We start from the raw sequence: 1,078,160 nt of genomic DNA on the forward strand, positions 1-1,078,160 counted from the left end.
CCCCAAATGAGCGCAGACACGTGCAAATTTTTTTTTTCCTTAAAGAAAAGTTTCTTTTTTGGTTGCTTCCATTGCATTGCCCTGCTACCTCTGCAACTGTTCTAGGACCTGAAGATGTTTTGTATTCAACCTTTGCTCCTAGCACATTATGCTGCTCCACAGAAACCAGTGGCCAGCAGGGTGTGCTGGGGCTGGGTGGCAAAACATGTTTCAGTTCTTTAAGTCACAGAATCCTAGAATTCTGCAGTAGAGAAACCGCTCATGTGGCCCATCAAGCCTGTGCTGGTGTTTTTCTCCACATGGGCCACCTAGTCTACAGCTGATTGCTCCACATATCCTATAATATTTATCTTTTTTGCAAGCAATTGTCTAATTTCCTTTTTTAAAATCTACTTCAACAACTGTTTGTGCCAGAGAATTCCACATTGTAACTACCCTTGATGTGTAAAAGTTTTCTAACTTCGCCTTTAATTCTTTTAGTTGGTGTCTTAACCTTGTTACCATCTTGCTGACCAGTGGAAACAAATCAATCAGTGTTTACCCTAACCTAATCCTTTGCAATCTTAGACCCATAAATGTTTACAGCACAGAAGGAGATCATGTATGTTCCACTGCTCCTCCCCATATCCCTAAATTTTCCTCTGCTTGAAACTTTTATCCTGTTTTCCTTCAAAAGTTGTGGTGATCTTTGCCTCAACCACTTTCTATGCCAAAGCATTTCATGCTCCAACGACTGTCTACATATAGATTTTTTTTTTAATGACTTTGCCTACCTGCACATGTACTGTCGAAGATTATTTATTTGAAACCCGAGGTCTGTGTTTATTTATACCCTTCAACATGTTAACAGTATCTCCCTCTCGTCTCAAACCTAGATTTTCCCCAGCCCCTGCCATATTAATACAAGTCTTCCCTCATGCCCTGCAGCTAAACGTTGACTTTAATCATTCTTTCTCTCCTTAACCTGTGCAGTGTGAAACAGGAACTATTCCAGAGATTGCCATCCCTGTGGTCTTGTTAATTAATCGAGTGCTTAACTCTTTAACCTTCCTCTGACTTCTATCTGTCATTGGTCCCAACTAGGACCACGACTTTGGCTGGTCTCCCTCCCTTCCTAGAAGTTTTTCTATTCATCACCCTGGCGCTAGGAAGGCAACACACCATTCCAGACTCGGTCACGACTACGAAAAGGGCCTTCAATATGCCTGACTCTGGAATCTCCCACAACCCTCTGTCAATGTCCACCTCATACATATATCTCTATATATCCTCATGTATCTATAATAAATCTCTATATAATACAATCCCACTCTCTCCACACTATTCATCTCTAATCCTGTAGAGTGCTACCAATTGCTGCTTTGCTGCTTAAGTACAGATATCTTCTGTTGCAAAATCTCAATTTTCTGTGACTTTACTGCAAATGTGCTGTTCCAACATGACCCAACTATCTCATTCCACTCGACGCTAAGACGGGTTAACTTAAAATGTATGCAGCATGAGCCTTACCCCCCACTAGCACCAAACTCTCACAAGAGACAGACTAATTATAGGAAAAATATGCTCCTGTCCAACTCGACCTCAATGCTGAACTGCCTCTGACCCTGAACGCCTGCTGAGGTTAAACTCTTCTAACCTTTCACACTCCGCTGGCCTCTCGCAGCCGAAGACTTGAAGACCTCTATTAAGCCACCCTTGGGGTGACGAGCCCCAACTTCTCCAGCCTTTTTTCATAACTGTAACCTCTCAAGCCTGGTAACACTCAAATTAATCTATGCTGCACCTTTTTCATTGCCCTTGTATCCCTCTTCTAATGGGATACCTACAACTGATATTTGGGTTAAGACTAGGCCACAGTGTTTTGTTAAAGTCTGGCAGGCAAAAATGGAATCACCAGCAGTTGATAGCAAATTCCTGCACAAACAACTGCTTTCTTCTCTAGCACTTCTGTCCAAAGGACTGTCAAAGTGCTTCATTCCAACCTAGACTTGAAATAAAGGGTGTGTCTGCCACTATCCAAAATGTAATACTGTTGAAAGGGATTACAGGCATGGATAATTACAACCTTGATCATTACCTGCCCCATCAAAAATGTTCTCATACCACATTCTTGAAAATGCTATTTTAAAGTCAATTAAAAAAAAAAAAAAAAACTAGTGTGCAAAGATTGACCATGTCCATTCTAGTTCCCGCACTTCTGTTCTCACCCCTTCCCCTCCCTCCCAGAACCATGATAAAGTTCCCCTTGTCCTCACCTTTCACCCCACCGGCCTCCACATTCAACGGATCATTTTCCGCCACCTCCAGCGTGATCCCACCACCAAATACATCTTCCCCTCCACTCCCCTTTCAGCATTCTGAAGGGACCGCTCCCTCCGCAACACCCTGGTCCACATCTCTATCACCCCCAACACCTCTTTCCCCCTTCCCACAGCACCTGCCCTTTTACCTCCCCCCTTCCCACTGTCCAGGGCCCCAAATACTCCTTCCAGGTGAAACCGCGATTTACTTGTACTTCTTGCAATTTAGTATACGATGCTCACGATGCAGTCTTCTCTACATTGGGGAAGTCAAACGCAGATTGGGTGACCACTTTGCGGAACACCTCTGTTCAGTCCGTAAGCGTGACCCCGAGCTGCTGGTCGCCTGTCACTTTAATTCTCCGCTTCACTCCCACTCTGATCTCTCCGTTCTCTTACACTGTTCCAACGATGCTAATGTAAGCTTGAGGAACAGCACCTTATCTTTCAATTAGGCATGTTACAGCCTTCTGGACTCAACATTGAGTTCAACAATTTCAGACTGTAACCTCGGCCCCTATTTAAAAAAAAAAAATCTTTTTTCTTCTCGCACATGGCAGCTGTTGATGATTCTGCCATTCCCATCTAGAGCCATCTTTTGTTTCTTAACTTGTCCCATTACCAGCTCCTTTTGCCTTGCGCCATCATCCCGTTTGTCTTTTAATCTCTCCTGCCTTCCATTCTATCACAGACATTCCCTTTTGTTCTTTCCTCCCTTTTCCTGGCCCTACACTTGCTTAAAAATCTGTTACATCTCTGACTTTTTCCAGTTCTGACGAAGGGTCATCGACCTGCTCTCTCTCTCTCTCTCTCTCTCTCTCTCTCTCTCTCCACAGATGCTGCCTGACCTGCTGAGTATTTCCAGCATTTTCTGTTTTTATGTCAGATTTCCAGCATCTGCAATATTTTGCTTTTCTATTTGTTGGTCGAGGCACAATGGCAAGAAGGTCACACATCTGTATGTAATGTAAATATACAAAATATGCAAAAATTGTACAGTTGCCCTGAGGGAACCTTTTAGAATACTATTACCTAAATTATGCTGCTTACAAAAGTGAAGATCCCAACTAAACCATTCAGTGAACCTCTGGTTTTGTATTAATGTATTGATGATGTATGCTGAGGTGTCGAGCATCTTTCTTTTCAATGTGCATTTGTAATTTTCAGAATGTGATATTTAATTGGATAGTAAGTTTTAAGAGCACAAATGTGGTGTATTGATGCTTTAATTTTCTATGTGGCAGAGTGGTTAGAATATTTCAGCTATCAGAGTTGCTAGTTTCAACCATACCATCAAGGGGAGGTAATAAATAGAGGCCAGAAGCTTGCCCACAGGGAGAAAAGGAAGAAAAAAATGCATGGAGTAGTTATTCGCATGCTCCTTTTAGTGGCTGATTATACAAAAAAAAAACTCATCCAAAACTGCTGCCAGTATCCTAGCTCGCACCAAGTCCCGTTTACCCATCACCCCTGTGCTCACTGACCTACATTGGCTCCCAGTCTGGCAAAGATGTCTCGAATTTTAAAATCTCATCCTGGTGTTCAAATCCCTTCCTGTGGCTGAAACGGTTGGGCTGGCTGACAGATCCTGATAGACTATTTTACCACCAAAGGCATCACCTAATATCCACACATACACTTTCCAGCAAGGATCATTGGATAATAGCTGACTTTCCACTCAATGTCCCTCAAAGCCCCAACATCAGCTAACTCAGCACAGAATGGAAAATGTTCCTAGAACCTTTTCGTCTGAATGGTTTAGTGTTTGCAGTGGAAATTACTCACTGGCACACCAGGGGAGCAGTTATACTTTCTGTATTTTGATGTGAGGGTGTTTTCATGAACAATAAATTCACTCTTCCATTCAAGGTTTGATTCAGGTGACTTTGATGCATTTAGTAATTGAAACTGATGGTTTTCTGATTTGTTAGTTTAATGTTAGAATGACGCAAGTGAAATAATCAAAATGAAGTATTGCAGTACGATAGAATGACGCTCTTCATTTTCCTCCTGCCCTTCCATGCATTTTATACCCGCTGGCGACATCAAGCTAATTTCAGATATGCAATATTGGATGTAATAAACCTTTCCTGAGAAAAGCACCAATCTATATGGCATTTTGGTAGAGGGATATTCTCAATCTCTGGCCAGAATTTTCTGGGGTGTCAGCAGGCGAGATCGGTGGCGGGTCGGGTGCGAAAGTGCTTTTTTTTTTGACAGCAGGTCGGGAACCCGCCGCAACGCGCCTTTCCCAATGTCGGGTCTGTCAGCGCTGAGCAGACCCGACAGGCAGCGGCAGGCGATCCAGTTAAACTTCTTATAATAACAACAGAAAATGCTGGAAAAACTCAGCAGGCCAGGCAACATCCGTGGAGAGAAATTAGAGTCGATGTTTCGGGTCTAACCCTTTTTCAAAACTGGAAAGGAAATTAAATAGAACGAAAGGCAGGGCTGGGACAGAACAAAAGAAGTGAAGGGACATTAATAGGTATTCAAAACGAGACGAGATGGTGATAGGACTAGTGGAGACAAAAGACGGCTCAGATTAGGTGTGAAATGTTCTGGCAGAATGAGAGACAGCTGCCATGTGGGAGAGAGAAAAAAAAGGAAAGGGGGGGAAGGGAAAAACCAAAACAAAGGGGTGGATAAAAAATATAAGTAAAAATGTAATAGGGGCTGAGGTTATGATCTGAAATTGTTGAGCTCAATATTGAGTCTGGAAGGCTGCAAAGTACCTAATCGGAAGACGAGGTGCTGTTCCTCGAATTTACGTTGAGCTTCCGTGGAACAATGCAAGAGGCCAAGGACAGTGAGGTCCGAGTGGGAATGGAGCGGTGAATTAAAATGACAGGCAACCGGAAGTTCGGGGTCACCCTTACGGACTGAACGGAGGTGTTCCGCAAAGCGGTCACCCAATCTGCGTTTGGTCTCCCCAATGTAGAGGAGACCGCATCGTGAGCAGCAAATACAGTATATGTGATTGCAAGAAGTACAAGTAAATCGCTGTTTCACTTGGAAGAGGTGTTTGGGGCCCTGGACAGTGGGAAGGGGGGAGGTGTTACATCTCCTGCGCTTGCACGGGAAGGTGCCAGCCGAAGGGGAAGGGATGCTGGGGGTGATAGAGGCGTGGACTAGGGTGTCTCGGAGGGAGCGGCCCCTACAGGATGCTGAAAGGGGAGGGGAAGATGCGTTTGGTGGTGGGATCACTTTGGAGGTAGCGGAAATGGCGGAGGATGATCCGTTGAATGTGGAGGCTGGTGGGGTGAAACGTGAGGACAAGGGGAACCCTATCGTGGTTCCAGGAGGGAGAGGCAGGGGTGAGGGCAGAAGTGCGGGAGATAGAACGGACAGGGTCGAGGGCCGTGTCAACCACGGTAGAGGGGAATCCTCGGTTGAGGAAAAAGGAAGATATGTCGGAAGCACTGGTGTGAAAGGTGGCATCGTCGGAGCAGATGCAGTGGAGACGGAGAAACTGGGAGAATGGAATAGAGTCCTTACAAGTGTTGTCCAGGTAGCTGTGGGAGTTAGTGGGCTTGTAGTGAATATTGGTCAATAACCTATCCCCAGAGATGGAGACGGAGAAGTCGAGGAAGGGAAGAGTCGGAGATGGACCATGTGAAGGTGAGGGAAGGGTGGAAATTGGAGGCAAAGTGAATGAAATTGTCAAGTTCAGGGTGAGAGCAGGAAACGGCACCGATACAGTCATCAATGTATCGGAAAAAGAGGTTTATCCACCCCTTTGTTTTGGTTTATCCCTCCCCCCCCCCCCCCCTCTTTTTTTCTCTCTCCCACATGGCAGCTGTCTCATTCTGCCTGAACATCTCACACCTAATCTGAGCCGTCTTTTGTCTCCACTAGTCCTATCACCATCTCGTCTCGTTTTGCATACCTCTTAATGTCCCTTCACTTCTTTTGTTCTGTCCCAGCCCTGCCTTTCGATCTATTTCATTTCCTTTCCAGTTTTGAAAAAGGGTTAGACCCGAAACGTCGACTCTAATTTCTCTCCACGGATGTTGCCTGGTCGTCTGAGTTTTTCCAGCATTTTCTGTTGTTATTTTGGATTTCCAGCATCTGCAGTATTTTGCTATTAAACTTATTATAATGTACTTACCAGACCCTTAGCAGGCTTTTTTTTACCTTTTTAACTGTAGCTTCATGGCCATGGGAACCACACTGTTCGGTAACCATATCTGTTAACCTGAGGTGGGAGTTCAGTGGCCATTGCTCCAGCTGATTCCTTGACAGCTTCAAATGTACAGTAAAAGCTCTCACTTGACAGAGATCACTTTCCTCAGCCACAGGCTATTCCTCACTGCATTTCCACAACATGCATTTCCACAACAGACTTAGCATGCTGCAAGTCTTTCCACAAGTCTCCATCTAGTCTCACCTCATTACCTCTCTCACCATTGACAGATCGCCTCTGTCATCTGTACTTCACCTGTCATCTATTCCATCAACGTGGGTGCCGTGTATACTGTTTCACCTTGGTCCTCGGAATTGGACCACGACGAGCCCCAACACCAGCAGCACCGACAACAACACCAATCTTCTCTGCAATCACCTGATGCTGCACAGAACAGAGGGCATCAGCACCCGAGCACATTGCTGCCAGGGATGGCCTCATCATGGCCAGATTTACTTAACTTAATGCTGTACACCTTGGCTGCCACATGATGCGCTAGGTTGGCACCACACCAACACCATAAAGTATCCCTGCAATGCCCAAGCCATTCCTTTCACACTCCTCACCATTGCAGGGATATTGTTATATCTCACCATTCACTGCAACTCACTAAGCCACTTCCAAAGGGCACACAAACCTGTCCAAGAACGCAAAGTGTTGAAAATAAAGATTTCAATGTTTAACAGCACGTAATAGAAACTTTACATAAACATTGGAAAAAACACCCAAGTGGCTACCCGTTGTGTGTTGTTAGTTAGTATGATTGCACTAGGATGAGGGCGAGTGTGAGGGGTGGCTAGTGAGATGGGGGTGTGATAATGTAGATAGGTGCAAAGTAAATTGGTGTGAGTAAGGATGTGCAGGAGTAGGGTATGGAAGGCAGAGTGATGGGGATGTGATGAGAGGCACAGCAGGATGAGGTTGAGTTTGGCTTTGTACTAACGTTTCGTGATCTAATTAGATCATTGAAACGTTTTTGCCACTGCACCCAGGTCCTCCTGACCACATCCCTGCTTGTGACCTCCTGTGCAATGTGCAACCAGGCTGTTTTGGTCTCCTGGCAAGGTTTCTTCTGCCCCTCGGAAGGGAAGAGGACCTCCCTGCATGCTCTGACCCTTCCATAAGCATATGGAGGGAGCCATGGTCCCTTTAAGGAAACCGGCTGATGACACGTCATGAATGATGTCACCAGACCCGCTTCCTCTAATTGAGCCGGGAAACGCGCTGGGCGGGCTTAACGAGCCATATCAACATAAATTCATTTTAGACAGCGGGGCTGCGACCCACCACCGATATCGCCCGCACCGGACCCGCTGAGGTAAGGAAAATCCTGGCCCCTCTATTTTGGCTTCTTAGGTTAGTGAATGAGAGCCTAGCTTGAAGATCGTTTCCACCATGTACTTCTAAGAGTGTAAAAAATAATTCTACTGGGGACTGTAGTTTTGTTTGGCTGAAATTGATCCATGACCATGAATGAAAGGACAATGTTCAAATGCTTTGTACGATCTGGCATCTCCAAAGTCAATGATTTTTTTTAATTGACCACAGAATTTCTCACCAGAGTGGAAAAAAACTACTTTGACCAGGTGTTACTGTTGGCTATGCAGCCACAGCAAAATTCTAAATATTTTTGTACTTTTTTACAGGAGCATGCTTGCAGTATGGAAGTCCTATCTAGAAGGAACCTTGCATTTGGCCCAATCTCGAATCATAGCATCTGAAAACTATAGGAATCAGATCTTGGAACCTGCTAAAATTGTAAAAAGTATTAAAGAGCAGCAGTTGAAAAAGGTATTTGGACATCAATCTACTCGAGAAATGCCATTCTCATTCAGGAACAATTAAAGCTGTAGATTGCTTTCCAGGATAGTATTTACAAATATATCTTTCAAAATTCCATTTTTCCACAGTGTAACTTTTCACTCAACAGTTATTCCAGACAAATTATTTAAGTTGCTTTCCTTTCATTCAAGTTATTGCAACAATCCCATACATGTGTAATTTCCTATTATAAAGGAGCCTTGATCTGTACAAGAAGTAAGTCCAATTTCTATAGTTATTTGGATTTTTAAAAGACTGCCAACCTGCATAGTTTTAGTGACCAATTTGATAGTGTGCATACTGCACTTTATCTTGGGGATGGACTAGCACAGACTGCATCCTAGTCAGAGGGAAATAAAATAGCATGAAACAGAAATTAGCAAAGTCAAATGGAAGCAAGAAAAAATAACAATCACAAATGGCAATGGAAAGAAAAAACACAAAGGATAGAAATTACAACAAAACAATCGGAATTAGCCAGGAAAAGAGAAAACAAAAGTCAAGAGAAGCAAGAACGGCAGCAAACAGAACACTTTCTTGTTGTTTCTCTTTTAGTTTGCTGCAATTCTTGCTACCATTGACCATTTTCTTAATATTTCTCTTGTAATGGTAGCACATTTGCCTGAGTCAGAAGGTCTTGGTTTCAGGCTCCATTGAGCACACAATTTAGACGAACGCTTTAGTGCAGAACTGGGAGATTGAATAGGGTAGATACAGAAAAACTATTTTCTCTGGTGGGAGAATCTTAAAATTAGAGCTAGGACATTCAGGAGTGAAATGAGGAAGCAATTTTTCATGTAATGGGTTGCAGCAATCTAGAACTCCCTTCCCCAAGAGACTGGACCAGCAGGGTAAATAGAAATTTTCAAGATTGCTAGATTTTTTTTTGTAAGATGAGCGCATCAAGAGATATGGAACAAAGATGGATAAATGAAGTTGAGGTATTGATCAGCCATGATCTAATTGAATGGTGGAACATGCTCAAGGGGCTGAATGGCCTATTCCTGTTCCTACGTTCTATAATCATGTGTTGCATTGTCGGAGGTGCCATTTTTTGGATGAGACGTTAAACCATAGCCATATCTGACTAGTCAGATGGGTGTAGAAGACCCCACGGCGCTGTTTGAAGAACAGCAGGGTAGTTATCCTGACGACCTGGTCAGCATTTATTTCTCAACCAACTCCACTAAATGGATTAACTCTTCATTCATCTCACATTTGCCTATAATAATAGTGACTACTTTTCAAAAGTAATTCAGTGACTGAAGTGCTTTGTGATGTCCTGAAGGTATAAAAGGCGCTAAATAAATAAATATATATTTTTTCTTCTTTCTTGTATGTGATCATTTCCCTAAACGTAGTAAGGGCTAAAGCAATACTTGCATTACTTGTTGAAAAAAATTGTAAAATAAGTTTCTGTGTAATTAGTCTTCCAACAGATTTTTTAAAAAAGCATTTGAATAGTAGCTGTGCATGTACAGGAAACTTCGCGATATCCGGCACCGACGGGACCGAGCTGGTGCCGTTAGATCAAAACTTCCGGATAGACCAGCGCTAATGTTGAAGGATACGGAGGTTTTCATCTCCGTATCTGACAACAAACACTGTTGCTTAGCAACAGCTTGTAAACACTCGGCCCATACCTTGGAAGCGTCTCTGAAGCTGTTGCTAAGCTACAGAGATGCTTTCCACAGCCTGACTTTTTATTAAAAAAAAATTTTTTTTAAATGCTAGGGGAAGAAAAAAATGCTAGGGGAAGAAAAAAAAACTAACGAAACGGCTGCTGATTTCTGCTGTTAGATCAAGGTTTCCGGACGTACAACCTCCGGATAAACCAAAGTTTCCTGTATTTGGATTTTACAGTGGTTGCCATCACTGCGTATGCATTGTCTGAGTGATTAGACTCAATGAACTTGTGTTCATTCAAGAAAGGATTGAGGAAGTTGTAATCTAGGTTTACAAAATGCTGAGAAGTGTACATGATGTAGTTGCAAGCAGCCTGCTTGGTTGGAGACCATGAGCACAGAACAAAAAAGAAATTTAAAATTAATTAGTGAGGGAACTTGGCTGACTATCTTATAAAAAATATTTTGAAAATGTATTTCTAAACAAGCAGCTTGTAGTCATCCTAAAGCTGCCCTTACTCAGTTTATAGTTAGGATATGATTAAATTTGGAACCTATCTGCATTTTTGTTGGCCTTTGGCTAGCTTTCATACACTTTGAAGCAATAACACCAGAAACATTTAGCTTCACTCAGTTTTGTGACCTACTAATGAACCACTGTTGCTGCAGTTAAGTCCATGTCACCTGTGTTTTCTAAAAAAAAATAGGCTGTGGATTATAAAGGTTAAAAAAAACTTCTTAAAAATTTGTTTGTGATTTTATTTCTGTCTTTTCATGGCTGCTTTTTAAAACTCTTTCCGAATTCAACTCGTCAAAACATTCTGCTGATTTTTTTGTTTTGTTTTTGTTTTGCTCAGTAATGCAGTTTTCTGTCATGAGACACCATTCAAAAGGGATTGAACAATGTGGAGTAAAATCCAGCATATGTGATTCATCCGAGTACAAAAAAAGATGTTTTTGTGAAAATTTTGTTAGCCACAGCAACTCTTTTTAATCCCAGTTTCTCACCCTTTTGCCATTACTTTCCAAGTAATTATCTATCTCCCTTTTAAGCACCTCAGTTAGTTCTACATTATTGTCCCTGGGTCAGTGCATTCCATATTCTCTCGGTCCTTTGTGTTAAGAAACCTTTCCAGGATTTGCTTTTAAATGAATCGGCCTTAATTTCAATATTGTGTCTCCATTGTGTTAGGCTACATTTGGAGTATTTTTTTGCCACTGCATTATAGGAAAGATATAAAAGCAATAGAAGAGGTGCTGTGCAGATTCACTGTGACATTACCAGGGATTACAGTTATGAAAACATACTTGAGAAGTTAGGGCTTTTCCACTAGAGCTAAGCAAGTTCAGCGGTGATTTCATATAAATTGATGGACATCAGCAACAAGATTGCATTGAGGAAACAACTCACTTCAAATGTAGAATCTGTTAAAGTCTTTGTGTACCAGCATCTGAGTTCAGATATAGATTTATTTGACGATTGATTATCAGACAACAAGTGAAAAAATGTATGTAAAATAGCACCTGGAAGACCAACATGCCAGACTTGCATTGGAGTGATTGCTGCTTAAAGCATTAGAATCCGCAGTATGCAGCATTGAGGGGAAGGAGTAAAGGTCAGACAGCATGGGTACTACAGGATTGATCAGCATTTTAGTTGTCATTAACTCGGACTCCTATTCAACAGAAACAGATAATTAGATCTTGAAAGGATTTTTAGTGTGCTTGATCTTACTCTTATGGTCGCCCTGTCTGGCTATGGTAGATGAAGACTCGTGCTTGAAGTGTGCTCCAAGATATGCTTTTATTGCTTGTGGATTTGCTTTAATACTCGTAACTATTCAGATTGCTATTCCTTAATTATATTAGGTTTGCAGTGTGTGGTTTCTTTTCCTGAGGAGAGGGGGAAGCAGACATATTTCCTGGTGGCCTAGTAGTAAAATACTCTGACCCCTTGATGTATTGGAGGAGAAATGGGACGCATTCATGTTGTATGGTTCTACAACGATAAATATGCCATCTAACTTCTGGAATTGCTTTGTGAAGAACTGCTTTTTTTCCTGCTAAAGTTAGAACACTTGCCTGTACATGGTATACTATGCTTTTATTTCTACTTAGTCCATCGGTACCAGTCTCCTCATAGTACCTCACTCAGGTGGCTTTTTTTTAAGCTGTGAGGCAGAGTCTGTATCTGAGTTTTGGCGGACTGTTCAACAGTGAAGCATCACTGCTGAGCTTAGTCCTGTCCTCAAACAGCATTTATGTGCATGTACTTTCTTGCAGATGTCACTAAATAACATTTAGGAGTGAGAACGCTGGTTAATTTACCCCACCTTCCCGCAAAGGACAGGGTGCTGAGGTCAATTATAGCGACCCTTTCACCATTCCAACTCACCACAATGCCAACCAGGGATCAAACCTGGAAAGTTGCTGGTTTGTATAGCTGACTAACATACCTGGTGGTGCATTGACCCACTGAACCATTGGAGTGCGACAGTTTTTAAGCTTGTGATCTTGTGGAATATGTCTCTTTTTTTCTTAAAACATAAAACCATTCTAATTTATGGTTGCTAAGCAAGGAAGAAAAAGTTAGGGTATCATTGGTTTACTTGTTCAATGGGAACTGAACAAAATTTATATTTTATGCTTAAACTTTTTACAGCTAATGACGATTATAGATCTGTTTGCTTCATAAGCAGGAAGATACGCTACCTACTTGCATACTTTTACGGGATTCCTGTTCTTTATGTTGTCATTTTCTGCACAATATATTTTCAAGTCCGCATCTCTGCTTGTATTAAATTTACTGCAAATGGTTGCACCGGAACATTTCTCTGATGTATGATATTGAAGTGGAACTCTCGTTCATGCTCATCACTTTTATCTGTGACACAGAGTGTAGATACTAGGAATCTGCTATCCTTCAAAAAACATTGTGCCAGAAGATGATTATCAAAATCTTTACAGAATGTATTCCTCCTCTTCTATCCTGTTATTTCAATGTATCTACCTTTAAACTGACCAGTGACAGGTGGACTCTGTATTGTCAATATAGCAATAATTATCATGGTGAGAGACATATATTAAAATAAATCATAGGTTTTATTCATCAAACTCAAGTTCAGAATTTTAAATCTGCACGTTTGAAATGCTTTTTGAACTTGGAACTTTTATTATTTTTTAAATTGACTAATCCTCCAGTATGTAGTTTTCCCCTAGATCCCAATATGAATTCATTGTTATCATTAATCACTTCTGTAATAAAAATAAGTTTCAACTGGAATGTTTTTACTTAACAGAAGCCATTTACTGCTTTGAAGACATTATTATTAATCTTTTTGTCACCAGATGCTCCGTTGATCGTAACTGTTGGCTAAAATGTTAGATAACTTCTTTAAGTATCAATGGTAGTTATAGGGCTGTTAGTGTCCATATAGTTTGCACAGCAGCCAATATTGATGGAATCTGGTGACAAGTATCTTTATATTAATAAGTAGTTGCTCTTCATAATTGACCACGTCCCTTATGTTTTTGTTGATAACATTGGAGATTATTCTATGATCAGACACCAGTTAATTGTAGCCTGGAAATTCATTTTAAATGTTGTTGCGTCCTTCTTTCCTATGAAGTGTCGCATTGAATAATGGATGGATTAAATGGATAATGCAAAGAGCATTTTTGAGAGTTGTCTTCAGGCACCAATGGAACAAAAATTCCAAGAACATTTGAATGGACCTATTGCAATTTTTAACAAGGGATCCATTGCTTCAGGTTTGCAGTTTTCCCTCGGGTTGGGGTTTAAAGTCATTTTTTTCCCCCTTGAGGTGGCAGACCCAGATTGGCAACTTCCAGTTGAGTATTGGCTGCAACATATTTGAATCTCCATATGTAGAAGTGGTGGAATATTTTAACTGCTTTTTGACCACATTTTAAGGAGGATATAATTAAGGATATACAAGTTATATTGAGCTGCATAATAAAAGTAACCGTTTCTCTTCTCTGTTGCCGCAACTAACTCTCCATTTTGTGGCATCCAAAACTGTGGTCATAATTATCAGTTATTAATGTTAACAAGAAAGCTCTTCTCTTCATATTGTGTTGCACCTAACATTCAGTGTTATCTTGTTTCTGTAGTGCATTGATCAGCTGACGAGGATTCAGGCTGAATTCCAGGAGACTGTGAAGGATCTGGCAAAGTCTAAAAAGAAGTATTTTGAGCTGGAACAGATGGCTCACGCAGCGCGGGAAAAAGCAGATATAGAGGCCAAGTGTGTTTTGTACTTTTTTTTTATATTAATGGGGATACTTTACCATCTGCTATTTCAAGGCAAAATGTTTGCAACATTTAGTTTGTCCTTCACATACTTATACTTTAATTACACAAGTAAACTCACTGAGATGCATTTCTTATGCAGCACACATATATAAAACATGCTACCCAGTCTGGAAATCTATCCTAGTTCATAGTCATGACTATACTACTCCTGGAAAATTGATGGTCTGAAAATCATTCTGTTTGAAGTTTGCTGAAATTTAAACATATTTGTGAAATTAGCAAAATGCTCCATACAGCAGCACTATGTTCGTAACACTGGCAGGATCTCTTTCAATATTTTACCTAAATATAGAATTGTAATCATAACAGCAACCATGAAAAGCCATCTTGCTTTGTTTTCGATTGGTTTCTGTTAGGAGAAGCAATACTGCAACAGATGTTGAGATGAATTGAAAAATATTGAGAAAAGCAAATGCAGACTGTAATGGAATTTTTATCTCCTACATTTCAACTAATTCTGACTTTATATTAAAACAAAATTGTCAATAAACTGCTTCTCTGAAGCGGTTTGCTGAAAACTGTATGTACACCTTGTGTCTGTGTTCAGTTGCCAATCAAATATATAATTAAATGTGAATAAAGTAAATGTGGCAAAAAGCACCAATGAGGAAGCAGCAGAAAACGGAATGATCAAGGCCTAGAAATTGGGTTGGGGCGCAAAAGTCGCCTGAGCGCAGTGATCGGAGTAATACCGATCGCCAGAAATTCAGTTTCAGTGCCGCTCGAGGGACACGGGGCGAGGCTCGAGGCGCTCCGCGTCCCTCTTAGGGTGCTGAAACTGATTATCCTCCCACTTAAGGGGGAGGTGCCTGCAACAGCGCGATCCCCGCTCGCGAGTGCCGGCAAATGAGCCCGGCACCAAGGAGAAGTGCCGGGCTGTCAGGAAACAGCAAGCAATGCCGCGGGGGGGGGGGGTGGGGGGGCGGAGGTGCTGGCAGGCGGCCGCCGAGAAAACGGCCGCCCCGCACCTCCACCTTAACTTGCACCGCTGCCGGCACAGTAAGGCCCCGTGAACCGGGCGCGGGTAGCGAACAGCGCAACTGCGGCGTTCGCTACCAAATATCGCGAACGGGGCGCTGCGCACACCGATGACGTCATCGGTGGCGGCACAGCGCAAATGCCTAACGCCACCATTAGCGCCCCTACTGAATATCGCGGGAGACGCAGCCAGTGGCGCTACAGCCACTGACTGCCTCTTTAGGCGCTAACAGGTGGCGCTACTCACCCAATTTCTCCCCCCAAATCCCTTACAATCAAATGCCACTCAGGTCAATGTATACAATTAGAAATAACATTAATAAGAGAAACACAAAAATATTACACAATTCTGGAAAAAAAACCAAAAAACTCACAGACACAGTTTAGGATCTTTGGCCCATTTTTCCATAGAAAGGATTTAGAAAAAAATAAGTTACTTTAAATGTGTTTTAAAAACATAGGCCTAGAAATTCGGTTGGTAGCGCCAGCGATTAGCGCCTAAAGAACCCGAGAATTGGGGCGTTACCCAATTTTCGGGTGGGCGCTGTGAATATAGCGCCACCTCCCATATTGAGTATGACTTTAACGCCGGCGCTAACTCTTTGCGCGAGCCCGCGGGCGCAGGCAGATCATGACGTCATTTCAGTGTGCAACGCCATTTTTGCGCCCCGGACTGGATATCCGGTGGCACCCGCAACCTTTCCGCCTGGCGCTATTAGTGACAGTTGGATGGAGCGTTCCCAGGCCCTTCTCTGACTCGGGGGGCGCTATTTAAAGGGGACAGCACTAGTATAAAAGCTGCAGCCATTTGGGCTGGCCATCCTGATCGTTGCTGACCACCTGTTGGACAGTAATTTTCTCATTGAGCCTTCGGAGGCACTGGCAGCTTGAGGGCCCGGCTCCCGAGCTGGTGATGCAGCATCTGAAAGCAGGGAGGTGGAAGAGTGACTTTAGCAAAAGGACAAGTTCGCAGCAAGGGATGCCAGATTGCGGCAAGGCTATGACATGGGTCCACAGTGAGAAAGCATGCTGGTGGGGGGAACAAGTAGAAGGAGACAGTTGTAAGAGGTGAGAACCTTACCATCGCTGTCGACAATGGGGTCGGTAGCTGCAGTGGTTACAGGACCACTCAGACGTCCTCCAAGAATCTGGTGGACTCTCTCCTCGAGATCCGTGAGAGTGACCACTTGTGGAGGTCCTCCACCGATGCGAAGCTGGTCTTTGCCAATCCTCGCCAGCATGGACTGCAGGGGAAAGGAGGGGAAGTTATGTTACCTGATGCCCTGAGTGATCATCTCATGCCCCCCATGGTGCAAGAGCCCTTACATGACGCCCTGAGTCAAATGTGCATGTGTGTGCCCAGAAAGGGCCATGGGTGCTTGCTGGCAGATGGCCAATGGGGCACAGGCCAACCTGCAGCCATAAAGTCAGGTGCAAATGAAGGGATGCAGAAGTTTGCAGGAACAACACCCACCCTCACGACCCGAGTGAGGTCGTTGAATTTCTTTCTGCATTGGACAGGGCTCCTGGTCACCATGCTGCTGGAGTTGACCCTCTGGCATACATCCCTCCAAGCTCGTCGGTAGTCCTTATGATTTGGCCTCCTGCCATTGTCTGGGTAGAGAACATCTCGCCGGCGCTCCACTGCGGCCACCAATTGCTCCAGAGCCTCATTGATGAAGTGCTCTGCTCTCTGTCTCACCTTCTCCATCTGGTCCAAGTTTTTATCGCCAGAGAAGGGCCTGCGCCGATTCGGAGGCCTGCAAGGCGCAGAGTGTGGATGCTGAAGCTGACTGACCCACCCCTTTAAGAGCTAGCCGGCGCCTGGAAGTCTCGTGGTCATCGGTAATTGAGAGCACCTGCGCTGAGCCCGTCCGCTCCGATATTGGGTTGCGCCGGAAGTTTAGCGCCTTAGGAGTCCCGTGTAACGCCTGAATTCGCGCCTCAATCACCTTTAGGGACGATGCAACCCAATATCGCGCCAGGCGGCGATAAGTTTCGTCTGGCTATAAACTTTGCGCAGCACCAGTTCTAACGCCTCAAGCCGGGCTATACCCAATTTCTAGGCCATAGTGTATTCCTGCAAGTAAAATGAGGTCGGAGACCATAGACAGTTAAAGTACTAATGTGCTAGCTTTGATGATGTTTCCTTATATAATATGCAGTTTGGTAGTTTTTCTCTGTAGTTGAAAAAACATCTGACGCTCAGTGTTGGAATGAGATGAGGAGAAATTTCTTCACTCAGAGGGTGGTGAACCTGTGGAATTCTCCAGCACAGAAGGCTGGGGAGGCCAAGTCACTGAATATATTTAAGAAGATGATCGATCGATTTCTAGATGCAAAAGATGTCGAGGGGTATGGGGAGAGAGCGGGAATATGGTATTAAGATAGAGGATCAGCCATGATCATATTGAATGGCAGAGTAGGCTCGAAGGGCCGAATGGCCTACTCTTGCTCCTATTTTTCTATACTTCTATGGAAGGTTTTTTAAATCTCTGATTATGAACAGTCAGGAATAAAACAGAATTAAGACACCTAAAGGGCTGTCTAGCTTTTGTAACAAAAGCTACTGAGGCAGAAAAGACTCTGAATAGATAACATCAAAAAACAATGCAGAGGAGTTACTCTGTTTAACTCGATCAATACAAGCCAATGAAGTAAGGTAGCATCACATTCATTATTTTTGTTATTACATGGAGATTAATTGTAGCAGTTGAACTAAATGAATCTGGTTATATCTATTGCTCTGTAAGTTCACACTGTAGAATAAAGCCATTGAACAATTCAAAACAAGCCTCGCCTCATCTACTGTTAACTCGGTTAATCTTCAAAGAAATTGAAGAAAGACGAGGATCCGGTCCAGATTACAAGGGGCTGCTATTGCTATATTCCTGGATATTGTACAAATAGACAGCAGGTAGTATAAGTCAACTCCAATAAACATAAGCTCAGATTACCTAAGGGAGCGTCTGACGCCACTGTATCCCGAGAAGGGATCTGCGGCAGAACCAAATTGGTCAGACTTGCCCTTGATTAATTAGTATTGGGAATGTCTGCAAGAATTTTCCATCTACATAGGTTTGCCCCTTTCAGTCTGGAGCATGTGACTTGTTTTGAGAATTTCACCAGGGCTTTAGGTGCTGGGGATTTGCAGGTGTGATGTATTCTAAGAGAGATGTATCATGGGTGTTGTTTTCAACCTGCTCATGTGCAACTACAAAGCCAAGAGTGCATCACAGCAACCCACGTCACAAAACAGCCAGACCAAAAATGTATGAACAAGTATGAGATGCGAGCTGTGATTTTAAAAAGGTCTTTTTCAGTATTTTCAGTGTAAGTAACCAAATAAAATTTGTGGTAACTATAAGAATAGTTTTTTTTTGTGTCGCTGAGGGTTCTGATGTTTGGTACTAGGGATGGAGGAGGATGTATGACCAGCTTTAATACTGACCTGACATAGCTGATATACGGATTCTGGTTGCAAAGTACTGACCACTTTTCTGGTGCTGATCATTATAGTCTCAACGGTGAAAAAACCTTCTAGGCAATGCTACAGCAATCGCTTTAATAATAACTAAAACCCCATAATGAAGTTAAAAAAAAATCATGTAAATGTGGACACAGTTTGGGCAAGTAGGCTGCATATAACACATATGCAGACTGCATTCTTGAAGTTCACCTATAGCCTGAATGATCACAACATTATACAGGCTACCTAAGATCGCATTTGCTTTCTCAGATGAATTATAATTTTTTTGGAAGTGGGTGTGTATCCCACGTAATGAAGATTGACTAACTGGCAAGTCAAAGTGCATATGTGCCTGAGATTTTTAAAACATTATTGGGAGCATTTTTTTCCTATATGGAATTAAGAAAAAAGTTGTTGTTTTTTTAAAGTAAGGAAAAAAATATCAGCTTCTACCACTATAGGACAAAAATGTATGTTAAATTTTCCCATACAGTGTACATTCAGAAGCATGTAGGAGTAAGAAAGGATCATTCAAACCACCCACCTCCATTAGATCTGACCCCTTTTCCAACTGCAATCTCACTACCCTCTGCTCTTTGCGAAACCGGGAATTGATCCAACTCTGAAATATTTCAAACAAGCCAACACTAAGTGACCATCTATTTCACAAGTCAACAATTTAAGCATGAAGTTGCACACTAAATTTAGCCCTTGATAACTTAGGTTTATGTTGTCAGGTTTAATGTGTCTTGATTTTGAGGCAAATACCATTCTGTATCCACATTGTTGATTCCCTTCATTATTTGAATAACTTTTATCGTATTCCTCCCCCTTCCCAACACACACACACGCTGTTTTCTTAGCATCTCTTTATGCTTAACAGTTTGAAATCTGCAGTTAACTTTGTTCTTTGAATCGTTTTCACTGCATCTGTTTCTTTTTGTAAGTGGGTGCCGCATTGCATGCGTAATTTCACTACTGTTTTACAGAAGACCCATATCAATTAATTTGATTTTTCTTAATTGTATGAATCTACTTCGAAACTCATTATTTACTTTAGTAACTTCTCTCCACATTATGGTGATACAGTACTTTTAACATTGGGTCAACTGTTGCACTTAGATATTTTTCCAGATTCTGCTTTAACAGTGTGTTAATTTTGGAATTAATTATATATAAGCTTAGAATCATTGTTTCACAGCACAGAATGAGGCCATTCGGCCCATTGTGCCTATGCTGGTTCTTTGTTAAAGCAATGCAAACTTAATCCCATTGCCCCGCTTTCTCCTTGGATCAGTGTGCCCTTCACTGTTTCAAATATTTATCCAGTTTTCCATTAACGGATGCAGTTTTGCTCGACCCCAACTCCGCCTTGGCTCACTGGTACTGCTCTCGTCTTGGAGCCAGAAGGTTATGGGTTCAAGTCCCACTCCAGAGACTTGAGCACATAATCTAAGCCTCCATGATGTCGCCTGGCAATTTTAACTCCTGGGCCGCAATTCCATTTGACGGACTGGCTGCCTTCCTGATCGTCTTTGGAATCGGGCAGCCGGCCCACCTGCCAAGTGCAATTTCCAGCGTAATTCCTGAGGTCACTTTAAAGCAAGGTTGTATCCCCTGCTTGCATTTTTCAGTTTTGCACTCTAGAAGATATCTTGGCTACTTCAATGCGGAGAAGGTCCCCCCCACCGCCACTTTTCTAATGCCTCCCTGGAGGTCCTCGTGGACGAAAGTCAGGATAAGGAGGTAGCAACTGTTTCCCCAGAAGCCGCATGAGTATTCCCAAGGCAGATGTCAAACAAGCCGGAACACACAGGTGGTTGAAAGGGTCAGTGCCACCAACATCACCCCCAGGACCTGGCTTTCAATGACCTCACGAGCAGCAAGAGTGAGTACAGCTCTTCATCTCTCTTAACAGCACCTGTCAATACTCCTTTCACTCCCTTCCCCAGCACTCAACAATTCCCTCCCCTTCATCACATCATTCAGCACACAATCGTAAAGGCACACTGCAGCACCTTTCTTTCTCATTCCAAAATCACTCATCTCTTCCTTCACTCTCTTCACGCCACACTCTAACAGCATTCTCTTCTCACATACAATTATTTGCACAACCACCAACTTTTCCCGACACTCCTTCATTTCATGTTATAGACACTTCCCTTTGCATTCATCACCTCCCCATCATCATTCCACCTAGCTTCTTCTCCACATCTCAACACATGCACTATATGCATAAGCCTTGTGTATCTCCACTGACCTTTTCAACAGACACACTAACTCTCAACAGACACGCACTCTCTTTCAGCGCAAAATGTGATGGAAAGGAACAAGACATTAGGCGGAGTTGCCAACATCATCGCTCTCAACCAAGCAGAGTAGAACACTGGAGTGGCCCAGGCAAAGCCATCAGCATCAGGGAAGGTGAGGCTGCTGGCTTCGCTCAGCAAGCTGTCTGCATATTACTTGTAACCCTTCATTCACCAAAGCAAATATGCAGCAAACTGTACAAATTCAAGCTGTATTCTCAAGGCTATTACCTGCAAATGCCTAGTTTCTAACTGCCATCCTAACTCGTTCCTTTTGTCTTTCTTCTAGTTCCTTCTCTGCAGCAAGAGGCTTCTGTACAAGAGGAGGACAATCCTCCTGCAGATGTACTGTCACGCACTCAATCCCTCCCAGGCACCAACTTAGACATTGGCACTCCATGTGAGTTAGATTTTGAACCAAAGAGATCTGCATGTAGTGAAACACCCAGCATAAGTGAGCAGCAGCAGGCACTGGTGACTGGAACAACACGAGACGGCTCGGGGAGGACGAGGTCCTCTCCCAGCTCTGCTGAAGACGACAAATATGAGGACTCCAGGAGCCCAGCCATGAAAGGAAAACTTATGTCATCTCACAAGCAGCTTTACGAGTTATTGGAAGGTGTGCCATGAGTTTCACCCCTACGGCTGAAAATGTGGAGGAGTCTGCTTCCAGCCTGTGTAGTGTCATCTCGCATGGCATCAGCGCTCTGCAGTCTACCCTGGAGAGTGTAGTTACGTGCAGGGACGCTGCAGCCGGGCTCTCTCAACAGGAGTCCATGTTTGCCTGCTTTGCAGCTTTGATGGAATTGTAAACCGCTGCCTTATAGGCTCTGGGCTCCAACTTGGAGAGAGAGGTGCCCACCTTGGACAGATTAGTTGACTACATGGATAAGAGCTTTCAAGGAGTCACTTCTGCAGTTTGTTCTCCCACAGATCAGTGGAAATGATGAGCCAAGGCAGTGGCGCGATGGGAGTGGTACGTGTTACCCTCTCCTAGGATGTCAGCCGCCAGCTCCTTTGCCACATATTCAACCATTGTCTGCCATGTTGCCAGCAAGTCAGCTGGGCCAGACTGCCCTGGCTACAGTCGAGGTGCAGCAGTCTGCAGCCGAGCCTTCACTGGCTCAACCTAGAAGTCACCGGCCACGAGCATCTCAAGGGTCCCAACATGAGGAACAACAGCCTTCCCACCAGCTTTGCTGAGGCCACTAGGGGAGCATGTCATAGGAGTAGTAGAGTTATTAAACCTTCTTTTCTGAAAAGCACTACTAGTTGATCACTTGGAATTGAACTGAATGGAAGACAGTTATTATGTTTGCCCTTAAATTAATCATCATTTTCACATTTTGCATCTTGGTCTGCAGCTTCTGAGTCTTCATTGTGAGTATGTCCTTCTAGGTGGTAGAGGTTGCGAGTTTGCTGTCGAAGAAGCTTGGTGAGTTGCTGCAGTGCATCTTGTACATGGTACACACTGCAGCCACGGTACACCAGTGGTGGAAGGGGTGTCAATCAAGCGGTCTGCTCTGTCTTGGATGGTGTCGAGCTTCTTGAGTTGGAGCCGTACTCATCCAGGCAAGTGGAGAGTATTCCATCACACTCCTGACTTGTGCCTTGTAGATGGTGGAAAGGCTTTGGGGAATTGGGAGATTAGTCACTTGCCACGGAATACCCAGCCTCTGACCTGCTCTTGTAGCCACAGTATTTGTGGCTGGTCCAGTTAAGTTTCTGGTCAATGGTGACCCCCCCCCCCCCCAAGGATGTTGGGGGATTCAATGATGGTAATGCCGTTGAAAGTCATGGGGCGGTGGCTAGACCTCTTGTTGGAGATGGTCATTGGCTGGGTGATACTTGCCACTTATCAGCCCAAGCCTGAATGTTGTCCAGGTCTTGCTGCATGCTGGCAGGAACTGCTTCATTATTTGAGGAGTTGCGAATGGAACTTAACACTGCAATCATCAGTGAACATCCCTACTTCTGACCTTATGATGGCGGGAAAGTCATTGATGAAACAGCTGAAGATGGTTGGGCCTAGGACACTGCCCTGATGAACTCCTGCAGCAATGTCCTGGAGCTAAGATGATTGGCCTCCAACAACCACAACCATCTTCCTCTGTGCTAGGTATGTCTCCAGCCAGTGGAGAGTTTTCCCCCAGATTCCCATTGACTTCAATATGTTCCTCTAAATCTGATGAGCACAAAGCTTTCTGAGGATGATAAGACAACAAAAAGTATGAAAGAAGCGATCTGGAAGCTGGAAACTCTCAAAAATCCTATGTTCTACTGAGCTGCAGCTGAATGCCCCTCCGTATTCAGCTTCAGTAGCTCTCGCACACCAATCCCACCAGATTTTACTGGCGGGTTGGGCACTGGTTGAGACTTAAGTGATTCTGAGTTAAAATCGCATTGGGGTCCAGAAGTACAGCTTTTACATTTCAGTGAAGCTCTCGCCTGCTTGTGATGGTTGCCTCTCTTGCGACCAAAATCAGCAAAGTTAAAATGGCAGTGGCGAGGAAATGCAGCTTGACGCACCCGACTACCATTTTAACCACCCACCCCATTCCCATCTGGCAGGCGTGGTTAAAATCGGGCCTTTGTGTGGCCAGTTCCGATTTATATATAAATCATATATATAATAAATATATAATAAATAATGACTATCAATTGTCTAGACAAAAAAATACTTACTGTTAGTCATAAAGCTAATGATTTCTACTTTGATGCTTACCTAAACTGGGAATGTGCCAATTTTATAAAATCAAATCTTATGAATCAAGTGCACTGTTAAACCCAAGTTTTTCTTTATTTTTCAGGTCCAAACTTAGTCTATTTCAGTCAAGAATAAGTTTACAGAAAGCAAGTGTAAAGGTGAGTTATGCAAGAATTTGAAACTGTTTCCTTTTTGATCTCTGCCTTGAGCTAGTGATTTTCATACAAGGTTTCTGCAATTTGTCCCAGGTCTGCTTCGTTTAGCCAAGTTAATCATGTCTGAAATTTTAATCAATGTATGTCAAGGCCATTCCTTAACCAGATGAGATGCACTTGTAACAAGATGAGAACAGTTTATTTTCCTGCACTGAGGTAGAAGGATTAATTGTGCACTATAGTAATGCCCTACCAAGAAGCTCTGAAGCACCAACAAAATTGAAGTTGGAGAATTAATACATAAGTCCACCTAAATACTTGAACCTGTGATCTCTGGATGGTGAATTAAACACATTACTTAGGTACACTAAGCCTCAGAACATGTTATATGGCAAAAGTTCTTTATCTATTCACGATGTCTTCTTGCAAGATGAAATTTAATTACTCTGATTTGTATATGAACAATTTTCATATTGTCAGAGCTAAATTAAGGGCTGGATTTTCATTAAGCTGTTGGGAAGGAGGCGGGACTACAACTTTCGGGTTTTAGTCCCGCCTCCATCGACGTCCGGCCAATCGACGCGATTTGACCTTGTTGAGCCCACCCAGCGGGCTCAGCAGGCCAATTAAGGACCACCCGGCAACAGGTGACGTCACAGACTGAAATTCCATCTGTCAAGAGTTTTTGACAGATGAAATATCAGTGTTTCACAGCTGTTTGAAGCTGTCAAACACTGACAGTCTGACTTCTAACCTGAGTCCTTCTACGCAGACTCAGTTAGAACTGTCACTGGCTAGAACTGTCACTGGCACTGAAAGCTGAAGGCTGTCACTTTTGACAGATCGCAGCCGTTCAGCTTTCAGTTCCGGCTGAGTGATGGACTCCCGACGCCTAGAGGAAGAAAGGCTGTTAAGGTAAGTACAGGTAAGTAAACCACCTTTACACACTTTAGACACACCAAACACACTTACCTTTGCACTCATGCACCCATCACTCACCTGAACACCGACATCGCGACCCCTCCAAGTCCTTCAACCCGACGGCCCGCCTGCTCTAACCTGGCGTGGTTTGGAGCTGCCGAAGCCCATACGACACCCCTCAAAATAAGGATTAGGCTAAAAACTGCCTGTTAACTACCTGTTAACAGGCAGTTAATTGGCACTAATCCCTTCCCACCCTGGGTCGGCGGGTCCCAGTGCGGGGCGGGTACCCGCCTCCCTTGAAACTTAGGTGGAGGCGGGTTTTGGGTGGGATGGTGTCGGGACCCCCGAATTCGGTTTTTGCCCCCCTGCACGCCTGAAAGCCCACCTCACGGCACACTGAAAATCTGGCCCTAAGTCTTTGAGATGATTCACAGAAAATACTGTCATTTTCAGGTTTGTAGACTCTCATTTCTTGGGCCTACAATTTTTTTTTAAATCCCTATTTGATTATTTTTATGTTCTCTCAAGTTTAATTGTGCTGAGGCCTCAGCATCCATGGGCTAGGGAAGAGAAATTCAGCCAGTTCCCGGTCCTGATCGCTATCCAGTGACTACTGCTGGGAAGTACATGTGTGTGTGGAAAGCAGGTGAGGAGAAGATCGCGCTCAACTGTGCTTCCCCCACCAACCATGTGCTAATTCAAGTATGATCCTAGACCGTGCGCTCTGCCAACTCTCAAGTCTAGGCTCGTGTGAAGAAGACATGGGTGAAGTACCAGAGGTCTGGCAATGTCCATGAACTACATGTCACTGCTTTCAGGAACGGGGGGGAAAAAAATGAAAACAAAATTGTAACTTTGTTGAAATATCATAGTAGTATAATACATGATTGGAAAAATACATTCTTCCAAAGTAGTTGAAAGGTTCATCTTTGCAGTTACCAAATAATGAGCTCCTAGTTTCAGATCAAGAATGAAGGAAAAAAGCTTTCACTGATTGAAAGGAACATTGTGGGTGAAGGGAAGTCAAATGTTTCTTATGTCAGTCACTTCAGCAGTGGCAGGGATCTGGAACCTGGGTGCCCCCCGCCCAGCCTTGCTGGGTAGTGGCTCTTTATAAGCAAAATTTCTGTAAAAGGAATCCAAAGAAAACCAAATGTTATTTTTCATGGTCAGGCAGTAATTTGAGACTCGATGCTGAAATTGTTAAAACTACATTTTTCTATACTTTTTTCTAAAATAATTGTTGCAATTTTTTTTTCAATGTACTTATTATCCTCAAAGGGTTAAAGATAGCACCAAGTAGAGTATTCTAGAGTGATGGGACACAGGTTTGAACTGCTAATTCTTTTTGTTGTGCTGTTTCAACCTCCATCTCAATTCATCATGCTCTCTCTCTGAGTTTACTACCCTCCTATCCTCCCTTAATCTCTCCCTTCATGTTTAAGCCCCAACCATATTCATGGCCACCCCCTCAACTTTGCCATCTCTCGTGGCCTCGCTACTCCCATCGTGTCAATCGCTGATAAGGCCATCTCTGATCACTTCCTCATATCACTGTCCGCCCCTGGAAAAAAAACTCTCTTCCCAACTCTCTTACAACTGCACTTATGAAATCCCAACTGTCCAGCCTTTGGCCCTCCATTCACCACGACATTTCTGCAGCTACCGACCTGCTCAACCACACCCTCACCACCACCTTTGATGCCCTAGTCCCTATTAAAACAATTACCCTCTCTCACCCTGGCCATTCCCCTTGGTACACCTCCCATCTTCGCTCCCTTATGTCCAAGGGACTCCGACTTGAACGGATATGGCGGACAACTGGTTCAGCAATTCACCGCCAGATCTGGCTGGACCACATAAAGCATTATCGGGTCCTGCTCTCGTTTGCCAAAACTGCTCACTATTCCAGAATCATTCTGGAATGCAATGATAAACCTCGGCTTCTATTCTCTACTGCTAGCCGTCTTCTTAAACCCCTCTCCCCTGTCTCCTCCACCCTCACCTCTGACAACAAATATGAGGAGCTCATGGACTACTTTGTCTCTAAGATTGAGACCATCTGTTCAGCTGCCTTTGCCACGTCCCTTCTTTCCCCTAGCCCACCGGGCCAAACTTCCTCTAATGTTCCCCCTTGCCCTAGCCCTGAACTTGCATCTTTCTCCAGTTTCTGTCCAATCTCCCTTCATGACCTCTCTGCATTCATCTTGTCCGTGAGACCCACTTCCTGCTCCCTCGACCCTATTCCCACCAAACTACTGACCACTAAACTTCCTTTTCTGGCTCCCTGTTAGCGGACATTGTTAACGGTTCTCTTTCCTCAGGTACTGTCCCTCTCTCCCTCAAATCTACCTTCATCACCCCTCTCCCCAAAAAAATCAACCCTTGACCCCCTCCGTCTTTGCAAACTACCACCCCATCTCCAACCTCCCTTTCCTCTCAAGTCCTTGAACATGTTGTCGCCTCCCAAATCCGTGCCCATCTTTCCTGGAATGCCACTTCACCTGAAGAAGGAGCAGCGCTCCGAAAGCTTGTGATTTCAAATAAAGCTGTTGGACCATAACCTGGTGTTGTGTGACTTCTTACATTTGTCCACCCCAGTCCAACTCCGGCATCTCCACACCATGAATCCTTTCAATCAAGTTTCCACCCCTGCCACAGTATCGAAACGGTTCTCATTAAAGTCATAAATTACATCCTTTGTGACTGTGACAAAGGTAAACTATCCTCCTCATCCTTCTCGACTTGCCTGCAGCCTTTGACACAGTTGACCACTCCATCCTCCTCCAACGCCTCTCCACCGTCGTCCAGCTGGGTGGGACTGCACTCGCCTGGTTCCATTCTTATCAATCTAATCGTAACCAGAGAATCACCTGCAATGGCTTCTCTTCCCGCTCCCACATCGTTACCTCTGGTGTCCCCCAAGGATCTATCCTTGGCCCCTCCTATTTCTCATCTACATGCTGCCCCTTGGCGACAGCATCCAAAAACACAGCGTCAGTTTCCACATGTACGCTGGTGACACCCAGCTCTACCTCATTACCACTTCTCTCGACCGCGCCACGGTCTCTAAATTGTCAGACTGCTTGTCCGACATCCAGTACTGGATGAGCAGGAATTTTCTCCCATTAAGTATTGGGAAGACCGAAGCCATTGGTTTTGGTCCCTGCCACAAACTCCGTTCCCTAGCCACTGACTCCAACCCTCTCCCAGCACCTGTCTGAAGCTGAACCACACTGTTCACAACCTTGGTGTCATATTTGACCCTGAAATAAACTTCCGACCACATATCCGCGACATAACTGAGACCACCTATTTCCACCTCCGTAACATCATCCGTCACCGCCTCTGCCTCAGCTCATCCGCTGCTGAAACCCTCATCCATACCTTTGTTACCTCTAGACTTGACTATTCTAACACACTCCTGGCTGGCTTCCCACATTCTACCCTATGTAAACTTGAGGTCATCCAAAACTCTGCTGCCTTGTGTCCTAATTCACACCAAGTCCTGTTCACCCATCACCCCTCTGCTTGCTGACCTACATTGGTTCCTGGTTAAACAATGCCTTGATTTCAAAATTCCCATCCTTGTTTTCAAGGGCCTCGCCCCTCTGTCTCTGCAATCTCCCCCAGCCCCACAACCTCCCCCCCCCCCCCCCCCCCCCTGGAGATATCTGCGCTAATCTAATTCTGCCCTCATGATCATCGCTGATTATAATCGCTCAACTATTGGTGGCCGTGTCTTTTGTTGCCTACGTCCTAAGCTCTGGAATTACCTCCCTAAAACACTCTATTTCTCTTTCCTCATTTAAGACACTCCTTAAATTCTACTTCTTTGACCAAGCTTTTGGTCATCTGCCCTAATTTCTCCTTATGTAGCTCGGTGTCAAATTTTTGTCTTGTAATACTCCTGTGAAGCGCCTTGGGACATTTACTATGTTAAAGGCACTATATAAATACAAGTTGTTGTTGTTGCTGTCAGGATATAAACCGAAACAGGCACTTCACTTGTGCAAGAGGGGACATTTTGAGAAAAAGGCAACACGTAACCATTTATGTACCTCTTCATAGACATCTTATGAGTTCCATTGGGAAAGGCATCAGAAGAAGGTTACCTACCTGTTTATATGGCAAGGGAAATAATGTGCGATGCTGGGAAACCTAAATAAGAGTATATTTTTTAAATGGTGGAGAAAGGCGTGTATAAGCCCATAATGTAGCCATTTTACTGATATATCCTTGTACTATATAACTACAAGGAGAAACCCAATGAAAGCCTTTAAGAAGCAAATTGGGAACATTTTGTAAGCCAATTTGACATCCAGTATCACATGTTTTGTTTGAATTCCAGTTAAAAGCACGACGCAGTGAGTGCAACACAAAAGCTAACCATGCTAGAAATGACTATCTTCTTACACTGGCAGCTGCAAATGCACATCAAGACCGCTATTATCAAATAGACCTGGTAAACATGATGACGGTAAGCAAACTTATCTATGCTTGTGTGTTTTTGTGATTCTGAACTCTACTGAGCAAAATTAAGTAGACCAGTGATATACAATCTCGCATCTCTGCTTTACATGACAGTGATTTTTGTTCCTGGAGCCTGACTCACAAGTCCTGTTGGATGTAGTATGTCACGTATGATATGCATTACAAATATTACATTGCCTGGAATTGATGCATTAAGGGAGTCAGGCACTGAAACTTTAGTAAAATGTGTCCACAGCTACAACATGATTTACTTCTAGGACAATCAGAACAGCAAAGAGAAGAAGCACCTTTTTAAATCCTGATCTTGTTGCTGTTAAATCAAACCCTTTAAAATTCTTTAGTGAGTAATGCCAGTAGTGAAATACTTGGGTACCTGCTAATGTACTGATTTGAGCAACAAATGTAAGATGTAGTTTAGATTTAGTTTTTTTGTTTTTCAAATATTTTCAAAAAGGCACTTCATTTTGCATCTTCCCCAAACCAATCACCATAGCACTGAATCTTTCTTGTAGAGAGGCAGAGGTCAGAGTGGGCAAGATATCTGGGGTGGGAAGATGAATGGGAAGGAACTATAATGGCAGCTGAAAAAAGGATTGGCTTTTTCTAAAATCTGATCTGTTCAAGTTTTAACATAGTAAACATGAACCAAATCACCAAAATTTGATACTTACTACAATAATACAGAAGATACTGAGTAGGAGACTTGTACAAAGGGAGTGAACTGGAGAATCGTAGGCCGAGATAGAGACAGCATAAAGTTTGAGACAGAGAGAAATAAAACAAAGACAGAGTGAGACAAAAGAATTAGAGTGGAAGACAAGCAAAATTATAGCGAGAGTGAGTAACCTTTTAACTGTCCATGAACAATACCACAAACTCCACTGTCTTACTGATAAGTTTAGTCTTGATTTTCTGATTGCTCTGCGCTAAACATATGGTAGTTTTCATCACCTGCTTAGCATGGACCAGCTGATACCAGAACCACAAGGAACCAGCCTCCTCTTCACAAATAATACCACAGAAAATCTATTAGTAGCTGATAATGACGTACAGCTAAAAGTAAGAGACCCTGCTTTTATGAGGTCACCAATGGAGAAACTGCTGGAATAGTAGTAACACATAGTCAGTAAAATGACTGCTGAAGTGTATCACATTTTAAAGCATTGCTGAGCTGGCACTTGTCCCATAATATGCATATGATAAATTGATATTCTAGGTATTTAAAGAGATGTAGATGCTACATGAATTGGAAAATATATTCTGCTATTATAAATGATGGTCGTCCTGAGATTGGTAGTGTGATACAATTGCTCTAGTTTTGGGTAAAGTCTCCAAGCTAGGTCCTTTGTCTCAGAGCAGCTGTTTACTTGCATGGTTTTAGGATTTAGAGCAGATATTTTGAATTGTTTTAAATGAATAATAATGGCACATTGCATTAAAGAAAAACCAGATGAATGCTTTCACCAATGTAGAATCTATAGCTAATTAATATTTATAGATTTGTGAAGGATAAGCCTAAAGACTACATTAAAATAGACAAACTTTAGTTTTGTTTTATCGTTCTGTAATTTATCTTTGCTGTCTTTCCTGTCTCACTGACTACTCTCCTTAAGTACTTTATTCTGAGCCCTGGTGTTGAATACATTTTATGAATAAAATGGAGAAAGACTGCATGTGGGAGTTTGTGGAGAGCATTGTGATCCAGGACAACCATGTTTGCAGTAAGTGCCTGCATCTTGAGGAACTTCAGATCAGAGTTTTCGAGCTGGAGTCTGAGGTGCAGACTTTGCGGGGCATCGTGGAGGGGGAGAGTTACCTGGACACTTTGATCCAGGAGGCAGTCACACCCCTTCGGTTAGGTGGTGGTACAGGTCTGGTTAGTGGTCAGGGATAGGAGGGTGTGACTGCAACCCAGGCAGGTAAAGGGACCCCAGGTGCAGTGCTGGAGGAACCTCTGCATTTGTCCTTAGCCAACAGGTATGAGGTTCTTGCTGTTTGTGTGGATGGGGGAAAGGCCTGCAGGATGGATGAGCAAGCTGACCATGGCACCATGGTGCAGGAAGCCACTCAAGTGGGGGGAGTGAAAGGGGATGTAGTTGTGGTAGGGGACAGTATAGTCAGAGGGGCAGATACTGTTCTCTGCAGCCGTGACCAGGAGTTCTCGCGGCTGGGGAAGAACTTGCAGTGGGGAGGGGAGGATCCAGTGTCGTGGTCCACGTAGGAACCAACGACATAAGGAGAACTAGGATTGAGGTTCTGTTGAGAGTTTGAGGAGTTGGGGTCTGGATTGTTAACTGAGCCTCGCGCCAATTGGCATAGGGATAAGCATATTAGAAGGTTAAATGCGTGGCTCAGAGTGGTGTGGGAGGCAGGGGTTTTGCTTCATGGGGCACTGGAACCATTACTGGGGAAAGAAGGAGCTGTTCCGTTGGGGCGGGCTCCACTTAAACCGGGCTGGAACCAGTGTCCTGGCGAATCGAATAACTAGGGCAGTAGACAGGGCTTTAATCTAATGAAGGGGGGGGGTGGCGGGAAGATTCAGGAAAGAGTAAATTTAAAAGCAGCAAGAGAAATGTCAAAGCTCTAGAGCAGAGCAGGGTTTTGGGTAAAAATAAGCAGAGTGGGTCAGGAAGGGACAGAGAGTAACAAAGGTAATAGGGCATCAGTGACTAAGGTGACATCAGGGAAAAAGAGAAATAAGTCAAAGCTAAAGGCACTATATCTGAATGCGTGAAGCATTCACAACAAAATAGATGAATTAATAGCTCGGATAGAAACAAATAGGTTTGATCTAATAGCCATTACGGAGACGTGGTTGCAAAGTGAACAAGGTTGGGAACTAAATATTCCAGGATACTTTAATTTTTAGAAGAGATAGGCAAAATGGAAAAGGAGGATGGGATAAAGACAGTAGAGAGAGGATCTTGGCTCTGAAGATCAAGAAGTAGAATCAGTTTGGGTGAAGCTAAGAAACGGCAAGGGGCAGAAAACATTGGTGGGAGTTGTTTATAGGCCCCCAAACAGTAGTTGTAATGTAGAGCAGAGTATAAATCAGGAAATTAGAGGCGCATGTAACAAGGGTAATACAGTAATCATGGGGGACTTTAATCTACATATAGACTGGGAAAACCAAATTTGCAGTAATTGTGTGGAGGACAAATTCATGGAATGCATACAAGATAGTTTTATAGATCAATATGTTGAGGAACCAACTGGGGAACAGGCTATTTTAGATCTAGTATTGTGCAATGAGAAAGGGTTAATTAACCTTGCAGTAAAGAGGCCTTTAGGGAAGAGTGACCATAATATGAGAGAATTTTAATATTAAGTTCAAAAGTGATTTAGTTAAATCCAAAACTAGGGTCTTGCAAGGGTCAACACGGATTTGTAAAAGGCAGATCGTGTTTGACTAATCTAATTGAATTTTTTAATGAAGTAACAGAGAGGATTGATGATGGGAATGCAATGGATGTTGTCTACATGGATTTTCGGAAGGCGTTTGACAAAGTACCACATAGAAGGCTGGTTAACGAAATTGAGGCTTATGGAGTAGGTGGGTCAGTGGCAGCTTGGATGAGGAATTGGCTTATGGACAGAAAACAGCGAGTTGCGGCAAATGGCTGTTTTTCAGACTGGAGGATGGTAGGCAGCGGTTTTCCCCAAGGGTCAGTGCTGGGCCACTGCTTTTTTTGATATATATAAATGACCTGTATATTGGAATACAGAGTAGAATTTCTAAATGTGCAGATGACACCAAACTTGGGGGGGTGGCAAACAGTGAGGATGATACCAATCGACTGCAACAGGGCATAGAAAGGCTAGCAGAATGGGCAGACAAGTGGCAGATGGAATTTAATAGAGAAGTGTGAGGTGATGCATTTTGGCAGAAGGAAGAGGGAGAGGCGCAATATACACTTAATGGCACAGTTTTAAAGCATGTGCAGGGACAGAGGGACCTGGGAGTTAATGTGCATCGGTCCCTGAAGGTGGCAGGACATGTTGAGAGAGTGGTTAACAAAACATATGGGCCTAGAAATTCAGTAGGCTGCGCCACCCGTTAGCGCCTTAAGAGGGCGCTAAGTGGGTCGGAAGCAACTGGCCATGCCTCCCGCTAAATTCAGCGGGATGCTAATGGCGGCGCTAGCCGCTAGCGCTGCGCCGCTACCGATGACGTCATCGGTGTGCGCAGCGCCCCGCTGACGCCCTGATCGCGATATTTAGATGCGCCCCCTGCTTTAACGCTAGACGCTATGTGCGACCGGTTCAGGGGGGCCTACCTGCGGCGGTAGAGGCGCTAATTAAAGGGGCGGCCATTTTTGTTGCTGGCCGCCTGCCAGCACCTCTCCACGCTGCCGTCCCCGGCCTCCGAAGCCCCCCCCCCCCCCCCCCCGCGGAGTTCCGATTGCGTTCCAAGAGCCCGGCACTTCTCCTCAGTGCCGGGCTCTTTTGCTGGCACTCGCGATCCTTGGGGGCCCAGTTGGGCCCCAGATTGCGCTGCACAAGGCCCCTCTCCTTTAAGAAGGGGAGGAAGGCCTGCAGTACCGCAGCGCGACGTGCAAGCGATATTCAGTTGCAGCGCCCCAAGAGGAATGCGGGGCGCCTCCAGTAGCGCCGCGCTTCCCTCTGGGGCGCTCCAAATGAATTTCCAGCGGGCGGCCGCGACTGCTTCCGGGGCGCTACTTTTAGTGCCCTGGCGAGGCTGGCGCCCCAAACGGGGCTATAGTGAACTTCTAGGCCATGGGATCTTGGGCTTCATAAATAGAGATATTGAGTATGAAAGTAGAGAAGTTATGCTGAACCTTTATAAAGCGCTGGTTAGGCTTCAACTGGAGTATTGCATCCAGTTCTGATCACCACACTTTAGGAACGATGTGAAGGCCCTTGAGAGGGTGCAGAGGAGTTTTACCAGAATGGTTCTGGGAATGGGGGATCTTAGCTACAAGGACAGGTTGGAGAAGCTGGATTTGTTTTCATTAGAGCAAAGCAGGTTGAGGGGGTGATTTGATAGAAGTGTACAAGATTATGACGGGTTTGGATAGGCTAGACGGGGAAAGGCTGTTTCCACTAGTTGCTGGTACAAGGACTAGGGGACACAGATTTAAGGTTTTGGACAAGAGATATAGGGAGGATGAGAGGAAAAACTTCTTTACGCAGCGAGTGGTGATGACCTGGAATTTGCTGCCGACGGAAGTGATGGAAGCGGAGACACTCAATGCTTTCAAGGGGAGACTGGATAGGCACTTGAGGGAAATAAACTTGCAGGGCTATGGGGATAGAGCGGGGGAATGGGACTGACTGAATTGCTCCTAAAGAAAGCTGGCACATAGTCGATGGGCCGAATGGCCTCGTGCCATTATGACTCTAAATCTAAACAAAGCAAACTACGTATGAGGGGCGAGTTGGCTAAGGTAGATTGGGAAACTACATTAAAAGGTATGACAGTAGACAAGCAATGGTGAGCATTGAAAGAATTAATACATAATTTACAACAAATATACATTCCTTTAAGGCACAAAAACCCCACCGGAAAAGTGGTCCAACCGTAGCTAACAAGAGAAGTTAAAGATAGTATTAGATCAAAGGAAGAGGCTTATAATGTTGCCAAAAAGAGTAGTAATCCTGAGGATTGGGAGAATTTTAGAATTCGGCAAAGGAGGACCAATAAATTGATAAAGAAAGGGAAAACAGAATATGAGAGTAAACTAGCGAGAGACATAAAAACAGACTGTAAAAGCTTCTATAGGTATGTAAAAAGGAAAATATTAGCGAGAGTAAATGTGAGTCCCTTACAGGCTGAGACAGGAGAAATTATAATGGGGAATAACGAAATGGCAGGGAAATTAAATAAATACTTTGTGTCTGTCTTCACAGAAGAAAACGCAAAAAATCTCCTGGAAATAGAGGAGAACCAAAGGTTCTAGCGAGAATGAGGAACTGAAAGAAATTAGTTTTAGTAAAAAAATATAGTACTGGAGAAATTAATGGGTCTGAAAGCCGATAAATCCCCTGGACCTGATGGCCTACATCCTAGGGTTTTGAAAGAGGTGGCTATAGAGGTAGTGGATGCGTTGGTTGTCATCTTCCAAAATTCCATAGATTCTAGAATGGTTCCCGCAGATTGGAAGGTAGTAAATGTAACCCCACTATTTAAGAAAGGAGGGAGAGAGAAAATGGGGAACTACAGACCAGTTAGCCTGACATCAGTAGTAGGGAAAATGCTAGAATCTATTAAGAAGGACATGGTAACAGGGCACTTAGAAAATAATAATAGGATTGGGCAGAGTCAACATGGATTTATGAAAGGGAAATCATGTTTGATGAATCTGTTAGAGTTTTTTGAGGTTGTAACTAACAGAATAGATAAGGGGGAACCAGTGGATGTGGTGTATTTGGATTTTCAGAAGGCATTCGATAAGGTGCCACACGAGGTTATTAAACAAAATTAGGGCTCATGGGATTGGGGGTAATATATTAGCATTGATTGAGGATTGGTTGAAGGACAGAAAACATTGTATAGGGCCCTGGTGAGACCACCTGGAGTACTGTGTACAGTTTTGGTCTCCTTACCTAAGGAAGGATATACTTGCCGTAGAGGGAGTGCAACGAAGGTTCACCAGGCTGGTTCCTGGGATGGGGGGATTGTCCTATGAGGAGAAATTGAGTAGACTAGGCCTATAGTCTCTTGAGTTTAGAAGAATGAGATCTCATTGAAACATACAAAATTCTTACAGGGTTTAACAGGGTAGCTGCAGGGAGGATGCTTCACCTGGTTGGGGAGTCTAGAGCCAGGGTCACAGTCTCAGAATAAGGGGTGGGGGATGTAGGACTATGAGAAGAAATTTCTTCGCTCAGAGGAATTCTTTGGAATTCTCTGCCCCAGAGGGCTATGGAGGCTCAGTCGTTGAGTATATTTAAGACAGAGATCGATAGATTTTTGGATATTAAGGGAATCGAGGGATATGAGGATCGGGCAGGAAGGTGGCGTTGAGGTAGCAGATCAGCCATGATCTTATTGAATGGAGGATCAAGCTCGAGGAGCCGAATGGCCTACTCCTGCTCCTATTTTTTGTGTCCTTATGCGTGTAGTCTAAATGATGTGATTGTGTGAACTGTTATGTATTCACACTCTTAACAGTGACTTATTGGGAAGTAAGCTAGTGTGTCATTAATAAATGTTGTTTCCATATCTGTAATTTTTCACTGTTTTTGTATTCTCATTCCACACATTTTGCTAATGCAATACTATTTTTTAAATTGAGAAATCCAACTTTACACATCATGTGGTGTAAGTAAAACCAGTTTCGGCTTTGGTTTAGTAAACTGTTGAGTGGCATCAGACATGCATAGTTTATCTTGCAATAAGCCACCCTTTGTTCTGTGTATGTGTAAACATAGTTAATAATGACAGTTGTGTGCAACATTTTACACAGTGGGGTCTGTAAACAGAAGGCAGGGTGAAATCTCAGGTGAGGTATCGGGTGAATACTTTCCTCTTGAACGGTTTATATACTTCAGCTACTTTTTCTAAAAGGAACAAATTGAATTCCCATTAATGAAATTGCAAACAAACTTGCGTAATTGTGATGTCTAAGCCAACCATTCTTTCATCGTTGAAAGGGAACATTACTATTTGGGGGTGGAGAGGAAAGTTCCATGTGAAATACTCCTTTCACCAAAGCTAGTAAAACAGTGGGAGGAAAAATGTTACAGCTTCAGAGAGAGATCTTATTCAGTTGGTAAGGCGCAATGAGAAAATCTGAGAACAAGTCCTCATAGACTGAGCTCTTGTGATGGCTAGATGCAGTTGAATTGGTAGAGGCCAGGGACCAAGTTGCCAGCTAACCCCTTCTCTCCCACCCCCTTCAATCTCAGCTATGAAGTAGTTCATGGCACAGGTGGAGGAACTTCTAATTAAATAGATTTAAAAGCAAAATGTATATTATTGATGGTACCCAGCCTTGCTCTGCATATGAAATAACTCCAAAGTCTAGCCTTAAAGACACAGGCCTAGAAATTCGGTGGGCTGCGCCACCAGTTAGCGCCCAAAGAGGGCACTTAGTGGGTTTAGCGCCACTGGCCATGCCTCCCGTGAAATTTAGCGGGGCGCTAATGGCAGCATTAGCCTGTAGCGCTGCGCCACCACCGATGACGTCATCGGTGTGCGCAGCGCCCCGCTACCGCCCCGATCGCGATATTTGGTCACGCCCCCCGCTGTAACGCCGGTCGCAATTTGCGACTGGTTCAGGGGGGCCTACCTGCGGCGGTAGTGGCGCTAATTAAAGGGGAGGTGCGGGGCGGCCATTTTTTTCGCTGGCCGCCTGCCAGCACCTCCTCGCGCCGCCGTCCCCGGCCTCCTGCGCCCGCCCCCCCCCCCCCCCCCCCGGGCAGTGCCGGCTGTGTCCCAAGAGCCCGGCACTTCTCCTCGGTGCCGGGCTCTTTTGCCGGCATTCGCGATCTCCGATTGCGTTGGTGCAGGCCCCTCCCCTTTAAGAAGGGGAGGAAGGCCTGCAGTACCACAGCGTACCGTGCCGCAGCATGTGGCGCTGCGGCATGGTGCGCTGCGATATTCAGTTGCAGCGCTCCAAGAGGGAAGCGGGGTGCCTCGAGCAGCGCCCCGCTTCCATTTGGGGCGCTGAAACTGAATTTCCGGCTGGCGCAAGTGGCTCCATCCGGAGCGGTAATTCCGGCGCCCAGGCGAGCTTGGGGCGCCACCGAATTTCTAGGCCACAATATATAACAGTTGGAGCAGGAACAATGTAATACTTAGTTCTAAGATGAAGAAGAGGTGTCTTAGCAGAGATGGCAAAGCATTTGAATGTAATTATTGATAATTCACTGAAAGTTTCTCATCAATGTGAAGCTGTTGGCAACAAAACTAAATAAATGGTTGGTTACATCTTGAGGCTAATTGACTAATAAGTTGAAACAAGTTATTCTAACCTTGTAACCCTAACCTTGGTGAGGCCATAATTGGATTACAATATGCAATTTTTTGGCATCCTGCTTTGTAAAGAACATTGTATTGGATTACATTGATTTTGTTTGAAGATCAGAGAGTATGTATGCATAACTTTTCTTCAGAAGATTAATTAGGTGAGGTAGAATCCTCAAAAGATATATTGTACATGCTGTGGAAGGAAAGGCATGATGAGCTGAATGGCTTTTTCTTGTTCTGTGCTTTATTATGTTTATAGGTGAACTGAATCAATGGCACAAAATTGAACTAAACTTGGGTAAATTATAAGTATATAAAATTGTTGTCATCTTTGAGGCAGAGTACAACAGTTCAGGTAACATTTATCTCATTAAGTGTGACATCACTTCAAGTGAGACAGCAAATTGAATTGTACTGTTGACATTATTTGTGATTTGGTTAGTGAGAAAGAAGGAAAGAAAGAACTTGCATTCAAATAGTAGCTTTCATGATCTCCGGATGTCCCAAAGCACTACATAGCCAATTTAAGTGTAGTCATTGTTCATAGAATTATACCGCACAGAAGGCGGCCATTCGGCCCATCATGCAGCTATCCAATTTATCCCACTCCCCTTTCTCCATATCTCTACAAATTTTTCCACTTCAAGTATTTCTCCAATTCCCTTTTGAAAGTTATTATTGAATCTGCTTCCGCCACCCTTTCCGGCAGTGCATTCCAGATCATCATAACTCACTGCGTAATATTTCTTCCTCATCTCTGTTCTTTTGCCAATTATCATAAAAATCTGTTTTCCCCTGGTTACCGTTTCTCCTTATTTACTCTTGTCAAAACCCTTCATGATTTTGAACACCCCTATCAAATCTCCTCTTAACCTTCTCTGCTCTTAGGAGAACAACCCCAGTTTCTCTAGTTTCTCCACGTAACTGAAGTATGTTGTCCCTGGTACCATTCTAGTAAATCTCCTCTGCAGCCTAGTGATGGGGAATGAAACAGAGCAGATAAGAGAGGTAAAAGTAGGGGAACATCTAGTTAATAGTGACCATAATATATAATACGCTTTAAGATAATAATTGCGAAGGACCATAAGTATGACTAAGACCAGGGTAATAGATTGGAGAAAAGCTGATTTTGAGGGGCTGAGAATAGAACTTTGGAAAATAAAATGAACAACAATATTGGCAAACAGTGACGTAGAACAGCAATGGGAACCATTTAAAAAAAAAAAAAAGTGTTCATCAGAGTCCAAGAAAAATATATTCTGCTGGGAAAAAAGGACAAACACTAATGGGACACCATGGGTGAATAAAGCCATAAGGGGAAAATTGAGAGTAAGGAAAGAGGCATACATTAAGTACATGGACAGCAGGAGAGAGCATGATGAGGGAGAATACGAAGAGATTAGGAGAGAAGTCAAAAAAACAATTGGGAAGGCAAAGAGAAACTAAATTAAATTATCAAGGAATATTTTTTTTAAATAGTAAAATATTTTACAGACATCAATAAAAAAAGGAAGGTCAGGATGGGAATAGGGCCATTAAGGGATGGACAGGATAATACCACAGGCAGCGATAGAGAGATGGTAGAAATATTAAATGATTACTTTGCTTCAGTATTTACCAGGGAGATAGAACAGGTGGACACGACACTGGAAGGTGAGATTAGAAATGAAATAAATGCGTTTAAAATAAAAACAGGGGATATATTAAATAAATTAATCAAACTCAGAGGAAACAAAACCCTGGTCCGGACGGATTACATCCACGCATTTTAAAAGAATCTAGGGACGAAATAGCAAAGGCATTACTACACACATTTAAAAATTCGTGTAAGAAAAGATGTAGTGCCAGAGGACTGGCGGATAGCTAACATAATACCTATATTTAAGAAGAGAGATAGAACATGTCCAGGGAACATAGACCAGTCAGCTTAACATCGGTGGTAGGAAAAATAATGGAATCCCTACTAAAGGAGAAAATAGAAGAACATCTAGAAGCCAAAAATATAATAATGAATAGTCAACATGGATTTCAAAAGGGAAAGTCCTGCTTAACCAACCTCATTGAATTTTTTGAAGAGGTAACCGAGAGATTAGACGAGAGTAATGCAGTAGATGTAATTTATCTGGATTTTCAAAAGGCCTTCAATAAAGTACCACATAATAGACTAATTAAAAGGTCAGAGAATGCAGAGTCCGGGGACAAGTAGCAGATTGGATAGCTAGCTGGCTTCAAGACAGAAAGCAGAGAATAGGGTAAAGGGTAGATATTCCCAGTGGCAGAAGGTGGGCAGTGGTGTTCCACAAGGATCAGTGCTGGGACCACTGTTGTTCACAATTTATATTAACGATTTAGACTTGGGAATCAAAAACACAATTTCTAATTTGCAGATGACACCAAATTGCGGGGGGGTGGGGGGGGGGGGTTAATCAATACTGAGGGGGACTGCAACAAATTACAGGAGGACATTCATAAACTTGCAGAATGGGGCATATAATTGGCAAATTAATTTCAATACAGATAAATGTGAGGTATTACATTTTGGTAGGAAGAGTGCGAGTCTGGGTGGGGTAGAGGAGCAAAGGGATCTCGGAGTACAAATACACAAATCGCTAAAAATAGCAACACAGGTTAACAAGGCCATAAAAAAAAATCCAAGCACTAGGGTTTATTTCTAAAGGGATAGAATTGGAAAAATAATGAAGTTATGCTAAACTTGTATGGAGCCTTGGTTAGACCACACTTGGAGTACTGTGTACAATTCTGGTTGCCATATTATAAAAAGGATATAGAGGCACTGGAGAGGGTGCAGAGAAGATTACAAGGATGATACCAGAAATGCGAGGGTATACCTATCAGGAAAGGATGAACAGGCTGGGTCTCTTTTCTCTTGAAAAGAGAAGGCTGAGGGGTGACCCAATAGAGGTCTTTAAAATTATGAAAGGTTTTGATTGAGTAGATACAAAGAGAGTGTTTCCACTTGTGGGGAAGAGCATAACAAGAGGCCATCAAGAAATCCAATAGGGAATGGATTTAGATGCAGAAAGATGGGAGGAGGCTTGAGTGGAGCATAAACACCGACTTGGACTGGTTGGGTCGAATGGCCTGTTTCTGTGCCGTATATCCTATGTAAAAAGCCTCTGAGGCCCTGACATTCTTCCTAAAGTGTGGTGCCCAGAATTGGGACACAAGACTTCAGCTGGGGCCTAATCAATGTTTTATAAAGGTTTAGCATAACTTCCTTGCTTTTGTACTCTATGGGGGTGGTTTTCTCGCTGGAGGCAGGTTTCGGCTTTGGCGTGTCTGAAACTCGCCTCCACTGATAGTTTTCAAAAAATTGAGATTTTCCCAAGTTTTAGAGGTGTGGGATGCCCTTGCTCAATTAGTGTTTTGGGACTGAAGCTCGCCTCTGTTGACGGCACTTTTCCAGTCTGATTTTATGGCTTCTTGCTCCCTTGGCTCATTCCACAGCATTTTTGCTTCTCCTGTACCACCTCCAACATATTTTTGAGATACCTATGTCCAATTCCAAGGCAAGGGCCTACCCGAGGCTCTCAAATGAGGTGCTGCAAATGTTGTTTGAGGGGGTGAGAACTAGCATGGAGGTGCTCTTCCACTCATCTCGGAGGAAGCGGCCTGCAAAGAAACCAAGGCTGTGTGGGTACAGCTGGCAAGGGATATAAGTTCCAGATCTCTGTGTAGATTGGGAGACTCTTTCTGTGTATTGATGAATTGCCATCCCTGTTGGAAAGCATTAACATGATTTGATGCCAAAATGTTGGCGTTATGCCATCTGTTACTTAGCGCCACACTTGAGTTGTCAGGTTGGTGGCCTGACTGAAAGGAGGTCAGAGAGTCATGTCCATTGTCAGTGAAGTCCTAGCATGGAGCCAAGGACATGTGCCAACCTATACAAATCTGGCCATGATAAGTTCATCCCTGGCAGCCATGTGCTCGCCTGCTGCCACTGCTGCTGGTCGAAACACCGGCGCTCTGACCTCCTCCTGCTTCTCCTCCTCAGCTGCTTCCTCCTCCTCCTCATCCTCATCTGAGGTTCAAGGTGAAAGGAAATGAATGTTTCCCATTCTGCTTGCAGATGCCTCCTCTGGGGAAGCGCTCATTGTAAGCGGGGCGAGGGTCTTCACAGGAGGTCCCACAGTTGGAGTCAAGCTATAGCACCTCCGACTTCAGAAGGCCTTCTAAAAGTGCTCAGAGACCTTTTAAAGCCAAGGTCTGGCACCTGCAAGTAATCCTTGCTCCAGTGAACGAGGTCTTGTTAAACCTGCAGCAGTGAGGAGGCTACCCACGAGTCAACCCGCCAGGTTTACCTGGCCTGGTTCAGAAGTTGCGTGAAGCACGCTGAAATGATGGGAAATTCACGAGGGCCTCTCAAAATAGGCTTAGAGAGGCCCTTAACAAGTATTTGCAGACGTTAATTAACACAATGGCCAGCTGGAGGCGGGAGCGTTTCCCGACCTCCAAAACCGGCACCGGCAAAATCCCACGGAGGCGGGTTGGAGGCGGGTTTCTAACCCGACCTCATTGATTCTAATTTTCCCGCCTTTCCCGACTCCAAACCCGCCTCCTCCGGTGTTAGAAAATCACCCCCTTTGCCTCTATTAATAAAGCCAAGGATCCCATATGCGTTTTTAACAGCCGTCTCAACTTGTCCTTCCACCTTCAAAGTCTTGTATCGGTACACCCCCACGTCTCTCTGTTCCTGCACCCACTTTAAAATTGTACCTTTAGTTTATATTGCCTTTCCTCATTCTTTGACCAAAATGAATGACTTAATACATCTGTGTTAAATTTAATCCACCATGTGCCTGCCCAATGCACCAATCTGTTTATGTCCTCCTCACTGTTCACTACTTTTCTGAGTTTCGTGCCATCTGCAAACTTTGAAATTATGCCCTGTATACTCAAGTCTACGTCATTAATATATATCAAAAAGAGCAGTGGTCCCAACACTGACCCCGGGGGACACCACTACACACTTCTCTCCAGTCTGAAAAACCATTCACCACTACTCACTGCTTTCTGTCCCTTAGCCAATTTCATATCCACTCAGCCACTGCCCCTTTAAACCCATGGGCTTCAATTTTGCTAACTGGTCTATTATGTGGTACTTTATCAAACGCCTTTTGAAAGTCCATATACACAACATCAACCGCACTACCCTCATCAACCCTGTCCATTACTTCATCAAAGAACTGAATCAAAATAGTCAAACATGATTTGCCTTTAACAAATCGGTGCTGACTTTCACTTATTAACCCATATTTTTCGAGGCGCCAATTCATTTTGTCCCGGACTTTGTCTCTCAAAGTTTCCCCGCCAACGACGTTAGGCTGACTGGCCTGTAGTTGCTGGGTGTATCCCTCCTTTTTTGAACAGGGGTGTAACATTTGCAATCCTCCAGTCCTCTGGCACCACCCCCATATCTAAGGGGGGTTGGAAGATTGTGGTCAGAGTCTTCGCAATTTCCACCCTTACTTCCTTCAGCAACCTTGGATGCATCCCATCCGGCCTAGGTGACTTTTCTACTTTGAGTGCGGCCTACCTTTTTAGTACCTCCTCATGATCTATTTTTATCCTGTCCAATTCCTCTACTAGCTGCTCCTTTACTGTGACATTGGCAGCATCCTCTTCTTTAGTGAAAACGATGCACTGTTATAATGTAGAGAAACACACTAGCCAATTTGCACACAGCAAGGACCCCAAACAGCAATGAGGTAAATGACCAGATAATTTGTTTTAGTGGTGTTGGTTGCAGGATAAATGTTGGTCAGGACACCGGAGAACTCCCCTGCTCTTCTCGAGGTAGGTTTGGCTAGTTGGGTGAGAGGAAGAGGAAAACCATCAGAGACAGCTGATTGAATGGTCTCAGTCTTGGTGAAAAAGAACTCCATGAGCTCCTTGACATCTGAGAGACTGGCTATTGCTGTTAACTTAATATTTGTGAAAATATTGTGAAGTAATTTTATTCCATTTGCAACATACATCTGTTTTATTATCCTTTTAATGCTGCAATACATTTTAAAGTTACATCAGTACGGAATGATAGCCAAGATTTCCATGATTCCCTACAGTGACTAATAAGCATGAGTCAGCTTATTTGAAGCTAGGCTGCCTCATATATTCATTGACGATGCCTCAATAAAAAGTGCTGGCCAGTAGTTTTCCCTGTCATATCTAAACTGACAGATTGGAGGCAACGAATAGTTTCCTATTTCACCCTGAGCTGAGCTACCGACCCCATATCCTCTGCATCACCAAGACCGCCTACTTCCACCCCTGCCTTAGCCCATCTGCTGCTGAAACCCTCATCCTTGTGTTTGTTCCCTCCAGACTCAACTATTCCAATGCACTCCTGGCCTGCCTCCCACCTACCACCCTCCATAAACTTGAGCTCATCCAAAACTCTGCTGCCCACATCTTCACTCTCCCCAAGTCCCGCTCGCCCACCACCCCTGTGCTCGCTGACCTACACTGGCTCCCGGTTCGACAATACCTGAATTTTAAAATTCTCATCCTTGTTTTCAAATCCCTCCATGGCCTCGCCCCTCCCCATCTCTGTGACCTCCTCCAGCCCCACAACCCTCCCAAGTTCTCAGCGCTCCTGCGCATCCCAAATTTTCATCGCTCCACCATTGGCGGCCATACCTTCAGCTGGTTAGGCCCTAAGCTCTCAAATTCCTTCCCTAAACCTGCTCCAACACTCTCTCCTAATTCGCTCCTTAAAACCTACCCCTTTGACTAAGCTTTTCATCACCTGTCCTAATATCTCTATGTGGCTCAGTGTCAAACTTAATGCAATAACGCTCCTGTGAAGCACCTTGGGATGTTTTACTCCATTAAAGGTGCTATATAAATGCAAGTTGTTTATTGTTCTGAGCAAGTGCAATGTTTAGGCAAGCACTGCATTAGAACAGCAGACCTGCATATGCGAACAGCAGATGATGCATTGACTTTGAAGCAGGAATCAGTCTTGTCAATATGGAGGATGTGATATTAAAAATGAATGGGATGGTGAGGGGAAAGTGACTGTAGGCAACAGATTAAGGTCTTCATTTTTTGACCATCAGTACTGTCATGTAAGATTCTGATCACGGGGTTCTGAAAACATTACCCATTAAAAAATGTCTTAAGGAGCAGCTTTTGATGGCGAGGATAATGCTGAGTAAGAATGAATTTTAAAATAAGAGGTCAAGGTGAAACCTACCAAGCACTGGGATGTTGAAGGCTATGCTAGGTTTCGCAGTGAATTTTGTTAACCAGATCAAGCCTTGTGTTGCTGAACATAATGGGCTATTGGTCTTGTGTAGTTTTATTTTAAAATATTGAGAATTACCAAATAGATGTGGTGTAACATAGATGAAACTTTAAATGATTTTTACATGACCAGAGCTTGTATATATCTAGTCAAACTGTTGAAGGATTTTTTTCTTTTTATTAGCCATGGATAAGGTGAGACATGCAACTCTGATGTTTGGTGGGACACTGGGGGGCAGGGGGGATTCCTGTTCGCCAGCAATATTGTCGGTGTTACTGGCAACTGCAGTTAGCGGCCACTGGAAATGGCTGCAATGCTAACCGAGTCAAATTAGTCTGGGGAGCGTGGAGATAGGTGGCGCAGTGCTTACCTTCCGTGCAACACTGTCTTGGTGGTGTTGCTGGAGGGATCCGGGACGAAGTTTCTATCCAGGTGCGGTGTTGCAGTTTCCCACAGCTTCTGTGAGTGAAGCTGTGGAGCTCGCAAGGAATTGTGGGCAATGAAGAGGCCTGAGAATTAAAGGGGCCATGTACACTGAAGCAATACAAAATAAAATGCAGTGAATCAATACGTTTTTTCAGCCCTTTAAAAAAATATTCAACATTTAAAAGAAGTTCCAAATGTGAATGTTCAGCTGTTAAAGCGCCTTGATTTCAAAATTTTCATCCTTGTTTTCAAATCTCTCCACGGCCTCGCCCCTCCCTATCTCTGTAATCTCCTCTAGCCCCACAAACCCCCTAGAAATCTGCGCTCTAATCTTGCCCTCTTGAGCCTCCCTGATTATAATCGCTCCACCATTGGTGGCCGTGCCTTCAGTTGCCTAGGCCCTAAGCTCTGGAATTCCCTCCCTAAACCTCTCCGCCTCACTACCTCTCTCCTCCTTTAAGAAGCTCCTTAAAAGCTACCTCTTTGACCAAGTTTTTGGTCATCTGCCCTAATTTCTCCTTATGTGGCTCGGTGTAAAATATTTTGTCTTATAATACTCCTGTGCAACACCTTGGGACGTTTTACTACATTGAAGGTTGTTGTTGTTGAATTACCTTCACAGCACGTTTTGTCTTCTCAGAGGCCTTCATTTACCATCCAAGCCCTTGCAAGTGTCCAGCAGCACTCCCTACACACTTAAAAAGCTTCTCACATCTATTGCAGCAAGCTACCACTTCAATAAAATCAAAAAGATCCCAGTCCAAACCCTTAAATTCAAACTTATCAGAATGATGTGTGTGTCCCTTTAAGAGTTGCAGACATTGCCACTGTCAGCCTGCTTGCATGCCAAATTAATCTGGCGTGCTTAGGACCCAGCGCTGAATTCAGCGCTAGGGTCAAAGTTTGCATTGGTGACGTTAAGTTGGCGTTGCACGCCGATTGACTTCACCACGCCGCCATTTTTTTTCCCAGGGTGCTGCCCCAGTTACCGGCAGCACAAAGGGGGAGAGCAATATGGTGGCCACCGCGGGACCTGCCACCAGCTGGCGAAAGAACGGCAGCCGCCATTTTAACGTAATTTCATGGCACTACAGTGTGTCGGTAAGGAGATGAATTTCTAGCCCTCAGTCTTTAGACAAGAACCACATAACCTTTCTTACCATGCCTACTTTATAAGGGTTTCGTATAACTTCCTTGCTTTTGTACTCTTATGCTTCCCGTAATTACTTTGGCTGAGATCAGCTAACTTGGGAGCAAGTGTGCCTGAGATTTTTAGACTGACTTGAAACCGCCTCATCTCCAACCACCCTTTCCTCTCCAAAGTCTTTGAGCATGTGTTCTCCCAAATCCGTGCCCATCTTTTCCACAACTTCAGGTTTGAATCTCTCCAATGAGGTTTCCACCCTGCCATGGCACTGAAACTGCCCTAATCAAAGTCACATATGACATCCTCTATGACTGTGACCTCCTCGTCCTTTTGGAACTCTTTGCCGCTATTGACATGGTCAACCACATCATCCTCCTCCAACACCTTTCCTCAGTTATCCAGCTGAGTGGGACTGCCCTCGCTTGGTTTCACTCTTACCTATCTAATCGTAACCATAGCTTCTTTTTCCATGCTGCACCGTTACGCCTGGAGTCTCCTAAGAATCTATTTTTGGCACCCTCCTCTTCCTTAATTATAACCTGCCCCTGGCTACATCATCCGATGAAATGGCATCAAGTTCCACATGTACGCTGACAACACCCAGCTCTACCTTTCCACCACCTCCCTCATCCCCTCTGCTGTATGTGTTGTCAGCCTGCTTGTCTAACATCTAGTCCTAGGTGAGCCATAATTTTCTCCAGTTAAATATTGGGAAGTCTGAAGCAATCACCTTAAGCTTCCACCGCAAACCATTGTCACTGATTTCACCCCCCTCCCTAGCCACTGTCTCCGGTCAGGGTCAACTCTTTGTAACCTCAGTGACCTGTTTGAGCCTGAGCTAAGCTTTTGGCCCAATATCCTCTCCATCACAATGACGGCCTACTTCCACCTCCGTAACATTGCCTGCCTCACCGCACATTCAGACTCGACCAGTCGATTGCTCTTCTGACCAGCCTCCCATCCTCCCCTCCACAAACCTCACCTCATCCAAAACTGTGCTTCCCATATCCTAACCCGCACCAAGTCCCATAACCCCTGGCTTCCGGTCCCCCAACACCTCCAATTTAACATTCTCATCCTTACGTTAAAATCCCTTCATGGCCCAGCCCTAGAACCCTCTGAGTTCTCTGTATTCCTCCAACAATGGCCTCGGGCATCCCCCATTCCCTTTGCTTCACCATTGGCGACTGTGCCTTTAGCTGTCTAGGCATTATGCTCTGGAGTTCCCTCTCAAAACCTCCACTCCTTCACCTCCTTTAAGACCCTTCTTAAAACCTGCCTCTTTGACCAAGCTTTTAGTCACCCCATCAAATATTGCTTTCTTTGGCTTGGTGTCAATTATTGTCTGGTTATGTTTCTGTGAAGTGCCTTGGAACGTTTTCTATATAAATGCAAGTTGTCCGATTAATCTTGACATACAAGATTGCCCTCTTCTGTGCCTTTATAATTGCACTTATTTCAGTGGTTTACCTACAATGTCAGATGAAGAAGCAAGTTATAGATATATCTGACCTCCTACAGAGAAAAGTGAGGGTGGACATGATCTTAATGAGGACATCTGTGGGTGTGGTGGACCCCTGGGAATGGTGCATCGAGATTTTTTTTGGGTGGGTGGGGTGATATTTGGTACTGGGACTGGGGAATGTTAGCTCGTATAAAAATAGCAGTAGTCTGGTATCTGGGGATTTTATAACTGGTGGTTTTGCAGCAACATTTAAAATTGCCACCTGCATATGTTACTGTTTGCGTTACTAACATAAAGGCTTAAAGCATTTATATTCCATTCTTCAACTATTATAATGATGGCATTAACCCATTTGAATTAGCAGCTCTGTTAAAACAGTAAATGGATGAATGTCATACAAATGAGTTAAGCATTTGTACATTAATATTACACGCAGTCATTTTAGGATAAGATCTTCATACATTGAGCTTCAGAAAGTTCACCGCCATCAGGTTTTTGATCTTCATGTTTGTTTTGAAATCAGGAAACAGGAATATTTAGACTGATCCTGTCCTTGCACTGTGATTACAATGCATTGATGCAAGTTAAAACAAATGCACTTGCACTTAATTCTTTGAGGTGTGGTCTTATGTTCCCTTTGGTTCAGTTCATCCTTGTAAACACTGACCTTTGCCTGGACCTAGCTTGAGTCGCAAATCAATACCTCAACGAGAAGGGCAAATGGCAAGATAACAGAAATGAAACTGTGACAAATCATTTCAGTAAGCTGAAAGACGATTAAGACAGGGGCTGTCGCTATGCCTCAAAGATGTTGCATGGTTATTTGCTTCTTTGTACATCTGGAGTACCATAGGCAGATCCTCTTTTTCTATGAGATGTGGATCCCTCCAACAGTTGCTTAAAGGTGCTTTCCTCTTGAACAGTTGATGCCTTGTTGCCATGATCTTTACCATGGGCAGGGCTGTGGTCTGCCTTAAACTATCTCCGCATGCAAGATGAAATTGTGGAATTATGCATGTTTCTAATAGTGCTTTCTGCATACTTTTACCATGCAGTTTTAGAAAGTGAAAAATCAGAACTTCAATAGCATAACTATTGAAGAAAGACTGTATTTATATGACCTATATCTTTGTGGAACATAGTTATGTTTATACCAGTTCCTGACTCCTCAGGTCTTTATCCAATCAAATCATTTAGTTCTGGAAAAGTGCCTTATTCTCTAGAGAGTCAACGGAATATTCTTGATTCTCCTTTAATGCCCAAGGTTATACACTTTTTCCTTGTTTAGCACTACACACTGCTTCAGGCAAGAGCATCCGTGCCTTTTTTAACATTGAAAGCATAAATGGCTCGCATTTAGTAGGTTTAAGCATCTCAATGTATCATCTATACAGCAATAATCAAGATTATCTTGCAGTAACCAGAAACATGTCTCCAACAGGAGCTGTGTTTATGTCTGTCCTTATATATCACTCTTATACCATACTGAAGGATAATGCTCAAAGAAAATTGCCATTGTCCAAAAAATATATTTCAGGTGAATTTATTGTTTTCTTCAATTAAAAAATGGCAGGGGGCAGGGTAGCCTCTACTGCCTCTCTTAACCAACCACCTTGTGATTGCAGCTTGGTGGAGGCAAGCTCACAGCAGTTTTTCTTCCCTTACTTTGGGGCCTCCATTTGGCAACTCCCCACAGAAAATGTAACTGGAATTGGAAACTCCACAGTGAGAAAGAACTTCCAACACCTGTTTGGTGCTCTAGTAAGTTTGCCACTACCATGCCATGTTTATTTGTTGTCCAATAACAGATTTTGAGATTGCTGTGGCTTGTTCATGCATTGAGCTGCTATTGTATTGTTGAGATGTTATCTTCAGAGATCCCCTGATTTTATGATGGAGTGGAGGGGGAGTTTTAAATTTCTGTACGAAGAGTTTTAAAACTCAATCAAAGTACCAAATTTATTCAAAAAACTCCATTCAGTTGCCACCTTTTTCTTACTTTGTAAAAAAACCGTTGCTATCTGCCCCTCCATGTACTTGGTCTCTGGTTCCAATAACCCATATCAGTTTCCACACTCTGATTCTATGGGGGCTAAATTCAGTTGATTTGCATCTCCTATTAGCGCCAACGGGGCGTAAATCAACTAACGCCTGGGTGGGGCACTGCTAACGCCTCCCACGAAATTCAGCAGGAGGTTAGCGGCGGCGCTAACCGTTAGCGCAGCGCTGCGCTGCCAGCACAGCGTCCCGCTCACGCCCCGGCTGTAACATTGGGTGGCGCCCCCCAACGTACCGCCGGGCGCTATGTCCGCCGAGGCCAGGGGGGCCTACCTGCGGCCGGGGCAGTGCTAGTTAAAGGGAAGGTGGCGGGCGGCCATTTTTGTTGCTAGCCACCTGCCAGCACCTGGCCTCGTTGCTGTCCCCGGCCCCCGTGAAGTCCTCCCGTGGGATGCCAGCGGCTCGTTTGCCAGCACTCCCAATCCCTGGTGGCCCAGCTGGGCGCCGGGGCGTGCTGCGCCAGGCCCCGCCCCTTTAATAAGGGGAGGAAGGCCTGCAGTACCACAGCGCAACGTGCCACAGCACGTGGCGCTGCGGCACGTATAGCCGCGATATTGGCTCGCAGCGCCCCAAGAGCGACACGGGGCGCTTCCAGTAGCACCCCTCCTCCCTCCCTCGGGTTGCTACCTGGGAAAATCGGCCGTGGCGGGGTGGCACTAAAATTAGTGCCCCAGCGAAGGTAGCACCCCAATTTTTACCCCTTACTGTCTTAAGTTATAATTTTTTAGATTTTACGATCTTGTACTGAAGCTTTGCACATTTCCAGCTAACTTTGCCTCAGGACTCCCAAAGAATTCTAGAAATCTCAGCACTGCAGGGAGCCATTTAGCCAATTGTGCCTGTGCCAATGCTTGCTGCTCATCAAATCTAGCTAGTCTAATTCCATTCTATGCACTTTTTATGTATCCTTGAATATATTTTTCTTTTCTTTGGTCAGCATACATAACATCTGTAAAATAGATGTATTGTAGATGGATAAATAGCAGGGCTTGGTTGTAAATGGCAAAGGCTTGTTATACATCCAGATGTGGGTTAGGAAGAAAAATGCCTAAAGAACACTCTTCCTGAAAAATTGTTTTAAGTCATGAACCACCTTTGTCACCATGATGTCACGTGCAAGTGACGCAATGATGTGTTTTAGCCTGACTTGTCATCACATCATGTATTTGTGCAAAATAAAAAAAATACTGCCTGCTTGATGACATCACTGTTGCTGGATACTGCGCAAATTGATTTTGACAGTTGTGCTGTCAGTGTTCTACAGCATTGAGGTGCTGCAAACACTGACGAGCACTAAACAGAGGTGTGTGGCTGCACCCAGGCTCTCCCATGACCCTCCATATGCTTATGGAGGGAGTCACAGTGCACAGGGAGGTTCTCTTCCCTTCCCATGGCAGAAGAGACCTCCCCAGGAGATCAACGCAGCCTGGTTGCACATTGCACAGGACGGCACGAGCAGAGATGTCGTAAGGAAGACCAGGCTGCAGTGGCGCAAACGTTTGAATGATCTCAGTAGATCACGAAAAGTTACTGCAAAGCCACACACAACCTCCTCCTACTGTGCCACTTACCACATTCCCATCACTCTGCCTTCCCTACCCTACTCCTGCACATCCTTACTCACACCAACTTACCTTGCACCTCCAACCATCCCTCTCTATCTACATTATCACTTTCCCATCTCACTAGCCACCCCTCACGCTCACCCTCATCCTAATCCAATCATACCAAGTAACAACACACAAGGGTAGGCACTTGTGTGTTTTAGCCAATGTTCATGTAAAGTTTCTATTAGTGTGCTGTCAAGCATTGAAATCTTTATTTTCAACACTTTGCATTCTTGGACAGATCTGTGTGCAGCTTTGGAAGTGGCTTAGTGAGTTGCAGTGAATGGTGAGACATAACGGTACCCCCCTGCACTGGTGATGAGTGTGAAAGGAATGGCTTGGGCATTGTAGGGATACTTTATGGTGCTGGTGTGGGGTGGTGCCAACCTGGCACTTTATGTGGCAGCCAGGGCGTACAGCGTCAAGTGAAGTAAATGTGGCTATGGTGAGGCCATCCCTGGCGTCCCGGGCAGCAGTGTGCTTGGGTGCTGATGCCCTCTGTCCTGTGCAGCATCAGTTGATTGCGGAGAAGGTTGGTGCTGTTGTTGTGCCTGGTGCTGCTGGTGTTGGGGCTGATCGTGGTGGGATTCAGAGGACCAAGGTGAGATAGTTTCAAGGGTGCTGATGTAATAGATGGCAGATGAAGTCGAGATGACAGAAGCGATCTGTCAATGGAGAGAGAGGTTGTTCCAATGAGGTGACGCTGGATACAGAGTTTACTCCAAGCACTTGCAAGCTGCATAAAGCTCAATCTGTCTTCCAAATGCAGTAAGCAACAACTTCTGACCTTGGAAAGTGAACAGCTATGAAATGTAAGAAGTCACACAACACCAGGTTATAGTCCAACAGCTTTATTTGAAATCACAAGCTTTCGGAACACTGCTCCTTCGTCAGGTGAAGTGGAGAAATGCATAAAGACACAGCTTATATAGTCAGAGAATAATGTCAGATGTTTACAGGTAATCTTTCCAACTGCCATTTATCACACCTCGGCAGAGAGATAATCACAGCAATCAAAGGTGTGAATGGTGTCCAAACAGGTCAGTCAGGAAAACATTACATCAAAGAACAATGAGGTGGGGTCACAAGGGGTCAAATATTGCAGATGCTGGGGTCTGTATGAAAAACAAAAAAACAGACAAAAAACATTTTTTTTGCTGGAAATCACAGCAGGTTCGGCCGCATCTGTGTAGAGAGAACAAGCCAATGTCGACTCGAGTCTGGATGACCCTGCATCGGGTGTGGTTACATGTAGCATGACATGAACCCAAGATCTCGGTTGAGGCTATGAAATGGGAGCTTTTATAGAATATTTGCAGCTGTCAAGTTACGAAATGATTTCGTGCTGACACAACTCTCGACCTGGTTACATGACTTGATCCCTGAGCAGCGGGGAAGGCATGGGCGAACTCTTAAAATCTAAAGGTGAGCTCAAAATAGTTTTTAAGTGCCTGTTAACAAGCTCTCTTTAATCATCTAAATTGCCTCCCCCGCCACTTGGTGTCGGTTCTGTTCAGCGATGACAAACCCGGCATCTGGGAAACTGGCATGGCGGCGGGTTGACCGATTCCCTACCCCCGTCAAAAAACAAATTTCCCACCTGACCCGCCACCAAACGTGCCCACTGACCCCACCCCCCAGAAAATTCCCCTCATAGTAACTGAATGCCCATACCTTCAACTCCTGCATTGTAATGATCATTACCCTTTCACTTAAGTTCAATCAGTTTTATCATGATTTACATGCTCCCTACACATTCTTTTGAATATCACCTTCAGGACATGAGGGGTGAAAATTGGAGGGAAAAGCTTGACTATATTGTAAATAGCAATAATTGTATGGTAGATCAGGTTCTACAGAGATGTTCATGCACTGCATCAGAACTGTTGAATTGAATTAACACCATGTAACTACATACGAGGCATGTATCATGTTTAGGGGTTTCGGTGTCCTTTTTCTTCTGGTTTTGGTGTTTATTTTTAGAGGGTTTTTTTCTGTTAATTTTTATTCCAAAATTTACATTAAAAAGTTTTAAAAATTTTAATTTGTAAATACATTATTAAATTTATTTAATTTTATTAGTAAGAGTGGAGAGCTACCTATATTTCAAAATGAGTCGTTGTTAATAAATCAAACTCCTTGTAATAAATCAAAGTGTGCAGTTTGTTTTTCCTCGGATATTCTTGCACTCTTTTCCCACTTTATCTTTGAGAATAACCTTTCAACATTGGCATGATAAACAAAGCCAGTATGACAAAGATAGAGTCTTCACAAATCAGGCCACTGATAATGCTTTTCCTATCAGAATTGATGAACTTGAAGATCCTTGTTTGCAGAAATGGGCCCAGCAAGATTTTTGGCAAATAGTAAAACAATAAAAAATAAACGTGCAGTGTATGGAATTTGCTCTACCTATATGGATCACTGACACGCTGAATACCAAAGTGATGCTTCATCCATTTCTGCAGACATTGTAGATGGCAAAAATTCTGACACCGATGCTTACCATTTGGCAACCATGGTGACCAAATTACAGGAAACTTTCTGGTATCCGGCACTGACGGGACCGAGCTGGTGCCGTCCCATCAAAACTGCCGTAGAAACTAGCGCTAATGTTAAAACATACGGAGCTTCTGAGCTCCATGTGAAGCAACAAACCCTGTTGCTTAGCAACAGCTTCAAAACAGTCGGTGTAGCTTGCAAGCGTCTCTGTAGCTAAGCAACAGCTTCAGCTAGACCTTGCAGAGCCACGACTGCAGAAGAAAAGAAAAAAAACTTATCTGAACCGACTCCTGAATTTTGCCGGTGGATAGAGCTTTCTGGACATTTAACCTCCGGATAAACGAAAGTTTCCTGTACTTCTACGGTTGACCTTCAGTTTGTGCTGCTTATCAAAAGGTAACAAGCCAAAAATTCAGAAAATACTTCTTTAGCTTACTCTCAAATAGAATCCTGGCATCAGTGTCCACTGTATTGAATACCTCATGGATATAGATCTTCAGATTTCAGTTTATTCACCATTTCCACAATAGGAATCCCATTCTAATTTAGAAATCCCAGTACACAAATCTTCTTCCTCTTCACCTCACTTGTCAATATGATTACGTAGAGCTTCATATTTCTATCTGTTCCTTTACTGAGCAAAGATTTTATGAAGGGATGACACAATGTGAGCATCATGCCAACTACTTCAATGAACAAATACCATCGGCTTGATATCAGAATTGGGATTCCACTTGAATTCATTCCCATTCAATGAAAAACTACAATATATTTTCAATATAATCATAAGATAGTTATGGATGAGGGAGGCTATTCTTCCATCCAGAAATAGCCTAAAGATCCCCCACTGCAGTATCCACTTCTCGTTCTAGCCTCTCCCTGCCTCCACCTCCAACGCAGTATTTGTTGCTTCCCATTTGTCTGTGCACCCTAGAGCTTAAACAAGTAAGATTTTGAGTATATCGGTGAAGGAACGTATGAGAGACATTGGAAACATAGAGCAGGGAGGAGAGATTTAACATAGTGAGGGAAACAATAAGAAAAAGAGTACAAGTGATAGACACTACAGTGAGAAAGATGTGTGACAGCCACACTGAAGAATGATGCAAAAAGAATTGCAGATTGGGAAAGAAGCAGATAGTTCCAAGAAGATAATTTTTTTGTTTGTTCATGAATCATGAGCAATGCAACAAGAGATGAATTCTATTATGAAACACTGTTGCATGGTAAAGTGCTCTTATCATTATGAAATAGCATATCGTGCGACTAACCATGAGCCATGGCATGGGACATCTGGTATACGTGAAAACTATTTTTTAATTGTTGCATCTTGTATATTTTACCAAATAACTAGATTATTCAAATCTTAATAGTTTGTTTTGAAACATGAAAACCACACTGTTTAGACTGATGCTTGTATGCACAGTGATTACAGGTTTCTGATTCAGGAAGCTGAAAGATATGTTTGCACCAAATGAAAATTTTAAATATGGAACTTCTTACTTGAACGCTTGTGCAAATATAGTTTGAACGAGAAAAGGTTTCTAAGCCCATCCAGCTCATTCATTCCACCAATTTAGTCCGTTCTGTCAAGTACTTTTATCATTTAGTTAATTATCCGAAGAAAGGTTCTGCACAAATTCTCCCTGCCACCTCTTCTCCCCATGCCCCCCACCCCCATCAAATGAGGTTCCCCAGCGGCTCAGCGAGTTTATCCAGTGAGTAGCTGAGAAATACAGACTAGGAAGGTTCCATGTTCAGTCTTTGATCTATGCTGAGTTGATTTCTTACAGCCAGGCCACCGGCAGCAGTGCTACAATTGGCCTCTGTGTCCCTGCGATAGGGAGGGAAAAACTGGCCAGCATCCCTACTCCTGATAGTTATCCAGCGACTCTTACTGGGAGGTGGGTGTGCGGACGTCGGGTGGGGACAGGATTGCTCTGAGCTGCAATGCCCACTACAATAAAGTAACTTGCCAGCACTCACTTTTTAGACACTTGTTTAATGGCTACTTGGGCAGGGTGTATGAGGGTGCTCTTCTCTTTGAACAAGGAGTCAATGTGTGCACATGGGGAGGAGTGAAAACTGGCAAGAAAAAATGGCAAATCAAGCAGAATTGCATCGTACTTGTTTAACCTTGCATCCTCCAATGTACATCCCAGATTCATTGCCTTCCTTTGCATGACATTTCCATGGTTTCCTTCCTTTTCCAACTCTCACCCCAAAGCTGAGGAATCTTCATTCTTCTCACCGCATTTGGTTTCTTATAGGTCTGCTTGCACTTTTTAACCTCCAGTTCCGAGCTGGAATTCATCAACACAGATGTAGAAAGTTCCAATTTTGATCCCTTGATATGATGAGCTAGCTGATCTCATATTCAAAACAATTCATAAGCAACCCACAGTAGGGCAGCAATGGGACTCTACAATTATCTTTTATGCCCACAGTCTAGGGAGAGGAAGATACAGCCAGGGTCGCTTGTCCTAATGGCTGCCCAGTGACTGCTGCTGTGCATGTCTGGTTTGTTGCCAACAAAAGGGAAGTGTGATTGAGAAGTACTTATTTTGTTAGGCTGGTATGGGGTTCATGTTTGCCCTTGAGATCGATCGTAATATTGGGATACGAAAGTAAAAACTGAACTTCACATCTCCTGTTTAGGAAAAGAATCAAAAAAGCTGCTCATGACCATTATTGTCTTTATTGTGGCGTTCCTACTTGGTGCATATCTACTATTATGATATGCCATTTAAAATACATCCATACTTACTTAAAGAAATGTATTTCCTCCTTTTTAACAAAAGTAGAAAATCAATACCAGCTCACGCATTCAGCCACAAAAAAACGAATCAGAGTAGGTGATTTGGGCGTAGCACTGTATTGTGCACACACATGATCAGTTTTGTACAGAGGACCACTGAGGTGGTGATAACAAAACAAATACTAAAATGTATTTTTAGTTTCTAGCCATTAGCTGGGCATTTAACATACCAGCTCAAAAGCCTAATCACAATTAGTGGAGATGTGTACTTTTAACATTTTGACCTTGTTACTGTTGTGACTAGGGTTTTCCACTTGCACTTGGTAGCCTGCAATTTTCCTGTTCATTAAAATAAATGTTGGGAAAAAGATGGCTGGTGAGTGCACAAGTGGAAAACCCTGGCCTGTAAGTCAATTATAATTACTGTTCTAATGTGTAAAAATAATACCGACAAATAGTCAATAAGCTGCAAACCACTTAGTCTGGTGCCAGTCATAATGTTAATGAATGGTTATGATTGTCTGATTCCATATTTTGTAATTATATATTCATTTTCCTTTTAATTTTATTCTGGTGTGAAAGCCTCTAAACCTTCATTAACTCTCGGATTGCTTGTTAATACATGATGAAAATTAAGTAGTTACAGTCCCCATTCAGAAATCTAAACTAAAAAATATGAGCTTCAAACTGGTAAAATAAGCCTTTTGAAAGGGAAAAATACAGGTTATGAATTATTGATAAATGATTTTCCAATACGGCTTCTAAAGATAGTATATGATGCAAGACTGCGGATTTGTCCAGTGGCTTAAAAACAAAGAATTGTTTTTCATCTGTGGGGGATTAGCAGAAATCTCTCGGTTATGGCTGCAGAATAATTGACGCTTCGCCAGTTAATGTAAGCCATTCAAAACAATTCATACTCGACCCACAGTAGTGCAGTGTTCAACAGTGCCCTCTGTTGCCTTGAATAGCAATAGCATCAATATACTCTGCCTGTGTAATATGTGGAGATCAGCAGTTTTTTCTTAAGTTGCTCGAATCATGTATAAAATGTGGACATTCAAATTTTTTTAAATGGCAGTATATCTTTTACTCATTTTGAGACTGCATTAGGTACTAAAATACGTTATACTTTCTCACTAACCTTGCTGCAAAGTTCCTTCTATTGTATTTGTACTGGGTCAAATATAGTCATCCAAAATAATGTGGTATTAAAGTTGCAATTAGTCCTTTACTTCATATTTAATTTAATTTCAGAGACTGGCATATAAATGGACTGTCTCTAGCAAACACCACAACTTGCATTTATAGTGTACCTTTAACTAATAAAAGTGTCTCTAGGCGTTTCACAGAAGCATAATCGGACAAAAATGGATACCAAGCCAAAGGAGTAGATTTTAGAAAGGGTGACCAGAAGCTTGGTCAAAGAGGTAGTGTCTTAAAGGAGTAAAGAGATTTAGGGAGACAACTCCACAGTCTAGGGCGTAGACTTTTGAAGGCTCGGCTGCCAATGGTGGGGTGAAGGGAATGGAGATGCACAGGAGGTTACAGAGATAGGGAGGGGCAAGTCCATGAAGGGAATTAAACACAAGATAGGAATTTTAAATTTGAGGTGTTGGGGGACTAGGAGCCAATGTAGACCACGAGCACAAGAATGATGGGTAAGCAGAAGTTGGTGTGGGCTAGGACACAGACAGCATGGATGAGCTGAACTTTGTAGAGGGTGGAGGATGCAAGGCCTGCCAGGAGAGCATTGGAACAGTTGAGTCTGGAGGTAACAACAGCACAGATGGGGGTTTCAGTAGCAACTGGACTGAGCAGTGGCCGAGATGGGCAATGTTCGAGTGGAAGGAGGCAGTTTCTGTAATGGAGAAGATATGGGGATGGAAATTTAGCCCAGGGTCAAATAGGACACCAAGGTTCAAATTGTCTGATTTAACCTGAGACGGTGGCTGGGGAGGGGGATGAAATCACTGAGAGGGTCAAGAGGTTGTGGAAGGATGCTGAAGACAATGGCTTTGATCTTCTCGGTGTTAAGTGGAAGAAACTGTGGCTCATCCAAGACTGGGTGATGGGCAAGCAGTCTGACAACACATAGGTAATGGAGGGGGTGAGAGGTGGTAGAGAGGTAGAACTAGGTGTCGTTGGCATACAGGTGGAACCTGACCCCATGTCTTTGGATGATGTCGCCAAGGAGCAGCATGTAGATGAGGAAGAAGAGAGGGCTACAGATAGCCCCTTGGGTGATGTTCAGAGATAATTGTGTCAATTATTTGTCAGCTTCGTCTGCATTTAGGCTGAAGTCAGTGCATCCCAACTATTAAGAAAACTTGGTCAATGTCACCAGTTTCCCCATCATTGTTGTATTAGCCACATTAGGATATTGGTAGATGATCAAGTGTTATCAGCCATAACTGTATGGTCAAGCAATTTGATTGGAGAGTTGGACGCCTATTGATTATGAACTTCCTTGTTTCCCACTCTCTTTTGATTCCAACAAAGAGAATGATTGCAGGACTTGGGTTTCTCTGTTCTGAGGAGAGACTATCAGACTTGTTATATTAGAAAAAAGGCTGGGGCAGCTTATGATCTATATCTCTCAAACGTTGAAAAGCATAAATTATATAATGTAGACATGAGATATGTCTCCTTGTTCTGTATCTCCATCTATATTACAAGTATTGCACAGGGCACACATTTCTTGTCTGCATAAGCTTACTTTTGAGTCTGATTTTTTTTTGCCAAGATGTTAATGTTTGTAATGGGAAAAGTCCATTGCAATGTATTAACATTTTATAATGGCAAAAAGATATGTCAACTTTTTTTTACAATGGGTGAAACCTAGCTGCCAGTCAGTGTAGTAGCAGGCCTCCTGCACTGTGGCATAAGTCACCCAGGCCTGTGTCCATTTTCTTTTTTCTGTACTACCATCTACAACAGTTTTTAGATTTTCAAATTCTGCTGTCACTACAATGCACCATGAGTGTATAATAGTGTGCTGTTTGGATAGGGCAAATAGTATTTCATTTTTTTTTTATGTTTAAGGACTAGCATTTTCATATCTTAATTGAACTCTTCCACAGTCTCTCAACAGTGGTTTAACAGCAGAAGCTGCTTTGGTTCATGTTTATGTTTCAGGTTTAATGTGTCTCCCTTTGATTTTTATCTGGTGGAATTGCTCCTTTTCTCCACCACTAAGTGTGAAGAAAATGAAAGTTCTGTTCAGGGAACAATTTGTATCAACTAGTAGGCCTTTGTGTGGGTGGGGCGAATATAGGGCTTTCAGAAGTATATAGATATTTGTTAACTAATTGGCAGAACCTTTAACCTATAGCTTGCAAAGGCATGATATGAAGATAAGAAACCTCTCCAAATATTTGGGGAGCAGAGCCTAATTCATGAATGGAAATAATGATGGCGCTGGAATGGTTCCCATACTTGGCTACAATGCAACCAGATGAAATGAGCACCAAACATAGTTCAAGCTACCAGTCAGACTTTTAAACCTCGAATTAATGGAAATGTACATGAAATAATTCAAAACTAGTTGAAAGGAACATATAGGAACAAATTATCATTCTACATATTTATAGATGTCTAAATATATAGTCTATGAGCTTTTCTTTATTTCTCTCTTTCTCTTTCTCTCTATTCTTAATTATTAACTTGAGCAATAACTGCTGCACTTCATCTGCCAGCCTCACGAGCTGAGCATACTGAATAGATGTTGCTGCTGCTGTTGTTAATTGAAAGACTTGAGCCATTTCAGTTTCACTCACTTCTTAGTGCTTCGATAACTGCTCAACTCCTCCAGGAGCAGTTCCACCAAGGAATCATTGGGTTGAACATAGATAATGCTGCTGGGGCAGTCTCAGTAGTGATGCTATCTAACTCCTCTGTTGTTGAGATGTCTGCTGCATTGATGTCAGCACTCTGAGGAGCCTCTAGCAAACAATTCATCATCCCATCAGCAGTCAACAACCTGTCTAACTCATTGGGTAAGACGTCCACCACCTAATTCATCTCCTTCCCCCATAGTCATCTGCCCATATTCAGCCATCATTTGGAGGTGGACTGCAAACTGTTTGGATAGTGCAGACAGTTGCTCCCAAGGGTCTCCAAATGATTGGTCCCTTTTTCTAATGTCAGGCTGCTCCTCCTCATGTTGTTCATGCTTTCAGGCAAAGTGTAGTGATTCAATAGCAATATACTGCGGATGCTGGAAATCTGAAATAACAACAGAAAAAGCTGGAGAGAGAAACAGAGTTAACGTTTCCGGTCAAAGACCTTTCGTCAGAACTGGAAACAAGCAGGAAAAGGAACAGATTTTAAAGCAAGTTTAGGGGCTGGGAAATGGGGGAGGGGATGAAAGAACAAAAGGGAAAGTCTGTGATGGGATGGAAGGCAGGAGAAGTAAAGAGGCATTAAGAGATATTCAAGGCAAGAGGAGATGGTAATGGGACAGGTTAAGAAACAAAGCCCTTGCCGACACTCGGCTAGTCCCACTCCCCTGCCCTTTTCCTGTAGTCCTGCAAATTTTTTTCCTTCAGGTACTTATCCAACTCCCTTTTGAAAGGTAAGATTGAGCCTGCCTCAACTATGGTCATTTATTTCATTGCTGTTTGTCGGACCTTGTGCACAATTTGGCTGCTGCATTTCCCGATATTACAGCAGTAACTATACTTCAAAAGTACTTCAGTGGCTGTACAGCACTTTGGAACATCCTGAGGTCATGAAAGTCGCTATATAAATGAAAGCCCTTTCTTTCTCTCACTACTTTTAGATTTGTGCATGTTTTCATGACTTTGGAAGTGTATGCATGAATCTCATGCATGGACGTGTGAATGCCATACACCCACAATGTATACAGGACAACAAAGCAAAACAGCTCTCTGACAAAAAGGATACTAGCCATAAGATTTAAATTAAGTAATATTACCATGGTATTATTGAATCAGAGACGTTGCTTCTTTTTAAGAACTTTAAAGATGTCTGTACATTAAAATTTCTAGATTAATTATTATATAGCAAAAAGTGGTAGTACTGGTATTAAAATAGATGACACATGACTGTACTGCTCCTGGACCATCTACACCAACATGTGTTAGGGCAAATAATCAGTTTCATTTCAAATTTGCCTTCCATTTTGTATGGGAAGCACCCTCTGTCTACTCTGTGCCTGCCTGAACAGTGTCTATTTGAGGGAGCACTTGAAGAACCACAGATGCATGTTTAATATGAATAACGTGTTCCCTGTTGTCATCTTTTATCGTAACTAAGCAAGCTATTCAGCCAGCAGAAACATCACAGTATTGAAACATTTAAAATTGGTTAATCTAACTGGCATAGGCCCTTGAAATTGTTTGATTTTTGAACTGGTGGATGCTCAAGTTTCAACTACAGGTAGACTATCCTTTATCCGAACTTCTGAAAACCTCTGAAAACCGAAAGTTTTTTCGTTCAGCGTAAGTCATGCGCAAAACATGACAGGAGTGGTCCTCCGGGGCCCAGAACAAGAATTCCTGCAGATTGTCGACACGCCGGTCTTCGCTCTCGATGTTAAGTGTGACTGAGGGAGCTCTGCCTTTCCCTGTGAGCAGGGCAGAGGGTCACAGTTCCCTCCTGGGTAGGAGATTGCAGGCCGAGCCGGGCAGTGTGAAGGAGGTACCGGGAGAGTGAACCCAACAATACAGCGGCCCGTCCGATAGCTGCAGCGGCCCGTCCGATATTCTTTTCTCCCCACCCCCACCCCCCCCCCCCCCCCCGACCTGATTTGCGGGCCAGCTTAGCGTAGGAGTCAGCCGATATTGTGGCTTTCCCACAACTGGCGGCGGCAGTCGAGCCCCAGACCCCCGCTAAGTCAAGGAATTCGGAGAAGCAGGAAGGGGAATGAGACACTGAGCAGGGGGAGCTGTAAACAGACTGGGAGTGGCAGCAGAGGAGCAGGAAGGGGAATGAGACACGGAACAGTCGCAAGAGGTAGCCTGAACTTTTAAAATTTATATTAAATACAAATACTAATTACCAAATTAATTTAATGTTCAGAGTTTCCCAGTCTGAAATAATACCTTCTGAAATCCGAAAATTTCCAAAAACCGAAACACAGCTGGTCCCAAGGTTTTCGGATAAGGGATAGTCAACCTGTATTGAAATCGGGGAACAAAGCACAAATAAATATAAAATACTAAATCTTCTGACTGTTTAAATTAGATGTCTTGATGGTTTACATTTGATCCTCTGTAGCAGGACACCTGTTGATATTCTCTATGATCTTGCAACGTTGTGCAACAGGGCTGAAGGATTGGCCAGTCCCTTAACTGTTTCCATAGGAAACATCAGAGCAGAATGAATCAATGAAAAGAGGAAAGTGGGTGGTTCACATTGCAAAGTTTTTTGGCAATATTGAAAGATTGCGGATACGTATCAACTGCCTTTGTGATGAGAATTAAAAATGTGTAGAAGTTCAGTAAGATTGGAACTCAGTTTTTGCGGTTTTTAAGAGGAACTGCCTTCATATAGTGAGTTGACATATGATTACAATTTTTAAGTGCTCATCTCATGGCTCAGTGACTGTCTGCACCACCTGATGTACTGACCCATTAGGATGGTCCAAGCTTCCATCACTGTCGAATTAACTGGTCTCAACAGAATTGTGGTTAGGTTGCCAAGATGGTCATGCATTGGCATGGGAGGGAAAATCAGTTGATTCAAATAGCTGATGATTGTTCTGTGACCCTGCTGGAAAGAGCGCCTATGTGGATGTTGGATCAGAACAAGATTGAACTCCGCTGCAATGTCTTCCGTGGTCAAGTAGCCCATCAGCACTTACTGTCCTAACTCTCAAGTCATCAGCACCTTAATATTAACAAAATAGAAATAGCTGTTTGTTTTCAATGTCTTAATGGAAATGTCAAAAACCTAATGTACAGCCTCAAAGCTGCTTTTTTTTCACTAACTAACTAACTTAGCATGCTTTGAAACCATTAGCATACCATTACAAGCCATGTCAGTAGTTAGGAAGGACAGCTGTACTCTTTTATAATGGCAAGTAAAGGACAAAAAGGGAAGCTGCTCTGTGCACATCTATATAGCTATATAGGGATGTCCCAACCAGACCCACATAATTGAAAATGGGCAAATATTTCACATAGTTACCGTTGAATCCACTCCACAAAAAAAGCAAAGCACTGGTGTTCATTTCTAGAGGGATAGAACTGAAAAGCAGAGAAGTTATGTTAAACCTGTATAGAACCTTGGTTAGACCACACTTGGAGTACTGTGAACTGTTCTGGTCGCCATATTATAAAAAGGATATTGAGGCACTGGAGAAGGTGCAAAAAAGATCTATTAGAATGATACCAGAACTGAGAGGTTACACTTATCAGAAAAGATTGAACAGGCTGAGGCTGCACTTTTCTCAAGAAAAGAGAAGACAGAGGATGACCTGATAAAGGTCTTTAAGATTATGAAAGGGTTTGATAGGGTAGACGTAGAGAAGATGTTTCCACTTGTGGGGGGAGACCAGAACTAGGGGCCATAAATATAAGATTGTCACTTATATATCCAATAGGGAATTCAGGAGAAACTTCTTTACCCAGAGAGTGGTTAGAATGTGAAACACGCTAGCACAAGGAGTAGTTGAGGTGACTAGTATAGATGCATTTAAGGGCAAGCTAGGTAAGTACATGAGGGAGAAAGGAATAGAAGGATATGTTGATGGGGTTAGATGAAGAAGGTGGGAGGTGGCTCGTGTGGAGCATAAATAAGTATGGACCTGTTGGGCTAAATGGCCTGTTTCTGTGCTGTAAATAAATACTACGTAATACTGTAAAGAGCAGATTCAGTAACAAGTGTTTTAATTCTGAGTATGGACTTGGTTCTGTCATATAAGTGGAGAATTACAAGTTCTGTGTCAACTAAGGCTTTTCAGTTATTAAAAACAAATTGCCAGTGACGGGCGTAAAAGGAGGCAGATTCTTCTGACTTGTAGTATCGGTCTTTATATAACCTGCTTCACACAGATTTCAGTTGCTGTTTCTACAGCCATCAGTTGACTTCCCCTCCCAAAAATAACAATTAGTTCTGAAATGTCCTTTAGATCTACCATTAACATCTTAACTTGTAAGAAACAAAGCAGCTTTTGTGTAACAGATGTTAGTCAGAGGCTGTTGAATTCATGGTCGTGTACATTTACTTGACTCTGCTGTGAAACCCCCAAATCATGACAGTGCTGTAAGAAAAGTAAAATATTTTAATGCCTCCAGAGATGCTGGGATCCACGTAAAGAAGTGTTTTTTGCTGGTAGCTACATTCATCAAATAGAAACATGGCTCCAAAGCTGCAGGCAGCCCTCTTTCCAGCTATTTCTACAGACCAGGGATGTGTTTATCTGATTGCTAGTCCAAGTGGAACTTCCCCAGGAAGTTCCAGACTGTACATGCGCAGTTGTTTAGTCTGTTACTTCAGTGCTGTGAAACCCACCCTGCCACACAAACTGTGTGGCTTCCACAGTGTCGGCAGCCTTGGGATATGTTACTGAACCACTTTGTTTCTGGAGTATAAACGCAGTTGAAGTTTCTCTCCATTTTATTTGAAATGAGGCAAAGCAACATTACCAATATGGGTTTTTTAAGTAGTTGTCTGCTGATGGCTCCCAACTGACTTCCCACAAAAGCATTTCTGTATTATCAAGTGTTCTTGAGACGTGTTCTTGAGACTTTGTACTATCTGGAAGAATTTACTATTCGATCTAAATTGGGTTGATGGTGAGTGCGGATTACCATCAGGCAAAACAAAAGCAGGAAATGTCAGTTGTTACACCACAAAACCAGGAAAGGGAAGCTCATCGAGTCATGATCTGTTTTCAAACAGTGTTGAGTCAGATTGAGAATAGCTAAAAGCTATATTCATCACTACAATCACCGAATAATAGCGTTGATTTAAGTTGCCATCGTTTGAATTTTTTTGTTGTATCTGCACAATTGAAAAATCCATATGCCTCTATAGTATTTTCTGTTGAGCTTTCTATTTTCTGCTGAATAGAGCAAAATGATTATTTGTACTATGCATGGGGGAAGGGAACAAGCACATACTGCAGACGGAATTCAGAAATTATTGTGGATGTCTTGAATTCTTCTGCATAATTCAAGCTTAACTTCATACAAAAACACCTTGTTCTAACAGCTCTTTGCAGATGTGATTATCACAGTTATTTAATTGTTTAATTATCATGGTGGGGAGGAAATATGATAGCATGGTCATAGATGATACCTACTGTGTCTGCAGTAAATCCACAATGTGCTGGAATTTTTAGAAAGATAATTTTTCATAGCACCAAATGAAAACAGGCAATAAAGAAGCCACACCCATGAATGCTCACCCTATTCTTTGGATGGTGCAACTTTGTACGCTACCCTCCTCAATCACAAATCATGCTAACTCCTGAGGGAGGCAACAAAAAAAGACTGAAAACCTGTGGCCAATTTCATGTAATATCTGGGAAATCCCTTCCCAATGCCCTGCAGTTTTGGAGCAAACTCCAGGAGAGCATGGTTATCCATGATGCATCAAAAATGTAGGTAACTAAACAAGAAACATAGGAACTGGAGAAAAGCATTTAGCATCCATCAGCCCAGTCCCAAAGGTCACAGACTTCCTTCATCTTTCATATCTTAAATAGCTCTGTCTGACAACTTATCCATCACCCGCTTAACAGTTATAACATCCTCCACTTTTACTGCCTTCCTGGCTAGCAGTTCCACATATTTGCCATAATCTAGGTGAAGAAGTTGTATCTTAGTTGTCTATTTGCCTTTTCTTGTCTAAGCTTAACTCTTTCTCCTAGACCTTGTTAATAAAGAGAAAATAAATACTTTATTTATATAGCGCCTCAGCATGTCCCAAAGTACTTTTGAAGTGTAGTCATTGTTGTAAGGTAGGAAACTCGACAGCCACTTTGCGCACAACAATGTCCCACAAACCTCGCTCGCGCTCTCTCTCTCTCTCTCTCTCTCTCTCTCTCTCTCTCTCTCGCTCTCTCTCTCTCTCTCTCTCTCCCCCCCCCCCCTCTCTCGTGCGTTCTCTCTCCCCCTCTCTCGTGCGTTCTCTCTCTCCCCCTCTCTCGTGCGTTCTCTCTCCCCCCCCTCTCTCGTGCGTTCTCTCCCCCCCTCTGTCGTGCGTTCTCTCTCCCCCTCTGTCGTGCGTTCTCTCTCCCCCTCTCGTGCGTTCTCTCTCCCCCTCTCTCGTGCGTTCTCTCTCCCCCTCTCTCGTGCGTTCTCTCTCCCCCTCTCTCGTGCGTTCTCTCTCCCCCTCTCTCGTGCGTTCTCTCTCCCCCTCTCTCGTGCGTTCTCTCTCCCCCTCTCTCGTGCGTTCTCTCTCCCCCTCTCTCGTGCGTTCTCTCTCCCCCTCTCTCGTGCGTTCTCTCTCCCCCTCTCTCGTGCGTTCTCTCTCCCCCTCTCTCGTGCGTTCTCTCTCCCCCTCTCTCGTGCGTTCGCTCTCCCCCTCTCTCGTGCGTTCGCTCTCCCCCTCTCTCGTGCGTTCGCTCTCCCCCTCTCTCGTGCGTTCGCTCTCCCCCTCTCTCGTGCGTTCGCTCTCCCCCTCTCTCGTGCGTTCGCTCTCCCCCTCTCTCGTGCGTTCGCTCTCCCCCTCTCTCGTGCGTTCGCTCTCCCCCTCTTTCTTTCCCCCCCCCCCCCCCCACAGTCGCGCTCTCTCTCTCTCTCTCTCTCTCTCTCTCTCTCTCTCTCTCTCTCTCTCTCTCTCCAACAACAACATGCCCTCGAAAAGGCCTCGGCACCGCCGGGCACCCCCAGCTAGTTATTAATAAACTGGTGGTTTGAAATGATTAAATTGTCAATGAAGATGTCTTGGCAGGAATGGTCACACTTTGTACAAGCTTTTTCACTTATTTAATAGCAGGCGGTTTGAGTTCTTTAATTTTTTTTCTGTCCTTTGAAATGTCACAATTTTTTATTAATAGGATAATATTTTTTAAAAATGCAGATTTTCAGCAGAATGTGTACACCTACACTTGACATTGTACTTCATTGGCCCGTTAGCTGATTCACATTGACTGGACCTCAAATTGTTTTTCTTTTCCTTTTCCAACTTTGTCAACGTACGCCCATTCATTGTGTGCACGTGCTTTCTTTGCCATTCAAGTGCTTATAATCTTGCCCTTCTAGACATGAAAATTCATGTGGCATTTGTAGGAAACAGGCTTCAAAGAAGGAAGGTGCACAAACATTTAGATCTAATTACTTGATGCAGAAGGATAGTGAATTTGAGGAATGGGATGTTCAGGCAAGCAAGAAGAATTGCTCTTGGCACTAGCCAGGTGGATTGGGGTTGTCCAGAAGAACTACAGAGCTTGCTCTAGCCCTGTACACACTCTCCTATGTTTCTCCCAATAACATTCTTGTCTACTTCTTGCATTGCCTAAAAATGTATTTGAATCTCTCTCAGCTATTTATAATCCACCTCTATTGTTACTTAGTCTATAGTGTTTTGGGATTTGATTTAAACTAATGGGAAAAAATACTGAATTTACTAGTTGGAGCAAAGTTGGGTGGTTATGTCACCATGCTATCAAAGGCAGGCATAGCAGCCAAATGGGAGTAGATCTCGAAGTGGAGTCTGAATTTGTGCACATTGGTTAAATCAAAACAATGGCCTGGATTTTGTGGTAGTAATGACGACGAAACTGTCAGCATTTGCCTTCATTACCCCTCTGAAACTGATCGCAACTTCAGGATTTAGCACATGCGCAGATAAATGCGCAAATCCTGAAGTTGTGGTCAGTCACTCCCTACTCTTCCACAGGCTGTGCTGTGGAACTCTCCATAGCCGGCAATCGGTGAAATCACTTGAACTGATGAAAATGTCCCCACTTACACTCTAATATCGCTGTTAAGCACCCCATAAAAAGTTAAACCTTTTGAAATGTGTCTAACTGGGATTTGAACGGCGTATTGACTTCTGAACAACCATTCTGACCCTGAAAACTGAATTTTATATTTGTGGAATGTCAAATTTGTCCATTACTAGATTTTTAAAAATAAAATATATATAATTTTGATCTTTTTTTAAGTTTGTTTATGATATTTCAGCTTCTACCTTAACCTCATGTGTATGTCCCAATCTTTATTTCGCTCTCTGTAAAAAATTTAAAAAGTGAATGATAATAGTGTTTTTAATTTCCTGGTTTTCTGTCTGTGAGAAATCTTCAATGTGATTGGTTGGTTGCTTTGACAGCTTGATGGCATCACTGCTAATGTACGCTGGGGATTCCCCTTTTGACAGTGCTACAATCAAATTCAGGTCAAGAAAGCTAAAGTTTTCCCCACAGAGATCGCGAGATCTTTGTGGGCAGCTTTCGTTGAGGTCAGCGGTGATCGCCCTTGTTTTGCCGCTGACTGCAAATTCGAGGCCATTAATTTAAAATGTGTTGGTATTAAGTAAACAAATTTAACTTTGAGTCGTAGCTGCCACGACTTAGCAACTTTTATCAAATCAGTAATCAGTTTCTTCCACCATCCCCCCTCCACTGAAATACATTAATATGGCATTTAAACCAGGTAGGAAATGCAGCCCAAAGGTTTGAAGCAGCTTTTGGATCCATGTGGAAATACAGTAAATGGTTCATTAAAGTTTCTGTATAGTCTTCCTCATGTAGTACATTTTTGTATCTTTATAATCGTATTTAGATAGTTGCTTTTTTATACTTTCACAGGCTCTGGATGGGAATTTCTATGACCATCTTAAAGAATACTTGATGGTGTTCAACAGAACAGAGCTTGAGGCCTGTCAGTCTGTACAGAATACATTCCAGTTATTAGTAGAGGCTTCCAGCAAGGTAAGTCTGACATTGCGAGGTTGGGTTTATATATCGACCAGTGTTCATTGGAAATGTGCCCCATTAATTACATGACATGATGTTCTAAACAATGCTGGGGTTCAGGAACTTCATCAATGACTAAATCCTTGAGCTAAATGTATTGAATGATCTATACCTACCAGCAGTTTTATTTTGTAAAATTTAGGTGGTTGTATTTTCTATAAACACAAAACTGGATTAAGATTGCTTTCGTTTTGTACCAAAGTTTCTGTCAATGGCAATATTGGAAAGGAAGCACTAAACAAAGACGTGCTTATAAGGACATTTCAAAGCCATTAGTCCTTGAAAAAGACAGGTGGGTGTGGTTGTACCCTATGTTGTAGGAACAAACATTTGTGCCTTGGAGTCAGGGAAGGAGAATGGATGATGGTTATCTCCATCCAGGGAATTCACAAACTTAGCTTTGGTATTACACATCGGGAAGGTGGGGTCATCCTGGGCAATTGTGCACTTCCTGTTGGTTGTTTGTGGAGCAGCATAGGCTTGGGAACAGATAACTAAGCAGCCTCCTTTTTTTACTCACAGGGTGTGAGCAATGCTGGCAAGGCTGCATTTATGCCAAACCACTAGATTATTAATCCTAATCAAAGTGATGGTGGGCCACCTTCCTTAGTGATTAGTTCTACAACTGATTGGCATATTAGGCTAATTCAGAGGACATTGAGTCACCCACTTAGTGTGAGACTGGAATCACGTGTTGGCCAGATCGTGTAAGGGTGGCAGGTTCTCTTCCCTGAAGGATATCAATGAACCAGTTGGATTTTTATGACAATCTGGTAGCTTTAATATTAATTTTTTTCTGCTGCTAACCTGCAAATGAAATTGAATTTGTTTCAACAACTCCCCATGGTGGGAGTTGAACTTGTGTCCAGTACCATAACCACTGCACAACATCTAAACTTGATAGTAATGCTTGGTGCGAGAGACTGAAGAGAACGGATGGGAACAAAAATAAAGCATCTTACTGAACCAAAAAAAATGAGTGCAAGAGTCTTGCTTGCTTGTGGCTGTTTTTAACATGAATCGCTTATAAAAGGATATGAGAGATATTGGGAAGCATAATGTTTAACTTGTGTGGTACTTGTCGGTGTTCAATAGTGATAAAGTCAATTTAGTTTTTTTTTGTTTTTCATAGTAAGTGGAAATTCCTGATACAGTTTCAAATGTGGAACTAACTTGTGACAAAAGGTGATCTTATGGCTTTGAAGGTTTATTTTCTCCAAATTCATTGCTATAAAGTTCCTCTGTTTGATGTTAAAACTGTTGCTCACCACAGGATGCGACTTAGCAGATGGTTTCAATAACAACTTGAAGGCAAAAGCCTCAATGTTCAACTGCTGTCATTCTCATTCTTTTGATTATGCTGCAATATAACCATTTCGCAGACTGCTAGTTTCCCTAACACTTCAAATCTAAAATTCTTCAACTCAATCCTACCTGCCAACCAATAATGGTCTGGAAGCAATTTGTCCAAACTTGTATTTGCTTTGCCTTAGTGTGTGACCTAGCTGTTTTAATTCTTTATTGAATGAAAAATGTCTTCATGCAGCACTAAATCTTGGTTAATGTGTGTTGGGTTGATTTGGGGTGGGGGGCGGAAATAAAGCTGCAAGTATGCTCACAAGCATGGACGTGCAGTCTGTGGCTGCACAAAATTATGATATGCCGTACATTTGTGTAATATGCCCTCAGCGTACAAATAATTTTATTTAAAGAGTTATTGATTCATATAATGTAATTAGACAAGTATTGCAGTGCAGAAGGGGCTGTTCATATGTTCTTTAAAAGCTGAGGTAAACTCTCTTGATCAGTTGATACTACTTTGTGACCTTAATTTTTTTTAGGGATTGCGAGATTACAATCTGCAGCTTTTTCTCCAAGAAAATCCAGTATTCCAAAAGCCTCAGTCATTCCAGTTCCAGCCTAGCGACAATGATATGGTAAGGGGAAAGTTTATTCACAAGTATGTATTTGTAACAGCAGAAAGATAATCTGGTGGAAATGTGCCCTTCATCTTCCCTAATTCAAAGTGTGAAACAAAAAGATTACATTTTACAGTTCCATGTTATTTCCCCAAACAGAGGGGCACATGTATTTCAGAAAAGACTATTGGGGAGGAATTCAGTTTTGGAGCTTTTGATATAATGAATGAGAGTGAAGCTGGGAGTCATCAGAACCCTGATGCTGACTTAGTACCTTAAATTATTGATAAGTTTGTTCTTTGTATAATGTACAGAGCAATGCTAAAAACCTCTCAACTGGCCATCAAACTACTCAGGAGCGTCTCTGAAGCCAGTAAGATTTTACCACAAATGACCAGAATCCATTTCATGAAACCAGTAAAATTATATTTATGAAATTGACACTTGACACCTGGAAAAGTTGGAGATAGGTGTTAAAATTGATACTTTTTTAAAATGAACGGGCCGTATTTTGCAACCCCTATGGGTGCGTACGAGGTGCCGTGCAAGTTCCGGGTTTAGGCATGCGAAGCACATGCTCGAAACTTGCAATCTGTCAAGAATTCTCTTGACCGATCATCCGCATCCCCAGGAAAAGGGCCTCCGCGGGCGGAGAGTTGCGCTATTTGCCTGCGTCCCTGGGATACGTGGGCCTCTACCCATGGGTACCTGGAGACACCCAGGAGCACAAATCTCCATACCTGCTGGACCACCAGGTAAATTCATTGTTTTTTTTTACAGGTCGGAGGCATCCACCCGCGTGTAGCTTCCGACCGCAAATTTTGGGCCGTAGATTTTTTACAGGTCGGCGGCATCTGCCTGCGGGAAGCCTCCAACCGCAGATTTTGGGCCAATGAATTGGAAAGCAGCTTAAATTAAATTGTTATTTTACCAACAAGATTGCGAAGGTGTATGCTTTGAGGAAAAGGTCAGAGTTGCTCATGATGATGATATCAGGTCATGTGACTGCAGATAATCACTTTATTTTACTTGGCAGATTACAATTTTGCATTCTTGTAATGTGTAACTGTATAATCCTTCACAGCCAATACAGAGGTAATAATTAGATATTAGCAATTTTCCATTTTGTTTTCATAGAATCTTACAGCACAGAAGGAGGCCATTCGGCCCAGCGTGCTTAGTCTCACACCCCTGCTTTTTGTCCATAACCCAGCAAGTTCCTCATCCTCAAGTATCTGTCCAATTCCCTTTTAAAAAAATTATTTATGGAATCAGCTTCCAGCAACTTTTCAGAGTGTTTTCCAGGTCCCGACAACTCTAAGTAAAAAAAATAAAATAAATAATTTAAAAAAAAATTCTCATCTCCCCACTCGATCTTTTGCCAATGATTTTTAATCTGACCTCTGGTTACTGACCCACTCACCACAGGGAAAACATTTTTCTCTCTACTCTTATCAAAACCTCTCCGGTCATCTCTTAACCTTCTCTATTCCAAGGAGAACAGTCCTAACTTACCCAACCTCTTCTCATAACTGAAGACCCTCATTCCTGATAACATCCTGGTAAACCTCCTCTGTACCCTTTCTAAAGCCTTTGCATCTTTCCTGAAGTGTGGGGCCCAGAATTGTCCACAATACTTCAGCTGAGGCCTAACCAGTGATTTATAAAGTTCTAGGATGATCTCTTTGCTTTTATATTCTATGCCTCTATTTATAAACCCAAGTAACCCATAAGCTTTTTTAACCACCTTATCAACTTGCTCTGCCACCTTTAAGGATGTGTGTATATGAGCATCAAGGCCTCTCTGCTTATCTACATTTTTCAAAATCGTGCCATTTATAGTATACTGTCTTTCCATATTAGTCCTCCCAAAGTTCATCACTTCACACTTCTCCGCATTGAACTCCATCTGCTGTACTTCTGTCCATTTAACCATCCTGTCTGTCATCCTGAAGTCTACAACTATCCTCATCTCTACTACGTTGCCAAGTTTCATATCATCTGCTCCCTACACCCGAGTCTTGGTGGCTTATAAAAATTGAAAAGAGTAATGGACCCAAAACTGACCCTTGGGGAACACCATTGCAAACCACCTCCCAGTCTGAAAAGCATTCATCCACCACCACCACCCTATGCTTCCTGTCATTGAGGCAATTTCGTATCCATACTGTCACATTCCCTTTAATTCCATGGGCTTCCATCTTCTTTAACAAGCCTCCTGTATGGCACTTTGTCAAATGCCTTACGAAAGTCCATGCATACAACATCTACTGCACTACCTTGATCAACCATCTGTTACCTCATTAAAGAATTCAATCAAGTTAGTCAAACACGATTTGCCTTTAACAAATCCATGCTGGTGCGCCTTCATTAACGCATGCCTTTCCAAATGTTTGTTTTGTCCCTAATAATGGTTTCCAATAACTTCCCCACCACCGATGTTAGGCTGACTGGTCTGTAATTTCCTGGTTTATCCCTCTCCCCTTGAATAGTGGTACAACATTAGCAACCCTCCAGTCCTTTGGCACCATTCCTGTATCCAATGAGGATTGAACGATTGTGACCAATGCCTCTGCTATTTCTACCTTTTGCTTCTTTCAGCAACCTAGGATGCATTGCATCTGGACCAGGTGACTTACCAACTTTCAGTAATGTTGATCTTTTTAGTACGTCTTCTCTATCCATTACTATCCTGTCCATAACTTCCCTCTCTTTTAGTGTAACCTTCACATCATCTGCTTCCTTTGTGAAGATAGATGCAAAGTACTCATGTAATACTTTAGCCATGTCCTCTGCCTCTACATGAAGATGTCCCTTTTGGGTCCTTAATCGGCCCAACTTTTTCCCTAGCTAACCTCTTATACGTTATAATTTTATAAAAAGTTTTAGAGTTCAATTTAATGTTGCCTGCTAATCTTTTCTCCTAACCTCTTTTTGCTTCCTGTATTAAATTTTTAAATTCCCTCCTGTACTTTCCATAATATTCCTGGTTATTAACTGAATATTGCTCCTGACATTTGTCATAAGCCTCCTTTTTCTGTTTTATTTTAACTGTTATGTCCTTTGTCCTCCAGGGGGCATTAGCTTTGGATGGTCTACCTTTTCCCTTCAAAGGCATATGCCTAGTTTGTACCTGAACTGTCTCTTCCCTGAATGCCTTCCATTGCTCCGTTACTGCTTTACTCTGCAATCGCCTTTTCCAATCTACCTGTGCCAGGTCCCTTTTTTAAATCACTGAAATTAGCTCTTCCCCAGTTGAGCATTTTTACCTTTGATATTTTCTGATCTAGTTCCATAATTACTCTAATCAAATTATATTGTGGTCACTGTTAGCTAGATGATCTCCTACTGTAACATACTCCACTTGCCCTACTTCATTTCCCAGAATCAAATTCAACACTACTTCCTTCCTGGTTGGACTGGAGACATATTGGTCGAGAAAGTTCTTCTGTACACATCAGAAATTCCTCTACCTCCCTACCCTTAGCACTGTGTTTTCCCAGTCTATATTAGGATAATTAAAGTCTCATAATATTCTATTTTTGTTACACCCCTTTGAAATTTGCCAACAAATTTGCTCATCTGTCACCTTCGCATTGTTTGGAGCTCTATTTTAAAAAGAAAACTCTCAGCAGTGTAACAGCTCCCCCTCTGTTCCTTAACTCAAGCCAAATGGATTCAGTCCCAGAACCATCTAATATATCCTTTCTATTTAGAGCTGTAACTTCATCCTTAATCAATACTGCCGCATTCCCTCCTCTTTTTCCTTCTCTACCATTCCTGAATACATGAAACTTTGCTATCCAGAGGTGAGCTATCCGGCAATCTGGAGCCACCGGCAAAAATCAGCAGCCGTTTTTTATTCTTTGGTTTTTTTTGCTTTGTTTGAACAGTCAAGCTGTGCAAGGTCTGTAGCTATAGCAACAGCTTCAGCTACAGAGCTTTAGGGCCACACCCGAGTGTTTAGAAGCTGTTGCTAAGCAACAGTGTTTGTTGTCAAATACGGAGATAAGAATCTCCGTATCTCTCAACATTAACTCTGGAGAGTACGGAAGTTTTGAGGCAACGGCAGCAGCTCGGTCCCATGGGTGCCGGATAGCACAAAGTTTCCTGTACTTGGTAACCAGGCCTTGTTTGAGCCATGTCTCTGCTAATGCAACCATGTCATAATCCCATGTGGCAACTTGTGCCTGCTACTCACCAACCTTATTAGTTGCACTAAGGACATTGACGTACATACAATTTAATACCTCCTCTGTCACATTTGCTATTTTCTTCAATCTGGTCCCTGCACTTTTTGGAATATTTCTAATTTACTGTTTTTTATATCTCCTCTGTCCTCTGATATCATTGCTGCTCCTTTCTGGTTCCCCTCCACTGCCAAATTAGTTTAAACCCTCCCCAACAGTACGAGTTAGCCTCTCGGCGAGAACATTCGTCCCGGCTCTGTTCAGGTGCAACCCATCCATTTTGCCCAGATATCCTTTCCCCCAGAACCAGTCCCAATGCCCCAAGAATTTGAAACCCTTCCTCCTGCACCACTTCTCCAGCCACGCATTTACCTGCAGTATCTTTCTGTTTCTATGCTCACTACCATGTGGCACTGGGAGTTATCCTGAGATTACTACTTTTGAGGTCCTGTTTTTTAATCTTTTTCCTAACTCCTGAAACTCTGCCTGAAGGGCCTCCACACTTTTTCTACCTATGTCATTGGTTCCAACGTGAACTACGACTTCTGGCTGTTCCCCTTCCCCTCACAGAACGTGCTGCACCCTTTCGGCGATATTTTTTACCCTGGCACCAGGGAGGCAACATACCATTCGGGAATTAAGTTTGTGGTTACTGAAACATCTGTCTATGCCCCTAAGTTTGTGGTTACTGAAACATCTGTCTATGCCCCTAACTATCGAATCCCCTATGACTACTGCATTTCTACTCTTTCTTTTTCCTCTGTGTGCAGTCAAATCTCCCGCAGTGCCAGGGGTTTGATTCTTACTGCATTCCTTCAAGGGGTTGTGACCCTTCCCCAGTATTCAAAATTGAAACCCAGTTAGCGAGTGCCACTGGCTTGGAGGATTACTGCACTACCTGGGCTGAATTTTGCCAGGCTCAGAGGGCGGGTTCCGAGACGGGTCAGCTGTCAAAATCTAAATGATTGACAGCGGGGCGGTATCCCACTCTAAACCCGCCTCCTTGTGAGTTCCCCTTGTGCCGGTTCTGCCTGCGCTTTGCAGACACGGCACTAAGTGGCGGGTCAATCAGTTGTGCTAGTTGAGAGGGTGTTTTCCACGAGTTTCCTGTTGCTCAGGGATCATGCCAGGTAAGTATGTTGGGTTCTGAACAACTCTCCATTTCTTTTTGTCCATAAACTTGTAAGTTCCTCATCCTCCAGTACCTGTGCAACTCCCTTTTAAAATTATTTATGGAATCAGCTTCCACCACCTTTTCAGGTAGAGTGTTCCAGATCCTGACAACTCTGAGTGAAAACATTTCTGCTCATCTCCCCTCTAGATCGTTTTCCAATAATATTGAATCTATGACCTCTAGTTATTGACCCACTCACCAGAGGGAATACTTTTTTCTCCATCTACTCTATCAAAACCTCTCTTCCTCTTGTAAACCTCTATTCGGTCACTTCTTAACCTTCTCTGTTTCAAGAAGAACAGTCCTAACTTTTCCAGTCTCTCCTCATAACTGAAGTCCCTCATCCCTGGTAACATCCTGGTTAACCTCCTCTCTACCTTTTCTAAGGCCTTTACATCTTTCCTGAAGCGTGGTGCCCAGAATTGTCCACAATACTCCATTTGAGGCCTAACCAGTGATTTATAAAGTTCTAGGATGATCTATTTGCTTTTATATTCTGTGCCTCTATTTATAAACCCAAGTAACCCATAAGCTTTTTTAACCACCTGATCAACTTGCTCTGCCACCTTTAAGGATTTGTGTATATGGACACCAAGGTCTCTGCTCATCTACACTTTTCAAAATTGTGCCATTTATAGTAAACTGTCTTTCCATATTAGTCCTCCCAAAGTGCATCACTTCATACATCTCCGCATTGAACTCCATCTGCTGTGCTTCTGCTCACTTAACCATTCATACTTGACACTGAACTCTCAACATCTAAGACACTGAGATACTGAGGCTGACCTCGAATAAACTTACCTCTCAAAGTCTGAGATACTAAAATAATTTTTAAAAAGTTAACTTAAAGCTCTAAAATTGATATCTATCAATCTAAACAATGGAAACTATCCAAGTGAATTTAATGAAATAAACTGAACTGTTACCCACCAATCCGCGCTCTGCGGCAGTGACGTCACTTTGAGTTTCTTTCTCTGTGTTCTGCGTTCAGCTCATGCTCTGACTCTGTCTTGCCACTCTCTCTGACTCTTCTGCCGCCGGTTCTCCCGCTATGGCCTCTCGCACTGTTTCCCCTCAGGCTCGCTCTCTCCACTCTCGGTTTTCCCTTCTCTTTTATGTAATGTAATACAGGTAGACTATCCTTTATCCGAACTTCCGAAAACCTCTAAAAACCGAAAGTTTTTTCGTTCAGCGTAAGTCGTGCGCACGACATGACCAGAGTGGCGCACGACTTACGCTGAGCAGGGCAGAGGGTCACAGAGTTCCCTCCTGGGTAGGAGATTGCAGGCCGAGCCGGGCAGTGTGAAGGAGGTACCGGGAGAGTGAACCCAACAATACAGCGGCCCGTCCGATAGCTGCAGCGGCCCGTCCGATATTCTTTTCTCACCCGACCCGACCCGCGGCCCGTCTGATATTCTTTTCTCCCCGACCCGACCCGCGGCCCGTCCGATATTCTTTTCTCCACCCCCCACCCGACCCGACCCCCGACCCGTCCGATATTCTTTTCTCCCCCCTCCCACCCAGTCCCAAGGCTTTCGGATAAGGGATAGTGTACCTGTACATTCATCTACTTTCTCACTTCTGAATTTCAATTACTGGAAAGAACAAACAAATACTTCCACTAAGTGGTCAACCCATACCGAATGAAGCAATGCAGTTTATTTTTTTCTGTTGATCCTAAATGAACAGCCTTCTCTGGTTGTCTATTCCGCATGCCCTCTGTCCTGTGGGGGCAAATGTTTTTCTAATCTCTAACATTACTTTAGATGTGAATGTTGCACTTGTGTCCTCTAGTTCTATGCTCATTGTCCAAATTAAATATTATCTAAATAGTTTTGCCTTATTGAAAAACTGTGATGCTGACCAAATTCTTTTAAGGTATGGTCATGAGTAATCCCAAATGATTTTCCCTTTTATACTTTCTGTTTTTGGTACTCGCTGTCTACATCAACAGTTCAGGCTTAGCATCAGCTAGGTGAAGTGTGAAACTCCCTCTACTCAGCCCCATCTTCAACAGATCATCTACTACACATGTGAATTTTTCCTACACTAGCCACTTTCTGACTGAGATTGCCAATTTAATGGCAATTTATGCTGAATTGTGGCTTATTTTACTCTGGCACTATTAGGAACTGCATTGAGACTGTCCAAATTAATTTAATGTTGTTTGCCTTGTGGCTGTTGGAGGAAAGTTTCATCCCATCAGTCTCCTTTCTATATCAACAATTAAAACTAATTGCTAGCCAATAAATCAACAATCAGCTATTTCTGTAGAATATATTAACACACACGTTATTTTGTATGTTATATTCCTCTATCACATGCTTCAGTTCTACTTCTAAACACTGATCTTTCTTTCCTATACCATGCACATACATCAGAGGTGCTTTAAATGATTACTCACAAATATGCTGATCTTCTTTAAACCAAACTTAGCTTTCTGAATGTGGGGATGTACAGGATAATAATGTATTCCCTTAATTTATGATCGCCTTGGAAAAAAAACGCAATGTTGTTGTCCAGGTTGCCCAATTGTTGTTTTTATTGTAGATTCATCCCTGAATACGTTTTAGAAGCTTATTTTTTCCTCTTAACTTTTGAGTTAATGTGATTTATGCTGTATTGTTTTGGGGATTGTCGGATGGTTTGCATGTGTGCTGATGAATGTTAAAAGTTACTTGTAGATAAGCTGTTTTATTTCTAACCACTATATGTCAAAGCTAACATGTCCATTTTGTCCTATTAACGTTTTTGTTGCTCAAGAGTTTTAATACAGTGCAGCTTGTGGACATTGACCTCTCACCCGTCAGCACTTTGCGAATGACTTTAGCGGAGGTACACACAGTCTTTGTGTACTCGGTGTCCTGTGGTGGTAGTTTGGTGTGCATGTGTAGAAAAATGACATCTATTGGGCAACAATGACAGCTCCTGGCGGCTGCGCTACCTAATCACCATTGCACAAATGGTGGCAGTTTGTGAATTGGCATTTAAAATCAAATGTGAAACATTTGTACTTTGGCAACTTGTATTGCGCAATTGCTTCAGTAAATTTGGCACTGCCCCAGATGTGCTATAAATATGTCATAAGATTGTTCCATGTTAAATCCAATCATTAGTATTATGCATAATTTATTTATATTGGGATCGATCTTATTGTATCACAATCCTGTGGCATATGACAGTCGTGTTGCAACCTTGTTACTTCCATTGATGCATAATCTAGCACAATGCTAAATGGAACTGGACTTTTTGCCAACTGGTCAAGTATTTTGTTTTCTACTTTTTTTGATGACCCAGTTGTAAATTAAAGTGATTTAAATGTTTCTTGATTGGCTAAGTAAAAATTTCTATTGGTTTCCCAATTAGAAAGCTTAGAAAACTTAAGGCATTAAGTGCAACGCCATTACCAATTTATTTCTAGTTACAATAATACCTGTGTAATGACCATCTTTGGTGGATTACTTAATTTTTGCTGGTTTCCTTCTATGACTCACAATTAGAAGCCACGTTTTCATATTTTGAGCTCTAACCAGTTTTGTGTGTAAAGTTCAGTGTTTGAAGTCTGGTTCACACACAGCATCCTGTTAGATTGTCAGACCATTTGATGCATGGAAAATAAGTGGGTACTGACAGTTGTGATCAGCATAATCTGCAGCTCCAATAATTTCATACCAGCTTTTGGGACAGCAATCAAAAATTCTATGAAGGTATCATTAGAAATTCTTTATATCAATGATAATATGGAAATTATAATTGGAAATCATGATGCAAAATTTCCACTATATCCTTAAAGTTTTGCAGTTCGTTGGTCAATATCGGTAACTATTTATATTGACTGGTGCCAAAGAACACAGGTGTAATTGACATAAATTGCGCACTGCAGTATAACTTTACTGATTTATTACTTGATAATATATTCCTGACCTATTGCCAGGTAACATATCAGAAAATTGTAGCCACTCCTTTGGTGTGAACTAGTTTAAATGGAAAATAAAATTAGAACCAGTCTATTGAACAAAACTTCTATGTTGAATTACTGAAAGAAGGATTACGCAACAATCCGATTCTTAACTTGCATAAAGCCACAAAATAAATCGGACCTGTAACAAGAAAAATAAAAATGTCAAGTGTAACTTAAGCAGGAAACAGAATGATGGTCATAAAGTTTCCCCCCTCCTCTCTCTCTCATTCTATGACTGGAAGCCTTTAGCAATCTGTTTGAATTGCCTTAGGAAAAAGTTGAAGTTGTCCCCTTGTTAATTTGATCTTAACCTCTGCTTGAGGTCTGTGAAATAATGGCCTTGAATTTGTGCTTGTAACGACAGCGAAACTGTCAGCGTTCGCCATCATTACTGTGTAAAACTGACAGTTAAACGCGGAAATCTGGAAGTTGCTGTCAGTGATGCCCTGCTCCTCCTCCACAGGGTGCGCTGTTGCAGTCTTTGCAGATGCAATCATTGGAAATCACTGATTTGACATGAACTTCAACTTTTTACACACTATTTTCACTGTAAAAACCATTGAAAAAGTTGAGCCTTGTTGAATGAGGTGTAACTGAGTTTTTAACAGCATACTAAGCAATGTTACCTGTAAGCTGCGCTTTGTTCTGTGCGGCCAGTTTCTTTTAATGCACGGTCCCTTTAAGTTTCTGCGCCTGCGCGGTATTTACAATGTAAAAGCCGGTGAGCGGCCTGCGCGGGGACCTTACAGATGACTGCGCAGCCGCATGCACGCAGCTCAGCAGAAACATTGGTACCAAGTCATAATTACTGCTGAACAACCCCTCTAGCCCTGAAAAACTAATTTTAAAAGTCTGGAGTGTCATTCCCGCCATTCCATGATAAAAATTCCATTGTTTAAAAAAAAAAAATATGTATTTTTATTTTATGTTCATGATATTTCAGCTTCTACCTTAATCCCATGTGTATGTCCCAATCTTTATTTCGCTCTCTGTAAAATGATTAAAAATGAATGATAGTGCTTTTTACTGTCCTGGTTTGCTGTCTTTAAGAATTCTTCGATCTGATTGGCTGCTCAGCTTGCTTGTTGACTTCACTGTTCCTAGACGCCAAAAATCCCCTATAGATGGTACCAGAATGAAATTGATGTCATAATAGACGCCACAAAGCCTGCTAAATCTTTATGGGCAGCTTTCTTCGAGGTCAGCGGCGAACACCGTCCCTTCGCCGCTGACCGCAAAATCCGGGCCAATGTTTGACATTTCTTTCAGCAGTTCATACTGCTTGTAACTCTTTAAGCACTAAATTGGATGGTTTGTCATCCATTATTAGAAACTGGTTCTTCGTATTAAAACCTGTATTGGAAGAACAAAACGTAAATTTAACAATTGTAGAAATGAAAGAAAACCTGTAATGTTGTTTACACTCTGCTTTACTACGGTAATTTTTATAACCGTTTTTTCAAAGTGAGGAAGACATGAATGCTTCCTTGGTGCTCAGTGGGTTAATTGTGACAAAAATGTTCTTCAGGAATTACTGAATAATAGTTTCTTCATTTTTAAATTTTGATTTGGAAGCTGAATGTAGTTTAATACACAAATAACATCCGAATTACTTTGACTATAATATTTAGTTATTGGTATGAGTTATACAGGAAGTCAGACCCAGAAAAATCTGCCTTTTGAGTCCTGGAAATTTTAGTGCTTTCACATCAGCTAATTCATTCTGAAAAGTCAACTGTTAGCTTGTGTTTAGTCCAGCCAAGCAAGATACTTTATTTCACTTTTCCCTTCACTCTTCCCTTTAATTTTATTGGCTTTACACTGCAGCATTGCTCAGTCATGAAGAACAGAGTATCACAGGCTGGTATCACAAGCTGCAATGCAATCACCTCCTTTTGCCACTTTGACTTCTGACACTACATGAATGCATACATTAAACTCAGCAGTCTGTCTGAAGTTTCCATTTATTGATATTGGCGCCAGACTAATATGAGAGTGTTGTTTCCAGTTCGTGCGCATTTTTACGCTTGACTGGGGTAATTGTAACATTCATGTGGCAGATTTCTGTTCTATTGCCTTTCTGGGGTATAACTTGACATTCAGATGTCACTTTTCTTGGAAGCTGATCTCACCAATAACATGCTGCATATAAATCCTTTAATTTCTTATAAGCGCTATAAAAAATGCCAACGATATGTCATGAAGTCCAGAAACTGCTTTGTCGGTTTTATTACATGTCCAAACCTTGAATCCAGTAACTTCTCCCTGGGAGGCTAAAAAGCTGGACAAAATGTAATCACTGAAAAAAGGGGTTAACAATATTAAAGATCCATATTAAACCTGTAATGTTATGATAGTACTCAAAGGGTTAAAGATGATTCCCGATTTAATTTAATTTAGCGACTGGCTGTTAACTGCAACTTTTGGCCCACTTTACAGTTGCAAACTTATCTCAACATTTAGGTCTGTAACTCCCCAAAGCCAGGAGGAAACCGAGTGATGTTACTTAACTCTAATAAAAGTTCTCGCTAGTTTTTTTGGGGGGGTGAGGGGCAGGTGGGGAGAGTAGTGATTTATTAGGAGCTGAACAACATTGTTATTTGTTCATTTCACTTTATTTTAAAACGTTTTGTTGCCTCCAGACTCAGCTATTCCCATATTCTTCTGGCTGGCCTCCAATCAGTCCATAAACTTGGCTTCAGCCAAAATTCTGCTGCCCATATCCTAACTCTCCATGTTCTGTTCACCCATCACTCCTGTGCTCACTGCCTTACACAGGCTCCTGGTCCACCAGTGCCTTAATTTTAAAATTCTCATCCTCGTGTTCAAATCCCTCCATGGCCTTGCCCCTCCCTATTTCTATAACCTCCTCTAGCCCTACAATCCGCCAAGAACTCTGCATTCCTCTAACTCTGGCCTCATAGAAATTTACGGCACAGTAGGAGGCCATTCGGCCCATCGTGTCTGCCGGCCGAAAAAGAGCTATCCAGCCTAATCCCACTTTCCAACTCTTGGTCCGTAGCCTTGTAGGTTACAGCACTTCAAGTGCATATCCAAGTACTTTTTAAATGTGATGAGGATTTCTGCCTCTTTCAGGCAGTGAGTTCCAGACCCCCACCACCCTCTGGGTGACAAAAGTTCTTCTCAACTCCCCTCTAATCCTTCTACCAATTACTTTAAATCTAAGCCCCCTGGTTATTGACCACTCTGCTAAGGGAAATAGGTTCTTCCTATCCACTCTATGAAGGCCGCTCATAATTTTATACACCTCAATCAAGTCTCTCCTCAGCCTCCTCTGTTCTAAAGAAAACAACCCCAGCCTATCCCATCTTTCCTCATAGCTACAGTTCTCAAATCCTGGCAACATCCTCTGTACCCTCTCTAGTACAATCACATCATTCCTGCAATGTGGTGACCAGAACTGTATGCAGTATTCTAGCTGTGGCCTAACTAGTGTTTTATACAGTTCAAGCATAACCTCCCTGCTCTTAGATTTGTGGACATGCACTCCTAGGTCTCTCTGTTCCTCTACACTTCTCAGTATCCTAACATTTATTGTGTATTCCCTTGCCTTGTTAGCCCTCCCCAAATGCATTACCTCACACTTCTCTGGATTGAATTCCATTTGCCACTCTTCTGCCCACCTGACCAGTCCATTGATATCTTCCTACAGTCTACAGCTTTCTTCCTCACTATCAGCCATCTGGTCAATTTTTGTATCATCTGCAAACTTCTTAATCATGCCCCCTACATTGAAGTCTAAATCATTGATATATACCACAAAAAGCAAGGGACCTAGTACTGAGTCCTGTGGGACCCCAGCCTTCCAGTCACAAAAACACCCATCGACCATTACCCTTTGCTTCCTGCCACTGAACCAATTTTGGATCCAACTTGCCACTTGCCCTGCAATCCCATGGTCAAAAGCAAGGTCCCACATGGCAGCTTGGTCAGAAAAGTAAAAGCTCATGAGTATCCCCCACTTCCTTCACCCCACCATTGGCAGTCATGCCTACAGCCGTCTAGGCCCTAATCTCTGGAATTCCCTCCCCAAACCTCTTCACGTCTCTCTTTTCCGTTAAGACACTGCTTAAAACCTATCTCTATGATCAACCTGTCCTTATGCCTCCTTTGGCCCAGTGACAATTTTGGTCTGATTACGCTTCAGTGAAGCACCTTGGGATGTTTCATTGCATTAAAGGTCCTATATAAATGCAAGTTGTTGTTGTAGAATCCTACCATATCAGTAGATGACCTCTTGATTCAATTAAAGTAAGCATTATTGAAAACTGTTTATATTAAAGAACAGGATGAATATTTTGATCGTAGGGACATAGGAACAGTAGTAGGACATTTAGCCCCTCAAGCCTGTTCCGCCATTCAATGAAATCTGTGACCTAACCATATACCCACCTTTGCTCCATATCCTTTAACACCTTTGGTTAACAAAAATCTTATCAATCGCAGATTTAAAATTAACAATTGACCTAGCATCAATTGCCGTTTGCGGAAGTTATTCAGCTTAGCTAAAGGTAATTGGTCTTGGCATATCCTCTGATCAATTAGAAGTCAGACTATCTTTTAAAAAAATATTCTCCCATCACACATCACTCCTGCTCTTCTGCATATTCTCTTTACAAATTTCACAAAATAAATTCTAATATTCCTTGGTATGTAAGATAGAGATTAAAATAGCACACTGTTGGCCAATTTTTAAAAATATAAAGTGCGACTCACAAAGTCAATTAAAAGGAATTTGTGCCTTCCTCGGGTCAGTTAAAGGTGATTTAGAAGTCAGACTTGCCTCTTTTTAAAAATTGTGACAAATTTGCGTGTTTGGAGTGTGACAGACACGCACTGGATGCAGGACTAATATTGAATAAAACAGTTTTTCCAAAAGCTTGCCCTCAAAGGTACTGCTTGCAGGCGCCTCTACAGTTAACCAGGATATCATTAAGGGAATATGCACTGGAATATTATTCTTTGACCAAAGGACCAGAATATTAGCAAGCCCAAAGAACAGAAATAGATTTGAGGGTGAATTTTGTTTAACCCTGCTTGTTATCCACGTAAGAATGTGACCCTGTAGCAATGGATTCTGAAGATAAATGGTGACAGAGCCTGGTGTGATGGTGCTTTGCATGCTGCTGGTGTACGGTAATGCTTGCTACTTTCCCATTTGCCTTCGTCCGTGAGCTTGGTACTGAAATTCAGGAGAGTAAGCAGAAGAGCGGCTTTAATTTTTTGTTGACATACTCTCGCTTCATATTATGTTGTCATTTCTAACCAGAATCAAATCTACAACACACACATGAAATAACTTCTTGCATGGCTAGGGTTGCACTCTTTACATCAATCACATAACAATAGGAGGCGGGAGATTGTATTTCATAATTTATAAAATGTCCCCACCCCCTGCCATCTTGCCGTCCCCCATCCCCCAGTGCTTTCCACTGCAATAAATAGAGGATACATGATGCTTGGTGTTTTACCTAAAAAATAAATCACCAAATTCTGTCTATCGCACAAGCACCATAGGCACAAGAAAGATATAAATGGTTTATATTTTAACTATAAAGCCCATGTTGTATTTTATACTATAGATGCCTCCATTATAGAAGTTTTTTTCAACATTGATACAAAACATAAACTTTTACATATGCAGATTATCCATTATATTCAAGTATGTAATCACAGTATAATTTTCCTCATATTATTTTGCTGTTTCATAATGCAATACTTATGAATCAATTCCCCCATCACAATTCCAGAAATCACTCCTGCTCTTCTGCATATTCTCTTTACAAATTTAACAAAATAAATTCTAATATTCCTTGGTATGTAAGACAGAGATAAAAATAGCACACTGTTAGCCAATTGGCATTAAAAGGTTTATTGGATGCAAACAAATTTCTCAAAAGAAACCAACAAAGGTGTGTCCGTGGTCGTCATCCTTTCTGGCACCCTGTTAATAAGTAGCACTAAATATTACAGAGTCGGCAATTGGAGCATGAATCTGGGACCACTGAGGAGCACAGCCTTAACAAGGAAGCTCGTAAATGGGCAACACGTGTTGCACGAGAACATAAAACTATCATCCATAGTCAGAGGGTAAGTGAAAATGCAAATATTCTATCGTATTTGAATTACGTGAGCTTGGCTGTTCTTGACTGAACATACCAGTCTAGTTTAGAGCGACAGTCTGAAAATTAAACTTGCTCTAGTTGACATTATTATGTCTGTTTGGCAAAATTGACTTCATAGCAGGTACCAGAACAGATTTAGGTTAACTTAAGAAATGAATCTATACCACTAACCCCTATGTACATCACGCATTGACCTCCACAAAAAGACGAGTTTATTCACATTCCGGCACCAAAACTCTCGTTACCTGTCAGTCTATTCCAACATGAAATGTCTAAGTCGCATCATTGACTTGGTGATATACTGCAACACATCTTGTTTTGTGATGTACTTGTTTTTCCTTCAATCTTTGACAAAGCAGAATCACAGATTTGGTCTAATTTGCTTTGATTTGTATATTGGCCATTTGATTTATTTTTTAAATTTACAGACCCTGGAAGATCTAAAGGCTACTGGAACTGTGGTCTCCGAACAAGGGCGAATTGAATTGGAACAAAAAGTAGAAGAAGCTAGAGAGACTATCCGGAAGGCTGAGGTAAGGGAAATCTGAGGGCAGGATATGAGCTTTCCAAAAAAAGTACAGATTAATTAACACATCTGGTAATTTTATTTGCTTGTGTCTTTCTTTGCCAAATGTAGTAAACACAATGAATGGAAAATATAAGCCAACGTATTTTGGGATGTGTGTTTGTGTATGTGTGCATATGTTTATATTCCTTACTTGCAGTTGCCATCAAAATTATTTTAGTTATCAAGATAGAAAAGTATGCTTTATGTTAGATTTGTTTAATTCTTTTTTCTGTTTGTTCCCATAATGTACAACAGCATAATGTGTCAAACTCCACTGAAAAAGTTTTTTTTAATTCTGGGTTTGTGAACAGGGGCAATAAAAGTACAAGTTTATAGCAGTAATAAATCACTGCAACTTAGCAAGATAAATCTATCTCTTGCCTTTTAACAGGTAAGCTCTTTTTTGGCTTGTGGAAACGTACCATTTTGTGTGCATTCTGGAGTTGCTCCATTGGTTTCGGTGAGAACCAGTGCTTTCGATAGGCCCAAGGAACTTAGTAGCTGCTAAGCCAATGGAAATCAAAGTACCAATTCCTCTTAAAATTGATGGAGCACACTTCTTGCAATTAAATCGCATGAAAATGATTAACTTGCACAGGAAATATCTGAAATAGATACAGCCTCCTTCAAAGGAACATTAATGGCATTTGAAAATGGTGTCGGGGGTGATTCTTGGATTTGTGGATCCAAGTTATGAAAGGAGATCCAGAAAAATGATGCCCTTTTTTTCCAAGAGAAAAGAATATTGAAACTTGAGATTACCTTGTTGTTTAAAATGTACGAATCTTATAGATGGAAGCAAGGTTTTCAACTTAAGCTATAATTGCGGAAATAGGGATGATTATGGTACAAAATTAGTTAGCTTCAAGAAAGGCAAGTCTCCCTTCCCTTAACCCACATAACAATCAATGGAAGAGATTGCAAAAAAAATTCTGTCTTGACTAACTCCTTAAAAAAACAACAGAATAAATATTTGTTTAAAAACCTGGACAATGGAGGTGGGGGAAGTATTGTAGACGAGTCCAATCTTGTCATCACCAGATGCCCCCACCCCACCCCACACACACACATTCAAGTAGTGATCACTGATGATGTCTGGAGCTCAGTCTAATTTTTCTCTCCCTGAGCCCATGAATGCTTAAGCCGATTGGAAAATCCTCAGAACAGCTAACTCAGCAAAGGCTAGGCATTGAACCTGGCATCTTCTGGTCCATATGGCTCATGTTACTGACTAACTTTATCACTGAACCACAAGGAAGCACATTAAATTTATTTTTACTTACAAATATTTGGTTTAAGCTAAATAAGTATTTACTCCAGCAACCTTGTAGGAAATACTTAAGGAATTAGATAAAATTAATGCTGAAGCATTTTTTCCAACAAATAATGACCCAAAATATCCAATTGCACCATAAAGAATAAAGGCTAATCCTTAGGAATGGATTTGCTGGGTGTAGCTAGAAAATGACCAAACAGGGGAAAAAAGTAAGGGGGGAAATTTTCCAGGGGGTCAGCTGGTGGGTCGGGTGGGAAAGTTTTTTTTTTGACAGCGGGTCAGGACCCCGCTGTCAACCTGCCACCACGCGCCTTTACCAAATGTCGGGTCTGTCAGCGCTGAGCAGACCCGACAGGCAGCGAAGGGGGAGGCAATTCAGGTCATTATGACCTTGTTAACAGAGGATTAACAACAATTTTGAGCTCACCTTTAGAATTTACCAGCTTGCCAATGGGGTCCACGCTGCTCGGCGATGACGTCTGTTAAGCTGGGCGGGAGTTGAATGACCATGGAATCATCTCATTACTTGACAGCTTGAAATGTGCTGTAGAAGCTCCCATCTCTCAGCTGTTCACTTTCCAAGCTCAGAAGCTGTTGCTTACTGCATTTGGAAGACAGATTGAGCTTTATGCAGGTTGCAAGTGTTTGGAGCAAACTCCCCAGTGTCACCTCATTGGAACAACCTCTCTCACCATTGACAGATTGCTTCCATCATCTCAAGTTCACCTGCCATCTTTTCCATCAGCATGGCTACAGTTTATACTCTCTCACCTTGGTTCTCAGAATCTGACCACGTTCAGCTGCAGCACCAACAACAACAACACCAACCTTCTCTGTAATCACCTGATGCTGCACAGGACAGAGGGCATCAGCACCCAACCACATTGCTGCCCGGGACACCAAGGATGGCCTCACCATGGTCATATTTACTTCACTTGACGCTGCACACCCTGGCTGCCACATGATGTGCCAGGTTGGCACCACCCCACAACAACAACATAAACCATCCCTACAATGCCCAAGCCATTCCTTTCACACTCATGACCATTGTGGGGGGTACTGTTATGTCTCACCATTCACTGCAACTCACTAAGCCACTTCCAAAGGTACACACCAATCTGTCCAAGAACGCAAAGTGCTGCAAATAAAGATTTCAATGTTTGACAGCACATTAACAGAAACTTCACATGAACATTGGCTAAACCACCCAAGTGTCTACCCTTGTGTGTTGTTAGTTGGTATGATTGCACTAGGATGAGGGTGAGTGTGAGGGGTGGCTACTGAGATGGGGAAGCGATAATGTAGATAGAGAGGGATGGGTGGAGGTGCAAGGTAAGTTGGTGTGAGTAAGGATGTGCAGGAGTAGGGTAGGGAAGGCAGAGTGATGTGAATGTGATGAGTGGCACAGCAGGATGAGGTTGAGTGTGGCTTTGCAGTAACGTTTCGAGATCATTGAAAGGTTTGCGCCACTGCAGCCTGGTCCTCCTGACGATATCTCTGCTTGTGCCCTCCTGTGCAGTGTGCAACCAGGCTGCATTGGTCTCCTGGGGAGGTCTCTTCCGCCCATTGGAAGGGAAGAGAACCTCCCTGCGTGCTGCGACTCCCTCCATAAACATATGGAGAGAGTCATGGGAGAGCCTGGGTTGCAGCCGTGCACCTCTGTGCAGTGCTTGTCAGTGTTTGCAGCACCTCACTGCTGTAGAACACTGACAGCACAAATGTCAAAGTAAATTTGCGCATGGTCCCTTTAAAGAAACTAGCTGATGATGCATCATCAAATGTCATCATCAGACCCGCTTCCTTCAATTGGCCGGGAAATGCGCTGGGCGGGCTTAACGAGCCCAATCAGGGGAAAGTCATGTCTGAGGCTGGGATTGAGCCAGCAGTGCGACTGGGACCCGCCACTGACCTCACCTGCCCAGGTGTGGGAAACCGCAGCCTAATGTCTGTAAAGTACATCCAAGGACAATAGTTCAACTCCAATAAGATTATTGCTTTCTTCTATTTGATAATGCAGTTTATTCAAATGTTTAAAAGAATTTTATAGTTTAATTTTAAAACCTATAAATATTTCTCTATTTCATTATAAAATCATACTTACAAGTTTGCTGAAGGGAAAGAAAAGTGTTTTTAATATGAAGTACTCTTCCCATCTAAGGAATTAAAGCTAAATATGAGAGATCTACAGAGTTAGGAGATGCTTGATTTACCTGTTGGGCTGGTACTGAATGTTCCAGGTTCATGACATTCCTGATCGACATTCAGAGCAGGAAAGGATGTCATTCAGTACAGTTTCCAATGATGTTATTTGGGGATGTCCCCCAGATGATATCAGCTAAGAAGATACTTGAAGACAATGAGTCATGATCTTAGGCCACTGAGGAGGGGAATTGCTTCCTACTAGCAGGTGAAGAAATCAGCTAAGAAGGTTGCTGTCGAGGAGTCATGAACTCCGGCCATTGAGGCGGGGAATTGTTTCTCGCTGAAAGATGAAGAAAATAACAGATTATCGTTCTCCAATCTTGCATACACCGTAGTGGTTGACTACTGAGAAACATTAGTAGCATCCTGTGAGCAGTTTAGTGACAATCTAAAGAATGCCTGATCGGTATTGTAAGAGGTGAGGAGTTATTTCAAACAAAGGCACTGTATAAGCATTTGCTGTTTTAAAGATTTATTGTCTGCCTGATCGAAGAGCTTTTCCAAATTTTAAAACCATGTCATTTTTAGCAGTATGATTCAATTCATGTGTCAACAAAAGAAATCCTTATGATTTTTTCTGTTCATATTTAATGAAAATAAGGTGTTTTAAATTTCCTTTTGTTAAAGTAAGTAGGTTGGTATCCTTATTCAGGTTAAATTTAAATTTTCAAATTTGTGGGGGTGGAAGCGGATAGAAAATTGTGAACCGAGAAGAAAAGTTCCAGTGAATGCTCTGGTATTTGACATGTCATTAAGGTACCTGGTACTCATTTCCGGAGAGTTTAAAGCATTTGTCTTTAATCCTACTTTAGTTTAAAACATTCCACAATCTACAGCACGGCATAAAGGGCAGAACTTGTATCAGGTGGCTTTTGGTGATATCTTGTAGAAGGCCATTATTTGAGCAGATCAATAAACAGCTTGAATACTGCAGCTACACCACGCAAATTAACTGACGAGTGGAATAATGCATGGAAATGTATTTATCACCTCCATTACTTTGCTTGCTGGCAGCAATTATATTAATCACAAAAGAACTGGACAGTTAAATTGCTTTCAACTGTACTGAAGCTACATTCACCAGTTAATAAGTTGTTTAAATGTTTTACACCTTTCTTATCTCTGCCATCTATACATATGACCTTGGTTCAAACAGCTGATGTTTTATCACAAGCTATAAGGCTGCTTTCTAATTTGCATCAGCCCAATTTAGAAAGCTGTAATGAATGGTGATTGTTATAGATAACCACTGTAATTGGCATCAGCGTTTGGCCACGTACATCAAGAACACACTGTGCATATTGTGAACACAAAAGGTGTATCTAGTAGGTTAGGTCTTTTGCAAGCTGTTGTAAATTTCTGATCATTACCATGAAAATCCTGTCTTTCTAGTTGCACTGGGTTCAGAGTTACATCTGTGGGGCTTTCTTTTGAATTGTACACCAAAGGACTGAGATAAGATGCGATAAATCAGTTAGTCGTGATTGTGACATCAAGCTTGGAATTTATAAGCCTGATCATTGTAACAGGAAGGGAGAAAAAGGGAGATAAGGCAAAAGTTTAAAAACTGGAGATGCTGGGAATCTGAAACAAAAACAGGAAATACTATAAACACTTAGCCGGTCAGTCAGAACTTACCTGGTGTCTCCGGAGCTTCGGACTCTTCGGGTCCTGGGCCTGCAGGCATATGTAACTTATAAAATTCTGACAGGACTGGACAGACTAGATGCAGGAATTATGTTCCCGATGGTCGGGGAGTCCAGAACCAAGGGTCACAGTCTAAGGATAAGGGGTAGGCCATTTTGGACAGAAATGAGGAGGAATTTCTTCACCCAGAGAGTGGTGAACCTGTGGAATTCTCTACCACAGAAGGCAGTAGAAGCCAATTCAATAAATATATTCAAGAAGGAGTTGGATATATTTCTTAAGGCTAAAGGGATCCAGGGGTATGGGGAGAAAGCATGGACCGGGTACTGAAATTGGATGATCAGCCATGATCGCATTGAATGGCCTACTCCTGCTCCTATCTTCTATGTTTCTATGTAAGCCTGCGTAAAGGCCCACGGATCCCATGGGGCGCACGCAGTTCGTAAGTGTCCCTGGGATCACGTGGGCCTTGTCAACCAATCAAAAATAGGGATTCCTATGATTCTTACCAGGATTCCATTTATGTACGGAACCCCCATAAGCATATTAGAAATCCCCAAATAAATAAGAATTCACATAACTGAAATAAAAATAAATGTTCCCATGGTCAAAATTAATCAAAAGACCCTAATTAAGCATTTGAAATAAAAATTAAATTTTTTGAAAAATAAATTTAAACATTTTAAAACTGGCCAAAATTTACCTAAACTAATTTTAAATTGTGTATTTTTTTTTATTCGTTCATGGGATGTGTACGTCGCTGGCAAGGCCAGCATTTATTGCCCATCCTTAGTTGCCCTTGAGAAGGTGGTGGTGAGCCGCCGCCTTGAACCGCTGCAGTCCGTGTGATGAAGGTACTCCCACAGGGCTGTTAGGGAGGGAGTTCCAGCATTTTGACCCAACGGCGATATGCTTCCAAGTCAAGATGGTGTGTGACTTGGAGGGCAACTTTGAGGTGATGGTGTTCCCATGCACCTGCTGCCCTTGTCCTTCTAGGTGGTAGAGGTCGCGTGTTTGGGAGGTGCTGCTGAAGAAGCCTTGGCGAGTTGCTGCAGTGCATCTTGTAGATGGTACACACTGCAGACACGGTACGCTGATGGTGGAGGGAGTGGATGTTTAAGGTAGTGGATGGGGTGCCAATCAAGCGGGCTGCTTTGTCTTGGATGGTGTCGAACTTCTTGAGTGTTGTTGAAGCTGCACTCATCCAGGCAAGTGGAGAGTATTCCATCACACTCCTGACTTGTGCCTTGTCGATGGTGGAAAGGCTTTGGGGAGTTAGGTGGTGAAGACACTCGCTGCAGAATACCCAGCCGCTGACCTGCTTTTGTTGCCACAGTATTTATGTAACTGGTCCAGTTAAGTTTCTGGTCAATGGTGACCCCCCACCTCCCAGGATGTTTATAGTGGGGGATTCGGCGATGGTAATGCCGTTGAATGCCAAGGGGAGGTGGATAGACGTTCGCTTGTTAGAGATGGTCATTGCCTGGCACTTCTGTGGCGCGAATGTTACCTGCCACTTATCAGCCCACGCCTGAATGTCGTCCAGGTCTTGTTGCATGCAGGCATGGACTGCTTCATTATATGAGGAGTTGTGAATGGCGCTGAACACTGTACAGTCATCAGCGAACATCCCCACTTCTGACCTTCTGATGGAGGGAAGGTCATTGATGTAGCAGCTGAAGATGGTTGCGCCTAGGACACTTCCCTGAGGAACTCTTGCAGCGATGTCCTGGAGCTATGATGATTGACCTTCAATCACCACAACCATCTTCCTTTGTGCTAGGTATAACTCCAGCCAGTGGAGAGTTTTCCCCCCGATTCCTATTGATTTCAGTTTTACTAGGACTCCTTGATGCCACCCTCGGTCAAATGCTGCCTTGATGTCAAGGGCAGTCACTCTCACCTCACCTCTGGAATTCAGCTCCTTTGTCCATGTTTGGACCAAGGCTGTAATGAGGTCGGGAGCCGAGTGGTCCTGGCGGAACCCAAGCTGAACATCAGTGAGCAGGTTATTGGTGAGTAAGTGCTGCTTGATAGCACTGTCGATGACACCTTCCATCGCTTTGCTGATGATTGAGAGTAGACTGATGGAGCAGCAATTGGCCGGATTGGATTTGTCCTGCTTTTTGTGGACAGGACATACCTGGGCAGTTTTCCACATTGTCGGATAGATGTCAGTGCTTTAGCACAGTGGTAGTGCCACACAACACGATGGAGGGTGTCCTCAGTATGAAGACGGGACTTCGTCTCCACAAGGACTGTGCGGTGGTCACTGCTACCAATACTGTCATGGACAGATGCATCTGCGACAGGTAGATTGGTGAGGACGAGGTCAAGTAGGTTTTTCCCTCGTGTTGGTTCTCTCACCACCTGTAGCAGGTCCAGACTGGCAGCTATGTCCTTTTATGTGTATGTTTAAATCATTAAAAAAATTATTTTAACATTTATTTTAATCCTTACGCTGGTAGAAGGTCTTAGAGGTCCGAGTGGCATGGGGAATTCAAAGAGCAAGTGACTGGGAGCTTGGGGTTGCAGTTCCGAACAGCACAAAGGTATTTAGCAAAGTGGTCACCTAATCTGCGTTTGATCTGCCCAGTGTAGAGGAGACCACGCCGTTAGCAGCAAATACAATATACTACTTTGGAGGGAGTACTGTCTCACCCAGGAATGTTTGGGACCCTGGACAGTGGTGTGACAGGAGGTGAATGGGTAGGTATTGCAACTCCTGCGCTTGCACAGGAAATTTCTGGAGAAAGAGAGACAATAGCAGGGATGATCGAAGAGGGAACCAGGTTGTTACAGAGGAAGTAGTCCATTTGGAAAGCGTGGAGGGAAGGGAATATGTCTTTGATGATGGTATCACACTGGAGATGGCAGAAGGTTGAGGGTCCTGTCTGCCATGGTGGAAGGGAATCCTTGGCTGAGGACATTTCAGAAGCTGTTGTGGAAGGTGGCATCATTAGAGCAGATGTGTTGGAGATGGTGAAACTGGGAGAAAGGATTGGAGTCCTTACAGGAAGTGGGGTAGGAAGAAGTATAATCCAGATAGCTGTAGGTTTATAATAGATGTCAGTGATAAGCCCATCCCCAGAGAGGGAACTGCAGGAAGGGAAGTGTTTGAGATGGACCACATAAAAGTAAGGAATGGCTGGAATTTTGAAGCATAATTAATGAAATTTTCTATATCAGGGCGAAAGCAGGAAACAGCACCAGCACAGTCATCAATGTAATGAAAATAGAGGTTATGGAGAGAATCTGCTTAGGAGTGGAACATGGCATGTTCAACATAAAATATATTTACCTGCCTTTCTCCCCATCTTCTCAGTTATTCACACATACTTTGTGCCTTACATATGTAACAGTCATTAAAGGTAAGAGGTGGTTGGGTTAAACTTATGAGGCATGAAAATGTCCTTGATTTTAATCTGCCCTCCCTGCGCGCCCCACCCCCCGCAAACAACGGTCAGGCAATGGGTTAAAATGTTGGAAAGGGCGATCCCGACGCATTTCCAGCCACCCCAATGTTAACAGCGGCGACTATCTGGGCCAATGAGTCTCCCGCTCTGGAGAGGCTCATGAGTGCTATGGTGCAATTAGGGCCCTATGTTATTTTAATTGGTGCCGCACAGGCTTCACGTGTGGACAAGGTCGCCAGGGAAACCCTGGCGGAATTGTTTGTAACTTGATCATTGTGGTGAAAATAAAGGAGGCCCAATCTGAATATAGCTGCTGCACTCACAGGTGCTCTCTCAGATCATTGTGCGTTGTGATTTTGTGATAACTGTTTGCTTCGTATTGTGGTTTTGATGCTTTGTTTGAAAAAGGAGAATTTGATTATGGGTGCTGCTCTAGCTGCACTCTGTTAGAGTGACGAAGAGGAGGACCATCAGCAAGGGTGTGCTGAGGAAGGAGTTGTAGGTGGGCAGCAGAGGAGGCATACTCGCAGAAGGCCTTACCCACCCCAGATGTTGCACAGACAGAAGCTCAGCTTCCTTGACCTGTCCAAGGATCAATGCTTTTGGAGGCTCCGATTGTCAAGGCGGGTGGTCGCCGAACTCTGCAGCCTCCTCAAGGAAGACCTCCTGCCTGCTGGATCTGGAGGCCATGCCAGTGGCAGTGAAAGTGACGACCACCCTCATCTTTTAAACCTCTGCATCCTTCCAGGCTGTCTCAGGGCACATATCGAGGCTGTCACAGTCAGCCACCCACAAATGCATCAGGCAAGACTGATGTATTATTTGCCATGGTGAAGCGATATATCCTTCACAACTGATGACAACAGTCACACTGAGAGAGCATTGGGGTTTGCAGCTCTGGTTGACTTTCCACACATGCAGGGTGCCATCGATTGCACACACAGAACCTACAGGACTCCCCCCAACTCCCCGACCAGCCAGGAATCTTTGATGGAGTGGAATCCCTTGCAGTTAACCATGTTCAGCCCTTCTGGAACCACGAGAAGAGGTTTTTGCAGGTATGTGCCCCATACCAAGGGAGCTGACACGAAGGCCTAGAAATTCAGTATCGCCATGTTTGGGGCGCTACAGCCGGGCGTTCGCTAAATTTTGCGCCCAGCGCCACCTTCGCCGATATTCAGTTGCATCGCCCCAAGAGGTTGCTGCTGCGCTAAAGCAGGCGATGCACGACTATCATTAGGTGCTAAGCCGGCGATCCGGGGCCCTAACACAGAGGGCGGGCGCAGCACAGGTGCGGCGAGTTGCTCAATGAAGGCAGACACGCTGGCGCCGGTCAGCTCTTAAAGGGGAAGGGTCGACTTGTTTGGCTGCCATGCCCTGCACACTGCAGCCCTGAAGCAAGGCCTGACCATTGCTGGTTCATCAGTTCTACGCCCTCAACCATGGGGAAGCCCGCTATTCTTCCAAATCCCATTGCACGCTCTTGCTGCTTGTCCAGGGTCATGGGGAAGGAGATGTACTGACGTCTCCTTCTGAAAAGGGCATTGTTCACCTGGCGGATGCAGCAATGTACCGCGAACTGGGAGATGTTGGCAATGTTCCCAGTAGCGGATTGGAAGGAGCCAGTGGCATAGAAGTTGAGAGTCACCTTCACTGCCACTGACAGAGATGTCCTGCTCCTCAGCTGTGGCTGCAGATCTGTGCGAAGCAGGTGGCAGATCTCAGTGACCACCTCCCTTCTGAATTGCAGCCTCCGAACACACTGCTCCTCAGACAGGTTCAGATATGAGAACTGCTGGCGGTATACCCTGGGTGGGTAAGGCCTCCTGTGCCGACGCCTGTTGGCCCTTCTCCGTCTGGCCATGACTGGCACTCTCTCACGGCGTCTCTGATCCCTTTGAATGCAATGCAGAAAGCCAACGTTTCCACCCATTGCAGCCCCCATTATATGTGGCGACTCAAGGCTATGGCACTGAAAGTGAAATCCAAGTGCAAAGCTCTGGCCTGAAGCCAGAAGTACCTGTGCGAGCGCTGAGTCAAAGCAGAAAGCTCTCTGCCTTTGTCTCTCTCCAAATATCCATCTCTCACACAGAAGGATTGGCACAAAATGGCTGCCACTTATCATGCAGGAGGAGTCCCCTTTAAATAGCGCCCCGCAGCGACTGGGAACCGTTCCCCTCTACCAGTCACTGGGGGCGCCAGGCGCAAAGAAGGGCGGCGCCACTGAATTTCCGGTTCGGGGCACATAAAGGGCGTTGCACCATGAAATGACTTCTGGATCTGCGCACACAGATGAGCGTGCGCAAAGGTTTTGCGCCGCTGCTAAATCTTAACTGAATTTCGCGAGAGGCGCAGATCGCGCTGCGCCCGGGCGCTAGCCGCTTAGCGTCCCACTTTTCCTCCTCCTAAGACGCTAGCGGCTGACGCAAACAACTGAATTTCTAGGCCAAAGCCTTCACATCATGACAGTCAAATATCCCACCATGTTTCACCCTGGGACCAATCTTAAAGGATAGCTGCTTGGGGACAAGGGATACTGTGCTTTTTTTGAAAAGTTGAAGGAACTAAGGGGGAAAAATTCGGTTGCGCCCCCTTTGGGACGCTAACTTCGCCGTAGCGCCCTGAAAAAGTTAGCGCCCTGCGCCGTAAATTAAGTGGTAGCGCCCCAAGCAGGAAGCGGGGTGCTACTGGAAGCGCTCCGCCTCCTTCTTAGGATGCTATAAGTGAATATCGCGGTGCTACGAGCAACAGCGCCATGCGCGCCGGCACGTAGTGTCGTGGTATTACAGGCTTCCTTCTCCTGATTAAAGGGGAGGGGCCTAGCGCAGTACACACTGGGGCCCTGCTGGATCACCGGGGAGCGGGGTGCTGGGAAAACAGCCCGTCACTCAAGGAGTGCCGGGCAGAGCGATCGCAGCCAGCACCGCGCAGGAGGAGGCGAGAGGGGGCAGGTGCTGGCAGGCAGCCCAAAAAAAATGGCCACCCGGCACGTGCCCTTTAATTTGCATGCTGCGGCCCCTAAACGCCACCCTGACCCTGTCTGACATAGCATCCGGCAGTAGGTCATGGGGCGCAACTGAAGTTTGTGGCGGGGGTGCTGCGTATGGTGATGACATCATCGCCGCGGGGCGCTACCGCTGCCACTAACCTCCTGCTGAATTTCGCGGGAGGCGTTAGCAGCGCCGCTCCCAGACGCTAGGGGCTTTGCACTGGGGTGGGGACGCTAACGGGAGGCGCAAAGCAACCCAATTTTTCCTCCTAAGACTTTAGTTGTCCTGTTAAAGGGTATGAGGTGATGAAGGCATAGGTCTGGATTTTGATACTGGAGGCGTGTAGGAGGCGGGACTACAACTTTTGGGGTTGTAATCCCGCCTCCATCAAGTTGTGGCCAACCCACTCGATTTTCCCTTGATTGACCTTGTTGAGCCCGCCCAGCAGGCCAATTAAGGGCCACCCGGCAACAGGGGACGTCACAGATCGACATTTCATCTGTCAAGAGCTTTTGATAGATGCAATATCAGCGTTTGACAGCTCTGTGAAGCTGTCAAACACTGACAGTCTGTACTCCCAGTTAATTCCTTTCTCTCAAGCTGATTTAGAGATCTCTCCAGAACAGAAAGCTGAATGCTGCAGATTTTGACAACTCGTGGCCATTCTGCTTTCTGTGCCGGTGAGAAGAGGGTCTCCCGAGACCTGAAGGAAGGAAGGCTGTAAAGGTAAGTAAAATTTATTTAAACACTTTACACACACCAAACACACTTACTCTGCACTCGTGCACCCATCACTCACCTGAACACTGGACATTTCAAACCCTCCAAGCCTGACGGTCCGCCTCGCTAACTTGGCGTGGTTTGGAGCCGTTGGGAATCCCACACTTCAGGGATAAAAATAGGGATTAGGCTAAAAACTGCCTGTTAACAGACAGTTAATTGGCTCTAATCCCCTTCCTGCCTTGGGGCCGCGGCTCCCAGCACAGGTCGGGTATCCGCCTCCTTTGAAACTGGCATGAAGGCGGCGGGATGGGTTCAGTGCCCCCCCCGATTTCGCTATTTTAAACCCCCACACGCCTCCATGACCCAATGAAAATCCTGCCCATAGTGTTTCAGCTGTAGCACTGCGAACGGGCTGGGCATTGTGAGCTCTTGAGAATATGTAAATTAATTTGATGAAGTCGAGTGCAGTCATCAGCAAAAGATTGCAACTATATACTTACAACTTAAATAGTGAAGGACTGGAGCTTTCTTATAAATACTAAAACCTAAAGACCATAAACAGAACAGGGTGGTAATTTTTGTATCATTGCTTTTTATACTAATGAACTGAATTTTATAAAATGGCTGAAATTTAATGATGTGTTGCATTGAACTTAAATAAGCTTTAAAGGTTGCCAGGTAGACAAAGGGACTGAAACATATTTGGTTAGGCAACATTTACATTGTTCAAATTACAGGCTTTTTTAATAATTGTAAAATATTTTGTTTTGCAGACAGTTAAGCTAAAGGCAGAAGCACGATTGGAGTTACTGAGACAGATTGGGGTTGCTGTGGATACATGGTTGAAAAGTGCCATGAATCAAGTAATGGAGGAATTAGAAAATGAGCGCTGGGCAAGTCTCCCTCCACTCCCCAACAGTGATTCTGTGCATTTGGTAAGACATTCACATGTACGCTGATGACACCCAGCTCTACCTCACCACCACCTCTCTCGACCCCTCCACTGTCTCTAAATTGTCTGACTGCTTGTCTGACATCCAGTACTGCATGAGCAGAAATTTCCACCAACTAAATATTGGGAAGACCAAAGCCATTGTCTATGGTCCCCGCCACAAACTCCGTTACTTAGCCACCAAATCCATCCCTTCTCTGGCAACTGTCTGCGGCTGAGCCGGACCATTCGCAACCTTGGTGTCGTATTTGACCCCAAGATGAGCTTCCAACCACATATCCCACCATGACCAAGACCGTCTACTTCCACCTCTAACTCCGCCCCTGCCTCAGCTCATCTGCTGCTGAAACCCTCATTCATACCTTTGTTACCTCTAGACTGGACTATTGCAACTCTCTCCTGGCCGGCCTCCCATCTTCCACCCTACAAAAACTTGAGCTCATCCAAAACTCTACTGCCCGTATCCTAACTTGCGCCAAGTCCCGTTCACCCATCACCCCTGTGCTCACTGACCTACATTGGCTCCCGGTCCAGCAACCCCTCGATTTTAAAATTCTCAAATCCCTCCATGGCCTCGCCGCTCCCTATCTCTGTAACCTCCTCCAGTCCTACAACCCTCCGAGATCTCTGCATTCCTCCAATTCTGGCCTCTTGCGCATCCCCTATTTTAATAGCGCCACCATTGGCGGCCGTGCTTTCAGCTACCTAGGCCCTAATCTCTGGAATTCCCTCCCTAAACCCCTCTGCCTCTCTACCTCTCACTCCTCCTTTATGACGCTCCTTAAAATGTACCTCTTTGACCAAGCTTTTGGTCATCTGTCCTAATATCTCCTTATGTGGCTCAGTGTCAAATTTTGTTTTATAATGCTTCTGTGAAGCGCCTTGGGACGTTTTACTACGTTAAAGGCGCTATATAAATGTAAGTTGTTTCGCACAAGATTAGATTTTATTCAATATTTAAATTAATATTACACCTGTTCATGACTACACTGCTATACATGATGGCCAATAATGCTGTGTAACAAGAACTTACACTTTTTTTGAAGAAAAAAATTTCTATTGGTAATTAACTGAATTTTAGATGCATATCTGGTAAGTTAATTGCGAGGAAGAAAAATCTGAGAAAATTCATCAGCATGATACCAGGGCTTAAGTGGTTAAATTATGAGGACAGGTTACATAAACTTGGCTTTTAATTCCTTGAATTTAGAAGGTTTAGGGGTGATCTAATTGCGGAGTTTAAAATGATAAAAAGATTCGATAGGGTAGTTACAGAGAAGTTAGTTCCTCTGGTATGGGGCATCCTGAACAAGGGGGCACAATATTCAAATTAGTGCTAGGTCATTCAAGAATTAAACCAGGAAGCACTTTTTCACACAAAGGGGAAAGGAAATCTGAAATTTTCTTCCCTGAAAGGCTGTGGAAGCTGGATCAATTGGAAATTTTCAAAACTGAGAGTGACAAATTCTTGTTAGGTAAGGGTATCCAGGGATAGGGATCAAAGGCAGGTAAATGCAGTTGAGGTACAGATTAGCCATGATGTGTTTGAAAGGCAGAACAGGCTCAAGGATCTGAATGGCCTTCTCCTGTTCCTATGCACGGCATGTGCTCTACTCATTAGGCAGCTATCCTACTTCTAAGAGTACATGACTTTTAAATCACAATTTTAGGCTTAATTTATGTTTGTGAATTCTGTATTTCATATGCAGTCGTGATCATATGTAGCCCCATATATTTTAAGTTAAGTTGTTGAAAGAAATGTAGTTACATACAATCTGCTATTTTAGTTGATATAGTTCAGAAACTAGCTCTTCCTGTCAGGAGATGCATTTTGAATGTTACAAAAACAAATTGAAGTCAAAGAAGTACTTATTTTCCAGAGAAGTCCTTTCAGATTAGATAGTACAAGTAGTAAGCATGATAATAGTAACATGTATTGATACTATAGTTATCTCTCATGGTATAGCTCACAGTGAGTCTGGAGCACAGTTTTATTTTTAGCTGCCCAGGTGGAGCTTGTTTATCTAGCCTGTCCCTTTAAGGCCACAGCTCAGCTACTCGTGGAAGTGGTCTAAACAGGAACATCCTCAGGTTAATGTTGAGGGAAGTTTCTCTAGATTCATACCTGCTTATAACTCTCGTGAGGAAAGACTAGATTATCAAGGTCAGAAAAGCTAGCAAGAAATTATGGAGTTTTTGCTAACAATTTTGATAATTTGAAGTCTACTGGAATTTTTTGAGGATGTAACTGGTAGAATAGATAAGGGAGAACCAGTGGATGTTGTGTATTTGGACTTTCAGAAGGCTTTCGATAAGGTCCCACATAAGAGATTAGCGTGCAAAATTAAGGCACAAGGGATTGGGGGCAAGGTATTGACTTGGATAGAGAACTGGTTGGCGGACAGAAAGCAAAGAGTTGGAATAAACGGGTCGTTTTCCGAGTGGCAGGCAATGACTAGTGGGGTACCGCAAGGATCGGTCCTAGGACCCCAGCTGTTCACAATATATATTAATGATCTGGACAAGGGAATTGGATGTAATATCTCCAAATTTGCAGACGACACAAAGCTGGGTGGGAGGGCAAGCTGTGAGGAGGATGTCATGAAACTCCAGTACGATTTGGACAGGTTGGGTGATTGGGCAGAAACATGGCAAATGCACTATAATGTGGATAAATGTGAGGTTATCCACTTTGGTGGCAAAAACAGGAAGGCAGATTATTATTTGAATGGCAATAGATTGGGAGAAGGGGAAGTGCAACGAGACCTGGGTGTTCTTGTGCACCAGTCGCTGAAGGTAAGCATGCAGGTGCAGCAGGCGGTTAAGAAGGCAAATGGTATGTTGGCCTTCGTAGCAAGAGGGTTCGAGTACAAGAACAAGGATGTCTTGCTGCAGTTGTACAGGGCCTTGGTGAGACCACACCTTGAGTATTGTGTGCAGTTTTGGTCCCCTTACCTGAGGAAGGACGTTCTTGCCATGGAGGGAGTGCAGCGAAGATTCACCAGGCTGATACCTGGGATGGCAGGAATGACGTACGAGGAGAGATTGTGTCGATTGGGCTTATACTCACTGGAGTTTAGAAGATTGAGAAGGGATCTCATCGAAACCTATAAAATTCTGTCAGGTCTGGACAGACTAGATGCAGAAAGGATGTTTCTGATGGCCGGGGAGTCCAGAACCAGGGGTCATAGTCTAAGGATAAGGGGTAAGCCATTTAGGACAGAAATGAGGAGGAATTTCTTCACCCAGAGAGTGGTGAACCTGTGGAATTCTCTGCCACAGAGGGCGGTGGAGGCCAGTTCATTAAATATATTCAAGAAAGAGTTGGATATGTTTCTTGAGGCTAAAGGGATATGGGGAGAAGGCAGGGACAGGGTACTGAATTTGGATGATCAGCCATGATCTCATTGAATGGCGGAGCAGGCTCGAAGGGCCGAATGGCCTACTCCTGCTCCTATCTTCTATGTTTCTATCCTCTGCATTTCTTATGTGAGTCAGAGGATATGCTTTTTTGCTGTCTGCATCACCATGCGAATAGTCCCCCCAGTGGCAGATCTCTTTGCAGCACCTGCGCTTGTGGTCGGCAAGTTAAAGAAACCTAGAGCCTTTATACTTAAATGTATTGTCCCCCGTGGTGGTTTTTGTTGTCACCCACACTTGCGTGAAAGGCAAGTTTTTAAAAAAACTAAAAATCCCTAGTATTAGAACTAGGAAAGAGGCTCTTAGTTTGCTACTGCACTTGTAGTTAATACTGCAGTCTAAACCTCTTAATTCAAAGTTGCTTAATTTCTGTTATCCATTAATCCATTCTGTTATCCACTGCGCTTCAAAAAGCGGCATGCAATCAAGTACAGGTCTGCACATGAGGAGGGAAGTGATAGTCCCAGGAAAAGCATCAAAACTAGGTTCGCAATAAAATTCCTTTTTTTCACAAGCTGCACCGAACCAGAATGTTGGCTTTCACCAATGATAAATGGTCAAGTGGAGATAAAGCTAAGCAGCAAATTATCATCATGGTTTATGGTATTGTGACTGGAGGAAAGAAGAAAGCTAGTGCTGATTGGGAATTCCAAACCACCCCCCTCCCCCCATCCTTGTGTTGATGTTACAATGTCTGAAACCTACAGAAAGAACAAAATAGCATGGATGACTCTTTTTGAGGACTGACTGTATCACTTTGACTGAAGCATGGCATTAAGGCAGAAAAATCACCTTGCTGAGAGTTGAGAATAGTGAGGCTCATGTGAAGTGCCTGCATCTAAAACCAGAATCCATTGCCAACTGCTTTTAGTACTGTAAATTCATTCCACCAGCAGAGGAAGCAGCTGCATCCGATACAGTCGAGGATCCCACATAGCCACTACCTCCGACTCTAAAGCAATGAACCTCTTGAGCACGAGTTCTCTTGACAACCTGCAGACATGAGGTTTGAATGCATTGTCGGTGCTGATAAGGAAGCCTCTTGAATATTTAAGCTAAAGAAAGGGCATTTGTTAAGACATTTGAACAATTACTGTAATACTATATCTTTGTACATTTATTGCCTGTAAACAATTCTTGTTGGTTAACCGTTCAGTCGTAGCTTAGCCACCATGAAAAGAAGCTGCTGGGAGGAAAGCTTCCCAGGGAGAAGTGAAAAACCCAAACTTTGGTTTTAAGCACCCAATAAGCAGGCAAAAAACACCTGAAAATAGAGTGGACAAATAAATTGGCTGGAAGACATGCTCAACTTGCACCACAGCACCATCTAGTGCCAGTGGAAATACAACTACAGCGTGACCGGCAGATAGGCTTTTTCCATTATAAAAATGTTTTGCCATTATAAAAATGTTATGTGGGGATAAGGGAGTTGCCATTATAAAACGTTGGCATAAAATCATGACACACACATTGTGATACCGGAGATAAGCTTATGTGAACAGGAAGTGCACCTCTTATGGAAAACTTTAAATATATAAATAGATATGCAATTAATAAATACAGCAGTATTTCTTTGATAGGATATGCATCTTTTATTTCCTCTCTGTAGAGCCATCTTCCCCTATTTGATATTTCTTGATTCATTTTCAATATATCTCTTGATGCAACTAAAAATGTTTTTGACAGAATCAGAACTCTTCAGTGAGGACTAAAAAATGTTTGCTAGGTAATCTAGATGACTTGGATTCAAAAGCTCAATGTAAAGGGGTTAGATTTGCAGATGATGCCAAACTAGGTATCTGAAGAGGCAGCTCACAGAATAAGTTGGGCGAAACGTGAGTGGGCATAACAATGATATAATTTAATGCAGACAAGTCTAACGTACTACACACAGGAAGAAATAAGCAACATATAAAGTACATGACTGCTGTTGAAATATCCATACACTGTCCCTGTGGCACATCACACAATATCCCAACTACTTTTTGTGTGCAGTGATAATCTGTGTTAGCCAGGTTGTGGGTACACAGTCAAGCTAGTGAAAGGTAAATTTAAGAAGAATGTCAGGAAATTTTTCTTCATACACCAAAATGATCAACAAATGGTATAAACTTCCAGAAAGGTAGTGGATGTGCAAACCTTTGGTTTGAATCAGCAGAGTGATGGTAGGAAGCAGCAATAGTGCCATCAGGCAACAACCTGCACACTGCTGAGCTGTTCACCGATGCCAAGTTTAAGATCAGCCAGGATGACTTGGCTGCAGAGCTCAACACAGCCTTGACAATTTGGACTCTGGAATTGGAAGTACAATTTCTAAATTTGCAGACGACACCAAATTGGTGGGCGGGGGGGAGGTTGTAGTTACTACAAAGGAAGATTGTGACAAAATACAAGAAGACATGAATAAACTTGCAGAATGGGTGTTTAGTTGCCAGTTGAATTTCAATATAGACAAGTGTGAGGTGGAGCATTTTGGTAGGAAGAATGGGACCACATAGTGCTTGGATAATTAGAGTCTAAATGTGGTGGTGGAGAAAAGGGGGTACAGATACACCGATCACTAAAAGTAGCGATGCAGGTCAATAAGGCCATTTTTATTTTTAGAAACAGCAAATCAAGCACTGGAGTTAATTGCTAGAGGGGTAGAATTGAAAAGCAGGGAAGTCATGTTAAACATGCATGTTAGACCACACTGCTGTACTGTGTCTGCACTGTTCTGGTCTCCATATTATGAAAAAGATGTAAATCTTTTTTGCACCTTACCCAATGCTTCTATAAGAGTAACACCAGAGCTCAGAGGTTCTAACTATCCAGAAAGACTGAATAGGCTGGTGCTCTTTTCTCTAGAAAAGAGAAGGCTGAGAGATGACCTGAAAAAGGGGTTTGATAGGGTAGACATAGAGAGGTTTCCACTTGCAGGGCAGTCAAAAACTCGGGCCATAAATATAAGGTAGTCACTAATAAAGCCAATAGGGAATTCAGGAGAAACTTCTTTACCAAAGAGGGGTAAGAATGTGGAATATGCTACTACAAGGAGTAGCTTAGGCAAATAGCATAGATACATTTAAGGAGAAGCTAGATAAGCACATGAGGCAGGAAGGAATAGAAAGCTGTGCTAATAGGGTTAGATGAAGAGGGGTGAGAGGAGGCTTGTTGCTGGCATAGACCGATTGGCCTGTTTCTGTGCTGTAGATTCGATGTAATTGAATGCTGAAAGGGGGGAACTTCGGGATCTCTCTGGATGGATGGATGAATTAACATCAGCTGAATGGCCGCCCTCGTCCATTCTTACCTTGTGACTTTGTAAACCTTGCTGTCAGTGCCTTCACACATCAGATTCTAAAGCGTAAATATGCTTTTGAATCTATAGTGTTATTAGGGTCATTGTGCGACTCAGTTGGTAGCACTCTCGCCTGAGTCAGAAGATTGTGGGTTCAAGTCCCACTCCAGAGCACAAAATCTAGGCTGACACTCCAGTGTAGTACTGAGGGCATGCTGTACTATTGGGGGTGATGTCTTTCAGATGAGGCGTTAAACCGAGGCACCACCTTCCGTCTTGGATTGACGTAAAAGATCCCATGGCACTATTTGAAAGAAGAGCAGGGAAGTTCTCTCCAGTTTCCTGGGCAGTATCCCTTCATCAACACTACTAAAATAAATTATCACAATGTGCAAATTGGCTGTCGCGTTTCCTACATTACAACACTTCAAAACACTTCAAAAATGCTTCCTGATGTCGTGAAAGTTGCTCTATCAGTACTAGTTCTTTCTTTTGTTGTCTTTTGTGCCAACAATAAACAGCAGTTTTCCAGATGGCAAACGTGTTCCAACACCATACAGTAATGAGAGCAGAAATGAGCTGAGCAGGCACACACAGATATTGTAAGCTGAATAATTGTGCAGTGTTACTAAATGAGTTTGCCCTTGTATTATACCTAATGTGACCCTTATGCTTGTTTTGTTGAAACATACATGTATATTTAATGAGGAGCTAAAAGACATATGCCTACAAAAACAATCCAGTGACGACGACTGTCTTGTTCTATCTACATCTCTCGGAAATCTTTCATGTTTACTCTGGCAAAATTGTGTTGTTTACTAGCTTTCCAGTTCTCAAATTGAGCAAGTATTCTTAATTAATTTCTGTTAATAAAAATTGTTACCACTTTGCCTTCAGTAAACTAAAAATGAACATCGCAGGGAAATAGAACAAGTTGGCTGGAGCACAAGTCGGTGATAATATCAGACACTTGGATTTGTTTAGCAACGCAGCACAGATCTAATTGTAAGTGGTTCTGCACCAACAAAAAATACTTACTTAATTGTAGAGAACTAGTTTTATTTTAGTAGACGAAAACTTGCCGGCCTAGAGAATGATCAAGCCATTGCCTGCAGTGCAAAACCTTGTTCTTTTAGCAGAAACTGCTATCCCACAACTCAAAATTAATGCCAGGCTGCTGGACGAAGACCTGTAAATTCATCAACGGTACCTGCTCCCTGTGCAATAATTGCTACCAGCTGCAGGCTTTATGGTAAATTATAAATCGCCATCAACAAGCTGAACACGTGTGTGTGCATGGTGATAATACATTTTATTTTAGTTTCGGTATATACCTAACCAGAGGTTTTCCCTGTAAGACAATAACTGAGCTGTTCAGGTGAGGTGTTGCCTCAAGCACATTGCCATTTAAGATGAATCCACTTTTATGCTTCTTGTACCTAATCTTTTAAGTTTATACATTTGTATGTATACTTCTCTGTGTTGAGCTTCATCTACCATTTTTCTGCTCATTTACCAAGCCTGTCCAGATCCTTTGGATTTTCACACTTAGCACCATTCACCTAACAATTTCATCATTGTCCCCCAGCACACTAAATTTGAAGTCCTCATCTTCACCTTTAAATCCCTCTATGGCTTCGCTCCACCCTACCTGTGCAACTTCCTCTAAAATGTACTTTTTCTCATATACCTTTTGGATCTTCTGGTTCTGCTTGATTCCCTTAATATTCAAAAATCTATCGAGCTCTGTCTTGAATATACTCAACGACTCAGCCTCCACAGCCCTCTGTGGTAGAGAATTCCAAAGATTCATCACCGTCTGAGTGAAGAAATTTCTCCTCATCTCAGTCCTAAATGGCCGACCCCTTATTCTGAGACTGTGACCCCTGGTTCTAAACTCCCCAGCCAGGGGAAACCTCCTCCCTGCATCTACCCTGTCGAGCCCTGTAAGAATTTTGTATTCTGACAGAGAATAGTGGTGAACGGTTGTTTTTCAAACTGGAGGATGGTATACAGTGGTGTTCCCCAGGGGTTGGTTCTCGGACCACTGCTTTTCTTGATATATATTAATGACTTGGACGTGGGTGTACAGGGCACAATTTCAAAATTTGCAGATGACACAAAACTTGGAAGTATAGTGAACAGTGAGGAGGAGTGTGATAGACTTCAGGAAGACATAGGCTGGTGAAATGGGCGGACACGTGGCAGATGAAATTTAACACAGGTAAGTGTGAAGTGATACATTTTGGTAGAAAGAATGGGGAGAGGACATCTAAACTAAATGGTACAATCCTAAAGGTGGTGCACGAACAGCGACCTGGGGGTATGTGTGCACAAATTGTTGAAGGTGGCAGGGCAGGTTGAGAAAGCAGTTGAAAAGGCTTGCGGGATACTGGGCTTCATAAATAGAGTTATAGAGTACAAAAGTGTGGAAATTATGATTAACCTGTATAAAACACTGGTTCGGCCCCAACTGGAGTAGTGTGTCCAATTCTGGGCACCGCACTTTAGGAAGGATGTGAAGGCCTTCGACAAGGTGCAGAAAAGATTTACGAGAATAATTCCAGGAATGAGGGACTTCAGTTACGTTGATAGACTGGAGAAGCTGGGGTTGTTCTCCTTGGAGCAGAGAAGATTGAGAGGAGATTTGATAGAGGTGTTCAAAATCATGAGGGGCCTGGACAGAGTAGATAGAGAGAAACTTCCTATTGGCAGAAGGGTCGAGAACCAGAGGACACAGATTTAAGGTGATTGGCAAAAGAACCAAAGGCGATGTAAGAAAAAACGTTTTTACGCAGCGAGTGGTTAAGATCTGGAATGCACTTCCTGATAGGGTGGTCGAGGCAGACTCAATCTTATTTTTCAAAAGAGAGTTGGATAAGTATCTGAAGGAAAATAATTTGCAGGGTTACGGGGAAAGGGCAGGGGAGTGGGACTAGCTGAGGTGCTCTTGCAGAGAGCTGGCATGGGCTGATTGGTCGTCTTCCGTGCTGTAACCATTCTATGATTCCTCCTTAAAGCCTAGCTCTTTGACCAAACTTTTGGTTACCTGTCCTAATCTCTCCTTATGTGGCTCACTGTCTAATTCTGTTTGATAACGCTTCTGTGAAGCACCATGGGACGTCTTGCTACATTAAAGATGCTATATAAATGCAAGTTATTGTTGTATATAAAAGCAAGCTGTTGGTGGCTGTCTGTCATATATGCTATCTGTTTTCTAAAGGGGTTTGCCTCAGTGCCCTTAATCTATCAAGGACCTGCTCACAACTGATTTAATGAAACTCTAGGATATTTGTACAACAATTAGATAATGAGTCAAGGGCCTAGAAATTCAGTGGCCTGCGCCACCAGTTTGCGCCCAAAGAGGGCTTTAGCGCCTCTGGCCACAACCACCGCGATATTTAGCGGGGCGCTAATGGCGGCGTTGGCCTGTAGCGCTGCGCCGCCACCGATGACGTCATCGATGTGCGCAGCGCCCCGCTATCGCCCCGCTGGCCATATTTCGTCGCGCCGGCCGCAAATAGCGGTAGTGGCGGTAGTGGGGCGAGTTAAGGTGGAGGTGCGGCCGGCCACTTTTTCGGCGGCCGCCTGCCCGCACCTCCGTCCCCGGCCTCCTACACACACACACCCCGCCCCACCCCCCGTGGCATTGCCGGCTGTTTCCCGAGAGCCCGGCACTTCTCCTTGGTGCCGGGCTCATTTGCCGGCACTCGCGAGCGGGGATCGTGCTGTTGCAGGCACCTCCCCCTTAACAGTGGGAGGAAGTCCTGCAGTACCGCAGCCTGCCGTGCCGCAGCGGGTGGCGCTGCGGCACTTTGCACGCCGATATTCAGTTTCAGCGCCCCAAGTGGGGCGCCGAAACCCTTGTTTAGCAGCCGGCTTCCACTTGGGGCGCTGAAACTGAATATTCTGATGGCGCAAGTGGCTCCGCGCGCAGCGGTAATTCCGGCGCCCAGGCGAGCTGGGCGCCCCAAACTGAATTTTTAGCCCAATATGTCTTGCTTTATGAATATTTCTAGAAAATAATCATTCGTAATTGTACTATTTCCCCTTCAGTTAGTTCACCACTTTTATCATAGAACCATAAAAGTTTACAGTACATAAGGAGGCCATTCTGTACATTGTGTCTGTGACAGCTCTTTGCTAGAGCAATTCAAAACTAATCACATTGCTCCGGGCTCTCCCCATAGCCTTGCATCTTTCTCTGCTTCCAATATTTAGCCAGTTTTTCCTTGAACAGTACTATGGTCTCTGCCTCAACCACTCCCTGTCATTAAGTTGGCCAAAGCTGTACCATGCCTAAGATGTATTTAACGTGTATTCCTGTTTCTAAAGTTTACTACTAATAGTGATGGACTTTTCCAGTTGAAGAATTGATGGGAGTTATTTCACCAATGTACCTCCAGCCAGATCTTGAATCAGTCAACTCACAGCTCTGTTTTGAAATTAGAGCTGTGAAAGTCAATAGTTTTGCTTGTTCACTTCCCCTCTTCGTGTCACGTGTGACTTCTCTCTACAATTGTTTCATTAAAACTGGGCTCCGTAACATTTGCTTAACAAATAGCACTTATCGCCCTTGTGTTTATATGTGAATAAAAGCTTGCTTTATAATTATTTCATTACATTTTGTATATTTAGCCCCCAGCAAACCAGCTGCACATTCACACTGAAATTGATGTGCATCATAAAATTGTTAAATATTTAATATCGAATGGGACATAGAAACATAGAAGATAGGAGCAGGAGTAGGCCATTCGGTCCCTCGAGCCTGTTCCGCCATTCAATGAGATCATGGCTGATCATCCAAATTCAGTACCCTGTTCCTGCCTTCTCCCCATATCCCTTGATCCCATTAGCCTTAAGAAATATATCCAACTCCTTCTTGAATATATTTAATGAACTGGCCTCTACTGCCTTCTGTGGTAGAGAATTCCACAGGTTCACCACTCTCTGGGTGAAGAAATTCCTCCTCACCTCAGTCCTAAATGGCTTACCCCTTATCCTTAGACTGTGACCCCTGGTTCCGGACTCCCCAGCCATCGGAAACATCTTTCCTGCATCTAGTCTGTCCAGGCCTGACAGAATTTTATAGGTTTCGATGAGATCCCCTCTCAATCTTCTAAACTCCAGTGAGTATAAGCCCAATCGACACAATCTCTCCTCATACATCATTCCTGTCATCCCAGGTATCAGCCTGGTGAATCTTCGCTGCACTCCTTCCATGGCAAGAACGTCCTTCCTCAGATAAGGCGACCAAAACTGCACACTAAAGAAAGATGTGTACAATAAATGTCATTATTTACACATTGAAGCTAACACATGAATGGTCGGGAATTTAGCATTTTCTTGAAAATAAACAAATTTTTTTTTTATTATTGCTGACTTTAGATAGGGTTTAGTAAGGAATGCTTGCCAAAACGTGTCCCAAGAGTCACAGAGGCTACACAGATAAAACCTAGTTCCTAGGGTGGAGGGGTAACTGATTAGTCATATTTAATGGTAAAGCTCAGACACATCGGGCAGGATTTTCATTGAGCCTTGGAGGCGTGTGGGAGGTTAAAATCTTGAAATCGGGGGGCACGAACCCAGCCCGCCTCCATGCCAGTTTCAAAGGAGGCGGGTACCCGACCTGCGCTGGGACCCGCCTCCCCGAGGCGGGAAGGGGATTAGTGCCAATTAACTGCCTGTTAACAGGCAGTTTTTAGCCTAATCCCTATTTTCATTGAAGTGTGGGATTCCGGACGGCTCCAAACCACGGCAAGTTAGTGAAGCGGGCCGTCGGGGTGAAGGGCTTGGAGGGGTCGAGATGTCCGCTGTTCAGGTGAGTGATGAGTGCAGAGGTAAGTGTGTTTGGTGTGTGTAAAGTGTTTAAAGAAGTTTTATTTTCATGTATTTACCTTTTACAGCCTTCCTTCAGGTCTCGGGAGTCCCTCATCTCACCGGCACAGAAAGCAGAATGGCCGCGAGCTGTCAAAAGTTGCAGCATTCAGCTTTCTGTTCTGGAGAGATCTCTAAATCATCCTGAGAGGAAGGAATTAACTTGGAGTACAGCTTGTCAGTGTTTGACAGCTGTCGAACGCTGATATTTCATCTGTCAAAAGCTCTTGACAGATGAAATGTCAATCTGTGACGTCACCTGTTGACGGGTGGTCCTTAATTGGCCTGCTGGGTGGGCTCAACAAGGTCACTCAAGTGAAAATCGTGTGGGTTGGCCACAACTCAATGGAGGCGGGACTACAACCCCGACAGTTGTAGTCCCGCCTCCTCAATGAAAATCCAGCCCATTATCTTTTGCACTCAATAGCAGTACAAATATATGTTGATTCTGAGTATATAGGTCCATCCAGAGCTAAATGTACTGTTGAAGCACATGAATAATAGACAGCTGAGCTTCCTAGCAAGGCAGCTCTCTGGATTATGGAGTTCACTTTAGTTTACAGACACCGACTGTGCCTATGCGATGATATGTACTACGAATGCACTTTCTTAATTGAGCAGTCCAAAAGTTAAAACTTTGACTAACAGTTAACAGGACTTTGATCTGAGCTATGTCAGTATAAAAATGAAGTAGGTGAATGTTTTGCCTTGTAATAGGTGGATCTTAATTTTACTACAGTTTGATGCAAAATAAATTCACAACAGAAGTTGTGCGTTTTAATGCAACAGAAATCATTTTGAATGGATTTCAGTTTACCTCATATTATTTTCCTGGGACTCCAGTTTGAAAATCTATCAGGTTATCTGCAAGGTCATCGGATTTTTCTCTTTGTTGCCTTATTGGGATATACTCTTGAGTTTTTCGGTGCTATTAACTATATAATATCTGCAGACCTGACCTACAAATTTCTAATAGTGATCATTATAAAGAATATGCAGAATAATTCTTATTCACAGTAATCATGAAAGCAAAGCAATTGCACATGTACTGTATTTTTCTTGAGCTTTCTTGTATGTTTTATTGAGTGCACTGTTAGAAGCTCTGTTTATGGAAGAACTAGCCTAAACTGACGCACTTGATAAAAAATAGCTTTCACAAAGAGCTTCGACGTAAGCATCTTTTCAGTAATACTGTTGTCATTCTGTCATTAAAGGTCATCTTTCAGCCCATATGTTTAATTATAATAAGTTTTATTTCATGTACAATACAGATGATTTAAAAATACATTTTAATCTCCCCAGGTATTGTGTAACGTGCCATTGAAAATGATTATAAGCATGTAGTCTTTTGTGAATAGTGAAGTCCCTGAATATTCATTATGATTTCCAATGCAAGCTATGAAGATGGAACATAGTAGAATGGAAAGTCCATGGCATGACAACTCAAAACAATTAAGCATTCTTTGTCATAGAAAATAAACTAATTTCCATTCATATAACACCTTTCACAATCTCAGGACATCTCCATGTACTTCCAAACTAATCAATTACTTTTGAAGTGTAGTCACTGATTTTTGTAGACACGTGGCAGCCAATTTGCACACAGCAAGGTCCCAAATGCTGCAACGAGCTGAATGTACCAGTTAATCTGTTTTTGCTGGTGGTTGAGGTATTGATGTTGGCTAGGACATCCTGTTCTGCTTTGTATCATGCCATGGGGACATTTGCATCCACCTCAACTGGCAGACAATGCCTCAGATTAATGTCTCATCTGAAAATCATTGAGGCATACCTTCTTGAACTTGAAGTTCAGGTCAACCCTTCTCTCCAATTTCCATCTGAAACACTTCAATACCCTCTTTTGCTGCCCGTATCTGCTTCAGTCCTTTGCAACTGCTCAATGACCATTCTTTTCTCCCCACCCCCATTTGACTGTGTTGCCTTGTTCAAAAAAAGTGGTAGAAGAGCTATGAGGGGATCAGACTATCGAGTGCTCTTGTACCCCTGTGAAAGAATGCATTACTTTTACCACTACTGAGAATGCAAGCCCTAATAGTTTGGAACTCACTGTCTTGCTGCAAGACAGAGGAAGGAAGAAATTGTTACGGGGGGGAAGAGAAGTGGGGTTTTTTAAGGTGTAGTTGTGCTGAGAGATCGAGCGGGGGAGAAACAAAAAGGGATGGGAAGGATTGGAGCTTAAAGAAGCAAGAGTACCTGAGGGGCTCTTGCAGATGTAGAGGGTGTTGAAGTCTGAAATAAATAGGATAAGCTCTCCTTGCCTAATTTTTAGTTTATCTTTTTGGGCTTTGATTATTCAAAATTTAAACAGTTAAATTCAAAATTTCTGCAGCATCCTATTTTTCCTTGAATTGTCTTGCCCTAAAAACTTGTCGCATTTTAAATCACTTCAGTTAATTTACAACAACTTGCATTTATATAGCATGTTTAATTTAGAAAAACATCTCGAGGCGCTTCACAGAAGTGTAATCAGCCAAAAATTGACACCTTTACTTAAAAATTGACAAGATGGATGAGGGTTCTTTATTTTCATTTGCTTTAAGGCTGTTTTAATGTATTTTGTTTTTGTCATATAAAAGTAGAACAAAACTATCTGCATCCCAGAATGTCTATAGACTAATACTGACTAGATAGTCACCAGTTGTCACAGGAATGATGGTGCGTTCCCTAATGTGGAACTGAGTCATGCAGACCAGGAAGATCCCAGTGTGTTCTGAGTTATCTGATCATGATCTCCGTTCCCTTCTCCAGATGCGCAAGGGTTTCTGCTCCTGATCACTATCCGCCGAACCCTACTGGATAGTGTGCATGTGTGGATGACGGGTGAAGGGCAGGGTTAGACTCTACAGCAGTGGACCTCATTGTCGAGGCCCACACATGCAGAATGGCCACTGGGGCAAAGTAACCATATTGCAATGTGTGATAATGGGAGATTGAGACCAGCACAAGTTGCATTAGGCATTCATACTATTAAACAAAAGAGGTAGCTTAAGGGTAAAGAGTAGTCGCACGACTGACGACTGGGAAGATTATATATGAAGCAACAAAAGGAGACCAAGAAATTATTGAGGGGAAAATGCTTGGACGTGTTATCCAGGATAATACAGCAAGAAAAAGAGAATGGTAAAAGAAACGGGAGTGGGTGTAATTTTGACTTTTGCCGATTGTGTAAAATGGGCAACATTGGCTCGGTCACCCTTTAAACCCCTCTCCTGATTTTAGATTACATTAATCAGGAGTGTTTATCAGGTGGCCAAGTCGATGTTGAGCGTTTTACACTATCGTTCAAAGTCAAAATTACCCCCAGGGTGTGCTCATTAAAAAGATTCAGGTGTAACAGTAGTGGAGGATAATGACATGACAGAATTGCTAAATTAATGTTTTCCTCTCTTTTTCAAGTGAAGAAGATTTAATGCCAGAGATTGAAGTTGAGAAATCAGTGAAAGGGCGCATCCTACAGGCATTAATATAACCAAAAAAATTGTAATGGATAAAATAATTAGATTGACACCAAAAAAAATCTCCAAGCCGAGATGATTTCCTCCGGAGACAGTTTCGGTTTGAGGATATTGAAAGAAAATTGAGGATGGATTAGTTGCATTCAGGCAAATTCGTACTCCGAGCAGGAAGTCACACTCTGAGCACGTCAGAGATTGGGCACTACACTGTTGTAGCGCTGCCTCCAACCTGCACTTACTTCAAGCCAAGCTTTCCGCTGAGAGCACAAGATCAGTGATATTACCTTAATCTTCCAAATCTTGCTGGTTTGGACAAAGTACTGGAGGATTTGACGGTAGCACCTTTATTCATAAAAGGAGAAAGGAACAAACCGAGTCATGAGTTTAATGTCTTTATTGAAAAACTGCTGAAACCCATCCGGAATAGAAAAATGGAACACTTGGAAAAGAGAGCAGAAATTTGCAAAAGAACCTAGATAGATAGATAAAACCGGTGAATAGAATAATGGCAGCTGCTGTTAATGTAACAAAAGGAAAAGACAGAAAGAACTCGCATTTCTATAGCGCCTTTCACAACCTCAGGACGTCCCAAAGTACTTTAGAGACAATTGAGTACTTTTGACATGTAGTCACTGTTGTAATGTAGGTCAATAGGTAGCAAGGCTCCATCAAACAGCAGTTAGATAAAAGAACATATCTCTTTTTTAAAAAGTGATGTTTGTCGAGGGATAGATATTGACCAGGATGTTGAAATATTGGTCAGCACGCCCCTGCTCCTCTTCGAATAGTGCCATGGGATTTTGTACGTTTACCTGAAAAGGCAGATTGGGGTCTCCATAATTGTGAGCACACTTTTGATGCAAGGAGTACAAACTAAATGGAGAAGGAGAAGCACTGGGAGGGGGAGAAGCAGGTAAGTAATGGGATTTTGTGATCCAGGTATATTAGTAATTAAATGTTGGCTCAAAGGTGCAAAACTATCAAAGTCTAATGGATTGCTGGGCTTTATCATAAAAGGTGTAGGCTGCGAAATTCAGTAGGTTAGTGCCTGGCGGGGGCGCTAAGTGGTTAACGCCCGTCTGCGGTGAATCCAACGCTGCACGCGACCTTCAGTGGCGAATTAGCGCTGGCGCTAACTGTTAGCGCCTATGCCTCTAGCGCCTTTCGCATAGTGTCGTCAATTCATGTGCAACGCCCTGTTAACAGCTCCAATAATTCCATTAAGAGGAGGCGTTGTGCACTTGGAAGTGCGCTGCAGGAGCGGTAATTAAAGGGAATGCTTCCGTGCCGCTTGAACATCGCGAAAAAGACGCTTTCAGTGATCGCAGCATTTATTACTTGCACCAGTCTGCTGACTGCGCAAAATGTTTTACACCTTTTCCTCAAACATCTCCAAATGCTGCACTTTCTGAAAGTGAAGGGGGCTGCAATGGCAGTCACCCAGGTTATTCTGCCCTTACAGCGTGTTCCTATGCAGAGCTAGACAGGTAGCTAACAACTTGATATCTTCCCATAAAAATCACAAGGCTTGACTTTTCTTGTAAACTTTACTGAAAGATTCTTATTGTGAAACTGAAATACAATACAGAAATGGAAGCACACATTAGTATACAAGCACATAACTGATATGCATACACAAATTTATGTACGCCTGAGCAACACAGTACATTTGGCATGTAACTTACCAAAACACGTGGAAACACAGCTTACTGTGAATATACATTTAGCAAACTGAAAGGCATTCTCTTTAAATTAGCCCTGTACATAGTGCATCAAAATACAGCTACAAGTTAACCAGCTAGACAGAGAGCGAGCACTCCACGGCTAGCTGTGTAAGTTTGCTTACAGAGAAAAGTTACAAACTAAACATTTTCTGCAAAATATAGTGTACACTAATCATCTGTAACATTCTCAAGTACTTACAGACAAATAGTGTCCAAGGCTGGAGCGTGACAAGAATATAACTTCCCAGACCATGTGTGGCTGCAGGTCTGTGATATACAGTAGTTTACTTTACTGCACTTGCTAGGTACCAAATATCCACTAGGTGGCGGCACACAATGGAAATCGACCCAAATTACTCAAACCCCTGAATTAACTGGAAAACTAACACAAATTCCTAAAGGAAGGCAGCGCACCGGTTGTGTTGAAAAACACCACATGAGGTTATACAGCATGATTGGCCCTTCCCTTTGAGAGATGGAAGCAGCCTGTGTGATTGAAGAGTGCTGTTTGGACTGTGCATGACCTTGTTTATTGCTCTGCCGGTAGCACCCCACTCTGAGGTTAGCGCCCTAAGTTAGGAGTGTAGTGCTTGATTTAGTGCTCCACTTCCCTCTTGGAGCACCGACAATGATTAGCACCTGCCGTTAATTCTTCAACTTTTAAAGTTTTAGCGCCACAACCGGAGCTATACCGAATTCCCCCCCCCCCCCCCCCCCAGAATATAAAAGCAAGGGAGTACTGCTGCAGTTATGAAGAATGCTGGTCAAACCTCACTTGCAATATTGTGTTAGATTTTGGGTGCCCCAGCTTGGGAAGGATAAACCAGCCTTGGTGAAAGTCCAGTACTGATTCAGCAGGATGATGTCTGGGACAAAGGAACTGAGGTTTGATGAGAGACTGGGTAACCTTGGATTATAATCCCTCGATATAAAGAGGGTAAGGGATGATTTAACGGTTTAAAATAATGAAGGGATTTGGTACGGTAGATAGATATGATATGGTAGAACTCTTACCATAGAGGAATTCATAACAAGGTAACATTAATCTTCAAATTCAAGCTATGGTGATTAAAAACAAATTGAGGAATAACTTTTTCATACAAACTAGTTGCAAACATATGAAATGACCTGTTCCAGAATGGCATAGATGTAAAGTAATTGAGGTGTTTAAATGGAAATTTCGGGAAGTGAGGGTATTAAGAGATGAAACTAAGGTAGAGAAATGAGATCAATACGAGCTGCCAAGCTAACACAATGGTGGAGCGAGCTCAATGGGTCATAGAGTTTTACAGCACAGAAAGAGGCCCTTCGGCCCATCGTGTCTGCGCCGCCTATTGCCTATTTAACGTTCTATGTATATGTGAATATTAAACTAGTTCAACCTTTTATTATTTCCTGCCAATCTTCTATTATACCCAGTCACTGGTGCAGTAGCTGACAACTTGCGACTTTCAATCCTCTACACAGGGAAGTCTGGATCTTGAGAAAGATGAAGGTGAGGAATTTGAGGACAATATGGATGTATTCGATGACAGCAGCTCAAGTCCTTCTGGCACATTGCGCATGTATCCCCTTACCTGCAAGGTGCTCTATTCATATAAGGTTAGTAAATTGGAAAGGTACATGTTAAGAATTGTGTGAAATGTGAATTTGTGGTCTCCTTTACATTCTAAGGGCTGGATTTTACCAGCCCTGTGGAGGTGGGTTTGGAGGCAGGACTGCTGGGAAAATGGGAAAAATTGGGAGCGGGTCCCAACCCCGCTCCCAACTCGCCTCCAAACCATCTTCCCAGGAGGCGGGTCCCTGACTCACGCAAGGACCTGTCTCCTCGATGCGGGAAGGGGATTTGAGCCAATTAACTGCCTGTTAACAAGCTTTTCACCATTTTACGCCTGCTGATGTGGGCTTCCCGACATTGGGAAACCCCGTCAGGGTCAGCAAGGCGAGCAGTGGGTCTGCGGGGGTGAGAGGGGTCGAAATGTCAGCTTTGGAGGTGAGTGATGGGTGCAAGTGTGGACAGGTAAATATGAGAGGTGAGTGTAAAGTGTTGGAAAAAGTTTCCTTACCTTTGCTTCTTTCTGCAGGCTTCAAGCTTTGAGGATCCGGAGGTGCCTCATCTCAACGGCAGAGATGACAGAATGGCTGCTGCATTCTCAGATGCAGCAGCCATCTGCTTTCTGCTGAGGAGAGAGGTCTTGGTGAGCCTGTGTGAAAGGGCTCACCTTCGAATAGAGATTGTCAGTGTTTGACAGCTTCTCAAAGCTGTCAAACACTGACAGTTCATCTGTCAAAACATTTTCGACAGTTGAAGCGTCATACACTGACGTCATCTGTCACCGGCTTTCCCTTAATTGGCCGGTAAGCCAGTCCAATCAAGGGAAAATAGCGTGGGTTGGTCAGACATCGCTGGGGGCGGCACTGAAACCCAGAAACCAGAAGTCTCTCCTCCAGCACGTCTCCATTGAGAAAATCCAGCCCTAAGTGTCCACAACAGTTTCAGAATAATTTTCATGCTCATTGTTACATTATATTGGGGAAAATGTTTTAAGTCACACCAGTTTAAGGTGGTTCACTCTCTGAAATCTTAAACGAGACATTCACTCTAACTAACTCAATATATACCAAAAACCGAGAGCATTTTTGTGATTAAAATAGCAAATCAAGCTCGGTAACTGTAGTAGAGTAGTCTTACATAGAACTTGGGTTTAAATTTCAGTCTCGACTGTTATTTGCTACCTACCATGTATGGATTTCTCTAGTTTTCAGTTGAAATGCCAGATGGAGCACCTTGTGGTATCGAGCACTCCATCTCAAGACAGGAATACTCTAGAGAAAGACCCATCCTTCCAGCAAATATGGCACCATGCTGACTAAGGAGGCCATGAAGTATCAGTGGTTCAGGCTGCTATACTATTGTAGCTGAACATAAAGTCTTGAGGTAGAAAGGAAGCAAAAGGAATCACTTGATGGTCATCAGGAATTCTGTTGTGTATGTAATATGTATGTTACTTTAAACCTATGGCCAGGGCGGCACTACTTTGTAGGGCGTAGTGATACCATAGTACCACTCCTGGCCATAGGGGTATAAATAGTACTGTGGGTACTGATCTCCCCTCAGTTCCCGCCTGTTGGTATTAAGTAAAGACCTATGTTGAATCTTCCAAGCTGTCTCTTCATTATTGGATTAAGTATAGACACATACTTTACACTGGCGACGAGTAAGGTTCGAACTCACCAGTACACGGTGCAACAAAGGAACGGTAGCAGTACGGAGAGAGAAGGAGAGAGGCTTCTTACCAGCCAGCCTGCAGAGTCCAGCGTCGACCAAAGGAAACCGCCCAGCACTCCAGGTTTGGGAGGAGCAGCAGCAACAGAGAGAGAGGGTTCCAACAGAAGCTGCAGCAGCTGAGAGAAGAGGCTGAACAGGCGCTCCAGCCACGGGGCAAAAGTCCACCCAGGGCCAGGTAAACTGAAATCCTTCCCGGGGAACGGGAGCTGCAAGGGCCAGAACGGGCAGGCGATCTGGGGAACAAACGGAGCCACGAGGACTAGCAAGCCACGAGAGGGGAAGGTTGTTGTTAATAGCGGCGGTGGCAATAACTGGAGCTGCAAGGGCCAAAAATAACGACGCTGGAGAGAGGTCGTTAGCAGCAGCAGGAGAAAAGGCGGGGAAAACGCCATCTAGTGGACAAAGGGGAAAAGTTTTTTCTCTTCAGTTAAAACATTTTTTTTTAACGCCATCTAGTGGACAAAGGCGGGAAAAGCTCTTCAGTTTAAAATGTCTAAAGAAGGTTGGTTGTCAGAATTTGTTGAGGACACAGAAGAGTGGGATGCCTATGTCGAAAGGCATGAACTTTATTGCATAGTACACAAGGTGAAAGATGACGAGAAGGCAGCAACCTTATTAAATTTTATGGGGGCAAAAACATACGGTCTGCTGAGGAATCTTCTTACTCCAGAAAAGCCAGCAGACAAAACGTATGCCCAAATTGTTGATACGTTAAGGGAACATTTAAACCCTAAGCCACCATTTATAGCGGAAAGGTACTGCTTCTACAGACGCGACCAAAGGAATGATGAGTCGCAGGCAGCCTGTTTGGCTGAGCTCAGAAGGTTGTCCAAACATTGCCAGTTTGGAGCCTTTTTGGCGGACGCGATCAGAGACAGATTTGTCTGTGGCATATTAAATGAGGGTACATGAAAACGGTTGCTAGCCAAGAAACAGCTCAGCCTAGATCAGGCGATTGAAATAGCATCGGTCCATGAAGCAGCAGCACAGGGTGCTGCTCAAATGCGACAAAACACAACCTGCTATGACACCCATGAGGTGACATTTCACAAAGGTAAATGCTACCGTTGTGGCAAAACCACCCACGACCAAAGTAATTGTTGGTTTCGTGATAAAATATGCCGGCAGTGTGGGAAAAAGGGGCATATAGCGAAAGTTTGTCGGTCGGGTACGAAACCCAATAGTGGGGGCAGTCCGAGCAGTACCAAGGCAAGGACAAAAATACATAAGATGTCTGACAGTAGCTCAGACGAGTCACAGGAAGGCACAAAAGCAGAGCCTAAAGGTCTGGGATGTCTCAAGTTATATGGTGTAGACAAAACGGAGGACCACAGCACAATGTGGGTTAAAATGAAGGTAGCAGGTGTTGAAGTTAATATGGAGCTGGACACGGGTTCAGCCCTATCAGTAATTAATGAACAAGATTATAACAGGCTGTTCAAATGCATTCCCTTAAAGGATACGGAAATTAAATTAAAAACATATACGGGACAAAAAGTTTACCCGAAGGGAAAAATGCAAGTAACAGTTAAATACAACGGCAGAAAAGTGCCAGGACTTTATTTATACGTCCTACCAAACGGTGGACCACCACTTTTGGGTAGGGAATGGATAAGAAAAATCCATTTTGACTGGAAGTCGATACACGAGTTAAAAGTAGAGACCACCAAGGATGATACAACCATTACAAGCAGGCTGTCGAAAATATTGACAAAAACGCCAGAGGTGTTCCAACAAGGGCTGAGGACCTTAAAGGACATTAGAGCAAAAATAACTATTGCTCAAGACGCAAACCCCAAGTTTTGTAAGGCCAGACCGGTGCCTTACTCCATTCGGCCAGCTGTGGAAGCAGAACTGGATGCCTTAGAGAGTGCAGGTGTCCTTACAAAGATTGAGTGGAGTGAGTGGGCCACGCCCATCGTCCCAGTTATAAAGAAATCTGCAAATAACACACCGGGGGAACCAAAGAAGGTTCGCATTTGCGGGGATTTTAAGATAACTATTAACCCAGTCCTGCACACGGTACAGTATCCGCTGCCGCGGATAGAGGACATATTCGCATCGTTAGCTGGGGGTAGACACTTTACGAAGATTGACCTTTGTCAAGCTTATTTACAGATGGAGGTGGAACAGGACTCGAAAAAGCTCCCAACGATTAACACACACAAGGGATTGTACCAGTACAATCGCCTGGTATTTGGTGTGGCGTCCGCCCCGGCAATATGGCAGAGGACCATGGAACAGGTCTTACAGGGCATTCCAGGAACGCAATGCTACCTGGATGACATCCTGGTGACAGGACAAACGGATAACGACCACCTCGCTAACCTGGAGCGAGTACTTCTGCGGTTACAACAATACGGACTCAGGGCGAACAAGCAGAAATGTGAGTTTTTCCAGGAACGTATCTCGTACTGTGGTCACATTATAGAGAAGGAAGGCCTGCATAAGTCCCCGGAAAAGATCGAGGCAGTAGTGAAGGCCCCGCCCCCTGAGAATGTATCTCAGTTACGATCATTCTTAGGCCTTATAAACTATTACCATAAGTTCCTCCCGAACTTATCGTCCATTTTACATCCACTAAATTCATTGCTGCAAAGGGGAGTCTCCTGGAATTGGGACGAAGCGTGTGAGGCTGCTTTTAAAAAGGGTAAACAACTCATTACATCAAAGGAAGTGCTCGCACACTTTGACCCAAAAATGCCAATGAGGTTGGCATGTGATGCCTCCCCGTATGGTATAGGGGCAGTGTTGTCACACAAATTTCCCAATGGGACGGAGAGGCCAATAGCATTTGCCTCAAGGTCGTTAACTACAGCCGAAAGAAACTATGCGCAAATCGACAGGGAGGCCCTCAGTCTGGTGTGGGGTGTAAAAAAAATTCCACCACTACCTACATGGGCAACGTTTCACACTACTGACGAATCATCAACCGTTGGTGTCGATATTTAATCCAACAAAAGGGGTGCCCCTGATGACGGCCCAAAGGCTACAGAGATGGTCACTGTTCTTAGGTGCACACCAGTACCTTATCGAATATAAGGGTACCAAACAGCATGGCAATGCGGATGGCCTGTCGCGGCTACCATTGCCTGCCGAGATCGAAGAGATAGTACAGGACCCCGTGGAAATATATCATACGGCTGTTATGGAACACTTGCCCATCACCAGCCAATGTATCGAGCGGGAAACACAGAACGACCCGACACTGGCAAGGGTTTACGAATTGACCGTGAAAGGCTGGCCGGCGCAGGGTGACGCATCATTGCCGGCGTTTTCGGCAAGGAAGGACCAGTTGTCCGTCTGCAGGGGCACATTGATGTGCGGAGCCAGGGTGGTGGTCCCTCAAAAATTACAACATAAAGTGTTGCGGGACTTACACGAAGGTCATCTGGGGGGTGTCAAAATGAAAAGCCTCGCCAGAGCCTACGTCTGGTGGCCCGGCATTGACAGGGACATCGAGGAAGTAGCAAAAGCGTGCCAAGGGTGCCAGATGGTACAGAACGTACCACCCCAAGCCCCACTACATCCGTGGGAGTGGCCCTCAACGCCGTGGCAAAGGATCCACGTGGACTTCGCTGGGCCCTTCCTGGATGCGATGTTCTTTATTGTAGTGGACGCCCACTCAAAATGGCCGGAGGTCATAAAGATGTCATCAACGACAGCCGAAAAGACGGTCGCAGTCTTAAGGACCATTTTTGCCCGAAACGGGGTGCCCGAGCAAGTCTGTTCGGACAATGGGCCACAATTTGTGGCAGAAGAATTTCAAGCATTCCTAAAAAGGAATGGAGTGCGACATTATACGTCCGCACCATATCATCCGTCTACAAATGGGCTGGCAGAGCGCTTTGTACAGACTTTTAAAAAGGCCATCAAGGCGATGGGGGAGGAAAGGTTGCCACTACAACACAAGGTGGACAATTTCCTATTCGCGTACTGTAATGCTGCACATACGGTGACCAACCAGGCCCCCGCCGTCATGTTCTTTAATAGAAGGTTAAGGTCTCGCCTTGAATTGCTCAGACCAAACATCCGGAGAGATGTGGAAAACCGAGTATTTCGTAGGGCTCCTGACAGACAGACACGGAGCTTCGAGGTGGGGCAGCAAGTGTTGGCCCGTGATTATAGAAATGAAAAGTGGCTGTCTGGTACGATAAAGGCCCGCCAGGGACCTTTGATGTACACAGTGGATACAGGGGACGGCATAATCAGACGACATGCTGATCAACTTGTGGAGTCCAGAAACCCAACTGATTCACTACCTCAAACGTCTCAGCACATTGTTACAGCGGAATCACGGCCCAGCTCGTCGTTACAGAGGTCTCAGGATTGCGAGGAGTTCAGCACTCCAGTGATCTCCACGGCACAGGATGTGCCATCAGACACCGACGACTCCAGCGATGAAGTGGTGACGGAAGTACCGCCGCCTACACCGAGACCGACTAGAGAAAGACGTTATCCTAGTCGAGACAGGAGGCCTCCTCAGAGACTGAATCTTTTTATATATATATATATATGTGTATATATATATATATATAGGTAGACAACTCTGATGTAAATATGTTATGTATATTGTGTTACCAAATGTTATTAGCCCTAGTTATGGTGCATCTGTTGACTTAATTGCACGGGTACGTTTTAATTAAAAGGGGAGGAATGTTGTGTATGTAATATGTATGTTACTTTAAACCTATGGCCAGGGCGGCACTACTTTGTAGGGCGTAGTGATACCATAGTACCACTCCTGGCCATAGGGGTATAAATAGTACTGTGGGTACTGATCTCCCCTCAGTTCCCGCCTGTTGGTATTAAGTAAAGACCTACGTTGAATCTTCCAAGCTGTCTCTTCATTATTGGATTAAGTATAGACACATACTTTACAAATTCCACTGGTATTTTTCTCCTCCAATTCCAATTCCAATTCCAATTCAAATGCTTTATTGGCATGAAAGTTTACAGAGAACCATATTGCCAAAGCTTACATAGCAAAAAGGTACAGTTTTCCAACATTCTGTAGGTGTCAATCGATTTGTCATTTGTTGGGTACATACAATATTACTTTTAAACAATATTAATTTTAAACAGTCTTTGTACTTCGTTTGGTACGTTCAATATTAATTTTAAACAGTCTTAATTTTAAACAGTCCTCAGGTTGTGACATGTTGTTACATATTTGGCCCCAAGGTATGATCTGTCTCCTTCTCCTAGGACTAATCTCAATTTTGACAGGTCATCCAATTCCTTGAAATCTGGGGTTGTTTGGCTTAGCTTGTTGAATAATATGTTTCTTGATGTGTTGAATTTTTCGCATTTTAGGAGGAAATGCATTTCTGTTTCAACCTCGCCGACCAGACATTGGTCGCATATTCTATTCTCTCTAGGCTGCCAGGATTTCTTGTATCTGCCTTTTTCAATTTCCAGTTGGTGGTCGCTTAGTCTGTACCTGGTGAGGGTCTGTCTCTGTTTTGTGTCTCTGATGGTCGTGAGGTAGTCTGCCAGTTTATATTCTCTTTTTAGGGCCCGGTAACATTCTAATCTGCTTTGGCTTTCGGTTATTTTGTTCCAATGTTCCAGGTAGGTTTCTTTGCATTGTTTAATGATTTGGTTCACTCGGATTGGTGTTTGGACGGCTGTGTTGGTCTGGGGCTGGTCAGGGTCCGGCTGAGTACTTAGTTTCAGTAGCAGCTGACTCAGGGGACTCTTTTCTGGGTTTAGCTCTTGGGTCTGAAAGGCTTTGAAATGAAGGGTGTCTGGGGAGCTAGATTTGAGGTGATTTAGGAAGTTTAGTGCTCGTTTTTGGATGTTTATTATCAGTGGGTATCTGCCTAGTTCGGCTCTGCATGCATTTGTTGGCGTTTTTCTTTGGGTGCGAAGGATGCTTCGGCAGAATTCTGCATGTAGGGCTTCTATTGTGTGTTTTTCCCATTTAGTGTAGCTTTGGTGATTTAGCGGGCCCCATACTTCACTACCGTACAGTGCAATGGGCAGGATTATGCTGTCAAATATTTTGAGCCAGATTTTGATTGGGATTTGGATGTTGTAGAATTTTCTTTTTATTGCATATAGGGCTCTTCGGGCTTTTTCTTTTAGTGCATTCACTGCTATGCTGAAGCTCCCTGATGCTGTAATAGTTAGACCAAGGTAGGTGTAGCTCATAGTGTGTCCTATAGCGGTATCACTGAGGGTAAACTGGTATTTGTTTTCCTGACATCTGGGCCTTTTTTGAAAAATCATGATGTTGGTTTTCTTTAGATTTACTGTTAGAGCCCAATTTTGGCAGTATTTGTCGAGTAGGTCTAGTTGTTGCTGTAATCCCTGTTCTGTGGGAGACAGCAGAACCAGGTCGTCCGCATAGAACAGGGATTTCACTTCTCCATCCAGGAGACGGAGACCTGGTGACTCGCTTTGCTCCAGCATGTCTGCTAATTCATTTATGTATATGTTGAACAGGGTCGGGCTCAAATTGCAGCCCTGCCGGACGCCTCTTCTCTGGGTGAAGAAATCGGTGCGTTTGTCTCCAATTTTGACCCCGCATTTGTTTTTCAGATACATTGATTTAATAAGGTCATAGACTTTGCCCCCTATTCCACACTGAAGAAGTTTATAATAGAGCCCTTCGTGCCATATAGAGTCAAAGGCTTTCTTGAAGTCGATGAAACAGGCGAATATTTTCCCATTTTTTGTTTGGTGTATATGTTTTTCAATGAGGGTGTGAAGGGTATAGATATGGTCGGCGGTGCGGTGTTTTGGAAGAAAGCGTATTTGGTTTTTTCTGAGGATATTATGTTTGTTAAGAAAATCAAGTAATCTATTTAGAATACTGCAGAATAACTTCCCTAGACAACTGTTGACACAGATGCCGCGGTAGTTATTTGGGTCTGATTTGTTTCCACTTTTATATATGGGGGAGATTAGTCCTTGGCACCAGATATCGGGAAAACAGCCTGAACGTAATATGATGTTGAATAATTTGAGTACCGCACCCTGCATCTCCATATTGCTGAACTTGAGCATTTCATTTTTGATGTTGTCTGGGCCACAGGCTTTCTTTAGGTGGAGAGATTTTGTTTTTGTGGCCAGTTCTTTCCATGTGATTGGGGAGTCTAGAGGGTTTTGGTTGTCTTTAATTGTTGCTTCTAATGTGTGGAGTTTTTCTGTGACCTGATGTTGACTTGGGTTTGTTTCGTTTATTGGGATGTCTTTGTAGAGGTTTTCAAAATGTGTTCTCCAGATGTCGCCATCTTGGATTGGTAATGCTTGCAATTGTGTTGTACTCAGGTTATTCCACATTTCCCAGAATTGTTTTGGATTGGTGGAGTTTTCAATTTCTTCGAGTATTTTGTGGGTATAGTTTTGTGTTTTGTTCCTAATGGTGTGTTTATATCTTTTGAGGGTTTCATTGTATCTAGTACGTAGGTCCGGATTGTTTGGTTGGCGATGCTTTTGGTTTGATATTTTTCTCAGGTCTTTTCTGGCATTTTTGCATTCGTGGTCAAACCATTTCTTATTTTTATTTTGTCTTTTGTGACGCTTCCTCTTCTGTTTCACAAGGTCGGCTTTTACAGCTGCCTCATGGAAGATCATATTTATATCCTCTATGGCCATGTTTACACCATCTCTGGTGATCTCGTATGGGTTTTCTTTAAATTTTGATATTTTACTTGTGAGATCAGGTGACTTTAGTGCTGTGATGAATTTTTCTCCACTGTCTGGGGCCCATCTGTATGTCTGGTTTATTTTATGGAGCTTACTGGGTTCTTTTTTTGTGTCTGTAGTTTGGGCAGAAAGTTTAAGGTACATATTTATTTGGTTATGGTCTGAGAGGGGGGATTGCTGCCTGACAGTGAATGAGTTGATATCGCAGGGGTCCAGGTCAGTGATTGTATAGTCCACCACACTAGACCCAAGAGTTGAGTATGTGAGTCTCCCTAGGGAGTCCCCTCTGAACCTACCGTTAACTATGTACAGGCCTAAGGCTCGGCAGAGTTGCACTACCTCCCTACCGCTTTTATTTATTTCACGATCAAGGTTGTTCCGATTTGCGATGGCTGGTGTGACATCTAAAGGGGTCTGGCCAAACACATGGTTGTTTCCCTGTGGGTCTATGAAGTCAGGTTCACAACCGGTCCTTGCATTTAGGTCCCCACATATTATCACCCTTCCTTGGGCCTGGAAATGGCTGATTTCCATGTGGAGAGTATCAAATAACTCCTCTTCGAAATATGGCGATTCTATTGGAGGTATGTAGATCGCACATAAGTAAACATCTTTTTTTGCTATTCCTATATTTTTATCTAGTTTTAGCCATACGTGTGATTTTCCCTGTTTTACCGGTGAGATGTGTTTGTCCAGTTCTCCCTTATACCACACCAATATTCCCCCGGAGGTTCTGCCCTTGCGTGTTTTAGTGTTCTTTACTGAGGGCACAATGATTTCATGGTACATTGGAGGACAGTGGGTCGGCACGTCCTTTTGGCACCATGTTTCTGTTAACACAATTATATCAATGTCTTTTATAGCTTTTAGGAATTCAGGGTCTGTACTCTTCATCCCAAAAGTTGAGGAGCGGAGGCCCTGGATATTCCAGCAGCTTATGTGGAAAGAACGCATTTATATAGTTCAAAAAAACGAAATAAAATGGACCTATTTTGTGGGATGAGTGTGGAAACACTATTTTCTATAATGCTAAATGATGATTTAGTATAAATTTCATGAGGCATGCACATATAGCTATCTAATAATAGTAATAATACTGATAAGATAACAATAATGATAATGATAAATAACAATATTAATAATTTAGTGCATTCCTCTCCGGCTTTCTATCAGGCTGTTCATCATCGCCATGATCTTTCTCAGTTCTTGGTCTACAGTCTGTGGTCTAGAGGGGGGTCTTGGGTCAGGTATAAAAGCACGGTTCTGTTGTTGGTTTTGTATAGGGGGGTGGGGTGCATTGGTGGTCCTGTTTGGGTTAGGGCTCCCAATGGTAGAGGGGGTGGGACGGCTGCGTCTTTTGGCAGTGTTTATGAGGTTTTTTGCGAAGACCCACATCCGCTGTTTGAGTAGATGTATTTCGTCATAGAGGTCCCTTGTGTTGATGTTTGGATGATGGGCCAGGTAGACGTTGGGGAGGACAGAACATCTCTTGTCGATTTCCCTGTTGGCGTTGTGGATTATATGGGCTGGGGTGTCCTTTCTGGGCAGTAGTGTGGAGATCACGATCTGTGTCTCGGGGAATTCCCTGCTGGCCTTTTCCGCCATCTTGCTCATTGCCCTAGCAGTGTCTCCCAGTAGTGTGCGTAGGTCGTTCGTGCCTGTGTGGATCACAATCCATTTGGGGCTACCAAGGGATTCTTTGTTCAGGATCTTCATTGCTTGGTCTGTGTTGCTGCACCATTTTTTCAGGACTTGATGGCCTGGGAACAGCCTCTGGGGGTCCAGAAACTTTCCGTTGGAGTCGGTCAGCAGGACTGCCTGAGGGGCTGGTTTTTCAGACTGGGTAACAGTAGTCTTGGCAAGACTCGACTGATGGCTGGTTGTTGGCTGGGTTTCTGGGATATGTTGTGTGGCAGGAGCAGGGTTTGAGGCTTTCGGTGTGTCCTCGTTTGGGGGGGTATCTGATGGTTTTTGTGTTCCTGTGTGTGAGGACTGGGTAGCCGTAGTCTTGGCATGGCTCCACTGAGGGCTGGTTGTTGGCTGGGTTTCTGGGATAGACTGTGTGGCAAGAGCGGGGTTTGGGGCTTTTGATGTGTTCTCGGGTGGGGTTGCATCCGACGGGTTCTGTGTCCTTGTGTGTGTTGTTCTTGTGTCATCAGGTTTTTGGACCTTAGGAGTTTTGTGTTGCCTGCTGAGCCTTTCTACGGCCTCCATAGTTTTGTTTAGCTGAGTATGGAGTTCTTTGATCTCATTTCTTTGTTCCTCTACGGTCTTTCTCAGCTTGTGGATGGTGGACTCGTTTTCCGTTTTCAGCTGTTTGAGTTCCTCCTTCAGATTCTTGGCCTGTGTTTCTCTGTATTCGTTGAAATCGAGTTCTAGTTTGGACAGACTCTCCTTCAGCATTGTGTTTGCGTTGAGAGGTGTGGGGGGGGTGGAGATGGGCAGGGAGGTGATTGCCTCTGCTGGTCTCTCTCCTTCTTCCTCCGCTTGGCTCTCCTCACCCTCTGTTTGAATCTCTATTGCCTCCTGTCCATTGGTCCTCTTTGTGGCTGCATTAGTTTTCAACTGGGGGAAATCTTTTTCGAAGGAGTTCAGATTTTCTGCATTCCCCTGTATCATGATCTTTCCTGTTTTGATGTAGTAGCTTATGGTTAACAGGGGGTCATCTTTATCTAGATTTCCATCTTTACATATTTTCAGTCTGCCTCCACTGCCAATACCTTCACTGGAGACGTATGCGTAGTGTTTTTTTAAAGTCTCCTTCCATGAGGGAGTGGAGTCGGTGTAGAATATGAGGTTGTTCTTCGTCTTAATCCCTCTGTGTGTGGTATAGTCAACGTAGAGGACCTCTGGGTTACTTTTTAGTGTTATGTCCTTGTATTTTTCCTTTGTTTTATTTTTTGTGTAATGCTCAGGATATGTCATTTCCCTGCTCATTGTAGTCGTTTGTTTTTGTCTCCGATATATAACTTTTTTTCTTACATTTTTTTTTTTTTTTTTTCGTGTTCCACTTTATCCCACTTTTAGGTCCAAAATTGAAAGTTTTTCAGGGGTTCATCTTTGATATAGTTGCTCTTAAAATTTTCTCTTTCTCTTTCTTTCACAGGCTCTTGGTTCGGGTAGTTTATCTATTCTCTCGGGTTTCTATTCCTTTTTCTCGCGGGTTTGTTCTTTTTTCAGGTTTTTTCTTTTTTTCGAAATAAATTTAGATAAGATTAAACTTTTTTTTTCGAACTAAATTTGAATAAGATGAAACTTAGGTAGAATTATGTAAAACTTTTTTCTCCGGTGTTTTCCTCTTCCAACTCTCTCACTCGCTCTCCGGGTCTCGGACTCGCGCTCTCTCTCTCCTTGCTCTAAAATCGTCCACTCTCCGTTCCTCGGACTCGTTTGCTCTCCGGGCGGATCTCCTCGCGTCGTCGTGTCGGTCTCAGGCCCCCGGGTTTTTTGACTCACCAGGCTGTTTTCTGCCCTGGTCTCCCGGTCTCCGATCCCGCTGTCTCTGGGCCTCGTGGTCTCGGGTTCACCCTCCCTTGCCTGGCTTGCTGATGCCAACTGCAGTGACCCAACAGCTGCTCTGGCCAAAAGCAGCTAACTCGGCACAGACCGGGGCCAACCCTGGCACCTTCTTGGTCTGTAGTTTTTCCCCTGGCCCTGAATACAAATTAGCAAAACTCGAACATATATCCAACTCTACATCCTTCATTATTTCTATATTTAGAAGGATCCTGTGGGAAACATTTGTAGTTTGAGGGCGTGTGTATTTTTTGTCATGGCCGTAGTGAAATGAAAGCTAATGACCATTTAAAGTAAGAAAGGATGTACCTACAAATAAAATAATCTTGGAAAAGTAAGTGATCAAATTTGCTGTCTATATAGGAATGGCTCAGAACAACATGAAGAGCAATAAAGATGCAAAAGATGCTACAAATCTGCATAGGATTAGGCATTCAAAGGTTACTAATACAAGAACATAGTTTCACAATTGAGGAATCCAAGACAACCAACAAAATTGCATGGCATTTGCTGAATTCTTTCACTTGTGTAAATTTCAACAGCAATATGTCAAGTAAGGCACAGACAGTGAGCTTAATAAAAGTAGGTATTATAGGTAAAGAAAAAGCCACTGTTGAGTAGTGGAAACAAAAATATGGTTCCATTTGCCAAAGAGACTATTGACTACCCCAAATCCTTTGGGAGCTATGTGATGTGGAAAAGCAAAAGTTAAATATTTCCCATCAGCAGGAAGTGTTCCTGTAAAAAAAAAAAAAGAGCTTTATGATCAGAGATTTGTGTTCCAGTCTAAAGAGCCAATTAAGAAACATTCTCACTAATTTTACAGTTGCAGAGGCAATAGGTGCAATCTGGGATCTTGCCAAAGTGGCCTTTATTTATTTATATATGAGCCTTGACGATCCATATTATCTTGGGTCCAACCTGTGCTTTTCCTGTTTTGCTCTAACCAACAAATATTAAGGATTTCACAAAGCGAATCGTGTTTATTCTTCCCCATCACTGCACAGAACGGTGCTGCAAATTTGCAGAAATTGGGCCTTTTTATTTTTGCACGAACCATGTAGAAAATACTTGAAAATTTTCAGTCCCTTTACTACTTTAATGCAGCTTTAAAAAAATCCGTAGTCAAAGTCAACTTGACTCCAGAGAACAGTGCTTTGTGCTGGCCCTGATTCTGGATTTTACTTTCACATCAGTTCAAAGCAAAACTATTTCATACCAACTGTATAATTGTCATGTAAATACAACCTATTTTGCTCAAGTCAATGCTCTTGAGTTTATTTGTTTATTTCACTAGCTTTTTTTTTGAGTGTAAAGAAGAAAATTTTCATTTTTATTTGTTTATGTGTAGTTTTATGGTACTAAGATGAAGACATAAAATGCTGCAAATTAATAATGCTGCATCTTTCTGTAATGTCAGTCATTTCAAGCCTAAGCAGGATTAAAAAATTACTTCAGCTAAATAACTGATATCACTATTCTATTCATAAAAATGCCAAGAATACAGTAAATATCCCACCATTTCAGTTGGGTTTGGCTAAGCATCGTTACACTGGTAAATACTTTTAATTGACACATCAGTGAATTAATGAACATTCATTGCATTCCAAGATATTAGTCACATTTTAATGAAATTGCAATTTTGGAACTGTTTTGGAAAAGCTTGTGCTTCAAGAAACCTACTTAAAAATGTAATCAACTTGAGGAAGATCTAGCTAAAGAAAACCAGGCTTAAGTTGGTGTAAAACCACTTGCAAATCGACATGCATGATTACCTGTTTATCTTGTGTCTACACTTGTTTGCTTACTGTAGGCTAACCAGCCAGACGAGCTCACTATTGAAGAACATGAACTCTTGGAAGTAATTGAAGATGGCGACATGGAAGACTGGGTGAAGGTTTGTGATGCATTTCATATTAAGTCAGATGTATTCTCTAATTCTCCAAATTGTTGAATGCAAGTGTCAGACGTGGCTCAGTTGGTAGCACTCGCGCCTCTGAGTCAGAAGGTTGCGTGCTCAAGTCTCACTCCAGAGACTTGAGCACAAAATTCCAGGCTGACACTTCAGTGCATTACCGAGGGAGTGCTGCTCTGTCAGAGGTGCCGTCTTTTGGATGAGACGTTAAACAGAGGCCCGCCTGCGCTGTCAGGTGGACGTAAAAGATCCATTGGCACTATTTCAAAGAGCAGGGGAGTTATCCCTGGTGTCCTGGACAATATTTATCCCTCAATCAACATCACAAAAAACAGATTATCTAGTCATTATCACATTGCTGTTTGTGGGAGCTTGCTATACACAAATTGGCTGCTGTGTTTCCTACATTACAACAGTGCCCACACTTCAGAAGTACTTATTGGCTATAAAGCGTTTGGGGATGTCCTGCAGTCATGAAAGATGTTATATAAATGCAAGTCTTTTTTTAAAGCGTTGCAATTTTCATCTGTCTTTCGGCTGCTTAAAAGCATTTTATAAAGTGATCCATTAATTGCAAATGTAACTTCATTGTATGCTTGCTTGTGTTTTGGTGAAGAAATGCATTCTGGACAATTAAAACTGATCACCTCATTGGCACTTTGAATTAAATACATTTTAACTGATTTTCAAAAGATCTAGTAATTTTTTTAGCATTTAAAACTGAAATTGCCTGTATCTGTACATCTGAATAGCTAGACGAGTAACAATTTGCTTCTTTTGTCACCAAACTTTTTTTACTCTTCCGATTTTAATCATATCCTGTCATTAGACTCTTGCTTTCTTGTTGAAGATGGCATGCAGTTAATCCTTTGAGATAAATGTACATAATTTCTGAATTTTACTGAAACTTAAAAACATCTTGGTCAACATTATGAAAGCAAGGAAACGCATCTTTTGAGTTAATTCATTTTTCATCATAACATGCTTTGGATGTGGTTCAGAAACTTCCCATCAGTACCTTTTAGGATGGGGAGGGGAGTATGGCCAGGAGCAATGTTCCCTCTAATTTTTTTTTTTGGGTGCACGGCCCATTTAACGGGCTGCGTGGCCCATTCAAATTCCCGCGCATGAGCAGTTTTCCCATTTTAAAAGCCGGTGAGCCGGCTGCACGAGACCTCCAGACCGCTCTGCAGCTTAACGGAACGTTGGTCAGGAGTAGCATTTCTTTTTCTCATTGGTGTACTATTTGTATCTTTTCTGTCATTTAAAGGCAAGGAATAAGGCAGCGCAAGTAGGATACGTACCAGAGAAGTACCTACGGTTTCCGACCTCCAATAGCCTGATCAGTATGCTCCAAACTCTGGGTTCCTTGGATGCACGATCTCATTCTTCCAGCAACTCTACAGAGCCTGAGCTGGTAACTGGTGGCATTAATGGAGATTCCAGTGGTAATTTTTTTTTTTAATTTTCATCCTATCTATAAAAAATATGTGCGTAGCTTAGGTCAGATTTCTGAATGTTGTGTCCAGCTAGATTTCGATATGAAATTTGTCCAATTGATGTAGATATAATCAAAACGAACTATGTCTTTTGGGGAAAAAAATGCAAATTTAATATCTGATGCTAATGTTGATGCACAGTAGTATCGAAGGAGCCTGGCAAAACAGACTTGTTATATGCAATGACATGCAGTTAGAATGCTCACAGAGCAAACTTGAAGAGAAAGTTGGTTTTGGATCATCAACCATATGGCAATAGAACTTGTTCCACCAGACCTTTTAGCAATGTTATATTGTAACTTTAGGCATTGACAGCAAACACTGGGGTTTTGTGTTTATCCTGATTATTTACTCTAGAAAGCAGATCACAGTGGTATAATGCTTCCTCCAGTGGCTTTACTCAGTGTGGTACTGAGCCATACAAACCAGGAACGTCCCAGGTTTGATCCTTCATGTGTGCCGAGTTAGCTTGTTTTTAACTGATTGCATTAGGGGTGCTTCATCTGCCCTAAGCACCCCTGGGCTGGAGAGGGAAAAATCAGCAAAGTTTTGTATTTAAGAACAGATTAGATAGGTGGTTGAAGGAAAGGGAAATGAAGAGATATGGGAACAGAGCAGGTACATGGGATTAGGACTACTGTTCATGTGAAGGATAAACACCAACACGGACTGGTTGGTATGAACGGCTTGTTTGTGTTGTAATTTCTATGTAAATCTATGTAGTCCTAATTACTACTTGACCCTCCCTCCCCAGCCCCATCTCTCCCCTTTGGTGGAAAGTGGGCATTTATGGGCATCAACAAATGACAGGGTTGGGCTCAGCTGTGATGCATCCTTTGATTGAATAGATTTTCTGACATTCGCTGTCTAGTCTTGTAGAGCTGAGCCAAGCACTCGGAGCAACTGATTCACGCGAAGCTGTGCCCCGACCTGATTCGGTAGAGGAGGATCGTCAGTCTCAATGTTGATCATTTCAATTGAACCAGCATCCACAGCCTTTTGGGGGAAGAGTTCTAGATTTCCACTTCCTTTTCTTTGAAAAAGTGCTTCATGGTTTCACTCCTGAATGACCTAGCTCTAATTTTAAGATTGTGCCCCCTTGTTCTGGATTCCCCCACCAGAGGAAATAATTTCTTTGTATCTACCCTATCAAATCCCTTTACCATTTTAAACATTAACATTAGATTAGATCACCTCTCAACTTTCTAAACTCCAAAGAATACAAACTAAGTATATGCAACTTGTGCTCATAATTTAACCCTTTAAACCCCAGTATCATTCTGGTGAATCTGTACCTCCTCCAAGGCCAATATATAGTTCCTGAGGCGCACTGCCCAAAACTGAATGCAGTATTCCAGATGGGGTCTGACCAAGGCTCTATAGAACTGAAGCATAACTTCCTCCACTTTGTATTTCAGCCCCCTTGGGATAAAGGCCAGTATAGTTAGGGATACGGTAGTGTAGTGGATTAGTAATCTAGAGAGCAGGGCCTAGAAATTCGGTTGGTAGCGCCAGCGGTTAGCGCCTAAAGAGCCCAAAAATTGGGGCGTAACCCAATGTTGGGGCGGGCGCAATGAAGATAGCGACAACTCCCATATTGACTATACATTTAACGCCTGCGCTAAGTGTTTGCGCGCGCCCGCGCGCGCAAGCAGATCATGACGTCATTTCAGTGTGCAACGCCTTTTAGGCGCCCCTGACCGGATATTGGGTGGCGCCCGGAACCTTTACACCTAGCGCTGTTAGTGACAGTTCAAAGGAACGTTAGCAGGCCCTTCTCGGAGTCGGGGGGGCGCTATTTAAAGGGGACAGCTCTAGTATAAAAGCTGCAGCCACTTGGCCTGTTCATTGCGATCGTTGCTGGAGAGAGTTGGTGAGCTACTGTGGAGCAGAGTTTTTGGAATTTAGCATTAGAGTACTTGGGACCTTCAAACCTGTCCGGAGCAGTTGGAGCACTACACCTAACAGCGTTTTGACCAACTGGCATCGGAATGGGAGCTGCTTTGGAGGGCGACGGCCTCATGGCCGAACACTGTGAAGGGGCAGAGAGACGGCGGGAGAGAGGGCTGGGATTGGCCAGAAGGAGATGGGGCAATGGAGGTCGGCCAATCCGAGGGTATGCTGCGAGGGTCTTTAGGCAGCAGGTGTCATACCTTGACATGTCGGAGGAGCAGTGTGCGAAGGCTCCGATTCGGGAGGGACGTTGTTACTGAGCTGTGCCACCTGCTTGCTGAGGATCTACAGCCGCGTCTACGGTGCAGGACCTCTCTGTCGGTGGCCGTAAAACTGACTGTTGCCCTCAATTTCTATGCCACCGGATCCTTTCAGTCAGCCACTGGGGACATTGCGAATATCTCTCAGTTTGCAGTCCACTGTTGCATCGGCAAGTTACAGCTGCCCTTTATAGACAAAGGCATCAATTCATCACCTTCCCTCTGACCCTGGAGAAGCAGGCGGAGCGCGCGCAGGGCTTCGCTGCTATTGCGGACTTCCCCATGGTGCAGGGGGCGATTGACTGCACACACGTGGCTTTGAGGGCGCCATTCCAGAATCCTGTGGACTTCCGCAACCGCAAGGGGTTCCACTCCCTCAACGTGCAGCTGGTCTCTGACCACCGCCAAATCATCATGGCAGTCAACGCCCAATTCCCAGGGAGCAGCCACGATGCCTTTATCCTGCGGCAGACCTAAGTTTGTGACCTTTTTGAGGGGCCGGCTCGACCACGAGGCTGGCTTATTGGGGACAAGGGCTATCCTCTCTGCCCATGGCTGATGACACCACTCCGTCTGGCCGCCACCCCAGCAGAAGAGCTGTTCAACAGCAGCCATCAGGCGACCAGGAACATTGTAGAGCACACTATTGGTGTGCTCAAACAGCGTTTCCGCTGTCTGGACCATTCGGGGGGGAGCCCTGCAGCACTCGCCGGAGCAAGTGGGTCACATCGTCGTCTGCTGCATGCTCCACAACTTGGCGATTCGACGCACCCAGCCAATTCCAGCTGTCCCTCAACGTCCAGCAGAGCAGGCGGACGAGGAGGAGGACGAGCAGGCAGAGGAGGAGGAGGAGGAAGATGGAAGGGCTCCTGAAAGTGGAAGGGCCATCCGTCAGAGGCTCATCAGGACTCATTTCGAGGCCCCTCTGGCGGAATGATGGGTGCCTTTACTCCTGCGCACTTTGGATCTTTGAAAGCCTCTGAAGGCCAGCATCACTGTAAATAGTCACGTGTACCATAGCACATTAAAACTTTTCTTTATTGTCACAAAAGTCTTTCATTACAGCAAAACAACGTCAAGTCAACAGAAACCATAACTAACAAAATAACAGTTAACTCTTCGGCAAAGCCGCAAAACTAAACCAACCATTTCCAACAATTACAACAGGTGAGGGTGTCCTTGAATTTGGCCAAAGAAACGTCTCAGCACCTCCCTCTACTGCTGGCCCCTTGATGGAGAACGACTTCTCTTTCGCGGTCGGCCCCTTCCCTCCCTGCTGCTCCTACGTAATTGAACCCCAGTGGCGGGGTCAAGGCTGGGGGACGCCTGCTGACTGTGTGGAAGCGCAGAAGCCCCTGAGGGACGGCCTGGCCGACCTCTGGTCTTGGAGGGTGCGGACGCAGGCTGCTTGATCTGAGCATGGCTGGAAGCCGTGTGCCCTGCAGGTGGTGGCAGCTGCACTGCAGACGTACCAGCAGTGGCATGTGCAATGGTCACCTGCCGAGAGAGGACACCTGCACCATGGTCGGGCGACACACTGGCTCTCTGAGGGGACCGGTTCGGCTCATCCGCCACAATCGCATGCTCCACTGATTCCTGGCCTTGTATGGGACTGGAAGGGCCCGGGGTGATCCTAGCTGATGCAGAGAGGGTGGCTGCAGTGAGAGTTTGCGTTGCCTCAATCTGGGTGTGGACGAGGCCAGCAAGTGACTGCGTGGCAGCAGTGAGGACCTGTGTGGCAGGTGCCAGTGCTTCGGAGAAGCCCTGGACAGTTCTTTCCATTGCTTCGGACAAGGCCGGAGCAGTCCGTTCCACTGCCTCGGACAAGCTCTGGACAGACCTTTCCAGGGATTGTCCGAAGCCCTGAACAGTCCTTTCCATAGCGGCCTCGAAGCCCTGGACAGTCCTCTCCATGGCTGCCCCGAAGCCCTGGAGAGTCCTCTCCATTGTTGCCCTGAAGCCCTGGAGAGTCCTCTCCATTGTTGCCCCGAAGCCCTGGAGAGTCCTCTCCATTGCTGCCCCGAAGTCCAGCACACTCTTTGCCAGTGTTTCTATTGACTGAGGCATCCTCCCCACTGCAGCCATCAGCTCAGTGTGCCTGAGCCGGGCCTGGGTGCTCATTTCAGCCAGGCGACGCACCTCCTCTGCACTCTGTGCAGCAGTCATCACTCCCTGCCTTGCCCTCCGGGGAGCCGGTGGCCGAACTTGCCTACCCCCATTGCGTTGCTGCATGCCGCTTGTTCCGGCAACTGGCTCATCATCAGAGCCCCCCCCCCCCCCCCACTCCCCTCCAGGGAACTACTATCCCCAGTCTGCAGATGTGTATGCTCCCCTGAGATTGGAACGGATGCTCCGGCTTCCTCCTGATCCTCGCCTCCGGAGGCACTGGCACTGGCAGCTTCAGGGCGTTGATCCCGAGTTGGTGATGAATCATCTGAAAGCAGGGAGGTGGAAGAGTGGCTTTAGCAAAAGGACAGGTTGGCGGCAAGGCATGCCAGATTGCGGCAAGGCTCTGACATGGCTGCACACTGAGGAAGCATGCTGGCGGGGGGACCAAGTGGAAGGAAACAGCTGAAAAAGGTGAGAGCCTTACCCTCGCTGTCGAGAATGGGGTCGGCAGCTGCAGTGGTAACAGGACCACTCAGACGTCCTCCAAGAATCTGGTGCACTCTCTCCTCGAGATCCGTGAGAGTGACGACTTGTGGAGGTCCGCCACCGGTTCGAAGCTGGTCCTTTCGCATCGCCGCCAGCTTGGACTGCAGGGGAAAGAAGGGGAAGTTCTGTAACATGAGGGCTTGAGAGATCATCTCATGCCCCCCATGGTGCAAGAGCCCTTACATGAGGCCTTGAGAGATCATCTCATGCCCCCCATGGTGCAAGAGTCCTTACATGTGGCCTTGAGTCAAATGTCTATGTGTGTGCCCAGAAAGGGCCATGGGTGCTTGCTGACACATGGCCATTGGAGCATCATGGCAACAGGGTGCTCGAAGTCAGGTGCAGATGGAGGGAATCAGAAGTTTGCACAAACAACACTCGCCCTAACGACCCGAGTGAGGTCATTGAATTTCTTCCTGCACTGAACAGGGCTCCTGGTCGCCATACTGCTGGAGTTGACCCTCAAAGAAACCTCCCTCCAAGATCGCCGGTAATCCTTTTGATTCGGCCTCCGGCCATTGTCAGGATACAGAACATCTCGACGGCGCTCCACTGCAGACACCAACTGGTCCAGAGCCTCAGTGCTGAAGCGCTCTGCTCTCTGTCTCACCTTCTCCATCCTCACCAAGTTTTTTGCGCCAGAGAAGGGCGAGCACCGATTCTGAGGCCTACAGGGCGTTGAGTGTGGCAGCTCAGGCTGACTGACCCACCCGTTTAAGAGCCGGCCGGCGCCTGGAAGTCTCGTGGTTTTCGGTAATTGAGATCACCTGCGCTGCGCCTGTCCGCGCCGATATTGGGTAGCGCCTGAACTTTTGCGCCTTAGGAGCCCCGTGCAACGTCTGAATTCGCGCCTCAATCCCCTTTGGGGGCGATGCAACCCAATATCGCGCTAGGCAGCGATAAGTTTCGTCTGGCTATAAACTTTGCGCAGCGCCAGTCCTAACGCCTCCAGCGGGGCTATACCCAATTTCTAGGCCCAGGAGTTCAAATCCCACCAGAGTGGTTTGAGAATTTAAACATGGAAATAAGTAGTAAAAGTGACCATTATGCTCTCGGATTGTCGTAAAAACCCAACTAGTTCACTAATGGACTTGGGAAAGGAAACCTGCCATACTTAATTGGTGTGGCCTATGTAATTCCAGGCCTAATCAACATGGTTGACTCTTAACTGCATTCGGTTATATCAAAACTGCTACTAGCGGTTCAAGAAGATGACCCACCATCACCTTCTCAGCGCAACGAGGGATGGGCAATAAATGCTCGCCTTGCCAGCGACACCCACGTCCCATTTAAAAATTCCATTAGCCTTTTTAATTAACTTTTGTACCTCTGCACTAGCTCTTGTGTACCTGGGCACCCACGTCCCTTGCTCCTCCATAATTTCTAGTCTCTTGCCATTAAGAACATTTTCAAATTTGTCTTTCTTGGATCTAAGATCTTCCCCAGATTGAACTCTATCTGCCACAGTTTTGCCCACTTACTTAATTTTGCCTATGTCTCATCTGTATAATTTGCACTGCCTTCTAACGTGTAATCTGCAAACTTGGATATACAACTCATTATTTCTTCATCATGTCATTGATGTATACGGTGTAAAGCTGAGGCCCCAGTACAGATCCCTGGGGAAACACCACTTGGCACATCCTGCCAATTAGAGTACATTCCCTTTATACCTACTCCGTCTCTTGCCTTCCAACCAATTTCCACCAACAGCAATTACTGTTTTCTTGGTCTTGCCATTGAGTACAAATAAAAAGTAGCAGTTACGTTCATTTTGGTTTACCTTCTATAAGATTATCAGTAGTAACAAAAGAATTGTTTCCCATTCAGTTTGTTTTGTGAAGGCACTTTACGATTATGAGGGGCAGACTGCAGACGAACTTTCGTTCCCTGAGGGAGCTATCATTAGGATACTAAACAAAGAAAACCAGGAGGATGATGGCTTCTGGGAAGGCGAGCTTAATGGCTGCATTGGTGTCTTTCCTTCCGTGTTAGTAGAAGAACTGGCAGGATCTGAGAATGGTGACTCTCAGTGGATTGGAGACGCACAGGTATGTAGGGATTTAATACCCACATCTATTGCTTTTGGGCAAAATTCTAAACATCATGTTAGTAGTTGAGATACCTATCAATTCGTCCAATAAAAAGCGACGAGTTAGGAACGTAACTAAAGGTTTTTATTGACTAAATAACAGAGCCCACCCTCGTGGGTGATCGGGTCCAACAAGGAGGAATACCAGCCAGTCGACTACCTTTATACCTGGGCAGGTAGGTGGAGCCATGGGCGGAGTCGGAGGTGGTCAGCCCAGGTATAACAGCGCGACAAGAGGCGACCTCGAATAGTGATACAACAGTGAGAACAGTGATAACAATACAACAGTGATAACTATAGTGTAACGATAGTGAACGATAAAAGTGGTTTACCACATTCACCCCTTGTTTAGATTTGAGTCCGGCGGGGTGAAGTGTACTACCAGTTCTGGTATGTCAGTCTGTCCGGAGGCCTCGTAAGCCTCTCCGATCGTCGCAGCGGCGGTGCTGCGTTATCCGGTGTTAATGCTGGTGTCTGCGTGGTCGGCGAAGGCTCGTGGGGTTCCGGCATGCCGTCTACCTGGGCTGGAATTGGGGGGGTGGTGGGGGGGGGTAAAGGTGGTGTCTCCGGAGTGCCCGAGGGTGCGAGGTCTCGTAAGGAGACAGTGTCCTCCCGCCTGTCTGGGTAAGCCACGTAGGCGTACTGGGGGTTGGCGTGCAGGAGGTTCACCCTCTCGACCAGGGGGTCCGTTTTATGGGTCCTCACGTGCTTTCGCAGCAAGACGGGCCCCGGAGAGGTCAGCCAGGTTGGTAGAGTGGTTCCCGTAGTCGACTTCCTGGGGAAGACAAACATTCGTTCATGGGGGGTGGCGTTAACGGCAGTGCAAAGTAGTGACCGGATGGAGTGCAGCGCTGTCGGGAGGACTTCCTGCCAGCGGGAGGTTGGGAGGCCCTTAGACTTTAAGGCTAAGAGGACGGCCTTCCATACCGTCGCGTTCTCTCTTTCCACCTGGCCGTTCCCTCGGGGGTTGTAGCTGGTGGTCCTACTTGCTGCAATACCTCTCGCTAGTAGGAACTGACGGAGTTCCTCGCTCATGAAGGAGGAGCCCCGGTCACTATGTATATAGTTCGGGAACCCGAACAAGGCGAAGAGGTCGTTCAGGCACTTGATGACCGTGGTACTGGTCATGTCTGGGCAGGGGAAGGCAAAAGGGAAACTGGAGTACTCATCAACGATGTTGAGGAAGTACACATTGCGGTCAGATGACGGTAGAGGCCCCTTAAAGTCGATGCTCAGGCGCTCGAAGGGGCGGGTGGCCTTGATCAGGCTTGCTCTGTCCGGCCTATAGAAGTGCGGTTTGCACTCGGCGCAGGTCTGGCAGTTCCTGGTCATGGTCCTGACCTCCTCGATGGAGTAGGTCAGGTTGCGGGCCTTAATGAAATGGTAAAGTCTGGTGACCCCGGGGTGGCAGAGGTCGTTGTGGAGGGTCTGAAGTCTATCAATATGCGCGCTGGCGCATGTAATTCGTGAAAGAGCATCAGGGGGTTCGTTCAGCTTACCTGGCCGGTACAAGATATCATAATCGTAGGTGGATAGCTCGATTCTCCACCTCAAGATCTTGTCATTCTTGATTTTGCCCCTCAGCTTGTTATTAAACATGAAAGCAACCGAACGTTGGTCGGTGAGGAGGGTAAATCGTTTGCCTGCCAGGTAATGCCTCCAGCGCCGTACCGCCTCCACAATTGCCTGGGCTTCCTTCTCGACCGACGAGTGTCGGATCTCGGGGCCCTGTAGGGTCCTTGAGAAGAAGGCCACCGGCCTCCCCTCCTGGTTAAGGGTAGCGGCTAGGGCGAAGTCGGATGCATCGCTCTCCACTTGGAAGGGGATGGACTCATCCACTGCATGCATTGTGGCCTTGGCTATGTCTCCCTTGATGAGGGAGAAGGCCGCGCACGCTTCCTCCGTGAGGGGGAAGGATGTGGACTTCATGAGGGGTCTGGCTTTGTCCGCATAATTGGGCACCCATTGGGCATAGTAGGCGAAGAGCCCCAGGGTTCTCTTAAGTGCCTTAGGGCAGTGGGGGAGGGGTAGCTCCATGAGGGGGCGCATTCTTTCGGGGTCGGGGCCGATGAGTCCGTTCTCTACTACACAGCCAAGGATGGCAAGGCGCGAGGTGTTAAACACACATTTCTCCTTATTGTAGGTGAGGTTCAGCCGTTGGGCCGTACGGAGGAATTTCTCCAGATTCACGTCATGGTCCTGCCGGTCGCGGCCGCAGATGGTGACGTTATCTAGATAGGGGAATGTGGCCTGCAGTCCGTTCTGGTCAACCATCCGGTCCATCTCCCTTTGGAAGACCGAGACCCCGTTGGTGACACCGAAGGGGACCCTAAGGAAGTGGTATAGGCACCCATTCGCCTCGAAGGCGGTGTACTGGCGGTCCTCGGGGTGGATAGGGAGTTGGTGGTAGGCCGACTTAAGGTCGATGGTCGAGAATACGCGGTATTGTGCAATCTGATTTACCATGTCAGATATGCGGGGAAGGGGGTATGCGTCCAGCTGGGTGTATCTGTTTATGGTCTGGCTGTAGTCGATGACCAGGCGATTTTTATCGCCGGTCTTAACAACCACGACCTGGGCACGCCAGGGTCTGTTGCTCCCCTCGATAATGCCCTCTTTCAGGAGGCGCCGCACCTCAGAGCTAATGAAGGCTCTGTCCCCAGCGCTGTACCGCCTGCTCTTGGTAGCGACGGGTTTGCAGTCGGGGGTGAGGTTAGCGAACAGGGAAGGTGGCGGCACCTTGAGGGTGGATAGGCTGCAGGTGTTACGCGGTGGACGGTTTAACATTCGCTGGTTGTCGACTGTGAGTGGGGGGAGGGGTCCACCGTATGCTAGGGTTACACTTTGGAGGTGGGATTGGAAGTCCAGCCCTAGTAGGACGGCAGCGCAGAGCTGGGGGAGGACGAGGAGTTTAAAATTTTTATACTCCGTACCCTTAACCGACAAGGTCACAACACAGTAGCCGCTAATGTCCGTGGCGTGGGACCTCGATGCCATCGAGATTCGGTTGCGCGTTGGCAGGACAGGGAGGGAGTAGTGGCTCACCGTGTCTGGGTGGATGAAGCTCTCCGTGCTTCCGCTGTCGAACAGGCAGGTCGTGGCGTGGCCGTTTACTTTGATGTCCATCATCGACTTGGACAGGTGGTGTGGGCGGGCTTGATCCAGAGTGACGGAGGCTAGTGTGTAGGTAAGCGAGTCGTTGTCGTCTGCGGGCGAGGCGGTCGTCGGGTCCGGGGGCCCGGTGGCAGTCGGGCGTGGTGGGTAAAATGGCGTCTCCCACGAGGTAGGACAAAATGGCGGAGAAGATGGCTGCTCCCATAACTCACATGAGGCACTATTGGGGTCGGTTGCCTTGATCAAAGATGGCCGCCCCCATGACTCACGTGTGGGGATGCTGGCCTCAGTTGCCTTGAAAGAAGATGGCCGCCCCCACAGTTCGCATGAGGCACTGCTGGCCTCTGAAGATCCGCTCCTGCAGGCCTTAGAGAAGTGGCCTTTCTTCCTGCAGGTTGAGCAGGTAGAGTTCCTGGCTGGGCAGCGCGACCTCGGGTGCTTCTCCTGGCCGCAAAAGAAGCAGCCGGCGGCCCGATCGCGGGTGCCCGATGTCGGAGCCGGTACCGGGGGTGGCGGTCCCGGTCGGGTCCGGGACGCCGACGCTGAGGTAGGTCCCGGGGGCGGCGCTGCGAAGGGTATTGCGGTAGGGGTCGGGCCCGAGTCCCAGGGTCGTGAGCAGTACCTGGAAAACGCCTCCTGGTCCTGATGGGCCACCTCCAGGGAGAGAGCAAGGGCTTCAGCTTTGTCCAGGTCGAGGTCTTTAGCTTCAAGCAGTCTTTGCCGTGAGTAGTCGGACCGTAGGCCTTTCACAAAGGCATCGCGGATATTATCTTCCGTATTTTCAACAGCTGTCACCGCTTTAAAGTCACAGTTCCTGCCGAGTGCTCTTAGCGCCCGTAAAAATTCAGCTACAGACTCTCCTGGCTGTTGCGGGCGGGATCTTAGGAGGTGCCTGGTGTACATGTAATTTACCGGGCTCCGGTACTGCTGTTTCAGTAGGTTGATAGCGGCCTCGTATGTAGTCGTGTCCTGGATGAGTGCGTATACTCTCGGGCTCGCTTGGGCGTTCAGAACTCTTAGTTTGGATCTCTGAGGGACGCCGGATTCTTCCAGGTAGGATTCGAAGCAGTCCAGCCAGTGTTTGAAGTTGAGGGCTGAGTTTGCTGCCTGTGGGTTTAGATCCAGGTACGGTGGTTTGAGGGCTTGCAGCCAAGCCGGCTGGTGTGGCTGGTGTAGCCCGGTGTCTGAAAGCTGCTGTGGCTGTGCTTCTGGGAGGGCTTCTGGCTGGCCAGTAGTAGACATCTTTAAAATTTAGTCAATAAAATTGATATACCTATCAATTCGTCCAATAAAAAGCGACGAGTTAGGAACGTAACTAAAGGTTTTTATTGACTAAATAACAGAGCCCACCCTCGTGGGTGATCGGGTCCAACAAGGAGGAATACCAGCCAGTCGACTACCTTTATACCTGGGCAGGTAGGTGGAGCCATGGGCGGAGTCGGAGGTGGTCAGCCCAGGTATAACAGCACGACAAGAGGCGACCTCGTATAGTGATACAACAGTGAGAACAGTGATAACAATACAACAGTGATAACTATAGTGTAACGATAGTGAACGATAAAAGTGGTTTACCACAGTAGTGACATTTACAAGTAGGAAAAGTTACAGACACCAAAGCCATTGAAATACATGGAACCACAGCAAAATGAGTGATTATCATTTCTAATGAGCAGCAATATTTGGCAGGTTTGTTTTAGGTTAGCTATCATTTTCATTTCCAGCAAACATAATACCACCAAATACAGTTGACCACATTTTTACATTTTGGATTTTTTTTTCAATCATCTGGGTTTCTGTCGAGCACAGAAGTTGTTCATTTGTGTTTTATAGTGCCGAAAAGAAGTTACTATGAAATCCACATGAATAAAGCTTCTGTTCATTAAATATATTCAAGAAAGAATTGGATATGTTTCTTGAGGCTAAAGGGATCAAGGGATATGGGGAGAAGGCAGGGACAGGGTACTGAATTTGGATGATCAGCCATGATCTCATTGAATGGCGGAGCAGGCTCGAGGGGCCGAATGGCCTACTCCTGCTCCTATCTTCTATGTTTCTATGTTTGATTAATATGGAGAGCATACACTCTGTAGAGAGAGATTCAATTTACCCACGTCTAGAAAGTTTATAGGCCTGGAATTTCCGGTCAGCAGTGAAGCGACACCACTCACTGCTGACCTTGAAGAAAGCTGCTCACAAAGATCTAGCGATCTCTTTGACGTGATTATCACCTCTCCCGGCGTTAATTTGAATCTGGTGCCAATACAAGCGAATCTCCAGCGTCCAGCAACAGCGATGACATCAAGCAGGCAAAGCAACCAATCACATTGAAGAATTCTCACAGGCAGCAAACCAGAAAGTAAAATGCACAGATTATAAATTACTGTTTATAAATTTTACAGAAAGCAAAATAAAGATTGGGACATGCACATTGGATTAAGCTAGAAGCTAAAATATCATAAATTTTAACAAAAACAATTATATTAAAAACAATGTAATTCTTATATATTAATGGAAAAGTTTGAAATTCCACAAATAAAAAATTAGTATGTCAGGGCCAGAACGGTTGTTCAGCAGTCAATACACTGTTAAAAACCACCTCTTTCAACATAGCTTAACTGGGGTTTTTTAACAGCGATATTCCAGCGTAATAGGGGAAGTTTTCATCAGGAACTACATTTCAGTGTGATTTGAATTGATTGCTAGCTGCAGGGAGTTCCACAGCGCAACCCGTGGAGAAGCGTAGAATCACAGAGCAACGTCTGGATTTTTGTGTTTATCTGCACATGCGCTGACTCCAGAAGTTGCTCTCACTTTCAGAGGAGTAATGATGCTGAACGCTGACAGTTTCACCATTATTACCACCACAAAATCTGGGCCCCTTTCTTTAACATAGTAAACATTCCAAGGTGCTTAATAAAGGAGAAAAAATCTGATGTTGAGCATCAGTAGTAGAGGAGAAACTTTTTACAAAGAGTTGTGAGGCTGTGGAATTCATTTCCAGTGTTGGTGGTCGAGGCAGGAATTATGTCAAATTCAAGAATAGATTGGAATGATGGATGAAGGAAAATGAGTCGAAGGGATATGGGAACAGGATGGATAAATGTGATTAAAACTATTTGCTTCCGCGGAGGGTAAACTGGTTGGATAAATGGCCTGTTTCCATTTTTAAATCTCCATGTATTTCTGTCTTGTTAGGGTGGTTACTGAAGGTGCAAGTTGGCAATAGCCAAGCCTCAAGGATCCTCACGTGCGCAGAAATTAAACCAGCTAAAACAGCACAGCTAATTGGCGCACAGGACTGGTAAACTTCCTTCTGCCTGCCCAGCTAAGACCACCGTACCCATTACGGCATTGGTTGTAGGGTTATCTGGAGCAGAATAGGAAGATTTCCAGTGCCCAGTGACAGGTATATCCCTCCAGGTCTCCTTAATAAGACAATCTGGCGGATCAGTCAACAACAGTGCCCTGGAACAGTGGAACCTGCCTTGTTCAAGTATTGGATTACCAAATCTGTCACACAAGATTGACTCATTTCCATTCTTCCATCACCAGATGTCATTTTGTAGCTGAGATGACACTAGTCAATAGTTGACTAGACACCTGTGGACGTGGCACAATAGCTGCTATTATAACTGGTGTGGTGAGCACAGCTGGAAGTATTGGGGCTTCAACAGCTTGCAGACCAATCATGGCATCCAACAAATACTGGTTATATAAGCAAGTGATCTCGTACCTACCCTCGAAGTAACGCCTTCCAAAAATTGTCATGCCAAGCCTAAATATTTTCTTAAGTTATGGAAGGACCTATGCGAAGCTGCTTGCTATGTGCCAGACACCTTAATGTTCCAGAAAAATGGGCACATTTTTTAGTTCAGTCATCCAGTTTCCAAAATGTAAATGCAGAAAACGGTGGACTTTGTGTTGATGTAATAGTTTTATATGTTTGGAATAGAAAGTGGCTTAACATAAAAGTCTAAAGATGCTCTACTCCCATGATCATACTTTCCCTGCATATCACAATGTACTTTGCATATTTCTCTCTGCGCTAAAGTAAGAAGTTTTTTTTCCACTTTTATTTATTTCTGTGCTTTATCATACAAGCGAGGGCTGTTTTTTAGTACAAATGTGTTACTTATTACTGATTATTTGCCCCATGTTTCTCTCCATAGTAATGTTTTTTTAATATTTCTCAACAAAATATTAAAACGTCCTGTTCTGTTCAGAATCATGGGTGTGCCGTTTTGAAAGTCATGACTTAAATTGCAGAGTACATTAACGCCTTAATTCACTATGGTGATAAAAATCTTGAACTATAAGCAGCAAATTCTCCCAGAGGTACAGCCACAGCAGTTTAATGATTTGTTTTTTTAAGGGAGCTTTGCACAGAGGAAGGCCTAAAAAGCTGCGGAAATGCAGAATAGAAGGAAATAACACAATCCTTCCTTCCTGCCCATTAACTTGTTTATGGAACAAAGCAGCATTCAGAAACCGTATTCGGACATATGTAGCTGATTCTACTGAAACATTTTAGCTGATTCTTAGTCACTTATAATAATATTGTGCTGAAAAATTAGCTGCAAGGTTTTATACACCTATTCTTATCAAATAATTTTTTGTTCAAAGCAGCCATACGGCAGTGCATAAAGCTTCTTGCTTCCACAATTTTTTTTACAGCCAGTAAGGCAGGTTGAACAGAGCTTTGAGTTAGTTCATGGTTATTGGTACCAACATTACCACCTTTAGCTAACTGAGAGATGAACATGGATATTGTAGTGCTGTGGGAGCGCCCAGTTTTGTGACCCTGTATCCCAGTAATCTCTGGGACTTGAACCTAGAATCACGGGATTGTCCCAAGGAGAATCTTGGTGGCATAGTAACCATATTTTTGGAAACCGCCTAAAATATACTTGTTGATAGTGTACTATAATTTACTATAATTTTTCAGCCCATTATATTAGAAATTACACATTTTTGTCTAGTTTTGGCTTAATGATTCCCCTTAATCTAGTCACAATACATAAGAGTTTAACAAAAACAGCTGTTGTCCAAATCATGTCCCGCACCCTAACTCATACGAACATACGAAAATAACGGACTGGCAAAGCTGGTTCATCAAGCCTGCCCCACACTCGTAATGGCTGGAGCATCATGAACAGATACTTCCTCTCTCTTTCCACCCCCCACTCCCCCAGTCATCCCCGCAGCCATGTAATCTCCTGGGAGAGGCAGAAAACGGGAAAACCTAGGGCCAATAGGTGGGGGGAACTCCCCAACCACTTCAGGCAATCAAAATCAGTCCAGGCATTCGTTATCTATTAAACCACTTCCCTTTATATGATGCAGTCTCTGCCCCTGTCAAGAACCAGTCCAGCTCCCTCTTGTAGGTATGCAGAGAGCCAGCACACATCCCACCAGCCGACAACGCATCCCAGAGGCTTGCTTGATACTCTCTGGGAAAAGAAGAAACGCCTAACATCAAGCATATTCCTACTTTTGCATAGTGTAAACGCATGCCCCTTGGTCTGAGAGTAAGGAAGTAATAAATGTATACAAAGCTTTGGTTAGAGTACTGTGCAGTTTTGGAAACTCCATTATACAAAGGACATTAGAGCCGTAGAACATGTGTAATGGAGATTCACTAGGATGAAGCCAGAGATGGGAAACTTTAGTCATAAGGAGAAACTCAAGATACTGAAACTATTTCAACTGGAGTAGAGTGCTAACAAGAAATTGAACAGAGATTTTTATAATTATGAAGGGCTTTGATCGGTTGAACAAGGAAAGACTATTTTCCCTGCTTGGGGAGTCGGTGACGAGGGGTCATAAGTTTAAAGCTAACTAAGGAGGAGCAGAGGGGTTAAGAGAATTTCTTTTACTTAAAGCATTGTTAGAACATTGAGCACTTTGCTACATAGCGTGGTTGAGGCAGAGATTACTGCATCTTTTAAGAGAGAATTGGATAAATATTTGAAACCGAGGAAGATGCAGAGCTATGGGCAGAGAACAGGGTCATAGAATTAATCTTAAAAGAGAGGCAAATGGCCTCTTTCTGTGCTGTGAATGTCTAAGGTTCCATAAGTTTAAGGCTTTAAACTAAATAGTAGCGGGGGGGGGGGGGGGGAGGGTGAAGGGGACTTTCTAGAAAGTCACAGAAAGAAGAAGGCAATAGTGCAGGGTAGCAATGATAACCAGAGTGTGACAGAAGGAGACAGAGCGTACGAACATAAGCGTGCACCAGCAAATAGTTTGAGTAGGTAAAAATGGTATTAAGAAAAAATTTAAAGCTCGTTATCTGAATGCATGCAGCATTCGTAACAAGATAGATGAGTTGACGGCACAAATAGAAATAAATGGGTATGATCGCATAGCCATTGCAGAGACGTGGTTGCAAGGTGACCAAGGCTGGGAACTGGATATTCAGGGGTATTTGACATTTCGGAAGGATAGGCAGAAAGGAAAAGGAGGTGGGGTAGCTCTGTTAATAAAGGATCAGATTAGTGCAGTGGTGAGAAATGATATTGGCTCAGAAGATCAAGATGTAGAATCGGTTTGGGTGGAGATGAGAAATAGTAAGGGAAAGAAGTCACTGGTGGGAGTAGTCTATAGGCCCCCTAACAGTAGCTACACTGTAGGACAGAGTATAAATCGCAAAATAATGGGGGCGTGTAAGAAGGGTACTGCAATAATCATGGGCGATTTTAATCTTCATATAGATTGGACAAATCAAATTCGCAAGGGTAACCTTGAGGACGAGGTCATAGAATGTATTCGGGATGGTTTCTTCGAACAATACATTGTGGAACCAACCAGGGAGAAGGCTATTTTTGATCTGGTAATGTGTGATGAGACAGGATTAATTAATGATCTCATAGTAAAGGATCCTCTCGAAGAGCGATCATAGCATGATAGAATTTCAAATTCAGTTTGAGGCTGAGAAACTTGGGTCTGAAACTAGTGTCCTAAACTTAAATAAAGGCAACTACAAAGGTATGAAGACAGAGTTGGCTAAAGTAGACTGGGAAAATAGATTAAAGGGTAAGACGGTAGATAAGCAGTGGCAGACATTTAAGGAGATATTTCATAACTCTCAGCAAAGGTTTATTCCAGTGAGAAAGAAAGACTGAGAAGGATGAACCATCCATGGCTAGCTAAGGAAGTTAAGGATGGTATCAAATTGAAAGAAAAGGCGTACAATGTTGCGAAGATTGGTGGTAGGCCAGAGGATTGGTAAATTTTTAGAAACCAGCAAAGGATGACTAAAAAAAAAATAGAGGGAGAAGCTAGATTATGAAAATAAACTAGCAAAAAATATAAAAACGGACAGTAAGCACTTCTCTACAGGTATATGAAAGGGAAGAGACTAGCTAAAGTAAACGTTGGTCCTTAGAGGATGGGACTGGGGAATTAATAATGGGAAACAGGGAAATGGCAGAGACTTTGAACAAATATTTTGTATCGGACTTCAAGGTAGAAGATACTAAAAGCATCCCAATAATAATTGATAATCAAGGGGCTATAGTGAGGGAGGAACTTAAAACAATCACTATCACTAGAGAAAAAGTACTAGGCAAACTAATGGGACTAAAGGCTGACAAGTCCCCTGGACCTGATGGCCTACATCTTAGGGTCTTAAAAGAAGTGGCTGCAGAGATAGTTGATGCGTTGGTTGTAATCTACCAAAATTCCCTGGATTCTGGAGAGGTCCCAGCGGATTGGAAAACCGCAAATGTAACGCCCTTATTCAAGAAAGGAGGGAGGCAAAAAGCAGGAAACTATAGGCCAGTTAGCCTAACATCTGTCATTGGTAAAATGCTGGAATCCATTATTAAGGGAGTAGTAGCAGGACATTTAGAAAATCATAATACAATCAAGCAGAGTCAGCATGGTTTTATGAAAGGGAAATTGTGTTTGACAAATTTACTGAGTTCTTTGAGGATGTAACGAGCAGGGTGGATAAAGGGGAATGAGTAGATGTAGTGTATTTGGATTTCCAGAAGGCATTCGATAAGGTGCCACATAAAAGGTTACTGCACAAGATAAGAGCTCATGGGGTTGGGAGTAATATATTAGCATGGATAGAGGATTGGCTAATTAACAGAAAACAGAGAGTTGGGATAAATGGGTCCTTTTCAGGTTGGCAAACTGTAACTAGTGGGGTGCCACAGGGATCAGTGCTGGGGCCTCAACTATTTACAATCTATATTAATGACTTGGATGAAGAGACCGTGTGTACTGTAGTCAAATTTGCTGATGATACAAAGATAGGTGGGAAAACAAGTTATGAGGAGGACACAGAGTCTGCAAAGGGATATAGATAGGTTAAATGAGTGGGCAAAAATTTGGCAGATGGAGTATAATGTGGGAAAATGTGAGGTTATCCACTTTGGTAGGAAAAATAAAAAAGCAAATTATTATTTAAATGGAGATAAACTACATAATGCTGTGGTACAGAGGGATCTGGGGGTCCTCATACATGAAACAAAAAGTTAGCATGTGGGTGCAGCAAATAATTAGGAAGGCAAATGGAATGTTGGCCTTTTTTGCAAGGGGATGGAGTATAAAAGTAGGGAAGTCTTGCTACAACTGTACAGGGCGCTGGTGAGACCACACCTGGAGTACTGCGTGCAGTTCTGGTCTCCTTAAAGAGGAATATACTTGCATTGGAGGCAGTTCCGAGAAGGTTCACTAGGTTCATTCCTGAGATGAAGGGGTTGTCTTATGAAGAAAGGTTGAGCAGGTTGGGCCTATACTCATTGGAGTTTAGAAGAATGAGAGGGGATCTTATTGAAACATATAAGATACTGAGGGGGCTCGACAAGATAGATGCAGGGAGGATGTTTCCCCTCGTGGGGGAATCTAGAACTAGGGGACACAGTTTCAGGAAAAGGGGCCGTCCATTTAAAACGGAGATGAGAAGGAATTTCTTCTCTGAGCGTCGTGAATCCTTGGAATTCTCAACCCCAGAGAGCTGTGGAGGCGGAGTCATTGAATATATTCAAGCGGAGATAAACATATATTTGAGCTACAGGGGAGTCGAGGGTTATGGGGAGTGGGCGGGAAAGTGGTATTGAGGCCAAGACCAGATCAGCCATGATCTTATTGAATGGCGGAGCAGGCTCGAGCGGCTGAATTACCTACTCCTGCTCCTATTTCTTATGTTCTTATAAATTTGTGTCATTAAAGATGTTAGCAGATTTCCCATGGTTACAGTCGCAACAAAAGGGTTGTTAATCCGGCAACAATAACTTCTTTATGATTCAGACCCGAGTGGTTTTAAACAACAAGCATTCATATATATTGGCCCAGAAATTCGGGTCGGAGGATTCCTGCGGGTGCAAGCCCCCGATCTGCACTTACCTTGCGCGCCGGCCGTTGAGCTGTGGGTCCCCGTGGAATTTCGATCCTGGGCCTGCTCCAACTGCCAGCGCGCAGTGCTTGCGTATCCCAGGGGCGTAGTTAGTTCGATGCGTCCCCTGGGATCACGTGGGCCATGGAGAGCTTATGGTAGCAGGGAATGCTTCGTTCATAAGTTTGAAAGGAAGACCTGTCAAACTTATAAATACTATAAGCCCCAAAACATCACTAAATCTTCAAAAAAAAATATTAAAAACATCACATTTTTTAAATAAACTATAAATTACATGAAATAACTATTAAACAATTTAAATTTTTGAAAAAAATAATTTTATTTTCTAACAGGGCTAAAAATAAACTTACCTTTTAAAGTATTTAAAAATAATAAACCTGTGGAAAAAATGTTTTAATTTTAATTAATTCACCACTTACCTGGTAAAAAGCAGGCCTTGTGACTGGTTTTAACATGTCTAACTTCTGGAGACTTACCTTCCCGGGATAACCTGCAAAAAAAAACGTAAGTTCGATGCGCACGCGCTGCCTCTCCTGCGCACGCGCTCCACCTCTTAACCCCTTCTTTCAGGGGAACGGAAGTGCCGTTTTCCTGCACATGCGCAGTGCATGCAGGAAACTGGCACTTCCATTGGGCCTACGGGTGAGTACCCCGTGCATACTCACCCGTGGAGACCCGAATTTCTGGGCCATTGACTAATAACAGCATTGGTTTTATACAACTGTCTTACATAGAGTCATAACGGCACAGAAGGAGGCCATTCGGCCCATCGAGTCCATGCCGGCTGTAGAGCAATCCAGTCAGTCCCATTCCTCTGCGCTATCCCCGTAGCCCTGCAAGTTTATTTCCCTCACATGCCTATCCAGTCTCCCCTTGAAAACATTGAGTGTGTCTGCTTCCACCTTTTCCGTCGGCAGTGAGTTCCAGGTCCTCACCACTTGCTGCGTAAAAAAGTTTTTCCTCACGTCCCCCCGTATCTCTTGCCCAAAACCTTAAATCTGTGTCCCCTAGTCCTTGTGCCATCAACTAGTGGGAACAGCCTTTCCCCATTTAGCCTATCCAAACCCGTCATAATCTTGTACACCTCTCAAATCACCCTGTAACTTCCTTTGCTCTAATGAAAACAAATCCAGCTTCTCCGACCTGTCCTTGTAGCTAAGATCCCCCATCCCCAGAACCATTCTGGTAAATCTCCTCTGCACCCTCTCAAGGGCCTTCACATCCTTCCTAAAGTGTGGAGACCAGAACTGGACGCAATACTCCAGTTGTGGCCTAACCAGCGCTTTATAAAGGTTCAGCATAACTTCTCTACATTTGTACTCAATACCTCTATTTATGAAGCCCAAGATCCCAGATGCTTTGCTAACCACTCTCTCAATATGTCCTGCCACCTTCAGGGACCTATGCACATTAACTCCCAGGTCCCTCTGTCCCTGCACGCTCTTTAAAACTGTGCCATTAAGTATATATTGCCTCTCCCTGTTCCTTTTGCCAAAATACATCACCTCACACTTCTTTGTATTACATTCCATCTGCCACTTGTCTGCCCATTCTGCTAGCCTTTCTATGTCCTGCTGCAGTTGACCACAACTTGCTGTTTTCTGTCCTTAAGCCAATTCCTTATCCAAGCTGCCACTGACCCACCTATTCCATGAGCCTCAATTTTGTTAACCAGCCTTCTATGTGGTACTTTGTCAAACGCCTTCCGAAAATCCATGTAGACAACATCCATTGCATTCCCTTCATCAATCCTCCCTGTTACTTCATCAAAAAATTCAATTAGATTACTCAAACACGATCTCCCTTTTACAAATCCATGTTGGCTCTCCTCAATTAGCTTAAATCTCTCCAAGTGCCTGTTAATTTTTTCCTTGATTATTGTTTCTAAAGCTTTACCCACCATTGATGTTAAACTGACCAGCCTGTAGTTACTAGGATTGTCCTTGCATCCTTTCTTGAACAATGGTGTCACATTTGCCACTTTCCAATCCTCGGGCACCTCCCCCGCATCTAGGGAAGATTGGAAAATGATGGCAAGCCCTTCCGCTATCTCCTTCCCCAATTCCCTTAGCAACCTGGGATGCAAGCCATCTGGACCAGGCGACTTATCCACTCTAAGCATACCCAGCCTTTCTAGTACATCCTGTCTATCAATTTTCACCCCTTCCATTGCATCTACCTTTTCCACTTCTACTGATATTTCGTCAACGTCTACCTCCTTAGTAAACACCGATACAAAGTACTCATTGAGTATTCTAGCCTTGCCTTGCGCCTTTAAGCATATATCACCTTCTTTGTCTCTAATAGGCCCCACCCCGCCTCTTACTACCCGCTTACTGTTTACATGCTGGTAGAAGATTTTTGGGTTCCCTTTTATGTTAACCGCCATTCTACTCTCGTATTCTCTTTGTCAATCTCATTTTCATCTTCACTTCCCCTCTCAACTTATTGTATTTGGTCTGGTTCTCCCTTGAAGAATTCACCTGACATTCATCATACACCCTCTTTTTTGTCTCATCATCTTCTCTATCTCCCTCATCATCCAAGGAGCCCTTGCTTTGTTTCCCTTACCATTCTCTCTTGTTGGAATGTACCTAGCCTGTACTTGGAACGTCTCCTCCTTAAAGATCTCCCATTGCTCCATTACAGTTTTTCCTGTTGGTCTTTGGTTCCATTTTACTGTGGCTAGATCCTTTCGCATCCCATTTAACTTAGCCCTATTCCAGTTTAGAAGTTCCACTCTAGATTGTTCCTTGCTCCTCTCCATTGCTAATCTTATGATATGATGATCACTCGTACCCAAGTGTTCTCCCACAGACACTTGGTCGACCTGGCCCACCTCATTCCCCAGCACCAGATCCAGCAATGCCTCCTTCCTAGTTGGGCCAAGAACATACTGGTCAAGGAAATTCTCCTGAACACATTTTAGAAATTCCTCCCCCTCCTTTCCCTTTACCCTTGCATTTTCCCAATCGATATTTGGGTAATTAAAGTCCCCCAATATCACCACTCTATAGCTCTTGCATATCTCTGCGATTTCCCTGCAGATTTGCTCCTCGACCTCCCTCTCACTATTTGGAGGCCTGTAGAATATCCCCAATAGTGTGACCATACCCTTTTCGCTCCTCAACTCTAACCAAATGGATTCTGTCTTTGTCCCCTCAATAACATCCTCCCTTTCCAACACTACAATGTCTTCCTTAATCAGCACTGCCACCCCACCTCCCTTTTTTCCTTCCCTATCTTTCCTGAACATCTTGTACCCTTGAATATTAAGTGCCCAGTCCTCACTGTTTTTAAGCCACGTTTCCGTTATTGCCACAACATCATATTGCCACATGGCTAATTGTGCTTGTAGTTCACCAACCTTATTCATCACACTTTGTGCATTTACGTACATGCATTCTAAACCCATTTTTGAATTTTTCGTAGTCTTTCTTAGTATGCTCCTATCTACTGTGGTACTACTTCTGCCTCTAGTACTATCCAACACACACTTTTATGCACCTTATTCCTCTTTTCTACTCCTATATGCTGGCGCCCATCCCCCTGCCAAGCTAGTTTAAACCCTCCCCAACAGCACTAGCAAACCCCCTCACGAGAATATTGGCCCCAGCTCTGTTGCAGCATAACCCGTCCGGCTTGTACAGGTCCCACCTTCCCCAGAAATGGTCCCAATGCCTCAGGAATCTAAAGCCCTCCCCCCTGCACCATCTCTCCAGCCACGCATTCATCTGTTCTATCCTCCTATTCCTGTACTCACTAGCACGTGGCACTGGGAGTAATCCGGAGATTACTACCTTTTGAGGTCATACTTTTTAATCTCCTAGCTCCCTATGGTCTGCCTGCAGGACCTCCTCCCTCTTTCTGCCTATGTCGTTGGTACCAATATGGACAACGACCTCTAGCTGTTCACCCTCCCCCCTCAGAGTGTCCTGCAGCCGCTCAGTGACACCCTTGACCCTGGCACCAGGGAGGCAACATACCATCCTGGAGTCACATCTGCATCCACAGAAATGCCTATCTGTTCCCCTAACCAATGAATCTCCTATCACTATTGCTCTTCCACTTTTCTTCCTCCCCTCCTGTGCAGCTGAGCCACCCATGGTGCCGTGGCCTTGGCTCTGGCTGCTCTCCCCAGAGGAGCCATCACCCCCACCAGTTTCCAGAACTGTGAACCGGTTAGCGAGCGAGATGCACTCTGGGGATTCCTGCCCTACCTGCCTGGTCCTCCTTCTCTGTCTGGCGGTCACCCATTCCCTCTCTGCCTGCACATTCTGAGGCTGCGGGGTGACCACTTCTAGAAACGTGCTTTCCAAGTATTTCTCAGCCTCACGGATGCACTGTAGTGACTCCAGCTGACGCTCAAGTTCTGAAACCCGGAGCTCGAGTTGCTGCAGTTGGCAACACGTCCTGCACACGTGGTCATCCAGGCTGCAAGAAGCGTCCAGGATATTCCACATGGCACAGGATGAGCAAATCATGGGACTGAGCTGCCCTGCCATGCCTCTATTTACCAGACTATGAGGTAATTTAGCAGAAATAAACTTAAAACTTAACAAGAAACACTCAACAGCTACCCACCAATCAGCACTTCCCTCTATTTAGATAGGCTATGAACTACTTAGCAGAAATATAGTGAAAACAGAACAAAAAAAACTTACCACAAATACTCACCCTATACTCCCCTCTCAGCTCCCTTGTGCCAGCGACACCTTTGAATTCTGACGTCACTCCTGCGTTGTATCACTTGCTGACTGTCTCCCTCGCAGGTAGTCGGCTCACTCAGACTCCCAGGCCTCTGCTCCACGCTGCCCTTCTCCCCGGTCTCCGACTCCATTTCTCCCGCAGGTCCGCTTGCTCAGACGTTAAATGGCAAGCAATTAATACAACCTGTTTTCTTCTCAAAGTCTCGTTCAAGCTGATCAGACTTGTATTCTTTGTGAATGGACTAATGGCTGTCCCAACGGCGTTCTAACTTTGAGGAAGAATGTTCCATACTATTCACCTACCTTGGCTGCATCTACGCACAACAGTATGCGTAGATGCACGTTTACGGAGGCCACGCATTGAGGTGTTTATCCAGCTTCTAATCTTTTGGCCTTCACCTCTGTTCCGCCGCCACCTCTGTTTATGTACTTTAAATGTGTAGGCCAAGCGACCTTGCAGGCTTTTTCATATGTGGTGTCTTAGCAACTGCCCCCCATCTCGGTATGGGCCATCTCTTGACCTGGGTGTTTATTATTCTTTGTCTTTTGAGTTTCCAAACTGTCTTTGTTCATACATTTCCCCTTTCCTCCACATTTGCTCTCTGGCTAAAATGCTAAAGCAAAGCATGCAAGGATACTTTGACCATTTAAACCATTTTAAAATATTCTAACAAAAGGTAGACTTTATTTAAAAATAAAATGCAATATTAATCAACCCTATAATTTATAACCTTGGTATTATCATTTGATGTGACTATAGCTGTTATTATTTTAATTAAATATATAAATTGATTTGTCAACAATTATGTAATTTTAAAAAAATTTACAATATAGATTTTAATAGTGCATGTTGTTTGAACAGAATGAATGATGAAGAGTTTTCACAGGTGAGTTATGAGGTTTGCCTCATTCATGAACCAACAAAACAAGTTGTCCTGGGAACCATTCCGTTCCAGTCAACCATAGTGCAGCTTAACCTTGAATCTTTCAGCATCGGTAAAAGAGTATTTACAATTCTGAGTCAAACTCTTTTATCCATAGAAGCACCTGCTTGTCTGGCCTTCGTTATCTGTTTAGTCTCTTGTATGACCATGTATAAGCAGATGCTTTTTGTGTCCTATGTGTGGATATGGTGAAATTGCAGGCTGCTGGTGGACTGAGAAATGTACAAAAGAAACTTCACCTGGATTAAGCAATTCATTATGATGGGGAAAAAACCCACAAAATGCTCATTACAAAAATGTTATGGACTAATCAGCATAAATATAAATCTAATACCTGAGTAATATTCAGCTTCTCATATATTTTCTGTTTGTTAAAATCTGATGTGCAGGTATCTCCATCCTCAAGACCACAGGCCAGTCTTCCTTCATTACCATTGTATGATCAGCCACCTTCCAGCCCTTTTAGCAGCCCAGACAAGTCAGGATCACAGTTCTTTCCCAGATCACCCTCAGTAACAGGTAAAGTATGGAAGCTATACTAGAACTTATTAGCTAGATGTTAGGATAACTGGTGCTGTTTACTGTAGCAGGCTCCTGCAAGACTAATAAATTTGCCCACAACACCACCTACGGCTTGAGTGTTAATAATCATGTGCCTCTTCTGTAAGTATATTTTAAGTTCCTAAACTTGTCTTGCATCTTTCAAAATGTACATTGTTATATTGAATATCTACCCAAAAAAAATTACATTTTGGTGCTGGTTATAAATACAAGACTCTTTTAATTCTTTCTGGAACCAAAATGGTACAAGTGGAGTATAAAACTTATTTTTAATCTGTCAAAAAAGTAACATTTGTAGACATCATAAATGTTTGTGGTTTTGATGAAATTACATGTGTGTACTACTTGCATTCAATTTTCAGACCATGAAAGCTTAATTTCAGAAGCATCCACTAATCCACAACCACAGAGATGCACACCAGAAACTTCAGTTGGAAAAATCCGACCGGTAAGTTCTACATGTTGGTTCTTGTGATCTCAATCTTACCTTGTTGCAAGTAACATTGCTTTAAAGCGCTGCAGGGATACTTCTCCATTTTACCATTTTTTTCCCTCTTCTAAAGACATTGGTTTGTACTGATGTAAAGTTCCATAAGTGTACACAACTGTTCAATGCCCATTCCTCATGTGTGAGCACAGACAGAGTGTCCGCAGGCTTGTTGACTGTGGGGCATCGAGCCAAGCCCACACTTTCCTCATTTGACATCTATACGTGTATGCTCCAGCAGGCATTGCCCCAAGTGTGATAACCCCAATCGCTTGTTTTTCTCCTCCCTACCCTGGAGACACTGAGGATAATTAAAACATCCCCCACCAGCACCAACCCAGCCAAAGCTCAGTACAGAACAGGATCAAATCTAGTGTTTGATTGCTGAGCACTATACCACATGGTTTGTTTATCCATTGAGCTAACTGGGTAGTTTACCATTAAGTTCTGTAGGATGAATTGGATATTATTTAAAATAGAGCTGTTGCTGGCTCAAATTACTTTTCACTACCTAGACTTTCCAAAACCCATACATTTTAAAGATGGATGCTATGTCAAACTTTTGGCATACTTTAATCAGAACAACTCCAGCTTTGTCCAAGCAGGGCTAAGCATAGAATGGAATAGAACAAGAAATTGGAAATGCTTGCGTGATCCAAGGCTATGTCTTCGGTGTGCTGCATTTGCACTGTTCACGTTGGCATTGGCTAGACAGGGCATGGAGTACAGGTTATGGCATACATACTGTATACTAGTAAGAAAGGATGTACCTGGGGTGATTCAATAATGATGCTCAGCAGAACACGTTAGTGGTTGGAAGATGGGACGGGTAAATTTGTGTTTTTTTTTTAATACGTTGCATTCTGGTTGTAACGTATTGGAATAGTTGAGGGACTGTCATAATGGCGCTATCCCACAGAATATTTTTTGGTTGTTGCTCTGTGATGGAAACAATCAGAAATGACACCATAGATATGGTTCTGATATCTGTTTGAACAAAGCTCTGGGATCTGGTTAATTTCTGCTTCTACTATCTAATTGGTCAAAGGGACTCTACAGCATTACATCACACATTTACAGAGACAAAAGATTTTTAATAATATAGGTAATTTGTCTTAATATTAAAACAGCGGGTTAATTTCAGGATATGATGCAGCGTTTCTCTCTTTGCAGGTACGGGCTGCTCCACCTCCACCTACCCAGCACCATCGCCGAAAACCAGAAAAGACAGAGGAAGTAGAAATAACTCTGGTGTAACCAACAGATCACCTTTGTGTGTTCAGACTTGAGACTGAATTATTCAGCGTTTTTGGTTTCAGATTCCTTGCGTTCTCTGCCCCACCAGTGCAATGGAATCTATAGTCAAGGAGCAGCAGAAGGCAAAGAAAAAAAGGCGGTTATGAAGTGTGGATCATGAGGAAAGTCGACTTTCCTTCTTTAATTTGCAAATATCTTGTGCCTTTGTAGCCACCACTTTATCTTTCCGGTCATTTAAATTGGGCCATAAGTTTTTTTTGTCCTTTTTTAGTACAATGAGAGGAATACTGCTTGACCAATCTAACTTTCAATGGGTCCAGTCCTGTTCCAGTCCACTATTTAAAAGACATTTAGCACACTGCATCTTCTGTCCCCAGTGCAGCAGAGTCTGGTACTTCTGTGATTCTATGCCCATTGTGCTGTGCAGGGCACAGTTTTGGATCAGAAAGGTGTGTTTCTCTGGTGCAGTTCCAGTCCATAGCTGTTGGTTTTTATACCAGTGCCTGTAGTGCCAGATACAGGTATGGTTGTTATATCAGTCAATCATTCATCATTGTTTTGAGACTGAAGGATGTGGGTAGAAGTGAAGTTTTTTTTTAAAGGCACAGGACATGTTCTTCATAACATTTATATTGTACATTCATTAGCACATTACTGTAACCACAAGGTTGAACTACTTGTAAAACATATCTCCCTTTAGTATTAATCCAATCTGTATACATGTATTCAACTGTAATGTGCAGTAGCGTGAATGGACTAGAAGAATTGAGGGGATAGGCTTGAGTAAGAACTGAAATTCTTTTAAGAGGGGCTGGTTCCTCTCAGTAGTTCTAGTGCAAAGAAAGAGAATCAGACAAATAAGGGAATAAATACAAACAATGCCTCTATGTTAACTCAAGAGTCTTAGTTTTCCATAATTGTGTATGACTAATATTTATGCAATAATTTAGTCAAGAAAGAAAAGACATTATGGACATATTAAAATGGGAAACTTTATAAACTTATTTCCAGTGAAGCTGTAGAGCACGAATGCCCTTCTAGTAAGAGGAATGGATTGCTTTGTCTTCTGGAGGTTACATTTTCCTTCCTCTTAGTTTAAAAAGGACCTTTAAAATCACTCTCTTTTATTTAAATTACATATATTGGTTAAATCTTGACATGCTAATTATTTTTTCATTCAAAAAAATTGACATTGTACTCCCCAAAATATATAATGGCAGTATTAAACTGGAAGGGAGGCATATTTGCTGAATAATGCAACTTCATGATTGCAGTAAACCATTTGACTTGTTTCTTGTGTGCATTAATTAAATATACAAAAGGCAAATTGTTACATTTAAATAGGGTTGGCAGGTTTGAAGTTTATCAGTAAAAACACAGGAAGTGTATCTCCACTGTTAAAGTGGGAACCGCTGTTTAAATTGCCTTTTGCCAGAGCACGCTTCAGGTTTCTGAATTATATGCACACTTCAGCTTTTATTCCACAGTCAGGGGTTTTCAGACTTACTATATTGAATGTACTAAAGGGTTAGAAAACTGGAAAAACGGGACTGGAGGCTAAGGATAACATTTCAATTGCTGCAAACTTTAAATATTAAACAAATAACTGCCAAATGTTTTCATAAAGACTGCTAAGTTTGAGTGACAAAGTGGCAGAGGTGATGTAGATCGAAAGTTAACTTTTTTGCAGAGTAGATTCTTGAATGATCCAATTTATTAGACTAAAGTCTTTAAATCTGATGGCTGCCATTTGTTCAAATTCTCTATTCTCTCTCATCTTCCCCTTCTCACAATAAGAGTGTTATTTGCTGGTGTCAATCTTGTATACCAATACTGCTGGAGGAGAAACTGAGGTTGGCAATTGCATTTTTGAATTCAATTGCAGTATTTGGCTATTGCACCTCATAGTAAGAACTTTTAAACCACTTTTAATTATCTCCAGTGGGAATTAGATTTGAGTCCTGCATCTTTACACAAAGTTAACTTGCAACACTAAAACAAAAGCAAAACTATAGTGTTCAGATGCTGCAATTCTACCTAGCCTTGTATTAATCTTCCAACAGTTATGTAGACATTAAAATGGTCCATCTTGATAGTCAACTATCTATCTTTTCAAGCTTAGAAGCCTCATTATTTCCCCTTATCAAGCTGTGTTGGTCAGCAAGATTCAAACTTGGTTTTCATTGTTTTAACCAATAAATGTACTTGGAATTCATTTTTAAACACCTCTTCTAGTTTATTATTGCATAATCTTGCTTGGATTTAGCAGCCAGTTCCACTTGTGTATTTCCTTTCATACAGATTAATCTCTAGAACTGTACATGTATATATACATACATTGAAGTAAACATACAGTAAAGCATTGTATATTATGCTGAAATGCAATCAACCACATCACTGTTCGCTTACAAATACTACATGTAAAAGTATCATGTCCCGGTTGGTCGTCATATACATGGTAAATCATCAGAAAATTTAAATCTGTAGGATGTAGATGTAGTGGCAAGCAGAGGGCTCCCATTCAAAGGACCGGAGTTTGAATTCCTTCTGCCCCAACCTCCCTTCCCCTTCTCCCCACCCCCAGACAAGTCTGATTCAGGATAGGCCCCCCTACTGAGGAATTCACTACATTTCATTGGGGGGGCAGGGGGTTGGAATTGGTAGGGAAATAGTTCCTGTCCTGCAAGCCATGCTTCCTGCTGGCCAATACAAAGTGATGGTGATGGTCTTGGAGAAGTCCATGACTGATGAGTTGTGCCTTTCCAGCTGAAAGATGGTGCCAAAGCAGGAGAGCAAAGAAAGCGGTAAAAATTTGAGACATTTCTAAAAGACGGAAGTGTAAATTGCCATTGTTGCAGTTGAATCTTGATGACTGCACCAGTTGGTTGAGAATTATGGTTGAATCAGAATTTCTGCTTTGAGAGTAAGTGAAAATAGTATGTTCAATTTGTATGCTTGCATCAGGTATGTGTTAGTATCTCTCAATGCTTGTCATGGTTAATTAAGGAAAAAAGAAGCTTTGTATGAAAGCTTCGAGGGTAGCATAGATTTTATATGCATCAGTTTGATCACTTAAAATTGATTTGTGAATGCAAAGAAAAAGCAATTGTGCAACCAATAAGTAAACTCTCAAATCTGGAAAATTGACCTGTTTGTGTCACTGGTTCAGGACAGGTTCAGGTTTCAGCTATGGCGACACCCACATCCACCAATACTGCTGTGTACTGCGTTTTCTCAGTTATCAACAAAACCATTAGGTGTCAACCAGGTGAATCTTGTGCTTTTGTCTGATTCTGGCATGGAAGTAAATCTCCTGTAGGCCAAGAAGGGTAAAGCACTGACATAAGACTGTGGACGAGTCTGATCTTTGTTCAATCCACCTTACTGGAAAGGATTGTAAATGAGAATATCTACAGTAAAAGTACGACAAAACATTAATTGGTCAATGTTTTCCTTCATTATACATAGCTTTGAAGCACCAGTTTACTAAAGTTTCAAAGAATGTTTAAGCCTCCAACTGGATAAATACATGGCTTTCATGAACACCTCATTAACCAGATAGTTTGGGGAGGAAAAGTGATACAGCTTTTTAACTAAATAACTAATAACTCGCTGTTCCTGTATGATTTGACCCTTCTTTGATCTATGACTAAATACAAACTAGGTTATTACTTTTAAGGCTGCTATCTCTCGACTTCTGGAAGCTTTACAATAGTTTAGAAAATAGCACTTTAAAGTTATGGATCTGACTTCTCAATCTGATGAGTAGAGATTGAGTGAAGTCATAGCAAGTCACTGATCAAATAATGGTTAGTATAAGCAGGTAACCGTGTACTTTTTAAATAATTCTGTAAACCCTTGTTAAATAGTATACTACACACAGAAATTTTCTAATAGATTGTCATTTAAGGATACTGTATCCATAAAGGCTTTATCTGCCTGCGTTTTAAATATTTGGCTTGAAGAGGGTTAAGTTTAAAACTAGAGAGGTTGTGAAATGTGTGTCTGATTGGACATTTGGCTTATTTGAATCTACTCAAGCCATGTTGAGAGCCTTTTGAACTGGAGGTCACATGGTTTTGCTGTTTTGTAGCTTCAGAACTCAGTGGACATACATATACTGCCAACAGCCGAGCCTGACTTCCAGCACCTTGGTAGTGTGGTGGTGACACGACTTGCTACGTACCTCTTGAGCTGTAGGTTCAAATCCTGGTGAAGAGCTACACTCCAACCTACTTAGTAATATTCAATGACTGAGTTTCATCACCAGGCCAAAAACTGTTGCCTTGAAGAAACATGACACTTTTTAATGGCATTTACAAGAAGAAAGCACAAAGAGTTGTTGTAATGGTAAAGGAGTAATAGCAGGGACATAAATAAAATGTACATTGAGTTATCCAACAATAAAAAGGTTATTGTTTCTTTAAAACTGCACTCTCAGATATCGTTAGCGCCCTGCTTTAAATTCTTCTGTTGTATTCTGAAGTTCATTTAATTTTTGTTTACTTTTATGATGTTTACAGACCATATTTTTATAATCTGACACTATTGCTGTTGCCAGTTCATCCAAGCATCTTTGATTTTCCCCCTTTCAGTTGCCTATTGATTATTTGCCAGTTTGCCCATATTTTATATTTTCTCAAGTATTATTTTAAAATTGCATTTTTGCTCTAAATTAAGAATTGCTAAGAGTTTTCAAACTATATGTTCCCTTTTAATTGTCTATACTTGGGGCTGATTATCCATATTATACATTGTACAGTGTCAGTACTTCAAGCAGAGAAAGCAAATGTGCAAAATGTTTTCTGCAGTGTATTGGCTGTTAAAACTTGTATTTATTATGTACAAAATGTTAAATAAAAATTTGAAACTTTATGCAAGCTTTAATTATTTTTGGGAGTTTTATCTGAAAGTTTTACATTTTAGCCGAAGTCATCATGGCAATGTCACACGGCACTCTCAAATGCATACGTTTGCAGGTGTTGTATACAGTTGCATTGCACTACATATAGTCAGGGTTGAGGCCACTTCTTAGTAGGTGGCTGCAAGCCAAATAGGATCGGGAAGACAGTGGCCACTGCAGATCAGTGGCAGAGAACAGAGGAACAAAACCTCATTGATGAAGGTCTGAAATAATAATAGGAATGCTGGAAATATACTACAGGTCCACCAACATCTGCAAAGATGTTATTGTTTTGGTAGTGACCCATCGCCAGACAGTAGGATTTGGAGATTGTTGTATTGCTTGAGTAGTGGCAGAGGATTCTGTCACTCTGGGGCTGAGAATTGGGTGATGTGATCCCAAAGGAAAGGGGCCAAGGTGCTTATGTCCTTCTCCAGTTTTAAGCGCAGCCTGTGTATCCGTCATACTGGCACATCTACCGCAGCTGTTCTCCCCATGTATTTGTAGCAGCAGGGGTCAGGTTGCACCATAATTAAGTATATGGCTTTTTGCTAAGAATAGCAAGAACTGTATGGCTTTGAAGGCTGCAGGAGCTCTCCTTTGCAGGAGGCAGCATGCAAAGCATGCATAGGACCATGTCTAAGAAAATCATGAAAGAGGTTGTGTCTCTTGTTGCCTTGGTTGAGCTGTTGAAGAGGAGGTAAGGCATTTCACACAGGAAGGGCTGAATTTTCCATCCGGAAGTGGGATCGCGTTGGGTTTGGTGTTTGGCGGGTTCCGGACCCGCTGCCGGTTCCATCCACTCTGCGATAACGATTGAGTAGATTGGGCTTGTTAAGCCCGCTGTGCGCGTTACCTGGCCCAATCAGTGGGTGCGGGTCTGCTGCTCGCCTTTGACACATTTGAAGCAGTTGTATTGAAGGGGGCAATGTCTCCTTTGGCTTTCATTTACACTTTGATGCTCCTGAGTGCTGGTGGTTTCCGAGATGACTTCTCCAAGAACAGAGGCTGCTCCCTGCTTTGCTGATGACTCTCCATGTTCTTGTGGAGGGAGTAAGAGAGCGCAAGGAGGTTCTGTTCCCTTCAGATGGAAGGAGGAAGCCTCCCCAGCACACTAAGGCAGCCTGGCTGCAAATTGCTGAGGAGGTGAGTTTGAGGTCTATCTGTACATGCACCTGGGTCCAGTGTAGGAAGAGGTTCAATGATCTCTGTTCAGCAAAAGTGAGTATAACAGCACACTTACCTTCATTCTGCTGTGCCTGTCTTCACATCCCCATCACTCTGCATTGCCAGCCCTACTCCTGTACATCCTAACTCACCCCAGCATCCCTTGCACCATCAACCACCCCTCTCCGTATGTACAGAATCACATCCCCATCTTACTATGCACCCCTCACACACACTCAATGTTATGCCATGACAACAACTAACAACTCACAAGGAGGGAAATTGGTATTGGCACCTCACTCCATCATAGTCTCCAAACATCTATCCGTTCTTAACACGCATTCCATCGCTCTCACTAAGACTGCACTTCTGTTCCTCATTACAGGAAATGGGACCCCACAATAAGAGTGAGATAACAGGAGCAGGACCACCATCCGTGGCGCAGCTCACCCATGTTGAGGAGTCAGCTCTGGACATTGTTGGAGGTGCTGAGGAGCTTGAAGTGGGAGATGGAGAGACGGGCTCAGCCGAACAACCTGGTGTCAGAAATATTTTCCAAACATCTGATTTGCCATTCAGGAGTGACTGATATGGGATCTGATGTTCCTAGAGATTGAGTTCCAATTACTTGCACAAGGGAATATGTGTGCAACCTACATATCACATGTCTAAAACATGTTTTTACTCTCCCACAGGACCATCAAGAGGCCCCCTCCGTACTGTCCAGGAGGAAGAGCAGGAGGACTCCTCAGAGGAGCCTCCAGTCTCTGAGGGAGCAGCGTCAGCAGAAATGAGTGCACCCTGCACCAGCGCAGAGACGCACATCTTGGTGGGTCCAATGTGAGATAGAGTAGTGTTGTCACCTAGTGCCTCACAAGTGAGCAAGAGTAGAGGTGAAGATAGGGACAGCAGTGGAGAGTCCTCGTCTGAGGCCACAGGACTTTCCTAGCTTTGCTGAGCTGCATGTAGACGCTGAGCCTCGGGGGCTATCCAGAAAGATTGGTGCAGGAGGCTTTGACTGGGTTAACAACCACGGTGACTACGAGTGTGCAGAGAATGGAGGAGTCCATCTCAAATATGAGCAGCGCCATGGTGCAAACACTGGCAAATGCAGGTCCCGCCATGGAAAGGATGGTGACCTCCATGGAGGACATCAATTGCCAGACACAGGAGAACGTGGTAACACTTTTAAAGAGATGGTCAGCTATGGAGGATAGATGGGCATCTATCGAGGAGAGAAACCAGAGGTTCATGGATGTCCTTGTTATGAGGAATGTCAGCACAGACACGGGTCCTCATGGCCCCACTGATGTGCAGCAAGGTATTCTCCAGCTACTTGCTGGCAGAGAAGTGTGGGTGGCCCATGAGAGGGATGGTGGTGGAAGGGGAAATGGAAGTGGGGACCCCTCTCTAAGCGCTCACACTGTCATCCCATTGCCAACCCATCGGTCAGAGCCCCAGATGCCTCCCCCAACAGAGATGGCCGAGTCTGCCCCTGCACAGCCGCAGGAAGAGCAGACTTTGGCGGGGCCCTCACAGGCTCCACGACCCAGAGGACAACTGCCAAAGGCATCTAAACAGGCGCAGCAGGGAAGTGAGCAGGCTGCCTCTGCATCTGCTGAAGCCACAGGGGTAGCACCATGAAGAAGCACGTCTAAGAGAAAGCTAACATACAAATAGTCACATGGCTAGTCACTTGGGTGCTTTCATATAAATCAGTGTAACGTTTGTGTTCTTTTATTTTATTGTATTAAAGTGATGTCATGTGAATGTTTGAAAGCGTTGCCCTGTGTGTGCTCACAATTGGAGGTGGCACAGCGAGGGGTGAGGGCGCCTTTCATCTGAAGCAATGGTGGTGAAAGAGCTAGGAATACATTGTTCATTGTAGGGCTGCTCTATGGTGTGGAAGTGAGGTCATACGAACCTTCATGTGCATGTGGCAGCCACATGTCTGTGATGCCTAAAGTTAGTTGAATCTGGCACGGATTAGTCCATCCCGTGCCTGACAGGCTGGCCACACTGGGTCAGCCGCCTCCTCCAGGTGTTCCTCATCTGCAACTTCACTCCGCTCTTCCTCCTCCTCCTCCTCTGAAGAGGCTGTGCGCTCTGCGACCTGTTCCTCAGGCAGCGCTAATCCCCATTCCATTGCGATGTTGTGCCGGGCACAGCAGACCATGATGATTCTCGAGACCCTGGCTGGTGCGCATTGTAGGGCTCCACCAGATCTGTCCAGGCATCTGAAGCGCATTTTGAGCAACCCTATTGTTTGCTCAATGACACTCAGGTGGAGATGTGGCTCTGATTGTAGTGCTCCTCAGACTCGTTTGATGGCCTCCTCATCGGTGTCATTAGCCACGTCTTCAGGCCCTTGTCTCCAAGGAGCCATCCGGAAAGGTTGTTTGGCAGAGCGAAGAGCTGAGGCACAGTGGACTGGCGCAGGATGTAAGAGTCATGGCAGCTGCCAGGGTACTTTGCTCACATGTATGATGCTCTTCCTGTGGTTATACACCAGCTGCACGTTTAAGGAAGTGAAAGCCCTTGCGGTTCACAAATACTGCTGGGTTGTTATGGGATGCCCTGATGGCCACATGGGGGCAGTCGATGATGCCCTTCACCCGTGGAAAGCCAGCCAGATTGACAAAGTCTAGCACCCGCGCAGGTAACGCATGCTTCATCAGTTGAAATTGAATGTAATTGGCGGACTTTGCAAAGTGGGCATTGGTAACCTGTGTGATGCACCTGTGGGTGGCCGACTGGGAGATGCCACTAATGTCTGCTGCTGCTGATCCCTGGAAGAAGTTGAGGGCAGTGGTGATTTTGACAGCCACTGATAAGGTGTGTCCACCCGCTCCTCTGGGCTGCAAGTCTTGGTCCAGTATTGTGCAGACGTCTGGGACTACCTCTCGCGAAAGTCTCAGCCTTCTTTGGCAGTGCTGCTCACTCATGTTGAAGAAGCTCATCCTCTGCCTGTAAACCCTGTGTTGGGGGTATCTCCTGCAGCACGGGCTAACCAAGCCCTGACGGCCTCTGCCCTGTGCAGTATCCAGCGGCTGAGGAGAAGGTTGGCGCTCATGTTCTTGCTGCTGCTGTGCCTGGTTCAGCTGCTGCCGCAGATGATCCTCTTCCAAATCCGAGGACCAGGATGAGAGAGTATAAATGGTTCCCATTCTGCTGTTATATCTGGCAGTTGAGGATGAGATGTTATCAGGAGTAAGTCAATGGGGAGACAGCTTATTCCGAGGAGGTGACCGTGCATTTGGAGTTCACAGCCCACACTCACAACCTCAATACAGCTCAAAGGTGTCCTCCAAATCATGAATTCAGCCACTTCAGCCATTTGAAAATGAACTGATGTGATAGGTAAGTTTATATGCAGCACTTGCAGCTGTGAGCTATTCAGCTCATTGGAAGACCCGACATACTCAGCTGGCGTGTTTGCCGAACAACATGAAACACGTTGAAAATGTGTGAAAATGAAATTACCCTGGCAAAATAGAATTTAACGAGGAGTTAACAAGCTGTTGACAACCTTAAATGTCTCTCCCGTCGCTTGGTGTTGGGTTTGCTGTGAAGGCACCGACCCAACACTTTGGAAACTGGCGTGGAGGCTGGTTAGCGGCGGGTTCCAAAACCACCATCAATCATTTTGGATTTAACACCTGACCCGCCTCTGAACCCGCCCTCTGAGCACTGGCAAAATCGCAGCCGAAGAATCTGAGGGGAAAATACAGCATGGACAGTGCTAGCACAGACCACAGTGGCTGGTTATTGTGGCATTGCCAGAGATCTGAGTCTCATCCTTCAAGTTGGGGGATAATGTATAGCACGTATGAAGGAATTTGTGGTAAGAAATTTTAAAACAGTGTGTGTTTGGGAAGATTCCCAGTTCTACGGAATACTGCTTCTACAGAGTACTAAACTCAAGAATTTGGTGAGTGAGGGAATTCGGTGAGGTGGGGGGGTAAGAGGTGCTGCTTGATGCATTAAAAAATATATAAACTAGGGTTAAATTAGGACTGTGGGCCAAGTTACAGTAAAGACCTAAAGCATATAACTAAATTTAATAAATTAAACAAGGTTATTACCTAGATTAAAAACTATTAATAGACAATTGAGTATTTCAAAACTTGAAAACAAATTAGTTAAATAAAATACAATAGAGATGACGGGGCAGGTGATGTGTTGCAGCTGTAGAATGTGGGAGCTGGTGGACCCCAGTGTGATCCACAGCAACCACATCTGCAGTAAGTGTCTGCAGCTCGAGGAACTTCGGCTCAGAGTTGATGAGCTGGAGTCCAAGCTTCGGACACTGCAATACATCAGGGAGGGAAAAAGTTACCTGGACACTTTGTTCCAGGAGGCAGTCACACTCCTTTGGTTAAGTGCTTCAGATTTGGTCTGTGGTCAGGGACAGGAGGGTGTGACTACGAGTGAGGCAGGTATGGGGATCCAGAAGGTAGCATTGGAAGAGCCTCAGCCCTTGCACTTGTCCAACAAGGTTCTTGCAGCCTGTGTGGACAAGAGCAGGGATTGCAGAGAGGATGAGCAAACCGACCACAGCACCGTGGTACAGGGGGCCATTCAAGTTGGGGGAATAAAAAGGAATGTAGTAGTGGTAGGGGACAGTATAGTTAGGGAGATAGATACTGTTCTCTGCAGCCGAGAGCATGAGTCCCGAAGGCTGTGTTACCTACCCAATGCCAGGGTTAAGGACTTCGCCCTGGGGCTAGAGAAGAACTTGGAGTGGGAGGGGAAGGATCCAGTTGTCATGGTCCACGTAGGTGCCAACGACATGGGTAGGACTAAGAAAGAGGTTCTGCTGAGGAAGTCTGAGCAGCTAGGGGCTAAATTAAAAAACAGAACCACAAAGGAGGTAATCACTGGATTACTACCTGAGCCATGAGCAAATTGGCACAGGGTCAATAAGATAAGAGTTGAATGCGTGGCTCAAAGATTGGTGTGGGAGAAATGGGTTCAATTCTTGGGGCACTGGCACCAGTACTGGGGAAAGAGGGAGCTGTTCCGTTGGGACGGCCTTCACTTGAACCATGCTGGGACCAGTGTCCTGGCAAATCGAATAACTAGGGCTGTAGATAGGGCTTTAAACTAAATAGTGGGGAGGGAGGGTTTAGGTGAGGGGAAACTTAGAAAGTTAATGAGAAAGGACAAAGCAATAGTGCAGGGTAGCGTTCGGGGTAATGATAACCAGAGTGTGACAGGAAGGGACAGAGCGTACAAGCATAAGAGTGCACCAGCAAATAGGGTCAGAGTAGGAAAAAATGGTAAAAAGACAAAATTAAAGGCTCTTTATCTGAATGCACGCTGCATTCGTAACAAGATAGATGAATTGACGGCACAAATAGAAATAAATGGGCATGATCTGATAACCATTACAGAGACGTGGTTGCAAGGTGACCAAGGCTGGAAAATTAATATTCGGGGGTATTTGACATTTTGGAACGATAGGCAGAAAGGAAAAGGAGGTGAGGCAGCTCTGTTAAGTACAGTAGTGAGAAATGATCTTGGCTCGGAAGATCAAGATGTAGAATCAGTTTGGGTGGAGATAAGAAATAATAAGGGAAAGATATCACAGGTGGGAGTAGTCTCTAGGCTCCCTAACAGTAGCTACACTGTAGGACCGAGTATAAATCACGAAATAATGGGGGCGTGTAAGAAAGGTACTGCAATAATCGTGGGCGATTTTAATCTTCATATAGATTGGACAAATCAAATTGGTAAAGGCAGCCTTGAGGATGAGTTCATAGAGTGTATTCAGGTCAGTTTCTTAGAACAATACATTGTGGAACCAACCAGGGAACAGGCTATTTTAGATCTGGTAATGTGTAATGAGACAGGATTAGTTAATGATCTCATAGTAAAGGATCCTCTAGGGAAGAGTGATCATAACATGATAGAATTTCACATTCAGTTTGAGGGTGAGAAACTTGGGTCTGAAACTAGTGTCTTAAACTTAAATGAAGGCAATTACAAGGGTATGAAGACAGAGTTGGCCAAAGTGGACTGGGAAAATAGATTAAAAGGTAAGACGGTAGATAAGCAGTGGAGATATTTCATAACTCTCAACAAAGATATATTCCAGTGAGAAAGAAAGACTACAAGAAGGATGAACCATCCGTGGCTAACTAAGGAAGTTAAGGATGGTATCAAATTGAAAGAAAAGGCATACAATGTAGCAAAGATTAGTGGTCAGCCAGAAGATTGGGAAATATTTAGAAACCAGCAAAGGATGACTAAAAAAATAATAGCGGGAGAAAATAGATTGAGAGTAATTTAGCAAGAAATATAAAAACAGACAGTAAGAGCTTCTACAAGTATATAAAAAGGAAGAGAGTAGCTAAAGTTAACGTTGGTCCCTTAGAGGATAAGACTGGGGAATTAATAATGGGAAACAAGGAAATCTTGAACAAATATTTTGTATCTGTCTTCATGGTAGAAGACACTAAAAGCATCCCAATAATAGTGGAAAATCAAGGAGCAAAAGGGAGGGAGGAACTTAAAACAATCACTATCACTAGAGAAAAATACTAGGCAAACTAATGGGACTAAAGGCTGACAAGTCCCCTGTACCTGATGGCCTGCATCCTAGGGTCTTAAAAGAAGTGGCTGCAGAGATAGTGGATGCATTGGTTGTAATCTTGCAAAATTCCCTAGATTCTGGAACGGTACCAGCGGATTGGAAAACCGCAAACATAATGCCCATATTCAAGAAAGGAGGGAGACAGAAAGGCCAGTTAGCATAACATCTGTCACTGGGAAAATTTTGGAATCCATTATTAAGGAAGTAGTAGCAGGACATTTAGAAAATCATAATACAATCAAGCAGAGTCGGCAAGGTTTTATGAAAGGGAAATTGTGTTTGACAAATTTATTAGAGTTCTTTGAGGATGTAATGAGCAGGGTGGATAAAGGGGGACCAGTAGATATAGTGTATTTGGATTTCCATAAGGCATTCGATAAGGTGCCACATGAAAGGTTACTGCACAAGCTAAGAGCTCATGGTGTTGGGGGTAATATTTTAGTATGGATAGCGGATTGGCTAACTAACAGAAAACAGAGAGTCGGGATAAATAGGTCATTTTCCAGTTGGCAAACTGTAACTAGTGGGGTGCCACAGGGATCAGTGCTGGGGCCTCAACTATTTACAATTTATATTAATGACTTGGACGAAGGGACCGAATGTACTGTTGCCAAATTTGCTGACAATACAAAGATAGGTGGGAAAACAAGTTGTGAGGAGGACACAAAGGCCACGAATTTGCCAGTGCTCGGAGGGCGGGTTTGGAGGTGGGTCGGCAGTAAAAATCGGAATGATTGATGGCGGGCTGTGAACCTGCTGCGAACCCGCCTCCATGCTACTTTGCCAAGTGTCGGGTCTGCGAGTCCCGATCAGACCCAACACCAAACGGCAGGAGAGGCACTTAAGGCAGTTAGTTACCAGCTTGTTGACTGCCTTGCTAATCTTATTTTAACTGGCTGCTGCGATTTGGGAGCTTTTTCTGCTTGCTGCCCACCGCCGGACAAACACGCCAGCTGCATTGTGCTGGGTTTAGCCAGGAGCTGAATTGTTGGCAGCTGCTCCAGCAGCTTAAAAGCGGTCTTACAACATGGCTGAGTTCGAGATGGCACACATTAGTGCTTTGAGGTTTTGGCTAACATTTTGCAGCTCTACTGATCTTGTGAGTGTTCAAGTTGAGATCCATCTTCAGTGTGACCTCCTTGGAAGACCCTCTCGCCACTTTGACTGAGCGCTTGCAACCTCTATTGCTCAACTGAGATATCCACCAGCGGAATGGGAACCATTTATATCCTCTCATCCTGGTCATCAGATTTGGAGGAAGAGCAGCTGCGGCAGCAGCACAACCAGGCAGAACAGCAGCAACAGCAATAGGAACGCCAACCTTCTCCTCAGCCACATCATGATGCAGAGGGCGTCAGTGCAGGGTTGCACTGTGCTGCAGGAGATACCCCCAACACAGGGTTTACAGGCTGAGGATGAGCTTCCTCAACATGAGTGAGCAGCAGTGCCAAAGGAGGCTGAGACTTCCGTGAGACGTAGTCGGTGACATCTGCACAATGCTGCACCAACACCTGGAGCGTGTGGACACTCCTTACCAGTGGCTGGCAAAGTCACCACCACCCTCAACTTCTTTGCGTCAGGGTTCTTCCAGGGATCAGCAGCAGACATTAGCAACATCTCCCAGTCGGTCGCCCACAGATGCATCATCATGCAGGTTACTGATGCCCTCTTTGCAAAGTCCGCTAATTACATCCACTTTTCAACTGATGAAGCAAGTGTTACCACTTCTCCATGGATGAAGCAAGTATAACCGCACGTGCAGTTAGCTTTGTAAATATGGCAGGCTTCCCAATGGTGCAGGGCGTCGTAGACTGCACACATGTAGCCATTAGGGCACCCCATCACAACCCAGCTGTATTTGTCAACCGCAAGGGATTCCACTCCCTTAATGTCCAGCTGGTGTGTAACCACAGGAAGATCATCATGCATGTTTGCGCAAAGTACCCTGGCAGTTGCCATGACTCCTTCACCCTGCGGCGGTCTACTGTGCCTCAGCTCTTCAATCTGCCAACCCAACTTTCCGGATGGCTACTTGGCGACGAGGGCTATCCCCTGAAAAAGTGGCTCATGACACCGATGAGAAGGCCATCAAACGAAGCTGAGGAGCGGTGCAATGTGAGCCACATTTCCACCAGAAGCATCATAGAGCAAACCATCGGCTTGCTCAAAATGCAATTTCGATGCCTCGACAGATCTGGTGGAGCCCTGAAGTATGCACCCCCCATGGTGTCCAGAATCATCATCATCTGCTGTGCCCTGCACAACATCGCTCAGCAGCGTGGCTTAGCGCTCCCTGAGGAACAAGTGACTCAGTGCAGAGCATCCTCGGAAGTAGAGGAGGAGGACGAGCAGGCACACCTTGCGTGATCGATCCAGCAGCACACGACCACATTGCTGGCTGTCAGGCAAGGGATGCACTCATCCATGCCACATTCGCGTAAGCTTACGCTTCAACCACAGGTGACTGGCAGATAAAGATGAATGTCAGGACGAGCTTCTTAACACGCCATACATCATCTGTCCAATAAACAGTGCTTCCCTAACACTCTCACCACCATCATTACAAATGCAAGTAGCCCATAGCCCTTACTGTGCAACTTCCATTTCTCAGCACACATAGGCCAATATTTCAAATCTATGTCATCACTTTTGTTTAATGCAATCACAATCTGGATGACAAGCAGTACTTTTTCACACAATAAAACACCCAAGTGACTACCCTTGTGACTATTTGTGTGTTAACTTCCTCTTATGCATGCTTCTATGTAGTGCTTCCCCTGTGGCTTCAGCAGATGTAGAGGCACCTTGCTCACTTTGATGCTGCACCTGCATAGAAGCCTTTGGCGGGTGTCCTCTGGATTTGGGTGCCTGAGAGCACCTTGCTGCACATCAGTGGGGCCATGAGGACCCATCTCTGTACTGACAGTCCTCCTAACGGTAGCGTCCATGTACCTCTGGTGTCTCTCCTCAATAGATGCCCATCTATTCCCCATAGCAGACCATCTATTTAGAAGAGTCACCATGCTCTGTTGTGCCTGGCGAGTTATCTCCTCCATGGAGGTTGCCACCCTCTCCATGGTGGCACGTTCATGTGCCATTGCCTCCACCATGGCAGTGCTCATGTTTGAGATGGACTCCTCCATTCTCTGCACACTCGCAGTTACCGTGGATGCAAAACCTGTCAGAGACTCCTGTACTTGTTCCTGAAGCTCCAGCACCGCGCTCTTTCTGGATGGCCCCAGAATTCACAGCGTCCACATGCAGCTGAGCAGAGCTAGGAGAGTCCAGCGCCCTCTGACGAGGACTCTCCACTGCTGTGGCTATCTCCACATCTGCTGATGCTCACTTGTGAGCTGTGATACACCAGGTGATAACACTACTCTATCCCGCGAATGATCCACCGAGGTGTGCACCTCTGCGCTGGTGCTGGGTGCGCTGAGTTCTGGTGACGCTGCTCCCTCAAAGGCTGCAGGTTCCTCCGAGGAGTCGTCCGACTCTTCCTCCTGGACAGTGGGGAGGGGGGCGCTCGATGGTCCTGTGGGAGAGTAAAGGCATGAGTTAGACATCAGAAATTTAGGTAGCAGACACATCCTATTTAGCAGATGATCAAAAGCCAATCTTTATGAACACCATTTGCCATTTCAGTCAATCATGAAATTTAAATGAGAGGGTTTAAAATCTATTCTGTCACCAGCTTCACCTAATGCATCCATCTCTCCGTCCCCCACTTCCAGCTCCTCGCCACCTCCCACAATTTCCTAAGCAGCCTCCTCGCGCTTGTCAACATCGCAAGGGATGGTGACCTTCCTCCTGTCTTTGGTCTCTCCCTCTTATTGTGGGCTATCTTTTCCTGCAAGGAGGGACACAAGTTGAGTTTCCTCAAGACTGATGGAGTGAGTGTGAAGACTCCATAACATAGAAGCTTAGAGGGAGGCCAAGATGGAGTGAGGTGCCAAGAGGAAGGAGCCTCCCCTGGCGTCGTTAGTTGTTGTCATTGCACATAACAGTGAGATCGAGTGTGAGGGGTGTATAGAAGGATGGTGAAGTGATTCAGTACAGAGAGAGAGAGGGTTAGGTAAGGGTGCAAGGAAAGTAAGGGTAAGGTGGGATGTGGAGGAGCAGGCTGACAATGCAGAGTACTGGTGATGAGAAGAGAAGGGAAGCAGATTGAGATAAAGTGTGATGTGATCACTTTGGATGATCGCAGATGATTATTGAAGCGTTTTCAGCACTGGACCCATGTGTGTGAGCAAACTGACCTCACGCTGACCTCCTCAGTAATGTGCAGCCAGCCTGTCTTTGTTTGCTGAGGAGGCTTCCTCCGGCCATCGCGAGTGAACAGAATCTCCCTGCGCCCTCGTACTCCCTCCACAAGAGCTTGGAGGGAGTCTTCAGCAAACTGTGGAGAAGCCTTTGCCCTTGCAGCAGTCATAATGAGCTGGACGATTCTCAGAGCAGCAGAAATGAAATGAGAAGCAATGGCTACATGGAGCCCTTTGAAAACAACTGAATGAGTGACGCCAGCAGAGGCGAGCAGCAGACCCGTTCCCACTCATTGGGCTGGGTAGCACGCACGGCAGGCTTAATGAGCCCACTTGACTGAAAATCTAAAATAACAACAGAAAATGCTGGAAAAACTCAGCAGGCCAGGCAACATCCGTGGAGAGAAAAATAGAGTCAACGTTTCAGGTCGAAACCCTTCGTCAGGACTGAAAAAACAGGAAATGAAAGAGATTAAAAGGCCAGTTTGGGGGCTGGGAAATGGGGATGAAAGAACAAAAGAGAAGTGAAGAGACATTGAGTGGTATTCAAAACGAGACGAGATGGTGATCGGACTAGTAAAGAGGAACACCTCCATTCAATCCGTAAGTGTGACCCCGAGCTTCCGGTCACCTGTCATTTTAATTCACCGCCCCATTCCCACTCAGACCTCACCGTACTCGGGCTCTTGCATTGTTCCACGGAAACCCAGCGTAAGCTCGAGGAACAGCACCTCCTCTTCCGATTAGGCACTTTACAGCCTTCCGGACTCAATATCGAGTTCAACAATTTCAGATCATAACTTCGGCCCCTATTACATTTTTATATATATTTTTTATCCACACCTTTGTTTTGTGCCCTTCCCCCTTTTTTTCTCTCCCACATGGCAGCTGTCTCTCATTCTGCCAGCGCATTTCACACCTAATCTAGAGCTGTCTTTTGTCTCCACTAGTCCTATCACCATCTTGTCTCGCTTTGAATACCTCTTAATGTCTCTTCACTTCTCTTTTGTTCTCTCATCCCCATTTCCCAGCCCCCAAACTGGCCTTTTAATCTGTTTCATTTCCTGTGTTTTTTCAGTCCTGACGAAGGGTTTCGACCTGAAACGTTGACTCTATTTCTCTCTCCGTGGATATGGCCTGGCCTGCTGAGTTTTTCCAGCAGTTTCTGTTGTTATTTCGGATTTCCAGCATCCGCAGTATTTTGCTAACGTAACTGAAAATCTATATTGGGGAGCGGCTGAAACCAGCAGCGGGACCGGAACCCGCCCACCAGGCAACCTGATTCCAACCCGCCTCCTCCATTAAATTCGAGGCCAACGAGTCTGCAAAGGGATATAGATAGGTTAAGTGAATGGGCAAAAATTTGGCAAATGGAGTATAATGTGGGAAAATGTGAGGTTATCCACTTTGGTCGGAAGAATAGAAAAGCAAAATATTATTTAATTGGAGAGAGATTACAGAAAGCTGCGGTACAGAGGGATCTGGGTGTACTCGTACATGAAACACAAAAAGTTAGCATGCAGGTGCAGTAAGTAATTAGGAAGGCAAATGGAATGTTGGCCTTTATTGCAAGGGGGATGGAGTATAAAAGTAGGGATGCCTTGCTACAACTGTACAGGGCGTGATAATAAGGGGGTCGCCCATTTAAGACGGAGATGAGGAGGAATTTCTTCTCTCAGAGGGTTGTGAATCTTTGGAATTCTCTACCCCAGAGAGCTGTGGAGGCAGAGTCATTGAATATATTCAAGGCTGAGATAGACAGATATTTGAACTACAGGGTAGTCAAGGGTTATGGGGAACAGGCGGAAAAGTGGAGTTGCGGCCAAGATCAGATCACCCATGATCTTATTGAATGACGGAACAGGCTCGAGGGGCCGAATGGCCTACTCCTGCTCCTATTTCTTCTGTTCTTATTAAGACACCCATTTTACCTGCTGCATATAAGTAAACTCCCAAGCAGAAATGTGGAACAGGATCCCAGCAAAGGCTGTTAATGCTGAATGATTATCTTCAAGAAGGAGCTGGAGATTTATCTGGTTAGGAATAAGGTTTTTTTTTGTTCTTGGGATGTAGGAGATGCTGCTGCCCACCCCTAGTTGGCCTGAGACATTGGTGATTGGCCTTATTGGAGGGCATCTGTATCGATTGAGGTGATCATATAATCCATGAGATGTGCTACTCGAGGCGGGACAAGACAATTGTGTCAAAAAGGTAGCAGGCCAGGATTAAACTGTATAGATACCAGGATGGATGGATGAATAGTCAGTCGAAATTTGCGGGTCTGCACAGCTCAGTCATCTGGGGGTGGAAAAGCCTCTCATGTTAGTAAGAAATCTATCCAAGTTTAAAATTGTGCAATAATTTAGTCAAAGTAACTGACAGTTTAGGAGGAAATGTTACCATTTAAAGAGTATGCCAGCAAAGGTGCAGAGCAAGAGCTGACAGGAATGTGCTCCCCCTCCTCCAGTACTGATAGTTCAATGGCATCCTCTCTTCCTGCATGTGGGTCTTAGATGCCGGAGGGCGAGTTTGCCTATTTTGATGATTCTCTTTCATGCTAAGCCTTGAATCCACTTGCCATGAGTGCTTCTAGGAGATCATAATTATTCCACAGTTAGAAATACCTGCCTGAGATGCCTAATGGCTTCTTCAGTGAGATGCAGGCCTCTCTCCAGATTGGTAACATTAGTGATTGTATGCGGTGTGTCTGAGCCTCTGTTGGCCTATTCAGAGATTCTGCACAGGAGAGGTTTGATAGGGTGGCAAGTTTTGAATAATTGATATGTCTGCTCATTTTACTGCTATTGGTATGTGCTAATTACATCTTTTCACTAAATTATAGTAATAAGCGCTCTAAGCTTACATTAGCGGACACTTTCCAAGCCAAACTATCTGTGCCTAGACTATGAAACCTACAGTAAGGTCTTTACCATGACACAACGACCTATTTAAATAGAAATATTGCTCATTATAACACAAGCACTTGCACATTGTTGTCGGCATGCCAGGTCTTTCAAAAATGTTGCAATTCTTTAACTTTTTAATTCACATGATGTTTGTATTACCTGTGTTCTGCTGTTCTGGGTTTCCTTTTTTTGTCTTGATCTCCTAGTCACGCCTACATCACTGCCGGCTCAGTAACAGTAAGTATATATCCTTATATATGACCATGTCTCGATAATTAAAGTGGATTATAGACATATTTGTTCTCTGGGATTATTTGAAGAACCACCTTAGAAGAAAACATGAGGTGGTACATCTTTAAGCTGCTTTGGGTAATGATATACCTATCAATTCATCCAATGAAAAGCGACGAGTTAAGAAAGTAACTATAGGTTTTTATTGGCTAAATAACAGAGCCCACCCTCGTGGGTGATCGGGTCCAACAAGGAGGAATACCAGCCAGTCGACCACCTTTATACCTGGGCAAGTAGGCGGAGCTATGGGCGGAGTCAGCAGTGGTCAGCCCAGGTATAACAGCGTGGCAAGAGGCGACCTCGTGTAGTGATACAACAGTGTAAACAGTGATAACCATAGTGTAACGATATAACAGTGATAACCATAGTGTAACGGTAGTGAACGATAAAAGTGGTTTACCACAGGTAACATGTTGGAACATACACGAGCATGGAATGAATAAAGGCTGTCTGGGCCTTCAGCCCGATCCGTCCATGTACAATCTGGCCTATCATGGATTTTGCCCCACTTGTTTAATCACACAAAGAAAGATTGCGTTAAATATTCTCCCTCACCCCTGGATACTCTAGCAGAACTCCACATATCATTCTGGACTTAAATGTTCATTACTCACACCTGGCAGGTTGCTTTCCACAGTTGACCCTTCCATAATTCCAGTAGAACAGGAACCATCATGTACCATCATAAATCATTATCTCTGTTTGCATTTATCCTTTATAACCTTCAGTCCCACTCGTTATCACAATGTTTTTTTTTGAAGGAGTTCATTGACACAGCACAACTTTTGCTAAGAGTTTGTTCTTTATATCCATTAATTAATCTGTGGGATGGAGGGAGAGAAACTTTCTTCTAATCTTTGTGTTGCTCAAGACATTAATTTTGTACTGGTTTCCCGTTCAACTGAGTTCAACTCAACTCAGATTACATAATTAGAAATATTTTTATTGGAATTGGTTTGCCTTTGCTTTGTAAATCAGAACATTATATTAGAATATAGGCACAGATCAGGAAGCTCTCCGGTTCAATCCTTGGCCTATACTGACTCTCCTGAGCTTGGGTAGGAATGCATTTGGGACATTACAATTGATTTCTGCACCCCAGGGCTAAGGAGGGTTTAGAATCACCCAAGGTTCCTGCTCCTCATTGCTATTCAGTAAGCCCTGTTGGAAAGTGCATGTGCATGCATGTCAGAACAAGGTCAGTCTTGGCTGTGATAATACCCTGGAGTCAAATAGCTTGCCAATACTTGCTACCTTTATTCCCACATGCCCACTTAAATGAGGTACAAGGGAGCTGTCCATACCCATGGAACTGTACCCTACACTTCTCGGGAGAGTGGTATCACCTTTCCAAAGTGAAACATTTTTCACTTTGATTGAATGAACCATTCCTTCAAGTAAATATGGTTATAACTTTACATAGATATAATTCACAGTTCATCTGATTTTGCTTTGAATCACCTCAATTGAAGCAGTACAATATCTGTCTTCTACACTCTGATATGTTACAGACGATGCCCTGGAACTGAAATTGTTATAACTCCAAGGTGTCAGTAACACCTAAAATGATGAAAAAGTATTTAAAATAATTTTGTTTCTATTAAACAACATGCTTTGGAGATAATCCAGTTCCAAACTTAAAAAAAGGAAAATACAGTACACTGAAAAGCCAAAATTAAAGTACATTAGTGTATGTTGGCGTAAAGGCTTATGAGGGATTGAAAACTGTGGTATCTTGAGGTGACCATAGATGGAGACGGACACAGGTTAACTCCGTAACATGGTTTAATCAACACTTGCACATAAAAGCTTCTGCCATGAGGCAGCAAAAACAAAGAGTACCACCAGTACAGACCAGACTTAACTCAGGAGACCAATTGCCACAGCACCATCTGGTGGATCAGGTTATTCATAACCTCCCAGGTTACTACACTCCTCCCCCCTTAAGATTGCCGTATGCAATTCTTAAACAATAACCCTTACTAGGTACTACGTTTTAATTAACCCGTATGCTCTAACCATGGTTAACCCCTGACTAATTTAACAGGTTTGTATAAGTCTTTCTGGTTGCTTGCGAATCCTTTGTGAACGTCTTAATTCCACTTGTGGTGGATTCTCAGATTCACTCGCACTTGAGATTGGAGTAGTCTCTGATGTTGGTTTTACTCTGTCCCACTGTGACCTGGCAGTACCAGTGTCCACTGGCACCTTATACGCCATGCTGGGTCCTGGAACAGCCTCCTCTACTGCCCTTTGTTCCATCTGAGGCAGTTCCCCCTGCTGCCGGCTGAAAAGCTGATCCACATGCCGACAAACCCCTCGACCATCCCCTAGTAACACGGAGTACGACACAGGTCCTGTAATGTCCTGGATTAGTCCTGGTATCCATTTAGGTCCATAGCCAAAATTCCGGGTGTACACAGAGTCCCCTATGATGAAATGGCGAGCTTTAGTATGTTTGTCATGGTACGCTTTTTGGTTTGTTTGTTTTGTCTCAACCTTGCTTTTGAGATCTGGGTGTATCAGGTCTAACGAGCACCGCAACTTTCTCCCTGTGGTGTATGTAACCTGTTCCACCTTAAGAGAACTTAAGCCTGTTCCACCTTAAGAGATGTACTACTTTCTCTGGCTGCTGTATACGTAATACCGGTGGTGACCACCGGTATATAAGCACTGTGTAGTAATATTGTATTTAGTATAGTCCTGACCTCCAACCAGTAAAGACCTGTTGAACTTTAATCTTGTAGTCTGTGTTAGTAATTACAACTAGAACACACAGACTTAACACTCCCCATCATCAACTCAGCCGGAGAAAGCCCCGTGGTAGCTTGGGGTGTTATACGATAACTAAACAAGGCTCTATTGAGCTTGGTCTCCAGGGTGTCACCTGAGCTCTTCCTCATGAGCTCCTTAAAAGTCTGCACGGCTCGCTCGGCTAACCCATTTGAGGCTGGGTGATATGGAGCCGAGGTGACATGTGTGATTCCATTCCTTACCATGAATTCTTTGCTCCCTTCACTAACAAAACACTGTGCATTGTCGGATACAATCATTTCTGGAATACCATGCATGCTGAAGCTGTTCCTGAGACAATCCAGTGTGGCATCAGTCATTGCAGAGCTCACTGGATAAACGTCGATCCACTTTGAGTGAGCGTCTACCAGCACCAAAAACATTTTGCCCATAAAAGGTCCCGCATAGTCTATGTGAATTCTCCTCCAGGGTTTGCTGGGCCACTCCCAGGGATGGAGTGGTGCCCCGGCAGGTGCTTTCCTCTGTTCCTGACATATAGTGCATGACTTTACCTTTGACTCAATTTCAGCATCCACGTTAGGCCACCACAGGTAGCTCCTAGCCAGTCCTTTCATTCTAGTCATTCCTGGGTGCGATTGATGCAACTGTTCCATCAAAGTAGAGCGTCCCCGCTCTGGGACTATGATGCGTGCTCCCCATAGCACACATCCATCTTGAACACTGAGCTCGTGCTGTCTCTGTCTGTACGGCGCGAAGTCCGGTCCCTCACGGTGATCTGGCCAGCCTTTCAACACATACTCACGGACCCTTGACAGAATGGGGTCCTTGGCTGTCCAGCCCTGGATTTGCGCTGAAGTCATCAGGGGACTGATCTCCTGATCCAGCATCAGGACGTGCTCCTCAGGGGAAGTACTGCGAGGAGATTTTGAGAGGGGCAGGCGGCTGAGAGCATCAGCGTTCCCGTTTTCCTTGCCGGCTCTGTACGTGATCACATATTCATAGGCTCTTAGTATTACTGCCCATCTCATTATTCTCTGTGATGCCACTTGAGGCACCGCTTTCATCTCATTCGGTAAGCTAATAAGAGGCTTGTGGTCAGTACTGATTACAAACTTCCTCCCATATATGTACTTATGGAATTTCTTTACTCCAAATATAATGGCTAACGCCTCTTTATCAAGCTGTGAATAGTTCTTTTCTGCAGCTGTGAGCGTGCGTGAAACAAACCCGATGGGCCTTTCCGCTCCATCTGGCATGCGGTGGGCCAACACTGCCCCCACTCCATAGGGTGATGCGTTGCAGGACATTATCAGCTCCTTCTTCTCGTCGTAATGCACTAACACCCTGCTGGACTGAAGTAGCTCCTTTGACTGCTGAAACGCTTTCGCTTGCTCTGGCCCCCAACGCCATGGCTCCTCCTTTCTCAGCAGTTTGTGCAGGGGTGCCAGCAGCATCGATAAGTTTGGAAGAAATCGGCTATAATAATTCAGGAGCCCTAGATAGGCTTTCAGTTCAGTCACTGAGGTGGGTGCAGGTGCATCCTGCACTGCCCGCACTTTCCCTGGTAATGGATGGAGGCCTGTGGCATCCACCCGATGTCCCAGGAATGTAACTTCCTTCTCCATGAAACTACACTTACTCCGTTTCAGGCGTAGCCCCGCCTCTTCCAGCCGCTGTAGCACTTTGTCCAGTGTTTTTACGTGATCCTGATCGTCACTTCCTGTTAGCAGAATATCATCTAAGTACACGGCCACCTTTGGAACGCCCTGCAGAATGCCCTCCATAGTCCGTTGGAATATTGCTGGGCTAGAACTGACACCAAATGGTAACCTGGCATACGTGAACAGCCCCTTGTGCGTGTTCACCGTGACAAACTTTTTTGATTCTTCATCTAGCAATATCTGCTGATACGCATGACTCATGTCCAGTTTGCTGAATCTTTCTCCCCCCAGCGAGCGATGTTAACATGTCCTCCATTCTCAGAATGGGGTACTGTTCCAGTGATGATACTCTGTTCACTGTTAACTTATAGTCACCACACACCCTTACGTTACCGTCGGGCTTCAATACCGGGACTATTGTTGCCGCCCAGTCTGAAAATTTCACTGGTTCTATTACTTTGTCCTTTAGCAGGTGATCTAGTTCCGCCTCAACCTTGGTTTTCATTGCAAAAGGTACCGACCTTGGTTTAAAGAAATGAGGCGTGGCATCACTGGCTACCTGAATTTTGGCTGTGGCTCCCCTTAAGGTGCCCAGTTCGTCCTTGAACACTAACTCATGCTTAATCAGCAATTCTTGCAGTGCCTCTGTACTGTCCTCTATTTTATTCATTGCCTGCCAGTCCACACTCAACTCACTGATCCACCCTCGCCCTAACAGGTTTGGCCCTGACCCTGCTACCACTACCACCGTAAGCTCTTTGGTGACTCTTTTGTGTTCCATTTGTACTCCGGCTGCCCCCAAAATGTCCACCTTCTGTCCTGTGTAGGTTTTGAGACTAATGGGGCATGTACCTAGCTCTGGTACTTTTGCTTCCCCCCATAGCTTGGCGTACTCAGTCTGTGACATTATGGTTACACTACATCCGGTGTCAATCTCAAACTTTACTTGACCTCCGTTCACTAACAAATACTGAGTGAGAGGGGGTACGTTGGGCCTTGAAGTGTCTATACTGTATATAGTGAAAACCGACTCACTAGACTCTTCCTCCTCTTGTATGTAATTTGCCCGCTTTGTGTACTTCTCCCTCCCCCCCTTTAGCATGCTTTGCCCCTTTAGCACTGCTTCTCTCACTCACTGCCCTTTTACAGACTTTCTTTAAGTGCCCTATTTTTCCACAATTGTGGCACTTTGCCTTTGCAAACCTGCAGTCCTTTGCATAATGGCTTGTCCCGCCACATCAGTAGCAATCCCCAACCCCAACTGGTGGACTTTTCGCGCCAGCTTCCATCTTGAAAACCGCTCCTCCCACTGGTTTACTCCATTTCTCCTTGCTCATACTGTTTAAGTCCTTAATGTCCTTGTTAGCCGTCTCCATGGCTTGTGCTTTTTTAAGTGCCGTCTCAAACGTTAATCCTTCTTCTGACAGCAACCTTTGCTGTATACTGTCGTCGTTAACTCCGCATACTAGTCTGTCCCTTAACATGACTGTGAGCGTATTTCCAAAATTACAGTCCTGTGCGAGCTTCCGAAGCTCCTCCACATACTCAGTAACGCTTTCTTCCGGCCTCCTAATCCTCGAATTGAATTTCCATCTCTGTACTATTTCACTAGGTTTCGGATTGAAATGATTCTTTAGTAGACTCACCAACTCGTCAAAAGATTTTTCTCCTGGCCGCTCTGGGCTCAGCAGATTCCTCATCCGTGTATAGGTTTGCGCTCCCACACAACTCAGTAAAATGGCCCTTTTCTTTTCAGCACTGTCCACCATAAAGAAATGGCTCAGTATTTCACAATACTCCTCCCAAGACTGCGACTTGCTGTCAAAAGGTGCCACGGAGCCTACCATTCCTGCCATCCTTGGAGTCCGGTCACTTCAGCCAAAAAATCAAACGCCGTTTCGACTCCCGCGGCCTAGCCTCGTGCTTTTCCGACTAGTTTGCTAACCAACCCGAGCACCTCTTCCGAATACTCCATAACTATGACTGATCCACCAAAACTTTTCCGTCCTTTATTCTAGTCACCATATGCGGTATCTTGAGGTGGCCATAGATGGAGACGGACACAGGTTAACTCCGTAACATGGTTTAATCAACACTTGCACATAAAAGCTTCTGCCATGAGGCAGCAAAAACAAAGAGTACCACCAGTACAGACCAGACTTAACTCAGGAGACCAATTGCCACAGCGCCACCTGGTGGATCAGGTTACTCATAACCTCCCAGGTTACTACAAAAACCTTGGGTCATTGTGACACAAAATGCTGACTGTGACAATGAAGTTGTGCTGTAATTCCTCATGATTCAAAAAGAATCAGAAACTGAGTTCCATTTCCTAACCCATTTAAGTAATTTGCAATTACCCCGCTTCCTGCCACGACTAGTATTTTTCAATCAGCTGACAAGCTGTAAAAGTCTGGGCTATTGCGTTCTTTATGCCATACTGCAGTAGTTGTATTTCTGCACTGATGGTTCTGATCGTTTTTCATCACAAGGTGAAGCACTGCATAGAGTGTTGAGAACCGGTGAAAGTCATTCAATGAGTACAAGGACATCTGGGATTATTACTCTCAACACCCTGGTTAGAAGTTCCAGTGACCAACCGCTGGAGCTGCAGCCCAGTGCTGGAAAAATTGTATACTTGGCCACTTGATAGCTGTGACTTTCATCCAACTTGCATAAACTAGTATAGATATTACTCAGTGGAGTAGGGGAAAACTGCAACAGACCATGAGGGACCAGAGCCATGAAGGGTGAGAAGAGCGGGAGATGTGCTCTTTTTACTCACAAACTGCTAAAGTTAACGGCCTAGAAATTAGATGGCACCGTGCCTGTTTTTCGGTCCTTAAAATGGATGCCTAGGTCTGCAATATGATGGGCAACAACATGCTCATTATGAGCCGGAAGGGCGCCACCCGCCATATTGGTGTAAGTAAAAAATAGGCGTCCAGGGCCCAAACCTGAAACAGGCCTTAGGCCCTTTGCATAATTCAAATAAGGAGCCTGCGGCCTATTTGAGGCCCCCTCTGCAATATTCGGTTGTCGGGAACGTAGGCGGCATTTTGAAATTGGAATTAAATTTTTTCAAGTATTTTTCAAAGCTCAATAAGAGCTATCTCTTCCATCACCTAAATTACAAGAAGAACGTTATCTTTTGACTGTCTACTTTCTAACATCACAGTTGTTTACTCAGATACCAAGACCCATCAATTAGCCTTGCAATCTTGACAGATTTAGCACAACATGGCTCCAGACTTAATTAGGAACATTTGGTATCTACGTGGGAGTCTTTTGTCCTGCACAACTTTACTGTAAGACTTTGTCCTCTCGTTCAGAATTTCAGTATTAACCCTTCAAGCGCTCCCAGATTTCAGTAGTGTGGTTTAGAAGGGCCATTTTTACTACAGCATGCTGGATGTCTGTAATTTACACCACTGTTTTCTAATATCAGTGGGTAGTCATCATCAGTGAGCAGCAAGCCTGTTGAAGTGGAGGTTGAAATGTAAATCCCTGGGCTCCCATGATGGTTCAGTAGATGGATGCATTGCCTTCTGTTCCTCTGAGCCAAGCCGACAATCCCTGGTTTGCGTTAAGTTAGCTGATTGCAGTCAGGTGCTAGTACTGAGCTCAGTAGCCCACAACTTTCCAACCATTTGTTTTAGTGGGCAAAAAATTGCAGGCTGTCATGTATAGAAAGAAAAAAAGAAAAAGATAAAAACCCTGGCCGGTGTCCCTGGGCACAGGATAAGGGAAAATAATTTGGGGCCCCTGCTCCTGGCTGCCAACTATTGGTTTCTACTGGAAAGCGCGCAGGTGAGAACATGATCAGACTCACCTATAATGTTGGCCTGCTGGCACTCGCTATCTATGCTTGCAGATGAAGAATGACACTTGGACAAGGTACAAGAGAGTTGCCAGCACCCATGGAACCCTATACAAGCATGATTCAGCACCTTAAGACGACAATTAGGGGAAAGAGGGGTACTTGCAAGGGCTTTATTGCAAGGGGGTTGGAGTACGAGAGTAAGGAAATCTTGTTACATAAGAACATAAGAAGGTTCACTCGGTTAATCCTGGGGATGAGGGGGTGGTCATATGAGGAGAGGTTGAGTAGATTGGGACTCTACTCATTGGAGTTCAGAAGAATGAGAGGCGATCTTATTGAAACATATAAAATTGTGAAGGGGCTTGATCGGGTGGATGCAGTGAGGATGTTCCCAATGATGGGTGAAACTAGAACTAGGGGGCATAATCTTAGAATAAGGGGCTGCTCTTTCAAAACTGAGATGAGGAGAAACTTCTTCACTCAGAGGGTGGTAGGTTTGTGGAATTTGCTGCCCCAGAAAGCTGTGGAAGCTACATCATTAAATAAATTTAAAACAGAAATAGATAGTGTTAAGTCCGTGAATGATTGAGACACGGACTAGCAGGAGAGAAAACAAACAGATCTTTACTGGTGAAAGGCATAAACGAAACTAAACAGAGGCTCTCTAGCGCCTTTTATACAGGGGTGGTCACTGCCGGTGCTGCAGTCTGAGACCAGTTATTCTCTTAAAGGTACATACACAACAGATAGTTTCCTAGAAGTAAAGGGAATTAAGGGTTACGGGGAGCGGGCAGGAAATTGGACATGAGTCTAGGTTCGGAATGGTCATGGCCCTGTGGGTAGTGGAGTGGGCCCAGGGGCCGTGTAGCCTGGTTCTGCTCCTACTTCTTGTGTCCTAATTCTGTGTTAGATTTCAGGAGATGGTTTTATTCCTGTTCCTGGCTGGGGTGGAGATCGCCTTTACAGAAGGTAAGTACTGTAGCAAATATAGGGACAGAGTGATCTCCTGGACGAGTTTCGATCGCCTAGATGGGTCGGAGAGGAATTTCCCAGATTTTTTCTCCCAAATTGGCCATTGGGTTTTTTATCTGGTTTTTCGCCTCTCCCGGGAGATCACATGGGTTCGGGTGGGATGGAGAGCGATAGAAGATTTGAGGTTAGGATCAGATCAGCCATGATCTTATTGAATGGTGGGGCAGGCTTGAGGGGCCGATTGGCCTACTCCTGCTCCTATTTCTTATATTCTTATGAATTTCTTCACTCAGAGGGTTGTGAATCTTTGGAATTCTCTGCCCCAGAAGGCTGTGGATGCTCAGTCTTTGAGTAAATTCAAGGCTGAGATCGATAGATTTTTGGACTCTAGGGGAATCAAGGGATATGGAGATCGGGCGGGAAAGTGGAGTTGAGGGCGATGATCAGCCATGATCTTATTGAATGGCGGAACAGTCTCGAGGGGCCGTATGGCCTACTCCTGCTTTTATTTCTTATGTTCTTGAGGGTATTGTCTCAAAAATCGAACATTTGTCCAGTTAGGCTTTTATATCATATATAAAATATCTATATATTAAAACAATGTACATTTGTCACACTTCAGCTGTCGTGATTTGTTGCAGATGTGAAATAGTCTTAAAATGCTGGGTGCTTCTGAACTGCAACCTGAAACTGATGAGCACGTACCAATCTGAAAAGCTCCTTGACCAAGCAATTAGCCTCTGAGTGACCTTAAACCGTGTTCACTTTTAGCAATTTGAGTTTCTGGCCTTAAAGACACAGGCCACTTAAACAAGGCTCTACCTTAGCAGCAGAACAATATAGGAAGAAAAGCAACAATAACTTGCACTTGTATAGTACCTGTCACATCCTCAAGACGTCCCAAAATGTTTCAAGCAAATATATTTTTTTCTTTTGTAAATGAAGCAGCTACTTTGTACACAGCAGAGTCCCATGGACACGAAGTTAGATCAGTGACCAGTTATACTGCTTTCTTTTTCGTGGTGGTGTTTGAGGGGTGAATGTTGGATGGGTCACTCCCTGTTCCTCTTTGAAAAGTGTCAAGGAATCTTTTTCATCCATCTAAACAGGCAGGTGCGGCCTTAACTTAATATTTCATTCAAAAGACAGCACTTACAGCAATGCAGAACAGAGTATCACACTAAAGTATCGCCTGTTCAAGTCCTGGAGTGGAGCTTGAACCCACAACTTTGTGTCTCAAAGCTACTAACTGAACCAAGGTGACACTTGCAACAAAGAGTAATTTACATATTGTAATTTTTTACTTATGTAAAGTCTCTGTCTATATCTTTGGTACAAGGACTAGGGGACACAGATTTAAGGTTTTAGGCAAGAGATACAGAGAGGATGTGAGGAAAAACGTTTTACACAGCGAGTGGTGAGGGCCTGGAATTCGCTGCCAACGGAAGTGGTGGAAGCAGGGGGACACAATGTTTTCAAGGGGAGACTGGATAGGCACTTGAGGGAAATAAACTTGCAGGGCTACGGAGATAGAGCGGAGGAATGGTACTGACTGGATTGCTCTACAGAGAACCGGCATGGACTCGATTGGCCGAATGGCCTCCTTCTGTGCCGTTATGAATCTATGATCCTAGGGGGGAGAAATTCGGTTGCTTTGCGACAAGAGAGCACTAACGGGATGCAAAGCAACTAGAGCCCGGGCGCGGCACCGCCAACGCCTCCCGTGAAATTCAGCGTAAGGTTAGCGACAGCGGTAACCATTAGCGCCCCGCTCGCGCCTTGGCCGCGATCTTCGGTAGCGCCCCCTGACTTACCGCCAGACGCTATTTCCGACGGGGTCAGGGGCCTACCTGCGGCCGGGGCAGCGCTATTTAAAGATGAGGTGCCGGGCAGCCATTTTTGTTGCTGACCGCCCTCCCGTCCCCGACCTCCTGAGCAGCCCCCCTGCGGAGCGCCAGCTGTGCTCCGTGAGCCCAACACTTCTCTTGAGTGCCGGGCTAGTTTGCCGGCACTCCCATCCCAGTGGCCCAGCTGGGCCCCGGGTTGCGCTGAGCAAGCCCCCCCCTTTAAGAAAAGGAGGAAGGCCTGCAATACCGCGGCGCAACGTGGGGCCCTCGATATTCCCTCGCAGCACCCCAAGAGGGAGGCGGAGCACTTCCAGTAGCTTCCCTCTTGGGGTGCTACCACTCAATTTCAGCCGCGGGGATGCTAATTTTTTTCGGGGTGCTACTACTCAATTTTCCCCCATGATTCTATGACTATGACTCTTTGCTTCTGTAAATATTTCAATCAATAGTTTTAGTCTGTACAAAGTGGATCTAGCATTTGATAGTTTCTGTGGTGATAGTTACCCTCCGCCCCGGTAGGGGGCGACGGAGAGTAAACAGAGAAAGGAAATGAATAAAGAAGCCTCGTGTTGATGGCTGAAGGAATACATCCCGTGTCCGTGTGTTGAGCACATAACATGGCGACAGAAGTGGCAAGTCCCCGAAATACCCATGTTAAAGACTGTCCGCGTCAATGGAACTAATTTTCCCGGTGAAACCAGTCAGCTCCCAGTGAGTGAAAGTTTACGATACGGGTGTAGCATATTAGCTAGTTAAGCCAGGACAGAGATAAACAAAAGAGACTGAGAGGAAAAAAAAGTGTACTTACCCCACGTTGCTTACTATCATGGCCACTCAAAGTCCTGCATTCTTTCAGATTTCTCCCCCCTCCGAATTTGATTTTACACGGCCGGAAGAGTGGCTGTTGCGGCTCAGCAGATTTGAACGCTTCAGACAGGCTTCAGGCCTTGATAAACAGTCACAGGAAAAACAGGTCAACACGCTATTATATTCCATGGGAGCGGAGGCTGAAGCGATCGTCCGGTGCAGGAATATTACGGCTGATCAACTGAAAAACTATGACACAGTTAAAACGGAGTTGTCTAATCATTTCATCCCGCGGAGGAATTTGATATTCGAACGCGCAAGATTCCATAGGCGCGTGCAGGAGAGAGGGGAATCGGGTGACGGCTTCATCAAAGCGCTATACGAGCTCATAGAACACTCTGAATATGGAACTATGCAGGACGAACTAATTCGTGACAGATTGGTTGTTGGACTAAGGGATCTTACACTCTCTGAAAAATTACAGATGGATCCAGATCTCACAGTTGACAAAGCAAAAACACAGGTTTTCCAAAGTGAAGCAATAAAGAAACAGCAATCAATGCTTCAGAAAGATAGTAATGAGGAGGAGGAGTCCATTGAAACCATAAGTGCCCCCCGACAATCAGCCCCCCAAAAACATTTTTCTACCAAATCAAGACAAACTGACTCACATGAATATATACAGAGGCCTCGCACTGGAACTCAAACTGGAACACATTTCCAACCACAAAAGCGGAGTTGCAGATGGTATGGCCGGAGTACACACAATAGACAAATCTGTCCAGCCAAAGATGTTAGCTGCAGGAATTGCCAGAAAAAGGGACATTTTGCTGCAGTTTGCCGATCCACACCTGCGGTTGCTGAAATATCAGAGGATGACGACAATGAAATAGCGTTCCTGGGGTTAATTGGAGATGGGCAGGACCAGCCGTGGACCATCACCCTAAGCCTGTGTGGTCACATGACTGAATTCAAAATCGATACAGGGGCTGATGTCACTGTCATCCCGGAGTGCCTCTACAACGACCTAGGTCAAGAGGCTCTTCAGAGCACCACTAAGATTCTTCAGGGGCCTGGTCAAGTCCCGTTGAATGTCAGAGGAAAATTTTCAGCTACCCTGACCCGTGGTCCACGGTCTACAAAACAGGACGTGTATGTGGTACGCGGTCTATGAACAGCGCTCCTCAGTTGCCCCGCCATCATTTCCCTGCGTCCAGTGTCTAGGTTGGACCCACAAGTAGCAGAGACAGTATCTACGGACCTCGAACGGGAGCTCAGACAGCGGTTCCCCAGACTGTTTCAAGGCATTGGGCGACTGCAAGAGGAGTATCACATTCGCCTCAAGCCGGATGCTAAACCTTTTGCTCTCCCTACACCCCGACGTGTCTCGCTCCCCCTTATGTCCAAAGTTAAGGAGGAACTCACCCACATGGAGCAACTGGGGATAATTGCAAGAGTTGAGGAACCCACAGCCTGGTGCTCCGGAATGGTTGTAGTCCCAAAACCCAACGAAAAAATCAGAATCTGCGAAGACCTAACAAAACTCAATGAAAGTGTCTGTAGAGAGCTGCATCTCTTACCCTGCGTAGAGCACACTCTGGGGCAGCTGAAAGATGCAAAGGTTTTTACAAAGCTTGACGCTCAATCTGGTTTCTGGCAAATACCCTTGTCAGAGGAGTCAAAACGTCTCACCACGTTCATCACGCCATTCGGACGTTACTGTTTCCACAGACTGCCCTTTGGAATATCCTCCGCCCCTGAGCATTTCCAGCGCCGCATGTCCCGCCTCCTTGAGGGACTTGATGGTGTCTTATGCCAAATGGATGATGTGTTGGTGTTTGGCGCAACCCAAGAACAGCATGATCAGCAACTTTTTGCAATTCTCAGTAAACTACAGCAAGCTGGGCTTACTCTTAACTTCAAATGTGAATTCGTCAAAACGCAGGTGAAATTTCTCGGCCAGGTCATCGATGGGACCGGTGTCAGAGCAGATCCTGACAAAGTCAAGGCCCTCGCACACATGGCCGCACCAAGGAATGTATCTGAAATACGCTGCTTCATGGGCCTGGTCAATCACTTAGGCAAATACATACCCCATCTAGCCGATAAAACCAAGCCACTCCGGGATCTCCTCAATAGGCAGACCTCATGGTATTGGGGACCCCAGCAGTCCCAAGCTTTCACTGAGATAAAGATGGAGCTAACCACCCCGCCAGGCCTTGCACTGTATGACCCCAATGCACTCACTAAAGTGTCAGCTGATGCCTCATTGTTTGGCTTGGGTGCAGTCCTTTTACAAAAGAGACCTGACACTGACTGGCGCCCTGTAACCTATGCTTCACGAGCCCTTTCAAAAACAGAGCAGCGCTATGCGCATATTGAAAAAGAGGCCCTGGCCATTACATGGGCGTGTGAGCGCTATAGAGACTTCCTAATAGGCATGACATTCCAGGTCAAAACAGATCACAAGCCCCTCCTTACACTATTGGGATCTAAAAACCTGGACGAGTTGTCCCCCTGCATTCAGCGCTTTTGGATGCGACTCATGCACTTTCACTTCACTATATCACATGTGCCAGGGAAGAGCCTAGCAACTGCCGACATCCTCTCCAGGGCTCCCTACCAGCCGCCGGTGGATGATTCCCCTAAGGTGCAGTACATAGAGAATTATGTACACTCAATACTCACTGCACTACTGTGATGAAATAACTCTGTGTTCTGGATTGTCTGTTGTTGTGCTTGTTAATGTCTGTAAATGTTTTACAGGTGTAACCACTAATGTTCCTCCCTAGCTCCGCCTTTATGGATCCTCCTGATTGGTGTGAGTCTTATTTATAAGAGCTGGGTTTTACTCATAAGGGCCGGGTCGGTGATGGATGATGGTTGCCCTGTGTTAACTTGATGCCAAGATTCTTACTTAATAAAAGCCCTGAGTTTGAAGCCTTGACCTGGACAGAGAGTCAAGGCAGGGACTGGGCCTGCTCATTCTCAGCCTTGCTGTCTGTGGAGAAGGAGAAGGAGAAGCCGCGTGGGAAGTGGTGGTCTTCTTGAGATCGACCAGCCTGCAAGCCACCACTACCACTACCACCAACTTCAACTACTGAGGTGCCTGGAGAGGGAGGAAAGAGGAGGTAGGAGAAGGCCAACTTCAACATCAACCAGAGGAGAGGCCTTTTCCCATCACTGCCTCCCCAAATTGGCCTCCTTCTCGGGAGAGAGGGGAGAAACAACCACCGACCGTCAACCATTTGGAAGGAGGGAAGAATAAGAACATCTACAGGTGGGTGTCATTTTGTGCACTCTCCTAAAGACTTTGTATTGCAGGTGGGGGGAGGAAAGAAGACAGAAGGCCGGATCACCAAGGGGTGTCTGTGTGTGTGTGGCTCTTGTAAAACACTAGGCCACACACACCACTATTAAACACCCCTTCCATTGCCTGCCCTGGGACAGCTGGAGCTGCCTAGGCGAAGTCAACAAACCCATTGAACATCATTAAGACCTGGTGGAAAGGACTGAGCCTGGGCATTCTCCAGCTTTCCCGGGTGAAGACATCTTCTCACCCCACCGGAAGACCAACAACAGCAGACTTAATTTTTTTTCCATCGGAGAGTGCACCCCTGCCGAGACCCACCCACCCACCATCCAGAGTGGTGACCCTGCTCTTGCGGCCTCCCTCCTTCCCACCACCCCCCTCTCTCTCTCTCTCTTCATCTCTCTCTCTGAGGCACCTCTATTTTATATATATTGATTGCCACTTGAACAGAGGGGAGAAGGCCCCTCTCCCAATTTTAGTTAATAAGGGGAGAGGTGTGCCTTCAATTTAACAGCTCCCTCTGCTCAAGAGAGGACACCAAATAACCTGAGGCCATTAAACAACTTCAGGCCTGTGACTTGGGGTGAGTGTAGCTCTTCTAAAAAAAAACACCACCCATAATGGCGACTACTTCATCGCCAGTGATGGGGCCAGCAAGGTCATATGCGGCGGTGGCAGCCACAGCCACGGCTGCTGCTTCTGCTGCCCTGTCACCTTTCAGATTGATCACTAAAAAGCTTGGGGTGAAGAGCTACACCCACCCCACAATGACTATTGAGGCGTGTGTAAAGGCCATGGCTGGGGTTGTCGGCCCTTCAGCCATCCTCGCCGCCTCAAAAATGTACGGGAAGACTGTGTTCTTCCTGGGGTCGGAGCGGGCGGTGTCCCTGGCCGTCGCCAAGGAGCTCACCGTGGGCGGGACCTTCCTGCCGGTGGATCCTCTCGAGGCCACCGCGCGGAGGATCGTTATTTCCAACGTCCCGCCCTACATTCCTGGTGAGCTCCTCCTCCCCCACTTGCGCCAACTTGGGGAGGTGAGGTCGGGGATCACGCCTATCCCGCTCGGCTGCTGGGAAGCCAGCCTTCGGTACGTCTTCTCCTTCCGGCGCCAGGTCTTTATTCAGCTGGCGCGGGAGGAGGACACCGACGGGGCATTCGTCATCCTCCACGAGGGGACCGCCTATCGCGCCTTTTGGACGGCGGACGGTGTGCGGTGCCACGCCTGCAAGGAGGTGGGGCACATCTGGAAAAACTGCCCCGCCTCCAAGGCCACTGGATCGTCTGGTGCGGCTGAGGCTGGCGCCGCCGCCGCTCCTCTCCCCGGGCCTGGCCGCGCCCCCCGAACAACCGATGCACGGTTGACGCCGGAGGCCGATGCCATCAAGGCCTCCGGCGGGGGGGAGGGAGCGCGTCCGGGCGGAAGAAAGGCGCGGAGAAAAACCAAACACCATAGGGTGGGTCCCCCCGTGGAGGGCCGGCCCTTGAACCTGGAGCCCCTGACTCCTGCGCTCATCGCGGAGTTGGTCGGGGCAGACGAGGGTGGGAGGGACCTCGGGCCCGAGCCTGTGGTCGCGACCGCCAAGGCGGAAACGTCAATACCTGCGGCCGGGCTCGGGCCCGAGGAACCCAACAAACCTGCTCCGCCGGAGGGAGCAGAGGAGGAGGCCTCTGCAGACATGGAGGTCTCCCTCGCTCCCTCCGTGCTAAAAAGAAGGCGCGACCCCCTAGAGGAGGAGGAGGACCGGGACGAGGAAGGTCCCTCCGACCTGGGGGAGTCGTCGCCTGCCGTGGGTACTGCGCCCCCCCCCCCCGCTGTCATCATCACCAGCGGTCGCCTGTCCCTCGGGAGGCTGAGGCAGATGTGGCTGTCCGGCACGTGCCTCCCGGGGATGGGGATGAGACCCTGCCCGTGGGGGGGGTCGCGGAACAACCCATGGCAGAAATTGAAACTGAAATTGATATTCTCTCGGTGCCGTTACCCCTCGCCGGGTCGGGCGGCCTGGGGTCTGGGTGGGGCGAGCTCGAGGAAAATGAGCTCGCCCAACATGACCCGGACATTCCCCAGGGGCTGCTCGACCTGGTCAAGGGTTTAGTTGAAGGCACCCCTTCCACTGGGTCGGAGGCTGGTGGCGTGGAGGGGGAGGGCCCCCTGACTGTGTCTCCGGCGCCGGACGTCCTAGAGGAATTTCCATTTGTTTACTCCCTGATTTCTCCGGACGTTCTGGAGTCTGAGGCAGAGGGGGACTCCGAACTGCCGCCGTCTTCTGGCCCGGCGCCCCCGGAGCAGCCCAGGGAGGAATCCTCTGCCACCGATCCTGGGGGTGGGATCCGGGCAGAGGCGGGGCCGGCCGATGCAGCCGAGCCGTTCGCTGCGCACTGCGTGACGGACAGGTCGGCCGCTGGTGGCGACCCCCCGGAGGAGGACGGGGACTTGGTGATGGGCGCGGAGGACGAGTTGGATTCCATCGCCAATGAGGCGATGGATGACCTCGTGCCCCTCGCCGAGTCTCCCCTCATTCCCGTCAGGGAACTCTGGGATTTTGTGGCCGTGTGCCAGGGTCGTCAAAACAAGACCCGGCTGGCCCTCGCCAGGTGGTCGGAGCTGGCGCTGCTCATCGGGCCGGTCCGCGCCGCCGTCAAGATCATGGGCGCGGACGCGGACGTGAGCCCGCTCGAGCAGCGTCGGCTCAGGTCGTTCCTCACTGGGCTGCTGAGGGAGTGGCGGTCGACTAGCGGCTGCGCTCCCTCCTCCCGTTAGGTGTAGGTAGAGGTTGCACTATGCTTCTGATATGAAGATAACCATAGCCAGCCTCAACATCAACGGCAGCAGGGAGGCTTGCCGCAGATTTAATAACCTTTCGGTCCTTCGGGACGGGAAGTATGTGGTGTGCTCCCTGCAAGAAACCCACACCGTTCCGGGAGACGAGGCCATGTGGCTCCTGGAGTGGCAAGGAGGGGTCAGCATGAGTCACCTCTCCAACGTTTCCAGCGGGGTGGCTATCTTGCTGGCCCTGCATTTTCAGCCGGAGATCTTGGGGGTCAAGGAGCACGTGCCTGGCCGCTTGCTCCAGGTCACTGTTCGCCTGGGGGGCGTGCCGCTCCATCTAGTGAACATGTATGCCCCTCAGGCCGGTGCGCAGCAAGTGCGCTTCTTTGAAGAAGTGTCCGCTCTTCTGGGCTCCATCGACGTGGGCGAGTGCGTCATCCTCGGGGGGGATTTTAACTGCACCCTCGAGGCAAGGGACCGTCCGGGTCCCCTGCGATGCCCGGCGGCGATGGAGAAGTTGAGGGACCTGGTCGGGTCCTTCGACTTGGTGGACGTCTGGCGAAATCTCCATCCCGACTCCAGCGCCTTCACTTACGTGGGGTCTGGAGGAGGAAGGTCCAGAATCGACCGCCTTTACATTTCCCGGGCGTACGTTTCCTGCGTTCCGGCGGCTTCCATGCGGCCAGTGCCATGCACGGACCACCACCTGGTGTGGGCGGAGCTCGTTCCGCTGCGCGCGCGGGGGGGGGGTCCGCGTACTGGCATTTTAACAACCTGCTGCTGGAGGACGCGCGGTTCCAGGATTCATTTCGTCGGTTCTGGGCCGACTGGAGAAGGAAGCAGGGGGCCTTCCCCTCCTTGAGGCTATGGTGGGACGTGGCCAAGGCTCACGTCTGTCTCTTCTGTCAGGAGTACGCGAAGGGGTCGACCAAGAGGCGGGAGGCCCGGGTCGGGCGGTTGGAGAAGGAGGTGCTCGACCTGGAGTCCCGTCTCGGTCAAGTCATCGAGGACCCGGCCCTGCGGAAGGTGTACGAAGAGAAGAAGGACGCGCTGAAGGACCTGCAGCTCGTCGGGTCCCGAGGCGCGTATGTGAGGTCGCGGATCCAGTTCCTGTGGGACCTGGACTGCGGCTCCCCCTTCTTCTACTCGCTGGAAAAAAGACGGGGGGTCCGTAAGCAGCTCTTGGGGCTGCTGGCCGACGACGGATCTCTGGTCTCGGATCTGGAGGGAATCAGCGCGGAGGCCCGCGCCTATTACAGGGCTCTGTTCTCTCCGGATCCATCCAGCGAGGATGCGCGCAGAGTTTTGTGGGAGGACCTGCCGAAGGTCGGCCTGGAGGGCGCCAAAAAATTGGACGCTCTTGAGTCTGGAGGAGCTGATCGGCGCCCTCCGCCAGCTCTCCAGGGGAAAGTCCCCGGGGCTGGACGGGCTGATCGTGGAGTTCCACAGGGCATTCTGGGACATCTTGGGGGGCGACTACGTGCGGGTCCTGGGGGAAAGTTTGGCGACCGGGGTGATGCCCCTCTCTTGGCGCAGGGCGGTTATTGTCCTGCTGCCTAAGAAGGACGATCTCCGCCTCCTTAAGAACTGGCGCACGGTCTCCCTCCTCAGCACGGACTATAAAATTTTTGCCAGGGCCATGTCTGCTCGCCTTGGCGTCGTGCTGGCCCACATGATCCACCCCGACCAGTCCTACACGGTCCCGGGCCGGACTATCCACGATAACATCCATCTGGTCCGGGACCTGATCCACCATTCCCAGAGGGCTGGTCTGTCGGTCGCCTTCCTTTCCCTGGATCAGGAGAAGGCGTTCGACAGGGTGGATCACGAGTATCTCTTCGGGAATCTGCGCGCATTCGGGTTTGGGACGCATTTTGTCGCCCGGATCCGACTTCTGTACACTGCCGCAGAGTGTCTGATTAAAGTTAACGGGTCCTTGATGGCGCCCCTTCGCTTCGGGAGGGGGGTGCATCAAGGATGCCCCATGTCCGGTCAGTTATACACCCTTTGCGTAGAGCCTTTCCTGCGCCTCTTGCGGAAGAGGTTGACGGGACTGGCTCTGCAAGGGCCGGGCATGGAGGTGGTCCTCTCGGCTTACGCCGATGACGTGCTCCTCATGGTCATGGATCCCGCTGACTTGCGGAGGATGCGGGAATGGCAGCAGATTTACTCGGACGCATCCTCCACCAAGATCAACTGGGAGAAATGTTCCGGACTCCTGGTGGGTCAGTGGCGGGTGGACTCCCTGCCGGAGGAGTTCAGGCCCTTCGCCTGGAGCACCACGCACCTCCTCTACTTGGGAGTCTACCTTAGCCCTGCCGAGGACGCCTGGCCGGCGAACTGGCAAGAGTTGGAGGCCAAAGTCACTACTCGCTTAGGACGCTGGACAGGACTGCTCCGAGTGTTGTCCTACAGGGGACAAGCGCTGGTCATAAACTGGCTGGTGGCCGCCATGTTGTGGTACCGGTTGGTCACTTTGATCCCTCCCCCTGCGTTTGTCGCCAAGATGCAGAAGAAGCTCATCGACTTCTTCTGGGACAAAAGGAAGCACTGGGTCTCTGCCGCGGTTCTGAGTCTCCCGCTTAGGGAGGGCGGTCAGGCGCTGGTGTGCCTTCGCACCCAGGCTGCGACTTTCCGTCTTCAGACGCTGCAGAGATACCTGTACGTCGAGAATCCTCCGAGATGGTGTGCGCTGGCGACGTATTTTTTCCGCCAGCTGCACGGCCTCAATTACGACATGCAGCTCCTGTTTGTGAAAGTGGGCGGCACACGTGCCAGCCTGCGGGAGCTGCCTGTCTTCTACCAGGAACTGCTATGGGTTTGGAACTACGTCGCTTCCAGGCGCAGCTCTCCCCCGTCAGGAATGGCGGCTATCCTTTGGGAGCCGCTGCTCAGGAATCCGCACCTCCACGTCCGCGGGTTCGGGTGGCTGGCGGAGCGCAGGGCTGTGCCTGGCAAGGTGACGAGAGTCGGGGACCTGCTCGATGGCGGAGGAGCGGGCTGGATGGCGCCGGAGGAGTTGGCGCGGCGCATGTCTTGGGCCAACGTCCAGCTCGCGGTCAATGCCATCAAGTCGATGAAAGCGACACTGCGCCCCGGCGCCACAAGGTGTATCGAGGTGGCCCAAGCGCGTGGGGCGATCCCGCCCGAGCTTTCCCCCGTTCGGATGGAATTCCTCATCGGCGCCCGGCCCCGAAACTCCCCTCGGGAGCCAGCGCCTCACAACTTGAGCCGTCTCGAGGAAATACCCTCCGTGCCTTTTCATTCCGCACGGAGGTATTTCCTGTACGGGCTGCTCCTGCACACTCTCCACTTTGCCATCTTCGCCTGCCGTCCGGACACGCCTTGGCGTGCTGTCTTGCCTTCCGGCGGAGGTCCCCAATGGAGGGCTCTCTATGCGGGAGTCTTCCCTTGTTCTATTGGGGACTTGGCCTGGAGGGTGTTGCACGGAGCAGTCCCATGCAATATATTTTTAAGTAGGTCTTTTCTGCGGCCTGGAGGAGTCCGTGTTTCATATATACACGGAGTGTGAGAGGTTGCAGCCCCTCTTCCATTATTTGAAGGGGCTGCTCCTCGATTTTTGGTTGCACTTCAGTCCCACGCTCTTGATCTACGGTCACCCGGTGCGGAGGGGAGCGGGCAGGTTGGAGGACCTCCTTGTGGGTCTGCTCCTGGGCCTGGCTAAAAAAGCCATCAATTGGTCCAGGCAGCGGGCGGTTGAGGGGGTCGTCCAGCCAGATTGCCTCCCTCTCTTCCGCGGCCATGTTCGCGCCCAGGTGGCCCTGGAGATGGAGCACGCGGTGTCCGCCGGCTCGCTTGAGTACTTCCGCGACCGGTGGGCGCCGGGGGGACTGGACTGCATAATTGAATTGGACAACCAAATTTTAATTTGATTTGTTAAGGTTTATTTAAAGTTTAATTAGTTACAGTCTATTTGTTTATGTTTGGTTCAACCAAAAGAGCGCCTTTATGGATCCTCCTGATTGGTGTGAGTCTTATTTATAAGAGCTGGGTTTTACTCATAAGGGCTGGGTCGGTGATGAATGATGGTTGCCCTGTGTTAACTTGATGCCAAGATTCTTACTTAATAAAAGCCTTTAGTTTTAAGTTGTAACCTCATGGATTCAGGCAGTTATTTGGCACATCAATTTTATTAAGTAACAACTTTGGAAGATGGATCGATTTTTGAAACCAGAACGTCTGGATATCGATCCCCATTCGGCAGATGCATCGAGGAAATTTACGCATTGGATTTGATGTTTTGAATACTTCATCACATCGATCGATCCGACGGTTAACAAGTTGGGTCTTTTAACCAACTTGGTAAGTCATCAAACTTACTCTATATTTGCAGATATTACTACGTATGAAGAGGCCCTTGCAGCTCTTAAGGCCCAGTACTTTAAGTCGGTTAATGAAGTATACGCCAGGTATCTTTTGTCTACTCGCAGGCAATTACCCAAGGAATCCCTGGATGATTTTCTGCAGGATCTTAAGGCTTTGGCTAAGGATTGCAACTACAAGGCTGTCTCTGCCATATTGTATCAGGAAGAAGCCATCCGTGATTCTTTCATATTTGGCCTTCGATCTAATTATATTAGACAGAGACTCCTCGAGAATGACTCGTTAGTTTTAAAAACAGTCGTTGTTACGGCTCGATCGTTAGATGTAGCCCAGAAGAATTTAGAAGTGTATGCATCAGCTCATGCGTCTCTCTCAGCCTCGTGTGTTCCGAGTATGGAGGCATCCATAACGTCAATGGAGCCTCCACTTAATCCTACTGTTGCGGCTGTACCCCATGGGTCTAAGTGTTATTTTTGTGGCCAACCTAAACACTCCAGGCAAAGATGCCCAGCCAGAGAGGCTACTTGTTTTAAATGTAAGAAACGGGGACATTTTAGTAAAGTGTGTAAGAGTAATCCTGTACCTGATGTCTTCTCTGCTGCCGCCTATCATTTTACTCTAGCCTCGGTTACAGTTGACCAGACCATACCGTGTTCCTTGTCGAAATCTATGATGGACATTAAGATTAATGGTCGGCCTACTGGGTGTTTGATAGACTGTGGCAGTACTGAAAGTTTTATACATCCCAACCTTGTTAACTCCTGTTCATTGAAGGTGTATCCTACTCGAAGTGAAATTGTGATGGCGTCCAAGTCCCTTACTTCGGAGGTAACTGGATATTGTAAAGTCACATTGACCGTTAAGGATACAGAGTATAAGGACTTTAAACTCCTTATATTACCTCAGTTGTATGTGAACTTAATTTTAGGTTTGGACTTCCAGTGTCAGCATGAGAGCATTACCCTTAAGTATGGTGGGTCTCAGCCTCCACTCACAGTCTGCGGCCTTTCTACTTTAAAAGTAAGTCCGCCTTCTTTGTTCGTGAACCTTGCTCCTAATTGTAGACCTATAGCGACTAAGGGTCGATGGTATAGTTCAGAAGATAAAACATTTATAAAAGAGGAAGTGGAAAGGCTTCAACGGGAGGGAATCATCGAACACAGTAATAGCCCGTGGCGTGCCCAGGTGGTGGTGGTTAAAACTAATGAAAAGACTTGTGGTCGATTATAGCCAGACTATAAACTTTTATACCCAATTGGACGCCTATCCTTTGCCTCGTATTTCTGAGATGGTGAACCAGATAGCTCAGTATCGCGTGTTCTCCACCATTGATTTAAAGTCTGCCTACCATCAACTCCCTATCAAAATAGAAGACCGACTTTATACAGCCTTCGAAGCTAATGGGCGCCTGTATCAATTTCTTAGGGTGCCCTTTGGAGTGACGAATGGGGCATCCGTCTTCCAACAGGAGATGGATGGTATGGTGGATGAATACGCGTTGGAAGCAACATTCCCGTACCTGGACAATGTTACTATCTGTGGGCGTGACCAACGGGAGCATGATCAAAATCTCGCGAAGTTCCTAGAGACGGCAAAGAGGTTAAACCTGACCTACAACGAAAACAAGTGTACCTTCAATCTACACGTTTGTGTATTCTTGGTTGCATTGTGGAGAATGGAGTAATCGGGCCGGATCCTGAAAGATTACGCCCACTTAAGGAATTACCTTTACCTCACACTGTAAAAGCTTTAAGAAGGTGTCTGGGATTCTTTTCGTACTATGCCCAGTGGGTGGCTAGCTACTCAGACAAAGTCCAACCTCTTATTAAGTCGACGTCTTTTCCGCTATCGGTGGAAGCTCAGGAGGCTTTCTGTAATATCAAACGGGACATTGAGAAGGCAGTGGTATGTGCCGTGGATGAGAAGATCCCTTTTCAAGTGGAAAGTGATGCATCTGATTTTGCGTTGGCAGCAACTCTTAACCAAGCTGGTAGACCAGTAGCTTTCTTCTCTCGTACATTGCAAGGACCAGAAGTTCGACATTCTTCAGTGGAAAAGGAGGCGCAGGCGATTATCGAAGCAGTCAGGTATTGGAGACATTATCTCGCTGGCCGACGTTTTACGCTTATTACTGACCAGCGATCTGTGGCCTTTATGTTTAATACTAAGCAGAGAGGCAAGATCAAAAATGATAAGATTTTAAGATGGCGAATAGAACTGTCAACATATGACTATGATATTCAGTACAGGCCTGGAGTATTCAATGAGCCATCGGATGCTTTGTCACGAGGAGTATGTGCTAGTCTAGGTATAGATAAGCTTCAAAGTCTCCACGATGCACTCTGCCACCCTGGGGTTACCAGAATGAACCACTTCATTAAGTCCCACAATCTACCCTACTCTATTAAGGAGGTCCGGACAATGACCAGAACCTGTCGTGTTTGTGCTGAATGCAAACCCCGCTTCTATAAGCCGTCCGAGCCAGCTCATCTTATTAAAGCAACTCGACCATTTGAGCGTTTGAGTCTCAATTTTAAAGGTCCCCTTCCATCGAGCGACCGTAATGTCTATTTTCTTAATATTATAGACGAGTACTCTCGGTTCCCTTTTGTTATCCCCTGTCTGGATGTGACCAGTGCTGTTGTAATTAAATGCCTCTGCCAACTGTTTTCTTTGTTTGGCATGCCTAACTATATACATAGTGATAGGGGTTCTTCCTTTATGAGCGAAGAATTGTGACAGTTTTTGCTATCGAAAGGAATTGCAACGAGTAGAACTACCAGCTATAACCCTCGTGGTAATGGGCAGGTCGAGAAAGAAAATGCAACAGTGTGGAAGGCTATCGTATTGTCTCTGAAGTCGCGAGGCCTGCCGACCTCTCGCTGGCAGGATGTCCTGCCAGACGTGCTACATTCTATAAGGTCTCTTTTGTGTACAGCGACGAATGCCACCCCTCATGAAAGGATGTTTAGCTTTCCAAGAAAAGCTACTAATGGAGTATCGTTACCCACATGGTTGACGGCCACGGGCCCTGTGTTGTTGCGCAGACATGTGAGAGGCCACAAGACTGATCCACTGGTGGAGGAAGTACAACTCCTTCATGCTAATCCCCAGTATGCATACATTCAATATCCGGGTGGGCGAGAGGATACGGTCTCTATTAAAGATCTTGCACCTGCTGGAGCTCGAAAAGCGTTCGACTCTGAGAGTAGAGTTTTTAATCGTGGTATTGGACCTTCAGAGACACAAACCCTCAGTGTGGAAAACACTGATGATTCTGGGAATTCGGATGAACCGGAGTTGATACTCCGGGAGGAGCCTCGGCAAGAGTTACGTCGTTCCCAGAGGACTATCAGACCTCCTGACAGATTGAATCTATAGCAGGGGGTGAATGTGATGAAATAACTCTGTGTTCTGGGTTGTCTGTTGTTGTACTTGTTAATGTCTGTAAATGTTTTACAGGTGTAACCACTAATGTTCCTCCCTAGCTCCGCCTTTATGGATCCTCCTGATTGGTGTGAGTCTTATTTATAAGAGCTGGGTTTTACTCGTAAGGGCTGGGTCGGTGATGAATGATGGTTGCCCTGTGTTAACTTGATGCCAAGATTCTTACTTAATAAAAGCCTTTAGTTTTAAGTTGTAACCTCATGGATTCAGGCAGTTATTTGGCACATCAACTGCCCATTACCGAGAAACGCCTGGCTGCACTTCGTCAAGAACAGGAAACGGATGAACTACTTCGTCAGGTCTTCGCATACTGCTGTGAGGGCTGGCCAGATCATGCGAAACTTGACAACACTCTTAGACCTTACGCGGCCGTGTCAGGTGACCTCACTATTGCACAAGGATTGCTGCTACAAGGGTGCCGGTTGGTCATTCCAGCATCAATGCAGAAAGACATTCTGGACAAACTGCATGATGGCCATCAAGGGATCACAAAATGCAGAGCATGAGCCAGGTGTTCTGTCTGGTGGCCTGGATTAAGCGGTCAACTACAACGTAAAGTACAACAATGCTCAAGCTGCGCCCAAATGAGACAACAACCACCAGAGCCATTGATTCCAGATGACACCCCTGAGGGCCCATGGCAGAAGGTTGGGGCTGATCTATTTCATTTGGATAACTCAACTTACCTGGTAATGTTTGACTACTTCTCTAAGTTCATTGAAGTTATCAAGCTCCTCTCCACCACCTCACATGCAGTCGTTGAATGTATGAAATCCTGCTTTGCCCGCCTAGGGGTCCCCCTGCTGGTCCGAACAGATAATGGCCCCCAATTTGCCTCAGACACCTTTCGCTCATTTGCCGACAGCTGGGACTTCACCCATGTCACATCCAGTCCTCTGTATCCTCAAAGCAATGGGGCTGCCGAGCGTGCTGTCCAGACAGCCAAACAGCTTTTTAAAAAGTCACCTGACCCATACCGGGCACTCCTTGCATACCGCTCCACACCTCTTTCTAGCGGATTCAGCTCTGCTGAGTTGCTACAAGGCAGAAAACTCCATACAACCGTGCCAACTATGCCATCACTCCTGACCCCAGGCTGGCCCGACCTCCAGAATTTTACAGACAAGGACAAACAATCTAAACTAAGACAACAGGCCAACTTTAACAGTCGCCACAGAGCTAAGCCCTTGTGTCCACTCCTTCCAGGTGACTATGTGTGGATACGTGACTCCCGCAAAAGAGGCATTGTGCAAGGACAGGCCAACACCCCAAGATCATATCTGGTTGATATCCAGGGCCAGATTGTTCGCAGGAACCGCAGACACCTCGCACTTACCCAGCAGCCCCCGGACGCTGCTGATGAGCCTTCCATTCCCGATGACTACAATGGGGATGCGGGTCCTGGAACTCCTCCACCCACAGGGGATACCCCACCTCCGTCTCCTCCACCCACAGGGGATACCCCACCTCCATCGGGTTCCAGACGATACCCTGAAAGGGTCCGCAATCCTCCTTCATACCTCCAGGACTTTGCAACATGAATAGCTTAAGAACCAAGACACCTCATTGGGTCAGAATAATACCCGAGGTACTTGGTGGAGGGTTCAGGCACTCACCTTGTCCCTCCAAGCTTACTCTGCTTGCATTATTCGTGTTTCTCTAAAAAAAAAAAAAAGAAGAGATAGATTGTGCATTAGCGATGTTATGTTTGTTAGAGTTTGTTATTTCTTAAGCACAGTAAAAAAGTAATGATTTGAAAGATGGTCATTTGAAATGTTAATAGTAAAGGAATAGTATTCAAAGTCTGTTTAGAAAGGGAGATGTGGTGATAGTTACCCTCTGCCCCGGTAGGGGGCGACGGAGAGTAAACAGAGAAAGGAAATGAATAAAGAAGCCTCGTGTTGATGGCTGAAGGAATACATCCCGTGTCCATGTGTTGAGCACATAACAGTTTCCTTCTCTGAAATGACAGGAGATATAATGGGAATCCTACGTGAATTCCAGAATACTATTAGTAAATAGGGTAATTATTAGTTCTGGACTATGTAACTCAAGACCAACATTCCTCCTTTTGAGGACTGAGGCTTGCTGGAAGAGAATCAGGTGTGCCAACTTTGAAAGAAAACCTGCATTCAAAAAGCCCAGACCATGTGGGCAATAGTGAAAGAAATTTAGACTGCGGTATTTACAAATAAAGATAGTACCATAACTGCAGTTTCTGTGTGAGTATTGATTTCCAGTGCAGGACCCATCTTTAAGCCAATTGATTTCAAACTTCGATAGTGGACTGATTTGCAACACTGATCGCAATTGGCTGAAGACCATGCAATATGTAAAAGAAAAATGTCGTTTTCTCTGTTGCATGACGGACAGTATCTGATGAGCAATGTCACAAGGCAACAGAAGCAACACTATTGCCCACTGACATCACAAACTTCAGGTTTATTGTAAGCTGCGCAAGCCAGTGTGGTTGCTGGGGTTATTTAACATGGTGCACTGCCAAGTGTGAAGCATGAGTTGTCAGGCAGTCAAACAACTGCACTTTCATTTTACAGTACAATCCCTGCCAGTGAGTGCTGCTCTTAAATGAGAATATAGAACTGCTCTCTCTCTCTCTATCCTTATTACTTGTCTGGCTATGTTCATTTTGTGTTTCCCCCCCATTCAATCCAACTTTCTAAAATTGTAGCATTGTGTGGAATCTCATCATCCTTACAATTCCTTGATTTTTAAAAAGTGCTTGAAATAACGGGAGCTATCCTGTTGTTTATAGGATTTACTGATTCAAAGGTTACTCGATTTACAGAATTAACTTCATGGGAGTAATTTGTTTTGTTCCCCTTTCCCTACTCTCTCGTCATCTATTACACGGCCCTGCTCCGAAGCTTCAGCCTTCCATTGCTGTACAATTGGCTGCTCATGGAGTTGCTATCAGAGAGTGGTGAGAATGTGGAACTCACTACCACAAGGAGTAGTTGAAGAAAATAGCATAGATGCAGTTAAGGGGAAGCTAGATAAACACGAGAGCAAGAAAGGAATAGAAGTTATGCTGATTGAGTTAGATGAAAAGGGTTGGGAGGAGACTCGTGTGGAGAATAAACACTGGCATAGACCTGTTGGGCCGAAAGGCCTGTTTCTGTGCTGTACATTCTAAGTAACCATTCTGCCCTCTGTTTTGTCCAGTTGCCCTCTGGGGAACGATCGCACATTCCCATAATAAACACGCTTGAGGTCACCTACTTTGAATCACAGGCGGCCCCACGATTTCTATACTTCATTATTACTTGGGTTTAAATTGTAAAGAAACATTAAATCTGGGGGGTGCAAAGCAACCACAAGTCAAAAGGACATGGGTTCGAGCCCCACTCCAGAGACTCGAGCACAAAAATCTAGGCTGACACCCCAGTGCAGTGCAGAATGAGTGCTGCACTGTCGGAGGTGCCACCTTTCGGATGAGACGTTAAACTGGTGGACGTAAAAGATCCCATGGCACTGTTTTGAAGAAGAGCAAAGGGGAGTTATCCCCGGTGTCCTGGCCAATATTCATCCCTCAATCAACTTCACTGAAACAGGTTATCTGGTCATTATCACATTGCTGTTTGTGGGAGCTTGCTGTGCGCAAATTGGCTGCCACGTTTCCTACATTATAACGGTGACTACAATTCAAAAAGTACTTGATTGGTTGTAAAGCGCTTTGGGATGTCCGGTGGTCGTGAAAGGCACTATAGAAATGCAAGTCTTTTTCTTTTGAGCGAGAAGGTTGTTGCCTTGTTGTATAACACATAATAAACACAATATAATAAATATGTTATGTACAACATTAGTCTGGAAAGCCTGGGATCATTCATTTACTGGCCTGGCCTTCAGGTGGTGTCAGTATTTGTTCCTGCTGCCCTATCCAGACAAAACCTTCGGGCACTTCAGTGTGCTGTGGATGTGGCCATTGGGCTTCCTTGTGTGGCGTTTGTTACCACAGGGGGGCAGTGCGATCCCATCGGGATGATCCAGGATCCCTGCGGAGGTGGCATCGGCTTTTCCCAGGAAACAAACTATATAATTTCGCATCTGGTAATTGCAACTTTTGCAACTGTTCGGAAGCTGCTTTTAAACAGACGCGGTCAGGGGGCGAGGGGAGCCGGAGAAGTTATTTGGGTGGATCTCATGTTGGTTTTTCCCCCATCCAGATGTTGGATGTTACCGTTGCGACAGATGGTTGATCGCCCCGTCCACAAAGATAACCCGGCCGCTGATTTCCCTCAGATCTCAGCAACTCAGGCATCGAGATGTGTCCAGATATTTATCTGTTGCAACCCAGAAGGTAATAATGTGTGTGTGTGGGGGGGTTGTTTTAAAAAATCACTGGTTTAAAGTCTTGGATGCTGTTTTTTTCCAAGTTGAAAGGTTAGTCCTGCGATTATATACTTGTTGGCTCCGAAAGAACCTTTTGATTCTTTTATGACAGGTTACAGTGTTAACTTCTCTTCAGAGTTGTACAGTACTCCGTTTAATTCAGATCCTGCACAGGACTGACGATGTTGAGGATATCACCAGCAGGTGGCTCCGGGAGACTGTCAAAAGAAAGACTTGCATTTCTATAGCGCCTTTCACGACCTCCCAAAGGCTTTACAGCCAATGAAGTACTTTTTGAAGTGTAGTCACTGTTGTATTGTGGGAAACGCGGCAGCCAATTTGCGCACAGCAAGCTCCCACAAACAACAGTGTGATAGTGACCTGATCTTCTGTTTTAGTGATGTTGGTTGAGGGATAAATATTGGCCTGGGGCAACGCTCCCGCTGGGCCGCGCGCCCGTCTGGAGGTCCCTCGCAGGCCACTTGCCACCTCGTCACTGGGAGATTACACACGTGCACAGAATTTTGAATGGGCCGTGCAGCCCCCAAAAAAAATTAAGGGGCAACGTTGGAGTGGAATAGAAGGCAGGATTTTCATCTGTGAGTTTCTTGGGTTAACTGTTTTTGCTAAAATCCAAAATATTTTAAGTAAATCAACAAGGTTGTATCAAACTACAAATCTTACAGTGCAAAGATGAAATTTGTTAAGTTTATATTCTATTGATGAAGTAGCCAATCTGAAAAGTCTGGCTTTGGTAAAGTTGAAAATGCAGATAACAATGTCAAGTAAATGCAGGTGAAATTGGGATTTGACTCGAAATATTTTTCATGAATTTAATGCATGAAAGTAGATATTTCTCCTGTTGAATTGTGTTTATTATCACACCTCTATTAACAATCTGCTGGCAGCCTTTGCTGTTCTAACTCATTGCTAGGAAGTGGTGCAAGAATGGCTGGGTTGACTGGCCCAGTGATGTTTCCCCCCTCCTACCTGTGAGAAGTTCCTGTCTTTGCACAGTGGCTACCCTGATGACTTGGCTGGAAAAAGGAGCTCATGAGGTAATCCCAGGTGTGAATCCACGGCTCACTGCTCTCTGCTACAGCAGTCCAACCTTGGCACCCGCTGGTTCACCAACCTGAGCGCCACCCAGGCATCAAGTGTAATGTTTTTAAATCTGGGCACAGGTTAGGCTTTCTAAGACAGACTTGACTTTATTCATTACATTTTCACCTTATTTTGTTTAATTACTTTACATCTGTTCTTCAGCCACTTTCCCCTTGCCCTCTGGAATTCCCTCTCAGCATCTCTGCTGTGCCTTCACCTTCAAAAATCTCCTTCCCACACCCCCCACCCCCCACCCCAACTGCACATTGCCCACTTGCTGCCTGTAAAGCTCCCTGAGACATAATGACTGCTTCAGAAATACAAGTAGTTGATGAGGATGTCAGGAGGCTACAGTGCGATTTGGACAGGTTGGGGGAATGGGCGGATACGTGGCAGATGCACTATAATGTGGATAAATGCGAGGTTATCCACTTTGGGGGTAAAAACAGGAGGGTAGATTATTATCTAAATGGCAATAGATTGGGAGATGGGGAAGTGCAGAGGGACCTGGGTGTTCTTGTGCACCAGTCACTGAAGGAGAGCATGCAGGTGCAACAGGCGATTAAGAAGGCAAATGGTATGTTGGCCTTCATATCAAGGGGGTTCGAGTATAGGAATAGGGATACCTTACTACAGCTGTACAAGGTGCTGGTGAGACCGCATCTGGAGTATTGTGTACAGTTTTGGTCGCCCCATCTGCGGAAGGATGTTCTTGCCATGGAAAGAGTGCAGCGGCGATTCACCAGGCTGATACCTGGAATGGCGGGAATGACCTACGAGGAGAGATTGAATAGTTTGGGCTTGTACTCACTGGAGTTTAGAAGATTGAGAGGGGATCTCATCGAAACATATAAAATTATGGCAGGCCTGGACAGGCTGAATTCAGAGAGAATGTTTCCAATGGCAGGGGAGCACAGAACCAGGGGCCACAGTCTAAAAATAGCGGGCAAATCATTTAAAACAGAGATGAGGAAGAATTTCTTCACTCAAAGAGTGGTGAGCCTGTGGAATTCCCTGCCACAGAGGGCTGTGAAGGCTAATTCAATAAATATTTTCAAGAGAGAATTGGATATATTTCTGAAGGCTAAGGGGATTAAGGGTTACGGAGAAAAGGCGGGGACGGGGTACTGAACTGGTAAGATCAGCTAAGATCTCAGACGAAGATCAGCCATGATCTCATTGAATGGCGGAGCAGGCTCGAAGGGCCGAATGGCCTACTCCTGTTCCTATCTCTATGTTTCTATGTTTCTATTACTGCAGCTGCTAACTTTTTCTCCTTATGAAAATTGGGGTCACATTGAGTCTCCATGTATATATTTAAAATGGCCAAGAACATTTTTGTAATGTCTCGCTTTTTAGATTATACAGTACATAATCATTATTGTCCATATATATGTCTATATTGTGAACATAGGGCTGGATTTTGTCATGGGGGGGCGGGCTGGAGGCGTGTCAGGTGGTCGGCATGTCAGGACCCCACCTCCGATGTGAGGCAGGACAAAAGTGCAATTTTGCCCTAATTGGGCACTTGATTTCCAGTGTGTGGGAACCCCTGGCCCAATGAGTCTTTTCATACTGAAACTTGCCTCCGATGACGATTTAAGGCCTGCAAGCAGCCTTGGTACTTTTTCAGCCGTACAACTTTATGACCATACTTCTGAGGGATTCCTATTGCAACTATGTCCAGCTCCAGACCAAAGTGTGCACCCAGATTCGATGAGGCCTCCCTCCGAGCTCTGGTGGAGGGTGCAAGAGCGAATAAGGAAGTGCTCTTTCCTTCCTCAGGGAGGAAAAAGCCTCCACAACAGACCAAAGCTGTGTGGCTGCAAGTGGCACAGGAGGTGAATGCCATTTCAATGTGCAGCAGAACCTGGCTGCAGTGCAGAAATAGGTTTCATAGCCTTCTCCGCACAGGAAAAGTGAGTATGCCATCCCCATGACCCTCAATCTGATCCCCATCGCCTCTCATCACCAGCACCCTGCTTTGTCAACCTCCTCCTCCACATCCCACTTCACCCTTACATCTCTGCACCCTTACCTATTCCCTTTCTCTATGTTCACATTCACTTAACTATTCAACTATGCAGCCCTCACACTCCCTATCACTGTGATGGTATGAAAACAACTTACAACACACAGGGAGGGCCCTTGGTCTTGCCACCTCACTCCATCTTTGTGTCCTTCTAGGCATCTATGCTATGGATTCTCTACACTCACTCCTTCATTCTCACTCAAACTCCACTTGTCTCTCTCATTGCAGGAAAAGAGAGCCCACAATAAGAGGGAAAGGGCGAGGACAGGAGGAGGGCCACCCTCAATAGCCCAGCTCACCACTTCGGAGGAGGCGGCCCTGGAGATCGTGGGAGTCGAGGAGGATGCGCAAGTGGGGGACGGACAGATGGGCGCATCAGAGCAAGCTGGTGACAGAATAGTTTTTCATCTCTCTCATTGACATTGCATGAGTGACTGATAATGATTCTGATGCTCTAACAGATTGACTTATGATCATCTGCACAATTCAGTCTACGTGCAACGTTTATCTCACATGTCTAACTCTCCTTTACTCCCCCACAGGACCATCGACAGCCCCCCTCCCCACTGTCCAGGAAGAACAGCCTGAGCCTCAAGACTCCTCAGAGGAAGCTGCAACCTCTGAGGGTGCAGCATCAGCAGAATTAAGCGCACCCAGCACCAGCGCAGGCACTCGCACCTCAGTGGGACCTTCGGGAGACAGAGTAGAGTTGTTACCTGGTGTATCACAGCTCACAAGTGAGCATCAGCAGATGGTGGAGACAGGGACAGCAGTGGAGAGTCCTCGTCGGAGGGCACAGGACTCTCCCAGCTCGGCTCAGTTGCATGTCGACCCTGTGCCTCCGGGTCCATCCGGAAGGAGAGCAGTGCTGAAACTCCAGGAACAGGTGCAGGAGTCTCCGGAAGGTTTTGCCTCCAGGGTCGCTGCAAGTGTGGAGCGAATGGAGGAGTCCATCGCTAACATGAGCAGTGCCTTTATGGAGGCGTTGGCGCATGAACGCATCACCACGGAAAAGATGGCAACGTCCGTGGAAAGGATGGCTAACTCCATGGTAAGGCTGGCTACCATAGAGGAGAGGATGGCTACGGCTATGGAGGAGCTCAGTTGCCAGGGTCATGAAAACATGGTCATTGTTCAGAATAGACTGACATCTCTTGAGCGATGGTCAGCTATTGAGCAGAGGACCCAGACCTTCATGGAAGTCTTCTGGAGTAGGACTTCCAGTGCAGAAACGGGTCCTCATGGCCCCCCTGAAGTGCAGCAAGGTGCTGTCAAGCCACTTGCTAGCTCTGAAGTGGGGCTGACCCATGAGAGGAATGTTGGTGGCAGAGAACCAGGAAGTGGGGGCTCCTCTCCAAGCGCTCACACGACCATGCCACTGCAGAGCCCTCAGTCAGAGCCCCACCAGAGTCCTCACCCAACTGAGATGGGCGTCTCAGCCCCTGCACAGCCGCAGGAGCAGCAGACTGTTGGCAAGCCCTCACAGGCTTGCAACCCCAGAGGATGCCCGCCAAAGGTGTCGAGACAGGAGCAGCAAGAAAGTGAGCAAGGGGCCTCCACATCTGCTGAAGCCACAGGGGAAGCATCATGTAGGAGCACACGTAAGAGGAAGATAAAGCAAAAGTAGTCACAAGGGTAGTCACTTGGGTGTTATGTTGTGTTTATTTTTTAAATGCCATCAGTTGCTTGTTGTGATAAAAAAATTCTGATGGCAAACTGTTGAAGTTGTAGCCTGTGTCATTTCGCAAATGGGACTTCCACATTGAAGGCTTAGGGCGACTTGCAATTGTCAGTATGGTGATCAGAGTGATAGGAATCCGCAGGCTCTTGGCCATTGTCGATGCTCTGGTAAGAAGGTGCGAGGCAAAAGTGTTTGATTGGCTAGGTTAAGCAAATCTGGCCAAGATGAGTGCGTCCCTTGCATCGCGGGCAGCAATGTGCTCGTGTGCTAATGCCGCTGGCTGATGCACATCCGCAAGCTGTTCATTATCGCCCTCCTCCTCCTTAGCTGAGGAGGCTATGCGATCAGCCACTTGAACCTCAGGCAGCTGCAAGCCACGATGCTGTGCCATGTTGTGAAGTGCACAGCAGACCACGACGATTCTGGAGACCTTGACTGCTGAGTACTACAGGGCTCCACCTGATCTATCAAGGCATCTAAAGCGCATCTTCAGCAAGCCGATGGTTTGCTCGATTATGGTTCTGGTGGAAATGTGGCTGGAGTTGTAACTCTCCTCAGCTTCGTTGGATGGGCTCCTCAACGGCGTCATTAGCTACGTCTTCAGGGGATAGCCCTTGTCTCCAAGTAGCCATTCGTTCAGTTGGTCTGGTGGACTGAAGAACGGAGGCACACTAGACTGGCACAGGATGAAGGAGTCATGGCAACTGCCAGGGTACTTGGCGCAAATATGCAAAATTTCCTTCTTGTGGTTACACACCAGCTACACGTTGAGGGAGTGGAAGCCCTTGCGGTTGACAAAAATACCTGGATTGTGATTGGGTGCCTTAAGGGGCCACATGTGCAGTCAACGATGCCCTACACCCTTGGAAAGCCTGCCAGATTCACAAATACAACTGGACACGCGCTTACACTTGCTTGATCCTTGGAGAAATGGATGTGATTGTGCGCGATGGCAAAGAGGGCATCGATAACCTGTGTGATACAAGTGTGTGCGGCCACCTGGGAGATGCCGCTGATGTCTGCTGTTGATCCCTGGAATGAGCCTGAAGCAAAAATGTTGAGTGTGGTGGCGACTTTGGCGGCCACTGGTAAGGTGTGTCCACCCGCTCCTCTGGGCTCCAGGTCTTGCTGCTGCATTGCGCAGATGTCACCCACTACCTCTCGCGAAAGTCGGAGCCGCCTTTCGCACTGCTGCTCAGTCATGTTGAGGTAGCTCATACCCTGTTTTGGGGGTATCTCCTGCGGCGACGTGCTTCCATGCGCTGGCGCCTTCTGGCCTGTGCAGCTTCAGGTGGGTGAGCAGCAGCTTGGCGCTCCTGTTGTTGCTCTTGCTGTTGGTGCTGCTGTTGTTCAGGGTTCTGCTGCTGCCGCGGCTGGTCTTCGTCCAAATCTGATGTCCAGGAGGAAAGGAAATAAATGGTTCCCATTCTTCTGCTATATATCTCAGTTGAGGAAGCGCTCAGTCAAGGTGGGGAGAGGGGTTGCCCAGAGAACATTAGATTGTTGTTTCCATCCCTCGGCTTCTCTATGATTCAGTGCCACACTACACGGTGGATTTATCGAGTGAGCTGTTTTAATTCCTGTCGGTTTATTTTTTTTTTTAAATAGGGTCAGTCTTAGTTTCTTTCCTGTTTTATTCTTTCCCATCTTGATAAAATCCATAACTTTTCATTGTCATCAACTGCATGCTTTATTATTCTGGTGCCAATGCATCGCATAAATAATGTTCCTGTGTAAATGTCACTGATGCCGCGAGCCACACAGATTTGCCAATCTTGTTGCTGTTTTAGTTAATCTGTCGTTTTTCAGATACAGAAACTGAGAGAAAGGCGTTGAGGGAAAGTGTTTATCCGAAGCTTCGAGAATACTGCAGACACAAGCATGGACTGGAGTTCCAGGTAACAATCAAGAGCTACCTGGGGCGGTAACAGAAAGAAAAAAGAAAGACTTGCATTTATATAGCGCCTTTCATGACCTCAGGACATCCCAAAGCTCTTTACAGCCAATGAAGTACTTTTGAAGTGTAGTCACTGTTGTAATGTAGGGAAATGCGCAGCCAATTTCCGCACAGCAAGCTCCCACAAATAGCACTGAAATAAACGACCAGATAATCTGTTTTTTAGTGATGTTGGTTGAGGGATAAATATTGACCAGGGCAGCTGACCAACAGACAGTAAGAGGTTCCTTGCACGTTACAGAATGATGAATTAAAGATGAACTAAAAGATCATTACCAGGTTAAGCAGGAAGCTCCCTTTTTTGTCGCAGGATATGTGGATCCAGGAACAGATGGGATTGAACCACACAGTCCTGTTTATACAAACACTCTGCAGCCCAGGTGAAAGAAGGGTACACTTTTTACCAGTTTACGAGAGTCTTGTAGTGTCTGTCAGGTTCACTGCAGAATGCCGTCTTCAGTAGAAATGAGGCATTTGAGTGGTGAGATTCTCTCGCAGGTTTGTCTGATGATCAGCAGGTTTGGCTGCATTAACGGTACTAATTTAGAGGGATGCTATGTGACGTAAGAAAACTACTAGGCACTTGGTTTAAACGTTAAACAAAGCTTTAATCAACTGTTTTACAACATGGAGGTCAAGTTGTGTCCTTCACTAGTTCTTGTTAAGAATGTCCTGCGCAAGCTGGGCCCGTGCCCGAGTATTTATACTCTCCCTGGACAGCGCCACCCGTAGGCCGCTCAGTATTATTTCATAAGTCTTTCTTTCATGAATGACTGATTCATGTCACTGATTGGGGAGGACAGCTAGTTTCAACTGACCCAAATCTGGGGAAATGTGAAAGCAGCCAGGATTCCTGCTCCTGAGTGCTATCCTGTGTCACCTACTGACCATCTTTTGGATCCGTCTTTCTGATGAGACGTTAAACCGAGGTCCCGTCTGCTCTCTAAGGTGGAGGTAGAAGATCCCATGGCACCATTTTGAAGAAGAGCAGGGGCGTGATCCCCGGTGTCCTGGCCAATATTTATCCCTCAATCAACACCGCAAAAACAGATTATCTGGTCATTATCACATTGCTGTTTGTGGGAGCTTGCTGTGCACAAATTGGCTGCCACGTTTCCTACATTACAGCAGTCTACACTTCAAAAGCACTTCATTGGCTGTAAGGCACTTTGGGGCGGCCTGAGTTTGTGAAAGATGCTATATAAATGCAAGTCTTTCTTCTTTCTTTCATATACATATAAACAAAGCAGATGAGAAAAGACCATCAACCCTTGCACCATCCAGACATAGTCCAACACATACGCCATTGACTCACCCCTAACACTGCAATCTTTGAAGAGAGAGACAAAAAACAGGTTTTTTAAAAATTTCGTTACGACAATGTGCTGGAGACGGTTAGCCCATAACTCCCCATAATCGCAGCTAACTATACCTTATAACTGAAAATGTCCTCCATCAGGAACTTGTCATATTCCGATATAAAGGACTGTAGCAAATCCATACCCATTGCATGTTTTGGTAGTTTCTTTCAGAAGGCAGTGACTTTGTGGGAAGAAATATTTCCTGGCATCTAACTTAATTCTAAGGGTTTTATATGCAAGCCCGCTAGTCCTATCATCTCTATCCATTTCAAATAACCTATCCAAACAGATAGTAGATTGGCGGTTAGGATCAGATCAGCCATGATCTTATTGAATGGCGGAGCAGGCTCGAGGGGCCGATTGGCCTACTCCTGCTCCTATTTCTTATGTTCTTATTAAATCCAATCCCTTCATCATTCTAAATTCATATCTCCTCTAATCATTGTTTCTCTGAAGTACATTGCTCTAACTCATCCTGGTCCTTCTCTGCAACTTCCCCAGAGCCTTGATATCCTTCACTAGGTGTGGAGACCAAAACTGGATGCAATACTTCAAGCATGGACAACGAAAGCCTTATATACCCTAAATATAATCCTCTGTTTTATACTCTGCATCTCTAACAATACAAACTAAAACCCGATTGCTTTCCATATAGTCATCTCACTCTGATTGTGCACCTTTAATGAGTGATAAACTATTACCTCAAGGTCTCTTTCTTGATCCACTAACCTTAGCAGGAACCTCTGCATGATATAAACCTGCCCAGAGTTTCCCAAACTCAAATCCATGACACTGCACTGAAAACATCTGCCAGACACAGGCCATTCTCCTAATTTATCTAAACCACCCTGCAAACTATTCTCCTCCAAAGCCTCTCTTCCATTGTCCAGCACTTTTGGACTGTCCTCGTGGGATTCCACTCTTACCTATCCAATCATAGCCAGAGCACGTACCTCTGGAGTCCCCCAAGGATCAATCCTCTTCCTCATCTACATGCAACCCCTTGGCCACATCATCCGAAGACATGGGGTCAGCTTCCCACATGTACACTGATGACACCCAGCTCTACCTCTCCACCACCTCCCTCAGCCCCTTCACTACCTGTGCTGTGAGACTGGTTGGCTGGCATTCAGTCTTGGATGAGCCGCAATGTTCTCTGTTAAACATTGGAAGACCAAAACCACCATCTTCAGGCCCTGCACAAACTCTGTACGTTTGGCACTGATTCCATCTCCGTCCTATTCGACCCCGAGCTGAGCTTCCAAACCCATATCCTCTCCATCACAAAGACTTCCACCTCCGTAACATCGGTCGCTTCCACCCCTGCCTCAGCCCATCTGCTGCTGAAACTCTCATCCATGCCTCTGTCACCTCCAGATTCAACTATTCCAACGCTCTCCTGGTCGGCCTCCATTCTTCGTGCTCTATAAACTTCAGGACATCCAGAACTGTGCAATGTGTATGAGTGGTGAGGATAGGATCATCCTTAATGATGATATAGAAACATAGAAGATAGGAGCAGGAGTAGGCCATTCGGCCCCTCGAGCCTCCTCCGCCATTTAATGAGATCATGGCTGATTCTTCAATAGAATCGCCTACCAGCACTGAGGGTGGGTTGGGGTCAGATGTTAAAATTTAAAATATCTGACCCCAACCCGCCCACTTCAGGTTTAATGGAGGCGGGACAAGGGGCCAGCAGCCAACCTGCTCCCAGGAGGGGGGTTGGCAATTTAAATATTTTAACGAGGCTGGCAGCCTCTGATTTAACCTACTTTGCTGGTTTAACCCTGGCCATCCGGGTTTCCCAGGCCTCGGGAAACCCGGCAGCTGAAGAGAGGCAAGGACCGCTTTGGGGAGAAGGTAAGTGCCCTCACAGGACTGCTTGTGGGCCAAGAGGAGCAGGAGTGCTTCCCCCAGCCCCCACAAGCAACCCTCTCCCATCAGATCCACCCCATATCAGGGCCCCTGGGATCGGAACCCCCTCAACGGGGTTGTGGCTTGGACCTACCTGCCCCTGCGGCCTGCTCCCACAGTGCTCCCCGCCCGAGTGGAAGCCCAAGCCTGTCAATCAGGCTGACTTCCTGGCGGGGAACCTGTCAATCACTTCCTGGTTTCCCGGTCCGAAACTCCGCGCCCCCACCTACATAACCCGCCCCTGTTAATATCCAGGTCGTGCTGTCGAGGCTCACACATGAAGAATGGCCACTTGGTTGGGTTGAAAAGAACTGCTGATATCCTCGGAACTAACCCTGTCTAAGTTGGGGCCTTAAGGAAGGCGAAAATTGGGGAATTAAAAAAAACATATGCAGTGTCTCTGCCAAGTTGTTGCCCTGTGACTACTTCCCTGGGAGGTGCTCTTGGGCCTCATCGTGCATGGCTGACAGCAAATCGTGATGAAGACAATTCTGCAATAAGATTACTGCCTGTATTTCACTGTGTTTCAAATTCACAGGCAGTCGATGCTTATGTGGGAGTGGATCCAGATGACGTCTGTGATTCTGATGTCCGGAAGCTCCGGATGAAGCTGTTGGATGAATGTTTAAAGTTTTCTGCTGGGCCATGTTTTGTGGTGAGTAATCAGAATGTGGATACTGATTACATGTGAAGCAGACACAAAATAAATACAAATCCGACAATGACTGTGCAGCCTGGCAGTGGAAATGGATGGTTAAAGATGCATTGTTCTATATATAAATTTGCTCCGATACTGACGAATGGCCTACTCCTAATTCTTATGTTCTCGTGACTGCTGCTCCCGCTGCTGTAGTAACTGCCATTTTTCTATTGCAGGGCATGCGTGAACTTAGTCATTACTGACAATATTGGCCCAGATATTCCGATCGCAGGCCTCCCGCGGGCAGAGGACTGCGATCTGGAAAAATCTGCGTCCTTACCGGAGGGCTCCCGGGACGCACACAATTCCAGTGCTGGGCCTCTCCAAACTGCAGGTGCGCAGGGCCCACGTATCCCAGAGGCGCAGGTAGTTCACAGCATCTCTGGGATCACGTGGGTCATGGGGAGCCAATCACAGAAGGGAATCTCCCTTCATACACTTGACGGGAAGACCTGTCAAATATTTGAATGGAGATCAATGAAAAAACATAGTAAAACTTTAAATACATTTTTTTTAAATCACATTTTTAAAATGACTTGAAATTACAATAAATTAACTATTTTAAACAAAAATTTAAATTTAAAAAAAATTAAAGTTTTTTACGGGGCTAAAAATAAACTTACCTTTATTTAAAGTTTTTTTTAATGATAAATCAGTGAAAAAAAATGTTTTTTTTTACTTTTTTCAACTCTTATCCTGGTAAAAGCAGGCCTTACGCCTGCTTTTACCAGGCACAAGAATTGTAAGTGTTTTCTGCGGGCGGAGGGTCTCCAAAAAGCAGAACTCTCCGCCCGCAGAGGCCCTTCTCCGGGGCAGCCGGAGGATCTGTCGAGACCATTCTTGACAGATCGGAAATGCCGGTTTCCAGCGCATGCGCTGTGCAGGCCTTAAACCGGTATCTCCGATGTCCCTACGGGTGGGTACACAGCGCATACCCACCTGTAGGGATCGGAATATCCGGCCCAATATACCTGTACCGAGGTAGGTAGGCGCAGTGCAGCCGCTCGGCCAGCCATTTTTCTTTTGCCGGTAATGGTGCAGTGCTGATTGGAGGTTGAAATAGTGTTGACGTCAGAGGCACCGTTGAAAACTCCCTAATTTGGGGAGTGCACACACACATAGGTGGCAATGTCCCGGCGGGAAATGGGCGGTAACAGGGATGCTTGTTGAGACGCCTGATTCATTCACTGGTACTGGATAAAGTGCAGGAGTATGGGAAGGGTTGATTCTGGGGTTGCTGCAGCAGGAGTCGTCACTCTGACATTTGCATGAAATTAGCTAAACACTGTGACGTATGCTGTTTGGAGCTTTTTAATAAACGTAATTGTTTGTGGAGGCTTTGCACCTCCTAGAACTATTATAGAACGGATTCAGTGCTTTGGAACTATGGGGCAGTTTTATTCCAATTCCTGCTATGAGATATGGGTTAAAGGGGCAGTGTCAGGGTAATTGCTAGACAAATGACAGTTGATTATTAAACTAGGAATTTATTATTAAACCAATTACAGGGTTCTTCTGTGATCAGATGAAGCCTGGCAGAAACACTATCCCATCCCATGGTACAAGGAGGGAACGGTAGCATAGTGGTTCTGTTACTGGACTAGTGATCCAGAGACATGAGTTTAAATCCCACCACAGCAGAACATCAGAACATAAGAAATAGGAGCAGGAGCAGGCCATTCGGCCCCATGAGCCTGCTCCACCATTTCATGAGATCATGGCTGATCCGATTTTGACCTTCACCCCACCCCAGAACACTTGACGCCCCTGGTGCTCAAAAATCTGTCTATCTCAGGCTTGAATATATTCAATGACTCAGCTTCCACAGTTCTCTGAGGTAAAGAATTCCGAAGATTCGCGACCCTCTGAGAGAAGAAATTTCTCCTCATCTCCATCTTAAAACATAGAAACATAGAAGAGAGGAGCAGGAGTAGGCCATTCGGCCCCTCGAGCCTGCTCCGCCATTCAATGAGATCATGGCTGATCATCCAAATTCAGTACCCTGTCCCTGCTTTCTCCCCATATCCCTTGGATCCCTTTAGGCTTAAGAAATATATCTAACTCCTTCTTGAATATATTAGTTACCGTTTGCCAATCGGAAAATGACCCATTTATCCCAACTCTCTGTTTTCTGTTAGTTAGCCAATCCTCTATCCATGCTAATATATTACCCCAACCCCATGAGCTCTTATCTTGTGCAGTAACCTTTTATGTGGCACCTTATCGAATGCCTACTGGAAATCCAAATACACCACATCCACTGGTTCCCCTTTGTCCACCCTGCTCGTTACATCCTCAAAGAACTCCAGCAAATTTGTCAAACATGATTTCCCTTTCATAAAACCATGTTGACTCTGTTTGATTGTATTATGATTTTCTAAATGTCCTGCTATTACTTCCTTAATAATGGATTCAAGCATTTTGCCAATGACAGATGTTAGGCTAACTGGCCTATAGTTTCCTGCTTTCTGTCTCCCTCCTTTTTTGAATAAGGGCGTTACATTTGCGATTTAAAATCCGCAGGGACTTTTCCAGAGTCAATTACAGAATTTTGGAAGATTACAACCAATGCATCCACTATCTCTGTAGCCACTTCTTTTAAGATCCTAGGATGCAGGCCATCAGGTCCAGGGGACTTGCCAGCCTTTAGACCATAAGTTTGCCTAGTACTTTTTTTCTAGTGATAGTGATTGTTGTAAGTTCGTCCCTCCCTTTTGCCCCTTGAGTTTCTACTATTACTAGAATGTTTTTAGTGTCCTCTACAATGAAGACAGATACAAAATATTTGTTCAATGCCTGTGCCATTTCCTTGTTTCCCATTATTATTTCCCCAATCTCGTCCTCTAAGGGACTAATGTTTATTTTAGCTACTCCCTTCCTTTTTATATACTTGTAGAAGCTTTTACCGTCAGTTTTTATATTTCTTGCTAGTTTACTCTCATAAGCTATTTTCTCCCTCTTTATTATTTTTTTAGTCATCCTTTGCTGGTTTCTAAAATTTTCCCAATCTTCTGGCCTACTACTAATCTTTGCAACATTGTATGCCTTTTCTTTCAATTTGATACCATCCTTAACTTCCTTGGTTAGCCATGGTTGGTTCATCCTTCTCTTCACATCTTTCTTTCTCTCTGAAATATATCTTTGTTGAGAGTCAATACAATTTAATTTTCTTTATAATGTATTATTAATACACCAATTTATTAAGGTGCAATATGTTTGTGTTGTTGGCAACATATTGAAAGAAATTAATAACCTTAGACTGTTTGGTCAGTTCTTCGGAAACCTCAAGAGTGAGCTTTAGCTCAGTGTTAGCGTTCCTGCCTTGGGGTCAGAAGGTTAGTGGTTCGAGCCCTGCTCCAGACTAGCACCGGTGAACAGACGAGAGTTTCTGGTCTCTTAACATCCAGCCGGGTACTTGCGTCCGACAGGAGTGGAATGGTCCCCCCACATCAGATCTGGAGCCTCTGGTCAGGTTAACGAGCTGTCCACATTAAAAGAATCTTTGTTGCAGAAAACATCCAGAGCATGGTCCGCTGTTTGTAAACGCAGTGGAAGAAATGGGCTACCTCATGTGCCGCTAGGCACGGAAGAGAGAGTGAGAGCTGTAAGCCCCTCTCGGTGTAATTCAGATTCATTGAATGTGCTGAAATCTGGCTTCTACATAGTCATGGATTTTTCTCCTCATTCCTGAAACCACAGTACAGGTTAGTGCTGGGTCTGTGTTGTCTGGCTAGCTCCTCATCATTCTTTGCTTTGGCATCCTTCACTGTTATCTCCTCACCTCTCCTGAAAGTGCTTACTCATGCTGGTGGCAGCCCTCTCGTACCTTGTTCAAATGGCCATTTGTCTTGTATTAGCAAGGACAGTGAGTGGTGGAAGGCCATTCAACTTTGAATGAACAGCAATGAAGAGCAGGAACAATCAGATCATGGCTGATCTGTAGCTTAACTCCATCTACCCGCCTTGATTCCAAAACCCTTATTACCCTTGCCTAACAAAAATATATCGGTCTCAGTTTTGAAACTGGTGACTCCCCCATGCTGGCTAATCTTTTTCTCTCATCGCACATTTTTGAATGTTTTTCCAAAGCTTCCATATGAATACTGTTATCATTAAAGGGCATTTGGGAGTGTTCTCACTTTTGCACTGTTCATTAATCTGTTCTTATAAAAGTACGAGGAGGCACAGAAAGGTCCTTGCTAATCACGCCAGCTTTTAGCACAGCTCAGTCAGTCCAATTCTCCTTGGTATCACAGAGGTGCTTTCAGAATCCACAGAATGATTAATAGCATCAGAACAACATCTGTGGTAAGCTTTTCTGGTCATGAATCCTGATAAAGAATTGACTTCAGTGTGTGTCTGTATGTAATTAAAAGTAGCTTTAGTACATTTACATGTCCAATTGCAACTGCAGTAAACCTGGAGAGCAGTAAGTTCATCTCACTCCAGTAAGATTCTCATAACCTGCTCAAGTCTTCACTCTGAGCTGTGGGGCCTTCCTCACTTTTGGCATGCAACGCATCTGCCAGTGTTCCTTATTGATGTTGTCCTGCATGAAATCTCGTAACCCCATGTGATTTTATGTGCTGTAACTCTTTGTTAGGCATTAATAGGGGAACAATATGGAAGTGCCAGCTTACCAGCGGAAATTGAAGCCAGTGAATTTGAGGTGATTCTCTGCAGATCACAAAATGAAGGCCTTAGCACCAGGCTTCTGGAGGACTGGTACCATCGGGATGAGAATTCTGTTCCACCTGCCTACTACCTAAGGCCGAAAACTGATGTCCTCCCTGACTATTGCAACAAGGTGAGTTTCCATGGGTTGCACAGTGTGTACGTCCCAGCTGTCTGGCAGTTTACAGTAAGGTATCCAACTCTAATTCTCCAGCATTGAAGACAGGTGAAGTGGGCAGATGCAATTTAATGCGGATAAGTGTGAATTGTTGCACTTTGGGAAGAACAACATGGAAAGACAGTATAATCTAAATGGTACTATTTTGAGGGGGGTGCAAGAGCAGAGGTACCTGGGAGTGCATATTCACAAATCCTAAGGTGGCAGGGCAAATAGAGAAGACGGTTAAGAAAGCATATGGGTTACTTGGATTTTTAAATAGGAGCATTGAGTACAAAAACAAGGATGTCATGCCAAGCCTTTACAAATCCCTGGTTAAGCCACAGCTGGAGTATTGCGTACAATTCTGGGGATCACACTTCAGGAAGGTTGCTAAGATCCTGGAGAGAGTACAGAGGAGCTTTACCAGGATGATACCAGGGATGAAGGCATTAAGTTACGTGGAGAGATTGAAGAAGCTGGGATTTTTCTCCTTAGAGCAGAGAAGGTTAAGGGGAGACCTAATTGAGGTATTCAAAATTACGAGGGGTTTTGATAGAACAAGTAGGGAAAAACTGTTTCCTCTGGCAAGTGGGTCGGTAACCGGAGGTCATAGATTTAAAATAACTGGCAAAAGAACTAGAGGGGAAATTAGGAGAACTTCCTTCATACAGAGCGTTGTTAAGACCTGGAACACACTACCTTAAAATGGTGGAATCAGATTCCATAGGAACTTTTCAAAGGCAATTGGACATGTGCTTGAAGAGGACTAATTTGCAGGGTTATGGGGTAAAGCTGGGGATGTGGGTCTAAATTGGACAGCTCTTTCAAAGAGCCGGCACAGGCATGATGGGCCGAATGGACTCCTGTGCTGTAAGATTCTATGGGCTGGATTTTGTGGCGGGTCAGCGGTTGTGATCGGTGGCGGGTCGGGTGGGAAAGTGGGTTTTTCTCCCCAGCAGGTCAGGACCCCGCTGTGAACCCGTCGCCATGCGCCTTTACCAAATGTCGGGTCTGTCAGCGCTGAGCAGACCCGACACGCAGTGGCAGGTGAGGCAATTAAAATCATTCGTGACTTGTTTACAGCCACTTAACTATGTTTTTTTCCCAGCTTTTTGGATTTGACAAGTTACCCACTGATTTCCCGCTGTTCCTAGACCTCGTCTGTGAAGCTGAGGCGGGAGGTCACTGGACATTGAATCAGCTGATGAGTTGACAGCTTCAAATGTCAAGTCAAAGCTCCCAGCTGATTGAGACATGTTTCCTTAACCACTAGCTTCTCTAAACTGCATTTCCACTACAGATTCAGGATGCTGCAAGTCTTTATACAAGTCTCCATCCAGTCTGACCTCATTACCTCTCCCACCTTTGACAGATCGCTTCTGTCATCTCAACTTCACCTGCCATCTATTCCATCAGCATGGGCACCCTTGAAACTATCTCACCTTGGTCCTCAGAATCCCATCACGATCAGCCCCAACACCAGCAGCACCAGGCACACCAGCAGCACCAACAACAACACCAACCTTCTCCGCAACAACTGATGCTGCACAAGAGACAGGGCATCAGCACCCGACCACATTGCTGCCTGGGAGCCCAGGGATGGCCTCACCATGGCCAGATTTACTTCACTTGACGCTGTACACCCTGGCTGCCACATGATGCGCTAGGCTGGCACCAACCCACACCAACACCATGAAGCATCCCTACAATGTCCAAGCCATTCCTTTCACACTCATCAGCATTGCAGGGGGTACCGTTATGTCTCACCATTTACTGCAACTCACTAAGCCACTTCCAAAGGTGCACACAAATCCGTCCAAGAACGCAAAGTGTTGAAAATGAAGGTTTAATTGTTTGACACCACATTAACAGAAACTTTACATGAACATTGCATAAAAACATCCAAGTGCCTACCCTTGTATGTTGTTAGTTGGTATGATTGCATTAGGATGAGGGTGAGTGTGAGGGGTGGCTACTGAGATGGGGAAGTGATAATGTAGATAGAGAGGGATGGGTGGGTAGATAGAGAGGGATGGGTGGAGGTGTAAGGTAAGTTGGTGTGAGTAAGGATGTGCAGGAGTAGGGTAGGGAAGGCAGAGTGATGGGGATGTGATGAGAGGCACAGCAGGATGAGGTTGAGTGTGACTTTGTACTAACATTTTGTGATCTACTGAGATCATTGAATGGTTGCAGCACTGCACCCAGGTCCTCCTGACCACATCCCTGCTTGGTGCCCTCCTGTGCAATGTGCAACCAGGCTCTGTTGATCTCCTGGGGAGGTCTCTTCCACCCATTGGAAGGGAAGAGGACCTCCCTGTGTGCTGTGACTCCCTCCGTAAGCATATGGAGGGAGTCATGGGAGAGCCTGGATGCAGCCATGCACCTCTGTGCAGTGATTGTCAGTGTTTGCAGCACCTCAATGCTGTAGAACACTGACAGCACAACTGTCAAAATAAATTTGGATATGGTCCATTTAAGGACACCGGCTGATGATGCGTCATCAAATGACGTCACCAGACCCGCTTCCTCTAATTGGCTAGCAAACGCGATGGGGAAATTAATTTCAGAGGTCGGGGGGTCGGGACCTGCCGAGGTTCGGAAAATCATTGCCTATAATTCTACCTCCACTTTGTTTTTAATTTTAATTGTGAACTTTATAAAGAAAAACTTTGAGTCTTCCATGTTCATTGTTCCCTAGGTAAGAAAGTAGACACATGCTACTGTTAACAAGCAGTAACTGGTCATTGAAAGGTGCATAAAGGCAGCCCAGCTTGGATTCCTCTTCGAGTTTCCACACATTTTCTGTGGGGAAATGCTTCATCTTTGCACCTCCCTCTAATAATTTAGCAGACATTAAGCACTCGCCGTATGAGGAGCTTCAAATCTGAAGCCCTGTAGAGTTATTCCATGGCAGTGCATTACTACCTTTCTCCATCCCATCTTGGCATGCTGCTCTGTGATTAAGCTGCAGGCTCTGGTTTTCTAATGAGGCAAGATAACAGTGCTAGTTTCTTCTACGTCATTGATGGACTACCATGCTACAGACTGGATGAGGACTGAGAGATTTCACTTCTGTTTGTAATAGGCAGACCTGCATAATTGGGTTTCAATGAGGCCCCTATAACCATCCAAGACAAAGCAATGGAAAAGTGTTACAAACATCACTGCCGCATTCTCATTGATTTTAGTGGGGCAGGGTGGGGAGGGTGCCTCAAGGCTAAGCAATGACAAATCTGCCTAGGCTAATAAAACACCTCAAAGATAGCAACTATATTCTGCATTTTTCCTCGTAATGGCCAGCATTTTTTTCTTTATTTTCCTTTTAAGGGTACATGCCCTCTTTTTTCCCCACATGTTTCCCTCTGGTGTTGCTGGGCCATACACCATTCACAGCTGATGGAAGCCAGCCTCACCAGCCTGGTCTGAACAGGCTGTTGTCAAGGACGTGAGAAATGCCAGGCAGCAATGTCCCTTACACTGACCTTTCCTCCGTGAGGTGGAGAGACTGGAATCAGCACTACAGCAACTAAAGTTAGGTGCTCAATTGAGTGTTAAATCAAACCCACTCCATGATTTAAAGTGTTGCTGCTCCAGTATTTACCCACACTCCGCACCTTCTCAAAGTGCCTATTCGCTTTTCCCTGCTCAGCTGCAACTATTGCCACTGTTGACTGGCTTTTGTCTCCTATTATCGAGTAATTCAATAATCCAATTTAGAATTTCATCTTGGATCCCATGAGCTTTCACTTCAGTCACCATCTGTGAAACACATGAATACACTGGAAGAAATGTAATGCTGTGAACTTGTGATACATGCTAATAGCATGTGACTGTCTTAATGCATTCATATTAAATTCCTCTGACAATTATCTTAACAAAGGTTAATTTTGTTTAAATTAGCAGCCAGAAGAATTTCAAATAAATGTTATGAATGCTTTCATCTGCTACACTGCATAATGCGTCCATATGTGAACGCTGCATTAATGCATTTGATTAATGCATTAAAATCCCTCCATGCCTGTAATCCCTCTGTAACCTCCTCCAGCCCAACAATCCTCTGAGATCTCTTTAACGTTTTACTATGTTAATGGTGCTGTATAAATGCTGCATTTAAGTGTTTGGGTGCTAACACTGCAATCATGCGTCCAATTTCTAATACTGTAGAGCACGATTTCACCCAGTAAATACAATGTAAAACCTATAGGTTTTCTGCAAATAAGAAAAACAACCTAAGGTCCCACCTGTGTGATAGGGTAAAGAGATCTGCAGGAATGATGGCCAACACTGCAATGGAGCAAAGAGTGAATCTGAACTTCCTAAAAATGTCGACTCGTTATATGAAATATTGTTTTAAGCTCATTTTTTTTGTTATTTTTCTCCCCTGTCTTTTAGACGCTACCACATGACATTCATCATTCAAGTGATTCAGCAAGGCATCCTGCACCGAACTCTATGCCTCTATGAATTGGTGATTGTCTGGTGGAAAGCATGCGAGAGCAGCCTGATTGCTCCCCCTTTGACCTCTCTTTCTTCCATTGGGGGAAGCCCCGGCTTCATGTCTTTGTTTTGAAGGCAATGTTTACAGATTTAAAAAAAACTAACCTAGAAGTCCAAAGTTTTTTTTTCAAATTTCGTTCCATTATTCATCTAACAGCCTAAACAATGAATACGGGCGTGTTTGTCAACCACGGGGGAATGGGGAAATCACAGCCAAACCCAATCCCTGCCCACACACTCACTCTCCTCGATGAGTCACTCGGTTCCCCTTCCTAACCCAGAAGCACACTGTTACTGACGCAAGGTCATCGAGCTGAAACGTTAACTCTGTTTCTCGCTCCACAGACGCTGCTTGACCTGCTGAGTATCTCCAGCATTTTCTGTTTCTATTTCAGACTTCCAGCTTCCGCGGTATTTTGCCTTTGTTCGGCATTGGATAGGTTTTTTTTTTAAACCTGCTCAGACATCACAGAAGCCTAAAAGTCTGGTTTATAAAGTCAAATATTTATCTTCCAGCTTGCCTCATGATTCAAAGGCACTATTAGCTGTTAATGAATTTTCACCATCAGCAAAGAAGCCAAATTTCCAAATCACTGAATGTCGAGTAACAGGAGCTGATAGAAGCTGATGTCAGTCTTTAAATTCCAATCTCTGCTTCATATTAAATGTGGTCCATTGTTTGCAGGCTGAGGACAGAGCGAGGGAAGTGGCTCACATAGCATGGCGTGAGAGTTTCACAGAAATGAAGATGATCCTCGATGAGACAGTGAAGAAGTGCCTTAAAGAGGGAACAATAAAACCAGAGCAAGCTCAGAAATACTTCACCTCAGGTAACTGCTGCCTGTTTATTTCTAGAGGGATAGAATTGAAAAGTAGGGAAGTTACGCTAAACCTGTATCGAACCTTGGTTAGACCACTGAGTACTACATCTGGTTGCCATATTATAAAAAGGATATAGAGGCACTGGAGAGGGTGCAGAGAAGATTTACAAGGATGATACCAGAAATGCGAGGGTATACATATCAGGAAATGTCTCTTGAAAAAAGAAGGCTGAGGGGCGACCTAATAGAGGTCTTTAAAATTATGAAAGGTTTTGATAGTGTGGACACAGAGAGAATGTTTCCACTTGTGGGGAAGAGCATAATTAGAGGTCATCACTATAAGATAGTCACCAAGAAATCCAATAGGGAATTCAGAAGAAACTTCTTTACCCAGAGAGTGGTGAGAATGTGGAACTTGCTGCCACAGGGACTGGTTGAGGCAAATAGTATAGATGCATTTAAGGGGAGGCTGGACAAGCTTATGAGGGAGAGGGAATAGAGGGTTATGCTGATAGATTTAGACGAAGAAAGACGGGAGGAGGCTCTTGTGGAGCATAAACACCGGCATGGACTGGTTGGGCTGAATGGCCTGTTTCTGTGCCGTATATCCGGTGTAATCTAGTGGTTGGCGAATGCTGTCGGATGATGGCCCTTTAATTGGCTGGCACCTGTATTTTTTCCCGTCCGGTTCTCTCCCCACCACTGTAAGTGCCGACTCATCCTGGAGTATGGTTCGGTGTGCATAGGTGGCCACTTTGCATATGTAAACCCAGACAGCAAGTGTTAGAAGACTGTGGAGGAATCACAGGTGTGAGTACTGTCCTCATCTGATGTACACATGCACACGAGCCACTGGACAGTGATCAGGAATGGGAACTCTAGCTGACTTTTCCTTTAAGAACATAAGAAATCGGAGCAGGAGTAGGCCATTTGGCCCCTTGAGCCTGCTCCGTCATTCAATAAGATCATGGTTGATCTTCTACCTCAACTCCACTTTCCCGTCCGATCCCCAAATCCCTTGATTTCCTTAGTGTCCAAAAATCTATCGATCTCTGTCTTGAATATACTCAACGACTGAGCATCCACAGCTCTCTGGGGTAGAGAATTCCAAAGATTCACAATCCTCTGAGTGAAGAAATTCCTCCTCCTCTCAGTCTCAGGATAAGGGACTATGACCCCTAGTTCTAGACTCTCCAAGTCAAAGTACTTCAGTGTTTCTTTCCTCCCTTGATTTCCCTAGATTGAGGCCCACTGTAGTGTTCAAACACCACTCCAGCTTAGATCAGCCAATGGAGAATTATACCTCCTTGATAAATGACCTCTGACCCATCTTCAGATGTGACTACCCCCATGGAAAAAGTTGGGCTCTGTTGATGATTCCCTCAAGTTCCCATCACTTGCTGATGATGGTGATGATAAACTTACACACTCAGCGACCTGTGAAAATAGTTTTTCCAAATTTATCTTTATCAAAACCCCTGATAATTTTGAATATCTCTGATCGGATGATCTCTTAATCAGCTGTTGTAGCGAGTTTATGATCTCGGCCATCGGCGAGTGGAGGTTAGATCGTTATCCACAGAGATGGAGAGAAACACTGATGGGAGAATTATGCTAGGCTGCTGTTGTGCATATTCTGGCAGGCAGAATAATAGGGGCCTCGGAGAAGCTTTGCTTTTTCATCCTCCATCAGTGAATGAGGTGTTGCACAGAGAAACCTAAAAGAGGTGGGGAAAATCAAAAGCATTCACAATTGGGGTGAAAAATAAAACATAAATAAAATATTAGTCTGTATTGCACACGCCTTCATTAGTAAATATTGTTCAATTATATCATCAACTAATCCAGGACTATAATAGTCCAAAATGTATCCCGCTTCATTGCTAAGCTACAGGTGAAGATACTGCACCACCTAGTGGACAGAATATGAAGTGCACGGTGAGCTTCCAACCAGGATACTATTTCCTCAACATTATTCAAAAACGAATATTTAGCTATAAGATTTATATGTCGGCTTTATTTAAACCCGCAGTATACCTCAGTGCTGCCCATGTCACGGGAAAAAACGCAAGATGATCCTGAAAAGTTTCTTCAAAGACAAATGCAAAAAAAATGCACAGAAACAGGCCATTCGGCCAAACAGATTATGCTCCACATGAGCCTCCTCCCACCTTACTTCATCTCATCCTATTAACAAACCTTCTGTTTCTAGTCCTTTCTCCCTCATGTACTTATCTCGCTTCCCCTTAAATGCATCTATGCTATTTTCCGCAACTACTCTCTGACCACACTCTGGGTAAAGAAGTTTCTCCTGAGTTCCTTATTAGATTTATTAGTGACTATCTTATATTTATAGCCCCTAGTTTTGGACATAGAAGATAGGAGCAGGAGTAGGTAATTCGGCCCCTCAAGCCTGCTCCGCCATTCAATGAGATCATGGCTGATCAAAGGAGAAACATCTTCTCTACATCTACCCTATGGAACCCCCTCATAATTTCAAAGACCACTAACAGGTCACCTCTCAACCTTCTCTTCTGTTCAATCTTTCCTGATAGTTATAACCTCTCAGTTCCAGTATCATCCTTGAAAACCTGTTTTGCACCTTCTCCAGTACCTTTTTGTAATATGGAGACCAGAACTGAGCACAGTACTCTAAGGGCTGTATTTTTCCAACCTCGACAGGTCCGGGGCGGGCGACATCCGTGGCGTGTGGGGACCCCGCATCTGTGTTGATCCCGGCCTCCAACAAGATATTCCGTTGATAGGGCTTGTTAAGCCCCACCCTGCGAGGTTCCCGGCCAATTAATAGGAAGTGGGTCTGATGATGTCATTTGATGACACGTCATCAGCCGGTTTCCTTAAAGGGACCAGGGCCACATTCATTTTGACAGTTGTGTTGTCAGTGTTCTACAGCATTGAAGTGCTGCTAACACTGACAAGCACTGCACAGAGGTGCATGGCTGCACCCAGACTCTCCCACAGCACGCAGGGAGATTTTCTTCCCTTCCAATGGGTGGAAGACACTTCCCCAGGAGATCAACGCAGCCTGGTTGCACATTGCACAGGAGAGCACAAGCAGGGATATCGTCAGGAGGACCAGGCTGCAGTAGCACAAACCTTTCAGTGGGCCACACAGCCCGTTAAAGGGGCCACGCACCCAAAAAAAAAAAAATGAAAGGGTACATTGAGCATGAGTTCGCTGATTTCAACCAGGATCAGAGTAAAATCATTGCAATGGGCCTCAGTATCCCTGGGTTAGGGGAGAAAAAAATGAGTCGGGGTTCCTGCTCCTGACTGCTATTCAGGGACCGTTGCTGGAAACTATCCCTGTGGGAATGTCGGGTGAGGACAGGATCAGGATTGGCACTGATGCCTCCCAAGAGGGATTCACCTGCCAACACTCACTGACTAAGAATGGCCCCTTGGGAAAGGTACTAGAGCAAGGACAGTACCTATGGAACCATGTCTTGTGTGTCAACCGTGGCTCCGTTGGTAGCACCCTCGCCTCTGAGTCAGAGGGTTGTGGGTTCTGTTGTGTCTGTGTATAATAAGACACAGACTGCAGGAGAAACGGTACAACAGGTGTTTACTGAATGAGGGTTACTCTAGAACTAACTGTGCAGATCACTACTCAGGGTTTATATACAGGTGTGGTCACTGCCGGTACTACAGTATACAGGAGCTGTAAAAAGTAGTTCTCGCCCTTAAAGGTACATACACTACAATTCCTCCCCTTTTAGATTAACAGTACCATAACACTCATTTAACAATTAAATATCAAACTAATTACAATTAACACTTTTAACATGCAACATTAGCTGAAAATAGTCTATTTATAAATTCAGTCTTTGGGGAGGCTTCCTGATTCTTTCTGGATAATGCCTTTCCCGAGTGTCTCGCTCTTGGTGCGGAGGCGATTCTAGCACCCTGTCGTCAGTTGATTCATCAGCTTCCAATGCTATTGGCCCAGAACTTGGTGTCGGGGGCTTGCTGCGCGTGCAAGCCCCCGATGCGCACTTACCCAGCGCGCCGACATCTGAAACCTGGCCCGCAGTGGATTCCTGTCAGTGGCCAGGTTCTGATGTCGGCGCGCTGTGCTAACCTGACCCAGTGGCGTAGTTAGTGCGATGTGCCGGCTGGGACCAGGTGAGCACTGTTCAGCCAATCAGGGGAGGGGAAACTTCATTCATAAGTTTGAGAGTAAGAACTGTCAAACTCATGAAAAGTACTGCACCCCAAAACACTACTTAAACTTTAAATAAAATTTTAAAAAACATCCCAATCATTAAATTAAGTATAAATAAGTTTAAAAAAATAATTTAAACAATTTTTTTTTTGAAAAAAATTAATTTTTAATAAAAAGGGTCTAAAACTAAACTTACCTTATTGTAGATTCTTTAAAATAATAAACCTGTGGGAAAAAAATTCTAAATTGCATTAAAACACCACTTAACTGTAAAAATAAATACTTACGTGTGCTTTTTACAAGCGTAAAGACCGGAGGCCTTTACACATGCGCAAATCCCCCAAAACAGAGGAAATCCAAGATGCACTCGCTGCCCCCTACAGCGCACGCGCTAGCCTCTTCACCCCTTGGGTTAGAGGAGAGGAAATACCGGTTTTCAGCGCATGCGCTGTGCATGCTGAAAACCGGGATTTCCTCCGGCTAGACGCGTGAGTACCCCTTCCGTACTCACGCGTTTGGGGAGGAATTACTGCCCCATTGTTTCTGAGGTAGATGCGACCTGTACGTCGGGTTCCTCACCAGGTACGTATGGCCGAGACATGGGGTTGACTCGTTCCTGTGACTCTAGGATCTGGTCAGCATGGCGTCTCACAATGTTCTCCCCAACATCCACTGTGTACATTAGTGGCCCCTGCCGTGTGCATATCGTTCCTGGTTGCCATTTCTCTGTTCGGTAGTCGCGGGCCAAGACTGGTTGCCCTACATTGAAGCTCCTTGTCAGCTTCTCATTGATGTGCTGGAATTGCTTACTCTCAACATCTCTTCGTACATTTGGTCTGAGCAAATCCAGACGAGATCTCAACCTTCGGTTAAAGAACATCATGGCCGGGGCCTGGTTGGTGACTGCATGTGTCGCATTTCTGTAGGCTAACAGGAAATTGTCCACCTTATGCTGCAGTGGAATGTCGTCATCGCACATGGCCTTTACTGCTTTTTTAAAGGTTTGTACGAACCTCTCAGCCAATCCATTTGTGGCTGGATGATACGGGGCGGATGTGTAATGTCTTACCCCATTCCTTTTCATAAATCTTCGAAACTCTTCGGACACAAACTGTGGTCCGTTATCAGAGCAAATCTGCTCTGGCAAGCCGTTCCTGGCAAAAATGGTCCGTAGGACTGCAATCATTTTTTCCGTGGTGGTGGAGGACATTTTGATCACCTCAGGCCATTTCGAGTGCGCATCCACGGCTATTAAAAACATTGAGTCCATGAATGGACCAGCAAAATCAATATGCACCTGTTGCCATGGAGATGAGGGCCACTCCCATGGGTGTAGAGGGGCATGTGGTGGTGCATTTTGGACCTTCTGGCATCTTAAGTAGCTCTTTGTCAGGTCCTCGATTTGCTGATCGATCCCCGGCCACCACACATAAGCCCTAGCAAGGCTTTTCATTTTCACCCCTCCCAGATGACCTTCGTGAAGCTCATTGAGCACTCTCTCCCTTAACTTGGGTGGAATTACCACTCGGGATCCACACATCAAGGTCCCCTCGCATACTGACAGCTGTTCTCTTCTGGATGAGAATGCTGGCAACAGTGAGTTGCCATGTGCTGGCCATCCCTTCACCGTCAAATCATATACCCGAGACAGTGTCGGGTCATTTCGGGTCTCCTTCTCTATACCAGCGTTAGTTACTGGCAAGCATTCAATTATAGTCGAATGAAATATTTCGACAGGATCCACTGCTGGTGCTTCCTCCACAGCAGGCAGTGGCAGGCGTGATAGCCCATCAGCATTTCCATGCTGTTTCGTGCCCTTATACTCGATTTCATATTGGAGCGCCCCTGGAAAAAGGGACCATCTTTGTAGCCGTTGCGCAGTCATCACCGGAACGCCCTTCTTTGGATTAAAGATGGAGACAAGTGGTTGGTGGTCAGTCAGCAAGGTGAACTTCTGCCCGTGCAGATAGTGATTGAACTTTTTCACTCCCCACACTAGGCTGAGGGCCTCCCTGTCAATCTGGGCGTAGGTACGCTCGGCTGAGGTTAGTGACCGAGACGCAAAGGCTATTGGCCTCTCCGAGCTGTCCGGGAATTTGTGCGACAGCACCGCTCCAATGCCATAGGGTGATGCATCACACGCCAACCGAATTGGTAGTGCTGGGTTGAAATGAGCCAACACCTCTTTTGATGTGCTCTTCTGGAAAGCTCGTTTACATTCGTCACTCCACTACCATGGTACCCCCGTTTGCAGTAGGGTGTTCAGTGGGTGTACTACTGTAGACAAATTCGGCAAGAACTTATGGTAGTAGTTCACCAGCCTGAGGAACGACCTCAGTTGTGACACATTTTCCGGTGCTGGAGCCTTGACTACTGCCTCAATCTTTACAGGGGACTTATGTAACCCCTCTTTATCAATAACGTGGCCACAATACGAGATCTGCTTCTGGAAAAACTCGCATTTGTGGCGATTAGCTCGGAGCCCATATTCCTTCAATCTAGTGAGCACCTGCTCCAGGTTGGCGAGGTGATCACTGTCATTTTCGCCCGTGACCAGGATGTCGTCCAAATAACACTGGGTCCCTGGAATCCCTTGCAGGACTTGTTCCATTGCCCTTTGCCAAATAGCCAGAGCTGATGCTACCCCGAACACCAGCCGGTTGTATTGGTAGAGACCTTTATGAGTGTTGATCGTGAGATACTGTTTCGAGGCTTCTACCTCCATTTGCAGGTACGCCTGGGCCAGATCAATCTTAGTGAAGCGTTTCCCTCCAGATAGTGAGGCGAAAATGTCTTCAATCCGCGGAAGCGGATATTGTACAGTGTGAAGGACTGGGTTCACTGTCACCTTAAAGTCCCCACAGATGCGAACCTTCTTTGGTTCCCCAGGCATATTACTCAACGACCTCTTCATTACAGGAACGATGGGTGTAGCCCACTCACTCCAGTCCACTTTGGACAGTACTCCTAAACGTTCCAAACCTTCCAGCTCTGCTTCGACGGCTGGGCGGATCGCATAAGGTACCGGCCTGGCCTTAAAAAACTTTGGGCTTGCATTTTCCTCTATTTTGATCGTCGCTGTTATGCCTTTTAGTGTTCCGAGTCCCTGCTGGAACACTTCTTGTGCGTCAGTTAGCATTTTTGACAGTCGTCCAGGTGTGACGTCGTCATCCTTTTTGGCATCTACAGTCAGTGCTTGTATGGAATGCCAATCTAGCTGTATCTTCCGGATCCATCCACGTCCTAGTAGTGGTGGTCCTCTATCTGGCAATACATATAGGTCCATTTTTGGTGTTTCCTTGCCGTTATATATAATGTTCACCCTTATTTTTCCTTTGGGGTAGACTTTTTGCCCCGTGTACGTCTTCAAGACAATCTTTGTATCTCTCAAGGGTATATGCGAGAATAGCTGCTTGTAGTCCCTTCGGTTTATGACTTGGGGCTGATCCTGTGTCCAATTCCATTTTTACTTGGACTCCTGCTATCTTGAGCGTGACCCAGATAGTTTGGTGATCCTCCGTTTTGATCACATTATGTAGTTTCAGACAACCCAGCTCCTTGCTTCCGGAGTCTGTATCACTTTTCTGTTCGTCTGAACTACTCTCTGTCACCTTATGTACCTTCTTGTACTTCTCCTGTGGAGATTTCTTGCTGCTGGTTTTCTTTCCTGACCTGCAGACTCTTGCTATGTGTCCTACTTTTCCACACTGTCTGCACACTTTGTCCTTGAACCAGCAATCATTATGGTCGTGTGTTGTTCTGCTGCAGCGATAGCACTTCACTGTTCCGTATGACATTTCATTTGTGCCATATTCTTGCGGTCTCCGTTGTATCTCTGCAGCGCCCCGTGCTGCTGCTTCGTGTGATACTGCAATGCTGAAAGCCTTGTCCAGCCTAAGATCCTTTTCTGATAGAAGCCGTTTCTGGGTTCCTTCACTTTGAAGCCCACACACAAACTTGTCCCTTAAAGTATCTGCTAGTCCCGTTCCAAACTGGCAGTGTTTCGATAGCTTGCGCAGTTCCGTTAAATACTCAGCATTACTTTCATCTTTATGCTGGTTCCTTTTGTGAAACTTAAATCTTTCTGCTATCAGCAGCGGTGTGGGGTTCAAGTGGTCCTGTAGGATTGACACTATGTTTTCAAAATCCTTTTCTACTGGCTTCTCTGGGGTTACTAGGTTTCGTAGTAAGCCATACATTTTTGCACCCATTGAATTCAACAATACCAGCGCTTTCTTGTCATCTGGCACTTCATTCGCCTTGCAGTATACTTCTATGCATTCGACATATGTCGTCCAATCTTCAACTTCATTGTCGAACGCTGTGATACTGCCACTCTTCGGCATTTTTGGGTGTGGTTAGACTGGCTTAAAATGGCGTCTCCCGCGCTTTCCTTTCTTCCCCGCTGCGGCTTAAAATGGCGTCTCCCGCGCTTTCCTTTCTTCCCCGCTGCGACTTAAAATGGCGTCTCCTGCGCTGCTGCCAACGCCACTCTCGGCGGTCCTCGTGGCAAATGGCGACACCCTGTGGGTTTCGTGTGCTGCTCCTGCGCTGCTGCCAATGCCGCTGTCTGCGGTCCTCGTGGCAATGGCGGCACCTCGCGTTTTCCTGCGCGCCTCTCTCCCCCGTTGACGCTGCTCGGCCCTTGAACACCAGCTGCGCTCTGCTCTCTCTCGTCTCTCTCCCCGTTGACGCCGCTCAGTCCTGAACACCAGCTGCGCCCTATGCGCTCTGCCCTCTCTCTCTCCCCCGTCGATACTGCTCGGCCTTTTTCTGTGCCGTTCGGTCGGCTCTAGCCGCCGCTGTCCGGGAAGGGTCTGCGCAGTACCTGTTGCCAGCCCGTTTCGCTGGACCACCGTGACTGGAAAGCCAAGCCTGGCTCTCGACAGCCTCCCCTGCGATGCTCAAATCTCCGCTGGATGACTGGGCGGTTGCCCGTGGTCGACGCCCGTGCTTCTGGACTCGACTTCCTTCCACTGTTCTCCAGGAGCGAATCCCTGGGCGGTGATGCAGAGTTGCAGGTAGGTTCGAATCTGCTTGTCGCCAATGTTGTGTCTGTGTATAATAAGACACAGACTGCAGGAGAAACGGTACAACAGGTGTTTACTGAATGAGGGTTACTCTAGAACTAAATGTACAGATCACTACTCAGGGTTTATATACAGGTGTGGTCACTGCCGGTACTACAGTATACAGGAGCTGTAAAAAGTAGTTCTCTCCCTTAAAGGTACATACATTACAATTTCCAAGTCCCACTCCAAGGGCTTAAGCAGAAAAATCTAGGCTGACACTCTAGTGCAGTGCTGAGGGAGTGCTACACTGTCGGAAGTGCCGTCTTTCGGATGAGACATTAAACCGAGGCCCCATCTGCTCTCTCAGGTGATCCTATGACACTATTTCGAAGAAGAGCAGGGGAGTTATCCCCGGTGTCCTGGCCAATATTTATTCCTCAATCACCATCACGAAAGCAGATTATCTGGTCACTATCACATTGTTGTTTGTGGGAGCTTGCTGAGCGCAAATTGGCTGCCGCGTTTCCTACATTACAACATGACTACACTTCAAAAAGTACTTCATTGGCTGTAAAGCGCTTTGGGACATCCGGTGGTTGTGAAAGGTGCTATATAAATGCAAGTCTTTCTTTCTTAAGAGGTCAAATTTAGGAGACACCGAACGTGGTGTCGGAGGAGTGTCGCTGACAGATGGAAGTGGCACTTGTCCAGACTGAGCAACTTGTAATATGAAAAATTATAAACCTAGAAATTGTACTGTACAGTATTATCATTCAAAAGTTTAACACATTTGTATGAAATTTGCCAATGGATTCCTCCTTCGTTAAAATAATGGAGAAAGGAATTTCATCCCAACGTGTTACTCAGTCGTATGATAAAATCACAGAGTGTAATTTCCGGGCCGCGAGTTGGAATGGATTTGATAATAAGCGGCAATTCCTTTTGCTCCGGCATTTAATCTAAAAATGTTCTAATGTGAAACATGGGTCCTGATAGTAACAGAGAGGCGGGGAGGGGAGAGTACGGGGGAGTGCAAGGAAAACCCGGCAAGGTCAGGGACGTGGAGGCCTTGCCGATCTGAACAGCAGGGCCTCATTTAAACAATCTGCGGCAGATTCCCACCCAACAGCCGGCCAACTTGACAGCCTGGCCGGCGGGCGGGAGCAGGAGGCCGCAGCCGGGGGCCCGTGGGGACGGTCCACGACAGGAGGACAGGATGGAAGCTCCAAGCCTCCATCAGCAGGGGGAGGAGTGAGGGGAAGAGTGAGGACTATGGGGAAGAGCGAAGACAACGGGGCCACGATCGGGCCAATCGTGATGGGGAGAGTGATCATCGGGGCCGTGATCCGGCTGGGGAGGCCGAAGGCTTCCTGGGGGGGGAGCACTCCTGCTCCTCCTGACCCACAAGGACTGCTAAAAAGAGCTGATCTTCAGCACTTACCTTGGCCACTCAGCACCTCCCTCACTCTGTTAAATTTAAGTCGCGGTGCCGATGATGTCATTGGGCCGTGTGTTTTGAATGTTAATTAGGCCCTTGCCTGCCTTTTGCGGGAGCCTCGTCGATGGCCTGATTTGTGTTTGTTAATGGCCTGATTTGTGTTTGCGTGGCCCATTGAAAGGTTTGTGCTACCACAGCCTGGTCCTCCTGACGACAAATGCCCGTAATGGGGCGGGGGGGGCGGGGGGGAGGGTAAATTTGAGGTAATTGGGGTTAGTAGCCATGGAAACCAATCAACATCACCATTGCAAGCCTGAAATTCTCTTTGTTGTTTTCCATGAATACTTGGAATGAAAACAAAAATGAAAAACAGACCACTAAAGGCCCCTAACCAGAGTAAGCAACTATGATAGGCTGAAACAAATGAGCGTCCATTTAAAAGTATGAGTGCTATAATATCTTTATTTCATTGTGTAGCTCTTGAAGATGAGTTGCTGCACGCTGTCATAAATCAACCACCAAGCGTTCTCCAAAAGTGCATTTGTTACATTTGCAAAGTTCCACACCTGGCTCGCCACCTGACAAAGATCCTCAAAGACCAGAACGGTCAAACGGACACTGATGGGCAGCTGCCCCACGACGCCCTGGCACACGCCAAACTCCTCAGGCTGCGTGATGAGATTCTCCCGTCACTGGTCATTTCCTCGGATTTACACGTCTACACATCTACAGTACCGGGCGACCACAAGCAGGACTACACAGAGCAAGTGAAACAGGAGTACATCAAGGGCCTATGCCAGCAGTTTTATACTGATGTGGTTAAGCTCATTGACAGCAACAACAGTAACGACGCACAGAGACCTGCAGACGAGGTTGACGGTGTGATGGAGGAAATGATTAAGCACACATCCATGTGCAATTTATATGCAGCCCTCTCTGATTTTGAGTGGAAAGAAATGGACCAGATTAAAGAATATGTCCTTGGGAAGCAATCTATCTCCCCCTTCATTATTGTGGGAGGGCCTTGCAGTGGAAAAACACTCCTCCTGGCAACATGTGCCAAACAGGTATGGGATTTTAGTTGTTACTTTGTTCTGTTGCCTCTTCCCTCTTCCCAGGTCTGGTGATTGACCGCTTCCCAAGCAAATACCACTCAGAGGTGAGTCTTAAGTGGTATTGACCATTGTTACTGCCGAATTGGAGCCTGAACGGACCCAGTGATATACAGGGTCGACGTATACCCAACTTCGACTTATAGAGCAATAAACTCAGACTACTGCGGACTTTGCTGGAATGTGCGAGTACACTTTTATTTACAGAGCGCTCTGGGAGACGTGCTATACACCCCCTTGGTGCAATCGCCAGCTTCTCAGCTTTACAATAGCAGCCGCGCTCCTTTTATACAACTTAAAAACAGGAAAGATACCATATTACATTAATTCCTTGGCCAATCTGGTACTTTAGCATCCTTTAACTTTGGCCAATCCGATACCTTAGCAACCCTTAATCACATTCTGTCAAAAACAAGTTGATTATATTATTATACCGTTAGCAAACAACTTAATTATATTACTGTTCTGTACAAGTGACATCACACATTTGGTGTAAGCAGATCAAGTCAGCTGTCTGTTATGCCAGTGTCTGCAAAATGTCAATGAATGTCAAGTATTTCAGCAGGCACTACAGTGCCATTTTAAAATTTCCTCCAACAGCCCCTCCTTTTGGTCCTGGAGCACGATCCTCTTGCTCCCAGATGACCATTGTTCTTCATTTCTTCACAGGGTTGGTTTACAACCAATGACTCATCTCGTGAGAACTGGCCGTCCTGGCCACGTCATCATACGTTTCTTCTTCTTCACCCATATTTCTGGGCAGGAGGTCAGTGTATTCTTCGACAGAAGCTACTGGCAGCACAGCTTTCACAGCAGTTTGACAGCACATTTTAATGATACTCAATGCACAGCACAGCAGTATACATATCACAACCATGATCAATATCATTTGCACTAGCCAAGCACCCCAGCCTGATCCTCCCAGTAACCAATCAAACCACCCGCCTCCAATATTGGATTGATGGAGCAAAGCTACTTGTTTTTGAATATGGTAATATTTTCAGAACTGTCTGGGATGTATGTACAGCATTCTGCTCCGATCATGGCACATGTACCTCCCTGTGCAGCTAGTAGGTAATCTAGTGCCATTCTATTTTGTAGGGCGACAGTTCTTAGGGCTACCATTTCGGCACTCATCTCTCTCAGGGATTCAGCCATGTCATTGGCTACTCCCTCAATTATGGTTGCCAATAACCATATTTCTTGAGAAGTAAACACTATTCCAGCCGTGGGGAACATAGCTCCTAGTACCACCTGCCAGGTGGGAAGTTTTTTAGTACGACTATGCTTGTGGTGGTCTTTCAATTCCTTTATGTGGTGTATATATGGTACTACATACCCCAAATAGCATGATCCTGCCCAATTCTCTGGTAGCCAGGGGTATGCTCTATGACCGCATATGAAGTATGTCCCATTATAGGCTGTCATTATCTGTCCCGGTTGTTCGGGGTTTATGTTGGTGCGGAAGACGGTAAAACCCATCTGGTTGTCAGTATTTGTTCGCCTGGTCCCATTCCATGGTTTATTATTGGTCAAATTAATCAAATTGGTGGTATTGAACCACCAGCTTTCCATGGAATTTCCTGCATTATATGTGGTAAAATTTTGTATACAATGGGGGAGAAATTGGGTGAGTAGCGCCACCTGTTAGCGCCTAAAGAGGCAGTCAGTGGCTGTAGCGCCACTGGCTGCGTCTACGGCGATATTCTGTAGGGGCACTAATGGTGGCGTTAGGCATTTGTGCTGCGCCGCCACCGATGACGTCATCGGTGTGCGCAGCGCCCCATTCGTGCCCCGTTCGCGATATTTGGTAGCGAACGCCGCAGTTGCGCCGCTCGCTACCCGCGCCCAGTTCACGGGGCCTTACTGTGCCGGCAGCGGTGCAAATTAAGGTGGAGGTGCGGGGCGGCCGCTTTTTTGGCGGCCGCCTGCCAGCACCTCCGTCCCCGGCCTCCTAACCCCCCCTCCCCGCATCATTGCCGGCTGTTTCCCGAGAGCCCGGCACTTCTCCTTGGTGCCGGGCTCATTTGCCGACACTCGCGATCGGGGTTCGCGCTGTTGCAGGCACCTCCCCCTTAACAGTGGGAGGAAGGCCTGCAGTACCGCAGCGTGCCGTGCCGCAGCATGTGGCGCTGCGGCACGTTGCGCTGCGATAATCAGTTTCAGCGCCCTAAGAGGGACGTGGAGAGCCTCGAGCCTCGCTCCGTCTCCCTCGAGGGGCACTGAAACTGAATTTCTGGCGATCGGTATCACTCCGATCGCTGCGCTAAAACCTGCGCTCGGGCGACTTTTGCGCCACTTTGGCGCCCCAACCCAATTTCTAGGCCAATGGCTTTTCCCCACATCAATTCTGATCCCTTCAGTCTGTTCTGTACCGCGCTCCCAACATCTCTCCCCGATCGGCTGGCCCTTTCCTGACGTATTGGTAAGAACTAAAAAGGGGGGGTTCTTTCGTATAATTATATGTTGGCTTATACCATTCTTTAAAATTTTCTAACGAATATCCTCCCCCCCGGAACTCATTCCTTAGGCTAGTCCATTTCTGTTCCCAGGTTTTTCCGAAGGTGGATAAAGTGGTATTTTTCTGTTTCGTATGATTTCTATTAATTATCCATTCTGCCATATCTGTGAGGTTCAAGGGTATTGGTCGCAAGGGTATCCCTCCTTTTGCATGAGTGGGAGTATGGCTACATACCCAACAGGCATCTATCCCACTCCGTTTGGCATACTTATATGACATATATAAAAACGTATTTACATGCAATCCCCGTTTTCTACGCGGTCCTGTCGCCGCATCTCCCGTGACAATACGTATCAACGCAACTATACACAGTAACTTATACATGTTTTTGATGCAATATTCTTCTTCCAGTTATTGCCGAAGGGGTCTCCCTTTTTTTTTTTTCTGTGGAACAGATTCAGAACAGTGGGGGTAATTATTCACGTTCATGTCCTTTATATAACTTCAACTGAGTCCAATGTTTCCATATGCCCTTTCCCCTTATGTCCAGACAGGCACAGGTGTCCCCACTGATTATGATCTCATAGGGTCCGCTCCATTTCGGCGCGAACCCCGGTTTGCCAGGTAGATTTCTTACCATGACCCGCGCTCCGGCGGGGGGAACGTCCGGGAGCGTGTTAAGTTCTAGCTCCTTGTCCCTTTCCCGCTGTTGGTCACGGATATTTTTACGCATCTCCTTTAATTGAGTGCTGCGTTCCAAAACGTATCGTTTTAATTTATCTTTTAGAGGACCTACATCGGCCCCACCTGTTATGATGCCTTCGGGTAATTGCATCGCCCTTCCTGTCATTAGTTCATAAGGGGTAAGGCCAGTCGTTCGGTTTGTAGTGGCCCGAAGTTTCATCAGGATGATGGGCAGCACTTCAGTCCATGTTTTTCCTGATGTTTGCATCGCCTTGGCCAATGCATTTTTAAGGGTACGGTTCATCCGTTCCACCATTCCTGAACTTTGTGGGTGATAGGGGATGTGGAACTTCTGTTTTATACCCATTAATTGACATACGGTTTTTATGACACTACCAGTAAAGTGAGTGCCTTGATCGGAGTCGATTTGAAGGGGCACTCCCCATCGGGGAATTACTTCTTCTGCTAGGATTCTGGCAACCATCAGGGTGGTGCAGTTCCGTGTTGGAAAAGCCTCCACCCATCGAGTGAATTGGTCTATGATTACCAGGCAGTATGTTTTACCGTGGGACGGGGGTAGAGGGCTGGTAAAATCGATTTGCAAATGTTCCCATGGGCCTCGCGGCCTGGGTTGATGTCCCATATTAACCTTTATTGGCCTGCCTGGATTGTACTGTGCACACGTAACACACCGGTGGCAGTGTTTAGCAATATCTCTTCCCATCCCTTTCCACTACCATTCTGTACCGAGACTTCCTGTCATTGCCTCTCTTCCCGAGTGAGAGAGCCCGTGGTGAATTTCCAACAGAGTGTTTTGTATGCACTCTGGGGCCATTACCTTATCATCCTTTCGCCAGACGTTATCGCTTCCTCGTATAGCGCCTTGTTTCTCCCACGTACCTTTCTCAACATCTGGTGTGTCCTCGTGCAGTTCTTCAATACTTATCTCATCTCCTGGGTTACTTATGCTAGCCACTGGTGTGTCGCTAATCTCCTCTTGTTCTAACGCGAATTGTGCAGCTTTGTCCGCTGCTTGGTTCCCCTGGTGGTTTAACCAATCTGGGCTAGTTCTGTCCGGCTCTCTCTGGTGTGCCTTGATTTTTATTACTGCAACTTGTTGGGGCTTATTACTAGCCTCAAGGAGGGCCTCTATCCTTCTCTGATGTTTTATAGGATTGCCTCCTGTCGTAATGAATCCTCTCCTACCCCAGGCGGTCATATAGTCATGGACTACCCCAAAGGCGTATCTACTATCTGTGTAGATGTTTACTACTTTATTTTCTGACATCTCCAGTGCCTTAGTGAGTGCCACTAACTCGGCCACTTGGGCTGACAAACCCCCGTCGATTTGCCCTGACTCTACTGTTTCCAGTTGGTCATTAACTACGGCCCACCCTGTGCAGGGTAGTCCATCCATATATTTGCGCGACCCATCTACGTAAAGTGTTCCTTCGGCCGTCGCCAGAGGGGTATCCTTTATTCTATCTTCTTCTAAGTTCATATCTACATCCCCACAATTATGAGGCTCTCCGGTTCCTAATATTCCTTCTGCCGGATTGTCCCCCATATCCCTAATGATGGTTACTGCTTTACTCGGAGGGAGGAGGACCGCTTCCCATTTTGCTCATCTCATATTTGAGACGGATCTCAATTTTCCCGTGTTCAGCATTTCTACCAAGGTTTGTTTGGTGTGAAGGATAATGTTTCCTGTCATCACAATTGGCTCGCTGACCTTTATGGCCCAGGCAGCACAATCTAATGCGGCTATACACCGTGAAAGCCCGGTTACTACAGGTCCTTCTGCAGTGGGGTAGTATGCCACTGGTCTGCGCTTGTCCCCATGATCCTGCGTTACCACCGCGGTATAAAATCCCCCTTCATTATTGCCTTTCTTGCCTCGGTTTTTATGGGGTACTGGCGGTGTGGCTTATGTTCTGGTCCAGGGATCTTGATAGGGTCAATACCAGCTTTTCCTGTGTCTAGTTTTGTTTCTGCCCAAACTCCGGGGACGGAGGCGCAAATGGCCCCGTAATCACCTGTATCTAATTGCCAGTTTCTTTTGGTTACTGTGGCTACTCCAATTGTGCCGGTATTATTTGCGAGTCGTCCTACCTTTGCTATGTGGCTGTCTGTTTTTGGCCACATTAGTTTTCCCTTGCCACAATCGATTAATATTTCGTATTCTTTCATAAGATCATTACCCATTATTGTGCCCTCGTTATTTTTACAGACGTAGAATCTCATCGGGATGTAAAGATTGTCTATTTCTACCATTTGGGTGGTACTTAGGAAGGCGGGCACCTTGGTGCCGCCGACCCCTGTTAAATATATCATCTTACTGGTTGTAGGGAGGGGAAGGTCGGTTACGGATATTGACGCTCCCGTGTCCACTAGCATTTCACACTGTCGGTCCCCTACTAGTGCAGACACATAAATCCTACCCTCCTTTTTGCTTTTTACGGGGGCCGCTGGACGTCACTTATTCTGTTGCTGTCGTTTATACTCCTGCCACTCCCTGTAGTCTTCGGCGGACATCGTATTTTGCCCGCTAGTTGGCCTGCCATGTTTGCTATAACAAGTGGCTTCCAAGTGTCCCCTTTTTCCACAATAGTTACATTGTCTCTCATTCTTTTTGCCCTTGCATTCTTTTGCAAAGTGACCCATCTTTCCACAATTATGGCATGGTCCCTTTTTGGGTCTTGCTCCAGTTTCCAATTGGCCGACCGCAGCTATTTTTTCTTGTTTAACTTTTGTCACTATCTCATCCTTCATCCCGTTTCCGTCTATTTCACATGCCCATTCTACCAGGTCATCATAATTTCTTGCGGCCACTACTCCCATTTTTATGATTGTTTGGTGTGCCGGTGATAAGCCGTCCTTAAATGCTTGTATAAATGCCGGATCTGTCCTGACTGCGTTTGGTTGGCCCGAACTTTCCTGGTAAATACTAAATAGTCACTCGCCATATTCTGAGGCCCCTTCTCCCTTTTGTTGTTTAGTCGCTGTAATTTTACTCCAATTAGTGGGGGAGTCACCTAAAACCCGTTGGACTTCAGTTTTAAAGAGAACAAAGGGTGCCTGTTGGGCGTCTACTTCGGCAGTGAGGGCTACTGCATGTGTCCAGCGTCCCCCACTGTAATCCCTTGCGGCTGCGGCGGCACCCGCACCGGGATCGCCCGCCACAAGTCGCCACCTGTCTGCCGGACAGGCTGCCCGAACTAACTGATGGATGTCTCTTAGATGTAACTGATGCCCCACCCAAACGGTGTTGAGTTCTGCCCAAAACTTTGCGTTCAGGCTACGGGTCTGGAGTTTTCCCAGGACTGTCATGATTTGTTGTCTCTCCCCGGGGGTAAAGGGTTTATAACTCGCTGTTGGTGCAGCGGCGGTTCCACCCCGGGTTACTGGGGCCATGTCGACACTTTCGACCTTTTCCTCAAACATGGGAGCCGTTGGATCTAGTGTCTCGTATGGGGGAAGGGAAGTAGTATCCGTCCAACCACTCATTCGTCCGCCCTCACATGTAGCCCTCTTTTCTAAATCCTTAATTACCTTATCTTGGCAAGTTATCTTTGTTTCGAGAGTTTTAATGTCCTGTGTTTTATCTTTAACAATTTTCTTAATTACATTTACTTGTTCTATCAGTCCTGACAATTGGTGTACTAGTAACACGCCCGCCTTTTTAGTTTTATCCTTTCTCTGTTTACTCAGCCATATTCTCTGAAGTTCTAGGCCTAGAAATTCAGTATAGCCACTTTTGGGGTGGTAAAGTCGGGCGGGCGCTAAAGTTTGCGCCCGCCGGAAAGTGTAGGCCACTTCGCCGATATTCAGTAGCTTTGGCCAAGGAGTTTGGGCTAGCGCTGAAACTGGCGTTGCACCCCTATCTTTAGGCGCTAAGCCGGCGGTGCAGAGTGATAACGCCGAGGCCGGGCGCAGCGCAGGTGCGGTCATGTTTTGATTGACAGCAGACACCCTGACGCCGGCCAGCTCTTAAAGGGGGAAGGGTCGACTTGGTCTGCTGCCACGCCCTGGATAGTGGAGCCCTCCAGCTAGGCCTGAACACTGCTGCTGGACCCAAATAGCGCCTGAAGCCATGCAGAAGGCCCGTGAATGAGCGCAGCGCTTCTCAGAGCATGCTTTGAGGGTGCTGCTTAGGGGTTTGGAGAAGAAAAGAGATATCTTGTGCCCGGACAGTGGCAAGAAGGCTCCCAAGAGGCTGTACAGGAGAGCGGCACATCAGGGTGTCGAACAACTCGCGGCAGCACAGGACGCGAGTCGAGAGTTCATGAGTGGTGCCGTGCAGACACTGGCTGGTCTGATGCGGGCACAGACCAGGGCAGTACGGGCACTCACTTCTGCCACACTCGCTGTGTCATGGACGCATCGCCAGGGCACCCGCCGCGCTGCTGCAGCACAGCGGTCTGGCCTTCACCAGATTGCTGCGCTTGCTGCAGTGCCAGCCCGGCCGAGTGCCAGTGTCTCTGGCGACCAGCGAGTGCCTGGCATCAGCCAGCTTGCCCCCATTGCTGCAGCCACCACTGCCACTCCCCCAGCAAAGCTGCGACGAGCTGCTGGAGAGACTGATGCTGCCCAGCCACAGCTGCAGCAGTCAGCAGCCGGCCCCTCCAGGGCCGGACCTCGTCTAGGCCGACCCCCAAGGGCATCTGCCGTCACGCATTGTGCCCCTCAGGAGCCTTCCCCCAGCCTTGCAACACTCACAGGGCCCAGGTTGAGGCAGAGCAGCAGGTCGGGCAGGGGCCGGAGAAGCCTGCACAAGGACTCGCCCTCTCGGCACACCAAGTAGAGTGTGTTGCCAAATGTTTTTTTATATGGGGGTGTTTGTGTTCTGTATGGGGGGGGTTTATTTTGGTAAGGCCGAAGATGATGGCAAATGTTTTTTTAGATGGGGGTGTTTGTGTTCTGTATGGGGGGGTTTGTCTTGGTAAGGCCGAGGATGAAGGCCAATTGGATGGACAAGTTTTGTTATTCCTCCCCAGGTTGTGGGAGTGAGATATGTTTTTGACTGTTTTTTGGGGGTCTTGTCTGTTTTTGTGTTTCATGTGGGAAGGGCCCTGAGTTTGTTAAATAAAGCTTTTTTTTTATTCAGCTTGTCCATGTGTCATGTTTCAAGTGGTTGTTGCGTTAACCGGCTGAGGGCTTGCGGAGCGGCTGCATTCAGGTGCGTTCATTGCCACAAGCCATTCCCTGACAGGGGGCCGAGAAGTGTCGTTCAATAAGCCACCGGCGGACGGCCCTTGGACCTTGTGGCTCCCTCCTGGGCTGGTACTCCTCCTCCTCCTCCTCCTCATGCTCCTCCTGCTCCTCCTCCTGAGGTGGTGGTCCAACGTGAGGTGGCAGTGCCTGAGTCCTGCGGATAGCCAGGTTGTGCAGCATGCAGCAAACGACGACGAACTGGGAGACTCTATCCGGCGAATACTGTAGAGATCCGCCGGAACGATCCAGGCAGCGGAACCGTTGCTTGAGGACGCCAATCGTTTGCTCTATGATGTTCCTTGTGGCTTGATGGCTTTCATTGTATGCCTCCTCAGCAGGGGTCCTGGGCGCGCGGAGCGGGGTCATGAGCCATGTACACAAAGGGGTAGCCCTTGTCCACGATAAGCCATCCCCTTGGGGGAGGCTGTGCCTGGAACATGTCAGCCACAGTAGTCTGGCGCAGGATAAATGCATCGTGGCTGCTTCCTGGAAAGCGGGCATTGACAGCTAGGATGCGCTGCCTGTGGTCACACACCAGCTGTACATTGAGGGAATGGTAGCCCTTCCGGTTGCGGTAATCCTCGGCATTGTCGCTAGGTGCCCGCATAGCCACATGCGTGCAGTCAATGGCGCCCTGCACCATGGGGAAGTCGGCGATCCTGGCAAATCCGACTGCACGCTGCTCCTGCCTCTCTAGGGTCATGGGGAAGGAGATGAATTGGTGTCTCCTTGCGAAAAGGGCATCGGTGACCTGCTGGATGCAGCGATGCACGGCGAACTGGGAGATGTTCGCTATGTCCCCAGCAGCGGCTTGGAAGGACCCGCTTGCATAAAAGTTCAGAGCCACCGTGACCTTCACTTCCACCGACAGAGACGTCCTGCACATCAGCTGTGGACGCAGATCTCTGTGAAGCAGCTGGCAGATCTCTGCAACCACCTCCCTTCTGAAGCGCAGCCTCTTCACACAATGCGCGGCAGTCATGGTGAGATAGGACACCTGCTGCCGGTATTCCCTGAGTGGGTAAGGCCTACGATGCCGACACCTGATGGCCCCTCTGCGTCTAGGCATGGCTGCCCCTCTCACACAGCGTCTGCGAGCCCTTCGCACATAATGCTGGAACTGAGGGTTGGAACCCCATGCAGCCCCCATAATATACTTGCAAACAGTCAAATCACAATGAGTCAAATTTCCAAGCTCTGGCCAGAAGCCAAAAATACCTCTCCTATGTTGTCCCAAATCAGTAAGGTCTGTTCCTTGGTCTCTGTCCAGAAATCCAAAGCACTAAAGTCATTGCAGCAAAATGGCTGGCCTTTATACCTCAGTCTAAGTGCCCTTTAATTAGCGCTCCCTGAGGCCCGCAGGGCCTCTGCTGCGTTCCACTTCACAGTTCTTAACAGCGCCACGCCCACATTGGGCGGGCGCCACTGAAGTTCCGGTTTGGGGCGCACAAACGGCGTTGCACGACGAAGTGACGTCATAAGGTGCACGCGCAGCTGAGCGCACGTAAACACTTTGCGCCGGCGCAAAATGTCAACTGAAGTTGGGCGTAGGCGCAGATCGCTCTGCGCCCGGGCGCAAAGTGCCTAGCGCTCAAAATCATCTACTCTTATGGCGCTAACGGCTGGCGAACGCAACTGAATTTCTAGGCCCCAATGTCGGTGATACGTCCCATCCGTCCTTCTGCATTTTTTAAATTAGTGAATGCCTGTCTGTCATATAAGAATCGATGAGGGAGCCCGGGGGCCCCCTCTTAATCTCCTTACCTGACATCAGTAGTCCACCGACCTTTCCTCTTTGTCTGGAGTCACGTTTTTGAAAGCCCCCCTATTCTTTTCTTCTAAGAATACCCGGGCGTTTTAACGTACTCGAAACGGCGTTCTCAGAGGTCTGGGTTTCTCTGTTTTTCAAGAGTGCCCGGACGTGTAACGTTTTACCCCGCTCCACAAGTTCCTAACATCAGTCTGTTAGTCCCGAATAAGACCTGAGGATTAAAATTTTGTCAATACAGATACGAATATAAGTTCATCACAGACAAATGTCAAGTGTAGTCCCACACTCCACTAGTCCACTTACTTATTCTTTGATCACTCGGCGTCCTTATACTTGATCAGAGTACTAAAACACCGGTGACCCTGCTCGCAGCGCCAATTTGTTACCGCCGAATTGGAGCCTGAACGGACCCAGTGATATACAGGGTTGACGTATACCCAACTTCGACTTATAGAGCAATAAACTCAGACTACTGCGGACTTTGCTGGAATGTGCGAGTACACTTTTATTTACAGAGCACTCTGGGAGAAGTGCTATACACCCCCTTGGTGCAATCGCCAGCTTCTCAGCTTTACAATAGCAGCCGCGCTCCTTTTATACAATTTAAAAACAGGAAAGATACAATATTACATTAATTCCTTGGCCAATCTGGTACTTTAGCATCCTTTAACTTTGGCCAATCCGATACCTTAGCAACCCTTAATCACATTCTGTCAAAAACAAGTTGATTATATTATTATACTGCTAGCAAACAACTTAATTATATTACTGTTCTGTACAAGTGACATCACACGTTTGGTGTAAACAGATCAAGTCAGCTGTCTGTTATGCCAGTGTCTGCAAAATGTCAATGAATGTCAAGTATTTCAGCAGGTACTAAGGTGCCATTTTAAAATTTCCTCCAACAACCATGATATGCTGAGATATGTATGGATGTTTGTAATACAGGAAACTTTTTTTTATCCGGCACGGACGGGACCGACGTGGTGCCGGTTCATCAAAAATTCCGGATAACCGAACGCTATAGTAAAAGATACGGAGCTGAGAGCTCCGTATAAAGCAACAAACCCTCAGGTTCAAAACAATGGATACAAGTTGCAAGCGTCTCTGTAACTTAGCAACAGCTGCAGCCATACCTTTGCACAGCAACACATGGAGCAACGCAAGTAATAAAAGTTACCTGAACCTACTACTGAATTTTGCCGGTTAACCGACATTTCCGGTTATTTAGGTGCCGGTTAATCGAAAGTTTCCTGTAATGGGCCGGCGATTGCTGTAGAAATAATGGCGTGTTAAGGACGCACGCCTTTATTAATATGCAAATTGGCCAGCAAGTTCAGGGGATTAAGAGATGTACCATGAGTTGCAAATCTGCGGTACTTACTGGTCGATTTACACCGCTCCGCCATTTGCTTCACACAAACGGCATCTCACCCTTAGTCTGTTTGTTATTTTTAAGAACTTGCTGGATTTGCACATTAGTTGCCCATTAAACTCGCCACTGAAAGTTAAGTCTGGTAATTAACACTGTTCGTACTTTTTTAACGGCGGGACAATTGTTAGTGCAGTACCAATCAACCAAGGTTCCCTCTTATTTTTTTGGGGTGCACGGCCCCTTCAAAATACCGCGCATGCACGATTTTTTGCATTGAAAAGCCAGAGAGCCGGCTGCGTGGGAGGTCCCAAGAGCTGCGCGGCCATGCAGCTGAAAGGGAACATTGCAATCAAGCCTCTTGCCCAGAAATGGAACAATTTAAATTGTAGATTCTCATTCCTTCAGGTGGTAAATTGTTCTTAGAGATTTAAAAAATATCTTTTTTTCTTACTTTTCCTTTCTGCCTCTTGTTTTCTCTCTCTTAGTCCAATCTTTCTTTCCTTTTTATTTCTCTTCCTGTACTTGATTTGGCTCTAATTCACCTCCCTTCTCAGTCGGGGAACATAGGGTCTAATGAGAGGGAGGAACTGAAAGAAATCAGTATTTGTAGGGAAATGGTGTTAGGGAAATTGACGGGGTTGAAGGCCGATAAATCCCCAGGGCCTGATAATCTACATCCTAGGGTACTTAAGGAAGTGGCTCTAGAAATAGTAGATGCACTGCTGGTCATCTTCCAAAATTCGATAGACTCTGGAACAGTACCCATGGATTGGCGGGTAGCTAATGTTACCCCACTGTTCAAAAAGGGTGGTAGAGAGAAAACGGGTAATTACAGACCGGTAAGCCTGACATCGGTAGTGGGGAAAATGCTAGAGTCCATTATAAAGGATGTAATAGCAGAGCACTTGGAAAAATGTGACCGGATCGGACAAAGTCAACATGGCTTTACAAAAGGTAAATCGTGCTTGACTAATCTACTGGAATTTTTTGAGGATGTAACTGGTAAAATAGATAAGGGAGAACCAGTGGATGTGGTGTATTTGGACTTTCAGAAGGCTTTCGATAAGGTCCCGCATAAGAGATTAGCGTGTAAAATTAAGGCACATGGGATTGGGGGCAAGGTATTGACTTGGATAGAGAACTGGTTGGCAGACAGAAAGCAAAGAATTGGAATAAACGACTCTTTCTCTGAGTAGCAGGCAGTGACTAGTGGGGCACCGCAGGGATCGGTCCTTGGACCCCAGCTATTCACAATATATATTAATGATCTGGATGACAGAACTAGATGTAATATCTCCAAGTTCGCAGACGACACAAAGCTGGGTGGGCGTGTGTGCTGTGAGGAGGATGCCAAGAAACTCCAGTATGATTTGGACAGGTTGGGTGATTGGGCAGAAGCATGGCAGATGCAATATAACGTGGATAAATGCGAAGTTATCCACTTTGGTGTCAAAAACAGGAAGGCAGATTATTATCTAAATGGCAATAGATTGGGAGAAGGGGAAGTGCAACGAGACCTGGGTGTCCTTGTGCACCAGTCGCTGAAAGTAAGCATGCAGGTGCAGCAGGCGGTTAAGAAGGCAAATGTTATGTTGGCCTTCGTAACGAGAGGGTTTGAGTACAGGAACAAGGATGTCTTGCTGCAGTTGTACAGGGCCTTGGTGAGGCCACATCTTGAGTATTGTGTGCAGTTTTGGTCGCCTTATCTGAGGAAGGATGTTCTTGGCATGGAAGGAGTGCAGCGAAGATTCACCAGACTGATACCTGGGATGGCAGGAATGACGTATGAGGAGAGATTGGGTCGATTGGGCTTGTACTCGCTGGAGTTTAGAAGAATGAGAGGGGATCTCATCGAAACTTATAAAATTCTAACAGGACTAGACAGACTAAATGCTGGAAGGATGTTCCCGATGGCGGGGGAGTCCAGAACCAGGGGTCACAGTCTAAGGATAAGGGGTAAGCCATTTAGGACAGAGATGAGGAGGAATTCCTTCACCCAGAGAGTGGTGAACCTGTGGAATTCTCTGCCAAAGAAGGCAGTAGAGGCCAATTCATTAAATATATTCAAGAAGGAGTTGGATATATTTCTTAAGGCTAAAGGGATCAAGGGATATGGGGAGAAGGCAGGGACAGGGTACTGAATTTGGATGATCAGCCATGATCTCATTGAATGGTGGAGCAGGCTCGAGGGGCCGAATGGCCTACTCCTGCTCCTATCTTCTATGCTTCTATGTTCCTCTGTTTCTTTCTCAATCAACAACAACAACAGCAACTTGTATTTATATAGCGCCTTTAACGTAGTAAAACGTCCCAAGGCGCTGCACAGTTGACACCAATCCACCTTGCATCTCATTGGTTAAGGAGAGACACTGTAGGTCCCGCCATTCACTGAGGACCCAGATGCCCTGTTGCCGTCGCCGTGCCGTTATCAACTTGCACTTCCAGCAAGTTACGGCGCAAAATAATTTTGAGCTGAAGGGCGCAGAAAAAAGTCTAACTACCAGGCACGCCACGCGCGAGATGCCCCAGCAAATTCTGGGCCAATATAATTTATTCATACAAAACCCGGACTGAGGACAAGTTGGAAGTATGTCCCCTTGACTGCAATGGTGTAAGGAGACATAATGAAGAAGGCGGGAGGAAAAGACATCTTTAGTTGTTTAGTCACAAAGTAGCAAACACAGCTGGAAATGTTCCTGGCAAAGACTGATTTTATCCTGCCTACATTGAAGAGGTTAAAATAATACATCGAAGATACAACACCGAAACAGGCCGCTCACTCCGACCACTCCGTGTCCACGCCAGAATATAGTTCTGACCACATTTGCCCATCTTGCTCTCGTATCCCTTCAACTCCTTTTTCTTCATCCACCCATTCAATCTAATCTTCAATGTTGATCTAGTTTCTGCCTCAACCACTGACCCTGGAAGTGAATTCCACAACCTCACAACTCCATGAGAAGAAGTTTCCCCTGTCCTCTGTTCTAAATCTCTCGTATTTAATCTTGTATCTATAGCCACTCATCTATGGTGCTTAACAGTCCCGTGTGCCAATTTCTCCTTCCACCTCACCTCAGCTAGCTTGTCCCTCATCTTTCAAAAATCTGCCCTAATCCAATCTGTTGTTCTAGTTTCTGTACTGACCTGATTGTGCTCACCCACATTTAGCTATCCAACACTAAACTAGGAGGGGGGGTGGGCTCAGAGGAAGAGACCAGGAAGCTCCAGAGCGATTTGGACAGACTGGGCGATTGGGCGGATAAATGGCAGATGCACTATAATGTGGACAAGTGCGAAGTTATCCACCTTGGGTGCAGGAACGGGAGGGCAAATTATTATTTAAATGGCAATAGATTGGGAGAGGGGGAAGTACAGAGAGACCTGGGTGTTCTTGTACACCAGTCACTGAAGGCGAGCATGCAGGTGCAACAGGCGGTCAAGAAGGCAAACGGTATGCTGGCCTTCATAGCAAAAGGGTTAGAATACAGGAACAGGGATACCTTGCTGCAGCTGTACAGGGCACTGGTGAGACCACACCTCGAGTACTGTGTACAGTTTTGGTCGCCTCATCTGAGGAAGGATGTTCTTGCCATGGAGGGGGTGCAGCGGCGATTCACCAGGCTGATACCAGGAATGGCGGGAATGACCTATGAGGAGAGACTATGTAGTTTAGGGATGTACACACTGGAGTTTAGAAGATTGAGAGGGGACCTCATAGAAGTGTATAAAATTCTGACAGGTCTAGACAGACTGGATGCAGAAGGAATGTTTCCCTTGGCGGGTGAGAACAGAACTAGAGGACATAATTTAAGGATAAGGGCTAAACCATTTAGGACAGAGATGAGGGGGAATTTCTTCACTCAGAGAGTGGTGAACCTGTGGAACTCATTGCCACAGAGGGCAGTGTACGCCAGCTCATTAAATATATTTAAGAGGGAATTAGATATATTTCTACGGGCAAAAGGGGTTAAGGGTTACGGAGAGAAGGCGGGGACGGGATACTGAATTAAAGGATCAGCCATGATCTCATCGAATGGCGGAGCAGGCACGAAGGGCCGAATGGCCTACTCCTGCTCCTATCTTCTATGTATCTATGTATCTATGATCTATTTCATTACTCATAACCAGTAATGCCTCTGCTCTTGTAGGCCTATTTTTTTTTAAATTCGTTTATGGGATGTGGGTGTCGCTGGCAAGGCCCATCCCTAATTGCCCTTGAGAAGGTGGTGGTGAGCCGCCTTCTTGAACCGCTGCAGTCCGTGTGGGGAAGGTACTCCCACAGTGCTGTAAGGGAGGGAGTTCCAGGATTTTGACCCAGCGACGATGAAGGATCGGTGATATACTTCTAAGTCAGGATGGTGTGTGACTTGGAGGAGAACTTGGAGGTGGTGGTGTTCCCATGCGCCTGCAGCCCTTGTCCTTCTAGGTGGAAGAGGTCGCGGGTTTGGGAGGTGCTGCCGAAGAAGCCTTGGCGAGTTGCTGCAGTGCACCTTGTAGATGGTACACACTGCAGCCACGGTACGCCGGTGGTGGAGGGAGTGAATGTTTAAGGTGATGGATGGGGTACCAATCAAATGGGCTGCTCTGTCCTGGACTGTATGGTATGATAAATGGCAGTTAGAAAGATTACCTGTAATCATCTGGCATTATTCTCTGACTATATAATCTGTGTCTAAAGGCATCTCTCCACTTCACCTGACGAAGGAGCAGCGCTCCGAAAGCTTGTGATTTCAAATAAAACTGTTGGACTATAACCTGTGTGACTTCTTACATTTGTCCACCCCAGTCCAACACTGGCATCTCCACACCTGGACTGTATGAGGAGCAATAAATTTAAGTATAAATTAGTAATCTATTCTTCAATATGTTTTCTTTCAGATATGTTCATGGTTGAATAACTGTGCCCCTGTGACAGTCAGCCGCTTCCTCTCCTCTACAGGCAACAGTACCTACTTTAGAAATGTCCTGACTGGAATCTGTCAGCAAATAGCAATAAGCTACCACAAACCTATGCAAATATATTCCGACAACATTGAAGAATTAGCGAACTGTTTTGTGAGTCTTTTAGAGGAATCGTCCGAACAGCGTCCCTTGACTGTAATGATAGATGCTGTTGACCAGGTCTCGGAGACTGACGGCACCAAAGCCTTGTGGTGGCTTCCAAAGAGTCTGCCACCTTTTACCAGGTTAATTATTTCTACTACCCATAAGAAGTATGAAATGGCACAAAAATGCCTGTCATTGTCCCCGAATGCAGCATGCGTTCTTGAATTAAAGCCAAGAGCGCGAAAGGAATGCAACCAAATTCTTACACAGCGCCTTCTATCCTCCAACAGAAGAATTACCTCTGGGCAGCAGGTGTTTGTGAACACAGCCCTGGGGCAGTGTACTCGCCCACTTTTTGTTAACTTGCTTTACAATGAAGTGCTTTGCTGGAGGTCGCATGAGGATATTGATGACCAGACTTTAGGAAGAACTGTTCATGCCGGTATCGAGCGACTACTCAAAAGGCTTGAAAGGAGACATGGGGAGAGTCTGGTTTCCAGAGCTTTAGGCTATATAACACTGGCCAATTCAGGACTTGGTGAGGCGGAACTGCTGGACATCTTGTCACTTGATGACTATGTTATAGAACACTTTTGGCCTCAAAATGGCTTGCCAGTCTCGGTGAAAGTGCCATATTATTCGTTGGCAAGACTGCAGCAGGATCTGAGTGGGTTTTTAGTAGGAAGGCCACGTAATGGAGTAAAATTGCTCTTCTGGACAAACAGGCACTTCCCGCTGGTCGTCAACAGGTGTTACCTCAGGGACATGGAAACTGTGCAACGAATGCACAACATCATGGTGGAATACTTCAGTGGCCGATGGTCCAATGGAAGAGGGAAACCACTTCTCATCACTCTGTTGCATCAGAAGCCAACAGAGGATCAATCAATGCATCAGCGGATTTCAGAAAATAGTCCTTTAATGAAGATATATGTTGACAGACAGCAGCCTTCACAGCCCTGGCTTTTTCATTTCCATTCTTCTAACCCTTGTCTAGTCTTTCCAAATCACAGAAAAGTTAAAGAACTGGCTTATCATTTGAAGAGAACTGGAAGACTGGAAGAGCTATATCTTGATGTGCTATCTTCATTTGCATCCCATCAAGCAATGATCAAAGCTGGTCACTTGGTTCAACTGATAAATGAACTAGAGGAAAATATTCAGACAATAAATCGCAGAGAGATTAGATTTTTGGCAGCAGTTCTGAAAAGTGCATGTTGCTTACTGCGAGAATCCCCTGATCAACTATCAATGGCTGTTCAGATGAAGGTTCTGCCATTTGTAGAGTGCTTCCCGCAACTCTTCAAATTTCTGAAGCAGGCTTACGAAGAGGGGCTCAAGCATAATGTGATTGCTGTGCTGCACAGTCCCGTGATTACTGTACCCAGAGTGCATGCTGCTTTGTGTACCTCCGACCCGTCTGTAGTAACCGATATCATAGAAATTCAGTCACAGTCTCTAGTTCTTGTGACACTGGAAAGTGGTTCTGTATATGCTTGGAACCTAGAGGCTCAAGCACCTTGGGAACAAATCAACACAAATGGAGTTAAAGTTTCAGGAGCCAGGATGTCAGATGGTGACCGGTTCCTTGTGCTTGCCACTGTCCACAGCACCATATTAGTGTATGATTTTGCCCAGCTATCCCTGCTTTACGAAGTTGAAGTGAGAAGAAGTCTTGATGGTAGCATGGCAGAGATCCTTCAGCCAATCAGTGGTTTTGCTCTATGCAGTACAAATGTAGTAGTGTGGTTTGAGAACAACACAACGGTGAGGGTCTTTGACCTCAACTCTCACCACACAATCAGACAGTTAAACTGCCAACATGAGGTTCAATGTGTATCCTTTTCTACTGACGGAATATATGCATTGTGTGGGCAATTAAAGAGCACAGTCACCATATTTAATATTCACACTGGCCTCCAGAGAGCCATGGTCCTTTTTGAATTTCCTGAAGCATCTGTCTATTCCATTTTCCCGTCTGCAACCAATGAGGAAATCTATGTTGTCGACAAGATTGGGAATATATGTGTTTGGAGTGCTGAAGACATGACTGAGCCACATCTCCTGGAAGAGATTGTTTGTTCAGATGATGAAAATGAAGTTCTTAGTGTTGAACTTTCTTCTCACTCATTGTTATTGTGCAGGGCATCTTCCATTGAACTGTGGGACACATTGAGTTGGAACATGTCAGACAAGTTCAAACCACCTAAAAATCACTACTTCATCCGAGCTATATTGTCGCAAGATTGTGATGCTATTATAGCTGTCATTAGTGGTTCCCAGGCCTTATTTGTGTGGAAGAGAGAGACTGGCCAGTGTGTTCTAATACTTGAGAACAGGCTTGGTACACCACTGAGCCTTTCTAAATGCTGTAAGCAAAAGGCTTTGGTATCATTTACCTCAAAAGGTTATCTGATGTCCTGGGACCTCGACTGCATAGATAGAGCCTCAGCTATAGCAAAAACAGAAAGGACCATACAAACAGTTCTTCTTTCATCACAGGGAAAGCATTTTTATACCTCTGATGGTACCAGCATCATATTCAAATGGAGTCTGACTTTCTGTCAAATAGAAACTACCTTTACACATGCTGGCCTTGTAAAACATTGTGCTCTCACAAGAACAGGAGCATCTCTGGTAACTGCAGACATTAGTGGTGATCTTTATGTTTGGGACACAGAAGCTGGTCAAAACCTGCACCGGATTAGATATGGTGATGTGACACAATTACTGATAACACCAAACGACCACTTTGTTGTGTCACTTTGTGAAGACCGCATATCAAAGGTCTGGAAACTGTCCAAAGGGCATATCGTCTGCAACATTCACATACACTTAAAGAAGGCAATGATAACGCCAGAAAGTACCTTTGTTCTGGGTCTTCACCAGCATCTTCTCCTTGCTGTCAGCTTGTGGTCAGGGGGTGTAGTAAAGAGATTTGAATGCATTGACAAATCAGATATCATTGCCTTTACGACATTGAGGGACTACCCAGACTACATTATGCTAATCTCTTCCTCTGGAAGTATTTATACCTGGAATGTAGCAGAAGAAGCTCTCTACCGACAGATCCAACTCCCTGTCAAATTCCCCAGACAATTAGATGACTTTCAGGTTTCCGACGATGGAAGGACTGCAGTCATTTCAGTGAACACTGACAGTGTCAATGTTTTGGACATCCTACATGGAAGATTGTGTGTCGTTAGTACAGAGGGAGCCATCTTTAATCAACAATTGACAAGAGATGGTGAATATGTTGTATACATATGTTACAGAGACCGCTGCAATTGTGACTTTCATTCACGTGCAATACTCAATATTGTGCGAATAATGGATGGGAAAAATATTGGAAGCTGCTATTTATGCAAAATTCCCTCGTGTCTTGCTGTGTCTGAATGCGATTTAAATATTTTTGTGGGCTTTGAAGACGGGAGTGTTGGAATGTACACAGTCGTCGACTGTCCAGGTGCCAAGAACAAAATTAAAAGCCGACTGGGCAAGGTGGCCATAGGTGAGTGCCCCCCCAGAATGACAGATTGGTTGTGTAAAAACCTGCCAGATGCTGTTTGGATAGATTCCCTCAATGAATATTCACAGTAGCTGCCTTGCACTTCACTCGGGTGAACAATGAATATGAGTGCACACTGCCAACCGGTTCCCTCAAAGTCTTTTGCAATCGGTGGGCAACACAGGAGATTTACAACATCGTAGCACCTTTCTGGCAAATAGGGGTGTAAACTGGAAAAGATTTCAGTTCGATGAGTCAACTATACGTAGTGACAGGCTCACAAAAAGAGAACGAATGATGGTTGGCATCCGGTATAAACTGGTGCCACCCTCACCAATCCATCGAAAATAGAGCCCTGTAGTTCACCTACAAACCACTGGGGACATGGACTTTCTTTATCTGCATAGCACAGCTTTATACTATATTGTTGATAATGTTATAGGAGATGGAAGAGACTCCTTCTACCCGCTGCAGCATAAACAACTGAAAAAGATTAATATGATTGTTTCTGCTACGACAACAGTGAGATGAAAATGATTTGCATTTATAACTGTAAGAGATTCTGAAGGAGACCGAACCAATATGGCGTGTACATAAGAAAATAAGAAATAGGAGCAGGAGTAGGCCAATCGGCCCCTCGAGCCTGCTCCGCCATTCAATAAGATCATGGCTGATCTGATCCTAACCGCCAATCTACTATCACAGAACCATCTCCTGAATCTAACAGAATTAGACACACGAAATAGGAGCAGGATCAGGCTACACGGCTCCTGGGCCCGCTCCGCTACCCACAGGGCCATGTCCGATCCGAACCTAGACTCATGTCTAAATTCCTGCCCGCTCCCCGTAACCCTTAATTCTCTTTACTTCTAGGAAACTGTCTATTTCTGTTTTAAATTTATGTAATGATGTAGCTTCTACAGCTTTTTGGGGCAGCATATTCCATGGACCTACCACCCTCTGAGTGAAGCAGTTCCTCCTCATCTCAGTTTTGAAAGAGCAGCCCCTTATTCTAAGACTATGCCCCCTAGTTCTAGTTTCACCCATCATCGGGAACATCCTCCCCGCATCCACCCCATCCAACCTCTTCACAACCTTATATGTTTCAATAAGATCTCCTCTCATTCTTCTGAACTCCAATGAGTAGAGTCCCAATCTACTCAACCTCTCCTCATATGTCCATCCCCTCATCCCCGGGATTAACCGAGTGAACCTTCTTTGTACTGACTCGAGAGCAAGTATGTCTTTTCTTAAGTATGGACACCAAAACTGTACGCACTATTCCAGGTGCGGTCTCACCAATACCTTGTACAACTGAAGCAATACCTCCCTATTTTTATATTCTATCCCCCTAGCAATGAAAGCCAACATTCCATTGGCCTTCTTAATCACTTGCTGCACCTGCATACTAACCTTTTGAGTTTCGTGCACCAGGACCCCCAGATCCCTTTGTACTTCAGTACTTTCCAGTTTCTTGCCATTAAGATAATAACTTGCTCTACGATTTTTCCTGCCAAAGTGCATAACCTCACACTTTCCAGTATTGTATTCCATCTGCCAAATCTCTGCCCACTTACTTAGCCTGTCTATGTCCCCTTGCAGGTTTTTTATGTCCTCCTCACTCACTACTTTCCCTTCCATCTTAGTATCATCTGCAAACTTTGATATGTTACACTCGGTCCCCTCCTCCAAATCGTTAATATAGATTGTAAAGAGTTGGGGACCCAGCACTGACCCCTGCGGAACACCACTAGTTACTGAATGCCAGTCTGAGAATGAACCATTTATCCCAACTCTCTGCCTTCTGTTAGATAGCCAATCCTCTATCCATGCCAGAATATTACCCCCAATCCCGTGATTTTTTATCTTAAGCAATAATCTTTTGTGTGGCACCTTGTCAAATGCCTTTTGGAAGTTTAAATACACTACATCCACTGGTTCCCCTTTATCCACCCTATATGTTACTTCCTCAAAGAACTCCAGCAAATTTGTCAAACATGACTTCCCCTTCATAAAACCATGCTGACTTTGTCCTATTAAATTATGATTATCCAAATGTCCTGTTACTGTCTCCTTAATAATGGACTCCAAAATTTTACCTACCACAGATGTTAGGCTAACCGGTCTATAGTTTCCAGCCTTCTATCTACTGCCCTTTTTTAAATAAGGGTGTTACATTAGCAGTTTTCCAGTCTGCCGGGACCTTTGCTGAGTCCAGGGAGTTTTGGAAAATTATTACTAATGCATCCACAATCCCTACCGCCACTTCCCTCAAGACCTTAGGATGTAAGCCATCAGGTCCAGGTGATTTATCCGCCTTGAGTCCCATTATTTTACCGAGTACCACTTCCTTAGTGATTTTGATCGTGTTTAGCTCCTCCCCCCCCCTATAGCCCCCTGTTTGTCCAGTGTTGGGATATTCTTAGTGTCCTCTACTGTAAAGACTGATACAAAATATTCATTCAGTGTTTTTGCCATCTCCATATTTCCCACCATTAATTTCCCGGTCTCATCCTCTAAGGGACCAACATTTACTTTAGCCACCCTTTTTCTTTTTATATAACTATAAAAACTCTTACTATCTGTTTTTATATTTTTTGCTCATTTACTTTTATAATCTATCTTCCCTTTCTTAATCTTTTTGTTATTTTTTGCTGTCTTTTAAAGTTTTCCCAATCCTCTATCCTCCCACTAGATTTGACTACCTTATATGCCCTTGTTTTTAGTCGAATACTATCCTTAATTTCTTTACTTAGCCACGGATGGCTGTCTTTTCTTTTACACCCTTTTCTTCTCAGTGGAATATATTTTTTTTGGAAGTTGTAAAATAACTCCTTAAATGTACACCACTGATCATGTATCATCTTACCCTTTAATCTATTTTCCCAATCCACTCTACTCAATTCCACTCTCATACCTTCATAGTCTCCTTTATTCAAGCTTAGCATGCTTGTTTGAGATCCAACCTTCTCACCCTCTAATTGAATATGGAATTCAACCATGTTATGGTCACTCATTCCAAGGGGATCCTTTACTAGGACATTTTTAATTAATCCTGTCTCGTTGCACAGGACCAGATCTAAGGTTGCTTGCCCCCTGGTCGGTTCAGTTACATACTGCTCAAGAAACCCATCCCTAATACACTCAATGAACTCATCCTCAAGGCAGCCCTGCCCAATTTGATTTGTCCAATTAATATGATAGTTAAAATCCCCCATAATTATAGATGTTCCCTTATTACAAGCCTCAACTATTTCCTGATTGATACTCCGTCCAACAGAGTTGCAACTGTTCGGAGGCCTATAGACTACGCCCACTAGTGTTTTTTTCCCCTTATTATTCCTTATCTCCACCCAAACTGTTTCATTATCCTGATCTTTTGACCCAATATCATTTCTCTGTATTACAGTGATTCCTTCCATTATTAACATAGCCACCCCACCTCCCCTTCCTTCCTGCCTGTCCTTCCTGATCGTTAAATAACCTGGTATGTTTAATTCCCAGGCATTGTCACCCTGCAGCCATGTTTCTGTAATGGCCGCAAGATCATACCCATATGTAGTTATTTGTGCCATTAACCCGTCTATTTTGTTACGAATGCTACGTGCATTCAGATAGAGAACTTTCAAATATGTTTTGTGACACTTAGTTCCTGCTTTCACCCTTTTTATTACTTTACCTTTTACTCCATACCTTCTGCCCCTTCCTGACATGCTCTGGTTTTTAATTTCCCCACTGCTACCTAACTCTATGACTTTCTCTGTTGTTATTTTTATTATTTGCTCTCTAGGAATCTCCCCCCCACTAGTTAGTTTAAAGCCCTCTCTACAGCCCTAGTTATATGATCCGCCAGGACTCTAGTCCCAGCACTGGCCAAGTGAAGCCCGTCCCAACGGAACAGCTCCCTCCTGCCCCAGTACTGGTGCCAGTGTCCCAGGAAGCAAAACCCATTTCTCCCACACCAGTCTTTGAGCCACGCATTTAACACTCTAATTTTATTTGTCCTAGCCAAATTCGCTCGTGGCTCAGGTAATAATCCAGAGATTATTACCCTTGAGGTTCTGTTTTTTAATTTGACCCCTAGCTGCTCATACTCCTTTAACAGAACCGGCTCCTAGTCCTATCTACGTCGTTTGTACCAACATGGACCACGACAACTGGATCCATCCCCGCCCACTGCAAGTTTCTTTCCAGCCCAGAGGAGATGTCCTTAACCCTGGCACCGGGTAGGCAACACAGCCTTCGGGACTCCAGCTCTCGGCTCCAGAGAACTCTATCTATCCCCCTAATAATACTATCCCCTACCACTACAACATTTCTATTTACTCCCCCCTCTTGAATGGCCCCCCATTCCACGGTGCTGTGGCCAGGTCGCTCATCCTCCCTGCAGTCCCTGCTCCTGTCCCCACAGGGAGTAAGAACATCGAACCCGTTGGACAAGAGCATGGGCGGCGGCTCCTCCAACACTACCTCCTGGATCCCCGTACCTGCCTCACTCGTAGTCACACCATCCTGTCCCTGACCTTGGGCTACATCGGAATTAATTAACTTCATAGGTGTGACCACCTCCTGATACACAGAGTCCAGGTACTTCTCCCCCTCCCTGATGTGTCGCAGTATCTGAAGCTCAGACTCCAGCTCATCAACACGGAGCTGGAGTTCCTGTAGCAGCAGACACTTGCCACAGACTTAATCACCGTGAGCCTCAATGGGGTCCACCGGCTCCCACATCTCGCAACAGTAACACATCACCTGCTCCATTCTATGTAATTAATTACATTTTTTATTGTTAGTTATGGACACCCTCTGCCCGATTTTAGATGCTGGTATCCCCTTTAATTAATTGGATTTAAATTAAATCAATCCCTCTAATTACACCAGTTAAATGGCTTACCAACAGTCACTCTGCACCAGAAAGGCCTTATTAACTACAACCCACAGAGTTAAAGTTTGAAAAGAGCACCTAACACCCCACTTGCCCTAACTCACAGCACTCTCTGCTGACTCGCACTCAGTGCTTGCTCGCACTAGCACTGGTCTTTTTATACTGTTTGTTTGTTTACAGCCAAATGAGTCACCCCTGCTGATTGGTTACAAAACTGGTTTCCACTGCCTGCTGTGCCAATTTACTCCTCCTGCAGTGTAACCTTGTTTTACTCTTCTTAAACCAACAGAATCCCAAATATTTAACTTTTCCCCTTTACTTAAACTGCTTAAGTAATCTTATCAGGAATGATTTAAAGAGAAATAACAATTAAAGAACTCTCACACTTACCCAAACTCACAGCACTCTCTGCTGACTCGCAGCGAGTATATTTTATTAATAGATTTAAAGGAACACATTGCAGTCACAGAGTTAACAAGCAGACTCACAGGAAAGCACCATTCTTAGGCTCAAGAACGGCCCAGTAATTTCAACAAGTTAAAGCGATTAAAACAACAGAAACAGTGTTACTTGGTTCTGCTGGGCGGAGCGTTGATGTCAGGAGCCTTCCTTCTCTGCTCCCACGTGGAATTTCTTGTACTGTTTTATACCTTGCCTTATCTTGTTGTTCACATTCTTTTCAGTCTAGCTATTGTGGAAGATCGATCGCTTGCTAGATCTAATCAAGGACTTCTTGGCCTGCTGGAAATGCATGCTGGGATACTTAGCCTTTCCAATAGGTAAAATATCTAAATAAGCATGTATAGGCGTTCTAGGCTGTATCTTGCATAACCCAACGGATTAGCTGTCTTCTCCCCTCTTTTCCTGAAGGCAATGACTCCCTTACTGCGATACCTTGGCTCAGTAATGACTTGGTGTATCAGTGCTAGTCAGTACACCCAGTGAGGTGATCTCTCCCGGTCTTCATAAAGACCAGGACCCCAAAGTAAAGGAGCATTTTTTTGTCAAAATGTTTTTTTAAAAGATTGGCCTCCTTCCACACAGATGGCTGCAGAGACCACGGCCAGGGTTGGGGAATGAGCACGGGGAACACCCACCTCCAAGGATGAGTGGGTCATGGAAGTTACCTGTCGCCATGGGTAGGCAGGCACGGGAGATGTGTCCTAAGTGGTGCCTACACCTGCTTGTCACATGCTAATGAGGTGCTCTCCTGCTAACCCGCAGACTCCGGGAACGTGACCCGCTGATTTTTCAATGCAGCTACATAAGGTCCTTCTCAGACAATGAAGTACTTTTGAAGTGTAGTTAGTCAATGTTCCCTCTAAAGTGTCTCAAGTGGACATGGTACTATTCAAAGAAGAGCAGGGAAGATCTTCCAGGTTCCTGGCCAATATTTATCCCCCAACCACTAAAAAAGATTAGCTGGACATTTATCTCATTGATATTTGTGGGACCTTGCTGTTCGCAAATTGGCTGCCACGTTTGCAACTGTAACCACTGCACCTGTGAAGCTGCGTGTCCACCAGACCGTACAGCTCTCTGAAGGTCCCACGCGGGCCGCTTGCCGGTTTTACAATGGAAAAACCGCACATGCGCGGAAATGTGAATGGGCCGTGCAGCCCATTAAAGGGACCGCGCAGCCAAAAATAAATTCGAGGGCACATTGACTGTAACTACACTTCAAAAGCACTTCATTGTCTGAGAAGGCGTTTGGGACCCGAAAGCTATTGTTCAAATGCAAGTTTTTTTTTCTTTATTTCTTTATATTTTCAACTTGTATACTTTAATGCACCTACTGCAGGTTGGCAGCTCATAGTTGAGTGTGTATAAATGAATGCCGGCATACTGTAATTTTTGTGTTATTCACGTTCTCAGATTCTTACGCAAATGTTTTTATTTGTCACATGATATACTGGGTGGGGATAGCTCTGCGTAGCCGTTTGAGGCTGTTTTTTTCCTTTCAAAATAAAAAAAAGTTTTATCACCGTTTTAAAAAAAAAAAAAAGAATGTTTCTCTCTCCTGAAAGCAGTGACTTGTACTGGGTATGATTCCACAGTGAGTGGCGGTCCTCGTGTATGAGACTGGATGGTCGACCATGGGGGAGGGCGTCATCACAGCTAAGCCTGAACACGTCCTCACCGAATAGCTGCACAGATGTATGTTGCAGAAGGGATAACCATTGGAATCCTGACTTTTATTTTTCTACTCCATAACCTAGATGCACCCAGTTTATTTGTGACACCCGCCCCCCTCCCCCCACTGCCACACTGTCTAGCTAACACAGATGGACCAGGAAATAACTTTCTGGACTGCTTGGCTCCATCCCATATTCCTTCATCCCATATTCCATTTACCCATTGAGCTTTCAGGGAGCCTCAAATATTACTTGCATGGCTCTGGGTAAAGGGCAGTGGAATGAGACTAATTGGACAGCTCTTTCAAAGAGTCAGCACAGGCGTTAAGGGCCGAATGTGCTGTATCATTCTATGACTCTATGCTTACATTTTTAGATTATGCATCAAAATACAATGCACTAAAACTGAAAATAAATTTTGCAATGAGAAAAATAACCATTTATATATTTATAGTATATTAAAATTGATGCACCTGCATGCACTTCCTGCTTATCTGACTTCTTCCTGTGTCATAATTTAGTCACGCAACTGCCTGATGTGAGAATTCTCTCCTGCACAGGGCAATGGGTATCTTACTTTTCAAACCTAAGCACTTACATTGCTGTGCAGCCTCCCAACAGTAGATGGTGCTATTGCACCTCTTCTCTATCTCCCAGTTGACCTGGTCCCCGACATAGGCCCCAACTCAACCTGCACCTTCCTTCGCAGCTTTGCGGCTCAACCTCCACCCCGCTCTGTTCCTCTTCCTCATTCTACCATAGGTGTTTTAATTTTTTAGTCCTCACTCAGGCCCACTCCCTGAGCAGAGGTCTGTTTGACCCTGGCCTCATGCTCTCCCTGGCACTGTCTGCTTCTCTCCTCAGGTGCACCCAAGACTCCTGCTGTTTCTTTGAGTGTATTGGCAATTCCCGCTCCCCGACTTTGGGGCCCTTTATTGCTGCCCAGACTTGAACCCCAATGCCTGTCCTGATCATGAGCCATCCTGCACCTTTGTTGTCACAGGACAGCAGACAAAGACAGAGATTGTGGAGGATAGCGAGCAATCAGAGTAGACAGAAATACCAGAACAGAAACAGAATGAGAGATCAGTTGGACAGAAAAGTCAGGGATGATAGAAATCTGGAGTTCACAGACAAAGACAAAAATGGATCCTGAAATTTAAAAAAAACTCAGAGAGAAATAGATAAGGTCAGACACGATCCAGCAGGAGAAATATCAATGGTTAGAGCAACATCGCAGACAGATCTAACCAGAGGGACAGAGAGATAGACATCTGGAAGGTGACAGAGATCATGGAGGGATACAAAGACACTTGGGGTGAGAGAAAGAAGAGGTATTGGGGAACTGGGAGGGACAGAAAGGTCAGGGTGACAGAATGAGACAAAGACAAAGGTCAGAGAATGAGGGGACTTGCCGTGAGCAATGCCATGGGAGATGTACTGGTGCCGACAAGTCTTGCAACTAAAGCATCCATCACACCTGAAAGTGTCACACTTGCAACTGATTGGCTGAAATATATTCATTAACAGCAGGCCCCAAGTACAGTCAGTGTACTTGGGGCCCAGCGACTTTAATCTGAAAGAGTAAATTACAACCACATGCAGCAAATTTAGCATCAAAACGGCAGGAAATATGGCATGAATTGTAATCACAATACAGATATGAAGATTGGTAACTGCAGCGCTTCAATACACAAGTTGAATCATATGCTGAAAGATCAGTAGTTTGTTCATATAATGTACAGTTACCCTTAACTTTAACACTCGGGCCTGGACTTTCCTGTTGCTGGGCTCTGTTTTGCAATATCCCCTGCTAGGTAAACCCATTTCCACTTGTTGACAACACTAGCAGTACTGGATTTACCTCCCTTGCTCACCCATTCCGAGTCAAGAAAACAACAGGGGAAGTGGGGCCAGGGTCATTTGCCTGTTTTCAGGCCTTCTGAATTTTGGGTTTTATTTCCTGAATTCAGGTAAACAAAAATCAACTGCAAGAAAATAAATGCTTTTCAGGTAAAAAAATAAAACATGGGGAAATTTTCACATCCAGCACTTGGGCGGTAAACTGGTGGGTGGTACACCCGCTTCATGGAAATCAGGCAAGTTTGAAAATGGGTGGTGTAACGATCAATAACATGTCATTCTATAGTGGACACTAGGTGGAGCCGTAGAGCTGTGTAGAGCTGTATGTATAAGACTACACTACCCAGCTGTATATATATTAAGACTACATTACCCATGAGGCACTAGGCTACCCACAAGGCAACAGTCAAGATGGCAGCCTGCACACAGGAGCACACATGCGGAAGCCTCTACAGATACTGTACCTAGAGAACGTGTACTGAATAAATGACTAGCTAGAAGCTAGCTGTGTTCATAATAAGAATGTCTATTAATGAACATAACATGGTACCAGGGTGGTAAAGATCTGCTGAAAATTGTGAAAAGCGACATGGAGAATTTGAAGCCACCAGAGCGTTTGAATCTCGAGGGAAATGTCGACTAAAATTGGCGGATTTTTAAACAACAATTCGAACTCTACATTGCAGCCAGCGGATTCGGTACGAAGCCAGATGCAAGGAAGATAGCGTTGCTGCTCACGGTTGCAGGCCCACAGGCGATAGAGGTATTTAATACATTTGTATTTAATCCAGCGGAGAACAAAGAAAAATTAGAAGATGTGCTAAAAAAAATTGATGCACATTGCTCTCCCAAAAAGAATGAGACGTATGAAAGATACACCTTCCGTTCTCGGACACAGCAACAAAATGAGACTTTTGTTAGCTTTATAACTGATCTGAAACTGAAAGCACAGACATGTAATTTCTCTGAGCTCAAAGCATCCATGATTCGTGACCAGATTGTGTTTGGTATTCATGATAAAAAAGTCAGGGAACGTCTGTTGAGAGAAACCAAACTAAATTTGGAAAATGCGGTGAAAATATGCCAAGCCAGCGAGCTAGCTCGAAAGCACGCGCAGACTTTCAGTGAAATCAATAATCATGCGATTGTAATGAGTGAAAATGCTGCTGTCGGTGCTGTGTCCTATAAGGGGAAGAAACATGGGCAGAACAGAAATGAAAAGCAATCGGAAGATGACATTTTTAATTGTAAATGCTGTGGTTACAAACACCAGTTAAGACAATGCCCAGCGTTTGGAAAAATGTGCACAAAGTGTAATGGAAAGAATCACTTTGCCAAACAATGCTTTTCAAAAGTAAAAACAACGAAAGGGCAACAAGTTAATGTGATTGAGGACACTGATTTAAGTGAGACATTTTTTGTAGGAATGGTGTCATGTGACGATATCAAAAAAGATACAGAAAATGTGCAGCCCTCAGAAATGGACAATGCTGAACATAAAGTCAATGCAGTAAAAGTGGACAAATGGATGATCCCACTGCAGATAAATGGAGCATTAGTTACATTGAAACTGGACACTGGGGCAAAAGCAAACTTAATCAGTATGAGTGACATTAACAATATGAAAGAAAAGCCCAAAATACAGAAAAAGTCAGTACTACTGAAGAGCTATAATGGACAGAAAATAGATAGCTTAGGTGTATGCAGACTTAAAGTGACAGTCAAAGACAAAGTGCATCATCTCATGTTTTCTGTTGTGGCTGAAAGACTTGATTCGATACTAGGTGACAAAGCTTGTGAAGACTTAGAACTGGTCAAGAGAGTCTACCGTATAAACTGTGCCATAAGCAGACCAGATGACTCAGGTGATGAAGCAGAGAGCCTATCAAGGATGAAAAGGCCAAAGGGTATCCATGTCTTCAAAAAGCCTAGTTTCTCCAAGAAGAAAGAAAAAGACTTTAAGCACAAAGAGAAAAAACACAAGGAGAAAAAGTCCAAAGATATAACCGCAGCAGATGTTGTTAAGCAGTGGAAAGAGAAAAAGAAGAAGCCTGCACCAGAGCAGGAAGCAGTTCCGGTGGATACTCCTTCTTCCCTCAGGCCAATCTTTGGTGTTCCATTAGCCGAGGCTGCTGAGAGGACTATGCTGTATGATGGGATCCAGCTGCCAGCAGTTTTTCGAGAGTGCATTGACTACATTGAGAGTTATGGCATGAAGAGTGAAGGAAACACTGAAACCCTCTCCAAGCAAAGATCGCAAGGAGACCTCGATCTATACAAGAGCAGATTGATGACAATGCCGCAACTGCATCTTGTCATTCACCGCCAGAACAATCTCATGAAGACACATCAGACTTACCCGTGTTGAGAAGATCCACACGTGAAGTAAAAGAGCCTGATAGACTTAATCTTTGAGTACAATGTAAAGCTTTGAAAATGTGTTGACTGTTTTGAAAATGTTTATGTTTATAGAGCACTAACAAAAGTGTTACTGATATTATCTTTATTGTTTTCATGAAAGTTGATTGATATTGATTTTGTTAAACCTCAAAGAAAGGGGGATGTAACGATCAATAACATGTCATTCTATAGTGGACACTAGGTGGAGCCGTAGAGCTGTGTAGAGCTGTATGTATAAGACTACACTACCCAGCTGTATATATATTAAGACTACATTACCCATGAGGCACTAGGCTACCCACAAGGCAACAGTCAAGATGGCAGCCTGCACACAGGAGCACACATGCAGAAGCCTCTACAGATACTGTACCTAGAGAACGTGTACTGAACAAATGACTAGCTAGAAGCTAGCTGTGTTCATAATAAGAATGTCTAGTTATTAATGAACATAAGAGGTGGGTGATCCACTCTGTCAGTTTACTGGCCAAGTGGTGAAGTTCATAATCACAAAAATGTGTGTTTAATCAGGAAATGATTTTGGAACAAATAAAATACTTTAAGCAGCGAGGGTTAAGAGGAGATTTAATAGATTTTCTTTTAAATTATGAATGCCTTGAAAGAGTGGTTAACAAAGCATATGGGATCTTGGGCTTCATAAATAGAGGTATTGAGTACAGAAGTAGAGAAGTTATGCTGAAAAAGCGCTGGTTAGGCCACAACTTGAGTATTGTGTCCAGTTCTGGTCACCACACTTTGGGAGGGATGTGAAGGCCCTTGAGGGGGTGCAGAGCAGATTTACCAGAATGGTTCCGGGGATGGGGGATCTTAGCTACAAGGACAGGTTGGAGAAGCTGGATTTGTTTTCATTAGAGCAAAGGAGATTGAGGGGTGATTTGATAGAGGTGTACAAGATTATGACAGGCTTGGATAGGCTAGATGGGGAAAGGCTGTTCCCACTAGTTGATGGTACAAGGACTAGGGGACACAGATTTAAGGTTTTGGGCAAGAAATACAGGGGGGATGTGAGGAAAAACTTTTTTACGCAGCGAGTGGTGATGACCTGGAATTCGCTGCCGACGGAAGTGGTGGAATCGGAGACACTCGGGGAGAAATTCGGTATAGCCCCATTTGGGGCCCAATTATCGGCTGGGCGCAAAGTTTAGCGCCTGGCGCTAATTATCGCCTTCGACTGCAAACTTGGCCTCTATCGCCCCTGGAGGTGATTTGAGCGCTAAATCAGACGCTACACACCTCTCTTAAGGCGCTAACGTCGAGGAGCGAGGTGCTACCTCGGAGTGCGGGCGCAGCGCATGTGCTGTCAGTTAGCAATGGAACGCAGACAGACTGGCACCGGCCAGTTCTTAAAGGGGAGGGTTGATCTTGCTCTCCAGCCACACCCTGCTCATTGCAGCCTTGAATCTTGGCCTGGACAGACCTGTACTTCAATTCTGCTGGAAAGAACAATGGAGAGGCTCAGGGAACGAGCTCAGCGCTTCAGCAACCGGGCCTTGATGGCTCTGGTTGGCGCAGTGGAGCGCCGAAGGGCAGTACTCTACCCACAGAGTGGCAGGAGGCCATTGCCACGTGAATATAGAAGAGTGTGGAGGGAGATGGCTCAGCACATCTCCTCCAGGAGCCTGGTGCTCAGGACCCACACCCAATGTCGGAAGAAGTTCAACGACCTCACTCGGGTGGTCAAGGTGAGTGGCTGCTTTTCAATACCTCTACATCCCTCCATCTCAGCTTCACTCAGTGCCCAGAGGGTTTAAAAATCCCAAATGCCCAACACTCATCCAAGACCTACGGCCATCTCATAAAACACACACACACATTCCACACCTTGCATACATTAAGGGCTATTCAACTATGGGAGGCTCATCAGACAAGCACATGGCTGCATACACTAAGGGCTATTAAACTACGGGAAGCACATCAGGCAAGCACATGGCTGCACATTCACTCAGACGCTGTCCTTTTTCTTGCAGGCCAAGCTATCTCATAACAGTTGCCAGCAGCAATGCACAGGTGGAGGGCCGGCTGAGCTGCAGACCCTCAGCGATTTGGAGGCGTGCGTCCACAGGATCGTTGCCAGCCAGGTGATAGGTGCCGTGGCCGCTGGAGAGGGGGACAGCAATGGTAAGTTCATTAGCTTTCTCTCCTCTCTCATTCCACTTGCCCCTCACACCAGCCTTTTACACTTTCAATCCAACTTAGTAAATCTCTCCAGTCCTTGCTCCCTTACTGCCCCCCTGTCCTGACGCTAAAGTCACTCTTGTACCTCCCTGCTTTTAGATAGTGAACTACCAGCTGAGCAGCCTGTCCCTCAACCAACCAGTGGGAGTGATGCCCCAGGAAGAGGAAGCCGGAGCCTCAGCACCTGCGTCTCCCAAGGGAGCCCATGCCCACACTGGAACCACACCTTCCCTGGAGGGGAGCAGGGGGGAAGGGTCTGATGAGGACAAAGCTCTGGGACCCAGCGGGCTGCAGCAACACCATGGGGGTAGGGAAGCTCGGGGGGCTTCTCCCCGGAGGGCAAGTAGGCAAGCAAGTCCTGCTGCATTGGATGCAGAGGAGGAGCACGTCATCACGGAAATGAATAGCCAGGCCTTGAGCATGCACACTGAGCTCATGGGTGCAATGGGAAGGGTGCCCGAAAGCATTGATGGACTGGCAAGGAGTGTGGAGCACTCCGCTGCAGCACAGGCTGACGCAACGCAACGGCTTAGTGCTTCAATTCAGTCACTGGCTGCTGCCATCAAATCTCAGACTGCTCTCATGCAGTCTCAGATTGATGTAACGCAAGAACTGACTGCTGCCATTGTCGCTGGTTCGGACACATTGCCCCGGGACTCTCACGGTGCCACAGCAGGCCAGCAATCTGTGCTCCAGCAGATTGCCCCAGATGCTGAGGTACTGCCTGTAATGATCAATAACATGTCATTCCATAGTGGACACTAGGTGGAGCTGTAAAGCTGTGTAGAGCTGTATATAGTTGTATGTATAAGACTACACTACCCAGCTGTATATATATTAAGACTACATTACCCATGAGGCTAGGCTACCCACAAGGCAACAGTCAAGATGGCAGCCTGCACACAGGAGCACACATGCTGCATCTCTACAGATACTGTACCTAGAGAACGTGTACTGAATAAATGACTAGCTAGAAGCTAGCTGTGTTCATAATAAGAATGTCTAGTTATTAATGAACTAACATGGTACCAGGGTGGTGAAGATCTGCTGAAAATTGTGAAAAGCGACATGGAGAATTTGAAGCCACCAGAGCTTTTGAATCTCACAGAAAAAATCGACTACAATTGGCAGACATTTAAACAGCAATTCGAACTCTACATTGCAGCCATCGGATTCGGTACGAAGCCAGACGCAAGGAAGATAGCGTTGCTGCTTACGGTTGCAGGCCCACAGGCGATAGAGGTATTTAATACATTTGTATTTAATCCAGCGGAGAACAGAGAAAAATTAGAAGATGTGCTAAAAAAATGTGATGCGCATTGCTCTCCCAAAATGAATGAGACGTATGAAAGATACATCTTCCGTTCTCGGACACAGCAACAAAATGAGACTTTTGTTAGCTTTATAACTGATCTGAAACTGAAAGCACAGACATATAATTTCTCTGAGCTCAAAGCATCCATGATTCGTGACCAGATTGTATTTGGTATTCATGATAAAAAAGTCAGGGAACGTCCGTTGAGAGAAACCGAACATTGGAAAATGCTGTGACAATATGCAAAGCCAGCGAGCTAGCTCGAAATCACGCGAAGACTTTCTGTGAAATCAATAATGATGCAAATGTAATGAGTGATAATGCTGCTGTCGGTGCTGTGTCCTACAAGGGGAAGAAACGTGGGCAGAACAGAAATGAAAAGCAATCTGAGGATGAAATTTTTAATTGTAAACGCTGTGGTTACAAACACCAGTTAAGACAATGCCCAGCGTTTGGAAAAATGTGCACAAAGTGTAATGGAAAGAATCACTTTGCCAAACAATGCTTTTCAAAAGTAAAAACTAAGAAAGGGCAACGAGTTAATGTGATTGAGGACACTGATGTAAGTGAGACGTTTTTTGTAGGAATGGTGTCATGTGACGATATCAAAAAAGATACAGAAAATGTGCAGCCCTCAGAAATAGACAATGCTGAACATAAAGTTAATGCAGTAAAAGAGGACAAATGTATGATCCCACTGCAGATAAATGGAGCATTAGTTACATTGAAACTGGACACTGGGGCAAAAGCAAACTTAATCAGTATGAGTGACATTAACAATATGAAAGAAAAGCCCAAAATACAGAAAAAGTCAGTACTACTGAAGGACTATAATGGACAGAAAATAGATAGCTTAGGTGTATGCAGACTTAAAGTGACAGTCAAAGACAAAGTGCATCATCTCATGTTTTCTGTTGTGGCTGAAAGGCTTGATTCACTACTGGGTGACAAAGCTTGTGAAGACTTAGAACTGGTCAAGAGAGTCTACCATATAAACTGTGCCATAAGCAGACCAGATGACTCAGGTGATGAAGCAGAGAGCCCATCAAGGATGAAAAGGCCAAAGGGTATCCATGTCTTCAAAAAGCCTAGTTTCTCCAAGAAGAAAGAAAAAGACTTTAAGGTCAAAGAGAAGCCAAAGGAAGAAAAGCACAAAGAGGAAAAACACAAGGAGGAAAAGTCCAAAGATATAACCACAGCAGTTGTTGTTAAGCAGTGGAAAGAGAAAAAGAAAAAGAAGAAGCCTGCACCAGAGCAGGAAGCAGTTCCGGTGGATACTCCTTCTTCCCTCAGGCCAATCTTTGGTGTTCCATTAGCCGAGGCTGCTGAGAGGACTATGCTGTATGATGGGATCCAGCTGCCAGCAGTTTTTCGAGAGTGCATTGACTACATTGAAAGTTGTGGCATGAAGAGTGAAGGAAACACTGAAACCCTCTCCAAGCAAAGATCGCAAGGAGACCTCGATCTATACAAGAGCAGATTGATGACAATGCCGCAACTGCATCTTGTCATTCACCGCCAGAACAATCTCATGAAGACACATCAGACTTACCCGTGTTGAGAAGATCCACACGTGAAGTAAAAGAGCCTGATAGACTTAATCTTTGAGTACAATGTAAAGCTTTGAAAATGTGTTGACTGTTTTGAAAATGTTTATGTTTATAGAGCACTAACAAAAGTGTTACTGATATTATCTTTATTGTTTTCTTGAAAGTTGATTGATATTGATTTTGTTAAACCTCAAAGAAAGGGGGATGTAATGATCAATAACATGTCATTCCATAGTGGACACTAGGTGGAGCCGTAGAGCTGTATGTATAAGACTACACTACCCAGCTGTATATATATTAAGACTACATTACCCATGAGGCTAGGCTACCCACAAGGCAACAGTCAAGATGGCAGCCTGCACACAGGAGCACACATGCTGCATTTCTACAGATACTGTACCTAGAGAATGTGTACTGAATAAATGACTAGCTAGAAGCTAGCTGTGTTCATAATAAGAATGTCTAGTTATTAATGTACATAACACTGCCCCGTGGGAGTGCCAGTGTGTCGGTCAAGCAGGAAGGTGCTGTCCTCTCTCAGGTTGACAGCGTTCCTGCTCCCACCACTGTCACTTCCCCGTTGCACTTGCCACCGCCTGCAACATAGCCAGCCCAGACTGCTGACGCCCATGCAGAGTTGGTGCAGTCTGCAGCCGGGCCCTCCAGGCCCAGAGCTGGTCGAGGCCGTCCTTCAAGTGCATCTGTAGTCTCAGTTTTATGGTTCTGACAAAAGGTCCTCGGCATAAAACATTAACCCTCTCTCCACAGACGCTGCCTGACCTGCTGCGTGTTTTCAGCAAATAAAAACAGAAAATGCTGAGGAAAACAAACATTCAGCAGGCCAGGCAGCATCTGTGGAGAGAGAAAGAGAGTCAGGTCGATTATCTTTTTATTTACAGCGTCTGCAGTATTTTGCTTTTGTTTGAGTGTTTTCAGCAATTCTGTTTCCAAGGTGTGAGCCTTGACTCAGTGGCAGCCAATTCACAGGTCAGAAGGTTGTGGGTTCAAGCCACAACACTTCAGATGAGACGTTAAACCGAGTCCCTGTCTGCCCTCTCGGGTGGATGTAAAAAAAATTCCCACACCAACTTGCATTTATAAAGCGCCTTTAACGCAGGAGCGTTATCAAACAAAATTTGACACCGAGCCACATATTGCGATATTACGACAGACAAGGAGGTAGGCTTTAAGGAGCGTCAAGGAGGAAAGAGACGCAAAGAGGATTCAGGAGGGAATTCTAGGGCTTGAGGCCTTGGCAGATGATGGCATGGCCGCCAATGGTGGAGCAAAGAAAATCAAGGCTGCACAAGAAGCCAGAATTGGAGGAGCGCAGAGATCTCGGAGGGTTGTGGGGCTGGAGGAGGTTACAGAGATGGGGAGGGGCGAGGCCGTTAAGGGATTTGAAAACAAGGATGAGAATTTTAAAATTGAGGCATTGCCAGACAAGGAGTCAATGTATGCGAGCACAGGGGTGATGGGTGAACGGGACTTGGTGCGAGTTAGGATACGGGCAGCAGAATTTTGGATGAGCTCAAGTTTACAGAGGGAATCCGACCAGGAGAGCGTTGGAATAGTCGAGTTTAAACGTAACAAAGACATGGATGAGGGTTTCAGCAAGAGATGAGCTGAGGGAGGGGCGGAGATGGGTGAAGTTATGCAGGTGGAAGTAGGTGATCTTGGTGATGGAGAGGATATGAAGTCGGAAGCTCAGCTCAGGTCAAATAGGACACCATGGTTGCGAACAGCCTCAGACAGCGGGCAGGGAGAGGGATTGAGTCGGTGGCTAGGGAACAAAGTTTGTGGCGGGGACTGAAGACAATAGGTCCAGTCTTCCCAATATTTAATTGGAGGAAATTTCTGCTCATTCAATACTGGATGTCGGACAATCAGCATGACAAATCAGAGGCGGTAGTGGTGACATGGCACGATTCGAAGAAGAGCAGGGGAGTTATCCCCAGTGCCCTGTCCAATATTTATCTCTTAATCAACATCACTAAAAAAACATTATCTGGTCATTATTACATTGCTGTTTGTGGGAGCTTGCAGTGCGCAGATTGGCTGCCGCATTTCTTCCATTACAACAGTGACTACAATTCAAAAAGTACTTCATTGGCCGTAAAGCACTTTGGAATGTCCTGAGGTCACGAAAGGCGCTATATAAATGTAAATGTTTCGTTTCCTTCCAGTTTTCCAGCATCTGAAGGGTTTTTTCCAGTTCTGACGAAAGGCCATCGACCTGAAACGTTGACTCTGTTTCTCTCTTCACAGATGCTGCCTGACCTGCTCAGTATTTCCAGCATTTTCTGTTTTTATTTCTGAAGGGTTTTACCGTTCAGTCGCTCTTTAAAAAAAAAACTACATAACCCATAATTCCTGGCGGTACCCCTGCACCACGTGGGCTCACATTCTTCGTTCCCATTGGTGAAAAGACTTCCAGCGGAAGTAGTTGAACGGTTAAATTACTTCCGCTCCGGGGAGTAACTTCCTTTTCCGCAGCTCCACGAAGCGAAATGGCGGCTCAGATCTCCAAGAAGCGAAAGGTGAGGCGAGGAAATTGGCGCGGGGCGGAGTGCGAGGAGCCAGCGCGCAAATAGGGGGTGGGTTGAGTCGGCGAGTATGTTGGGAGTGTGTGGGGGTCCGGGCCGAGCGCTGGTGGCGGGCGATGGCGGAGGATGGATGCGGATGGTGTTCCTTGTGCCTAACATGGCGCCCTCTCTCGCTCTTCCTTTTAGTTCGTGGCGGACGGGATCTTCAAGGCCGAACTGAACGAGTTTCTGACCCGCGAGTTGGCCGAGGACGGCTACAGCGGCGTAGAGGTACGAGTCACACCGACCAGGACTGAGATCATCATCCTGGCGACCAGGTAAAAGGGAAGGGCCGCCCGGGGTAATTGTGGGCCCAGGGCCCTGCCTGGCCGCTACAGCTCTGGGTGAGAATCTCACTGTACCTAACGAGGGGCGGCTGCGGGGCTCGTTCGTTAGCTTTACGGCTGGGTGACAGTCATCAAGTTCCTGCAGTTTAAATTAATCTGAAGCAGAGTGAAATCGTCCTGAATCCGAGGAGCCCTTGAATTAAAATTTGTGAGGAAGAGTAAAGTTAAAACTAGAGGCCATCAATATAAGATAGTCACCAAGAAATCAAATGGAGAATTCAGGAGAGGCTTCTTTACCCAGAGAGTGCTGAGAATGTGGAACTCGCTACCACAGGGAGTGGTTGAAGCGAGTAGTATAGATGCATTTAAGGGGAGGCTGGATAAGCATATGAGGGAGAAGGGAATAGAGGGTTACGCTGGTAGAGTTAAATGTGGAAAGATGAGAGGAGGCTCGAGTGGAGCATAAACTATAAAGTGCTGGAAATACTCTGCAGGTCAGGCAGCATATGTGGCAAGAGAAACAGAATTAACGTTTCGGGTTGATGACCTTTTGTCAACTGCCTGATCTGAGTATTTCCAGCATTTTTAAAATTTTGGATTTCCAGCATCTGCAGTATTTTGCCTTTATTATTGCATTGTTTGTGGGAGCTTGCTGTGCAAATTGGCTGCCACATTTCCCTACATTACAACAGTGACTACATTTTAGAAGTACTTCATTGACTGTAGAGTGCTTTGGGGTTGTGAAAGGTGCTATATAAATCAAGTTCTTTTTCTTAAAATAGAAAATTGCAGCTTGTGTTTTGCACCAATCTTTGGGAATATGTTGACTTCCTCCAAGTATAAATATGTAAAATTCTGTAACTGAGCTCTCATAATATAAACATGGCAGAAAAATGTCAATACACTACCGGTTGAGTTTTTAATTTAAGACAGGTATTCTACCCATTACAGTAGGGTGTTTGCACTTGGAGAACTTTCATTTATATAGTGCCATTCACATCCTCAGGATATCCTGACATACTTCACAGCCGGTGTTCACTTTTGGAGTGTAGTCACAAATGTGTGCATACCATGTGGGCCATATTGCAAAATTTAATTTGCACATATCTCAATCTGTGGATTCTAGCTGCTTTTGAAGTTAAATTTGGGTTTTACTGTCAATGAGGCAAAGGTGCGAAGAATAATCCTTTCCAAATTTCCAGGCCCACAAAATACAACCAAGATTTGTAGGCTAGATATTGCCCAGAGACTAATTTAGACCCCTCCTTGTAATTATATTGAGCGTGCTGGACAGGGCTAGAATTATTTGCTATGTTCTGGTGGGGAGGGAGGGTGATATCATGTATAGAGTATTGTTCTGAGATCATAAATATATGGTGCAGATCTAAAGGTAGCACTGTAAACTGGGCTTAAATGGCTTCTAGATTGCTTTGTATCTAACTTTTATAATTGTCTTTTTTTCCTCTTGGAAACCCAATTATAAGCTACATACCAAGCAATCTGTATGTAGTTGCATCATGTCTGCTAAATATTTTCCATTTGCTATCCATTGTTCCCACTTAAATTTATTTTCCTCATTTGCATTTGTGGCTGCACATCTACTGTGGGTGACTTACACTCAATACTGCCCTGATCTGATCTCACACAATTAATTTTGTTATTCATCCAGTTGAAAAGTTGATGTTTCACAATGAATTACATAAGTTTTTTTTCTTCAATGTGATTTGGCAGAACCCAACTTGCATGCACTGTGAGGTTTTCCCCACTGATATTTTATTTGTTCTTGTAGACTAAATTGCTCCACATCCATTTTAAAATGATGTAAAAGGCTGGACTTGCACTGCACGTTTTGGTAGTCTCGTATCTTAGGCTCTAGTGCATTCAGCAGCTTTGAGTTATACTGTCACTTTTGCATCCTACAGCTAGGAGTTGTACAGTGCATGCCTTTCCCCCATCCCAACTAAACACGCCAGGTCTGAATTTGAACAGTGACAAAGGTCAGTGTTGGATTTTGTGATGTATGCATCTGTGCTTTAGTACCAAGTATCATCAATATTGCAGTTCTCTCTCCTGTAGTCTTAATCTTTCTTGCAAGTTTAATTGGATTATGGGGAACAGATTTGAGGTAAACTGCAATGCCCAGCTCTGATGTGTAAAACTACCTTTTTAAGCTAGAGAATTACTCGGGACTGTACTTCATCAACTGTTGGAATAACTTTTAAAAAAAATTAAATTGTGTAAATGGTAGAATTGCTGACAATAATCTGTAGGTCCCTTTCTGAAATGATTTGCTTTAGGCAAAAAACTTCAGAAAACCCATGTTCTAACAGAATATGTGTTGCATGGTTATGGTTTAATGTACAAGTGTTTTTTAAAAAATCATTTATCAGGACTCAGAATGTGCTGGGTGAGAAAGGTCGCCGGATCCGTGAGCTGACTGCTGTTGTTCAGAAGCGATTTGGTTTCCCAGAGGGAAGTGTTGAGGTAAGTTGATTTTTATTGGAGGGTGGTTTCCTCTTGAGACTCAATGTTTGTCTTTTGGGCTATGCAGAGGCTACCCTCAATTGACTGTAGCAATGATTCCTCCCTTGCTGTCGCTGTCACCTTCAGTGATGATGCTTGATGACGAGTCTGATGGGATATGTCCTGTATCAGGATTCCTGATACAGTTGGCACGTTCTGTGCTGCTGTTCAGGGTCCTGAACAGTGTGTCCTTCTTTTGATGACTTAGAGGCATTTGTCTGAGAAGGTTTTGATGTAAAAGTTAACATTACAATCAAAACTCTTGCAAAAAGTCAGAGATACATTTTGTAGTGCTTTGAATGTTAATTCTTTATATATATTAAAATTGGATTTTTCAAACTATCATTGTCTCTTCCCTTGTTGGGTGTTTCAGATGTCTGACCTTAACAAAATCTTAAAACGCTGCGCTTTAAGGTGGAGCCAGAAACTGACCAGGTTCCAATTTGCAATATTCCCAGACCTGCCATGGTGCTTTAATGACATAATGTGTAATTGTAAGATAAAGGGCTAGGGTGCCACATGAGCAGAAATTATGATGCTTGGTTGTTATAGGGATTTAAGCCATAGCTGTGGTTTTTGTTTTCACTTTGTCCTGAATTTTTCTTGTTCCCCAGCTCTATGCCGAAAAGGTAGCCACTCGAGGGCTTTGTGCCATTGCTCAGGCAGAATCTTTGCGCTACAAGTTGCTGGGAGGCCTGGCTGTGCGTAGGTAAGGTGATGACGGAGTTGATTGCTCAAAGCATTGTTTCAAATAGCTCTATGTAAAACTCAGTGGAATAATAATTTGGGGACTTGTAAAGCTAAAGGCATCTGTTATCAAATGACTCATTTTGGGGGCATACAGCTACAGACTGGGGCTATTTTGCAAAAAATACTTCTGAGAAACTGCTTGCATTTACACTGCAAATTTAATGTCCATGCAAATCATTTGATTCATACCAAAGTTAAACCTACGTAGCGCACGGTCGTGTTATGATCTGAACTGACTCCAAAGTGGAAGAAGGCTCTGATGTAAGGTCAGGTCCAACTCCGAATTCAAGCTGCATTTCCACTAACTGCAGTGTCAGTACGAAGTGAAACTACTTTGCACTGACGCTATGTTTGTACTGTAAATGCAACCTGAGATTGAGTGAAACACTAGGCTTTTTTCCAAATTTTACTGACCTGGGTTATAATTCTCATTTGTAGACCATTTTGATGCGCTGCTGAGCCTGGAGTGCTTCAGAGGCACTAGTAAGATTTTGTAAACAACTAAACCAGCAAATACTTCAGGATTGTGGATTATTAGGTTACTTTTTTTAATTGATGGATGAGTAGAGTTCTTGTGATAGCGGTGGGTCCACTTATAGCTTGTGGTGCCAAGCCATACAGATTAAGAATGCTCTGTCTTGATTTAAATGCTTTCTGTTAAGGTAGTGATTGAGATGCTGCAATTGGTCTCTGTGCCCCTGAGATAGGGAGGGGGAAATAGGCATGGTTTCTGCTCCCAATCTCTAACCCATGGGCTGTACTAAAAAGTGCAAATTTGTGTTGGGTGAAGACGATATCGAGCTTGGCTGTGATGTCCTCCCAAGATCGAAGAATAATCTGTGTTCATAGTGAGGAATGGCCATTTTGACAGTGTAACTGAGTGTTGCTAGCACAAATGGAACTACATTGTGAATCGCCGCCAGGAGGAAAGATAGGAAGGCAGAAGCATTTTTAAACTCCTCAGATTGTCCAGTGCATTCATTCCAAACAAAATCTAACTTAAATGTTTCATGGTTCCCCCACTCCTGTAATCCTTCTTTGCATTCTGTTGTAGTTAGCACTTGCCCAAATACTTTTTTGGTGTTGATATTAGTGGTGCTGTTAATCCGAAGAGATTAAATGTGGACCATCCCTCCTCCCCTCCCAGAGCCTGCTATGGTGTTCTCCGCTTCATTATGGAAAGTGGTGCCAAGGGCTGCGAGGTGGTGGTTTCCGGAAAACTCCGAGGCCAGAGAGCCAAGTCCATGAAGTTTGTTGACGGTCTGATGATCCACAGTGGGGATCCTGTGAATTACTACGTTGATACAGCGGTGCGTCATGTACTGCTAAGACAAGGTGAGTAACGGGCTTTCGCTAAAGCACCAACCGTTATTGGCAGATGTTCTTTCCACACCTCTACAAAATGTTTTCTCCTTTCCTGAAGGTGTGCTGTAGTATGGCTTCATTGCTGCTAGCATCTCTGGTACCTTGCCTATGTGCCCTTGTGTGAGCCTAGATGGTGAATAATAAGGTTTTTGACCACGTGGGGGGCATCAGTTGAGCTGAATTCTGCCCTCCTTCCTGTGTGTACTTGCACTGTGCATTACTTCATAGGAGGCAGAAACCTCAGATATTTTTAGTCCTCTCTGATGGTGTCCAATGAATGCAGCATGTTCCTATCCTGGAACCTTCAGCTGTTTGAGATGGTTCTGAATAAATATCTGGCCCTTCCAGCTATATTTTAATGGATCAAATCTATTAATGCCTGCACTAAGGGCTGTGGCACTCCAAAGGTGTGAGATCCAAGGTGGTCTTTACGGGTTTATAAAAGACAGTAATTTTCTGTAAAACTTGTTTAAGTTCTGGGTGTTGCTATCATTAGAACTTGTTTCTTTGCCTACCTGTAACTCTGGTTAATTATCCGAGCAAAAAGCTTAATCGACGTCTACAATCAAACATGGCTGTTGTCTAAACTACCATACGGTTGAATTCTTTTGATTTGCTGCAATAGTATCCATAATTACAGAAAAGTAGACTATTACTGCACCAAATAATACCGAGCTGAGGTTTTTAAGTCAGTGTAGTTGAGGCAAATCTTGAACTGAATTCTTGTGTTAATTTGAAGTGGCTTTGTGCTTAAAGAATTGAATTACCTGGTAAAACAGCGACTGTTTTTCATAAATTCAACTCTTAATTCAAATTTAAATTATCATACACACTACTTATTCGTGACTTTAAATACTTCAGTGGTTCTGAAGTTGAATCCAAGTTTGTAAGTTTTTTTAGAAAGAGCTCCTCCAATAATGCTGTATAAAATATGGTCACTGGTGTTTTAATGACATACCTGCTGGCTCGGTGTATATATTCAATTCTAAAGCTGATTCATTCATTTACAGGTGTATTGGGAATTAAGGTTAAGATCATGCTGCCTTGGGACCCAAGTGGTAAAATTGGTCCCAAAAAACCTCTGCCTGATCATGTCAGCATTGTTGAGCCCAAGGATGAGATCTTGCCAACTACACCCATCTCAGAACAGAAGGGAGGCAAACCAGAGCAGCCTGTGATCCAGCAGCCTGGACCAGTTCCTACTGCATAATTGGTAAGATATTAGTCCCTGCCTCTACTCTGATGAGAACTTTGGTGGGTGTGGTTAATGTCTGAAACTGGAGGAGCTACATGGAGACATGTTATGTGCTAGATTTCTGGCCTTTCCTAGTCAATGGACAGCAAAATCCAGTCTAGAGTTTGCACTGTTGTAGAGTGTTGGTTAGAAATGGTACTGGAGTCCTTTTTATTTTCTTGTGGTTTCAATGGGTAAAGCATCATTTAAAATAGATTTTGCTTTAACTTTGACTATCTTTATTTGCTTCCATTTGAAGCTGTGCTTCACAGTTGGATAACAATCATTAGACTGGTTATGGTAGAGACAGCAACTCTAGTTGATAGATTCCCTGTAGGAAGTTGTGAAATTGAATTCAATAATTTGGGTCATTTATGGGCTAGCCACGTGGGGCAAAATGCCCTTGAAATCTGTCTCGTTTTTGGTGAAAGGAATTGATACCCCTACCTGGACTGGCCTACTGTGATTGATTTAATGGCCTCCGAGTGGCTTCGCAAGCCACTCCATTGTTAAATATCTTAAAGGGGCAGACCACCACCGTCTCCAGGCAACAAATGTGATTTTGCCCTCTCCCCGACAACAATCTTTTGAGATGCAGTTGAGGCATAATTAACAAAATTCTTCCTGACACTAGACATTTTGCAGTAAGGGTGTCTTTCAGGAGACTCGAGTTTGGGTTCTGGATGATTTTCATGGATCTGGGGGTTAATTAATCAGTGAGCAAAGCCTTTCTCAGTTTGATCTTTGAAAACCTAAACCTCTGCAGTAGCAATCCTGCTAAAGTGTTCATTCGTAGATTTCATTAGCATCCACCTGTTTGGGGTGGGGGGGGGGGGAAAAAGAGGGTTACCTTGGGGTTTGCAGCTTTATATTTGGAAATATAATTGCAAGAATTGACTTGCTCAATGAAATGTGCCTCAGCTACAGCCTGAGGTTGTCATGAGAGTTTGTTCTACACAGCATCTTGCAGGTTTTGAATTGATTCCTTCAGTGATGATGCTTGATGACGAGTCTGACTGGACTTCCCCTGTCTCAGGAGTCTTGGTGCAGTTGGCATGTTCTGTGCTTCTGAATTTGAGCTCCTGGGCGGTGTCTTCTGTTGGTGACTTTGAGGCATTTGTCTGAGAAGGGTTAAGTAACACAAATGTGTGCGTGTAGTTTGCGCTCAATTGCATCTAATTTGTGCTTTTTCTGTCTCTACAGGTATGCCAGCATCTGAAAGAAATTACTAATTTTCTGTAACTGTTTCAATAAAACAAAAGGAAAAAAGTTGCTGCTTGTTTTAATTAAATAAACTTGTATCACATGTTGTCAGTCCACAAGCAGACTCCCCAATACCAAGACTGCGCTTTGTCCCTAGAAGTTAAATTGTGCTGTTTAATGTTCGATCAGGACCATTGATCCTGCTACGGTGTGCGCGCGGCCACGCAGTGATCTGGAAGGTCCCGTGCTGGCCACTCACAGGCACGTACATTGTAAATACCGCGCATTAAAAGAAACGGGCCGCGCAGAACAAAGTGCAGCTTGCAGGGAACCTTGGTCGGGGCCTGTGTGACGCTTGTTAAAAACTATCGCTGTTCTCTTGCATTGGTGTATGGGCCATGTAGACTTGCTGTATAATTTGAAGGAAAATTCAATTAATTGTTCTAAAAGGTTGATCTTTCATTTACTGGTGCAGCTACAATTTTAAAGAAAATGCTGAAAGCTTTCAGGTATCTGACACTAGTTGCTGAAATATTTACCGGCAGGGTACAATTTTTGTACCCATTTAAACAGTAGACAGTATATTGGTAACTGCAGGATTTGGGGTTTGTAAAATAAGCTATTCAATTGCATACGAGCTTCTAGTGAGGAAAGATTGGAAGGGGGAAGTTGAGTTGATTCCTTCAGTGATGACACACGATGACGAGTCTGACAGGGCATGTATTGTGTCAGGATTCCTAATGACAGTTTGCACGTTCTGTGCTGCTGGATTTGGGCTCCTGAGCAGTGTGTCTTTCTGGCGACTTAGAGGCATTTGTCTGAGAAGGATTAAATAACAACCATGTATGAATTACTGGGTTCCTTTACTCCAATTTGTGCAGAAGCTCAATTTGGTTTAGTATTTGAATTGTAACATTCAAGTTAGGTGACAGGCTAATTACATCATAAGCAGGAGTAGGCCATACGGCCCCTCGGGCCTGCTCCGCCATTCAATAGGATCATGGCTGATCTGAATCTAAACTCACGTCCACTTCCCTGCCCTCTCCCTGTAACCCCTAATTCCCTTATCTGCTAGGAAACTGTCTCCGTTTTAAATTTATTTAATGTTGCAGCTTCCACACCTCTCTGGGGTAGCAAATTCCATAGATTTATTACCCTCCTGAGTGAAGAAGTTCCTCCTCATCTCAGTTTTGAAAGGGCAACCCCTTATTCTAAGATTATGCCCCCTAGTTCTAGTCTCACCCATCAGTGGAAACATCCTCACTGCATCCACCCGATCAAGCCCCCTCACAATCTTATATGTTTCGATAAGATCGCCTCTCATTCTTCTGAACTCCAATGAGTAGAGTCCCAACCTACTCAACCTTTCCTCATACATCAACCCCCTCGTCTCCGGAATCAACCGAGTGAACCTTCTCTGAACCGCCAAGTATATCTTTTAAATATGGAAACCAAAACTGCACGCAGTATTCCAGGTGTGGCCTCACCAATACCCTGTATAACTGCAGCAAGACTTCCCTGTTTTTATACTCCATTCCCCTTGCAATAAAAGCCAAGATTCCATTGGCCTTCCTGATCACCTGCTGCACCTGCATACTAACTTTGTGTTTCATGTACCAGAACCCCCAGATCCCTTTGTACTGTAGCACTTTGCAGTTTCTCTCCATTTAGATAATAACTTGCTCTTTGATTTTTTCTGCCAAAGTGCATAACCTCACACTTTCCAATATTATATTCCATCTGCCCACTCACTTAGCCTGTATGTCCTTTTGCAGGTTTTTTATGTCCTCCTCACTCACTGCTTTCCCTCCCATCTTTGTATTGTCAGCAAACTTGGATATGTTGCACTTGGTCCCTTCCTCCAAATCGTTAATATAGATTGTAAAGAGTTGGGGTCCCAGCACCGACCCCTGCGGAACACCACTCGTTACTGATTACCAGCCCTAGAATGAACCATTTATCCCAACTCTCTTTTCTGTTAGATAGCCAATCTTCCACCCATGCCAGTATATTACCCCCAATCCTGTGATTTTTTATCTTGATCGGTAATCTTGTGTGGAACCTTGTCAAATGCCTTTTGGAAGTCCAAATACACTACATCCACTGGTTCACCTTTATCCACCCTGTATGTCACGTCCTCAAAGAATTTGAGCAAATTTGTCAAATGTGACTTCCCCTTCGTAAAACCATGCTGACTCTGTCCTATTAAATTATGTTTATCCAAATGCTCTTACTGTTTCCTTAATAATGGACTCCAACATTTTGCCAACCACAGATGTTAGGCTAACTGGTCTATAGTTTCCAGCTTTTTGTCTACTTCCCTTCTTAAATAAGGGTGTTACATTAGCAGTTTTCCAATCGACCGGGACCTTTCCCGAGTCCAGGGAGTTTTGGAAAATAATCACCAATGCATCCACAATCCCTACCGCCACTTCTCTCAAGACCCTAGGATGTAGGCCATCAGGTCCGGGGGATTTATCCGCCTTAAATCCCATTATTTTACCAAGTACCATCTCCTTAGTGATTTTAATTGTGTTTAGCTCCTCCGCCCCCCCCCCCCCCCCATTGCTCCCTGTTTGTCCACTGTTGGGTAAGTTTTAGTGTCCTCTACTGTAAAGACTGATACAAAATATTTGTTCAGCGTCTTTGCCATCTCCCCATTCCCCACCATTAGTTTCCCGGTCTCATCCTCTAAGGGACCAACGTTCACTTTAGCCACCCTTTTTCTTTTTATATAGCTATAGAAACTCTTGCTATTTGTTTTTATATTTTTTGCTAGTTTACTTTCATAATCTATCTTCCCTTTCTTAATTAATCTTAGTTATTTGCTGGCTTTCAAATGCTTCCCAATCTTCTATCCTCCCACTAGATTTGGCTACTTTATATGCTTTTGTTTTCAGTCGGATACTATCCTTTATTACTTAGCCACGGATGGCTGTCTTTTCTTTTACTCCCCTTTTTCCTCAGTGGAATATATTTATCTTGAAAGATGTGAAATATCTCCTTGAATGTAGACCACTGCTCTTGTACCGTCTTACACTTTAATCTGTTTTCCCAGTCCACTTTAGCCAATTCTACTCTCATACCTTCATAGTCTCCTTTATTTAAGCTTAGTACGCTGGTTTGAGATCCAACTCACCCTCAAACTGAATTTGGAATTCAACCATATTATGGTCACTCATTCCAAGGGGATCCTTTACTAGGACACTTTTTATTAATCCTGTCTCATTACACAGGACCAGATCTAAGATTGCCTGGCCCCTGGTTGGTTCAGTTACATACTGCTCAAGGAACCCATCCCTAATACACTCTATTATGAACTCTTTCTCAAGGCTGCCATGCCCAATTTGATTAGTTCAGTCAATGAAAGTTAAAATTCCCCATGATTATAGCTGTTCCCTTATTACAAGCCCCAACTATTTCCTGATTTATAATCCGACCAACAGAGTTGCAACTGTTAGGAGGCCTATAGATTACGCCCACTAATGACTTTTTCCCCTTACTATTCCTTATCTCCACCCAAACTCTTTCACTATCCTGATCCTTTGACCCAATATCATTTCTGATTATTGCAGTGATTCCATCCTTGCTAACATAGCAACCCCACCTCCCTTTCCTTCCTAATTGTCAAATACCCTTGTATGTTTAGTTCCCAGTCATGATCATCTTGCAGCCATGTTTCTGTAATGGCCACCAGATCATACCCATGTGTAGTTATTTGTACCGTCAACTCGTCTATTTTGTTACAAATGCTGCGTGCATTCAGATAAGAACATTCAGTTACCGTAAAATTCTCAACAGAAACTGGAACATTTTGATTTGGAGAAACAAAACCTAATTTCACCTGAGAGGGTTTATGCAGTTTCTGGAATTGGGACAATTTGAATAAAAGTTGTCAATTTTATGTACAGTTACAGAAAGTGATATTTAAAAGTGCTTTCTTGGTTTCTGCCCCACAGCCAGCACTTCTGCCTCATTAAGTATGCCTGGACTTTGCGAGCAGCCTATTTGGAAGGCACCACTGTTGAGTCTGATCTTGCTTCATGTTCAGCTGCATCCTTTACTGTTGGTGTTAAGGGATGGTAGTGTGAAGGAACTTTGGCCCCTCCCCCTCGCATCTTACAGATAACATTCATACAGTGCAGAAGGAGGCCATTTGACCCATTGAGCCTATGCTGGCTCTCTGCAAGAGCACTTAAGCCAGTCCCACCCCCCTGCCCTTTCCCTGTAGCCCTGCAAATTTTTTTCTTTAAGTTACTTATCCAGTTCCCTTTGGAAATCCACCACCCTTTCAGGCAGTGCATTCCAGATCCTAACCACTTGCTGCATACATTTTTTTCCCCCTGATGTCGCCTTTGGTTCTTCTGCCAATCACCTTAAATCTGTGTCTTCTGTTTCTTGACTTCTGCCAATGTGAAGTTTCTTTCTATTTACTATGTCTAGACCCTTTGTGATTTTGACCACCTCTATCAAATCTGTTCTCCACTCGAGAAGAATCCCAGCTTCTCCATGTAACTTAATTCCTTAATCCCAGGAACCATTCTTGTAAATCTTTTCTGCACCCTCTTTAAGGCCTTCACATCCTTCCTAAAGTGCAGTGCCTAGAATTGGACACAATACTCCAGTTGAGGCCAAACCAGTGTTTTATAAAGGTGGTTCATAACTTACTTACTTTTGTACTTGATGTCTATTTATGAAGCCCAGGTTGTTTAACCGCTTTCTCAACCTACCTTGCACATATACCCCCAGGTCTCTGTTCATGTGCTCCCTTTAGAATTGTACCCGTAGTTTATATTGCCCCTCCTCGTTCTTCCTACCAAGATGCATCAATTTTCAGTGTTAAATTTCATCTGTCACATGCCTGATCATTCCACCAGCCCGTATGTCCTCTTGAAGTCTATCACTACCCTCTTCACTGTTAACTATACTTAAAAAGTTTTGTCATCTGCAAATTGTGAAATTCTGCCCTGTACTCCCAAGTTCAAGTCATTAATATATATCAAAAGCATTAGTCCTGGTACTGACCCTTGTGGAACACCGCTGTATACCTTTCTCCAGTCCGATTAAACAACCGTTCACCATTATCTGTTTCCTGTCACTTAGCCAATTTTGTATCTGTGCTGCCACTGTCCCTTTTATTCCATGGGCTTCAACTTTACTGGCAGGCCTATTATGTAGCACTTTATCAAATGCCTTTTGGAAGTCCATGTACACCACATCAACCTCATTGCCCTCATCAGCCTTCTGTTACCTCATCAAAAAACTCAAATCAAGTTAATTAAACACAATTTGCCTTTAACAAATCTGGCTTTCCTTAATTAATCCACACTTGTCCAAGTGACTTAATTTTGTCCTGGATTATCGTTTCTAAAAGCTTAGCCACAACCGAGGTTAAACTGACTGGCCTGTAGTTGCTGGGTTTTTCCTTCAACCCTTATTCAAAAAATGGGTGTAACATTTGCAATTCTCCAGTCCTCTGGCACCACCCCTCACATATCCAAGGAGGATTGGAAGATTATCGCTAGTACCTCTGCAATTTCCACCACCTTTTAGCATACTAGGATGCATCCCATCCGGTCCTGGTGGAAGTATAGTCAGCCTTTCTAGTACCTTTTAATCAATTTTTATCCCATCCAGTATCTCAACTACCTCCTCTTTTACCATGACTTTGGCAGCATCTTCTTCCCTGGTAAAGACAGATGCAAAGTACATACAAAATAGGAGTAGGGCATTCGAGCCTGCTCTGCCATTCAATGAGATCATGGCTGATCTTCTGCCTCAACTCCATTCACCGGCCCTATCGCCATATCCCTTGATGCCTTTGCTAGTCAGAAATCTATCGACTTCTGTTTTGAATATACCCAATGACTGAGCCTCCACTGCCCTCTGGGGTAGAGAATTCCAAAGATTCACCACCCTCTGAAGAAATTTCTTCTCATCTCAGTCCTGAATGGCCTACCCTTTATCCTGAGGCTGTGGCCCCTGGTTCTAGACTCCCCAGCCAAGGGAAACATTCTCCCAGTATCCAGCCCTGTAATAATTTTGTATGCTTCAATGAGATCCCCTCTCATTTTTCTGAATTCAAGAGAATACAGGCCTAGTTTACTCAATCTCCTCATACAACAGTCCCACTATCCCAGGAATCAATCTCATAAACCGTTGTTGCACGCCCTCTATGGCAAGTATATCCTTGGGTAAGGAGACCAAAATTGTACACTACTCCAGGTGTGGTCTCACCAAGGCCCTATATAATTGGAGTAAGACTTTACTCCTATACTCAAATCCTCTTGTAATGAAGGCCAGTGTACCATTTGCCTTCCTAATGGCATGCTGCACATTCACTCAGTGACTCATGTACATGGACACCCAGGTCCCTTTGAGCATCTGCATTCCCCAATCTTTCACCATTTAGGAAATATTCTGCCTTTCTGTTTTTTCTACCAAAATGGATAACTTCACATTTATCCACATTATATTCCATCTGCCATGTTCTCGCCCACTCACTGAGCCTGTCGAGATCCCCTTGAAGCCTCTTCACAACTGACACTGCCACCTAGCTTTGTATCAGCAGCAAATTTGGAAATGTTACATTTAGTACCTCAGCCATGCCCTCTGCCTCCATGCATAGGTCTCCCATTTTGATCCCTAATTGGCCCCACCCCTCTTACTACCCATTTACTATTTATATGCCTATAGAAGACTTTTGGGATTCCCTTTCATGTTAGCTGCCAATCTATTTTCATACTCTCTCTTTGCCCCTCTTTTCACTTCCCCTCTGAACTTTCTGTATTCAGCCTGGTTCTCACTTGTATTCTCCACCTGATATCTGTCCTATGCGCCCTTTTGTATTTTTATTCTAGGTTGCTCTTTGTCCTTTTCTATAGCTAATCTAAACCTTATGATACTGTGATTATTGTTCCCATACCAACACTTGCAATACCTCCTTCGTCATTGGGCCAGAAACATACTGATCAAGAAAGTTCTCCTGAACACATTTCAGAAATTCTTTCCCTTCTCTGCCCTTTACACGATTACTATCCCAGTCTGTATTAGGATAGTTGAAGTCCCCCATTATCACTATAGATCTTGCACCTCAGTAATTTCCCGTCAAATTTGCTGCTCTATGTCCTTCCCACTAGTTGGTGGCCTATCGAATACACCTAATAGTGTAATGGCACCTCCTATTATATCTTTTAACATGAACCAAATAGATTCTGTCCTTGACCCCTCCAGGATATCCTCTCTCCAGCACTGTAATATTTGAGTGTCTGAAAACAAAAATCTCTGCATATATTCAAGTTTAAACTGGGGGACTTACCTGTATAGGTCAAAACAGCATAATAGGAACAGGCCCCTTGAGCCTGTGCTGCCATTCATTTAGCTCATGGCTGATCTGTACCGTAACTCCATTTATCTGCCATTGAGCCATTTCTCTTACCGAATAAAAATCTGTTGATCTCATTCTTAAAAAATTCAACTGAGTTGCCATCCACTGCCTTTTTGGGGGAGAATTCTACATTTGCACTGCCCTTTGTGTGGAAAAAAGCACTTCCAGGCTTCACTTCTGAATAGCCCAGCTCCAATTTTAAGATTGTACTGCTTGTTCTGGATTCCCTCGCCAGAGGAAATAGTTTCAAAATAGCTACTCTATTGGATCCTTTTTATCATTTAAAACACCAATTAGATCATCCCTCCACCATCTAAACTTGAGCGATAAGAAGAAAAATTTATGTAACGTGTTCTCAATTTAACCCTTTATGCCCTGGTATTCTGGTGGATCTATTGGCCACCTCCAAGGCTTCCTGGTGCCTAAAACTGAATGCAGTACTCTGCATTGGGGTCTGACGAAAGCTCTACAACTGTAGCATGAGTCCTCTTTCTATTACAATCCCTCTGAGATAAAGCCAACGTTCGTTAACCTTTTTGGACCTGTGCACTAGCTTTTAGTGTTTTGTGTACCTAGATGCCCAAGTCTCTTGATTCTCCACAGTTCCTAGCCTACGAACATGGAAATATGTCCATTAACCCTGTTTCACACCTCATGATGGCCAGAGCATTGTTATTAAACACACTCCTTCTCCCCTCCCACCTTCCCCCAAATCCTGCTGCCATATAATCTGGAGAGGCAAAAAAAGGCACTGGCCAATAGGGTAAAATACAATGGAAACTTTCTCTTTGGTCCCTCAGGTAATGGAACCTAGTTTAGGAGCTCACATGGATCAAGTGATATCTATAAAGACTTAATATGATGTAGCCTCTTCCCCAGTCAATAACTGGTCCAGCTCCTTCATGGAGGCATGCAGAAAGCCAGCACCCACCACGCTAGCTGGAAGTGTACTTCAGAGGCTCAGTACTCAGAAAAGGAGAATCGCTTAACATCCGGCTATTCCTACTCTTCCATAGTTTAAACATGTTTCCTAGTCATCCCTAAATAATCTCTCGATAGACTTGCTACCCAACTCTTTAGTAATGTTTATAGACCTCTTAGCAGGCTGCCTCCATGTCTATGCTGCTCTAAAGTAAATATACCAAGGTTTTCATGCTTATCTAAGCAGTTGAAGTTCATTAAGCTAGAAATCATTCTCATAGCTTACTGGACTTTTTCCAAGGCGATTCTATGTGGAGGTACCAAAACTGGGCACTATTCCAGATGCAGTCTGACTAGTGTCTTTGTACAGCAGTCACTGAAAGCAAACATGCAGGTGCAGCAAGCAGTTAGGAAGGCAAATGGTATGTTGGCCTTCATTGCAAGAGGATTTGAGTACAGGAGCAAGGATGTCTTATTCCAGTTATACAGGGCCTTGGTGAGACCACACCTGGAGTACTGTGTGCAGTTTTAGTCTCCTTACCTAAGAAAGGATATACTTGCCATAGAGCGAGTGCAGCAAAGGTTCACCATACTGATTCCTGGGATGGCAGGACTGTCATATGAGGGGAGATTGGGTCGACTAGGCCTGTATTCACTAAAGTTTAGAAGAGGGGATCTCATTGAAATGTATAAAATACTGATGGGGCTAGACAGCCTGGATGCAGGGAGGGTGTTTCCCCTGGCTGGGGGGCCTAGAACGAGGGGTCACAATCTCAGGATATGGGGTAGGACATTTATGACTGAGATGAGAAATTTCTTCACTCAAAGGGTGGTGAACCTGTGGAATTCTCTACCACAAGGCTGTGGAGGCCAAGTCACTGAATATATTTAAGAAGGAGATAGATTTCTGGACACAAAAGGCATCAAGGGGTATGGGGAGAGAGTAGGAATATGGTATTCAGATAGCGGATCAGCCATAATCGTACTGAATGGCAGAGCAGGCTCGAAAAGCCGAATGGCCTACTCCTGCTCCTCATTTTTGATGTTTCTATAGGGACAAAATGGTGTCCATTGATTTTTACTAAACCAACCAGGGAACAGGCTATTTTAGATCTTGTATTGTGTAATGAGACAGGGTTAATTAGCAATCTCATAGTAAAGTATCCTCTGGGGCAGAGTGATCATAATATGATAGAATTTCACATTAAGTTTGAGAGTGACTTGTCTAAGTCTGAAACTAGAGTCTTAAACTTAAATAAAGCCAATTACATAGGTATGAGGAGCGAGTTGGCTAAGGTAGATTGGAAAAATAGATTAAAAAGGTATGGCGGTAGATAAGCAGTGGCTAGCATTTAAAGAAATATTTCATAATTCCCAACAAAAATACATTCCATTGAGAAACAAAAACTCCAGGGGAAAAGTGATCCATCTGTGGCTAACTAAAGAAGTGAAAGATAGCATTAGATTGAAAGAAGAAGCTTATAATGTTGCAAAGAATAGTAATAAGCCTAAGGTTTGGGAGAGTTTCAGAAATCAGCAAAGGATGACCAAAAAATTGATATGGGAAAAAATAGAATAGAAAACTAGCAAGAAATATAAAAACAGATTGTAAGAGCTTCTACAAGTATGTAAAGAGGAAGAGAGCAGCAAAAGTAAATGTTGGTCCCTTAGAGGCTGAGACAGGAGAAATTATTATGGGGAATAAGGAAATGGCAGAAACGTTAAACAAATATTTTGTATAGAAGACACAAACAGCATACCAAAAATGGTGGGGATCCAAGGGTCTAATGAGGGTGAGGAACTTAACATAATTAATATAAGTAGAGAAAAAGTACTAGAGAAACGAATGGGACTAAAAGCTGACAAAACCCCAGGACCTGATGGCCTACATCCTAGGGTTCTAAAAGAGGTGGCTGCAGAGATAGTGGATGCATTAGTTTTGATCTTCCAAAATTCCCGAGATTCTAGAATGGTCCCAGCGGATTGGAAGGTAGCAAATGGAACTTCAAGAAAGGAGGGAGAGAGAAAACGGAACTACAGGTCAGTTAGCCTGACATCAGTCATCGGGAAAATGCTGGATTCCATTGTTAAGGAAGTGGTATCAGAGCACTTAGAAAATCATAACATGGTTAGGCAGAGTCAACATGGTTTTAGGAAAGGGAAATCATGTTTGACAAATTTATTAAGAGTTTTTTGAGGATGTAACTAGCTGGGTAGATAAAGGGGAACCAGTGGATGAAGTATATTTGGATTTCCAAAAGGCATTCGATAAGGTGCCACATAAAAAGGTTATTACACAAGATAAGGGCTCAAGTGGTTGGGGGTATTATAGTAGCATGGTTAGAGGATTGGTTAACGGACAGAAAACAGTAGGGATAAACGGGTCTTTTTCAGGTTGGCAGGCTGTACTAGTGGGGTGCCGCAAGGATCAATGCTGGGGCCTCAGCTATTTACAATCTATATTAATGACCTAGATGAAGGGACCGAGTGTAGTGTATCCAAGTTTTGCTGACAATACAAAGCTAGGTGGGACAGTAAGCTGTGAGGAGAACACAAAGAGCCTGAAAGGGATATAGATAGACTAAGTGAGTGGGCAGTAAGGTGGCAGATGGAGTATAATGTAGGGAAATGTGAGGTTGGTAGGAAGAATAGAAAAATAATATTTTTTAAATGGTGAGAAACTAAAATGTTGGTGTTAGAGCTTTGGGTGTCCTCATGCTAGAAACACAGAAAGCTAGCATGCAGGTACAGCAAGCAGTAAGGAAGGCAAATGACATGTTGGCCTTTATTGCAAGGGGTTTGGAGTATAAGAGTAAGGAAGTCTTGCTACAATTGTACAGGGCCTTGGTGAGACCACACCTGGAGTACTGTGCACAGTTTTGGTCTCCTTATCTAAGGAAGGATATACTTGCCTTGGAGGCGGTGCAACGAAGGTTCACTCAATTGATTCCTGGGATGAGAAGGCTGTCCTATGATGAGAGATTGTGTAGAATGGACCTATACTCTCTGGAGTTTAGAAGAATGAGAGGTGATCTCATTGAAACATACAAGATTCTGAAGGGGATTGACAGGGTAGATGCGGAGAGGATGTTTCCCTAGGGGGCGTAGTCTCAGGATAAGGGGCAGGCCATTTAAGACTGAGATGAGGAATTTCTTCACTAAGAGGGTTGTGAATCTTTGGAATTCTCTGCTCCAGAGGGCTGTGGATGCTGAGTCTTTGAGTATATTCAAGGCTGTGATAGATAGATTTTGGAACTCAAGGGATATGGAGATTGGCCAGCAAAGTGTCGTTGAGGTCGATGATCAGCAATAATCTTATTGAATGGCGGAGCAGGCTTGAGGGGCTGTAAGCCCTACTCCTGCTCCTATTTCTTATGTTCTTATTAATACAACCCTCTACATTGGTCACAAACCTTCAGTGATCTGCACTACGGTGTCTAGAACTTTTTCTATCTCCACCCTGCACATGATATGTGTATTCCGTGTTGGCCCTACCAACTTGCATGGCATTACATTTATCAAATTTAAATGCCATTTTCCATTCTGTGGCCCTATGGTCTCACATTAAGAAAATATTCTGATTTTCTCAGCTCTAAAATACATTACCTCACACTTCCCCATATAACCGGTTTGCCCACTCAATCTGCCTATGCCCTTTTGTAACTTCCTGCTCCTATCCACATGACTTACAGTGTCTCCTAAATTTAGTGTCACCTGCAAACTTCAGATAGAATTGTATTCCTTATCCAAGTCATATCTTGATAAGCTGATGCCTCATTATAGAACCCTGGGGAACGCCATTTGGCACATCATGCCAATTAAGAGTAGTCTCTAATCTTGTCTCCTACAGAGAAACAGCAGTGTGACATCACAGGTAAGGCAGGTAAGTGATTGGTAGTGACTGGGCTAAATTTTAAGTTAACATATAACTAAATTTTAAAAATTAAACTATTTAAAACACTGAATGAATATTTTATATCAGTCTTTACACTAGAAGACACTAAGAATATCCCAACACTGGACAAACAGGGGGCTAAAGGGGGGGAGGAGCTAAACACGATCAAAATCACTAAGGAAGTGGTACTCGGTAAAATAATGGGACTCAAGGCGGATAAATCACCTGGACCTGATGGCTTACATCCTAGGGTCTTGAGGGAAGTGGCGGTAGGGATTGTGGATGCATTGGTAATAATTTTCCAAAACTCCCTGGACTCGGCAATGGTCCCGGCAGACTGGAAAACTGCTAATGTAACACCCTTATTTAAAAAGGGCAGTAGACAGAAGGCTGGAAACTATAGACCGGTTAGCCTAACATCTGTGGTAGGTAAAATTTTGGAGTCCATTATTAAGGAGACAGTAGCAGGACATTTGGATAATCATAATTTAATAGGACAAAGTCAGCATGGTTTTATGAAGGGGAAGTCATGTTTGACAAATTTGCTGGAGTTCTTTGAGGAAGTAACGTATAGGGTGGATAAAGGGGAACCAGTGGACGTAGTGTATTTAGACTTCCAAAAGGCATTTGACAAGGTGCCACACAAAAGATTATTGCTTAAGATAAAAAATCACGGGATTGGGGGTAATATTCTGGCATGGATAGAGGATTGGCTATCTAACAGAAGGCAGAGAGTTGGGATAAATGGTTCATTCTCAGACTGGCAATCAGTAACTAGTGGTGTTCCGCAGGGGTCAGTGCTGGGTCCCCAACTCTTTACAATCTATATTAATGATTTGGAGGAGGGGACCGAGTGTAACATATCAAAGTTTGCAGATGATACTAAGATGGGAGGGAACGTAGTGAGTGAGGAGGACATAAAAAACCTGCAAGGGGACATAGACAGGCTAAGTAAGTGGGCAGAGATTTGGCAGATGGAATACAATACTGGAAAGTGTGAGGTTATGCACTTTGGCAGGAAAAATCGTAGAGCAAGTTATTATCTTAATGGCAAGAAACTGGAAAGTACTGAAGTACAAAGGGATCTGGGGGTCCTGGTGCACGAAACTCAAAAGGTTAGTATGCAGGTGCAGCAAGTGATTAAGAAGGCCAATGGAATGTTGGCTTTCATTGCTAGGGGGATAGAATATAAAAATAGGGAGGTATTGCTTCAGTTGTACAAGGTATTGGCGAGATTGCACCTGGAATACTGCGTACAGTTTTGGTTCCCATACTTAAGAAAGGACATACTTGCTCTCGAGTCAGTACAAAGAAGGTTCACTTGGTTAATCCCGGGGATGAGGGGATGGACATATGAGGAGAGGTTGAGTAGATTGGGACTCTACTCATTGGAGTTCAGAATAATGAGAGGCGATCTTATTGAAACATATAAGATTGTGAAGGGGTTGGATCGGGTGGATGCGGGGAGGATGTTCCCGATGATGGGTGAAACTAGAACTAGGGGACATAGTCTTAGAATAAGGGGCTGCTCTTTCAAAACTGAGATGAGGAGGAACTACTTCACTCAGAGGGTGGTAGGTCCATGGAATATGCTGCCCCAAAAAGCTGTAGAAGCTACATCATTACATAAATTTAAAATAGAAATAGACAGTTTCCTAGAAGTAAAGAGAATTAAGGGTTACGGGGAGCGGGCAGGAACTTGGACATGAGTCTAGGTTCGGATTGGTCATGGCCCTGTGGGTAGCGGAGCGGGCCCAGTGGCCGTGTAGCCTGATCCTGCTCCTATTTTGTGTGTCTAATTCTGTTAGATTCAGGAGATGGTTCTGTGATAGTGGATTGGCTGCTAGGATCAGATCAGCCATGATCTTATTGAATGGCGGAGCAGGCTCGAGGGGCCGATTGGCCTACTCCTGCTCCTATTTCTTATGTTCTTATTTAATAAACTAAACAAGGTAAATAATTTGATTAACACTAAACGAATTAATTAAATAAATAAAATGATGGGAGAACAGGAGATGTGTTGCTGCTGCAATATGTGGGAGCTTGTGGACATTTTTGTCCAGGGCGACTACATCTGCGGTAAGTGTCTGCGGCTCGAGGAACTTCGGCTCCGAGTTGAGGAGCAGGAGCCCGAGCTGAAGACATTGCGAGACATCAGGGAGGGAGAAAGTTACCTGGACCTTTTGCTCCAGAGGCAACCACACCCCTTAGATTAAATTATAAAAGATGTAATAGCAGAGCACTTGGAAAGCAGTGACAGGATCGGACAAAGTCAACCTGGATTTACAAAAGGTAAATCATGCTTGACTAATCTACTGGAATTTTTTGAGGATGTAACTGGTAAGATAGATAAGGGAGAACCAGTGGATGTGTATTTGGACTTTCAGAAGGCTTTCGATAAGGTCCCACACAAGAGATTAGCGTGCAAAATTAAGGCACATGGGATTGGGGGCAAGGTATTGACTTGGATAGAGAACTGGTTGGCGGACAGAAATCAAAGAGTTAGAATAAACGGGTCGTTTTCCGAGTGGCAGGCAGTGACTAGTGGGGTACAGCAAGGATCGGTCCTAGGACCCCAGCTGTTCACAATATATATTAATGATCTGGACGAGGGAATTGGATGTAATATCTCCAAATTTGCAGACGACACAAAGCTGGGTGGGAGGGTAAGCTGTGAGGAGGATGTCGTGAAACTCCAGTACGATTTGGACAGGTTGGGTGATTGGGCAGAAACATGGCAAATGCACTATAATGTGGATAAATGTGAGGTTATCCACTTTGGTGGCAAAAACAGGAAGGCAGATTATTATTTGAATGGCAATAGATTGGGAGAAGGGGAAGTGTAAAGAGACCTGGGTGTCCTTGTGCACCAGTCGCTGAAGGTAAGCATGCAGGTGCAGCAGGCGGTTAAGGCGGCAAATGGTATGTTGGCCTTCGTAGCAAGAGGGTTCGAGTACAGGAACAAGGATGTCTTGCTACAGTTGTACAGGGCCTTGGTGAGACCACACCTTGAGTATTGTGTGCAGTTTTGGTCACCTTACCTGAGGAAGGACGTTCTTGCCATGGAGGGAGTGCAGCGAAGATTCACCAGGCTGATACCTGGGATGGCAGGAATGACGTATGAGGAGAGATTGTGTCAATTGGGCTTATACTCACTGGAGTATAGAAGATTGAGAGGGGACCTCATCGAAACCTATAAAATTCTGTCATGTCTGGACAGACTAGATGCAGGAAGGATGTTTCTGATGGCCGGGGAGTCCAGAACCAGTGGTCATAGTCTAAGGATAAGGGGTAAGCCATTTAGGACTGAAATGAGGAGGAATTTCTTCACCCAGAGAATGGTGAACCTGTGGAATTCTCTGCTACAGAGGGCGGTGGAGGCCAGTTCATTAAATATATTCAAGAAAGAGTTGGATATATTTCTTGAGGCTAAAGGGATCAAGGGATATGGGGAGAAGGCAGGGACAGGGTACTGAATTTGGATGATCAGCCATGATCTCATTGAATGGCGGAGCAGGCTCGAAGGGCCGAATGGCCTACTCCTGCTCCTATCTTCTATGTTTCTATGACATGTGGTCAGGGACAGGAGAGTGTGACTGCGAGTGAGGCAGGTACAGGGATCCAGGAGGTAGTATTGCAGGAGCCTCAGTCCCTGCACTTGTCCAATAGATTCGAGGTTCTTGCAACCCTTGTGGACAAGTCCGGGGACTGCGGGGAGGACGAGCAAACTGACCACGGCACCGTGGTACAGGAAGCCGTTCAAGTGGGGAGAGTAAAAAGGAAGGTGGTTGTAGTAGGCAACAGTATAGTTAGGGGGATAGACACTGTTCTCTGCAGCCAGGAGCGTGAGTCCCGAAGGCTATGTTGCCTACCCAGTGCCAGGGTAAAGGACATCTCCTCTGTGCTGGAGAAGAACTTGGAGTTGGAGGGGAAGGATCCAATTGTCATGGTCCACGTAGGTACCAACAACATAGGTAGGACAAAGAAAGAGGTTCTGCTGAGAGAGTTTGAGCAGCTAGGGACTAAATTAAAAAGCAGAACCACAAAGGTCATAATCTCTGGATTATTACCAGAGCCATGAGCAAATTGGCATAGGGTCAATTAGGATCAGGGAGATGAATGCATGGCTCAAAGATTGGTGTGGGAGAAGTGGGTTTTGATTCGTGGGGCACTGGCACCAGTACTGGGGAAAGAGAGCTGTTCTGTTGGGACGGACTACACCTGAACCATGCTGGGACCAGAGTTCTAGTGAATTGAATAACTCGGGAGGTAGATGGGGCTTTAAACTAAATAAGGCAGGGTGGGGGTCCCATGGAGAGAAATCTAGAATGCTAAAGAGAAAAGACAAGGAAGCAGTGCAGGAAAGTGACTGGCGTAAGGATAACCAGATTGTGTCAGGAAGGGACATAGCATACAAACAAAAGAGTGCACTAACAAATAGGGTCCGGGTAAGAAAAAATGGTAATAAGATACATAGGGCCATAATACAAAAAAAATGTTAAGATGTCTAAAAATGTTAAAAAGACAAATCTAAAGGCACTGTATCTGAATGCACGAAGCATTCGTAGGAAGGTAGACAAATTAACAGCGCAAATAGATGTAAATAGATACGATATAATTGCGATTACGGAGACATGGCTGCAGGGTGACCAAGGCTGGGAGCTGAATATCCAAGGATATTCGATATTTAGGAATGACAGGCGAAAAGGAAAAGGAGGTGGGGTGGCGTTGTTAGTAAAGGATGAAATCAGATCAATAGTGAGAAAGGATATTGGCTCGGAAAATAAAGATGTAGAATCAGTCTGGGTGGAGCTAAGAAGCACCAAGGGACAGAAAACATTGGCGTTGTCTATAGGCCTCCAAACAGTAGTGGTAATGTAGGGGATGGCATCAAACAGGAAATTAGAGATGCATGTAACAAGAGTACTACACTAATCATGGGTGACTTTAATCTACATATATAGACTGGCCAAACCAAATTAGCAACAATACTGTGGAGGATGAATTCCTGGAGTGTGTACGAGATGGTTTTTTAGACCAGTACATTGAGGAGCCAACTAGGGAACAGGCTATCCTAGAATGGGTATTATGCAATGAGAAGGGGTTAATTAATAATCTTGTTGTGCGGGGTCCTTTAGGGAAGAGTGACTATAATTGATAGAATTCTTCGTTAAGATAGAATTCTTCGTTAAGATGGAAAGTGAAGAAGTCCAATCCGAAACTAGGGTCCTAAATCTAAACAAAGGAAACTACGAAGGTATGAGGAGTGAGTTGGCTTTGATAGATTGGGGAGCTTCATTAAAAGGCATGATGGTGGATAGGCAATGGCTAACATTTAAGGAACAAATGCATGAATTGCAACAGTTATAATTCCTTTCTGGTGCAAAAACACAAAAGGAAAAGCGGCCCAACCATGGCTAACAAAAGAAATTAAGGATAGTATTAGATCCAAAGAGGAGTCATATAAAGTTGCCAGAAAATGTAGCAAGCCTGAAGATTGGGAGCAGTTCAGAGTTCAGCAAAAAAGGACCAAGAGATTGATTAAGAGGGGTAAAATAGAGTATGAGAGTAAACTTACAAGGAACTTAAAAGCAGACTGTAAAAGCTTCTACAAGTATGTAAAAAGAAAAAGATTTGTGAAGACAATTGTAGGATATCTTACAGTCAGATACGGGAGAATTTATAATGAGGAACAAGGAAATGGCGGAGCAATTAAACAAATACTTTGGTTCTGTCTTCACGGAAGAGGATACAAATAACTTCCCAGAAATACTAGGGAACCAAGGGTCTAGTGAGAAGGAGGAATTAAAGGAAATTAGTATTAGTAAAAAAAGTGCTGGAGAAATTAATGGGACTGAAAGCCGATAAATCACCAGGACCTGATAATCTGCATCCCAGAGTACTAAAAGAGGTAGCCATAGAAATAGTGGATGCATTGGTTGTCATCATCCAAAATTCTATAGATTATGGAACAGTTCCTGCAGATTGGAGGGTGGCAAATATAACCCCACTATTTAAAAAAGGAGGGAGAAAGAAAACAGGGAACTACAGACCGGTTAGCCTAACATCAGTAGTGGGGAAAATGCTAGAGTCTATTATAAAGGATGTGATAACAGGACACTTAGACAATATCAACGGGATTAGACAAAGTCAACATGGATTTATGAAAGGGAAATCGTGTTTGACAAACCTACTGGAGTTTTTTGAGGATGTAACTGGTAGAATAGATAAGAGAGAACCAGTGGATGTGGTGTATTTGGATTTTCAGAAGGCCTTTGATAATGTAAGAGGTTAGTGTGCAAAATTAAAGCACATGGGATTGGGGATAATATACTGGCATGGATTGAATATTGGTTAACAGACAGGAAACAGAATAGGAATGAATTAGTCTTTTTCGAGGTGGCAGGCAGTGACTAGTGGGGTACTGCAGAGATCAGTGCTTGGGCCCCAGCTATTCACAATATAGATCAATGATTTGGATGAGGGAACCAAATGTAATATTTCCAAGTTTGCTGATGACACGAAACTAGGTGGGGTTGTGAGGAGGATACAAAGAGGCTTCAAGGCGATTTAGACAAGTTGAGTGAGTGGGCAAATACATGGCAGATACAGTATGACGTGGATAAATGTGAAGTTATCCACTTTGGTAGGAAAAGCAGAAAGGCAGAGTATTATTTAAATGGTGATAGATTGGGAAATGTTGATGTACAGAGGGACCTGGGTGTCCTTGTGCACCAGTCACTGAAAGCAAACATGCAGGTGCAACAAGCAATTAGGAAGGCAAATGGTATGTTGGCCTTCATTGCAAGAGGATTTGAGTACAGGAGCAAGAATGTCTTACTACAGTTATACAGGGCCTTGGTGAGGCCACACTTGGAGTACTGTGTGCAGTTTTGGTCTCCTTACCTAAGAAAGGATATACTTGCCATAGAGGGAGTGCAGCGAAGGTTCACCAGACTGATTCTTGGGATGGCAGGACTGTTGTATGAGGGGAGATTGGGTCGACTAGGCTTGTATTCACTAGAGTTTAGAAGAATGAGAGGGGATCTCATTGAAACGTATAAAATTCTGACAGGGCCAGACAGACTGGATGCAGGGAGGATGTTTCCCCTGGCTGGGGAGTCTAGAACGAGGGGTCACAGTCTCAGGATAAGGGGTAGGACATTTAGGACTGAGATGAGGAGAAATTTCTTCACTCAAAGGGTGGTGAACCTGTGGAATTCTCTACCACAGAATCATAATCATAATCAACTTTATTGTCATTGTTAGTGCACAAGTGCAGTACAACGAAATGTAGGCTTGCAGCTCCAGAGAGTGTACATTTAGATTAAGACATTTAAACATTCAACATTCATTTGGCTTGTAATACATTAACATAAACATAATAAAGTGCATTGGCAGATGTGCAGGCTTTAGAGTTTATTTGTGGAGTTCAGTAGGATGACAGCCCTGGGAAAGAAGCTGTTCCTAAATCTGGTCGTTCGGGTGCGAATGCATCTGTAGCGTCTCCCAGATGGCAGGGGGGTGAACAGACTGTGGCTGGGGTGGGTAGGGTCTTTGATGATGGTCAGTGACCTCCGTAAACAGCGTTTCTGGTATATGTGCTCTATGGTCGGTAGCCGGGTGCCGGTAATGTGTTGGGCAGTTTTGACTACCCGCTGCAGGGCTTTCCGGTCATAGGAGCTACAGCTGCCATACCATACTGTGATACAGTTCGTCAGGATGCTCTCTATTGTGCAGCGGTAAAAGTTAGAGAGGATCAGGGGTGACAGGTTACATCCCTTCAGCCTCCTTAGGAAATATAGGTGCTGCTGGGCCTTCTTCACCAAAGAGGAGGTATTGAGGGACCAGGAGAGGTCTTCCGTGATGTGGACTCCGAGGAACTTAAAGCTGTGGAGGCCAAATCACTGAATATATTTAAGAAGGAGATAGATAGATTTCTAGACACAAAAGGCATCAAGGGGTATGGGGAGAGTGGGAATATGGTATTGAGATAGAGGATCAGCCATGATCATATTGAATGGTGGAGCAGGCTCAAAGGGCCGAATGGCCTACTCCTGCTCCTATTTTTCTATCCAAATCAATTACCAGTTCATGTCTAAAGAAATACTTTCATTTACATAGCACCTTTCAGGGCGTCCAAAACGCTCAATGTTACCTTCAATTACGCACACTTTCATTGTTGCTAATCTCTTGTATGGAACCTTGCCAAATGCCTTCTGGAAGTCCATATAGACAACACACTCCCCTGACCACCTTGTTAACTGAAAACGGATACTAAACATGAATTTAACAAGTGCTACTTCATTATTATCCATTATAGCATTACCTGAATCTATCTTTAATGGGCCCATATTCACCCATGCCACTTTCAATATATAAAAACTTTGATATCTCTTGCAAGCTTTTGTTCATCCTTTTTTGCTACTCTTAATACTTTTTCTCTGTTTGTTTATAGCTCACCCAATCTGCTGGATTTCCACTTTTCCTTGCATTTGTGTAAGCCTTTTAGTTTAGGCTAATACTGCCTCTTACCTTGTTTCAAAGAATGATAGAGCGCAGAAGGAGGCCATTTGACCCATTGGGTCTGTGCTGATCTTTGAACACTCTGGACAATTAGTCCTACTTCCTGCTCTTTCCCCATAGCCCTGCAATTTTCTTTCTTTTCAAGTATACATGCAACTCCCTTTTGAAAGTTACTACAGTACTGTAGTTTGTTGGCCATGGCTGCTTAACTGCACAAGTGAAGCTTGTTTTGTACTGTTCCAAATACAGCAAGTATTCCCCAATTTTAGTAGGTTCACCCATTAACAGCTCCGTCCACTTTACTGTGGTCAATTTACTTCTCATCCCTTTGAAGTTTTCCTTACTTAAATTAAAAAATGTTATTAAGTGTACTGGAACTATTTGAAATTAGTTTTAACTGACAAAGTCTTTCAAAAATATTTGTTTTTAGCCACACACAACACAATGCTAAAATTAAGACCATCTGAGTACATATCTTGTAGTCTACAGATGATAGAGCTGCAGACATTGTTTCTGTTACGGGTGTGGTAGTGGACCCAAATGCAGACAGACAGCCAGAGACTTGAGATGGAGTAAAACTCAAAAGATGCTTTAGTAGAAGGCTCTTTAAATACAGGACGTACAGAGAATTCTTCAAACAAAAGATCAAAGAAACAAAAGCGAGTATACAAAACGCAGGGCAAGGACAAGAAACTAACCTGTGACTTGCAGGCATGAGAACTCAAGACTGAGTGACTGGGGCTGGAAATAGTCAGCTTAAATAACAGGCCTAATTACTCTAATGAGACACAGGTGAGGAGAGAGGTACAGAGACATGGCAGCAGTGTACTGAGGCCTCCTACACCGCCCTCAGGCGGCCAGCAGAGGAACGTGTAGCTGGGACCCTGACAGTTTCTCACTTTCAGTTTCCAAAAATGTTACACCTGTCACACTGAAGTATTGATTTCACTTGCGCTGGCAACTTTCTGCGATGTAGCCCGTCGTTGAGTGAGAGTCTGAAATTTATGAGCAGTTGCATCCTCTGCTCCTTTGCCAAGTTCTGAGTGGGATTAAGTGGACAGGGTGGGGGGTGTAGACCTGCATGTGGTTTGTGAGACTTTGGTTGACTGCCCCCTTCTGCAGCAATGCACGCTTGTTTCTTCAGTAGCCTCGGAACCCTTCAAAGCTGCTGCTGCTCAGCAAGTAAATGCATCACCTCGTGTGGCACTGAGACATTTACGCCAGGAATTTCGCCAGTTCCATTTCTGGTCTGCTGATTTGACTTAATTAGAAAAGCAGCTGAAATCCTAGGGAGAACAGAACTCATCCAAGGTTCCCACACAAAGGCCTAGAGATTGCATGAGGACAGGATCAAGCTAAGCTATGTCAATGACCACAATAGCAAGAGTTGGTACCTTTTTAACAGGGGTGGAGAGGTTTGGTGATGGGGAGGATTGCTGCCTTGTAATCAATGTAATTTTTAAACATACATTTTGGTAGGAAGAATGAGGAGAGGCAATATAAACTAAAGGGTACAATTCTAAAGGGGGTGCATGAACAGTGAGACCTGGGGGTATATGTACACAAATCGTTGAAGGTGAGAAAGCGGTTAAAAAAGCATACAGGATCCTGGGTTTCATAAATAGAGGCATAGAGTACAAAAGCAAGCAAGTTATGATGAACCTTTATAAAACACTGGTTCGGCCTCAACTGGAGTATTGTGTCCAATTCTGGGCACTGCGCTTTAGGAAAGATGTGAAGGTCTTAGAGAGGGTGCAGAAAAGATTTACAAGAATGGTTCGAGGGATGAGGGACTTCAGTTACATGGATAGACTGGAGAAGCTGGGGTTGTTCTCCTTAGAGCAGAGAAGGTTAAGAGGAGATTTGATAGAGGTGTTCAAAATCATGATGGGTCTAGACAGAGTAGATAGAGAGAAACTGTTCCCATTGGCGGAAGGGTCGAGAACCAGAGGAGACAGATTTAAGGTGATTGGCAAAAGAAACAAAGGCGACATGAGAAACTTTTTTACTCAGCGAGTGGTTAGGATCTGGAATGCACTGCCTGAAAGGGTGGTGGAGGCAGATTCAATCATGGCTTTCAAAAGGGAATTGGATAAGTACCTGAAGGAAAAAAATTTGCAGGGCTACGGGGAAAGGGCGGGGGAGTGGGACTAGCTGACGTGCTCTTCCAGGGAGCTGGCACGGGCTGAATGGCCTCCCTCTGTGCTGTAACCATTCTATGATATTTTCCCTCTGTGGCATCTGGTTAATTTGCCTTTGATACATTTTTGTTGTGATTTTCCATATTTTTCATTCACAAGGAACTTCTCTTTGGCAAATATTGCAGAATCTATCGGAAATGTGTAAACATCCAAGGGATTTCCACTGTCCCTGAATATATACCTAGTTATAATTTGATATAATTAAATAGCAAAAATTACAGCAGCAGGCGACCTGGGTTGTAAAAGCAGATGAACGATGTACTAAGCAGATGTGATTGCAGTGGACATAGACAGAAAATGGATGTTAATTTTGCTTCCATTGTGAAGCAGCTCTCCAGGGCCAGAGTAACCAGACAGCTCAATCCTGATCGTTTCTAGGGATAATGTTCTGACTGGCAAACAACGGGGAATTTTTTCTGTTATCCGGAACATCAAAATCGCTGGGGCACTTTACGTGATTTTGTTTCCTATCAGGGCCAGTATGATCATAACCTCAAATAACAACAGAAAATGCTGGAAGCACTCAGCAGGCCAGGCAGCATTCGTGGAGAGTGTTATTTCAGATTTCCAGTATCCGCAGTATTTTGCTATTATAATCATAACCTCCTTGTTGCTAATAAAAGAGATCCTTTGTGGTTTGAAGTTGTTACAAGTTCTGTGCCTAGGCTTGCCAGCAGAGGAAGCTAGAGTGTTATGTGGGCTCTGCTCACAGTTCAACTGGGAGGACGGAACATTTTGTTTTTTGAGTCTCGGTTACATATCCAGGTACATGAACCATTGGTTGTACAAGTCATAACACTGTCAGCTGAAGTTTCAGTAGTGTCTGATGCTCTATGATGTAAAGTACATTTATGAATGTTGGAGTACTGTACAGTTTTTGGCACAGCTTCATCATAGGAAAGATGTAAATGCAATGGAGAAGGTGCAGATTGGAACATTAGAATATTACCAGTCATGAGTCGGTCATGACAAGAAATGAGAGTTTAGGCATTTTTCACTAAAGCTGAGAAAGTTTGCAGCTGACTTGATTTTTAGTCTCAAGGCATATAGAGAGTTATGTTTTGGTAAATAGAGATAACTTGTTTCCATTTGTTATTAAGACAATAACGAGAGGGCACACCTTCAAGATCATCACAAAAAGAATTCGAGGAAATTTTAGTGTCTGTGTATCAATAATACACGGACTGCAGGAGAACAATAATAACAGGTATTTACTGAACCGAGGGTAAGCTTAAACTGAAAGTACAGAAACCTGCTATGGCTTTATATACAGGTGTGGTCACTGCCGGTACTGCAGTATAGAATCAGTTCTCTCTTAAAGGTACATACACAACAGGATAGTTAGGCAGTGAGGAATGTTCTCCCATTAACCGCTCAGTGTCCAAAAATCCTTTCTAAAGTTGACCTATTTCTGTCTTATGCACATAGTTGCTTGAAAAAAAAGGAATATTAAAGTATATGATTGGGGAGCAGGAGAGTGGGTTTAGACTAGGTAGCTTGTAAAGAAAAACACTAGTGTAGACAGACTTGATGGGCAAATGGCTTGTTTCTGTGATACAATTTTACCTCTGACTCATAAATGGCTCTCTTACTGGATATAAAATTCGACCTCCCAACTTTTTAATTTCCATTTCAGAGACAGTTCAGAAATAACAATCACAGCCAGGGATATCGCTAATAATGGCTGCTGTTAGTATCCCCCACGGTCTTGTTAGGTAATGCACCACATGGTGTAGCACTGAGCCACACAGACCAGATCGGTCCCAGAATCATGCTAATTTTATTAAAGCTTGCCATTAAATTGCTACAGTTGGCTTTGACATGCGCTGTATGTAGGGAAACAAAAGTTACGCAGGATTCCCACTCCCTCTTTGGAAGCTGGTTGTGTTTGCATTGTAGTTTTAATTAAAAGGAGAAGTTTATACAGCCGTTTGGTGTCACTCAGTCTGATTTACAATGTGGACTATAAATAACTAGTTTTAATTAGCAATGTATTCCCAGCATACGATTCCTAATTCTTCAGGTTTCAGCTTGGCTCAGTGATTTGCACTCTTGGCTCGGAGTCAAGAAGGTTCAAGCTCTATTTGAACAGTTGGGCACATAATCTAAGCAGACATTTCAAGAACAACTTGCATTTATGTAGCACCTTTAATGTAGGGAAACACACCAAGAGGCTTCACAGAAGCGGAATCAGGCAAAAATTAACACGAGCCAAAGATGAACCTTTATAAAACACTGGTTCGGTCTCAACTGGAGCATTGCGTCCAATTCTGGGCACCGCACTTTAGGAAGGATGTGAAGGCCTTAGGGAGGGTGCAGAAAATATTTATGAGAATAGTTCCAGGGATGAGGGACTTCAGTTATGTGGATAGACTAAAGAAGCTGGGGTTGTTCTCCTTGGAACAGAGAAGGATGAGAGGAGATTTGATAGACGTGTTCAAAATCATCAGGGGTCTAGACAGAATAGATAAAGAGAAACTGTTCCCATTGGCAGAAGGGTCGAGAACCAGAGCTCACAGATTTAAGGTGATTGGCAAAAGAACCAAAGGCGACATGAGGAAAAACTTTTTTATGCAGCGAGTGGTTAGGATCTGGAATGCACTGCCTGAAAGGGTGGTGGAGGCAGGCTCAATCGTGGTTTTCAAAAGGGAATTGGATAAGTACCTGAAGGAAAAAAAATTGCAGGGCTACTGGGAAAGGGCGGGGAGTGGAACTAGCCAAAGTGCTTTTGCAGAGAGCTGGTATGGGCTGAATGGCCTCCTTCTGTACTGTAACCATTCTATGATTCTGAGATGCAAGGAAGGATAACTAAAAGCTTGACCAAAAAGAGGTTTTAAGGAGGGGAGAGAGATGGAAAGGTTTAGGAAGGAAATTCTAGAGCTTAGGGCCTAGACGGTTGAAGCCACAGCCACTGATGGCGGGGATGTGTAAGAGGCCAGAGTTGGAGGAGTGCAGAGTACTTGGGTTGTAGGGCTACAAGAGGACACAGCGATAGGAAGGGGCAAGGCCATGAAGGGATTTGAAAATGAGGAAGAGAATTTTAAAATGGAGGTGTTGGTGGAACGGAAGCCTATATAAGTCAGTGAGCACAGGGGTGATGGGTAAGCAGGACTTGGTGTGGGTTAGAATACAAGCAGCAGAGCTTCGGATGAGTGGTTTATGGAAAGTGGAGGATGGGAGGCTGTCGGAGAGCATTGGAATAGTCGAGTCTGGAGCTGACAAAAGCATGGGTGAGAGTTTCAGCAGCAGATGGCTGAGGCAGAGTGGAGACAATGGGGTCGATTTTCGTGGAGCCGTCAGGCGGGGTTTCAGGTGTGTCGGGGGTGGGGGGGAAATCCCGAATTCGGGGGTCCCGACAACATCCCGCCCAAAACCCCACTCCAAGCAAGTTTCAGAGGCGGCGGGTACCCGCCCCGCACTGGGACCCGCCGACCCCAGGCGGGAAGGGATTAGTGCCAATTGCAGTTTTTAACCTAATCCCTATTTTGAGGGGTGTCGTGTGGGATTCCCGATGGCTCCAAACCACGCCAGGTTAGAGCAGGTGGCCGTCGGGTTAAAGGAGTTGGAGGGGTCGCGATGTCGGTGCTCAGGTGAGTGATGGATGCATGAGTGCAAAGGTAAGTGTGTTTGGTGTGTCTAAAGTGTGTAAAGAACTTTTACTTACCTTAACAGCCTTTATTCCTGTAGGCGTCGGGAGCACATCACTCAGCCGGCACTTAAAGCTGAATGGCTGCGATCTGTGAAAAGTGACAGCCTTCAGCTTTGAGTGCTGCTGAGAGTTCTAACTGAGTCTGTGCAGAAGGACTCATGTTAGAACTCAGACTGTCAGTGTTTGGCAGCTTCAAACAGCTGTGAAACACTGATATTTCATCTGTCAAGAACTCTTGACAGATGAAATTGCAGTCTGTGACGTCACCTGTTGCCGGGTGCCCCTTAATTGGCCTGCTGAGCCCGCTGGGCGGGCTCAACAAGGTCAATCAAGGGGAAATCGCGCAGATTGGCCGGACGTCGATGTAGGCGGGTCAAAAACACGAAAGTTGTAGTCCCGCCTTCTTCCCGACAGCTTCAGGAAAATCGACCCCAATATGTTACCGAGGTGGAAGTAAGCAGTCGTGGTAATGGTGAGGAAATGTGATCAGAAGTTCAGCTCAGTCAAACAAGACGCCGAGGTTAGGAACAGTCTGAAACAGTCGCTGGGTAGGGAGATGAAATCAGTGGCAAGGGAATGGAGTATGTTCCTGGGGGTGGGGAGGACAATGAATTTGGTCTTCCCAATGTTGCACTGAAGGAAATTGCAGCTAATCCAGGACTGGCTGTTGAACAAGTATACTGAGAACACAAAGGCAATGAAGGGGGTCAAGAGAGGTAGTGGAGAGGTAGAATTAGGTGTCAGTGTACATGTGGAGCCTGATGTCAGGTCTTTGGATGATGTCGTCGAGGGGCAGCATATGGATGAGGAAAAGGAGGGTGCCAAGGATAGATCTTTGGGGGATTTCTGAGGAAGATAAGCCCATGCTGGTGATTCTATGGCTATGATTGGATGGGTAAGAATAGAACATAGAAACATAGAAGATAGGAGCAGGAGTAGGCCATTTGGCCCCTCGAGCCTGCTCCGCCATTCAATGAGATCATGGCTGATCATCCAAATTCAGTACCCTGTTCCTGCTTTCTCCCCACATCCCTTGATCCCTTTAGCCTCAAGAAATATATCAAACTCCTTCTTGAATATATTTAATGAATTGGCCTCAACTGCCCTGTGTGGCAGAGAATTCCACAGGTTCACCACTCTCTGGGTGAAGAAATTCCTCCTCATAGAGTCATAGAGTTATACAGCACAGAAAGAGGCCCTTCGGCCCATCGTGTCTGCGCTGTCCATCAAGCCCTGTCCAATCTAATCCCATTTTCCAGCATTTGGTCCATAGCCTTGTATGCAATGGCATTTCAAGTGCTCATCCAAATGCTTCTTGAATGTTGTGAGGGTTCCTTCCTCTACCACCCTTTTAGGCAGTGAGTTCCAGACTCCAACCACCCTCTGGGTGAAAAAATTCCTCCTCAAATCCCCTCTAAACCTCCTGCCCCTTACCTTGAATCTATGCCCTCTTGTTATTGACCCCCCTACTAAGGGGAAAAGTTCCTCTTTATCTACCCTATCTATGCCCCTCATCATTTTGTACACCTCAATCAGGTCCCCCCCTCAGCCTTCTTTGCTCCAAGGAAAACAACCCCAGCCTGTTCAGTCTTTCTTCATAGCTGAGGCGCTCCATCCCAGGTAACATCCTGGTGAATCTTCTCTGCACCCGCTCCAAAGCAATCACATCCTTCCTATAGTGAGGCAACCAGAACTGCACACAGTACTCCAGCTGTGGCCTTACCAGCATTTTGTACAGCTCCATCATAACCTCCCTGCTCTTATACTCTATGCCTCGGCTAATGAAGGCAAGTATCCCATATGCCTTTTTAACCACCTTATCTACCTGTTCCACTGCCTTCAGGGATCTATGTACATGTACACCAAGGTCCCTCTGACCCTCTGTACTTCCTAGGGTCCTACCACTCATTGTGTAATCCCTTGCCTTATTTGTCCGTCCAAAATGCATCACCTCGCACTTTTCAGGGTTAAATTCCATTTGCCACTTTTCCGCCCATCTGACCAACCCGTTTATATCGTCCTGTAGCCTGAGGCTTTCCTCCTCGAAATTTACCACCCCACCAATTTTCGTGTCATCTGCGAACTTACTGATCATACCTTTTACATTCTCCTCCAAATCATTTATGTGGATCACAAACAGCAAGGGACCGAGCACCGATCCCTGAGGTACCCCACTGGACACAGGCTTCCAGTCACAAAAGCAACCTTCGACCATCACCCTCTGCAGTCTGTCTAGTCCTGTTAGAATTTTATAAGTTTCAATGAGATCCCCTCTCATTCTTCTAAACTCTACCGAATATAAGCCTAATCGACCCAATCTCTCCTCATACGTCATTCCTGCCATCCCAGGTATCAGTCTGGTGAATCTTCGCTGCACTTTCTCCATGGCAACAACATCCTTCCTCAGATAAGGCGACCAAAACTGCACACAATACTCAACGTGTGGTCTCACCAAGGCCCTGTACAACTGCAGCAAGTCCTTGCTCCTGTACTCAAATCCTCTCGCTACAAAGGCCAACATACTATTTGCCTTCTTAACCGCCTGCTGCACCTGCATGCTTACCTTCAGCAACTGGTGCACAAGGACACCCAGGTCTCGTTGCACTTCCCCTTTTCCCACTCTATTGCCATTCAGATAATAATCTGTCTTCCTGTTTTTGCCACCGAAGTGAATAATCTCGCATTTATCCACATTATACTGCATTTGCCATGCATCTGCCCAATCACCCAACCTGTCCAAATCGTACTGGAGTTTCTCGGCATCCTCCTCACAGCACACACGCCCACGCAGCTTTGTGTCATCTGAAAACTTGGAGATATTACATCTAGTTCCCTTGTCTAGATCATTAATATATATTGTGAATAGCTGGGGTCCTAGCACCGATCCCTGCGGTACCCCACTAGTCACTGCCTGCCATTCGGAAAAAGACCAGTTTGTTCCAACTCTTTGCTTCCTGTCTGCAAACCAGTTCTCTATCCAAGACAGTACCTTACCCCCAATCCCATGTGTTTTAACTTTACACGCTAATCTCTTATGCGGGACCTTATCGAAAGCCTTCTGAAAGTCCAAATACACCACATCCACTGGTTCTCCCTTATCTATTCTACCAGTTACATCCTCAAAAAATTCCAGTAGATTAGTCAAGCATGATCCTGTCACTGTTTTCCAAGTGCTCTGCTATTACATCTTTTATAATGGACTCTAGCATTTTCCCCACTATCGATGTCAGGCTTACCGGTCTATAATTCCCCGTTTTCTCTCTACCACCCTTTTTAAATAGTAGGGTTACATTAGCTATCCTCCAATCCATGGGAACTGTTCCAGAGTCTATAGAATTTTGAAAGATGACCAGCAATGCATCTACTATTTCTAGGACCACCTCCTTAAGCATCCTAGGATGTAGATTATCAGGCCCTGGGGATTTATCGGCCTTCAATCCCGTCAATTTCCCTAACACCATTTCCCTACAAATACTGATTTCATTCAGTTCCTCCCTCTCATTAGACCCTATGTTCCCCGACATCTCTGGGAGATTATTTGTGTCCTCCAAGCGAAGGCAGTCCCATACAGCTGGACAACGGAGAGAGATGTTGGAGGAAGATGGTCTGGAGGGAAACTGGAGAAGAGCATGGGTTTAGGATTAGGGCAGGGGGGTAATTTGGTTTGGTGGGCAAGGGAAATGGGGAGAGGCAGCTGAATGGATAATCTCAATCTTAGTGATAAATTTCATTGCAGTGCTGAGGGAGTACTACATTGTCAGAGGCTGGGGGGGAATTCTCAATTTTGTCACCAGGTCAGTGATCTGTCTTAGTGAATTAACCGTCTGATATTTGTTCCATTGATTTCTTCCCCCCCACCCCCCCTCCCCTCCTCCATGTCTTTTGCTTAAGAAGTTAAACTGAGGTCTATCTGCCTATTGAGGTGGACATAAAAGGTTCCATGGCAATATTGAAAGAGCAATGGAGTTCCTTGGCATTCTGGCGACATTTATACCACAACCAACACCACCTGAAGCTGATTAATTGGTCATATTTCATTGCTGTATAATGGTAGAGAGATCTGGGCAAAAGATGTCTACCTGGGAACTCGGAATGGAAAATCTGGTGGGGAAAATCACACGACCCCCCAACAGAAAACTCTGAATTTTCCATTAATTTCAAAAGAAGAAAAATCCATGGGTTCCGTTAGCGCCGTGCTATCCTCCTCGCTAGATCTTCCTCTCTGCACTCTGCCCAAGCGATGCTTAATGCCTAGTAGTAAAGACCAAAATCTATCCCACTATTTCCAGAGTAGATCCACACCTGATAGTAGGCTGTTTGAATCTCTTACCAACCTTGGTCTTTTACATTTGAAACTATTGAATTTAATGTCTTTGTTCTGAGCTCATCTCCACTGGGATTTGAATTTAGCCCATCTGAACTCATTTCACTAGTTGTGACCCTCGACAACCCCATTAGAGAAAGAATTTATTTGTTGCCGATTCTGTCTCGACTTGATGTGAACCAAAGTTTGCACAGGTGAAAGTACATTGTCGCAGAACAATTTATTTTTAATGTTGGTCTATTGGAGGGTAGCCGAGAAAATGAAAAGCAGGCTCTGTATTGTGCAATAAAAACAAACTCGTGTTTAGGCATATTGAATATTGGCATGAAAAAAGCATTAATTTTATCGTTTTTACATTAAATAGTTTTACTGCTTTAATTTCTGTAGAATGTGCGTCACAAATCAATCCAGATTGAACTGTGAAAATTTGATTTTAAGACTCCAGTTCTTAAGAATGTTTCTAGCAGGGCACTGTATTGGAGTAATGTGCTTTCGTGTGCAATGTTGAATTGGTATTAGTTCCTCCAATCCTCCACACAATAAGGTCACAATGTTCTGACGATGCCACCTTCCATACCAGTGCTTCTGACATGTCTTCCTTTTTCCTCAACTGAGGATTCCCCTCTACTGTGGTTGACACGGCCCTTGACCGTGTCCGTTCTATTTCCCACACTTCTGCTCTCACCCCTTCCCCTCCCTCCCAGAACCACGAAAGGGATCCCCTTGTCCTCACCTTTTACCCCACCAGCCTCCACATTCAACGGATCATCCTCTGCCATTTCCGCCACCTCCGTGATCCCACCACCAAACACATCTTCCCCTCACCTCCCCTTTCATCATTCCGAAGGGACCGCTCCCTCCGCGACACCCTGGTCCACTCCTCAATCACCCCCAACAGCCCTTCTCCTTCACCTGACACCTTCCCGTGCAAGCGCAGGAGATGCAACACATGCCCTTTTACCTCCTCCCTTCCCACTGACCAGGGCCCCAAACACCACTTCCAGGTGAAACAGCAATTTACTTGTACTTCTTGCAATTTAATATACTGTATTCGCTGCTCACGATGCGGTCTCCTCTACATTGGGGAGACCAAACGCAGATTGGGCGACCGCTTTGCGGAACACCACAATTCAGTCCGTAAGGGTGACCCTGAGCTGTCACTTTAATTCTCCGCTTCACTCCCACTCTGATCTCTCTGTCCTCAGCCTATTACATTGTTTCAATGAAGCTCAACGTAAGCTTGAGGTGTAGTGTATGTACCCGTCTACCTTTAAGGAAACTATTGTATGTAACCGTTCACCTTTAAGAGAACTACTTTAGGTGTGGCACTACTTGTTTGGCTTCTGTATACTGTAATACCGACAGTGACCACACCAGTATATAAGTGTTGTGGCAGGATTGCTGGGGCAGATTCGCCCTGACCTTCGAATAGTAAAGACCTGTTTGTTTGTTATTCCTGAAGTCTGTGTCGTTATTAACTGTACAACCCACAGACTTTACAGTGGCGACGAGTCCGATCGTACCCTGCGGCAAGACTACCAAAGCAACTAAAGAGCGTCGAAGAGAGGCAACCGCCCTCGTCGTTATGCTGGAAGAAAACACGAGGCTGCAGCAATAGAAAGGAGGAAGACTTAGCAACAAAAGCTTCCATCAGCAACAGGCACTGACTACCCTTCTACCATGGTGCGGAGTGAGCCGATCAGCAGGAAACAAGGCGGCCGCGGAGACTGTGAGTAGGGGAAGGTGTAAAGAATATCCGGAGGTTAAGGGCTGTGCACTCGACCACGGTCGAGGGGGAGCGGAGCCGGTCAGAAAGTCGGGTCCAACGGCGTCGTGAGATAGCCGGACCACAATCGGCGGGAAAAGCCGGGCAGCGACCGAAGCCACGAAGCGCTGAGACCGGGAGCAGGCGCGGGAAGAGAGAAACTCAGCCACAGCCGGGGAGGGAAGCACCGGACTGCGTGAGGGCTGGGAGGCGAACGGGAGCCGAGCGTGTTGGAGAGGCAGAGCCGACCAAAGGAGGCTGCGCGAGAGCCAGTCCAGCGGCTGAACTGTTCTCCACCAACGGGGTACCCAGCGCCGGTAGAGCCGAACGTGTGGGAGAGAGACGGAGCCGAGCAAGGGGAGAGGGACTGCGTGAGAGCCAGTCCAGCGGCTGAACTGTTCTCCGCCAACGGGGTACCCAGCGCCGGTAGAGCCGAACGAGCGGGAGAGAGAGACAGAGCCGAGCAAAGGGAGAGAGACTGCGCGAGAGCCAGTCCAGCGGCTGAACTGTTATCCGTGAACGGGGTGTACCCAGCGCCGGTAGAGCCGTGCGAGCGGGAGAGAAAGACAGAGCCGAGTAAGGGGAGCTGTGCGGAAGCCAGCCAGCGGCTGAACCTGTCCACTGTGGGGAAAGCGTACCCCTTCCACCAGGGAAGAAACGCGGGAAGCCGCCATTAGGCGGAGAAGACGACAGAAGCGGGAAACCGCCATTGAAGTGGGCGGGGAGAGAAGGAAAGAGCGGGAAACCGCCATTTTCGTGGGAAAACCGCCATCTTAACTGCCATTGAAGTGGGCGGAGAGAGAAGGGAAGAGCGGGAAACCGCCATTTTCACGGGAAAAACCGCCATCTTAGAAATAAACAAATAAATAAGAATACTTAAAGAAATACTTGTGCTGCTCCCAAGGAAAGAAAGATGCCTAAGCGAGGGAATATTAACGATTTTAATTCTGAGATAGAAGACTGGGCCACGTACGTGGAACGCATAGAGATTTATTGTGAAGCCAACAAAATAGAGGAAGACGACAAGGCGATAACATTGCTAAACTCGATGGGGGCAAAAACATACGGGCTCTTGAAGCATCTAATAGCACCAGATAAACCGGCGGATCAGACTTTCGAAGAGATTGTGGCTGTGCTGAAGGACCACTTGAACCCCACACCGTTGATGCTGGCTGAACGTTTCAAATTCTATGCAAGAACGCAGAGGAAAGACGAAAGTAACGCGGAATACTTGGTCGAACTGCGTAGGCTGGCGAAATACTGCCAGTTCGGAGGGAATCTGACAGAGGCACTGCGAGACAAGTTCGTATGTGGATTGTCCAAAGAAGGGACGCAAAAGCGACTACTGGAAGAGAACGACCTCACACTAGACAGGGCTGTTCTTATAGCTGCATCGCACGAAGCCGCAGCGAAAGGAACGGCAGAAATGCAGCTGAAGGCGGCGGCACTCGGGGTGGACCAAATTACCTCGAATACAACAAAATGCTATCGTTGTGGGAAGACAACGCACGACCAGAATCAATGCTGGTTTAAGAACCAAGAATGTAGGAAATGTGGCAAACTGGGTCACATCGCAAAGGTATGCCGGTCAGGGAAGAAGACCAACAGCCAAAGGAAGCCACCACAAGAAAAGTACAGCAAGGTACACAAGGTGGCTGAGAAGAGTTCAGATGAACAGAATTCAGACTCAGACCCAAACAACCAGGAGCTGGGTAGTCTGAGAATTCACAATGTGGGGAGGGAAGCTGATCTACAAACTATCTGGGTCATGCTAAGAATAGCTGGAGTCCAAGTAAGAATGGAGTTGGACACTGGATCAGCTCTATCAGTCATCAATCGAAGGGACTACCACCGGCTATTCTCTCACATACCCTTAAGGAATACCAAGTTCGTATTACAGACATACACGGGGCATAAAGTATACCCCATGGGGAAGATAAGAGTCAAGGTGAGAGAGAGGGGTAAAGAACACCCAAGAATGAACTTGTACGTATTACCTGAGGGAGGACCACCACTTCTAGGACGGGAGTGGATTAAGAAAATAGACATGGAATGGCACTATCTAAAAGCCATCACGAGTGAGGACTCGGTACGAGCAATCAGCTCAGATTCTGGAACGGATGACGATAAGACTAACTCAAATATGGAAGACAAGGCTGAAATGGACTTGCCGACTATGGTGGAGAAAACGAAGACAGGCATAAAGGCTTATGCTACCGAGAAGCCCATGGTGCAGTCGGGAGAGCAGGAGGCCAGTAACTGGTGAGTTTAAAAGCTCACCTTTCGCGGGCTTTTTCTTTCACAGCTGGTGCAGTCGGGAGAGCAGGAGGCCAGTAACTGGTGAGTTTAAAAGCTCACCTTTCGGGGGCTTTTTCTTTCACAGCTGGGGCAGTCGGGAGAGCAGGAGGCCAGTAACTGGTGAGTTTAAAAGCTCACCTTTCGCGGGCTTTTTCTTTCACAGCTGGTGCAGTCGGGAGAGCAGGAGGCCAGTAACTGGTGAGTTTAAAAGCTCACCTTTCGGGGGCTTTTTCTTTCACAGCTGGGGCAGTCGGGAGAGCAGGAGGCCAGTAACTAGTGAGTTTAAAAGCTCACCTTTCGCGGGCTTTTTCTTTCACAGCTGGTGCAGTTGGGAGAGCAGGAGGCCAGTAACTCTTATATAGGTGGAGCTGTTGCTAAACCCGAAACACTACAGTGTAGTGTCTCCCACCCTGCCACCTCCTCTAACCTTTTAGGGGTTAGGGGAAGTTGAAAACGTAGGTTCAATTTATTTTATTTCAGGAGCCTAACCTAGGTGGAAAAGGTTCCAGGACAGGAGGCGGCAGTGAAAATACAACACCAGAAAACAGGTAGGTGACTGGTTGGTGAGTACTTTCACAAACTTATTCTAAGTAGAATTCAATAATTAAGCTAAATCGTAGTAAATAAAAGGGTATTGTAAGGGTTAAGTCATGGAAGGGCAGCTCGGACCCGTGTCATGCTCCTCCTGTGCCATGTGGGAAATCAGGGACACTGTCCCTGACAACTATGTGTGCAGGAAGTGTGTCCAGCTGCAGCTCCTAGCGGACCGCATGGCGGCGCTGGAGCTGCGAATGGACTCACTCTGGAGCATACGCGATGCTGAGGATGTTGTGGATAGCACATTCAGTGAGTTGGTCACACCGCAGGTAAAGGCTAGCTCAGACAGTAAATGGGTGACCAAAAGGCAGGGTAAAGGCAGGAAGGTAGTGCAGGAGTCACCTGCGGTCATCTCCCTCCAAAACAGGTTCACCGTTTTGGGTACTGTTGGGGGAGATGACTTATCAGGGGAAGGCACCAGCAGCCAGGTTCAGGGCACCATGACTGGCTCTGCTGCACAGAAGGGCGGGAAAAAGAGGGATAGGGCTATAGTGATAGGGGATTCAATTGTAAGGGGGATAGATAGGAGTTTCTGTGGCCGAGACCGAGACTCCAAGATGGTATGTTGCCTCCCTGGTACAAGGGTCAAGGATGTCTCGGAGCGGGTGCAGAGCATTCTGAAGGGGGAGGGGGATCAGCCAGTTGTCGTGGTACATGTAGGTACCAACGATGTAGGTAAAAAGAGGGAGGAGGTCCTACAAGCTGAATTTAGGGAGTTAGGAGCTAAATTGAAAAGTAGGACCTCAAAGGTAGTAATCTCTGGATTGCTACCAGTGCCACGAGCTAATAAGTTTAGAGAGAGTAAGATAGATAAGCTAAATACGTGGCTTGAGCAGTGGTGCAAGGGAGAGGGATTTAAATTCTTGAGGCATTGGAACCAGTTCTTGGGGAGGAGTGACCTGTACCAAGGGGACGGTCTACACCTGAACTGTGAGGGAGCCGATGTCCTCGGGGTAATATTTTCTAGGGCGGTTCGGGAGGATTTAAACTAATTTGGCAGGGGGATGGGAACCTAGGTAGTGGAAAAGAGGGAAGTCATATGAAGTCAGAAATAGATGGTAGAAAGGTGAGAAGCAATAAGCAAAGGAGAGAAACACAAAGGGCCAAACTAATTCATAATGAGAGTGTGAAAAAAGCAAGCCTGAAGGCTTTGTATCTTAATGCTAGAAGCATTAGGAACAAGGTGGATGAATTAGTTGTGGAAATAGAGGTAAACAAGTATGATTTGATTGGGATTACAGAAACGTGGCTGCAGGGTGGGCAAGGCTGGGAACTTAACATCCAGGGATATACAATATTTAGGAAGGATCGGCAAAAAGGTAGGGGAGGTGGGGTAGCATTGCTGGTAAAGGAGGGGATTAATGCAATGGAAAGGAAGGATATTAACTCGGATGAAACGGAATCTGTATGGGTAGAAATGAGAAATAGCAAGGGGAGGAAAACGTTAGTGGGTGTGATATATAGGCCTCCAAATAGTAATATGGAGGTGAGGGAAGGCATAAAAAGGGAAATTAGAGAAGCGTGCGATAAGAGCACAGCTGTCATCATGGGTGACTTTAATTTACATATTGATTGGACTACCCAAATTAGTAAAAATTCTGAGGAGGAGGAATTCCTGGAATGTTTTCGGGACGGTTATCTGGACCAATATGTCGAGGAGCCGACTCGAGATCAGGCCATTTTAGACTGGGTATTGTGCAATGAGAAGGGACTTATCAGCAATCTTCTTGTACGAGGCCCCTTGGGTCAGAGCGATCATAATATGATCGAGCTCTCAGTCGAGATGGAGAGTGAGGAAATTGAATCAGAGACTAAGGTCCAGAACTTAAATAAAGGGAATTACGAGGGTATGAGACGGGAATTGGGTAAGATTGATTGGGTGGTGTTTCTGGGGGGATTGACAGTGGATAGACAATGGCAAGCATTCAAAGATAGAATGGAAGAATTCCAGAACATGTTTATACCGGTTTGGCATAAAAATAAACCTAAAAAGGTGACTCAACCGTGGATAACGAGGGAAATTAGGGACAGCATAAAATCAAAAAAAAGGGCATATCAACTGGCAAAAAAAAGCACCAGACCGGAAGATTGGGGGCAGTACAGGATACAGCAAAAGAGGACAAAGGGATTAATCAGGAAGGGGAAAATAGAATACGAAAGTAAACTTGCAGCAAACATAAAGACAGACTGCAAAAGCTTTTATCGGTATATCAGGAGGAAAAGACTGGTAAAATCCCAAGTCGGTCCCTTGCAGTCCGATTCGGGAGAATATATAATGGAGAATAAGGAAATGGCAGACCAATTAAACTCATACTTTGGTTCTGTATTCACAAAGGAGGACACAAATAACCTCCCAGGAATATCGGCAAACATAGGGACTAATGAGAGGGAGGAGCTGACAGAAATTAGTATCTCTAGGGATATGGTGTTGGGTAAGTTGAGGGGACTGAAGGCCGACAAATCCCCGGGGCCTGATAAACTACATCCTAGGGTACTTAAGGAGGTGGCCCTGGAGATAGCAGATGCTCTAAGGATCATCTTCCGGAACTCCATTGACTCGGGAACAGTACCCGTGGATTGGAGGGTAGCTAATGTTACCCCAATATTTAAAAAGGGGGGTAGAGAGAAAGCAGGGAATTATAGACCAGTAAGCCTTACATCGGTTGTGGGCAAAATGCTAGAGTCCATTATTAAGGATAAAATAGCGGAGCACTTGACAAATGGGGAAAGGATCGGACAGAGTCAACATGGATTTACAAAGGGTAAATCGTGTTTGACTAATCTGCTGGAATTTTTTGAGGAAGTAACTGGTAAAATAGATGGGGGAGAGCCAGTGGATGTGGTGTACCTTGACTTCCAGAAAGCCTTCGATAAGGTTCCACACAAAAGATTATCATGCAAAATTAAGGCTCATGGGATTGGGGGCAAAGTATTAACGTGGATAGAGAACTGGCTGGCGGATAGAAAACAGAGAGTTGGAATAAACGGCTCATTTTCGGAGTGGCAGGCAGTGACCAGCGGGGTGCCACAAGGATCTGTCCTGGGACCCCAGCTGTTCACAATATATATAAATGATCTGGATCAGGGAATTGGATGCAATATTTCCAAATTCGCTGACGACACTAAACTAGGAGGAGGGGTGGGCTCTGATGAGGATGTCAGGAGGCTACAGTGCGATTTGGACAGGTTGGGGGAATGGGCGGATACGTGGCAGATGCACTATAATGTGGATAAATGCGAGGTTATCCACTTTGGGGGTAAAAACAGGAGGGTGGATTATTATCTAAATGGCAATAGATTGGGAGATGGGGAAGTGCAGAGGGACCTGGGTGTTCTTGTGCACCAGTCACTGAAGGAGAGCATGCAGGTGCAACAGGCGATTAAGAAGGCAAATGGTATGTTGGCCTTCATATCAAGGGGGTTCGAGTATAGGAATAGGGATACCTTACTACAGCTGTACAAGGTGCTGGTGAGACCGCATCTGGAGTATTGTGTACAGTTTTGGTCGCCCCATCTGCGGAAGGATGTTCTTGCCATGGAAAGAGTGCAACGGCGATTCATCAGGCTGATACCTGGAATGGCGGGAATGACCTACGAAGAGAGATTAAATAGTTTGGGCTTGTACTCACTGGAGTTTAGAAGATTGAGAGGGGATCTCATCGAAACATATAAAATTATGGCAGGCCTGGACAGGCTGAATTCAGAGAGAATGTTTCCAATGGCCGGGGAGCACAGAACCAGGGGCCACAGTCTAAAAATAGCGGGCAAATCATTTAAAACAGAGATGAGGAAGAATTTCTTCACTCAAAGAGTGGTGAGCCTGTGGAATTCCCTGCCACAGGGGGCTGTGAAGGCTAATTCAATAAATATTTTCAAGAGAGAATTGGATATATTTCTGAAGGCTAAGGGGATTAAGGGTTACGGAGAAAAGGCGGGGACGGGGTACTGAACTGGTAAGATCAGCTATGATCTCAGACGAAGATCAGCCATGATCTCATTGAATGGCGGAGCAGGCTCGAAGGGCCGAATGGCCTACTCCTGTTCCTATCTCTATGTTTCTATGAGAAGGATAAAGCTTCAGAGCAGAACTCCAGGTTGACAGAGAATTCGGAGCCTGTCCAAGTTAAGGACTTATCCACGACGGAAGAACACAGAGCCCGGACTCAAACGTATCGCAAAATACAACAACAATTAGAACAGTTGAGTTACCGTCTCGTACAAGAGATGAAAACAATGGAACAATTCTGGGACACCGAATGGGAGAACCTGGAAAGACAACAGAGGCAGCTAGCTCAAGCTGAGAGCGACCATAGGGCCATCATGGCTAAGTATCGATCACATCTCCCTGATGCTGTTCAAGAGTTAGAATATTTGCAGAACGAAACAAATGAAGAGGAATCTTCAGGCAGCCAGGATTTTATCCCAGTTCCTCTCTACGACTCCTTACAAGCAGAGTGTAAGAAGTTGAAAGAACAGTATGAACAGGCCCAGGCTACAATTCTGGAGGGGGTTAACTCGGCAACCTCCGAAAAGCTAGTTTTAGTGAAAGCATATGAGCAACTAAAGGTTGAACATGAGCAAGAAGTCCAAAGGATGCAGGAAATGTCTGAGGAGCTCCAGGCCAAGACAGACTCATCGGTAGAGATTCCATCCATCGATGAAAAATTGGAGGTGGAAGACATGGCAGAACATGGAATCCAAGAGGTTCAAGAACTCATAAAAGTACTGAAGGAAACCCAAGACAAATATGAGGCGGAAATGACCAGGGTTCAACAACTTGAAGAACATAGTCAGCTGGGAATCCGGGCAGTGGAAGGAAAGGCAACTGGAAGAGAAACAGAGACTGGAAGAATGGCCCCTGAACTGGAGCTAGAGAGCATCAAGGCGCAACTTCTTCGAGCGCTTAAAACCCAAGCACCAGAGGGAAAGGTGGATGAAATAGAGAAGAAGCTGATCCACAGTGTCCCCGGGGAAGAGTTAACGACCAGCCAACTCCTTCACAGGCGGAGTGACAAGGCTCCACAAGGGGAACACGAGCTTCAGGCTTCAAAGGGAAGGAATTCGGAGCTTCCAAAAGGGATGGAGATAGCTGAGGTGGCAACACAGCTTTTACAAGGATGTCAAAAGGACGCTGAATTACGTCAAATTGAACAGAAGAATGGGGAAACAGCTACTCCAGTAGAAGGAGTAAATAGCCGGATAACGCAATCCCCGATGGAAGGGAAGGTATTGAACTCACAAATGAGGACAGTAGTGAAGGAATGGCAGACAACCCAGGAAGAGCGTGATGAATATGAATGTATGAGGAAGTCTTTTCAAGAAAGATGTCTAGGGAAGGAACCACAGTCGGCTAACGTCCAGATGGGTAAGGAGGAAGTAGAAGGCCCTCTCGCTGGCCTAACTCAGGACGACCCCGAATATTACCATGACCTGTTGAGTGACACTGAATATTACGAGGATCTAGTCTGCCCAGTTTGTGAGGAAAACTCCCAAAGTGCTGAAATCAGGATGAAACACTTAAGGTCTAAGGAACATAGAGAGTTGGTGGCGCTACAGCTGGCAGCCGAGAAAGGAGCCCCGAGAGTCTCAAAAAGGCAGAAAAGAAAAAGAAGAGGCAGAAGACAATAACTATCTAAAATATTATCACTTCTACCAGCTCAGGAGGGGACCTACGAAAGGAGCTAAATTAGTTGAAAAGTGGGAAATTATCAAGACAGCCAGTTGGTTATAAAAGTCGGCACTGCCGGTTCAACAGGACGAAAGTTCAAGCTGTTACGTCAAGGAAAAGGCTATGGAGGAGTCACACTATCCATGTGAACCGGCTACACCAAAGAGATGTTGTTCGGACCAAGTCAAGATCGGAGACTGAATCTGTGAACTGTTCCCGCAGAGACTGACTTTGTGAACTGTTTCCCACCGAGATTATATCTGTAAAGTGTTTTATATGAAGTTGAAGATATGTATGTTAATGGGACTCTGTAAGTAATAAGCTAAAAAGGGAGGATTGTAGTGTATGTACCCGTCTACCTTTAAGGAAACTATTGTATGTAACCGTTCACCTTTAAGAGAACTACTTTAGGTGTGGCACTACTTGTTTGGCTTCTGTATACTGTAATACCGACAGTGACCACACCAGTATATAAGTGTTGTGGCAGGATTGCTGGGGCAGATTCGCCCTGACCTTCAAATAGTAAAGACCTGTTTGTTTGTTATTCCTGAAGTCTGTGTCGTTATTAACTGTACAACCCACAGACTTTACACGAGGAACAGCACCTCATCTTTCGATTAGGCACTTTACAGCCTTCCGGACTCAATATCGAGTTCAACAATTTCAGATAATAATCCCTGCCCCCATTTTTCATGCAGTATGATTTTGCCATTCCCATTTACAACATTTTCACAGTATGTTCTTTCAATTTCTTCCCCCCGCCCCCCCCACCCCCATCTCTGCACCTGCTTAATATCTGTTACATTTCCAGCTTTTTCCAGTTCTGATGAAGGGTCCCAGACCTGAAACGTTAACTCTGTTCCTCTCTCCACGGATGCTGCCTGGCCTGCTGAGTATTTCCAGCATTTTCTGTTGTTATTTCAGATTTCCAGCATCCACAGTATTTTGCTATTATATAAGGTCACAATGTCAGCTGTGTCATGATGGCGAGGTGCCAAGCAGGAGAGAAAATCGGAGTGATAATAGCTCTCACGCACCTTCCAGTGGCTGCTTTCAGAGGGGTGTTGACGAAAGCCCGGTTGCAGGTTACTCACCTGCCTGCCCCCTTGCTGCTGTTTGGTGTGAAGAGACTGTTAGCAGAGGGAGAAAATATAAATGGAAACACGTTAAGTCTCAGACCCAATGGTGGTTGTACAGGGAGCACTTCTTCACACAAAGGGGTAGTGGAAATCTGGAACACTCTCCTCCAAAAAACTGTTGAGGCTGAGTGAATTGAAAATTTCAAAACTGAGATTGATAGATTTTTGTTAGGTAATGTATCGAGGGTTATGGAACCAAGGCGGGTAAGTGGAGTTGAGGTACAGATCAACTATTATATAATTGAATGTGGACCAGGCTAGAGAAGCTGAATGGCCTACTCCTGTTCCTATGTTCCAATGTTCCAATGAATAGGCTGCTGTGTTAAGACAAGTTAAGCATTGACTGACAGTGAAGGTTGACGTGCATCTAACTCAAGCTGTGTCTGACCTGATGTTTGACATTGACCCTGAATGGCTAAAGTGGGAAAATGTATAATATTCCCAATCTTGACAATCATGAACCAACACAGACAAAAAAAAACCACAAACGATGAAGAAAATAAAATGAGAGATCAATAACAAGAAACCCCATAGTTATTTAATAACACATTTTATTCCAGACCACTATTTTGAAGCATTGTTTATGCTCAATGGTGCTTCGGTTGGTAAATACAACCTCATCCACGTAAGGAAGGGTCCAGGTTCAATGCACATTTGCGCTATCCATCATAAAAAATCTATCCAGCCAGACTGCATCTAATCCTTTTCATCATGTCGCCTTAAAACCTGAATCTCTCCAAAGTAAACAAATCTAACTCTTGTAGCCTATCCTGATAACTAACAGTCCTAAAGCCAAGTATCATTCTGGCCATCCTCTTCTGCATTTTCTCCAGAACCAAGATCTCCTTCATCATGTGTGGGGAGCAAAACTGCACACAATACTCCAAGTGGAGATATATAATCCTAGGTATAGTGCTCTTTGTGGTCCTAGCAATACACCTTAAATCCCTACTTGCTTCCACTGTAGACCTTTCACACTGCTTGTACATCCTTAATGACCAATCAACACTTGATCTTTAACAGATACTCCTACATAGTACAAATATGCCCAGAGTTTCCCAACCCCAGGTGCATTTATCCACATGGAGGACATTGCCACACATATGGCCACTCCTCTAATTTATCCATATCGATCTGCTGTCTCTTCACCTGGTCCAAATTATTAACTCCAGTGCACATTTTTGTATCATTTGAAAATTTACATAGAATTTACAACAAAGAATCAGGCCATTTAGCCCATTCTGGTGTTTATGCTACACACAAACCTTTTCCCACTTTATTTACGTCACCTCACCCTATCAACCTATTTTTTCTGTTCCTTTCTCCCTCATGTACTTATCTAGCTTCACCTTAAATGCATCTATGCTATTCGTCTCAACCTCAAATTACAATGGTTCCAATATTCATCATCCAAATCATTAATGAGAATAATGCACAGTGATAGTTATGTGGATCTCCACTCATGGTCAGTCCCCATTCAGATCCACTCCCATTAATGACAACCTTCTACCTAAGAGATTTTTCCAATTACCATCACAGCTATCCTATGATCCCATGAGGCCTAACCTTTCCAATAGCCTTTAATGTGGGTATAAACACTCACTGTCTAGACTCACACATGTAGAATAACCACTTGGTTGAAGTATTAGATGACTCAAGGTGACCTATGGAATTGTACCCCAGTAAGAGTCAGCAGCTTCAGGAGAAGAAAATTGGTGGGGGATATAAATGTGTAGCAGTTAGTGGGGCTTTCCAAATAGCTCTTAGATACAGCCTTAAAATGAGCAACCAAATGGGTCATTTCTAAAGGAGCTCCTTATAATCCCCCCTCCACCCCATTACCTAATGATGGCAGTAAAGTAGGTGATCATGTTTTTTTCAAGGTAAACATGCTGTATGTTATCACAGACAGATTTTTGTTCCTCCATAATTGTCTCCGTGAAGCTCCTATGCCCTGGTGCTGGCAGGGTATCTGTGGTCCATAGGAATACTCTGTAAGAAGTCAAGCGTAGGTCCCTTACAGTCAGAATCAGGGGAATTTATAATGGGGAACAAAGAAATGGCAGACCAATTAAATACATATTTTGGTTCTGTCTTCACAAAGGAGGACACAAATAACCTCCCAGAGATGTTGGGGAACATAGGGACTAATGAGGGGGAGGAACTGAAAGAAATCAGTATTTGTAAGGAAATGGTGTTGGGGAAGTTGACTGGATTGAAGGCTAATAAATCCCCAGGGCCTGATAATCTACATCCTAGGTTACTTAAGGAAGTGGCCCTAGAGATAGTAGATGCATTGCTGGTCATCTTCCAGAACTCGATAGACTCTGGAACAGTACCCATGGATTGGAGGGTAGCTAATGTTACCCCACTATTCAAAAAAGTTGGTAGAGAAAAAGCGGGGAATTATAGACCGGTAAGCCTGACATCGGTAGTGGGGAAAATGCTAGAGTCCATTATAAAAGATGTAATAGCAGAGCACTTGGAAAGCAGTGACAGGATCGGACAAAGTCAACATGGATTTACAAAAGGTAAATCGTGCTTGACTAATCTACTGGAATTTTTTGAGGATGTAACTGGTAAAATAGATAAGGGAGAACCAGTGGATGTGGTGTATTTGGACTTTCAGAAGGCTTTCGATAAGGTCCCGCATAAGAGATTAGCATGTAAAATTAAGGCACATGGGATTGGGGGCAAGGTATTGACTTGGATAGAGAACTGGTTGGCAGATCGAAAGCAAAGAGTTGGAATAAACGGGTCGTTTTCCGAGTGGCAGGCAGTGACTAGTGGGGTACTGCAGGGATCGGTCCTAGGACCCGAGCTGTTCACGATATATATTAATGATCTGGACGAGGGAATTAGATGTAATATCTCCAAATTTGCAGATGACACAAAGCTGGGTGGGAGGGTGTGCTGTGAGGAGGATGTCGTGAAACTCCAGTACGATTTGGACAGGTTGGGTGATTGGGCAGAAACATGGCAAATGCACTATAATGTGGATAAATGTGAGGTTATCCACTTTGGTGGCAAAAACAGGAAGGCAGATTATTATTTGAATGGCAATAGATTGGGAGAAGGGGAAGTGCAAAGAGACCTGGGTGTTCTTGTGCACCAGTCGCTGAAGGTAAGCATGCAGGTGCAGCAGGCGGTTAAGAAGGCAAATGGTATGTTGGCCTTCGTAGCGAGAGGGTTCGAGTACAGGAACAAGGATGTCTTGCTACAGTTGTACCGGGCCTTGGTGAGACCGCACCTTGAGTATTGTGTGCAGTTTTGGTCACCTTATATGAGGAAGGATGTTCTTGCCATGGAAGGAGTGCAGCGAAGATTCACCAGGCTGATACCTGGGATGGCAGGAATGACGTATGAGGAGAGATTGTGTCGATTGGGCTTATACTCACTGGAGTTTAGAAGATTGAGAGCGGATCTCATCGAAACCTATAAAACTCTGTCAGGACTGGACAGACTAGATGCAGGAAGGATGTTCCCGATGGCCGGGGAGTCCAGAACTAGGGGTCATAATCTAAGGATAAAGGGTAGAACATAAGAACATAAGAAATAGGAGCAGGAGTAGGCCAATCAGCCCCTCGAGCCTGTTCCGCCATTCAATAAGATCATGGCTGATCTGATCCTAACCGCCAATCGACTATCACAGAACCATCTCCTGAATCTAACAGAATTAGACACACGAAATAGGAGCAGGATCAGGCTACGCGGCCCCTGGGCCTGCTCCGCTACCCACAGGGCCATGACCGATCCGAACCTAGACTCATGTCCAAATTCCTGCCCGCTCCCCGTAACCCTTAATTCCCTTTACTTCTAGGAAACTGTCTATTTCTGTTTTAAATTTATGTAATGATGTGGCTTCTACAGCTTTTTGGGGCAGCATATTCCATGGACCTACCACCCTCTGTGTGAAGTAGTTCCTCCTCATCTCAGTTTTGAAAGAGCAGCCCCTTATTCTAAGACTATGCCCCCTAGTTCTAGTTTCACCCATCATCGGGAACATCTTCCCCGCATCCACCTGATCCAACCCCTTCACAATCTTATATGTTTCAATAAGATCGCCTCTCATTATTCTGAACTCCAATGAGTAGAGTCCCAATCTACTCAACCTCTCCTCATATGTCCATCCCCTCATCCCCGGGATTAACCGAGTGAACCTTCTTTGTACTGACTCGAGAGCAAGTATGTCCTTTCTTAAGTATGGACACCAAAACTGTACGCAGTATTCCAGGTGCGGTCTCACCAATACCCTGTACAACTGAAGCAATACCTCCCTATTTTTATATTCTATCCCCCTAGCAATGAAAGCCAACATTCCATTGGCCTTCTTAATCACTTGCTGCACCTGCATACTAACCTTTTGAGTTTCGTGCACCAGGACCCCCAGATCCCTTTGTACTTCAGTACTTTCCAGTTTCTTGCCATTAAGATAATAACTTGCTCTACGATTTTTCCTGCCAAAGTGCATAACCTCACACTTTCCAGTATTGTATTCCATCTGCCAAATCTCTGCCCACCTACTTAGCCTGTCTATGTCCCCTTGCAGGTTTTTTATGTCCTCCTCACTCACTACTTTCCCTCCCATCTTAGTATCATCTGCAAACTTTGATATGTTACACTCGGTCCCCTCCTCCAAATCGTTAATCGTTAAGCCATTTAGGACTGAGATGAGGAGGAATTTCTTCACCCAGAGAGTGGTGAACCTGTGGAATTCTCTGCCACAGAGGGCGGTGGAGGTCAGTTCATTAAATATATTCAAGAAGGAGTTAGATATATTTCTTAAGGCTAAAGGGATCAAGGGATATGGGGAGAAGGCAGGGACAGGGTACTGAATTTGGATGATCAGCCATGATCTCATTGAATGGCGGAGCAGGCTTGAGGGGCCGAATGGCCTACTCCTGCTCCTATCTTCTATGTTTCTATGTTTTCTATGTAAGAACTGTGCTTTGTCAGAGCTGCTCATCTATGAGCTCTAGAACCCTCATGCTTCAGCATAAGAATTGTGTGATTTCCCTAACCATTGCTTTGGGTGCCGTTCATTATGAATGCTACATTAACACAACACCTAATACTATATAAGAAAAAAATGCTCAACCGCTAATAATACATATTAACACACCCATCAATAAGGTATAATCACAGCACAGCTAACTAATAATGTATAATAATGCAATTCACTAGTAATACACAACATTAACATAACTTGCTAATAATATATTATTAACACAACTCAGGAATATGCTTACATTAAAACACTAAGAGGAAAAGCAAACATTTTATCTGCTGTAAAACCTAACTATTCCCTCTTGAGTGGTTTTAAAAAATAGTCTGCAGCTGATACTGGTCCAGTTTTTGATAGGGATCATTACTGGGTTATGATGTTAAACGTTTTATCAGTTTTCCATCACAGGTATTTTGTTATCTAAGGGATGTCTGACACCTCTTGGCAATGTCACTACTGTGGTTTCCACTGAGAATTTGCTGTAAGCAATGACTTTTAGATTCCATGGGTAGATTTTCAGCTTGCGGCCCAGGGTGTAAAACTGGCAATGCAGATCAGCCGTCCCCTTTGTAGAAACTGCCTGAATTTTATTTCCACTGACTTCAACGTAAATGAAAGCCAAGTCGTTTCTATAACGGCTGGCCAATACGCAACACTACATAAGGTGCCTTATTATCTCATAAAAGATTAACAACCAATTAGCAATTTTATTGAAATATTGGGCCGTATTTTGCTGTATTTAAACAGCGCCCAGCGTTATTAACGTGGAAATCGGACAGCAACCTCCGCCGACCGCGCATTCTCATTTATACTCGGAAATCTGGAAGTTGCTGTCTGCGATGCGACGTTCCTCCAAAGGCTTCCCGAAAATGGGATCTCGCCATCTGGCTCCCCATTCAAATACATTGAACGGCATGAAGTTGCTGTACTTGCCTGATAGATACGAACTAAACTCACCAGAAAAGTTAAGGCTTGTCCATTCCAGTGCAAGTACACTTTTAACGGTGTGGTGAGTCTTAATTACTGTCAAACAACGTCTCTGACACTGAAAATTAACCTTTACAAGTGTGGAATCTCATTCGCTCAGATTCTAAATATTGTTCGAGATTTAAAAAAATTAAAATTTTCAATAATATTTTTTGACTTTTTCTTTCTGTCTTTTTGATCTCTTATTAATCCAATTTTTCTTTCTCTCTTTATTTCGCTTTCTGTATCTGATTTGACACTGAATTAAATATTCCAACTGACACTTCCTGGTTCAGGCTCTGCGCTGCTCACTAACGATTCTTCAATCTGATTGGTTAAGGAGATACACAGTTGCTTGACCTGTTCACACAGGTCCCAGATGCCCTGTAGAGGGCGCTGCGCCTTTTGGATGGTTGTCTGACAGGAACTTCCAGTGCAAAAGCCCATGGAAAGTCTATGGGCAAGTGCATGTGTAACGAACGGCAGTTCGCCAGTGAGAGCAAAATCTGGCCCCATTATATTTGTAATAGTGAATTGATGTAGCGGGGACTGTTGGTAAACCATTTAACTGTAGTGTAATTGGTGGGATTGATTTGATTTAATTTAATTTCAATTAATTAAAGGGTAAGTCATGGCAGGACAGCCCGGCCATGTGGTATGCTCCTCCTGCGCTATGTGGGAACTCAGGGACACTTCCTGTGTCCCTGACAACTACGTGTGCAGGAAGTGTATCCAGCTGCAGCTACTGACAGACCGCATTGCGGTGCTGGAGCTGCGATTGGATGCATACTGGAGCGTTCACGATGCTGAGGACGTCGTAAATAGCACGTTTAGGGAGTTGGACACACCGCAGGTAGAGGTTGGACAGGCAGAAAGGGAAGGGGTGACCAACAGGCAGAGTACTAGGCGCAGGCAGGTAGTGCAGAGGTCCCATGTGGACATCCCCCTCTCAAATAGAGGGGTACTGTTGGGGGGGATGGCTTATCAGAGGGAGGCAGCAGCAGCCAACTTCCTGGCACCAGGGGTGGCTCTGCTGCACAGGACAGGAGGAAAAAGAGGGGTAGAGCTATAGTAATAGGGGATTCTATTGTAAGGGGAATAGATAGGTGTTTCTGCGGCTGCAAACGAGACTCCAGGATGGTGTGTTGCCTCCCTGGTGCAAGGGTCAAGGATGTCTCAGAGCGGCTGCAGAACATTTTGGAAGGGGAGGGTGAACAGCCAGTTGTCGTGGTGCATATAGGTACCAACGATATAGGTAAAAACTGGGATGAGGTCCTAAAAGCTGAATATAGGGAGTTAGGAGGTAAATTAAAAAATAGGACCTCAAAGGTAGTAATCTCAGGATTGCTACCAGTGCCATGTGCTAGTCAGAGTAGAAATAGAAGGCTATTTCAGATGAATACGTGGCTAGAGGAATGGTGCAACGGGGAGGGATTCAAGTTCCTGGGACATTGGAACTGGTTCTGGGGGAGGTGGGACCAATTCAAACCGGACGGTTTGCACCTGGGCAGGGCTGGAACCGATGTCCTAGGGGGAGTGTTTGCTAGTGCTCTGGGGGAGGGTTTAAACTAAGATGGCAGGGGGTTGGGAACCTGAGCAGGGGGACAGAGGAAAGGGAAACAAGGATAAAAGCAAAAGAAAGGAAGGAGATAAAACAAAAGTGGCAGCCAGAGAAATCAACGGTTTAAATCAAACATGGCCACAGTAAATAATAATTCTAATAGGTCTAAGAGCGTTAAAAAAATAAGCCTGAAGGCTTTGTGTCTTAATGCGAGGAGCATTCGTAATAAGGTGGATGAATTGGCTGCGCAAATAGAGGTAAACGAATATAATTTGGTTGGGATTACGGAAACTTGGCTCAAGGATGGCCAAGACTGGGAACTCAACATCCAGGGGTATTCGATATTCAGGAAAGATAGGCAAGAAGGAAAGGGAGGTGGGGTAGCATTACTGGTTAAAGAAGGGATTAACACAATTGTAAGGAAGGATATTAGCTCTGATGATGTGGAATCTGTATCGGTAGAATTGAGAAATACCAAGGGGCAGAAAACGTTAGTGGGAGTGGTATATAGACCTCCAAACAGTAAGGCAGAGGTTGGGGATGGCATTAAAAGGGAAATTAAAGAAGCATGCAATAAGGGCACAGCAGTCATGATGGGTGACTTTAATCTACATATAGATTGGGCTAACCAAATTAGTAACAATACTGTGGAGGAGGAATTCCTGGAGTGTTTACGGGATGGTTTCCTGGACCAATATGTTGAGGAACCAACCAGAGATCAGGCCATCTTAGACTGGGTATTATGTAACGAGAAAGGATTAATTAGCAATCTTGTTGTACCCCTTGGGTCGGAGCGATCATAATATGATCGAATTCTTCATTAAGATGGAGAATGAAGTAGTTGACTCAGAGACTAGGGTCCTAAATTTAAATAAAGGAAACTACGATGGCCTGAGGCGCGAGTTGGGTAGGATTGATTGGGGAATGTCACTCAAAGGGTTGATGGTGGATAGGCAATGGCAAACATTCATAGACCGCATGGATGAACTACACAATTTGTTCATCTCAGTTTGGCATAAAAATAAAACAAAAAAGGTGACTCAACCATGGCTAACAAGGGAAATTAGGGATAGCATAAGATCCAAGGAGAGGACATATAAATTGGCCAGAAAAAGCAATATTCCTGAGGATTGGGAGCAGTTTAAGATTCAACAAAGGAGGACAAAGGGATTAATTAAGAAGGGGAAAATAGAATATGAGAGTAAGCTTGCAGGGAACATAAAAACTGACTGTAAAAGCTTTTATAGATAGGTGAAGAGAAAAAAATTGGTGAAGTCAAGCGTAGGTCCCTTGCAGTCAGAATCAAGAGAATTTATAATGGGGAACAAAGAAATGGCAGGCCAACTAAATACATATTTTGGTTCTGTCTTCAAAAAGGAGGACACAAATAACCTCCCAGAGATGCCGGGGAACATAGGGTCTGATGAAAGGGAGGAACTGAAAGAAATCAGCATTTGTAGGGAAACGGTGTTAGGGAAATTGATGGGATTGAAGGCCGATAAATCCCCAGGGCCTGATAATCTACATCCTAGGGTACTTAAGGAAGTGGCCCTAGAAATAGTAGATGCATTGCTGATCATCTTCCAACATTCAATGGAATCTGGAACAGTACCCATGGATTGGAGGGTAGCTAATGATACTCCACTATTCAAAAAGGTGGTAGAGAGAAAACGGGGAATTACAGCGTAAGCCTGATATCGAGAGTGGGGAAAATGCTAGAGTCCATTATAAAAGATGTAATAGCAGAGCACTTGGAAAACAGTGACAGGATCGGACAAAGTCAACATGGATTCACAAAAGGTAAATCGTGCTTGACTAATCTACTAGAATGTTTTGAGGATATAACTGGTAAAATAGATAAGGGAGAACCAGTGGATGTGGTGTATCTGGACTTTCAGAAGGCCTTCAATAAGGTCCCGCATAAGAGATTAGCATGTAAAGTTAAGGCACATGGGATTGGGGGCAAGGTATTGACTTGAATAGAGAACTGGTTGGCAGACAGAAAGCAAAGAGTTGGAATAAACGGGTCTTTTTCCGAGTGGCAGGCAGTGACTAGTGGAGTACCGCAGGGATCGGTCCTTGGACCCCAGCTATTCACAATATATATTAATGATCTAGACAAGGGAACTAGATGTAATATCTCCAATTTTGCAGACGACACAAAGCTGGGTGGGCGTGTGTGCTGTGAGGAGGATGTCGAGAAACTCCAGGATGATTTGGACATGTTGGGTGATTGGGTAGAAACATGGCAGATGCAATATAACGTGGATAAATGTGAGGTTATCCACTTTCGTGGCAAAAACAGGAAGGCAGATTATTATCTAAATGGCAATAGATTGGGAGAAGGGGAAGTGCAACGAACATAAGAAATAGGAGCAGGAGTAGGCCAATCGGCCCCTCGAGCCTGCTCCGCCATTCAATAAGATCATGGCTGATCTGATCCTAACCGCCAATCCACTATCACAGAACCATCTCCTGAATCTAACAGAATTAGACACATGAAATAGGAGCAGGATCAGGCTACACGGCCCCTGGGCCCGCTCCGCTACCCACAGGGCCATGGCCGATCCGAACCTAGACTCATGTCCAAATTCCTGCCCGCTCCCCATAACCCTTAATTCCCTTTACTTCTAGGAAACTGTCTATTTCTGTTTTAAATTTATGTAATGATGTAGCTTCTACAGCTTTTTGGGTGTCCTTGTGCACCAGTCGCTGAAGGTAAGCATGCAGGTGCAGCAGGCGGTTAAGAAGGCAAATGGTATGTTGGCCTTCGTAGCAAGAGGGTTTGAGTACAGGAACAAGGATGTCTTGCTGCAGTTGTACAGGGCCTTGGTGAGACCACATCTTGAGTATTGTGTGCAGTTTTGGTCGCCTTATCTGAGGAAGGATGTTCTTGCCATGGAAGGAGTTCAGCGAAGATTCACCAGGCTGATACCTGGGATGGCAGGAATGACGTATGAGGAGAGATTGGGTTGATTGGGCTTGTACTCGCTAGAGTTTAGAAGAATGAGAGGTGATCTCATTGAAACTTATAAAATTCTGACAGGACTGGACAGACTAGATGCAGGAAGGATGTTCCCGATGGTCGGGGAGTCCAGAACCAGGGGACACAGTCTAAGGATAAAGGGTAGGCCATTTAGGACAGAAATGAGGAGGAATTTCTTCACCCAGAGAGTGGTGAACCTGTGGAATTCTCTACCACAGAAGGCGGTGGAGGCCATTTCACTAAATATATTCAAGAAGGAGTTGGATATATTTCTTAAGGCTAAAGGGATCAAGGGGTATGGGGAGAAAGCAGGGACCGGGTACTGAATTTGGATGATCAGCCATGATCGCATTGAATGGCGGAGCAGGCTCAAGGGGCCGAATGGCCTACTCCTGCTCCTATCTTCTATGTTTCTATGATACTATGTATGATTTTGTACTGCTGTCAGCAGGAAGCATGCCCAGGGCACACATGGACTGGCTTTATGCAAACAAAGTCCAGTGGCCTGTTTTCATTCCAACCTTAGCTCCCGCTCCACTGCACCTATGTAAATCTTCCATTTCTCACACTTGTTAATCTTGTGACCTCTCTAACTAAGATTTATGGTTTAGTACCAAATTATGAGCAGCTTGTCCTGTGATTCCCACCCCCACTAAGGATCAGGATGCGACTGTCCAAACTCATTTCACATAGAGTACTTACAGCCGTCAGACTTGTTCATCCAGTTGGTCTGGGCTGGATTTAAATCCAGGTCTCAGAGGGAAAAATAATGTTTGTTATAATTCTGACTAATTTCCAATATTGCTCACGCAAGTCAACTTCACAGGCTATGCTTCCTATCTTGTTTTTGATCACTAAGTTGGGGATGAATTTCCATGGGGTTGGTCCACTTGTCTGCTGCAACATCGGCAGAAGAGTTACAAAAACCTCAGAAAAATGGTGTAAACCCCTGTGGAAATTCATCCTAAAATATCTGAGATAGTATTGCTTCAGGTCATACTATGTACTAGAAATAGTATGGACTGCCATCATACACCGCAACACACTGAAAGGTTGTGTAGCTCAGGCTAAACCACTAATTTAAATTTATTAAAAGGTAAAATTATACAGAAGCCAGAATAAATCAGTAGGTTTCATTTATGTACTTAATTCTCACTGTTACTTTAGTACTATTTTTTAGGTAAATAATAAATTCTTCTGAGGTGCCTTTACATAAGTATGCACTGTTGCATACATGGGATCCTTCCTCGCTGCAGCGGTACATGCAATGGAACTGCATAACTGATGTAAAGAACTAGGGAGCTAGGAAATTTATTCCCAGGTTCAAGCAGCTTCTGGCTGCAGAACTGTCAAATGAAGATAGATTTCAAAAGTATGTGAGGAGGCTCTAGGATATCTGACTCAGGCAACTTGCACACCTCCAAGACAAAGTAAGACTGCAAGAGTCTGCTAGCAGGATCCACTGGTGGGACTGCCATTATATGTAATACTTGGTCATATTTAAACAGATGAGAAGTTGCAGGCATGTCTGTATTTAACCTTTCAGAAATTGATAGGCAATTGATAGAAATAGTTATCATGGATCACTTTGCTGAATTGGCTGAACTTTGCACCTTCTAATATTTTTAGGCAATACAAATAATTTGGTTCTGTGTGACCATCTGTGTCTGAAAGGAAACTATAAATGAATCCATACATTGTTTTATAAAGGCTCTAGTATTTGATTAGTTACAGTTTAAAGGGCTACTGGGGAGATCCAAAGTTTTCACAGCAGGGAGCAAATTCCTGATGCAATTTAACATTATAATAATGGCTACAGATGGAGCGGTATGTAATCATACACTTAGAGTTGGACATAGCCAAACATCTTAGCTAACAGTTTACAGAAACCAATTAAAATTTTCTCATTGTGACCTTGCTAAAATTTTACATAAAATATATTTAATTTCTTACTAATTGAAACTGAATGGATCCAGGGTCCAGCACAATTATAATCCAGCATCCTAATAAGTCTCTGAGTTGTTCTATTTCGCAAATGCAACTAAATGAAGCCGTTTTTTAAATTACTTTTACCCTGTGAATACAATATAGAAATTCCCCAGCAGTTTACAATAACTAAATCTGGGATTGGTTGGGTGTACTAACAGGGACAACAAAACAGTCTGAGGCCCATGTATATGCTGAAAAGTAGATGAACCATCAGATTGCTACATCCTGTTTTACCACCTCTCACTTGCAGCAGCTTTTAATTTGGATTAACAGTAAAACATAACTTTTAAGAATACATTGTGATTAAACGAGCATGTGGGGGTTGAGTGGAAAGAAAGCTTTGTGTATAAAATGGCAACATCACCTTATTTGAAAATAGAAATCATTGTAGAAAAAAAAACACCTGATAGTTGAGTTGCTAAGTTATACACAGTTCTTTATTTTCCAGTTCTGATGAAGGGTCCCCGACTCGAAACGTTGACTCTGTGGGCTGGATTTTACCAGCCCTGAGGAGGCGGGTTTGGAGGCGGGACTGCTGGGAAAATAGGAAAAATTGGAAGCGGGTCCCAACCCCGCTACCAACCCACCTCCGAACCATTTTCCCGGGAGGCGGATACCTGACTCACGCAGGGACCCGTCTCCTCAAGGCAGGAAGGGGATTAGAGCCAATTAACTGCCTGTTAACAGGTAGTTAACAGGCAGTTAAGAGGCTTTACGCCTGCTGACGCGGGCTTCCCGATGTCGGGAAACCCCGCTAGGGTCAGCGAGGCTAGCAGTGGGTCTGCGGGGGTGAGAGTGGTCGAAATGACAGCTGTAGAGGTGAGTGATGGGTGCAAGCATGAACAGGTAAGTATGTGAGGTGAGTGTAAAGTGTTGGAAAAAGTTTCCTTACCTTTGTTTCTTTCTGCAGGCTTCAACCTTTGAGGATCCGGAGGTGCCTCATCTCAACGGCAGAGATGACAGAATGGCTGCTGCATTCTCAGATGCAGCAGCCATCTGCTTTCTGCTGAGGAGAGAGGTCTTGGTGAGCCTGTGTGCAAGGGCTCACCTTAGAATAGAGATTGTCAGTGTTTGACAGCTTCTCAAAGCTGTCAAATGCTGACAATTCACCTGTCAAAAATGTTTCGACAGATGAAGCGTCATACGCTGACGTCATCTGTCACCGGCTTTCCCTTAATTGGTCGGTACAAGGCCAAGCAAGGGAAAATAGCATGGGTTGGTCAGACATCGCTGGGGGCGGGTCTGAAACCTGGAAACCAGAAGTCCCGCCTCCAGCACGTCTCCATTGAGAAAATCCAGCCCTTTTTCTCTCTCCTCGATGCTGCCTGACCTGCTGAGAGTTTCCAGCATTTTCTGTTGTAATTTCTTTATTTTCTTTCCAGAATGCATCCAAATATTTTACATAGGAAAGTGCTATTTTGTCCTCACGCCAGTTGAATATGATTGGGTGGAATGGGTGTTGAGAAATATAAATGGGATAATGCAACTGGAGGTAACTGTGGATCAATCACTCACAAAATTGATAGTGGGAACACATACAGACCGCGCCCCCCCCCTCCACTTCAATGTCATCCTCTATTATTTGCTCTTTTGCGGTGATTCATGTTGGAGTACTATTCCATGTGTGCTGATAGCCCTTCATTACCTGGACTAGTGAGTCTCACCAGACTATGCAACTGAGGGGACATTGCAACTGAACCTAATCCTGTCCTCATTCAATTTTCATACCCACACATTTTCCAACAGATGACAAATCATCCACGAGGGGGCCTCCTACCACAAGGCCCGCCGCATTACTGATGCTGAATATAAACGCCAGCTGAGGAAGTCTCTCCTGTAAAATCAAGATCCCCAACCTGGTGTATCCAGCATCCACTGAGCAGTCTGCGGAGACTCATTCTGAGAAAATATAGGTCTCAACAGTCATCAAAAAACTCGCTGCAAAAAATGAGATGATCTGCCTTCTTCAGTAGCGTAGGACGAATGACGGCTGGGTAGTGATCAGCAGTGGGAACCTGGGCTGATTTTTCTTTTCTTCACTCGCCCACCCACATTCAGGCAAATACAATGACTTCAACCAGCCAAGGCACCCCACTTCCTGAACCCCAGAGAGCAAGATGAAATTGCACATTTTATAATAACTAGCAATAAATGTGATTTATTGTGTAAAGACAAACAAAACATGTGGTCTGATATTTTTTTTTAAAGAATAAACTTTATTAATTTTTTTTCCACAATAGAGATATTGCAGTTGGCTTTATTGTTCTCGGATTAGGAAATGGCGGGGGTGGGGAGGAGTCAGCTAGGAATCCTGCTCCCAATTCCTATCTCCTACCAGATAGTGTATGTACGTGGGATGTTAGATGAAGACTGTATTGAGCATGGCTCATGATACACCTTCACCTATCCCTCCTCTTCCTACCTCTTGTTAAGAATAGACCAGCTAAACCCACCTATGCAGGTAAGACGATACCCAGCAAAGTGTCAGCATCTCTGGTTGTGAAGTGCTCTGGGACATCCTGAGGAGTTGAGAAGGTTCTTTCTTTAAGTGCAGGAAAGGACTGGAGAAAACGTTAGGAAGTAAACATTTTGGCAAACCTCTTTTTAATTGGAAAGGGAGTAAAACCAGAGGCACCGTGGTCCATTTCCATCACAGTGATGTGTTTGGACAAGGTTTACACCATCTTGTCATGTGATTGTAAAGAAAGGTTTGCCAAGCATTTTTCCACTGAGGTAGCAGGGCCGATTTTCACTCGGTCCACTGGGCGGGAATGGGGCAGTATAGCGGTCCCAAAATTGGAGTGCTGTTCTTACCACCCCGTCCTCGTTTGCTGCCATTTTGCCCGGGGGCTTTACAAGGGCAGCCCTGATGCCTTGCTAAATCATTAAATTATGCAAATGACATACATGGGACCCTGATTGCAATTTTGAGGTACAAATGGGTGGAGCGTAGAAGAACAGAATGGGTGTTACAATTGGCCTCAGTGTCCTGAGCTAGAGAGAGAAAATATTACTATCCAATGACCTGTTCTGGAGAGTCTGCATGTGTAGGATAGGATTGGAGGCTGCTCTGAAACCACACTTGGTTGAAATGCCTGTCCGTACACATTGGCCCAGAAATTAGGTTCGGGGGCTTGCTGCGCGTGCAAGCCCCCGATGTGCACCCACCCGGCGCGCCGACAGCTGAAGCCTGGGCCTGCTTGGAATTCCTGTCACTGGCCCGGTTCAGCTGTCGGCGTGCTGTGTTTACCTGATCCAGCGGCGTAGTTAGTTCGATGTGCCGGCTGGGATCAGGTGAGCACTGGGCAGCCAATCAGGGCAGGGAAAACTTCATTCATGAGTTTGATAGTAAGAACTGTCAAACTCATGAAAACTACGGGTGCCCAAAACACTACTTAAACTTTAAATAAAATTTTAAAAAACATCCCACTAATTAAATGAACTATAAATAACTTAAAAAAACTATTTTAAACAATAAATCAAATTTTTGAAAAAATTTTTTTTTTAAGAAATCGGGTCTAAAAATAAACTTACCTTACTATAAAGTCCTTAAAAACAATAAAGCTGTGGAAAAAATGTTATAATTTTAAATAATAGACCACTTACCTTAAAGAATCAAGTCCTTACATCTCCTTTTTACATTTCTAAAAAGTTGAGGCCCTTACACACGGGCAAAAGAAGGAAGTTCAATGCGTGCGCGCAGAGTCCTGCGCGCACGCGTTGGACCTCTGAACCCCTTGGAGGAAATGCCGGTTTCCCGCGCATGCGCTGTGCATGTTGAAATCCGGCACTTCCAACGGGCCCACGTGTGAGTACCCCGTCCGTACTCACGCGTTGGGACCGGAATTACTGGCCCATAGTCTACTCGTGGAACCACACCCCAGCATGAGTGGACACCATCATGAGGAAGAGACAAGCCAAGAAAATAGGAAGAAAGAAAGGAGTATCTTCTATTTTTCTTTTTAATTAGCTACTAACTGGTGGGGAAGTCCAGAACCAGGGGGAATAACCTTAAATTTAGGGCTAGGTCATTCAGGGGTGATGTCAGGAAATATTTCTTCACAAAAGGGTAGTGTGAATCTGGAACTCTCGCCCCCCAAAATGCTGCTGAGGCTAGGTCAATTGAAAATGTCAAAACTGTGATTTATAGATCTTTGTTAGGTAAGGGTAATAAGGGATATGGAACTAAGGTGGGTAAATTGAGTTACAGATCAGATCATCCATGATCTAATTGAATGGCCTACTCCTGTTCATGGTTAATAATGGCCCGTAATTTGTGGTCAGCGGCGAAGCAAAGGCGCTCACCGCTGACCCCGAAGAGAGTTGCCCAGGTGAAAACTTGAGGCATCATCAAACTGTCTGAGCAGCCAATCACATTGAAGAATTCTCACAGCCAGCAAAGCAGCAAATAAAAAGCAGATTTTATCCTCGCGTTTTAAAAATGTTACAGAGAGCGAAATAAAGATTGAGACTTTCACATGGGGATAAGGTAGAGACTGAAATATCATGAACAAACAACATTTTAAAGTTTTTTAAAATTGTAATTTTTATCATAATGGAAAAATTTGATATTCCACAAATATAAAAAATAGTTTTTCAGGGCCAAACGGTTATTTAGCAGTCAATACTCTAAAAACCCCAGTTACATCTATTCCAACAAGGCTGAACATTTATTGTTCCAATGAAGCTCAACGAACAGCACCTCATCTTCCGATTAGGCACTTTACAGTCTGCCAGACTCAACATTGAGTTTAACAATTTCAGACAATAATCCCTGCCCTCATTTTTCATGCAGAATGATTTTGCCATTCCCATTTCACAGTATGTTCTTTCAATTCCTTCCTCCCCTCCTAACCCCCCCCCCCCTGTCTCTGCACCTGCTTAATATGTTACATCTCCAGCTTTTTCCAGTTCTGATGAAGGGTCCCAGACCTGAAACGTTAACTCTGTTTCTCTCTCCACGGATGCTGCCTGGCCTGCTGAGTTTTTCAGCATTTTCTGTTGTTATTAAGGTTATTTAGATTTCCCTGCGATATGATACAACAATAACCCCAATTGTTGTTTGGTTATTGCCTATAAGTTTCACGCGACCACTTGGGGGCGATAAAGCCCTCCTTTTGACCCGTGAACGCCAACTTCGAAACATTTCGCCGATTATCACTGGAGCGTGTCACTTTACAATAATTTATGTTATCAACAAAAAACACGCTTTCAGAAGTACAGGGTGAAGCCTGGTTAAAAAACGAGCAAGATTTGTACAGCCTGATTAATTACAGTAACCATGTAAACCTTGGTGATTGGGGGGGGGAGGGGGCCCGGTGGGGGTCTCGGGTGAGATGCTGTCTCAGGCACAAAGAAACCAACCCTTGAGATACGTACACGGAGCAGCAGATGTACGCTTCAATGCAGAACTCCCGTTAACATGCATATATGTAAAAAAAAACAGCGCCCAAAGCAACGGAAACTTTTTTTGGGGTTGTAAAAGTTTGTTCAAAATAAATTTAAGGAAACTTTTAATTTATTTCCCCCCCCCTCCCTTTACTAAATTTGCACCCATAGGCCGTCCCCGTTGACTTTCTCCGCCCCTTTTAGTGCAGTTTATTTGCATGTTTTAAAAAAAAGACAAAAGTCACGCAAAAGTGGACAGCAGATTGTTGGGGTGAAGAGAGAGAGAGAAATAATCAATGGGCAACGGCAAGGGAGACTGCACCTCGAAAAAATGCCTTTGATTTCCGAGTGGAAATGGATTGTGTCTGGGGCGTCCAGTCAGTTTCAAAAAGTTAGGTCACAGCGCGAAAAGTTGGAGCTGAACTTTTTTTTTTGGCAAAACTTTTTTTGCAAAACTTTTTTTGCAGTGCATGGATGGGATCAAGAATCGGGAGAAGTGTCGGAAAGGTCAAAGCTTGTTCCTTTCTCGCTTGGATTGTTCTTTTATTTACTAGCTTTGTGAGTATTTATTAACTTGGGGCCGAACTGGGGGTTGGGGGGGGGTGGATGGTGGGAGAAGAAATAGGTCAACAATGTGTTGGGTGGGTTGCAAAAAACGACTTGTGCAGCAGTGGATGTGAAAAGGGGGGGGTGGGAAACAGACGATGGCGGAAAAAGATCAAGGCAGAAAAGTCAGTGTTTATAGAAGTGTTTCATTTAAATATTTGAGCGAGTGGAAAGCCAAGACTCCGGCTGATGATGAGAGCCAGCAGAAGTCTAAATTTTTACCAAGTCCTGCCCAGCCTCCATCAGATTCGCCTTCTGCTGAAAGGAGTCTGCAAACGTCCGCCAGGTCTGCAAGCAAAATCCGCTCGGTTTGCAAGCTGGTTTCTGCCAACGTTCCCAGCCCAGAGGTGAAGAGGTGCCACCAGATCGCGCCGTCCATCCGCCAGCTCTCGGAGTTGTTTGACACCAGTGGGGAGACCTCCCCGCCTCCCAATGCCCCCAGACCCTCAGCCCAGAGCAGAGCCGCAGAAGGCGAGCAGGTGACAGCGGGCAAAGCAGCGGAGGAGAAAGCAAGGCAGGGCGACCCGGAGATCCTGGACGGGTTTGCTGAGGGTTTGGCTCCCGGGGAGGGAGATGAGGCGCCTTGTCATGTGGCAGCCTGTTGTGACCAGAGGGGTCAAGGTGGCCTGAGGATGGACTTGGAGGAGGAGCAGACAGACCAGCTCCTCGCTGCCGACCAGGACCGATCTCTCTCCGCAAGTTCTGGCGAAGCTGCCAACTGGCCCAGTGTCACCGAGATGCTCAAACTCTTTGGGGAGAGCGGCTTGAGGAAGCCCCACCGACTGAGCGCCGATGCCTCTGATCCCAGCAGCTCTTTCCCCTGGCCGGAGGCTTTCGGCGAGAGTGATGTCGCCAGCCAGGTAGCCAGGTGCTCCCAGGCTGAAGGTGCCTGCAGCCCGGCCAGACTCGCAGCCACCAGGTCCGCCGGCCAGCCAGCCCCTCACTCACCAGCCAGCGGCGAGGACAAGACCCTGAGCTGGAGTGAGACCGGGTGCCCCGGCTCCAAACCCCCACCCCCGCCGCCTCCGCCTCGCAGCTCCCTGCCATTAGCTCTGAGGTTGCCTTGGCGTTCCTCTGATCTACACAAACAAGAGGGAAGACAGGAATCAGATAGTTTACATTCCACGCATAACTGCTCCAAACCACAGGCTGTCCCCACTACTACTCGCTTTGAGGCGAGCTCTAGCGACGAGGAGCCATACAGCAGAGATCCGGTGCAGTACACCACTTGTTGCAGCAGCAGCAAAGTTGGAAAGGTTAGCAGGTCCCAGGACAGGTCCTCTGGGAGTGAGGAAGACCAGCCTGTGGTCCACAGGGATGTCAAGAGAAGATCACTGAGGAAGAAGAAAGCCAGTGTGGTGGTGGGGAGTAAAGATGAGTCTGACAGTGATGTTCCCTTAGGTGAATCCCTGGCAAGGCATGAAGGAGGTCTTGGACTTGGCCAGTTGGAGCACTTCTCTTGTAAAAGTGATGAAGGCTTGAAGTCACAGCAAGCAGCCTCCCCAGCACTGGACTGTTCTGCACGTGAGAGGAAACATTGTGTCTCAGCAGCTTGCCAGACAAGCAAAGTTGAACAGAGCCATAAAAGGTCTCTCGGACTGCTTGGAGATAGTGGAACGCCCACCACTGCAAACCAGCCTCACAGCACTTCAGGGTCACCCATACCGATGGTCTCCAGAGTTGCAAAAGTTAACATCCAGTCTTTCCTTCAGAGTCCCAGCAGCTCCAGGAGCAGCAGCAGGTACTCCAGCACTGAAACACTAAAGGAGGAAGACCACTATTCTGGATTAAGCAGGAGCTTTCAAGGGAGTTTGAACATGCACCGATCACCAAGCTTTGGCCACGGAGATGAGACAGCAAAGCATTTGAAACCATCAGTGCGTTCTCGACCTAAGTTGCCTTTTGGGATTGTCAAGGTAATGACCGAGGGTTCAACAGGGAGCGTGAGTCCGCAGTATGAATGTAGCACTGATAAATCTAAGCACAGAAAGTCTATGTCAAATCCTGACATAGCATCTGAAACACTGACTTTGTTTAGTTTTCTTAAATCGGACTTTTCAGGGCTCAGGATGAGGAGAAAAGAAAAGGAGGAATTTGACGGTGATGGGGTTAATCACAGTCGCACTGGAGGCACTCCGTGCCAAAACACAAAGCGGCAGCATGAGCTTGCCTCAGTGGGAAGAGGCAGGGGCTCACTCCATTCTTTAAACCAGCAGTCTGTGGGTGTACGTCCTACCCTCAAAGACCTCACTGCGACTCTACGCCGTGCCAAATCTTTCACGTACTCTGACAAGCCAACGGCACGCAGGCCTATAGCTCGCAATGTAATGAAACCCAGTAATTCAGAAGCCATGCTTGCAAATATAGGGCGCTGTGATTCTGCTTCGGAGGGGGAAAGCCAAGGCAGGGTCAGTCAGAGAAGTGAGGACATGCTGGCCGTCGACATGCAGGTTCAGTACATCCAGGAAGCAGGGCAGCTTTTTGAGAAAATCAATATGATGTGGTCTCAGAAAGAATCTCCCCACGAACTCGATCAGAAGGACACGGAATGTCGCAAACGTGCGGAGGAAGTTGCCCAGTTTCAGACAGACACTGAAATGCTGGTTGCTGCAGCAGACCAAGAGCTCGAGAATGTCAAAAAGGGAGGGTCCGAGGAGAATTTATCTGGTGGGAAATCGGCCGACGATTTATCGGGTCCTGAGTCCAGCATGACCGACGAGGGAATTGTTACCGAGCCTGAGACTGGCTCCAGCAGCACCTTAGACAAGGAAATTCCAAGTCACATGTTGGCGCGAAAACCAGCCAGCAGCCTTAGTAAGGATGATAAAAAGGAGCTGCTTGTCAGCAAAGACATAGCTCCTGCAATGACGGCAGTGAGGACTGGCTATGAGAGTGTCGCAATAGGAGGGGATGTGGTGTACAATAAAGCTGCTGCTCCAGTTACACTGGATCCTCCTTCAACTCCAAGTTCTATTCGACGCAGAAGGAAGTTTCCTCCTGGTGGCAGCAATGGATCTGATTCCAGCAACGGAAGCAACGGGGAATCCAGTGGTGACACCTACAGATCTTTCAGTGACCCCATGCCACATAGGAAATGCTCAGAAGAAACTGAAAATTTCTCTGTTGACAGCAACTTGTTGGGCTCGTTAAACTCCGTCAAAGGCGGCATCCTGGAATGTTCAGCCACTACCTTATCCGAATGCACAGGAAGCGCAGCCAGTGACTTGTCAGTTTGCAGTGATGGCTTAAAGGACTACAACACCGTGATCCAGCGTATAGTTAGAGAGCCGGGAACGATGGACAAAGTGATCGATGAAAAAGGTAATGGAAAGTTGGTGAAAAAAAAATCACTCAGCGACCCAAGTCGGAGAGGTGAGTTGAGTACCCCAGGGTTTAAGGGTCCTAGTGAACCGATAACTGAGATGGAACAGGCGATTCCAGCATCTAGCAGTGAGCCAATCCTTTCTGAGCAGAGAGATGAAGTAGGGGACCTGGAGGAATTTTCTAAGCAGGTTAGGAAGCCCCGTTCACAGTCTGAACGCACACTGCCCTTGCAGGTCATTGAGGAACAGGATAAAGCTAATTTGCAGAACTTCAGTTTGCACCCAAAGCTAGCAGAAGTTCTATCTCCACGATCAATGAGGCGCAGCTCCAAGAAGCGTAATAACAGGGTCACGCAACAGGAGGGTAGAAAGTATGAGATGTTGGGTGAGATGGACCAGTCTCCACCGCCCAAGACGAGGCCTTCGTCCAAGCACATAAGGCACACGAGCGAGCCTGCCAATTTTGTTCCCATTGCCTCCAAAGTCATTGCCCCAGAAACCCATTTGTCTTGTAGCCAGCCAGTCCACGTTGCTGCCCCAGAACCCACAAGACAATCTAGAAAGCAGTTTCCCCTTGCACAAACTCCGTCCTTGGAAGACGTCACCAAGCAGTACATTTTGAAAGGGGAATCGTCCATTCTACCGCCAGTGGAATTGTCTGTCTCTGCTCCTGGTACGCCAACCAGCACCGAACCCCGAGTGCCTTCCCTATCAAAACCAAATGAGGAACTAGGAGCAAGCATCATCAAAGGCAAACCTCAAGTGGTAAGTGAACTGGGCTTCAGATTGTTTTATGTTGAGTATTGTTTTGAGATGTTTCTTTTTGCATCAGTTTGGTCTCTGGAAGTGCTGTTAAATGTCGCGCAATGAAATTTAGTTTTGGCCTTTAACTGAGTTTTTATTTGAACCTCCTGCGGTGTTAAAATACCTTTTCTTGCAGAAACGGCATGCTTTTACTTTTGGGCATGGTTTTTATTGTAAACATAGTGTACTTTTTGGAATCAGGCAGTCCTTTTGGAATACAGTGAAGGGAAAATTGATGTTCAGCTCAACAGGATCCGTTATAGTTACAGTCTGGGTTTCTTCCCCTAATTTTTAGAATTCAGCCAACATTTGACAGTTGTCTAAATTCCAAAATTAGTTCCCTGCAACAAAATTTGTGCTGCAGTATTTATTTTTTTTAAAAGGCAAAGAGATTTTACTAAGAGAAAAAACAAATACAATTGATGCACGAGCCAGACTTGTCTATGCACGTGTATGACTAGCGAAGACAACTGTTGACCCCTAGGTACAAAGTCGAGACAATGTATAAATGCTAACCAGCTCTTCACAATATTTAAATCTTTAGAGTTCTCCATTTTCTATGTTATCAAGGCTACATGCGCTGCCAAACACTTAGTCGTTGCTACAAACCCTGTGACTTCCTTCTGAACCTACAGCATTCGGGGATGATTTGTAGAGACTGAGCAAGGATGAGGCGGTTTACCGAAAAGTAAACAGTGACATTTGGACTGTGTAATCATGAGCCGGAAGAGCAAGTGGGTTCTCCAGTTTGGTATCACCGTGTTCCTTTTGAGTCATCGTAGGGTGAAGCGGCTGAAATGTGAAAGCAAAAGCATTTGCACTGTATTAGAAATGTTCAGTCATAGAGGTAGAAGCAAGGTTAAGAACAGGCTTAACGCAGGCTTCAGTAGTGCACTGTTCGGTGCGGGGGGGGGGGGGGCGGTGGTGGTTTGTCATGTGAAATAGTGATGTGGGTTCGAGGGATTTAGAAGAATCAGTACCAGGAACGTTGCTGAGAAGAGAATACATTGAGAGGAAAGTAGGCGGGTGCTTGGGTGCGATATGCAAATAGCCACTTGGTCTGTCGTGCAATGAAATTATGCCTACGCTTTATGCTAGACCCCCGAAAACTGTCCCGCCAGAAGAAAGAAAAAGAAAAAAACTGCAACTGTTGGAAACCCAAAATAAAAAAAGAAAATGCTGGAAATACACAGCAGGTCAGTCAGCATGTATAAAGAGAAACGACAGGTTAATGTACGACTCTTCTCCAGGGCTGAAAACTGTTCCAATAAAAGAACCATCCATAGTGGGAAAAACTCTCACTTCTAAGGCTACATGTAATGTACTGCATTGTGTCACAAAATATCAATAATTATACTATTATAACGTTCTACTAAAAAGCTGTTCAAGTGAAAAGGGGATTAAAATTCTCCATTTGAAACCACTCGTGTTGTTGATTTATTACATGATTGAATTTATCAAGGTATATTATAGTGTAATATAACCACCTCATACACGAATGCAGCCTGAGTGATCTGAATCTAACAGGATCGGGCAAAGAATGGACCCAATTTTGGAACAGATCCTGCCTCTACTCTTCAAGTCTGTAAATATAAAATGTAGAGCTTTTATTATAATCATGTTCGAGAGGATGACATATATCATGTTTGCGCATAGCACTTATGTCTGTATGTAACCGGAAACATTGAGTCTTTCACTGGTATGGAAACAGAAAAGCGTTTGATTCTGAAGGGCTTGTTGAGAATTCATTACAGGTTAATCGGCCGACTGCAGTCATGTTTCTTTCTGATGCTGGTTCAGGAATAAGCAGCAATGTTCACCTTGAGGTTGTTGTCAGTACAGAGTGGGACTTCTTTAACCATGTCCTGCAGTTAATACATACAAAGTTATTGTTTTTCAAATGAATATTTGTGTGATTTGTAATATGTTTTTAAAAAAAAAAGACTTTTGTATCGTATTGAATCTATATGGTCTGCGTATGTAATTCTTGTAATGATCTTTGACTCGGGCAGGCTGAATGATGCATGCTGGGAATAATTATTCCTATTTGTGCTTGGCGCATGAATAGAATGAAAAACAATGTCAGTTATATATTGATTGATCAGTTAACGTGCTATTCGTCATTAAAAAAAGGACATTATCAACATGTACCTCTTTCATTGGCACAAACTAAGGCCAGGTTTTGAACGAGTTGCCTTTTGAGGGCACATCTATCTCTTTAGTAACCCCAATACTGTACCTGGTAACCTTTGCCTAGTTTCTGAAATATTGTATAGGCTTGAAACAGAAATGATTCTGTGAGAATCTGCTGCAGTTAAAATTGTAATTGCAGATGCTTTAGCCATAATCTTCCCAAGTTCTCAATTCAGGAATTGTCCCTTTTTTAGATTGGAAAATTGTGAATGTAACTCCATTATTTAAGAAAGGCAAAGGAGAGGAACCAGGAAATTATAGACCTGTTAGTCTAACATCTGTTGTGGGGAAGTAATTGGAATCTATAATTAAGGACAGAGTGACTGAGCACTTAGAGAAATTTGAGCTGATTAGAGAGAGCCAGCATGGATTTGTAAAGAGTAGGTCATGTCTAATGAACCTAATTGAATTTTTAAGGAAGTAACTAAAGTAATAGACAAGGGACTATCTGGATGTATTTTATATGGACTTTCAGAAGGTATTTGATAAGGTTCCACATAAGAGACTATTAGCTAAAATTAAAGCTCATGGAATTGAAGACAAATTATTGACCTGGTTAGGAGATTGGTTAGGCGGTAGAAGACAGAGAGTAGGGATAATGGGTATGCACTCGAATTGGAAGGAAGTAACTGGTGGTGTCCCACAAGGATCTGTACTGAGGCCTCAACTATTCACTATGACTTGGATAACACAATAGAGAGCCAAATATCCAAGTTTGCCGATGATGCAAAGATTGGTGGCATAGCAAGTAAGCGGGAGCATAAAATTACAAAGGGACATTGATAGATTAACTGAGCGGGCAAACTGGCAGATGGATTTCAATGCAGGTAAGTGTGAGGTCATCGATTTTGGACCAAAAAAGGGTAGATCTAAAGTATTTTTTTAAGTGGTGAAAAGCTAGGAACAGTGGAGGTCCAAAGAGATTCAGGGGTCCATGTACACAGATCACTAAAAGGTAGTAGTCAGGTACAAAAATGAATCAAAAAGACTAATGGAATGTTAGCCTTTATAACTAGAGGGCTAGAATATAAAAGGGAGGAAGTTCTGCTACAGCTATACAAAGCCCTAGTTAGACCACATCTGGAGTACTGGGTACAGTTCTGGGTACCACACCTTAGAAGGAATATATCTGGTCTTGGAAGGAGTGCAGCACAGATTCACCAGAATGCTACCAGGGCTCCAAGGGTTAAATTATGAGGAGAGGTTACATAAACTAGGCTTGTATTCCCTGGAATATAGAAGGTTAAGGGGTGATTTGATTGAGGTTTTAAGATTTTGAAGGAATTGAGAGGGTAGATAGAGAGACACTTTTTCTGTTGGTGGGGGAGTCTAGAACAAGGGGACATAACCTTAAAAAATCAGAGCCAGGCCATTCAGGAGAGAAGTTAGGAAACATTTCTTCACACAAAGGGTGGTAGAAATATGGAACTCTGTCCCACAATAAGCAGTAGATGCTAGATCAATTAATAGTTTTAAATCTGAGATCGATAGATTTTTGCTAGCCATGGATATTAAGGGATATGGAGCCAAGGCGGGTGGATGGAGTTAGGATACAGATCCACCACAATCTCATTGAATGGTGGAATAGGCTCGAGGGGTTGAATGGCCTACTTCTGTTCCTATATTCCTAATTCCAAATGACAAAAATGCAAGCAAGAGTCAATTTAGAAATTAATTTAAAAAAATGCCCAAGCATAATGTTATGGTGATCAAATGTGCAATATGTAAAAAAAAAGATCTTCTGAGGCGGTCCCAACCTTTCTCCTGACCCTTTCTGTTTACCCGACTATCTCCATACCTCCCCCCAATATTTACTCATGCCAGTATCTATGTTGGACAGATTTCTGTGCAAGAGGAAAGAAGCAATTTAAATAAATAATTAAGCATAAAATAAGGATATTGATCCGATTATGTTGGAGGGTGACTGCTCATATATTTATATCTATCTTAAGAGTGCTGTCTCTGTCTGATGAAGTACTGTTGATTTTAAAGTTCTCCTCGTTGTTTTCAAATCCCTCCATGGCCTCGCCCATCCCTATATCTGTCGCCTCCACCAGCCCTACAACCATCTGAGATCTCTGTGCTCCTCCAACTCTGGCCTCTTGCACATCCCCGATTTTCATCGCTCCATCATTGGCGGCCGTGCCTTCAGCTGCTAAGGCCCTAAGCTCTGGAATTCCCTCCCTAAACCTCTGCACCCATCTCTCCTCCTTTTAAGATGCTCCTTAACACCTACCTCTTTGACCAAGCTTTTGGTCACCTGTCCAAACATCTCGTGGCTCGATGTCAAATTTAGTTTTATAACTCTCCTGTAAAGCGCCGTGGGACTTTTTACTACTTTAAAGGCGCTATATAAATGCAAGTTGTTGTTGTAGAGTTATAGCGTCCCTTTGACTAACAGTGGTCTCTAGTCCTGCAATTCCCCAGTCACAACGCAGTGACATACTGTCATCAGCAGATCCGCAGTTTCTGCTGGTAGGCTTTTTGAGATGAATACTAACCCATTATTGAGATCTTCCAGTCATAATTTGCACACACCTATTTCAAAACAGTGTATTCTCTGACCCACTGCCAACAATGCCACAGCAGATTCATTAGCTTATGACTGATCATTTAAAAAAAAAAAAAATTCTGTCCAGACCAGTCTTGTCAAAATTTGACAATGGAAGGGTTAAACTCACACTGGCTCCTAGTTTCTGCAGTCGTTACCATGACAATGCTGGGGTCTAGCCGTTCAGAACATTTTGTCAAAATTTTCTCTCTTAACCCTTTTTATTGTTGAGAGACTTATTAATTTTTAATTTTTAAATCCATTTTTGATTAGCTATTAACCCCCCTCCCCTTAAAATGACAGGAAAATAATATATCAAATACATGGAACATGCCTCCTACACTGAAGAAAGTGGAACATTTTGAGCTTATGTTATTCTTGGATCTGATTTTTAAAAACTGCTGCTGTTGTCCTGAAATGTTTAACCTGCCATCTACTTTGTGTATATTTTTTTTAAACTCCATTTTTTCTCTCTCAGACCCCCTGTCTCCTCTTTCACCCAGGTAGGTAGGATGGTCCTCCCAGATGGATGCCTGCCCCCACCCCTTTGTGAAAAAATCTGGTTACAGCAGAGGGCACGACCACAGCCAAATATAAAACGACTTGGGTTACGACCCTGGTAGCTCTCCACAATGCATGATTTGCATCCAAGTTACCTCTGATATCGCTGTGCTGGGCAGAGGTGAGGGCCTCTTGATCTGCCAGCAAGTAGTGAAGGTTTCCTTTGTGTGCTAACTGTAGCAAAGTTATAAACTCAGGCCGTATCAAGCGAAAAGAAAAGGCTTGCACAAATGCAAGAAAAAGTGGAAAGCCAGAAATTTAGGAGAGCTCTAAAAAGCAGCAAAGAAAGAAAGTAATAAGCAACACAGAAAGGGAATTGGGGGGAAAAAAAACTTGCAAGGAATATCAAAGTTAACTTTTTTAGAAATATATAAAGATAGAGGGACTATAATGAACAATAAGGAAATGGCAGACCTGTTAAATGAGTACTTTGTATCCGTTTTCACATTGGATGAAGAGAACAAAATACCAGTGGTACAAGGAACCTAAAATAAGTCAAGGGAGGAACATAGTGAATTAAATAGCAGTTTAAAAAAAAGGTAATGGAGAAAATAATGAGACTTAAGGTGGACAAGCCTTCAGGACTTGATGGTTTCCACCCCAGGGTATTAAAAGAAATAGGTGAGGAAATTGCAAATGCGATAGTCATAATTTTCCAAAGCGCTCTAGATTTGAGAATTGTTCCTTTTTTAGATTTAAATAATTGAAAATGTCACTATTATATAAGAAGGGAGGGAGAGAGAAATCAGAAAAGTAGTGACCTATCAATTTAACATCAGTTGTGGGAAGCACTTTTCACAACCACCAGATGTCCCAAAGCGCTTTACGGCCAATGAAGTACTTTTTGAAGTGTAGTCACTGTTGTAAAGTAGGAAATTAATGACCTGGACTTGGGTATACAGGGCATAATTTCAAAGTTTGCAAATGACATAAAACTTAGAAATGTAGTAAGCAATGAGGAGGATAGTAACAGACTTCAGGAGGACATAGACAAACTGGTGAAATGGGCAGACACATGGCAGATGAAATTCAACACAGAAGTGTGAAGTGATGCATTTTGCTGGGAAGAATGAGGAGAGGAAATATAAACTAAATGGTACAATTTTAATGGGGGTGTAGGAAGAGAGACTTGGAGCTAGTTTTTCGGGGAGCCATCAGGCGGGGTTTCAGGCGTGTGGGGGGGGGGGGAATCCCGACTTTGGGGGTCCCGACACCATCCCGCCCAAAACCCCGCCCCACGTAAGTTTCAGGGGCAGTGGGTACCTGCCCCGCACTGGGACCCGCCGAAACCAGGTGGGAAGGGATTAGTGCCAATTAACTGCCTATTTTTAGCCTAATCCCCATTTTGAGGGGTTTTGTGTGGGTTTCCCGACGGCTCCAAACCACGCCAAGTTAGAGCAGCGGGCCGTCGGGTTGAATGAGTTGGAGGGGTCGTGATGTCAGTGCTCAGGTGAGTGATGGGTGCATGAGTGTAAAGGTAAGTGTGTTTGGTGTGTCTAAAGTGTGTAAAGAACTTTTACTTACCTTTACTTACCTTAACAGCCTTTCTTCCTGTAGCCATCGGGAGTGCAGCACTCAGCCAGGACTGAAAGCTGAACAGCTGCGATCTGCCAAAAGTGACAGCCTTCAGCTTTCAGTGCTGCTGAGATTTCTAAATGAGCCTGCGCAGAAGGACTCATCTTAGAAATCAGACTGTCAGTGTTTGACAGCTTCAAACAGCTGTGAAACACTGATATTTCATCTGTCAGAAATCTTGACGGATGAAATTTCAGTCTGTGACATCACCTGTTGCCGGGTGGCCCTTAATTGGCCTGCTGAGCCCGCTGGGCGGGCTCAACAAGGTCAATCAAGGGGAAATCGCGCGGATTGGTCGGACGTCGAAGTAGGCGGGTCAGAAACTCGAAAGGGGAAGTCCCGCCTTCTTCCCGACAGGTTCGACAAAATCGACCCCTTGGGGTGTATGCTAGTCTTTGAATGACTGAACACTTGGACAAATACGTGCTGATCAGAGTCAGCATGGATTTGTGAAGGCTAGGTCATGTTTGACTATTGTAGTTGAATTTTTTGAGAAGGTCACTAACATCGGAGAGGGTCTATGGGGTGTTGTCAATATGGACTTCGAGGGCATTTAATAAGATTCTGCACAAGAGATTATTATTAAAAATGAAAGCACGTGGAATTGGAGCTAACCTTATGACATAGGTTGGTAATTGGTTTGCAGGTCGGAGACAGAGAGTAGTACTCTGGTGGTATATTACAAGTGATGTGCCCTGGAGATCTGCACTGAGGCCTCAGCTTTTCATTATATATGTCAAGGACTTGGATAAAGGAATAGGGAGTTGTACATCCAAGTTTGAAGATGACACCAAGTTAGGAGGTGGTATAAATTGTGTGGATGGGAGCAGGAATTTGCAAAGGGTCGACATAGAATTATAGAATGATACAGCACAGAAGGAGGCCATTCGGCCCATCATGTCTATGCCGACTCTTTGAAAGATCTATCCAATTAGTCCCACTCCCCTGCTCTTTCCCCATAGTCCTGCAATTTTTTTTCCCTTGGGCATTTATCCAATTTCCTTTTGAAATTTACTATTGAATCTGCTTCCGCCACCCTTTCAGGCAGTGCATTCCAGATCACAACAACTCGCTGCGTAAAAAATGTTCTTTTCGTGTCGCCTCTGGTTCTTCTGCCGATCACCTTAGATCTGTGTCTTTTGGTTACCAACCCTTCTGCCACTGGAAGGAGTTTCTCCGTATTTACTGTATCCAAACCCTTCTCTGATATAAGGAGAACAACCCCAACTTCTCCAGTCTCTCCACCTAACTGAAGTTTCTCATCCCTGGTACCATTCTAGTAAATCTCTTTTCAAAGGCCTTGACATCCTTCCTAAAGTGTAGTGCCCAGAATTGAACACAATACTCCAGCTGAGGCCTAATCAGCATTTTATAAAAGTTTAGAACAAGGCTTGACAGGGTAGTTGCAGGGAGGATGTTTCCCCTGACTGGGGAGTCTAGAACCAGGGGTCACAGTCTCAGAATAAGGGGTCAGCCATTTAGGACTGAGATGAGGAGAAATTTCTTCACTCAGAGGGTGGTGAATCTTTGGAATTCTCTACCTCAGAGGGCTGTGGAGGCTGAGTTGTCGAGTATATTCAAGACAGAGATCGATAGATTTTTGAATATTAAGGGAATCAAGGGATATGGGGATAGTGCAGGAAAGTGGAGATGAGGTAAAAGATCAGCCATGATCTTGTTGAATGGCGAAGCAGGATTGAGGGGCCAAATGGCCCGCTCCTGCTCCTATTTCTTATGTTCTTAGAATAATTTCCTTGCTTTTGTACTCTGTGCCTCTATTAATAAAGCCAAGGATCCTGTATGCTTTTTGAATGGCCTTCTCAACTTGTTCTACCACCTTCAAAGATTTGTGTAAATACACTCCCAGGTCTCTCTGTTCCTGCACCCCCTTTAAAATTGTACCATTTTGTTCATATTGCCCCTCATTCTTCCTACCAAAATGTATCACTTCGCACTTCTCTGCGTTAAATTTAATCTGCCATGTGTCTGCCCATTTTGCCAGTCTGTCTATGTCCTGAAGCCTGTTACTATCCTCCTCATTGTTTACGACATTTCTGAGTTTTGTGTCATCTGCAAACTTTGAAATTATGCCCTGTATACCCAAGTTCAGGTCATTTAATATATATCAGAAAAGAGCAGTGGTCCTACTACCGACCCCTGGGGAACACCACTGTTTACTTCCCGCCAATCTGAAGAACAACCATTCACTGCTATTCTGTGCTTTCTATCCCTTAGCCAGTTTTGTATCCACACTGCCACTGTCCCCTTAATCCTATAAGCTTTTATTTTGCTTACAAGTCTATTATTTGGTACTTTGTCAAAGCCTTTTGAAAGTCCATATACACAGCATCAACCTCACTACCCCCATCAACAGATTAAGTGAGTGGGAAAACTATGGCAGATGGAGTTTTGTTTCGTAAGGGTATCAAGGGATTTGGGTCAAAGGCAGATAAATGGAGCTGAGGTACAGATCAACCACGATCTGATTGAATGGTGGAACGGGCTTGAGAGGCACCACCACCTCCTGAAGATATTCCAACTAACAGAGAGGGCACATGCAGAGTTGTCTCCTCCCCGCCCCCCAAGTGCTATACCACTGTCAGTGATATAGTCAGTTCTACTTTTTAATTGATAATAAAAAAATTCTCTTTAGACTTCCCTGACCCCAGCAGTAAGGTGTAATAGAGCTCTGCGCTCAGGCTTCTGTCTATGTTACTCTTGGTGGTGCACAAGCTCCCGGTGACTTGCTGTCAGATCGCTTGGTGGGGTGGGGGGGAAGGTGAGAAGCTTCACTAGCCTTAGTTGGTGGCTTCTCCAACAGTATGGCTGAGATGAGCAACACAAGATGTGAGGAATCATTGGTGTGGCCCCATGTGTTAACCGCTCCATGGTCCAATGTTTTGCCACCTATCTCACTTGATTGCTGTCGCACTTCTATATTGTCTTCCGAGATGGGAGAAAGTTATCATTTACCTGAAATACAAGTAGATCCATATTTTGTTGCCTAATAAAGCAACTTTTCAAGAACACATTTCCCCTGCATTCTCCCATACTTGTGTTCCTATACAATTGTTGGTGATTCTTGCGTTTTTCTGTTCTCAAAAACTGGGTCATAATCATCTGGCACTCAGGCTCAAGAGTAGCTAAGCCCAACATTCATTCTTTTCATAGAAAAGCTGGGGAAAGCCCTGAGAATAAATGAAATGACGGCCAGCGGTTCTAAAGTGGAATCGACAGATTCAAATAATGTTGAAGCTAATATACTTTTTTCTTTTATATGAATCACCAGCACTTCAGAGTTGTGTTTTTCTGTCTTTCACTCCTTCCAGCTTATATATCACTAGTTATTTTTGTAAATTGTGTTGAATATGATGCAGCTTTGTTTAAATTGGAGCTTATCACAGCTTCCAATGTCCTTGAGCAGCAGAAAGGATGATATCATTGAGTGATCGCAAACATTAACACAGTGAGATACTGGGATAGTTACTGCTTTGTTCATGTTGCTGTCTAACGTGATGATATCACATCAGTTATTGCCAGTTGTTTTATAATATAAATTTGAGCCTTCCCCCCCATTTTGCGCACCAATTGGAGAAAACTGATCAGATTGGTTTAGACCATCTTGACCCAAAACTTGTGATCTGATTGGGCTTTCACATTGTCCAACTGGTGGAACCGTTACATTGACTCCTTCTCGATGGTCAGGAGTAGTCAAGATATACCGTAAAATCCAGTATATAGGTAGCACCTTTTGTGAGCATTTTCATGACCAGCAAAACTCTGAGTGCAACTTGTGCCACAAGTTATACGGCTCTTGTACTGGTGTGACTAATATGCTAGATTTTACATTAAATGGCACTCACGCGCCCAAATATTGGAGAATGCAGCCTGCTGTGATAGGCCCATGTTATCCGTTAACAGCAGATGCTGTTTTGCAATTAGTCTGTTAAAAAAATTGTTCGGTTTCGGAGTGAGCTGGGCAGATTTGAACCCAGGACCGACTGGACCTTCGAGTGAGAGTCTAAAGGAGATCTACTTGTTTAGTTTTATTTTGTTTTACACCCTTGTTGCTTCTTAAATCAAGCAGAATAAGGCAGCACGGTGGCATAGTGGTTAGCACTGTTGCCTCACAGCGCCAGGGACCCGGGTTCGAATCCGGCCTCGGGTGACTGTCTGTGTGTAGTTTGCACATTCTCCCCGTGTTTGCGTGGGTTTCCTCCGGGTGCTCCAGTTTCCTCCCACAGTCCAAAAATGTGCGGGTTAGGTTGATTGGCTATGATAAATTGACCCTTAGTGTTAGGGGGATTAAATACGTGGGGTTACGGGGATAGGGTGGGATATGTGTTGGTGTAGGGGTTACAGGGATCGGGTGGGATATGTGTCGGTGCAGGCTCGATGGGCCGAAATGGCCTCTATCTGCACTGTGGGGTTTCTGTGATTCTGTGAATAAAGGGTTAGTCTAATTGAACTGTTGCTGTACCACATGTCGCCTCAGAGATGGGTCTGACCTCCCCCTCTCCCCTGTACTGTGTGCTGTTACAGTACCACATGCCGACGTGGAAACAGGTCTGATCTATCGGTTGTATCACGCATTGCCAAGGAAATGGGTCAGGCTGCATTGTGAATCATGCAGCCGCATTCTGTTCAGACAACCCACAGCCAGCATCTAACAGGGTAGCAGGATTACGATTTTGTCCATTATGCATTTAAAAAAAAACTCACAGATTTTATTTATTTGGCAGGCTGATGGTAGAATCACAACCACTGCCACCACTTACATTTTATGTAGCATCTCCAGTGTAGTAAAATGTCCCAATAGGTGCTTCACAAATAGGGTTGGACCCGAGCTGGAGGCTAGGGGTGCTAGCTAAAAGTGTTATCGATGAGGTGGATTTTTAAGCAGGATTAATGGGCAGAGCGGAGGGAGATTTTCCTTATATTTGACCTGGAAGTGCTTGATGCTGATGCTGGATGACTGAAATGGAAAGTGTTCCATTCCTTAGCACTAATATCCGGAGCCAAAATTCACCAAACAAAGGCACATTGTATGTGTACCATCTCAGCTGTTGTGTGTTTCTCCATGGTAACATAGCACCTCCAATCTACATGAATTTGTACTGTGGTATAAATAGCACAGGCGTCAATGATTGCTGGCTTATAAAAATATCTCGCTAATGGGATACTTACCTTGACGCCAGGTCAGTTGTCAGTGGGATATTATTTTTAGATGTTCGTTGTTTATCCATTACGTAGACTATAAAAGCACGAAACAGATGTCAGGCTGCCAGTGAGATTCAATGGAGAAAGTGACATCAATTCCTGGGATGACCGAGTTTGGATTATTAATGGCAATATCTGTATGTGCCTTTTTGGTGAATTGGACCTTTCATATTAAAGTGCTGATGCCTTCCTTCCCATAAAGAGACAGTGTATATTATGTAGCCTAAGTAGAATGGATCCCACAGCACGTTGTGTTTGGCTCTGCTATAACTCAAAGTGTCATAAAGTGGAAGCAGTTTAACTTTATTTTTAAACACTGAATTTCCTTCTAGCACTAAGCACCACGTTCGACCTGATGCTAAAAGGGAAAGAGCACTTGGCGGGGGAGGACATCCAGCCAAGTGACAATGCAGCAAGGTTCATCCCTTGTGTTTATGCACCAAAGAACTAAATTCATTTTTTTAAAGATTATTATTTTAAAGTAGGAAATTTTCCAGACAACTCTGACTTTCACCTGCACGTGTTTATTCAAGTTTCTCCCCTTTTGCTCTCCTCGGTTCCCGATGATGCTGATTCTCGCTGGGATACCAGTTCCATGGGCACCAGTTCCCTCCAGTACATTGCCCATTCTTCTTGCGTGAGCTTAGAAATTGTTAGTAGACTTGTCAACATCATCAGAGCATCTTCGCTGAGCCTGACCCTGTCTACAGCTTGGGGAAGATTGGCTCTGTCTGTTATGTTAAGTGGAAAAGATAATGGGGAAGGAAGACTAGATGCCAAATAAAAGCAGAAAGTTAATTGTGTAACAAAATTATAAACATGTTCTTTATCACCCAGTTTATTACACAGAGGAAATCATCTCCTCTGATCTCCATACACATTCATTCTCCAGCAGGAGTCACTGGACAACAATCAAGAGTGGGGATCCAAACTGTTTTTTTCCCCCCCCTCCAAAGCCCAGGCCAATCGTAGCTTCTCAACTTCTACTGCAACTGAGATCAACTAATTCAATATGGCCCAAGGATCAAGCCTGGGACTTTCCTGGTCTGTTTGTCTCAGTAATACAGCAGGCAGTGGATTTATGTACCAAGCCATCAGAGTGTGGCATGTTTGAATTACTTTTCTACCTATAGGTGAGACGTAAATCAATATCTAAGTAAATTCATTTTAGTATTTTGAATATTGAACATGTTTGATTACCTGCCTTTCTTTGGAATATGGAAGAGTGATGACCTTCTCAATTCAGATGATCTAAGTGACATTTCCATTTACGTATCTCTTGTGCATCCCCGATTTCCTTTGCCCCTCCATTGGCAGGCATGCCTTCAGCCACCTAGACTCCCAAGCTCTGGCATTCACTCCCTAAACCTTTCCGCCTCTCCACTGCTCTGTCCTCCTTCTGATTACGCTCCTGTGCAGCGCCTTGGGACATTTTACTAAGACAAAGGCACTATATAAATGCAAGTTGTTGTTGCAGAAGATATATACAATGTGAGTGTGCCATTCGTATTTACATATCACCATTATGCTGTATTTGTTTCTCTGTATCATGCGTATTTAATATGAACAATTTACTTTAAAAATCCCGAACCATGGTGTGGTGTCTGTTGGATTGTCGCAGCAACGCATATTGTCACAGCATTGTAAGTTCAATTTCCCCAGTACTGCAGTTGCTGCACAGCTTTCTGTGAAAACAGATCGGGGAGAAAAAAAAAGTAATGCTATTCCCATCACAGGGTCCATTGTAAGTTAACCATTTTTCAGACTAAAGATGGGCTTCTAGTCTCAAGATGGCACTTTGTTTAAACATTCTGCACTACAGCTTCCATTCCCTTTCCTCCACCATTTATCCATATGAACTTCGAAGTGAGGCTCTCATGTTAGTGCCGGATCATTGGCTGAAGACAGCATGTGTTCAAACCCATTGTGTTGCTCAGTCCCTGGCTACAGTTAAAGAATACGCTCCATTCCAATACAGGCACACAGGAGATCCAGGAAAGGCAACACAGCTGGATTAAAGCTAGCCTGTGTTACACATGTAAATTGTACAGAATTTTGACACAGGCAGTCAAAAGAAAAAAAAACAAAAGGCCTTCATTTATGTCATTTGGAAAATTGCAGAGAAAGGACATGTCCTGTGACATATAAGTGCAAAAGTACTGGTGTTGCAGAAGTTGCGAAGAGAAGATTCACTATACTGAGGTGCTGCCACATTGAGTGTGAAGGGAGTTGGTGGATGTGGAAAGAATGGGTGGAATGGAACTCGAGCTGTTTTCATTTGGAATTTGACAGTGGTGTATCTCGAGGCAATCAGACGGAAAGGCATGCAAGTGGTGATGTTTACTGTGATTGTGGCCTGCGATTAAGGTTGGACAAAGCAAATCTTTTTCTTTTGACAAATTTAACCAATAGAAATGAGGGAGCGCAGACGATAAAATTCACTTAACCCGTGGTCCTTTTAATTTGCTGAATAAACTGGAATTGCACCTCATGTGACCAATGCAATGGGATGTTTTAAGGGTGAAACAATTTGAAACAAAGAGTTATTATTATTACTCCCACTACTAATGGATAGAGTTAAAAAAAATAAACTGCTAGGTTTCTTAAGCTCCCAACTATTTTAGGAAAAGACTGAAGTGATCAAACACTCCTTGGGACACCATGTTGTCTACTTGTGAGGTTGGAGGGGGAAGGAACTGCCTGTGGCAGGCAGCAGGCCAGGTTTTAATAGTGGAAATATTAATTCTCTGGAGTTTTGCCTGATTCCCTTTGAAGATCAGTGTGTTTTTATACGTTACTTTTCCTCAGATGATTAAATGGATGAGGTAGAGTCTACGATCGACTAGATTATACCTTGCCCGTGCACGAGTGAGCTTGCTGGGCTAAATGGCCTTTGATGGTTCCGTGCTCTCTTGTGTTCTTCCCTCTATTTGTGTTTATGTGTAACAGTAAGAATTGTGGAGTTCTGCAGTTTTAAAGATGTATAATTCACTTCAAAACACTGTAAGCTGTTTGAGCAAAATAAAAGTAGATTCCAGTAACATTTCTCCATTCAATACCGCTACTTAATTTATAGGGCATTTGGAATAAATTTAAGAGTTCATGGAAGGCCAATGTTCACTGAGCATGCAAAATACACCCCATCGCTCAAAAATATACATCTAACAATATTAACCTTTCAATAAAAAGCTTAATTTCTGCAGAATATTTTCTACCTTCTGCAGACTGACCATTTCAGCTCCTCTGGTGACATAGGTTACGGAGGAGAGGGATCTCTGTGCTTCCTGGGTGCTCCTATTAATGACAATGAGAGCCAGTGCTTTGCACCAGCTTTTGGTTAAACTGCATTCATAATCTGTGCGTCATTTGGCTGCATTTCTGACTGTTGCCTAGTTGAGTGGTTCACTGTAGGCAAGGGACCATCCAGCAATTTAACAAGGGACTATCCTCCAATTTAAGAATTTGTTGTAAAAAGTGAATTTAGTACAGGAAACTTTGTTATATCCGGCACCGACGGGACCGAGCTGTTGCCGATCTATCAAAACTGCCGGACATACCAGCATTAATGTTGAAGCATACGGAGGTTTTCATCTCCGTATCTGACAACAAACACTGTTGCTTAGCAACAGCTTCTAAACAGTCGGCCTGTATCTTAGAAGCGTCGCTGTAGCTTAGCAACAGCTTCAGAGAGACTTCACAGACTTTGACTGTTTGGAAAAAAAAGCCACGAAAAGAAAAAAAACCTACGAGAAGAAAAAAAACCTAACAAAACGGCTCCTGATTTCTGCCGGTAGATCGAGGTTTCCGGACATACAACCTCCAGATAAACCAAAGTTTCCTGTATCATTTTCTTACAGGGAGGTCAGTGAGTGGGAACACGCTCTTAATTCTTGAGACACTTTTCAAGTGTACACCAGTATGTGTCCCCTCGCTTTACACTGCAGACACAACGTTCATGGTTAGAGGAACAAAGATTGTGCTTGTACATAGGAAGCCATAATGGACAAATGCCAAGTGGAAGCAGCCAAATAATGAGTGAACTCATGTGTATTCCTGCACTTCCATTGAATGTTTTACTCACTGATATTTGGTACAGAAAAGCTACGGTACCACACCTATTTCAAGAGTTAATGCTCCAAGTGTCCCAGTGGTTTCATAGTTAAGAGGCCCTTCCTGGCTTTGAGCCAACGTGATTGGCCATCTTTAAGAGCACTCCATAAAACAACAGTACTCTAGGAACCATTTCGGTGCAGAGACTTTGCTTTTGCAAACTAATTAATTATACCCATAAGCAGCCTGTCATAGTTTAGCAAGGGAAACAGCTGGCACTTCACTCTTCAAACATTTTTCTTGCATTTTCTCAGACATATTTTTCCTTAAGTGGTATTGGTATGATTTTTTTTCCTAGATGCATTTAATAATCTGATGGAAAGGAGCAGAAGAAACTCCTTGTATATGCTAGCTGCAGTAGTACCATTTTAATTTTTACAATTCACTGTAAAGTTCTCTTGATTCTGTGAGAGGTTTTATCTCCCTGTGCTTTCCCAAGTACGCAGAGAATTAACGTTAGCTGGGTGTGTGTTGCAACCTTGTACATTCCCAAATATTGTTTTCCCTAATGATTAAAAGTTTTTTTTTAGTATTATCTGAGCTTTACTGCTGCAGTTTGCAAGCTGTGTTACATTCAGTGTGCTAGCTGCTACAATTTCTCAAGCAGCTCCTTGTCACTGCGACAATTGAGTAATATAATGAGGGTCAGCTGCCAGGAAGAGATAGGTATGCTGGGAGACAAACTCTGTACTACAATGATCCAGTAATCACGTAGATACAGCTAGTGAATCTCTCGTGGTGTTGCTCACGGTAGGTTAGATGATGTGTCGATTTGTAGCGACAGAAGGGTTATAGCGTGTCATGTATAATGCATTATTCTGCTGCTAAGGTGCGCACCTGTGTTTAAATGGGCTTGTCACTCTTAAGGTCATGGGGTCATATTGCAGTAACCAAACTCAGCCTGAGGTCAATGTGAGTTCTGTCATTTGGTGAGGGCAATTTGAAGATTAGAAGGTGAATGTAAATTTCTGGCTAGATGTCAGAGAAAAAAAATAAGCCCCCCAAAAAACCTTTTTACACTTTTGACTTGTTGAAGCGTAACGGACACTCTCCAAACTTCCAATATACTAGCCCATGGCTTCGTTTATAGTCATTTAACGAATACAGATTTGTTTTTTGTTGCTAATATACAAGATGATGACAGAATCTGGATTGAGACTTCAAAAACCTCCACCATGGAGCCACCTAGTGGCCAGAGCTTGCAGCTGTATCACAACGGTTGACATGACAAAATTGAATGGATATAATGTTGACATAGTAATTTACAGTGGTAAATATGGGTAGAATAGCATGACCGAGAATTATGACTACAGGAAGTAAGGTGTGTACACAGTAAATTGTTAAGATTTGTAATAATGTTTAGTATGATGTGTGGTGCTGCCCACAGTAAGTAGGAAAGGAACACAATACAATGTCAAATATAATATAGTATTCTGCTGCTAAAAAGTAGATGCCTGTCACTTTAAGGTGAGAAGAGGTAAATGTTTATATGCTTGAAAGGAATGCTCCTGTAGGTCAAAGGTCAGGCTGCAAATTAGAACCTTGAGTTTGCTTGTGAGAAGGTCAGTTGAGAAGCTGCAGACATTCTGGCTGCAGAATTAAGTGCGATACAGAAATTTGCATGTGTGACATCTGGAGTGTGACCTCTGTACTGTCGAGGTTTTATTTTAACATTTTACTCGCAAATCTCCTAAGGCACTGTTAGCGTTAAGTTAGAGGATGTAATGTTTTATAAGCGCAGGAACATTATACCATGTAAAACACAATGGGGCTGCAATTCTGCGAGGAATTAACTGGTCTCCACCATATCTCCAATGGCAGCCCTGCGGAACTCCCCCAGAAACCTTGAAGCCCCAGTTGCGTTGGGTCTCCACTGTTTCCAGAAATTCTGGCTTGGCTTTTAAGGGGCAGAGCCTGTGCCTTGTCCTGACAAGGGAATCCCTACCCTTCTCCACTAGCTCATCTCTGGAAGCCAGTACAGTGAGTGAGCTGAGCCACACTGGGCCTTCAGATGGGCAAAAATAGGTTCCACTAGTGGGGCCCAAGCTAGGGAAGCGGCTTGGATCCTCCCCCCCCCCCCTGAAGTAAAAGACAGATCGTCCTCCTTATAAAGGACAGTGAGGAGGACATGGCTGGGGGTGGTGATGGGGGCTCTGGGAAATCCCCCTGCCACCATGGCAGATCCAGCCACATGGAGCAGGCCGATGCTAGGAGTTGGTCAGGAAGGGAGGCACCTGATGGCCCAGAGGCTGGTTGTGTGTGTGTGGAGGGTTGGGTGCTGATGGCCAGGAATGGGTTAGGTGGCATAGCAGGTACAGGCCAGGGACGTGCCGGGGAGGCCAGACATCAGGGATAGTGTGGCCGGGTTATAGCTTTCCTACTGCTGCCCTGGTTGAGATTAGCTGATGCAGCATAGACTGAAAATCAAACCTGTAACCTTCCTGGTCTCTGTGGCTCAGTTATTCACTGAATGAGCTTGCTGAGCCATTGGGGAGCTAGAGGAAAAAAATATGGAAACGCTGTCATCATCTCCGTACTGTATTTTTTTCATGTTATCATCATGCGTACACACATCAAATGTGAAAAAGTCTGATACTGATACAGAAGCATTGTTACATGATATTCTTCGCAACAATAAACCTCGTTGTTCACTACCTGTTCGCTATGGGCTGCATTTTCTTTCGTTTGCTAATTTTAATGAAAAGATAGATGTGAGTATAAAGCTGGAGACACTTGTTTATACTCACACATATATATTTTTAAAAACCAAAATGAGCAAACCAAAGCAAAATACCCCTTCACTGAATCACAAATTTGGATTTTATACAGGACTTTCTCGGAAGAACTGGTCACATTCCTGTTGATTGCCATAATAATTTGTAATACTTATCCTGGCTTCATTAGTTTTGATAACCAGTTGTAATTGAGATGTCAGTATTATATTTCTTTTCTATATTCATATTTTGCTCCCTTTAATCACTGACTGATTGGGTTCTGGTTTCCCTGCTCCTGTGTTGTGCACTATTCCCTTTCAGAGATGGTGGGCTGATATGTTACTCCCAGGCCTACGCCAGTGCTCTGTAACCAGCGACTAGCAGCGCGCTGCCTGACCAGCTTAGAATGAAGAGCTCCCCCATGTTGGGATATTTGCTGGAGTGAAGCGATAGATGTTTTGTGCTGCGGCCATGTACTCGCGTCAACCTTGATCGACGGCTGAGAGACCCATCTGGGACGTTGAAAAGGCGTCAAAGAGATGGGAGTTCATCCCATCAGTCTGAGTGGGCCTGCAAGTCAGGTTTCCATGGGTCACAGTCTCACGGAAACTCAGAAACCCCACAGTGCAGCTAGAGGCCATTTCGGCCCATCGAGCCTGCGCCGACACATATCCCACCCGATCCCTGTAACCCCTACACCAACACATATCCCACCCTATCCCCATAACCCCACGTATTTAATCCCCCTAACACTAAGGGTCAATTTATCATAGCCAATCAACCTAACCCGCACATCTTTGGACTGTGGGAGGAAACCGGAGCACCCGGAGGAAACCCACGCAAACACGGGGAGAATGTCTGTGTGGAGTTTGCACATTCTCCCCGTGTTTGCGTGGGTTTCCTCCGGGTGCTCCGGTTTCCTCCCACAGTCCAAAGATGTGCAGGTTAGGTTGATTGGCTATGATAAAATTGACCCTTAGTGTTAGGGGGATTAAATACGTGAGGTTACGGGGATAGGGGTGGGATATGTGTTGGTGTGGGGGTTACGGGGATCGGGTGGGCTATGTGTCGGTGCAGGCTCGATGGGCCGAAATGGCCTCTATCTGCACTGTGGGGTTTCTGTGATTTCTGTGATTCTGTGAATGTCTGTGTGGAGTTTGCACAGTCACCCGAGGCCGGATTCGAACCCGGGTCCCTGGCGCTGTGAGGCAACAGTGCTAACCACTATGCCACCGTGCTGCCCGTCTCAGGGGTAGGACATTTAGGACTGAGATGAGGAGAAATTTTTTCACTGAGGGTGGTGAACCTGTGGAATTCTCTTCCACAGAAGGCTGTGGAGACCAAATCACTGAATATATTTAAGAAGGAGATAGATAGATTTCTAGTCACAAAAGGCATCAAGGGGTATGGGGAGAGAGTGGGAATATGGTATTGAGATAGAGGATCAGCCATATTGAATGGCGGAGCAGGCTCGAAGGGCCGAATGGCCTACTCCTGCTCCTATTTTTCTATGTTTCTATGGAGAGGACCAGGCACCAGTAAACTTTCTCCTGATTGTTATGGTTATTCCATTGTATGAGTGGTGTGATCAGGAATAAAGTGCAGTTTGATGATCCTTGTTATCTTTTTGTATTGTGATGTATTGGTAAGTGTGAGATCATGACATACCAGACTTGCCAGAAAATGCCTTTTTTGACAGAAAGTAATAATAGCCACAGATTAATGCACTTAGTGCAACAAATATCATAACTTAGCCAAAGGATGGAGACGAGAAAGGGCTTTTGAACTGGGCAGATGTCTACATTTGGGCTATGTATCACTACATGAAACAAATCAACTTGCCTTGACAAGTGTGACTTTGTTTCTTGGAATGTAAATTTAGTTTGCTGGTTATATCCGCACTCTATTAACGCACAAAGAATGACAACATTCCCCTTTACATGGAACTGTATTCCAATCAAACTTAAATATGGCATACTTAAAATGTGTTTCATTCTACAGAGGATTTGCTGTCTTTTGCTGCCAAAGGCCATCAGCTGAGGACTATATTTTCTGTCAAGTTTTTTGCAACTGTTTGTGTTTGAGGAATCTCTTTGTGCCGCACAATTTTAATTGAAGTCTCTAAATTATTATTAGTTCAGCCTCTGCTACCTTGTTATTTGCCATTTACCCTCTTTTTCTCTCTTCCTCTCCTGGAGGACTAGCTGTTGCCAAGGTACAGTTCCACAGACATTTACAGCAACACCTCCCCCCCCCTTCCATTACCTTAGCCAATTGGCCATTCTTCAAGTATGAGCCTAAACCATGAATGTCAACAATCTATTGCACCATGGAGTGAATCATAACCTGAGTAAAATTGAGCCCTTAACCAATTTCTGTCCACATACACCTTCCAGTAATTAAGAATAAGTACCCTGGCGGCTTTTCTCTGCCCTGCCCTGCCACCAGCCCCCCCCCCCCCCCCCCACAACACCCCAACCCTGACCCAGGAGGTGCTGAGGCCAATTCTATCATCCCAACTGCTACTGGGCTGAGACCAGGCAATGCAATGATTGAAACTGCTCTTCCTTTTCAGTAGTGACCTGTGTACATTTTGAATTGTGGAGGAGTTCTCAAAACTTTAACTCCTGCTCGTTGTTACTTTGCAGGAATACACCTCGTGGCTCTTTTAAACCCATGATCAATCATAGGGGCGTAGAAAGCCGTTCCCAATTGTGTATAAATTTATATCCACAGCAGTGAAGTGATTGGAGTGCTGTTTGTTTTTTTAAACTCCATTTTGACCGTTCCAGAGAGTTCAGACTGGGAACAGAGTAAACTCGGCTAAATATGTTCTGTTCCTGAGTATAATTCTCCTCATTATCCTGTGAAGGTGAGCAGTATTTCTTTGCTCGGGGACGTGATGGCTCATGGCAGTGAACAGTACTCAATGACTGGCAACTCTACACTGCACTTCTGAATTTATCTAGAGCCTGCCCAAAGAGTCCAAGGGTGGCCTATTCCATAGAATGTACTGGATGCCTTTTCTGGTAACCACGAGTTGCAGCTGCTCTCGAGCTTGTGAGTTGTGGGCCTTCCTCACTTGTCATAGGACAACAGTAACTCACTGGCTGAATGTTTCTCTTTGTTCTTACTCCATTAGTCCCTTAAGCAGCTTGCAAAGCCAAACACACTCGCAGGTGCATTGAGCTGTGTGAGGGCAACTCATTTGACCAGTTTTGGAGATGTGTGCATTTTGGGAGGCGTGGGGCGGGGATGAGATCCCAGTGCAGAATATTATAATTAAAGCGTCTTTCTGGGGTGGTATATGCAGGCCTCAGGGAGCAGACTTGCAATGCCCTGAGAATTAAAACATTGCTTTACTTTAAATATTTGCTAAGGTGTGTTTTGAAGTGATCAGTGACAGTATTGGCTGATACTTTCTAACAGCTATCACTTGGATCCTCTTGAAAATATCCTCTTGAAAATATCCCGTTGACATGTTTACTACTGTTAGTTGGACTCATGGGCCTGTGCTTCTCAATTATTCTATCCATCTATTTATACCCAGTGCAATTCTTTTACCGTCCTTCACTGAATCGGTTTCTATAAAGTCTGGTTGCTTCTGTTCCTCTTCTTACAGCTGGACCCAGGAACACTATTGGCAGGCAGAATTAGCCCAGCCTCCCCGGCAATGTGTAATGTAAAAGTGGTCTGTTATAGCATAAAGAGTACACTGGTTTCAGACAACACTTAGAGAGGGAGGTAGGGTAGACCTGCTTTCCACTAGTGCTCACTATCTCGTTGCAGTGAGAGCAAAAGGAAGCAGTCATTTAAGAGATTGCACAGAAGAGGGAGAGTTTGAGTGATCAGACTAGAGGGAAGCATGGAAGGTGAGATAGCGAGCACTAGTGGAAAGCAGGTCTACCCTACCTCCCTCTCTAAGTGTTGTCTGAAACCAGTGTATTCTTTATGCTTGAGATACAGGAAGAAAGTGAAGGAGGCAGGAAATGGGAACCTACAGAATTCATATTCCTCTTGACTCCCATCATCTTCCATGCTCATGGGCCTGTGCTTCTCAATTATTCTATCCATCTATTTATACCCAGTGCAATTCTTTTACTGTCCACTTTTACATTACACATTGCCGGGGAGGCTGGGCTAATTCTGTCTGCCAATAGTGTTCCTGGGTCCAGCTGTAAGAAGTGGAACAGAAGCAACCAGACTTTATAGAAACTGATTCAGTCAAGGATGGTAAAAGAATTGCACTGGGTATAAATAGATGGATAGAATAATTGAGAAGCACAGGCCCATGAGCATGGAAGATGATGGGAGTCAAGAGGAATATGAATTCTGTAGATTCCCATTTCCTGCCTCCTTCACTTTCTTCCTGTATCTCAAGCCAAGATCCTGAAACGTACAGGAATTTCTGTGGGGATGGGTGCAATGCTGCATGTTTCAAAAAGGGCATGTTAACAGAAATGGAAAGTCCTTATTATTGTGTGTGCCCTACCATTAAAACCTATTCTAACTCCATGAGGTAATGTGGGAATCGGAGCTAACAGATCTGTGGTTCTACAATGGGGCCTTTGCCTGTTCAGTCAGTGTTGTGAGCCATAATATATTTGTAGATGTAATGCCTTCACGTTTCCTGATTTTAAAAAAAATCTTGTCCGGCACTCGTGCAGTCTGGTCGAAATGAAGAAAAGGACTGACCTTTGTGTTGAGCAGGTCTAACGTTCAGGCTCTGGAACATTGCCCTGATTTTCAGCACTGCTTTACCAAGGCTCCTGGCAAATCCAGCTGGAAATTGTTTTTCTTTTATTTGCACCAACCGCTGACTTGTGAATGATTGTGGTTCTTCAGTGTGTGGATGAGGTCTGGAAGCCCTGTGTCTGCTGCTTTGCTGATAAGGTGAAGCTTGAGAGTGCTTTGTGACTCATTGAAAGTAAGAGTTGAAGATAAGATGCTGCTTTGGGAACGTTTTTCTCAACAGTTCATTCACTGGCACCCATCACAGATAACGTTTGCTGCATTAGCCAACAAGAGTATTTCCTCGTATTGCATTTAACACTGCTCTCTATTACTTAGTGATAGAGAACTTGGATCTTAATGCATTGCTGTTGCAGGTGTAATGGTGATCCACTGCTTTTCTACTGCTTCACTACTTTCTATCTTTAGCTCCAAGCTTCCTTGTATTACACTATGTGGGTCAAGAAAATATATATAATTCTAAAATGGTAAATTTCCATTTCTTACACTTGACTAGTAAATCATATATTTAATTAATGCTTTGTTATGGAAGCTCATAATTAAATCATTGGGTATGTAAGTGTGTTTAGAAGCTTTGCTGACTTTGTATGAATGGGAGAGGGGGAAGTAGTACTGTAGTTATAATTGTGAAGTGCTGCCCTCCTGTCAGCTGGATTTGCAGGTTGACTAATATTATATTCTCTGACATCCAATTGATTTTTGTATTTGCAAATCGGACTCCAGCGGTTCAAGGCGGCGGCTCACCACCGCCTTCTCGAGGGTAATTAGGGATGGGCAATAAATACTGGCCTTGCCAGATATGCCCACATCCCGTGAATGAATAAATAAAATTGACTCCTAACCCTCTACCAGGGAGACCAGTGGACTGCCTTTAACCTGGCTCCTACCCTTCGACTTGCCTGGCTTCAGTAGCCCTACTAGGCAGTTATACCCCCCGCCAGCATCGCACTCAGGGTCATAGGAGCAGGCAAGCCTTCCCACCATGTCAAAGTGCAGTCCCTAGGGAAAGGTGATTTTGGGGAAAAGTCTTAAACTAGTTCTTTAATCTGTCAGGGGAAAAAATTCCTTGGACCACCCCGTCTTGGATTTGGCTGGGTCTAAATTTTGAAATTGCTTGTAACTCAGTACAGTATTCATATCCAGGACTGGGAAGGATTCCAGTCTGTGTGACCACAGCATGAATCCAAACTTATTTGGTAGTGTTGGGAAAAATGACAGTATAGTTAAATAGCGTGAGCTCCAATTTGAAGAGTGACTGCGTCAGAGCTTATGTGTGATAGTGGGTTGGTCCAAGCCATTTTATTATTTGGGATTGATTTTGGGCCTACAGCTGCTTCTCCATAACTTAGCTGCCTGTTCAGCAATGACAAGTGGGCACTAATGTAGGTTAGATACTGCTTTGTTAGGCACTGTCTAACTTAACTAAGACTTGCTGTCAACCTTTGTATGAAAATACTGTAACTGTGTGGCAGTACTTCTCCAGCCTGAGTCCCTCATACAATGACCTAAATTGCATCTTTTGCGAAATGTTTATGTGCATGACTGCTTCACAACAAGACTGATTGATTGATTGCGAGGTGAGGCATTCCATGAGGTAATAATAACTGTCTCTCATACCATGCCACATGGATCTTGCACTGTCTGCTTTTGGATAATGTTGGCATTGGAAGTCAAAGATATCCTGGCCATTTCACTGGCCTTTACAATATTAAAGAAGAATAAAGGCATGCAGCAGTGATTGAGTAGAACATTTTGAGATTTTTACCTACATGGCCTAGAATGGATGTATATTATATTACTAATATAAAGTTAGGTGAGTGTTACAAAGAGTTTGCTCCCAGAGACACTCAAGCCATCTAGGAATGGTGATTAGGACTGTTGATAGGAATACCGGATGAATCATCTGTCAAAGCTGTGTACTCTTGCCTACCATATCAGTTTTGAGATGAGGGGGACGTCGCCCAGCGCATCTTAGAGCCTTTTGCACCTTTTAATGGTGTCAGCCGTGGCTCAGTGGGCAGCACTCTCACCTCTGAGTCAGAAGGTTGTGGGTTCAAGTCCCACTCCAGAAACTTGAGCACAAATTCTAGGCTGACACTCCAGTGCGATACGGAGGGAGCGCTGCACTGTCGTAGGTGCCATCTTTCAGATAAGACTTTAAACCGAGGCCCCGTCTGCACGTTCAGGTGGATGTAGAAGATCCCTTGGCACTGTTTTGAGGAAGAGCAGGGGAGTTAACCCTGGTGTCCTGGTCAATGTTTATCCCTCAACCAACATCACTGAAACAGATTATCTGGTCATTATCACGTTGCTGTTTGTGGGACCTTGCTGTGTACAAATTGGCTGCCCGATTCCTACATTACAACAGTGACTACACGTCAAAAGTACTTAATTGACTGCAAAGCGTTATGGGACTGAGGTCTTCAAAGGCACTATATAAATGCAAGTCTTTCTTTCATTTTAGAATGTTTTTCATTCTCACTAGAGAAATCTAATCCTTTTGTAATAAGTAAAACTGTATGGGGGAAAAATTCGGTCACTTTGCGCCTCCTGTTAGCGGGCGCTAATGGGGCGCAAAGCAACTAGCGCCCGGGTGCGACGATGTTTGCGCCGCTCGCGAAATAGACCAGACGTTTTGCGGCGGTGCTAAACACTACCGCCACGATCTCCTGCGCCCGCAGATCATGACGTCAGTCGAACATGCAACGCCCTGGTAGCGCCCCGGACCGGATATTGAGTGGCGCCCCCTGCCTTTCCGCCTGATGCTAGCAACGGCAGGTAGAGGGGAACGTTTTGCAGTCGGGAAGGGACTGGGGGAGCGCTATTTAAAGGCGACCACTTCCTGCCTTTTTTTGTCTGCGACATTTTTGCACCATGCATTCAGAGAGAGAGAGAGACTTCTGAAGAGATTCAACGCTGTGTGAAGGAGTTTTGGGTACTGAGCAGCACTTTGCAGATCCATTTTGATTTGACCTTCCTTGCATCGATTTAGAAGAGACTATGGGGGTTGCACTCTGACCTCGCTCCCTGGGCCTCTCCATTGTTATTTCCAGCAGAATTGATGTACAGGTCTCTCCAGGCCGGGATTCAAGGCTGCAATGAGCAGGGTGCGGATGGAGAGCAAGATCGACCCTCCCCTTTAAGAACTGGCTGGCGCCAGTGTGTCTGTGTTCCATTACTAACAGACATCACATGAGCGTCACCAGCGCTCTGAGGTAGCGCCTCGCTCCTCGGCCTTTGTGCCTTAAGAGAAGAGTGTAGCGCCTGATTTCGTGCTCCAATCACCTCCAGGGGTGATAGAAGCCAAGTTTGCAGTCGGAGGCGATAATTAGCGGCAGGCGCTAAACTTTGCGCCCGGCCAATAATTGCTCCCCAAACGGTGAGATACCGAATTTTACCCCCATATGTTTCCTAGAAGTTCCCAGAAGCAGTGCCATGGCAACGGTGACAAGAAAGTATGTTCAGTGTTGTCATTAGGATTTCAGTAAAATGTATTAATGGAGCAATGGGAGTCTTTCAGAAAGGAAATTGAGAGAGTACAATGGCAACATGTTCCTGTAAAGGTCAAGGGTAGGACCAACAAGCCCAGGGAACCTTGGATGTCAAGGGATATACGAGAATGGATTAGGAAAAAAAGGGGGGCATTTGGCAGATACAAAGGACTAAAGACAGAGGAAGCCCTAGAGGAGTATAAAAAGTGCAGGGGGATACTTAAAAAAGCAATTAGGAGAGCGAGGAGGGGCCATGAAATAACACTGGTGAGCAAAATAAAGGAAAATCCTAAGGTGTTTTATAAGTATATTAAGGGCAAGAGGATAACTAGGGAAAGAGTAGGGCCCGTTAGGGACCAAAGTGGCAAGGTGTGTGTAGAGCCAGAAGATGTAGGTGGGGTTTTAAATGAATTTTTTGCATCTGTGTTCACTATGGAGAAGGACGATGTGGACATAGAAATCAGGCAGGGGGACTGTGATATACTTGAACATATTAGCATCGAGAGGGAGGAGGTACTAGCGGTTTTAGCAGGCTTAAAAGTGGATAAATCCCCAGGCCCGGACGAGATGTATCCCAGGCTACTATGTGAGGCAAAGGAGGAGATTGCAGGGGCTCTGACACAAATTTTCAGAACCTCTCTGGCCACAGGGGATGTGCCAGAGGACTGGAGAACAGCTAACATAGTACCATTATTCAAGAAGGGTAGTAGGGATAAACCAGGGAATTACAGGCCAGTGAGCCTAACATCAGTGGTAGGGAAATTATTGGAAAAAATTCTGAGGGACAGAATTAGTCTCCACTTGGAGAGGCAAGGATTAATTAGGGATAGCCAGCATGGCTTTGTCAAGGGAAGATCATGTCTGACCAATTTGATTGAATTTTTCGAGGGGGTGACTAGGTGTGTGGATGAGGGTACTGCAGTGGATGTGGTTTACGTGGATTTCAGTAAGGCTTTTGATAAAGTCCCGCATAGGAGACTGGTCAGGAAGGTAAGAGCCCATGGGATCCAGGGTGCCATGGCACATTGGATCCAAAACTGGCTTAGTGGCAGAAGGCAGAGGGTGATGGTGGAAGGTTGTTTTTGTGACTGGAAGCCTGTGTCTAGTGGGGTACCGCAGGGATCGGTGCTGGGTCCCTTGCTGTTTGTGGTCTAAATTAATGATTTGGATGTGAATGTAAAAGGTATGATGAGTAAGTTCGCAGATGACACGAAAATTGGTGGGGTGGTAAATAGCGAGGAGGGAAGCCTCAGGCTACAGGACGATATAGATGGATTGGTCAGATGGGCGGAACAGTGGCAAATGGAATTTAACCCTGAAAAGTGTGAGGTGATGCATTTTGGACGGACTAACAAGGCAAAGGAATACACAATGAATGGTAAGACCCTAGGAAAGACAGAGGATCAGAGGGACCTTGGTGTGCATGTACATAGATCCCTGAAGGCAGCAGAACAGGTGGATAAGGTGGTTAAAAAGGCATATGGGATACTTGCCTTCATTAGCTGAGGCATAGAATATAAGAGCAGGGAGGTTATGATGGAGCTCTACAAAACGCTGGTAAGGCCACAGCTGGAGTACTGTGTGCAGTTCTGGTCGCCACACTATAGGAAGGATGTGATTGCTTTGGAGAGGGTGCAGAGGAGATTTACCAGGATGTTACCTGGGCTGGAGCGCTTCAGCTATGAAGAAAGACTGGACAGGCTGGGGTTGTTTTCCTTGGAGCAGAGAAGGCTGAGGAGGGACCTGATTGAGGTGTACAAAATTATGAGGGGCATAGATAGGGTGGATAGAAAGGAACTTTTCCCCTTAGTAGAGGGGTCAGTAACAAGGGGGCATAGATTCAAGGTAAGGGGCAGGAGGTTTAGAGGGGATTTGAGGAAAAACTTTTTCACCCAGAGGGTGGTTGGAATCTGGAACTCACTGCCTGAAAGGGTGGTAGAGGCAGGAACCCTCACAACATTCAAGAAGCTTTTGGATGAGCACTTGAAAGGCCATTGCATACAAGGCTACGGACCAAATGCTGGAAAATGGGATTAGATTAGACAGGGCTTGAAGGCCGGCGCGGACGCGATGGGCCGAAGGGCCTCTTTCTGTGCTGCATAACTCTATGACTCTAGTTGTGGAAGGGTAACATTTTCATATTGTAGGTATCCACTTAGTAGCACAGTTATAAAATTTTGGCCTTTCAAGTTTTTGTGTGAGCATCTTGTGGTATGTAATACTAGAATAATTGGTGATTACACATCTGTACTCAGAAGATGAAGTTCTGTGTGATGGGGCTCCATTCAGGTTCACTCTAAAAATATTGTCCTCGGCAAAGTGATTTGGCCAGGAAAATTCATTCACTACTGTAAATGGCCACATATGTAAGTTAAGTCTTTTGGAATATGTATTGTTGGGCAATTGGAAGATACATAACCTGAAAATTGATTATGAAAAGTTGGGGCACAGCAGCTTCCTAGTAGGCATAATAAGTACAAGCAGACTACCCAATATCAAGGAACAGAGGGTCAAAAGTTGGATGTAAGCCGTCCTTTCTGCTGGTATAATGGAAAACAAGTTACCATTTAGCGGAAAGCTCATCCCACAGGGCCTAACCAGGATGGAAGAATCAGAGGTTGAATGGACCTGTTCATATTCCAATCACACCAAATAATGTACAAGACACATAACTTCTTACTATTGCATACATGCCAGTTACTTGTGATGTAGCCAGTCCCTCCCACACAGTGCGATCTGTTACCCAGCCCCTCCCACACAGTGCGATCTGTTACCCAGTCCCTCCCACACACAGTGATCTGTTACCCAGTCCCTCCCACACAGTGCGATCTGTTACCCAGTCCCTCCCACACAGTGCGATCTGTTACCCAGCCCCTCCCACACAGTAATCTGTTACCCAGCCCCTCCCACACAGTGTGATCTGTTACCCAGCCCCTCCCACACAGTGCGATCTGTTACCCAGCCCCTCCCACACAGTGCGATCTGTTACCCAGTCCCTCCCACACAGTGTGATCTGTTACCCAGCCCCTCCCACACAGTGCGATCTGTTACCCAGCCCCTCCCACAGTGATCTGTTACCCAGCCCCTCCCACACAGTGCGATCTGTTACCCAGCCCCTCCCACAGTGATCTGTTACCCAGCCCCTCCCACACAGTGCGATCTGTTACCCAGCCCCTCCCACACAGTGCGATCTGTTACCCAGCCCCTCCCACGCAGTGCGATCTGTTACCCAGCCCCTCCCACACAGTGATCTGTTACCCAGCCCCTCCCACACAGTGCGATCTGTTACCCAGCCCCCTCCCACACAGTGCGATCTGTTACCCGGCCCCTCCCACACAGTGCGATCTGTTACCCGGCCCCTCCCACACAGTGCGATCTGTTACCCGGCCCCTCCCACACAGTGCGATCTGTTACCCGGCCCCTCCCACACAGTGCGATCTGTTACCCAGCCCCCCCACACAGTGCGATCTGTTACCCAGCCCCTCCCACACAGTGTGATCTGTTACCCAGCCCCTCCCACACAGTGCGATCTGTTACCCAGCCCCTCTCACACAGTGTGATCTGTTACCTGTTGTGTCGGTACCCTTCTACCTAGACACAATTTAGGACTCAGAGATTCAAACATGAAGTGCTTTATTGGAAGGAAAGGAAGTTCTGGAAAGTTCTGAACAAAGAGAGCTAAACTTAACCGAGAACACCCAACCATTTATCTCCTGTGACAGCGCCACCACAGGTGGGAGGAGAACACACAATACATAACATTTCCTCCCCTCTTAAATGGAAGGTCCACATTATTCCTCAACAAGTAAGTTACTTTCAATGCACTCAACTAACCAAGGGTCGAGGTAGACTGCCTCAAACCCTGACTTTACCCTGGGGTTTATTCTGCCCCAGTCTTGTGGGTAAGTCACTAAGCCTACAGATCCAAGCGTCTTGGAGGCCGCCGCTCTCTGACAGGATACCGGCGGTCATCGCTGGCTTCCACAGCAGTAGGCATTGACACAGGCCTGGATGGAGAAGGTGCCTGTGTCAGTTGAAAGTCAGGAGTTTGCACAGGTGGAACAGTCTCTTTGACTTCCTGTGTTGGAGAAGAGCACTGTGGCAAGGGATGCTGGTTTGCGGTATCATCCGGTAACAGTTCAGGCCAACCAGCCGTTGGAGCCTCTGTGGCTTTCTCTGCTCCTAGCAACAGTTGATCTGTGTATCTTCTCCAGACGATGTCCTCAGCAGTCTCAACCGTGTAAGACACAGGGCCCGTCTGCGCGATCACCGTAGCAGGAACCCATTTCGGTCCAGTGTTGTAGTTTCGAGCTAGGACATGCTCTCCCGGATGAAACCGTCTCTCCTTGGCTCTTTTCTCTCTCTTTTCAACTTGAGCTTGTTGTTGACGATGGACAACCTGCTCTGCCCTTGGAGGTTTGAGTAAGTCAAAACTTGTCCGCAACTGCCTCTTCATCATGAGCGAAGCGGGGGAAGTTTTGGTTGTGGCATGCGGCTCGTTCCTGTAGGACAACAGGAAGCTGTTCAGACGTTGGTGGATTGAGCCCTGACCTTGCGATGCCTTCAAGACGTGCTTCAAAGTTTGCACGAACCTTTCTGCCTGGCCATTAGTAGAGGGATGATAGGACGCAGACCTGATGTGTTGGACACCATTCACATGCAGGAAGGTTGCAAACTCCTGTGATACAAATTGTGGACCGTTGTCACTTACGAGTTGTTCCAGTGAGCCATAACGGCTGAACATCTCACCAAGTTTCTCAATTGTTTTCTCTGCCGTGGTAGACCTCATCACAGCGACCTCCGGCCACTTGCTACGAGCGTCCACAACCACCATAAACATCTTCTTCGAAAGGACCGGCGAAGTCCACATGTACTCACTGCCACACTTCTGCAGGCCAATCCCAGGGGTGTAGGGTTGCCAGCTGTGGAACATTCTGGACCCTTTGACATGGGGAACATGTTTTGGCTTTCTCCTCAATATTCCCATCGAGACCTGGCCACCAGATGTAGCTTCTTGCCATTTCCTTCATCCGAACCATCCCACTGTGGCCTGTATGAAGTTGTTGCAGTATAGGTTCCCTCAGAGGTGGCGGAATGATGACACGGCGTCCCCAAAGAAGACAACCTGCCTGGACGGAGAGCTCATTTCTTTTTGAAACGTAAGGTTTCAAACTAGGAGAATCTCCTATAGTTCTCCCTCGAATGACATCGTCCATTACCTCAGACAGGACTGGATCGTTGCGGGTGTACCTTCGCACCTGAACTGCAGTGACAGGTGCTCCCTCCACTTGTCTAAAGTAGAAGATGTCTATCTGACGAGGCTCTGGGGGAGTAACAGGCAAGGGTAGCCTCGAGAGACCGTCTGCATTGCCGTGCAAGTCTGATTTGCGATATTTGATGTCGTATGTGTGTCCTGACAACAGTAAAGCCCACCTTTTGCATCCTGCTTGCAGCAAGAGACGGAATTCCGGTGTGGGGCCCGAAGATTGAAGTCAATGGACGGTGGTCCGTCAGGAGTGTGAACCTTCTCCCAAACAGGTACTGATGAAATTTTCGAATTCCAAAAACGATTCCCAAGGCCTCGCGCTCGATCTGCGCATAGTTACTCTTGGCCTTGTTCAAGGTGCGTGATGCGAAGGCGATAGGTTTCTCTTCACCCGAAGGCATGATGTGGGATATGACTGCTCCCACACCATATGGTGATGCATCACATGCTAGCTGCACGGGTAGCTTTGGGTCGAAGTGTGTCAGGACCTCCGATTTCAGCAATGCTTTCTTTGCTTGGGCGAAAGCTTCGTTGCACAGTTCAGTCCATTTCCATGTTTTGCCTTGACATAGCAACTGATGTAACGGCTTCAGCAATGTTGCTAAGTCTGGAATAAACTTCCCATAGTAGTTAAGTAGCCCCAGAAATGAACGTAACTGGCTCACATTCTGGGGTGCTGGGGCCTCCACGATCGCCTTGACCTTTGACGGCGCCTTATGCAGGCCAGTAGCGTCAATCACATGCCCCAGGTACTCAACTGAAGACTGAAAGAATTCACATTTGTCTTTACGAACTCTGAGTCCGTACTCTTTCAGTCGTTGTAGTGTCGCATCCAAGTTCAGAAGATGATCCTCTTCATTTGTCCCAGTGACAAGGATGTCGTCTAGGTAGCACTGGACTCCTGACAGTCCACTCAAAATCTGATCCATTGCCCTTTGGAATAGAGCAGGGGCCGACATAATTCCAAACGGAAGGCGGCAGTACCTGTATAGCCCCTTGTGTGTCACAATTGTCAGCAACTCCTTTGATTTGTCATCGACATGCATTTGTAGATAAGCCTGGCATAAGTCTATTTTGCTGAACTTTTGCCCTTCGGCCAGGCCTGTAAAAAGATCCTCAATGAGGGGGAAGAGGGTACTCTTCTGCAGACAGCACTGGGTTAATAGTCGCTTTAAAATCCCCGCAGATTCGAACAGATCCATCCTTTTTCAGGACAGGAACAATGGGTGTGGCCCATTTGCTCACACTCACAGGCTCCAGGACTCCATTCTCGACTAAGGCCTCCAAGTTAGCCTCAACTTTTGGCCTAATTGCATAGGGTACAGGTCGGGCTTTGTGAAACTTCGGCTTGCTGTCAGGTTTAATGTCCACTCTCACGCTGATCTTTTTCATGCTCCCAAGTTCCCCATTGAAGAGTTCTGCATGTTTGTTTAACACTGCAGTCAGACCTGACTCCCCTTTTGACATCATGCGGACTGCAGGCCAGTCCAGCGTGATTTTCTCTAGCCACGCACATCCCAGTAGCGATGGGTAATTTCCCTTTACCACATATAGTGGCAGTTTCGCAGTCTGTCCGTTCAATTTAACTGTCACCTCAATGGCGCCTCTCATGGCCACAGGTTCGTCGGTATATGTCTTTAGCTCAATGTTTGTTGGCTGAAGGGTAAGATGCTTTAGCATTTTGTTGCAGACAGTGTCTGAAACAAGGGACACAGCCGCGCCTGTGTCCACCTCCATCCGCACTGATTGTCCCTCCACCAGTGGTGACACCCAGTAGCCATTTGAATCACCTGCAACCGTCAGTATGTGCACCTCTTCCTCCTCAGAGGTGTCGCTCCCCTCTGTTTTGCTTGTTCCATCATACTGCACTGAATGAACACTCTTTTTCCTCTCTTGTCCAAATACAGACATTATGCTTCCCAGCTCTGTCCGTTCTTTTTTTACCTCTACAGGCGCGTTCAATGTGACCCTTTTTGCCACAATTTCGGCATTCCAGCTCCGTACACCAGCAGTCATTAGCGTGATGGCCCGTTTTCCCACAACGGTAACATGTGCCGTTCCGCGCACCTTTAGGCTTAGACGACACCTTGTGAACTCTCCCTGTTGAACTCAACTGGTGAGCCTCATTTTCCGCCATCTCCATGGAGACACTAACTTCAATGGCCTTTTCAAGAGTAAGGTTGTCCTCAGTAAGAAGGCGCTTCTGTGTGGCTGCATTTTGCAGACCACACACGAGTCTGTCTCTAATGTTGTCCTTCAGCACCTCCTTGAACTTGCAGTGTTCTGATAACCTTTTTAAAGCAGCAATAAACATCGTCACTGATTCCTCCTCCTCTTGATTCCATTTGTGAAATCTAAATCTCTCAGCAATAACCAGAGGTTTTGGTGAAAAATGTGCTCCAAGAATTTCCACTAGTTGCTTATATGTTTTAGTTCCTGGCTTATCTGGTTGCACGAGGCTGCGAAGTAAATTGAATGTCTTCGGCCCGATTACACTCAAAAAGGTAGGCACGACCTTTTCATTTGCCACCGCATTCGCCAATACAAAATAGTCAAAACGTTCCGTATATGCGCTCCATTGCTCCACATTTTCATCAAAATCACCGATGTTTCCTAATATAGTAGCCATCTCAGGTTTCAAATTAAAATTTCTGTTTACTCACTGCACCCGTCTCTGTTCCGAGTGTTTTGTAGTCGAAAACAAGAAAGTTCCCACAACACACATACATCCGATCCTCGTCGCCACTTGTTGTGTCGGTACCTTTCTACCTAGACACAATTTAGGACTCAGAACTCAGAGATTCAAACATGAAGTGCTTTATTGGAAGGAAAGGAAGTTCTGGAAAGTTCCGAACAAAGAGAGCTAAACTTAACCGAGAACACCCAACCATTTATCTCCTGTGACAACGCCACCACAGGTGGGAGGAGAACACACAATACATAACATTACCCAGCCCCTCCCACACAGTGTGATCTGTTACCCAGCCCCTCCCACACAGTGTGATCTGTTACCCAGCCCCTCCCACACAGTGCGATCTGTTACCCAGCCCCTCCCACACAGTGCGATCTGTTACCCAGCCCCTCCCACACAGTGCGATCTGTTACCCAGCCCCTCCCACAGTGTGATCTGTTACCCAGCCCCTCCCACAGTGATCTGTTACCCAGCCCCTCCCACACAGTGTGATCTGTTACCCAGCCCCTCCCACACAGTGATCTGTTACCCAGCCCCTCCCACACACTGATCTGTTACCCAGCCCCTCTCACACAGTGCGATGTTACCAGCCCCTCCCACACAGCGCGATGTTACCAGCCCCTCCCACAGTGTGATCTGTTACCCAGCCCCTCCCACACACTGGGATTTGTTACACAGCCCCTCCCACAGTGCGATCTGTTACCCAGCCCCTCCCACACAGTACGATCTGTTACCCAGCCCCTCCCACACAGTGATCTGTTACCCAGCCCCTCCCACACACTGATCTGTTACCCAGCCCCTCCCACACTGTGATCTGTTACCCAGCCCCTCCCACACAGTGCGATGTTACCAGCCCCTCCCACACAGCGCGATGTTACCAGCCCCTCCCACAGTGTGATCTGTTACCCAGCCCCTCCCACACACTGGGATCTGTTACACAGCCCCTCCCACAGTGCGATCTGTTGCCCAGCCCCTCCCACACACTGTGATCTGTTACCCAGCCCCTCCCACACACTGGGATCTGTTACCCAGCCCCTCCCACAGTGCGATCTGTTGCCCAGCCCCTCCCACACACTGTGATCTGTTACCCAGCCCCTCCCACACACTGGGATCTGTTACCCAGCCCCTCCCACACAGTGATCTGTTACCCAGCCCCTCCCACACACTGGGATCTGTTACACAGCCCCTCCCACAGTGCGATCTGTTGCCCAGCCCCTCCCACACACTGGGATCTGTTACCCAGCCCCTCCCACACACTGGGATCTGTTACCCAGCCCCTCCCACACAGACATTCATTCAAAAAGTAAAACTTACAGTCTTCCATCAGACCATCCAGTAGACTTATTAATCATTAAGGTTTTAGCCTCTATTACTCTTCCTTGAAGCCTGTACTCTTAGATAGTCAAATGGCCAACATTGCTTCTCCTTGTGGTATATCATGTTGTTTGAAGTTCATAAGGTTAACAGTCTGTGAATAATCAGACCATTTTAACAGACATTCTTCAATTCCATATGTTCCATAAAGAACAAAGACCTGTGGTAACGATGTATGTGATAATGTTATTTGCAGTCTCATGGATTGATTAGGCGGTTGCCACCCTGCATGGAGCTGAACTTAGTGCTGGAATCTCTAGGTTTACTAGAATGATATTCTGGTGTTAACATGTTGGGGCTTCTTTCAATTAAAAACAAACATCAGCAGCTGGCAATACACGGAAGCAGTCCACATACAAAGGATACCAAGCAGTCTTCGCTAAATTAGCTGGATGTTGGGCATACTGGTGGCACAATTATGTCACCCTCATTTCATAGGTGATGATTACTTGGGACATTTCAAAATGTCGGAATCTGTGGCTGTATTCGTCAGATAACTATGCTGACACTTCTGTACCAAAGTAGCTGTTCATTTTGTCTTGACAATAAATATTTCAGTCTAATCTCATGTCGTCCAGCTGCCAGTGCAATTCACAGATATTCCTCGGAACAGTCATATTATCCTGGGGATGTTTTTAAATCTCTGTCCCTGTTGTGGGCAGAATGGGGTTAATGAGAGCCGGCAGAACGGGAAGGTTTAAGTGTTCCCATTGGTACCTCTGGCAGCTCGCCATGAAAAAGAGAACTTGTGAAAGAGTGAGTCTGTGAAAAAGAGAAAGAGCGAGCAAGAGGCTGCCACACCAACTAGTTTAATGGGATCTTTCAAGTGAATCCGTTTGTTTTCAAAACGAGGCCTTTTTTAACTTTTGGAGAGACTGCATGGCCCTTAAATGAACCCTAGACCAGACTGTTTCTCCAGAAGACTCATAGCTGCAGTGATTAAACTTTATAACTCCATATTTAGACCAAGCAGCTTTGGAGTTGAGAAGAGAGGGATTGCTACTCTTAAGAGTTTTGGTGTCCATACTTAAGAAAAGACATACTTGCTCTCGAGTCAGTACAAAGAAGGTTCACTCGGTTAATCCCGGGGATGAGGGGGTGGTCATATGAGGAGAGGTTGAGTAGATTGGGACTCTACTCATTGGAGTTCAGAAGAATGAGAGGCGATCTTATTGAAACATATAAGATTGTGAAGGGGTTTGATCGGGTGGATGCGGTGAGGATGTTCCCAATGATGGGTGAAACTAGAACTAGGGGGCATAATCTTAAAATAAGGGGCTGCTCATTCAAAACTGAGATGAGGAGAAACTTCTTCACTCAGAGGGTGGTAGGTTTGTGGAATTTGCTGCCCCAGAAAGCTGTGGAAGCTACATCATTAAATAAATTTAAAACAGAAATAGATAGTTTCCTAGAAGTAAAGGGAATAAAGGGTTACGGGGAGCGGGCAGGAAATTGGACATGAGTCTGGGTTCGGAATGGTCATGGCCCTGTGGGTAGTGGAGCGGGCCCAGGGGCCGTGTAGCCTTGTTCTGCTCCTACTGTGTTCTAATTCTGTTAGATTTCAGGAGATGGTTTTATTCCTGTTCCTGGCTGGGGTGGAGATCGCCTTTACAGAAGGTAAGTACTGTAGAAAATATAGGGACAGAGTGATCTCCTGGAAGAATTTCGATCGCCTAGATGGGTCGGAGAGGAATTTCCCAGATTTTTTTCTCCCAAATTGGCCATTGGGTCTTTATCTGGTTTTTCGCCTCTCCCGGGAGATCACATGGGTTCGGGTGGATGCAGAGTGATAGAAGATTTGAGGTTAGGATCAGATCAGCCATGATCTTATTGAATGGTGGAGCAGGCTCGAGGGGCCGATTGGCCTACTCCTGCTCCTATTTCTTATGTTCTTATGTAAGAGCTGTCCTATCAGAAAAGCACCTTTCACTGTTGTTGTGTTTTTATTAAAACTGTATTTTTGTGGTTGAGGTAAGTAAAAGTTATCTCATTCATGACTGGTGATCACATTGATTTCTACCAGTTGCATTACAAGTGCAAAAGAGTCATAATCCACCAATCCTGCAGTCAGTTGTTAGTTGGCTTATGATTTCTTTTGCACGAGTGACTGATTTAGGAGATCCTTGGACAGATATATGAAGAAAACATTCTACATCTGGGAAGAGTGACTTATTGCATCAGGCACTTAAAAAAAATATTTGTTTATGGTATGTGGGCATCGCTGGCAAGGCCAGCATTTATTGCCCATCCCTAATTGCCCTTGAGAAGGTGGTGGTGAGCCGCCTTCTTGAACTGCTACAGTCCGTGTGGTGAAGGTACTCCTACAGTGCTGTTAGGGAGGGTGTTTCAGGATTTTGACCCAGTGACTATGAAGGAACGGCGATATATTTCCAAGTCAGGTTGGTGTGTGACTTGGCGGGGAACTTGGATGTGGTGGTGTTCCCATGCGCCTGCTGCCCTTGTCCTTCTAGGTGGTGGAGGTCACGGGTTTGGGAGCTGCTGCCGAAGAAGCAGAGTTGGGGCTTAGCATTATTCTAATAAATTAAATTGTTACAATGCACTTTATGGAAGTAGTCTGAACCTTCTCACAAAATGGTAGCAGCATCTTCAAATTCATTGCGGCTGTACAAAAGTAATAGAAGATCATTGGGATCTGACTGTCATGAGGCATTGTTTGTGTGAAATTTGTTTTTCATGTTTACTGATTTAACTTTTATTTTAAAAAAGTATATAATGTTCTTTAAAGTTTTATATTTTACGGGGTTGCATTCTCGGTCCTACCTGAAATTTCTTTCTTTGTTTTAACTCAAACATTACAGAATCATAGACATTTCAACACAAGTAGGCCAGTTGACCCCTGGCACCTGTTCTGGTGCTAGCTCCACATTAGAGTTATCTAATGTAATTTCCCTGCCCTTTCCACGTACCTTTTTAATATTCTTCAATTGTTGAATTCCTCTTAAATATCATGATTGATTTGGCTTTCATATTCTGATCACCTCCTTTATGTTTAAGGGAAATTATAAACTGGTTAGCAGAATGGGCAGACAGGTGGCAGATGCAATTTAATCTGGATGCATGGAAAGTAATATATATTTGGTTAAAAAACAAGCAAGGAATGGGAATATACACTTTGGAAAGATACTGAAGGGTGTGGATGAACATAATTCCTTGAAAGGTAGCTACATTGATTATAAAAAAAGGCCAATAAAACTTTGAATTGCCGAAAACCAAGTGGTTTACCCAACAGGTGAGAAATCAGGGTAAATCCTGGGAATGAATAAGAAACTGGCTGAAGTTTAGGAAACAATGAATACTCGTTAGAGAAGTTATGTTGGGGTGGGTGAAAGTACTGTGTGGAGTACCTCAGGGCTCCATGCTGTTAATAATTTACATAAATTATATTGATTCAGAAACTTAATACAAAATGGTGAAATTTACATGATGCCAAACTAGGAGTGGCAGTAGAATCAGAAGAGGCAGTTCATAATCTATAGAATGAGTTGGATGAGATATGTAAGTGAATAGCAGATAAAATTTCATGCAGAAAAGTGTAAGGTTCTACAACTAGGTAGAATAAATATGTAACACGTACTTTATGAATGGGGTTGAAATCACTACGGATGAAGCTGAAAGATGCCTAGCGTCCTTCGTAGACTCAATGCTAAACATGTCCAACCAATATAAAAGTAGCAATCAACAATGCCAACAGGATGTTGAACTACTTAACCAAAACAGTATAATAAAAGTCAGGGGTGGTGGTGATCCAACTTTACAGTGTTCTGGTTAGACCACATCTTGAATAAACAAGAGAGACAATCAAGTGCTGGAGGCAGTACAGAGTCGCACCGACCAGGACCGAGATCATCATCCTGGTGACCAGGTAAATGAGAAGGGCCGCCCGGGGTAACTGTGGGCCCAGGGCCCTGCCTGGCCGCTGCAGCTCTGGGTGAGAATCTCACTGTACCTAACGAGGGGCGGCCGCGGGGCTCGTTCGTTAGCTTTACGGCTGGGTGATGGTCATCAAGTTCCTGCAGTTTAAATTAATCTGAAGCGGAGTGAAATCGTCCTAAATCCAAGGAGCCCTTGAATTAAAACTTGTGAGGAAGAGTAAAGTTAAAACTAGAGGCAATCAATATAAGATAGTCACCAAGAAATCAAATAGGGAATTCGGAAGAAGCTTCTTTACCCAGAGAGTGGTGAGAATGTGGAACTCGCTACCACAGGGAGTGGTTGAAGCGAATAGTATAGATGCATTTAAGGGGAGGCTAGACAAGCATATGAGGGAGAAGGGAATAGAGGGTTACGCTGGTAGAGTTAGATGAGGACAAACGGGAGGAGGCTCGAGTGGAGCATAAACGCCGGCATGGACTGGTTGGGCCGAATGGATTGTTTCTGTGCCGTATATCCTATGTAAAGAACCTACAGAGAAAAGCCACAAGGATAATCCCCAGTGTCAATGATCTGAGTTATTAGGAAAGAATAGAGAAACTTGGGATTTTCACGCTATAATGGGAGGAATGTTAGGATCTCTCTCTCTCTCTCTACGGATGAATTAAAAATGGGCAAATAGCCTCCCTCATCTGTTGTTATCTTGTGATCCTAGTGAATATACAAACCTCATTACAGGGTTTTGGCTCCCTCCGCATTTTAATCTAAAGCAGGTCCCTTCTGTTCCTCCTCCTTTCTCCCCTCTTCTCCTGAAGGTGTTGTCTCTCTTTATAGCTGTATTAAGGAATCCATACAAAGCCAACAATTATTATTATTTTTTTTTAATTATCCTATTTGCACCTATAAAGTGCAAGGTATTGGTTAGACCATAGTGGGACACCTCATTATAGACATGGCACAGAAACCATGCAACGCACGCAACAGGGGAGAAAGTAGGAGGGACAGAAGAGACCTGCTTTAGATTAAAATGGAGAGTGAGCCAAAACCCTGTAATGAGGTTTGTTGGGGAGAACTTCTGAGGCAGCCTTTTGTCTTCCATTCCTGTGGATTTATTCACCATATACTCCAGGGATATAAAATCTTATTGTTAATTTCAGTGGGAATGAGACGCTGGCACAAAGTAGACCCCAACCGTAACTGGGGTGTCTGACCTCATTTATATATCATATATATCTGAGCTGATAAACAGTCTCCAGGCCAGGATAATGTCAGTTGTATCCAAGAATTAAACTCCTAAGTTTCCTCTTTTCCACAGACAATAAGAAATCATATTGGTGTGATGCCCTGTGATTAATCAATGAAGAAAACAGATGTGCATCAAGAACTTTTCCAGAAATATTTTTTAAAAATTCAATAAGCTCACATTAAACCTAACCTGATTTTGGTACTGCAATGAGAGAGCTTTCAGGACTAGCAAAGGGGTTTAAAGAAGGTTGACAAAAAAGACACTGGCAACTACACACCAGGGGGTAGATTTTCCTGAAGCTGTCGGGGAAGGAGGTGGGACTACAACTTTTGGGTTTTAGTCCCGCCTACATCGACGTCCGGCCAATCCGCGCGATTTTCCCTTGATTGACCTTGTTGAGCCCGCCCAACGGGCTCAGCAGGCCAATTAAGGGCCACCCGACAACAGGTGACGTCACAGACTGAAATTTCATCTGTCAAGAGTTCTTGACAGATGAAATATCAGTGTTTCACAGCTGTTTAAAGCTGTCAAACACTGACAGTCTGACTTCTAACCTGAGTCCTTCTACACAGACTCAGTTAGAAATCTCACCGGCAATGAAAGCTGAAGGCTGTCACTTTTGACATTGCAGCCATTTTGCTTTTAGTGCCGGCTGAGTGATGGACTCCCGAAACCTGGAGGAAGAAAGGCTGTTAAGGTAAGTACAGGTAATTTAAACTTCTTTAGACACACCAAACACACTTACCTTTGCACTTATGCACCCATCACTCACCTGAACACCGACATCACGACCCCTCCAAGTCCTTCAACCCGACGGCCCGCCTGCTCTAACCTGGCGTGGTTTGGAGCCGTCGGGAATCTCACACGACACCCCTCAAAATAGCGATTAGGCTAAAAACTGCCTGTTAACTACCTGTTAACGGGCAGTTAATTGGCACTAATCCCTTCCCGCCTCGGGTCGGCGGGTCCCAGTGCGGGGCGGGTACCCGCCTCCTGTGAAACTTACGTGGAGGCAGGTTTTGGGTGGGATGGTGTCAGGACCCCCGAATTCGGGATTTCCCCCCCCCACATGCCTGAAACCCCGCCTGACGGCTCGGGGAAAATCTACTGCCAGGTGTCAGCCTTGGCTCAGTGGCAGCACACTCTTACCTCAACATCTCAGCTGACACTCCAGTGCAGTACTGAGGGATCAGACATTGAACTGAGGACCTGTCTGCCTTCTTACATGGATGTAAAAGATCCCAGGGCACTATTTGAAGAAGAGTAGGGGAGTTCTTCTGGTATCCGGGCCATCATTTATCCTTCAACCAACACCACTAAAACCGTTTAATTGGCCATTTATCAACTATTTATTTATTTGTGGAACCTGGGGTGGGGAGGGTGAATTCCAGTATAGTTGTGGCAGGGAAATGAGAGGTTCAATTTGGACCAGAGCCCAGATCCTATGGGTTTCCATCCCATTTAAATAAAGGCGAAAATCTCGTACTGGGGTGGGGTGGACATTTCTTCTACCCCCCCACCCCACAATCCCCCCATGATTTGGCAGCAGTGTGTCCGAGTTTGTTCCCGGAGTGCCCTTGTTTTTCTTAAGCCCGATCTGGGCCTCTGGCTTCCACTGTCAGAGTGGCAAACCACCGCTGGAGTTTCTGGCTGCAACCTGGGCTGGGCATTTCTACAGGCACAGGCTGCTTCCTCATCCTGTTATTAAAATGACCCCATTCCCCAGGATTTGGAATGGGGTCATAGAGAGACCAAAGCAGTAGACAGACATCCCGGCCCACCACACTTGCACCTCTCGCCAATCCAGGTTCCATGGAAGTTTTAGCCTGCTGTATCACCAAGAACCTCATTTGGACAGCTGCAGAGCCTTGTGATCAGTCCAAGCTGTTGCCAGCAGTGATACGATTTGATTGGTGTTCTCCCAACCCCAGCTCCCCATGCCACAGAACTGTACAGATGCTCGCATGCAAACGAGGTCCTTCAGCATATGAAAGATAGGTTAACATTTTGGATATTACCATTCTGGCAGTTTTTATTTTCATTTTAAATTTCAAACAGTCATGGCCTTTCTCTTTACATCTTACACAAAGTCATTTTTTTTTTCCTTTTGCAAAAGCAATATTGAAATCAAATGGTGTGTCAAGAAAGTTGAAAGTGTAGGAATCACCAAGAGATTTCAAGCCTGCACTGAACGTTTCATTGTTTTTCACAGCCTGTATCGGTCTTATGATAAAACATTGCTTGCCAGGCTGTAGAGAAAAGCCATCTCCTGCTTCTGGATGATGTACAGTCCAAGACCACTGCACTCAATGAGGATGGTCTGCTCCATGGCAGAACTGACCCTTGACAACTTCAGAGCTTTGGCCAGGCAGCCAGTCCTCTATAAGATCACAACAAGGGCAACACACAGAAACTGTGAGCGTTTAAGCCTGACCTCTATGCTTACATCAGGAACCGAAGAGCTACCATGCCTGCACTTTAACATATTTGGATTTATCCGGAAATCTGCACTGACTATCAGCAGTGAACGTTCACACATCATTCTTCCAGGCTGTAGAATTGACTCCCAGACAGCACCTTTATACAAAATGTTACTCTTGTGTATATAGAAGTTCAAATTTAGAGTGTACCATCACATGGTGAACCAGGGTTGGTGGAGTGTGCATTAGGCATTATTAGAATATTGTACATTAGGCATTGTTGCCCATTGGTTACTCTTGTGCAGTTTGTGAGCACGCACCAGTCAGTTTTGCAGCAACAACAACTTGCATTTATATAGCGCCTTTAACGTAGAAAAACATCCCAAGGTGCCTCACAGAAGTGTAATCAGACCAAAATTGACACTGAGCCAAAGATGGTGATATTAGATGGGGGTGACTGAAAGCTTGGTCAAACAGGTGGATTTTAAAGAAGGATGGAGGCGGAGAGGTTTAAGGAGAGAATTCCAGAGCATAGGGCCCAGACGGCTGAAGGCACTGCTGCTAATGGTGAGGCGAAGGTAGAGGAGGGGATGCACAATTGGTCAGATTTGAGGGAACACAGAGTTATCGAAGGGTTGTAGTAGGGCTGGAGAAGGTTACAGAGACGGGGAGGGGCAAACCATGAAGGGATTTTAACATGAGGATACAAGACATCTTCCCTTGTTACAGTTGTTTTCACCCTGTAGTTGTGCCACACAACATACGAAATTAGAAAATAATGCTTTTTTTGACTCCTCCTGAATACTAAAGTTCAGTGACCATACTTGTAGTTCACACTTGCAGCCAACACTGTCTTTGTGGTAGTTGTTTATAGAAATAACTGGTTCTGCAGTGCTCCAGTTAAAACCATTCAAAGGGACTGATCCGCCAACGTCCCTCATCCAGCTGACTGGCAGTTTCAGCTGTCGCTGCAGAGCTCACTCCATTCCTTACTTAATAATTTCATCTCACCCTTTAATTGTACACTGTTCTGTGTACAAAACCACTTCCATTGAATGCACCCCTTGTAATTGTATGGCATAATTTAATTAAAGCCTGATCCACCCAATGTTTTTATATCTTTTCTACCATGTTGCCAGTAAGTGTATCATTTAAAATAGTAAATGGTAGCTGCAGTAAGCAGGGATACGTTACAATATGTAGACTTTGTGAAATTATTCTGTTGTGTAGAACAAATACTATGGCACTTTTTTTCTTTCTAAGTGTGCAATTTAGAGGCAACATTTCTTGAGTGATTTAATTCTCTTTTTTTAACTTAAATCATTTGAATTTATTTGAAAAGAACACGAGTCGCTTCTTTTGTTTGTATAGAATCTACAATACAACCAGAATCATGGTCTATGGTTCCTCTGCTTCCCCATCAATAATAATAACGTGATAGAAATCCTGGCCAATCTACTGTTTAAACGTTGATAGCTTAGGGGGTCCCCTTTTGAAAGGCTGTGTGCAAAAGCTCAGAATCCTGAATCCCCTCAATAAATTTTATTGCCGAAACGGAGTTACCGTTCGTTTTTTCGTAGGAAATGTTTCCCACTGGGTGATGTTGGGAAATGGGAGTGGAACAGTTCATCTGAGGAGTTTAGCTGAGACTTACCTTATGGATATTGGGACAATCCATCAAAATCCACCAAAATCTATCCAGTTATCCAATCGCAGTACATCATGCTTTCGATGGCGCTGCACGAAAGAAGGTATGCCAGGGTGACCAACAGCCAGCCTACCCTGATTGGCCATACCCACCAACATGCCACCAATATATCTGCAGACCTTGACACACCTACCTGCCAATGACCATGGGGAACTGTCCTCAAAGGTCAGCAGGAAGTCAGGTGCAGAGCTGTGCTATCTGTTGTAATGGGCTATATAAGTAAACTCATTCTTGGTGGTTTTCAGCTGGTGTTCTTTTCTGGAGCAATCCTAATGTTCCTTGATTGTTGTGGATGAGATCTTCAGAGTCTGAATGAGGGGTTGCAGGACCTCTCCCAGATGCTGGATGAAGAGGCTGCGTAATCTGTACATTTTTTGCTAAATAAATGGCACCTTGAATACTGGAACTTCTAGACCGCATGAATTTTTCTTTTGCAAATTGCCATTCACTTAGCGATGGACTTCGATTTCTATCATTAGTTACATCAGAGAACAAATCCATCTTTTGTTCTTATACTCTCTTGAGTTCAAGGACTTCAGTGCGCTACAGATAGAGACAAAATATCTTGAGGAATCCTTTTGAGTGTCCCAGTACTGGTGAGTAGTGGGAGCACAAATGTTCTGTGCGCATAATATTTCAGCTAATGGCTAGTTGAGAGAGCAACATTTGTAACTTTCTGAATTGCGCTTCGGTACAATACCATCACTGGAACGCAACTGTCCCCGCAGTATGTTGGAGATGCTGTGATAAGCCTAAAGCCTCTTGCACGCACTTGCCAAGGTCTTGCTGTACTGGGCAATGATAACCAAGGAGGATAAGATTATCACAGGCATATCCATTTGTCCATCCGTCTGAAATTTATTTTAAGGTGTGTACTGGATCCTGGTATAGGTGGCTTGATTGATCTTCTCTGTGCTGAATGGTGTTCTATATGAGTAATGTGGAAACAGATGGTGTTGTCTTCATGATCTGCCTGGATCCAGATGCTCTGGAAAATGTTGCAGTCCGAATAGATTATGAATTCTCTCTGGCTGAATCAGTGCAAATTCCTAGAGGTCTGGGCTCTCTTTCTCAAACACTGCCTGTGAGTGACATCAGATACTCTGCCGTCTCCTCGGAGAGATCCAGGGCAGGGGTTTTGTGATTGACAGCGATCCAATCGGACTATGGCTCCATCTCTTTCAGGGGATTGAGTAACCCTCTTGGATCTTTTGCTACTGAAAATTGTCTCTCACCATTGTGAATTGTGCAGGATTATTTTTATATTAACTACTCTTGAGGAAAAAAAAGTCTGCTTTTTTTAAGGACGTCTCTTACATTATCTCATTTCACCTTATTTTGCTTCATTACTTCCTCTTCTTGCCTAACTGTCTTGCCATCACTTGGGAACGTGTGCACACATTGTATTTTACTGGACACAGAACTTGACTGATATCTTTTTATTTGTCCAGTGAACCTGGAGAAATAGCGGGTTTGAGAGGACAGTCCCTTTGTCATCATCCTTTCTGGGGCAATGGTGCCATTCTCTGTGTATATAGTATTCAGTCTTATTCGTATATATGCAACTGGATGGAATCATATTATTAGAAAGAAATAACTTGCATTTATTTTACGGGTTTGCGTACACAAGGTGGCAGGACAAGTCGAGAAAGCTTGTTAACAATCATACGGGATCCTTATCTTTATTAAAGGTATAGGGCTGGATTTTGTCAATGGGGAGCTTCTGGAGGCGGGACTCCCACTTGTCGTGTTTTAGTCCCGCCTCCATCAACTTCTGGCCAACCCACGCTATTTTACCTTGATTGACCTTGTTAAGCCCGCCCAGCGGGCTTAGCAGGCCAATTAAGGGGAAGCCGGTTACAGAGAACGTCAGCGTATGACGTTTCATCTGTCAAACATTTTTGACAGATGAATTGTCATCGTTTGACTGCTCTGTGCAGCACTCTCTCAGCACCTCCAACAGTGCAGTGCTGAGAGAATGCTGCACTGTCGGAGGTGCCGTCTTTCGGATGAGATGTTAAACCGAGGCCCCGTCTGCGCTCTCAGGTGGATGTAAAAGATCCCATGGCACTATTTCAAGCAGGGGAGCCATCTCCGGTGTCCTGGCCAATATTTATCCCTCAATCAACATGACAAAAACAGATTATTTTGCGGTTTGTGGGAGCTTGCTGTGTGCAAATTGGCTGCCGCGTTTCCCACATTACAACAGTGACTACACTTCAAAAGTACTTCATTGGCTGTAAAGTGCTTTGAGATGTCCAGTGGTCGTGAAAGGCGCTATATAAATGGAAGTCTTTCTTTCATTAACATAGGTGATAGCCATGGCTCAGTGAGCAGGGCTCTCACCTCTGAGTCAGAAGGTTGTGGGTTCAAGTTCCACTGAAAAGACTAGAACACAAAATCTAGGCTGCCACTCTGCAGTATTGAGGGGAGAGTTGCACTGTCAGAGGTGCCGTCTTTCAGATGAGACGTTAAACTGAGGTCCCATTTGCCCTCTCGGGTGGACATAAAAGATCCCATGGGACTATTCGAGGAAGAGCAGAGGAGTTCTTCCCCGGTGTCCAAATTTACAAGATATCTTTATCTTCTTGACTTGGTATGAACAGTTTCCTTGCCAATACTTGATCTAGCTGCTAGGAAGTGTGGGAGGAATAGGTTAGGTGGTCTCGGACTTTGATTTATTTAATTGTTTATTTCCCAACCCTCACCCACAGGAAAATGATTGACCTCAATTTGGCATCTCCCACTCCCCTCATTCTTTCGAGACATAACCAAGGATCTCAACATGTGGAGAATTAAAATAAATTCTCGTCGCTCCACTTTGTGGTGCAAGTTCCTTTAGTTCCTTATCCAGTTTTGCAAATTAACCAGAGATCATTTTTGCAGATGTGACCTGATGGAAAACTTGCATATATTTTGAAATCTGCAAAACCCATTGCTGTATTTAAAGGGTATATATTGCCTGATTGGTTTACACTTTCCTCTGAGTGTCTTTGAAGTCTACGAACATAAATGCTTATTATTTTATTCTGTTTCTAATAAAAAGTATGATCATATAGTTATATGTTGTGTGAGCAAACAATCCTCCTAATGGTTGTTCCAGGAGATCAGTCTCACCATATTCAACATGCCTAAGCACCAAATTATGTTGCACTGCAGAAACATCTGTCCCTACGCCAGGAGTTTACACATTCCAAAAGTAAGGCTGGCTAACATGATTGTCATATGGAACAGCGATATATAAATACACAATTTATATGTATATATCTTCATATGATACATATGTTTTAAGGTGAGCAGAGATCAAAAGAATAGCTTTGGGACAACTTACTTGCTCCGTAGTAATTATGTTAGCGTAGTTTTTTTTAAATTTGTTCCTGGGATGTGGGCGTCGCTGGCAAGGCCAGCATTTTGTTGGCCATCTCTAATTGCCCTTGAGAAGGTGATGGTGAGCCACCTTCTTGAACCGCTGCAGTCCGTGTGGTGAAGGTACTCCCACAGTGCTGTTAGGGAGGGAGTTCCAGGATTTTGACTTGGGGACAATGAAGGATCGGCGATGTATTTCCAAGTCAGGATGGTGTGTGACTTGGAGGGAAACTTGGTGGTGGTGGTGGTGCGCCCATGTGCCTGCTTCTAGGTGGTAGGGGTCGTGGGTTTGGGAGGTGCTGCCGAAGAGGCCTTGGCGAGGTGCCTACAGTTGCACATGGCAAATGCAAGTAAATGTATTAATGGTATGTGACGTAAAAAAACTACTAGGCACTTGGTCTAAGCATTAAACAAAGCTTTAATCAACTGTTTTACAAATGGAGGTCTAGTTGTGTCCTTCACTAGTTCCTGTTAAGAATGTCCTGCGCAAGCTGGGCCCGTGCCCGAGTATTTATACTCTCCCTGGACAGCGCCACCTGTAGGCCGTTCAGTATTATTTCATAAGTCTTTCTTTCATGCATGACTGATGCATGTCAGTATGTGTTTATTATATATGTGTGTGTGTGTGTGTATATATAAAATAATGTGTGTGTGTGTATATAAAATGTACATCTAGTATATATGTGCTTTTTAGATATGTGTGTGTATTTTTAAGGCTTGAATGTAGAGTAGTGTGAAACTCCATTTTATTCAGTAATCACTGGCATGCAGTCTCTATTTTTGCTAAAATGCAGGCAACTGATTTACTGCCATTGTAATTGTTCACTGATCTCCGTTGCTGATGTCAGCACAGCAAGTCTGCTTCAGTATTTACACAATGAAGTGAAGGTTAAATCCAATTATTTTGTGTAATTAATTTTTTGAAACGAGCAAAATTTATGGTGGTGATGTATATGTGAGTCTTATCATTTATATGCTCGCCCTGTAGAGTTGCAGGCCAAGGTTTTCTGCTTCTGTACTCCCGAGCCTATGAAGTTCCTGTCCGTTAAAGTGAAGTCATGGGTTGGCGAGCACACAAGCCATGGCTTTATTATAATATGATTATGTGGGCATGTACCAGTGTACGAGCCCAGCTTTATGTAGCTACCTCCCATCAAGTTGAAGGTTAAGAAATGGTCCTTTATAAAAACAAATGAGTTTCAACCATTATAGAAATTAAGGAAGTTTTATATTCTTATTGCTGAAATTGGCACTTGTTTATTAATAGCACTGACCTCTACACTTCACCCTGAAAACCAAGGTCGAAGAGCAGAGGTTAGCACCATTTGTTAAAGCATGTGGTCACACAGTTCATTCTCTATGAAATCAGCCATGCATGAACTTGTTGTTCTTGGTAAGCATCATCTTTTCGTTTTAAAGGGGCAGTAACACTGGGAACCAATTGGGGACAAGTTTGACCTCATTTACGCCAGTAATATCCACGCAGTCCGAGCGGAATTGGCCGAACCAGTGCAGAAGATCAGGGAATTTTAGACATAAGTGAGTTACGCCCACAACCACTTGTGTCCGTGCTTTCTGCGATCTTTTACACTGGTTCAAGATTTAATTCACCCGAATCAGGCCCCACCCGCAAAACTGGCCACGCCCCCAAGTCGAAATTGCGAGATTCCGCCGATTGCACTGGTGCGGGGAGGATGTTCAAATTGCGCTCATTTTCAGAGGCGCACAGGCACTGGTCGGCACATTTTAAACATTTATGAAGAAACTGACTAGTGTACACCAATGAAACTATTGAATGGTTAGTATATTTTTTTTTAATGTAATTTGTAGTGATTTTAAATCCGGTTACTCACAGGTGGAGGACTGGACATCCTTATTGAAATGCTTATTTTTGTTGATAAACCCATTTTCCGCTGAATTAACAAAACGGCACCAGGTCACCACTCTTAAATATATCAAGGGATACTTTTAATGGGAAAAAAAAGAAATGATTACGTTCTATTACGCTGGTTCGTGGAAGATTTCACATTTGTGATTAGGCAGATGAATGTTAGCGGAAACTTGAACTGTAACATAGCCAGCACACTCTCAAGCACATCTTGGGAGCAAATTCCCGATCGCGCCCAAACCGGAATCTCTCTCCCCTTATCTTAATATCCGAATTGCCTGCTTACAAACATTCGGCCATCACTCGTATGTATTTACCCACCATATTAGTGACATCTAGTGCTAGAAGGTTGTTACCATAGCTGCATTTTCACAAGTAGGAGTTTCTTGTTTGTAAGTCAGAACTCCTGACCAGTGTCAGCCATGGCTCAGTGGGCAGCACACTCGCCTCTGAATCAGAAGGTTGTGGGTTCAAGTCCCACTTCAGAGACTTGAGCACATAAATATTGGCTGACACTCCAGTGCAGTGCTGAGGGAGTGCTGCACTGTCAGAGGTGCCGTCTTTCGGATGAGATGTTAAACCGAGGCCCCGCCTGCTCTCTCAGGTGGACGTAAAAGATCCCACGGTTCTATTTCGAAGAAGAGCAGCGGAGTTATCCCCGATGTCCTGGCCAATACTTATCCCTCAATCAACATAACAAAAACAGATTACCTGGTCATTATTACATTGCCGTTTGTGGGAGCTTGCTGTGAGCAAATTGGCTGCCACGTTTCCCACATTACAACAGTGACTACACTCCAAAAGTACTTCATTGGCTGTAAAGTGCTTTGAGATGTTGTGAAAGGTGTTATATAAATGCAAGTCTTTCTTTCTTTTCACAAAGCTACCTCAGCAAGAATCCCTCTGGTGCATAGCTCCAACAAATTGTGCCCTGAAAAGGCTTGAAGAAAGCACAGTTGTGTTGTTAGGTTTAGTGACCGAGCAAACAACAGTGATTAATGTATGTCCTGTCTAGAACACGCCCAATTAGAAAGGACAGACAAGAGCTAGACAGAGGGGAGAAGAGAGTCAAACTTTGTTTATTTGAATTGGGCAGACCAGGAACTGAACTGGGATTTTGATCACATTAATGCAAGGCAAAAGTAAGAGTATCTGTATTTGAAATCTTCAAACTGTTGAGTATTGTAGATAACCCTTGGACAACTGGAATTGTTTTTCTGCCCCGGAATAAATACCTGTAGCACAACAATTATTTTGATTTATCCATAGTACAGAATTACGGATGGGAGTGAGTATCAAGGCTGCAATTCCTAAGAGTTCAGATAACATCATAAACTATGAGAACATTTCTGATTTAACAGTGATCCCAAAGTTAAACTGCCTCCTTTTTCTACATACCACCTCTCATTTTTATAGTATAAATGAACTATATGTCATTGCAATGCCTGATATGGTACTGAGGCATGCACCACAACTTCTTTTAACAGGCCATTTCAGAACGACATTGGAGAAGGTCTGGCCCATCCACTCTCAGCTACAATCGATGTAGTCCAGGGAGACCATGGGAAATAACAAGGGAGTTCACAGATAATTAGCAGATACAGAGCAGTACTTTCACCTTGGTTTCAGATGATACCTGAACCCTAAACTGAAATGACTTTTGTGATTCTGAATATTCACTATTTCCTAGGTAATACTCACCTGTGAAGCTTGTGACATTACTATAAGAACATCAGAAATAGGAGCTGGAGTAGGCCATATGGCCCCTCGAGCCTGCTCCGCCCTTCAATAAGATCATGGCTGATCCTCTACCTCAACTCCACTTTCCCACCCAATCCCATATCCTTTGATTCCTTTTAAAAAAATCTATCGATCTCAGTCTTGAATATACTCAATGACTGAGCATCCACAGCCCTCTGAGGTAGAGAATTCCAAAGATTCACAACCGTCTTGAGTGAAAAAATTTCTCTTCATCTCGGTCCTAAATGGCCGACTCCTTATCCTGAGACTATGACCTGTAGTTCTAGAATTATCCAGCCAGGGGAAACAGCCTCTTAGCATCTACCCTGTCGAGCCCTCTTAAGAATTTTATGTTTCAATGAGGTCACGTCTCATCCTTCTAAACTCCACAGAATATAGGCCCATTCTGCTCAATCTCTCCACATAGGACAACCCTCTTATCCCAGGAATCAATCTAGTGAACCTTCGTTGTACCCTCTCTAAGGCAAGTATATCCTTAGGTAAGGAGACCAAAACTACACAGTACTCCAGGTTTCTGACCAAAGCCCTACATAATTGCAGCAAGACTTCCTTACTCTTGGACTATAGACCCCTTGCAATAATGGCTAAATACCATTTGCTTTCCTAATTGCTTGCTGTACCTGCATTTTAACTTTCTGTGATTCGTATAAAAGGACAACAAAACCCTTCTGAACACCAACATTTATAGTGTTAACATCATGATAGCATCCCAGTGTTATTTCCGTTCCACTTAGCATGGTTTTCATCCTCCCTTCCAATTTCTTCCTCATTGCCTGAAGTTGCTGAATGATGCTGGGTACACTTCTGTGGGTGCTAAATACTTGCCAGTAGCTCACCCGAATGCCCATGTGTGAACCTAGACAATGAATGGGCAGATTATTTGACTGGAGGAAGAGATTACAACCAAGCCCAGCTCTGTCCGAAAGCAATGCCCAGCCATGCACACTTCCCCTTAGGAGTCACTACAAAGCCATCAGGAGCAGGAACCCTGACCGTTTCTTTTCCCTTCCTAGTCCAGGGGTGCTGAGGTAATTGAAGCAAGCCATCACCACCATAGCTGAAATCAGCTAACCAGATAAAACTGGGTCCTTCTGGTGTGTATTAGCCATTAGATCACAATGCAGTGCGTTTACCCAAGAACCATTCGGGAGCTTAATAAAATCACAGTTACACAGACGGCCATTGTATATTGGTTTTAATGGAGTGGATGTGCCCCATAAAAGGTGACAGGGGGCAGGCAGATTCCCTTGCAGGATGTTTGCCACACATTATTCAGTGACCTTGCTGGAAGTTAGAATGGAGGAATTCCATACGAGTGTGTTAACATGTTTAAAATGCACCGTGCAATTTCAAGACATTTTCAGTAGTCCTGAATAAATTAATAGTAGGGAACGTTAAATGGCTTTATGTTGAATCTAGACTAAATGAAGGTAAAATGTGAGTGACTGAAATCATAAGACCCATTTGCCACTTGATGGATCTGCTCCAAGTTTCCAGCTTGGTGGTGGATCCATTTCACCCAGACTCTGAACTTCACAGAAACGTTTTGTTTTGAGTCTTTCCTCCATTGTCCAGCTTGGTGGGACTGCCTTTGCTTGGTTCTATGCTTGCCTATCCAATTGTAGTCAGAGGATCTCTATCAATGGCTCTTCTTCACACCACTGAAATGTCACCTTCGGAGTCCTCCAAGGATACATTCTTGGCCCACTCCTCTTCCTCATCTACGTGCTACCCCTTGACAATATCATCTGCAAATATAGGGTTAGCTTCCGCATGCACACCGATGATGCCCACCTCTCTCTCTTGACCTCTTCACTGCCTGTGTGCTTTCAGACTCCTTTGCCAACATTCAAATCTGGATGATCTGTAACTTCCTCCAGCTAACCATTGAGAAAACCAAAGCTGTAGTCTTAGGCCCTGCCATAAACACTGTACCAATGTCATCGACTCCATTCCTCTCCCCAGCCATTGTCTCAGGTCGAACCAGACAACCTCAGCATCGCATTCGACCCCAAGCTGAGCTACCAACACCATATCTTCTCCATTCACTGGACTGCCTACTTTCACCTCGGTACCATTATCTGCCTCTTTTCATACCTCAAACTCCCCAATCTCTGAAACCTTAATGTTCGCCTTAATCGCCTCCAGACCTAATTGCTCCAATGTTGTTCTGGCTGGCCTCCCATCCGCCAAGCTCCGTAACCTTAGCTCATTCTGAACTCTGCTGCCGCTATCCTATTCTGCACCAAGTCCAACTCGCTCATCAGCCCCGTCCTTGCTGACCTACATTGGCTCCCCTCCATGCCTTGCTCCCCCCTATCTCTGTAACTTTCTCTAGCCGTACACCCTGCCCTGAGCTCTCTTTGAGATTGGCAACTTGTCACCACAAATCTGACTAGGTTTAACACTCTGCTGAATGCCAGCTCGTCCAATATAGTACTCTGCTGAAACCATTTCATGGCTGTGTAAGCTTCAGCATATGTACAGTCAAACCTCTGATTAAAATAGGCGAGGGGCTGGCAAAGGTCTGCTGCCCAGACATTCACCTTCACATTTTTAGCACCCATCCCAACTTTAAAAGGACTTTCAGCCAGGACGAGGGAAAGTGGCTTCTTTCTAAAAACGGATTCTGTTATGAAGAGGTTTAAATGTATGCAGTTTCCAATCAACCAAACGGGAATGAAGATTAACATCACAGCATGCATGGTGTCAACTGGAGGTAAAGGCTTTCCAGTAAATGGGTTTAAACTGGCTAAAAACAGCATGTTAAAGGTACACAAAGTTCTTGGGGGATGTGAAGTAGACTTGATGTAACCGTCTTTGGACATCTCAAGGTAAGCAGTAATACTGATCTAGCAAGAAATCTGCGGCAATTGGTATCAAAATCCTCACAGGTTTTGACCCAGAATCTGGAGAAATCCGTGGAACTGCAGAGATGCTGGAGTCAAAAGTGAAACGCACATAGTTTCATTGCAAGCAATTTATGACTCATATATTTATTAAATGCCAGAGCTCTTAGAGCTGCAAAGGTTACAGTGCCAGTATTGATTTAGAAGTTTCAGTTTTTTTTATTTCCAATTCCATTTAGCTTTCAAACAAAATAAAATTAAGATGTTTCCCCTGCCCCACAATAAAGTAAATTCTGTTCATCACGGGGGAGAAGTGAATCAGAGTTATCATTTGCACACTGGCGGTGCTTCAACTTCTTCTAGTTGTCTAGACACTCAACAGTGTCATAGTGCATGAATCGCAAAAGGTTAGTATGCAGGTACAGCAAGCAATTAGGAAAGCTAATAGAATGTTATCGTTTATTGCGAGGGGAATTAAATACAAAAGTAGGGAGGTTATGCGTCAGTTATACAGGGCATTGGTGAGACCACATCTGGAGTACTGTGTACAGTATTGGTCTCCTTATTTAAGGAAGGATGTAAATGCGTTGGAAGCAGTTCAGAGAAGGTTTACTTTCACACCTAATCTAGAGCTGTCTTTTGTCTCCACTAGTCCTATCACCATCTCGTCTTGTTTTGAATACCTCTTAATGTCTCTTCACTTCTCTTTTTTGTTCTCTCCCAGCTTCGCCTCTTAATCTATTTCATTTCCTGTGCTTTTCCAGTCTTGACAAAGGGTTTGACCCGAAACGTTGACTCTATTTTCTCTCCACGGATGTTGCCTGACCTGCTGAGTTTTTCCAGCATTTTCTGTTGATATTTACTAGACTAATACCTGGAATGGGCAGGTTGTCTTATGAGGAAAGGTTGGACAGGCTAGGCTTGTATCCGCTGGAGTTTAGAAGAGTAAGAGGTGACTTGACTGAAACATATAAGATCCTGAGGGGTCTGGACAGGGTGGATGTGGAGAGGATGTTTCCCCTTGTGGAGGAATCTAGAACTAGGGATCACTGTTTAAAAATAAGGGATCACCCATTTAAGACAGAGATGAGGAGAATTTTTTTTCTCACAGAGGGTCGTGAGTCTTTGGAACTCTCTTCCTCAGAGGGCGGTGGAAGCAGAGTCTTTGAATATTTTTAAGGCAGAGGTAGATAGATTCTTGATAAGCAAGGGGGTGAAAGGTTATCAGGGGTAGGCGGGAATGTGGAGTAATCAGATCAGCCATGATCTTATTGAATGGCGGAGCAGGCTCGAGGGGCCGAATGGCCTACTCCTGCTCCTAATTCATATGTTCGTATGTTCTACTTCCCATATTCTAACATGCGTCATGGGTCAACAACAACAACTTGCAGTTATATAGCACCATTAACGTAGTAAATCGCCCCAAGGCGCTTCACGGGAGCGTAATAAGCCAAAAATTGACACTGAGCCAAAGAAGGAGACATTAGTACAGGTGATCAAAAGCTTGGTCAAAGAGAGAGGTTTTAAGATGCATCTTAAAGAAGGAGAGAGAGGCGGAGAGGTTTAGAGAGGGAATTCTAGAGCTTAGGGGCTAGACAGCTGAAGGCAGAGCCAGCGGTGGGGCAAAAGAAGTGGGGGATGCACCAGAGGCCAGAGTTGGAGGAACACAGAGTTCTTGGAGGGTTGTCGGGCTGCAGAAGGTTACAGAGATAGGGAGGAGCAAGGCCATGGAGGGATTTGAATACGAGGATTATAATTTTAATTATAATTACTGGACCGAGAGCCACTGTAGGTCAGCGAGCAGATGGGTGATGGGTGAATGGGAGTTGGTGCAAGTTAGGATACGGGCAGCAATACACCATTGCTGCCTCTCGCACCCTGATGGGCAGACAGTTAAGACCATTCGCACGCATTCCAAGGCACTCTCCTGCTCCCCATATTTAGCTGTGCATTCCACTTCTCTCCAACTGCTGAAGTGCTTCGCTCTGGCTTGCCAATCTGGTGACGGACTGGCTGCAGAGTACCCCTATCATATCACCAGGTGGCCTTGTGGAGGAACTGGAGTGTTATCATCTGCTGTACAGTACAAAAAAAAGTTAAAGTAACTAAAGTTACCTTGAAATGCTTTGATTTAAAAAAAAATCTAAATTCACTCTGCAAATATAGTGTGTCTTTCATTTACAGATAGATTTGATACATTTTCTGTGTCACTTTTCTTCTCAGCCAAAAATTGTCCAATTTTACACAGTTTTAACAAAAAATTCAGGGTAGGATGTGGGGAATTGTAAAATGCTGATTTTTTTTTTCCCCTCCTCAATGACAATTCATACCTGCAAATTTCTAATGGCTTTGGCTTTGGCTCCGTCATCGTTTTCTGGTATGTCTTACTCCTTAAATCTTTGATGTTCTCTGTAAAGGCTCCCAAGAGTGGACTAAGCTTCTTGTTTTGTCAAGAAGTTCACAATCCTGTCTTAATCGCTAGTTGCTGGTCTGCCAGCAACTCGGGGCCTCTGTAAACACTGGGAGAGAACCACTTTAAAAAAATGGTAGAGTGGGGAGGATGGGTAACTTAAAAGCTAAATATGTGTCTTATTTATTTGGTATTGGCAAGTGGTTTCTATGACAGCAAAACTGATGCAGAGCTTGTTACAGTAAATGATTGAATGAGATTCCTGAACTATTACAAATTTGATTTTTCCTTTTGATAATTGCAGTTATGATCTGCCAACCAGCAGCTGGCCAAAAGCTTATGGGCTCTTCCCAAAGATTCCTTATAAAGCGTTGGGTTTTCTGGGTATTTCTAGGCCTTCCAGTAACCATGTTGAAAGGCGGGCTTAGGAATTTAGAAGACTGCAACTGAATTAAGGATGGTAACGCGCTCTATAAATAGAATGTTTTGGGTTGTGTCCCTGTGAAACGAACATTGTCCAAGCAACAAACGTTGTCTGTGAGAGGTCCTTTTGAGAGAGCTTGTCCTTCAGTTTTTTCTTAAAAAGATGCTCCCCTTATTTGGACTGCATTCTTGATTTGTGGAGGATGCACAGGAGTACAGCTATCAAAGGCAGGGTCTTGTCTTTCTGTAAAACCTTGCACCAGAGAAAGGTTTCCTAAGTCGTAGTTGTAGCCAAGAAATAAAACTCGCATGACCCACTTGATACAATGCTGTACTTCTTACTGTCGTCGTCAATGTTTGGTTACCTGGCTGCCTAATCCCTCACTGCAGGTACTGCCTGCTATTCCCAGGTGAAGGAGGAAGCCACTCATTCTGCTCCCAGGCCTCTGCCATTCTGATTGTTCAGTGGTGGATGTGTGGGAGTGGCCTGCTGTGATGGTTTCCTCTCATTACTCTTCCAGCAAGCACCTGAGCCACTATGAGCCACTTCTCCCAAGTGGCCATTTTTGTGTGAGCTCAGATGGTGTGTGTTGGCAAACTATTCAAGTGAGCAGGGAATCCAAGCTTCACCTGATTCTTTCCTTGTCTGTTGTCCACATGTGTACACTTTACAGCTGGGCTAACTAGTTAGACGCACTTCTGCCCTCACCCCTGCCCCTCCCTCCCGGAACCACGATAGGGTTCCCCTTGTCCTCACCTTTCACCCCACCAGCCTCCACATTCAACGGATCATCCTCCGGCATTTCCGCTACCTCCAAAGTGATCCCACCACCAAACGTATCTTCCCCTCCCCTCCCCTTTCAGCATTCCGTAGGGACCGCTCCCTCCGAGACACCCTAGTCCACTCCTCTATCACCCCAAACAGCCCTTCCCCTTCGCCTGGCACCTTCCTGTGCAAGCGGAGGAGATGTAACACCTGCCCCTATACCTCCCCCCTTCCCACTGTCCAGGGCCCCAAACACCCCTTCCAGGTGAAACAGCGATTTACTTGTACTTCTCGCAATTTAGTATACTGTATTCGCTGCTCACGATGCGGTCTCTTCTACATTGGGGAGACCAAACGCAGATTGGGTGACCGCTTTGCGGAACACCTCCGTTCAGTCCGTAAGGTTGACCCCGAGCTTCCGGTCGCCTGTCATTTTAATTCACTGCTCCATTCCCACTCGGACCTCACCGTCCTTGGCCTCTTGTATTGTTCCACGGAAGCTCAACGTAAACTCGAGGAACAGCACCTCATCTTCCGATTAGGCACTCTGCAGCCTTCCAGACTCAATATCGAGTTCAACAATTTCAGATCATAACCTCGGCCCCTATTACACATTTTTTCTTGTAATTTTTCCACTCCTTTCCCCCCCCCGCTTTCCTTTTGTTTCTCTCTCACACCTGGCAGCTATCTCTTGCCCTGCCAGTACACTTCACACCTAATCTCAACCTATTACCATCTCGTCTAGCTCTTTTACTTCTTTTGTTTCTTTCACTTCTTTTGTCCGATCGCAGCCCTGCCTTCGATCTATTTTCTTTTCTTTCCAGTTTTGAAGAAGGGCTCGACCCGAAACGTCAACTCAAATTTCTCTCCACGGATGTTGCCTGACCTGCTGAGTTTTTCCAGCATTTTCTGTTGTTATTTCGGATTTCCAACATCTGCAGTATTTTGCTATCGTACTAGTAGTTAGACACGGGGATTGAGAAACTTGGATAATTCCACCCCCACCCCCCCACCCCACCTTTCTAGGTCTAAGGAGGATGAGGCTAGTTATAGCACCCTTACTACCAGCTAACTGAACAAATACCAGGAATCAAATCTGGGACATTCTAGTCAGTATGACTTGGATACATGTAACCATTTCCAACTGAGCCATGGACGCCGTTCAGTTATCCTTTCTATAAAAAAAAACACGTTCTGCCAACTTCCCTGAATTTCCTCACTTTTAACTTTTGCCCACTGGCATTTATGTCCCTGGCTTCCCTGGTTCAGCTCTGTCAATCTCCTACATAATCATGATGAAAACTCAGTTATGTCACTTCAAAGCCTCAATTTCCAAATAGAACAAGACAAATTTCCTAAGTCCTTTTTATAATTTAGGTGGCATTTATGGTTCAAGTTTAGAGTTGTGCAATGCTAGATCGGGCCCTAATTCCACCGATAGGTTAATGTGGATCAGTATAAAATAGTTTGTATGAGAGCAAGCATTTACACTAAAGTGTATGACTCTATGGGGGAAAAATTGGGTTGCTTTGCGCCTCTTGTTAGCACCCTAAGAGGGCGCTAACAGGACGCAAAGCAACTAGCGCCCGGGCGCGGCGTTGCCAACACCGCCCGCAAAATTCAGCGGGATGTTAGCGGCAGCCCTAACTGTTAGCACCCTGCGGCGCTGACGTCATTGCCGTGCGCAGCGCCCCGGCCGCGATCTTCGGGAGCGCCCCCTGACTTACCGCTGAACGCTATGTCCGATGGGGTCAGGGGGGCCTGACTGCGGCCAGGGCGGCGCTATTTAAAGGTGAGGTGCCGGGCGGCCATTTTTGTTGCGGGCCACCTGCCAGCACCTGTCCCCGCTCCCGTCCCCGGCCTCTTTACCTGCTCTTTTGCCGGCACTCCCGATCCCCGGGGGCCCAGCTGGGCCCCAGGTCGCGCTGCACAAGGCCCCTCCCCTTTAAGAAGGGGAGGAAGGCCTGCAATACCGTGGCATGTAGCACCACGATATTCCCTCGCAGCACCCCAAGAGGGAGGCAGGGCGCTTCAGTAGCACCCCGCTTCCCTCTTGGGGCGCAACCACTCAATTTCGGATGCGGGGGTGCTATTTTTTCTGGGGCGCTAAAAGTAGCGCCCCAAAGGGGGCGTGACTCAAGTTTTAGCCCTATGACTCTAAAGTGTAGAGTTTCCAAAATCCCACTGCCACATGAATAATCCCATAGGATCCCCTGACCTCTCCATTCGAGTTCATGAATTCATAAAATTACCACCTGCAACTTTATCATTGCCACAAGGCAAAACTGCTTCCTATGACTAGGTGGCGAGGCCTATACACAGACGGCATTTGAACAAACCTGATACAGCAACAGTACAACCTCTTTTGATTTGTGCCCCGTGCTTCTACTGATGCAACTCAGTACCTCATTTGCCTTCTTTACTGCAGCCAGCTAGCGGAATGGTGGTTTCATGTTTATCCATTGTAATCCTTGGCTCTCTATCCTGACCAGTACAGTGTATTCCATTTAACAGTTTGCCTCTTTAGGTTGCTTGCTCCCATACAAATTATTCCATACTTAACTACCTACTCCCTTACTGGCTCAAACGTTCCGCACCCCTTTGTCACTCCTCTTCAGCCCCACTGAAGGTATTCCAATTTTTCACAAGTTTTCAGAATGTAATTTCCCACAGGAAAACTGACCGCCTTTTTGTCTCAACTGCATAAAAATCTCCTTAACGCGGAGCGATGTACTGCTGTTATTTTCATTTCTATCAGGTTTGGTCAAATGCCGCCTGTGTATAGTCCTCGCCAGCTAGTCATAGGAAGCAGTTTTGCTTTGTGGCAGTGATAAAGTGGTAATTTTATGAATTCATGAACTCGAATGCAGAGATCAGTGGATCCTGTGGGATTATTCATCTGGGAGCGGGATTTTAGAAAATTTACATTTTAGTGCAAATGCTTGCTCTCATACAAACTATTTTATACTTAATTCACATTAAACTACAGGTAGACTATCCTTTATCCGCACTTCCGAAAACCGAAAACCTCTAAAAACCAAAAGTTTTTTCGTGGAGCGTAAGTCGTGCGCACGACATGACCCGAGTGGCGCCAAACATGACAGGAGTGGTCCGGGAGCTCTGCCTTTCCCTGTGAGCAGGGCAGAGGGTCACAGAGTTCCCTCCTGGGTAGGAGATTGCAGGCCGAGCCGGGCAGTGTGAAGGAGGTACCGGGAAAGTGAACCCAACAATACAGCGGCCCGTCCAATAGCTGCAGCGGTCCGTCCGATAGTCTTTTCTTCCACCGCCCCCCCACCCCCCCCACCCCCGACCTGATTTGCAGGCCAGCTTAGTGTAGGAGTCAGCTGATATCTGGCTTTCCCACAACTGGCGGTGGCAGTCGAGCCACAGACCCCCGCTAAGCCAAGGAATTCAGATACGGAGCAGAGGGAGCCGGAAACCTCGATCTAACGGCAGAAATCAGCAGCCGTTTTGTTAGGTTTTTTTTCTTCCCCTAGCATTTTTTTAAACAGTCAGGCTGTGGAAAGAGTCTCTGTAGCTTAGCAACAGCTTCAGAGACGCTTCCAAGGCAGGGCCCGAGTGTTTACAAGCTGTTGCTAAGCAACAGTGTTTGTTGTCAGATACGGAGATGAAAACCTTCTGAAATCCGAAAAATTCCGAAAACCGAAACACAGCTGGTCCCAAGGTTTTCGGATAAAGGATAGTCTACCTGTATTATGTTAATAGAAGCCGCGGGAAGCCCATTGAAAAGGAGTGAGGCTGTGATCTGAATATCCTCAAGCGAGATTCCTGGGCTGTAAACCTTATGCTTGCTGTTGATTCCTGGACCCATCCAGTGGATTTTCAAGGCTATGTGGAGCTTGGGCACAGTGAGCAAATGGTGCACAATACTTTCAAACATAAAGGCTGTCTGAGCATGTGCATTTTCAGGAATGCAGGGTTGAATGATTATTATTTCCCACAGCACTTTTGTTTAGTCTATTAAAGAAGGTAAGCTTTTACTCTGTGTGTAGAATGCATGGTCTGACCTCTCTGGATATTGGGTGTTAAAATAACTCTGGTGTCATGCCATTTCAGCGCATTACAAACCAGGGTGGGGGGTAGCTTTTCTACTCTGCCATTATTCATTTGAGTCCTTGGTGTGTTTGGTTTACCTTTGTCAATCCCCTACATAATCTTGAAAACTTCAGTTATGTCACTTCAAAGTATCTTTTACAAACTGAGCAAGACCATATTCTTAACTTTTCCTCATCGCTTATGTTGCATTTATGGTAAAGTTTAGAATTGTGCAAAGCCAGATTAGGCCCTAACTCCACCCATAGGTTGTAGACGCAGTTGAACGTGGATCAGTATTATTTGTATGAGAACATAAATGTTCCAAAATCACGTTCCCAGTGTTCCCACTCCAGCAGTAAACAGTGCTAAATTGGAGAGGTGCCGTATGGATTATGTGTAATGTTGTGCGCGAGCTGGAGCACAATTGCTTCGCAGCAAAAAACAGGACATAATCTTTGTTTCACTGGCATCCTTGATCAGTGGGTGTGTGGAACACAAATAATACTTGACCATGAGCTGTGGTACTTGGTAGACCCAATAGCTTACCTCTCCCACTCACTCTGGAAGAATGGTTGGAGATACAGTAGTTAAGAGGAGGATTCCTCCTGTTTCCCCCATCCATACTCGCTTTAGGGAATTTTTGGCTATCAAAATGTAAGTAATGTTAGCGACAATCTATAATGACTTTGGGAATAGATTTCTCTTAAGTTTAAGAAAAATATAACTTGATGTCATGATATTAGCTCAGTACTTTCACATACATTGTCAAAAATTGAATACCATTTATTCCACAAATCTGCTCGGCCTGTGCTTTTGGAAAATAAAAAAATATTATAAGGGAACCGAATGTTTTTTTTCAGCCCAGGAGCCTAGGCTTAATTTTTGAAATGGTTGCTAGTGGTCAATAAATAGAATTTTTTGGTCACTGTGACAAAATTTTTAGTGTTTTTTTTATTCATTCACTAAGCAACTGAGTGACTTGCTAGGCCATTTCAGAGGGAAGTTAAGAGTCAGCCACGTTGCTGCGGGCCTGGAGTCACTTATCGGCCAGACCGGGTAAGGACGGCAGATTTCCTTCGCTAAGGGACATTAGTGAACCAGATGTTTTTACAATAATCCAGTAGTTTCATGGTCACCATTACTGATGGTAGCTTTTTATTCCAGATTTATTTAATTAACTGAATTTAAATTCCCCAGCTGCTGTGGTGAGAATTGAACTCATGACTCTGGATCATTAGTCTCTGGATTATTAGTCCAGTAACATAGCCACTATGCTACCGAACTCCCCATGAAAGATTTTTTAATAACATACATAGATATTACACACCACATAGTTTAATTTTTTTCAAGTCATTATTATGTATGTTATTAAAAAATCTTTCATGGGGCGAACTACCAACCACAAGTCTTACTACTTCTTGTCACGAGTTTTGGTCATGCTTTTCTGTCAACATTTACCATTCTGGATTGCTATGCTGACAGTTCCCATTCAAGTTTACCATGTAAACTGTCGTACTGTAGTTGTAGGCTCTGTCTGCTCGGTGATTCTGTGTAGCGAGTTGCTGATGTCTGTTTCTCAAATCTGGGTGTTGAGAATTGGTCTGCCGAGCTGCCAATCACAGTTACCACAGCTGTCCCCTTGCTGTGGAGGCTTGCCATGTCAGTGGCCCTGACATTTATGGGGAGGCTGGGAGGGAGCGGGACAGCATGCTAGTGGGGGGAATCCTGGAAAGCCCAGGGATACGGAGGTCCTGCCAAATTTAACAGCAGGACCTCTATCATTTTCTTCTTCTGTTTCCTGCTCGGCTGCCGGCTAGATTAACAGGCTGGCCAGCTGCCGCGTAGGAAAGCCGGCGGCAGGAGGCTTGCAGCAGGGGACCATTGGGGACCGCCCCTGACAATCGGGGTCAGAACTCGGCAATCGGGAGGGAGAGATTGAAGCTTGGCGGGGTGGGGGGCTGCTGGGAGGCGTGATCGCAGCAGCAGCGAGTAGAGGCCACGATCGGCAGATGGGAGGCCGAAGGCTTTCTTCAGGAGCTGAGAGGATCACTCCTGCTCCTCCTGGCTCACGAGTAATCTGAAGGGCACTAACCTGCTGGAGCCGGCAGCTCTCGCCTCCATTACGCTGTCGGGTTCCCTGAACCCCGGGAAACCCGGCCGTCAGCTGTTAAACCTACTGTGGGAGCCCAATTTCAATATGATAATGAAGTTTCCCGCCTCTCCAAGTCAGGACACATGCATGCCACGTGAACCGCTGTTGTAAAAATGGCAGCAGGTGAGTATGCTAAGGGTTGGGGAGGCAATCCCCGATTTTTAATTTTTAACCCACTCCCGGACCCTCTTCCACCCATTGTGTGGGGGCGGGGGGTTAATATCAATGCCAGTATGTCCAATCAGCTAAGCCCCCTGCTGGGCATAATGAATGAAAACTATTCTAGTCCAGATGCAAAATGCTACTGGATGTACGCAACAACTTCCCATTGGTTCCTAATTAGCATCCTAAATGGTTCTAATTAAGTTTAAAAGAAATGTTGTACCTCTGGGTCCAGCCAGTAGATCCTACCAATAAAACAAAAGAGATAAATAAATCAAACACTCAAAAACACTTTTTGAATTTTGTCTGCCTTTTTTAAAATTTAACTGATACAGGACTTAAGGTTTATAATTCCAAAATGACATTGGCTCTGAAATTCTGATAGTGTGGTAGGGCATAAACACAGCAGATCTGTCGAGGTGGGGTTCGGAACTTTGGAATTAAAGAGGAACCACCGGATTTATGGCACGCTTGCGTTCTGCCTTAAGTTTCACTATAAGTGAGGGAGGGTATAAGATGCACCTTCCTTAGCTAAGATGCAGCCGTGCAATTAATGGGGCCAAGCAAAGATGATGTCTTAAGTCCTACATTCTGTCCTTTCTGACATAGGCCCTGCCTATCTAACTTATGCCACAATAATAGATGGTTAACTTAGACCAGCAGCTGAGGAAGTCTGATCTAAATTAACAAAAACATTCAGCAGCTCCAGAGTCACCCGGCCATACTTTTCCACTGCTAGGACTTGAGGCCTGCATCAGTGATTTTCCAACCTCTCCCTGAGGTGACCCCTCCTGACACAGGCAGAAATCCCACTGGGATGTGAGAATTCAGCTGACAGTGGGTACAGTGCTGGGCCAAGTGAGCGGGAGGAAATCTGCGTCGTTCCACCATACCTGCCTTGGAGGAAATTCCTGGCTCTCCTGTCTGGAATATGTTACTACGTTAGTTACATTATGCGGAACAAAGTTGCACCAAATTAAAAGAAAAAAGAATATATTTGTAAGTTGCTCATTCTGGCTGCAAAGTTAATAGTTTGGGAAATGCTTGACTTCTGTAAATTGTAGAAGTTATGTTTTTTTTTAAATGTTACCAAGTGCCATATGTTACCCAGTCATGGATCATTGATGATGGAATGTGAAATCTAAGTGGCAACCCAAGCATTTAGCACATCAGTGATCAAAATAGTGACAAGGAACTTGGGGGTGATAGCTCTGCCTTTGGAGTGAGTCTTGTATTGATGCAGTCAGAGCTGTCCCTGGAGCACTAGGTCGGTGGTGAGATAGTGCCCCTTGCACATTGAGTTCTTTATTGATAATTGGAGCACTATCCATGGACACGTGGTAGCTGAGGGTGCCAGTGCTGTCTGCGCAGTGAGTCCTGTGCTGATCCAGTTAGAGCTGACCTTGATACCTGATACCTGAAGTGATGGTGCTTTCTGCAAAGTGTCGCCTTTTACTGATAGCTGAAGCTGTCCTCATTTACAGTAAGTATGTGGACAGAGAGTGCTGTTTTCATTATGGCTCCAGTATGTATTCTGTTATGCTTTTGGTTGTGCTTAGATAGAGTGTAGGAGATGGAATTAGATCAGTGATTCTGTTTCCACAATTTCATTCACAGCTTTACTCAGTATACTTATGGGGGTAAACTGTGCTAATTACACATAATTTGCTTTATTGAAGCTCAGTAAGTCAGAAAATAGTCTTGCTCTATAATAGAAATTGATTTACACTATAACAAGTACAGTGTCCCACACTTGCTACGACCAAGCTTTTAGTTAATCCTCCTAATATCTCCTCCTTTGTCAATTTGTGTCTGATTACGCTCCCATGAAGTGCTTTGGGATGTTTTCCTATGTTAAAGGCACCAAATAAATTCAATTTGTTGTTGTTTTTAACCTCACATGTCCCCACATTGGACTCCGTCTGCCATAGCTTTGCCCACTCATTTAGTCTTATCTATGTCCCTTTGTAACTTCCTGCTCCCATCTACAAACTTACTATGCCTCCTAACATAGTGTCATCTGAAAACTTGAATATACAACTCACTAATATTTTTTGGTGAAAAGCTGAGGCCTCAGTACAGATCCCTGGGGAACACCACGTGTCACATCTGCCAATCAGAGAATGTTCCCTTTCTCTATGTTCTATCTCCTAACCATTTACCAACCCATTTCACAAGGTTACCTCCAAGTCTGTGCACTTTTGTTTTTGGTAATCCCTTGTGCAGAACCATATAAAATGCCTTCTGAAAGTTCATATAGACTTCCACAAAAAATTGAACTGGCTTAGTCAGACATAACCTGACCGTCACAAATCTATGCTGACGCTCTTTGATCAGCTCATACTTGTCCAAGTCCTCAGTCACTCTGTCCTTGATGATAGATTTCAGTAACATCCCACAACTGACGTTAAAAAGATAGACCTGTAGTCTCCTGCACACTCATTTTCAAGGAGTAACATGGATAATTTTCCAATCCATCAGCACAATTCCTGAATTTAGAGAGCTTTGGAAAATTATAACTAATGCATCTGCAATTTCTTCCCCTATTTATTTTAATACCCTGGGATAGAAACCATCAGGTCTTCAGTCCCATTACTTTCTCCATTACCTTGTAAGGGTTTGTGCTGGTTTTGTTTCATATCGTACCAAATACATCCTTGAATGTTTCCCACTGTTTGTTTGTATGTTTATCCATTCAGCCCAGTTAACTACAGTCAATTTATCTCTCATCCCTTCAAAGTTTGCCTTATTTAATTTAAAACTCTGGCTTCTGCCTTTCTTTCTCCCTCTCAAACCTAATATCAAATTCAATCATATTATTATCACTATTCCCATCTGACGTAACATCAGATTGTTAACTAATTCTACATTGTTACTCATCATTACATCTAGTGTGGCCTGTTCCCTTGTTGGTTCTAAAACACATTGTTCTAGGAAACTGTCCTGAATGCATTGTAGAAATCCATTGCCTTTACCACTTGAGCTGTTCTGCTTCTCCCAGTCTGAGAGAAAATTAACATCTCTCATTATACCCACATTGTTTTTAACCACATGCTTCCCTGATCTCCGTACACATCCTGACGAGAATATTTGACTCCTCGTAAAGGTACAGTCTGGGGTTTACCACCCAGTTTATGCTTGGGAGCAAATAATGCCTAAATTTGGCACGCTGCGCTATTACATCAACCAGTTCGGTTTGTATTAGCATTTACTCAACCAAACTCCAATTAGGATACCCACAAGCTACTGAAATTATCAAAGAGCTCGTACAACAACTTGTTGTCCATCAACAATTTGTTTGCCTCGTAAACACGATCAGCAGTAATTAAACTTAAACATACTTAAAGTATAAAGATAATTAGTACATAGGGTTAATTCATGAAGTAAATAACAAGTTACAAAGACAGTTCAGTTATGTCACCATAAATCAGCGTTAACTGCTTGCTGATTATAAATGTACAGTTGGGATCAGTTTCTGAGATTGATATAAATTGGTGAGATTAATTTAGGATTCGACTGCTTTGATAGCTGACTTGTTAGCAGTATTAGATCATCCATCTCTTGAATAGATTGAAGTCTATAGGGGGAATTTTAACTCCCGGGTGGAAGCCAGCGGACCGCCTGCCTGGGTCTCTCTGCAGGCGGCTCAGCCGATATTAACTTCCTGTCCTGATTTACATCCCGCCAGCGTAACGAGGCAGCTGGCTGGCTGTCAGCAGGTGAAGATTGGTTGGCCCGTAGGCCGCCCGCTAGCACTCGGGTAATTCTGGGGGGAAGGGAACAGTTTCACTTCCACTGCCCTGTCTCCATTTTATTCCACGCATTGATCATTCAGTGGGGGGTCATTTTGACTTTTGCCGCTGGCGTAAAATGCGCAACATTGACTTCAATGGAAACCAAAATCGGGAGAGGTGTTTAACGGGTGGCTGAACCAATATCATATGTTTTACACAATCGCCCAAAGTCAAAAATCCCCACATTGTGAAGGATTTCCTGTCCCCAGTCCTGAACTTTTACCAGTTTGAACCTATATCCCATGTTCTACTCCTGCAGCTTCATTCAAGGTAATAGTTTGGATTAACATTTTCTATACCCGTAACAATTATTTATTCCTCTATGCCTCGAAGCACTTCTCAGGCGCATCATTTTTTTTATTTTGGCTGAAATCGGCAAGTTTCTCTAATCTTCCCTCAACTCAGGCTCCTGACACCAGAGATCAGCCTTGTCGCTCTTTTCTGCACTGCCTCCAGTGCTAGAATGCCTCACTTGTAATTCTTGGCAACTCGAACTGGATGCATTATTGAAGGTGTGGTCTGACCAGAGCACTATAGTGCTGACGAAGGGTCATCGACCTGAAACGTTAACTCTGTTTCTCTCTCCACAGATGCTGCCTGACCTGCTGAGTATTTCCAGCATTTTCTGTTTTTATTTCAGAGCACTATAGAGTTTGATCACTACCTCCTCTGGCATATAGTCTACTGTTTTGGCTATGTAGTTCAACATCCTGTTGGCTTTTTTGATTGCTGTTCTGCATTGTTGGACATGTTTGCCATCGAGCCTACTTAGGCTCCTGGGTCACTTTCAACTTCATCGTCAGCTATTTCAACACCATTCATAAAGTCCACGTGACGTCTATTTTCCCTCTCTCTGCATAGCACTTTACACTTGTCTGTCTTAAATTACACGCCATTGTTTTGCCCACTTGCATAATGGCCCGGAATTTGTGGTCGTAATGATGGCGGAATTGTCAGCGTTCGCCGTCATTACTCTGTAAAACTGACAGCAAGTTCTGGAGTCTGCACATGCGCATTTATACACAGAAATCCTGAAGTTGCTGTCAGTGATACCCTGCTCCTCCACAGGGTGCGCTGTTGCCATCCTCACCAATAGAAATCTTAGAAATCACTGAATTGACGTGAACCTCTACCTTTTACTTTCTATTCCCACTGTAAAAACCCTAAGCGTTGTTGAATGGCGTGCTAAGTTATAATTACTGCTGAACAACCTCTCTGGCCCTGAAAAGCAAATTTTATATTTGTGGATTGTCATTTTCTCCATTCCATGATAACATTCCATAGATTTTTAAAATAATAAAAATTATTTTTTTATTTTATTTTTTGAAGTTTTTTTATGATAGTTCAGCTTCTACCTTAATCCCATGTGTATGTCCTAATCTTTATTTTGCTTTCTGCAAAATTATAAAAAGTGAATGATGCAACCTGTTTGTTAGTTCCTGGTTTGCTGGTTGTGAGAATTCTTCAGTCTGATTGGCTGCTTAGCCTGCTTGATGACATCACTGTTGCTTGACGCCAGAGATTCCCTATAGATGGCACCAGAATGAAATTTAACATCGGAAAAGGCGAAATCGACGCCACAGAGCCCTCTAAAAGTTTGTGGAAAGCTTTCTTCGAGGTCAGTGGCGAGTGCCGTCACTTGCCGTTGTGTCCAACTCAGTCTGTAATTTCTAAGTTCCCACCTCTAATTCTACTGCCCCACTTATTTTGATACCATCTGCAAATTTGATCATTTTGCATTGCAGTCACTCTGTCACTGGCCCATTATTGACTTCTTTTGACTTGGTTTGCCAATACAAGTCCTTTTTTATTATTTTTATTTCCATGTATAACTGAACTTTAAACCTGCACAGCACCGTGATATAGAAACATAGAAGGAGGTCAATTGGCCCATTGTGTCTGTGAAACAATGACCAAAGCTCAAATCGTTAACTGGAACTGCTTCAACAAACAATGATTACCAATTTTTTTTCCTTCAGGTACTTATCCAATTCCCTTTTGAAAGCCACGGTTGAATCTGCCTCCATTCAAATGATTACCAGTAATGTGCCATCACTGATGTCCATTTTACACAGTTGGTAATACTCTCATCTCTGAGCTCATAATCTAGGCCGACATTCTGGTGCAGTACTGGGGAGAGTACTGCATTGTTGGAGATTCCATTCTTTGAATGATATACTATACAAAGTCCTATCTGACTATCCAGGTGGATGTTAGAGATCCTATTACACTATTCATAGAATGGTTACAGCACAGGAGGCCATTCGGCCCGTTCAGCCCCTGCCAGCTTGCTGCAAGAGCACTTAAGCTAGTCCCACTCCCCTGTCCTTTCTCCAGAGCCCTGCACATTTTTTTCCTTCAGGTACTTATCCAATTCCCTTTTGAAAGCCACGATTGAATCTGCCTCCATTCAAAGAAGAACCTATTATCTTCCCTCATTCAATACCACAAAGGGACCGATTAACTAGCCGTTCTTTCCACGGGCATTTGTGGGACGTTGCTGCTGTAGAATGGGTGCCACGTTTACTAACATAACAGCCACTGTACTGAAAATCAATTTGAGTATAATACTGTGAGATATTTCAATGTGATAAGGTGCTATATAAGGATGTTGTTACCATGTTTATTCAAGAGCAAAATATACAGTACTCAGCTCCTGCTGGAGTTGAGAAACTACAAGTAGTTTATGACTTTGAAGCTGTGCTAAATACAAACTCCAAGCAGCCGTGGCAGCGAATGATGCAGCAGTGATGAAGGGCCGGTCAGCCCAAGGCACGCTCATCCTTAAGTTTCTAGGGCCTAACACGTGTCTCTTATTTGCTCAAGAGAATGTATTTTTGGAATACATTAACTTTTTGCATCACTTTTTTTTGCGAGAACATTGTTTTCTCCAATGTTTGTTTTCAACACTCATTTTTCCCAATGTAAATTCTGACAATGTAAATATTATTGCAGAGCAAGTTGCACGCCGGTTCTCGACTGGTAGTGATATGCCTGTGGGGCGCGTTTTGCATTTAATGCCTTTGAAAAAGATCCCTCATGGCTCAGTTGATAAGCACCCTATTCAGGGTGGCTCCGACCCATAAAGATCAGGAAGGTACAGATTTGATCCCAAGTGAAACATCTTTGGCTGATTTTTACTCAAGACCAAGTATAATACTTTGAGACATTTCAATGTGATAAGGTGCTATATATAAGTGCAATTGTGTTGTTGCCATGTTTATTCAACAGCATAAGTTCCTAATCACAATCCAGTGATCCCTGCTGAAAAGTGTGCATGCGGGGAGGTCAGATAAGGACAGTATTAGCTTTGCGGCGCCTCTCAGGGTGGAATAGCCCACAGATGCTCATTGTCCAGGTTGACAAATGAAGAATGGCTACTTGTGCTAACATTTGTGGAACTGTACCAGAGCATGATTAAAGACTGTCAGGAAAGGGGAGTGGGGGTGGAAGAGAGGGCGGAAAGCCTTATTAAATCATTGTTAAGAGTAACATTTATTTCTAACAATGTTTTGGCTCCTACACACGGCGCATTGCTGTGTTGTGGCACTTACAATTCCTGGTTTCAAGTCATTGATGGTTCGAATGCAATAGTAACCTGGTTTGTTTGAGCAGGATTTCCATGTGTGCCTTTTCAATTTTAACCACATTTGGACTGCTTCTTAAAAACGATTCAGAAAACAGTTCAGCATCAGCGTTCCACCAGCCGGCTAGGGCGAGCAGGAGTGATGGCGATAATTCTGTTTAGGTCTCTAGGTTTTCTACTTGACCATGTTTGCAGTTCTTGTTAATTTTTTTAAGGATTCACTGATCTAGTTGTTTCCGGAATGTTTTCTTTCTTTCAGTGGACTGGCGAGGGTCACACAGTGAGTGACTGTGCTGCACTTTCTGCGTCACACATGGTTTGATGAGGAAAAGGCTGAAAGGAGGCTGTTGTGTGGCCTAAGAGGCTTGTGCTTTGGCCCAAGGTCTACGCAGATGAACTGAGAGGAAAAGCTTCCCATATTTGGAAAAAAGAACCAGCCGTCTGTCGGCTTTATTCCTGACACTAGTTTATGCAGAATCTATTCGGAACGTTATATTTAGAAGATAAGTTAGTTCAGTTTCAGTTTTAAATTTTCTTTTGCTTGGTATTTAAAGGAGCAGGCAGTGCATGCACAAAGTTAAGTTCTTGAAACCATTATCAACTATCGCTAGACTAGTCTCCATCGACACCCATTTATTTTGTCTTAGTTCAGCTTGTGGTGAAACTTGGGCTGAATTCCTTCTGTAACAGATAGAGATGTTCAATATTGAAACCCGTGTGCGGCTCCACATGTCGGCGCAGAGCCTGCTCGCTATCCTCGCCTGCTGTCCGTGTATCCACACGTCCCAGGAACCGATGGATAGCCAGAGCAGCACCCCTGTGACATGAATCTTGTCATTCATGTGGAAATGACTTTTGAAATAATACTGGGTGGCCTGCTGGTGGCGCTGTCCAGGGAGAGTATAAATACTCGGGCATGGGCCCAGCTTGCTCAGGACATTCTTTAACAGGAACTAGTAAAGGACACAACTAGATCTCCATGTTGAAAAACAGTTGATTAAAGCTTTGTTTAACGCGTGGACCAAGTGTGATGAAATATGCCATTCATCAGACTCTGTAGTTAACTGTATATATTGTATTGCCTGCTCCGGTGTTTGTACCTTGTATTGTGTATAGGGCACCGCCCCCTTTGTGTGTCAGCTCCACCCATACCTGGCCCTACTTAAGACAAGTCCAGGCTTGTCTTGCAGTAGAACAGCAGCACGCTAGGTGAAGCTAGGTGCAGACACCGGCATCTTTCCTTTGCTAATAAAAGCCTTGTTTTATTCTGCTAACTTCGAGTCTTGAAGTTATTGAGGCGCATTAATTTTATTAGCAAAGTTTTAACGATGGATCAACTTTTGAAACCGGAACGCTTGGATTTGGACCCGCATGCTTCGGATGCATCGGCACGGTTTGGACACTGGTTCCAGTGCTTGGAATTCTTTATGGCCAACTCCGAAGCCGTCACAGCCTCTAAAGCCACCGGAGATGTGAAACTCTGGATCCTACAGAATCGGGTAAGCCACCGGGTTTTTCCACTCATACAAGACGCCGCCACCTACCTGGATGCCTGCAACATTCTAAAGGCCCACTATCAGCGGCCTACCAACGAGGTGTACGCCAGGCACCTGCTTGCTACCTGCACACAGCGACCCGGAGAGTCGCTAGAGGACTTTCTAGTCACCCTAAAAGTGCTTGGCAAAGACTGCAAATGCAAAGACGTGAAAGCCACGGTATACACAGACGAGCTGATTCGGGATGCCTTTATCGCAGGCCTTAGCTCTAATTACATCCGGCAGAGACTGCTAGAGAAAACGGGCCTAGATCTGACACAGGCTGTGGACACAGCGCGATCGTTGGATGTGGCTCAGAAGAACTCTGACTCCTACTCGGCAGGCCGCGCGGCCCACGCCGCCTCTGCTTCCCCGCCCGGTAGCCCAACACCGTCGGGGCCCTGCTCTCCCCCCAGAAGCCCTACGACCGCCGCGACGCATCGGGGCCCCAAATGCTACTTCTGCGGGCAGCCGAAGCACAACAGGAACCTGTGCCCGGCGAAAGGCACCACCTGCTTTAAGTGCGGTAAGAAGGGGCACTTTGGGAAGGTGTGCAGAGGGAACCCCGCAGGCAAAACCGCCACCGCCGCGTGCGCGCCGTGGGAGCGGCCATCTTGGACGCCATCTTGTCCGACCTCGTGGGGTCCGCCATCTCGCGAGCAGACAGCGTGGATGCCATCTTACCCGGCCTCGTGTGACCCACCATCTTGTCCCGATCAGGGCCCTACAGTGGCGTCGATCACAGTGGACCAGTCCAGACCGCACCCACTATCCAAATCGATGGTGGACATTGAGGTAAACGGGTGCAAGGTTAAATGTTTAATTGACAGCGGGAGCACCGATAGCTTCATTCACCCTGATCTGGTACAGCGACTCTCTCTAACTATAGTCCCTACTCAGGGCAGGATCTCTATGGCCGACAAAACCCAGATATCGACTATTGCGGGTTACTGCGCGGTACGATTGTCCGTTAAAGACACTGGCCTAGAAATTCACTTTGGGCCCGCCAGCTGGCGTGCGCCCAAAAGTTAGCGCTGAGCGCGGAGCCAGTTGCGCGCGTCAGATATTCAGTTTTTGCACCCCAAGTCGGAACTGGGCGCTATTCCAGGGTGTGCCCGCCCCCGCTTGGGGCGCTGAAACTGAATTTCAGCACTCTAGGCGCCGCTGCGCCACCCGCTGCGGAGCGGCAGGCTGCGGTACTGCAGGCCTCCTCCTTCTCTTAAGGGGGAGGTGCCTGCAACGGGGAGATCGCCGCTGGATAGTGCCGGCAAATGAGCCCGGCACCACGGAGAAGTGCCGGGTTCGCGGAAAGCAGCCGGCAATGCCGCGGGGGGGGGGGGGGTGGGAGTGGAGGAGGCCGGGGAAGGAGGTGTGGGCAGGCGGCCGCCGAAAAAGTGGCCGGCCGCACCTCCACCTTAAAGCGCCCCACTAAGGCTACAGTACGGCCCAGTTTTCTGATCGCTGTTTGTGGCCGCTGCGGAAGAGGCGGCCGCAACTAAATATGGGGGTCGGGCCGGTATCGGGGCGGAACTGGGGCACTGCGCACACCGATGACGTCATCGGTGCCGGCGCAGCGCTAACGGCTACCGCCGCCATTACCGCTGCACTGAATATCAGCGCAAACTCCTCTATTGGCGCAGAAGCCCTCTTTGGGCGGTAACTGGCCGCAAAGCTGGCAGCGCCTTACTGAATTTCTAGGCCACTGTATATAATAATTTTAAACTGTTAATTATGAAGGATTTATGTGTGAGCGTGATCTTGGGCCTGGATTTTCAGTGCCACCACCAAAGCATCACGCTCAATTTCGGTGGGACCCAGCCGCCCCTCACAGTATGCGGTCTGGCTACCCTGAAGGTAAAGCCGCCTTCGCTATTCGCGAACCTTACCCCTAACTGCCGGCCAATAGCGACCAAAAGCAGGAGGTACAGCTGGGAGGACAGGCGGTTTATCGCGACCGAGGTAGACAGGCTCCTGAAGGAGCGCATTATTGAACGCAGCAACAGCCCGTGGCGCGCCCAAGTGGTGGTGGTGAGGGGTAGCGAGAAGAAGCGGATGGTGATTGACTATAGTCAAACAGTCAACATCTATACCCAACTAGACGCCTACCCGCTACCCCGCATATCCGAGATGGTGAACCAAATCGCCCAATACCAGGTGTTCTCCACCATCGACCTCAAGTCAGCGTACCACCAGCTCCCTATCAGACCAGAGGACCGTTCGTACACCGCCTTCGAGGCAAATGGACGCCTCTACCAGTTCTTCAGAGTCCCCTTTGGGGTGACGAATGGGGTCTCGGTCTTTCAGAGGGAGATGGACCGCATGGTCGATGACCACCACTTGCAGGCAACCTTCCCCTATCTCGACAACGTCACCATCTGCGGCCACAACCAACAGGACCACGACTCAAACCTCACGAGGTTTCTGAAAACCGCACAAAAACTCAACCTCACCTACAACGAGGACAAGTGCGTTTTCAACACCACGCGCCTCTGCATACTAGGCAGCGTGGTGGAGAATGGGGAAATCGGACCAGACCCCGACCGATTGCGCCCCCTACGGGAGCTGCCCCTGCCCAACACTCCCAAAGCCCTGAAAAGGTGCCTGGGGTTATTCTCGTATTATGCCCAATGGGTCCCTAACTACTCCGATAAAGCCCGTCCCCTCTTGAAAGCATCCTCTTTCCCGCTCTCTGCTGAGGCCCATGCTGCCTTCAAAAGCATTAAGCAGGATATTGAGCGGGCCACGCTACAGGCAGTGGACGAGAACACTCCCTTTCAAGTAGAAAGTGATGCGTCTGACTTTGCCTTGGCGGCCACCCTCAACCAGGCAGGGCGGCCCGTAGCTTTCTTCTCGAGGACCCTCCAGGGGCCCGAGATCAGACACTCCTCCGTGGAAAAGGAGGCCCAAGCCATCATGGAGGCAGTGCGCCACTGGCGGCACTACCTAGCCGGCAAACGCTTCACCCTACTTACCGACCAGCGGTCGGTAGCGTTTATGTTCAATAATAAACAGAGGGGGAAGATTAAAAATGATAAGATTCTTAGGTGGCGGATCGAGCTCTCCACCTTCGAGTATGACATCATATACCGGCCGGGGGCCCTTAACGAATCCCCCGACGCCCTCTCACGAGGGATGTGTGCCAACGCCACCGGGGATCGGCTACAGACCCTCCACAACGACCTCTGCCACCCAGGGGTCACACGGCTGTTCCACTTCATAAAGTCCCGCAACTTACCCTACTCGATTGAGGAAGTTCGGTCCCTGACCAGGAACTGCCGCACTTGCGCTGAGTGCAAGCCTCGGTTCTACCGCCCTGATAGAGCCCACCTAATCAAAGCTACACGGCCCTTTGAGCGGCTTAGCTTAGATTTCAAGGGCCCCCTCCCGTCCGTCGACCGCAATGTTTACTTCCTGAACATTGTGGACGAATACTCCCGTTTCCCATTCGCCTTCCCCTGCCCAGACATGACCAGCGCCACAGTCATTAAATGCCTCAACAGCCTGTTCTGCCTGTTCGGTATGCCAAGCTATATCCACACGGATAGGGGGGCGGCCTTCATGAGTGAAGAGCTACGCCAGTACATGCTGTCCAAGGGGATTGCCACGAGCCGTACCACCAGCTACAACCCCTGGGGTAACGGTCAGGTGGAGCGAGAGAACGGGACAGTATGGAGGGCAGTCACCCTAACTCTAAGGACCAAGGGCCTCCCTATCTCCCGCTGGCAGGAAGTCCTCCCAGATGTGCTCCACTCAATACAGTCACTATTGTGTACCGCCACTAATGCCACGCCTCATGAGCTAATGTTTGTGTTTCCCCGGAAATCCACCTCAGACGTATCAATACCATCATGGCTCTCCACCCCAGGTCCGGTACTTCTGCGAAAGCATGTGAGGGGTCACAAGACGGACCCTCTCGTGGAGCCAGTGCACCTGCTCCACGCCAACCCACAATATGCGTATGTCCGGCACGCCGACGGACGGGAGGACACTGTGTCCATAAAAGACCTCGCCCCAGCCGGTAACAACAGCAACAACGACAACGACTACAACAACAACAACCACAACAACTATTACCCACCCACTCCACCCACTATTCTTTCATCACCCCCGGAAGAACACCAGCCAACGGTACCCCCACCACCTACTCCTTCAACAACCCCGGTGGCGCCCCCGGCAGAGACCCAGGAGACCACCCGGGACACCCAGCCGGCACCCACGGCACCGCAACCGTTACGTCGGTCACAGAGGACTATCACACCCCCGGACAGACTAAATCTGTAGAAGGGGTGAATGTGATGAAATATGCCATTCATCAGACTCTGTAGTTAACTGTATATATTGTATTGCCTGCTCCGGTGTTTGTACCTTGTATTGTGTATAGGGCACCGCCCCCTTTGTGTGTCGGCTCCACCCATACCTGGCCCTACTTAAGACAAGTCCAGGCTTGTCTTGCAGTAGAACAGCAGCACGCTAGGTGAAGCTAGGTGCAGACACCGGCATCTTTCCTTTGCTAATAAAAGCCTTGTTTTATTCTGCTAACTTCGAGTCTTGAAGTTATTGAGGCGCATCACCAAGTGCCTAGTAGTTTTCTTACGTCACCCTGTCTGGCTTTTTATTGTTGCCCACTCCCTAAGCCGAGATCAACTAACTCGGCACAGGCCACACATTGAGCATTAGGCCTCATAGTCTGTATGGTTCAATACCGCAATGGGTGGTCCATTCACTTACTAACCCATCGAGGAAGCTCATAGACGTATGTGAAATGGTGTTGCACATTGAAAAGAAATCCTGGCTCACAAAGCCACAAGTCTCCAGTCTTTGCCATTTCTGAAACATCAACCGGTATGCAAGTAAGGTTCTTGCAGTAGGCCCTGGGTTTGTTTCAGACATTTTACCTGGTGCTTGTGTGCACGCAATTGCTAACTTGATTACCGTGGAGAAGTAACTAGCAAAATTCCTAATTAATTGTACCAAACAGGAAAATAATTAGCTGTAAAACACATTTCTGTAAAATATGCGTGGGTATTGCACTGGTGATTTTCATGTACAGGTAGAAAACTGCAGGCATAAATTTGCTAAAGTTTCTACTGCACCGAGGTGGATTCTCTTGATATTGGATACCCCAGGCACGTACCTGCTTCACAGTTGTGTATAGTGGGTAGCTTCTCACTGAGATTTACCCTTCCGCTGTGAATGTATGAGTCCCAGAGAACAGAACGTTGTGTGTGTTGCTCAAGGTGACCTGGACTATGCAAAAACCTGCCCCAAAACTCAGGACCCAACATGACAACAATGGTACCTTTTAATGGATCTTGTGCAGATCTGTAGTGCTGAAACATATTTGCACTAATTGAGTTGTTTCAAAGCCCCTGTTGCTTATAATCACAGCCACTCAGTGTGCACTGCCCTCTTGTTACATTAAACTCGCTTTTTTTTCCTACAAATGTTTCTTTCAGCTGTTGTCACTGGTATTCAGGGAGCGTTGCACTGATTTCCAGTTTTCTGGTGTTATCCCATCAGGTGATTTGATTAGTTATTCATTTATCTTTAATCTGTGTTTGAAGGGTCTTTGATTAACTGAACCAGAAATGGTGGCCTTTTTTTTTGGCCTGTCTGGACTGAAACCCAATCTGAAAATGTTACCTCCACACTCTTAACACGCACTGGTCATTGTCATGGGAGTACTGGGGTACCGGTAAAATCATTGTTGTTGCTGCTGTTGCTGTAGCATCTTGAGTAGGCAGAGTAGAGTAAAAGAAATAAAGAAAGAACTTGCATTTATATAGCGCCTTTCACCACCTCAGGACGACCCAAAGTGCTTTACAGCCAATGAAGCACTTTTGAAGTGTAGTCACGGTTGTAATGTAGGGAAACGCGGCAGCCAATTTGCAAGGTCCCACAAACAGCAATGAAATAAATGACCAGATAATCTGTTTTTGTGATGTTGGTTGATGGATAAATCTTGGCCAGGACACTGGGGAGAACTAGTATTAGGAGCAGTAGTGTTAGTAGTAATGGCAGTATCAAGAGTAGTGCTGTCGTGGTAATATCAGGATTACTATTGGGAATATTTGTGGTGTTTGTTCTTGGTTGAATTTGAGTGTTTGTGAGATTTTTTTCCAATGTGCCACTCTTCATCTTTGTTTGCTTAGTAGAAAGTTGAAAGTATGATTTCTGTTGTTTTGTGTTGGCCCAGAAACTTCTGATTTAATTAAAACAATAAATTAAATAAGAACACTGAACTGTTCAAACACATCTTATCACTTCATCGAGGAAGATCCATGGATATAAACGCACTCCCCAACTCAATTTGGTTAGTAATCGTGGGCCATCTTCCAGAGAATGTAGAACTGAATTAATGTGCCAGGGAAGGCTCACAAATGACCGTAACTGCGAGCTGTTCCTTAAGGTTAAAATTAAATTTTAAACTGACACGGAGATGTTGGGTTATGTTTAAATTCTCTGATGGATCTCGCATACATGTGGCCATCACAAGGTACCGGTACAATTCTGGACCATTGCTGCCGGCTAGTGGGATTTAGTGATGAAGCAATGCCAGGTGTCAATTCTAGAACACTCCAGCTTCAGCACTCCGCAGAGCGCTGGGTGCTAAGAGAATGTTATTGTAAGGGTACGCACTCCAAGCTTCCCCCCGGTGGGCCTAGTGGGTAAAGCACTGCTTGGCGTAGCACTATTCCATACAGAGAAGAATCATAGAAATTTACGGCACAGAAGGAGGCCATTCGGCCCATCGTGTCCGCGCCGGTCGAAAAAGAGCAATCCAGCCTAATCCCACTTTTCATCTCTTGGTCCCTAGCCTTGCAGGTTATGGCACTTCAAGTGCATATCCAGGTATTTTTAAATGTGATGACGGTTTTTGCCTCTACCACCCTTTCAGGCAGTGAGTTCCAGACCCCCACCACCCTCTGGGTGAAAACATTTCTGCTCCACTCCCTTCTAATCCTTCTGCCAATTACTTTAAATCTATGCCCCCCGGTTATTTACCTCTCTGCTAAGGGAAATAGGTCCTTCCTATCCACTCTATCCAGGCCACCCATAATTTTATACATCTCAATTAAGTCTCCCCTCAGCCTCCTCTGTTCCAAAGAAAACAACCCCAGCCTATCCAATCTTTCCTCATAGCTAAAATTCTCCAGTCCTGGCAACATCCTCGTAAATCTCCTCTGTACCCTCTCTAGTGCAATCACATCTTTCCTGTAATGTGGAGACCAGAACTGTACGCTGTTCTCTAGCTGTGGCCTAACTAGTGTTTTATACAATTCTAGCATAACCTCTCTGCTCTTGTATTCTATGACTGGGCTAATAAAGGAAAGTATCCTGTATGCCTTCTTAACCACCTTATCTACCTGCCCTGCTACCTTCAGGGATCTGTGGACATGCACTCCAAGGTCCCTCTGTTCCATTACATTTCTCAGATCTAAGTTAAACTCCCAGTCTCTGTTGGGGCAGCAGTAGGGGTTAAACATCAGGTAGTGTGCTGGGAAGGGGTCGTGGTGGGGAACAGCAGCTTGGGTCCCCACACCTGTTATGTGTTTTCACGTAGCCTGGAGAGTAACCCTTGGCTCTTCCTGGCCTCCATAGTTCAGTGTCTTGCTCACCAAGCCACTTCAGAGCTCATTGGAATGCTTATTATTTCCTGATTAGATTTGACTGCATAAACCTCACCTCGGAAGGGTTATTAGGTGATCTAGGCCGTAGCCTTCACTGCAGTACCATGATTGGCTTTTGTGGGTTGGGACAGGCTCCAGAACCTTCTCCTCTCCTGGGATGCCCCTCACTGCTGCTGGTCAGTCTCCCATCTGGTTGTGCCTCTAAGAGGTGGTGAAATGTAGCCTTTGAAGGAACTCCGACGCTGTGAATGGGAGTCCAGTGTTGGACCACTGGAGACACCAAATCGCCAATTAAACTTCATAACTAAGCTCTGTTTCGGAGGGTAATGAGAGATAGTCAACAAATTTTTTAAATCATCATCAAATATGATCAAGTTTTATCAAATATTAGCAAATATTTCTGTTAACCAGCATTTAAATTTTTTTTTTTAACTTGTACCTTATAAGACAGTGGAAAGACAAAACATGCTATAAGAAAGTAAATATATGTACATAGGAACAGGAGGAGGCCATTCAGCCCCTTTATAAACCAACAAACTGGTCAGTGTCATTCAGACCAGTGTAAATAGAAAAACAACAAAATCGAAGTTGTCTAAAGTGCAACTTTGTCTTGAAAGTGCTTGAATGTTCCTTGTTTTATTGTGCATGCAAGTTTTGAAATTCTGCCAGAGTAGTCTGGCAGAAAGGGATGGTGCCTCTTTATAATTGTCTGCTATCTGATATTGTGTGAGATCAATCTTAGAAGGAAAGTTTGGTGAGAGTCATCGCATTGGAACTTAAGCTAGTAAATGACTTTGTCCTGTAATGCATTTTCTTTGCCCTGCATCATAGCTAGGAGTTAAGTCACCCGTACCTGAGTGGGGAATGATTTTTTTTTTCCCAATTGCAACAAACGTTCAGCGGTGGGAAGTAATGTTGTGCTCTGACTAATGGAACTGGCATTGCAGTTCCCAAATGTACACGTTTCATTACCCAGAAATTATTAAACAGTCTCAGATTCGTGAGGCTCTACTCACTAACATTCAGTGCTTTTAAGGACATTTATTGCCAATGCAGTTCATGCTGTATAAAAGTGACAGAACCGAAGTTAAAGGAATGGCATTATTTGCCAAGCTTTTACTGAAACGTTACAAATACATGAGAAAGGAACCACAAATCTTTTTTTCACTCACAGGTATCTTCACTTCGGTGGTAGCAGGGTATTTGAGATTTCTCGGTCAAAACATGTCAAAATTTGCCAAGATATCAGGGAAAGAACCAACATGGTCTACAGCAGTCTCTTCCTTACTCCCAGGTCCCCAGTCATCTTCTCCCAGCATCCTCTGATAAAGCATGTCAATGGATACATGTATTAATGCCACTATACGATGTGGAACCTCCAGGCAAATATAGAGATACGTATGTTGACGGTAGAAGTGTTTCAGAGGCCGGGGTAGATTTTCAACATACATGAAACATTTCCATGAAATCAATGGAAATCGTACGGTTTCTGTAACAGGCGGCTGATCTTCCTGGGTGGCAAGTTGAAAATCTAACCCCCACCCTGGGTTAACCAGTTCTGTAGCTTTGTAGCAACTGGCCATTTATCATTGTCGCAACTTAATTGTGTGAAGTTTCTTTGAGGCCAATCTAACTAAAGAATGACATTTGACTTAAAGACGCCAACTTTAAAGAAAAAAGAAAGGCTTGCATTTCTATAGCGCCTTTCACGACCACCGGACATCCCTAAGCGCTTCACAGCCAATGAAGTACTTTTTGGAGTGTAGTCACTGTTGTAGTGTAGGAAACGCGGCAGCCGATTTGCGCACAGCAAGCTCCCGCAAACAGCAATGTGATAATGACCTGATAATCTGTTTTAGTGATGTTGATTGGGGCGTAAATATTGGCCAGGACACCGGGGAGAACTCCCCTGCTCTTCTTCAAAATAGTGCCGTGGGATCTTTTACGTCCACCTGAGAGGGCAGACGGGGGCCTTGGTTTAACGTCTCATCCGAAAGACGGCACCTCCGACAGTGCAGCACTCCCTCAGTACTGCACTGAAGTGTCAGCCTAGATTTTTGTGCTCTGGAGTGGGACTTGAACCCACAACTCTCTAATTCAGAGGCGAGGGTGCTACCAACTGAGCCACTGGCTGACAAAGGGAAAAATGATAGATCTTTTAACCTACAAGTTCCATATTTGTTGTCAATAGCTCCGTTTCAGAAGGGAGGGTAGGGCGTATTAAGAGATTACAATATATTACAAAGCTACCAAGAGATTGGGAGGAGATACAACTTTTTAAAGACATAGGCCAGGAATTTTCTCGGAGCTGTTCCCACCTCACCACTGTAGCTTTACTGAAAATGCAGCGGAAACCCCGTTTACGTGCGTACATCGGGCTCCTCCGCTGCATTTCCGGTGCAGTTGCAGCAGCGGAGTGGGAGAGAGCAGCTCTGAGGAAATTCCTGGCCTTTTGTCTTTAAAAATCCGCATTAATATAACAACTTGCAGATGCATCCCCGCCGTAAATAAGCCTGGAAAAGTAAGTGAGACGGCGACAGATGTCACGGTCAGTGCGTGCTGCAGTAACGCCGACTGCTGGGCTGAGAATGGAAGTTTTTACTCCCATCGGGAGACCAGATTTTTTACATCACGGTGAAAGGAGAATCCCAGAAGTCAAAACAAATTTGAACTGTTTTGATATTTTCAGTGAGCGCCAACTGCTTCCAGTGCTGCTTGTTTTGTTCGGTGGACAGGCGGAGATTTTGTGCAGGGTCAGATGGAAGCTGCAGTTTCCTAGCAACAAGTTCTGAATTATCATAGCTTTGTAGCATAGAAGCATACAGCACAGAAGGAGGCCATTCGGCGCACCGTGTCTGTGCCAGCTCTTTTGAAAGAGCGATCCAATTAGTCCCACTCCCCTGCCCTTTCCCCATACCCCTGCAAATTTTCCCCTTTCAAATATATATCCAATTCCATTTTAAAAGTTACTAATGAATCTGCTTCCACTGTCCTTTCAGACAATGCATCCCAGATCATAACAACTTGCTGCAAAAAAAAAGGAAAATCCTTCTCATCTCCCCTTGCTCTTTTGCCAATTATCTTTCCAATCTGTTGCATTAACCTCCTCCATAAGGGGAATGGGTTCTTGCTAACCCCGATTATAGCTGCAGATCTAAAGGTAAGGGCAAAGGAGGCTCACTTACTAAAACATTCTTGCTCCCTAACACCATCTTTGTGAAAATATTCCGTGTTTCACAGCAGTGGCCAATTATTTCCACGTGCTCAAGCTGTTGTCTTTTTTTTCTCGCCTGTATGCCTCCTGCCTATATCCAGGGTTAAAGGCCAGAGGTCAGCAGTGACGAGACATAGGTTACTTGTTGCTGAATTGATCTCTGCTTTCAAAGATTAATAATACAGGGGCACCCAAGCTTTTGTTTTCCTTTTAGGTTGCTGAGCTAGGTAGCATGGAGCCACGAGGGCCACAGATAACATTCGATTCCATGTTTCTGTTAATTTGCATATATCTCAAGTTGCTGATATAAAGAGATCTTGGTGTTCTGATTTAGGATTTATCCACCAAATGAGACAACAGTGCGACAAACAGTCATTTCCAAACCTGCAGGCCAACAAATTCAAAATGGGACAAACCAATAAATAAGGCTTAACTGGGCTTCGAAAGGAACGAAAGACTTGCATTTATATAGTGCCTTTCATGACCTCAGGACCCACCAAAGCGCTTTACAGCCAATGAAGTACTTTTGAAGTGGAGTCACTCTTGTGATGTAGAAAATGCGGCAGCCACCTCTGTGCCTGACATTCTTTACGCACACATACCGTCCCCTAGCAGGCAGGATTCTGCAGGCGTGCACAAGACAAGGGACTTTACTTTGCCACTCTGCTCAGTGGGACACTGCGCCCTCCATAGATGTGACATCGCGAGGTCAGGTGTTGACCTCTTGTCGAATGTCCAGCGTGCCGTAGCAGCTTCCGGAGCAAGGCGTGGTGCTCGTTATAAAGTATGGCCTAGAAAATTGGATCCAGCCTGAATTGGGGCGCGGTCCCGGTGCTGCGATGGATAAAGGTACTGACTCTGAGCTGTGGAGCGGGAGTTAGGAGAAGTGACTGAAAGCTTGGTCAAACAGATGAATCTTGAGAAGGTTTATAAAGGCGGAGAGCGAATTGGAGCGACTTAGGGAGGGAGTTCCAGAAGTAGAATCAAGGCTGAAGACTCTGCCATAAATAGTGCATTGAAGCGAAGGCGGGATGCACAAAGGCATCAAAGAGTGTGGGAGGGGATATAATGCTGGGGGAGATTGCCGAACTAGGGTGGGGTGAGACTATGGAGGAACTTGAAGATGAGGGCAAAGATTTCAAATTTCATTTCAGATTTCATTGAGGGACACGGAGTCATTGTAGATCAGGGGGTGGGGGGGGTGGGGGTGGTGGGAGGGGCAGTGATGGGCGAGTGGGACTTCGTGTGAAACAGGATACTTAAGCCTGTATAGGTTGTCAAAAGAATACTGTGCAAAATTTGAACTTTTTCCCCATAGAGAACCTTTGATCTAGGTGATTTTGCTTAAGGCATTCTTTAATGATTACAGCAGAGTCTGATTAAAGCAGCATTGTTTTCAAATGATCTCATCCAAAGTTAAACGCATTGAAACTGGAGTTTCATGTGTTCCATTACCCAGAAATTATTAAAGGGTTTTAGATTCATGGGGCCCTATTCACTAACAATTAGTGGTTTTAAGGACATTTACTGTCGATGCAGTGCATGCTGCATAAAAGTGACAGAACTTAAGTTAAAGGAATTGCATTATTTGCAAAGCTTTTATTGAAATGTTGCAAATACACAAGTGAGTGCAATTTGAATAAGAATGGAGTTTAATTTGACAGTTGTAACTTTATTTTAGATTGCTGTTACTGAACGCAGAGAAAGGAACCACAAATCTTTTTCCCTCACAGATATCTTCACTTCTGTGGTAACAGGGTATTTGAGATTTCTCGGTCATGTTGTCTCATGTCAAAATTTGTCAAGATATCAGGGCAAAAACCAACATGGTCTACAATGGACTTCTTTGCTTGGGTGTATCAAGGGAAGGTGAGATGGCCTAAAATGGTGAATAGAGACGGTGGGCTGGATTTTTCCAAACTTGGCGGGTCCGGGGTGGGCAACGTCCGTGGCGTGTGAGGACCTGGCATCTGTCTCAATACCGGCCTCCAACAAGATTTTATGATGATGGGGCTTGTTAAGCCCGCCCTGCACGTTTCCCGACCAATTAATAGGAAGCGGGTCTGATGACATCATTTGATGACGCATCATCAGCCGGTTTCCTTAAAGGGGCCATGTCCAAATTGATTTTGACAGTTCTGCTGTCAGTGTTCCACAGCATTGAGGTGCTGCAAACACTGACGAGCACTGCACAAAGGTGCATGGCTGTCACATGACTCCCTCCATATGCTTATGGAGGGAGTCACAGCATGCAGGGGGGTTCTCTTCCCTTCCAATGGGCGGAACACACCTCCCCAGGAGACCAACGCAGCCTGGTTGCACATTGCACAGGAGGGCACAAGCAGGGATGTCGTCAGGAGGACCAGGCTGCAGTGGCTCAAACTTTTCAATGATCTCAGTAGATCATGAAACGTTACTACAAAACCACACTCAACCTCATCCTGCAGTGCCACTCATCACATCCCCATCACTCTGCCTTCCCTACCCTACTCCTGCACACCCTTACTCACACCAACTTACCTTGCACCTCCACCCATCTCTATCTACATTATCACTTCTCCATCTCACTAGCTACCCCTCACACTCACCCTCATCCTAGTGCAACCATACCAAATAACAACACACAAGGGTAGGCACTTGGGTGTTTTAGCCAATATTCGTGTAAACTTCCTGTTAATGTGTTGTCAAGCATTGAAATCCTTGTTGTCACCACTTTGCCTTGGACAGATTTGTGTGCACCTTTGAAAGTGTCTTAGTTCCAGTGAATGGTGAGACATAACACCGCCCCCCCCCCTCCAATGGTGATGAGTGTGAAAGGAATGGCTTGGACATTGTAGGGATGCTATATGGTGCTGGTGGGGGTGGTGCCAACCTGGTGCATCATGTGACAGCCAATGTGTACAGTGTTAAATGAAGCAAATCTGGACACGATGAGGCGTCCCGGGCAGCAATGTGCTCGAGTGCTGATGCCCTGTGTCCAGTGCAGCATCAGGTGATTGCAGAGAAGGTTGGTGTGGATGTTGGTGCTGCTGGTGTGCCCGGTGATGCTGGTGTTGGGGCTGATCGTGTTGGGATTCTGAGGACCAAGGTGAGATTTTTTTCAAGGGCTCCGATGCTGATGGAATAGATGGCAGGTGAGGTTGAGATGACAGAAATAACCTGTCAGTGTTGAGATAGGTTGTTCCAAGGAGGTGACAGTGGATAGAGAGATTACTCCAAACACTTCAAAAGTGCATAAAGCTCAAAAGTGGGTTCTGAAGATTCTGAAGCTTCTGCGATTGGAAAGTGACCAGCTGTAAAATGGTAGCTTTTATGCCACTTTTGCAGCTGTCATCTAATGAAAGAAATGGAGATTTGTTCAGAACCCGACATACTTACCTGGCGTGATCCCTGAACGACGGGAACCTCGTGGATAACTTGGGGAAATGCTTTGTACCTGGTAAAATGGTGATTAAATTGCGTTAAACAACCTCTTAACTAGCACAATTGCATGACCCGCCGCTTAGTGCCATGTCTGCAAAGCGCAGGCAGAGCCGGTACTAGGGAAACTCACAAGGAGGCGGGTTTAGAGCGGGACACTGCCCCGCTGTCAATCTTTTGGATTTTGACAGCGGACCCACCTCCGAACCCGCCTTCTGAGCGCTGGTAAAATTCAGCCCACCCTGTGCAGTGTCCGCTCCAGTCAGGTGTGTCTGTCTGCCAAGAAGCAGCTACGGATTCAAGGGATCCTGCACTCTGGGACATAAAATGAAGTTGGAAGTATGTCTCACAAATGGCATCACAGACTAACACCACATGGCAAGGTACCAATTTGCAAGAAGAGCCACATGCAACTGTGCATGATAAGTACCCCTTACAATATGTCTCACACAATACAACAATGCACTGCGACACAACACGCGGCATAGGTATTGGATAATGCCCGCCGTGATGGTACCTTGGATTCTGAAAAGAATCTGAAGCAATGCTGGTGTGGCCTTTATATGGACAGGCAGAGCTCCCTAGAATTATCCTTGGGTTATGATGGCATGTGGCCAAATTTCTTCTGCCTGTTTCACCAGCTTGGTTCTGTGAACTTCTCCTTTTTGATCTGCCCAATCCACTAACAAAATAAAATGGATCTTTTGCCTGGCCTGGTACCTTACTCCCTCATGCATGTATTCTAAAATGGATTAGACAATGCTAAGTAGTCCAGGATGCATCAGGCAAAAATAAAGCTTATTGTTCCCCATGTTGTCTGGCGACAGGCTTTGAGGTGACCACCCCTCACATCCTTTCCTATAAGCACAATTAAATGTATTTCTTTACTTTGCACTTACTGTACTGAAAGTGCTGACTTATGCTGGAATATGGTTCCACGGATGGTGATTGTCCCCTCCTCGTATCTTGTGGGCCTAGACATTATCACCAAAGTATTTGAGTGTGTCATCAAAGACGGGCCCAATCCTGGCCTAATACTGTTCCACCAGGGCTCACTGGATAGTGATCAGGAGTAAGAGCCCTGACTGATTCCCCCTCTCCTTACCCGGGGACACCGAGGCAATTTGCAGTGCTGTCCTGAGATCAGGAACTCAGTATTCCTGATCACTCTCCAGTGATCCCCGTTGGAAAGTGTTAGGACAGGATTGGGCTTGCACTGGTCTTCATGTCCCAGTTTCATACTTTCCAGTTGAGCATTTACAATAGCTTCAAGTGCTTTTCTGTGTTGTGCTATAAAATCTGGCCTCTGGGAACTTCTAACATTTAACTTCAGCATCAGAAGAGTTCAAATGCTTTGTTAGATCAGCCTTATGTTGTTTTGCCTGGGGCTCCTGTTAGATTTTCAAAACAGCAATTATAATATCATACTCTGGTTCGTTGGGCCACCCAGCTTTCTGTAGGCTTTAATCTAGTCTCCGCACTTAGTGAGCCTCAATCTCCCAATGACTTAAGTGTCTGATCCTGAAAAGTTGCCCTGGGACTCTCCTCGGAAGACGGAGGATGTGGATGGGGGGTTGGGGCGGCGTGGACTGGAAACTTACTCTTGTTCTTTGCTGTCATGTGGGTTATAAATAAAGCTGTTGTAAGTAATGCCGTCGGTAGCATTTGGGGTGTGACACTTGCACAGTTTTGGATCTATAATTGGAGCTTTTGTGGTTTGATTCTCCACAAAGTGGCAACTTCCAGTTGAGCAATATTTAATGAATAGCACAGGATTACAAAGAGCAGTAACTCCGTGGGGTTAACCAGTTTTCCAGCTCTGCAGATCATCATAATAACAGTCTACTCCTGATAATTCAAAGTTGTTTATTGAACTTTAAAAAAAATTGAATTAGCCAATAATTTGAATTATCCAATAATTTGAATTAAACAACATAAATAAAGTGGGATTTATTTCCGGCATTTTTTGAGTGATTAGATAATCTGATTTTGAATTAATAGTAGATTTTAGTTACCTTATCTGGTTGAATCGTCTCATAGCACTTCATATATTGAATTACCTTTGAAGTGCCGTTACTGTTGTTATGTAGACAAACAGACCATTAATCATGTAGATCATCATGAATAACCAGCTTTAGCCAATAAGCCAAAATAGCATTTATGGAGGAACTGATTGAAATTTGTAGAGAAACACATTTTAAAGGATCCGCAAATGTTTAGTGATGACACTTCAACCACTTGGCTAATGAATTTTTTAAAAATTTATTTATTGTCCTTACTGAAACGTTGCTCAAAAACAGCAACACTCCTTTGGCTAGTTGTACAGGGCAGATTAAAATAATTTTATTTTTAAAAGCTGGTGTGCGAGTGAACTGATTTGTTTCTGCGTAGCACAGTTCTGCTTCACATGGATCAGGATAAAATTGCGCACATGATATAATTTACAAGTTAGGTTGGTAGGAATTCTGACCTTATCATTGGGAGGAGCTCATGTGACTGATTTGGCTACAGTCGAATTAGTAAAGACTGCACTGGTGAGCTCCAGTGGATGGCCATTTAAAAGAGAAGGTGGCTCTGCAGAAAAATGCTATCACTGATGGGTACTTACTCAGTTAGGTCCTCCCTCCTTTGGGAGTTATTCTTCAAATTTTAGTCATTACTTCAAGGGCTCCTATGTGGAGGTCGTTAAACCTCCATTTCAGAAGGTAGGTGCGGAGCAGAGGCGTTGAGTGAGGTGAGGCGACATCAGACAGAGAGACAGCATGTCCACTCACCATGGTATTGGCCAAGAACCATGAACAGTACACTTTGAAAACTCCATGCAAGTAACATCTTGGCCAACTGGCCGCGTGAACTTTTGCAATATGTTTTGTGTTCATCTTAACTTTATATTTTAAAATGAGTGGCATTGCCACTGTTCCTCCGTTTACAAATGTGATCGTATCCTGCTAGACATCTTATTAAAGGGCCAGTGTTCAGTTCATTAAGAGCAGCAACTTGCTCTTATATTGCACCTTTAACTTAGAAAAGCATCCCAAGACATTTCAAAGAGGCATCAGGAGAAAATAGATGCTGAGATAAAGAAGGAGATCTTCGGAGGAGTGCCCAAAACTTTGGTAAAATAGGTGGGTTTTTAGGAGGGACTAAAAGGAGAAGAGGCAGATGTAAAAGTGGAGGAATTTAGGGAGAGAAGTCAAGAGCATAGGGTCTAGCTGGCTGGGGACAATACAGAAGAGGCCAAAGTCAAAGGAACGGAGAGTTTGGGGGGGGAGAATGGGTTGTAGGGATGAAGGAGGTTACAGAGATAGGGAGGGGCGAAGCCATGGAGCAAAATAAAAACAAGGATGAGAATTTAAAATTTGAGGTGTTGGGGGACTGGGAGCCCAGTGTAGGTCAGCGAGAGCAGTAGTGATGGGTGAGTGGGACTTGTTGTGGGATACGATACGGGCAGCAGAGTTTTGACCCAGCTGGTGTTTACAGGCTATAGTATAGACGGTTGGCCATGAGAGCAGTGTCTTCTTGGAGCTGACTTAAACCTAAAGTGACCCTCCTTTTCTACGTCCCATAGACTCATGTCTTTCACATGGTGTTCTTAGTCAAACAAAGAAATTATAATCCTAATTTTAACTCTAGGTGTGAGTGCAGTATGCAGGGGTAAGGGCGGGCAGGAAAACCCCACGATGGCGCCAGTGTAAGCCCTGGGCCATTTTACCACCTGGTTCGAGGTGCGACTCCTGTCCAAACATGGTGGGAATCACTACCTGGCTGACGGGCAGGAGGCCGCTGCCAGACTCTCAAGGGAACAGTACCCAGCACCGAAGTAAGTGGCGGTGGGGAGAGGGGGGCGTGTGTCCAGAAGGGATCACAGTCAGGGGAGGAAAGCCGGAAAGAGGAAAGGAATGACTAAGGTTTTCAAGAAAACCAGACAAAAACGTAAAAATTCAAACTTAACCAGGTCTCTCTGACCATGGTACTGCTTGTAACTAGCGGGTCCAACTTGCACGACCCAGGGTTAAACTTGTGTCGGGGTCCTATTTATGTTATAGGACTTTTACACATTAATGCCCGACACCATAACCAGCATTTTTAAACACGGGCACGACCGTGTTGGGAACGCAGTGGGAAGGACCTGACCACCATTTTAACTGGTTGGCAGACAGAAAGCAAAGAGTTGGAATAAACGGGTCTTTTTCCAAGTGGCAGGCAGTGACTAGTGGGATACCGCAGGGATCGGTGCTAGGACCCCAGCTATTCACAACATATATTAATGATCTAGACAAGGGAACTAGATGTAATATCTCCAAATTTGCAGACGACACAAAGCTGGGTGGGTGTGTGTGCTGTGAGGAGGATGCCGAGAAACTCCAGGATGATTTGGATAGGTTGGGTGATTGGGCAAAAGCATGGCAGATGCAATATAACGTGGATAAATGTGAGATTATCCACTTTGGTGGCAAAAGCAGGAAGGCAGATTATTAGCTGAATGGCAATAGATTGGGAGAAGGGGAAGTGCAACGAGACCTGGGTGTCCTTGTGCACCAGTCGCTGAAGGTAAGCATGCAGGTGCAGCAGGCGGTTAAGAAGGCAAATGGTATGTTGGCCTTCGTAGCGAGGGGGTTTGAGTACAGGAACAAGGATGTCTTGCTGCAGTTGTACAGGGCCTTGGTGAGACCACATCTGGAGTATTGTGTGCAGTTTTGGTCGGCTTATCTGAGGAAGGATGTTCTTGCCATGGAAGGAGTTCAGCGAAGATTCACCAGACTGATACCTGGGATGGCAGGAATGACGTATGAGGAGAGATTGGGACGATTGATCTTGTAGTCGCTGGAGTTTAGAAGAATGAGAGGGGATCTTATTGAAACTTATCAAATTCTGACGGGACTGGACAGACTAGATGCAGGAAGGATGTTCCCGATGGTTGGGGGTCCAAAACCAGGGGTCACAGTCTAAGGATAAGGGGTAAGCCATTTAGGACAGAAATGAGCAGGAATTTCTTCACCCAGAGAGTGGTGAACCTGTGGAATTCTCTACCACAGAAGGCAGTAGAGGCCAATTCATTAAATATATTCAAGAAGGAGTTGGATATATTTCTTAAGGCTAAAGGGATCAAGGGGTATGGGAAGAAAGCAGGGACCGGGTACTGAAATTAGATGATCAGCCATGATCGCATTGAATGGCGGAGCAGGCTTGAGGGGCCGAAGGGCCTACTCCTGCTCCTATCTTCTGTGTTTCTATGTTTAACCATCTATCCGCCCCATTCCCACTAGGGTTAAAATCGACCCTCATATTTTTGGGCTTTTCAATTGTTCAGTTGGTAAATACACTGCCTAGTGTGGAACTAAGCCATACGTGCCACAATGGTCCCAGATCTGTGCTAATTTAGTGATCTCAGCTGTGTTATCTATAGGGGTGTTACATTTGGCCTCTGCGCTCCTAAGCTGGTTAAGGTAGGAATTGTCCACAATTCCCACTCCTGATTGCTGTGTGGATTTTGGGTGATGACAGGATCGGGCAAAGTTGCGATGTTTCCGTGATTAAACAGTTGCCAATATTCCTTGCCAGGCTCACACATGCATGACCTTTTTGGTATGGGTCAAGGGTCGTTGCCTTGGGAAGCAAACCCAATTATGAATCAGTGTCTTCACAGCGGTAGAAATTTGCGAGGGGGAAAAAAAAGGCCTTGATATATTTTTTATAATGATTTTTTCTTAAGGTCATGATGCATGTGGATGATGTAACGTCTGCACTGTGCGCATGAGCCAGCTGTGTTATTTGAACTGTTGATGCTGTTCTCACTCTTACTGACTTCTGTGTGTAAATGGTACCGTATGCTTAGCAGCTGGAATCAATCGAGATCAATGCATTCTCGACTGACTCTGCAATTGTTATATAATCAAGGCTTTTGCTTCTTTCACCTCATTCTTTCTCCCTTTTCCTCCATGAATTTTGTCAGTGGGGCACAGTTATAAGAATTGTTTTGTTAATTTATGTAACTGTAGATCAATTATGATTTATTTGTGTTTGTTTTTTGTGATCGACAAAGTGAGGGACACAAGTGTCAGCGAATGAAACATTTTTCCCTTCTTTTCATCCAGTGCCAGCATTATTATTGGCCAGGCCACTCAAAGGAGTCCTCCAGGTGGCAGGTCAACCTCTCTTGGGGGAGAACCCTTACAAAGTACTCCTTCTGCCAGTAAATGGGGCTGGCCCCCATGGAGAGGTCTCTGACCTACACCATCCATACTATAATGTGACTGGAGGATATCTTTGAGCTTGAGGATGGCTGAATGAGGTGATATAAAAGGACAAAGGGGCTGATTTTGCTCTCTCTACCGCCCCATTTTTGGCAATCGGGCGACCACAGTCAAGGTGAGCGACATACGGCTCCATTCTCACCAACATCTGGCCCACCACAATCTTGGAGCCGGCCAGGAAATAGATGTCCAGGACTCCCACTGGAACCAGGCAAATTAATGTATGCAAATTGGGGTCCTATGACATACATAGGACCCCAGTGTAATTTTGAATTGCGGATGTGCAGCATCCGCACTGTGTATGCTTCATCCACTGGAACGTGTACATAAAACTAGTGGTCCTTAAAGGGATGGCTTGAGATGGCTCCTAAACTACCCCACTGGACTAATCTACTGGAATTTTTTGAGGATGTAACTGGTAGAATAGATAAGGGAGAACCAGTGGATGTGGTGAATTTGGACTTTCAGAAGGCTTTCGATAAGGTCCCACATAAGAGACTAGCATGCAAAGTTAAAGCACATGAGATTGGGGGTAAGGTACTGACTTGGATAGAAAACTGGTTGGCAGACAGGAAGCAAAGAGTTGGAATAAACGGGTCTTTTTCCGAGTGGCAGACAGTGACTAGTGGGGTACCGCAGGGATCGGTGCTAGGACCCCAGCTATTCACAATATATATTAATGATCTAGACGAGGGAACTAGATGTAATATCTCCAAGTTTGCAGACTGTGGTAAACCACTTTTATCGTTCACTATCGTTACACTATAGTTATCACTGTTGTATTGTTATCACTGTTCTCACTGTTGTATCACTATACGAGGTCGCCTCTTGTCGCGCTGTTATACCTGGGCTGACCACCTCCGACTCCGCCCATGGCTCCACCTACCTGCCCAGGTATAAAGGTAGTCGACTGGCTGGTATTCCTCCTTGTTGGACCCGATCACCCACGAGGGTGGGCTCTGTTATTTAGTCAATAAAAACCTTTAGTTACGTTCCTAACTCGTCGCTTTTTATTGGACGAATTGATAGGTATATCAATTTTATTGACTAAATTTTAAAGATGTCTACTACTGGCCAGCCAGAAGCCCTCCCAGAAGCACAGCCACAGCAGCTTTCAGACACCGGGCTACACCAGCCACACCAACCGGCTTGGCTGCAAGCCCTCAAACCACCGTACCTGGATCTAAACCCACAGGCAGCAAACTCAGCCCTCGACTTCAAACACTGGCTGGGCTGCTTCGAATCCTACCTGGAAGAATCCGGCGTCCCTCAGAGATCCAAACTAAGAGTTCTGAACGCCCAAGCGAGCCCGAGAGTATACGCACTCATCCAGGACACGACTACATACGAGGCCGCTATCAACCTACTGAAACAGCAGTACCGGAGCCCGGTAAATTACATGTACACCAGGCACCTCCTAAGATCCCGCCCGCAACAGCTAGGAGAGTCTGTAGCTGAATTTTTACGGGCGCTAAGAGCACTCGGCAGGAACTGTGACTTTAAAGCGGTGACGGCTGTTGAAAATACGGAAGATAATATCCGCGATGCCTTTGTGAAAGGCCTACGGTCCGACCACTCACGGCAAAGACTGCTTGAAGCTAAAGACCTCGACCTGGACAAAGCTGAAGCCCTCGCTCTCTCCCTAGAGGTGACCCATCAGGACCAGGAGGCGTTTTCCAGGTACTGCTCGCGACCCTGGGACTCGGGCCCAACCCCTACCGCAATACCCTTCGCAGCGCCGCCCCCGGGACCTACCTCAGCGTCGGCGTCCCGGACCCGACCGGGACCGCCGCCCCCGGTACCGGCTCCGACATCGGGCACCCGCGATCGGGCCGCCGGCTGCTTCTTTTGCGGCCAGGAGAAGCACCCGAGGTCGCGCTGCCCAGCCAGGAACTCTACCTGCTCAACCTGCAGGAAGAAAGGCCACTTCTTTAAGGCCTGCAGGAGCGGATCTTCAGAGGCCAGCAGTGCCTCATGCGAACTGTGGGGGCGGCCATCTTCTTTCAAGGCAACTGAGGCCAGCATCCCCACACGTGAGTCATGGGGGCGGCCATCTTTGATCAAGGCAACCGACCCCAATAGTGCCTCATGTGAGTTATGGGAGCAGCCATCTTCTCCGCCATTTTGTCCTACCTCGTGGGAGACGCCATTTTACCCACCACGCCCGACTGCCACCGGGCCTCTGGACCCGACGACCGCCTCGCCCGCAGACGACAACGACTCGCTTACCTACACACTAGCCTCTGTCACTCTGGATCAAGCCCGCCCACACCACCTGTCCAAGTCGATGATGGACATCAAAGTAAACGGCCACGCCACGACCTGCCTGTTCGACAGCGGAAGCACGGAGAGCTTCATCCACCCAGACACGGTGAGCCACTACTCCCTCCCTGTCCTGCCAACGCGCAACCGAATCTCGATGGCATCGAGGTCCCACGCCACGGACATTAGCGGCTACTGTGTTGTGACCTTGTCGGTTAAGGGTACGGAGTATAAAAATTTTAAACTCCTCGTCCTCCCCCAGCTCTGCGCTGCCGTCCTACTAGGGCTGGACTTCCAATCCCACCTCCAAAGTGTAACCCTAGCATACGGTGGACCCCTCCCCCCACTCACAGTCGACAACTAGCGAATGTTAAACCGCCCACCGCGTAACACCTGCAGCCTATCCACCCTCAAGGTGCCGCCACCTTCCCTGTTCGCTAACCTCACCCCCGACTGCAAACCCGTCGCTACCAAGAGCAGGCGGTACAGCGCTGGGGACAGAGCCTTCATTAGCTCTGAGGTGCGGCGCCTCCTGAAAGAGGGCATTATCGAGGGGAGCAACAGCCCCTGGCGTGCCCAGGTCGTGGTCGTTAAGACCGGCGATAAAAATCGCCTGGTCATCGACTACAGCCAGACCATAAACAGATACACCCAGCTGGACGCATACCCCCTTCCCCGCATATCTGACATGGTCAATCAGATTGCACAATACCGCGTATTCTCGACCATCGACCTTAAGTCGGCCTACCACCAACTCCCTATCCACCCCGAGGACCGCCAGTACACCGCCTTCGAGGCGAATGGGCGCCTATACCACTTCCTTAGGGTCCCCTTCGGTGTCACCAACGGGGTCTCGGTCTTCCAAAGGGAGATGGACCGGATGGTTGACCAGAACGGACTGCAGGCCACATTCCCCTATCTAGATAACGTCACCATCTGCGGCCGCGACCGGCAGGACCATGACGTGAATCTGGAGAAATTCCTCCGTACGGCCCAACGGCTGAACCTCACCTACAATAAGGAGAAATGTGTGTTTAACACCTCGCGCCTTGCCATCCTTGGCTGTGTAGTAGAGAACGGACTCATCGGCCCCGACCCTGAAAGAATGCGCCCCCTCATGGAGCTACCCCTCCCCCACTGCCCTAAGGCACTTAAGAGAACCCTGGGGCTCTTCGCCTACTATGCCCAATGGGTGCCCAATTATGCGGACAAAGCCAGACCCCTCATGAAGTCCACATCCTTCCCCCTCACGGAGGAAGCGTGCGCGGCCTTCTCCCTCATCAAGGGAGACATAGCCAAGGCCACAATGCACGCAGTGGATGAGTCCATCCCCTTCCAAGTGGAGAGCGATGCATCCGACTTCGCCCTAGCCGCTACCCGTAACCAGGAGGGGAGGCCGGTGGCCTTCTTCTCAAGGACCCTACAGGGCCCCGAGATCCGACACTCGTCGGTCGAGAAGGAAGCCCAGGCAATTGTGGAGGCGGTACGGCGCTGGAGGCATTACCTGGCAGGCAAACGATTTACCCTCCTCACCGACCAACGTTCGGTTGCTTTCATGTTTAATAACAAGCTGAGGGGCAAAATCAAGAATGACAAGATCTTGAGGTGGAGAATCGAGCTATCCACCTACGATTATGATATCTTGTACCGGCCAGGTAAGCTGAACAAACCCCCTGATGCTCTTTCACGAATTACATGCGCCAGCGCGCATATTGATAGACTTCAGACCCTCCACAACGACCTCTGCCACCCCGGGGTCACCAGACTTTACCATTTCATTAAGGCCCGCAACCTGACCTACTCCATCGAGGAGGTCAGGACCATGACCAGGAACTACCAGACCTGCGCCGAGTGCAAACCGCACTTCTATAGGCCGGACAGAGCAAGCCTGATCAAGGCCACCCGCCCCTTCGAGCGCCTGAGCATCGACTTTAAGGGGCCTCTACCGTCATCTGACCGCAATGTGTACTTCCTCAACATCGTTGATGAGTACTCCCGTTTCCCTTTTGCCTTCCCCTGCCCAGACATGACCAGTACCACGGTCATCAAGTGCCTGAACGACCTCTTCGCCTTGTTCGGGTTCCCGAACTATATACATAGTGACCGGGGCTCCTCCTTCATGAGCGAGGAACTCCGTCAGTTCCTACTAGCGAGAGGTATTGCAGCAAGTAGGACCACCAGCTACAACCCCCGAGGGAACGGCCAGGTGGAAAGAGAGAACGCGACGGTATGGAAGGCCGTCCTCTTAGCCTTAAAGTCTAAGGGCCTCCCAACCTCCCGCTGGCAGGAAGTCCTCCCGACAGCGCTGCACTCCATCCGGTCACTACTTTGCACTGCCGTTAACGCCACCCCCCATGAACGAATGTTTGTTTTCCCCAGGAAGTCGACTACGGGAACCACTCTACCAACCTGGCTGACCTCTCCGGGGCCCATCTTGCTGCGAAAGCACGTGAGGGCCCATAAAACGGACCCCCTGGTCGAGAGGGTGAACCTCCTGCACGCCAACCCCCAGTACGCCTACGTGGCTTACCCAGACGGGCGGGAGGACACTGTCTCCTTACGAGACCTCGCACCCTCGGGCACTCCGGAGACACCACCTTTACCCCCCCCCCCCACCACCCCCTCAATTCCAGCCCAGGTAGACGGCATGCCGGAACCCCACGAGCCTTCGCCGACCACGCAGACACCAGCATTAACACCGGATAATGCAGCACCGCCGCTGCGACGATCGGAGAGGCTTACGAGGCCTCCGGACAGACTGACATACCAGAACTGGTAGTACACTTCACCCCGCCGGACTCAAATCTAAACAAGGGGTGAATGTGGTAAACCACTTTTATCGTTCACTATCGTTACACTATAGTTATCACTGTTGTATTGTTATCACTGTTCTCACTGTTGTATCACTATACGAGGTCGCCTCTTGTCGCGCTGTTATACCTGGGCTGACCACCTCCGACTCCGCCCATGGCTCCACCTACCTGCCCAGGTATAAAGGTAGTCGACTGGCTGGTATTCCTCCTTGTTGGACCCGATCACCCACGAGGGTGGGCTCTGTTATTTAGTCAATAAAAACCTTTAGTTACGTTCCTAACTCGTCGCTTTTTATTGGACGAATTGATAGGTATATCACAGACGACACAAAACTTTGTAGGTGTGTGTGCTGTGAGGAGGATGCAGAAAAACTCCAGTATGATTTGGAAAGGTTGGTCGATTGGGCAGATGCATGGCAGATGCAGTATAACGTGGATAAATGCAAAGTTATCCACTTTGGTGGTAAAAACAGGATGGCAGATTATTATCTGAATGGCAATAGATTGGGAAAAGGGGAAGTGCAACAAGACCGCGGTGTCCTTGTGCACCAGTTGCTGAAGGTAAGCACGCAGGTGCAGCAAGCGGTTAAGAAGGCAAATGGTATGTTGGCCTTCATAGCGAGAGGATTCGAGTACAGGAGCAAGGATGTCTTGCTGCAGTTGTACAGGGTCTTGGTGAGACCACACCTTGAGTACTGTGTGCAGTTTTGGTCGCCTTATCTAAGGAAGGATGTTCTTGCCATGGAGGGAGTGCAGCGAAGATTCACCAGACTGATACCTGGGATGGCAGGAATGACGTATGAGGAGAGATTGGGTCGATTGGGCTTATGTTTGCTAGAGTTTAGAAGAATGAAAGGGGATCTCATTGAAACTTATAAAATTCTGACAGGACTGGACAGACTAGATGCAGGAAGGCTGCTCCCGATGGTGGGGGAGTCCAGAACCAGGGGTCACAGTCTAAGGATAAGGGGTAAGCCATTTAGGACTGAGATGAGGAAGAATTTCTTCACCCAGAGGGTAGTGAACCTGTGGAATTCTCTACCACAGAAGGCAGTTGAGGCCAATTCATTAAATATATTCAAGAAGGAGTTAGATATATTTCTTAAGGCTAAGGGGATCAAGGGATATAGGGAGAAAGCAGGGACAGGGTACTGAGTTTGGATGATCAGCCATGAACACATTGAATGGCGGAGCAGGCTCGAGGGGCCGAATGGCCTGCTCCTGCTCCTATCTTCTATGTTTCTATGTACCCCAGGAACCTGCTTTTAAGGCTTTGAGGGCCAGGAAGAGCATTCCTGTGTCTCCACAAAAATAGTCTCGCCTGCTGGTGGACTTTCTGCAGCCTTTTTCTCTTTTTTCCTCCATCCCCCCATCTCCACTCCACCCCCTCCCCTCTTCCGCCTGCCCACCCTTTTAAATTGCAGATTTCCCATTGGGTATTGTGGTTGCTCCGCCCACTGCCCGCCTGATGAAAGCAGTCACGTGAAACTCGAGATATTGTTACGAAAAGGCAGGCGTTAGAAAGTCTGGTCTCGATGGAATTCTGTTTCATTCCTAAGTCACTAGCTGACATTTGGAGTCTCCTGTTTAATCAGATAAGTTTTTAGTCAAAGTGATCTTCCATGTGGAGGGTAAAAACATTTCTGGAATGAAACTTTTCTCGGTGCAAAAACAACCATGGGATCACTTTGGATGCCAAATGTATTTCAGTCTGTCAACATTGACCCAGAGCATCAAGCACACTAATTATTTTTGAAGCAATTAGGACTGGTATGTAGGCAGATGTTTCCTAACATATTTAGTGCTGTTCTTTATCATTTATTTCTCTTGATTTTATTTTCTGATAACGACTGTTGATTTTTTTCAAACATACAGAAGCTGGGATTTTAGTGTTGCTTGATGCTAGTAAAAAGGTTTATGCAAATGTAGCAACTTGTACTGGGTCAGAAAAAAGTGATATTTCAATATAGTTCTGAGGACATGGACAAGTTGAAATTTACATAGGGTGGAGCACGTGAAGCCCATGTGGGAGTTGTGTATGAAAATGGCTTGCTACTTTCGCCATCTTTGCCATCATCTTTTACGAGTGCCTCCTAGAAAGAAGAGGAGCATATAGGGTCCCATTACTTCCTTGACCTTCAAGTGTTGTTCAAGGTACTTCTGCACCCCAGACTCCAACTTTCTCCCTGATTACTCGTTGAGGCGGAACCTTTTTTTAAAATTCGTTTATTGGATGTGGGCATCGCTGGCAAGGCCAGAATTTATTGCCCATCCCTAATTTCCTTTGAGAATGTGGTGGTGAGCTGCCTTCTTGAACCGCTGCAGTCCGTGTGGTGAAGGTACTCCCACAGCGCTGTTAAGTAGGGAGTTCCAGGATTTTGACCCAGAGACGATGAAGGATCGGCGATATACTTCTAAGTCAGGATGGTGTGTGACTTGGAGGGGAACATGGAGGTGGTCCCATGCACCTGCTGCCTTTGTCCTTCTAGGTGGTAGAGGTCGCGGGTTTTGGAGGTGCTGCCGAAGAATCCTTGGTGAGTTGCTGCAGTGCATCTTACAGATGGTACACACTGCGGCCACGGTACACCAGTGGTGGAAGGAGTGAATGTTTAAGGTGGTGGACGGGGTGCCAATCAAGCGAGCTGCTTTGCCTTGGATGGTGTCGAGCTTCTTGATTGTTGTTGGAGCTGCACTCATCCAGGCAAGTGGAGAGTATTCCATCACACTCCTTACTTGTGCCTTGTAGAACCTGTCCTGTTTACCATTGAGTTGAGCTTCAGGCATATGATCAAGGCTACCTATTTCCATCTCAACAACATGAACCTCTGCCGTTACCTCATCTGCTGCTGAAAAATTAGATCTGCGCCTTCCTATTCTCCAGTGCTTTCATCTCCAACCACATGTATGCCACCTACAGAAACTCCACCTTGTCCAACTCCACTTCCTGCACTAAGTCCTGCTGCCTGTCTTGCCAACCTCTATTAGCTTCCTGTTCAACTAAACACTGAATTCAAAATTCTCATTTACAAATCTCTGCACTACCTCAGCAATCTCCCCTCGGCCTACATGCCAGCACGTGCCATCACATTTTGGTTGCAGACCCTTCAAGCACCTTGCCCCCACACTCTTTCTCTCTATCTTACATTTCTCACCATCAGTAGCCCTCTCAAAACCTAACTCTTCAACCATGCCTTCTGTTACATAAGAACATAAGAAATAGGAGCAGGAGTAGGCCATTTGGCCCCTCGAACCTGCTCCGCCATTTAATGAGATCATGGCTGATTTGATCTTGGGCTCAGCTCCTTTTCCCTGCCCGCTCCCCATAACCCTTCGCTCCCTTATTGTTCAAAGATCTGTCTATCTCCACCTTTAAATATATTCAATGACCCAGCCTCCACCGTTCTCTGGGGCAGAGAATTCCACAGATTTACGACCCTCTGAGGGAAGAAATTCCTCCTCATCTCAGTTTTAAATGGGCGACCCCTTATTCTGAAACTATGCCCTAAGTTCTAGATTCCCCCATGAGGGGAAACATCTTCTCTGCATCTACCTTGTCAAGCCCCCTCAGTATCTTATGTTTCAATAAGATCACCTCTCATTTTTCTAAACTCCAATGAGTATAGGCCCAACCTGCTCAACCTTTCTTCATAAGTCAATCCCTTCATTTCAGGAATCAACCTCGTGAACCTTCTCTGAACTGCCTCCAATGCAAGTATATCTCTCCTTAAATAAGGAGACCAAAACTGTACGCAGTACTCCAGGTGTGGTCTCACCAATACCCTGTACAGTTGTAGCAAGACTTCCCCGCTTTTATACTCCAACCCCCTTCTTCTTAGGCAGTCCCTCGGAACCGAGGATAACTTGCTTCCACACTAAAAATGAGTTCTCAGGTGACTGATGAGTCCAATGCGGGACCTACAGTCTCTGTCACAGGTGGGGCAGACGGTGGTTGGGTGGGTGGGGTACTTGGATTGATGTGCGCTCCTTCCGCTGTTTGCGCTTGGCTTCCGCTTGCTGCCGAGGAGATTCGAGGTGTTCGGCGCCTTCCCAGATGCTTCTCCTCCACTTTGTGCGGTCTTGGGCCAGGTGTCGGTGGGGATGTTGCACTTTTTCAAGAAGGCTTTGAGGGTGTCTTTGAAGCATTTCCTCTGCCCACCTGGGGCTCATTTGCCGTGTCGGAGCTCCAAGTAGAGCGCTTACTTTGGGAGTCTCGTATCGGGCATGCGGACGATGTGGCCCGTCCGTTGGAGCTGATCGAGCGTGGTCAAAGCTTCGATGCTGGGGATGTTGGCCTGAGCAAGAACACTGATGTTGGTGCGCCTATCCTGCCAGTGGATTTGCAGGATCTTGTGGAGGCAGCGTTGGTGGTACCTCTCCAGTGCTTTGAGGTGCCTGCTGTACACGGTCCTTGTCTCTGAAGCATACAGGAGGGCGGGTATCACTACTGCTCTGTAGACCATGAGCTTAGTGCTGGGTTTGAGGTCCTGGTCTTCAAACACTCTCTTCCTCAGACGACCGAAGGCTGCACTGGCACACTGTAGGCGGTGTTGGACTTCGTCATCGACGTCTGCCCTTGTTGATAGTAGGCTCCCGAGGTATGGAAAGTGGTCTACGTTGTCCAAGGCCTTGTCATGGATTTTGATAATCGGGGAGCAGTACTGTGTGGCGGGGGCAGGTTGGTAGAGGACCTTTGTCTTAAACACCCCCTTGCAATAAAGGCCAATATTCCATTTGCCTTCCTGATTACTTGCTGTATCTGCATGCTAACTTTTTGTGTTTCATGCACAAGGATCCCGAGGTCCCTCTGTACCGCAGCATTTTGTAAAATCATCCATTTAAATAATAATTTGCTTTTTTATTTTTCTTACCAAAGTGGATAACCTTACACTTTCCCACATTATACTCCATCTGCCAAATGTTTGCCCACTCACTTAGCCTGTCTATATCCCTTTGCAGATTCTTTGGCCTAGAAATTCGGTTGTGGGTCCGCCAGGGCTTTAGCGCCCGAAATTTTGCGCCGGTGTTAATGCCACTGCGCCCGACGAAAATTCGGTTGCCCCGGGCCCAGATGGCGGCGGGCGCTAATGGCAGGTTTTTGCGCCTCACTATGGGCGTTCAGTGCAGTTTTGAGGCACTAATCCCCCGCTGCGGCACCCGAGGCGGTGCGGCAGGCTGGGGTACTGCAGGCCTCCTCCTTCTGTTAAGGAGGAGCTGCCTGCAGCCGACCGCTGGCCGGTCGATTCGCCCGACAAATGAGCCCGGCACCTCGGGGAAGAGCTGGGCTCGCGGGCCACACACATCAGTGCTGCGGGGGGGGTGGTGGAGGAGTCCGGGGAGGGAGGTGTGGGCAGGCGGCCGCCGGGAAAGCAGCCGGCCGCCGCTCCACCTTTATGCGCTGGCGCAAAGGTGTGTAACATCCCTTTCAACAATCGTTGGTTGCGGCTGCCACGGGCGAGGCGGCCGCAACTGAATTTGGGCTTGGGGCCGGGTTACCACGGCAACCGGGACGCTGCGCACACCGATGACGTCATCGGTGCTGGCGCAGCGCTACCGGCTAACGCCGATGGTAGGGCCCAACGCAATTTCGTTACCAGCTATAATTCCGGCGCAAGACCCTCTAACGCCTCTAATTGGGCGCTAACCCCACCGAATTTCTAGGCCTTTGTGTCCTCTTCACAACTTGCTTTCCCACCTATCTTTGTATCATCAGCAAATTTGGCTACATTACACTCGGTCCCTTCATCCAAGTCATTAATATAGATTGTAAATAGTTGAGGCCCCAGCACTGATCCCTGTGGCACCCCACTGGTTACCGTTTGTCAACCGGAAAATGACCCATTGATCCCGACTCTCTTTTCTGTTAGCTAGCCAATCCTCTATCCAAGCTAATATATTACCCCCAATCCCGTGAGCTCTTATCTTGTGCAGTAACCTTTTATGTGGCACCTTATCGAATGCCTTCTGGAAATCCAAATGCACCACATCCACTGGTTCCCCTTTATCCACCCTGTGTGTTAAATCCTCAAAGAACTCCAGCAAATTTGTCAAACATGATTTCCCTTTCATAAAACCATGTTGCCTTCCATACTAATTGCCCCCTGTTCCACATCTTTGAAAAGCCTTGGGGCAGGCTACATTTAAAGTGCTACACATATACAAGTTGTTCTTGATGCCATGTGGCAGTAACATTGCACATCTATTTTCCTCCAAATCTTTTCTGAAAACAATGACACATATTGGGGTACAGCTCAGTGTGTGCAGCTTTTGCCATCTTTGCTGCCTTCTTTTGTAAATGCCTTTTTGAAGGAAGAAGGGCAAAAGGTTATCTATTATGACATTACTTGTTTCCCTCCAATTTTCCCCCTTTTCTTCCATAGGTGGCGACAGATACTGGCACACAGTTTCACGGCTGCTGGTAGTCATTTGGTGCCAAGTAGCCATTCGGTACCATGCTCAAGTAGCCATTCTTCAAGTTTAATTCTAAACAGCTGAGCCCAGTCCTATGCGTGGCTGCACATTTGCACAAAGGGTCATTTATAGTGATGAGGAGTGAGGATTCTGGCCAAATAATATCTCCCATGGAGACTGAAGACAACTAAGCACACCTAATGCAAAAGGAAAATACAGCGGATGCTGGAAATCTGAAATAAAAAGTGAAAATGCTGGAAATGCTCAGCAGGTCAGGCAGCATCTATGGAGAGAGAACCAGAGTTAACATTTCAGGCCAATGACCTTCTAAAGGCTGTATTTTTCGAGAAATCAAAACAGGATATAGTAAGCACACCTAACACTATCCTAGTTGACATGTGTTCACTCGGCAATGATGAGCTGGAGCTGGAGACCTCTTCTCAGTAGCACTCTCACCTCTGAGTCAGAAGGTCGTGGGTTCAAGTCCCACTTCATGACTTGAGCACAAAATTAAACTAAGGTCACATGTGCCTTCTCAGATGGACGTAAAAGATCCTATGGCACTGTTCGAAAAAGAGCAGGGGAGTTAAGAATGGTGAGAGAGGGAAACCAGGGAATTATAGACCAGTTAGTCTAACATCTGTTGTCGGGAAATTATTAGAGTCTATAATTAAGGATAGGGTGACTGAACACCTCGAAAATTTTCAGCGGATCAGAGAGAGACAGCATGGATTTGTAAAAGGTAGGTCATGCCTGACAAACCTGATTGAATTTTTTGAAGAGGTGACTAAAGTAATGGACAGGGGAATGTCTATGGATGTTATTTATATGGACTTCCAGAAGGCATTTGATAAAGTCCCACATAAGAGACTTTTAACTAAGGTTGAAGCCCATGGAATTGAAGGCAAATTATTGACCTGGTTTGGAAATTGGCTGAGCGGCAGGAGACAGAGAGTAGGGATAATGGGCAGGCGCTCTAATTGTCAGGATGTGACTAGTGGTGTCCCGCAGGGATCTGTGTTGGGGCCTCAACTATCCACAGTATTCATTAATGACTTAGATGATGGCATAGTAAGCCACATATACAAATTTGCAGATGACACAAAGATAGGTGGCATTGTAGGCAGTGTAGATGAAAGCATAAAATTACAAAGAGATATTGATAGATTAAGTGAATGGGCAGAACTGTGGCAAATGGATTTCAATGCAGGCAAATATAAGGATCTAAAGAGGATAGAACAGGGTACTTTCTAAATGGTGAAAAGCTAAAATCAGTGGCTGTCCAAAGTGACTTGGAGGGTCCAGGTACATAGATCATTAAAATGTCATGAACAGGTACAGAAAATAATCACACAGGCTAATGGAATGCTGGCCTTTATATCTAGAGGACTAGAATACAAGGGGGTAGAAGTTATGCTGCAGCTATACAAAGCCCTGGTTAGACCACACCTGGAGTACTGTGAGCAGTTCTGGGCACCACACCTCAGGAAGGATATATTGGCTTTGGAGGGAGTGCAGCGTAGGTTTACCAGAATGGTACCTGGATTCTAGGAGTTAAATTACGAGGAGAGATTACACAAACTAGGGTTGTATTCCCTAGAATTTAGAAAGTTACGGGGTGATTTGATTGAAGTTTTCAAGATATTAAGGGGAACAGATAGGGTAGATAGAGAGAAACTATTTCCGCTAGTTGGGGATTCTAGGACTAGGGTGCATAGTCTAAAAATTAGAGCCAGACCTTTCAGGAGTGAAATTAGAAAACACTTCTACACACAAAGGGCGGTAGAAGTTTGGAACTCTCTTCTGCAAATGGCAATTGATGCTAGATCAATTGTTAATTTTAAATCTGAGATTGATAGATTTTTGTTAACCAAGGGTATTAAGGGGTATGGGCCAAAGGCGGGTGTATGGAGTTACGTCACAGATCAGCCATGATCTCACTGAATGGCAGAACAGGCTCGAGGGGCTAAATGGTCTACTCGTGTTTCTATGTTCTCCCCGGTGTCCTGGTCAACATTTATCCCTCAATCAACACCTAAAACAGATAATCTGGTCATTATCTCATTGCTGTTTGTGGGACTTTGCTGTGCGCAAATTGGCTGCTGCATTTTCTACATCACAACAGTGACTACACTTCAGAAGTACTTAATTGGCTGTAAAGCACTTTCTGATGTCCTGAGGTCGTATATAAATGCAAGTTCGTTCTTCTTTCTTTCTTTCTGGCCCTGTGGCTCAGCAACATGCCAAGTGGTACATTGACCTCATGAGCCATTGGAAGGGAGGGAAGGAAGATAGCTGCATTGCCTTGGTTTAGATACTGTATTTTTTGAGAAATAAAAGCAGGATATAGTATCAGGACCTTGTCTCAAAGGTTTGAAGAACTTGTGGTTTAAAACTAGTAAGAGAAAAAAAATTGCATTTTTACCGTGTCTTCATACGCCGCAAAGCATTTTTGAAGTGGTGATAATTGAGGCTGGATTATCACCAGAACGCCAGGAAACTCCCCGCTGTTCTTTAAATAGCGCTGTGGGATCTTTTAATGCTAAACCTATAGAACTCATCGGAGGGGCCACAGTTATAAAATTGCACCCAGTTTCTGGCACCTTACTTTAGGAAGGACGTCAAGACCACGAGGGAGTGCTAAAGAGATACACAAAGAGGGTATCAGGAAAGGCTTTAGTTATGAGGAGAAACTGGGGCTCTGTTGTTTAGATCTAAAAAGGTGAAGATCAGTTCGATTAGAAATGTTCAAAATTCGGAGAGGTTTTGATGAAGTACAATGGGAGGGAAAAACTATTTCCACTGGTCAGTGAATCAATAACTAGAGGGCATAAATTTTAAGATTATCATAACAAAGGGAGAAGTTAGGAGAATGTTTATTATTACTCAGAGGATTGGAATGGTGGAAGCAGAATCCATAATAGCTTTTTAAAAGGAAGTGGATAAATATTTGGAAACAAAATTTAAAAGGGTACGGGGAAAGGGAAGAGGAATGGAATTAAGTGGATAGCTCTTTGAGTGCCAACGCAGGCTTGATGAGCCAAATGGTCTTCTATGCTGTACAGTGTGATTCTAAATGTAGTCACTGTTGTTGCTACATAAGCACACGTGGCAGCCAATTTGTGTAACATCCCACAAACAGCAGGTGAATGGATGGCTGCATAATCTGTTTTTTGGTGGTGGTATTTGAGGGAGGAATGTTGGCCAGGGCACCAGGAGAACTCCCCGCTTGTCTTCGAATAGTGCCAAAGGAGTCTTTTACATCCACCTGAGCAAGCAGACGAGGCTTCAGTTTAACGTTTTATCCGAAAGATTGCACCTTTGGCACTGCACCTCAGTATTGCATTGGATTGTCGGTCCAGATTATGTGCTGAAGTTGTTTTGGATTAGGATTTGAATACACAATGTTCTTGCGTACACCCCCAGAGTCAGGATGCTGCACGAGTATCGGAACTATAATAATATGATTCCACTTCTATACATAACGACTGCTATTCCATGCTCAATTGGGCTGGCATTCCCCTGACCCCCTCCATCTTCTGCCAGCCTGTCGCTCACTCATTCAATTTACATTGTGGATGATTCCCATTGCCAGCGCTAGAACAGAGTGCAGGGAGGATGTTTCCCCTCGTGGGGGAATCTAGAACTTAGGGCATAGTTTCAGAATAAGGGGTCACCCATTTAAAACGGAGATGAGGAGGAATTTCTTCTCTCAGAGGGTCGTGAATCTTTGGAATTCTCTACCCTAGAGAGCTGTGGTGGCGGAGTCATTGAATATATTCAAGGCGGAGATAGACATATATTTGAGCTACAGGGGAGTCGAGGATTATGGGAGCAGGCGGGAAAGTGGAGTTGAGGCCACGATCATATCAACCATGATCTTATTGAATGGTGGAGCAGGCTTGAGGGGCCGAATGGCCTACTCCTGCTCCTATTTCTTATGTTTAATAGCTATTTTGGCTTTTGATATCCTCCCATACACATTTGAGTGAAGCAGACAACCTCCAAACTTCCTGAAATATTCAGGAGGATCCAGTGAGTTTCCATTTATGTTCATTATTATTGTCATCTCCTGGCTGGCCAAAAGTATCTGCTGTGTGTTTTTTTTCTAAACATTGGTCCTGAGCTTTCTTCTTGAAGTTAAAAAAAAAAAAAAAAATGGTGGTGGGAGGGGGAAGAATTAAAGGGAATTTGGAATGTGGTAAATTTTGTATTTTTCCACCTCTCGATTACATGGATTTACAAATAGGGTTGAACCCAAACCAGTGACTAACGTGAACTGTGTAGTAAATTAACAGAGGATCCTGCATCTTCCACCCCCTCCAAAACAAGCTCGCTATACCAGACAATGAGCAATATCTGGGGTCCAAAACAACATTGCTGCTGTAAGCTCTTAGCCACCGCTGGCTCTATTTCTCAAAGCTTTCCCCCTCCAAGAATGACTTAAATTAGGCCACTTTTCCTAGTTACATTACTCCTACAGAATGGGGCTGGTGCTCGGGTCAGCCTGTGTAATATTAGCAGATCTCCCCTGGCACTGCTTACAATAAGAATATAAGAAATAGGAGCAGGAGTAGGCCATTCGGCCCTTCGAGCCTGCTCCGACATTCAATGAGATCATGGCTGATCTTCTGCCTCAACTCCATTCACCAGCCCTATCGCCATACCCCTTGATGCCCTTACTAGTCAGAAATCTATCGACTTCTGTATTGAATATACCCAATGACTGAGCCTCCACAGCCCTCTGGGGTAGAGAATTCCAAAGATTCACCACCCTCTGTGTGAAGAAATTTCTTCTCATCTCAGTCCTGAATGGCCTACCCTTTATCCTGAGGCTGTGGCCCCCTGGTTCTAGACTCCCCAATGAGTTGATAGATATGCTGTTTTATAACAATAAGGTGTGATGGGGGAAAGTGTTAAAGGAGGTCAGTGTGGCATTTACCGGAGGTGTGTAATATATGCAAGACTAAAATATATAAAATCTATAATATAGTAAAGATCTTGCACATAGCAGATACTTTCAGCAAGTGTCACAAACTTAATTCCTCTCACTTCAGGCATGACACATTAGTGTGCGCTCCATCCCTAACAGTATTTTTGTGGGTCCTTTTTTGGTAACACAATAGTTAAATGAATACTGCTCAGAGGACTCTCGGAACATTTGTTAATGAGCCTGAACGAGTCACTGGAGTTTCTTTTGTAAATCTGTGGGTTTGAGATTCTTAAAGCATTTTTATATCTTCCTGAGAGAAATTAGATCTGAGACTCTGCTGGCTGCTCAATGAGCAAATGTTCCTATTAATATGACACTGACCAGGGATTATACCTGGGACCTTCCTGGTATGGCTTAGTACCACGCTAGTCACCCACTGCATTATCAGCCACAGTGGGTGACCATTTTAACTGACTAAAAACGCATCAACTGGTACACGAAATCAGTGCAAAAGTGCACATACAAGGATACTGTTATGTATTGTATAACAGAAATAAAACCTGATGCATTTGTTGCATTAATTATACTTAACTGACTTTGACATTTGCTCAATAAACTGTCACAGGCGTTTGGACTGATGCTGCCATTTTAGTTTCCCCACATTTTCTGGGTACTGTGGTTGTCGAGGGTGATGTGGAAATGCTGAAGGCCAAGGCCCGAGTTTCAGGATTGCACCCAGAGTTATATTAAAATAAAATGTGATTTCAAGAATACACTCCCATCAGCACGTTTCATCTGAATTTTGTGAGCTTTCTGTCTTGTGTTCCTTTAATGCACGTCGTTCAGTCCATATTTGGACAATAAAGCTTCATCATTCAAGTACAGAGGAAAAGATTCCACTATGCTGTACAGCCGTGTGTTTTTTGGGTAACTGCCTGTGGCTGGAGGATTAGCATCAAAAAGATGACAACATCATGAACTGCGATCGGGCCCTTAGTGAAAAATTGGTACCAACTTTGTTCCAGATGAATAGTCCATTAAATAGGCAAATCCAGTTTGTCAATGGTGCATGTTAGCAATAGCAGCCGCCATCCAAGCCTCGCTTATGTTGAACGCATGGTTGCTCGATTGAAATTTGTGCCTGGGCAGATCTATAGCTGTTTGGAACAGTTCCTATAAAGCACCTAACTCTGTTTTACCAGAGATAACTGGGGCTCAGTTTCACTTAAGCTGATTTCTGGCACGAACTGGCTCTGTGCTTCTGCCAGTGAGCTGAGCTCGAGCTGACCCGCTGAGTGTTTTCAACATTTTCCATTCTTGTTTCAGATTTCCAGGGTTTTTTTTTCCTTTTTATTTATACAGTCAGATTCAGTGTTGTTTGGTCCCCAGGGGTGAGAATGCAGCTAATGTGGAACCTGGTCAAGAGATGGGGAGCGAAGCCTCGTATGAAAAGCATTCAGTAAAAGGTCCAATCTTCTTTTCATCAAATTGGTTGAAATGCTCCCGAAATCCATTTGCAAGAGTTAAATGGGCCAAAGCAAGTGACTATGAAGCAAGGCTGGCCAATTAAGCACTTTTAATTAAGCATCAACTGCTAATGCATTGAGTTGCTGTCTTTGTCTCTCAGTTGGAACTCTTTTTAAGTAAGCGCCAATCTGCTTTATATTGAGCTGTGATAGCTGTTGGACCCATGTTCTCTATTTGTTTTCGAAGACATTGATGTATTGAAAAGGGGCCACTTTAAACTGCTCCACGAGACTTGCAGTCATTTGGTTGTGATGTTGCCAAAGCCCCACAAATAGGCCCCTTCATCAAAGACCGGGAGCACTTTCCAACCAATGAAAAGTTAGCATTAATCAAAACCTCTTTGACAGAGCAACACCCGCGGAGGGAGGTGACGGAAGAAAAAAGAAGTCTTAATTATTTCTGGACAGAGCTTTGGTGTGATCTTGCCAAACCTCTTAAGTGTGTTTGTTCTCTTAAATTCTCTAAACATACAGGCTTCATTGTTGGTTCTATTCCCTTCCACAGCTCTCTGTATCCTTTCTGTAAGGGGAAACATAGTTGACCAATCTGAATGCATTGCACCTGTTCTGGTTGGTTTGCTGCATGCAGTCAATGCTGGTGTGCCCCACCATTCCCACTTACCACAGAAGGAAAGAAAAGATCTCTCAGAAACATCTCAAAATGCTTTACATTCAATAAATTACGTTGCAGTGCAGTGGCTGTTGCTATGGAGGCAAACATGGCAGCCATTTTGCAAACCGCAAGAGCCCACAAACAACAATGAGATAATTGACCGGTTAATCTATTTTTAGTACAAGAGCAAAATACTGCAGATGTTGGAACTCTCAAATAAAAACAGAAAATGCTGGAAATACTCAGCAGGTCAGGCAGCATCTGTGGAGGGAGAAACAGCGTTAACGTTTCAGGTCGATGACCTTTTGTAAGAATCTATTTTTAGTGCTGGTTGAGGAATCTGTTTTTAGTGCTGGTTGAGGACACTAGGAGAGCTTGCTGCTTTGAAAACTGTCATAGGATCTTTAACATCTATCTGAAGCAGTGGGATAGACAAATGGGACCACATTTTGACATCCTTTTCAAAGAATAGGACCTCTGAAAATGCAGCAATCCCTCAATAATGCACTGGTGTGTCAGACTCGATCATGTGCTCGAGTCTCTGGAGTGGGACTTGAACCCACAACCTTCTGACTCAGAGGCGAGACTGAGTCAGGCTGACTGAAAATCATAGGGCCGGTTTTCCTGTCTGCCTGACCCCAACTGTATGGCTGGTCATTACACTAGGCCTGACTTTTCTTCTTCATAGCTCTACCTCTTGGCAGGGGCTTGTGCCCAGAAGTGAGGAGAAAAGCCAACTCCTGTGGCAGGCCTGAAAAAGTTGCAGCAGCAGTAATGGTCGTTAACTGTGGGGCCTCGTGTCTGCTGTCCAAAAGCAAGAGCCACAACCTCTCCAGCCTTGAAAAATCCTTTACTACACCTGTAAGAAAGAAGTAACCTACCTGCTTTGGACCTTCATGAACTTCTTCCTAGCCCCATCTCGGTACCTGATGCATTGGATGAAAGCAACAAGACCCACTTTCTAAGGGTGCAACTCTAGTGAGTGTCCGCTGAGATGAGCCCCAGAGATGTTGCGATGTCACTGCTGCTTCATTATCCTGGGATTAGCATGCTTGCAAGCACTCTGCGTCGAACCGCACCCCCTCACCTCGCACACTCCAGGAGTACCCACGGAATTTCCCTGGGAAACGCAAGAGGGAAAGGAGATGTAGCATTATGGGTCTCCACTCTTTCACCTCTGCTTCGCTCCAGGGACATAAATGTTCTCGGGGCTCTAACATAAGAAATAGGAGCAGGAATAGGCCACTTGGCCCCTTAAGCCTGCTCCGCAATTCAAATAAGATCATGGCTGATCTTGGGCTCAAAGCCACTTCCCTGCCCGCTCCCCAGAACCCCTTCACTTCCGTATCTTGTGAAAATCTGTCTCTCTCCACCGTAAATGTATTTAATGACCCAGCCTCCACCGCTCTCTTGGGGCCGAGAATTCCACAGATTTACGACCCTCTGAGAGAAGAAATTCCTCTGAGAGGAGAAAGCAGAGGAAAATCCGCCCTCATGTCTTTGTCCTTTTTGGATTCACAACTGCTTAAACTTTTCCTCGCAAGATTGCTCCTTCCTGAGTGCAACTCTTTTTACAAATTGAAGTGACTTCAGCTACTTCCTGATTGCATGTTTTTAAACAGTGTCATAAGATGGTGTTGCTGTAACCACAGGGCTTGCCTTGCACAATGTTACCAATGCACCCAAACTAATAACAGAAAATGCTGGAGATACTCAGCAGGTTAGGCAGCATCTGTGAAGAGAGAAACAGAGTTAACGTTTCAGTTCGATGACCTTTCGTCAGAACTGGAGCTCCAGGTCATCGACCTGAAACGTTAACTCTGTTTCTCACTTCACAGATGCTGCCTGACCTGCTGAGTATCTCCAGCATTTTCTGTTTTTATTTCAGATTTCCAGCATCTGCAGTATTTTCTTTTTGTATTAGCACCCAAAGTAATAATGGTATTTAAGCTGCCACGCTTCCATATTGTGCAAGGAATTCTTGATCCACCACCTCAAATTTCTCCCTCCGTTACCACCACCAGTGATAGTCCTGTAACCACCAGTCTTAGACTTAGTGTTACAAAGTTCAAACTGCTTTTCCCAGAAACTGCCCAAGTTCGGAAGGACAAATCTATCATTGTGCAGCTTTTTTTTAAATTCATAATTCAAGTGGATGTAATATAAAAGATTCACACAACCACCATTCTATTTTGCTGTAATCCTAGTAACAACATCAGTGGTCACCCAAACATGAGTTCAGCTGGGGGACAAAAATATCTGCCGTAGAAGGAACAATTAAAGTTTTCTTTGAAACCGGCGGCCTGCTGCCAGTTTGCTGGTGCGTCAGTCGCTTCTGTGATTCTCCACACGGCGGCTTCGTATCTTCTAGGAGAAGTGCTGCGGGCAAGGGAGAGCCTGTCGCCCTGCGTTTAGCTTGTGTATCTCCCAACAAATCCCCCACCATCAACATCCTGGGGGTCACCATTGACCAGAAACTTAACTGGACCAGCCACATAAATACTGTGGCAACAAGAGCAGGTCAGAGGCTAGGTATTCTGTGGCGAGTGTCTCACCTCCTGACTCCCCAAAGCCTTTCCACCATCTACAAGGCACAAGCCAGGAGTGTGATGGAATACTCTCCACTTGCCTGGATGAGTGCAGCTCCAACAACACTCAAGAAGTTCGACACCATCCAGGACAAAGCAGCCCGCTTAATTGGCACCCCATCCACCACCTTAAACACACACTCCCTGCACCACCGGCGTACCGTGGCTGCAGTGTGTACCATCTACAAGATGCACTGCAGCAACTCGCCAAGGCTTCTTCGGCAGCACCTCCCAAACCCACAACCTCTACCAACTAGAAGGACAAGGGCAGCAGGTGCATGGGAACACCACCACCTCCAAGTTCCCCTCCAAGTCACACACCATCCTGAATTGGAAGTATATCACTGTTCCTTCATCGTCGCTGGATCAAAATCCTGGAACTCCCTACCTAACAGCAGTGTGGGAGTACCTTCACCACAAAGACTGCAGTGGTTCAAGAAGGCGGCTCACCACCACACTCGCAAGGGCATTTAGGGATGGGCAATAAATGCTGGCCTTGCCAGCGACGCCCACATCCCATGAATGAATAAAAAAACAGCTGGGATACACAATAGCATTGGCAATGCCAATGCATAGATCTACCTCTTGGGAAATAGTGTAGCATGTGGGAGAAAAAGCATATCGAAAAATAGATGGGCGGAGGTGGCAATCTTCATACCAAACCTGTATCTGAGCATGCCATTTTGTAACTACACTGGCTAAATAATAATGTGGCTTAATAATGCAGCATTATATCAGCCCTACCACACTATCGGGCTCCAGCCAGCCAGTTCTCCATTAACCATATTATTTTTCCAGCAGTATCATAAAACTCCAATAATTTGAATGTAATTAATGGGGTGGAAATGAGTCTAGGTCCGTTTTTTTTTTCCACCCCGACTCGACACCATGGATGCAGTGCGCGCCCGAACCGAGTACTCGCTGGAGTTTAGAAGAATGAGAGGGGATCTCATTGAAACTTATAAAATTCTGACAGGACTGGACAGACTAGATGCAGGAAGGATGCTCCCGATGGTCGGGGAGTCCAGAACCAGGGGTCACAGTCTAACGATAAGGGGTAAGCCATTTAGGACAGAAATGAGGAGGAATTTCTTCACCCAGAGAGTGGTGAACCTGTGGAATTCTCTACCACAGAAGGCAGTAGAGGCCAATTCATTAAATATATTCAAGAAGGAGTTGGATATATTTCTTAAGGCTAAAAGGATATGGGGAGAAAGCAGGGACCGGGTTTTGAATTTGGATGATCAGCCATGATCGCATTGAGGGGCCGAATGGCCTACTCCTGTTCCTATCTGCTATGTTTCTATGAGAGGCTCGAGGACCGGCAGGAATTAGTTCTCGGGCTTCGTCTAAATATTTTGGGCGAGCTGCCGGCATCGATTGTACCTCCGCAGGCAGCTCGGCCCACGACAAAATCAATGTCGGGCTGCCTGACGATGGCCCTCGGGTAAGTTCCAGGAAAGTTGGGGGGCGGGGGTTGTGGGGGGTAACATGGGTGGTTACCGTGAGGCCAGTGGAGTTTGGGATGAGCACTCCTCCTCCTCTTGGCTCCACAGGAAGGTTTTAAACCCTTTTAGTTGGCTGCCGTATGGGCTGCTGAAGAATGCTGAGTGGGATAGGCCCGACGCCTCTCCTGCTCATTGGGAACCGATTTTTGTAGCGGGGTCCTTCAACAGGCGTTTGGCCCCTCATTAACATATTCAAGGGGCCTAACTCCTGTTTTAGGTGGCTGCCCGGGCTGTGTAAAAATAAAAAGGGCCTGCCGAATTTAGCACTGGGCCTAATGCCTGGGCAGATTGAGCACAGGCCTTCCCACTGCTAAATTGGTCTGCTTTGTTTCCGTTTTGCATCCAAAAAAACAGGCGCCACGCGTGGCGATCTCTAACCCACTGTTTTTCAGTATTCCGCAGCCTACACTGCAATGGTTAATATGTCACAGAGGTGCTCATTGTAGAAATCAAAATCATTGATGAATTGACTTAACACTGAGCCTGACCGTCTCGTTGGTATCATCCTTCAATACTGGATGCACAACGGATGCTGAGCCCCTGTTGCACAGATATTACTGCAGTCATGAAACACACACAAATGTATTTGCTTGTGCAGTCAGCAGATGTATTGACTGCGAGATGCATCCTGGCAGAGCTGGAGTTCAGTCAGCGGGCCAGTAACGCAGTGATGTGTAACGCATCAAATCCATATTTTAATGGAGGTGTCAAAGCGTTTGTTGTGGTTTTATTCTTCGGGATATTGGTTTAATAGTTTCAATAATAAGTAGCTTGTTAACTTGCAGTCGGTGAGAAGCTGCTTCGTCGTTCTGTGTATAATGAAAAATTTGATGACCTTCAGTGTACAGAAACTGCTCAGAGACATCACTACCTCGCACATTACTTACTGTAGTAGAGCTTAGCATAAAAACTGTCTGAGAAGCTTCACTGGTGTAGTAAAACTTTAATAGTGCTCTCCATCCTGTCCCTATTCTGTTATCGAGTGTTGTTCAGATGACTCCAGCCTGCAGATTAATCCTTGTCCTGTTGAATAAACTGGAACAGTTGGAGCACATACCATAGCTGGTACTTTAAGGGTAAAGTCTCCATTACTAGCTCCCCGTCCTACACTGGCAGTGTGTGTAGTCCCACTGTTTGAGGTGTAGCAGTCACTGCCTGTGTATGTGGGTGAAAGTTGAGAGTTTGAACTTTCTTGACCCTGTACAATTATACAGCTTGTATGACCTGCACCATCTTTGTATGTGATCAGTGTTTAGGCTAACAATTGGCTTTCTTTTAGAAACAAGCCCATTATTGAGAGAGGAAATGTAAGTGAAATGTGAGTTCACACACAGCGGCACCCTTAATCAGCAAGGGAAGAAAGCACATCCAGGGGCTGTATTTGTTTAAAAGAGAAAAAAAATCAAAGCCAAATGCACAAAGCATTCCTTTTAAAGGGCTGTTTGAAGCTGTGTTTACACTTCACTTTCGTTTGCTTTTTGAAAGGGTTAACTCCTTCCATGCCAGTATCCCGGGGAGGGGGAAGGGGGAAAACCGCACTTTCACTTTCGCATTGCACAATGGGCACACGGGCACTTTGCATTGTGTTTCGGCACCCCTTTCATTTTACTCCATCACAAAGGCCTTTCTCTCATTCTTGAGTGTGAGTGCACACACACTAACCAGCGTGGCCGTCAGCTTAAACCGACTGCTTTTATTCCAGTGATTCCATGGAGCCCAGGCCAAAACAGCTGCCCAGAATTCCAGGTGGGCAGACTTGCGCTCATTTTTTTCAAGAAACCAAAAGTCACAGATATATAATGCAAAATTATATGTTGCATTTTAAGAGTTTTCTCGGGGCGTTTTTATATTACTGTGGCTGTGTCGATTCCCATAAGTGGACCTCACACAGTACAGAAAACTCTCGATTTACCGGCACCTAAATAACCGGAAATCTCTATTAACCGGCATAATTCAGGAGTAGGTTCAGGTAAGTTTTACTTCATATTAGTGGCCGTTCCTGGATCTGTGACCGTGTAACCGGGGTTACTGCACCTGTTGCTACGCAACAGGGACGCCTGGATCTGTGGCCGGGGTTCCTGCACCTGTTGCTATGCAACAGGGACACCTGGATCTGTGGCCGTGTACGGGGCTCTCGTACCTTTTACTATACCTCTCTGTAATCCGGACTTTTTGATAAACCGGCACCACGCCGGTCCCGTCGGTGCCGGATAAAAAAGAGTTTCCTGTAGATGGAACTGCAATGCAAATCTTGCCCCTGTGAAGGTGTTGACGGGCTGCCTTTTCGAACTGCGACTTATGGTGATGGAGCTCCCATATTGGTATCAAGGCATGGAATTCTAGGATATTGACCCAGTGATGATAAAGGAACAGCTTCATGAAAGGTGCATTCCATTTAATGGAACTGAAAATCAGGAGAGACGTGTAAAGGGCGGCTGAATCGATATCGCAGATTTTATGCTATCGCATAAGGTCCAAATTACCTCCGTTTCATTATCCACAAATCCCACAATAGCCTTGCTCCAACCTTTCTCTGCAGTTTCCTCCAGCCCTTTTATCTCTCCCCAATGCTCTCGTCCTTTGACTCAGGCTTTTTTGGGAATTCCCCCTACCATCCCTTTGCCCCACCACTGATGTCAGAGCCTTCAGGTGCCTCATTCCTACTCTGGACCTACCTGTTCACTTTTTCTCGACCTTTTTTATTCGTTCCTGGGATGTGGGCGTCGCTGGCAAGGCCAGCATTTATTGCCCACCCCTAATTGCCCTTGAGAAGGTGGTGGTGAGCCGCCTTCTTGAACCGCTGCAGTCCGTGTGGTAACTGAGTGACCTAGGGCTGTGAAGGGTCAACCACATTGCTGTGGTTCTGGAGTCACATATAGGCCAGACCCAAGCACCCCACCCACCCGCCCCTTCAACCACCGTCTGCCCCACCTGTGACAGAGACTGTAGGTCCCGCATTGGACTCACCAGTCACCTACAAACTCATTTTTAATGTGGAAGCAAGTCATCCTCGGTTCTGAGGGACTGCCTAAGAAGAAGAAGACATTGTCCGCATGCCTGATACGAGACTCCCAAAACAAGCGCTCTACTCGGAGCTCTGGCATGGCAAGAGAGCCCCAGGTGGGCAGAGGAAACGCTTCAAGGACACCCTCAAAGCCTCCTTGAAAAAGTGCAACATCCCCACCGACACCTGGGAATCCCTGGCCCAAGACCGCACGAAGTGGAGGAGAAGCATCCGGGAAGGTGCCGAACACCTCGAGTCTCTTCGCCGGGAGCAAGCGGAAGCCAAGCGCAGGCAGCGCAAGGAGCGCACGTCAACCCAAGCACCCCACCCACCCGCCCGCCCCTTCAACCACCGTCTGCCCCACCTGTGACAGAGACTGTAGGTCCTACATTGGACTCATCAGTCACCTGAGAACTCATTTTTAATGTGGAAGCAAATCATCCTCGGTTCCGAGGGACTGCCTAAGAAGAAGAAGAAGATAGGCCAGACCGGGTAAGGATGGAAGATTTCCTTCCCTAAAGGACATTAGCGAACCAGATGGGTTTTTACGACAATCTGGTAGTTTCATGGTCACCATACTAGCTTTTTAATTTCAGATTTATTTAATTAACTGAATTTAAATTCAGTGGGATTTGAACTCATGTCTCTGAATGATTAGTCCAGGCCTCTGGATTACTAGTCCAGTAACATAGCTACTATGCTACCGTACCCAAAGGCTCAAAAGCCATCTCTTCAACACAGTGATCCCGTAGATATAGGTAGCGGTTGGTGTTCTGCTTCTGGGTGCAAAGGGTTAACACACGGCCCCGGCCTTCTAGCTGCATCCTGTCAGTTTGTTACATTGAGATAATTTGCTCACTGACAACTACAGACGCTTGTTGATGGGTCGGCGAGACAGAAAATCTGAGTTCTGGAGTTACTGATTTTGTAGCACAGGCAGCAGCAAAGGGTGTGGACCAGGAGAAGTGATCTTATCTCTGTATTCGATTTATCAACAAAAAAAAGTCATTCATTTACAAAGACTAATGTTTAATGTATTGTAACCAGGGAAACAGGTTCAGTGCTCTTTTGGAAAGTTTATAAAAGATCCACATGGCCTCAGGCCATGTTGAATGTTTCTTATTACATGAATAGAAAGTCACATAAAATATGCTAAAAGAATCTGTTGCCTCAGAGATAAATAGCAATGTTACTTGGTAGGAAGGCCAGATCATGTGTTTTCATTTTAGGAAGCATTGCCGTGGGCTTGTCTCAGTGTTTCCTCACAGAATCAAGTCCACTTTAAAAAAAAAAAAAAATCTGATAACTATAGGAGCTGGGTATGGTACACTGGCCATCATAAAATGATAACCGTGACCCAAGGCATTGAATTCTTATTAAGGACCATCCTTTTTCCACATCATGGTAATTGCAGGACTCTACATTAATTTTTTTTCAGATGGTGGAGGGGTGCAGTGGAGTGGGACATATTACCAAAGCTTATTTGTAATGCTTTGTTGCTCTTGAGTGTAAAATGAAGGTCAACCACTGCTTTTGCTACAAAAGTCAATCTTCAGCAACCGTGCAGTAGCCATTTTACAAGTATTTTAATTTCATCAATGATCTTCTTCTCCTTCTTAGGCAGTCCCTCGGAACCGAGGATGACTTGCTTCCACACTAAAAATGAGTTCTCAGGTTTCATAGGATGTCTAATGAAAGACAACATCATTAGGTTCCTTCAGATAAGACCTTATCTTCCCTAATGCTGTTTCAGAAAACCATTCTTTCGCCTCTCTCCATCTCCTGTACATGCTTTAAAAAGAAAAGCAAGCTGGGAATTTCACATTACTAAATGTATAAGTGGATAAGAACAATGGCAATTTAATATGGGCAATTACAAAGTACAGCACTTGGGGGGGGGGGGGGAATATCAGGGACATAAGTCCTCCATCAATAGTGTTGATATAAGCAAGGGTGAAGTTGAAAGAGATCTAGGGATTTGTGATCTCAATACTTAACTTTTCATAGAAACTCGAAACTTACAGCCCAGAAAGAGGTCATTCGGCCTGTCGTGCCTGTATTGGCTTTTTGAAAGAGCAGTCGTGCTTAGACCCCCATCCCCGCTTTTTGTCGGTAACCCTGTGAGTTCCTCATCCTCCAGTACCCGTCCAACCACCTTTTAGAATTATTGATGGAATCAGCTTTCACCACCTTTTCAGGTCGAGCGTTCCAGATCCCGACAACTCTGAGTGAAAAAAATTTCCCCTCCTCTCTCCTCTAGAACTTTTGCCAATGATTTTAAATCCATGACCTCTGGTTATTGACCCACTCGCCAGAGGGAATAATAGGCCTGAATTTGAGGTCAGAGGCTTCCCGCGGGCGAATGCCTCCGAACCGCAAGAAAAGTACGAACCTACCCGATGGTCTCGGAGGTTTGAACACTCGTGCTCCTGGGCCTCTGTGTGTGCGCCTGCGTAGAGGCCCACGTGTCCCGGGGCGCAGGCGGTTTGCAAGCATCCCTGGGATCACGTGGGCCGGCCCAACCAATCAAAAAGGGGGATCCCCATTATGCTTATGGGGATTCCATTTACGCACAGAATCCCCATAGGCATGAATAGGAATCACCCAAAAAACACCATTACACACCAGTTCAATAAAAATAAATCATCACATGTTCAAAATTAACTAAAATACAATTTAATTAAAAATTTGAAACAAAAATTTAATTTTTTGAAAAATAAATGTAATCGTTTTAAAGGGGACTAAAAATAACCTAAACTCATTTTTAAAGTTTTTTTATGTTTAAATCATTTAAACAAAATTATTTTAACATTTATTTAAACACATACGCTGGTAAAAGAAGGCCCTCCACCAAAGAATGACCATTTCCCGGGGATGCGGATGATCTGTCAAGCTGAAACTTGACAGATCGCAAGTTCCGGGTTTTCGAGCATGCGCATCGCATGCGGAAACCTGGAACTTGTGGGGCACTTACAGCGTACGCAGGCATAGGCCCCGGAAAATCCGGGCCTACATTTCTCTATCCACTCTATCAAAACCTTTCATCATCTTGAAAACCTGTTAGGTTTAGAATGTACTCTGGGTGGGGGACTTTAATCACCGTGACACAGCAATAAGTAAATCCCGTAGAATGCTGGACTATATAGCCAGAATAGCTGAGTACAAGTCAAAAGAAGTCATGCTCAAAGTCAAGTGCTCTAGTTAGACCTTATCTTGAGTGTTGTCTCCAGTTCAAATCATCAAGGGGAGACATTCAAACTCCATAGGTGGTTCAGAGGAGAACCATCAAAATGATCCCCAGCATCAGAGTTATGAGGGAGAAACTGGAGAAACTTTTCAACGATGAAAGGAGGTGACTCAGAGGTGATTTCACAGAGGTATGTAAGATAATAAACATTATGGAAAAAGTACATCTGGCATATTACTTCAAACTTCAATGGGTATATTTCTAGAGAGATAGAACTGAACAGTAGGGAAGTTATGCTAAACTTGTATCGGACATTGGTTAGACCACACTTGGAGTACTGCATACATTTCTGATTGCCATATTATAAAAAGGATATAGAGGCACTGGAGAGGGTGCAAAAAAGATTTACAAAGATGATACCAGAAATGCGAGGGTATACATATCAGGATAGGATGAACAGACTGGGTTCTTCTTCTCTTGAAAAGAAAAGGCTGAGGGGTGACCTAATAGAGGTCTTTAAAATTATGAAAGTTTTTGATAGAGTCGACACAAAGAGAGTGTTTCCATTTGTGGGGAAGAGCAAAACTAGAGGCCATCAATATAAGATAGTGACCAAGAAATCAAATAGGGAATTCAGAAGAAACTTCTTTACCCAGAGAGTGGTGAGAATGTGGAACTCGCTATCACAGGGAGTGGTTGAAGTGAATATTTTGGATGCATTTAAGGGGAGGCTAGATAAGCATATGAGGGAGAAGGGAATAGAGGGTTATGCTGATAGAGTTAGATGAGGAAAGACGGGAGGAGGCTCGAGTGGAGTATAAATGCCGGCATGGACTGGTTGGGCCGAATGGCCTGTTTCTGTGCCGTATATCCGATGTAAACTAAAAATGTGAGAGTAGGGCAAGATGACACAAGTCCATTAGTTAAAGGCAAATTTAAGACTGATAGCAGGAGATTCTGCACAGAAGTGATCAACACATGCAATGGGCTTCTCGGTGAAGTAGTAGTCACGAAAACCCTGGAATCATATAATAGGGTTTTCCGGATGGATGGCCTAAGATGGGCCAAACTGCCTTCCTCATCTTGTCAGCCTGCTGAGAGTGCATTATATATTACAAAAAAAAATCTGTTTTCTCAAGAGGTAAATAGCAAAGCTCTTTTGTCTTAATAAAAATGGTAGTGCTGGTAAATGAGTGTTGGTCTGTCAGATAAGATATTTTGATAAAATTACTGGCATTTCCCTTTAACCAATTATCTCTTTACCAAAGACAACTGGATAATCGGACAACCAAATTGTCGGCCCGTACCAATTCTGGAAAATAGCCTAACTGGAGGAGCAAATAACCAAAGGTTTTGGTTGAAGCATACCCATGTTCCAAAATTCTCACTTTAAACCAATCAAGGACAAAGCCAAATTCATAGAATCATAGAACGGTTGCAGCACAGAAGGAGGCCATTCGGCCCATCTAACCCGTGTCTGCTCTCTGCAAGAGCACTTCAGCTAGTCCCACTCCCCTGCCCTTTCCCCGTAGCCCTGCAAATTTTTTCCCCTCAGGTACTTATCCAACTCCCTTTTGAAAGCCGTGATTGAGTCTGCCTCCACCACCCTTTCAGGCAGTGCATTCCAGATCCTAACCACTCGCTGCGTAAAAAAGTTTTTCCTCATGTTGCCTTTTGGTTCTTCTGCCAATCACCTTATTTCAGCATTTTTTCACAATACTATGTGTGAGTAACAGTGTGATTTAACCTGTCTATTCTGATTTGACTAAGTTTCTATTTTTGATTGATATTAATAGTTAACTCTGTTTTCTGTGTCCAGGGCCTGCATCACTAGCCAAGAGGACCAGTTAGTTCTCTAGCATTGATGTTGTAGTTCTGCAGCTATCCAATAGGAATGCACACGAGCAGCTAGAACAACATTCCCTCTGACTGTTCTGTCCCACTGGGGAAGTCTCCAGCTGGCACTTATCCCGATATTGTGGCCAGGATTGGGAGCTTGCCATGTCAAGAATTGTGAGTGGTTAATCCAAATCCCACAATTCTGTGGAAAAATGCTACTTATGAGCTTACTTCAGTTGCATAATGACACTACTCCCCCATTGACACTGTACCTGCAGATAAAGAAATGAAAATATGTCAGTATCTATTAAATCTGTGTTCTTGCTGTTACTCAGCAATGCTGGCATTGAGCAAACCTGTGATGTTTTTAATTCCTATCTCATGGTTTTGATGGCTAGTGTTGGCGGTATTAAACGCCAGCATGCTTCCACATCAATGTCCTTGCTCTTCGTCTTTGTAAAGCAATGCGAGTGCATCTTATCTGTGTCAAACGCTTAATCAAAAATCTTGTACATTTTTGGATCCCTTTGACCCTAGTTGCAGAATCAAAACTTCTATCCATGGTTGCTGGGATAAACAGAATCTGAGATATTGTCACCTGTCCCAGAAAGCAGGTAAAAAAGACCCTCAGTGACTTTTGTTAATGGATTTGTTAGTAATTTATTGACTAGGTAAAAAGAAAATTGAGGATTGAATGATTTTTCTTAGGATTCATTGGCCCGGATTTTGCATTGAGAAATGGTGAGGCTAACCGCACTTACCATTATTATGGAGTAAATCGGACAGCAACTTCCAGAGTACGCAAATGCGCAGTTAAATGCGGAAATCCACGAGTTACCATGCTCCTCCACAGGCTACGCTATAACAGTACTTTGCTGATAGACTTAGTATTGAAATCAATGTAAGAGCATTAAGTTGCAGTACTTAACAACTAGTTACCCACTAAACACGCCAGAAAAGATTAGCGCTAGTGCATTCAAGTGTAAGTGAATTTTTGACGGTGTGATCAGTCATAATTACTGCCAAACAACCTCACTGGCCCTGAAAATTTAATTTTACAAGTATGGAGTTTCATTCCTTCAGAATTTAATTAGTGTTGGAAAAAAATTTTAAATACATTTTTTTAACTTTTTGTGTCTGTCTCTTATCTCTCTTAATCTTGTCTGTCTTTCCCAATCTTTATTTTGCTTTCTGTACATGATTTAAATCTAATTTATGCTTCCTGGTCTCAGTGAGGATTTTTCAATCTTTTGGCTTGATCTTCCTGAACTCTTCAAGGTCACACAGGATAATGTTCATGGTCTTGAAAATGAGTGGGCCACAGTTTCTGCAGGTAACTATGCCCTCAGCTCTGGAATTTCCTCCCGAAACCCCTCTGCCTCTCTTCTCTTTTGAGATGCTCCTTGAAACCTACCTCTTTGATCAAGCTTTTGGTCATCGGTCCTAATAACTCCTTGTGTGGCTCGGTGTTCAATTTTGTTTGATAACACTCCTGTGAAGAGCTTTAGGATGTTTTACTATGTTAAAGGCGTCCTATAAATGCAAGTTGTTGTTGTTGTAACACTGGGATTGTTCCCTCCAGTGCTGACCCTGCCAGAATTTGTGGGGTCAGTGGACGAGAACCTAATTATCTGGGGCAAGCGGGCACCCATGCTTTTTTCATTATTCGTTCCTGGGATGCGGGCGTCGCTGGCAAGGCCAGCATTTATTGCCCACCCCTAATTGCCCTTGAGAAGGTGGTGGTGAGCCGCCTTCTTGAACCGCTGCAGTCTGGGTGGTGAAGGTACTCCCACAGTGCTGTTAGGGAGGGAATTCCAGGATTTTGACCCAGCGACGATGAAGGAATGGCGATATATTTCCAAGTCAGGATGGTGTGTGACTTGGAGGGGAACTTGGAGGTGATGGTGTTCCCATGCGCCTGCTGCCCTTGTCCTGTCGCATCTCGGTTATCTGCTTGCAGTATGATGTCAGCAACGTCAATGTCTGGCTGTCATCCAAGGGAGAATGCCCAGGAGTCACTCCTCCAAGACTCCATACAGCCTTCTAAATATATATATTTTTAAAGTTACCCTTCTTTGGGGGGTCAAGGGCCCACTTCCACACTTCTGGAAGCTGGTATGCCTCATCTGACTGGATGTAACAGCCTCCATTGTTACACCAAAACCCTTATGGGCTGGGGAAGTGGGAACTCTCCAGTAAGGATATGGTGGGACTTCGGCAGAATGGCCAAGGCCATTCAGCCCCACACGTGTTTGGTGAATGCTTTTAAGGTTGAAGTGAAGGTACCTCTGGATGATACGCTGCATTTTGTAATCGATGTGCTGCGGTATTTTACTGATCTTACTCACAATCATGGATGTGGACAGACTGGGCGTACAGCCTGATGAATTCTGAAGAAACAAGAGCGAGTCATTTATAGGCTATCAGCAATGGACGTGCAAAGCACCACTTCAGCTACAGCAAAAGCAAAATACGGCGGATGCTGGAAATCTGAAATAAAAACAGAAAACGCTGGCAACACTCAGCAGGTCAGGCAGCATCTGTGGAGAGAGAAACAGAGTTACCGTTTCAGGTCGATGACCTCTCGTCCTACATTTTCTGTTTTTATACCACTTCAGCTAAATTTAATTCCACGTTCAATTTTGGGTGATTTTGAAAATTGTAATTTGCTTTTTCATTTCCAGGAGATCGACATAAGTAATTGAACACTAGAAAGTAAAACATTACATGGAAAGCATTGTCGGGGTTATTTAGCTTCTATCAAAAGTTCAGATAAACAGAGGCCTACTAGAGTACAATAAGCTAAATTGAATGGATCAAATTAAAAAAAAAATTAAATGATTTTTGGATAATGGTATTAAATAATTGCAGATCAGTTTAGCTTTCACTTAGTGATTCTCTAGGATGATGAAGTTCAGCGCTGATAATTATGCTGACTTTATTGGTAAAACTGAAAAAAGAAAAACTTCCTCATTGTGATCAAAGTGCTTCACACACTATAGGGCTGGATTTTGCCAGGCCCGAGGAAGCGGGTTTGGAGGCGTGTAAGTTGTTAAAATCGCAAAATATGGTGGGCAGTTCAGATCCCGCCTCTGAGCAATTTTCCCACAATCGGGGTTTCAGACCCCGTTTCCATCCCGCCTCCAATGTTCTGAATTTAACACTTTTCCCCCGTGCTGCACGTCGCCTCTGGAACACGTCAGTTAATCCTGGCGGCCTCACAAGTGGATGGCTGACTAACAGCTGCAGCTGCACCATTAAAAAGTTTTCAGCAATCATCATTTGCAGGTGGCAGAACTTTGTTGTCTCAGGTTTGGGGGATCTTTTAGTAGGCCTACTCATTGTTGTGGAAGTTTGGTGCCTGAGACCCATCTCCAGTGTGACCTCCTGGGAAATCCCTCTCCCCACCCTGATTGAGCGCTTCCTCAACTGAGGTATATACCAGACGAATAGGAACCATTTATTTCCTTTCCTCCTGGACATCAGATTCGGGCGAAGACCAGCCACGGCAACAGCAGAACCCTGAACAACAGCAGCAACAACAGGAGCACCAAGCTGCTGCTCACCCACCTGAAGCTGCACAGGCCAGAACGCGCCAGCACATGGAAGCACGTCGCCACAGGAGAGACCCCCAAAACAGGGTTTACAGACAGAGGATGAGCTACCTCAACATGACTGAGCAGCAGTGCCAAAGGAGACTCAGACTTTCGCAAGAGGTAGTGGGTGACACCTGCGCAATGCTGCAGCAAGACCTGGAGCCCAGAAGAGCGGGTGGACACCCCTTACCAGTGGCCGTCAAAGTCACCACTGCACTCAACTCTTTTGCTTCAGACTCATTCCAGGGATCAACAGCAGACATCAGTGGCATCTCCCAGGTGGCCACACACACTTGCATCACGCAGGTTACCGATGCCCTCTTTGCCATCGCGCACAATCACATCCATTTCTCCAAGGAGCAAGCCAGTGTAACTGCGCGTTCGGTTGGGTTTGCGAATCTAGCAGGCTTTCCAAGGGTGCAGGGCGTCGTTGACTGCACACATGTGGCCCTTAAGGCACCCCATCACAATCCAGGTATTTTTGTCAACCGCAAGGGCTTCCACTCCCTCAACGTGCAGCTGGTGTGTGACCACAAGAAGGAAATTTTGCATGTTTGTGCCAAGAACAGTTTCCATGACTCCTTCATCCTGCGTCAGTCTAGTGTGCCTCCGCTCTCCAGTCCTCCAGACCAACTTTTCGGATGGCTACTTGGAGACAAGGGCTATCTCCTGAAGACATGGCTAATGACGCCGTTGAGGAGCCCATCCAACGAAGCTGAGGAGCACCACAACTCCAGCCACATTTCCACCAGATCCATAAGATGCGATTCAGATGCCTTGATAGATCAGGTGGAGCCCTGCAGTACTTAGCAGCCAGTGTCTCCAGAATCGTTGTGGTCTGCTGTGCACTTCACAGCATGGCACAGCATCATGGCTTGCAGCTGGCTGAGGTTCAAGTGGCTGATCGCATAGCCTCCTCAGATGAGGAGGAGGAGAGCGACAATGACCAGCTTGCAGAGGCGCATGAACCAGCGCCAACAGCATGCGAGCACATTGCTGCCCGGGATGCAAGGGACGCACTCATCTTGGCCAGATTTGCTTAGCCTGCCCAATCAAACACTTTTGCCTCGCACCTTCTTACCAGAGCATCGACAATGGCCAAGAACCTGCAGATTTCTATCACTCTGACCACCATACTGACAATTGCAGCTCACCCTAAGCCCTCAATGTGGAAGTCCCATTTGCAAAATGACACAGGCCACAACTTCAACAGTTTGCCATCAAATTTTTTTATCATCACAATTTTTCAAAATTAAACACAACAGAACACCCAAGTGACTACCCTTGTGACTACTTGTGCATTATTTTCCTCTTACGCGTGCTCCTACATGGTGCTTCCCCTGTGGCTTCAGCAGATGTGGAGGCGCCTTGCTCACTTTCTTGCTGCTCCTGCCTCAACACCTTTGGCGGGCATCCTCTGGGGTTGCGAGCCTGTGAGGGTTCGGCAACAGTCTGCTGCTCCTGTGGCTGTGCAGGGGCTGAGACGCCGATCTCGGTTGGGTGAGGACTCTGGTGGGGCTCTGACTGAGGGCTCTGCAGTGGCATGGTCGTGTGAGCGCTTGGAGAGGAGCCCCCACTTCCTTCTTGTCTGCTACCAACATCCCTCTCATGGGTCAGCCCCACTTCAGAGGTAGCAAGTGGCTTGACTGCACCTTGCTGCATTTCAGGGGGCCCATGAGGACCCGTTTCTGCACTGGAAGTCCTACTCCAGAGGACTTCCATGAAGGTCTGGCTTCTCTGCTCAATAGCTGACCATCGCTCCTCAAGAGATGTCATTCTATTCTGAACAATGACCATGTTTTCAAGACCCCGGCGACTAAGCTCCTCCATAGCCGTAGCCATCCTCTCCTCTACGGTAGTCGGCCTTACCATGGAGGTAGCTATCCTTTCCACGGAGGTTGTCATCCTTTCCGTGGTGATGCATTCATGCGCCAACGCCTCCACAAAGGCTCTGCTCATGTTAGCAATGGACTCCTCCATTCGCTCCACACTCGCAGCGACCCTGGAGACAAAACCTTCCCGAGGCTCCTGCACCTGTTCCTGGAGTTCCAGCACCGCTCTCCTTCTGGATGGACCCGGGGGCACAGGGTCAACATGCAGTGTGTGATGAAATATGCCATTCATCAGACTCTGTAGTTAACTGTATATATTGTATTGCCTGCTCCGGTGTTTGTACCTTGTATTGTGTATAGGGCACCGTCCCCTTTGTGTGTCGGCTCCACCCATACCTGGCCCTACTTAAGACAAGTCCAGGCTTGTCTTGCAGTAGAACAGCAGCACGCTAGGTGAAGCTAGGTGCAGACACCGGCATCTTTTCTTTGCTAATAAAAGCCTTGTTTTATTCTGCTAACTTCGAGTCCTGAAGTCATTGAGGCGCATCACAGTGGAGCCGAGCCGGGACAGTCCTGCGCCCTCCGACAAGGACTCTCCACTGCTGTCCCTGTCTCCACCATCTGCTGATGCTCACTTGTGAGCTGTGATACATCAGGTGACAACACTACTCTATCACGCGAAGGTACCACCGAGGTGTGAGTGTCTGCGCTGGTGCTGGGTGCGCTGAATTCTGCTGACACTGTGCCCTCAGAGGTTGCAGCTTCCTCTGAGGAGTCTGGGGGCTCAGGCTGTTCCTCCTGGACAGTGGGGAGGGGGGCTGTCAATGGTCCTGTGGGGGAGTAAAGGAAAGAGTTAGACATGTGAGATAAACGTCGCATGCACATTGAATTGTGCAGATGATCATAAGTCAATCTGTTAGAGCATCAGAATCAGTATCAGTTACTCATGCAATGTCAATGAGAGAGATGAAAAACGATTCTGTCACCAGCTTGCTCTGATGCGCCCGTCTGTCCGTCCCCCACTTGCGAACCGTCCTCCACTCTCACGATCTCCAGGGCCGCCTCCTCTGCTGTGGTGAACTGGGCTATTGAGGGTGGCTCTCCTCCTGTCCTCGCCTTCTCCCTCTTATTGTGAGCTCTCTGTTCCTGCAATGAGGGAAACAAGTGGAGTTTGAGTGAGAATGAAGGAATAAGTGTAGAGAATCCATAGCATAGGTGCCTAGAAGGACACAAAGATGGAGTGAGGTGCCAAGACCAAGGGCCCTCCCTGTGTGCTGTAAGTTGTTTTCATACCATCACAGTGATAGGGAGTGTGAGGGCTGCATAGTCGAATAGTTAAGTGAATGTGAACATACAGAGAGGGGGAATGGGTAAGGGTGCAGGGATGTAAGGGTGAAGTGGGATGTGGAGGAGGAGGTTGACAAAGCAGAGTGCTGGTGATGAGAGGCGATGGGGATCAGATTGAGGGTCATAGGGATGGAATACTCACTTTTCCTGTGCGGAGAAGGTCATGAAACCTATTTCTGCACTGCAGCCAGGTTCTGCTGCACACTGAAATCACATTCACCTCCTGTGCCACTTGCAGCCACTCAGCTTTGGTCTGTTGTGGAGGCTTTTTCCTCCCTGAGGAAGGAAAGAGCACTTCCTTATTTGCTCTTGCTCCCTCCACCAGAGCTTGGAAGGAGGCCTCATCGAACCTGGGTGCACACTTTGGTCTGGAGCTGGACATACAGGAAACTTTCTGATATCCGGCACTGACGGGACCGAGCTGGTGCCGTAACATCAAAAGTGCCGGACACACCAGAGTTAATGTTTAAACATACAGAACTGAGAAACTCCGTGTGAATCAACAAACCCTGTTGCTTAGCAACAGCGTCAAAACAATCGGCTGCAGCTGCAAGCATCTGTAGCTGAAGCTGTTGCTATAGCTACAGACCTTGCAGTGCTTGACTGGGGAAAAAAAAGCAACGAGAACTAAAAAAACATATAGAAAACGGCTCCTGATTTTTGCCGTTAGATCGAGTATTCTGGACATATAACCTCCGGATAAACCAAAGTTTCCTGTAGTTGCAGTAGGAATCCCTCAGAAGTATGTTGATAAAGTTGTAAGGCTGAAAAAGAACCAAGACTGCTTGCAGGCCTTAAATCCAGCTGCATAGATGACATCATCGGAGGCGAGTTTCAGTATCAACAGACTCATTGGGCCAGGGGTTCCCACATGCTGGAAATCAAGTGCCCAATTAGGGCAAAATCGCACTTTTGTCCCGCCTCACAGCGGAGGCGGGGTCCTGACACGCCGACCATCTGACACACCCCCAGCCCGCCCCCAATGACAAAATCCAGCCCTATGACTTACTTTGAAGTGCCGTTGATATTGGCAGCCATTTGCACACAGCATGTTCTCGCAATGAATGACCAGTTAATCTGACTTTGGTTAAGGGAGGTATATTGGCCAGGGCACCAACATAACTCTGCTCTTTTTTGAGTGCCATGGAATCACTAGCATCTGCCCGAAGAGATAAGCGGGTCTTTGGTTTAATATCTCATCAGAACGACAGAATTTCCTAACACTGCAGCACTCCCACTAGATTATGTGCTCAATGCTAGGAATGGGACTTAACCCCATAACCTTTTGACTCCAAGGCAAGAGTGCTAGCAAGGGAGCGAATCTGACTATCTGAGGAGGAACAGGAGAAACCTAACATTATAAATGTGTAATACCACTGTTATTGAGGCAAAACGACATATTTGCATGGGATTTTCATATTTCTAAAACAAATATGAATAGGATGGTCTGAATTATATTACTTAGAAATTACAACACGAAAACAGGAAGGTCAGCCCACCCAGTCTATGTTGGCGTTTATCCTTCACACGAACAGTAGTGTGCCTGCCCTTTTTCCCATCTCCCTTTGAAGAAAGTATTTATATAGCGCCTTTCACGTGACGTCCCAAAGCTTTTCACAGCCAATATAGTACTTTTGGCTTGTAGTCAACGATGTAAGGTAGGCAAATACGACAGCCTTTCCTTATTCCTCCCCTTCCTTCAAGCACCTATCTAACCTTTCTTAAATGGTGATATGGTCTGATGGCATATCCCGTTGGTGTGCCAATGCCCTGCCCTATGGAGCGGAGAGGGTCCGTAAGCTTGCTCTTGGGTTCCTCAAATGCGCGTTCTTGATGTTGAGTTTTCCTAGCTAAATGATATAGTTATTAATAAAAAATAAACTGGTATGTTATAGATATCGTTTGTGTTTGGTTTTATTTGGGCATGCCAGACTATAACCCGATCAACAGAAACATATATGGTCCCTTTAAAAGATCCTTTCATTTAAGCTGGCTGCAGATCACTCGCTCTGCACACTGTACAGAAAAAAAAAGTTCAAGTACAGCCCATTTTTGCTTGGCTGTGCTAGGATCGAATTCCATGAAGACTGTTGCCATAGCAGCTGGGATCTCCTAGCAACCTGTCTACCAATAACTTCAATTTGTCTTCTAGAAAGTGAGGAGAAGGTAGCCGTGCTGGTCAGAAAGTCTCTGGAATGCTGGAGTTGGTGAAAAAGAAGTAGTGAACCTTGACCTTGACGAGTGCTTCTATTTTGCAGTAATGAAGTTCATTTAAAAGTTTGGTCCTGTGTATTGCTTTTGAGTCAAACCACGACACGGGTAGTGTTTTAAGTGGGTTTATTTTTTCACCCTCTTTTCAGAAAGGGTGTTGCTGGAGGAACCTTGTAGACTGGCTCTTTTTCAGCCTGCTTGATTCATGAGGTTGAGTAGCGCAGACAATACGTGAGCAAATATTTAACTTGCTGGGGGTCCCCATTAGTCAAAGTCATTCATAAGGAAGACAGGCAGAATGTTATGGCATGAATGCCCATTTCATGGAAAATTTAAAAAAAATGTTAGGCATTCCTGTTAAATAGTTCTGGAGCGTGGTGCTCAGGATGGGATTCTGGGGTATGCAGTAATTACTTGAATAACTAGGAGAGGATTTCTACACCTAATCCTACGGTTGACACCTAAGGGTCGACTTTCTGAGGATGCACTGATGGCAAAAGGTCCCACCCATTGGCCCGTGTGTGTCAGGGCATTGTGGGTGCTCTTGCCCATAAATTTCAACCGTTAGAATCAATTGATGGGAAATCACTGGCAGCGCACTGGCTGTTTTCCGATATGCGTGGCCAATGGATGAGGCTCCTTGCTGGCAGTGTGTTCTTGGAAAATGACCCCCCCCGATGTACGCTCCTCTGCTCCGCTCCTCTCCTCCCAAAGGCGTTGTTTTTTGCTGAGATACTGTACCACAGCCACCATCAGTCCTCTGGTACCTCACCCAGTCCTTCACGTGTGAGCTTAGACAATGAGTGTCAGTTGGGTGTTCTACCATGAAAGGTGTCACAGCCGAGCCTGATTCTGTGCTCACCAGACATCCACACATTCGCACTTTCCAGCAGGGGGGGTCACAGGAGATGGAGGTCTAACCCTAAACCAAGGACATGGAGTACAAGTATAGTGGCTTCATTGCTGGCCTGGCTGAGATTGGCTACCTCAGAACATATCAGTGATCTAACTTGGAGCCTTTCTGGTCGGTAATGCTCAGTACCACAACATGTGGCGTATTTGCCCACAGCGTCATTTGCCCATATCTTCCTCTATAAAACTGTTAAGTCTGTGTGTTCTAGTTGTAATTACTAACACAAACTACAAGATTAAAGTTCAACAGGTCTTTACTGGTTGGAGGTCAGGACTACTACTAAATACAATATTACTACACAGTGCTTATATACCGGTGGTCACCACCGGTATTACGTATACAGCAGCCAGAGAAAGTAGTACATCTCTTAAGGTGGAACAGGCTTAAGTTCTCTTAAGGTGGAACAGGTTACATACACCACAATCCTCCCTTTTTAGCTTAACAGTCATATCCCCATTTAACATAACATAATAACATATATAACTTCAGGTATAAACAGTTCAAAGGTTCAGTCTCTCAGGAGGCCTTCTGATTCGGTTTGGATAACGCCTGTCAGTGGTCTCTGATTCCTGTTGCTGAGGTGACTCCTCTAGTTGGTCTCCCATGCATTGGGTGTTATCATCATCATCAGGTACAGTCCCTGCCGAGGTAGATGCTTCAGGTTCATTAACGTCTTCCACAGTTGTCTCTGTCGCAACCATGGGTTCGACCCTTGCTCTCGATTCTACCAGTTGATCCGCATGATGCCTTATCACATTGTTACCAATATCTACTGTGTACATCAGAGGTCCTTGTCTGGCCCGAATTGTTCCGGACTGCCATTTTTCGTTTCCATAGCCCCTTGCCAACACTGGTTGTCCTACGTCGAAACTTCGAGTGGTCTTGTTATTAATATGCCGGAACTGTTTGTTTACCACTTCCCTCCGCACATTTGGTTTTAACAAGTCCAACCTGGACCGCAACCTCCTGTTATAAAACATCATGGCAGGACTTTGGTTAGTCACTGCATGAGCGGCGTTTCGATATGCCATTAGGAAATTGTCCACCTTGCGCTGTAGCGGAATCTGATCATCGTTCATGGCCTTTATTGCCTTTTTGAATGTTTGGACAAATCTCTCGGCCAACCCGTTTGTCGCCGGATGATATGGGGCAGAGGTATAATGTTTCACCCCATTCTTCTTTAAGAATTTTTGGAATTCTTCCGACACGAACTGTGGTCCGTTGTCCGAACAGATCTGTTCTGGCAATCCGTTCCTTGCGAATATTGTTCTTAACACCGCAATTGTCTTTTCTGAAGTAGTGGTATTCATCTTGATCACTTCTGGCCATTTGGAATGTGCGTCCACCACAATTAGGAACATGGAGTCCATGAATGGACCAGCAAAGTCAATATGTACGCGTTGCCATGGGGCTGAAGGCCATTCCCATGGGTGTAGTGGTGCGATCGGAGGTGCATTTTGCACTTTTTGGCACCCAGCGCAGCTTTTCGTCAACTCCTCTATCTGTTGGTCAATACCCGGCCACCATACATAAGCCCTAGCAAGACTTTTCATCTTAACTCCCCCCAGATGACCTTCATGCAGTTCTTTTAGAACTCTTTCCCTTAACTTGGGAGGAATAATCACTCTTGTCCCGTACATCAAAGTACCATGGCAGACGGACAGCTGGTCTCGCCTTGCCGAGAATGCCGGTAACAGAGGATCACCACGTGTTGGCCATCCTTTCACTGTCACCTCGTAGACTCTGGACAGTGTCGGGTCGTTCCTGGTTTCTCTTTCAATACTTGCATTGGTGACTGGTAAACACTCGATGATGGCCGAATGAAATAACTCAACAGGGTCAACTTTCGTCGTTTCTTCTTCTTCAGGTAGTGGCAGGCGCGACAGCCCATCAGCATTGCCATGCTGCTTCGTACCTTTGAATTCTATTTGATATTGATGTGCCCCTAGGAAAAGGGAACATCTCTGGAGATGCTGTGCTGTCATCACTGAAACACCCTTCTTAGGGTTAAAAATGGATACCAACGGCTGATCGTCTGTCAGAAGTGTGAATTTTTGGCCCTGCAGGTAATGATTAAACTTCTTCACTCCCCATACAAGGCTGAGAGCCTCCCTATCGATCTGCGCATAGTTGCGCTCAGCGGAGGTCAATGATCTGGATGCAAACGCGACTGGCCTTTCCGTGCCATTTGGCAACTTGTGTGAGAGTACTGCCCCAATACCATATGGAGAAGCATCACAAGCCAACCGAATAGGCAGTGTCGGGTTGAAGTGAGCCAACACTTCCTCTGAGGTGATCAATTCTTTGCTTTTGCGAAATGCCTTCTTACAGTTTTCGCTCCATTCCCATGGTACCCCCTTCTGTAAAAGAGCGTTTAGCGGGTGCAGTACCGTGGATAGATTTGGTAGAAATTTATGGTAATAGTTAATCAATCCTAGAAACGACCTCAACTGAGAGACATTATCCGGAGCGGGAGCCTTTACAACTGCCTCTATCTTGTCAGGAGACTTATGCAGCCCCTCCCGGTCAATGACATGACCACAGTACGAGATCCGCTTCTGGAAGAACTCGCATTTCTGCCGATTAACTCTAAGTCCATACTCTTTCAGTCTGTTGAGCACCAGTTCCAAGTTTGCGAGGTGTTCTTCATCACCATCACCTGTAATCAGAATATCGTCCAGGTAACATTGTGTGCCTGGAATTCCCTGTAATACCTGCTCCATGGCCCTCTGCCAAATTGCTGGAGCCGATGCCACTCCAAAAACCAGTCTATTGTACCGGTACAAACCTCAATGCGTGTTGATCGTGAGGTATTGGCGTGACTCTTCTTCAACCTCCATCTGCAAGTACGCCTGCGCCAGGTCTATCTTGGTGAAGTGTTTCCCGCCAGACAACGAAGCAAAAATATCCTCAATCCGCGGAAGCGGATACTGCACCGTGTGAAGCACCGGATTAACGGTGATTTTGAAATCTCCACAGATGCGAGCCTTCCCTGGTTCTCCTGGCTTGTTGCTCGAAGGACGTTTCATAATGGGAACAATGGGCGTAACCCACTCACTCCAATCTACCTTAGACAGTACACCTGAACGTTCTAGCGCTTCCAGTTCCGCTTCTACAGTAGGTCGTATTGCATAGGGTACCGGTCTGGCTTTAAAAAATTTTGGGTGTGCATGTTCATCAATCTTGATGTTTGCCGTAATTCCTCTCAGTGTTCCCAGTCCCTGCTGGAACACCTCTTTAGCATCATTCAATATTTTGGACAATCGTTTAGGTTTGACATCTGTTTCCCCGGAATCTACCGTTAGTGCCTTCAAGGAGTGCCAGTCCATATTCATTTTCCTAATCCACTCCCGTCCCAGTAGTGGTGGACCTCCTTCAGGTAGCACATAGAAGTCCATTACTTGGCTTTCTTCGCCCTTGTGGACCACTTTTACCTCTATCTTTCCGATGGGGTACACTCTTTGCCCCGTGTATGTTTTCAATATAATCTCCATATCCCGTAGGGGAATATGTTGGAATAACCTTTTGTAATCTTTCTTATTCATGACCGTCAATGTTGATCCAGTGTCCAATTCCATCTTTACTTGGACTCCTGCTATCTGAAGGGTGACCCAAATTGTCTGGAGATCTGCATCCTTACCAACGTTGTATACTCTTAAGCTACCCAGTTCATTACTGCTAGCGTCTGAATCTGACTTCTGTTCGGTCGAACTGTTCTTTGTCACCTTGTGTACCTTTATGTATTTTCCTTGCGGTGACTTTTTGTTGCTGGTCTTCTTTCCTGACCGGCATACTTTAGCTATGTGGCCAAGCCTGCCACACGTTCTGCATTCTTGGCTTTTAAACCAACACTGGTTCTGATCGTGCGTTGTCTTTCCACAACGATAACATTTTACAGTACTGAAACCCAATTTATTTGTACTGAGTTCCGGTGACCGTAGCTGCATTACTGCCGTGCCTCTCGCTGCGGCTTCGTGTGCTGCTGCCATAGTGACCGCTTTCTCAAGCGTCAGCTCATTCTCCTCGAGCAGTCGCTTTTGTGTATCTTCTTTTAATAAACCACACACAAATTTATCTCGTAGCGCCTCTGTCAGTCTCGTTCCAAACTGACAGTACTTTGCTAGCTTACGCAATTCCATTAAATATTCAGCATTGCTTTCATCCTTCAGCTGCCTTCTGCTGTAAAATTTAAATCGTTCCGCTAGCATCAGCGGCGTGGGGTTTAGATGATTTTTCAGGACAGTAACAATCTCCTCGAACGTCTTATCCGCCGGTTCATCTGGTGATAAAAGGTGTTTCAATTGCCCGTATGTCTTCGCACCCATTAAGTTTAATAATGTTAGTGCTTTCTCTTCATCTGGGATTTTATTTGCTTTACAATAATTTTGTATGCGTTCTACATACATGGCCCAATCTTCGATGTCGCTATCAAAGGTATTAATGTTCCCATGTTTAGGCATCGTTGCAATTTAATTTATTTTTATTTTTATCCAAGATGGCGGCTTCCCGCTCTTGTCTTCGTCCTCCGCCTACAAAATGGCGGTTTTCCCGCGCTTGGCGGTCTTCACCCGTCCCCCGACGCTGTCTCCGCTTCACCGCGGCTCTCGCGCCTTCAGTTGCCCCAGACGCTGCGCCTTTTTTAGCCCGAATGCGGCCCGGCCCTTATCACCAGCCGGGATCGATGTCCCCGCGCTGCGCCTTTCGGCCCAAATGCGGCCCAGCCCTTATCTCCGGTCGCGATCGATCTCACCGCCCTTATTCCTCCGTCTTCCCTCCCCGTCTGTACAGCCAACACGGCCGACTTTCTGGTCGCGTCGCTGCCCGGCTTACCCACCACCGAGGTAGAAAGAAGATAGCTGACAGCCGCTGATGGAGGCTTCGAGTCCAGGATGTCTTCTGCACTCTGGTTTCTCGATGTCTGCCGCGCGACGTGTCTTCCAGCAGGGTGATGAGGGTGGAAGCCTCTCTTCGACGTCCGTTCTGTGGACGAAGCCGCCGTGGATATAAACTGCCGCAGGGTAAGAATCGGACTCGTCGCCACTGTTAAGTCTGTGTGTTCTAGTTGTAATTACTAACACAGACTACAAGATTAAAGTTCAACAGGTCTTTACTGGTTGGAGGTCAGGACTACTACTAAACACAATATTACTACACAGTGCTTATATACCGGTGGTCACCACCGGTATTACGTATACAGCAGCCAGAGAAAGTAGTACATCTCTTAAGGTGGAACAGGCTTAAGTTCTCTTAAAGTGGAACAGGTTACATACACCACAAAAACATTTTTGCCACCATTAATAAAAGCTGCTGCTCATGTTTATGACATTCAACGGCAGCCCTGAGACTACTGAAATCTTCCATTACCAGAGCTCGACCACGCAATGGTGGGGGAGGGGTGTACCTATCCTTTGTCATGGCCCTCAATATTTTCGTTGGAGGGAGGAGGAACAGCAGTCTTCCATGTCCAGTGCTGAGTTTTGTGGGAGGAGGGTTGGGTCTATTTTCGGCTTTCAGTGCTCAGAAGCTGTGTTGAAGATGTCTATATGCACCACCATTACACAAGATCACTTCAGTGACTGCCCATATAACAGTTCAAAATCCATATTTTTCTACCACCCGGGCTCAAAATTCAATTCTAATCCGCTTGCAGAAGACCGTTTCCTAACAGAATTGAATACTTTGGGAGACCTAACATTAAACTTTTTTTCTCTTCTTGCTGGAGTGATGGTGGCTCTGGGTTCACCAGAAAATAAAACATGCAGGGTTTCGACAGCTGCTCTATGTTGCTGTGATAAGGAGAAATCCAGCAGACAACAAGCTGTTATGAAAATGGGCTCTGGTTAATGAGTACTGTCCGTGTGAGCACAGAGCACTAGCCATGCACAAAATGCAGCTCACCATCTAAAAAACCACAGGTTAGATGCCAGGTACGCTTGAAATGGGAGGTAGAGGTGCAAGCTGCTCCAGCCGTGCAGTGGAGCTATGTGTGTGTCTCTCCTGAGATGAGAGGCAGTGTTTTCTGTGACCTTGGGTAGTACAGGTACTGATTATTAAGTGAGTAAATTTGCGATATTTTGTAACCACCTAGGATAATGGACATTGTACTTCAGTGTTTTTCAGAGTTCCTTTAGTTGCTGTTCCCAACGTCCCACATTACATTCCACAGCACTCCACTTCACTTTGCCCAGTTTGGTTCTTGGGTTTGCTGCCTTCAAAGGGAACCTCTTGGCATTGCTGGGGAGGCAGAAGTGCCATGTGCCATTTGTGTTGTGGCAAAGCACAAGTTAGGGTATCGTTTTATGTAATGTGTCACTGCATCATGGTTTGACAAATGAATGAAAGGGGTGTTTATCAAAACCTTTTCTTGACATTGATGCTTTGAGCAGAGTTTGGCGCTTATAATGGATAATATAGACCTGTTCTCTACTACTTGAGTGCTACCCGAGTACTGTGGAAAATCAATTGACTGTTGTCAGGAGCAAGTTAACCTACCTGAAAATATCCAGTCAGAAAATTGGGGAGATAATTGAATCGGGAATGTATGAATCCAACTCGGTCACCCTAGGAATCATTGAGAAAAAATTGATGTGATCCAAATCAAATGTTTCACAAACTTGTTCCTTTAAACAAAATGGCTGCAGTCATGCATGTTGTGAGTAATGACCTTTCCCTGATCCATGGTGGTGTTTTTGGTCAACCCGGTGAACCTTTTCTCACATTCTGGCTGGAGTCACAGGTGTCACTTTAGTGGGGGTGGGGGGAAGGTAGTTTTATCTGTCTCTAGTTATATACCGTGGAAAATGTATCCATGCCATTCCTGGTAGTTTAGTAGTGGCAGCGAAAGGAAATGTTGCCTATACATTTATACATAATAGACATCCATCCATGGCACCCCTGGTGATCTAGTGGACAATTTGTTTCTGCCAGTCTGACTCCTAGTGATTTATGGCAAGATTTAGATGGTCTCAGTGGGAGTAGTAGTGTATCCATCCAGTTGCTGGGAGTCTGGAAGGGAAGGAACAAGTGGGGGGGAGACATGAATCTGAGTCCTTGGCTTAATGATGCTCTGTATTCAAATGTTGGATTCATCCAGTCATGTTATCTGACTGTGTTAATGTAAAGGGTCTGAGCAAGAAATTGGGCCAAAGTTGATGGAGAGAGCCGACCCACATTGTTAGAGCATCACCGTTGCCAAATTAAGAGAGCCCGTGAAGCAGAGAAGGAAAGGACCCTGTGGATGAGTTGGTTGGGGACTGAGCAGGAGGAGGCACAGTTGTTGGACTGAATGATTAGAAAGGGGTGGATCTTGCAACAGTAATAAAAAGTTCCAGGGTACAGAGATAAGGTGTTGCACAGCAGTATGGCGCAGACTTGCTGCCCACGAGAAAACAGGGGAGGGAAGGTCAAAGTGGATGATAGAAGCATGTAGTCATGCTGAGATGGTACAAGGTCATGAAGTTAGTGTGAACAAGCTAGTACAGTATGTCACGTTTAATTCTATCCATGAAACACAGAAAATCAACCGACCATGGACTGAATACCACGCAACTACCATGAACCCTGCTGAAAAGTCTATGTATGTGGACATCAGGTGAGGACAGGATTAGGCTGGGTTGTCATGCCTCCCACAGTGGAATTGCCTACTGATACTCACTGTTTAAAATGGTTGACTGGGAAGTCTGCAGGTGGTAATGACAACATACCCCGCATTGAGTCACTCCCTTCAGGAGAGGCGGGGCGAAAAACAGAAGATAAATAAGCTTCTGACCACTCTGTGACTTGCACTTGTAAAAAAAATATATCTTTCATGTTTCCATATGGGCTCAGAATTTGTGGTCAAAATAATGGTGAGGCTAATGGCGCTCACCGTTATTTATGCGTAAATGGTACAGCAACTTCAGGTGAGGTACAGATGCGAGATTAAACACGGAAATCCAAAAGTTGCTGTCTGAGTTGTGCTGCTCTGCCGCTAGCTTTGCGAAAACGGCATTTCGCTGTCTGGCTCACCATTCACATGCAACAAATGTCACGAAGTTGCTGTATTTGCGCAGGAGATATGAACTAAACTCGCCGCAGTTATTTAGGGTTAGTAATTCGTAGCGTAAGTATAAGTACCTTTTAACAACGTGATAATTGTTAATTACTGCCAATCAACCTCTCCAGCACTGAAAATTAACTATTACAAGCGTGGAGTCTCATTCCTTCAGCTTTTGAATTTTTGGAGGCGATTTAAAAAATGTCAAATTTTAAATTACTTTTCTTACTCTTACTTTCCCTTTTTGTCTCTTTTTCTCTCTCTCTTAATCCAATCTTTCCTTCCCTCTTTATTTCTCTTTCTGTACCAGATTTGACATTGAATTCACTCTAATTTACACTTCCTTCTCTGTCCTTCCGCTCTTTATTTCCCAAACATTAAATCTCATTGGATAAGGAGATGCCCTGTTGGTTGCTCTGTTGACTCAGGTCCTAGATTCCCTGTTTCCCTTGCTGCGCTGTTATTAGCTCGCACTTTCAGCAACTTTGCGGGCAAAAACCTTTTGAGCTGAAGGGTGCAGATTGAGGCAAGTCTAACTAACGGCAGACACTGTTTGACGCCCTGCTACAGCAAAATCTGGCCCCTTGTGTCGTGCAGAGTGCGACTGTAGACTACTAATAAAGTGCTAAAAATGATTCTACTAGTCCTGTGTATTTGGTTCAAAGTTCAAAAGAAGGTACTGGTTATGCAGATCTTGCAAAAATTTGTAAGAGATCCTGATGGTGCAGTGTATTCCTGCTTGTTCTGTGACTGATATTCTATGAAGAGGCAGATGCCTTTCATGTGGTCTGCACACAAGGCAGGCAACGCTAACATGACAAGACAGAAAATCGTGTTAACAGCATGTGTGGCATTTCCATCTGGAGAATGACTTAAGCAGGGTTTCAGTGACTGTTTTCTGTATGAATGATAGACAGCTCCATGAGCCAGGGCCTTGCAGTTTGTGATGCTTTTGTTTCAGAATATACAGCCAGACTCCAGTGACTAATCTCCCTCTCTCTGAGTTCAAAAACAATACTAGTTATGAATTAAACCTTCCTTCTCTTTATTTTGCTCTTTTTTTTCTTTCTCTCTTTTTTGGTTCTGGGGAATCTCCTTTCAACAACCTGCCTTCATTTATTGATTCTTATGTTGAAGAATATCTCAAAGCTTTACAAAGGGGAGAGAGAGGTGGGTGTCAAGCAGGAAGTAGGGGGATTTAGTGGAAGAACTGATGGCACTGTCAAAAGCTAGTTTTTTTTTTAAGGAGACTTTTGAAGCAGGGAGACAGATCGTACAGCAACAGGGCCTCGGAAGAAAGATTTAGAGGGCAGGCACGTGATGGCTGAAAGATTGACCTCCGATGGGAGAGAAGAGAGGGTGAGGGACAAGCAGTAATCCGGGGTCAGAGGAACAGAGCGTGCAGATTGAGATGTATTCACATCATTCAGACAAAAGTTGTTCAAGCTACATTCCCCACCCCTCCTCCCCCTCCCAGCCTGACGTGAAAAGCAGATTGCTGTTGCAGAAGTTGGACCTTTTTTTGTGTAAAATGACTTTCTAAAGTTAGATTAATATGTTCTCAAATGCTACCATGTGAGTTTAACCATCAAATTTCAAAAGCTAATATTGCATTTACTGAAATATAGAGGAGAAGGAAAACGGATTAGGAGTACACTCTCCCAGACTTTTCCATGTGGCTCTTTGCAGCTGATGCCTGGTTTGTTTATGAAACCAGTGGCTGTCTCAGTGCAGCCTTCACCCTCTGCTATAAATATCTTGCCTGGTAATAGCCTAAGACAAGACTATCTGACGGCACTAAATGCAAGTGTTGCAATAACAAGCAACATGTTATTTTTCTTTTACTTTCTCCAGGTTTCCCTCCAGTACTTTTTTTCCCCCTTGCCCTTCCTCTCCTGAAGACAGTGACCAACGCTGGGATATAATTCCGCAAGTGCTGGTAGCCCTTGTTCTTGCTGTGTGTGCCTCGATAGTGTAGGGTAGTTGACCTGGGCTGAGGGAAGGGGAATCACAGCCAAGACTGATCTGATGCTTCCCCCAACATTTGCAGCAGGCGTCTCCAGATAGCATTCAGAATTTGGAACGTGTCTGTTTTTCCCCTTTCTCTTAATGCCGAGACCAATTACAGTCCAATTGATGACGGCCCCTTCCTGTCCTGTATGGCTTCACCACACCACATGGCACATTTACCCACTGAACCATCAAGGAAAGGGCAACGCATATCTTAAATGGTTTTAATCCTATTTCCTTGCGATGTCGGGTATATAGATTTACAGAAAATAAGTCAAATACAATTTTAGTGAACCCGCATACTTTCGTATACCTTGTGGTTTGACACTACTGGGTATCTAAACTAATTTTACTACAGCCTGATTCAGGACATCATTTAGTCAGGCAACAAAAACAAATTTCCTCAATCCATAACTGTCCGCATGTACAAAGCACGCACACCCTCGGTAGCACATCATACTGTTAACAGGTTGCACTGTGAACCTCACAGTACAACCTGAAGGATCAAACCTTCCCTGCAAACCGTGGACAACCATCAACTGCCTCACGGTAGATGCTGCCACCTTCTCCATCGATGGAAAATTAAAGCATCCCCGTCATGCGACTGTGGAGCTCCTAATCAGACCCTGGAGCACATCATTGAGCCCTGCCCTCAGGAAATTCGCAAGCAGCCTACAAGATATCCACGCTGTTACACCGGAAGCTTTGGCCTGGATATCTGACTTAGATATTGATATCTTATTTGCTTTGCTACTACCATACGAAAGAAGACGACGACCAGATGCGACTATATATTTTTGTCATGCCGATTTAGTGCACGGGCGTACATTCTCGCTGCTTAATGTCGACGTGCGGTGTTTGCACGTGGAGTGCGTAGAAAGATGTGTTGGCTTGAGAAATGTTGTAAAAACTGGAGGATGAACTACACCTGTTTTTAAATATATTCTTTGAATCAGCCTGGTGCATAAATCACTCCCCTAAACTTAGAGGGCTTAGAATTAGGCTTCTGAGGGAGAAGGTTCTGGAACAGTTGTTACTGTGCTTTGAAAGTCTTTTTTTGTGCCTATTTTATCCTTTCTTCTCCTACCTTGTCTTGATTTTTCATTTATCTTCAGCTGGGAGCGTGGGCTAAGGATTTTCCCCCATACCTTCCTTACCAGCGCTGCTTTTTTACTTTCCCAGAAGGAAAAGAAACTTGCCTCGAAGGCGAAGAGACACTGGGGTACACTTTCGAAGTGTAGTCACTGTTGTAATTTAGGAAACGAGCAGCCAAGTCCCACAAACAGCAATGTGATAATGACCAAATAATCTGTTTTAGTTGAAGGATAAATATTGGCCAAAACTCCCCTGCTCTTCTTCGACATAGTGCCATGGGTTGTCCACCTGAGAAAGTAGACGGGGCCTCAGTTTAACGTCTCACCCGAAAGACGACACTCCCTCAGGATTGCACTGGACTCGAACCCACAACCTTCCCGCCTCAGTGGCGAGAGTGCGACCACTGAGCCACAGCTGATGTGGAGCACCAGGGCAATGGAGAGGAAGGCTGCACCTCCCAGTTCCTGAATCAGATACTGAACAATATCTGCCAAAAAGACAGAGGATGAGGAGATACCCCAAAGAATCCGTTGGTGGCACCTTCTTACTAATATAAGCAAAAAACAAGCAATTTTTGTATACTGATGCTTGTGGTTAAATGGTGCTTTCCTAGTGAGTAGAAGGCCCATTGTTTCTCATTACTGACAGTGGACAACATTAGGTGCAGCTTCTATTCCTTTATACATTGATGCACATATTCAGCAACAAAGATCAAGACATGAAGCTCATTCAGACCCCTGCCCCCCTTCCCCACCACCCCCCTCCCCCACCCACCACCACCATCAGTTTTCTGTAATTATAACCACAAGATGTAAATTACAAATGTGTATGATGTCTGATTTAAATCCTTTTAGCCTGACAGACCAGAATGAATGATATACCATGTAATCCCCATTAGACGCACCAGTAGTTGGGGCACGGCTTCTATCAGGCAGTTCGTAATGTGGCTCTGAAATACGGCACAGGCAGGATTATTTCTGGCTGCTTCCACATGTCGGACATCGCTGTTTAATCGGAGCTGGTATTGAGTCAAAGAGCTTGAAAACAAGCTGTCAGTCTGGCCCTGGCACGGCGGGAATAACTACATTTCAGTTCTGGCAAGCGCAGGCCACTTCCCAATGAACTGAACCAGAAATTTGAAGCCGTTTACTTTTTCCTGAATTGTTACTGTTTTTTTCCCCCCCCCCCTCTCCTCTGATTTTCTCGCTTTTCCTTTCCTGAAGGTGCTGGTTCATCATTGGGTACAGTCTCACAGGCACGTACAGCACACCAGTGCCGTGGCCAAGTGGTCATTCTTGATCCGTGAGTCTTGATAGAGAGGGGCGTCACAAATGAGCCTGATCTTGTCCTCACCCAATGTCCACAAATGTCCACCTTCTAGCGGGAATCATTGAATAGAAGGTAGGAGCGTGAACCAAGCTAATTTGTTTTCGTTCTCGCTATTTTGAGTGCTGGGGGCAATTGTATCTCCCTATCACCAACCAAACTAAACCAAGCTAACTCGGTACAGACCAGGGAGTCGACCTGGGCCTTATTCTGTGTAGACGGGCCAGTTCCACAGCAGTACATGTTTTTAGCAGTTGAGCCATCGGTGCGCTACCTTACCGTATTCTTTATATTCTCGATGATTATTAGTTACCGTCCTCCCGAGTGACTTAACCATTCCCTGCCTGAGAGCAGACGGGCAACCTCTTCCCAGACCTTTGCCAGAGGGAATCGGGGAGATGTGTAAGAACAGCAGGGTTAACCGGCCCTCACGTAACCAGCCCGCACCCACTGTGTTCGTTGCATTGATGCACCGTATGATTGGGAAGTCTTTTTGAAATGTTTTCTGTCTGCTATGGAACAGCAAAGGCAATAAAAGAAAAGCTCATCACCTTCTCAGAAACCAAATAAACATCTTTCATGGACTAAGAGTGTAAAAATAACACCTTTAAAACTCAAAGTAACCTAGAATATCACAGAATCACAACAGTGCAGATAGAGGCCATTTCGGCCCATCGAGCCTGCACCGCCACATATCCCACCCGATCCCCGTAACCCCTACACCAACACATATCCCACCTTATCCCCGTAAACCCACGTATTTAATCCCCCTAACACTAAGGGTCAATTTATCATAGCCAATCAACCTAACCCGCACATCTTTGGACTGTGGGAGGAAACCGGAGCACCCGGAGGAAACCCACGCAAACACGGGGAGAATGTGCAAACTCCACACAGACAGTCGCCTGAGGCCGGATTCGAACCCGGGTCCCTGGCGCTGTGAGGCAACAGTGCTAACCACTATGCCACCGTGCTGCCACTTGGAATGATTCAGCTGCTTAATTTAGATATGACGTATTCTGTCTATTGTTAACACAGGCAGTTAAATACAGGTATTTGGGTATATAAAGCCTCGTAAAAGTGGCACAGACTATCATTATATGTCTGTTCAGTGAGTTACACAGTAAACCATTACAATCCGGATTACCCCGGCCTGTTTTCCAATTGTTGGCCCCTCAGCAGTACGTAATTCATTCGTCTGATTTAACAAATTGAAAGAAAAGAGACATCAGGCAACAGAAAATACCAAAAATGTGCTGCCGCTTGGCCAGCATCTGCAAGTCACAGGTAGGTTAATGCTTCAGGTCTGTGGCCCTTCATCAGAGCACTTGGCTTGGTAAATTTACATCTCCACCACCAGGGCGGCGAGCTGATGGAGCAATCAGCCGCTCATTGTCGAGCCTGCCTGAAATTGGGCGGGTTCTACATTGGCGGACGGTCCACCCCACCAGACTACTGCCCAAGCGGTGAAAGTGAAAATTCACCCCTCTGGCTCCAATAAATGAAACATATTTGAGCATTTGGATTCAGGATGATGTCTCCTGTCTCCTAAATCAACAGACTCGATTGTATTAGGAAAGAAAATGTGGGATGAAACCGGGTCATGTGGCCTATCAAGCCCGCTCCTTCCACTGACTCGCGTACAATCTCATAGGAACAGGAGTAGGCCATTGAGCCCCTTGAGCCTGTTCCGCCATTCAGTGAGATCATGGCTGATCTGTGATCTAACTCCATCCACCTGCCTTTGGCCCATATCCCTTAATACCTTTGGTTAACAAAAAGCTATCAGTCTCAGATTTAAAATGAACAATTGATCTAGCATCAATTGCCGTTTGCAGAAGAGAGTTCCAAACTTCTACCACCCTTTGTGTGTAGAAGTGTTTCCTAATTTCACTCTTGAAAGGTCTGGCTCTAATCTTTAGACTTTGCCCCCTAGTCCTAGAATCCCCAACCAGCGGAAATAGTTTCTCTCTATCCACCCTATCTGTTCCCCTTAATATCTTGAAAACTTCGATCAGAGCACCCCTTAACCTTCTAAATTCTAGGGAATACAACCCTAATTTGAGTAATCTCTCCTCGTAACTTAACCCTTGAAGTCCAGGTATCATTTTGGTAAATCTATGCTACACTCCCTCCAAGGCCAATATATCCTTCCTAAGGTGTGGTGCCCAGAACTGCTCACAGTACTCCAGGTGTTTTATAAAGCTGCAGCATAACTTCTACCCCTTTGTATTCTAGTCCTCTAGATATAAAGGCCAGCATTCCTTTTGTGATTATTTTCTGTACCTGTCATGGAATCTATTCCACTTATTACATCGCTGAGGGAAAGCTCTGCAAAATTTCTCACCGAATATCAACACTTGGCTGCTTGCTTTGCACAACAGTACAGGAAGCACGGTGTTTTATGATGTATTTAACTATTTGTGTCTACTTATTCATTCAATCTCAGCCCTCTCCACCTCTTCCTGATGGAACTAATTGACACAACATTAAGGGGGAAAAATTCAATTGTTTGCACCTCCCGTTAGCGCCTTAAGAGGGCGCAAAGCAACTAGCGCCTGGGCGCGGCAATGTTTGCGCCGCTCGCGAAATGAACTAGACATTTTGCGGCGGCGCTAAACACCACCGCCACGATCTCCTGCGCCGGCAGATCATGACGTCAGTTGAGTGTGCAACGCCCCAGTAGTGCCCTGGACCGGATATTGAGTGGCCCCCCTTGCCTTACCGCCTGCTGTTAGCAGCGACAGGTTGTGGGGAGCGTTTTGCAGTCAGAAAGGGACTGGGGGAGCGCTATTTAAAGGTAACCGCTTCCTGCCTTTTTTTGTTGGTGACATTTTTGCACCACGCATTCTGAGAGAGGGAGAGACTCAACGCTGTGTGAAGGAGTTTTGGGTACTGAGCAGCACTTTGCAGGTTCATTTTGATTTGCCCTTCCTTGCTTCGCCAGCGCTCTGAGGTAGCGCCTCGCTCCTCGGCCTTTGCGCCTTAAGACAGGTGTGAAGCACCTGATTTAGCGCTAAACTTTGCGCACGGCCGATAATGGCGCCCCAAACGGGGCGATACTGAATTTTTCCCCCTAACTGTTTTCACCAGGAGACCGCTTGACATATCCACGGCTGCTGAGTTCTGATTAATCTCTTTGTTAATTCCCTGACAAATCAATTGTAATCATAAAGAACATGACAAAGAACTTCTAACAGTACAAGGAATGGAGACGTTACCTGGTGTGTGAGGGGGACGGATGGCTGTCGTAATTCCCCAACTGCGGCTAATAAATGGCTTTGTAGAAAAAAATCTGTTTGAATTTGGCCTATCTGATAAAAGCTTAGTGTGGGTGTCGTTATTTGTGTGGCTGATGAACACTAAGGGAGAAACATTCGGTCGCGCCCCCTTTGGGGCGCTAACTTCGCCGGGGTGCTACTTTTAGCGCCCTGAAAAAGTTAGCACCCCTGCGCCGTAAATTGAGTGGTAGTGCCCCGAGTGTCAGCATATAGCGGCGTGGTATTATAGGCCTCTCTCCCCTGATTAAAGAGGACGGGCCTAGCGCAGCGCACACTGGGGCCTTGCTGGACCACCGGGGAGCAGGGTGCTGGGAAAACAGCCCGGCACTCGAGAGGAGGAGGAGGCGACAGGGGGCAGATGCTGGTAGGCGGCCCAAATAAAATGGCCGCCCGGTACCTGCCCTTTAACTTGCGCCACCCTGGCCACAAAAACACTACCCTGACCCTGTCGGACATATCGTCCGGCGGTAGGTCAGGGGGCGCAACTGAAGTTTGTGGCCGGGGCGCTGCGCACGGCGATGTCGCCACCGGCGGAGGCGCAGCGCTGCGGGTGCTACCGGTTACCGCCGCCGCTAACCTCCCGCTGAATTTCGCGGGAGGCGTTAGCGGCACCGCACCCAGAAGTTCGGGGCTTTGCATCCCATTAGCACCTCCCCGAGGCGCAAAGCACCCCAATTTTTCCCCCTAAATCTGTTATTAAAATCTCTGATCAGCTGGCTAATTGAAACAAAGTTGGGCTCAGCTCAGATCAGGAGGGAAGGAACATATCCAAGTAAAAAGCGTCTTTCAGTGATTTAAATTACAGAGCGCTGTCGACTGCACACGTGTGATTTCCCCCCTTGGCCGCACTCCTGCCTGAGTATAAACAGCAGCATCTGGAGGGAACTGCCAGGCGGGTCTACAATCTGCTGTTTGGTTAAGGCCCCCTATTCCGCAAATGCAAAGGCACGTCCCATGCATTTACGTCCTGGGTTTCCATTTTACTCAGCTGTGGCTGGCACTCACGCTGACTATATAAAAAGAGGGAAGAGTCATGCACGGAGTTTGCTGTGAGCAGACCAGGGCCAGAAAACTCGGCAATGTAAAAGCATCTTTGAGCTGTAAGTTCTGACTGGCTTCATAGTTCCAGCTGCTTTGAATTAAGGCACCTTCGACAGGGTGTGATGTCATGTCCTTCATTTGCAGTTTGGACGAAAGACTCCCACTTCTAAATGTGGCTCTGTACTGGCTTAGAAACATTGAGGGGAATTTTAACCCTCAACTCCCAATGGCTCACTTAAGTAATACATGGGGACTGAGGTCTAGCACCCTTTACAGAAACCCTGGCTAAATCAGCGAGCTCCATGGAACAGTTGACTGCCCAGTGCAAAACTAAATCATATAGACGACCAGGGAACCTGGGTCATTTCCCCGAGTCATCGGAAGAACTGGGTCTAATTTTAGTATGATGCTCTAAAGTTATCACTCAAATTCTGTAGATTAAGATATTTGAAATTCATATTGTTGTCAGCTATGGCTCAGTTGGTAGCACACTCGCCTCTGAGTTGGAAGGTTGTGGGTTCAAGTCCCACTCCAGAGACTTGAGCACAAAAATCTAGGCTGACACTCCAGTGCAGTGCTGAGGGAGCGCTGCATTGTCGGAGGTGCCATCTTTCGGGTGAGACGTTAAACCGAGGCCCCGTCTGCTCTCTCAGGTGAACGTAAAAGATCCCATGGCACTGTTTCGAAGAAGAGCAGGGGAGTTAACCCTAGTGTTCCAGCCCTCAACCAACATAACAAAAACAGATTATCTGGTCATTATCACATTGCTGTTTGTGGGAGCTTGCTGTGCGCAAATCAGCTGCCACGTTTCCTACATTACAACAGTGACAATACTTCATTGGTTGTAAAGCGCGATTTTTAAAGATATTTAGGGGGACAAATTCAGTATCGCCCCGTTTGGGGCGCGATTATTGGCCGGGCGCAAAGTTTAGCGCCTGCCGCTAATTATCGCCTCCGACTGCAAACTTGGCTTTTATCGCCCCTGGAGGTGATTGGAACACTAAATCAGGCGCTTCAAACCTGTCTTAAGGCGCAAAGGCCGAGGAGCGAGGTGCTACCTCAGAGCGCTGGCGAAGCTCATGTGATGTCAGTCAGCAATGGAACACAGAAACACTGGCGCTGGCTAGTTGTTAAAGGGGAGGGTCGATCTTGCTCTCCCTGCTCATTGCAGCCTTGAATCTCGGCCTGGAGAGACCTGTACATCAAATCTGTCGGAAAGAACAATGGAGAGGCCCAGGGAAAGAGCTCAGAGTGCAGCCCCCATAGTCTCTTCTAAATTGATGCAAGGAAGATCAAATCAGAAAGAACCTGCAAAGTGCTGCTCAGTACCCAAAACTCCTCAACACAACTTTGAATATCTCCTGCAGTCTCTCTCACTCAGAATGTGTGGTGCAAAAATTTCGCCGACAAAAAAAGGCAGGAAGCCGTCGCCTTTAAATAGTGCTCCCCCAGTCCTTTCCCGACTGCAAAACGCTCCTCTCAACCTGTTGTTGCTAGTGGCAGGCGGTAAGACAGGGGGCGCCACTCAATATCCGGTCCGTGGCGCTACCGGGGCGTTGCACACTCGACTGACGTCACGATCTGCGGGCGCAGGAGATCGTGGCGGTAGTGTTTAGCGCCGCCACAAAATGTCTAGTCAATTTCGTGAGCGGGGCAAACATCGCCGCACCCAGGCGCTAGTTGTTTTGCACCCCATTAGCGCCCTCTTAAGGTGCAAACGGGAGGCGCAAACCAACCAAATTTTTCCCCCTTAATCTATTAACAGTTTGGACTAAAGACTCCCACCTTTCACTTTTTGTTGCACTTTTATCTAATTTCCATGATGGTAAGTCTACTGTTTACAAGCAGATTTTGTACTGGTGCATGTTTAGATGGGATTCTAGGAGACCAGTGTCTAACAGGATCTGCTAGTACGATAGCAAAATACTGCAGATGTTGGAAATCCGAAATAACAACAGAAAATGCTGGAAAAACTCAGCAGGTCAGGCAACATCCGTGGAGAGAAATTTGAGTTGACGTTTCGGGTTGGACCCTTCTTCAAAACTGGAAAGAAAAGAAACTAGATCGGAGGCAGGGCTGCGATCGGACAAAAGAATAAAAGAAACAAAAGAAGTAAAAGAGATTAGAAGCTAGACGAGATGGTAATAGGCTGGGATTAGGTGTAAAGTGTACTGGCAGGGCAAAAGATAGCTGCCAGGTGTGAGAGAGAAACAAAAGGAAAGGGGGGGGGGAAAGGAGTGGAACAATTACAAGAGAAAATGAAATGGGGGCCGAGCTTATGATCTGAAATTGTTGAACTCGATATTGAGTCCGGAAGGCTGCAGAGTGCCTAATCGGAAGATGATTTGCTGTTCCTCGAGTTTACGTTGAGCTTCCGTGGAACAATACAAGAGGCCAAGGACGGTGAGGTCCGAGTGGGAATGGAGCAGTGAATTAAAATGACAGGCGACCGGAAGCTCGGGGTCACCCTTACGGACTGAACGAAGGTGTTCCGCAAAGCGGTCACCCACTCTGCGTTTGGTCTCCCCAATGTAGAGGAGACCGCATCGTGAGCAGCGAATACAGTATACTAGATTGCGAGAAGTACAAGTAAATCGCTGTTTCACCTGGAAGGGGTGTTTGGGGCCCTGGACAGTGGGAAGGGGGGAGGTATAGGGGCAGGTGTTACATCTCCTCCGCTTGCACGGGAAGGTGCCAGGCGAAGAGGAAGGGCTGTTTGGGGTGATAGAGGAGTGGACTAGGGTGTCTCGGAGGGAGCGGTCCCTGCGGAATGCTGAAAGGGGAGGGGAGGGGAAGATACGTTTGGTGGTGGGATCACTTTGGAGGTAGCAGAAATGCCGGAGGATAATCCGTTGAATGTGGAGGCTGGTGGGGTGAAAGGTGAGGACAAGGGGAACCCTATCGTGGTTCCGGGAGGGAGGGGCAGGGGTGAGGGCAGAAGTGCGGGAGATAGAACTGACACGGTCGAGGGCAGTGTCAAGAAGTTTTGAAGAAGGGTCCAACCCGAAACGTCAACTCAAATTTCTCTCCACGGATGTTGCCTGACCTGCTGAGTTTTTCCAGCATTTTCTGTTGTTTAACAGGATCTGCTGCTGGGTTACACGAGCTGGATTTAATAAGTTTAAAACCGGGAGCTGCCTCATGGACACTGGTCTCCTGAAATCCGACCTAAACATGCGCCATTATAAAAGCAGCATTGGCAAGGTTGCTATGACGTTGCAAGTTTGATGCTGGATACGGGGGTTGATATTTTCACCATGCCTGTACAAACTGTGCTCTCAGACTTCTGTTATATTGACATCCCTGCATGAATAATCCCTGCCAAATGAACTTGAAGAAATATATCTCTACAGAGTAAACTCTTATACTGATGTATTCTCTGTGCCTAACATTGCCTGAGGGTGGGGCTTTGCTGTTGTCCCATTCATAGAAATACATAGAAGTTGTAACACAGAAACCGGCCGTTCAGCCCAACCGGATCGTGTCAGTACTTACCCTCCACACACACACAAATCAATGTTCCCTGTAAACTGCACTTTGTTCTGCATGGCCTGTTTCTTTTAGTGTGCGGTGCCTTTAAATTTCCGTGCATTCACAATGGAGATGCTGTTTTTGAATGGCCTGTGTGGGACCTTTCCCAGGGAACATTGGTGCAAATAGTTCTAATCTTATTTACCAACCCCCCTCCCTCCATTTCCATATCCCTTCAATGCCTTTTCCTTCATCCACCTATCCAATCTAATCTTGAATGTTGATCTGCCTCATCCACTAATCCTGGAAGTGAATTCCACAGCCTCACAAATCTCTGTGTAAAGAAGTTCCTCCTGCCCTCTGTTCTAGATGTCCTGCATTTAATCTTGTATATATGGATCCTCATTCTTGTTACCCATACAGAAGAGGGTGCAGCATCAATGTCTTGCATATAAGGTAAAGTAGACCATCGTGGATATTGAAAATCTTGGAGAAAAATGCCCTTCACGTGCTGAGTGGAGTGAAATCTTAAACACACTTATAAAGAACGCAATTGTGATTCTGCTACACATAGGGCACATCGGAAATCTTCTCCTTTGAGTTTTTGAAACTTTTAATGATATCCTATGCGAGGGACTTTTATTTAAAGTGGAAGTTTTAGATGATTGAAGATGCAAATTGGATTACTAATTGGTTAGAAGGTAGCAAATGGAGAGCTGTTTATAAATGCTAATAAGGCAGCTGTGGCCACCAGAGTCTCCCGGGGATCAGTCCTGAAGCCCTCACTGCACATATTTATCAATGACCTTGATGAAACTCTAGCAAGTGGAATATCTTCAAATTGTTTTGGAAAAAAGAATATTTCAAGAAGATGAATATTGTTCAAAGTGGTCGACTGACATTTACCAGCTGGACGCTATCTGGATTGAGGTGGGACACTTATCACTGAGAACTGTGCTGCCCCGTATCTTAATGTGCTGTGTGATGTGGTCAGAAGCCAGTCAGACCAGGTTAGCCCCAGATTCAATCCCTGGTTTGTACTGACTGACCTTAGCTAGGTGGTGGTGAGGTGTTAAAATTGGTGCCCTGGGGCAAGAAAGCGGAAAATTCTTCCATGGTTTCTACTGATGAGCCACTGTCTGACTAGAAAGTAATGCGTGACTGTGCGTCTGTCAGGTCGAGGGCAGGGTCAGACTTCGCTGTGAGGCATCCTGTGGTGAAGTACCAAGGAGCTGTGTGTGCCTGTGGAACTGTCTCCCAGACGTGGTCACTGCCTTCAGGAAAGGGGGATGAGAAAAGAGAAGAAAATGGAAGGAAGAAAACACTGAAAGCAGTAAAGTATTACATATTGGGACTAAAAATAGGAAATGTGATCAATAAATAATAATTATTTAAAGCAGAGGTTCGCAAACTGTTTTTGCGGCGTACCCTTTTGGAGATTCATGTCCGGTGTGCATTCCTCTTTTTCTAAGAAACAGTGGCAGGCGTAAAATGGACGGTAGCGGATTGGCCGCCTTTTATATACCCTGCCCAATTTTCCTCTCCACTAACTAAATTAGACAGGATAATTGGGCGGGGTGTACAATAGGTGGCCGATCCACTACTGCCTGTTTTGCGCCCGTGCCAAAGTTGAAAGTTCCACCTAGTACTTTATTTTCTTGGCTAACATAACATGGTACAGTAATAGCGGTACCACTGCCAAACTGTTTTCGGGTCCAGAATTCAGTTTCCTCCTTACATCTGCTCTGTTACTAAGACTGCCTTTCCTTCCTCTGCAATATTGCCCATCTCCATCACTACCTTGTTCCACCCAAACTCGAATTCATGCCTTCCTCACTTCAAGGTTCAACATTTCTAGTGTGCTTACCTAGCCAACCTCTTTCCCGCACCCCTCCACAAGCTTCAGCTTATCTAAAATATTGCAGTCTGTATCCTCATCCACACTAAGACCTGCATTTTCCATCATCCCGTCTTGTCCAAGCTTCACTAACTCCCCATGCCTCAGTGAGTTGACTTTCAAGATCTTGTCCCCACCTTGTCTTTACCCCATACCACCTTAGTGATTTCCTCCAGCCTCATGTCCCCACAAGCATCCTCTGCTCCTCTAACACTGGGTTTCTGCTTGTCCCTTGCTCCCTCAGTTCCTCTAACACTGGGTTTCTGCTTGTCCCTTGCTCCCTCAGTTCCTCTAACACTGGGTTTCTGCTTGTCCCTTGCTCCCTCTGCTCCTCCAACACTGGGTTTCTGCTTGCCCCTTGCTCCCTCAGTTCCTCTAACACTGGGTTTCTGCTTGTCCCTTGCTCCCTCAGTTCCTCTAACACTGGGTTTCTGCTTGTCCCTTGCTCCCTCAGTTCCTCTAACACTGGGTTTCTGCTTGTCCCTTGCTCCCTCAGCTCCTCTAACACTGGGTTTCTGCTTGTCCCTTGCTCCCTCAGCTCCTCTAACACTGGGTTTCTGCTTGTCCCTTGCTCCCTCAGTTCCTCTAACACTGGGTTTCTGCTTGTCCCTTGCTCCCTCAGTTCCTCTAACACTGGGTTTCTGCTTGTCCCTTGCTCCCACAGTTCCTCTAACACTGGGTTTCTGCTTGCCCCTTGCTCCCTCAGTTCCTCTAACACTGGGTTTCTGCTTGTCCCTTGCTCCCTCAGTTCCTCTAACACTGGGTTTCTGCTTGTCCCTTGCTCCCTCAGTTCCTCTAACACTGGGTTTCTGCTTGTCCCTTGCTCCCTCAGCTCCTCTAACACTGGGTTTCTGCTTGTCCCTTGCTCCCACAGTTCCTCTAACACTGGGTTTCTGCTTGTCCTTTGCTCCCTCAGTTCCTCTGGCAGTGGGTTTCTGCTTGTCCCTTGCTCCCGCAGTTCCTCTAACAGTGGGTTTCTTGTCCACCGCTCGTCTAACACTGGCCTTCTCTGTGTCCCCGGCACCCTCCAATCCACCTTTGACGGCCATGCATTCAGGTGGTGTGCTTCTGCCATCTGGTATAGCTCCCTCCACCTTGTCACTGATCACCCTGTTTTTAAAAACCCTCTCAAAGCTTCCTTTCCAAACATGCCTTTGCTATATCACCCTAACCCTCTCCATTTCCCCCTTCTCCCGCCCCCCCCCCCACCACCACCTCCTGCTTGATGTCTATTTATTTTCCTCCTGAATGTAAAACATTTGAAACATCTTCATAAGAGAGATTCAAGTGTTTGAAGTTGAATAATCTGTTTGCGTCCACATGGTCATTTCTTGCAACATGTTAAAACTGATGTATTTTCGTCTCTTCTTGGTTCTCTTTTCTCCAATGAAAACAAGTTGAATTCTGTAAGACTTTTTTCATAACTTAAAAATAATATTTCCTGGAATAATACATGCTGCCCTTCTCTGAACCCTCTTCAACATAGTACTGACCCTCTGAAGGTGAACTGCATAAAAAGTATTCCAAATATGGTTTCACCAGTGACCTATATAAGGTTATGAAAGAGCAGTACTTGCTAGTTTATGTGAGTCACACAATAACATTAGCTGAAAACAGAAAGTGTTTCCCTAAATACATTGAAATGCATAATTTTAAAATAAAATTTCTGATTTGGATATTCTATTGTTGAAAATAAACAGCTATAGCAATGTGGGAGTTCTGTGTATTGCAAACAGCTGTATCGATGTTTGGCAGGTCACAGAGGAAACACTTCTCTTGGAGCTGGACTCACTATAGTCCAAAGCTGTGCAGACCAATGGACTGGGTGTGAAAGCGGATGTCTGTGCTAGGGTTCATCCTCTACAGTATCTGGGCTGTTCTTCCACTGCAAGACTACGACTGGAATTGAAAGCACACAACCTAAGTTACCATGTTTATATCCCAAGAACTCAAGAGCTGGTGCAGTTGCACCTCAACATTCTTTATCAATCCAAAAAGTCCACACACAATCCCAATGGTGAAGCTTCACAAATTACATTCCTCCCTCTGGAACTCTCACAGACAGTGTCACTGACTGGAACTCTGCCTCTTGCACAGAAGTTTAAGCACAGAATTAACCGTCATATGTGTGGATGTCAGGTTAAGATATGATCTGGCTCAACTCTAATGCATTTCCAGTTGAACACCTACTGATGGTCATTAACATGGGTCGTCTGTAGACAAGGGGCTATAAAATCGTGTCGGGCGGTGATGATAAACGGGCGGTATTGGATCGGCCACCTGTTATACACCGCCTGATATTCAGTTCCATTGACTGCAATAGAACTGAATATCAGGCGCTGTGTATAACTGAATATCAGGCGCTGTGTATAACTGAATATCAGGCGCTGTGTATAACTGAATATCAAGCGCTGTGTATAACTGGCGGCCAATCCGATACCGCCCATTTTTCGCCACCGTCCGAGACGCATTTCTAGGCCAAGGTATCTAAAAGTAGCTGGTGGTACCCATAGTTGTACATCTCAACAAGGAGTCAATGCTTTCAGGAGAGGAGGGGAGAAAACTCCATCAAACATGTCAACACTTCATAATCGGAAAACCATATGTAAACATTTTGCCATGGTTTGTTGATGAACCAATTGAACCATTTCTTCCCCTCAGTAATTGCCATTTTGAATTGTCCAAAATCAAGTTTTAAACACAATAAAATGTCAAAATTACCTATTTCACAACAGTATAATTAAATTTGCTTACTGCATTCTTTTTTGTGTCTTTTACTATCTTCATTAAAGTTTTTACTTCAAGGCCTCAGCTTGCCTCAAAAGCCTGAACTGTGAGTGAAGATTTTCACCCCACAACAATGGGACAGGACGTTTAACTACATTTCTGTATTCTGAGCCTGTAAAGTTTGCAGAATTTCCCAGAATGCCTCCGCCAGAGGTTCTCATCTCTGTTGTGGTGATCACATCAGCTGCAAACCTAAGGCCTAACATTCATAGAAACATAGACGATGGGAGCAGGAGTAGGCCATTCGGCCCCTCGAGCCTGCTCCGCCATTCAATGTGATCATGGCTGATCATCCAAATTCAGTACCCTCTCCCTGCTTTCTCCCCATATCCCTTGATCCCCTTAGCCTCAGTGTTCTTGGTATTCCGTTTTGGTGTACATCCCCTGTCAAAATGTCTGCAACCAGACCACGTGCACAATTAGAAATGGAATCGTTGTGGGCTTGGAAGACCTGGCCTAGAAATTCGGCCTAGCACCACCCGTTCTTCGGGGGCTAACTGACCTACTAAGGTCCCAATATGGCAGCCAGGAAGCGTGCGCATATTTCCAGCTGGGTGTTCGCCGCCCGCCCTATTGGTAAAGGTGGATGCGCTGTTGTCAGGAGCGCAGGTCTGGATTATTTAAAGAGGAGAACATTTTATTTAAATTATTGATCTGCGCTTCTCGCTGGACCTGGTTTCAATTTTCGAAAGCTGTAAGAGCTTCACTCGTTTACATGCTGCTTGGGTCAATAGTAACAGGCGTGTGCAGTAGATTGCGGACGGGATCTGATTTCTAGCCATAGTGTTTCCTTTAACCACAATAATGACCATCTTGCTCATGAGTGAAGAAACATAATAAGTAAAGATGTGATTGAGGTTGACATATTTTTCATATCCTGGTATTTCTATAAATAGGGCAGAAACATGTTAGGAATTTCCAGTACTTTCACATTTATATATAAAAAAAATGATTCACCCTGACTGTTCTGTCCTAACAATGATTTATACCAGAGATGCAGACACAGGATACAAGTTTTCTACCTAAAGGAATTTAGGAATGTGATATCGTCAGTACATTTATCATAGCTTGACACATGCAGCCAGCAAGATTGAACCCTTTTTATGGGTCCATTTTATTTTGGGTTACAGTTGTTTGCGGCTTTTTCTTTAATGCTCTTGATTCAATCGGGAAGAGGCTTGAGTCTTGAAGAGTCATGGGAGAGAATGGGTTGCCTTTTTAATTTCTCCTGAACAGGGGTAGCGTAGATTTTTTACTAATGTTGTGATCTTGAGCTGAAATGAACAGGCTTGTGTGGCTGGCCATGCGCTGACAGTCGTCTAACCTGGGAGGGTGAGATTTGGTGCTGTGTCACAAGTACTTTGTCACTGCCTGGTTAATGGCAATGAACTTCGGTGCCAGAATGCTAGACAGCGGAACGGCCTGAAAATGGGTTGACACTGTGATGCCGGTAAAAGGGCCAATACCTCCCAAGGTGACAGAGCTGACTCAAGAAAAAAGACAGAGGCTAACCTCTGATTCATTGCCATCAGCAGCATGGTGGGTAAGTGCTACACCAGCCTGAGGTTCTGTAGGTTCTCTTCCGCCAGCCCCTCCCCCCAAACACCCGGTGATACATCAACGCTGTCTGCCCCCTCCATTGTAGTGGACTGAAAACAAGAGCTGCCATTCATGGGGAAGGGGAAACCGGCAGATAATTTGCGTCCCAGAAAATTACATTTGTGCTGGAGACTGGGCGTCCATCATAGTTTATCAAATTGTACATAATTATACATCTTCAGCCTTGTTGAAGCAGTATGTCAGACAGCACTTCCCACAGACAGTCTTGCCTGTTGAAATGACTGGCCATGAACAGACCAGCGCCACACACCTCAGAAGGGCACTTAAGCTGCAGACAATCGATTTTGCCACACTCACCAGCCTTGTGATATTCAAGGACAGCAAGCTTGACCGTCTTCCTCTTATGCTGGACCTTCTTTAGGGTGGTGCAAGTCTTCTTCCTCTTCTTGGCACCAATGCAAAGTCTCAGTGCAAGGTGCAGGGTTGACACCTTCTGGATGTTGTAGTCAGAGAGAGTACGGCCATCCTCCAACTGTTGGCCAGCAAAGATCAGTGTTCACTAATCAGGGGGAATACCGGCCTTGTCCCGAATCTTAGCTTTTAAATTTGCAATAGTATCTGAGGGTTCAACATAGAGGGTTATCGTTTTCCCCTTTAGGGTTTTCACAAAGATCTGCATCTTCAAATTCAATCCACCACCACCGTCCCCTGAATGGCGGATCATCATGTCATTGCACCGTCCGTTACTTTTTAATTTCATCACAGGATAATAAGTACAGGAATGATGCTGAAGGTTCAGGGACCATTACAATTGAGTTAGTGCAGTGTGACATCAGAATTAAAAAGTCATGACACTCTGCAGCCAGTTCTGCGTAACATTTTAGTGAAGAAGTTTGTGTAGAGATCAGGATTCCCTGGGAAGAGAGCGAGAGAAGACAGCTTAACCCTTTCACTAGTTCAGAAACCAATCTCCAGTCTTAAACAAACTGCAGTGACAGTAACACGATAGCAAAATACTGCGGATGCTGGAAATCCAAAATAACAACAGAAAACGCTGGAAAAACTCAGCAGGCCAGGCAACATCCGTGGAGAGGACTCTGTTTCTCGCTCCACGGATGTTGCCTGGCCTGCTGAGTTTTTCCAGCGTTTTCTGCTCCAGTGACTGTAACCTCTGTATTCGCTCTGCCATTATTGGAGTTTTGGTTCAAAGAGTACAATTTCTCTTTATTTTTCAGTTTTCTCCCAAGTGTTCTGGTACCTTGTCTACGTAGCTCTCTAAGCCTAGACAGGAGCATGAACCATACAGTTAGATGAACTCAGCAAGGCCAGCAGTACAAGTATAGTTGGTTCCAGTGCCTTCAGCTTAGAAAGGGGACAATTGGCAGAGTTGTCATTATCTGACCATTATTGAGTGACCTCTGCTGGAAATGTGTGTAAATGTTGAGTGAGGAAGGCGCTGAGCTCTTTTTCCTGCAGTTGAATGTTGTGATTGGTTCTGGAGTTGAATAGTAGCCCCTCTCCTGACACGTAAGTGCAGATTTCCCGATCGGCATTAAAATATAAAGTCAGTTGGAAGCTCCAGGCTTTATTGTCCACACTTGTTCATGCAGAATGGTGATGTGGCTGCGATCGTGGCAGGGCACCACCACTTGTGGGACCCTAACGTGCCTGTGGGAGAGGAAGGGTAAAGGAATAAATTGGAAGTGAGAGGAAAAAAATGATAGTGGGCACTTTACAATTTATCGCGGCCCTTGAAGTGTGCTGCATAATGCTGTCTTAGAAATATATCGCCGATCCTTCATCGTCGCTGGGTCAAAATCCTGGAACTCCCTCCCTAACAGCACTGTGGGAGTACCTTCACCACACGGACTGCAGCAGATCAAGAAGGAGGTTCACCACCACCTTCTCGAGGGCAATTGGGGATGGCCAATAAATGCTGGCCTTGCCAGTGACACCCACATCTCACAAACAAGTAAAAAAAAGTCCTGAGGGAAAGATCTTGCAGAGAGGGACTGAATGTATCTTATCAGGTAAAGCTAGTTGTGATTGTGAATCAATGCAGACTAGTTTCAGCTGGCTGGTTAATTGCCTTAAGCAACTGCATCCCTTCACAGAACAAAGTTTGGGGCATCAATGCGGGATGATGATTCTGCTTAGCAAATTGCTCCAATTGCAAATAGCTGGTTACAAAGCATCCTTGTCCTGATGCAGAGACATCAACTAGTGCTGATGTTGCTGTGTCTATAGATTGATGGTCCACCTGTTGATGTAACTCTTTTCTCAGCTGCTACTTCTATGGCAGGGTCAGATAATCCTCTACTTGGGGTCAGACGTGTAGTACTGAGTGAGAAATAGGGTGACCAGGAGAAAAGAAATAGCATGGTGCAAACATAGATGCACTCACTTGAAACACAAAGTAGACAATTTAGCACTTCATTTCTCATATTTGCTTTAGTCATCTTTAAGATGCATCTCAAATGCTCAAATAAAATAAGAACTATTTCTCCATATTATTTTGACGTTGCCTTAAAGTTCATAATATTATGTAGTTATTTCACATAACATGAGATTAAAAATATAATAAATCACATTTACTAAGAAAAGAAAGACTTGCATTTATATAGTGCCTTTCATGACCACTGGACGTCTCAAAGCGCTTTACAGCCAATGAAGTACTTTTGAAATGGAGTCACTGTTATAATGTGGGAAATGCGGCAGCTAATTTGCGCTCAGCAAGGTCCCACAAACAGTAATGTGATAATGACCACATAATCTGTTTTTGTTATGTTGATTGAGGGATAAATATTGGCCAGGACACCGGGGATAACTCCCCTACTCTTCTTCGAAATAGTGCCAAGGGATTTTTTATGTCCACCTGAGAGGGCAGAAGGGACCTTGGTTTAACGTCTCATCTGAAAGACGGCACCTCCGACAGTGCAGCAATCCCTCAGCACCGCACTGGAGTGACAGCCTAGCTTTATGTGCTCAAGTCCCATGGAGTGCGACTTTGAACCCCCAACCTTCTGACTCAGAGGCGAGAGTGCTACCCACTGAGCCACACCTGACACCTTCGGTTGTTATCAATGCAATATAAAACAGAAAGGAAGAGAGGTCATTGCTTCACTAAGTTCTTTTTGACCAGTGACCGTGCAACATTGTAGCCAATGCCCGGATATCTTTCACTGGAGCAAACTGCTAAAGGTCCTCCTCTAATTCCAGCGAATGAAACATGAAGCTGTCGATGAAGGAAATTCTTAGTTTTATTTGACATGGGCACTCTTGTTCTTTAGGAAATCCAGCAGCTGCAAAAAAATCTGTGTTCTTAACAAGTGTTGATGCGTCATTTCGGAAAGCCTTCTTACAAGGTTGTGCCACATTGAAAAGATAATGCCTCAATGACGCAGCAAGATGAGAAGGCAGCAGAATAGATCATTTTGATTTTATTCAAGCAGGGACCAAAGTGTATACAGCCTGAAAGATGATTTTTTTTTAAAGTGCACGGGAACCTTACATTTACCCAAGGCCAACAAAAATAAAAGGAGAATGATTATTGTGTCCAAAGAATGCATTTTGAAGCCTTCACTTATCTCTAGTATACAAGCTATCATTGCAGCCCAAGCAATGGCAAGAGCCTGGAAGAAGCCTCTGCCAAAATCTTCAACAAGCAGTTGCTTCAGTTCATGCAGGAAAACTGGTGGGATTGACAGAAACACAAACCAGATCTCAAGCGATCAACAGCCACAGAGTCATAGAGTTATACAGCACGGATAGAGGCCCTTCGGCCCATCGTGTCCGCGCCAGCCATCACGCCCTGTCTAATCTAATCCCATATTCCAGCATTTGGTCCGTAGCCTTGTATGCTATGGCATTTCAAGTGCTCATCCAAATGCGTCTTGAATGTTGTGAGGGTTCCAGCCTCCACAACCCTTCCGGGCAGTGAGTTCCAGACTCCAACCACCCTCTGGGTGAAAAAGTTCTTTCTCAAATCCCCTCTAAACCTCCCGCCCTTTACCTTGAATCTGTGCCCCCTAGTTATTGACCCTTCTACTAAGGGAAAAAGCTCCTTAGTATCCATCCTATCTATGCCCCTCATAATTTTGTACACCTCAATCATGTCCCCCCTCAGCCTCCTCTGCTCCAAGGAAAACAAACCCAATCTGCCCAGTCTCTCTTCATAGCTGAAGCGTTCCAGCCCTGGTAGCATCCTGGTGAATCTCCTCTGCACCCTCTCCAAAGCTATCACACCCTTCCTGTAGTGTGGCGACCAGAACTGCACACAGTATTCCAGCTGTGGCCTAACCAGTGTTTTATACAGCTCCATCATAACCTCCTTGCTCTTATATTCTATGCCTCGGCTGATGAAGGCAAGTATCCCATATGCCTTTTTTACCACCTTATCCACCTGTTCCGCCGCCTTCAGGGATCTGTGTACTTGCACACCCAGATCCCTCTGACCCTCCGTCTTGCCTAGGGCCTTACCATTCATTGTGTATTCCCTTGCCTTGTTAGTCCCCCCAAAGTGCATCACCTCGCACTTTTCCGGGTTAAATTCCATTTGCCACTGTTCCGCCCATCTGACCAACCCATCGATATCGTCCTGCAGACTGAGACTACCCTCCTCGCTATTTACCACCCTACCAATTTTTGTATCATCCGCGAACTTACTGATCATACCTTTTACATTCATATCCAAGTCATTAATATAGACCACAAACAGCAAGGGACCCAGCACCGATCCCTGTGGTACCCCACTGGCTACAGGCTTCCAGTCACAAAAACAACCTTCGACCATCACCCTCTGCCTTCTGCCACTAAGCCAGTTTTGTATCCAACGTGCCAAGGCACCCTGGATTCCATGGGCTCTTACCTTCTTGACCAGTCTCCTGTGCGGGACTTTATCGAAGGCCTTACTGAAATCCATGTATACCCTCATCCACACACCTAGTCACCCCCTCAAAAAATTCAATCAAATTAGTCAGACATGATCTTCCCTTGACAAAGCCATGTTGACTATCCCTGATTAATCCTTGCTTCTCCAAGTGGAGACTGATTTTGCCCCTCAGAATTTTTTCCAATAATTTTCCCACCACTGATGTTAGGCTCACTGGCCTGTAGTTCCCCGGTTTTTCCCTACTCCCCTTCTTGAATAATGGAACGACATTAGCGGTTCTCCAGTCCTCTGGCACATCCCCTGTGGCCAGAGAGGTTCTGAATATGTGTGTTAGAGCCCCCGCAATCTCTTCCTTTGCCTCACACAGCAGCCTGGGATACATTTCGTCCGGGCCTGGGGATTTATCCATTTTTAGGCCTGCTAAAACCGCCAATACCTCCTCCCTCTCGATGTTAATGTGTTCGAGCATATCCCAGTCCCCCCACCCTATTTCTATGTCTACATCGTCCCTCTCCATAGTGAAAACAGATGCAAAAAATTCATTTAGAACCCCTCCTACATCTTCCGGCTCCACACACAGATTGCCACTTTTGTCCCTAATGGGCCCTATTTTTTCCCTAGTTATCCTCTTACCCTTAATATACTTATAAAACATCTTAGGATTTTCCTTTATTTTGCTCGCCAGTGTTATTTCATGGCCCCTCCTTGATCTCCTAATTTCTTTTTTAAGTACCCTGGTTAAGTACCATGTGCCCTGGTTTAATGTAACCTTCTCACACCCTGCCCCTTAGAGAGATCAAGGTGATCATCTCCGGCCTACTGATCTGTCCACCTGAGTAAATTCTTCTGAAGATACCTCCTTTTCCACACTTGGATCTACTTTTCTCTTTCTGAGCCAGCAATGACTGCATGTGTCCCAATCAAAGATATTTTGTGAAATGGCAGGAAAACAGACAGAGAGTTTCTGTTCCGTTTGTAGACCTATTCTGAGTAGATCTCAAAACTGCAGTGATCTTTACGTGCTATCTTGTTGTTCATGTTCCCCTGGAGTTTCCAATGTGAGTCTCCTTTGTGCAGTTCCACAGCTCACCTGCTAACTGATAGTGAAATATTGTTCCTCCTCATAGGGGTCAGTCGATCTGTCAGCCCTTCTAGTACATGCTGTAACTTGAAGATATTTATAGTCACCCACTGTTGTTTTTTGAGTTAAGTAAAGCAGCCTTTGAGCCGTTTGTTTACTTTTTAGCCAGTTGTTGAAATCCAGCTTCTAACAGCCTAATTATACAGCAATCGCTGGTTGATTTTGAAAAGAAAAGTATTATGTATAGATGTATAATTCTAACCTCCCAGAAACAAGGATACAATGATTCATCGAGCAGTCATTAGATCAGTGTAAAAATATTCTGTGCCACTTCCTATTAAGTATTTCTAAATTTCTGTTATATTCTTTGGGGACAGAGGAATTCATAACTACCACAGAGTTGCACTGTATAATGCGGCTGGGTGTGGTTTAGACTCCCTTCCAAGTGGGCTGAATTTACATAGGAAAACAAAACTATTTGGAAATTGGCTTCAGAAGTGACCCATGGCATAAACATACTGCTTTCTCACATCTTGTTACACTTCCATTATGCCTGAGAACACAAACATAGTTGTACTGGGGAAAGAAAGGGATGCTTAGAAGCTGTTGAAGCCCGAGTATTGACAACAGTTTCTTCCTTACAAGCCTGAGGTTCCTATTCATTCAAGGTCCTTTTCTGCTTATAGAACACGTGTGGCAATTATGATAGCAAACCGAGCAAGTCTGTTGTAATTTCGCAGAATACCGAGGAATATGATGATGGAATTTTCCTCAAAGGAACCAGCTATTCTTAAAACGAGTACAAATTCTGCCGGTTTTAGAATTGCAGCAGATGCCTCCATTTTTGGTCTTATTAATAACCTGGCTCTGCTGGTCTGGGAGCTTTGACAGCAGTTTTAAATAACGGCAGCTATTTCTGTTTCTTTGCCTTCTAATAATACATTGCTACTACTGGGAGTTTGGAAAAAGGAAAAGAAAATATTTTGAGAGCATTGACAAAATGCAGTGGCTATACTGATGAAACGGATTAAACCAGAGAACACACCGCTTGGTGGGAAAAGGTAGAGTGGCAGTTTAAAGTTCCAAGTGTAAGCTTTCTGACTTAAAGACCACTCGGATCCCCCGTTACATTGCGAGACCATTTCTAACTTGCGCATTGATTACACATCATGGGGACATAGGAATTGCCGGATGAACAAAAACCAAGGTTCATCTAGTTCGCCTTCTACCATCCTGGTAGTCGCATGATCCAACGGTCTTGTGACATTATTTGGCTGTGTACTATTTTAAACAATTTGCCCTATGAGATTGTCTCACGACTTTCCTCTCAAACGTAGGAACAGGAGTAAGATATTCGGCCCCTCGAGCGTGTCCCGCCATTCAGTTAGATCATGGCTGACCTGTATCTTGACTCCATCTACCCGCCTTGGTTCCCTAATCCTTAATACCCTTGCCTAGAAAAAATCCTATCAGTCCCAGGTTTGAAATTTTCAATTGACTGAGCCTCAACAGCCTTTTGGGGGAGAGAGTCCCCGATTTCTGCTACCCTTTGTGTCCAGAAGTGCTTAACCCCTGAACGGCCCAGCACTAATTTTGAATGCCATTTTTGAATGCTAATGGTCCAGAACAAACAGAATTTGTGCGCGGATAGTGCTTTCATTTACACAGCGGCCATAAATCTGGACCCATATAACGTGGCAGCTTTCATTAAGGATTTATGTGTATGTGTGGGGGAGAGGCAATAACCATTGTATCAGTCAACCCTAAATGACTGAAAAAACTTCATTGCCACCTCTGCATTAACATGCAAAGTGGCTGACTGTGAATAGCCAGAATATTTCCTGTATTGCAAGGAGAATATTTTGTAAACCTCTCAATCGCCGTCTCTATCGACCAAACCACTGTCTGTCATTGTCTGAGTGACGCTGACAAATGTTAACACCGGGCTTGAATTTCAAGTTGGTTTTGGGCAATGGTCTTTTGTATACAGGATCACTGATATATGAGCAGTAACAACCATCAGAAAGAACAGGCTTTAAAGCCGGTAATGAAGGAGAAGAGGCAAAAGTCTATACAGTATTTAGTTTTGAATAAACCATAGACAGTGTTAAGACACGCTCCAGTTTCAGTGTCAGCGGGCTCTGTTGGCTGTGAGTCAGAAGGCTGTAGATTCAAGGGTCCAGGGCTTGAGCTGATAATCTAGGCTGACGTTTCAGCACAGAACTGAGGGATGCTGCATCGTCCAGAGTTTATTAAACTGAGGCCTTGCCCACCTGGTAACGTGGACGTAAAAAATCCTACGGCACAATTTGACAAAGAGCATGAAGTTCTCCTTCTGTCCTGGCTAACGTCCCTCCCTCGACCACCACGACCAAGATCAGGAAATGCTGGAAGTGCGCAGCAGGTTAGCATCTGTAAAAAGAAAAGACAGGTTATGATGTTTCAGCTCTGTACCCATAAAATCAAAAGAATGATACAGCACAGAAGGAAGCCATTTGGCCCATCATGCCCATGCCGGCTCTTTGAAAGAGCTACCCAATTCGTCCCACTCCCCTGCCCTTTTCCCACAGCCCTGCAGATGTTCCTATTTCAAGTATATATCCAATTCCCCTTTGAAAGTTACTATTGAACCTACTTCCACCCTCCTTCAGGCAGTGCATTCCAGATCATCACAACTCGCTGCGTACAAAATGTTTTCCTTATGTCGCCTTCTGATTAAGGCTTACACACCGGAAATATCAGGGGGGGGAAATTTGGTTGCCTCTGGGAGGTGCTAACGGGGCGCTAGGAACTTAGCGGCTGAGCGCGGTGATTTTAGCGCCACTCGCGAAATTGACCAGTCGTTTTGCGGCGGTGCTAAACACTACCGCCACAATCTCCTGCGCCCGCAGTTCATGACGTCGGTCAACTGTGCAATGCCCCCAGTAGCACCGCAGACCGGATATTGAGTCGTGCCCCCTGCCTTAGCGCCTGCCGCTAGGAACGACAGGTAGAGGGGAACATTTTCAAGTCGGGAAGGGGCTGGGGAGCACTATTTAAAGGCGAGCGCTTCCTGCCTTTTCTTGTCAGCAAAACTTTTGGTTTTCACGCTGTCCTAAGGAGTTTTGGCCCTCAGCACCACTTTTGAGGTTCCTAAGCGCCGAGCTCTTTCCCTGGGCCTATCCATTAGTGCTTCCAACACAATTGCTTTTGAGGTCTCTCCAGGCCGAGATTCAAGGCTGCAATGAGCAGGGAGTGGCTGGCCAGCAAGATGGCCCCTCCCCTTTAAGAAATGGACGGCGCCAGTCTGTCTGGCTTCCATGGTAACTGGCATCGCCTGAGCTTCGGTAGCGTTCTGAGGTAGCGCCTCGCTCTCTGACGTTTGCACCTTAAGAGAGGTGTGTAGCGCCTGATTTAGCGCTCAAATCACCTCCAGGTGCGATAGAGGCGAATTTTGCAGTCAAAGGTGATAATTAGCGCCGGGCGCTAAACTTTGCGCTCGGCCGATATTAGTGCCCCAAAATGGGCGATACCGAATTTTTCCCCCCAGAACCTGCCTTTTCTCTTTTCAGATGCTGATTGACTTGCTGTGCCTTTCCAGCAGTTTTATTTTCATTTCAGATTTCCTGCCAAATCACCAAAATCAGATTAACTCGTCGTTTATCTCATTTGTTGTTTGTGGAACCTTGCTGTTTGCAAATTGGCTGCCATGTTTGCCTACAAAGCAGCAGTGACTACCCCTCCAAAAGTAATTCATTGGATGTCGGGAAAAACGAGCTTCCATTACCCAACCTGGTACGGTGCTGAGTGAATGCAAGTGTTTCTTTGTTCAGCCAGTGCATTTGTTCATCAGTGTGACAGCCTGCGAGTGAAAAGCACACTAAAGAAAGGCAGTTTCTGGCTCCTTGATATCTACTGGTGAAATGCACTGCCCAGTGTGCAGTAGAGACCAGGAAGTTTAAAAAGAAAAGATTGGAAATCAGAAACAAAAACAGAAAATGCTAGAAATACATGACTGTTTGATCAGCATCTGGAAGCCATCATATGAGAACTCTACTAATTACTGAGACTTATTTTATAATCGTGTGGCACTGTGTCTTCCCCTGTCCCCACCCCCCCACCCCTCTCCCTTTAGTTTTCTTCTCTCCGTTCCTGAAGGGCTTGACTGACAATGGGATATGATTCCACATGTGCCAGCAGCCCTCTTGCCCCAGTGGCCAGTCTCCATGTGCGAGCCTGGACCGCCAGTGTTGAGCAAGCTATTAAGCTACGGGAACTGTTGTAGTTGAGCACGCTCCTATCCTAACCCAACATCCACACATGCACGTTCCAGCAGGGGCCACTAGTATAGTGATCAGTGCCAGCGACCATGGCTGACCTTTCCCTTCCAGGGTCCAAGAGCACTGAGACCAACGGGCAACCTATCACTGCCCTTGACAAGATCAACATAACTTGGCAGACACCCAGGCTAAAACCTGAGACCTTCCTGGTCTGAAATAAAAACAAGAGAAAGATAGGTTAATGTTTTGGGTGGGGCGCTTTATGAAAATGTCTTGCACTGACCGTCCGATTCCAGTGCAGTTATTGTTACTGTGTCCTGTGCTGCAGTATTCACACAGCATAATTCTATCTATAGTCTTTCAGTGACTAACAAAGTGAATTGCACATTTGAGATGGTTCTGTAATATGGAGGTCGGGGGTGGGGGTGGAGGGGGTGAGGCATAAGTCCTTCTTTGCTGCTAGATACTAGCGGGTTAAAATTTGTGAGGTAGCTGCCTTTGGTGTCTCACATACAGAGCCTGCAAAGAATAGTCTTGGAACTTGATGGGAAACCCGATGAGAACTGGAGGGGGGAGGTGGAGAATAAAAAAAAAGGAAATAGATCTTTCTTGGCACTGTCAAATGTCGTCTTGATGATCATAAAGTGGCCAATTGTGGAGGATCTCTTACATTTGTAAGGGAGGAGCCTATAGGCCCTGATTCATCCATTATTCCCATTTATAGATTTGTGCAAGAAGCGGCGTGGCAGGACAGGGTGTGTTCACCATCGTTCTGAAGGATTTTGCCTTGTGCTGTGCAAAGTTGGGCTACATTTGCTTCTCATAGCTTGACCGTCCTCTTGGCTGATCCACGCTGACACTGGGAATGGGCCAAAGCGCTGACTCAGCTCTTGCTGATGTAAAGGAAAGCTGTGGATATAATTATACTGTGGGAATGCTGCACAATAACATAACTGTGCCATTATCTTTCCTAGGATCTGACTGCCAAGGCGAGGAGTCCCAAAAAAGGTAATGGGGCTCCTACTGTACTGCGCAGAGGACTGAACTAAATACAACATGAGGGACTAAATACAACATAAGGGACAGTGGTCTAATAAATGGGCAGTGGAGCTGAAACAATTAGTTGGGGAAAAAATCTGGATAATGTGAGAGGAGTTTTAAGAACGATCCAAGTAGTTTAACAAAAAGGGACAGTGTCTCATAAAAATGGCCTTAGTAACAGTAGCCACCTAGTTAAACACCTCATTAAACTATTATCCAATAGTTTTCCTGAACAGTACTTCATTGTGAAGAACAGATAAAGGGGTAGAAAGGTTACCATGGAGATGAGTATTTATGTGAAAGGGCACAGAAATCAGTGCCATCCAAGGTAGCTTTTCTTACATTGACAAGTCAATTCATCCATGTGGAAATATTTGTGACCTCTGTCAGTTCCCAATTTCCATCTTTCAGCAATGAGAAAGAAACGCATGCTTAGCTTATTTCTGCCGTAAAGGTTGTTTAGGCGGATCAAGATCAGCTCTGGCCTTGTAGCTGTGATGTCGTGTCCTGAATTATGTATATTTCTATATAAAGTGATGGCCAGAGGTTAACTAATACACTATTTAGTGGTAAGATGCAGATTCATATCCACAATTCCTGACCTAATGCTCCCAGGTCACCAGGTTGGGCTGTCTTTGTGTGTGTGTGTGTCTTTGTGTGTGTCTGTATCTTTGTGTGTGTGTCTTTATTTGTGTGTGTCAGTGTTTTTTTTATTCGTTTATGGGATGTGGGCATTGCTGGCAAGGCAAGCATTTATTGCCCATCCCTAGTTGCCCTTGAGAAGGTGGTGGTGAGCCGCCTTCTTGAACCACTGCAGTCCGTGTGTTGAAGGTACTCCCACAGTGCTGTTAGGTAGGGAGTTCGAGGATTTTGACCCAGCGACGATGAAGGATCGGTGACATACTTCTAAGTCAGGATGGTGTGTGACTTGGAGGGGCACTTGGAGGTGGCAGTGTTCTCATACGCCTACTGCCCTTGTCCTTCTAGGTGGAAGAGGTTATGGGTTTGGGAGGTGCTGCCGAAGAAGCCTTGGCAAGTTGCTGCAGTGCATCTTGTAGATGGTACACACTGCAGCCATGGTACGCTGGTGGTGGAGGGAGTGAATGTTTAAAGTGGTAGATGGGGTGCCAATCAAGCGGGCTGCTTTGTCTTGGATGGTGTTGAGCTTCTTGAGTGTTGTTGGAGCTGCACTCATCCAGGCAAGTGGAGAGTATTCCATCACACTCCTTACTTGTGCCTTCTAGATAGTAGAAAGGCTTTGGGGAGTCAGGAGGTGAGACACTCACCACAGAATACCTAGCCTCTGACCTGCTCTTGTTGCCACAGTATTTATGTGGCTGGTCCAGTTAAGTTTCTGGTCAATGGTGACCCCCAGGATGTTGATGGTGGGGGATTCAGCGATGGTAATGCCATTGAATGTCAAGGGGCGGTGGTTAGACTCTCACTTGTTGGAGCTAGTCATTGCCTGGCACTTCTGTGGCACAAATGTTACCTGCCACTTATCAGCCCAAGCCTGAATGTCATCCAGGTCTTGTTGCATGCGGGCATGGACTGCTTCATTATCTGAGGAGTTGTGAATGGCGCTGAACACAGTGCAGTCATCAGCGAACATCCCCATTTCTGACCTTATGTTGAAGGGAAGGTCATTGATGAAGCAACTGAAGATGGTTGGGCCCAGGACACTGCCCTGAGGAACTCCTGCAACCATGTCCTGGGGTTGTGATGATTGACTTTCAATCACCACAACCATCTTCCTTTGTGCTAGGTATGACTCCAGCCAGTGGAGCGTTTTCCCCCCGATTCCCATTGACCAGTTTTACTCGGGCTCCTTGATGCCACACTCGGTCAAATGCTGCCTTGATGCCAAGGGCAGTCACTCTCACCTCACCTCTGGAATTCAGCTCCTTTGTCCATGTTTGGACCAAGGCTAAAATGAGGTCGGGAGCTGAGTGGTCTTGGCGGAACCCAAACTGGGCATCGCTGAGCAGGTTATTGGTGAGTAAGTGCCGCTTGATAGCACTGTTGATGACACCTTCCATCACTATGCTGATGATTGAGAGTAGACTGATGGGGCGGTAATTGGCCGGATTGGATTTACATAGAAACATAGAAGATAGGAGCAGGAGTAGGCCATTCGGCCCCTCGAGCCTGTTCCGCCACTCAATGAGATCATGGCTGATCAGCCAAATTCAGTACCCAGTCCCTGCTTTCTCCCCATATCCCTTGATCCCTTTAGCCTTAAGAAATATATCTAACTCCTTCTTGAATATATTTAATGAATTGGCCTCTACTGCCTTCTGTGGTAGAGAATTCCACAGGTTCACCACTCTCTGGGTGAAGAAATTCCTCCTCATCTCTGTCCTAAATGGCTTACCCCTTATCCTTAGACTGTGACCCCCTGGTTCTGGACTCCCCGGCCATCGGGAACATCCTTCCTGTATCTAGTCTGTCTAGTCCTGTTAGAATTTTATAAGTTTCAATGAGATCCCCTCTCATTCTTTTAAACTCCAGCGAGTATAAGCCTAATTTACCCAATCTCTCCTCATACGTCATTCCTGCCATCCCAGGTATCAGCCTGGTGAATCTTCGCTGCACTCCCTGCATGGCAAGAACATCCTTCCTCAGATAAGGCGACCAAAACTGCACACAATACTCAAGATGTGGTCTCACCAAGGCCCTGTACAACTGCAGCAAGACATCCTTGTTCCTGTACTTGTCCTGATTTGTCCTGCTTTTTGTAGACAGGACATACCTGGGCAGTTTTCCACATTGTCGGATAGATGCCAGTGTTGTAGCTGCACTGGAACAGCTTGGCTAGAGGCATGGCTAGTTCTGGAGCACAAGTCTTCAGCACGACAGCCGGGATGTTGTCTGGGCCCATAGCCTTTGCTGTACCCAGTGCGCTCAGCCATTTCTTGATATCACGTGTAGTGAATCGAATTGGCTGAAGACTGGCTTCTGTGATGGTGGGGACCTCAGGAGGAGGCCGATATGGATCATCCACTCGGCACTTCTGAATGAAGATGGTTGCAAACGCTTCAGCCTTGTCTTTTGCACTCACATGCTGGGCTCCACCATCATTGAGGATGGGGATATTCATGGAGCCTCCTCCTCCCGTTAGTTGTTTAATGGCCCACCACCATTCACAACTGGATGTGGCAGGACTGCAGAGCTTTGATCTAATCCGTTGATTGTGGGATCGCTTAGCTCTGTCTATAGCATGCTGCTTCCGCTTTTTAGCATGCATGTAGTCCTGTATGCAGCTTCCCCAGGTTGGCACCACATTTTTAGGTACGCCTGGTGCTGCTCCTGGCATGCTCTTCTACACTCCTTATTGAACCAGGGTTGGTCCCCTGGCTTGATGGTAATGGTAGAGTGAGGGCTATGCCGGGCCATGAGGTTACAGATTGTGGTGGAATACAATTATGCTGCTGCTGATGGCCCACAGTTCCTCATGGATGCCCAGTTTTGAGCTGCTAGATCTGTTCTACTCAGTGTATGGACAGATTTGACAGGGAAAGCGCAGTTTAATATTGTCCGGGATATGAACTTATTAGGGAAATGGTTAGTACTGTTTCATACTACCCAGTGTACAGATAGACTTGGGCATTAATGGTGAAGTTTAAAGGTGCCCAGTGAATGGGGAAAGACAGGGGTATGGAAAGAGCAGTTGATGGTATGGGAGACATTCGGGGTCACCAATGTGGGAGACTACAGTCTCCCACGTAAAGAAATAGGCAACACAGCGAGCTACAAGAAATAGGTCTTTACTCCAACTCTCACAATACAGTACTGAATTCGTAAAGCCCGCGAACCTGTGATGACTCACGGATTGGTCACCTGCTGGAACCTGATTGGTTTTCCTTCTCTCAGCAGCAGGCAAGTCTGAACATGCCTTATTCCTCTCAGCTTGCAACTGTCTTGCGGGGGGAGGGGAATACAGCAGTTAAAAGGGGATTATACAGGTTTATCTACATACACACAGTGTTTCCCCAATGGTGCACTTTAATTTATGGACAGATTTGGAGCATAGGTGGTGACATTTAATATGCTACTAGTGTGTCTCAGGAGTCATAGCATGTGTGAATACATAAAACAGAACATGTGCAGTCTTATTCACTATTTTGGACATGTATAAGAAGTCAATGATCTTGTCAAAATGTTTACAAACAATAGATTTGCTTTTAGAAAGCACAAGTTCACAATTAACTGGGACTTGAACTAATTTTCACATTTGTCAGGCAAGTCTAAAGCTTTATATAATGGGGAAGTTCTTCAGTGTAAAGGTATAGTCCTCTTCCTCCACTGCCTTCAGGGCAAGTGTTCTGAAGCTGCTAATATCACGTGGAGTGAATCAAATTGGCTGAAGACTGGCTTCTGTGACGGTGGGGACCTCAGGAGGAGGCCGATATAGATCATCCACTCGGCACTTCTAGCTGAAGATGGTCGCAAATGCTTCAGCTTTGTCTTTTGCACTCACATGCTGGGCTCCACCATCATTGAGGATGGGGATATTCATGGAACATAAGAAGTAGGAGCAGGAGTAGGCCATACGGCCCCTCGGGCCTGCTCCGCCATTCAATAGGATCATGGCTGATCCAAATCTAGACTCACGTCCACTTCCCTGCCCTCTCCCCGTAACCCCTAATTCCCTTATCTGCTAGGAAACTGTCTATCTCCATTTAAAATTTATTTAATGTTGCAGCTTCCACAGCTCTCTGAGGTAGCAAATTCCATAGATTTACTACCCTCTGAGTGAAGAAGTTTCTCCTCATCTCAGTTTTGAAAGGGCAGCCCCTTATTCTAAGATTATGCCCCCTAGTTCTAGTCTCACCCATCAGTGGAAACATCCTCACCGCATCCACCCGATCAAGCCTCCTCCCGTTAGTTGTTTAATGGCCCACCACCATTCACAACTGGGTGTGGCAGGACTGCAGAGCTTTGATCTGATCCGTTGATTGTGGGATCGCTTAGCTCTGTCTTCAGTTTAACGAACAGCAGTGTGGCAGTGACATATTGGGTCAGATGCATTGTTATAAGCAGGACCTTAAAAACAAATAAATCTGAAACTGTTGGTTCTTAGACCTTATTCCATGCCTGTCACAGTTGTGAAATACAGCCTGGGCAGGCCAACAAAAAGAGAGCTGCTATCACTTCAAAAGCCGCAGCATTTGCTCTGTTTCAGTGTGCCGATATATTGGCGCAAACAAGACTAAAATAAAACCAAACGCAGCTGATTAGGCAGGAGGGTGACATTTTGGTTCAGCAGTGCCAAATTGCGAGTACCTCTGAAACTGCAGCTCGGGGCTGACATGGAACTGAAAGAAAGGCTCCAGATGACCAGAACATTGATTATTAAAACAACATTATTTCAATGATGTCATCATGGCTTGTTGTTTAAACAAAACCATACAAAATACAAGAATCAACAGACGGGGATAATTCTGAACCAACATTACTAAAAGAAACCATTGTCTGGTCATTATCACGTGTAGAACATCCCTTGGCACTATTTCTATTTCGGAGTTCTCCCCCGGTATCCTGGCCAACATTTATCCCTCAACCTACATCACTAAAACACATTATCTGGTCATTTATCTCATTACTGTTTGTGGGAGCTTGCTGTGCGCAAATTGGCTGCCACGATTCCTACATCACAGCAGTGACTACTCTTCAAAAAGAACTTCATTGGCTGTAAAGCGCTTTGGGACATCCTGCGGTCATGAAAGACGCTAGATAAATGGAATTCTTTATTTGGAGCTCTCATTTTAAAACCAACTTTGTTGATTTGGTTGCCCTGTTAATATAATTTATTGTTTAGCAGTGTGGAAATTAATAGCTTTTTGCTATGAGAATTGGGGTGGAGGAAGGAAAAGTAGTGCTGATGTTACTGCAGCACCGTAGAAGATAATAGCACAGAGGAGGTCATTCAGCCCATCATGTCTGCCAGTCCAAAATCAAAAAGTGACCCCACTGCCCTACTCTCTCCCCAAATGTTTATCGATTCACCTCTTACGAGATGCGATGCTCTCTACCTGAACCGCACTCTGTGGCAAAGCTCTCTGCATAAAGACATTTCTCCTAATCTCTCTCCTCATTCTTTTAGTGACAAGTTTTCAATTGATGATCCTTAATCACTGACTTCCCAAACACAGGAAATAGTCTCTCACTGTTCACCCTGTGAAAACCCTTCATAATTATAAAAACCCGATTAAAATCTCTCTATAATGGGGTGCCCAAAGCTGTACACAGTACTCTAATGGTGGCCTAACCATTGCCTTGCAGAAATCAATCATGGCCTATTTACTCTTGTACTCTACAACCCTAATTATGAAATGTTATGGCTTTATCTGCACTCGCACTTTCAAGGAGTGATGTATGTTCACCCCAGGGTCTCTGTTCCTCCTCACCCTCCAGCACCTTTCCTTTAAGGTTATATGCTCATTCCTTTGTAAATATTAAAATGTGCAATGTTTTGAAAGCATGCTACAGACATCGAATGGCAACTGATGGGCTTGGCACCAACCTTTATCAGTTGGGCAACACTGTCGCTGTAGCACACAATCCATGTGGCCAAGAGGGCAGGTGACCTACTCCCAATTCTCTGCAAATGTTTCCCTGACAAGGCTGTGAAGATTCCCTCTCCCTCTCTTGATCTTGCTCTCTTCCTTTTGCTCTCATTGGCTGTGATTTCACCGACCGAGGCGGGTCCGGGGCGGCCAGGGTTGGTGTCGCGGTCCCAGCCCGCTGCCTACTGCAGCCCGCACTCTCCAAGTGATTTTCTGTTAATAGGGCTTGTTAAACCCGCCCTGCGAGGATCCTGGCCAATTAAAAGGAAGCGGGTCTGATGACATCATTTGATGACGTGTCATCAACCGGTTTCCTTAAAGGGGCCATGTCCAAATTGATTTTGACAGTTCTGCTGTCAGTGTTCTGCAGCATTGAGGTGCTGCAAACACTGACAAGCAATGCACAAAGGTGGACGGCTGCAGCCAGGCTGTGCCACCCATCACATCCCCATCACTCTGCCTTCTCTACCCTACTCCTGCACACCTTTACTCACACCAACTTACCTTGCACCTCCACCCATCCCTCTCTATCTACATTATCACTTCCCCATTTCATAAGCCACCCCTCACACTTGCCCTCATCCTAGTGCAAGCATACCAACTAACAACACACAAGGGTAGGAACTTGTGTGTTTTAGCCAATATTCATGTGAAGTTTCTGGTAATGTGCTGCCAAACCTTTATTTTCAGCACTTTGCGTTCTTCGACAGATTTGTGTGCACCTTTGGAAGTGGCTTGGTGAGTTGCAGTGAATGATGAGATATAATGGTACCCCTCCCCCCCCCTCCCCCGCAATGGTGACGAGTGTGAAAGGAATGGCTTGGCCATTGTAGGGATGCTTTATAGTGTTGGTGTGGGGTGGTGCCAGCCTGGCGCATCATGTGGCATCAAGGGTGTACAGCGTCAAGTGAAGTAAATCTGGTCATGGTGAGGGCATCCCTGGTGTCCCGGGTAGCAACGTGGTCGGGTGCTGATGCCCTCTGTCCTGTGCAGCCTCAGGTGATTGCGGAGACAGTTGGTGGTGTTGTTGCTGCTGCTGGTGTGCCCGGTGCTGCTGGTGTTGGGGCTGATCGTAGTGGGATTCTGAGGACAAAGGTGAGATATTTTCAAGGGCAACGATACTGATGGAATAGATGGCAGGTGGGGTTGAGATGACAGAAGTGATCTGTCAATGGTGAGAGAGGTTGTTCCAATGAGGTGGCACTGGAGAGAGAGTTGGCTCCAAATACTTGCAAGCTGCAGAAAGCTCAATCTGTCTTCCAAATGCAGAAACCAACCGTTTCTGAGCTTTGAAAGTGAACAGCTGTAACATGGGATCTTTTATACAACTTTGGCAGCTGTCAGGCCATGAGATAATTCAATGCTGAATCCACTCACGACATGCTGAGCTGACGTGTTCCCCGAGCAGCGGGTAACCCGTGGTGGAGCACGTAAAATTGAAATGTTGGCATAAAATAACACTTAATTGGATGTTAACAATCCATTTAATGATGGCAATTGCCTCCCCGCCACTTGGATTCAGGTCTGCTCAGCGCTGACAGACCCGACACCTGGGAGACTCGTGTGGAGGCGGGTTGACGGCGGGTTTTCTACCTGCTGTCAAATCTTTTCTATTTTGACAGCAGTCCTGCCTCTGAACCCGCCCACTGAGTGCCGGCAAAATTCAGCCCATTATCTCCCATTCTGATTTTGCCTCGCTCCCTGTGAGGAAGTGCCTGGCACTCCCTGCAGTAATGCATGGAGATTGGAGATGCAAAAGTGTGGGAATTTTGGATATGGTACCATCATTTTAAAATCAGAGGATTGTAGTGTAGAAGCTCTGACTAAGCATTGGCATAACAATAGCTGTGGTTTCCGACTGCTAACATTAACAATTTACAAGTGTTTGGAGATGTTCGCTGATGACTGCACAGTGATCAGTGCCATTCACAACTTCTCAGATAATGAAGCAGTCCATGCCTGCATGCAACAAGACCTGGATGACATTCAGGCTTGGGCTGATAAGTGGCAGGTAACATTCGCACCACACAAGTGCCAGGCAATGACCAGATCCAACAAGCAAGAGTCTAACCACCACAGTATATTGCCGTTCCTTCATTGTGGCTGGGTCAAAATCCTGGAACTTCCTCTAACAGCCCTGTGGGAATACCTTCACCACACGGACTGCAGCGGTTCAAGAAGGCGGCTCACCATCACCTTCTCAAGGGCAACTAGGGATGGGCAATAAATGCTGGCCTTGCCAGCGACGCCCAGATCCCATGAACGAATTTTTAAAAAGACTGCACTTGATGCCACAATGTCCTTATTTACACATTGATAAGATGAACAAGCTGTGGTTATAGGAAGGATGACAAGAATGTGGGAATTTGATCATAACGTGACAAAAAGTTGGGTGTCAAAATTTTGATCTGAAACAGACATTCTTTTTCCTTTACTTTAATAACTTTGAACAAAACAGAGGGAAACATAAACTAATTTATAATATACAGTAATTCCTGGTATCCACGAAACACTACAGCCCTTGCGGCTCCCACTGGTCACGGAAGGCCTCAAGCATTCACCCCGCATTCCTTCTTCAGGGCCACCCGGGTGTTGACAAGACCACAGAAGAGAGGCAGGCAGCCACAGCGACCCCCCACCCCACTCCGGGCCGCACCCATCCTGGACCAGTAGCTGACCACAATGCCCAGGTCCAGGAGCAGACCCACAAGATGGTCCTCTGACAGTTGCCCTTAACCACAACATTTTTGCTTTACGGTGAATGGAAGTGGCTGGTAATGGCCACAACATCACATTTGGAGGGCTGGAGGAAATAAGAGGAATTCAATCTCATCAAACTTGATGTTTTCCTTATTCTGTTAAAAACTATATATTTTCCATCCCTGCGCTGCATAACATTTTGTGGTTGAGAAAGCAGGCTGCAACCTGCTCCTGTGCCTCGGCTTGTTGGTGCCATGTAACTAGCTTGCCAGGAAATATTTAATAACACCACAAGACAGTTGGTAACTCACCTGATGATTTTTATTTCCTTTGTATTTTTTGTCCCTTTGTAGTGTTGAGATTCCCTCTGACTTGGACCGTCCCATCAACACCCCAGTGAGGTTCTGAGCTTACCGTGAGTGGGGAGGTGTCACACATCAAAATCAATCCTTAAGTGGGCAGCACATAACAACCCAGAGACTCCACTTGAAATTTTCCCGTGGAGGACAGTTTTAGAATTTTTGTTTTTCTTTTGGTTGGAAAGCTGTATTTATAAATGTGATGCTGTGGCCATTCGCAGCACAGAAAGATTTAGATGAATTTTACTGGGTATAAACTACAGCAAATTTGCACATACTACTGCGTGCTGCAGCAACCATGATCAGTAAGTGGCGGTTCAGTTGAACATCTGCATGCAAGGAACAGAATTCAAACATACAAAAATGACAGGCAGGAAAAGACCAGCTGGTCCATCAAGCCTTCCCCACACTCATGATAGCTGGTGCATTATGACCAGCATTTTGTTCAGACTGTTGAGGTGCGGTCCCTGTTATAAACGGAGAGGTTAACCAAGCACTAACCCACTCCAGCCCAAACACATCTCACTGATCTCGGAGAGGTTGCAACCTAAACTGGAGCAGGCCATCCTGTCGCGAAATGGTGGTGGACAATTAAGCAACTAACGGTGGGAGGAGGCTCCATGAATGCCCCCATCCTCAATGAAAGGCGGAGCCCAGCATATGAGTGCAAAGGATAAGGCTGAAGTGCTCACAACCATCTTCAGCCAGAACTGCTGAGGAGTTGATGACACATTCTGGATGTCACACTTCGATGCAGACAATCTATAAAAGAGAGAATGAAAACCAGCCGTCGATCTACAGCCTGAAAATTACAAGCATTTACTGATCTCCAAAGGGAAACTCTTACTGACCTGAACCTGTGTTTATTTAACAATTAGACTTTGTGGCCTTAAAAAGAAACCCAGTTCCAATTCCATCTGCAATTTTGAAAATTCTGTGGGGATAATTTTAACTTTTAATCACTGGCCAAAAAACAGTGCATAGTAGAACTGCAACCGGAAATCACAGATCATGGCTGTGGCACGGGGCGGGGGGAAATGTTTTATCTTCATACCTTGAAGATGCCGATGGTTATTCTGTTGGGTACCTTTAGACAGGTGCTGTTCCTGCCCATCTTTCACAGGCAGCCGCACGCACCAGCTGAAGTCAGTCACCCTTTTCCCATTGAGGTGAATCGGTGGTCAAAATCATTTTTGCTCCTGGAGACAGCTTTCCAGCTGCTGACAGCTAGTGCTTCAGTCCCGCGGGTGTAGCACAGACACACATTTACGTGTGGGTGCACATACACACAGAGTAAATAGCCCAATTCATTTTTTTCCTAAATTGTAGATCAGTTTACATGTTGGTGTATCTATATTTTTACAGGAGCATATATCTGTTCAATTAGTCTTTCAGCATAGTTCAAGACTTGCATTTATATAGCGTCTTTCACGACCACTGGACATCCCAAAACGCTTTACAGCGAATGAAGTACTTTTGAAGTGCAGTCACTGCTGTAATGTAGGAAACACGGCAGCCAATCTGCGCACAGCAAGCTCCCACAAACAGCAAGGTGATAATGACCAGATAATCCATTTTTTAGTGATGTTGATTGAGGGATAAATATTGGCCAGGACACCGGGGATAACTCCCTGTAATGAAATCTGTTTGTCTTGCCTGTATTCGTTTTGTACTCATGTATATTACCCTCCCCCACACGGTGTATAGTTTCACTTCCTCTTTCCTGACTAACCTGGAAGGTTCCAGGTCTTGGCTCTTGGCTCCGCCCCTGACTTCTCTTACTTAAAGATCTCAGGATCTGTATGACTCATTCCTGTGAGCCAGTCGGTGTGTTGAGATGTAGCTCTGATCTTAGTGATTAAAAGCCAACTTGTTAAAGTCTATAACTTCTAGTTTTGTGGTTATTGAAGGCACATCACTCCCCCATTCTTTTTTGAAGTAGTGCCATGGGATCTTTTACATCCACTTGAGAGAGCAGATGGGGCCTCGGTTTAACGTCTCATCTGAACGACGGCACCTCCGACACTGCAGCGCTCCCTCAGTACTGCACTGGAGTGTCAGTCTAGATTCTTGTGCTCAAGTCTCTGGAGTGGGGCTCGAACCCACAACCTCCTGAATCAGAGACAAGGGTGCTACCAACTGAGCCACAGCTGACACTAGTTCGTATTGGTACAATAGTGCTACACGCTTCACAATACAGATGGTCATGAACGTGGGGGATGGGGAACACGGGGTGGGGGCACGGAGCGGGAGGTGTAGCCGGACAGATAGCCGGTGACCTGCCCTGCCTCATCTGGTGATGCCATTAGGTCTGGTCACTTACTTAGGGTGCCAGGATGGTGCACTCCAGTCTTCCCTATTGCATTACCATGCCTCTGCCTCTTCAGAGGTACATTGTGGATCTGGTGAGGGGGTTGGACATTTCCAAGACTACCTTTAGATCTGTAGGAAAAGTATGTTGTGGGGGGGGGGGGGGAGGAACACTTGCGTTAGTGAGAGCGCGATTAAAAAAGGTCACTTGTTTCAAATGTCAGCGATATGTCAAAGAGCCATATGGAGGTTTTATTTAGAATATTGATATCTGTTGGTTACTGTATAACCAATATGGGTTTCTGTCACATGCAGCGAGCCCAATAATGGCACCACATGACATTCACTGTTGTATTTTATAGTGTAACATTATAACCCCTTGTGAACAATGGGAGCCTTTTAATAATGAGGTTCTGTGATTGGTCTCGATGAGTCAGTGTTGGGCATGTAGAGGAGATCACGTCTGCAGGTGCTGCCTGATGGTGAAAGACATTGGGAACGCAGCAGAGAAAACTCAATACTGTACACAATGAAGAAATCGAATTAAAAGTTCCTGGCCGTCCTTTGTTCTGTATTTCCACTGGTGCCATCTGCTGGTTTTCTGCAGAATTGGCGTCGGAAGCGGCGTGTTAATCAAGGAGCTTTGCTTCCGTGACTGAGTGATCCCTCTTAAAAAGGTTCTGAATGATTTCCTTAATCGTGTGATCAGCTTGGAAAAAAAAAAGGAGGGTTGTGTTTGTTGGATTACATTCCACATCCCAGCAGTAGGAATGTGTCCATAAATGGATGTCGGAGGATTTCTTGGCATTACATGAGAGTGCTCTTGAGTGACAAGGTGTGCATTAGCTGGTAATTACTGAACTTTAGGCCTCTGGATGAATCACCAAGGGCTGCGTGCTTTTCAGCTGCGATGTGTTCGAGAACTTGTCTATTTCTGTGCTATTCAGCTGGAGCTGCAGACTGCTAACTGTTTCCAGCCCATGACAGTTCTCAAAATAAGATTTTAATGAACAGTCTGGATCTCAGATTTAGACTTTCCCGCTGCCTCATTTTCAAGTTAAATTTGGACGATTCAAGCAGGTCCAGTCAGGGCATCACTGCTCAGTTCCTAGTTATGGGGAGGCCATAACACCTCCTTCTTGAGGTAATTGCCCCAAGATTGCACCTTTAAAAAAAAAGGCAGCTAAAAATGAGCTTACAGCCCAAAAACCTAGCTTCAAAGTCCTTACCAGATAGATGGGGCCTCTCAATAGATGTTTCAGACTCCCCAGGCATTGTTTTGGGTCCTCTCAGTCACTATTTGAGGTCCTCTTCGGTTGCTGTTTGGGGTCCTCTCCTGTCATTGTCCGTCATTGTTTAGGGTCCTGCCTATAGCTGTTTGGGGTCTTCTCCGCTCTCTATTTTGACTTCTTTCTGCTCACTGTTTAGGGTCCTTAATGTGATGAAGAGTACTGATCTAATTTCTAGAGCAACACATAAGCATAGCCTCATTTCAAGTAATTACACAGTGTGGTGTGTAAGTCTTATTACGAGAGACAGTAAGATAAACTGGATGAAAAATCCTGGCGCACAGTTGTATTCTCCTAAGGTTGACCATTGATTTTGTTTACTGTTGTACTGATGAAAGTTGAGCTTGTGATACTGCATTAGGAAGCAGATGGGAAAAACAAAACAAGTTTTTGACCTCGCTCTCTCCACTCCCAAAAATTACCATATAAATATGTTGCTGCAGTCCTGTTTTGCTGAGGAGAGAAACATTGAAAGAAAAAGAATTGACCATCAGCTGATCCAGGAACATAGCAACAGGAATAGGCCATTCAGGCCCTCGAGCCTGTTCTGCCATTCAATTAGATCATGGCTGATCTGTATCGTAACTCCATTACCCGCCCTGGTTCCGTAACCCTTAATATCCTTGCCTAACAAAAATCTATCGATCTGTTTTGAAATTTTCAATTGACCTAGTCTCAGCAGCTTTTTGGGTGAGAGCATTCCAGATTTTCACTACCCTTTGTGTGAAGAGGTGTTACCTGATATCACCCCTGAATGGCCTAGCTTTAATTTTAAGGTTATGGCCCCTTGTCCTGGACTCCCCCACCAGAGGAAATAGTTTCTCGCTATCTACCCCATCAACTCCTTTAATCATAAATCTAGGCTGTCACTCCAGTGCAGTACCGAGGGAGTGCTGCACTGTCGGAGGCGCCGTCTTTTGGATGAGATGCTAAACCGAGGTCCAGTCTGCTCTCTCAAGTGGACATAAAAGATCCCAGGACACTATTTCGAAGAAGAGCAGGGGAGTTATCCCCGGTGTCCTGGCCAATATTTATCTCTCAATCAACATAACAAAAACAGATTATCTGGTCATGATCACATTGCTGTTTGTGGGAGCTTGCTGTGCGCAAATTGGCTGCCGTGTTTCCCACATTACAACAGTGACTACACTCCCAAAGTACTTCATTGGCTGTAAAGCGCTTCGAGACACCCGATGGTCATGAAAGGCGCTATATAAATGTAAGTCTTTTCTTTTATTAAACACCTCAATTACACCCCTTAATCTTCACCCCTTAATCTTCTATACTCAAGGAAATACAAACCTAGGCTATGCAACCTGTCCTCATAATTTAACCCTTATAGCCCTTGTATCATTCTGGTGAATCTGTGCTACACTGTCTCCAAGGACAATATATGCTTCCTGAGGTGCAGTGCCCAGAACTAAACGCAGTGCTCCAGATACGGTCTAACCAGAGCTTTATACAACTGCAGCATAACTTCCACCCCTTTCTATTCCAGCCCCCTTGTGATAAAGGCTAGCATTCCATTTGTCTTTTTAATTAATTTTTGTACCCGTCACCTAGCTTTTAGTGATGGGCCCATAAACCTCTCTGTTTCTCCAGAGTTCCTAGCTTCTCACCATTTAGTAAATACTCTGATCTGCCTTTCTTCAATCCAGAGTAGGTGACCTCACACTTTCCCCACATTGAATTCCATCTGCCACAGTTTTGCCCACTCGCTTAATCTATCAATGTCCCTTTGCTCCCATCTACATTACTTATTGTGCCACTTAAGCTAGTGTCCAAGTGCTAGAAACAATTAACCTGCCTATAGTAATCTGGGATGTAATGTTTAAGTTATCCACCAGATGGAGCCAAATATTAAGGGTTCACATTCACCAGTATTTAAGGTAATGGGTCGTGTATTCAATGTCCTGGTACACCAGTTAATACGGTAATGTGGCATTGCATTATGGGTATGACTCAGAGGTTGATCCTCCATCTTGTGCTCGTGCAATAAGAATTGTGTGCCTTGCCTCCAGCTTGTAAGAGATATGTTTCTCTGCTACACCGTGTAAATAAACAGTTGGGTTTTGTTCCTAATATCTCGCTTCTCTCAGTTTCTGACCTTACCACTCGGATATCACGCTGCCTCACTGGGTTATAAATCTATGGCATAATCTAATCAGGTTCGCACTAGCATAGACAACTCTTGTCAGACTCCACAGGTAGCCAAATACCTGATTGGAACTTGCTGTCCATTGTTTGAGTAAACTACTTCCATCTGGCAGCCTGACTTCTCAAATACAAGACTGTATTTCAAAGAGTTTTCTGCACATAAAAACTGGACGTGGGGTCTACAAGTTGGTTAATGTTTTGTATCATTGCAACACAATCATTTCCCAACACTGATGTTCCTCACCTTCATGAGCAATTAAAGAAAAAGCTGGTTTGCAAGACAGAAATTTCTGCCAATAAACAGCATTCTTATTTTATTTAATTTACCTTTTTATTGGGCGGGGGAGTATATAGCAAATAACAGCATTCAAAAGCAGGGTAATTTTAACCATAATACCTACACTTATGAACACTTCCAAAGATTACAAAAAAGACACTATCAGACAAATGGTTGAGGGAGGAAGAAAATTCCTAGATCTGCATATGTGAGTAAAAGCATATTTGCAGAATCATAGAATGAGACAGCATAAAAGGAGGCCATTCGGCCCATCATACCTGTGCCGGCTCTTTGGTAGAGCTATCCAATTAATCCCATTCCCCTGCCCTTTCCCCATAGCCCTGTGTTTTTTCCCCTTCAAGTACTTATCCAATTCTCTTTTGAATGTCACTATTGAATCTGCTTCCAACACCCTTTCAGGCACTGCATTCCAGATCACAGTAACTTGCTGTGCAAAAAAATATTTTCTCTTTTACCAATCACCTGAAATCTGTGTCCTCTGGTAACTGACCCTTCTGCCACTGGAAATAGTTTATTTTTATTTAATCTATCTAAATCATTCATGATTTTGAACTTGAACACACGTATCAAATCTCCTCTTAACTTTCTCTGCCCGAAAGAGAACAACACCAGCTGTCCAGTCTCTCCACATAACTGAAGTCCCTTATCCCTGGTACCATTCTAGTCAATCTCTTCTTTTTTTTTATGGGATGTGGTGTCGCTGGCAAGGCCAACATTTATTGCCCATCCCTAATTGCCATTGTGAAGGTGGTGGTGAGCCGCCTTCTTGAACCGCTGCAGTCCGTGTAGTGAAGGTACTCCCACAGTGGTGTTAGGTAGGGAGTTCCAGGATTTTGATCGGCGATATACTTCTAAGTCAGGATGATGTGTGAGTTGGAGGGGAATTTGGAGGTGGTGGTGTTCCCATGCGCCTGCTGCCCTTGTCCTTCTAGGTGATAGAGGTCGCGTGTTTGGGAGGTGCTGCCGAAGAAGCCTTGGCGAGTTGCTGCAGTGCATCTTGTAGATGGTACACACTGCAGCCACGGTACGCTGGGTGGTGGAGGGAGTGAATGTTTATGGTGGTGGTTGGGGTGCCAATAAGCAGGCTGCTTTGTCCTGGATGGTATCGAGCTTCTTGAGTGTTGTTGGAGCTGCACTCATCCAGGCAAGTGGAGAGTATGCCATCACACTCCTTACTAATGTCTTGTAGATGGTGGAAAGGCTTTGGGGAGTCAGAAGGTGAGACACTCGCTGCAGAATACCTAGCCTCTGACCTGCTCTTGTTGCCACAGTATTTATGTGGCTGGTCCAGTTAAGTTTCTGGTCAATGGTGACCCCCAGGATGTTGATGGTGGAGGATTCGGCGATGGTATTGCCATTGAATGTCAAGGGGAGGTGGTTAATCTGTCGCTTGTTGGAGATAGTCATTGCCTGGCACTTCTGTGGCGCAAATGTTACCTGCCACTTATCATCCCAGGCCTGAATGTCGTCCAGGTCTTGTTGCATGCGGGCATGGAGTACTTCATTATCTGAGGAGTTGTGAATGGCACTGAACACTGTGCAGTCATCAGTGAATATCCCCATTTCTGACCTTATGATGGAGGGAAGGTCATTGATGAAGCAGCTGAAGATTGTTGGGCCTAGGACACTGCACCCTCTCCAAGGCCTTGACATCATTCCTAAAGTGTGGCACCCTGAATTGAACACAATACTCCAGCTGAGGCCTAACCAGTGTATTATAAAGTTTCAGCATAACTTCCTTGCTTTTGTATAGGGCAGGATTTTCATTGGGCCTTGCAGGCGTGTGGGGGGTTAAAATCCCGAAATCGGGGGGGGGGGACACAAACCTATCCCGCCTCCATGCCAGTTTCAAAGGAGGCGGGTACCCGCCCCGCACTGGGACCCGCCTCCCCGAGGCGGGAAGGGGATTAGTGCCAATTAGCTGCCTGTTAACAGGCAGTTTTTAGCCTAATCCCTATTTTTAATTTTGAAGTGGATTCCCGGCGGCTCCAAACCACGCCAAGTTAGAGGAGACAGACCGTCGGGATGAAGGGCTTGGAGGGGTCGAGATGTCCGGTGTTCAGGTGAGTGATGGGTGTATGAGTTCAAAAGTAAGTGTGTTTGGTGTGTGTAAAGTGTTTAAAGAAGTTTTACATACCTTTACTTACCTTTACAGCCTTCCTTCCTTCAGGTCTCGGGAGTCCCTCATCTCACCGGCACAGAAAGCAGAATGGCTGCGAGCTGTCAAAAATTGCAGCATTCAGCTTTCTGTTCCGGGGAGATCTCTAAATCATCCTGAGAGGAAGGAATTAACTTAGAGTACAGATTTTCAGTATTTGACAGCTTCAAACAGCTGTGAAACGCTGATATTTCATCTGTCAAAAGGTCTTGACAGATGAAATATCAATCTGTGATGTCACCTGTTGCCGGGTGGCCCTTAATTGGCGTGCTGAGCCCACTGGGCAGGCTCAACAAGGTCAATCAAGTCAAAATCGCGTGGGTTGGCTAGAACTCGATGGAGGCGGAACTACAACCCCGAAAGTTGTAGTCCCGCCTCCTACCCAACTCCTCAATGAAAATCCAGCCCATGCCTCTATTAATAAAGCCAAGGCTCCTGTATGCTTTTTGAATGGCCTTCTCAACTTGTTCTGCCACCTTCAAAGATTTGTGTAAATACACTCCCAGGTCTCTCTGTTCCTGCACCCCCTTTAAAATTGTACCATTTAGTTCATATTGCCCCTCATTCTTCTTACCAAAATGTATCACTTCACACTTCTCTGCATTAATTTTCACCTGCCTTGTGTCTGCCCATTTCACCAGACTGTCTACATCCTCCTGAAGTCTGTTACTATCTGCCTCATTGTTTACTACATTTCCGAGTTTCGTATCGTTTGCAGACTTTAAAATTATGTCTTGTATACCCAAGTCCAGGTCATTAATATATTGCTTAACCCAAATTTGCAGAAAGTATAAAAAGTTTAAAAATACCATTGGCTGCTTACCACTTGCTAAAGCTCCTTGCTGCTTGAACGCAGATATGGCTCGCAGTAAGTGCTCTCCCCCAGACTGACTTCCAAATTGGGAAATGCTCTCTGCCGTCCAGGGACATTCTGTTCAGCTGGGGTGTTTATATTAGTTTCAGGAAATGTGGCGTAACAGGGATATTTCAGGAAAAGGGAAGATTCTGCCTTTTTACTTTAAGGCCTACTCCTTGTCTGCTTTGTGCTTTGAGTGGAGAGATTTTAGTTTGTTTGAATGTGTTTGTGCAGTGCTATAAAAATAGATTGATGTACAGGTAGACTATCCTTTATCCGAACTTCCGAAAACCGAAAACCTCTAAAAACCGAAAGTTTTTTCGTTCAGCGTAAGTCATGCGCACGACATGACCAGAGTGGCGCACGACTTACGCTGAGCAGGGCAGAGGGTCACAGAGTTCCCTCCTGGGTAGGAGATTGCAGGCCAAGCCGGGCAGTGTGAAGGAGGTACCGGGAGAGTGAACCCAACAATACAGCGGCCCGTCCGATAGCTGCAGCGGCCCGTCCGATATTCTTTTCTCCCCCCGACCCGAACCGAACCGCGGCCCGTCCGATATTCTTTTCTCTCCCTGACCCGACCCGACCCCCGACCCGTCTGATATTCTTTTCTCCCCCCACCACCCGACCCGACCCCCGACCAGAACCGCGGCCCGTCCGATATTCTTTTCTCTCCCCCGACCTGAACCGCGGCCCGTCCGATATTCTTTTCTCCCCCCCACCCCCACCCAACCCCCGACCTGATTTGCGGGCCAGCTTAGTAGGAGTCAGCTGATATCCGGCTTTCCAGAGAAGCAGGAAGGGGAATGAGACACGGAACAGTCGCAAGAGGTAGCCTGAACTTTTAAAATTTATATTAAATACAAATTTCCCAGTCTTATAATAATACCTTCTGAAATCTGAAAAATTCCGAAAACCGAAACTCAGCTGGTCCCAAGGCTTTCGGATAAGGGATAGTGTACCTGTATTTCAATTGAGAGGTTAGCGGTGTTCAGATATAATGCTTAACTACTGTGTTCCAGTAATGTCCCTCTCAAGTAAATATTTTATTTCATGTTAAAATCTTGGTGTGTGTTATATAGTGAATATTCTTCCTACATTTACACGCCAGTGTGCTAGAGTGCTTGGCTGCCAGCTAGGGAAAGTTGCAATTTGTTGCCAGATGCTAACTATTAAAAGCAGAAGAAACATCAGTGATGAGAACAAGCCATTCGGCCCATCAAAGCTCACCCCCCTGGTACATCAAGTCGTTTGCTCAGGCTTGCCTTACTTAGAAGCGAGTTTCACTGGTAATTTAGGAAATGATTAACGAGTTCCATTATTAGGGGAGTTCTCCTCGGTGTCCTGGCCAATATTTATCCCTCAACCAACATAACAAAAAATAACAGATTACTGTATCTGGTGATTATCATATTGCTGTTTGTGGGACCTTGCTGTGCGCAATTTGGCTGCTGCGTATCCCACATTACGATAGTGACTCCACTTCAAAAGTACTTCATTGGCTGTAAAGCGCTTTGAGATGTCCGGTGGTCGTGAAAGGCGCTATATAAATACAAGTCTTTCTTTCTTTTTCTTTATTATTAAAACAATAACCTCCACCAAGGGCTCAGCAAGTTGAGTGTATTGCCTGGTGTGGAACTTAGCCACAGAAACTCATGGAGGTCCAAGGTTTTTATTCCTGATCTGTACTAATTGAGCAGATCTCTGCTGGGGCAGATACAGTTGGTCACAATGCCCTTGGGCTATGGCAGGAGAGAAATAATGAGCAGGGTTCCCGCTCCCGATCATTGTCTAATAATTCCCGCTAAAAAAATGCGTCTGTGCGGATGTCAAGTAAGAACAGGCTCAGATTGAGCTGTGATGTCCCCAGATCTGGGGTGCAGGTCTATGAGCTGTGGCACCCCTGTAGACGTCAGCATCTGAATGGGGCGGGGGGGGGGGTGGTGGCACGGGAGAGGGGAGAGAAAATTGGGAGGGAAATGGTCTCTAATACCAAAAAGTAGCCAATAGGTCCCGTCTGCCCTCTCGGGTGGATGTAAAAGATCCCATGGCACTATTCAAAGAAGAGCAGGGACGTTCTCCTCTACATTGGCAGTTTGGGTGACCGCTTTGCGGAACAGCTCCGTTCAGTCCGTAAGGGTGACCCCAAGCTTCCGGTCACTTGTCATTTTAATTCTCCCCTCCACTCCCATTCTGACCTCTCTGTCCTCGGCCTCTTACACTGTTCTAACGAAGCTCAACATAAGCTTGAGGAACAGCACCTCATCATTCGATTAGGCACTTTACAGCCTTCTGGACTCAACATTGAGTTCAACAATTTCAGACTATAAACCCCCCCCATTTTTTCAGGCGGCAGCTGTTGATAATTCTGCCATCCCCCCCCCATTTGCAATATTTTATCTCTCCTGAGTTCAATCCTAGCACAGACTGTGCCTTTAGTTCCTTCCTCCCCTCCCCCCACCCCCCCCCTTTCCCTGCTCCTGCACTTGCTTAAAACCTGTTACATCTCCAACTTTTACCAGTTCTGACGAAGGGTCACAGACCTGAAACGTTAACTCTGTTTCTCTCTCCACGGATGCTGCCTGGCCTGCTGAGTGTTGCCAGCATTTTCTGTTGTTATTTAAGTTCTCCCCGGTGTCCTGGCCAATATTTATCCTTCAACCAACATCAGCAAACGCAGATTACCTGGTCATTATCTTATTGCTTTTTGTGGGAGCTTGCTGTGCGCACATTGGCTGCCGTGTTTCCTAGATGGCAACAGTGACTACACGTCAAGGGTACTTCATTGCCTGTAAGGGGATTTGGACATCCCGAGGTCGTGAAAGGCGCTATATAAATGCAAGTTCTTTTTCTTTTTATCACTTATAGGATCTCACTAGAAATGGTGAACAAAGGAAGCCTTCCTGTTATATTTACAACACTTCTAACATGTAGCAACCAGAGTTGTGTGTTTGAAAATAAAAGAAAAATGGGCTGCCCCATTTCATGATTATTGTGCCCCTTTAAGAAGAGCAATATTCACTCTTTAATCTAAAAACAACACATTTTGCTAAAAATGGCAGTAAGCGCGACAGTGACATGGATAAAATGCTTATATCACACTAATATATGTGTGAAACAGACCATGCCACAGGTGGACATGTGCCACAAGGCACTGACGGGTAGAGTCAATAGGACAGGGTAGGAAGTTGGCAAAATTAGCCCCCAACAAGCGCACTGGGCAGGAAGGTCGGCAAGAGAGGAGGACGGGGTGGAAAGTAATATAGAGGTAAGTACGTATCTCATATAAGGGACTGTTGTTAAATAGAGACTGGGAACAAGTTGGGTGGATGACATCTGAAGCAGTAGCTAAGACAACAGACTGAAGAAGATGGAGAGGAGAAGTGAGGGGTAACGCATAAATCCATAATAATTAATATTGCTACATTTGGATAAATACTTGAAGAAGAAAAAAATCACAGGGATATGGGAAATGAGCGGGAGAGTGGGACTAACTGGATTGCCCTTCGAAAGAGCCGGTGCAGACTCAGTGGGCCGAATGGCCTCCTTCTGCGTTGTACTATTCTATATGATTCTAGGTGAGATTTAGGCCCTGCAATTTGGTGGCGGGGTGGGGGGAGGAATTGTTTTCCTGATCTCCCACCTTAACTTTAGTGGGAGATCGGTAGAACCCCTAGAGAAACAGCCGAACATGACCAGTTATGGTGGGAGACCCCCATCCACCCCACCCCCCTCTGTGGATTTCCAAGCCTTTGTTTTAAATTTAAAAAAAATACAAGATGGGCTACTAAATAAATGTAATAAACTTTCATAAATTGACTTGATGATTCTTGGGTGTCATCCTCTTCTCTCACCACAGAATAAATAAAAGTGTTACAGAAGTGTGTTGGGAAGGAGAGGGGAAGATTTTGAACTGGACACCTCAGCCTGTGAGACAGGCCAAAGCTGTGTGGAGCAGAGTCCGAAGTAGATTGCCTGTTAGATAGCAGGCCTGCTCCACTCCTGCTTCCAGAAACGGATGTTTGCAAGCCACCAAGGAGGAGCACTGTAAACAAAGATTATAAAACTAAACTGCAGAAATGTATCGGGGGCCAAAGAGGATCTCTGGGGCGGGAAGACGACAACAAGATTGGTTGCTTGAATTTAGTGACATGATAAATAAAGCAGGAAGATTTCCTGCGCTATTTCTACAGAAATTGTTCTTCAAGAAAGATTTGGGGTTAGAAATAGCCATCAGAGGAATATTTGTTTTCCACTTCAACCAGAGATCTTCCCCTTCTCTGAGCAAAGCTGTGCATCATGACACTTGAGTATAGGACTAGCACCCTGGGAGAAAAGAAGGCAGTGGCTGCCTCTGTCTATTTATTTAAAAGTTTTGAGTCTGTAACATTTCAGATAAATGTTCTTTAAAATGCAAAACTACCTAGCTATATTTATCCCTCAATCAACACCACTAAAACAGATTATCTGGTCATTATCACATTGCTGTTTGTGGGAGCTTGCTGAGCGCAAATTGGCTGCCGCGTTTCCCACATTACAACAGTGACTACACTTCATAAAAGTACTTCATTGGCTGTAAAGCACTTTGGGATGTCTGGTGGTTGTGAAAGGCGCTATAGAAATGCAAGTCTTTCTCTCTTTAAAAAGGACCACTAGTCATTCCTTCTGCTTTTTTTCTGCTTCAAGGAGAAGCCAATTTGCCTTTTAATTGACCTCAGGTTGTCTCTATTTAGAATAATTAGATGGTGTCTTAGCAGCGGAATAATATACATCGGGTGTTACATTGTATAATGTCTTCTCCTTATAAACAGCGTATCTGCTGATGTACTATGAGCAATGTCACAGGAGATCAGCTAATATTTCAATATGAAAACCTTAAGGACAAAAAAGGTCCCTCCAACTTTAAAAGTAGACATGCTTAGTGAATATACTGCTTGCCATCTCTCGCCTGCAGTGGCTGGCGACAGCCCTTCTGTGTTAACATGCTGCAAATCCCTGTCACACTGAGAAATCTGAGGTCTTGGCCCTGGAAGTTTTGGCAGAAGGTGTGATGTTGTCAACTGTCTCCCCAGTTATGATTTCTTTTCAGCCTTTTGGTTGGAGGTGGGGGGGGGGGGGTGCAACGAACAGCAGAAATTGGCAATAGAAGAATCATCTGTCACTTTCCCTACTGAGAGTGAGATGCTTGCCGACGGCTGTGTCCACACTGCGTTCTGAGCCAAAGCTCTTGTGTCCAGCTGAAAGCACTGCTCCTGAAGTCTGTTGGAGAGTTGGGGCCAAGTGTGGTAATGAGCCGTTTGTCAACCTTTTGTTCGCCCAGCAATTTCACACAAGATTTGCGGGATTATCTGCGGAAGCTGTTTACCCAGCCACTTTGTTCAGTTTGTTCCTTTGCTCTGCGTAGCCTGGCAGACGGACCTGGGCTGGACCTGCGCCACAGGCCACCCTCAGGCACCGGTACCATGTGACGAGCCACGGCAAGCATGCCTTCGCGGCTTCATTTATCGTCTGTGCCATTGATACAAATTGCTGCTACACTTCCTCTGCAGCAGACAGATTTTTCCTGTTCTTCCCGGTCAATTTTCAAGTATGCCAGAAAGAATGAAAACTTACCCACGGACGAACAAAATCAATTAAGGGGGAAATCTGTGGAGATGTAAAAAACGTCTGACAGTAAATATGCGCGAGCTGCGCACAGTTACCATTGAGCTGCAGTAATAGTGCTGTGTTCTGCATCCCCACAGGCGCTGGCATAGGCACGATAGGCTGAATGGCCTCTCCCCATGATATAATTTCTGTGATTCAATGGTACTTTATCATACATACCAACCATCAGCACTTTGTGGCTATGGTCTACATGTCTTTATTTGCTGGCAAAGCTTAGCACAGACCAGACCCTTCTCCTCCCCTCGAATCATACAGCGCAGAAGGAGTCCAGTCGGCCCATCGTGCCTGTGCTGGCTCTTTGAAAGAGCTCTCCAATTAGTCCCACTCCCCTGCCCTTTCCCCATAGCCCTGCAATTTCTTCCCTTTCAAGTATTTATCCAATTCCCTTTTGAAAGTTATTATTGAATCTGCTTCTACCACCTTTTTTTTTATAAATGCAAAACTTACTTCCTTCCTTCCCTTCCCTTTTTCTTTTTTCTTTCTCTTTTTTCTCTCTTTTTTTCTTTCAGTGTATTCCTGATCACGACAACTCGCTGCGTAAAAAGAAATTCTCCTCATCTCCCCTCTGGTTCTTTTGCCAATTACCTTAAGTCTGTGTCCTCTGGTCACTGACCCTCCTGCCACTGGAAACAGTTTCTCCCTATTTACTTGATCAAAACCCCTCATAATTTTGAATGCCGCTATTAAATCGCCCCTTAACCTTAACTTATTAACTTTGAGAGTCCTCACGGAAGGGATTTCAGACACTGCATATTGCCATGAGCGCAGGAGATCATGCTTACGCGATGCAGAATCCCTTCTATTAGCTGCATGCAGTAGGGCTTGGGGAAGAGGGGCGAGAGACAGGCAATGACGAGAGATTGCAAGGGAGAATGGATGGGAATGAAGGGGAGAAGGTCAGGGAAGAAGCTGGGAGCCATCTTTGGATGGAAGAGACATGTAGGGCTGGATTTTGTCAATGGGGACGTGATGGAGGCGGGACTCCCACTTTTTGGGTTGTAGTCCCGCCTCCATCGATTTGTGGCCAACCCACGCGATTTTCCCTTGATTGACCTTGTTGAGCCCACCCAGCGGGCTCAGCAGGCCAATTAAGGGACACACGGTTATAGGTGACGTCAGGGATTGACATTTCATCTGTCAAGAGCTTTTGACAGATGAAATATCAGCGTTTGACAGCTCTGTGAAGCTGTCAAACACTGACAATCTGACTTCTAACTTGAGTCCTTCTCCACAGACTCAGTTAGAAATCTCTCCAGAACAGAAAGCAGAATGCTGCAACTTTTGACAGCTCGCGGCCATTCTGCTTTCTGTGCCGGTGAGATGAGGGACTCCCGAGACCTGAAGGAAGGAAGCCTGCATTAGTAAGTAAAGGTAAGTAAAACTTATTTAAACACTATACACACACCAAACACACTTACCTCTGCACTCATGCACCCATCGCTCACCTGAACACCTGACATCTCGAACCCTCCAAGCCCTTCAGCCCGACGGTCCGCCTCGCTAACTTGGCGTGCTTTGGAGCCGTCGGGCAGCCCACACTTCAGGGCTAAAAATAGGGATTGGGCCAAAAATTGCCTGTTAACTACCTGTTAACAGGCAGTTAATTGGCACTAATCCCCTTCCCACCTCAGGGAGGCGGCTCCCAGCACAGGTCGGGTGCCTGCCTCCTGGGAAACGGGCATGGAGGTGGGTTGGGGGCGGGATGGGTTCGTGCCCCCCGATTCTGCAATTTCCCCCCACTCCCGCCTCCAAACCCACCTCCACGGGGCTTGGAAAATCCAGCCCGTAATGTTTGAACACGGCCGTGATTTTCAATGGACAGAAAATGCCTGTGGTTCTGTATAATTGTTTGACAATTCCAGAAGTAAGGAAGGGGATGGCACTCGGGCAGGAGGGGGATGAGCAGGTATTGGTGATTACTGTTGGCTTCAGAAATAATATCATTAAAAAATTCTGAAGTGTTGCATTTAAATAAAACAACAGGAAGATAACCACCCTTCCCCATGATACTTTCTGGAATCAAATGTTTTGTCATGTTTAACATGTGTAAACATACATGCACTAAGTGAGAGGTCAAGTATCAGCGCAATACCCACATGTTATTTACAGAGCTGACCATCAATCTTCTATTATAATTAGTCGATCCACAGCCCAAGATCAGGTTAATTAAAATATATGGTGAAACAGAAAAGGAAAGTGCCTGGCTCCAGTTTAATTAGCATTGAACAGTCCCTGCTGTGTCTCTACCATATGGAAAATGTAGCAGAATCAATTTAAAAGCCAACCAATTGAGTGAACTGAATATCAGAATCCTACCGGCATCCTTCTCTGGTGCCAGATAGTGTCCTCTTTCCTGTGTATCTTCCATATTTAGGGACAATTGCCACAGTCCTCAGTGCTACAGTATCTTATTTACTTTTAGACTTTAGTAAACTATATCTGACATAGTGTAGAATGCTTTATACATTATTATCAATGACATTTGGCCATCCAGAGAACATGGAGAGAAGGTGTGTGTGTGAGGTATTGGGGTGGGGTGGGGGGGAGGATTAATGTTCCTTGTACAGTTTTTAAAATATGTACTGCTAAATTTAAATTTCATAATTTAATTTTTTGGTATATTTTTAGGAGTTGAGCTAACAACCGTTCTCTCATTGACTGTGCCTTCGTTCTAATCTCCTCCCCAAATGTCTCCTTCCTCTTTCCTGCTTGGTGTCCACCTTTTCCTTCTTGTTCAAGTGCGGAGCCTTTTTGTATTACGCCAGGAGCACTATTGAATTGTAAGTACCGTAGTTGTTGTATTCTTAAGGAAATGTTGACGGCTGTGGATGTCCCCTCAGAAGGAGCACATAATCTGTGATGCAGTGCACGTGCTAACTTGTGAAAGTCTTGCTCAGTGTTTACTATATTCCAGTAGGAGAGTTCAGGACCGAGGCGTTGCCACCTCCTTTTAAAAAAAAATCAATGTTAGTGTTAGAGTTCTTTGGAATTGTTTCACTCAGGTCGTACTGAGTGTAAACATCTCAAGAGTTTGGAATGTGATATTTGCACATCAGTAGTTAGGCTGTGGATTGAGGATGCGTATTTCCAGTGGTGATGGATTTTAATTTACAGTAACTACTTTTCACTCATTTTTATTTTACTTAATTTGTGCTCATTAAGGTGATAGAATTTGAAGTTGGACAGTGGAAGACTCTTCCACTTGTCATCATTCAGTGCTAGTATTCAGCACTCTCAAATTAAGTATAGATAGCTCAGCAATGACTGGGATTCGACTCTGCAATCCCACCCAAAACCAGGCGGGGTTGCAGCGGAGAACGAGGAAAAATTCAGGCACCGAGGCCGACTCTTTCTTCACGCCCTGCTCCCGCCAGGACCGCTATTGGCTGTTCCTTCGCCATCTTCCATGTGCAAATGGCAGTAGATGGGCAGAACCTGGGCTTGAAGGATTTTATTCCCATCTGCCCCACTAACCACTGCTTTCTGGGGCTGCCATGGGGTAGGTGGTTCCTGGGAAACAGAGGTAAGGGTCTTGAAATCTCCCTGTGAAGGGGGAGGGCCTTGTCGTGGCCTCCTCTCGCTCTAGTACAGCCACAAACACTTATCAGCTGAAGGCATCAGAATCGTTCTGGTGGCAGGACTGCTGCCGGGATGTAGTCATCCATTCGCGATGATTCCTGACCCAAGGATAAGCGTTGGGGCAAATTTGATGGGGCTGGTGGAAGAGGAGAATCCTGACCAGTGTGTCTTAACATCCGCCCTCCCCTCAGCACCCTCCTGCCATGACCCAGAGAGTGGGTGATGTAAAAAGACTACTGAGCACTTGGCTTGAGTATAAAACAAGGCTTTAATCAACTGTTTCACAACCATGAGATTCTAGTTACATCACCAGTTCCTGGTTACAGAAACCTCCTGAGCAAGCTGGGCCCACGCCCGAGTATTTATACTCCTTGGACGGCGCCACCAGCTGGCCGCCCAGTGTTACTTCATGAGTCATGATAAGATTCATGACAGTGGTCACTGCTGTATCACGGCACATTTGTTCTGTTTTCCACGGCAGCCACATTAATGGCCTTTCTGAGTGAAACTGCTAATTTAATGCCAAATTGTGGGCAGTTTTGTATTGTGGCCCAAACTCACTAACCGCTGCATTAACATTGCTCAAACCCATTTCATAGAAGCTTCTCACAGAAGGGGCCTTCATCCCATCCCTCTGAGCAGGACTCAAACCCAGATTTAACCTTCACTGCCAATTTTGTATTAACTACTTGGCTGCAAATGTTCAACTTTAATTTGGTCATCTTTTTAAAAAAAAAAAAATAATAATAATAAAGTCACAATGAAATCTGTAAAAACATGCCCAGATGGATGTGACATTATCTCTGTGGAACGGGCCCTGGCCTCTGCTTGGCAGTAGCCTCTTGTGGCAGTACAGCTGAAATTCAGAAGCACACTGAGGCCCATGTAGGGTTGCCAACCCTCCTGGAGTCTCCAGGAATTGAACATTAATCTCCTGAACACTGCAGCAAGCAACCCAGGTAAAAAAAATCATAAGGGCATTAAAAAAATGGATTTTTTTTTTTTACATTCCTTTGAACGCTTTCATTTATTAGTTGTACAAATTTCGGAGATGGGGGGTGGGTGGGGTAAAGGCTGTTATGCTGGGTGGGGCGGGTGGTCATGTGATGAAACATCCAGGGACATGTCCAACCAGAGTTGGTAACCCTAGGCCCATGTGTGGGCCTTCTCTTTGCGGCCTTGAGATACACTTTCCCTCTGCCCGTGCTGCTGATAATCAGTTTGTGCGCTGTGATGTGAGAAAGTTAATCCAACTGAGAGGATGTGCAGCAGGCTGTACAATCAGCCACACGTGCTGGAATTATTATTTTTTTTGGTCATGTACATTGTTAGATTTTATTAAGTGTTTTCTGCTTTACTTTTATTTGGTCCGGGTTGCGTCGCAGAATGGATGATTAAATTGGATGGGGTACAAATATTTTCAAATTGGGTTTTTATAAATCTGCACTTTATAAAAATTGTGATTCAAACTTTTAAATTACTTGGCATACCAGTTCTGCGCGTGTTCCTCTGAAGTTTTAATGGCTTCCAAATTCAAGGACTTAAGAAAAAAATGCCAGCGTACTTCCAAGTGGATTTCTTTTTTTTTTTTTTACACAGTGTTTCTTCAACACAGGCTTGTTAAAGCTAAGTCCAAAAATAAAGTTCACCTCCTCTCCGGAATGTGGTGACTCTAGCTGGGGTATGGCTCCACAGTTACCAGCAGCCCTCCAAATATCCCATCACTCTTCAAGTCTGAGCTGTAGACCGTGAGGGTTAACAGGCTATTTGACCATTGAGTGTGGCGCAGTCAATCCCGAAGTCCCCGCACACTTTCATCAGCTGTCGCTGGATAAAGGTCCGAGGCAGGAACCCCAGGTAATTCCCCCCTCCCTCCTCCCCTGGGATGCTGAAGCCAAATAACCAGAGGTCAATAACCAGGGGGCATACATTTAGTGTAATTGGTAGAAGGATTAGAGGGGAAATTTTTTTCACCCAGAGGGTGGTGGAAGTCTTGAACTCACCGCCTGAAAGGATGGTAGAGGCAGAAACCCTCATCGCATTTAAAAAGTACTTGGATATGCACTTGAAGTGCCGTAACCTGCAAGGCTACGGACTGAGAGCTGGAAAGTGGGATTAGGGTGGATAGCTCTTTGTCGGCTGGCACAGAAACGATGGCCTCCTTCTGTGCTGGAAATTTCTATGATTCAATGAAATGTAGCACCTTGACCGTTGTCCCAGCTGAGATCATTTAACTCAAACACAAACTGGGAGGCCAATCTGAGGTTTTCCGGTCCCTGTGGCTCAACTAGGCTGTGTCTTTAACCCACTAGGCAGTTGGGAAGCTGAAGGTTCTTTTCAATTCCATTGTACAGCCTCTGCAGCCCAGTGGTCCGTAGAATACATTGTTTGAGTGTCCAATTGATGCAGTGGGTCAAATAACCTGTCTTTGAGCTGTGGGACCTGGGTTCATAACCAGTCCAGCTTCACGGGAAAAATTCTGTATTCATATTGTAGAATTGCTTCCAACGTGGTCCTCTGATCCTGTATCACCGTCTGCAACTCCTGTTGTTGTGGAAAGCACTGAAAATCCTGGTGGACCACATTTTGCAGGGCACAAACCCCGCCCGCCCATGCTGGTAGCCTTGGACCCTCTCCCGAACCCTGGAGAACAGGTCCCAGCACCTGCAAGGGCACATCAGTGGCAACTGCCCTGATCCGTCCCTGTAAGGTGGAATGGTCCAGAGCCACACCACCTGAGGTCCCACTCGGCCCAATGCAGCCAAGGACAAAGTTCAGTTGTTTCAGTCTTCGGTTCCAAAGTCCAGTAAAGGTTTGGGGCCTTCAGATCAACAACAACAACCACTTGCATTTATATAGCACTTTTAACGTAGAAAACGTCCCAAGGTGCTACACAGGCAAAAATTGTCACCGAACCAAAGAAGGAAATATTAGGAGAAAGGGGTAGGTTTTAAGGAGGGTCTTAAAGGAGGAGAGAGAGGTGGACCAACAGACAGAATTAAGAAGGAAATTCCAGAGCGCAGAGCCCATAGGGCTGAAAGCATGTCCCGCCAATGGTGGGTCGAAGGAAGTCGGGAATGCACAAGAGGCCAGAGTTGGAGGAACGTAGAGTTCTTGGAGGATTGTAGGGCTGGAGGTGGATACAGAGCTAGGGAGGGGCGAGGCCATGTAGGGATTTGAACAGGAGGGCCTTAAAGGGACTCACGCCAACTCTCAGCTGGTGTCAGTCTCACGAAGGTCTTTTATGGACCTATTTTGTAAAGAGTGGGATTCTCAAGATTAGCCATGATCTTGTTGAATGGCGGAGCAGGCTCGAAGGGCCAAATGGTCTACTCCTGCTCCTATTTCTTATGTTCTTAAGCCTGAGAATGCCCCATGACACATCCCTTGACATGGAAGATCTGGTGGAAGATTCACCCGTACCGTCACCACCACCCCCACCAGAAGGACGGGATTAGGCGGGGTGGAACTCGTGTAACCAGGTTCCACCCTAGATTCCGGGGCTCCTCCAGGTGAAAATGAGGCTTTCCACCCTCTCCAGGCCAAGGAATTTCAGGGCCGCTATTTATATTACAGGGCAGCTTCTAAATTAACCAGATCTACATTAACACGACAGTTTTACAAAAAAAAACTTTAATTTCCTTCATCCCTCGAGGTCCTAAGCTCTGGAATTCTCTCCCTAAATCTCTCTGTCTCTATACCTCTCCCACTTCCTTTAAGAAGCTCCTTAAAACCTATCTTTCACCTGTCCTACAATGTTCCCGTTTTGTCAGGCCGCTTCCCGGTTTCTCAATAGAAAAACCGCACACGAGCGGAAGTGTGACTGGGCCGTGCAGCCCCTTAAAGGGGCCGTGCACCCAAAAAAAAATGACAGGGAACATTGCTGTCCTAATATCACCTTATGGGGCTCGGTGTGAAATTTTGTTCGATACCTTCCTGTGGACGTTTTACTAGAAAGAAAGATGTCCCAAAGTGCTTTTACAGCCAATGAGGTACTTTTTGAAGTGTAGTCGCTGTTGTACTATGTTAAATGCTGTATAAATGCAAGTTGTTGTTATCGAGGTGAGGGATGTCAGTGCTGAAGAATGCAACAACTTTCAATTTGAGCAGCCAGCTTCAGCATCAAGTCAGTCGGTTAGCTGCAGGGTAATGTTCCCTCTACTCTGCTGTAACAATGCACCGCAGCCCTAACTCCATTGTGACATTTTTCCATTTCCAACACCAGCTATCCTGTGGCCTCCTGTGAATGAGGTGACCAATTTAGTGCCAACACTGGGGTCGTTTTGTGCTGGGAGCTGATGACCACTAGAAAATAGATTGAGATAGCCCCAAACCCATTTCACGGCCAAAAAATCTTATTGAAACATATAAGATACTGAGGGGGCACAACAAGGTAGATGCAGAGAGGATGTTTCCCCTCGTGGGGAAATCTAGACTGCCGTGGCACTGTTTCAGAATAAAGGGTCGCCCTTTTAGAACTGAGATGAGGAGGAATTTCTCCTCTCAGAGGGTCGTAAATCTGTGGAATTCTCTGCCCCAGAGAGCTGTGGAGGCTGGGTCATTAAATACATTTAAGGTGGAGATAGACAGATTTTTGCAAGATAAGGGAGTGAAGGGTTATGGGGAGCGGGCAGGGAAGTGGCTTTGAGCCCAAGATCAGCCATGATCTTATTGAATGGCGGAGCAGGCTTCCAGGGGCCAAGTGGCCTATTCCTGCTCCTATTTCTTATGTTACATAGAAGATAGGAGCAGGAGAAGGCCATTCGGCCCTTCGAGCCTGCTCCACCATTCAATGAGATCATGGCTGATCATCCAAATTCAGTACCCTGTCCCTGCTTTCTCCCCATATCGCTTGATCCCTTTAGCCTTAAGAAATATATCCAAATATATCCAACTCTTTCTGGAATATATTTAATGAACTGGCCTCCACCGCCCTCTGTGGCAGAGAATTCCACAGGTTCACCACTCTCTGGGTGAAGAAATTCCTCCTTCTTATGTAAACAGAGGAGGTTTTCATCCCATCATCCTGGGATGGATTTGGACCCAACTCCCAGAGATAAAAAAGACACAGCAGTACTGGAGAAATTGCAAAGAAGATCTACAAGGATGACACCAGAACTCGGAGGGTACAGCTATCAGGAAAGACTGAACAGGCTGGGGCTCTTTTCTCTCATATAGAAGACTAGGAGGTCTTTAAAATTATGAAGGGGTTGACAGAGTAGATTTAGAGAAGATGTTTCCACTTGTGGAGGAGTCCAAAACTAGGGGCCATAAATAAAAGATAGTCACTAATAAATCCAATAAGGAAAATGTCTTTACTCAGAGAGTGGTGAGAATGTGGAACCTGGCATCACATGGAATGGTTGAGGCGAATCGCATAGATGCATTTAAGGGGAAGTTAGATAAGTACATCAAGTTACATCGAGTGTACAACACAGAAACAGGCCATTTGGCCCAACTGGTCTGTGCCGGCGTTTACGCTCCACACAAGCCTCCTCCCACCCTACATCATCTAACCCTGTCAGCATATCCTTCTATTCCTTTCTCCCTCATGTGCTTATCTAGCTTCTCATTCAATGCATCTATGCTACTCGCCTTAACTACTCCTTGTGATAGCGTGTTCCATGTTCTTACCACTCTTTTGGTAAAGAAGTTTCTCCTGAATTCACTATTGGATTTAATAGTGACTATCTTATATTTACGATTCCCCCACATGTGCAAACATTTTCTCTATGTCTACCCTATCAAACCCTTTCATTATCTTAAAGACCTACATGAGGGAGAAAGGAATAGAAGAATATGTTGATGGGGTGAGATGAAGTAAATAGAGAGGGAGGAGGCTTATGTGGGGCATAGGCCGAGTGGCCTGTTTCTATGCAGTAAATTCTATGTTATAAAAGCAAATGTCTAACCCACTGCACAGTTCAATTCCCAACTCTCTGCAATGGTTACAGAATCACAAACAGTGATAATTTCTTGGGGGGGGGGAGGGGTCACTGTTCCACAATGGCTGGGAGAGATTTAAACAGACCAGCGGTAGGAAAACGGCTTCACTGGCGTTTGCCGGCTGGATATGATTGTTTCAGCTGCTCAGCCAAAAATCTTAAGTCACCTGCTTTTGATGTACGCTGTTGAAAACCACCACTTTTGGGGTGAAGGGAAGGGCCATGGTGCAAGAGACCACCGAGGTTGAAAGGAGAAGAGAAGACGAGACGTTTTGAAAATAGTGATTAGATAATGCGCACTTCCTCTGATGATATGGACACCATCTTGTTTACATTACTGGTTTCCCAGCACCTTCAGAGCTACCTCAGGCAGCAACCCAACAGTGCGAATGTGTTCAAAGTCTCCATTCTCTGCCAGCTCTCAGGGTCTAAGACAAACGAGTGCAGGTACTCTCAACCCATTTCCCAGTGAGTACAAGTTTGTAACACAGGCCTGCCTCTAATTTGCCACTAGTTGGTATACCTTTTCTTAATAGGAGATACTGGGTTACCCCAGTGTCATCAAACGAAAGAACATAACAAACGTGCCCCCCTTTTTAGAGAACTAAAAGAAAGGAAACATACAAAATTAAATAATATTACATCTATTGCCCATTATACACGCCAGCCCTGTGGTGCCCACCGGTAGCGGAAGGCCTCAAGTGTACCGGCAGATCCGCTTGCTCCTTCTCGAGGGCCACCCGGGCGCGGACAAGGCCGAGGAAGAGAGGCAGGCAGCCAGAGCGACCACGCCCACTGGCTGCGTCCAACCTGGACTTGTGGATGGCCCCTCCACACCGGGTAACCAAAGATCAGGACGCAGAGGAGTCCGAGAGATGACCGTTATGGGAAATGGTGGCGTCAGGTTCTGCAGTAGGTGCTCTTCTGTGATTGAGGTTAAAGGTGCATTATTGGGGCAGATAAAAGAGCTATAATTTGCATGCATTTTGTTTTATACCTAAGCTGGGAAGGCTTAATGGAACAGTGAAATGGGAGCTTACTATGATTCCAATCCATGCTTCATCTAACTGCTTGATGCCGGTAAGTGGGAAGATACTGTATTTCATTACTCGGTAATGGCATTCCTCAAATTGATTCCCAATTACCCCTCCCCCACAAAATAGATATTAATTGTTCCAGACATATGGTGCTAATAAATTCTCATCTGTGTTTATTAGTGATAATTATGCAGTGTTCTAACGCGTGACTTGCATTACAAAAAAAAGACACAGCTGTGTGAGACCTATGAGATTCATGTTAAATATTTGGTTACTATAGTACCACAGGGATATCTAATTACTCTGAAGGAGTGCAGTCTTCCACAAACCAAACACTTTCTGATGAAGACTGCCATGCCTATCACTTTTGTGTAGTCTAAAACCGAGATTGGGGTGGCGGGTGTGATCATTCAGGACTTGAGATACGTAAGTTCTAAGGTTTGCTTTAAGGTTTCAAAAAATAATTGACATTCCGAGTCGCAAAACCAAGAGATAAAAGTCTACTTTTATGGGATTTTGAGCAGGACAGAATCTGAGTGCCTGAATGTTGACCAACTGGAGTTAGTGGGGGTGAAGTATGGGCGGCTGGCAAGGAGAGCGTTGAAGTGGTGAAATCTGGAGGTGACAAAGGCATGTTTAAGGGTTTTAGCAGCAGAGGGGCTGAAGTAGCAGCAGAGGTAAATGATGTTGAAGAGGTGGCAGTAAGCGGCCTTGATGATGGATAGGATGTGGTATTTAAAACTCATTCTAGGATTGAACATGGCACCAAGTTTGTGAACGGTATGATTCAGAGGCTGGGGAGGCGGATGGTTTTAAGGTTAAGGGAGCGGAGTTTGTGGTGGGGGCCGAAGATGATGCCTTTGGTCTTCCTAATGTTGGACCATAGGAAGTTGTGGCTCATCCAGGACTTGAGGTCAGACAAGCAGTCTGATGCACAGAGGCAGTCCAGCGATCAAGAGAAGTGGTGGAGAGGTAGATTCACAGATTCACACAGAATCTACAGTGCAGATAGAGGCCATTTCGGCCCATCGAGCCTGCACCGACACATATCCCACCCTATCCCTGTAACCCCACGTATTTAATCCCCTAACACTAAGGGTCAATTTATCATAGCCAAATCAACCTAACCTGCACATCTTTGGACTGTGGGAGGAAACCGGAGCACCCGGAGGAAACCCACGCAGACACAGGGAGAATGTGCAAACTCCACACAGACAGTCGCCCGAGGCCAGATTTGAACCCGGGTCCCTGGCGCTGTGAGGCAACAGTGCTAACCACTATGCCACCGTGGTAGAGTTGGGTACCATCAGCATACATGTGGAAGGTGACTCTATGCCTGTGGATAATGTCGCCTTGGGGCAGCACATAGATAAGGAAGGGGAGAGGGCCAAGGACAGACTCTTGGGGGAATGTGCAGGGAAGGGAAGAGAAGTGGCTGCATTTGGATGGGTAGAAATGGAACTGTGCAAAGGCAGTCTCATAGAGTTGGACAATGGAGGAGGGGTGTTGAAAGAGGATAGCATGGTCAACCATATCAAATGCTGCAGAAACGTCAAAGAGGACAAGAGGACATAGTAATACTTGACGTGATCAAGCCAGTTGTGCATCATGTATGCTTCAGTTTGTGCTCCTCTGATTTGGGGGAGCAGAGGGAGAGGCTGTACTGGGGGAGAAACAGGAGTGGAAGACAGATTGACTTAATGCGAACAAGGGTGTTGAAAGCAGAGGATAAGGAGCGATTAAGCAGAACAACGGCGGTGGAGGGCCAGGAGTTTATTCACATATGAGAAATGGAACTGTCACCCAGTAAGGCAGTCCTCATCTTAAAGAGGGAAGAATATTGTAGGGGAAAAACCAAGCTTTCGGTATCCAGTTTACAATTCAGAAAATCCTGGATGACTACTCAAGAACGGAACTGTTTCAAAATCAGACAGCTGGCGGTCTTAAACTGTGCACCTTAAATACAGCTAAACCACAGTTGGATTCCATGGCCTGCAGGGGATCATTGGAGCCATAATAAATGAATGTAAAGTGAAAGTACTGGTGCTGAGGCCGTGTAGATGCTGCCATCTTGCTGGGAAATATGAAGTTAGTTTAAGGACGCGAGCTGCAGAATGTGAAAAGCGTGGCTTGCCATTCTGAGTCAATGGGATGTGAAAGAGTGGCCAGTTACTATCAGCTATAGAGTGTGAAAAGAAGAGTCAATCATTCTCAGTCAATGGAATGAGAAAAGAGTGGCCAGCTATTCGCAGTCAGGGAATGAGAAAAGAGTGGCCAGCTATTCGCAGTCAGGGAATGAGAAAAGAGTGGCCAGCTATTCGCAGTCAGGGAATGAGAAAAGAGTGGCCAGCTATTCGCAGTCAGGGAATGAGAAAAGAGTGGCCAGCTATTCGCAGTCAGGGAATGAGAAAAGAGTGGCCAGCTATTCGCAGTCAGGGAATGAGAAAAGAATGGGCTATCATTCTCAGCTGTGAGTACATCGGTACTGTTGTTTCTTCAATGCGAGTAGCGCCTTAGGCCATTGCCATTATAGTTTATTCTGGTAATTGTATATTATCTCTTGTGGAAATAGTCAGGCTGTACATTTTGTAGGCCTAAAGTAATTATGGACTGTACTGTGTGATCACAACAAATTCCAACTTAATCACCATGCACAGTGTTTATATATAGGCAGGAAAACATTCCTCCAGGACAGAGTAAACTTTCTTTAGGTGGTAGCCGAGTCTATTTTGGTGCAGTAATAATTTAGTAAATGAACAGCCACAGCAAATGGATGAGTTGAATACGTGGGGTTACGGGGATAGGGTGGGATATGTGTTGGTGTAGGGGTTACGGGGATCGGGTGGGATAAATGTCGGTGCAGGCTCGATGGGCCGAAATGGCCTCTATCTGCACTGTGGGGTTTCTGTGATTCTGTGAAAATCACAGTGCCTGTAAAAAGAACCAAATCCAGCCGTCTAGCTAACTAACAACAGGACAGTCCGAACTTAACCTAAGTCAATGGAAAAGAGAATCAGGCGAGGTGTAAAGCGGGCAGCTGATTCATTATGGCCCGTGATAAAAGTTAAAATGACCCCCATTGTAATTTCATTGGTACAAAGCTTTTTTTGTCCCTCTCCAATGTTCCCTGTAAGCTGCGCTTTGTTCTGCGCGGCCTGTTTCTTGTAGTGCGTGATCCCTTTAAATTTCTGCACATGCGCTGCATTCACGATGGAGAAGCCGGTGAGCGGCCTCCGCCTTGACCCTCTCTGCCTCCTCTCTGCCACTGAAGGCCTTAACTCATTGCTGGGATACTTTTCACCAAGTGCCTTGCCCAAGTCACCGTTATTCATCTGTGAGCCTGGACAACAAGTGTTGCAATTAAAAAAAACTTGGACTCAAATCTCAAACTGCAGTAGAAGTAAATTTCATTAGCGCCAGAAAGAAAGCAAAGTGGTTTCAGATACAATTAAATTGTGGCTAATTTTTCACCATTTCCTGCATCTTAGATCAACTTAATTAAAGAAGCACACAGACAAACAGATATTCACCTCTTGAATCAGAAGATTGTGGGTTCAAGCCCCACTATAGGACTTGAGCACATACTTTGACACTTCGGCCACGATTTTGTTGGCGCTCAGAGAGGCGGGTCAGAGGTTAAAGTCCTTTTGATTGACAGCGGGTCCTGAACCGCCTTCCCAAGTGTCGGGTCCCCGATTTGCAAATGGACCCGACAATAGCGGTGGGAAATGGATTAAAGGCAATTACCTGCCTATTAGCAGGTACTTGTCAGCAGTTTTCAGCCTGTTTTTCGATTTTCCCGCTTCTGGGTCGGGTTTCACGACGTCTTGACACCACGCCAGGTAAGTGTGGCGTGTTGTGAGTCTGGTGTACTCTTTTTGGTGGGTACATTAACAAATTTGACTGTAAATTAAACAAACTTCAAATGAAACTTAAACACATCAAATTAAAATGGTATTGTCCGGGTTGATGATGCACTCCAGTCCCCTCGGCGCCCACCGGTCGCGGAAATACTCAAGCGTGCCGGCGGACACCGCGTGCTCCATCTCCAGGGCCACCCGGGCGCGAACATGGCCGCGGAAGAGAGGCAGGCAGTGAGTCTGGTGTAATGTTTGTGAAAAGATGACAGCTGCAGAAGTGGTATCAAGGATGCAATGTTGCACATGGTGAGTTTCAGAGCAAAGAAAATGTTGGTTACTGCATTTTTAAAACATATACAGATTTTTTTAGCTTACAAGCTTTTAAATCCAACTGTATGTCCTGTGCCACCTCATTGGGAGAACCTCTCTCACCAGTGACAGATTGCTTCTGTCATCTCACCTGCAGCTGCCATCTATTCCAGCCTATGGAGGGAGTCATTGGAGAGCCTGGGTGCAAGAGCTCACCTTTGTGCAGTGATTGTCAGTGTCTTCAATGCCTCAATGCTGTCAAACACTGAGAAATCAACTGTCATGGTCCCTTTAAGGAAACCGGCAGATGACGCGTCATCAAATGACATCATCAGACCCGCTTCCTGTTGATTGGTCGTTAAGCCCGAAGGTCAATCAAGGGAAAATCACGCCTGTGGAGCGGAGGCAGCTGGGGGCGGGACTGGAACCCGGAAACCAGCCGACCCGTCCCATCCCGACACCGAACAGAAAATCGCGGCCTTCAGTGCAGTACTGAGGGAGTGCTGCACTGTCAGAGGTGCTGTCTTTCAGATGAAGTGTTAAACCGAGGCCCTGCCTGCCTCTCCTGAGGACGTAAAAGATCCCATGGTACTATTCAAAGAAGAACAGATGAGTTCTCCCAGTGAACTGGGCCAATATTTATCCCTCAACCAAAACAGTCGTTCATCTCGCTACTGTATGTGGGACCTTAATGGCCGCAACATGATAACTGCATTTGCCTACTTAACATCAGTGACTGCGTTTCAAAATGATTTCATTGGCTGTGAAGCACTTTGGGTCATCGGGAGGACGTGAAAGGTGCTGTAGAAATACAAATTCTTTTTTCTTTCTATATACAGTTATACAATGCAAAAAACATGTGTACGCACATAATTGTATGTGTGTATTTATACTGTAAACCAAAAGTCACAGTTCATTATCTGGCCCATGCTGAGTCCGCTGATCGCAGCCAGGACAGGAGTTGGGTGAGCTATAGTTGGGTTGGGAGGAAATATTCAGCAGGGATTCTCACTCTGATGACCTCTACTGGAAGAGTGAAAAATGTATTTCCCTGTGCAGTTTCAGAAAGCTGTCTTTTAGCCTTGCTCCATCTTTGTACACGCTAAATATAGAATGCCATTCATATTATCAAATATGTAAGTGGGCAGAACAATGGCAGATATAATTTAATATGGGTGTAAAGTATTGCACGTAAGAAGAACAAATCGGGGGTACAAAGGTACTCCATGAATGGTGTTAAAATAGTGAAGTGTAAGGTTGAAAGAGATCTAGGGCTTTTAGTAGATTTGGCCTTCAACATGTGCAGTCACTGCAGAGCAGCACTCAACCAAGTCAATAGAATGCTGAACTATATTGCCAAAGCAGTAAAGTAGAAGTAAAGGAGAATTTCACATTTTACAGTACTTTGATCAGACCGCACTGTGAATAATGCGTCCTGCTGTGATCACTGAGATGTGAAGAAGACACTTAAGCTGTGAAGGCGATTCAGCCAGTAGCCTAGAGAATAATCTCAGGCAGAGATCATGATAAAAAGTTGGAGAAACTTGGGCTTTTCAGCCTTGAGAGGCAACTGAGCAGTGACCTATACTAAGAATTTTGCAGGACAGAAGGACACCATTCGGCCCATTGAGGCCGTGCCCACTCTTTAAAAGCTATCCACTTAGTCCCATTCCCCTGTTCTTTTGCCATACTTGTTTAACGTTTTCCAAATATTTAACCACTTCCATTTTAAAAGCTTAAATGGAGTCTGCTTCTATCACAGCTTTTGGTAGGGCACTCCATGTGCTAATAACCCTCTGTATAAAGCATGTTTTCTAACCTCCTTTATAAAGCTAGGCAGACACTTAGTGCAGTGCTGAGGGAGTGCTGCACTGTCGGAGGTGCCGCCTTTCGGACGAGACGTTAAACCGAGGTCCCGTCTGCTCTCTCAGGTGGACGTAAAAGAGCCCATGGCACTATTTCGAAGAAGAGCAGGGGAAGTTATCCCCGGTGTCCTGGCCAATATTTATCCCTCAATCAACATAACAAAAACAGATTATCTGGTCATTAGCACATTGCTGTTTGTGGGAGCTTGCTGTGCGCAAATTGGCTGCTGCGTTTCCCACATTACAACAGTGACTACACTTCAAAAAGTACGTAATTGGCTGTAAAGCGCTTTGAGACGTCTGGTGGTTGTGAAAGGCGCTATATAAATGCAAGTCTTTCTTTCATTTTATTGGGGAAGATTTTAATTTATGTCCTCTAGTTACTGATCCTCACTGAGGTTACGACAGAGCATTTAATCCTTCCTTCTCACAGGGATTAACTCCTACATTCATTATAAATTCTGTAATAATATACATATCATATAAATTCATTACTCCACCCCGTTGCTTATTAACGGAATAAGCTCCTTGGTTGGAATTGATGATAACTGGTATTGCGACCACGCAACTAACAACCGGCCAAATAAATCTATAGAACTGACACAAGTTTGAAATGAAATCTCAAGCAGCGTTTCCAGTGTGGGCGGACCAAGCAGACTGCAGCTAAACATTCCCACCTCCCAGCACCTTACACCATTTAACAGGCTGCCCACGGAGGAGTACCAAACACACTAATTTCATCTGTCACTTCCATTCACCTGGCGAGAAGTGGTGGATTAAAGGTGCGCTAGATTCAGCGCTAACAGGAATCAAGTGGGAAAAAATACTACTACCTTTTTTTAATAAGGCAAGTGTTCTGTTAGCGTGACCGCAGTGTGTGTAATGTGATTTGCCACCCGAGCAGGCTTGCTTAACAAGCCCTGGAGGCAGGTAGTAATCACTGAGACAGAATGAATGCAGCACCCGCACACCCAGCTTGCAGCATCTTGGGCTGACTGGGCTTACGAAACAGGAGCAGGAGAGACATGGAGAGCAGAGAAGGAGAACGAGCAATGCGAGGAGCAGAGAGAGACAATGAGACCAGGCCTGAGGGAAATTGCCATAGCTCACGATTTTCCGACTATTTTGCCATAACAAATCACTGGCCCTAATTATTAAGTGTCTTTCTGACTGGATGAGGGTATGACACATTCTTGTTGGAGAGTTGAAAACTGCCCTCTCCCCAATTTTTTCTTTTTCAAATATTTATGCACATTTTTTAAAAGCTATTATGGATTCTTGCCATCATTGTTTCTGGTAGGGCATTCCTTGTCCTAACAAGCCTCTGCATAAAAAAATATTCTCCTAACCTCTCCCTTCATTCGTTTGGTGATTATCTCAAATTTATGTCCTCTAGTTACTGACTCACTGACCGCTGGAAACAGTTTTTCCCTATTTACCTTGTCAAAACCCTTCATCATTTTGAACAGCTTCATCAGTTCTCCTCGTAAAACACCTTTGTTGCAATGAAAAGAGCTTGTTTCTACAGTCTCTCCTCATAATTAAAACCTCCCAAGGAAGAAATCGCCTATGTGCCATCTCGCCTCTGGAGCTGGTGAGACCTAAGAAAGGGAGAAATAAAACAAGTAAAAGAACAGACATCTGTTTTTTTTTTAAAACAATGCGCTCAATGAGGTAACAGTCAGAGTGGAGGAATGTGGATTTTTCAGCCACTGTCGGCATCAAGCACTCTCAGTTTAGTTATAAAGTGGGCTGGTTAAAAAGTAAATCTCCCTCTACTCTGCCTTAATAACATTCCTTAACTCCAACCTCAAAAGAGCGCATCCTGCTGCAATCGTGCGAACTTTTCCACTTGCCTGCCCCTTTCTGTCCTCTTGGAGCGAGGGTAGCTGTATTTGTCAAGTTGTGGAGAATTTTGTGCAATGGGTTCATGGACACTATGAGCTGAGTTTAGCTTGCTTTTTATATTTGGAGCTATAATGGGGGTAGTTTTGTGATGTGGGACAGAGTAAACCATGAAAGCTGTAGATAGAATACAAAAACAAATTTAGGAGTGAATCTCCAGTCATAAGAACATAAGAAATAGGAGCAGGAGTAAGCCATACGGCCCCTCGGGCCTGCTCCGCCATTCAATAGGATCATGGCTGATCTGAATCTAGACTCACGTCCACTTCCCTGCCCTCTCCCCGTAACCCCTAATTCCCTTATCTGCTAGGAAAATGTCTGTCTCCATTTTAAATTTATTTAATGTTGCAGCTTCCACAGCTCTCTGGGGTAGCAAATTCCATAGATTTACTACCCTCTGAGTGAAGAAGTTTCTCCTCATCTCAGTTTTGAAAGGGCAGCCCCTTATTCTAAGATTATGCCCCCTAGTTCTAGTCTCACCCATCAGTGGAAACATCCTCCCCGCATCCACCCGATCAAGCCCCCTCACAATCTTATATGTTTCGATAAGATCGCCTCTCATTCTTCTGAACTCCAATGAGTAGAGTCCCAACCTACTCAACCTTTCCTCATACGTCAACCCCCTCATCTCTGATTGGAAATACACCCAGCCAATTGCGATTTATTTCAGCTAAAAGTCTCCCTAGACGTTAAATTAGTAGTAATTAAAACACAGAAAAACTCATCTTAATTTTTAAAAATTAACATCAAGTAGTCAACGCTGAATAGGAAGAGTGTTTCTGAATTTGGATTTCCATCTGCTAACAGTAAAGGGCATCATTTCACAGTTTGTGTTAATGTGGGAAACACTCTGAGAATAGATAGATCTATTTACACTTTTAAGAAGTACAATTTTGTAACTGATAAGTTGTTGAAAAGTAAAGAATCAAATAGGAAATATATTTCACAACTTTTTAAAAGCTCATTTGAATTAATTAACTGTTTTAAAACTCATTTAACCCCCTCCTTTTGGGCCACTCTGACATCATTGCATTTTTGGGGGGGATACGGGGAGTGGGTTATATCTTCATTATGCATTTTTCTAGTTTCTGTTTTCTTTAAATACTAAACGAAAGGATGGACTTTCGTGACCTCAGGATGTCCTAAAGTGTTTTGCAGCTGATGAAATTCTTTTGACGCGTAGCCACTGTTATAATGCAGGGAAACGCGACTGTCAATTTACGCAGAGCAAGGACCCGCAAAGAGAAGTGTGATTTTTTTTAAAATTTGTTTATGGGATGTGGGCGTCGCTGGCCAGGCCAGCATTTATTGCCCATCCCTAATTCACAGAATCACAGAAACCCCACAGTGCAGATAGAGGCCATTTCGGCCCATCGAGCCTGCACCGACACATATCCCACCCGATCCCCGCAACCCCTACATCAACACATATCCCACCCTATCCCCGTAACCCCACGTATTTAATCCCCCTAACACTAAGGGTCAATTTATCATAGCCAATCAACCTAACCCGCACATCTTTTGGACTGTGGGAGGAAACCGGAGCACCCGGAGGAAACCCACGCAAACACGGGGAGAATGTGCAAACTCCACACAGACAGTCACCCGAGGCCGGATTCGATCCTGGGTCCCTGGCGCTGTGAGGCAACAGTGCTAACCACTATGCCACCTTAAGAAGGTGGTGGTGAGCCACCTTCTTGAACCGCTGCAGCCCGTGTGGTGAAGGTACTCCCACGGTGCTGTTAGGGAGGGAGTTCCAGGACTTTGACCCAGTGACGATGAAGGATCGGCGATATACTTCTAAGTCAGGAGGGGAACTTGGAGGTGCTGATCTTCCCATGCGCCTGCTGCCCTTGTCCTTCTAGGTGGAAGAGGTCGTGGGTTTGGGAGGTGCTGCCGAAGAAGCCTTGGCGAGTTGCTGCAGTGCATCTTGTAGATGGTGCACACTGCAGCCATGGTACGCCGGTGGTGGAGGGAGTGAATGTTTAAGGTGGTGGATGGGGTGCCAATCAAGCGGGCTGCTTTGTCCTGGATGGTGTTGAGCTTCTTGAGTGTTGGAGCTGCACTTATCCAGGCAAGTGTAGAGTATTCCATCACACTTCTTACTTGTGCCTTGCAGATGGTGGAAAGGCTTTGGGGAGTCAGGAGGTGAGACACTCGCCACAGAATACCCAGCCTTTGACCTGCTCTTGTAGCCACAGTATTTATGTGGCTGGTCCAGTTAAGTTTCTGATCAATGGTGACCCCCAGGATGTAGATGGTGGGGGGGTTTGGCAATACTGACCAGTATCAGGGGATACTGACCAGATAATCTATTTTAATGATGTGGGTTTAGGGATAAATATTGGCTAGGACACCAGGTAGATCTCAGCCTGCTCTTCTTCTAACTTGTGCCGTGAGATCTTTTACGTCCACCCGAGAGAGGCCTCAGTTTAACGTCTCATCTGAAAGACTGAACAGCACTCCCTCAATACCGCACTGAAGCAACAGCCTAGATTATGTAAAATAACAACAGAAAATGCTGGAAAAACTCAGCAGGCCAGGCAACATCCGTGGAGAGAAATTAGAGTTGACGTTTCGGGTCGAAACCCTTTTTCCAAACTGGAAAGGAAATAAAATAGATCAAAGGCAGGGCTGCGATAGAACAAAAGAAGTAAAAGAGACATTAAGAGGTATTCAAAACCAGACGAGATGGTAATAGGACAGTGGAGACAAAAGACGGCTCAGATTAGGTGTGAAGTGTACTGGCAGGATGAGAGACAGCTGCCATGTGGGAGAGAGAAAAAAAAGAAAGTGGGGGGAAGTGAAGACCCAAAACAAAGGGGTGGAAAAAAATATAAGTAAAAATGTAATAGGGGCCGAGGTTATGATCTGAAATTGTTGAACTCGATATTGAGCCTAGATTATGTGCTCAGGTCTTTGGAGTGGGGCTTGAACTGAGAACCTCAGACTCAGAGGTGAGAGAGCTATCACTGAGCCAAGGCTGACACCTATTGTGGATTGATCCTTGATCTAATCATCATTTTCCTTCAAAGGTGCTGAGGAGATTGCAGGTTTTAGGGATATTTGTATTTGGTGGAGGAGGCGTTTCTGAAGTAGGGAGATGGATGAGCCAGAATCCATGATAGAATAATCATACATGGGGGTAGATTTTTTAATTTGTCAGGCTGGCGTAAAACTGGAGTGGATCAGCTGGCCATTATAGAAACTGCCCGATATTCCTTTCCATTGATATCAATCGACATAAAAATCGTCAGGTTCTATAACAGTCTGTTCCAATAGTCTCCTGTCCCAAGAGATGAAAATGAAAATTACCCCCAAATTCTCTAGTGGGTTTGATGAGCCAGTTGGCCTTTTCTTACTCTGGACTTGTGTCCTTATGTATATTTTTTTAACACTTATTGTTTATTGGTTATTTTAAGTAAATTTTCTAATTCCAGAGCAATAGCCAAAGTATAATGTTGTGTGAACAACTATAACATGAAAGGCAATTTTAGTTTTTGTTCATAACGTTTCATTTATTTTACCTCTCTTTCCCCTTTCTGGGGTTTTTCACCTCAGTTGCTATATTGGCCTACAGCAGGCTACCAGGGGGTGTGTAAGAGAGACATGGTGTGAATCTCCTTCATTTGTAGAGAAGCACATGGGGGGACATTGCGACCAAGCATTATCTTCTTTTCACCTGATATCTACACACACACGCACGTTTTAGCAGGAGTTATTGGATAGTTGCTGAATTTTACATCTCTGGTCCGGGCCACACCACGCGTAGCATCCCTACTGTCACCCTGACTGAGATCAGCTAACTCAGCGCACATATGTCAGCTGTGGCCCAGTGGTAGTACTCTCGTCCTGGGCTGAATTTTAATAGGGAAGGCAAGGTGGGGGAGAGTTGGGTGTTCTTAGCAGTTGGGAAACTCAGGAGAACGGGTGCAAGGAGAATCGGCGGCCAGCTAAGGATCGAGGGGTGCGGGGACGATCGGGGGCTGGGAGCAGCACGGGATCAGGGGTCGGGGTGGGGGGGGGTGGGTGGATCGGAGGCCTGGGGGATGGTGAGGCCTCACGGTGGGGATCGATGGCCTGGGGGGTGGCGGGGTGAGGGGGTGGGGGGCGAAGTCCTCGTGGTGGGGATCGGAGGCCTGGAGGGGGGGATTGGTGGCCTGGGATGGGAATTGGACACCTGGGGGATGATCAGAGGCCTCGTGGGGGGGGGGGGTCTCCGATCCCGGTAGGTGGGTTATGTAGTGTAAAGGCACTTACCTTCTGGATCCAGCAGTCCTCGTCTTCCATTAGCTGGTGGGTTTTATGAGGTGTGCAAAACCCGACCAGCTAAATTAAAGACAAAATAGAGATAAAAGAAGCGGTTTCAAGCCTCATTATTATAATATTTAAATAGATGGCCTGCCTCCTGACAGCAGATTGGCTGCCCGCCCCATCCCGCCTCCTTTAAAACCGGAAGTGGGCGGGTTGGAGGCGGGTTGAGGTCGGGATTCTGAGTTTTCACATTTTAACTATCCTCACGCTCCAAACCCAACTTTTTTTAGGTTAAAATTCCCCCCCTCCCCCACGTCAGAAGGTTGTGGGTTCAAGTCCCACTCCAGAGACTTGAACACATAGGAGGGAAAATTGGCTCGCGCTCCCTTTGGGGCACTAACTTCGCCGGGGTGCTGAAAGTTAGCGTCCCCGCGCCTGAAATTCAATGGTAACGCCCCAAGCAGGAGGTGGGACGCTACTGGAAGCGCTCCCCCTCCCTCTTGGGGTGCTCCTATGGAATATTGCGGCGCTACGTGCAGCAGCGCCATGAGCATCGGCTCGTAGCGCCACGGTACTGCAGGCCTCCCTCCCCTGATTAAAGGAGAGTGGGTCTAGCGCAGCACGCACCGGGGCCCTGCTGGGCCACCAGGGAGCGGGGTGCCGGCAAAAGAGGAGTGCCGGGCTGATGGATCGCAGCTGGCACTCCACAGCAGGAGGCCAGAGGGGGCAGGTGCTGGCTGGCGGCCCCCAAAAAATGTCCACCCGGCACCTGCCCTTTAATTATCGCCACCCCGGCCACTAGAACGCCATCCTGACCCTGTTGGATGTTGCATCCGGTGGTAGGTCAGGGGGCGCGAGCCAAGTTTGCAGCCGGGGCGCGGCGCAATGCGATGATGTCACCGCCAGAGGCGCAGCGTCGTGGGGCACTACTGGCTACCGCCACCGCTAACCTCCTGCTGAATTTCGCGGGAGGCATTAGTGGCGCCGCGCCCGGGTGCTAGTTGTTTTGCGCCCCATTTGCCCCCAAGGGGGCGCTAAAGGGAAGTGCATAGCAATCAAATTTTTCTCCCATAATCCAGCGCAATACTGAGGGTGTGCGGCACTGTCGGAGGTGCCGTCTTTCGGATGAGACGTTAAACCAAGGCCCCGTCTGCTCTCTCAGGTGGATGTGAAAGATCCCAAGGCACTATTTCGAAAAAGAGCAGGGGAGTTCTCCCAGCCAATATTTATCCCTCAATCAACTTCGCTAAAACAGATTATCTGGTCAATTATCTCATTGCTGTTTATGGTACTTTGCTGTGCGCAAATTGGCTGCCACATTTCCTATATTAGAGCAGTGACTACACTTCACAATGTCATGTACAGTGCTTTAGGAGGTCGTGAAAGGCACTGTAAAAGTTTAGTTTTCTTTATTGGAGATTGACCCTGGGTCGTTTCTCCGCCATATGAGGCAAAGGGGAGATTAGAGATCTAGTGGTAGTTGAAAGAGTTGGGGGGGATTGAGGGAGGCCATTTTTAGAAGAAGGATGATGATGACAGCGTTGAAGGGTGAGGCGCTGCACTACCTGAGGAAAAGGAGCCACTGAAGATTTCTACAAGCGTAGGCCAAGGAAAGTTGGCTGTGAGTTTCGGAGCTAGTTTGGAAGGTCAGAAGGCACGGAGCATGTGTGTTTGATGAAGGAAATGAGCCTGATGAGGGCTCGGGTGGAGATGGGGTAGAAGATGGAGGCAGCTGAGCAGATAGTCTTAATCATGGGGATCAAATACATTAATACTAAAGCAAAATACTGCAGATGCCGGAAATCTGAAATTAAAACAGAAATTGCTGGAAACACTCAGCGGGTCAGGCAGCATCTGTGGAGAGAGAAAAACAGAGTTAACGTTTCAGGTTGATGACCCTTCGTCAGAACTGGAAAAAGTTAGAGATGTATCAGATTTTAAGCAAGACTTATCTTTTGTTTCTTTACCTGTCCTATTACCACCTCCTTTTGCTTTGTACTATCATACCTTTTGTCATTTAATCACTCCTGCCTTCCACCCTTTCACAGACATTCACTTTTCCCCCCCTCCCCCCTTTCCCTGCCCCCGCACCTGCTTAAAAACCTGTTACATCTCTAACTTTTTCCAGTTCTGATGAAGGGTCCTCGACCTGAAACGTTAACTCTGTTTCTCTCTCCGCAGATGCTGCCTGACCTGCTGAGTATTTCCAGCATTTTCTGTTTTGATTTCAAAATACATTAACATACAAATCAGTTTTATCTCTGAGTTTAGCGATGGATAATATTCCAGACTCAAAAGTAGGGGATTATATAGTTATTAATAACTATGCACCAGTCACATTTCCTGTTATGGTCCAATCTGCTCATTAATTTGCAGGTTATAAGCTCATTGTGATCCACTGCTTGGTTAGGAAGAGGGAATGTCAATTACAGACTACAAAACAGCAAAATCTAATAAAATCCATGCTGCGTATTCAATAAGTATGAACACAATTACCACAGCAACACTTCAAACAGATCACTTATTGTAAAATCTACACTTTAACTAAATAGCCACGCAAATATGAAAAGCGGTCGAGGGGCAGCATTTGTTAAAACTATAAAACTACAGTAAACTCTTGTTTAAACGGCACTTAATCATCCGGAATACTTTAATAACCGGCAAAATAGATAGCCGGTAATCTTGCAGAATCCATCCAGCACTCGTTTTGCCGAGTCCGAGAGTCTCCCGTGGTGGCCGAGTTAGTCAGTGGTTTTTTATTTTTGTTTGTGTTAAAAATTGCCTTTCTGTTATCCAGAATTTTTCATCAACCGGCACCATCCTGGTCCCATAGGTGCCGGATAAGAAAGAGTTTACTGAACTGTGTTAAAAACTGCAACCGTGAGCAACACCTGCAGCCTAGGTGTCCAAGCAGTAAATCCTTGCTTGGAACGCAAATGGTGGCCGATTTGGTTTCTAGGTCATATAAAACTGAATGTAATTGTGACTTGTGTGCCAGACTTCAGTGTGGTTAATACCTTTCACTTTGAGGCTCGTTAATGTGAAATGGAATCAGAGCAGAGTACAGAACAGTAGGGCATTATAATGTATTGCCATCGGCTTCCATGGAAATACTGGCCCATTGTCCATGAGTGAGCTACCCAGTGAGACTAATCGGCCGAACTTCTCTCACCTCATTATAGTGTTGTTCTCATTGCTTTGGTACTGATCCACTGCCGTAAAAGTTTACAAGGCCATTTAGCACGGCTCTTTTCCAAAATACAGACAGTTCACTTAATATGTATTCTGTAAGTTTCTTGGTTCTTTTCTTTCACTCCATTTTATAACGTTATTTTTCCTCGCCTCAGCTCTCCCTTTGTTGTAAGCTATCTGACATGAATCAGCCATTCATGAAAGAAAGACTTATGAAATAATACTGAGCGGCCTGCGGGTGGCGCTGTCCAAGGAGAGTATAAATACTCGGGCACGGGCCCAGCTTGCGCAGGACATTCTTAACAGGAACTAGTGAAGGACACAACTAGACCTCCATGTTGTAAAACAGTTGATTAAAGCTTTGTTTAACGCTTAGACCAAGTGCCTAGTAGTTTTCTTACGTCACTATCCCCTAATTTAAAAAAAAATTGGGCAGAGCTCTGCCAGTGCTGCAGCTCGCTTGACTGCCCAAAGGTGAGGTGCCCCTGCTTTGTTTCCCTATGGAGAGGTATCTGGCCTCCATTCTGTGCCACCCACTGGTGGTGTGGGTGAGACCAATGCTGCATCCAATCATTGTCACAAGCCGGCATTCTCCATTCGTCTGCTAAGATCACTGGCCCTCGGCAGAAAAAGTGCACAGGCGTTTGTTGGCATTGTGCGCAGCATGCTATTTTCCTCATGATTTAGGGTTTTTTGTGGAAATGGTAGTGTTGAGAGACTGTGTGTTGTAATGAGTTCCACCCCTGCTTCCTGTTTTTCGATCCATCCCAGACCGAGGAGATGAAAGACTTTCTGATGACCTTATGGATAGATTTCTCACTTTGTCATGCTTGGGAAATGCTCAAGTGTCCAGGTGCAGTGAAAAGGAAATGGGGAGGGGGGTGGGTGGAGATCAGTTGTGTCAGGTCTCTGCACCCAAAGTGCTGCCCCAGGATTTCCGAGGGATTCCCAAATTGGGTAACTGGGCCTATACCTGCAGTAGGCAGAGGCCCAGTGTAAGCATGTAGATTAGGTGTCAGCCCCGGCAAGCGATAGCACTCTTCTCGCTGAGTCAGACGGTCATGGTTTCAAGCCTCACTCCAGAGGTTTGAGCATGTAATCTAGGCTGACGCTTCAGTGCAGTGCTGCGGGAGTGCTGCACCCTCGGAGCTGCCGTCTTTCAGATGAGATGTTAAATCAAGGCCTCATCTGCCCTTTCAGGTGGATGTAAAAGATCATATGGCACTTTTTGAAGAAGAGCAGGGTAGTTCTCCCCGTAGTCCTGGCTAACGTTTATCCCTCGCCGAGCATTACTAAAACAGATTATCTGTTCATCTATTTCATTTCTGTTTGTGGGACCTTGCTGTGCTCAAATTGGCTGCTGCGTTTCCCTACATTACAATAGTGAGTACATTTCAAAAATGCTTCATTGGTTGTGAAGTTCTTTGGGACGTCCTGAAAGGAGCTATATAAATTCATTTTCTCTCTCTCTCTCCCTCTTCCTCCTCTCAAATGAGGCAGATGGCAGGAATGAAGTATGAGGAGAGATTGGGTCGATTGGGCTTATACTCGCTGGAGTTTAGAAGAATGAGAGGGGATCTCATTGAAACTTCTAAAATTCTAACAGGACTAGACAGACTAGATGCAGGAAGGATGTTCCCGATGGCGGGGGAGTCCAGAACTAGGGGTCACAGTCTAAGGATAAGGGGTAAGCCATTTAGGACTGAGATGAGGAGGAATTTCTTCACCCAGAGAGTGGTGAACCTGTGGAATTCTCTACCACAGAAGGCAGTGGAGGCCAATTCATTAAATATGTTCAAGAAGGAGTTAGATATATTTCTTAAGGCTAAAGGGATCAAAGGATATGGGGAGAAGGCAGGGACAGGGTACTGAATTTGGATGATCAGCCATGATCTCATTGAATGGCGGAGCAGGCTCGAGGGGCCGAATGGCCTACTCCTGCTCCTATCCTATCTTCTCTGTGGACCTTCCCAACCCTGTCGCCTCACTATCCTCTGTGTTTGCCTATGGGATGCCTAGACAGATGGGCCCCTCAAAGGAAATGATAATGAGGCTTGGGGCAGGGACCCCCTCCCTCACCCCCCAGATGGGAGGATCCATTGGTATCCTGGGAACAGCCTAAAGGTCAGCCTTGTCATAAGGTAAGTGTATTCTCCTCCCGTCCCATCCTCAGCAGGACCTTCAGGCTTCAAGGCAGCCAGAAGACTCTGAAGCTGGCAGTCAGGAGCGTGACTGCAGGCCTTTAGCTACTCTACTGTTTCGGCCCCCACAATTCCAGTGCAAGGCCTTGCCAGTGGTGGGAGGGCCGACCAGGAAACATGGACGCCCAGCATGAAGCTAGCGAGATGCTCTTTTACACGAAATAACTTTGGCCAGTTTCAACACATTTCCTTGTAGCCATGATTCCGTAATAAAAAAAAAGGGCCCAGAATCTTCCGTTAATCCTCAATAAGTTGGCAATTTTTCTTCGAGACGTCATAAAGATGGCTGAGGTGGGAAATGACTAGGTCGCATTCAAGTAGTAGAGCTTGCTGTTCTGAGCTTGTAGTTCAAGGGCATTGTTTGGGGAGAGGAGATGGAGGCTTACTGTGGATTTGGCCTTTCCTCTAGCTGACCTGGAGGAGCTTGTACTGACACTGGCTGGCAAAAAAGTGAAAAGTCTTCAATTTGCTCGCACTGACGCTCCTCACTTGGGTGCAAAAAAAAATCACTCCAAAAACTGCTACTGAAACTCTCAAAGAGCTAAGGGGAGAAGAGCTGTATATAGTTATAGAACACACACTGGCATTAAGACACACTGCAAATGAAATGTAGCAAATTATTAATCTGCAATGATCTATAATGAACAATGCTCCCAAATGGCAACATAGCACACAGGATAATGGATTGTATTATCTTCAGTGTAATTTTATAAGGTTAGGAACATACTTAGAACAATGTGTAATATATAGCAGTGTCATAACCCAGCAAAATGGGAGGGATTGTTTTTCAATAAACTGCTCTTTTTATGCCAGCTATTAAAGTCAAAATCATAACAACCTCCTTTCTGCAAGTTACAGTGCCGAACAAAGCAGTTATATTTGCTTCTATTTTCTGTTTCTATGGCAACAGTCATTTTGGTTATACTTTGTTTTATTTTTACTGATCCGCGTTTCTAAAATGAAGGCAACCCTGATGTAAAGTAGGCAATCTCCAGCATCTCCCTGTTCCATTGATTTACTGTGATGTGAGCTCTACTCATCCCTGGCAGGGATTTGATGCTTCATGCCTTTTCAAAGGAGCAGCTCCCACTCTGACTGCTGATTGCTTTAGCCTGCCGGCTGCCTCTCATTCCAGAAGCAGAGCCTCGCACACAGGCACACACCTGCCAGGAGAGCACTCTATCTCTCCCTCTCGCTCTCTCCTCTCACAAGCCGCCGGCGCGGAGGCACAACAGCGAAGCGCTGTTATTATCTTTCAGCGGCTGCGAGTGGCTGGAAACCCAGGAAAACGCATGCTTCAAATGGTCAGGACACTCGCCCAGTTCACCATCGCGTTGGAGGACATGAAGGACAATGGGGAGGCCCCCAATTCTGCTACCCCCCAAGTCGCGGAGCAGTGCACCACCACCGGCAGCATCTCCGAGGTGATGAGGGGGCTCCGAACGTGGCTAACGACAGCTCAGTGCCTAGAGAAGTGGCTGGCATTGGGAAGGCAGGCATAGAATATTAATCAGGGTTTATGAAGTGACAATGCTTGCAATTTGTTCTGCAGAAGACAGTGGTTTTATTTATACATTTCTCCATTTTTCTTGAAGCAATGTCGATCTTGGTATCAAGAGAGAAAGCTTAATTGCGGCCTAATTTAAAAAGAGACATGGAAAGAAAAAATGTAGAAATGTTTTGCGGTTTGATATATTTTTGTCATTAATAATGTTTAATGTCAGAAATGCCTTTTTAGTTTGGAAATGTAAATACTTTGGAAGCTGTGGTCAGACAGTTCCATCTTTAATGTTTTCTTTTTTTAAAGCAAAGTATGACTCACAGCAGAAAGGTCAAAGACAGCGTAGCAATCCGCAAGCATCCTGCGCTTATCACTAGCGTGGGTTAATGACTGTAGGTGTGAATTAGAGTGAGCTCAGGTTAAACCACATTTAAAAATAATGTAGAAAGAGTTCGCCAGTCAAATGTGCATTGTAGGAGCTGTATAATGCAACAGTATGGAAGAGCAAACCACCAGTCTTTGGGAGTGTGTCAGTTAATCAATTAAAGCAGAATACAGAATGTAATGAAGTTAAATATTATGCAACTGATTTGCCATCAGGCCATGCAAGGTGGGAATGGGCTATCCTCTGCATACATCTGATTTGATCGCTCAGATCTATTTCTCCAGAGGACTGGTGATGCTGTTAAAGTGACGAACCAAAGATTAAAATAGCACCTCTTTAGTCCTTCATTAGCTGGGCACCTGATTTACGTGTTGGCTATAGAACGTAATCTTGAAGAGTTCGGTCTGTTTACTGTGACAGTTACCCTCCGCTGTGCTGGTTACCAGCATAAATTTATTCTGTGGCAATAGCATCAGGTTGGATTTATTATGGTTCCAACATCACGTGTAGGTTTGGTGCGTATGTGACATTTGCTGGCTGAGCTGTCATTTGGGAAGGAGTGTCGTTCAGTGGGCGATGCTGCTGTTTCGCCCTTCCACCTCCAACCCCGCCGCCTTCTGAAGCATTCTTGAACACACTGGATAAGCACTGGTTGGTAGTGCAGCATTGCTTCCCTGTTTTTTATGATCATTGGCACAGAGTATCATTTGTGCACGGACCAATCTAACCCAATTTAAGCCCGACACTTAGATTGCCATCTTGCCAAGGAATCCTGTCGGCAGTGGCACTGTGGTGCAGCAATTGTTCCTGACACACATGTTCTTGAGGCACAAAGTCTCACTAATGTCAGATGCGTGTACGAACCATTTTTATGGTGGTTACCCACTAATTTTTGTCAAAGGCCACAATTCAACCTCTCTTGTATGCACATTTCATATACCAGCTCCAGTAATATCACAAGGTAGTGAGGAATGACTGAAAACCCAGAGACATAAAGCAGTTCATCTGCTAAGGTCCACGTTTGAGGGTCAAATGGTCCCCGGGCAGCATTATGAATATGACTGGTTTAATTGTGTCCAAATATTCTACTAATCATTTCAGTATTTATGGTTACAAAAGTAATTGATAGTTTTATAGCATTTTCACAGTTTAAGGATGAGTTCATAAGAACTATCCTAGTAGCAATTCCCAAATGGCCCAGTCCAGTGGATGCATCTCCTGCCGTGGTCATGAGCAATTGCAGTCGAGAAGGGCCCATGTTTGATCCCTGCCTGAACTGACTTGGCGGCTCTCAGCCAGGGCTGTTGTTGAGGTGCTGGGGGGCTCAAACTTGAAGTCAAGCCAAGGGTTTGGCAGTTCCTTGCTCCGCCACATCAGTGCAGTGTGTTTTCAGTCACTGTCCTTTCTGCTTAACTCAGTAGAGCAAGCTGCTCTGTGGATAGATCGAGCGGAATTGTTGTGGCATTGAACTCTGGCAAAAATCACATCTGACTCTTAACTGCACTGAAATGTTAACTTGGCAGAATGTATTTGGAGATGTCAAATGTCAGATCTGTCTAAACGCTCCTTTCCACATTCCACCAGTCTATTTAAAGCATTCAGAGGAGATCTGTAAAAAAAAACAAATTGCCAGGTACTCCCTCCAGGAGTGCTTCATTCTGCGTGAGCTGCGTGAAAAGCTGGCTATTTATGCTTTCAGTGTTGCAGAAAAGCTGCAGTGAATTTTGTAATGACGGTTATAAAATCAGGCAATGGAACTGCTGACTGTGTGTGTTTGGAGAAGCTGGAATTTTGCAGCACCAACCTGAATCTACATTAGTAACATTTAAGTAGTGTTCTGAGTGTTGACGAGCAAAATGGAAATGCTCAGATCAAATCTTGTAGATCAGCCAACAGTTTTTCTGTTAGTTCTTCAGTGGATTTCCCTATGTTTTAGTTATATTGTATATCAGAGAGAAGAGAGGAGGAAGGAAGGGAGGTCGTGTATTTTTAACATAGAATGCAATATAAAATTATTATATGGAACTACATTTGTATTATATAATATCATTTTGACCACCTGTTCCGAATTGGTGTTTTTTTTTTAACTTGAACTAATGCCTGAGAGTTTTCTGGATGCCTATCAGTGACAGATGGTCTTTATGTTGAGATAGTTGGCATGTTCATGGTATCCATATGAACAGACCTGTTAGTTTTATTTTTCCTTTCTATCGCCACACCCCCTATCCCCCATAGCTCAGTTTGAAAATAGACTAAACAGTGAGGCATTCAAACAAGGAAGGCCCCCAGGTCTGTGCCAGTTAGCTTGTCTTGTCCTTGGTGGCAGGAGGGACACTATGACTAAGAAAGAAAGACTTGCATTTATATAACGCCGTTCACAACCCCAGATGTCCTAAAGCTCTTTACAGCCAATGAAGTACTTTTGAAGTGTAGTCACTGCTGTAATATAGGAAACGCGGCAGCCAATTTGCGCACAGCAAGCCCCCACAAACAGCAATGCAATAATGACCAGATAATCTGTTTTCGTGATATTTATTGAAGGATTAATATTGGCCAGGACATCGGGGACAGCTCCCCTGCACTTCTTCTAAATAGTGCCATGGGATCTTTTACGTCCACCTGAGAGAGCAGGCGGGGGCCTCGGTTTAATGTCTCATCTGAAAGACGGCACCTTCGACAATGCAGCACTCCCTCAGCACTGCACTGGGAGTGTCAGCCTAGCTTTATGTGCTCCAGTCTCTGGAGTGGGTGAACCCACCACCTTCTGACTCAGAGGCAAGGGTGCTACCAACTGAGCCACAGCTGACACTAGCTGACTATCCTCACTGCTCCTGGGTTAGGGAGGGTGTAGGGGTGGGAAGGCCGGGGGAGTCAGCTAGGGCTCCCACTCTTGAACATTATCCAGTGATCCCTGCTAAGAAGTGGATGCCTTGTGAGAATGGAATCAAGCTCAGCTGTGATTCCTCCCATGGTCAATTGACGTGATGATATTTGCTGTCTAAGGTGGTGGTTCTCAACCTGCGGATTGCAACCTGCTGAAAGGATGAGAGCAGCAGGTTGGGAGAATCGCCAGTGCTCCATTTCCCCCTCCTCACTGTTGCTCCCAGCACCTACCTGATGCTCGCATCAGGAGACATCAGGCAGACAGGCACCCCGACAGGGAAGGGACAACACCATATTGAATGAAGTGACATGTTAGAATTTACAGTAGTTAGTCATGGACGCAGTATGGTTCAGGGAAAGGCCTCTGCCGAATTGCTTCGATTTTGCAAATGGGGTCCTGATCTGAAAAAGCTCTAGGTTTTCACATGAAGAATGGCTACTTGACTGAGGTGCCAAAGGGCATCTGCCTGATGCCTGTGGAATTACATCCCAGCATAAACCAGGAGGAAAGAAAAATTGAATGGGAAAATTGTGGTTGTGGGAGATGGCTCCACTCTCATTTCAAACAAAAACTGTGAAAAAGTAATAGGTGAATAAGTTCATCAAAATGTTACCTGGACTTAAAGGGTTAAATCGTGAGGCAAGGTTGCATAGACTAAGCTTGTATTCCCTCGAGTATAGAGGATTAAGGGGTGATCTAATTGAGGTATTTAAGATGATTACATGAGTTGATAAGGTAGATAGAGAGAAAGTATTTCCTCTGGTAGGGGAGTCCAGAACAAAGGGGGCATAACCTTAAAATGAGAGCTAGGCCGTTCAGGGGTGATGTCAGAAAGCACTTCTTCACACAAAGGGTAGTGGAAATCTGGAAAACTCCCCTCCAAAAAGCTGTCAATTGAAAATTTCAAAACTGAGATTGGTAGATTTTTGTTAGGCAAGGGTATTACGGAACTAATGCGGGTAGATAGAGTTAAAATACAAATCAGCCATGATCTAATTGAATGGCAGAACAGGCTCGAGGGCTGAATGGCCTCCTCCTGTCCACTGTGGCTAACAATCTGAAGAGGCAGGTATTAACCATTTATCGGACTGCACCAGCAGTCGCACACCTTAAGTTAAATTTCTTTTTTCCTTCTTGGTGTCAGCTGCCATCAGAATTTTATTTAAGCTCAACAAAGTAAACAAACAATTACATCATGAATTAAGAGCAAGCATAAATCCATCGTTTTACATAAGAACATAAGAAATAGGAGCAGGAGTAGGCCAATCGGCCCCTCGAGCCTGCTCCGCCATTCAATAAGATCATGGCTGATCTGATCCTAACCGCCAATCTACTATCACAGAACCATCTCCTGAATCTAACAGAATTAGACACACGAAATAGGAGCAGGATCAGGCTACACGACCCCTGGGCCCGCTCCACTACCCACAGGGCCATGTCCGATCCGAACCTAGACTCATGTCCAAATTCCTGCCCGCTCCCCGTAACCCTTACTTCTAGGAAACTGTCTATTTCTGTTTTAAATTTATGTAATGATGTAACTTCTACAGCTTTTTGGGGCAGCATATTCCATGGACCTACCACCCTCTGAGTGAAGTAGTTCCTCCTCGTCTCAGTTTTGAAAGAGCAGCCCCTTATTCTAAGACTATGCCCCCTAGTTCTAGTTTCACCCATCATCGGGAACATCCTCCCCGCATCCACCCGATCCAACCCCTTCACAATCTTATATGTTTCAATAAGATCGCCTCTCATTCTTCTGAACTCCAATGAGCAGAGTCCCAATCTACTCAACCTCTCCTCATATGTCCATCCCCTCATCCCCGGGATTAACCGAGTGAACCTTCTTTGTACTGACTCAAGAGCAAGTATGTCTTTTCTTAAGTATGGACACCAAAACTGTACGCAGTATTCCAGGTGCGGTCTCACCAATACCTTGTACAACTGAAGCAATACCTCCCTATTTTTATATTCTATCCCCCTAGCAATGAAAGCCAACATTCCATTGGCCTTCTTAATCACTTGCTGCACCTGCATACTAACCTTTTGAGTTTCGTGCACCAGGACCCCCAGATCCCTTTGTACTTCAGTACTTTCCAGTTTCTTGCCATTAAGATAATAACTTGCTCTACGATTTTTCCTGCCAAAGTGCATAACCTCACACTTTCCAGTATTGTATTCCATCTGCCAAATCTCTGCCCACTTACTTAGCCTGTCTATGTCCCCTTGCAGGTTTTTTATGTCCTCCTCACTCACTACTTTCCCTCCCATCTTAGTATCATCTGCAAACTTTGATATGTTACACTCGGTCCCCTCCTCCAAATCGTTAATATAGATTGTAAAGAGTTGGGGACCCAGCACTGACCCCTGCGGAACACCACTAGTTACTGATTGCCAGTCTGAGAATGAACCATTTATCCCAACTCTCTGCCTTCTGTTAGATAGCCAATCCTCTATCCATGCCAGAATATTACCCCCAATCCCGTGATTTTTTTATCTTAAGCAATAATCTTTTGTGTGGCACCTTGTCAAATGCCTTTTGGAAGTCTAAATACACTACGTCCACTGGTTCCCCTTTATCCACCCTATACGTTACTTCCTCAAAGAACTCCAGCAAATTTGTCAATCATGACTTCCCCTTCATAAAACCATGCTGACTTTGTCCTATTAAATTATGATTATCCAAATGTCCTGTTACTGTCTCCTTAATAATGGACTCCAAAATTTTTCCTACCACAGATGTTATGCTAACCGGTCTATAGTTTCCAGCCTTCTGTCTACTGCCCTTTTTAAATAAGGGTGTTACATTAGCAGTTTTCCAGTCTGCCGGGACCTTTGCTGAGTCCAGGGAGTTTTGGAAAATTATTACTAATGCATCCACAATCCCTACCGCCACTTCCCTCAAGACCCTAGGATGTAAGCCATCAGGTCCAGGTGATTTATCCGCCTTGAGTCCCATTATTTTACCGAGTACCACTTCCTTAGTGATTTTGATTGTGTTTAGCTCCTCCCCCTCTATAGCCCCCTGTTTGTCCAGTGTTGGGATATTCTTAGTGTCCGCTACTGTAAAGACTGATACAAAATATTCATTCAGTGTTTTTGCCATCTCCATATTTCCCACCATTAATTTCCCAGTCTCACCCTCTAAGGGACCAACATTTACTTTAGCCACCCTTTTTCTTTTTATATAACTATAAAAACTCTTACTATCTATTTTTATATTTTTTGCTAATTTACTTTCATAATCTATCTTCCCTTTCTTAATCATTCTTTTTGTTATTTTTTGCTGTCTTTTAACGTTTTCGCAATCCTCTATCCTCCCACTAGATTTGGCTACCTTATATGCCCTTGTTTTTAGTCGAATACTATCCTTAATTTCTTTACTTAGCCACGGATGGCTGTCTTTTCTTTTACACCCTTTTCTTCTCAGTGGAATACATTTTTTTTGGAAGTTGTAAAATAACTCCTTAAATGTATCGTCTTACCCTTTAATCTATTTTCCCAATCCACTCTACTCAATTCCGCTCTCATACCTTCATAGTCTCCTTTATTCAAGCTTAGCATGCTTGTTTGAGATCCAACCTTCTCACCCTCTAATTGAATATGGAATTCAACCATGTTATGGTCACTCATTCCAAGGGGATCCTTTACTAGGACATTTTTAATTAATCCTGTCTCGTTACACAGGACCAGATCTAAGGTTGCTTGCCCCCTGGTTGGTTCAGTTACATACTGCTCAAGAAACCCATCCCTAATACACTCAATGAACTCATCCTCAAGGCAGCCCTGCCCAATTTGACTTGTCCAATTAATATGATAGTTAAAATCCCCCATAATTATAGATGTTCCCTTATTACAAGCCTCAACTATTTCCTGATTGATACTCCGTCCAACAGAGTTGCAACTGTTCGGAGGCCTATAGACTACGCCCACTAGTGTTTTTTTCCCCTTATTATTCCTTATCTCCACCCAAACTGTTTCATTATCCTGATCTTTTGACCCAATATCATTTCTCTGTATTACAGTGATTCCTTCCTTTATTAACATAGCCACCCCACCTCCCCTTCCTTCCTGCCTGTCCTTCCTGATCATTAAATAACCTGGTATGTTTAATTCCCAGGCATTGTCACCCTGCAGCCATGTTTCTGTAATGGCCACAAGATCATACCCATATGTAGTTATTTGTGCCATTAACTCGTCTATTTTGTTACGAATGCTACGTGCATTCAGATAGAGAACTTTCAAATATGTTTTGTGACACTTAGTTCCTGCTTTTGCCCTTTTTATTACTTTACCTTTTACTCCATACCTTCTGCCCCTTCCTGACACGCTCTGGTTTTTAATTTCCCCACTGCTACCTAAGTCTATGACCTTCTCTGTTGTCATTTTTATTATTTGCTCTCTAGGAACCTCCCCCCACTAGTTAGTTTAAAGCCCTCTCTACAGCCCTAGTTATATGATCCACCAGGACTCTAGTCCCAGCACTGGCCAAGTGAAGCCCGTCCCAACGGAACAGCTCCCTCCTGCCCCAGTACTGGTGCCAGTGTCCCAGGAAGCAAAACATTTGAAAATAACTTGCGCGCGCAAAAATAATCAGAAACAAATGAATTACTGCTCTTGTGAAGAGGGCGGAAAGGAGCTTGTGATTTATTGCTTGATGTAAATGAACTTTTGTACTGTTCAGCATTAGAAATTTCCAGAAATATAACTTTTAGCAGATGTTCCCTGATTAAAGGCACGTGTGGATCTAAAAGCAGCAAATGGCATTCTGGATTGATTTTCAACATCACAGTGCTGGGTTGATGTTGACTTTTCCTGGCTCTGATGCTTCATAGTCGGTATCCTGTGAAGATAAATTACAGCACAGAAGCAGGCCATTCGGCCCAACTAGTCTCTGCTGGTGTTTATACTCCACGTGAGTCTCCTCCCATTCCATCGACCTCATCTGGCCAGCAGATGTTTCTTTGCTGACCTCAGCGGCAAGCGAAGCAGATGGGGCAGACAGATGAATGGGCTACCTCAAAGTAGTGTTCTCGCTCCCCAGCCCATCCATCCACACACCAAAAGTTTCCTCTATGCTGATGATCTGTGCATAGCATCTTAGGACCAATCCTTTGATAAAGTAGAGCAGTCCCTTGGCAATGCACTAACTGAGCTAACCAACTACTGTGCGACCAATCATCTGCGGGCCAACCCTGAAAAGACACAGATCGGTGCTTTTCATCTTAAGAACAGAGATACAAACCGAGAACTTAATGTCTGGTGGCATGGGAGAAGACTGGCACACAACTCTATGCCAGTATACCTTGGCGTAACATTAGATCGTACCCTCGGCTACAAAGATCATGTCATCAAAGCAAAGGCGAAGGTGGGAGCCAGAAACAACATCTTAAGGAAGTTGGCCAACTCTAAAAGGGGAACTGACCCAAGGACCTTACGAACTACTGCCCGTGCCCTGTGCTATTCAGCAGCTGAATATGTCTGTCCAGTATGGGAACGCTCCTCGCATGCCAAGAAGATGGATCCAGTCCTCAATGCAGCCTGCAGAGCTATTTCTGGCTGCCTGAAACCCACGAAGGTGGATGATCTTTACCTGCTTGCTGGTATTGCCCCACCTTTCATAAGAAGGCGAGTTTCATCGAGTGGAAAGGTCAAAGCAGACAAGTGATCCCCGTCATCCACTTTTTCAACACGAGCCAGCAACTAAGAACATAGGAAATAGGAGCAGGAGTAGGTCACACGGCCCCTCGAGCCTGCTCCGCCATTCAATAAGATCATGGCTGATCTTCTACCTCAACTCCACTTTCCTGCACTATCTCCATATCCCTTGATTCCCTTAATATCAAAAAATCTATCGATTTCTGTCTTGAATATACTCAACGACAGAGCCTCAGTCCAGGAGCAGTTTATTGCATGCTGTCCAGCCCTTGGAATGTAACCCCCACAGCTGTAGACTAGATGCTTGGTCAAAGGGTCTGCAGACAAAGCCACACAAGCTATCTTTTGATCCAGAGGAATCTCTTCCAACAGGAGCCAGTGAGACTTGGCCTACTTGGCTGTGTCTCAATCGCCTGAGGACTGCTGTTGGCCGCTGCAGAGCCCTCATGCTTAAGTGGGGATGCAGCCAAACTGATATTACCGACTGTGACTGCGGAGAGGCATCTCAAACAATGGAGCATCTCCTAGAATACCCTCTACCAGCAGAGCCATGCAGACCTAAAGATCTGAGGGACCTCAATTCCCAAGCAAGAGCCCGTGTGGAACAGTGGCGAGGGAAGGTGTAGCGACACAACATGATGACGATCTCAACCTTTCAGCACATCTTTCTACTTCCTTTTCTCTCGTGTACACATCTAGTTTCATTCTCTCCGCACCTACCCTGTCCAACCCATTCATAATTTTAAAGATCTCTATCAGGTCTCCTCTAAGTCTTATCTTTTCTAAAGAAAAAAGCCCCAACCTGTTCATTCTTTCCTGATCGATATATACATACATATACACTGTTTCAGGCCATCTTGGATCATCCATGCAGGAAGATCCTACAATCCTCCGAACATTGCATTCAATTGTTTCTTATGGTTTCTACTTCAACTACTCTACTCTCAAGTTCGTTCCATGTGTTTTATCACTGTGTGACAAAACACTTCCTGACATCAGTCCTACATTTGCCCTTTATTAAGTCTGAACCTGTGTCCCCTTGTCTTACTCTCATTGTTTAGCTTAATTAGCCTTTACTATCTTATATACCTCTATTATATCACCTGTCAGACATCTCCTTTCAAAGCAGAAATGCCCAAATTTCATAATCTGTTCTCATAACTCAGTTCTCTGACACTAGGGATCAGCAGTCTTATGGTCCTTCAATGAACTAACCCTGTTGAGGGGGGGGGCGGGGGGAGTAAAACTCAGCAGAGATGTAAAACGGGCTGCCGATTTTCTATCACCCGTTTTACATTGTCACACAAAGTCAAAATTTGAGTGTGACGCCTTCCAACTTTACTCTCCAATGGTTCTATAGTTCAGCATTCTCTTTGCTTTGTTGATTGCTGCTGCATTGTGGGTATGTGATGCATTGAGTCTATTAAAACCCCAACATCTCCTAACTTCATTGTTAGCTATTCCAGCACCCTTTACAGAGTACTCCTATCATCCATTTTTCTTAATGTGCAGTGCTTTACAACTTGTTCATCATAAAGTTCATCTTCCATCGTCCTGCCCACTTTACATACTTTGTATACCTCCTGTTCTAGCTCCCAGGCTACCTCCTCAGATTCAGCTGCCCCTCCTTGTTTGGAAATGCGATCAGTTTGCACTGGATTTCTGATTGCTGTAATTAGAAAGTGTTGGGTCCCGACATCGATCCATGGGGTACCCAACTCAACTCACCCTTCCACACACTGCTTTCTCCCTGCCTCACCCATAACGTGGAGACGTGTCGAGGAAATGGCGGTGAAATGTTACGGGTATGAATGAAAAGAAACCAAAAGCTATAAATGCAAACACATATACAATAGCAAAATACTGCGGATGCTGGAAATCTGAAATAAAAAAGGTCACACACCTGAGACGTTGGGGTAGATTTTGCCGAACCTGTCGGGAAGAAGGCGGGACTTCCCCTTTCGGGTTTTTGACCCGCCTACTTCGACGTCTGGCCAATCCGCGCAATTTTCCCTTGATTGACCTTGTTGAGCCCGCCCAGCGGGCTCAGCAGGCCAATTAAGGGCCACCCGGCAACAGGTGACGTCACAGACTGAAATTTCATCTGTCAAGAGTTCTTGACAGATGAAATATCAGTGTCTCACAGCTGTTTGAAGCTGTGAAACACTGACACTCTGAGTTCTAAGCTGAGTCATTCTGCACATACTCAGTTAGAACTCTCACCGGCACTCAAAGCTGAAGGCTTTCACTTTTGACAGATCGCAGCCCTTCAGCTTTCAGTTCCGGCTGAGTGATGCGCTCCCGACTGCTACAGGAAGAAAAGCTGTTAAGGTAAGTACAGGTAAGTAAAAGTTCTTTGCACACTTTAGACACACCAAACACACTTACCTTTGCACTCATGCACCCATCACTCACCTGAGCGCCGACATCGCGACCCCTCCAACTCCTTCAACCCGACGGCCCGCCTCGCTAACCTGGCGTGGTTTGGAGCCGTCAGGAAACCCACACGAAACCCCTCAAAATAAGGATTAGGCTAAAAACTGCCTGTTAACTACCTGTTAACAGGCAGGTAATTGGCACTAATCCCTTCCCGCCTGGTTTCGGCGGGTCCCAGTGCGGGGCGGTTACCCGCCGCCCCTGAAACTTACGTGGGGCGGGGTTTTGGGCGGGATGGTGTCGGGACCCCCAAATTCGGGATTTCCCCCCCCCCCCCACACGCCTGAAACCCCGCCTGACGGCTCCCCGAAAATCTAGCCCGTTAACTCTGTTTCTCTCTCCATGGATGCTGCCTGACCTGCTGAGTGTTTCCAGCATTTTCTATTGTTATTTTAAATACAACCACATGTTGTGCATGCGAATGCACAATAGCCTTTTTTTTTAACACCTTTTACTCTTAATTTTTCAATTTAGTTTCTATACACAGCATCTGTGCAATAACTGCAGTGCCACTGTGTGAGGGAAATTTATCGGGAAGGGTGGGGGTAGGAGGGCCGTGTGGTGGCTGTTTACCTCTACCTACCTGCTTCTGGAACCCCCGGCCCGCTATGGGATTATGTTCATGCCATATGTTGACAGGAACACAGGGTCATATTTATCTAACCGTGAAGTCAACCCTTAACTACTTATTGCAGGTTCACTCCCAAGAAGTGAAGATGTCACATTTGTCAGCTTTTTAGAAATGAATTTCAATGTGATTACTGGTGAGCCAAGCATAACTTCATCTACAACCCACAATTTGTTATTTTTGACTTCCCAGGTGTAAAAATAGCAGTTGGCAATGCTTTTGGGACTGATCATAACTGTGATGTTGCTGAATTTGCTTTCTCATTTATTTGGTGCATGAACAGCATAGACGCGAACTCAGCATACACTTCAGAATACACCAATAGTGGCCAATTTACACGTTAAAAATAACCGGCCGATGTGGGGTCTTTTTCAAAACAATTGTGAGAACAGCCCAAAAAAAACCTGTGAGAGTTAACAAAGTGAGACTTATCGAATCTGGAATGTGTTGAGTGGTGAGAAGCTCCCTGCTACCTTTTACTAGAATAGAGACTTGAAAAGCAGCGGCACCTCTATATCCCCATCAAGCATTCCCGTACAGCACTCAATTCTTCATGTATTCCCCGTGTTCTTTACAATTTGAGGCTTTTTCAAGTTGCAAGGATGAATACACCTAGAAAAGGGATAGAAATGATGATCTTTTCAATGCCATCTATGCCATGTCTATATGCCTACGTGGGATCATTCATCTGCCCAAAAAGCAGACAGGGAGCCTGTTTCGAGACATTCACCTCTGGTCCATTCGCAGACAGGTGGAAGGTACTGCCCAAGCAAGATGAGTCAGAGCCTGGTATTTTTCCTTCCTTCCTTCCTGCTGGGAGCTGCCTTACACACCCTCTTCTCCTCACACTGGATGTCTCTTTGGTGCTTGCCCCCTCTGCTCCTCCATCATCAGTTACCTGTTCAGTCAATATGCTCCTAACCTCTGCAATTCTTTCTCTGATATCCTTCACCTTTCCACCTCTCTCCCTGTTTTCATCCATTCCCCCCAACTTCGACCGTGCATCCAGGTCCTCAGCTTAAGTTCATCGTTCCCCTCCACTTTCCCATGCTCAGTGTCTACTGTATTGTATATTGTAATGTGGTAGAACATAAGAATTAGTAGCAGAAGTCGGCCATACGACCCCTCGAGCCTGCTCTGCCATTCAATAAGATCATGGCTGATCTTTGACCTCAACTCCACTTCCCCGCCCGATCTCTATATCCCTCGATTCCCCATGAGCCCAAAAATCTAACTATCTCGGAGACATCTCCCTGCTTGTGAAAAGCACTATATGCAAATGCTAGTGGTTGTTTTCCTATATATCTGTACAGTTCTTCATGGTGGGGTGGGGATACTAGCTGGCAGGGACAGGGTCATTCCTTGGCAGCATATTCAGGTCGCATAAGGGATAGGGAAAATGAGCAATATTGTTTAGTAATGGGTTGAGGTGGTGCAAATTTGTCTCTTCAGCTTTGGCCTAGGAGTCATTTGAGTTGCAGGAGTCGAGGGTGGGTATTGGATGTGCTTCCAAGAAGGGAGCTCATACCTCCTGGTGCTTTTATGGTTCTAGTGCAGTTGGTACATCACTTATTCTGCTATATAACAGTGACTTTTTTTAAAATTCGTTCATGGGATGTGGGCGTCGCTGGCAAAGCCAGCATTTATTACCCATCCCTAATTTGCCCTTGAGATGGTGGTGGTGAGCCGCCTTCTTCAACTGCTGCAGTCCGTGTGTTGAAGGTACTCCCACAGTGCTGTTAGGGAGGGAGTTCCAGGATTTTGACCCAGCCACAATGAAGGAACGGCGATATACATCCAAGTCGGGATGGTGTGTGACTTGGAGGGGAACTTGGAGGTGATGGTGTTCCCATGTGCCTGCTGCCCTTGTCCTTCTAGGTTGTTGTATCCGTGTGTTAATGGAGACACGGAATGCAGGAGTTGGTTTCACAGGTGTTTACTGAACAAAGTCTGGAGGTGAACTAACAGATACAAGACACTATACAGGCTTATATAGCCCGAGTGGCCATTACCGGCATTACAGTACACAGTGGGCTCTTAAAGGCACATACACCACAATTCCTCCCCTTTTAGACAACCAGTACATAACATTTTAAGTAATCATTAATTAACATGTTACAAGAACAATAATCTACACATTTGCTGCAGTTAATCAATGATAAGTCAGTCTCTCTGGAGGCTTCCTGACTCGGTCCGGATAACGCCTCGGTGGTGTAGTAGTTTTTGGTGGTGTAGTAGGTTCTTTTGGCAAGGTCGATTCGGCTTGAATGCCAGTGTCGGGTTCATCTGGTTCCAGTATCACCGGATCGGAGGTAGATACCATGGGTATCTCTGCTTCACCATTAGGCGTATAGAGTTGTGGTGTAGGTTGTCCCTTTTCGGATGACTCTATGATCTGGTCAGCATGGCGCCTTATTATGCTTTCTCCAATGTCCACAGTATACATCAGAGGTCCTAGTCGTGTGCAAATAGTTCCAGGCTGCCATTTCTTGGTACAGTAGTCCCGAGCCAAAACTTGTTGGCCTATCTGGAAGGTTCTAGTTGGCCTTTCATTCATGCCTTGAAATTGCCGGTTCTCCACGTCCCTTCTGATGTTTGGCTTGATCAAATCCAGCCGGCATCTTAGGATTCTATTGAAGAACATCATGGCGGGAGTTTGGTTTGTAACCACATGTGTTGCATTCCTGTATGCAAACAAGAAGTTATCTACCTTATGCTGTAGATTTATGTCTTCATTACCCATGGCCTTTATGGCCGCCTTGAAGGTCTGGATAAACCTTTCAGCCAATCCATTGGTGGCGGGATGGTATGGGGGGGACGTGTAGTGCTTAACCCCATTGTTTTTTAAGAACTTCCTGAATTCTTCAGACACAAATTGTGGTCCATTATCAGAACAGATCTGTTCAGGCAGCCCATTCCTGGCAAATATGGTCCTTAATACTGTGATGGTTTTTTCCGTGGTGGTGGAGGACATCTTTATTACCTCCGGCCACTTGGAGTGTGCATCAACCGCGATTAAGAACATTGAGTCCATAAATGGACCAGCAAAGTCGATGTGTACCCGTTGCCATGGAGATGAGGGCCACTCCCATGGATGTAGAGGGGCTTGTGGTGGGGCGTTTTGGACCTTCTGGCATCCTAGACAGCTCTTGGTCATTTCTTCGATGTCTCCATCGATACCTGGCCACCACACAAACGCTCTGGCTAGGTTCTTCATTTTCACTCCACCCAGATGCCCCTCGTGAAGCTCCTTTAGCACTTTATCCTGGAGTTTGGGTGGAATTACCACTCTGGATCCACACATTAAGGTTCCTCGGCATACTGACAGCTGTTCTCTTCTTTGCGAGAATGCTGGCAACAGTGGTTCGCCATGTGCTGGCCATCCCTTCACCGTTAAATCGTAGACTCGTGAGAGAGTCGGGTCATTTCTCGTTTCCTTTTCAATGGCAGAATTTGTTACTGGTAGACATTCCACTATGGTTGAGTGGAACATCTCCACTGGGTCCACTGTAGGTGCCTCTTCTACCGTTGGCAACGGTAGGCGCGATAAACCGTCAGCATTCCCATGCTGTTTTGATCCTTTGTATTCTATGTCGTATTGGTGTGCCCCTAGGAAAAGGGACCACCGCTGTAGCCTTTGTGCTGTCATAATGGGAACACCCTTTTTAGGGTTGAATATGGAGACGAGGGGTTGATGGTCAGTCAACAAGGTAAATTTTTGTCCGTGTAGGTAATGGTTGAATTTCTTCACTCCCCATACCAGGCTGAGTGCTTCCCTGTCGATCTGGGCATAGTTACGCTCAGCTGAGTTCAATGAGCGTGACGCAAAAGCTATCGGCCGCTCCGAGCCATCAGGGAATCTATGTGATAATACCGCTCCTACGCCGTAAGGGGATGCATCGCACGCCAGTCTGATTGGCAGTGATGGGTTGTAATGAGCCAAAACTTCCTTGGACGTGATCAAGCCTTTGCATTTATGGAAGGCACGTTTACAGTCTTCGCACCATTTCCAAATTACTCCCGTTTGTAGCAGTTCGTTAAGAGGGTGCAGAACAGTTGACAAGTTCGGTAAAAATTTATGATAGTAATTTATCAATCCCAGGAACGACCTTAATTGTGAGACATTTTCAGGTGCTGGGGCTTTTATGACCGCTTCAACTTTTTCAGGTGACTTATGCAACCCTTCCTCGTTAATTATGTGGCCACAATATGCTATTTGTTTCTGGAAAAATTCGCATTTGGGGCGATTTGCTCGTAGGTCCCGTTCTCTCAGCCTAGTGAGCACCTGCTCCAAATTAGCAAGGTGCTCGTTGTCGTTTTCTCCTGTTACAAGGATGTCGTCTAGGTAGCATTGAGTCCCCGGAATCCCTTGGAGGACTTGCTCCATAGCTCTTTGCCAGATAGCTGGAGCTGATGCTACTCCGAAAACCAGTCGATTGTACTGGTACAGGCCTTTGTGTGTGTTTATCATGAGATACTTTTTAGAGGCCTCTTCAACCTCCATCTGTAGATATGCCTGTGCCAAGTCAATTTTGGTGAAGCGTTTCCCTCCGGATAGTGAGGCAAAAATATCTTCTATCCTCGGAAGAGGATACTGTACCGTGTGAAGGACCGGGTTTACAGTCACCTTGAAGTCCCCACAGATGCGAATTTTTCTCTGTTCTTCAGATTTATCATTATTCAACATTTTCTTCATGACCGGGACGATGGGTGTTGCCCACTCGCTCCAATCTATCTTGGATAATACGCCTGCCTTTTCCAAATTCTCCAGCTCTGCCTCGACTGCTGGACGAATTGCGTATGGCACCGGCCTTGCCTTAAAAAACTTGGGAATTGCCGCATCTTCCACTTTTATTGAGGCGGTGATGCCTTTCAAGGTTCCTAGTTCCTGTTGAAACACTTCCTTGGCGTTGGCCAAGATGTCTTTTAATCGTTCAGGTATGACGTCATCATCATTTTTTTTCTTACTGGTCACCGTCAGTGCCTGAATGGAGTGCCAGTCTAAACGTATCTTCCTGATCCATTCACGTCCCAACAGCGGTGGACCACCATCTTGCAGAACGTATAAATACAACTTCTGTATTTCCTTGCCGTTGTATACAACAGGCACCCTTATTTTCCCTTTGGGGCATACTTTCTGCCCCGTATATGTTTTCAAGATAATGGATGTGTCTTTCAAAGGTATATGCAGAAATAGCCTCTCGTAATCCCGTCGACTTATGACGGTCAGAGCTGATCCTGTATCTAGCTCCATTTTAACTGGGGACCCTGCTATTGTGAGGGTAACCCAAATGGTCTGGTAATCTTCTTTGGCAATTACATTATGTAATTTGAGACAGCTTAGTCTCTTGTTTGCGGAGTCAATATCGCTCTTCTGGTCTTCGGAGCTACTGTCCATCATCATTTGTACCTTTCTGTACTTTTCCTTATTGATTTTTTTCCTGTCCGTGGATTTTTTGTTTCCAGATCGGCATACACGTGCAATGTGTCCAATCTTTCCGCATTGCCTGCATGTTTTGTCCTTGAACCAGCAGTCCCTCTGGTCATGGGTGGATCTGCCGCAGCGATAACATCTCTCGAAACCCTGTGTCATTTCATGGGTGCCGAAGTCCTGTGGCTTTTGCTGTATCTCTGCAGCTCCTCTTGCGGCTGCTTCGTATGATACAGCCACAGTGAACGCCTTGTCCAGTGTCAAATCTTTCTCAGAAAGTAGCCTTTTCTGTGTTCCGTCACTTAGGAGACCGCAGACAAATTTGTCTCGAAGAGAATCTGCCAGTCCTGCCCCGAATTGGCAGTGCTTTGACAGCTTCCTTAATTCGGTGAGGTAATCAGCGTTACTTTCATTCTTGTGCTGATTCCTCCTGAAGAATTTGAATCGTTCCACTATCAACAGCGGTGTTGGGTTTAAGTGCTCCTGTAGGGTATCAACAATCCCCTTAAAAGTCTTGTCCCTCGGTTTGGCTGGAGTGATTAAGTTTCGTAACAGCCCGTATGTCCTTGCGCCCATTAGATTTAGAAGTACTGATGCCTTTTTATCATCGTCTATTTCATTTGCTGTGCAATATACCTCCACTCTTTCCACATATGTGGTCCAATCCTCTATATCGCTATCGAAAGCAGTAATATTGCCAGTCTTAGGCATCCTGAAAAAAAAAATGGCGCCTCCCGCGCTTTCCTTTCTTCCCCCGCAGAAAAAAATGGCGCCTCCCGAGCTTTCCCGCCGCTGCTGCTGCTGACAACGCTGTTCTCCACGGTTTTTATTTACACAGGTATTTTTAATAGGTGGAGACTCGTTCCCACCAGACTCTCTGGGACTTTTCCCTCCCTCTGTTTGTTCCGAACGCCGACCTGCTTTGCAGCGCCGGCCGTCTCCCGAGTGCTCCACCCTCCGTCTCTGTTTGCCTCCGCCTTCGCTGCTCGGCCCCGCTGCAGAGCCAGCCGATCGAGCCCCAGCCCGCTGCCCAGGAAGGATTATTGCAGTACCTGCCACCAGCTCGGCTAGCTGGTGAAACCACCATTTTTTTGTTTTCTTTCTTGTTTTTCTTCGACTTTCGTCTGAGGAATCGATCTCCTTGAGGTGCTGCCGAATTGCAGGTAAGTCCGTTTCCAATTCGTCGCCACTGTTGTGTCCGTGTGTTAATGGAGACACGGAATGCAGGAGTTGGTTTCACAGGTGTTTACTGAACAAAGCCTGGAGGTGAACTAACAGATACAAGACACTATACAGGCTTATATAGCCCGAGTGGCCATTACTGGCATTACAGTACACAGGGGGCTCTTAAAGGCACATACACCACATAGGTGGTAGAGGTCGCGGGTTTGGGAGGTGCTGTTGAAGAAGCCTTGGCAAGTTGCTGCAGTGCATCTTGTAGATGGTACACACTGCAGCCACGGTACGCCGGTGGTGGAGGGAGTGAATGTTTAAGGTGGTGGATGGGGTGCCAATCAAGTGGGCTGCTTTATCCTGGATTGTCTTCAAAGTAACTTATTGAATGCTAAACACTTCGGGGCATCCTGAAATAAAGTGGTCTATATTCAAAAGGTCTTTCTTTCTCTATATGCTTATTGTGGGCGGAGGGGGGAATTATTGGGATGCACCAATGCTGAGTGATGTACCTTCTTGCTGCTTGGAGTGAAAGGTGATCAAGCTGACAAGTGGCAGGAATCACTTCTCCCACTGGCACTAAGCCATGCAGGCAAGACGTTGGTCTAGTCGGAAGGTGAGTTTGGCCATGGTCTGGATGGCTTTCAGAACCTCCGCCCAGATGCGGTGGAGGTGGCGACAGGATCAGAACATTTATTTGAGAGTGCCCTCATGGCCACTGTCATCTGAAAGGACTGAGTGGAATTTACAGAGTTTGTGTTCGTGAGATATGTGTGGGAGAGTTGTCCTTCATAGTCTGCTGGAAGTTGCAAGTGTCAGCCTCAAAAAACCCTTCCATTGTACCAGTTGGAAGAAGAAAAATAGAAAGATTTGCATTTATATAGCGCCTTTCACAACTTCAGGATGTCCCAAAGCACTTTACAGCCAATGAAGTGAAGTCACTGTTGTAATGGTGGGAAACGTGGCCGCTAATTGCCCACAGCAAGCTCCCATAAACAGCAATGTGATAATGACCAGATTGTCGTAAGAAAACTACTAGGCACTTGGTCTAAGCATTAAACAAAGCTTTAATCAACTGCTTTACAACATGGAGGTCTAGTTGTGTCCTTCACTAGTTCCTGTTAAGAATGTCCTGCGCAAGCTGGGCCCGTGCCCGAGTATTTATACTCTCCCTGGACAGCGCCACCCGTAGGCCACTCAGTATTATTTCATAAGTCTTTCTTTCATGAATGACTGATTCATGTCACAGATAATATGTTTTTTTTAGTGATATTGATTGAGGGATAAATATTGGCCAGGACACCGGGGATAACTCCCTTGCTCTTCTTCGAAATAGTTCCTACTGCATACACTCCACGGTGCCTTTTATTCTTATTGCATCCCTGACCTTAGCCAAACTAGATAATTATTAATCTAGGATGTGATTCAACACTTCCCACGACTGTGGGTTATAATTATCTGATGTTAATGGTGACAGTGTCTGAACACTGCACAAAAACAGAATGACAAGCTGTTTACTAATGCCAAGAGCAGCCTTGTTCTTTAGATATTTATATCTAAACTGAAATAGGCTTCCATTTGACCTGAAAGTAAACTTGGGTAGGTGAGTTTGGAACAGTTAGCATCATTTCAATATTGGCCATTCACCATAAAGCATAGCCCGAAGCTGGCAGGGATGAGGATGGGAGGAGCAAATCGCTTGGCTACTGGGCATTGCCTGGGGAATTAAAGAACCGACCACAGACAAGGTAAGTGAGGAGGCGGGGTTCCTGACCATCATGGTTGGGGGAGGGGGAGGGGGGAGGGGGAGGGGGAGGTAGTCCAGGGCAGAGGAGGCCCAAGAGTGCCTTGTTGGGCCTAGGAGGAACACTCGTGCTTCTCCTGGCTCACAAGGAAACCTTCAAAATAATTTTGAAAAGAGCTTAGCCAGGCCCCCATCCTGATTGCCGCCAGCTTTCGCTAGCGGCTCCAGGACTGAACGCGATTTGCGCATTTCATAAATAAAATAGCGCCAGGCTCGGAATTACGATATCAGACCCTGACATTTAAATATCTACGAGGTCGCTGCCTGCGCTTCGACGCTCCCAAAAACCCCCGCGTTAAAATGGCGGAGGTGGAACGCAGTGGGTGACTCCCGCCCGCAATGTTCTCACTGAGCGGCCAGGGTTAAAGCCAGGTCGTTGATTTGACTCTGAGGAATCATTATTGACTGATGGTGTAGGGTGTACGTGGACCTGTTAATTTAAGCTGCTGTTTCTTTCCTTGGCATTGGATAAAATCAGTAACAGAAGTAAAAATCTGTCACTGCATTGACTTTGTGTAAATAGTTGATCCAATGATTTTTTAAATTGTTTTCCCTCCGTTTCTCCGTCACTGGATAGTAGTCGGGAGAAAGGAGAAATTGCTATTATATAAGGACTCAGATTTCTCAGCGGCTCACGTGTAATAGCACTGATTTTAACTTGGAACGAGAGTGTGGTTTGTGGAGACGGTGCGCTGTGGTTGCATGTCCTCATTTCTTTCTCTGTACACATCCTGTTTAGTCATTTTAATCAACCAGCTGTAAATCTGCCAGTTGATAAGAGTGAACAGTAGAAAAACTAAATGCATCAAAGTTATAGTTAAATCTGATGATCTGTCCACCATCAAATGATACAACAGTGAGGGCCTTGACTATGCTGCCATGGCAGTTTTAAAATCTGTACAGCGGATACATTGATGTATTTCTTACTTCAGGGTACCTTTACTACTTAAAACGAATTATCGCGGGAAAACTTCACGTTGACTGTTCCCATAGAGATTTCACTGTGCCTGGTCAATATGGAGTGTCTGAAACTCTCTAAGGACTAAGAAATAACCTGCTCCCATTCTTGAGGGATATTTCAGTCAGCTAACCTCGCAGTAGCTTTAAGCAGGCCATGGTAGTTTCTACTGCGCATGTGTAATGAAGTAAGCAGACCTTAAAAGTAAATTCAGTTAGTGTTGCCATTATTTGTCAGACACTGGGAGAGGGTGAGAGAAAGAGCAGCAGATCATGGCTTAGTTTTAGATGTTTGCATTGCTGGTGAAGAAGATCATTAAACCGTAGTAATATCTTTACAACTAAATTTTTTTGTATCGCAAGACACTAAAATAAGTGGCAAAATTGGAGTTCTGTTTTAAAATTTGGACCTCTTGGGGTCCCTGATGGGTTTTCCTTGTGTCTGCCTGTGTTACCGCCACGACCTAGAACCATCATGGGAAAGCTGGCATTGGGCCAGGGGAGGTGGTGGTAATGGCCCTGAGATGCCTTGATGGAAAGAGTGGGCCTGGTCATGACCTTCTCTCCCTCCGGTCAACCCCTGACACTTAGCTGCTGTAGGCACCGGTCTTGGGCAAGACTTTCAGTGGGACAACAACAACAACAACAACAACTTGTATTTATAACGTAGTAAAGCATCCCAAGGCGCTGCACAGGAGTATTTTAAGACAACAAATTTGACACTGAGCCACATAAGGATAAATTAGGGCAGGTGACCAAAAGCTTGGTCAAAGAGGTAGGTTTTAAGGAGCGCTTTAAAGGAGGAAAGAAAGGTGGAGAAGTGGAGAGATTTAGGCCAGGAATTCCAGAGCTTAGGGCCTAGGCAACAAAAGGCACGGCCACCAATGGTTGAGCGACTATAATCAGGGCTGCTCAAGAGGGCAGAATTAGAGGAACGCAGATATCTCGTGGGGACATCCCATTGTAACCTGTGGTGCATTTCTGCCCAATGGTCACTCGCTAGATCTTCTGATGCTGCAGTGGGGAAGCCAAGAGTCTCTGGGCTAGATTTTCAGTTGCTTGCGCCAGCAGTTAGCGCCTTAAGAGAAGTGATTTTCGGGCGCTATGCGTGTAGCGCCCGGGCGCAGCGCAGTTTGCGCCCCGCCCCAAATTAAGTTGCCCGTTAGCGCCGGCGCAAAGTTTAGCGGCCGCCCGGATGCGCGAGCAGAAAATGACGTCACATCCTCGTGCAACGCCCTTTGGCCGCCCCGAATCCAAACTTCAGTCGGACCGCCCCATTGTGCGGCTGGCGTCCAGAGCGTTTGTAAAATGGAACGCAACACACCCTGGGGAGCGCAAATTAAAGGGCACTCCTCCTGCACTATAAAAGGCAGTCTGCATGTGTTGTTGTTGTGAACGGTGTATTTATGTTTCCGGCCACCACCACCACCACCACCACCTCCTCCTCCTCCTCCTCCTGTTTCCCCCCCCCCCAGACTCTGCCTTTGAAAAAAACACATGCACCCTTCCCCTTTAAGAGCTCACTGGCACCAGAGTGTCTGCCGTGCGCTGCGCCCGAGCTCGGGTGTTGCGCTCTGCACCGCCGGCTTAGCGCCTAAAGATAGTAGTGGAACGCCTCTTTTAGCGCTCCACCAACCTCTTAGGGCGAAGCCACTGAATTTCCGGCAACGGGGCGCTACTTTGGGGCGGGCGCTAACTTCGGGCGGGCGCTAAGGTTAGCGCCCCAAAACTGTCTATACTGAAAATCTAGCCCTCTATCTTTGCACTGGCAGATCCCGCTTGTTGGCGGGAATCCTGTACCGTGCATACGTAATGAGCCCCAACCCAAGAAAAATACATACGGGCACGCAGAAATCTCCCACCACCCCTGCCGCGTCTGATTTACATATTTTTAAAATTTCGGGACAGCCTACTTAAAAACCGGATCGTCCAGTAGCTAACTGGGCAGATGGAAATTGTAATGTGGGACATAATATGGAAATGCAGTAATTCCCTACTATCCCTGCTGGGATTAAAGACAGTCGGCACAACATCTGTTGCTTCTGTAAAAGTAAAAAAAAAAATCCTTAAAATAAAGCCCTAACCCTGCATAATATTCAGAATCACAGAAGACCCACAGTGCAGATAGAGGCCATTTCGGCCCATCGTGCCTGCACCGACACATATCCCACCCTATCCCTGTAACCCCACGTATTTAATCCCCCTAACACTAAGGGTCAATTTATCATAGCCAATCAACCTAACCTGCACATCTTTGGACTGTGGGAGGAAACCGGAGCACCCGGTACATAAGGAATTGTGGAACGAAATAAAAACACAGTGAACTCACTTCTTCCTCGGACCATTTACAGTCTATCCTGCCCTGGATTCTACCAGTCTATTTAATTCCTCGAAGGAAAGTCCTGAACAAGCATTTCCTGGTCGTACAAAGATCCAAAATATTTACCCATCTGCATATCTCCAGTATTTTGACCCCTGACCACGGACAACAATTCCCTCCCCCGTAAAGCACGGTTAAGTGTGGGAACCCAGTTAGACACCCATGTGCTATTTTTAGCAGTACTAAATTCAAGGAATCAAATGGAACAACGGTTGGCACGTTAAAGGATTGTTCCAGGAAAAGAAAAATCTTCCCTGGAGACTTCATGGGCTAATCACAGCCCTGTGTGTACATATATTTTTTAACATTTATTTTTAAAAATTGAATTACAATACACCACATTTTCAGTGAGACCAAGAGATGAGGGAATCACAACTAAGCAAGCGAACACCACTTCAGGAATCCCACCACCTGTTTGTATTCTGCCCCCTACCCACGCGTCAAGGGGCTCTGTCTGTGGAGTTTCCGGGAATGATGCCATTCCGCCCTATAATGCTCCAGCGGAACTGTCGCCAGCTGAGTGTTGGTGTGGGTTCTGTTGAGGCTTATTTGAAAGGCTCCAAACCTTTCGGTAATTGATCCTTGAGGGGGTTTCAGTTACCTTTTGTCTGCAGGCAGAACAGCTCCCATTGTACCTGAAGACTTGCGCAGCCATTTTTATGTTGGTCCAGATGGGTCTCAGTGCACCTCAGGCAGAGTGGTGGTAGGCCACTCTGCTCTACTAGGGCAGGTTTTAAGTTCCCTTTTTTATTCGTTTGTGGAATCTGGGTGCCGCTGGCAAGGCCAGCATTTATTGCCCGTCCCTAGTTGTCCTTGAGAAGGTGGTGGTGAGCTGCCTTCTTGAACCGCTGCAGTCCGTGTGGTGAAGGTACTCCCACAGTGCTGTTAGGGAGGGAATTCCAGGATTTTGACCCAGCGACAATGAAGGATCGGTGATATACTAAGTCAGGATGGTGTGTGACTTGGAGGGGAACTTGGAGGTGGTGGTGTTCCCATGCGCCCGCTGCCCTTGTCCTTCTAGGTGGAAGAGGTCGCGGGTTTGGGAGGTGCTGCCGAAGAAGCCTTGGCGAGTTGCTGCAGTGCATCTTGTGGATGGTACACACTGCAGCCACGGTACGCCGGTGGTGGAGGGAGTGAATGTTTAAGGTGTTGGATGGGGTGCCAATCAAGCAGGCTGCTTTCTCTTGGATGGTGTCGAGCTTCTTGAGTGTTGTTGGAGCTGCACTCATCCAGGCAAGTGGAGAGTATTCCATCACACTCCTGACTTGTGCCTTGTAGATGGTGGAAAGGCTTTGGGGAGTCAGGAGGTGAGACACTCGTTGCAGAATACCTAGCCTCTGACCTGCCCTTGTTGCCGCAGTATTTATGTGGCTGGTCCAGTTAAGTTTCTGGTCAATGGTGATCCCCAGGATGTTGATGGTGGGGGATTCGGCGATGGTAATGCTGTTGAATATCATGGGGAGGTGGTTAGACTCTCGCTTGTTGGAGATAGTCATTGCCTGGCACTTCTGTGGCGCGAATGTTACCTTGCAGGTGCCTGTGGTCCCTTCAAGCATGTAAATGCCACTGCAATTAGGAACAGGGCCTGCAGTATATAGCACGGGCTGATGGGAGTCTTGCTCCATTGCACTTGTGCCAGTGGAGTGCGACTCTAGGGGTTCCAGACTCCACCCTTTCATCTCCAGCCTCAGGAAGCCTAATAAGGCAGTGGCCTAACTGGGGAGGCACGTGAGTTTGGTGAGTTTTTGAAATTAATTATTTTACACTCATAAAACATAATTGCACGTAGGCTATTCTTGGCGAATTGTTTTGATGATGCACTGCCCCGAGGTGTTTTGTAAATATAATATAAAACAGTACTTATAATTCTGCTACTGACGGAACATCAATATTGAATTAACCTTTATTTTTTTATTATATTGACAAGAGGTGCAGCTTGAACATCTGTCATCCTTATAAGGATGTTGAATTGGAGAGTTAATGGTCCATCAAGCCCTCCGAGATCTAGTTCGATCTTACACTGGTGTGCAATATTATCGTGCATCCATTTACTTTGCTGCTTGTTGGCAGCAATGCAGAAAAGTCAAAGGGGGAAAAATTCAGTATCGCCCCGTTTGGGGCGCCATTATCGGCCGTGCGCAAAGTTTAGCGCCTGGCGCTAATTACCGCCTCCGACAGCAAACTTAGCTTTTTATCGCCCCTGGAGGTGATTGGAGCGCTAAATCAGGCGCTTCACACCTGTCTTAAGGCGCAAAGGCCGAGGAGCGAGGCGCTACCGCAGAGCGCGGGCAAAGCAAGGAAGGGCAAATCAAAATGAACCTGCAAAGTGCTGCTCAGTACTCAAAACTCCTTCACACAGCGTTGAATCTCTCCAGAAGTCTCTCTCTCTCTCTCTCTCTCTCTCTCTCTCTCAGAATGCGTGGTGCAAAAATGCCACCGACAAAAAAAGGCAGGAAGCGGTCGCCTTTAGATAGTGCTCCCCCAGTCCCTTTCTGACAGCATAACGCTCCCCTCAACCTGTCATTGCTAGCGGCAGGCGGTAAGGCAGGGGGCGCCACTCAATATCCGGTCCCGGGCACTAACGGGGCGTTGCGCACTCGACTGACGTCATAATCTGCCGGCGCAGGAGATCGTGGCGGTAGTGTTTAGCGCCGCCGCAAAATGTCTAGTTAATTTTGCGAGCGGCGCAAACATCGCCGTGCCTGGCCTCTAGTTGCTTTGCGCCCCAATTGGCGCCCTCTTAAGGCGCTAACGGGAGGCGCAAACAACTGAATTTTTCCCCCAAAGAGTTAGAGCTAGTGACAGTGGTGCACACCATCAAAAGAGATGGGCCCCAATGTTTCTCCCACCCCCTTTGGCATGACCCTGAACAGGCACAGCACACCCAAAGTGCGTGCCCAGGCTCCAGAGTGCCTGAATTTGGTGGGTCGTGTAATTTTGCCTTGGTCTGGTCGCACCACTGGCATAGCCAAGCCTACTCCCTGGTAGGATCTTACTCTGGAAAACAGGGGCAGGAAGTCAGGCGAGGTGCATCCCTCATCGTTTGTGGGACTTGGCTCAGGATCTTTCAGATGGCCTCCAGGTCTGGAGGTAGCATCTGTCTTCTCCGTCCTTCATTGCCTTGCTACCAAATCGCCTCGGGCCCTCCGACTAAGGGGGTCCCAGGTACTAGGCCTAATGCCAGCTTCTTTGGGTGCCCCTGAAAATGGACACCCTTCTGTCGCTCCCAAAAAAAAGTTACAGCACAAGGGCGGAAAATGCTCTTTCCTGCCTCATTTCCACATCTGCTCTGGTGCTATACCTAATGTGGGAAGGTTCTGGAAATCCCAGGGCAATGTAAAGGAGGCAGAAACCCAATGAAACGAGACACCATCCCCGCTTCCTGTCCTTTACGCCTGGGAACTGTAAAAGAGAGAGCAGACGGGACCTCGGTTTAACGTCTCATCTGAAAAACTGCACCCCCAACAGTGCAGCACTCCCTCAGTACTGCACTGAAGTGTCAGCCTGTATTATGCGCTCAGGTCTCTGGAGTGGGACTTGAACCCACAACCTTCTGACTCAGAGGCGAGAGTGCCACCACTGAGCCGCGCCTGACACCTACAAGTGTAGCCAGACCTAGAGGTCCAAGTTGGCCCTTTCCGATTTTTCCCTCCTTCCATATTCCCCGTCATTTCAGTGGAGACTGCAAATTCGCAAAATGAGACAGCCCAGGTACAAACCCAACCCTTATTCAAAAAAATGTTAATTTTCCCCACATCTGCCAGACACTAAACCACAGCACCAGACACCGAATAAAGCAGGGTTTATTTGATAGGTGCGCGCGCTGACATTTTCACCTGTTAATTAAAAAAGACGGTGGTCACCAAAAAAATGCTTTGCTAAACTGGTTCGGCACATTTTTTGGACTTTCCCTCAGAATATGGTCAGCGCCAGAAATTTTGCAGCATACCGTTTCTGCGATGGTTTTTTTGGGGGCAGTGGGAGTGAATGTGAAGAATTACCACTGTGCATGTGTCTGTTGTGGCCGGGTCTGAGCTTCTCCTCTGTCGTCAGTACATGAACCAGACGATCTGCAGCTTGTGCCAATACAGGAAACTCTTTTTTATCCGCCACCGACGGGACCGGCGTGGTGCCGGTTTATCAAAAAGTCCGGATAACAGAGTTATAGTTGAAAGGTACGAGAGCTCCGTACACAGCAACAAAAACAAAGCTTCCCTGTTGCTTAGCAACAGCTGCAAGAACCACCAAGCGTGCCTGTTGCTTAGCAACAAGTGCAGAAAGCCCCGATTACACAGCCAAGAATCAAGAAACGGCCACAAATATGAAGAAAAACTTAACTGAACCTGCATATCCATCTATTCCTTTCTCCCTCATGTACTTATCTAGCTTCCCCTTAAAGGCATCTGTGCTATTCAGAGAATCAGCTTTCATGCTGTGACTAGTGATTAATTTGCCAGTCAACCCTCGAGTGATCATGAATTAAAATTAAAGTTTGTCAATCCTTGCTGAACCCACTGGAGATAGCAGGAGGACTTCGACATGCTAATAATCAGAAATAATTACACCTTTCTGGTTCCCATTGAGAATATTGTGAATTGGGAACTATTGCGTGGGTTTGACATTCTCCAATTCTGCATTACCTTGTTCATTGTTAGAAATGCACACAAAGTCATGTTGGCAGCTGTTGTTCAGAAGGTATTCAGTGATTGTTGAGCTTATCCCACAAACAACTTAAGAGGTATGGAGGTCTCGTTCATGAAATTATGAATTCAACAGTTTGCTATTGATTGCTGTTCTGATTATACTACAGCATGCTATGAAATACAGTAAAACTCAATTAAACTTTATTCTTTCAACTTGACTTTGATTGAAGATACTATAAAGATGGGGATGCTTTTGCATCTCCACTGCCTTTATGTGAAGCAGCTTTCACCTTTTCTCTGCCATCTTGAAATATAGAAACATAGAAGATAGGAGCAGGAGTAGGCCATTCGGCCCCTCGAGCCTGCTCCGCCATTCAATGAGATCATGGCTGATCATCCAAATTCAGTACCCTGTCCCTGCTTTCCCCCCATATCCCTTGATCCCTTTAGCCTTAAGAAATATATCTAACGCCTTCTTGAATATATTTAATGAATTGGCCTCCACTGCCTTCTGTGGTAGAGAATTCCACAGGTTCACCACTCTCTGGGTGAAGAAATTCCTCCTCATCTCTGTCCCAAATGGCTTACCCCTTATCCTTAGACTGTGACCCCTGGCCCTGGAACCCCGGCCATTGGGAACAACCTGCATCTAGTCTGTCTAGTCCTGTTAGAATTTTATAAGTTTCAATGAGATCCCCTCTCATTATTCTAAACTCTAGCGAATATAAGCCTAATCAACCCAATCTCTCCTCATATGTCATTCCTGCCATCCCAGGTATCAGTCTGGTGAATCTTCGCTGCACTCCCTCCATGGCAATAACATCCTTCCTCAGGTAAGGCGACCAAAACTGCACACAATACTCAAGATGTGGTCTCATCAAGGCCCTGTACAACTGCAGCAAGACATCCTTGTTCCTGTACTCGAACCCTCGAATAAATATGGATTTTTTTTTTTTTTATTCGTTCACGGGATGTGGACATCGCTGGCATTTGTTGCTCATCCCTAGTTGCCCTGTAGAAGGTGGTGGTGAGCTGCCTTCTTGAACCGTTGCAGTCCGTGTGGTGAAGCTACTAACAGTGCTGATACGATAGCAAAATATTGCGGATGCTGGAAATCCGAAATAACAACAGAAAACGCTGGAAAAACTCAGCAGGCCAGGCAGCATCCGTGGAGAGAGAAATAGAGCCAAAGTTTCGGGTCGAAACCCTTCTACAGAACTGAGAGAAAAGGCAGGAAATGAGACAAAAGGCAGTTTGGGGGCTGGGAAATGGGGGATGTTGTGTCGGTACCTTTCTACCTACTTTATTGGAAGGAAAGGAAGTTCTGGAAAGTTCCGAACAAAGAGAGCTAAACTTAACAGAGAACACCCAACCATTTATCTCCTGTGACAGCGCCACCACAGGTGGGAGGAGAACACACAATAGAACACACAATACATAACAGGGGAGGGGATGAAAGAAGAGACATTAAGAGATATTCAAGGTGAGATGAGATAGTAATAGGACAGGTAAAGAAACAAACAATGGCTCTAGATGAAGTGTGAAATGCGTCGGCAGAGTGAGAGACAGCTGCCATGTGGGAGAGAGAGAGAAAAAAGGAAAAGTCACAAAGCAAAAGTGTGGATAAAAAATATAAAAATATAATAAGGGCCGAGGTTATGATCTGAAGTTATTGAACTCGATATTTTGTCCGGAAGGCTGTAAAGTGCCTAATCGGAAGATGAGGTGCTGTTCCTCGAGTTTGCGGTGCTGATGTTGTCGCAGCGGTTTGGTGTAACTGAGTGGCTTGTTAGGCCATTTCAGAGATTAACAGTGACGATAGTCCACTGAATTGCTCCTATCACAATCCTAAATGTTATTAGGTGAGGTATTTGTATATTTACAGGTGTCTCTGTTTCAGCAAGCAATTAGGAAGGCAAATGGTATGTTGGCCTTTATTGCAACGGGGATTGGAGTACAAGAGTAAGGAAGTCTTGCTGCAATTGTACAGGGCTTTGGTGAGACCACACCTGGAGTACTGTGCACAGTTTTGGTCTCCGTACATAAGGAAGGATATACTTGCCTCAGAGGGAGTGCAAAAAAGGTTCACTAGATTGATTCCTGGGATGAGAGGGCTGTCCTATGAGGAGAGATTGAGTAGAATGGGCCTAGACTCTCTGGAGTTGAGAAGAATGAGAGGTGATCTCATTGAAACATACAAGATTCTGAAGGGGCTTGACAGGGTAGATCTGAGAGGCTGTTTCCCCTGGCTGGAGAATCTAGAACTAGGGGGCACAGTCTCAGGATAAGGGGTGGGCCATTTAGGACTGAGATGAAGAGAAATTTCTTCACTCGGAGGGCTGTGAATATTTGGAATTCTCTACCCCAGAGGGCTGTAGATGCTCAGTTGTTGAGTATATTCAAGACAGAGATCGATAGATTTTTGGACTCTGAGGGAATCAAGAGATATGGGGATAGTGCAGGAAAGTGGAGTTGAGGTCGAAGATCAGCCATGATCTTATTAAATGTCGGAGCAGGCTCGAGGGGCCGTATGGCCTACTCCTGCTCCTATTTCTTACGGTCTTATGTTCACCCTTGTCTTCTGCTATGAACGTGCTCATTAGAGGCAGTGAGGGAGCAGACATTTTGTGTAAAATATCCCCCTACTGTTGCATCACAACACATTCGCACGTCGTAAATACATGCAACCCAAATCCCCTACCCCAATCATGACATCACTGGAATGGAGTTCATTCGGTCACAACAGGAGTTCTAAACAAAATACCTGCCTCTAACCATCAGCTCTACTTAGGGTTGCCAACTCGGGTTGGACATATTCCTGGAGGTGTCATCACATGGCCTTCTGCCTCGAACCGCCCCACCCCCGCACATTCCTGCCATTGGTCACCAGACATGTCCATAATCGCGGTGCACTACCTTTCCACGCCAATCAGAGAGCAAATAGACTCTTCATTTCCCGATTGGATGATTTTTGACTCAATAAACAGCTTGGGCTGGATTTTGTCAATGGGAAGCTTTTGGAAGCAGGACTGCTGCTTGCCAGCTTTCAATCCCGCCTCCATCAGTTTCTGGCCAACCAGAGGGGTTTCTCCCTGATTGACCTTGTTAAGCCCGCCCAGCGGGCTCAGCAGGCCAATTAGGGGGAAGTCATTGACAGAGCACGTCAATGTATAATGTTCCATCTGTCAAGATTTTTTGAAAGAAGAAATGTCAGCATTTGACAGCTCTGTGAAGTTGTCAAACAATGGCATTCTGTGCCGTTTGATGAGTCCTTCTGTTCAGGACTCATCAAACCTTTCAACTTTGCAGAATTCACCTGGCTGCTGGTTCAGAGGATCCAACAGCCAGTCTGTGAAATCTACAGTGGAGATGTCGGGACTCTGGCTTCTCAGTGGCTGAAGGCTGCCGGTCAACAAATCAGATAAGACCATTCCTTTCTAACACTTTACACTCACCTTACATACTTACCACTCCATACTTGCACCCATCACTCACCTCTACATTGCACTTTCAGACCCCTCCGGCCCCCGCAGAACCCCTACTCATCTCGTCCACCCTGGCAGGGTTCCCCGAGGTCGGGAAGCCTGCACTTACGATTATTCCCATTTTACCTTCCCATTTTCTGCCTGTTAACTACCTGTTAACAGGCAGTTAATAGGCTTTAATCCCTTTCCCACCTTGAGGAGACGGGACCCGGAGCAGGACAGCTTCCCGCCTCCTGGCAAAAGGGCACGGAGCCAGGATGGGGGTGGGTTTGCCACCCGCCCCCAAATTCTGCAAAGTTACCGGCAGTCCCGCCTCCATACCCGCCTCCTCGGGGCTGACAAAATCCAGCCCCTTGTTTCCCCATGTCCAATATTTTTATCACTAGCAAACAAAAGTGTTCAAAGAATATTTTTGAAAAAAACATTTTTGTTATTGTTCTATGATTTTTCTCCTGGGTTGCTTGCAGCACTGCCCTGGAGATTAGTCTTTAACTGCTGGAGACTCCAGGGCAGTCCAGAAGGCTTGGTAAACCTCGCTCTACAGCATGAAACAGGATAACAAGGGGTGACTGAGAATCACTGCTAATTGTACAGCTACCTCCCTTCATAACACTTGTAAAGTTATTAAGTGGAATATACTTTCATTTTAAATTTGAAGTTATGGGCTGGTACGACCACAACAGCAGTGCATTTGATAGCATATTATGGGGGTGATTTGAATTTACAGCTCTGTTAAATGTTATGTAAATATATTTAAGGGGTGCTGGCACAGGGTCATACTGTTGAGCACCAGGAATGGTCTTCTTGTTTAAGTTACTTTCTCAATCTGACAATTTTATTCTGTTTTATTCTCCAATATTTATAGTGCGAGTGAGTCAGGGTGTTAGATGTTTAAACTAACCGTGCTGTGGTTGTTAAAATATAAGTTAAGCTGAGGAAAGATGTGTGTAAAATCTAGGTTTACATGAAATCATAGCGCCAGGTGTGGCCTCAGGTGTTAGTTGCGTAACTGTTGCTTGACTTAAGCTTGGATTAGACCCTTGGATTTACGGTTCCACCGCTTGTTGTAAAATTCGGAATTTCAGTGATTTTCCAACATTGTTTGAGATTTAGGGCAAGATAAATTCGTTAGTGAGAATTCGCGTTACAGGTGGACCACCTGCTGGTCAACAAATCAGATAAGACCATTCCTTTTAAGTACACAACAATGAAAGGAATAAAGAGCTTGTATTTATATAGCACCTTTCACGACCTCAGGGTGTCCCAAAGCGCTTTACAGCCAATGAAGTACATTTGAAGTGTAGTCACTGTTGTAATGTAGGAAATGCGACAGCCAGTTTGCGCACAGCAAGCTCCCACAAACAGCAACGTGATAATGACCAGATAATCTGTTTTAGTGATGTTGGTTAAGGGATAATATTAGCCAGGACACCAGGGAAAACTCTCCTGCTCTTCTTTGAAATAGTGCCGTGGGATCTTTTACGTCCACCTGAGAGGGCAGACAGGGCCTCAGTTTAAGGTACAGATAACCTGCAAACAAAACTGTCTAGGAGACAGTAGCTGGCTCTTTATCTTTTCTTTCAGCTGATTTTCTCCTTCTGTCCCCTCTCCTGAAGGTATTAACTATTTCCAAAGGTACAGGACACTCTCTGATACCTTGTCCAAGTGGCTATTATTTGTTGACAGTGTGTCAACAGGCTATTTGACTGCACATGCTCAAGCCCAGTTAACGTCATTATACAGTCACTTCTAGCAAGGTTCAGGGATGGTGCAGAAATCTTGATCGAGTTTCCCCATCTAACTCAGCAGGGCTTAGCCAATTGTGACACCCCTATTGCCTCTGTCCTCTGTTTGAGAAATGGTTTCTGTGATTTTCAAACTTTAATGAGCATTATAAAATATGAGACTTATGGACAACCAGATAATGACTATCTCTAACAAACGAGAGTCTAACCACCGCCCCTTGACATTCATTACCATCGCCGAATCCCCCACCATCAACATCCTGGGGGGTCACCATTGACCAGTAACTTAACTGGACCAGCCACATAAATACTGTGGCAACAAGAACAGGTCAGAGGCTAGGTATTCTGCGGTGAGTGTTTCACCTCCTGACTCCCCAAAGGCATTCCACCATCTACAAGGCACAAGTCAGGAGTGTGATGGAATAGTCTCCACTTGCCTGGATGAGTGCAGCTCCAACAACACTCAAGAAGCTCGACACCATCCAGGACAAAGCAGCCCGCTTGATTGGCATCCCATCTACCACCTTAAACATTCACTCCCTCCACCACCGGCGTACCGTGGCTGCAGTGTGTACCATCTACAAGATGCACTGCAGCAACTCGCCAAGGCTTCTTCAACAGCACCTCCCAAACACGCGACCTCTTTCACCTAGAAGGACAAGGGCAGCAGGCACATGGGAACACCACCACTTCCAAGTTCCCCTCCAAGTCACACACCATCCTGACTTAGAAGTATATCGCCGATCCTTCATCGTCGCTGGGTCAAAATCCTGGAACTCCCTCCCATACAGCACTGTGGGAGTACCATCACCACACGGACTGCAGCGGTTCAAGAAGGTGGCTCACCACCACCTTCTCAAGGGCAATTAGGGATGGGCCAGCGGCGCCCACATCCCATAAACGAATTTTTAAAACGCCCAGAAGTTGGATCACGTCTGAAGGGGGCCGTGATCTGGGTAAAGCGCATGCTGCACGTGCCTAAAGAGACCAGGGGTGGGGACCGCTGCAATTTGGTCCGCCGTCCTCCTTGTTGCCAGCAAAGTGTGGGTGCTAGTTGCAGCCCTAGAAGTCATGGGGGTGGAGGGGGGGGGGGGCGGCGGGAAGAGAAAATCGTCCAGCTAGTGTGCTGGCAGAGGGCCTATGGTGGGTCCAGGGTGGTGGGGCGGGGGCGAGGACAGGACAATCTGGAGGGGGCTGTCGATGGCCATCAGCAGCCTGCACTTTTACTGTGGAGCCGGGAGGAAGCACAGCCACTTTTCACTTACCCTTTGGGTGGCAGCCTCCAGTGATCCCTCGAAGGATCGCTGGTTTGGCTGGTGTGCACCTGAGAAAACTGACCGCAGCATTATCTGTGTAAAAAGCAGACAGTTGGTAACTATGCATGAATCACACTCCCAACAGAGAGGAAAGGCATATAACCTTCTTGAAGACTTTGATTAATGCCACTCTAAAACTCTCTGCTGGGAGATGATTGACAGGGCAGGAAGGTCAACAGTAGGAGGTTCATTAACATGCTCAGCTCAGACCCAATTATTGGCTGAACCTGTTTCTCAGCTGGATTATTCATTATCGGTAAACTAAGTCATCCCTTTCCTATTATTTATATTTGATAGTATCACATCTCTCCATTGTCACCCCCTGTATCTCTGGTTTCCCCCAAGGCACATATCGCAACTGGCTTGGGAGCGGGAGTGGGGGGAGGAAGAGGGGGCTGAATGGTGGAAATGACTTGTCAGTTTTCAGCCAGTGTTGGCTGCCAGGAAGTGAAGAAGACCAGCCTGAAGACAACTCTGTTTGATTTTACCCCTCCATTGCCCTCTGTTGATATCTGCTCACCATATTGCTGAAGAGATTGCCTATTTAATGATAATTGACCGTGCGCCCCTGATACTCCAACATATTCCATCAGTTCATAACTGGGTCAATTCACCTTATCGGGTAACTTCTCTATGAATTAAACTAGGCACCTTCTTCTTTTCAGTTGATCATTTGCTACTTCTTTACTGAGCCACTTTTTCTTTTGAAACATCTTTTATTTAGACTCTTTGGCCTCAATTTTAACTCTTCCCCTCCCTCCCCACCCCCAACCACTTCTGTCTGCTGCTGACTTGATCCCAAATCCTGGGAACAGGGTCATTTAATAATCGTGACAGGTGCCCATGCCAGTAACGGTGCAATAGAGGCGGTAGAACTTGATGCAGCACCCTGCTACTCTGAGAGCTGGAGCCCGAGGCCAAATCAGCCCAAAGATGGTGCGATTCAAAAATGTTTTCAAAAATGATAGAGGTAAAAGTTAATAAAGCATCAATCACACCAGTAGTGCTAGTCTACGGACCACTTAACAGTGGAAGGGAGATGGAGGAAGAAATATGCAAACAAATTAGGGAAATGAGTAAAAAACATAGAATAATAATCATGGGGGATTTCAACTACCTCGATATTAATTGGACAGAAGAGGTAGGTAAAGGAGATAAGGGAATGGAGTTCCTACAATGTGTACAGGACTCCTTTCTAACCCAAAATATAAAAAGCCCAACAAGGGAGGATTCACTATTGGATCTAGTAATGGGGAGTGAACCAGAGCAGATAAGAGAAGTAAAAGTAGGGAACATCTAGGCAATAGTGACCATAATATATTATGCTTTAAGATAATAATTGAAAAGGACATAAGTATGACGAAGACCAGGTTAATAGATTGGAGAAAAGCTGATTTTGAGGGGCTGAGAATAGAACTTGGGAAAATAAAATGGACAACATTATTGGCAAACAGTGACGTAGAACAGCAATGGGAAACATTTAAAATGGTGTTCAACAGAGTCCAAGAAAAATATATTCCGCTAAAAAACAAGATCAAGCTAAACACTAATGAGACACCATGGATGAATAAAGCCATAAAGGAAAAATTGAGGGTAAGGAAAGAGGCATACATTAATTACATGGACAGCAGGGGAGAGAGCATGTTAAGGGAGAACATGGAGAGATTAGGAGAGAAGTCAAAAAAAATTGGTCAAAGAGGAACTATGAAATTAAATTATCAAGGAACATAAAACAAAATAGTGAAATATTTTACAGGCACATGAATAAAAAAAGGAAGGTCAGGATGGGAATAGGACCACTAAGGGATGGACAGGATAATACCACAGGCAGCGATAGAGAGATGGCAGAAATATTAAATACTTATATTCAGCATTTACCTGGTGGACATGACATCAGATGATGAGATTATTAATGAGATAACTGCATTTAAAATAAAAGAGGTATATTAAATAAACTAATCAAATTCAAAGAGGATAAAACCCCTGGTCCGGATGGATTACATCCGCGCTTTTTAAAAGAATCTAGGGAAGAGAGAGCAGAGGCATTACAACAACAACAACTTGTATTTATATAGCACCTTTAATGTAGTAAAACGTCCCAAGGCGCTGCACAGGTGTATTTTAAGGCAAAAAATTTGACACTGATCCACATAAGGATAAATTAGGGCAGGTGACCAAAAGCTTGGTCAAAGAAGTAGGTTTTAAACAGCGTCTTAAAGGTGGAAAAAGAGGTAGTGAGGCCGACATGTTTAGGCAGGGAATTCCAGAGCTTAGGGCCTAGGCAACAGAAGGCACGGCCACCAAAGGTTGAACGATTATAATCAAGGATGCTCAAGAGGGCAGAATTAGAGGAGCGCAGATATCTCGGAGGGTAGTGGGGCCGAAGAAGATTACAGAGATAGCAAGGGGCAAGGCCATGGAGGGATTTGAAAACAAGGACGCCAAGTAGATACCATGCCAAGGGCAGGGTGTCGGGCATACAGTAAAACTCTTCAGAGGATGTTTATATACTGTAAATCAAAAATGTCCAAGGCTCCGTATTGGCCACTTTCCTTTCCTCCATTGCACTGACTCATACTGGAATATGGTTCCTCTGGTGTTCGTCACCCTCTGGTGCCAACCAGCCTCTGGTGCCAACCAGCCTCTGGTACCAACCAGCCTCCGGTGCCAACCAGCCTCCGGTGCCAACCAGCCTCCGGTGCCAACCAGCCTCCGGTACCAACCAGCCTCCGGTGCCAACCAGCCTCCGGTACCAACCAGCCTCCGGTGCCAACCAGCCTCTGGTGCCAACCAGCCTCTGGTACATAACATAAGAAATAGATGCAGGAGTAGGCCATACGGCCCCTCGAGCATGCTCCGCCATTCAATAAGATCATGGCTGATCATCGACCTCAACTCCACTTTCCCGCCCGATCCCCATATCCCTTGATTCCCCTAGAGTCCAAAAATCTATCTATCTCAGCCTTGAATATAGTCAAAGACTCAGCATCCACAGCCCTCTGGGGCAGAGAATTCCAAAGATTCACAACCCTCTGAGTGAAGAAATTCCTCATCTCGGTCTTAAATGGCCTACCCCTTATCCTCCTAGTTCTAGACACTCCAGCCAGGGGAAACAACCTCTCAGCATCTACCCTGTCAATCCCCTTCAGAATCTTGTATGTTTCAATGAGATCCCCTCTCATTCTTCTAAACTCCAGAGAGTATAGGCCCATTCTACACAATCTCTCATCATAGGACAGCTCTCTCATCCCAGGAATCAATCTAGTGAACCTTCGTTGCACCGCCTCCAAGGCAAGTATATCCTTCCTTAGATAAGGAGACCAGAACTGTGCACAGTACTCCAGGTGTGGTCTCACCAAGGCCCTGTACTATTGTAGCAAGACTTCCTTATTACTCTTATACTCCAACCCCCTTGCAATAAAGGCCAACATACCATTTGTCTTCCTTATTACTTGTACCTGCATGCTAATTTTCCTCTGTTTCTTGCATGAGGACACCCAAATCTCTCTGAACACCAACATTTAAAAGTTTCTCACCATTTAAAAAATATTCTGTTTTTCTATTCTTCCTACCAAAGTGAATGACCTCACATTCCTCTATATTATACTCCATCTGCCACTTTACTGCCCACTCACTTAGTCTATCTATACCCCTTTACAGACTCTTTGTGTTCTCCTCACAGCTTACTGTCCCACCTAGCTTTGTATCATCAGCAAACTTGGATACATGACACTCGATCCCTTCATCTAGGTCATTAATATAGATTGTAAATAGCTGAGGCCCCAGCACTGATCTTTGCGGTACCCCACTAGTTACAGCCTGCCAACCCATTTATCCCTACTCTCTGTTTTCTGTCTGTTAACTAATCCTCTATCCATGCTACTAAATTACCCCCAACCCCACGAGCCCTTATCTTGTGTAATAACTTTTTATGTGGCACCTTATCGAATGTCTTTTGGAAATCCATACATACTACATCCTCTGGTTCCCCTTTATCTACCCTACTAGTTACATCCTCAAAAAACTCTAATAAATTTGTCAAACCCAATTTCCCTTTCATAAAACCATGTTGACACTACCTAATCATGTTATCATTTTCTAAGTGCCCTGATATCACTTCCTTAACATGGATTCCAGCATTTTCCCAACAACTGATGTCAGGCTAACTGGCCTGTAATTCCCTGTTTTTTCTCTCCTTCCTTTCTTGAATAGCGGTGTTACATTTGCGACCTTCCAATCCGCTGCGACCATTCTAGAATCTAGGGAATTTTTGAAGATGAAAACCAATGCATCCACTACCTCTTCAGCCACCTCTTTTAGAACCCTAGGATGTAGGCTGTCAGGTCCAGGGGATTTGTTGGCTTTTAGTCCCATTAGTGTCTCTCGTACTATTTCTCTACTTATATTAATTATGTTAAGCTCCCCACCCTCATTAGACCCTTGGTTCCCCACCATTTTTGGTATGCTTTTTGTGTCTTCTACCGTGAAGACCGATACAAAATATTTGTTTAACGTTTCTGCCATTTCCTTATTCCCCATAATAATTTCTCCTGTCTCAGCCTCTAAGGGACCAATGTTTACTTTTGCTATTCTCTTTCTTTTTACATACTTGTAGAAGCTCTTACAATCTATTTTTATATTTCTTGCTAGTTTTCTCTCATTCTATTTTTTCCCTTTTTATCAATTTTTTTGGTCATCCTTTGGTCATCCTTTGCTCTGGCTTACTGGGAAAAATGCACTACCTCATGTGTAACCCTGTGGTACCAACCGCCCTTTGGTGCCAACCAGCCTCTAGCACCAACCACCCTCTGGTACCAACCAGCCTCTAGTACCAGCCACCCTCTAGTACCAGCCACCCTCTGATACCTCACTTAAATTCTATCGTTCATATATGAGTGCAAATGTGACCTTTTTTTGGGGGGGGGGGGTGGAAATCACAGCCAAATCTGATGCTGCCCTCACTTAACCTGCACACTTCCAGTAGGGGGGAGGGTCACAGGGCAGCAGCTAGTAATGACAGCCCCAGCTGATTTTGCCCCAACTTAGGGCAAGGACACTGAGGTCAAATGTCTCTACTGCCACTCTAGTTGGCATCAGCTAAGTTAGCACAGCTGACCATTGAACTATGGAGCTCCTCAGTCTGTACTGTCCCAGTTACACATTAGGCAGTGCATCTTTCCCAGTAAGCCATCAATTTGGGACTGTTGCACTTTACAATAATAGCCTGAACTGACTCAGTTATAGAAATTAATGTGAACAAAACATCTGTAAAATAAAACTGCTACATAATTTGGAAAGCTGCAAAAGGGTTAATAAAACAGATTTCAAATCCAGCCTTGTAGCCTGAACTCCTAATCTGTTCAACGAGGCTTAAGTTTCTCGGTCAGCAGTTAAATACTGATAAACACAAAACCCATTTGCCACGATACTGTAATCCTGGATCAGGATTTCCATGGCCCTCATTTAAAGAGGGACCAATTGGTTCTGCCAGTTGATTACTTTTGTAACTGTATATTGTGTTAGTTATTAAAATCATTATTCAAATATTTGGAGCTGGGACTTTGTTTATTGTAACGTCAGCAAGTTGCTGCACTAGATGCTCGATACAGCAAAACAGGAAGTGCTCCAAATGAGACCCAGCTTGTTCAGATTATATTTTTCAGCCATTCCTGATGTATGTCACCCATTTCATAAATTGTATTGCCTGTGCTCAATTATTGTAGAGTTGTTGACACACGTGTTTTTTAAAAATATATACCTCGTCCCAAATGGATGTGGAGTTAATGACATCCGCCATGAGCATCCTTTTAGAATGAATTTGTGGCCTATTCCTGGTGTCCAATTCCAGTCCAGTTGGCAGCCTTTTTCTTCACTCTGACCCAGTTGACACATGCAAAAAAGTTTGTGAAAATAGAATCTGGGAGGGGGGGTGCGGGCAGGGGAGCGAAATGCAACTTGTTGTCTCCGGAGAAGTAATATTCTCTCATCCCAGAGTACTCAACATTCAGAATATTTAATCCTTAATATTTTCAATACATAGCCTATTATACCAAATGTTGACAGTGCTGATTCCTGGAGTAGTTAACATTTGCAATACTCAGCCCATAGTCATAGTCACAGTACTTATCTCTGATGTACGGAGCATTTACAGTACGTCTCCCAAAATAACCAGCATACACAATTTCTGCCCAGATCAGTGCACTGGAGGTTAATGGAGACTGATGTATGAAAGGGTGGGTGAGCCTTCATTGTTCAGGCATGCTGTTATGTCGGGTGGTTTGTTTGGTATTAGAGACAGCTGCAAGATGAATTGTTCATTATTTAATTTTTGAGGTTGAATCAAATTGTTGATTGGTTTCGACATATACAGCACAGTGCCTTTCCCAGCGACATTCTGCGTGATGTTCCCATCAGATGTTCCCCTGGCGGAGCAGGCTCGAGGGGCCGAATGGCCTACTCCTGCTCCTATCTTCTATGTTTCTGTCGCAAGGTGTCTTCCTCAGATTGATTTTATCCCAAAGGCTGTCTCATTTGCCTTCCTGTCAATTGGTGCTGACAGTGCAATGAAGGATTCCAACCCCAAAAAGGAAAAAAATACTAGCAGTTCATTTAATTCATAATCGTTTTGCATATTAGACATAGAATAACAACTGGCTCAGGGGTTGTTGGAAGGTTCGAGCACCTGCTCTGGTTTCAGGTGAGTTTTCAAATCCCATTCTAATGGTTTACCATGTCAACTCTCTGGCAACCGTCTGGGGCTGTTTGGGAATTACTGGCATGATCCTGGAACAATCGGCATGCATTTCATCATTTTACTTCAATTAAAAAAAAAACACAAACAGCTTTTCAGGAAGATGTTTAAATGGATTGTGAGTTTAACTGATGGCATTGAGTATTCAGTATTCTGAACACTGAAATCCTCAATAGTTCCTGCATTCCATGGAAGCAAACCCTTGCTGGAGCCATGTAGGTGCCATGGTGTCTCTAGAAAGGCTATCACTTTGGAAGCAGTTGGAATGGTTTCAAGGTGGGGAGTGGGCAGGGAAGTGGCTTTGAGCCCAAGATCAGCCATGATCTTATTGAATGGCGGAGCAGGCTCGAGGGGCCAAGTGGCCTATTCCTGCTCCTGTTTCTTATGTTTCGGTGGTAGCCTGTCCTTTCTCTGCACAGATTGTTATTATTTGTTCTCAGGATGTGGCCGACACTGGCATGGCTGCATTTATTGCCATTCCCTAGTTGCCCTGAGGGCGTTGAGGGTCGGCCACATTGACGTGGGACTGGAGTGTTGCGCTGCTGTCTTAGCTTCACCATTGGGCAGCTCTATCTGTGAGCTGTAGAGAAGCTTGGCCCCTGAGAAACTCTACCTTGTGGAGCCAAAGACACATTTTCAGCCAGAACTGAGCTTGGATTCAGTTGGACTAATTGAGGATAAGGCAAAATGTATCAGCTTTAAGTGGGGGCTGTATTGTCTTGTGAAGCAATCTTGAAAAACTAGTCGCATTGGTAAGCACAGGTGTACAGGATAATGTCTGTGCATGAGGACATTACTGCATCTTATGTGGGTACTGCAAATACACTTGAAAATGAAAACCAAACAATTGGTTAGAGTTCAAAGTGAAACAGTTAAAACTGCTAGTTGGACAATCCTTGGTTGGGCAATATAAGAACATAAGAATTAAGAGCAGGAGTAGGCCATACGACCCCTCGAGCCTGCTCCGCCATTCAATAAGATCATGGCTGATTTTCGACCTCAACTCCACTTTTCTGCATGATCCCCATGTCCCTTGATTCCCCCAGAGTCCAAAAATCTATCTAACTCAGCCTTGAATATACTCAACAACTGAGCATCTACAGCCCTCTGGGGTAGAGAATGCCAAAGATTCACAACCCTCTGAGTGAAGAAATTCCTCCTCATCTCCGTCTTAAATGGCCTACCCCTTATCCAGAGCCTATGCCCCCTAGTTCTGGACACTCCAGCCAGGGGGAAGCAACCTCCCAGCATCTACCCTGTCAATCCCCCTCAGAATCCTATATGTTTCAATGAGATCCCCTCTCATTCTTCTAAACTCCAGAGAGCATATGGCAGCAAATTGGTGTAGATTATTTCTGGCTGTTCTCCAGGATTAGTATAATTCCATATAATGGGATTGATCAGGAAACAATATGGTGCAGATGGAATCTATGGTGGGATCAGGTTTGTGTTTGACTGGAGTTAGATGAAACAACACACCCTTGTGTAGGCTCATAGGTTATGACCAAGCAGATCACAAAAGTTCATTTTCACATCCATGTTTCTCTTATTGCACACAGATTTCAATTTACTGTTCGATTAAGATGAGGGATCGGGGTTTCTTCCAGTGTCGCGGTTGGCAAATTCGCTGCCAGTTGTGGTACTGAGCCATAGAGATGAGGCATGTTCCAGGTTCGATCCCCAGTCTGTCTGAGTTGGAGGATCTCAACCTAAGCAGCAATAGAAGCCAAAAATTAGCCTTTGCATTGAGTAATCAGACAAGTTTCCTATTCCTGATTGCTATCCAGTAACCCCTGTTGAAAAGAGCATTTTGTGTGACTGGTATAGGATCATGCTTGGCTGTGATGCCCCTACAGTCAAATAGCCTGCGTTACCCACGTAGAATGGCCACTTGGACCAAGTACTGGAGGGCAGATAGTCCCCATGGAACCCTATATCAAGGCGTGAGCCACCACACAGGAGAGATGGGGAGGGAATTAAAGAAAAAGTAAACCGTACTTAAAGAATGAAAAGAAAAGAGGGTAACAATGGCAAAATGAAGTGAAGCCAGAGTAATTGCTACTGTCTTGCTTTGCTGTTCAGTGATGCCGTTCCTCATGGTGTTTCCTTTCTCCCCTCATGCAGGATATGAGAAAACATGTGATGATGACCCTGCTGGACGCGGAACAGTCGTACGTGGAGTCCCTCCGAACGCTCATACAGGTATCCGTGTGTTTGTTTAGCTGGAATGAGGTGGATGACATTGTGGGCATGCCTTGGGTGACGTTGAACGTGTGATCAGCTCAGCTGCCATCCTGAGCTCCTTGAGCTGGGTGGGCGGGAGCTTTCTCAAAAGTGAGCAGAGGAAAGAAACAGAGGCCCCGTTTACCTTTGCCACTCTCTGACACTTCCTCGCACAGCTGGCTTGAGAGTTAGCGGCAGGGGCATGACAAAAGCAGCTCATGTACCCACTTCTCTTGGTTGTCGAAGTGGCACATGGGGCAGGTGGCAGAAACAATGAAAGAAATGGGTCGAAACATGGTTATCTTTTGAAGTCTACAGTGCAACAAGAACATCAACTTGCATTTATATAGCGCCTTTGACATAACACGATGTCCCAAGGCGCTTCACAAGAGCGTTATGAATCAATATTTGACATCAAGCCACAGAAGGAGATATCAGGACAGATGACCAAAAGCTTGGTCAAAGAGGTAGGTTTTAAGGAGCGTCTTAAAGGAGGAGAGAGAGGTGGAGAAGTGAAGAGGTTTAGAGAAGAAATTCCAGAGCTTAGGGCCAAAGCAGCTGAAAGCACTGCCGCCAGCGGTGGAGCGATTAAAATCAGGGATGCGCAAGATGCCAGAATTGGAGGAGCGCAGAGATCTCGAATGGTTGTAGGGCTGGAGGAGGTTACAGAGATGGGGAGGGGCGAGCCATGGAGACATTTGAAAACATGGATGGGAATTTTAAAATTGAGGCGTTGCCGGACTGGTAGGTCAGCAAGCACAGGGCGGGTGAATGGGAGGTAAGATACGGGCAACAGAGTTTTGGGTGAGCTCAAGTTTTTGTAGGGTGGAAGATGGGAGGCCGGCCAGCCAGGAGAGAGTTGGAATAGTCCAGTCTAGAGGTAACAAAGGCATGGATGAGGGTTTCAGGAGCAGATGAGCTGAGGCAAGGGCGGAGTTGGACGATGTTATGTAGGTGGAAATAGGCAGTCTTGGAGAACAGTTTGGCTCAGCTTCAGACAGCGGCCAGGGATGGAAACGATGGACAGGGAATGGAGTTTGTTGCTGGGACCAAAGACAATGGCTTCAATCTTCCCGATATTTAGTTGGAGGAAATTTCTGCTTATCCAATACTGGGTGTCGGACAAGCAATGTCACAAATCAGAGACAGTGAAAGGGTCGAGAGAGGTGGTGATGAGGTAGAGCTGAATGTCGTCAGTGTACATGTGGAACCTGGCGTGTTTTTGGATATCGCCGAGGGGCAGCATGTAGATGAGAAATAGGAACTAAGGATAGATCCTTGGGGGACTCCAGAGGTACTGTTGCGGGACTGGGAAGAGAACCCATTGCAGGTGATTCTCTGGCTACGATTCGATAGATAAGAATGGAATCAGGCAAAGACAGTTCCACCCAGCTGGACGACAGAGGAGAGGCATTGGAGGAGGATGGTGTGGTCAACTGTGTTGAAGGCTGCAGATAGGTCTAAGAAGGATGAGGAGGGATGGCTTACCACAGTCACATAGAATGACTTTGGTAAGGACTGCTTCAGTACTGTGGCGGGGACAGAAACCTAATTGGAGGAAATCAAACATGGACTTGCGAGAAAGATGGGCATGGATTTGGAAAGCGACAACACGTTCAAGCCCTTTGGAGAGGAAAGGGAGGTTGGAGATGGGCTGGTAGTTTGCAAAGACAGAGGGTCATCTTTCAAAGTCTACAGTAGACATTAATGAGCAGCAGTCACTGCATGTATTGAACAGGCTTGTTTTTTGTGCGTGGTTTTTTAAGCTGATTACTGTATTACAGTGAAACTGACTCATGCAAGAATTTGTACCCGGTTTAGCTTCCCCATGACCCTCACTGTGGGAATGACTGAACTGGGAACTGTGAAAGGAAGTCCACCAGTTCGTGACAGGCTACTCTTTAACCAATTCTGATACCAGAACTGAGAGGTTATATCTATCAGGAAAGACTGAATAGGTTGTGCCTCTTTCCTCTAGAAAAGAGAATTATGAAAGATTTTGAGAGCGTAGATGTAGAGAAGATGTTTCCACTTGTGGGGGTGTCCAAAACTAGGGGGCATAACTAGAGGTCATAAATATAAGATAGTCACTGATAAATCCAATAAGGAATTCAGAAGAAACTTCTTTACCCAGAGAGTGGTTAGAATGTGGAACTCGCTACCACAGGGAGTAGTTGAGGCAAATAGCATAGATGCATTTAAGAACATAAGAAACAGGAGCAGGAGGCCAATCGGCCCCACAAGCCTGCTCCGCCATTCAATAAGACCATCGCTGATCCAATCTTGGCCTCAACACCACTTCCCCGCTCTCCCCCCGTACCCCTTGACTCCCTTGTAGTTCAAATGTCTGTCTATCTCCGCCTCAAATATATTCAATGACCCAGCCTCCACAGCTCTCTGGGGTAGAGAATTCCAAAGGTTCACGACCCTCTGAGAGAAGAAATTCCTCCTCATCTCCATCTTAAATGGGCGACCCCTTATTCTGTAACTATGCCCCCTAGTTCTAGATACCCCCACTAGGGGAAACATCCTCTCCGCATCCACCCTGTCAGTCCCCCTCAGAATCTTATATGTTTCAATAAGATCACCTCTCATTCTTCTAAGCTCCAATGAGTATAGGCCCAACCTGCTCAACCTTTCGTCATATGTCAACCCCTTCATCCCAGGAATCAACCTCGTGAACCTTCTCTGCACTGCCTCCAATGCAAGTACAGGGTATATCCTTCCTTAAATATGGAGACCAAAACTGTACGCAGTACTCCAGGTGCGGTCTCATCAGCGCCCTGTAAAGTTGCATCAAAACTCCCCTATTTTTATACTCCATACCCCTTGCAATAAAGGCCAACATTCCATTAGCCTTCCTAATTACTTGCTGTACCTGCAAGGGGAAGCTTAATAAGTACATGAGGGAGAAAGGAATAGAACGATCCGCTGATAGGATTGGATGAAGTAGGGAGGGATGAGGCTCATGTGGAGCATAAACTCCTGCATAGACCACTTCAGCCGAATGGCCTGTTTCTATGTAATTCAACTCAGAATATGATTCAATTCCATTTTACTGAAACTAACAATCTGGTTCTAAAATCTCTGACACAAAATTGCTTTGGCAAGAACAATTTACTTTGATGAGAAGTTGGTGTTTGGCACAACTTATCGACATTACAGCACGCTGCGCTGTTGGGTTCATGCCTGCCCATTGTTAGCAAACCATGTTTAGCAATTTAGTCAGGAGGGGGTGTAGAGTGGACACCAGGAGATTCTGCACAGGTGGTGACAGGAAATTGGCATTCATGTCACCTCATAGTGGGCATCTCCAACGCGCTATTGTTAAGGCCTGACGCTAGCTTGCTTGCTTGGCCCTTCGGCTGGAGAATAGTGTGGAGAGACATAAAGGAGGACAAAAAACAAATTTTAAAATAGAGTTGAAGGAATAAGTACAATTTAAATAATGCTAATATGGAGTTGGGCAGCACAGTAGTTACAGCGTCAGAGCACTGGTCTCTTAGCTAAGCTTTCCACTGGGGCAGGCAAATTTGTGTGATACGCCGTCAATAACTCAAAGACAAGGATTCAACTGAAGGCTTTTAATCACTAAGAACATTGCAGCATTACAGGTCTTCCCACATCGGGTTCGTCTGGTAGGAATGACTCATACAGTTCTTGAGACCTTTATATGGCAAAAGACAGGGGCGTAGCCAATACACACAATAGGAACAAAAGGGGGCGGTTCACACAATACAAGCAGGTAAAACACATGGGCTGATGAAGGCATATATTTCATCACATTCACCCCTTCTACAGATTTCGTCTGTCCGGGGGTGTGATAGTCCTTCCTGAACGTCGCAACAGTACCTCGGGTTCCGACTGGGAGTCCATGGTGCCCTCCTGGGCATACCCATGTGCTGGGGGTGTTGCCGGTACTTCTGGGGGTGGTGAGGATACCTCTGGGGACGGTGGAGGTTCTTCTGGGGGTGGTGGTGATGGGTCGTCGTCGTCGCTTCCTGCCGAGGCGAGGTCCTTTATGGACACGGTGTCTTCACGCCTGTCGGCGTGCTTGACGTACGCGTACTGTGGGTTTGCGTGGAGTAGGTGTACTACCTCCACGAGGGGATCCGTTTTGTGGCCCCTCACATGCTTCCGTAACAGGACTGTCCCTGGGGTGGAGAGCCACGAGGGTAGGGATACTCCTGAGGTTGATTTGCGGGGAAAAACAAACATCTTCTCGTGAGGAGTGGCGTTAGTAGCAGTACACAGTAGCGACCTTATCGAGTGGAGTACGTCTGGGAGGACCTCCTGCCAGCGGGAGGTGGGGAGGCCTTTAGACCTTAGTGCTAAGGTGACCGCCTTCCACACTGTCGCGTTCTCCCTCTCCACTTGCCCATTACCCCGGGGGTTATAACTAGCGGTCCGACTCATGGCTATCCCCTTCGACAGCAGGTATTGGCGCAGTTCATCGCTCATGAACGACGCCCCCCTGTCAGTGTGGATGTAGTTAGGCATGCCGAATGTGCAAAACAGGTTGCCGAGGCACTTGATGACCGTGGCACTGGTCATATCTGGGCAGGGGTAGGCGAATGGGAAGCGGGAGTACTCGTCCACAATGTTGAGAAAGTACACGTTGCGGTCGGTGGAGGGGAGTGGTCCCTTGAAATCTAAGCTCAGGCGCTCGAATGGCCATGTAGCTTTGATCAGGTGGGCTCGGTCGGGCCTGAAAAAACGGGGCTTGCATTCCGCACAGGTGCGGCAGTCCCTGGTCATAGACCGGACCTCCTCGATGGAATAGGGCAGGTTACGGGATTTTATAAAGTGGAATAGCCGGGTGACCCCCGGGTGGCAGAGGCCATTGTGGAGGCCCTGTAGCCTGTCCCCCTGGATGCTGGCACACATCCCTCGTGATAGGGCGTCGGGGGATTCGTTGAGGGCCCCCGGCCTATATATTATGTCGTACTCAAACGTGGAGAGTTCGATCCGCCACCTGAGAATTTTGTCGTTCTTGATCTTCCCCCTCTGTTTGTTGTTAAACATGAAGGCTACCGACCGCTGGTCGGTAAGCAGGGTGAAGCGTTTGCCGGCTAGGTAGTGCCTCCAGTGCCGCACTGCCTCCACTATGGCCTGGGCCTCCTTCTCTACCGAGGAGTGCCTGATCTCGGGCCCTTGGAGGGTTCTTGAGAAAAAGGCTACGGGCCGCCCATCCTGGCTGAGGGTGGCTGCTAAAGCGAAGTCGGACGCATTGCTTTCGACCTGGAAAGGGATGTTTTCGTCCACTGCCCGCAGCGCGGCCTTCTCAATGTCATGTTTAATGCTGTTGAAGGCGGCGTGGGCCTCGGCCGTGAGCGGGAAGGACGTTGATTTCAGGAGGGGACGGGCCTTGTCGGAATAATTGGGGACCCATTGGGCGTAATAGGAGAAGAACCCCAGGCACCTTTTCAGGGCCTTGGGAGTGTTTGGTAGGGCTAGCTCCCGTAGGGGGCGCAATCGGTCGGGGTCCGGACCAATTTCCCCGTTTTCCACCACGCAGCCCAGGATACAGAGGCGCGTGGTGCTAAAGACACACTTATCCTCGTTGTAGGTGAGATTGAGTCTGAGGGCGGTTTTCAGAAATCTCGCGAGGTTCGAGTCGTGGTCTTGCTGGTCGTGGCCGCAGATGGTGACGTTGTCTAGGTATGGGTAGGTGGCTGTTAACTGGTTCTCATCGACCATGCGGTCCATCTCCCGCTGGAAGACCGAGACCCCGTTCGTTACCCCAAAGGGGACTCTGAGGAAGTGGTAGAGACGTCCGTTCGCCTCGAAGGCGGTGTATGGACGGTCCTCCGGCCTAATGGGGAGCTGGTGGTATGCCGATTTTAGGTCGATGGTGGAAAACACCCGGTATTGCGCGATTTGGTTAACCATATCCGCTATGTGGGGCAGAGGGTAGGCGTCTAGCTGGGTGTATAGATTAACCGTCTGGCTATAATCTATCACCATCCGCTTCTTTTCGCTACCCTTAACTACTACTACCTGGGCGCGCCACGGGCTGGTACTGCATTCGATGATACCCTCCCGCTTGAGCCTTTCCACTTCCGACGCAATGAACCGTCTATCCTCCCAGCTGTACCGCCTACTCTTGGTCGCTATGGGTCGACAGTTGGGTGCGAGGTTGGCGAACAGAGAGGGCGGCTTGACCTTCAGGGTAGCCAGACCGCACACTGTGAGGGGCGGCTGGGACCCACCATAGGTAAGCGTGATACTTTGGTGGTGGCACTGGAAGTCCAGACCCAAGATCACGCTCACACAGAGATCTGGCATTATCAATAGTTTAAAATCTCTGTAATCATTGCCTTTTACCGACAACATAACCGCACAGAAACCTGTAATTTTTGAGGTATGAGTCTTATCGGCCATGGCGATTTTGCCCTGTCTGGGGACTATCGTTAGTGAAAGTCGTTTTACCAGGCTAGGATGAATAAAGCTTTCGGTGCTCCCGCAGTCAATCAAGCATTTAACCTTGTTCCCGTTTACCTCTATGTCCATCATCGATTTAGACAACGGATGCGGCCTGGATTGATCCACTGTGATCGAGGCCACCAGTGGGTCCTGGAGGTCCGTGTAGTCGGGGCAAGATGGTGGACTCCATGAGGGTGGACAAGATGGCTTCCAAGATGGCCGCTCCCACGGCGCGCACGCGGCGGTGGTGGAGTTGGAGGCGGGGTTCCCTCTGCAGACTTTGCTGAAATGTCCTTTCTTCCCGCATTTAAAACAGGTGGTGCCCTTCGCTGGGCACAGATGCCTGGAGTGTTTGTCCTGGCCGCAGAAGTAGCATTTCGGGCCCCGATGCATCGCGGCAGTAGTGGGGCTCCTGGGTGGAGGCTGGGGCTCCGATGGTGCTGGGCTGGCCTGAGACCTGGGAGGTGAAGATGGCTTCCAAGATGGCGGCCCCCACGGCGCGCACGAGGCGGAGTGGGCCGCGTGGCCTGGGGAACAGGATTCAGAGTTCTTCTGGGCCATATCCAGCGATCGCGCTATATCTATAGCCTGTTTTAAGTCCAGTCCCTCCTTTTCAAACAGTTTCTGCCGAATGTAATTTGAACTGAGGCCCGCAATAAAGGAGTCTCGAATTAGCTCCTCCGTGTACATGATGGCAGACACGGCCTTACAGTTACAGTCTCTGCCCAGTACTTTTAGGCTTAGTATAAAGTCCTCTAGTGACTCACCATGCCGCTGCGTGCGAGTAGTCAGAAGATGCCTGGCGTACACCTCGTTTATTGGCCGCACGTAGTGGGCCTTCAGAATGGTGCAGGCATCCCCGTAGCTGGTGGCATCTTGGATGAGAGGGGAGACCCGATGGCTCACCCAGTTTCGCAGGATTCCCAGTTTCATGTCTCCGGTAGCGGTTGCGGCTGCTATGGCGGTGGATGAGTTTGCAATGAAAAATTCGAAGCATCGGAACCAGTGTCCGAACTGTGTGGCTGCGTCTGAGGCATGGGGGTCCAGATCCAAGCGCTCTGGTTTCAGGAGTCGATCCATCTTGGTGTTTTAGTGATTAAAATTGATACGCCGTCAATAACTCAAAGACAAGGATTCAACTGAAGGCTTTTAATCACTAAGAACATTGCAGCATTACAGGTCTTCCCACATCGGGTTCGTCTGGTAGGAATGACTCATACAGTTCTTGAGACCTTCATATGGCAAAAGACAGGGGCATAGCCAATACACACAATAGGAACAAAAGGGGGCGGTTCACACAATACAAGCAGGTAAAACACATGGGCTGATGAAGGCATATATTTCATCACATTGTGTATCTTGGCATCTGATCATTTCAGTCTCGTCAGTCTTGGCTGGTGAGAGAGGTAGATGGACCACTGGTCAGGGTCGGTTCCTCCACCTGCACCTCTTGCTGGGTTGCCCAAGGAGTGACACTGATGAGTTGTGGTGTAAGGGGACACCAGTCTGGTTATTTGGTGAAGACTATGAGCTTAACTATCTAGCTTCTATCTGCCTACCCATCTTTAAATGTTTAAATCCTTTAACTCCTCATTGTAAAGCCAAGTAATATAGCTTGAGTAGTCTGACGTATGCCAGGTACCTGACTGACACATTCATTAATCATTCTATCTCCTGCATTTCAGTGTGGCAGAACTGCAACCCTCTCTATATGCCTTCTGTCTCCAGGGGAGCTGACACTATTTAAAAGCTCCCAGAAATCACTGTATTTCTGCACTCAGGCATGATATGGGCCAATTAGATCATCCCTTCTTTGACTGACAGCACCTAAATGGTTTATAATCATCAGGCCTGTTCTGATAAAATCAGCCAAACACACAAAAAAAAAAGGGTTTAGATCTAATGTCTTTCCTTGGTTTCCGGGGCCTCATTAATAATCGCTTCAGGTTCAGCACCTACCTGCAGAGCTGAGGAAGCTGGCCATCATTCACATTGAGGTCTCTGTCTTGTGGAGAGGACCCTGGTATGTGAACCGTGATACCAGTGCCTGTTTAATAACACCGAACATTAATCACTTTATGATGAAGCGCCCTGTGAGAGGATAGACTGTACTGGGGACCGCACCTCCGGAGGGATATATTGGCTTTGGAGCGGGTGCAGTGCAGATTCACCAGAATGATACCAGGGCTAAAAGGGTCAAATTATGAGGGCAGGGTGCATAGACTAGGCTTGTATTCCCTTGAATTTAGAAGATTAAGGCGTGATCTAAAGCAACAACAACAACAACATGTATTTATATAGCGCCTTTAACGTAGTAAGACGTCCCAAGGCGCTTCACATGAGTATTATAAGACAAAGAAAAATATGATTAAAGGATAGGGTAGATAAAGAGAAACTATTTCCTCTGATGGGGGCGGGGAGAGTCCAGAACAAGGGGGGCATAACCTTAAAATTAGAGCTAGGCCGTTCAGGGTTGATGTCAGAAAGAGTAGTGGAAATCTGGAGCTCTATCCTGCAAAAGCTGTTGAGGCTGGGGGTCAATTGAAAATTTCAAAACTGAGCTTGATAGAGTTTTGTTGGGTAAGTGTATTAAGGGTTATGGAACCAAGGCGGGTAAATGGAGTTAAGATACAGGTCAGCCATGATCTCATTGAATGGCGGAAGAGGCTCGAGGGGCTAAATGGCCTACTCCTGTTCCTATGTTCCTATGACAGTAACTTAAACTGCACCTTAAAATCAACCCTAAAGGTACGTGGATTTAAAATGTGAACGACTTTTAAAATGGGGAAAAAAATCAAGCCCCCTGGATGGATTAGTGGGTAAAGTCACTGTATGGATATGTACAAATACACACCAACATATCAATAGTCATATATACTGTCAAACATAGCTTATAATTTCCTTGCGTTGTTTGATGTAGCCCTGAGGCGAATCACATTATAAGACTGTTGTGCTATTTGAATGCTATTTGAATGAAACATGAAATCATGAGGTCTACATTGCATTTGAGTAAATGATCAATTTGATTGAGGTTTACATGGAGAGGCGACAGTTAACTTTTACTCTTGTATCTAATTGTTGCTGTCACTGTTTGAGCTGCTGCAATCACTCCCTGACTGTTAAGTAACTGGCTTGGACCAGTTCAGCTTTTGCTAAAAGCTCTTTGCAGTATTCCCCATTTAGTTGTTTTTTTTTTGAAGTACTAATTCCTTCCATTTTCTCCCAGTCCCCTTGGGCTTTGCTGCTTGAATGATCTGATCCCAGATAATCCATTAGTTCTTCTCTGAACTAGCTGTTAGAAATATTCTTCATCCTCCTTTCCTTGATATAAAAGGAATTCTCTTCAACCCCTCTCTCCCCCTCCTCCCATTCAATTTTGGAATTCGCTGCGTGGGATTGTTGGGTTAAACCCCGATGCCCTCCAGTATGTAGATTGGATTTCAAGTCTAATGACTTTCAGGGGCTCGGGGAGATATTTCAGTGAGTTTCCACAGAGCCTTCACAGACATTTAGCAGTCATTGGTGTGATTGTGTTTTCCAAATTGCTTTTCTGTTATTGCCAATACTATATAATCGGCCCCATGAGCATAAAAGTTCAGCCATGATTTTATTGAATAGCAGAGCAGGCTCAAGGGACCGTTAGGCCTACTCCTGCTCCTATTTCTTATGCTCCTATGATGAAAATGGGAGAGATCCCAGAACCTCAACGTATTAGAGGACCACTTGCACTAGAAGCAGTTGCTTAGCATAAAAGGCACGTGAGAGATAGCAAAAAACTGCAAAGTGCTGAGAAAGACCTATAAGAAAACATGGTGAGGCCTGTGGGAGATACTAACAGAATGGAAAACCGATGCCAGATGGAGGCCTGACACGATGCACAAGGGGGAAAAATTGTGGAAATGAGTTCCAAAAGGCTTTTGTTAAAGTGCCACATGAAAAACGATTAATTAAACTCAAAGCTGTAGAAATTCAGAGTAAACTCTGAGAATGAATAAGAAACTGGCTAAAGGGTAGGAGTGTCACTGTGGGAGGAAATACTGAATGGGGTAGCGTGGGGCTTGGTGCTGGGACCACTGCTGCTTCTAATGTACATCAGTGACCTGGATTCAGAAACTCAAGGCAAAGTGGTCAAGTTTGTAGATGATATTACACTAGACGGGACAGTGGAACTGGAGGAGGTAGCCTAGAAATTACAGAGTGAATTGGATAAAGTATATAAATGGGATGAACAATGGCAGATGTGAAGTGTTACACAGAGGAAGGAAAAATAGAAGAATACTTCATGAAGAGCATTGAAATAGCTAAGGATGAACCTAGAAGTCTTAGTAGATTTGACACTGAACATATCCAACCACTGCAGCTCATCAATCAACAAAGCCAATAAGATGCTGAACTCCAGTGGAACTGGAGAAAGGTGTTCAAACTAGTTAAAGGTCATTTTAGTGGAATAAACTTCCAGTTAAAGCAATGGAGGCTAAAACCCTGGAATTATTTAAGAAACAATTAGAAGCTACAATCATCAAAGTGGTGGAGTGGGTTACATAACCAAAGTGGAGTGACGTGGGCAGCAAGACAAGGGGTGCACCCCACGGTTGTTTAGGTATTGCTTATGTTTTGCTTACTTGTGCCAGCAGGAAGAGACACTGAGCTGCTTTCCCAAATTACAGAATGAAAACTTAAAGTGTGATTTATATAGTCTTCCTGACAAAGACCTGGGACCCATTGCCTGCCAACCTCGCTAGCCTTGGCACTGGCCTCTCTGCATTGGCCATAGGAAGGTGCATAATAGCAGCCCGAGTTAACCCGGTAATTGATTTTCCCTCATGTTGTATGGAGAAATGACTGACCTCCACTCACTCCTGCTCTCTAACTGGCCAGTCAATTTCGGAAACTCCTATGGAGGTAATTGTTAACTAACCCACCCGGCGAGAAACTGACAGGATCAGATTGACCACCTGTTTTAGACTCCACCCAATTATACTTTCCATTGAAGTCAATGAAAGTAAAATTCAGTGGGATGTAAACTGGGTGCCAAGCAGATTAGGTTAAAATCACGCCCATTATGTGGTAAATCATTGCGCACAAATCAATGACCTACCAATTCATCCTGTTAACCAGGCTACTGTCCTTCCTCATATACAGACCTGATCTAGTATAAGCAAAATCCTGCCAGTGTCTTGATAAATGCAAGTTACATCAGTTTTTCCATTTTTGCTCCTTACTCTGTGCTCAGTTAGCTGATCTTAGCAAGAGCAGTGGTGTGGACACTCCAATTAGCTTCAGTGTCCCAGACTATAGAGGGGAAAGATCAGCCAGGGTTCCCTTTCATGATAACTATCGAGTGACCTCTGCTGAAAAAATGCGCATGTGCGGACATTTAGTAAGGGCAGGAACAGACAGCTGTGATACCCACCCAGCACTCATTGTCTAGACCAACACATGACGGAAGACCACTTTGGCGTGGTAACGGAGGTTCTCAGGTCTCTATGGAGCCATGCTCCATTATTCTCGTCCGCTTCCCCCAAAGTGAATGGACTGTGGTGAAAACTTTTCTTGCAATGTTGAGAACCGGTGTAGTATTGAATGGCAATATGAATTAATGCAGGTATACAAGACTGAGGATCAAATGAGAACCAGACCCAACAAAGGCTCCTGCCGATTTCCTCTTTACTCAACTGTTATCTCGTGTTCATGTACTGATGTACTGTACTGCTTTCCTCCAGTTACATTGCATTTAGTCCATTAAGAGAAAAGAAAATGCTAACTTTCCTTTCATTGAGCATGCAGAGTATTTCATTATCTTCTGGCAAGGTATCCTCACTTATAGTTGTTTGTAGCAGCTGGTTGTATTGGGCCCATTTAGCTGTTTTCCCTTCTCTTGAGTGCCTATTCTGCAAGTACAACAACCTTTTATGTGCGTAGGTAGCACGCAAATTAGCCCCTAATTAGAACATCCTGTTTGAGTTCTAATTGTGTGCATACCATTGGAGGGGGGAGGAAGCATTATTATCTGATTATGACCTACTTTGTTTTCGTGAGTACTTATAAAAGGACGTTGTACATAATATGAAATTATAACTATGCAAATTACATCAATGTTCAGCACATATTACAAATGAGATGAACATGACTAAGTATATAAGGAAGAGTTGTATTTTTTCATGCTAAGATATACAGGCACACACAATGTAGAAACAACAGCATATTTCAGAAGCAAGGAAGGCCTCATGACCTCCTCGTGACTTTATCATCACAAGCAAAGTTGCAGAGGTCTTACTCAGGAGTTGTGTGTGCATTAGACAGAATATCTGAGAGTTCTCCATTCTCCACACTGTCTTTATACTCTACCTGTGCCCACTTTGCCAATAAAAACTTCCATTTAGACCATTTGGTTGTAATTAATTTAATAAAGAACATGGGGAATGAGGAAATGGCAGAGAAATTAAATAAATACTTTGTTTCTGTCTGCACGGAGGAAGACACAAAAAACCTCCCAGAAATACGAGAAAACCAAGGGTGTGGCGAGAATGAGGAACTTAAAGAAATTATTAGTAACAAAACAGTACTAGCAAAATTAATGGGGCTAAAAGTCGATAAATCCCAAGGACCGGATGACCTAGGGTTTTAAAAGAGGTGGCCATTGGGATAGTGGACGCATTGGTTGTCATCTTCCAAAATTCTATAGATTCTGGAATGGTTCCTGCAGATTGGAGGATAGCAAATGTAACCCCACTATTTAAGAAAGGAGGGAGAGAGAAAATAGGGAACTACAGACCTGTTAGCCTCACATCAGTAGTTGGGAAAATGCTGGAATCTATTATAAAGGATGCAATAACTGGGCACTTAGAAACTAATAGTAAGATTGGGCGGAGTCAACATGGATTTATTAAAGTGAAATCCTGTTTGACAAACCTATTGGAGTTCTTTGAGGATGTAACTAGTGGAGTAGACAAAGGGGGGAACTGGTAGTTGTGGTGTATCTGGATTTTCAGATAGGGTCTCACACAAGAGGTTGGTGAACAAAATTAGGGCACATGAAATTGGGGGTAATATACTAGCATGGATTGAGAATTGGTTAACAGACAGAAAACAAAGAATAGGGATAAACGGATGTTTTTCAGGATGGCAGGTTGTGACTAGTGGGGTACCGCAAGGCTCGGTGCTTGGGCCCCAGCTATTCACAATCTATATCAATGATTTGGATGAGGGGACTAAATGTAACATTTCCAAATTTGCTGATGACACAAAGCTAGGTGGCAGTGTCAGTTGCGAAGAGGATGTGAAGAGGCTTCAAGGGGATCTCGACAGGCTCAGTGAGTGGGCGAGAACATGGCAGATGGATTATAGTGTGGATAAATGTGAAGTTATCCACTTTGGTAGAAAAAACAGAAAGGCAGAGTATTTCCTAAATGGTGAAAGATTGGGGAATGCAGATGCTCAAAGGGACCTGGGTGTCCTTGTACATGAGTCACTGAAAGTGAATGTGCAGGTGCAGCAAGCCATTAGGAAGGCAAATGTTATGCTGGCCTTCATTACAAGAGGATTTGAGTACAGGAGTAAAGAAGTCTTACTCCAATTATATAAGGCCTTGGTGAGACCACACCTGGAGTACTGTGTACAATTTTGGTCTCCTTACCTAAGGAAGGATATACTTGCCATAGAGGGAGTGCAACGAAGGTTCACGAGATTGATTCCTGGGATGACGGGACTGTCGTATGAGAAGAGATTGAGTAAACTAGGCCTGTATTCTCTTGAATTCAGAAGAATGAGAGGGGATCTCATTGAAGCATACAAAATTATTACAGGGCTTGATAGGGTGGATGCTGGGAGAATGTTTCCCTTGACTGGGGAGTCTAGAACCAGGGGCCACAGCCTCAGGATAAAAGGTAGGCCATTCAGGACTGAGATGAGAAGAAATGTCTTCACACAGAGGGTGGTGAATCTTTGGAATTCTCTACCCCAGAGGGCTGTGGAGGCTCAGTCATTGGGTATATTCAAAACAGAAGTTGATAGATTTCTGACCAGTAGGGCATCAAGGGATATGGGCGATAAGGCCGGTGAATGGAATTGAGGCAGAAGATCAGCCATGATCTCATTGAATGTTGGAGCAGGCTCGAAGGGCTGAATGGCCTACTCCTGCTCCTATTTCTTATGTTCTTATGTTCACCTTATATAGCATCTTATCACATCCTCAGGATATCCCAAAGCACTTCACATCCTATTAATTACCTTTGAAGTGTTAGTGCGGCAGCCAATTTGTTCACAACAAAGTCCTACACTCAACGAATGACAAAAATTATCACTTTTTGCTGTTGTTGGTTGAAGGATGAAATGTGGCCAGAATACTGGAAGAACTCCCCTGCTCCTCTTCATATAGCACCATGGGATCTTTTACATCCAACTGAATAGACAGACAGGGCCTCGATATAATGTCTCATCTGAAAGATGGCACCTCTGGCAATGCAGCACTTCCTCAATACTGTACTTAAGTGTCAGCCTAGGTTATGTGTTTAAGTCCTGGAGTGGAGCTTGGACCCACGACTGTCTGATTCAGAGAGTTTTTTTTTAATTCACTTATGGGACCTCACTAGACTTTAAGGCTAGTAGGGCGGCCTTCCAAACTGTTGCATTCTCTCTTTCCACCTGTCCGTTCCCCCGGGGGTTGTAACTGGTGGTCCTGCTTGTGGCTATACCCCTAGCGAGCAGGTACTGGCGGAGTTCGTCGCTCATAAACGATGAGCCCCGGTCGCTATGGATATAGCTGGGGAAACCAAACAGGGTGAAGAGGCTGTTCAGACATTTAATGACCGTGGCACTGGTCATGTCCGGGCAGGGGATAGCGAACGGGAAACGGGAGTACTCGTCAATGATGTTGAGGAAGTACACATTGCGGTCGGAGGAGGGGGGAGGCCCTTTAAAATCGACGCTCAGGCGTTCGAAAGGGCGAGTGGCTTTTATCAGGTGGGCTCTGTCTGGTCTATAAAAGTGCGGTTTGCACTCAGCGCAGACTTGGCAGTTCTTGGTCATGGTCCTGACCTCCTCAATGGAGTAAGGCAGGTTGCGGGCCTTGATGAAGTGGAAGAACCTGGTGACCCCCGGGTGGCAGAGGTCATTGTGGAGGGCCCTCAGCCTATCGATCTGCGCGCTGGCGCAGGTGCCACGCGATAGGGCATCTGGGGGTTCATTGAGCTTCCCAGGCCGGTACAAGATCTCGTAATTGTAGGTGGAAAGTTCGATTCTCCACCTCAAGATCTTGTCATTTTTGATTTTGCCCCTCTGCTTGTTGTTGAACATAAAAGCAACTGAACGCTGGTCAGTGAGCAGGGTAAATCGTTTTCCGGCCAGGTAGTGCCTCCAATGACGCACAGCCTCCACAATAGCCTGGGCCTCCTTCTCGACCGCGGAATGTCTGGTCTCCGGGCCCTGGAGGGTTCGTGAGAAGAATGCCACAGGTCTCCCCGCCTGATTAAGGGTGGTGGCCAGAGCGAAGTCGGACGCATCGCTTTCCACCTGGAAGGGGATGGATTCGTCCACTGCGTGCATGGTGGCTTTGGCAATGTCCTCCTTGATACGGTGGAAGGCCGAGCGGGCCTCTGCCATCAGGGGAAAAGAGGTGGATTTGATCAGCGGACGGGCTTTGTCTGCATAGTAGGGGACCCACTGGGCGTAGTAGGAAAAAAACCCTAGGCACCTCTTCAGAGCTTTTAGGCAGTGGGGCAGTGGGAGTTCCATAAGGGGACGCATCCGGTCCGGGTCGGGACCGATGACCCCGTGTTCCACAACACAGCCAAGGATGGCGAGGCGGTCTGTGCGGAATATGCACTTCTCCTTGTTATATGTCAGGTTCAGGAGTTGGGCGGTGCGGAGGAATTTCTCGAGGTTTGCGTCATGGTCCTGCAAGCCATGGCCGCAGATGGTCACATTGTCTAGGTAAGGGAAAGTGGCCTGCAGCGCGTTTTGATCGACCATCCGGTCCATCTCCCTTTGGAAGACGGAGACCCCGTTGGTAACGCCAAAGGGAACCCTAAGGAAGTGATAGAGGCGGCCGTTTGCCTCAAAAGCAGTATACTGGCGGTCTTCGGGGCGGATGGGGAGCTGGTGGTACGCTGATTTCAGGTCAATGGTCGAAAAGACGCGGTACTGCGCGATCTGGTTGACCATGTCAGCTATGCGGGGGAGTGGGTAGGCGTCCAGCAGGGTGTAGCGGTTTATTGTTTGGCTGTAGTCGATGACCAGGCGTTGTTTCTCGCCGGTCTTAACGACCACAACCTGGGCTCACCAGGGGCTGGAGCTGCCCTCAATAATCCCCTCCTTCAGGAGCCGCTCCACTTCGGTTTTGATGAAAACCCTGTCCCCGGCACTGTATCGCCTGCTCTTTGTGGCGATGGGCTTACAGTCGGGGGTGAGGTTAGCAAACAGTGGGGGGGGGGTGGGACTCTGAGTGTGGAGAGGTTGCATCTGGTGCGCGGCGGGCAATTTGGAGGCTGCTGGCTGCGGACTGTGAGTGGGGGGAGGGGGCCACCATACGCCATCGTAACGCTTTTGAGGTGGCACTGGAAATCCAACCCCAGTAGAACGGCAGCGCAAAGTTGGGGCAGGACCAGGAGTTTAAAATTATTGAACACAGTCCCGTCTACTACTAGTGTCACCACGCAGTAGCCGCCAATGTCCGCTGACTGGGACTCGGCGGCCATAGAAATCCGCTGGTGCGCAGGCAGGACTGGGAGAGAGCAACGCCGCACCGTGTCGGGGTGGATGAAGCTCTCTGTGCTCCCGGAGTCAAAAAGGCAGTTTATTGCATGGCCGTTTACCTTAACGTCCATTTTGGACCGAGCTAGTTGGTGCGGTCTCGTTTGGTCCAGCGTAACAGAGGCCAGCGTAGGGGTCGGTGTGTCGCTGCGGGTATCAGATGGGGGGGTGGTTGGCGGCCTGCTGCGTCCTGGCTGGTGTCCAAGATGGCGGCGTCCATGATTCCCATGTGGCTGGAGTCGTCCAAGATGGCTGCTGCTGCGGTGGTTCGCACATGGCTGGGGAGGCCCAAGATGGCGGCCCGCACGGCCCACACGCGGCGCTGTTGGGGGCCCAAGATGGCGGCTCGCACGGCCCACACGTGGCGCTGCTGGCGTTCGGGGTGGCTTTGGCCTTGCAGACGCTAGCTAGTGTCCCTTTTTCCCGCAGCCCGAGCAGGTCGCATTCTTCGCCGGGCAGCGCGCTCTGGGGTGTTTGACCTGGCCACAGAAGTAGCATTTCTGGCCTTGGGATACTGCTGTCTGGCTTTGGGACACTGCTGCGGTGGTTGGGCCGTTGTTGGGCTGTGGCTGGGGTGGCACGGTGCTATGGGGCTGTCCTACCGTGTCCCAGGTTGTCGTTCCCCGCGGCGTCCACGGTGCAGAGGAGTAGGCATCCATGCCCCGGTAGGCTGCGTCCAGCGTTAGTGCGATTTCGGAGGCTTTGTCGAGGGTGAGGTCACTCTGCTCCAGTAGTCGCTGTCGGGTGTAGTTGGACCTGTGGCCCGCTACGAAGGCATCCCGGATCAGTTCCTCCGTGTACTTAGTGGGCGTTACCGCCTTACACCCACAGGCCCGGCCAAGCACAGACAGTGCTTGGAGGTATTCCTCAGTCGATTCCCCAGGTTGTTGCTTGCGACTCCCCAGGAGGTGCCTGGCATAAACTTCGTTCACAGGGCGCATGTACTGGGTCTTGAGGAGCTGGAGGGCGGCTGTGTACGAGGTCGCGTCCCGGATGACTGAGTACACTCGGTGGTTCACCTTGGAGATCAGGACAGACAGTTTGTTCGCATCCGTTACGACCGCAGTGGAGGCAGTCAGGAATGCCTCGAAGCACATGAGCCAGTGAGCAAACTTGGTGGAAGCGTCCGCTTCCCGACTGTCCAGGTCCAGGCATGCTGGTGTGAGGACCTTCTCCATTATAAAAATTTAGTTAATAAAATTGATGCGCCAACAATTACTCAAAAGACTGAGGTTAAGCGAGTAACAACCAGGCTTTTATTAACTAAAGAATGAAGGTCTAGTCTCGAGTGGTCGACCCGTCCAGAATACTAAGGGACTGGGAGGTAGTCACTTATATACCTGGAATAGTGGGAGGAGTCAGTCGAGGCATGTCCAGACCTGTACCTAGTGGAATACACATACACATACAGACAGGTATAACAGTGGTTTAACACACCTAGGTTACGTGTTTAAGTCCTGGAGTGGAGCTTGAACCCACGACTGTCTGATTCAGAGAGTTTTTTTTTAATTCACTTATGGGACCTGGGCGTTGCTGGCAAGGCCAGCATTTATTGCCCATCCCTAGTTGCCCTTGAGAAGGTGTTGGTGAGCCACTTTCTTGAACCGCTGCAGTCAGAGTGGTGAAGGTACTCCCACAGTGCTGTTAGGTAGGGAGTTCCAGGATTTTGACCCAGTGACGATGAAGGATCGGCGATATACTTCTAAGTCAGGATGGTGTGTGACTTGGAGAGGAACTTGGAGGTGGTGGTGTTCCCATGCGCCTGCTGCCTTTGCCCTTCTAGGTGGTAGAGGTTGCAGATTTGGAAGGTGCTGCCGAAGAAGCCTTGGCGAGTTGCTGCAGTGCATCTTGTAGATGGTACACACTGCAGCCACGGTACGCCGGTGGTGGAGGGAGTGAATGTTTAAGGTGGTGGATGGGGTACCAATGAGCCCAGCTGACCCTTTCTTCCAATTGATTCTACGTTAATAGTGTCGTAATGGGAGCCCTGATGATCTGAAGGCACTTTGCAGGTTGTGTTTGGCTAAGTAGGTGTTGTACTGTAGTGGTAGCTCCACGATTAAAATTTACTTAAGGATCCAAATATGGATCACCTTTATGTTTTAGTTTATTTTCCAGCCATTATTCATAATTTATTTTCCTCCCCCTTCCCCTGAATTTTCTCTCCTCCTGAAGTCACTGACTGGTGGACTATGCCGCACATAAGTGACCATTCTTCATGTAGATCCGAAACAGTGAGTGTCAGCGGACTGTTGACTCCTGTCCTAATCCGACAGCCACAGCAACACACTTTCCAAAAGGGTTCATAGGGTAACGATGTTGAATCTGCTCATTTTTTTCCTTCCTTGACTGAGGGGCAGAAAGGCCAATTCTGGTGCCGTGCTGCCACCCCTAATGAGCTCAGGTATCTCGGCACTTTCCCGGTCTGTACGGATCAGTTCCACACTCCTTTTTTTTTACATATAAATAGAATATGCAGCGGGGAACAGTGCGACACTTGCTAATATTTCATTGGTAAGAATTGCATCGTAAATCGATTAAGAATTTCATGAGTTATCCTCATCAGTGAGGTATAACTAAATATTATACCTTTCCCCTTGTATGTCCTCTACATGCTCTTCACATTGAATAGTCTACAGTAAAATTAACTTCTTTAAATTTCACAACAGCCTCACTGACAGTAAATCTGTTCACTCCCCTTAGCGATTATAGGAAATCCTGTATTAATCTAATTCTCCAAAGTGTAAAACCTGACTGATTCTTTTTCTTTCTCGAGCACAGGGGTGCTGAGACCTGTTGTAGCACCCCAGCCGTTGCTGAAATCATTCAATTCAGCACAGACTGGAGATCAAAGAGGTAGCCAGGCTGGTCTGTGTGTCACACGCTGAGACATTGGGAGAGTTCTTTCAGTATTTTATATCCTGAGGGTTGCTTTGCAATGAAGGTTGAACAACCTCCCCTGGTGAGGTCACCAGCCCAGTGATTTCACAGCGATATTCTCAGCCTGGGGTCAGATGACAGCTATAAATCATGCAAATGCTGTGCTCATGGTTTATGATGACATCGGAATCCCTTAGTTACCACATCACAATCAATCCTAAGTATCCATTTTGTATAATATAATATATTCAATAACCTTGTATCAGACGAGGCTCCATTTTGTATAATACTACTTTAAAGGAAACGGCTATTAGCTCAAATGAAGTGGCTTTAGGTGTTATTTGTTAAAATATCAAATGATTTATCCTCTGAATATATCTATCTGTATATAATATGCTAAAAGTCTTTGTGTATCTGGCAGAATCTTGCTTCCTTAAGAGAGGAAGAAGGGGAATGGGAGGGGAAAGAGAATGCAAGAGATAGAGTAGGACCAGGGGCGAGAGGACCACTGACCAGGAATGAGCAGCAGAAGTGGCAAACGGGCAGCAAATCGTACGGTGCAGAGTGAGCGGACAGGATGAGGCAGTAGCACATGACAGCAGTGACATTTTTTATTTATTCGTTCATGGGATGTGGGCGACGCTGGCAAGGCCAGCATTTACTGCCCGTCCCTAGTTGCCCTTGAGAAGGTAGTGGTGAGCCGCCGCCTTGAACCGCTGCAGTCCGTGTGGTGGAGGTACTCCCACAGTGCTGTTAGGTAGGGAGTTCCAGGATTTTGACCCAGCGACGATGAAGGATCAGCGATATACTTCTAAGTCAGGATGGTGTGTGACTTGGAGGGGAACATGGAGGTAGTCCCATGCGCCTGCTGCCTTTGTCCTTCTAGGTGGTAGAGGTTGCGGGTTTGGGAGGTGCTGCCGAAGAAGCTTTGGTGAGTTGCTGCAGTGCATCTTGTAGATGGTACACATTGCAGCCACGGTATGCCGGTGGTGGAGGGAGTGAATGTTTAAGGTGGTGGATGGGGTGCTAATTAAGTGGGCTGCTTTGTCCTGGATGGTGCCTGTTAAGTATGTGTATTGTATTGAACAATTAACACAAAGACTTAAACGTATAACTCAAACAGGTCTTTACTGGTTGGAGGTAGGGACTATACATAGGTCTTTACTTCATGCCCACAGGCGGGAACTGAGGGGGATCAGTACCCACAGTACTATTTATACCCCTATGGCCAGGAGTGGTACTGCGTATCACTACGCCCAACACGTAGTGCAGTCCTGTCCATAGGTTCAAAGTAGCACACATATTACATACACAACATTCCTCCCTTCCTAGCTTTACAGTCATCTCCCCATTTAACATAACGTAATAACATATATACATATATAACTTCAGGTTTACATAACAGAATAACATAGATAACTTCATGTCAAAACAGATCACAGATTCAATCTCTGCGGAAAACAGTTCACAGATTCAATCTCTGTGGTGGAGTCGGTTCACGTTGCTGGAGTGACTCATTCAATAGTCCTTCCATGGATTTAACAGTTTGAACTTCCGAACTGAATTAGCTCCGTTCGGAGGGACCACGTGTGTGATCTGGTAGAGGTAATAATGGTTCAGATGGGTCATCTTCTGTTACGACTTTTCCTTTTCTGCTTCTTGGAGACTCTCTGGGCTCCACTGTCAGCTGCCAGCTGCATGCGCAGTTCCTCCTTCTCTCCCTCCTTTTTCCGTAGTAGAGCCACCTTCTCCCGATGTTCTGTAGACTTTCGGTGCTCCTCCATGATTTCTGTATGGTGGGAGTCGAAGTTACAAGTTGGGCAGGACAGGACATAGTAATATTCGGTGTCGTCCTGATCTAGGCCAGCGAGAGGGTCTTCTATTTCCTCCATACCCAGCTGGGCGTTAGCCAGCTTTTGTTCCAAGTCCAGACATCTTTCCTGTAGAGACTTCTTCATGCGTACCTCTTCATCCAGCTTTTTCTGGGCTTTCAGCAAGTCGTTTACTAATGACCTCATTTGAGATTTTACTACTTCAACTTCTTTTGGAGATTGATTGATCGGACTATTCAATCCCTCTACCGGAGCAGCTGTTTCAGCGGTCTGTTGTTCTACGTTGACGTGAGTCAGCGTACTTTTGGCATCCAAGGGCTGCTCTGTTGCAGTCATCTCAGTCTGTGTTGCCACCTCAGCTCTTCCAATAACCTTTGATAGCTCCGAACCCCTTTCCTTTGAATATTGAAGTTCGTGTTCAAGTTTTTCCCATTTCAGAGTCCTGTCCTTCAGCATATGCAGGAGTTGGCTGACCGTTAACTCCTCTGACATCAGACGTTTTGTGTGCTCCTGCTCCATTTTCTCCATCAGCTGCTTCTGTTGTCTTTCCAGATTCTCCAACTCTATATCAAAGAACTCTTTCGTTGCATTCAACTCTTGCTCACAACGGCGAAGCATTTGTTCTAATTGCTGTTGTAGTTTGAAATGGAGTTGAGTTCGAGCCCGGTGTCCCTCAGAAATGGGCACATCAGTAGACTTGCCAGACTCAGAATCCACAGTTAAACTATGTTGTTGTTGCTCAGTGGAATTCTGTGCTGAAACTTTGTCTTTTGCACCTGAGTTGGGCTTACCATCATCCGTTCCAGAGTCTGGGCCGACTATCTTCACCGAGTTCTCACTCGTTATTGTTTGTAGGAAATGCCAGTCCATATTCATTTTCCTAATCCACTCCCGTCCTAGTAGTGGAGAACCTCCTTCAGATATCACATATAAGTCCATTATTTGACTGTCTTCGCCCTTGTGGACCACTGCAACCTCTATTTTCCCGATGGGGTACACTCTTTGCCCCGTGTATGTTTTCAATATAATCCCCGTATCCTGTAGGGGAACATGTTGGAATAACTTTCCGTAATCTTTCTTATTTATGACCGTCAATGCCGATCCAGTGTCCAATTCCAGTTTTACTTGGACTCCTTCTATCTGAAGAGTGACCCAAATTGTCTGGAGGTCTGCACCCTTACCAGCGTTGAGTACTCTTAAGCTAGCCAGTTCATTACTGCTAGCGTCTGAATCGGACTCCTGTTCGGTCACCTTGTGTACCTTTGCGTATTTTCCTTGCGGTGACTTCTTGTTGCTGGTCTTCTTCCCTGACCTGCATACTCTAGCTATATGTCCAAGCCTACCACAAGTTCTACATTCTTGGTTTTTAAACCAACACTGGTTCTGATCATGCGTTGTCTTTCCACAACGATAACATTTGCCAGAACTCACACCCAATTTGTGTGCACTGAGCTCCGGTGACCGTAGCTGCATTACTGCCGTGCCTCTCGCTGCGGCTTCGTGTGCTGCTGCCATAGTGACCGCCTTCTCAAGCGTCAGCTCATTCTCCTCGAGCAGTCGCTTTTGTGTATCCTGTTTAAATAAACCACACACAAATTTGTCTCGAAGTGCCTCTGTCAGTCCCGTTCCAAACTGGCAATATTTCGCTAATTTACGCAATTCCAGCAAATAATCAGCATTGCTTTCATGCTGTAGCTGCCTTCTGTCGTAAAATTTAAATCGTTCCGCTAGCATCAGCGGCGTGGGGTTTAGATGATCTTTCAGGACAGTAACAATCTCATCGAACGTCTTATCCGCCGGTTCATCTGGTGATAACAGGTGTTTCAATTGCCCGTATGTCTTCGCACCCATTAAATTTAATAATGTTAGAGCTTTATCTTGGTCATGAATTTTATTGGCCTTACAATAATTTTTTACTCTTTCAACATATATGGCCCAATCTTCGAGGTCACTATCAAAGGTGCTAATATTCCCGTGTTTAGGCATTGTAGATTTGCAATTTCTCAGATTTTATTTTGTTTACTTGTTATCAAAGATGGCGGCTTCCCGCTCTTGCCGTCGTCCTCCGCCCACAAAATGGCGGTTTTCCCGCTTCTGCCTTCTTCCCCAGCGGTTTTCCCGCGAAAAATGGCGGCTTTCCCGCGCTTCTCGCTCTCCCCGCCCACTTCAATGGCGGTTTTCCCGCGCTTCTCGTCGCTGACTTTCAGCCCGACTGCGGCTCTTATCTCCTGTGCGATCGCTGGTGCGCCGCCCGCCCGAAACGGTTCTCAGCCCTTATCACCGGTGCGATCGCTGGCCCGCTAAGCGCCTCCCGCTTGAAGCGGCTCCCGGCCTCTGGCTCACCCGCTCGGCGGCTCTTGCTCGCTCCCTCCCGGGCTCTGGCTTACCCGCTCGCGCCCTCCCGGGCTCTGGCTTACCCACGAGGTTATGGAGGCTTCAGGGTCCTAATGCCTGTCGCTTCCAGTCGCTGGAAGCTGTCAGGATTTCTGCTGCCCTTCAGTTTTCAGTGGGGTGTTGAGGATTGGAACCTCTCTTCAACGTCCTGTCTTTGGACGAAGCCGCTGTGGAATAACTGCCGCAGGGTTCGAACCGACTCGTCGCCAGTGTTAAGTATGTGTATTGTATTGAACAATTAACACAAAGACTTAAACGTATAACTCAAACAGGTCTTTACTGGTTGGAGGTAGGGACTATACATAGGTCTTTACTTCATGCCCACAGGCGGGAACTGAGGGGGATCAGTACCCACAGTACTATTTATACCCCTATGGCCAGGAGTGGTACTGCGTATCACTACGCCCAACAAGTAGTGCAGTCCTGTCCATAGGTTCAAAGTAGCACACATATTACATACACAACAGTGCCGAGCTTCTTGAGTGTTGTTGGAGCTGCACTCGTCCAGGCAAGTGGGGAGTATTCCATCACGCTCCTGACTTGTGCCTTGTAGATGGTGGAAAGGCTTTGGGGAGTCAGGAGGTGAGACACTCGCCGCAGAATACCTTAAGCTGGATTTTGCCAGCCCTGGGGAGGCGGGTTTGGAGGCGGGACTGCCGGGAAAACGGCGGAATCTGGGGGTGGGTACCCATCCCGCCCCCAACCCAGCTCCGTGCCATCTTCCCAGGAGGCGGGTACCCGACCCGCGCCGGGTCCCGTCTCCTGGAGGCAGAACGGGGATTACAGCCACTTAACTGCCTGTTAACAGGTACTGTAGTTAACAAGCAGTTAAGAGGATTATCCCCATTTTTCCAGCAGAGGTGCGGCTTCCCGACGTCGAGAAACCCCGCCAGGTTCAGCGAGGCGAGCAGTGGGTCGGAGGGGTCCAAAAGTGCGCTGTGGAGGTAAGTGATGGGTGCAAGTGTGGAGAGGTAAGTATGTGAGGTGAGTGTAAAGTGATAGAAAATGTTTACTTACCTTTGTTTCTTCCTGCAGGCTTCAACAGTTGGGGAACCGGAGACTCCCCGCATCTCAATGGTAGAGATGACAGACGGCTGCTGCATTCTCCGATAAAACAGGCATCTGATTTCTGCTCACAAAAGAGGTTTGATGAGTCTTGAATACAAGAACTCATCAAACAACAGAGAATGTCAGTGTTTGACAGCTTCACAGAGCTGACGTTCTCTGTAACCGGCTTCCCCTCAATTGGCCTGTCGTCCAGGTCTTGCTGCATGCGGGTATGGACTGCTTCATTATCTGAGGAGTGGTGAATGGCACTGAACACTGTGCAGTCATCAGTGAACATCCCCATTTCTGACCTTATGCTGGAGGGAAGGTCATTGATGAAGCAGCTGAAGATGGTTGGGCCTAGGACACTGCCCTGAGGAACTCCTGCAGCGATGTCCTGGGGCTGTGATGATTGACCTTCAACCACCACAACCATCTTCCTTTGTGCTAGGTATGACTCCAGCCAGTGGAGCGTTTTCCCCCACCCGATTCCCATTGACTTCAGTTTTACTCGGGCTCCTTGATGCCACACTCGGTCAAATGCTGCCTTGATGTCAAGGGCAGTCACTCTCACCTCACCTTTGGAATTCAGCTCCTTTGTCCATGTTTGGACCAAGGCTGTAATGAGGTTGGGAGCCTAGTGGTTTTGGCGGAACCCAAACTGGGCATCAGTGAGCAGGTTATTGGTGAGTAAGTGCCGCTTGATAGCACTTTTGATGACAGCTTCCATCACTTTGCTGATGATTGAGAGTAGACTGATGGGGTGGTAATTGGCCGGGTTGGATTTGTCCTGCTTTTTGTGGACAGGACACACCTGGGCAGTTTTCCACATTGTCGGGTAGATGCCAGTGTTGTAGCTGTACTGGAAGAGCTTGGCTAGAGGCGCGGCTAGTTCTGGAGCACAAGTCATAAGCATAATGCAGAGAATAGAGAAAGCAGCATATGTGGTAAGGAGAGGTGGGTGTGTCGGGTGGCAGAGCTAAGGCAGAGGGTTTAGGCCAAAATGTGCAACTGCGGGGGCAGACATGGGGTAAGGAGGTCAGAGCACCTCCCCTTTCACATGCCTTTCCACGGCCGTCCTACATCCTGGCCAGTTCATTCACTCCACCCGCAATTCTACAGCTCTTGGCAGTCCAATCCAAATTTATGTGCAAATGCTGCAGCAGCTTCAGGCGAGGGGCAGATGCGCGGTTAAACGTGGAAATCCAAAAGTTGATAAGAACATAAGAAATAGGAGCAGGAGTAGGCCATACGGCCCCTCGGGCCTGCTCCGCCATTCAATAGGATCATGGCTGATCTGAATCTAGACTCACGTCCACTTCCCTGCCCTCTCCCCGTAACCCCTAATTCCCTTATCTGCTAGGACAATGTCTATCTCCATTTTAAATTTATTTAATGTTGCAGCTTCCACAGCTCTCTGGGGTAGCAAATTCCATAGATTTACTACCCTCTGAGTGAAGAAGTTTCTCCTCATCTCAGTTTTGAAAGGGCAGCCCCTTATTCTTAGATTATGCCCCCTAGTTCTAGTCTCACCCATCAGTGGAAACATCCTCACCGCATCCACCCGATCAAGCCCCCTCACAATCTTATATGTTTCGATAAGATCGCCTCTCATTCTTCTGAACTCCAATGAGTAGAGTCCCAACCTACTCAACCTTTCCTCATACGTCAACCCCCTCATCTCTGGAATCAACCGAGTGAACCTTCTCTGAACCGCCTCGAGAGCAAGTATATCTTTTCTTAAATATGGAAACCAAAACTGCACACAGTATTCCAGGTGTGGCCTCACCAATACCCTGTATAACTGCAGCAAGACTTCCCTGTTTTTATACTCCATCCCCCTTGCAATAAAAGCCAAGATTCCATTGGCCTTCCTGATCACCTGCTGCACCTGCATACTAACTTTTTGTGTTTCATGTACCAGGACCCCCAGATCCCTTTGTACTGTAGCACTTTGCAGTTTCTCTCCATTTAGATAATAACTTGCTCTTTGATTTTTTCTGCCAAAGTGCATAACCTCACACTTTCCAACATTATATTGCATCTGCCAAATCTCTGCCCACTCACTTAGCCTGTCTATGTCCTTTTGCAGGTTTTTTATGTCCTCCTCACTCACTGCTTTCCCTCCCATCTTTGTATCATCGGCAAACTTGGATATGTTGCACTCGGTCCCTTCCTCCAAATCGTTAATATAGATTGTAAAGAGTTGGAGTCCCAGCACTGATCCCTGTGGGACACCACTAGTTACTGATTGCCAGCCCGAGAACGAACCATTTATCCCAACTCTTTGTTTTCTGTTAGATAGCCAATCTTCCACCCATGCCAGTATATTACCCCCAATCCCGTGATTTTTTATCTTGATCAGTAATCTTTTGTGTGGAACCTTGTCAAATGCCTTTTGGAAGTCCAAATACACTACATCCACTGGTTCCCCTTTATCCACCCTGTATGTTACATCCTCAAAGAATTCGAGCAACTTTGTCAAACATGACTTCCCCTTCGTAAAACCATGCTGACTCTGTCCTATTAACTTATGTTTATCCAAATGCTCTGATACTGTTTCCTTAATAATGGACTCCAACATTTTGCCAACCACAGATGTTAGGCTAACTGGTCTATAGTTTCCAGCTTTTTGTCTACTTCCCTTCTTAAATAAGGGTGTTACATTAGCAGTTTTCCAATCTGCCGGGACCTTTCCTGAGTCCAGGGAGTTCTGGAAAATGATCACCAATGCATCCACAATCCCTACCGCCACTTCTCTCAAGACCCTAGGATGTAGGCCATCAGGTCCAGGGGATTTATCCGCCTTAAGTCCCATTATTTTACTGAGTACCATCTCTTTAGTGATTTTAATCGTGTTTAGCTCCTCCCCCCCAATTGCCCCCTGTTTGTCCAGTGTTGGGATATTTTTAGTGTCCTCTACTGTAAAGACTGATACAAAATATTTGTTCAGCGTCTTTGCCATCTCCATGTTCCCCACCACTAGTTTCCCGGTCCCATCCTCTAAGGGACCAACGTTCACTTTAGCCACCCTTTTTCTTTTTATATAGCTGTAGAAACTCTTGCTATCTGTTTTTATATTTTTTGCTAGTTTACTTTCATAATCTATCTTCCCTTTCTTAATTAATCTTTTAGTTATTGTTTGCTGGCTTTTAAATGCTTCCCAATCTTCTATCCTCCCACTAGATTTGGCTACTTTATATGCCCTTGTTTTCAGTCGGATACTATCCTTTATTACTTTACTAAGCCACGGATGGCTGTCTTTTCTTTTACTCCCCTTTTTCCTCAGTGGAATATATTTATCTTGAAAGATGTGAAATATCTCCTTGAATGTAGACCACTGCTCTTGTACCGTCTTACACTTTAATCTGTTTTCCCAGTCCACTTTAGTCAATTCTACTCTCATACCTTCATAGTCTCCTTTATTTAAGCTTAGTACGCTGGTTTGAGATCCAACTCTCTCACCCTCAAACTGAATTTGGAATTCAACCATATTATGGTCACTCATTCCAAGGGGATCCTTTACTAGGACATTTTTTATTAATCCTGTCTCATTACACAGGACCAGATCTAAGATTGCCTGCCCCCTGGTTGGTTCAGTTACATACTGCTCAAGGAACCCGTCCCTAATACACTCTATGAACTCTTCCTCAATGCTGCCATGCCCAATTTGATTAGTCCAGTCAATATGAAAGTTAAAATCCCCCATGATTATAGCTGTTCCCTTATTACAAGCCCCAACTATTTCCTGATTTATACTCCGACCAACAGAGTTGCAACTGTTAGGAGGCCTATAGACTACGCCCACTAGTGACTTTTTCCCCTTATTATTCCTTATCTCCACCCAAACTGTTTCACTATACTGATCCTTTGATCCAATATCATTTCTGACTATTGCAGTGATTCCATCCTTGATTAACATAGCAACCCCACCTCCCTTTCCTTCCTGTCTGTCCTTCCTAATTGTCAAATACCCTTGTATGTTTAGTTCCCAGTCATGATTATCTTGCAGCCATGTTTCCGTAATGGCCACCAGATCATACCCATGTGTAGTTATTTGCACCGTCAACTCGTCAATTTTGTTACAAATGCTACGTGCATTCAGATAAAGAACTTTCAAATATGTTTTCTGACAATTTATTCCTGCTTTTACCCCTTTTACTACTTTACCTTTATCATTATACATTCTGTCCCTTCCTGACACGCTCTGGTTTTTAATTCCCCCACTGCTACCTTGCTCTATTGCCTTCTCCGCTGTCATTTTTATTTTTCGCTCTCTTAAAACCTCCCCCCCACTAATTAGTTTAAAGCCCTCTCTACAGCCCTAGTTATTCGATTCGCCAGGATTCTAGTCCCAGCACTGGCCAAGTGAAGTCCGTCCGAATGGAACAGCTCTCTCCTGTCCCAGTACTGATGCCAGTGTCCCAGGAAGCAAAACCCATTTCTCCCACACCAGTCTTTGAGCCACGCATTTAACTCTCTAATTTTATTTACCCTAGCCAAATTTGCACGTGGCTCAGGTAGTAATCCAGAGATTATTACCCTTGTGGTTCTGCTTTTTAATTTGGCCCCTAGCTGCTCAAACTCCCTCAGCAGAACCTCCTTCCTTGTCCTATCTATGTCGTTGGTACCAACATGGACCACGACAACTGGATCCTCCCCCTCCCACTCCAAGTTTCTCTCCAGCCCAGAGGAGATGTCCTTAACCCTGGCACCGGGCAGGCAACACAGCCTTCGGGACTCTCGCTCTCGGCTGCAAAGAACTCTATCTATCCCCCTAACGATACTATCCCCTACCACTACAACATTTCTTTTAACTCCCCCCACTTGAATGGCCCCCCGCTCCACGGTGCTGTGGCCAGGTTGCTCATCCTCCCCGCAGTCTCTGTTCCCATCCTCACAGGGAGTAAGAGCCTCAAACCTGTTGGACAAGAGCAAGGGCTGCGGCTCCTCCAACACTACCTCCTGGATCCCCGTACCTGCCTCACTTCTAGTCACACCATCCTGACCCTGGCTACGGACTACATCTGAATTAATTAATCTAATTGGTGTGACTACCTCGTGGTACACAGAGTCCAGGTAACTCTCCCCCTCCCTGATGTGTCTCAGTGTTTGAAGCTCGGACTCCAGCTCTTCAACACGGAGCCGGAATTCCTCGAGCAGCCAACACTTACTGCAAATGTGATCACCGTGAGCATCAATGGTGTGCTCCCACATATTGCAGCAACAACACATCACCTGATCTCCCATTCTATGTAATTAATTAAATTTATTGATATGTACCACTCCACCGTTAGCTTTGTGAAAACGGCATCTCGTTGTCTGCCTCACCTTTGAAATGCATTGAATATGGTGTGAAGTTGCTGTATTGATGCGGTAGATACAAACTAAACTTGCCACAGAGTTTATTCTTGCCTGTTTCAGTCTAAGTGCCCTTTTAACAACGTGATAAGTATCAGTTACTGCCTGTCAACCTCTCCGGCACAGAAAATTAACTATTTCAAGTGTGGCATCTCATTCCTCCAGGTTTTAATTGTTGTTGGAGATATAAAAAACCTAAAATTGAAAATTATAATTAAAAAAAAACTTTTCCTTTCTGTCTTTTTTTCTCTCTCTCTTAATCCAATCTTTCTTTCTCTCCTCTTTCTGTACCTGATTTGACGTTGAATTCACCCACTCTAATCTACATTTCTTTCGCAGTCCTACCGCTGCTGATTTTGCAATCTTTCAGTCTGATTGGTTAAGGAGATGCACAGTTGCTTTCCCTGTTCACTCAGGTCCCAGATGCCCGGTTTCCCTCACTGCAACATTATCAGCTCGCACTTTCAGCTACTTGCCATGTAAAAAAAATTACAAACCTAAACCTGCAAGGGCAAGTCTAACTAACGGCAGATGCCACTAGATTCACTCCGACAGCAAATTTTGGCTCTTTGTGTCTGGCATACATTTCCTGTAAGTATTACACTTTTCTTGTCACACTTTGTTGATAACATCCCAAATGTTATAAAAAAAGCGTGTCCTTCGACTCGCCGTGACGAACACCATGGGTGATCAGCTAGTTAAAATTAAATATACTAAATATATGTTGGAGAAATTCATCCATGAGAATTTCAGTGAAAACATCTCCAGTTTTGCATCTAGTGAATAATATGACCTGGAGCCTCTGATTGGATTACTACCTAGTAACTCACTCACAGCTGGTCAGTATCTTCAGTGTATTTAAAGAGTTTATCATGGTATTTGGTGTTACAAATGACATACCCTATATATTGTAATAGACTATATACGATATCAGTGGTTTCAAGCTTTCCTGTGTCCAAATACTGGCAAATTCCAAGGGACCCCCTGAACCTATTGGCACATTCCTGGGGAACCCCTGCAAATGTTAATACACCCCCAGGGACCCTTTGTCCCAGCGTGCAAAAGACACTATCAGCTACCCAAATGAAAAGCGTGCTATCATGGTAGAAGCATTCTTATTAGCATGCAGCAGTGTAAACAAAAGACTAGTTACATTTTTAAAAGAAGAGAGAAATGTAGCATACAGAGTGCCAAACCCAGAGCGTTAGAAATCTGATAACTTCAGGGACTCCCTGGACTGTCTTCTCCCCCCCCCCCAATATTTGTTGTTTTTCTCATTTTTGTTTTGCTCTGGTTTCTCTCATTCTCTCATCGTTTCTTGTTTCTAATCTTTTTTTTTCCATCTCTTACTCTCTGAGGGGTAAGTTTTGACTTTGGGTGATAGTGTAAAACGGGCGATATTGATTCAGCCGCTCGTTATACTCCTCTCCCGATTTTAATTTCCATTGAAGTCAAGTTAGGATCAATAATTGGGAGAGGAGTCTAACGGGCAGCTGAATCGATATCGCCCGTTTTACACGATCGCCTAAAGTCAGAATTCCTCCCCGATTCTTTTCTCATGGGGTGGGATATTGACACTGTGCGACGTGTAAGATGGGTGATAGCGAATCAGCAGCCCGCTTTGCATCTCTCCTGATTTTGAGAAATAAAATTCGGGAGAGAAGTAAAACGGGCTGCCGATTCGCTATTCCCCGTTTTACACTATCGCACTAAGTCAAAATCTACCCCACTGTCTTTAGCTCACGCTTTTTTTTCTTACTGTCACTTTTTTCACACTGTCTCCCTCTTATTTCTATTTTCCTCTATCTCTCCAATTCAATCCTGCCTTACTTTCTCCTTTAGTTCTTCCCTCGTTAAGGTGAGACAGGGCTTGTGACAGCAGAGGTACTCTTAGACAGTTGAGGAATAAGAAGTGTTGGCAATTGAAGACTTTTTTTTTAACGCTCCGCCTCTCTTGTCTCTGGGTCGGGCATTTTTAGGCTTCTGCGGCAGCTTCTTTTGGGCCACACGTGTCGGGGATCTTTGGGCCCAGGATTCAGCCATCCATATTAACACTGATCCCCACGTTTCCTCTGCTGCAGGCTGGGCAGGGGCTCAGGCTGCCAAGGCAGTTGGCTGCTGAAATTTTAAGCAGAAGGACAGGCTAAGGATTCCCTGAATCCTGAGCCAAGAAAGAAATACTGTGGGCTGCGAAATACGTCTTTCACAGTTGGCAGTTCTGCACTTTTTAAACTTCACTTCTAACTCCTTTGGGCCCAGCATGTCACTTCTGGGAAGAAATCTGTTCGCTTGTCAGACCCCTTGGGATCCAATCACAAATGCAAGTTTGAAAACCTATGAATGATTGCACATTATACTTTATTATATAATATTATATATAATGTTTAATACCACACATCAATATATTGCTTTATGTATTATATCACACAGCATATTATGTATATTGTAATATACCACATACAGTATATTGCGGTATATTGTATGCAATACCAATACATTATATATTATGTAATATATTCTATAATGTATATCATATTGTGTATAATGCCATACAATATAAATTATGCTACCTGCCACATACTATGCAATTCACTACACTTAATATTACATAAGGCATATTACACTATATATACTAGGTCGAATCAGTGATCTTGTACTCCCAGCATAGGTATGTATGCACGTTGGAAGTAAACTTCCTTAAATTTCAGCTCATCCAAAACTCTGCTGCCTGTATCCTAACTCGCACCAAGTCCCGTTAACCCATCACACCTGTGCTCGCTGACCTACATTGGCTCCCGGTCCGGCAACGTCTCGATTTTAAAATTCTCATCTTTGTATTCAATTCCCTCCATGCCCTCGCTCCAGCCCTACAATCCTCTGAGAACTCTGCACTCCTCCAATTCTGGCCTCTTGCACATCCCCGATTTTAATCGCACCACCATTGGTGGGTGTGTGCCTTCAGCTGCCTCGGCCCGAAGCTCTGGAATTCCCTCCCTAAACCTCTCCGCCTCTCTATTGCTCTTTCCTCCTTTAAGACGCTCCATAAAACCTACCTCTTTGACCAAGCTTTTGGTCACCTGAACTAAGACCTCCTTATGTGGCTTGGTGTCAAATTTGTTTGATAACACTCCTGTGAAGTGCCTTGGGATGTTTTACTATGTTAAAGGCACTATATAAATGCAAGTTGTTGTTGTTGAGGAACCAAGGGTCTAATGAGGGTGAGGAACTTAACATAATTAATATAAGTAGAGAAAAAGTAGTAGGGAAACTAATGGGACTAAAAGCCAACAAATCCCCTGGACCTGATGGCCTACATTCTAGGGTTCTAAAAGAGGTGGCTGCAAAGATAGTGGATGCATTGGTTTTGATCTTCCAAAATTCCCTAGATTCTGGAATGGTCCCAGCGGATTGGGAGGTCACAAATGTAACACCGCTATTCAAGAAAGGAAGGAGAAAAAACACAGGGAACTACAGGCCAGTTAGCCTGACATCAGTCGTCGGGAAAATGCTGGAATCCATTGTTAAGGCAGTGGTATCAAGTCACTTAGAAAATCATAACATGATCATAACATAACATCACAGCACGGTGGCATAGTGGTTAGCACTGTTGCCTCACAGCGCCAGGGACCCGGGTTCAAATCCGGCCTTGGGTGACTGTGTGGAGTTTGCACATTCTCCCCGTGTTTGCGTGGGTTTCCTCCGGGTGCTCCGGTTTCCTCCCACAGTCCAAAGATGGGCGGGTTAGGTTGATTGGCCATGATAAAAAAATTGACCCTTAGTGTTAGGGGGGATTAAATACGTGGGGTTACGGGGTTACGGGGATAGGGCTTGGGTGGGATGGCTGTCGGTGTAGGGACCGGGTGCTAGGGTTTGGATGATCAGCCATGATCTCGTTGAATGGCGGAGCAGGCTCGAAGGGCCGAATGGCCTACTCCTGCTCCTATCTTCTATGTTTCTATGATTAGGCAGAGTCAACATGGTTTTATGAAAGTGAAATCGTGTTTGACAAATTTATGAGTTTTTTGAGGATGTAACTATCAGGGTAGATAAAGGGGAACCAGTGGATGTAGTATATTTGGATATCCAAAGGCATTCGATAAAAGATTATTACACAAGATTAGGGCTCATGGGGTTGGGTGAAAGATAGTAGCATGGCTAGAGGATTAGTTAACAGACAGGAAACAGAGAGTAGAGATAAAGGGATCTTTTTCCGGCTGGCAGGCTGTAACTAGTGGGGTGCCGCAAGGATCAGTGTTGGGGCCTCAGTTATTTACAATCTATATTAATGACCCAGGTGAAGGGTCCAAGTGTAATGTATCCAAGTTTGCTGATGATACAAAGCTAGGTGGGACAGTAAGCTGTGAGGAGAACACAAAGGCTGCAATTTTTCCTCTCGATGCAGCTTGGGGGGAGGGACAGCTGCCTTCCGGGTTCCAATCCCGCCCCCAACGATGTCCGACACACAGACGCGATTTTGTGTCAATTGGCCTTGTTAAGCCCGCACTGCGGGCTTGCCGGCCAATTAAGAAAAAGCCGGTGTCAGATGACGTCAGTTGATGATGCGTCATCTGCCGGTTTTCTTAAAGGAGCCAGGCACAATTTTTTTTTGACAGCTGATTTTATCAGTGTTTGACAGCATTGAGATGCTGCAAACACTGACAATCACTGCACAAAGGTGAGCCCTTGAACCCAGGCTCTCTAGTGACTCCCTCTAACAACCTGTTAACAAGCAGTTAAGTGCCTATAATCTTCTTCCCGCCGCTAGGTGTCGGGTCCATGCGCAAATTGGTTGCCCGACACCTGGGAAGATTGCCTGGAGGTGGGTTGACAGCGGGTTTCCGACCCGCCGTCAGTCTTTACAGTTTTGCCGGATGTCCCGCCTCCAAACCCACCCCCTGAGTGTTGGCAAAATTCCCCCCAAAGAGTCTGTAAAGGGATATAGAGAGACTAAGTGACTGGGCATTAAGGTGGCAGATGGAGTATAATGTAGGGAAATGTGAGGTTATTCACTTTGGTAGGAAGAATAGAAAAACAGAATATTTTTTAAATGGTGAGAAACTTTCAAATGTTGGGGGGCGATTTTGCCAGCCCTGGGGAGGTGGGTTTAGAGGCGGGACTGCTGAGAAAATGACAGAATCTGGGGGCGGGTACCCATCCCGCCCCCCAACCTGCCTCTGTGCCATCTTCCCAGGAGGCGGGTAGCCGTCTCGCGCCGGGTCCTGTCTCCAGGAGGTGGAAAGGTGATTACAGCCACTTAACTGCCTGTTCACAGAGCTGTCAAACGATGACAATTCATCTGTCAAAAATTTTTGATAGATGAAACGTCATATGCTGACGTTCTCTAACCGGCTTCCTCAAGGGAAAATAGCGTGGGTTAGCCACAAGTCGATGGAGGCAGGACTAAAACCCGACAAGCAGCAGTCCTGCCTCCAACACTCCCCCATTGGCAAAATCACTCCCTTGGTGTTCAGAGAGATTTGGGTGTCCTCGTGCCAGAAACACAGAATGCTAGCATGCAGGTACAGCAAACAATAAGGAAGGCAAATGGCATGTTGGCCTTTATTGCAAGGAGTTGGAGTATAAGAGTAAGGAAGTCTTGCTACAAGGTGAGACCACACCTGAAGTATTGTGCACAGTTCTGGTCTCCTTATCTAAGGAAGGATATACTTGCCTTGGAGGCGGTGCAACGAAGTTTCACGAGATTGATTCCTGGGATGAGAGGACTGTCCTATGATGAGAGAAGGTGTAGAATGGGCCTATACTCTCTGGAGTTTAGAAGAATGAGAGGTGATCTCATTGAAACATACAAGATTCTGAAGGAGATTGACAGGGTAGATACTGAGAGGTTGTTTCCCCTGGCTGGAGTGTCTAGAACTAGGGGGCATAGTCTCAGGATAAGGGGTAGGCCATTTAAGACCGAGATGAGGAGGAATTTCTTCAGAGGGTTGTGAATCTTTGGAATTCTCTGCCCCAGAGGGCTGTGAATGCTGAGTCTTTGACTATATTCAGGGCTGAGATAGATAGATTTTTGGACTCTAGGGGAATCAAAGGATATGGAGATTGGGCAGGAAAGTGGAGTTGAGGTTGATGATCAGCCATGATCTTATTGATTGGCAGAGCAGGCTTGAGGGGCCGTTTGGCCTACTCCTGCTCTTATTTCTTATGTTCTTATGTTACAACGCACATGCCGATTCTCCAACTGGTGCTACCACTAAGTGAGCCGCGTGATGGGAGCACAGGATTGCTGAATAATCCTGCTATGTGTTACACTATATATTATCTGTGCTCGATATACTATGCAGTATACTATATTCCATATACTGTGACTTGTACTGTATGTAGAACTTATTATACTTGGTGTATAATTCCGGGCTCCAGGACATGTGAAAATCAATAAAATCTGTTTCACTTTTTAAATTCATGATCAAATTCCAAGATGAATATTTCTGACTGTCCCTGTTTATTCAGGTTGTATTCCTTAACACTCGCTACGTATTTCCATTATTTTGCCATGTAAACAGATTTGTTACCTCCTTTAGCTGCCCTGTCCAAACAATGGAGAGTGGTTTAATCACTATTGGTCATTACAGAGAATTTCCTTTCTATTGTATTAGTAGCAAATTCAGAAAGTCAAATATAAAGAACATTTTCACAGTTTCAATGCAAATAGCAAACATTTATTCACAAACTTCTGAAAGTTAGTTGATAAGAAAGTGGTTCAGAATTTGTCAACAAAAAATGGCTAAGGTCCTAAGCTTGTCCTAAGGTCCCAGTCTGCACTGGGTTAGCAGGTCTCGGGCAGAGCAGAGTTGGGATGCAACGATTGGCCTCAGCTTCCCAGGTTCCTCCATGAGATGGCCATCTCATTGTTTTCCTGTCTCAGGTTGTTTGAGACACGGTACTTGTGCCAAGAAACATTAAAAGTGCACAATAACTATAACCAGGTAGCACCCGAGGATCAGAATTTTAGAATGAGGTTTGGGATCAGAGTCAGTCAAGCATGTTTCACCGGTTTGCCGAATGCTGCAACAACATTATCAATGCTGCAAACTGTCCGTCATCAGCCATTTCAGGAAGAGGCAGGACAACTGAATCTGATTCTAAGCAATTCCAATGAATAATGTTCACTGATTTACTGATCATGTTTACTGCTGCTGATTAATAACTGGTTTAATATTTCTCTCTGACAGGGATACATGAGGCCTCTGAAGCAGCCGGAGAATTCATGCATCTGTGACCTGGCCCTTGTGGATGATATGTTTTTCCAGATTCCGGAAATCCTGGAGCATCACGAGAAGTTTTTAGAACAGGCTCACCAGTGTGTCCAAAACTGGCACGAGAAACAGAAAGTGGGTGACCTGATGATCGAAACAGTGAGTACTGCACAAACGTACACCCCTTCCAAATAAAGCAGGAGTTTTCACTGAGCTAGAGTGGAGTTGGAAGGAACTGAGTTTTGGCTGGCTGGACACAATTTGCTTTATGTATTCCTGCAGCTGTTTCTCCTTCACAAAGCAAGTCTGCAACCACCTCCTGCTGATTTCAGGGCAGTCTTGGAGAGCAGTGCACGTTACATGTGCAGATCATTTGATCGTAATACTTGCTGTTGTGACACCATTGAGAATATTTCAACAATAAAGGTCAACCAGTGATGGTTACAGTATTGGCGCCAACACAGGAGTATATCAGTATTATTGTGGTTGTCAGTCATGCTGAGCTTGTTTGTCCAATTCAACTGTGATGGTTTCGCTGGCCGAGACATGCTCCAGTGTCATCTGAACTGCGCTCTTTATAATGTAGAGCCTGGAAGCTGAGCATTTACCACACAGTGCAGTGAGGCATGCGCTGCTGTGAGCATTTCAACACATAGGGGACCAAGAATCAAGAAGTTTCACAGAGGTAGCCTTGAATACATTTTAGACTGGGCGCAAGATTCAAAGTAGTGGTACAACAACAACAACTTGCATTTATATAGTGCCTTAAACACAGCAAAACATCCCAAGACGCTTCCTAGTACAGGAGCGTTACCAAACAAAATTTGACACGAAGGGTCACATTTTGACGATTTGTCTGCCTCCCCGTCTTTTACAGTACTACAAAACTAATACAGCTCTAAGACTTCAGCAATTTGGTTGACAGTCTTTTTAAAAACTCCATTTATTTTATTGACCAGTTAATTTTCTATCATCACCAGGACCCCCCATTTTGGAATCAGGCTACCCCATCATGCATTTAGTGGAATGCTGCATATATTTTACAACTTACAAAGTTGTTGCTGCTGAAAAACATTAAAAGTCAGCATTCCAGTAATTGGAAGTGTTACAGGCTACAACATCACCTCAAGGTTTACAGGACTGTATAAATCACTCTGGTTTTATTCAGGTTTATGTCATTGTCTGAACACCTCGATCATGCTAACGATCTTTGTAAGTACCTATTGTTTAATATTACAAAAAGCTTTATGCCTGGAGTGGCTGCACTTTATCTCCTGTCCCTTCCCTTACAGCAGGCCAGGGAGATTAAATGTATTTCCATATGTTTTCTTAGAAAAATAGCTAAGATAATGGCCTTCATTGAGAGTAAAATTTGAATCAGATACAGGTTTCCTTTGCTCCTTTTCCTCCTCCAGTGAATACTGAAAGGTGTATATTCCTGGAAGCAGAGTATTCCTTTAATATTTCAAAATAAAGATCGCCGTCCCTTGAATTTGTGTTTATGAAAGAGGTACATGGCTTGGATCACTGCCATTCTTTTCATGTGTTGGTCTTGTAAAGAAAAATCCTTCAGAATTACCTCTGCTACTGCTGTGGAAGCATCTCCTGTGGAAATCCTTTGACCGTCATAGGCAGAGTTGTCAACCATGGCCACAGGCACAGCGGAGTTTCTGCTATCCTCGATGAAACTGAGGTTAACTATTACTACTAATAGTATTACTAGCCTATCTCCTGGGGAGATAAGACTTCAGGTGAAGCAGTATTAGAAGGCAGGTGGCATTTGGACCAGCACACACATAAGTAGTTCTGTACCCATTTTAAAGCCATACATTCTGTTCTATTGTCTTTTATTTCCCATTATAAATCCCCATGTCCATATTTATAATGGAAAATGCCTATGTAAACTTGTCACGCTGTAATTACACACTCCTACCAGTGGTGGTACTCCAGCGTGACAGGTTCACATAGGCAGTTTGCATTGTAACTGTGATCACAGGAATTTATAAGGAAAAAGGAGACGGGAAGTGTATGTAACTGTAAGATGTTTTATATATATAAATATATTTGTGAAAGTATTGCTCCTCTTCCCCTTAGTTCCCTCGAGGAGTGGTTCTATATTACGGTAAGCAGAGAGAAGCTGCACAGCTCTGGAGTAACAGACAGACTGTGGAGGGCCTGGTTGAACATTCTGGATCAACATTTCTTTGATTTGCAGTAGTAAAATTCAATTTGCAACATTATTCCTTGCTGCTAGATTACCCCAATGGTTGTGGATGATCTGCAGATTTGTGACTGCAAAACTGCCTTGCTGATCTGAACAGTATCTGCCTTAAGAGGGAGTATTTATATATTCCCACTGCCACAGGACTGCCTCTGGAGATACTGGTGAAAATCACCTCTTTAAGTGGGTATTAGTACTTCGAGAGGTAGCAGTTCTACATCATTGCCTTTAGAACGCTGCCTCCAGGCTTGAGATTGCAGTTGGTGCCAACACCATAAAATAAAATGGGTAGAAGCTGCATGGGAGCAGACCCAACTTGACACACTCTGATATTTCTTTCCTTTTCTGATGTGCCAGAAGATCAGGAATTCGCCATCTGCATCATCGAGGGCACAGAGCCATACCTGGCTCTGTGACATTTATTGTTGATTAGGTTAGATTTTTCTGCTTTGGGTCCTTCCTGCTATGGCTTCTGCATGTTTAAGCACTCTATGATTGGTGTGTTGGGTCGGGGTATGCTGCTGCAGTATTGATTCTGCCAGGTGCTTTTTAACCACCCCTTTAGCCAAGATGAACTGTTCTGCTACTACTGTTTGCGGGAGCTTGCTGTGCACAAATTGGCTGCTGTGCTTCCTACATTACAACAGTTCTACACTTTTAAAGTATTTAATTGGCTGTAAAGCGCTTTTGGACGTCCTGAGGTCGTGAAAGGCGCTATATAATTGCCAGTTCTTTCTATCCTTCATATGGAGGGATACTAGGCAGGTCATTCTACATGGCAGATACTCTGTGCCCATCCGCCAGTATCTGCACATCCGTATCTGCAAACGGAGGTGAACATACCTCACTTTGGCAAACAGTTAGTCCGTGCAGGTCCCCCTCTTGCCAAAAGAAGCTGGAACAGCAGATCCGGTGCATATCCGATCCATATAATAGAACAGGTGGTGTGCTGGAGCACCAGTGCATGGCACCATGGTATAGAGGGTCCTAAATAAGTGCCCACGGCCTTCTACACTGCTGATTTCTTAATCTCAGTCCTGTCACTCTGGAGAAATGATTAGCAGATGTGAATCATTTCTCTACAGAGATAGGGGGAAATAATCAGAGGAATGTCTGACACTAAGCCACCCTTGCACAAGTCCTCATGACCTGCTCAGAATAGGAATGGAATCCCGCCTGGCATCTTGGTTGCATGTGGGATAAGGTCCAGAAAGACCAAGAAAGGTGGGGACAGAAAAATGGCTTGAAAAATGTGGGTTCATGCCTCACAGTAATAAGTCGATCAGCTCATTAAATACAATTCTCCTGCGCTAGAGAATCTTATTTAAAGGTAGCTGGATATCTGTAGATTTGTCTCTGTGACTGGGTAAAACTGGTGGGTTATCTACCGGGCAGTTGTGTTCAACCCAGATGGCAAAGATTGGAAAGCTGCCAACAGAATCTGAGCTCTTATCAATTAAAATCCCAATTACTCAACTCTTCAAATGTAGTTTGAAGCATAATCAGTAGTGACACCGGTTGCAGATGAGGAAGCAAGGGTTTTATTAGTTTTTAGACAAGTTTGCAAAATTGCAAACAAACAGGGAACATGTTCTGATCATGTGCATTTACAGAAAAAGCACGAAGCAGAAACCGGCATGTGCAGAAAAGCAATTCCGATGAAAGCGGTCAGCGATATATTTGGAATCAGAGGCGAACACCAGGGCACAAATGCTTCAGCGGGCGAGACAATTGCCTCCTGTCTCTGCATGTGACATCTGTGAATCACCTCCAGGGTTGTGCCACTCTCTGCATTTGGAGTCTGTGAATCCCCTAGAGAGCCAGGCTTGCTCCTTGGCCTTAGTCAAAGGTTCTATTAAAATAGAAGACCCGGCATACACCTGCACTAATTCATCCCCCCGTCCAGCTAAACTAAAAGCAGAAAATGTTGGAAATGCACAGTGGCGCAGGCAGCATTCAAAGGAGAAAGACAGGTCAATCTTTTGATGAGACTGCATCAGAATTGGATGGTAGGATTCTGATGAAGGATTATACATGGAACATTAGCCGTGGCATAGTGGTTAGCACTGTTGCCTCACAGCGCCAGGGACCCGGGTTCGAATCCGGCCTCGGGTGACTGTCTGTGTGGAGTTTGCACATTCTCCCCGTGTTTGCGTGGGTTTCCTCCGGGTGCTCCGGTTTCCTCCCACAGTCCAAAGATGTGCGGGTTAGGTTGATTGGCTATGATAAATTGACCCTTAGTGTTAGGGGGATTAAATACGGGGATAGAGTGGGATATGTGTTGGTGTAGGGGTTACGGGGATCGGGTGGGATATGTGTCGGTGCAGGCTCGATGGGCCGAAATGGCCTCTATCTGCACTGTGGTTCTGTGATTCTGTGATTAGCCCGTCTTTTTCTTTTAGAGGCTGTACATTTCTAACATTTTTAAATCTTATTTCAATTTTTCAGCTGTGGTGAGAGTGATGGTTTCGTCCTGAGACTGTGTATATATTTAATATATCCGATCGCTCTCTTAGGCAGTCCCTCGGAACTGAGGATGACTTGCTTCCACACTAAAAATGAGTTCTCAGGTGGCTGATGAGTCCAGTGCAGGACCTACAGTCTCTGTCACAGGTGGGGCAGATGGTGGTTGAAGGGGCGGGTGGGTGGGGTGCTTGGGTTGAAGTGCGCTCCTTGCGCTTGGCTTCCGCTTGCTGCCAGCGAAGAGATTCGAGGTGTTCGGCTCCTTCCCGGATGCTTCTCCTCCACTTTGTGCGGTCTTGGGCCAGGGATTCCCAGGTGGCATATCCGATCTATTAAAGCTATGGTACTTTCAACATGGTGTCCAAGCAACATCTTGGACAACTGAATGGCTGTTGCAGACAGTACAGGAAATGCTGTGAGGCTCTGCTTCTAGCACAGAGCCTTGCTAAATGGAAGCGCAGGTCAGCTATGACGCCAACACTGTAGGGCATCAAGTCTGTTAAGACTCCTAGGCCTCTTTCAGTTTCAGCCTTAGCTATTTAAACACCATTCGCGGAGTAGGTATGTTGCTTAGTTTTCCTTCTGTTGCTCAGCACTTTACACTTAAGATGTCGGTATTAAACGTCATCCGCCATTTGTTCCAACCACTCGCGTATTTTGTGCAACTCGTTCTGCAGTTTCTGAGCTGCCTCCACTGGATCCACTGCTCCTCCTAGCTGGGCATCGGCTGCAAATTTGGCCAATTTGCATTGAGTTTCCGGTCCTGAAATTCTGCTGGGGTTTTCCCAGTTTCCCACCAAAGTGACCCCCTAAGGAAATGGTGTAAACTGCCGACAATGGCTGTTGCCCCAGGGGTTCCGCCACTCTGACACTGAACTTACTGTGGGAGTCCAGGAGAATCCCATGCAATTTCAGGGCCTCCGAATCCAAGTCATTGATTTAAATTAAAGACTGTACTGGTTCCAATACCCATCCCTGGGGCAAACCACTGGGTGCTTTTCTCCCCACCCCAACATAATTCCTCCAACAAGGACTAAATGAATCGCTTTTTCAAAGAGCTGGCACAGTCACGATGGGCCAAATGGCCTCCTTTTGTACTGTGTGATTCTATGACGTACCTATTGTTTTCTACCCTTCAGCAAATTCATTATCCATTTGTAAGATTTACTCTTTGAGTTTAACTTTATAGCCTCTTGGATGGAACATTATCAAGTGCCCTTTAGAAGTCTAGGGCCTAGAAATTCGCCTCATTGACTGCAATGGAACTGAATATCCGGTGCTGTGTATAACGTTGCCGGCCGATCCGATCCGATACTGCCCATTTTGTACCACCACCGGAGACGAATTTCTGGGCCTAGAAACTTGTCGTATGGCTGGCCACAGTCCATTTGGAGTATCACTTCCTCCAAAACGTCAAGGAGGTTGGTCAAGCAGGGTTCTCCCTTTCTGAATCCATACTATGGTGTGGAGATGCCGGAGTTGGACTGGGGTGGACAAATGTAAGAAGTCACACAACACCAGGTTATAGTCCAACAGCTTTATTTGAAATCACAAGCTTTCGGAGCACTGCTCCTTCGTCAGGTGAAGTGGAGAAATGCATAAAGACACAGCTTATATAGTCAGAGAATAATGTCAGATGTTTACAGGCAATCTTGCCAACTGCCATTTATCACACCTCGGCAGAGAGATAATCACAGCAATCAAAGGTGTGAATGGTGTCCAAACAGGTCAGTCAGGAAAACATTACATCAAAGAACAATGAGGTGGGGTCACAAGGGGTCAAATATTGCAGATGCTGGGGTCTGTATGACATTATTCTCTGACTATATAAGCTGTGTCTTTATGCATTTCTCCACTTCACCTGACGAAGGAGCAGCGCTCCGAAAGCTTGTGATTTCAAATAAAGCTGTTGGACTATAACCTGGTGTTGTGTGACTTCTTACATGAATCCATGCTGACTGCTGTTTACTAGGTGTCCTGTATGAATAATTTCTCCAACCTGCTGGCACTGCAACATTGCTGGGCCAGTAACACCTCCCAAGTGGTAATCTTGTGCAAACACTTTTGTAACCCCCTTTCCCTCCATCATGCTGCTGCCCCTTCTTTACCAGTTTACCCGATGCCGGGCCAGATTATGCAGCATCGTCAGCCTCCCAGATCGTGAAAGAGACTTTGAAGAAATATTGAACTGAAAGGTCTTATAATGATCTTAACTTTAAGCATCGATTGTACAGATACTTATGAGCGATCTATTTTGATAAATTCACCCCGAGGCACAAAGCCTGATAATCAGGGCTGCATCTTTCACCGTGTTGCCGAGATTGGAATCTTTCTTTTCAGTGGAGGAGCAGGGGATTCTGGGAGCAGAGCCGAGATGAAGATATCCCCTGCTTTCTCAGCCAATCCTCTGAAACCCTGCGGACCCGGCTGGGAATTCAGCCACCTTGTGGCGGGTTCATCAAAAATAATTTAAGAAAAAAATCCAAATCCAGCACGAATTTTTAAAGTGAATGTTCCAGGGCGAGGTGCAACACTGTTCCCATTCCATTTAAAGTCATGGGATTAGGAGGAAAATGCAGAGATTGTAAGATTCATCAAAATACATATAATGATGTCTTGCTTATCTATCTTAGATGTAAAATTTGACAGCTTTGTGTAATTGATATGGAATTGCATTTGGTCTCGTGCTCCACGGAACAATTGTAGGAGTGATAGGACCACATGAGACCCTTCATGCCGGTGCTGGTACTAGCTCCACATCGGACCTATCTATTCTAACCGCATTTCCCTGCTCCTTCCCATTACGTTTTAATATTTTTCCTGTTCAACTGTTTATCTAATTCCCTCTTGCATGTTGTCTTCAATAGCCACTTATAAATAGGTGACGACACCCAGCTCTCCCTCACCACCACCTCTCTCGACCCCCTCCACTGCCTCTGATTTGTCACGCTGCTTGTCTGACATACAGTTCTGGATGAGCAGAAATTTCCTCCAGTTAAATATTGGGATGACCAAAGCCATTGGGCTAGAATTTCCCAGGGCCGTGGAGGCGGGAATGGAGGCGTGTGGGGTGTTAAAATCGAGAAATCGGGTGGCACGAACCCATCCCGCCCCCAACCCGCCTCCATGCCCGTTTCCCAGGAGGCGGGTACCCGACCTGTGCTGGGAGCCGCCTCCCCGAGGCAGGAAGGGGATTAGTGACAATTAACTGCCTGTTAACAGGTAGTTAACAGGCAGTTTTTAGCCTAATCCCTATTTTTATCCCGGAAGTGTGGGCTGCCCGATGGCTACAAACCACGCCAAGTTAGCGAGGCGGACCGTCGGGCTGAAGGACTTGGAGGGTTCGAGATGTCCGGTGTTCAGGTGAGTGATGGGTGCATGAGTGCAGAGGTAAGTGTGTTTCGTGTGTGTAAAGTGTTTAAATAAGTTTTACTTAACTTTACTTACTAATGCAGGCTTCCTTCCTTCAGGTCTCGGGAGTCCCTCAGCCCACTGGCACAGAAAGCAGAATGGCTGCGAGCTGTCAAAAGCTGCAGCCTCTGCTTTCTGTTCTGGAGAGATCTCTAAATCAGCCTGAGAGAAAGGAAAGCCTTAGTGTACAGATTGTCAGTGGGCGGGCTCAACAAGGTCGATCAAGGGAAAATCGAGATAGTTGGCCACAACTCGATGGAGGCGGAACTGCAACCGCAAAAGTGGGAGTCCCGCCTCCTACTCGCCTCCATTGATAAAATCCAGCTCATTGTGTTCGGTCCCCGCCACAAACTTTGTTCCCTAGCCACCGACTCCATCCCTCTCCCTGGCCACTGTCTGAGGCTGAGCCAGACCGTTCACAACCTTGGGCCTAGAAATTCAGTTGGGCGCGCCAGCCGTTAGCGCCTTAGGAGGAGTAGATCTCGAGCGCTAGGCGCTTATCGCCCGGGCACAGCGCGATCTGCGCCTCTCCCCAACTTCAGGACACATTTAGCGCTGGCGCAAAGTCTTAGCACGCGCCCTGCTGCGCGCGCAGATCATGATGTCATTTATTAGTGCAACGCCCTTTGTGCGCCCCAAACCGGAACTTCACTCGCGCCGGCCCATTGTGCGCCGGGCGGCCCGAGCGACTGTGAAGTGGAACGGTACACAGGCCAGCCGGGCCGCGGGGAGCGCAAATTAAAGGGCACTTACCCAGCAGTATAAAGGCCAGCCATTTTGCAGCATTCACTCTTGTGCAACGGTTTTTTGGACAGAGACCAAGGAGGAGAGTTTACTGGTTTGGACCAACACTTGGACAGGTATTTTTGGCTTAGGCCAGAGCTTACCAATTATCTTTGCCTTCATTCAGAGCTCAGTGTTTGCCAGCATATAATGGGGGCTGCATTGGGTGGCAACGCTGAATTTCAGCCTTATGCCAGAAGGGCTTACAGACGCCGTGAGAGAGTGGCAGCCCTGGCTAGACGCAGAGGGGGCAACAGGCGTCGCCAACTGAGGCCTTACCCACGCAGGGTATACCGCCAGCAGACCTCCTATCTGACCATGTCTGCCGCGATGTGTGTTAGGAGGCTGCGATTCCGAAGGGAGGTGGTTGCAGACATCTGCCGGCTGCTTCAGAGAGATCTGCAGCCACAGCTGATGCGCAGGACGTCTCTGTCGGTGGCAGTGAAGGTGACGGTGGCTCTCAGCTTCTATGCCTCCGGCTCCTTCCAATCCGCTACTGGGGACATCGCTAACATCTCCCAGTTCGCCGTGCATTGCTGCATCCGCCAGGTGACCGAAGCCCTTTTCAGAAGGAGACATCAATTCATCTCCTTCCCCATGACCCTGGACAAGCAGCAGCAGCGTGCAGTGGGGTTTGCAAGAATAGCGGGCTTCCCCATGGTGCAGGGCGCCATAGACTGCACGCATGTGGCTTTGCGGGCACCTCTTGAGCATGCCGAGGAGTACCGCAACCGGAAGGGCTACCATTCCCTCAATGTACAGCTGGTGTGTGACCACAGGCAGCGCATCCTAGCTGTCAATGCCCGCTTTCCAGGCAGCAGCCACGATGCCTTTATCCTGCGACAGACAACTGTGGCTGACATGTTCCAGGCACAGCCTCCCCCAAGAGGATGGCTTATCGGGGACAAAGGCTATCCTTTGTGTACCTGGCTCATGACCCCGCTCCGCGCGCCCACGACCCCTGCTGAAGAGGCATACGACGAGAGCCATCAAGCGACGAGGAACCTCATAGAACAAACAATCGGCGTGCTCAAGCAACGGTTCCGCTGTCTCGATCGCTCCGGGGGAGCCCTCCAGTATTCGCAGGATCGAGTCTCCCAATTCGTCGTCGTTTACTGCATGCTGCACAACCTGGCTATCCGCAAGACTCGGGCACTGCCACCTCACGTTGAACCACCACCTCAGGAGGAGGAGCAGGAGGAGCATGAGGACGACGAGGACGAGGAGTACCAGCCCAGGAGGGACGCACAAGGTCCAAGGGCCGCCCGTCGGCGGCTTATTGAACGTCACTTCTAGGCCCCCTGTCAGGGAATGGCTTGTGCCAATGATAGAACATGATTGCAGCCGCTCCGCAAGCCCTCAGCCGGTTAAGGCAACAAACACTTCAAAGATCAAACATGGACAATGTGAATAAATAAAATGCTTTATTGTACAAACTCTGGGCCCTTCCCACATGAAAACCAAAAACAGACGAAACCCCCAAAAAACACTCAAACACATTACTCGCTCCCACAACCTGGAGAGGATTAACAAAATAGGGCAACTAAAATGGCCGTCATTCTCGGCCTTCATCAAAAACAAACATCACATCATCGGCCTTCAAAAAACAAACATCCAATTCTCGGCCTCAAGAAACAAACACAAATGGCCACACATTCGACTATTTGGCCCGCTAGGGCGATGCCTTGGCCATCTTTGGGTGGCCCCTGCCCGCCCTGCTGCTCCGCCTCAAAGTAAGGCCATTGGCTGCTGCAAGGCTGGGGGCAGGCTCCTGAGGGGCACATGTCGTGACGGCAGATGCCCTTGGGGGTCGGTCTAGTCGAGGCCTGGCCGTCGAGCGGGCGGCTGTTGATTGCTGCAGCTGTGGCTGGCCAGCATCAGTCGCTGCAGCAGCTCCTGGCAGCTCCACTGGGGGAGTGGCAGTGGCGGCTGGAGGAATGGCGGCAAGCTGGCGGATGGCAGGCGCTCGCTGGTCGCCTGAGACACTGGCACTCGCCCGGGCCAGCACTGCAGCATGCGCACCAATCTGCCGAGGGACAGACCGCTGTGCTGCTGCAGCGCGCCGGGTGCCCTGGCGATGCCTGGCTGACACAGCGAGTGTGGCAGCAGTGAGTGCCCATGTTGACCTGTTCACTGACCGCAGCAGAGCAGCCAGTGACTGGACGGCACCACTGATCACCTGGCCAGTCGCTGACAGATCTGCCCGGTATTCCGCCCGACTGGTGGCCTCTAAGGGCCCGAACTCGGCCACACTCCGAGAGAGGGAATCGATGGACTCAGGCAACCGTGCCACTGCCGCCATGAGCTCCGTGTGCCGGTGCTCCGAGTCCGCGGACAAGTCTTCGAGGCGTTCCATCTCCTCGGCGAAGAGCATCTCCTGACTGGAGGCCGGACTCTCCCTCTGGGGGAGAAGGCCGCCGAGCTGGCCGACCCTTCCTGCGTTGCTGGAGGCCGCTGGGCCCAGCAATTGGACTCCCCTCCGACGCATCCCCCCTCTGGGGAGAAGGCCGCCGAGCTTCCACCCGCCTCCCGCCTTTCTGCAGCACGCAGGTCCCAGGAGCTCCCCTCCCCTTCGACACTTCCGCCACGCTGCCCTCCAGGGAAGACGTGTCCCCTACATTGGCCTGGGTGGCCGCGGCTGAGGGTTCCCCTGATGGGCCACCTTCCTCTTGCTCCTCCTCCTGCTCCTCCTCGGAGGGTCTGTCACTGGCAAGTTGAGGGACCTCCTCTTGACCATCTGAAAGCAGGAAGGCACAAGAGTAGCTTTAGAGTGAGGAGAGGGCGTCAGTGCGGGATGCATGAGTGGTGGCATTCAGCGCATTGGTCGGACAGTGGCAAAGGATGTAGATCTGATGCGCAAGTGGGACGAGAGAGGTGCAAAAGGTGATGTCCTTACCATTGCTGCCCAGAACAGGGTCGGCATCTCCACATGCAACGGGCCCAATCACCCGGCCACCCATGAGGCACTCCACGCGATGTTGCAGGTTGGTGAGTGGCTGGATATGGGGTCGGCCTCCCCCGGTCGCAGTCCGGCTCTTGCGATTATTCGCCAGCTTGGCCTGCAAGAGAAAGGACGGCCTCTAAGTACAGTGTGTCGCCGTGATCTTGTGCGCACTGCCTCCCATGGTGGAATAGCCTGGCCAGTGTGTTGCCATGATCTGGTGTGCACTGCCTCCCATGGTGGAATAGCCTGGCCAGTGTGTCGCCATGATCTGGTGTGCACTGCCTCCCATGGTGGAATAGCCTGGCCAGTGTGTCGCCATGATCTGGTGTGCACTCCCTCCCATGGTGGAATAGCCTGGCCAGTGTGTCGCCATGATCTGGTGTGCACTGCCTCCCATGGTGGAATAGCCTGGCCAGTGTGTCGCCATGATCTGGTGTGCACTCCCTCCCATGGTGGAATAGCCTGGCCAGTGTGTCGCCATGATCTGGTGTGCACTGCCTCCCATGGTGGAATAGCTTGGCCAGTGTGTTAAGTGCAGAATGTGCAATTGATGCTCATGCCTGTCCCATAGCTGCTGGATGAAGGCTGGCCATTAGAGCTTTCAGGTCCCTTTGCCCATAATGTGAGGTGCACATGCAAGGATGAGGAGGTCATTGGAAAGGGTACTCACCCTGACAATGCGTGTGAGGTCATTTAACTTTTTGCGGCATTGGGCACCGGTCCTGGGGACGTCGCTGTTGGCTGACAGCTTGCTGGCGACATGCCTCCAGGCTCTCCTGTAGACGCGGACCGTCGCCTTCTTGCCATTGTCCGGGTACAAAACATGGCGCCTCTTCTCCACAGCAGCAATCAGCACACTCAGATCACGCTCTGAGAAGCGCTGCGCACGTTCACGGGCCTTCTCCATGTCTTCAGGCGCTATTTGGGTCCAGCAGCAGTGTTCAGGCCTAGCTGGAGGGCTCCACTATCCAGGGCGTGGCAGCAGACACAGTCGACCCTTCCCCCTTAAGAGCTGGCCGGCACCAGGGTGTCTGCTGTCAATCACGAGATGGCCGCACCTGCGCTGCGCCCGGCCTCGGCGCTATCGATCACCACCTCCGGCTTAGCGCCCAAAGAGAGGCGTCCAGCAGCAGTTTTAGCGCTCGCCCGAACTAGTAGGGCGAAGCTAATGAATATCGGAGAAGTGGCATAGATTTGGCGGCGGCCGCAAACTTTAGCGGACGCCCCACTTTAGCGCCCCAAAAGTGGCGTCAATGAATTTCTAGGCCTTGGTGTCCTATTTGACCCTGAGCTTCTGACCCCCATCTCCTCCCCATCACCAAGACCGCCTACTTCTACCTCCGTAAAAATCACCCATCTCCGCCTCTGCCTCAGCTCCTCTGCTGCTGAAATCCTCATCGATGCCTTTGTTACCTGTAGACACGACTATTCCGATGCTCTCCTGCCCGTATCCTAACTCACACCAAGTCCCGTTCACCCATCACCCCTGTGTTTGCTGACCTACATTGGCTCCTGGTCCGGCAGCACCTCAATTTTAAAATTCTCATCCTTGTTTTCAAATCTCTCCACGGCCTCGCCTCCTCCCTATCTCTGTAACCTCCTCCAGCACTACAACTCTCCGCGATCTCTGTGCTCCTCCAGTTCTGGCCTCTTGCGCATTGCCAGTTTTAATCGCTTCGCCAAAGGGTTCTGTCCGGCCCGCCAAGGCCCGGCTTCGAGGCCGAACATTTGTCACACCTGACCCCGAGCCTGACCCCGCCCCCTGTAACGTCAGGAGGTGGGTCATTGTCTCCGAGGCAGCAGGGGAGTCTCGCAATGGGCTTTCGAGACGGGAGGCGAAGATACGGAAACCGACGGCTGAGATGGACAGAAGGCGGCCGAGAGTCGCGGATCGGGCCACGGCCCCCCGGGTGAGGGCCTTTTACCGACAGCAGCGCGGCCCCATAACGGGTGGAAAGTGGTGAGTGCAGCAGCGGGGAAGGCCCAGGCCCATCTCCCAGTGATGGGGTGACTGATGGACGATGCCTGTTAACCAGTAATTAACTACCACCCAACTAATTAACGCAAAACTGATTGGTGTTTACTAATTAGCATTTTAATGATCTCAAATGTATTCATTTAACATTGATTATTTGTACTAACTGCTAATTAATAAATGAGTTAACAGATTTATTCACAATCTTAACACCCTCTGCTCGTTAGGCAATTGGTGAGCAATTTAATTGTGCTCATTACTGTACCAACTACACAGCTATTAATTTAAAAGCTGCTGAGCGGCTTGCGCGTGACCTCCAGACCGCTGCGCGTTGGCGTGCGGCCCTCAACAGCTCACCAAAACTTGTTACGTGGCCCTCCAGCCCAAATAATTGCCCACTCCCTGCCCTCCGCTCCGGAATTCCCTCCCTAAACCTCTCTGCCTCTCTACCTCTCTCTCCTCCTTGAAGACGCTCCTTAAAACCTACATCCTCGATCAAGCTTTTGGTCCCCTCTCCTGATACCTCCTTATGTGGCTCGGTCTCATCTTTTGTTTGATAATCGCTCCTGTGAAGCGCCTTGGGACGTTTTAGTATGTTAAAGGCACGATGTAAATAAATACAAGTTGTTGTTGGTGTATGATAATACATTCCATAGATTAATAACGCCTTGTGTGAGAAAAGTCTTCTCATCCCCTCCCCCTTTATGTTTCTACTGCTAATCCTAAATATATTTGGTAAATACAAAGAAAAAGCTGCAAATGCTGGAGTGCACAGCTGATCAGTTTGCATCTGTAAATAGAAAAAACAGGTTAATGTTTTGAATGTAACCCTACATCAGAAAGTTTTTCCTAAATATATGCTCTTTGTGATTGATTCTTTTTCCAGTGGAACGCTTTTGACAAATGAAAAAGAATTATCCTTAAAAACACCGATCATGAAACAAAATCTAATCAGTGAACCGTACTGACAAAGTTAGCAAGTGCCCTGATGATGACTAGTTCGAGACCAAGTGAGAGTAGGAGGGGCCTAATCAACATGGCTAACTATTTCAAAGTGGACTTGCTAGTTCCCTAGCTTTAAGCAAAAAACAGGGCAGTGCTCCATGCCCAGCAGAGGAATACACCATAGTTGCAAAATAGTAACTTAGCTTTTCTGTTTCAAGAGGCAGTGGGCTGGATTTTGATTGAGGAGGCGTGTAGGAGGCGGGACTACAACTTTCGGGGTTGTAGTCCCGCCTCCATCGAGTTGTGGCCAACCCACGCGATTTTCACTTGATTGACCTTGTTGAGCCCACCCAGCGGGCTCAGCAGGCCAATTAAGGGCCACCTGGCAACAGGTGACGTCACAGATTGACATTTCATCTGTCAAAAGCTTTTGACAGATGAAATATCAGCGTTTGATAGCTCTTTGAAGTTGTCAAACACTGACAATCTGTACACTAAGTTAATTCCTTCCTCTCAGGCTGATTTAGAGATCGCTCCAGAACAGAAAGCTGAATGCTGCAACTTTTGACAGCTCGTGCCCATTCTGCTTTCTGTGCCGGTGAGATGAGGGACTCCCGAGACCTGAAGGAAGGAAGGCTGTAAAGGTAAGTAAATGTAAGTAAAACTTCTTTAAACACTTTACACACACCAAACACACTTACCTCTGAACTCATACACCCATCACTCACCTTAACACCGGGCATCTCGAACCCTCCAAGCCCTTCAGCCCGACGGTCCGCCTCGCTAACTTGGTGTGGTTTGGAGCCATCAGGAATCCCACACTTCAGCAATAAAAATAGGGATTAGGCTAAAAACTGCCTGTTAACAGGCAGTTAATTGGCACTAATCCCCTTCCCGCCTCGGGGAGGCAGCTCCCAGCACAGGTCGGGTATCTGCCTCCTTTGAAACTGGCATGGAGGCGGGTTGGGGGCGGGATGGGTTCGTGCCCCCCGATTTCGAGATTTTAACCCCCCACACGCCTCCAATCCCGCCTCCACGGCCCAATGAAAATCCTGCCCATTATCTTTCCGACTTTTCTGTTTTTATTTTAAACCAGTGAAAAAAAATTGGGCACAAGAAGTTTATATGCGACTGTGGGTACGGTAGCATAGTGGTTATGTCACTGGGCTAGTAATCCAGAGGCCTGGCCTAATAATCCAGAGATGTTAGTTCAAATCCCACCACGTCAGCTGGGGAATTTAAATTCAGTTAATTAAATTAATCTGGAATAAAAAGTGAGTATCAGTAATGGTGACAATGAAACTACCGGATTGTTGTAAAAACCCATCTGGTTCACTAATGTCCTTTAGGGGAGGAAATCTGCCGTCCTTACCTGGTGTGGCCTATATGTGACTCCAGACCCACAGCAATGTGGTTGACTCGTAACTGCCCTCTGAAATGGCCTAGCAAGTCACTCAGTTGTAACAAGCCACTATGAAAAACAATACTAAGAATAAAACCGGGCGGACCACTCGGCATCGACCTCGGCACTGGCTTCGGACACGACAGCGGCACGCCCAGTCAACCCTGCAAAGTCCTCCTCACTAACATCTGGGGACTTGTACCAAAATTGGGAGAGCTGTCCCACAGACTAGTCAAGCAACAGCCTGACATAGTCATACTCTCAGAATCATACCTTTCAGCCAATGTCCCAGACTCCATCATCACCATCCCTGGGTATGTCCTGTCCCACCAGCAGGACAGACCCACCAGGGGGGTGGTGGCACAGTAGTATACAGTTGGGAGGGAGTGGCCCTGGTAGTCCTCAACATTGACTCCGCACCCCATGAAGTTTCATGGCATCAAGTCAAGCATGGGCAAGGAAACCACCTGCTGATTACTACCTGCTGCCCTCCCTCAGCTGATGAAGCAGTACTCCTCCATGTTGAACACCACTTGGAAGAAGCACTGAGGGTAGCAAGGGCACAGAATGTACTCTGGGTGGAGGACTTCAATGTCCATCACGAAGTCTGGTTCAGTAGCACCACTATTGACTGAGCTGGACAAGTCCTGAAAGACATAGCTGCCAGTCTGGGCCTGCGGTGAGAGAACCGACACAAGGGGAAAAACCTACTTGACCTCATCCTCACCAGTCTACTTGTCGCAAATACATCTGTCCGTGACAGTATTGGTAGGAGTGACCACCGCACAGTCCTTGTGGAGAGGAAATCCCGTCTTCACACTGAGGACACCCTCCATCGTGTTGTGTGGCCCTAGAAATAGATGCATTGCTGGTCATCTTCCAAAATTCGATAGACTCTGGAACAGTACCCATGGATTGGCGGGTAGCTAATGTTACCCCACTGTTCAAAAAGGGTGGTAGAAAGAAAACGGGGAATTACAGACCGGTAAGCCTGACATCGGTAGTGGGGAAAATGCTAGAGTCCATTATAAAGGAGTAATGTAATAGCAGAGCACTTGGAAAAAAGTGACCGGATCGGACAAAGTCAACATGGATTTACAAAAGGTAAATCGTGCTTGACTAATCTACTGGAATTCTTTTGAGGATTTAACTGGTAAAATAGATAAGGGAGAACCAGTGGGTGTGGTGTATTTGGATTTTCAAAAGGCTTTCGATAAGGTCCCGCATAAGAGATTAACGTGTAAAATTAAGGCACATGGGATTGGGGGCAAGGTACTGACTTGGATAGAGAACTGGTTGGCAGACAGAAAGCAAAGAGTTGGAATAAACGGGTCTTTTTCCGAGTGGCAGGCAGTGACTAGTGGGGGAATTAGATGTAATATCTCCAAGTTTGCAGACGACACAAAGCTGGGTGGGCGTGTGTGCTGTGAGGAGGATGCCGAGAAACTCCAGTATGATTTGGACAGGTTGAGTGATTGGGCAGAAGCATGGCAGATGCAATATAACGTGGATAAATGCGAGGTTATCCACTTTGGTGTCAAAAACAGGAAGGCAGAGTAGTATCTGAATGGCAATAGATTGGGAGAAGGGGAAGTGCAACGAGACCTGGGCGTCCTTGTGCACCAGTCGCTGAAAGTAAGCATGCAGGTGCAGCAAGCGGTTAAGAAGGCAAATGGTATGTTGGCCTTCATAGCGAGAGGGTTTGAGTACAGGAACAAGGATGTCTTGCTGCAGTTGTACAGGGCCTTGGTGAGACCACATCTTGAGTATTGTGTGCGGTTTTGGTCGCCTTATCTGAGGAAGGATGTTCTTGCCATGGAAGGAGTGTAGCGAAGGTTCACCAAGCTGATACCTGGGATGGCAGGAATGACGTATGAGGAGAGATTGGGTCGATTGGGCTTGTACTCGCTGGAGTTTAGAAGAATGAGAGGGGATCTCATCGAAACTTATAAAATTCTAACAGGACCAGACAAACTAGATGCTGGAAGGATGTTCCCGATGGTCGGGGAGTCCAGAACCAGGGGCCACAGTCTAAGGATAAGGGGTAAGCCATTTAGGACAGAGAGGAGGAGGAATTTCTTCACCCAGAGAGTGGTGAACCTGTGGAATTCTCTACCAGAGAAGGTAGTAGAGGCCAGTTCATTAAATATGCTCAAGAAGGAGTTGGATATATTTCTTAAGGCTAAAGGGATCAAGGGATATGGAGAGAAGGCAGGAACAGGGTACTGAATTTGGATGATCAGCCATGATCTCATTGAATGGCGGAGCAGGCTCGAGGGGCTGAATGGCCTACTCCTGCTCCTATCTTCTATGTTTCTATGTGGCACTACCACCGTGCTAAACGGGATAGATTCAGAACAGATCTAGCAGCTCAAAACTGGGCATCCATGAGGCGCTGTGGGCCATCAGCAGCAGCAGAATTGTATTCCACCACAATCTGTAACCTCATGGCTCGGCATATCCCTCACTCTACCATTACCATAAAACCAGGGGACCAACCCTGGTTCAATGAGGAGTGCAGAAGAGCAGGCCGGGAGCAGCACCAGACGTACCTAAAAATGAGGTGCCAATCTGGGGAAGCTGCAACACAGGACTACATGCCTGCTAAACCGTGGAAGCAGCAAGCTATAGACAGGACTAAGTGATCCCACAGCCAACAGATCAGATCAAAGCTCTGCAGTCCTGCCACATTAAGTCGTGAATGGTGGTGGACCATTAAACAACTAACAGGAGGAGGCTCCAAGAATATCCGCATCCTCAATGACGGCAGAGCCCAGCACGTGAGTGCAAAAGACAAGGCTGAAGCGTTTGCAACCATCTTCAGCCAGAAGTGGCGAGTGGATGATCCATATTGGCATCCTCCTGAGGTCTCCACCATCCCAGAAGCCAGCCTTCAGCTAATTCGATTCACTCCACTTGATATCAAGGAACGGTTGCGCGCACTGGATACAGCAAAGGCTATGGGCCCCAACATGGCTGTCGTGCTTAAGACTTGTGCTACCAGAACTAGCAGCGCCTCTAGCCAAGCTATTCCAGTACAGCTACAACACTGGCATCTACCCAACAATGTGGAAAACTGCCCAGGTATGTCATCTCAGCCACAGGACATCGCTGCAGGAGTTCCTCAGGGCAGTGTCCTAGGCCCAACCATCTTCAGCTGCTTCATCAATGACCTTCCCTCCATCGTAAGGTCAGAAGTGGGGTTGTTTGCTGATGATTGCACAATGTTCAGTTCCATTCGCAATGCCTCAGATAATGAAGCAGTCCATGCCCACATGCAGCAAGACCTGGACAACATTCAGGTTTGGGCTGATAAGTGGCAAGTAACATTCGTGCCAGGCAATGACTATCTCCAACCACCGAGAGTCTAACCACCGTCCCTTGATATTCAACGGCTCAACCATTGCCGAATCCCCCACCATCAACATCCTGAGGGTAACAATTAACTGGACCAGCCACATAAATATTGTGGCTACAAGAGCAGATCAGAGGCTGGGTATTCTGCGATGAGTGTCTCACCTCCCGACTCCCCACAGCCTTTCCACCATCTACAAGGCACAAGTCAGGAGTGTGATGGAATATTCTCCACTTGCCTTGATGAGTGCAGCTCCAACAACACTCAAGAAGCTCGACACTATCCAGGACAGAGCAGTCCGCTTGATTGGCACCCCATCCACCACCTTAAACATTCACTCCCTCCACCACCAGCGCACCATGGCTGCAGGGTGTACCATCTACAAGGTGCATTGCAGCAACTCGCCAAGTCTTCTTCGGCAGCACTTCCCAAACCCGCGACCTCTACCACCTAGAAGGACAAGGGCAGCAGGCGCATGGGAACACCATCACCTGCAAGTTCCCTTTCAAGTCACACACCATCCTGACTTGGAAATATATCACCGTTCCTTCATCATCACTGGGTCAAAATCCTGGAACTCCCTCCCTAACAGCACTGTGGGAGTACCTTCACCACACGGACTGCAACGGTTCAAGAAGGCGGCTTACCAGCACCTTCTCGAGGGCAATTAGGGATGGGCAATACATGCTGGCCTTGCCAGCGACACCCACATCCCAGGAACAAATGTTTAAAAACTTCAGCGGTATGCTTTTTCTGATGGTCAAGTTATTTCGTTTATTGTTTGCCCGTACTATCAGAAATTCAGAAACACAAGTCTTGAAGGTAATTATTGGAATATTTTGACACTGGTCAACATTTCAGAATCTGTCTTGGTAATGTGACAACATGAGGAAAGGATAAATGTGATGATAAAAGGCACTCCATTGCTAGTGAGATCAGTCAAGGTGCAGTACATTGATGTTTGAGCGCAGTTGTACTGGGACCCGGTGCAGTAATCCAGGCTCGAATATTCAAATGCTGAACATACATTAATGGAGCTATTCCAGTTACACTCAGGCTTGCTCAGTAAGCTGGGCTCAGTGTGCCCAGGAAGGGTTAATGGAGTTATCCCCATTAAACTGAGACCCCTTGCTGTATTTTGCAAACGCTTAGGACAGATTGCTGAAGCTGCTGTAGTTATACTGGGATTTTCTTCCCACATAGTTCAGGCTCCATGTATGGGAATGCCAAGAGCAAATAAAGCAAGTTGTTTCATCATACAGAAGCAGTCATTTCTGGTTTAGTATTTGGAAATCCTGAGGGTCGATTAATGGAACTGTCCCGTTTTACTGGATGGTCAACTTTAGTATTGGTGTGAAGTGGTTTTGCATCATGCCAGTGCTAAAGTTATACTGTAAATCCAGTCTGGAAGAGGAAGTCACACTCTGCTTCCATCTGGAGTCAGATAGGGCTCTGACTCTGAATTTATGCTGCAAGTGCTTAGCGCTGGTGACACTTCAAACCAACACTAGAGTTTGAAATGCAGCCTGAGTGGAGGCTGGAGTGAAACCATCCCCTGAGGTGGGTCTGCTTGACACCAGCTTCAGATTACCATCCTGTAGCTTGGCTGCTTCTATATTGCGGGCTATTTTAAACAGATCTAACCTCTGATGTGTAGTATCACCAGGTTTGCCAATATTGTGGAATTCTGTTAAAGAGAAAGGGGTAGAATTTACAAATTAGCGCTTCAGTTGCAGAGCATTGTTGCTGTGGGCGTGCATATTGGTAATTGGGTCGTGGAGGTTGGTGTGCCCTGCAAAGCTTTGTGCCAATTCATGAAAATCTAGCCCAATAGATTGAGATAGATCTCAAACCTAATCTTGCACATGATCAGCAATGGAAGCAGAAAATTATATAACAGCACAGCAGGTCAGTCATCATTGGCCAGTTATGATAAAGGGTTTCACTGTATTCATTAACCTATCTCTCTTTCAGATGCATGTGTAGTTTTTCTTTTCACCTGTGTGTGGACCCCAACGCGAGCTGATATCGTTATTAATTCCGTTTGCTCATGCACCATTCCGCTCCCCTTCTTAAAAAGAAACACCTTTGACCCATCCATCCTCTCCAGCTGCTACCTCTTCTCCGACCTTCCTTTCCTCTCTCGGGTCCTTGAACATGTTGCCTCCCAGCCCTGTGCCCTAAATTCCCAGGTTCCAATCCCGACAATCTGGCTTCTGACCTTCTCGTTACAAAAAACGGCCCTAGCCAAAGTCACAAAGAACATCTTCTGTGACTGTGATTGTGGTGCACTATCCCTCTTTGCCTTCCTTGACCTTTCTGTGGTGTTCAATATGGTTAACCGCAACATTCACCTGCACTGCCTCGCCTCAGTCATCTACCTATCTAAAGGCAGCCATTGCCTCTCCAGCAATGGCTTTTCTTCCTTCCACCTATGATGTCACTAGAAGATGGAGTTATTATTGGTCCCCCCCTCTTTATCTCGAAAGTTCCTCTTGGCGACATCATCTCTAGGAACCGTTAACTTTCACATGTATGCTGATTATATCCAGCTCCATACCACCACCATTTCACTCGACACCTTGAGTACTACTCTATGTTTTCAGAATGCTTATGTAGCCAAGTGGGAAAATGCAGTGAATATTTAAGTCCACTAGATGGCGCGGTTCATTTTCCCCTTTAGAATTTGAAAAAAGGAGAAAAGGGTTATGGGAAGGGCCATGTGATGCCAAAGGAACCTCCCCTTTCTTCACAGCCTCCATTTTCTAGATCCAGCGTGAGGGGTGTGCTCTGAGGAGAGTTGGGCAAGCCACTGCCGTATTTTGTCGACTGTGTTTTATGTATTTACAATTTCATCCTAAACCTAGACCCAAGTTATTAATACAGAATAAAAAACCCCAAAAACGAAAGTTCGTGTCCTGTGCTGCTCCATTTCGCCAGGCTACACATTTTGGTACCAGGAGTGGGGTCTGTTAGCTTGGAGTTTCTCAGGTTTGGGAAAGTTACATAAAATACGGCAGTGGGGGAAGAGCGGTGTGGTGCCAAGTGGACCTGGAGACGGACGGAGAGTGCTGCCTGGGGTTGCTAAGGAGGACCAGACCAGACAGACGGGATCCAGAGGGCGCCAGGACCAATCTGGGAGAGGACCCATCAAGGCACCGAGGAGGGACACCATTGGAGAAGAATCGTCACAGCGGCCATCCCATTCAGTGACTGTCAGGGACTTGTGAACTGAGTCAAAATGTTAGACCCTCCTGAGGAGGCGGGTGGAGCTCACAATTCGGATGGTGAGGACAATACCTCGAGTGTGGGTGAGGGCAACCAGATAGATCAACTCAAGGCACAGATTTCAGAGTTGAAAAAAAACCATGACCAAGCAATGGCAATTATTGCCACTCTAGGTAATGGGGCAACCAAGTCATATGTGTATGTACCCAGAGAGCGTCAGATCCAACCATTCAGTGGTGAGGTATCTAAAGATAGTCATTCAGTTGATGAGTTCATTGAAGAGGTTGAAAGTGTACTACGAGCTAGAGATCAGACTCCTGCAGAGCAGGTAGATTTCATTCGATCTTTGTTGAGGGGGGCAGCCCTACAGGAAATTAGGTTACGGTTGGGTGGAGAGTCTAAGCAGCCCAGTGACCTGTTCAGTTACCTAAAGGGGGCTTTCACCGAAAAACGCAGTGAGTCTCAGCTGTTAGAAACTTTCTATGGACGCAAGCAAGAAGAGGGTGAAGGTTTCCAAGAATACTCACATGCACTCTCTCAGATTATTAGAACTTTGGTAAAGCAATCACCTGATGCTGTGCCGGACACAAAACGGGTTGTCAGAAACAGATTTGTTGATGGTGTTAGAGATCCCTCACTCCGGAGAGAGTTGCGCAAGTTTGTACGAGACAACCCCCAGTCTACCCTGTTTGATGTACGTGAGGAAGCTGTCTTATGGTCCTTAGAAGACCAGCCCTGTAGCACTAAAGTTGCAAAGAGCAAGAATGTAGTGTGTGACAGTACGGGGAGGGATCTTCAGTGTTCTGCCATTGGGGTACCAGGCAGCCAGGCTGTCACTTTACAGGATGTTCTTAAAGTGGTGGCGGAACAGGGTAAAGTTATCGGGGAACTAACAGAGGCAGTACGGGGTCTTGCTCTACAGAAGGAAAACACGGGTAATGACAAGGTTGGGAAACCTAGAGCCAAGCCAAAGTTCACTGATGAAGGTCAGCCTATTTGCTTTAAGTGCAACGGGGCGGGGCACATTGCCAAACAGTGTCCTCAGAAGCACGAGGTAGCAAACACATCCACCAATGCTGGCTGGGGTGCAGGAAAACTAACTCCCTCGATTGCCATGAGCCGGGCAATGCGAGGAAAACCTGCAGGCTCTCAGAACAGTACTGGTATTCGTGACAGATTTCTTGACCGTGCAGTAGGTGAATGTCCAGTAGTAGATCTCAAGATTGGGGGGGTTACTGCTAACTGTTTACTGGATACCGGGAGCCAAGTCAGCACTATTACTGAAGTTTTTTTCAGAGAGCACTTACTTGGGAGGGATGAGGATATGCTGCCTACAACCGGGTGGCTTAAGATCACTGCCGCCAACGGGTTGGACATTCCCTACTTGGGCTACCTTGAGTTAGACGTTGAAACTATGGGCATAACCTTACCCGAATGTGGTTTCCTGGTAGTCAAAGAGCATCAGCAGTCACAGCCTGCAGCACCAGGTCTTATTGGTATGAACATCATCAGCCGATGCAGACAACTAGTTCATGCTGAGTTTGACACTACTCTAGGGGGAAAGTTGGATTCAGATTGGAGGGAAGCATTTCAGCAAGTACAACAGTGTAACATCACTCCAAAGTCATCTTCTGTCCGTGTAGCTGGTAGGGGTGCTGTACATGTGCCTGCGTCTTCCATAGCTACAGTCTATGTAAAGGGACTTAAAACTCAGTCAGGTGGCAGCACTAAAATGCTGTTGGAGCCAGGTAACACACCATTGCCAGGTGGCCTGGTAGTTGTCCCCACTCTAGTTGAATCAAAGGGACATTTATTTCCAGTGCAGGTGGTAAATTTCCCTGAGGAGGATGTGTGGTTAAACCCCAGGACCAGGCTTGGTATTCCGACTCAGGCAGAGTGTGTAGACAAGGACTCCTGTGAGGTGCGATTTCAACGCATCTCCGCTGACACAGAGGAAGTAACTGTTGGCAGACAAGAAGGACAGATGACAGACCAAGACATTCAGTTGCTTTTGGACAAACTACACATAGGTGGCACACAGGGCCAACAAGCAGAGTTAGGTGCACTTTTAGCCAGGTATTCGGAAGTATTTGCTTTTAAGGATGAGGACCTAGGCTACACTGATAAAGTTGAGCATGAGATTAACTTGGTAGATGACGCACCAGTTACAGAGCCATACCGTCGTATCCCACCTACACTGTACAAAGAGGTGAGGGACCACATCACTAAGCTTTTAAGAAAGCGTGTCATCCAGGAGAGCAATAGTTCATACGCTTCACCCATAGTGGTAGTTCGTAAGACTGATGGAGACATACGACTATGTGTTGACTTTAGGAAACTAAACTCAAAAACCAGACGTAACGCATTTCCTTTGCCCCGCATTGACGAGAGTTTTGATGCCCTTCATGGTGCAAAGTTCTTCTCGACCATTGATCTTGCAAGTGGGTACCACCAGGTTGCTGTTCGTGAAAGTGACAGGCCTAAGACTGCTTTTACAACTCCTTTTGGCCTTTTTGAGTACCTCAGAATGCCTTTTGGTGTCTGTAATGGACCTGCGACTTTTCAACGACTTATGCAAGCGACTATGAGCGACTTAGTGTTCCACATCCTATTAGTGTATTTAGATGACATCCTTGTGTTCTCTCAGACCTTCCCGGACCATTTAGAGAGGCTTGAAACAGCTCTAAGACGACTGAAAGAGACAGGTTTGAAAGTAAAGCTTGAAAAGTGTCACTTCCTGCAGCAGGAAGTCAGGTTCCTTGGGCATCAAATTTCAGGGGAGGGTATAGGGACAGATCCAGAGAAAATTGCCGCCGTAAAGAAGTGGCCGGTCCCCAGTACAGTCAAAGATCTGAGGTCATTTCTTGGTTTCTGTAGTTATTACAGGAGGTTCATTGAGGATTTTTCTAAACGAGCTGGCCCTCTCCATGACGTAGTCAATGCATGCCTTAGGGAAGACAGCCCAGCAAAAGCAAAACGGTTGTTTGAAGGTTCATGGACAGCGGCGTGCCAAGCTGCTTTCGAACAGCTGAAAGAAAAGCTGATCAGTGCTCCAGTGTTAGGTTACGCAGATTTCACTCAGCCTTTTATTGTAGAGACGGATGCCAGTAACCTAGGATTAGGTGCCATCCTCCACCAGCAGCAGGGAGATAGGAAGAGAGTGATAGCATATGCCAGTAGGAGGCTCCGTAATGCTGAAAGAAATGACAGAAACTACAGCAGTATGAAACTAGAGCTCCTCGCCCTCAAATGGGCTGTTTCAGAGAAATTTCGAGGTTACCTTCTAGGTTCCAAGTTCACTGTCATAACAGATAACAACCCCCTGTGTCACCTTTCTACAGCTAAGTTAGGTGCTGTTGAGCAAAGATGGGTGGCTCAGTTAGCTGTTTTTGACTTTGACGTCAAGTACCGCCCAGGCCGCTGTAATGCAGCAGCAGATGCCCTCTCTAGGCAGCCGTTAGCAGGGGAGCCCGAGTCAGACAGTGGGGATGCGGACTATGATGGTTGTGTGGCCATATGTAATGTCACTCACAAGGGAACAGCTCTAGGACCAGACTTAGGGACAGCAGGAGTCAAGTGCTGTAAAGTCAGACAGATCCGTGTTTCGGACGCAGAAGAAAGTACTGAGCGTAGTGAGTTGCAGGGTAACACACCAACACTTCCCGGTTACTCTAAAGAGGAACTACGTAAGTTTCAGGACACAGACCCCACCCTCAGCGTGTTTAGGAAGTTTTGGGGTGAGCAGCGAAGGCCAACTTACAAGGAGAGGTCGCAGTTATCCAAGCTAGTATTATCCACGTTAAAGCAGTGGCCCCGTATTTGTGAGCAAGATGGTTTGTTGTACCGTGTAATCGAGGATGTCCATGTTGGTGAGTGTCACCAGCTACTACTGCCCTCTTGTTTGAAAGAAGTCGTGCTTGAAGGTGTGCATGATCGTATGGGCCATCAGGGAATAGAGCACACACAGAACCTTTTGAGACAGAGATGTTTTTGGGTTGGGATGTATGGGGATGTGGAACAGTGGGTCAAGAAATGCGAGAGGTGTGTTTTGACAAAAATGCCCCACCCCAAGATACATGCCCCTATGAAATCATTTCTAGCCTCCCGGCCCCTTGAAGTAGTTGCTGTAGATTTCACCATGCTGGAACCGGCCTCCGATGGTCGTGAGAATGTGTTAGTGGTGACCGATGTTTTCACTAAATTCACACAAGCCTTCCCTACTCAGGACCAAAAGGCTGATACCACGGCAAAAGTCCTTCTCAAAGAGTGGTTCATGAAGTATGGGGTCCCAGAAAGATTGCATTCAGACAGAGGTCGAAATTTTGAGAGTGAAATCATTGCCGAGCTGTGTAAGCTTTATGGTGTAAAGAAAACCCGCACTACCCCACACCACCCAGAAGGAAATGCTCAATGTGAGAGATTCAACAGATCTTTACATGATCTTTTGCGTACACTGCCTCCAGAAAAGAAGCGCCGCTGGCCTGAGCACTTATCTGAGTTGGTGTATGCCTACAATGTAACACCCCATGCTATGACTGGCTACTCACCGTACTATCTGCTTTTCGGGGTTCATCCACACCTTCCTGTAGATGCTTTATTAGGTCAGGAGCAAGTGTTAGACAAGAAACATGAGTGGTTGGTTGTCCACCAAGAGCGTTTGAAGGAGGCACATGCAAGGGCAAGAGAGTACACTGAAAAGAAATCAGCTCAAAGAATTGAACTTAACAAAGACAAAGTGTACTGTCCAACCATTGAGGTGGGTCAGTTGGTATACTTATGCCACATGCCTTTGGGTAGGAACAAAATTCAGGATGCTTGGGGTCCTACTGTGTACAGAGTGGTGGAGGTACAGGGTACTACACATGCAGTTGAGCCTGTAGAGGGCGGTCCTTTAAAAAGGGTCCATAGAGTTAATCTTAGGCCATGTGTTACCCCTGTCCCTGAGCCTAGGCGGACGAGAACCAAGTCCCCTGTCACCGTACCCCCTGTCACTCTTTTGACAGAATCGTTGCCAGAGCCCTCTGATACTGAGTTTGTTGTGGTAGAGGAAGTCACCTATCCAGAGTTAACTCAGGAGGAAAAAGTAAACAATGATCCTGTTGGTAACGCCCAAGATGTACAGGAATCAGAGGCTGTTTCTGAGCCAGAGCATTCAGATCCTTCTGAGTGTGGGACTGAGGTTGAGGTACCCATTCCGGCTCCTCGCAGAACTAAAAGAGCCAATGCTGGGGTAAACCCTAACCCATACCATTTGCCTCAGTCAGCCTGTAATGCAGTCTCACTCAGTCCTGAGGTGTTCTCTCATGTTTTATCGAGTCTGGGTACTGCATTTTTTCGAGAAGCTGTAAAAGAAGTGAAAAACGGGTGCTAAGTCACCGAGGACGTTGACTTTAAAGCAGGGGAGAATGTAGCCAAGTGGGAAAATGCAGTGAATATTTAAGTCCACTAGATGGCGCGGTTCATTTTCCCCTTTAGAATTTGAAAAAAGGAGAAAAGGGTTATGGGAAGGGCCATGTGATGCCAAAGGAACCTCCCCTTTCTTCACAGCCTCCATTTTCTAGATCCAGCGTGAGGGGTGTGCTCTGAGGAGAGTTGGGCAAGCCACTGCCGTATTTTGTCGACTGTGTTTTATGTATTTACAATTTCATCCTAAACCTAGACCCAAGTTATTAATACAGAATAAAAAACCCCAAAAACGAAAGTTCGTGTCCTGTGCTGCTCCATTTCGCCAGGCTACACTTATCCAACATAATTTCCTGGATAAGTCACAACTTTCTCTGGCTCAGCATCATAAAGACCAAGATGATCGTCTTCTTCCCTTACAATTGACTCCATCTCTCTTCCTTGCCACTCTCTTAGGCTGAACCAGACCATTTGTAATCTTGGCGTCCTATTTGACCCGAGTTGCTTACTGCCACTTCTGCAACACTGTCTGCCTCTGCTCCAACTTTAACCCCTCCACCTCATCGTGGTTTGGTTACCTCCAGACTCTACTGCTCTAATGCTCTACTTTATGGCTTCCCATCCTCACCCTCCATAAACAGAAACTTGTCCAAAACTCTGCTGCATGTATCGTGTTCAACTCGCTCCTCACTAACTCCTCGTCCTCCAACACATTCAATTTAAATGCTTGTCCATGGTCTACAAATCTCTCCGTGACCTAACCCCACCCTATCTTTTCAGTCTCCTCCAGCTCTATGGTCCCTTCTGTTTATTCTGCTTCCCTCACCGCCCCCCCCCCCGAGATTTCAGTCACATCTGTCTCTCCACCTCTGTCTCCACCTTTAAAAAAAAACGCCTCCTCAAGATCCATCCCTTTGACCAAGCTTTTGGCCACCTTCTCTAATCTCTCCTTTCAGCGTCCATTTTCCTTATGCCTATTTAGGAAACACATTGGGACATTTATTTATGATGTGGATGCTGTTTAAATGCAAGTTACAGGAAACTCTCTTTTAACCGGCACCTAAATATCCGGAAATTCAGGAGTAGGTTCAGGTAAGTTTTACTATATATTAGTGGCTGTGTAACCTGGGTTCCTGGATCTGTGGCCGTGTAACCGGGGTTCCTGCACCTGTGGCCATGCAACAGGGGTTCCTGGATCTGTGGCCATGTAACCGGGGTTCCTGCACCTGTGGCCGTGTAACCGGGGTTCCTGGATCTGTGGTCGTGTAACCGGGGTTCCTGCACCTGTGGCCATGCAACAGGGACTCCTGGATCTGTGGCCGTGTAACCGGGGTTCCTGCACCTGTGGCCATGCAACAGGGGTTCCTGGATCTGTGGCCATGTAACCGGGGTTCCTGCACCTGTGGCCGTGTAACCGGGGTTCCTGGATCTGTGGCCGTGTAACCGGGGTTCCTGCACCTGTGGCCATGCAACAGGGACTCCTGGATCTGTGGCCGTGTAACCGGGGTTCCTGCACCTGTGGCCATGCAACAGGGACTCCTGGATCTGTGGCCATGTAACCGGGGTTCCTGCACCTGTGGCCGTGTAACCGGGGTTCCTGGATCTGTGGCCGTGTAACCGGGGTTCCTGCACCTGTGGCCATGCAACAGGGACTCCTGGATCTGTGGCCGTGTAACCGGGGTTCCTGCACCTGTGGCCATGCAACAGGGGTTCCTGGATCTGTGGCCATGTAACCGGGGTTCCTGCACCTGTGGCCGTGTAACCGGGGTTCCTGGATCTGTGGCCGTGTAACCGGGGCTCCTGCACCTGTGGCCATGCAACAGGGACTCCTGGATCTGTGGCCGTGTAACCGGGACTCCTGCACAAGTGCCGTGTAACCGGGGCTCCTGCACCTGTGGCCGTGTACGGGGCTCTCGTAATCCGGACTTTTTGATCAACTGGCACCACGCCGGTCCCATCGGTGCCGGATAAAAAAGAGTTTCCTGTATTTTTGTAGTCTCAGGAGAACCTCTCTTCCCTCCCCGCCCCCAGCCCCGGAGCTATGGCTGGTCTCTGTAGATTTACTGAGCTCTGCTGGGTACTAAGGAAACCCGATTGTAGAGGAGTGCAGCCACACAAGGCCAGCCCTCTGTGCTTAGCTGGTGTGGCAATAGGTGGTCGATCCAATGGCAGATACATAGAGCCACAATTTTGTGGGTGTGCGGTGCTGTTGGTTGCCTGCATTCATAGCCATGCATTATAGAGAGCAAGAGAACGGCACAGTTGTTGCCCCCTGTACTCCTGTAATGTCAAAGCATCTTTATGCATAGGAGGCCTCCACTGTGATGGAATTAGGACACTGTAAATTTAAAACAGCTTACTCTTAGATATAAAAGCCCTCCGAGTACTTTACAAAGGGGGGAGAAGTAGATGCCGAGCATGAAGTAAAGGACTTTTGCTGGTGTAGGGGGAGACTGAGGGTACAGTCAGAGATATAGCAGGGCAAAGTGGTTTTGGCAGATCATTCCAGAGGAAGGGATTGTAATGTGTGAAAGACTGCCATCTGTTCATGGAGCAAAGTAGGGGAAGGACAAGCAGCACGACTGTTGGGATGATTGACACACATTGGCATGATGTCAGCCCAACCAACATTTCCGTTCTATTGAAACATATATTGCCCCTTGATCTCCTATGGCTTTGCTCATGGGTAGTCTGCCATCTGCAGCATTGTGTTATCTGCTAGCCTGGCCTGTCCCTTTAAGACCGCTGCTTCAGGTAGTCTCTGTGAATAAGTGTCTAAAATAGGTCATCAGGTCAGTTATAGGCTAACTAAACATAAGAACATAAGAAATAGGAGCAGGAGTAGATCATACGGCCCCTCGGGCCTGCTCCGCCATTCAATAGGATCATGGCTGATCTGAATCTAGACTCACGTCCACTTCCCTGCCCTCTCCCCGTAACCCCTAATTCCCTTATCTGCTAGGAAAATGTCTGTGGTAAACCACTGTTGTTAGTATTGTTGTTCACCACTGTTGTTAGTACTGTTGTTCGCTGTTAGTACTGTTGTTCACTCTTGCATATTGTTGTACTTGTCTGTGCATGCCTCAGCTGACTCCGCCCCTGGCTCCACCCTCATGGCTGGGTATAAAGGTCGCTGCTCAGAAGCCTCCGGCCCTTTTGGATACCAGGCAACCACAAGAGGCATGCTCTGTTCTTTGGTAATAAAAGCCTGTTTATTACTTTCTCAATCTCCAGTCTTTTGTAGCAATTGATAGTGCATCAATTTTATTACCAAAGTTAAATGTTGGCTGCGGATGCTGATCAACCGATGGCGCAAAACGCTGAGCAGCAGGCGCTGCTGCGAGCCCTCAGACCAACATGCCTGGACCTAGACCCCCAAGAAGCGGGTTCGTCGACTAAATTCGCACAATGGCTGCGTTGCTTTGAGGCGTATCTGGAAGCCTCGACCGTGACTCTTGATGAAAATAAACTGAAAATCCTGGCCTCGAAGGTGAGCCACCAAGTCTATACTTTAATCCAAGATGCGACGACCTACGCGGCGGCTATCGACCTACTGAAAGGGCAGTATGCACGCCCGGTTAACACGGTCTATGCCAGGCACCTTTTAAGATCTCGCAGACAGCAGCCCGGGGAATCGGTGGAAGCCTTCCTACGGGCACTGCGGGTACTCGGACGCGGCTGCGACTGCAAGGAAGTATCGGCCGCGGCACATGCGGAGGGACTGATACGAGACGCTTTCGTTGCGGGTCTAAGGTCCGACTACTCCCGGCAGAGGCTGCTGGAGAAGGGTGAAATAGACCTGACAAAGGCAGTGTCCCTCGCGCTCTCGCTCGACGCGGCCCACAGAAATATGGACGCTTTCTCCCCTCATCGCCCCGCGCCGTGGACGCCGCAATCTTGGGCCATGGGACCGCCACCTCCGACTGCTGCAGCGATGTCCAAGGCACAAAAATGCTATTTTTGTGGCCAAGCTAAACACCCTAGAGCACGCTGCCCCGCGAAGAATGCTACCTGCTCCGGCTGCGGGAAGAAAGGTCACTACGTTAGCGCCACTACCTGCCTTTTTGACAGCGGGAGCACGGAGAGCTTTATCCACCCCGACACGGTGCGCAGTTACTCTCTCCCGGTCCTGCCGACGCGCCATCGGATCTCTTTGGCTTCCAAAGCCCAGTCAGCGGACGTCGGTGGCTACTGTGTAGTGACCCTTTCAGTAAGGGGCACAGAATACAAAAATTTTAAACTTCTGGTCCTGCCCCATCTCTGCGCTGCCGTTCTACTGGGGTTGGATTTTCAGTGCCACCTTAAGAGTGTCACATTAGCGTATGACGGACCCCTCCCCCCACTCACAGTCTGCAGCCAGTAGCTTTTAAATCGCCCGCCGTGCACCATTTGCAGCCTCTCCACCCTTAAAGTCCCCCCCCCCTCCTTGTTCGCTAACCTCACCCGCGACTGTAAGCCCATCGCTACCAAAAGCAGGCGTTACAGTGTTGGGGATAGGAGCTTCATTAAATCCGAGGTAGCGAGACTCCTGAAGGAAGGGATTATTGAAAGTAGCACCAGCCCATGGCGAGCACAAGTGGTGGTAGTGAAGACTGGCGAAAAACAGCGCCTAGTTATTGACTACAGCCAGACGATCAATCGCTACACCCAACTAGATGCATACCCACTCCCCCGCATATCTGACATGGTCAATCAGATAGCACAATACCGGGTGTTCTCGACGATTGATCTGAAGTCGGCATACCACCAGCTCCCCATCAGGGCTGAGGACCGCCAGTACACAGCTTTTGAAGCTGACGGTCGGCTCTATCACTTTCTCAGAGTTCCCTTCGGCGTCACCAATGGAGTTTCTGTCTTCCAACGGGAGATGGACCGGATGGTTGACCAGCACGCGCTCCAGGCCACTTTCCCATATCTAGACAACGTCACCATCTGCGGCCACGACCAGCAGGACCACGACGTTAATCTAGAGAAATTCCTCCGGACGGCCCAGCGGCTGAATCTCACATACAACAAAGACAAATGTATGTTTCGTACTACGCGCCTTGCTATTCTTGGCTGCGTAGTGGAGAACGGAGTCATCGGCCCAGACCCCGATAGAATGCGCCCCCTTATGGAGCTCCCCCTCCCCCACTGCCAGAAAGCACTGAAGAGATGCCTGGGGTTTTTCTCTTACTATGCTCAGTGGGTGCCCAACTATGCGGATAAAGCCCGACCCCTCATCAAGTCCGCCTCCTTCCCCCTGACAGCAGAGGCCTGTGCAGCCTTCACTCTCATAAAAGGAGACATTGCGAAGGCCACAATGCACGCTGTGGATGAGTCCCTTCCTTTTCAAGTGGAGAGCGACGCATCCGACTTTGCCCTAGCTGCAACCCTTAACCAGGCGGGGAGACCCGTGGCCTTTTTCTCAAGGACCCTCCAGGGCCCCGAGATTCGACACTCCTCTGTCGAAAAGGAGGCCCAGGCCATTGTGGAAGCCGTGCGACATTGGCGGCATTACCTGGCCGGAAAACGATTTACCCTGCTCACTGACCAGCGTTCAGTGGCTTTTATGTTTCATAATAAGCAGCGGGGCAAAATCAAGAATGACAAGATCTTAAGGTGGAGAATCGAACTCTCCACCTACAATTACGATATCTTGTACCGGCCCGGGAAACTCAATGAGCCCCCAGATGCCCTATCACGTGGTACGTGCGCCAACGCGCAGGTTGATAGGCTACAGACCCTCCACAATGACCTCTGCCACCCGGGGGTCACCAGGTTCTTCCATTTTATCAAATCCCGTAACCTGCCCTACTCCATCGAGGAGGTCAGGACCATGACCAGGAACTGCCAGATCTGTGCCGAGTGCAAGCTGCATTTTTATAGGCCAGACAGAGCGAGCCTGATCAAAGCCACGCGCCCCTTCGAGCGGCTGAGCATCGATTTTAAAGGGCCCCTCCCCTCCTCTGACCGCAATGTGTACTTCCTCAATATAATTGATGAGTACTCCCGTTTCCCGTTTGCCATCCCTTGCTCGGACATGACCAGTACCACGGTCATGAAATGTCTGAATGACCTCTTCGCCTTGTTCGGTTTCCCTAGCTATATCCATAGCGACAGGGGCTCATCTTTTATGAGCGACGAACTTCGGCAGTACCTGCTCGCGAGAGGCATTGCTACAAGCAGGACCACCAGCTACAACCCCCGGGGTAACGGCCAGGTGGAAAGGGAGAATGCGACAGTCTGGAAGGCAGTCCTTTTAAACTTAAAATCTAAGGGCCTTCCGACCTCCCGCTGGCAGGAGGTCCTCCCTGCGGCGCTCCATTCCATTCGGTCGCTGCTCTGTACACCCACCAATGCCACTCCTCACGAGAGAATGTTCTCCTTCCCCAGGAAGTCCACGTCGGGGATTTCGCTACCAACATGGCTGACTTCTCCAGGTCCCGTCTTACTGCGGAAGCACGTGAGGACCCATAAGGCGGACCCCCTGGTCGAGAGGGTGAGCCTCCTCCACGCCAACCCGCAGTATGCTTACGTGGTGTAACCGGACGGGCGGGAGGACACAGTCTCCATTCGAGACCTCGCACCTGCAGGTGCTCCTGAAACACCCTCTTCGCCACCCACCGCTACTCCTGCCTACCCCCAGGACACAGTCCCCGCACGAGACCTCACACCTTCGGGTGCCTCTGAGAGACCACCATCGCTACCTCCCATTACCCATGCTCTGACCCCTGTAGACGGCATGCAGCAGCCCCAGGGTCCGCCACCTGCTACACCTCCTCTGAACGAGACACCGGGTTCACCGTTGGATGCTGCACCATCACCGCCGCTGCTGCGACGCTCAGGACGGCTTACAAGGCCTCCTGATAGACTTCAGTACATGAATTTTTAGTGCACTTCACCCCGCCGGACTCCATTCTAAACAAGGGGTGAATGTGGTAAACCACTGTTGTTAGTATTGTTGTTCACCACTGTTGTTAGTACTGTTGTTCACTGTTAGTACTGTTGTTCACTCTTGCATATTGTTGTACTTGTCTGTGCATGCCTCAGCTGACTCCGCCCCTGGCTCCACCCTCATGGCTGGGTATAAAGGTCGCTGCTCAGAAGCCTCCGGCCCTTTTGGATACCAGGCAACCACAAGAGGCATGCTCTGTTCTTTGGTAATAAAAGCCTGTTTATTACTTTCTCAATCTCCAGTCTTTTGTAGCAATTGATAGTGCATCAATGTCTATCTCCATTTTAAATTTATTTAATGTTGCAGCTTCCACAGCTCTCTGGGGTAGCAAATTCCATAGATTTACTACCCTCTGAGTGAAGATGTTTCTCCTCATCTCAGTTTTGAAAGGGCAGCCCCTTATTCTAAGATTATGCCCCCTAGTTCTAGTCTCACCCATCAGTGGAAACATCCTCACCGCATCCACCCGGTCAAGCTCCCTCACAATCTTATATGTTTCGATAAGATCACCTCTCATTCTTCTGAACTCCAATGAGTAGAGTCCCAACCTACTCAACCTTTCCTCATACGTCAACCCCCTCATCTCCGGAATCAACCGAGTGAACCTTCTCTGAACCGCCTCGAGAGCAAGTATATCTTTTCTTAAATGTGGAAACCAAAACTGCACGCAGTATTCCAGGTGTGGCCTCACCAATACCCTGTATAACTGCAACAAGACTTCCCTGTTTTTATACTCCATCCCCCTTGCAATAAAAGCCAAGATTCCATTGGCCTTCCTGATCACCTGCTGCACCTGCATACTAACTTTTTGTGTTTCATGCACCAGGACCCCCAGATCCCTTTGTACTGTAGCACTTTGCAGTTTCTCTCCATTTAGATAATAACTTGCTCTTTGATTTTTTCTGCCAAAGTACATAACCTCACACTTTCCAACATTATTTTGCATCTGCCAAATCTCTGCCCACTCACTTAGCCTGTCTATGTCCTTTTGCAGGTTTTTTGTGTCCTCCTCACTCACTGCTTTCCCTCCCATCTTTGTATCGTCGGCAAACTTGGATATGTTGCACTCGGTCCCTTCCTCCAAATCGTTAATATAGATTGTAACGGTGTTGTAAGTCTCTCTAAATTGGCAGCTTGGTCCTTTCTCTTTGGTAACTTGACAACCTGTTCGGGTTATGTACTGGTCAGAAATATCAGAAGGAAATGACTTGCTTTATTTCTCTTTCTGCTTGTCTTTTTTGAAGATTGTTCGGTTGTGAATTGTTGGCGTGATACCGGGAAATGATCTCAAAGCTTTTATATAAATAGATAAAAGACAGATGCAACACATATCAGGCTCTTAAATAGCTCTGTCTTCATAAAAATTGCTAAGCAAATCTCTTCCTTGTTTACAAACACATGGCGGAATGATGCAAACCACATCAAACATGCATCACTTGCACAGGAAGCCATCGTACTGAGAATGAAGCACGACCTTTCTTTCTGTCTCCAAGGGGAAAAGATTTGCCAAACATTTTTATCCACAGTGGAGTGACCCTTTAAATTATTTACAATTCTGCAATAGGTCCTCATTCTGGCAATTGGTCCTTGTGTGAGGTACGGGGCCATATTGCTCAATAACATGTCATAGCCCTCAGTGTTACTTCGGTGCCAGCTTCAACTCTTGTCTATCGTGGCTTTCATCTCATTGAGACTGTAGTATATGTGCGTTATAAAATATTGTGGCTGGCTGGCAGTTAGTAACAAGCTGTAATTTAATCAAAGGGCTCAGACGACATCCAGAAACCATTGAGCTCGAGTCTCAGGAGATGTGACATCATCTAAAGCTCTCGAACAAACTGTAGCCGTATTACCCGCTGTTATCCATTCATAATTCTGAATGTTAGCCGAATATATTAAACCACATCGGTGAATTCATTATGATACAGTACCGTTTCTGCTTTCATGTCACTAAAAAGCACAACATATCATTTGAACCGCAGTGCAGGCTTATGCAAAAACAGCCTAGCTTGTTCATAAGCGTCCAGGATATGATGTGTCATACAAAAAGAAAATATTGCATCTGCTGGAAATCTGAAATAAAAACAGAAACTGCTGGAGATACTCAGCAGGTCAGACATGATCTGTGAAGAGAGAAACAGAGTTAACGTTTCAGATCGATGACCTTTCGTCAGACGAAACGTCATCGACCTGAAACGTTAACTCTGTTTCTCTCTTCACAGATGCTGCCTGACCTATGATGTGTCATAGTTCACCATACATTTTGCACCCGGGGTGTTTATGAAGCATTAGGTCAGGTGACAAGCATTTCTTTGCTTCAATTTGCGAGCAAATGTGCGAATGCCTAACGTGGAACTGACCCACACACGCCAGGGCGATTCAACCCTGATGGGACTGAGCTATCTGATTTCAGCCAGCGTGGAAGTAGGGCCCCGTTACCATCAGCTTCAGTGCATTTTGTCCCGAGAAGACAATGTAATCAGCCAAGGTTCCCACTCCTGCTTGCTGTCTTGCAATCCCTAATATAAAGTGTGCATGGTCAAGCAGCCTGCTGACTCTCACATGTGAAGAATAGACACTTGGGTGAGGTACTGCAGGGCAGTCAGTGCCAATGGAACCATAATCCAGGAAGAGTCCACATTTCGCTGGCACAGGCACGATGGGCTGAATGGCCTCCTGTGCTGCATCAGTCTATCTTTGCATAGAAACATAGAAGATAGGAGCAGGAGTAGGCCATTCGGCCCCTCGAGCCTGTTCCGCCATTTCATGAGATCATGGCTGATCATCCAAATTCTGTACCCTGTCCCTGCTTTCCCCCCATACCCCTTGATCCCTTTAGCCTCAAGAAATATATCTAACTCCTTCTTGAATATATTTAATGAATTGGCCTCAACTGCCTTGTGTGGTAGAGAATTCCACAGATTCACCACTCTCTGGGTGAAGAAATTCCTCCTCATCTCAGTCCTAAATGGCTTACCCCTTATCCTTAGACTGTGACCCCTGGTTCTGGACTCCCCCGCCATTGGGAACATCCTTCCTGCATCTAGTCTGTCCAGTCCTGTTAGAATTTTATAAGTTTCAATGAGATCCCCTCTCATTCTTCTAAACTCGAGCGAATATAAGCCTAATCGACTCAATCTCTCTTCATACATCATTCCTGCCATCCCAGGTATCAGTCTGGTGAATCTTCGCTGCACTCCCTCCATGGCAAGAACATCCTTCCTCAGATAAGGCAACCAAAACTGCACACAATACTCAAGGTGTGGTCTCACCAAGGCCCTGTACAACTGCAGCAAGACATCATTGCTCCTGTACTCGAATCCTCTCGTTATGAAGGCCAACATACCATTTGCCTTCTTAACCGCCTGCTGCACCTGCATGCTTACCTTCAGCGACTGGTGCACAAGGACACCCAGGTCTCGTTGCACTTCCCTTTTTCCCAATCTATTGCCATTCAGATAATAATCTGTCTTCCTGTTTTTGCCACCAAAGTGGATAACCTCGCATTTATCCACATTGGGCAGATGCATGGCAGATGCAGTATAATCACCCAACCTGTCCAAATCATACTGGAGTTTCTCTGCATCCTCCTCACAGCACACCCCCCCACCCAGCTTTGTGTCGTCTGCAAACTTGGAGATGTTACATCTATATATTGTGAATAGCTGGGGTCCTAGCACCGATCCCTGGTCTAGATCATTAATATATATTGTGAATAGCTGGGCTCCTAGCACCGATACCCCACTAGTCACTGCCTGCCACTCGGAAAAAGACCCGTTTATTCCAACTCTTTGCTTCCTGTCTGCCAACCAGTTCTCTATCCAAGTCAGTACCTTACCCACAATCCCATGTGCTTTAACTTTGCACGCTAGTCTCTTATGCGGGACTTATCGAAAGCCTTCTGAAAGTCCAAATACACCACATCCACTGGCTCTCCCTTATCTATTCTACCAGTTACATCCTCAAAAAATTCAAGCACGATTTACCTTTTGTAAATCCATGTTGACTTTGTCCGATCCTGTCACTATTTTCCAAGTGCTCTGCTATTACATCTTTTATAATGGACTCTAGCATTTTCCCCACTACCGATGTCAGGCTTACCGGTCTATAATTCCCCGCTTTCTCTCTACCACCTTTTTTAAATTGTGGGGTTACATTAGCTACCCTCCAATCCATGGGAACTATTCCAGAGTATGTAGATTATCAGGCCCTGGGGATTTATCGGCCTTCAATCCCGTTAATTTCCCTAACACCATTTCCCTACAAATACTGATTTCATTCAAGTATTTAGAAGTGGAGAAAGTTGAGGAACGAAGAAACAAGTATAAATACTTTTTTTTTAATACCCTGTGGGGGAGAAATTCGGTGGAGCCGCAAATGGGGCGGCAAGCTCACCTGGGCGCCGGAATTAGCGCAGCGATCGGAGCAGTTGCGACCGCCGGAAATTCAGCTTGAACACCCCAAGAGGGACACGGGGCGAGGCTCGAGGTGCTCCGCGTCCCTCTTAGGGCGCTGAAACTGAATATCACAGCGCAACGCGCCGCAGCGCCACACGCTGCAGCACGGCGCGCTGCGGTACTGCTGGCCTTCCTCCCATTCTTAAGGGGGAGGGGCCTGCACCAGCACGATCGGAGATCGCGAGTGCCGGCAAAAGAGCCCGGCACCGAGGAGAAGTGCCGGGCTCTCGGAAAACAGCCGGCACTGCCGCGGGGGAAGATCAGGAGGCTGAGGACGGAGCTGCTGGCTGGTGGCCGCCGAAAAAAACGGCTGCCCCGTACCTCCACCTTAATTTGCGCCACTGCCGTCACAGGTAGGCCCCATGAACCGAGCGCAAGTTGCGAACGGCGCTACAGTGGCGGGCGCTACCGAATATCGAGATCGGGGCGGTAGCGGGGCGCTGCGCACACCGATGACGTCATCGGTGGTGGCGCAACACAACAGGCTAACGCCACCATTAGCGCCCCAGCTAAATATCGTGGGAGGCGTGGCCAGTGGCGCTAAAGCCACTGAGTGCCCTCTTTAGGCGTTAACTGGTGGCGCAGCCCACCGAATTTCTAGGCCAGTGACTTTTCAGACTTTATTTTTCTATCCCAGGTTGTCCAGTGTCACTGAGATCTGACAGGTATCTGTCAGGTATAACTCCCGGAATGTTGATCCTGTTATCCGCTGCTGGTATCAGTGGGATTAGTGGGCGAGAGGAGTTGCTCTCATTACTGGAATTCAGCTGGTTTCATCTTGCAGCAGCATTTGCAGGGGTCCAAGCATTCCCTCAACGTTAAGGTTAAACTGAAGGGGAGATGCTGCAGCTGGAGACATTTGTGTCTCTTCCTGGAGAGAGGAGCAGGTCCAGGGATCACCGCTGGTTGAGCACAAAACCCAGACAGGTAATCTCGCCGGCTTTGTTTTGACTGATGCAGCAGGAAAATCAAAGATGACTTGTTCTTAATATCTTCATCAAAATCCAGTGCGATTATCTCGCCAATGACATGGACTAGCACAGATCAGAAGATTGGGCTTTGGCGGGCCTCTTTACGGGGAATTCACTATCTTGGGAGACAAGCCTATGGATTCTGTAGGCAGCCGCAGAACGATGTCCCTGATTATTCACGAGATCGATCCGCGAATTAGCTCTACTTCTGTTGGCAACTGAGCAAAAAAAAAAAGTTGTGTGTGTGTGTGGGGAACATCTTTAGGTGTAGTTTGGGTCGCAGGAGAGTAAGGTGTGTGCACCGGCTCCTCGTGTTTACTGTGTTAAAACCGGGCTTCCCCCATCTTCATGACAGAATTGTGCTGTTGGGATATGTTTCGCCAGGGGCTGTGCTCTCCCGCCCGAACTACAGAAGTGCCAAATATAGAAGTGCCTTTGTGTTATGGTTCATCGCAGTCGAAGTCCTGAAAAAGCGCTGCCGAGACCACCTCCCTGCCTTGCTCTCCTGTTTTTATATTACGAACTCTGCTGCTGGGGTGCTGAAAGCCCATCAGAGGTCATGGAGACCATTTCTTCTGCCTGTGCTTGGGTTGTCCCAGCCATTCATGCCTTGAGTGCCTGAAATAATTACATTTTACAACTACATTCACAGTGAGCCTGCCATAGATGCCTAAATGTTAGGCATTAACTTTTTGACAGGCTTCCGATCAACAGTTACCAATTTTTGTACTGAGCTGGCCCTGTGCATCAGTGTGCACATGTTATGGTGCTATTATGCACCATGAAAAGAAAGAAAGACTTGCATTTATAGAGTGTCTTTCATGACCTCAGGGCGTCCCAAAGCGCTTTACGGCCAATGAAGTACTTTTGAAGTGTAGTCACTGTTGTAATGTAGGGAAACGCGACAGCCAATTTGCGCACAGCAAGCTCCCACAAACAGCAAAGAGAAGATAATCTGTTTTAATGATGTTGGTTGAGGGATAAATATTGGCTATGCCACTGGGGAGAACTCCCGCGCTCTTTCTTGAAATAGTGCCATGGGATCTTTTACGCCCATCTGATGCAAACATGCCAATGTACTGAACCAGCGCCTACGGGTGATGGGAAGACTCATGCACAGTGGGTCTGCTGGGAAAACTGTGCCAAGTCCTTTGCATTTGAGAGTGCCAGTGACTAGTGAAGACCTGTGCATCAGCAGTTGAAGCTATTCTTTCCTTCCTTCTGTTACTCACAGTACTTGCGTCACCCAGCCCTGGGTCAGATACAGCTTAACTTCAATGCGACCTGGATCTCCCATTTATAACTGCCCCAGTACTCAACTTCATTAGACCCCAAGGGCACCCTCCATTGAACGAGCAGGACATTTCCATTTCGTGCACTCATCGGTCTCCTGGAGACTCCTCATTAATAACCAATTGATGGCACATTATGGGCAGCATTATGGTGTGGACTCTTGCCAGCTGAGAACTGAGCTGAGACTGCCCAAGGTCAATGAGTCAGGGCCCTTACCTCCATCTGTCATGGAGAGGACACTTCCACAAAGTGGAATGGAACAGGAGTCAAATCCAGGCTCCAGGGCTGAAATGACTGCATTCCAACTCGAATGTGTCACGCATTGTCCCAAAGGAAGTTCAGCCCCAAACTAATGAGGCTCTTTGGAATAGAAGGTTTTTTGCGTGGGCTCTTGCTGCGTTCGTGAGTGATGATGCATTACAAGCTGCTGGTTTGCTTAGTACAAGCCCAGATGGTTGTTTACTGCAAAACTGTTTTCCATTGAGCCAGTCATATTAGCTTAAGGATAAAACATTCGGTATGAAACATGTTCCGTTGCTTGATGCTTACCGATTTTTAAAATATATTTAGTATGTAAAACAAGTAAGTTTTTTTTGTTCTAACTTTTTTTTTGTCAAATGCTTGCGCTAATCAAGGTGAGGGGGTTGTCGGTGCGGGCGAAGGGACCGTTTACTCCAGTTTTTATATCTATTGCCAGCAGCAGGCCCCTCCAGGCCCGATATTCCATGACCAGATGCTCTCTCTCTCTCTCTCTCCCTCTCTCTGCTGTGTTTCAACAATATTCCTCAGCGCCACGAGAACACCCTGATACCGCGAGAGTTTGAATGTAATCTCTTCCCGCCCAACCGTCCCTGAGACCGCTCCGAAGGCGTTTGCTGAGTCTGGACTGTGGCAGCCCCGCTTGTTCATGTGTCTATGTTACTGCCGCCAGGTTAAAGGAGACACTTTTTAACAGAGAGGAGTCGACACACAGATGACATCTTCCCAATGATCCAAAACTAAATAAACGATAGCCTTGAGTGAGGTTGCCACTTTAGTGGGTTGTGGTACATTTTGTTCTATTCGCCTACACTGACTAAAAACTGGGTTAACACCGTCCAAAGTCATTTCACATTAACGACCCTATACTTTCATCCCAGTGGTCTGGGACTGGTTTTAAGTCCAAGTCCCAGAGGTGAAGACGGAGTATGCTCATCCACCGGTTGGGGGAGAAGGAGGAGGGGGGTGGGGGGAGGCGTTTTTTTAAAAATGAGACTGACGGTCATAATTAAGTTGCAGCTGTGCGGTGTTACCAGCTCTCACAATTGTATCACGAGGCTTGTGGTTTTGGCATATTTTGGGGGGCAAATCACAATATCAAAGTATTCCCTGAAAATCTCATGAGTGCGGTTTGTCCTCTTTGTGCCACCTGCTTCATACGAGCTATTGTGCTACAGAACTACTCTGCTCCGTGCCACGACCAGCTTCTGCTTTTTTCCCCCGCCCTCCTAACATAAGAACATAAGATTTAGGAGCAGGAGTAGGCCATATGGCCCCTCGAGCCTGCTCCGCCATTCAGTAAGATCATGGCTGATCTTCGACCTCAACTCCACTTTCCTGCCCGATCTCCATATCCCTTGATTCCCCTAGAGTCCAAAAATCTATCTCAGCCTTGAATGTACTCAACTATTCAACATCCACAGCCCTTTGGGGTAGAGAATTCCAAAGATTCATAACCCTCTGAGTGAAGAAATTTCACCTCATCTCAGTCTTAAATGGCTGACCCCTTATCCTGAGACTACGCCCCCTAGTTCTGGACTCTCCAGCCAGGGGAAACAATCTCTCAGCATCTACCCTGTCAATTACCCCCCAGAATCTTAGATGTTTCAATGAGATCACTTCTCATTCTTCTAAACTCCAGTGAGTATAGGCCCAATCTACTCTTCTTCCTAGTTTGTCTCCACTCTTCCCCAACTTAGCACTGCTCCCTGTTCTGTCTTTACTGTCACCTGCCAACCATACTCCCCAGCCAGTCTCCATGCTCTCTTTCCCGGCACTGCTCTCCTCTTACGGTCTGCTGCTTTCCAGTTTGTACACACTTTTTCTCCCGCCCAGGGCTGCTCCCCAGCCTGTTTCTGCTCTCCCTACCATACAGCATTGCTCCCCAGTCTGAGATTAGCGTGTAAAGTTAAGGTGCATGGGATTGGGGGCATGGTATTGACTTGGATAGAGAACTGATTGGCAGACAGAAAGCAAAGAGTTGGAATAAACGGGTCTTTTTCCGAGTGGCAGGCAGTGACTAGAGGGGTACAGCAGGGATCGGTCCTTGGACCCCAGCTATTCACAATATATATTAATGATCTAGAGAAGGGAACTAGATGTAATATCTCCAAATTTGCAGACGACACAAAGCTGGGTGGGCGTGTGTGCTGTGAGGAGGATGTCGAGAAACTCCAGGATGATTTGGACATGTTGGGTGATTGGGCAGAAACATGGCAGATGCAATATAACGTGGATAAATGTGAGGTTATCCACTTTGGTGGCAAAAACAGGAAGGCAGATTATTATCTAAATGGCAATAGCTTGGGAGAAGGGGAAGTGCAACGAGACCTGGGTGTCCTTGTGCACCAGTCGCTGAAGGTAAGCATGCAGGTGCAGCAGGCGGTTAAGAAGGCCTTCGTAGCGAGAGGGTTTGAGTACAGGAACAAGGATGTCTTGCTGCAGTTGTACAGGGCCTTGGTGAGACCACATCTTGAGTATTGTGTGCAGTTTTGGTTGCCTTATCTGAGGAAGGATGTTCTTGCCATGGAAGGAGTTCAGCGAAGATTCACCAGGCTGATACCTGGGATGGCAGGAATGATGTATAAGGAGAGATTGGGCTTGTACTCGCTGGAGTTTAGAAGAATGAGAGGTGATCTCATTGAAACTTATAAAATTCTGACAGGACTGGACAGACTAGATGCAGGAAGGATGTTCCCGATGGTCGGGGAGTCCAGAACCAGGGGACACAGTCTAAGGATAAAGGGTAGGCCATTTAGGATAGAAATGAGGAGGAATTTCTTCACCCAGAGAGTGGTGAACCTATGGAACTCTCTACCACAGGAGGCAGTGGAGGCCAGTTCATTAAATATATTCAAGAAGGAGTTGGATATATTTCTTAAGGCTAAAGGGATCAAGGGGTATGGGGAGAAAGCAGGGACCGGTTACTGAATTTGGATGATCAGCCATGATCGCATTGAATGGTGGAGCAGGCTCGAGGGGCCGAATGGCCTACTCCTGCTCCTATCTTCTATGTTTCTATGTCTCCGTCCTACCCCCAGGGCCGCTCCACTGCCTGTCTCTTCTCCCCTACCTGCCTCCTCTCTTGTCAGCTGGCCCCTACTCTCTCTCTGCTCAGCACTGCTTCCCATTCTGCTCCCACTCATTCCGGGCTCGCGCTGCTGTCCACTCGGTCTCCATTTTCCCCCACCAGTACTCCGCAGCCTGTCCCTGCAATCCCCCATTCAGCATTGCTCTGCAGCTGTCTCAACTCTGATGCTTAGCACTGCTCCCTACTCTCCCCTCACACATTGCTGTTTCCCAGTCTGTCTCCACTCTCGCACGCTCATCACCGCTCTGTCTATCTCTGCTCGGTGCTGCTTTACAGCTAGCGTCGCCAACTCTGGTTGGGCGTATTCCTGGCGGTTTCATCACATGACCTCCCATCTCCAATCATCACCATCCCCACGCTCAGACTGCCATTGGTCGACCTCATGGAGCCCACCCTTCTCATGCCAGGAAAGCAAACAGACTGCTTGTTACCTGATTCGGATCATTCTTAAATCGCCACCAAACATCCATTTTTCCCAATGAATTAATGCATTTTTATAAAGAAAGTGTACATAAAATAAATAAAAAATTATTTTTTTAACACCCTTATGATTTTTCTCCTGTGTCAGCCCGTGACTCAGATGGTAGCACACTCGCCTCTGAGTCAGAAGGTTGTGGGTTCGAGTCCCACTCCAGGGACATCAACACAAAAACCTAGGCTGACACTCCAGTGCAGTGCTGAGGGAGTGCTGCACTGCCGGAGGTGCCATCTTTCGGATGAGACGTTAAACCGAGGTCCTGTCTACTTTCTCAGGTGGACGTAAAAGATCCCATGACACTATTTCGAAGAAGAGCAGGGGAGTTCTCCCCGGTGTCCTGGTCAATATTTATCCCTCAATCAACATCACAAAAACAGATTATCTGGTCATTATCACATTGCTGTTTGTGGGAGCTTGCTGTGCGCAAATTGGCTGCCGCGTTTCCTACATTACGACAGTGACTGCACTTCAAAAGTGCTTCATTGGCTGTAAAGCGCTTTGAGACATCCGGTGGTCGTGAAAGACGCTATATAAACGCAAGTCTTTCTTTCTCTCCTGCTTTCCTTCCTTCCTGGCTGACTCGCAGCAGGATGATTAATCTTTCATTCCTGGAGACTCCAGGGCAATCCTGGAGGGTTGGCGACCCTGCTCACAGTCTGCTGTCTTCCTTTCAGTACCACACTCGGCCCATTCTCCGGCATTATTAACGAGTGAGCGGAGCTGCATTCCACAACAGCCGTGGTTTCCCAAATGAGCTGCAGGACTGTTGTCTGGTCCAGTTTGCTTTAGCTTTTCAACAACAACAACAGCAAAGTAGACTAGCGATTCCTTTTAAACATCTGCCAGAGCTTATCTGCAAAGTGAAGGTGGGATCAGGACCAAAGCCACTGATGCTTGATTTTTTTGGACGGAGTTGTGGAATGCAATCCCCAAAACCACCATTAAAAATCCTGGAATCCAAGTAATAAAAATGGAATTTCACATATTCAGTCACAGTAAAGCAATGGTCCTGATAAGGACTGAAGTTTCATCTTAAAGAACGGGAGGGGGTGGTGGTGGCAGTGGAAGAAAGAGGGGCACAGAGAGAAAAACAAGCAGGCAGCGTAATGATCTGGATCGGTTTTAGCCAAATTGATGTAGCTGCAGGATTTTTTTTATCCAGAGCATTTCACTTAAACCTAAGTCATTCTTACCACCAAATGCAGCAAAACTGAGATCCTTCAGTTTTAAATTAGCACAAACACGCACACACATAGTGTGATATTCTATAACTCCGCTAAAATTCAAAAAGTCATGATGGAAGGAAGATATTAATGCCAGATGAGGGCTTTGAACATATATTTTGGGGCCCCGTATGCTCTGTCTTCAAGTCCCTTACCTGTCACCAGTGATTTATTTCAGGTTTCTCCAATGTTTTGCCTGACTCTACAGAAGGCGCTGACTCTTGCTGGGATACAGGTCCACGGGCAGCAGCTTCTCCTCTGTTGCCTCACCCTAATGCCCATTCTTCATGTTGGAGGTGCCATCTTTTGGATGAGGTTAACCATCACCAAAACAGATTAACCAGTCACTAATCTCCTTTGCCTTTCGTGGGATCTTGAGGGGCACAAATTGGCTTCCACATTTTTTTTTATTCATTCACGTAATGTGGGCATCGCTGGCAAGGCCAGCAATTCTTGCCCGTCCTTAATATGTCTGCCTACGTAACAACAGTGAGTATGCTTCAAAAAATAATTCATTGGCTGTGATGTACTTTAGGAGCCCCTGAGGATGTGAAAGGTGATTTCCTGATGTGTTCTTTCCCTACTGTCATAAGAACATAATAAATAGGAGCAGGAGTGGGCCATTCGGCCCTTCGAGCCTGCTCCGCCATTCAATAAGATCACCTACTTCATCTCCACCTTCCCGCACTATCCCCATATCCCTTAATTCCCTTGGTTCCCAAAAATGTGTCGAACTCTGTCTTGAATGTCACAGCTTCCATGGCTGTTTTAGATCCACCTTTCCTTTTTTTCTTTGCTTTAATCCTCAAACATGTAATAGAAAACATCTAGAAACCAAAAATATAATAGAGTACAAAAAGAAAATACTGCAGATGCTGGAAATCTGAAATAAAAACAGAAAATGCTGGAGTTACTCAGCAGGACAGGCAGCATCTGTGAAGAGAAAAACAGAGTTAACGTTTCAGGTCGATGACCTTTCGTCAGAACTGGAAAAAAGCAGGAAATGGAACAGATTTTTAAGCAAGTTTAGGGGCTGGGAAATGGGGGAGGGGATGAAAGAACAAAAGGGAAGGTCTGTGATAGGCTGGAAGGCAGGAGAGGTTAAGAGACATGAAGAGATATTCAAGGCAAGAGGAGATGGTAATGGGACAGGTTAAGAAACAGAGGATGGCTCTAGATAAGGTGTGAATTGCGCTGGCAGAATGAAAGACAGCTGCCATGTGGGAGAGAAGAAAAAAAGACACAAACAAAAAGTGTGGATAAAAATTATATGTATACATGATGATAGGGGCCGAGGTTATGATCTGAAATTGTTGAACTCGATGTTGAGTCCAGAAGGCTGTAAAGTGCCTAATCGAAAGATGAGGTGCTGTTCCTCGAGCTCACGCTGAGCTTCCATGGAACAATGCAAGAGGCCAAAGACGGTAATATAATAGAGTAATCAGCACGGATTTTAAAAGGGAAGGCCAGGCTTGACCAACCTTACTGAATTCTTTGAAGAAGTCACAGAAAGAGTAGACAAGGGTAATGTTGTAGATGTGATATATTCCATAACAAAAACACAAACCGAGCGCTGGAGTTCATTTCTAGAGGGATAAATTTGAGAAATGGAGAAGTTATGTTAAACTTGTACAGCACCTTGGTTAGACCAAACCTGGAGTACTGTGCACAGTTCTGGTCACAATTATTATAAAAGGATATAAAGGCATAGGAGAAAGTGCAAAAAAAGATTCTGGATGATACCAAAACTGAGAGGATATACTTCTCAGGAAAGGCTGAACAGGCTGGGGCTTTTTTTTCTAGAAAAGAGAAGGCCAAGGGGTGATCTGAGAGAGAGGTCTTTAAGATTATGAAAGGGTTTGATATGGTAGACATAAAGAAAATGTTTCCACTTGTGGGGATCTAAAACTAGAGATCATAAACATAAGATACTCACTAATAAATCCAATAGGGAATTCAGGAGAAACTTCTTTACCCAAACAGTTGTAAGAAAAATACTGTGGATGCTGGAATGTGGTAAGAATGTAGAAAGCGCTACTACAAGGAGTAGTTGAGGTGAATAGCATAGATGCACTTAAGGGGAAGCTAGATAAACACATGAGGGAGAAAGGAAAACGCTGATAGGGTTAGATGAAAAGGAGTGGGAGGAGGCTCGTGTGGTGCATAAACACTGGCATGGACCAGTTTACCCAAACCATGGTAAGAATGTGGAATGCACTACCATAGTTGAGGCAAATAGCATACATGCATTTAAGGGTACGCTAGATAAGCACATGAAGGAGGAAGGAATAGAAGGATAGGCTGCTGAGGTTAGATGAAGAGGGGTGGGAGGAGGCTTGTGTGGTGCATAAACACTGGCATAGATCAGTTGGGTCAAATGGCCTGTTTCTGTGCTGTATGTAACACTATGCAATCTTTTTTATCTGTTCCATTTCTTTTTTTCTCAAGCTCTCTCCACCTGTCTAAAGATCACGGCCTAGAAATTCAGCTGCACAGCGCCTGTCTTTCAGGCGATAAACAGTCTCCTAATCTGGAAGTATATCCCACCATTTTGGTAAAGGCCTAAAAATCGGCGTGCAATCCCCGTGCCTGAAACAAGCGTTAGGACCTTTACATATGCAAATAAGGGGCCTAACACCAGCACTGCTAGATTGGTTTGCCCTAAGGCAGCCAACGCTGGCTGCACTCAGGAAAACCAGGCTTACATGCGGCCTAACCAGTGGTCCTTAAAGTGACCACCTGGTTAGGCCACAACCAACAAGGTAAGTTCTTAAAATGTACTTGCCTAAATGTGGAGCCAGCCACCGCTACCTCCCGACCTAGTCGTCTCCCTTCCTCACTTACCTGTTGCTCTCCGCAGCTCGCCGTCTCCATGGAAATGAGGCCCGAGGCCCAATATTGGGGACGTCTTGGGCCTCAGCCTGTAGGCATAGGGATCATTCCCTGCATCCCTCATGCGCCCAAAAATGGGCCCGCCCCAGTTTCTAGGCCCATCACTGTTGCTGGGGTAAAGTTTTGCAGGGTCTAACCCCTTATTCAAGTGTCTGTTCTGTATGTGTGAATCCAAACATGGTGTCAGCAGACTCTTCAGCCCTAATGCATTTCATAACCTAGCTCGGTCACACACTCACCCAACATCCACAGGTATGGATTGTCCTTCAGCGATTAGTAGAAAGTGATTTCCGCGAATTACCGCACCTTCAGTACTCCTTCGGTCACGATCAGCTAGCTCAGGACAGACCAAGGATGCAACATGGGCCTTTCCTCATCTGAACCATTACAGCGTTGTTGCTCTTTTTTCAATACTTTTTGCTTCTTTAACCAGTTCTTTTCTTCTACTGTATGTAATTGATACCCCAGCCGTTAATGACTTTCCAAATGTTATCTATCAGGTGGTAACATTTATAATAATAATAATAATTCAACTTTATTGTCATTGTACAACGAAATGTGATCTTGCAAGCCCAGTACAAATATAGCACCGTCCTGGGAGAAGCAAAGTCGCTGCGTCTGTGCACGCCGCCATTCCATTTCCACCATTCCTCCTGCCCGACAATCTTCAGCCCAACGCCCGGGCCTGCTCACCAGCCGCCCCTCCCGGGGCTCCTTCCGTGACCTTCTCACCAACCGCCCCTCTTCGGGGCTCCTTCCGTGACCTTCTGCACCTGGTCTTCCCTGATGGTCACTCCTCCAGGTACTAACCAGGCCTGGCTCTGCTTAGCTTCCAAGCCTTGACCAGTGACCCTGTCCCTAGTCCCAGGAACAGAATGAGTTGAATTGTAAACTAGTGAGGACTACAGCCCAGTGATATGTCAGCAAGAAGGCTGTTGATGTGACGAAATGTTTTCGTAGGATACAGTTGCTAAGATTTAAGGTTGATTTTGAACAATGGCTCTAAAAATACTACAGTTTCTCATTTCTTGACATTGTGTTAAACCCATGGCAATCAGACTGTCACTCTTCATCTCCTGCATATATTCTAAATCATGGTAGCCATGGTGATACTGAGTGAGCAGTAGGAAATGGTTGAAAACCATAATTGTAGACATAAAGGGTCACGTTTGCACCGAGTTGACAGGACCTAGAGTTCAGCGGTGTGGTAATTATTGATGTAGTGTGTACGACTATAGTGGGTGAAATTTAAGCATCATGGCTGCTACCCACTGCTTGTCAGTGAGATCTGAATTATTCAGTATTTCTTGTCTGGGAGAGGGTCAAGATTTTGCTGGGGACAAGAGCATCAAAGGTGGAGGTGAGGAAGTGATTGAGGAAATCGACAGCTGCAGAAGTATAGCGGTGAATAGAGGGCCAAAGGCTAGGCAGTTAGGATTTGGAAAGAGCAGCTGTAAGTGACTTGATGGAGATTTGTTTTCAGGGGCAGTGGCAGAAGAAAGTGGGATTGTAAGGAGGTTGGGGGGGGTGGGTGTGGGTGGTGAGGGATATGAGGAAATAGCCGGAGATCGCCTTGTCTGTGGTAGAGACCATGGGAATAGAGAAGAGACAGGAGATGGCCAGGAATATGAATAGGAGAGTTTATATAGAGGGGGAGGTTTAGGCAGGATGGGCGAGCAGTGATTTCAGAGGATAGGGTAGGGGGTGCTGAGATGGATTGGAATCACCGAGGATGGAGTCGCTCAATGCAGAGACTGAGGGAGGGAGGATATCTTGATGAGAAACTCGTTTCAGAGTTGGGGGGGGGGGGTGGATTGGTAGACAATGAAGATTTTAAAGGAAAGGTGATAGGGGTGGAACAAGGTGGGGTTCTCAAAAGAGGAGTTGGTACCAGAGGAATAGGGGGAGAGATCAAGTGTGATTTGGTGATAATGGATGCCACCACGGCAACAGTTTGGGTGATGCAGGCAGTGGAAAGTATAGCCAGCACTCCTACTCCCCTTCATCATGCCTAATTAGCATATATAAATTCAGGACTCCGCCGGCTTTAGGTGGGCAATCATTCAGAAGTATCCGTTAAAATCTGAAACAGCAAGGTTTGGGCGGTTTTAGAGTCATAGAGTCATAGAATAATACAGCACGGATAGAGGCCCTTCGGCCCATCGTGTCCGCGCCGGCCATCAAGCCCTGTCTAATCTAATCCCATATTCCAGCATTTGCCCACAGTTAAGTAACCCAGGGCATTTTAAGTGCCCACTGTCCGGTTTCTCTCGTTCTGGTAGGGTTAAAATCTCCCACCCCACCTATTGTCTTCACTAGATACAGGGCCCATATTCAGCGCTGTTCTTGAGCTATCACCTTTTTGAAGGTGCTGGTCAATTTTTGCGTATTTTCTAAGTTAAAGTGTATTTGGTTTAAGTGTTCTAAAGGACAAATTTAGGACAGGTAAGTATTCCTTTGCACACGGAAAATGCTCAGTAGCTGGAAAGGGTTGCCAGGAAGAGTGATTGAGACCTGGAGACAGGACTCATTTAGAGAACAGCTAGATGCTGTAATGGGAAAATGGTAGGGTCAGTAACTGGAAGGATGAGGCCGTATGGGGTGAAGGGCCTTCTTAATCCGAACTTAGCTCGTGATTACCCAGTTGCATCTTCCAGGACAGTATGCTTTTGCAAAATTGTGAGTGGTATTGGCAAATGGAGTTTAACATGGAGAAAGTCAGGTAAAACTGCCGTGAAATACCCTCCTGGAAACACCTAGCTGTATTGTGCCAAATGCTAAGAGCTAAAGGGTAAGAAGTTCCTATGAACTGGGGAATGCAACCTGCTGGAAATTCTACTCCCAGGCTGTGAGGAGGCCTTCACAGGCCACTGAGGTTTGGCGCTTGCCTGGGATTACTTCATAATCAAGTTAAATATTAAGGTTGAAGTGTACTATAGAAAAAAATCTTTAAATGGACTTGGCACAAATCTATGCAGTGTGTTTGCTCAAGAGGTAGATACTTAATAAATAAACTATGTGAATTAAAAGCAAATTTTTTAGAGGACGTATTAACCCTCTTTAACTGAGAGCAGCCGGAACAGTCTTGATGGTATGCGAATATGGATCTCTGGCGGTGCTGATGTTTAAAAATTCCACTTATTGTTTTCTTAATATTTTCTTTTTCTCCTTGAGATGAAAGACGTCAGTGATCAAGAATGGGAAACTTTTTTTCATTTTGGCCATGCATTGTGTGTCTGTATCAGGCTACGAGAGGGCAGCTATAACGGGCCTTCCTCTGCTCTCCCTCAACAAGGTGCCTAGACCCCTAAAATTTGACACTGCGCCACATAAGGATAAATTACAGCAGGTGACCACAAGCTTGGTCAAAGAGGTAGGTTTTAAGGAGTGTCTTAAAGGAGGAAAGAGAGGTAGAAAGGTGGAGAGGTTTAGGCAGGGAATTCCAGAGCTTAGGGCCAAGGCAACAGAGGGCACGGCCACCAAAGGTTGAGTGGTTATAATCAGGGATGCTCAAGAGGGCAGAATTAGAGGAGCACAGATATCTCGGGGGAGGGGGGGTGGTTTGTGGGGCTGGAGGAGATTACAGAAATAGGGAGGGGTGAGGCCATGGAGGGATTTGAAAACAAGGATGACAATTTTGAAATCAAGGCGTTGCTTAACTGGGAGCCAATGTAGGTCAGCGAGCACAGAGGTGATGGGTGAACGGGACTAAGAACTGAGTTGACACTGCCACAGCTTATCTCGCTTAGCATCTAGACACACAGGGGAGAAACCTTTGCACATAAAGTTCAAAGCAGGAAAAGGCCATTCAGTCTGGTCCAGGTTAGAACTGAGTCGTAGAGGTGAGAAGAAAAGTTACTCTTAACTACTCATTTATAAAGGAAATAGAATCATGGCCGAAAATCTAACAGGTGTGGTGGAGTGGAACACCCATCTGGCAATGGGTAGGCTGAAGAACCCATCTCAAATCCTGGTGACAAGGTCAGGTACATGGTCATGGTGGGCCACCTGCGGATGTCAGTGTAGCTGCGGAGGTAGTGGATGCATTGGTTGTGATCTTCCAAAATTCCATAGATTCTAGAACGGTCCCAGTGGATTGGAAGGCAGCAAATTTTTGACAGGACATATTAACCCTCTTTGACTGAAAGCAACCAAGTCCATTTCAAGAAAGGAGGGAGAAAGAAAACAGGGAACTACAGGCCAGTTAGCCTGACATCAGTCGTCAGGAAAAAGTTGGAATCCATTATTACGGAAGTGGTAACAGAGCACTTAGAAAATCAGAATATGATTAGGCAGAGTCAACATGGTTTTATGAAAGGGAAATTGTATTTAACAAATTTATTAGAGCTTTTTGAAAATGCAACTAGCAGGGTAGATAAAGGGGAACCAGTGGATGTAGGATATTTGGATTTCCAAAAGGCATTCGATAAGGTGCCATATAAACAGTTATTACACAAGATAAGGGCTTGTGGGGTTAGGGGTAATATATTAGCATGGATAGAGGATTGGTTAATGGACAGAAAACAGAGAGTAGGGATAAACAGGTCATTTTCCAGCTATAACTAGTGGGGTGCCACAAGGATCAGTGTTTGGGCCTCAGCTATTTGCAATCTATATTAATGACTTAGATGAAGGGACTGAGTGCAATGTATCCAAGTTTGCTGACGATACAAAGCTAGGTGGAAAAGTAAGCTGTGAGGAGGACACAAAGAGCCTGCAAAGGGATATAGACAGGTTGAGTGGGCAGTAAGGTGGCAGATGGAGTTTAATGTGAGGTTATTCACTTTGGTAGGAGGACTAGAAAAACAGAATATTTTTTAAATGGTGAGAAACTATTAAATGTTGGTGTTCAGAGAGATTTAGGTGTCCTCGTACAGAAAACACAAAGTTAGTATGTAAGTACAGCAAGCAATTAGAAAGGTAAATGGCATGTTGGCCTTTATTGCAAGGGGATTGGAGTACCAGAGTAAGGAAGTCTTACTACAATTGTACAGGGCTTTGGTGAGACCACACCTGGAGTACTGGGCACAGTTTCGGACTCCTTATTTGAGGAAGGACACACGTGCCTTAGAGGCGGTGCAACGAAGGTTCACTAGATTGATCCCTGGGATAAGAGGGTTGTCCTATGAGGAGAGATTGTGTAGAATGGGCCTATACTCTCTGGAGTTTAGAAGAATGAGAGGTGATCTCATTGAAACATATAAGGTTCTGAGGGGGATTGACAGGGTAGATGCTGAGAGGTTGTTTCCCCTTGCTGGAGAGTCTAGAACTAGGGGGCATAGTTTCAGGATAAGGGGTCAGCCATTTAAAACTGAGATGAAGAGGAATTTCTTTACTCAGAGGGTTGTGAATCTTTGGAATTCCATACCCCAAAGGGCTGTGGATGCTGAGTCTTTGAGTATTTTAAGGCTGAGCTCATTAGATTCTTGGACTCTAGGGCAACCAAGGTATATGGGGATCGGGCGAGAAAGTGGCATTGAAGTTGAAGATCAGCCACGCTCATATTGAATGGCGGAGCAGATTCGAAGGGCTGTATGGCCTACTCCTGCTCCTAATTCTTATATTCTTGTTATGTACCCAGCCACATCGATAGGTGGAACCTGGGGCTCAGCCAGGGCCCGAAGGAAAATGAAAGTTTTCAGATTCTAAGGGAGCAAAAATGGGTTTTTATTAATATAATCAACCCACTCCCAGCAAGTCCCGGGGCCTTTATAAAGGCTTCACAAAACTCATGGCATCTTTCAGCTGGTGACAGATCCATTGAGGCCTTATAAGGGCGCACTTGGCAGGATTCTGCAGGATCCTCAGAACTGTACCAAACCTGCCCCCTTGACAGATTGGAATCTCTGGGCCATAGACTTTAGAACAGAAAGAGGCCATTGAGCCTATCATGCTCTGGTTTTGAAATTTAAACAACAGAGAAAGAAAGAAAGACCTGCATTTATTTAGCACCTTCCACGACCACCGGACGTTCCAAAACGCTTTACAGCCAATGAAGTACTTTTTGAAGTGTAGTCACTGTTGTAATGTAGAAAGTTTGTCCATTCCATCAAATGTTCCAGTTAATCCTGTGGCAAGGGGCACCCCTGAGATCACTGTCTATCCTGGACAAGAAGTAACTGGGAGATCAGTATTGTACAGTGTAGCCAGTATAGATTTCAGCAAAGTGTCATGGTTGACTTGATCTTATTTTTTAATTATTCATGGGATGTGGGCGTCGCTGGCAAGACCAGCATTTATTGCCCATCCTTAATTGCCCTTGAGAAGGTGGTGGTGAGCCGCCTTCTTGAACCGCTGCAGTCCATGTGGTGAAGATACTCCCACAGTGCTGTTAGGGAGGGAGTTCCAGGATTTTAACCCAGCGACGATGAAGGAACGGTGATATATTTCCAAGTCAGGACGGTGTGTGACTTGGAGGGGAACTTGGAGGTGGTGGTGTTCCCATGCGCCTGCTGCCCTTGTCCCTCTAGGTGGAACAGGTTGCGGGTTTGGGAGGTGCTGCCAAAGAAGACTTGGCGAGTTGCTGCAGTGCATCTTGTAGATGGTACACACTGCAGCCACGGTACGCCGGTGGTGGAGGGAGTGGATGTTTAAGGTGGTGGAAAAAAAACAGATTTTGTCTTTCCAAATTTGGATTGTATCTGGAAGGAGCAATTTGAGCCAGGGTGAACTAGGGTGAAATTCTGGCTGTAGGTGTCCAACGCTGATGGCGGAAGCAATTTCAGATGGTGAATTAAGGCTATCACACAAGAAATGTATTGGAATAACATTGAAGCACGCGAGCTTAGTGTGCCAATCACCACCTTCACTGCAGCGTTGTGATTAGGCTAAAAAGCTTAATAGGAGCGCTGGAGTAAAAGTGCTGGAGGTACAATATCAGCAGTTAAAAGTTTCAGGATAAGCCCTTGTAATGGAGGAAGTGATGGGTCAAGTGAGAGGAAACATTGGTTGTGTTACAGGAAGATATTGAATCAATGTTTCCCGAACACTGCGAGTTACTGCGAACTCATATCGCAGAACCACTAGCTCCTGAGTGCTGCAGAAACCGCCCTGTTTATACTGCAGTATAGTTTATACAGCACCCAGAACAGCATAAAAGTAGCAGTGTAGGCCTAGGCTTTCCACTAATGCCAGTCTGTGGACAGACATGTGTGCAGTAGGGCGAAAGAGGCGACCAAAGTGTTGCCTGTACAAAAAATCTTTTTTTCAAACTTTTAATTTCAGATTTTCTTCATGGGGCCTGTATGTGGCAGCTCTTTGAGAGCACTTGCAAAGGCCCCACTTCCAGTTCTGGCCCCCATTCTCTCTCTGCCGTCTTCTGGAGGCTGGGGCCTTTACAAGCAGCCTCTGTGTCCAGCGTTCTGGGATACTCGATGGACACGGTGTTTCCCTCATTGTCTTATTGACAAGTGCAGTTCCAGCTGCCGGGACGGGCTGGAAAGCTGCTTCTCTGGCCTTTACAGGCAGGCTGGCTTTTTTTTTCCTCCATCCACAACCAGGAAACATGGTAACCTGCGCCTCTGATGGCAAGTCTGATACTCTTCATGTTGTCATCGGGGCTCATGGTGCCTCTGAAGACATCCACGGAAACTACCTCTTTAGGTAATGCACACAGCCTCGGGGAAACAACAGTGCCAGCTCATTAACACTCCTGATTCGCTGTGGTTAGCGGAGCTGCTGTTAGTAGCAGCGCAAAGGGTCACAAGTGTGTTTTGCAACAGTTTGGAAACAATACAGCAAGACTAAAATCGGTAACATAGAAACATAGAAGATAGGAGCAGGAGTAGGCCATTCGGCCCTTCGAGCCTGCTCTGCCATTCAGTGAGATCATGGCTGATCATCCAAATTCAGTACCCTGTCCCTGCCTTCTCCCCATATCCCTTGATCACTTTAGCCTTAAGAAATATATCCAACTCTTGAATATATTTAATGAACTGGCCTCCACCGCCCTCTGTGGCAGAGAATTCCACAGGTTCACCACTCTGGGTGAAGAAATTCCTCCTCATTTCAGTCCTAAATGGCTTACCCCTTATCCTTAGACTATGACCCCTGGTTCTGGACTCCCCCGCCATCGAGAACATCATTCCTGCATCTAGTCTGTCCAGGCCTGACAGAATTTTATAGGTTTCGATGAGATCCCCTCTCAATCTTCTAAACTCCAGTGAGTATAAGCCCATCTCATAGTAGCAACCCACATTGATAAGGCCATAAAGAGCACAAATAAAGTACTGAGGTTCATTTCTAGCAGAATGGAATATAAAAGTAGGGAGTGACATAAGAAAACTACTAGGCACTTGGTCTTAGCATTAAAAAAAGCTTTAATCAACTGTTTTACAACACGGAGGTCTAGTTGTGTCCTTCACTAGTTCCTGTTAAGAATGTCCTGCGCAAGCTGGGCCCATGCCCGAGTATTTATACTCTCCCTGGACAGCGCCACCCGCAGGCCGCTCAGCATCACTTCACAAGTCTTTCTTTCATGAATGACCGATTCATGTCAGGGAGCTAATGTTAAATTTATGTACCACATTTGGAGTACTGTGTGCAGTTCTGCTCTCCACACTACCTGCAACACGATTGACAAGAGTTTCTTTGGTTTCAGCTGTCGGTTGAAAAGGGAGACATTTGCCCCCAGAAAGGCAGGGAAACATCTGGAAGGAGCAATTTGAGCCAGGGTGAACATGGGTGAAGTTCTGGCTGTAGGTGTCCAACGCTGATGGCGGAAGCAATTTCAGATGGTGAATTAAGGCTATCACACAAGAAATGTATTGGAATAACATTGAAGCACGCAAGCTTAGTGTGACAATCACCACCTTCACTGCAGCGTTGTGATTAGGCTAAAAAGCTTAATAGGAGTGCTGGAGTAAAAGTGCTGGAGGTACAATATCAGTAGTTAAAAGTTTCAGGATAAGGCAGCATAAGCCCTTGTAATGGAGGAAGTGATGAGTCAAGTGTGAGGAAACATTGGCTGCACATCTCCAAATAGATAGTTCTAAAGAAAGAGCTCCTTTATAAGGTGCCTTTCACACCCTCAGGACATCACAAAGTGCTTGACAGCCAATGAAGCACTTTTGAAATGTAGTCCCTGTTGTAATGTAGGAAACGCGCCAACCAATTTGCGCACAGCAAGCTCCCACAAACAGCAGTGAGATAATGACCAGACCTTTTTCTGGTCGTGTTAGTTGAGGAGTATATACTCTTCTTCCAATAATGCGACGGGATCTTTTATGCCCACGTGCGAAGGCAGACGGGGGCCGCAGTTTAACGTCTTATCCAAAAGGCGTGGGCACCTCCGTCAGTGCGGCACTCCTTCAGTACTGCACTGTGCTGTGAGCCGAGATTATGTGCTCAGGTCCCTGGAGTGGGACTTGAACCCCCGACCTTCTGACTCAAGAGACAGGTGCTACCAGTGGAGTCAAGACTGACACCTAACAGCACACCAATTGCAAACCGCAGGAAGCCATTTTATAATATTTAAGTCGCAATACAATGAACCGCAACAGAAACCCGGGGGGGGGGGGGGGAAGGGAGGTGGCAGGAGGGGAACGGGGCCAAGTTTAAAATAATGGCCATACAGACCAGAACCTCCCAGCTTCACTCCTGCAGCTGTGCTAAATTAGTTGACCTTGGGTTGGCAGTAGGAATACTATAAGTTGTTAACATCCCTGTGCCAGGGAGAGGGAAGAAAAATCTGCCATATTTATCTCCCCTTCGCCATCACCATCAAGTGACCTTTGCTGGAAGGCAATTAAAGGAGTTGCTAGGGTCGAGAGAGAGAAAGTATTTCCTCTGGTGTGGAGTCCGGAACAAGAGGGGAGGCATAACCTTAAAATTAGAGCTAGGCCGTTCAGGGGTGATATCAGGAAGGACTTCTTCACACAAAGGGTAGTGGAATTCTGGAACTCTCTTCCTCCCAAAAAGCTGTTGAGGCTGGGGGGGTCAGTTGAAAATTTCAGATTGATAGATTTTTGTACGGCAAGGGTTACGGAACCAAGGCGGGTAGATGGAGTTAAAATACAGGTCAGCCACAATCTCATTGAATGGGGAACAGGCTCGAGGGGCTGAATGGCCTCCTCCTGTTCCTGTGTTCCTGGAAACTGCAGTGTGGACGATAGGTGAGGACAAAACCGAGCTTGGCTTTGATTCTCTCAGCGGTGACATCGCCTGCTGACCCTTGCTGTCTAGGCTCTTACTGAAACATAGCCAGATAGGAGAGGATCAGCAACAGCTAGTGGATTCATTCTGCAGAGATTCTCTTAACTGACCACAGAATGTAGGTAGATAGATTTAGGCATCTACTGGAGCTAAAACCAAAGTAAGACAGATCACATACTGTTGTCTTCTTGTATTTTATGGAACTGTTTACATAGGACCCTTTGCTTATCCGTGTTTAGCCATATACTGTGTGGTTTAACAAATACAGATTTAGTATTTCCTGCCGAATAGTACATTGTGTTACTTTCTGTAGAAAAAAAGAAGAGAATAATGTTTATGTAGAAAGCGTGTTTGCAGCCAAGGCCCGGCCTTATTCCAGATCCTTTCCCGCTCATACACAGCAGCTCCAGCAGGTCAAGTGAGGACCCTGGTCAGGTAAAATGACGGGATCCTTTTCTCTTATTCACCACTTTACAGCTTCAGCAGTGCGCCCCCTTGTGGTGATAGTTCTAATTCGTTACAAAAACTCAACTTTATTACGCTGACAGTGGGGTAGATATTGACTGTGTGCGATAGCGTAAGATGAGTGATAGCGAATGGGCAGCCCGTTTTACATCTTCCCCCCCGATTTTTATTTCCATTGACTTCATGATTTGCAGAGGTTTTGGTCCCCTTACAAAGGGGCCTTGGCTACCATCGCTGCAGTTTACGGCCTCTTGGGAGCAGATGGGGCCCGTAGATGATCTCCTGATGCAGCAGGCAGCCATCATTGCCTGCTAATTCATGGACCTCCCCCTCACTTCACGAACTTTGGTAGGAACAGCTGCGGGGGGCATAATCCCAGTGTCATTTTCGGGATGTAGTGAGACTAGGGAAACTGGGATTATTCTCATTAGAACAGAGAATGTTAAGGGGAGATTTAATAGAGGTGTTCAAACTGATGAGGGGGTTTTGATACAGTACATAGGGAGAAACTGTTTCCACCTTCAGGAGGGTCAGTAACCTGAGGATGCTGATTTAAGATAGTTGGCAGAGGGGAGATGAGGAGAATTTTTTTACGCAGCGAGTTGTTATAATCTGGAATGCACTGCCTGATAGGGTGGTGGAAGCAGATTCAATAGTAACTTTCAAAAGGGAATTGGCAGGGTGATGGGAAAAGAGCAGGGGAGTGGGACTAATTGGATAACTCATTGAAACGATAGGCTGAATGGCCTCCTGTGCTGTATGATTCTATGATGGCCGGCTCGCACATTTTCAGAGATCATTGGGGCAGGATTTTCATTGGGCCGTGGAGGCGGGATTGGAGGCGTGTGGGGGGTTAAAATCCCGAATTCGGGAGCCCCGACGCCATCCCGCACCCAACCCGCCTCCATGCCAGTTTCAAAGGAGGCGGGTCCTGCCCCGCACTGGGACCCGCCTCCCCAAGGCGGGAAGGGGATTAGTGCCAATTAACTGCCTGTTAACAGGTAGTTAACAGGCAGTTTTTAGCCTAATCCCTATTTTTAATGTTGAAGTGTGGGATTCCCGACGGCTCCAAACCACGCCAAGTTAGCGAGGCGGGCCGTCGGGATGAAGGACTTGGAGGGGTCGAGATGTCGGTGTTCAGGTGAGTGATGGGTGCATGAGTGCAGAGGTAAGTGTGTTTGGTGTGTGTAAAGTGTTTAAAGAAGTTTTACATACCTTTACTTACCTTTACAGCTTTCCTTCCTTCAGGTCTCTGGAGTCCCTCATCTCACCGGCACAGAAAGCAGAATGGCTGCGAGCTGTCAAAAATTGCAGCATTCAGCTTTCTGTTCCGGGGAGATCTCTAAATCATCCTGAGAGGAAGGAATTAACTTAGAATACAGATTGTCAGTGTTTGACAGCTTCAAACAGCTGTGAAACGCTGATATTTCATCTGTCAAAAGGTCTTAACAGATGTAATTTCAATCTGTGATGTCACCTGTTGCCGGGTGGCCCTTAATTGGCCTGCTGAGCCTGCTGGGCGGGCTCAACAAGGTCAATCAAGGCAAAATCGCATGGGTTGGCTAGAACTCAATGGAGGCGGGACTACAACCCCGAAAGTCTCGCCTCCTACCCGACTCCTCAATGAAAATCCAGCCCCAAATGTTTAACCCTATTGAGCTGCCTCCTGTTTCGGTCAGTCTCTCCCCAGTTTTTGCTAATTGGTGGCAGTTGGGGAACAGGATGCCTTTCCTGAGTGGTTTGAAAATAAACAGAAGGCATAGGTTAGGAAGCGGGCTGCATCATCCCAGTGCATCCTCTTTTATAGAGGAGATGAAAACGTATAGAATCGTGTGAAAGAGTTCTGTATATAGTTAAAGGTAATAACAACCTGGGTACATCTGGTATTGTATTGTTTCTCTCGATCTCTGGTCTCTCTCTGACCAACCTCGTCGGGTTCGGGGAGATTTTCGGACAGAACCTTCTGCCAGTGCATGAGGCCTGCGCAACGTGTGTACCATCTTCCACCCGACATAAACTTGTGCTTATCCAAAACCCTGCTGCCCGTATCTTAACTTGCTCCAAGTCCCGTTCAACCATCACCCCTGTACTCGTTGACCTACATTGGCTCCCAGTTTGACAAGACCTCAATTTTAAAATCCTCAGTCTTGTTTTCAAATCCCTCCATGGCCTCACCCCTCCCTATCTCTGTAACCGTCTCCAGCTCCAAAACCCTCCAAGATCTCTGCGCTCCTCCAATTCTGGCCTTTTGCGCATCCCCGATTTTAATCGCTCCACCGTTGGCGGCCGTGCTTTCAGCTACCTAGGCCCTAATCTCTGGAATTCCCTCCCTAAACCTCTCCGCCTCTCGACCACTCTCTCCTCCTTTAAGATGCTCCATAAAACCTACCTCTTTGACCAAGCTTTTGATCACCTGCCCTGATATCTCCTTCTGTGGCTCGGTATCAAAAATGTTTTATTGATATCACTCTTGTTAAGCACTTTGGGACATTTTGCGATGTTAAATGCGCTATATAAATGTAAGATGTTGTTGTTGTATCACCATAATTCAGGTGTAGAGATCCATATTTCCTGCAGGCTTTTATGACGTGTGAACCTGGGGGTCGTGATTTACCTTTCGCTCCGAGCAACCTTCTGCCACTTGCCTGTTCAGTGTAACAGTCCTGGGTGTGGCTATACATGGGTACCACTGATAAATCATTCATCCACAGCACTGACCCTGATGCTTTCAACGTAGTTTTACAGTGCATTCTGTCACTTCCATTAATATCTGTATTCCTTTTGCAGTTCTCCAAGGATGTACTGGCCAACTCGTACTCTGCATACATCGACAACTTTCTCAATGCCAAAGAAGCTGTGCGATTGGCCAAGGATGCAAAGCCGGCATTTATTAAGTTTTTGGAGGTAAGACCTGTCGCTAGTTCTGCAGTGGGGCTGGAAGGGGAATGATCTGGTTTAGCGATGAGGCTGGAAGGGGAATGATCTGGTTCAGTGATGGGACCAAGGGGATTGATGTGGCTCAGTGGTGCTGCCAGAAGGGGATTGATCTGGTTCAGTGATAGGACCAAGGGGATTAATCTGGCTCAGTCATAGTGGCCAGCAAGGGGCAGGGCGGGGTGGGCAGAGCTGGCTCAGCGATGGGGCTATGAATAGGTGCCCCATCTGGTTGGCAGTGTGACTGACTGGAGGCACTAGAATGGGGCAGGGTGTGGGGTTGGCTGAGTGATGGAGTTGGTGGGAGGCAGGACTGGCTTGGGAATGAGGTGGTTTCGTCTTGTATATTTACAAGATAACTAGATGTCACGAGTGTCATCTCAACCTGTGTATTTGACATACTGAAAATGACTCTTCAGTACATCAGTGGCACAGTGTTAAATCCCAAATTCTCATACAACTAATAAAGTAATTACTGTTTTATGTAAAAGTAGTCACATTGTTGGCTGCAAAGTTCCCTATAACCTCAGATGAATACCCCATATTCATAATTATTGCCCATATTTGTAGCCAACTATAATCAGTGTTATATTTTTCCATTCCCCACACCATGCTGTGTGGTAGTACCTACTATGGACTACATCCTCAGCAGGAACTGGGTGGAAGCTACCCAAACACATTTCACATAGGACTTTTACAACCAAAGATGACTTTCAGAGCATTAGTCTGGGCTGTACTTGAACCTGTATCCCATAGGTGAAAAGTCAGTGACTAACCCACTGCACTACCCACTACCTCATACTCCTTAAATAAAAACAGCTACAATAATCAATGATTGCATTTTAACATTGGGAGAAGATTCCCTCTGTTCATTAAATGTCGCAAAATCCTAAATACTAATATAAAGAACAGCCCGAATATTCCTCTCCTATGCCCCTGGGGAAGGCTCAGTTCCTTGGAACAAGATTTCCGGAGGTTCCCCTGAAGTGCCTAAGACCTACCACAGATGCAGGCATTGCAACGCCATGGAAATGAGGTGGGAAGGGCCCAATGCTTCACTCTTGTGGAAGAGTAGAGGGAAATTTACTGTGCATCTACTACCTGGGAGTACTTGATGCTGACAGTGATTGCCTGAGTGTTATCTCTCTCCCTAATGAGGACAAAGATGGACCTAAAAAAATAAAAGACTGACCATGAAAGAATCTAGCCTCTGCTCTTCTGATGACATTCATAGGTGGCTCTTAAAAATATCGCAACTTGTAATTTGTGAGTTGGAAGTGTGGTGTTGCAAGATGTGGTCTGGTGTCGAACTGACACTCTTCACACTCTGACACTCTTACATTGCAGCAAAGCATGAGGGAAAACAAGGAGAAGCAAGCACTGTCCGATTTGATGATCAAGCCAGTACAGAGAATTCCCCGCTACGAGCTTCTGATAAAGGTAAGAAATGTAGGACCGAGGTCAAAACCAATGGGTGGGGTACAAGAGGAAGCCAACTAACTCATGAAAATACTGACGGCTAAATGGAAACGAGCCAATTCAGTACACAATATGGATTGCACAATGTGTCAACCTTAAGGTCTAATCATTTGTAGATTTTAAAGAAAGGAAAAGTAAACAATCTTTGCTGCTTGAAGTAGAACTTCTATGATTTGGAACGTCCTCCTTCTGGACTATACGTCTAAACAGTGCAGGGCAGGGAGTGTAATGACAAGGAAAGGCTGGGACCTCAGCTAGCCCCAAGTATTGTATACTACAGGACAGATGGCAGCTCATTTCTGGAAGTTACTTGACTTTCGCCTTAGCCGTTCAGCTATGGACTCAGCTGGTGAGCAGCTCCCCAACGATCTTACTGAGTGATGTTGTTCTGGGAGGTCACAGGGCAACGAAAGTTATGACAAATGTATTATAAAATCCCAGAAGCTGCATTTATGTTGTGATCCCTGCTTTTAAAGGGGGGGTTGGGTCGAGTTTATTTTAGCCTCTAGGCTCAGTTCGAAGCCTGTGCTTTGAAATTGCTGCATTCGAGACATTTGCTCTGCAGCAGCTATGTTATACCTACTGCACCAACATTTTCCAAAAAAATCTGTTTTATTTTTTGCCCCCAGGATGTAGGAGTGATATCACGCTTCTAATTTACCATTTTGAATGGAATATTTCACAGATCTGGAGGAATACTTTGCGAGATTTATCCTGATGGGCTGCCCCTTTAAATGAGCGAGGTGACCTGCCATAACTCCTCACTAACACTGTAGCACACCCGCTGATGACAGAGAAACTGTATAAAACACTCTGGCCTGGGTTTTCCGCTCGCCAGCCCGTGATTTTCCGAGATGAACTTTAATGCATGTGCAATTGCGGGGCGACGAGTGCAGAAGCGGAAAACCCAGGACCCTTACTGAAACAAACCCCTTCACTGGAACACTCTGTGATACATATACCACAACCTCTCATGTAGCGTCCATTGATTTTCATCCATACCTTCAGCTGCCTCGGCCCTAAGCCCTTGAATTCCCTCCCTAAACCTCTCTACCCCTCTCTCCTTCTTTACGACGCTCCTTAAAAACCTGCCTCTTTGACCAATGTTTTGGTCACCTGCCCTAATATTTTATGTGGCTCAGTGTAAAAAATGTGTTTGATAACACTCCTGTGAAGCACCTTGGGACATTTTACTGTGTTAAAGTCGCTATATAAATGCAAGTTGCTGTGTGTTGCTCATTTGCTGCTGGAGTAAACACTTGCTATAACACGTGTTTTGTGAAACTGCTGAAGGCTTCACAAAGTTAGTCATAGAGATAGTTTACTGTAGTTTGTGTGCGGAAGCCACACCACTGAGATACTTCAAGAAATGGTATTACTTCTAAGTCCATATTAAATCAAAGTACCTATTAGTGCTTGGAACTACTTCCTCAAACTGTAGACATGTGTATTTATCCAGAGATAGCGACCCATGCAGATCTATCATGGTACGTTTTCCCCTTTTACCAGTCTACCTTAGACATTCTCTCAGGCACAGCAGGGCGGTCCCATTGTTTCAAGGGTGTGTTGGACTGGCCAATATCTATTTATATATTAGCAAAATGCAGGGGTGTGACAGTAGGAACCCCTTGTGGTCTGAACTGGATATTGTGTCTTTCACACGTGCCCTCAATTGTGCTTCACCAATATTTCCGAGGGAGGTCTGAAAATACTTAGAGAGGCGAGCCCAGATAGGAATTGTTAGCTGCGTTATTTTACAGACAGCATGTGAACGTACAGAGTAACCGATGTAATCAAATCTCACCTTGATGCAACTAGCTACCGAACCCTCCTCAAGAACAATAAAAATAATAAAAATATGCCACAACTGTCCATATTGGCGAGATCACATTACTTTTCCTGTTTAGCCTTCCGATCCTGACCAGCTCTGAACTTGAGACAAACGAGTTTCCCCTTGCTAGGCCAGGCTTCCACAGCTGGCAGGCCCACTGCCCTTGTGTCCCTTTGTCTTTTTCTCTTCATGGTCTCAGAGAGTGGGAGAGCAGTCCCTCTGATTTCTTCCCCATTCAGTGACTCACCAGTAAGCTTATCTGTAAAACCCGGCGACCTCTCCTCCACACTTTGGGATTTAGGTTTAAAGAAACATCTCCTGCTATTCTCAAAATTAATAGGGACCATCCTGGCTTAATGGGCCTAAGATGAGACAATTGACCCTCGTCTCAGTTTAAAGCAGATGGTAAGCCATGGCATTCCACAAACTGTCTGGTCTAGATTTAGTGCACAGTGTCAATGTCTGCAGCCTGTGTTTTTTTTTAATCTTGTGTGAATCCACTTAGTTTTAATATGCAACTCTTAAACATAACCTATTCCCAAATACTTTACAGGAAGAAAAAGATAACCAAAAATCCTAAAATGTGACATTAAACTCTCTCATAATCATACAGGCTGGCCTTAGACATTATAATCAAGTACAGTAAAACTGAAAAGAACATGACAGGTGATGTGGCCAGATGTGGGGGGTACCCATTCTGTTGATCACTCTAGCAAATAAATTATAGTGTGAAGACAAACAGGAAATCTGATTTTGGACTCACGTTTACTTTTTTTAATTAAAATTATCAACAGGGGGAATTTGACTTTGGTGGTTACGCAGCTAAGGGAAAATGAGTTGATCAGTGACATTCTTTGTCATTGATTAGGGAGCTGTTGTGACAATGTTCTAACAGGCATCAGAAAATGAGACAATTGCTGGCATAGGCGCAAGGGGCCGAATGGCCTCCTTCTGTGCTGTAACCATTCCATGATTCTATGAAAATATCACAGAATGAGACTGTGATATCTCTGGACTTCTGGCACTGTCATGTTGCAATCCAAAGTACTCAGTTTTTAAAAAAATGTGTTAAACTTGCAGCAGCTTTTGGCCACTTCTGGGCCCTTGAGACAGAACAAACTTACTTTGGGATTTCTGACCTCCAGCATTTTTTTTTCTAGGAGCCCTTGAAAAATTACCCTCCCACTCTCATGCACCTTCTTCCCAATTATTGCTGGGCTCCTCCTGCGCCTCTCCGACCTGACGGCGCACCACAGATAGTTGCAGTATCGTCCTGGTTCAGTTCCCTGCAGTGGAACGCCAATCTTATCCCAGCATTCCAACCACATTTTCCTGCATGAAAACTTGGGATCAACTAGGTCGTAAAAAAGAGTGCAGTTGAAGATGAATGTGTTGTAACACACTATATATGAGCTTGCCAGGGCTGTTATTTGATTCCTGACCAATTAGAGTAATCAGTTTGAAAGGAACGTACAGCAAAACGCTCTTAAGTACATAACTGCTAAACTCTTAAGCGTGCAAAGACTTGAACCAAATGGTATATATGCGGTGATGGTCTTAACTTTTAAAAGCATAGCATTCTTATTGCGTGAGTACACAGAAACTAAGGAGGCAGAACAGTCTGGTGAACTGTCTGCCGAAATCTGATCTCCAATTGTCAGAGTAAAGCCATTGATGTCTGCACTGTGAATTAGTTCCAGAATGAAGTAAAGCCCCTTGTAGAGTATGTTTGATATCGGGGAGCAGTTTGGAAATGGTCCAGAAGAATTGAACACTGTCTCTGCCGTTTTTCGATTCACAGCATCAATCCCATTGTTTGCTTGTAGGGTCCCTTTCCACCTGCGTAGTCCACTTTCTTCTGAGCATTGTAGAATATGATATAATGGCAAATATAACGTACACAAGGCCCTCAGCGGGTTCATGCGATCTAATACTCCCTTCCAGGAAAATTGTCTTTTCCCCCCCTAATTCAACCAAGGTGAAGAACTGGGCAAGTGGGGGCATCAGGAATGTGAACCTCCATTTAGCCATTCTGTGGGTTGACTTTACCCTTAGTTTGCTCTTTTTGCCTCCTCTGTCACTGCCTCCAGATTTTCATTGGTAACCACTGATATTGTTGTGTGATTGGCTGACATGATGTATCTGTGCAGTGAAGTGAGCAAAGTCAGTTTCTTCCTTTCAATGAAGGGGCTGGTCAGTCATAACCTGTGACTGTTTGAGAACTATCAAGATGTTGGCGACTGTGAAAGGTGGGTCTAAAAGCTGCAACCATTTCGCTGGGAGGCAGGCCCTGTACCACCCATATGACCTGGACGTGGACTAGGTTGATTTGATGTGTTAGTTTGACACCTAAAAATAAATGGGGTCAGCGGTAAAACCACTTACCTTTACAAATTTGAAATGTACAAACGTGCGAAAAAGGACAGGAAAAGTCCAACTGACCCACTCGGCCTGACATAACGTAGCTTATGTGCATCATCAACCCACTCCTCACCCCAGTCACACAAGCTCCCGGGAGGGGCGAAAAAAGGAAAAACTCTTTGGCTAATCTAAGAAAATTCTTTGAGAATTTCCTCTCTGAGCCTGAAGGCAGTTGGGCAGCAGACTTCACTCGATGTTATCAACAATTCCCTGCCCCTCCACCTACTTTCTACTCTCGAGAACTTGTCCTTTTGAAGGACCCCGGTGAATCCATACTTACTGCACATTGGGGTAGAAATTGGGACGCAGTTTAGAGGTCTTACATCCTACGGCCCAAGGACGCCTGAAAAACGTGCAACCCAAAATTGGGGTCGGCCCATTTTTCAGGCATCTGGGACGGTCGCCTAACACAGGCGTTATGCCCCTTGCATATGCTAATGAGGGACCCAAAGCTTATTTTAGGACCCCTCTGCCAAATTGGGCAGTGCTGAGAGGAGCAGGAGTTGGGCTTTCCCCGCTCAGGTTTTCTGCCCGTGTATGTAGACGAGCCAGTGGCTGCCATCGGAAAGGTAAGTGTAATTATTTTTTTTTAATTGCTGCAGAGTCGGGAGGAACAGGATTGCTTGTCCCCGCTCCGCAGCGCTCCTGGCGGCCGCAAGCACTGCAGAGCATTTAGTCGCGTGTGTGTGTGTGTGTGTGTGTGAAGATGTCAAGGCGCTATATCATAATGGTTTCGCAGAGTGCGCTGCTGCCATTGGTGCAGATCTCGGGCACAAAGCACCAATTTCCCAGTGCTGTCTCCCACTGCTCAAGGGCGCCTGAAATACGTACGATGTTCAGGTGTCCCTGGGGGACTGCCTAAAAAAGGCATTCGGCCCCCTTGCATATGTTAATGAGGGGCCTAGCGCCCATTTCAGGTCTTTCGGAAACTCGACAGAGCTGAGCAGAGTAGGTGCCGGGCCTGCTACGCTCAGTTTGTTGGCTCCTTCTGTGCCCTAACCAGAGGTGCTTAAAGGGACCACTGGAGACCGACGCCAAAGAGGTAACTTTTCAAAAACTCACTTTTATGTGGAGCCCTGAGGAGCAGGAACGATACGCCTGGTTCTACTGCGGACCGCTGGCGACTCGCACTCGCCCCACCTCGCTCCCATTCTCCTCCCCCTCTCCCAGGACCTACCTGATGGCCGCTGCTGGCGAGGCAGCCGGCCTGAAGCGGTTCTCCGGTGACCGGCGAGCTGCATCCGGACGCCCGCTCGGCTCAGCTCGGCATCCGCGGCTCATTGGTAATGTGCTGAGGAAGCCCAAGGCAAGATTTGGGTAGAGCTTCTGGTGCACGCTCCCAGCATCGACCAATCTGCGGCCAAAAACGGGCCTAAAACAACACGTCGGCCAATGTGTTTACTGGTCCTTGGAAGACCCGGTAAAACCCAACAAGTTCCTCTATAGAAGCAGCTGGAGAATCATCACTCTTTGGAGCAGTAATATTAAAGGGACATTTTAAGAGAATGCACAACAAGGTGTGTAAGGGTAAATAGAGCTGTGCCCTGTGTAAAAACAAAACTGCAAACACCGAAAATCTGAAATAGAAATAGAAAATGCTGAGAATACACGTCACTGGCATCAGCACCCGTAAAGAGAAAAGATCGGTTCACTGTTCAGGTGTCGATGCTTTGTCTGAACAGTTCGGGTGACAGTCGGACACCTGGTTCTTTCGCCATGCACTTGGACTTGCTGTGTATTACCAGCGCTCTCGGTTTTCAATATGATAAAGGTTTGCCGCTTCCAGCTCCACGCAAAGCAAACAGAAAAATACAACCCAACTTGTTGCAATGAGTACATATTTGCCAATATTTCTTGGAGGAAAATTGGGGCAGCTCGCTCTGCGTTGGACGAGCCAAAGGTTTTCTTTTAAGCTCAGGTGTTTCCCTCTGGCCCCAGAAACACAGACTCCCTGATGCCGGATGGAGTTGCCAACCCTCCAGGATTGACCTGGAGTCTCCAGGGATTAAAAATTAATCAAAGGGGCATTAAAAGAATTGTGTGTTTTTCATTTTCTTTGAATATTTTCCTTTATTAGTTATTATAAAAATATTGGAGATGTTTGTCTGGACAGGGCAGTTGGAGGTGCGAAGCCACGTGATGAAACCTCCGTGAATGCGTCCAACCAGAGTTGGCGACCCAAATGCCCGACCACTGTGGGAGGCAAGCGTGTGACCCACAGGGAGCAGGACCTGAGACACTTTTCAAGGTTTGTGAAAGAGCAGCGCAGGCTTGCACTACCATGACCTCTCCCCGATGCAGTGGGGATCCAAGACTTCATAAGGAAATTGGAGACTGTCCCAATGAAATCGGAAGCATTGGCAAGTATGTAAATACACTCTGTAAAACCACGGAGGAAATGAGTCTGCGTTCGTCAGACTGCCGAGCAAACAGGCAACAACTGAAGCAGAGAGTCTTTCACAGCTCTGTTTGTTCAGCTCGCCTATCACTCGGGTCCGACTCATACCTTGTTTGTAGTGGCAGATGGGAACCTGAATCTGTGAGACAGCGAGATTCAGCTCCCAGCTCCCACTGTAAACATTACAAAGTTACAGCGTCCGGAATTCACTTGGGTTTCATTTATTCTAATTTCTCTAAATACCGAGTTCCTGTTTATGTAAGCTTGACTTTTTTTTAACGCATCTGCATGCTTGTTCCCCCTTCTCGTGTCCACGGCAGTGCATCTGCCACCTCCCCTCCTCCCCCCGCGGCGGTTCATCTGAGTCATTATCCCAGGAAGTTAGCATCTGCTAAAATCTGAGAAAATTGTATTTACATGGAAGAGTCAGAATACTGCTCGAAACATTGGACAGTACTTGCAAAGTGCAACAGAAGCATCGAGCGATAAGAAATAGGTACTATATAAACTTCAGCTTTAATCACTGCGAACGGGGATTTCAGTAGAATCATAGAAATGCTTGTACCGAAGGAGGCCATTTGACCCATCATGCATGTGCAATGCTAGCTACCCCACTGGAGCTATCCAATCCAACTCTTTTTTTTTAAATGTAGCTAATAATTAGATAAGCACTAATACTCAGGTGAGTGAATGTGTTAACTTAGAGGCAAGTAATATGCCACCATGGAATGGAACTAAAAACAAATTGTTGGCGTCAGCATTTTGAAGGTGTTATTATCGTCTGGTGATAAACTGCTTTGTGAGACATTTAGACAGGTTGAGCGCAATGATGACATCATTGTAACACCTACTATGTCACAGGAGGAATGACACACTTCGACTGGCCAGTCCAAATATGGCCAGTTCTAATGGAGATTTTGCGTTGTAATTCAGCAGTTGTTATCTCATTTCCCGTACGGTTGTGTTTCTCCGTCTATCTCAGTCAGGGGCAGGAGTCAGCTAGTATGGTTAAAAACATCTATTAATGTTGCTCACATGGCAAAAATCAAACAAACAGTCTTGTAGAAAATGGACATGATCTCGGCAAACCAAAAGTCACAGATATTAAGTTACCTGCCTTAAACTTATTTCCAGGTCTCCTATTAATTTTGAGGTACTAAATATAATGCTCTGAATTAAATTAATACCAATTATATGACCTTCCAGAGAGAGTGAACAAACTTTGGCCTCACCTATAAAAATGAAGCAAATGGACTGATCCATTTGGGTAAGAGGGTGGGACCCAAAATGTAAGAGAATATGGGCGAAAAATTGAGTCACGCCCCCTTTGGGGCGCTAACTTTGCCAGGGCGCTACTTTTAGCGTCCTGGAAAAATTAGCACCCCCGCGACCGAAATTGAGTGGTAGCACCCCAAGAGGGATCGGGGCGCTACTGGAAGCGCCCCGCCTTCCTCTTGGGGCGCTGCGAGGGAATGCTGCGGCATGTCACGTCGCGGTATTGCAGGCCTTCCTCCCCTTAAAGGGAAGGGGCCTTGCGCAGCGCGACCTGGGGCCCAGCTGGGCTCCAGGGGATCAGGTGTGCCGGCAAAAGAGCCCGGCACTCGAGAGAAGTGCCGGGCTCATGGAGCGCAGCCATCACTCCGCGGAGGGGGCGGGTAAGGAGGCAGGTGCTGGCAGGTGGCCAGCCACAAAAATAGCCGCCCGGCACCTCCCCTTTAATTTGCGCCGCCCCGGCCACAGGTACGCCCCCCTGACCCCGTCGGACATAACGTCCAGCGGTAAGTCAGGGGGCGCTACCGAAGATCGCGGCCGGGGCGCTGCGCATGTTGATGACGTCAACGCCAGCGGTGCAGCGCCGCGGGGCGCTAATGGGAGGCGCAAAGCAACCAAAGTTTTCCCCCTATTTCTTTCTGTCTTCACAGGATCTGTTGGCACTAAATGACACCTGTAAAGGGAGGACTGTACTTCTCTCCTTTCTTGAATGATAGTGCAGTCCTTCCAAGATTTTCGCTCCTTTAAATTAACCCTTTCTCCGCTGTTCTTGTGATCTCTCTGAGACGCAGCAACACACAACAAGAGATTCAACCGCCACAATCAATCAGAGCACATTACAAAATAAAGGAGCCATGCACACTTTCAAATACAAAGTTTCATTTGTCACATATACTCTTGCTTAAAGTTGAATTTGTAACTAAGAAAAAAGGGGAAGAAAACTTTCCCAAAATTCAAACTGTAGCGGAAACTACAGTGGCAACTAATGCAGCAAACTTTTGGCAGTTTCAACATGGCCTGTTCCAAGAATAGAATCATAGAATAAGACAGCACAGAAGGAGGCCATTCGGCCCCTCGAGTCTCTTTCGAAGAGCAGTCCAGTTAATCCCACTCCCTGCTCTTACCCCATATCCCTGCAATTTTTTCTCCTTCAAGTATTTATCCAATTCCCTTTTGAAGATTACTGTTGAATCTGTTTCCACCGCCCTATCGGGCCGTGCGTTCCAAATCCTAAACACTCGTTGCGTAAAAAAGTTTTTCCTCATGTCGCCTCTGGTTCTTTTGCCAATCACCTTAAAAGTGTGCCCTCTGGTTATCGACCCTTCAGCCATTGGAAACAGTTTCTCTTTATTACTCTATCTAAATCCTTCATGATTTTAAACACCTCTATTAAATCTCCTCTTAGCCTTCTCTACTCCAAGGAAAACAACCCCAGCTTCTCCAGTCTATCCACGCAACTGTAATCCCTCATCCCTGGTACCATTCTAGTAAATGTCTTCTGCACCCTCTCCAAAGCCTTCACATCCTTCCTAAAGTGTGGTGCCCAGAATTGGACACAATACTCCAGCTGGGGCTGAACTAGTGCTTTATATAGGTTTAGCATAACCTCCTCACTTTTGTACTTTATGCCTCTATTTATAAAGCCCATGATCCCATATGCTTTATTAACAGCTTTGTTAACCTGTCCTGCCACCTTCCAAGATTTGTGCACAAGCACCCCCAGGTCTCTCTGTTCTTGCACCCCTTTAAAATTGTACCATTGAGCTAGTATTGCCTCTCCTCATTCTTCCTACCAAAATGTATCACCTCGCACTTTTCTGCGTTGAATTTCATCTGCCATGTGTCCTCCCATTCCACCAGCCTGTCTCTGTCCTCTTGAAGTCTATTGCTATCTTCCTCAGTATTTACTACACTTGGAATACTACCAAATACTACCAATGTGCTTGCCACTACAAAAACACGAATAGACATTAAGGTTATGTGTAAGGCAGGGTACAAAAAGCTCTTTGTCCATACAGATTTCCTGAAGGAAATGGTAGGATTAACAATATCAGACAATGCAATGGATATTAATGCACTGTGATGCTGTTTAAATACAACAGAATCCTCCTATTTTCAATAGGTCAAAACAAACATTGGAGTAAAAAGTAAAAGAAAGCCCTGTATTTAAGTGGCGCCTTTCACATTATCAGGACGTTCCAAAGCACTTCACAGCCAATTAATTACTTTCTTTTATGAAGTGTAGTTGCTGTTGCTTTATAGGCAAATGCAGTAGCCAATCTGCACACAGCAAGGTCAGACAAATTGCAAATGAGATGTTGGTCAATTAACCTCTGTTGGCTGAGGGATGAATGTTGACCAGGACACTAAGAGAATTCCCTCTTCTTTTACTCATTTTGATGTCCATTAGAACATGCAGACAGAGTCTCAGTTCAAGATCTCATGAGAAACACAGTAGGGGTGATTTTCAACTTTCGCCCACCCATTTCCCACTGGATGGCCGTTAGTATATTGAAAACAGCCTGCCTGTTCCGTGCCAGAAGTATGCCCAGTGCCATTTATAGTTGGGCTTCTTTTTAGTTGTTCATCGTACCTGCCCAAAACTGGCGGGCACCGAATAAGGTTAGGATCCTGCGCCTGTTTCATCCTCCTCAGTGCTGAATTTGCCAGTTCTACAACCTGCCCACAAATCATGGGCAGGAAGAATCGAGTCGGGCCTAGATTATGTGGTTAAGTCCTGGAGCGGGGCTTGAAGCTACGACCTTCCGACTCCGAGATGAAAGTACCATCACAGGGACAAACGGACACTTCTGGCTAGATTCTTCCTATCTAGAACACGTTATCGGCACGTCGACCGCCGCACAAGGCCCCCGCTTTATCGGGAACAAACCGAAATCCGAGAACGGCGCGTAAGATTTGTCGAAATATTTCTATTTCTCGTGGAAACGCCGGAAATCTTAAATAAGGTTATAAAATGCTGGGAACACGCGACAGGCCTGTCCGTGTGTGACAAGTTAAGTGGGGAAGGGACTCTGATTCGTTAACCTGTGTGTATCTGTATCAGATGCACACGGGCCTGCTGTGTGTTTTGCAGCATTTTCTGGTTTCTCTTACCATGCCGGCATGTAATCTGAAGCTGACTATAATTATCATATTATTGGGAAGTGATGTTCTTAATCGGCCTGCGGTGTACATCTTAAGTAACCACAGACCGCGGTTCCCTTGAACTACATGGCAAATAGCTTCTTAATGTGCATTTATATTTTTACACAATTGCTTTAAACCGAGTTCTAGGTTTTACAGTTGTCACACACGCTGTAGACTTTTGTCACGATTAATTTCTGTGCCGCTAAGCTACACTATAAACACAAATGGCAGTGATTATGTAGTTGCTTGTGATAGTCTATATGTGGGTTTTGGCAACAGCTGCCCGTTCACATCGCTTAAATCATGAGAGTAAACTATCCGTCCTGTCGTGCTCTTAATGCTTGAAGAGGCTCAATTCCAATTCCGAGAGGCAGATATTAGAACTCACAAGCATCTCGCCAGTGATGCCAGCTTGCTTGCTTTTTATGTTTTATTGGAGAATTTCACTCTTTTTTATTTTGGCAGGCTGCGATGGAAAAATTGGACCTCGCAGTCCAAACCATAAATGGATTCATGTCGGTGCAAAAGGAGCACTGCTGCTAAAGATAGTCCAACATTACTGAGGCATACAGAAGCTGAGTCAGGAGAGCGCAGTGCCTGGCGTTTGTGGCCTGAGCCTGTATCCGCGCCATCTTCCCCAGATGCTGCATAATCATCTGTGAACGGAAGGCTGGGAGCAATAACATGCCTCTGGCGGTTAGCATTTCACTCTCAATATAAATTAATCGGCACTTCCACTCTGTTCCTTTTCCCTTTTTTCGCTCGAACCACTTTCCACCTCAGCGCTCTCTGTAACCGCCTACTGGAAGCCTGGTCGCCAACTTTGCAGCAGCTAGGGGAGCTTTTTGAACACGGCGGATTCGGAGTCAGAGACACAAACCCGAAAACACCAACACACGGCCCCCCACCCCCGCGGTCCACCCTACCTACACTCGCCCCCCCCCCCCAACACTCGCCGCCCCATTACTGTAGGTCCTCCCCTTACCAAGTGCCCCGCTGATCAGCTGAGCCACGGCCAGAAGTTTTATCACCTGTGACTTGGAGAGGGCGCAGAGGAGATTCACCAGAATGGCAGCGGGGATGAGGGGGTTTCAGGTCATCTGGAGAGACTAGAGCAGCTGGGATTGTTCTCCCTGGAGCAGCGAAGGTTAAGGTGAGATTTAACAGAGGTGTTCCAATTTATCAGGGGCTTTGTAGTAGTTAGGGGGGGGAACTGTTTTCACCTGGCAGGTGGGTCGGTAACCAGAGGAAACAGATTTAAAATAATTGGCATAAAAGCCAGGGGGGAGATGAGGAGCAACCAAGTGAACAGAACAAAGGAAAGGAGAGGAACAGCAAAAGCAGTACAGTGGTAATTATTTCTGGAAAATGGAGTTTATTTTGGGTTTTTTTTTACAAAATGTTTTGATTTTTTTCTGTTTAATAATACTTCTAGTACACAACACAGATTCCCCACATTTATTTAACGTAACCTCTAACTCCAGTTAAATTTACATCAGTGATGTCAAGTCTGACTATGCATGTGCGCAGCACCTCAGCTCTGCTCCCCCAGTGTTGCATGCAAGTCATTACCTATGACTGGAAGTGCATGAGAGAGATCCACTCTTGTAGTTGCTCTCCAATGAGACCTGTTGGAAAGTTTGGGAACATAATTGGCCTTTATTCATGCTTTTGTCAACTCTAGACTCGATTTCACCTACACCCTTCACACCATCGTCCGCCAACCTCCACTTTCCATAAACTCTAACTTGTCCAGAACCTAGTGCGGGTTAAGATGCTAATGGCTAAGTCCTACTCTCCCATCGGCCCTGTAATAAGAACATAAGAACGTAAGAAATAGGAGCAGGAGTAGGCCCTTCGAGCCTGCTCCGCCGTTCAATAAGGTCATGGCTGATCTTCTACCTCATCTCCACTTTCCCGCCCGATCCCCATATCCCTTGATTCCCTTAGTATCCAAAGCTCTATCGATCTCTGTCTTGAATCTACTCAACGACTCAGCCTCTGGGGTAGAGAATTCCAAAGATTCACCGCCCTCTGAGTGAAGAAATTTCTCCTCACCTCAGTCCTTAATGGCCGACCCCATATTCTGAGTCTGTGGCCCGCCAGGTCTGGACTCCCCAACCAGGGGAAACATCTTCCCAGCATCTACCCTGTCAAAAAGAACGAAGCCCTGTAAGAATTTTATCTGTTTCAATAAGCCTCGCTGGCCCACTGCTCCTTGTCCTCTAATATATCTAAGTTGAAATTTTATTTGTTGTCTACAAATTCCTCCAGCGCCTCAGCCTATCTACCCCAGCAACCTCCTCTGGACTTGCATCACCTCAGCGATCCTCTGGTCCTTTGACTCCAGCTGTTTTGTCCTTCCCACCCTCCACTGTACCGTTTCTGGCAAAACCTTCCATTTTAAAAAACGCCTCAATCTTAAAATTCTCATCCTTGTTTTCAAATCCCTCCATGGCCTCGCCCCTCCCTATCTCTGTAATCACCACCAGCCCTACAAACCTTCGAGATCTCGGCCCTCCTCCAATCTGGCCACTAGTGCATCCCTGAATTTAATTGCTCCACCATTGGTGGCCGTGCCTTCAGCTGCTTAGATCCCTAAGCTCTGGAATTACTTCCCTAAACATCTCCTTCTCGCTACCTCTCTCTCCTCCTTTAAGACGCTCCTTAAAACCTACCTCTTTGTCCAAGCTTTTAGTCATCTGTCCTAATATTACCTATGTGGCTCAATGTCAAATTCTGTTTGATAACACTCCTGGGAAGTGCCTTAGTACGTTTTACTACATTAAAGGCACTGTATAAATGTCGGAGGTGCTGTCTTTCGGATGAGACGTTAAACCGAGGCCCCAGCTGCCCTCTCTGGTGGACGTAAAAGATCCCATGGTACTATTTCGAAGAAGAGCAAGGGAGTTATCCCCGGTTTCCTGACCAATATTTATCCCTCAACCAACGTAACAAAAACAGATTATCTGGTCATTATGTGGGAGTTTGCTGTGCGCAAATTGGCTGCCGCGTTTCCCACATTACAACAGTGACTCCACTTCAAAAAGTACTTCATTGGCTGTAAAGCGCTTTGAGACGTCCGGTGATCGGGAAAGACGCTACATAAATGCAAGTTGTTGTTTTAGCCCTACTGTCTGGAACTCCCTCTCTGAACCTTCCTGGCTCTCTACTTCTCTTCCCATCTTTAAAAGCCTCCTTAAAAACTCATCTCTTTGACCAAATCTTCAGTGCCTATCTTAACTCCCCCACAAAGGCTCGGTGTGCTTTCCTTTTTTCCGCTGTGAAGCACTTTGGGATATTTTCCTACGTTGTAAGCACTATATAAATACAAGTTGCTGCTGGCACTCGCCATCGAGGCTCACAAATGAAGAATGGCCATTTAGCTGCTCATTGAACATATCCCAGCAAGAGTCATTCCTCTAGGCAAGGAGGGGGAAATGGGAGGAAAAACCCCTCTGTATTTCACAGGAGAGTGAGCATGTACTATTCTTTCCTTTCTGGGGGAATAATCAAGTGTGTCCTCATGAGTTGTAGACTTCTTCACACTTGTGTGAGAAAACACCAGAAACTGGCGTGAGTAAATTGTCATCTGCGTACACTAACTTGAAGCAGAAACAAAGCAACCCTTTCTTTATATTGTAGCGCCAATTTATAACATTCATGCCAAAACTATGACCAGAAGCTAGGCCTTAGACATGCGGTCCCCAAGGCAACAACATTGCCAAGGTCAAACCATTGGAAACAGTGAGAGCTTTTTGAGAACATTAGTGTAATAGATTGTGAACACGTTCATGAATAGAGTTGTTTTTTTAATTCAGTGAGATGAATAGCAAGTGATTACATTTCCCCACTGAAAACAGTGACTGTCACTGGGAATAAGTGAACATGTAAAGGATTTGAAGAAAGCTCTTTGTCACTGGCTTTAATGGTGTTAGGCTGGGGGTTAAGTGCAGTGGAGAAATCCAAGGTTTTGGCACATCTTTTAACAACAAGTTGAGTAGAATGGCAGGCATCAGGTCCTTTCATTGCACAGGCCCCGTTACCATGGAAAATTGCCAAGTGAAACTCCTGACTGAAGGCCAAATAAATGCAGGCCAAGAGCACATCCACCATTACGTTAAAAAACTGCAAGAACAGCAATATTTGTCTGGACTGGTTGGGAAATAATGGCCCAGCTTTTGCTGTAGCAAGGCATCTAACAGTGTCCGCCCTTAGTTGGACTTGCCCTTGCACGGTCTGGTTTTAAATTGTTTTGCGTGGCAAGTTGCTGAAAGTGCGAGCTGAGAACGTCGCAGCGAGGGAAACTGGGTATCTCCTCAGCCAATCAGATTAAAGGCTTGTGAAATTAACAGCGCAAGGATGGAGAAGGAAGTGTAAATATGTCCGGAATTTTGCCGGCGCTCAGGGGGCGGGTTTGGAGGCAGGACATCTGGCAAAATCGCAAAAGTTGACAGCGGGCAGGAAACCCGCTGTCAACCCGCCTCCAATCAATCTTCCCAAGTGTCGGGTCCCCAATTTGCGCATGGACCCGACACCAAGGGGCGGGAAGAGGATTAAAGGTTGTTAACAGGCTCTTTTGCATTTTTGAAACTTCTACTTCGGGCTTCCCGACGTCTGGACACCACGCCAGGTAAGTGTGGCGTGTTGTGAGTCTGCTGTAATGTTTCTGCATTGATGACAGCTGCAGAAGTGGTGTGAAGAATCCAATGGTGCACTGGAGAGTTTCAGAGGTAAGAAAATGATGGGAAATTAATTTTTAATGCATTTACACTTTTCTGTGTGATAAGAGGTTTTGAATTGGCTGTCTAGTCCCACCTCATTGGGAGAATCTCTCTCACCAGTGACAGATCGCTTCTGTAACCTCACCTGCAACTGCCATCTGTTCTAGCCTAAGGAGGGAGTCACTGGAGAGCCTGGGTGCAAGACCGCACCAGTGAAGAGTCATTGTCAGTGTTTGCAGCACCTCAATGCTGTCAAACACTGAGAAATGAGCTGTCAGAGAAAAAATGTGCGTGGTCCCTTTAAGAAAACCGGCAGATGACGTGTCATCAAATGACATCATCTGACCGGCTTCTTAATTGGCCGGCAAGCCCGCAGGGCGGGCTTAACAAGGCCAATTGATGTAAAATCACGTCCGTGGGCCGGATGATGTTGAGGGCGGGACTGGAACCCGAAAACCAGCTGACCCGCTCCCAAGCCGCAGCGATCAATAAAATCGCGGCCTTAGAGTGGGTGAATTGAATGCCAAATCAGGTACAGAAAGAGAAATAAGAAGAGGGAAAGAAAGATTGGATTAAGAAGGGGAGAGAAAAAAGAGACAGAAAGGAAAAGTAAAAAAACATTTTTTTTAATTTTAAGTTTGACATTTTTAAAATTGCCAACAAAAATTAAAGGAATGAGACTCCACACTTGTAGCAGTTAATTTTCAGTGCTAGAGAGGTTGATTGGCAGTAATTAACACTTACCATGTCCTTTAAAGGGTACTTAGACTGGAATGGACAAGGCTTAACTTTCTGTGGCGAGTTTAGTTCATATCTACCGCGCAAATACAGCAACTTCACGCCATTCCATGGTGAGGCAGACAGCGAGATGCCGTTTTTGCAAAGTTAACGGTGGAGCGGCGCAACTCGGACTGCAACTTTTTGATATTTGAGTTCAACCGTGCGCCTGCCCCTCGCCTGAAGTCGCTGTACCGTTTGCGCATAAATAACGCCGTGCCCCATTAACCTCGCCGTTATTTTGAAAGGAAAATCTGGGCCGATGTTCTGGCAGTCAGCTTCTTGATATATTGAAACGGCAGGCAGGAAAATCTGTACAGCTGGCTGACCCTCCACTGTCCGGCATCCACAGCACTGTGCTTCGCATGGACCTCTATTGGAAGGCCACCTTCAGCAATCAGAGGAACACACGTTTGGCCACTCAAATAATTAAATAGTCTAAATAATGGAAGTTGGGGTAAGTGGTACTTTATTCAACTCCCAATAACCGCAATCCAATTTTGAAGTAATTACAGTAATGTTCAATTCTGATAAATAATGTTACGTACAGCTCAGCATAATACTGGATTTGAATTTCAACACATTGACTAAAATAATTGACCAGTTCTCACTGTATACACTTTGGGGGTTGGGGGGGGTGGAGGGATGTTCAGCCTGAGGCAGACCTTGAGGAGGCTGAAATCTCCAACTAGGACTGGGTGAGGTTGGTCCTGAGCCGACGTTCCATCGTCCGGCAGAGCTGGAGTGGGGAATACAGCCGCCTCTGGGTGTCAGAAGAAGTTTTGCCAACAGAAAGCAGCGTTTGGTCCATCAAACCTGTCATTTTTTTTGATGGACCTCAGCCCGACCTGCCTCCCTCCTCGCCACAACTCTTCAATACCATTCCCTCTTTCCAGAAACCCTTTCACACTCTTTAGCTCAATGACTTTGCATGCTAACTTATTCCCCAGCTCTGTTGCAACTTTGTTCAACAGTTTCCAGCCGACTTCCCTTACTCCTAACCTGCACGGGGGGTAGATCTTTGAAGGCCTCCTGCACGGTGCAAACGGACAGGTAACGTCCCATAAATCGTGGGGGGGGGGGGGGGTGGAGGGGACGTACTGCCCGTTCCCGCCATGGGTGTGGCCGTCACCATTTTACCAGGGTCCTTGGAATAGGTGACCCAGGCAGCCACCTGAAGCAATTTAGATATTTAAATCGGGGTCCTATGATGACAATAGGACCCCAATAGCATTGTAGGACTCAACTGGGTGCTGTCGAAGCTCCGCCCAGTATCAGCTGGTGGACCAGCTGAAGAGTGCAAACTAAGAACTTATTTATTTTTTTGTGGGTCCTGGAGGAGCATAATGATCTCCAAATGGGAGCCTTGATAGTTCTGCAGGAGAGCTACACGTCAGCCAAGGGACTGAGATGCGTTTGGTTGCCAGGACTCGTTTGGCAGTGGCCTTGGATCTTAAGTCCGCTGAAGGTCTCGATTTATGAGGTGTGCCCGCAGCCGTCTGGCAGCTGGAACAACGGCAGTTATCGCTCATGAGGAAGGTGCAGTGCTGAGGGTCATGGTGCGGACAGGGAGGGGCTGGAGGCTGTTCAGCTTGGCTCTGGGCCTCCTGCAACCGCCTCTTCTTTCTCCTCCTCAGAGCAGAGGAACGGGGCTGAGGGGGGGGGGGGGAGGCCCAAGGGAGATCCCCCTGGTTTCCAAGGCCCAGTCTGCAGCACTTCAATGCTTTGCAAAAACGGCATCTCGCTGTCTGCCTCACCGTTGAATGGCGTGAAGTTGCTGTATTTGCGCGGTAGATATGAACTAAACTCGCCACAGAAAGTTAAACCTTTTCCATTCCAGTCTAAGTACCCTTTTAAGGACATTGTGGTGTATGTAACCTGTTCCACCTTAAGAGAACTACCTTAAGAGATGTACTACTTTCTCTTGGCTGCTGTATACTGTAATACCGGTGGTGACCACACCGATATATAAGTGTTGTGTAGGGATTTGCTGGGCAGTTCAGCCCTGACCTCCGAATAGTAAAGACCTGTTAAAGTTATTCTTGTGGTCTGTGTCCAGTGATTTATAATAAGCATAACTGGGACACACAGACTTAACAGTGGCGACGAGTCCGATCTTGCCCTGCGGCAGTTTTACATCCAAGGCAGCTTCGTCCTCAGAACGGGCGTCGAGAAGAGGCATCCGCCCTCATCATCCTGCTGAGCACCATCGCACGGGAGGCATCGAGAACCCGGGTTAAAAAGAAAAATTCTGACCACGAAGCCCTCCATCAGCGACAGGCAGTGATCATCCCTTCTACCACGGTGGTGGGTAAGCCGATCAGCGACGCGAGCAGAAAGTTGGCCGTGTTGACTGTGGAGTGTGGGAGGGAAAACGGAGGAAAAATGGCGGAGAACTCGACCACGGCCGGTGAAAAGGGCCGGGCTGCAATTGAGGCCAAGAGGCGCAGCGACTGGGGCAGCTTAAGGCATTGAGAACCGCTGGGGAGGCGAGAACGGCAGCAGCAAGGCAATCGCCATTGCAGCCAGCGGGGGAAGAAGGCAAACGCGGGAATCCGCCATTGTAGTCGGCGGGGGAAGAAGACGAGCGCGGGAAAGACCGCCAAGTGCGGGACGCTGCCATTTTAGTCGGCGGGGGAAGAAGACAAGCGCGGGAAGCCGCCATTTTGAGAAAAAGAAAAATTTTAAAACTTGCAAGGATGCCTAAACATGGGAACATTAATACCTTTGATAGCGATATCGAAGATTGGACCACGTATGTAGAACGCATGGAAGTTTATTGTAAAGCAAATAAGGTACCAGATGATGAGAAAGCACTAACCTTATTAAGCTCAATGGGTGCGAAGACATACGGGCTATTGAAGCACCTTCTGTCACCAGATAAACCGGCGGATCAGACTTTCGCGAATATTGTTACTGTCCTGAAAAATCATTTAAACCCCACGCCGCTGATGATAGCGGAACGATTTAAATTTTACAGAAGAACGCAGCTGAAAGACGAAAGCAACGCTGAATTTTTAATTGAACTGCGTAAGCTATCAAAGTACTGTCAGTTTGGAACAGGACTAGCAGATGCGCTGAGAGATAAATTTGTGTGTGGATTGTTAAAAGAAGGAACACAAAAGCGACTGCTTGAGGAGAATGATCTTACGCTTGATAAAGCTGTCACTATTGCAGCATCGCACGAAGCCGCAGCGAGAGGCACTGCGGAAATGCAGCTACGGTCACCGGAACTCAGCACCAATCAAATGGTCTTGGGTGCAGTAAAATGTTATCGTTGTGGAAAGACAATGCACGATCAGAACCAGTGCTGGTTCAAAAATCAGGAATGCAGAAAATGTGGCAGGCTTGGTCACATAGCTAAAGTATGCCGGTCAGGAAAGAAGACCAGCAACAAAAAGTCACCGCAGGAAAAGTACAGAAAGGTACACAAGGTGACAGAGAACAGTTCGAACGAACAGAAGTCAAATTCAGACTCCAGCAGTAATGAACTGGGTAGTCTAAGAGTACACAATGTTGGTAATGAAGCAGACCTCCAAACAATCTGGGTCACACTTCAGATAGCAGGAGTCCAAGTGAAGATGGAATTGGACACTGGATCGGCATTGACGGTCATGAATAAGCAAGATTACAAAAGGTTATTCCCACATATTCCCCTACGGGATACGGAGATTGTATTGAAAACATACACGGGGCAAAAAGTATACCCCATCGGGAAGATAGAGGTAAAGGTGGTCCACAAGGGCAAAGAAAGCCGAGGAATGGACTTATATGTGCTACCTGAGGGAGGTCCACCACTACTGGGACGGGAGTGGATTAGGAAAATAAATATGGACTGGCATTCCTTAAAAGCACTAACGGTAGATTCCGGTAAAAAAGATGTCAAACCTAAACGATTGTCCAGAATATTGGACGATGCTAAAGAGGTGTTCCAACAGGGACTGGGAACACTGAGAGGAATTACGGCAAACATCAAGGTTGAAGAACATGCAAACCCGAAATTTTTCAAAGCCAGACCAGTACCTTATGCGATACGACCTGCTGTGGAAGCTGAGTTGGAAGGGCTAGAACGTTCAGGAGTACTGTCTAAGGTAGACTGGAGTGAGTGGGCCACGCCCATTGTCCCCGTCATGAAGCGTTCATCGAGCAACAAGCCGGGGGAACCGGGGAAGGTTCGCATCTGTGGAGATTTCAAGATCACTGTTAATCCGGTGCTTCACACGGTGCAGTATCCGCTTCCGCGGATTGAGGATATCTTCGCTTCGTTGTCTGGCAGGAAACACTTCACCAAGATAGACCTGGCGCAGGCGTACTTACAGATGGAAGTTGAGGAAGAGTCACGCCAGTATCTCACGATCAACACGCATAGAGGCTTGTACCGGTATAATAGACTGGTTTTTGGAGTGGCATCGGCTCCACCAATTTGGCAGAGGGCCATGGAGCAGGTATTACAGGGAATTCCAGGCACACAATGTTACCTGGACGATATTCTGATTACAGGAGATGATAACGAGGAACACCTTGCAAATTTGGAACTGGTGCTCACCAGATTGAAAGAATATGGACTTCGAGTTAATCGCCAGAAATGTGAGTTCTTTCAGAAGCGGATCTCGTACTGTGGTCATGTCATTGACCAGGAGGGGCTTCATAAGTCTCCTGACAAGATCGAAGCTGTTGTGAAGGCTCCCGCTCCGGATAATATATCCCAGTTGAGGTCGTTCCTAGGGTTGATTAACTATTACCATAAGTTTCTGCCAAATTTATCCACGGTGCTGCACCCGCTGAACGCTCTTTTGCAGAAGGGAGTACCATGGAATTGGAGCGAGGACTGTAAGAGGGCCTGACAGACCACCAGCCGTTGGTATCCATTTTTAACCCTAAGAAGGGTGTTTCGGTGATGACGGCACAGAGACTCCAGAGATGGTCCCTTTTCCTAGGGGCACATCAATATCAGATCGAATTCAAAGGTACAAAGCAGCATGGTAATGCTGATGGGCTGTCGCGCCTGCCACTACCTACAGAGGAGGAGGCATCGACGGTTGACACTGTTGAGTTATTTCACTCGACCATCATCGAATGTTTACCAGTCACCAATGCAAGTATTGAAAGAGAAACCAGGAACGACCCGACACTGTCCCGGGTCTACGAAGTGACAGTGAAGGGATGGCCAGCACATGGTGATCCACTGTTACCGGCATTCTCAGCAAGACGAGAACAGCTGTCTGTCTGTCAAGGAACATTGATGTATGGAACAAGGGTGATTATTCCTCCTAAGTTAAGAGAGAGAGTTCTAAAGGAACTGCATGAAGGTCATCTGGGGGGAGTCAAGATGAAAAGCCTTGCTAGGGCTTATGTGTGGTGGCCGGGTATCGACCAACAGATAGAGGATCTGACGAAAAGCTGCTCAGGGTGCCAAAAAGTGCAAAATGCACCTCCGATTGCACCGCTGCATCCATGGGAATGGCCTTCAACCCCATGGCAACGTGTACATATTGACTTTGCTGGTCCATTCATGGACTCCATGTTTTTAATTGCGGTGGACGCACATTCTAAATGGCCAGAAGTGATTAAGATGACTACCACTACCTCGGAAAAGACGATCGCGGTGCTAAGAACGATATTTGCGAGAAATGGATTGCCAGAACAAATATGTTCAGACAACGGACCGCAGTTCGTGTCAGAAGAATTCCAGAAATTCATGAAGAAGAATGGGGTGAAACATTATACCCCTGCCCCATATCATCCGGCTACAAACGGGTTGGCCGAGAGATTTGTACAAACGTTCAAAAAAGCAATAAAGGCCATGAGCGAAGATCAGATTCCACTACAACACAAGGTGGACAAATTCCTACTGGCATATCGAAACGCCACTCATGCAGTGACAAACCAAAGTCCTGCCATGATGTTCTATAACAGGAGGTTGTGGTCCAGGTTGGACTTGTTAAAACCAAATGTGCGGAGGGAAGTTGAAAACAAACAGTTCCAGCATATAAATAACAAGACCACTCGGAGTTTCGAAATAGGACAACCAGTGTTAGCCCGGGACTATAAAAACGAGAAATGGCAATCTGGAACAATTCGGGCCAGACAAGGACCCCTGATGTACACGGTAGATATTGGTGAAAATGTAATACGGCGTCATGCTGACCAACTGGTAGAATCGAGAACAAGGGTCGAACCCATGGTTACGGCAGAGACAACCGTGGAAGAAGTTAGTGAACCTGAAGCATCTACCTCAGAAGTGAATGTACCTGATGATGATGTCCAATCCATAAGAGACCAACGAGATGAGTCACCCCAGCAACGAGAATCAGAGACCCCTGAAAGGCGTTATCCAACTCGAATCAGGAGGCCTCCTCAGAGACTGAATCTTTGAACTGTTTTGCATGAAGTTGTATATATATATGTTATTATGTTATGTTAAATGGGGATATAACTGTTAAGCTAAAAAGGGAGGATTGTGGTGTATGTAACCTGTTCCACCTTAAGAGAACTACCTTAAGAGATGTACTACTTTCTCTTGGCTGCTGTATACTGTAATACCGGTGGTGACCACACCGGTATATAAGTGTTGTGTAGGGATTTGCTGGGCAGTTCAGCCCTGACCTCCGAATAGTAAAGACCTGTTAAAAGTTATTCTTGTGGTCTGTGTCCAGTGATTTATAATAAGCATAACTGGGACACACAGACTTAACAGACATGATAAGTGTTAATTACTGCCAATCAACCTCTCTAGCACTGAAAATTAACTGCTACAAGCGTGGAGTCTCATTCCTTTAATTTTTGTTAGGGATTTAAAAAGCGTCAAACTTAAAATTAAAAAAAAATGTTTTTTTACTTTTCCTTTCTGTCTCTTTTTTCTCTCCCCCTCTTAATCCAATCTTTCTTTCCCTCTTATTTCTCTTTCTGTACCTGATTTGGCATTCAATTCACCCACTCTAAGAGTGAAACTTAAAAATATGGTTTAAAAAAGACCTTCAAAACCTAATGTCAAAAATCCTTACGGATACTTTAAAAGCACGTTGAGGAAAGTTTAAAAAGGAAACCTCAAAAAGACTTTGTTAAAAATGTTAAATGAATGAAAAGCAACTTTAAATAATGCTAATTAAGAACTTACTTACCTGGTCCCTGTGACCTACTTCTTAGGCAGTCCCTCGGAACTGAGGATGACTTGCTTCCACACTAAAAATGAGTTCTCAGGTGACTGATGAGTCCAATGCGGGACCTACAGTCTCTGTCACAGGTGGGGCAGACAGTGGTTGAAGGGGTGGGTGGGTGGGGTCCTTGGGTTGACGTGCGCTCCTTCCGCTGTTTGCGCTTGGCTTCCACTTGCTCCTTTTGGCCACCATTACAAGCAAACCCCAGGCTCTCCTTTCAGGCAGTCTTTACTGCCAGCAGCGACTTGACAGAAAGTAAGAAAACTGTGCCCGCCGCCCCCCCCCGCCCCGGCTACCTGCCACCTTTTCTATGGAGCAGGGCAGAAATGCTGCGGCCAAAGCAGTCCCCCCACGCCCCTCCCCATCCCCCAGCAGGGCCTGAGGAATGTCTTGGGGTAGCGACCCAGGGGCGGGCCCCAACCCAGCAATTTTCCTCATTGACCGCCCCAAGGCACACCCGCAAACAGGCGGCTAAACGGAGGGAAAAAAATCCAGATGTGTTTGTCTTAACGGGCTGAGAGGGGTTGCAGCACCACCTCTGAAGCAAGTAAGAATAACAGGCATTAATTGGTCTTCAGAGGATGCAGTGCCATCCTGTGGAGAAAGTAAGAATAGCAGCTGTTGCCATTGTCACATTACCAACTCCATTTTTTTTATATATAGATATACTGAGAAGAGCAATGGTCCTAACAATGACCCTTGAGGGACACCACTGTTTGCAGCCCTCTGGTTCAAAAAAAGATGCATTGACCACAACTGCGGCAGCTGGGCTCAGTGATCGCACTCTCATTTTTGAGTCAGAAAGTTGTAGATTCAATCCCACACCGGCCTATAAGTCTAGGCTCACAGTTCAATGCATTACTTGAGGGAGCGCTACATTGTTGGAGGTGCCGTCTTTCAGATGAGGTGTTAAACAGAGGCCTGTTCAAGGTGGACATAAAAAAAAAATCCCGGGACACATTCAAAGAAGTGCAGGGAGTTCTGGCCAACTTATTTTTTTTTCTTAACCGCCATCACAAAGTAGATTATCTGGTCACTGCTGTTTGTGGGACCTGTCTGTGTGCAAATTGGTTTCCAAGTTTGCCGACATGACTACACTTCAAAAATAATTAATTGGCGGTGAAGCACTTTGAGACATCCTGGGAATGTGAAAGGTGCTATCGAAATGCAGGTTCTTTCTTTCTTATTGTCTTAGCCAACTTCCTATCCCTGCTGCTACATTCCCTTTGATACCATTAATAAACCTCCTATACAGTAGTGTTTCAACCGCTGTTTGAAAATCCACATTCACTGCATTTCTTTTTATCAATACACCCCATTATTTCCTCAAAGAACTGTATTAAATTTGTCAGACAGGACTGGCCTTTTCTAAATCTGTGCTAGTTGTTTTTAATGAACACATGTTTTTTTCTAAATGAGTATTATGTCCTTCAGAAGCTTAACCACGACCAGTGTTTGGCCGACTGGTCCATCACTACCTGATTTCTCCCTTCTTGAATGAAGGCGTTCCGTTGGCAACCCGCCAGTCCTCTGGCACAACTTTCATATCCGAGGATATTTGAAGGATTCTGGTCGGGGGCTCTGCTTTTTCCTCTGACTTCCCTCAAGGTTCGGGGCCACAGCCCCTTTTCCACTTTGCGTTCCACAAACCTTTTCAGTGCTACTATATCTGTCCTCTGTAATAGCTCCACCTCAATCTCTCCTGCCTTTCATTCCCACTTCACACTCATCGAAGCTTGCTGAAGCAGAGTGTGCATCTATCTAAGCCCTCCCTTTGTTCTACACAAGATTTCCATTCTCATTCCTGATGGTAACACGGTTTAAATTTTCCACATTTTACTTACTTTTTAAACACACCGAGGGGGAAAAATTCGGTTGCTTTGCACCTCCCATTAGCGCCTTAAGAGGTTAGCGGCAGCGGTAATCGTTAGCACCACGCGGCGCTGCGCCGCCGGTGATGACGTCATCGTTGTACGCCGCGCCCCGACCACAATCTTCGGTAGCGCCCCTTGACTTACCGCCGGTTGCTATGTCCGACGGGGTCAGGTGGGCCTACCTGTGGCCAGGGCAGCGCTAATTAAAGGCAAGGTGCCGGGCGACCATTTTTGTTGCTGGCCGCCTGCCAGCACCTGCCCCCATTGCCGTCCCTGGCCTCCTGTGCAGCCCCCCCCCCCCGCCGCCGCGGAGTGCCAGCTGCGCTCCGTGAGCCCGGCACTTCTCTTGAGTGCCGGGCTCTTTTGCCGGCACTCCGATCCCTGGTGGCCCAGCTGGGCCCCGGCTCGCGCTGCGCAAGGCCCCTCCCCTTTAAGAAAGGGAGGAAAGCCTGCAGTACCGCGGCACGTAGCGCCGTGATGTTCCCTCGCAGCGCCCCAAGAGGGAGGCGGGGCACTTCCAGTAGCGCCCTGCTTCCCTTTTGGGGTGCTACTTCTCAATTTCGGCCGTAGGGGCGCTAATTTGTTCGAGGCGCTACAGCGAACTTAGTGCCCCAAAGAGGACGCAACTCAATTTTTCCCCCCTAGCACTTTATAATTCAATATAAATTGCAGCAGGTGCAGTGACAGAAGCATATTGGGCGCTGGTGAGACCACACCTGGAGTACTGCGTGCAGTTTTGGTCCCCTTATTTAAGGAGGGATATACTTGCATTGGAGGCAGTTCAGAGAAGCTTCACGAGGTTGATTCCTGGGCTGAAGGGGTTGCCTTATGAAGAAATGTTGTGCAGGTTGGGCCTATACTCAATAGAGTTTAGAAGAATGAGAGGGGATCTTATTGAAAAGATTTTGAGGGGGCTTGACAGGGTGGATGCAGGGAGGATGTTTCCCCTCGTGGGGGAATCTAGAACTAGGGGGCACAGTTACAGGATAAGGGGTCCCCCATTTAAAACGGAGATGAGGAGGAATTTCTTCTCTCAGAGGGTCGTGAATCTTTGGAATTCTCTACCCCAGAGAGCTGTGGAGGCGGAGTCATTGAATATATTCAAGGTGGAGATAGACAGATTTTTGGTCCACAGGGGAGTCGAGGGTTATGGGGAGCGGGCGGGAAAGTGGAGTTGAGGCCAAGATCAGATCAGCCATGATCTTATTGAATGGCGGAGCAGGCTCGAGGGGCCGAATGGCCTACTCCTGCTCCTATTTCTTATGTTCTGACGTTCAGTGTCAGCCATGGATCAGTTGGTAGCACTTTCACATCTGAGTCATGAGTTCCAAGTCCCACTCCAGAGACTTGAGCACAAAAATCTAGGATGACACTCCAGTGTAGTACTGAGGGAGCGCTGCACTGTCGGAGGCGCCGCCTTTCACATGAGAGGCTAAACCATCTGCCCTCTCAGGTGGCCATAAAGGATCCCATGGCACTATTTCGAAGAAGAGCAGGGGAGTTCTTCCAGGTGTCCCGGCCAATATTTATCCCTCAACCAACATCACTAAAAAGATGATCTGGTCATTTATCTCATTGCTGTTTGTAGGACCTTGCTGTGTGCAGATTGGCTGCCTCGTTTCCCACGTTACACCAGTGACTACACTTCAAAAAAAAAAGTACTTAATTGGTTGTAAAACGCTTTGGGATGTCCTGAGCTCATGAGAGGCGCTATATAAATGCAAGTTCGTTTGTTGGTTATTGAAAACATTTCACTGAGTCACTGCTGTAACCCGTCAGTCTTCCACGTTCACGCAGAAAAAAATCCGCTTTGACCACTCTGAAGTACGAGAAGCGAAAGAGCATTTCGATCACTGTGTTTTGTGCTGCTGCAAGGTTGACGACCTGTTTATTTAAACTTTGATTTCTGTGACCGCTATTACTATAATTGCTTTGTCTTGTTCATTCCAACACCAGTGCTGCCGTCCTGTAGCGCCTGGCTGTCTCTGCTCATTACTGAGTGGGGAACTGTGCCGAGCAGGGGTAAGTGATGAGTAATTACTGTCAGCTGCTGAGAGACGTGAGTGAGCAATGGTTTGCTCATCACTAAACTATTTGATCTGTTGATTTTTGCCAGCGATAATATACTCTGGATGCCTTGTATGTGGGCCAGCTGCCTCGATTTTAAAGAGATATTCAGGAGGTAGGGAGCCATGCGATGGCATTCATTTGCACATCATTTGACACTGGCACTTGCTTAATAAAGGACAAAATAAAAACAGAAAATGCTGGAAAAATACACAGCAAGTCCATCGGTATCTGAAAAGGGAGCAAAGGAGCTCTCCTTTCAGGTGTAGGCCATTCATCAGAGCTGGCGTTTAGTTCTGCACCTGAAAGATTAACCCATGTTTTTCTCTTTTTGGATTCTGATGAGCTATGGTACGTTTTCCAGTATTTTCTGTTTTTAGTGCAGACTTACCGCACATGCAGTTTTTTTCCTTCTATTTATCTCTTTTGAAAGCCTGCTAGCCAGAAGGCCTGAAGCTCACTTGGCGCGTTATCATTTTCTGTTCAACCCTTTTCTTTTCTTTCGAGAATCCTGTTTTGTTATGTAACTTAATCCAGTTCTTCGAGAAAATTAACACCAATTTGCATTTATATAGCACCTTTAGTGTAGAACAAAGCACTACCTAGAGGTGTCATCGACAAGGGAATGCTGTGGTTGTGATATTTTTGGACTTTCGGAAAGCATTTGATGAAGTGCGCGTAAGAGACTTCTTGTGAGGATTGAGGCCTGTATTAAAGGTAAAGTGGCGAAAAGTAAAAAACAAAGACCTTGCATTTCTAAGGCGCCTTCCATGACCTCAGGACGTCCCAAGCGCTTTACAGTCAATGAAGCATATTTGAACTGTAGTCACTTTTGTATAATAGAGATAAATTGGTTTTTGGTGCTTCTGTGCTTATTACAGAATCCTGCTCATCCTTGCACGTAATGGCCAAGACGGCATTAGTTACTGTGCCGCCCACCCCTTCTTTGGAGGCAGCTGAAGGGTAGCAACCACAAGCCCTCATGACAGCTGCCTGGCCATCTCTCTACCAAGGAGTAGGAATCCTATCCCCCGGATTATACCCCTGCCCCGTGCCACCTGGAATAAGAAGCGCGGCCTCACAGTTAAACCGGCTGTTCATTATTAAACCACTTCTTCCCACATCATTCTTCTTACCCACATTTGCTTCCCATGTTCCGCCACTTACTGCTTGGTACAACAGCGCTGCCCTCTTGCCAGCTTCCTGCAGGGGTGCCTTGACTCCTGCTCACCATGCTGCTCCTATCCCAGGCATGGCTCAGTTGGTAGCACTCTCGTCTCTGAGTCAGAAGGTTGTGGGTTCACAGTCCCACTCCAGAGACTGGAGCACACATTCTGGGCTGACCCTCCAGTGCAGTACTGAGGGAGGTGGCGCCTTTCAGATGAGATGTTAAACCGAGGCCCCATCTGCTCTCTCAGGTGGAAGTAAAAGATCCCGTGGTACTATTTTTGAAGAAGAGCAGGGGAGTTCTCCCCGGTGTCTTGGCCAATATTTATCCCTTAATCAACATCACTGAAACAGATTATCTGGTCATTATCACATTGCTATTTGCAGGACCTTGCTGTGCGCAAATTGTCTGCCACGTTTCCCACAATACAACAGTGACTACAATTCAAAAGTACTTTGTTGGCTGTAAAGCACTGTGGGATGTCCTGAGGTCTTGAAAGGCGCTATATAAATGCAAGTCTTTCTTTCTATGGCACAGCAGCACAAACTCATTCACAGGAGACAGCACCTTTAAATAAATGAGAAGACCGCAGACATCACAGCTTCTAGTAGGCAAAAAATGGGTTTAAAAACTTACCATTGGCCGTCAGAAACAGCCCACATGAAAATCTGGCTCCCATTATCTCATAGATTCCAAGTCCTTCAGGTTTCCTCAGAGGGCTTCCATCTGACCTGCCCCTTTAGGATTGCTGTTGCCCTTAAAGCACAGGCAGCACCTGGAATTTCTCTTTGGTGCTCCAGTAGAGCGCCTCCAGCTTGTGGTCCTGGTACAGCACACCGCCAATGCACTGAATCCAAATTGCTCCTGGACAGCGCCGAGAGAGGAATGTCGGCCCTCTAATTATAATGCACGGTGAACTATGAGAAAGAATGTAAGGGACTACAGGAGGGCATAGATAGGTTAGGGAAGTGGGCACATATGGGGCAAATGCAGTTCAATATAGATAAATGTGAAGAACATTCAGTTCAAAATTTACCATATAACTTAAAACGGCAAAATTCTCGATGCAGTGGAAGAACAGAGATCTAGTGGCACTGACGCACAGATATTTAAAAGCATGGTTGTAAGTGGTAAAAAAAAAACTATAAAAAGGGACAATGTTATTCTGGATTTTATATATAGGGGCGTTGAATACAAAAGCAAGGAGGTGATGATGAACCTGTACACCACATTGGTTAGGTTGCAGGGGGAGTATTGTGGGCACTTCACTACAGATAGGATATTGAAGCCATGGTAAAGATGCAGTGTAAATTTATGGGATGATATCTGGGATGAGGATATATAGCTACAATGAGGAACTTGAAGAACTAGGGCTGAATGCAGTGGAGCAGAGAAGATGAAGTGGAGATCTAATAGAAGTGTGCGTTAATAGTGAAAGATTATTTTCCACTGGTCAGTGAATCGGTAACAAGGGACGTAGTGAAAACATGAAGGCGAAAGTTAGAAGCAATGTTTTCAAAGAGTATGGAATGTATGTCTGTGAAAGTGGCTATTGAAGCAAAGTCAATTAGGGCATTTAAGAGGGAATTAAATAAATAGTTGAGAGGGAAAATATTTAGAAGTATGGAGAAAGAACAGGGAGATGGGATTAAAACACTGAGTAAGTAGAGGGTAAATGCAGTTTATAGTGGTCCACTGCTCGTTCAGCGGTGGAAGAGAAATGCTGGGAATGAATGATTGCTGTGTGCACCAGTTAGGATCAATGCCCAGTTCCTCTCCCCATATTTTATGTTACTTTTTGAGGGAGGTTTATTCCTTTACTTATTCCCTTTTGAACTTAGTACCATAGCCCTCCCCAGCCCAGTTCTCATTAACTCGCATTGCCCTGCATATTTCTTCTAGTGTTGGGACATGTTCTTAATTTTCCATTCGTAGGTCAGTTAAAGGAAGACAGCCTTTGTTAAAAATGGCAATTTTATTTTATTTGGAGAGATTCTTTTTTTAATATTCGTTCATGGGATGTGGGTGTAATTGGCAAGGCCAGCATTTATTGCTCATCCCTAGTTGCCCTTGAGAAGGTGGTGGTGAGCTGCTGCCTTGAACCGCTGCAGTCCATGTGGTGAAGGTACTCCCAGTGCTGTTAGGAAGGGAGTTCCAGGATTTTGACCCAGCAACGATGAAGGAACGGCGATATATTTCCAAGTCAGGATGGTGTGTGACTTGGAGGGGAACCTGGAGGTGGTGGTGTTCCCATGCGCCTACTGCCCTTGTCCTTCTAGGTGGTAGAGGTTGTGGGTTTGGGAGGTGTTGCCAAAGAAGCCTTGGTGAGTTGCTGCAGCGCATCTTGTAGATGGTACACACTGCATCCACGGTACAAATAGTGCAATGATACGTTCAGAAGATAGCAAGATGAGGAAGACCAGTCAGCCCAATGTAGCTTGACCATCAGGGAAAAAAACCTCTTGTCTGCCCATCACAACATCCAGTTCTATGGGGGGTGAAATTGGACTGTATTACCCCACCTGATATTCAGTTCCGTTGACATCAGTAGAACTGACTATCGGGCGTGCAGTATAATGGGTGGCAAGAGTGATTCCGCCTGTTTTGCAACCCTGCCCCAAGTCCAATTTCACACCCTTTCTTTGTTGATTCCACTTGTCATAAATTGCAACTTCTACAAGAAGTAACTCAGGAAGTACTACTGAACGGCCAGCTGATGGCGCCGTCCGAGGAGTATAAATACTCGGGCGTGGGCCCACCTTGACCAGAGACAATCTGGAAACAGGAAGCTAGTGACTACTAACTAGACCTCCATGTTTTGTTGCAAGTCGATTAAAGCCTTGCTTTATGTACAACCAAGTGCGTAGTGAGTCTTTATTACGTCACCACTATTTCTGTGTCTGCGAGTCCATTTCGTGTGCTGCTACCTCTGTGTGATGAAAAGCTTCCGAAGATAGGAAAATAGCTACTTAGGAGCAGGAGATGGCCATTCAGCCCCTTGAACTTGATCTGCCAGTCAATCAGATCGTCGCCGATCTGCACCTCCACTCTATTTTCCCGCCTTTGATCCAAATATTTTGATCTAAATATTACCGTGGGTGGGCGACCTGTTTATTTAATGCGCGGTACCTTTAAATTTGCACACGCAGTATCTTCAACGGGCCAGCTTGTGAGCGGCCTGCTTGGTACCTTCACAGATAGCTGTGCGGCTGTGCACCCACGCAGTTTACAGGGAACATTGCTTTGATCCATATCCCTTCATACCCTTACCTAACAAAATTCTTATTGCTCTCAGTCTTGAACATTTCAATTAACCCAACATCCACAGTGTTTTGGGGAGAGAGTTCCAGATTTCCACTACCCTTTGTATGACAGAGTACTTCATGATTTCACTCCTACATGGTCTAGCTCTAATTTTAAGACTGTGCCCCCTTGTTCTGGATTCCCCCACCAGAGGAAATACTTTCTCTGTGCCTACCTTATCCAATCACTTTATCATTTTAAATACCTTGATTAGATTACCCCTCAACTCAAGGGAATGCAAGCCAAGGTTTATCAAACCTGATCTCATAATTTTCCCCTTTAAGCCCAGGTATCATTCTGGTGAATCTGCGTTGTACCGCATGACATAAGAAAACTACTAGGCACTTGGTCTAAGCGTTAAACAAAGCTTTAATCAACTGTTTTACAAGATGGAGGTCTAATTGTGTCCTTCACTAGTTCCTGTTAAGAATGTCCTGCGCAAGCTGGGCCCATGCCCGAGTATTTATACTCTCCCTGGATAGCGCCACCCGCAGGCCGCTCAGTATTATTTCATAAGTCTTTCTTTCATGAATGACTGATTCATGTCACCGCACACCCCTGCCCCAAGGCCAATATATCCTTCCTGAGGTAATGTGCCCAAATCTCAACGCAGTATTCCACTGTGGGACTAAACCATTGCCGAAACTCTTGTATACAAGTGTGATAAACAGAGTTCTGTTAGATTTGAATTAGGATTAGGGTATTTGAAACTGCTTGTTATAGGCAGGGCTTTGTTCAAACAGAGTGAACAGTAAGTGGGCACCACTCAGTTACAATAATGGGCAATCTAAGAGTGACAACGCACAAATCCTGTCCTTGAAGGCACATACGAAGCATAGAACAAGAAAAGGCACTATTTCCCACTTTCTTCTACAGACTGTGCACTTTCTGCCCTATCGTGGATTTTACCCAACTTTTTAAAACCTCTTGGAGGAAGCTTCTGCAAGATTTCTCCATGCCTTCCCAAATATAACTTGGGGGTAAACTCCAGAATATCCCTCTAAACTTACTACCTGAAAAATGCTTAACTTGGACTGGTAACTTTACGTAGATAATATTGGGCCAAAAATTGCGGTCGGAGGCATACCTCCGGAGTACGCCTCCGACCCGCAGGATGCGAGGCGCAGGGCAGTGTAATGGCCCATGGATCCCAGGGACGCAGGCGGTGCGGAAGAGTACCTGGGATCACGTGGGCCTGGTCCTCCAATCACAAACCAGAATTTGATTTTAATCATTTCCGAAGGGAATCCCGTAATGAGATGTAATGGAATTCCAAAACCTGATCTAATTACAATTTACAGAATTGGAATTTAAATCGTAATTAGCTTCATTCCACCAACCTCACTAAAAATGTAATTTTTTGATAATTTTCGACATCATTAAAACTTTAATCTGGGCCAATATTTGCAGAAACTCATTTGATACAGTGTATGTGTATCATTTCCAATATGAAAATGTTTAAATCATGCCTGAGGTTATCCCCTTACACTGATGCAAACAGGCCCTGAACCTGTTTGCATCAACCGTAACATTTCCGTACGCAATTGCTGGCTAGTCAGTGGGCAAGTAGCCCAACTCTGCACCAGCGATTGCTTTTTCGTGAGCCATGCGAATGGCCTGTCATACCCACTGCAAAATCCAGGCCGATATTTCTGTGGTGGTAACATTTTAGGAACCATTGCAACCCATTGAGTACTGAATCATCTCAGTCCACTATTATGACCTTCATTCCCTTGCGAGTGGAAGGCAGGACAACCAATCCCAACCTTCTCCTCACAGAGCTGTCTCTGTGTCGGCGCACGCAAGAAGAATGGTTATTTGAGCAAGGTTTTGGAGAGCTGCCAGCACCATTGTACCGTACGTCAGCATGAATCACTCCTATTAGGTGAGGAGGAGAGAAAATTGTCCGGAACAGAATTTTGTTGTGTATTTAAAAAAAAAAAATTGTTTCCAGTAATGGTCCAGTAACAGATCCTGCTGGGGCAGGACTTCTAAGCCCGTATCATTCTACAAATACAACCAGGGCCACTATTTTACAGTGACTGAGTCAAATTCCGTTACATGGAATTCTGCGTGTTTTGCCAATCTTTTGAGGATTGTAATTTGCGATTCAGTCTGCTTATAATTAGGGACACCTCATTATTATGGACTGACTGTCCACCTTACTGTGAAAGTGCAAACCACTGGCCTTAAATATGACAAATGATGTGCAAGATGTCATGAGAGAATTTTAATTGAACCGTTATGGAGCATCTAATAGCTCACTTGTGACCACCTCACATGAAAATTATGAAATCATTAGACGTTAATAAAAAGTTGCGGTACATTTTCTACACGATACATTTTACACACACATACATTTTATACACTTGATACAGTTTACACATGCTGTACATTTTATGCACAATGTGCATTTTATATACCTCTAACCCATGTAAAAGAAGTTTCATGAAGCATTAAATTCAAATAATGCTTTGTTTTTAATCTATGTTAATAGCAGTTGGGTTCTGCAGTTGTCTGGGTTAGCCAGGGAAAAATAGCCAGGATTCTCTTTCTGATATCTATGCCTGCATGATAACAATACTGGGTTCGGCTGTGATGTCTCCTTGGTTGTGTAATATGCTGTCACTCACTGGTCTCGCATGAAGAATGGCCAATATACTGTGGTCCCAGAGGACAGTCTACCTGTGTGAAACAGTGCCACAGCAAGAGTCAACGGGGTAGATTTTTAACTTGCCGCCCGGGCGTAATACCGGCATTGCGGATCGGGTATCCATTATGGAAACCGCCTGAGTTCAATTTCCATTCAAATCAGTGATTTGTGACGACATTATCATCTTGGCAACAGAGAATAAGATGTTATGACATCACTGGGACTAGAGCAGCTTGCTGTTGAATTGTGCCAGATTCCTGCATTCTGTAGTCACAGATGTTAATGTTCATTAATTAAACACACAGAAAGCAGTTCATACATAAAGGACTGTCTCCCAAGTGTCCCACTCCTACTCTTACAAATAGCATTTAATACAGCTTTTGACTCTGATCTCCCCCCCCCCACACATATTACAAACTGTAGTGTATGTAACCGTCCACCTTTAAGAGAACTATTTTAGGTGTTGCACTACTTTATCTTGGCTGCTGTATACTGTAATACCGGTGGTGACCACACCGGTAAATAAGTGCTGTGTAAGGATTTATTGGGCAGATTCGCCCTGACCTTCGAATAGTAAAGTCCTGTTAAAGTTACTCTTGTAGTCTGTGTATTAATTCACCATATAACCGACAGACTTTACAGTGGCGACGGGTTCGATCTTACCCTGCGGCAGCGACACACCCGAAGCAGTTAACGAGCGTCGAGAAGAGGCACCCGCCCTCGTCGTTCTGCTGGGAGAAGACTCGAGTCTGCAGAGCAAGGAAGAAGGAAGGATTCAGACACGAAGCCTTCCATCAGCAACAGGCTGTTATTGTCCCTTCTGCCACGGCGGTGAGTGAGCCGATCAGCCAAGAGAAGCAAGTCGGCCACGTTGACTGTGAGTAGGGGGAAAATAAAAAGAAACGGAGGATAAGGGCGGTGAACTCGACCACGGTCGGGGGAAAGGAGCCGGACAGAAGTTGGGCCCAGAGGCGCTGAGACTGGGGCAGCGTAGGGCACGGAAGCCACGGTACAAGCGGGAACGCAGCCGGTGTGAGAGACCGGGCTACAAGCGGGCTGGGAGACGCAACAGCGTCGTGAGACAGCTAGACCGCGACCGGCGAAAAAGGCCGGGCAGCTACCGAGGCCACGAGGCGCTGCGACCGGGATCGTAAGGCGCGGGAAGATATAAAAATAAATAAAACCACAGAGAACTCAGCCGCAGCCGGGGGAGGAAAGGACCGGACTGCGAGAGGGCTGGGAGGCGCGATTGGAAGCCGCTGAGGGAGAGACAGAGCCCGAGTGAAGGGGGAACGGGACCGAGCGAGGGAGACCGAGCGAGATTCCGCCCAGCGGCTGGAACTGTTCGCCGCCAACGGGTTGTCCCCAGCGCTGGTTGCCGGCCGAGAAAAGGGAACAAGGAACGCACTGAAGCCGGCGCGCAGGCTGCGAACTCCGAAAGCCAGAGGTCGTCGCCCGAAGGAAAGCTTACCCCTCCCGCCAGGGGAAGAAACGCGGGAAGCCGCCAGTAGGCGGGGAAGAAGACAGAAGCGGGAAACCGCCATTTTGAAAGTGGGCGGGGAAGAAGACAAGCGCGGGAAACCGCCATTTTTGAGAAAAAAAAAGTAACGAACAAATTCGTTGTGGTTTCTCAAAAAGATAGTGAAGATGCCTAAGCATGGTAACATCAACAACTTCGATTCCGAGGTGGAAGATTGGGCCACGTACGTAGAACGCATCGAGATATATTGTGAGGCCAATAAAATAGCAGATGATGATAAAGCTCTCACCTTATTAAACGCAATGGGGGTGAAGACATACGGGCTATTGAAGCATCTTCTATCACCAGCTAAACCGGCGGATCAGACTTTCGCTGATATTGTTGCTGTCCTGAAGGATCATTTGAACCCCACACCGCTGATGTTGGCGGAACGATCCAAATTTTATGCGAGAACGCAATGGAAAGAGGAAAGCAACACGGAATACTTGGTCGAACTGCGTAGACTAGCGAAATACTGCCAGTTTGGGGAAAATCTGACAGAGGCATTGAGAGACAAGTTCGTGTGCGGGTTGTCGAAGGAAGGAACACAAAAGCGACTGCTCGAAGAGAACGATCTTACACTTGACAAGGCTGTCCTTATTGCAGCATCACACGAAGCAGCCGCGAGAGGCACTGCGGAAATGCAGCTGAAGGCAGCGGTACTCAGCGTGGATCAAATGACTTCGGGTACAACAAAATGTTATCGTTGTGGGAAGACAACACACGACCAGAACCAATGCTGGTTTAAAAACCAGGAATGTAGAAAATGTGGCAAGCTTGGTCACATAGCTAAAGTATGCCGGTCAGGAAAGAAGACCAACAACAGAAAAAAGTCACCGCAGAAAAAGTACAGCAAGGTACACAAGGTGGCTGAGAAGAGTTCAGATGAACAGAATTCGGATTCAGACCCGAACGGCCAGGAACTGGGTAGTCTGAGAATTCACAATGTGAGTAAGGAAGCTGACCTACAAACTATCTGGGTCACACTAAAAGTAGCCGGAGTCCAAGTGAAAATGGAATTGGACACTGGATCAGCCCTATCAGTCATAAATCGAAGGGATTACAACCGGCTATTCTCACATATACCCTTGAGAGATACCAAGATCGTATTGCAGACATACACGGGGCATAAAGTATACCCCATGGGAAAGATACAAGTCAAGGTGAGAGACAGGGGCAAAGAACACCAAGGAATGGACTTATATGTACTACCTGAGGGAGGTCCACCACTTCTGGGACGGGAGTGGATCAGGGAAGTAAACATGGAATGGCACTACCTAAAAGCAATAACGAGTGAGAACTCGGTGAAGACAATCAGCTCAGACTCTGAAACGGATGACGACAAGACCAGCCCAGGTGCGAAAGACAAGTCTAAAATGGACTTGCTGACTAAGGTTGGAAAAACGAAGGAGTGCATAAATACTGATGCTTCAAAGGAGAACAAAGTTTCAGAACAGAATTCCACTGAACAACAACAACATAGTTTGGCAGAGAATTCTGAGTCTGTCCAGTTTACAGACATGCACAAGTCTGAGGAACACCGGGCTCGAACTCAACTCCATTTCAAATTACAACAGCAATTAGAACAATTGAGTTGCCGTCTCGAGCAAGAGATAAAAGCAATGAAAACGTTCTTTGACACAGAGTGGGAGAATCTGGAAAGACAACAGAAACAGCTGAGGGAGAAAAGGGAGCAGGAGCACACAAACCGTCTGCGCAAGGAGGCCAAACGAATCAAAGCTGATTCGGTTTCTGAAGGTGCGTGCTCTAATCTGGTGGAGCAAGATGTTCAGCAACTGAAGGCGCTTGTTAGCAGATTGGAGGCAGAAAAGGCTGAGTTGGTCGCCATGAATTCCGAGCTCCTACTGAAGTTGGGTGCAGCATCACCGGACGATTCATTTGTGGAAATTCGAATGGTGGAGGCTGCGGATGATGGCGAAGTAGAAACAGCAAAGGAGCCCCAGGGCAAGGTTATAAACAGCCCTGCAGCTACTGGGAAACGGATGAGGTCAGAAGAGTTAACGGTCAGCCAACTCCTTCATATGCTGAGGGACAAGACTCTGAAATGGGAACAATTTGAACACGAGCTTCAATCTTCAAAGGAAAGGGGTTCGGAACTCTCAAAAGTTATTGAAATAGCTGAGGTTGCAACACAGACTGAGAAGATGGCAGCAGAGCAACCCTTGGATGCCAAAAGTACGCTGACTCACGTCAATGTCGAACAACAAAATGCTGAAACAGCTGCTCCAGTAGAGGGATTGAATAGTACGAGCAATCAATCTCCGAAGGAAGTTGAAGCATTGAAATCACGAATGAGGTCATTAATAAAAGACTTGCAGGAAGCCCAGAAAAAGCTGGAGGAAGCTGAACACATGAAGAAGTCTCTTCAGGAGAGATGTCGGGACTTGGAACAAAAGCTGGCTAACGTCCAGCTGGGCATGGAGGAAATAAAAGACCCTCTCGCTGGCCTAGCTCAGGACGACACCGATTATTACCATGTCCTGTTGAACGACACCGAATATAACGATGACCTGTTCTGCCCAGCTTGTGGGGAAATCTTCCGAAGTGCACAAACCCTGAAGAATCACAAAAAGTCTAAGAAACACCGGGAGATGGTGGCGCTGCTAAGGCAACAGGAGAAAGAGGAGGAGGAACTGTGCATGCGGCTGGCAGCGGAGCACAGAGAGTCTCCAAGAAACAGGAAAGGAAAAGACGAAACAGAAGAAGATGTCCCATCTGAACCATTATCACCTCTACCAGATCACGCACGTGGTCCCTCCGAACGGAGCCAAATCAGTTTGGAAGTAGAAAAACTTCCCAAGGTACTCAAGCTTTTAGAAGTCAACAATGCTGGTTCAGAAGTGACGGAAGTTCAAGCTGTTAAGTCCAGTGAAGGACTATTGGATGAGTCACTCCAGCAACGTGAACCGACTACACCACAGGAAACTGCTACACCACCGAGGCGTTGTCCGGACCGAGTCAAGAAGCACAGGAGGCGCCTCCACAGAGACTGAATCTGTGAACTGTTTTCCGCAGAGACTGAATCTGTGAACTGTTTTCCGCAGAGACTACATCTGTGAACTGTTTTCCGCAGAGACTACATCTGTGAACTGTTTTAAATGAAGTTGGATAGATGTTATGATGTTATGTTTAATGGGGAATAAGTATGTTGTAAGCTAAAAAAGGAGGATTGTAGTGTATGTAACCGTCCACCTTTAAGAGAACTATTTTAGGTGTTGCACTACTTTATCTTGGCTGCTGTATACTGTAATACCGGTGGTGACCACACTGGTATATAAGTGCTGTGTAAGGATTTATTGGGCAGATTCGCCCTGCCCTTCGAATAGTAAAGTCCTGTTAAAGTTACTCTTGTAGTCTGTGTATTAATTCACCATATAACCCACAGACTTTACACAAACCATCCCCCCCCCACACACATATTACAGACATCTCTTTGCTATATTGAGCACTGAGACCATTAATCTGTGCAAGATAACCACAAAATCTATTTTGTTTAGATTTTGCCACATAGTGATGATTTTAGTTATCTTATAGAAGCTGCTTTCTTACTGCTTCAAACGCCATATCCTTTCCATCACCATGGCAACTTCCATCTCTGCAGCATTGCACGTCCCTGTACCTACGTCAGCCCCTCAGCTGTTGACACTCTTATTCATGCTTTTGTCATTCTCTAAACTTGGCTTCTCCAGCGTCCTCCTTACTGACATCCCATCCTTTACCTTTCAAAAACTCCACCTTGGCCAGAACCGAAACACCCCGTACCCTGTTCCCCACTGAGACCTGATCGCCCATCACCCTCGCTGACCTGCATTGGCTTCCTGTCCTCCAAAACATTACTTTTAAAATCCTCATCCTCGTTTTCAAATCCTTTCACTGCCTCCCTCCACCATATCTCTGAAATTTTCTCCGGCCTTGTATCACCCTCTTGTACCTATTGGTCTGCTGGCTCTGGCCTTTTCCTTCCCCCCCTCATTCCTTCGTCCACCACTGGTGGTAGAACCTTCAGTAAACTGCCCTACATTCTGAAACTCCCTCTTTAACTTTGTTCACCTTTCTACTTCTCTCTCCACCCTTAACTGCCTTCTCAAAACCAATCTTTTTAACCAAGCTTCAGGCTAGCCCTTCGAATCGTTCACCAACAACCTTCCTTTTATCTATTTTCATATATTCTTTTCTCCTCTCTCAAATATTTTCTGCATTAAAAGTACTATATAAATGCAAATTCCGTTGTTTTATTATGGAAATCTTTGAGGGAAAAATATCCCTTCTAGGTTGTTCCCTTTGAAAGTTCCTCTGATGGGCCAATGCATAAATGGACTACCGGATATGGTACTTAACCATACAGACTGGGAAGGCTCAATCTGACCCGGTCTGTACTGAGCTAGCTGACCTCAGTGAAGCAGAAGTTGAGGCACTACAATTGGCCTCAGTACCTCTAGCTAGAACTTCTGTTGATTGGTGTTAATTGGAAAGTGTGTGCGTGGCCATCAGATGAGGTCAGAATGAGGCTTGGCGATGAACCCTCCTGCCCCCAAGTCAAGTAGCCTGCTAACACTGGGGTCAGGTACCAGGAGGGTTGTCGATGTGGTGGAACTGTCCTCAGCGAGAGTCATTCCCTTCTGAGAAAACAAAAGAAATGGCATTTGCACAAAGTAATAAAGGACAATTGGATGCTAAAATAAGGGGAGATTAGGATGGGTGAATTAAAGTGAGCCAAATGGCTTTCCTCATCCGTCAACTTGTGAAGTGGAGAATCACAGCACCCATTGTCTAAAAAAGAAGAAACATTGGCCTAGAAATTCAGTTGCCTTAGCGCCGCTTTTGAGGCGCTAGAGGGACTAGCGCCAGAGTTATGGCCAGTTTAAAAATTCCCTGGGGCCCTAAATCGGCGTTGCACCGGTAGCGCTGCGCCGGTACCGATGACGTCATCGGTGTGCGCAGCGTCCCGGTTGCCATGCCGACGGGCCCTAGCGCCGAAATTCAGTTGCGGCCGCCTCGCCCGTGGCAGCCGCAACTAAGACTCTGGCAACAGAGTCTTGCATGAGTTTGCGCCGGCGCATTAAAGGCCCCGCGGCGGCCGGCCGCTTTCCCGCCGGCCGCCTGCCCGCAGCTCCCTCCCCGGACTTCTCCCCCCCGCCCCCCGGAACAGATGCAATCCCGGCACTTGTCCGAGGTGCCGGGCTCATTTTTAGACAGATTTGCGCGGGCCGCGGCCGGGTGCAGGCAGCTCCTCCTTAACGGAAGGAGGAGGCCTGCACTTCCCGAGCCTGCCGCACCGCATCGGGTGCCGCAGCGCCGGAATTGCGGCGCGAAACGGCAGTTAGCGCCGATTTACCACCGCAAAGACCCTTCAGTAGCGCCGGCAGCCGTTTGGGCGCGGCCCTGCTGAATTTTTGGCGCGCGCAGGGGGACATAGCGCCAGCACTAACTTCCGGCGCTAAAGCCCTGGCTAAGCCAAAACCCAATTTCTAGGCCATTGTGTTTTGAGCTGAACCTTTTAAGAGTACCCATAAATCTAGGTGTATTTTGTCCCTGAGGCAATTTTAGGCAGTCTCTGTGACCTGTTTTTAGTCTGTGAAGGTGTTACGTTTCCTTCGCTACTGGCAAGGAAAATCATAATGGAAAATGTAATTAACTACTTTTTATTTGGAACAAGTTGACATGGGATCTTTTACATCCACCTGAGAGAGCAGGCGGGACCTCAGTTTAACACCTCATCTTTAAGATGCCACCTCTGACAGTGCAGCACTCCCTCAGCACTGCACTGGAGTGGCAGCCTAGATGTTTGTGCTCAAGCCTCTGGAGTGGGATTTCAACCCACAACCTTCTGACCCAGAGGCAAGAGTGCGACCACTGGGCTAAGGCTGACACTTACTCCAGTTCTCTCATTATAGCATCCAACTATATCCTGAGAAACCATAAAGCCTTTGCCTCGAGAACCAAACATTTCTCGCTTTGAATGAAGATGATCTTCCTGATATCAGTTCTAAGTTTACCTTTTTCCATTTATGTCTTTTTGTCTTACTTTTCTTGCATACTTTTGAAGTAATAATTTAGGTTTATCTTATCTACCTATCTATGATGTATTAAAAATATTGCATATACAGATGCTTCCTGTCAACGTTTTCCCATTATAAATTCCTATGTCCTCATTTATAATGGAAACTGCTATGTAAACTTGTCAAGCTGTAATTACACCCTCCAACCAGTGCAGGTGCTGCAGTGCTACCACTGGCTGGAGGATGCAACTACAGTGTGACAAGCTTACAGAACCAGTTTCCAGTATAAATGTGGACATAGGAATATATAATGGTACAGGAAACTTTCGATTTACCGGCACCTAAATAACCGGAAATGTCGGTTAACCGGCAAAATTCAGGAGTCGGTTCAGGTAAATTTTATTACTTGCACAGCAACAAATGGAGGAAGGCAAGGGTGTGGCTGCAGCTGTTGCTAAGCTACAGAGACGCTTGCAACTTGTGGCCATTGTTTTGAACCTGTTGCTAAGCAACAGGGTTTGTTGCTTTATACGGAGCTCTCAGCTCCGTATCTTTTACTATAGCTTTCGGTTATCTGGAATTTTTGATGAACCGGCACCACGTCGGTCCCGTCCGTGCCGGATAAAAATTTTTTTCCTGTAATATAAATTATATGACTTTAAAATGGGGACTGAATGATGTCTGCACATCCTGATCCAATTATTTCCTGCCCCTCTAACCCTGCTACACTTGGTCTTCACTCCCCATGTAAAAAAGAAAGACTTGCATTTCTATAGCGCCTTTCACAACCTCAGGACGTCCCGAAGCGCTTTACAGCCAAGGAAGTACTTTTGAAGTGTAGTCACTGTTGTAGTGTAGGAAACGCAGCAGCCAATTTGCACACAGCAAGCTCCCACAAACAGCAATGTGATAATGACCAGATAATCTGTTTTTGGTGATGTTGATTGGGGGATAAATATTGGCCAGGACACCGGGGATAGCTCCCCTGCTCTTCTTCGAAATAGTGCCATGGGATTTTTTACATCCACCTGAGAGAGCAGACAAGGCCTCGGTTTAACGTTTCAACCGAAAGATGGCACCACCGACAGTGCAGCACTCCCTCGGTACTGTATTGGAGTGTCAGCCTAGATTTTTGTGCTCAAGTCTCTGGAGTGGGACTTGAACCCACAAAGTTTCTGTCTTAGAGGCAAGAGTGCTACCAACTGAGCCATGGCTGACACTAACAAATGTGCCATGGGAGATCAACTATCATATATCAAAAATCTTGGGTATAGTGTGCACAGCCTGTAAGTACAACACTTACTTCCTGATTACACTCCTATTCTTATAAAATAATATATTCTCCAATTCCGCTATGGAAAATCTGCTAGTATACCATTTTATATGTTTCAATAAGGTCCTCCTTTAACCATCTTCTTTCTAGACTGTAAAGCTAAAAGCTCTCTTGTAGGAATCGACAGATCCCTTACTGAAGAACTGAGGTCGAGTCAGTCCGATAATAAAACGAAGTTTAATGTAAACTAGAGAACAAACAATGGTATGCAGGAGAAACAATCAACAGGTCTTTTCTTAATGCTGGCTTCACGAGCTCTGAGCTGGGAACCTCCCAGTCTGACGTCATCACGTTTCCTGCCGTTCGGGACGTCACATGACCAACGTGATGACGTCATTGCGCTGGTTCTGGGACCTACCCAGAACTGGTTATTTACATACAGTAAACAACTTAGGTGCTGTAGCGCTCTTGTTAAAGGCAGTTATACAGGAGTCCCTTGGTGGCTTTGCCACATGCGCCCCCCCGGAAGTGTCTTTAACCGCAAAAGTCAATCGCGGAGGAGGTCGGACGAGCCTGTTCGAACGACTCCGATATTCCCGGAGAGGAATGGGTTGGGTAGACGATGAGCTGGTCTGCGGAACAGTCTGTTCAGGCATGGCGGCCACGGGCGGCCGCCCACAACGCGGTGGCTGCGCTGCCTCGACCGGTCGCTCGAGGTCCAGGTGTGCGGCCTTGAGGCGGTCCACGGAAATGTGGTCAGGCTTGCCCCCGATGTCCACTAAAAAACTCTTGGTGCCCGCCTGTAGTACCTGGAAAGGGCCCGTATATGGAGGTGTGAGAGGACTATGGTGGGCGTCATGCCTGACAAAAACGAATTTGGCCCGCATAAGCTCCGGCGGAGCGTGTGACGCGGGCAGCCCATGATGTGACGTCGGAATGGGCCGGAAAGATTGAGCTGTGTCCCGGTGAGCCTGCAGTTGTTCGGCCGCCGACCAAGGACGCGTTGTTGACGGAAGAAACTCACCGGACACCCGGAGCGGTTGTCCATAAACCAGTTCGGCAGCCAATGCCTGCAGGTCCTCTTTAGGCACTGTGCATAACCCGAGCATCACCCAAGGCAGCTTGTCCATCCATGCGGTCCCCTGGAGGCAGGCACGCAGTGACGCCTTCAAGGACCGATGCAAACGCTCACATAATCCATTGGCCTGCGGATGGTAAGCCGTGGTCTGATGGAGCTTGGTGCCCAAACCCAAAGCGATGGCGTTCCACAAAGCAGACGAGAACTGCGGCCCGCGATCCGACGAAATATCAGACGGAACGCCGAACCGTGCAACCCAGGATGAGAGAAAAGCCCGGGCGACATCCGCGGAGGTGGTGGACGTCAAAGGAATGGCCTCCGGCCACCTGGTGGTACGGTCGACTATAGTCAAAAGATGTGTGAAACCTTGTGACGGCGGCAGTGGGCCAACGAGGTTGACATGGACGTGATCAAAACGCCGCTCCGGTACTTCGAAAACGGCGACGGGAGCTTTGACGTGTCGCTGCACCTTAGCTCTCTGGCACACAACGCAGGTGTTGGCCCAGTCACGGACATCTTTTCGCATTCCTCTCCAGACGAACTTGGACGCCAATAGTTTTTGTGAAGCCCACACGCCAGGGTGCGCAAGCCCGTGAATGGCATCGAAAACATTCCTACGCCAGGACAGCGGAACAATCGGGCGGGGGTTCCCCAAGGAGACGTCGCAGAGCAGGGAGGTGCCAGCCGAGTGGAAAAGCACATCCGCTGGCTGAAGGCAGGAGGAGTCGGTGCGGAAAGCTTGCGTTTCCGGATCAGCCGCTTGATCAGCAGCCATGAGTGAATAATCGAGTCCCAGCTGGACGGCCTGGACAGTCGCACGTGAGAGGCAATCGGCGACCACGTTGTCCTTGCCGGCCATGTGCCGGATGTCGGTGGTGAACTCGGAAATAAAGGTGAGTTGTCGTTGTTGTCGAGCTGACCACGGCTCAGCCGTCTTGGCCATAGCAAACGTCAGGGGCTTGTGATCCACAAACGCGGTGAATTGGCGTCCCTCCAACAGAAAACGGAAATGGCGGATGGCCAGAAACAACGCCAACAGCTCCCTGTCGAGCGTGCTGTAGCTACGTTCATTACGACGCAATTGGCGACTAAAAAACGCCAGCGGTTGCCACGTCCCTTCGACCCATTGCTCTTGCACGGCACCTACGGCATAGTCCAAAGCGTCGGTCGTAAGCGCGATGGTGGCGCCAGGCTGCGGGTGCGCCAACATCGTTGCGTTTGCGAGAGCATCTTTCGTGTCCACAAAAGCGCAATCCATCTCTGGTGTCCAGACCACAGGTTCTTTCCCCGGTTTCCCTCTGAGTGCCTCGTAGAGTGGCCGCATGAGCTGCGCGGCCCGGGGAACAAACCGATGGTTAAAAATTTACCATACCGAGGAACTCTTGGAGCGCTTCAACAGATTGCGGGCGTGGAAAAGCAGCAATCGCCTCCACCTTCGACCGAAGCGGCACTGCTCCTTCCGCCGTGATGCGGTGGCCCAAGAAGTCGATTTGTCGCATCCCGAATTGGCATTTGGCTAGGTTAATTATGAGGCCATGCTGATGGAGGTGGCGAAAAAGGAGGCGCAGGTGGTCGAGATGTTCCTCTTTCGACGTACTGGCGACCAGGATGTCATCGAGATACACAAACAGGAACTTGAGATCCCACAGCACTGAATCCATAAGGCGCTGGAACGCCTGCGCCGCATTCTTGAGCCCGAACGGCATTCGGAGGAACTCAAACAGTCCGAACAGGGTAATGACAGCCGTCTTCTGGATATCCTGGGGGTGGACGGGCACTTGATGGTACCCCCGGACGAGGTCGATCTTGGAAAAAATGAATTGCCCGCCAAATGTGCGGAGAAATCTTGGATGTACGGTATTGGGTACCGGTCGGGCATCGTGACCTCATTGAGGCGCCGGTAATCGCCGCAGGGCCGGCAACCACCACTGGGCTTAGGGACGATATGAAGTGGCAAAGACCAGGGACTATCCGACCGGCGAACAATCCCCAGCCGCTCCATGTTGGCGAACTCCGCCTTCGCGGCCTCGAATTTGCTGGGTTCCAGCCGCCGAGCCCGGGCATAGACCGGAGGGCCGGTCGTCGCGATGTGGTGCTCCACACCATGTTTAGCGGTCGTCGCCAAGAAGATGGGCCGAGTTAGATCCGGAAATTCCCCGAGAAGGCGGGCGAAGACGTCAGCCGCCGGCAGGGTGCAGGAGACCGCGTGAGTCGCGCCGAAACCCCGAAAGCACGGGATGGAGGCAAACGTGGCGGCGTGAACCAGACGGCGATTTTGTAAGTCAACCAATAAGTTATTGGCACAGAAGAAATCAGCGCCATGGATTGCCTGATCGATTTGGGCGGTGATAAACTCCCATAGGAAACTTTGCCCGCCGAAACACACCGCGATCTGCCGCGTCCCGAACGTACGAATGGCACTGCCGTTGGCGGCCCGGAGTGGGGAACCGCGCCTCCCGGCCCTGACGTCGAGGATCGAAGCGGGAAGGATGCTGCACTGGGCACCCGTGTCACACAAAAACCGCCGGCCCGAAATGGAGTCAGAGATATAAAGTAACTTCCCGGAATCTCCAAACGCCATCGTAGTTGCGAAACCGACCTCGGGTTTGTCCTTCCGCTCACGCAGCCGGTGCTGTTGCTTTCTCGGTGCATTAGGCACGAAACTACAGGGAGGACGGCAGCATCTGGCTTTTGGGCCGAAACGGGTGTGATAGTAACACAGCCCGGATGGTGGAGGTGCTAAGGCGGGGTTCTTCAGGGCACGATGCTTCGAGGTGGCGCAGTACTGCTGCATCACCGCATAAATGGTGTCGGCTTCGGCCGCGAGCGCTACACCGTCCGTAGCCTCCGACCTGGCGAGGGCTGCTTGCACCTGCTTGGGGAGCTGGCTCAGGAACAGTTCCCGAAACAGGAAATACTTCGGCTCGGAACCGAGGAGCGTGAGCATCCGACTCATCAACTCGGACGGCTTGGCGTCGCCTAACCCGGGCAATGTGAGTAAACGTCGTGCGCACTCCGCTTTCGTGAGGCCAAAAACCTGCATTAGTCGCGCCTTAAGCGTATCATACTTGTTATCTACGGGCGGGGTCTCCAGCAGGCTGATGATCCTTGAAGAGCTGTCCAGTGCGGAGACCACGTAAAGATAACGGGTCTGATCCAGCACTATGTTCCGAAGCTGGAACTGAGCCTCCGCTTGGACGAACCAAAATTGAGGGAGCTTCAAGGTCGCTGCGTTAACATCCATCGTTTTGTTCTGCGCGTCCACCGCGAAAATCGTCCGCGAAGCTTCGGGGTCACCAATGTAGGAATCGACAGATCCCTAACTGAAGTACTGAGGTCGAGTCAGTCCGATAATAAAACGAAGTTTAATGTAAACTAGAGAACAAACAATGGTATGCAGGAGAAACAATCAACAGGTCTTTTCTTAATGCTGGCTTCACGAGCTCTGAGCTGGGAACCTCCCAGTCTGACGTCATCACGTCATCACGTTTCCCGCCGTTTGGGACGTCACGTGACCAACGTGATGGCGTCATCGCGCTGGTTCTGGGACCTACCCAGAACTGGCTATTTACATACAGTAAACAACTTAGGTGCTGTAGCACTCTTGTTAAAGGCAGTTATACAGTTATACAGGGGTCCCTTGGTGGCTTTGCCACACTCTAATCTTTCCTCACAGTTCATCCTCTTTACAATTGCAATCAGTCTAGTTGCTTTTTGTACCCTTTTCCTGTTGTCAGGTGATGAATAAGCTTTGTAAAGCCTTAGCGTAACCTTTATAGACAATCTACCCAGGTGGCTTGGCTGCCCCTGCCAATGTAGTCTGCAGACCTCTCAACAAGTCAAGCATTACTTTACGCGCAGTGTTTGCAGGTTCACGTCACACTGTGTATTCCATTTACAATTATAAAAATGAGCAGCGTAAGCACTCCGTGAATGGCGTTGAAATGTTGAAGTCCAAAGAAATCTGGGGTGATTAGTAGTCTTGTCAGTTTACTTGGCATTGTTCAGCAGGAATCAACAAAGCAAATAGAATGCTGAACTACATAACCCAAACAGAGAAAGTAATGCTAATACTACACAGTGTTCTAGTGAGTATTGTGTACAGTTCTGGTCAACAAGGAACATGGGAGACATTCAAACCTGCAGTTGGTCTAAAGAACAGCCACATACCTGATCCTTAGCATCATAAGAACATAAGAAATAGGAGCAGGAGTAGGCCATTTGGCCCTTTGAGCCTGCTCTGCCATTCAATGAGATCATGACTGATCTTCTACCTCATCTCTACTTTCCTGCACTATCCCCATATTCTTTGATTCCCTTAATATTCAAAAATCTATCGATCTCTGTCTTGAATACACTCAATGACTCAGATTCCACAGCCCTGTGGTAGAGAATTCCAAAGATTCACCACCCTCTGAGTGAAGAAATCTCTCCTCATCTCAGTCCTAAGTGGCCGACCCCTTATTTTGAGACTGTGACCCCTGGTTCTAGACTCCCCAGCTAGGGGAAACATCCTCCCTGCATCTACCCTGTCAAGCCCTGTAAGAATTTTGTATGTTTCAATGAGATCACCTCTCATTCTTCTAAACTCCAGAGAATATAGGCCTAGTCTACTCAATCTGTCCTCATAGGACAATCCCCCCATCCCAGGAACCAGCCTGGTGAACCTTTGTTGCACTCCCTCTATGGCAAGTACATCCTTCCTTAGGTAAGGAGACTAAAACTGTACACAATACTCCAGGTGTTGTCTCACCAGGGCCCTATATAATTGCAGTAAGATGTCTTTACTCTTATACTCAAATCCTCTTGTAATAAAGGCCAACATACCATTTGCTTTCCTAATTGCTTGCTGTACCTGCATGTTAACTTTCAGTGATTCATGTATAAGGACACCCAGGTCCCTCTGAACACCAACATTTCCCAATCTCTCTCCATATAAAAAATACTCTGCTTTTCTATTTTTCCTACCAAAGTGGATAACTTCACATTTCTCCACATTATATTCCATTTGTTATGTTGTTGCCCACTCACTTAGCCTGTCTATATCCCCTAGAAGCCTCCTTGCATCCTCCTCACAACTTACATTCCCACCCACCTTTGTATCATCAGCAAACTTGGATATATTACATTTGGTTACCTCATCCAAATCATTGATGTAGATTGTGAATATCTGAGGCCCAAGCACTGATCCTTGCGGTACCCCACTAGTTACAGCCTGCCAACCTGAAAATGACCCTTTTCTCCCTGCTCTCTGTTTTCTGTCCATTAACCAATCCTCAATCCACAAGAATGGGTTATGAAGAAAAATTGGAGAAACTTGGGTTTTTCAGTCTTAAAAGGAGCTGACTAGGCGTCCCAGTCTCAGAATAAGGGGTTGTCCAATTAGGATTGAGATGTGGAGAAATTTCTTCACTCAAAGGGTTGTGAATCGTTGGAATTCTCTACACCAGAGAGCTGTGGATGCTCAGTCGTTGAGTATATTGAAAATTGATTTCGATAGATTTTTGGATACTAAGGGAATCAAGGGATATGGGGATAGTGCGGAAAGTTGGAGTTGAGGTAGAAGATCAGCCATGATCTCATTGAATGGCGGAGCAGGCTCGGCGGGCCGAATGGCCTACTCCTGCTCCTATTTCTTATGTTCTTATGACAGAGACCTATAAAAGATAGTAAATGGTATGGAAAAGGTAAATCCTGAACATTACTTTACGCTAAACCATAACAATAGGTCAAAGGAAACATTCAAACCTAGAAAAGACAAATTTAGGATTGATGTTGTGAAGTTTTTCATATGAAGAATGATTAACATGTGGAGTGGAGTTTAGTTAAAGGAGTGGAGGAAAAAGCCCTTGAATCATTTCACAGCATCTAAATCCCTCTTGAATGAACTCCAGACTAACTTCAGTTACTGAGCTGCGAAGATAGGTTAAGGGAATTCAATCTGCTCTAATCAGATCATTGAATACAAGGGATGTGATACAGCTTTTTAAAACAGTGCAGGACTCAGTGAGGTGAGTGAAAGTATTCTTTGTTCTGAAACATGAGAGGATAGAGGCTTGATTATTAGCGAAGGAAAGCTTCATTTATTTGAATGTTGTGGAGTAACGCTTCACACTTCAAGCTGTTAACTTATTGAACTGATTGCCATTTAGTGCAATGAATATGGTTTCAGCGAAAGCTTTCTTGAATGAATTAGTCGGATTCTGATTCAACATGGAGGAGAAGGTGACAGGCTTGCTGATAAGGTGTTGGCGGGGGCAGGGGGGCGGGCGGGGGAGATAAAAATGGCCTGAGCAGCACCAAGATGGCGGTGAGTGTGATGGACTGAATGGCCTCTTCTAGTTTTTTATGAATTAAAATGTGCCGGCTCAATCTCCACTAAGGAATAAAAAGGAAGCCACTTCCTCATGTATAACCAGTGCACTAGGAAACTCTCTCTCCACATATATTTCCAAAATAATCAACTTTGATGCTATACATAATGTTTGGCAGAGTTTTATGGGCAGACTTTCCATACAGTAAAACCTGAGACACTAATTGCACAGTTTACTGCTCAGCTGTGGCTGTCTCAGGTGACTGATTGTGTAGATTATTTACAAAGTGATGGGGAACATTTATTCTGCTCATCGCCACCCTTAATGCGTTCTTACTGTTGGCTCCGCCACTAAGCAGTTTAGCGAGATTTCTATTTGGCCTGAACTTCTCTTGAATCATAGCCACAAAGGCTGGAGTAAGATCATTTAACATACAGTACAGGCCCTTGTAAATATAGCAGACAGAGTGTCTTGAATCTGACATGTGGATAGAAGCCATTTGTTTGAAAAAAATAAAAAGGATTATAACAGCTTACGGAAAAATGTTTATTTTATTCACTGTGCTTAAATATTAAATTCAATAAATTTCTGATGCAGTGTCCTCAGTAAATCTGCCTTGAATGACCTGTTTGTTTTTTAGGTTATTCAGTTTTTCCTTCGACCTTTAATGTCTTTTCTTTTCCAATGATGTATATGCCTATGCTTTTAAAATACTTTGAAAGACTACGTTAAATCCTGTAATTGGTTAGTGCTTTGCATTCCTTTTTTTTGTTCCTAATTTCCTTTTAATTTTATCACGTGATGCTGCCCATCTTCTGACACCATCTGCCCGTCTTCTGGCGGGACAGTCAGAGCAATGGTTGTCTCTATGACAGCCATCAGTATTGTTCCACAAATGGGTTGTGCCAGTAATTCTGCTCTAATGGGGTAGAGTTTCCGTTTTGGGGAATCGCCGATTCCGGCACAAATTGAGCCCGTTTTTCATCTGTTTCTCACTGCATTCAGTAGAACGCAGTAGTTCAGTGAAGTAAACTAAAAGCAAGGCCTGCAGTCTCAGCAGTTGATCTTCTCAGTGAATCAAAGGATATTATCTGAATGGCAATAGATTGGGAGAAGGGGAAGTGCAACGAGACCTGGGTGTCTTTGTGCACCAGTCGCTGAAGGTAAGCATGCAGGTGCAGCAGGTGGTGAAGAAGGCAAATGGTATGTTGGCCTTCGTAGCGAGAGGGTTCGAGTACAGGAACAAGGATGTCTTGCTGCAGTTGTACAGGGCCTTGGTGAGACCACATCTGGAGTACTGTGTGCAGTTTCAGTCGCCTTATCTGAGGAAGGATGTTCTTGCCATGGAAGAAGTTCAGCGAAGATTCACCAGGCTGATAACCTGGGATGGCAGGAATGACGTATGAGGAGAGATTGGGACGATTGGGCTTGTACTCGCGGGAGTTTAGAAGAATGAGATCTCATTGAAACTGATAAAATTCTGACAGGACTGGACAGACTAGATGCAGGAAGGATGTTCCCAATGGTCGGGGAGTCCAGAACCAGGGGTCACAGTCTAAGGATAAGGGGTAGGCCATTTAGGATAGAAATTAGGAGGAATTTCTTCACCCAGAGAGTGGTGAACCTGTGGAATTCTCTACCACAGAAGGCAGTAGAAGCCAATTCATTAAATATATTCAAGAAGGAGTTGGATATATTTCTTAAGGCTAAAGGGATCCAGGGGTATGGGGAGAAAGCAGGGACCGGGTACTGAAATTGGATGATCAGCCATGATCGCATTGAATGGTGGAGCAGGCTCGAGGGGCCGAATGGCCTACTCCTGCTCCTATCTTCTATGTTTCTATGATACAATTTGGAATGTCAGCAAGTCCTGAGACTACCCTCCCAACAAAAGCAAGTGAGCTGGAGGGGAGGAAGGCCTGTAGTACCACGCGCTGCGGCACGTCGCGCCGCGATATTGGCTCGCAGCGCCCAAAGAGGGACGCGGGGCGCTTCCAGTAGCGCCCCTCCTCCCTCTCGGGGTGCTACCTGGGAAAATCAGCCGTGGGGGCGCTAACTTTTTCGGGGTGCTAAAATTCGCGCCCCGGCGAAGGTAGCACCCCAAATTTTTACCCCCAGGTCTATAGCTTTCTGAGTAATTAAAAAAATGAAAGGCAATGATTTTTTTCTTATACCTTCTATGCTGATTGTATCCAGAAGGAAAGAAAAACTGTGTTTATCTAGCGCCTCTCACGACCTCAGGACATCCCAAAGTGCTTTACAGCCAATGAAGTACTTTTGAAAGTAAGTCACTGTTGTAGGAAACGCGGCAGCCAATTTGCGCACAGATAGGTTCCACAAATATCAATGGGATAATCACCAGATAATCTGTTATTTAGTGACCTGGGTTGAGATGTAAATATTGGCCAGGACACCGGGGACATGGATCAATTCAGATTAGAATAAGGACAATCATAAAGAAAGATACTGATTTATTTAATAACTGCGATAAAACCCACAATAATACATCTACAGTATTAAAGACTGTCCATTATTTTTTTACAAAACACATTCCATCAACCTAGTAAAACCATCTGAGCCCTGTGAATGTTCTTAGTATACCAAACGATTTATTGTATCATAGTAAAATTAAGGGCATTGAAAGCAAAAACGGGCAAGTTTAGAAATATTAATAAATCTACACTCTAGTGTTTGTTCTTCTTTACAACTACAGTATACAAGGAGTTTATGAAGGTAAGGCTGTGCAAACAGCAACCTAAAACTATCCGAGACTGCACAGCTGTAACGCTGGATGCTGACCCCGATTTCTGTCCAAATTCAGGGCCCATGTAGTCGGCCAAGCTAAATAGCAGTGAAATATGGACTAGGGACAACTGTTCTTTTTGCTAAAGCCAACATAAGAGACAACAATCCTACTTGGCCACAAATAGCCGGCATCTACGTGTATGATAAATCATGTTTCCTTATTTCGTTAGCAAAATACTGCGGATGCTGGAAATCCGAAATAACAACAGAAAACGCTGGAAAAACCCAGCAGGCCAGGGCAGCATCGGTGGAGAGAGAAACGGAGTTAACGTTTCAGGTCGATGACCCTTTGTCAGAACTGGAAAAAAGCTGGAAATAGAAAGCAGGTTTAGGGGCTGGGAAAAGGGGAGAGGGGATGTTCATCCCCCTCCCCCTTTTCCCAGCCCCTAAACCTACTTTCCATTTCCTGCTTTTTTCCAGTTCTGACGAAAAGTCATCGACCTGAAACGTTAACTCCGTTTCTCCCTCCACTGATGCTGCCCTGGCCTGCTGAGTTTTTCCAGCGTTTTCTGTTGTTATTCCTTATTTCCTTGTTTCACTGACAGATATTTCACAAACATTTCAGAATTGTTTCTCTTACTTTGGGACTCCCCCCCCCACCCCCCACCCCCCCCGCCAGCTTTTTTCCTTGCCTGAAGGTGGTAATTCCTGTCCGAGTATAGTTCCACAGAGCTGGAAGCACTTCTACTACTTTACCCAAATAGCCAGTGTGAGCTTGGAGAGTGAGTGTTGGCAGGTTGTTGGACTGTGGCAGGTATCAAAGATAAATCTAATACTACATTTGCCTATGTTCTGGTGGAGTCCCGCAACAGTCATCAAGAGCAAAAACCCAGGCCATTTCTTTTTCTCTGCTTCCTAGCCTGTGGTTCCAAGGCCAAGTATTATTACCTCCGTGCTGGCTGAGATCAGAGATCAAGTTGGGAACCTTCTTGATCTCAATGGCTCAATATCATGATAGGTGGTCATTGGGCAATTTCAAAGAAAGAAAGATTTGCATTTTTATAGCGCCTTTCATGACCACTGGATGCCCCAAAGTGCTTTACATCCAATGAAGTACTTTTTGAAGTGTGGTCACTGTTGTAATGTAGGAAACGCGGCAGCCAATTTGCACACAGCAAGCTCCCACAAACAGCAATGTGATAATGACCAGATAATCTGTTTTTTTTTAAGTGATGTTGATTGAGGGATAAATATTGGCCAGGAAACCCTGCTCTTATTCGAAATAGTGCCATGGGATCCTTTACGCCCAGCTGAGAGAGCAGACGGGGCCTCGGTTTAACGTCTCATCCGCAAGACGGCACTTCCGACAGTGCAGCACTCCCTCAGCACTGTACTGGAGTGTCAGCCTAGATTTTTGTGCTCAAGTGTCTGGAGCGGGACTTGACCCAGTCTGTAATTCAGTCTGTAAATGGGTTATATTTTGATGGAAAGCAGTTGTACTGAAGCTGTTCACCTGGCAAGTTTAGTTATAAGGTAAGAGCATGGCTTTTACTGTATTCTGATTAGCCAGCAACAATTCGGCACACAAAAAAAAAACAGCGAGAACACAAATCCAGTAACAGTGAGCCTGTGAGACACAAACCTTAATCTCTACTGGAGTGTAGCACATTGCTCATACCGTCAGCGCTTTGACAAAGACTCGGTACAAATTTACAGTTATCAGTTAAATTGAGCTACACCGTGCTAAACATTTTAAGTTCATTAATAAGCTGGGGAGTTCAATTTCATTGTGCCGGACCTCACGCCCAAATCAAGTTTAGGAGGAGTTTGTTCTTTGGAACCTGTTACAGTACATGGATTGAGCATCAAATTGAAAATCTGACTCAATCTGAAATCAGTGAATTTGAAAGAATTCCTTCATAAAATAACAACAGAAAGTGCTGGAAACACTCAGCTTTCCAAGACGGCACTTCAGATTTCCAGCATCCGCAGGGTTTTGCTATTGTATAATTCCTTCATTTGAATTGATGCCAATGTTGTACGACGTAAGAGCCTCAAAATTACTGTGAGCTTAACTTGTTTGTATGGTACTCTGTACTAGAATGGCGGATGAAAGATTATCTTATGAATGCACTGACCATTTATCCACTAATAATGCCAGCTTCCTCTCGTACATGTTCATCGTCATTTTGCTTTTTAGACCAATGGGTGCGTACTTCAGTTCGGACCTCAGACAGAGCAGTTGGATCAGCAATATTTTCTTTGGTGCTGTAAAATTATGTTGCCCTAATCGGGCTCTAATTTGAATATTGAAATCCAAAACTGACTTGGAATTCGCCCCACTTCACTCGCCTTACAGTAACTATCATAAGCAGTTTTCAGGGAGCTGCCAGGATGGATACCGCTGAAGCTATTGGCCTCACGATTATCACGGTAAGTGAGACTGATGGCGGCTTATAAACTGCTAACCAGCGCACTGATGTTGTTTTCTACATGGCAGGATCTATTGAAGCACACTCCTGACGATCACCCAGATCACCCCTGCCTGCTCGCAGCACAGCGTTACATTAAGTTGCTAGCTGAAAGGATAAACAAGGGAAAGAAGAATGCGGAGGAGGCAGAGAAAGAGGCTCGCATCCTGCAAGAGATAGAATCCCATATAGAAGGCATGGTGGATGTGCGTATCCATGAAGAGGTACAACTGTTATAAAGTTCTATGATCAAACTGTGAACTGAATTAATGTTTGGCAGGGCTATGTATCACTAACATCATTCAATGATTCCCAATATTCTCTGGTTTACATAAAGTATATGAAGTAGGGTCTCCTCTGTTCATTTCTGCTCTGCTTCAGTTTTGGACAATTCTATAAAGACTCAATTCATGGCCTCTCACTTCTTCACACAAAGGGTAGTGGAAATCTGGAACTCTTCTCCCCCCCCCCCCCCCCCCCCCCCCCCAAAAACGCTGTTGAGGCTGGGGGCTCAGTTGAAAATTTCAAAACTAAGATTGATAGATTTTTGTTAGGCAAGGGTATTGAGGGTAACAAAACCAAAGCAGGTCAGTGGAGTTGAGATACAGATCAGCCGTGATCTAATTGAATGGTGGAACAGGCTCGAGGGGATGAATGGCCTCTTCCTGTTCCTATGCTCCTCCTTTCACCATCAGAGATCCATCTGTGCATATTTGGGATTGGTCACTTAGATATGTCACCCTATTGGTGAAATCATAGATTTGTGAAAACATGTAAGGGTCGATTTTCAACTTGCTGCCCGGGCATGAAGCCTAGCAATGTGCATCGGCCACCCATTATGGAAACTGACTGATTTTCGTTTCCATTGAAATTGACGGAAATTCAAATCGGGCTGTTTCTGCATTGGGTGGCCGATCTGCAACACTAATGCTATGCCCAGATGGCAAGTTCAAAAATCTACCCTGTAAAGTTGGCATTATTAATATGAGGAGGACCCGATGGGCTGAATGGCCTTTTTCCGTGCCGTAACCATTCCATGATTCCATTCTGTGATTCTATTCCCAGCACAGCCCCGGCAGGGATTTGCACACACAAGTTTCCCTTTGCTGGCAAGTTCCCAATTTTGGGCTGGTCGTCAGGTTAAGAAGTTGAGCTGAAACACTTTGATGGGAGAAATTAAAAATTAGATGACAACTTGTTCCTCATCTCTGAAGTGAATCTTGAAGTAGACAAAAATATGTCTGCCCTTTTGGTCATTCAAAATTAGGGATGTTGTTGCTATGGTAATAATTTAGGCCAATACCACAACTATCTTTGCAATATTAGAGGCAGTTGGTGTTGGTGAAAAATACCTGTAATAAAATTATTAACCCGATGTCCCAAATAGGATTTTTTTCTTGAACTGAAAAATGATTTGACACCCAATGTGATAATTGTAAAGTCTATGTTGATCTGATCTAAGCTCTCTCAGTTACAACCACATGTCCCTCAGAAGTAGCGCTCTTGCCTCTGAGTCAAAAGGTTGTGGGTTCAAGTCCCACTCCAGAGACTTGAGCACATAATCTAGGCCTGAGGTCGTGAAAGACGCCATATAAATACAAGTTTTTTTCTTTTGCTGTACTTAAGAACATAAGAAATAGGAGCAGGAGTAGGCCATACGGCCCCTCGGGCCTGCTCCGCCATTCAATAGGATCATGGCTGATCTGAATCTAGACTCACGTCCACTTCCCTGCCCTCTCCCCGTAACCCCTAATTCCCTTATCTGCTAGGAAACTGTCTATCTCCATTTTAAATTTATTTAATGTTGCAGCTTCCACAGCTCTCTGGGGTAGCAAATTCCATAGATTTACTACCCTCTGAGTGAAGAAGTTTCTCCTCATCTCAGTTTTGAAAGGGCAGCCCCTTATTCTAAGATTATGCCCCCTAGTTCTAATCTCACCCAGAGTATTAGCAAATAAAACAGCCATACGAAGTGAGAAATAACGTAAAACTAAAAGAAACAGCATACAAAACTACAAAGAATAGTGTGGATCCAGGGGATTGGGAGAGATATAAAGAACAGCAAAGGAAGACAGAAAAGATAGTTAAAGCTGCAAAAAGGAATAGAGAAAGAAACTTGTGAGGGATAGCAAGATTAACACAAAAAGTTTTTACAATTATATTAGAAGAAAAAGTGTAGTCAAGGGTAATGTGGGCCATTTAAAAACAGATACGTGTAATATTGCAAATGAAAATAAGGAAATGGCAGACTTGTTGAATAATTACATTGTCTCAGTCTTCACAGTAGAGGAAGAGGATAATATACCTGACATTCCAGGGAAACTAATAATGAATTAAGGACTGGAACTCACTAAAGTTAATGTAAGCAAGGAAACAGTATTAGAAAAAATAATGGCACTAAAGACTGACAAATCCCCAGGGCCTGATAGTTTCCACCCCTGGAGTTTTAAAAGAATTAGGTGAGGAAATTGCAGATGCTTTAGCCATAATCGTCCAAAGCTCTCTAGATACAGGAATTGTCTCTTTAGATTGGAAAATTGCAAATGTACGATATGTACTTGAAATGGAAGGAAGTGATTAGTGGTGTCCAACAAAGATCTGTGCTGGGACCTCAACTATTCACTATATTTATTAATGACTTAGATAACACAATAGAGAGCCATCTCTCCAAGTTTGCCGATGACACTAAGATTGGTGGCATAGTAAGTAGTGTAGACAGGAGCATAAAAGAGCAAAGAGACAATAGTAGATTAAGTGAGTGGGCAAACCGTAGCAGATGGATTTCAATGCAGGTAAGTGTGAGACGATCTATTTTGGACCAAAAATCAACAGATCCGAGTATTTTTTAAATGGTAAAAAGCTAGGAACAATGGAGGTCCAAAGAGATTCAGGGGTCCATGTACACAGATCACTAAAATGTAGTGGTCAGGTACAAAAATAATGATAAAGACTAATGGAATGCTGGCCTTTATATCTAGAGGTCTAGAATATAAAGGGGAGAAAGTTTTGCTGCAGCTATACAAAGCCGTGGTTAGACCACATCTGGAGGACTGTGTACGGTTCTGGGCACCGCACCTTAGAAAGGATATATTGGCCTTGGAGGGAATGCAGCCCAGATTCACCAGAATGTTACCAGGGCTCAAAGGGTTAGATTATGAGGAGAGATTACATAAACTCGTCTTGTATTCCCTGGAATATATAAAGTTAAGGGGTGATTTGATTGAGGTTTTTAGGATTTTGAAAGGAATTGAGAGGGTAGATAGAGAGAAACCTTTTCCGCTGGTGGGGGAGTCTAGGACAAAGGGACATAACCTTAAAATCAGAGCCAGGCCATTCAGGAGAGAAGTTAGGAAACACTTCTTCACGCAAAGATGGTAGAAGAGTGGAACTCCATCCCACAAAAAACAACAGATGCTAGCTCAATTAATAGATTTTTTTCTGAGATCGCTAGATTTTTGCTAGCCAAGCGTATTAAAGGATATCAAGCCAAGGGGGGTAAATGGAGTTAGGATACAGATCCACCATGATCACATTGAATGACGGAACAGGTTCGAGGGGCAGAATGGCCTACTCCTGTTCATATGTTCCCTGGCCTCTTGAGCGAGACAGTGACCCATTAACTGTGTTTTAATGTAATTACTATAATATGTATTCCACTTTTTTCACAGTGTCTGATTTCTCAGTGGTGTAATAGTGCATTATCTTATCTTGTCCTATAGCTCCTGGTTCCTCACAGAAAATTCTTACGGCAGGAGATGGTGATTGAAGTGGTAAGAACTTTTTCCAACTTTGCAATTCTTACCTTTAACAGTCTTAACACAAGTAACAGCTGAAGGAAGAGAACCTCAATGAGATTGATTTTGTAATGGGGAGGTAAATTCACTAGCCAGGACCACCTTGGGCAGGGCAGGAGAATTCTGCGTAGAGTAATGAAGAATGCAGACGACGGTCAAACTGGTATTTCGCGGAATAGTGTTCTAAAATAATGGCCGTCCCCAAGGGTCCCTGGCTGTGGCCTCCTGCCACTGGATTTGGCCGCTGGCCAGGCTGTCAATTCGGCCGGCTGTCGGGCGGGAAGTGGAACAAGAAAATGAGAATGAGGTCCCACCGTTAAGTTCGGCAGGTCCTCCGCGCCCCCCCGGCCTTGCCGGGTTCTTGGGCCGTTTTCCGCTTCCCCCGCTCTTTTTTTTATTCGCTTATGGGATGTGGGCGTCGCTGGCAAGGCCAGCATTTATTGCCCATCTCTAGTTGCCCCTTGAAAAGGTGGTGGTGAGCCACCTTCTTGAAGCGCTGCAGTCCGTGTGGGGAATGTACTCCCACAGTGCTGTTAGGGAGGGAGTTCCAGGATTTTGACCCACTGCCTCCACGGAAATAGGCCAAGAATTGACCCATTTCCCTAGTCTGCAGACCGGCAAACGTTAACATTTCAAAGAGAGAGTGCTCTCAAACAATCTTTGACCTAATTTCTGAATGCACTGGCACCAATAAAAGAAGACCAGCTTATTGTCACTGAATATGTGAATAGATCTGGTCAGATACATTGATCGATGACCCACTTGTCACAGCGACAAAGATAATCCCTTAAAAATACAACTGCTTGAAACCACCTTGAAATCAAATTTATCCTAAAGTCATGTGAAATATGAACACATTAATCTTCTTACTTGTCACACTGATACGTTTCTATTTTGTCTTTTTTTATGTACAGAAAACAGTAAGCAGCAAGAAGGAACGCTCGCTCTTTCTGTTTACAGATCTTTTGATTTGCACTACTTTGAAACGTAAAACAGGCTCTCTACGGCGGAGTTCTATGAGCCTGTGAGTATGCAGCCTCTCTTGAGTAGAAACCGTTTGCTTGTAGAGTGAGTGTGTTTTCTGTTTTGTTGCTTTAAAGGAACGCTGGGGTCGATTTTAATTGGTTTCCCGGGCATAAAACTGATGCTACAGATCGGCCGTCCGTTATAGAAACCAGCTGATTTTCATTACCATTGATTTCAACAAGAAAGGATTTGTCCAACTGGTTTTTCTTCCATTTGGTGACGTAAACCTCACTGAAACACGTTGGGCTGGATTTTCATTCAGAAGTCGGGTTGGAGGCGGGACTACAACGTTCGGGGTTGTAGTCCCGCCTCCATCGAGATGTGGCCAATCCACGCGATTTTAACGTGATTGACCTTGTTGAGCCCGCCCAGCGGGCTCAGCAGGCCAATTAAGGGCCACCCGGCAACAGGTGACGTCACAGACTGAAATTTCAACTGTCAAGAGGTTTTGACAGATGAAATATCAGCGTTTCACAGCTGTTTGAAGCTGTCAAACACTGACAGTCTTACTTCTAACATGAGTCCTTCTCCACAGACTCAGTTAGAAATCTCTCCTGCACAGAAAGCTGCAGGCTGTCACTTTTGACAGTTCGCAGCCATTCTGCTTTCTGTGCCGGTGAGATGAGGGACTCCCCGAGACCTAAAGGAAGGAAGGCTGAAAAGGTATGTAAAATTTATTTAATCACTTTAGACACACCAAACACACTTACCTTTGCACTCATGCACACATCACTCACCTGAACACTGACATCTCGACCCCTCCAAGTCCTTCAACCCGACAGCCCGACTCCTCCAACCTGGCGTGGTTTGGAGCCGTCGGGAATCCCACAGTTAAAGCTTCAAAATAGGGATTAGGCTAAAAATTGCCTGTTAACTACCTGTTAACAGGCAGTTAATTGGCACTAGTCCCTTCCCGCCTCGGGGAGGCGGGTCCCAGTGCGGGGCGGGCACCCGCCTCCTTTTTAACTGGCATGGAGGCGGGTTGGGGGCGGGATGGGGTTGGGACCCCTGATTTTGGGAATTTAACCCCCCGCACGCCTCCAATCCCAACTCCACGGCACACTGAAAATCGAGCCCGTTATCTTTTTACTTGTTACTAGCCAATTCCCAGATTTTTTCTTGCAGCCAGGGAATTAAAAAAGAAAAGAGCAATAATATAAATGTCAGCCCACGCATCACACCTTGTTAGGTTTTCACCAGTGTGCACGCATTTGCATCACAGCATTCAAGAGACATGGCCCTGTGGGATGACGAGACCAGCATTGGTTCTAGCGACTGCTTGTGCATTTGTCCAATCTCTTGTTAGTTGCAAAGGCAACACCCGAGCACCTAATTCCAAGTGCTCTAGTAACAAAATGGTCCGAGTCTGCATTAGGGTTGAGGTACATCACCCGGTGCGTATCAGAAGATCCCGGAGTGCTGCCTGCAGCTTTCTTGTATGCGCTGGCAGTGGGCAATGACTAAGAAAATCTATCCAATCGCTGGTCATCTTGTGGTGAATATCTAGGGCTGATTTTCCAAGTATGCACTGCCCGTGACTTCTGACGGGTAGAGCGGTTCCCCCGGCAACAGTCCATACTTTGAAAATCACCCCTTATCTGTTGTGATGGTGTTCTAGAAGATGTCAGAGCACTGTTATCTGGAACTTCTATCTTTATTCATATTGCTGGTTTTTTCCTCCATTAACTGCTTTCATTCTAATAGATACACAGCTGGGAGTGTGATTGATACTGCAAGCAAGTACAAGTTCCTCTGGAAACTGCCTCTGGAAGATTTGGACATTGTAAAAGGTCTCTGACATGACGTAGTATTATTTGACAATAACATTTCCTTCTAATGTATAATGCTTATTTATAAACAGGAATCTCTGACTGTGTGGTTAAAAAGCTTTTTTTTTAAATATGTTCTCAACCCCTGAGAGAGAATGTCTGCAGATTTAAAAGCAGGGAGCCAAAACATGCCGGAGATAAATAGCCTAAAAAGGACGAGACAGACCTAGGGAGAAAGAGAGGACAGTCAGGACAGTTTTTATTTCTCTTGCAGAAAATATTACTTGTAAGGGGATACACAATTCAGCCGGACACGGGTTCACCAAGTGGCTCCTGAGACTCTCAAAGGATTCAGCGGCCATTTTGAGTTTCCAATCTGGTTGAATCATCAGGCATACATGCGGTAGACCACACCAAACACTTGCTTAGCAGATCCAATATTCAAATATAAAATAAACAGGAGAATTTTTGAAACCCAATGAAGAGAAAGTACAATATTTTTGAGCAAAACTAGTTGATCCCCTGTGGCCTTGCACACCGTACTTGGACAACATGATTTCTCATCATTTCTGACTCTGCTGCTTATGTGTTGCTGTTTCTCTGTCTCTCCCTTCTGCTTCTGTATCTTTTTCTCATTTTTCTCCTCCTCTCTGCCTAACTATGCTTTTTGTTTCTTTCTCTCCTTTTCTGCTTCTCTCTCCATCTTTTTCTTTTTTGCTTTCCTCTCGGATGGTAGGTGGTGGGTGGCCTGGCAGGGACAGGAGCCACCGACGGTTGCAGGCTGCATTTGGCGTGGAGATTGCAAGGTAAATAAGGCCCTCAGCAGTTCCCTTCTCATCTCCTTCTGCAATCGCTCGTGCTTTTCCCTCATCCATACTTCAGTGCTGCACTGTTGGAGGTGCCGCCCTTCAGGTGAAATGTTAAACCGAGGCCCTGGCGAACATAGAAGATACAACAGTGACTGCACTTCAAAAGCACTTCATTGGTTGTAAAGTGATTTTGAGACGTCATGAGGTCATAAAAAGGCACTATATAATCGCGAGTCGATCTTTTTTATTCCTTCGATCCCATCAAGTTCCTTAGTCCTTCATTTTCCCATTACCTCCTTCCATCACTATCCCTACCTCCTCTTCTTTGAACTACCTATAAATTGCGCCCTCCCTAAAATCTGCAGTTTCAACTCCTTTTATCTCTAGGTTGAATCTGGTAGATTTCTCGTAAATTGTAATATAGTTTAAAGCTGGTACGAGAACTTTTCCTGAGGCTAGGGAGCTCATTATTGATTTGAAAGCAGTACACTAACCCTATGAGCCATCTACCGAGCATCACCAGAATACCTCTCTCTCCAGGCTGCGTCACTGGGAAACTCACATTTGCATCACGACCTACAAATATACCCGCGCCTTTCGTAAAACAGGTTTATTCGAAGCTCAGGCCATGCCGGCTTCTTTATCACAGCTGGCCAGCTGTGAGTATAGTTTAAAACAAGGGCAAGAACATAGATTAAATCAGTTTTGTCAGCAGTAACAGGAGTAAGCTGCCCAGTTTCCCCAATCACGGGCCAAAACAGGCCGGCTAATTTCCAAGAGGGTTTTTGGAGTCAGAGAGGTTGTGTCTGGAGACTCCCAAGATGTTACAAGACAGCTGGCAGATATACAGAGACATTCCTAGCTCTAAAAAGCCTCCTTTTCCCCCCATTAGTGATGCAAAAAGTGCTTGAATGAACTGAGCCCATTTTAATTTTCACTTCTGCCCGACCCATTTGCTCTGGAATCGTGAAGTTGTTTTTTTGGGTCAAATTTAATTGCAATCATAGACTCAAGTCAGTGAGGCTTTAGGGCATGTCAAGAACTAATGCAAAATAAAGTGGTAACATTTTCTGGTTGACTGTCCCAAGCACTGGAGCCTGGAGTGATGGGGAACACATGAACCGAGTACAGTTGTTGTCAGACCGACCCTGTGACTTTTTAAAATCTCATATCTTGCACATTGTAAAACTTCTAATTCCAAGGCTTCTGTTGAAAAATGGAAGGACATATCTCCTCAGAATCGGAGTACTGTTTTACAAAATATGGAATTCATTTGGAGAATTAGGCTGCAATTATGTAACATTTTTAAATTATTATTTTAATGTATCATTCTAATATGAAATACAAACTAAGAATGTGTATATGTATATCTTTATGCATATATATCAAGAAAGGTTTCTCGTAAAGTTTAAGATTTACTCAAAATAAAAACAGAAAATGCTGGAGATACTCAGCAGGTCAGGCAGCATCTGTGAAGAGAGAAACAGAGTTAACGTTTCAGTTCAGATGCAAGGTCATTGACCTGAAACGTTAACTCTGTTTCTCTCTTCACAGATGCTGCCTGACCTGCTGAGTATCTCCAGCATTTTCTGTTTTTAGTTCAGATTTCCAGCATCTGCAGTATTTTCTTTTTGTATTAAGATTTACTCATCTGTTTCCAATTTTTTTTAATGAGCTTGCTGGGCGTTGCTTCTCTTACTCAAGGAGGGTTGTAGCATCCTTCCCTGAAGTAAAATTGCTGTGAATCCATGAATAGCTCGTGGGCAGGATTTCGGGGACTATCATCATAATCAAACACTTGTGGTCATTTGAAGGTAGTCCCAGTCCTGGTGAAAGAAAAAGAAAAAAAAAAGACTTGCATTTATATAGCACCTTTCACGGCCACCGGATGTCCCAAAGCGCTTTACAGCCAATGAAGGACTTTAGGAATGCAGTCACTGTTGTAATGTGGGAAACGCGGCAGCCAATTTGCGCACAGCAAGCTCCCACAAACGGCAATGTGCTAATGACCAGACAATCTGTTTTTGTTATGTTGATTGAGGGATAAATATTGGCCAGGATAATGTTGTATTTATTGGGCGATGTTCAATGGGTTATGGAGCCATTTCATCTTATATATAAATATAATAATTGACTCACAGGTCAGATTGCATAGGTACTAATATATTAGAATGCAGTGATTAAATTGTATTTCTATCTCCCTATCTCTAACCTCCTCCAGCCCTACAATCCTCTGAGAACTCAGCATTCCTCCAACTTTGGCCTCTTGTGAATCCCCCACTTCCTTCGCCCCACTATTGGCGGTCGTGCCTTCAGTCGTCTAGGCCCTAAGATCTGGAATTCCCTCCCTAAACCTCTCCGCTGCGCCACCTCTCTCTCCTCCTTTAAGACACTCCTTAAAACCTACCTCTTTGACCAAGCTATTGTTACCTGTCCTAAATGTCTCCTTCTTTAGCTCGGTGTCAATTCTTGTCTGATATTGCTCCTGTGAAGCACCTTGAGATGTTTTACTACATTAAAGGTGCAAAGTAAATGCAAGTTGTTGTTGTTGTTTTGTCAAAGCCTTGTCCTTGATCAGCATTGGATTGAATTGCTTCCATTTTGGTCTGGTCTCTAATTCTGGTTTGAATTTGCGATGTGTCTTGTAGGGACGTCCCAAGCCACAAACCGGGAAAACATCCAGAAAACTCTCAATCGACTGGAGGAAGATTTCAGTATCTTGAGTCAGATTAGCACATTGGCAGAGACGCTCAGTATTTCACATCAGGTATGGGCTGGCGACGTGTAAATGATGACTTTCAAAATGGTTTTGAGATGATATATAATCCGTATAAAAACCAGAAGCTACAGATTCCTTACAGAACGGGTGCATCCTCTTAAGAGGTAGGGCCGTAGCACCAGGACAGTGACTCCCACCCAACCGATCGTAATTCTATCAGTTAGTGTCGCCATCAAAGCCAGAAAGAGGAGATACAACTTTTACTATGAGGTCACTAGAATGTTTCTTTTATTGCTTTTATTCAAGAGCTACAGCCCCCACCATAAAACCATGCTAGGTTGGAGCAATTGAAGTAACTCGCATAGTTGTGAAGTGCAAACAGTTGATTGAAGCGACCTGAAATTCCCCACTTTTCAGCCGCCTCCCGTAATCACGAACAGCTGACTTTTCCCGAAATCAGCGGAGCTTTGAAATCGGCAGGTACCGAACTGCCCGAAATAGCCGGTGTGCATAATACGTTTTAAGCGGGGCCTTTGCGCAGTTGCCTCCTGGGGTAACGGCACATGGTTGGTGCAGTTTTCCTGGTGTAGGTGGCGGCTGTTTGTGATGAGTGTGGACGGTGAAGTGGTGGGGACCTCCAAGTTTCCGACTCTCCTGTGCCAGCCCCAGCTCCGCAGATCCCAAAGAGTTTTCTTCACTTACCTTGATGTCTAGGTAGGATTTGGTCTGGATACCAAACTGAGACCGTTTACCAGAACACTTCAGCCGATGATTCTAACCCGTGCCTTCACAAGATGCTCTTTGTTTTTGCCATGTTTCAGGCTTTGACTGCCAAACAAGTTCACTGAACTGTAAATGAACAAGCAAATAGTAGCAGAAACACAACATATGTGTTACAGTTACTCAGCAGGTCAGGCAGCATCTGTGAAGAGAGAAACAGAGTCATCGACCTGAAACGTTAACTCTGTTTCTCTCTTCACAGATGCTGCCTGACCTGCTGAGTATCTCCAGCATTTTCTGTTTTTATTTAAGATTTCCAGCATCTGCAGTATTTTTTTTTTGTAAACATAGAAGACAGGAGCAGGAGTAGGCCATTCGGCCCTTCGAGCCCGCTCCGCCATTTAAAGCGATCATGGCTGATCATCCAAATTCAGTACCCTGTCCCTACCTTCTCCCCATATCCCTTGATCCCCTTAGCCTCAAGAAATATATCCAACTCTTTCTTGAATATATTTAATGAATTGGCCTCAACTGCCTTGTGTGGTAGAGAATTCCACAGGTTCACCACTCTCTGGGTGAAGAAATTCCTCCTCATCTCTGTCCTAAATGGCTTACCCCTTATCCTTAGACTGTGGTCCCTGGTTCTGGACTCCCCGACCATCGGGAACATTCTTCCTGCATCTAGTCTGTCCAGTCCTGTATATGTGTTACAGTGGTTGTTAAGCTTTGCTAGCTCCTCATGTCGTTTTAAAAAAAAGAGTTTGCCACTCTATGTTGTAATAAATGTTCATGTTTAGTGGTCTTTTCCCTTTTCTCGCCAACTATGGAAGTAACTCTATTTGGAGGTTCCTGGCAAAGCCTCTGATATGAAAAAGACCAACAGTTGTTTCCAAATCAGTGATTGCTGATTGCTGCCTCCTTAAGAGCAGCGAACATGACGGCCTCATCTTCCTCTTCGATCATCCTACCCAGCCACCCCGCTCACCTCACCCACCGCCACCCCCTGGATTCTGCTGATGGATCAACAATCACTGCTCCTCTCTGCATTTCCCTGCAGTATGTCCACTCACTCGTGATCAAGGTCCTTGCCATCCACGGCTTTATTGTGGATAACATTCTGGCTTTGACTGAAACTTGGCTCACAGGAGGCGACACTCCTTACTGGAGTCTCCCCGCCTGGCTACACTTTTCACCATGTGCCCCAACCAAACCTTGGCCTCTCTACCTACTTCTCCTTCGAGCACCTCACCTTGTTCCGTCACTTTCATCTCTCCTTTAAAATCCTCATGGAGGATGCAGAGGAAGGGCACGGCCCTAGTACTGTGAGCTGCCAGAGCTGTAAGGCAGCAAGTTATTGAGGAGAGATTCTCCTGAACCATCCCTCCTCTCTCCAGAGCACCAACACTCAATGCCCTCAAAAGGTACAACTTCACAGGTGTTCCTAGTACATCACTAATCTTCTGAAGACCAACAGCTATACCAAAACAAACTATTTTACTTTGCTACTCCAAAAGACTCCAGTTAGCAAATAGTTACATGACTGATGCCTATTTTACCTATTCTAGTGCTCCTGTGAGGTGGTTCCCCGGTGGCTACAGCTTGGGAGCTGGAAGGCTGGTGAACTTCTGCTGAGATGGCCATGGTGGGTGACCTCGAGGAGCTCTGGCCATGGTGGGTGACCTCAAGGAGCTCTGGCCATGGTGGGTGACCTCGAGGAGCTCTGGCCATGGTGGGTGACCTTGAGGAACTCTGGCCATGGTGGGTGACCACGAGGAGCTCTGGCCATGGTGGGTGACCTCGAGGAACTCTGGCCATGGTGGGTGACCTCGAGGAGCTCTGACCATGGTGGGTGACCACGAGGAGCTCTGACCATGGTGGGTGACCTCGAGGAACTCTGGCCATGGTGGGTGACCTCGAGGAACTCTGGCCATGGTGGGTGACCTCGAGGAACTCTGGCCATGGTGGGTGACCTTGAGGAACTCTGGCCATGGTGGGTGACCTCGAGGAGCTCTGACCATGGTGGGTGACCACGAGGAGCTCTGACCATGGTGGGTGACCTCGAGGAGCTCTGACCATGGTGGGTGACCACGAGGAGCTCTGACCATGGTGGGTGACCACGAGGAGCTCTGACCATGGTGGGTGACCGCGAGCAGCTCTGACCTTGCCGGGTGACCTCGAGGCGCTCTGGCCATGGTGGGTGACCTCGAGGAGCTCTGGCCGTGGTGGGTGACCTCGAGGAGCTCTGACCATGGTGGGTGACCGCGAAGAGCTCTGGCCGTGGTGGGTGACCTCGAGGAGCTCTGACCATGGTGGGTGACCTCGAGGAGCTCTGACCATGGTGGGTGACCTCGAGGAGCTCTGACCATGGTGGGTGACCACGAGGAGCTCTGACCATGGTGGGTGACCTCGAGGAGCTCTGACCATGGTGGGTGACCTCGAGGAGCTCTGACCATGGTGGGTGACCTCGAGGAGCTCTGACCATGGTGGGTGACCTCGAGGAGCTCTGACCATGGTGGGTGACCTTGAGCAGCTCTGGCCGTGGTGGGTGACCTCGAGCAGCTCTGGCCGTGGTGGGTGACCTTGAGGAGCTCTGGCCATGGTGGGTGACCGCGAGCAGCTCTGGCCATGGTGGGTGACCGTGAGCAGCTCTGGCCGTGGTGGGTGACCTCGAGCAGCTCTGGCCGTGGTGGGTGACCTTGAGGAGCTCTGGCCATGGTGGGTGACCGTGAGCAGCTCTGGCCATGGTGGGTGACCTCGAGCAGCTCTGGCCGTGGTGGGTGACCTTGAGGAGCTCTGGCCATGGTGGGTGACCGCGAGCAGCTCTGGCCATGGTGGGTGACCGCGAGCAGCTCTGGCCATGGTGGGTGACCTCGAGGAGCTCTGACCATGGTGGGTGACCTCGAGGAGCTCTGACCATGGTGGGTGACCTCGAGGAGCTCTGGCCATGGTGGGTGACCTCGAGGAGCTCTGGCCATGGTGGGTGACCTCGAGGAGCTCTGGCCATGGTGGGTGACCTCGAAGAGCTCTGGCCATGGTGGGTGACCTCGAGGAGCTCTGGCCATGGTGGGTGACCTTGAGGAGCTCTGGCCATGGTGGGTGACCGCGAGCAGCTCTGGCCATGGTGGGTGACCGCGAGCAGCTCTGGCCATGGTGGGTGACCTCGAGCAGCTCTGGCCGTGGTGGGTGACCTCGAGGAGCTCTGGCCATGGTGGGTGACCGCGAGCAGCTCTGGCCATGGTGGGTGACCGCGAGCAGCTCTGGCCATGGTGGGTGACCGCGAGCAGCTCTGGCCATGGTGGGTGACCGCGAGCAGCTCTGACCTTGCCGGGTGACCTCGAGGAGCTCTGGCCATGGTGGGTGACCTCGAGGAGCTGGCCATGGTGGGTGACCTCGAGGAGCTGGCCATGGTGGGTGACCTCGAGGAGCTCTGGCCATGGTGGGTGACCTCGAGGAGCTCTGGCCATGGTGGGTGACCGCGAGGAGCTCTGGCCATGGTGGGTGACCTCGAGGAGCTCTGGCCATGGTGGGTGACCTCGAGGAGCTCTGGCCATGGTGGGTGACTGTGAGCAGCTCTGGCCATGGTGGGTGACCTCGAGGAGCTCTGGCCATGGTGGGTGACCTCGAGGAGCTCTGGCCATGGTGGGTGACTGTGAGCAGCTCTGGCCATGGTGGGTGACTGCGAGGAGCTCTGGCCGTGGTGGGTGACCGCGAGCAGCTCTGGCCGTGGTGGGTGACCTCGAGGAGCTCTGGCCATGGTGGGGTGACCGCGAGGAGCTCTGGCTGTGGTGGGTGACCGCGAGGAGCTCTGGCCATGGTGGGGCGACTGCGAGGAGCTCTGGCTGTGGTGGGTGACCGCGAGGAGCTCTGGCTGTGGTGGGGTGACCGTGAGGAGCTCTTGCCATGGTGGGTGACCTCGAGGAGCTCTGGCCATGGTGGGTGACCTCGAGGAGCTCTGGCCATGGTGGGTGACCTCGAGGAGCTCTGGCCATGATGGGTGACCACGAGGAACTCTGGCCATGGTGGGTGACCTCGAGGAGCTCTGGCCATGGTGGGTGACCTCGAGGAGCTCTGGCCATGGTGGGTGACCTCGAGGAGCTCTGGCCATGGTGGGTGACTGTGAGCAGCTCTGGCCATGGTGGGTGACCTCGAGGAGCTCTGGCCATGATGGGTGACCGCGAGGAGCTCTGGCTGTCAATGACCTGGCTGCAGGCTGCTGGGAATCGGTTTTGGCTGGGGCAATGTGGCCCGACAGACTGTCTGCCATCAACAGGTGCACTGGTTGAGCGGCTGGCGGGGAAGCAGGCGTGTCCATCGTCTATTCAAATAAGGAGGAGGGACTCCTGAAGCCAAACTTGGTACGGCCCACCCCCTGTATTGCTGCATAGACAAGCCAGTACCATGAGCCAGCTCAACCACATTTTTGCTTGTTATGCAAAATCAGGGCTATAGGGTAAAACTACACAAGCTGTGTTTGTGAAAGATGAGTGTCTTACACTCTTGGCTGCGTGTGAATAACCGTCTCGGCATTATTCATTTTCACAGTATTGAGCCACATTTTGTTGCTGTGGTGCCATTTCCCTAATGTACAAATGAACAGGCTAAATTCCTCCTTTTCTTTTCTCTTGTCAGAGTCTGGATGACGTCATTAAAGACCTGATGGCCTCTGTGAACCGGGAGCTCTCGGAGAAGCAGTCGCTCGCAGTCAGTACGATGTTTCCACTCACAAAAGTGGAACTAACAGCCACAACAGCTGAGGGGACTGAAACGTTCATTTTCGAGTTCAGTAGTATTGAGGCACGAGCTGGCTTTGAACAGGCGTTCGAGGAGACCAAGAAGAAATTAGGTATAATGTGCCAAAAAAATCTCAAATAATATGAATTAGGCAAAACATCCTATAAGTGATTTGTTTAAATCTTTATTTCACAGGGAATCCTTTTAAACTATTTAAGTTGCCTAAATATATAGTGAGCAGGAAGTAGTCCAAAAGAAGCTAATATGTAGCTGATACAATTTCATAGGAATGAAAATGAGTGGCACCGGAACCCATCTCAAAGTTTGGTAAATATTCCTCCATGTGCTATTTTTAATGAGTTGGATAAATATTCAGGTGAAATTTCTCTTTTTGCTACTTTAACAAAGGGATTAACCTAATTTAACAAAGGGATTAACCTACATTAACCTTTAAACAGGTCAATAGCTTTGTTACAATACCACACAGTGGAATTTCTGTCCCGAGTTGTTTTAAATATCAATCTTGTGCCAACAGGCTAATCCCGTGCCAGTTTATAGTAGGCTCTGTACACAATCTGAAGTATCCTGATCTATCCAGGATCACCTGTGCCAGTGTTGCAGGCAAGCATCCCAGCTGCTTTGCTTCATCTTCCTGTCTGGAGAAGTGCAACCAGGAGGTTTGTCTGAAACATTGGTAGTTGGTTGGGAGCTGGCACAGGTGATGTGGGTTCATTCAGAATGAAGCGTTAAATTATACCATGGCAACAACATCAGCTGCGCATCATAGTAGACCGCTCTGAGTTGGCAAACACATAATTCTGTAACGTATCTTTGATTAAGAACATAAGAAATAGGAACAGGAGTAGGCCATACGGCCCCTCGAGCCTGCTCCGCCATTCAATAAGATCATGGCTGATCATCGATCTCAACTCCACTTTCCCGCATGATCTCCATATCCTTTGATTCCCCTAGAGTCCAAAAATCTATCTATCTCCGCCTTGAATATAAGCAAAGACTCAGCATTCACAGCCCTCTGGGGCAGAGAATTCCAAAGATTCACAACCTTCTGAGTGAAGAAATTCCTCCTCATCTCAGTCTTAAATGGCCGACCCCTTATCCAGAGACTATGTCCCCTAGTTCTGGAGACTCCAGCCAGGGGAAACAACCTCTCCGCATCTACCCTGTCAACCCCCTTCAGAATCTTGTATGTTTCAATGAGATCACCTCTCATTCTTCTAAACTCCAGAGAGTATAAGCCCATTCTACACAATCTCTCATCATAGGACAGCCCTCCCATCCCAGGAATCAATCTAGTGAACCTTCATTGCACCGCCTGCAAGGCAAGTGTAACCTTCCTTGGATAAGGAGACCAAAACTGTGCACAGTACTCCAGGTGTGGTCTCACCAAGGCCCTGTACTGCATATTGCTAACTGAATGGTGTCATAGTAGCTCCCATCTATTGAATTCTTTTAACTCTCACGCTGGTGACCTCATGACAGAGCAAAGGTTGTTTCATTGTGAGTCTCACTGAAGTCAGAATTGGCAGCGATTTGAGCTTAACCTTTTGTTTCTACCTTTTCACTGAAGTGATCTTTCAAAAAGTCAATGGGGATCAGTCCCCTAGCCAAAACTGACTGCAGTCACTGCTAAGGTGAGAATGTTAAGATGACCAAGAAACTTGGGGATCACATCACTAACTTGGTGACTTGGAGCCCTGAGAATGTCATGGAGGAGTTCTTGTTTGACAAGCATATCTTGGAGAGAGTGGACTTGTCAAATAGGTACTTCGCCGATTGCTGTTGAGAAGTTCTGTTTTAAGTCTATCTCACAAATATATTTGCATCAATAATGTAAAGCGCCACCAACATATTTCACTTTGAACATGTACGAAGGGCTGTTATATGTTGTTACAGGTGTAATGATCTAACGAGTGATGGACAGAGTCTGCTCAGTCGTGCCTGTGCAGATTTTCAACTTTTGGAATTTAGCACTGACTGAGTAAATGCAGTCGGCTGCAGAGGGCAAGGAATTAGTGTCTCTCGGCGGTGATCTCGTCACTCGCAACACCATTTTTGGAAGCAAAGAATAAAACCAAATGAAAGTTCATGTTTAAATTTCAGAAGAACAGTCATGTTCAAACTAGTAAAATATAAAAATTATTAAAATTGTAATGGAGCCAGATGTGAAAGGGGCAGCACAAAGACGAGACATCACTTCTTTGAAAATGTCTGGTGCTCAGCTCGGTTTCCAGATTTCGTGTGATTGGCAGTTTTGGCTCATCACTGCCAAACCTCTGAACAAGAAGCTGTTCTGTGATTGGTTGATTTGGTGCCAGAGCTTTGTTGACAAGCCAAACCATTTCCATTCTGGTCCAACGTCTCCCAACCAAAGAAATTCACTTGGAGTCAGTTTCCCGTCTGATTCCCATTCTCACTATCTAACCCTTGCAGTCTGTTTCCTTCAGGCATGTAAAAGCCTTCAAAATGATGGGATGCCAAGTCAATAACGTTCTCCTGGCTTAAGCCATCTTTAGCATGTCATCATGTCCCAGTTATAAATGTTACCATAACTCAGACTTTAAAGAGACAATAATCTCTTTTGATAATCTACATTAGTTGCATGTCACAGCTTATAAAATCTTAGCCACTCACGGTCATATATCATTAACGCACACAACCTCAGGAATGGTCTGAATCCCAGTGATATGCCTGTAAAGAACAATTGTTCAGCAAGATATGCTAAAATAAAAAATTCCTTCATTGTTTAGAGGCTGTTGCTAAGCAACAGGGTTTGTTGATTCATACGGAGATGAAAATCTCCGTATGTTTCAACATTAGCTCTGGAGTGTACGGCAGTTTGGAGGGAACGGCAGCAGCTCGGTCCCGTCGGTGCTGGATAGCACAAAGTTTCCTGTACGTTTACTTTGCAGTGTTCCCCACCAGTGAGATGGTGCTGTTACCTCAGGAAGCAACGAGACCCACCTAAAGCACTGATTTTTTTCCTTCTGGCTCCTACACTGTTAAAAATTCAGTAGGCCAGGAGTTCCACCTTCACCCTTGACCCCAGGGTCATTTGAATCTAATGGGTCAGTTACCAGTGGCATTCCCACCTGTATTGGGCAGCCTGCTTCATGGGAAGGAAAGAAATCGCTACTGGAGGCCTCTGGGCCAGCCAAAGAAATTATTTTAGGCTATGTCCCCTAGTCCTAGACTCCCCAACCAGCAGAAGTAGTTTCTCTCTATCTACCGTATCAGTTCCCCTTAATATGTTGAAAACTTTGATCAAATTGGCCCTTAACCTTCTAAATTCCAGGGAATACAACCCTAGTTTATGTAATCTCTCGTAATTTAACCCATGGAGTCCGGGTATCAATCTAGTAAATTTACACTGCGCTCCCTCCAAGGCCAATATATCCTTCCTAAGGTATGATGGCCAGAACTGAACACAGTACTCCAGGTGTGGTCTAACCAGGGCTTTGTCAGTGTCAGCCATGGCTGATTTGGTAGCACCCTCGCCTCTGAGTCAGAAGGTTGTGGGTTCAAGTCCCACTCCAGGAACTTGAGCACAAAAATCTAGGCTGACACTCCAGTGCAGTGCTGAGGGAGTGCTGCACTGTCAGAGGTGCTGTCTTTTGGATGAGACGTTAAACCGAGGCCCCTCTGGTCTCTCACGTGGACATAAAAGATCACATGGCACTATTTCGAAGAAGAGCAGGGGAGTTCTCCCCAGTGTCCTGGCCAATATTTATCCCTCAACCAACATCACTAAACAGATTATCTGGTCATTATCACCTTGCTGTTTATGGGAGCGCTGCTGTGCACAAATTGGCTGCCGCGTTTCCCACATTACAACACTTCAAAAAGTACTTCATTGGCTGTAAAGCGCTTTGGGGCGTCCGGTGGTCGTGAAAGGCGCTGTATAAATGCAAGTCTTTTAATTTTTCATAAAAATATTGGGGCATAGGGAGTGTAATCAATTGCTCTGTAATTAATGACAGTCCCTGCGTGCCTTTAAAATTTAAATATACTCTCCTGTGCCATAGCAACACTGTACACCAGGAGTGCATGGTGTTCTGAGTATCCAGCAGCACTATAGTCCAAATGACAGGAAATATGTTGTGTGGCATATTCCTGTCATTTGCACCTCATTATAATATTAGAGCAGAGAAGGCTGAGAGAAGATTTGATGGAGGTGTTTAAAAGCATGAAGGGATTCGATAGAGTAAATAAAGAGAAACTGTTTCCTGATGGGTCGATAACCAGAGGGCACAGACTTAAGGTGATTGGCAAAAGAACCAGAGGCGACATGAGGGGAAACATTTTCACACAACGCGTGGTTAGAATTTGGAAGGCACTGCCTGAGAGGGTGGTAGATACAGATTCAATAGTAGCCTTCAGAAGGGAATTGGATAAATACTCGAAGGAGAAAAAAATTGCAGGGATGTGGGGAAAGAACGAGGGAGTGTGACTGACTGGACTGGTCTTCGAAAGAGCCGGCGCAGACTCCTTCTGTGCAGCACTGTTCTATAATTCTATGACCACCCATACTTTGACAGGTATATGGAACACTTGCGGTGGGAAATCCTGCAACGGATGGTGGGAATGCAAGCTGAAAAGCTCCCTGCCCAATTTTGCTCTCCTGCCTGCTGGGTTTATGCCAGGGGGGTTGTTGGTGTAACCAGTGGAAAATCTGCTCTCTGGGTTCAGTCACACCACTAGAGGCAGCAGCACATATAAACATGGGATCCGGAGCACTGGTTGTCATCATTTAGGGCTGTATGAATAGGATAGTTATGATGGCCTGCAAGATCTTCCCCAGGCAGCAGGGAAGGTTCGGGGACCAGAAAATTAAGTCAGAAATTGTGAAGTGTACTCTGTTGCTTAGGTGCCATGGAACTTGCTCCTTTAGGGGCAAATTCTACAGCTCTAGCTCTTGAACTATAATACAAACTACTCCTTCCAGCATAAGTTGGTAGGGGGTCAGGAAAACTCAGCAAGCCTCATACAGCACTGCCTTGCTTGGACAATCCCACTCGTTGCAAACAGACATCACCAGAAGACGATTGTCATATCATATGTCAAAGATAATTCCACAGTACGTAATCTGATCCGCCTGTACTGTTTAATAAGGATTAAGGAGATAGTATCTGAAGCATGGGCCTGTATCTGTGCCTTTATTTCTGACTGACTCTAGCTTTTGAAATGCATACAATTCTCCTGTTGTTTAATGCCGAAATAATTATTTTCTGCAAGCAGCCAATATTAGGTCTTAAAAAGTGCAATGGCAAAGATTGACTGACTCATTTCCTCACTATCCTTAGAATAAATAATAGTGAACTGGAATCTTGTTACAATTTGTATCCCAAGGCACAAATAAATTACTCGTGTCAAGACCCATCTCGTTACTTTATTGATCTCGTTAGTATTATTTTCATTGATATCACAAAGGATGTTGTTTTTTCACAATGGAAAAATCTGCCATTCTACATTTTTGTACATATTTCTTTTTTATATGTGTATAGCTTAAATTGAATGCTGTGGCTCTTGAAGCCTAACATAAAAGGTTAGTGAAGTGTAACTGGGAGCGAAGGTTCTTGTTTGTGATGCACTCTTACAAGCAGATTTCCCAAACTGTTGGTAATGACACCTTTCTACACCAGTATATATAAATGCACTTGAAAGACTGAAATTGGAGGGCAGTCGCCTCACGATTGTGGTTGCAGCTCCAAGCCCAAGTTGTCTTGAATTTGATGAGTCTCACCAGTAATTGAACTCGGGGAGGTTTTACATTTCCCTTCTGTTTTAAGAGAGCTTTGTTCAAGCAGAGACCCACAATCTCCGTGTACTGTTACTTCCCTCCCTTTTTTTCCCCCTCGAGTCATCATGGCCTTGATGAAGGGCCAGTCCTTCCAACCTCTGCTCGTAGGACCCAGGAAAATGTGGGTCCTGATGCTGCCACCATCATGGAGGTTAGGCTGTTTATAGGGTGTGCCACTGATAGCAGGGTTGTCATGGTAAAAGTGCTTGACGATCCCCATTATTTCAACTGGAAAGGTATTGGGATAGATTTCCCTGGACTCGCGCCTTATTCCGATTGGATCGTCGTCTTGCAGTGAACGCAGGAGAATTAGATGGGGAGGAGGACATGCTTATAAGGGAGCCAGTCTGATTTTCCCATCCCTTGAAATCAGTGGATGGAAAATGGAATGGACTCTCTGTGCGATCCACCCTGCCCGATTTTCCTGTATTTACTGCACCTAGGCGATTTGATACCAGGCGCAGGAACAGGAACATCTGCCTGTTGGCTTATTCCTGCAGTAACTTCTTCATTCCCTTTCGAATGGGGTGATAGAGGAAAAAACAAGTTGTTTAATTGTAAAGCATCAGCCACACACATTTCTTCACTGAGTGATCAGCCTTGGCTTTGTTCAATTGCTTTTATCTTCAGTCCCTAGCTTTAGGCATGTTTTGTTTATTTGTTTTACAGCTTTGAACAAAGATCACTGGGACCCAGAGTTCCTGAAGGCCATTCCCATCATGAAGACACGGAGTGGAATGCAGGTAGTTTGTCTGAGTCTTAATTACAAAAGACAAAAGTTAGGAAATTGCTGCTGCTGATATTATGGTAGGCGCAGTTAATGTGGTTGTAGCAAATTCCTTTCTCCACTTATTTTAATTCTTTCATTAAACTAGCGGAAGCAGGAATTTGATACCAGTGTGTTAATTGTTTGTACTATAACCTCACAGGCAGTAATTTCTAGCTTAACGTGGTTTACCATACAGAGAAAATATTGGAAAACAAGCTGATATGACAAATGAGCATGGCTAGTGCAAGGTTACAGGATAGAAAGGGAGCGAGAGACATGGGGTACCAGAGGTGAGAGAGTAGAATCCTGTACAAGAGTGTGAGACACCTGCTGGAAGTTCACAGAACTTCTGCTCCTCCTGGGCCCACAAGGAAAGTTTTGAAAAAATTTGGAAGCTTACCTTTTTAGGCCACTTCTGGTCCCGATCTTCTCAGTCGCTGCATTGGCCTGGCGTGATGCTCGCTGGTGCTTCCTGCTCAGTCTGCTTAGTAAAAATTGCAGTCAGGTCCCAATGATGAGATCAGGGCCCGAGATGCGTATTTTAAAATGGACCCCGTCGCCTTTGGGCGGTTGTCCTCACTGCCTGCTCAGTAGAGCAGGTGAAATTTAGAACCTGTCAGCTCCCATTGGCTGCCAGTGTTTATCTTTTATATTAATTCTCGGCATATCAGCGTCGCTGGCAAGGCTGGCATTTATTGCCCTTGAGAAGGTGGTGATGGGCCTTCTTCCTGAACTGCTGCAGTCTGTGTGGTGAAGGCACTCCCACAATGCTGTTAGGTAGGGAGTTCCAGGATTTTGACTTAGCACCAATGAAGGAGAGAAGTGAGAATGGTGTGTGACATGGAGGGTAGCTTTGAGGTGATGGTTTTCCCATGCACCGCTGCCCTTAACCTTCTAGGTGCAACATGAATTCCATGCTGTCGTTTGTAGTTTCTGATTAAATTCCTACTCCAGGGTGGCTTGGAATGTGTCAGGCAATCTGCCAAGATTAAAACTTCAGCTCATTAACTAATTAGAAATTATATGAACAGAGAGACCTGGGGGTATATGTGCACAAATCGTTGACGGTGGCAGGGCAGGTTGAGAAAGCGGTTAAAAAAGCTTATGGGATCCTGCGCTTCATAAATACAGGCATAGAGTACAAAAGCAATGAAGTTATGATGAACCTTTATAAAACACTGGTCCGGCCTCAATTGGAGTATTGGCCCAGTAATTCCGGGCACAACGCGTGAGTACGGACAGGGTACTCACGCGTGTGCCCGGAGGAATTGCCGGTTTTCAGCAAGCACAGCGCATGCGCTGAAAACCGGCATTTCCTGTCCTCTGACCCAAGGGGTTAAGAGGCAGAACGCGCGCGACTGCACAGGCAGCGCGTGCGCAGTAAAATTCCTTTTTTTTTCCAGAGTTGCGTGCGTGTTAAGGCCTCCGGTCTTTACGCGTGGAAAAACAAGACGTAAGTATTTAGTTTTTCAGGTAAGTGGGCTTTTAGTACAATGTAGAAATTTTTTTTCCACAGGTTTGTTATTTTTAAAGAATTTACAGGATGTTTTAGTTTTAGACCCTATTTTTTAAACATTTATTTTTTTCAAAAAATTGATTAATTGTTTAAAACATTTTTAAAAACTTATTTATAGTTATTATAATCAGTGGGATGTTTTTAAAAATGTTATTTAAAGTTAAAGTAGTGTTTTGGCAGCCCATACTTTTCATGAGTTTGACAGCTCTTACTGTCAAACTCATGAATGAGTTTCCCCTCCCCTGATTGGCTGTACAGTGCTCACCTGATCCCAGCCGGCACATCACACTAATTACGCCGCTGGATCAGGTAAGCACATCGCGCCGACAGCTGAACCGGGCCAGTGACAGGAAATGCGAGCAGGCCCGGGCTTCAGATGTCGGCGCGCAGGGTGAGTGCAGATCGGGGGCTTGCACGCGCGGCAAGCCCCCGATCCTAATTTCAGGGCCATTGTGTCCAATTCTGGGCATCGCACTTTAGGAAGGATGTGAAGGCCTTAGAGAAGTTGCAAAAAAGATTTACAAGAATGCTTCCATTGTTGAGGGACTTCAGTTAAGTGGATAGCCTGGAGAAGCTGGGGTTGTTCTCTTTAGAGCAGAGAAGGTTGAGAGGAGATTTGATAGAGGTGTTCAAAATCATGAGGGGCCTAGACAGAGTAGATAGAGAGAAACTGTTCCCATTGGCGGAAGGGTCGAGAACCAGAGGACACAGATTCAAGGTGATTGGCAGAAGAACCAAAGGCAACATGAGGGAAAACTTTTTTACGCAGTGAGTGATTATGATCTGGACTGCACTGCCTGAGAGGATGGTGGAGGCAGATTCAATCGTGGCTTTCAAAAGGGAATTGGACAAGTACCTGAAGGAAAAAAATTTGCGGGACTACGGGGAAAAGGGCGGGCGAGTGGGACTAGCTGAAGTGCTCTTGCAGAGAGCCGGCACAGGCTCGATGGGCCGAAAGGCCTCCTTCTGTGCTGTAACCATTCTATGATTCCATAATAATAATCATATTGTATTTATAAAATGACTGTCTGAAGTAACCAAAAATGTTCAGACTGGGGGAATGTTTTAGGGAACAGTAGAAGTGTATTAAATCAACTAGGGCTTAATCTCTGGTCTGTACTGAATCAGATGATCGCAACCAGAACAACACTTAGGCTGTTACAATTGGCTGCTGCACCTCTGAGTTAGATAGGGGGGAAAAAGGCAGCCTGGGCTTTCGCTCCTGATCGATATAAAGTGACCCATGCCTGAAAGTGCATATGTGGAGGTTGGATGAGAACAGGACCAGGCTGGGCTGCATCACTGTCTACAGTCAAGTAACCACTTCATACTCATTCTCGGCTCATGTATGAGGGGTGGGAACTTGGGTGCAAAGAGCTGGCATAGACATAGGGTCTATGGGTAAGATGAGTCAGCACCTTCAAGTGAGGAAAGGTAAAAAAAACCCATAGAACGATGGGAACAGGAAAAGGCTATTTAGCTGCTCGAGCCTGTTCCGCCATTCAATTAGAAGATCAAGGCTGATCCGTACCTCAACTCCATTTACCCACCTTTGTTCCATATTCCTTGATACCCTTACCCAACAGATATCTATCGGTCTCGATCTTGAAAGTTTCAGTTGACCCAGCAGCATCCACAGCCTTTTGGGGGAGAGTTCCAGATTTCCACGACTCTTTGTGCGGAAAAAATGCATCTTGATTTCTCTCCTAAATGGCCTAGCTTTAATTTTAAGATTATGCCCACTTGTTCTGGATCCCCCGGCCGAGGATATAGTTTCTTTGTATCTACCCTACGAAAACCCTTTATAATTTTAAAGACCTCGCTTAGATCAGCCTCAACCGTCTAACCTCAAGGAAAATCAAACCAAATCCTTCCTCAGATGAAAAGAAAGTAATAAAGTTAAACGTAACTGCTGCAGCAGTTTGGCTGTCCATGCTGGCAAGCTGGCTGCATCATACACTGTTGAAAGAGCTTGATTGTATACACTGATGTCATTGTTGGAATCTGGAGCCCCCTGGCGATGCATCTAACAGAAATGAGCAAAGCCCGACAGATTGTCCAGGTTATGTCACCAAGCATCACTGAACCCACTAGAGATGGGTCACACTGCTTCTGATAGCTTATAAAGGTTTTTGTCAAGATGCTTTCTGAATCCTTGGTTTTAACTTGTATTCAAGCCTGAGGTGGCAATTTTGTCAAATATGATTACGTTTGAGACATATGCAGCTGTAATCCTTTGAGGCATACAGTAGTCATTCTGCACAGTAATGGAAAGGATATGTGTGTGTTTTTTTAAGTTTATTCAAAAATGCTGTGTGTGTCTCTCTGATTTTATTTTATGACATTCACGGTGTTAGAAATACAGACAATAACTTTTCAGAGGCCTATATAGTTACAACACAGTAGACATCTGAAAAGGTGTAAATATTCTTCAGCTACTCAAAGCACCTCAAGCAATATTGTCTCTGGGATAGAAAACATAAATAAAAGTTTAATCTGGGTACTTTTCAAGATAAATCATAATATCAGGCTAAAGGGACATAGGTATTAAGTGGCAAGTTCAGGATGAATATCTTTATGTAAAGAGTAATTAATACCTGGTCTTCTGGGTAGAATGGAAGAAAAACTTCTGCAATCGTTAAGAGGCAGTTAGATGCTATGATGAGGGGATCTGTGGATTTCTGTGAAAGAATGAGCTAAATGGATGGTTTGACCATCCTCATCTATAATTGTCTTTGTGGTCTCTCTCCCTTATATGTGGCTAAATCATCTTCTTGCTCCAAGATCATTCTGGAGGGGAAAGAAAATCCAAAACTCCTCTTCTCCACTGCTGCCTCCTTTGCCCTCCCTCCCGTCTCCCACCCAAATCTCTGAAGCGATATGCAAGGGACTTCTGCATTTCCTTGTCTCCAAAATGGAGGCCATCTACTCAACTGCCTCAAGTTCTGACTCCCCATCTCCTTTTGTGCTTCTGAGTCGCTATAAGGCTCTCCCTACCCCGCCCCCCCCCCCCCACCCATACCAGAATACTTTGCAGCTTCTCCACCTCCCTCCCTCCCCCCGCCCCCACCGAAATCCTTCATCAGACTCATCTCCATTCAAGTAACTTTTCTTGGACGAATGCTTCTGGTCATCATTGGCCACTCCCTTTCCATAGGCATTGTACCCCACCCCCTCCCTTCAAATCTACTGCCATGAACCCCTCTTTAAAAGGTTCGATTCTCCCGTTCTCTCCAATTGCCACCCATTCTAACCTCTCCTTTCTCTTTAAGGTCTTCCAACATGCAATCTCCACCCAACCCCATGCCCATCACTCCCGCCTGTTGAAATCATAGAAACATAGAAGCATAGAAGATAGGAGCAGGAGTAGGCCATTCGGCCCTTCGAGCCTGCTCCGCCATTCAACGAGATCATGGCTGATCATCCAAACCCTAGCACCCGGTCCCTATACCGACAGCCATCCCACCCAAGCCCTATCCCCGTAACCCCGTAACCCCACGTATTTAATCCCCCCTAACACTAAGGGCCAATTTTTATCATGGCCAATCAACCTAACCCGCACATCTTCGGACTGTGGGAGGAAACCGGAGCACCCGGAGGAAACCCACGCAAACACGGGGAGAATGTGCAAACTCCACACAGACAGTCACCCGAGGCCGGATTTGAACCCGGGTCCCTGGCGCTGTGAGGCAACAGTGCTAACCACTATCCCTCCAGTATAGCTGACATCCAGTTATATAACTGAGACTGTTCTGGCTAAAGTCACCAATTGAATTCTGTGTGATGGTAACCACTGTGCGTTAGTGCTTCGATCTCTCTGCGGCTTCAGTGTGGTTGGTCTTCTCCACTACTTCTCCTCTGGGCGCACTACTCTGACACTGCTCTCACATGGTTGCACTTCTACTTGTCCCAGCATAGTAAGCACATTTCTTACAATGGTCTCTCCTCCCATGCCATCACAGCCACTTCTGCTGTACTCCAAGGTTCCATCCATGGCACCCCCCATTCTAATCTTTATGCTGCCTCTCGCTGACATTACTCCAAACCATGAGATTGGTTTCTGTGTTTTTGCCAGTGACCTACAGCTTTATCTCTCCATTACCATATCAGTTGTGATGTGCTAACACTTCCTCCAGCTAACCATTGACAAGAGCAAAGCCATCCTATTCCGTTCTCATCAAAGCCTTACGGTTCAATTGTCCCTCTGCTGTTTCTTTCTCAAACTGAACCCAACCTTGGTCTCATCTGAGCTTCAAGCCCCAGATCCAGATTATCACCAAAACTGCCAATTCAACCTTCAAAATATCAACCCCCCCCACCCATCCCTATCTCACCCCACTCCCTGTGAAACTCTCTACCATGCCTTTGCAACCTTCAGGCTTGACTTCTCCAGTGCTGTCCTGAACAGCCTCCCAAACTACACCCTACGCAAATCCCAAGTCTGCCAGCCACATCCTAACCTATACAAAGTCTCATTCATCTATCACCCCTGTCCTCATTCACCTCCACAGTCTCCCACTCCCATGTGCATTGATTCTAAAATTCTCCTCTTTGTCGACAAATCCCTCCCTTGGTCTTACTGTAGCCCACTGGGGTAACAGAATTACTCCTGCTGTAAAATATTTATATATAGGTAAGGTTCTTTCACTTGAATTGATTTGTGGGGAAATTGTAAGGTGAAGGAGGTCTCAGTATAGCCAGACATTTCAGTCAGAATGCTTAATATATTAGCTACATTGTGCCCTAATTGTAGGAAATCTCTTGTTCATTCAGCAAGGTGGAGTTTTTACAAAACTAGATGATGAAAGGGTTAAAATGCTGGCTGACAATATTGTGCTGTTTTCAGTTCTCCTGTGCATCTCCTAGTCATGGTGGACCGGACAACACCCATGAGGTTTGGGTGTGCAATAGCGATGGGTATGTTGGACAGGTCTGCTTGCTAAGCATCAAGCCAGTGCCCACAGTGGAAGCCTGCATCGCAGTGTGCTCAGCAAGGATCATCTGCATTGCCTCTGTGCCAGGTCTCAGCGGCACTTCCAGGTGGGAATCTATGTGCTTAACCATTCATTCGTAGCCTGAGAGCTGATAACGTTAGACGAACTTACAAATTGTAAAAAATAAAAATCCATTTTGAAACACCATTTCTACTTGGTTCAGCCAAGTGTATTGTCACAAACAGACTGCTTTCTGTCAGTCCCTTGACCTTTACAAACAATCTTGCTTTCCACTAATATGGAATAAGAACTTAAAAGGCACTTGAATGACTGCCCCATGTTCCCTGTTTGAAAACAGGCCAAGTTTGCAAAACATCCCAGTGAAGATATATGACTTTTCAGTGCAGACTTGGAGAAAATGATCTCACAGGCATGGAAAATTGCACAAGATTGGACTATTGACTATGCTGGAGTCATTATTGTTATTATTAGCATTGTTTGTTTCACAAATGCCAAGTGAGCAGGATGATATCCTGCAGTCTGAGGAGTTTATTTTCCTGATGGTGGAAACCGTTAAAAGGAAAGTGTAGTGCGTAAACTGGTGAGGAAATCCGTTTTTGTAAATTCCCATAAAATTGCATTCTTGTTTAAAGGTGATTTCCTTTCCTCTCCTTCATAAAGTGCTCATATGTAAACAACGATATAGAGAAAAAAACTTGTTAAGAGCTTATTAATGTCAGGAATGTGCTTGTTAAATCTCTTGTTTTGGGGCAGTTAGACTTTCTTCAACTTAATAGTAATTCAGAGAGAGTGATACTGTCCTGGAGTCAGCCCTTACATTAATGTATGAGTCAAAGTGTCTGAGGGATATATTTTTCTCTATATGCAAAGAGTAATTGTTGACAGTATATGTATATTAAACAATTATTCTTTAATTGTATACATAGAGGAAAATATGGCTTCAAGTCTCACATCACACTATCTGAAACAGGGTTACTGTTTTCCATGGAATGTTGCGACATCCCTCTGTTTTCACCATTTCTCACCCAATCCTCACAGTCGCATGGTCTCCGCAATCAGTCGTAGCCTCTGTGCTCAAACCCCACCTAGGGCTACGGAGCTGCAGCTTTCATGAAGTACATGAAATGCGAGTGTATTTTCTTTGGGGGCAAAGCTCTGTGGCGAAGCTCTCTGCTGAGACTCCACATCCTGTAAATCAGTTTCTTGGCGACATAATTATGATCTTCTACAATACCAACCAATCTGCTGCGGTGTTGCACACAGGGAACCATGACCCCCACCACCCCATCGCCAAGCTCCCTTTACTTTCCAAAGTCCTTGAACATGTTGCCTCCCAAATCTGTACCTATCTTTCCCGCAACTCCATATTTGAAAGTCTCCAATCAGGTTTCCACCCTGACCACAGCACTGACACGGCCCTTATCAAAGTCGCAAATGACATACTATGTGACTGTGACCATGGCCCACTATCTCTCCTCATCATGTAGCCTTTGACACGGTTGACCATGTCAGCCTCCTCCAATGCCTCTTCTCTATTGTCCAGCTGAGTGAGACTGCCCTCGCCTAATTCCATTCCTATCTATCCAGTCACAGCCAGAGAATCACTGCAATGGCTTCCCTTTCCGCTCCCCCACCATTATACCTGGAGTCCACCAAGGATCTATCCTTGGCCCCCCTCCTATTTCTCATCTACATGCTGTTGTAAGAGCCATTGTCTGTGCATCCACAGTCATGACTGAGGACAATGCGAGGGGGAAAGCCGCGAGACAGTACAGGGAGAATGAATGGTGATTTTTTTTTTTCCCTCTCTGCTTTATTTTCGGAGACAGGTCAGAGTTGCTCCTTAGCCCTTCCTGTGTACACCCACACCGAACTACCGCTGTCTCCATGGAAGAGCCTACTTCCCAGCAACCTTTCCATATCTCCATTTCAAACTCTGCTCAGTCACTGGGAGAATTGACTGAAAGTGGAAGCAGAAGCCTGAACCCATTCGACAGCGATGACACTGAAGATGATGAGTCATCCCCAAGCCCATCAGGCACACTGAGGAGCCAGGCCAGCAGATCCACCATCTCCTCAAGCACAGGGAGTAAGTAAAATCGGAAACTTTCTCATTTTCCAACTGCTTCTTTTATGTGGTACAGTACTGTTGTTCCCAACTCAAACTCTTTAACTGGGATGATGCGATGGTCTATGTCACAGGCTCATTCACAGCCATCCTCAATAATGCCCTGGTTTGTTTATTTACATCCCTAATTTTCAGTTGTTTCTCTATTAGGTTCTTCCCTCTCTCCCATTCCCTGCTGACTTGCTCACCACCCTCTACCAGTGCCACTCTACAGAGTGGAGGTGTGTGAAAGTGGCACATCTTGGTTATATTCCTCCTTTTTTTTAACCAATTTCTGTCCTTTCTGGTGGGAAAATATTTGCTTTCCGCTTGCTGAGATCAGGAACTTGGCAAGTGGGATACCACAGACGTGAATCTCCCACCCCGCTCAACCTCAACACATTATCAGCATATTGTGGTGCCAAAACATCACATCTTGTAAAACAAAAACAAAAAAATTACCACGGTTTCCAAACGATTTGTTTCTTTCTTCATGAATTATCACTCCAGTTTTCTCCCTTTACGCCTTCTATGGTGAAGTGTTGGCTCAAGCTGGGATATGGTTCCATGGATACTGAGAGGACTATGGTACCTTGCCCGGGTGCCAGTTCTTCATCTGTGAACCTAGACCCCTTTCCAACCAGGCCGGTCTAGGCTAAGACTGCTCTGACTAGAATCAGTCAATTCAGCTTATCATGGGGATTGAACCTGGAACCTTCCTGGTCTGCATGCTCTGTACCTCACCACGTGATGCTATTCCCCATTATTCAAATTAGAATTATTTCTACACAATCCATAGAAATCTTCAGTCGCAGTTAGCTGCTGGCTTTCCAAAGTAACTACAGCCACCAGTCTCTTTCTGTGGGTATTTGCCCCTCAGCCAGTAACGTGCCAGATCTGTAAGGTTCCAAGAGCCTTCTAGAATTGTGGTAAAGGGAGTTGTTTTCAAAAACATTTAAGCTTTTCAGTCTCTTGCCTTGAGGCCCTCTCCTTATGGGGTATCAAAAGCAGTTTAAAATACTTGAAAAAAAATTTACTGCCTTAATCCATAGTGTTCGTCTTGCCTGCTCCTCCCAGCTAATTAACAAAGTCATGCCTTGTGAACCTGGTACAGGTAGGGGATCATAATGAGCAAGTTGTGAATTTGTTCACCTGCTGGCAAGTTCCCTCTCCCCAAGAAGATGCAGATATTTAAAGAGAATATAATTCCAAACATTTTGTAACTTCTAAAATAGCTGCACATAATTTGAAAATGTGATTATTAGCGATTCTCACCAAGAAAAAAAGTAAACTTGAGTTCAAAGTACAAATCCAAGCTAAGTTTTCTTGGCAAAATTAGTTCTATTCAGGACCTACAGATGTGGAATGCCGGTGCACCAATACATAACACCATAGAATGGTGGGACACAGAAAACCTGCACAGTCTCTACACAGGGCAATGTACCAGCTTTAGCCAGGCTATTTGGAGATAATTTCCCACAGGAAGAGGATGAATTTGAATGTGAGTCCAACCTGTACCACTCTCACATGTCTCTTAGTGACCAGGTCTAGAGCATCATACCTCAGAATATGTCACGTATCTGCTCTCTTGTTAAGCTTACTGAAAGTGGTGCGGTGAATCCTCAAAGAACTGAAAATAAAGCAAAAATGAGATTGATGGTGAAATAATGATGTAATATTGGAACGGGCACAAAGTTAATATTCTACCATGTGGGAAAAGAACAGCTAATAAAAGAGGAAAATGTCACCCTTCACTTTCCTGCCCAAAACACAGCCAATCAATCCAGAACAATTTTTTTTTGCAGATGAGGAGATGTCAAGCTCAAAGGACTTTGCAACAGAAACAACAAGTTCAGAAGAGGAACCAGAGTCTGATTTCATTGCCAACTCCAACACGTTATGTCAAACAAGGAACAGTGACAGTCCTATGGATGGACGGGCAATGAGGCGTTCTAGTCGAGGGTCCTTCACCAGAGCAAGCCTGGAGGAACTTCTGAGTATTGATCCTGAGGCCAACCAAAGCTCAATGTGGCTAGGAACAGAAGATGGCTGGTAAGTGGTGACTTTCTCATTTGGAGAAGTCATTGGGTAAAATTCAAAGCAAGGTAAATGTATGGAGTAATTTAAGTGCCAGGCCAAGCTGCATTAGGAAAACAACACTCGTGCTTCCCCAGTTGGAGCAGCTCTTTATGATTCTACTCTTGGGGGCTGAGAATTTTACAATCTTAGTTGTTCCTTGTGGTTACTGTTAATGATTTCTCACAGGATTTGTCATGGAATGTCACACTAACATTTCTATAAAGAACTTGCGAGGAACCGGTAAATGGGAGCTGGGACTGAAGTCAGCAATCGGGAAATAAAGAGCAGCAGGAACCCAGGACTGAAGTTGCAAGTCTGGCAGTAGAAAACAGTGGGAGTTGGTATTAAAGCCAGGAGGCAAATAGCAGAAAGCAGAGAATTGAGTAGTAATGTCTGGTCTGAGGGAGCCATCAGAGCTGGGGCTGGTGTTGGGTGAGAGAGCGCACTGGAGCTGGGGCTGGTGTTGGGTGAGAGAGCACACTGGAGCTGGGGCTGGTGTTGGGTGAGAGAGCGCACTGGAGCTGGGGCTGGTGTTGGGTGAGAGAGCACACTGGAGCTGGGGCTGGTATTGGGTGAGAGAGCGCACTGGAGCTGGGGCTGGTATTGGGTGAGAGAGCACACTGGAGCTGGGGCTGATGTTGGGTGAGAGAGCACACTGGAGCTGGGGCTGGTATTGGGTGAGAGAGCACACTGGAGCTGGGGCTGGTATTGGGTGAGAGAGCACACTGGAGCTGGGGCTGGTATTGGGTGAGAGAGCACACTGGAGCTGGGGCTGGTGCTGGGTGAGAGAGCACACTGGAGCTGGGGCTGGTGTTGGGTGAGAGAGCACACTGGAGCTGGGGCTGGTGTTGGGTGAGAGAGCACACTGGAGCTGGGGCTGGTGTTGGGTGAGAGAGCACACTGGCGCTGGGGCTGGTGTTGGGTGAGAGAGCACACTGGAGCTGGGGCTGGTGCTGGGTGAGAGAGCACACTGGAGCTGGGGCTGGTGTTGGGTGAGAGAGCACACTGGAGCTGGGGCTGGTGTTGGGTGAGAGAGCACACTGGAGCTGGGGCTGGTGTTGGGTGAGAGAGCACACTGGAGCTGGGGCTGGTGTTGGGTGAGAGAGCACACTGGAGCTGGGGCTGGTGTTGGGTGAGAGAGCACACTGGAGCTGGGGCTGGTGTTGGGTGAGAGAGCACACTGGAGCTGGGGCTGGTGTTGGGTGAGAGAGCACACTGGAGCTGGGGCTGGTGTTGGGTGAGAGAGCACACTGGAGCTGGGGCTGGTGTTGGGTGAGAGAGCACACTGGAGCTGGGGCTGGTGTTGGGTGAGAGAGCACACTGGAGCTGGGGCTGGTGCTGGGTGAGAGAGCACACTGGAGCTGGGGCTGGTGCTGGGTGAGAGAGCACACTGGAGCTGGGGCTGGTGTTGGGTGAGAGAGCACACTGGGGCTGGTGTTGGGTGAGAGAGCACACTGGAGCTGGGGCTGGTGTTGGGTGAGAGAGCACACTGGCGCTGGGGCTGGTGTTGGGTGTGAAAAAAGTGGGAGCTGGGATTAGAATGGGTGGTGGGAGAGCGCAGTGGGAGCTGGGATTGGAGTCCCTCCCTTCTTCCATTTGACCCACTCCTGACACCCACTATATCAAGACCCTTAAACAGTACAGGTTCATAGAATCATAGAATCTTGCAGCGCAGGAGGCCATTCGGCCCATTGTGCCTGTGACAACTCTTTGAAAGAACAATCCAATTAGTTCCACCCTCCTCTTTCCCCGTAGCCCTGACAATTCTTTCTTTTCAAGTATATATCCAATTTGTGTGTTTCCGTCACATCGCTAAGTCTTTGAAGACTAACCGCTAATATCAAAACAAAATATTTTGACTTCCAACAGACTCCATTGTTGATTTCACAAATGATTACATGATTGATGCCTAACTACAAAATAAGTTGTTTAACAATAAGTCTAATTCCAATGGTGGCAGATAACTGAAGTAAAAATGTTAATTAAGAACATAAGAAATAGAACATAAGAAATCAGAGCAGGAGTAGGCCATTCGGCCCCTCGAGCCTGCTCCGCCATTCAATAAAATCATGGCTGATCTGATCTTGGCCTCAACTCCACTTCCCACTCGCTCCCCATAACCCTGTAGCTCAAAAATCTGTCAATCTCCGCCTCGAATATATTCAATGACTCCGCCTCCACAGCTCTCTGGGGTAGAGAATTCCACAGATTCACGACCCTCTGAGAGAAGAAATTCCTCCTCATCTCTGTCTTAAATGGGCGACCCCTTATCCTGTAACTGTGCCCCTAGTTCTAGATTCCCCCACGAGGGGAAACATCCTCTCTGCATCCACCCTGTCAAGCCCCCTCAGAATCTTATATGTTTCAATAAGATCACCTCTCAGTCTTCTAAACTCCAATCAGTATAGGCCCAACCTGATCAACCTTTCCTCATAAGGCAACCCTTTCATCCCAGGAATCAACCTAGTGAATCTTCTCTGTAGTAAATTGGAAAGCTGGAAAGGTAAAAAGCATTGGAGCTGTGCTTGCATTAATGCAAGAAGACTGACAACTAAGATGTGTGATCAGAAAGTTATGAAGAGAGACTGGACAGGCTGGGGTTGTTTTCCTTAGAGCAGAGAAGGCTGAGGGGGGACCTGATTGAGGTGTACAAAATTATGAGGGGCATAGATAGGGTAGATAGAAAGGAACTTTTCCCCTTAATAGAGGGGTCAATAACCAGGGGGCATAGTTTTAAGATAAGGGGCAGGAGGTTTAGAGGGGATTTGAGGAAAAACTTTTTCACCCAGAGGGTGGTTGGAATCTGGAACTCACTGCCTGAAAGGGTGGTAGAGGCAGGAACCCTCACAACGTTCAAGAAACATTTAGATGAGCACTTGAAACGCCATAGCATACAAGGCTACGGACCAAGTGCTGGAAAATGGGATTAGATTAGACAGGGCTTGATGGCCGGCGCGGACACGATGGGCCAAAGGGCCTCTTTCTGTGCTGTATAACTCTATGACTATGACTCTAAAGTTGTTGCTGAGGTTGATAGATTGGACATCATTAGTATCAGAGACATGGTGGAATGATTCCAATCAATGGGATACATATCTAGAAGAATAGAAATTGTTTAGAAGAGAATGTATGGGGGAGAAAAGGAAGCAGTGTGGCAGTATATATAAACTCCAGTATTGAGGCACAACTGAGAGAGAATATAAAAAAGGAAAGGCAGACACAGAATCACTTTGTGTAGAAATAATAGATGGATGCCCAGATTTGAGTTGCTCGAATTTGGGTCCTTGGTTGTAGCCACGTTGTGCTAAATTCTGTGAGACATATGTACTCATTAAAGTGAGCTCGGATGTCCTTTTACCAACAGAAGATGCTCCCGTCATGCAGTAATTATTGCAGCATGTGTCTCTTGACAACTGGATGCTGCTGTAACTTCTACAGTCGCCTACATATTGTACTTGATCCCCGCCATTTGTAGCTCTCTGGAGAAACAGTTCGAGCTGCTCTGAATTGTACACAAAGCCACCAAGTGGCCAAATTGAGTATTGCAACACAACTTCTTGGTCCTGAATTTGCCGTCATTCCGCCTTTGAAACTGACCGAAATCCGGAAGTTGCGGTCTGTCAATGACAGCTCTGAAACTGGCTGCCCTGTGGCCACAGAGCCGGCGATCAGTGAAATCTTATGCATCATGGAAACTGATGAAAACTTCGTCTCTTCTGCAGTAATTACGCTGTTAAATTCCCCACTATAAGTTAGACCCAAAGGGATCAGGTGTAACTGGGGTTTTAACATTGTTATTACTGCTAAACAAATGTTAAGGGCCTGGAAAACTAATTTTAATTTTGTGTAGTGTGAAATTTGTCCATTTTAATATTTAAAAAAAAGATTTCTAAGAAACTTTTCAAAAATGTTTAATTTTTTTAAAATGTATGCATCTTTATTTCAGGTTTGCCTTTTCCCAATGCGAGAACCCCACTCTTTCTTTTGCTCTCACTAACTATTTTAAAAAGTTAGAATTTTAAGAGCTTACTCACTTCCTTGTTCGCAGTCTGAGAGAATTCTGTCTTTTGATTGGCTACTTAGACAGCCTGTTGACGTCACAACAGTTCAAACAAGGGGATTCCCATTAAGTTCCATTGAAAGTCGGAAAACCCGAAGTTCTCGACACACGGATCACGAGATCCTTGTGCGGAGCGTATTTCGGGGCCGGCAGCGACGCCTTGGCTTCACTGCTGACCGCACATGTAGAGAGAATTTTAAACAGGTTTTGGATTTTATTGCACATAGAGCACAAGAGGAAATCTTCCCCATAGAGCTTAACTACAGCTTTTTGGGTTAAACTGATAAAACATCAACAGGCAGAACCCCCCCCCAAAAAAAATGAATGGCCTGTGACGTAAGAAAACTACTAGGCACTTGGTCTAAGCGTTGAACAAAGCTTTAATCAGCTGTTTTACAACATGGAGGTCTAGTTGTGTCCTTCACTAGTTCCTGTTAACGAATGTCCTGAGCAAGCTGGGCCCATGCCCGAGTAGTTATACTCTCCCTGGACAGCGCCACCAGCAGGCCGCCCAGTATCATTTCATAAGTCATTTCCACATGAATGACAAGATTCATGTCAGCCTGTGTTTCTCCAAACCACTTGAAGGCACTGCAATGTGTTTCAAATGGAACTAGTTCAATAGCAATTATGGCTCCTTCCATTTGGATCCTTCCCCCCTGCTTAGCAAGCATAGGTTTTCTGTGCAAAATCTTGGAATTGAGTAGAGCAGAGAGAATGAGCTGTCGGTCGATAAGAGAAGCTGTTTGCGAGCAGCGCAGTGTCTGGGAAGTAGAGCCGGGTCGAGTGAGCCAAAGGGGAAACAGCAGCACCGACAGGTGAGGAACAGGCTGCAACCTTGGGAGTTGTTATTTCAACTGGAAAAGTCTCACTGAAAAGCCTCACTAAAAATCAGATGTGGTGAAAGCCTGACTGAAAATGAGCTAAAATACCAAATGGGAACATACTCAACACTGAAAGCAGGAACTCTAGGTACGGCACCTGGAGCTTGATTTCGGTACTGCAACAAGCTAATGGAATGGGTGTAAGATAAAGCAGGAATTATGTGCTGAAGGTACCACTGGGCAAAGTGTTCACAACTTTCTGAGAGTGCGGCAATGTTGGACCACCTCCTCTCTCAAGCAAACTGTTTGTCTTTCAGCATTCACGTCTATCAGTCGTCTGATAACATCCGTAACCGGAAGAACAGTATGAAGATGCAGCACTCTGCAGCGGTCATGTGCATCCTGTAAGTGCAAATACAAAGATTTCCATTTATTTTTAACCCACTCTTTAATAAAGCATCCGAGCTCTTGCTCTTCCCCATTGCCGCTCCAGTTTTAGTTTCCCGTTTCTATTGTCATGGTCAGCTGGGAGAGAGGATGGGGGATGAATGGAGCCACCACTCTTCTGCCTGGCTCTGATTTTGTTTTAATTGAGAAGCCAGGTTAACAGCAAGGCCCATAGTGCTAGGCGCCACTAAAGGTGGAGAAGAGTAAAAAGTGAAAGTGAGGTAAAGCAGGAAGTAGTAATCAGCTGATGACCAGCTTCGGTTTTAAAAGTTTGGAGATTATAGAAAGTATTAAAGACTGAGAAATATTAGGAGTTCCCAGTATTGAGGTTCTGGGAAAGCTACTGTGTGATGAGTCTTGATTTCAACACTGCGAGGATGTAGGGATGAGGATGAGCATCCATTACAGCTTGTTTAGAGCTTAGAAAGAACAAGAAGAGAACATTTCGAGAAGCACAGATCACAGTTATATGATAAAATAGAGAAAGACCAAAAAGGTCATGATGGAGAATGAAGTTAAAGCCTACAAGTCAAAGAGGAATCACCAATCACACAAAACATCTTTTCTTGTAATCTGTTCAGTAAGTAGAGAGGTGCTAAAAGAGTCTGTCCAGATATGGGAGCAGTATTCAAGTACTAGCCGGACTTCGTCTATATAGAAATTAACAATCGTTGGAGCAAAAAAAAGTGTTTGGCATGAAAGAGGAAGCTGAGCTTCTTGAAGTCAGCTTTAGGAATGGGGGAGATGTAGGAGTTCCATGATCGTGAGACTAAGAATGTCAATAGATGAAGAAAGAATAAGGGTGGAGTTAGCAAAAAAATGATGTGTTGACTAGACCTGCAAAAGACATGACAAAACTAGCTTGGGTTTTCCGATTGGTCATATTTTTACACTGGAGCATATTAGAAAATCTAGGCTGGTGTGTTTGAAGACTTGAAGGAAGGAAGATTTTCAGTGACCCATTGAAGGGCATGGATTGCTCCAGTGAAGATATCAGGAGATAGTGATTCAACCATTGCAGGACTGGAGCTTGTGAGTTGTACAGGACAGCGAGTGGGTCTGGGAATCCACAGAATGGCAATAGGCAGTGAATTATGCTCCTCTTTCACTGGAAATATCCTTGGGGCTTCTCCCGCTCCGCCACTGTAACTTCAGCGGAGGTTCGACATAAACCGTGTTTCTGCTTCACTCTGCCAAAGGTATGGCAGCGGAGCGGGAAAAATCTCGAGGAAATTCCTGGCATCAGTGGTTTTTGGATGAGGTGAGGCACTCTTGTTAGTAACCTATTCAAAACCAATCTCATCACATCTACGTCAAGTCAAGCTGAGGCATCAGCATCTCAGACAGAGAAAAAAACACCTGAGATGTTTGAAGTTGCAATGGACTAAAAATGTTAATCTAACCATTCCCTTCAATGGCCATTTACTGCCTCAGTTGTATTTGCTGTTTGGTGCAATCTAAAATGATGTATTTGGAAAGTGATTGATACTCAGTGTCAAAGGGCTGAATTTTCCGGGGTGGTAGCGGGCGCGATCGCTGGCGGGTCGGGTGGGAAAGTTGGGTTTTTTTGACAGCGGGTTGGGAACCTGCTGTCACCTCGCTCCCACGCACCTTTCCCACAGGCGCATCTGTCAGCGTGGAGCCAACCCGACCTGCAGCGGCGGGGGACCCAATTGAAATCATTGAGATATTTTACAGGCACTTAAGAGCCTTTTTCCCCTACTTTTTAAATTTCCCTGCATGGCCACGGGATTCACGCAGCTCGGGAACCACGCCGGACAACCTGAGGTGTGAGTTCCGTGGCCATTGCTCCAGCTGATTATTTGACAGCATGGAAAACAAACTAAAATAAAAACGTGTTGATTACATTAGCTAACAGATTGATGGAGATTCTGCTCTACTTGAAAAGCTTCTGGTAAATGTTAATTCAGAAATTCCTGAAGGGATATAAATGGTGAGGGAAATCCATTTTTCACTGGCCATTCTCAGCTGTTGCCTTCCAACTGAACAGTAATTGCAGTGAATTGATCTGCACCATAAAAATTTGACATCCCATTTAAATAAATTTTTGTGTTTCTGGTCAGGTTTTCCTCACAGTATACTGTGATTGTCCAGTTACACATTAAATCAAGTCATCAACCGTAACAATTTAATTCTCAGCACTCATTCCACTGGTTCAATTTGCTTTCAGTCCTTGAAGATTATTAATTTAATTTTTCAGTCTGAGACTTTAGGGTGAATTTCTGCAGAGGTTCTCTCATTTGTCCATTGTTAACTTCAACGGAAGAGCTGCAGAAATCCCAGAAACTCATTGTAAGCATCACTTACACTGTTTGTCAGGGATTCCGCAGCTGTTCTGCTGAACTTGCATAAGATTGTAAATCCATCCCTTTACAATTACATTTAAAATCTGCTTAATTTTATGTCTTACCTATACACACACACATCTTTTATTTATACCAGTTACTGATAAAAAAAAGTCTATAGATTTGTGACTAAAGCACCAATAACTTCTCAATTAATGTACTTTTTAATTATGTTCCTGATCTGATTTATAGATGGAGCCATATTACTTAATGATAATATTGTTTAAATATTTCTTTGTCACTCATATATAACTTATATGATTGTACAGTAAAGATTCAATATCCACTGTTAGATTAAACTTTAAATTTAATGTGGCCAGGGTCCCTTTAAGGATCACGGCTTAAAACGCGCCATGAATTATGTCACCAGACCCGCTCCATCTAATTGGGCCGGGTAAGGCGCTGGGCGGGTTTATCAGGCCCCATTAAGGTAAGTTCATTTTCTACAGCGGGATGGAGCCAACAGTGAGGTCGGGACCCGCCAGGGACACCGGCCGCACCAGACCCGCCAAGGTAAGGAAAATTCCAGCCAAAGTGTCTGGTTAGTTACACAAAGTTGTACATGCATCAAAATTATCAGGTGTATTTATCTCAAAGGAAGTCTTATTGGTGAAGTGCAAGGTATTTTGCCCACTAGAGCTTTTTCCCTGCGTTATGCAGCATATCCAGCCAGTAGCAATTTCCCCATGTGTTTGGATCGCCTTCTTGGTCAGTCTGAAATTGCAGCCTGCATTAAGATGGCATTAATTCCCATATTTGTGAGCAGCTGATGCTTTGGGACACAGAAGTACCGTGATGTTAAGAGAAGGGCTTCAGAGCAAAGGAGACCAGAAATAAAAGGGCAGGGAATTCTGATGTTTATTTTGAAAGGTAGCAAATATAGTTGTGTGTATAATTCTTCACATAGACCTAGTACTTTGTATAAAAATGACACCCTCTAGACGTTCTCTCCCCTCTAAATAGTAAGGATGAGGACATAAGTAAATAAGAAATTGCATTTTTGCAGTGTTGCCAATACTTAAGTTTCACTTTCAACTCCCATAATTTGCGGATGTTTTCTCAATGGAGTACTGTGCACAGTTTTGGTCTGCTTATCTGGAGAAGGACTTGCCTTAGAAGCAGTGTAATGAAGGTTCACTAGATTGATCCCTGTGATGAGAGGGTTGTCCTATGAGGAGAGTTTGAGTAGATTGGGCTTTTACTTTCTGGAGTTTAGAAGAATGAGAGGTGATCTCATTGAAACATACAAGATCCTGAGGGGGATTGACAGGGTAGATGCTGAGAGGTTGTTTCCCCTGGCTGGAGAGTCTAGAACGAGGGGGCATAGACTCAGGATAAGGTGTTGGCTATTTAGGACTGAGATGAGGAGGAATTTCTTCACTCAGAGGGTTGTGAATCTTTGGAATTCTCTATGCCAAAGGGCTGTGGATGCTGAGTCATTGAATATAAGGCTGAGAGAGATAGATTTTTGGACTCCAAGGGAATCAAGGGATATGGGGATCAGGTGGGAAAGTGGAGTTGAGGTCAAAGATCAGCCATAATCTTATTGAATGGCGGGGCAGGCTCGAAGGGCCGTATGGCCTACTCCTGCTCCTATTTCTTATGTTCTTATGTTTTTGATTCACATGTGAAATTTATACATGTCTCAATTTCCTGTGTGACTTGCAAGCATTAAAGCAACTTCAGCAAATCACGGGACACATGAGCAAATGGTGAATGCTGGTATTGCTGCTCCCATCTGTACATTAAAATTGGGAGGAGATGTTAAAAATCTTCATACTCTAAATGGCCCATAAACAAGCATTTGTGCAAAGGGACTCACTCAGGTACTCTCTGTTTGATTTACAGCATCTTGGGATATGACCGTATTTCTGATTAATTTTTTTCCTTCTCCGACAGATACCTCGACAACAAGGTTTTCGTGTCACTGGCAAATGGCGAGTTGATGGTCTACCAAAGAGATGCAGGTTTGTTTAGGGGCTCATATTGGATTGGTTACCTAATTACAAAGGGGCCCTTGGTGAATGCAGTCTTATCCCTCCACTAAAATGAAATCTGTGGCAAGTTTGCAGGTGTTTGTCTGGAGGAGTCATTAGAGTGAGAAATAATCTGCCTCTCCTTGATTATATTAAGCCTCTGAAATTCACGGAAAAAATTAAATAAAAACAGACAGTAAACAAAACCAGACAGTAAGAGCTTCTGCAGGTATATAAAAAGGAAGAGAGTAGCTAAAGTAAACATTGGTCCCCTAGAGGATGAGTCTGGGGAATTAATAATGGGAAACAGGGAAATGGCGGAGACTTTGAACAAATATTTTGTATCGGTCTTCATGGTAGAAGACACTAAAAGCATCCCAATAATGGATAATCAAGGGGCTATTGGGGTGTGGGGTAACTTAAAAAATCACTATCACTAGAGAGAAAGTACTAGGCAAACTAATGGGACTAAATGTGGACAGGTCCAGTGGACCCGAGGGCCTGCATCCTAGAGTCTTAAAAGAGGTGGCTGCAGAGATAGTGAATGCATTGGTTGTAATCTACCAAAATTTCCTGGATTCTGGAGAGGTTCCAGCGGACTGGAAAACCGCAAATGTAACGCCCCTATTTAAGAAAGGAGGGAGACAGAAAGTAGGCAACTATTGACCAGTTACCCTAACATCTGTTATTGGGAAAATGCTGGAGTCCATCATTAAGGAAGTGGTAGCAGGACATTTAGAAAATCATAATATAGTCAAGCAGCGTCAGCATGGTTTTATGAAAGGGAAATAATGTTTGACAAAGTTGCTGGAGTTCTTTGAGGATGTAACGAGCAGGGTGGATAAAGGGGAACTAGTAGATGTCGTGTATTTGGATTCCCAGAAGGCATTCGATAAGGTGCTGCATAAAAGGTTACTACACAAGATAAGAGCTCACGGGGTTGGGGGTAATATATTAACAGAAAACAGAGAGTTGGGATAAATGGGTCATTTTCAGGTTGGCAAACTGTAATTAGTGGGGTGCCGCAGGGATCAGTGCTGGGGCCTCAACTATTTACAATCTATATTAATGACTTGGATGAAGGGCGAGTGTACTGTAGCCAAATTTGCTGCTGATACAAAGATAGGTGGGAAAGCAAATTGTGTGGAGGACGCAAAGAATCTCCAGAGGGATATAGATAGGCTAAGTGAGTGGGCAAAAATCTGGCAGATGGAGTTTAATGTGGGAAAATGCGAGGTTATCCACTTCGGTAGGAAAAATACAAAAGCAAATTATTATTTAAATGGGGAGAGATTACAAAATGCTGAGGTACAGAGGGATCTGGGGCTCCTTGTACATGAATCACAAAAAGTTAGCAAGCAGGTACAGCAAGTAATTAGGAAGGCAAAAGGAATGTTGGCCTTTATTGCAAAGGGAATGGAGTATAAAAGTAGGGAAGTCCTGTTACAACTGTACAGGGCATTGGTGAGACCACACCTGGAGTACTGCGTACAGTTTTAGTCTCCTTATTTAAAGAAGGATATACTTGCATTGGAGGCAGTTCAGAGAAGGTTCACAAGGTTGATTCTGGAGATGAAGGGGTTGTCTTATGAAGAAAGGTTGAGCAGGTTGGGCCTATACTCATTGGAGTTTAGAAGAATGAGAGGGGATCTTATTGAAACAAGAGGCTTGACAGGGTAGATGCAGAGAGGATGTTTCCCCTCGCAGGAGAATCTAGAACTAGGGGGCATAATTTCAGAATAAGGGGGCATCCTTTTATATTCGGAAATGCGGAGGAATTTCTTCTCTGAGCGTCGTGAATCTTTGGAATTCTCTTCCCCAGAGAGCTGTGGAGGCGGAGTCATTGAATATATTTAAGGTGGAGATAGACAGATTTTTGAAAGGTAAGGGAGCCAAGGCTTATGGGGAGCGGGCAGGGAAGTGGAGTTGAGGCCAAGATCAGATCAGCCATGATCTTATTGAATGGCGGAGCAGGCTCGAGGGGCCAAATGACCTACTCCTGCTCCTACGTCTTATGTTCTTATGTAAATTTCCCCACTTCTCCTAAATGCACTGACTCACTCAAGGGTATGTTTCCCCAGGCGCCAGCAGCCCTCTGAATGGCGGATCAAGTTCAAGAGGTTGAATGGCCTACTCCTGTCGCTGTGTTGATATTTTCCTAATTAAGGAAGCTCTTTTTGCGAAGAGAGATCAGCACACGGAATGGACTTCCAGATGTCCAAGTAGTAATTCTTCATGTGTGACCATGGATCCTGAGTGTTGGAAGGCTATTTGACTGTGGGATGCACTACAGCCAGGTCCAATCCTGCCCTCTCCTGGCATGCACACAAGCATACTTTCAAACAAGGGTCACTAGATAGCGAGCAGGAGTAGGTAATAAACATAGAAACATAGAAGATAGGAGCAGGAGCAGGCCATTCAGCCCCTCGAGCCTGCTCCGCCATTCAATGCGATCATGGCTGATCATCCAAATTCAGCACCCTGTCCCTGCTTTCTCCCCATATCCCTTGATCCCCTTAGCCTTAAGAAATATATCTAACTCCTTCTTGAATATATTTAATGACTTGGCCTCAACTGTCTTCTGTGGTAGAGAATTCCACAGGTTCACCACTCTCTGGGTGAAGAAATTCCTCCTCATCTCAGTTCTAAATGGGTTAGCCCTTATCCTTAGACTGTGACCCCTGGTTCTGGACTCCCCCGCCATTGGGAACAGCCTTCCTGCATCTAGTCTGTTAGAATTTTATAAGTTTCAATGAGAAAGACTGTATTTTTCCTCTGTCTACTCCAGGGGCACTAAACCCAATGGTAGGACCACACTTGCCATCCAGCATGTGATCAGCTGCTCCGCAGAGACAGAAGGTTGACCCTGGGACCTCCCTTTAGAGCTCAGTTCCACGTTGGGCCAATTACCAACTGAGCCAACAGGGGAGCAGTGAAGGTCATCGCATTGGCTGCTCGCCTGGTCACAATCACAATCTTGTCACCTCACTAATTTAGAGACACCGGGGGTAGATCTTGACCTTGTGCGACAGTGTCAAACAGGTGAAAGCGAATCGGCGGCCCATTTCACGTCTCTCCGATATTTATCTCCGTGGAAATTAAAATCAGGAGAAATGTCAAAGGGGCTGCCGATTCGCTATCACCCGTTTAACACTATCGCACAAAGACAAAATTACCCCATCTTAGTGACCCCCGCCCACCACCTTTCACCAGATACTGAGTTCATTAGAGAAAGAATCTTATCTGCAAACACTCAGGCCTTAAATCAATAATGTAAAAACTTCTGATTGGATCTTTACCAAACACGATAAGCAAGTCTCTTTTATCTTGCGTTGTGTGTCTCCATATGTCTAAAGACAAAGTTGTCATCCCAGCAACTTAATTCGAAAAAGACTTTATGGGATTTCCATCAACTTGATAAGTGGTTTCCTGCTGTCAGAATCTTGGCTCTTTTTGAAAGCGGACAGACTGGAAATAGGACATGTCAGCGAATATTAAACAGTCACCTGGAGCTGAAGCAGCCTCAGCACGCACTGAATGCCCTCCTTCACTAAATAGGGGCGTCACATTTTTTTTTTTAACTAGAAAGATAGTGAACAGAGGAAACATGGTTAGCAACCAGAAAGATTAAATATTTCCTCTGCCTGTCAGGACAAATCCTAGTTTTTTGAATCCCCCTCTGGCACAGCGGTTTTAAAAAAAAATTATTTGCTGTATTTTTTTTCCCCCACACAGGAAGTTTTTGGGATCCGCAGAACTCGCACACGTTGTGCTTGGGGTCGCCGGGAAACCCTGTCACCAAAATGGTGCAGGTGGCAGGAAAGCTTTGGTGTGGATGCCAGAACCGGATTCTCATCATCAACACTGCCACCCTTTGCCAGGAGGTGAGAGCCGAGCAGTGGCTGGTATGGTCGGTAAAGCGCGAGTGCTAGCCGCTCCCCACTGCGGGTGGAAGGTTAGAGCTTGGCTCCTCAGCCAGCAAGTTAGCCTCTCGTGCAACCATTCTATCAGTGGAGCGGCGCCACTGCCGTTGGATTGAGTTTGTTGTTTTGGCACTGTTGGAAGTTTCATGAGGTTGATGGATCACAGCAGCAAAAAGAAAAATGAGGTGACACCATTGTGATACTATAAATAGAAAAAATATGAATAATTACAATGTAGAAAATATCACCTCAAGGACTGGGCCACTCATATGTTTTAAAACTGTCTTGCCGAGATGGAATTACTGCCTCAGAATCATTTTTTTGTAATTTGACTGAATCTCCTCAAGTTAAGCTGAAGGATATGCTGTGTAATAATTACAGGAGCACGGCACCATGTAACATCAAGGCCGCTAAATTTGGCTCCTTTGCGCCTGCCGTTAGCGCCTCCGGGGCGCAAAGGGCTTATTGCCCGGGCGGGGTAATCCAGCGGGGCGCTACTGAGGCGCTAGCTGATAGCGCCGCACCCCCGCCAGTAGCACCCTTAGCTGCGCCGGCGCCGATGATGCCATCGCCGTGCGCCGCAACTGCTTAGCGCCCCGTTGTGACACCTTACTGCCCCGCGGCAGAAATGCAGCTGCGCCCCACAAGGCTGCCACGGGCGGTGTCAGCACCAGCCTCGCGGGTCATGAGCTGGGCCAACCTCCACTCTCGGGGTGTTAATTAAAGGGAGGTGCAGGCGTGACCCGCGCCGCCATTTTATTTTTTGAGGTCAACCCTCCATGGCGACCCTCGGCATGGTTCGTGGCCTCCATCGCACAGCCCTGCACCGCGTCTCGGTGCCGGGCTGCAGCCACGGCATCACGCCGCACTGGTGGGCTAGTGTGGGCCTTTGGAGGCCCTGCAGAGCTCGCAGCGTCCCTCTCCTTTAACGGAAGAGGAGGGGCGCTGAAACACGTCAGCGCTACGTGGAGCTACTCCGGCGCTACGCGCTTTGCACCCCCGACATCGTCCTGAGAGGAGGTGAAGCGCCCGAGATAGTGCACCTCTTCCACGCCGGGGCGGTAAGCCAAATTTAGCGGCCAGGGCGGTACTTCCACGCCGGGCGCTAAAGCTCCACCGATAAATCGGTTACGCCCCCAAAATTACTTTTTAAAACGCTGCCCGATTGCACTGGTTCATGGTAGATTTCGCGTTCATCGATATGCAAATGTGTTTGAGCGGAAACTAGAGAGAGAGAGAGAAAAAAGCACTTCTCAAAACGGCCGCAATTTGGGGCACAGGTTGCGCCCAGATCGCCCATTGCGCCCAAAGTGGAAACTCTATCCCTTAATGTAGTATCCTAGTATCCTAGTGCCAATGTTCCCATTAAGCTGCATGGCCGTGCAGTCATCTGCAAGATCCGCGCAGGCCACTCACGGGCTTTCACATTGTAGATACCGCGCATGTGCAAAAAATTGAATGGGCCGCTCAGTGGGGGGAGGCAGGCCGCGCAGGAGGCAGTGCAGCCTACGAGGAACGTTGCCTATTGCTAAGGGGCAGCTCTGTGTAACTTAGCCCGTCCCTTTAACATCATAATAAGATCGAATTGCTGTAACATCCTGAGGTCACTTAAAGGCTAATTCCTGCTGGAGCCATGAAGGGAATTAGATAATATTTTCTATTGTTTATTTGTTTGTAGATTGGAAATGATGGCTTTCTTTTTTTTTAACCTTTTAAGCATGGCGCTGAAATTTGCATTTGTGACACTGAAGTAAAAAGAAAGGAAGACTTGCATTTATATAGCGCCTTTCATGACCACTGGATGTCCCAAAGCGCTTTACAGCCAATGAAGTACTTTTGAAGTGTAGTCACTTTTACATCCACCTGAGAGAGCAGACGGGGGCCTCGGTTTAACATCTCTTCTATAAGACGGCACCTGGAGTGTCAGCCTAGATTTTTGTGCTCAAGTCTCTGGAGTGGGACTTAAACCCACAACCCTCTGACTCAGAGGTGAGAGAGAGTGCTACCCACTGAGCCACAGCTGAAGTGTGATAGAACTGCCTCAAGATTTACGAGGGAGGATTTCCTGGCCCTGCGCCCAGGTGCACTAGATGGCCGGGGAGCAGCAAACATCAGGAAATTGGGCAGGTCAGAGCGCCTGTCAGTAAATGAAAACGCTCGATATTCCTCCATTTAACCGGTAGACGTAAAAGATCCCCTGGCACTATTCAGAGAAGAGCAAGGGAGTTCTCCCGGTGTCCTGGCCAATAGTTATCCCGCAACCAACATTACTAAAACGGATTATCTGGTCATTCGCCTCATTGCTGTTTGTGGGAGCTTGTGACTCAGAGGCGAGAGTGCTACCCACTGAGCCACTGCTGACACTAAAAAAAGATGCACAGTGCACTCCTTTTAAGATGTAACTAACTAACTTTTTATTATTATTAATAATAATTCTCGGGATATGGGCGTCACTAGCATGGCCAGCATTTATTGCCCATCCCTAGTTGCCCTTGTGAAGGCCTTCTTCTTGAACCACTGCAGTCCATGCGGCGAAGGTTAGTGTATTAACAGCTGCTTACATCATTCTGCCAGTTTCCCACCAAAGCTACAGCGGAACACCGGGGGAACCCTGTGGAATTTCAGCGCCAGGGATTAAAAGGAGTGTACTGTACAATAATCCGACAGCGTTGTATATTCCAGTGGAAGAAAATATGACCTTACATTGAGCAACTTTGTGTGTAAAAGTTGAGTGAGCTGCTCCTTTATTCTTTTTGCTTTCAAGTGTGTAGGAAATGAGCTCTTCACTCTGTGTCTGTGCAGAGTCCGCATTTCTGATATTTCCCGTGTTTCTGCAGCACATGATCCAGATTGGCCAGGACAGCAATCGGTGCGTGACGAGTATGGTCAGCTCCAGCCTGGGCGTTTGGATTGCACTACAGAGCAGCGCTCAGGTTAAACTCTACCACGCCGCCACCTACGAAAACCTGGCAGAGGTCGATGTGGCTCCTGCGGTACACAAAATGCTCGCAGGTAAAAAAAAAAAAAACATTTCACAGCGGCACATTGCTAACGTGTCTGCAGCTCCTGGGGAGCCAGAATAGCTGAAGAGCGTGTGATGGTTTAGAGCTTTGAATTAGTGATGGGCCTTCACATTCGATTAAATTCCAGCACAATGACTGATTCACGGTAAAAGTAGCAGGTCAGAGGCTAGGTATTCTGTGGCGAGTGTCTCACCTCCTGACTCCCCAAAGCCTTTCCACCATCTACAAGGCACAAGTAAGGAGTGTGATGGAATACCCTCCACTTGCCTGGATGAGTGCAACTCCAACAACACTCAAGAAGCTTGACACCATCCAGGACAATGCAGCCCGCTTGATTGGCATCCCATCCACCACCTTAAACATCCACTCCCTCCACCACCGGTGTACCGTGGCTGCAGTGTGTACCATCTACAAGATGCACTGCAGCAACTCACCAAGGCTTCTTCGGCAGCACCCCCCAAACCCGCAACCTCTTCCACCTAGAAGGACAAGGGCAGCAGGCGCATGGGAACACCATCACCTCCAAATTCCCTCCCAAGTCACACATCATCCTGACTTGGAAATATATCATCGATCCTTCATCGTCGCTGGGTCAAAATCCTGGAACTCCCTCCCTAACAGCACTGTGGGAGTACCTTCACCGCACAGACTGCAGCGGTTCAAGAAGGCGGCTCACCACCACCTTCTCAAGGGCAATTAGGGATGGGCAATAAATGCTGGCCTTGCCAGCGACGCCCACATCACATGAACAAATAAAATAAAAGTGATACATTTTAGAAACATTCACTTATCACTGTACTTTCATCTCGCAGTGAAATTTTTTTTCTCAAAATGCTACGTTTAAATACAGTGAGCTCGATATTCCACGCACTGCGTAGGCACAGCGCGCGTGAGGAATGGCCTCATGGACGATGCAGCAGAGTGTACCAAGTGCCCAAGAAACTGTACTTCACCTCAGTCAGTGCCTTCAGTGAGGAGGGGCGATTATTGGGAGTGGGGGAATCATTTTTTTTTAAAAGGATCAGTGTAATAAAAATATCTATTTGCCAATTAAGTGGTCTGTTCAGCACTGATTGGACCAGTCCTGTTTGATATCATGGCATAGTTAGGAGATACATCGGAGTAATTGCATGTGGAGAATATTGACAAATGTGAGAACATAGGTTTTTTTTATTCGTTTATGGGATCTGGGTGTCGCTGGCAAGGCCAGCATTTATTGCCCATCCCTAATTGCCCTTGAGAAGGTGGTGGTGAGCTGCCTTCTTGAACCGCTGCAGTCCATGTGGTGAAGGTACTCCTACAGTGCTGTTAGGGAGTGAGTTCCAGGATTTTGACCCAGCGACGATGAAGGAACGGCGATATACTTCTAAGTCAGGATGATGTGTGACTTGGAGGGGAACTTGGAGGTGGTGATGTTCCCATGCGCCTGCTGCCCTTGTCCTTCTAGGTGGAAGAGGTCACGGGTTTGGGAGGTGCTGCCGAAGAAGCCTTGGCGAGTTGCTGCAGTGCCTCTTGTAGATGGTTCACACTGCAGTCACGGTATGCCTGTGGTGGAGGGAGTGAATGTTTAAGTTGGTGGATGGGGTGCTAATCAAGCGGGCTGCTTTGTCCTGGATGGTGTCAAGCTTCTTGAGTGTTGTTGGAGCTGCACTCATCCAGGCAAGTGGGGAGCATCCCATCACACTCCTTAATAGTCGGACGCATTGGGCTGGATTTTCCCAGGTCCTACCCGCACGGTGCAGGGGGGACCCGGGAGACGGCGGGAAACCCGGAAGGTCGGCAAATTGCGATCCCCGGGGGAGGGGGACCGATCTCCAATCCCGGTGCCGAATCACGATCCCCAGGGCACGGTGGTCCGATCCCTGGGGAGTTTGGTTACCCAACCCCGGGGGGTGCGGGCTGACTGTGGGGAGCTTGGGGGGCCGGGAGGAAGCACTCCTGCTCCTCCCGGCCCACAAGCATTGCTCCCCGAGGCTGAGGCCGCCTCGTTGCAGCCACCAGGAATCCCGAGCCCCGGGATCCCCGGCCAACTCATTATAATATGTAAATTGCCAACCTGCCTCCCCCCACCCCCATCTCGCCTGAGTGAAAGGTATTGGGGTCGGGCTTCACATTTTTGCAACTTTCACTTCCCTCTCCCACGGCTCCAGCCCACCCGCACTTACCTCAGAAAACTCCAGCCATTGAAAATCCAAAAGTAACAGAAAATGCTGGAAACGCTCAACGGCAATAGATTGGGAAAAGGGGAAGTGCAACGAGACCTGGGTGTCCTTGTGCACCAGTCGCTGAAGGTAAAGCATGCAGGTGCAGCAGGCGGTTAAGAAGGCAAATGGTATGTTGGCCTTCATAGCGAGAGGATTCGAGTACAGGAGCAAGGGTGTCTTGCTGCAGTTGTACAGGGCCTTGGTGAGGCCACATCTTGAGTATTGTGTGCAGTTTTGGTCACCTTATCTGAGGAAGGATGTTCTTGCCATGGAGAGAGTGCAGCGAAGATTCACCAGACTGATACCTGGGATGGCAGGAATGACGTATGAGGAGAGATTGGGTCGATTAGGCTTATATTCACTAGAGTTTAGAAGAATGAGAGGGGATCTCATTGAAACTTGTAAAATTCTAAGAGGACTAGACAGACTAGATGCAGGAAGGATGTTCCCGATGGCGGGGGAGTCCAGAACCAGGGGTCACAGTCTAAGGAAAAGGGGTAAGCCATTTAGGACTGAGATGAGAAGGAATTTCTTCACCCAGAGAGTGGTGAACCTGTGGAATTCTCTACCACAGAAGGCAGTTGAGGCCAATTCATTAAATATATTCAAGAAGGAGTTCGATATATTTCTTAAGGCTAAAGGGATCAAGGGATATGGGGAGAAGGCAGGGACAGGGTACTGAATTTGGATGATCAGCCATGATCGCATTAAATGGCGGAACAGGCTCGAGGGGCCGAATGGCCTACTCCTGCTCCTATCTTCTATGTTTCTATGTTTCTAACAGGTCAGGCAGCATCTATGGAGAGAGAAACAGAGTTTCAGGTCGATGACCTTTCATCAGAACTCAATCGAAAATTCAGTATGTTTGAATTTTTAAAAGTTTTATTTTTTCTATTTAAGTTGGAAAGACCACTTTCCTCTTTTGCTGCCCCTCTGCTCATAGCTTGGCACAACAACCAGACAAACCGTTACTTAAATAAGTTTCAGTGTTCACAGCTTCCTGGGTCTGGGTCTCTCACAAAAGTTACGCCGTCCGGCCAAAAAATTTTATTTGGCAGATTTCTAATTATTTCTGTTTTTCAACATGTTTTCAGACTTTGGCTTCTGAAAAGTAGATTCAAGTATTGCTTTAGAAATCCAGCACCTCAGCGAGGAGATATTCTCTGCTGCTCTCTTCTGTCGGCCTGCCTGTACCGTGCACTGTCCCTGATTAAGAGATGGCCTGCCCCCAAGTCATCTGCCAATGCTGCTCTATAACCAGCCACTGGGAGTATTTTGCTATCGTATTAGTGTTTGGTTCACTGCCACCTCTCCTCTAGGAATACCCACCTTGAAGAAGTTCTGCTCTTCTCTTCGACGGGATCTCCGTTTGGCTCTTCAACCTTGTTCATCTTCATTGCTTTCAGTTTCCCTTCTCGTGTTTGATCAGGTATCTGCCAGGACTCAGTTTCCTTTTCCTTTTTTTTTTCTCTCCCACATGGCAGCTGTCTTTCACTCTGCCGGCGCATTTCACACTTCATCTAGAGCCATCCTTTGTCTCTTTACCTGTCCTATTACCATCTCGTCTCGCCTTGAATATCTCTTAATGTCTCTTCACCTCTCAGACCTTCCCTTTTGTTCTTTCATCCCCTCCCCCATTTCCCAGCCCCCAAACTTGCTTTTTATTCTGTTTCATTTCCTGCTTTTTGCTCAGTTCTGACGAAGGGTCTTCGACCTGAAACGTTAACTCTGTTTCTCTCTCCACGGATGTTGCCTGGCCTGCTGGGTTTTTCCAGCGTTTTCTGTTGTTATACTGGGGGAGCACAGTTGGCTTTGAGAGAACTAGGTGACTCTCTCTCTCCCTGTGAAATGAGGACTTTTTACGATACAGCAATAGCCCATTAGATTGCAATAAAAGCTCTCCCAACTTCAATGGATTTATCAGAAGTTCATGAAATGTTGCTGTCAATTTAAAATATTTTTGGCAAATATCTCCCCTTTGAGCTACCTATTAACTAACATTACAGAGAGGAAGAATGCAGAACTAAGTAAGATCTGTAGATAATCTATGATTAGTTTTGGAAGGTGCCACGGTTTTGTCTTGACTTCAATGCACTGTACATAAAATATAATCTATGTATCCCAGTTAGGTTTTTACCCAGCCCTAGAGCACGGTGTATAATAAGGATGTCCTCTCTCCAACAGGTTCCGATGCCATTATTCGTCAGCACAAGGCTGCCTGCTTACGGATTACTGCCCTACTTGCCTGTAAAGACCTGCTCTGGATTGGAACAAGTGCTGGCGTGGTGTTAACGCTATCTATTCCCCATGTCACTGCCAACACCACCTCCCTCAGGACACCTTTGATACCCATGGGATCAGCTCATGGGCACACGGGACACGTTCGATTCCTCACAGCCATTGAATTGCCAGAAATCTTCGATCTCACTTTCCCACCAGCAAGGGAGCCAGGCAAGTTTTCTGAGTCTCTAGTCTTTCAGTTTTTTTTTTTAAAGAACTTTTCCCAGGCATCAGGGCCACGTAAAAAATGTAGGGGGTATGATTAAGAAGTTTGCAGATGATACTAAAATTGGCTATGTGGTTGATAATGAAGAAGAAAGCTGTAGACTGCAGGAAGATATCAATGAACTGGTCAGGTGGGCAGAACAATGGCAAATGGAATTCAATCCGGAGAAGTGTGAGGTAATGCATTTGAGGAGGGCCAACACAGCAAGGGAATACATGTTAAATGGTAGGACACTGAGAAGTGTAGAGGAAAAAAGGGACCTTGGAGTGCAGGTCCACAGATCCCTGAAGGTAGCAGGCCAAGTAGATAAGGTGGTTAAGAAGGCATACGGAATACTTGCCTTAATTAGCCAAGGCATAGAATACGAGATTGTCTACATCCCTGTTTGGCATAAAAATAAAAGAAAAAAGGTGACTCAACCGTGGCTAACAAGGGAAATTGGGGATAGCATAAGATTCAAGGAGAGGACATATAATTTGGCCAGAAAAAGCAGCAAACCCGAGGATTGGGAGCAGTTTAGGATTCAGCAAAGGAGGACAAAGGGATTAATTAAGAGGGGGAAAATAGATTATGAGAGTAAGCTTTCAGGGAACATAAAAACTGACTGTAAAAGCTTCTATAGATATGTGAAGAGAAAAAGATTGGTGAAGTCAAGCGTAGGTCCCTTGCAGTCAGAATCAGGGGAATTTATAATGGGGAACAAAGAAATGGCAGACCAATTAAATACATACTTTGGTTCTGTCTTCACAAAGGAGGAAACAAATAACCTCCCAGAGATGTCGGGGAACATAGGGTCTAATGAGAGGGAGGAATTGAACGAAATCAGTATTTGTAGGGAAATGGTGTTAGGGAAATTGACGGGATTGAAGGCCGATAAATCCCCAGGGCCTGATAATCTACATCCTAGGATACTTAAGGAAGTGGCCCTAGAAATAGTAGATGCATTGCTGGTCATCTTCCAAAATTCTATAGATTCTGGAACAGTTCCCATGGATTGGAGGATAGCTAATGTAACCCCACTATTTAAAAAAGGTGGTAGAGAGAAAACGGGGAATTATAGACTGGTAAGCCTGACATCGGTAGTGGGGAAAATGCTAGAGTCCATTATAAAAGATGTAATAGCAGAGCACTTGGAAAACAGTGACAGGATCGGACAAAGTCAACATGGATTTACAAAAGGTAAATCGTGCTTGACTAATCTACTGGAATTTTTTGAGGATGTAACTGGTAGAATAGTTAAGGGAGAACCAGTGGATGTGGTGTATTTGGACTTTCAGAAGGCTTTCGATAAGGTCCCGTATAAGAGATTAGCGTGTAAAGTTAAAGCACATGGGATTGGGGGTAAGGTATTGACTTGAATAGAGAACTGGTTGACAGACAGGAAGCAAAGAGTTGGCATAAACGGGTCTTTTTCCGAGTGGCAGGCAGTGACTAGTGGGGTACTGCAGGGATCGGTGCTAGGACCCAAGCTATTCAAATATATATTGGCCCAGAAATTCGGGTTGGAGGCTTCCCACGGGTGCAAGCCTCTGACCTGCACTTACCCAGCGCGCCGGCCGTTGTGCTGTGGGCCCGCGTGGGATTCCAATCCTGGGCCTGCTCCAGCTGCCGGCGCGCATTGCTTGCGTATCCCAGGGGCGCAGTTAGTATGAAGCGTCCCCTGGGAACACGTGGGCCATGGAGAGCTAATCGTAGCAGGGAATCTCTATTCATAGATTTGACAGGAAGACCTAAAACTTCAAATAATTTTTTTTTTAAATCACATTTTTAAAATAACTATAAATTACATAAAATAACTATTTTAAACAATAATTTAAATTTTTGAAAAAATTAATTACAGTTTTTAGCAGGGTTAAAAATAAACTTACCTTTCTTTAAAGTATTTAAAAATAATAAACCTGTGGAAAAAATGTTTTAATTTTACTTAATTCACCACTTACCTTGTTAAAAGCAGGCCTTGCGACGGCTTTTTAAAAGCGTAGCTGCTGGAGACTTACCCTCCCGGAGAAATCTGGGAAAAAAACGGAAGTTCCAGGCGTACGCGCTGCCTCTCTGGCGCACGCGTTCGACCTGTGAACCCCTTCCTTTAAGGGAACGGAAGTTCCGGTTTCCCGCGCATGCGCAGTGCATGCACGAAACCGGCACTTTCGTTGGGCCTACACGTGAGTACCCAGCGTTTACTCACTCGTGGGGACCCGAATTTCTGGCCCATTAATGATCTGGACGAGGGAACTAGATGTGATATCTCCAAGTTTGCAGATGGCACAAAGCTGGGTGGGCGTGTGTGCTGTGAGGAGGATGCAGAGAAACTCCAGTATGATTTGGACAGGTTGGGTGATTGGGCAGATGCATGGCAGATGCAGTATAATGTGGATAAATGCGAGGTTATCCACTTTGGTGGCAAAAACAGGAAGGCAGATTATTATCTGAACGGCAATAGATTGGGAAAAGGGGAAGTGCAACGAGACCTGGGTTTCCTTGTGCACCAGTTGCTGAAGGTAAGCATGCAGGTGCAGCAGGCGGTTAAGATGGCAAATGGTATGTTGGCCTTCATAGCGAGAGGATTCGAGTACAGGAGCAAGGGTGTCTTGCTGCAATTGTACAGGGCCTTGGTGAGACCACACCTTGAGTATTGTGTGCAGTTTTTTGTCACCTTATCTGAGGAAGGATGTTCTTGCCATGGAGAGAGTGCAGCGAAGATTCACCAGACTGATACCTGGGATGGCAGGAATGATGTATGAGGAGAGATTGGGTCGATTAGGCTTATATTCGCTAGAGTTTAGAAGAATGAGAGGGGATCTCATTGAAACTTATAAAATTCTAACAGGACTAGACAGACTAGATGCAGGAAGGATGTTCCCGATGGCGGGGGAGTCCAGAACCAGGGGTCACAGTCTAAGGAAAAGGGGTAAGCCATTTAGGACTGAGATGAGGAGGAATTTCTTCACCCAGAGAGTGGTGAACCTGTGGAATTCTCTACCACAGAAGGCAGTTGAGGCCAATTCATTAAATATATTCAAGAAGGAGTTAGATATATTTCTTAAGGCTAAAGGGATCAAGGGATATGGGGAGAAGGCAGGGACAGGGTACTGAATTTGGATGATCAGCCATGATCTCATTGAATGGCGGAACAGGCTCGAGGGGCCGGATGGCCTACTCCTGCTCCTATCTTCTATGTTTCTATGAGAGCAGGGAGGTTATGCTTGAACTGTATAAAACACTAGTTAGGCCACAGCTAGAGTACTGTGTACAGTTCTGGTCACCACATTACAGAAAGGTGTGATCGCACTAGAGAGGGTACAGAGGAGATTTACAAGGATGTTGCCTGGACTGGAGAATTTTAGCTACGAGGAAAGATTGGATAGGCTGAGGTTGTTTTCTTTGTAACAGAGGAGGCTGAGGGGAGACCTTATTGAGGTGTATAAAATTATGAGGGGCCTAGATAGAGTGGATAGGAACGAGCTATTTCCCTTAGCAGAGGGGTCAACAACCAGGGGACATAGATTTAAAGTAATTGATGGAAGGTTTAGAGGGGATTTGAGGGGAAATTTCTTCACCCAGAGGGTGGTGGGGGTCTGGAACTCACTGCCTGAAAGGGCGGTAGAGGCAGAAACCCTCACCACATTTAAAAAGTGCTTGGATTTGCACTTGAAGTGCCGTAACCTACAGGGCTATGGACCAAGAGCTGGGAAGTGGGATTAGGCTGGACAGCTCTTTGTCGGCCGGTGTGGACACGATGGGCCAAAATGGCCTCCTTCCATGCTGTAACTTTCTATGATTGCCTTTGATTTCATTGGATCACAGTCAGTTCCTGCCTACGACTTCTCAGTTTTCAAGTGCATCTGCATGCCATGTAGAACTATATTTGGGATAACACAGTAGTGCTCTACTATCAGCAAAGTATTTATCATCAAATTGAGAAATAATGGCAGAGTTAGAACATGAGCTCCGGTGGTCTTGTATTCGGTTATATGTTGCATAGTTCTGTTTCAGGTTTGGATGTGGCAATACTGGAAACTGAGGTACTTGTTCTGCTGTTCCTCTGCTTTTAGTCTAACGCTAAGCTGTACATATGCTGAACAGTGTTCCCCACTGTGGTGAGGCCCCCCTCCCGATTGCCTCCTCTACTGAGGACCTTGGCTGGGTTCCAGCAAGCTGCCTCTGGTGGCCACAGCTTGCCGGTAATAAACAAAATGAGGCTGGTGGATTGATTTGCCATGGTCTTGCTGCCGGCATCATTAGGCGTGCGCAGCACTGGGATCGCTCCCCAATTCAGGCGCAATCCAATTTCTAGGCCTTTATTGTTTAATAAAATTAGAGGCAGTTTCTCCAGCAGAAGGTCTTCCTGCCTGCCAGAGGAAATTGCTGCAGAGAAACTTCCTGGGCCTCTCAAGGCAGCAATGACTGCAGCTTGGGAACAGGGTCCTTGACTACCTTGTTGACTCTGCAATATAGGCATATGGGAAAGGGGGGAGATTGCAAATAAATAAAATATAGATTAAAAATGAACTTCCTATACAAAATTGGCTTCACAAAAAAGCTTGTGAGCTATGTGTAATTCTGACATCAGCTGTTTAGAAAGATATAAATATGGCAAGCAAGCTTTACAGAATGGGGTAGTTACCCTTAAATATTCAGAATTAGAAAGTGAGAACTTTAGTCAGTTTGTCACTGCCTGCTGAGTAAGCCTGCAGTCTCAGTGTACTCCTGGTGCCATATTAGTCCACAGAGCTCTCCTGTGTCTGATTAATCTGTTGTAAACGGTCCCGTGCTTGGAGTGACAATACTGTAGAGACTGTTCTCCTGAGGCTAGAGGGCTTTGCTGTGTTTACAAGCAATGCATTCTACACAACAATGGCTAAACGGCCTGCTCCTGTTCCTATGTTCCTATGAGTGTGTTCACTCTCTGGTTTTATGACAGCTTATTTCTTTAACAAAGGCCTTTTCTTTTGAAGGTTAGGAGGGGGAAGGAGTAGGTGGGAATATGTATTTCATGCACTAATCTTCATTGCACAGTCCTTGAGAGTCAGATCTATTGGATATTATGATTTGATCTGCATTACCATGACTTTTGCATATATTATATGCTGGTATAAACAGGTCCTGGTGCTTGCGACGAGACTGGAGGTGGTATTAAATATTTATAATTTTAAAAATTGAAGTGTCACACAGAACAGTTCTGTTGTGGTGTTAATGAATTAGTACAGGAACAAAAGTGGGGAGTATGTACATTTTGAATGGAACAATTGTTCAATGTATGGATTATGAAAGGGACTTGGTGGTTATTGTTTTAAATCATCAGCCCAGTGCTTGGCTACAGTGAAAAAGGCAACAAGGTACTGGGTTGCATTAGCAGAGGGATAGAATGCAAATTGAAAGAGGTGGTGATGTTACTGTATAAGGCATTGGTTGGAGCACATCTGAAGTACTGTGTGCACTGTTGGTCCATGCTATAGGAAGGATACATCATAGGCCAAACAAAATTATACTAGAACTCGAAGAGTCAAAGTTATGAGGAAAGGCTGAGGAGGTTGGAATTGTTCTCGCTTGACGAGACTTCAAAGTGACCGGCAAGAAGTTTTCAGAACTTTAAAAGAGGATAAAATTGATAATGGGTAAATTGTTCACATTGATAAAATAGTTCAAAACTTAGTGAACATCATTTAACGCTACAGAAATTAAGAGTAAATAGGAAATTCAAGCAGAACCATTTCACACAAAGGACAGTACAGTATACATGTGGACTGAGTTACCAGGTAAGGTAATTGCAGCAAATACCGTCAATGGGTGAAAGATCAACTGGCTGTATTTCTGGTGAAGGAGGGAATAGAGGGACAAATTGAGAAAGCAGGAAGTTTGTGATTGGGCCACTTGACCTTTTCCTGTTCTCAAAATTTCTCATTTCCTTGATGTTCAATGTGAATTTTTACCTTACTGGGAAGTGGGAATGTAAAAAAACCATACAGGGTACCGTTAATAATTATTTTTTTATTTTAGTACATTGAATTTTTTTTTAGAACAGGTTTAGGTTAAAACACAGTCAGCATATTTGACAAAATGTTTGTGAAAACCATCTTTATATAACGTCTAACTGTCTATTTAATACACTAGGTCGCCCCAGCACAGGTGGTGAAAGACTGGTTGGTTCACAGAAGCGAGATTCAGCAAGACGTCGATCGTCTGCCATTTTTCCATTAAAGACCAACATGCTGGTGATCAGTGGAGGAGACGGGTATGAAGACTTCCGACTTACCAACAGTAGCGAGACTGTCGGCCGTGACGATAGCACCAACCATCTGCTTCTGTGGCGTGTTTGAGAAGAGTGAAGCCTCGTGTTGGCTACAAGACTACTGTTAATGTTTGTCTCCCAGTGTGCTTTGTCTAATGCTTGGGCATTTAGTCTCTGTGCGCATTGTTTGTTTTTTTACTGTACACGAGCAGGACCCTGAGTGAATGATCAGCAGTCTTAAGACGTGTCTACAGATTGTGAAATGCTCAGCAAGAGTTTTCTGCAATGGTTGTGATGCCATATTCTGTGTCACACAGTGTGGCGTGGATATGAAAAGGCTCACAGTTGTGGGGTTTTTTGAATGAGCAAGTGGAACTAGAGAGAATAGCCCCTATATCATCATCTGTGATAATTATGGCTTCCCATTGACGGAAAAAAAGTTTGGGACCAAGAAATGATGCAATGTGTCACAGGAAGTTAAACAAAAAAGAAGCAAGGGATTGTGGGAATCATACTTTGTACAGGACATCTTCATTTATGACAGGAGCTCCCTTCCCCTTTATCTCTTACCTATTTTACCAAATGTTGAAAATCTGACAGTACCTTTTAGCAGCAATCATGGGGAATCTTTATCTGTGCTTCAACCTGATGGCAACATGATTATGTTTCAAGTAACCTCCAAGTAATAATTTCCAATAAGAAGTTCATCTATGGGATCCTGTCTAAGACAATCTTGATGGTCTGCATGGATATTGTAACAGTGGACTTCTGTTTTTTTGTTGCTGTTTGAAACGAAGAGGCCTTTTGGAGATCAGAAGACCTCGGTCGAATGTGTCATATTGATATGAAAATGGAACTCACTGCGACGTATGTGTATGTACTGACATACCTAAGACAAACATGTATGTGAACCTTCATTCTCAGTGAACCTGCATGAGAGAGAATTGTGCTTTGTAGTATTATCTCCTGTTGGACACCACACAAATGTCTTTCCATGCACTGTCACGTTCATTCAGAGGACTGATGAATCGCATCTTAAGTACCTCATTGTGTATCAACAGCTGCAGCGTTCCAGTAGTGTGTGCGTGTGTGCTTGGGTATGTTCTACTGCCTTCTTCGTAGAATGGAGCCAGTTTATACAGAAGCCAGAGAGCGCGTGTAAAATGACAATGTGCAATATGTGGCCAAGATCATGGAGGACCATCACTTGTTTAGAACCATTCAACCAGAGGACAGTCAGACATTTGCAGAAGCACCAGCTAATTAGTGCCACATAATCACCTCAATCTGTCAAAGGTCGCAATCGTAGTTGAAGCTATCTTTTGGTCAGTTGTACCGTATTGGTCCTCCTGTACAGTATTTATGTTTATTTTAACTTAGTTACCTTTTACAGCACTTAATTTATGCATTTATCTTTTTTTTTAAATATCTCTAGAAATTTGACAAAGTTTGTTTTACGTTTTGTGGCTTAATCTGGTTGTTCATTCTGTGTAATGAGTTTTTGAAAATGCAAGATTGATTTTTCTTGACTGAAGTATGTGGATCTCGACCTCAGTTAACTCAATGCCATTTCTCCCATGTGCTTCTCTCCCAGCTCCCCATGGACCTTCATTCCCCCCCCCCCCTTACCGATTCTGTAATAAAACAATTATATTGTGAGATGTTTGGTCTTAAATTAGCTCAAATGCAGTAGAAATTATTTGGAAATTCTAATACAGTTAATAATTGGGTTGATGAAAGGTACACACCCAAAAAGTTATAAACTCTCTCTCCTCTTTACGGGTGCTGGCTGACCTGTTGTGTATTTCTAGCATTTTCTGTTTTTATTTTTAATAATTGGGTAGGATATTTTATGAAGGCTATTTTATTTATAACATTGTAAGAGGATATTTGAATGACATTGAGGGTCAAAGATAATGAGAATCAAAGATTTTAAATAATTGGCAGAAGGATTAGAGGGGATTTGAGGAGAACTTTCTTCACCCAGAGGGTGGTTGGGGGGTCTGGAACTCACTGCCTGAAAGGGTGGTAGAGGCAGAAACCCTAACCACATTTAAAAAGTACTTTGATGTGCACTTGGGATGCTCTAACCTGCAGGGCTACGGACCAAGAGCTGGAAAGCGGGATTAGGCTGGATGACTCTTTTTTGGCCGCCACAGACACGATGGGCCGAATGGCCTCCTTCTGTGCCGTAAATTACTATGATTCTCTGTTGCAAGTAGAACGTAAACTCTGCTACTGATGTCAACATGCCTGTAGCTTTGGCCTTCGGTAATTTTATTTGTTAGCATCACAAGTCCTTTGTTAGCCTATCATAAGCATACTTAAATACATATTCATCTAAAAGTGCATACTTCATACGAGTGAGATTAAGGTAAATGTTTCTCTTTGGTGCTCGCACAGCACAAAGCTCCGCACCTGGGGCAGTGAAGACAATAATTTAGCCTAGTATCTGTATATTTTCTTCATTGATTTGGATCTAAAACCTTTCAGATGTGTGGTATGTAATTAAGCCTTCTGATGTTAGGGTTACACCTGATAGTTACCGCTTGAAAGATAAATTCCAAAAATTAGGGTTAAAACCTGGAAATGACAACAGCTGCATTTCTGGTGTGACGCACACACACACACACACACACACACACCCAGCCCCTCGCCCTGCTGAGTTCAGAGAGCACTTAGGCTGTTCTCCATACCAATGGGCAGCACGACCATGGAGCGGACCATCAATCACCTGCAGCACATACAGACCCCAGGGATCCAATAATTATGTATGTTAATTCCTTTTGATATTCTACTTTTGCGATGATATTGTTTACTTAAAGTATTTTTTTGTTCCTTCCCAAGTTTTTTTTCACTGATTAAACCTGACGTTCTCTGATTATGAACATTCTGTTTTATTTTAGCCCCCCCCCCGCTAAAAACAACACGTACAGTACTTCCTCCCAAATGATGTTGCCTGATAAAAACCCAAAGATCAGAAGGCATATACGTAATGCATGTTCCTTTCTCCTGTGTTTTTCTTTCTGAATATTGTATCAAAGGTCAAAGCAGCCAGTCACTGGTTTTAAATATTTTTAAAAGTGTGCGGGGAAAATTCTGCCCTGCTCACCCCTTCCTGGTTCTATTATATAAGAGTCATAATGGCGCAGAGGGGGGCCATTCGGCCCATCGAGTCCATGCTGGCTCTCTGTAGAGCAATCCAGTCAGTCCCATTCCCCCGTTCTATCCCCGTAGCCCTGCAAGTTTATTTCCCTCAAGTGCCTATCCAGTCTCTCCTTGAAAACGTTAAGTGTCTCCGCTTCCACCACTTCCATCAGCAGCAAGTTCCAGGTCCTCACCACTCGCTGCGTAAAAGAGTTTTTCCTCACATCCCCCCTGAATCTCTTGCCCAATAGCTTAAATCTGTGTCACCTAGTCCTTGTACCATCAACTAGTGGGAAAAGCCTTTCCCCGTCTAGCCTATCCAAACACGTCATAATCTTGTACACCTCTATCAAGTCACTCCGCAACCTCCTTTGCTCTAATGAAAACAAATCCAGCTTCTCCAACCTGTCCTTGTAGCTAAGATCCCCCATCCCCAGAACCACTCTGGTAAATCTCCTCTGCACCCTCTCAAGGGCCTTCACATCCTTCCTAAAGTGTGGTGACCAGAACTGGACGCAATACTCCAGTTGTGGCCTAACCAGCGCTTTATAAAGGTTCAGTATAACTTCTCTACTTTTGTATATATGGGATGTGATTCCAGAACTACGTAAAACAACAGAGGAATGCATTGCATTAAACTTTCATTAGTGATTGCTTAACTCAATGGCACAGGGACTAGAGTCCTGCTATTGGATCGGATATTGAGGGGGAGATTTCAACCCTGTTCGCTCAGCAGAAACCTGGCGGGTGGGCAGTTAAAATTGCCCTGGCTCTTACCTGTCCGAAAGCTACCGCGATCGCAACAATTTGAACCTGTTCTCCTGAGCAGGCAGCAAGGACATGGGCCCGGAGCCAAAGGGGTCCTTCCTTACAGATGCATGTTGCGGCCTGATGACATCATTGAGACTCGACTGTAATTTTAACTCGGGCCTGAGCGGGGAATCCACCCGGAGTTAAAATCGTGGCCTTTTAAAAGGTTAAAATTAGATCGTTGGCTCTGGGTTACCAGGCGTCAGATTAGCTGGGTAAGAATGGGTATCTGCAAAGTGTGTTTCGTGTTGTTATACAGTACATGCAATCCGTCCAGTGAAATTCTTTATTATCAGCTGGCTTTGATGTTAAAAAAAAACCATTTTATTTGTATTTTAAAATCTTTTCAAAAAGCGCAGTATTCTATTCGTGCAGATCAAAGCTTGGGAACATTTCGACTCGAGGTCATTTTCCACTTTATTTGGTGATTGTTTGAAATACAAGAGTTGCCGAAGCTTAAGACTAGCTTACAGTGACGTTAGGCATTTTCAGAATTGCATCGTATTCCTTCCCCATCCACAGAGCAGCACCATAAAAAAAAAAGTTTATTCTTTATAAACAAAGTTTGTTTTAAAACAAGAAAAAAATATTCATGATGAAATTTTCCGATGAATAGCCCAAGCTCGATTAAACCCGCAGTGTGTCAATGGCTTTTTTTTTGTTTACTTAGGAGATAGGAGTTTTGTGATTTTGTGCTGCTAATTAAGCCACTGGTGCTTCGAACGTGGTGGAATTCTGAATCACTTTTGCAAATCTGAGTCTTAAGATCATGGGCTAAAAATTCGGTATCGCCGCGCCAGGTCTTTAGTGCCCGAAATTTTGCGCTCGCCCGGATTCCCGTAGCGCCCGCCTGAAATTCAGTTGCGCCGCCCCAAGACGGAGGCGGGCGCTATTGCAGGGTTTGGCCGCCTCGTTTGGGGCGATGAAAGTCAGCTTCAGGCGTCCAGCTGCCGCTGCGGCACCCGATGCGGTGTGGCAGGCTGGGGTACTGCAGGCCTCCTCCTTCTCTTGAGGAGCTGCCTGCAGCTGTGAGATCGCCGCTGGATTCCCCCGGCAAATGAGCCCGGCACCACGGAGAAGTGCCGGGCTCGCGGGAGTCAGACACCAATGCTGCGGGGGGGTGGTGCAGGAGTCCGGGGAGGGAGGTGCGGCCAGGCGGCCGCCGGGAAAGCGGCCGGCCGCCCCTCCACCTTTATGCGCCGGCCTCTCGGAGCTGCAAGGCACTGTTTTTCAAACGCTGTTTGCGGCCGCAACTGAATTTGGCCATCGGCACGGAATAGCATTGGAACCGGGGCGCTGCGCACACCGATGACGTCATCGGTGCCGGCGCAGCGCTACCGGCTAACGCCGATGTTAGGGACCAACTGAATTTCGGGCGCTAAAAAACTTCCGGCGCAAACCACTCTATAGCCAATAAGTGGGCGCAAACGCGACTGAATTTCTAGGCCCATATGCTGGAGCTCTCGACTGGAAAGTATCTGAGGAACATGTTCACTGTGACACATAGAAAGCATCCCGGTTGACCCATGAGCTAGGTGTACGTACTTTAGTAGCTGTGGTTCTCGGTAGAAATAAAGTGGCACTAATAGACTATTTGTACTAAATGAGAAGCAGTTTCATGCTTTGCAGTGACCCAAAATAGGAAGTATAACTCGGGTCTCAAATCACCAGGATCGACTTCAGGTAAAACAGGGTGAGATCACTTTGGATTTCACATGGCTAAGGCATAACTGCAGCTGAAACATAGAAAAATAGGAGCAGGAGTAGGCCATTCGGCCCTTCGAGCCTGCTCCACCATTCAATATGATCATGGCTGATCCTCTATCTCAATAGTGTGGCATTAACTACCTGCATGCTGGTCGATAGGAATTCAGGAATCACACAGCATGAAGAGTTTCGCAGTAAGCAATATTCCAATCAAGCAGTTACTAAATTTGTACAGAATTCAGCCTCTTGGCTGCTTGACCTTCGCTTTCCTTTAAGCTTCTTCTGCCAGTGAAGCAATGGTTGCACAAGTTCCGATGATGCTAATGTTTCCTCCCAGGATGTATTCACACCGTGGAGAAAGTTTTAATTGGCCCGTGGTGATACCATGATTTTGAAATGTCTGGAGAAGGTTGGGGGTGGAGTGGAGGCTGGAAAAAAGCTCGGCGTACTTAATGCTCTGAGAGCAAAGGAGACCGTATCAGTCTAAGACACTGATTTAGGGGAGGCAGAATTAAAACTGCCAAGTATAAGCAATGAATCATAAAGTGCCTGGACTAATGTTGGATGTGCAATTAAACTGACTGACACAATTAAGGGGGAATGGAATTAGTTGTATATTGTTTTAAGTGAATCCAGTAATATAAGCCAGAAAAATGAGCTTACCAGCAAGAAATTTAATTTAAATTTAATTTGTTTTCTTTTTAATATTGTACCAAAGGGATTAGTGAAGAGAATTAAACTTCAGATCAGAGACTGGTACAAAATGGAGGAAAATGCAGAGTGTCCTGTCAACCCAGAGTGCCAATCGATGTACTTGACTGTTGTGTGGCCTACATCAGAATTAGTCATTAGTAACAGAAATGAGTTCATTGAAACTTGTAGAGATTAAATCACTTCAAACTTCCATCTCTTGTGAGTTTTATATTTAAACATCCAAATGTTCTTACAGGACAGCCCCACCAAGGGGAGGGAAAGCAGGATTTGTCTTGTGACTGCAAGGGGTGTGTCCAGAAATCGTGGTTCTGAATGTTTTCGTTGTTCTCAACAGCAGATCGGCAAGTACGAACTGTGGGTAAAACTGAAAACTGATTGGGGTCAAGACCGACCTTCCCTGCCAGCTGCGCTTTGTTCCGCCCGGCCCGTTTCTTTTAATGCGCGGTCCCTTTAAATTTCTGTGCGTACGCAGTGTTTACAGTGTAAAAGCCTGTGAGCGGTCTGCGCGGGACCTTTCCCATTACTGCGCGGCCGCACAGCTTAGCGGGAACATTGCTCAAGATGCACAAAGCAGTGAATGACGTACAACTAGTCTTAAAACTACATCCTCTGACATTTCTGATCATTTTTTGGGCACGGAACCTCAGGAAAGAGGCAGTACAGCGCCGATTCACCAGAATGATACCAGGGCTTATAGGGTTAAATTATGAGGACAGGTTGCATAATCTTGGCTTGCATTCCCCCTTTGAGTTCAGAAAATTTCGGGGTGATCTAATTGAGGTGTTTAAAATGATAAACGGATTTGATAGGGTAAATGCTGGGAAACTAATTCCTCTGATCGGGAATCCAGAACAAGAGGGCATAATCTTAATATTAGAACTCGGCCATTTAGGAGTAAAATCAGGAAGCACCTTTTCACACAAAGGGTAGTGGAAATTTGAAACACTTCCACCCTCCGCCCCCCAAGGCTGTGGATGCTGGGTCAATTGAAATTTAAGACGGAGATCAATAGATTTTTGTTAGGTAAGGGTATCAAGGGATATGGAGTGAAGGCGGGTAAATCATAGAATCATAGATTGGTTACAGCACAGAAGGTGGCCATTCGGCCTGTTGAGCTCCTGCTGGCTCTCTGCAGGAGCACTTCAGCTAGTCCTGCTCCCTCGCCCTTTCCCCGTAGTCCTGCAATTTTTTTTCCTTCAGGTACTTCTCCAACTTCCTTTTGAAAGCCACGATTGGGTCTGCCTCCACCACTCTTTCAGGCAGTGCATTCCAGATCCTAACCACTGGCTGCGTAAAAAAGTTTTTCTTCATGTCGCCTTTGGTTCTTTTGCCAATCACCTTAAATCTGTGTCCTCTGGTTCGCGACCCTTCCGTCAATGGGAACAGTTTCTCTCTATCTACTCTGTCCAGACCCCTCATGATTTTGAACACCTCTATCAAATCTCCACTCAACCTTCTCTGCTCCAAGGAGAACAACCCCAGCTTCTCCAGTCTATCCACATAACTGAAGTCCCTCATCCCTGGACCCATTCCAGGGATGAGGGACTTCTGTGACTGCACCCTCTCTAAGGTACTTCACATCCTTCTTAAAGTGCGGTATCCAAATGGAGTTGAGGTACAGATCAGCCATGATAGAGTTGAATGGCGGAACAGGCTCAAGAGGCTGAATGACCTACTTCTGTTCCTATCTTCTTTAAATACCCCTGCTGAGCATGTTCCCAAATACCCAGTATATCTATTTTGAGAGAGCAGGTTTCTTTTTATGCTATTTGCAATGAATCCTGAAACAGGGCCAGCAAGAAAGGATAAATGATGGACTGCATGTGAATAGACACCAGTCACAACAAATAAACAAAAAGATTTATGATATGGGGATTGGTATGTATAAGTTACAAAGAAAACCCTACACCATCTTTTGAGCCAGGATAAGGATCCACAGACAAGAATTAATTCAGGACAGAGAAACCAAATGAATCCAACAACACTGGTACCGCAAGCAGCTCCCTGTGATGACTAACCACTCAGAACTAAGATGAGCACTTCAGCAAAGATTACATTCAAATATATAATTGAAATATAGTGATCGTTTAAAACATTGGGAGAATTTTAATTCCCAGGCAGGAAAGTGGCCTTGCGAGCAGCCAACTTGTCAGGGAGTTCAGGAAAAATTGGACAATGTTCAGTGCACATTTACCTGAATTATACCAGCGCTTAAAGTTAAATTATGGCTGGAAGCAGCTGCCTGGCCATAAAAATCAGGCGGCTCGGAGGAAGCCAGCCAACGCAAGGTAAGTGCGGAGTGGGGATGGGCGGGGAGGGTGATTCCAGGGCACTCAGTGGTTTGGGAAGGGGGCGGTGTCTGGGTCAGGGGAGGCCTATACTTTCCTTGTGGCACTAGCCCTACAAAGGAAAGACATACACTTACCTTGAGGGGGCCTCTTCTCCCAGTGATCAGCAGCGAAGGCCGCAGCCGCTTCTTCGCTCTGGCCAATGTTAAAATGGCAGCCGGGTCCCAATGACATCACCGAGACCTTATCGTCATAGCTAAAGAAAGACCCCGCTGCCTTCGGGCGGGTGTCCTTGGTGCCCACAATTTTTAACAGTAATTGTTGGCTTTATGCGGTGCCCTTTATCCTTGGGGGATGTTCAGGCACCCATCCTTTCTGTGCCTGGATTGTATACTGTGTCCTTTGTGAATATAATCAAATATTAGTTGCTTGTCCACTGTGTCTCTTTCAGAAGGCCAATACGGACTTTATTTGCTACTATTAAAAATATTAAATATTCCTTTCATGCACGCAATGTGTTAAAATTTTTATCTCACTGAGTGCCACACATCTTGACGAATATTGCTACAAAATTAACTGAAGACCTTAATATAACAGACAGATGTAAAGAAAAACACTACCCGGTTAAAAAAAATAAAGACAATGTTTCCCTTGGATTTACTTGTGGAAAGCTTATTTTAAAGCAGGCTGAAACTGTTTGGGGACAGGTTAATTTCATGGCATGGCCAAGAATCGCCTGTTTTTGCAAGACTCCACATGGGCCACTGGGATACGGCAGTGGGCAATTTACCTGTTGCAGCACAAACATTGTCAATGTATTTTATCGTTCCTCTTTCACCAGGATGGCTAGCCTTATTGGCTACTAGCTGATGCCATAAGATTCTGATTGTTCCAGACACTTGGCTACAAGGTACTTTACCAAGTGGCAGTGCCCCTTTACAACTAAAAGACCTGTTGAATGTAATTCACGGTGCATGAGTCATGATAAATAAATACCGTCAAGGAATTGCTCTTCTGCTGCAAGCAGTTCCCTGATTTTTTTTTTAAACATTCCCATAATACGGTTACCAGTCTATTTTAAATATTAATTTAAAGAAAATGTTTTAATACTTTCAGAAACCATTCTATATAGGCCAATCGGAAGGATAGCGGTATCTTTAATGTTGTGTCAGTTTGATATTAGGGTATTGCTTTGTAACTATCAGCCTGCACTGAAGTTAACAGTTCATTGAAAAGTCACTCGCCATGTACTGAGTTCAAGAGCTAATAGTAAAAAAAAAAGACATGATATAAAACTATATGCAGAGAGAAAACAACAATTTGTTTCTTTAAGTTGCAAATTGCTTGGCAATGGGAGAAGCCAGCTTTTGTGTATTGTAAATAATGGTATATATTTCCTCTTCTGTACATACCGTTCTCAGTCTTTAATTGTTGATATGAATTTAATGGCATATTTTTATATACTTGTTTAAGTTTCACTGGCACAACTATTGTGCCAGGGCATTTAAATTATAACTACTACAGTACTTGGAAAGCTTTTATTCCGAACCATTAAAAGTCAAGTGAGTTTGTCATGTTTATCATGTATTCCTGTTACGTTTTGTCACTGTGGGATCTTGTAATTAAAGTTCACTGGTGCCAGATATTTACATTGTGTATAAGTGTCCTTTATTTCCATTGATTTTTTAAAAAATTATTTAAAGGGACACCATTTCAGAAGGAAATGCTTATGAGATTTTTTGTTTTGTTTACGAAACTAGGGCACGCTGATGTAAATGATGTCAAAACACATTATTGTGTCACTTGCGCAAGATGTACAGGAAACTCTTTGGTATCCAGCACTGACGGGACTGGGATGGTGCCGGTTGATTAAAAATTCCGGATGACGGAGGGGGTTATCTACCGAGGCGCTTTTTAACAACCAAAAATAAAAAAATCAAGAAATGTGCAGTATACAGTAATTGGGTACTCGCGGCAGCGCGGGAGAGTCAGACTCCTGTTATTGAGGTGTTCGGACTTCCGACAGCGCCAAGAAGCCGAGTAGTGGCAGTTTGGAGAACTACCCCCACTGACTAACTCGGCCACTGCGGGAGACTCGGACTCGGAAGCATTTCCGGTTATTGAGGTGTTGTTTTCAGAGTATGAATGTTGCCGGTTAATAGAGAATTCCAGATATTTAGGTGCCGTTTAAACAAGACTTTCCTGTACTGTCATGTATGTCTGTTCTCTGTCTTCATGTGAAAATCATTTGCCTGAAACTCTATCCTACAATGGCGCCTTTAAGATTCCTCCTGCTACTCATTATTTTCCACACTGGCCACTAGGAGAGTGGCGCAGTCTGCATTGCAGTCTTTCTTCACAGATCCATCAATTCCACTTCCTCACTCAAAACCTGATCGAGACTTAAGTGAAAAGCAGTTAAAAGCACGCAACGTTTTTGATGTACTTTCTTCTCCTCTGCCAATTTTTTTTTTCCTCTACAGCAATTCTCTCCCCTCCTGCGGAAAGGTGGAGATGAGGGCGAAGATCAGCCATGATCTCATTGAACGGCGGAGCAGGCTCGAGGGGCTGAATGGCCAACTCCTGCTCCTATTTCTTATGTTCTTATCTGAAGGGGTAGGCTATTCGCTGGAATATAATTGCATGGATACCATTTGCCCCTCTCTCCCACCCCCCCTCATCCCATTTTCTGCATTAAACAGTGAGAAATTTTCAAAAGTACTTTATTGGCTGTAAAGCACTTCGGGACATCCTGAGGTTGTGAAAGGCGCTATATAAATGCAAGTCTTCCTTTCTCAGACAAGAGATAAACAAATTGGTCTGTATTTGTAACTTTGTATCAATTGAATTTTCTCCCCAGCCCGAATATAATATTAATTAATCTTACAAGTCTACGACCACTAACACTGACGCAACTTATCAGACATAAACTCCTAGGCATATCTTTGCTTTCCCAAACTTACGACAAGTTAGCAACAATGTGTGCCTTTCTGCCCATCTACTCCGTACAGCTGTGCTGTCATAGCTTGTGGCACTAATATAAGATGTAATGTTGTGAGGTTGGCAAAGAAACAAAGTCGAGTGAGATGCTATTTTAAAGTAAACACAATTGGGTTTTCCTGATAGTTTTTCTTGGGTGCCATGTGTAAGGAGGGTCGAGGACAGTAAGGCCCAAGTTTTGAGTAGGTTCTTCAGAAATTTTAAAATGGAAGCTGGCCATAGAATTTTTTAAACAGAAAACCATTTTTTTTGTATTATCGTGGAGAGGCATTAGTTATTAATGAGGAGGGACTTTTAACTCCCCGCCCTCCCCTCCCCCCACCCCTGGCTCAGTGAGAACAGAGCGGGCGAGTAGTTAACATGGAGCGGCTCCGTTCCCACCAATCTGTAATTTTATCGCCGCTGATTTTGCTGGTGGATGAGGCACCCACCAGAAACAGGCGAGAGCCTCATACACGAATGCTAATTGGAGTTCTATGGTGTCACTTTGATCCCTGGCTGGGGGGGTTCTAGAACGAGAGGTCACAGTCTCAGGATACGGGGTAGGACATTTAGGATTGAGATGAGAAATTTCTTCACTCAGAGGGTGGTGAGCCTGTGGAATTCTCTATCACAGAAGGCTGTGGAGGCCCAAGTCACTGAATATATTTAAGAAGGAGATAGATAGATTTCTAGACACAAAAGGCATCAAGGGGTATGGGGAGAGAGCGGGAATATGGTATTGAGATAGAGAATCAGCCATGATCATATTGAATGGCGGGGCAGGCTCGAAGGGCCAAATGGCCTACTCCTGCTCCTATTTTTCTATGTTTCTATCCCAATGGAATTTTTACTGGAGCCTTAGCCGGGAAGCAACCGCAGTTTTCCTGCCAGGCTGAAGCCGGTCAGCAGCTGGTTCTTCTTCTTATCGTGTCCACGGACAGTCTATACATAGCCCAGCCAGAACTGGACACATTTTTGCGCCTTGTTGTTGGATTCGGCAAGATCTGCAACAGTGCAGGGTTCCTCTAACGATAGGCATTGCAGGAGATGTTGCATAGTCTGTGCCTCAGTGAGGATGAAGAAGCCTCCAGGGGGCCTCCCCTACCCGAGACTAACACCCCCCTCCCCAGCCCACCACAAGACTCTCCGAATAATCCCTCCCCACCACCCAAGGGCTGCCCAATTTTCCCCTGCCAACAGCCTTCACTCCCATTCCAGGCCGGAAGTGGACTGCCGGCATTTAAATTAGCCCTAGGATTAAACTTTTCCGGGCCTAAAAACTTAGGCTTTCGCCCTGCACTCCATCTTACCTAAACCAGCTCAGGCTTCCCTCAGAACTAAAGCTTTGAGAGAAGGTGATTCAGTTAAGGTGGGCCAAGACTGTGGAGGGATTGAAAACGAGAGACGAAGATCATATAATCTATATGCTAGGGGACAGGGAGCCCTTGAAGCTTAGCAAGAACGTAATGCGTGTGTAGGACTTGATGGGAGAGGAGACTCCGACTCCAGAGTCCTGGAGTAGCTGAAGTATTTAAACAACGGAGGCTGGCGAGCACTGCATTTGTGATAGCAATCCTTGAGTTTCTGCAGGCATGGATTCGGGAGTTAGCAGCAGGGGAAGAGAGAGAGCTAGGGATGCAATCAGACAATGTTCCGGAGGTGAGAAAAATGCAGTCTTGGTGACTTGACTAGATGCGAGAGAAAAATCTCTGCTCAGGGCCAATGTTGAATAATACATAGTTCAGCCTGAGCTGCCAGCGGGGTGGGCGAGTCGGTGGGGACAGAGGTGAGGGTTGGTGATCCAGCCAGAGTCTGAGGCGGCAACTGGAAAAAAAAAACGGTTTTGATTTTTGCCAACCGTGTGGGCTTTACGCTGATGACATTTCATACCAGGTGTGACGTGATTCACATTGAAAATCTGTCTGTCAATCATTTTCTAGGTTTGACTGGCACTTCCAGTAGACAATTGAGGATGGGAAGTATTTGGAGGCAATAGCCAATCAGAGTGGGCAAGCGGCAGAATTTAGTGCTGAACGCTGTCAATGGAATGGGGGGGGGGTGTTGGTCAAAAACAAGTGGAAAAGAATGTGGAGTGAAACAGCTGCACGCCTTGATGTGGGCGTTAGCTGTTGGATGTCCCATTTTTCAGGGGCTGGAAACAGTGAGGAACATGTTGCCTCGGCTGACCCAACTTCTGGTGTGCCACCTCCCACTCCTATTCCAGGTCCTGGATAGCTACAGAGAGCTACAATATAGGCGCCCTGGAAAGAAAGAGGAAAACAGATCTGCTCACAGTAATAGAATCATTTTCACTGAAGTTAGTGCAAAATTTAGCTTCTGACCTTCTTAGTACCAGTAAAGCATATTTAATTTCTTATTGCCACATTCATTCCATGAATGTCATCAATACATCAAGGAGATGGTGCAAGCTGAGAACTAAACTTAGCTATCATAGCGACTGTAGCTTAAATCACCTAAAACTAGACCCTCTCCCCCCCCCACCTAAAATGTAAGAGTGGGTTAAACTTGCTATTAGTGTGTCTTTGTACCACTCCCATGGTTAACTATGCTGCATTGTGAATTATATTTTTCTTAGCAATTTATATTTATTATGATCAATTACTTGCTTATTTTGTGACACATGAAGTTTTCTTTGAAAGGATACAATTAATTTAAAACAACACAGTTTAATGTCAGCTGTGGCTCAGTGGGTAGCATTCTCTAGGTGGGAGGGGCTAGGAGTGAACAGGTGTTACTGGTTGCCTGATTGCAGCAGGGAGTTGGAGTGAGTTTGTAAAAGGTTGGTGGTGGGTTTTGGGGTTTTTGTTTTCAGGTTTTAGGGCCTTTTTGGCCCACAAAAACAGCCAGATGGCTGCTGAGGGGTCCGGAGTGCCCCCTCAGAGGACAGTGTTCCCAAGAGGAATTTAATTAGGGAAGAAACTGTGGTTGGAAGGGAAAGAAAAAGGCCCAAAGATTTGGGCCGGGACCCCAGGAGGTTTGGAAAAGAAAACACGGTGGTGGTTCAGTGCGAGGATAAGGAGATACGAGCTTGGGATATTATCCAAGCGGTACATCAGGACTGTGGCGAGGGAAGCTGCTTTGCCTGCCGACCAAAGCCAAATGTTGGGTTTGAGGTGATGGTCAGTGGCCGAGAGGAGGTGGAAAGACTTTTACTCAGTCTGAAAGTTGGCGATAAGTTCTTGGAGGTATTTCTGCTATATTCGGAAGAGGTGGTGGTCTCATTCTTAAACTTGCCAGTTTATATTGAGGACGATGTGCTAATCAAAAAGTTGGAGTCATGGGACATTAAAATTTGCTCAGCAATAAAGAGGAGGTACTATCCAGGAACACGGGTAGCAGATGGAACCCGTTACGTAAAGGTACGGTTCCCAGAGGGGGTGAGGTCATCACCGTACAGCATGAAATTCGAGACACTGGAAGGAGTGCAGTACTTCCGAGTACTGCATGATAATCAAGTGAAGGTTTGTTATTATTGTCTTGGACACGACCATCTTGTAAGAAACTGTCCAGACTTGTACTGTTATAATTGCGGCGAGTCTGGACACATCGCTCGGAGCTGCAAGGCGGCGAGCTGTGAGGTGTGTCACAAAGGCCCCACCCACTGTGAGTGTGAGGCAGAAGGAAGCTCTATGAGTGATGAGGAGATGGGAGAAGGAGCAGGAGATGTGAGTGGAACGGCCGGAGGAGCGGAGCAGTTGGGGGACACAGCTGGTAAATTGAAGGAGAAAAGAGCACAGGAAGAGGCAGAAAATTGCAGAGCAGAGAACAGGATGGAGATGGTGGAAAACACACCAAGTACAGTGGAAAAGAACAAAGACAGCAGCGGGCAGCAAGGGTCGAGTGCAGACTCGAGCCTTTATACGGTTCAGCTCTCTCTAAAGAATCTGGTGTCCGCAGGGGGAGAGGAGGCAGGAGCGGGGCGCGTGGTAAATGTAAGTACTCCAAAGAAAGACGGGGAGTCGGACATCTCGGTGAGCAGGAGGGGGCAAGACAAGGAGAGGGTGTAAGAGACAGGAGCCTTAAAGGGGCAGCAGGACGGGATCGGCGAGACAAAGACGCCAGAAGGGAACAATATAGGTGCGCCATTGTCCCATAGAGAGAAGGATCAGGGAGCAAGGGTCAGAGGTGGAGATGAGGTCGAAGGGAGCGGCACTGTTGGAGAAACTGCGATAGCAGGAAGACTCTCTATGGGAGATGATGTATCTGACGGGGAGCAGGATTATGTATCTGACGGGGAGCAGGCACAGGGGGTTGCAGAAGAGCTTGTGAGTAAGGAATTAGAGGGGGACAGAGACATGGAAGTCGGGGGTGGGGTGGCATCATGTGGAAAGGGAAAGGTTAGTGAGGGGCAGAAGGAGGGAGAAAGGGCAGCTCCTGGGCCCAAACTTAATGCAAGGAAGAGGCTGAAACAGCAGGGAAGGTTCAAACAGGAGGTGAAAAAGAGTCGGAGGTGGCAGGAAAAAGCAACAGCTGGCCGAAAAGTTGGGAAGGAGCATGTGAGGAGGGAAGGGCCAGAGATTAAATGATGGGGAGATTATCAGGCATACTTCCCTTCTTTGGAGCCATGACTACATTGGTTTCGATTAATGTGAACGGACTGAGGGGTGAGAAGAAATTGCAGCAGTTGTTGCAGGGTTTTAAAGGTACGGACTTGTTGTGTCTGCAAGAAACTTTTGGGATGAGGATATCCTAGAAAAAGTTCAGAAGGTTTGGAAGGGAGAGGTGTTTGCAAGTTGTGCAAACAATAACTGTAGAGGGGTGGCTGTTTTGGTGAGTCCGTCCATAAAAGAGAACGTTGCCTTGGTGGACAAGACACTGAGGGGAGATTTTTACGGCTAAGGGTAAAAATGGAGGAATTTAATTGCGATCTCTTTAATATCTATGCACCGAACGACCATTGCAAGTGTCGCGAGATTTTTCGGGGGTTATTCACTGAAGCGGCAGAGGTGGAAAATCCTTGTATAGTGGGGGATTTTCATGTATTTTTATCTCGGATGGACATTTCAGCCCAGATGACCTTTAAGGATGATAACTCCAGAGGGATGATTGTAAAAATGATGGCAAATTTAAATTTGAGAGACTTATGGAGGGACCGGAACCCCATAAAAAGGGAGTTCTCCAGAGCAGGTTGGGTGGGTGATGTTTTAAAACAGAGCCAAATAGATTTTGTGTTAATGCGGGAAGGGTTACGTTCTGAGGTGGTGGAGATTTATTATAAAAAAGTATTTTTTAGTGATCACTCGGCTTTGGTTTTTAGAATTAGGAACAGCAGAGTTAAGATCGGTTCAGGGGTGTGGATTTTAAACAATCAATACCTGAAAGAAATTGCTTATAAAGAAGGGATTATAAATATAATAAAGAATGCTCGGAAGGAACCTTTGTTCTTGAAAGAAAGAAGAGTTTGGTGGGACGATTTCAAATATGAGGTAAAAGTTTTTTCGGTACGTTATGGGAAAAAGAGGGCGGCAGCTAACCGGCATCGAGAAGAGAATATAAACAAAATGTTTACGATGTCTGTAAAGCAGTTGACGGAGGGGATAAGGGAGCGGAGACTAAATTCCGGGTGCTAAAGGAAGAGTGGGAATTATTGCAAGCTGAAAAATGCAAGGGGGCCATTCTCCGCGCAAAGGCTAGAGATGCATTGGAGGGCGAAAGATGCACTAGATATTTTCTAGAGCAAGAGAAGCTGCGACAGAGATTATCGTTAATTGAAGAGTTGAAGGTTGGGGAGAAGATCATTCATGAAAGTGGGGAGATTTTAGAGGCAGCTAGCAGCTTTTATCAAGAGTTATATACAAAAGAAGACATTTCCAATTTGGTGATGGAGAAGGTTACTGCTTTTATTGAAGAGGGTTTACAGGAGAATGAGAGAAGCATGTGTGACAAAGAAGTAGGATTAGCGGAAATAAAAGTAGCAATAAGTGGAATGAAAGGGGGGAAAAGCCCAGGGTCCGATGGACTAAGTGCAGAATTTTATAAAGAATTTTTTGAGATTTTAAGTCCATTGCTCTTAGAAGTTTTTAAGGAAATTAAAATTGAGGGAAGCCTGGCCCCATCTATGAGGAGAGGTATCATAAGCTTAGCTTATAAAAATAAAAGGGATAGACAGGATCTGAAGAATTGGAGGCCCATCACATTATTAAATGGGGATTATAAGATCTTGGCGAGGGTTATGGCAAATCGTTTGAAGGAGGTGTTGCCGCAGATAGTTTTGCCCTCTCAGTCCTATGGAATCATAGGCCAGGACATCGCAGACTCTGTGGTCTCAATCTGAGATGCGATAGAGCTCATGGAAGAGAGTGGGAGGGAGGCTTATGTATTAAAGATAGATCAAGAGAAAGCCTTCGATAGGGTCTCTCATGAGTTTTTATTGAAGGTTTTGGAAGCATTTGGTTTCAAGGAAAATTTCATTCAGTGGATAAGGATATAAACATATTTAGCTGTGTTAAATGTAATGGTTTTTTATTCAAGTATTTTCCGATACAGAGATCAGTGAGACAGGGTTGTCCCCTGTCTCCATTGTTGTACACATTGGTAGCAGAACCATTAGGTTACATGATGCAAAAGAAACAAGGTGTAGTGGGATTGTGGTCCCTAGTTCTGGGCTGGTGTCGGTGATACACCAATATGCAGATGACACAACCTTAACATTGAGAAATGGGGAGTCAGTGAGGAAAGCTATGGATGTAGTGGAGGAATATTGTAGAGCTTCAGGAGCCAGAGTGAATTATAGTAAGTCCCAATGCCTGGTTGTAGGGAGGGGTAGGGGGGAATGGTTGAGGGAATGTCCCTTTAAGGTGGTGGAGGTTTTGGAAGTTCTGGGGATGCATATGGGATGCAAGAAAGACAGGGATGAAGTAGATCAATTAAATTGGGAACCGAAGGTTATGAAAATTAAAAAGATTTTGGGAAGATGGGAAAGAAGGTGGTTGAAAGTGCTGTCCTGCTATCTAAGCTATGGTACTTATTGATGGTGGAGGATATTCCTGAGTGGGCGGAAAAGTCCATCCGAGAGGCTTGTGAGGTTTTTATGGGAAGGGAAACCAGCCTTGGTGGCTTACAATACCATCATTGGACGGAGAAATCAGGGAGGACTCAATTTCCCAGATATTGATTTGGAGAAAAAATCCTTTAGAATCAAATGGGTGAAGAGATTTCTTCAGAAGTCAATACAAGATTTTTGGAAGAGTTGTTTTGAGCATTTTTTTAAACGAAGTGGGATAGGAGGGCAGGGGATATTGTATATGGAATACAATAATATGTTTTTGAAATCGATTAAACTTCTCCCTAGGTTTTATAAGGGGTTGTAGAGACTTGGGCCCAATTTTTAAAAAGTGTGCAGTTTATGCCCAAGGGGGCTGAGGAATTTTTAGAACAGCCCTTATTTTTGAACAGGTGGGTCAACATCGAAGGAGAGGTTTTATTTAATCAAGCTTTTATAAAAGCTGGGATTATATCTGTGAAAGATGTATTATACGAGGTAATTCCAGGTTGGTTGCCAGAAGCGATAGTGAGGGACATAGTGTGAGAGGAGGATCAGGAGGTAGAGGAAAAAGCAATAGGGATCATGTATGAGAAAATTGTGAGGGCAATGCCACAGGATTGGATGGAAGAAATAAATGCGGAAATCTCCAAAGGAAGTAAAATGCGTCCTGCTTTTCCAAGCTTTGTACTGGAGAAAGGGGGAGAGTTGGTCCAATTTGACAACTGTAATACTCGAGATTTCTATGAGGTATTTAGAGAATGGAGATTCAAGACACCTGCTGGTCAGGAGTTTTGGCAGAGTATATACCCACAGCTGGACTTCAACAGGATTTGAAAGGGAGTATGGGCGAATTTTAAATGTCCAGAATGGATTGAACTGGATTTCAAATTGGCTCATAACTGAATTTTTACCATGACGGTCTTGTGCAAGATTGGACGAGTGGAGGCGGCAACTTGCCCAGTGTGTGGGACACGGGATGAGACTCTGTCCCATTTACTGGTGTTATGTCCGCAGTTAAATTACTTTAAGTACTATGTTCGACAGTTGTGTGAAGCTTTTTTGCTGGGTGGGGACCGAAGAGCGAGAATGGGAATCCCGTGGGACTCAATTTTGAGATGGGGATTGCAGGAGAGTCTGCCCGAGTCTAGCGGAGCGGCAATTAATTTAATGTTCAGTTTGGCTAGATTCGTGATTGTGCAAAGAAGGAATGCTCTGTTTTTTAAGGGGAGGAGAATCAATCTAAAAGAGTATTTTAAATATAAGCTAAAAGATCATTATAAGGCTCTGTGGATGTTTTATTCATAAAGGAATTTAAGGATAGTATTTTACAACCAATTTTTAAAGTACAATCGAGTAATATATGTTACAGGAGACAAATTAAACTTCAGGTTTTGATGTTAAAATGTGGTGGCAGAATGGCTGTGCAGAGCGGCGGAATTGATTTGTATCATACAATGAAATGATCACGATGTTGTAAATGTTCTTAATGTTCAATAAAGTATATTAATTTTTAAAAAAGTGGGTAGCACTCTCGCCTCTGAGTCAGAAGGTTGTGGGTTCGAGCCCCACTCCAAGAGACTTGAACACATAAATCTAGGTTGACACTCCAGTGCAGTACCAAGGGAGTGCTGCACTGTCGGAGGTGCCGTTTTTCGGATGAGATGTTAAACCAAGGCCCTGTCTGCTCTCTCAGGTGGACGTAAAAGATCCCATGGCACTATTTTGAAGAAGAGCAGGGGAGTTATCCCCAATCATCAATTTATCACTAAAACAAATTATCTGGTCATTATCACATTGCTGTTTGTGGGAGCTTGCTGTGCGCAAATTGGCTGCCATGTTTCCTACATTACAACAGTGACTACATGTCAAAAAGTACTTAATTGGCTGTAAAGCGCTTTGAGACATCTGGTGGTCATGAAAGGTGCTATAGAAATGCAAGTCATTCTTTTTAACACAAGGTGGGGTGGGTACCCAGACAGTGTGGCATGAGTGATTGTGGCCATAACCAGTCCTAAGTAGCCTTGAAACATCAGTAGGATTTTAAACCCACAATCACTACAATAAAGTGGGACCAGGGTATCAGCAAACACATCACAGAATAAATTACTCAGTCTTTCAAGTCAATCATTCTGACTATATCTGATTAAAGAGATAAGGGACTCATTACACATAGAAAAACAGTTTAAGTATTCCTCAGACAGATTGGCTCACTTTTGGAGATAGGAAAGCTCAAGTTATCTTATCATGTACTTGTGATGTTAATTGCTGTCAGAACACAGCAGCTAGGAAACAGTTCCAGAAAGGCTCCTCCATCTATTCTGCGCTCAAATTCTCATCACTGCCAACCAGTTTTGCTCTTTCAAAAATAACCTACTGCCAGAAGAGGGCAGCACCTCTTGGACATGGCAGAAAAAGAGCAGAAACATTTGTCGGAGGCTGTAGAAAGGCAATGATAGATCCCAGCAGCAACAAAGCTCCCATCAACTGAAGAATTCTCATCATGATTTGCATCAGGTTAGAAACAAATTGTGAGTATTGTGTTTCCATTTGAAAAATTCCATTCCAAGAAAAATGAATTAAAAACAAATGAAACAGAAAATACAAATTGAAGTTTAGGCAGATATGCAACTTGAATTTGGATCTTTCAGGTCAAGGACTAGCATTCTGTGTGAGCTTTGGTCGTTCAATGGGATAACAGCTAAAAGAATAAGAACATAAGAAATAGGAGCTGGAGTAGGCCATTCGGCCCTTCGAGCCTGCTCCGCCATTCAATAAGATCATGGCTGATCTTCTACCTCAACTCCACTTTCCCGCACTATCCCCATATCACCTTGGTTCCCTTAGTATCCAAAAATCTATTGATCTCCGTCTTGAATATACTCAACGACTGAGCCTCCACAGCCCTCTGGGGTAGCGAATTCCAAAGATTCACAACCCTCTGAGTGAAGAAATTTCTCTTCATCTCAGTCCTCAATGGCTGACCCCTTATTCTGAGACAGTGACCCCTGGTTTTAGACTCGCCAGACAGGGGAAACACTCTCCCTGCATCTACCCTGTCAAGCCCCTGAAGAATTTTATACGTTTCAATGAGATCACCTATTCTAAACTCGAGGAAATATAGGCTGACGGTAGAATGGCTGTAAATTCTACTTGTAACGCAGTCACATGCACTTGCCTGGATGAGTGCAGCTCCAACAACACTCAAGAAGCTCAACACCATCCAAAACAAAGCAGCTCACCTAATTGGCACCCCATCCACCACCTTAAACATTCACTCCCTCCACCACCGGCGTACCGTGGCTGCAGCATGTACAATCTAGAAGATGTACTGCAGCAACTCGCCAAGGCTTCTTCGGCAGCACCTCCCTGTAACGATCAATAACATGTCATTCTAGAATAGTACACTAGGTGGAGCTGTAGAGCTGTATAGAGCTGTATATTTCGTTGTATGTGTTTAAGACTACACTACCCACGATGCACTAGGCTACCCACAAGGCAGTAGTCAAGCACACAGAAGTACACATGCTGAATCTCTACACATGCTGCACCTAGAGAATGTGTACTGAATAAATGACTAGCTAGAAGCTAGCTGTTCATAATAAGAATGTCTAGTTATTAATGAACATAACATGGTACCAGGATTGGTGAAGATCTGCTCAAAATTGTGAAACGCGACATGGAGAATTTGAAGCCACAGGAGGTTTGAATCTCACGGGAAATGTCGACTACAATTGGCGGACTTTCAAACAACAATTCGAACTCTACATTGCTGCCATCGGGTACGGTACGAAGCCAGACACAAGGAAGATAGCGTTGCTGCTTACGGTTGCAGGCCCACAGGCGATAGAGGTATTTAATACATTTGTATTTAATCCAGAGGAGAACAGAGAAAAATTAGACGATGTGCTAAAGAAATTTGATACACATTGTTCTCCCAAAATGAACGAAACCTATGAGAGGTATGTTTTCTGTTCTCGGACACAGCAGCAAAATGAGACTTTTGATAGCTTTTTGACTGATCTGAAACTGAAAGCACAGACATGTAATTTCTCTGAGCTGAAATCATCCATGATTCGTGACCAAATTGTGTTTGGTATTCATGATAAAAGGGTCAGGGAACGTCTGTTGAGAGAAACCGAACGAACATTGGAAAATGCTGTGACAATATGCCAAGCCGGCGAACTAGCTCAAAAGCATGCGAAGACTTTCAGTGAAATCAATAATGATGCGATTGTAGTAAGTGCTGCTGTTGGTGCTGTGTCCTACAAAGGGAAGAAACATGGGCAGAACAGAAATGAAAAGCAATCGGAGGAAGGAAAGATTCTCAGGAGGAACCGCCGTTCCCTCCTAAAAACACAAGAAACTATCCAACAGCAAATCGATGACAATGCCGCAACTGAATCTTGTCATTCACCACCAGAACAATCTCATGAAAACACATCAGACTTACCTGTGTTAAGAAGATCCACACGTGAAGTAAAAAAGCCTGATAGACTTAATCTTTGAGTACAAAGAAAAACTATATTGAAAATGTATTGACTGTTGTGAAAATGTTTATGTTTATAGAGCACTAACAAAAGTGTTACTGATATCATCTTTATCGTTTTTCTTGAAAGTTGATTGATATTGATTTTGTTAACCTCAAAGAAAGGGGGATGTAATGATCAATAATATGTCATTCTAGAATAGTACACTAGGTGGAGCTATAGAGCTGTAGAGCTGTATAGAGCTGTATATTTAGTTGTATGTGTTTAAGACTACACTACCCACGATGCACTAGGCTACCCACAAGGCAGTAGTCAAGATGGCTGCCTGCACACAGAAGTACACATGCTGAATCTCTACAGATGCTGTACCTAGAGAACGTGTACTGAATAAATGACTAGCTAGAAGCTAGCTGTTCATAATAAGAATGTCTAGTTATTAATGAACATAACACTCCCAAACCCGCGACCTCTTCCACTTAGAAGGACAAGGGCAGCAGGCGCATGGGAATACCACCACCTCCAAGTTCCCCTCCAAGTCACACACCATCCTGACTTGGAAGTATATCTCTGATCCTTCATCTGCGCTGGGTCAAAATCCTGCAACTCCCTCCCTAACAGCACTGTAGGAGTATCATCACCACATGGACTGCAGCGGTTCAAGAAGGCAGCTCACCACTACCTTCTCAAGGGCAACTAGGGATGGGCAATAAATGCGGGCCCACATTCCATGAACAAATAAAAAAAACATGGAACCAAGCTCCAAATATATACTACTAGGCGGGCTTATTTACTTTTTTGAGTTCTTCATGCCCTAACATCACATGGTAAGTAGCCTACCTTCCATAGAAACATAGAAGATAGGAGCAGGAGTAAGCCATTCGGCCCCGCTCCGCCATTTCATGAGATCATGGCTGATCATCCAAATTCAGTACCCTGTCCCTGCTTTCTCCCCATATCCCTTGATCCCTTTAGCCTTAAGAAATATATCTAACTCCTTCTTGAATATATTTAATGAATTGGCCTCAACTGCCTTGTGTAGTAGAGAATTCCACAGGTTCACCACTCTCTGGGTGAAGGAATTCCTCCTCATCTCTGTCCTAAATGGCTTACCCCTTATCTTTAGACTGTGACCCCTGGTTCTGGACTACCCCGCCATCGGGAACATCCTTCCTGCATCTAGTCTGTCTAGTCCTGTTAGAATTTTGTAAGTTTCAATGAGATCCCCTCTCATTCTTCTAAACTCCAGCGAATATAAGCCCAATTGACCCAATCTCTCCTCATACGTCATTCCTGCCATCCCAGGTATCAGCCTGGTGAATCTTCGCTGCACTCCCTCCATGGCAAGAACATCCTTCCTCAAATAAGGCGACCAAAACTGCACACAATACTCAAGGTGTGGTCTCACCAAAGCCCTGTACAACTGCAACAAGACATCCTTGCTCCTGTACTCGAATCCTCTCGCTATGAAGGCCAACATACCATTTGCCTTCTTAAGCACTTGCTGCACCTGCATGCTTATCTTCAGCGACTGGTGCACAAGGACACCCAGGTCTCGTTGCACTTCCCCTTCTCCCAATCTATTGCCGTTCAGATAATAATCTGCCTTCCTGTTTTTGCCACCAAAGTGGATAACCTTGCATTTATCCACATTATACTGCATCTGCCATGCATCTGCCCAATCACCCAACCTGTCCAAATCATACTGGAGTTTCTCGGCATCCTCCTCACAGCACACACGCCCACCCAGCTTTGTGTCATCTGCAAACTTGGAGATATTACATCTAGTTCCCTTGTCTAGATCATTAATAAATATTGTGAATAGCTGGGGTCCTAGGACCGATCCCTGTGGTACCCCACTAGTCACTGCCTGCCACTCGGAAAAAGACCCGTTTATTCCAACTCTTTGCTTCCTGTCTGCCAACCAGTTCTCTATCCAAGTCAGTACCTTACCCCCAATCCCATGTGCCTAAACCTTACACGCTAATCTCTAATCCTGGACCTTATCAAAAGCCTTCTGAAAGCCCAAATACACCACATCCACTGGTTCTCCCTTATCTATTCTACCACTTACATCCTCAAAAAATTCCAGATTTGTCAAGCACGATTTACATTTTGTAAATCCATGTTGACTTTGTCCGATCCTGTCACTGTTTTCCAAGTGCTCTGCTATTACATCTTTTATAATGGACTCTAGCATTTTCCCCAATACCGATGTCAGGCTTACCAGTCTATAATTCCCTATTTTCTCTCTACCACCTTTTTTGAATAGTGGGGTTACATTAGCTACCCTCCAATCCATGGGAACTGTTCCAGAGTCTATAGAATTTTGGAAGATGACCAGCAATGCATCTACTATTTCTAGGGCCAATTCCTTAAGTACCCTAGGATGTAGATTATCAGGCCCTGGGGATTTATCGGCCTTCAATCCTGTCAATTTCCCTAACACCATTTCCCTACAAATACTGATTTCATTCAGTTCCTCCCTTTCATTAGGCCCTATGTTCCCCGACATCTCTGGGAGGTTATTTGTGTCCTCCTTTGTGAAGACAGAACCAAAGTATGTATTTAATTGGTCTGCCATTTCTTTGTTCCCCATTATAAATTCCCCTGATTCTGACTGCAAGGGACCTACGCTTGACTTCACCAATCTTTTTCTCTTCACATATCTATAGAAGCTTTTACAGTCAGTTTTTATGTTCCCCGCAAGCTTACTCTCATACTCTATTTTCCCCCTCTTAATTAATTAATCCCTTTGTCCTCCTTTCCTAAACTGCTCCCAATCCTCAGGTTTGCTGCGTTTTCTGGCCAATTTATATGTCCTCTCCTTGGATCTTATGCTATCCCTAATTTCCCTTCAACATTATTGTAACTCCATCCAAATATATGTGGTGAATAAATGATTGAAGATGAAAGTAAGTCACGGTGCAATCTTCTTCAACATTAGTGTGTGCTTTAATCTCCCCCCTTAATCTCCCCCCTCCTTTTTTCAACCAGCTGCGACTTTGCACGTTTAAATATTATTGAATTTTGTCAAATTATTTCTCTTGCTTAGGCTGTTTAGACTCTTCCCGCTGGGCTGCTTCCAGTGAAACGAAACAATTGAGGGCTGGTCTGTGCGTGCAGCTTTTATGCAGTGGGAGAGTCGTATGGAAATTCAGAGGGACACGATCAAGTTGATTTGCCCCCTTGGTCAATGAGCCTCTGTTGAGGTACATTCAAAATATTTATGCATAAAATAAATTTAAATTATAAGCAAGAGTCAGCACGAACCAGTGGAAAGATTTAAACCCGATGGCTTACATAATACATGTCTACTGCGCCTTTCCTCCCTAAAACGATGCCAGTCTTACTTACTGTAATTAAAATAATCCCCTCACAGTTGTCCTTATTGATGATTTAGTCAACTGACACTATTAAATTAAATAGAATGTTATATAATCTGAAGAAAAAGAAAGACTTGCATTTATATAGCGCCTTTCACAACCACCGGACATCCCAAAGCGCTTAACAGCCAATGAACTACTTTTGACGTGTAGTCACTGTTGTAATGCAGCAGCCAATTTGTGCACAGCAAGCTCCCACAAACAGCATTGTGATAATGACCAGATAATCTGTTTTTTTTAGATGTTGATTTAGGGATAAATATTTTCTAGGACACCGGGGATAACTCCCCTGCTCTTTGATATAGTGGCCGTGACATCTTTTACGTCCACCTGAGAGGGCAGACGGGGCATCGGTTTAAACGTCTCATCCGAAAGACGGCACCTCCAACAGTGTAGCACTCCCTCGTTACTGCACTGGTGTGTCAGCCTAGATTTTTGTGCTCAAATCTCTGGTGTGGGGCTCAAGCCCATAACCTTCTGACTCAGAGGCGAGAGTGCCACCCACTGAACCATAGCTGCCAGAAAAAATCTTGAAAATGAATGGTATGGAAATAGCTTTCCTTTTCCAGTCTTATGTAACACACGATGGTCTTGTAGTGCTCTGTGTTACCACTTGAGGGCAACAGTAAATCAATTAAGGAGCAGAGAAGATTAAGAGGAGATTTGACAGAGGTGTTCAAAATCATGAGGGGTCTGGACAGAGTAGATAAAGAGAAACTGTTCCCATTGGCGGAAGGGTCGAGAACCAGAGGGCACAGATTTAAGATGATTGGCAAAAGAACCAAAGACGACGTAAGGGAAAACTTTTTTACGCAGCGAGTGGTTAAGATCTGGAATGTACTGCCTGAAAGGGTGGTGGGGGCAGATTCAATCATGGCTTTCAAAAGGGAGTTGGATAAGTATCTGAAGGAAAGAAATTTACAGGGCTACGGGGAAAGAGCAGGGGAGTGGGACTAGCTGAAATGCTCTTGCAGTGAGCCGGCACGGGCTCGATGGGCCGAATGGCCTTCTTCCGTGCTGTAACCATTCTATGATTCTATGACCGTGTTACATATTACATATCATTCACAGCACAGAAACAGGCTCAACAGGTCCATGCCAATGTTCATGCTCCACACGAGCCCCCTCCCACCCTACTTCATCTAACCTATCTGCATATCCTTCGATTCCTTTCTCCTTCATGTATTTATCTAGCTTCCCCATAAATGCATTTATGCTAATCGCCTCAACTGCTCCTTGTGGTAGCGAGTTCCACGTTCTAACCATTCTCTGGGTAAAGAAGTTTCTCCTGAATTCCCTATTGGATTTATTAGTGACTATCTTATATTTATGGCCCCTCGTTTTGAACTTCCCCACAAATGGAAACATCTTTTCTACGTTTACCCTATCAAACCCTTTCATAATCTTAAAGACCTCTATCAGTTCACACATCAGCCTTCTCTTTTCTAGAGAAAAGAGCCCCAGCCTGTCCCATATTCTAACCACTCTATGGGTAAAGAAGTTTTTCCTGAATTCTTTATTGGATTTATTCGTGACTCTTATATTGATGGCCCCTAGTTCTGGTCTCCCCCACAAGTGGAAACATCTTCTCTACATTTACCCCATCATATCAGGTCACCCCTCAGCCTTCTCTTTTCTAGAGAAAAGAACCCCAGCCTGATCAATCTTTCCTGATAGGTATAACTTCTCCGTTCTGATATCACACTTGTAAATCTTTTTTTGCACCTTCACCAGTGTCCCTATATCCTTTTTATAATTTGGAGACCAGAACTGTGCACAGTACTCCAAGGCCTAGAAATTCAGTGGGCTGCGCCACCCGTTAGCGCCTTCAGAGGGCGCTAAGTGGGTCGGAAGCCACTGGCCACGCCTCCCACTAAATTGGGCCGCCCCGATTGCGAAATTTAGTGGCGCCCCCCTGCTTTAACGCCGGTCGCTATTTGCGACCAGTTCAGGGGGGCCTACCTGCGGCGGTAGAGGTGCTGAGGTGCGGGGCGGCCATTTATTTTGCTGGCCACCTGCCAGCACCTCTCCACGCCACCGTCCCCGGCCGCCTGAGCCCCCTCCCACAGAGTGCCGGCTGTGTTCCAAGAGGCCGGCACTTCTCCTCGGTGCCAGGCTCTTTTGCCGGCACTCGCGATCTTTGATCGCGCTGCAGCAGGCCCCTCCCCTTTAAGAAGGGGAGGAAGGCCTGCAGTACCGCTGCGCGCCGTGCCACAGCGATTTTGAGTTGCAGCGCCCCAAGAGGGATGCGGGGCGCCTCGAGTAGTGCTGCGCTTCCCTCTGGGGCGCGCAAAGTCAATTTCTGGCAGGCGGCTGGGACTACTTCCGGGGCGCTACTTTTAGCGCTCTGACGAGGCTGGCGCCCCAAACGGGTCACCACTGAATTTCTAGGCCCAAGTGTGGTCTACTCAAGATTCGATACAAGTTTAACATAATTTCCCGGCTTTTTAATTCTATCCCTCTAGAAATGAACCCCAGTGCTTTGTTTGCATTTTTTTATGGCCTTGTTAACTTGCAAATACAACCTGAAGAATAGCAAAGCAGGGAAGATGTACACCGACACCCAGTAATCATGGAGAAGTTAGAAAAGAAAAATGTGCTTTTTAAATAAGAGATAGAAGATCAAAGAAACAGAGAACAAAATAAAAAGAAACAGAATAAAAGGTAAAAAACAGAATGAGAAAAATATAATCGGGAATAACAGCAGCAGCAATAATTTACACACATAAAGCACATTTAATGTAGTAAGATTGCCTAAGGCACTTTGCAGCAGAGAAACAGTTGCCAAGCAGTAATAGGAATTAGGAAAGATGACAGAAAGCATTGTCAGAAAGATAGATTTCGAGAAGGCTTTAGGCAGGAGGAGAAGTAGCAAGGTGGAAGTGTAGATTTCTGTTTGTGTCTGTATAATTACCTCCACTTGAACATTTCATCAATCACCTGCTGGTTCTTCAAACCACCCTGTATCTATATATTGTGCGTGGTTTCATGAACTAGAGAGAGCAAGTAAAGCATGGCTGCTCCTACTTTATCCTCCAACAACTGGTTTACTGTCTGTCAAGAGTGGTTCATAACTAGCTGTTATGCCCATTTCCACCTTTCTTAAAACATGCAGTCGAGGGAATGAAGCCGCAGCATCCAACATAGTCCGCAACCAATTTCTTATCTTGTTATCTCATGTTTTCTTTTGTTTCCATTTGACAATTTATGTGCCCTTCCCCCAGTTTTCTGCCCTGAACTCCCGAAGGTAGAGTGCTCCCGAAGAATATGTTATGCAATTGGGCAGACAAATGCCAAATTAAAGTTAGGGCTGATAACTGGAAGGAAAACTGGAAGGCCTAGAAACCCGACTGTGCAGCACCCTTTTTTGGGGCGTTAAACAACCTCCTACGCCGCCAATATGACGGGCAGAAAGCGCACGCTCATTACGAGCCGGAAGGGCGTCAGCTGCCCAATTGGTATCGTCAAAATAATCAGTGTCCAGGGCCTACACCTGAAACAGGCCTGTGGCCCTTTACATATGCAAAAAAAGGGGTCTATCGTCTGTCTGTAGCCCCCTCTGCAATATTGGTTTACCCTGAGGCAGCCGGCACCTCTGCCCTCCCTGATCGCCTCTGACCGCTACCCTCCGTCCCGTTCACCCACCCACCCGACCCGATTACCCACCCTCCCGACCCGATTGCCCCCTTTAACCACTTACCTGAGGGCCGCTGCTGACGTCACAGCGCCACAATCCTCCATTCCTCTTCTCTGGCCAGATGCCTGTTAGGTGCCGATGTCCGCCTCAATGATAATGAGGCCCGAGGCCCAATATCGGGAGCACCTCAGGCCTATCCATTCAGGTGCAGGGAGTGCCCGAATTTCTAAGCCAAAGACTTGTTGAGATTTTCAGTGTCAAGGCAATGTGGAGTAGCAATTAAAAAAGGCAGTCAGCCTTGGTTCAGTGGTCGCACTCCTGCCTTTGACTTAGGAGGTCATGGTTTCAAGCCCCACTCTCGGCTGATATTTCAGTGTAGTATTGAGGGAGTCTATTTTCTCAGGTGGATGTAAAAGATCCCATGGCCAAAATATCTCACAACCAACATCACTAAATCTGATTATCACAGATATCACAGAATCAACAGTGCAGATAGAGGCCATTTCGGCCCATCGAGCCTGCACCGACACATATCCTACCCTATCCCCGTAACCCCACGTATTTAATCCCCTAACACTAAGGGTCAATTTATCATAGCCAAATCAACCTAACCTGCACATTTTTGGACTGTGGGAGGAAACCGGAGCACCCGGAGGAAACCCACGCAGACACAGGGAGAATGTGCAAACTCCACACAGACAGTCGCCCAAGGCCAGATTTGAACCCGGGTCCCTGGCGCTGTGAGGCAACAGTGCTAACCACTATCTGCCCATCTATTTGATTGCTGTTTGTGGGACCTTGCTGTGTGCAAATTGGCCACCAGTTTTCCCTACATTATAACAATGACTACATTTGAATAATACTTCATTGGCTGTGATGGCTTTGGGACATCTCGAGGTCTTGAAAAGTGCTATATAAATGGAGATGTTTCTTTATCTAAATAGGATATTAGGATACAAGTCAGAAGTTAGAGTACTGCATACAGTTCTGCTCACCGCATTACAGGAAAGATGTGATTGCACTAGAGAGGGTACAGAGGAAATTTACAAGGATGTTGCCAGGACTGGAGAATTTTAACTATGAGGAGAGATTGGATAGGCTGGGGTTGTTTTCTTTGGAACAGAGGAGGCTGAGGGGAGACTTAATTGAGGTGTATAAAATTATGAGGGGCCTAGATAGAGTGGATAGGAAGGACCTATTTCCCTTAGCAGAGATGGTGTGGAGATGCCGGAGTGGTCAATAACCAGGGGGCATGGAGTTAAAGTAATGGGTAGAAGGATTAGAGGGGAGTTGAGAAGAACTTTTTTCGCCCAGAGGGTGGTGGGGGTCTGGAACTCACTGCCTGAAAGGGTGGTAGAGGCAGAAACCCTCATCGCATTAAAAAAGTACTTGGATATGCACTTGAAGTGCTGTAACCTACAGGGCTACGGACCAAGAGCTGGAAAGTGGGATTAGACTGGCTAGCTCTTTTTCAGCCGGCACAGACACGATGGGTCGAATCTTCTGTGCCGTAAATTTCTATAGTTCTAAGTAATACTGAGGCTTTATAATGCACTAGTCTGACCACACTTTGAATACAGTGTACAATTCTTGTTGTCATATTTAAAAAGGGCATAAATGCAATTGAAAGGGTGCAGGGAAAATTAACAAGAATAGAGTCAGAGTCATAGAGTTATACAGCACAGAAAGAGGCCCTTCGGCCCATCGTGTCCACGCCGGCCATCAAGCCCTATCTATTCTAATCCCATTTTCCAGCACTCGGTCCGTAGCCTTGTATGCTATGGCGTTGCAAGTGCTCATCTTGAATGTTGTGAGGGTTCCTGCCTCTACTGCCCTTTCAGGCAGTGAGTTCCAGATTCCAACCACCCTATGGGTGAAAACGTTTTTCCTCAAATCCCCTCTAAACCTCCTGCCCCTTACCGTGAAACTATGCCCCCTGGTTATTGACCCCTCTACTAAGGGGAAAAGTTTCTTTCTCTCTACCCTATCTATGCCCCTCATAATTTTGTACACCTCAATCAGGTCCCCCCTCAGCCTTCTCTGCTCTAAGGAAAACAACCCCAGCCTGTCCAATCTCTCTTCATAGCTGAAACGCTCCAGCCCAGGGTAACATCCTGGTGAATCTCCTCTGCACCCTCTCCAGTGCAATCACATCCTTCCTATAGTGTGGCGACCAGAACTGCACACAGTATTCCAGCTGTGGCCTAACTAGCGTTTTGTACAACTCCATCATAACCTCCCTGCTCTTATATTCTATGCCTCGGCTAATGAAGGCAAGTATCCCATATGCCTTTTTAACCACCTTATCTACCTATCCTGCTGCCTTCAGGGATCTATGTACATGCACACCAAGGTCCCTCTGATCCTTTGTCCTTCCTAGGGTCCTACCATTCATTGTGTATTTCTTTGCTTTGTCAGTTCTCCCAAAATGCATCACCTCACACTTTTCAGGGTTAAATTCCATTTGCCATTGTTCTGCCTATCTGACCAACCCGTCTATATCGTTCTGTAGCCTGAGGCTTCCCTCCTCGCTATTTACCACTCCACCAATTTTCGTGTCATCTGCGAACTTACTGATCATACCTCCTACATTCATATCTAAATCATTAATGTGCACTACAAACAGCAAAGGACCCAGCACCGATCCCTGCGGTACACCACTAGACACAGGCTTCCAGTCACAAAAACAACCTTCGACCATCACCCTCTGCCTCCTGCCACTAAGCCAATTTTGGATCCAATGTGCCAAATTGCCCTGGATCCCATGGGCTCTTACCTTCTTGACCAGTCTCCCATGCGGGACTTTGTCAAAAGCATTACTAAAGTCCATGTAGACTGCATCATCTGCACTACCCTCATCCACACACCTAGTCACTCCCTCGAAAAATTCAATCAAATTGGTTAGACATGATCTCCCCGACAAAGCCATGCTGACTATCCTTGATTAATCCTTGCCTCTCCAAATGGAGACTAATTCTGTCCCTCAGAATTATTTCCAATAATTTCCCCACCACTGATGTTAGGCTCACTGGCCTGTAATTCCCTCGTTTATCCCTACTACCCTTCTTGAATAATGATACTACGTTAGCTGTCCTCCAGTCCTCTGGCACCTCCCCTGTGGCCAGAGAGGTTCTGAAAATTTGTGTCAGAGCCCCTGCAATCTCCTCAAAATAAAAACAGAAAATACTGGAAATACCCAGCAGGTCAGGCAGCATCTGTGAAGAGAGAAACAGAGTTAACGTTTCAGGTCAATGACCTTTCATCAGAACTGGAAAAAAGCAGGAAATGGAATAGATTTTTAAGCAAGTGTAGTGGCTGGGAAATGGGGGAGGGGATGAAAGAACAAAAGGGAAGGTCTGTGATAGGATAGGAGGCAGGAGAGATTAAGAGACATTGAGAGACATTAAGAGATATTCAAGGCAAAAGGAGATGGTAATGGGACAGGTTAAGAAACAAAGGCTGGCTCTAGATGAAGTGTAAATTGCGCTGGCAGAATGAAAGACAGCTGCCATGTGGGAGAGAAGAACAGAAGGCACAAACAAAAAGTGCGGATAAAAAATATATACATGATAGGGGCCGAGGTTATGATCTGAAATGGTTGAACTCTATGTTGCGTCCAGAAGGCTGTAAAGTGCCTAATCGAAAGATGAGGTGCTGTTCCTCGAGCTTATGCTGAGCTTCCGTGGAACAATACAAGAGGCCGAGGATGGTGAGGTCCGAGTGGGAGTGGAGCGGTGAATTAAAGTGACAGCCGACCAGAAGCTCGGGGTCCCCCTTACAGACTGAATGGAGGTGTTCTGCAAAACGGTCACCCAATCTGCGTTTGGTCTCCCCAATGTAGAGGAGACCACATTGTGAGCAGCGAATGCAGTATACTAGATTGTAAGAAGTACAAGTAAATCGCTGTTTCATCTGGAAGGGGTGTTTGGGGCCCTGGACAGTGGGAAGGGGGGCGGTATAAGGGCATGTGTTGCATCTCCTGCGCTTGCAAGGGAAGGTGCCGGGCGAAGGGGAAGGGGTGTTGAGAATGATAGAGGAGTGGACTAAGGTGTCACGGAGGGAGCGGTCCCTACAGAATGCTGAAAGGGGAGGTGAGGGGAAGTTGCATTTGGTGGTGGGATCACGCTGGAGGTGGCGGAAATGGCGGAGGATGATCCGTTGAATGTGGAGGCTGGTGGGGTGAAAGGTGAGAACAAGGGGAACTCTATCGTGGTTCCGGGAGGGAGGGGCAGGGGTGAGGGCAGAAGTGCGGGAGATAGAACGGACACAGTTAAGGGCCGTGTCAACCACTGTAGAGGGGAATCCTCGGTTGAGGAAAAAGGAAGACATGTCGGAAGCACTGGTATGGAAGGTGGCATCATCAGAGCAGATGTGGCGGAGACGGAGAAACTGGGAGAATGGAATAGAGTCCTTACAGGAGGCGGGGTGGGAGGAAGTCTAGTCCAGGTAGCTGTGGGAGTCAGTGGGCTTGTAGTGAATGTTTGTCAAAAACCTATCCCCAGAGATGGCGACGGAGAAGTCGAGGAAGGGAAGGGAAGAGTCGCAGATGGATCATGTGAAGGTGAGGGAAGGGTGGAAATTGGAAGCAAAGTGAATGAAATTATCTAGTTCAGGGCGAGAGCAGGAAATGGCACTGATACAGTCATCAATGTACCGGAAAAAGAGGTGAGGGAGGGGACCTGAGCAGGACTGGAACAAAGTCTTATGTTCATTAATAAATAGACATTCTTATTATGAACACAGCTAGCTTTTGCTAGTTACTTTATTGAGCACATGTGGACTGGTACAGTATCTGTAGAGGCTTCCATCTTGACTGTTGCCTTGTGGGTAGCCTAGTGCCTCATGGGTAATGTAGTCTTAATATATATATATACAGCTGGGTAGTGTAGTCTTATATACAGCTCTACACAGCTCTACGGCTCCACCTAGTGTCCACTATAGAATTACATGTTATTGATCATTACATCCCCCTTTCTTTGAGGTTTAACAAAATCAATATCAATCAACTTTCAAGAAAACAATAAAGATAATATCAGTAACACTTTTGTTAGTGCTCTATAAACATAAACATTTTCAAAACAGTCAACACATTTTCAAAGCTTTACATTGTACTCAAAGATTAAGTCTATCAGGCTCTTTTACTTCACGTGTGGATCTTCTCAACACGGGTAAGTCTGATGTGTCTTCATGAGATTGTTCTGGCGGTGAATGACACGATGCAGTTGCGGCATTGTCATCAATCTGGTCTTGAATAGTCTCTTGTGTTTTTAGGAGGGAACGGCGGTTCCTCCTGAGAATCTGTCCTTCCTCAGTTCTAACAGTGTATGACCTTGGTCCTACTTCCTCAAGAACTGTAGCTTTCCTGTTCCATGCATCTGGATCCTCAATCCTGACAACATCATCCCTTGTCAATGGTTTTAGAGTTTTGGATGACATGTCATAGTATGATTTCTGTTTCAGCTTTAACAGTTGAAGTCTCTGTCTCAGTTCCTCACTTTGCTGTTCTTTTGCACAGCAGGGTAGCGTGGTGCGCAACTTGCGACCCATTAGTAGTTCAGCAGGTGAAGAACCACAGTCTAAAGGTGAGGCTCGTTAGCTCAGCAGGGCGAGATAAGGATCAGACTTGCTTTCTGTCGCTTTCTTCAGTAGCTGCTTGAGAACTTGAACACCTTTCTCTGCCTTACCATTTGACTGAGCATACAAAGGACTGGATGTGATGTGCTGAAAGTCATAGTGTGCTGCAAACTGTTGCCACTCCTTACAGTTGAAGCACGGACCATTGTCACTAACGGCAATCCTGGGAATTCCATGTCTGGCGAAGATGGATTTCACATGCATTATGACACTGCTTGCTGTGGTGCTTGAGAGCAGCGCCATCTCAGGATAGTTAGAATAGTAGTCAATCACTATTAGATAGTCTTTGCCATTTAAATGAAAAAGGTCCATACCAACCTTTTGCCATGCTGCTGTTGGTATGTCAGCTACTATCATTGGTTCCTTTGCTTGTTTGTTTTGGTGTTTCTGACATGTCTCACATTTGCCTATCATGTTCTCAATGTCCTTATTTATGCCAGGCCAATAAACAGTGTCTCTTGCTCTCCTTTTGCATTTTTCAATTCCGAGGTGTCCCTCATGAATCCTTTTGAGCATGTCTTGACGTAGAGCCTGTGGAATTACTATTCTGTTCTGTTTTAGTAATAGTCCACTTGCGACACTCAATTCTGACCTTATGTGAAAATATTTTGGACAGGAACCTTTTGGCCAACCATGATGAATGTTCTCTATTGCTGTTTGTAATACTGTATCTTTTACTGTTTCTTCTGCTATTTCCTTTGATTTTGTGTCTGACACAGGCAGCGCAGCAGTAACCATACTCACATGAACATCCACGTCTTCTTCAGTAGAGCTCACATGACTCATTGTGGGTGCTCGGGATATTTGCCTGGTGTGTAGATCAGTTCAAAGTCATATCTTTGCAGCTTCATCATGAGTCGTTGAATCCTTGGAGACATCTCATTCAGGTTTTTTTTTATGATGGCAACCAGAGGGCTGTGGTCTGTCTCAACTGTAAAGGTGGGAAGTCCATATATGTAGCCATGAAACTTTTCTAGTCCAACTACCAAGCCTAGACATTCCTTTTCAATCTGGGCGTATCGACACTCAGTATCAGTCATAGACCTGGAGGCATAGGCAACAGGCTTCCAATCTTCACCCTCTGCTTGTAGCAAGACCGCACCTAGGCCATCTTTTGATGCATCCGTTGACACTTGATTCTTTTTGTTGGGTCAAAGAAGGTGAGTACAGGTGTGGTTGTCAGCACTGTTTTGAGGTTTATCCACTCTTGTTCATGTGTTTCTGTCCATGCGAACTCATTTGTTTTATGTAGCAGGTCTCGCAGACAGGCTGTCTTGGCTGACAAGTTAGGAATGAACTTTCCAATGAAGTTTATCATCCCCATGATGCGTAGCACTCCTTTTTTGTCAGTGGGTCGGGGCATTTTGAGTATGGCGTTTACTTTTTCCATATCTGGCTCTATTCCTTTACCAGATAGATTATCTCCTAGGAAAGTGACTTCCTGGACGCCAAACTGACACTTGGCTTTGTTGAGCTTCAGTCCATTCCGGCGTATGCTCTGTAGCACTTTAGTCAGTCTCTCATTGTGTTCTTTCAGTGTGGAGCCCCAGATGATGATGTCATCAACATAGACCCGAACTCCTTCCAGACCTTCAATTATGTGTTCCATCGCTCTATGAAAGATTTCAGATGCAGATATTATCCCGAAAGGCATTCTGAGGAAACAATACCTGCCAAATGGTGTGTTGAAGGTACAGTATTTGGTGCTCTCTTCATCCAGTTTTAGTTGCCAAAATCCTTGTGAGGCATCGAGCTTTGTAAAGTATCTGGCACCTGACATTTCACTGGTGATTTCTTCTCGCTTGGGAATCTGGTAGTGTTCACGTTTTATGTTTGCATTTAAGTCCTTTGGATCCATGCATATTCTTAGATCATTGTTCTTTTTCTTTACACATACCATGGAGTTAACCCAGTCTGTTGGCTCTTCAACTTTCCTGATGACTCCTAGTGTGGTCATTCTGTCCAGTTCATTCTTGAGCCGGTCACGCAGGGGTGCTGGAACTCTTCGTGGAGCATGTACCACTGGCTGAGCATCCTCCTTTAGCTGGATCTTGTAAGTGAATGGTAGAACTCCAAATCCTTTGAACACATCCTGGAAATTATTCACTACAGAATCCACCGAGTCATCTGGTCTGCTTATGGCACAGTTTATACGGTAGACTCTTTTGACCAGTTCTAAGTCCTCACAAGCTTTGTCACCCAGTAGTGAATCAAGCCTTTCAGCCACAACAGAAAACATGAGATGATGCACTTTGTCTTTGACTGTCACTTTAAGTCTGCATACACCTAAGCTATCTATTTTCTGTCCATTATAGTCCTTCAGTAGTACTGACTTTTTCTGTATTTTGGGCTTTTCTTTCATATTGTTAATGTCACTCATACTGATTAAGTTTGCTTTTGCCCCAGTGTCTAGTTTCAAGGTAACTAATGCTCCATTTACCTGCAGTGGGATCATCCATTTGTCCTCTTTTACTGCATTAACTTTATGTTCAGCATTGTCCATTTCTGAGGGCTGCACATTTTCTGTATCCTTTTTGATATTGTCACATGACACCATTCCTACAGAAAATGTCTCACTTAAATCAGTGTCCTCAATTACATTAACTCGTTGCCCTTTCTTAGTTTGTACTTTTGAAAAGCATTGTTTGGCAAAGTGATCCTTTCCATTACACTTTGTGCACATTTTTCCAAATGCTGGGCATTGTCTTAACTGGTGTTTGTAACCACAGCATTTACAATTAAAAATTTCATCCTCCGATTGCTTTTCATTTCTGTTCTGCCCATGTTTCTTCCCCTTATAGGACACAGCACCGACAGCAGCATTATCACTCGTTACAATCGCATCATTATTGATTTCACTGAAAGTCTTCGCGTGCTTTTGAGCTAGCTCGCTGGCTTGGCATATTTTCACCGCATTTTCCAAATTTAGTTCGGTTTCTCTCAACAGACGTTCCCTGACTTTTTTATCATGAATACCAAACACAATCTGGTCACGAATCATGGATGCTTTGAGCTCAGAGAAATTACATGTCTGTGCTTTCAGTTTCAGATCAGTTATAAAGCTATCAAAAGTCTCATTTTGCTGCTGTGTCCGAGAACAGAAGATGTATCTTTCATAGGTCTCATTCTTTTTGGGAGAGCAATGTGCATCAAATTTTTTTAGCACATCTAATTTTTCTCTGTTCGCCACTGGATTAAATACAAATGTATTAAATACCTCTATCGCCTGTGGGCCTGCAACCGTAAGCAGCAACGCTATCTTCCTTACGTCTGGCTTTGTACCGAATCCGATGGCTGCAATGTAGAGTTCAAATTGTTGTTTAAAAGTCTGCCAATTGTAGTCGGTTTTTTTCTGTGAGATTTAGACGCTCTGGTGGCTTCAAATTCTCCATGTCGCTTTTCACAATTTTTAGCAGATCTTCACCATCCTGGTACCATCTTATGTTCATTAATAAATAGACATTCTTATTATGAACACAGCTAGCTTTTGCTAGTTACTTTATTGAGCACATGTGGACTGGTACAGTATCTGTAGAGGCTTCCATCTTGACTGTTGCCTTGTGGGTAGCCTAGTGCCTCATGGGTAATGTAGTTTTAATATATATATACAGCTGGGTAGTGTAGTCTTATATACAGCTCTACACAGCTCTACGGCTCCACCTAGTGTCCACTATAGAATGACATATTATTGATCATTACACAAAGAGCATTCCACATATCCCATGAAAAGGCAGGCATAGCTAGGACCCATGCAGGTTCCCATAGCAACACCTTTGATTTGGCGGAAGTGAGTGGAGTCAAAGGAGAAGTTGTTCAATGTGAGAACAAGTTCAGCCAGGCGGAGGAGGGTAGTGGTGGATGGGGACTGGTTGGGCCTCTGTTCAAGGAAGAAGCGGAGCGCCCTCAGGCCATCCTGGTGAGGGGATGGAGGTGTAGAGGGATTGGACGTCCATAGTGAAAAGGAGGTGGTTGGGGCCAGGAAACTGGAAACTGTTAAAGTGGCGGAGGGCGTTGGAAGAGTCGCGGATGTAGGTGGGAAGAGACTGGACAAAGGGAGAAAAAACAGAGTTGAGATAGGAAGAGATAAGTTCCATGGGGCAAGAACAGGCTGAAACGATGGGTCTACCAGGGCAGTCCTGTTTGTGGATCTCCTCCTGCAATCTCCTCCCTTGCCTCACACAGCAGCCTGGGATACATCTCGTCTGGGCCTGGGGATTTATCCACTTTTAAGCCCGCGAAGACCGCTAGTACCTCCTCCCTCTCAATACTAATGTGTTCAAGTATATCACAATCCTGATTTCTATACCTACATCGTCCTTCTTCATAGTGAACACAGATGCAAAATATTCATTTAAATCCTCATCTACATCTTCCGGCTCTACACACAGATTGCCACTTTGGTCTCTAATGGGCCCTACTCTTTCCCTGGTTATCCTCTTGCCCTTAATATACTTATAAAATACCTTGGAATTTTGCCCACTGTTAAGTCTGTGTGTTCTAGTTGTATTTAAGATTCATTACTGACACAGACTACAAGAATAACGTTTCAACAGGTCTTTACTAGTTGGAGGTCAGGGCTATACTAACAGCAATATCACTACACAGTACTTATATACCGGTGGTCACCACCGGTATTACGTATACAGCAGCCAGAGAAAGTAGTACATCTCTTAAGGTGGAACAGGCTTAAGTTCTCTTAAGGTGGAACAGGTTACATACACCACAATCCTCCCTTTTTAGCTTAACAGTCATATCCCCATTTAACATAACATAATAACATATATACATATATATAACTTCAGGTATAAACAGTTCAAAGGTTCAGTCTCTCAGGAGGCCTTCTGATTCGGGTTGGATAACGCCTTTCAGTGGTCTCTGATTCTTGTTGCTGAGGTGACTCCTCTAGTTGGTTTCCTATGTATTGGACATCATCATCAGGTACATTCCCTGCCGAGGTAGATGCTTCAGGTTCATTAACGTCTTCCACAGTTGTCTCTGTCGCAACCATGGGTTCGACCCTTGCTCTCGATTCTACCAGTTGATCCGCATGATGCCTTATCACATTGTTACCAATATCTACTGTGTACATTAGAGGTCCTTGTCTGGCCCGAATTGTTCCGGACTGCCATTTTTCGTTTCCATAGTCCCTTGCCAACACTGGTTGTCCTACGTCGAAACTTCGAGTGGTCTTGTTATTAATATGCCGGAACTGTTTGTTTTCCACTTCCCTCCGCACATTTGGTTTTAACAAGTCCAACCTGGACCGCAACCTCCTGTTATAAAACATCATGGCAGGACTTTGGTTAGTTACTGCATGAGCGGCGTTTCGATATGCCATTAGGAAATTGTCCACCTTGTGTTGTAGCGGAATCTGATCATCGTTCATGGCCTTTATTGCCTTTTTGAATGTTTGGACAAATCTCTCGGCCAACCCGTTTGTCGCCGGATGATATGGGGCAGAGGTATAATGTTTCACCCAATTCTTCTTTAAGAATTTTTGGAATTCTTCCGACACGAACTGTGGTCCGTTGTCCGAACATATCTGTTCTGGCAATCCGTTCCTTGCGAATATTGTTCTTAACACCGCAATTGTCTTTTCTGAAGTAGTGGTATTCATCTTGATCACTTCTGGCCATTTGGAATGTGCGTCCACCGCAATTAGGAACATGGAGTCCATGAATGGACCAGCAAAGTCAATATGTATGCGTTGCCATGGGGCTGAAGGCCATTCCCATGGGTGTAGCGGTGCGATCGGAGGTGCATTTTGCACTTTTTGGCACCCAGTGCAGCTTTTCGTCAACTCCTCTATCTGTTGGTCAATACCCGGCCACCATACATAAGCCCTAGCAAGACTTTTCATCTTAACTCCCCCCAGATGACCTTCATGCAGTTCCTTTAGAACTCTTTCCCTTAACTTGGGAGGAATAATCACTCTTGTCCTGTACATCAAAGTACCATGGCAGACGGACAGCTGGTCTCGCCTTGCCGAGAATGCCGGTAACAGAGGATCACCATGTGTTGGCCATCCCTTCACTGTCACCTCGTAGACTCGGGACAGTGTCGGGTCGTTCCTGGTTTCTCTTTCAATACTTGCATTGGTGACTGGTAAACACTCGATGATGGTCGAATGAAATAACTCAACAGGGTCAACTTTCATCGTCTCTTCTTCTTCAGGTAGTGGCAGGCGCGACAGCCCATCAGCATACCTTTGAGTTCTATTTGATATTGATGTGCCCCTAGGAAAAGGGACCATCTCTGGAGTCTCTGTGCTGTCATCACCGAAACAGCCTTCTTAGGGTTAAAAATGGATACCAACAGCTGATGGTCTGTCAGAAGTGTGAATTTTTGGCCCTGCAGGTAATGATTAAACTTCTTCACTCCCCATACAAGGCTGAGAGCCTCCCTATCGATCTGCGCATAGTTGCGCTCAGCGGAGGTCAATGATCTGGATGCAAACGCGACTGGCCTTTCCGTGCCATTTGGCAACTTGTGTGAGAGTACTGCCCCAATACCATATGGAGAAGCATCACAAGCCAACCGAATAGGCAGTGTCGGGTTGAAGTGAGCCAACACTTCCTCTGAGGTGATCAATTCTTTGCTTTTGCGAAATTCCTTCTGACAGTTTTCGCTCCATTCCCATGGTACCCCCTTCTGTAAAAGAGCGTTCAGCGGGTGCAGTACCGTGGATAGATTTGGTAGAAACTTATGGTAATAGTTAATCAATCCTAGAAACGACCTCAACTGAGAGACATTATCCGGAGCGGGAGCCTTTACAACTGCCTCTATCTTGTCAGGAGACTTATGAAGCCCCTCCCGGTCAATGACATGACCACAGTACGAGATCCGCTTCTGAAAGAACTCACATTTCTGCCGATTAACTCGAAGTCCATACTCTTTCAGTCTGTTGAGCACCAGTTCCAAGTTTGCGAGCTGTTCTTCATCACCATCTCCTGTAATCAGAATATCGTCCAGGTAACATTGTGTGCCTGGAATTCCCTGTAATAGCTGCTCCATGGCCCTCTGCCAAATTGCTGGAGCCGATGCCACTCTAAAAACCAGCCTATTATACCGGTACAAACCTCTATGCGTGTTGATCGTGAGGTACTGGCGTGACTCTTCTTCAACCTCCATCTGCAAGTACGCCTGCGCCAGGTATATCTTGGGGAAGTGTTTCACGCCAGACAACGAAGCAAAAATATCCTCAATCCGCGGAAGTGGATACTCCACCGTGTGAAGCACCGGATTAACGGTGATCTTGAAGTCTCCACAGATGCGAACCTTCCCTGGTTCTCCTGGCTTGTTGCTCGAAGGACGTTTCATAACGGGAACAATGGGCGTAGCCCACTCACTCCAATCTACCTTAGACAGTACACCTGAACGTTCTAGCGCTTCCAGTTCCGCTTCTACAGTAGGTCGTATTGCATAGGGTACCGGTCTGGCTTTGAAAAATTTTGGGTGTGCATGTTCATCAATCTTGATGTTTGCCGTAATTCCTCTCAGTGTTCCCAGTCCCTGCTGGAACACCTCTTTAGCATCATCCAATATTCTGGACAATCGTTTAGGTTTGACATCTGTTTCCCCGGAATCTACCGTTAGTGCCTTTAAGGAGTGCCAGTCCATATTCATTTTCCTAATCCACTCCCATCCCAGTAGTGGTGGACCTCCTTCAGGTAGCACATATAAGTCCATTACTTGGCTTTCTTTGCCCTTGTGGACCACTTTTACCTCTATCTTTCCGATGGGGTACACTCTTTGCCCCGTGTATGTTTTCAATATAATCTCCGTATCCCGTAGGGGAATATGTTGGAATAACCTTTTGTAATCTTTCTTATTCATGACCGTCAATGCCGATCCAGTGTCCAATTCCATCTTTACTTGGACTCCTGCTATCTGAAGAGTGACCCAAATTGTCTGGAGATCTGCATCCTTACCAATGTTGTGTACTCTTAAGCTGCCCAGTTCATTACTGCTGGCGTCTGAATCTGACTTCTGTTCGTTCGAACTGTTCTTTGTCACCTTGTGTACCTTTATGTATTTTCCTTGCGGTGACTTTTTGTTGCTGGTCTTCTTTCCTGACCGGCATACTTTAGCTATGTGGCCAAGCCTGCCGCACGTTCTGCATTCTTGGTTTTTAAACCAACACTGGTTCTGATCGCGCGTTGTCTTTCCACAACGATAACATTTTACAGTACTCAAAACCAATTTATTTGTACTGAGTTCCGGTGACCGTAGCTGCATTACTGCCGTGCCTCTCACTGCGGCTTCGTGTGATGCTGCCATAGTGACTGCTTTCTCAAGCGTCAGCTCATTCTCCTCGAGCAGTCGCTTTTGTGTATCTTCTTTTAATAATCCACACACAAATTTATCTCTTAGCGCATCTGTTAGTCCCGTTCCAAACTGACAGTACTTTGCTAGCTTACGCAATTCCATTAAATATTCAGCATTGCTTTCATCTTTCAGCTGCTTTCTGCTGTAAAATTTAAATCGTTCTGCTAGCATCAGCGGCGTGGGGTTTAGATGATTTCTCAGGACAGTAACAATCTCCTCGAATGTCTTCTCCGCCGGTTCATCTGGTGATAAAAGGTGTTTCAATTGCCCGTATGTCTTCGCACCCATTAAGTTTAATAAAATTAGTGCTTTCTCATCATCTGGGATTTTATTTGCTTTACAATAATTTTGTATGCGTTCTACATACGTGGCCCAATCTTCGATGTCGCTATCAAAGGTATTAATGTTCCCATGTTTAGGCATCGTTGCAATTTTTTTAGTGATTTCCCTTTTTCCAAGATGGCGGCTTCCCGCTCTTGTCTTCGTCCTCCGCCTACAAAATGGCGGTTTCCCACGCTTGGCGGTCTTTCCCGCGCTCGCCTTCTTCACCCGCTGGCTGCAATGGCGTTTGGCGTGCCGCTGCTGCTCCCCTTTCCCAGCGGTTAGTAACTCCCCCGACGCTGTCTCTGCTTCACCGCGGCTCCCTCGGGCATTCGCGCTTCCCCGATGTCGCGCCTCGCAGCCCTTCTTGCAGCCCGGTTATTAGCACCGGCTGCGTTCGCCTTCACCGCGGCTCTCGCGCCTTCAGTCGCCCCAGACGCTGCGCCTTTTTGGCCCAAATGCGGCCCGGCCCTTATCACCAGCCGCGATCGATGTCCCCGCGCTGCGCCTTTTGGCCCGAATGCGGCCCGGCCGTTATCTCCGGTCGCGATCGATCTCACCGCCCTTATTCCTCCGTCTTCCCTCCCCGTCTGTACAGCCAACACGGCCGACTTTCTGCTCGCGTCGCTGACCGGCTTACCCACCACCGAGGTAGAAGGAAGATAGCTGACTGCCGCTGATGGAGGCTTCGAGTTCAGGATATCTTCTGCACTCCGGGTTCTCGATGCCTGCCGCGCGACGTGTCTTCCAGCAGGATGATGAGGGTGGATGCCTCTCTTCGACGCCCGTTCTGTGGATGAAGCCGCCGTGGATATAAACTGCCGCAGGGTAAGAATCGGACTCGTCGCCACTGTTAAGTCTGTGTGTTCTAGTTGTATTTAAGATTAATTACTGACACAGACTACAAGAATAACGTTTCAACAGGTCTTTACTAGTTGGAGGTCAGGGCTATACTAACAGCAATATCACTACACAGTACTTATATACCGGTTGTCACCACCGGTATTACGTATACAGCAGCCAGGGAAAGTAGTACATCTCTTAAGGTGGAACAGGCTTAAGTTCTCTTAAGGTGGAACAGGTTACATACACCACACCCACCAGTGTTTTTTCATGCCCCTTCTTCGCTCTCCTAATTTATTTTTTAAGTACCCCCCTGCACTTCCTATACTTCTCTAGGGCTTCCACTGTTTTTAATCCTTTGGGACTGATATGTGAGAAAAGATATGCCACAGCACTGAAATGGCCCTGCTCAAAGTCACAAAGAACATCCTCTGTGACTATGACTGTTGTGCATTTTCCCTACTTTCTTCTACAACCTTTCTGCAGCCTTTGACTTTGATATGGTCCACTTCACCTCTCCTCTGTTGCCCGACTCAGTGGGACTGCACTTGTTAGTTTCACTTTTACTTATCAAATTGCAGCTAGCACATCTCCAGTAATGGCTTCTCTTCCCATCCCCACACTGTTACTTCTGGAGTTCCCCCAAGGATGTATCCTTGGCCCCCTCCTCTTCCTCATTTACATGCTGGCCCTTAGGAACATCATCTGAAAATGTTTTATTTGTTCATGGGATGTGGGCGCCGCTGGCAAGGCCAGCATTTATTGCTCAGCCCTCGTTGCCCTTGAGAAGCTGGTGGTGAGCCGCCTTCTTGAACCGCTGCAGTCTGTGTGGTGAAGCTCCTCCCACAGTGCTGTTAGGGAGGGAGTTCCAGGATTTTGACCCAGCGACGATGAAGGAATAGCAATATACTTCCAAGTCAGGATGGTGTGTGACTTGGAGGAAGGCATGGGGTCAGATTCCAAATGTAGGCTGACAACATCCAGCTCTACCTCTCCCCCATCTCTCTCCCAACCTCTCCACTGCCTGTGTTGTCAAACTGTTTGCTTAACATCCACAATTGATCGAGTCACATTTTCCTCCAGTTAAAGTCCTTGTCTTCGGCCCCCACCACAAACTCCCTACCATTGTCACTCATCCCAACCCCCTCCCCAGCCATTGTCTTAGATTCAAGCAGACTGTTTGAAACCGTGGTATTCTATTTGACCCGGAGCTGAGCTTCTGACCACATATCCTCTCCACCACAAAGACCGCCTTCTTCTACCTCTGCAAATTTGCCTGTCTCCCCCCCGCTTCAGCACATCTGCTGCTGAAACTCTCACCCATGCCTTTGTCAGCTCCAAATGCAACTATTGCAATACTCTTCTGGCCAACCTCCCATCCACTATGCTCTGTAAACTTCAGCTCATCCAAAACCCTGGTGTCTGTATTCCACCCCCCACCAAGTCTCACTCACCCATCACTCTTGCAGACCTCAATTGGCTCCCAGGCTTCCAACGCGTGCAGTTTAAAATGCTGATCCTCGTGTATAAACCCCTTGATGTCCTTGCTCCTCCCAATCTGCATAACCTCATCCAACCCTACAACCTTCCCCCAGAACTCTCTGTTCCTCCAACTCAGGCCTCCTGTGCACCTCTCTCTTTGCTCCACTATTGGTGGCTGTGTTTTCAGCTGTCCAGCCCCCATGCTCTGGAATTCCCTTCCTAAACCCCTCCACCTGTCCACTTCTCTTTACTGCTTTAAGACTCTCCTTAAAGCCAATCTCTTTGACTAAGTTTTTGGTCACCCATCCTAACATCTCCTTCTTTGGCTTTGCATCTTTTTTTGCCTGATTATACCGCTGTAAAGCACCTTGGGGCATTTATCGACATTCAGGTAAATTGTTGTTGATTTTGTTGATTAGGACAACTTACGTTCTGCAGTCTAAAGAGAGGGTTAAGAAGGAGTATTTCATGGCATAACTAAGACAAACACAGAAATTACTATAAGCTAAGTCAGGCATGTAGGAAAAGAGAATATAAATTTAAAACAGATCTTAGGAAAAATGTTTTTACTCAAAAGGTGATAAATATTTGGAATGATTTACCAGATAACATAGGAACAGGAGTAGGCCATTCAGACCCGCAAGCCTGTTCTGCCATTCAATGAGATCATGGCAGATCTGTGACCTAACTCCACATATCCACCTTTGGCCCATATCCCTTAATACCATTGGTTAGCAAAAAGCTAACAACCTCCGATTTAGGAATGTAGGAACATGAATAGGCCATTTAGTCCCTCAAGCTTGTTCCGCCATTGAATGAGATCATGGCTGATCTGTGACCTAACTCCACATACCCGCCTTTGCCCCATATCCCTTAATACCTTTGGTTAACAAAACGCTATCAATCTCCGATTTAAAATTAACAATTGATCTAGCATCAATTGCTGTTTGCGGAAGAGAGTTCCAAACTTTTACCACCCTTTGTGTGCAGAAGTGTTTCCTAATTTCACTCCTGAAAGGTCTGGCTCTAATTTTTAGACTATGTCCCCTTAGTCCTAGACTCCCTAACCAGCAGAAATAGTTTCTCTCTATCTACCCTATCTGTTTCCTTTAATATCTTGAAAACTTCGATCAAATCACCCCTTAAGTTTCTAAATTCTAGGGAATACAACCCTAATTTGTGTAATCTCTCCTCGTAATTTAACCCATGGAGTCCGGGTATCACTCTGGTAAACCTACGCTGCACAACCTCCAATATATCCTTCCTAAGGTGTGGTGTCCAGAACTGCTCACAGTACTCCGGGTGTGGTCTAACCAGGGTTTTGTATAGCTGCAGCATAACTTCTACCCCCTTGTATTCTAGTCCTCTAGATATAAAGGCTAGCATCCCTTTAGTCTTTTAGATTATTTTCCGTACCTGTTCATGACATTTTAATGATCTATGTACCTGGACCCCCAAGTCTCTTTGGACCTCCACTGTTTTTAGCTTTTCACCATTTAGAAAATACCCTGTTCTATTCTTTTTAGGTCCAAAGTGGATGACCTCACATTTGCCTATATTGAAATCCATTTGCCACAGTTTTGCCCATTCACTTAATCTGTCGATATCCCTTTGTAATTTTATGCTTCCATCTACACTGCCTACAATGCCGCCTATCTTTGTGTCATCTGCAAATTTGTATATGTGGCTTTCTATCCCATCATCTAATTCATTAATAAATACGGTGAATAGTTGAGGCCCCAACACAGATCCCTGCGGGACACCACTAGTCACATCCTGCCAATTAGAGTACCTGCCCGTTATCCCTACTCTCTGTCTCCTGCCAGCCAGCCAATTTCTGAACCAGGTCAATAATTTGCCTTCAATTCCATGGGCTTCAACCTTAGTTAAGAGTCTCTTATGCAAGACTTTATCAAATGCCTTCTGGAGGTCCATATAAATAACATCCATAGAAATTCCCCTGTCCATTACTTTAGTCACCTCTTCAAAAAATTCAATCAGTTTTGTCAGGCGTGTCCTACCTTTCACAAATACATGCTTGCTCTCTCCGATCAGCTGAAAATTTTCAAGATGTTCAGTCACCCTATCCTTAATTCTAGACTCTAGTAATTTCCCAACAACAGATGGTAGGCTACCGGGTCAATAATTCCCTGCTTTGCCTCTCTTGCCATTCTTAAATAGCGGAGTGACATACACAATTTTCCAATCTAAAGGGATGGTTCCTGAATCGAGAGAACTTTGGAAGATTATAGTTAGGGCATCTGTAATGTGCCCACCTACTTCCTTTAAATTCCTGGGATGGAAACCATCTGGTCCTGGGGATTTGTCACACTTTAGTGCCATTATTTTCTTCATTACTGCTATTTTCTTTTATTTGTTCACAGGATATGGGCGTCACTGGCAAGGCCAGCATTTATTGCCCATCACTAATTGCCCTCAAGAAGGTGGTGGTGAGCCACCTTATACAACTGAGTGGCTTGCTCAGCCATTTTAGAGGGCTGTTAAGAGTCAACCACATTGCTGTGGGTCTGGAGTCACATATAGGCCAGACCAGGTAAGGACAGCAGATTTCCCTTCCTAAAGCACATTAGTGAACCAGATGGGTTTTTCCCCAACAATCCAGTAGTTTAATGGTCATCATTATTGATACTAGATTTTTATTCCCAATTTATTTGATTAACTGAATTTAAATGCACCAGCTGCCATGGTGGGATTTGAACTCATGTCTCTGGATCATTAGGCCAGGCCTGCTGGATTACTAGTCCAGTGACATAACCACTATGCTACCGTATTTTGCTTACGTTAATTTTATTGAGTCCCTGTCCTTGATTCAATATTAGTTTCCTTGGGAATTCCGCCATGCTATCGTCTTCTACTGTAAATACTGCCGCAAAGTAAATATTCAACATGTCTGCCATTTCCTTATTATCATTGACAATATCACCAATATCAGTTTTTAAGGGGCCAACATTGCTCCTGACTACCCTCTTTTCTCTAATGTAATTGTAAAAATTCTTTGTGTTGATTTTGATATCCCTTGCAAGATAAGGTTTTTTTTATTATTTGTTTATGGGATGTGCGCATTGCTGGCAAGGCCATCCCTAATTGCCGTTGAGAAGGTGGTGGTGAGCTGCCTTCTTGAACCGCTGCAGTCTGTGTAGTGGAGGTACTCCCAACAGTGCTGTTAGGGAGGGAGTTCCAGGATTTTGACCCAGCAACAATGAAGGATCGGCGATATACTTCTAAGTCAGGATGCTGTGTGACTTGGAGGGGAACTTGGAGGTGGTGGTGTTCCCATGTGCCTGCTGCCCTTGTCATTCTAGGTGGAAGAGGTCGTGGGTTTGGGAGGTGCTGCCGAAGAAGCCTTGGCGAGTTGCTGCAGTGCATCTTGTAGATGGTACACACTGCAGCCACGGTACGCCGGTGGTGGAGGGAGTGAATGTTTAAGGCGGAGGATGGGTGCCAATCAAGCAGGCTGTTTTGTCCTGGATGGTGTCGAGCTTCTTGAGTGTTGTTGGAGCTGCACTCATCCAGGCAAGTGGAGAGTATTCCATCACACTCCTTACTTGTGTCTTGTAGATGGTGGAAAGGCTTTGGGGAGTCAGGAGGTGAGACTCTCACCACAGAATACCTAGCCTCTGACCCGCTCTTGTTGCTACAGTATTTATGTGGCTGGTCCAGTTAAGTTTCTGGTCAATGGTGACCCCCAGGATGTTGATGGTGGGGATTTGGTGATGGTAATGCTGTTGAATGTCAAGGGGCGGTGGTTAGACTCTCGCTTGTAGGAGATAATCATTGCCTGGCGCTTATGTGGTGAAATCTAAGACATTATGGGAGTTTACGATGCAGTTTAATGCTAGACTGGGCTGTTGAAATACTAAAGGGATGAGGTTGATAGGCTGAATGGCTTCTTTTTTGCCCTTAATAAGTTTTGGCTTGGCTCAGTGATAGCACTGCCCTTTGAGTCAGAAGGTTCGAATCCATTTCAGGAGTTAATCACATAGGGATTGAATTTCAGTTGTATTTACATTTATTCTCTAGGTTTTCAATGGATCTTCCATCGAAGTTAAGACAGACCATAAGGAGAACCCACCCCAATGGAAATTCAACCCCATAATCTCAGCTGGCACCACAGTGCCATACTGAGGGAATGCTGCATTGCTGAAGGTGCTATCCTTCAGATTATACGTCAAACCGAAACCCAGGATGCTACAAGGTTGAAAAAAAGTACAAGAGAGGACAAGCTAAATCAGGAAGTTGTGAGTAAGTGGCACCAAACTTGTGTTTTAAAAGCCTAAGGGGTAAAGATTGAGTCGTGCCCCCTTTAGGGCGCTAACTTTGCCGGGGCGCTACTTTTAGTGCCCTCAAAAAAATTAGTGCCCCCACGGCCGAAATTCATCGGCAGCGCCCCAAGAGGGAGGCGGGATGCTTCTAGTAGCACCCCGCCTCCCTCTTGAGGCGCTGCGAGGGAAAATCGTGGTGCTACGTGCCGTGGTACTGTAGACCTTCCTCCCCTTCTTAAAGGGGAGGGGCCTTGCGCAGCGCGACCCGGGGCCCAGCTGGGCCACCAGGGATCGGAGTGCCAGCAAAAGAGCCCAGCACTCAAGAGAAATGCCGGGCTCACGGAGCGCAGCCGGCACTCTGCGGGGGGGTGCTGCTCAGGAGGCCGGGTACGGCAACGGGGGCAGGTGCTGGCAGGCGGCCAGCAACAAAAATGGCCGCCCGGCACCTTTCCTTTAATTAGCGTCGCCCCGGCCGCAGGTAGGCTCCCCTGACCCCGGTGGATATAGCGTCCGGTGGGAAGTCAGGGGGCGCTACCGAAGATCGCGGCCGGGGCGCAAGTGGGGCGCTACGCACGGCGATGACGTCATCGTCGGTGGCGCAGCGCCACAGGGTGCTAACAGTTACCGCTGCCGCTAACCTCCCGCTGAATTTTGCGGGAGGCATTGGCTGTGCCGCGCCCAGGCGCTAGTTGCTTTGAGCCCCGTTAGCGCCCTCTTAGGGCACTAATAGGAGGCGTAAAGCAACCAAATTTTTCCCCCTAAAGATTATAAAAGGAAAAAAGACTGGGGGGGGGGGTAAGGAGCTCCAGAGTTTTGAGATTCTGCGGGGAAAAAAACGAATGGTAAAGGAACCCGTTAGGGCTGCGAGGCCGAAGCGTGATACACACAAAAGCCCAATCTGCGTAAATAGTACCACAAGCTCTATATTACAATAACAATAAATCAGGCCGACACTTTGGTATTTTTCAGCACTGCCTTAAAACAAGGGCATCCTGTACAATCCTGAACCACCCTCTAGAGAAGTTCAAATTGTCCTGGCCCTCAGGCCACTTCCTCTACCGGCAATTTAAGAACTTTTAATTTGTGTAATTCCTTATGACAAGTGTGCCCCTGGTGGCTCAGTGGGTAATTGAATTGCCTGGTGTAATGTTCACCAGGAAAGTCCCTGCTGTTCGATTCCTGGCCTGCTGAGTGATGTGATCTCATTTGGTGCACAGGTCGGCCACCTAAAATTGGCCTCAGTCCCCTTGGCTGGAGCTGCAAACAATCAGTCAAAAATTTCTGTTCCTGACCCCTACTGAAAAAGGAGAAAGAAAGAACCCGCTTTTATGTAGCAACTTACACATCTCAAAGCACTTCACAGCCAACTTTTGAAGTATAGCCACGGACTTAAGAAAACTACTAGGCACTTGGTCTAAGCATTAAACAAAGCTTTAATCAACTGTTTTACAACATGGAGATCTAGTTGTGTCCTTCACTAGTTCCTGTTAAGAATGTCCTGTGCAAGCTGGGCCCGTGCCCGAGTATTTATACTCTCCCTGGACAGCGCCACCCGCAGGCCGCTCAGTTGGTTCATGTCAGTCACTGTTGTTTTGTAGGCAGCAGTCAGTTTGCTTAAAGCATAGTTGCACAAAGAGCAATGGCATAAATGACCCGATCATTTGTTTTGGTGGTGTTGGTTGAAGGATAAATGTTAGCCGGGTGATGTGCCCTGCTGTTTTTTTTTTAATTGTGCCATAGGATCTTTGACATCCACCTGAACAGGAAGACGGGACAGCGGTTTAACATCTCACCTGAAAAGGTGGTCCCTCCAGAAAAAAGTGCTCCCTCAGTACTGCACTAACATGCCAGTCTAGAACATGTGCTCAAGACCTGGGCCTAGAAATTCACTATGGCCCCGCCAGCTGGCTAGCGCCCAGAAGTTAGCGCTGGGCGGGAATCCTATAGCGATCGTCAGATATTCATTGTTAGCGCCCCAATTCGGAAACGGGCGCTATACCAGGGTGTGCCCGCCTCCGCTTGGGGCGCTGACACTGAATATCAGCGCTCTTGGCGCCGCTGCGCCAGCCGCTGCGGAGCGGCAGGCTGCAGTACTGCAGGCCTCCTCCTTCTCTTAAGGGGGAGGTGCCTGCAACAGCCGGAGCCCCGATCGCAAGTGCCGGCAAAAGAGCCCGGCACAACGGAGAAGTGCCGGGCTCCCGCAAACCAGCCGGCAATGCCGCGGGGGGGGGTGGAGGAGGCCGGGGAAGGAGGTGCGGGCAGGCGGCCGCCGAAAAAGCGGCCGGCCGCACCTTCCCCTTTAAAGCGCCCCACTAAGGATTCAGCACGGCCCCGTTTTCTGGTCGCTGTTTGCGGCCGCTTCGGAGGAGGCGGCCGCAACTAAATATGGGGATCGGGCCGGTTTCGGGGCGGTACCGGGGCACTGCGCACACCGATGACGTCATCGGTGCCGGCGCAGCGCTAACGGCTACCGCCGCCAATACCGCTGCGCTGAATATTTGCGCAAACTCATTTTTGGCGCAAAATCACTCTTTAGGCGTTAAGTGGGCGCAAAGCTGGCAGCGCCTTAATGAATTTCTAGGCCCTGGAGTGGTACCTCATTGGTATTCTGGAAGGATGAAAACAAATGGACCGAGCAGCCTCCTCGATCCAAACCTATCTAGTGATATTCTCCTGAACCTCAACTTTTGTTGTTTCTTCAGGTGATAACAACAGGGGAGGAGCTGGAGTCATTTCCCAAGTTGCACTCTCTTTGCTGCTGGGGGCAAAGAAAGACTTGGGGCTGGATTTTGCCAATGGGGAGCGTTTGGAGGTGGGACTCCCACTTGCCGGGTTTTAGTCCCACCTCCATCGACTTCTAGCCAACCCACACTATTTTCCCCTGATTGACCTTGTTAAGCCCGCCCAGTGGGTTTAGCAGGCCAATTAAAGGAAAGCCGGTTACTGGTGATGTCAGCGAGTGACGTTTCATCTGTCAAGCGCTTTTGACAGATGAATTGTCATTGTTTAACAGCTCTGTGAAGCTGTCAAACACTGACATTCTCTGTTGTTTGATGAGTTCTTGTATTCAAGACTGATCAAACCTCTTTTGTGAGCAGAAATTAGATGGTTGTTGCATTGGAGAATGCAGCAGCCATCTGTCATCTCTGCCGGTGAGATGCGAGACTCTCCGCATCCCCAACATTTGAAGTCTGCAGGAAGAAACAAAGGTAAGTAAACATTTTCTATCACTTTTCACTCACCTCACATGCTCACCTCTCCATGCTGGCACCCATCACTTACCTTCACAGTGCACTTTTGCACCCCTCCGACCCCCGCAGACCCATTGCTCACCTTGCTGACCCTGGCGGGGTTCGCAGCCTTCGGGAAGCCGGCACTTGTGTGGGTATAATGGGGATAATCCTCTTATCTGCCTGTTAACTACCTGTTAAAAGGCAGTTAAGCGGCTGTAATCCCCTTCCCACCTCCAGGAGACGGAACCAGGCGCGAGTCGGCTACCTGCCTCCTGGGAAGATGGCATGGAGGCGGGTTGGGGGTGGGATGGGCACCCACCCCCAAATTCTGCCATTTTACCGGCTGTCCTTCCTCCAAACCTGCCTCCCCAGGGCTGGCAAGATTGCTCCTTTGGAATTCCCTCCCTAAACCTCTCTGCCTCTCCGCCTCCCTCTCCTCCTTTAAGAACCTCCTTAAAACCTACATCTTTCACCGAGCTTTTAGTCATCCCCTCTTAATATCTCTTTCCTTGGCATTAAAGGCGCTGTATAAATTGGTGGTTGTTGTTGTAGTAGAAGTAGAAGAAATTACACTAGGTTACCAGTGGGCCATGGACTTCCAATAGCCTAAAGTACCCCTGGTTGAGCAAATGATGGTAACTCGACATTTGAGATTCTGCACACGAGAGACAAATTTCCAGGTGATGAAACCGTCCAGGAGAGTTTCACGGGCAGAAGAAGCAATGTATGAAGCTTTACCAGGTATTCTGTGTGGGCTTTTTTTTGAATGCTACATTGTATTAAGATGCAGCTGTGCTCCTGGCCAAAAAACCCTGAGGTTTGGTTTAACCGTTTGCAACGATCATAGAGCTGCTCTAATCACAATCTGTTGAAGGACTGATGGGCTAGGAACATCTCTCTGCTATTATAGAGGGTGGTCTTTCACATAGAATAGATGATAGCTGATTCCATCAGCTAATCCACAGGTTTTTGGATTGTAGTCAATCCAGGAACAAGAAGCAGGTTCTCTTTGCTGCCTGCCAAACAGAACTGCATTATTCTGTCATTGAGCAGAGAGAGCTTTGTAAAGTTCTGTCAGTTCCTTTATTTAATCTTGAGTACGTTACACGTTTCTATCTTCAAGCTGGAGCTAGAAAAGTGAAGAGCCAGTTTTTGGGTGGGTGGTGAGTTTACTGCACCTACCAACCTAATGTCCTTTTTAACTGAGTTTCGTGGGTATTATATCAGGGGTTGGGTTGGTGTTTGCTACTGGTCGACTTCAAGTAGATTTTACCACTACTCAAAGTGCATAAAATAGTTTTCTTTTCAATTAAAGAAGCAGAGATGATTGGAGTCATGGCTGAAGAAACACAGGACCCAGCTGTTTGTCCCACATTCAATAGTTTTATCTTCTAAATAAAATGACATCTGACCAACGTCTACTATCATGGGCAGAACTTCCCCAACAGTGGGGACCATCAATTCAGTGTAAACTCCACTAGCGGTTAATTTTTAAGTAAATTATACTCTCTGGAGTTTAGAAGAATGAGAGGTGATCTCATTGAAACATATAAGAGTAATGAGGGGGATTGACAGGGTAGATGCAGAGAGGATGTTTCCCTTGGCTGGAGAACCCTGGCTGGAGAATCCAGAACTAGGGATCATAGTCTCAGGATAAAGGGGTCAGCCTTTTAAGACTGAAATGAGGAGGAATTTCTTCACTCAGAGGGTTGTGAATCTTTGTAATTCTCTGCCCCAGAGGGCTGTGAATGCTGAGTCATTGAGTATATTCTAGGCTGAGAGAGATAGAATTTTGGACTCTAGGGGAATCAAGGGACATGGGGATCGGGCGGGAAAGTGGAGTTGAGGTAGATGATCAGCCATGAACTTACTGAATGGCAGAGCAGGTTCAAGGGGCCATATGGCCTACTCCTGCTCCTAATTCTTATATTCTTATGTTCTTAAGTGGCTCCTGTCCAGTGGAAGGAAAGACCAAGACATAATTTGCCAGCCTTGATCCTGTGACTAAACATACAGGGCCATAAATGTTCTATTTAACGGGAGTTTTCGTGTCACTTTCTTCCTAGAAACATAGAAACATAGAAGATAGGAGCAAGAGTAGGCCATTCGGCCCCTCGAGCCTGTTCCGCCATTTAATGAGATCATGGCTGATCATCCAAATTCAGTACCCTGTCCCTGCCTTCTCCCCATATCCCTTGATCCCTTTAGCCTTAAGAAATATATCTAACTCCTTGAATATATTTAATGAATTGGCCTCAACTGCTTTCTGTGGTAGAGAATTCCACAGGTTCACCACTCTCTGGGTGAAGAAATTCCTCCTCATCTCAGTCCTAAATGGCTTACCCCTTATCCTTAGACTGTAACCCCTGGTTCTGGACTCCCCCGCCACCAGGAACATCCTTCCTGCATCTAGTCTGTCTAGTCCTGTTAGAATTTTATAAGTTACAATGAGATCCCATCTCATTCTTCTAAACTCCAGCGAGTATAAGCCCAATCGACCCAATCTCTCCTCATACGTCATTCCTGCCATCCCAGGTATCACTCTGGTGAATCTTTGCTGCACTCCCTCCATGGCAAGAACATCCTTCCTCAGATAAGGCGACCAAAACTGCACACAATACTCAAGGTGTGCTCTCACCAAGCCCCTGTACAACTGCAGCAAGACATCCTTGCTCCTGTACTCGAACCCTCTCACTACGAAGGCCAACATACCATTTGCCTTCTTAACCGCCTGCTGCACCTGCATGCTTACCTTCAGCAACTGGTGCACAAGGACACCCAGGTCTCGTTGCACTTCCCCTTCTCCCAATCTATTGCCGTTCAGATAATAATCTGCCTTCCTGTTTTTGACACCAAAGTGGATAACCTCGCATTTATCCATGTTATATTGCATCTGCCATGCTTCTGCCCAATCACCCAACCTGTCCGAATCATACTGGAGTTTCTCGGCATCCTCCTCACAGCACACACGCCCACCCAGCTTTGTGTCGTCTGCAAACTTGGAGATATTACATCTAGTTCCCTCGTCTAGATCATTAATAAATATTGTGAATAGCTGGGGTACTAGGACTGATCCCTGCGGTACCCCACTAGTCACTGCCTGCCACTCGGAAAAAGACCCGTTTATTCCAACTCTTTGCTTCCTGTCTGCCAACCAGTTCTCTATCCAAGTCAGTACCTTGCCCCCAATCCCATGCGCCTTAAATTTACACGCTAATCACTTATGCGGGACCTTATTGAAAGCCTTCTGAAAGTCCAAATACACCACATCCACTGGTTCTCCCTTATCTATTCTACCAGTTACATCCTCAAAAAATTCCAGTAGATTAGTCAAGCATGATTTACCTTTTGTACATCCATGTTGACTTTGTCCGATCCTGTCACTGTTTTCCAAGTGCTCTGCTATTACATCTTTTATAATGGACTCTAGTATTTTCCCCACTACCGATGTCAGGCTTACCGGTCTATAATTCCCCGTTTTCTCTCTACCAGCTTTTTTGAATAGTGGGGTAACATTAGCTACCCTCCAATCCATGGGAACTGTTCCAGAATCTATAGAATTTTGGAATATGACCAGCAATGCCTCTACTATTTCTAGGGCCACTTCGTTAAGTACCCTAGGATGTAGATTATCAGGCCCTGTGGATTTATCGGCATTCAATCCCGTCAATTTCCTGAACACCATTTCCCTACAAATACTGATTTCATTCAATTCCTCCCTGATGTAAGAAAAAGGAGACTTACCATCAAGTAACTTTAAAGTAAGCTTTAAGTAACTTATAAACACACTATATACACAAGAGAGGTCTTTACCATGCCTCTGGTAGAAGCCTCTTACAATACTGAACAGACCAGTATTTATACCAGTCCAACAGGAAGTGACATATGACAGGAAGTGAGGTATGTACACAGTTCATAGTTCATAGTTCACAGGAAGTGATGACATAACTTCCCGGAAGTTATCATTTTTATCACATTCTTCCCTCCTGCAGGATTAGGAGGCTGTGGTCTACCTTTTGGTCCGCAGCCGCCGAACAAGGAAGAGTCGCACCCGTTTGGATTCCCGTCGTAGAGGGTCGCTGGTCCGCTTACATGCGGTTGGCCATTGGTCAGAGTCTGTGTGGCCTGGATTGCCCTGTGAAGGGTCGGGGAGATCATGGCTTCGAGTACGAGCCCCAATAGGTTCAAAGTCGGACTGCCTCTGTTCAGAGGGAGGTGCAGAGCTGGTCTGTGGCGGATCAGTACTTTCATGCGCGGCACTGGGAGGGTCGCAACCTTGAGCACGGGGTTCTACCGGCACCAAGCTAGTTGGTGTCCGATCAGGATCCTGGAGAGGGGTACCCGATAGGTCCCAAGAGTTTCCTGGTGAAATGCCATCACCCGATGTCCCACTAGGTCCTGGTGGGCAGGGAGCCAGATCCCGTAATGATACGGTAGATTCTCGGCCGTCGGAATATCGTATGTTTGCATAGGTGGGGTTGGCATCGGTTAGTTCGACCTCGTCTACAAGAGGGTCATTTTTAGACGTCCGAACGTATCTTCGGAGTAATACAGGTCCAGGAGTAGTTAGCCATGACGGGAGTGATGTCCCATGAGATGAGCGACGCTGGAATCCAAAGAACCGCTCATGAGGTGTAGTATTTGTGGCTGTAGAAAGCAGGGACCGTATAGAGTGCAATGCATCCGGAAGCACTGTTTCCCATTGCTGGTCTGGTAGGCCCCGAGATCTTAAAGCGAGACGTACGGAATTCCAGATGATACCGTTATACCTCTCTACCTGCCCATTTCCGATGGGATGGTATGGTGTTGTTTTGCTTGTAGCAATTCCCCGTTCTGAGAGGTAGTCCTTGAGTTCCCTTGACATAAAGGATGGACCCCGATCTGAGTGAATATAAGCCGGCATGCCACAGAGAGAAAATACCTGCTCAAGGCAGCAGATTACTGTGGACGCCAGCATATTGGAGCAGGGGAAGGCAAACGGAAAACGTGAATATTCGTCGATCATGGTGAGCAAATATGTGTTCCGAGTTGAAGAGGGCACTGGGCCCTTAAAATCAATGCTAAGTCGTTGCATCGGTTGGGTTGCATGTATGAGTATACCATCTGAGGGGCGGAAGAACTGAGGTTTTAATTCCGCACAAAGCCGGCATTCTGAGCATATTTTCTTTACATCTCCAGTGGAAAAAGGGAGATTCCGTGATCGTACGAAATGTAGCATGCGCGTAACGCCAGGATGACACAAACCATTGTGGACATCCATGAGAGTGGAGGATGACATAGTGGAGCAGAATGCCCGTGTGAGGGTGTCCGGGGCCACATTCTCCTTGCCAGGCCGATAGAGAATGGTATAACCAAAAGAGGCCAGTTCCATCCTCCAAAGTTGTATTTTATTATTCTTAATTTTGGTTCGTTTTCGATTATCGAGCATGAAGGCGACTGATCGTTGGTCCGTGATCAATGTAAAGTGCTGGCGAGCTAGAAAATGGTTCCACTTCCGTACTGCCTCTATGATGGCTGTGGCTTCTTTCTCAACCGGAGGATATTGTAGCTCGGCACCTTGTAAGGTCCTGGACATAAATGCTACAGGACGACCTTCCTGATTCAGAGTAGCCGAGATCGCCACCTCCGAGGCATCACATTCAACCACGAAAGGGAGATTCTCATCAATGGAGTGAAGAGCCGCTTTCTCCAACTGTTTTTTGAGAAGGTTAAAGGCTGCAACAGCCGCTGTTCCCAGTGGAAATGATCTAGCATGCAGCAAGGGTTGGATTTTGTCCGAAAAATGAGGAATCCATTTAGCGTAGTATGCAAACAGACCGAGAGCCCGATGTAAAGCAGCCGGATTCTTAGGTGACGGGAGCTCTTGGAGCGGGCGAAGTCTTTCTGGGTCTGGCTTAATGATACCATTGCCTACGCAGTAGCCAAGGATGTTGATGGTCGGTTGCGACTCAACAGATTTGGATTCGTTCAGGGTCAAATTACGGCGATGGAGGGCATCCCGAAATTTTTGGAGGTTGGAGTCGTGTTCCTGTTGATCGTGACCTGCAATGGTAATGTTATCAAGATAGGGAAAAGTGTCCCTTAGGTTTTCCTGCTTAACCAGGCCATCCATTGCCCGTTGAAAGACAGCCACTCCATTAGTAACCCCGAATGGGAGGCGACGAAATTGGTACAGCCGTCCATTAGCCTCAAAGGCTGTGTACTGCTTATCTGAGACCTTCAAGGGTAACTGATGATAGGCACTTTTTAAATCGTAAGTTGAGAACACTTTGTATTCGGCCAGTTTATTAACCATATCATCAATGCGTGGCAATGGGTAGGCGTCCAAGTCGGTATATTGATTGATGGTTTGCGAATAATCGATGCATAGTCGCTGTTTGTGAGGTTTTAGAGGGTTCTTGACAATGACGACTTGAGCCCGCCAGGGCGACGAACATGGTTCAATGATATCCTCTGCTAGAAGTCGAGAGATTTCAGCCGCAATAAAAGATTGGTCTTCCTGATTAAAGCGCCGCGATTTCGTTATTATCGGTTTGCATTGTGGCGGAATACTGGCAAATAATGAGGGTTCATCAAGTGAAGCTGCTGATAATGCACAAAATGGTAATTTAGACGGTATATTAGAAATAGTAAGTCCGGGTTTGGATCCACCAAACTCAATGGTGAGTTTCTTATGCTGTTTTTGGAAGTCCAGCCCTAAGAGGAGATCACTACATAAGTCCTTGAGCACCGAAAGTCGGGTGGAGGGATACATAAGACCATGAAGTGTCATATCAACAACACAAAAGCCGGAGATTCTGGTATTAAGTGATGACTGGGCCATCGCAATTGCCTGGTCCGATGGGAAGACATGTAGTTTCAATTTCGCAACAATCTGTTCCTTAATGAAACTATCAGTACTTCCTGAGTCAATTAAGGCATCTAAGGTATGCCCTTTAATTGAAATTTTTGTGGCTGCATGAGACAGGTTCTGTGGGCAAGCAGCTGTAATTGGTGTCGTTGCACAGAGAGTGGCTAAAACTCTCGGTGTGCTTCTTCGGGAGCGAGCTCGAGAGGAAGCTTGATAGGTCCTAGCTGGAGCATCTTGATAGGCCCTAATTGGGGCAGTTCGGTAGGCCTTAGCTGGATTGGCCCTCGTAGAGGCCCTTGATAGGCAAACTTTAGCAAAGTGTCCTTTTTTCCCGCAATAACTGCAGATTGCATTGCGAGCAGGGCAGGTTTTCCTAGGGTGAAAAGCATCTCCACAAAAGAAGCATTCCTTCCTAGATTGCCAAGAGGCTGCTAAAGTGGGGTCGTCCTCCTCTTCTTCATCAGAATTATCAGAATTAGATTCCCCCATGATAGGGTTCGCCTGAGACCGCTTGAATTGTCTGGTTGCAGCTACAGCAGCAGATCGAGATCTGGGCAGCTGATAGAGGTCTGCATTTCTCTTTGCCAAATCCAGTGAACAAGCTAGGTCAAAAGCTTTTTGTAGCTCAAGTGTTTTACTTTCTAGTAGACGCTGGCGTATAAATGGAGAGGCAATCCCGCAGATGAAAGCATCACGAATCATTTCTTGGCGGTACAGCTCAGCTGAGGCTGCCTGAAAGTTACAATCTACGCTGAGCCTGCGAAGTTCTTGCAGGAATTCGTCAATTGATTCCCCTGGCCCTTGTCGGGCTGTGGCCAGTAGATGTCTAGCATAGACCTCATTTGGGGTCTTCGCATACAGTTTCTTAAGTGCCCGAATCACCTCTTTGTAATTATCCCATTCATCAACATATTCGAACACTTTTGGGGTCACATAATTGACAAGTATCTTCAATTTAGCAGGAGCATCCGCTTTACATTCATCCAGAAAATTCTCAAAAGTACGATACCAATGCTTCCATACCCTGCCAGCTGCTGGTGTATTCGGGTCCAAGTCCAGACGAATAGGTCTAAGGATTTTCTCCATGATGGGTGGTTCCCTGGATCCTTAACTTCCGAGTTTGTCTGAAGGTCTAGTATTTGTCAGTGTAAATATTAAGTTACTTAAATTGATGTAAGAAAAAGGAGACTTACCATCAAGTAACTTTAAAGTAAGCTTTAAGTAACTTATAAACACACTATATACACAAGAGAGGTCTTTACCATGCCTCTGGTAGACGCCTCTTACAATACTGAACAGACCAGTATTTATACCAGTCCAACAGGAAGTGACATATGACAGGAAGTGAGGTATGTACACAGTTCATAGTTCATAGTTCACAGGAAGTGATGACATAACTTCCCGGAAGTTATCATTTTTATCACACTCCCTCTCATTAGACCCTATGTTCCCCGACATCTCTGGGAGGTTATTTGTGTCCTCCTTTGTGAAGACAGAACCAAAGTATGTATTGGTCAGCCATTTCTTTGTTCCCCATTATAAATTCCCCCGATTCTGACTGCAAGGGACCTACACTTGACTTCACCAATCTTTTTCTCTTCACATATCTATAGAAGCTTTTACAGTCAGTTTTTATGTTCCCTGAAAGCTTACTCTCATACTCTATTTTCCCCTTCTTAATTAATCCCTTTGTCCTCCTTTGTTGAATCCTAAACTGCTCCCAATCCTCAGGTTTACTGCTTTTTCTGGCCAATTTGTATGTCCTCTCCTTGGATCTTATGCTATCCCTAATTTCCCTTGTTAGCCACGGTTGAGTCACCTTTTTGGTTTTATTTTTATGCCAAACAGGGATGAACAAATTCTGTAGTTCATCCGTGCGATCTTTGTAATGAAATCTGTTTGTCTTGCCTGTATTCGTTTTGCACTCATGTACATTACCCTCCCCCACACGGTGTATAGTTTCACTTCCTCTTCCCTGACTAACCTGGAAGGTTCCAGGTCTCGGCTCTTGGCTCCGCCCCTGACTTCTCTTACTTAAAGATCCCAGGATCTGTATGACTCATTCCTGTGAGCCAGTCAGTGTGTTGAGATGTTAGCTCTGATCTTAGTGATTAAAAGCCAACTTGTTAAAGTCTATAACTTCTAGTTTTGTGGTTATTGAAGGCACATCAATTTTAATCACTAAAGAATACTAGGATGGATCGACTCCTAAAACCAGAGCGTCTGGACTTGGATCCACATTCTGCTGAAGCATCAAATCAATTTGGACACTGGTTCAAATGCTTCGAACTCTTCGCGAGGGCCTCATCCGCTAGCGAGGTAGATAAACTGAGTCTACTGACTACTCGCGTTAATCATCGGATTTATTCGTTCATCCGGAACGCCACCTCTTACACGGAGGCCATCACTATCCTGAAGGCCCAATACCAGAGGCCAGTAAACGAAGTGTATGCCAGACATCTGCTGGCTACACGCAGGCAGCGACCTGAGGAATCAATGGATGATTTCTTACAGGGCCTAAAGGACTTGGTCCGGGACTGTAACTGCAAGGCCATGACGGCCAACGTGTACTCTGACGAATTGGTCCGCGATTCCTTCATCACGGGCCTCAAATCGAATTATATCCGGCAGAGACTGCTGGAGAAGGAGGTCCTGGACTTAAAAAAGGCAGTGGCCACTGCGCGATCCCTGGACGTGGCCCAGAAAAACTCTGACTCTTATTCTTCCGGCCATGCGGCCCTCACCGCCTCGTGCGCGCCGAGCGGGCCGCCATCTTGGAATCAGCCATCTTCCCCATCCAGGTCTCAGACCAGCTCTACACCGCCGGAGTCCCCACACAGAAGTTCACCCAGGAGTCCTACTACAGCGGCAATGTCTCGAGGCCTGAAATGCTACTTCTGCGGCCAGGCCAAGCACCCCAGACAACGATGCCCAGTGAAGGATGCTACATGCTTCAAATGTAAGAAAAAGGGGCATTTTAGCAAAGTCTGCAGGGGGAATCCGATTTCCAACTCCGTCACCGCCTCGTGCGTGCCGTGCGGGCTGCCATCTTGGGATCCGCCATCTTTTCCCGACTCAACGGCCGCCCAGGGCCCAACAGTGGCTTCGATCACGGTGGATCAATCCAGGCCACACCCGTTGACAAAATCTATGATGGACATACAGGTAAACGGGAATTTAACGAAATGTTTAATTGACTGTGGGAGTACCGAGAGTTTTATCCACCCTAGCCTGGTACGGCGGCGCTCATTAACGGTAACCCCTACACGGAGCAGAATTGCTATGGCTGCTAAGCCCCACACTTCGGACATTTTGGGCTACTGTGTGGTAACACTGACTGTAAAAGGCACGGACTACAAGGATTTTAAACTCCTCGTGATGCCAGAACTCTGTGTTAATGTAATCTTGGGCCTGGACTTCCAGTGCCACCGCGAAAGTGTCACGCTAGCATATGGCGGGTCCCAGCCGCCACTCACAGTCTGTGGCCTATCAACCTTAAAAATCAGCCCGCCCTCTTTATTCGCTAATCTCGCTCCGAACTGTAGGCCCATAGCGACCAAAAGTAGACGGTACAGTCTGGAAGACAGACACTTTATCAAGGCAGAAGTGGACAGACTCCTGCGGGAAGGCATTATTGAATGCAGTACCAGTCCGTGGCGTGCCCAAGTAGTCATAGTTAAAAATAGCGAAAAGAAACGGATGGTAATTGACTACAGCCAGACTGTTAATATTTATACCCAGCTGGATGCCTACCCTTTACCCCGCATATCAGAAATGGTCAACCAGATCGTGCAATACCGAGTCTTCTCGACTATCGACCTCAAATCCGCGTATCACCAGCTCCCCATTAGAACGGAGGACCGCCCATACACCGCCTTTGAGGCGAACGGATGCCTCTACCATTTTCTCAGAGTGCCCTTCGGGGTAACAAATGGGGTCTCGGTCTTCCAACGTGAGATGGACCGCATGGTTGACGAGAATAAACTACAAGCTACCTACCCCTATCTGGACAATGTCACTGTCTGCGGGCACAACCAGCAAGACCACAATCTAAATCTTGCGAGATTTTTAAAAACTGCCCTAAAGCTGAATCTAACCTACAACGAAGACAAATGTGTCTTCAACACAACCCGTCTCTGTATCCTCGGCTGTGTGGTGGAAGATGGGGTAATTGGACCGGACCCTGACCGATTACGCCCCCTAAAGGAACTGCCCCTGCCACACAATCCCAAAGCTTTAAAAAGGTGCCTGGGATTTTTTTCGTATTATGTCCAATGGGTGCCCAATTACTCTGATAAGGCCCGACCCCTCATTTAATCGATGTCCTTCCCACTATCAGCTGAAGCTTGGGAGGCTTTCACCAGTATCAAACAGGACATTGAAAGGGCTGCACTGTGTGCAGTGGACGAAAGCATTCCCTTTCAAGTCGAAAGCGATGCGTCAGACTTTGCCTTAGCTGCGACCCTCAATCAGGCTGGGAGACCTGTGGCCTTCTTCTCCCGAACCCTTCAGGGACCTGAAATCAGGCACTCTTCTGTCGAGAAGGAGGCACAGGCTATAGTGGAGGCAGTGCGGCACTGGAGACACTACCTAGCCGGCAAACGTTTCACCCTGCTCACCGACCAGCGGTCGGTGGCTTTCATGTTTAATAACAAACAAAGGGGGAAAATCAAGAATGACAAAATACTCAGGTGGAGGATCGAATTATCCATGTTCGACTATGATATTATGTACAGGCCGGGAGCCCTTAATGAACCCCCAGACGCCCTATCGCGGGGAATGTGTGCCAGCATTCATACGGACAAATTACAGGGTCTCCACAACGACCTCTGTCACCCAGGGGGTCACCCGACTATACCATTTTATAAAGTCCCGCAATCTGCCCCACTCCATCGAGGAGGTCAGGGCAATGACCAGAACCTGCCGCACCTGTGCAGAATGCAAGCCTCGTTTCTACAGGCCTGACCGTGCACACCTTATCAAAGCCACACGGCCATTCGAGCGCCTAAGTCTGGACTTCAAGGGACCCCTTCCCTCTGCCGACCGTAACGTATACTTCCTCAATATCATCGATGAATATTCCCGCTTCCCCTTCGCCATTCCCTGCCCAGACATGACCAGTGCCACGGTCATCAAGTGTCTCTGTAATCTATTCTGCATGTTTAGCATGCTGAACTACATACACAGCGATAGGGGGACGTCATTTATGAGTGACGAACTGCGCCAGTTCTTGCTCTCGAAGGGGATAGCCACTAGCAGAACCACTAGCTACAACCCCCGGGGTAATGGGCAAGTGGAAAGGGAGAATGCTACTGTTTGGAAGGCTGTCACGTTAGCCTTAAAGTCAAAAGGCCTTCCGACCTCCCGCTGGCAGGAAGTCCTCCCAGACGTGCTCCACTCCATAAGGTCCCTGTTATGTACTGCCACTAACGCTACCCCTCACGAAAAGATGTTCGTTTTCCCCCGGAAATCCACCTCGGGCATATCTCTACCCGCGTGGCTGACGTCTCCGGGGACAGTACTATTGTGGAAGCACGTGAGAGGCCATAAAATGGACCCCCTTGTGGAAAAGGTACAGCTCCTCCATGCAAACCCTCAGTACGCCTATATCGAATACTCTCACGGGCGAGAGGACACTGTTTCCATAAAAGACCTCACTCCCTCGGGGAGCAGAGAGAACGATGAGAGACTACCCTTGGAAGACCTACACCAAAAAGAGACAGGACACCCAGAGGTATCAATACCCAACTTTAACCTGGAGGACACTGCAGATAACCTGGAAGACACTGCGGAGGCCCAGACAGCGGAGGAACCAGAATCCACTCCCCTAGAGGCACCCCAGCCAGCTTTGCGCCGATCACTGAGAACCGCAAAACCTCCTGACAGACTCACTTATACCAACTTTTAAGAAACATCACCCCGATGGACTAAATCTAAAGAAGGGGTGAATGTAATGAAATGTGTTTGTCTTGCCTGTATTCGTTTTGCACTCATGTATATTACCCTCCCCCACACGGTGTATAGTTTCACTTCCTCTTCCCTGACTAACCTGGAAGGTTCCAGGTCTTGGCTCTTGGCTCCGCCCCTGACTTCTCTTACTTAAAGATCCCAGGATCTGTATGACTCATTCCTGTGAGCCAGTCAGTGTGTTGAGATGTTAGCTCTGATCTTAGTGATTAAAAGCCAACTTGTTAAAGTCTATAACTTCTAGTTTTGTGGTTATTGAAGGCACATCAATCTTTAAATGTTTGCCATTGCCTATCCACCGTCAACCCTTTGAGTAACATTCCCCAATCAATCCTACCCAACTTGCGCCTCATACCATCATAGTTTCCTTTATTTAAATTCAGGACCATAGTCTCTGAGTCAACTACTTCACTCTCCATCTTAATGAAGAATTCTATCATATTATGATCGCTCCGCCCCAAGGGGTCTTGCACAACAAGATTGCTAATTATTCCTTTCTCATTACATAATACCCAGTCTAAGATGGCCTGATCTCTAGTTGGCTCCTCGACATATTGGTCCAGGAAACCATCCCGTATACACTCCAGGAATTCCTCCTCCACAGTATTGTTACTAATTTGGTTAGCCCAATCTATATGTAGATTAAAGTCACACATGATAACTGCTGTGCCCTTATAGCACGCGTCTCTAATTTCCCGTTTAATGCCATCCCCAACCTCGGCATTACTGTTTGGGGGTCTGTATACAACTCCCACTAACATTTTCTGCCCTTGGTATTTCTCAGCTCTACCCATACAGATTCCACATCATCAGAGCTAATATCCTTCCTTACTGTTGTGTTAAACTCCTCTTTAACCAGCAATGCTACCCCACCTCCTTTCCCTTTTTGCCTCTCTTTCCTGAATATTGAATACCCCTGGATGTTGAGTTCCCAGCCTTGGTCATCCTGGAGCCATGTTTCCGTAATCCCAATCATATCATATCCATTTACATCTATTTGCGCAGCTAATTCATCCACCTTATTACGAATGCTCCTCGTATTAAGACACAAAGGCCTAGAAATTCAGTCTGGACCTTTTGGGGCGCTAAAGTCGGGTGTTCGCTAAAGTTAGCGCCCGCCGGAAAGTGTAGGCCACATCGCCGAAATTCAGTAGAGTTGGCCAAGAGTTTGGCCGAGCGCTGAAACTGGCGTTGCAATGCTCTCTTCAGGCGCTAAGCCGGCGATGCGGCCTGATAACGCCGAGGCCGGGTGCAGCGCAGGTGCGGTCATGTTTTGATTGACAGCAGACACCCTGACGCCGGCCAGCTCTTAAAGGGGGAAGGGTTGACTTTGACTGCTGCAACGCCCTGCATACTGGAGCCCTGCAGCTAGGCCTCAACACTGCTGGTGGGCCAAAATAGCGCCTGGAGCCATGGAGAGGGCCCGTGAACGAGCGCAGCGCTTCTCAGAGCATGCTCTGAGGGTGCTGATTAATGGTGTCGAAAACAAAAGAGAGATCTTGTGCCCGGACAGTGGCAAGAAGGCTCCCAGGAGCCAGTACAGGAAAGCCTGGAGGAAAATCGCCCGCAGGGTGTCATCCACCTGCGATGTCCCCAGGAGTGCGGACCAATGCCGCAAGAAGTACAACGACCTCACTCGGATGGTGAAGGTGAGTACCCTTTCCAGTGTCCTCCTCATCCTTGCATGTGCACCTCACATTATGGGCAAAGGGACCTCAAAGGACTAATGGGCAGCCCTCCTCCCGCAGCAATGGCACTGGCATGATCATCAATAGCACTTTCTGCACTTAACACACTGGCCAAGCTATTCGACCATGGGAGGCAGTGCACACAGCAACAGGGCACCACACTGGCCAAGCTATTCGACCATGGGAGGCAGTGCACACAGCAACAGGGCACCACACTGTACTTAGAGGCCGTCCTTTCTCTTGCAGGCCAAGCTGGCGCGGAATTTGAGGAGCCAGTCTGTCACCGGTGGAGGCCGTCCCGAGTACCAGGCGCTCAGTGAGCTGGAGGAGAGCGTGGCTCGACTCATGCGTGCCCGGGTGACTGGCCCTGTTGCGATCGGAGATGCGGACCCTGTACTGGGACCCACTGGTAAGGACATGACCGGTTGGACCTCTGTCGTTGCCCTTGCGCTTCAGATCTACATCCTTTCGCACTGACCGACAAATGCGCATAATGCCACCACTCAGGCCTCCCTCGCTGACGCCCTGTCCTCACTCTAAAGCTACTCTTGTGCCTTCCTGCTTTCAGCTGGTGAGGAGGAGGTGGTCCCTGAAGCTCAGAGTGCCAGGCCCTTGGAGGAGGAGGACGACGAGGACCAGGAGGAAGGCGGCACATCGGGGGAACCCTCATCCGCGCCAAGGGATGGCAATGGAGGGGAGACGTCTGGCCTGCAGGAGAGCCAGGGGGAAGTGTTGCAGGGGAGGGCAGATCCTGGGCCCAGTGGGCTCGAGGCACGCGGGAAGGGTCGGCCAGCTCGGCCGCCTTCTCCCCAGAGGGAGAGTCCGCCCTCCAGTCCGGAGACGGTCCTCGCCCAGGAGGTGCGCCTCCTCGATGAGATGTCGGCGGCGTCTGAGCGGCGCCACCAGGAGTTCATGGGGGTTGTGCAACAGATGCCTCAGGCCATTGAGTCCCTGGCTCATAGTGTGGTCGCTTTCGGGGAATCACAGGCCAGGGGGGTCGAACAACTCGCGGCAGCGCATGACAGGGGTGTCCAGCAACTCGCGGCAGCCCAGGACGCGACTCGCGAGATGAGTGGTGCCGTCCAGACACTGGCAGAGCTGATGCGGGCACATACCAGGGCAGTTCGGGCACTCACTTCTGCCACACTCGCTGTGGCGCGGAAGCATCGCCAGGGCACCCGCCGCCCTGCTGCAGCACAGCAGTCTGGCCTCCACCAGATTGCTGCGCTTGCTGCACTGCCAGCCCGGCCGAGTGCCAGTGTCTCTGGCGAGCAGCGCGCGCCTGCCATCAGCCAGCTTGCCCCCATTGGTGCAGCCGACACTGCCACTCCCCCAGCCAAGGTGCGATGAGCTGCTGCTGAGACTGATGCTGGCCAGCCACAGCTGCAGCAGTCAGCAGCCGGCCCCTCCCGGGCCGGGCCTCGTCTAGGCCGACCCCCAAGGGCATCTGCCGACACGCATTGTGGCCCTCATGAGCCTTCCCCCAGCCTTGCCACACCCGCAGGGCCCAGGTTGAGGCGGAGCAGCAGGTCGGGCAGGGGCCAGAGAAGCCTATCTAAGGACTCGCCCTCTCGGCACACCCATTAGAGTGTGGTGATAGCGGTTTTTTTTATATTGGGGGGCTTGTGTTCTGGGGGGGCATTATTTTGGTAAGGCCGAGGATCAAGGCATTTTTTGTTTTTATGGGGGTGTTTGTGTTGTGGAGGGGGGGGCTTATTTTTGTAAGGCAGATGATGAAGGCCATTTGGATGGGCAAGTTTTGTTAGTCCTCCCCAGGTTTTGGGAGTGACAGATGTTTTTGACTGTTTTTTGGGGGTCTTGTCTGTTTTTCTGTTTCATGTGGGAAGGGCCCTGAGTTTGTGAAATAAAGCTTTTTATTTATTCAGCATGTCCACGTCTCAGGTTTCAAGTGGTTGTTGCGTTAACCGGCTGAGGGCTTGCGGTGCGGCTGCCTTCAGGTGCGTTCATTGCCACAGCCCATTCCCTGACAGGGGGCCTAGAAGTGTCGATCAATAAGCCCCCGGCGGACGGCCCTTGGACCTTGTGGCTCCCTCCTGGGCTGGTACTCCTCCTCCTCCTCCTCCTCCTCATGGTCCTCCTGCTCGTCCTCCTGAGGTGGTGGTGCAATGTCAGGTGGCAGTGCCTGAGTCCTGCGGATAGCCAGGTTGTGCAGCATGCAGCACACGACGACGAACTGGGAGACTCTATCCGGCGAATACTGTAGAGATCCGCCGGAACGATCCAGGCAGCGGAACCGTTGCTTGAGGACGCCTAGCGTTTGCTCTATGATGTTCCTTGTGGCTTGATGGCTTTCGTTGTATGCCTCCTCAGCTGGGGTCCTGGGCGCGTGGAGCGGGGTCATGAGCCATGTACACAAAGGGTAGCCCTTGTCCCCGATAAGCCATCCCCTTGGTGGAGGCTGTGCCTCAAACATGTCAGCCACAGTAGTCTGGCGCAGGATAAATGCATCGTGGCTGCTTCCTGGGAAGCGGGCATTGACAGCTAGGATGCGCTGCCTGTGGTCACACACCAGCTGTACATTTAGGGAATGGTAGCCTTTCCGGTTGCGGTAATCCTCGGCATTGTGGATAGGTGCCCGCATAGCCACATGCGTGCAGTCAATGGCGCCCTGCACCATGGGGAAGCCCGCGATCCTGGCAAATCTGACTGCACGCTGCTCCTGCCTCTGTCGGGTCATGGGGAAGGAGATGAATTGGTGTCTCCTCGCGAAAAGTGCATCGGTGACCTGCCGGATGCAGCAATGCGCGGCGAACTGGGAGATGTTCGCTATGTCCCCAGCAGCGGCTTGGAAGGAGCCGCTTGCATAAAAGTTCAGAGCCACCGTGACCTTCACTTCCACCGAGAGAGACATCCTGCACATCAGCTGTGGACGCAGCCTCTTAACACAATGCGCCGCAGTCATGGTGAGATAGGACACCTGCTGCCGGTATTGCCTGAGTGGGTAAGGCCTACGTTGCCGACGCCTGATGGCCCCTCTGCGTCTAGGCATGGCTGGCCCTCTCTCACAGCATCTGCGAGCCCTTCGCACATAATGCTGCAACTGAGGGTTGGACCCCCATACAGCCCCCATAATAAAGTTGAAAACAGTGAAATCAAATGAATCAAATGTCAAAGCACTGGCCAGAAGCCAAAAATACCTCTCCTATGTTGTCCCAAATCAGTAAGCTCTGTCCCTTGGTCTCTGTCCAGAAATCCAAAGCAGTAAAGTCATTGCAGCAAAATGGCTGGGCTTTATAGGTCAGTGTAAGTGCCCTTTAATTAGCGCTCCCCGAGGCCCACAGGGCCTCTGTTGCGTTCCACTTCACAGTTCTTAGCAGCGCCACGCCCACATTGGGCGGGTGCCACTGAATTTCCGGTTTGGGGCGCACAAACAGCGTTGCACGACGAGATGACGTCATAAGCTGCGCGCGCAGCTGAGCGGGCGCAAACACTTTGCGCCGGCGCTAAATGTCAACTGAATTTGGGCGTTGGCGCAGATCGGTCTGCGCCCGGGCGCTAAGTGCCTAGCGCTGGAAATATACCCCTCTTATGGCGTTACCGGCTGGCGCAACCAACTGAATTTCTAGGCCAAAGCCTTCAGGCTTGTTTTTTTAACACTCTTAGACCATTTAGAATTATTATTTACTGTGGCCATATTTGATTTAAACCCTTGAAGGGGAGAAATTGGGTATAGCCCCGTTTGGGGCGCTAGTTCTGGCGAAGCGCAAAGCCTAGCGCCAGTTGCGATTTAGCGCCACCTGGTGCGATATTGGGTCGTTGCGCCCCTGAGGGTGATTGCGGCGCTAAATCAGGCGCTGCACGAGGCTCTTAAGGCGCTAACCCGGGGGCGCAACCTAATTTAGCGGCGGCGGGGCGCAGCGCAGGTGCTTTCAATAATCACTGACCCCAAGACACACTGGCGCCGGCCAGCTCTTAAAGGGGCGGGTCGATTAGGATCACCAGACCCAGCACTTCCTGGCACGCCTTAAATTCGGCGCTAACTTACCTGAGGCGCTCCATCCTGTCAAAACATGGAGAGGGCGAGTTAGAGGGCAGAGCGCTTCACCGAGGAGGCCCTTGAAGCTTTGGTTGGTGCTGTGGACCGCAGGCGTGATATTCTCTACCCTGAAGATGGGAGGAGGGCTCAACATGCAGATTACCGGCGAGCATGGAGGGATGTGGCCACCAGAGTGACCTGCAGAAGCGTGGTGCCCAGGAGCGCCGTACAGTGCCGGAAAAAGTTCAACGACCTCACTCGGGTCGTCAGGGTGAGTGCCTTTTCCACGATCATCCTCATCCCTCCATCTGCACCTGACTTAATGGCTGGAGGGTGCCCGAACCCCCAAAGGCCATCTGTCAGCCAGCACCCATGGCCCTACCAGGAAACACACACGCACATTCAGCTCAATGCATAATGAAAGGGCTAATCTACCATGGGGGGCATGTAATGCCAGCTCATTGCATAATGCTTCAACACTTCCCGTTCTTTCTCCTGCAGGCGAAGCTGGCGAGGAACCGCCGAGAGCAGCTGGCCACCGGTGGAGGCCCGCCTCACCTGCAGAACCTAAGCGAGTTGGAGCTGAGAGTGCAGAGGATAGTGGGACACCGGCTGACTGGACCAGTCGCCTCTGGAGCTGCCGACCCCAGAGTGGACAGCAATGGTAAGGCTCTCACCTTTTTGATCTCTCTCCTACCAATTGTTCCCCCCACCAGCATGATTCTCCACTGCTGAGCCACTACAGCACATTGCAGCACTTATGCCTCCCTCGCTGCCACCCTGTCCTCACGCTAAAGCCACTCCTGTACCTCCCTGCTTTCAGATGGTGAATCGCCAGGTGAGGCTGCGGGCCCTCAAGCTGCCACTCTGAGTGACTCTGGAGGCGACGACCAGGAGGATGCCGGACCATCCCAACCACCCTCAGGCGAGCGAGCCCAACGCCAGACTGGGGGCACAACTTCCCTGGAGGGGGGCGGGGGGACCAGCTCTGAGGAGGAGGCAGTTCCAGGCACCAGCGGGCTGCAGCAACGCAGGGGGGTGAGGGAAGCTCGGGTGCCGTCTCCCCGGAGAGCGAGTCAGGCCGCCAGTGCTGCTGCACAGAGCGTAGAGGAGGTGCGTGCCCTCAGAGAAATGAGCACCCAGGCTGGCGGGAGGCACACTGAGCTCATGGCTGCAGTGGGAAGGTTGTCTGAAACCATCGGGACACTGGCGCGGAGTGTCCAAGACATCGGCGCAGCACAGGCCCGGAGTGCGGTGGAATTCGGGTCAGCATTGGAAAGGTCTGTCCAGGGCTTCGCCGAAGCACTGGCACCTGCAACGCAAGCGCTGAGTGCGGCCACGCAATCACTCGCTGGTGTCCTGCATTCGCAGAGTGAGGCCAGGCGACCAGTGACTGCTGCCACCCTCGATGGCTCAGACAGGATTACCCGGGGCCCTCAGAGCACCACAGCAGGCCAGCAATCTGTGCTCCAGCAGATTGCTCCGGATGCTGAAGCGCTGCCCCGTGGGAGTGCCAGTGTGTTGCTGGAGCAGGGAGGTGCTGTCCTCTCTCAAGATGACAGCATTCCTGCTGCCACCACTGGCACTTCCCCACTGCAGCTGCCACCACCTGCAGGACAGACTGCTTCCACCCATGCACAGGTGGAGCAGTCAGCAGCTGGGCCCTCTAGGCGCAGAGGTCGTCCAGGCCGCACCTCAGGGGCATCTGCGCTCAGGGACAGTCAGCAGGCCTCCCCCAGCCTTGCTGCAGCCACTGGGGTCACATTAAGGAGGAGCTGCAGGGAGGGAAGGGGCCAGAGCCGCAAGAGACCGAGATCCCCATCCGGGGGCAAAGAGTAAAGGGGGGTGATGAAGCCTCTGTTGAGGTCGAATCAAGGCCATAGAGGATGCCATGAGAGAACCTCATGTTTTGGACAGTCTCACGGGAGGGAGAGGCAATAATTGTAGTGTATGTACCTTTAAGAGGAACTATGTTTTTGAAGCCCCTGTATACTGTAGTACCAGTAGTGACCACTCGGGTATATAAGCCTGTATAGCGTCTTGTGTAGTTAGTTCACCTCCAGACTTTGTTCAGTAAACACTTGTTAAATCAACTCCTGCATTCCGTGTCTCCATTAACACACGGATCTAACAGTGGCGACGAGTTAGAAACGAACTTACCTGCAATTCGGCAGCACCTCAAGGAGATCGATTCCTCAGACGAAGGTCGAAGCCAGAAGCAAGAAAAAAAAAACTGTGGTTTCACCAGCTAAACGGGCTGGTGGCAGGTAGTGCACTGATCCTTCCTGGGCTGCGGCAGGCTAGAGCTCGGTCGGGTGGCTCTGCAACGGGGCCGCGCAGCGAGTCGGGAAGCAGAAGCAAAAAGAGAGAGAGGGTGGAGCACTCAGGGCGCGGCCGGTGCTGCAAAGCAGGTCGGCGTTCGGACCGAGCAGAGGGAGGGGAAAGTCCCAGAGGGTCCGCTCCACGACGGGAACGGTTCTCCAAGTAACGGAGAAACTATTAAAGCGATATATAAAAAAAAATAGAAATACCGCGAAAAGCTGCAGGTCGCAACGGGAACCGCGGAGAACAGCATTGGCAGCAGCGGCAGCGGTGGGAAAGCGCGGGAGGCGCCATCTTAACTCGGCGGGGAAGAAAGAAAAGCGCGGGAAGCGCCATTTTAGATTTTCAAGATGCCGAAGACTGGCAATATTACTACTTTCGATAGTGATATAGAAGATTGGACCACATATGTGGAAAGAGTGGAGGTATATTGCAAGGCGAATGAAGTAGCGGATGATAAAAAGGCATCGGTACTTCTAAATCTGATGGGCGCAAGGACATACGGGCTGTTACGAAACTTGATCACTCCAGCCAAACCAATGGACAAGAATTTTAAGGAGATTGTTGATACCTTACAGGAGCACTTAAACCCAACACCGCTGCTGATAGCGGAACGATTCAAATTCTTCAGGAGGAATCAGCACAAGAATGAAAGTAACGCTAATTACCTCACCGAATTACGAAAGCTGTCAAAGCACTGCCAATTTGGGGCAGGACTGGCAGATTCTCTACGAGACAAATTCATCTGCGGTCTCCTAAGCGAAGGAACACAGAAAAGACTACTTTCTGAGACAGGTTTGACACTGGACAAGGCTTTCAGTGTGGCTGTATCATACGAAGCAGCAGCAAGAGGAGCTGCAGAGATACAGCAAAAGCCACAGGACTTCGGCACCCATGAAATGACACAGGGTTTCGAGAGATGTTATCGCTGCGGCAGATCCACCCATGACCAGAAGGACTGCTGGTTCAAGGACAAAGCATGCAGGCAATGCGGAAAGATGGGACACATTGCACGTGTATGCAGATCTGGAAAGGAATCCGCTGACAGTAAAAAGGTCAATAAGGAAAAGTACAGAAAGGTACAAATGATGACGGATAGTAGCTCCGAAGACCAGAAGAGCGATAGCGACTGCGGAAACAAGAGACTAAGCTGTCTCAAATTACATCATGTAATTGCCAAAGAAGATTACCAGACCATTTGGGTTACCCTCACGATAGCAGGGTCCCCAGTCAAAATGGAGCTAGATACAGGATCAGCTCTGACCGTCATGAGTCGACGGGATTACGAGCGGCTATTTCCGCATATACCTTTGAAAGACACATCCATTATCTTGAAGACATATACGGGGCAGAAAGTATACCCCAGAGGGAAAATAAGGGTGCCTGTTGTATACAACGGCAAGGAAATACAGAAGTTGTATTTATACGTTCTGCAAGATGGTGGTCCACCGTTGTTGGGACGTGAATGGATCAGAAAGATACGTTTAGACTGGCACTCCATTCAGGCACTGACGGTGACCAGTAAGAAAAAAGACGATGATGACGTCATACCTGGACGATTAAAAGAAATCTTGGCTAACGCCAAAGAAGTGTTTCAACAGGAACTAGGAACCCTGAAAGGCGCCACCGCCTCAATAAAAGTGGAAGATGCGGCAATTCCCAAGTTTTTTAAGGCAAGGCCGGTGCCATACGCAATTCGTCCAGCCGTCGAGGCAGGGCTGGAGAATTTGGAAAAAGCAGGCGTGTTATCCAAGGTAGATTGGAGCGAGTGGGCAACACCCATCGTCCTGGTCATGAAGAAAACGTTGAATAATGATAAATCTGAAGAACAGAGAAAAGTTCGCATCTATGGGGACTTCAAGGTGACTGTAAACCCGGTTCTTCACACGGTACAGTATCCTCTTCCGAGGATAGAAGATATTTTCGCCTCACTATCCGGAGGGAAACGTTTCACCAAAATTGACTTAGCACAGGCATATCTACAGATGGAGGTTGAGGAGGCCTCTAAAAAGTATCTCACAATAAACACACACAAAGGCCTGTACCAGTACAATCGACTGGTTTTCGGAGTGGCATCAGCTCCGGCTATCTGGCAAAGAGCTATGGAGCAAGTCCTGCAAGGGATTCCGAGGACTCAATGCTACCTAGACGACATCCTTGTAACAGGAGAAAACGACAATGAGCACCTTGCCAACTTGGAGCAGGTGCTCACGAGGCTGAGAGAACGGGGCATACGAGCAAATCGCCCCAAGTGCGAATTTTTCCAGAAACAAATATCATATTGTGGCCATGTCATTGACGAAGAAGGGTTGCATAAGTCACCTGAAAAAATTGAAGCGGTCGTAAAGGCCCCAGCGCCTGAAAATGTCTCACAATTAAGGTCGTTCCTGGGATTAGTAAATTACTATCATAAATTTTTACCAAACTTGTCGACGGTTCTGCACCCTCTTAACGCACTGCTACAAACGGGAGTAGTTTGGAAATGGAGCGAAGACTGTAAATGTGCCTTCCATAAATGCAAAGGCTTGATCACGTCCAGGGAAGTGTTGGCTCATTACAACCCATCACTGCCAATCAGACTGGCGTGCGATGCATCCCCTTACGGCGTGGGAGCGGTATTATCGCATAGATTCCCTGATGGCTCGGAGCGGCCGATAGCTTTTGCGTCACGCTCATTGAACTCAGCTGAGCGTAACTATGCCCAGATCGACAGGGAGGCACTCAGCCTGGTGTGGGGGGTGAAGAAATTCAACCATTACGTACACGGACAAAAATTTACCTTGTTGACTGACCATCAACCCCTCGTCTCCATATTCAACCCTAAAAAGGGCGTTCCCATTATGACAGCGCAAAGGCTACAGAGGTGGTCCCTTTTCCTAGGGGCACACCAATATGACATAGAATACAAAGGAACAAAACAGCATGGGAATGCTGACGGGTTATCGCGCCTACCGTTGCCAACGGTGGAAGAGGCACCTACAGTGGACCCAGTGGAGATGTTCCACTTGACCATAGTGGAATGTCTACCGGTGACAAATTCTACCATTGAAAAGGAAACGCGAAATGACCCGACTCTCTCACGAGTCTACGATTTAACGGTGAAGGGATGGCCAGCACATGGCGAACCACATTCTCGCAAAGAAGAGAACAGCTGTCAGTGTGCCGAGGAACCTTGATGTGTGGATCCAGAGTGGTGATTCCACCCAAACTCAAGGATAGAGTGCTAAAGGAGCTTCACGAGGGGCATCTGGGTGGAGTGAAAATGAAGAACTTAGCTAGAGCGTTTGTGTGGTGGCCAGGTATCGATGGAGACAGCGAAGAAATGACCAAGAGCTATCTAGGATGCCAGAAGGTCCAAAACGCCCAACCACAAGCCCCTCTACATCCATGGGAGTGGCCCTCATCTCCATGGCAAAGGGTACATATCGACTTTGCTGGTCCATTTATGGACTCAATGTTCTTAATCGCGGTGGATGCACACTCCAAGTGGCCGGAGGTAATAAAGATGTCCTCCACCACCACGGAAAAAACCATCACAGTATTAAGGACCATATTCGCCAGGAATGGGCTGCCTGAACAGATCTGTTCTGATAATGGACCGCAATTTGTATCCGAAGAATTCAGGAAGTTCTTAAAAAACAATGGCGTTAAGCACTACACGTCCGCCCCATACCATCCCGCCACCAATAATGTGTCTGTGTTATTTAAGCTTTCTGTTGTTATTCCTTTTTCATGTTGAAATGAAGCAATTTCTTTGTATTAAAATACTTTATTCATTTGCAAAGGCCAAGTCTGGCTTTTACATGATTTTTGCCCCTCACTGGCTTGGGGGTATGAGGGCGGCTCCAATCCTGCTCCTGGAATGGCCACAAGCATTCCGTCAGAGGGGCCTAGAAGCGACTTCTGATGAGCCTGTGACGCACGGCCCTTCCAGAAAGTCCCTCCCTTCCATCTTGGTCCTCCTCCTCCTCCTCCTCCTCCTGCTCCTCCTCCTGCTCCTCTGCTGGTGCGTCAATGTCTGCTGGCATTTGCTGGGAACGTAGGATGGCGAGGTTATGGAGCATGCAGCAAACAACGACGAAGTGCGAGACTCGCTCGGGCGAATACTGCAGAGCTCCCCCGGAATGGTCGAGACAGCGGAACTGCTGCTTCAGCACGCCGATTGTGTGCTCCACAATGTTCCTCGTCGCCAGATGGCTCGCATTGAAGTGTTCCTCAGCAGGGGTTCTGGCGATCCGGAGTGGGGTCATCAGCCACGGGCACAGAGGATAGCCCTTGTCCCCGAGAAGCCAGCCTTCTGGGTGAGCCGGGGCCTCAAAAAGGTCAGCAACAGAAGTCTGGCGCAGGATGAAGGCGTCGTGGCTGCTGCCTGGAAACTGCGCATTGACTGCGAGGATCAGCTGCCGGTGGTCACAGACCAGCTGGACATTCAAGGAATGGAACCCCTTGCGGTTGCGGAACTCCTCCGGATTGAAAACAGGTGCCCGCAAAGCCACGTGCGTGCAGTCAATGGCACCCTGCACCATGGGGAAGTCCGCTATTGCTGTGAAGCCCTTGCGCGCTCCCGCTGCTTGTCCAGGGTCATTGGGAAGGAGATGTACTGCCACCTCCTTCGAAACAGGGCATCAGTCACTTGACGGATGCAGCAATGCACCGCGAACTGTGAGATGCTGGCTATGTCCCCAGATATGGCCTGGAAAGAACCGGTCGCGTAGAAGTTCAGGGCAACAGTCATCTTCACAGCCACCGACAGAGATGTCCTGCACCTTATCTGAGGCTGCAGATCTGTCCGAAGCAGGTGGCACAGCTCACTCACGACCTCCTTTCTAAAGCGCAGCCTTCTGAGACACTGCTCTTCCGACATGTTCATGTAGGAAAACTGCTGTCGGAAAACCCTGGCAGTGTAAGGTCTGGTGTGGCGATGTCTGTTGGCCCTCCTCCATCTGGCCATGGCCAGCCCCCTCTCCCTGCGTCTCAGTGCCCTTTCCAGATGATGCTGCAGCAGGACGTTCCCCTCCAATGCAGCCCCCATAATAAGCGCGCACAGGAAGTGTCCCCGTTGTAAAAGCTCACCAGCAGCAAGGCGATGGTCAGAAGGCTGAAGTTCCTCTGCTTGAGCGGGCTCAGTGGTCAAAAGGCTCTCTGTGTGCAGCTCAGCAACTCTTTGTAACTCATGAAGAAGTTGTGCTCCAGAAATGGCTGCCGTTTTTAAACCACACCAGTCCCCTTTAAATAACACCCCCCCAGGCCGAGAGTGATGGGTAAGGTTCCCTGTAAGCTGCCACTAATAGCGCCAGGCGCTACGGAGGGGGGCGCCACTGAATTTCCGATCCGGGGTGCCCAAAAGGCGTTGCACACTGAAATGACGTCATAATCTGCCTGCGCAGATGGGTGGGCGCTACGAGTTTGCGCCGGCGCTAAATGCATGGGCAATATGGGGCGAGGCGCTAGGCACCCTGTGCCTGCCCGGAAATTGGCTAGCGCCCTGTTAGATCCGTGTATCTTGATGTTGTGTGTCATTCAGTAACTAGACAGAGACTGCAGGGGAACAATCAACAGGTGTTTACTGGATGAGGGTTACTCTAAAACTACAGTACAGATCCCTACTCAGGGTTTATATACAGGTGTGGTCACTGCCGGTACTACAGTATACAGGAGCTGTAAAAAGTAGTTCTCCCCTTAAAGGTACATCCATTACAATTCCTCCCCTTTTAGATTAACAGTACCATAACATTCATTTAACAATTAACACTTTTAACATGCAACATTAACTGAAAATAGTCCATTTATAAATTCAGTCTTTGGGGCGGCTTCCTGATCCTTTCTGGATAGTGCCTTTCCTGAGTGTCTTGCTCTTGGTGTGGAGGCAATTCTGGCCCCCTGTCGTCGGTTGGTTCATCAGCTTCCGATGCTACTGTTTCTGGGGTAGATGCTACCTGTATGTCGGGTTCATTACCAGGTACGCGAGACATGGGGTTGACTCGTTCCTGTGACTCTAGGATCTGGTCGACATGGCGTCTCACAATGTTCTCCCCAACATCCACTGTGTACATTAGTGGCCCCTGCCGTGTGCATATCGTTCCTGGTTGCCATTTCTCTGTTCGGTAGTCGCGGGCCAAAACTGGTTGCCCTACATTAAAGCTCCTTGTCGGCTTCTCATTGATGTGCTGGAATTGCTTATTCTCAACATCTCTTCGTACATTTGGTCTGAGCAAATCCAGACGAGATCTCAACCTTCGGTTAAAGAACATCATGGCCGGGGTCTGGTTGGTGACTGCATGTGTCGCATTTCTGTAGGCTAACAGGAAATTGTCCACCTTATGCTGCAATGGAATGTCGTCATCGCACATGGCCCTTACTGCCTTTTTAAAGGTTTGTACGAACCTCTCAGCCAATCCATTTGTGGCTGGATGATACGGGGCGGATGTGTAATGCCTTACCCCATTCCTTTTCATAAATTTCCGAAACTCTTCGGACACAAACTGTGCTCCGTTATCAGAGCAAATCTGCTCTGGCAAGCCGTTCCTGGCAAATATGGTCCGTAGGACTGCAATCGTTTTCTCCGTGGTGGTAGAGGACATTTTGATCACCTCAGGCCATTTCGAGTGCGCATCCACAGCTATTAAAAACATTGAGTCCATGAATGGACCAGCAAAATCAATATGCACCCGTTGCCATGGAGAGGAGGGCCACTCCCATGGGTGTAGAGGGGCATGTGGTGGTGCATTTTGGACCTTCTGGCATCCTGAGCAGCTCTTTGTCAGGTCCTCGATTTGCTGATCGATCCCCGGCCACCACACATAAGCCCTAGCAAGGCTTTTCATTTTCACCCCTCCCAGATGGCCTTCGTGAAGCTCATTGAGCACTCGCTCCCTTAACTTGGGTGGAGTTACCACTCGGGATCCACACATCCAGGTCCCCATGCATACTGACAGCTGTTCTCTTCTGGATGAGAATGCTGGCAACAGTGAGTCGCCATGTGTTGGCCATCCCTTCACCGTCAAGTCATATACCTGAGACAGTGTCGGGTCATTTCGGGTCTCCTTCTCTATATCCGCGTTAGTTACTGGCAAGCGTTCAATTATAGTCAAATAAAATATTTCGACAGGGTCCACTGCTGGTGCTTCCTCCGCAGTAGGCAGTGGCAGGCGTGATAGCCCATCAGCGTTTCCATGCTGTTTCGTGCCCTTATACTCTATTTCATATTGGTTCGCCCCTAGAAAAAGGGACCATCTTTGTAGCCGTTGCGCAGTCATCACCGGAACGCCCTTCTTTGGATTAAAGATGGAGACAAGTGGTTGGTGGTCAGTCAGCAAGGTGAACTTCTGCCCGTGCAGATAGTGATTGAACTTTTTCACTCCCCACACTAGGCTGAGGGCCTCCCTGTCAATCTGGGCGTAGTTACGCTCGGCTGAGGTTAGTGACCGAGACGCAAAGGCTACTGGCCTCTCTGAGCCATCCGGGAATTTGTGCGATAGCACCGCTCCAATACCATAGGGTGATGCATCACACACCAACTGAATTGGTAGTGCTGGGTTGAAATGAGCCAACACCTCTTTTGATGTGATCAATTCTTTGCACTTCTGGAAAGCTCATTTACATTCGTCATTCCACTTCCATGGTACCCCCGTTCAGTGGGTGTAGTACTGTAGACAAATTCGGCAAGAACTTATGGTAGTAGTTCACCAGCCCGAGGAACGACCTCAGTTGTGACACATTTCCCGGTGCTGGAGCCTTGACTACTGCCTCAATCTTTTCAGGGGACTTATGTAACCCCTCTTCATCAATAACGTGGCCACAATACGAGATCTACTTCTGGAAAAACTTGCATTTGTGGCGATTAGCTCAGAGCCCATATTCCTTCAATCTAGTGAGCACCTGCTCCAGGTTGGCGAGGTGATCACTGTCATTTTCCCCCTGACCAGGATGTCGTCCAAATAACACTGGGTCCCTGGAATCCCTTGCAGGACTTGATCCATTGCCCTTTGCCAAATAGCCGGAGCTGATGCTACCCCGAACACCAGCCAGTTGTATTGGTAGAGACCTTTATGAGTGTTGATCGTGAGGTACTGTTTCGAGGCTTCTTCTACCTCCATTTGCAGGTACGCCTGTGCCAGATCAATCTTAGTGAAGCGTTTTCCTCCAGATAGCGAGGCGAAAATATCTTCAATCCGCGGAAGCGGATAATATTGTACCGTGTGAAGGACTGGGTTCACTGTCACCTTAAAGTCCCCACAGATGCGAACCTTCTTTGGTTCCCCAGGCGTATTACTCAACGACCTCTTCATTACAGGAACGATGGGTGTAGCCCACTCGCTCCAGTCCACTTTGGACAGTACTCCAGAACGTTCCAAACCTTCCAGCTCTGCTTTGAAGGCTGGGCGGATCGCATAAGGCACCGGTCTGGCCTTAAAAAACTTTGGGCTTGCATTTTCCTCTATTTTGATCATCGCTGTTATGCCTTTTAGTGTTCCGAGTCCCTCCTGGAACACTTCTTGTGCGTCAGTTAGCATTTTTGACAGTCGTCCAGGTGTGACGTCGTCATCCTTTTTGGCATCTACCGTCAGTGCTTGTATGGAATGCCAATCTAACTGTATCTTCCGGATCCATTCACGTCCTAGTAGTGGTGGTCCTCCATCTGGCAATACATATAGGTCCATTTTTGGTGTTTCCTTGCCGTTATATATAACGTTCACCCTTATTTTTCCTTTGGGGTAGACTTTTTGCCCCGTGTACGTCTTCAAGACAATCTCTGTATCTCTCAAGGGTATATGTGAGAATAGCTGCTTGTAGTCCCTTCGGTTTATGACTGTTAGGGCTGATCCTGTGTCCAATTCCATTTTCACTTGGACTCCTGCTATCTTGAGCGTGACCCAGATAGTTTGGTGATCCTCCGTTTTGATTACATTATGTAGTTTCAGACAACCCAGCTCCTTGCTTCCGGAGTCTGTATCACTTTTCTGTTCGTCTGAACTACTCTCCATCACCTTATGTACCTTCTTGTACTTCTCCTGTGGAGATTTCTTGCTGCTGGTTTTCTTTCCCGACCTGCGGACTCTTGCTATGTGTCCTACTTTTCCACACTGTCTGCACACTTGGTCCTTGAACCAACAATCCTTATGGTCGTGTGTTGTTCTGCCGCAGCGATAGCACTTCACTGCTCCGTATGACATTTCATTTGTGCCATATTCTTGCGGTCTCCGTTGTATCTCTGCAGCGCCCCGTGCGGCTGCTTCGTGTGATACTGCCATGCTGAAAGCCTTGTCCAGCGTAAGATCCTTTTCTGATAGAAGCCGTTTCTGTGTTCCTTCACTTTGAAGCCCACACACAAACTTGTCCCTTAAAGTATCTGCTAGTCCCGTTCCAAACTGGCAGTGTTTCGATAGCTTGCGCAGTTCCGTTAAATACTCAGCATTACTTTCATCTTTATGCTGGTTCCTTTTGTGAAACTTAAATCTTTCTGCTATCAGGTGTGGGGTTTAAGTGGTCCTGTAGGATTGACACTATGCTTTCAAAATCCTTTTCCACTGGCTTCTCTGGGGTTACTAGGTTTTGCAGTAAGCCATATGTTTTTGCACCCATTGAATTCAACAATACCAGTGCTTTCCTGTCATCTGGCACTTCATTCGCCTTGCAGTACACTTCTATGTGTTCGACATATGTCGCCCAATCTTCGACTTCATTGTCGAATGCTGTGACACTGCCACTCTTCGGCATCCCTGGGTGTGGTTAGACTGGCTAAAAATGGCGTCTCCCGCGCTCTCCCTTCTTCTCCGCTGTGGCTCAAAATGGCGTCTCCCGTGCATTCCTTTCTTCCCGCGCTCTCCCTTCTTCTCCGCTGTGGCTCAAAATGGCGTCTCCTGCGCTCTCCCTTCTTCTCCGCTGCGGCTCAAAAAAAAAGGCGTCTCCCGCGCTCTCCCTTCTTCTCTGCTGCGGCTCAAATGGCGTCTCCCGCGCTTCCTTTCTTCCCCGTGGACGCTGCTCAGCCCTTGAACACCGGCTGCGCTCTGCGCGTTTTCCTGCGCGCCTCTCTCGTTGACGCCGCTCGGTCCTGAACATCGGCTGTGCCCTGTGCGCTTTACCCTCTCTCTCTTCTCCCATCGACGCTGCTCGGTCTTGAACACCAGCTGCGACCTGTGCGCTCTACCCTCTCTCTTATCCCGTCGACGCTGCTCAGCCTTTTTCTGTGCCGTCGGTCGGTTCTAGCCGCCGCTGTCCGGGAAGGGTCTGCGCCGTACCTGTTGCCAGCCCGTTTCGCTGGACCACCGTGACTGGAGAACCAAGCCCAGCTCTCAACAGCCTCCTCTGCGATGCTCAAGTCTCCGCTGGATGGTCGACGCCCGTACTTCTGGACTCGGCCTTCTTCTTGCACTGTTCTCCAGGAGCGAATCCCTGGGAGGTGATGCAGAGTTGCAGGTAGGTTCGAATCGACTCGTCGCCAATGTTAGATCCGTGTATCTTGATGTTGTGTGTCCTTCAATAACTAGACAGAGACTGCAGGGGAACAATCAACAGGTGTTTACTGGATGAGGGTTACTCTAAAACTAACAGTACAGATCCCTACTCAGGGTTTATATACAGGTGTGGTCACTGCCGGTACTACAGTATACAGGAGCTGTAAAAAGTAGTTCTCCCCTTAAAGGTACATACACTACACGCCCCACTTCTCGGCTTCTTTAGGCATTAATCGGTGACGCAACCAACCGAATTTCTCGCTTGATTTCTCTGACTGCCACTTTTGCTTTTCTCCTTCCTGTCTTTTGCTTCTATCCTTGTTTCCCTTTCCTCTGTCTCCCTGCACAGGTTCCCAACCCCCTGCCGTTTTAATTTAAACCCTCCCCCACAGCACTAGCAAACACTCCCCCTAGGACATCGGTCAATCATTGCCCTTTTCTCCATGATCAGTAGTACATTTTTATCTAATTTACATCATTTCCACCCCCGCACATATCATTTTTTGACCTCATTATGTTTTGTAAAGTATAAAGCCCTTCCTCATCATTCTCCCTGCTCATTCCCACTCTCAGGGAACATCAGCAGCTTCTGTGTAATGCCTATGTTGAGGAAACTGCTTGAAAGCATTTCTGTTGTTTCTTTTCCTTATGAATGAATGACTGTGACTCCTTTGTGATAAGTCTGCTTGTTCCACTTTGTTGGCTGGCAGTTTACTGTGGCTGAACTGAGAGTTCAGAGCAACTTTTACAGGAGGGCATTTTTTTCTGTAACTTCGCAGGAATCCTCGAGTAGATCCTACTTCACGTTCAAATATCCCTGGCGAAGGTACTGGCGAGGCCTTATGTGGATGGGGAAGCGAGATAACAAAGCGCAGAGGTTCCGGAACAGAATTTCAGAGGGCAGGTGTATAGTAGCTTAAAGGTCAACTCCAACCCACTCTGACTGAAATACACCAACAGAGAAAAAGAAAATATGTAAGACACAATTTAAGAAAACAAAAAAAAAAAAATTCAGTGTGGAATAGGAAAGGCCAATCAGCCATTGAGCTGCTCCTTAAAAAGACCCAGCCCGGTTTCCCTGTCATGGTCTCTCCCTGATTCATAGTCTGGTGAGTAAGTTAAAATTTCCATGAAAAATGAATAAGCGTTGTCAGTAAATTTTCTAAAGTTCACTGCTTGCCATCTGATAATCACCCAAGAAATGCCTGATTCATCCCTGCCTTTCACCTACAGCACTTCCCACTTTTATTACATAACCTGCCTAACAGCTTGTGCACTGTAACCACGGCAACGGTTTACGGAAACTCCACCTGTGTTACTGAATACGGATTCCACGTGCACCTACTTGTGTAACACCTTTTCTCAGAGATGTAACACCAGCCCATTTATATGATCAGTGTTCCACATCTGCCTTTTGTTACTCAAATTATTTCCTCCCGTGTAGCTGGCGCTGCAGAAGCCTCCTGCTCTCACACGATGAACTCCAAAGTGAGCTCCGATTTTAATGTAAGTAAAGTCAAGATATCTTTTCTGTTAGCCTTTTGTTCACATTAACAGACCGACGACCGACTGTAACAATTTATGAAGAGAGGTCTGGTCCAACAAGCTTTCCCCATTCACACACGGTGCAACCTCAAACCCATCCCCCGTCCCCCACAGTTACACAATCTCCCAGGAAAGGCAAAGAGACAACAAAGAAAAAAGTATCTGAGGTTCATTTAGGACAAGTCTCTGGTAAGTTTCTCTCCTAGACCCAAAAGAAATCAAGAAAACTCCAGGAATCCACAATGACTCATTTGAAGTCTCCCTATTTCCAGTTACCATCTTTTATATTGTGAAATGTTCTCCACTTTCAGGAACCAGTCCAACATCCTTTTTGAAGGGCTGCCGAGACACCATGCTGACTGTCAGCTGTGGCTCAGTGGGTAGCACTCTCGTCTCTGAATCAGAAGGTTTGTGGGTTCAAGTCCCACTCCAGAAACTTGAGCGCAGAAACAAAATCTAGGCTGACACTCCAGTGCAGTACTGAGGGAGGTGCCGTCTTTCAGATGAGATGTTAAACCGAGGTCCCGTCTGCTCTCTCAGGTAGGTGTAAAAGATCCCATGGCACTATTTCGAAGAAGAGCAAGGGAGTTATCCCCGTTGTCCTAACCCCAATATTTATCCCTCAATCAACATCACAAAATAAAAAACAGATTATCTGGTCAGTATCACATTGCTGTTTGTGGGAGCTTGCTGTGTGCAAATTGGCTGCTGTGTTTTCTACATTTCAACAGTGACTACACTTCAAAAGTACTTCATTGGCTGTAAAGTGCTTTGGGACGTCCAGTGGTCATGAAAGAAAGAAAGAAAGACTTGCATTTATATAGCGCCTTTCACGACCACCGGACGCCTCAAAGCACTTTCCGAAAGACAGCACCTCCCTCAGTACTGCACTGGAAGGCGCTATATAAATGCAAGTCTTTCTTTCTTGACTGCATCACTGTGAAAAGATATTAGTATACAAGGGAAAAAATCATGTAATCCACTGATACAGGATAACAATCATTGCTCTTGATAATATGTAATTAGAGTGCTGGGCTTTTCATGTTTTTTTTTACAATTTTCAGTGTTCATGTTAGGCTATACTTTCTTGGTTAATTTAAATCTGGGTGTTGTTGATGGTCTTTCAAGATGTCAGCTTTGGCTCAATGGTAGCACTCTTGCCTGTGAGTCAGAAGGTTGTGGGCTCAAGCCCCAGAGACACAAGTACATAACCCAGGCTGATACTTCAGTGCAGTACTGAGGGCGTGCTGCACAATTGGAGGTGACGTCTTTCAGATGAGAAGTTAAACTGAGGCCCTGTCTGAACCTCTCAGGTGGATGTAAAAGATCCCATGGCACTATTTGAAGAAGAGCATGGGAGTTCTCCTGGTCTTCGGGACTCCATTTATCCCTCAACCAACATCAGTGAAAGAGATTATCTGGTCATTATCTCATTGCGGTGTGAACTTACTGTGCGCAAATTGGCTGTCGCATTTCCCTACACTGCAACATTGACTATACTTCAAAATTACTTCATTGTTAGTAAAGCAGTGTTCAGTTCCATTCGCAACTCCTCAGATAACGAAGCAGTCTGTGCCCACATGCAGCAAGACCTGGACAACATTCAGGCTTGGGCTGATAAGTGGCAAGTAACATTTGCACCACACACGTGCCAGGCAATGACTATTTCTAGCAAGCGAGAGTCCAACCACCACCTCTTGACATTCAACGATATTACCATTGCCAAATCCCCCACCATCAACATCCTGGTGTCACCATTGACCAGAAGCTTAACTGGAATAGCCACATAAATACTGTGGCTACAAGAGCAGGTCAGAGGCTGGGTATTCTGCGGCGAGTGTCTTACCTCCTGACTCCCCAAAGCCTTTCCACCATCTACAAGTCACAAGGAGTGTGATGGAATACTCTCCACTTGCCTGGATGAGTGCAGCTCCAACAACACTCAAGAAGCTCGACACCATCCAGGACAAAGCAGCCCACTTCATTGCCACCCCATCCACCACCTTAAACATTCATTCCCTCCACCACCGGTGCACCGTGTCTGCAGTGTGTACCATCTACAAAATGCACTGCAGCAACTCGCCAAGGCTTCTTTGACAGCACCTCCCAAACCCACGACCTCTTCCACCTAGAAGGACAAGGGCAGCAGGTGCATGGGAACACCACCACCTCCAAGTCACACACCATCCTGACTTGGAAATATATCGCCGTTCCTTCATCGTCGCTGGGTCACAATCCTGGAACTCCCTCCCTAACAGCACTGTGGGAGTACCTTCACCACATGGACTGCAGCGGTCCAAGAAGACGGCTCACCACCACCTTCTCGAGGGCAATTTGGGATGGGCAATAAATGCTGGCATTGCCAGCGACGCCCACATCCCATGAATGAATTTTAAAAAGCGCTTTGGAACATCAGAGGTCATGAAAGGCGCTATATAAATGAAAGTCTTTCTTTACTTTACAAGTACTGACTGACCTGCTATGTTTTTCCAGCATTTTATGTTTCAGATTTTTAGCATTTGCAGGTTTTTTTTAAAGTTGCATAAATGTGTATCACTACATCACTTTGTCATGATGTCCCCCTCCCATCAATTCTGTTGAATAATTTTCTTCCATATTGTGGTAAACCACTTTTATCGTTACACTATAGTTATCACTGTTGTATTGTTATCACCGTTATCACTGTTGTATCACGATACGAGGTCGCCTCTTGTCGCGCTGTTATACCTGGGCTGACCACCTCCGACTCCGCCCATGGCTCCACCTACCTGCCCAGGTATAAAGGTAGTCGACTGGCTGGTATTCCTCCTTGTTGGACCCGATCACCCACGAGGGTGGGCTCTGTTATTTAGTCAATAAAAACCTTTAGTTACGTTCCTAACTCGTCGCCTTTTATTGGACGAATTGATAGGTATATCAATTTTATTGACTAAATTTTAAAGATGTCTACTACTGGCCAGCCAGAAGCCCTCCCAGAAGCACAGCCACAGCAGCTTTCAGACACCGGGCTACGCCAGCCACACCAGCCGGCTTGGCTGCAAGCCCTCAAACCACCGTACCTGGATCTAAACCCACAGGCAGCAAACTCAGCCCTCAACTTCAAACACTGGCTGGACTGCTTCGAAACCTACCTGGAAGAATCCGGCGTCCCGCAGAGATCCAAACTAAGACTTCTGAACGCCCAAGCGAGCCCGAGAGTATACGCACTCATCCAGGACACGACTACATACGAGGCCGCTATCAACCTACTGAAACAGCAGTACCGCAGCCCGGTAAATTACATGTACACCAGGCACCTCCTAAGATCCCGCCCGCAACAGCCAGGAGAGTCTGTAGCTGAATTTTTACGGGCGCTAAGAGCACTCGGCAGGAACTGTGACTTTAAAGCGGTGACGGCTGTTGAAAATACGGAAGATAATATCCGCGATGCCTTTGTGAAAGGCCTACGGTCCGACTACTCACGGCAAAGACTGCTTGAAGCTAAAGACCTCGACCTGGACAAAGCTGAAGCCCTCGCTCTCTCCCTGGAGGTGGCCCATCAGGACCAGGAGGCGTTTTCCAGGTACTGCTCGCGACCCTGGGACTCGGGCCCGACCCCTACCGCAATACCCTTCGCAGCGCCGCCCCCGGGACCTACCTCAGCGTCGGCGTCCCGGACCCGACCGGGCCCGCCACCCCCGGTACCGGCTCCGACATCGGGCACCTGCGATCGGGCCGCCGGCTGCTTCTTTTGCGGCCAGGAGAAGCACCCGAGGTCGCGCTGCCCAGCCAGGAACTCTACCTGCGCAACCTGCAGGAAGAAAGGCCACTTCTCTAAGGCCTGCAGGAGCAGATCTTCAGAGGCCAGCAGTGCCTCATGCGAACTGTGGGGGCGGCCATTTTCTTTCAAGGCAACTGAGGCCAGCATCCCCACACGTGAGTCATGGGGCGGCCATCTTTGATCAAGGCAACCGACCCCAATAGTGCCTCATGTGAGTTATGGGGGCAGCCATCTTCTCCGCCATTTTGTCCTACCTCGTGGGAGACGCCATTTTACCCACCACGCCCGACTGCCACCGGGCCCCCGGACCCGACGACCGCCTCGCCCGCAGACGACAACGACTCGCTTACCTACACACTAGCCTCCGTCACTCTGGATCAAGCCCGCCCACACCACCTGTCCAAGTCGATGATGGACATCAAAGTAAACGGCCACGCCACGACCTGCCTGTTCGACAGTGGAAGCACGGAGAGCTTCATCCACCCAGACACGGTGAGCCACTACTCCCTCCCTGTCCTGCCAACGCGCAACCGAATCTCGATGGCATCGAGGTCCCACGCCACGGACATTAGCGGCTACTGTGCTGTGACCTTGTCGGTTAAGGGTACAGAGTATAAAAATTTTAAACTCCTCGTCCTCCCCCAGCTCTGCGCTGCCGTCCTACTAGGGCTGGACTTCCAATCCCACCTCCAAAGTGTAACCCGAGCATACGGTGGACCCCTCCCCCCACTCACAGTCGACAACCAGCGAAGGTTAAACCGCCCACCGCGTAACACCTGCAGCCTATCCACCCTCAAGGTGCCGCCACCTTCCCTGTTCGCTAACCTCACCCCCGACTGCAAACCCGTCGCTACCAAGAGCAGGCGGTACAGCGCTGGGGACAGAGCTTTCATTAGCTCTGAGGTGCAGCGTCTCCTGAAGGAGGGCATCATCGAGGGGAGCAACAGCCCCTGGCGTGCCCAGGTCGTGGTCGTTAAGACCGGCGATAAAAATCGCCTGGTCATCGACTACAGCCAGACCATAAACAGATACACCCAGCTGGACGCATACCCCCTTCCCCGCATATCTGACATGGTCAATCAGATTGCACAATACCGCGTATTCTCGACCATCGACCTTAAGTCGGCCTACCACCAACTCCCTATCCACCCCGAGGACCGCCAGTACACCGCCTTCGAGGCGAATGGGCGCCTATACCACTTCCTTAGGGTCCCGTTCGGTGTCACCAACGGGGTCTCGGTCTTCCAAAGGGAGATGGACCGGATGGTTGACCAGAACGGACTACAGGCCACATTCCCCTACCTAGATAACGTCACCATCTGCGGCCGCGACCGGCAGGACCACGACGTGAATCTGGAGAAATTCCTCCGTACAGCCCAACGGCTGAACCTCACCTACAATAAGGAGAAATGTGTGTTTAACACCTCGCGCCTTGCCATCCTTGGCTGTGTAGTAGAGAACGGACTCATCGGCCCCGACCCCGAAAGAATGCGCCCCCTCATGGAGCTACCCCTCCCCCACTGCCCTAAGGCACTTAAGAGAACCCTGGGGCTCTTCGCCTACTATGCCCAATGGGTGCCCAATTATGCGGACAAAGCCAGACCCCTCATGAAGTCCACATCCTTCCCCCTTACGGAGGAAGCGTGCGCAGCCTTCTCCCTCATTAAGGGAGACATTGCCAAGGCCACTATGCACGCAGTGGATGAGTCCATCCCCTTCCAAGTCGAGAGCGATGCATCCGACTTCGCCCTAGCCGCCACCCTTAACCAGGAGGGGAGACCGGTGGCCTTCTTCTCAAGGACCCTACAGGGCCCTGAGATCCGACACTCGTCGGTCGAGAAGGAGGCCCAGGCGATTGTGGAGGCGGTACGACGCTGGAGGCACTACCTGGCAGGCAAACGATTTACCCTCCTTACTGACCAACGTTCGGTCGCTTTTATGTTTAATAACAAGCTGAGGGGCAAAATCAAGAATGACAAGATCTTGAGGTGGAGAATCGAGCTCTCCACCTACGATTATGATATCTTGTACCGGCCAGGTAAGCTGAACGAACCCCCCGATGCTCTGTCACGAATTACATGCGCCAGCGCGCAAAGTGATAGACTTCAGACCCTCCACAACGACCTCTGCCACCCCGGGGTCACCAGACTTTACCACTTCATTAAGGCCCGCAACCTGCCCTACTCCATCGAGGAGGTCAGGACCATGACCAGGAACTGCCAGACCTGTGCCGAGTGCAAACCGCACTTCTTTAGGCCGGACAGAGCAAGCCTGATCAAGGCCACCCGCCCCTTCGAGCGCCTGAGCATCGACTTTAAGGGGCCCCTCCCGTCCTCTGACCGTAATGTGTACTTCCTCAACATTGTTGATGAGTACTCCCGTTTCCCCTTTGCCTTCCCCTGCCCAGACATGACCAGTACCACGGTCATTAAATGCCTGAACGACCTCTTCGCCTTGTTCGGGTTCCCAAACTATATACATAGTGACCGGGGCTCCTCTTTCATGAGCGAGGAACTCCGTCAGTTCCTACTAGCGAGAGGTATTGCAGCAAGTAGGACCACCAGCTACAACCCCCGAGGGAACGGCCAGGTGGAAAGAGAGAACGCGACGGTATGGAAGGCCGTCCTCTTAGCCTTAAAGTCTAAGGGCCTCCCAACCTCCCGCTGGCAGGAAGTCCTCCCGACAGCGCTGCACTCCATCCGGTCACTACTTTGCACTGCCGTTAACGCCACCCCCCATGAACGAATGTTTGTTTTCCCCAGGAAGTCGACTACGGGAACCACTCCACCAACCTGGCTGACCTCTCCGGGGCCCGTCTTGCTGCGAAAGCACGTGAGGGCCCATAAAACAGACCCCCTGGTCGAGAGGGTGAACCTCCTGCACGCCAACCCCCAGTACGCCTACGTGGCTTACCCAGACGGGCAGGAGGACACTGTCTCCTTACGAGACCTCGCACCCTCGGGCACTCCGGAGACACCACCTTTACCCCCCCCCACCACCCCCCCAATTCCAGCCCAGGTAGACGGCATGCCGGAACCCCACGAGCCTTCGCCGACCACGCAGACACCAGCACTAACACCGGATAATGCAGCACCGCCGCTGCGACGATCGGAGAGGCTGACGAGGCCTCCGGACAGACTGACATACCAGAACTGGTAGTACACTTCACCCCGCCGGACTCAAATCTAAACAAGGGGTGAATGTGGTGAACCACTTTTATCGTTACACTATAGTTATCACTGTTGTATTGTTATCACCGTTATCACTGTTGTATCACGATACGAGGTCGCCTCTTGTCGCGCTGTTATACCTGGGCTGACCACCTCCGACTCCGCCCATGGCTCCACCTACCTGCCCAGGTATAAAGGTAGTCGACTGGCTGGTATTCCTCCTTGTTGGACCCGATCACCCACGAGGGTGGGCTCTGTTATTTAGTCAATAAAAACCTTTAGTTACGTTCCTAACTCGTCGCCTTTTATTGGACGAATTGATAGGTATATCACATATAAAGTGCCGTTGATGTTTATTTTAAAACATTTCCTCCCCCACCCCATCCTGCACTGACTCTGATTGGGGCATGGGTGCATGTAACCCCATCGCATCTCTGGATTTTGCCAATGGGGAGCTTTTGGAGGCGGGACTCCCACCTCATCAAACCTCTTTCTTTTGTAGAAATTAGATGGTTGTTACATTGGAGAATGCAACGGCCATCTGTCATCTCTGCCACGGAGGTGCGAGACTCTCCGCATACCCACCGATTGAAGCCTGCAGGAAGAAACAAAGGTAAGTAAACTTTTACTAACACTTTCCACTTACCTCAGATACTCACCTCTCCACACTTGCACCCATCACTTACCTTCACAGCGCACTTTTGGAACCCACAGACCCACTGCTCGCCTCGGTGACCCTGGCAGGTTTCGGAGCCTTCGGGAAGCCCACACTTGTGTGGGTAAAATAGGGATAATCCTTTTATCTGCCTGTTAACAGGCAGTTAAGTGGCTGTAATCCCTTCCCGCCTCCAAGGAGATGGGACCCGGCACCGGATGGCTTCCCACCTCCTGGCAAGATGGCACAGAGGCGGGTTGGGCACCCGCCCCAAAATTCTGCCATTTTCCCGGCAGTTCCGCCTCCATACCCGCCTCCCCAGGGCTGGCAAAATCCAGCCTTAGTGTGTGTATCTCAGTAGTGGGAGTAGGCAGGTTCTTTAAAAAGTGCAGGGTATGGCAGCCAAGCTGCATTCTGTCCTTACCTGATTTCTATATACCTGCACCTTCCCTCAGGAGTCATTGGACGGGATCGGAAAGGGCCTATTTTTGTTCATCTCCAAGGCATCTGAGGTCAATTGTAGCAGCTCGAATGATGAATCTGGCCGAGATCATCTAATTCACCTAGGCCAGGAATGAAAGCTGGGACCGTCTGGTCTGTGTGGTTAACTGCTACGCTAGCCAGTGTCTTTACACAATAGACCAACAGGTGAGTGGAGAGTGCCATTTTCAACATGCGTATGCAAATCAATCACAGATGACATCGATGGCAGGTGTGGAGAAGACCTGGTTTAAGATTGCTTCACCTCTGACTGCAAGAGGTTAAAAGGAGCTGATTGGCCCCGATTTTAACTCCCCGCTCAGGCCGGAGTTAAAATTACAGTCGGGTCTCAATGATGTCATTGGGCCGCAACATGCAGATGTAAAGAAGGCCCCTGTTGGCTCCGGGTGTGTGTCCTTGCTGCCTGCTCAGGAGAGCAGGTTAAAATTGCAGATGTTGCGATCATGGTGGCTTTCGGACAGGTAAGAGTCAAGGCAATTTTAACTGCCCACCCGCCAGGTTTCTGCTGAGCGAGTAGGGTTAAAATCACCCGCAGAATGAGGGGAAATCTGGGTAAGGAGGAATCAATAAATGAAAGCCATGGAGGCCTCTAAAAGCTCTGGCTTTTCTGGTACCTGAGTGCACGTGTACAGTTTAATTTGGGAACCACTGAAATAGGAATGAGGACATTTCATTTAAAATCACTGTCATACAGGAGCAGCTCAGATGAGAGTGGGCCCACGTCCTCTCCAGGAATAAAGCTGGGCCCAAGGTTTTGATCTTGCAGCAACCTTCGGAAACTGTTATGCTGTGTGTCATGAAATGTAAGGTGTGAACTGCAGAATAGAACGTCGCGAAATAAAAAACTAAGACGGGCGTTTAACAATCCAATATGACGGGCAGCGTGTGTATGCTCATTCCGTGCTGGAAATGCACCGCCTACTATATTGGATCGGGATGCTCTGTAGGTGTCCAAGGCATGCGGCGGAATAATTTAACAGCCTTGTTATAATATTTAAATAAGGATCCTATGCTTGTTGTCGGACCCTTTTGTGTAATTGGTCTGCCCCAGTGCCTGACATGCCATGTGATAAACTCGTCCAACAAATGATGGTGCCAAAAGGCAGCAAAGACATTTTTAAAAATCTCCAACAACAATTAATAGCTGAAGGAATGAGACTCCACACTTAGTAATAGTTAATTTTCAATGCCAGAGAGGTTAAATGGCAGTAGTTAACACTTACACGCCATTAGAAGGGTACTTACTCTTGAAATGACAACTTAACTTTCTGTGGCAAGTTTAGTTCATATCTACCACGTAAATTCGCTTAACTAACGGCCAGCGCCATTAGCCTCACCGTTATTTTGACATCAATATCTGGCCCAATGTTCCTTGGTGAAGTTGAGGTATGAGAAGTGCACCGTGAAGATCCACTGTGGGTAAGGCCTGCTACGTAAGGTCCTCCTCCTCCTCCCTCTCCTCCCAGCAGCTCCTGATCTCTCCTGTCTTCTTCGCTGCTCCCCCTCGACCACCAGCCCCAACAGCAGATCTGCCAGACCACCCATGACTGCAATAAAACTATTTCCCAAGCAGACAAAAGCAGTCCAGCACCAGCACAAAATTGTTAGCAGAGTTCAGAATTCACTTGTGGAATGCAGAAAATATCCCCCCAAAAAAGGCCCCGAAGTTAACCGGCAGCCTGAAGGCCAAGCCAGCAACTAACCTGTATGTAGTGGAGGAGCCCTTTAAATAGCGCTCCTGCAGGGTCCTTGCTGCCTGTTAGCATCATCATTTGTTGGGCGAGTTTATCACATGGTGCGTCAGGCGCTGGGGAAGACCAATTTCACTACAGGGTCCAACAACAAGTGTAGGACCCTTATTAAAATAGTATAGTGAGGCTTTTAAATGCTTACGGTGCGCGCTTTGCTCGCTTACTGAAAAGCCCGATCCAATATCGTGGCAGCGTACTTCTGCCACGGAATGAGCGTGCGCACGCCACCTGCCATCTTGGACCCATCGACGCCCATTTTACACGTGAAATATGGCCACAGCGCGATCATGTTTCTAGGCCATTATCTCCTGTATCTTTGTAAATGAGGTTACATAGAGATAATGGGGGGGATTTTAACCCCCCATTACAGGTGAGGGGGGCGGGGCATGGGCGGCTGGGAAGGTAAAAATTGTAAAATTCTCAAACCTGACCCCAACCTACCCACTTCCAATTTTAACCTCTTAGGAGGTGGGTCGGTCACTAAAATCTAGTACGGTGGCTGCGTGCCTCCGCTTTAACGGAATTTTGTATTTTTAGCAAATAGAGCCTCGGGAATCCCAGCAGGTGAAAGGAAGCGAGAAGGGCCGGATCCATAAGGTAACTGCCTTTATTGCATTGCTTGCGGGCGGGAGTGATTCCCCCAGGCCCAAAAAGCTTGCCTCCATGTGGTATCCGAAGCCCTGCTCCCCTAAGATGTCCGACTCACCAGCCCCACCCCCTGCGATTCACCGACCACCTGACCCCCACCCACTCCCGTCGGGTGGGAAACTTGTTGAAAAAATTTTAAAGACGTCCTGCAGTTATTTCCTGCATGGACATTTGGGAAACCCTTACGTCTAGGTTTCTCATCTGAAAATCCTGGACCACCGCCCCCCCCCCCCGGCCTCACCCTGCTCTCTTCCCAGCCCCGAATAAATATCGGGGCCAATGTCACAGTGGGGAGAGTCTGAGGGATTATGAAGCTTCCATTGTTACCACAAGAGTAACGTATTGTTTCAGCAGAATGTGAGTCCGCTGCAATCTCTTCATGGCTTTCATTTTTAAGTGTTTAAATAGTGGACTCTTCAGACAGAAGCTTAAATGAAACAACTGCGGCAGAACTGCTGATTGTGCCCGTGTTATCACCATGATGGATAGCAACTGAAAGGCAGTTTCTTTAGATTCAGGAATTTCTACCAGAGATTCAGGAATTTCTACCAGAAATTCTTGGGTTAAGCATACTCTCCTGATGATAACAAGGTTGTGTACAGACAGGAGCCCTGAAAGTGATGAATCTCGGAATAAAATCTGAGGGAAATTAAGCAAGACTCTACGAACAAGGCAGAGTCTGGACAGGCCCATCCTCATTACTGTGTGTCAGCACATCAGCATCATTTTTAAACATATATCATGATCCTAGCAGCGAGAAATAGAAGGGAACGAATGAAGGAAAGTGGGGAGAATGAGGAGGAAGGGAATAAGGGGCAGAAACTCAGTAAAAAATAGTTAAATCCAGAGGAATCTCCCTTTTGAAATGAATTTCTCCCAGATTTATGTCCGATGTTAATGTGTATGTTGACTAATTGGCAAGCAGAACTCTCAGTAAACAGATTATTATAGTAAAATATAATTAAGTGTTAAAATAGAAGGAAAACGAGCATGAAGTAATTACAGGTACACCTATATTTACACATACAGGATGACTAGGGACGTACTTCTAAGGTAGCGCAGTCAGGTTTGATCTGCTGCTACTTATGGATAAACACATAGAACAACAGACGGCAGAGTTGTGTTTGATGGTTGCAGCCACATTGCATGCCAGTTTCACAATGGCCTAGTCAGTGAATCCTCAACAGGTGCAGTACTAAGTTACACAGAACAGCAGGTTCCACGTTCGATTTGCAGCTCATGCTGAGTCACTTGGATCAGCTGTTGCCAGGCGTGTGAATTTGCCCTTGAACAGGCAAAGAAGAGAAGTAGTACGAGGGAGAGGAAAAATCAGCCCGAGTTGCTATTTCTGGTAGCTATCTGCTGGCCGTTACTGGAAATGGCTGCCCTGCTGTATGCCTCAGAGACAAGGACCATGTACAGCAGGCACCTCAAAGCACTGGAGAGGTACCACCAACGCTGCCTCCGCAAGATCCTGCAAATCCATTGGCAGGATAGGCGCAACAACGTCAGTGTTCTTGCTCAGGCCAACATCCCCAGCATCGAAGCTTTGACCACACTCGATCAGCTCCGATGGACGGGTCACATTGTCCGCATGCCCAATACGAGACTCCCAAAACAAGCACTCTACTCGGAGCTCCGGCACGGCAAGAGAGCCCCAGGTGGGCAGAGGAAACGCTTCAAGGGCACCCTCAAAGCCTCCTTGAAAAAGTGTCACATCCCCATCAACACCTGGGAATCCCTGGCCCAAGACCGCACAAAGTGGAGGAGAAGCATCCGGGAAGGCGCCGAACACCTCGAGTCTCTTCGCCGGGAGCAAGCGCAAGGAGCGCACGTCAACCCAAGCAGCCCACCCACCCGCCCCTTCAACCACCGTCTGCCCCACCTGTGACAGAGACTGTAGATCCCGCATTGGACTCATCAGTCACCTGCAAACTCATTTTTAATGTGGAAGCAAGTCATCCTCGGTTCCGAGGGACTGCCTAAGAAGAAGAAGATTACTGGAAAGTGCCCATGTGGGGATTTTAGGTGAGAACAGGATTGAGTTCCACTGTCATACACTCTACAGGTATTGACAAGACGCCACATAGGAGGCTCGCGTCAGCCGTGGCTCAGTGGTAGCACCCTCGCCTCTGAGCCGTAGAGGATGGGGGGTTCAAGCCCCACTCCAGAGACCTGAGCACCTAATCTCGCCCCTCGCTTCAGTGTAATAATGAGGGAGTGCTGCACTGTCAGAGGTGCTGTCTTTCAGATGAGGCATTAAACAAGGCTCCGTCTGGTGGGTGTAAAAGATCCCATGGTGCTATTTGAAGAAGAGCAAGGGAGTTCTCCTGGCCAACATTTATCCCCCAACCAACATCACTAAACGAGATTATCTGGTCATTTATCTCTTTGCTGTTTGTGGGACCTCCCAGGGAGAATGTAGAAGTGTTCCCTCAAGCCCCCTCTGTAAGAGAGCTGCATTAATATATTTTTGTTTTAAACGTTACTTTTGCTTTGAGCCTGCAGGCCATGACCCTGGCCAGGACTCAGAGATGGGGCACACACGCACCCTCTGGCAGGCCAATACTCCTCTTCTCACTGGGTGTACCAGCCGCTGAGGCTGCCTGATCTGTTCCTGGGCCAGGGATGTAGGGAATCCCCGTCCTTGATGTAGGGAGTCCCCGTCCTTGATGTAGGGAGTCCCTGTCCTTCCTATGGCACGGGTTGGGGTGATTGCTCCTCTCAATACACACACATGTATAGATTTATATGATCTGAACTTGAGTATAGGGTCACAACAAGAACAACAACTTGTATTTATATTACGTCTTTAACGTAGAAAAATAATCAAACTTTGCACTCATCACAAAATAGGGAGTGTGGTTATCTGTGAAGAGGTTTGCACGTGGCTTCAGGATGACGTAGACAGGTTAATAGACTGGGCAGAGGGTTTTTGGATAAAATTTAATGCGGAGAAATGTGAGGTGATACATTTTGGGAAGAAGAATATGGAGAGGATGTGTACACTAGATCTCAAATCCACATTCCTGACCTTTCCGTTTCCAACGATACCACTCCCAGGAAACTAATCTGGCTATTTTGTAAACCAATATATCTCCTTCTTCTTCTTCTTCCTCTTCTTAGGCAGTCCCTCGGGACCGAGGATGACTTGTTTCCACACTAAAAATGAGTTCTCAGGTGACTGATGAGTCCAATGCGGGACATACAGTCTCTGTCACAGGTTGGGCAGACGGTGATTGAAGGGGCGGGTGGGTGGGGTGCTTGGGTTGACATGCGCTCCTTCCGCTGTTTGCGTTTGGCTTCCGCTTGCTCCCAGCGAAGAGACTCAAGGGGCTCAATTTTCCCAGCCCCGAGGAAGCGGGTTTGGAGGCGTGAGAGTTGATAAAATCACCAAAACTGGCAGGCGGGCCCGTTCCCGCCTCCATCCCGTCTCCGAGCAATTTTCCCAAGTACGTGTTTTCTGACACGCTTTCCATCCCGCCTCCAAGAGGCGGGATAGGCCCTTAAGGCCCTTAACAACCACTTAATTGCCTCTATAATCCCATTTTTGAGAGGCCTTTCCGATTTTAACACATTTCCCCCATCCTACACGCCTCCTCTGGAACACGCCAGGTAATCCTGGCGGCCTCACTAGTGGATTGCTTACGAACAGCTGCAGCTCCACCATTACAAAGGAGTTTTCACCGATGATCATTTGCAGGTGACAGAACTTTGTTGTTTCAGGTCTGGGGGAACTTTTAGCAGGCATACTCAGTGTTGTGGAAGTTTGGAGCCTGACACCCATCTCCAGTGTGACCTCCTTGGAAACCCCTCTCCCCACCTTGACTAAGCGCTTCCTCAACTGAGGCATATACCAGAAGCATGGCGACCATTTAAGTCCTTTCCTCCTGGACATCAGATTCGGATGAAGACCAGCCGCGACAGCAGCAGAACCATGAGCAACAGCAGCACCAACAGCAGGAACATCAACAGGAGCGCCAAGCTGCTAGTCACCCACCTGAAGATGCACAGGCCAGAAAGCGACAGAGCGCCACCATATTCCTGCCTGGGATGCAAGGGACGCACTCATCCTGGCCAGATTTGCTTAGCCTGCACAATCAAACACTTTAGTCTCGCTCCCTCTTACCGGATCATCGACAATGGAGAAGAACCTACAGAATCCTATCACTCTGACCATCATTCTGATAATCACAAGGCGCCCTAAGCCCTCAATGTGAAAGTCCCATTTGCGAAATGACACAGGCCACAACTTCAACAGTTTGCCATCAAAATACTTTATAATACAATCACAATGATGGCTGGTCGAAAACAAAACAACACAGCACCCAAGTGACTACCTTTGTGACTACTTGTGCTTTATCTTCCTCTTACGTGTGTTCCTACGTGGTGCTTCCCCTGTAGCTTCAGCAGATGTGGCGGCCCCTTGCTTGCTCTCTTGCTGCTCCTGTCTTGACGCCTTTGGTGGGCATCCTCTGGGGTGGCGAACCTGTGCAGGCTCACCAACAGTCTGCTGCTCCTACAGCTGTGCAGGGGCTGAGACGCCCATCTCATTTGGGTGAGGACTCTGGTGGGGCTCTGATCGAGGGCTTTGCTGTGGCATGGTCATGTGAGCGCTTGGAAAGGAGCCCCCACGTCCTTGTCTGCCACCAACATCCCTCTCATGGGTCAGCCCCACTTTAGCGGTAGCAAGTGGCTTGACAGCACCTTGCTGCACTGCAGGGGGGCCATGAGGACCCATTTCTGCACTGGAAGTCCTACTCCAGAGGACTTGCATGAAGGTCTGCTTTGTTTGCCTAATAGCTGACCATCGCTCCTCAAGAGATGTCATTCTATTCTGAACAATGACCATGTTTTCAATACCCTTGCGACTAAGCTCCTCCATGGACCATGGAAGGAGTGAGTGTAGTGAATGCATAGCATAGATGCTTAGAAGGATACAAAGGACCCTCCCTGTGTGTTGTAAGTAGTTGTTGTCATGGCATCAGAGTGATAGGGAGTGTGAGGGCTGCATGGTCGAACAGTTAAGTGAATGTGACCATAGAGAGAGAGGGAATGGGTAAGGGTGCAGGGATGTAAGTGTCAAGTGGGATGTGGAGGAAGAGGTTGGCAAAGCAGAGTGCTGGTGAGGAGAGGCGATGGGGATCAGATTGAGGGTGATGGGAAAGTTATACTCACTTTTCCGGTGCGGAGAAGGTCATGAAACCGCTTCCTGCATTGCAGCCAGGTTCTGCGGCTCATTGAAATGGAGTTGACAACCTGGGCCACTTGTAGCCACACAGCTTTTGTCTGCTTTTCTCCCTGAGGAAGGGAACAGCACCTCCTTATTACAGCTGGCTCCGTACACCAGAGCTTGGAGGGAGGGCTCGTCAAACCGAGGAGCACACTTTTGCTTGATCGTTGACATTTTCCATAATTCAACTCCTTCATATAAATTGCAGAGCCTTTGCAGTCGCCAGAAGAATCAAGGCTGCTTGCAGGCCTTAAATCCAACAGTATTGATGACATCATCGGAGGCGACTTTCTGTATGAAAAGACTAATTGGGCCAGTGGTTCCCACATGCAGGAAATCAATTGGCCAATTAGGGGAAAATCGCACTTTTTCAACACTTCACTTAGGAGTCAGGGTCCTGACACGATTTCCACCTGACACGCCCCAGCCCGCCCACACTGACAAAATCCATTGTGTTCGGCGCCTTCCCGGATGCTTCACCTCCACTTTGAGCGGCCTTGGGCCAGGGATTCCCAGGTGTCGGTGGGGATGTTGCACTTTTTCAAGGAGGCTTTGAGGGTGTCCTTGAAGCGTTTCCTCTGCCCACCTGGGGCTCTCTTGCCATGTCGGAGCTCCGAGTAGAGCGCTTGTTTTGGGAGTCTCGTATCGGGCATGCGGACGATGTGGTCCGTCCATCGGAGCTGATCGAGCGTGGGCAAAGCTTCGATGCTGGGGATGCTGGCCTGAGCGAGAATATTGACATTGGTGCGCTTATCCTGCCAATGGATTTGCAGGATCTTGTGGACTATTTGGCTCAGTGACCAGCCCTTATTCCTACAGTCTCAGACGGGAGTACAAGTCAGGCATAGGATACAACACTATAGCACTGATCTCCCCAACCTTCACCACCTTCGAATGCAGCTCCCCGCTGGGAGAGCACAATTGGTAAATTTACTCTCATTATTCTCCTTTGTGTGAACTGATTCTGCCAGAATTCCACATTTATTCCTCACTTCTGAATACTTCAATGTGTTACAAAAGGATAATACGGCAGATGCTGGAAATCTGAAATAAAAACAGAAAATGCTGGAGATACTCAGCAGGTCAGGCAGCATCTGTGAAGAGAGAAACAGAGTTAACGTTTCAGGTCAATGACCTTTCGTCAGAACTGGAAAAAAGCAGGAAATGGAACAGATTTTTAAGCAAGTGTAGGGGCTGGGAAATGGGGGAGGGGATGAAAGAACAAAAGGGAAGGTCTGTGATAGGATAGAAGACAGGAGAGGTTAAGAGATATTCAAGGCAAAAGGAGATGGTAATGGGACAGATTAAGAAACAGAGGATGGCTCTAGATGAAGTGTAAATTGCGCTGGCAGAATGGAAGACAGCTGCCATGTGGGAGAGAAGAGAAAAAGGCACAGACAAAAAGTGCGGATAAAAATTATATGTATGATAGGGACCGAGGTTATGATCTGAAATTGTTGAACTCGATGTTGAGTCCAGAAGGCTGTAAAGTGCCTAATCGAAAGATGAGGTGCTGTTCCTCAAGCTTACGCTGAGCTTCAGTGGAACAATGCAAGAGGCCGAGGAACGAGAGATCAGAGTGGGAGTGCAGCAGAGAATTAAAGTGACAGGCGACCGGAAGCTCGGGGTTCCCCTTATGGACTGGACGGAGTTCAATTGTGTTGTCTTGTTTTTGAACTGCAATCAATTTATCTGGATCAGATTTATCAATCTTTAACATTTTGAAAGCTTTATTAGCTCACCTTGTTTTCCAATGAGAATAAGTCCAACTCCCTTAACTTTTTTTTGCATAATTTAGATTGCTAAGACCCCCTGATCATTCTCCCCTGCATACTCCCAAGGGATACCCACAAAGAATGGTCATTTCGGTGAAATACCAGAGAGCCACGGAGACCAGGAGAGTGATACCAGAGTCAGTCCTTTTCAGAAGAGAGGAAAGGAATTAGGGGGAAAATGAAGAAAAGCGGCCGGTTGTTATCCTGACAATGGCTACAGGCTGGACTCGTTCCCAACACGTTCTGATGCTGATCCTGATCCCAGTCCTTGAACTAGAACTGAACTTCAGCTTTGTGCATTCTCTGCAGCTTCTAACTGCTTATTTTACAGAAAGCAGAATGTATCCCGAGACTAACACTCCCTGCGGCTGAACTGGAATTAACCCTTTTAAAAAGTATAATTAAGAGCTTTAGCCACGGTGCAGACAGAGATTACAGGGCGAATTTTCTAAAGGGTTCAGACTGCTGAAGGCATTTGTGGATTCTGGCTTTTTTTCCCGCAAATGTGTCTCATGGCTAATTTTTGTCTGAGATGTATATTTCAGGTGCAGAATTGTGGAACTTCTATGATATATATATATATATATAAAAATTTATAATTATTTTGGCAGAAGTACAAGAGTATTTCTCTGCAATAACAACAGAAAACGCTGGAAAAACTCAGCAGGCCAGGCAGCATCCGTGTATGTATTTCTCTGCACATTTATTCCATCTCCCCTCTTTAATATTTCAGACTCTTTTGGTCCTAGCAATCTGTGATGTCTAGAAAATACTTAATAGGAATATTAGGAACAGGAGTCGGCCATTCAGCCCCTTGGGCCTGCTTCGCTATTCAATTAGATCATGGCCTCAACTCATTTATCCGCCTTTGCTCCATATCCATTGATACCTTTATTTCTAACAGGACTAGACAGACTAGATGCAGGAAGGATGTTCCCGATGGTCGGGGAGTCCAGAACCAGGGGTCACAGTCTAAGGATAAGGGGTAAGCCATTTAGGACAGAGATGAGGAGGAATTTCTTCACCCAGAGAGTGGTGAACCTGTGGAATTCTCTACCACAGAAGGCAGTGGAGGCCAATTCATTAAATATATTCAAGAAGGAGTTGGATATATTTCTTAAGGCTAAAGGGATCAAGGGATATGGAGAGAAGGCAGCCATGATCTCATTGAATGGCGGAGCAGGCTCAAGGGGCCGAATGGCCTACTCCTGCTCCTATCTTCTATGTTTCTATCTAGCGCAGTCTTGAAAGCTCCAGTTGTCCTCGCATCCACAGATTTTTGTGGGAGGGAGTTCCAAATTTCTACTACCCTTTGTGTGGAAAAAGTGCTTCCTGATTTTGCTTCTGAATAGCCTAGCTCTAATTTTAAGATTATGTCCCCTTGTTCTTGATTCGCCCACCAGAGAAATAGTTTCTCCTTATCTACCCGATCAAATCCTTTTAACATTTTAAGCACCTCGATCAGATCAACCCTCAGTTAATTAAAGGCTATAGTGGACTTTTAGGGCTTTGAAAGACTTACACCTATAGACACGTGGAGGTATATTTTAACTTTAGGAATGGGTAGGCAGCGGACGTAACACCTGCCTTTTTCTGCCGATGGGAGGCCCGAGCCCTTTCGAGGCTCTAGTGAGCCGTGCGCTCCAAATGGGTGTCCTGCTGCATCTTGCTGGCTCCAGGCAGGTGCAATATTGGGAGGTTCAGAGGTTGGCCTGGCCAGCAGACAGGCCCGGGAGAGAGGGACCAATCGCGGGGCGGTGTGGTGGGTTGGGGGGGGGAAGCCCGGGGTCGCAGCAGACCGCATTATTCTTGAGGAGCCCGGAGGAATATTTGGAGCCACTTCCTCTTCACCACTGAGTTCAACTGGGCCCAGCTGACCCTCCAAATTGCATCAGGATACTATGTGCATGACCCTGATTTGCATACAATAATGAGGCACCCGCCTGAATCAGGCATGCTCCTGGGCCACCCAGTGGAAGGCCCCGATAAAATGGTGCTACTTAAATGCAAGTTGTTGTTAATTCTTAGAATTATAGGGTTTCTGTTAAATAAAGTGTTATTAAATTTCATGGCTGCCTTTTTGTTGTCCACCTTTTCTAAGTTGACAGCGACTCAAGTATGAGGGAGGTCGTGCTGCCACACTCTGCTTTTCCAGCAGATATTTGCAATTATACTATTGAGATTTTATATGTAGATTAAAATGGCTCTCACAAATTAATTCAAATCATCATAAAAATAAGGGACAATGAAAGGAAATATACCCAAAAACATTAAGGCCTCGAACTTCCTCGCTATTTTTAGTGAGATTGGGGCGTAATGATGGCATTGGACCTTTTCCTGAACCGGATTTTGGGGCTAGATCCATCCTCGCCAGGTTTCCACCCCATTTTAACCCCCCGATGAGATTCCCAGCAGAAGTCCTTGAAGGGAAAAAATTTACAAGGCGATGTGGAAAGAGCAGGAGAGAGGGACTAATTGAATAGCTCTACCGAAGAGCCGGCACAGGTATGGTGGGCCGAATGGCCTCCTCCTGTGCTGTATCATTCTATGGTTCTGTGAAGTAGGGCTTGCCGCTTCTTGTGCAGAATTCCAAGGCATACTGAATGGTAATAGTGGGATGATGTCATGTGTCAAAATTCCTGTTGTTACTGCCTCATTGCGCTCGGTTTATCATACAATAATATAAGAGAGGCACAATGACATGCAAGGATCAGCTGATCCTGGTGAACCTGCTGTATTTGCAAGGGGCTCTGATGCTGGAGACGTTTTGCTGATGCCTCAGCATTTTCTTCATTGTTTTCAAAATATTCTATTTTCCTAGGGAGCTGCTGAGGTCTATTTCAAACTAAGAGTGAGGGACTCTCCAGTCACCTAAACATTTTGATCCTTCGCCCTCTAATATAGATACAACCTTGCATCGTGGATTTACACCAAAGGAGAGTGTGGCAGCATAGGAAAAGGCTGCAATCAACCTGCAAATATCCAGCCATACGCATCTACAGGCCCGGAGCTCGTACGCACACGAGTGAAGAGGTGTGCCTCAGGAGACTTTGATTCACCAAGGAAGCATTGGATGATCTGTCCCATACCTGAGGCCCAGATCAAATCCTGAACAGCTCTGCAAGTGACAGTCAAAGTGACTACAAATATGCCATTATCTCTGTCCAGGTTGCTGTTGGTGCCTTGTGTAATATTAGACAGGGTCCAGTCTATTCCTGCATTGTCCAGGTCATAGATTCCCTCTTTAGGCTCGTCATTCATTTTGGATTGACATCAAAAGGATGCGGCTATTCAGTTCTACAATATTGTTGGATTCCCCAAAGTTCACTAGCTGGGACCACATTGCCTTGTAGACATCTACTGTTAAGTTATTGAGTCTCTTTAATAGAAAAAGATTCCACTCCTTGAATGTCCAAATAGTTTGTGACCTGCAGATATGAATTGTCCACATGAATGCCTGACTTGCTTTCAGTTCTCATGATGCTTTCATCATGAGGTATTCTTGCCTGCCAGCTCCACATAGGGAAGGCACGCAGGTGCCTGGTTGGCTGCTGGACAGTTATTGCTTTCCTGGCTTATGGCTCCACGTTGAGTGTCAGCCTCGGCAGCTGGCCATCGGTACAATGAGGTACATACGGCCACAAGTGTGGTTAATGACAGAACTATTAGGGTACTGAAGAGAAGCTTCCAATGCCTTGAGGCGGGTGCAGTGCACTCTAAAGTGGGTCTCTCGCATGGTGGTCGCTCGCTGTGTCCTACACAGAACTTCACTATTCAAAACTGGAACTGGAAACCTTGGAGGAGAAAGGCACAACTGATGTGGTGGTGGAAAGACCTAGAGGCCAACGTCGAAAGCATCAGATTCAAAGGTGACTATAGTCCTATCTGCTAAAGAAATACGCAGGCAGATTATTCGTCAAATATTCTCCTTGGATTAACATTACTCCCCTGACTACACATTCCTGACTGCACCTTCCCCAGGATTTGTGGTTGTTCCTATTCCTACAATTAAAAACAGCTGACTTTGGGTCTTGTAAATTAATCGTGCTACATGACTCCACCAATACCTCATAAAACTAATGAACTTTTTGAACAAGTGTGAACATTTACATCAACATATCTTTTATGATTGGCCTTGAAGTCGCATTCCATATCACCCACTACTTCTTATCACTGCACTTTTCCTGGAGCCCCGGGTGTGCTTTCCTACCCTAGTGCTTATTCTAGGTGCCCTCCCTATCTCTGTAATCTCCTTCAGCCTCACAACCCTCCGAGATATCTGCGCTCCTCTAATTCTGCCTTCCTGGGCATCCCTGATTATAATCGCTCAACCTTTGGTGGCCGTGCCTTCTGTTGCCTAGGCCCTAAGCTCTGGAATTCCCTGCCTAAACTTCACTGCCTCACTACCTCTCTTTCCTCCTTTAAGACGCTCCTTAAAACCTACCTCTTTGACCAAGCTTTTGGTCACCTGCCCTAATTTCTCCTTATGTGGCTCGGTGTCAAATTTTTTGTCTTTTATTATTCCTGTGACGCGCCTTGGGACGTTTTACTATGTTAAAGGCGCTATATAAATAAAAGTTATTGTTGTTGTTGTTGTTGTAGGTGCTGCCTAAGAGCCAGTGTCGTGAGAGGTGGTTGGCTGCACATGTGGACCAAGAGTCTTTTGGGACTGGTGTAGCTATTTTCTCGTGACTGCTGAATCCTGGAAAGGACCCTCCATCTCTGTTGCAAGCTTGGGCAGACTGGCCCTGCCTCCTACATGCAATTGAATAAATCGCTGAAGGGGCTTGATGGGAGGGCTGGTATGCGCCTCAGGGATTTCCGCTGATGAAACACATCATGTGTAAATACAAAAACATTCTTACACATAAAGGATCAACTCATTGTTACAAATAAGAGCTATTCCTGGGTGTTTCATGCTTATCAATTGTGATGGAGGATAGTGATGGATAATGGAACACTTTCCATTTCAGCTATAACATGGTTAGAAACACAGTAAAACTCTCTCTGCTCTTATCCCAATGATGCGCCTGAGTGCCAACCTCAAAAGAGTGCGCCCCCTACCGTGCGCCTGTGTGACATTTTTCATTTTCTACGCTAACCACTCTGTGATGACTGAGTGAGTTTGATAAATTTAGGATCCGTTTCATGCTGTAAGCCCATGTCCATTAGGAGCTGGAGTGACACTGCTCAAACTCATTTCACATAGCTTCCTTACACTGAAGACTTTCATCAATCTGGGCTTGATTTGAACCTAGGCCTCGGGAGTGAAAGTTCAGTGTCTAGCTCATCTTTCATGTCTTGCAAAATAAAAATTCCATATGTCAAATCAAAAGACCCAATATGACAGCCATTAAGTGCATCACTGTTTTCATAATTTTGCTTTGAAATAGTTTTCACTGCAGGACCAAGATCCCATCTTTGAAGCAGTTCAAAACATCATTGCTAAAAAGGGATGACAGACCCTATGACCACTGCAAGGTTGCACATTCCTATATCTGGGACAATAACATTTTGTTTTGGAAGACATTTTGCAAGACATTGCAACTATTTTAATCTACCTTGTTTTTAAAGCTGTATCCAACACCATGATAGAATGAGTAAGCTACATTAAGAGGAGACATCTTGTAATTAATATGTTAGTGCTGCAAAATTATAAGAGAATTAGACAGCACAAACTAACATGAGAAGAAGCCGTTGTTTGTGTTTTGCTGTTTAGTCTTTTAGAAAATCTGGGGAGCGGTACTGTTGACAGGCACACACTCTATTCAATCACAACCGTGCAATTATTTTACATCTCAATGCTGGTCTGCAAAAGACATGACAACGCTGGAATGAAAAATGCGCTGCATTTGCTCTGTTATCTGGACCCCTTTTCAGGGTCCAATTGAAAGACGGAACAGGCTTGAAGGGCTGAATGGCCTACTCCTGTTCCCATGTTCCTATATGTGATCTAATCATCTATCATCGCTTCTTTCTACTTGAACTCTTGCTGAATCAGGATCTGATCCAATTCCCTTTTGAAGCTAGGTGGGACAGTAAGCTGTGAGGAGAACACGAGTCTGCAAAAGGATATAGATAGACTAAGTGAGTTGGCAGTAAGGTGGCAGATGGAGTATAATGTAGGGAAATGTGAGGTTATTCACTTTGGTAGGAAGAATAGAATAACAGAATATTTTTTAAATGGTGAGAAACTTTCAAATGTTGGTGTTCAGAGAGATTTGGGTGTCCTCATGCAAGAAACACAGAAAGCTAGCATGCAGGTACAGCAAGCAATAGGGAAGGAAAATGGCATGTTGGCCTTTATTACAAGGGGGTGGAGGATAAGAGTAAGGAAGTCTTGCTACAGTTGTACAGGGCCTTGGTGAGACCACACCTGGAGTACTGTGCACAGTTTTCGGCACCTTATCTAAGGAAGGATATACAAGTTGACTATCCCTTATCCGAAAACCTTGGGAGCAGCTGTGTTTCGGTTTTCGGAAATTTTCGGATTTCAGAAGGTATTATTTCAGACTGGGAAACTCTGAACGTTAAATTAATTTGGTAATTAGTATTTGTATTTAATATAAATTTTAAAAGTTCAGGCTACCTCTTGCGACTGCTCCGTGTCTCATTCCCCTTCCTGCTTCTCTGTGCTGCCGCTCCCAGTCTGTTTACAGCTCCCCCTGCTCTGTGTCTCATTCCCCTTCCTGCTTCTCTGTGCTGCCGCTCACAGTCTGTTTACAGCTCCCCCTGCTCCGTATCTGAATTCCTTGACTTAGCGGGGGTCTGGGGCTCGACTGCCGCCGCCAGTTGTGGGAAAGCCGGATATCGGCTGACTCCTACGCTAAGCTGGCCCGCAAATCAGGTCAGAAAAGCATCGGCCGTGTCGGATCATGTTCGGCGCCACTCGGGTTAGGTCGTGCGCATGACTTACGCTCCACAAAAAAACTTTTGGCTTTCAGAGGTTTTCGGTTTTCAGAAGTGCGGATAAAGGATAGTCTACCTGTACTTGCCTTGGAGGCAGTGCAACGGAGGTTCACTAGATTGATTCCTGGGATGAGAGGGCTGTCCTATGATGAGAGATTGTGTAGAATGGGCCTATACTCTCTGGAGTTTAGAAGAATGAGAGGGGATCTCATCAAAACATACAAGATTCTGAAGGGGATTGACAGGGTAGATGCTGAGAGGGTGTTTCCCCTGGCTGGAGTTTCTAGAACAAGGGAGCACAGTCTCAGGATAAGGGGTCGGCCATTTAAGACTGAGATGAGGAAGAATTTTTTCACTCGGAGGGTTGTGAATCTTTGGAATTCTCTGCCCCAGAGGGCTGTGGATGCTGAGTCTTTGAGTATATTCAAGGCTGAGAGAGATAGAATTTTGGACTCTAGAGGAATCAAGGGATATGGGGATCGGGTGGGAAAGTGGAGTTGAGGTCGATGATCAGCCATGATCTTTTTGAATGGCGGAGCAGGCTCGAGGGGCCGTATGGCCTACTCCTGCTCTTATTTCTTATGTTCTTATGAATGCTCTGTCTGATTTTGCACTTACTTTGCTGACTGACTCTTCAAGAAGTTGATGACTGAGTATGAGGATGTTATTCCTTTAAAAAAAAAAATTTGAGGCTACGAATCCTTCTATTTTCTCTCCTGTTCCCTCAATCTTCCTGGACCATATGTCGTCTGCAGCTAAGAGGGAAATTGGCAATCTGTTCCCAAATTTCTGCCTGTACTAGTCTGTGCTGGCTGTTAGGAGGCCTGAAGCCTGCCCTTGATATTTATTCTGATGGCTGTAAATCACTCTATCTTCTTCCCAGTTCTTCTGGTTCCCCTTGACCCGAGCACAGCCAAGAGGGCAGATGGGTAACCTGTTCCTAGGCCTTTGTTAATGTCACTCTGAGCCAATTCTTACAAAACTGAGCCTCTAATTTTAAATCTCCCCTGGGGATAAGTGTCTCACCTCCATTCAGCACATCCCCACAGCATGGTGGCAAGAGCACACGATGGAAGGGGATCAAACCTGCCTCCTTTAAGCACTCCGCTGTTATGAAGAAGTTATCGCTTGAGTTTAATTTACAGTTTCTTTAGTTTGTAGCTTTAGTTCTATGACAAAGGGAAGAGATGTATTGCAAATGAGATGGAAAGTCTGAACAGAAAGCGTGAATTGTAAAGTGTGAGAAGGTAAAGAGTTGTGAAAAAAGAGAAAAACAAATAGTGGATGAAAAATCTCCCCAAATTATATGAGATTGATAGATATACATATATAACATCAAGGAGTGAATGGAAATAAAGTGAAAATAAAAACAGAGCAATGAAATTAATTTCTAAATCATAATTGGCCAGAGGGCATCCAAAATATTCATTATTGTCGATGTCTCTTGGACTTACTGAATTGGGCCCTGATTTTAACTCCAGCTGGATCCCCCGCTCAGGCCTGAATTAAAATTACAGTCGGGTCTCCATGATGTCATCGGGCCGCAACATGCAGATGTAAAGAAGGACCCCGTTGGCTCCGGGCGTGTGTCCTTGCTGCCTGCTCAGGAGAGCAGATTAAAATTGTTGCGATCACGGTGGCTTTCGGACAGGTAAGAGCCAGGGCAATTTTAACTGCCCACCCGCCAGGTTTCTGCTGAGCGATTGGGTTAAAATGAAGGTCTTTATTCACCCATTAATTAAAGCACTTTAACGATGATGCAGATAAGAGATAAAATTAAATCCTGTGCATTTGTTTGATTAATTAATGAACACTCTGCTGTCTCTTCCATTGTTGATTAATATTTACTCAGTAGGCAGTGACCGAATTGCACTAACACACGAGTCAACGGTAGCCCAATTTCAACAGCACAAACCAGCACCGCTGGTCTGACAAGGGTTCCCATCCAACACATTCACATCTCTTTCAGATGCTGCTTGGTCTATCATGCGTTCCCTGTTTTTGTTTCAGCTTTGAAGCCAATGGCAATGAAAATCAGGAGAGATGTATGACGTGTGGCTGAATTGGTGTCGCCTGTTTTACACTATCACCCAAAGTCAAAATTCTTCGCCTTGATTTTTCATTTATTAGGATGAAAACCCAACCATTCTCCTTAATTAGGACACAAAGCCATTCATTAATTCAACAGGCTAGTCCTCTGACAGTCAAATGGTGGTAATCCATCAGGTTCCAAGATATAGAGCATGTAGGACCTTGAAGCAGATTCGTTTTTTTTATATTCGTTTATGGGATCAGGGCGTCGCTGGCAATGCCAGCATTTATTGCCCATCCCTAGTTGCCCTTGAGAAGATGGTGGTGAGCTGCCGCCTTGAACTGCAGTCCGTGTGGTGATGGTACTCCCACAGTGCTGTTAGGTAAGGAGTTCCAGGATTTTGACCTAGCGACGATGAAGGATCGGCGATATACTTCTAAGTCAGGATGGTGTGTGACTTGGAGGGGAACTTGGAGGTGGTGGTGTTCCCATGCACCTGCTGCCCTTGTCCTTCTAGGTGGAAGAGGTTGCGGGTTTGGGAGGTGCTGCCGAAGAAACCTTGGCGAGTTGCTGCAGTGCATCTTGTAGATGGTACACACTGCAGCCATGGTATGCCAGTGGTGGAGGGAATTAATGTTTAAGGTGGTGGATGGGGTGCCAATCAAGCAGGTTGCTTTGTCCTGGATGGTGTCGAGCTTCTTGAGTGTTGTTGGAGCTGCACTCATCCAGGCAAGTGGAGAGTATTCCATCACACTCCTTACTTGTGCCTTGTAGATGGTGGAAAGGCTTTGGGGAGTCAGGAGGTGAGACACTTGCCGCAGAATTCCCAGCCTCTGACCTGCTCTTGTTGCCACAGTATTTATGTAGCTGGTCCAGTTAAGTTTCTGGTTAATGGTGACCCCCAGGATGTTGATAGTGGGGGATTTGGCGATGGTAATGCCATTGAATGTCAAGGGGAGGTGGTTAGACTCTCGCTTGTTGGAGATAGTCATTGCCTGGCACTTCTGTGGCGCGAATGTTACCTGCCACTTATCAGCCCAAGCCTGAACGTCGTCCCGGTCTTGTTGCATGCGGGCATGGACTGCTTCATTATCTGTGGAGTTGCAAATGGCGCTGAACACTGTGCAGTCATCAGCGAACATCCCCATTTCTGATCTTATGTTGGAGGGAAGGTCATTGATGCAGCAGTGGGATCTAAATAAAATCACAGGCAGCTACAAACAGCCAGATGAATTAAAGTTCCCTCTCACAATTTGTATTCTCTCAATGTGAAATATATTCACTCACCAGGACTTTATTCTTTATAACAAATGTCCGTCTTTAATTCCTAGTTAAGTATGGAAGAAACTCAGCGGTGCAGGGAAATAGTCACAACACCAGGAGATAGATTTCCAACTCGCGGCCCGGACATAAAACTGGAAATGACAATCAACAACAACAACAGCTTGTATTTATATAGCACCTTTAACGTAGTAAAACATCCCAAGGCGCTGCACAGGAGTTTTTTAAGACAAAAAATTTGACACCGAGCCACATAAGGGAAAATTAGGGCAGGTGACCAAAAGCTTGGTCAAAGAGGTAGGTTTTAAGGAGCATCTTAAAGGAAGAAAGAGAGGTAGCGAGGCGGAGAGGTTTAGGCAGGGAACTCCAGAGCTTAGGGCCTAGGCAACAGAAGGCAAGGCCAGCAAAGGTTGAGCAATTATAATCAGGGATGCTCAAGAGGGCAGAATTAGAGGAGCGCAGATATCTTGGGGGGGTTGTGGGGATGAAGGAGATTACAGAGATAGGAAGGGGCGAGGCCATGGAGGGATTTGAAAACAAGGATGAGAATTTTGAAATCGGGCGGTTTCTGTAATGGGCGGCCGATCTGCAAAACTGGGTTAAAGACTGACATTTGCTATGAAGAATAAGGTCCTTGTAGCAGTACCTAAAGCTGATCCAGAGCCCTTTAAAAAAAACATATTCCACAGCCTTTGTTTATTTTCCAGCCAAAAACGAGTCCAGAGATATATGCTCGTCACATCAGTATGTCATGTAGAACACAGAATATGTGTGCTAATATCATGAATGGAATATCATGAATCTCCAGACCTGATTTTAATGAGAAAACAATGGCGGGGAGGGGGAGCTTCTCAAATTTGAGAGGAACTTTGTTGCACCAATTTACCACCTAAAAAAGAATCTTTGGCCTAGAAATTGGGTTCTGGTCTTGCCAGGGCTGCAGCGCCAGAAAGTTTGCGCCAGCGGTAATGCGGCAGCGCCCGACGAAAATTCGGGTGCGCCGGGCCCAGACGGCGGCGGGCGCTAAAACCCTCCTTTAGCGCCTCAAAACGGGCGTGAACTTGGGTTTCCCGGCGCTAATCCCCCGCTGCGGCACCCGATGCGGTGCGGCAGGTGGGGGAACTGCAGGCCTCCTCCTCCTGTTAAGGAGGAGCTGCCTGCAGCCGACAACTGTCCGGCGGATTGACCCGACATCTGAGCCCGGCACCTCGGGGAAGTGCCGGGCTCGCATGAGACACTGATCAGGGCCGCGGGGGGGGAATGCAGGAGTCCGGGAAGGGAGGTGCGGGCAGGCGGCTGCCGGGAACGCGGCCGGCCGCCGCTCCACCTTTATGCGCCGGCGCACACTGGGGGAAGACTCTGTTGCCAGAGTCTTAGTTGCGCCTGCCACGGGCGAGGCGGGCGCAACTGAATTTCGGCTTGGGGCCAGGTTACCACGGCAACCGGGACGCTGCGCACACCGATGATGTCATCGGTGCCGGCGCAGCGCTACCGGTCTACCGCCGCGGAAGGGCCCCAGGCAATTTAGGAACCGGCGCCAATTGCAGCGCTAGGCCCTCTAGCGCCGCAAAATCGGTGCTAAGGGCACTGAATTTCTAGGCCTTTGAATTTAACAGCAGAAACCCAATTTATAAGGTTTTGATTTATGAGCCCAGTGAGTGTTGGCAGGCTGTACCAACCATAAGAACATAAGAAATAGGAGCAGGAGTAGGCCATACGGCCTCTCGAGCCTGCTCCACCATTCAATACGATCATGGCTGATCTTTGACATCAACTCCACTTTCCCGCCTGATCCCCATGGAGCACATCATTGGCCAATCCTGTGCTTGCCTGACATACACACTCTGTAACCCTGTCTGACTTTCTCTTCCCCAGGCAAGGGGCACTGAAGCTGTGTATAGTGCCCTGAGAGAGGTCTAGTAACCCAGCGCAGAACAGAGAATGAACCAGGATCTTCTTGCTAATTGTAGCTCAGTGCCATACCATGATGTATTTGCTTTGTAGAAGGGTTTTGTTGGTATGAGGATTTTTGATAAGGTAAATGGGGAAAAACTATTTCCACTGGTCCATGAATCAGTAACTAGAGGTCATAAATGTAAAGGCCATCACCAAAGGAACAAAGGGAGAGGTTAAGCGATTTTTTTCTACACAAGTGTTAGGTTATGGAATGCCCTGCCAGAAGTGGCTTTTAAAAGGGAAGTAGGTAAATATTGAAAAAGAAAAAGTTAAAAGGGTTTGGATGATAGGCTAGCGAATGGTACTAAGTGGATAGCTCTGCCAGAGAGCAGGCACAATGGGCTAAATGCGATGAAAAATTCTGCAGGGTAGAATGTCCACAGGGCTTCCTCAATCTCCTGCTGTAACTTCAGCTGAAGATCAGTGAAAGCCCCAGAGAAATGACCCAAATGACTGTTCATGCCGTTTCTATGGGGCTTCCACTGATCTCCCACCGAAGTTATGGTGGACGATCAGGAGAATCTCGGTGGAAATGACTGATGTATGATAGTAAGATTTACCCACTGAACCATTGGGTTCAGTGTACAGGAGGGAAAAATCTTTTGAAAAATGATTGCTCTAAATAGGCGATTTGACTAGTGCCAATAATCATAGGAAGCAGCTTCCACTGCATTGTGAAATAATATATTGACAAACAACGTTATATTCCACACACTCAGAATGCTAAGTTATTTGGCAAAGAGCTCATCATTTTATTTTCACTTCAAGCTATTGTTTCAAATGTAAAATGTAATAATTGGCAGCAGTTCCAATGCTACTTTATATTAATTCTGGGAATATGGGTGAAGTGTATGTGCCTTTAAGAGCCCCATGTGTACTGTAATGCCGGTAATGGCCACTCGGGCTATATAAGCCTGTATATTGTGTTGTATCTGTTAGTTCCCCTCCAGACTTTGTTTAGTAAACACCTCTGAAACTAACTCCTGTCTTCAGTGTCTCTATCAACACACAGACACAACAGTGGCAACGAAGTGGAAACAGACTTACCTGCAATTCGGCAGCACCTCAAGGACATCGATTCCTCTGGCATCCAGAAGAATCAAGGAAGTGAAAGAAGCTGTGGTTTCACCAGCTGGCCAAGCTGGTGGCAGGTACTGCGGTAATCCATCCTGGGCGTCAGGCTGGGGCTCCAGCGGCTGGCTCTACAGCTGGGCCAAGCAGCGAAAGCGGAGGCAAGCAGTAACAGACGGGGAGGGAGCACTCAGGAGACGGCCGGCGCTGCAAGCAGGTCGGCGTTCAGACCTAGAGAGAGAGTCCGGCGGGAACGAGTCTCCAACTATAAATAAATAAATAACTTTTTTTTAAAAAGAACGGAAACCGCGGGAAACAGCGTTGTCATCGGCGGCGGTGGCGGGAAAGCGCGGGAAGCGCCATATCTTTTCTGCAGAAAAGAAAGAAAAGCGCGGGAAGCGCCGTTTTTTTTCTAGGATGCCTAAGTCTGGCAATGTTGATGCTTTTGATAATGAGATAGAGGATTGGACCACATATGTGGAAAGAGTGGAGGTATATTGCACCACAAATGGAATAGAAGATGAAAAAAAAGCTTCAGTACTGCTAAATCTAATGGGCGCAAAGACATACGGGCTGTTACGAAATTTAATCACTCCAGCCAAACCAAAGGACAAGAATTTTAAAGAAATTGTTGATACCCTACAGGAGCACTTAAACCCAACACCGCTGCTGATAGCGGAACGATTCAAATTCTTCAAGAGAAATCAACACAAGAATGAAAGTAACGCTGATTACCTCACCGAATTAAGAAAGCTATCAAAACACTGCAAATTCGGGGCAGGACTAGCAGATTATCTTCGAGACAAATTCATCTGCGGTCTCAAGTGAAGGAACACAGAAAAGGCTGCTTTCTGAAAAAGATTTGACACTGGACAAGGCTTTCAGTATGGCTGTATCATACGAAGCAGCCGCAAGAGGAACTGCAGAGATACAACAAAAGACACAGGACTTCGGCACCCATGAAATGACACAGGGTTTCGAGAGATGTTATCGCTGCGGCAGATCCACCCATGACCAGAGGGACTGCTGGTTCAAGGACAAAGCATGCAGGCAATGCGGAAAGATTGGACACATTGCACTGGTATGCCGAGCTGGACAAAAAAAATCCACAGACAGGAAAAAAAAATCAATAAAGAAAAGTACAGAAAGGTACAAATGATGACGGACAGTAGCTCCAAAGACCAGAAGAGCGATAGCGACTCCGAAAACAAGAGACTAAGCTGTCTAAATTTACATAATGTAATTGCCAAAGATGATTACCAGACCATTTGGGTTACCCTCACGATAGCAGGGTCCCCAGTTAAAATGGAGCTAGATACCGGATCAGCTCTGACCGTCATAAATCGACGGGATTACGAGCGGCTATTTCCGCATATACCTTTAAAAGACACATCCATTATCTTGAAAACATATACGGGGCAGAAAGTATACCCCAAAGGAAAAATAAGGGTGCCTGTTGTATACAACGGCAAGGAAATACAAAAGTTGTATTTATACATTCTACAAGATGGTGGCCCACCGCTGTTGGGACGTGAATGGATCAGGAAAATACATTTAGACTGGCACTCCATTCAGGCACTGATGGTGACCAGTAAAAAAAAACGATGATGACGTCATACCTGAACGATTAAAAGACATCTTGGCCAACGCCAAAGAAGTGTTTCAAGAGAAACTAGGAACCTTGAAAGGCATCACCGCCTCAATAAAAGTGGAAGATGCAGCAATTCCCAAGTTTTTTAAAGCAAGACCGGTGCCATACGCAATTCGTCCAGCAGTCGAGGCAGAGCTGGAGAATTTGGAAAATGCAGGCGTATTATCCAAAATAGATTGGAGCGAGTGGGCAACACCCATCGTTCCAGTCATGAAGAAAGCATTGAATAATGATAAATCTGAAGAACAGAGAAAAATTTGTATCTGTGGAGACTTCAAGGTGACTGTAAACCCGGTCCTTCACACGGTACAGTATCCTCTTCCGAGGATAGAAGATATTTTCGCCTCACTATCCGGAGGGAAATGTTTCACCAAAATTGACTTGGCACAGGCATATCTACAGATGGAGGTTGAAGAGGCCTCTAAAAAATATCTCACGATAAATACACACAAAGGCCTGTACCAGTACAATCGACTGGTTTTCGGAGTAGCATCCGCTCCAGCTATCTGGCAAAGAGCTATGGAGCAAGTCCTCCAAGGGATTCCGGGGACTCAATGCTACCTAGACGACATCCTTGTAACAGGAGAAAACGACAACGAGCACCTTGCCAATTTGGAGCAGGTGCTCACTAGGCTGAGAGAACGGGGCCTACGAGCAAATCGCCCCAAGTGTGAATTTTTCCAAAATCAAATATCATATTGTGGCCACATAATTAATAAGGAAGGGTTGCATAAGTCACCTGAAAAAATTGAAGCGGTCATAAAAGCCCCAGCACCTGAAAATGTTTCACAATTAAGGTCGTTCCTGGGACTAATAAATTACTATCATAAATTTTTACCGAACTTATCAACTCTTCTACACCCTCTTAATGAACTGCTACAAACAGGAGTAATTTGGAAATGGAGCGAAGACTGTAAACGTGCCTTCCATAAATGCAAAGACTTAATCACATCCAAAGAAGTTTTGGCTCATTACAACCCATCACTGCCAATCAGACTGGCGTGCGATGCATCCCCTTATGGCATAGGAGCAGTATTATCGCATAAATTCCCTGATGGCTCAGAACGGCCGATAGCTTTTGCGTCACGCTCATTGAACTCAGCTGAGCGTAACTATGCCCAAATCGACAGGGAAGCACTCAGCCTGGTATGGGGAGTGAAGAAATTCAACCATTACCTACACGGACAAAAATTTACCTTGTTGACTGACCATCAACCCCTCATCTCCATATTCAACCCTAAGAAGGGTGTTCCCATTATGACAGCGCAAAGGCTACAGAGGTGGTCCCTTTTTCTAGGGACACACCAATACAACATAGAATACAAAGGATCAAAACAGCATGGGAATGCTGACGGTTTATCGCGCCTACCGTTGCCAACGGTAGAAGAGGCACCTACAGTAGACCCAGTGGAGATGTTCCACTCAACCATAGTGGAATGTCAACCAGTAACAAATTCTGCCATTGAAAAAGAAACGAGAAATGACCCGACTCTCTCACGAGTCTACGATTTAACGGTGAAGGGATGGCCAGCACATGGCGAACCACTGTTGCCAGCATTCTCGCAAAGAAGAGAACAGCTGTCAGTGTGCCGAGGAACCTTGATGTGTGGATCCAGGGTGGTGATTCCACCCAAACTCCAGGATAAAGTGCTAAAGGAGCTTCACGAGGGGCATCTGGGTGGAGTGAAAATGAAGAACCTAGCCAGAGCGTTTGTATGGTGGCCAGGTATCGATGGAGACATCGAAGAAATGACCAAGAGCTGCCTAGGCTGCCAGGAGGTCCAAAACGCTCCACCCCGAGCCCCTCTACATCCATGGGAGTGGCCTTCATCTCCCTGGCAAAGGGTACACATCAACTTTGCTGGTCCATTTATGGACTCAATGTTCTTAATCGTGGTTGATGCACACTCCAAGTGGCTGGAGGTAATAAAGATGTCTTCCACCACCACGGAAAAAATCATCACAGTATTAAGGACCATATTTGCCAGGAATGGGCTGCCGGAACAGATCTGTTCTGATAATGGACCGCAATTTGTGTCCGAAGAATTCAGGAAGTTCTTAAAAAACAATGGGGTTAAGCACTACACGTCCGCCCCATACCATCCCGCCACCAATGGATTGGCTGAAAGGTTTGTCCAGACCTTCAAGAAGGCCATAAAGGCCATGGGTAATGAAGACATAAAACTTCAGCACAAGGTGGATAACTTCTTGTTCGCATACAGGAATGCAATACATATGGTTACAAACCAAACTCCCGCCATGATGTTCTTCAATAGAAGCCTAAGATGCCGGCTGGATTTGATCAAGCCCAACATCAGAAGGGACGTGGAGAACCGGCAATTTCAAGGCATGAATGAAAGGCCAACTAGAACCTTCCAGATAGGTCAACAAGTTTTGGCCCGGGACTACCGTACCGAGAAATGGCAGCCTGGAACTATCTGCACACGACTAGGACCGCTGATGTATACCGTGGACATCGGAGAAAGCATAATAAGGCACCATGCTGACCAAATCATAGAGTCATCCGAAAAGGGACAACCTACACCACAACTCTATACGCCTAACGATGAAGTAGAGATACCCATATCTACCTCCGATCCGGTGATACTGGAACCCGATGAACCCGACACTGGCATTCAAGCCGAATCAGCCTTGCCAAAAGAACCTACTACACCACCAGAAACTACAACACCACCGAGGCGTTATCCGGACCGAGTCAGGAAGCCTCCAAAGAGACTGACTTATAATTAATTAACTGCAGCAATGTGTAGATTATTTTTCTTGTAACATATAATTAATAATTACTTAAAATATTATGTACTGGTTGGCTAAAAGGGGAGGAATTGTAGTGTATGTGCCTTTAAGAGCCCCATGTGTACTGTAATGCCGGTAATGGCCACCCGGGCTATATAAGCCTGTATATTGTGTTGTATCCGTTAGTTCCCCTCCAGACTTTGTTTAGTAAACACCTCTGAAACTAACTCTTGTCTTCAGTGTCTCTATCAACACACAGACACAACAATGGGCATCGCTGGCAAGGCCAGCATTTATTGCCCATCCCTAGTTGCCCTTGAGAAGATGGTGATGAGTCACCTTCTTGAACCGCGGCAGTCCAAGTGGTGAAGGCACTCCCATAGTGCTGTTAGGTAGGGAGTTCCAGGATTTTGACCCAGCGACGATGAAGGAATGGCGATACATACCCATGGTGTGTGACTTGAAGAGGAACTTGGAGGTGGTGGTGTTCCCATGCACCTGCTACTCTTGTCCTTCTAGGTGGTGGAGGTCACGGGTTTGGGTGGTGCTGTCGAAGAAGCCTTGGCGAGTTGCTGCAGTGCATCCTGTAGATAGTACACACTGCAGCCACGGTACGCCAATGGTGGAGGGAGTGGACATTTAGGTGGTGGATGGGCTGCTGATCAAGCGGACTACTTTGGGAAAAAGCTTTTTTATTGTCAAAATACCTCACTCTGTAATCATTATTTCAAACATGGGAACTGTTTTCTCAGCTCTATAGAGCTTTCCTGTTCACGACTGCTAGTGCAGTTAAATATGCAAGGCATTCAGGCTCTAGACTTTAGCCAACCTAATACAGCATTTATAAGTTGCTTGGTTAATGTACGTGCTCACATCTGAACTCAAGATTGATCTAGAGTACTGACATGCAAGGAAGAACGTAAGTAAGGAATGAGAAAAGGTCCTTGCTTAGCAAGCCCGTTCCTTCCACAGATGATATACAGTGTACTCCATGGTCGACTTCACCTAGCCCTTTTTATATCCTGAGGAAAGATTCTACAAGTGTTCTCCCTGCCTACCTGCCAGGTAAATAGAGGAAGCTCCAGTTCATCTATCTAACCTTAAATCCTACATTATTCAGCACTGACCACTGCTTTCCTTGTTGTGGCATTTGGTGAAACATAAGCAGGCAATACAGTGATACCTGGTTAGTGTATTCTGCCATGACTCACAAAACATGGTGGTGTCAATTTTCATCTTCACCACATGGGTGGTAACCTAGCAGAGCAAATTGAAATCAATGGAAAGAAAATCTGATGGGCTCTACTTCAGTGTTATACATTATCAGTGTGTATTGATGCAATTACTGATTTTCAGTGATATTAAAGACAAATCTGCAGTTGAATGACTGATTTTCTCTGCAATCGGTGAGCAAGAAACCACCATCAGTATCATTACAGCCATAGAAATGGCCTCCCAGAGTGTGGCAAAGGCTACCTGTAGATTTTGCTGAGCTAGAAGGACAGTAATTGTTCATAGTGACAGATAGTCACTCGAAGTGGGTAGAGGTGTTTCCGATGCGGATAATAACTACAAGCGAAACACTAGACAATTTGCGAAAATTGCTTTCTTCATACGGCCTCCCAGAAGAAATTGTGTCTGATAATGGGCCGCAATTTTGTTCAGAAGAGTTCACACAGTTCATGAGCAGAAACGGTGTGAAACATACCAAAGTTCCACCGTGCCACCCTGCTTCAAATGGTGCAGCAGAGCGCACAGTACAAATTGTCAAACATGCCCTCATCAACAACAACTTGTATTTATATAGCACCTTTAATGTAATAAAATGTCCCAAGGCGCTTCACAGGAGTTTTATAAGACAAAAAAAATTTGACACCGAGCCACATAAGGATAAACTAGGGCAGGTGACCAAAAGCTTGGTCAAAGAGGTAGGTATTAAGGAGCGTCTTAAAGGAGGAAAGAGAGGTAACGAGGTGGAGAGGTTTAGGCAGGGAATGCTAGAGCTTAGGGCCTAGGCAACAGAAGGCATGTCCACCAATGATTGAACGATTATAATCAGGGATGCTCAGGAAAGCAGAATTAGAGGAGCGCAGATATCTCGTGGGGTTGTGGGGCTGAAGGAGATTACAGAGATTGGGAGGAGCAAGGCCATGGAGGGATTTGAAAACAAGGATGAGAATTTTGAAATCGAGGCACTGCTTAACCGGAAGCCAATGTAGGTCAGCGAGCACAGTGGTGCTGGACGAATGGGACTTGGTGCGAGTTAAGCCGCGGGCAGCCGAGTTTTGGATGACCTCAAGTTTACATAGGGTAGAATGTGGGAGGCCAGCCAGGAGTGCGTTGGAACAGTCAATTTTAGAGGTAACAAAGGCATGGATGAGGGTTTGAGCAGCGAATAAGCTGAGGCAAGGGTGAAGACGGGCGATGTTACGGAGGTGGAAATAGGTGATCTTTATTGTGCTGTGGATATGTGGTCGGAAGCTCATTTCAGGGTCAAATATGACATCACAGTTGTGAACAGTGTGGTTCAGCCTCAGACAGATAGACATAGACATAGAAGATAGGAGCAGGAGTAGGCCATTCGGCCCTTCGAGCCTGCTCCGCCATTCAACGAGATCATGGCTGATCATCCAAACCCTAGCACCCGGTCCCTACACCGACAACCATCCCACCCAAGCCCTATCCCCGTAACCCCATAAACCCCACGTATTTAATCCCCCCTAACACTAAGGACCAATTTTATCATGGCCAATCAACCTAACCCGCACATCTTTGGACTGTGGGAGGAAACCGGAGCACCCGGAGGAAACCCACGCAAACACGGGGAGAATGTGCAAACTCCACACAGTTAGGGAGAGGGATGGAGTCAGTGGCTAGGGAAACAACATCAAGCAAATGTTGGATCCAAATCCAAAGAAATGTCAGTTGTCATTGGACCACAGACTGGCAAATTTTCTGATTACAGGAAACTTTGGTTTATCCGGAGGTTGTATGTCCGGAAACCTCGATCTAACGGCAGAAATCAGCAGCCGTTTTGGTTAGGTTTTTTTTCTTCTCCTAGCATTTTTTTAACAGTCAGGCTCTGGAAAGCGTCTCTGTAGCTTAGCAACAGCTTCAGAGATGCTTCCAAGGTACGGGCCGAGTGTTTACAAGCTGTTGCTATGCAACAGTGTTTGTTGTCAGATACGGAGATGAAAACCTCCGTATCCTTCAACATTAGCGCTGGTCTATCCGGAAGTTTTGATAGATCGGCAGCAGCTCGGTCCCGTTGGTGCCGGATATCGCGAAGTTTCCTGTACCTATCGGAATACTCCTCACACCACTACTGGTAGAAAGCCAGCAGAGTTGTTTCTCAAATGACAGCCACGAACCAGGTTCTCGTTGTTAAAGCCAAACGTGGCACAGTCCGTGACATGAATCAGTCATTCATGAAAGAAAGACTTATGAAATAATACTGCAGGTGGCGCAGGTGGCGCTGTCCAGGGAGGGTATAAATACTCGGGCACGGGCCCAGCTTGCGCAGGACATTCTTAACAGGAACTAGTGAAGGACACAACTAGACCTCCGTGTTGTAAAACAGTTGATTAAAGTATTGTTTAACGCTTAGACCAAGTGCCTAGTAGTTTTCTTACGTCAGTCTGTAGAAGAGAAACAATCAAGGCAGAAAGAGAGTCATGATAAAGGTGGAGTTAGAGCGAGAATTGTGGTTGAACCAGAAGGTTAGAGTGAAGAACCATCACCATAAATGGTTAAAGTGGTTACCAGGAAGAGTAGTGAAGATATGTGGCCCCCGTACATATATGGTCAAGATGTTTGATCATGGAAAGGTTACGTTTGTTCACATTGATCATATCTTACCTACAGATGTGGAAGAAGTCGAAAGCTGGTATGATTAAATTTATTCTGATGAGTCAGATAGTCTTGTTACAAGTAGAGCACCAGTAGCAAATCCTACATCAGACGTACCAGAAACAAGTCCAAGACAAAGTCAGAATTTAAGGCTGAGCCCGAGTCAGGCAGACAAACCGTCTGAAAGTATAGCGAGTCCAAATGTAGATCAAGGTCAGCCCTTGGAGAAAAATTCTCCGCAGGCTCAGCCTAGAATGAGTCAAAGACCTACAACAAGATCTGAAAGTTCTGTTCAAGAAAGAAGGCATCCTCTTCGAAACAGAAAACCAGTGGTTAAGTTTAATCTCTAAATATGGAAAATAAGTTCCTATCTTTTGTTAATGTTACAGAATTCTAGAGTAGAATTTGAAAACATAAAATGGGTTCCATTTGAGAAATGTATACCAAGAGTTGTGTATACCATGCAAGTCATGTACAATGATTATTGGCTATGATTAACTTCTTCAATGAGGAGGGAGAAGTGTAATAGAGCCACCTGGTGGACTACTGATATATAATAAGAAGCCATGTGCAGTACAGTTCTTACCAAAATCCATGTTGTGCTGTTGTATATATATGCTGTGTCTCAAGATATCACCTTTCTTTTTTCTTTTCTTTAGTTTCTGAATTTTTTATATATGAGATGATGATGAGGGTACAACCCACTGAGCTCACTGGCATTCATTTCTAGAACTGACTGTTCCGTTATGGTTACTGTGTAAAAAACACTCTGGCCGGAATTTTTAGGGGGGTCAGCATGCGGGATCGGTGACGGGTCTGGTGGGAAATTTGATTTTTTTGACATTGGGTCGGGAACCCACTGTCATCCCGCCGCAACGCGCCTTTCCCAATGGCACATCTGTGATCTCAGATTGAACCCGATCCACAGAGGCGGGCGACCCAATTAAAGCAATTATTGGCTTGTTGACAGACCCTTAATAATGGTTTTAACCTTACCTTTTAACTTTAACTGCTCGCCCACAGGGTCCATGCTGCTCATGGACCATGTCTGTTAACCTGAAGCAGGAGTTGAATGGCCATTGAATCAGCTGATTAATTGATAGCTTGAAATGTACTATAAAAGCTCCCACCTCACAGCTGTTCACTTTCCAAGCACAGAAGCTGTTGCTTACTCCGTTTGGAAGACAGATTGGGGGAAAAATTAGGTGGCACCCATTTTGGGGTGCTAACATCGCTGGGGCGTTAATTTTAGCACCCTGAAAAAGTTAGTGCCCCTCCGCCGTAAATTCAGTAGTAGCGTCTCAAGCAGGAGGTGGCATGCTACTGGAAAATGCTCCAACCTCCTGCTTGGGGTGCTACTACTGAATTTCGCACCGCTACGTGCAGCAGCGCCGCATCATTGCAGGCCTCCACCCCTGATTAAAGGGGTGGGGCCTAGCACTGCATGCACCAGGGCTCTGCTGGTCCACCGGGGAGCGGGGTGCCGTGAAAACAGCCTGGCAATCAAGAGGAGTAATAAGAAAGTGAAAGAGGGCAGGTGCTGACAGTCAGCCGAAATAAAAATGGCCACCCGACACCTGCCCTTTAAGTAGCACCGCCACCGCTGCAAAAACGTCCACTGATCCTGTCGAACATATCGTCCGGCGATAGGTCAAGGGGCGCAAGGGAAGTTTGCGGCTGGGGCGCACGCAGGGCGCTGCGCACGGCGATGACGTAATCTCCAGCAGCGCGGGTAGCTACCGGCTACCGCTGCTGCTATCCTCCCGCTGAATTACGCGGGAGGCATTAGCGGCACCTTGCCCGGACGCTGGGGGATTTGCGCCCCCGTTTGAGCTTTATGCAGGTTGTAAGTGTTTGGAGCAAACTCTCCATCCAGTGTCACCTCATTAGAACAACCTCCCTCACCACTGACAGATCGCTTCTGTCATTTCAACTTCCCCTGCCATCTATTCCATCAGCATGGGTACCGTTTGTTCTGTTTCACCTTGGTCCTCAGAATCTGACCCCAATCAGCCCCTACAACAACAACACCAACCTTCTCTGCAACCAACTGATGCTGCACAGGACAGGGGGCATCAGCACCCAACCACATTGCTACCTGGGAAGCCATGGATGGCCTCACCATGGCCAGATTTATTCCACTTGACGCTGTACTCACTGGCTGCCACATGATGCGCCAGGTTGGCACCACCCCACACCAACACCATAAAGCAACCCTACAATGCCCAAGCCATTCCTTTCACACTCATGACCATTGCAGGGGGTACTGTTATGTCTCACCATTCACTGCAACTCACTAAGCCACGTCCAAAGGTGCACACAAATCTGTCAAAGAATGGAAAGTGTTGAAAATAAATGTTTCAATGTTTGACAGCACATTAACAGAAACTTTACATGAACATTGGATAAAACACACAAGTGGCTACCCTTGTGTGTTGAGGCTGAGTGTGAGGGGTGGCTAGTGAGATGGGGATGTGATAATGTAGATAGAGGGGGATGGGTGGAGGTGTAAAGTAAGTTGGTGTGACTAAGGATGTGCAGGAGTAGGGTAGGGAAGGCAGAGTGATGGGGATGTGATGAGAGACACAGCAGGATTAGGTTGAGTGTGGCTTTGTAATAACATTTCCTGATCTAATGAGATAATTGAAAGGTTTGCGCCATTGCACCCAGGTCCTCCTGATGACATTCCTGCTTGTGACCTCCTCTGCAATGTGCAACCAGGCTGTCTTGGTCTCCTGGGGAGGTCTCTTCTGCCCATCGAAAGGGAAGAGGACCTCCCTGCGTGCTGTGACTCCCTCATATGGAGGGAGTCATGGGAGAGCCTGGGTGCAGCCCTGCACCTCTGTGCAGTGATTGTCAGTGTTTGCAACACTTCAATGCTGTAGAACACTGACAGCACAAACGTCAAAAGTAAGGTGGTCATGGTGCCTTTAAGGAAACTGACTCAAGATGTGTCAAGAATGACGTCACTAAAACCGCTCCATCTAATTGAGCTGGGAAACGTGCTGGGCGGGCTTAACAAGCCCCATGGAGGTAAGTTCACTTTAGGCAGCGGGATGGCACCAGAGCGGATCTGCGACCCACCACCGACACCGGCTGTACCGGACCCGCCGAGGTGAGCAAAATCTCGGCCACACAGAAAACATGAAGAGACCTGAGCATTGTTACATATCTGCTGCAAAATCAAACAGGTGCATAAAAGATTTTTTTTTATTTAAAAAAAGCATTGAAATTGCCAAATTCACCATATTTTGTGAGGTACATTTATCAAACCAACCCTGCATTGTGTATGGTCACAGCACCGAGAGGACTCTGAATTTTATTTGGATCAATTAATATTTTGGCAACATTCAAACTCAACTTTGATTATATGTCACCCAGTGCAGATTATTGTTAATTAATTCGAATGGTTTTGATGCTGAAAACCTGGATTCATAATTTTGGCATCGACAGCACCTGGCTGATGCTTCTGTGAAAGAGTGCTCCATTGTTGAACTTTGAGCCCATGTATTTCTGTGGTGCTTTCTATCATGACTGGTGGTTGACAAGTGGGACGATTTTTTGATGATGTAGGTAGTTTCTGTTGTTGCCAAGATTTATTTTTTGTTGGGCTTGGTTCAGCTCTGAGGAGGTGCTGACATCTGTTGTGCCCTGATATTTGTGGGGATCTTTGATACTTTACTGTTAACAGTGTTTGAATTGAATGTTTGTGTAGAAAATGGCTTGGTATCTGCTGTTCATTCTGATGGTTCCTGCAAAGCTGTTGATAAAATTCTTTAGGATTTCCTAACGGACATTTGTACCAAAGTTACTCTGCCCCAGGGGATGGGGTGGACATAATAATTTTGCATACTGGATGGAAATAGATTCTGGATGCGTAATGAATGGTGTGTTCCTTCACTGCGCTGCTGATACAGGTAGACGTTCAAGATGCCAAAAGTTTTACAATCCTCTCGATCCAGATCCTGTTCCTATTTCCCCTATTTCAGGAAGTTACAGTTGACTGAGGATGCTGAGGGTTCATTGCTGTGAGTTGCAGAGGTGCTAATGGCTAACATCACTGTAATGATCAATAACATGTCATTCTATAGTGGACACTAGGTGGAGCTGTAGAGCTCTGTAGAGCTGTATATAAGACTACACTACCCAGCTGTATATATATTAAGACTACATTACCCATGAGGCACTAGGCTATCCACAAGGCAGCAGTCAAGATGGAAGCCTCCACAGATACTGTACCTAGTCCACATGGGCTCAATAAAGTAACTAGCAAAAGCTAGCTGTGTTCATAATAAGAATGTCTATTTATTAATGAACATAAGAATCACTTCATTCTGTTTCCTCTGCTCGGTATTACAGATGTCTGTATGTGTCACCTTGCCTTTTTGTGTGCTGTGCACTGACTGAATATTTTGAATATAGTTTGTGCTGGAGCTAATTGCAAATGATCTGTGGAAGGAATACGCTTCATGAGTTGAATGGATGCCTTCTTATTCCTTCTTATTTCTTATCTTGTCGCTTAGATTCAAGGGAATGTCAGTAACCTATGTTCCATAAGTCTCAGCTTTGTAACATAAACACCGTAGTTGTGCTCCCCTATCCCCCTGTTTCGGGTTGTTATAAATGTGCATATTGGACTAATTCAAGTTGACAGAAAACACATGCAATGATTGTCTTCCTTGATAAGTTCAATCTCGGAATGTTTGTGGTAGATTTTCAATTTGCCGTCCGGGCATGAAACTATTTTTGCCTGTTATAGAAACCCCCCAATTTTCATTGATGGGAGGTCGAATGCCATGAAAATGTGGGAGCAGGTGGTTGCAGCGTCCATATGAAATTCTGATGTGGTCAGCAGTGACCCATATTTTATGTGGCATGGTGAAGCCGAGTGGTTGATCCATTGACTTCAGTGGAAATACAAATTGGAAGTGATGTTAAACAGGCTGCCAATTCGTTGTCACCCATTTTACACTATCGCACAAAATCAAAATTGCCCCTGGATTGTCCAGATGTGGCTTTCCACAAGCAATAACTGCTGTAAGTGATTGCTTTCTTATGTTTAGCTATCTTTAAATAACTGCAACTTATTAGCTTAGTTGTTCACCTAGATTCAGTCAAATGAACTACCTTACCCTAGTGGATAATATTCTTGAGATCCCCAAATGCCTCAGTGAGTAAAAGCACCAAGTGATGATGTTCTAAACCATTCAGTTATTTACCCAGAGAGTGGTGAGAATGTGGAACTCACTACCACAGGGAGTGGTTGAGGCGAATAGTATCGATGTCAACTATATCTTATCTTCCAAACGTGCTGGAACTCTGTAAAAAAAAAAAAAAAAATTGTTTATGGGATCTGGGTGTCACTGGCAAGGCCAGCATTTATTGCCCATCCCTGGTTGCCCTTGAGAAGGCGGTGTTGAGCCGCCTTCTTGAACCGCTGCAGTCCATGTAGTGAAGGTACTCCCACAGTGCTGTTAGGGAGGAAGTTCCAGGATTTTGACCCAGCGACGATGAAGGATGGGCGATATACTTCTAAGTCAGGATGGTGTGTGACTTGGAGGGGAACTTGGAGGTGGTGGTGTTCCCATGCGCCTGCTGCCCTTGACTTCTAGGTGGAAGAGGTCGCGGGTTTGGGAGGTGCTGCCGAAGAAGCCTTGGCGAGTTGCTGCAGTGCATCTTGTAGATGGTACACACTGCAGCCACGGTACGCCAGTGGTGGAGGGAGTGAATGTTTAAGGTGGTGCATGGGGTGCCAATCAAATGGGCTGCTTTGTCCTGAATGGTGTCGAGCTTCTTGAGTGTTGTTGGAGCTGCACTCATCCAGGCAAGGGGAGAGTATTCCATCACACTCCTTACTTGTGCCTTGTAGTTGGTGGAAAGGCTTTGGGGAGTCATGAGGTGAGACACTTGCTGCAGAATACCAAGCCTCTGACCTGCTCTTGTTACCACAGTATTTATGTGCCTGGTCCAGTTAAGTTTCTGGTCAATGGTGACCCCCAGGATGTTGATAGTGGGGGATTCGGTGATGGTAATGCTGTTGAATGTCAAGGGGAGGTGGTTAGACTCTTGCTTGTTGGTGATAGTCATGGCCTGGCACTTCTGTGGCGCGAATGTTACCTGCCACTCACCAGCCCAAGCCTGAATGTCGTCCAGGTCTTGTTGCATGCCGGCATGGACTGCTTCATTATCTGAGGAGTTGTGAATGGCAATTAACACTGTGCAGTCATCAGCAAACATCCCCATTTCTGACCTTATATTGGAGGGAAGATCATTGATGAAGCAGCTGAAGATGGTTGGGCCTAGGACACTGCCCTGAGGAACTCCTGCAGCGATGTCCTGGGGCTGTGATGATTGACCTTCAACCACCACAACCATCTTCCTTTGTGTTAGGTATGACTCCAGCCAGTGGAGCATTTTCCCCGATTCCCATTGACTTCAGTTTTACTAGGGCTCCTTGATGCCACACTCGGTCAAATGCTACCTTGATGTCAATGGCAGTCACTCTCACCTCACCTCTGGGATTCAGCTCCTTTGTCCATGTTTGGACCAAGGCTGTAATGAGGTCGGGAGCCAAGTGGTTTTGGCGGAACCCAAACTGGGCATCAGTGAGCAGTTTATTGGTGAGTAAGTGCCGCTTGATAGCACTGTCGATGACACCTTCCATCACTTTGTTGATGATTGAGAGTAGACTGATGGGGCAGTAATTGGCCGGGTTGGATTTGTCCTGCTTTTTGTGGACAGGACATACCTGGGCAGTTTTCCACATTGTTGAATAGATGCCAGTGTTGTAGCTGTACTGGAACAGCTTGGCTAGAGGCACGGCTAGTTCTGGAGCACAAGTCTTCAGCACAATAGCCGGGATGTTGTCAGGGCCCATAGCCTTTGCTGTATCCAGTGCGCTCAGCCATTTCTTGATATCACATGGAGTGAATTGAATTGGCTGAAGACTGGCTTCTGTGATGGTGGGGACCTCGGGAGTAGGCCGATATGGATCATCCGCTTGGCACTTCTGGCTGAAGATGACCCAAAAAAATGTTTTTTAACAATGAAATAAAAACAGAAAATGCTGGAAATACACAGCAGATCTGTCAGGAACTGCAATAAGAAACGGGTAGGTTAATACTTTGCATTTAGATCCTTTGTCAGCATGGGAAGGAAAGCAAACCCCTACTAAGACTGAATAGCATGGCAGGGGGCAAGAGAACAACAGGTTGTATCAAAAGTCAGAAATACTGACTGCTGTCATAGGGAGGAATTAATAGATTAAATGTACAGCAAACGGGTTTTTAGGAAAGCTGAAGAGATGAAAACTGGTGGATAATATAGGAGAATCATCATCATCTCAATAAAGCAATGAGAGGAGTGTGGTTACTCATTGTACCTTTATAAGATGGCTCACTGGCTATGACAGATATGTGAGCCAATATACAATATTCAAACAGAAGTCCGCAAGGAAGTAAAAAATTCTGGGATCAGGGATAGGATCAGGTAAGTGTAGGCTTCAAGATCAGTATGCCTGGAATTAAACAGCAATGATGCAATCAATAGGGTGGGGTTGAAATTGTGGGTGAGGTTTGCATGATCTTTACACACATAAATAAAGCTGCTAGCAGTTTTTTAAGGAAAGGCTGATGTGAGGAAAAATGAAGCAGCAGAAAAATCTGAAGCAATTGCATACCCAGCCAAACAGTCTTCAGATTGCATCAACTCCTACTCAAGAGCTGAGTATCAGACGGACTTGTTCAAGTGTTCCCTTCAGACTATGACCCATGGACCACACATAGCCTGTGAGTCCTCACAACCCGGCCCTAAAAGCTTAGTAAATCCAGTGATGTTTGTGGTTGCAAGTCTTACTCGTTGGGTTTGTCTGGTTTGTATTTTATGGCTCTGGGAGTTTGCAAACATCTGTCCTTAGTGCATTGCCTCGCTGGTGAATAAATCCTGAATCAGAACACCAAGATCTGTTAGTAACTGCAGCTGGAGATATATAAAAAATTAAAAGGAGAACATGGATTTAAAATTCATAGCATAGAATTGTTGCTGCTGCTATTAGCGGATGAACACTAAAACATTTGTATACCATTACTTTGTCTGTTATTTTAAATGGATTAGCAGACAGATCAATTTGAGAAGAATTTGTTCATCTTTAATCTGCTAATATCACCAACAGTATTTTCTAGGTTTATATATTTCCTGAGAGGATCCATGGTATGCACTAAGTGGCCTACAAAGACAAAAGGTTTGGATGCTCTTGGACTCGGTGGTGCAGTGGGTTTGGACGTTGCCTTTGCACCTCTGAAACCCATGTATGAATCCAGCCCAGATGAGATGAATGTGTCTGACAGCTATATGAAATGCTAGTGAAGTGAGTTCCAGTGAACACAAATCCATACCACAAGACCATGCAATTTGATTGTTCAGTGCGGTGAAGAATTCGCAGGATATTAGTAGTAAGAAGAAAAGGTAAGCGGGCCTCTTTTTACACAAAGGATGATGTGCAATAGGTACCAGGAAAAAAATTGAAGCAACTAGTATAAATGTGTTCTTAGAATCATGATACAACACAGAAGGAGGCCATTCGGCCCAGCGTGCCTGTGCCGGCTCTTTAAAACAGCTATCCAATTAGTTCCACTCCCCTGCCCTTTCCTATACCCTGGCAATTTTTTCCTCTTCAAGTATTTATCCAATTCCCTTTTGAAAGATATTCAGGCGGAGCATTCCAGACCATAACAACTCACTGTGGAAAAAAATGTTTTCCTCATGTCACCTCTGGCTCTTTTGCCAATTACCTTAAATCTGTTTCCACTGGTTACCGATCCTTCTGCCAACTGGAAACAATTTCTCCTTATTTACTCTATCAAACCCCTTCATGATTTTGAACACCTCCATCAAATCTCCTCTTAACCTTCTCTGCTCTAAGGAGAACATTCCCAGTTTCTCTAGTCTCTCCACGAAACTGAAGTCTTTCATCCCTGGTACCATCTTCTCTGCACCCTCTCTAAGGCCTTGACATTCAAGTGGCCGTTCTGGAGGGAGAGGGAATTAAAGGACATTTTGGGCAGGAGGGCGTGAGATCTATCCAAAGGGCCTGGGCAAAAGACCTTTCCTGTTCCTAAAAGTTCTTATCCACGACTCCCCATAATTACACACAAAGCAGACTCAAATTAGTAAAGTAGTCTAATTATTTAAATGAGGCAGTAATGATAGTATGATGTCCTATCATTATTGCCTCAGTAATGCTGAATCTAGCTTACGCCTTGATGTGCCTTCAATAACCACAAAACTAGAAGTTATAGACCTTAACAAGTTGGCTTTTAATCACTAAGATCAGAGCTAACATCTCAACACACTGACTGGCTCGCAGGAATGAGTCATATAGATCCTGGGATCTTTATGTAAGAGAAGTCAGGGGCGGAGCCAAGAGCCAAGACCTGGAACATTCCAGGTTAGTCAGGAAAGAGGAAGTGAAACTATACACCGTGTGGGGGAGGGTAATATACATGAGTGCAAAACGAATACAGGCAAGACAAACACATTTCATTACACGCCTATACACAACAGTTGTCATAAGAACATAAGAAGTAGGAGCAGGAGTAGGCCATATGGTCCCTCGGGCCTGCTCCACCATTCAATAGGATCATGGCTGATCCGAACCTAGACTCACGTCCACTTCCCTGCCCGCTCCCCGTAACCCCTAATTCCCTTATCTGCTAGGAAAATGTCTATCTCCGTTTTAAATTTATTTAATGTCGCAGCTTCCACAGCTCTCTGAGGTAGCAAATTCCATAGATTTACTACCCTCTGAGTGAAGAAGTTTCTCCTCATCTCAATTTTGAAACTGCAGCCCCTTATTCTAAGATTATGCCCCCTAGTTCTAGTCTCACCCATCAGTGGAAACATCCTCCCCGCATCCACCCGACTAAGCCCCCTCACAATCTTATATGTTTCGATAAGATCGCCTCTCATTCTTCTGAATTCCAATGAGTAGAGGCCCAACCTACTCAACCTTTCCTCATAAGTCAACCCCCTCATCTCCGGAATCAACCGAGTGAACCTTCTCTGAACTGCCTCAAGAGCGAGTATATCTTTTCTTAAATATGGAAACCAAAACTGTATACAGTATTCCAGGTGTGGCCTCACCAGTACCCTGTATAACTTAATGCAAGACTTCCCTGCTTTTATACTCCATCCCCCTTGCAATAAAAGCCAAGATTCCATTGGCCTTCCTGATCACCTGCTGTACCTGCATACTAACCTTCTGTGTTTCATGCACCAGGACCCCCCGATCCCTTTGTACTGTAGCACTTTGCAGTTTCTTTCCATTTAGATAATAACTTGCTCTTTGATTTTTTTCTGCCAAAGTGCATAACCTCACACTTTCCAACATTATAGTCCATCTGCCAAATTTCTGCCCACTCACTTAGCCTGTCTATGTCCTTTTGCAGGTTTTTTATGACCTCCTCACTCACTGCTTTCCCTCCCATCTTTGTATCGTCGGCAAACTTGGATACGTTGCACTTGGTCCCCTCCTCCAAATCGTTAATATAGATTGTAAAGAGTTGGGGTCCCAGCACTGACCCCTGCGGAACACCACTAGTTACTGATTGCCAACCCGAGAATGAACCATTTATCCCCGCTCTCTGTTTTCTGTTAGATAGCCAATCTTCCACCCATGCCAGTATATTATCCCCAATCCCGTGATTTTTTATCTTGTGCAGTAATCTTTTGTGTGGCACCTTGTCAAATGCCTTTTGGAAGCCCAAATACACATCCACTGGTTCTCCTTTATCCACCCTGTTTGTTACGTCCTCAAAGAATTCGAGCAAATTTGTCAAACATGACTTCCCCTTCATAAAACCATGCTGACTCTGTCCAATTAAATTATGCTTATCCAAATGTCCTGTTACTGCTTCCTTAATAATGGACTCCAACATTTTACCAACCACAGATGTTAGGCTAACTGGTCTATAGTTTCCAGCCTTTTGTCTACCTCCCTTTTTAAATAAGGGCATTACATTAGCAGTTTTCCAATCTGCTGGGACCTTTCCTGAATCCAGGGAGTTTTGGAAAATTACCACCAAGGCATCCGCAATCCCTACCGCTACTTCTCTCAAGACCCTAGGATGTAAGCCATCAGGTCCAGGGGATTTATCCGCCTTAAGTCCCATTATCTTACCGAGTACCATCTCCTTAGTGATTTTAATTGTGTTTAGCTCCTCCCCCCCATAGCCCCCTGTTTGTCCAGTGTTGGGATATTTTTAGTGTCCTCTACTGTAAAGACTGATACAAAATATTTGTTCCGCGTATTTGCCATCTCCATGTTCCCCACTACTAATTTCCCGGTCTCATCCTCTAAGGGACCAACATTCACTTTAGCCACCCTTTTTCTTAATATATAACTGTAGAAACTCTTGCTATCTGTTTTTATATTTTTTGCCTATTGTTGCTAGGCGATGGGAAGCACAGAAGGAAATTTAAATGGCCACCGCAGGTACATTAATGGATATGGGGATAATCAACAGACATTTCATTATGCCTTGATTTTCACATCTTCAGTGGAGGCAGCATTGTTTACATTTGGATTGCTGCTTGGCCCTTTAAGCTACCGCAGGCGTTGGAATCCCATAGGAGTAGCCATTGCACTCATGCCACCCTAGTGGTGAGATCACAAACACATGTGGCAATATTACTGACGATATTTAAATCAAGTAGAAAATTTGCTGAAGTCACCATTGACTACCAATGGCGTTAAACTTTCCCCATCAAAGTTCCACTAGCAATTATACTGTTAAAGGAAATACAGGCCATTTTTTATACTCGAGCTTATGATTTTAACTACAAATAGTGAACAGAGAAAATCTTCCCCTATTGTTGGGAAGCTTTACTTAGCAGCCACTGTGTGGTAGTGCCTGTAGACCTTGGTGTGCTTGTTACTGGAACAAAAGCAGAAGTGTGTTCCATTCCACAGTGTCGGCATCCCTTGCCTACACCTTGTGACATGAATCAGTCATTCATGAAAGAAAGACTTATGAAATAATACGGGTGGCGCTGTCCAGAGTATAAATACTCGGGCACGGGCCCAGCTTGCGCAGGACATTCTTAACAGGAACTAGTGAAGGACACAACTAGACCATGTTGTAAAACAGTTGATTAAAGCTTTGTTTAACGCTTAGACCAAGTGCCTAGTAGTTTTTCTTACGTCACCTTGGTCAATATAAATACAATCACCAACAATTGGAAATTAACTGCAGGAGTAACTATGTTTGTTCAACATAGTGTGCCTGCTGCGGCACTAATTGGCATTAATCCCCACCTTTCTGACATTTTCTTCAACAAATGGGATATGTACTAGTCAAAAAAGACCTCATCAAGAATTCTGAATATTTGTATCCACTGTTCTTGCCGCTTAGAAGGTCTTCTTGATTTGGATTTTTCTGTGTGGTAGGATTTTCACCTTGAAGCTTATACACAAGGGACCATGTCATAATTCCAACATTGATTTCTTAATTGCTGACTTGCAGGTTTATGGGGAAAGAGCAGGGGAGTCGGACTGATTGGATCGCTCTTTCAAAGAGCCTCCTTCGGTGTTGTAAGATTCTATGGTTCTATGATTCTATAATTTCTGCACCATATTGTTCTTCAATCATTTAATCCTGATTAACAAAATACATCTTCTTCTTAGGCAGTCCCTCGGAACCAAGGATGACTTGCTTCCACACTAAAAATGAGTTCTCAGGTGACTGATGAGTCCAATGAGGGACCGACAGTCTCTGTCACAGGTGGGGCAGAGTCTATCATTCATTGAGTGTCATGACGGTTTATTCCTAAAACTTATCGAAAGCGGGGTAGGGGGAAAAACATATGATGTAATTAAATCAATGTATACAAACAACAAATGTGCAGTTAAAATTGGAGACAAACAAACAAAATACTTCCCACAGGGGCGTGGTGTGACGCAGGGCTCGCCCATCTCACCGACACTATGAATCCAAGGTTAAATTCCTCCTCTATGCAGATGACCTGGTTCTGCTGTCACCAATTAAGGAGGGTCTACAGCAGAACCTGGATCTGCTGGAGTCGTTCTGCCAGACCTGGGCCCTGACAATAAATCCCCAAAAAAACAAAGTCCTTGTATTCCAGCAAAGATCCAGACATCAGGCACCCAAAATAAATTTCACACTAGGAACAACCAAAATTGAACAAACCACTAACTACACATACTTGGGCTTAAAAATCAGTTCTACGGGAAATTTTCATCTGGCTGCGAATGAACTGAAAGAGAAAGCAAGAAGGGCTTTCTATGCCATTAAAAAATCAATCCAAATAGAAATCCCAATTAGCATTTGGCTCAAAATTTTCAAATCAGTAATTGAACCAATTGCACTCTATGGCAGTGAGGTGTGGGGACCGCTAACACAACAAGAATTTGCAAAATGGGACAAACACCCAATTGAGATCCTACATGCAGAATTCTGTAAAAGTATCCTCCAGACTCAAAGGAAAACCGTAAACAATGCACGCAGGGCAGAACTGGGCCAATATCCATTAATAATCACTATCCAAAAAAGAGCCACCAAATTTTGGAAACACCTAGAAATGAGCAACCCCCAATGCTATCATTACGAAGCCCTGAAATGCCAAGAGAGGACCATAAAGAAGAATACCCTCAGTCAACTAGTCCTGGGACTCAGTGAAGTAACTACTAACACTACTAACAATAACCAGCCCCAGGACAGTGACAGCGTAACACAAAGAATTCGACCCAACACAATCGTCGCTAAGCAAAAGGAAAAATATCTGTCATATTGGGCAGAAACAACAAAAACCCAAAGCAAACTCAATTGCTACTTGGCCCTAAACAGACAATACAACATGGCTGATTACCTGACCAGGGTAAAGGATAGCAAACTGAGAAAAACCTTGACAATGTACAGACTTAGTGAACATAGCCTGGCGATCGAAAAAGGTAGACACAGGCAGACCCGGCTACCAAGAGAGGACAGGATATGCTCTCACTGCAGTCAGGGAGTGGTGGAGACAGAGATGCACTTCCTCACAGCTTGTAGAAAATATCAGGGCATAAGGGAGAATTTTTACCCAAAATTCACAAAAATATGCCCAGAATTCAGAAATTTGAATGACGACCAAAAACTCCCATACCTACTAGGGGAAGAGAGAAATTGTGTAACCTTAGCGGCACACTATGTTACAGCGTGCCATAAACAGAGGGACAACCACTAAATATAAGAAAAGAGTATATACAAATTATATGAATGTATATTTATACACTCAGGGATATATCTGTTTATACACTGTATGGATAGATCTGTATTTTTGTGTACAACCATGAATGTTTTTCGATGCTTTGGCAACATAAGATGTACCTTGTCATGCCAATAAAGCGATTTGAATTGAATTGAATTGAATTGAGTGTAGACGAATCAAGCGTTGGGAAACAAAGGACGACTCCTGGCCACAGTCTTTCTATTTGATGCCACAGGGAATGATGTGCAGCTGGAGCCTATTGTTGCCAGAGCCATTTTTTTCTCTCCAAATTGGACAAAGTTCTCTGGATTAAAAGTCCAACTGGTCATGAGAGTGACCGGAAGCGCAGGGAACACCAGGAATAACTCTACTGTTCTGACCTTGTCACGGAAATGAATCCAGCTGTTTACTTTGCAGCATGCTCCTGCCAATATAGTGCACATTGCAACTGCGCAAGCAGCAGGAGCTGCTAGATGAAGACCTGTATTTGATGTGGGAGACAAATTTTCAAATCTGCTTGATTTGAAATAAAAAGCATTCTAAAATGAACTTGCTCATTCTGTACTATTACGGCATTGCACATACAAAGATCATTACGTACATATTCACCAGATGGCTGTGGTCACAGATGGCAATTATAACAACACCAAGGCAAGATCGCAGACTTAAAAAAATGTTCTTTTTTCTAATAATTGAAGAGAGTTAGAACTTCAATGGTTAGATAAAATCATTTCATTTAATATTTTATTGAGCAACAGTTACAGTTTTTGCAACTATACACATTTTTTCCAAGCATTCATCTTCTCAGATACCAGCAGAAGACCTCCATGAGAACATCTGGAAAAGTTGTGAAAGTGGAGACTGTCGAGGCTGCTGGAAGGGATTTCAGGTTAGATTATAGTTAAGCAGGTTAGTCATGTCAGCAATGAATAACTCAATGTTGGAATTGTGTCATAATCCCTTGGGGTTCTCCCCTGGCTGGGGAGTCTAGAACCAGGGGTCACAGTCTTACAATAAGGGGTCGGCCATTTAGGACTGAGATGAGGAGAAATGTCTTCACTCACAGGGTGGTGAATCTTTGGAATTCTCTACCCCAGAGGGCTGTGGAGGCTCAGTCGTTGAGTATATTCAAGACAGAGATCGATAGATTTTTGGAAATTAAGGGAATCAAGGGATATGGGATAGTGCAGGTAAGTGGAGATGAGGTAGAAGATCAGCCATGATCTTATTGAATGGCGGAGCAGGCTCAAGGGGCCAAACGGCCTTCTCCTGCTCCTATTTCTTATGTTCCTATGTTGACGTTATGCGATGGTGTATAAAGGGTGATAGTGAGTCAGCAGCCCATTTTACATCTCTCCCGAGTTTTATTTCCATTGATTTCAGGCTGACCCAAGATAGAAGAGGATCAGTCCCAGAAGAGGCTGAAAAAGGTGAGATGCCCCCAGAACCAGACCCCGCCACCTGTCTTGTGTCGGCAGGCGGCTTCTGAGCTGCGCAGTTTAGCGCTGCTTCCCGTTGGCTTCATCGTTGGGATTTAAACAGAATTAAAATAGTCCTGGCCTGAATTCTGGAGCAGCGGGTGACTTTCCAACTCACTTTGTCACCAACCCGCCTACAACCCACCTGGAGTTAAAATTGGGGCCACGCAGAGAGCTCTGTTGCCTGATTGATGACATTTTCAATGTTAGAAAAGAGCCAACCTCTCCATTAACTCTTTGCTAACAGAAATTTGAAGCTGCCTGGGCTCTTGTTAGAAAGCTGACTTTACGCTCTCTGAGTTCAACAACAAATTACATTTATATAGCACCTTTAACATAGAAAAATCTCCCAAGGTGCTTCACGAAGACATAATCAGACAAAAATGAATGATGATCCATAGAGGGAGATAGTAAGGGGGGTGAAAAAAAGATTGTTCCAAGCAATGCATTTTTCTCAGCTTACTTCCTTGCGCTCCTTGTTTCCTGTAACCTCATTCTCTACATCAACTTCCATACATACACAGCCACATTCTGGACATTGTCATCAGGGGTGGCCTCAAGATCTTTGAGGTCTCTATCACTGACGGGATTCTCTCCAATCTCCTCCTCTTCTCACATTCCTAATGAACTCTCTGCCTGCCTCAAAGACACCTCCAATCACCGACTACTCCTTAAAAGGGCTACACCCGAATTCCTCTTGTGTGCCCAACCTCCATGATGCTGGCCTTCCTCCTGTAATGACATTGATAACTATTGATCTGCATTGTCTTTTCCTTTGACGCCTACACGGGTGGTCTCCCCGCTCCCACTACTACTCTTGGTACAACAGGAGGTTTGGTGGCCACACATCTGCAGGCTGTAAGCTTCAGCACACTTGGCGAGCAGTAATCCTGTCTGTTCAAATATGGCTCAAACACATCAAGCTCTATTGTCACTCTATTTCTACAGCCAAATTCTCATAACAGCTCTATTTCTCGGCCTCCTCCAGCAACCCAAAGGCTGATGTCCCTCTCTCTGTTTGTCTGGCATTAAGGCCTAAATATGCCAATAATTCCTCTAGCTGATATGAGCAAAACTGAAGCCATTATCTTCGGCATCACTAGCCTCAACTCCATAAACATCCCCAAGTCCAAATGTGTGAAACCTTGCTATGCTGCTCAATCTCGACCTTTGCTTCTTCCCCCACATTTGATCTTTCATTAAGTCCACTTTTATGACCTATATAACATTGTACAACTTCATACCTCAGCTCTCCTGCTGAAAATCTTATCCAGCCTTTATTACTTGCAGGTTTGATGTCTCCAGTGCTCTCCTCTCTGGATCCACAAACTATAACTCATTGAAAATGCCGCAGTAAGGTCTGCACCCCCATCTTCTATGTTCTCACCAAGCTCCCTGCCCTGGTAAATTGACTTTAAGATCCTTATCCTCACCTTCCAATCCCTCCATAGCCTCGCCCCACATGCCTCAGCCATCTCCTTCAGCTGTATGTTGCCACGCTACTTCTCTGACAGCTGCCTACTATCTCATCCCTACACTCCACCATCAAGGGCTGTTCCTTCAACCACCATCACCTACCCTCTAAAACTCTTTCTCTGCCCTTTCACTTTTCTTCCTGCTTTCAAAAACCTCCTTAGAAAAAGACTTGCATTTATATAGCGCCTTTCCCGACCACCGGACGTCCCAAAGTGCCTCACAGTCAATGAAGTACTTTTTGAAGTGTAGTCACTGTTGAAATGTAGGAAGCACGGCAGCCAATTTGCGCACAGCAAGCTCCCACAAACAGCAATGTGATAATGACCAGATAGTCTGCTTTTTTTAGTGATGTTGATTGAGGGATAAATATTGGCCAGGACACCAGGGATAACTCCCCTGCTCTTCTACGAAATACTGCCATGGGATCTTTTACGCCCACCTGAGAGAGCAGACGGGGCCTCGGTTTAACGTTTCATCCAAAAGACCGCTTTCCCCCTCCTTCTCTGGATCTCCTGCTTGTCCACTGCCCTGTTAAATGATTTGAGGTGTCTCTCTGCACAAGATAAATTTACAAAATAGTTGTCACTATACATATAGTTACGCTGCAACCAGAATTAAGCCAAAATGGTATGTGACCACCTCATCCAGGTGGTCTCACCCTATGTAAAATATTCAACTGATGCCAGTGTGGCTGCAATATACATTCTGTCTCACTATGACATGGGAAATGTTCTGTTAGCAGCATGACATTTTTAGCAAGTTTCTCCTTACTCTTCTATAAAGGCTCTTGGGATTTGTAGTTCGGATTGGCGTCTGTTATCTGTCGTGTTTTTTTGGGGGCGAGCTGCCTGAGAATTTCGTAATTCAGATTTTTTTTAAAAGAGGTCCTTTTTCTTTCCCCACTTGCTCCTGTGTCTCCTCATGTGAAAACATTCAGCCATTAAAGTTTCCAATTAATTTCCAGTAGCAGCAACAAAGCAAACAGAACAAAACATATTTGTTCTTTGCAGAACACCTCCGTTCAGTCCGTAAGGATGACCCCGAGCTTCCGGTCGCCTGTCATTTTAATTCACCGCCCCATTCCCACTCAGACCTCACTGTACTCGGGCTCTTGCATTGTTCCACGGAAGCTCAGCGTAAGCTCGAGGAACAACACCTCATCTTCTGATTAGGCACTTTACAGCCTTATCGAGTTCAACAATTTCAGATCATAACCTCGGCCCCCATTACATTTTTACTTATTTTTTATCCGCACCTTTGTTTTGGCCCTTTCCCCCTTTTTTTCTCTCTCCCACATGGCAGCTGTCTCCCATTCTGCCAGCGCATTTCACACCTAATCTAGAGCCGTCTTTTGTCTCCACCCTAGAGCCGTCTTTTGTCTCCACTAGTCCTATCACCATCTCGTCTCGTTTTGAATACCTCTTAATGTCTCTTCACTTCTCTTTTGCTCTCTCCCAGCCTGGCCTCTTAATCTATTTCATTTCCTGTGCTTTCCAGTCTCGACAAAGGGTTTGACCTGAAACGTTGACTCTATTTTCTCTCCACGGATGTTGCCTGGCCTGCTGAGCTTTTCCAGCATTTTCTGTTGTTATTTCGGATTTCCAGCATCTGCAGTATTTTGCTATAGAACAAAACATATGATCGCAGCACTGGTTTGGGGAAAGAAGATTGATTTAAAATAAAACCCTTGTTAGCCACGTTTAACCAGTCGGTGATTCAGAGAATCGTGACACTGATTCCAAAACAAGAGGGCTTGCCCTGTGATTGGCAGGGGGGCGAATGTCGAGGCGGCGTAGGGCGTGATGACGCACACAAAGGGGAAAGGGGCGGGGATTATAGGGAAGGAGGCGGGGCGACTGCGGGCCGACGTCATCAGCCTTCTGGGGAAGCGTGCCTTTTCAAAGCGAGTCGGTGACTTGCAGCCAGTGTCAGTCAGTCAGTATCAGGGGGTGGGAGCTGTCAGTCGTGTCACCTCTAAACACAGGAGGAGAAGAGGGGGGGGGACAAAAAGCAGCACCTCTTGACAAATGCACAACAAGTGGACAGGTGAGTGTGCTTTCAATAAATAACATTTTATTATTATTATTATTAATAATGTTCAATGAATGAAAATGACACATTGTGAGTAAGTTACGTTTCGGTGCAGACCATCCAGAATTAGCCCATCTGATAAGTTGGCTTTTTTTTAATGCAGAGGGTATTTTTTTTTTTAATTGTGCTGATCGTGAGTGTGGAGTTTTTTGAGCAGGAGGAATTGGGAGATTGTTGGGAGCAGGAGCATGACCTCCAGCAGCATCCAGTCTTCAGTGGGATTTACACAGGGAGCCAGGTGGAAAGTGGAGTGTGTGTGTATGGGACTGCCCTCTTGTCGCAGTGCTCCCCGCTCCTCAGTCCTTTGTCAGACTGTTTGAAAGGAGTTTTGCGGCAGCATCCTGCTTTAGAAATGTCGACCGAATTGTGTCTTTTTAAAGACCCATTGTTACTATTTTAAATTCTGAGTCATTAACGCGCGCGCGCGCGGGGGGGGGGGGGGAATAGTTGCTGTTGTAAGATATCTCCGAGAATTGGATGGGCTGCAGTTTAAAATAAGATTTACACCATTTAATCTGTGATGTTAATTGGAAAGGATTCGATTCTGCCTCGGCTGTGTTCGGTATTTAAACCCAACAAGAGTGAAGAATGACTTTATTAACACAATTCAGTAACATTGACATGAAACTTTTCCCCCAATCACGAAGCGGAGACCTGCCGTAGTTTCGCAGAAAGGATTTCCGTTTCGTCTTATCGTCGCTTTAATAGTGCGGAGACTTTGTTACAACGTGTTTAGTATCGTTTGACTGAGCCGAGGAAATGCAGAATTTTCACCCCGAGCACATGGGCTGGCTGGGAAACTCAGTGAGGGGTTAAAATAAAGACTGTAAAAGAATGGATGTTTTCACAAAGGTCTTCCCCCCCCCCCCCCCACCAATTTCACTAAGTAAGCCCCCCTCCCCCGGGGAAATGTACAAGTTGTCACATGCCATGAAGGCAAATGCAGCCAGTTTGCGGTCTGTTAAACTCGCTGTATAATGTAATGATCAGTTACACTTGGAAGGAGACAGGAAGTTTGACAGTGCTAGGATGGGCTAATCCCAGTAAGGCAGAGTGGGAGCGCTCCTCCAACTTGGTTTCGGTGCTGTGACCAAGGTGATTCTCCCAAGGTCCGGGACAGAGACGCTTCAACGGCAATAGGATTCACCCGATGTGGGTCTCAAAACATTGATTACAAAGGGCGAGCACTAAAGTGAAAGGAGATGCATTGTGATCATCTTAGCTATCCATGTTAGTCTGTGCCATTTTATCTCAATGACTACTGAATGATTTATGTGAGACCAAAATAGGAATCTAAGGTAATAGGCCCTTCCCTGCTGCCAACATGGGTGAGTTTGTACTGTAGCTAGAGGTGTGAGAGCCGCAGACATGGGATCCGTCCAACCAAGGTAGTACCTTGTGCTGGTTTTCCACTCTGGGCTTTGTGTCTCCCAGGTGTGCTGTGCTCCCCATTTTAAAAAGAAAGACATGCTTTTATATAGCGCCTGTCACGACCACCGGATGTCCCAAAGGGCTTTACAGCCAATGAAGTACTTTTTGAAGTGTAGTCACTGTTGTACAACAACAACAACTTGTATTTATATAGCGCCTTTAACATAGTAAAACGTCCCAAGGCGCTGCACAGGAGTATTATAAGACAAACAATTTGACACCGAGCCACATAAGGATAAATTAGGGCAGGTGACCAAAAGCTTGGTCAAAGAGGTAGGTTTTAAGGCGCATCTTAAAGGAGGAAAGAGAGGTAGTGAGGCGGAGGGATTTAGGCAGGGAATTCCAGAGCTTAGGGCCTAGGCAGCAGAAGGCACGGCCACCAATGGTTGAGCGATTTATAATCAAGGATGTTCAAGAGGGCAGAATTAGAGGAGCGCAGATATTTTGGGGGGTTGTGGGGCTGAAGGAGATTACAGAGATAGGGAGGGGCGAGGCCATGGAGGGATTTGAAAACAAGGATGAGAATTTTGAAATTGAGGCGCTGCTTAACTGGAATGTAGGTGAGCGAGCACAGGGGTGATGGGTGAACGGGACGTGGTGCGAGTTAGGACACGGGCAGCCGAGTTTTGGATGACCTCAAGTTTACATAGACCATAAGAACATAAGAAATAGGAGCAGGAGTAGGCCAATCGGCCCCTCGAGCCTGCTCCGCCATTCAATAAGATCATGGCTGATCTGATCCTAACTGCCAATCCACTATCACAGGACTATCTCCTGAATCTAACAGAATTAGACACACGAAATAGGAGCAGGATCAGGCTACACGGCCCCTCCGATCCGAACCTAGACTCCTGTCCAAATTCCTGCCCGCTCCCCGTAACCCTTAATTGCCTTTACTTCTAGGAAACTGTCTATTTCTGTTTTAAATTTATGTAATGATGTAGCTTCGACAGCTTTTTGGGGCAGCATATTCCATGGACCTACCACCCTCTGAGTGAAGTAGTTCCTCCTCATCTCAGTTTTGAAAGAGCAGCCCCTTATTCTAAGACTATGCCTCCTAGTTCTAGTTTCACCCATCATCGGGAACATCCTCCCCGCATCCACCCGATCCAACCCCTTCACAATCTTATATGTTTCAATAAGATCGCCTCTCATTCTTCTGAACTCCAATGAGTAGAGTCCCAATCTACTCAACCTCTCCTCATATGTCCATCCCCTCATCCCCGGGATTAACCGAGTGAACCTTCTTTGTACTGACTCGAGAGCAAGTATGTCTTTTTTCTTAAGTATGGACACCAAAACTGTATGCAGTATTCCAGGTGCGGTCTCACCAATACCTTGTACAACTGAAGCAATACCTCCCTATTTTTATATTCTATCCCCCTAGCAATGAAAGCCAACATTCCATTGGCCTTCTTAATCACTTGCTGCACCTGCATACTAACCTTTTGAGTTTCGTGCACCAGGACCCCCAGATCCCTTTGTACTTCAGTACTTTCCAGTTTCTTGCCATTAAGATAATAACTTGCTCTACGATTTTTCCTGCCAAAGTGCATAACCTCACACTTTCCAGTATTGTATTCCATCTGCCAAATCTCTGCCCACTTACTTAGCCTGTCTATGTCCCTTTGCAGGTTTTTTATGTCCTCCTCACTCACTACTTTCCCTCCCATCTTAGTATCATCTGCAAACTTTGATCTGTTACATTCGGTCCCCTCCTCCAAATCGTTAATCTAGATTGTAAAGAGTTGGGGACCCAGCACTGACCCCTGCGGAACACCACTGGTTACTGATTGCCAGTCTGAGAATGAACCATTTATCCCAACTCTCTGCCTTCTGTTAGATAGCCAATCCTCTATCCATGCCAGAATATTACCCCCAATCCCATGATTTTTTATCTTAAGCAATAATCTTTTGTGTGGCACCTTGTCAAATGCCTTTTGGAAGTCTAAATACACTACGTCCACTGGTTCCCCTTTGTCCACCCTATATGTTACTTCCTCAAAGAACTCCAGCAAATTTGTCAAACATGACTTCCCCCTTCATAAAACCATGCTGACTTTGTCTTATTAAATTGTGATTATCCAAATGTCCTGTTACTGTCTCCTTAATAATGGACTCCAAAATTTTACCTACCACAGATGTTAGGCTAACCGGTCTATAGTTTCCAGCCTTCTGTCTACTGCCCTTTTTAAATAAGGGTGTTACATTAGGGTAGAATGTGGGAGGCCAGCCTGGAGTGTGTTGGAATAGTCAAGTCTAGAGGTAACCAAGGCATGGTTGAGTGTTTCAGCAGCAGATGAGCTGAGGCAGGGGCGGAGACGGGCGATGTTACGGAGGTGGAAATAGGTGGTCTTAGTTATGCTGCGGATATGTGGTCGGAAGCTCATTTCAGGGTCAGATATGACACCAAGGTTGCAAACAGTGTGGTTCAGCCTCAGACAGATGTTAGGAGGAGGGATAGAGTCAGCGGCTAGGAAACGGAGTTTGTGGCGGGGACCGAAAACGATGGCTTTGGCCTTCCCAATATTTAATTGGAGAAAATTTCTGCTCATTCATTACTGTATGTCGGACAAGCAGTCTGACAATTTAGAGACCGTGGAGGGGTTGAGAGAAGTGGTGGTGAGGTAGAGCTGTACATGTCAGCGTACATGTGGAAGCTGACACTGTTTTCGGATGATGTCGCCAAGGGGCAACATGTAGATGAGAAATAGGAGGGGACCAAGGATAGATCCTTGGGGGACACCAGAGGTAACGATGTGGGAGCAGGAAGAGAAGCTGTTGCAGGTGATTCTCAGGCTATGATTAGATAGATAAGAATGGAACCAGGCGAGTGCAGTCCCACCCAGCTGGACAATGGCAGAGAGGCGTTGGAGAAGGATGGAGTGGTCAACCGTGTCAAAGGCTGCAGACAAGTCAAGAAGGACGAGGAGGGATAGTTTACCTTTGTCACAGTCACAAAGGATGTTATTTGTGACTTTGATGAGAGCCGTTTCGGTACTGTGGCAAGGGTGGAAACCTGATTGTAATGTAGGAAACCTGTTGTAAAGTAGGAAACACGGCAGTCAATTTGCGCACAGCAAGCTCCCACAAACAGCAATGTGATCATGACCAGATAATCTGTTTGTGAAGTTGATTTGAGGGATAAATATTGGCCAGGACACCGGGGATAACTCCCCTGCTCTTCTTCGAAATAGTGCCATGGGATCTTTTATGTCCACCTGAGAGAGCAGACGGGATCTCTGTTTAATGTCTCACCTGAAAGACGGCACCTCCGACAGTACAGCACTCCCCCAGTACTGCACTGGAGTGTCAGCCTAGATTTTTGTGCTCAAGTCTCTGCAGTGGGACTTAAACCCACAACCTTCTGACTCAGAGGTGAGGCTGCTACCCACTGAGCCACTGGCTGACACACCTGGAGTGTACATGCAAATATCAGGGTAACTTGTAGTGAGGCCAGCGATTAAACAGTTAAACCCTCTACTGTATTTCAGCTACTCATTTCACATGCTCTCACATCTTAAGGAGATAGAATAAACACTTCACTAGATGCTGGCTTAGACTATAAACTGCCAGACATCATCAATAAGTGAACAGAGGCAGAGGCAATGTTAACTAACCCTCCTGGGCTTTCCTCAACTAGTGTAAACGGGACCAGACACAACATCCCTGAAGAGTAACTTTTACATGGCCGTTTGTTGTTCACCATTCATGAAGGCTCTCTCGACTGGCTGAGAAATATTTTTGAAAAATGACCATGACCAGCAAAATTTAAATGTCTCTTAAACTCAAAACTCATAAGATGCTTGAATCTGAACTGAATGGCTTGGCATCTCCCCAGGACATGTGGCCAAGCAAAAATGTTTCATATTCTGTGGCTATTGTATTAATTTTGTATGAGTGAAGCTAGTTTGTAACCCTAACTATACTGTGACAGAAAGAAGGGAAGCTGCAGTCTGGGCTCTGACCAGGGGTACCTACTTTACATTGTCTGGACCCCTTCTAACTCAGGAGAGAACTCAATGCATGTGCCAAGCTTCTCCCAGCAGAGGTGCAACCACATATGAAGAGTTGGAGGGGACATTGGACAATTGTGGGATTTGGAACATAAGAGGCCATTCAGCATCTCAAACCTGTTCTGCCATTCAGTGAGATTGTGGCTGATCTGTATCTCAAATCCATCCACCTGCCATGGCTCCGTATCCTTTAATACCCTTGTCTAGCAAAAATCTATTGATCTCAGATTTAAAATTATTAACCGAGCTAGCATCTACTACTTTTTATGGCAGAGATTTCCACACTTCTGCCACGCTTTGCATGCAGCTGTGTTTCCTAATTGCTCCCGTGAATGGCCTGGCTCTGATTTTAAGATGTTGTCCCCTTGTTCTAGACTCGCCCACCAGCGGAAGAAGTTTCTCTCCACCTACCCTATCAATTCCTCTTCAAAATCCTAAAAACCTCAATCAAATCACCCCTTAACTTTATATATTCAAGGGAATACAAGCCTAGTTTATGTAATCTCTCCTCTTAATCTAATCCTTGGAGTGAGGAACACCACTCATACCAAAAATATTTGGGGCTGCACATTCCCTTCATCCCCTGTTACAACTTGGGCCACCTCTTTATTCATGCAAACAAAAGCAAAATACCATAGATGCTGGAGACACTCAGCAGGTCAGGCAGCATCTGTGGAGAGAGAGCAGAGTTAACAGTTCAGTTCAATGGCCTTTCATCATCGAAAGGTCATCGACCTGAAACGTTAAATCTGTTTCTCTCCACAGATGCTGCCTGACCTGCTGAGGTATCCAGTGTTTACTCTTTGTTCGTGTCCTCTGCGAAAGTTAGCTTCCACAGACAAGTCCATGCTTCCAATAAACTGAAGCTTCCCCTTATGCATTAAAGATGCGGGGCAGTAGGGAGAATATTGATCCATTGAGGAATGTACCTGAAATAGTACATGATGCCACCATATTCTTCTGATCTCTCTGAACCAGAGATGAAAATAGTAATAAAATGCTAACTGGTGCTCTTAAATTATTGCGCTCGGAAAGTGGTTTTAATAAGCTTTTTATGTAAGTGCATACCATTGTTGCGTCACCATAGCGACCTATATATGCAATAATTTGTGAAAAAGTTTGACATTTATTCCCAGGTTCAGTCCGTTTTAGACTACAGAGCTGTGAATCAAAATCAGAACAAAGACGCGGAATGATAGCATACCATATTAATGAGCGATGACACAGTGCATGCCGTACCTAGGAAATGCTGATGGTGACACAATATGCATCTGCTTGTTCTACAAACATGGCTTCTCCTTAACTGACCATCTAGCAAATCAAACTATTTAATCTTTCTTACAGACCTTGTTTACTGTCAGCTGGTGATCCGAAGAGAAAGAAGAGCTTTTAAAACTGGCCAGTTCCAAAAAAAAAATCATTTGCCAAATTCCTATACTTATGTAATAAAGGAAGCAATAGATAGAAAGAAAGACTTGCATTTATATAGCGCCTTTCACGACCACCGGATGTCTCAAAGCACTTTACAGCCAATGAAGTACTTTTGGAATGTAATCACTGTTGTAATGTGGGATACGGGGCAGCCACTTTGCACACACCAAGCTCCCACAAACAGCAATGTGACAATGACCAGGTAATCTGTTTACATAGAAACATAGAAGATAGGAGCAGGAGTAGGCCATTCGGCCCCTCGAGCCTGCTCCGCCATTCAATGAGATCATGGCTGATCATCCAAATTCAGTACCCTGTTCCTGCCTTCTCTCCATATCCCTTGATCCCTTTAGCCTTAAGAAATATATCCAACTCCTTCTTGAATATATTTAATGAATTGGCCTCTACTGCCGTCTGTGGTAGAGAATTCCACAGGTTCACCACTCTCTGGGTGAAGAAATTCCTCCTCATCTCTGTCCTAAATGGCTTACCCCTTATCCTTAGACTGTGACCTTTGGTTCTGGACTACCCGACCATCGGGAACATCCTTCCAGCATCTAGTCTGTCTAGTCCTGTTAGAATTTTATAAGTTTCGATGAGATCCCCTCTCATTCTTCTAAACTCCAGCGAGTACAAGTCCAATCGACCCAATCTCTCCTCATACGTCATTTCTGCCATCCCAGGTATAAGCCTGGTGAATCTTCACTGCACTCCCTCCATGGCAAGAACATCCCTCCTCAGATAAGGCGACCAAAACTGCACACAATACTCCAGATGTGGTCTCACCAAGGCCCTGTACAACTGCAGCAAGACATCCTTGTTCCTGTACTCAAACCCTCTCGCTACCAAGGCCAACATACCACTTGCCTTCTTAACCGCCTGCATGCTTACTTTCAACAACTGATGCACAAGGACGCCCAGGCCTCATTGCACTTCCCCTTCTCCCAAACTATTGCCATTCAGATAATAATCTGCCTTCCTGTTTTTGACACCAAAGTGGATAACCTCGCATTTATCCACGTTATATTGCATCTGCCATATCACCCAACCTGTCCAAATCATACTGGAGTTTCTCGGCATCCTCCTCACAGCACACATGCCACCCAGCTTTGTGTTGTCTGCAAACTTGGAGATATTACAACTAGTTCCCTTGTCCAGATCATTAATATATATTGTGAATAGCTGGGGTCCTAGCACCAATCCCTGCGGTACCCCACTAGTCACTGCCTGCCACTCGGAAATAAGAGCCGTTTAGTCCAACTCTTTGCTTTCTGTCTGCCAACCAGTTCTCTATCCAAGTCAATACCTTGCCCCCAATCCCATGTGCCTTAATTTTGTGTTATTTTGATTGAGGGATAAATATTGGCCAGGACACCGGGGATAACTCCCCTGCTCTTCTTTGAAATAGTGTCACGGGATCTTTTATGTCCACCTGAGAGAGCAGACGGGGGCCTCAGTTTAACGTCTCATCTGAAAGACGGCATCTCCGACAGTGCAGCACTCCCTCAGTACTGCACTGGAGTGTCAGCCTAGATTTTTGTGCTCAAGTCCCTGGTGTGGGACTCAAACCCACAACCTTCTGACTCCGAGGCGAGAGTGCTACCCACTGAGCCACAGCTGACACTGTGAACTAACAGTTACAATATTGAATGTCAGCATTTTACCTCCACGAGCAAATTGTCCTAATCACGTTTAACCACCCTGTTTCTTCTAATTCTGGCCTCTTGAGCATCCCCGATTTTAATCGCTCCACCACTGGTGGCTGTGCTTTAAGCTGCCAAGGCCCTAAGCTCTGGAATTCCTTCCCTAAACCTCTCTGCCTCTCTACCACTCTTTCCTCCTTTTAAGACACTACTTAAAACCTACCTCTTTTCTGCCCTAATATCTCCTTATTTGGCTCGTTGTCAGATTTTGATTGATAATGCTCCTGTGAAGCGCCGTGGACTGTATTACTCCGTTAAAGGCATTATATAAATACATGTTGTTGTTCCATTTCCCTTCAGTCCCCTTTCCTTCATCCATCTATCTAATCTAATCTTCAATGTTGACATAGTTTCTGCCTCTTCCACTAACCCTGGTAGTGAATTCCACAGCCTCACAACTCTCCATATAAATAAGTTTCTCTTGCACTCTGCTCGAAATCCCTTGCGTTTATGGCCCGTTGTTGTTGATTCCTCAACAACTGAAACAGTCTGCTCCTATCTACCCTGTCTTGTCCTTTCATAATTTTAAGCACTTCTGTTATATAGCCCCGTAATCTATGTTGTTCTAACAAAAAAAGCACCAGTTTTCAAATGCATCTTCGTATTTGCATTTTCCCAAACTAGGCAGCATATCGGAGAATCTGCGTTGCACCCTCTCAAACCTCTTGTAATATGGAAAAGGACCAACGTTGCTCTACCACAAGCGCCTGTGCTCTGGGTACTTGGGAGTGTTCTGTTTATTGCCTTCCAGCAATGATGACCCTGGGAATGAGGTAGAGCATATAGGTCTACAACCCTCCACCCCTCTGGTCTGTTATCTGCAATGAACCTAGGCTGGCTATCACATTGTTGGAGGGATTTGGTCATATTGAAAGCAGATTTCGTAAGTCGGGCTAATTATACAGGCTTTGCATAAAAGAAAAATGATCACAACTAATGCCCAGATCATCCTAGAATGCATAGTTCTAGAGTGCCACAGTGTCATTCATTGTGCGAGGCATCCTGCGACACGCGATCGTGAACCAAAAGCCGGATTGCAGTTATACTGCAGCTAATGTTGGACCGACAGAACAGAAACCAATACCTTGTGCTGATCAGTGTGGAACCAATGTACTTGCATTACACTTTGGGAACCAAATTTCAACCTATTCGTACTACCAAAGTAAGGTATTATCAAGGGGAAATATTTTTTGTGTTTTTCTCTGAACTTAGATTTTTTTTTCTTTTTACTCAAAGTATCATAGAACGATAGAATGCTACAGCTTAGAAACAAGGCATTGACTTGTCAAGTTTGTGCTGATGTTTTGCTCCACCTGAGCCATTTGGTCAATATTGCCTTTTTACAAGCAGCTATCTTATCCCTTGTAAAAGGATTCATGGACTCTGCTTCAACAACAGAAGTTAACATTGTAACCACCCTCACTCTGTCCCTGACCATAGATTTCAGTAACCTCCCCACGACAGAAGGGTATGTAGTTACCTGGTTTCTCTCTTCCTACCTTCTATAAATAATGGAGTAACATCTGCAATTTTCCATCCAGAGGCACAATTCCTGAATCTAGAGAGTTTTGGAAAAGGATAACTAACACATTTGCAATTTCTTCACCAATTTCTTCTCATGTCCTGGGGTGGTAACCAATGTTCCCTCTAAGCTGCGCGGCCGTGCAGTAATGGGGAAGGCCGCTCACCGGCTTCTCCATTGTAAATACCGCGTATGTACGGAAATTTAAAGGGACTGTGCACTAAAAGAAACGGGCCACGCAGAACAGTGCAACTTCCAGGGAACATTGGTGGTAGCCATCAGGTCCTGGAGATTTGCCTATCTTAAGTTCTAATTATTTTCTCCATTACCTTTTTTTTACTTATATTAAATGTGCTAAATTTCTCCCCTTGACTTATGTTTTAGGTTCATTTGTACTGCTTGCATTTTGTTTTCTTTCTCCACTGTGAAAATGAATACAAAGTACCAATTTGGCAAGCCTGCCACTTCCGTATTGTCCGTTAGAGTCTGAGCTGCATCTGTCTTTGATGGGTTCACAGTCCCTTATACCACTCTCTCTTAATGTATTTATGAAAACTTCTGCTGTTAGTTTTGATACCCTTGCAAGTTTTTTTCATATTCCCATTTTGGCACCTATTACTTTCTTTGTATCTTTTTGTAGCTCTCCCAGTCCATTGGATTTCTACTTTGCTTTGCATTTTTGTAAGCCTTTTCTTTTAGCTTGATACTGTCTCTTGCCTCATTTGTTGATCCTGGGTTGCTTAACTGCACAAGTGGAGCCTTTGCCTTTTCGGGGTATATACTGGTTCTGTATCATACCAAATACTTATTTGAATACTTCCCACTGTTTGTCTGTAGGTTTACCCATTAACAGTTCAGCCCAGTTTACTGTTGTCAATTTATTTCTCATCCCATAGAAGTTTGCCTTACTTAAATTGAGAACCTTGGTTTGTGATTCTCCGTTCTTCCCCTCAAGCGTAATGGGCCATAACGTGCGGCAGGAGTGACTCTAACGGTGTCTGCTGTTAGTTAGACATGCCCGTGCCCGTTTAATGTTGACAATATGTTGCGTCGCAAGTTGCTGGAAGTGCGAGCTGATAATGTCGCAGCGAGGGAAGCAGGGCATCTAGCACCTAAGTGAATAGCAAGTAACTGTGTATCTCCTTAACCAATCCGATTGAAGAATTGTGAAAATAACAGCACAAGGACTGAGAAGGAGGGTGAATTCAATGTCAAATCAGGTACAGAGAGAGAAATAAAAGAGAGGGAAAGAAAGATTGGATTAAGAGAGACAGGAAAAAAAACACAGGGGAAGTAAAACATATAGGGGGTGATTTTCATTCAGAAGTCGGGAAGGAGGTGGGACTACAACTTTCAGGGTTGTAGTCCTGCCTCCATCGAGATGCGGCCAGTCCACATGATTTTAACTTGATTGACCTTGTTGAGCCCACCCAGCGGGCTCAACAGGCCAATTAAGGGCCACCCGGCAACAGGTGACGTCACAGACTGAAATTTCATCTGTCAAGACGTTTTGACCGATGAAATATCAGTGTTTCACAGCTGTTTGAAGCTGTCAAACACTGACAGTCTTCTAACCTGAATCCTTCTACACAGACTCAGTTAGAAATCTCACCGGCACAGAAAGCTGCAGGCTGTCACTTTTGACAGTTCGCAGCCGTTCTGCTTTCTGTGTCGGTGAGATGATGGACTCCCGAAACCTAGAGGAAGGAAGGCTGAAAAGGTAAATACAGGTAATTTAAACTCCTTTACACACACCAAACACACTTACCTTTGCACTCATGCACCCATCACTCACCTGGACACCGACATCTCGACCCTTCCAAGTCCTTCAACCCGACGGCCCGCCTTGCTAACTTGGCGTGGTTTGGAGCCATTGGGAATCCCACACTTCAAGCTTTAAAATAGGGATTAGGCTCAAAACTGCCTGTTAACTACCTGTTAATTGGCACTAATCCCTTCCCGCCTCGGATAGGTGGGTCCCAGTGCAGGGCGGGTACCCGCCTCCTTTGAAACTTACATGGAGGCGGGATGGTGTCGGGACCCTCAAATTCAGGACTTTAAACCCTCGCACGCCTCCAATCCCAACTCCGCAGGTCAATGAAAATCGACCCCATAGTTTTTCAATTAAAAATTTCACATTTTTAAAATATGCCACACAATTAAAACTTTAAATGGCTCCAAAACAGGCTCCTTGCATCACTTCAGACCAGCTCTAACTTTCTGTGGCGAGTTTAGTTCATATCTACCATGCAAGTACAACAACTTCATGCCGCTCAATGCATTTCAATGGTAAGCTCGGCAACGAGATGCGCCACTCCGCCATTAGCTTCCCTACAGTAACTTTTGGATTTCAGTGTTTAACCGTGCCTCTGCCTTGTCTGGAGTTGCTGGAGCATTTGTGCATAAATAACGGTGAGCGGCATTAATCTTGCCATTATCTTGACAGCAAATTATGGGCCATTATTAAATTCAATTCATATTATGGTCTTTTTATTGGCTGTGATCCATTATACGTCCATTATTGTTATTCATGTGAGGTTTCAATGTCCGTGTGGTTCTGTTGGTAGCACCAGGAGTCCAACGGTTGTGGGCTGCACTTCAGGAATTGAGCACATAATCTAAACTGACACTTCAGTGCTGCACTGAGGGAGTGCTGCATGATCAGAGGTGCTGTTTTTCAGATGATATGTTAAAATGAGGTGCCAAAATGTAAACCGTCCTGTGGAATGAGTCAAAGAAGAGCTGGGAGTTCTTCTGGTGTCCTGAATGAATTGTTCGCGAACTGGGCACAGGAGAAAATCCTCCCCATTTCTTCTGGAGGCAGTAGCGCACCCTGGGTTATAGCTTCATGAGCAGTTGTGTCCTCTCCCGATATCTCACCTGATGGGCATTTTTTCCGTTAATGTGTGAGCTTGGACAATGAGCTATTTGAGGGGGGGGGGTAAACTGGAAGAAGTGAGAGAAACAAAAATCCCAGTTGCTTCCTCTGTGCACCTTTTCTTGCAGCTGTTTGCTCTTACCTTTCTATAATTCTAACCTTTAGACCATTTCTCCCGCTCTGACCTCTCTGTCCTCGGCCTCCTACACTGTTCCAATGAAGCTCAACGCAAGCTGGCGGAACAGCACCTCATCTTTCTGTTAGGCACTTTACAGTCTTCCGGACTCCACATCGATTTCAACAATATCAGATAATAACCTCTGCCCCCTTTTATCACACAGTTGTTGCTGATGATCCTGATATTCCCATTTACACCTCCTCTAGACCCATCTTTTGTTTCTTTACTGTCCCATTACCATCTCCTTTCGCCTTGCACCATCCTTCCTTTTGCCATTTAATCTCTCCCGCCTTCCACCCTATCACAGATATTCCCTTTTTGTTCTTTCCTCCCCTCCCCCCTTTTCCCTGCCCCTGCACTTGCTTAAAATCTGTCACATCTCTAACTTTTTCCAGTTCTGATGAAAGGTCATCGACCTGAAACGTTAACTCTGTTTCTCTCTCCACAGATGCTGCCTGACCTGCTGAGTATTTCCAGCATTTTCTGTGTTTAATTCAGATTTTCAGCATCTGCAGTATTTTTGCTTTTGTACACGTTTTCTTTTTCTTTTGTGTGAGTTACTTTCTCTTCCGCTTGCTCTGATCTTGCAGTACCACACGCCAACTGTGGCTGAGAGGTTAGGCAGGCAACCTGTTCTCGCATCTCCACCAAGAGATGAATAAATAGAAGAATTATGCCTGTAACGTCCGTGTGTCATTGAGACACGGACTGCAGAAGTTGGTTATAACAGGTGTTTACTGAATGGAGACAAAACTGGAACTACTATACAAAGTTACAACAGAGGCTTATATACAGGGGTGGTCACTACTGGTACTGCAGTATACAGGGGCTGCAGAATATAGTTCCTTCTTCAAGGTACATACACTACAATGCCGCGTGTTTAATAAAATGTCTTGAACAGGATCTAGAGATTTTCCCACACAAAGGACTATGTGGGTGAAGCTGCCTGGCAGGAGTGCACAGTAAGAAAATGACTTCCCATATAAAGTTTAAATCAATGTTCCCATTAATTTAGAGATATTTCTGTTAGTTAGCAACAGATCTCGGTGTTCAGTTTTAGGATATATCCACCAATGAAGCAAAAATGCTTTTTTAAAAATCCCCTTATAACGAGGTGCTGGGTTGAGACTGCACTAGCACACGTTTCACATGGTACACTTGCAGCCAGCAATGAGAGATTTTCATCTGTCGGTCAGGCTGGAATCAAACCAAGGTTCTAAAGGTGAAAAGACCTAGGGGGTCACTGTTTAAAAATAAGGGGTTGCCCATTTAAGACAGAGATGAGGAGAAATTTTTTCACAGAGGGTTTTGAGTCTTTGGAACTCTCTTCCTCAGAGGGCGGTGGAAGCAGAGTCTTTGAATATTTTTAAGGCAGAGGTAGATAGATTCTTGATAAGCAAAGGGGTGAAAGGTTATCGGGGGTAGGCGGGAATGTGGAGTAATCAGATCAGCCATGATCTTATTGAATGGCGGAGCAGGCTCGAGGGGCCGAGTGGCCTACTCCTGCTCCTAATTGGTATGTTCGTATGTAAGACCATGTGGTAGACAAGGTGGATTCTGCTGCACCTGCTCTTGTGCTACTTTCTCTGATTGATTGGACTAATTAGCACAGTAGGGCACTGGTTTTCTCTGTTGTGGAGAAGCTGCTGATTTCCAATTCCCAGCAATATTCATTTGCAGGAGCACATGAAGAATTACACCTGGGAAGGGGGAAGAGCAGAGGAAGCCATCGTCTTGAACAGAAAGTTTTCGAGCAGAACAGTCAGTGTTTTTCAAAGGCTGGTAGAAATTTCACGGTATGGTAACAATAACACTTGGGAAGAGAAGGCACGGTGAATGTAGCAGGCTGAGCATTAACTCACTACTTTCCATTTTCTCTTCTCCATAGGTGTGTACCCACTGTCAACCTGTGCTGGCAGCTGTGTCACTAAGTAAGGAGTGTGCGTACCAGAAAGACTTTAAACTGAGATTGAAGACACAGTAGCTCCTGTTAGCAAACAGCATATCTACTGTGGCCTTCCATCAGACAAAGGACTGCCCAGGTCTGTATCTGAGATTTGTTTGAGTACAAATGACACCGAACTGGGTGCTCAATGTCGGATTCTGATCTTCTGTTGTGCCTTCTGTTCTCTCATCAGGTCTGATGCACATTGAAGATGAAGAGGAACCCCCTTTATTGCTTATTATTCTGTTACCTCACAGTGAGTATCTTTTACAGACGAATGTTTCAGCATTGAGCATTTGTTTTCGAGGTGCTGGCAGGGTAATTACGAAGGGAGATCATGACCTTTGGCTTCATGAAGTTCGCCCCAAATAAGTTAAAATACATCATCAGCTCAGATACTGATCCTGCGGGCTAAGCTCGATTTTATTCTGGTGCATTGAAAAATTGGATACGTGGCTGAAGAAACCCAGAGTTTTAAAATGGAAAAGGCAAGGAAAAATAGGGGGGAATGGTTTGTGTTCCCTCTACGTTCGCACACAGACAGCTCATGCATAAGAAGTATTTCCATTTTTTTTAAAAACTTAAAAAAAAGAAAGTCCTATTACTTTGGCCAAACTTCCACAGAAAGGTCTGGAGGAAGAAGTGTTGTGCAGGGTGAGACACGGTCGTGGGAGGATTACAGTGGTTTGGCATCACAGAGGCAAACCCTTTGCACATACAGGGTTCTGGGATGGAGCCCTTTTTAGTTACCAAGGCTACAATTTGGCTTGGGCCGCATACCAGGTCTGTGTTGGATTTGGATGAATTCAGCATTCTGGTATCAACATCAACAACTTTCATTTATATAACACCTTTTAAACTTAGTAAAACATCCCAAGGCATTTCACAGGAGCATAATCAGACAGAAATTGACACTGAGCCAAAGAAGGAGACCTTGGGACAGCTTGGTCAAAGAGGTAGGCTTTAAGGAGTGTCTTAAAGGAGGAGAGAGAAGTTTAGAAAGGGAATTCCAGAGCTTGGGGCCTAGATTGCCAAAGGCACGGCCATCAATGGTGGGGTGAAGGAAGTCAGGGATGCACAAGGGGCCAGTATTGGAGGAACGCAGAGTTCTCGGAGGGCTGTAGGGCTGGAAGAGGATACGAAGAAAGGGAGGGGCGAGGCGACTGAGGGATTTGAACACAGGGATGAGAATTTTAAATTTGAGGCGTTGGTGGACCCTGAGCCAATATAGGACATCGAGAACAGGGGTGATGGGTAACAGAACTTGGTGCAAGTTAAGCTACAGGCAGCAGAGTTTTGAATGAATAAACAGCTGTTTACGCCGTTTGTCCAGGGTTTCTGCTGAAGTTGCAGTGGGAGAACAGTACGGATTCAGGACCATTAGGAGTAAGATTGTCACCTTCTGACAGGCCCAGAACTGGATGGGGTAAGGGGCTCAAGGTTGAAGTTCTGATTTTTGCTTTGCAAACTTTTTAAATTACCTGTAACATTATTGTTTCTGCTTCATAAGACGCAAGTGTAAAAAAAAAAAATGGACTTCAGTTTCAAATACCAGACTTGTGAGGGACAAACTCCTGCTGTTGATTTTTTATCGAAAATGCTGCTGTCAGTGTATCAAGATTTGCATGCTCTGTATTCCAAACAACTTTTCCTTAAAATTACCAACCGGATAAATTTAGACACCGGGCACTCAAAAACTGGGCAGATGGTATCATGAGTTGTGAGGGACATTTTAAGTAACCCTTTGTACCCACGAACCATATGAATATCAGGAGAGTGCTAGGCCTGTAGTAATCAGAAGTGTGGCACGATGGGCTAAGTGTTTCCGACACCCTGCACCACTGCTGGCAACTCGCATGCAACAACAACAATAACAACACATATTTATATAGCGCCTTTAACGTAATAAAACTTCCCACGGCGCTTGAACCATACAAAATTCTTACAGGGCTTGACAGGGTAGATGCAGGGAGGATGTTTCCCCTGGCTGCGGAGTCTAGAACCAGGGGTCACAGTCTCAGAATAAGGGGTTGGCTATTGAGGACTGAGATGAGGAGAAATTTCTTCACTCACAGGGTGGTGAATCTTTTGGAATTCTCTACCCCAGAGGGCTGTGGAGGCTCAGTCGTTGAGTATATTCAAGACAGAGATCGATAGATTTTTGAATATTAAGGGTAGCAAGGGGATAGTGCAGGAAAGTGGAGATGAGGTAGAAGATCAGCCATGATCTTATTGAATGGCGGAGCAGGCTCGACTGGCCTACTCCTGCTCCTAGTTCTTCTGTTCTTATGCTTCACAGGAGTGTTATAAAAACATTTTTTTGACACAGAGCCATATAAGGAGATGTTAGGGCAGATGCCCAAAAGCTTGGCCGAAGAGGTAGGTTTTATGGAGTGTCTTAAAGGAGGAAAGAGAAGTGGAGAGGCGGAGAGATTTGGGAAGGGAATTCCAGAGCTTAGGACTTGGGAAGCTGAAGGCACGGCTGGCAATGGCGGAGCATTTAAAATCGGGGATGTTCAAAAGGCCAGAATAGGCAGAGCGCAGAGGTCTAGCTTGTCTGACATCCAGCAGTGGATGAGTAGAAATTTGTCAGAAAAATCATGGAGGGTGGGGGTGGCTGCCCACTATATCATTTGGAGCGGGGCTCTTGAAAAATTTATTTGGCCACTGTCCCCTCCCCCTTAGTCTTTGGCCACACCGTGGCTGTACACTGAGCCGCAGACTGCATTGGCGGTCCCAGAATGGCCATTCGCTACAAATCGGACTTTCCAGCTGCAGCGAAAGACTCCAGGCTGGATCAGCTTTATCCCAGCAGGATCAGTATTTGAGCTGAATGTGTATTTTTAGAGCATGTAGCTCAGTGCAGAATGATGAGTCAGTACAGACTCCTGCATGTACCGACTTAAAACCCATTGATGCACACCGTCGTACGGGTTCTTGAAAATATTTTGTGGCATCGTTATGGTGACATTGTCAGCAAAACTCCCAATTAGCTTTTGTTTTCTTCACTGTTCATTCTTGGAGGATCAAAGTTTAGTGAAAACGCTGCAGTGTGTAATTTAGTGTTTAGTGGACTTCATGTGGTGCAGTCTCTGGCATAATTATTCCTGGCAAGCTTTCATATCAGCAAACGTTAGACCTGCCATTTCCTAATATCATAACACAGTAAATCTGTTACATAGTGGGTCACATTGTGTTGGAGATTTAAATTAAACACAAAATGAGTGCTGGAAATCCGAAATTCTCAGCAGGTCAGTCAGTACCTGCAAGAGAAACATCGGTGGGACACCTGCAACAGAAAACAACTGGTTAATCCACAACCAGATGCTGGTGTTCTACACTCCAGCCCTTGCTGTTGTTATTCCATGTTGTGAATGTTGCCTTGCATACGGTGGGTTTAGTGCACATGGACCATGTACAGCAGGCACCTCAAAGCACTGGAGAGGTACCACCAACGCTGCCTCCGCAAGATCCTGCAAATCCATTGGCAGGATAGATGCACCAACGTCCGTGTTCTCGCTCAGGCCAGCATCGAAGCTTTGCCCACGCTCGATCAGCTCCGATGGACGGGTCACATCGTCCGCATGCCCGATACGAGACTCCCAAAGCAAGCGCTCTACTCGGAGCTCCGACATGGCAAGAGAGCCCCAGGTGGACAGAAGAAACGCTTTAAGGAAACCCTCAAAGCCTCCTTGAAAAAGTGCAACATCCCCACCGACACCTGGGAATCCCTGGCCCAAGACTGCACAAAGTGGAGGAGAAGCATCCGGGAAGGTGCCGAACACCTCGAGTCTCTTCGCCGGGAGCAAGCAGAAGCCAAGCGCGAACAGCGGAAGGAGCGCACATCAAACCAAGAACCCAACCCACCCGCCCTTTCAACCACCGTCTGCCCCACTTGTGACAGACTGTAGGTCCCGCATTGAACTCATCAGTCACCTGAGATCTCATTTCTAGTGTGGAACCAAGTCATCCTCGGTTCCGAGGGACTGCCTAAGAAGGGTTTAGTGCAATAAACAATTCAGTGGCTCGATCACTCACGCAACAGACACTGATCCTTCAGCAGGGATTCAACAATTTACTGGCTGTCCCTATAATTTGATTCTAAAAAGCTGCTTTGAATTTATTTCTAACTTGTTATTACCATGAACTCTGCTAAGCTAATGAGTCATTTTTCTAAATTTAGGGAAACCTTTTATGTAGAATAAAAATGAACTGATTTAGAAAAATGTTCTCTGTTCAGGAGCAAGCTGTGCCCCAGCTTCATTATGAACAGAGAACATTTTCACAAATCAGTTTGGATCATCTGTCCTACAAACGGCTTTTCCTTGTGTTCTGTGCATGAAAGAATGACCTCCAAATATGGGAAGAGAATTGAAGGTATACAGAATCGGGCTTTATCAAATGTTAAGAGTAATTGCGGGCTGAATGGGAGCTGAGCTTCTTTGTTGCAGCTTTAGCAATGGTGACATCCATTTGAGGTCAGGTGAAGGAGAACTAATATCAAAATGATCTCTCTTAATGAAAAGTGAAGGGCCCAGAAATTCGGGTTGGAGGCTTCCCGCGGGTGCAAGCCCCCGACCTGCACTTGCCTACCGCGCTTGCCATTGTGTTGTGGGCTTGCGTGTGATTCCGATCCTGGGCCTCCTCCAGCTGCCGGCGCGCAGTGCTCGCGTATCCCAGGGGCGCAGTTAGTTCGAAGTGTCCCCTGGGATCATGTGGGCCATGGAGAGCCAATCGTAGCAGGGAATCTCCATTCATAAATTTGACAGGAAGACCTGTCAAATCTATGAATAGAGATCAGCCCCAAAACCTAACTAAAACTTCAAATACATTTTTTTTTAAATCGCATTTTAAAAATAACTATAAATTACATAAAATAACTATTTTAAACAATAATTTAAATTTTTGAAAAAATTAATTACAGTTTTTAATGGGGCTAAAAATAAATTTACCTTTTTTTAAAGTATTTAAAAATAATAAACCTGTGGAAAAAATGTTTTAATTTTACTTAATTCACCACTTACCTTGTTAAAAGCAGGCCTTGCGACAGCTTTTTAAATGCGCAGCTGCTGGAGACTTACCCTCCCGGAGAAACCTGTTTTTAAAAAAAAAAAAAAAAAAAATGAGAGTTCCCGGCGTACGTGCTGTCTCTCTCTGGCACACATGTTTGACCCTCGAACCCCTTCCTTCAAGGGAATGGAAGTTCCGGTTTCCAGCGCATGCGCAGTGCATGCACAAAACCGGCACTTTCGTTGGCCCTACGCGTAAGTACACAGCACGTACTCACCTGTGGGGACCCGAATTTCTGGCCCAAGAGATTTAAAAGCGAGTAATGAAGAGATTTAGCATGTGTAACCTCCTCCAGCCCTACAACCCTACAACCCTCCGAGATCTCTGTGTTCCTCCAATTCTGGCCTCTTGCGAATCCCCGATTTTAATCGATCCACCATTGGTGGCCGTGCTTTCAGCTGCCTAGACCCTAACTCTGGAATTCCCTTCCTAACCCGCTCTGCCTCTGAAACCCTCTCTTTCCTCCTTTAAGACACTTCTTAAAACCTACCTCTTTGACCAAGCTTTTGGTCACCTATCCTATTATCTCCTTATGTGGCTCAGTGGCAAATTTTGTTTGATAATGCATCTGTGAAGCGCCTTGGGACTTTTACTACATTAAAGGCGCTGTATAAATGCAAGTTGTTGTTGTAGGTGAGCAAACCCTATACAGCAGACAGCACAAGTCACCATGAATGCATGGAACTGGGACTGCATGTGCATCATTGATAATCTTCCATTAACAGAGCAGGCGTCCGTGGAAATGAAGTAGTCCGTGCTCTGGTGGATTCGGTGCTGATCTAGCATGCTGCACCTCGGAGCAGTCAAAAGCAAGTCTTAATTGCTGGATAATACTACAGAGATCCATTGTAATTCTCGTTGATGCTGTTGCGGCTGCTTAATTGCACTTGCTGATGAGGTAGCGACAATAGTTGGCATGACGAGAGTGGAATTATAAAATGGTGATTTTCCTGGGACTGTGCCCAAGTGCAATGAATCACCTAGATGCTGTGAATATCAGAAAATTGGATAGGGCAGGGGGTATGCCTGTGAATGGAACCTCCCCGATTTTCCTTCCCCTTAAATTAATGAACGGATGGTAAATTAGTTGGGCTCTTTTGCAGCCGTGTCCTCCAACCTACCTGGTTTTCTGAAAATTGCTGGGTTCAGGACATCCAGTGCGCCTGGGCACAGGTCCAGGAAAGTGTCCCTCATACTTTCTGCTCACCCCACGCTGGTACATTCATTGCCAGGCTTTAGGGTGACTGGACTGCCAGCGCCCATAGAACTGCGCCTTAGAATATGGTAGTACCTTGAGGAGCAATTTGAAAACAATCAGTAAGTGAAGTTGCCACCCATGGCAGGGAGCTCTGCGAAAATGATGCGCTCCTTTGTGGAGGTGGCCTCACTTATTCTGGATGAGCTGACACTGGCAATGTCACACCCCGCTCAGTGCCGATGCAGCAAAAAATCCTTGTGCGGTGTAATGGCAGCATTAACGGAGCATTAAATTCAGCCCCTCAGCCAGAAGGAATATGTGAACCTGCTGAGTCATAGAGTTATACAGCACAGAAAGAGGCCCTTCGGCCCATCGTGTCTGCACCGTCCATCAATCCCTGTTCAGTCTAATCCCATTTTCCAGCATTTGGTCCATAGCCTTGTATGCAGTGGCATTTCAAGTGCTCATCCAAATGCTTCTTGAATGTTGTGAGGGTTCCTGCCTCTACCACCCTTTCAGGCAGTGAGTTCCAGATTCCAACCACCCTCTGGGTGAAAAAGTTCCTCCTCAAATCCCCTCTAAATCTCCTGCCCCTTACCCTGAATCTATGCCCCCTTGTTATTGACCCCCCTACTAAGGGGAAAAGTTCCTCTTTATCTACCCTATCTACGCCCCTCATCATTTTGTACACCTCAATCAGGTCCCCCCTCAGCCTTCTTTGCTCCAAGGAAAACAACCCCAGCCTGTTTAGTCTTTCTTCATAGCTGAGGCGCTCCATCCCAGGTAACATCCTGGTGAATCTTCTCTGCACCCTCTCCAAAGCAATCACATCCTTCCTATAGTGAGGCGACCAGAACTGCACACAGTACTCCAGCTGTGGCCTCACCAGCGTTTTGTACAGCTCCATCATAACCTCCCTGCTCTTATATTCTATGCCTCGGCTAATGAAGGCAAGTATCCCATATGCCTTTTTAACCACCTTGTCTACCTGTTCCGCTGCCTTCAGGGATCTATGTACATGTACACCAAGGTCCCTCTGACCCTCTGTACTTCCTAGGGTCCTACCACTCATTGTGTATTCCCTTGCCTTATTTGTCCGTCCAAAATGCATCACCTCGCACTTTTCAGGGTTAAATTCCATTTGCCACTTTTCCGCCCATCTGACCAACCCGTTTATATCGTCCTGTAGCCTGAGGCTTTCCTCCTCGCAATTTACCACCCCACCAATTTTCGTGTCATCCGCAAACTTACTGATCATACCTTTTACATTCTCATCCAAATCATTTATGTAGATCACAAACAGCAAGGGACCCAGCACCGATCCCTGAGGTACCCCACTGGACACAGGCTTCCAGTCACAAAAGCAACCTTCGACCATCACCCTCTGCCTCCTGCCACTCAGCCAGTTTAGGATCCAACGCGCCAAGGCACCCTGGATCCCATGGGCTCTTACCTTCTTGACCAGTCTCCTATGCGGGACTTTGTCAAAAGCTTTGCTGAAGTCCATGTAAACCACATCCACAGCATTTCCCTCATCCACACACCTAGTCACCCCCTCGAAAAATTCAATCAGATTTGTCAGACATGATTTACCCTTGACAAAGCCATGCTGACTATCCCCGATTAATCCTTGCCTCTCCAAGTGGAGACTAATTTTGTCCCTCAGAATTTTTTCCAATAATTTCCCTACCACAGATATTAGGCTCACTGGCCTGTAATTCCCTGGTTTATCCCTGCTACCCTTCTTGTATAATGGTACTACGTTAGCTGTTTCCAGTCCTCTGGTACATCCCCTGTGGCCAGAGAGGTTCTGAAAATTTGTGTCAGAGTCCCTGCAATCTCCTGCTTTGCCTCATACAACAGCCTGGGATACATCTCGTCCGGGCCTGGGGATTTATCCACGTTTTGGCCTGCTAAAACCGCTAGTACCTCCTCCCTCTCGATGCTAATATGTTCAAGTATGTGCGTCACCATAAAACAAGTGACGTGGTTCTCGTATGTATCTGAGAATTGGCGCAGGTGACGAGATTCTGTGTGTTCCCGCACCCCTCGCTCATTTTGTGATGCCACAGGAATTTTTTTTTTTTTAAACAGGAAATGACTTTCAGCAATACGCATCTGCGCCTCGGAGTATATTGGAAATCTGCAACAGAGACAGCTTGTTGATGATTTAGTGCGATGAGTCAGGGAATGGTTACATGGATTCGTGTACTGATCCCTGCCTCGGCGTTATGTGGAACAATGGAGAGGGGGGGAGGGGGATCACCACTGTGCAACTGCCCAGGGCTGTCCAGCCAAGAAGAGTCTGGGAGAAAATAGCTGAAAAAAGGGGGATAAAGTAAAAAGCAATTGATAGCTTGGCTGGACAGCAGTCCCGAGGTCAGGAGCACATCGTGAACTCCTGTGATGTGAGCCGAAGTACAGCAGTTTTTATTTCAGAATAATCCGTGTCAGAAGTTACCAAGAAAGTAATTTGTGGTCAATGCTAACTGATAGAAAAGAAAAATGAAACAGTCTTGCAGCATTTGGAAGAGTTTAAGAGCATAAATACTATTAAGTGACTCTTCCCCCTGACCGTACCAGTTCTGATGAACAATCCCACCTGAAACACTAACCAATCGTTCCCTTTCAGACACTGACTGCTCTGCCATGCATTGGCAGAATTAAAAAAAAAAAATTATTTTAAACATCTTGGGGTTGAAACTGCACTATCCGTTGTTAGTATTGAAGCATTGATGTGTTTTGTATGAAGTACGCTGGTCTGCTATTTTAGAATCGTAGAAGTTTACGGCACAGAAGGAGGCCATTCGGCCCATCGTGCCTGTGCTGGCCAAGAAAGAGCCATCCAGCCTAATCCCACTTTCCAGCTCTTGGTCCGCAGCCTTGTAGGTTACGGCACTTCAAGTGCACATCCAAGTACTTTTTAAATGCGGTGAGGGTTTCTGCCTCTACCACCCTTTCAGGCAGCAAGTTCCAGACCCACCCCCACCACCCTCTGGGTGGAAAAAAATATATATGGATATGAGCATGTTATTCTTTTAGTGCAATTGCTATAGTGCAAGCCGGGCGATGGTGAATCGGTAGCCCGTTTTACATCTCCCCGTTATTCTCTCCATTGGCTTCACACACAAGACATCGCTGGCAGACGCTGGAGCTTAGACTTTCCAATTGTCATTATTTCAACATCCGGAGGTGTCCCGTTTTAAAAGTAATTGGGTTCCCGCTAGTGTTGAGCTAACGCCGTTCAGAAAATCCAGGCCTCGGTCCCTGTATTTGGAGAACGGCAGTGGAGGGAGGGGGGGGGCGGGAAACTGGGGTTCCAGCACATGAAGGGTTAATGGAATGCTAACCCAGCTGCTTGTCAGAAGGTGACATTATAATTCCGTAGCATTTATGAGCCGCCTCACTGAGCAATTTGGTGGGCACAGCTAGGAGTGAGGTGGCTGAATGATTGTGTCACTAACTGTGTGTCTGTACTCTCATAGCTGCTGAGCTGGCAAAGTGTGAAGATGCTCCAGTGTGGCGAGCAGGAACTTGAGGACAACAGAGGTCAGTGCATCCCCTGCTTTCACTGTCCTCCAGGGCAAGAGCCTAACAAGGTAATAAATACACTCTTTAATGTCTAATGCTTGGTGCTTTCTGTCTGTATATATTATATATAACCATATATCTTTCCAAAGCCAGTGACTGCATACAGTAAAAAGCTCCGAGAGTTGATGATCACAAGGGGGGCGATTTGAACCCTAGCCGCCCGGCGGACCGTTTCCTGCCCTGGAGTTGCCAGCAGCCCACCATTTTAGTGTGCGTGCGTGCGTACAAGGCGTTGCTTAACCGGGAGGTCAGCGGGCAAGGGAACAGAGTTTGTGGCGGGGACCAAAGACAATGGCTTCGGTCATCCCAATATTTAATTGGAGACAATCTCTGCTCATCCAGAATTTGGAGATCGTGGATGTAGTGTCCGTGTGTAGATAAAGACACTGAAGACAGGAGTTGGTTCATAGGTATTTACTAAGCAAGTCTGGGGGGGGGGGGTTTCTAAAGGATATACACAATACACAGGCTTATATAGCCCAAGTGGCAATTACCGGCATTACGCACACCTGGGGCTCTTAAAGGCACATACACCACAATTGCTCTTAAAGGCACATACACCACAGTGGAGGGGTCGAGAGAAGTGGTGGTGAGGTAGAGCTGGAAACTGACGCTGTGTTTTCCGATGATGTCGCCAAGGGGCAACATGTAGATGAGAAATAGGGGGCCAAGGATAGATCCTTGAGGGAACACCAGAGATAATGACCAGAGGTAATAAAGGGATTCATGTAATCATAAAATGCTTAAATTATTGAGAGAATTTTTTATATGAATTGTTATTATTTTATAATATGAATATTGTATTATCACTGTCCAATAGTCACTTCTGCCCTACACTTTTAAAAGCCCTCATTAGTTTAGGAAATAATCTTTTGGTAATTATAGAAAGTACAGTAAAACCTTAATTGGCCCTATATTTTATAATCATCATTATCATGTCTTCAACTTAATGACATAATTGTAAACATATGAAACTGCTTTGGGACTGCCTGTTTGGGAAAGATAATTGCTTCTTACTGTACTAAAATGTAATCTATGTTCTTTAGAAATGTGGCTATGGAAAAGGCTTTAAAATGAGCTGCAGAAGCTGCACACTGGCCACCTTTTCAGACACCTATGGTTCTGGATCCTGCAAACCACACACGGACTGTGCGAGTTTGAGGAAGATCTATGTCCGTCTGGGGACAGCTACAACAGACGCTGTTTGTGGAGACTGTTTGCCAGGGTAATTAACCAGCCATTCTCTCTCTCATAAATTCTAGAGCATGCCCAACTGTTGGGAAACTTGGGTTTGTCCTATACGGTTATCTATCCCTCCATTTGAATGCCTAAATAAGTAACATTTGAAACATGTCAAATCTACTTGCTAAGACCTAGTAAAGGATCATGCTGTGACTGGGACAGCCCAGCTGCAATTTGTGATGCGCTATTATGCATTATGATGATGTGATTGGCTATGTGCTTATGTATAGTCTTGGGGATTGCATGTGTCTGCTTGTTTGCTCCCCCATCAATTGCAATGTTACCAGTTGAATTTCAACGATTGTATCTGTGAACAAATGATTGTGATGTACCAACTTTTAAATTAGCGTAGTTCCCCACTGAAGCTGAAACGATAGGCAAACAAGACCGACTTCTCAACAGCACCTGGCAGTACGTTTGGGAAGTGTGTGTGCTGCAGAGTAAGAGAATCCAACATTTTTTTTTCCCATTTCACAAAGTGAGACCCTCCAACACCACAAGGTCTGGCAACCCCCGGTGACAGTGAGATAAACGCATTAGCAGTATACCAATGGCTAAAACATTGGGGATGAAGTCCACAAACATAACTATGTGGACTAGTACAACTATCTCTGTAGGTTGGTCATTATATTCAAATGCTGCTGCACAAACTAACAGCTACATGTTGACTATCTCACAAGCACAATGCAATGTAATTGGCTTCAGCTTGCGCATATTATTTTAATTAAAAGCCAGCAGCGGTACATAGATATCCTTTATCATCAATACAATATAATTAGCTTCAGCCTCTGCACACTGTAGCTTGTAAACTGTAGGCTGCTGCACTGGCCTATAGCGGTGTGCCGACATCAAAAATATAATGGCTTAAAGATTAAAGCAGTAATTTTACCCTTAAACCTGTCGGAACATTCCAGAAAGTGAAAACAAAAAGGGCCAGTTCATTGTATGATTTCTGCAGTGTTTTAAATAGGTAACATATCGGGAATGATGTTGGGAAACACATAAAAGGGTGGTAGAAGTTTGGCACTCTCTTCCACAAACAGTAATTGATGCTGGGGCAATTGTTAATTTTAAATCTGAGTGATAGATTTTTGTTAACCAACGGTATTAAGGGATATGGGCCAAAGGCGGGTGTATGGAGTTAGGTCACAGATCAGCCATGATCTCACTGAATGAATGGTGGAACAGGCTTGAGGGGCTAAATGGCCTACTCCTGTTCCCATGTTCCTATAACTATGAACTAGAAAGTGTTTTCCAGCATTAAGGAAAGATTATTTTGCAGAAGTGATGAAAAAATACCTTTACAAATCTTCCAAAACAGAGGAATAAATTAAATGCCATTTTAATAGAATATATTAAAAATATCATAGTCTGCACTAAGATTCTCTCATAATTCTCTAAGCAGTACTGAATTTTTAATCTGCATCAGATTCACAGGAAAGAACCTCTGTAAATTCAGCCGCTGACTGAACTGAGATCATTAGTCATTGTGACACCTCAACCTATACCCTCAAGTGTCTAAGGACTCATTAGATGTGAAACACTTTGGGATGTTCTGACGCCTACCCTATTTGTATAATCTGATCCAAGTATATTATGTCATTGTGCACTTAATGTAAAATAGCCATCACAGCACTGTAACACATTCTGTGCTCTGAGTCCTAGGGACTCCCTGACTGTTGGGAAAGGGAACTATGGGGTGGGGTGGGAAGTATCTGAGTATCTCTGGATTACTACTTCATGCATTTTGGGTGGCTTCTTAGGTGACTGCAGCCTTTTGTGAGGTGACCTGTGGACTGATGTCAGGCTAACTGGCCTATCGTTCCCTGTTTTCTCTCTCCCTCCTTTCTTGAATAGCAGTGCTACTACATTTGCCACTTTTCAATCCACTGGGACCATTCCAGAATCTAGGGAATTTGGACGATCGCAACCAATGCATCCACTATCTCTGCAGCCACCTGTTTTAGAACTCTAGGATGTAGGCCATCACGTCCACATGTGTATTCATCAAGTACACACATCATCTATTTTTCCTTCCTACATGTAGCACATTACACTTGTCTATTTTAAATTTCATCTGTCCACTTACATATTTTGTCAAAATCAACTGCCCCTCCTAATTTGGTATCACCTGTAAATTTGATCACTTCAGAATCCAGGCCATTTATGTAAATTAGAAACCATAGTGTTGCCAACACTGAGCCCTGATGTACTCCACTCAGTACTTCCACCTAGTCTGACATAACTCCTCTAATTAATGCTCGCTGTTTCCTACCCTTCAGCTAGTTTCTTATCCATTCCGAGGGTTTACTATGAATTCCCAGTTTAATTCATAGCCTTACATGTGGAACTTTGTGGCAACTAAATACTGTGGCAACAAGAGCAGGTCAGAGGCTGGGTATTCTGCGGTGAGTGTCTCACCTCCTGACTCCCCAAAGCCTTTCCATCATCTACAAGGCAGGAGTGTGATGGAATACTCTCCACTTGCCTGGATGAGTGCAGCTCCAACAACACCCAAGAAGCTTGACACCATCCAAGACAAAGCAGCCCACTTGATTGGCACCCCATCCACCACCTTAAACATTCACTCCCTCCACCACCGGCGTACCGTGGCTGCAGTGTGTACCATCTACAAGATGCACTGCAGCAACTCGCCAAGGCTTCTTCGGCAGCACCTCCCAAACCCGCGACCTCTACCACCTCGAAGGACAAGGGCAGCAGGCGCATGGGAACCCCATCACCTCCAAGTTCCCCTCCAAGTCACACACCATCCTGACTTGGAAATATATTGCCGATCCTTCATCGTCGCTGGGTCAAAATCCTGGAACTCCCTCCCTAACAGCACTGTGGGAGTACCTTCACCACACGGACTGCAGCGGTTCAAGAAGGTGGCTCACCACCACCTTCTCGAGGGCAATTAGGGTTGGGAAATAAATGCTGGCTTTGCCAGCGACGCCCAGATCCCAGGAACAAATTTTAAAAAAAATTTTGGAAGTTGAGGTACAACATGTCTTGGGGCTTACTACAGTCATTTTGGGTTGTCCGTTCCTCAATGAACTCGAGGAGCTTGATTAGGCAAGATTGTTCCCCTCTGAATCCATACTGAATGCTGATAAATAGGTTGGCCTGTAATTTGTGGTCAGCGACGAAGCAAAGGTGTTCGCCGCTGGCCCCGAAGTAACCTTCCTACAAAGATCTCGCCATCTCTGTGGCGAGAAGTTCGGCTTTTCCAATGTGCAGTTGAAATCAGCGTGAGTTAATGGGGAATTCCTAACGCGAGCTGCTGTGACGTCCACAAGCTGACTGAGCAGCCAATCACAATGCAGAAATGTTAGAGAGCAAAACAAAGATTAGGGCTCTCACATGGGGGAAAAGATAAACCTGAAATAAAGATGAACAAACTTAAAAAATAAAATTAATATTTTTTAAAGTTTCTTAAAAATTTGAATTTTTATTAAAATGGATAAATTTGACACTCCACAAATTTAAAATTAATTTTTCAGGGCTATAACCTTTGTTTAGCAGTCAATATGCTGTTAAAACCCCAGTTACACCTAATCCAAAAGGGTCTAACTTTTAATGGGATATTTAACAGCGATATTGCAGTGGAAGAGCCGAAGTTTTCGTCAATTTCCCTGATTCCACAGATTACACTGATTGCCGGCTGAGGGGTGCTGGCAGGGGGCGGGGGTGGGTCCAGAGTGCAGCCTGTGTTGGAGCAGTGAATGACTGACCGCAACTTCGGAATTTCCGCATTAGTACGCGCCTGCGCTACATCCTGAAGTTCCCGTCCGGCTCAAAGGGGTAATAACAGCGAACGCTGATGATCCTCAAGTTTACTACTGGTAAGGCTTAATGGGTCTGTCATTCCCTGTGTCTGTTCTGCCACCCTTTTTGAATATGAGCACTACATTAGGTTATTCCCAATCTAGTGTTACCTCCAGTATGCATTGACTCCCACATAATGATCATCCATGCCTCACAAATCTCCCCCCTAGCCTCTCCCAGCACACTGGGATAAATGCCATTAATACCTGGGGATTTATTTATTGTTGAGCCCATTTATCCTGTTTATAATACTTCCAACTCATTTATAATGAAGTCACTGATTTTACTTGGGATATTCTTTGTCTGCAGAGGACATGTTGCTCATACCTTCCCTTGTGAATACTCGGAGGAAGTGATCATTCAGGATATTTACTATATTATGCTCATGCTCGGGGGGGTCAAGCCTGTTTGTGCCTTTCATAGTTTTCACTTCTTCCCTGACTGCCCTTTTGCTTTGTGGCATTGAAACTTCTTTTTAACAACGAGATCCCTTCTCCTTTCTGCCTGCTGAATTTGGACAGGCCATTTTCCCTCTTTATCTCCCTTCTAATTGGTTTGTTAATCCACTTAGGGTCCTGCTTGCTGGTTTGGAGACGCTCAACATTATGTATTTACAATGTACTAGAATCTAAGGAGATAGTGGCTGTGGTCTCACCTCTTTCTCATTGTTTAAAATGACCACTCTCCATTCATTGATAGTCACTTTTAACTTAATGGGCCATATATTCCGATGCCTACGGGTTTGTACGCGCTGTGTACACACCCGTAGGGACATCAGAAATGCCAGTTTCAGGCATGCCAAGCGCAGGCGCTGAAAACCGGCATTTCCGATCTGTCAAGAATGCTCTTGACAGATCGGACGCCTGCCCTGGAGAAGGGCCTCTGCGAGGGGAGAGTTCCGCTTTTTGGAGAACCTCTGCCCGCAGAAAATATATGAAATAAATTAAATATTTTTGTTTAAAATATTTAATTTATTGTTATTTCAACTCATTTTAAAAATGTGATTTAAAAAAAAAAAATGTATTTAATGTTTTACAGTGTTTTTGGGGTGATCTCCATTCATATATTTGACAGGTCTATCTGTCAAGTGTATGAAGGGAGATTCCCTTCTCCCATTGGTTCCCCACGGCCCACGTGATCCCAGGGACGCTTGCGAACCGCATGCGCCTCTGGGATACGTGGGCCCTGCACATTTCGAGTTGGAGAGGCCCAGGAACGGAAGTGTCCGGACCTCGGGAGCCCTCGGGTAAGTCCGTAGATTTTTTCCAGACCGGAGGCCTCCGCACGCAGGAAGCCTCCGATTGGAAAATACGGCCCAATGCCTTTACCTTTGGCATTTCTTCGAGAACTTTACAGTGGGCTATTTTTTAATTGTCCCTTTTTATGCTGATTCAGTTGTGTTTTTTTTTACATTTCTTGGAAACGCTGGAAATATGAGACAACTTGCTCCTTCCAGCCATTTTGGCACAGCATTTGTTTTGGAGGATTCTGGGATATCTTTGTTTTAAATAAATTGTTGGACTAATGCATGAAATTCCTTCTTTATCAAACTTGGCATTCTTTCCTGTAACTTTGAGCTCAGATGCAATTTGCTATCTGCTTGCTGTGAGCTACACTAGTGGCTGATTAACCAGTGTTAAAGAGAACAGTTACTGGAATTTCACCCCCATACTGTCAGTGCGAATGGGTGGCTTAAGTTGTGTGTGGCAGCAAACTACTATGCGGGAATCTAAGATCATGCTGAACTTCTGGATCAGCAGAAAATAGGCACTGTTTGCATATATTTATTGCCAAATATATGTGCTTTACTGCGCTGCACAGGATATTTCCAATCTTAATGTCTAGACCCAGCCAGAACAACCTGATCTAATGCTTCTCATTTACCGTAATTTTAAAATCAGTTAACTGACCTCTGCCTAACATTGTCAGGGTGGCGACTTCTAAATCCAAGGCTCGGTTGGAAGTGCATTGCACTAACCTATGTTAGCTCATCAAATTGCTGAAAAATAGCTCCGGCTGTTGTAATACGCCAAGAGCATTGTTTCAATGACTCCAGTTACATAAGATTGTATTTATAGCTTCGAGCGGTACATTTTCCAATTATGCACTCACCGTGTGGAGAATCATCTGCCGGTAGCACAAACCAGAAAATTGCTCTTCTGCAACCCCTCATTTTCTACCAATTAAAATGCGATTTCTGGCAGCTGGGGCTTTGAAATGGGAGCGGGCAGTTGGAAAACTCACCCCATTGTTTCTTTTTACCCATGGCACTAATTCGAAGAAGAGCAGGGGAGTTATCCCTGGTGTCCTGGTCAATATTTATCCCTCAACCAACATCACTAAAACAGATTATCTGGTCATTATCACATTGCTGTTTGTAGGACCTTGCTGTGTGCAAATTGGCTGCCGCGTTTCCCACATTACAACAGTGACTCCACTTCAAAAGCACTTCATTGGCTGTAAAGTGCTTTGAGATGTCCGGTGGTCGTGAAAGGTGCTATATAAATGCAAGTCTTTCTATCTTTAAAAAAGTGAAGCATTTTATTTTAAGTGCAATGTGGCTGTTGACTGACTTAAATTGTTTGCAGAGAATGCTATTAATTATTACAGGAAATCCATTATCAACTGTACTTTTAACATTCTGACAGCAATTTGGATCCCTTATTCAGACTAATGCTGAAAAGTCCAAGTTTGTTGTCCAAGTTGTGATGCTCCCTTCTTTCCATTGAGTGACTGAGTTGAATAGTCTATTGATAAAGGAACGTGGCTGAGAATTAGCCCATCAATAGACAATTAAGAATGTGGGGGGGGGGGGGGAAGTGGGAACGTGGATATAAAATTCAAAGTACTTCGAATTTAAAATAAGGAAATGTTCAAACTTTTGTGAAATTTCAACATTTTTGACGTGCTGTTGAGTACCTCAAAAATGTGGCATCAATACTGTAGATACGTTTAGTGCAGCTGTTTAAGATTTGGGTGGGACACCATTCACCAAGTGTAGGAATCTGGGCTTGAATAAATCCTGTGGAAGGGTGTGAAATTTTATCTCGCTATCTGTTAAAAGAAAGAAACACTTGCATTTATATAGCACCTTTCACGAACACCGGATGTCTCAAAGTGCTTTACAGCCAATGAAGTACTTTTGAAGTAGAGTCACTGTTGTAATGTGGGAAATGTAAGAATCCTAAGAAAAATGAGTCTCAATGCAGGGGGCAGGAGGAGAGGAAGAGAAAACAAATGGGGAAAATGCCTCCCTCCCCCTCCCCCTTGACACTGGCTGTACTTCATACCCTATTGTCATATCTGACTGTGACCCCGTTTCTTATCTTAATTGTTTTATTGGCAATAGCTATACCATCTCACTGGTGGCCTGTGTCATCCCTGTCAGACATGGCTTATAAGAAAAATCAAGGGAGCAGAAAGGCCATGAGCATTGAAACTCATCCCTATAGTAACCTAAGTCCTATCACAGTATCCAGCTGCATTTTGATCGTCCATGTTTTTTTGTCTGTCCTACCCTACCAAACTTTTATCACTTTTAAGTCAAAAAGTTTATTTTTAATTTACTTTTTACTAATTTAAATTTCTGGCTAGGACTATCCTTGGAGCTGCTTCCAAAGACGTAGGCCGGGAATGTTCTCGATGTAGCTCTTGCTCCGTTGCCGTAACTCAGCCCTAACTGCGGTAGAAACTCAGTTTGCATGTGTAAATAGGGTCTCTGTCAGTGAAGTTATGGCGACAGAGCCGGAGCAGCTCCGAGAGAATTCCCCGCCTATGTCTTTGGGTCCTACTTTCCAGGGATACCTTAAAATGATACTCTGGGGCTATCATCTTAACCATTTTACATTTTATATAACTGCAGAATCCGCTAATGCGCAGGGTATAATAAGTTATGATGTTTGGTGTGTTACTGTTTCATTAGCTGTTTATTTTTGCTCTCCTTTTGCAGGCATTACACCTCAACTGAAGCATCCTCCGGTGTGGGAAATTGTCTTCCATGTTCTTCTGCTCCGATGGGAACTGTGGAATGTACAGGTTAGTCTATTCCTGGTAGAGGACAATTGCGTTCAGAGTAATTTGATCTATGCCTAGGCACCACGTCTTTGATTTATCTTGTCTTCTTTCCAACCCTTTCAAGCCTTAGTGGCGTAATTAGATTTTTCAATTAAAAAAAAACCTCAGAGTTACAACCATAAGAGGATTTAATTGATGTCATAAACATGTTATTAAAGCCCTGGTAATTGTGCAATCTCTCTGTTGCTTCCCTACCCTGTTTTTGTTACGATCAGTTAGTGTGGAGGTCGGTGGTGACGTCAGCCACTGCTTCTCGTCAGTAGCATGGTGGCAGGATGCTCCATGCTGTTTTTAAGCTGTTATAGTGGTTACTCTAAACAGTAAATGGTGAGGGGCCTGGAGCCACAGGGGGCTGATGTGCCAATAAGCACACCTCAAAGAGGCAATTGAGTTTATGCACACCGTTCAGTATAGAGGTCACAATTACAGTTGCACGTTCCACCTTGCACTAAAGAACGTGGTTATAAAATTGGTAAATGCCGAGCAAGATTAGGCATTAGAAGATTTTATGCATATAGAACCAGATACTACACAAAAATAGACTTTTTTAAATTGATACTGTATTGATAACTCCTTCTAAAACTGGATGAATATCTGTAGATGACAACGATTGAAGGTTATAGTGGTAAATATAAACTGAGATGGCAAAACAATCTATGGAACGCTATAAGAAGGGATGTGTAGAATGCAACAGGTCATGGTTGAGTATTGTTGGTCATGCGGCACGGTGGCATAGTGGTTAGCACTGTTGCCTCACAGCGCCAGGGACCCGGGTTCGAATCCGGCCTCGGGCGACTGTCTGTGTGGAGTTTGCACATTCTCCCCGTGTTTGCGTGGGTTTTCTCCGGGTGCTCCGGTTTCCTCCCACAGTCCAAAGATGTGCGGGTTAGGATGATTGGCTATGATAAATTGACCCTTAGTGTTAGGGGGGATTAAAAACATGGGGTTACGGGGATCGGGTGGGATATGTGTCGGTGCAGGCTCGATGGGCCGAAATGGCCTCTATCTGCACTGTGGGGTTTCTGTGATTCTGTGATGTTGGTACCAACGACATAGATAGGACAAGGAAGGAGGTTCTGCTGAGGGAGTTTGAGCAGCTAGGGGCCAAATTAAAAAGCAGAACCACAAGGGTAATAACCTGAGCCACGAGCGAATTTGGCTAGGACAAATAAAATCAGAGAGTTAAATGCGTGGCTCAAAGACTGGTGTGGGAGAAATGGGTTTTGCTTCCTGGGACACTGGCACCAGTACTGGGGCAGGAGGGAGCTGTTCCGTTGGGACGGGCTTCACTTGGCCAGTGCTGGGACTAGAGTCCTGGCGGATCATATAACTAGGGCTGTAGAGAGGGCTTTAAACTAATTAGTGGGGGGGAGGTTCCTAGAGAGCAAATAATAAAAATGACAACAGAGAAGGTCATAGACTTAGGTAGCAGTGGGGAAATTGAAAACCAGAGCATGCCAGGAAGGGCAGAAGGTATGGAGTAAAAGGTAAAGTAATAAAAAGGGCAAAAGCAGGAACTAAGTGTCACAAAACATCTTTGAAAGTTCTCTATCTGAATGCACGTAGCATTCGTAACAAAATAGACGAGTTAATGGCACAAATAACTACATATGGGTATGATCTTGTGGCCATTACAGAAACATGGCTGCAGGGTGACAATGCCTGGGAATTAAACATACCAGGTTATTTAACGATCAGGAAGGACAGGCAGGAAGGAAGGGGAGGTGGGGTGGCTATGTTAATAAAGGAAGGAATCACTGTAATACAGAGAAATGATATTGGGTCAAAAGATCAGGATAATGAAACAGTTTGGGTGGAGGTAAGGAATAATAAGGGGAAAAAAACACTAGTGGGCGTAGTCTATAGGCCTCCGAACAGTGGCAACTCTGTTGGACGGAGTATCAATCAGGAAATAGTTGAGGCTTGTAATAAGGGAACATCTATAATTATGGGGGATTTTAACTATCATATTAATTGGACAAATCAAATTGGGCAGGGCTGCCTTGAGGATGAGTTCATTGAGTGTATTAGGGATGGGTTTCTTGAGCAGTATGTAACTGAACCGATCAGGGGGCAAGCAACCTTAGATCTGGTCCTGTGTAACGAGACAGGATTAATTAAAAATGTCCTAGTAAAGGATCCCCTTGGAATGAGTGACCATAACATGGTTGAATTCCATATTCAATTAGAGGGTGAGAAGGTTGGATCTCAAACAAGCGTGCTAAGCTTGAATAAAGGAGACTATGAAGGTATGAGAGCAGAATTGAGTAGAGTGGATTGGGAAAATAGATTAAAGGGTAAGACGATACATGATCAGTGGTGTACATTTAAGGAGTTATTTTACAACTTCCAAAAAATATATATTCCACTGAGAAGAAAAGGGTGTAAAAGAAAAGACAGCCATCCGTGGCTAAGTAAAGAAATTAAGGATAGCATTCGACTAAAAACAAGGGCATATAAGGTAGCCAAATCTAGTGGGAGGATAGAGGATTGGGAAAACTTTAAAAGACAGCAAAAAATAACAAAAAGATTGATTTAAGAAAGGGAAGATAGATTATGAAAGTAAATTAGCCAAAAATATAAAAACAGATAGTAAGAGTTTTTATAGTGATATAAAAAGAAAAAGGGTGGCTAAAGTAAATGTTGGTCCCTTAGAGGATGAGACTGGGAAATTAATGGTGGGAAATATGGAGATGGCAAAAACACTGAATGAATATTTTGTATCAGTCTTTACAGTAGAAGACACTAAGAATATCCCAACACGGGACAAACAGGGGGCTAAACACGATCAAAATCACTAAGGAAGTGGTACTCGGTAAAATAATGGGACTCAAGGCGGATAAATCACCTGGACCTGATGGCTTGCATCCTAGGGTTTGAGGGAAGTGGCGGTAGGGATTGTGGATGCATTGGTAATAATTTTCCAAAACTCCCTGGACTCGGCAAAGGTCCCGGCAGACTGGAAAACTGCTAATGTAACACCCTTATTTAAAAAGGGCAGTAGACAGAAGGCTGGAAACTATAGACCGGTTAGCCTAACATCTGTGGTAGGTAAAATTTTGGAGTCCATTATTAAGGAGACAGTAACAGGACATTTGGATAATAATTTAATAGGACAAAGTCAGCATGGTTTTATGAAGGGGAAGTCATGTTTGACAAATTTGCTGGAGTCCTTTGAGGAAGTAACATATGGCTAAAGGGGAACCAGTGGACGTAGTGTATTTAGACTTCCAAAAGGCATTTGACAAGGTGCCACACAGAAGATTATTGCTTAAGATAAAAAATCACGGGATTGGGGGTAATATTCTGGCATGGATAGAGGATTGGCTATCTAACAGAAGGCAGAGAGTTGGGATAAATGGTTCATTCTCAGACTGGCAATCGGTAACTAGTGGTGTTCCGCAGGGGTCAGTGCTGGGTCCCCAACTCTTTACAATCTATATTAACGATTTGGAGGAGGGGACCGAGTGTAACATATCAAAGTTTGCAGATGATACTAAGATGGGAGGGAAAGTAGTGAGTGAGGAGGACATAAAAAACCTGCAAGGGGACATAGACAGGCTAAGTAAGTGGGCAGAGATTTGGCAGATGGAATACAATACTGGAAAGTGTGAGGTTATGCACTTTGGCAGGAAAAATCGTAGAGCAAGTTATTATCTTAATGGCAAGAAACTGGAAAGTACTGTAGTACAAAGGGATCTGGGGGTCCTGGTGCACGAAACTCAAAAGGTTAGTATGCAGGTGCAGCAAGTGATTAAGAAAGCCAATGGAATGTTGGCTTTCATTGCTAGGGGGATAGAATATAAAAATAGGGAGGTATTGCTTCAGTTGTACAAGGTATTGGTGAGACCGCACCTGGAATACTGCATACAGTTTTGGTGTCCATACTTAAGAAAGGACATACTTGCTCTCGAGTCAGTACAAAGAAGGTTCACTCCGTTAATCCCGGGGATGAGGGGATGGACATATGAGGAGAGGTTGAGTAGATTGGGACTCTACTCATTGGAGTTCAGAAGAATGAGAGGCGATCTTATTGAAACATATAAGATTGTGAAGGGGTTGGATCGGGTGGATGCGGGGAGGATGTTCCCGATGATGGGTGAAACTAGAACTAGGGGGCATAGTCTTAGAATAAGGGGCTGCTCTTTCAAAACTGAGATGAGGAGGAACTACTTCACTCAGAGGGTGGTAGGTCCATGGAATATGCTGCCCCAAAAAGCTGTCGAAGCTACATCATTACATAAATTTAAAACAGAAATAGACAGTTTCCTAGAAGTAGAGGGAATTAAGGGTTACGGGGAGCGGGCAGGAATTTGGACAGGAGTCTAGGTTCGGATCGGTCATGGCCCTGTGGGTAGCGGAGTGGACCCAGGGGCCGTATAGCCTGATCCTGCTCCTATTTTGTGTGTCTAATTCTGTTAGATTCAGGAGATGGTTCTGTGATAGTGGATTGGCGGTTAGGATCAGATCAGCCATGATCTTATTGAATGGCGGAGCAGGCTCGAGGGGCCGATTGGCCTACTCCTGCTCCTATTTCTTATGTTCTTATAGTATTAGACTGATGTGCTAGAGTTTTTCCGTGGATTATCTTTCCAGGGAAACGTTTCACTGGGTTTCCTTTTTTTGGAAGTATCGCCTGTGAACATTATGGTTGGGAGAGACTGTGTGTAAATTATACAAGGTATGTTGAAAGATGGAGCCTCAATTGCAAAATGGTCTCCTCCCATTTTACAGTTTCTTCTATAATTCAACCAAGAGGAACTAAAATCCAGTTTAGTTGCTACAATTAAGTTTTGGGGCCCACAGTAAACATACTGCTGCTGTTCTCTATCTATATTAAAATGTCAGATAATAGAGAAATCTTTCATCGTTGTCTTTCCTTGCCAATTTCCTTACCGTCTGAAGATGTTGACTCCTTGCTGGGGTACGGTTCCATGAGCACAACTCTCTACTGTACCTTGTTCAATACCTGATCTTCATTATTCATGATTTTTCCCCTTCCTGAGATGATCTGAGGTCCCTCCTGCTGCCCCAGCTGAGATCAGCTTAGTCGCAAATAGGACCTTCCTATTCTGTAAGGCTCATCCATTCATTGGATAAACTTGTTGAGCTTTTGGGAGGGGAGGTTCATCTTTCTCCTCTTATGTTAACCAGCACCCATTAACAAAGGATTAGGGTTTTTGTGATGGAAGCCACCGTGAGGGCCTATAGACAAGATCCCAAAATAACTTGGCATGCCACAGCAACAACAACTTGCATTTATATAGCGCCTTTAATAAAGTAAAACGTTCCAAGGCGCTTGACAGGAGTGTTATAAACCAAATTTGACACCGAGCCACATAAGGAGATATTGCAGCAGAAAGAGGTAAGTTTTAAGGAGCGTTTTAAAGGAGGAAAGAAAGGTGGAAAGGTTTAGGGAGGGAATTCAAGAGCTTAGGGCCTTCGCAGCTGAAGGCATGGCCGCCACTGGTGGAGCGATTAAAATCGGGGATGCTCAAGAGGCCAAAAGGCAACCAAAAATACACCTCAAAAAGCATAAAAATCACCAAATCCAGACCACTGTCTTTAGAGACTGATCGTGGGCCGCCTTTTAAATATATTTTAAAATTTCCACTGGGTTTTTACTATTTTGTTTCATCACAGCCTGCAATGATACTGTATTATATTAATCCATGGCTCGCTATTCCTGCTTTGATATAACAAGACAAACATTTTTATGATCCTTTCTAGGTGCGCATTATGCCATGCGGATTATATGATTAAGTTATATGAACGAGTGAGGTCAAAGAGTGAGAGTATTCTCATTTGTTCTCTAGATTGCCTGTGTAACCACAGTCACTCGTAAAATAAAGCAGCCCATTGTATAAAGAGCTTTGCGATGTTTCAAAGATGTGACGCGGTGCTATATATAAGTACAAGTATTTCTTTGGATTCTGTTGGTTACTAGGGGATAACGGGGGCGGTGCTACAAAGGGGATAAGTGGAGAGAGGAAACCTATTTTATAGGGAAATGAAGGTTGCAAAACAACAAGAACCGTATTGGGAAAGCTATCGGATCAGACTGGAGTAAAGAGAAGCCTTACACTGGTTTTGGGTGGCACGGTGGCTTCAGTTATTCAAGCACCTTCGTGTTCTGCCATCAAGTGGTAGTTAACGTGTTCACTTCTGTGTTCCCCATATGGTGGGTTCTTTAACTGAGCTGCAGTGTTGCAAGAAGAGGTCACAAAGGCAGGGACGGCAGCATGGCGGTTATGTTACTGGACTAGTAATCCAGAGGCCTGGGCTAATGATCCGGAGACAGTGCGTTCAAAACCCATCACAGCAGTGAATTTGAATCCAGTTCTTTTTTAAATGTCAGCATCTACGAAAGGGTCATCAGATCTGAATCATTAACCCTACTTTCCTCTCTCCAAACATGCTGCCTGACCCGCTGAGTGCTTCCAGCATTTTCTGTTTTGATTTCCAGCATCTGCAGTATTTTTCTTTTGAGATTTTGCTCTTTGTCGCGACTGGGGAACGCTAAGTTCCCAGGTGCAATGCAGTGAAGAGGAGATGGTGGCACAGACCCGTTATGCCAGGTCTCCATCTCCACTGCGCTGCCCTGGGATTTCCTGGGGTTTACCTCCGCACCTAGTTTTGTGGCTCCAGTCGGCACAGGCTCATTATTGACAATAAAAAAGCTGGTAGTGGGGCTTGCGCCGGGACTGTCCACTGTGGTGGTTCTGGAAGCCACCCTGACGATGGAATGTATGTTGGATTTTTCCCCTAACGGCTGATCCTCAGGCCTTGGGGCCCTAGGCTGCCTGTCCCCATTAGCAACCAGAAGGTCCCAATAACAGCAGCCAGGGGCACAGTTGCAGGCCTCCTCCATTTTCTCGACCCCCCCCTGCCCCCCCTCCCATTCCCAGTGCAAGGCCCTGCAAGGGGACCGACCTTCACCAGGAAATTGGGATGCTCTTCTCGCACAGCAGGTGCTGAGCACCTCCGATGAGGGAAAGCTGAGGTGAAAATAAAACCTTATATTGATTCCAAGGGGGAAAATTCAGTTGTTTGCACCTTAAGAGGGCGCCAATTGGGGCGCAAAGCAACTAGCGCCCGGGCGCGGCGATGTTTGCGCCGCTTGCGAAATTAACTAGACATTTTGCAGCGGCGCTAAACACTTCCGCCACGATCTCCTGCGTCGGCAGATTGTGACGTCATTCGAGTGCGCAGTGCCCCGGACTGGATATTGAGTGGTGCCCCTTGCCTTACCGCCTGCCGCTAGCAACGACAGGTTGAGGGGAGCGTTATGCTGTCAGAAAGGGACTAGGAGCGCTATTTAAAAGGCGACCGCTTCCTGCCTTTTTTTGTCGGTGACATTTTTGCACCACGCAGTCAGAGAGAGAGCGAGAGCGAGAGAGACTGACTTCTGGAGAGATTCAACACTGTGTGAAGGAGTTTTGAGTACTGAGCAGCACTTTGCAGGTTTATTTTGATTGGCCCTTCCTTGCTGCGCCAGCACTCTGAGGTAGTGCCTCATTCCTCGGCGTTTGCGCCTTAAAACAGGTGTGAAGCACCTGATTTAGCGCTCCAATCACCTCCAGGGGCGATAAAAGCCAAGTTTGCTGTTGGAGGCGATAATTAGCGCCAGGCGCTAAACTTTGCGCACGGCCGACAACGGCGCCCCAAATGGGGCGATACCGAATTTCCCCCCCCCCCCCCCCCCCCCAAAGTGTTTGTTTAATCTGCGCATTATGCAAATATTATTAGTTCGATCTCTAGCTTGTCCTCTCAGCTAAAGGTTATCCATGACGTGGACAAGTGAGAGGAAGATGGGGAAACGTTCTGAGATAACGTACTAGAAATAAAAACAAATATTTATTAAAATGAGCCCAGCCACTGAATCATCCTCTATATACAATCTACAATGTTGTCCCATTAGATAACAGATTTTTTTTTTACCCATTACAAGTGATGTTTCTATTCCCATTGAGAATCTACTTTACAGAAGATTCATGTCAAGTAATCCATAATGTGTGGGGAAAAATAATTGCTGACCACTCCATTCTGGTTAATCTTTCCACGTACATCATTAATGCACAAAACCTAGATCTTCAAGGTTAGAGACAATTCTTGATGTGGCGTTGTCAGTAGCAGCAGAAAGCTCATGAGGATGTGACGTGTGCCTTCTCTTGTCTGTATCTCGTCACTCTTGCTTATTTATAGAGCAATTAGAATCAGTTTCAACCTATCACGTGATCGCTTGGTTTTGGCAGTTTCTGCAAGTGCATTTACTGAACCTCCTGGTGAGTTAACCATGTAGTGAAACAACGTGATCCAAAGCAAACCAGCGACAAAGTCGCTTGTATTAATGTCTTGGAGCAATTAAGAATTGCTTGAAAAGTGACAAGCAACTTCCCTAATGGCTGTCTGTAGATGCACTATTTCTAGTGGAACTAAGCCATTCAAACCAGAGACTTGGAATAGGTTTGCCCCAATACGGCCTTGCAGATGGCAGGAATCCCATCATTTGCGTCATAGCAACGCTGGATGATTAAAATAATTTTTTACGCAAAGAACTTTAACAAAGTTAAATAAATGCACAAAATGATTATCTCAATGTGTGCAGTAAAATCAAATCCACACTTTAAAAACAGTTTTGCTTCTGCCAGGTGTTTATTCCCGGCTTTTGCGTGTGGCGAGGAATGTCCAGACTCCACATGAAGCAGATGTCTCAAAGTCTTCCAATGATAGCAAGGAGGGGGCACAAGAGGAAAAGCACACTGAATACGCTGTGTTTGCATTGGTGCCAGTCTTCTGCATCGTAGGATTGCTTGGAATTCTTGTTTGCAACATCCTGAAGAAGAAGGGATACCGCTGCACCTCGGAAAAAGAAGCTGATGAGGAGAGCTCCGCTGAGAAATTCGGTAAATAAAATCTCGAGTGTAGCTTTTGTTTGTGCGACATTTCCTTTTGTGTTACATTGATACCACATTGACTCTGGTAGATTCATGGGCCTAGAAATTCGCTAATGTTGAGCCTATTTTGCAGGCATAAAATAGGCACCAAAGCGTCCAATATGACTGGCAGCGCGCGCCAATTTTGCACCAGAAGTGCGCCGCCATATTGGTATAGGCATCAAAAGAGGCATCCAGGGCCACTTATTTGCATACGCAAAGGTACTAATGGCTGTTTGATGCCTCCTTTACTAAATTGGTTTGCCCAGCACCGGTTGTGTTCAGGGAAACCTGTTCTACATGTGGCCTACCCGTAAATGAGGCTCAAGGCCCAATATCGGATGGGCTTTAGGCCTACCCGTTCCGGTGGAGAGATTGTTCGCTGTGCCCTGTTCACGCCTGCAGGCCGGCGCAAACCGATTTCAATGTGTTTTCACTAATGTGATGTTCCACTTGTTCAACTTTTCCACAAAATGTTACACCCACCCCTTCAATATTTTCACCCTGAAAAAAACACATTTTGTTGGAGTGAAGCTCCTTGGGATTTTGTTTTACTACTTTAAAGGTACTATATAAATGCAGGTTGTTGCTGTTGTTGGCGAGTGAAACAATGTCACTGTCTCTGAGTCAGTAACAGTAAAATGATCTACTTTTTAAAAAAAAATAAAGATTTAAGGATAGCTTCAGTGCTGCAGTTGGCGCTCAAGGTGGGGTTAATCCCAGTGTTCCCATATTCTGATCAGACTTTTCCTATCGATTGCACTTCTTTCCTGGATCTCTTCTGCATTATCATTTAAGCTTTCTCCTGTGTACCAACCACCAACGAAAAGTGTGGAACAATTAAACTGTTTTCAGAAGACGTTTCCTTGTTTTCACTCTTTACCTCTTGCTGTTCTTTTTTTCCCCTACTGATTCTCTTTTCTCTTTTTTTCATTCATACTATTGTTTTTCCCTTCTTCCTTTTCTGCTGTTTCCTTTTTTACTTCCCACTGTTCTACCAATCGCACCTTTATAATTGCTGAGCTTGAGAACTGTTTTTTTTTCCCCTTTTCGATTTAGGCCACCCTTCACGCTGAGGCCAATTATATAGCGCTCCCCACTTGGCTAAGATTAGCTAACCCAGCAGGGACCAAGTATCGATCTTGGCACTTTGCTGCTGTGCCAGCTCAGAACCACAACATGTGGTCTGTTTAACCACAGTGCCATCAGGGTGCCCTCAGTGAGGCTCTTTCCATTGCACCTTATTATCTGCACCGAAAACTTCCGCTTGACTGAATTTTCTAGTAATGGACTTTCAGTTTGCCGTGCGATTTACAAACTATGGACACTTGCAGTATTTTCACTTTTGTGGGTTGCATTGTGTCTGCACTATTATTAGTGCATTGGTTTGCATTCATGTAACTTCCTACCTGCACTATGTTAATGCTGTCATTAACCTGCTTATTTTAAATGGGTTAATGACGACTGCATTAAAATAGTGGAGGCAGAAATTTAAGGCAAGTGCTTTTGACCAATGTGCTTAAAAATAGCACAAAATTAACCTTTACTGGTGAGGATAAATTGGTCAGCAGTAACGTTTAAAAAGTTATTTGTGTATTAAATCATTATTGAAATACACACACATGGGGCTAAATTTGGATGATTTGCACCCTAAGAGGGCGCTAACGGGGCGCAAATCAACCAGCGCCTGGGCGGGAGGTTAGTGGCGGCGCTAACCATTAGCACCGCGTGGCGCTGCACCGCCAGTGCTGATGTCATCGCCGTGCACAGCGCCCGCTTGCAATTGGATGGCGCCCCCCAACTTGCCACTGGACGCTATGTCCGGCGGGGTCGGGGGACCTACCTGCGGCCGGGGCAGTGCTAGTTAAAGGGGAGGTGGCGGGCGGCCATTTTTGTTGCTGTCCACCTGCCCCTGTTGGTGTCCCTGGGCCCCGTGAAGCACCCCCCCCCCCCCCCCCCGTGGGGTGCCGGCTGCTCTCCGTGAGTCCGGCACTCCTCTTGAGTGCCTGGCTCATTTGCTGGCATTCCCGATCCCTGGTGGCCCAGCTGGGCGCTGGGATGCGCTGCGCTAGGCCACTCCCCTTTAATAAGGGGAGGAAGGCCTGCAGTACCATGGCGCGACATGCCGTAGTGCCACGATATTGGCTCGCAGCTCCCCAAGAGGGACGCGGGGCATTTCCAGTAGCGCCCCTCCTCCCTCTTGGGGCGCTACCTGGGAAAATCGGCCGCGGGGGCGCTAACTTTTTCGGGGCGCTACCCAATTTTTACCCCATACTATGTTGGAAATACATGGCAGGGCAGTTAGCATCTGCAAAGAGAAAAGGCAAGTTAATGTTTTGGGTGTATACCTTTTCATCAGAACTGAAAACTAAAAGGCAAGCAATTTTCAAAAATTAGAGCCAGGAGAGAGGTTAGTAGAGATTTGTTTACGCAGAAGGTTGTTTGATGCTTTGCCACGGAATGGTTCTGGAAGGGACCATTGAGGTAAAATTGGCCGAGAAGGAACAGTGCAGTGGAGCCACCGCACAGCCAAATGGCCTCCTTCTGTGCTGTCAACTTCCACAATTTTATAATCAAAAAAAGGACAGAGAGCACTGACAAAATGAAGAATCTCCTGTTGTTACTTATGTGTTCAGTGGAAACATAGCCAGCATGAGGTAGCACCCTTGGGGAGATGGGGAAGTCAAAATAAAACTCCTTGAACTCCCAACACTCAGTCCCTCCCAGTGGAAAATATTTCTTTAGGGCACTCCTACTGAGCTTTCATGGGGAAGAATTAAGAATGACAGATGTATGCTCTGATATACCTATCAATTCATTCCATGAAAAGCGACGAGTTAAGATAGTAACTATAGGTTTTTATTGGCTAAATAACAGAGCCCACCCTCGTGGGTGATCGGTTCCAACAAGGAAGAATACTAGCCAAGCGGTCACCTTTATACCTGGGCAAGCAGGCGGAGCCATGGGCGGAGTCAGCTGAGGTATGCCTAGGTATAACAGCGTGCGTGGCAAGAGGTAACCTTGTGTAGTGATAACAACAGTGTAAACAGTGATAACAACAGTGTAACAATAGTGAACGGTTGTGAACGGTAACAGTGGTTTACCACATGCTCAATGTTCCACACCTGGCTGGGCCCTGTTAGTCAACTATGATGAGGAAAAATTAAGAATGACAGGTGTATGCACGATGTTCCACACTTAGGTGGGCCCTGTTAGCCAACAATGATTGAGGCTGTGTAGTTGTTACCAGAATAGCAAGTCTGTGACTCCTTCACAGGCCCTCCTTCCCAGCCACTGCTGGCTGCATTCCAGTGGCTGTCATTCCAGAGAAAGCTGTTCCAGAAAGGACGGGTTTTGAAGTTGCTGCAGCTTCTGGGCAATGCTTCAGAACTTTTATCTGCTGGATTAAAGCACGAGGCCCCAGTGCAAATAATTTAATTCCATTTTTATTTTCAATACTCTGCCTATCTGTCTGTCTCTTAGACAGCATTGTGTGAGGACTTGATAGACCTAATTTAGGGAAGAGATTTCATTAGAAGTGGATGCAGTGCAAACATTTTGTGACTGATAGTTGATTTACTTAAAAGAAAAGTTTAGGGGGAGTATTTATTATTCACAAAGTACTCTTCTGTTCGATCGAACAAAATTGTATAGTTGCTAAAATATTCTTTTTTTTTAATATTGTTGTGGAAGTCCTGCTTTCATACATGCCAGTCTTCAGAACTTCTTCTCTTAGGCAGTCCCTCGGAACCGAGGATGACTTGCTTCCACATTAAATGAGTTCTCAGGTGACTGATGAGTCCAATGTGGGACCTACAGTCTCTGTCACAGGTGGGGCAGACGGTGGTTGAAGGGACGGGTGGGTGGGGTGCTTGGGTTGACGTGCGCCTCTTGCGCTTGGCTTCCGCTTGCTCCCGGCGAAGAGACTCGAGGTGTTTGGCGCCTTCCCAGATGCTTCTCCTCCACTTTGTGCGGTCTTGGGCCAGGGATTCCCAGGTGTCGGTGGGGATGTTGCACTTTTTCAAGGAGGCTTTGAGGGTGTCCTTGAAGCGTTTCCTCTGCCCACCTGGGGCTCTCTTGCTGTGTCAGAGCTCCGAGTAGAACGCTTGTTTTGGGAGTCTCGTGTTGGGCATGTGGACGATGTGGCCCATCCATCGGAGCTGATCGAGCGTGGTCAAAGCTTCGATGCTGGGGATGTTGGTCTGAGCGAGATCACTGACGTTGGTACGTCTATCCTGCCATTGGGTTTGCAGGATCTTGTGGAGGCAGCGTTGGTGGTACCTCTCCGGTGCTTTGAGGTGCCTGCTGTACATGGTCCATGTCTCTGAGGCATACAGCAGGGTGGGTATCACTGTGCTCTGTAGACCATGAGCTTAGTGCCGGGTTTGAGGTCCTGGTCTTCAAACACTCTCTTCCTCAGGTGACCGAAGGCGGTGTTGGACTTCGTCATTGACGTCTGCCCTTGTTGACAGTAGGCTCCCGAGGTATGGAAAGTGGTCCACATTGTCCAAGGCCTTGTCGTGGATTTTGATCATCGGGAGGCAGTACTGTGTGGCGGGGGCAGGTTGGTAGTGGACCTTTGTCTTGGATGTTTAGTGTAAGGCCCGTGCTCTTGTACGCTTCGGTGAAGGTATTGACGATGGTTTGGAGTTCGGCCTCTGAGTGTGCGCAGACGCAAGTGTCGTCTGCATACTGTAATTCGATGACAGAGGATGGGACGACCTTGGATCTGGACTGGAGGCGATGGAGGTTGAACAGTTTCCCGTTTGTTCTGTAAATTAGCTCCACTCCAGTGGGGAGCTTATTGAGGGCGAGATGGAGCATTGCAGCAAGGAAGATCGAGAAGAGCCTTCAGAACACAGAAAAGCTGATGAACAGCTTTAAAAAGCTGAGAATGCAAAAACAAAAACCTGCATTAAGGCCACTGCTTCAAAGTGACCGAATAATTAAATTTGTTTTCAGTGTTTTGGGATCACATTCTGTTTATTTTTCTGTGCAAACTGAAACCCGGTGGCCTCCTGTATGCTTCATTGCCAACCGTCCACAATCCGCTTTTTCCAGCTCCCTGTTCACGTGGGATCCTGGGAAGCAGCTGATTCAGGGCCCGTTTAAATTCTTAGTGGCTCACTCGCTTCCGTGTTATTGCCGGTGTGATTTTCTGCTTCAGCCACTTCAGCTCCTGTCTGCATGCGAGATTAAAGGATGAGAAGGTACACCCCTTCCTCCCCTGTGAGTCTGAGTGGACTTGAGAGCAGTGGAGAGCTTTCTCTATGTTCGGCCACGTGCATTATGCTCGATTGAACAGCGGCCCTCTCCACTGCCGGAGAACCGGTGCGAGGCTGCCCTAATGCTGTGAGGCTGCCGATTGCAGTACCTTGAGAAGATGCCAGAGGAAAGGTCAGGTTTTCATTCACAGTGTGCATATACATAGTGGACTCAGATTTAAGGTCGTTGGCAACATGCGGAAACATTTTTTTTACACAGCATGTTGTTGTGATCTGGAATGCACTGCCTGAAAGGGTGGTGGAAGCAGATTCACTAGTAACAATCAAAAGGGAATTGGATAAATACTAAGAGGGAAAAAATTTACAGGGCTATGGGGAAAGGGCAAGTGAGTGGGATTAGTCGGATAGCTCTACCAAAGAGCCAGCATGATGGGCCGAGTGGCCTCCTTCTGTGCTGTATCATTCTATGATCTCAGTTATTACTACAGCAACATTAATCTTTGCAAATATAGAAAATTATTTATGCAAATATGAAAGAAAATATTTTGAATGGCAAAGTATCCAATGGTATTGAAGGTGAATTGCAAGCATTTGCAGCACTATTCCTCGAAGCATCTAACCAGATAGTTCCCTGTTGCTGTTCTGCTGCTTTTGAGTCCCTGTTGCTCAAGGTTTCTACAGCAGGTTGAAAGTATGTGTAAAAACATGTGGAGTTTTTCAATACACTGGACCATACTAGAAGCTAAGGTGTCATCTTTAGTTCTGTGGTAGCATTCTTGTGTGAGGGTTCAAGTCCCACTTCAGTGCTACACTGTGGGAGGCGCTGTCCTTCAGACGAGACGTTATTGAGGCCTTGTCTGCCTTCTCCGGTGAAAGATACCATGCCACTATTTGAAGAAGTGCAGGGAGTTCTCTTGATTTATCGACATCGCTATAACGGGTTTTCTGGTCCTTTATCTCATTGCTATTTGTGGGACCTTGCTGTGTGCAAATTGGCTGCAGTGTTTCCCTACATTACAACAGTGACTCCTATAGATGGAGCTATCTTTGTGATGTTGTATATTGTGATGTCAACGTGTTAAGAACATCACTTTAATTAATTAGAAACAAATCTAAAGATGCTTGTATGGACACCTCTGCTTCCTGTGAGTGTCTCCGAATTAGCTCCTCATAGCTTTCCGACAAATAACTCCAGCTATAAAGGGAAAGTGGTGTGAGGGGGGCGGCAGCATTGCTGTCAGAAGCAGGTTGCAGTTATTCTATTTGAAAATGCTTCTCTCTTCCCTCAGTTATTGTGCTGCGTTGTTGCTGGTAACGGTCACATGGTGGCGGTGCGATGGAGGCCGTGATCGTTGTACGGAAGGCCGTGATCAGTTGTCTGTTGTGTAACTTTGTGTGCGTATGTGTTGTTATTTGAGCGCTGTCACCGTGCATTGAGGATTGCCGCAGCACGTTAGACAGGGCGCAACCCTGCAGTGTTTTAAAAAAAAATTCGTTTATGGGATGTGGGCGTCGCTGGCAAGGCCAGCATTTATTGCTCATCCCTAGTTGCCCTTGCGAAGGTAGTGGTGAGCCGCCTTCTTGAACCGCTACAGTCCTGTTAGGGAGGGAGTTGCAGGATTTTGACCCAGCGACAATGAAGGATCAGCGATATACTTCCAAGTCAGGATGGTGAGTGACTTGGAGGTGGTGGTGTTCCCATGCGCCTGCTGCCCTTGTTTGACAGGGCTGCAGTTTCTTTGTCATTTGAAGTGAAGCATACCCGCCAACTCTCATTTGCAGGGCCCAGAATACGCTTGCTGAATAGGCCCCCTCATGCATAAGAACTCGCCCTTTCTGTGCACACACGCACACGCACGACAGCCCGGGACCTATCGTGGGGCAATTTAAATCCTCAATAGCCAAACGTTTGGGTGCGCCATGCAAACCAGAAATGCTCTTTTTAAAAAAAAAAAAAAAACAATTGGCAATTGTACTTCTTGTGGGTCTCCCTTCAGTAAACTCTCTCCATGACATTACGAAAGAGGAGCAATCCTGTGGCCCCTGGAGTAACTCCACGGCAAACCGTGCTAATAGCTGCACGCCCATTCTCTGTAGCACACAGCCTCTGATTAAATTAATCCGCCCCCTTTCGTGCATAATCGATACCGAGAATAGTTGTGGTAATTGGATAGTTGCTAGAGTTCAGAGTGTTTGCTTATACAGTTCTGATCTGTATAAGCACCATTAAAGGCTTGTTATTGAACTGTACAGTTGAATGGAATGTAGAAAGTATAGACCCGTGACATGTAATAGTTTTATGCTGAATTTGGGAGCAGCACTTTCCCCTGTGGCAGCCTGCTAATTACGTGGAAAATAATGAATAGCTAGAATTGTTTACAAAGCAGTAATTACATTGATCGAGGCTACAAACTGGTTTTAAATTGCATGCAATGAGTTCCAGCTATCTTTTTTTGCTATTCTTATGATTATTAAAACTTTGAATTTTATGTCGAAGTTTGATTTCGTTTCAGTTCCATGGGGGTTTTCCCCCACTTGCCCACTGTAACTTCAGCGGAAGAGAGAGGCAGGTGCTGACATCGGGCATTTCCTGTATTGCCAGAGGCAGCTTGCAAATCTGTTTAATGTTTCTGTGAGATCGTTTGTTTCCTGCAGCGCTGGCTTAGAAAATGCATGAAACGTCACGGCAACTTGTTCATTAGGTAGACAGTTAAACCACACCTGCTCCTTAAGTCATCCTCGGTTCCGAGGGACTGCCTAAGTCAAAACCCCAGAACTCCCTAACAGCACTGTGGGAGCACCTTCACTACATGGACTGTAGCGGTTCCATTTTGGTTCCCATATTTAAGAAAAGATATACTTGCTCTCGAGGCGGTTCAGAGAAGGTTCACTCGGTTGATTCCAGAGATGAGGGGGTTGACGTATGAGGAAAGGTTGAGTAGGTTGGGACTCATTGGAGTTCAGAAGAATGAGAGGCGATCTTATCGAAACATATAAGATTGTGAGGGGGCTTGATCGGGTGGATGTGGTGAGGATGTTTCCACTGATGGGTGAGACTAGAACTAGGGGGCATAATCTTAGAATAAGGGGCTGCCCATTCAAAACTGAGATGAGGAGAAACTTCTTCACTCAGAGGGTAGTAAATCTATGGAATTTGCTACCCCAGAGAGCTGTGGAAGCTGCAACATTAAATACATCTAAAATGGAGATAGACAGTTTCCTAGCAGATAAGGGAATTAGGGGTTACGGGGAGAGGGCAGGGAAGTGGACGTGAGTCTAGATTCGGATCAGCCATGATCCTGTTGAATGGTGGAGCAGGCCCGAGGGGCCGTATGGCCTACTCCTGCTCCTACTTCTTATGATCTTATGTAAGAAGGCGGCTCACCACCACCTTTTCAAGGGCAATTAGGGATGGGCAATAAATGCTGGCCTTGCCAGCGACGCCCACATCCCATAAATGATTTTTTTAAGTCCTGCCCTTCCCACCATCCCGGTTAGTCTGTTTGTAGAATCTTCCTGCCACATTTAGCATCTGTTTTAACCTTTTCCTGGTCTGGTCACAAAGGGAAGCTCCTCACTGCTGCTGGAGTGTTCCATTCAAGAAGGGGGGGACATTCTTCAAGTGCGTCAGGAGCAGCTCCTGTCAGCAAATTAACTGCACTGTTTGTTTATGTCTCGGCCTCCTGACAAAATGAGTCCCCGTGGAGGGGACAGGACTGTTGAAATAAGAGTTTTTTTAGTTTAAAATAATCCTTCCTTACCAGAGTATGCACTCTGCCCCACGTATTCCTTGCATGGTCTGTGTGCGTGACCCCACTGTAGAAAAACTTCACTGTTTCATTTTGATTTTTTTAAATATATTTCAAAGTCGAAACATTTTTCAGTCAATTTACATAAAGTTTGGTTTTTACAGTCCCAGACTATCGGCATTCCCGGCACTTTTATCAATAGGTTGAAAATGGCCAGGTACATAACACACTGTAGGTACGGTCAATATGAAATCAAAGGCTCTGTATTGCAAATTTACTTGAATGATAAAAAGTACCTGTGGAAGAGAGAGGGGATAACTAACTAACTTATGATCGATTCATGGTAATTAGGAGATTCAAATCCTATTGATATTTGATGCCTTTAAAATTAAAATGTCTCTCCAGCAAATATAAATTATTACTGAGGAAGGAAGTTTTTCCAATTGGGGAAAAAAACTTGCAAGCAGCACTTTACTTAATTTTACTCAGTTTAAAAAAAAAAGACATAATTTCTTTTTTTTTCCGCCTTTAAATGTTTTAATTTCTTTCGCTCGGTAGTGAAAATGCAAGAAAGATTATTTTTAAGTTTAAAAATCCCAACAGGACAAACTCTGCTCTTGTCCATGGAGCCCTAGTCCCTTATAGGCCATTCGATTTTATGAAATGGAAGTTTTAAAAAATGGAAGAAACTCCCTTTAAATTTGATTGCACGGGCTTTCTGAATTTTGAGAAAATTGAGTCCTCCCCCCCCCCCCCCCCCACCCCAACGCCATGGCAATGCTGGATCCCAGGAATCACCCAGCACCACCAACAAGAACAATTTGTATTTATATAACGTCTCAAAGCGCTTCAGACATGTGTAAGGAACCAATGAACACTGAGCCAAAAGCAGGCGATGTCATGTGGAGTGACAGTCGGGACCAGCGGGAGCAGCGAGGAGGAGCTCGGGAGAAAACCCGGCGACCAGCGAGGCCCGAGACCAGTCGGGAGCAGTGTGGTGAGACCGGTATAAAAACCGGAGAGAGGCGAGGCCCGAGACCAGTCGGGACCAGCGGGAGCAGCGAGGAGGAGCTCGGGAGAAAACCCGGTGACCAGCGAGGCCCGAGACCAGTCGGGAGCAGTGTGGTGAGACCGGTATAAAAACCGGAGAGAGGCGAGGCATACCAACTCAGCAGCGGGGAGAGAGGTAAAAAGTAATCAGTGTGTGACGTCACCAGGGAGCAGGTAGGTGATTGGTTGGTGAGTATTTCTCTTTTTTCAATACAAGCTTGAATTCTGTGGTGTTAAATTTCTGTGGTGTAGTGGGGATAGTTGGTAAATAAAGTGCCCTAGAGCATACCTGTAACTGGGGTATTGAATAAATTTTTAAAGTAATTAAAGGGGTAAGTCATGGCAGGAGAGTTCAGACCCGTGCTCTGCTCCTCCTGCTCTATGTGGGAAGTCAGGGATGCTGCCAGTGTCCCTGATGACCATGTGTGCGGGAAATGCATCCAGCTGCAGCTACTTGTAGACCGCATTGCGGCACTCGAGCTGCGGGTGGATGAATTTTGGAGCATGCGCGATGCTGAAAGGCTCGTGGATAACACGTTTAGCGAGTTGTGCACGCCTCAGGGTAGGGCAGCACAGGGGGTGACCATCAGGCGGAGCAACAAAGGCAGGCAGGTAGTGCAGGGAACGCCTGCGGACATCCCCCTTTCAAACAAGTATACCGCTTTGGATACTGTTGAGGGGGATGACTCACCAGGGGAAGGCAGCAGCGGCCAACTTCCTGGCACTGGGGGTGCTCCTGCTGCCCAGGAAGGGGGGAAAAAGAGTGGGAGAGCAATAGTGGTAGGGGATTCTATAGTAAGGGGAACAGATAGGCGTTTCTGTGGCCGTAGACGTGAATCCAGGATGGTTTGTTGCCTCCCTGGTGCCAGGGTCAAGGATGTCACTGAGCGGCTGCAGGGCATTCTGGAGGGGGAGGGAGAACAGCCAGTGGTCGTGGTCCACATTGGTACCAACGACATAGGTAAAAAGAGGGATGAGGTCCTGCAGCAAGAATTTATGGAGCTAGGTGAAGGATTAAGGAGCAGGACCTCAAAGGTTGTAATCTCTGGATTACTCCCGGTGCCACGTGCTAGTAAGTATAGGAATAGGAAGATAGAACAGATGAATGCGTGGCTAAAGGGATGGTGCAGGGGGGAGGGCTTTAGTTTCCTGGATCACTGGGTCTGCTTCTGGGAAAGGTGGGACTTGTACAAGTCGGACGGTTTACACCTGAACCAGGGGGGAACCAATATCCTTGCGGGGAGGTTTGCTAGCACTGCTGGGGAGGGTTTAAACTAACTTGGCAGGGGGTTGGGGTACAGAGTGGAGCTATAGTAGGGGGTGATTTACGCCCAAATACAGAGGGAAAAACAAGTCAGCTGGGAAGGCAGAGCAAATATGTGAAGGCAAAAGAGAATATGGCAGGGCTGGAAGGCATTTATTTTAATGCAAGGAGTCTTGCAAATAAGGTGGATGAACTGAAGTTGTTGTTGAACACATGGGTGTACGATATTGTTGCTATCACGGAGACATGGTTGAGGGAGGGTCAGGACTGGCAGCTCAATATTCCGGGGTATAGAATCTTCAGGCGAGACAGAGGGGGGTGTAAAAGGGGAGGGGGTGTTGCAATATTAATTAAGGAGTCAATTACTGCTGTAAGGAGGGATGATATATTAGCGGGTTCCTCTAATGAGGCCATATGGGTAGAACTTAAAAACAAAAAGGGGGCAAGCACTTTGCTGGGAGTGTACTATAGGCCCCCAAACAGTCAGGGGGAGATAGAGGAACAGATATGTAGGCAAATCTCAGAGAAGTGCGAAAATAATAGGGTAATAATAGTGGGGGATTTCAGCTTCCCCAATATAAATTGGGACAGTCAGAGTGTGAAAGGCTTAGAGGGTGCAGAATTCCTAAAGTGCATCCAGGAGAGCTTTTTGAGCCAACATGTAGAAAGTCCTACAAGAGAGGGGGCGGTACTGGACCTAATTCTGGGGAATGTAGCCGGGCAAGTGGTGGAAGTGTCAGTAGGAGAGCATTTTGGCGACAGTGACCATAATTCGGTGAGATTTAAGGTGGTCATGGAAAAAGACAAAGACGGCCCGGAAATAAGGGTTCTAAATTGGGGGAAGGCCGATTTTAATATGATAAGGCAGGATCTGGCCAAAGTGGACTGGGAGCAGCTGCTTATAGGAAAATCCACATCAAAACAGTGGGAGACTTTCAGAAGGGAAATAGAGAGAGTACAACGCCAACATGTTCCTGTAAAGGTCAAGGGTGGGACCAACAAGCAAAGGGAACCTTGGATGACAAGGGATATACAAAAATGCATTAGAAATAAAAGGGGGGCTTTTGGCAGTTACAAAAGACTAAAGACGGAAGAAGCCCTAGAGGAGTATAAAAAGTGCAGGGGCATACTTAAAAAAGAAATTAGGAGGGCGAGGAGGGGCCATGAAATAACACTGGCGAGCAAAATAAAGGAAAATCCTAAGATGTTTTATAAGTATATTAAGGGCAAGAGGATAACCAGGGAAAGGGTAGGGCCCATTAGGGACCAAAGTGGCAATCTGTGTGTAGAGCCAGAGGATGTAGGCGGGGTTTTAAATGAATTTTTTGCATCTGTGTTCACTATGGAGAAAGACGATGCAGACATAGAAATCGGGCAAGGGGACTGTGACATACTCGAACATATTAGCATCGAGAGGGAGGAGGTGCTAGCGGTTTTAGCGGGCCAAAAAGTGGATAAATCCCCAGGCCCGGACGAGATGTATCCCAGGCTGCTGTGGGAGGCAAGGGAGGAGATTGCAGGGGCTCTGACACTAATTTTCAGAACCTCTCTGGCCACAGGGGATGTACCAGAGGACTGGAGAACAGCTAACGTAGTACCATTATTCAAGAAGGGTAGCAGGGATAAACCAGGGAATTACAGGCCAGTGAGTCTAACATCTGTGGTGGGGAAATTATTGGAAAAAATTCTGAGGGACAAAAGTAATCTCCACTTGGAGAGGCAAGGATTAATCGGGGATAGTCAGCATGGCTTTGTCAAGGGTAAATCATGTCTAACAAATCTGATCGAATTTTTTGAGGGGGTGACTAGTGGGGTGGATGAGGGAAATGCTGTGGATGTGGTTTACATGGACTTCAGTAAAGCTTTTGACAAAGTCCCGCATAGGAGACTGGTCAAGAAGGTAAGAGCCCATGGGATCCAGGGTGCCTTGGCGCGTTGGATCCTAAACTGGCTGAGTGGCAGGAGGCAGAGGGTGATGGTCGAAGGTTGCTTTTGTGACTGGAAGCCTGTGTCCAGTGGGGTACCTCGGGGATCGGTGCTGGGTCCCTTATTGTTTGTGATCTACATAAATGATTTGGATGAGAATGTAAAAGGTATGATCAGTAAGTTCGCAGATGACACGAAAATTGGTGGGGTGGTAAATTGCGAGGAGGAAAGCCTCCGGCTACAGGACGATATAAACGGGTTGGTCAGATGGGCGGAAAAGTGGCAAATGGAATTTAACCCTGAAAAGTGCGAGGTGATGCATTTTGGACGGACAAATAAGGCAAGGGAATACACAATGAGTGGTAGGACCCTAGGAAGTACAGAGGGTCAGAGGGACCTTGGTGTACATGTACATAGATCCCTGAAGGCAGCGGAGCAGGTAGATAAGGTGGTTAAAAAGGCATATGGGATACTTGCCTTCATTAGCCGAGGCATAGAATATAAGAGCAGGGAGGTTATGATGGAGCTGTACAAAACGCTGGTGAGGCCACAGCTGGAGTACTGTGTGCAGTTCTGGTCGCCTCACTATAGGAAGGATGTGATTGCTTTGGAGAGGGTGCAGAGAGGATTCACCAGGATGCTACCTGGGATGGAGCGCCTCAGCTATGAAGAGAGGCTGGACAGGCTGGAGTTGTTTTCCTTGGAGCAGAGAAGGCTGAGGGGGGACCTGATTGAGGTGTACAAAATAATGAGGGGCATAGATAGGGTAGATAAAGAGGAACTTTTCCCCTTAGTGGGGGGGTCAATAACAAGGGGGCATAGATTCAGGGTAAGGGGCAGGAGATTTAGAGGGGATTTGAGGAGGAACTTTTTCACCCAGAGGGTGGTTGGAATGTGGAACTCAATGCCTGAAAGGGTGGTGGAGGCAGGAACCCTCACAACATTCAAGAAGCATTTGGATGAGCACTTGAAATGCCATTGCATACAAGGCTATGGACCAAATGCTGGAAAATGGGATTAGACTGGACAGGGATGGATGGGCGGCGCAGACACGATGGGCCGAAGGGCCTCTTTCTGTGCTGTAAAACTCTATGACTCTATGACATGAGGTGTGTTTTAAGGAGGGTCTTAAAAGATGAGCGGGAGGTAGAGAGGGCTTCTGCAGGGACCGGAGACCTAGGAAGCTGAAGGCACGATTACCAATGGGGAGGGACCAAAGTCATGGAACAGAGATTTATGGAGGAGCTGACCGAGGTAGGGAGGTGAGGCCATGGAGGTATATAAACACAAGGAAGAGGGTTTTATTTTCAGGCGTTCAGGGTCAATGTAGCTCAGCAAGGACAAAAGAAAAAGAAAGAAAGACTTGCATTTATATAGCACCTTTCACGACCACCGGACGTCCCAAAGCACTTTACAGCCAATAAAGTACTTTTTTTTTTTAAAGTGTAATCACTGTTGTAATGTAGGAAACGCAGCAGCCAATTTGTGCACAGCAAACTCCCACAAACAGCAATGCGATAATGACCAGAAAATCTGTTTTGATGATGTTGATTGAGGGATAAATATTGGCCAGGACACCGGGGATAACTCCCCTGCTGTTCTTCAAAATAGTGCCATGGGATCTTTTACATCCACCTGAGAGAGCAGACGGGGCTTTGGTTTAACATCTCATCTGAAAGACGGCACCTCCCTCAGTACTGCACTGAAGCGTCGGCCTAGATTTTTGTGGTCAAGTCTCTGGAGCGGGACTTGACCCCACAACCTTCTGATTCAGAGGCGAGGGTGCTACCAACTGAGCCACTGGCCAACATGGTGATGAGTGAGCAGGACTCGGTGCAGGAAAAAATAGTAAGTTTTGGAGGGTTATTCTGTTAATTATTTTTTGTTATATAATACTTATAATGAAGACTTACTACATTTGTGTATAGACCTCCAAGCTAACACCTGCCCTGTGAATCAAGCCCCAGTATTTGTAAATTTTATACTAGCACCAGTGGAAGTTACCAGGAATTTTGTCACCGGCCCCACAGCGCGTTTGACATTGGATCTGTTAAGTCCGTGAATGATTGAGACACTGACTAGCAGGAGAGAAACAAACAAGTCTTTACTGTTAAGAGGCATAAACGAATCTAACCAACAGAGGCTCTCTAGTGCCTTTTATACAGGGGTGGTCACTGCCGGTACTGCAGTCTGAGACCAGTTATTCTCTTAAAGGTACATACACAACAATTCCTCCCCTTTTAGATAAACAGTACATAACATTCATTTAACAACTAATGATAACGAATTACAATCACAATTACTGTTGCTAGATACATTGGTTAAGTTTAAGCAATTATAAGTTCAGTCTTTCAGGAGGCTTCCTGATTCTGTCTGGATAACGCCTCTTTGGAGTATCAGGTTCTTCTGGCAATGTTGAGTCGGAATCAATGTCGTTGTTTGGTTCATCTTCCAATATTACCGGTTCTGCGGTAGCTGCAATTGGAACGTCGATTTCATTACCAGGTGTATCAGATCGTGGTGTGGAGTTGACGTTTTCCAGTGACTCTAGAATCAGGTCAGCATGGCGTCTTACAATGCTCTCTCCAATGTCCACAGTATACATGAGAGGTCCTTGTCGTGTACAAATCGTTCCTGGCTGCCATTTCTCAGTGCGGTAGTCCCGGGCCAAAACTGGTAGACCTATCTTAAAACTCCTGGTCGGCCTTTCATTCATATTCTGAAACTGCCTGTTCTCCACATCTCTTCGGACGTTTGGCTTAACCAAATCCAAGCGGCATCGTAGTCTTCGATTGAAGAACATCATGGCTGGAGTTTGGTTGGTAACCGCATGTGTCGCATTCCGGTAGGCAAACAAGTTGTCCACCTTGTGTTGTAGGGGCATATCTTCATTACACATTGCCTTGATAGCCTTCTTGAATGTTTGGACAAACCTCTCGGCCAATCCATTAGTGGCTGGATGATATGGGGCGGATGTGTAATGCTTAACACCATTGTTCTTTAAGAACCTCCGGAACTCTTCAGACACAAACTGTGGTCCATTGTCAGAGCAAATCTGCTCAGGCAGCCCATTCCTGGCGAATATGGTTTGTAAAACTGCGATAGTTTTTTCTGTGGTGGTTGAGGACATTTTTATTACCTCTGGCCACTTTGTGCATCCACCGCAATTAAAAACATCGAGTCCATGAAGGGACCAGCAAAATCAATGCGCACCCTTTGCCATGGATGCAGAGGAGCTTGTGGTGGGGCATTTTGGACCTTCTGGCATCCTGCACAACTCTTGGTCATCTCTTCGATTTCTCTATCGATTCCCGGCCACCACACAAACGCTCTGGCTAAGCTCTTCATTATTACCCCACCCAGATGACCCTCATGAAGCTCATTGAGCACTCTATCCGTCAACTTAGGTGGAATTACTACTCTGGATCCACACATCAAGGTTCCTCTGCACACTGACAGCTGTTCTCTTCTTGGCGAAAATGCTGGCAGCAGTGGTTCGCCATGTGCTGGCCATCCCTTCACCGTTAAATCATAGACCCGTGATAGTGTCGGGTCATTCCGTGTTTCCTTTTCTATGTTTGCATTCGTCACAGGGAGACATTCGACTATGGTCGAGTGGAATAACTCCATTGGATCCACTGCAAGGTCGTCGTCTTCCACCGTCGGCAACGGTAGACGTGACAATCCATCAGCATTTCCATGCTGTTTAGTTCCCCTGTACTCGATGTCATATTGGTGTGCCCCTAGGAAAAGGGACCATCTCTGCAGCCATTGTGCTGTCATTATCGGTACGCCCTTCTGAGGGTTGAAAATGGAGACAAGAAGTTGATGATCGGTTAGTAGAGTAAATTTTTGACCGTGTAGATAGTGATTGAACTTCTTCACCCCCCACACTAGGCTGAGGGCCTCTCTGTCAATCTGGGCGTAGTTACGCTCGGCAGAAGTTAACGAGCGTGACGCAAAAGCTATCGGCCTCTCCAAACCATCAAGGAATTTATGTGACAGTACCGCCCCAATGCCGTAGGGAGACTCATCACACGCCAGCCTGATTGGCAGTGCTGGGTTGTAGTGAGCCAATACTTCCTTCGAAGTGATTAAGTCCTTACTCTTCTGAAAAGCACGCTTACAATCATCGCTCCATTTCCATGCTACCCCCGTTCGTAGCAGGGCGTTCAGTGGATGCAGAATTGTCGACAAATTCGGCAAAAACTTATGATAGTAATTCACCAACCCGAGGAATGACCTCAGTTGCGACACATTTTCAGGCGCTGGGGCCTTAACAACCGCTTCAATTTTGTCAGGGGACTTATGTAACCCCTCTTCATCAATCACGTGGCCACAATACGATATCTGTTTCTTAAAAAATTCGCACTTGGGGCGGTTGGTTCGCAGCCCATGTTCCCGTAGTCTAGTGAGCACCTGTTCTAGGTTGTTAAGGTGTTCACTGTCATCTTCACCTGTTACAAGGATGTCGTCCAAGTAACAGAGTCCCCGGAATCCCTTGTAGGACTTGTTCCATCGCTCTTTGCCATATCGCCGGAGCCGATGCTACGCCAAATACCAATTGATGATACTGGTAAAGACCTTTTGTGAGTGTTTATCGTGAGATACTTCCTAGCGGACTCTTCAACCTCCATCTGCAAATATGCTTGTGCTAGGTCAATTTTTGTAAAACGCTTCCCTCCAGACAGTGAGGCGAAGATGTCTTCTATCCTTGGAAGAGGATATTGTACTGTGTGAAGGACAGGGTTCACCGTCACCTTGAAATCCCCACAGATGTGAATCTTCCTTGGCTCTCCAGACTTATTGCTTAACGTTTTCTTCATGACAGGAACGATGGGTGTCGCCCACTCGCTCCAGTCGACCTTAGACAACACGCCCGCCTTCTCCAGATTCTCCAGCTCTGCCTCGACGGCTGGACGAATTGCATATGGTACCGGTCTCGCTTTGAAAAACTTGGGAACTGCATTCTCTTCCATTTTTAACGAGGCGGTTACGCCTTTAAGCGTGCCCAGTTCTTGTTGAAATACCTCTTTGGCGTTAGCTAAGATTGTTGACAATCGTCCAGGAGTGACGTCTTCATCTTTTTTACCGTCCACCGTCATTGCATGAATGGAATGCCAATCTAAGTTTATCTTCCTGATCCATTCCCGTCCCAATAACGGTGGTCCACCATTTGGCAGTATGTAGAGATACAATTTCCGTATTTTCTTGCCATTGTATTCGACAGGCACCCTTATTTTTCCTCTGGGGTATACTTTTTGCCCCGTATACGTCGTCAAGACGATGGATGTCTCTCTCAAGGGTATGTGTGAAAACAGCCGCTCATAGTCTCGTCGATTCATGACGGTTAGCGCTGCTTTCCACGGTTTCTTGCGCGTATTCTTTTTCTTTTATTATTTTCCCGTCGTGGAGCGGACCCTCTGGGACACTTCCTCCCTCTTCTGAGGTCCGAACGCTGCCCAGCTTTGAAACACCGGCCGCGCCCTGTATGCTCCACCCTCCCTCTCTCCTTGCTTCCCGACTCGCTGCCCGGCCCCGTTGCAGCCCAGGAAGGATCGGAGCACTACCTGCCACCAGCCCGATTAGCTGGGAAACCACGGACCGAGGAACCCAGCCTGGCCCTGGACAGTCTCTCTCCTGCGAGTTTTGAAATCGATGATTGATGGTCGACGCCCGTTTCTCGAGTTTCAATGGCCTATTTTTTTTTTTTTTCTTCTTCTTCTGGCTCCGACCTTCAACACGTCGTCGGAGCTGCTGCTGAGTTGCAGGTAAGTTCGTTTCTAACTCGTCGCCAGTGTTAAGTCCGTGAATGATTGAGACACGGACTAGCAGGAGAGAAACAAACAAGTCTTTACTGTTAAAAGGCATAAACGAATCTAACCAACAGAGGCTCTCTAGCGCCTTTTATACAAGGGTGGTCACTGCTGGTACTGCAGTCTGAGACCAGTTATTCTCTTAAAGGTACATACACAACAGGATCCCTTCTTCTTTTGATGCAGCATGTTCTCGAGTTTGTTAGAATTCTTAACTTTCACTTCCGGAACCATATTTTGACGCTGGTGCAGTTGAGGATTTGGAACATCTCTTCCACATTACTGCTGGGCTTTTTTGGTGCTTAAATTCTGGCAGTCTTAATCCAGGTTACACTGCACAAGGTATCATGGCAAAAAAACTCATCAAATTCCCTAATTCCACTTTTGGAGGGATGGGGGGCGGTAGTGCTGTTCTTCTGAGATTCACTTCAGTAATAGAAAACCAATCCCATGTCCAGCCTTAAGAGTGTTTGATGCAATGTGGAAACTATTGCATTCTTAATAGAAATGAAATTATACGTCAACGTATTTGTCTTTGGCGATCCCTTGTGACTGGTTTTCAAAGATTACTCACCGTTTCTCTGCATTGTAAGAGTGAGCTGCCAGTATCCACAGGGTGCTGTTTATAAGCAATTGTGATAAAAGTTCAACCTGTAGCAGGATTGTTCAGAGAAAGTGACTTGAATGTGTCAAGAGGGAGCATCCGTGTCATCAGGGAAAATTCATGAGGAGAAGAGGAGGGCTAATAAAGGTCTGGAAATTGGTGACCAGTTTTTCTTTTCATGCTTAACCAGTACAGATCACCAAGTAACAATCAGTGAATTGAAACAAGTTCAATTTAAAAAAAAAAAAAAAAAAAAAAAATTGTTACTTAATTCTTTTGCTAAACATGCAGTTTGGACCCATGCAAGCCAGGGAAGTCCTGTGTTCAGTTCCTGGTCTGTACTGATCTCGGTTAGGATGGTGACATGAGCGCTAAAATTAGCCTTGTTCTTCTCTGGCATAGGGAAGGGAAAAGTTAGGCAATTTCTGATTGCTGCTGAACAGTGTGAATATATGAATGTCAAGTGAAGATGGAGTCAAGCTCCTGGTGACACAGCTCAACTACATTCGCACGTGAAGAATGGCCACTTTGGCCTAGTTAGGAGGGCTGTGGAAAATGGTGGAACTGTACCCTAGAATGAATCGCCACCTTCAGGGGAGGAAGGATGAGAAAGTCGAGAGCGATGACAAATTGCTGCAAACTAAATGTGTGTTTTAAATTGACTTGCAGAGTTGTAACTTCATAAAAATTCCGGCTCTTTTGTTTTACAACTACTCAGACGAGATCCAAAGACTTCTAATCGGATTCGCATGGATTCAGCAAGTAATAGAAAACATGTGTGTTTACCACATGCCATCAAAGAAGGTTTGAGTCTAGCCCCAGGCTTTTCTTCTGCAACTCAGTAAATTAATAGACAATTGCTAGCAGCGGCCCAATGGTTCAGTTTGTAAATGCACTGCATGCTATGATACTGAGCCATACGCACAATGAAGAACTAATTGATATTGGCAGTGAGGGTGATATAGGTCGGCTCAGCAATCCTGGGATAGAGAGGGGAAAAATATCAACCACGATTTCCACTCCTGACTGTTATCTGATGACCTCTGCACAAGAGTATGTGTAGGTGGATCTTAAGCGAGGACTAAATCGGGTTTTGCTGTAATACCTAGCACTAGTGTAAAATAGCTCGCTGTCCAGGTTCACACATGAACCATGGTCACTCACTTGGGCTTCTGATAGTCATTGAACTGTAATATTTGTATCCGGAGTCACTATCTTCAAGAGAGGAGGTGAAAGATTTAGGCAAAAAAAATGATCTTTGATACAAATATTACAGTTGCCCCATTCAGCTATGATACAACATGGCCATGCAGTTGAAGGACAGTTTCCAATATGATCGGGGAAACGTGAAACCCAGTATTAATTCCGTCAAATTCCCATCCAGACTTGCATAAACTTAAGATATTCTTGGGTAATGGAAAATCTAGTGGGGGATAATTACTCAGTCTTGTACAGGGTCACAACAGAGCAAATAGAATATTCGGTGCTTAGGTAGTCTCCAGGGTATTGTAGCATTGCTGTTTCTGTGTAATGGGAAACTAGCTGCAGTGTACTGTCCCTTGCCAAATACGTTGACCTAAGGTCACCGGAGAATAAAAGTAGTGCAAGACTGCAGGATCCAACTATAATGAAGTGCAATGTAGAAAATGGTGAACAAAGAATATAGCTTGCCAACATTCTAAGGAGTTGTATGAAAAAGATTCTTTCTCCCTTTTCTGAAACAATTGGGAAACATCTTATTTTAGGTTTGACCCAGGTTTTGGTGCATTTTAAAGCTAGTCTGGGTTTAGAGTGGCAAGATGACAATGCATTTTGGAGATGCAGGATGTATGTTGTCCACATGGCGAGTTGTTGCTCTCAGAAGGCCCTCAATGGATATGGTAGCCTAGTGGTTACGCTTCTGGACTAGTGATCTAGAGGTCTTGTGTTTAAATCCCACCACATGGTAAGTTGTGAAACTGAATTCAATAAATTTGATAATTTATGGTCTGCCACCAGAAAAACGACCATGAAAGCTGCTGGATTGTTCTAAAAACCCAACTGTCTCACTAATGTCCTTCGGGACCTGCCATCCTGGTCTGGCCTGCATGTGACTCCAGTTCCACAGTGACACAGTGCCCTCAGGACAACTAAGGATGGGCAATAAATACTGACTCAGTTTTGCCTAAATCCCAAGATCAAATAAAAAAATGAAAATAAAGGATTAGTCAGAACAAGCTGTTGTCCGACACTTCTCAATGACTGACCATAGAGAAACAGCACTTAATGTAGCTTCAACTCTACCAAGGTACTGATCTCAGAGGTGCTTACATAATTCTCAGCAGTATTCGTGAATGTGAGCTGTTTAGTTCCCATATATCTGATTGGTAGTACTGATGCCTAAAGTTATTGGGGGAGAAATTCAGTAGGTTGCGCCACCCGTTAGCACCTTAAGAGGGCGCTAAGTGGGTCGCAAGCCAACTGGCGCCCGGGCGTGGCACTGCCCACGCCTCCCGCTAAATTCCGCGGGACGTTAGTGGTGGCGCTAACCGTTAGCGCTGCGCCGCTGCCGATGACGTCATCGGTGTGCGCAGCGCCCCGCTGACGCCCTGGCTGTGATATTTGGCAGCGCCCCCTGATTTACCGCCGGACGGTATGTCCGACCGGTTCAGGGGGCCTACCTGCGGCTGGGGAGGTGCAAATTAAAGGCGCGGTGCGGGGCGGCCATTTTTGTTGTTGGCCACCTGCCTGCGCTCCAAGAGCCCGGCCTCCTGAACGCCCCCCCCCGGCGGAGTGCCGGCTGCGCTCCAAGAGCCCGGCACTTCCCCTCGGTGCCGGGCTCTTTTGCCTGCACTCCTGATCCTCGGGGGCCCAGTATGGCCCCAGATCGCGCTGCACAAGGCCCCTCCCCTTTAAGAAGGGGAGGAAGGCCTGCAATACCGCAGCGCGACGTGCCGCAGCGTGTGGCGCTGTGGCACGTAGCGCCACGATATTCACTCGCAGCGCCCCAAGAGGGATGCGGGGCGCCTCCAGTAGCGCCGCGCTTCCCTTTGGGGGCGCAACAACTCAATTTCCGGTGCGGGGGCGCGAATGTTTCCAGGGCGCTACTTTTAGCGCCCTGGCGAGGCTGGCGCCCCAAACAGGGCTATACTCAATTTCTCCCCTATTGACTCTTACTAGGGTATGGTTCCCCCTAGTTCTGGACTCTCCAGTCAGGGGAAGCAATCTCTCAGCATCTACCCTGACAAGCCCTCAGAATCTTACATGTTTCAATGAGATCACCTCTCATTCTTCTAAATTCCAGAATGTATAGGCCCATTCTAAGAGAGTAGAGGACATCACAGCCAAGCCAGATTCGATTCTCATCTATTGTTCACACTAATACGCTATCCAGCAGGATTCACTCGGTGGTGATTGGGGCAGGAACCCTTTGTAGATTTCACTTTTTCTCTGTAGCCCAGGGGGGCTAAGGTCAGTTTTAACAACCCAAGTGCTATCATGGTTGAGATCAGCCAAGTCACCACCAACCAGGTATTAAACATGGGACCTTCTGGTCTCTGTGGCTTTAATGCTCCACTGGTCAATGGTTCTATCCACTGGGAAATCAGGGGAACTCATTACTGAGCATGAATGTTTAGTGGTGAAATTACTGATCATTGAACTGTTGTAAAAGCAAACCTCCACATCGTTCCTTTCTGTTAATGGGGGCTGTGTTCTATGAAAAATACTTTTAAGGGGTATTTTGCAAAACAGAAGCACTAGTTCCAGAATTGAGCCTGTAATGTTCTAGGCCTATCTGGAACCCATGCTCCTGTCTAACAAGACTCCACTTATTTATCATGTTGGTACAATGGTCATATTTATTTCCATGCTCTCTTTCAACTCATGAAACTTCTGGCATGGTTCTTTCCAGTATCTACAAGTCATGGACATGGTGTTGAGTTGCCAGGTGCTTGTTGCCATGGTGTCTGCCCCCCCCCCCCCCCCCTGACCTTCATAGTGGAAACTCCAAACAAAGAATCACATCTGGCCATGGCACTATTCACCAAGGCCCACATGGCCCCATGGGTGAAATGGGCCTTGCAGTGTCGACATGAAGGCACAATATTGCTGATTTGGACACTGCACAGTTGTGTTGTTTAACTTCTTATCTCATAATCACTTCTTTTAGCTTTTCAGGTATTTAAGCAGTGTAAAATGTTTATTATTGCAGCTGTTTGCTGACTTGTTGCTTTCTGCAATACACAGGAATGAATTCACTACATATGTATTCCTTGTTGTAAAATGACATGCATCCATGACAATGGATTGCTATTGTCCACAAATGGATAAACTCTCCACTTTCAATGATCACAGGAAATATCTTTCGTGGCCATTCAAGAAAAGAAAGACTTGCATTTATGTAGCGCCTTTCAGGACATCCCAAAGCGCTTTACAGCCAATGAAGTACTTTTTTTTTTTAAAGTGTAGTCGCTGTCATCAGGCTGTGAACACCAGTCCAGAGACACAAGGAACAACAACTCTGCTGAGGGCCAGAGGTGAAGAGAGTCTCACTGTAAATAGCCCCTGGGCCCTATGATGAGGTCATCCTCCCAGGTGCAGGAGGATGTGTGGGAGCATTTAGCCTGGATTGGGGAGGGAATGAAAAAGCATGAAGGGTAATTCTGCGATTTTTGCGCTCACAGCAGACAGCCGCATTCCGAGATACTGTATTGGGGAAACACGGCTTTGCGCCTTGTGAATGCGGCAGATCAGAGAATCGCCCATAGAAAGTCAGACAGCAGGAAAGACGCTACAGTGAACAGGTTAGATGCTGCCAAAGCAGTTTAATTCTGAAGGGACTCACTTCATTTTCTTTTTTCTTTTACAGCAGCTATTAACGGAATTCCCTTCAAGTCAGATGAAACCAATGAAGACACAATCAGTGTCCTGGTGCGGCTGATCACAGAGAAGAAAGGTTGGCATGCGATTATTTCACTCTTATCAATTCATGTGGCCACGATCATCGCTAAACATTAGTATCCGCTAGCACCAGTGTGTTTTAACAGTAAAAGGTTCGGGAGGGATGCAATAATATCACATTGCCTTTTTGCTGCCCTGGAGCCCGATGTTTGACTGGCGTTCAGGGGAACAGGATAAAGATTATTTTTCTCTGATAGCTTTTAAGTGTCACGAGCCAGCAGCTCACAGTCTAGATGCTTACTTGACACATTGGCCCCGATATTAACGGGGAGGCAGGGGACAGTTTTGCAACCGGGAAACCCTCAGTTTCCTTCGGGAGCTGCTGAATTTAATGGCAGGACCTGATTACCATTTTTGGAACCTGTTTCCCAGCCGCAGCCAGCCAGATTGAGAGGCGCTGGCTGTCGGGCAGGTAGGCCTGCAGCACCTGACTGCAGCTAGGAAGTGGAGGAGGGAGGGAGAGATCGGGGGTTGAGTGGGGGTGGGACATCGATTGCGGGGGGGGGGGAGCTGGAGAGATCGGTGGAGGAGGGGAAAGATTGAGAGGGGTGCGTGGAGGATGTTTGGGGTTGATGTGGGGCTGGGAGGAGATAGTGGGCTGTGAAGGAGCTTGGGAGGGCATCTGATCATCGAGGGGTGGGGGGGTTCCGATCGCTGGGGAGGTTAACAGGTTTGCTTGGTGGGCCGGGGGCGGGGGGGGTGGGCGGGAATCACTCCTGCTCCTCCTGACCCACAAGCCGTGCTGGAAAAGCACCTACCTGTTCCCGTCAGCTGCCGGGTTTCCCGAGGCCTGGGAATCCTGGCTGGCCAGTGTTAAACCTGGAACAGAGAAAAAATTTAAGGCACACAGCCTCACTAAAATAATGAAATGAGCGACTGAATTTGGATAATCAGCCATGATCTCATTAAGTGGCGGAGCAGGCTCGAGGGGCCGAATGGCCTACTCCTGCTCCTATCTTCTATGTCTATGACTCATCTCCTGGGAGCGGGTTGGTGCTCCGGCCCATGTACCGCCTCCATTAAAACCGGAAGTGGGTGGGTTGGGTTCAGGTTTGAGATTTTTTACGTTTTTGCTTCCCAATTGATTCAAACCCATCTGTTTTTGGGGGGGTTAACATTCCCCACATTGTGGCTGAAGGCTCAGGTGACACGAGTCTGACAGCCACCAATGTGTTGATTTTCTCAAAGTAAAGGACGTGGGAAAGAGAAGATGAAACCTTGGCCTGTTTATCCAGCAAATAAAGATGTGCAACCTGTCTGGTAAGAATTTCTCTGGTCGCTATGTGTAGTAACATCATTAATGTGTTTGTGGAGATTACACCTGTTCAGTATCACCAGCAAAATCATAAACCGTATCTAAAAGAATGTTTTAGAAATACTGAACAAAGGAAATTTTCACATACAGTTTACAAAGTTGCTACAAATAGTAACCGGAGGAAAATCCCTCTTTATAACAAAATGTAACTCCCAGTAGTATTGGGTGTAGATGGTTTAGCTTTGTCCATTGTGTGTAAGAGCTTAACGTCCAAACTGGTTCCAGATTCATTACATCAGCACGTATTTATATAAACATTCAGAGTATAGTTTTCTTCCCATTCATTTCCGTGGAAGACTTCGCCGTGAAGTATAAAATAATACAGCAGATCTCGCTAAGTTGTGGTCCTAACGATCTGTCTTTGTAGGAACATAGGAACAGGAGGAGGCCATTCAGCCCCTCGAGCCTGTTTCGCCATTCAATGAGATCATGGCTGACCTGCAACCTAACTCCACATTCCTGCCTTTGGCCCAAATCCCTTAATATCTTTGGTTAACAAAAATCTATCAATCTCAGATTTAAAATTAACAATTGATCTAGCATCAATTACCGTTTGCAGAGAGTTCCAAACTTCTACCACCCTTTACATGTAGAAATGTTTCCTTATTTCACTCCTGAAAGGCCTAGCTCTAATTTTAGGCTACGTCCCCTAGTCCTAGACACCCCAACCAGCGGAAATGGTTTTCTCTCCATCTGTCGTATCAGTTCCTCTTAATGGCCCAAAATTTGCGATCAGAGGCTTCCCGCAGGTGGACGCCTCCAACCAGCAAAAAATCTACGCATTTACCTGGTGGCCCGGGAGGTACGGAGGCTTGCGCTCCTGGGCCTCTCCGGGTACGCACGGGCAGAGGCCCACGTATCCCAGGGGCGCATGCGGTTCGCAAGTGCCCCAGGGATCACGTGGGCCAGCCCGACCAATGAACGAAGGGAATCCCCCATTCATACTTATGGGAGTTCCGTACGTACGGAACTGTCCAAAGTATGAATGGGGTTCACTTAAATTATTTTATGTGTTTGTGTATTTTTTTGTAATTACATACATATTTAAAATTAATTAAAATGCCATTTAATTAAATATTTTAAATGAAAATTTAATTTTTTGGAATTTAAAAAAATATATTTTAATGGGACTAAAAATAAACTTACCTTATTGGACAGAGTTTTTAATGTATAAATGAGTGATAAAATTTTATTTTTCTATTTTTTAAAACTCTTATGCTGGTAAAAGCAGGCGTAAGAATTTCATGGGCATTCAGCAGGCGGAAGTTGGGCAAATAGCGCAACTCTCCACCCGCAGAGGCCCATCTCCCGGGGATGTGGAGGATCGCAAGTTCTGGGTTTTAGTGCATGTGCTTCACATGCCTAAAGCCAGAACTTGCGTGGCCCCTATGGTCGCGTACACACCTCATACGCACCCGTAGGGGTCGCAAAATACGTCCCATTATCTTGAAAACTTCTATCAAATTGCCCCTTAACCTTCTGAATTCCAGGGAATACAACCCTAGTTTGTGTAATCTCTCCTCGTAATTTAACCCTTGGAGTCCAGGTATCATTCTGGTAGTTGAGAAGCAACACATTATTGGCTAAGGAAAAAGGCCTCAAGAGTTGGACAGTGTTCCAATGGCACTTCACGTGCAACCATGATTATATTCTTCTTCTTACGACAGAAAATGCTGCAGCCTTGCACGAGATGTTAAAGGAGTATGAAAAGAAGGAAGGGATCACCAACAACAACATGGCAGAAATCACCAATAAAAATATGGCAGAAAAGTAAGTTTTTTCTTTCACACCATGTACTTTAAAATCTGGAATCGTAAGGCTTGATTTTAACCTAATCCACCCGGCGGGATCGGGACGAGTTCGGGCCTTGCGCCCATTTTACGCCCCATTTGATTTTACTCTCTGTTGAAGCCCGCGGAGAGTAAAATTAGACCGTGTTTAAAATGGGTGACCAGCCCAAACTCGCCCATTCCTGTCGGGTGGGTTAGATTAAAATCGGGGCTACAGAATTTTACAGGACAGAAAGGGGCCATTCATCCCATCACCCCCATGCTGGCTCTCAGCAGGAGCTATCCACTTAGTCCCAATCCCCTGCCCTTCTCTTGTACCCTTTTTTATATTTTTCTTTTTCCAATATTTATCCCCTTCCCTTTTAAGGGCTACTATGGATTCTGCTTCCACCATTGCTTCGGGTAGGACAATCCAGAGCTGGTTATTCTCTGCGCAATTCAGACTCCATGTCCTAACAAACTTCTGCTTAAAACAAATTCTCCCCTTGTTCTTTCGTTAAGTCTGCGAGTCACTATGAACCGTGTTTCAGAGTAATAGTGTGCTGGAGTTGCTGAGCCCTGTTGGAATGGGGCCTCCTGATGCTTCTTAGTTTTGTTCCAAATCAGTCTGCAGTTGCGCATGAGTTTTTGTGGTTGTGTACTATTGTGGATTGAATGACTAACGCACTGTCCTTTTGCCTCTTTGGGGGGGGGGGGCGGTCTGGGTTCAAATCCAGCCTAGACTGATGGGATGAAAGTCTCTGCTGTCTGCTGGCTGATATAAAGTGAGTTAGTGAGCAGAAACCCACAACAATAACAACGACCCTGAGACCAGAAGGATGGCTCCGCTGAAATAAAATGTGACTCCGATGCATTCAGGAGTGCTCTCGGGTTAAGGCACCCCAGGGGGAAGAATTCCGCTCTTTCTGCCATGTATTCCAAAATCATAACTGCGTTCTTTATAAGTGTGTTTACAGTTTTGCTGTAAATAACAAACCGTGAAAATCTTGCCATGTCTCTGCAGAGTATCTAGCCCCTGTTCTACCAGACTTGGCAATGCTTGATGCTCCCAATGGGTGCCTCAAATGGGAAAGTTTTTTGATTTCCCGTCACTAATATCCCTCGCCTTGAGCACAATTTATTTTTGTAAAAGGAACAGTTCTAGTGCGCTGGTATCAACTGATCTGAAATGTACTGTTGTGCTTCCCAGAACGCTGATCAAAATATCTTTTCATCGAAGCGATCAGTGCGGTCCCTCACTGCTTACGTTTGTAAGCACCATGCCTTGTGTTGCCATGGTGATGCAGCTATTTAACACGCTGCTTCTCAACTGTTCTATAAAGCATCAAATTGAAATGGAAACAGAAATGAAACCGCTCTTCTCAAGTTGTGCACAACCTCGTGTCCCGCCCGGTGATAAAGAAAGACTTGCATTTCTATAGCGCCTTTCACGACCACCTGACATCTCAAAGCGCTTTACAGCCAATGAAGTACTTTTGAAGTGGAGTCACTGTTGTAATGTAGGAAACGCGGCAGTCAATTTGCGCACACAAGCAGCAATGTGATAATGACCAGATAATCTGTTCTTGTTATGTTGATTGAGGGATAAGTATTGGCCAGGACACCGGGGATAACTCCCCTGCTCTTCTACAAAATAGTGTCATGGGATCTTTTACATCCACCTGAGAGGGCAGACGGGGGCCTCGGTTTAACGTCTCATCCGGAAGACGGTACCTCCGACAGTGCAGCGGAGGCTCCCTCAGCACTGCATGCAGAAGATCCTTTCTCTGTCGAACAGTCGATGATCTGGCTGCCTCACTGAGCTGTGCAGCTGGGGGAGATTCTCCTGGGTCTGCGCTCGGGGAGGGGGGGCACTGGATTACCCGGGTGCCGCCACATCTTGGGGTTCCTTTACAGGTGCGCACTCCGACCCTTTTTTGTTTGTGGTATTTGCTGAGCCCTACAGATCTAGGAAAATTTACGCTGTTGTGTTTCAGTTAACAGAAGAGAGCAGGAGCAGCTGTGGATCAAAAGAAAACCCCCAAAAAACATTTCAGCTAACAAATCCCTGCTGGTAATATAGGCAGACAAAACACTTGCCATGTTCGTACGACATTAACCATTTAAAATAAGCTCTTTGTGCCTGTCTTAAAATAATGGATGGTGGAATGTCACACAAACGCCTCAAACGTTCATCCACCTACGCAATCGTCAGGTTTATAAGTTTTATCCAAGAGCTCTTCCTTTGCTGAAAAGCATCATTTATAATAAATTGATTTTTATTTTGTGCAGGTACAGTTTATTATTTTATGCTGCCCGCTTTTGAGCGTAGAAATCTCCAGAATTTCAAATCATGCTCATTTTAAATCCAGAATATCAATGGATTACATGCTTTGTGTATAGAATGATCATTAGTGAAGTAAGAGGCTGCTCTGAATCCACTACAAATGCTGATGTTTAAAAATGTAATTGCAAAAAAAAAACTGCATTTCCTCCTCCTCCTCCTCCTCCTCCTCTTCCTCTTCCTCCTCACAATTCAAATCGCTTTATTGGCATGATAAGTTACATCTTATGTTGCCAAAGCATCAAAATACATTTATGGTTGAGCACATAAACGCAGTTCTATTCATACAGTGTATAAACAGGTATATCCCTGAGTGTATAAATATACATTCGCATTGTTTATATATATTCATTTCTTAGTTTACTGGTTGTCCCTCTGTTCATGGCAAGCTGTAACATAGTGTGCCGCCAGTGTTACACAGCTTCTCTCCTCTCCCAGTAGGAATGGGAGTTTTTGGTTGTCATTCAGATTTCTGAATTCAGGGCATATTTGTGAGAATTTTTGGTAGAAATTCTCCCTGATGTCCTGATATTTTCCACAGGCTGTGAGGAAGTGCATCTCTGTCTCCACTACTCCCTGATTGCAGTGAGAGCATATCCTGTCTTCTCTTGGCAGCCTGGTCTGCCTGTGTCTGCCTTTTTCGATCGCTAGGCTATGTTCGCTAAGTCTGTACCATGTCAAGGTTCTTCTCAGTTTGTTATCCTTTACCATGGTCAGGTAATCAGCTATGTTGTATTGTCTGTTTAGGGCCAAGTAGCAATTGAGTTTTTGTTGTTTCTGCCCAATATGTCAGATATTTTTCCTTTTGCTTAGCGACGATTGTGTTGGGTCGAATTCTTTGTGTTACCCTGTCACTGTCCTGGGGCTGGTTATTGTTAGTAGTTACTTCACTGAGTCCCAGGACTAGTTGACTGAGGGTATTCTTCTTTATGGTCAGCTCTTGGCATTTCAGGGCGTCGTAGTGATAGCATTGGGGGTTGCTCATTTGTAGGTGGTTCCAAAATTTGGTGGCTCTTTTTTGGATAGTGATTAGTAATGGATATTGGCCTAGTTCCGCCCTGCATGCATTGTTTACTGTTTTCCTTTGAGTCCGGAGGATACTTTTACAGAATTCTGCATGTAGGATCTCAATTGGGTGTTTGTCCCATTTTGCGAATTCTTGTTGAGTTAGCGGTCCCCATACTTCACTGCCATAGAGTGCAATTGGTTCAATTACTGATTTGAAAATTTTGAGCCAAATGCTAATTGGGATTTCTATTTGGATTGATTTTTTTGATGGCATAGAAAGCCCTTCTTGCTTTCTCTTTCAGTTCATTCACAGCCAGTTTGAAGTTTCCCGTAGAACTGATTTTTAAGCCCAAGTATGTGTAGTTAGTGGTTTGTTCAATTTTGGTTGTTCCTACTGTGAAATTTATTTTGGGTCCCTGATGTTTGGATCTTTGCTGGAACACAAGGACTTTGGTTTTTTGGGGATTTATTGTCAGGGCCCAAGTCTGGCAGTACGACTCCAGCAGGTCCAGGTTCTGCTGTAGACCCTCTTTAGTTGGTGACAGCAGAACCAGGTCGTCTGCATAGAGGAGGAATTTAACCTTGGATTCATATAGGGTGAGGCCGGGTGCTGTAGATTGTTCAAGTAGTTTTGCCAATCCATTTATGTAAATATTAGAGTGTCGGTGAGATTGGCGAGCCCTGCGTCACCCCCCGCCCCTGTGGGAAGTATTTTGTTTGTTTGTCTCCAATTTTAACTGCACATTTGTTGTTTGTATACATTGATTTAATTACATCATATGTTTTCCCTCCTACCCCGCTTTCGATAAGTTTCAGGAATAAACCGTCATGCCAGATGGAGTCAAAAGCTTTCTGGAAATCTACAAAGCATGCGTAGATTTTGCTTTTGTTATGGTGAACGTGTTTGTCAATTAGGGTCTGTAGGGTGAAGATATGATCGGATGTTCTATAGTTTGGCAGGAATCCAATTTGGCTTTTACTCAAGACATTGTGCTCCTCAAGGAAGTTTATAAGGGCTAGATTTTCAGTCGCTTGCGCCAGCAGTTAGCGCCTTAAGAGAAGTGATTTCCGGGCGCTATGCGTGTAGCGCCCGGGCGCAGCGCAGTTTGCGCCCCGCCCCAAATTAAGTTGCCCGTTAGCGCCGGCGCAAAGTTTAGCGCCCGCCCGGATGCGCGCGCAGAAAATGACGTCACATCCTCGTGCAACGCCCTTTGGCCGCCCCGCTTGCAAACTTCAGTCGGACCGCCCCATTGTGCGGCGGGCGGCCGGAGCGTTTGGAAAAAGGAACGCAACACAACCAGCGCGGGCCCCGGGGGGCGCTAATTAAAGGGAACGTCCTCTCCAGTATAAAGGCCATCCTTTTTTCAGAAAACAGTCTTGTGCAACGCATTTCTGGAGACACAACAAGGAGGATAGCTAACTGGTTTCAAGCAGCAAGAGCCAGGTATTTTTGGACTCCGGCAATAGCGCTGCAAGTGGCCATTTGGAAATTAGACTGTTTGCCAGGATTTGATGGGGGCTGCATGGGGTGCCAACGCGCAGCTGCAGCGCCATGTCCGTAGGGCTCGCAGACGCATTGTGAGAGGGGCAGCCCTGGCTAGAGGCAGAGGGGGCTACAGGCGTCGGCCACGTAGGCCTTACCCAGTCAGGCTATACCGCCAGCAGCGCTCCTACCTAAACATGAGTGCCGCGCGATGTGTTAGAAGGCTCCGATTCCGAAAGGAGGTGATTGCAGAGATCTGCCACCTGCTTCGCCGAGATCTGCGGCCAAAGCTCAGGTGCAGGACGTCTCTGTCGGTGGAAGTGAAGGTGACGGTGGCATTGAACTTCTATGCCACCGGCTCCTTCCAATACGCTGCTGGGGACATAGCAAACATCTCCCAGTATGGCGCGCATCGCTGCATCCGCCACGTGACCGAAGCACTGTTCAGAAGGAGAAGCCAATTCATCTCCTTCCCCATGGCCCTCGAGAGCCAGCATCAGCGCGCATTGGGATTTGCCAGACTCGGGGAATTCCCCTTGGTGCAGGGCGCCATTGACTGTACGCATGTGGCTTTGCGGGCCCCTCTGGAGCATGGCGAGCAGTATCGCAACAGGAAGGGCTACCATTCTCTGAATGTGCAGCTGGTATGTGACCACAAGCAGCGCATCATGGCAGTCAATGCCAGCTTCCCAGGCAGCAGCCACGATGCCTTTATCCTGCGGCAGAGTACTGTGCATGACATGTTCCAGGCACAGCCTCCCCCAAGAGGATGGCTCATCGGGGACAAAGGCTATCCTTTGTGCACCTGGCTCATGACCCCGCTCCGCGCGCCCAGGACCGCTGCTGAAGAGGCCTACAACGAGAGCCATCAAACCACCCGCAACATCATCGAGCTAACTATTGGGGTCCTCAAGCAGCGGTTCCGCTGCCTTGATCGCTCCGGAGGAGCTCTCCAGTATTCGCCGGACCGGGTCTCCCAATTTGTGGTGGTTTGCTGCATGCTACACAACCTGGCTATCCGCAGGACTCAGGCACTGCCACCTGATGTTGGACCAGCACCTCAGCAGGAGGAGCATGAGGAGGAGGAGCAGGAGTACGTTCCCAGGAGGGAGCGACCAGGGCCAAGGGCCGCACGACGCCACCTTATTACACGGTACTTCTAAGCCCCCTGTCAGGGAATGGCCAGGGGCCATGAGGGAAGATGAATGCAGCCGCTCCGCAAGCCCTCAGCCGGCGAAGCCAACAAACACTAAGAAGAACAACCATGGAGACTGCATGAATAAAGATAATTTTTTATTTCACAAAAATGAAAAGCCCTTCCCACATGAATCCCCAAAAACAATAAACGGGCCCCACAAAAAGCCCAACAAACGACTCACTCCCACAAACTGGGGAGGAGCCACTCCACCTTTATTCAAACCGGGCCTCAACGTCGGCCTAACGCAAAAAATAAGCCCTCCAAAAGCACAACCATGGGCAAAATAAAGATGGCCACCGCCATATTAAAGGAAAGCTGCCCACACCCTCTACTGAGTGGCCCGCGAGGGCGAGACCTTGGCCAGCATTTTGCCTCCCCTGTCCGGCCTGCTGCTCCTTCGCAAGCTCTGCCCAGTGGCTGCTGCGAGGCTGGGGGAAGGTGCCTGAGGCTCAGATGCCCTTCCGCCAGATGCCGCTGGGGGGCGGCCTACACGGCGTTTGGGCCTCGAGGGGCCGTCTGCTGAGTGGCGCACCTGAGCCTGGCCACCATCAGCTGCAGCCGCTTGCCCTTGACGCCCCAGAGGGGGAATGGCGGCGACGGTTGGCGCAATGTGGGCCAGCTGGCGTCTGGGATGCGCTGGCTGGTGCTGTTGCGCGGTGGCACTCGGCCGGGCCCGCACTGCAGGATCCGCAGCAATCAGCCGACGGGCGGCTTGCTGGGATGGTGCAGCGCGGCGCCTGCCCTGGCGATGCCTGCCTGAGACAGCGTGTGTGGCAGCAGTGAGTGGCCCTGTGGTCCTGGTGTGCGCGCGCATCACATCCGCCAGGGTCTTGACGGCATCAGTCAGCATGCGGCCACTCGCGGCAGTTGCTGCCCCGAACTCGCGCACACTGGTCGCCAGCGACTCGATGGCCTCAGGCATGCGCCCCACCACGCTCATGAGCTCCGTGTGGCGCCGGTCCGAGTCGTCGGCCATCTTATCCAGCTTCCGCACCTCCTCCGAAGTGAAGGTGTCCGGACTGGAGTCGCGACTCTCCCGCTGGGGAGGAGGGGGCCGAACTAGGGGACCCTTGCCGCGTTGGTGACGGCGAGTGTGCCGAGCAGCAGCACTCCCCTCTGATCCTTCCCCCCTTTGGGGGGGAAGGCCGCGGGCCACGCGCACGGCTGCTGGGTGGCTGGACGCCACTGGTCCCAGAAGCTGCATTGCCCTGCGACAGTTCCTCCAGGCACTCGTCCAGTGAGGAGGTGTCAAGCCTTTCCTCCTCTCCTGCGGGACGTGACTGTTCCCCCGAAGGTCCGGCTTGCTCCTCCTGGTCGGAGGTGCTGTCACTGGCAGCTTCAGGGTCCTGGTCGTCACCAGCTGAAAGCAGGAATGCACAAGAGTAGCTTCAGAGTGAGGAGACGGCGTCAGCGAGGGAGTTAGGACTGGTGGGATTCAGCGCATTGGTGGGACAGTGGCAAAGGAGGTAGCTCGGATGGGCCAGTGCGACGCGAGAGGGCCAAAAGGCGAGGTCCTTACCATTGCCGGGCAGTGGAGGGTCGGATACACCGCACGCTGTGGGGACAATCACACGGGCTCCCATGAGCACACACACGCGCTCCTCCAGCCGAGTGAGCTTCTGCAGCTTGGCGCCTGCAGCTTGGCGCGGCCACCCCTGGCACGGGCCTGGCGATTAAACGCTACTTTAGCCTGCAAGAGAAAGGACGGGCTGTAAGTGTGCAGTGAAGCCCTGATGTAGTGTGCACTGCCTCCCATGGTGGAATAGCTTGGACAGAGTGAAGCCCTGATGTAGTGTGCACTGCCTCCCATGGTGGAATAGCTTGGACAGAGTGAAGCCCTGATGTAGTGTGCACTGCCTCCCATGGTGGAATAGCTTGGACAGAGTGAAGCCCTGATGTAGTGTGCACTGCCTCCCATGGTGGAATAGCTTGGACAGAGTGAAGCCCTGATGTACTGTGCACTGCCTCCCATGGTGGAATAGCTTGGCCAAAGTGTAGAGTGCCGAATGGCCATTTGATGCTCATGACTGTCCCAATGCTGCTGGCTGAGGGCTGGCCAATAGGACTTTCAGGTCCCTTTGCCCATCATGTCAGGTGTACATGCAAGAATGAGGAGGAGACTGGAAAGGCTACTCACCTTCACAATCCTGGTCAGATCGTTGTATTTTTTACGGCATTGTTTGTGGGTCCTGGGGGCCTCGCCGGTGAACATCACCCTCTGGGCGATCTGCTTCCAGGCTTTGGTGTAGTCATGGTGGGTTGGATTCCTCCCACTCTCTGGAAACAAGATCTTGCGCCTCACCTCCAGAGCTGTGACCATTATGTCCAGATCACCCTCTGAGAAGCGCAGGGCACGCTGACGGGCCTTCTCTGGCGTTGCCATGACTCCCTGGGGCTGAGCAGCAGTGTTGAGGCCTCTTTGCAAGGCTGCAGTGTGCAGGGTGTGGCAGCAGACCAATTCGTCCCTTCCCCCTTTAAGAGCTGGTCGGCACCACGGGGTCTGCTGTCAGTGCAAAAATGACCGCACCCGCGCTGCGCCCCGCCTGGGCGCTATCCCTCTGGACCGCCGGCTTAGCGCCTAAAGGTAGGAGTGGAACGCCTCTTTTAGCGCTCCACCACTCTCTTAGGGCGAAGCCACTGAATTTCCGGCAACGGGGCGCTACTTTGGGGCGGGCGCTAACTTCGGGCGGGCGCTAAGGTTAGCGCCCCAAAACTGTCTATACTGAAAATCTAGCCCTAAGTCTTTTGTTTATGATGCTACAGAATACCTTCCCCAGGTTACTGTTTACGCAGATGCCTCGATAGTTGTTTGGGTTGATTTTGTCCCCACTTTTGTATATGGGCGTTATGAGTCCTTTGTTCCAGATATCAGGGAAATAACCGACACTGAGAACCAAGTTGAAGAGTTTTAGGATAGCCAGTTTCATTTTGTTATCTGTGTGTTTAATCATCTCGTTTAGTATGCCGTCTGTCCCGCAGGCTTTTCCTGGTCGCAGGTCCTTGAGTTTTTCAAGAAGTTCTTCTTCTGTTATTATGGCGTCTAGCGGGTTTTGGTTATCTTTTATGGCCATTTCTAGCTTTTCCAGTTTTTTGCATATTTGGTGTTGCTCTGGTCTTAGTGTGTTTTTCTGGTATAATTTTTCAAAGTGGTTTACCCATGTGTCCCCATTTTGAATGGCCAAATCGTCGTGTTGTTTTTTGTGTAGTGTTTTCAAGTTTTCCCAGAAACAATTGGAATCAATGGATTCCTCCATGGAGCTGAGTGTATTCTTAATATATTGCTCTTTTTTGGTTCTGAGTGTGTTTCTGTATTGTGTTAGTGTCTGACAATAAGTAAGGCGTAATTCCTCGTTTTCTGGATGTCTGTGTTTTTGGTTTGATATTTTTCTAAGTTTTTTCCTCATGTTATGGCAATCTCGGTCAAACCATTTTTCATAGTTTTTTGTTTTGGGTTTGTTCTTGCGAGCTTTCAAGTTTGCATTTGTTGCCAAATTATCAAAAATATTGTTTAGTTTAATAACTGCCCGGTTTACGCCTTCTTTATTGTGAGTGTATATGTTATCCAGAAAGGTGTCTAAGAGAGCTTGAGTTGATGCATTGCTAATTGTTTTCTGGTATTTTTCCGTGTCGTTTTTGGCCCATCTGTACGATTTTTTGGTGTTGTACAGTTTACTGGGTTGTGTTTCTATGTTTGTTTCTGTCTTTTTGAGGAACATAGTAATTTGACTGTGATCTGACAGTGTTGTTTGTGGTTTGACTGTGAATGCTCTGAAAGAGGATGGGTCTAAGTCTGTAATCATATAGTCTACTGTGCTGCAGCCAAGAGGTGAGCAATAGGTCGATCTTCCTAGGAGGTCTCCTATGAACCTACCATTGACAATGTACAGACCCAGGTTTCGACAGAGCTGTAGTAGCTGTTTTCCATTGGTATTTGACTGCTTGTCGCAGTTATGCCTGTATGGAAGGGAAGGGATGTCAAAGTGGTTATTCCCGAAAACGTAATTGTTTCCCTGATTATTGGTGAAGTCTGGTTCTTCGCCCGTTCTTGAATTGAGGTCCCCACAGATCAACACGTTCCCCTGGGCCTGGTATTGGATAATTTCCCCCTCCATGTTGGAGAAGGTGTCCTCTTTAAAGTACGGGGAATCGATTGGGGGGATATAAAGTGCGCAAATGTAAACATCTTGGGTGTTTGAGATAATCTCCCTCTCAAGTTTGAGCCACATATGGTTTTTGCCCTTTTTTATAAATTTGATGTAATTCTTAAGTTCTGTTTTAAACCAGATCAGTATGCCTCCGGAGTCTCTGCCTTGGGTTACACTTGGTAATTTATTGGAGGGGACCACCAGCTCAGTGTACCCTTGGGGACAGCCAGTGTGTCCTTTTCCTTTATACCAAGTTTCCTGTAAAATGATAATATCTAGGTCTTTAGTTTCATCTATGAACTCTGGGGTCCTACTCTTCACGTCTCGCACTGAAGAGTGTAGACCTTGGATATTCCAGGTCGAAATATTCTCCTTCTCCTTCTTCTCCTTCTCCTTCTCCTTCTTCTCAATTCAATTCAAATCGCTTTATTGGCATGATAAGGTACATCTTATGTTGCCAAAGCATCGAAATACATTTATGGTTGAACACATAAACGCAGATCTATTCGTACAGTGTATAAACAGATATATCCCTGAGTGTATAAATATACATTCATATAATTTGTATATACTCTTTTCTTAGGTTTACTGGTTGTCCCTCTGTTTATGGCAAGCTGTAACATAGTGTGCCGCTAGTGTTACACAGTTTCTCTCTTCCCCTAGTAGGTATGGGAGTTTTTGGTCGTCATTCAAATTTCTGAATTCAGGGCATATTTGTGAGAATTTTTGGTAGAACTTCTCCCTGATACCCTGATATTTACCACAAGCTGTGAGGAAGTGTGTCTGTCTCTTTCTCTGCCTCTCTCTCTCTCCCTCTCTCCCCCTCTCTCCCTCCTCCCCCTCTCCTTCTCCCTCTCTCTCCCCTCTCTTCCTCCTCCCCCCCTCTTTCTTCCCGCCCCCCCTCTTTCTTCCCGCCCCCCCTCTTCTCCCGCCCCCCCTCTTCTCCCGCCCCCCCTCTTCTCCCGCCCCCCCTCTTCTCCCGCCCCCCCTCTTCTCCCGCCCCCCCTCTTCTCCCGCCCCCTCCCCCCCCCTCTTCTCCCGCCCCCCCTCTTCTCCCGCCCCCCCTCTTCTCCCGCCCCCCCCTCTTCCCCCCCGCCCTCTTTCCCCCCCCCTCTTTCCCCCCCCCCTCTTTCCCCCCCCCCCTCTTCCCCCCCCCTCTTCCCCCCCCCTCTTCCCCCCCCCTCTTTCCCCCCCCTCTTTCCCCCCCCCCTTTCCCCCCCCCCTTTCCCCCCCCCCCTTTCCCCCCCCTCTTTCCCCCCCTCTCTTCCCCCCCCCTCTCTTCCCCCCCCTCTCTTCCCCCCCCTCTCTTCCCCCCCCCTCTCTTCCCCCCCCCTCTCTTCCCCCCCCCCTCTCTTCCCCCCCCTCTCTCTTCCCCCCCCCTCTCTTCCCCCCCCCCTCTCTCCCCCCCCCTCTCTTCCCCCCCCCTCTCTTCCCCCCCCCTCTCTTCCCCCCCCCTCTCTTCCCCCCCCTCTCTTCCCCCCCCTCTCTTCCCCCCCCTCTCTTCCCCCCCCCCTCTCTTCCCCCCCCCCTCTCTTCCCCCCCCCTCTCTTCCCCCCCCCTCTCTTCCCCCCCCCTCTCTTCCCCCCCCTCTCTTCCCCCCCCTCTCTTCCCCCCCCTCTCTTCCCCCCCCTCTCTTCCCCCCCCTCTCTTCCCCCCCCTCTCTTCCCCCCCCTCTCTTCCCCCCCCTCTCTTCCCCCCCCTCTCTTCCCCCCCCCTCTCTTCCCCCCCCCCTCTCTTCCCCCCCCCTCTCTTCCCCCCCCCTCTCTTCCCCCCCCCTCTCTTCCCCCCCCTCTCTTCCCCCCCCCTCTCTTCCCCCCCCCTCTCTTCCCCCCCTCTCTTCCCCCCCTCTCTTCCCCCCCCCTCTCTTCCCCCCCCCTCTCTTCCCCCCCTCTCTTCCCCCCCCTCTCTTCTCTTCCCCCCCCTCTCTTCTCTTCCCCCCTCTCTTCTCTTCCCCCCCTCTTCTCTTCCCCCCCCCTCTCTTCTCTTCCCCCCCCTCTCTCTTCTCTTCCCCCCCCCTCTCTTCTCTCTTTCCCCCCCCTCTCTTCTCTCTTCCCCCCCCCCCCTCTTCTCTCTTCCCCCCCCTCTCTTCTCTCTTCCCCCCCCTCTCTTCTCTTCCCCCCCCTCTCTTCTCTTCCCCCCCCTCTTCTCTTCCCCCCCCCTCTTCTCTTCCCCCCCTCTTCTCTTCCCCCCCCCCCTCTCTCTTCCCCCCCTCTTCTCTTCCCCCCCTCTTCTCTTCCCCCCCCTCTCTCTTCTCTTCCCCCCCTCTCTCTTCTCTTCCCCCCCCCTCTTCTCTCTTCCCCCCCCTCTCTTCTCTCTTCCCCCCCCTCTCTTCTCTCTTCCCCCCCCTCTCTTCCTCCCTCTCTCTCTCTCTCTCTCTCTCTCTCTCTCTCTCTCTCTCTCTCCCTCTTCCCCCCTTTCTCTCTCTCTCTCTCCCCCTCTCTCTCCCCCCTCTCTCTCTCTCTCTCTCTCTCTCTCTCTCCTCTCCCCCCCCCTTCCCCTCTCTCTCTCTCTCTCTCTCTTCTCCCCCCTCTCTCCCTCTG

General features: G+C 45.9%; 5 protein-coding genes, 3 non-coding genes and 1 pseudogene across 8 annotated transcripts in view; 8 read left to right on the plus strand and 1 right to left on the minus strand.

The window, feature by feature from the left end:
• Positions 1 to 169,460, plus strand: part of fchsd2 (FCH and double SH3 domains 2) — a 267,174-nt gene extending 97,714 nt beyond the window's left edge. The window contains 17 exon segments of the mRNA XM_085999451.1: positions 8,133 to 8,277; positions 14,067 to 14,200; positions 23,835 to 23,889; positions 29,162 to 29,290; positions 70,203 to 70,325; positions 72,212 to 72,307; positions 80,417 to 80,488; positions 87,609 to 87,725; positions 88,189 to 88,293; positions 101,356 to 101,517; positions 120,779 to 120,913; positions 135,586 to 135,669; positions 136,958 to 137,135; positions 143,885 to 144,105; positions 162,670 to 162,799; positions 163,204 to 163,289; positions 164,502 to 169,460. Of these exon segments, the coding sequence (XP_085855577.1) occupies positions 8,133 to 8,277; positions 14,067 to 14,200; positions 23,835 to 23,889; positions 29,162 to 29,290; positions 70,203 to 70,325; positions 72,212 to 72,307; positions 80,417 to 80,488; positions 87,609 to 87,725; positions 88,189 to 88,293; positions 101,356 to 101,517; positions 120,779 to 120,913; positions 135,586 to 135,669; positions 136,958 to 137,135; positions 143,885 to 144,105; positions 162,670 to 162,799; positions 163,204 to 163,289; positions 164,502 to 164,585 (2,056 nt within the window). The 3' untranslated portion in view covers positions 164,586 to 169,460.
• A 45,196-nt stretch (positions 169,461 to 214,656) lies between these two features.
• Positions 214,657 to 268,851, plus strand: LOC147112001 (NACHT and WD repeat domain-containing protein 2). Its single transcript, XM_085998307.1, has 7 exons — positions 214,657 to 214,765; positions 221,424 to 221,512; positions 225,385 to 225,501; positions 230,150 to 230,353; positions 235,563 to 235,707; positions 246,812 to 247,401; positions 263,830 to 268,851. The coding sequence occupies exons 1-7, from the start codon at positions 214,657 to 214,659 to the stop codon at positions 267,595 to 267,597; spliced, it is 5,022 nt and encodes a 1,673-aa protein (XP_085854433.1). The 3' UTR covers positions 267,598 to 268,851.
• A 17,411-nt stretch (positions 268,852 to 286,262) lies between these two features.
• On the plus strand, positions 286,263 to 293,862 carry rps3 (ribosomal protein S3). Its single transcript, XM_085999452.1, has 7 exons — positions 286,263 to 286,386; positions 286,579 to 286,709; positions 289,109 to 289,202; positions 289,856 to 289,950; positions 291,139 to 291,326; positions 292,367 to 292,569; positions 293,794 to 293,862. Exons 1-6 carry the CDS (start codon positions 286,357 to 286,359, stop codon positions 292,564 to 292,566), a joined length of 738 nt encoding a protein of 245 aa, XP_085855578.1. The 5' UTR covers positions 286,263 to 286,356; the 3' UTR covers positions 292,567 to 292,569; positions 293,794 to 293,862.
• LOC147112003 (small nucleolar RNA SNORD15) lies at positions 289,323 to 289,468 on the plus strand. Its single transcript, XR_015079875.1, has one exon. It is a non-coding gene; the product is annotated as a small nucleolar RNA SNORD15 (small nucleolar RNA).
• On the plus strand, positions 293,576 to 293,720 carry LOC147112004 (small nucleolar RNA SNORD15). The gene has a single exon (XR_015079877.1). It is a non-coding gene; the product is annotated as a small nucleolar RNA SNORD15 (small nucleolar RNA).
• Positions 293,863 to 294,474: 612 nt separating the features above from the next.
• On the plus strand, positions 294,475 to 294,620 carry LOC147112005 (small nucleolar RNA SNORD15). The gene has a single exon (XR_015079876.1). It is a non-coding gene; the product is annotated as a small nucleolar RNA SNORD15 (small nucleolar RNA).
• A 60,085-nt stretch (positions 294,621 to 354,705) lies between these two features.
• On the plus strand, positions 354,706 to 859,641 carry arhgef17 (Rho guanine nucleotide exchange factor (GEF) 17). The gene is made up of 21 exons (XM_085999453.1): positions 354,706 to 358,752; positions 629,983 to 630,060; positions 667,961 to 668,143; positions 731,119 to 731,235; positions 732,613 to 732,705; positions 788,986 to 789,180; positions 792,676 to 792,726; positions 793,665 to 793,774; positions 795,481 to 795,566; positions 799,003 to 799,121; positions 804,423 to 804,636; positions 811,012 to 811,085; positions 817,474 to 817,667; positions 819,412 to 819,671; positions 821,495 to 821,741; positions 826,970 to 827,056; positions 831,365 to 831,432; positions 835,177 to 835,325; positions 838,202 to 838,376; positions 842,776 to 843,042; positions 849,209 to 859,641. Exons 1-21 carry the CDS (start codon positions 354,763 to 354,765, stop codon positions 849,412 to 849,414), a joined length of 6,963 nt encoding a protein of 2,320 aa, XP_085855579.1. The 5' UTR covers positions 354,706 to 354,762; the 3' UTR covers positions 849,415 to 859,641.
• On the minus strand, positions 521,113 to 521,802 carry LOC147112007 (ubiquitin-ribosomal protein eS31 fusion protein pseudogene; annotated as a pseudogene).
• Positions 859,642 to 994,551: 134,910 nt separating the features above from the next.
• relt (RELT TNF receptor) overlaps positions 994,552 to 1,078,160 on the plus strand; it is a 96,544-nt gene continuing 12,935 nt past the window's right edge. Inside the window, exons 1-9 of the mRNA XM_085999454.1 lie at positions 994,552 to 994,695; positions 1,009,788 to 1,009,941; positions 1,010,038 to 1,010,100; positions 1,019,598 to 1,019,711; positions 1,020,750 to 1,020,928; positions 1,028,723 to 1,028,808; positions 1,037,499 to 1,037,753; positions 1,062,267 to 1,062,353; positions 1,065,341 to 1,065,443. Of these exons, the coding sequence (XP_085855580.1) occupies positions 1,010,056 to 1,010,100; positions 1,019,598 to 1,019,711; positions 1,020,750 to 1,020,928; positions 1,028,723 to 1,028,808; positions 1,037,499 to 1,037,753; positions 1,062,267 to 1,062,353; positions 1,065,341 to 1,065,443 (869 nt within the window). The 5' untranslated portion in view covers positions 994,552 to 994,695; positions 1,009,788 to 1,009,941; positions 1,010,038 to 1,010,055. The remainder of the gene's footprint in view (positions 994,696 to 1,009,787; positions 1,009,942 to 1,010,037; positions 1,010,101 to 1,019,597; positions 1,019,712 to 1,020,749; positions 1,020,929 to 1,028,722; positions 1,028,809 to 1,037,498; positions 1,037,754 to 1,062,266; positions 1,062,354 to 1,065,340; positions 1,065,444 to 1,078,160) is intronic.

This window comes from Somniosus microcephalus, chromosome 10, assembly GCF_052327205.1.
Source record: "Somniosus microcephalus isolate GS21.2 chromosome 10, FLI_Smic_1.0, whole genome shotgun sequence".
NCBI lineage: Eukaryota > Metazoa > Chordata > Chondrichthyes > Squaliformes > Somniosidae > Somniosus > Somniosus microcephalus.

Bases quoted from the DNA above. Each gene is read 5' to 3' on its own strand.
- LOC147112001 (XM_085998307.1), top strand. From the start codon at position 214,657: ATGGTTGATCGCCCCGTCCACAAAGATAACCCGGCCGCTGATTTCCCT. The intron at 214,766-221,423 runs GTAATAATGTGT...GTCGTTTTTCAG, and splicing joins TATCTGTTGCAACCCAGAAG to ATACAGAAACTGAGAGAAAG. The intron at 235,708-246,811 runs GTAACTGCTGCC...TTCATTGTGTAG, and splicing joins TCAGAAATACTTCACCTCAG to CTCTTGAAGATGAGTTGCTG.
- rps3 (XM_085999452.1), top strand. From the start codon at position 286,357: ATGGCGGCTCAGATCTCCAAGAAGCGAAAG. The intron at 286,710-289,108 runs GTAAAAGGGAAG...ATCATTTATCAG, and splicing joins ATCATCATCCTGGCGACCAG to GACTCAGAATGTGCTGGGTG. The intron at 291,327-292,366 runs GTGAGTAACGGG...ATTCATTTACAG, and splicing joins TCATGTACTGCTAAGACAAG to GTGTATTGGGAATTAAGGTT.
- arhgef17 (XM_085999453.1), top strand. From the start codon at position 354,763: ATGGCGGAAAAAGATCAAGGCAGAAAAGTCAGTGTTTATAGAAGTGTT. The intron at 799,122-804,422 runs GTATGGGCTGGC...TTCTCTTGTCAG, and splicing joins CGCTCAGTATTTCACATCAG to AGTCTGGATGACGTCATTAA. The intron at 843,043-849,208 runs GCAAGTTTTCTG...TTAATACACTAG, and splicing joins CCCACCAGCAAGGGAGCCAG to GTCGCCCCAGCACAGGTGGT.